Source organism: Columba livia, chromosome 6 (genome assembly GCF_036013475.1).
Source record: "Columba livia isolate bColLiv1 breed racing homer chromosome 6, bColLiv1.pat.W.v2, whole genome shotgun sequence".
NCBI classification, from domain to species: domain Eukaryota; kingdom Metazoa; phylum Chordata; class Aves; order Columbiformes; family Columbidae; genus Columba; species Columba livia.
In genome coordinates this window covers 37,280,456-38,433,888 of record NC_088607.1, presented here as the reverse complement: position 1 = coordinate 38,433,888, position 1,153,433 = coordinate 37,280,456, and the positions used below count along the sequence as shown (strand labels likewise).

General features: G+C 42.1%; 1 protein-coding gene and 7 long non-coding RNA genes across 18 annotated transcripts; 3 read left to right on the top strand and 5 right to left on the bottom strand.

Annotated features, from left to right (window-relative positions):
* Positions 1-108,995: 108,995 nt before the first annotated feature.
* Positions 108,996-112,010, bottom strand: LOC110360720 (uncharacterized). Its single transcript, XR_010473667.1, has 2 exons — positions 111,807-112,010; positions 108,996-109,156 (listed from the first exon to the last, which is right to left on the bottom strand). It is a non-coding gene; the product is annotated as an uncharacterized LOC110360720 (long non-coding RNA).
* Positions 112,011-348,772: 236,762 nt separating this feature from the next.
* PCDH15 (protocadherin related 15) lies at positions 348,773-1,044,175 on the top strand. 10 transcript variants are annotated; one of them, XM_065068168.1, is made up of 43 exons: positions 348,773-348,968; positions 401,908-402,038; positions 467,203-467,433; positions 523,336-523,413; positions 637,626-637,673; positions 654,464-654,523; positions 736,674-736,780; positions 761,409-761,474; positions 808,221-808,381; positions 813,446-813,601; positions 819,841-819,960; positions 825,676-825,786; positions 828,319-828,489; positions 846,255-846,363; positions 851,318-851,430; positions 867,237-867,443; positions 873,239-873,259; positions 876,722-876,856; positions 878,173-878,322; positions 885,802-885,995; positions 891,652-891,784; positions 897,631-897,710; positions 902,825-902,918; positions 917,487-917,615; positions 932,633-932,938; positions 934,044-934,268; positions 950,058-950,174; positions 962,609-962,749; positions 965,409-965,521; positions 977,468-977,577; positions 979,166-979,306; positions 988,996-989,123; positions 1,001,681-1,001,896; positions 1,005,578-1,005,666; positions 1,015,515-1,015,691; positions 1,020,526-1,020,744; positions 1,023,639-1,023,749; positions 1,033,605-1,033,626; positions 1,034,957-1,034,995; positions 1,035,695-1,035,768; positions 1,036,601-1,036,733; positions 1,037,500-1,039,101; positions 1,041,597-1,041,755. In XM_065068168.1, the coding sequence occupies exons 7-42, from the start codon at positions 736,702-736,704 to the stop codon at positions 1,039,087-1,039,089; spliced, it is 6,180 nt and encodes a 2,059-aa protein (XP_064924240.1). In that variant the 5' UTR covers positions 348,773-348,968; positions 401,908-402,038; positions 467,203-467,433; positions 523,336-523,413; positions 637,626-637,673; positions 654,464-654,523; positions 736,674-736,701; the 3' UTR covers positions 1,039,090-1,039,101; positions 1,041,597-1,041,755. The 10 variants fall into 10 exon arrangements, with proteins under 10 accessions (XP_064924240.1, XP_064924242.1, XP_064924247.1 ...); XM_065068170.1 differs by lacking the exon at positions 873,239-873,259 and adding an exon at positions 760,690-760,704 and having other exon boundaries at positions 348,774-348,968; XM_065068175.1 differs by lacking the exons at positions 873,239-873,259; positions 1,037,500-1,039,101 and adding an exon at positions 760,690-760,704 and having other exon boundaries at positions 348,788-348,968; positions 1,041,597-1,044,175.
* LOC110360739 (uncharacterized) lies at positions 482,639-485,315 on the bottom strand. Of its 2 annotated transcripts, none has more exons than XR_002416829.2 (3): positions 484,970-485,315; positions 483,521-483,690; positions 482,639-482,916 (listed from the first exon to the last, which is right to left on the bottom strand). It is a non-coding gene; the product is annotated as an uncharacterized LOC110360739 (long non-coding RNA). The 2 variants fall into 2 exon arrangements; XR_002416830.2 differs by having other exon boundaries at positions 483,561-483,690.
* On the bottom strand, positions 509,987-522,075 carry LOC110360741 (uncharacterized). The gene is made up of 3 exons (XR_002416834.2): positions 521,685-522,075; positions 518,316-518,434; positions 509,987-510,202 (listed from the first exon to the last, which is right to left on the bottom strand). It is a non-coding gene; the product is annotated as an uncharacterized LOC110360741 (long non-coding RNA).
* Positions 1,034,102-1,043,033, bottom strand: LOC135579823 (uncharacterized). Its single transcript, XR_010473590.1, has 4 exons — positions 1,042,860-1,043,033; positions 1,040,735-1,040,837; positions 1,036,330-1,036,763; positions 1,034,102-1,034,411 (listed from the first exon to the last, which is right to left on the bottom strand). It is a non-coding gene; the product is annotated as an uncharacterized LOC135579823 (long non-coding RNA).
* A 9,146-nt stretch (positions 1,044,176-1,053,321) lies between the features above and the next one.
* LOC110360740 (uncharacterized) lies at positions 1,053,322-1,066,986 on the bottom strand. The gene is made up of 6 exons (XR_002416831.2): positions 1,066,818-1,066,986; positions 1,061,436-1,061,600; positions 1,056,111-1,056,220; positions 1,055,492-1,055,665; positions 1,055,056-1,055,265; positions 1,053,322-1,053,844 (listed from the first exon to the last, which is right to left on the bottom strand). It is a non-coding gene; the product is annotated as an uncharacterized LOC110360740 (long non-coding RNA).
* Positions 1,064,461-1,113,955, top strand: LOC135579821 (uncharacterized). The gene is made up of 4 exons (XR_010473588.1): positions 1,064,461-1,064,598; positions 1,067,968-1,068,101; positions 1,103,787-1,103,893; positions 1,113,482-1,113,955. It is a non-coding gene; the product is annotated as an uncharacterized LOC135579821 (long non-coding RNA).
* Positions 1,113,956-1,139,174: 25,219 nt separating this feature from the next.
* LOC135579822 (uncharacterized) lies at positions 1,139,175-1,143,113 on the top strand. The gene is made up of 2 exons (XR_010473589.1): positions 1,139,175-1,139,912; positions 1,140,381-1,143,113. It is a non-coding gene; the product is annotated as an uncharacterized LOC135579822 (long non-coding RNA).
* Positions 1,143,114-1,153,433: the final 10,320 nt, after the last annotated feature.

Genomic DNA, 1,153,433 nt, shown 5'->3' with positions numbered 1-1,153,433 from the left:
GTTTGATGAAAAAAGCTTTTGTCATGTGAGAAATAAGTTGATCAAATATCTCCCTTCTGTCTAAAATAACAATTCAGCTGAATGGAAACATTGCATAGCAACACTTTTCATGCTGATGTTTTCCATGGCCTGTTATCAGGGCATTTTTGAGACTGAAAGAATCAATTTTGCCATTTGCTTCAGCTGTGATTATTGTCAAAATCACTACCTTCAAATTACTTTACTATTTCATTTAACGAAAAATCAGAATTTTTCTTTTTTCCGGGATAAAGCAAAATTTCATAGTCTTAATTTCCTGCAGGACACAAATTTGGGCTTTCATCCTCTCTTCTCAGTGGGCTTTAAAGGAAAGGACTTTTCAAGGTAGAAGAACAGGTGTTAGCCCTTCCCAAAGTGTGGATGAGGAGCATGTGCCAGCCTCTGCTCCATATGTGGAGACCAGGGTTCCTGTGGATTTGTTTGGGGGGTGCGAAACCCACTTCTCCCTGCTGCCAATCGCTGCTTGAGGTAACACTGGCACTGAGCCGCCTGGAATGTGCTCTGGGACCCAGCAAGTAGCGACCTCCTAGTAGTTCTAATATTCCTGAATGCAATTGTGTAAATGCAATTGCGTTATGAACACCTGGGAGTTTGGGGACTGTCCCTTTTTATTCTCATGGGGCACAGTAGCATCTTTTTTTGATCGAGGCTTATGCCAATATACAAAATTGCATTCAAGATTTGTAGTGGCCAAGGTGGAAAGGAATAAAAATCACTATGTAAGAAAGCAAAGCAAAAATCCTACATTTGGAAAGAATTTGTTCTTTCCACAGCTGAATTTTGATGTAAATGGCATACAGTTTTGTTTCAGCCAGTAAAGAAAAGCAACATGACACTGTATTTCTACATATATTTTCTACAACGATTTACATGAAAACTGCTGATTGTCGTATTTGTTCCAGGCAGGGATATGCCACAGTTGCCTTAAATTTTCCTGCAAACAATGAATTGCTACTGATGGCACTGCTAGCACTTCTAAGCTATTGTAATCTATTTAGACAAGCTCATTATCAACATTACGGATGTTAACTCTCCATGAGAGCTATCAACCTATACAGGGAATAAAGGAAAGCAGAACAAGCACAGAGAAGTTGCTTTTATGGTGGGTGGTTTTAAAAAGCAGTTGTGCACATTACGGTGTCTGCATGCATGGCCTTAGCGAGGTGGATCCACATGCTGAAAATTGTGTTTGCATAAACAGAACTGCAGATAAGGAAAAAAAACAAACCGAACCAAAACAAATCAAAGAATATGATTAATCGCAGTATCTTATCAGTTCTTACTATTGAATTCTATCCATATTTTAAGTGTCCTTAAGTTGACCGTATAGGGTACAGCTTATGTCTCACAAAACCTTGAGCTGTCACAAGTGGGTGAGCAGTGGCTGGGGAGGGTTTTGCTGGTCAGTGAGAGCAGAGCTGCATGTGCTTTAGGGCTTTTGTGCCCTAGAACTGTAGCTGAAGACTGAAGGAAAAGGGCTTGAAGTCAGGGTTTTCCGCCATAAGGGAGGAACACCATGTAAGCAGCAAGATGCAATCACCTGGACAACCGTGGTGGGGCAGTGTGATCGGACGTTCAGCTAGGGTATGGAAAAGAGAGATCTGGGCAAAGGAGGAGTCTAAGCTTTTGGTATTTGGGAATGCATTTATTTAAATGTTCCTTGTTTGACATTTTCCACTTTGTGTAAATGTTGTACTTTTTCATTAGGCGTAACACTTGAGACATGGGGCTGTACATTAAATGTCTTTCTGAATTCTTCAGTGTTTTTTGAGTGGGTAACTTGACACCTATAAAAGTCCTGCCTGGCCTTGGAGTTAATGAGCTATACTGGGAAGGCAACTGGCTTAAATCCAAGTTCCTGGCTGCCAAAGAACGTATAAATACAGCAAAAGTGGTGTAGATATAGAAAAGCAAGCCCTCCTTCTGGCAGCTCCAGCACTTGTGGAGGATCTGGGTTGCATTGTGCAGAACTGGGGCAGGCTTAAGGGGACCCCCAGGGCTGGACCTGGCTCTGGGCAGTGCTGAGCAATCCAGCTTTCTTCAGCCATGCTGGGCCTTGCCTACAAAGCTTAAAGATGCTTTGAAACCTACTTGCGAAGTGACACAAAAATTCAAAGAGCCATAATTCCAGTTTGGCACTTATTTGAAAAACTTGACTTAAAAAGGAGTTTTCCAAATTCTGCAGATCTTGTAGACCTCTTTGTTTTATTTAATTTAGGGGTAACTGCAGAATTCAATAAAGCAAGACACCACTATGGCAATTCATTCAGTGCTGTCTCTTGATCTTCTAAACTACTGGCAAGCGAGATTTCCAGACTGGTAAAATCTGCAGTGAACATTTGGAAAATCCCACATGACAGAGAAAAAGTTTGAATTTCAGAGACCAAAATGGTCAAAAGAAATATGCAGTTGTATAAATGCTTCTTTGAGGGCAATTTCGCACTGCCATAATTTCAGTTTTACCTGGAATTTTTCTGGAATAGCTTTCAACATCAAAAGCCTAGGAAAACACATGGTTATCTCTTTCAATGGGAGGACTCCACCCTTCAAAAGGAGGCTGAGCCTTCAGTAATTTGATTCCAAATAAGCATGTCATTATTTATTTCAATATTAAACTCTCACAAAGCACACTTTGGTCTGAGGACACCTGCAAATCTGCACTTTTGCATCAGTGGCTTAGTGACTCCAGGATAACTGTAACTTTCAAGAAGCCCCCTAGGTTTCAGCAGAACTGGTTTCTTAAATTATTTCTGCCCAAGTTAGGACAGGTTTATCTGAGTAACTTGAGTAGTAGAAAATATTTATTTGCCTTAATACAGAAAATGGTAACAAAATCTTCATTGGAGAGGTTTGTTTCCTCTCTGATTATAAAGCAGCAGCAGCAGCTTCCTTTGAGGAATATACCTGTGTAAAAGGAAGCAGAGTAAATGCCATGTTAGCAGGGTGCAGCTTTCCTATAACCTACCTGAAACATGGACAAGATTTGCTTCTTGTTTTTCTTTTTTCTTATCCCCCACCAATTGCCAGTTATTCTGACAGCCACCTTCTGGGGGATCCCCTCCAAACTGCTGTACTGAATCACAGAGCAGAGATTTATTGCAGTATGGTCATGTTCTACTGTCTCTGTGCTGTGCTCGGCTCTGCTCCCCTGCACCTCAGGGGTGCACCAAACACAGCACCAGCTACACCCCTTAGCATAAATTCCCTTTAAATTTGGGCAGATTCAATGTATGTTGTGTGTTTCATAACTGAATATTGCATTTTTGCTAAAGCAGATTTGCTTTTTCATGTGTGCTGTTTTTCTCCTTCAATTATCATAATGAAAGCTTGCCATGCTTTTATTTTGTTTTTATCCATGAAAAAGACAGGCCAGGCATTTGGCTGGTATAAAATGCGTAGTGGTTTTGTCCTAATTTTGTTAAAAACAAGAGCGGTTCTCTTTTAGCAATTTTTCTTTCAGCTCAGTTCTTCTAGTTGGCTGTACTTTTCGGAATTTTAGCCTGCATATTTTTCCTAGGATGCTGTATTCAGTGCTGATAAGAGACCAACGGAATGCTGAAGAAGCTCATGTTTAGATTCATTACTATGGTAGCTAAGAAAGACTGCTAAGTTTTCCCACGTTCTGTTGTGAGAGGGGCGTGTTTGAGAAGTGGATGGAACAGGTGACTAGAACTGACCAACAGAAGTATCCCATCCCATAATCGTCATACCCCCTATATAAGAGGACTGCTGTGCAGTCCCGCCCGTGACTTCGGGGCGCCTGAGCTGCAGCTGCTGGAGCCGCCAGCCCCGCACACCCAGCTCTGCTGCTGAGTGACGCCAGCTCGCACCAAAGTCATTCTGGCTGCAGCCACGGGGCTTGCTTTGGGTTTGCTTTACTGATGTGAATTGTCTCTTGCAGCAAACAAGGTTACAACCTACAGTATTTTCATGTATGTAGCATTGCCTGCTTTGGTGGGGGAAAAAGTTTCATTAAATTAAGTTGTGATATTTAACACTGAGGGGAATACAGTGGTGGAAATTTATCCCAGCGTCTTCTGTTCTGAGTAGATTCCACTGTCCTAAGCAACTCTGCCACACTTCTGATTTTGTGCTTGTCGTTTGAGGGTGTTACTGTCAGCATCGGGCATTTGGAAGGATGCGGGTTATCTGAGATAGGGGGTAGGCATGTGAGTGCAGTCATTTTGTTTTCTGCAAGTCCTACACCTTGCACAGCAAAGCCACAGTAAAGTGGACAGCGTGCAGGTAGGTTTGGGGACCAGGGCTGGGTCACCCGTGAAGCAAGCGGCTCAGAAAGCCAGCATGGTGTGGGGGGAGTAGGCAGTCTTGCCTTCACGTACTGCTTGTAGCATGTTCTCCTGAGACAGGCACAGGGCCAGAAAGCAATCTTTTTGCTTACTTTACTCACTGGAGCCTTTGGTATTTCATTAAACATTTTGGGTAATGCCCATGGCCTCTTTAAGCCAGTATTGCTTGGCTTGATAATATGGATTTATTCGTGCCAGGCTCTGTTAACTATTATTGCACATAGAATGGCTGCTGCATTTGCCTGTGCAGTTGTTGCATGGCAAGGAAAAGGCTCATAAAGTGCTTTTGGTTACTCTGAATCTGGAAGAAACCATAGTATATAAATTCTGAACTTATTCTGTTACACAAAAGCCTTCTTGAGCCAGAGGAGCTTAAGAAACCATGCCTTTGCTTCATAGGCAGCAAAAGCAGCTTCTCTGAAATCTGTTCCTTCACTCTCACCCTCCCCAGGAAACCGTCCCATAAAATGCAACGTGGTTTCACTGCTGCACTGTAAGTAATTGGCCTTCCTTCCCCAAAATAATGGCTGTAAATCAACCAGACACGGCATTAAGACCACTTGGCAATTCCTTCAATGCTTGTGCACTGTTCTGTAATTGGTCTAAACCTTGATTAATTTTACAACACTAAATAACAAATCTAAATACATTAGGTTTACCCTGTAGGAGAGAGAACAGGGAATGACAGGAGGGAATGATTGAAACAATGAGTGATGGAAACGCCAAGAAGGGATGTTCTCGATGGCCTTCCAAAAGTCACGTTGTCATCGTACTAAATAATGATATATTTGTGTGCAGTGATAAATGCCACTATTCTGAATGCTGTACTTGCTGCCGTGATTTATTTGTTGCAAGTCATATCAATGACTCGTCTTTCATAATTAAGTCGACTTGCTTTTCAGTGCCCTTGGCAAGTGTTACTCAAAATAACGCAAGCTAAAATGGCATATCTTGATCTCTGAGGCTGAAAATTCAGCTGTTAATGCTTTTCCATTGATTTCCTCAAGTCTTTTCCAGATGTAATGGTGACTAGAGGTAGTATGCTGTGGGAAGAGAAGGCAGCGTGTTGGTTGGGAATAGCTCTGTGTTTCTGTGTTTAGGGTCCCAGGGCACAGCCATGCAGCAAGTTTTGTTTCTTCTCTTTCCAGCCAAAAGTTGCAGCAGATTGTTGGAGATAAAATAACGACAGGGTAGTAAACTCCTAGCGAAGTAATTGGTGAGGAATAGCTTGTCGTTAACAAATAATGCTGTAATATACAGATATAAACCTCATCGTGTACAGCAGGGACAAATAAAAGTACAGCACTGAAAGTAAAAGGGATCATTAATTGAGTGAGGAAAACAAAAAGTGTTCACAAAAACTGCAGGGAAAGGAAAGGAGAGAAAGTTAAGGGAAGGAAACTAAATACATGAGAAATCCTCAGAAACATTTAGGTTTGGATTCCTTCAGGCTGGTTCCAGATCTTTCACGTTTGCTGAGGAAAGCCCAATCCCATACTGAGATCAACACGACTGCAGAGCTGATCCCAACACCCCTCTCAAGTGTTTGTCATTAAGGTGCTGGCTGAGTACCCAAAGGAGCTGAGCTCGGTTTCTGACTTCTCAAAATTTCCTGGGTGACCTTGGGCAAAGCCTCAGATCCCTCTTGTTGAGCATTTAATGACAAATCACCTTGCACAAATAGCTATGAGTCGATCAATTGTGAGGGCTGCCCAGGGATTTTTCAGGTGTATGTTTTCATTATGAAGTTGCTTTATCATCAGAACCCAAACTTTTAATGGGAATGTACCTATTTGAATTAAACCTACGTTGAAGCTTGTTTGGGGGTTCTGGATATTGTGGGCAAAATGAGAGAGGTCAGCCAGAGTAGGCATGGTCCTTCTCTGAGCTGTGTGGAGCTGGTGCTTCCATTTTAGTCTCACTCAAGGGTCTGAGTCTCTCTAGGCCTGGTTTAGCCCTCTGACCTGTGACACTTCTCTTGCCCAGTAAACCTCCTCTTCCCTGACTTTTCCCCTTCCTTGCACTGGCCCAGGCCTCCTACTTCACCCTGCCATGAGCCGGTTCAATGAAATGCCAGAAAATTAGCTGCCTTTTTTTCCTTCTCCTGCTTGATTGCTGTTTTCTGTCATGTTAGTGCATTCAGGCAGGGGTTTACCGTGAGCTAGAGCCAGGAGCAGGGAACAGCAGAGGCAGTTGGGCAGAAGGAGGGACATTGAGAAGGAGGGAGGATCCTTTTTGGCAGAAGGGCTGATACATCATCTCATCGTGTCCTGTGGAGCCATACGCTGCCAATCACCCAATTAAATGGTTTTCCCAGGAAGGGCATGGATGAAAGACAGAAGAAAAATACTGGGAGCCAGAATTAAACAAGATAAAATGAGGTCCTGGAGGCAATCCAGGTCTTTGCTGTAGAGACTTCATGCTTTGCAACCCTGGCATCACCTTCTCAGTGCACGAATAATGAATTGCTTCCCATTTTGACAGTCTGTCCCAGCTTTGCCTCACCTTGCAGTAGCTAACTAGAAGTGAAACGTCTGGTGCTAAGGTTGTTCTCTTGGCTCCCTTTAGAGATGGAAAAGAGCGGCTTTATGCAGCCTGGTTGGAGATGTGGTTTGTCAATGTCTGGAGGTGCCAGCGTGTCCCAGCCAAGCACAGAAGGATCCTGGGCCAGTGCCCTTGTCCACGGGGAAGGCTTCTCTGATTTAATGCAGTCCTGCATGCAGCTTTGCTTCATCATTGACTGGGCTCATGCCCAGGGGCCTGGATGCTTTGCCACCATGTTCGACACCTTCCATCAATGGGGCTTTTGCTACGAGAGAGATGCTGTGCCAGGCATGCTGCTGGTCTTCACCCGTGAGCACCAATGAAGGCTGCAGTGGCTTCACCTGTCTGCAGGGAGGACCAAGGCATCTGTTCTGGGGTCCTGGCTTGTTTGGAACCTCAAGTATCTCTCTTGTCAAATGCAGGGAGTCCTCCCTCTGCAGCCTGAATGTGGTCAGATGAATCACACCTCAGGGACAGAGGATGGGGCAGCACTGTGTTTGGTGTTATTGTGGATGCTCCACAGAGAGTGGGTGTTCAGGGATGCCTTTACATGGATGTCTCATCAGTCCGAGGGGCATAAACCCCAGGCGTTGACACCAGTGTTGAGGCTGAGTAGGCACCCATGTCACTGCTCTGATGGATGGTTTGTAGACAGTCAAAGTCTGATGAGATGAATTGCCTTACCTTGCCATGGTTTGTTGTGAGTTTCTTTGTTGTTGTTGTTTGGTTGGTTTTTGGCATGGTCTAGCAAGGGTAATGAAGCTGCTTCTCCATTTTGTGGGTCTTGTCCATTTTGGAACAGCCCCCTTCCCTGGTGTGTCCGCAGGAGGGAGGATGCTCTGGGGATGAGTATGTCCTGCTGGGAAGAGCAGGGAGGGAGCAGGTGGGTCAACAGCCCCACGCAGAAAGTCCCCTCCAGTAGGGGACAGTGGTGGCCTTGCTGAACACGAGTGGCCTGAAGTTTGGGGCATGTCTCAATAGGTCAGCAAAAGATTAAACCTTGGGTTGTTGGTTTTTCTTCCATGACATTTGAAGATGCAAATGTATTTTTCTGTGACGATTACTTTAGGATAGCCCTGCTGCTCCAGGGTTCTCCTCATTATCTATTTATCCAAATCTATCCCCCAGATGGCTGATGCAAGTGTTTTCAATAGAAGAGATAACTGAGATGTGAAATACGTACATGAGAAATCCAGACGCAGTTGAGTTATCAACAGTATTTGATGTTGTATATTTATTCTGCCATGTGGGCAATGACTTGATCTGCTCTAGCACTGAGTCCAAAAATAGTGCATGTGTCGAGGGTTTAGATTGCGGGGTGACAATAAAACCTTGGCAGATGTATTGTTAACCTCCTCTCCCCTCCACTTCCTCCTTTTGCCCCTCCCTCTCCCCTCTTCCCACTCAGGACAGGCCATCGGGAGGGAAAGGAGGACAGAGAGAGTTAGAAAAATTAAAAATGTTTTACTAATGCTACTAATAAGAATAGAGAAAATAATACAAAATATACAAAACCAATCTTGAAAGTCCCAACAACTGCAGAACCGGCACCCGAAGTCCTGGATTAGACTCTGCAGCCAACCAGAGCTGGATTCAGTCTGTCACTAGGCCTCAGCTCACAGGGACCTCTCCTAATGTTGGCCATAAGCAAAAGGGAAAATGAAGGAAAAGGGACGAGATCCTCGTGATCTCCCACTTTTATATGAAGTATCACGTGAATGGGATGTTATACACAGTTGGTCAGTTTCTTGGTCACCTGTTTCTCGTTGCCCCTCTCAGGAGATGTCCATCCATGCTTATCAATAACCTCGCATTCCATTGCTATGTTTACCAAAACATGTATTTGGTTCTCCAGGAAAATGCAGCTAATAAGAAGGCTTTAGCTGACAGGCAAAATTCACTAAAAGAGAAACTTGTTTTTTAACAAAACCAGGACAGCATGTTACCAGAATACTCTAAAAGCTTGGTGTTGAAATTCATAGATGAGTTCCTGTGAGTGGGAGGTATTGCCAAATGTGTGTGAGAGAGAGAGAAAGAGTGAAAGAGAGAGCAAGAAAGAGAGAGAGAGAAATGAAGGGAGAAAGAGAGAAAGGAAGGAAGAAAGAGCAAGCAAGCAAGCAAGCAAGCAACAACCTTTGATTCCACAACAGTTACATTTTCTGAGGTACCCTATAGGATACAACTACAGGGCCATGATTTAAAGATATATCCATTTCAATACTAGTTAGGCCTGTTCAAACTTTTTATTTTGGCAGTGTGCATGATATTAAAATGTCTTGGAGTTTGATATTTAAAAATTGATTTTGCAGAAGAGTTCCAGCACAGCAAATGGTAAATAATCCTTGTCTGTATCAGGCTTCTTATTATCAAGGCTGCAAAGTATTTAGAAAGTGAGTCTTTCCTTCTCAGATTATTTTCCTGAAAACCACAGAGTGAAGATGGCAGGGCTTGTTAAAGGAAAACAGAAAATTACCAGGAAGGCATTAGTACACTTGATAGAAGTAAATAATTTGGTTGGTATTTTGAGGATATAATATTCTCGATTGAAGTATTGGCAGCTTGAGATATTCAGGCCTTTCATATGTATATCTGCATGTGTCATTCTGTTGTTGCAGATAAACAAGCATGGATTTCTTTGCATATAAAATAATGTTATTATCAGTTCTGTGATAAGGCCAAATGAAAGCGCGTTAGTTCTTTCCTCTTGATGCAGTTTGGCAGCCAAAACATCCTTTGGTTTAGTGAACCTGAAAATAGTTCCCTTCCATTTTGTGTGAAAGAAGAAGGAGACATGAAGGTTAAAGGATAAAATGAGCTTGCTGGTGCAAGAGGAGCTAGCGCACCACCTAGGTCCAGCGTGGAGGGGAGGAAGAGGAATATGTTGGTGACTGTTGGCAATTGATGCTCGAATTCCAGCAGAAAGGGTGGTTTGCATGTGCTTGCTAAGGATTGTGCTGGTACAGAGCCCTTGTAAAGATCCAGCTGAGGTTTCCATGCAGGGCTGCACAGAAATCTTGGCATGGAAGAACAGCCAGAGTTCCCAGTCTTCAGAGTTTATCGTTAATAGATGTGATAAAGCTGAGGATGTTCAGGGTTCGGACTGGATGCAGATACCACTGACAGCACTCTGCCAGCTCCTAAGAACAATCTGATCAGGGCTGCCCTCACACACAAAGGCAGGTATATTAAGAAGAACATTAACAAGAGAAAACACTTTTTTCAGGACCTGTTTCAGATGCTATTGTAGTAAGGATGCCAACATCTCTGCTAATCCATCTGCCCCTACTTTCGGCAGTACTACAGTTTCCTCAGCCCACACTGGCTTGGATCACGATATAGATATATGGAAGATCCAGCTTCAGATGGTGCCCTGTTCATGTGTAAGAGTCCAGTGCTGCAGGAAGAGACTCCCTTCCCTTTCCTCTGTGGATAACGACTGGCTGGCCAGCAAAACTCTGGGGATGCTTTAGAGAGAAACATCCGCAGTGAAGCCTTTATTCCTGCCTTATTCTGGGTGTGTTGCTGGTGGCCTGTCACATAGCAGGCAGGCAAATGTACTCGCACTGTGTGTGTCTCTCTATCTCCAGCACTAAGGGAAAGAGTGGTTAGTGAAGAGAATTTCTTTTTTCTTTTTTCTTTTTTTTTTTTCTTTTCTTTTTTTTTTTTGCATTGGAGCCCACAACAAAATCCTGGAAATGCTGTGAGCAGGTGGGTGATGATCAGGTTTGAAATCTTCAGCACGGAACTTTAGATCCTGGCAAACAGGTAGGAGTAGACTGAGCCAAGGAACAGCTCTACTTAAATTAACCAGATATCGATTGCACAGATGTGAACATCAAGTTTTATTGATCCAAAGGATCTATATTGACTGAAACATCCTGATGTGTTCCCTAACACTGCGCCAGTGTTTTTCCTCTGGAACAGTTTTCCTCTGTGTCCCTTCCCAGAAAATATCCTTTAGACTCAGCTACTCTAAGCTCCCACTGGTTTTGCTAAGCCAGCGTTGTTTTCCAGCTAGCTGTTGTAAACATCAGAGACAGGAAAAAAGGCTGTGACTTTATAAATCAATAAACCCCTATACCCAGTAGTTATTAACAAACTAAAAAGGTGTTTGGAAATCTGAACAACCTCTGATGAAATAATAACAAAAGGCTCTGCAGCACAGTCAGGTTCTTGGCTCCTATTATACAAAATATCTTTCACAAAAAAATGTGAAATCACATTTAAGGAAGTGATGGGATTTGATTCTTTAGGGAAAAAATGATTACCTCCTTCCTAATGCTGTCTGAACAGTTGCTGTGATACTTTTCGTTGAAGGAATACTCTATTACCTTTGTGTAAATGAGAATTTACTAGGACACAGAAACTGCAAAGAGCATAGGATTGAGTATTTAGAGGAAAGAAGCAAAGTAGATAATATGGGACAGATAAAATAATGAAACAGTTCCTTTGAAACTGTACAGGTGGGTATACATCTGTGTACATGTGGTAAATATTCAAGCATTTCAAACTTGAAAAAGAGTTATGTGATTGCAGCATCTTCATCTGGGCAAGTGCAGGTTGTGTTTGAGGGAAGAGGACTGTTACTGTGGATCTTCTGTGTTGAAACATTTTGAAATGCACAATATTCTGGAATAGTTTCCAGGATTTTAGAGTGCTTAAGGTTCTGTGCACTGCACATAGAAGACGCTTTGGGAAGTGAGGGTCATATGGGGACACAGAAAGGAGGAGACAAATGGCTCCAAAGCCACCTGTGTGTTCTTTAGGAGGTGGCATCTTCTGCTCAAATCTCTGTGCTGCTGATTGTTCGGGAAGAGATATTTTGACAGAAGTAAACATCCAGCTTTCAAATCATATGTCAGATTTTCTTCATGGTTTTCTATCAGAATATCCCCAATTACTAATTACAGCCTTTCTGCACCATAGTCATCCCTTGCATGAAAGCCCCAGAGCAGCTTTTATTTTTATGTCATTTTGTTAGAAATGTTTTCTCTGTCTGAGGGTAAAATCTGCCTTGCTCTGTTTTCCTCAAGAGCATCATGTTCAGCTTCTGTGTTCACCACTTGCAGGTTTGGTGGTGTAATTATTGTTTAGGAATGACAATATGCTGCTATATGTGCTCTGTGGAAAAAAGGCTTTTCAGAAAATGCTATTCGAGCAAAGGGAAGGAATCTCATTTTGAAACTCACTGACATTTTCCAGGCAGCTTCTCTGTTTGACTGGCATATTTAATGTCCCCAGGAATCACAGCATTAGCTTTGTAAACGAGAAGACTGTATTAACAGAAGTGACCTAACAAATCAGGGGCTGAGGAAAGTGTCAGGCTGGCAAGAAATGTGGTAAAAAGAGCTACACTTTTAGCAGAATCATGATGTCTTAAAACTACTAAATTCCTGAAACAAATGGGCACCCCTGGGCACGGTCACAAAGTGATGAGCTTGAAGTAATTCCCATCACCTTCTGCTTAAAGTTTCTTTGTCCAGGGTAAGACGGGAAAGACTTCTTTTTGTCTAGCAGAACAGAACCAGCATTTGTCTTACCACCAGGTACTGCTAGTACCTCTTTCCCTTAGACTTAATTTAAAAAGTCCTGAAAGTACAATTTTTGTTCCTCTCGAAATGATCCAAATTCTTGGAGACAGATGTCTCCTCAACTTCTACGAAAAACTCAAGGCTTTTCTTGCTCTCCTCTCACATCCACTCATGGTCAGACCAGGACAGGTTCAAAGCTGCTGCCAGTGATAAGGGGCAGATGGATTTTATTGGTCTCATTCCTCATCTATCTGAAGCTTCCTTGTTTTAACAGGATGTGGCTTTTCCTGTGCCTTTCTGCTTCTTCCTTTCAGTACCCATGTGAATAGAAAAAGGGGAGTTATAAAGCACACAGAAAGTAAAAATATTATGGAGGAAGCTGTGCTTAAAGTATCAGCCAGGGAAAAAGCAATAATATGTTTCTAGATGTGTATCTCAAGGAAAGACAAAATAGGAAACTATTATGAGTAGACCATTATGGAGAATGTTATGAGTTTCTCAGCAAATCAGTGGACATTTGAGGTCATTAATTAGCAATTAAGTCATTATTTTAAAGCAGAACACTTGCTTTCTTTGCAGCATAGCAAAATCATAGAAGATGAAATACTTTAAATTTATGCATTAATGCTCCGAAGGTAGCACTGGTTCTGACCATTGCCTTGGGATCTTAGATACTAGATTCTTTTTTCATACGCTGCTAGGTTGCATGTCAGATGCAATTTTGGCTCTGTTTTGATGTGGGGCACCACAGATGCTCTGAATACGTGGCCATAAGTAGAAATATGGAAGCAATGGAAGGACTTATTCATAATTTGATATCATGAGGGAATACCTTGTGTTAGTGAGTCAAACAGATTTGACTCATGAAAATTACTGGTGTAAATCTGTACAGAAAATTCAAATAAAACCTGACTCTCTGAAAGTTTGAAATATCACATTTATTTGTCACTTCTTCCTGTTATTTTTCATAACCTCATACGTCCTGAGACTAGAATAACAAACTCCAAAAGAAAGAAACTCTTCCGTAATTTCTGGTCCCTCCAGAGCAATGGGAAGCTTTCAGAAAAACCCTGTTCCTATGAGGATTTGAATACATTTTGAGATGTAAGAATAGAGGGAGGTATTTTGAAAGAGGATTCAGCATCCAGCCTAGCCAACCAACCTTCCAGTTAACAGCTCTATTGTGACTCATCTCCATGAAACTTTTCTAGCAATACAGACATAATAATGCTTATTGCAGGAAATGCGTCTATCATTATTCTGGCTCCTTAAGAGATCCCAGCAGACTCTCCAAGTTCAGATGCGTTTGATCGACATTTGCACGAATGACACCTGCAGCCAAAATCAATGTCGAACGTGTAAACAGTGATCTCCCTGCATCCCAAGTTCACTGCTTTATGGGAGGAGTGGGTCCTCTAATGATATTTTTTCCTCTTCTTCAGTCAATTGGACAAGTCATGTTTGCAACCTAGTTTTGCTGTTGGTTTTATTGACTACTCTTCCAGTATTTCTCCCTCGGCAAGTTTCCTTACGTGCATATCTTTTAAAAATAGTCAGTGAACTTGAAGGGTGAGGATATACCCATGCACTTGTTTTTTTCCCCCTATTGTGCCCCTCACCCCCAGTTCGACCTTATCATTCCGATTCTGTATTCTCTTTACTCTGCAGTGACTCCTTCGCTCATGTCTCCTCCCTGCCCTCTGTTCCCCATCTGCCAAAGCATGAGGTGAAGTAGTTTGTGCACCTGGATTTACGGACTGCAGTTGTGTTCCATGTCCCTGGAGCTCTGTGGCGATGGCTGTGCGTGGCCTTGCCTCAGCAGTTCCACCTCTTTCAACAGCACAGAGACAGAGCCATATTTTTGTGCTTTGTGCCACAAATCCCATGCTTATGGACAACAAAAAGAAAAAGGAAATCGTCCTGTTATTTGTCCAACCCAGGCTACTGCTTGTAACTAGAAAAAGTGACTGAGCAACGTCTTCTCTGTGCCCTTATGTTGACAAAATTTCATGAGATCTGTCTTGAAATTAGGATGGCTGTGAATACTTCTACCATATAAATGATATTTTGGAGCTACTAAGTACCAAGACACAGTTATTTCTCATATTGCAGTAGTTTTCAGATGAAACTCTTAGAAAGAACAAACTCTGTTTGAAGCTAATGGCTCTTTTTATCACTCTAAGTCACATACAGCTGAACATTAAGTGCTTGGCTAAGCCCACATGGCTCACAGATCTGTTCTTACAAATGGAAGAAATGAAGAATCTCATATCTCATCCTTTGAACCTAAGAGAGCTAGTAAGTTGAAAACTCGTATATCGTACCTATTCTTTTTTTAGTGGTTTAAATCTTCTTCTGAAGGAAACGCTCTTTGAGATGCTGCAGTGCTAATTGTCATCGTGCAGACTCTCCAAGATGATTTCTTGCACTTAAAGACAACATTGTTAAGTTAAATAAGTCCAAGTTAACGTGAATTCGTGCATTAAACAGTGACGTTGAATCTCAGAGAGCTCTGTCCAGTGGGTAATTCCACCGGCACAGGAAACAAAGCTGATTTTCTGGAGTCTCCTGTACCTCCCCATTGACGACTGTGAGGGGCAAAATACGCAGCTCAGTGTAAGAGGTTCATTTCTGGATGGTGAAGGTTAGGGGAGGTGAGTCCTGTTGTCTTTACCATGCACAGCTCTACATACTTTTAAACTCCTGAGCAGATTTTAAAGTGAAGATTAAGTCCAAACTTCTCACATCTCTCTGACAATGTCTCTCTTGACAACCTTGGGTATCTAGTTAATGAGCCTGCTGCCTGCTTGGGTTTCAAGTTAAGCAGCCTTACACTTTAGAATTCTTTGCAGTTTTCCTGGGCTCAGTTTCAAGCTTTTATGGCTTCTTGCTTTCAACTTCTGACTGTTTCCCTCATTTCTTGATGATGGAGTTATACCACATCGTTAACTGTGAGATGTATGGTTGTAAATGTTCAAAGAATGATGGATTTTATTACGCTACCGACACAGCCGTGTGGCGGAGGCTTTCTTTAACATATTATTGATGCCCTAAGCCATTATTTTTAAAAGCATTGTGTGCTGGGAGGAGAATACCAGTAGGATGGAAGCATAGTTGAAGATGATTTCTGGAGCAATAATCCAGTAGGAAGTTGGTCTCTCTGAAGCATGTGCACTCCTTTACTTTGAGCCATTAACTATGGAGGAGGGATTTTCTGCTGGAAATGGAGGATAATTTGACAGCTGTTAATTAATCCCCATCTCTGAAGAAATCACATTGATAGAACTTGACATGGTAAATGTTTGTTGTTTTGTCATATTTACCTAAATTAATTCCCTATGGCCGTCAAGCATTGGACATTGTAGGTACGTGGCTTAGTTTGAAGTGGTTCATGCACTGTTCTTCCTTTGCCTACATTTTGGTTCCTCCCAACTCGAAAACGGGAAAATTAGTGTCCTTTCCAACTGACAGTCTCCCTGGGTAGTTCCAGATCTAGAGCTGGGTCTGGTGTAAACAGGGCCGAGCAACATAATGTGCTGCTTCCCCGAGGAGACCTCACACCTAGAGAAGACCAGGGGGACCCAGGTGACACCCTCCCTCTGGACAGTGAAAATCTCCTAAAAGAGACATGCTGGAGGTTTTGTTTTAGCAATCAAAGTGAGGTTTTATTTAGTTTACCTCTTGAAAAGTGAATACAGGGTTGATGTTGTTATTTACGTGCGTATGTTTGTAAATATGGACAAAGAGGAACTGCAGGCTGACATTACCCAGAGGAGATGAATCTATTTCTCTCTTGTTTTTTAAAGAGAGATTCAGCCCTCTGCCTGGAGCTTTTCCCTTGAGAGGAGCTGTCTCCCGAGGGCTGATAGCTGTCTAAGGCTCTGTGCCTGTGCATGAACGGCAAAGGGAATGGGATATTACAGACACTGTTGCTTGGGCTAAAAAGAAAAACCCCTGCAAATTCAGGAGTGAGAGCACTTGTGAGCTCTGCTGCTGGCCATCCCGCTGGATTACTAAGGGGGCAGGAGGGTCAGGCTGGGTCATTTCTCATTCCCAGATTTGATCCTATCTTCTGTCTGGTAAACTGAACAGGTTAATGCATTACACAGATTTTAGCGCATGTTCTGATCTGATCCTGGTGAAGACAACAGGAGAGCTCACCCGAACATCACTGCTGGGATTTTGACCTGTGCATTCCCAATCTTTAACAGCAACAGCACATGCCCTGAGATTGCAAGATGATGCTTAAAAAGTCATGGCTCCTGATAACTCCTACAAACATATCAGACGGTGACTTACTGAAAGAGCATGATAAAAGGAGCAGGTGAATATCACTGTTAATGTTATTTTTCTGGAAAATCAACAAAGCAAAAGGCTGCTGTTAGCAGAGGGTTGGACCGTTCAGCTCAGGCTCAGGATGTTTTCTTCAGGCTTTTCTTTTTGTTTATAGGGCTGCCTTCTGATCACACTGTGACTCTTCCCAAAGTCTGAGTGGGAAGCGGAACCATGTCCCACACCTGCTGTCCCTGCTCCTTGGGCCGGGGAGCTGTCAGCTCTGCTCCTACTCACATCCCACCTTCTCTGCTCTACTGGGGCTTGTGCAAGGCTGAGGAGTTTTCCTCCCTTCGGACAGATCAAGGACTTAGTACAGAACTGACTAGATTTCCAAAATAAAAAGATAATGCATTTTCTCTGATGGCCATGTGTACTGTCAGGTGAAGGGCTAATTTTACATCCTACCATTCTCCTGTCAATCTGCTGTGATCCTTTGCTGATAATATTTATACTATGTATTAAACTAGCAGTTTAAAATTTCTTCTTTCTTGTCTTCAGAAAAAAACAGCAAGAAAGCATTTTATAGCTGAAAGTAAAGAGTTATAAGCCATGCTGCTACCCTTTGTTTCTTTTTCTGTGCTTGCCAATGAGTACTGTATTTGTAACTTTTATTTCTAATCCTGAAACTCTGTTCCAGCAGCTTTGTTGTTAGATTGAGAACTAGTGAAGTTAAAGCAAAGTTCTTGGTGGCTCGAAAGGAAAAGAAAAACCCATGAATAATAGCTCCTCATTTACTGAGGTCGAAAGGCAGTTTCAAGAAGTCTCTTATGTTTCTAATTAGCTTGTATCCTTTAAGAAGTTGCCCTAGGAAGGTTAAAACCAAATCATGTGAAAGGAAAACAGCTGAAAATCCTTGGGAACCTTCAGTCCTCCAAAAGAAAGCAGCCCTCACTCCATCAAACCGCAAACCCTGACCCACTGCTCTTGTTCTCTTTGTGCTTCTATATATAATTACCAAATATTAATTATAACTTCTACCTGTCAGTAGTGTAACTTGCTTCAAAAGTAAAAAAAATAAAACATCCTTGTTGCAAACAAGCAAAATAGTTCCTGCTGATTGATTTGCTGTTTCAAATTTAGTTCTCTGTAAAATGTCAAGAGTGTGTCCCAGGGTGAGCCAAAACAAGTCTGGAAATGACAGATGTTTTCATCGACTGGAAATTTTCTCTTACGACAAGATCTTGTCCTGAGGTACAGAATCCTGAAAGAAAAAACAGCTGAGAGAGGAAAGGAAAGCACTCAAAGAAAAGCATGGATTGTATTGCATTTGTTGTTAGGATCTCAGGGTTTTTCTTAATTTACCTAATATAGTTAATTATAGGGGAATTGGATAGGCTTGGTTTTTCCTACATTATGTGTATTCCTTGTATGAAAGATGTTATGCAAACATCATCAACTTTGGCCTTAGGTCATCTTTACTCTTGTTTAAAAATTAAATAATCTTTAATAATGTTAGAATATATGGACAGAATGGTACTGGGACCAGTTCTCTAAATAGGGCATATGACTGTATGTGATCGTTCATGAAAAACTACCTGATTATACTTGTGGGTACCACTTCTTCACTTACCTACCCAGTCATTAGCGTACAGGAGGATGATTCAGCACCGTCACACACACGCGCTGGCCCTGTTGGCACAGACAACCCTGTAGAAATTCTCTCTCTTAATGAGGATGGCAGAGCTGAAACTTAAGGAATTCTCTAGAAGGGGGAGAAAAATATCCGAGGAAAACTGAATCTTATCTAACACTTGGGGCAGCCTGCTCACCGTTGCAGCACTGCAGTTTTTCTGCATTTGTTTGGCCCATTGATCTTCTTCCAGGGGAATTATGTTTTAATTGCCGTGTATTTTTTTTTTCATTACCACTCCAAAGGAAGCTGCTGCTGCTTTGCCTAAGGGATTTAAGTTGTCTTTGTCAGAAGAGGTTCTTTGGTTTGTTGTTACGATTCTTTAGCTGTCTGGTATCTGATACTATTTCTCCTGGTATTAGTGGATAAATGCCTCTGGTTTACGTTATTAGTTCTGGTGCCAGTGTGCTTAAACAAACAAGCTTTGAGGGATCTTAGCTGAGCTGCAAGAAACCAACTCAAGCATTTACATCTGTGTCACAGTTAATCTGCAAATATTAATTTGGATAATAAAGGTAATGGACATATGGAGAATTAGATATCAGCTGTCACGTTTGAAGTTATACTGGTGAAATATCAGTGTAAGGGCAGTATTTCTAATTTTTGAAAAGCAACCCATCCCTTTGAGTGACAGTCTTCCGGTTCTACCTTCCTGTTCCCCTGAGAAAGCCAACATGGAACTTGTGACAGACAAAGAGGAAAATCCTGTTAGAAATAGTCTTTTCACAGATCAGCTATACTAATACAGAGCTAGACATCTAAGTTTGTAGCGCAGGTACAAGATTGCAGTGGATTTATACTCAGTCCCTTGCCCAAGCTACCTGAGTCAGTAAGAAACAGCTTGAGGGAAAACTGTTTGTTGTTGCTGGGTTTTCTGTTCAGAATAAAAGTAAAAAGGCCTTTCCTTGGAAAAACAGTTGCCTTCATTTTGGGGAGGGGAGATTTCCGTTCCATGTGTTGTCGGTGGCAGTGTGTCATAGTCATGAGTGAATCCAGGACACTTCCTACAGCGCATGTATAGCTTCACCCCTGAGACTTTCTATGAAATGAGTGCAGGGCCCAAGTACCGATACCGGGTGACATGGCTCTTCACCCAGGAGACAGATCGCGACCAAAGATGAAATTTGACAGAGAATGGAAGTTAACCTGTGAATTATCAGTTGCATTATAGAAGTCTTCATCAGCTCGCCATTATTAATATTTTAATCTGGTGATAACTTTGTCCTTTTAAACCAGTATCCAAGGGCAGAAGAAATCAAAGGCTGGAGGTCTGGCTTATCTCGGTATTTTCCCACCTTTCAGTAGGCACTGGTCACACACATGCTCTGAGTGGTGAGTCGGTGGGGTGCTGAAAAACAGAATATCAGCTCTACTTCAGATACCATTATCTTTCCCATTAGTTGCTGGTTCACTGTAGGTAGCATTTCCTTTCTTCCACGTCCTTCCAGGGACTACTCTGAACCTTGCTGACACAGAAAGGTGCTGCGGTCTGGAAACAAATTCAGTCTGAATAGATTTGTTTTTTCTCTGTTGAAAGGACATTAATTTTGGAAAAGTAATTTTATTATTGGCAGGTGGGTAAACCTGCTCCTCCTTCCATAAGTCTTATGACATGTATAAGACAACAATGCACATAACGTAACCTAGTGAGGAACTGCTCATGTTACTTATCGTCCATCGCAGCTTTTGCCCTTTTTTGCTTGATTGGTATTTTATTGTTTGTCTTTTCCTGTGAGAGATTGCTTAGTAGTTCCTATATAGCTCTTATTCAGATTCATAACATCAAAGAATTATGTGAAAATATACCAGATATCACCTTTGATTACATAAAAGATGTATTTTAGAGCCAACAGCCTTTTGATAGTAAGAAAGAAAATTCAAGCACGTCTCCTTTGGAAAAAACACCCTATTATGCTGCTGCCATTAATCATGCAGGAAACAATGGGCTGTGAGAAACTAATAAAAAAATGCTTTGGAGATGCTTTGTATAAAAATGAGAGATTTTGCATGATAATGCTGTTTTTACACAATGACAAAGCTGATTTCGTAAAGCATCTCAGTCTGAATAAAGAGTCACAAATCAGCTGCAATAGTGAGCGAGGGATTAACTGCACAAAACCTTCTGATTAGATTTGCTTTTACTGAGAACTCTCTGCTAATTTCTAGTTTGACTTTTAGAATCTGAAAATCTGAAATAAATTTGTGGAGCCATAGAAAAATACGTATGGAAAGGACCACCAAGTGTTTAGTCAATGAACTTGGGGTTTGTGACCAAGCAATTAAAAGTGTATTTAAAAAGTACTAACATATCCAAACCAGAGAGGCAAGAAGGCGGGATGTGGTGGCTGAGGTGTGTGGACTCTCACATCTAAAGGAGGGAAGAGGAAAAGCTGCCATCACGCTGAGCAGAAACACAGTGCCAAGTGTGGTGGCCCAAACCAAGGAGATAAAAATCAGTGACCAAATCACTTATTCCTTCCCACCCCTCACGTTTGGGCAGAGGAAATTGTTTTGTTGTTCCTAATGTTAGAATGTTTGTGGGGTGCTTTTCTTGAGGCAAAGCAGCCCCCATCTGTTCAGCTTTCTGATTGTCCCAGCACTCTTGTTCGAGGACTGCACGTGGACATTGCATTCCAACCAGATCTAATCCCATAGCTGTACATATACAGCATGAATATAGGTTGTAGAGTTATATGCAATGATTTTTGTAACAAATGATGATATAGATCCATGTCTTTTGCATTGGTTTTTTAATGTATTTACTTATAAAAAAAAAGGACAATTTGCCACTGTACTGTTTTCCCAAATACAAACGTACTTACAGGCTTCCTCTTCTCCCAGCCTGCGCACAGACCCGGCTGCATATTTGTATTTGTAATGGCTTTCTGTGGGAAGAAAAGCCATTTATCTACCATGGAGGTAGAACAGTGGCCCTAATAACATCAGTACTAGTACGGCATTCTGGAACCTAAATTTGATGTTGCCCCTGTGATATGCAGGACCATTACTCTGAAATATGATGATGCTGTTATATAAAGTCACCCTGATTCCTGGTCACTGAAGTTCTTCCATGGAGAGGAGTCTCTGAAGGAAAAAGGGATTGTTCGGAAAGGGAAGCACATGTCATTGTTTTACTCCAGCAGTACAGTTGTACATTATACAATTTTAATTTCTGTTCTGAAGATGCTGATTGCATCTTGAGCTGCATCCAATACTGAGTTGTTAGGTGTTCATAAATATTCTGGAAATGCCAATGTAGTTGAGATGCTGCTGGAACCTTTTCAAGAATATCCCTCTAATAACAACTTCCTTAGAAGGAAGTGCTTTCAGAAACCTGCCAGGGTCTGTTTAGCGAGAGAGATTTAATAATGTCGAGCAATTGGTGAGGCAGAGAAATTAACAATGTGCATTAATTTGTATTTGCATGCTAAGTATCTGCAAACATTAAAATCCCTTAACAATAAGCTTGTTTTTCCATCTCCATAAAGCCAATTATTACACATATTATGCTGCACTGAACTCTCTCATTTCCCAGTCAATCTTACGCTTAATGCTGAATGCTTGTATTATTTAAAAATATTAACATTTCTGATCGTTTGATACCAGGAAAACCAAAATATCTGCTGATACACAAAACTTCTGAGCACCAATGTAGAGCACCAATGTGTAATGCATGAAAACAGTATCTCATAACTCCAAATAACAACAATGAAACAATGCCAAGTAAAACTTAATCTCTTCTGGTCTTGTCACAGCAAAAAAAAAAATTATCTTAGAAAGTAGTAGAGCAAATTCAACACTGTAGATTAAATTGTGTGTGTTTAAAGTTGTTTAGCTGCTAAAATGTTGAGACTAGGATTGGGGGGAGAACAGGTGGAGCATTAGGAAAAGTAAACTCCTTTGAACTGTTTGCTGTGAGATTAGAAGAGAGGTCATGAAAATACATAAGTAAACATACAGAGTGGTTCTGTGCTCCCTTGTAAAACTGGTGGTTTCAAAACCTGGTAAATCCAGCAGGTTTTTCCACCTGCCTGTGTATGAGGTTTTAATTAAGACAACAAATTTGCTTGTAGTTTCTAAGGGTCCTTTACAGCAGTTTTCAATCTCTAAGAATGCTCTTGATTTTAAGAGTTTTCTTCCTACTGAGCTACTTGTTATTTCCCCAAAAATAAGTGATTTGGCAGCATATCTTCAGGGTAGGTAAACAGAGAGATTTGCTCAGCCATCAGATGCTGTGATGTTTTGCAGAGAGATGGAAAAAAACCTCTTTGCTGGCATTGTTGTGGCTCCTGGTTTGCAGGCAAATCTGGAGCTCGGCAGGGTGCGCTGCATTGACCCACCTCTCCTTTTCCACCGGAGCCTCCCCTGGTGCCCTGGGCAGAGCACTCCTTGGAGTGTCAGATTTGATAGGAACTATTCTGGCAAGGTTGTCCTTGCCCGATCACTGCAAAAAACACCTCTCGGTGCTGCCCTGTCTCTGTGTCTGGACGTGGGGATGCAGCGGCTGTGAGCTTTGGGATCCTTCCTGCCACCGATGAACAGAGTTTGTGTTCTCTTGAGGGCTCACTTGACCCCTTTACTCTGTCATGATCATAATGGGAATAACGTCCTGCTTTTTGCTTTTGAATATTAGATCAAATGTTGTGCCTTGTGGTGTCCAGGGCATTTCAGCCTCCTTCTTCCATCTCTGCCAGGAGTGTGTGTGGGCTTGGAGCATCGTGGCTAATTCTGAACATGTGCAGTGGGGCCAGATGAGTGCCTGAGCGAGCCCCAGGGCTGGGAAGGTGCTTCACCCACGCTAGCTAAGGTGCCCCCTGACCTAGGAGGATTTGCCTTTCTGGAAAGCCTGTGTTTCTGTGCTGAACATGGCCATGCAGGGTAACGGCATCGTCAGTGGGGAGGGGAAGCCCAGCCCCTGCTGCCTGATGTGGGATTTTCTTTAACATTCTGCTCCGGATACTCCAGCAGTTCATGCCATTACAAAAGAAGAATGGCAACGGTTTCCAGCTCCTCAGCTGTGACAAGTTGGGGTGACCCGCTGATGTAGATAAAGCAACCAGTCTGGGCTTAACATCTGCCTTGACATCAGGCTTTCATTATTTCCATCATTTCCAGGAACTCTGTCTTTCCATTGTGGCTACAAGTGCTGACATTGTCTTTACCTGCCCCTAATTTAAATGCTTTTAGGAGGGTGTTGTCCCTGAAGTCCACTTTTCCCTCTGTAGTGTAACTGGATGAAAAACCTGGGCAAAGCAGCCTCCCTCTGCCTTTTTTTTCCCTAGTCAAAGCAAGGCTTGAACCGTAGTGCATCCCTAGCAATGACTTTCCAGCTTAGAGCAATATTTTTTCATATTTCTCTATGGTTTTCTCTAGAATACTAATGTATTTTTTTTTTCCTTCTGCAGGCAATTTTGTTTATGCATTTGAACTCCACAGCTCCTGTAAGTAACATTCACCCTATGGAAATATGTTCAGCCATACTGTTAAGAATTATGTGTGCTTGAGATTTTGTTGCTCACAAGGTGTTTTCACTTTTTTGAACGGGCTATTGCTTGTATCAGAGGTGTCAGTGACATATTTCCTATTGCTTCACACTGGAAGTAAAAAGGCAAAAATATAAAAGGATTTGCAGGGAATTTTTTTTAAGAGATTGCTATGTGTTCAGCCATCCTATTCAATGCATTTTATTAACTGAAACAAGGAGTTTTGTCCTGAGTCTAGTAAATCCAAAGAGAATAGCAACTTTTGTGATCAGAATCAGCATGGCATTTTCAGCAGTAATACGATGGTAGGAAATTTTGTGGTACTGAATGTGCAGCCAAAATTTGACATGGTTTCTAAAGGTGTGAATCATCAGTAGGCATGTGCGAAGTGGAAGAATATTAAGTTGATGAATCATATTTGAAGCCGAAATAAGGCACGTCACACATACAAGCGTGCTTGAACTCTGAACAGCAGCCAGGGCTTGGCTCCCCGTGACAGAGAAAAGCACTTTGCATCTGATCCGTGTCCAGGTGAGCTCTTCAGCCAGACACCTGCCATGATACCTTTGGCAGTTGAGCATTTCTATCGCTTCAATTATCCTTGTATACACGCAATGTACATTTCTTCCTTTATCTTTCTAACAACACTAATAATGATATTACGTCTTCTATTTTACCCTAAGAACAAAAATTATGCTTATCTGTCTGACTCTGTAAGCTGATTTTCCACTTCTGCTTCAACAGTCCTTGACACTCAAAGCTGGGGAGGTTTGCTCTCTGGCAGTGGGGATGTGGGATCATAGATGGCAAAACACTGGCAGTTTTTGCAGCCTTTAATTTGCAGCAGCCTTGTTTAACCCTTAGTTTACCTCCTGTGCTAACTAGGTTTTAGAAAAAAAGGAAAGATATCTCTAGCATTTATTCAAATAGAACAGGCAGATGTTCAGCTGAAGTAAATTGGCACACTTCTATTGAAATGGGTGGATTTACCCCATGTGAGTGTTCAGCGCCAATAATTAGCTTAAACAGTGTTTAAACCCTTGGATCTGGTTTCCTGAGGGAAAACTGAATTTCTGTTAGATGACATGTTAGTAGCAAAAGTGTTCCAAAGACTATGAATATGAATTTGAGTCTGCTTATATAGCCGTTTCATAAATTCCTTATGTAAATTGCATCTGCCTGCTAAGGGAATAGATAAAATGCTGTGTGACCCTGAAGACTCTGCAGATGGCACATTACAAACAGAAAATATTTGAAATATTAGTTCTGGTAAAAAAAAAAAAAATAAAAAATGCTGGCAGAACATACGCTGAGTTGTGCTCATGTAAAATTCTGTGCAACAAACCTAATGAGAAAGTCTGCAAGAAGCTGGTGGACGTAGGAGATCTCCAAGAGGGTCAGATCAGTCATTCATCCCAACTGGGAGAACATTTCTGCAGGGGGATCTTAAGGCAGAGGTATTGCTGACGAATGCTCTTCACATAGCACTGGAACTGCAACGCCAGGGAGAAGCGAAGGATGAGCCGCGGTACCAGTATACTTGCCTGGGATAGGCTGGAGAAAACACAGGACTCCATTTGACAGACGAATACATGTAGCTTGAGTAGACTAGATATAATATCCTCTTTATTAGTCTAAGAATTAATAAATCTACATCATGTTATAGCATCTCCTCAAACTGGTGAATGTCTACAGGGAGATATTTTCTGATGTTCCACCATTCCCTTACAGCAGCAACCTGAAAATCAGAGTATTCATTCAAATGTTAGCTATTAAAATTAGACTCTGAGGTGATACAGGTTAATAGGCATTGAGCATATAAAGAATTTAAAAGAACAGTTATACAACACACTAGAAAATGTAGCACTGATTCAGAAAAGGAAAGGAAGAATGGATATTGTCCACCTCATCTGGGTTTCCGCAGCCTTTCCTGGAGAAGTGACAGAACTAAGCGCCCATGTAAGGGGAAATACTAATAATGTGCTATTTGGATACTTTTAATACAGGCAAAGCTTTAGAATGTGCTTCAGGAGCCTGCAGATAAAAAGGAAAGACTGTGTAGTAAATCTCTATGTTTCTACCTGTCTGTTTGTAATGAGGATAGATGACATAAACCATTGGTGGAGGCAACACAGTGAGAGGCACCAAGTGCAGTTTGATTCTCCCTCGTGGCAAATCAGAAATGCTGAATAGGTTCATGGAACTTAAGTGGACATAAGGACAATTAGGATTTTAAGTAGGTCAGGTGCTTTCATTCAGATACTGCTGAACTAAATGTGTACATTCTGTGTTAAAACAGCATCTCATAATGTAAAAGTTTGATCCTGTTTGGAGCCTCTAAGCAATACAGAACCAAAACATCGAGTGTTTTTTTCTAGTGTTTACTTCTATTCTTCCAAAAAATAATTCCTCTGGTTTGAAATTAGTTTCAGACTCCAACAGTTTGAACTTTTTCTCCTGTTTTTGACCGGAAAGCTACTGAAAATCTGAAGTTATTTTCCTGTGGAATCTGTGGTAACATGTAGTAAGCTGTTGTAAACCATAATCAAGGCATCTCTTTGACCTTTCTTGAACAAGCCGAAACAGACTGAGCTTCCCAGTAGCTTCACTCGCTGTGATGATTTCCAAAGCTTGGTTTGTTCACTTTTTCTTTTTCTTTTTCTAAATTTCTGAAGCACACACTTAAAAATGGGCACAGTACTTAATTAGTACTTTCGCAGAAGTCATACACCTTATGCCTGTTCTTCTGGTTATATGGGGTGTTTCAAAAAAGATGGACCCAAAGTGCTGCTTTGAAATTGGGTCCATCTTTTTGAGACATCCTTTATTTTAAATAATCTTAGTTCTAGCATTATTCTGCAAGGTAGTTACTGATTCACGCCTGGCAAGATTCCTAAGTAGTCGTCAGGTTATGGATTCTGTTTTACCACCACTGTCTTGTGTGGTTTATGATCTTTCTTTTATTAGCACTCCATGAAGTTAATCAAATCCTAATACTTATTTAAGTGTTGCCATTTGTCCTCTCAGATTTCTTTGTGATTGATTTCTGCCTTGTAAAACTTGCTTTTTTAGAGAGTTATGAGCCACATTAGCAACAATGGCAACAGAATTAGGAATGTGAGATAGGAACCTGAATAACTTTGTGGCTTTGTGTTTTGGTGGGCATGAGTCCAAGAGGGATATGTTGCTGCCAAATCAGATGAGGTTGAGGCATCTAATACAGCAGAGTTAGGAAATTTAGGCAGGAAGGGAGCATGGCCAGAATAAGTTCCAAAAAAGAAAACAGAGAGAAGAAAAACCATTCTGTAAGTTCTCCCTGAGAACAGAGAATGCAGCATCTACAGCAGAGAGGCTGGAAAATGCATTTAGACGTGACGCTCTTTTCTGTTGGTTTGAAAACAGATGGAATGGAAATAACAACAGAGGCAAAGAGCGTGGTGCTTTGGTTAAAAGGGAGTGAACCCCCTGGGCATGGGTCTAGTGCCAAAAAAGACATGAGAGAGGAAGTACTGTATTTCAAAGTGATTTGAAAATAACTATCAAAGAACAGGGTTTTCTGTGGTTTTTAAATATAAGACAGTTGCACAAAGTTGGGGCAGAAGAATACCTGAGGGAGCTTTGTTTATTCTTGTTTTATGCAATAATGTTCTAGCCTGAGGGAAAGGGTAGACTGGGCTCTAGTGTGTGTCCCACAGATGGAAGGGTGAGAAACTGAGGCTATTAAATTTGCAGTGTGTGCATCACTTGAGCAAGTGTGACGTGGTACAGCTGTGCTGTGTTTGTGCAGCGTGTTGGGAAGGGGCCCGGGCAGCTTGGACTCCAAAATCACAGGCTGGCTGGGAGGGTCTCGGTGCTCCTGATCCATCCCCTGCCCGGCTCCAGGTCTCTTCTAGCTCTGCCCCACTGCTTGGCCATCCTGTGCTTCATGCCCAGGGCTTTGCTGGGTAAGGTCTGTGCTCCTGTTTCCCCCAGACAGAAACTCTCTGCAAACTTTTTGTCTCTGTCTGGTTGACTGGGAGGAATTTCCACCTTGTCTTTGCAGTCATATTCCCCCGGCTCTCCCCTGGTGCAATGTATCGTTCACCTTCAGTGTTTCTGACCTTCAGCCATTTCCAATTAGCACAGCCTATTTTGTCGTTGTTTAGTTAAGCTATACATACTTGCGTTTTTAAAGTAATTTCCCATTAGTGTGCCTCTCTAGCCCTTTATCTTTCTTTGTTGCTGTTTTCTGAACTCCATCCAGGTTTTCTTTTTTTCCCTTTTCCTAGTGAGCTGCCAAGAAGTAGTTATTACATCTTCTCAGGGACAGTAGAGAACCCAGAAGGTAAATTGCAGTATTAAAGAAAGAAAGAAGTGGGGAAACAGGTTTAAATGTTGCGTTCTGCATGTGTATTTCAAAGCAACATTTAGATATTAGAAAAAGGTAGAAAGTATTCTACAAATGTCTGTGAAGGAGAAGCTCTAACTTGAGAGATAATTTGCTGAAGAGGAGCTTTAAATCACTAGTTCTCAGATATGGTCCTGCCAGGCAGTTAAGTTGAAAAATTATGACATCTTAGAGGACCAGTTCCTGCTTTAATATAAGCAAACAGGGCTAAGAATTAATTTGTGGAAAAGTTGTTACTTAGGCTGACCAGAAGGAAAAGCTAGGGGATATTGGTCAGAGGTGTGTGTGTGTGGTTTGTATGAAAGTATCTGCCCAGTGTCACGAAGCCACACTGAGAAGGTATTTGTGGGGACTGAAAATACCCAGTGCTGTAGGGACCTTACAGCTGGTGCGTTTTTCTATGCCCACACTTTTCCTACCTTTCAACTCTGCACTGGAGGTCACAATTTTCCTGTAAATAATCCCAAAATTTTAATCCCTATAATCCAAATTTTAATACCTAGAAAGAAACAGACCTCATTCTCCTTTTGCATTGTTCAGGATCTCTAGCTTTAACCATATTACATTTTAAAGTCATGATGCACACTGCAGTTTGCTCTTGGTTCTGTGTGAGCAATCTACAAGACATTGCCCATGTTTCTGCAAAAGGAGATGGTAACAACGGGGATTGTGTGAGATGGGCAAGAGAATGGGGCTCAGGGAGCAGGACCTAGAGAAGTGCTGTGGTTTTGTGGAGCTGAGCACCACAGGGTCTCTTAGGGATATGGAAACGATGTGGTAACTGCTCATAAGAGAAGAGCATCAACCAGAGTGAGGAAGGGAACAGGGGCTTGGCTGAGTGAAACAAAATGAAGAGGATTATGACAGTAAAGGTTCTTCTCAAATCGTTTGAATAATTTCATTACAGCACTGGAAAAGTTAAGTGAGGTTGTGTCCAACATTCTTTTCCAGTAGAAAGGGACCCGTTTATTCACAGGTTGCAGACAGATACAAAGATGTTTATGTTTTTCTGTTAAAAAAATAAAGCAGGTTTCTATTCTATAAGAGGTTTGTGTTTTCAGCAATGGCATTTCCTTCTCTAGTTAAATTAGTATTTGAAAGTAAAGGTGAGCTAAAGGAATTTCAGTTAAAGTGATTTTTGCTGCATTTTCTTGGAATACTAAATAATTCTTTCAACTCTTTGTTGACTTCTCAGAGCAAAGATACCAAGTAATACAAAAGTCTTGTAGGAACTTAACTTTTTCACTATTTTTTTTAATTGTTTGTTAGCAAAACCATCTCTGGAATCATCAGCTTCTCTGCAGTGCAAAGTATTATTACACAAAGAAGTCAGCAGGATTGGATGGACTCACTGGTCCAGAAAAGCTATTAGATGAAGAAGATCGCTTAATTATATTTTTTGGCTTCAGTACACTTCTGAAAAATGTTGAAAACTGAAGAAAATGGGATGTTTAGATTCTTTCCGTCCATTTCTTAAAGGATGCCAGGAGCTGTTGCTGGGTTTTAGCAGCAGAGACAATTGGGAATGTCTAAAAAAGAACCTTTTGGTCTTGTTTTCTGTAGCACCATTTGTTGCCAGAAAGGTGTTGCCGTTCCCTGGCTGTCAGCTGTCCCGCGTGAAATGAACAATGAAGGGGAAGGTCAGTGCCATAGCTGGAGGGCAGGTGACGGCGCCTGAGAAGCCTTTGTGGGCATCACTGGAAAGTACATTGGCAATCACAGGCAAAGCTTGGAGTGTGTTGGTGCCCCAGGCAAAGAGATGTGCAGTTCAACGGTAAAAAGAGAAGCCGTATTCTCTGTGTGCCAGCGCCTGCATATTCAAAAGGAATACGTGATATTGCGACATGCTATCCAAGTGTTGTTGGCAGTCATTTAATCACAGAGCGAGGCTTTCCGCATTCATCAGACAAGAGAAGCAGGGAAGCAGTGAGTGAAAGAAACAGTCACCTTACATGTCCCGTTCTCCCAGGCAGCCAGTGCCCACGCAGGGTCCCCGCAGGTAGAAGGTCCCCTGCAGAGAAGGGTTCCCCGCAGAGATTCTTCAGGGTTCCCCGCAGAGGAGGCAGCTCTGTCCTGCCCTGACTTCAGGGATCTCAATGCCTCTGTGAACTGCCCACGCGGTCCTTGAATTAGTTTTTCTTGTTGCCCCTAGACCCATTTTTGCTTCTTTGAGCTCCTTCAGCTCTCAGAAACTGGCCCTTGGTGAGCTCTTCCTAGCCCTGGGGTCTCCTGTGTCTCATGTCTAAGGCCATACTTATTATCTTGTCCATTCATGTCTACGCTGCATCCTTGGCCTCGGCGACATCCTGCATTTCTCTGCACTGCATCATTAGGCTGGCACCATGGTTCATTCCGCACAGAGTAACTAGTTGCTATTACTATCTATATCAAAATTATGGTTGCACCACATGATTATACAAAGCTAAGCGAAAAGTAAAAAGCCACCTAGTCATTAAAAAATTGCTGTTACAGCTAAGCAAACTAAAATAATGCTGCAGGCAGGCCAGGAAAAATCCAGCAAAAGCAAGCCTCAGTGTCTGGGCTGTGCAGAGTCCCTGTGTGGCTGGTACCACCAGTGGCAATACTGGATTTACTGGGACTCCTTAGTTCCCAGAACTCCCTCGCCTCTGGGCATCTCCATCGGGAACCATTTGCATGGCTGTTGGTGTTTAAAAAAAAAGCAGCTCTTTCTACTTTGATAACTTCCTTCTCTCTGATTGTTGTATTTCTCAAGCTTTGCAACCAGACATCTTCCCAGTTTCTGTACTTAATATTACAATATTTTGGGGAAGGGAAAGTCTCGTCTTTTGCTACTGATCTTTTTTTATGTTCGAAATGGGAGCGTTACCCCAGTAAAAAGTTAAAAAACAGAAGAAACTGTTACTAGGTGCCTGCTACCTAGGAAGTGAATTGGAAAAAGAAAATGTGACCTCCTTCAGCCTGTGTTTCTAAGTTCATCATTCCTGCCCTTCCTCTCAGTACTGGGACCATGATGGACACTTCTCCTGTTGCAGATGTGTTTGACAGGTAGTAGGGCAGGGCAGACCTATGTTGTAATATTATCTATGTGTGTGCTTGCAAAGCACATCCACTAAGATGATAATTTGCAATCACTGCTGCTTTAGAGGATGGTGCTTGTCAGTGATCCAACCTGTGAGGTTTTCCTGGACAGAGGTGTCCTGAGCAGCACGATGGAATTAGCAAGTGTTGCCTCCTATGGAAGCTCAGTGTCCTGCACAGAGTAAACAGTTTTGAATTCAAAACATGGTCAGCCTTTGATCAGCTCCTGCCCTTACAGCAGAGCATGAATATCTAGTTAAATTTATATACTACAACTACTAGCCCACATTAGATCAGAAACTCGGTCTCCAACAGGATCCACAGCAGCAGAAAACATGAACTATGTGCAAACATTTTGTCAATCCAGAATGAGTCACGAACAATTCACTTGAAAATTATTTGTTTTGCAAAATGTATTCATTTTACCTCAGCAGAAAACAATGTCTTCATGAACGTGGTGCTTCGATTCTCTCCATGAGTCTAACTGTAGATTGTTTTCAAGATCTTCCTTAAAAAGCAAGGTGGTTGGAAACAGCTTTAGTTACAAATAGGTAGCAGGTCAGAAATTATGAGCTTGAATGCCATTATAATAAAGGGGACAAAAATCAGATTTTTTTGTGGTTTTTTTTTGATTTTTCTTAGAATTGAAAGACAATGTTACAGTATCTGATGGCTCTTTTTATAACACATTGATAATGATCATAATTCTCACAGATAATACTGCAATAGAGGTTCTCCTGTTTTAACATAAAACTCACCGTTCTCTAAGGTGGGGATTAAGAATTAAGACTGGTTTTATTCTATGAGGAGTAAAGCTACTGAAAGGCAAATGATTAAGGAAGGCTTTTTCTTGTTGTTTTGTGTTTTTAACTGTGTAATGGAATTAAAGAATTCAAGATAAACTGTACTTGACTTGAACCTGATTGTACTTCAGAAAGGTACGTAATATAGTCATTCACATGAAATATAGGAACACTATTAAACATTCCCTTAGTGGAGTTTTGCTTTTAGATCCACCAGGATGAGTAAGTGAGGATCCTCTGTGCACTCAAGAGCTGCAGAGGCAAAGAGAAGTGAAGAAAGCTGAGTGGGAAAAAGATCTAGAACCAGTACCCTGACTGCTTCACCTGTTGGTGTTACTAATGTGTCACCTGTGGCTGTTACCCAGAGTTAGCTGTAATACGGAAGTTAGGAATGGGATGGGACACAAGTACAATTAACACTGCTAATTACACATAATTTGTAAGGTTTTATGACAGTCTTGACAAATGTTCAAGATGGGCAATGCCACCCTGGAGCTCGGAGGGAGGTCCTGTCTGAGGTATGCAATGGAGGTGCAAGGGGAGGGAGATTTTCCTAAAGCTTGATCCCAGTGCGATTCAGCAAGGAGTGGGTGTTCTGTCCTTGAGGAGGTGTTGGTTTGCTTAAAGTGGTGTCTCAAGGTGTGTGGCAGGATGCAAACCCCCTCTCTTCCCCTCCCTCCTTCGATATGGAAGGCGTAGGCACATCTCCCTCTCTCTCTGCTGTTTGAGGCTGACAGCCTCTTTTGTTTGGCCCCAGAGCCCCCTGGCCAGGCCCATTAGGAGAAGGGAGTGCCGAGGCGCCAGGGAGCCGCTGGGCGCCCACGGCCAGTGTGGGGGATGTTTGGAGGCTTCAGGGGCACCCGCAGCCAGGGTGGGGGTGCAGAGAAGCTTCTGGAATGCCCACAGTCAGATCGAGTCTTCGCCCGTTGTCGCGGGTCTCTTGGAGCACGAGCGTAGCCACTGTCGCCAGGAGCAACAGTGCCCCCCTCCCTGGCTACCCCGCTTGCCTCGCCGCCACGGGTGTGAGTAAAATTAACCCTCGCAGGATTGCGAGTGCATCTACTTTCTGTGCACATTTGCATGTGTATTTCTCCTCGCAGGATTGCGAGTGTATTACCAATTTACCCTCGCAGAATCGCGAGTGTACACTTTCCGTACTCAATACGAGTACGTGTATCCCTTTAAAATAATCCCACACCGTGTTCAGGCAAGTGTGGACTCTTCCCGGACTCAGGGGCTGCTCCGGCGTTGTTTTGGATGAAGCCACATGCATGCATGCTGTGGAACTCCTGTTGTATTAGTTGCTGCCCCTTAATAATTTACTCAACTGGTATCTGAACCTGTATTCAAGTAACTTTGGAGCGCTAAAACCCCGTTTCTCACCAGTTTACCCTCTTGTCCCTTAAACTAACCTTGGAGTACCTCCGTGACAAGGTGTAAAACTGCATTGTGGTGTTAGATTTGTATTTAAGCAAGAAACTCCAGATTTTTATCCTTTCTTTCTTCTACAGACTATGGACTTTTTTCTACAGACTGTAGTTATCATTCTGTAGCCAGAGGCATAAACCTGAGCGTGGGTGCACTTACATTAATATGGAGATGCTTTGTACTGGTGGAGTTTATCTTGCTCGCTAGACATGAGAAGTCATCTCACTATACTCAATTTCAATATGTGTGAAATCTGTACCTTTGTGGTAGGCAGGAGGTGGGTTTTGCCTGTTTGATTTTATGTAAAGAAGTACAGCTTAGCATTTGTTGGAAGACTCTTAGTGACTTTGTGTCCGCATAACACTGTGCTTACTCTCAAAATATTCATCTAGACTGCTTTATAATCTTGATGTGCATACAAATTGCTGCATTTCCAACTGCAATGCTGTCTGGTCCCGCCTGGGCTGAACTATGAGACAGCTCCTTACTGCTTGTTGGTTCAGCACATCCCCTGTGCCATGACCCCGGTCAGATCCGGCCCTGCACAAGGGCAGCCCTGGCGGCTCAGCTCTTCTCCAGAACCACAGTGGTGCCAGGGGCAGATGCTCACAGGTAAATAAATGTTCGTTTGACCTCAGCTCTGCTGCTACCTCTAAACACAGGTAACACACAGCACAGAGCTGTACCTGGAGTGTTCTTCCACAATTCTTCAGAAGGCGTTAAGAAACAAAGAGCAATATGGTGATGGAAATAACCCCCTCCATGTAGAGAACAGTGTGGGGATAGAAAACATTTGAAACACTGCAGTTCAAAATGGATATATATTTTTAAAAATCAGATAACTGCTTTGTATTAGGTAATTAAATATTTAGGTTGAGTTAAAATACATGACTATTAAAAAAACCTCTGCTTTGGTTCAACTTGAAGTGACTTTTACTGCTCATGTGGTTGCCCTCAAAACACCAGTTTTGCCCAGCACTCATTGCATGTCTGCCCACCTCCATGATTTCTTTAAACTGTGAGCCAAATTGAGGCCAATACTTGTATCACAAACAGCAATGCATTTAATTGTATCATTTATTTTCCTTTATTTTCATGTGTTTGTAGCCCTCTACCAACATTTCATTTTCTGTATATTTCAGAGAAAATAATATAAATCTGTCATGGACCTTTTGCAGAAAACAAATCTTTGTAAAGTAATAACAAAAAATGAGATATATATAAAAGAGGTAATATAGCAGCAATAGTTAATGGCCAAAGTCTGGTAACAACTATGAGGAATATTTTTTCATTTAAACAATGGGTGAGAGCATAATCAAGTAAATCAGATCTCAATAAACAAGAAGCCAGTTAAAAGCCTCATGAACAATGCATGAATGAGAAAAAGATTGTTGTGGAACAAAAAATTAACCAGAAACATGGCTGAAAGGTAGTTAATGACACAGGCATAATAATAATGATGACTTCAAATGACTACAGAATCAGGACACAGTACTGTCTTCTCATGAAAATAAGTCATTCTGCTATGGAAACATTTAGAATTCGTATTTTATTATTTTAAGACATAATTTTTAGAATAGAACTGTACCGAGAGCCTAGCCATGCAAGGATCTTTCTCTACTGTTATGATAGGCAACAAAATGCTATTAAAAATTGTTCTTTAAAATTCAGTCCTGTTCAATTTTTGCTAGTTAAGGAATTGCTCTTGTATTTTCCGATGGATTGTTCAGCAGTTGCAGCATGTCCTGGTCACAGGAGGCAGTGATACTAAGTAGTAATGCTCAGCAGATCACTCCTGTTATCCCTTTCTCTTCTCTGACGCCTTTCCCAGTGCCTTCACTGTGAGCAGGTTTTGCACTTCATATCCCAATGGTGATGTTCTGCTTTGTTAATCAAATGTAAGAAGTTCAGATACTTGTCCAGTTTTAAAAGTCAGAATGAGGTTTTTTTCTCTATAGAAGGATGATTAAAACTCACTGAATTAATATTAGGTTTCTGTGACATTAGCAATTTGATCTATACAAAAGAAAACCAAAACAACAAAAAAACCCACCCATTCTATTTCAGCCTCACATTCACTGAAACCAGGTTTGTCCCCAGGCAATTCTTGCTGGGCCCCTGCAGTTCTGTGTGCGGGCAGAGGGGGAGAACCGAGTCTAAAAGGGATGCAGAGCAGATTCGGGACATGGATTTGTCCTCATTTATTCCTGATTGGATCCATCCTTTCATTTGAATCCTGTGTGGGTTGTGGTGGGATGTGTGTTTGTTTTTTTTCCCCTGATATGGTGTAAGGAGAAATGCTGCAAGGCAACTATTCAAATCACACTGGGGGGAAAGTCTGTCAAGGAAAATACCGCCTGGGGTATCTCAGGCATCAGGATTGCTGTTTCCTCCTTTGACTCACAGCGTGTTTTACTGTCAGCAGAGCAGTATTTAAACATTGGATCATTTCACTGTATTTCTGAGTATTCCTTGATTCTGTGACAGTGATCGTCTACCCTGTGGTCACTGCAGACACTAAAGCAGTTAATCCTTTACTTGGGCATCTTCAGATAGTTAAGTCCTATTTTCCAGAGTTATAGCTGTGTTACTTTAGTGGTTTTTGGTAAAACTTTAATTTTATAGGCCATTTCCAAGTTGAAATGTGCAATCTGTCTTGATAACTGAACCCCAGAAACATGCAGAAAAAAAAAAAAAAAAAAAGTATTATAGTATTATAGTATTTATTAAAGTATATAGTATAATTTGAAGACTTTGCAACCACAAGATGTTGAAAACGTTTAGTCAGCTCTGGCTGATGGCAATCTCTTGGGCTTACAATGTTATAGTTTTGAGATTGGGTGTCAGGGTTTCTAGAAGAGCAAAGGGAGGAGCCACAGCTCCCATCTGCAAACCCTGGGGATGCCAGGATAGAAATCCCCAGGGTACAGTCACATACAAATAACAACAAACTCGGGGTACAGCTCCATTCAACCCAGGGACACAGCTTTCATTGCAAACTGGTATAGAAGGCTTTATTGTCACCTTCCCCGCATACAAATATTCTTCCCAATAATATTTTTGGAAGACGTTTCAAGTGATTAAATAGGCCTTCTGGAAATCTCAAAGCTCATCTTGAAATCTTCTTGTCTGGGGACTTTTTGGATGGCAACTTTCAAGTGCTACAGAAATATTTGGAGAGCACAGGCAGCCCCTCTGTGACACAGGAACTGAACGTACCAGAAAAAGCACTGTGCATCTGTCATACTCCACATGCTGCAGAAAATCAACTGTAACATTGCTATTTTTAATATGAGCAAGTCAGAAAGAGTCTTAAAGGGCTTGTTGTGCACGTTTACCACTGTCCTTCGTGCCATCTGGCTAAGATGTAAATAAGCAAGTTCACTGCAAGGATCTGGATTTCACAAAAAGTATGTGGTCACATCTAAAGAAAGACTCCACACACACAGATGTGTTTGTGCGAAGAATCAACAGAAACTGCAGAACATCTGTTCTTTGGGCAAAGAGAAGTGTGCTTACCATGTTAATACCTGCCTGGAGAGCTGGCAAACACTCAACATGGATAATTTGCACGTGAGTGTGATGGGCATGGATTTTGTGAGACACTGCTACTTGCAGTAACCATTTCCAGATGTGTTTGTGATTTAATTTAGGACCTGTGACCTTGAGACCCATGTGAGAGAACACTATTAAGCAACACTACTAATGTGCTCTGTTCTACAGCTACCAGGTCAGTGTGCAGGGTGATGCAGGTTGAAGAAGTTCAACTGTCTTTAAAGATAGTGCAAGATTGGAATTAGCTCCAGTTTAAAACAAATGTAGAGCTTCTGCAAATACTTCATGAATATCAGTAAATACTAGACATAAGGAGAAAACCATAGAGGTACTCTTCTAGTTTTAGTAGAGGGGTTTTTTTCCTTAAAGTGATTCATCTGGAGGTAGAAATTATAATGAAAAAACTTCGAGCTCAGCAATCCAAGTTACGTATTGGGCATATCAGTGTGTAGGGGCTTGTTCCCCTTTGTTTTCATCTGCCTATACAATTTTGGCCATTGTTAGCAATAATAGAAAACTTGATCTTTGATATATTCTCCCATAGTTACATAGAACAACAGTCCTGGGTGGTCCTGAATATAAGAACTGATTTTCTGGAACAGAAGTACCTGTGATGAAGTTGGTGTCGTTCCTCTGCAGTTACCGTGTCCTGCCTGGTTTGCCCCCAGCCCCAGCCCTGGCCGGGGCATCTCCAGCTGCAGAGCTGCTGCTTTAGTTTTCCCTGGCTCAGGAGTGCTGTGTTCCCTGCCAGTAGTTTGGATATTACACATTTTAAAGAAAATGTACAAACTTTTTCACTTAAGCTCTGTCGTGTGTTGTGATGGTCAGTCGCAAAATGTCAGAGTCACTCCGGTTACATAAACCTCAGTCCTGAGCCCAAGCTTTCATTCCAAGGTGGGTTTAGCTAGCTTCTCCCTTTCCTCCCCCTAAAAGTTTCTAGTAGCTCTTTGATCCTTTTGAAGACTTATATTTTTAGTTCAGTCCTTCTGAAGCTTGTTACAAGCAGCTAGAGATCCCAGCCAAGACCTTTTAAATAAATGAATTAGAAAGTCATTTACTGTGCTCCTAGCAATGTTAGATTACTATTTAAATAGAGCAAATTAGATCCAAGACTTAATCTCTCATCAATATCCTCCCATGTGACATTGTCAGCTCAGGATTGGTTTAGTCATTGCAATTTCAAGAACACTTGTGTTTGGCAAGTGGGACACCTGTTTCATGGAAGATTTCAGACTATTGGGTTGTGTTTATCAATTGTTCTATTTAAACAATAACTTGGTGCTCTTGGTAATTCTAAGCCCTGAGGAAGGTTGGTTTGGCTGCAAGATCAGCTCTGCTGATTGATTAAATGGTTTGTTGACACAACAAAATAAATGAGCCTTTATATAAAAGAGCATTGAGTTTTGCTTACCTAAAGAACTAGGTGGCATAAAATAAAGTAGGAGAATCATTTAGAAAGGTTTTTCCATTGAGTGCACTTTAGATTTCTCTCCACCTTTCAATAGCCACTTTCCCCCTTATACTCACTAGCTTTATTTTTGAAACAAAAGGCAGACACGACTCTTGAGCTTTTGATTAAATCTTTGTGGTAGTGTGTCAGTCTTCAACAGAGCCAGGCAATCCAAGAAAGAAGGCAGATTGTTTGTCCATCCTGGTTTTTTTTAGAAATGCTTCTGTATTCTAAGAGTGCTGCAGGTCAGGGAACATCTGGAAAACATAGAGGCAAAAAGCCATTGGGCAGCCTGTATTGGGCCAAGGACCTTTTTCCTACTGATGAGAAAGCACATTTGGCTTTGGTCAGAATGGTTTGAGCTGTTTCTGTCCCTCTTCTATTCTGCTTCTAGTTTCAAGTTTGTGCCAGTTTTGTGTTGTCTTTTTATGTTGCCCTGATGGCTACTAGCTGTCATGGAAATAATCTGTTTCTGAAATAGATTCCACTTTCTGAAAGGGGCAAAATAATACTGGAAGGGGATTTGCTTGAGTGGAGGAAGCTGTCAGGAAAAGATTAAGCAGAAGCTGGTGAGAACTGGCAGGAAGGGCAAACATCTCTCAAGCAGCAGCAAAAAGGAATGTTTGTGTCTTCTCCGCCTTTGTAGGGGTCTAGATTAACTGGTTTTTCTTTGTGTTCCACTTTAGCCCAGACTAAAGTGATGTAGAAGACGTGTTCTGGTAATGGCATGAACTGTGGCTTGCTGTTGTCTTGCTAGGTGATCATACATAGAGCTAATGGATTTTCAAAGAACTCTATTAAGTTGTGCCTTTTGGTTGCCCCACATAGGTGGGATCAGTAATTTCATCCAGAAAAAAAATGTGTCACCTAAGTTGCTAACGAATGTAGTATGAATTTTACATATCTGAAACCACATGTTGGTGCATTAACTGTGTTGGATTCAGGCTGAAGAAATGAATGAATTTCAAATAGTCTAAGATAAGAGAATCTCGCAGTCACCTTACAAACAATTTGTTAACAAAAAAGCCCTCTGAAGGCAAAACTCGCTTACTTTTATTTACAGAGCTCTAGTATCACGATACCTCTGTGGAAGAAGTGTGGCTAATGAATTTATCATATGAGACTTTTTTGTCTTGATGTATCTTCTAATGGGTTTGCCCTGCAAGTTCTAGCACTCCAGGACTGATGAAAAGCAATAATGCTGGGCACTGAAATTTATAAACCAATTTTCACTGTGGAAGGAATAACAGATTTTCATTGAGTTAATGTTTAATTATCTGAGATCTTTCGTTCTTTATTTCTTGTAGCTGAATTGGTTTGTCACTTCTGTTAATTAATTAGACAAAAGAAAAAATCATCCAGCACACTGTTTCTCTAATTAGTGTCAGCTATGGGATTAGTGCATGGTTTATTGCCCCATGAACACCCACATCCTTGGCTTTGCCATCACAAGGGCCAGTGTGAGCTCCAAAGCTGAGCCACTTCCAGCTTTAAGGAGGGAAAATACCCTTTTCAGGCTTTACGAGCTTTGAAATATCTGACTGTCTCTAGCTAGGTGGAAGCTTGATTCCTTTAGCACAATGACCTTAGATGTGCCTGCACTGGGAAATATCTTAGTACTCATTCCACTTGACTGTAAAGGACTTTATTTTGGGATTGCCATGGCTGCCAGCCCAGGCTGTGATGTGAAGGTTGCTAAGGTTACGGCGAGGCCGTCAGCAATGTGCAGTGACATTCACATAGGAGGAAGCAACAAATCGAGTAAAGAAAACAATTTTTGAAATTGGACTTTCAAATGTATTTGGATGATTATTTGTTCATCTTTCTTTGCTGACACATAAGAGCTCTACATCAGCAATTTAGTAAATTATTTCCCAAGGACAAAGTAGACTGTGGACACATCTTTCTAGAGGAAATATATCTTGTCTAATGATTTGTTTTTGTTCTTTGTTACTTTCTCCTTGAGTCATGAGGATGCAGAGTATTGAGATGGAGGAACCTGTCGCCACCTCCTCTCTCCTCTTTAACCAGCCCCAGCGCGTTTCTTCTTTCCCTCCAAAATCTGACTGGAAGAAGGCCCAAGGGGCAGTGGGGAGTGATGGTCTTGCCCAGGGTCCACTCCGTTCTCCTTTGGGCTACAGAACAGTCTGGCTGAGTCAAGTGAATTCACTATTTTTGCTCTTTCTGGAAAGGAGGGAGATCTGAGCTGGCTTGGTGAAAGCAAAGTGACCGTTTTATACAGCAGTGGTGAAGAGTCTCTTGAGGAACAGCCACACTCCTTTGTGACACGGCTTCTCCCAGATCCTTACAAACTAACTAATTCCTGCTGATTTTATAGTACATAAATGCCAAACAGGGAGGCAGACATGTGCAGTCTCTTTTTACACAGCCTGTTCGCAAAATGCTAACGGCGAGATCTTCTTTAGGTATGGAAATATCAGAGATAATAAGTGGAAAGCAACATGGAAAAGTCTCCTGGCAAGTCTTCTCTATAAACAGTATCTTGGGGTTTTGGGAGACTTTTATAAACCTGTTTTTCAGCTTCATTTTATCTTCTGCTAGTTTCTGTAATGTTTGTGGTAAATAACACTTGATTCACATTTTTTTTCTTTGAAAATATGAATGTCATGAAAATAATAGGGTGCATCCCGTTTTCTTAAGTGTTTGTGGTGTAACGTATGGGAGCATAAAATGTAAGCACAGATACGACTCTTAAAATTCTCAGTAAATGTGTAAAACTATGGCATGAATAGTATATCTGTAGTCAGGCTCTGTATCCATCATTTGAAGAAGTTATGAAAAATATGAAAGTTTGAAATGTTAAATAAAACATGTGAATACATGGGAGTGTTTAAGAAAGAAGATGGTAAAGCATGAAAGGAGAATCCCACTGAATCAAATAACTTTTCTGAATGAGTATTCTGAAAAGAATACATTGCTCCTGTATTTAGAGATTTTCTTAAAATTATCTTTAAAAACCCTGTTCCAACTCAGAATTGGGTGTATTTTAGGTCTGTGAATACACCTCACTTCTAGGATTCTTTATAATTCTCCTAGATAAATAATTTATTAGAGTATTTCACATTTGAAAAAGAAACCTCAGAATAAGCCTTTTATTGCCCTTCAAGTATTACTGGTGCTACATATAAAGGAACCATAGCCTTAAAATCATGCAAATGAAGTAATATACTCCTCTTCTTTCTTTTTTCCCTTTTTTCCTTTCTTTCTTTTATTTTTCTCTTTTGTTTCCCTCAGTGATTCAGTCTTTTGTGCCCTGGCACAAGGCCGTGCTCCCTCCACTGAGCCCCAGGCCCAGGCTGTCACCTTTTTGTTTCTGGCCTTAAACACACAATTAGTTTTTATTTTTTGACCCTCACAGTTAAATCTGTTCAATTTGTTGTCTCCATATTTGTTCCTTTCCTGTCTGATTTTGGTTCCATGGCTTTTTCAGGAGGGTTTGTAGTGATTTAAGGGTGCACAGGGCACCAGTCTTGATCCTTAGGGGGAAGAATGTAAGACTAGTGTGAGCCTGTCAGTCAGAAATCGTGGAATCATAGAATCACTTTGGTTGGAAAAGACCTTGAGTCCGACCGATAACCTCACACTGCCGAGTCTACCTCTAAATCATGTCCGTGTCCCTAAGAACCACATCTGCACATTTTTTAAACCCTTTCAGGGATGGTGACTCCAGCACTGCCCTGGGCAGCCTGTTCCAATGCCCAGCAGCCCTTTGGGGAAGAAATTGTTCCCAAGATCCAACCTCAACCTCCCCTGGCACAACTTGAGGCAATTTCCCTCTTATCCTGTCACCTGGGAAAAGGGACCAGCACCCTCCTCACTCCAACCTCTGTTCAGGAGCTAATGTCTCTTACGCTTGCTGAGACTGAGATAGTTTCTTGTGATTTAAGATCACTTGGTGGCTTTAATTTTACACGAACTTGTACAGGCATGTTTTCCCCCCTTCTGCAGTCCGTGCTGGTTTGCTGTCCTGGGTTCAAGGTTCCATGCCCACTTCATTCCCAGTGAGAGAGGAGAGAGCGGGAAATGGCAAATATTGTGGTCCTGCTGATGGATTATCTAACTGGAGATGAAAACTGAGCTGGGATGGGTGGTCGGGCCTTTAAATGGAGCCAGGGTGAGCCTGCCTGGTCTGGAGCCACACCTGAACTGGAAGTGTAGGATCATCAGCCTCTAAACCATGTGTGGTTTGAGCAGGGATCTACCATGAGCAGGTAGCAAAGTTGCTAAACACCCGAAGACGTTCTAATTTTCACTTGTGTAGATATTTCAGTGCAAGTGCAAATGTCTGAGGCATTGGCACTCCTGGTGAAGCGTTGTTGGTGGTCTCAGGGAGGAGGTGTCCGAGGAAGCTCAGCTCCACGCCAGCCAGGCAGCATGCTGCTGGGAATGGGTTTCACCTGGCCCTGGTTTGGGCAGGTGTTACCCGTTTGCTTTCTGCTGCAGCAGGAGGCCAGCAGAGTGAATAAGGTCAGTAGCTTTGGAGAAAGGCACTGTGGAGCTTGTAGCAGTTCTTTCCTCCATCAAGTATTCTGAAATTTTATATTTACCTTTACAAGAGCTATGCTAGAAGACACACTAGCTACCTGCAAGGATTTTTGTTTGTGGGATGTGTTTTCTGAGGTGTGATGCTGCGGAAAGCTTTGCACGCCTGCGGTTAAGCACACTGCACTTTGAGTGTTTCCTCTAAGCCCTCTGTGCTTGGGGGAACAGCTTTTATCTCGCATACTGTACCAGTTTCACACAATTGTAATTTCTCTGACTTCAGTGGGCTTTCTTGTGGTATCCTGGAGTTGATTCAGATTTGGGTCTTGGGTTTTGCAAAACTAAGCTGAAATAAAGCAAGAGATAAAATAAAAGGTTTCCAACAACACTTAGAGTTTCTCATTTCCACCTTTCAGAGTTAATATACTATGAAACCTTTTATTTTGGGTGGGGTTTTTTTAGTAGTATTCTGACTCTTCTGCTCCTGCAGAGGAAGACAAGGTAAAGAATTACACAGAAATGACTCCTTTGTGGAGCTTTAGAGATGTCACATTCTCAGGGGTTCATGGTATGTGACTGTGTCCATGTCCTGGTCTCAGCTGTGCTACTACATTTGACTTCAAAACCTGAAGTGATTTGGGACCCATCAGGGGTTATAGAAATGTAAAACGTAGAGTTGGTGACAAGTTGTATTCAAAATGACATATTGTATACTGAAAGCATTCTCAAGCTTGCCTGTGGCTTTTGAGATTAAAGACTACAACAGCAGTGGCTGGTAAAATGGGTCCAGAGTTCACATATGCTGATAGTATCAGATTTTCATTTTTATGAATAATTCTGTCAACGAAGGTAACATTTTGAATTGTAATTGAAATATGCATGTCCCTTTATGCACACATTAGCTGTCTATAAAAGGGCTTTTCTGTCTTCCCCGAGTTAGATGTTGAACACCTTAGGACATTTTGGCTTCTGCTGTAAGCCAGGTTGGTGCTGAAGTGATCTAGGTACTTTGTGTGTTTTTCTCGCAGAGATATACATAACAGCTCTGTTCAGGTTACAAATAAAAATATGTTTTTTTCAGACTATCATTCCAATACAACTTGTTAGCTGAGAGCTGAATTGTGCTCTCTTTGCTTCCTCTGATATTAACATTGACATCAACGGCAATAAAATCAATGGCAAGTTTAGCTCAGCTGAAGTAATTTGATGTCTAAGGACAACTGGATATGTCTGTTTCTGTTCAGCTGGAGCAACTGGACCTGTCTTGGAGCCATCTATGGCTCGTTGGTGTTCCTGCAGCTTTTCCACTTTCTCCCAGGGTGCTGAGCAGTGTCCTCTCTTCTGCAGAGCCAAACCTGGGCATGCCTGCTGTGTCTCCCCCTAAGACGTGGGGAGAGGCAGCATTGCATGCACAGAGTGAGAAATCACCCATTTCTGATGGAGTCACATAGGGTCTGTAAATAGAGAAACAAAAGGATGAAAATGGGCTGGTCTGAAACAAGTGAGCATCTACTGTAACTCCGAGAGGTGCATCTCTCCATTTGTATGTGCACTTCTCATCTTCCAAATGTTCCTGCTCCTGCTGTGGAGTGTTCCCCTTTGAGACAGTTTTTGCTTTTAACAAATATCACACCATTAGCCCATAGGGTCTTGGCTGTGATCTTTGGCACGGTGTTTGTCAGGAGCAAAATCAATGCCCTTCCTGCCTTTTCAGGGCACCCATCATCAAAAGTTTGTCTCTCCAGCTCTCAGCTTGAGCTGTCAGGGTCAGCACTCAGAAAAGTCATCCTCTTTTAGGTAATTGGAGGAGATGCTATGAGAAGGTCAGTAACATGAGCCAACAGCAAACTCTGATGCCATTTCAGATGCAGTTGCTGATGGTGGAATTCCATATGTGATGGTTCTGAGCCAGGGAGCCTCCTGCTTCCAGGGTGAGGGGAATCCCTTGGAAACAGAAATACAAAACTGTCATTTTTTTGTTGGCTCTAACAAGTTAGACTTTTCAGCAGCGGTCATTATAATATGCTATTTCCTGATAAGTTAGCAGGTTTTGCCTCTCTCTGACAGACAGAATATATTAGTTTGAGGCTGCAGTAATGTGATGGAGCTTCTGGTTGCATTAGAATATGGCTGTGGATGCTCAAGTCTGCCCGCAGAAGGTAGCATTGGCATTCCATAGAGTGGATTTTCTACCAGGGAGATATTTCCCTCTTGTTAGGACCAATGCAGATGGCAATCACTAATATAATGAATTATTATTAATATCATAGTGTTAACATATTAAGAATAATAGTTGTTGTTATTATTAGGCTTGAGGCTCTAATAAGGATCTATTCAAGCACACCAGCACTGTCACTGCCTCCCAAGGTTTCCAGTTCAAGTCAGGAATGTGCAGAAGAGAAGGAGCTGAGCCAGGAGGTGAAGGGGATGTGATACGCACAGTGAGCACTCAACTGCATGAGTGAGGATGGAAAGAGTTCTGAAGGGTCTGTGGGGTTCGGAAAAGATGTGGGAATCAATAGGGTCACAGAAGGGGAAGCACAGCAGTATTTCTGAGAGGACACTGAAATAGGAAGGAGATGGGGATTAAAGCGTGGCAGCCTGTAGGCCAGGGGGGCTGTGGTGCTTTAGGAGTGCTGGTGTGATAGGAATAGCATGTATATAGTGTTATTGGCCATGATATTGCTGTTCTAAGGCCTCTGATTCATGTGACATAAATTATATGGCTCAAAAGGGCAACTACATGTTTGCTGGGACCTGCTCCTTGGCTCTGTCAATTGAATTGTAACCCAGACTAACAAAGACCTGCTGGCCAAGGACACCGGCAGCTTCTCCAGTCTGCCAGACAGGCCCCAAACCCCACATGCAGCAGGTTGCCTGCTGCTTCAGCAGCTGGATCTCCGAGAGCTAACACTGAAATGCTTAGTGCGAAGAGCAAAATCAGATATTAACCTCTAGAGTTAATACTCAAAATGGAAAAGAAGAGATTGTTTGTATCAACAGGAGGATTTTATACCGTGAAAACTGTTCTTTAGGGAAGCATCTTCTGTGGTGGTCTAAAATATGCACTGTGAATGATGACTATCTTGCACTGCACATACAGATCATTCAACCATGAGATTGGAATCGTGTTGGTAATAATTAAAACTATGTACTGGCTTTTGTGCTTGAATATACTGTTCTGGTCTGTGAATAAACTGTACAGTATTAGGACATGCATTTTGACTCATTCTGGAAATCATTTAGAAGTAAAATCTTGCCTCTAGAAGGTGTGTACTCAGTTACTCGTTACCTTGTGTAATGAACCAAGTCTGTAACCTTCTTGGTGGTGTATGAAAGTAGTAAAATACGATTGAAGATTCTTATTTATGCTATTGTTCATTTTCTGCGACTGGGTGAAACTTGCAGAAATGTTGTTGAGACAGTCATCTTTGTACCTTTAGTCCTCTCAGAAATTGCAAGAAAATAACTTTTGCACCTATTGTGAGATATTTACTGGGTAGGAATAATTTTTCTTAACACAGTGTTACAAATAGGATGGTAAAGCACTGGAACAGGGCCCCAGAGATAATGAGGAGTCTCCATCCTTGGAGAGCCCTGAAACAACTGGTAGAGATTTCAAGATGTGTGTTTGTGGTTTTGTTGTTGTGGGGTATTTGTTTGGGGTTTTTTTGGTGTGTGGTGGGTTTTTTTGTGTTTGGGTTTTCTTGTTTTGTTTGGGGTTTTTTGTTTGTTTATTTGTTTTTGTTTGTTTGTTTTTGGTTTTGTTTCTTTGTGTGTGTGTGACTTCCAAATAAATTTAAGAAAATACAAGCTCCACCAGAGTGGAAGCTCGACATCTGCAAAATTAAAATAACAATAGCAAAAAAAAATAGGGCCCTTCAGTACTTTGCAGCATTGCTACATTTTACACAACATGAGAAATCTAGTGAGTTAAGAAATTCTGTAATAAAGCGTGCAAATTCTGCAGTCACCTGGCAAACCCCAAGCGGTTTAGGTTGGGCAATTCTCTTCCCGTCATGTCCACTCATGATCTTCTGATGGTCTTGAAGCGATTGAAAATGTGTAATACTGCAGTATTTAAAAATAAATGAAAAAATCCCTAAGAAATAATGCCATGGTAAATCTTAGGAATGAGTTATGGGCAGTGGAATCTGGCCCAGTGACTTGCGATGTGCTGCATGTCACAAGCTCAAGCTGACTCCACCAGTCAGTCTGTGAGCTTGAGGGTTATTCCATCCTTCAGTATGGGAAATGCAGAAATGGGCTCCCACCCTCATTCCTCTCCTCAGTTTTGTTTTGTTGGCAGGGAGAGTGTGAGATGGGCACCTCTGTCCCAGTGCTCACCATCAACAGCAGCACAATCTCAGGAAGGTTAAGCCAGAGGGCAAAGTAATCACTTTCAGGAAGACACAAAGTAAAATGTTACATTTCAGGACATATATTCTGCATTATTTACATCCATCTCTACAGAGCTGTTACAATGTGTGGCACAACTCAAAGTCTTTCTGAAAATCAGAATATAATTGTCAACTTAAATTGATACTAGGTCATATTAACAAGGAGCTGGTGACATACACAGATGTATCAAATGTATATTGTCTTCTTGAGAACATATATAACTTCTCACTTCTTTTCAGCCCTTCGCAGAAAAATATAGCTCTCTCCAGGGTTTTGGTTTATGATTATTTCTCTCGAGTCCCTGCTGTTTGTGAAATGCATCTCCTGAGAGAGTACTGAATAGCGTTGTGTTTATTATAAGCTCAGGAGTCTGGGGGCTGCGTGTCTCCTGTGGAGTGATCCTGGATGGGAACAGCTGCTTTCCCTGCCTGGGACAGGGCCCTCTGCCTCATTCCCAGGCTTTGTCACAACGATGGCCACACATCCCCATCGCCCCTTTGACTGGCGCATGGGCTGGAGATCTGGCCTTATTGCCGAGAACGCTGCCTGGCTGAGATGAAGCCTGTGGTTTCAATAAAACATTGTGCTTTCATATGCAGGATAGCCTTTTACCATGCATGATCCTGTCCAGATTATTAAAAAAAAAATAAAAAATCACCCTAAGCTTTATGTCTGCGAATAACCCAGCTGCATGTCTTACCTACCTCATCTATCAATGCTGTTCTGCTGTGCTCAAGTTCCCCTGAAAAGCAATTAGAGGTGAACCTGTGCCCACAGCATCCCAGCACTAGGGCCACCAGCTTGATGAAATTACACATGGCTAATAACGCACAGGCCGTCAGGAATCATGGCTTTAAAGAAGCTATAATTAACTTCCCTGCAGAAAAACATACTTCCACTGGCAATCTGACAGCCTAAACACCAGCTTCATAGCAGTTCCATCTCTTAAAAACTAAGGAAGGGGTAGAAAGGTTACCTGTAAACTTAGTGAGATTGTCATTTAATTTTTCAGCAGCAAGAGGTTTCACCTTTTTGTTTGTGTTTTGGTTTGTTGTGTTGTTTTTTTTTTTTATCCCAAGTGTCGAGGTTTGATTGCGGGGTGACAATAAACCATGGCAGATGTATTGTTAACCCCCTTCCCACTCAGGACAGGCAATCGGGAGGGAAAGAAGGACAGAGAGAAGAGAGTTGGAAAAATTAAGAGTTTTACTAATGCTACTAATAAGAATAGAGAAAATAATACAAAATATACAAAACCAATCTTGAAAGTCCCAGTGACTGCAGAGCCGGCACCCGAAGTCCTGGACTGGACTCTGCAGCCAACCGGAGCTGGATTCGGTCTGTCACTAGGCCTCAGTTCGCAGGGACGACTCGCAAGGTCCTCTCCTAATGTCGGCCATAAGGAAAAAGGGATGAGATCCTCGTGACCTCCCACTTTTATATGAAGTATCATGTGAATGGGATGGAATACTTAGTTGGTCAGTTTCAGTTCACCCACTGCTTGTACATCTCGCGAGAGGCATCATTATCAAACGACTTCGCTTTCCATTGCTATGTGTACCAAAACATGTATCTAGCTTTTAGGAAAGTACGGTTAGTAAGAAGACTTTAGCTATCAGGAAAATTCATTAAAAGATAAACTTATTTTTAACAAAACCAAGACACCAAGTCATTTATAATTCCTAAATTTCTCTATGGTTACAAAAAAACAGCAAGAGGTATTTTAGGATTCAACACAGTTACTCTTTAGACTTGCTAAAAGTTAAGGTTTTATTATTCTATTGATGGAAAAACAAACAAACAAACCCTCTTTGCTGATTATGTTCTATTTGAAAATTAGTGACACAGTAACACCTGGAATTCCTAAATCCCCAGAGATGACACATTTGGTTGTTCAAATACACTGCTATTGTTCTTGTGTGACAATAGATTTTTCTATATGTTTTTATACAGTGTTGGCTAAACCACAGACAAACGGGGAGTGTGTGTGCAGGGGAGAAAGCCAAATGTTCTCGATTTATAAATAGTTACTAGTTTTGCCCTTTTTATGGAATTACAGTAGCTGCCCTCATCCACAAAGAGATGGTCACAAGCAGAGTGAAGCCAGAAATCTTCAGTAAAGCACAGAAGCAATTACGAGGCCAACAGAAAATTAAAAATGTGTATGGTGCCATTGTTTGCTTTAGGTTGTGGAGCGATATGTTTGCGACATGTCCTGGGTTGTTCCCAGGTGTAACCTCCCCCATGCCCTGGGATCTCACTCGTTAGGCATCCAGTGCTGGATTCAGTTGTGCTTTATGTGCAGACCTTGCAGCTGGATTTTCTGGGCCCAGAGCTGCCTTCCCCACTTCAGGCAGATTTCCTTTGGGGTTTTTTGAGGGTGTTTTACACTGATATGTGCTAAAATGTGATCAACTACCCTGTCACATCACATCATAAATCCCACCTTAGATTCCAACACAATTATTTCATTGAAATTACAAATGTCTACACTCTGAATGACACGATAAAGCAGAATTAATGTGTCATTATACTATAGCATCCTGGTCAGAATTACCTCTTTTGCGGAGAAATCAAAGATAACTATCTCTGTAATTAAATGTGTTCCCACTTGCTTAATAACTATAAAAACAGCCACTTTCCTGGTGTAATTGCTTAGCAGTATTCAAGAATGCTCTGTCTTATCACCTGATGTGGATCTTTGGGAGAGTTATAGTAGGAAGAAACAAAAAAACAAGTTTCTGTTCAAGCATGATAAATACAAGTATATAATATTAAGTATGTGGGTTTCGTTCTTAAGACTATTGCCTGGAAAATGAAAGCAAAGCTCCAGAAACACTAATGCCAAATGCACAGTGCTCCAAAGAAGATACAGCAGCAGGAAGAGTTATTTTAATGGACTTTCTTTTCCTCTCTTTTTTCTGCTTTCTTTGATCACTGAATCTTGTTCTGCGTTTTGTTCTTTGTGCATATTGTGCCTCAGTAACCTTTCATCAACATGGGGGGGTGAAGAGAATTTGTTTGTGGACAGTTTTTAAAGCTTCTTTTTTTTTAAAAAAAAAAGGTATTCTTATAAATTGAAATGCTAAAAAGATGTAATATTTGCGGGCATGTCAGAAATGGGAAACATTTCCTTTTGTTGGACATCCCTGGGTAAGACCAGGTGTTCAGTCACATACAGAGACGTCAGCTTATGCTTCACAATAATAGAGAACATACTGCAATTTTTCTTGGAAGCCAGATTGCTTGATGACCTTGTGATTGATGCACTGTCCTGCATGACAGTAACCAAAGAAGAAGGTGGAGAAAGGAGGGTGTGTTTGGTCTATGTAGCTTTGGAGTACCACATGAAATGTGAATTTCTGCTTTGCAAGTATTGAGAGATGCCACTGCTATCGTCATATATTGTTCCAGTTATTTTGAAGTGCATAAAATTGCATTTCTTTCAAAGATAACTACGATAATTTGCTTATATGCCCTTTCTTGTGTTGAGTTTTCAAGAATAGATTTTATTGTATTGCCTGGTCTTGATTCCCCAATGAAAGCACAGATGCTGCTGCTTGTTGAATCCGGGTTGTCTTATTGAAGGTTGCTTCGTGCTACGATACATTTAATTGTCTACAACGGTGAAGTGTTTATCTGCCCTCACACAGTCATTTTAGGCAGTAAATATTCCTCCTGCTCTGATAAATACTAATACTTCTGCATGCTTTGTGTGTCCTTGCAAGAGTCTCTGTTTCTGCTTTCAGTGACTGAGTAGCAAAGCTTTGCTGATAATTTCTTTTGTCATTTTTGCCCTGGTTCTTTCAATTTTGAGTCACAATAGCCGCTATTAATATACTTCTATAATTTTCTCAGCAGGCTGATTCCTTTTTGGTTCCTTTTCTGATGTAAAATATATCATGTTTTCCCACAAATAAAACTCTTAGCCCTTTATATTTTGTTAAGCACTTCGAGGTGGCCTCTCATTTTTTTGTTGTTGTTGTTGTTTTTTTGTTTTTAATAGTTTCATATATTAAAGGTCTGATCCTGCTCCCAGTGGTGCTTTAACACACTTTTCCACTATGATGGTAATAAAAACTCTTAAGTTTTCAGCATTCATACTGCTAGAATGTGCGAGGTTTTTTAATGGAGGACTCCTTAAGGAAAACAGAGTAGTAATAAATGGTAAATCTCCTCATGAACAGGTCTCCAGTAGATAGGGCACCTCAGTGGGCTGTGGTGGGACAGTTGCTGTTCAATGTGTCCCCAGGTCACCCAGACAGGGGCAGGGAGGTAAAGGTGGGGGCTGACTGGGAAGAGCTGCATTTAAAACAATGCAGTGCTGAGCAGCTGAGTGATAAGAATGACAGGTGAAATATAGATCAATGCAGTGAGGTGCATGGGGTGGGGGGAATAATCCTGCACTTCTGTTCTGAGATGAGCGTTATAACTCAAAAACTTGGGGGTGAGAAAGATCAGCTGAATTCTCCAGATTCTTCAAGAAATGGCTTGCCCTGCTAGGGTTTAGAAAAATGAATGAAAAATAAACCAGCAAACATCATTATGACACTGCATGATGGTGCTTCTGCATCTTGAATATTGCATGTAGCTCTGGCCCCATCTTCATAAAGGGATAATAGAATTGGAAAAGGCTCATAAAGGAGCAGTATGAATGATCAAATGTACTGAACAGGCTCCATAAAAGGAACAAATGGGACTCTCTCACCTGAAAACAATAATGCCTGAAGATATCTAGGAAACTGGGAGGTGAATATATCTTCCTGGTCGGAATCTAGCAAGAATCAAATGAAACTCAAGGGCTCTAGGTCAAACCAGAGAAGAGGCAGTTCTGTGCAGAGTCGGTGGTAGAACTCTGGAGTATCCCACAAGGCGTTGTGGATTCCAGAAGTTTCCAAATGTAAAATCCCTGGCTGGATAAATTAATGGAATAAATTATTTTCGGTATCACTGAAAAGAAATAGGCTGTGTCTGGGTCAGGAAGTCCCTGCCGGTCCCTCTAGTCCCAGAGGGGCTCGAAGAGTGTTTAGGGAGGCACTGATCGATGATCCTGCGATTCTTATGCAGCTGCTCTCTGAAGGTGTACTGACAGGCTGGGGAGACTTGGACCTGTCGTAGTGTCGTCTTTTTGTTCTCCTATATTCAACAATGTACACTTGGAGAGGGTGTGTTTATTAAATGGTCTTTTGCTGTATTATGGAAGTGAACATGATGATATTTTAAGGGTTTGAAATTTGTGTATGTCATAAGACATGAGGAAAACCACTGAAGTCAGAGCAGCTGAGCCACCTCCCACAAGTACAGAGTCAGCTACAACTGGCCAAATACTGAGTAAACTCTCCTCAAGGCAAGAACCACTAGTAAGGCTACCTCACAGGAAGGTTTCTATTCTTTATTGCTGTGAGTGTGTAGGAAAAATAGAGATGGCAAAATTGTTTTTACGAGAGGAACAACGTGGTAGTGAAGGCAGATGCCAGCAGAAGACTGGTCCAGCAGCGTGTGTGTGTGTGCTGGTGGGGCAGGAGCACATGGCAGAGGAGCAAGTGCTGAGTCCTTGCATTGCTCTTAAACCTGAACTCTAACATCCTTTTACAGGTTCCAAACCGTGTTTCACCTTTCTGATTTCCATCAGCTCTTCTTTGCTCCTTCAGAAGAACTGCTGGATACAGATCGGCCCTAGATTTTGTCCTTGGAGAGAAATGCACTGGCAATGCAACTCGATAACACTAGAGGAGATTGTGGCTTAGACTTGAGTAAATGCTGAAATATCTGTGACAGAATGGATGCAATAACTGCTCTGCTGCAATTAAGATGGTACCATGTGCATCCATTTTTCTATAGGTAATTTTTGCACAGGTGTTTTTCCTTTGGATGCACTGTGAGCTTACATTCTGTAGATGATGTTACTTACAGGCTGTAGTGTTTTCTCTTGGCTGCAGAACAATTATCTCCCACCTAATTCAGTTCTGCTGAATCTGAAATAGTACATGTGTAGTTCTGGCTTAATGGAACAACATTAGGAAAAGTTTTTACTTTTTCTGAAGTATGTTGTGTAATTTCTATTTAGAGATGCTGAAAGGCTTGATTTTACTCGTTTTGCTGGAGGACTTTGAGAAACTCCTCATCAGTTGACCTTTTAAGAGGTTTAAACCTGGCTGAACAAATACGATAGATTTGATTATCATCTAATGCAAATAACTTGCTGTGTGTCAAGTAGGGGCTTCATTGCTGAAGAAGAAAATTGGTATAATTGTTCTTTCACAAACTGGAGAACTCTGTCAGCTAAATAAACCTGGGCATCGCTACTGCTGACACCCTGTGTGTGCTTCAGGTTCTATTTAATCTATTCAGAAATGCTTTTAATATAAAAATCCTAGTTTTGATAATTTAGTTGTTGGTAGCTGTCGCCATATGGATAAACAGTCTTCTGATGTCAGCAAGGGGTGTACACTGCAGGTATCATGGTGTCCCGTAAACTAACATGAATAGCATTGTACACAACGTACATGTCAATGAGTTCCACCTAAAATCTGTTTACAAAGAATAACCTTCCTATTCAAACAGATTGGTTGATGATAAAATATGTGTTCTGTAGGCTTTGGTGTCAGCAAGAGCAGCGATGCATCATCTCCATATTTGTTTCTTCCTGAGCACAATGCAGCATATGGAATGGAGCAGTCTGTCTGGAGCACTCACATCTGCACAGAGGTCATCCCTGCTTATTGTTTCATTTCACATTTATTCACGTTGTTATTTCTCCCTAACCCGTCCCCTCCCTGGCTCAGCTAGCAGACTGAATGCACAAAAGACTATTTTCCCTTAATTAACACTTCCTTTTCAGTTTAAAAACCAGGCTAGTCAAATTCAGTCTTCTTTTGTGAAAGTCCTTAGAGAAATGTTGCAGTCTCAGCATGAGAAGACCTGAGTCACACCCCCAGATCTCTCACTGACTGTGAGAGATCTTAATTCTCTTCCATCATTCTCCACATTTAATGACTCAAACAGTTGGCCTCCCAGGGAGAACTTTCCCTGACCTTTCTTTTCTCGTGATACACTGCAAAAGTGAGGTGGCACCCTGGTCTCGTATCACCGGGGTTGCTGTTGCAGGTTTCCGTAAACTTTCATCACAAGAAAGTTGGAAAAATTAAGCAGATTTATTCTACCATGTTCTGTAGTAGGCATGAAGCTGTTAAGTAGACCAAAAGGAAATGTTATCACCAATAGGAATAAGTTGTTTTCAGTGAAGTGCTGCTTCTTGCATTCCTCCCTTTCTATGTTAGACCAACCCTATTTGTAATTGTACATCGGGCTTGGAGGGAAAGCCCTGAAGTCCTTTTCACTGTGTGACAGTAAGTGCCAGGTTCATGTTCTGTCCTCTGTCTGATTCAGTGTTTCAAGAGGTTGGCATATTGCTCCTTCAAAGGGCAGTATTGATCATGGAAGTCTAAGGTGGAGGCAGGTGCTTTATCAAGAATGCCCTTGGAAAATGCAGACAACAGTAGCAAAACCTTTGGTTACTCTCTTTCTCTTCTTCAGACAGTGTAACTGAAAACCAGTGTCGCTTTATACCAGCCCTCTGTTAATGGGAAACTGTCATGCTGAGATGGAAACGGTACATGGGCAGTGTCTGCACCATGGACACGGGCATCTTGCTACATGCCCTTCCATCCTGGGCAGAAGCCGTGGGCACAGAGCATCCCCTGCCCTCCTGGGTGCCCTTCGGAGCCCAGGCCGTGGCCATGGAGAGAGCCCCGAGGCCACCGTGATGGTGACACGGGTCTGGGTTACCTGGCTCTTGTGTGGAAGGTACCCCCACAAGTGCAGACAGAGCCTATACATTCTTCCTCCTTCTATTTATTATGTGGAAGGTCACTGCTGATGACACCACAAGTCACAACTTTTCTACATCGCACTCTGAAGCTGCAGTGGAAGCCCGTACAAATTACCGGGGGAAATAATACCAGCAGGAGGGAGAATGCTGTGAACTGACAGCCAAATGTTATAATCCATTTTGCTGCTTGTGTTAGGGATGGCTGCGAGCACAAAGTGGGTGATGTTATCATCTTACCAGGTGATGAAGCAGCAGTTTGGAGTCCTTTGGAGCCTGGTGAGTTAAGGCTTTATTGAAAAGATAAAATTTATATGATACTTGAAAGGGAAAGGGGATAGTCAGGCTTATGGATTAAAAGCAAAAAAGGTTATGGAGTTCTCCCTTCCTATTAAGTCGTTCTCATTTCTTATCTGTAACATAACACCTCTGTTAAAAATAGAATGGTAAAAGAAAATGAAAACAAGGAAAAATAAATTTAAAAATAATCTAAATTATCACCTTGGTTCTGAAGTCCAGCGACTCCGCTGATGAGAAGCATGACCCACAGCATTATCTGATTGTTCCACATGCTGCCAGGGGCCAGCACCTGAAACCAGAAGCGGAGATCTTTGATCTACATGTGTGGAAGGAGAAAAGATTGATTTAGAAAACAAAACCCACTGGACCTGCATGGTTTTTCACTGGCTTTTGAAAGATGTTTAGGTCATTATAAGAATATTCACACTCCTCTGCTGGTTTAAGCCAAAGGTCTGTGCAGCCTGTTATCATCTTTTTGACACTGGCAGAGAGAGGAATGTGAGCACAGGGAAGCTGTGTGGTGATGATCCCTTAAAATCCTGGGTTATCTCCTGACAATTTGTGCTGCAGGCACTTCTGAACTCAAGATTGTGTCTCTCTGCTCCTTGAACCTCAGTGGGTTTCCCTTCCTTTAATTCATAGGGTGTCTTTGTGAAGCCCTGTCAGTTTTTGACAACTGCAACACCCCGTGGTGCAGAGTTCTGCAGCTTCTCTATGCAGAGCACAAGGAAGTATTGTCTACATTTAAACTGTGATTTAGAAACGTAGTTTTATCGTGTAGTGTCTCATTCATTGAAAAGACAGTGAATGCTTCTGTTGGTAATTTAAAAACTGCTGTTATATAACCTGTTGGTCAGCTTTTTTTTTCCGGACTGAAAAGTTTGTCTATTCAGTTACTCCTCATACAAAATCTATTCCATGCCTTTCATCAGAGTTGTTGTTTGCCCCTCAACCTTTCCAAATCCATGGTATGCTTTTTCGGATAGCTGGTTTGGACTTACAAACAGCATTCCAAATGCGTATTGATATGAAGAATCATCAGGTTTTCTGTGCTCTTCTCTGCTCCTTGCCTCATAACTCAGAGCACTCAATTTCCTTTCTGACCTTTCCAGAGCAGCGCTCACCTTCTCATTTCAGCTCAGAACCCACCACTGTGTATATAGATTTGGGATTACATTGCTTCATGTGCATGATATTACATTTATCTACAATGAATTTCATCCGCTACTTCTTCCCACGTTCACTCAATATTGTGGGGTTATGATGCTTGCTTTAAATCAATCTTATGCTCCTAGCTGATATGCTGGTGTGTTCAACAGGCTGGGTCAGTCTCTTTACTATTCATCCTCATTTTCCAATACGTTCAGACACTTCTGAGTGTGGTGCACAGTGTGGGGTGACCTTCCACCAGGTACTTCCCAACCCCTGGTTCTCATCTTCTGCCTGTTCTTCATCTTGGTGAAAACCTTCAGTTCCCTGCACCTCTGTGAATTTGGGGGTATAAACATTGTAGTTGTGATGTTGTGTCACTGTGTGGGATTTTTTTTTTGCCAGGGCTCCCTGGGTAGCAGCGTGTTCTGAGCAAATAACGCCAGATTCACCTGGACTGGCAGGGGTGTTTAAACTACACAGTTCACAGCTCACTGAAATGTGCAAGTCGTTGTTGTTCATAGCTCTCCATTTTAGAAGCAATGAAGGCAGTGATGGAAAAGTCACATTACAGTTTATCACATTAACTATTAAGCTGCCCTGACAGAAATGTATTGTTTCAACAGACCGCGCTGGAATGGACTGGAGGGGATGTAACGGGGACAGAACTGAACACTGGAAAGATGTTCAAAAATCACAGAAATTGAGCATACGTGGTCTCACAGAAAATGTAAGAACCAGCATCGTGGGAACATGCACGTGTGGGACCTGTGCTTCAGGATGTTACTGTTGTACAGAAGAACAACATTTCAGGATCACTGGCTGTGTTGGAGATAAATATATAGGCGTATATCTGCTTACATTGCCCTTTACACTGTGGGAGTGTCAACTCGCGTGCAAATCACTGGCTTCTCTAAACACAGATTGTTCTAAGCAGGGAGCTGATAGCGCAAGTTTCTTTTCAGGTAGACTTCAAGTGGTATGGAATGCATAGAAAGATATCTCATAGAGGCTGAATTTGGGTAAACACGTTTTCTTCATGTACTGTGTTCAAAGGAGAAAGGAAATTGTCAGACGGTGTATCCCTGTCCAAGCACTATTTGGCTTTTTTGTGTCTACCATGCTAAGAATTTACCACTAAGAACGTCTACACTATCTTTGCTTTTTAAACAGAGCTATAGAACAATTTTTACAGTCATTTAGAGCTGGAACTCTGTAGGACTTGTTTATCAGGGAAATTTTCTTGTCTGGTCATGATGTTTAAGTAGTTGTCCTACCCCGTGATTTCCTTTCTCTGATTCATTTGTCGTAAATATTTTCATAAGCAAGTACCCTGTTCTCTGCTTAACTTTTACCTTTATTTTTAAAAAACTTCATGAATTATAATTAGAAGTTATATTGAAATTCTAGATGTTTACTCAGAAGAGATGTTGATTTGAATAATAGCACTAACATTAGATAATTCTGTAACTTTCCTTTAAAATATATAAGATCAAGGTTTCAAAAATATTCTATTAAAACTAGAATTTAAAACCTGGAGAAGTGCTGGGGGAGTGAGACAGAAGGAAGACAGTCAAATAAACCGGACTTTTCATTGCTGCCCACTTGTATTATTATAGTGTGGTTCTTAAACTATTTAGAGCTTTCTCTTATTGCTCCATTTCCTGGAATCCTGTAATTATCAGAGATGTAGATTTTAATTAAAAGTATTTCAGAAGCTCATTGACTGAGAACTGAAATACGATCACAGAAAAAGAATTATTTCAATAGCACACATGTAAAGATTGAGAAACTAAAAGGCAAAATACGTATTGCTTTTCAAAATATGACTTGAACGGTGTCACTTAAAGCTTACTTTTCAGTATCTTTCAGACCTGTTTTGACTGAAAAATTTTGCTTAAAATTATAATTTTCCCTGAGTCACTCTTAATGTTTTCTCTAATTGAAGGTTTACATTGTCAGCACTATAAATAACTGAATTCACAAGTGCTTAATTTTTTTCATCGAGTTAGAGAAATTGTTGCCAGTAAAAATATTCAGAAAATATTCCAGGACTGATGTGCCTCCAGGTGAAAAGCAGAAGGAAATACAAAGGACTCACAAGATGTGCAGTATACTGACAGGATGTGAGTCGAGTTACCAGCACTCCGGTCACTCATTCCAGAAGGACACTGATGGTTTATCTCCCAAGCCATCTCTTTCAGGCTTTTCCGCACTTTCCCCATTTGCTACAATTTTAAAAGGAACATATAACAGAAGGTCCTCCAATAAAAATGTGCCAAGTCCCAGGATTTTCTAGAATGCCCAGTGAAGCTGAAGCTTCCTCCAGACCTTGGTGGGGAAGTGTCAGAAGGGCCAGTTGTAAACATACTCACATATCTATTAGTAAATAACATGTATTCCTCAGGGGGATGCTAAATGAGAAGGAGGGTCTGTTCGTGGGAGAAAGGAGTCCAGCAAGGTTATTCACAGTGTGTGGTTCTAACTTAAGGAAGCAGATTTTCATAAACTCCTTTTACTTCCAATGAAAAGAGGGCAATTTAAAGAAGGAGTAAAATCAATCATTCCCTGGAGTAACCAAACTGATCCAGGAGGGACATCAGCTGCTCTTGGCCCAAACTCCAGGGCTGTGCAGACCTGATTATCCATGTGCTGAAGAGGTTATTGGGATGAAGGTGCTTATCCACAATTGATAGTCTCGTTACCTGAACTCCACTTGGATTTTGACACTCCAAACATTATGCAAGACGAAGGGCCTTTCTTGCTGTGTTGCCTCCTATTTTCCTTTCCCTGGTTCCTCAGGGAGATCGTTCTTCTTCTCTATCTCAAGATCTTTCTGAAGGTGCAAACTAAAGGAAGGTGCTTGCGTAGATTGGCACTAAATATCCTGGAGTGTTACCCAAAAAGCAGAGTATATAAAGGCTATAATATAAAAGTATATAATGGCATCATGATATTTCGGTGTTAAATGTGATATTTTCCTTTATCTTCATTGGCACAGTTGCTCTGATAGATGTGCAAAGGGAAGATAGCAGAAAAGAGGGAGTAATATCTGCTTTGGTACCAACTGCAAACTTTTTTCCTGCTTTTTATCCTCAGTTTCTCTACAGTGAAATATGAACTTTTTTGTATTTCATTGTTTTGTTTTGGGGTTTGTTTGGGGGTTTTTGTTTGTTTTGGATTTTGTTTGTTTGTTTCTTCTGCCCCCTCCCCCCGCCCAGACCCCCAAGATCAATCCTATGTATTATATGTATTATATTATATTATACTATACATACAATATATATGTATTATGTTTTGCATTCCATATAAAATTTTGTTGATTAATGCCAGTTGGAGATTTCCCAGAGGATAAGGTCTTTATCCTGTCATTTTATACTGTCACACAGCTCAGGGGAAACAGGAATATGAATACAGGACATCAGTGTAACAGCTCAGGAGAGAGATAAAATTAATAATCTTCCAAATAGTTGAGACACTATGTAATAATTTGAGATATCTATCTTTTACACCTCTGTTTACAAGAAAATAAAGAATGTTGGAGGATCAGAGGGAACTATAAAATAGTGGGGAAAATAAAATGTGAAAATACCTGGAAGACTTGCAAATACACAGATTTATCGATGAGAATAGAGCTACGGATATATGAACGCTGATAAATGAAGTAGTTTAGCTTTTGTACTGTTGATTGTTATGCCTGAAAAGTGTTGTAAAACTTGAAGATCTGACAGACTGATGAAAGGCAAGTTCTATATTAGATTTCAACAAGAATGAAAGAAAAAAACCTCAGGAAGAAAATCAAGCATGATAGTTCCTCTCATAAATGTAATTACTCTTACTAATAAAATTTTTAAGTTACAGGATAAATGTCTTGACTGTTTCAAAGGCCAGCCCTGCATAAATTAGAGCCTCGGTTACAAAGGATAAATACTGGAATGAATGTACATGTTCTTATTAACAGAATTAGAAAAATGCTTTTGAAAGAGTAAGTGTATAAACTTGTACTGAATCAAAAATTATTTATTAGCTGCTTTTTATAATTTAAACAACTATAAACCTACAGTAATAAAACTAGCTACAAGGACATGAACTTGGTGACTTTTAAGAAGTCTTAAATAGTGACACCAGGGTGAGATTAAGTGGAACGGTAGCTATGGAGGAGTCTTGTTCATCTATTGGACTTTTTTTTCTGTGCTTCAGATAAGGGGGAAAAAGGCATTAAAAAAAAAGTCCCAAGTTAGTCTGGGCTCTTGTTCTCTAACATTGACTTTACGTAGAGGCAGCAGGGTAGGAAAAGCCCATCTGTGCTCAGACTAACCTGGCGTCATTTCTTGTGCTATGGATGAATTTGTCTGATTTCATGATGGATGAGGATTCAGTTTTTTACACGGTATTTGCTCTTGGCTGACACTGTTTTGCTGTGAGAAGTCAACAAGACTTGGTTTGTAGGCTTTGATGCTAATATACAATTCATTGCCACAAGACTGAAGGTTTTCCTCGTGAATCCTTGTAACATTTCCATGACCAGCCCCTAAATTAGAAACCCTGCTTGAACTGACCACAGAAAAGTACTTTGGCATCCTACCAAAATACTCATTAGATGCGTGTGGCAGAATATTCAGTGTGGGCTTATACAGTGGTCTCTGTGATAAGACGTAAGTGTTAGCTGAGATTCATCAGAAGTGGAAAGGAATATTGTGAGGTGTGTCAAAGAATTATGGAAACTGAAAAGAATTAAAGCAACACAGCAGACAAAAATAAAGTCTGTTTACTGAGATTTGAAATTGCAGAACGTACTATATAACAAACAGTCTTTTTTAAATTTACTGCTATGAGACTGAATTACACTAAAAAGTATTTCCAAGAGAGTTTTTTTCTTCCACATAGCTTTTTCTGAATACTTATATTATAATACTATACCAGGTATCCCTCTTTGTTCTGCTACAACAAACACCCCTGATGAGCCATTTGTCTCATTTCCCCTTTCCATGGTTTTCCTGCCCGGTCCCAGCTGACCTCAGCTGTTCAGTGAGGGTCAACTTTCTGCACTGCGATGGGCAAGAAGTTTCTTTGGTATCAGTTGTGAATGTTGTGATCTGTGCCCTCTCCTAAAGCAAACTGATGTCCTCTTGCCACCTAATGCTAATAAACAGCCATAGTCAGGCCACAGCTGGTTGACAGGCTGCCACATTTGTACTGGGGAGCAGAGATTGATTTCTTCAGATCAGCGTTACCAATGGCATAAGGTTGGTATCTCCAAAGAGAAGGTTTTCCTCGAGGACTTGAACAGATAAAATCCCATTTGGGAGCCTTGCAGAGCAAGAGAAATCCTTGACTTGACCAAAGCTTTCCTTTGGCTCAGCAGGTTTCTGTTGACTCTTTTTTTTGGTGAAGTTACTTGGTTTACAAAATACTTCACTTCCTAGAATGGCAGGACAAGTGTGTTTCCTATTTGCGTGTTCTGCCATAGTTCTTAAACTGCAATGTAAGCAGAGTATGCCTTTTTTTTTTTTTTTTTAGCAAGTTAGAGCAAATAGCCAATTTTATTGATTCGGTGATGTTCGTAAAAGGCAGTTGATCAATACATTTTCTGTACTGAGTAACAAAGCTGAAAATGATAACTGGTGCTGTATGGAATGTTTGATTTTCTTTTAATTATGTGTTTATTTCATGTGTTGTGAAAAACAGACTTTACAGGCTTCCTTCCTTGTTTTAATTCCTTGTGGATGAAGAAGAATCAATACAAATGAAGGCTCGGTTTTGCAAATATCCATGTTTGGGTTCAGTGTAGTTACTCAAATTTGTAATGATTTGAAAGAGCAGATCTTTATACCTAAAGTGGGAATAGACAATTTACTTTTACATCAGCAAAAGCACACTAGGCATCGTTGTCTATGAACACTACAGCCGTGATTAGGTATTAACGATATGGCAGATGAGAAGAAGCTTGAAGCACCAGCTTTCCAGCAAAAGCAATGGTTTATATAGGACATACCTAATATGGAAAAAATTCTTCTAGAACAAGCTCCTCAGAGAGGGACTACTTCTAAAGGAGGTTTCTTTACTTTGGTATTTGTAAAGGAAACAGCTTTTTAAATTATTTTCTTTCCCCTCTTTATATTCTAGTGTGCTCTTTAGGCAAGTAGTATTTTTATGATTCAGAAATCAGGCTGGATCGACCCTTCAATCACAACATGTGAATTCTGATCACTACATTGTAAAACATCTCTTTTGATTTCAAATAGTTATTGTGTGGAAAAACCTGCAGAATGTCAGAACAGGATATAGCTGTTGGAACTCAAGTTTGAGGTCATGCTGGATGTGGTGAGCACAGATCCTTCCGTTTGGCCATGAGTGATCCCGGGGTTATAATACCTGGTGAAAAACAAAGGTAATGCCAAACCAGCTTAGTTTTGGGAGCTGCTTTTAAAGGGCTTCCTTGTTTTCTCTGAGGTTATAACCTGTAAGTGTTAGGTTGGTAGGCGATTTCAGGGAGAGGAAAGGGGTGTTCAGTCTCACAGACAAGATCTAAGGAGATCACACTGCTGTAATACAAATTCAGGCTGAATTTAATCCATTATTAGGATACAAAGCATTTGCAGAGAAGGTAACTAAGGAACAAATTTCTGAGAGATTTGGTAGGTTTGCAGTTTGAAGTCTACAGTTTAACATTTTGCTTGACCTGCTAATGGATTGCTTGGGTTGAACCAGGAGCTCCAAGCTTGTCAGTGTTAAGCAAGGAGTGTTGGGACTCATGCTCACATGGGTTCTTGTTCGATGACACATATCCTGGAACTCTGAATGATACAGCTCCTGGTGACTCGTGTATGACCAAGAGTTTGTTTGAAATTCAGGATATTGATTAAGCCAGCAGGTTGGAAAACTGTGTTTTCTAAGGGGGATTCATCCACCTGCTACCTCCATGTAACCATAGATGTTGCTCTGAGTATTATTAATTTAGCTTTGAGGAACTCCTACTTATATTAAGAGCTGTTTGCAAGGTAAAAGACAACGCTTTTTTCCTTGAAGCACTGAACAGTATTTTTAATGTTGGCGTTTGTGAGGATTTTAATGAGCTGAAACCATGCAGTGTTCTTCAATTAACTTTGATTATACTTGTGCATAATTTATTTTGGACAATAAATGGAAAATTAGTTTTCGTTCAGGAAACAATTGGAGCTCACCATGTCTTGACCTCCTATACACCCGTGTAATTTTAATGAAGACTGGATTGAATTTTATTAGGGAAGAGACTAGTGCACTTGAGAGCAAAATCTCTATCTTTTCTACCCAAACTGGCAGTAAGAATTATGGTGATGAAACAGGACAATAACAATGGAAAATAGCTGTTTTCATTATTGTAGGAATTTCTTTAAGAGTGAACACGTAGACACTAGCAGTAATAGAAATGTTGGGGGGCAGTCAGGACACTAAACTTCTATGCAGGAAAATAACATGTTGCAGATGTACAGGGTGATTTTTCTTTGTTTATTTGTTTGTTTTCCCTCTTGTTACTGCCTTGTAATTTTACTCCAAAATGGAGGAGAGGGCAAAAAAAATCTTTGTAGGACGATCTTATCCACCAAAGCAATTGTATGGGCAATGTCTGTGTGTTTAGTCTGGGTCCTGGTTTTTCACCTGGAAAAAATGGAGGCAGAGTGGTGAAGAACTTAGGTCTGCCCTTCATATTGAATGTAACTCATCAGCTTTGCCTGTGGTTTCTTCAGCTTTGTCTTGCTCCAGGTCTTTTTTCAGCACAGATGTGTTTGATGTTTCTGTTCACATTGATGCACTTTTCAGTAGGGAGGCTGCATGGGCTTGGGAGAGCTACACTCATCTCTTTTAGGGTTATTTTGATATTCCAGTGAAAGACCACAAATGGAGTTATCATAGCATCCTCTCTTGCAGGGTAGTTTTTCCTCTTACAAAGTGCTAGCCGATCTTTTAACCTGTCCTTTATGGAGAAAAACTGGTGGTGTGTGTGTGTTCTGTGGAACTCTGTGGTGCAATGAAATGGTGCTCTTGGTGACTGTAGGAGCAACGGCCCTTTCAGGTGGGTTTGGATGGAAATTGGCACCTGTGGCTGTGTCCTACTCACTGCTGTGCTGTTTCTTGGAATCTGGAACAATGGGAGGGCAGTCTGCACACCAGTGAGAATCTGTGGGGTCATCCTGGTGAGATGGATGCTTGTGGGGGAGATTCCAGGCCCAGAAATGGGGCTGCACCAGCTTCCCGGGCTGTGCCAGTTCTTGGGGTGTTGTCACAGTGGTGCCTTTTGCAGCTGGTTAGCAAACTGCTGCAAGTTGTTCCCTTGAAAATCGTGGTTGTGTGTGTCTAAAACATCTTTAATACCTAATAACTGTCCCCGCTTAATACCTATTAAGTGTCAAAACCAGTTGTGGTTTGTTGTTTTTGGTGGGGTGGTGGTTGTTGTTGGTTGGTGGCGATTTTTTGTTTCGGTTTGGTTTTGGTTTTTTTGGTGGTGGTTTGCTTGTGTTTAGTTTGTGGACACTTAGCTAATATCACGATAATTGCCGAAGACATTTTGGTGTAGGCCACTTGTTTGTGGAGCTGTGGCTCTGTGGCTTTCCTAAATTTTGTTTTCTGGTATTTCTCTTTTGCTTTTTCTTAGAGCCAGAGCTCTGTAAAAAGATAAGTGGTGCTGCCACAGTGGGAAAGCAACGTCTGGATGTTTTAGAGTGACTTTTGCAAACGCACCCTTTGATTTGCAGAGGCGAGGAGTGGCAAGTGCTGAACATCTTTGAAACCCAAATCTGGCTGTTGTGGATGTCACCAGAAATGGCTGTGGGTTATCAGTGTCCAGCGTATCCCAAGTGGTTGTGCAAGGTTCCTCCTGCTCCTGTTGGCGACAATGCAATGTAGCAGGGGGTTCAGGGAGTTTGAGAAAAGGATAAGCAGCTTGTGTGCTGGAGCAGGTGTGAGGAGAGAGGAGAAATGGGGCAGCTGGGGATACGGTACAGTCTGGAAGGAAAGAGCTTCTTCCTTCTGCTTCTTGTGGAACAGCAGAACTGAGCCCTGGTACCTTGACATCAAGCAGCCAGGCAAATTCCTTCCAAATGCCATGGACTTTTTGTGAGAATAGGAAAACCCCTACTACATTTGCAAAAGTTTGTCTCTGAAGATGATGGACTCACTTAATGTGAGATTGTGTGTCTCTGAAATTATGGACTTTAGGATGTGTATTTCTAATACAGAAAAAAAACAAGACGATGGCTCCAATGAAATAAAAACTGAAGCGTATGCAAAACTCTGATTTGGAAAAACAAGCAAGCAAAAAAAAAAAATGCAAACAACCCAAGTTATTGACGAAAACTTGCCAGGAAACAATTTATAATCTTATTTTTATTTCTGTTGTGATTTCTGCAAATAGTTGGATTATTGCAGTGCCTGGATACTAGTTTTCTAAATGTAAATTTTATGCATTAATTACCCACCATTAGACATTCCTCCCAAAACACACAGGTTAAGTGTTTCAATGTGCTTTTCTAATTCTATTTAAAAAATCAAGCTGTAAAAATGCCGTGAGTCAGTTTTGCACATACACACACATGCAGCTCTCATTAATGCTCATGAGAATTAAATGCAGAGAGAGAGAAAATTAGACCTGCGATAAACCTTATTAAAGTGTGCATAGGCGTTTAAACTGATATTTGTATTGGTTAGTGGAGAAATGCATAAAGATTAGGGGCTGGTCTAAATCCAAGCCACAAAAATAATTTCCACAATTCACCTTGTGTGAGATTCATCCTGTGTCACTTTAAGCATCTTCAACAGAGTCTGAATTAGTGGCTTTCATTTGCTGCTGCTGTTAGCAGAGAGAAATTTAAACTTTTGCTTGTTGATTTTTATAACTGTAAGTTGAAACACTTCACAAGAACCAAACTCAAGAGCTCACAGGTTGTTCCCTGATGGGTGGACTTGTTAGCAATTAGAAATTACACCTTGAAGGAAACTAATGGAACAGCTGCAACCCAGGGTGATGGGGAGTTTATCTACTGCTGGGCATCCTGCTGCCATGCTGGAAAAGACACCTGATTGCAAAGCCACTGCTCCGTCATTAATGGTGTGGCTTGCTTGGGTTTTGCAGAAATATGGGTTTAGTTGTGAAGTTATGTGGAATCAGGTTGGCCCATGGGTATTGCCGCACTTGAACTGAATATGCATTGGTTCCACAGTGCAACGTGGAAGTCTGTATGTGTCAGAATTATCTAGATTTTGCGTATCCTTTGGTAACAGTAACCCCAACCCCCAGCACCACAGGTACTGAAGAAGTAAGAGGACAATGTGGCTTGACCACACTTGCAGCTTTGGGGAGGTGAACTTGCTTGCTGCCTGATCAAATGCGTTACTGACTGATTAAATTGTGACTAGGTTTGCCTGAATCTTGTTCAATGTCTCCCTGTTCAATTTGCAGGCAGGTGGGTTAAGCGCTGACTGTGCATCCAGGAGGGCGAAGAAATCAGCTACTTACAGTCAGACCTGCAACGCAGACTGTTGGAGGCAGAGTGGTGCTTAATGTCTGTCCTAGTGAGATCTGAGATCTTGAAATCGTGGCTGGGGCTGTGCTGGGGTGGAATCTTGTGAGTGCAGTGGGGCCCAGACCATATGTTCTCTGTAGTATCTCTTCCAGTGGGACTTCTGAATCCTCATGAGATTCTTTGTGATAATAAGTACTAAAGCTTATTAGACAGGATTGGGTTTGCAAATCTGTGTGGGCTAACTGAAGTCCCAGTAGGAGCCTGTAAAGGATTGAGACCTGGGAGAAGAATTTTGGCTATTGGAAGAAAAAGAGTTATTCCTCACTAAAATTTGTCAAGCAAGAAAATGATCGACTCAGACAGAAGCTAATGAAAGGCAGATTTTTACGAAGAATCCAGAATACTGTCTGTCTTCCTCAGGTTTGTTTGAGTCATTGAAGATATGAGTTCACAGAAGACAACACACAAAGCGAACAGATGCGTCGTACATCCCAGCATCTTCAAAAAGATCTGCAGGGTGCAAAGGACTGCAGAAAATACCTTACAATTCTTTGCAATTAGAACTTCCCAAAGTGTAGGCAAAGAGAATTAGGTTAGCATCAGCAAAAGGCTGGGAGGAAGAGGCTATCACTTGGATGTTTGGGGATGTTTTTTTGGTTGTTGTTATTGTTGTTGTCATTATTATTAAGTTGGACACTGCTGCCATCTATAAGGCTTCTGCAGCAATGGCAGTATTAGTAAGGGGCAGAGGGTACTGTGGGTAAAAGGTAAGCATTAATATATGGAACATGGGCTGGTGAGTTTAACTTCAGGGAAAGTAGGGCAATTTTCAGTGGAACAGAAGAAAATGGTTGAAAATCTGAGTTCCTTTAAGAAAGTCTTCTTAAGTTAGACTAATGGTTGTGTTAAGTTTGGGTCTTTCATGAATGAAGTAGGAGAACCAGCAGAATGGATTCATCACCTCATGTTAGAGGGAGGGGAAAGAAAATAAAGCAAAAAAAACCCACCTAGAATCATAGAATGTCCAGGGTTGAAAGGAACCCAAAGGATCATCGAGTCCAACAGAAAGCGCTTCTTGCTGTCTACCAGGGAAGAAATCTTGAAGGACATTGTTGAGGACAGAAATATTGGCATCAAGAAATCTGGCAAATAGCCTTAGAGAAGTAAAACAAACATTATCTTGTGTTCAGTATCTGGACACAAGCTTGTGTTGAGCAGCTGAGTTGGAGCATAGCAATGTTAGGCTTTGTTCAGCACTTATCTACATCTCCAAATCATGTCAGCTGTGTTATGATGGCAATCTAGCAAATGCTCGTGTCTGAGCAGAGATGGCGTTAAGTTGGGGACAAGAGCAGTAACAAAGAAAATCATGGATAACTCCAGTTTGTCCAGAGGAGATCTGCTGTTCCTGAGCAAGATAATTAAATCAAGACAAATTAAACAGTATTCCCTGAAAATAATACAAACAGTTTCAAAACAAATATGAAGCCTTGGTACTTATTTCAAAAATGTTCTTTAAGCTCCAATGATTGTTTGCTGCTACCTGTATCTACAGCCATGCTGAATAAAGCTATAGCTAAGTGGAAAGTTAAATGTATTCACAAGGTGTTAAGGTTTACATCTTATTATTTGCAGTCTCTCAGAGAAAACAAAAGTAACTACAAATAGCATTGTGCCAGAAACTTGTTTCTTGACCAACAATGTTGCTTCAGCAACTGGTTCATTCTAAATTGGTCACAGTTGTTGACGAGAGGCTTTGTATTTGAATACGGCACATCTTTCGGTCCATGTGAAAACAAGTCTGAATGTTAAATATTTCCTGACACTTTGGAGTTACTGCTGCTCTTCTCATTTTCTTTAGGTCAACATATGGTTCATGGCAATACTGTACAGATCTAAAATCTTTTTACAGGAAGTAGTCTGGGGTGCGACAAGTAACATGCGGTTCACTTCTACGCGGTGCTGGATCAAACTGCAAAAAGGTGTATTTTAGAGTATCATCAAGTTCCGTAATTGCAGCCTTGTTACCACAACGGTAGCAATAGTTTGGAGCACTGCAAATTGTTACTACATTCCGATCATGGCGCCAGTTGTACCCGTCCACTACCAACTGATGAGCTCTTGAAACCAATGTAAAGCCATTAGCATGGTTAAAGGTTTCTGAAATATCCTGTCCTAATGTATAACCTGCGCCTCGAGGAGAAATTTTCCAGCCACCACGGTCATCTGGATCTGACCATAGCAAGTCACACATTGGACCCTCATGGCAAACTTCCTGCAAGCCATCAAGTGCTGAAAAACTCTGAAAAATGAATTGCAAACTAACAAGAGAGGTTGCTGTGGTAGGAGAGATTGCAGATTTGGGTGAATAAGGTTATTCAGTAGTGAAGAAGATGGCCAAAAATTCCTTGGCTTGGTAAATTGACTGGCACTTGTCTGGTGTAGGTTTGAATGCTGCTGTGTGTAGGTATCCGAATCCTGCCGAATTCTAATTCTATAAAAATGGACACAATAATATTTAAAGGTTGTAAGAGGCTGGTCTGCTCTGCTGGGTGATTGGGTGGCTTTGGGGTAGGAGGAGATTCTAATAATGAGCTTCAGTGATGTTCTGAAATTAAGATTTTGAAATGCAGGGGCTAAAAAGCTTCACAAGGCAGTTGCATTGTTTCATCAAATAAAGCTGTGGCCCCAAAAACCTGGAAGTGCAATTGTTAGTCCTTTTCTGTCTTGGAAAAACAAATGAGAGCAATTTACAAAGACAGTGTTCTTCCTGGAAGTTATAGTCAGGGTCTTTGTTAAAGAAAGAGTTGAGAAAAATAAAATAGCATCGTGTCAGAACTGTGACCTCCCTTTCCCCCATAGATCTTGTGCTCATTTTGAGCTGCATTTTGTTCAGAGTCAGAAGACAGAGAATAAAGGAAGATTAAATTTCACTGTTAGGGAATAGTATGAATTTCGCACTTTTATTAAATGGAGCTAGCACAATATGTGGATAATTTCAGTTCCATGATAAAAAAATGCTTAGACATCTTAGGTGGATATAAATAGTGTCCAACTGTGTGTTGGCCCTTGCTGAGGTACAATAAACTGCTGCTGCCCTCTCCATTCCTTACCTTTCACAAACAGAGAATAACAGGTGAGGGAATAAGCAACCTGTTCAGTCGCTGCCTTTCAAATGTATTTAACTATTCAGGTTGGCTATGCCAGTGTTTCTTGCTGATGCATTAAATAGTAGCGGCCACACTTTGTGTTATTTCCCTGTAACTTATTAAGATTAAATCTACCTGCAAGTAGATACAGAAGTGACATTTATTTGCTATAACCAATTAAAATTATCTGTATCCCCATTGTTTCTTTTATTAACAAGGAACTAAAATAATATTTAAAACCTCCCATAAACCAGTGAAATTTACTGTTGGCAAAATCGCCCCTGATCTTCGACTGGGATACTGTTATTTATGAAGCAAAGCAACTCATCACATCTTTCTCTTTTTTTTTTGCTTCAGTTTAAAAACACAGTTAAGTAGTGCAGTAAATATTAAATCCATTGATGTATGCTTTACATTTTTATCATGTTCAAACTGAACCATGCGCAATTAAGTTTGTTTGAATTAAAGTCTAAGAATTATACTGCTCATTTAAATGCAGTACTGTCTATTAGAAGAAAAATCAGAGACGATCTAATGTTTTCTCCTTCTTGCTATGTAGTTAATTTAATGCCTAATAAAATTATATGTTTTTCTAATTTTTACAAATAGTAATTCATTACTTGGGCCCTATGCTTGGTCACTGAGTTGAGGCAAGCCCTGAAATGGATACGGAAGAACCCAGTTTGGAGTGGGTGGGTGCCCAGCCTGGCTCGGTAAAGGCTCTGTGTACAAATAACCCTAATTAATAGACATGGGGTGGGGGGAATGTGGATACAGGAGAACTTTTTCTTCCCCACCTGCCCTGCCTCTAAACTTGGGGCTTGATCACCAATTCTGTTTCCTCTCCAGTTATTCAATAGCCACTTGTGGAAGGCCAGAGGCACTGCTGTGAGATCAAGCAAGGTCCGCACTATGTACACCAATTCCAAGAGCAATTTCAAGCAGCATAACATGCTGCTTATTCCAGTCCTAAGTGTTGGTTTGAAACCCTTTTGCTTGCTGGTTTAACAGGAGCCGCTTTCTTTCCTTAGAATGGAATTAAGGAATATTATGCAAAAATGTAGTGAGCACCTTTCTTTGCCCCCCATTTCCAGTCTGAGTATCTTGAGCAAGTTTCCAAGTAAACATTGGTCAAGAGAATAAGATTTGCCCTCAATAAAAGAGACTCATTGCACAGTTCTGTTTGCATCTCTTCCACAGGTTTCATTTACTTCTTTTCCTGCAGAAACAAAATGACTTCTTTTGTTTTCTGCTAAAATAAACTGACAAATTAGTTTGCCATAAATATAAAAAGCATTTAAAGCTATTCTTTTAAACTGAGGCGGCAAAAGAGAGATTCATCCATTTTATCTTTGGGCAATTAAAAATGCATGTTAAATTAATTAGGAACATTTCTCAAATGAATTACTGTGAAATTGAAATAATGATCTATACTAAAGTATTTCTTTTAAAATTTATGTCTCTTTGATTACTTAATATTAATATATTTTTAATAGACTGCATTCTAAAAAAAAAAAAGAAAAAAAGACAAAACTAAGCACATCATTTGTAGAAGAACTGAAAGTGTTCCGAAACTGTCCTTCTTCATCGTTTCACTGGGTTCATCACCCATGTGCACTAGAGGCAGGTTTGGCATTGTGCTCCCAACAGTGACTGGACACAGTGTTTCCCAGAAACAGATTTTGAACTTGAACAATAGAATAAATTCTTGCTGAATTTGCATCTAAAAATCATTATTTGACCCCCTGTTTAGCAAGGTATTTACCCAAGTTTCTGACTTCACGTATGTAAATTCCAATATAGGAAGCTGTTGTAGCATTTCAGTCCTCTCCAGAACAGGAGTGACCTGCACTGACCTGCGTGGTCTGTGGTGCGTTATTTGCCCTGGTTTCCACCTCTGGTTCTTGGTCCCTTTCTGTCCCTGGGCTCTGCTTAGTCCCAAATGTTGTATTTAGCAGGAGGTGGCAGCCGCTCTATTGATTCCCGCAGCATTCTCGGAGGATGCATGCCATAAGGGAGTCTGTGAAACGGGCAGGTAATTCCACTAAATCTGATACTGGCAGTGTTTTGGTATCCATTAAGTTCAACTTGATACAGAAATAATATATGAGCTTGAATAAATCTCTTGCCTAAATCCTTTATTAAGAAAATGCATGACAAAAACACTAACATAATAATTGAGAACTTCTGCACACATTTGAGAAAATGGGAAATATAGCCATTTAATATATCGTGACCTTTAAAAAATACAAAATACTGCTGGAAGCAGCGCTGCAGTTCTACTGAAGCTTTTATTCAACCCTTTTTAAATTTCAGGAAGGGTGCCTTGGAGAGGACACCCCAGGGCTGACTTGAGCCAAGCTGGCATGGAAAGAGGAACCACTAGACTCATAAAGAGAGACCTCGTATTGACAAAAATAGGCTTCTGTGAACTATTTTGGGGGAGGGCCTCTCACTTGCTAATGTTCAGGGCCAGAACTGCAAAACTGTTAATTAAATAAAAATGAGGCTTAATTTTCTGCTTTAAAGGAAATGTCTGAACTAGTAGCATGCCCTCTGTGCTATTTGGGAACAAAAAGCAGAGGGAGTTGACTTTCGATTCTTGGTGGTGTTTGGAGATTTTGTGACCTGAACTGATTCTATTTTATTTAAGAAAATTTTGTTTTGGTTTGGTTTGGTTTTTCCCCTCAATTTGAATAATGCCAGTATCTCGTTGGGACAGCAGTTTTCAGTAAGATGCTATGGATGTTAAAAGCATAATATAAAGACAGTCAGTTTAATCAGTTGTTCCAATTCTTTGAACCAATGTGGCCTCATTTGAAGGTTTTTCTGTGGCTGTCCCAGCCAGGACGGGAATAACAGCAGGTGGGAGTGATACAGGACACCGCAGAATGCCACTCATCCATTGGCAGCACTGCTATTTACTGCAGGGTGGAGTTTATCGGAATAATGCTTGTATTTTCCACAGCGGTGCCTGGAACATGATACTGCCGGAACAATATCCTAACAGTCAACATGACTTTCTCTTAGAAAAATTCCACTGAGGTTAACCTAATCCATTAAGGTTCCATTTAGTTCTTGGTCAACTTTTTTTAACCCAATCCCTATATTAACCTTAAATGATTCAAGGATCACCGTTTTTAGGAGGTAATTCTGTCTGATTTCTGATAATCCTGTGTTGAGGCACAAGGTGCGGTGCAGTAATGGTTGTGGGAAAGCAGCGTGAGACGGTTATGTTTGATATCTGTGATTATGTGCAATGTGCTCTTAGAGTATGGTCTTTAAAACGTGAAGCCTTTCATGTTGAACAGCTCTAGTAAAAACAGTTTACAGTTCTGAAATTAGATTTTCTAGAAAATAACCGCATAAAAGCTTGTTTCCAAATCACCCTTCCCCCAAAAAGGCAGGAAGAAAAAGGCATTTTTCCCCCTTCTATATTTTATATCAAATGATAAGTCACAAAGAACTTAATTAGCAGCAGTACATGTGAGACATGGACCATAGGCTCAATTTCCATAATTTCCAGACAGCATTAGCCGTGTAATGTACCAGTGGAACCCAGGGACTATTTAAAGTATCGGCATTAAAATATGCAGAAATGACTCAACACCATGTGCCAGTCAACTTTTACTCCCCTGTAATCTCAGGAGGATTCCTTGTTTGGTTTGAAAATGGTGTCCAGAAACACAGCAGTCAGTTGCAAAGCCAAACCTGCCTGAAAAGCTTCTAAATTTCAGAGTTTCACAGGTCTTTAATTTGCACTGCAATTACCAATGGTAATTACCTTTTGCTCCCCTACATCTCACATTTGTCCTTACCCAGCATCCCATGCCTTCAGCTCTCCAGAATTCGCTCTGCATGGGATTGTTCTTATATTATCGCTATACAGGAATTACCTGCCATTGAAAGCACAGTATTTATAATATCTTTGTGCAGTCTTGTAAAATCCAACTGGCTTCATGGATGTATGAGCATCCAGGATCCAAAAGATTTTTTTCCTTTTCTCTGCCTTTGTTACCTACAGAAAGAAGTGACATAAATGAAACAAACACATAATTAATCTTTTACCTTTTTTTTTTTTTTTTAATTTGGTTTGGTTGCTCAATGCTGTTAGCACAGCACAAGCTGTATAGCATTTTCTTCCTTAATTTTTCCATTTCTCTTTTGTTTTATTAGGAAAAAAGCTCCAGACTTCCCTTGCTGCCATCATCTGATACTCCAGATGCAATTCTTTCAGCATCTTAAGACCTTCAGTAAAATTTTCTGATTTTGGAATGCGGTTCCAATTGCTTAAAAAGGAACTTTGAATAATAAAGTCAGCAAATACAGTATGGTGAGTAAAGAAGTTACGGGACACTGTAAATTGATTTATGTCCTGATCATGCAGTAATTTACATATGTTTTGTCTAATCTTGGAAGGATAATTTTTTACAAAAACCTTATGGTAAGATAGTAAATAATAAAGTACTAGGAATAGGTTTCTCTCTGTTAATGTTTCTCAAAAAAAAGGTTTTAATCTAAAAGGCAAAGCAGTATGGTTAAGTTAACAATATTACAATATTTCACTGAGCATCTGTGTGCTCCCAGTTTGCTCAAGACAGCTGAATGTCCAATAAAGTAGCTAAAATGCTTTCTTTTGAACTTGAATTTGAGTATTATCCTTTGGCATGAGCTGTTTTGCATCATGAAATTGATTAACTTCAGATCCTGAAAGCAGATAAGAAATTCAGGTAATTAAGTTAAAATATACAGCTTGTTATTAAAGTAGCCTATTTCTTCTTCTTTGAAGAAATGTTTTCTGTCACTGAGGTAGTCTGTGTTTCCCAATGCTCCGCTTCAGGATTTCTTTACTCCAGAATGCAAAACTATATGCAACAGAGACATATTAGTGTTGATTGTTTAAACTGGGAGTTTTAGTAATTTTCAGATTTACTTTTAAATCTCTCCGATTTGTATTTAATTGGTATTTCTTCTCTTGAATTTTTCCTGGGCTATATGTAGCTTTAGAAGGTAAGCAGTGTGTTGAGGGTTTAGACTGCAGAGTGACAATAAAACCCTGGCAGATGTATTGTTAACCTTCTCTCCCCACCACTTTCCCCTTTTGCCCCTCCCTCTCCCCCCTTCCCACTCAGGACAGGCGATCGGGAGAGAAAGAAGGACAGGGAGAAGAGAGTTGGAAAAATTAAAAATGTTTTACTAATGCTACTAATAAAAATAGAGAAAATAATACAAAATATACAAAACCAATCCTGAAAGTCCCAGCAGCTGCAGAGCTGGCACCCGAAGTCCTGGACTGGACTCTGCAGCCAACCGGAGCTGGATTCAGTCTGTCACTAGGCCTCAGTTCGCACGGATGACTAGCAAGATCCTCTCCTAATGTCGGCCATAAGGAAAAGGGAAAAGAAGGGCGAAAAGGGATGAGATCCTCATGATCTCCCACTTTTATATGCAGTATTAATGTGAATGGGATGTTGTCCACAGTTGGTCAGTTTCTTGGTCACCTGTTTCTCGTTGCCCCTCTGGCGAGATGTCCATCCGTGCTTATCAATAACCTCACATTCCATTGCTGTGTTCACCAAAACATGGATCTGGTTCTCCAGGAAAATGCAGCTGATATGAAGCTTTAGCTGACAGGCAAATTCACTAAAAGAGAAACTTGTTTTTAACAAAACCAGGACACAGTGGCAGGAAAAAACACTGTTATTTTGTTTAAAGAAAGTAAGTCGATAAAAGTGAAAATCACTATTTGTTTTTATTATTACTGAATCTGTGAGGTGTATAGTTGATGTAAGCTTTCCACTTTTAACCTGCATTAGCCTATATTTAAGTCTCTAGAATATCTTATGAAAAGGCACTAATACCAAACTTTGACTTCCCAACACTTGTTGGAGTTTTTGCGACCTCCCACCTTTGGTGGTGATTTTTGTTTAGTCACAGTTTCTGAAAATATGAGTTCACCCCAGGAAGAAAACTTGCATACAACTTGGGAAATAGCTGGCAGACGACTTTGGTATTGCTTTACACAGAATGTTACAGAATCTGAATAACCGTCTAAAAGGCTATTTTTTCCATGGTACATTCACATTTCTTGTGCTTGTTTATAGTGGTTTGCTTTTTGTTTTGTTTTGGTTTTTTTTGTTTGTTTTTATTTTTTAATAATGTTTGTATAGTACTAGTGCTTGCAAAATTAGGTCAAGGTTGTCAGAAGGTGTAATAACATGTAGGAAATATTGTTCTACAGAATACTCACTGTTTCCAGAATTGATACTGTGAAACATTTCTTCTGCTTAGCACCACCCTCTGAAACAAGGAACATAAGAATAGCTTGCAAATGGGCCAATTTCCAAGTCCCTCTGCGTTGTTGCATGGTACTCTGGACAGGCAATACTAGCTGCCAGCTCACTGAGCTGCATGGGTTTATGAACTTGGTACACTTGGAAAGCTTGAGAAATCCCAAAGTGTACCAGGCCTGAAGTGTGTGTCAAGGCAGTATAGATGAAAAACAAATGAAGACAACGATAACTGTTCCCCAGCTGCTGGGTTTGTCAGGTTGGTTGCCCCTGTGAACAGCAGCGCTGTGTCTGCATGGGTGGAAACAGCTCCATCTTCTCAAGGTGGATTTATGGAATATCTGAAAGTCTTTGTGGTGTCTGCTTTTCACTTCGATTCTTGGTTGCTTTTGGTGTAGTATTATAGAACAAATGAGACCAAGTATAGAGATGATGGTCACATCGGTTGTAATAATGTGGGGCACACTTGGAGCACAGCAGAGCAGACGGGTTCCCCGTGAGCAGCGTCTGTAGTGCTGAACGTCAGGACTGTGTGTGTACGTACAACAGGTGCGATTAAAACCCTGGCGTTTCCAACCAGAACTTGTACTGGAGCTCTACCTGTTTTTTTCCATCTTCAAAGTCCTATTAATTTTCTTCTAAAATAGCTGTGTTCTAACAGTTAGTGCTAAGGAAAGCAAAAACGGGAACAGTGGCATACACAAAAGATTTGTCATAGCAAATGAATCGGAAATGACAGAAACTGTTTTAATGGATTTTCTTTTGTTTGCTTGATTTTAGTTTGGTTATTTTGTTACCTAAAATGTAGACAGGTCAGTCAAGAGCTTAGGTTTTGTCAGAGCTGGAACTGAGGTAAGAAAATCTGATCACTGAGGAAGAGCAAGATGTGTTTTCTTTGGGAATGATTGTTGCTCAGCTGGCAGCACAATGGCTTGACACACAAGTCAACCAAGTGAAGTGTTACGCACAATAAGCTACTGATTAATTACTCTGTTCTAATACATCAGTGGCAAAGAGATGAGGCCATTAACTGCTATTAAGCTGTGATCACAAGACTGAAAATATATTGCTGCAAGATGAGTAGTGATAGAGCAGCAGGATTAAAGGGTGACATCAATCGTTCCTTGCATTTAGGGTTGGAATTCATAGTATCAGCTGGCTTCACCGTGTAATAATGTACTAGAATGAATTTATACGTGATTTGTGTTCTGCACATGACCGAGTGTTTGCCCAAATGTCAGTTTAGCTGATCTTGTCTTAACGTTGCTGTGTTTCTTCTGCAATTTCTGACGTTTTCCAAACACTGAATTCCAAATTCTGTGTCGATTCCAGTCAGAGCCTAAGTTACTCGTCTCCTTTCAATGATGTAAATCAGGATTTCCTGCAATTATTTGGCTTGCAACTCCTTTTTTATAACAGCACTTGTAGTTATGCTCTTTATTTGGCTTTATTTTTGTTTGTGTTGCTTGGTTTGGGGGTTTTTGTGCCGTTTTTATGTGTGGGGGGGGGTGTTTGTTTTTATTTTGTACAACCCAACATTTTGAAATAGCCTTTCTGGTTAGTAAAGTGGTAGAAAAACTCATTGATCTCAGTGCTAGGTATTTAACAATGTTTTTTGACATTTCATTGGAGTTTTGCTACGTAAGCCATCCTAAACTCTGGAGAAAATAAATGTTTACATGCTACTTACTACTAAATTGTGAAGAGAGCTTCAAAGTAAAAATAATAGCAATAAATTCTTTTACCTGCTTTTTACCTTCTTTAAAGCTACAAGTGTTATTTTATGTTCTGAATGTGGGATACAATTGGTCCTTTGTAGTGGTGCTTTGATTTTACATTATCTGCCTGTTGAGCTGTGGTTTGCTTTTATAGCAATTATTTTCTATTAAAAATACTCCTTTAGGGATGGCTGTCTTGCCTGGAACTGACTCAAGGTGTGCATTTACTGTGAAACACACTAGTGCTGAAAGATTTATTCATTTGAGCAGACATAACAAGCTATCTTCTTGATTTTTGGAAGGTTTGGAAAAGTTTCCTTGTGTTTTGCTGACAGAAACTTCAGACTAACGCTATACAAGTTCCCAGTAAGGAAAGCAATTTGGGCCAAACTTTTAGCATTTTAAGAAATATGTGCAAAAAAATAACTAATGGAACAACAAAAAAAAAAAGGATATGCTGTTGTCTTTGCATATTCCTGTATTTTCTGATGTTTTGAAGACTGGGATAAATATTTCCCATCAATACTGGTAATTCTCTGTGCTTGGTTAGGTAATATTAAAGTAATGGTTGGCTGCTATTTGGGAACAGTTAAACTGAAGAAGTCCTTGTGGAAGTTCTGCCTGGTATACCCTATGTACTTCAGATTTTAATGTGTTTTCATTAAGTCATCTCTTGAGTCTGGGTCTGCATGACTTTCAAAACCAGCCTGACAGCAGCGCTGCCAGAAGATTCTTCTCACAAAAAACTCCTGCGACAAAACTCCACTTCGTGTTTCTCTGCCTTTTCTGCTGGGGTGTCTCTGGCCCCTGCACTTCAGTGGCAACAGTAATGGTGAAAGTGGCTCTGTGATGTCCCAGGCTACGGGTCTTTCCTCTTGCAGTTCTTCCTCATTTGCCCTGTGGTCATAGAATCACAGAATCATAGAATGTCAGGGTTTGGAAGGGACCTCAAAAGCTCATCCAGTCCCATCCTCCCGCCGGAGCAGGAACACCCAGATGAGGTTACACAGGAAGGTGTCCAGGCGGGTTGGAATGTCTGCAGAGGAGGAGACGCCACAACCTCCCTGGGCAGCCTCTGGTACACTCACTGGGAAGAAGTTTCTTATAATTTTTAAGTGGAACCTCCTGTGTTCCAGTTTGAACCCATTGCCCCTTGTTCTATCATTGGTTGTCACCAGAAGAGCCTGGCTCCATCCTCCTGACACTCCCCCTTTCCATACTGATCCCCATGAATGAGTCACCCCTCAGTCTCCTCTTGTCCAGCTCCAGAGCCCCAGCTCCCTCAGCCTTTCCTCACACGGGAGATGCTCCACTCCCTTCAGCATCTTGGTGGCTGCGCTGGACTCTCTCCAGCTTATCAAGATGTCTGGCCCAGGCCCGGTGTGGAATTCTATGGCTTAATGTCAATCTCTTGGCTTTTGTCTGACCCGTCCTACGTGTTGAGAGCAGCGAGGGTGGCAGGATGGAGAACCGTGCTCTGTGTTAGAGTACAGCTGGTGTTTTACTACACAATTTAAGGATGCGAAGGACAATATTTAAACCTTGTATGTGGAGGTAACATGAGCTGCCAACATCTTCATTCTGCCTGTGTCAGAAGTCATATTGGGATGAACACATTTGCTGTCAGCTTAGATTCTCTATTGAGGAAATGATTCATACTGGCTGTATGTATGAGCTGAATGCAAAGGGAAATGAGTTTATGAAAAAATAAGGCTGTCATTTTCAGGGAATAGAGATCCTCTTTCTTTGTACTGTGAAAATGTGTTGGATATCATGCCTTATTGAAGGAATTGATGATAGTCAATGTATGGAAGCACAGGAAAAAGAGGTGAAAAAGAAATAAAATAGAAATAAATTGAATCATAGGAATAACAAAGAAAAATGAAATGTCCATCAAGTACAAATACTATGAATATTTTTAAGATAAAAGAAATGCTGCTGTTGAAGAAAATGTGGTAAAAAAAAAAGGAGGGACAAAAATTGGACTGTGATATTATTTGTGTAAATTTGTTTGATAGGACTTTTAAAGTCATCCTCCAAAAAGTGGCATGTATAAATGTTTTCTGTCTAGGTGGGGAGATTACATACCATGGGATTGTGTGGAGAGAGAGTGCGGAAAATGTGACTGCCAGACGTGATCTTAAAACTGAGAGCTATGGATCTGTGTCATAGCAAATGTGACATCAGATGCTGTAGCATCATTATAGTTTAAAAACATCTTTTAGAGAAACGTGAGCCTTTTGGCCTCTTGGGAGATAATTAAAAAATTATCAGAAAGGTTCTCTGGCAAGATTAAAGAGGTCAAATCCACATTCCTGTTTCATAGTGCTTGGTTACAGAGCAACATTGAACAGGTTTCTGTACAGGACTGTCTGACTTGATAACCCTCTTGCGAAATCAGTCAAACTGCAAATTTTTCCAAAAGAAAGAGAAACATTAACACAGGAGAGCTGACAAAATTATCACAGTATTTGCGGTGTCTATAGAAATGGCTAAAGTGGGAATTAAAATTTCTGGAAGTCTCAGCATCCTGTCGCGAATTCATGTTATATACTTGTGAGAGAAGTTCTGGCCAAAGACATTACACATTTTTGCATAAATCCCTACTGATCCAGGAAAAATAACCTGTAATTCTATTACTATGTTCACATTTTCTCAATGTTCCTGCTTCAATACCATGAATTTTTGAATCTCATTGTAAATTATTTCCCATGGACAGCCTGGGTAAAAATCTTGATTACAAAGCTGTATATTGCTTCTCTGTGATGGAGCAAACCAATCTAAACCATCTGTGAAAGATAAACATTTTGGTGAAGGATGCATGTACTCATTTTCCTGACCGAGTGTGATAATTCTGTTTTAAGTCATTGAAGATCCAGAGTTCAAATGAGCCCGATATCCATAAACACTTTTTTTTTTTTTTTCCAAAATAATGTAATATTTGTCTGCATTGCAGTTTTAGTAATATAAGAAGTAACAAAACCAGTTGGATTTTGATGGGAGTTACAGGATTCAAAATTAGAAGAAGAACTTCCACTTGTAACCCAAACCATTTCTCAGTGTTTAGGAGAGAAATATGAAATCTGCAAGACTTTTGCCTGAAAAGTCACTTTTCAGAGAAGAAATGCACTTTAAATATGGAAAGAACCCCTGGTCTTATTCTAATTATTACATAAATCAAAACATTTCCTATCTTGCCTACCCAACTGAGAAGCCAGCTGCAGTTAATAAGCTATATGTAGATGTAAATTAGTAATACAATTCAAATTAAATTGCATTTCTTTCATTTTTAATAAGCAATGTCATATTATAGAATAATCACATTTTGTACTTTGTAAATGGAAGACATGTCAGATTGAACATGCTGTAAAGTAATATTGAAACTAAGTATTCTCATTAAATGTAGCAGTGGGGAGTTGGCTTAGGGACTAAAGCCCTCTATAAAGTAATGTCTAAGTTAACTCTTAATGCGAGAGCACAAGTCCATTTCTTCATACATTTCAGTATTTTATGAAATCTTAATGTGGGAGCGTATACTTGAGATGTGTATAAAAACCTCATGAAGACTGCAGTTGCAGTTAAGGTGAAATACACAGTTCATTTTCAGTATTTCAGACAGATAAACAGAATTAATATTTCACTGAAGTAAAGCTGATTGAATGTGAGATAAAATTTTGTCAAGTGTATTAGGCATTTATTCCATCATTTATAGAGCCACTGGAATAATGTGAAGTATACAGTTGTGTGCATTACAGGTTGTCATCAGGAAACAAGGATGTTTGGCTGTTGCTTCAGGTTGTTCTTTTGCTCCAGCTGGATTCTCGTGATGTAATAAGTAATATTAAATTATGCTTGTATGATTCTACTTCAGGGTTTTTGAGAGAACACCATCTTCCTTCTGTGTGCTATCTTGTGTCCCCACCTTACAAAAAGGTGCATGTGTTGTCTCACAGATACTGCACACGTTGGCACGATCCACCCTTGTTGGACTGCACTTCAGTTTTGCAGTTCCCATTGTGCTCCATGGCCTCGGTGTGCGTGGCTGCGTGTCACGGAGCTTTGCACGTGCACATTGTGTCCTCCAAAGGATTCTCCTTGGGTTCCCACTCCCTCCGTCCCGTCACACATAGGTGGGTGCAGAAGTTCACGTCCACTTGTGGATGCAGAAGAAGGCTCCCAGTTGGTTGGGTAGAAACTTTCTGCGTGTACGGAGGGAGAAAAGCAATGAGGTGAATGGATTCAATCTGGGTTCTGGTCTTGGTAGGTAACGGTTTCAGAGCCTGAGCAAGCCTGGCAGCCCAGCAGGTAGAACCTGTGGAGGCTTTTAGAAGGAACTGGGAGGAAATCACACACGGTCTTTGAAGAAATAAGAAACTCAGCTGTTTCAGTGATGTGGTTGTGCATGCACTGCTGGGGGAAAGTGGTTTGGGGATTTTTGTTGTTTTTGCTGAAGCGAAGGTTAATGGTTGTGCTGATTGCTTGGTGGTTTGGGGGCCTTCTGTTTCTCATCAGTTCCCAGAGTTTCTTTGATGAGATTTTGAGGGTTGTGGGCCACATATATTCCAAATAAATGCTCTGATGATGGCCATATAGTCTGAAAAATGCTGTTCTTGGATTGTCCTTTGGGTATTTCTTCTTGAATACCGCACAGCCCCAGTTATGAAATAGGGGGTTTCATAATAAATAGCATCTCTAGGCAAGGCAGGCCGATATGTGGGACACATCCATCCATCCATCCGATGTGAAGAATGCAGCCGTGTTAGTAGAGACTGAGTGATTACAAAAGATTAAATGAGGAATTCTTGCTCAGTGAGCACTTGCTCTCTCTATGTACAAACATACAATAATCATTATGGCAACAGATTAATTGCAGTACTTACTGCAGGCGTTTTGTATTTGTCTTGTTTTGTGGCTAGACCACTGGTTTAGATAGAGAGTAGATCGTACCTCTCCGATTCAGTTTGTCTCGCATTGGAGTTTCCAGCCCTGAAATCATGGGTGCGTTCAGTGTGAGGGACATTGCCTTCAGCAGGGGTCACTGGGATTTTAGTTCTGTTTGTGTAGATTTAGTTGCTGTCCCTTGTCCCTCCCACTCCCGAGCGTGGGCGGGCTGTCAATGTGCGCCCCGGCACCGCAAGCACTACATGTCCTCTTTTCAAAGTTTTAACTTTCAAGATTCATTGTAAAAGTTCTTGAAATCTCTAATTATCTCATCCCTTCTATTCCTTTGCAGGATGAGGGAGAGGACAGCAGTATAATTGGAGATTAAGGCCAGTGAAGCTGACTTTGTGTGAAACAGAAGAGTACACAATGTTGCTGTCATTGATGCATATGCAAACGCATTAAGTCCAAGATCTGTGTCTTAGTTTATCTGCTTAATATGCCTGATTCATACCCCTAGTGAAGCCAGGCCTGATTTTCAAGTCTTATTTCTTTTTGCTGTGGCAGCTGAGTTCCATTTGTGTGTTTTGAATTTTGAAGGAACCTGAAACCTCTTGTTTTCAGGTTTAATCAACAACATTCAATTTGTTGGGGTTTTTTCTTATGTTTTGTTTTTTTTTTCTTTTGTTGACAGCCTTGCCAAGGTTGATTTTTAAAGTGTTGGAGACACTCAGAGTTGGAGACCTAGAGCTGTGGTATACAGTGTATCACAATATATCACAATATATAAAATAGTTTAGAGAATGGAAGTGGAAGCATGAATTCCTATTTCTTAATTCAAATACTTCTGCTCTCTCTTTTTTTTTTCCCCTCCACTTCCCCCAGCAAATGAACTTGGTTGGAGACTATCTACAAGTATTTTATTGATTATAAATGTTTAGCTTCTGATTTAACTTTTAGCTGTATTGCTAACCTTCACTAGTGAACAATTGTACCATAGCACTGGAGTTTTTATTGTATTTTTTCTTTCTGATTTTTGAGCCTTTCACTATCTTCTTGAGTTTAAGAGAGTTGTATGGTGCACAAGTGTTGGAGTAGATTATCCTTTACACAAAGCTGCTTGATGTTCCTTCTCTTGGGATGACCAAACCCTGACAGTTCTCGTGGTGGAGCAGGTCATTCTGCAGTGGCAGAAGGGTTTGCCTAGAGCCTGGCTCAGCGGGGAAGTCTGTGATGGTTTTTGTACCAGTGTGTACTCCAGTTGAATTGCTCAACTCATTTTGAACAAAAAAAATGCATGTTTTAAAGTAACATCATGACATAGTACTTAGTGACATCGCAGCAGGGAGTACTTCATCCCACGTGGGAGATTCTGTAAAACGAAGCTGCTGTACTTTCAACTAAATCATTTTCAACCTTGCCTACTGTACCAAATTATTTTTCTGAAGCAGACCGTGGCACTTTTAAACAGAAATACTTCCTGAAAATATTGTAAAGCCTTCCAGATGATTTTGAAGGTACTTTGTTTTTGTAATCACCTTCAGAAGAGAGAATTTTCAAGAAATAGTATAGATTGTATTGATCTTCTGTGATAGAAAAGCCCCCACTCAGAAGGGGCATTTTAGGGCAGAGGTGACTTCTGTTTGAGCAACATCCTGCTTTGCATTGTGGAGAAGCCGCAGACAGAGTAGATTGCTGCAAAAATGGATGTAAAATGTGCAGGATTTTTTCTCCCATCCTTACATTACATTCAGGCATCAGACTGAAATACAGTTAGTTCTTACTACCGGTGTCTGAGTGTTTATGTATGAATTGGTAAACTGCAGCTTTCTCACTGTTAGCGGACAGAAATAGATACTTCTGAGACCTAATGTGTCATCCCATGTTCTCAATCTACATAAAATACACTGAATTTTAAAAGTGTCATTGTCTATAGATTATTAATTCAGATGTAAATGCCTACATTGTAGGCTTCTACAATGAAGTAAGATGAATCTCTGGGTTGGAACGGGGCCTGTTGTGTTGTCCTTTGCCCTTCCAGTCTATGCTGAGGCTTGTGTTGGTTGAACCAGCATTACTGGGTCCTACAGGAACTGGGACGGAAAAGATAATTCTTCCCTTCACCTCTACTGGTTTGTCCATTTGGATGGGAAGATCTTTCTTGATGTGCAAATGTCTGTGTTTGATACCTTAAAGCAGAGCCCTAAGGCCCAGATCTCTAGTCTGCTGTGACTCCTGGTTGTCATATTTCTATACAATTATTTTAATAGCTCAGGAAAAACAGAAGTTAATGCTTCCCTTCGTGCATTTTCAAGTCTCTCATTAATTTAAAAAACTAATTACTTTTTCCATTACAGTAATGGTGATATTTTTGAACCAAAGGGCATTGCATTTAACACAATTATAATTATGTGAATCAAGACCAGAGAGGTTAAAGATTAGCTTCACATGGTTGCTATGGCTTCTATTGCATTTAAAATTTCTGTTGGCTGTGGTGTTTGTTGTTTGTTTTGTTTTGTTTTCCTGTTAAGGAGTTAAATATTAAAAGCGGTATATTTTAACATTATCAGTTTTCTAAGTTCTGTCATCTTAGACCTTGCCAAGGTCTCACTTAGCTTGGAATGTTTTCCTTGAGGAAGCAGTTGCTCCTTTGAACCTCATTTTTTAGAAACAAATACTCACGATTGCTACTCTGAAGCTGGGGGGTTGGTACTGGTTTTTGGGGTATTTTTTTCTGGTTGTAGCTAGGTTGGCTGACAAGCCTGAAACTCCGTTGTTGTTTTTAATTAGTTTAGTAAGAGGAAGTCAGCCTCATTTCTCTTTCCCCAGCATTCCCCAGGAGTATTTTTCTCATCAGGAAAATAATAAGGGCTAATATTTCATAGCCTTTAATTTACTACTGGGGAGTAGGTGAGTTCTCGCCTCTCTCTGCCAGGACAAACCAGGTAATACAGAGGCACTAGATACAACCAGATGGAAGAAGTTTTGAAACTCTCAATTAGTAGCAAAATAAATTTACGGTAGAAAGATTGCTTCTGAGCTGCTTCCAAGGTTTCTTTTAAAGTTTCCTATATTTAAGCAGCTGTGCTTTAAGCTGAGCTGGATGGAAGCAAAGTTAAATGGCCTAGTGGGAGAAGCAGCACAGAACTGCAGCCTGGAACGGTGAGCAAGGGAAAACCTGTGTCAGGTGAGAACACAGGAGTGACAACTTTATTCCTGAGATGTTTTAGTGTACAACAGACCTTAAAAACTGGACAAAAGAGACCTAAGGACAGACAAATACATCAATTATAGATTTTGTAAGTGTCAGTAGCTACAAGGGTCTACTGTATAGTCAGAGCTAAAACTCTCCTCTTGAGCTGAAACCCAACAAAGAAATAGGTGGTGTGATTCCATGAGAAAGCACTGGTTTTGCTACGAGTTTTTGACTTTAAGCATAATCTGAACTAAGCCCTCCTCGTTGTGAATAAAACCAGAACTGTCACCTTCCATCCAAAGCGCCGCAGGTATTCGAGCTCCTCTGTACTCCGTATTGCTGAGCCACTGAGTACTCAGCAGAATTTTCAATCCCAGATTGTTAAAACTTTCTCTTTTAGTATTTACTTAGGTGATTGTCCTGGGCAAAAACTTTCTATACACCATTATTCACAGTTGCAGAGCTTGTCTAGTGACGGCTGATTTCTTATGGAGTTGCCCTTTGCTGTTATTGCTTCACTGTTTCTGTGGCAGTGGAGTATGTAAACTGAAAGTCATAGAAGAAGACATACAGCCAATTTGTGTATTAACTGACCTTTTTTAAAACTAATTAACTTGTGTTTGTTCTTCCTTTGACTGGCATACTGCTTTAGGACTCCATTAAGTGAAAGCAGATGACCAGTCTTTACTGGTGAAGGTACAAGACTGGAGACTCAGAAATCACGGCACCTCTTTACCATGGGCTCCTGTGCGGCTTTCCCTTCTGTCAGAATCCATTCAATTTCAGTCAACAGCAGTGGATCTCACTTAACTCTGGCAGTCTTAAAAGCTGGATACTTGACCTAAGCTACCCATCTGGGCCTTCTTTGTAATCTACAAGGAGAGAGCGATGAATCCTCCTCCGAGACAGAATTCTGTTTGATTGTGGAGCCTCTGCAACCACCTCAGACCAGACAACCCTTAAATCATTGCAGCTCGGAGAGATGGATGTCCGCTTCTGGGGACTTCATAGAATCAGGTACATGCACTGTTTTTCCAGGTTTCTATACCTGGTGAGATAAACTGCTTTTTGTCACAGGAATGTACTGAGAGTTAATTAAAAAATAAATACAAATTGTTCAGATAATTTTGGTTTCAGCCTGTAAAACAAAGAGTAAATCAGAAAAACTGGGAGACAGCCAGCCTTATTCATGTAGTGGCTATTTGTTGAGGGACTATGATGTATGTCAGAGCACAAGAAGTTAAGAAAACAAAGCAGAGTAAGGCTAATAAATAGCGGGGCTCATAACGCAGAACCTCCCGGGCGCCTTTTGAGCAGAGCAGGCCTGAGGCAGACGTGAGGCCCTCAGAACATCTAACCAACCTTTGCTTTTCTTCTCTCTGCCTCTCTCTTTTCTCTCTGTCTCTCTCTTTTCTCTCTGGTCTCTGTTTCTCTCTGTTTTTCTCCGGTCTCTCTCTGTTTCTCTCTGTCTCTCTCTGTGGTCTCTCTCTCTCTAGTCTCTCTCTTTCTTCTCCCTGGTCTCTCTCTCTCTTCTCTCTGATCTCTCTCTCTCTTTTCTCTCTCTCTCTCTTTTCTCTCTCTCTCTTTTCACAAATTCACACTCATTAAATAAAACCTAGTTCATAGTGCTGGCTTTTCCAACCTCCCAAGTCAGTTGTTCCATTATAAGGAAGAACAAATGCTATCTAACAGTTCTGAAAATACTGGCTTCATTAGAAAGGAAGGACCATGATTACACTATTCTTTAACCTGCTTAGTAATGTTTGTATTCCATATAGCACTGAAATTAAGGGAGTTTTAATACTTTTTAAAGAGCTTATTCTTATTTCTTGTTTTTGTTCTTTTAATCTCTAGTCTTTTAAGCTGAAGACAGACAAAATTATGTAGCTTTCACCCTTTAGCAGATAATGGTGCTCAGGGGCACTCTCCATAATTTTAAAGTGTCTTTGTTAAGCGTCCTAAGGTAAAATAGATTGATTTGAATCTTACAGTTGGTTTACAGCTGTTTTCTTGGGGAGAGGTGTTGGAAATCTTTTTTTAATAGAATTGGAAATGGGGGTTTTGCGGTGGAGAAAAAGGGAGATGGCACCATAAGGCACCACTCAGTGCAAACTTACTGAAAAATGGTGAGTTTGAAAACTCTGCTGAATTTCTTCAGCATTTTTCTCAAAGTGAGATGGGAAATAAAGTAGATTATTAGCTTACAGGCTGATAATAAACCAGCCAAAGCAGATGGTGAGAATGATAAAGGAAAAGAGAAGGTTTATGCATAGCTCATTAACTGCAGTAATTCATTTGGAGATTTTTATGAGAAATTCTGCAACAAATAAAAGTCCAAGTTAAAAAATTAGGCAAAATTTAAGGAGGCTGAAATCAGCCCAATTAACGCAAATATATAATACACAGTAGAGTCAGAAAAGTTAATTTTTTACAGTAAAAGTAAATGTTTATCAGTTTCTTGCAAGCCTCAAAGGTAGTAAGAATATTTTAGTTGCCTGCTCTTCAACATATAAAAGAAAACCTAGTTATTCTTTTGGAAAGTTAATGACAAAACTTCATGTGTGGACTTAAGGCAGAGGAATTTTATTTTACGGAATCTGTAAACAGATGCATTTTCTCCATTTTTATTCATTCTGACATTGACAGGATTTCCTGACAGTCAGAAGCATCTGCACTTGTGTGCCCGAGTCTTTGCCTGTCCCGGTGGGAGAGTGACAGGGACAGACGCTGGCAGTCGAGTCCTCGCCAGCTCCGCAGCAATGAACAAACAGTCTTTTGGATTGTTTGGGAGCTGGTCGCTGATTGACAGGGGACAGTTGATTGACAGGGGACGGTTGATTGGTGGGGATGGTGCTTTGCTTCAGGATTTCTGGTCTTCCCATGAACACGTTCCTCAGCTGTACTGCTGGCAGGGGTGCTCTTTGTGGTCAATACTGGTTTTCCTTGTACCCCTGCTTCTGCTGCTTATCGAGGTGCCTTTGCACATGTTTTTCCATTTGTGTTCCGTTCATAACAATCTCAATGTTTTTTCAGTGTTCCACATGGTTTGCGTACAGCAGTGTTTGCAGTGAGGTGGTGTGTGCAAGTTGCTGCGTTTGCAATATAATAAGAAAAGACCAGCAGCAATGCTAAGAAGGAATGCAACGAGCAACACCACTGGTCTTTTCTTTGTGCATTAAGGGAGCAAGATGAGAAACCAAATGCAGAACATCTTTGTGTGATGTAAATTGGTTCTGCAGGAATTCTGCAGTTGTCCCGACTCTGCGTGCTGACTTTTCCTTGATTCATTAGTGGTGTCTCAATAAATTTGTAGATACATGCAAAATAAGGCAGAAACCTGAGACTGTTCACCAAGAAGAGGGGTTTTGCTCTGTATTGCATAAATTTAGCACCAGGAAGGTAACACAAACTTGTGCACTGTAAGAATTCTCTTCTAACTCGAGCCTGCTTGTTTCTTTGCCAGGAGAGACTTGCACTCATCTGCCACCTGAGTGGTATCACAGCCACATTTGTAAAGCCTTCCCTTTGACGATGAACTTGTGTCCCATTGAACAACATAGTTTTGTCTTGGCTGTGTTTGTCAGTTAGAATCCAGGACATGGATCTCATGCCATGAGGTGCACTGGCACCAGAAGTGACGCTGCTATTTTTTTGAACCTATTATTTCTTCCATCTCAGCTGAAATTATTCACCATTCACCAGCTGAATGAATTTACATTTTGAGAATGACCAAAACCAGATTTTTCTGAATGCTTAATGAAAATATTTGCCTCTATAAATTACCCCATGTAATTCTACCCGATATGTCTGCTAGAGAGGTCGGGCTTTCCTGCTGTATTCAAATGGGAAGAAAAGGTTTGCATCTCAATTGGAAGGCAGAATTCTGCTTTTGTTCTTGTCTGAGCGGTGTTGAACATGGATCTCTCTCCATGCAAGTGTGTCAAAATATCAGTTTATGGTGGTACCAAAACTGAAGGACTTGTGAGAAGCCATCCAGTTTTGTCTTAATTTAAAATAAAATACTGGGACAGGATGCACAACAATATGCACATTTTATGGAGGAGGAGATGTGTTTGCAAGGAGTAAGATGGTGATGGTTGTACTTTTGGTTTGCATGTTCAGTACGTCTATTTTCTCTCAGAACTCATGGAACAGGGCCTGGAATCAGATGTAATGGAGGACTAGCAACATGTTCAGAATATGTCTTATTTATTATTCTGCTGTGTACTAAGGAGAAAACCCCTCTTTTCAGTGAGCCTATGCGTATTCTGTCAATAGGGGGTGAACATGAAAGCTGTATCTGACAGAGCATTATAATAATTGTCTTTCAGTTGCCACCAGATAAACCTTTTCACACTGACCATCAAAACCCACAGGTTTAGCACCTTAAGTATTTACTGTAGGTATTTTAACTGCTTTGTTGTTTCTTAAAAGCAAGTGAGTGTACAAGACTTGCAGTATTTTGGATGAGAGGCTTGCTGATATAAAAAAATCTAAATATTGATATAATCCTTGATAAGGATTCCCTCTAATGCTCTCTCAATTTTTCAGGAGAGCAAATAAAACTTGGTTTTAATGAAACTTGTCAACAGTCTGCGAACTAGTGGTTTAATCAAGATGACACAAAATCACCTTCACAATTACCTTTGATTATAAGGTGTATCATTGCTCACCAGTAATTTTGAATTTTTTTCCTCAAAACCACTTTAAAATGTCAAGCACTACAGGATTTGTATCACAGAGCTTAAATTCGGTGGCACATACAAAGTCAAATCACTAGACTGTTGCTGTAACAGTGCCTTTCTTAAATGAGTACATTGTTCTGCAGCTATTAAAATAAAATTACTCTTCTGAAATGATGCCCTTTCTGGGCTGCTATAGTGGTTTCTTCTCTGTTCTTCATCACATCAATAAATATCTTATTTCTAATTGCCTGGAGGTTTAGGTGCTGTGAAGACTTGTTCTTTCTCTTTTTATTTTCTTTTTTTTTCCTGAAAATATATTAAGCCTTCAGCTCTTGAAGTTGGCTTCAGTTCACACTTTGGTTCCTGAAACTATATTTGATAAATTGTTGTCCACAGATGTTGTTTGCCTTAATTGCTTAATTTTCCAACTAATAAATAAAAATCTGAACAGACATACCATTTTCTAGGTGAAGGGAGGAAGAACAAAAACTAGACCCAGGATAACCAAAGTCAGATTGTGGGAGGACTGAGAGAGCTCACTTTTTCTTTAGAATTGCTGCAGTTTGCTCAGGGCTGAGGCCTTGAGAGATTTTTCAGAAAGGTAACATGTGAGCAGCAAAAACTGAGAGGTGGGAAAGGATGGAGTGGAAGGTGCTCGGGCTTGCCAAGGCCTGTCTGCCTTGTTCTTCCTCTGGGGCTTTGTACCATGAGAGAGAACAAACATCCCGCTGAGGTTCGGATCTGCTGGGATTCGGGCAGGAACATGGGCTGGGACCTCAGGGAATGGTTTTCCTCTGCAGTGGAAAGATGGAAATGCCAGCAGGGGTGAAGTTTGGGCAAAAAGTCCAGTATTTTCAAAGCCATCATGCATGTTAAACCTGAGCCATCTGGATCCTCACAAGTCTATGGGACCAGACGGGATCCATCCTAGGGTGATGAGGGAGCTAGCAGAAGAGCTTGCCAAGACACTCTCTGTCATCTTCCAGCAGTCCTGGCTCACTGGGGAGGTCCCATATGATTGGAAATTGGCCAATGTTACCCCAATCCACAAAAAAGGACTGCAAAGCTGACCCTGGCAACTACAGGCCTGTCAGCCTGACCTCGGTGCCTGGCAGGGTTATGGAGCAGATCATCCTGAATGGAATCACACAGCACCTTCAGGATGGACAAGGGATCAGACCCAGCCAGCATGGGCTTAGGAGGGGCAGGTCCTGTCTGACTAACCTTATCTTCTTTTATGATCAGGTGACCCACCTGGTGGATGAGGGGAAAGCTGTGGATGTGGTCTATCTGGACTTCAGCAAGGCCTTTGACACTGTCTCCCATAACATACTCCTTCAAAAGCTGGTAGCCCATGGCTTGGACAAGTGTACTCTACGCTGGGTTAAGAACCGGCTGGAGGGCCGGGCCCAGAGAGTGCTGGTGAACGGGGCTGCATCCAGCTGGCGGCCAGTCACTAGTGGTGTCCCCCAGGGGTCAGTGCTGGGTCCAGTCCTGTTTAACATCGTTATTGATGATTTAGATGAGGGGATTGAGACCATCATCAGCAAATTTGCTGATGACACCAAGTTGGGAGGGAGTGTCGACCTGCTGGAAGGCAGAAGGGCTCTGCAGAGGGATCTGGATAGACTGGAAAAATGGGCTGATTCCAATGGGATGAAGTTCAGTAAGGCCAAGTGCCGGGTCCTGCACTTTGGCCACAACAACCCCCTGCAGCACTCCAGGCTGGGCACAGAGTGGCTGGAGAGCAGTCAGACAGAAAGGGACCTGTGGGGACTAATGGACAGGAAGCTCAACATGAGCCAACAGTGTGCCCAGGTGGCCAAGAAGGCCAATGGTATCCTGTCCTGTATCAAAAATAGCGTGGTCAGCAGGACGAGGACAGTGATCCTTCCCCTGTACTCTGCACAGGGGAGGCCACACCTGGAGTATTGTGTTCAGTTCTGGGCCCCTCAGGTCAGGAAAGAGATTGAAGTGCTGGAGCGGGTCCAGAGAAGAGCAACAAGACTGGGGAAGGGACTTCAACACAAGCCCTATGGGGAGAGGCTGAGGGAGCTGGGCTTGTTTAGTCTGGAGAAGAGGAGGCTTAGAGCTGAGCTCAGCACTCTCTAGAACTACCTGAAGGGCAGTTCTAGCCAGGTGGGGATTGGTCTCTTCTCCCAGGCAGTCAGCAATAGGACAAGGGGGCATGGGCTTAAACTCTGCCAGGGGAAACTGAGGCTGGAGATGAGAAAGCAATTCTTTGCAGAGAGAGTGGTCAGGCATTGGAATGGCTGCCCAGGGAGGTGCTGGACTCACCGGCCCTGGAGGTTTTTAAGCTGAGATTGGACATGGTACTTAGTACCATGATCTAGTCAATGGACTGGAGTTGGGCCAAGGGTTGGACTTGATGATCTCTGAGGTCTTTTCCAACCCAGTCAATTCTGTGATTCTGTGATTCTGTGAAAGCGAGCTCTGGATGTGAAATCTCAAATGGTGCTTTCCTAAATCCACTGAAGGGGGAGGAATAAAAAAAATGGAGAGATTTGTTCCTGGTGATGGCCTGTGCTGCATCTCCAGGGTATTAGAAGCAGACTCCCCCATGACTAATCAGCCTGTAAGTCTTGTTTGTGTGTGGTCTGTTGGTCAGACAGGCTGTGCTCTTAATCCTGGCTCCAAAGTCAGATGCGTAAAGCCAACCCTCCTGGAGCCCTCAGGAGCAGGCCTGGAGTCTAACCCCGCTCCCTGGATCAACAGAGGGGCTCCAAGAGACCCTCTGGTGACTTCCCATGTTTGCACCTTGCTTTCCTGGCTTTTTTCCTTGCTTTGTTAAAGATAGAAGGCTAAATGTCCCCTTAGCTGGCATTTCCAGGCAAGGAAATGCTCCTTGAGTCTGAGTTTTGTTAAAACTTGTCTCCTATTTTATTTGATTTTCTGGATGCTGCTCATTGTCAGTTTCTTTATCTTTCCTTTTTTTCCCCACACCATGTGGCTCTAAGTCTCCATTAAAAATTCACATTGGTGGTTTAGCAGAGACTTGTCGTTTTCCTTGCTCACCAGAAGGGAAACACGGTTGCAAAGGGCCAGGAGTGCCTTTTAAATAAATGTGGCAAGGATCAGCTTCTGATAAGGAGCCTTTGCTACAGGAAGGCCATTTGTTCTGAGGTAAATAAGAGCTTGTGCTTTCATAGGCACGTTTTTTGCAAGGACAGAAAAAGCTTGTCACAGTAACGTCGTGAAGAATATCCCAGCAGCTGTATTTTTTACTAATATTTTTCTTTTTTTAACCAAGATTTCATGTGTTTTTAATTATCTGACAGAGTTTCTGTCCAAAAAAATCTATCTTTAATCCAAATCCTTAGTATCCTGGCAGCATGCAAGGTATTGCTGAATTCCTTATGGTAATTCTTGCTCAAGTGATTGCCAGTTAAAAACATTTTCTAAGGTTATCAAACCTGAAACATAAACCCTCTCCCAGCTTTTATAGTGCACAGTGTGGAGGAGAACTGATGTCTTTCACGTTGCCATCTGCTTTCTATTTGTCAAGTCTCATTGGAAACCACCTATTCACATGGATTTGCTTGCAGCTATTTGGAAGAGATGTGCATTTATCGGTGTAATCTCATTAGGTCCTTTTAATAGGGTTGGGCATATAAATGTTTGCGGAAATGGGGATTAACAATTATATTTTTTTACTCTAATACATTGTATTAGATGCCGCCTATTAACTAAGACATTCCAAGTCGTGTGTGTACTTGAATCTGCTCAAGCAGCAGCTGATGCAGTTGCTGTTTTTTTCCCATTATGATGATCTGAACTGGTAAAGAGTTCTTTGCTAGTAATTTCTTTGACCTGTTTTTTCTGGTCAGAAATTTTCCATGAACAATTCCGTTTTACTGACTTTTTCCATTACATAAACTATTTCCTGAGTGGTTTCTGCAAACAATATTTAGCTTCTAATTATTTCATAAGCAGTTTAGTGATTTCAATACCGTTTTTTGCATGTGTTGCTGGATAGCACGCCAGGCTGCCACAGGGCTCAGAATGGTCATTCTTTGCTTGAGTTGGGATTCAGAGAAAGGGCAGTGGAAGAGGTGGGTATAATCGCCACAAAATTTACTCATTTGGTGAAATTTATGTTTCTCCGCAAAACTGCAAAACAGGGCACCAGCCATGCCTGTTATCTATATGTTCCATTTAATGGTCTTTATTTACAATGCTGGGGTTTTTTTCTCAGTAAAACAAAGATTATACAGAAATATAGAGAGGTTATAGTTCCCCCAGGAGGAGGTGGGTTTTCTTATTTTGGGGTGTTTGCTTGTGGTGTTTTGTTGGGAGTTTTTGTGGTTTGTTTGTTTTAGAATGCTAAACACACTTTTAATATCAAAGCAAGAAATAAATACAGTGTTAGTTTTCCTAGGCATTCTGTAGGGTTTGTAACTGCTGCCAAAAAGTGGTTCATAAGAATCTGACTGGTGATTTCACTATTTTTCCTATTAGATAGGCCTAAATACTAGTATTTGGGTATTTTCACTGTTACCTACAGCAATACAGCAAGCAGGTAATTCTGAAATTGCATGTGAAAGGATCTCTTGGCCGACCAAAAGCAGACGCGGTGTCCTGGCCTGTGTTTAAAAGGTTTAAATCTGGTTCTTGTCAGTCAGTATTACTTGAGTGATTAAAATCTCGAGAATTATTGAAGACATCATTGCTGTGTTTATTAAAAACAATTAAAAACTTAGGTGCTGTGTTTATTAACAAACAAATCGTTTTTAGCATTTACCTTATTTCTTTACTTGCATTACTTTCCATGTCTATCTATGCAATTTTATTTTCTGCATGAAAAATAATGCAATACCTAGGTAAGTGAATAGCTAAAAGAATATCCAAAAGAAGGTTATTAGTAATGCAGCTGAAGCACCAGTTAAATTGCGTAATTGGGGTATAGTCTTTGTACATACGTATTGCTGTCAGACCAAAATAACTGCTCTCTTTGGGAGGAAATTAAATATTCAAGGGCTGGATGAATAATGGCTAAAGATAGAATTTTATAATATTTCTTAAAGAATATACTTTTTTGCAGTTTTGTTACTTTTTAAAATATGCATTATACTTAAAATGGGTGTTATGCAGCACTCTGAGATGAATCAGTTCCTTGTTCCAGCAATTACTGGGGGGTTTTTGTGTACAGCTGTCCATGAGAATTTTTAAAAGTGAGTTTTATGATTTTGAAACAATTGGAAAGAAATATTCACCATCACTTTACTGAAATCTTTTCCCCCTTCTGCATTTGTCATTGATGAACTCTCATTTTTTCTACATAATTTATCATTGTTTATTCCTAAGGACCTGATTTTTTTGTTTCAGAACCGCGTTTCATCCCATGTCCTTGTAACAGCAAAGATTTCCAGTTGTTCCAAAGTATTCCTTAGAATACTAAGGATGACTTCTGTGTTTGTATCATCACAGATTGAAGTAGCCCTTGTCTTAGGCCATGGTAATTAATGGAAAAATAGAAGAAATTCAAGAACTCATTAGGAAACTCTTGTGGTAAACTGCTATGTATGTGACAGTTCCTAATTAAGCAAAGCTTTTTTTTTTCCTGTCTATCATTTAATCATGGTTTTACAGTGTTGTGTTACATCTCTTCTTTCCAGTTTTAACAAAAACCTTGCAAGTCTCTGTGTAAACAGATCTGGGTTTTTTTGTTTAGTGAACAAAATTGTTAGATAAATCTAACATAAATAGACTATACCAAGAGTAATTTTATATTTATCTCTATAACAATGAATCTTTCTTTAAAAACATACATTGAAGTCTTCCCTAAAGTTGGCTTAGATCCAAGGGTTATGCTGTTGCTTATACTTTGCCCTTCTTAATGTAGTTCCAGAAAGCTGAATGTGTGACACAGGCACGTTTCAAGTGCTGATGTGTAGAATCCTGATCCACACGTTCGGTCCTGGTCTGGCTTGTTCGCTGAGCAGCTGAAGTTGTGGTTTGTCTGGCAGTTCTTGCCTTAACCTGGGAGGATTGTTGAAAAACACAAAGGGGGAATCAACTAAAAGTACTGTTGGCAGGGAGTGTGGTCAGCATGTAAAACAACCATGAAGCTTGATGTTTCACAAAATCCAATTTCAATTTTGTATAGTTTGTCATTCTTTTTTAAAATCCATACGTTGAGAAGACCTGCCAGAATGAGTAGACACTTGGAAAGCTCAAGCTATGAAATTAATCCCAAGTGAATATTGAAAGTAATTCAATCACTGCCTACAGGTACCCTCCCCAGACATGGGAAGGACTTGTGATAGCAGAGGCTTGTTAGATAGTGCCATGTGGTTGGGTGAAGTTCTGGAAGCCGAATCCAGACTGGTGGACTGGCAGTAAGATGCTCTATCCATTGCACTTTACCTTGGGGAATGTGGTTGGTTCTCGGTCACGTGGAGTCTTTCAGCCCAGCATGGATTTCTCTCTAGATAGAGGGGTTTTTTTCAACGGCAAGTTGTAGTTTTAATGCACGAATGAGCAGTGAAATTGGCTGGTTTTGGGCAGGAGGCAAGACTGAACGATTACAATAGTCTCTTTTGGAGACAGTGTAAAAGATAGATTTACAAAAATTCAGACTTGTTTGGATAGGGAGAACATTTCTTTGTTTGTATGACCTTTTGCAGTTTTTCCACAGAAATAGGAAGAAAATCTTTAAAGAATCTATAACGAATGCTCATTTCTTTAGGCACATAATTCCCCTCTACTATATTTGCAGGTGTTTTGTTTTCTCTGCTGCAGTTCTGGCTTCATTTTATGTTTATTACTTACCTTCATCCCAAAGTTTCATGCTGCAAATATTTCTCTTGGCAGTTCTTGGAAAGTGGAGATTATTGTGAAATGTTCTCTTTCTTCTCTGCAGATTGAGACAACACCTATTGAAAAGATTCGGTGTATTTCTGAGGAATAGATCAGAATTTTTTAATTAGTATTTCAGCCTCTGGATGATTAGAAGCCCTTCTGCCAAATAATTTTAACAGTAGAAGAAGAATCCCTCTTTATAGTAGTGCGCTCACACATCCCATGCTCGAGCTTTTGGATACAATAAAACATGCTCCTCACTAACAAGCACCATGCCACTGTATGAAACAAAGGCAACTTAATTAAGAGAAGAATACATTACATATATGTATTTGGAGAAGAGTTTAGATCTTTTTAGCAGATTTTTTCACTGTGGGTTGTTTTATTTTTTTTGTCAGCTCCATGTGACTTACTACATTTTGTCTGGTGTATTATCTAACTGAGCCAATGAGATCCTTGAATACTAGTGTCCTAGTTTTGTTAAAAAACAGGTTTCTCTTTTAGTGAATTTGCTTGTCAGCTAAAGCTTCATATCAGCTGCATTTTCCTGGAGAACCAGATACATGTTTTGGTAAACATAGCAATGGAATGCGAGGTTATTGATAAGGACAGATTCACATCTCCCGAGAAGGGCAACGAGAAACAGGTGACCAAGAAACTGACCAATTGTGTATAACATCCCATTCACACGAATACTGCATACAAAAGTGGGAGATTACGAGGATCTCATCCCTTTTTCGTCCCTTTTGCTTATGGCCGACATTAGGAGAGGATCTTGCAAGTCGTCCCTGCGAACTGAGGCCAGTGACAGACTGAATCCAGTTCCGGTTGGCTGCAGAGTCCAGTCCAGGTGCCGGCTCTGCAGTTGCTGGGACTTTCAGGATTGGTTTTGTATATTTTGTATTATTTTCTCTATTCTTATTAGTAGCATTAGTAAAACATCTTTAATCTTTCCAACTCTCTTCTCTCTGTCCTTCTTTCATAGTATCACATGTTTGGGATTGGAAGGGACCTCAAAAGATCATCCAGTCCAATCCCCCTGCTGGAGCAGGAACGCCCAGGTGAGGTCGCACAGGAACATGTCCAGGCGGGTTTTGAATGTCTCCAGAGAAGGAGACTCCACAACCTCCCTGGGCAGCCTGGGCCAGTGTCTGTCACCCTCACTGAGAAGAAGTTTTTCCTCAAATTTAAGTGGAACCTCTTGTGTTCCAGCTTGATCCCATTACCCCTTGTCCTACCATTGTTTGCCACCGAGAAGAGCCTGGCTCAGTCCTTGTGGCACTCACCCTTTATATATTTATAAACATTAATAAGGTCACCCCTCAGTCTCCTCTTCTCCAAACTAAAGAGACCCAGCTCCCTCAGCCTTTCTTCATAAGGGAGGTGCTCCACTCTCTTAATCATCTTTGTTGCCCTACACTGGACTCTCTCCATCAGTTCCCTGTCCTTCTGGAACTGAGGGGCCACAACTGGACACAATATTCCAGATATTGTGTCTCACCAGGGCAGAGTAGAGGGGAAGCAGGACCTCTCTCGATCTACTAACCACTCCCCTTGTAATACACCCCAGGTACCATTGGCCTTCCTGGCCACAAGGGCCCAGTGCTGGCTCATGGTGCTCTCTAATATGTAATTTCCCAACCTATAGTGGAACCTGGGGTTGTTCCTGCCCAGATGCAGGACTCTACACTTTCCCTTGTTAACTTTCCCTCCCGATCACCTGTCCTGAGTGGGAAGCGGGGAGAGGGGGGAGCAAAAGGGGGAACGGGGGAAGGAGAGGAGGTTAACAACACATCTGCCAGGGTTTTATTGTCACCCCACAATCATAAACCCTCAACAACTAGAAACAGCAAGGTGCTACCTTACCTGCTTGCACAAACAACTACTTGTTATTGTAGTATTATTTTTTGTCTTTAGTGGTCATCTCCTTCCTTGGCTTCAGTAAGCAACATCATGCCTGGTTGCCTGGCACTTCAGCAGGTTTACTCCATTTTCAAGGAAGTATTAATACTGCGTTTGACGTTATTGCCTCTGAATTCTGCTGCCAACATCTGCAGCATAAAAAAAAATAGGTTCAAATATACAGTGGCCTCGGCTGAGGTAACTTCTTATTGCTGTCCCTGCCAGCGCTGGAGCTCCTTCTTCTCAGAAGGTGGAAGATCCTTTATCTTCTGCCACCTTGCTGCAGTACCACCGAGACACAATTGTCTATGTCTAGTTATGGAACCGCCGGAATTGTCACCGGGAAACTGTGCAGAAGACACAATCTCTCAACAGCTGTATTTCTGTATCATTGTCAACATCTGGGACATTCTCCAGTTTCAAAAGAGAAGCAGCGTCCTGGCTCAGGTCAGTGTCACAAGTGCTGGAAAGCTCCTTGCTGCTGGGTCCCTCCTGTGAGGACCTGTCGGACGGTGTGACATGTGCTCTGGTCACTTGACACACAAGCTCGATGTTGGGCATGTTACCGATGAACGTCCAAACGTGTGCCCAGGATGTAGTACAGCTCTCAAGTGCTCTTAAGAGGCCAGAGGAGCGGAGTGCCATGTCTGTTGTGTTTCAGGATACTATCGTCCTTTGCATATTAAAAAAGCAGCTAAACGTAATTGTATAAATAAATGAAGACAGTAGCTTCCTGGAGTGCTTCAGGAAGCTACTGTATCTGGTTATGCTGCTGAGGTGGAAAGCTGATGAGTAATGAAGGAAATGATTCATAAGGCTTTCTGATAGTAAAGGTCTGTGAGCAAAATTCTGACAGCAGCTCCACACGTCCGGTTGTTCCTGACAGGAACGAGAGCTGCAGGCACGTGTCTGAGACCAAAGTTGAGTCTGTATTTCTCATCCTACTGGCTGTGTGAGCTTGTCAGCATTTATTACGTTAACCCTTTGGCCAGATTATCGCAAAAATACTGCGTACTGTTGATACTTGACAGCATGCTGTCTTTGAATCATACATACGGAGTTAGCTTTTGAACTTGTATCCTCTTTGATTTATTTGCCACTGCCTCAGGAATTTCTGTCTATTTTAAAATGATGCCTGAGTTATATTACTACTAGGAGTTATTTCATGGCTTAGCCATCCTATGCCTTAACATTTTCTTTCACTTACTGCTCATCTTAATCACTCTTAGCTTCAGTAGTGTACAAGTCACCATTTTGACTTCATTTTCATTAAACTTGTGCCTGTGTAATAAAACAAAAAGTGGAAATTTTCCTTTAAGCCAGATGCTAAGCAAAATCAGCTGTACTTGTTTTGAATGAAACTGCAACCTCATTAAATCATAATATTCGTTTATTTGCTGCCAGCTTAGACGTGCTATGAAGAATATATCATCTGTTCCTTTTCAACCATAGCCTTTGTACAGCTTATTTGTAAATGCATGTGTGAAGTTGGAGATCAAATGAACGTCAATGAGCTCTTAACTGGAAATATGAAAGACGTCTCTTAACTACTCGAGCTCCGTATTGTGATCACAAGTCAAACATCACCTGGTCTTTGTTCTGATGTGGAACAGCACTGGAACTGCTTCAGCCACAAGGAGATAAACAGTCAAATAAAGGTAAGAATAAGAATGGGTGAACTAGTTCAGCCAGAATAAAAAGTAACTCATCTCCTAATTGGAGCTGACATATTTAGTGCAGAAAAACGTACAATTAAGGAGAATTGTCCATGAAATACTTTCTCTTGAGTGGTGCTGAAGTTCAGAGCCTGATAGATGAGATGTTCTAGTTTTCATCCCATTTCTTGAATGCTAGAAACAAAGTCCAGACCCTTTTGTAGTGCTTCTTTGCAGCACCCTCACAAGGGAAGAAAGCCTTGGGGTATAGTGATTCTGTAATAACTTGTGGGGTTTTGAAACATAGGAAACAGCAATTGCTGGCCTGCATTATTTTAGCAAGAAAAAGGGAGGTTCAAGTGCATTATTTTTAAGGGCAGTGATGGATGGAATCACAGAGGACAGAATCTTTTGAGGACAGAACATAAGGAAGACTTGGGCTCCGTGCCGTGCTCCACAGGCTTCATGGGCTTGAAAAAACAAAACTCTACTTTCTATCAAATATTGAAAAATCTGGACATTCCCACACCTCTCATGGCACAGCTCTACTAAAAAACTGCTGTTCCTGTGTAGGTATTGCTGATTTGAGCCTAATTTTTTAGCTGCGGTAGTTTCATAGCGGGACTGAAGGCAATTCTTGGAGGTGCTGCAGACTTCGCATGTCTGAGCTTTTTTCCATGAGCAGAACAGAGCCAGACCGTCTGCTCATCTTTTATGTGGCCTTTTAATTTTTCTTTTTCTTCTCCAACATAACTTCCTGCAGAAATTGGAATCTCACAATTGCAAGAAAAAACGAAGCAGTTACAGAGAGGGAGAATAAGGGAAAGGGGATTGGCAACAGTGTTTTCCACATCAAAGCCATGAAACAGGAAAATTGGGCATTTTCTGTTATGCACTGCTGACTATCCAAGTGTATTCTGAGGTTTTATATAAAGAACAAATAGATGAGAAATTACTGAAAGGAAGGAGATGATGTGGATAGTGTTGCTTGAGCCGTCGTAATTCAGTGAAGCTGTGGCAGCCTGAGGCCAGGAGGTGGATCACCAGAACACACCATTTTCCTCTCCTCATGTGTCTGTAGTGAATAAACAGTTCTCTTTTATCTTTGTTATGCGTGGTTTTTCTTTTTTACTTGAAAGGTGGGACTTTGTCAAAGGAAGGTGCCTTCGGGAGGACCAAACATGAGATAAATGGAATCCATGAGGAATCAAAGGAGTCATATTTTTGCTGTCATCTCTAGATTCTGCACGGTTTCTGTGGAAAGTTTTAGTTGCTGTTGGAAATCCATGTAGTCAAAATAATTCCTTAGTCTTTCTGCTTCCTTTGCAAGTAAGAGGTGGTGGCATTTTCATTTGCTGTTTCTGGTTTCTGCTGGTGCTGATGTTGACCAGCACAGAGGTACCCAAAGTAGGTGTATTAGTTCTTCGAACATCTCCTCCCTGTTACTTTTGTGTTGCATTTTGCTGAACAGCTTTGGATAAAATATTCTGTCCGACTGGAGGCTGCATCTAGTAAGGACATTTATTTACTATGTGGAATATATTGTTTTGTTTCTAAGCAAAGCAGCAAAAATGGGGATTATATCCAGTATGTGGTAAAAACCCTAGTGTTCAGTAAGTAGTGGTGGAGGTGGTTGTTTTTTCTTGAAAGCTGTCATTATAATGAGTTACAGCATTGGGTCCTGATCCGCCAGACATCGTTGTGTATTCCATGTGTCACTATACAATTTCATGTTGTATTTGTACTGTTCTGGTCACCCAGGTCACAGGGCAGAAATAGGAAAAATGCAGAGAAAGCTCAGAAAAATACATAACAGCTTCTATACAGGGCTGGGGGAGAAGCTATTACAATAGACTGGTTGTCACCCTGGTAAAAGGGGAGTAAGAGGAGAGATGAAAGTGGTTTAGAAAGTCATGATGAGAGGGGAGGGAGTAGATAATGGGATGATGGTTTCTCGCTGTTCTTTAGAATTAAAGCATCCGGGCAACCTGGTAAAATTATTGGGCAGGTGGCTCAAGATAAACAAAAACCCACCATATTTTGATGTGGTATAGTTAAATTTTGTGATTTGGGTCCACAGGATGTTTTAGAGGCCTAAAATATAAACATAAAAAGAGGTCAAACATGAAGATCTTTGGAGAGAGCACAAGAGTTGAAGATTAAACATGGATGTCTGTATTTTGTTCAGTCATTTTGATATTACAAATGATGCTCTTCAACAAAATCTAGTCCTGTTTCTTGAGTTGGTTATTCCACTTGACTTTAGGATATAGTCTCTTTGGGCATGTTAGCTTTACTAACTAGGTGTTTGCCACTAGCTCACAGTAGTTACCAGTGGAGTTCTTAATAGATCTGCTGTGCTGTTTTATTCAAATGAAATCCATTAAAATAATTATTCTTTCTTTCTAAACAGAAAAAAAGAAGTCCCTTTTTTTAGAAAGATAGTTTGATGTCTTGATTTCAATGATTTGGGAAAGTGAATTGCCCACAGCTGGTGATGAAACAGTTTTCATTCTCGTTTTAAAGACAATATAAACTTAATCATTTGGGGCAATATAGACACCTCTCATCCTGTTGCATTGTTTCCTCAATTTGATTAATTCTTAATCTTTCGTATGAAGAACTGTAAATTAAGAAAGACATAATAAGGAGGATGTTTCATAATATTTCTGCTACAGTTTTATGTCTAGCAAAACCAATTGATTTCTCAGTTATTACCAAACCAAAAAAGAACTGAGCTCTGTAGCCCAGTGAATGAACCTCCCTGTGTACAAAAGAGCTGGGCATTTGTTTGTGGTATGGATGAGGGTATGTAAAGGTAAAGGGGCCCAAGATAGCTGGTTAGCATTCAGGGACTGCTTCTACCAGGTTAAAGATCGGAGCATCCTGATACGTAGGAAGTCAAGGAAGGGAGCCAGGAGTCCTGCATGGTTAAACAGGGAACTGCTGGGTGAGCTCAAGTGGAAGAGGAGAGTGTACAGATCATGGAAGGAGGGGCTGGCCACGTGGGGAGAATATAAGGCTGTTGTCAGAGGGCATAGGGAGGCAACTAGGAAAGCTAAGGCCTCCTTAGAATTAAGCCTGGCGAGACAGGTCAAGGACAACGGAAAGAGCTTCTTCAAATACATGGCAGATAAAACTAACACCAGAGGCAATATAGGCCCACTGATGGATGGGGTGGGTGCCCTGGTGACAGAAGATTCAGAGAAGGCAGAGTTACTGAATGCTTCTTTGTCTCCACTGTCCTGAGGAGCCCCGTATCCCTGAGGCCCCAGAGGAAGTCAGGAAAAAGGAGGAGTTTGCCTCGGTTGATGAGGACTGCATTAGGGAGCAATTAAGTGACCTGGACATCCATAAATCCATTGGTCCAGCTGAGGGAGCTGGCTGAGGTCATTGCTGGACCACTCTCCATCATCTTTGCCAAGTCTTGGGAAATGGGAGAGGTGCCTGAGGAGTGGAGGAAAACAAATGTCACTCCAGTCTTCAAAAAGGGCAGGAAGGAGGACCCGAGTAACTATAGACAGGTCAGCCTCACCTCCATCCCTGGGAAACCGATGAAACAAATTATCCTTGGTGCCATCTCAAGGCATATCAAGGATAAGAGGGTCATTAGGGGCAGTCACCATTGTTTCAGCAAGGGGAAGTCATGCTTGACCAATCTCATAACCTTTTATGAGGACATAATGAGATGGATAGATGATGGCAAAGCAGTGCATGTGTTCTATCTTGATTTCACTAAAGCGTTTGACACAGTCTCCCACAGCATCCTCATAGCTAAACTGAGGAAGTGTGGTCTGGACAATCGGATAGTGAGGTGTACTGCAAACTAGCCAAAGGAAAGAAGCCAGAGAGTCGTGGTCAATGGGGCAGAGTCCAGTTGGAGGCCTGTATCTAGTGCAGTGCCTCAGGGGTCAGTACGGGGATCAGTACTATTCAATATATTCATCAATGATTTGGATGAGGGAATAGAGTGACTGTCAGCAAGTTTGCTGATGACACCAAGCTGGGAGGAGTGGCTGACAATGGAAGCTGTGCTGCCATCCAGAGACCTGGACAGGCTGGAGAGCTGGGCAGGGAAAAATTGAATGAAATAGAACAAGGGAAAATGTAGAGTCTTGCATGTGGGCAGGAACAACCCCAGGTTCCAGTGTAAGTTGGGGAACAGCCTATTAGAGAGCAGTGTAGGGGAAAGGGACCTGGAGGTCCTGGGGACAGCAGGATGACCATGAGCCAGCACTGGGCCCTTGTGGCCAGGAAGGCCAATGGTACCTGGGGTGGGTTAGAAGGGGGTGGTCAGTAGGTCAGAGAGGTTCTCCTGCCCCTCTGCTCCGCCCTGGTGAGACCACATCTGGAATATTGTGTCCAGTTGTGGCCCCTCAGTTCCAGGAGGACAGGGAACTGCTGGAGAGAGTCCAGCGCAGCCACCAAGATGCTGAAGGGAGTGGAGCATCTCCCGTGTGAGGAAAGGCTGAGGGAGCTGGGGCTCTGGAGCTGGACAAGAGGACACTGAGGGGTGACCTCATTAATGTTTACAGATATATAAAGGGTGAGTGTCAGGAGGATGGAGCCAGGCTCTTCTCGGTGACAACCAGTGATAGAACAAGGGGTAATGGGTACAAAGTGGAACACAAGAGGTTCCACTTAAATTTGAGAAGAAACTTGTTCCTGGTGAGGGTGGCAGAGCCTGGCCCAGGCTGCCCAGGGGGGTTGTGGAGTCTCCTTCTGTGCAGACATTCCAACCCTCCTGGACACCTTCCTGTGTAACCTCATCTGGGTGTTCCTGCTCCATGGGGGGATTGCACTGGATGAGCTTTCGAGGTCCCTTCAACCCCTGACAGTCTGTGATTCTGTGAGCTTACTAGAAGAAGGTTTGCCTGACATTAGATGTTTTTATATGGGAAACTCTCTCCTTCCGTTTAACTTTCATTAATCTTGAGATCCTAGCAAGTACTGGAGCATGTATAGAATGAAACAATGTTCTGTTATCCAAGCTATTGGCTATTTGTTTATCATGTTGCCCTCCAAATATTTGAGATGATGCACATCATGTTAAATTTATCAGGAAATTAAAATATAATTTTTCATCAAAAATTTGAGTTCTAATGTTGTGGTGGAAATGGCTTAATGGCAAGTTTGCTTTTACTCTCATAGCAACTCTTGATTTTGTATCTGTTTTTTTTTGCTTGCTGTGAGCTGCTCTTCACATTTTCAGGAGAAAGCTCCTTGGACATTCTTTCTTCTATCCTTTCGGAGAAAGCAGGAATCTCATCTCTTCTGTTGCCAAGTCCTTGAAATTACATATTGAGTATAACACCTCTCCAAAATCTTACCAAATCAAAACAGGGAGAGTGTTAATAGGGCAAAATAGAAATTATTTACATGACTAGCCTGGCCTGATACCTTGCAAAGCCCATAATCATTAGAACCAAAATTCTCTGACCATTTATTCCTTGCGAGGGGATGCGCTGATGCTCTTGATCTGACAGAAAGCTAAACTACCCATAGAGAAACCCTCTGGGTTTTTTCCCCATTTGATCCTTGAGCTGATCTGACAGTCTGCTGCTGCTTGGTCAAAGAAAAAAAGACAAAGGTCAAGTCCCTCAGCCTCTCAGACAGCATGGACAAGGATTTAAAGGAAAGGTGTGAACACTGTAAACAAAACTACATATTCAAAACCAATATTTTTTGGTGAGAAATAATGACATTTCACTGTGTTTTGTTGAATGGATGTACATGTTTTTTGCTGAAACTGTTAGTATTGGTGATGGACTTCTCTTATCAACTGACTCTAGAGATCACATAGATTACTTCAAATTTTCAGTTAGTATTTAACTTGATGCTTAAGTGTAGGCAGTTTTTAAAAACTTGAAGAAAATGCCCCAAAGACAAGTGCATATTAAAAAATATGGCAGCTTTGATGTCACAGGTTGGCATGAAATACCAAGTTTACATATTTGGCTTTTGCATGATTTTGCCTTTCCAAAAGCAGGAATGTCTTTGCCCTGTTTCAGCTTTAATTTGTGTGGGGGGCAGGGAAAAACCAATGCAGACCTGGCATAGTTTTTATAGAGTGTTAAAGACAAACGATTGCTTTACCTCTCTGTTGTGGCAAGACTATGTGCACACTGGTCTGAGTATTATAGGAAGGATCAGGAGGGTAATTTTTGCGGACATATATCTGGGCTCATTTTGTGTAGGACAGGCCAGGCTTTCTTTATAGCAATGCACAGTAAAGAGTGAGTTAGCTTGTGTGAAAACACATAAGAGATTGCAGAGTCCTGTAACAAGGTGAAGCACATTTGGGCAGCTGTGAAATCCCCCGTGGGAGACGCTGCAGTTTTCGATACGCGTTTCCATCATGTTGTTGATTCCTCCCACTCCAAACAGTTTGTCATCTTCAGTTACTTAATAGATAATCCTAAATGTAGTTTAACTAATTGCCTTGTGGCAATTAAAGCTGACAGTGAGGCAGCCAACACAGTGTGGGATTTGAATTGATCAGCAAGTATTGTCTGAAGCAAGAATACTTGAGCTGAGAGGGTTCTTTCTATCAGAACGAATTCTCAAGAGTTGTATATGATGTAAAGACAGTACTTATTTTTGAATGCGGTTGAAGGCATTAACGATTTTGATGTCTTGAGCTTTCAAGAAACATCAGAAACCAAAATATTGGCTTTGGAGGGCTCTCTGTTTGAAACAATTTTTTTAATAGGATATCTTGCATTAATTTCTAGATCAAGTATTTATTTCTGGGATATTTCATGGTTTCAGTTAATATGTTTGAAAAATGCAGATTTAGCTGGGGTTGTGTATATGTGATTGAGACAGGTTAGCTGATGATACTGTTTGTTTTCTTCCCTTCCTCGTACTAGGGCACATTTGGTGTGCGTAAGATCTTTACACTCATTTTTAGTTTTCTTCTTCTATGTACAACAGTTCTCACCTGCCTCTTTCAGTCCCACAAACATCTTGTACGCCAGCCAGGGTTTTTTTTGGCTTTTCCTTTAGACTAAGCTCACTCAAATCTCTAACAAAGTTTTTCCAGTGACAGAATTTAGAAACAGGTAGCAGAGGCTTTTTCAGGATGCTTCTACGTCCCAGTGGTTTTAATGTGAAGGTCAGTGCGGAGCATCTTGGTCTTTCCCTTTGAAGACAACAGGCAAACGGTTCTAGAAGAGAGGAGCCAGGTAATGATATTGGCTTTTTTTCACTGATCAGCCCTGGCTGGTTAGGAGAGAGGAAAGCTGTGCACTGCAGACTGCTGCTCCTGTGGTCGCCAGAGTGTTTGCAGTGAGGTGGTCTGTATGGCCAGAAAAAATAACCCGGGAATGATTTACTTTCTTCCAAGGTTGCTGTTTTCTAGAAGCAAAGATCTGGTGCCCCAGGTTCCCTGTGGCTTAAAGGGCCAATATATCATCTCAGAATAAATATTCCAATCTACTTCCCCGAAACAAAACCAAAACCATTAGAGTGGATGCTTTTAATTGTTCTTTTTCACATATCTTCTTTTGGGGCGCTGCTATTCCAATCATCCTCACCACGTGGCATCCTGCCTTCTGTCTCCTGTGGGTGCTGAACTCTCAGATCATCAGGTTGTTTCATTATCACGTTCTGATTTATGGTTAGCTGTGTGGTGAAACAAAAATGGAAGTTACCCTCGGCTTCCAGCTTAAAGCTGGCGGAGCATGAGCTTCAGTTCTTCTTCATGAGCCCTCTGCACGAACCTTCCCAGGTGACACAACTGCTTTGTGTGCATCAGCCTAGAGGGGCTTGTTCACTGCGGCTGAAACTTCTGGTGAACACGAGTTACGATGTCATAGCAGCTTTACATCCAGTGGCTTAATTTCATGCCAGCTTTAGAGAGGATTGTTTGGGTTTGGTTTTGTTGCTGTGGTTATTCAACAGCCTGTTGTTAAAAGTCAGCAGTCAGGTGTGTGCTCGCTGCAACTTAGCAGAAGAAAACAATCCAGGAGTGCTACAACAATGAGAAAGTTATCTTAATTTAAATGATACAGTAAATAAGCACAGTATTTGATGGGGACTCTGGGTAGCTTTTTATATCCTCCCAGCTTGTGCTCTTTGCTATGAGAGGAATTTATACATGAGACTTAGAAGAGAAAATAGTATTTAACTCTTCATTGTAATCCTTTCTAGAATCATAGTTACTGGGAGGAGAATTAAGATTGTTGCTGTTTCCCTCTCCTTCATCAAGATTGGTATCTTAAATTAGAGATTAGCATGGAAGAGTCCTTGAAACTAAAAGAGTTTAAACACATTTGAGGTGATACCTTTCAAGAACATACATCCTTCTTTTTATTCACTCAGTCTTTACTGTTTGGTTATGATTTTCAGAAGCTTTTTAATTAAAAATAAAGAATCTGCACATTTACCAAACAAACGTTTGTTTGGTAACTTACATTACAAACGAACTTAGGTTTGTTTGTTACTTCTACTGAGTGTAGAAATAGGTGAATATTTATGTAATTTGTTCACAAAAGAATCTTAGAAATGGGAAGTGTAACCTTGTTTGTTTTCTAAAGAGAAGCACAAAAAGTGAGCTCCTTGCCTTGATTGTGCCTACAAACACCTTGGAGGAATAGGAGGCTGCATCTTTGGGCTCAGCAACATCTGTGTGTAATCAGTGTGATAACACAGAGACTGGGGGTGCAAAAACGTAACTAACAGCTGGTTGGCCATGGCTCCAAATCCAACTTTGCGTTCAGAATCTTTTTCTGAATATTAGAATATATCAATGCAGGGGTTTTACTTCAGGTTGACTTCCTTCTCTGCATTATAAGGCCTTGCATTCACACAGCACAGCTCCTGCAGAGAATTAGTTGGTCAGTGGTCTACAATCCCCTAGCAAAGTGAATTAAGTTTCCCTTTGCCATGAGTTAGGGTGGAACAAAGCGCCCGTGAGCACATCTCGGTGTGTGTGTCTGTGGCCACCTGCCCGCAGCTCGCCTGCTATGGGTCCCTTGCACAATGGCCATCCATCCCACAGCCCTGCTCCGCGGAACGTGGTGTCATTTCTTCTGCTCAGTACAAACTGCAGCTGTGTCAATGTGCTGTCTGTGCTACTGTTATTCCCCATTACGACTATAGCTTTTTAACTTGGTGTGCTTTGTGCCTTGCTGCCTCACAAAGTCTGCAGTAGCTCAGTACTGAGAGCAAGGACAGTGTTCAGGACTATTTATTCAACAGTCTTTGTTGTTTACATGTATATCAGCAAAGGCAGGAGGCTCAGAAAATTAAGAAATAGGATTTGCCTTGACCCCATCATTTGAGTCATGGCAGGGAAGTAAGAAGTTTGTCCTTAAGATCTAAGATCTTACTCTGTCGTAGGAGACTGAGTAAATCTTAAAAGAGATTGGAGAGAGTCCTGATAGATGGAGACAGAGCAGGGAGGTTGGGAGATTAGTGGGAGCTGAGTCTGTGCTCTGCTTACCAAGTGAGGAGTAGCTGCTAATCCCTGGCGAGCTGGAGCACAGGTTCTTGTTAGAACAGAGCCCAGTCCAGCCATTGAAATCAGATTGGTGAGGATGGGTTAATGAAGGGAGAGAATGGAAGAGCTATGAGTCCCATAGGCCCTGGTGTAGCATCCTTCATATCTTTCAACTCCTGGTCACTGTCATCCTCCTGGAAATCCCAGCTGACATCAGCAGTCACTGTTTGGTTGTTGCTATGGCAACAGAAAATAGTTTGAAATTGCCTAAGGTATAATAACTTTTGGGAGATGTCCTGCAACACAATCCAGTAGTTATCTGCAAGACATTTCAGAGAGTGGGCTTGACCTTATTTTTCAGCTTGCCTGGAAGTGAAGGACATGTAAAGGGGGTTTCCCAAGTCTTGTCTTGTGGTGTATACAAAAAGGCATTTGTAAAGCTTTCCTGGAGGCTCACGCTAAAGCTTTGGGCTGTGTGCTTCATCTAGTGCAAGTCACCATTTGGGAAATGTGTGCTTTAGAATTTAAGCTGGCGTTTAAGCCTGGAAACTTTTGTCAGGTGAGAAACTGCAGGTTTGATTTATGGGCGGCTTTGGGGTCCCTCTTGCCCCTTAACAGTGTATTAGTATTTTCTCTTGTCGGCTTTAACTGCTGAAGCTGCTTACTAGCAGTAGCTGCTGTAGTTGTAGTGGAGTAAGTTGTCCAGCTACAGTATATTTTCTCAACTGCTTAATTTATTCTCTTTAAACGTTTCAGTTTATTTATGTAACCTTCGTTATAACTTTTACTTCTTTGGAAGCAGTTCCTTCAAATACTGGTTCCCTTCCTTACCTTACAGTTCTGAGGCTAGTAATCCAGTTACTATTGGAGGATGCTAAATACAGAAGAGGCCTGGTGCCCTCAGTTCATGGCTCTGTGGCAGCTTTTTACCCCGCTGTGCTGCCCCTGCCCTCCCCGCGGGGTCCGTGTCACCTGTGTCCCCAGCACCCGCCTCCAGGCACGGCTGCTGCACCTGATTGGGGGAGCGGGGGCGGGTACCCTCGGTCAACAGACAGGGCTCTCAGCCAATGGGGTGCCTATGCCCTGAGGCACTCCTGGAGTGAGCTCACAATCGCCTCAGTGGCGCTGGGGCGGGCAGGGCGGTGGCTGGAGATTTGGCCTTGGGACGTCGTGTAAGGAGACTTCCCGGGATCTAGAGCCTTCCACTTCTTCTGGTGAGTGATTATTTCTTCAGGATGTACCCTTGAGTGACCCCTCGCCCCACAGCAAGTGACTATTTTTTCATGGAACCCGTGAGTGAGAGGCCTTTGCTGAGTGAGCGTGTGCGGGCTGCAGATCATCACTTCTGTGTGGTGTATAATATCCTCAACTGGTGTACCCAACCTGCTGTTTATTAAATGTTCTCAGTGTGCTGATTGATTTTTGGATTACCCCTCAGCTTGTGTTTGTTGTTTGGTTTCAGTCTGTCGTGTGGTTTCGGTTCTGGATTAAAGTTGGTCTAAGCTTAAATTTGCTTGGAGTCACTTTGGGCTGCCTCCGTGATAGGGGATCACAGATACTTTTATGTTCTTTCTTTCCTAATACATCCCTGCGTATTAATTTGATTTCTGCCTTTCTGAATTTCCACTACGTGTAAGTGAAGTCAGCACACAGCAGTGTGCGGCTGTTTGTATTTTGCATTTAACCTGATAACAGGGCACTTTAGGTGGTAAGAAATTGCAATGATGTTCCTTCACCCAGCTGAAAGCTGAACTCAAATGCCCCATGCCTTGTGCTGCGGTTATGTGAGAAGTTGACCTTTAAAGCTTTAAGCTGCAGTGAATGGGTATTATAGTAGATGGGAAGAGATCACAGAACCCCGGTGGAGACCATTAATTTTCCTTCACCTTCTGCACAGCAGAGGACTTTTTCCACGTTCAAGGGCCTTAGCTTGCTGTTTGAAGTGATGTGATCTGTCTCGCTAGCAGTTCCCCTTCTTTGTGTGTCCAGTGTCAGATCAAGAAAAATAGTGAGTTTGATCTGTCAGGTGCATACCTAAAGAAATTCTGGTTGAGTGCTCTGATTTTGGAACAGGGACACTTCTGTGGCAGATATTGTGGCATTTTCAGAAAATTTCTTTAAACTCTTCTTTTGGAGCAAGCCATATATCCCAAACAGCCCAAATCCTGGAGGTAGCTTTAGTTTCAGCAGATTAGTACTCTGATTAAAAAATACTTGATTAAAATTTTCTCCTGAACCTTCAATGTGCTTCCACCTTAGTGGGTGAGTTTAATGTGGTCATTGAGAAAGTCCTTTAGAGGTTAAGTCCTCTGAAGAACTTGAGCGAGGAAAGGAAAGGGAAGAAGGTAGGATCTGGCCAAAAAGCACAGTAGCAACATTTGTGTTCGCCATGTTCAGACATATGTGAAAGTTTTGGCAGTGCTGGCTTGTCTAAGGACAGTAATTGCTTACAGAGCAATAGTGATACAGACATCTAGAGGTAATTGGATACACTTTGTATGAGAAAGTACAAATTGTGTTTTGCTATACAAAATGGTTTAACCAGTGATCCTTGTGGTTTTGCTTTGCTAACAGTAGGACTGGACCAGTGGGAACTCAGCAAAAGAACAGAACAACAGAGAACAGTGTTGCCCACAGCTTAAAATCTGTTCAAGAGAAGTAACGTCCAAATAAAAACAAAAACAAAAAAACCCCTTTACATTGCTTAGTTCCATTAGGGATAATTAGCATCACTGGATAATAAAGTTTTGTAAAGCCCACGTTAGCCAATAGCTACCACTTGACAGATGGTGTGTGCAGGGAATATGGCAGTAGCTGTTTTCCCATTCTGTAAGGGGTACATGTCAATAAAGTTGGGGTGTATAGTAAGCAAGTACATTCATTATTTGCTACTTATTCTTGTAAGATCTTGGGATTAATTGATCTCACAGGAGAAGGGCGTTGACGAATGAAGATCGTCTGGACAGTTGCAAGTGTACTCTACACTGGGTTAAGAACTGGCTGGAGGGCCGGGCCCAGAGAGTGCTGGTGAATGGGGCTGCATCCAGCTGGCGGCCAGTCACTAGTGGTGTTCCCCAGGGGTCAGTGTTGGGTCCAGTCCTGTTTAACATCTTTATTGACGATTTAGATGAGGGGATTGAGACCATCATCAGCAAATTTGCTGATGACACCAAGTTGGGAGGGAGTGTCGACCTGCTGGAAGGCAGGAGGGCTCTGCAGAGGGATCTGGATAGACTGGAAATATGGGCTGATTCCAATGGGATGAAGTTCAATAAGGCCAAGTGCCGGGTCCTGCACTTTGGCCACAACAACCCCCTGCAGCGCTCCAGGCTGGGCGCAGAGTGGCTGGAGAGCAGTCAGGCAGAAAGGGACCTGGGGGACTAATGGACAGGAAGCTCAACAGGAGCCACCAGTGTGCCCAGGTGGCCAAGAAGGCCAACGGTATCCTGTTCTGTATCAAAAATAGCGTGGTCAGCAGGACAAGGGAAGTGATCCTTCCCCTGTACTCTGCATTGGGGAGGCCACACCTGGAGTATTGTGTTCAGTTCTGGGCCCCTCAGTTCAGGAAAGACATTGAAGTGCTGGAGCTGGTCCAGAGAAGAGCAACATGACTGGTGAAGGGACTTGAACACAAGCCCTATGGGGAGAGGCTGAGGGAGCTGGGCTTGTTTAGTCTGGAGAAGAGGAGGCTTAGAGCTGAGCTCAGCACTCTCTAGAACTACCTGAAGGGCAGTTCTAGCCAGGTGGGGATTGGTCTCTTCTCCCAGGCAGTCAGCAATAGGACAAGGGGGCATGGGCTTCAACTCTGCCAGGGGAAACTGAGGCTGGATATTAGAAAGAAATTCTTTACAGAGAGAGTGGTCAGGCATTGGAATGGCTGCCCAGGGAGGTGCTGGACTCGCCGTCCCTAGAGGTTTTTAAACTGAGATTGGACATGGCACTTAGTGCCATGATCTAGTAAACGGACTAGAGTTGGACCAAGGGTTGGACTCGATGATCTCTGAGGTCTTTTCCAACCCAGTCGATTCTGTGATTCTGTGATTCTGTAATTTTCTTGTTTAAAGCTCACCCCAGTAAGCAAATGCTTGGACAGCTGGGAATTTTAATCTCACCTTTCCTACAGGGTGGGTTTTCTAGGCCAGTGTGTGCTGGAGTCTGTGGGTAGATACAGGCAGCAGGGCTTGAGGCTTTTTACCTGCCTGGGGACATACAAAGTGTGTAAAAATAAAAGCAAGCTTTTGCCATACTAAGGCTTGTGTTAGGCTCACTTTCTAATTTACACATTTGTGTTTTAGAGCCAATCTCACTACTTTCTGAATGTAACTTCTGGTAATCTGTTTTTGTAAGAACATGCGCTTCAGATGTTCCTCCAAAATAGTGTGCCAGCATGCTGGTTAATTAAGCTTGTAAAAGTCAAAGCAGCCAGTATTTCGCAGTAAAACAAATATTTCTGTGCAAGGATAGGTCAGTTGCTCTGTTTGTCTGTCACTGGCTGAAGTAGTCCACTAGTTTGTTGGTTATGTACAATTTTACTTTGTGTTTGTTCATTTCATGAATGTGGTTTACAAAAATGAAATAGGTTATTTATATGTCAAGAAAAACCTACTCGTAGCACAGATGTTTGACTAGTTACAAGGCATGGCTACACTGCATTTATCTTTCTCAGAGGCATAGAATTTCCTCCTTTTTTTTTGGTTTTTTTTTGATGTTTTGCCACTTCTCTATGCTTTTAAACTCTTTGGAGAAGGGTATGTCAGCTCTGTATTTAGAGGGAAAAGGGTAAGGCATTGTTGTGACCCTCATAAGACAGTAAAAAAGGTAAATAAATCAATGCACGGTAGCGGATATAGGTCACTGTAGTCCAGAACCCTCTGTGATAACAGGAGAGTGTCAGGTGTTTCAGATATACTTAAATAAATAACATTTAAACTATATGATAATCGGAAAAATTTCCTAGCCTAGGTGCCTTGTTGATTTATTTTTGAATGTCATTTGTGATTATTTTCATTTAGAATAGTGTAATAAGAAATTATGGCGTTTTAAAATTCTGCTGTGTTTTATATCTCATAACTTGTGGCATAGAATTTCACAACTGAATCATGCACTCTATAAAAGATTTTATTTTTTTATCAGCTGCATGTTGTGTTACATCTTAATTTCTTCAGTCACACTAGTGCTTTTGTTTGAAGCCCAAGAACAGTTAATCAGTTCTGCTAACTCACATTTTAAATTAAAAATTTGAAAACTAAACAGGTGCACTGATGCGGAAGGGCTCTAAATATCTTTGGCATTTTTGTTACCCTTCTGTGGACCTCTGCTATTCCTGTTACATACCTTTCTTCTCTGGTGTTGTCAGAAAGAACTGGCCTAGATAGGTTGTCAGCTTCTCTAATAGTATAACATTTCCAGTGACACCTACAGAAAACTGCATTTATTTCTTAGCTATGTTTTCTCAGTTTGAATTGTCCTCTAGAGACAGTAGACAATACCCAGCCATGGATTGAGTGTCTCCAGGTCACAGAATCATAGAACAGCCCAGGTTGGAAGGGACCCTACAAAATCATCTGATCCAAATTTAATCATCATCAGGTCATGGGGGAAAAGGAATATTTCTATGGGGCTGTGAATGGGTCAGAACTATGGTCAATATACAAGATGCCACATTTACCTCCAGTTTCTCTTTTGTCGTTGTTTTACCTGTAGCTCCGGTGTGTATACTCAACACAGGAACTGTTAAAATTATATATGCTTAGAGCTTGCTCATATTTCCAGATTTAGGAGCTTTAGGTGGCAGCATAGAAGGCCAGTGACAAAGTTTTTATTTGGTTGCTGACTCAGCCCAGAGGTCCCTCAGAGCAAAATTATATAGGTCTGCTAAATGAGATCTTAAAATGAGAATACAGTAACAACATTACAGCTTTCAAATCTTTCTGATTGAAAGCCCTAACGCTGTATATCCGGAGGGCAAATTATATTGCTTTCATACTAGCAAGCTTTCAGGACCCATTCAAAAATCTACTTGAAACAGGGCCAGAATGACATCGGCTCTACCTCTTGTCAAAAGGAAGGATGGGAATGCTGAAGTAGTATAAAGTTCCTGTGAGAAACAAAATGAGGGCTGTTAGACCATGTAAGTGGAGGTTCATTGTGCCTCCTTGTACTGTCCAGGATGAAGAGCCAGCCACAGACTGGGCTGAAAGGTGGAGCTTGTACCTTAAAGCTGCAGTCCCTGTGCGAGTTACAGGCTTCTCGGTTGGGAGTGCTCACCTTGCTCTGAGGTGCGCCTGCTCGTGTCAGGAGCAGAGGCTGAAGCACTTGCCTCCCACCTGAGTCACTGCACATGGATGCCACAAAGCCTGCAGTGGTTTCTGAGCAATGGCTTTTTGCTTCTTACAGTCTTCATGTGGTACCACTGGAAAACAGGAGCTTTAGCTGCATCAGCAGGAACCAGTGGGTCAGCACTTTCTATCTGTTTAGATTCTAGCTGGTATCTGAGAGCATCAGGAAGACTAACAGCACGTGAATGTGACTTAAAACTGGGATCTTAACATGTCTTTGAACAACAGATGCAGACTCACGAAATTTGAAACCAGCTTTTACTTATTGTGTGTATCTTCTACCAAACCTTTCAATTCCGCATTGTATTACACACAGAGAGATTTCATCCTCCTCACCGCCACATCAATGGAAGAAGTCTCATCTCAGGAAGTGGTATTTTAAACACTGAAGTATTTGTTCAAATGAATTACTGGAACAGCTAGCACTTCTAAATTAACAGAAACACAAAGCTTGAACAAAAAGCGTCACCATATTACATGTCTCTGACACAGCCACTTAGTGTATTCATGGCTTTATTTCTGTGTCAGCACTGACCAGGACAGTCAGTTACAGAGCGTGTATTTGCAAGAATAACACTTGTATAAGTTACACAATTCACAAATACGTAAATTACACGGTTCCTAGAAATATTAGCAAAAGAAGATAACACTTGTGTAATTAACTTTATAAAAATACAACAGCTTCAGTCAGACATTATGATTTCTGTAGCACAGCATTTTTATTACAATGATCTTAGTGGTGATAAATACTAAAACCTAAGGCTGGAAGAATGTCTTGTGCTTGTTTTTTTCCTAGCATCATTTAGGTTGGAAAAGACCTTTAAAATAATTGAGAACTACTGACTCACAGTCCTTTTTGTGGTGCTTCAGATGTCTGAGCACAAAACTGGCTAATAGCTCCTTTGTAAATGACAGATGGGTGAAAGTCCACAACTGTGTCTGTGGTTACCTCAGGGAGCAGGAATACTAGATCGGATTCCTTTGCAGCGCTCTTTGTGCTCCATTTGCTATGTTAATATCAAAGTAAGAGAGAGTCTAACCTTAGTGTACTTACAAGGGAGAACAATTCTTCTTCAAAAGGAGGAAAAGAACTTGAACTATTACTTGAAGAGTGAGTGGGACTCCAAAATCTGTATGGAGTTGATCCTCAAGATACGGATCTTCTTCTTCTCCTGGTTAGGGCAGGAAAGAGTTGTGTCTGTCATGTATATATTCAGCTGGAACCACCACCAGTCAGGTTTCTCCAGCTAGGTGAAGATCTCTGTGTGGGTAACAGTTAGGAGGTGAGCAGGAAGGAGAGACAGTAGGGATCATATTTGCCGTCCTCCTGAACTGCCTGACTAAAAGGGAAGATTAACTGCAGGAGTTACTTCTGTTGTGTTCTAGAAAGGCTGGTATTTCCAGGCAAGGACGTAATGCTCAAGATTACACTATTAAAGCTCTACATATCAGACAGCAAGTAGAAGAGAACTGCTCTGTCACTGTAGAAAAAAAGAAAACAAAACCTCAAATATTTTGAAATATGAGTAGTAGGGAGAGCGAGGAATTTTTAAAGTCAGGTCTACCATGTACCACACTGAAGCATCTGTTTTCTTAAGTGGTTGTGCTTTTCAAACGTTCACCCGTAACTATTACCTTTCATTATAGATTTGCTTTCTTTATAATGTTCATTTTTTTCCTAACATTTTTTGATAGCTCAACCTCTTAATTTAATGGACTCTAAAAGCTCCTTTCCTGAAACAGACCTTTTGGTTGTTGTTTATTGCGGTCTTTTTATGCTTCAGTTCACATTAGCTCTTTCTGTTCCTTCCCCCATGCTCCCCATTTTTTTTCTTTCCCAGCTTGCCACATTTTATTCCATGGCAAATAAAGTACATTTTTGTTGCGATTGGGCCCAAGCAGGAGTTCTTAGGCTATCTTAAAATAACTTTTAAGTTGTGTCAAATAGAAAGTTCATGCAAAAATGTTCAGCTTGGGTGCATTTTGTTAACACTTTTTCCTTCTTTCTTAAATGGTTTAAATCCATTAAATGTGCTGGAGGTTTAAAGCTTAAAATATCTTAATATAGGCTAGAGATGTAAGAGCTTAGAGAAAATCCTCTCTAAGTTTATGAGCATAGAAAGAAGTTAATTAAAGCCAACCAAGAAAATACAAATGCTAGAAAAAAAAGCACATTATGAAAGAATACAAATTCAGAATCTGTCTGTAAGTCTCTTTGAATGATGTTGGGACAGATCCAGGTAAAAACTTTTACCCCACACTTCAAAGTGAGTATTTTCTGATTACAGAAATTACATGCTGTTCTGACATATCGCAAAACCTCCTTCCCTTAAGAACCCTTTTAATTTTAGTCTTCCTCTGAAGTCTTTAATGGATGTCCAGTACATGATGCTGCACATCGCAGTTAGTTGGGTTGGTTCAGAGCGGATGGGGCATAGAGCTTTAGGTCAGGCAGAACTATTCTGACATGCCTGTTTTAATGTTACTTTGTATATTTATGTGTATTATGTATATTTTATGTCTTCTGCCTATGTAGACAGTTTTATTTCACTCTTGATGCCTTCAGAAAAAGGGGTACTCTGAATTTCCAGAAAAGATGGACAAAAATATGTAAAGCTGTATGCGATACTTCCCCAGTGAGAGATCCAATTCCCTTGTTATTTTGTTATATAATGTAAATGTTATTTTTAAAAGAACAAACCTGGAAGTTCTATCAGCAAGTGTAAATTTTTAGTTTTAATGTCTCTGCTTAATGACTTCAGTGAAGTTATTTGTGCTAATTAACCATATCTAGGCAATAAGGAGTCATTTGAGGCCTCCCAGGCTGGAGCATAAGTGATTGGCAGAGCCACAGCCTGGATGTTGAGCCAAGTAGAGCAAGTCCAAGGCTTGTGAAGTTCCCGTGTGCTGGATCAGAGGTGCTGAACAGCCCTGACCCCTTGTACACGGCACCAAGAATCAATGTGGGAAGAGCCATCGTTCTAGTCTTAACTAGAAATGGATTGATGTTGTAATTTAGTTCCTATGAACTTGTGTATGCTCATCTAGTAACTACTAATCTTCACTGTGAATCTCTGGAGCAGTCTTTTACAGCTATTTCAGAGAAAACACCATGCTAACTTTTTTTAGCTTTTCTTAGTTTAGGGAATGGTAGCATAATGAGCTTGGGATGGAACTGCTTTAGGGACAAGAATGTGATGTTCAGTTTAGAAGCCTCTTCCCACAGTTTACAATGTATCTCGAAGTACTGTTTCTATTTTTTTTAATCCTTGGTAGGACCAGTGAGAATGTGTAGAAATGTATCAAAAAAAAAAAAAGGTTGTTTGAAAAAGGGAATAGGAAAGACAATAGGTCTAGACCACTATTTAGTACACTTTTAAACCGATTGTAGTACGTACCTGGAGACACTGGAGTGTGTGTGAACTGGCCCAGGAGTCGGACTGTATTGAATTCCCATGCCTCTTGTCATCCAGGTTTGAAAGGAGGACATACTGCATTTGAAATCTTTACAACCACAGGTTACCAAACTTGAACCTGTTTCTGAGCAGTTACAACCTATATGAACACTCTCATACTACTTGCATGCAAAATCAGACTGGTGAATTCAAAATGCTGCTTGCAGGTTGCGTATTTGACTCTGCAGTGGAGCTGGCTGGAAAGTGCTCAAGCAGTCAGACTCAAGAAGCTTATAGAAAATTACTTTGTCACCTCGCACCTTGTGAATGACTTGAACTGAAGCGAGTAGGTGAGCTTAATGTTGCTGCTTTTTTTTTTTTCCTCCTGGTTTCCACACTGAGTCCTTAAATATTCAGGAGCTGCCACAGGCAGTTTAAGAGGGTACAGTCCCTTTGCTGGTAATTACATCTTCCAGCTGAGATGCAGCAGCACATTGAATGTCTTCCTCCAACATCAGAGAGGAAGGTATGAGTCACTAAGGCCCTCCCCGTGCTGCAGCAGGCTGATTTATATTCCATTTATGATGGATTGGATTGTTTTTTATGGAATTGCTATCTGCCCAGTTGTTCTTGTCCCTGTTTTGCACAGCAGTTTACTTCCCTTATCCTTAGTGGAGTCCTTGCATTTTTTCAGGATCACTTCTTTGAATGATTCATGGTTTAAATCACGTCAGGCATTACAGTCGTCCGCTGAGCCACTGCTACCACTGAATTAAATCTAATATGCAAATGAATGCCATAATATACACAAATGCAGAGATCCATAGATGCTTCAGAATTTGTCTTCTTGGATGAAGTTATAGAGATTGTCTGATAAATATGATTTCAAAATCTTGGAGCTGTGCTAGGCAAGAAACAATTAGGAGTTGTTGCATCATCTACAAAGTCCTTTTCTGTATTGCCAGTGTTTACTTGCTTACTGGGATTTTGTATAGAGCAGTGAGGAATAGGGTAAAGTTAATATGGCCAAGATACTAGAAATAAGAATAAAAAGCACCATACCAATGCAGTGTTTTGGTACTTTGAGGTTGATGGGCTTGGAAATCAGACTCTTTTCTATCATTAAAAGTCTTGTAAATTAATTTTTAAACTAAGTAGGGGTTTATCAATGTCAATTACCCATCTTTATTTTTCTGTTAGTAGTGAAATGTTATTGCCTTTGATTAAGATTAGCTGTAATGAATACAAGCCTGTGCTTAACTTTGTATTGACTGACCAGTTTTCCTGTCTTAGATGTTATTTTGCAGACCCTTAAAAGCTGAGGTTCTGCATGTGATTTTATGAGCCACAAAAGCATCTTGCAAGTGAGTTTAAAGTGGACTGTAGTATCAGCAGTATCAGAAGATGGGGGAGGAGGGAAAATGATATGCAGAGACTACGTGAAAAGACAGGAGACTTCTGGTTTAGGAAGTACCAATTGAGAATGATTTGCTATTTATACAGAAAAAATGGGCTGTGTGCTTGTGTGTAAAATACCCAGAATCCCGGTGCATATACCATGTCAGAGAAACATAGCTTAGGATGAAGAGAGCTGAAAAATCTTAGAATTATATTTCCAGTCATACAAAATAATGCATCCATTCTCATTGTCCTTCTCAGTTAAGAAGGCACTGAAGTCTTCCATTAAAATGCCAGGTTATTTTAATTAAACAGAATCTAAGAGTATGTGACATGGTATTTCTCTGCTTTTCCAATAAGATGTTGAATTTGACTATTTGAAACTGTCTTTTAAAATGTGCTTCCTGGGACACTAGAAATTAATGTGCCTTCTGGTCAGTCAGTGGATAGTCTGTATTTATAAATCATAAATCATTATGAAGGGACGAAATCAGTTCCAATATAAAACATGAATCACTTGGCAGAAGGCACCAGCTATCAATACAATTGCCTGAAAAGCCTTGAGAGGTAGGAGAGATTAAATCCTTAACATTTCGATAAAACATGGCTGTAGTTTTGCATTCATTAGAGGGGAAGATTGCTATTTGAAATGGCTACACTATTGAGCCTATCTTCATGCACTGTAGGAAAAAATACCTTTCAAAGCAGTTACAGAATATACCAGGATTTCCAGCAGTGATGCAGTAGCAGTTTGGACACTTGATGACGGATCTTGAGAGCGTCTACTAAAATCGTTGGGAGGAGCAGGTATTTAACACTCTTCTTCCCCGAGCCTTTATTTGTTCTTGTATACTATAAAATGCACATCTACAGTGTGTGTTGCCCTCACTTCAGATTCCTGTGTTCCAGCCTGTATCCTAAAACCTTCTGGCCTTGCTGTGTCAGCCTCATAAGCCAGGCCGTGCTTTGGATTTCTGTGCAGTGTAAATGTATTTGATGGGCTAATCTGAGGCATTTTTCTTTGGTTTTAGATCATTATAGGCATCTTCTTCACTTTCTCTGATTCCTTGCTGCAACTACAGGATTTCTCAACCTTGCCAGTGCTTTGTTCCTGCTTCTCAAGCTGTCAAACTGACTGCACAGGTAGTCAAAAAACCTGTATGCTCTTGACAAAAGTTTTAAATTATTTGTTAACCTGTCATTGAAAATTAGCCTCCCTGTGACTCTGTGGAAGAGAATGAAAAACAACACTTTACTGATCACTAAAGCAAGCTTGAAATACTAATGAGGAAAAGCTGTTAGTGACGGGCAGAATAACATGATGCACTATGGACTTAATATTCCTTTTTTCCCTCCTGACTTGAATGACATTTCCCTGGCTACCAGGCTCTTCTTCCCATAGCTGCCTGATTCTGACCCTAGCAGAGTCCTGTGTCACTGCTGCTACCAGTGTGCTTCTCTCAGAATTCTCTACTTGAGGGAGAGAGTTAATGTAGAGTCATTTTCTCTCTTGAAGACCAGACAAGCTGCCTGGGTGACTGAGCGCTGGCATGTCTTCTGTGCCAGGGCGTCCAGAAAGAGCTGTGGTCTCTCTTCACAAACATCGCTTTATTTTTTATGAAGGGGGCTCTAATTTATAACGCTGTTTTAAACAGGAGACACTGACAGTCAGTATGGAACCTCTAGGTGTGGTTGGATTGCGTAATGTAGCTAGACTTAACCCAGACGCCTCTCTTTGCTGCTCCTTTTCACATGCATGTACAGCAGTGCAAGCTTAACAGCCCTCAGTTGCTGTGAATTTCTACACTGACACTATTTGTTGGGTTTTGGTGGGGCTAGCTTTTGTTCTTTTAGGTCCCTGAGCTGTTTAGCATGGCCCCTGTGTTTGGCACTGTTGGTACAAGGGAGGCAGAGGAAGCCCTTGGTGTGAACAGAGAGACTAGACTCCCTGCTTTTGCACCTCTTGGTCAATCGCAAAACTGCAGGAGAAAGCTGAGACCCCTGGCAGATACACAACATGAAGACACTTGTAATGTACAGTGATGGTGATGGAAATTCTCTGCATGAAGAAGAAGGTAACAGTTTGGGAAAAGGATTGCCCTGCAGTTTAAAGATCCACGGTATAAATTTGAAAAGAAAATTTTACTATAGTACTTCAAAAGGTATTTAGGAGCAAGGAAAGGATTTAAAATCTCATTTAAAATCAAATGGGATTAGACAATATTATTTGTTGAAGTTGGTGGTATGAAGCATATATGAAATAATCCATACTGGTTATATATGTGTCAAATTTCTTAGGCTGTAATGACACACCACAGGTATAAACTGGTGGACGTGTCAGAGAAGGCTGAGAAAATTCAGAAAACCACCTTATATGCCCAAGTTCTGCTGTGAGCAGCTGTTGTTTTATTCCTCTGCAGTAGTTGTGCAGGCACATGTAGAAATGAAATGACTAGTTTGTATGAGGAATACATTATTAAGTACGTAAATTCACGTACTTACCTGAATCTGATGTCCTATAGATATGCAACTCATACAATTTGTAAATCATTGGTTAGAAACCCGTAGAATAACAGGCAGAAAATAGTGAACAGAGCAGGCTTAGTGTGGAGACTGAACACTTGCATTTAATGCTGCTTTATTCCCAAGGACAGACCCTGTGCCTATTCCCTCTAGAACGTCACTGCTGCCTGCATCCCGTTTAGGACCTGGCAACAACTATTACTGAGAAACAAAGAATCTAAAACTGCAAAGAAAATACTGCAGTGGTCTGAGTACTCCAAAAGTAGGTCCAGAAGCTAAGGCTATAGATTTTCTTTTGGTTCATTTTTCTAAAGTTCAGTAATAAATTTTACTTAAACAATGGAGTGTAGGAAGATATATGACCTGAAAACTGAATGCTGGGAACTTCAACAAATCACATTAACTTTTTCTGTCTGTTGAGATGTAACTTACCCTGAACTGAGCCTTGATCTTACTCCAGCTTCTGTGGAGCTGAATCCTCCAGAGGCCTCAGAAACAGCAAGTCTGTGTGGGCAGTAGCTGCTGTGACAAACATCTTTCTTCTAAGAGGTCATTGTGTCCCATGTGAACTGTTCTGTGGGGAGAAATGATGTCAGAAGTTCCTGGGCTCGTGATGTTTCTGCCTTGTGGGCTGCTACGTAATACATCTTTCTTCAGTTTTCTGTCACTGTCGCTATCCTTTGTACTCGAGACGCCAAAGAACTGTAGTGCAAATTAAGGTTGTTCCACATACACCCTGGGTGCCGCGCTCCAGAAGAACCTTTTTCTTTTCCCGGGTGAATTTCCCTTGAAGTTTCTCTCCCTGGTTTCCATGATGATTTAGATTTGTGCACTGGCAGGGCCTCCAGCAAGACAGTGTGATCAGAGCAGGGTTGTGTGTGTGGCCGCCCTTCCCTTGGATGAGCCCAGCACTGGAGATGGGGTTTGTGCTGGCTGCAGGTGGGCCGGTGATGCTTAATCCTTTGTAAAGCCTGCTGGTGCTAATGGAACCATTCACCGGTTTTTGAACAGATCTGAACTGGCAGGGAGAGTTCATACCCAATCGACAGGATCAGCTTCTTCCAGATCAGTGTGTCTGCACAGCTGTGGTGCTTTTGATGAAGTACAAGGAGCCCTGAAGCTGGGTTTATGGTGTTACAGAGCCATAACCTGAGTTCAAAGGCTGGATCAGAAAAATATGATTTAACTTCCTTTGGCCAGTTCCTCTGGCTTGAGCCTGGAGCTGTTGAAAGGAGTGTGTCCAGTGAGCAGAGGGGAGAACTCCAGAGGCTGCCTGGGGAGAGTTTGTCACAGGGCTGAGCATGGGGGGGAAGGCCCAAAGGTTCAATAAGGAGCCCAGAATGACACACTGGGAGGATGGGAGCAAGCTGAGAGGCATGCTGCTGCCTTTCCACCCAGGATGTTCATTCTAGTGTAGAACTCGTTTTATATTTTCTGTTTAATGCAAATGAATATTTCAGCCTCTGTCAAGCTGCTTGTTTAAATAAATTATATAGGCTTCCTCATTAATTCCTCTGTGGAATTCCAGATACTCTGACATTGTCATAAGATAATTTCCTATTTTAAAAGTCTGCTTTTGTTTGATACAGAAAGAAAGTTATTTTCTCAGTCACAAGGTCACTGAAAGTCCTGAATAAGACACATGTGGGACATGAATGTTTCTCAAAGAGGTAGCTTGAAAAGAGTACAGTCAGAGGATTTAAAAAAGCACAGGGAAAGAAGAAAATGAATTGCAAAGTACATTCGGTGTTAAATAATTTTGAATTCATGTAATAAGTACAGAGAAAAAATGCACTAATCTCATAATGGGACTGTATGTATGTTCGTGTTGCTGGGAGGTCGAAGGTGATCTTTAGCTGCTGTTTTACTGCCAGACTGCCACAAGCCAGGTGAAATTGTGGTGGGGTTTTTTGCTTCTTTTTTTGTTTTTATCCTAGGCTGTCCAGAGGCTCAGAGTTTATTCTTGCGCAACAGCCTCTCTGTGGAGGGACTCAAAGTAATTCCTTGTCAGCGCGTGGTATTAGGGATGATAGAGCAGCCGAAGGAAATCTCCACGGGAAAGAATGGCAGAAATAAAAACGTTCTGAGAATTGTGTGTGAATGTGGGAGTGTGCTTGAGATGTGTTCAAACAGCACTTTATTTTGGATTTTAAAGTAGTAGCTTTAAAAAAAGGGGGGGAATTAGTATATTTTTCTTTAGTCAGATTTTATCTTTTAAATAATTTTCAGCTAACTGAGGAAGGGCAGGACAACTATGAAACTAATGTAGTCTAGATCTAAGGAACGTGGCATTCTAACTAAAACCAAAACTGTATTATTGGAGAGTACAATTAAAAAGATGAAAACACAGATAATGTCTGATCTAAGACTGAGCAGACATTATTGCAGTTTGTAATTGCTTGTGGAGGAGTACTCGGTAGCTCACAATTGACGTCAACAGCGAAACCCCAGAGAGAATGGAAAGAATCGCAATTAACCTTTTTCAGAGTAATTTGAATTTGCAAGGCAAACGAAGTTATCTCGTCCACACTGAAGCTATAAGAACTACAGCAGCTTTTTTGCCTCCAGTTCCTTTCCCTACAGGTCTTTTTTTTTTTTTTCTGTAGTCTAGAGAACTGTGTTTTTTTCCTTTTTTTTTTAAATTTTTTTTATTTTTTTATTTTTTTTCCCCTAAAATAAAAATGCGTGATGTTGTATGAGCCAAGAAAGCAAAATTATACTTGGAGAGTGCTAATGTATAGTGCATCAGGTCATTTTACCCACAAATGTTTATATTGGTGTAAATGAAATACAGCAATACTATCCCTAACCTAGAGCAATTCCTTAAAGGTATGATATAGCTGTGGAAGGTAACAGGACACAGTTTGGGGGTGTGTGTTCTATTTACCTGTGACATGCAAGCTGAAGCAAGGTTGTATTCTCAGTTTTTTGACAGTAGCTGTCTAGAAGCTGGTTGATTTGTCCTTTCCTGTGCCACCTAATCCTGATGTTCTCTCCTGGGAAAAGCTGTTGTAGTCCTGCACTCTTGGGAGCGCCGGGGACTTTTAGATCCTGTGACCTGACATGAGCTCGCCTGTGCAAACCACCCACATTCATCTCATCTAGACTGATGTCACCAGTTAGAGTAGTACATGGGAATTTAACTCTGAAGGGAGTGCTGGATCCTTGTTAGAGCTGGAACAGAGACACAGATACCAGTGTTAAGAGGGTCACCCAGTGTGGGATGGAGCAGGTCTGCAAGTGCTAGGTCTTAACCAATGGAGCCTCCACAGTTTTATCTTCCAAGTCTCCAGCAATTCTCAAAATCGGAGAATCATCTGTTCTTTAGCAGTGTTTAAATATGTAAAGCATTACAGATCAGAAAGGATTTTTTTTCCTAAAGTTTGTCAATGATTTCATATACGTAAATAAAATCAGAGGATACTCAGAGATCGTGTGGTTCTCTATTGCAGACTAGATAGAATATAAATACATTCAGTAAATGTTAAATAAGCATAAAATTGTATAGCATTTTTACAGGTCCCGATTTACAGTGGTACAGTATAATTCATTTTCTATCTGAGAACAATAATTCTGAAGCCAAACTTGGTTAATGACATGATTATATCACCAGCTCTATTAACTTAAAAGAAATGGGATCTACCATTATTCTTGCTGTGTCTGGTATGTGTAATTACAAATATCAAATTGCAGTTTCCAGAACCATTATAAAAGCTGAAGGTGAATTGCAGGAAGTTTGTTGCTTCATGCAGTGGCTTTAAGCACATGGTAAAAAAAACAAGCTGTATACAAACGACATGGGAATTTTTCTGAAGGGGCATCATCAGCTTGCACGAGAGTGGCCCTTTGGCTGCAGTTTGCAAACTACGGAGTTTTTAAGAGTTCTGTTCTCTCTGTCTCCCCTCAAGTCCCCCGTCTGTGGGAGATGAGCCAAGTGAATGGAGAGTATGGTTTGTTACCTGCTCACATCCCGTTAATGTGAAAGCAGAGTTTGGGAAGGTCAGATGAGAGATCCTCCATTTTTTTCCTTAGCAGTGGCGGCACATGCGCTCAGAGGGGGTCAGAGAGAAGGACCGAGCATGCTAGGTGGGGGGGATGACTATGGCATAATATTGTCCATCACAAGATGTAACCAGCGGGATTGTGCTGTGCAGTGCACCACTGAGAGCTGCTTTCCAGGGCAATCATCAAAGTCTTGAGCCCTTTGACAATGGTGGATGTGAGTGGAAAGAAAATTCCTGTGGTTTGGTTCTTCCCTCTGTGCCAGAGCCAGAAATGACAAGTACAATTAGCTTTAGTTCTCTTAGTTAATGGGATTTGGTTTGTTAAAGTAGCAAGTCATGTTAAAGTCTGTTTTTTTTTTTTTATTGCTGTGCCTTCTGATTATTATTTAAATTTCTTATTTTGCTATAGAATTATTATATAAACGATTTGTACTGGATTTAACCTTTTACAGTCATTTTAGGCAGTAGGGAGTCAGACTGTTTTTATAACTGATCTTTATTACAATAGTGTCATTATTGTCATCAGTATTATTCAGTATTCTTGTTGAAAGCTATTTTTGAGGTGCTCAACATTAGTAATGAATAAGAAAGTAATTTAAGATAATAGAATCTTTTAGCAAGATCTCTGATTTGATATTTTAATTGTTGGTCCCCATTCTCCATTTATTTAATCCATATGTTTTATATACTTGTTATTCTCTCATTGAAATGAGAAGGAAAACGATGACATTTTGAAAAAGGATAATCTTTTGTTTGTAATTCTGCTAAACTACACCAACTATAATTTTCCGTGATTTTTTTTTCCCTTCATTGTGAATCTATCACCTGTATGATTGACTCTTTTGAAAGTAATTTTTTAGCTCAGCTAACCTACCAACAAAAGACACTCTTTCCAGGATTGGTATGCTGAACAATTTCCAGCACATAATACATTATTGCAGGACTTGGCGGGGGGGGGAGGGTGCTTCCCTGCAGGTCTGAAATGCTGGCTTTGTTAGCAAAATGCAAATTCTTCTCATAAAACAGCAGCTTTATCCATATACTTCAATATATTTAATAAATAGTCCAAAGCTAAACAGATACAGATGCTTACTCCTATTTCATGTGGCAGTGCTGTGACAGCTGATGAATACATTCTGTTTTGAGAGAGCAGCCTTCTGCTCAAATGTACTGTCCTAACCTGTCATTTTCTTAGTTGAGTTTATGCTGCGTTTCACTGTAGATGGAGCTGTATCACACATAAAACCAACCAAAAAAACCTATAAAAGTTGCCTTCTGCAGTTAACGTATCTAAAACATAATAAATACAAATCATAGAAGTAGTTGTCATTTTCCAGGCAGAATAATGGCAAAGCCAAGAAATGGTGTGAGAGGTGCCGGTGCTGAATGCTGGTTTCTCAGGGCTGTGTCCAGGTGCTGTTTACAGAACATCCAGTCCAGGCTGTGTGTGTGACTACAGGGATGTATGTGCAGCAGAATCTATAGGGACGCTGCAGCACAGCCCAGTCCTTCCTCCTGCAGTGAATGCTCTCACATCTCAGGTGATCTTGTGGGTTCCTCAGCCAACATGAGCAAGTGACCCTGTGAGGCTCCTCTCTGAAGGGACCTGGTGGCGTTGGGGATGCCCAGTGAGCAGATGCTGTAGTGCAAATGCCACCAGTCTGCGTTCCCCACTAGGAAACAAAAGGAATCGTGAAGCATCCTTGCCCAGGAAAGAACCTGTGCTGTTGGGAGGAGAGGGGAAAGTCGCTGCAAATTATAGGCTGTCAAACGTTCCTTGCATTATTGTAAAACCACTGGTAGATTTTCCTCTTAGGCTTTCAGGTAATAAGAGAAAGGACGGAGTTTTCCATTGCTTTGTTCCTTTCAAGTTGGCCACTTTCACAGGCACAGAGTGTCAAGTTAGACATTTACTTTTCTGATTTCATATTGAATTTATACTCCCTTTGCAGAAACGCAAATACCCATTTGAATTAGTGACACCAGATCAATCAAAGTAAGAGGAGCTGATTATGTTTCTAAGCAGCGAGGGGTGAGAAAAGAGGGAGCGTATAAGCTGTGCATGGCCAGTTAGGTGTTCTTTGATGCTGACGGTGCTCGCTAGTTCTCGCCTGTTTCTCAGAAGAATGGGAGTGATTTCCTCTTTATATGGTGTAACCGAGGCATCTTTCTCATTCTGTCTCCTTTAGATCTCCAGAGTTCCCAAAAACCCCACAGCCATAGAGGAAGCGCTTCAGACAAGAAATGTTGGCACTTTACATCGAAGAGAACGAGAAGGTACAATACAGAGGGGAGGCAGCGAAGTAAGAAACTTGGCTAACACAGGGGCACAACTGTTGTCTTGCTGTAAGACATAAGAAATGTTACAGTTTTTAATAGAAATCTTTTGTGGGAATAGATTAAAAGCTTTATTACATGCTGAGAGGTCTGATGAAACTGCTGTTATCCCTCCCACTTGATTTATCTTTCTCTGTTTACCCATTTTTCAGTCAGACAAGATCTTTCCTCAACTTGACCCTCATTCTCGTGTTTTATGCTTGGATTTTATGTTCATAAATGCCATGTTCACAGTAACTGAAGTTTAATGTTATAAATAATCTGGCCTTTGCATTCATTTTTCAAAAGTCTTGTAGGCTAAATATTTTAACTTTCAGATGCTGAAAATTCCTCAGGTAGAAGAGCTGAGCTTTTGTTTGCAATTCTATCAGAATGGGCCATCTGTCTCTTTCTCAGCCATTTCCCTATAGGAAGTAGCATATTAAAGTTCCTATGTCTGCACTGGCACTGAAGACAAATACCATTTTCCTTCCCGAGACTTGGTGTTTTCTAAAAATACTGAAGGGGTGGGATCAAAGTGGAGAGTAGAAGTGGCTTGAGAATAAATATGTTCTAAACTTTTAAGCCTGGTATTATTCAGAGAAGAAACATGGACTTTAATCCCCTTTTACACTAGAAAAATCATACAAAGGTCCCTGCTTGCTTAACAGCCCATGAATCTTTGTTCCTGTTGCACTCTTGTATAATAACTATAAAAAGGAAAATTCTCCTCTGTGTCATAGTGATCCAAGAGCGTTTACTGGCCCAAAAGTCTTTCTCTAATTTGGATGTGAAATTTTTTGTTAATTAAAAGAAGCACAACCCCAGGAAAGTAGCTACCCCATGGGTTTCCAGGTGGTGTTCTGTTTCCAACTACCACCCATTTTCTTGTTACAGAAGTATGTTCCCTTGTAGTACATTTATTGCTCACAGGCTTGACAGTCTTAATTACCACCCACAGATCCCTTAAAAATGTGTGTAGACCCTTGGAGTCTGTAAACCAGTGGATGAGAAGCGCACTCCTGGATTTTTTTGAGTGGTGGGCATTTATGTAATGTCTCCTAAAAATCTTAAGGTGAAGAAAGTCCCACCATCTTTCTGGTTTAGGAGATTTCACCACTTGGGTTTAACAAGGTTTTGCTGTCATACGGAGTCTTTTTCTCTGCCCTTGGTATAGTCCTCACAGAGGACTGCTGTTACCAGCATCCTTGCAACCTTCCAAGGATTTCAAGAGGGCTGCAGTCATCTTTAGTCTTCTTTTAACATCCTAATGTTTTTGTAACTAATCATGCTGTCTAATCATTTTGTTATTCTGGATGGTCCCTTTGGAGTTCATCCAGTTGGTTTATAATTATATGGTGGTATGGTGCTCTAAAATGGTTTCTGGAGGTACTAGTAGAGCAAGTGAATTGGTACCCAGCCTTTCTGTTAGTGCTTCACAGCCTGTGTCTTTATCAACATCATGTTGTTCCCCTGCATTCATTTTGTTAGTGCTATAATTACTGTGTCATCTTTTGAGATCCAAAGTCTAACCCTTGGTTTATGTGGGCATTGGCTTCTCCTCCCAAATGGATTATTCTTTTGAGAGCTTAGTTTTCTTGGTGTGTTGTTTTTAATTTCATCTCTTTGATTTGAGACTACCTCCCTGATGTATGATTTTGCATTCTGTTCCTCCAAAGTGTTTAGAGTCTGTCCCAGCTTGAAGCCATGCATAGGTTTATGAATATATTCTATGTTCCAGCAAAACTTAAAATAGAAGTAGAGCCAATATATAACTGCAGGATCCTGTTAGAAAGTCCTTTCCTCTGTCATTTGCATTATTTGCATTGTTTGCCTTGGAACCCGCTGGTCCATGGGAAGCAGATGTAACTTCTGGTGGGAGGTTGATTGAAAAATATTAACTTTGTCCCTAAATTAGGTTGGACAAATGAATCAGCTTGGCTTTGACGTAACACCTATTTTAACTCTTTAAATAGTGTAGTTGGAGAATAAAACTCTTCCCTTGGCATCTGAGATTTTGTTAAGACTGATGTAAGTCAGCAGCACGTGCTATACTGGTGAGGGTGAATCTCAACAAAAATGTGTGAGTGAGCAGCCACAGTGCTCAACATCAGGCACTCCTTGTTCTAGCTGGAACCAGCAGTTCAAACTCAAAGTACGTTTGGTTGTTTTTTTCTGGTGTTTGCTGTGTACTGTTAGTGAATCACGTAGATGGGAATGTGCATTTTCTTTTTAAATGTATCAGACTATACCTAACCTGTTACAAACGTCAAAGCCAATGGCACTGGATTAATTTACGTCAGCCAAAGTTCACTGTCAAAATTTTTACCTCTATAGTGACCCACAGAATGGATTTTTTTCCCCAGCAGATCAAACCCTCAGCTGCTGATTTATACACAAAGTAAGTTATGCTTCCAGTATTTTTTGTTGTTTGGGTTTCTCTCTGCCATCTAATTTTGCTTTGCTCAGTCAAGCGTGAGATGGTGGTGGCAGGCACTGGGATGATTTTGCTGGCACCAATTGAGTGCTGTGGTTTGCACCCAGCACGTGCAGTGGAGAACGCAGCAGGACAGCGGGGGGTGCTGGTGGTGTGCACCCGTGCACCGGGATTGACGGCTTCACCACATCTCGTGTGCGCATCGTCCCTGCGTGACGTGCTCTGGTGAGGAAAATTGAATTCTCGTGAAGTGATAGACAATGAAATGACCCAATAGAAGGTCTTGGCGAAAGAGAAAATTACTTGAGAATATTAGAGTAGTTCTTGCAGCTATACGTTAGAGATTGCTGCATTATTTAGACCATTATGTAATGTTATAGTAAAAGATACGCTGCAAATATATTTATTTACTTCCGTTTCTTTTAGTCCTAATATTTTATACTATTGTTTCTTTCAACTCCCTCTTCACACAGATGGTTTTTGTCTTTAATTTAAATCCTGTCATATTTTGACACCACTTCCAAGTAAACACCCATCGTTTTGTTTTTGCTTCTGTTTACAGTGAGCAGTCTTGAAATACTTAATTATACATTTTGTATGGCTTCCCCAGTTCTAACAGCAAATTTTTTTTGTCCTGCCTCCCTTTCAATACAAGGATGCAGCTAAGAGTATTGAAATAACCCTATTCATCAGAATGAATATGATTAGCAATGTGATGAGAATCTTAATTGTAAGAAATACGCTAATGTTTAATTTATTTTTACCAAGCCACTTTGAGGGTATAAAAGGCAATTTAAATGCATTAGTAATAATAATGATGAATTTATGGTTTTGATATGTCCAAAAGTCCTCCTTGGCAGTGGAGGTGAATTGTGCTTGGAGCACTATGAATGCTTATGGTACGTTTTCCATAGACTTTGACACTAATTGCTGTGTAAACATAATTAAGCCCTGATTTTCCAGAATAGCTCTATTCAACCAGCGGCTTCCAGTGTGAGTATCACCAGTTCTGCATGCAGGTGTTGAGGTGAGGGAGCAAGCTCTGAAGGGCTGGAGACACTGAGCCGTGTCCTGAAGGCACAGAAGTAGGTGGGCTGGGAAGCTGGAGGTGCACGTGCGAGGGATGGGGTTGTGGTGCTTGGGTTCCCGTTTGGGAAGGTGCGGATGGGAGCATGAACTGCTGCTGCTCCTGCAGCCCTGGCCTTGGGGCTATTTGTTGATGGCACTGTTGGAGACAGTGGTACGAGCTTTGTGCTGTGTCATAAGGGATTTTTACTGTCAGTCACTATGGTACAGCATCAACAGATGTTTCTATTTACTAGAAATGTGATAATAGTTGAAGTTAGTCTGAAAATGATGAAAATAATTACTTGGCTCAAATTCTCAAAAACTATTTCCTCCACTCTCATTTTTACAGTTTTCTGTTTTAATCTCTCTGTATAATCCTCTACTATTAATTCAGATGGCACCTTAAACTCTTTATCTTGCTTGTAAATGCAGAAATAAATTGCTAGTTTGTTTTATTGGTCAATTCATTCCCAAATGCCTCCTATAATGACTGATAGAGGAGATATAAATTAAATTTTTTCCAAGTAAACAGAACAGCTACAGCTGTCAGCTCAGTGCTTGTCTGAAGGTCTGAACCTTTGTATTTTATGTCAGAAATATATTTTAATGTATCTGAGTTGATGCAGCCCCAGGTGTTCTTGTTGGCTTTGGGAAAAGCTGTTACCATGTCCCCTCATTGTGCTGAGCACGTGCACATCCATTTCTGAATTAGTCTGTGTTCTGTTCCTAAAGCCTCCCACCCTCCTCTTGTCTGGAAGCTCCCTCTCTGCTTGCTGAAGTTCTCCATCTCTGCTGATGAATTCCTTTCACAAAAGCAGTGCTGTTGGAAATTCCCATCTTACCTCCAGACTGCTGGTAGAGAAGGTCATTCCATATGCGGTTGGAAATTGTGCAGTAGCTCAGGAATGAAAAATTGGCATTTGGTGCTTTGGGTTTTCAGCAGCATCTGGGAGATGATGCTGATACCTCTTAATTCAAACGGGCAGATCTAGGGAGCAATAGGAGGGGGTAGAACGCTGGCCAGGCAAGTGCGTTGGCAACAGCCACCGAAGGCCAGGCCTTCAAGCTGCTTCCTGGCTTGGGGACCCACTGAAGGTGGATTAATTGATTGACCTACTTTTTTCTTTTTTTAAAAAAAAAATCTAGAGAAATGCCTTTCAAAAAGAGAACCTCATAGGTGGTCCCTGAGATATTTGCCCTCCAAAGCTGTCTGTGGAAGCCAGGAGGTGGGGTGTGTCCAAGGCTGAGGGGTTCTGTTTTCAGATGCCAAGGATCTCTGTATGGGTTCACTGTGGGCCGGCTGTGCTACAGAACTACCACTATGGCCTTTCTTGCAGTGTTGAGACAAAGTAGATCCTGATGTCTCTTGAGATTTTTGTATGAAGATTCCCATCTACCCAGTGGAACTGAGCAATTAAGTTTTGACTTTTAGACTTGTTTTCTCCTCGCTGTGTATGAAGATGGTCATGTGTAGGATTATTGAGGTCTCCCTGTTGGAAGTGGTCTGAACTGGTAGGAATAAGCTGTTTCCTCCGAAACAACAGGGAAGATAAAAGCACTGGAAAAGATAACTCCAGGTGGGAAAGAAAATATCTTCCAGTGCAAGACAGCCTAGGATGTGTTTGCTGCCTTTGGGTACAGCTTGAGGAGCCACCATGGCTGCCACTGACCAGACAGCCTAGATTTCATTGCAGATGGGTTTCCCTGTATCTTTCCTTGCACTGGTACTTGTGTGACTGCCTGGAAAGCTGATCGAGTGAACTTTTGGCATAGTTACAGTTTTTTTTCCTGCCCCATAGCAGGATCTAAACGCTGTCACCTGTCAGAGCTGGTGTTTGCTGTCTGGGATATTTGTGTGCCTGCTTGTCTGGCAAGTAATGTGTCTTTGGTTTGTATCTTGCTCTGAACTCTTGTCATGTAAGTGCTTGAGAAAAACTAGCTTGGTTGTAAGAAGTGAAGTTTTAATATATGTGTAGGTAGAAATACCTAGTTAGTTCTGTGAGCAAGGATTACAGAGGTGGTATGTCTTGTGCAGAAGAAACTAGACCAGTATTTCATTGCTGTGATTCTGGCCGTTTATTTGCAAGACGGTTCAAGAGAGAAATAAGCATAAGCATTCATACTGTGATTGGTGACTAAATGCAAGAAAGGAAGAGGGTAGAGCAGACACAGGTATTCATCACAATCTAAATCATGTTTCACTTGCCAAATTACTGTGTCTCGTGAAATTTACCCTTATTTCCACCTCCTGGCTCAGTCACCACTTTTTGTTGACAGATGATGGGTTAGCAGATTGTTAGCATTTTTCACATGTTTGTGTTAGCGGGCCTGACACCTGTCTGAAAACTTTTTCTTCTCTTTTTTTTTTTCTTTTGATTGATAGTCAGAATCTCTTGAGAGTTTCCCGGCATTTTTAATGCTTTCAGAACTGCTGCTTTCTCCTTGCACTGGTTGTTGAGCCTGCCTTGCCTCTCAATTGCCTGACACGAGAGAGGCAGCTCAGGATTTTAATATTAGCTGTCAGCAAGAAGTCTGGAGAGTAGCATGTCTGAAGCACCAAGAAATGTTGATTCTTCAAATGTCTTTTCATTACAAATTCTTCAAATGGAGTGTCTGACCTTCAGGGACAAAAAAGTTCCAAGGGAAGGAAGGGTCAGCTGCCAGCACACGAATGTCACAGGTATGGAAACTCCTGAAATGCCAGTCAGAGATGACATTTTTGAAAACAAGGAGATGTAACTGGTGGTGATAATTGTAGGCAGAACATATGCATAGAAGGACTGGGCTCAGAGTCAACCACTTTCTGCAGTGTTTTCCTATCTTTAAAGTAATATTGAGACAGAAACACACATAACAGAAAAACATGCCTTTTTAAATGTGCGTAGAACTGAAATGTAAGCCTAAGTGTATCTGAGTTAATTAGTGTTCTTTTAGAGTTACTGAAGTGGCTCAAGTTCAGCTTTTGAACTATCTCCACATGTTATGCTATCCCCAGATGGCTAAAAGCTGCTAAAGATGATGTTGTAATTAATTTTGTGATTTTGTGTAGTTCCTGGTGGCTAAACATGACCATGGTTTAAACATGTCTCTGAGGTGCTCAATTTCTGGCTTCCTATTTTTATTTTAAAATGTGAGAGGTTTAATTGATGAGGGGTGGTAAAATATTCAGTGTTTTTGAACAAATTGGTACCACATAAATTGTTATAACCTCTTCCAAAATAATTGATAGTTATGTGATTTCATATATAAGCAAAGTCCTTCTGTTTGCTTATTTATAAAAACAAACTGGAGGGGTAAGGAGAAGTTCAGATTTGTAACCGATGAAACCATACGTTTGCATGATGAAACATTTCAAAGCCAACATCTGTCCAGGAGAAAGGGATCCAGTTTGAAGGAAAAAACCTGAATGTTGGGTGTAGTCTGGCATAGACCCTAGTCAAAATGGGCAGCTATAGCATTTATTGACAGTGCAATGTGAAGGCAGCTCTAAAGCTTCACAGGGACTATGAATGATGACTGACAGTCACCCAAGTTGACTTCAATAAATGTTTTGGATGGTAAGTGTTGTATGAACATTGACAGGAGCCATGTTTGTAGCAGTTGTTCCTCCTGTTGCTGAGGCGGTGCTGTGGGGGCCATACACCAGCAGGAAAGCCCTTTTGGCTGGAGTTTCTCACTAATTCCTCACCAGCGATGACACCAGTCTAATAGAATACACAGAGCCTGACACCGTCAGAGTGCCGGTGAGTGGAGGTGCCACGTTTGTCATTTCATAGCCTGATATACCATCCCAGTGTCAGCAGCTGATGGCTGCTAGCATGACCTCTAGCAGGCAAGGACAGAAGGAATCTTTAAAGCAAGAGAGAGATGAGATTAAAAGAATATGAAAGTGAGACGGAATCTTCTCTGAATTTCCCACTTCTGAGAGTTGCTCCTTGAAACCATGAATGAGCATAGGTTAAGCTGTCCTTAAACAGATCCTGCTGTTCTTGCATCTGGCTTAAACTTCTTTGCTTTTAGGGTGGGAAGTTGATAACAAGGGTGTTTTACAGTGGAAGAGGGCAGAGGAGTTTTTCTGCATGCCAATAGAGCACGTTCAGTGCCTTAACGGGGATGTCAATTCAGCTTCTAGGCTGCCTCTCTCATAACAACAAAAAACCCAGCAAACCAAACCAACAAAACCAAAATCAAAAACCAAACAAAACCCCAAAATACTCCGCTGACCACCCAAAAAAACCAAACAAAACCCCACAATACCACCAAATCAAACAAACACACACCAAAAAATCCCAAGCAAAGCCCAGCTCCAGACGTCACGAGGCACCCACGTTAGTGTCTGCAGAACTCTGTGCCCGTTCTGTGTGCTGCAGCCTCCAGCACAGAAGGGTCTGTGTCTGTTGTGGAGCAGGAGATCAGTGAGGGGACTGAGAATTCAAAGATGTCGTTATGACCCTTTCTGAAAGGCATTGGCCTTGTGATATGTAATGATTTCAGCACCCCTTTGCGTGCCTCTGTGTGTGTATATCATAAAGAATGTCGCATACATTTCACTTTACTATGTGCAGATAAGGAGTTTGATCTCCTTCGTGCTGTTCATTTGGTTTCCAAGTAAGAATGGTGCCCGGTTGCGTCAAAGCTGTGCTGTGACAGGTTCTTTCCCCACAACCTCACTCTTTCTTCACCCACGGAATGAACCAGGATTTGGGTCAAGTGTTCATGAAATCAGTTATCCATATGGATTGAGTGTCTGTGGGAACATCAACATTTAATGAGACATTTGTTAGCAAGCTAAAGAGGCAACATTATGTCAAGCACTGTGCTGTCAGAAATTTCCCTGCCTACTATCGCTATGGTAACAGCCAACAAATACCTGCTTATTTTGTGTTAGGATCTGAGCTGAAGGAAAGTCTCCAAGCGATAAATCTTGAATGTCTCGTGGATGGGCTGGAGGGGCAGGGAACCAAAGAGGGTCCTGCCATTTGCTAAACCAGTTTGTCTGACAGACTGGTAAGTTTTTTCTGGAAATGCTTCTGTCGATCAGCAAGGACCAGAAATGGGTAGCACATCATCTAACCAGCCAAATGGCCTGAATTTTAATTGCATTTGCTGGGTAAAAATATTTAGCATTTCTCAAGAGTTAACCCAAATGTGTTCATTAAAAACTTAATGAAGCATATGCATGTTTCAAATAGCAAAATATTGTGAGCTAACTGCTTCGTCCGAGGAATATGTTGTTTCCAATATTAATTTGACTGGCTCTGCTGCTAAAGAGAATAATGGTCTGGCTATTCTGTTAGTCGCTATTCGGCAAACCAGAACAGTAAGTCTGTTTCTTCTGGGCTACTTAAAAATTCCCTCATGTGTTTTGTGGCATGTCCTAGCATGGATGGGTACAGACTTGTTTTAGATATTCCTCAAGCATAGCCTCACTATTTCTAAGGCAGCCTTACTCTCCATCTAACCCACCTCTCAGCTTAAAATCACACAGTTATCTTTGTGTCTTGGATGTCGCACATCTGCAGTTCAAGTCGATAGGTGTATTCTTTATGGCGGTGCCTTTTTCCTTTCTGTCTCATCCTTTGACTTAAGTGAAGCAGAGGAACTCTTCAGAAGCAGCTCAGGCAGAAGCTTTCAGAAGAGGAATTAACTGAGCAAGATAATTCCCAGTGGCCTAGTTGTCCTCCTTCTTCACAAAACATCTATGCTAGGTAAGAAGCTGAAGCACGAGAAATGTTTCCATCTCTTCCTGCTGACCCAGTCTGCATTCCTGCTTTGTCCTTGGGGAGAGCCTAGGAAAACACTCAGCCTTTGGGAGCTGTATCTCCCAGGGCTTGGGGAGCAGTTGAAGGGTTGGAGCAGCTGGTTAAACCCTGTCGGGTCTGGCGCAGGACTGCAGGTGAAGCCGTTCCCTGGCCCACCGAGCAGGGCTGCGTCTTGGCACGTGTTGCGCTTTTAGACTAGAGGCCAAGGCAGCTGTGTGCGCAGCTGGGCTGCTGGCTCTCACACAGCACTCTGGCTCATGCACATCAGCTTAGCACGGGCACAACCTTCTTTGCAAATGTGTTTGGTCTCTGGATTAATGAGACCGTGAAATTTTGTTGAGATTCTTGAAGACTTTTGACTAGTTTCTCTTAAACAGTTTTAAGATTCTTTTTTTCATCCCTCCAGTCATAGTACATGGTATTCTGTCTCTAGCAGGAATTTGATGGAATTGTTGCTAGATTGTATTGTTTTGAACAGTTGTGTGTCATGATCTGTCCATGCAAAATTCTGACCTAAGGGGCTAGGTTATGTATTATGGGTGGGAAATATAGGCGCAATTTTGATCTTTGACTCCTGCTGCATCAGAGAAAAACTGGTCCAGTGGCAGGGAAAGTTGTGAAGGTGTTTAATAGAGAGACTTCTAGAAAGTGTAATGTGTATTTTACATTCTCTGTCTTGGACGCTTTTGTTTAATTGAATGTTAGTTATTTTCTTGGACTGTACCGTACTGCAATCCTTATCCTTTTAACAAAATCCCTCGATAGATTTGGACAGTATTGAACAGCTGATAATACATTTAGAAAGGCAGAAGATGCAATTAAATTGAAGTGGTTTTGTGCAGGCAATTTACCAAGCCTGTTTGAAACGCTCTCCTTCCTAATTTATTGCTAAGGTCATGTGCAGCTGGGAAGACATCATGTGCATACCATGATGATTACAGGTTATATGCACTTCTATGATCTTGTAGCTTTTAAATGGTTAAGAGGCAACTGTGGTCCCTGCTTGATATTGAGCTGCTGCAGTAGGATTTGTGGAAGTAAATCCATGAAGGACTGGAATGTGATCGTGCTTGATGGACAGGTATGTCAAGAGCATGACTCAATACGGAGGTCACTGCGATTGCTACAAGCAAACTGAAAAATATATATGCTCTGTCTGTGAAGACAAGGCAAACTGCCCTTTTAAGCAGTTTAAAATAAAATGTCCATGGTTAAGTACTATTAACTGGGTAGGTGACTCACCTGGAAATGACTGCTCTTTAAAATGCCTGTTGAAAAAATAAGTTTTCTGGAAAACAGATTTAATAGAACTTTTAGGTATTTTCCTACATGTTTTTCTCTCTCTTTTTTTTTAACATAGGATAGCAACATTCAGTCACAGATGCCTAAATGCAGGTACCTAAATAAAGACCTATTCTGTTTCCATGGGGATAAACTCGTGTTTTTGTTCTGACCTAAAATTGCCACATTTTTCCAAAGTGTCTGTTGGTACGTAGCCTTTTGAAAAATCAGGCTGATTACTTGATTGCCTAAATTTTGAGACCCATATTGAACATGTCTGCTATATTATTCTGACCATTAAAGACAATCATTCCAAGGGCAGTCCTTGAGACTGTACAAACACATTCAAAGCTGGCCCACAGGGGAAACCAATTTCTTGTTATTTTCATTAAAACTTGATGATGATAACAAGTGGTTCACAAAAAGTGATCATGAAAAACAGTTCACAGTGTTCTCCCCCAAAATTTGGCAACTGCTGGTCTATGGCAAGTGTGTCAAGTTCCCCCCTCCTTTGGATGTGACAATATGGATTCGGAGGCGAGCTTCCTGCGTGCCTTTCTGTGCCAAGAGAAATTATTGTATTTAGAGCTGCGTGTTTGTATGAACTTATTGCGCATATTCAAGAAAGGTGAGAATAAAATAACTAGAATGTCGTTTTTGGAAGACGTAACGGACGATCATCGTGTGCTTTCCAAGGGAACAGTGCTCATTCCCATGTATTGTGTGCTGGCATTGCTGTTTTCATGTCCACAAGCAGAAAGTTGTTTCTTCCCTTTGCTTAGATTCAGTCAAATGCACTGCTTGGTTTCTGAAAGAAAAGTTCTCAGGTATTTTTTTTAATAAATCTCCCTTTGTCTTGAGAGATTTGGGAAGCCTTGGCTGAAGTTCTGACATGCAGGTCCAAAGGCTGCTGTACTTGTTCTTGGTGGGGTGGAACACTGTATGGGTCATTCGGAATTGGAGGTTAGTGGGACAGGGAGCCTGATCAGCCATCAGAAAGTTACTAGTTACTACTAGTATGTAACTACTACATTTACAGCATCCTAAAATCCCTTTCGGCCCTTTGAAGGCAATCGCCAGGCTGATGTGATCCCTGGCAAAAATGAGTTTGATACCCCTGCTCTATGCGAAAAGCTGTTTAAGAGACGAAAGCATGAGATGTCAGAGAGAAAAGTGCGAGTAGACCATGAGCAGAGGCAAAAGCTGAGAAGTGGGAGCAACGTGTCTGTGGAGGAGGTGGTTGTAGCAGGGTTACTAGGGAGCCGGAAAACTCTTGTAGAGAAATTCACCATCAAAACCACAGAGGGAGGAAACAGCCCAACTACAATTTTCTTTGCGAATAAAACTTCCAAGATGACATGTGTTACATCCCTGAGCTTTTGAGATGAAATGCAGTTGTAAATGGAAAATAAATTAATGAAATGACTTTAGTTGCTACTTAGTTATTTTGGTTTTGGGCCCTTGCGTTTATGATGAAAATTTTCATAGATTCCCAGTGCAATCTAACTATTGTATAAATTATTAGTTCTGCTTTATAACAAAAGTTCCACATCATCACAGTGGAGTGTTGAAGCAGATGTTAAACACATTTTATACATGCTGTATTTGTCATACTTTGTAATTCAGAATTATTCATTGCAATATGTAGAGTTTGCTCTTTCATTAAGCTCCTGTTACTGCCAGCATGTTGCTGTGGATGAGTCTGTTTTACATCTTGCTGCACAGTTAATAGTGATGACTGGAGAACATTTGCAGCCTTTTCTATTCTGTTGTATTGTTAATCAATTCCATTCAGATGGCTGACCACTCCGTCACAGTGAAATGGTGGCATCTTCTAAATCTTGTTTGTAGGACTGATCAGTGACAAAATGTAGACGGCTGTTAGTATTTTTTAAAATGTGTAGTACAGTGTCTGACTGACTGGAATAAGTGCCAAGCTCACAGCAATGACTTGAGTCCACTATGAACTATTTATATCAATTATTCATAAATTATTAACCAGTACATTCTCATTTTATGTGATGGGCACCTCAGCAGTGTGTTTTGGTGCGTCTTCTCTATTTTATCAAAGCTTTCTCCTACATTTACATGTTCACTCTTCAATAAATGAGTTTTGTCCATGGGAAACCCAAGAAGGACAGTAAGAGATTATGACTTATTTAAAAAGAGCGTGAAGTTCTGATTGTGTCCTATTGCTTCCCTGTGGAACTAACCTGGGCTTGTACTCAAACGCAGCCTTTAACCTTGGCTGTACACTTGACCTACCTGACACATCTGAAGTGTATTTGTTTAGGCATTGAAATGACTCCATTTCAAACAAACCCCTGCAGAATAACCCCCCCCAGTAGCCAAAAGGCCATCGTTATCCCCAGAGAGCTCCCAGAACGGACAGCCCAGCACATGATGCGGGGGGGTCGTAGACTCGCTGAAGGTTGGAATGGCAGAAGGCCGAGACACAATGAACCTCGAACTCCTGCTGCTGCTGCCAGGATCCCCTGTTTGATTTTCCTCCTGCCAGGTTTTTGCGTTTTTTGATGTTTTCTTCCACTTTTGGTATTTATGTTTTTACTTTTTTCTCTTACTAACATCTTTCTCCTAGTAGGTATTTTTCTTTCCAAACAGCTTATTCTATAACACGGTTTAATGCAGTTACGCGGGGTACCGGTGGATCACCCCAGGGAAGGGATGAAGGGAATAGTGGCGGGTGGTGGGATGAGGTGTCGCAGTTTCTTTGTGTTAGTTGCAGATGTTCCATTGAAGGTATTTGCAAGACCGATTGTTTCAGATAAAAGGAGCGAGAGCTTCCACGGGTTGTTTGTAGGGGCTTGAATATTCTAGCGTTGAGCATTTGGTTGGGTTTTTCTTAATCTCCCTGGTTCCTTTGCTTTATATGCTTGTGAAGTTGTTTTTATTAAGCTGCTTGTTTTCCTTTATGCTCCTAAAGACTGTTGAATTTATGCTGGCATTTCCCATCAATTCTTTTAGGTGCTCATTATTCAGTGAGCTTTTTTTACCGTCCTTGGACCTCCTCCTGCAGTAGGGGAGCTGTTGGTTCCAGGGACTGCATCCGTATTTACATCATTCTACATAAAGATGTCCAGCTGGTGACGTTTTGTTTGTCTTACTCTTCCTTTTTTATCATTTCACAGGAAGCTTCTCAAGCTGCTTCTTTTGATCTGCTGTTAAATTCTGTCCTCAGATACACATGTATGGCTTCAGCTGAGTGTCAGTACAACTCACCTATGTGTGTCAGACACTGAGAAGGGATCCTCAGATGTGTCTTTTTAAAGTTATTTAACTGATACACTTTGTGTAGTGTTTGACCAAGATGGAACATGATGCTGCTGAATAGGCACACTAGGAGGTGCTGCACTGGCTCTGTTGGTCACAGTGTTAATTGGTGCCAAGAAACTGGCAGTGAGAACAAAAATTTATCCTTCATAGGAAGTAGTTAAATGTCATTTTGTTTGCATCTTTAGATGCTTAAAAGACTGTGGAAAAGATTTAAATTGTCAGAAGAGATTTTTTTTTCTGTAATGTTATATACAGTGACACTTGGAAATGACCTGACTCAGAAATGCTGGGAAAGCTGCTTATTTGGAGAGTTTTCTAGTAACAAGAATGATTATTAGGTGTGACGCTGTAATCAGCATTTCCAACCAGAAGCCAAATTCCCCTGCTTTCCTTCTTCATCCAATACACACGCATTGTAACACACAGGCCAGTTCTTTCCACTTCCCACCCTGTCGCAGGGGTGTGTGTTGAGACTCTGTCTCCAGCCAAACTGTTCCATGGTCTGAAGGGGTGGGTGTGTGTACAAACCTCCTTCCCACGGGAAGAGCTCGATTCCTGAGTGCACCGTCCACAGCAGCGTTCGCTGAGCCTGAGAGCGCTGGAACCACAGCTGCGTTGTGCCCTTAGGCTTCTGCATCGGGAATTACGGCCTTCCTCTACACAGTTTGTCATTTTCCATATCTGAGTGGGTTTTCTAACCATTTAAGTTCAGATTAAATTCTAAGGCTTCTTTGTAGATAACATCTTTGGGAAAAGAAACTCCTAGTTGTCCCAGGGAATGATCCTTGGGGGAGTAAGCTCAGATACTGGTTAGTGTGAGCAAATCTGTCACCACCTCTGTGTGTGAAGTGTTGTGAGACAGTGGGACCATAAACAGAAGTTCAATTAAACCGTGCCTGGGATGTGTAAAAAGTGATATTCCTGTATATTTTTCGACAGAGGGTGCATGTGTATTTATCCTGCTAGTGCTGACTGCAAATACCAATGATTCAGGATCAGATTATCTTATTCACTAATACGTCTTAAAATGCTTAGACAGGTTGAGACCGTTCTAAGTATCGGTATACGATGATGGATCCTTAAGGCACGAGGAGATTAAAGGTTTCTTTTTGTGCCCCAGAGCCAGAATGCTAATGTAACACAATGAAAACGTGTTTAGCTCTTAGAAGGATTACAGAGGCTTCCAGAGATTTTAATCCGTGGAGGTTTCCTAATTACTATAATAATGATTTTTCTTGCAATAGTTCATAAATCTCTGCTGAGCAAAACAGGAAAGTGCATTTTATGCAAAGAAATTCAAAGGATTTCATTTAAGGTTACTTCCTAATTAACTTATAAGCAATCATGTAGCTGATAAAAGGCCTGTTGTATTGTAAAGGTGGTATTTCTTAGGCAGTGACTGTAGTGAAGAAAATTTGTGTAGCTTTCCAAAGTCACTGTGGGGCGGGTTTGTTTTAGTGCAGCTAATCTAACAAGACCGTGAATGAGGATCAATTCTGAATTCAGCAGAAGGCAGAGTGGTGCAGTGACTGCATTATTTGTACCAGTCTTCTCTGTTTTCATGTTAATACTATTTAAAGATATAGGTTATAATTGACTTTAGATGACAGTGCTCTCCTCCCACATTCTGCAGTTCTCGTTGATTCATACAAAAATCCCAGTCTGTAGAGTAGGAGTCATCTTACAAGGTTGACATGGTTTGCTTATTAAAAAATAAATAAATGTGTGTGTGTGTGTATATATATATATATATATATATATCTGTCCATTGACTATGAAGTTAACCTAGAAGACTGATTCAGATGTAGACCCTTGTACTGAATTAATCCAACATTAGATGAGATGAAGCCCATCACAAGTTTTCTGTTTTGCCACTTCCTTGAGTAGAATCTGCCTTTGATCGCTCATAGCCAGCTCAGCCTCTTGGGGATCTTGAGTTATACTGTGGATCTTCCCATGGTTTTTTTTATACTGCTTATCAGATGAAAGCCTTTTATTCTGAGAAAAAGAACTAAAGGAATAGAAATATATAACATTAAGGATTTTTAACCTGGCCAAGTATTGGGGTGTAAGATGAGAATTATTTAGTGTTTCTGAAGATTAGCCAATCTCTAATTACCTGAGTTTAAGAAGAAATACTCTAGGAAGCAGAGCGTTTCAAAACGGTGTGATATCCTGTAGCTTTTGGTACTAGCTGCATTTGGAGATGAGATATGGGAACTGCATTGAACGTGTCTGTGTAACATGTTTTTAAACATTTGTGTAACTTTGGGATGTTATTTCAATTCAAGATTTAATCCACGCAGTTATTTGTAGAAAGCAAGTATCAGACCTGTGATAGTGTGTCATTGGGTTTGTTTGGTTTTTCTTCAGAAACTGTTTTGATGTGGGTTGAACATACTTGCCAATGTTTTCATTCCTGTTTCGAAGCAAGCTTGCAGGTAAGAGATGGTTGTAGGTCTTGTAATCAACAATAAAATTCACTTTTACACCTATTTCCATAATATCCTCTGAAAAAGTCTTTAGGAATTTTTAATTGTTTCCAGTAGATTTCAACCTTTTGCATATGTTCATTTGTGCATAACATGCACAAAGGGTTTTACAATTTGACCACTTAAAAGGATATATTTACATTGCATTCGCAGCATGGCTCAAACCTGCATGATTTTCCTGTCCAAAGTTAAAGGCCAAGCTGGAGGATACCATCGCTCAGGCCTTGAAAGCACCAGCCCCTCTGAAGCTGGTACTGACGCTCCCTGGACTCACTTGAGTTTTGCATGGTTCTTTTGAATCCAGCAGTTGAATTTAACCCAACCATCACTATAAAAGGTCAAGAAGAATTAGTCATAGTGATTGCTGAAAGACACGTTCAACCTTTAGGGGGTTTCCACTAGTAACGGGAGGTGAGTAAAGGAATATAATCTCTGTGTCACCCATTTTCCCCCACCTGCTGACCTAAGCAGTGTTGGGTTGGCACCTGGTTCTGTCCTTCTGGCCGTTCCAGCTCGGGCAGCAGTGTGGACTGAAGAGCCGCAGGCAGCAGAGTGAATTTGTAGCAAGACACTAATGGTCTGTATCAGATACTTTGTCAACCTCTCTGTAAATAGCCGCAGTATTTGCTGAACATGTCCTGTTCCAGTGCAGGGCTCGGAACACGGAGCAGCTGCTGCTGTCCAGGGAGCTGGGCTGACAAACTCACCAGGACATGAAGCCAGGTCACATACACAGTAACCATGCTGTAAGGAGATTTTTAATGATGATTTCTTCTATAAACTCGCAGATTTCTCTACTACTTTAGTAATACATGCCATTATTTTCTTTGCAAGAACTCCCTTATTTTATATATTGTTGCTGAGATGTGTAGACTGATGGACTTATTCCTTGCTTGTATTCTTGTGCTCTCCACAGTAAACCTGGAGTTGATATTGCCAGTGTTCATTCCTGATTTGTATTTTCTTCCTGGTTGTCTTTTGCTTGCATATTGAACTGTAACTTGGCAGCCACCCCGAATGACATGAGGGTGAAATTAAAAGAGTTTAATATCTGCCCCAGCTCAGCCTCTCCTAGGATGGAGCAGAGGGCTTCCAGGCCCTTCTTGTGCATCGCCATTGGGGAGCCCCGGACTGTGTCCACAGCGGCTGGAACCCAAGGATTTCAAAGATCCTCTTGAATTGTTTCACTTACAGTGTCTTTTTATTCTGGAAAGCCACTTACACGGTCTCTCAGTTGAATGCGAACATTCCGACAACATAGTCTGTTACTCCACTATGCTTGCTAAGAAGGTTTCCATGTTACTTTTGTAACTTGTCCTTTTTTACAAACAATTCCAGAAATAATTTGTCGATCACAACTCTTGATTTTCACCTTTCTCTAGCCTGATCCCCACAATTGTTCTGGTATTCTGCATGTGCGTTTTCCCAGTCAACTGCCATTAGTATGACTTGCACTATGAGTGGCGCTCACCAGCAGCAGCACCTTGAGAAGAAACAGCCTGTGAGGAGAGCGGAAATGTAGGTGAGCCAGCACGGCATTTAGCAGCACATTCCTCCTTAACTCGTGGCAGCGAGTGCTGTGTCATACCTGAAACAGAAGGATTAATATACTTCCTAAATGATTAATGTTATCAGAAGTAACCATGGCAATTCTTAGTGCCTATATAAACGGCTAATCCTCCTTTTAAGTCTTACTAAGCTGTTGACTTTACCAGTCCTCTAGGTCAGGGAGCATCTCAGGTTAACTCTGCATAGTGTAAAAAAGCATGCTTTCTCTCTATGATATTTCAATTTTCTGCTTTTGTCTTTAATGTCACGTCTCTCTTCTTGTGTAATATGCCTAGAAGGAGAGTTTCCTTGTCTTACTGTATGTCTTCAGGACAAACTGACAATAACCACATTTGGTTTATACCATCGAAAAACCCTTTATGGGTTTTTCTTACAGCCTCATAAGATCTGTAGATTTTTCAGAAACATCAAGTGAGAAAGTGAGGGAGCAGGAAAGATACCACCGAATTAGTAAAATGGCCTTGTTTTATCCCTTGAGATATCATTCAGGTTTTCCCCAATAAATAGTTACATAGCATTTTATTTCGGTGTCAGCTTTGTGCTCCTGGAGAACTTCAGGGGCTTGCCAGAGCTGTTGCTGCACACACGGGTGTCCCAAGGGCTGGTCTTAGTGCAGTCGCTCCAGCAGCTTGAAGAGCAGCTGCACGGTGAGCGTGGGAGTGAAGATGATGGCAGCCGATCTGGAGCCACACACGGGTGACAACTGGGCCCCTCTCAGGTGACAGCAGACAATGAATGACTCGGAGTCTAGTTTTCAGTTCATTTGGTAGGCAAAAAGTCTTTAGTGTAACTGAGGATCAGTTGTATTTTCAGTATCTCTATTTGTATTAGTGTCTCTCTCTTTTTTTTTTTAATTTTAATGCCTGTTTATAGTTTATCGTTGATTTCACATAGAAATAATTGGTTGTCTTTGCTGACTCATTTGCAAGCAGTGAAACAGCAGCAGCAGAATATGTATTTCTGTCCCCCAGTCATGGTTTACTTCATTCAAGGACCTTGTGCATAGCAACTAATGAACACATTTATTGCAATAACATTTCTCTCTGCTAGGGAGACAAAGAATTTGAGTAATCCATTGGAATGATATTTTCCGCCAGCACAGAAAAGACATCTTGATGTTGAGACGCAAACTCATATCCTTGTTGTGGGCATGAGAGAGGCAGCAAGGAAGAGAGTTGAGGAGGGAAAGGCAAAAAGAGGAGATGGATCAACCTCATGTTAATTCAGGAAGGACTAGTTAGTTTGTTGTGGAGACAGGACTTTGTTCCCTGAAATGCAGCTTGCATGACACGTGGCAAACCCTGGGGCCAGCCCTTCAGCAGTGGCGTAACGCATCCCGTTCAGCTCACACAGTGAAAGTGATCTCAGAAGGTCCTGAGGTTCTGTTTCTTGCTCAGAGCAGGGCTAATATCAGGTGTAGACTGGGTTGTTCTGGGCTTTGTCCAGCTCATTTTTGGATAATTCCAGGGTTGGATACTCTGCTGAGCGCCTGGACAAACCAGTCCCAGTGTCCTCACTGGGGACTTTTTATTTCCCCTTACACTCAGGCCACAATTTCCCTTTCTACAATGATGTGTTACCCCTCTGTGAAGAGTCCAGCTGTGTCTTCTCCACTGAGTAGCTGAAGGCAACATGTGGATCCCCCTTAGTTTTCTCCTCACAGTCCTTAACTTACTACAAGTGTTTCAAGATGATATTAATTATTTTCTGTCACCCAGCATTTGTTGCTGTGTGGCTCTGGAAAGGCACTTCGTTATCTCTTTGATTGCTTTCAGCAGGGCACTGTGCTCTGCTACTTTGTGCTTGCAAAATGAGTGCAAGGAGGAAACTTGTTTGTGAGAGAGAGCGCCTGAGCAGAGCATCAGGAAAGCAGTAATGAGCTGCTGTTCAGTGACAGCGTGTAACTTGGAGTTTGAAGGCAGATATTTGTGCCTTCTTGTCTGCTGTTATTTTCCCCTGTCAGTTGTTACTTGTCTATATTTTTCCTCTGTTTCTCTATACATCTCCACTCCTTCTTGGAATGTTATCCCAGAAGAAGACTGATTCTTATTTAAAAGAAAAAAAATAATGGGAGGTTACTAACTAAAACTGCTCAGATGTTGAGAGTCAGTCACCTTGATGTGCGTGGAGTGTGGTTTGCTGCGGATGAGGCAGGAGTTTCCACAGCTGTGTCAGTGCAGGGGTTGGAAGGTGACTTCAGCTGCTGTTTGAGACCTGTTGTCAGATAATGACAGAGGTGAACTTCACTGCAGAGGATTTGTTACAGTTGGGGACGGTTTCTTCTTGACTGGTGAAGAGGTGACAGGGATTCCTTAAGATCAAGGCAGCTGCAGCGTGAAGGTTTGTTCCTTTCCTTGCAAGTGTAAATAACCGTGATCAAGGCATCATCGGGAAGGAGGGGGAAAACCACACGTTCAGAGAAAAGGCTGAGCTGCTTTTTGGGGAGATGTTCCTCCAGTCTTGTTGATTCTCAGAAGCAGCACTGCCTGCGATGAAGAAAATGAGGTTTTTATAAGAATATTCTCCTTCTGAAACATGATTAGAAGGGCCTGTCTACGAGTGCTCTCTCTTTGTGATATCCGACAAATCCAGACCCATTATATAGGTTACTGCATGGATTTCTTACGCTGAGATTTCTGTAAGTTGAGAGATGAATTCGCATGACTCTTTAGCAGTAGCAAAAGCAGAACATTTTGCTCCTGCTTTATGTGGAGGCGTTGCCAGTACTCCAGGTAGCTTTCTGAGATGGAAAAGCAGACCTGAAGGTTTACTACGTTGAAAGTTGGTGTCTGAAGAAGGCTGTTTAAATGTTTGTTTATAAGTATCCACGTGTTTAGACAAATGTTTCTGTCATAACTTCGTTCAAAAATAATTTCTCTTGGTATCTTAAGTAATTACAGCCAATCTGCATACAGTGTATTTTTGTTTATTTTCTACTAAATTCACCAGCTTCTTCCATCAAAGCCCCGTGTCAGTGTTTTGGGTCTAATATTCTGTGGCTTTAGAATTATCACCCACATGTATATTCCAGAATTGCAGTTCTACTGTAAAGTCATCCTCCGGGGAGACTCTCGGGGCTTTCATGGCCTCATTTACACAGCGATACATTCCCAGATCTCATCCAGCCAGTGTTTTCTCTGTGAGTAAATATTTCAGTCTCCCGCCACATGAAATAATTTCACAAAGTTGAAGTGGTATGGGAAGGACTATTGTAATTAAAGGTATAAGAAACTATTAAACTTGAACGAATGAACCGATGCACTGGTGGAAAAAAGACAGTAAGGTTATAAACCCATTGTTGCTAATTACAGTGATGGGTGTTTCTCAGGCTTGGTCCAGCCGTTGTACAGGGCCATCATTAGTGTGGTGAAATGTGGAATGTCAGCCTCCTCCTTGTTAATTTATGGATTCTATTAAAGGCAACTATGCTCTAGAGGTAGTTTACCAAAGCTTAATTTTTCTGCAAAGTGAAAAAGGACTTTTTCACCAAACAACAACAAACAAACAAAAATGAAATCCGGCTTTCACTTAAAATGGGAATTTCGGTGAAAACTGTTACCACAGTAAGAGTTGTATTTCTTTTTCCTTTTTTCCCTGAAATACACTGAAGGTGTGTCACTACATGTGCTCCAAAACGTGGGTTGTGTGCAGGTGCCAGTTAATTTATAGGTAGTAGTGAAGGCAGATTTTGGTTCTTCATGATTCCAAGTTTTCTAGAAAAGTTTCCTGTTTGAAGAGGAAAGGGAGATGCATGGTTGTCACTAACAGGAGTTCCTCATTAGGGTTGCTGCCAATGCAGATACTTCAATGATAATTGATAACTAAATTAGAAAACACCCTTGAAAAAGCGATGTTTTTCTCTTTCTGATATAGATTAAACCAGGTCTAATGGCTGTAGCTTCTAAAACAAACTCATCAAAAATCATAGAAGCACGGCTGTAAGATATGTGGTTGCTTGAATTGCTGTACCTGTCTTTAACTTTTAGCTATTCAAGAAAAGCCTTTTCTTTGAGCGCAGACTGTCAAGTTCATGTTTGGTACCTTCTTTCTTGGTAACAGTTCAATGTGTCCTTGGGCCCGAGGCTCTCTGGAATGTTCAAGAAAGAAAGAAATTGCTTGGGCTGGAACACAAAAGGGGTTTTGTTTTCTTGGGAATTGAATTTTCCTTTTTGCTTCGTGTAAACCTAGAGGAGCTGTGTATGTTTGACTTCTAATATCGAAGTTTCTTGGAGACATTTAGGGTTTAAATTCTGCAGGTAAATATTCTTAAGCTCTCAAATTTGTTATCATATTGTATGTATCATTCTGTCTGTTAATTTGGGTTTTTAAATTATTAACTTATCAATCGTGTTCTTTCAAGTTGGTTAATACCGTGTCTGTTGAGTATCCCCTAGTGTGAACGCAGGAAAAGGAGGAGGAAAGAATCATGACTAGTGCATGACATTGTCTTCATCATGGATTTGTTGAATTGCATTTAGATAATTAAGCTGAGGGTTAAAATTTAGCAATGGTTCCTCTTTCCACAGTTCATGTGCTGTGCCAGTACAAGCTTCGACACAATTTATTTTTGCAGTGAGCTGGATCTCCCGACTGTCACTCAGCTGTTGTCATTTGGTTTTTGCTTGGCATTTTACTAAGCCCCTAACAAATTCCATGTTTGGTTCTGTCAAAGCAACATCTTCTGTGCATAGTGAGACACAGTTTAAATTGTTATTAGTCTAACTGCACAAAGGAACTCATCTTTCCCTACAGCGCTTCACCTTTTTCCCCATAACATAACCAAGATCTTCAAGGATGTATTGGTTTACAGAGGCTGTGCCAGAAAATGACTTGCTGTGCATCTCTCTGTTTATATTAGCATTTTTAGTCAGCATTTAGACTTCCATTTTCCTGAGATGTTAGTCCTTACAGTAATTTCATGTAATATTTTGCACTGTTTTGTGTCTTAGAATGGCTTCTTTCATAAAAACAAACCAGAAAACATTAGGGCAATAAGTTAGTTCAAAGTCTTTTTTCTTTGAAAGCTTTGGGAAAATTTTAGGCTTGAAAGTAGGGAAACAGAGTGTTCATGTCATCTGTGTGGCCAGCTCCATGTGACAGGCTAGCACTCTGCATACTTCTCAACTTAAACTCCTGGAGTTTAAGTAGCTTCTGAGAGCTGGATAGGCAGGTATCTCTGCCTTTGCTGGGAAACGACCATTTAAAAACCCACAACATTTAAAAACCCCTCCTACCTTCCTTACCAGTTATTTTTAAACATTGTGATTTTTAAACATGTTCAATTGTAGTGATGCAAAGAATATAATTTGCTTTCAAAATGCAAGGCAATTGCGAGTCAGTGATTTATAACAAGAGACCGTTTGGTTCTGCTTTCACTCTCCTCGTACTCCTGTAGCTGTCTGGTGCTGTCACTTTAATGGAAACAATAGAGACAGAAAAATCTTCGCTCATTTGTGGTTATAAGTGTGTATTTCAAAGGACTTCTGGGGCCTTGAAACAGAACTACTGTTGCTAAGATAAATCTCTTGTTAGCGACACTGTAGGACTCTTTCTGACCAAACTGACTCCAGGACCACACGACTGAAAATGCCGGTAGGATTTAGCGTGGCTGATGCATAAGTTAAAAGTGGCATTGTCAGAAACTCTTTTAGCCGTAATACGTGTGCAAAGGTAGTAATAGGCTATAAAACAGTGTATTTCAGTGTTTCTGTTGTGTATCTTTAGAGCTAATGGCATGCTGTTGACTGTGATGGATGTGGACAGAAAGGAATACAGGAATGTCTTATCTCATCAGAAGATGGTATGTTAGAGATGTGCTGTCTTGCAGCTTCATGTAGTTTTGATATCCATGCAGATGGCTTGCATAGTGGGCTCTTTCAAAAGGGTGCTTGCAGGCATCTGCTTCGGGGAAGGCTTGTTTAGTGGAAAAGCTGTGGGCTGCAACTGGTATTTTTAGAGCGGTTTTTTTTTGGTTTACTTGATTTTTATTGTCACGTTTTAGAGTTAAGCCCTGAAGAAAAAGAAACATATGTGAAGCTTTAGAAGACTGAAGACATTCAGCAGAATGGTGTCATAGAAAAAGGAGAAGTAAAGAGGAGAAAAAAGAGGGAAAAAAAAAATAATTCAGGCAGGACAGAGTAGGCAACCTGACTTCATTTTCAGAAAAATACTGCAACAAACGTTCAGGCTTTGCAAACACTTAAAAGTAATACAGTGGTGAGTAGGAACCAACGTGGGTTTCTCGAACGGAAATCATGTCAAGCTGCAAATGGCAGGTGAGTAGAACTTGCAGCTGCAGGAGCAGCAGTAGGTGTGAGGTGGTGCAGCTCCTGGGGTGTTCTCCTAATCCAGCTGAGGACACGCAGCGCCTGTCAGACCAGCGTGGGACAGAGGTGGTAACTGAGCAGTACATGGTGGGAAGCAGAGCAGCAAGGTGGGTGTAGTGACTCGCTGCTTTCTGCTCACAAGGTTATTGAAGCACGGGAATAGGTTGGGAAGAGGTTTCCTGTGATGCTTCGGGTGTTTCCATCCCCTGAGACCCTTAAGAAGAGGATACATAAACGTACATCACAATGGTTTCAGCAGACGGGTCCCAGCCCCTCTTCTGAAGCTGGGAGATAAACTCGATGAGCTCCCCAGCTCCTTTCAAGACCTATTTTGTATCATGTTATCTCAGAACAGACTGGATCCCTATGCTCTGCTTTTCATGCCAGCCTATGTGTCTGCGTGTGCATGAGCTTTTACAGCTCTAGCTGGTAGCCAGAATAATGCCGGTTGTAAAGAATAGAGCTCCACTCTACTGGTTATATCTCCCAGCTCTTTTCTATAGCAAATATAACGAGAAAAAAAATCAAGGACATGAAAATTTTGTTTAATAAGCTTGTTTCAAGTTCATTGCACAGAAGTACCCTAAACAAAGCTGAGCGAACAAAGGACTTAACAAAGAGGGTAGCTATGGTTGGTTGTATATGACTTTAAAAAATAGTCTTCATTTACTGATTAGGTGTGTGCATTTCCTTTATGTTATATTTGCATGATTTGTTCCCTTATTTATACTTGTTTCATTCTCTGAGAGTTTTGTCGACTAGGTAATGAACCAAATGAGTGAATTCTCTTGCATATATACAGAATGTTTGTGAAGTGATATACCCAGTAGTTTAGTTTTGATTGAACCTCTGACCATGTCCTATATATTATTCACATTTTATTACAGTTCATTACTTTTCAACACCATCAAATGCAACACATACTGAATTGTAAAGATTTCCGTCGTCGAGGCAAGTGTAAGAATTAAGGGACAAGTTGTAATTCCTCACTCTTCTCTCTCCTTAAAATCATCTCCATAATATTATTTCCTGCCATGCTGTTCTACACAAACCTTTCTGTTCCGTCCACTGTAGGAATATGGAGAGATGAAGAGATGCAAATTGTGCCTGTACAGTCTGAATATCAAACAGTGGTGGTTAGAACCAACAACAGTTTTCTTTAGCATACACCAAGTAGGAAAGAATGCACAGTTAGTCAGTACCTCTATACATCTAATTCTCTAATTTTCACCTTCCGCTATATTTCACTGTGAGGTTTTAGTGCTTTGGAATGAATGCATGTGGTCCCCAAATGTTAAATAGAATTAAAAATACTTATGCAAAAAAGAATATTAATAATTTTTCCTTCTTTAAGAATTCTGCTAGAGAAATGATAATGATTTGTTTTCATACACTTAGGTTCCCTGGATGCTAATACTTGAGCAGAGATCAACATAATTTATATTTTGGAATGCAGCCTATTAATTTGTTATTTTAACATCTGAGGCTAGTGGTCTCTTTGAGTTATCCTTGTGACTTTTCTCATCATTAGAGAAACTCTTGGAAGAATGTGCTTTTCAGTCCCCTGGAGGGCTTTTTGCTGCATTAAAATAGTTTCCAGATAATGATCTGAAGTGATTTAATGGTGAGTTCTATCAGGGAAATTTAACAAATGAGATGGAGGAGGAACAATAAAGATTGGAAAGTGAATCAGTGTTGCCACTGGGCACAGGAAGCTACCACCAGAAACCCACATATACCCGCCTTGCACTGGTTGGGACTATCGCCTAACGGATTCTTTCTCCAATGAAAGGTTTTTCTTTTTACCATTCATATTCTCTAACGTTAGTTTGGTTTTCTAAACCAAATGCTTGCTAGATGGAGCTCCGTCTCAAAGCCGAGGCAAACATGGGATGTGCTCATGCTCAGCTACATTGTCTTGTTTGCAAGCAAACTCTTTGCCTTTGGGGAAACAGAATTTCTTCTCCCTCAATCTTACTAGTAGAAAACACAATGCTATCAGTGTAAGGTAATTCTAAAATGGGTTTTGTCAGAGGCTTTGCTGCCACTTTATTTAGTATTTTACTTTCACGAATGGATCTTTGTGAATTTTCTGGTTGCGTTTGATTACTGGACGAAAGAATTTTAAGGAAACCCTGTGGTTTGCGTGCCCCAGGTCATCCCTCAATCACTTGTCCTCATAGCAATGAGGAAATTACACCTACATCTGTGCTTCTGGTTTGTGGTGTCAGCTGGCAGGAGCTGAAGGATCCCCTAAGAGCACAACTCCTGTGCTCCGGGTGGTGGAACCATCAGGCTGTGCAGTGAACGTGAAATACCAGGTGCCCTATGTGCTGCCGGTGGGCTGGGGAAGGAGCTCCCAGTGCTGCAAACAGACCTGCCAGCTGAAGGGGATTCATGGATTTACTCTAATTGGGGCTTAACTGTGACTTTTCTGTGCTTGGATGGTGTTTCATTCCTCAGTAGAGCAAATTATTAAATGTTTTATTACTGGATTCATCACTTCCAGTCGCATCACACTGAGGATTTGCTGATGACAGCTATTGATCAGAAATCTTAATGTTCTCCCATCCTGCCTCTGGTGCAGCGGCACTGAGCTTAAAATAATAAAGAATCCAGTATTCTCCGTCACATAAAGTGGTATTCTGTGTTTATGTCCCAAAGCCAGAAAAACAAGAATTTTCCTCCATATGTCATTCTTAAAATTATCTTCAAATCTTATATGAGTTCATTAGATATTTGTGTGCTACTTGTGCTCCTGTCCCTTCATTGACTTAAAAATAAAAAAATCTTAGAAGAGCACTTGTAAAGATAATGCTGCCCACAGTTACCCTGACAAGTTATGCAAGGCACTGAGAGAGGATTTTGCAGAATCATGCTATAAATCCCTTGAATAGGTGCTATTGATTTCTGAAGAGGTCTGGCTGGAAAAGGAATGTGGTGCCCAAGCCCCCAGCGGTGTTACAAAACTCACTAAGAGGACAATAGCACTAAAGAAGCAACAGCAGGAGAAAATCAATTCCATGGCTGTTTTTTGTTTGTTCTCAGCTAGATTATACAGGAGATGGTATATGGATTAAGCTATATTATTTCAGCTGGGGCTGAAAGTTGCTTTGTTTTGCTGTTATTTGATGTACCTGTAGTCTGGTGGGTAGATGTGTACAGACTGTGGCTTGTCGGGTTCTTGACTAGGAGTGTGTGGGCACCGATTCCTTACGCAGCAAATAAACGTTGCCTTAAGAGGAGTTCGGTCATGGTGCCAGACTTGTCTGCTCTGCTGAAAAGCTAATTCTCTTGCTGGACCTTGTGCCTGTGGATCCCTGTCCTTTAGCTGCCCACCTCTGACTCTGTCTTCTCTGCACCCTCCCAGGAGGCAGCTTTTTTAAATGGGAAGACACAAGGTGCAATAAGACATGCACAGTCATTTTGATTAATCTTAATTAGAACTCGGTGCTTAGAGCTTGGTGCCGTTTGCTGAAATTCTCCACCGGTTTATGGTTTACATTTGTTTCAAATACTGTTATAAGCAGCAAATGTTTACTTGATAATTAGAGGGTCAGTGTTTTATAGGAGGAATGAAAATACATAAAACCCACTATTTAAACAGTGTACCTACAGACAAACCATTTAATAGGATTTTTCTCGAGGCACGCATTTAATATTGTGCTGACACCTGGGCAAGTGTTTAGTAATAGTTTCAGGAAAGCTTTTCTCCTTAGTATTGACCGTAGAAGTCAATAACCGCAGCCACATGGTGTTACCTGAAGAAGACGCTCCTGAATGATAACCAGTTGCATTTTCAGGTGCACTACAGCATGAGTAGCTGTGCAGATTTTTGCATAATACATTTGAGAAGGGGAGCTATATGAGAGTGTTCTAATTAACAAATGACGTACGTAACAGAACACCCGTCCTTGAGGTTCAAAAGAAAGTAAAGTTGCCAAGGACTAAGAAGTTTGGCAGTTCAGACTTAAGACATACGTAGCACTTCTGAAAATCCGACACTTTTCAAGCCTGACATGTCCTAGTTGTCAATCATGTGCTCCCTTACAGGTTGTCACACACATTTTATGTGCTCGTTGGGTAAATATGGGCAGGACTGGACAAGATGCAAAGTCTAAATTTGACTGACAAACAACCATTTTGTCAATTATCAGTTTCTTTTTACTCATCAGAAGTTGTGTATGGCCTTGCAATTATTCTAAATGGTGTTACTTACGCTGCTTTACAACTAAAGTTTCTTGGCAATGTGACGACAGTCGCAACAATCCTGAGGAAAATGTGCATTTGGGATTGTTTTCATTTTTGAACTTGTCAGGTTTCAGCGTTACTGTCTGGGAACGAGTACGTAAAGTGCGCAGGTGTGAACCTCGGCTGCCCTGCGCCAGACCTGGTGAGCGCAAGAAGTTCCCAACCCGGGATTCCCGGGTGAGCGCCCTTGGCCGATGTTCCCCCTGTAGAAGGGTTTTGCCTTTCAGGTTTGAGGACTGGATGGCAAACGGCTCTCGCGGTCTTCAGCTGTGGTATGTAACGCAGCTTTGACTGTTGGCTTGTGTTGGTTTTGTGAACAAGGTTTCGCTGAGAATTCGTCCTCTGCGTGCTATTGCTTGCTGCAAGTGGGATTTGGAAAGCTCGCTGGAACTGGATCGCGTTACCTCCTCTGACTGCAGGCTGGTGTGTGGTGGGAACGTCTGTCTTGACAAGTGATGTCCTGCACCACCCACCAGCACAGATCATTGCTGCAGCTGTGCTGTCATTACCTTTGACAGCATAAGAAGCATTGATTGCATCAAAAATGATTTGAGTCATCCTCAAGGTCAGTGACAGAGGAGACATGATCGGTATTTGAAGGGGGTTGGAGGTTTTTTTTGGTCTAGATTAACACTGGCATGCAGTTCTCACTCAAGAAAGCAGAATCAGGCTCCTCACTCCATTTACTTTTTAGTAGACTTCCATATATGCAAATTAAAAAAAAAATGAAAGTGTTTGAAAAACAACCTGATGGAGATTTGAACTAAAACTAATTTTAGTTTTGTGGCTCATGTAGCCTCCGAAAAAAACTAATTGTTTGTTGTTGGTGGATGTTGTTATATTGCAACTTTTCTTCAAGTGTCAGGTTTTACACAGACCTCTTTTGTACCAGCTTCATCATGGGAAGTAAAATAGTGGATCTGATTTCATTAAAGCTAATTTCCGTTTGTGGTGGAAGTGTTATGAGTAGCTCTAAAGAAATATTTATTGAAATACCGTCAACATCACACACAGAACTAAACCAAAGCAACACTGTGTTGGTGAACTGCTTTTCTGCCCTATATAAAGTTTTTAGGTTGTCTCATTCTGTGGTTATTTCTCTACACACAGCTTCCAGCATATGCCACAGTCATAGAAAAGCTGCTACTGCTGACCTCTGATGTGACAACGTCGCAGTAGGAACTACCCTCATGCTGTATTTCTGGAACAGAAACCAAAGTGAGGAAGGAGATCTCTGCTTCTGCATTGGCCTCTGGCACTTAATTTGTTGCCCATGTTATGCCAGAACTGTAAACTGGATCAGGTTGAAAACTCAGTGTTGATCCCTGATGTTGCAAAGTAAATCTGGGGAAAGTCACGTGGAATCACTGAGGTTGGGGAAAATAGCATTTTGGGGAATAGGATTTGGCAGCAACTCCAAGCTACAGCTGCTGACTGCACGGAATGTTTTTTCCAGGCTAGGGATTAATTTAACTCTGCATTGCTTTATTATATCAAACTGCTGAATTGCTCGTAGCGATGTACTGTAACAATCCTGAAGTGATCTCGCTCTGAACCACCACCACACTGCTAGCTAATGCGTTAGGGATATGCCTCCTTCTCAAAGGAAAGAACAATAGCAAAATAAATATATATAACACTAAATGTATAAAATATATAACACTATAAAATACTTAAATATGGATATATAGTATTTTTATATGTAGTTGTGGTTTACAGTTGCTACCTTTACACAAATTGTGAACAAATGAGGTAATGGAATCAATCAGTTGGCCTGTTTTGATTTGTACATACCCATCCGCACCTTCTCGCCAAACATGATTTACTTTCCTCATGCACTTTCTGCAGCTTTTATGAACCCCTAGGGAAGAGGTGAACTTCAGGGCTATGGATACCACATCTGTGACTCTCCGTAGCAAAACTGACCTATTGTACTCTCCAAACCCGGTGGATTTTTGCTTCTGTCAGGGCTGCATTTGAACCAGAGCATTTCTTCAGGCACTCCAAATCTTCCATCTGGTACCTTGTATCCAGGAGGTGCAGAGGAAGAGACAGAGTTTGATCTTTTGTATTTGATGGGCTTGATTCTGATGATATATCTCTCTTGCTTCATTGACTTTAGTAAAGAGGGCTTCTCTGTATTTCTCTGGTTGCAGAATTGGGCCTGAAATGGATAGTGGTATCACAAAAAGGAAAATACTGTTAGGAACTAACACTCAAGAAAAATGACACAGCTTGGTTTTGAAAAATGGAACTAATGTATTCAGCAGTTCCCTCAGCGGTGAAGCAGAAATGAAAGGAAGAGCAGTGCTAGCGGGGCTGAAAGCTGTGGCACCCTTCTGCAGGCAGCACTGAGGCTGCTTGGGAAAATGGGGCACCAAGTCACAGCTTCTCAGAAATGGCTGGATTCCTAAAGCTAGGCTTAAGACTCAAAGAAAAGTACGTATCTTCTGCCCTCTCCCTCAGTCTCATCTTCTATATTCTGCTGCTCGGCATTGGCTGTCAGTGACGGAAGCAAGGTTAGTGGTTGGGCAAATTACTAATTTTATTTCTCCAGCTGGAAACCAGCAGAATCGCAATGCCCGTTGGGTGCGCTGAAAGTTGTCACACAGCAGAGGTGGCCTTTCTGGCAGTGCTTGGCACACAGCAACCAAAGCCTCTGTCAGATGGAGGGTCACCATTGTGTCTGCATTGCCTGAACTGGGGGAAATTCACCACAATTTCTGATGGCAATGAGTTAATGTTCCATGTTCGCATGCTTTAATTATCTTGGCAAATAAGATTTATACTCAAGTTGCTTTTGCAACGCTCTTTGGGCTACTGAGACAAGTGTTCAACCCGGTGGTTCAACCCTGGTTCCTTCCCCTGCCCTGACAACTTGACTCCGGTTTGGGATTGTTCACACTTGCTGCGAAGCGTGGCTTCATTTAAGCTGTTGGGTTTTGTGTGGCAACCTGCTCTTTTGTTTTTTTAGCCATACCTTGTCGCTCCCCGCCACCCACTGCTCTAGCCGACCCCACCACCCACTTTGCCAAAAGCGTTTCTTGTTTTAGCTGTTGGCGAAAGGGCATGCAGCACAGAGAGCAAACACAGTCTCCCGCTGTATCAGTGACCCTGGGACAGCTTCTCCAGTTCTTACCTTGGAGGAAGCGCTTAGGTAGAGCTCCCTCCTCAGTTTTCTGGGTTCTTTGCTGTTGTACGCTGATGCTGGAAGCTGTTGGCTTTGATTAGAGCGAGCCTTCACTTGGGCATGCTTGGGTAATTTATAATAATTTCATACACTATAATAAATGGCAAGCTCTTTTCTGCTCTATGATAATTGCGTTGCTGTCCATCAGAAATATCTCTAGCTTCATAACATAACTCATGAAAACAAGCATGTTAATGCCTGATAATTGGTCCTTTTTATTTACCATTCCTCCTTTTCATTTGATGCTGGCAGAGTGCTCCTCTGTTTCTTGGCTCCACTCTCCTCTGAAACTCTCTGGGTTGGGAGGCACTGACTTTGCTTTATGAACACATCATCTAAATGCATTTAAAGAAACAAAGCTTTACCAGAATGAGGAAGAAGAGACAAGTATAGATGATGCCAGATGTGCAAACCTGAGCAGTCCAGATTGGGGGGTCAGGCTGAAGAGCCCCTGTGGCCATATCCCCATTTCTAGGCTGCGGTGACCGCATCCCCAGCTCCGGGTGTTCTCACAGCAGGGTGGTCAGGCTGGGAGCAGCCAGTCTGGGGCTGGACCCGTCTCCTGCGGTTTTCTGCCAGGTTTAGAGCATTTAAAGTTCAGGGATCAGTGAGGATTCTCATGGCACTGAATGAAATCTTAACAGTTGGAAAAACAGCGAAGCTACTACTGCAAAGCACAGCAAAGGCCATGGTGACACATACAAGTTTCTAGCAAAATAAAAAAATCTTTTGAGTTATCATCAGTCTTTGCAGTCATATCCCCAGAAATCTGTTTTACCTTCTCCTTGGAAACATTAAGAACAAAAGAGCATCTTTCCTCGGAAGCAAAGTTGGCAAAATCATAGAGCTGGTAAACAATCCTTTCAGTGTTGTGAACAATCCCCTCAGTCTCAGTGCTGACATTACTTCAGATTAGTGGTGTAATTCTTCCTCTCCTGTTCCCATTTCTGGAGAAGCTGTTTCAGTGTCTTGCTGCATCTGTTTCCTCCTCCATGCTGCGGAGAGTTTTCATCTTGCTCTGTGGATCCAGCAACTCTGGGGATACTCAGAACTGTTGAACACTTTTGGTATGAGTGTTATTCTCCAGCTCTGCTGATAGTTAATAGAGCTTCATTTTGCCAGGGTCGTTCTTTTGCTTGCATGCTTAATGCTTATGCAGCGATTATGTTTGCATTTTCTGTTTGTACTGCTGTGTCATTCAGAGACAGCAGTAAAGAGCTAAGCCCTTGTTGAGCCACCGCTCTACAAAGCCTACGTAAATTAGAAAATGCGGTATGTATCACAAAGAGCTTTAATTCTTAGGTGTTGCTTAGACTTTTTAAGGACTTTATATAAGGCGTGCTATCAAAATGTGAGAAAGTTTGAAAAGAAAGTTTGTCTAGTTTGAAAGAAGAAGGAAAAAAGACAGTCACCTACCTGGCTGTGGTTTAGGTCATAGCTGGTGTGACCATCCTCCTGCCTCCTCTCCCATCCACGCTCAGCATTTTTGAGCAAGTAACAAAGTTTGCAACCTCAGAGCACCACTTGCAAACCTAGATTCTGCTAACTCATAATATAGACCACTCCTGCACATAATGTAGAGGAGTGGTACACTGCAGAGCTCCTCAGTTACACATGCCACAGATGCTTTTCACTGCTCTAAACTGTCAGTTATTAGCTGAAATAGGGCTCTTACTAAGATATTTAAAGACTATTTGCGATATTCTGAGACTATAGTACTCTTCACAGATGTTTGCAGATTGTTAAATTATTAGGATACTAAGCCATTATGAAATGGAAGTGCTTAGTGAATTTATTTTTTCTATATGCAAAGCACAAGGGAAAAATATTAATGTGGCATAACTGGCATGACTCCTTTAGTTTTAGAAGCACGAAGATGAATTACATCACTGAAGATTGTGCCTGTCAGTAAATTAGTGCTAGAGTTAGGTTATGGGCAGAATTACTGGATGCCTTCTTTGTCTCTGTCTACTCTGCCGGAGGCTGTCCTGGGGAGCCCTGTACCCCTGAGACCCCGGGTGAAGCCAGGTCAATGGAAGAGTTTACTTTAGTCGATGAGGACTGGGTTAGGGAGCAATTAAATAGTCTGGACATCCATAAATCCATGGGTCCAGATGGGATGCATCCGCGGGTGCTGAGGGAGCTCGCTGAAGTCATTGCTGGACCACTCTCCATCATCTTTGCCAAGTCTTGGGAAACGGGGGAGGTGCCCGAGGGTTGGAGGAAAGCAAATGTCACTCCAGTCTTCAAAAAGGGCAAGAAGGAGGACCCGGGTAATTATAGACCGGTCAGCCTCACCTCCATCCCTGGGAAAGTAATGGAACAGCTTATCCTTGGTGCCATCTCAAGGCATATCAAGGATAAGAGGGTTATTAGGGGCAGTCAGCATGGCTTTACCAAGGGTAAGTCATGCTTGACCAACCTCATAGCCTTTTATGAGAACGTAACAAGGTGGATGGATGATGGCAGAGCGGTGGATGTGGTCTACCTTGACTTCAGTAAAGCCTTTGACACAGTCTCCCACAGCATCCTCACAGCTAAGTTGAGGAGGTGTGGTCTAGACAATAGAGTAGTGAGGTGGGTTGCAAACTGGCTTAAGGAGAGAAGCCAGAGAGTGGTAGTCAACGGTGCGGAGTCTAGTTGGAGGCCAGTATCTAGTGGAGTGCCTCAGGGGTCAGTACTGGGGCCAGTATTATTCAATATATTCATTAATGATTTGGACGAGGGAATAGAGTGTACTATCAGCAAGTTTGCTGATGACACTAAGCTGGGAGGAGTGGCTGACACACCAGAAGGCTGTGCTGCCATCCAGCGGGACCTGGACAGGCTGGAGAGTTGGGCGGGGAATAACCTGATGAAATTTAACAAGGGAAAGTGTAGAGTCCTGCATCTGGGCAGGAACAACCCCAGGTTCCAGTATAGGTTGGGAAATTACATATTAGAGAGCAGTGTAGAGGAAAGGGACCTGGGGGTCCTGGTGGACAACAGGATGACCATGAGCCAGCACTGTGCCCTTGTGGCCAGGAAGGCCAATGGCATCCTGGGGTGTATTAGAAGGGGGGTGGCTAGTAGATCGAGAGAGGTCTTCCTTCCCCTCTACTCCGCCCTGGTGAGACCACATCTGGAATATTGTGTCCAGTTCTGGGCCCCTCAGTTCCAGAAGGACAGGGAACTGCTGGAGAGGGTCCAGCGCAGGGCAACGAAGGTGATTAAGGGAGTGGAGCACCTCCCTTATGAAGAAAGGCTGAGGGAGCTGGGTCTCTTTAGTTTGGAGAAGAGGAGACTAAGGGGGGACCTCATTAATGTTTATAAATATGTAAAGGGTGAGTGCCATGAGATTGGAGCCAGGCTCTTCTCGGTGGCCAACAATGATAGGACAAGGGGTAATGGGATCAAGCTGGAGCACAAGAGGTTCCGCTTAAATTTGAGAAAAAACTTCTTCTCAGTAAGGGTGACAGAGCACTGGAACAGGCTGCCCAGGGGGGTTGTGGAGTCTCCTTCTCTGGAGACATTCAAAACCCGCCTGGACATGTTCCTGTGCGACCTCACCTGGGCGTTCCTGCTCCAGCAGGGGGATTGGACTAGATGATCTTTTGAGGTCCCTTCCAATCCCAAACATACTGTGATACTCTGGTACTGTGACTTAGATGATCCTGAGGGTCTCTTCCAAACAAAATGGTTCTATGATTCTAAATACAAACCAAGTTCAGGAAATTAATTATAAAGATAAGGAAAAATTCTCATTTTCCTTGCTGCTGTAGTCATGCACTCTTTAGTTGTTGCCTGGAACTGTCAATATCTTCTAAAAAAAAAATCTATATCTATATCTATCTATATAAATGTCCTCTTTTTGGAAGATAACCCCCAATTTTCTAGCACACGTGGTGGGCTGTTTTCCTGCCAGCCTGTATTCAGTCAGTTAACGCCTGAGCCTGTGTGATTCAGGGAGCATCTGCTCTGAAGAAATCACTTAGAGGTGCCGTTCCCATTCCCCCGTCCTGCGATGGCGCTGCCCAAGAGTCCTCTGTAACCCTTCTCTAACAGTTTGTCTTACATTCAACAACTCCTGTGAGTTAACTCCACTGATTTGAGGATTCCAGCTGTGTTTCAGCCTGGCCCATTACACAGTTTACTTTTTTGATAGTATTTACATTATGTTCATCTTTATTTAACACGGGTAAACACGGTTGAAATATTTGTAGCAGGAGGAGGTGGCAGCTTTGCACATTGTTACTGGAAATGCCAGGCTTTGGTATAACAGAACAAGTAGCTAGGAACAGATAATTTTGCCCAATTTCATTTATTAATCAGTTTGATTATTTCACTTTTACCAGTTTTGCAAATTAGACATAACCAGATTCACTTAATAGCATGATACATCTGTGTGTTAAATTATACAGAGTGACGTTATTTGTAGGGCCTTTTGATTTACCCACATGGACTAATCTTATTAATATTTATCTTCTAATCTTCTTACAAATTCGGAGTCGGTAATCTCTGTCTAAATGACGCTACTGATCATGCAGAGCTCTCTTTGTTTTCTTTAAAGAAATCACAGTACTGCTTAATGTTACAAAAAGCAGAGAAAAAAGTAATTAAGTGTGAAGTATCATTAATGATGGCAGTGCCCAAAACGTGTTTGTCAGAACAGCTGGCAGGAGGGTAGAAACCATCTCATTAGGATGATCAAGAGGTGCTTGGGTGATGATGAATTTCCTGCCAGGGTCCCAAATTGACCCAGTATCTGCGTCTTTCACCCATTGGTTCTGTTCAAGGGTAGCAGAGGGGTGAGGGGAAAAAACCCCAAAGAGGTATCTCGAGAAATGCAGGACATGACCTGAGGATGACTGTACCTTCCTCCAGGCCTGGGAACTGGGTTTGCTTCTTGAAACATTGCTCTGTAGGGCCAATATATTCCCTGATAAATGCAGTGTATGACCTGGATGTTTCTGAGTGGATATTTAAATGGCTATATTTATGACTCTTGCAATCTTCAGTCCCTGTCAATGGTGACAAGTGTTTTGTGAAGCATTTAGGCACATGCACGGGTCGGTCCCTACTCAATAAAGCACTTCCGTGTGCTCTTAAGACCCTTAATTTCAGCTCTTCATCAGCAGGAAGTTTTCCAAAGGCAAGAGGTTGTCCTTATCTCACAAATGGGCTAAGCTGCTTAATGGCAAAATAGTCCTCAAAAACTCTTCATTATGCAAAATGTTAATTTTCTTCTCCCTCCCCTGCTGTGATGGTCAATGACCTTAGAGCTGTTCCTTTCTTCCCTCTGCATTTGGGAAATACTGCCCTGATTCTAATGGTTTCATTTCTGCTGTTTATTCCCTCAGACTAGCACTGGAAATCCTCTGTATTTTCCCCCAATGGTGGCATTTGCAGGTTGATGGATCCGTGCCAGTCGTGACCTCTGCAGACCTACACATTTAGACATCAGCGTGGTTAGGACAGTTCTTCCAGAGGGTGCACAAAGCAAGCAAGGAACGTGAAACACTTTCTAAAGCACGAAGAAGTGCCTCATCTTGCTTCCTTAGATTTTGTCTAGAAAAATACCACGCTGAGGCTGCAAATACTTGTAGCTAGGCAAAAAAGGGATCAAAGTAAAAAAGCTTCTGCCCAGAACAGCTAGGCAAACATTGGGGTGAAGATGAAGCATGCCAAATGTGGGTTTCCTTGCTGACTGCTGGAGTCATCGTTGGAGTCATCTTTGCTGATGCCCTTATGGCCCTGGCTAAAGTGCCTCATCTGGTAATGCTGAACTAAATGAACTCTAAAAATACCCATTCGTGAGATAGAAATGAGAGAGATAATACATCCCTCTGTAAGCTGTGCAAGTGTCTGCTCTCATCATATAAAAATGTGCACTCCCAAGTAATTTCATCTAGTTTGGGATCTCATAATGAGTTTTTCTGCCAGATTAAAGCATAGTGACCAGGGAGGGATAACAAGCAAGATTAGGGATGTGGAAAGACTTTTTTATGAAAAAGTAGAAAGATTGATACTGTTCCCTACGGAGAAGCAGTAAATAAGAACAGATATGAAACGTCTCTATCATTTGTTATTGCGAAACCAAGATGGGCTGTTGCATTTGCTCCTTCTCCCATGACAACAGGAGGTAGAGATATTCATTTAAATGAGACCTAACATCTATTTGAAAGGAAATTACTTATTTTTCCCCAGCATGTACTTTTAGCTCTTTCAAGATTTCATTGAAACTGAGGGATTAGTGAGATCTTTTTTTTTCTTTAAAGTCCATAAAGCCAGGCAGAATATCACATTATAGATCCAGTGTGACAACACTGGAAATAAAAAACAAAGCCTAAAAATCTTAAAATATTTGGAAGAATTGTAGTGTTTCAGTGCTCTGGTTTGTAAGCAAAACTCCTCTGTTCTCAGACATTTGCTCCACATAATGTCAAGAGTCAGATCAGAAACATGGAAGACTTGATATCATCTCTGGATAATCAACTTGTATTACCTTAATGAATAAATAAGCAGTTTATGTGAGCATCGACTGTACATAATATACTGTATATAGTATATGAAGCGGTAAAGGAAGTTTCATACAATCTTCAGACTGCGTGCCTGAAAGCTTCTCAGTGAGGTTGCGGAAATCAGCTCACAAAAAAATAGGAACATTGCAATAGATGAAAGTAATAGTTTAGTAACAATTACCCTTTCCTCAGTGATGATGTGTTTTCTCTACACTCTGCATCACTGAGTGCCTTAACTCAATCTGTGTCTTCGTTTTGACTTCGCTTCGGTAGGAAGCAGGTGAACCAAGAGTCCAGACTCTTGGAGAGAGCACTAGAGCATGTTATTGCAGGTGTACAGCGAGGAGTGGAGACAGAAAACTCACTTTTTGCATTCATACGTCAGTCTCTTTGGAGAAGGAATGCTGACATACACATAGAGGCTTGCTCACACCCGTGCCATCCCTACCAGCCCCTTTATTCTTACTCTCCAGAATTTAGACAGCACAAGTTTGAATCATTTGCCTGTGAATTTTGCACACGGAATCATAACAAAGTGTGAAGCTCCTTGGGGAGACAATTGCATTATGAGGAATGAGCCTGGGGATCTGGGAGAAAGGCACATTTGCTGTCCTGCTATCCCCAATTAGGACCTTGGGTGTGACTCGCTCAGCTTTGAGCAAGCCCAGGCTGCAGCACAGCTTCGAGAGCCAGGGCTTATTTAACAGAATGTGCATGGCATTTCTGCAGCTCATACGTAATTACCCAAGCAGTGGCTCTTGAGAGGCAGTGACATTGCTCTCGTGTCCTCTCTGCACTGGGTGATGGCGCATGTCAGGGTTCCCGTCTTTCACGTTCCTTTTTGCTGCATTTGGGGAGATTCCAGAGGTCGTGTCTTAAATTGTTTGGCTAATAGCTCCTAACATATAGCTAGATGATGCATGCCAGTTCCCTTAGCACTGTAATTGCTGACCTTATGTGCTAATGTTGCTAAATATATGATTAACTATAACTGGGAGCAGCCTACCCATTAAGCTCCAGTGATGCAAACAAAGACGTAGAATGAGGGCAAAGCCGCCCCAATTTCTGCATTTATACGTCTGGAATCTTTTTGCAAGTGTCTTTATTTTGGTTTTCTTTTTTCTCTCAGTGATAGCATTTGAGCAAATAAAATAAGCGTGAACGTTAGACCTCCATACCTTAATGGCAAAATTTATTTAGAGAGAACTGTGAAGGAAGAGAAAATTAGAAAGAGGTAATGGAAGTTCTGTTATTTAGGAAACAAATACATTTGGCCTTGGTTTATATACATTTCCAGCAAATGGATGTTTTGGTCCAGATTCTGAGCTGGTGTGGTGAATGGGGGTCTAAACAGAAAAGATTTGAATGGTAAGTTCTAGGAGATAGAATTGATCACTGTGAACAGGGAGCTGATACCAAAGAGCCGTCAGTGTAAGGAATGAGAAGGGAATATTCATCCTGACATACTTGTTGTCTCAGACTTTTCCAGCAAGTATGTCTGAATTCATGGAATTAGGGTTATTTTCGTTTGTCTTCTTACACCTATTTGCTTTTTTTATGAGTAAACTGAATGTATTTTTGTTCTCTTTCAGTTAATCCTCTGGCTGCTCTCAAGTCTTCACATAGTCATTCGACTGGCAAATTGGAAGAGCGACAGCAGCAGCATGTGTAAGTATGTATACTGATTTTTTTAAGAGTTTTATGCCTTTGTCAAGCTGGAAAGCCCATTCAGATTATGCACTCAGATAAGTGAATCACTCTGTAATTTTGCACACTATAAAATACAAAATTAATAATAGAGGGGCTGGAATGAAATCCAGAATAACACCACTGAGTTTTAGAAATTCATAATTTATTTATTGACTTAGTTACTCTAAATGTGGTATGTACTACTGTTATTTAGTTACTTGATTTACTTTAATACATAGTGTAACATTTAGGTATATTTCATTTTAAAATGTATTTCAACAGAGAAGATAGGTAACAGTAATTATAAAAAGCCGTCCATCGGTCAGCAAACCAAACCAATCAACCAAACCCCATAGACACACCAGAAGATCTGAGCAGTCTGTTCCACGCCAAGGCCTGGGCTCACTCACAGGTTAGGAAAAGCTTGGATTAGTTTGTAGTAAAGTTATATAGATCCTGACATTTTTCAGTTTATAAGGCAGCTGATATTTGAAGGGTGTTCCACTCAGAATGAGGCCAGTGTTTTAATCTGTTCACTAGTAGTTATTTTTACTTTTAATAATCTCCTACCATTGGAGACTTGACAACGTTTGAACTAAGTGTTCTATACCTTTTACTGTTGAGAATTCTTTGTCCAGGCATGCATGCTATGAAACTAAAATATCACTGTGTTTTAAGATGCACAGTTAGTCTCCTTTTCTTGTTTGAAGAGTATTGGTAGGAGTATTGCTGTGGCTTTGTTCTTACCGAGTTTTTACCTGGGTGCCAATAGAATACAAATAAGGAAAATTTACAGATGTGTTGGCAATTTGTCATTGCTTCGGTAACTTCCTCCTGAGACAACAGTGCAATTTCTGCATTCATAATGTGTAATTTCTTTTAAAAATCCCAGAACATTAACCACTCAGGAGAAGAAAGGAGTGAACATGAATAAGAGAGAAGTCAGGTAGAACAGAGTAGAATAAAATAGAATAGTTCAGTTGGAAGGAACCTACAATGATCATCTTGTCCAACTGCCTAAAAACCAGTTTATAAAACCCATTCACATGCTCATAGAAACACGTGGACTACGTATCTTAGGTGGTTATGCGCTGTTTGTTTACACCTCTCCCTTCATATGCTAACTAAGAAAGTTTTATGCTTTGTATAATTCAAACTTGTACATATATACAGAATGTTGGCATTATTAGGAAATCTAGCAGGTACTGTAACAAAAATTTGGTTGCCAAAGTTTGTAATTTGGTAAATCATTTGGCTGCTTTATTTTTTTGTTCAAAGACCTTTCACTCACATTTTGAACAAGCTAAATATTTGTATTTCAGGAGTTCTTTCAAGTGCTGTAAATGCCATCCAGAAGCTTTTCCTAATTCGTGTGATGCCCCATTTGTGTGGTGTTTGCAGTGAGCAGTGTGTGCGGGAACACTTAAGTGACTTGGGGTGACAGGGTGACGTGAGAGCTGCCTCTGAATCACGTTTCTAACCTGAGCAGAGTGTCAGAGCCCAAGGAGAGTCCAGCAAGATCAGTTGTTGGTTTGTAACCATGTAGTGTTGCCCTCTACCAAAGTCAATGAGAGAGCTTGATGGTCAATGGAGGCTTCAAAAGAGGGGTTTGGAGTGGGTTCCACTTCACCTGTTTTGGCCTTAATCACAGTTTTCTGCTGCTTATAGAAGGGAAAGTGGGGAGAGGAAAGCCAAAGCTTTTCTACAGCTCTGCTTTAGATGAAGTGCATCAGTCCTTGCCCACTGGATTGAGTTTCACACCGTTGATTACAGGGGTGTGTTTGGGTTTCTTTTGCTGTTGAGGGGCTTAGAGGGCTGTGATAGCAGAGTAATGTACCCTTGAATAACAGGGACCAGTTTTCAAAGGTTTTCTGAGGCTGGCTGGGAATTTTTGGTTAAATAATTTTCTCGTGGAAGAGGAACTCTCTGCAAAACTGCAGCTTCTCTCAGGAAAATAGATTTTTCTGTAATGGTTGCTTTTATCAGATAAATATAAGTATTTGGCATGAGACTTTTAAAACACAATTCCAATATTTCATTTCTGAGTTTTCAAAAGCCACAAACATTTCCTTTCCTATCAATTTAGTGGTGTTTCTCTGTTAGTACTTTGTTACCAATGCTTTGCTTCATGCCACTGTTCACTCCCCTAAGCCGAGTTCTCTGCAAAATCCCTCTCCTGATGTGGTTGGATTCTTCCCTCAAGCTGAACCTCACGGAGTATCCCGAAAGTGATGCCTGGTCCGGAGGGTAGAATTAAGGCATCCATCCATGTGATAGCGCTCCCGGGAGGCAGCACAAACAAACAAAATGGGATGTAATTCTGTATTTTGCTAAGCTCTACTAGGTAAGCATTGAAACACAAACCTGGATGCTCGACACGGTTTTGTGGGTCAGATACTGAAGACTCATTATTTTATAGCTTGCTTAAAGTCTTGCGAGAGTCCCGGGGGGGCACGTGTCTGTAACGTTGAATGCCTGAGAAGCTCCAGACTCGACCCCTTGCTTTCACATAAACAGTTTATCTTTTGGCGCACTGCAAAGGAGAAGCGCGGGCCGTGGGGGCATCCTGCCCTGCGTCCCTGGGCAGTGGGGAGGGTCGCCTGTGGACCAGCCCCTGCGCTGCCTGCATTATTGAGAAAAACTGCCAGTATTGACAGTCTCATCTGTAAAGGACATAATAAATATGTAATAAGTGACTTCTGTGTATTATTTATATTTATTAGGCAAGATGAGGAAAAAAAAACACTTTATTTTTTTCTACTTAGGTATGCTTCGTGTTCACAGACCTAAAAGTAGTACTGTTGACTCTCTAATATATTCACAAATAACTTCTCTTTGGGAATTATTCTTTCTTTGCAACCTTCCCAAGGTTTGTTTTTTTTTTTCCTGTCTTTTCACTTCTTCAGGTTTGAGCTGTTTTGGCTGCAAATCCCCTAATTGCTGCTGGTGTTAAGAGAGGTAATTATCTGTCCCACTTTAGCCCTTACCTCAAGCACAGATAGTGCTTGGAGGAGGTATATCATACACACTCATATATTAATTTGCCGTGGAAAGCCTGCATAGTAGGAAAACTCAGGAGAGCTAACGGCAAGCAGTTTTAGGCAGAAGCAATGGGAAAATGTCTTTATAAAATAATTCTATAAATCAGCTGCTAATGCAGCCTCCTCTCTGGGAACGCAGGAACAGAGGCAGAGCTGGCTTTGCGGGGTGGGATCCTGCAGCAGGTCTTTGGGATCACCCTTTATCACCGGGCAGTTAAATGGAATTGTTGCATTCTTCTGGTCTGCCCACCTAGACATTCCCATTGAGAAAATACTACCTTTGTGAAAGGTGCAGGAAGGCTTGTGCCATCTGGTAGCATAGTACTGCTGCAAGTCAGGATTGAAAAAGTAAGGTAACTAATAGAAAAGAAATTCAAGTCCAAATGGTGAAATTAGTATAAAGGTTGCTTTAGTGCTCTGCTGAGCCTGGAAATGAGGGAGCAATGAACCTCTATTGTGTCCCGAAAAATGATTATTAGGAGGGGAATTAAAGAATCTCTATGATTCACAAATGGAAAGATCTGATGAAGACACTGTCTGTGTTTAAATCAATCTTCTCTGCCAATTTACTACCATTCTTCAAATTTCAGCAGTAGTTGCCTCAAGAGGCTGTTCAGGAGACTGATAGTTAGAGAAGAGAGATGAAGCGCTGTGTGGATACAGAAAGTGCCAATGAGATAGAAATGGTAGAAGCTGTCAAGTGAAAGAAGTTGGGAGTGTCTTAAGGTAGCTGGTTTAGAGCTAACGATGTAGAGAGAAGCGATAATCAGTAAATCGGTCCTGGCTCATGACCTAATGGTGTAGGTTGGCTGGAGAATAGCGTGTGGTGGGGGGGTTGCAGAGGAGCGTGTCCACTTGGGAAAAATACCTGGATGTTATTTCACCTACCGCCGTAACTGCTGGTGTGTGGTGATGGGATCTCAGACATTTAAAAAAGGTTCTGAAGTATTTGATGAGGAGGATGAAATGACACGGCAAAACTTTGTAAACTTTTTTTTTTTTTTCTGGGATTGATTTCATGTGGAATTTGAAGCTGAGTGCAGTCATCCACTAACAAAATAGAGGGAAAAGCAATGCACAGCCTTCTCAGCACAGGTTTTATTACCTCCTTCTAGGTGTCAAATGACTTGGAAAAGAGACAAATAACCTGGGACATTTCAGTTCAGCTATGTTCTCCTTATCCTGGCAGAAGTACACAAAAATCAGGCATTTTCTATATTCCTCGAGGTAGAACAGAGAGAATTCTGATTAAATTAGAGGCAGAGCTTTTTCGCAACCAAGCAATTTACTGAACATGATTAAAAATTGGAATTTCTGCCTGAAGAGATTACTGCTGGAAGGAAGCACCTGGGTAGATAGCCCAGATATTATAGATTGGTGGGATCCAGCCCGTGCCGCTCTGGCATTGCCATTCTGTCCTATACCGACACATGCCTGTTGGGGTTTCATGGGTTTCCCTGCACATCTCATCAGACCTGGGTCTAATGAGATTATTTGCAGATGAAATCACGTGTCACTTAAAGCCCTTAAAATCATTAACTATACAAAGAACAGTTTAAAGAAAAAAGTGAAAACTCTTTATGAGGCTCTAAGTTTTATAAGCGCGCACGTGCACAAATCAATAGTGAGAACTTGGCTGTACTGTAACGTTATGTGTGTCAATAATAAAAAAAGGTGATACTTCAGATACTGAGGCATCGTGCTGTTTCACATAGTAACTTCGAGGAGATTACGCTGTGTTTTTCTAGACTAAAAGACTTGTTTGTCTTAATAGTTGCTATAATAAGAATGCTTTGCAATGGATAAAGAAAACCTTACCAAACAGTCCCAAAAACACCTGAGACAGCTGACAGCAGGCAGTGCTTTCTGCTAGGAAGACATTATGAATGCCTACCTTTTTATTCCTCTTTCATCCACTTTAAGTTAGCTTTGGAGAGTGATTTTATCTTTAAATATGAACCAGGTGATGTTGCCAAGACAACCTTTCCTCAAGCTTTTCAGTTTGTGCAGAACTTCGACCAAGTCCTCTCCCAGAATGACCGGTTACTCATTTTTCAAGTGGGATTTGATTTGATGAAGCAAAATATTCGAAGTACTTGATTTTCTTAGCTCCTTGGTGAATCACTCCAAGTTTTGCTTGCTCTGTCTCTGGGGCTGGAGGAAGCGAATCACGTTGGCAGCTGGATTCCAGCATAGGAGACAGAATATTTGACCAGAGCAATGGTTCTGCAGTGGATTACTGCTCTCCTAGCCCAGGTATAGCTGGGGAGTGTGTAGTCAGTGGCAGAACTCCTCCTCCACAGGGTGCTTTACTGTATTTTCTCCAGGATAATAATTCACAATGTAGTGATGCTGTATTTTAGGCTATTAGAGTTGTATGTGCTTTGTGTTCCCTGCAGGCCAGGTCCCTCCTGTGACACCCCAGTGACTGGTGTTGCTGGGCAGGAGCTGGAGCAGACGCTGGGAGAGGTTGCTGGTGCTCTGGGATGGGGAAGGGATGGGGGTTGAGTCGGTGTCTTTCCTGCCCTGAGAACTTCACAAAAGATATCTCTGTATAGGCTTTTCCTCATCAGGGGAGTGATAGGCTTAAATAATACTTGAACAAATGTAGACTCTGTCATGCAGTAATATTAAATTCCCTTTTCATTTCTTACAACCTCAATGCGTTTTACGTCCCTGTTGCGCTTCTCACTGCTTTGTCACGGACTCCTCTTTTCCCTCTTTGCACTGTCATTCTTTTAGCTTTATTAAATACTGCTGGCATTGTTCTGCGTTAAACTTCCAACAAAGTAGGCTCTGGCAAAGTGATGTTTTAATTAAGTATAACAGTACCAACGGCTCTGCTTATAATTACTAAAAAAAGGAAGGAATCTTTTGTGAAAGGCTTCTTTTGTTTGCTCTTTCACTGCCACTGCAAATTTCTTTTCTCATGAACCACAGTAATACTGGTGACAAGACAATGACTGAGAGCCCATCAGTAGTGGAGGCTGTAGCAGAACAGCAGCTCTTTGAGCCACCCTGGTCGCGGGGCTAAGGGCTCTGCAGGGACCGAGAGCTGCCCTGGATCCTCCTGCCTGGGCGATCAGTGCTGGGAGTCTCAGATGAGACAGACAGGACTTCATCATCCTGGCTGAGAACAGAGTTCATCCAGAGACAGGTTTCTGTGATCACTGGTGCTCTCAACAGTTTTGTTTTTATGTTGCATCCCTTCTTTCCAGCAGAGAGCCACAGAGGGAGGTCTAAATCTCTTTATCTTGTACAAGTCCTTCCCATATTCTGCAAGGCTGGCTGCAGCTGAGGTACTGTGGTTTCATCTAGTTTTCTTGTTCTATTCGACAACTGCCTGAAAGGAGCTTGGAGCCAGAGAGGGTCAGGCTCTGCTCCCCAGGAACAAGCGCCAGGAGCAGAGGAAACGGCCTCAAGTTGCACCAGGGGAGGTTGAGGTTGGATCTGGGAACAATTTCTTCCCCAAAGGGCTGTGGGGCATTGGAACAGGCTGCCCAGGGCAGTGCTGGAGTCACCAGCCCTGGAGGGTTGGACAGACGGACATGAGGTTCTCAGGACATGGGGCAGTGCCAGGGGTGGGGGAATGATTGGACTCCATGATCTGGAGGGGCTCTCCCAACCAAAACAATTCAATGATTCTATGATTTACAAGTGTGCAATCTCTTGGTATTTAGTATGACCTGTATTGAAACTGCAGCCTAAGTATAAATATTTATTGCTAATATTTCTCTGTGCAAACTGTGAGGTTTCTGCACATTGGCTCTGTATCTCTTGGTTATTTGTGCATGAGAGGAAGGGTTGTGGAAAGGCCATCACAGCTGGCCTGTGTACTGAATAAAGAAAATGCAGATTATACTGTAGGCTGCAAGATACTAGAACGAAGGGATTGTTCTAAATGCAATGCATTAGAATTTATTTCAAGCCAGGATGTAAATGACATTTCACATTTTGAAAAGAATAATTATCTGAACTGTCACTTGAAAGAGAAATTCTTTATCTATTAGTTTTTTATATTTCAAACTGTAAAAGACATCTATGGGTTTTACTTTTAGTATGTGAATAAACTTGATGGAATAAAGTAAAATGACTAGTAACCTGGGTCTGTCAGACACAGCCATTAGCTCTTTGTCCCTGAGGTGCTCTGCCCATGGGCTTTGTCTTAACATGCTAGGCAAGTCCAGGGCTTAAAGCTCTGTTTTATTTACTTTGAAGCATCTTTGTGACTTGCAAAATCCAGCGCAAACAGCCCCAGCAGTTCCTGTTCCGCAGTTGGGTCCCGCTTTCCCCAGGGCTGAGCCTGTGCTGGGGTTCACTGCCAGCTCAGCACCAAAGAGCTCTCGTACCTGGAAGTGCGGAGAGCAGTAACAGCAACTTTGGTACCTGAAAACTTTTAAGCTGGGCTGCACCTTACTGAGCGAAATGAGCTAGTCCTCGTTTTGAAATAAAGCCTGAGCATAACTGCTGTGTGGAACGGAAACCTGGTGTACTAGTAGATCTAGACCTGCCTATGAACATAGTCTCCAGGCTCTGTGTGTCTGTACAAACTGGCTCTGCCACTCTCAGAATAAGTGAATTTCCTGCACTCTCTCTGACAGCTGTGGATTTTAGTGACTGACAAACACAGATTTCAGTTCCCTTTTTGGAGAGTATAGAGAACAACAGCTGTACTTTGGTGAACTCCCGAGTTTTGCAGTGAAGCTGGGCTCTGGAATCTTCACCTGCTCGCTCACATTCTCTCTTGCACTTGTAGTTTGTTTTCTTTTAGTAGGAAACTGAATTTGGAAAGTATTGGAAATGCAAAGACACGGCAACAAATTGTCTTGATAAGAAATTACAAAAAATAGTTTGAATTATTCTCTTTTCCTTTTGTAGAGATTCAGCGAGAGAGTTCTATTAAGAACACTAACCTTTTAATGAACCGATTAAGAGAAAAACATAACTAGCATTTCTTTTCACAGACATAACATTTCCCACAGTTTGTTGTGCAATTTTGAGAGTAAATATTTTTTTAATGTAATGGCTATAAAAACTGTACAATGTAAAGGTTCAGTGCTGGGGAGTGGACAGGAAGAACTGTAGCCCTGTCTGAAATAACTGGATGGTGTAGGAAAAGCTTGTGTTTACTGCAGTGGACTGTATTTTATTAGTAATCGTTCTCTTCCCAGGCCTGTAGTTTAACCAGAGCACAAGGAAAAATGTAAGAACTTCATGCCTTTTCTGACTGCTTTCCAAAATGATATTCTTCAAGGATAGCAATTGTTGCTCTATTCAGAGTCTCACTGCCTGCCAACCAATGTGACACAGGTGTCCCAGCTCCATGGATTTCCATCTCCTCCTAGATGGTCCTCGTGGAGTGGCCCCTGCTGCTGAGGTGAGCCCTGGCGATCCCACTCATTTCTAACTCATTCTTGGCATACTTGATGTGCTTAAATGAGCTTGTGCCATAAACTAACTGTCAAATATTGTATCACAGTATCACTCCTTGCCATGAAACAAGCAAGAAACATGGATGTTAGCTACTTTGGAACTTTACTGGGCAGCAGAGATTCCGCTGGCTACAGAGCATCTATGTAGGAGTCCTGTGGTAATCCTTATGTGCCCTTGAAAGGTTATTTTTTATTAGTAGTACTGGCCAGAATGGGACAATGATGCTACCATGCCTTAGATATAAGAAGAGTCAGAGAGCTCTTATCCCACAAGCATAAGAAATGAATAGCTTGTATTTCTGAAAAATTTGCAACTCCTTTCTATGATCACAGAATCAGGATCAAATTGAAAGATGAGGAAGCACATTAATCGTCAGATCTTATGTGGTTTGCAGGAGGTAAAGGTGTCTCACTGCTAAAAGCAAACATATGTTACATTCAGAGTTCATGTGAAAGGGAGAGTAAATCCAGAATAAAGGAATTGTCAAAAAGTAACCATATTTCCCATCCTTTTCCTTTGCTTCATAACTAAACATATAAAAATAAATATTAGTCATGGTTTGCTTTTCAAAGGAATAAAGGTGGTTATGTAGTACGTGTCACATTTCCACATCATTTATTACAATTGTATTTTGAAGCCAAACTTAAAGTTAGTGTTGGTTTCCCAGCCTTTGGGCTGTCCTTTATTCTGCAGAAATGATGGGAAGACCAGTGAGTGATCGCTGTGGGTTTTTTCATCTGTCTTACGGTACAACTTGCCTGCAGACCTGGCAGCCAGGAAGCTACAAAAACCAATTTCCTAAGTCTAGGAAAGAAACTTCATATCCTATTCAGTCTCAATATTTATTGTCCACAGAATAAAACTACTCTTTCAGAAATTGACCTCTCTTGCTCTTTTGCTCTGTTTTTACAGTGTTGGCGTTCCTTCAGACTAAGTGTGAGTGCAGAGAGAAATTCCTGTGGTTTGCAACAGACAGTGTTTTATGTATTTTTGTTTGCTAAAGCACCCAGAAACTTCATATGTCACTGTGAATCTTAAGGAGAACACAGGTTTTTCATAGTATTACTTGATGTTTTCTGCAGACAATCAACACGTTTTCAAGTTACTTTACAGCATAGGTATTTTTTAATCACGCACGTGTGTTTCCAGAGGTAGATTGTTCAGTTTGTCCAGGATGCCTCAGCATTTATTTAGGCCATGAACTACTGTGCCCGACACCACATTTACCCAGTTCAGTAGACACTCTTCCTTTTGGGATTTTTCATGCTTTTGTACTTGCCCCCTGCTGTTCCATCAGCGAATTAGTTTGTTTTGTTTGGGTTTTTTTCTGGAAGCAACAGCATAGGCATAACAAGTCTTTCTGAACTGTCACATGTAAAATGGCCTTTTAAAATTGTCTTTATGGCTGTTGTAAATCTCTTCATTCCCGCTCATAGTGCGGAACAGAATGTTTCTGACTGTGGAGAAGCCAGTGGAGGGAACTGGGGCACACATGGTCACTAACGGGCAACAGAAATGCTTGAGAGAGCAGTAAGTTTGAGGCATAGAAAGTGAGGAGGGTAAGCCTCAGTTGCTCTGGGGTTAACCCACTGGAGCTGGGAAAATCATCCTGATCTAAATAAAAAGTACATCATTAACCCAGGCAAAATCTTCCTGAACTGCTGCTGCTCTGATCTCTGAGGACCCGTTGCTGTAGGTGACACTCACCCACCTTTCCTCTTACTCTTGCTCCACTGCGGTCGTTATTTTTCACCTTTCTTCTGATTATGTACATAGGAGAATATGGTAGTACTATTGTGCTGGAATTGAACTTTTTCCTTTCATCAGATCTCATCCAGGATCTCAGCTTTTCATGTTTCCGCTTCTGTAGGACTCTATTTTGGTATGTTTTATTTCTTGGCTTACAAGCTTCATCATCTTGACTCCAACCCTTACGTTAGCTTTTCTCATTCCTGACACAGGAGCAATTTCCCTTTACGCAAGTGTTATCTTTGTAAAGCCCACTTTTCACTTCTTGCCCACTTGTTCACAGGTTTTACTGTTACTCAGCCACCTCACCCATAAATATATATATATATATATATATATACTTATATATATATATATATTTTTTTTTTTCCCCTCATGTCAGTCCTTGCGTATAAAGAAAAAATCCACCCATTTCTGTGTCGTTCCTCAGGCTGCCCCATCCGAATTCTCTTGCCTCGCTGCCTCGGAGTCACTGTTGTGTCTGAGCATGGAGACACCTTGTCCTTCCCTGCTCTGCTTCTCCAAACTTCTCCCATTTCCAGCATTTCTGATGGAAACTCACATAGGTGACTAAGCCCATGATATGTCCAACAGCATTAACTGGGCTTGTCTTTCATTTCACAGACTGCCAAGAAATTTAGGGCTGGACCCTGTGATTAATGTGTTGCCGGAGTGATGGAAAATGTCCATAATTGTGTGATGGTGGGTAGTCAAAGTGTATTTTCTATCAATGTGCCGAGCTCCTTATCTTCTCTGAGGGATGATGATCCTGGGATGCCAGGTTGGTTGACTGGAAATGCTTTTGTATTACTTCTTTGGAAGAATGAGAGTGTTGACAGGAGTAGCATAATAATATTTTAGTCTTATATGTTTGAGTAGCTTAGAAACTAAATTCTAATTGAATATTTGCATCACTCGTTCAGTATACAGAATTTCATTTTAAACTTTCTAAGACATTAGAATACCTTAGTCTGCAAAGTGCAGTAAATCAACAATGTATATTAATCCTGATTCCTAAGTAAATATGCACACTTAATTTAACTTTTCTTCAGAAGAAATCACAGATTAAGTAGTTGAGTTGGCAGCAGGTCATACCAACACGTGCCAGAGAGCTTTCAGCTGAAAATGTACAACACGAGTTGGGGTAAGTTATTGGTCATGCTTTTCCTTGCTTGGTGTTAATTTCTGTTAATGTAACACTTCCCTAAAACGTAACTGCTAGTGCAAACTTAATCTACTCTCGTCTATCATAAATGCAGAGCACAGGAAAATTTATCAAAATAAAAGCTTTGAAAAGTCGTGTAGAAATCAGAGTTGAAGAAGTTAAGCATGGAAATGGGTTTCTCATAGCTGTGTTTAATCTGCGATGAGCCCGTCGCACAGAACTTACACTTGCTTATATGGGACATTATTTCTTGATGCATGGTATGGAACAGCTTCAAATGTCTGTTAGTTTCCTTAGGTGTTCTGAAATATTCCAGTTTCACTCCTCCCGGGTAATTTCTGACTGTGATGGTAAGGTTCTGTCAATGCTGAGGTCTGGGTGTCATTTAATTGTTGGATAAGTAGGCATTGTACTAGCATAATGGCAAAATTACAGCCTGGATGTTTGATATCTCCGTGAAGATGGTAATGAATTTACAACAGATATAAGGAGTGGGCATCCTGAAAAATTTTGGTCTAGAATCCAAATTTTTAATATTTCCCCAACCCCCTTTAAAATATTACTGTTCTCCACATACGAAAATGGATACTATGGATCTGTCCCCACAATGGCTTGGTAGTAAGAGTTAGAAACTACTTGATTCTTCCCAGAACTGTAGCTGGGGCGTGCAGTCTGACTCCTTGGGCATCTCAGGTCATAAATTCTGCCCGAGTGCTTTATATCTGGCACAAAGGCTTCATTTAATGTTAAAAAGGGGGGAATGTTGAGGAGAGGAGACAAGAAAAAATAATTAATTCCTCAGGTTAGAAACTGTCAGGAGCAGAGACCAGTGCCAGAGGGTCCTTACCCGGACAAGGAATTGATATGGTAAGATACAGCAGGTGAATTACTTCTTGTTGTTTAAAAAGAAAGCAAAAAAACCCCAGTGTGTTTTTCAGCAAGCGTAAAATTCCTTCCTACCCCAGATCAGAGGGACCGTGAGCACTGGTCATCTCTGGGTGAGGATTGTTGTAATGTCACAGGATCCAGATCATGCAGTTCTGCCGGTGCTGAACTTAAATGCTACAGAGAAGGGCAGAAAAATTAGATTTTCCCTAGTGTAGGAGACAAAGGCTTCCTGGCTCACTGGAGTGGCGGGCTCGATCCCTAAAGTGCTCCGAATCTGCTGAGAATAACACAGACATTTCTGCCTTAGGCCTGTGAAAGGAGAGGCTAAAAGGGTTTGTAGCCTTACAGGCTGTCAGTTTGCAAGATCGGTCATCATGAACCATGGGCAGACATCTTGTCCCAGGAGTCAGACCTGTTTTTAGGCAGATTTCTGTGCCATGAGATGCCCTCAGGTGTGGGACATCAGAGTGCGGCTTGCAGGTGAGTCAGGACCTGCGGGAGTGGATTTATCCTGGGGTGGCAGATGGATGGTGGGTGAGCAATACTGCAGGGCATCCAGAAAAGGTGCTTGATTTTATTTAGGCAGCCAGATCCCATCCCACTCTTTTTGTTCTTCCTGCAGGCTCCTAATAGTCTGACATTTTTCTTAGCAAATTGGTTCAGTGTTTCCTTATTCACTTTGCTGCTTAATTGCATACTAATTCAGGGTGCAGCTTGCCAAATTTTGACTTCCAGCTGTTTGATGCTGTATTTTTATCCCCCAAGTTGACAGACTTTCCGTATGTTGTACATTTGGCTGGGTGCTCGGCCTCGTCGTTGGAGCGGTACAAGCAGGAGTCCTGTCATGTGGTGCCCGGTGCCTTTGGCTCCGTGCTTGCTTTATTCTGCCTGCCCTGGGGGGCTGTTCTGCTGTCTCTTTTCAGCAAAACCTGACTCTTCCCTGTTGTCTGTCTGGTCACCGCTCCCTTTCTGGCACCAGCCTTTTGGTGAGGCTTCTAGTTTTGAAACGCCCTTGCAAGAAAGGGTTGGCAACATCTCATTTTCCTGATGAGCAGCCTGGGGGATGGGGTCCCTTTGAAACTCCAGATCTCTGCTTTAAAGGGATCAGGATCTCGAGCAGATGTTGCTTACAGCTTGTATGTCAGATGTGCCAGTGTTTTGCTTCTAGAAAGCGTTTCAGTTCATGTGAGGCTTCCCGTTCCTGCTGTGTCCCCATGAATCTTCTCACAGGAGGTTTTCCAGGCAGACGGACATTCCCGTGTCGTCCACCTTCCTTCAGCATCTGCATGTTTCACGTTTCTCTGTGTTCTGTCAGAAGTCACAGGCTTTGCTGATCCCCATTAATGCATGGCTCCAGCTGTTCCCTGACCTTGCAGAAGGCTTTGCAGCCCTTGCTGTCCAGCCCGGACAGATGGACGTCACTGGTACATGGGCAGGAGCCTGCCTGCAAATTCATTTTTATTCCAAAGCTTTTGTTGGCCATCCCTTCACCTCTCAGGTCTCAAACTAATAAGCGCTTTGAACCAGCTGCTGTGCTGTACCGGTGACCTGGCCTGCTGACTTCCATCTGCATATGGTTTTTACTTTGCTTTTTCAGCAAGTGTTACTGCCTGTGACCCTCTCTGTCTGTGAGAATAATACGAATTCTGCTCTAGGTCACTTTCTTTGATGGTAGTTCTGAATTAGTCACTGATTTCAGCATTCCAGTGGCCAGATCAAATTGCAATTACAGCAGTCCCATAGTCAATAATGTAAAAATTTTTGGGGGTCTTCTGTTGTACTACTATTTTTTTTGTTTTCTTCTTTATTCTGGCATTGCTAGCATTTATCGTATACGTGATTCCACAGCCACCTCAGAGAACTTGCTATAATAAGCAGGTTATCCATAATTAGCCACCAAAATATCTCTGCGCTACATTTCTTCTCTCTTTGATACTTCAGCAATGAAATAGAATTTCTATTAGTATTGAAGTCTGAATGTGAATGGAAGTCCCTTAGTTACTATTCAAAATTCTATTGGGTGCCACTTGGTGATATTTGGGACAAGTGGGATCAAGTACTATCAAGTCAAGTGTGCTGTTTTCCTGCTATATGGAAAAATATATTTCACAAAAGAACTTGGTGCATGAAGTATGCTTCACCAAAATCCTTTTCTTTTTCTAACAACTGCATGGCAGTGCTGCTCTTTTTTCAATCCTCGTTTTTAATCTAGTGTTATTCAGATTTATTTTCGTTTTTCCTACAGCCACAGAGCAAAGATAAGAAAATAATTGGAGAGACTACTGTTTTATTAGCTTTCTCTGAATACCTTTGGAAAACAGACGGAGGTTTGGGGTGTAGTAATTCAGCTCCAAAACCGGCCAGTTTCAAGTATTTTCATGAGTTTTGCAATAGAGACTACTAATAATATTTTAAACGTTTCACATTGGTTCTGTGTTGTTCGAATTGTTCCCATGGCTAAACATAAGACATTTCTTCATCTGCATTTTGTGAGAGGTAAAAATGTGAACAAAGTCATGGAAGATTCTCTATTGCACCAGGTAGTAGAATCAGGAGGGGACGGGCAGAGCTGCACACGCTTGCCCAGCTTTCCAGGGTGTTCAGTCCAGTTCCTCTCATCAGAGAACTGGATCTGTTGTTCTCTGGCAGAATAGTCAGAGAGGCTATTCCAGCCATGGTAGAACAGCCAGGGAGGTTCTTCTTGGCCTCCAGGTGTCTCAAAGGTAGCACCTTGCTTGTCTCTCCAATTAGTTTTGAATTTCTCGCTTGTTGTTTATCCCTTGAATTCAGTTCTCTCCTTCTTGTATTTGGGGAATATATTAAACCAGAAGTAGCTTTCTTTTCTCTAACAGTCTCAAATTTTCTGCATGTCAGGTGTCCTCAGTAGAGCCCTTTTTTTAATCCAGGTTAAAAAAAGCAACAACAAACCCAACCAGTGATGATCTGTCTTGTCGGAATCAGGCACCTACAACAGCTGGTCAGGGCAGCTGGAGCAGCGAGGACAGCACAGCTGGTCCCTGAGCTGCGAACCCTGGGGATTCTGCAGCATCTTCCCTCTCCTGTGGCTCCCAAGGAACTCTGGCTGCTCCTGCAAAAAGGTCGCCCTGAAAGGTCTTGAGCTGGGAGCAGAGGTTCTTTCTGATTTCAATAGTGCACTCATGGTACCTACACACTGACCCTTTGAGGAACATCGGAAATCGTGTAAATAGCGAACGCCTAAACCCCCAAGTTTCCACTTACTGTCTTGAAACGTTCAGGTTGGCTCCTTAATCTGTGAAGCTCTAGAAAGAGCAGACTGAGCTGCCATATTTCAGAAAAGAAATGGGCTTCTGAGGAGAAAAAGTTTACTTGCTCTGGAAATATACTCCAAACGCCAAGAGGGTTTTAGGCAGGGTGGAATGCTCGCAGGCCGGGCTGAATGCTGCCGGTTAAGGTGTTCACTGGAGGAGGTGCTTGTTAACTGGAAAAAAATAAGCAAAATAAAAATGTCCATTAAATCATTCACACTGTTGCCATCTGCCCCTACTTTGGGGCAGTCTGGGGTGGTGTTCTCATGGTGCCTCATGGGTTTGTGGGGCTTTCCAACATGAGATGTGTAGAGAAGCTGTGGCTTCCCCTGTCTTAGTGTAGAGTGTGTTAACATTGCCTGGGAACAGGGGGGAAATAGAAGTTATTTCTTTCTTCTGAGATTCTGAGATATTCCTGGCTAAGTCCATATTACATGGCATTGGTGATACACTTGTTCTTTAGGATCGCGTAGACTTGACTACTTTTGCTGAAAATGTCTGATTTATTCACTTTCTTTCTCAAAGATGTAATCCAGAACCGGTTGCTTCTCCATGTTCTGTTTTGGTTCGTTGAGTTCCCTTGTGATTCTGTATGTGTATGTGCACCCATGCAGCTGTGTGCCAATGACTGCAGTGTCAGCATTACTTTGAGTATTGATCAAAGTATTTTTGTTATACGAAATAAATGAAGTCACTTCTTACACATGTAGTTTGTCATGCCAGTAGATGAAATGTATGGATTTTAAGGTGATCTGGCTGTAACTCCTCTGTCCTGGATAGAAAGCACAAGTGTCTCACTGCTATGTGTTTTCTTTTTGAAACCCTCATTTCTGCACAGTCTGATTTGTCTCAGTCTTAGTCATAGGAATTTGTTACATTACGAGCAGGAAACATGAGCCAGCTCGATTACCACCTGAGGCTATACATGTGTGTATGACATATACACAAATGTAATACGGAATATATACAGTCTTTTTATTTGCCACCTGCCAAACTGTAAATGTGCCTGTGCTGGCAATACATTAGCATTGAAATGGACAATTCTTTCCTTAGGTACCATATTCTGAAATAATTGATTGGGGTCATTAGGTTGTTTAATTTTATTGTTGCTGGTTTAGCTTACAAGAATGTGGATGGACTTTCTGCTCTTTCTAACAACGTGCCTCAAGCAATACTGTTTTTCTTGCAGCTAAAAATCCTTCTGTACAAAATGTCACATCTATAATATCACATCCATTATTAACCTCGAAGGAAACATGAACTTTTGTACAAGAAGTGAGCAGGGGTCACTAGAACAATTTTTCCTTTATCCAGCCCATTCCACATGAACTCCCAGCATTTCCCGGGCTCCGTAGTGGTGCTGTGGGTCAGCAATGTGCTCCCCAAAGAACCCAGTGGGCACAGCAAGTGGGTTGGTGCCGTCCTGTGTCACCCCAGCCGTTAGCCCAGCAAGGAACTGGACCTGCTGGCATGACTGGTGTTCAACAGCCCCCGTTTTATTGCTTTTTAATGGCCTACTGTTCATTAGGTGTCTGCCAATTAATTTTCACTGATTTCCATCAAGGCGAGACTGACAGGTCTGTGACTTTTTTTTCTCACGAAGAGGAAGTGCTTTTACTTTTAAAAACCTGAGGTTTGTGGATATGCTTCTAAACATAGACTTATTGGTTATTTTAGAACACACTTCAATTGCTGTCAAGATGCCAAACTAAAAACCTTCCCTTCCTTCGTGGTTTTGTATTTCTGATTCAGAAACACGGGCATCTTGTTTCGTCAGTGGAAAGTAATTTGTAGTGTCATGTCATTTCAAAATCATTAGTTCGGGGTGCAGTGTTTAGTACATACTTTGTAGTTTCAATTTGGGATTGCTAATTTTCATGGACTCCTAAGCTCTATAGATTGAGCAAAATATGCATCCGTGCTTTGAAATCAGTTTGCAATACTTCCACTTCAGTTAAGATGTTGGTTTTGGCGCTTTGGCTTTGTTTTGCCTGTTTGTTTTGATTTGCTTTTTCCTATGGTAGTGTCATAATTAAACAGTTTTTCATAGTTTTTTTTTTTTAATATGTACAATGCACAGAACAACTGCATTGTTCTCAAATGCACTGTTTCAATAGGTATGAGGTGAGACAAGGTTTTTCCCATCCGTTCTCAGGAGACAGATTGCTGTACTTTTCTATGCCAAAAATAGCTTCTTCTGTGCAAAGCTTCATCCAGCATGGGAGAAAGTACCAGAGCGCAAGGTCTAAAATACTCCTTGATACTTCCAGATGTGACAGGGCTGTCCCCTGCAGAATAAAAAAGGCCTTTGCCTTGGTTGTCCTTGCTGTAAATCCAGTGGAGTCTTGGTGTTGCATTTGTTACCAGCTCAGGAAGGCCTTTGTATCATCGCAGCCACCACCGAATGCGTCCTCCCCATGATCAGAACCCGCTTCTGCAGCACAGTCCCTGCACCCCAGCACAGCACGTGGTCTGTTCACCCGGTTGGGGTGGAAATAGCCTTGTGTTTGTGTTGGGAGCTGTAAGCTGTCCGGTTTCTGTTCCTTCTGGTCTGGAAGTGAGCGCAGCTCCCCTGGCAATCAGCTGAGAAGGACAGAGACCGACAGCCCCGTGATTGCCCACAGCCCAGGAGGCGACAAGGGCGGGAGCGGGCAAATCACTGCAGCTCTGGCGGAGTTTTCTGGAGGAAACTGCTAATTTGGGACTTCCAATACTTTTGCTACTGATTTTTGCCTTTGTTTTGTTTGTTTAAAATAAATCATCTTTTCACTTCTCATTAAAAAAGAAAAAGCCTGAGTTTGAATTAGGTACACCTCCTTCTGTAAAAGTGCAATAGTGATACTGTTAAAGCCAATCAAGAGAAAGGCTGTATTAAAGTCAGAACTATTCAAGTATTATTGCCAGGTACTTACATGTGTTCTTTTGCAGATATTCCTATAGTATTTGCTCTTGGCTGACAAGTAAGAGTTTGCTTATTGCTGCTTGCCTCCACTCCTTCCTGCTATTAGGAAGAGCAGCTTTGGAGTTACGCCTGACATATGTATCTCTTTGTTCGGTACTTATCCTACTTTACATGAGGTATGAGAGGCGTGTGATTAAGGACTGTGTTTTGCTCTGTAGCAGGGCGAGGTAGGACCAAACGGCAGGTTTGATATGAAGTGAGTTTGATTCCTGGCTTACCGTGGTTGTTGTGCCCAGGGCAGTAGGAGGGGAGGAGACCAGGCTCAGCCTAAGCCTTTACAGAAGGCAGAGCTGGACCTGGCATTTTCTGCTGTGGGCTCCTGTCAAACTGCAAAGCAAGATTATTCTCTCTATTTTGCTGCTCTGAAAAGGAATTTGAAGGTGTTTCTCTCCCTGTGTGAGCAATAAGGTGTGGAACAAGAAACAAAAGGGAGTTGACCAGCTTATTGCGCCTGTTCTTTCCAGTCTAGAGGGTACTGAAGATCAACTCAAATTGATATGTGAGACTTTCCTATATATATGTTTATGCACGCACTGTTTCAGTAATGAAGAAAGCCTCTGATTTTAAAATGTATGATGATAACTTTTGAAATTAAATTGAAAGTAGCTATTGCAAGAAATTATTAATTTATAATCTTAATACCTAATCATTAAAGGGTTTCTTTGAACTGATCAGAGTCTTTTTGTCACCTTAATGCCATCAGTAGAGTTGAAATAGAAACAGTGGAACTTGACAAACTCGCAAGAAATAAAACCAAGATCATAAGAATCTTACTTTTATTAATACTCAGCCCTACATGTGGTGCATCTATGGACCTCAAGCCAATGCTCACTTGGTTAGTAGCCTGATTTTTCAGTTATATATTTAAACGCAGCAAAGATTCAGTCATCCTTGTAATTTGCCTTCTTTGGTGTTTAAGAGCTAGCAAATAAGGGATTGTCATTATCATCAGCAAAACACTAATTCTCCTATGTGAAGGCTGTAAACTCTTTTTGAAGGTTGACTGTGCCACGTGCTTAAAAATACCTGTGCTCATGCAGATTGCTTCCCATTGAATGTGTCTTGTGCTGTGTTGAATGATGAGTCAGTTTGGAGGGTCATTAGAAACAGGGGTTTTTCTTCCTTTTTTTAGTCCAGTTGGAAAGGATACTAAGGAAGTTCTTTCTATTACAGAAAGAACATCCTATCATTTTTCTCACTGTGAGGCTCCAGTGCTTCACCTCTACTTGGTCCTGTTGCTGTCTGCAAAAATGTTCTGTTGGTAAAGTGGGCGTTAGATGAATGTTTGTTGTTCCTGGCGGTGAATACGTAGCAAAAGGCTTTGCTGCAGAGAAGATCCCAGAGGTCTCGTGCTGTTCCAAACTAGGCTGGAAACTGTACAGCCTAAGCAGAGCTGACATAAGGAGCTTTGCTGGTGGGAATCTGGCATTGCCATTTCTGTTTTGGAATAGGAGGTTGTCATGGGCTTCATTCAAATAAAAGCTTTGTTTGTAAAGCAAAGTTACCATGTTTATCCCAGATGTAAAGAGGAGGCATTCAGCTCGAGTTCTGCTGGAAAGATTGGGACAGTTTCTCTCCCGCTGTTCAGCAGTCCTGTGCGTGGCAGCATTGCCGAGGTGCCAGAAAAGCGATTGTGAAACATAACCAACTCTGAGTGAGTTTGCTGTCAAAAATACAGCAAGAATTATCTCAGTCCCGTGAGAGCTCCAGAAAACAGATTCTGTTCTATGGAGAACAGCTTCCTTTTTATGTGTGACAGATTTTTGTTGCTTTTTTTCTGTAACAGCCTTACCCTGATTTCGTTCTCAGCGCGTTCTCCCTCAGTAGATTAGTGTGTGTATGGTCACAAGGTAAACGCCTCAAATCCCCTGCTGTTCTTAGAAAACAGAAGTTGCATCCTCCAATCTGATTATTTATTGAACTAGCCGTGCTGGAGCTGACGCTTTGCAAGAATTGTTTTCAGGCCTCTTTGGTTTTCCTGGCCGTTACCACGTTGAACGACAAACAGAATGTTTTCCATGGGAACCAACATTCTGCAGGTACCACTGGGTAACGCTTTTCCCCTTGTGACAGATGAATGCTGGGTGCAGCCGCCTGGGACCTGCATCCGCGGCCTAAAAAGGACCAGACACGGCTCCTGTATTCCTGATGAATGCCTGTGAGTTTACAGAGAGAATCGTTTTGATTGAAGAGGTAAATATTTTATCAAGAAACAGTAGATACTCCAGCCGCTGTAGAAGGGTAACGTTACCTCTGAAGCAGTCATCTCCTGCACCAAATTAACCCCAAGGAGAAGAGTTAAAATAGATGTATTGCTTCTGTCAAACAGAGAGCCGGGATTTACAGGTGTTGGTGAAAATGTCCATAAGTTTTAAAAACAACCCATCAAGCCAAAAGCGCTCAGTGGCTAATAGTAAGAGAAGCCTTGGAGCACAAAATCCTGTGCAGCTGTGTACACAGCTGTTGGAAATGTGTAGGAACAGGTGGAACAAAGGGCGGTGCCCATGGGGTCACTGCAGGGCGCTGAACAGGCTGACACTCACATTTCAGGAGTGCTTGGTTTACACTCAACGCCCTACCCCTGTTTGTAGAATCTGTTTTAACAAATTAAAGATCCAGCACATATGTCAACAACAATACTGGAAGGCAGATACCCTGAACTCATCTGCCATCATATCAGACTGTCACAATTTGGGGGTTTATTAGGAAATAGGAGAAATGGAAGCATACTTGAGTAGATGAGAAGTTCTGAGCATCGCAGCATAGTGTATAAGGCAGCTCAGAGCCTGCTCAGTTTATTGTTGTTGAAAAAAGCAAAAGCAAATAACATGCAGATACAATTTTTCATCATTTGTACAAGCACTAGACAGTCAGGTCTGATTTCTTCTAGAAAAGACAAGACAGAATGTCTCTTGTACCTATTCCACCTTCTTCAATAATTGAATTATAATCATCCACCTTGCTCTTGTGGAGGAAAGCAGATGGCAAAATGTTACTGCAGAATGTTTTGGGGAACACAGAATTCTGCTCAAAGGTTACTCTTACTTCTACGTAAGTGTTCTATAGGATACTTAATGCTAATCTCGAAATAATAGGGAAGAGATTATATTGTCACATTTGGACTGCAAATTGGTAAAAGAGGTTAAGGCCACTTAAGCTGTCACTGGCTTACTAAAAAGTTCTTTGGTTCACCTTTTCAGGGCAATGTAGCTCACAATGGAGTGTTTGTAGCTGAATTAAGGCTCGTCACAATAAGAAAACGGATCTATTTTGTGGGAGATTTACTAAAAAAGTTAATAGTGAGTTTACGTCTTCTCATCATCAAACCAGTAAATTTTAGCTTTTTTTTTTGAAAAAGATTTTTCCAGGTCCACCAGTGGAAAAATGCATGCTGAATAGAAAAATCTATGGAATGGTTGTTACTTGTTAGAGGAATATATTCAAAATGATAAAAGAGCTGGTGAAAGAGCAACTTGAAAGGTGATTTTACATTTTCGTGAAGCTAATTATGCACAGAAAGCAGCAATCGTGCCCACGTGGCTGACAAACACACAGAACGATTCAGTTGCTGAAATTGCAAATGAAGACAAATTCCGTGCTGAAGGAAGCAGCGATGTGCTACAGTGAGGATGATGACAGACTGAATTTCCAGAGGTGGTGATCTTATTACCATTTGGGCCTTTAAAACAAGGTTAATTATTGTTATAAAGCCCGGTTTTGTGCTCCAGATTTAAAGGCTTTCTGCAGTCCTGCTTTGGGGGTGTCCCTGGGGTTCCAGCTGGGCCTGGAGCTTTGCAGGTAAAGCAGGTTCCGATTGTTTGCTGTGCTCTTATGGGATTCGCCACAGGCTTTTTTCCTCTTTGTGCCTAATTAGCAAAGTGCTTCTGGCTTAGGGAGATGTTTGTTTGGTTTTCTTAACTGGCAAGTTTGTATAGTTTAATTTAATTGAAGCATTTTCTTGAGCTGGTGAAAAAACAGAATTTGGTGGACTGGGAAATGGAGGTGATCCAGAAAATCTTCAGTAGTTGGCAGAGAGGTACTGAAAAGAGCTACAATAATACTTTGAAAGTGTAGGGACAGTCTGAAGAAGCATAAAATAATCTGATGAGTCTAGTTGTTAACAGGGCTCCTAGTAACAAGTAATAAATTGAGGGCTGAAGAGCAAAACAAAGCTTCTGTTCTCACCTCTCACTCATAGAGTTTACATTTAATCTTACACGTTGACTGAGATTTCCACAAACTAAACATTAAAATATAGCAAGACGTTATTTTTTTTTTTTTCTTGATTTTGTATCAAAACAGCAGAAATTTTGTTTCTGTCAAATTGGAGGATTTGAACAGAGATTGACTCTGGCATAACACACTTGTCAGGAACCTTGTCTGTCTGAGTGGTGTATTCCCAAACAGGATGAGTAGCACTTGCCAGGTTTCACAATGCGATTTCACAGAATTCCATGGCTTGTCAAAGAAAAGTTGAAGAATTTGCTCTGTTGTTGGCTACAGGTGGCTGTGGTTCTTCCTCCCTGCTCTGCTAAATTAATGAACTAATGCCAGAGAAAATATATATCAGAATGTTCTCCCTGGCCTTTCTGTTCACAGCTCTGGTATGAAAAGTCCTACTGGGGCTCCCTGGGAGGCAGCGAACAATCGAGGATGCAGAATTCAGGCACCTGAGCATCCCCTTCAGTTACTTACAGCCAAATAAGTTGTTTGCATGTGCCAGATTAAGGAAATTCTAAATTAGGTTTCCTGCATCTGATACTTCTTGTGAGGTGAAAGTGATACTAGGTTATCTAGAACATTCATTTATCCTTAATAGCAGAAGAAATAATAAGTTATAGAAGGGAGTCCAAGTATCTAGAATAGTACTTGGGTTGATGCTTGTGTGCCTGAAAACAGGCACAATTTTATACTTTCTGGATTATAAGGAAAAAAATCTATCCTTGAGTAATTTGCGTTAATCCAGAACTTGTCATCTCTGGTTAGAGGGCAGATGGCTTTGAGAACACATTTAGAATTGTTCTCAGCATACAGAAATGCTATAACTTTCCTTTCTGGGTAATACTTTGGTGACTATTGACTGTAACTTATGCAAGATCTGGTTAATAAATTCAAAATAATCATATTAATTAGTGCATTGACAGTTTGCTCATGGTCAGTATCAATATGATTCTACAATACTAGAAAGGAAACTGTGTTTTAGGAGCTAATCATTCATGCATTTTATTTCTACAAAAGTGAGATTTGGAAGAAGATTCATTAAGTGTGAGTCATGGCATCATGGAATCATGCCAGGGTATGTGAAATCCCTAAAAAGTTATTGAGCAAAATTGCTAAAGTAACTAATGTGCAACTGCAAATTTGAGAGGAGATGAATATAGTGTCAGCTGCTATTGAATCTATTTCCATAAATTAGATACCACTTCTTTTCACTAGTCTTTTAAAAAATATTTAAGTAAAAATATGGTTCTATACCACATAATATTTACCAAATGCTTGCCATTTCTATCTGTATAATTCACATGAGTAAACAGAATTTCCTTTTTCCATGGCTTCATAAAATATAGAAGAGAAATAATTTACTTGGTAAATGCTATGCTTGAGCAGGAAAATAAGGGTGAAATTTTAAATTTGTATAGCCTATAAAAAATAGAGGGAATGTGTATTTTCAGCATGTCGAAAACCAAAACAAAAACCAAACAACAAAACACACACAAACCCAAAAAACCCGAACAAACCGACAAAACCACCACCAAGTGCGAAGGAAGATTCAGTGCTGCTGCTTCAATTCAATCTAAAGATAGTGACATTGCAGCAAAAAAGCTACAGTGGGGTGAGAAGAACATTTATCATGCTACTGATGGATGGTGATGTGTAAAATGAAATTGGAGATGGCAGAGGAGTATCAGAAATCAAAGAAGGCTCTTAAAGAGGCCCAAACAATGCTTGGCAGTTAAAATAATGGTTATCTGACTAAAGATGACGAGTTACGAAGCTCCTAAGAAATGATCTGCCCAGTGGCTGGTCCCTGGTGTGCATGATGTTTTTGTGAACTTGAACAGAAAATGATACCACGTTTGTAATAAAGGTAAAAGGAGGAGGTGGGGGAGAAGTATTGCAGAATAGTTTTCTCTGGAGTGGCACGAGTTTGATGAAGTTCTTGTTTATAAAGCCCAGTATCCCAGTGAAAGCATTATCTGCAGGAATTAAGGCGTTCAAGGCCTGATCTAACGCCCGTTCAAGTCAACAGAGCGATGTTTAATGACTTCAGTGCACTCTGGAGGAGATTGCCGCAACATTTAGCCTCACTTACATTGTCCTGCTGAGGTCAGGTTACCTCATTTTGCTTGAAACAGTCAGGGTTGTGAAGGATGAAGAGTGATGGATATTGGGAATCATTCACAAACGCTCAGCTGGGGGATTGAGGCTTTGAGGTGCTGTGAAAGCCAGCTGCTGACAGAGACACAAAGTGGTATTTGTTTCCCTAGCACATGCCAAACAAGTGCCAAAATGAGCGATTCACTGTCCTCAATTTTAAATTAGCAGAATCCAGCCATTTTGGAGAACAGCTTGTCAAGCCTACAGTTTTGTGACAGAAGATTCTACAGTGTCCTCCAGGCTTTTGGGATGTGGTAAATACTGATGATAAACTAGAGAATTAAAAACATAACTATAAAACATATATTTGTTCTTCTGTTCAAGGCTGGCTTTCCAGTTTTCAGTGCAGTTGTTGGTGTGCAGGTGTGTGCCGCTGTCAGCCTGACAGCACATCTCAGCATCGGCACCTGTCCTGGCCATATCTCGTTGCTTTTCTAACAAAAAGGGTTTTGTTCTTGTTTTCTCTGCTCAATCTTGCAGAGCATCTATAGTTCTCAGGTTTTATATTGATTATTCTTTTGGCTGGTCCACACGGGAGCTTTCTCCTGTTCCTGGGCAGGGTGTAACTGTGGCTTTGGAAGATCAGTTTGCCAATTTCTGCACTAGCCATTATGGGTACCAGAGAAATTGTACTTGAGCAAAACACCAGTGGGTGTTTTTGGAAAGGAGAAAAAGGAGAAAAGCTCCTTTGGAAAGGAGTTTGGCTTGTCTCTTGCTCTAAGTCTGTTGCTTCATTTGCCTGCTCAGTACTAGTACACCCTCGGTACTAGTACAGCTCCCCTGGTCCCTGTGGAGAGACCTTTGTGCTTCAACACTGAACTCTCAGCCTGTCTCTGCTCGTAACCCGCTGCATTTGTACAGGTCCTGCCAAGCTCCAAAAAATGACTTCAAGCTTGTGGCGGATGCTTCCGTCTGTCCATCATCACCAAGTGTATTTTGAATAAGATGCCAACTCAGTATTTCTCTTAGTATGAATCGGACCTCGGAAGGGGAATATCATTATTGTAGATGGGAACAAAGAATGTGATGGAAATCAGGGCTAAAAGATTCTGTTTGCTGTTTATCTTAAAATTTAAAAATTATCTTTGGACGTCTTTAAAGAACTGGAGCTGCTAGAAATCATGTCTGATACTAAGCTTGCATTGTAGAAAAGACTAATTTTTAATTGACAGTCCTTTAATTCTGTCTATGTCCGTAATTTCTTGTGGTTGATCTTGACAAAGCATTGCTAAGAAGAAAAGCAGCTTAGAAAGTTGTTTGGGTTAGTTTCTTACTAGCTTCTAAAGTGAAGCGTTTGGCAGTGTTTTAGGAAAGGACTGGATAACCCAGATGCTTTGGTGAGTGCTGTGTAACAGTTTTTACTAAAGGCAGCTGAGCGGTGCTTTCCGAAGGTCTTGTAAAATGTTGGGTGGATCATCCTTCCATTCGTAACCAGAATACTTTTGGTAAAATACTGGTGGCAGTGGTGGGGGAAAAACAATCTTGTAGTTGTAGTAGAAGCCTCCATCAATGGACATCTTTTGGCTGAGTGAGGATCAGTTCTTCATATTCCAGTTTGGGGAGGTGTTGTAAAAGAATAAATGATATAAAGAAAGAGCTTGGGAAAAGTGCATTTCATCTAGGGACTTTGTTCTTCAAGTCATTTCCCTGTGATAGAGTTTATATTCTACTTGGGTTTTACCATATTATGTAAAGGAGCTTAGGAAACATGGGTCACGTTTTTGTCAATGTCATTTGCACACCGTTTTCTGAAGTGCTGAGAAATAGGTCGCTTCCCCAGAATTCAGCAGTTAGTTTTCATGTGAAGTGGAGCTGAAGGTTAGGAAAAATTTCAAAGCCTCTTTTGTTTTTCTTTTTTAAGCCATTATTCAACCTTGAAATGAAAACTCAGTCACTAAACTATGCTAAATAGCTCGTTTCCCTAGTTTGCTGATTGAGCTAAATGGCCTTTGGACATATTTATGAAAAAGACTTACCTTTCTCTTATATACAATAGTCATGCTTCCTCAGCCATGTAATGGAAAAAAAGAAAAGCTCAGGCCTAAGGTTTTCGCTCTCTGAAATGGTTTAGCTATTTTTGAAATAAATGTAGAGTTTTAATCCGAGACCTGAATTTTAGACTGAATCTGAAGATACTGTTTTATCCTAAAAAATTTGACCTGTAAAACCAAGATACATATTGGGGAAAGCTGGATTCCTCCAAACACGGATGTTTCAGCTGTATGACATTAGCGTGACCTCTGTCACTGTGGACATGTGGACAGGGCAGAGCAGCTTTTCATGGGGGGTCCACCGAGCCGGGCAGAGGTGATGTGGTCGAAGCCTCTGCACTTCCAAAAGGAACATTCAAACAAACTTCCCTATATGGGGAGACAACGGCTTTCTTCTACACACAGCAAAATCTGACAATTCCCATATTAAGGTCTGTGCCCCTTCTAGAATTGGCTATGGCTGGAGAGGCTGGAAGTGAATGGGAAGGAACGCTGAGCTGTGTTCTGCAGCAGAGGGAGCTCCTGCTCCGCCACTGGGACACCAGCCGATGGGACACGGGTCTGATGGGACATGGGCCTGGTGGGACAGTTGGGGGACACAGCCAGACCAGCCAGTGCTCCTGGAACTGGGCTCTCTTCCTTAGGAGACAGGCCCCCTAACAAAGTTCAGTCCTACCTCTTGCTATTCAAAATCCCTCTCTGAGGATCACATTAAAGACGCCTTCAAATGTGCAACAGGGAGCTGGGTGTTAGAGGAAACCCATCAAGGCTTCCCGAAGATGGGCTTTGTTCCTCACGGTGCTCATCTGCACGGGCTTCAACTCCATCCACAGCTTGGGCGGCTGTCACATTCGCAGCTGTAAGATAAATGCATCACTTAGCGAAAGCTTAACGTTTCGATACAATCCCTACAGAAAATAAGAGGGGAAAAAGGCTTTTGCACATTACTGTCCTGCTTGGGTTTTGGTGTTGTGGGTTGGTTGGTTTGTTTGTTTGGGGGGGCGGGTGTTTTTGTTTTTTTCTTTTTTTTTTGGCTGCAGAAAATCACTTCCAAATTCTTCCTGTGTGCACAAATTTCCTTTCAGTCATGTAGAAATTCTTAGGAAACCTTTCTTTAGTTTTGAGATAATGCATTAACCCATTTAATTTAATTGCCTAAAAATAGAAACATTTCTAATCCTGTCCAGAACTTGTACATATTTTATTCAAAGGTAAGATTCAGCAATAACACTATTTGAGTTTTGTTTTATTTACAAATGCAAATATAGAATAAGTAAACATACTGAAGCCCATTTGAAAATTGAAGGTTTTCTAAGGCACTGCAAAATACACGTTAAACTTTTATGTTCAAATACACAGGAAGTGACTTGCTGTTTTCAGAAGTCTCTTGGAAAATGGTTTGCAATCTGTTAGTCATAAAGAAAGTTTGCATCTGATATGTGTATGATATGTATGTAATTATTTAAATTCTAATGTCTCTTCAGCTGTGGGAGAATACAAAATTCTTTCACTGAAACCTATATGCGTCTTTCACAGAATCCCAGAATGTCAGGGGTTGAAGGGACCTGGAAAGCTGATCCAGTGCAATCCCCCCATGGAGCAGGAACACCCAGATGAGGTTACACAGGAAGGTGTCCAGGCGGGTTGGAATGTCTGCACAGAAGGAGACTCCACAACCCCCCTGGGCAGCCTGGGCCAGTGTTCTGTCACCCTCACCAGGAACAAGTTTCTTCTCAAATTTAAGTGGAACCTCTTGTGTTCCAGTTTGATCCCATTGCCCCTTGTCTTATCATTGGTTGTCACCGAGAAGAGCCTGGCTCCATCCTCCTGACACTCCCCCTTTATATATCTGTAAACATGAATGAGTCCCCCCTCAGTGTCCTCTTCTCCAGCTCCAGAGCCCCAGCTCCCTCAGCCTTTCCTCACACGGGAGATGCTCCACTCCCTTCAGCATCTTGGTGGCTGCGCTGGACTCTCTCCAGCAGTTCCCTGTCCTGCTGGAACTGAGGGGCCACAACTGGACACAATATTCCAGGTGTGGTCTCCCCAGGGCAGAGCAGAGGGGCAGGAGAACCTCTCTGACCTACTGACCACCCCCTTCTAACCCACCCCAGATACCATTGGCTTCCTGGCCACAAGGGCCCAGTGCTGGCTCATGGTCACCCTGCTGTCCCCAGGACCCCCAGGTCCCTCTCTCCTACACTGCTCTCCAACAGGTCGTTGCCCAACTTACACTGGAACCTGGGGTTGTTCCTGCCCAGATTCAAGACTCTACACTTGCCCTTGTTCTATTTCATTAAATTTTTCTCCTCCCAGCTCTCCAGCCTGTCCAGGTCTCTGGATGGCAGCACAGCTTCCAGTGTCAGCCACTCCTGCCAGTCTGGTGTCATCAGCAAACTTGCTGACAGTCACTCTATTCACTCATTGATGAATATATCGAATAATTCTGGTCCCAGTACTGACCCTTGAGGCACTGCACTAGATACAGGCCTCCAACTTTCCTGCTGGCGTTAGCAGGCATTTGGTAAAGATAATGATAATCTTGTGGAAGTATAGGTCTCTTCATTATTCTCCTAAACCAGCTCCTCCCTATCTTTGTAGCAGTGTTAAGAGGAGGAAAAAAAAAATTAAAAACACGTCTCAAGAAAACTAATAAAAAGTAGCCTTAAGCAGAAATTCAAAGGAGAACATCTTCATTGGAGGCATCAAGTGAATTTGGCAAGAGCAGCTCTGTGTCGCAGATGGGGAAGGATCCAGCAGAACTCCCGTTGTAGTCCTCAGGAAACCAAATGAGCCTGACAAATGTCTGGCTGCACACTCAGAACAAAACTCATGAATGTTCTAGCAACATCTGCTGTTACTTATGTGAATGTGACAGGAGAAAATTGAACATAACATGTGCCAGTGAGCCAGCAAATGTGACTTTGATCTTTCTCCCTTATTCAGGACAAAAGGAGACAATGACGACAAGATGGAAAACAATTTCTAAAATACAATTTTAAAATCCATATGATGACTAAAAAGACATAAAGTGTTCTTTTCAAATCTTGCTCCCAGTATGCAGCAGGTCATTTTTTCTGGGAGCTGCCGTTGTTCAGAACAGTTGGCCATTCAGTGAGGAACAGGAGCTGATTTTCTAAGCTGACATATTGCAATTAGAGAAAAGAGTGTACCGCAGATATCAGAGACTTTACAGTCATTTCAATGAACCAGAGAGAGACAAATCCTAACATCAAATGTAGTCATGAAAGCTACTTCTTAGCAAGAATAATAAATAATTAAAGGCACATTTTCATGATTTCAGGGGAAAAATATGCATCATATAAATTCTTCCTAATGAGTTCCTCTGATCAAGAAAGTACAGTCCTGCATCCTTTAAAGGAAAAAAAACGTGCTTTGAACCTGTAATGTTTGTTAAAGAACATCTTTGAGAATTCTTTACTTAGGTTAAAGCTACTGAGGCTGCCACGCCATCACATTTACACACCGCCTGGCAGATGGTCACGTCCTTAGATTTGTGTTTGACATAATTCTTTCCTACGTGTGGAACGATCATCGACTCCGATTTTGAGAGCGCTGTGCAGCCGCATCCTCGTCCCGGCCATGGATGTGCCAGCCCTTGCACACCAAGCTCCCTATTGTTTACAGGCTGTTTTTTTCGCTGCTAACGGTACCAATTATGGGTAAAAGCATTTTAATCATGATGAAGTGGCAAGAGCAAGCATTTGGAATATTTATTCGAGCTCTCCTCTTAAGTTACTGTTAATTTAGGTTTTAAATATGTCCCAGAGGAACTGAAGGAACAGTTGGACTGCTGACCTGTTGGGCCCCATGAATTCCCACCCGTGGATGCAGAACACGCATGGGTGTAGCTACCAGGTACCGCACTGAGGAACAGAGTCCCATGCCCGTAATGCTATAGGCAATGCAGATGTACAGAAAGGTCTTGTCAGACAAGATTAACTTGATCTTCTGTTGTCTGGCTCTTTACAGAGCACTCACATCACTGTCTCATGTCCCTCCTCCCATACATGACTATACAGCACTTCTCAGATCCTCCTGCTTTCTGAGGGGACAAGAATTGGTGTGTGTGCAGTTCCCAGGTTTTCCCATGAAACTGATGGAAAGCACAGGGAATTTTGATGTTAAGTTCAAGAATCAAATCATCTTCTCTTGTATGCCAATAATGACAGGTCAGTTTAAGAAGACAGAGTGAGAAAAGTATCATTTGTAGCCTCAGCTGTTTATATAGATTTCTGTAAGTTCTAGTTTGAGTTTGCCAAAGTCTGGACTATGCTTTGGGTATGAAGAGGAATGAAGAACAAGCCTCTTTACTTCCCTTCATACATCATTATAATTATCGACAGATGAGTTTTGTATCCAGTATCTTTAGTAAGATATTAAGGTGCTGATTGGTATTCTTAGTTCCATTTCAGGGACCGGGTTGAGCTCGCTGTTTTCTTAGATAAACCATCTTGTTTTGATTTGCTCATTGAACAGGTCAGATACAGAAGTTTGAAAGAAAGATGCCTGTGAACAGGATAATGATGCGTTTCTGTGGAATAATGTCCTGGCCCATAGCCATACTTACAATGTTAGTATTTACAGTGTGGCTTCCAAGGATGACTGTCGCTGGGTGTATTACAGAATCACAGAATCACAGAATCGACTGGGTTGGAAAAGACCTCAGAGATCATCGAGTCCAACCCTTGGTCCAACTCCAGTCCATTGACTAGATCATGGCACTAAGTGCCATGTCCAATCTCAGTTTAAAAACCTCTAGGGACAGCGAGTCCAGCACCTCCCTGGGCAGCCATTCCAATGCCTGACCACTCTCTCTGCAAAGAATTGCTTTCTAATATCCAGCCTAAATTTCCCCTGGTAGAGTTGAAGCCCATGCCCCCTTGTCCTATTGCTGACTGCCTGGGAGAAGAGACCAATCCCCACCTGGCTAGAACTGCCCTTCAGGTAGTTCTAGAGAGTGCTGAGCTCACCTCTAAGCCTCCTCTTCTCCAGACTAAACAAGCCCAGCTCCCTCAGCCTCTCCCCATAGGGCTTGTGTTCAAGTCCCTTCCCCAGTCTTGTTGCTCTTCTCTGGACCCGCTCCAGCACTTCAATCTCTTTCCTGAGCTGAGGGGCCCAGAACTGAACACAATACTCCAGGTGTGGCCTCACCAATGCAGAGCACAGGGGAAGGATCACTGCCCTTGTCCTGCTGACCACGCTGTTTTTGATACAGGACAGGTTACCGTTGGCCTTCTTGGCCACCTGGGCACACTGTTGGCTCATGTTGAGCTTCCTGTCAATTAGTCCCCCCAGGTCCCTTTCTGTCTGACTGCTCTCCAGCCACTCTGCGCCCAGCCTGGAGCGCTGCCAGGGGGAGGCAGGGGCTCTGGGTACGTCCTGATTGCCACCCATGCCCGCAGGAGGAGCGGCACCACGCGATCAGGGACATTCTTCGTTAAAATTTCTGGTGTTTTCTTCAGCTTTCTTTCCTCTGGTGGCTCCAGCATGATTTTCACATTTGGTGATGATCTTTGTGATACTCAAGCATTGCTCCATGCAGGGGTAGGTGCTGTGCTCTAAGGCTGGGTTGAGGAAAATGGTGGATTGGAGGATAGTCCTAGCATAACAGAGATTTCTGTGAAAGACCAGTTAATATGTTATTTCTAATATTAGAAAAAGTTAGGAAATAATAAAGTTACCTATAAATGTTTGTATTTTTTTTTAAGACTTTTAGAAGGCAACTTACAACTTTATACTTGGGAGAATTGCCTCTTAAGGGAGAACATTTTGCATGATTTCCAATACCCTCTTCCACGTGGGCTGCAGTACACAAGGGCCAGAGTCTCCAAGGTAATTAGGTGATTCAGTGCTGAGTGACGTCCAACTGTGCCGCTGAATTAGGCAACACATGCATTGAAGGGAAGGGCATGTCTGTACCCAAAAGAAGGTAAAATGTCTTCAGAGCCCCAGACACAGACTGCAGGCTGTGTGTGCGGTGTGCTAGGAACAGGGTGGCAGAAAGCCTAGAGGAGACCAAATATAAATATTATATAAATGAAGAAAGCCAGAGGGAATGTCATGATGTTAATAGACCTACGTAGATCTTTTGGAAAGCTTTAAGATACGTTGGAAATACTCTGCTTTGTCAGCGTGGTCTTTCACTTAAATAGGCCAAAAAGAAATATTAAAGGAAAAACCAAAGGAAGTGATCGCAGCCAGTAGGTGGGAACTGACCACCAGGTATAAGATCAGGGTGGCTGGTGTAACTGAAATGGGACTGGGGGTGTGTTGGTGTGTGAGCTGAGCTGTACAGCCCCTAGGCAGCTATGGGCAGCTCGGGGATGCTGCTTGAAGGAGCTTGTGCTTGTGGGGCAAATAATGGAGTTTGCTTTTTGAACATGCTGACTCTGCATTTAAGCTCTATTTAAGAGTCGGTCAAGCACAGAGCCAGCTGAAGATCTGAAAGGATCTTACTGCAGAGAAATGATGGTGGAATGAATTTCCTAATTTGGTCCTGATCAGAAAGGCTTTTATTTCATGAGTATGAGGTTTTCTAGTGATAGAGAGATAAGTATGAACTCATGGTCTTCTTTAATACATCTCTGTAGTGCTCCACCAACTGACTAACATAGTACTGATCTGTCTGTACACCCACTGTGGATGTATATACAGTGCTCCTAACCCATACACTGGCTTTGAATACCCATCTCAGCACCCACTGCCCTCCAGAATATTGTTTAAAAGAAAGCAAGCTGTGGAAATGTGGGTGAATAAAAGCTTTTCTGGAAAATATAACAAAAGGAGCAAAAATCTAAATGGTATGTGCCTTTGTCAGACATTTCTATCCAGGTGAATCAAGGTGGGTGGGGTTGTGGTTAGTTGGGGTTTTTGTTGTTGTTGTTGTGGGTGTCAGGGTTTTTTTTGTGGTGGTGTTTGTTTGTTTGCTTGTTACGGCTACCACTGAGGTTGGTTGTTTTGCTTTTTTCCCAGCCAGCGGTGTTGTTCCTCAGAATTTGCTGCTGTTGTCTTGCGAGGCTCTTTAAGCCCTCTCAACTTGGAAATGTGTGATTTGGGCTGGCAGTCTGCAGAGTGCTAATATTCTCAGGAGGAGAGTATTGAGGGAAAACAGGTATTCATCTTGATATTGCCAGCTGAATAAAAATTACTAATAGAACAAATTGTTGAATCTGAAGATACGTCCCCTGACTGCAATTCTTTCTTTCTTGTGGCTTCGCAGCGTCTTGGTTGTGGCCTTTTTTTCAGCTGAGAATTACTGTTTTTCTGAATGATATATGAAGAAGTTATACAGTTAGCATGCATGAGAGAGCTTATCAATAGAAGTGCTTTCTTGTTTCAAGATGAGCAAAATCCAGCACCTTCTGCCTTTCCATTTGTTTCCAAGTCGGGCTTAGCTCTTGCTGGGCTCTCAGTGGAGAGAGGAGGAGCTCCATGAGGTGACCCATCCCAGCTGTTAATGCAAACCAAGACTCATTTGCTGGACGTCCTTGCCCTGCCTTGGGATTTTGGGTCATCTCTTCTTCTCCTCTGGCCAGCAGTGGGCTCTATAGAGACCCCAGGAGTGTTGGGCAGATTGTGGAATCAAACAGGGGTGTTAGAAATTTGTAATTCGTTTTCGTGTGGTTTCAAGGGATTTTAGTGATCTTACAGCTGGCGGGAGAAGTAACACGAGCTATTAATATTCTCATTTAATGTAAGCACGTTGTTGTAGACTGGTTGGCAAGGGGAAAAAGGCAGCAGTGAAATAATCAAACAGGAGCAGAAAAGTTTCCGTTTGACATAATATCACTAGTTCTTGTTTATTTCAAAGAGGAAAATAGGAAATGCTTTGCTATGTGGTAAGATTTTCCATTTCAATTTCTGGAGCTCCTTGAAATTACCTTTTTTTTTTGTTTAACTGATGTTTCTGATGGGGCAGTTGAATTCCTTTGTATCAAAAGAAAACTAAGCACAGCAAGTGAAACCTGCGGACAGTAGGTACAACTTTGTGTTGGTGTATTTTCCCCATCAGTCCTTGATCTACCAGCTCTTACTGTTGCAATTATTGCTGTGCTGTCAGCATGATTACTGCTCTTATGTCATTTTAGCTCATGCACTTTCTCATGCCTTAGCAACAACTGTCTTAGCAGAACTGAGCCAAGGTTGTAATGTCCCTAACAAAATAAACTGACGTGGGGAGGAGAAAAGCGGGCTTTTGGAAGACAAGAACTTCAAGCCTTATTGGCTTGAAACAAATATTGTCCACATGCAAGACATAAGAAAAAAGATTTCATTAGAGTCAGGTTGTGCTGGGCACTATGGGTTTGTAAGGAAGGGCAGCATTCAGTTAGTGAGGACACGGGGAGCAGGAGAGGTGAACATTACGTATACCCAGCTGATTACCAACGCGTTTTGTCTTTGGAAAATACACACAGGTAGCATTATTCCCTGAAAAATTGTTTTTGTGGGGAAAAGATGCAGATTTATGGCTTGTCAGCATTTAGTATTATTTTTTAGTTGTTGTGTTTGCTGAATTGCTCATACCAGAAGAATAAGAGCCTGGGAACTGCAATGCTACATTTTAATACTGTGAATTGAAATACCTTTTGAGCTATTTTTTCATTTAAAATGTTCTTAGCTTTCATTTTATGAAAGCATAAGCCAAAAAAAAAAAATCAAATGCTCAATATTCAGGTGTTTTTTCAATTTCTGACTGCTGCCAGCAACTTGAAAGCCAAGCTCGTGCATGGGACCCCCGCCACCTTCTGCACCACGCCTCCTCAGGAACGGAACTCGGAGCACACGCTGCTCCTCGCTGGAAGGAAGCCCTTGCCTCTCTACACTATTGTGTGTCTAGAAACAGCTGTTTTCTCTATGTCCCAATACATAGACACGCACAACTGGAAACCAGAAAGCTTTCAATACATCTGTTCCAGCGGCATCACAAGGATTTTGCTGTTGTGGTTCACAGCACCAAGAAGGCTGTTTTTTTTTCCTCTTTTCCGATATTTTCCATTGGGTTTGAAGATCTGTGGGGTTGCCCTTCTCTCCTCCTAATGAAAGCTCTGGGCAGCTGGATCATCGACAGATGTCCATAGAATTAGAGGTGCTTTGATTGTTTGTAGCTAGAGCTACTATCAAACAACCAGTAAACCAGCAATGTGAAATCAGCACATCTTGGCCTTTCCAAGTGAATGGTGGCATTTGCGGTGAATCCCTGAGATGTCAGTTCAGGAAGGGTTTGGATCAGAGCTAGCAACTGAAGACAAATACTTCAGTAGTTTGATAGCAGATGAAGAAAAATATATGGAACAGCCTACCCTGAAAGTAAAAGTTTGAAAAATACCTGTAGTTCTTTTAAATTGTTTGGAGTGGTTCTGTAGGTGGTTGTATGCTAAGGGGTATCTTGTAGCTCATAACAGCCTTTGTCAGCCTCCAGCCCAGGTGGAACGTGGAGGAGTTTTGAGGAGAGTTCCAGACATTCCATATATCCTGGTCATTAATTTCTTTTGGAATTAAGCTCTCGTTACTTTTTTTTTTCTTTTTAATATATTATCGTATGCATCATTGTACAATATATCAAGTGAATATCAAATATGCCTATCTTCTTAATTTTCTTTTAATTTAACAACTGGAATTTACTGAGACTATTCCATAGTTTCGTGACACTGGGAATAGTTTTGAGGCTTTTCTTGCTGTCTTCTTCACACTAGTTTAAAATTAATCATCCTGTGCCGCAATAGCATATTACAGCTGTAAGGAATCACAGATCTTGCTCTAAGCCAGAATTTAGGGTTTTTTTAAAAAACAAACCAAACGAAAGCAACAGTGTGTTATTTCAAGAGCTTCTTTTCTTGTTCTTTCTTTTCTGTACCCCTATAAATCTTCCGCCCTAACCTGGTTCTGCCAATTCTGCGCTTGACAAGGCTTATTTAAAATGGAGATATTTGGGCCTATAAACAGGAATTATTTGGGTTTAGTTGTGTGATTGTCACATAACTCTGTTGAGGTTGCTTCTGTACCCCAAGCTAGGTGCAGACGTTGAGGTAAAATGCACAGACAACCCCATTTCATGTAGTGACACCCCAGCAGACACCGTGGAGAGGCTCGTGTTGCACAAAAAATGTGTGTTAGCTGCAGAGGAGCTACAGAACTTCAGTATTAGATGATCAAGGTCATTGGAGAAGACAGATGTCTGAGCTACTTTTTAAAGTGTCTCAGATATATATTCTGAGGTGTGTTTGCTGTTATACACTATCACCTATCCAAAATAAAACACAGAAGGTACATAGTATGGAGTAATTCTAAAGTTGAATTCTCCTGGCTTTTTGCCTTCGTGTCTAAAAGCCTCACTTCTTAATATGTGGAATTGGTTGGTTGTAAATTCCCCAAATGCTATTCTGCTCACAAAGAGCTGAATCTTTGACCTTTGTTTACCTCAATTTGCAAGTTTCAAAAAATGTGATCCCTCTTGAGGGGTGGATGGAAAGAGGAAATAATTATAGATCCTTGAGGGTTAGTGACTTGCAGAATTTTGACAAGAACTTCAGGCCCTATTGGCTTGAAACAAATACTGTCCAACATGCAATTCTGTTAGCTCTACTTAGTATAAATTCATAATTAGATAAGAGTATACGTCAAAAGCAATGAAAGAAATTTCTACTGAACAATAAAAGGGAAGAAATCGTTAGTGCCCTTCACCAATGCACATGCATTTCAGGATTCTGGTGAATGCCCTTGGTCAGCCCTGCTGGTGTCACCAGCAATTACAGTTTTCAATGATTTGGGGAAAGAGAAAGCAATGTTTCCAGGGTTGCGGTTCCAGCATCGCACAGCACAGGGGTGGCTGTGCCTTTCAAACACGCCGCGGCTCCTCCTCGTTACTCACCATCCCTGGAAGGTGGAGTCTGCTCTTTGGGGAGAACGTCCCTCCCGAGCATCACCACATCTCCGCCAGCTCTTCTTTGCAAAGCAGACTGAGAAAACATCCCAACCCAAGACAAAAATCCACATCTGTTTAAAAAAAGGCATGTCTTCAGCATCCCAAAATATGAAGAATTGCTCCTAGTCAAAGGAAGTGCAGCTTCTGGGCATCAGGGTGGGAAACTTCTGTTGTTGCTGTTTCTACTTGTTTGACTGTTTGCTCTTCATCAGCACTTCGAAGAAGAAATCGATTTACAAAACAAATTCAGATGAGGTAATTAAACAAAAAGCCAAAATAAGAATAAACAAAAGCAGTGGCTCCTCTAAAGCACCAGCAGGATGAACGGAAAAATAAGAGAATACAGCTAACAAAAGTACTCATTAGAGAAATGTTTGACTCAGTTTAGGATTAAAGAATATCTGAGGGGGCTGCATTGAAGTTAAAATATATTGACCTGTTTCTGTGGGATTACTATACTAAGGCAAAATGGTTGAACAGTAATGTTCATGAGTGAAACTTAATTTCATCGTGTTCAAGCATTGATATATCTTTCTGTAATGATATGTGTACTTCAGATACATGACACAAACAGATATTGTTACCTTCAAATGGGGTCAGGTCTTCAGCCGCTGCTTTAATGGAGATGAAGTGATTCTGGAGTTTTTCAGGAGGCGCTTGAAACACTGTGAAATAGTTTAGGATGTTTTTTCCTGTAAAGGAAAAAAAAAGCTTTCTGTGAAATGTATTTTTATTCATGACATCGATCTATCAAAACTATAGGTAGCTGGGAAATTCAACAAGCCTTTAGTACTTTGTAAAATAATTCTTTGTAAAGATTACAAAAATGTTTTACAACTTATTAACTGATTAGAACTCATTCATGAAAATCAAAAAAGTTATTTGGACTATTGACAAATGCTTAGTTGGTACTAATACAGCATATTTCTTCTTGGAGGTATAGTGCTGTTAACTTGCACATGAACATTTCAATGAGCCTGTAAACACATGTGCACCCACACAAATTGGCTGCTATGCTGAGCTTCGTAGTCTATATAGAGCAGGTACTAGATGGTTTATTTTTCAGTGTATGTTTCCAGCCCCCAAAAAAATGTTAAAAAAATGTCTCTACTGTTCTCTACTTGCTTAAATCTGTAATTTTTTAAAGTATTCTTGTACCGGGTCAGATGAAATTTGTTCTTCAGAGCACCCACAGGGGAAAGGCAATGTCAGTGTGCTTGCTGAACCTCGAGCTGTTCTCTGAGGACTGTGCATGTTGGTGTCCATCTTAAAGACCCATTTCTGTCATGCTGCCTACAGTGAATTGAATTAACTTACATCCTGCTTCTGTTCTCCTTCCCTTCACCGACAGCTCATTCTCTAGTGCCTTCAGATTTTCGAGCATCTTGAAATAGGGACTGTCCTTGAGGTCTGTGGAAGGCTTGTGGGACAGAGTCATGTGCACAGGACTTAAATGAAAGAGCTTGCGTTTGACCGATTCCTAAACAGATGTCAAGGTTATTTACTAAAGTGAGGAGCTCTGTTCGGTGTAACAAATACATTTCCCGCTGTCTCTTGAGGCACGTAGTGTCTGTTCCTTCACTTCTGCCGTAGCGTGGCTTGTCACAAACAAGAAAGAAAACCGTGGCAAGCACTCCTTACAATTCTTATCTGCTAAATTATCTTTCATAGTTTAGTTCTGGTTTGGAGGGCGTGAGGTTGGATTGTTTTTTGTGGTTTTTGTTTTTTCTAGCTGGATATAAGGAAAAACTTTATCCTGGTCAATCAGTGGCACAGGTTGCTAAGGGAGGCGGTGCAGCCTCCATCCTTGGGGGCCAATGTTCAACCCCATGCAGCTGACCCTGCCATGAGGACGAGGGTGGGCTAGAAACCTTCCCACATCCTTTCTGAGCTGAGTTATCCTTTGCTCCTATGGCTCTTACTGAGCTTATCAGCTGAGAGGGATTTTTTTCTTCCCTGTGATGATACAGGGAAAAAGACACTCTCCCCAAATACATAGAAACGTGCTGTTACAGTAGAATATATGCTCTGTTTACCAAATTCATGCTGTGTCTTCAGTGCAAGACAAATTTCAGTATATTCAACATCAAAGAGGGGCATTTGTAATGAAATTATTGCTGTGAAGTGCTTGTGAACAGAAAGCACAGAACTGGAGGGGTTCACCTGTCCCTACAAGCTTCATCTCATGCTAGTTTAAATCTCTCTGTCCTTTGCCAGCACTATGCTTGAACTTCCTTCACCTTCCCACTGTGTATATTGAACACATCTGTATTTCTTTGCAGCTAGCATTTTGTGCTGGGCTAAACAAGAAATTCTTGCCATCTTTTTTATCTGTCCTTGGGGGAGAGCGGGGCAGCAGCATTGCAGCTGTGTTCTGGAGAAGGTCTCACCACTGTGCTCTGTTTGCTTGGAATTTCCAGCTGCTAAACTCCCAGCATTTCACAAGAGTTCCTGCCATTAGTCGATAAACACCTGACTTTGCATTTTATGCTGTTCTCTCTTTTTTCCTATTGGCCAGTTCCTTATGTGTTTTACAGATTTATCTAATCTCCTTGTTATTGGGTTTAGGTGGTTTTTCACAGTGATATTGATGGAAGTCTACATTGATCAGGTCTGTTGTGTTTGCTTCGCCTTAGCTGCAAGCCAGAGTACTACAGAGTGGCCGTACCACAGCAAGCTGCCTGTTCGGTTTGGGGCAGCCTGGCACGGGGAATCTTGCTGCTCTCTTGACCTCGTTGTTCCTACAGAATGTGTTCAAGAGCCTGGAGCGCCATCAAGATAAAGCTAATGGGTCTGCTGTTGCCTGGCTTACCTTTTGCCCTCCCTCTGAAGTATAAGTAAGATTTCAGCTCCCGTTTGCTCAGGCACTGCTTCCCCTCTATTAGATAGAGGCCGGTCCTGTTTCACTTGCACCTCATCTCTCTATGCTTTCATGTGTTCTGCAATTGATAGTATCTGGTCCTTGCACTGTAAACACATTAAATCCTTTGATCTGTGTTTCTTTTTTGACAGTTGCAACCTCCATTGCAGTATGTTATTCCCAATAGTGTGTTTTTTCATAGAATGGCTTTGGTTGGAGGGAACCTTAAAGATTGTGTAGTTCCACTCCCTGCCATGGGCAGGGCCACCTTCCACCAGCCCTGGGTGCCCAGAGCCCCAACCAGCCTGGCCTGGGACACTTGAGGGATGGGGCATCCACAGCTGCTCTGGGCAACTGTCCCAGGGCCTCACCTCCCTTGTGGGGAAGAATTTCTTCCTTAGATCTAATCTAATCTTTAATTTAATCTGGTTTGCAGTAAGACCTTACAGGAGCGATATGTCTGCAATGAGCTGTATAATCCACTTGGTAAAACAAGGGGCCCGGCACAGCAGCAGGGCATGGTTCTTTTGAGACTTTACACTGTTGGTTTTGGAATGTGTCTCCTGAGTAACATAGTGACCTCTGCCTGTATCCGTGGGATTTATAGCGGGCTTCTAGGAGAGTGTCTCTTACCAGCCACTGGTGTTCTGTCTGGTTTTGTATTTATTTCTTCACAGTTTACCCATTTAAATGCTACACCCCATCACCACCTCTATTTTCACTCTTTCCTCCTTTTCTGTTCTTGCATCCCTGTCACAATAGCCATTAACTTTCTGTTATCTGTTTTCCGTCCCATACATTATTTCTAGTTCCTTGTCCAATGCGTTAACTAAATTTCGTCTAGACCCTAGTGTAATCCCATTGTCCATCCCTCTTTTACTTAGATCTCTATTAATGCTTTCTCTCTCTTTTCCCTTTTCCTTTGTTGTTCATATTCTGTATATTCTTGCAACACCGGAGTTTCTTCTTCCTGTAAAAAGAATAAAATGAACCACCCATCAAATTTATGGATGAATGCTCTTCTTTTCCACTCCTCCAGCTTTGTTTCTGGTGCGAGAGTGGCTGTGGTGCCGTCTGCCGGCCAGAGTCCTCGTCCTGGCCCTGTCGATCTGTCATAGCTCCAGGCCAGGTTTGTCCCTCATGAGGGACCAGAATCATTTCACTGAAAACCATCCAAATCCTTTCTCTGTCCATGAGATCATATTTCCTTTCCACTATTTCTTAGCCAAAAGGTGTTTCTAATTCTTTAATTTCCTTCTATGTTCTTTTATATCTGTTGTATTTTGAATACATCTTTTGCCTCCAGCTGCATCCAAACTCCTCTGATCCTTTCTTCTGGGAGCATCATCAGGTCACATTTCTCACAGTAATATATATCCACCTCTCCTGAAATTTTATAAAAAGACAATGTGACTGAGCGATATTTATTAGCCTATGTATTTATTTCTACATTTATTTGTATTGCTCTATAAAATCCAGCATTTGTGAGACTGTCGAAGGAATGAGAAGCTGGAGAACACTCAAAAAAGAAATCAACCCTGCAGTAACAACTTGTAGCTGTATTTTGGCTATTTATAAGTGTTGGGTTTTTATAGCTGGGAAGATGATACTTCAGCAAAGTGCTGAGGTCGGGTTTTACAGGAGAAGTGTTTCTGTACCCTCTGACTTAATTTGCTTGTTTTATTAGGTTATGCCATTTTAGGTGGCAATTCAGCAAAATCTTTGATATTCTACCCTGAACTGTGTTTAAATACTTAGTTGGATTGAGTGCTTGAGGGAGAATTTTCTACTTAACCAAGGCCTCAAAACGTATTCCTGTAGAGGAAATTATCAGTATATTACTGCGGAGGAAATTATCAGTATTGAGCACATTTTGGCATCCCAACTAGAAACAGAAATGAGATTGGAAGATGCAAACCATTGAAAGGACATTGTAGCAAGGAGGGTGCTGGTGGCTTCTCCCCAGTAGAATGAGAGGAAACAGCCTCAAGTTGTGCCAGGGGAGGTTGAGGTTGGGTCTGGGGAACAATTTCTTCCCCAAAGGGCTGTGGGGCATTGGAACAGGCTGCCCAGGGCAGTGCTGGAGTCACCAGCCCTGGAGGGTTGGACAGACGGAGATGGGACATGGGGTAGAGGTGAACTTGGCAGTGTTGGGTTAACAGTTGGACTTCAGGATCTTAAGGGTGTTTTCCGACCACAATGATTCTATGATTCGGTGTCATTTCCTTTCCTCTGATTACAATAGCTAATGCACTTTTCTCATTACAAAAATGCTGTGTATGCAGGGTCAGCGCCTAAGGCAGAAATGGACCTGCAGGTGAGGCATTCCCAGTCCAGGACATTCCCCTGCGCTCAGTGCTCTCTGTTCTTCCCTACTCTGCATTCTGGCTGCACCGTACCTATTTCACACTGATTCCTTCCCTGCCATTGTGTCGCCTCCAGTTTGAGATAACAGAGGAACCACACAGTAGATCAGTTGGAGAGTTTGTTTGAGAATTTTGCATGCAAGGATAACTGCGCAGCATCTTGTTTTCCCCACCGAGAACTGACTGTGTTATTCCATCTGAAGTTCGCGTTAAAACACCCTTAATGCTCTGCAGCAGAGTTTCTTATACTGCCCCCCTTACTGCAGACTCATGTCCCTGCCAGTCCTGTATTAAGCAGCATGACAAACATCTGTCACATCTTGGCTCTTTTATCTTCTCCGCAGGAGGAGTGTTTGCAAAGGAGCAGTTTATTTTGGATTTATCTCAATCTATACCTACACATATCTGCACAGACACCGGCATGCGTGGCTTGCTAAGCATTTGTTGCAGGACATGGAATCAACTTAAAGGTGTCTGCTGTTTAGGCTGGAAGTGGTAATGTTTGATATGCTGTGTAGTTTCTGTGGCAGCTCACTGTGTAGTGTTACGTTACTTCGCAAGGAAGTTATGGCAAGAATGAACAAAAATGAAACAAACACCTTTATGCTTTGTCTGCTGGATGAGACAGTAGTCAAGCTCACTCCTTTAACCTCTTAACAATTCTATATTTTTGGTTTTTGGCCATTTCATCACTTTTTCATCAGTGCTGAGAATAGAAAAGGAAGAATAAGCAGGACTATTCAGTAAAAGTATAGAACATTGAAAAGGTCAAGGGAATATTGTTTACTGTTATCTTTCAGAGAATATATGAGGCTATAAAATTGCAATGCCTCATTCTTGTGACAAAGATTGTAACAAGGACAGAAAGGCCTGCATAAATCCAGTCTTGACAGTGACTAAGGAGTAGGAAATAGTAGAATTTAATCCATTGTTGTTACACCTTTGTGATTGTAATCAGGATTGTAGTCAGTTGGTTAACACCCAGGAAGTCTTAGATGACTTTTAGTTTCCTTCAAGTGACCCGATAGTTGTTTTGTGACTATGCTGAGGCAAGTTGCAAGTGAGAAAATGCAATGTTTTATTTATTTTACCCTAGTCAGGAGTCCAGTGAATTTATTAAGTTGAAACCGCAGGAGATCTGAACTTGCCCAGGTCAGTTATTTGCTCTTCACTCGCAGCAGGCGCATTTCCCATACTTCAGTTCCTATCCCACAGTGACACAGCACAATTATTCTAGAGCCGTCAGGCTCGGGCTATTTGTTTTTATGGCCTTGTCCACAGTTGTCCCTGGATTCTTCACAGGCTGTGCCAGGTTGTTGTTGGGGATGAGCTTTAGGCTGTGGGATTGGAAAGGGGGTATTTGGAGCAGCATTGCGTTCTGTCCCCAGCTGGGGAATGGACATTTGGTCTGACTGGTGAGGGTGCTCTTCAGTTTGTATGGGATCCACCTTTCTCCGTTTAACTTAACTGTCTGAAGTACCTTCTCTTCCATAGCTGTTTGGGTTTCTTTTCCGGCTGCTGAACACAAGCAGGCAGCTCCACAGGGGCACGGCTGGTCTGCTGGTTGGCCCTGGGACCATAAACGAGTCTTAAAAAGCAGACGCTTATCTTTTAGATGGCCACATTTAGGTGAGATGAGCACTAATACAAAGGTTATAATTCATGTCCTACTTAACTTTGTAAGGACTTTGACTGAATATTGCTTGCTGTAAACTCCAAATTCAGTTTGGACTAAAACTGTTTTGTCTGATATCTTTAAGAATTAATTAGGGCACTCCCTTTCTTAGTAAATCTCATTGCCCAGAATGAGAAAAGTAGCTTGGTATTGTAATCCTGAACTCTCCAAAATTTTGGTTTGATATACGACTGTAGACTGTGGTGTTCAGTAGTAGAAGTAGCACAATAGGAGCCAGAAGTCTGAGTCTGAGATGAAGATTCTGTTTTAAAAACACTGAATTAAAAGTTATTACCCCAGAGAGTTACGGAACATGTACAAACCGACAATCGGATACAGATTTTTGTAAATGGTAAAAATCATACATTTGGTCAGTATGTACAGATAGCAGCTGACAATAACCATACATATCTTTAGTATAATAAAGGATTTGCTTTAAAAATGAAATCCTAATAGCTGGCAATGTAAGAAAAAGAACTATCCCATCTGCTAGCTGTATATAATTATATTAAAACCATCAGTCTGTACTTGATTCAACAGTTTTCAAGAGCTTGTTAACCTTTCAAATTAGATTTGTACTATCAATTATACTTAACAAGGAACTTTTTATCCATGGCTTTTATATTTCCTTAATTAGTTCCATAACTCATTTTAGGCATTTTTCTAATACAGTAATGTCATAGAGCCCCGGCAGGATTTTCAGGGATGTCTTGTTTCACCTTCCCCCATTTCTCTCCCCACGACTGCTTCTCTGCTGCTGAATGCTGTCACCTCCAGCTCTGCTCCCACAGCCCACGCTCGCTTGAAATGTTTATATGAAATATGTAGAGGGCCAGACTTCCTGTCTCTGAGACTGGTGTGAATGGGCTCTGCAGTTCGTGCATTTCCTAATTTCCTCTTGGAGTGTCCCTGCTGTTTTTCCAAAGGTGTGAGAAAGCCTCTGAAACTGCCCAAGAATTCTCTTCAGCCAGTTGTTCGCCCCGTAACTCTTGAGAGGGCAGATGTGAGCACACGGGGTGTGGTACGAGCCCTGCCTTTCAATGGTGTGGGGGCAGCGGGGAAAGCGGGCAGGGGGTGAACTGGGCACGGAAATCCGCCTTCTACCAGTCTCTTCAATTATGGAAGTGGAAGGCTCCTACAGTTTTTGTATAGACGATGAATGCTGTGTAGAACATTGCAGCATGTTCAACAGAAGAGGGGGATTAATTTTCACCCCAAATAAAGCATTAGTCTTAAGAATGACGTTTATAGTTTTTAGGAGTGACGTAAAAGCTCCTCTTAAGATACTGTTATGATTTGGAAAAACAGAAGGATGACCTAGCATTAGAAAACGTTGTAAATATCAAAGTGTCAGTCTCTCAAAACAGAAAACATAAATAAGATGTAGTACATCTAGATCCAAATATTTGGATATTACAATTCTTTTTCACATTCTTACTCTCCAGAAACAATCTTTATGTAGCCTCTCAGATTTTTAAACTCTATTTTAACTTCTTATCGTGGTATTTTGCATTATAGTTTCCAAAATAGTTTTTAGAAAATACACATTATTTGTTAGAGTGGGTGTGCTGTAACTCATTTTGTCCTCGCAGAGCCTGTGAGTGTATTCTTTTCTCATTGCTCTTTATTGTCCTCAGGTATCTCTAGTGCATGACAATTTTGACCAATGAATCAAAACGAAACAAAACACAAACAAACTAAAAAACACACGAAAAACCAATAAACAAACAAATTAAAAAAGCCTTTAAATACTATGGCCTTCAAAATGCTGTGAAGTATTAGGAGTGCCTTATATTAGTTATGCCTTATACTGAGCATAAAAATATTTAAATGTAATAGCAAAATGTAAAAAATCTAGTAATTTTTAGTAACTTAACATTAATTGCTCTGTGATAAAGTTAATGCTTCTGATATAGATACGTGTTTCTGAAACAAAGCAGTAAGGTGCACATTTTTGACCAGTGTTGACAGGCCAGTGTTACAGTTCATTGAAAACAAACCCGTTACACCCAGCTCTGGTGCGGTACTCTTAAACTGGGTATCTTAACCCATTTCCGTGAGTAACTGCACAAATAAACTGTTACTCATTGTGAAGACTGAGCTGTAATAATACCTTTGAAACACTCAGTTTAAATGCAATCTGCTATTTATGATAAAGCTTCCCCACTGTTAGACTCAACTCCTTCCCAAATTTATTATATTCTCTTTGGAGCAGCAGTCAGTTTCTTTAGAAAGTCTCACTTGCAAATGGGATGGATATTTCTTTTTCTTCAGTGATACAGGTTCTCTGTGAGTAGTTCCAAGCTTGCTTAGCATCTGTGTTGGTGGTGACAGGCATTCATTTTGGGAACAAACTCTTGCATCTATCAGAAATGAGACAGAAGTACCATTAAAAGGAAACGTGCCAAATTATTCATAGGGACATTTTAAGATCCTTAAGGATAACTAAATATTTTATTTTTTTTTTTTTAAGATTTACAGATACATTACAGGTAGTCTACAGACAAAAAGCAGTTACTGTATCCTGGGAATGTGTAGTGTGAATCATATTACTTTCATGGTTTTTTTTAATCTGTGATAAACAACTAGAGATTATGGTCATGAATCTTGTCGGGAACACATCCAGCTAGTTGCTTAGAAAATGCTTCAATCTTAAGCTTTAAGAAATGTCATTGTTCTTGCATGACCCTGGAAGAGTGAACAGGAGTTAAGCAAGTAACTTCAAATCACACAATTGTTCGGTGTTACAATTGAATCTATCGGTGATGTCTGTCATTAAATTGGTATAAATTGGGGTTTGCAATGAACTTTCCAAACACAACAGCCAAAGAAGAAATGCTGTTTCCAGATTCCTAAGTGATGTAACTCTGTATTTTTCACAGCTAAAATTGGACATCTCAGTTGGCATTTAAAGCCTTTACTGTCAGGAGCTATGAACCAATTTCATTGTGGCTGAGCAACAAAATACAAAGACATTCTTTCAATGAGCAATCACCCTTATTGTTAACCTTTTCATTGATAGAATTTATCAAAAGAAAAATGAACTTGTCAACATTCAGTTGCTCCTATTTTGTTCCAGGATGCCCCAAGTCCTAATGTGATTGGTCTTTGCCCAGAGAAATTGGAAAGATGACCTTTTAATTTTGGTTGAAGTACAGAATGCTAAGAAAAATTCATAAAACCTCTGTAGGCTTCAGGTGTAAAATGGGCCTGGATAACAGTCTGAGTCTGGCACTGCTGCTCCCAAGACTTGAAACATCATTTTGTGATGCTGCCCAACCAGGTGCAGCATCAAAGTAATTATGTTGTAATTAAGGCAGAGCTGGCACGTCAACTTTAAACATAGATTTTTTATCGCTGATACCATTCCTCCAAAAGTTTCCTTTGGGTTTAAAATTTCTCACGTTGTTCTGCCATTTTTAAGTGTGAATAAAAACAACCCATTTCTGACCCATCAGGAATTTGCAATTATATTTGATTGTGATTTAGATCATGATTAAGTCCTTATTGGGGTGGGTGGGAGACTTAAAAACTCTGAGAGAAACAGAAACTGAGAAAGAATTCAACACATTTAACTTCTTGTTAACAATCTTGTGTCATATTTTCGTGAATGACTGTGATGGGGAATAAGATTGTGCTGCTAACCTTTTCTGAGAAGAAAATTAATAAAATGGAATGACTAGAATAATTGAAATAGAAAGTAGTTCAGTTGTATGCAATTCAAGGTCATTAATTTAGGGAATAAAAAGAATTTCAGGTGGAATTCAGAAGTGATGGAGGAGGAGGGGCAGAATTCAAATGAACGAGTCCTATTGCATGATGACTGTGAGTCACTAGTGAGTTACAAACTAAAAAATTGTAAATGAATCCTAGGAGCCCTGTCAAACGTGACCAAAGATGTGATAATGTGCGGTTAGACCTCATTAGCTTGAAAAGCGATGGCATTGCAGGGTGAGAAAAGAGCCTTTGAAAGTGAAAGCTAGTGCTGGTGAAAGTACAAAAGGTTTCCAAGAGGTGTTGAACCATCAGGGCTGGATGTCCAGTCAGCATTGTGGTCATTTCTGTACCCTGGAGCACTGGGATCCCCATCAGAAGAGTCACTACAGTGGGTGGAGTAGCTCAGTCTGAGAAGCAACTAAGCGTGGTGTGATGTTGCAATTAGGAAGCCCAACGAGCCAGGGAGAATTCCTGCTCAGTGCCAGACCCCTCGTTTCTGGGGAGCTGGGTTCATACTGGAGAATCTCCTGATGTCCTTTGAGTGCCCTGAGCACCTGCTGGCTGGCTGTGCTGCAGGGACCCTGTGACTCTTTGTCCCTTTGGTGGCCAGTCCCACTGTGGCTCTTTGTCCCTTTGGTGGCCAGTCCCACTGTGGCTCTTTGTCCCTTTGGTGGCCAGTCCCACTGTGGCTCCTTGTCCCTTTGGTTGCCATTCCCACTGTGGCTCCTTGTCCCTTTGGTGGCCAGTCCCTCTGTGGCTCCTTGTCCCTTTGGTGGCCAGTCCTTCTGTGGCTCTTTGTCCCTTTGGTGGCCAGTACCCATGTGGCTCCTTGTCCCTTTGGTGGCCAGTCCCACTGTGGCTCCTTGTCCCTTTGGAGACCAGTCCCTCTGTGGCTCTTTGTCCCTTTGGTGGCCAGTACCCATGTGGCTCCTTGTCCCTTTGGTGGCCAGTACCCATGTGGCTCCTTGTCCCTTTGGTTGCCATTCCCACTGTGGTTCCTTGTTCTTTGGTGGCCATTCCCACTGTGGCTCCTTGTCCCTTTGGAGACCAGTCCCTCTGTGGCTCCTTGTCCCTTTGGTGGCCAGTACCCATGTGGCTCCTTGTCCCTTTGGTTGCCATTCCCACTGTGGCTCCTTGTCCTTTGGTGGCCATTCCCACTGTGGCTCCTTGTCCCTTTGGAGACCAGTCCCTCTGTGGCTCTTTGTCCCTTTGGTGGCCAGTACCCATGTGGCTCCTTGTCCCTTTGGTTGCCATTCCCACTGTGGCTCCTTGTCCTTTGGTGGCCATTCCCACTGTGGCTCCTTGTCCATTTGGAGACCAGTCCCTCTGTGGCTCCTTGTCCCTTTGGTGGCCAGTACCCATGTGGCTCCTTGTCCCTTTGGTGGCCAGTCTCCCCCAGGGCCTCAGCCTTCCAGAGCTTCTCAGAAAGTTGCCTTGGAGCATGCAAATGGTTATGCCCATAACCCAGAGAACTCTGTAATTATGTGTAGTAATTTCTATGCCTTCCGTGTTTAAGAAACCTTGCTGTGCTGAAGTTTTTTTTTGAAAAAAATTTATTATTATTTTTAGGAAGGGATTTTTTTAAAGGACTTCAACAATTAAGAATTCTTGTATTGATAAAAATTTGGCCTGGGTAACTTTGGTTTTACAAACATCTAATTAAAAAAAAAAAATAGACCTGAAGACAGTTTGACTTTGTTGCTGCACTCACTGGTGGCAGATGTGCCTTTTCAATGGCATCACATCCATTTGCTTGTGGAAGCTGAAAAATATTAGCATTCCACAACAAAAAATGTAGAGAAGCATGTAATCCTTATATTTGGCAGTAAAACAGCAATGTTGAACATCTTCAAAAATGTCCATTTTTATTCCCAGCCAAGACCTGTTGCTGATGATGCAAAGTGCTTTGTGGTGTTTGAAGCAACAAAGTTATTCCACCCTTCATCCTCAAACCCAGAAAGAGAAAACAGACCTCTAATCCAGCAGGAGATTTTAATGTCACCAACAGAATTGTGTCATCTACTCTACTCTACTCTACTCTACTCTACTCTACTCTACTCTACTCTACTCTACTCTACTCTACTCTCTACTCTACTCTACTCTACTCTGCTCTACTCTACTCTATTCATCTACTCTAGCAAACAATAATGGTACTGAAAACAAAACAAACTCTAAGCCGCTGCATGTTCCAATAAGGTGCTCTGGGTGCGGTAATCAGCTCAGTCACCCCGGGGAGGAGTCAGATTTGCAGAAAGGCAAATTTAGACTTAATATTGCTTGATACCAGCATTACGGGTTAGGAGATGCTCATGAGGGTTGTGGTTACCCCAGAAGGTCAGGCTGACCTTGTTTGCTGGTTAAAAGGTCAGACTAAAGACAAGGTAATTTTGCTGAACTGGAACATTGGTGTTAATGATATGCCTGGATAATTTGTAATTATTAGCTAACCATAGTGATGCAGAATGGAAAGTAGTGTCATTGTAGCCAGTGAGGTTAGGAAAGGGTTATAAACTGAATATGCAAAGTATGTGGAATAACTAGTGAAAAGGACAGTTGAAGAGGTTGCTATTTAGAACTTGACTTACGGTGATGTTTTGGGAGATTGTGGCATGTTGCTCTTTTCTTGGTGGTGTTTTTTGTTGGAAACAAAGAACTCTGCTTCTTTATTTCTCCTTTTATATAAGCTAGAAATGTAATAACTTTAGAATGATTGTTTGGTGTGAAGTGGATAAAAGAAAAGGAAGGGCTATCTGTGCAATAACTGATTTGACACATACCATGTCAGAGGCTGTGAAATAGAGTTTTCCATGACTCTTTCTATCTGAGGCCTTTGGAGGCAGCATGTTCTATTTAAAAGCAATTAAAAACTGATTATTTTTCCAGTGAGTTTTAAACCCAGGTGACTTTTTGTATTTATAAAATTCATCTGGAAGAATCAGTTTAGAAAACATAGGAGACCTTTCCAGAATTGACCACAAACCCCAATTTCATTTAAACTAAGTTAACAAAACATTAAGCTGAATATAAGTTGTGTATATCACTAATACGGTTTGTGACATTTTCTTAATGAACCCTGAGATATGCGTTATCATCTCTTCAAACTCGAATTAACTTTTGAATGCATCCTGTGAAGTGAGTTTAAAAGTTTGGATTCACTTGAAATAAAAACTCTTTTAGGTTCTTGGGAGTTACCATTTCTTTCATGTTAAGAACAGAGCCAGTAGGTTTCCATGGGTGTCTGTGGAGAAACACAGGTCTATAATACAAAGCTGGGGATGTTGCCCAGTTAAATCACCATTTAAAAAATAAAATCCTAGAATTACATGTCATTACTATTTCTTTTCAGTAAAACCCTTTGTCAGGTGACAAGATTCATATACATTGTACTAATTATGTCATCTTGGTTTTTTAAGATGTTTTTTTCCTTTAGATTTATTTTTTCACCTCTAAGCAAAATACACAGCACTTATATATAATGCATGGTTATTTAAGCAGAAAATTGTCTTAGAACAGTTAATTATTTAATTATTGCATACACTGTATCCTTTGTAACACAGTCTAGGGGAAAAAAAAAAGAAGAGTTATGCAAGCAGAAGCTTTTTTCCTTGAACTCTGGTCTTAAATAGCATTGCCTACTGTTCTCATTGAATTTAGAATAGATGAAAATCCACTCAAAGAAAGATAAAATTTGCATTCTAGAACCTGGTGTTTGGTTAACTTAGTTATGCATAATACATGTAAATAAAAGTCTAGAATTGTAGAAAGAGGCACCTTGTGAAAAGATCTGCTCCAGTCTGCTGTGAGTCGAGATCAGGTAGAGATGCTCATTTAACTCTGTCTAGTCTGTTCCTTCTGTGGAAGGGAGCTCCATAACCTCCCTTGTAACCTCTTCTAGCACTCCATTGTTCTTATACTAATGTTGTTACGTGATTTATTTTTCTTCAAGTGAAGCTAATGTCATCGCTTCAGCAAGCACTGCTGTCACCTGTGTGACCCAGAGCGCGGGTCAGACACCTCAGTGATAGGCTGGGCCTCCCTGCTCTCCCTCCTCCTTGCCACCCTTCTGACCTCTCTCAGGCCACGACACTGGCCAAGTCTTCTACACCACAGCTTCACCTTTTCTGGACTAAACCAGCTTGTTTCACCCTTTTCTCTGAGCGTCAGAGTGGTCACAGTGACAAGCTTCTGCTGGCTGTGTCGATCCTGCCTGCTCTCTCCTCGTCCGTATGGGGCAGTCAGCATGGCTTCACCAGGGGGAAGTCATGCTTGAGCAACCTCATCGCCTTTTATGAGGACATAACGAGGAGGATAGATGACGGCAGAGTGGTGGATGTGGTCTGCCTTGACTTGAGTAAGGCATCTGACACAGTCTCCCACAGCATCCTCACAGCTAAACTGAGGGAGTGTGGTCTGGATGATCGGGTAGTGAGGTGGACTGTGAACTGGCTGAAGGGAAGAAGCCAGAGAGTTGTGGTCAATGGGGCACAGTCCAGTTGGAGGCCTGTATCTAGTGCAGTGCCTCAGGGGTCAGTACTGGGGCTCATATTATTCAATACATTCATCAGCGATTTGGATGTGGGAATAGAATGACTGTCAGCAGGTTTGCTGATGACACCAAGCTGGGAGGAGTGGCTGACACTGGAAGCTGTGCTGCCATCAGAGACCTGGACAGGCTGGAGAGCTGGGCAGGGAAAAATTGAATGAAATAGAACAAGGGAAAATGTAGAGTCTTGCATCTGGGCAGGAACAACCCCAGGTTCCAGTATAAGTTGGGGAATGACCTATTAGAGAGCAGTGTAGGGGAAAGGGACCTGGAGGTCCTGGGGACAGCAGGATGACCATGAGCCAGCACTGGGCCCTTGTGGCCAGGAAGGCCAATGGTACCTGGGGTGGGTTAGAAGGGGGTGGTCAGTAGGTCAGAGAGGTTCTCCTGCCCCTCTGCTCTGCCCTGGGGAGACCACATCTGGAATATTGTGTCCAGTTGTGGCCCCTCAGTTCCAGCAGGACAGGGAACTGCTGGAGAGAGTCCAGCGCAGCCACCAAGATGCTGAAGGGAGTGGAGCATCTCCCGTGTAAGGAAAGGCTGAGGGAGCTGGGGCTCTTTAGCTTGGAGGAGACTGAGGGGGTACCTCATTCATGGTGATCAACATGGAAAGGGTGAGTGTCAGGAGGATGGAGCCAGGCTCTTCTCGGTGACAACCAATGATAGGACAAGGGGCAATGGGTTCAAACTGGAACACAAGAGGTTCCACTTAAATATGAGAAGAAACTTGCTCCCGGTGAGGGTGGCAGAGCCTGGCCCAGGCTGCCCAGGGGGGTTGTGGAGTCTCCTTCTCTGCAGACATTCCAACCCGCCTGGACACCTTCCTGTGTAACCTCATCTGGGTGTTCCTGCTCCATGGGGGGATTGCACTGGATGAGCTTTCCAGGGCCCTTCCAACCCCTGACATTCTGTGATTCTGTGAGCAAAGAGCACCAGCCCTGGGACAGGGGTCGTGCCTTGGCCCTGTTGTCATTCCAGAAGGTGATGTTGTTTTCTTCCCCCAGTACCTGATTTTCTCAGTGCCTTTAATATAAGCAGAAAAACAAGCAGCAGAACATCTCAGTGCCAAGCGTACCACTGGCCAGAAGAGATGAGCAGCACCTGGCTAATCGCTAGTGAGATGTGATGCTCCTCAGTGAGGAGTTTCTCCCGTGGGAGGTGCAATACAGTACCTTGCATGGGTGTTGCTAATAAGCTACGAAGTCAATTTTATGTAGTTGACACATACACACTCAGCATCCTGACTGCACATATTTTCCTGTGTGTCTTTGACATGTTTGGAGCTATTCTAGCTTATAAATAGTGTTTGAAGTAAGTTTAAGATAAAGCTATCTGCAAATTCAGCTGAACAATATTGGCATCACCCAGTACCACTCAGCTCTGGAGAGGGGAGATTCCCTAGCAAACTTCATTTCTGTGAAGTGTTACTCTGAGTTTTCTCTGCTTTTGAAGAGACACAATTGTTTTGGTTCATACCCTAATGAAACATGGCACTGGAGTTAACGACGTCCTGGTGGTATGTTGGGGATCTTGCTTGAAGGTTTAAAGTTCAGTTCATGTCAAAGCTTTTGGCAGTTCAGGATCACATCCAAACCAGTGTACATTCCAGTATTACCCCCAAAGTATCTTCTTGTGGCTCTGCTCCTGGAGATGGGAGGCTTTTAGGTTTTGCTGGACAAAAGATGAATGCTAAACTTGGTCTTGTGTTCAGTTACTTGCAAAGTAGAGGGTGTTGTGTATGGTCACACTGGAATGGAACCAGCACCCAGTGACACTACTTAAAAAACTGCTTCAGAACGTGGACAACAGCTAATTTCTTCCAAAGGAGTGTACGTGTGCTTCGTTTCAGATCTAATGTATTGGAGTTAAGCAAGTGCTTTCATTGATTGAATTGAGACCTGCACACATTTGCAGTGCACATCAGCAGTGGTAAATCTGGGGATTAAATTTGATCTGATGTAAGAAAGAAATCAATAACTGTCATAATCACTGGCAGTTAATTACAGGTTAAAATCTGTGGGCGTTTTAAAGTGTGCAAATATTAGGTTGAGTAGGAGGGGAAAATGTGTTCAAAATTTATGACAGCATTTTCCCTCTCCCTGTCAAGGCTCTTTGCCTGGTGCTCTTTGCTGCATGGAGAGAAGCTGCCCCAGTTGCAAAGGGGCAGAAGATAATTAAAGTTAACTGGGAATAGAAGTGGCTGCCACCAGCTAAGCTTGGAACACTGATTTTTCCCTACCACCTGGGACTCTTTGTTTGCCCTTGGGATTTCTGTGCATTATCGTTATCTGTTCCCTGGTGCCACCTCGGAGATTTCGGCATGTGAGGGTGCTGGGTGCAGGGCTTTGAAAGGGCCCCCACCGCCTGTGCTGCCTTTGGGTGGCCATTTGGTGGCTTTACAATTTGTCTTGCGATTACATAGTAATTACCTGGAATGGATTATAATCCAACAAGTAACATTAAAATCACTAGTGATGGAAAATAGCAAGTCTTGAATTGTTTTTTTTTTTTTAAGGCAAATACAGACATCAGCTCTTATGGTTAGTGGCACCTGGGAAATAAAGAATGAGGAAATATATAAGGCTGTACAAAAAGCAGCAAGTTGTTTTTGTTTTGTTGACAAAAGCGTTCTGGTCAGAAGTAAAAAACTCTTAAAATGTATCTATGGGGTGTAGTTACTATGATTTTTTGAAGTACAGTCTGGCCTTTCTCTGAGTGCTCCTGGTAATGGCGTTGACCACGGCAAAGGCACACGACAGTGCCATAGCTTTCCCCAGCAGCATAGCTAACGCCTTTCCCATACGAATCGTGGATTGTCCTTTGGTACTGTGAGCACATGAGCGGCGATAAACAGCCGTGTGTTTGCATTTGTTGCCTCATTCTGAGGGAGAGCTGAACAATATTCGCTGTCAGGACCTCGGACTCAGGGGAGTTGCCAAGTGCTTCATAACATCAAACGCCTCCTATTTAAATTTCCTCTCTATCTCGTATTTTAAATGCTTCTTAGCACTGTGTATAAATGTATACAGAACTCGTAAGAATGCCTTTTAAAATGCTGTTGTTGTACAGGGCTGAGGGGTGTCTGTGAGGAGAGGCCTGGGTGGGCATGGCTGGTTCCAGCCGCCCTGCGGCCCATCCCTCAGCACTGGTCCTGGGGCCTCTGGTGACAAGGATTTATGAACGAGGAAGATGCCATAAAAGATTGAAACGAGGAGAAAAAGCTTGAGGAGCAGGTCTGTGAGCACCAAGGAGGAGGAGATCATGCTCTGGGTGCTGGGGCAGAGGTTCCCCTGTGGGCTGTGGAGAGGAAGGGGCGGCAGAGCGGGGTGGAGTGTGCTGAGTAACCCCCATTCCCCATCCCCATAACGCCATTCCCCACCCCCATAACCCCATTCCTCATCCCATGACCCTCGTTCCCCATCCCCATAACCCCATTCTCCATCCCGTGACCCCCATTGCCCCTCACAGGGACAGGAGTTCAGAATGAGGGACTGCAGTTGAGCCTGGGAAAGGTGAGGGAATGGGGGGAGCAAGCTGGGTTTGTTTCTTACCATTGAATTCTATCAGTTGGAAATAAATGAATTTTCACCAAGTCAGGTCAGTTTTACCAGCGATTGGTAAGTGATTGTTGGGTCTCCACGGCTTTATCTCCACCCACAAGCTGATGATGTCCCCCCTTCTGTTGAAAGCGGTCCACAGTTGCACAGCACTTGGGGAGCACATCCCGCTCAAAGGATGTGTGCTGTTTAGAAAAGAAAGCCAAAACCAACCCACAGCTTTCCAGAAGCAGGACAGATATCATTAGTGCCTTTTAGCAATGCTTTCAAACCACCACTGACTACTGATGTTTATGAAGTGAGGGTATATGGTTTGTTATCTAGTGCTGTGAAATAACCAGAGATTTGAGTGATAAAAATACATCTATGTTGGATGAAAGTGCTTGAATGTGATTCTCATCTTGGTTGTGCACACTGAAATCTACGGTGTTTGGAGAGAATTATATCACATGAAGAACATTAATTCAGAGAGAGAACAGTCTGAAAAACTGTGAAATAAATGTCAATAGAGCTGCGTTCCTTTGCTGCAGTGCCCTACAGGTCAGGAGTCAAAAGATTTGGCAGATTATGGGCTAGACTAAATGACCCAAGATTTCAGATGTTCTCAATCTAAAACTGGAGACTCAAAATTGTCATAATATGGCTGAGGAATTAAATACAAATGCAAATATGTACGGCAATCAATTAGTGACAATAGTAAAATTATTTCTTCAATTCCAGTGAGAGTGGATGATGCAGGCGAAGCAGGAGCCAGAAGCAGATGCAACACTAGGTGAAGAAGGAAAAAAGAATTCCCTTGCCCGAGGTAGGGAAGACGTCCCAGAAAATATTTAGAAATGAGAGTGATTTTCCTGTGCTTGATCAAATGTAGAAAGCGATGTTAAAAAAATCACTGTCATTTAAAAATCTTTTTGATGTGAATTTGCAACTGTGTTTTGATAGCTTTTCCTTCACTGGCAAGATGCAGATTGCTATTTCTTAGGAAATTGAGTGCAATTAGCAACTTTCTACAGCTGAAGACAGTAGTCCTCGGTAACTTTGAGGCTTTTCTGATCTTAGCCGCCATCTGAAACAATATTCTAATATGTAGTAGCCTTGCTGGTACAAAATTCCCCCTAGGTCTGTCTCCACAAAGTAACTGTTTTTTGCACTCACTGCTCTGTTTCTCTCACATCATCTTTGGCAAGGACCACTTGGGGTTTTTCCTTGCTCTGCAGTCTGGGGAATGTTCTGTTTCCCAGAAGCATCTGGAAATTTCATCTGAAAAACTCTTGTTGTGTAAGGGCCTTGGGACGTGACAATGCCTGTGATCTTTCCTGGTCTCCCAACAGGGATTTGGAGAGCATTTTTTTACCCGTTCTAGGTAGGTTAGAGGCACATTCTGCAATCCTTTCGAGACTATCTATTAAATGGTGTTAAGAGGATCTTACATCTATTTGCAGTCATAACTATTCAGTTTATGTTGAGCTGTACTAATACATCACCCTGATGTGATCTATATAAATCAAGTAAATATTGATTTATAAACTTTTCAGGGTTGTTCCTTGTATGGAAAAGCCATTATGCAGCTAACATGTTCTAAAAGCGATAATTTGGCTTTGTAATTTGGAGATTGCTTTTTGCCTCAGCTGTATGCTCAGCCCAGAGCAATGTAAGACTCTACTACCCATCTGCTTTTTGTTTTCTCTACACGTCTCACCAGTGTGGTTCACAGTTTGGGGCTCAGAGGTCTTCCTGGCTTGTCTGAAATCTATCGTTTCTTTCTATATTGTGCGGCTGATTCACAATGTTATACAATGAGAGACAGAATGATTTCTGTTGAACGACTCTCAGATCGCTGCCATAGTGTATTTAGGTTAGACTTCACCATCCACGGGATTGTGCAGTAGATGGCATCTACTCCCATGAATTTAGTTAATCTTTTTCTGATTTACAGCACATGCCTATAATAAATTAGCACAGTTGGAGTGCACTGAACTGCAGATTAAGAGCTGGAATGAGTGGGGAGGGCAGGGACTTCGTAAACCGGATTTATGGAAGCAAAACTCTCTTTTTGGTTTTGATTGTATAACAGAAGCTAACAAAAAGTTATCTTAATTGCTAACTTTATAGCATACTTCAGCAAATTCTTTTCCAACTCCACTGATTTCATGTACTTAATCTAATCTGTGTTCTGTATTTTAAATAAATATCCTGCAGCTATAGAGACTGCTGGTCTATCGACTATTAAGAAGCAGTTAGGTCAAAGACTGTTTCGTTGTGCATTGCATTGATGTGTTTAATGTTTTCATTAATGTTAATGTTTGCTTCACTGAGAGCTGTGTAAAATGCGAGTTTCATTTTGATGTAAATCCTCAGCCCTTGGCGTGAGGATATATGGTGAAGTTTTGTTCTTCAGTGGGTGTTTGTTTAGTACTTAATCTGGATTAATCGGTGGATGACAGGAAGCATAGCCTGACTACATTCAACAAAGATCAATTGCAGACAAAAATATATAGACAAAACCCCCCTTTTTTGAGCAAGAGACCTTTGGAATAACAAAAGAATTGACTTGAGTCAAATAAGGATGATGGGACAAGAGACTATTCATGCTCCATTTTATCTCATAGGTTTCAGTTCAGCAATTTGGCAATTTATTATGGTGATACATCTCTCTTGCTAATTCTTAAAATTATTACCAGAAATACTTCCAGTTCTAGGTTTATAAAGGTGCTGGGGTGATTTCAGGATGCTCAAACTTTGCTGATTCTACAGTACTTTTTTGTATTTAACCCTCAGGGTTGAATTCATGGCAGCTGTTGGATTCTGGAAAGCACTCATTAAAAGTGAGTCAGAAAAAAACTTGGTTTTCTCAGGTACACTTTATGTAAAAGAAATTTAATTTTAGTAAATTTAATACAGTTTCTTCACAGAAAAGCAAAAGGATTGACAGATTATCTAAACTGTTACAATTGTGTAGAAGGTTATAAATTATAGTACTTAGAGACACACCATTCTATTAGTCTAGAAAGCTTTCATCTACGTTACCCAAATATATTGTATGTAACTAGTGAAACCGAAAAGCTGCATTTACCAATTTTTAGACATTGCTCAGTGATTTGGACTGAGCACAGTGCAGGATAAGACTTCATGTGCTGTGTTGGAAGGACAGCAGCTGCTATAAGGATTTATAGTAGTTCCTGGTTAAGGGAAGCTATTGTAATAGCCTTTAATAGCCTTTGCAGGCTGGTTTTTTTCCGCTGTCACATTTAACCACATCTAAGAGAACTAGGAAAAGTCCAGGCAGACTGTACAGTTATGTGCAATGTCTCATTGAAGGCAGTGATTGTTATTTAATCCACGTCATCATATCCATCCTCATGGTCAATAAAGAACCAATATAAATTGTGTTTCTCCTGTCTGGAATTCTCTTTTTCTAGTGACTTGCCATTGCAGCACTTAGATAAATATACCTGTAGCTTGAAAAACAGACTAACAGAATGAGTTTTTATGGTCTTTCACCCTTAAGCTGGCAAACACTTGTCATGGACAGGACCCAGAGATGTAAGATAGGATAGCCTTAGAAAAAATTTCATATGTTAGTAGGGTACAGCAGGAATACTGCTTTGTTTCCTATAGAAACACAATGGCAAGCTGCTAAATGCTCCCTTAGGTTTAACAACTGGCCAGTTGTTTTTTCCTTCATTAAGAAAATAGTAAACACTTGTGTTCCTTTTATCATGTCCTAGTAGTGGTGTACAACATGACCATAAGACCTATGAGGAGAGGCTGAGGGAGCTGGGCTTGTTTAGTCTGGAGAAGAGGAGGCTTAGAGGTGAGCTCAGCACTCTCTAGAACTACCTGAAGGGCAGTTCTAGCCAGGTGGGGATTGGTCTCTTCTCCCAGGCAGTCAGCAATAGGACAAGGGGCCATGGGCTTCAACTCTGCCAGGGGAAATTTAGGCTGGAGATGAGAAAGCAATTCTTTACAGAGAGAGTGGTCAGGCATTGGAATGGCTGCCCAGGGAGGTGCTGGACTCACCGGCCATGGAGGTTTTTAAGCTGAGATTGGACATGGCACTTAGTGCCATGATCTAGTAAACGGACTAGAGTTGGACCAAGGGTTGGACTTGGTGATCTCTGAGCTCTTTTCCAACCCAGTCCATTCTGTGATTCTGTGATTCTGTTTTGGTCTTGTTCTTGGAAACCTGCAACTCCAGCTAAATGGGTTTGTATCTTCCGTGTTTGTAGTACTGTAGAAGATCTGAAATGGTTATATATCAATGGGCACTTACTGTGCTGCTAAGTGGGGGCATGGAAGCTGCTGGTTTGGTGACAACTTTTAAGTGAAATGCTGGAGATTAATACCTAATTACAATTTTTTTTTAAAACAGCCTAGGAGAGAAAAGAAACTTTTGAAGGTGCTTTATTTAATTCCTAAAATAAATATTTGCTTTGAAATAAAAACTGTCTTGTTTACAGCAAGGGGAGTCCCTATTCAAGATGTCTTCATCTATTCTTCTTTGAAATATTTACCAAAAAGCTTTCTCAGATAAATAGAAGGCTATGGGGATTTCACTGACAAATGTTTCACGTTTGGTATTCGCTCAGGGATCGGCAGCCTTCAGAAGAATTGCTCTTGTAATGCAAGAAAATAAAATGTAGCTTTAACAAATTAAAAATATAGAAGAGAGTGATACAATAAAAAGGAAACAGCACCAAGAGCTTGTCAAATATTCTGTTTTGGTACCCAGAGTCCCAAATGGCAAAGCGAACACAAGAAAGAGCCAGCCAGTGGTTAGCAATACACATAGTAAAGATTACAGCCAGTTGGGATTTAGCTAAATTTGATTCCATTCCAGTTTCCCCTCGCTACTTTATTGAATTCCTATGCTTGACTATAAATTAATATTATTAGTATTTTTGCTAAAAGTTTCAGTACCTAGTTCAAATATTTCTCACTGTGTATGTGTTGATGTGTTACTTTATGCTTCATTTTATTTTAAAAAACAAAAAAAGCTTTGCTTGACTCAAATGACTAATTTATCCTGTAAACAGTAGTTTCCAATTAAAAACTAGTAAAAAAACCCCATCATTTTGGAACCAGCACTGTGACTACAATATTAAAGGACTAAATGGAAACTATAAACATGCATATGAACTGCTAATACCCAATATGGCATATAATGTGAAAAATGAAAAAGTAACTACAAAGAAGTAATAGTATTATTATAATTAGAGTTGTGAAATCTGGCTACGTTCTTTCTGTGCTTCGGGGTTGTAGATGTTTGCCTAGGTCTGTAACACATGCCGGTCGGGGGTTTTAGCAAAGTGTCTCAGTCCTCCTGGGGCGTCAGCTCCATAATCTCTCAATGAAGCGAGTTTTCCTTTATTAGTAATTGTCTATACAGGACAAAAGGACTTCTGTTTTCGGTGAAAATACTCTAAGTTCTGCACTGTGGCCTGAGTCACGGCAAAATGTTACGTTTCACTTCATTATTTCCAGCTGTATAGTTGATTTTCATGCAGCTTGATGGCTTACATTGAATGTTCTATAATTATAAAGTGAGTTTGGGCAATTCTTGCAACAATATCCGCTTTCACTGATTTGTGTCAAACTTCCGTAGCCCCCTCTGGTCATTGAATTAACTACAGGATTCTGTGCAGGATTCTTAACAATATTTTCCAGGTTCTCATACAAAGATTGACCTTTTTTAATACTTCAATTTAATCAGTGTTTTAAAACTAGTTTTATTAAATTGTTTCTCCTTGGCAGTTCTAATTAACAAAGAGAACGGGGTTTCCTAAAGTAAAGGAGCTAATTTATTTTTGCCTCTTAACCATGTAGCTATGAGGAATGAAAGAAATACAATTTTGAGCACTTTTCTGTAAGAAAAACAGCAGAATGTAGCAGCATGACAGCAATGCTAATTACAGATGGAGTAGAGAAAAGGTATCATGTCAAATTAGTCTCAGTTGCATGGATTTGAAGTTTTCATTCGTTTAGAATAGTGCAATAGTGGAAGAAGTATCCTGCAAGAAGAGTTCTTTCAATCTGCCGCTTGGAAAAAGCTGAAGCTCTTCAGGAGTGCTTGGCTTAGGGGTTTCTATCTGGGATAACCACGTTATTGTGAGATGCTTTTATGTGTGATTAGCAGGTCGGAGTGTTACAAAGAACTGTCTGTCTTCCACTGCCTTTTTTCCCCTCTGCACTCCCATGCAGTTTGTACCTATGCATACATGGGTAATGTGTATGTAAGACACACAGATCCTGCTGGAGTTGCTACAAAAATATGATCACAATGTGTTGTGATCGAACGGTTTGATTACTGTGATTGTTCGGAATATAAGTCCGTGCCATAGAATGTAAGACTCAAATATCCATAGTTATATCAGATTAAAATGTTGATAGTATATTATTATTACTGTGGTAATATTATGGATTTAATTCTATCATTATTGAGACAGCAGCAACATAACATTAGATGTCTTAAGCATCTGTAATTAACTTTCAGGTTTGTTGTAGTTTTTAATGTTCTCCCGTATCTAATTGGTGAGGGCCATAGGTTATTCTGATGCTCTGGAGATGCTGTGATCAGTGCAGGTGGAGCTGGTGGAGCCTCGGGAGATCAGGTAGATCAGCCACTGCCCCAGAAGGAGCAATTACACCTAAAGCATGCCTGAGAGTTAATTAGCTGGTCTGTTCATAAAACCCTCCTGTGACTGAGATGCCACTCTCCCTTGGCAATGGATTTCAGTGCTGAACTATCTTGACATCTAGAAACATTTCCCTAATGTCGAAACTACATTTCCACTGCTGCAGTTTACCCTTCTTGTCCTATCCTGTGAAGAATAGTTTTGCCCCTTTCCCTTTTGCATAATTGAAAAGCCGACATGCCCGCTTACCGACTTCCTTAGAACACTTTGAAATCTGTAGAAGAAATGTACTTTGAGAGGTGGTGCAATTTTTCTCTTACAAAACCATGGGTCTGTAATTTACATCACTTGATGTGACAAGTACAAATCAATTCACATACCATATATTTTTAAAATGTTCTGGGTTTATTATTTTATATAGTTAGGGCATATTTTAAAAACATGTATTGGGACAAAATGTCAGTGGTTAGAAAATGCCAGCCGCGGTCTTTGTTTCACCACATGAAAAGCAGTGGCAGGTCAAGGCCCTTGGTCTGGTGAGGCTGCTTGGGTTACCAGCACCCTTTGGGTTTGTGGCTTTTCCTCCTGGGCTCTACACTGTGCCTTAAGGACCCTTCTGTCACTGTTTGCGGAGCTGAGGTTTCACAATGGGCTGCTGCAAACCCACTGAGGATGGTCACAATGAGCGTCAGTGATGCTTTTGAGCCCCATCTATCGCTACTGCACTAAATCAGCTTTGGCCCATTACCTTCATTTGGAATTGAACTTCCCTTGCACTGAGCAGGAACAGAAGGAAATGGCTAACCTTGATAATCCTTTTCTGATGTTTTTAGCAATTTCTTAAAATGGAGAAGTAGATTAAAACCATCTCAAAGACCAAAGGGAGAACTGTCTTCATTGCAGGATTTGTTTACAACACGTGTTTTCCCAGCTTCGCTAACTATTGTGCTAAAGGAGAAGAAGTGCAGCCTGTGAGCCCAAATTCCCGAGGAGCTGTTCTCCAAAGCTTGCTGTCAGCACAGCCGTGAGCTGCTTGTCTCAGCAAGCAGGCCCAGGGAAGGCACAATTTTGATGAAGGATGTAGGTTGCTAACGGCTGTGGTGTTTGCATTTTCCAGAGTGATGCGGGTTTTCAAACGGGTCAGTCAGTATCTGAAGAGTCAGTGTCCACTAAAGTTCCCCTCAACCGTGCTGGCAGTCACATACTTGTGGATATACTTTTCTTAGGGAAATGAATAAAGGGTAAGCAGGGAAGTGGAGAACAAAGGGAAAATAAGAACAAAAAAGCCAACTCCTCCGTGAAACAATGGGGTTAAGCATTGTCTCACTGTACATGCAATTTAAATATTACAGAAGAAAAGTTGTATGTTTTTCATTGTAGATAAGTCACAGGTTATCATGCTTTATTCATGCATTTCACACATAATAATAACAAACATATTAATAATATCTTTTTTGACCTCCAGGCTTCCCACTCACTCCTTGCATATCTACATTTTTCAACACCTCAGCATAATTAAGCACCCCAACTGCATAATGTGTTGTGTTGGGTGAGTGTGAGAGGACATATGGTACATTTCTCCAGGAACTGAGCTCTCCATTGCTTTTATTGTTCCGTGTCACAATCTTAATGCTTTTTTAATGGAGTTTCAGAGGGTGAGCACCATCAGCCCATCGTCTGCTATGCTCAGCACAGGGGGATAGGAAGTATTGCCTTATGGAAGCAGGGCAGAAAAATAAAGAAGGATATCATTAAAGTATGGGAGGAAGTTTGTTGAGGAAAATATGATGCTTTCTGTTCTCAGGCATGACTTCTGCTGGTTTAGTGGTGATTTAGACTGAAATTGTTTTTCGTAGTGTTCGTACCAGTTAGGTGGCCTGCAGTAAGGACTTGGAACAGAGTCGTTCCAGAGAAAACAGTGAAGTAGTTTATAAATAACTTAAATCACTACATAACTCGTTAATCAGTGTATGATCCCTCTCATTTCACTGCGTATTTTCTCACTTGCTTTTTTCACTGATAGGAAAATCAATGCTGACTTCTAAGGACTCGTATGATCCAGAGTATTTCACAGGAAGGTCTTACGGAACAAATCTGGTTTGAAATTACATAATACACCTGCTTTATTTAGTTCCCTGTCCAGCACATCACTTAAGCTCTTCAATTCTGTTTGGCAACTCCCATATTTATAAAGTTCTGCTCAGAGATCTTTGTTGCATGACTGGTTCCTTTGTGTTGTGCCTTTTTCCTTGCTGTTCTCTCTTTTGTTTTTTGTACAACGAGTCTTGTTCCCATTTTAGGTTTTGCTTGTTTGTTTGTTTCCTGAATAATGCCTCAGCCCCTATGTTTGTTATGGGGTCTAACAAAACCAAAAGCATTTTACATGGGTCATATGTTAGATACAGGCATGTGGAAGATGAGTTTACAGCTACAGGTAAGGGGCAGAATTTCAGGGCACACCTGTCTGACAAAAAGCAGAAAGTGATTATATTTGGTACAAAGTGAGCACGACGTGAGAGCAAAATGGATTGCTTTTAATGGCGCCATGTTATATTTCTAGATTGCACTTTAGGAAAATTCACTGTTCAAGCCAGCCTTCATAGCTGAAAATCACAGGTTAATTAATCAAGCCCAACACGCATATGTACAGGCATAGCCATAATTCTTACATAGACCTTGACTGGAGAATATAGGAAAACAGCAGTTCACTTGTTTGGGCAATTGTTTGTAGCTGCCATAACTTAAAAACTGCTTGAAGCTTTGGAAATGCTAATGCATAAATGTTCGCTGAGTAGTTGCACATGTCCGTGACTGAAACATGTCACAAATTCCTTGTTTACTGATCTAGAACCCAGTATTATTTCTTTTTCCTTAGCTCTTCTCCGAATAAAACCCTAAATTGCAGATTTTAAGTGCAGATTCTGAAAAATGGCACAGCAATGTGGAAGGCCCTGCAAAAGTTTTTCAAAGATATCCTCTAGTCGTGTGTTTGTGCATACACATGTTCATGGTTCCTCCCCAATTAGTCTCGGTTTCCGTGTCTTTCGAAGATGTAGGCATGCCTTTCCTTTGACGTTGCTTCTGCTTCTCTGCAAGGAAAAGGAAAATATGGAAGTTATTTCAGCAAGAAGAAATCTCCATGTGGGATATCTGTGTCGATACCTCCTACATCCCTGAAAACGCTATGGGACCAATTCCTAAACTAGACAAGTCTCCAGTTTGTTTTCTGTAATTGTTTCTTCAGTCTCACCTAACCTAATTATCACCTAACAGCTGGCCTTGGCAAGTACTCTGGGCTCGCTCAATAATCAATAGGAAAGAATAGGCGCTTTCAGAGGATGGCTTATATCATCCTAAGGTAATTATCTACAATTGGTGGGCTGAATCATCTCTGGTGGTATTTATCTCTTTCCATCAATTATAGCAAGAGTCCAGGTGACTGGCTTAAACTGGGTGATTAAAGAGATGAATCCTGCTCTCAGGTAGCATTACAAGAGGTCTGCTTCCTGCAGCGTCTCATTTCTGAGCATTGTGGAAAATCACCTTTCCCGTAGCACAGCAATGCTTACAGTGGCCTCTTGTGTGAGCGTGGTTCAGCCGCAGCCCTGCAGCCCCAGCTCCGGCACTGCAGCCCTGCCAGCAGCTCCCCACACCTCCAGCGTGGGGAAAAGGGAGGATGCAGCATGCCAGTTCCAGTCCTGAGGTATTGGGGGAAAATAAGCAACACCGCAAAGCTCCACTCTTGCATCTGACTCCCCTTCACTAGTCTCAAAAGGTGCAACGGGCATTTCTTTTGCATGGCAACAAGTTACAGTGTGACTTCACAACTCCACTCAGCCACTCCTCTGCTGCTTCTGGGGATGGGATTTGCTTCTCTTTTCCTCCCCCTGGGCTCCTCGTCTCTTGTCTTCCCATGGGTTGTGTTCACAAGCTACTGATCACACTAACCCTAACACTCTTCCCTAATACTGTAGGTGAATTCATCCCACTTAGCTGTAGCCATTTAAAAATGAGATGCTTGTTCTAAACCAGCAGTCCGCATTCCCTGAGGGTCAGCAGAAGAGTTGTCAGCAGGGGACATTCAGCTGTCCAGGTCACGGTCTGACTTGCCAAGCACATCAGCCTGTCACCTGTAGAGCAGCCGGGTGGTTTGGCTGAACACCCATTACATGGCTGTTGAGTGTTGTGCCCTATCTGCTGATCCATCAGGATGGAACAGGCTGCACAGCACCCTTTGTCATCCCTCTCCAAGAACCTGTTAACTGCAGAACGGAGGGCTGAGGGAAACATTCTGTTACCTTTTCTGTCCTCCTCACAGAGACCCCACGATGTCCCTGAGGAAGCTGGTTGGAGCAGCCACGGGTGTTCAGTACCTGAGAGCCTGAACTGTACTGGGGGCCAGCAAGAAAGAGGGATGAAAAGGACTTTTGTTCCCTGGATCTTACTGACATTTTCTGTTCTCCTTCTCTTTGATGCAGTTCCCAAAAGATTTGTGAAAGAGACCAGCTTTCATGTTTCACTGTTCATTAGAGTTATTGTGGAAGGATATTTTTTCTTCCTGCAGTAGGTTGTCCGGTAGAACATCGTTAATTGTTTTCCGTGACCTGCTGTAAATGTAGTGACCCAAAGCAGTATTGCCAAAGGTAAACGGCAGTTGTGTTTCTGCTGGCCCATGTTTCAAAGGTTTGTTCAGATAATTCGTTTTCAACTCATAGGAGGTACAAAATTCTCTCCAATGAGTTTTTGCTCACTCTGGGTTTTCTTGCAGATATTAAAAACTAGGCATGTACATGAAAGTCAGCCGAAAGAAGTCACACAGTCCCCATGGCAGATCTTTATCATCTCATATTGCCACGTGCCTCAGCAATTCGTTCTCACTGGTGTGTCTTGCTGCTTCTGAATTTACCTTGACTGAAATAATAAAATCAGATTTCTAAATGCATTTTGTTTCCATGTGCATTACATTATAAATCAGTTTCATTTTGTTCTTGATGTTATCCCACTGCAAAACACAGAGAAAACACTCAATAAATGAAATTGCGTCTGTCCAGTTGCAAAAATCTGAGTAATACTAAAGGTCTTCAGTTGGAATATATCTATTTCTGCTAGAAAGGTTTTTCAGACCTTCTTTCCCAATAAATTCTGACTGTTACGTTAGCACAGATAAGATAATACTCTCAAAATATGATTGCAAGAAAATCCATAAGACTAGTATGACAAACTTTGTGTACTTGAAGAAATGATTTTTTCCAGCAAACCCAAATAGCCAAACGGCAAGAGGAAGGAATCGTGTTTCGTGAAGTAAGATCTCCCAGTAGCAAGCTCATGTGTTTCTTAGTGGCATCGTTGGGCTTTGTGAATTTGGACTTGGGGTTCATAAAAATCCCATCTGCGTACAGCAAAGTTTGTAATGTTTAAGTGACTTGGTAAGAAATAAGAGGAGAATTAGTTACTAAACCTGTCAGAAATACATTCCGAGTAAATACCAGGAGGAAGGCGGGGGGGGCGGAATACCAAATTTGTTGGTTTTCCACAGCAACTGCACGGTGGTTTCTATCAGATTTACAACTTTATTTTCTAATGTGGAAGCAAACCCCTTAATCTTAGGAAGGGAACTTGCACACAGGTGCATTTTGTGAGCAGCTGGCACTTGGGGTGCACGCTCAGTGACATACGGCACTGTTCTCTTGCCTTTTCATTAAGATTTTGTTTGGAAGTCCATTTATATTTATTTCATGTGTCTCATAGTGTATATATGCATGTATGTTAAGACTGTAGTAAGTCGAGAGTTCTTCAATAGTAAAGTCTAAAAATGCCTTCTGCTGGCATAATCCTCAATGTCTTGGTTGGTTGAAACTAGTAGTATTTTTTTCAAGGAAAAAAATAATAATATTTCCCTCATTTCTCCAACAAAATTTGTCCAAAATCCTGCTTTGAAAATGTTAATTTTCTTGTATAATTTTGTCTGAGTTTAGGAAGAAAGAGGTCATCGTCATATAATTTCCTCAAATGTCATCTAGCTAAGTCTGAGAACTGATGCCATATCTGTGGGAGGCTAAATATGAAAGTAAAAAAGCAAAAGTGCATAACACTTGTTTGCATATTCCACATTTCAATAGAGATGATATTTCATTTTGGCTAGAATCCAAGGTCTGTGTTGCTTTGTTTTTTCACTTACCAGCTGTCTGAGCAGAACGAGTCTGTGCCGGGTTGAGTAGATTAGCCGTGTAACTGTCCTCAGCTGGAGATTAGAAAGGCAAAAGAAGTTCCTGTTATAATCCTGTTAAATCTTCTATATAACTAGGCTGTGGAGCTCAGGCAGAACGATAACTGATGGCAGGCAAAGTTCATTACTTGTTGAGTCTGTTTCCTGAGAAATTCTGGGTGGTCAGAGGTAGAAGAATGTGCCTGGCTTCCTCTTAAATAATCTGCATCTTCTGGCCGTCAGTGTCAGTCGTGGGCTACGAAGATGACTTCATTGATAAAATTCTAAATTAACAATTACTGAAATTTTGAGGAGCATTGAAAGGAGAATTAGCTGTAAAAATAGACTAATGTCAAGTAGACAAGAGGATAACAGAGAAATATGAGACAATGTTCAAGCAGTTTTGCTTGAAGTTTACTGATAAAGCATACGATAAGCCTAACAGTAATACCCTTCTCAAAACTCCTATTCCATCTCTTGCTCAGCTGGACCACAAATGCTTGGTTGTGTTTTGAATACTATATTGTGATTGTTAGGGCATTTCTAAAAAGTATTGCTTTCAAAATTGCCTGGTTTTCCTCCCTGCTCTTTATTTATGGATTCCTTGGACTGAAAGCCTCCTGTGAACTTCACTGTGGTTTCAATAGGTTTGAAAGTTTGAAATACTTTAGATGTCCTGCCTTTTGGGTGTTTGGGTTAAGACTCACATACACAGAGAACTAAAAACCACAAGCAATAGTAACATGTCTTACAAAGCCATAAAGAAAAGAAAGACTTCAAATGCTTTGTCATTTGAGTAGATACAGGGAGACTCCAGCATGGCCCTGAGTAATTCTAGTCAGAGTACCCATTGTGCCAATTCCTGCCAATATAATAACTACTCACTCTCCAAACAGGTTTTCTTAGCGACTGTTTTTGGGAACTGGGAAAGTCATTGGGTAAGTTAGATTCAAACTAGATGGCTCATATAAGCGTGCTTCTAAAATCGAATATTTGCTTTAAGGGAAGAATCAAAAACCACATCTTGGTCTGTTCTCGTGATCTCTGGCTGTTCCAGGACGAACTAGGTGCAGTGTATATATATATATATTTATTATGTTTGTTAAGATTACGGACAGACCAGCATCCAGCCTGTAAGCTGCATTTGGTAGCTGTTCTTTACAAACCTTGATTTATACATACTCCTCATTTCTGACAAAGTTGCTGAAATAGCTTTTCCAGCATTCAGTGGAAGTGCTGCACTGACAGAAAGCCACAAAACTCGCATGGACAAAGGACAGAGAGAATCTGGAAAAAAACATTCTTATTGAAAGATTATAAGAAAGTTATTCCTGCACAAGAGAACCAAGTGAAAATGAGGCTTTTAGCTCTCAAAAACATCCTCAGATTTTCCTCTGAGTTCCATTTTTCAATTTAATAGCTATGTGACATGTACTTGACACATCACTCCTGTAATATAAGATGATCTCCCATCTTTTATTTTCTGGGAAATATGTCTCTCTGGCGGAGTTACATTTAAGAGAGATGCAGCGGAATCTGGATTTGTAGAATTTAGCACAAAGAAGGGTTGAAAAAAGCTGCCTAAAGTTCCTCTTGTTAAACATCACTGGGTGTGCATTGTTCTTTCTAAGCATAAAACAAGTTTCTTGTTTCAAAAGGTGGAATTTGTTGCAGTCTCTCATGCAGGGAGCATATTGTCGTCTTTGGAGGAGGCTCTGAAGTGCTGTCTGAGCACAGTTTGGAGATGAGGTCTTGACACAGGTTTGCTGAATTTGGCTGTTTGTTTCCATGTTGTATTTCTAGATGTCAGTGTTACGTTTGGCCGAATCGCCTTCTGTCTGCTGCCTGGGAATGGACTTGTTTCCCCTGCGATTCTCTCTTCAACCGGAGTGAAAAGGCAAAGCCCAGTGATAAATCTCTGAATATACTTGAAGAAATAGCAAATGTATTTTGTCTTCATTCTCATTTGCAGTTTTGTAGTACTAAACTTAATATTGCCAACACAGTAATGCTTTCTCACAGTAGAAAATGGTATTAAATAATACAGACTAATTGGCGAATCACTGAGCAATAGCAGTTGTGACTGTGGGAACTCGGGGCAGAAGTGGGGCCGGTTGTGCGGAAGCAGATCTCGTGTGTTGTTAGACCACCTTGGGAGGGATGATTGGGTGTCAGGGGGCCTAGAGACTGCAAATCCTTTGTGGAAAATTCTGTATTTATTGCTTAAGCTTAGGTCTCATTGAATCTTTCTTCTTTTCTTCTTCAGGCGCTGTGATCTCTATTGCAAATGGTGCTTTACAATATCTACCGGGTTAGATTACTTTCCTTATAGCTGTGGCAGTCAATGTCAAATTCCTCATCACAAACCACATTCAGTAGAATTAGTGGTATTGTCTGAGACAAAACAGTTTCTGATGGGAGTTGAGATAACACCACCTGTTACAGAACATCCTTTATGAGATGGTTGTTAGCAAGTGTTTATCGGCTATGTATAGAATCTACTCTGTGTTTGCTACTTTTTTAAAAAAAGGTTCTTGAGATCTTTTATTTGTAGCCTGGGAGAGAAAGAGGTTGCCGGGGGTTTTTTGGGGGTCTTTAAAAAAAGTTAAATAAACAACATATGTAATTATTCTGGTGGGAGATACTGCTTAATTAAAACACAAAATCATTCTATTAGCATGCACACCTGCTCCTCATACGGTTCATTTCTTCCAGAAATAACCAAATTACTGAGTAGCGATTGTTCTGTAGTTCAGCTACCTAGACTCTGTGCTTCAGCATTTTGTCTTGTCCTCCTGCTGGTGATTCATTGTTGGCTTAAAAATAGTCACAGTACATGCAGATAGAGATCTGCTGGGACTCGGTTACCAGCTGTGGAAAAATACAGTTTATCTTGACTGTTTAAGGAAAAAAAAAATCCCCCAAAGCCTATTTATTTTTCAGAGCTGTTATCAGTGGGTGAAACTTGCACTTCAGATTGGACACAAAAGAGTATCTTCTTTCCCCGTGCACTTTGCCATCATCCAAAAAGTGTGGGAAACACAGGCTTCGGAAAAAGGTTGAAAATGCTTGGAAAAGTTGTGGCTGCTCTATAGGACTAAGGTTCCTTATTACTTAGGGGCCTTGCAGTGTGTTTTGATTAACATACTTATACGTCAGACAAAATACTCCTGGAAAATTCGAATATGTGCCAGTATGTGCCAGGAGTGTCTTGTGTGTGTGTGTGTGTGCACGATAGCATTGATTTGAGAGGGAATTAGACTTGTTCTTGTAATATGATGGGATTTCATTTAATATTTATTTATTTATTTCAATTTGGAAATGAATGGAATACACCTGGAAGGGAGCAGACCAACAGGGATGAAGTGTTCATTTCCTCCAAGCTGTACAGAGCTGGGTGTATTTGCTTTAACTGAGGCTCTATCTCCTCTGAAGAGCCTTAAATAAAGAGTATAAGAGGTAGGGCAAGTATTAATTGATCCTTTCCTGAGGCTTCTTTCCCGTTTCTGGTCCTGCAGGGGTGTCTGGAGCGGGCAGCTGCGCTAAGAGCAGCGGGAGCAATAGCGGTCGGTGAACCTTCCTGCTTCCTTTAGGTGCACAGACTTGTACAAGTGCTCTCGCTCCTTATTTATCACTTTATCTTCATTGCATACTGAGGTGCATTAAGTATTGTAAAGACTTTGACTTAGCTGTTTCCTATAGATTTATACAAGAAAACAGAGACAAAACCCAGCATGTGTAAGGTTCAGGGTTTTTGGTAAATACTGTTCATATGCCTCTAGGGTTGTGAAAATGTCAGCATTCCAATGTCACCCTGAAAATTTACATTATCAAAGTTTGTATTCTTTCTATCACAGCCTCTATTTACTAAATGGATCTCTATCTAGTTATGATTGCAGTAGCGCGACAGCCAGCTATGAAGAGTAAATTGTTCATCTACTGAATGCAGTTTAATATAAGTATGTTGCAAACCTCATTGGGAAATCTGGTCTAAGTACAATATATAAAAGTGCCTCCCATCCCAGCCAGCCACCCCAGAACTAGATTAATAGTTTAATCCTGGGCCAGAGTGAAGGCCACAGAACATACTTGTTTCCTAATCACTTCAGGATATCGTTTAACATGTCCTTGTTTTTTAAAGCTCTACATAGCTTTTCTGTGGATACTTCAAATATTCACCCTTTCCTAGTGTCCTGTTAAAAAAACTGAAATCAGCTGATATGTTCAAAATTTCCTTTTAATGCAGGAAGTAGGGACTGAGGCATTTCTGAGGAGGATAGGTGTCTGTAGGATTCAGCTTCCAGCACAGCTCAGGCAGAAGCGTTTCAAGGATGTTCCAAATTCTGGGTTTTTTTCCCCATAACTCGGTGTTTCAGAGTATGCAGAGAAAAAAAAGAGGAACACTGACATTGCAGTCATTTCTTTGTGGAGCATGAGCCTTGTCATTTGGCTTTAAGAAAATGCCAAGGTGTCTGGAGATATTTGTAACTTGTGCAGTGTAGATAGAGATAAAAAAGTCAATCTAAGAGTTTGTGAATTGTGTATTTAAATCAATTGATGTCAAGACGTTGCTTTAGCTCTCTGGAAAGCTGTTTGAGGTTAGATGGTCTTTATGAGCAGCACACTAATTTCACTCAGCTACACGGTATTTGCTTTAGCTGATAAAAATTCAATCTGTAAGAGAGGAGGGAACATTAAAAATGTCCTTTTATGGAAGACTTTAAATTAAAGACTTAATTTTCCAGTGCATATATTTAATACAGGCTCATGTATTATAATTACCAAACAAAGTATTGTTGACTGTTACAAAAGCAAGATTAAATTACTTGAGTCACATTTTACATGACTCCACACCACAGAAAGCATAAACACAATCTTCCTTTTGATTTCTCATTGGAGATTTGCATAACCCTCCTCATCTGTTTTTAAGAGCCCTTTCTTCTCTGCTCTTCGTTTTTCTAAGACAGAAAGCAATCAGAACAGCAGCATGAACTTCGGGAAGCGCTCGGTCCACGACAGCTTCGCTTTTCTCCAGTTAGTTAATGACACATTTAAACCCTTCACACGTCAGGTTAGCACTGAGCTCCACCGTGCTAGTGAAGGATGAGCATATCTCTGGTCCTTCCTCGTCCCTTCCCCTTCAGTACCCCAGTTATGTTGCAGTGACGAAGGCAAAACTTTAGGAAAGGTTCTCTGAAGAGCAGGAAAAGGCAATAGAAAGGTGTTGCAGATAATGAGATGTGATAGGGGGAAAACTTTTCTTATTCAGAATACTTACTGCTAGAAAGTGTTTCAAATCCACCGCATTACTTTTAGATGCATGTATAAGATGGACAAATAAATAGACAAATACTTTGCTTCACAAAGGTCTTCCAGCCTGCCCTTTTTCTGGTTACATGATGTGACAGTAATGAAGCCTATGGTTACTGGAAAAATGTATTTAACAAAAGTGTCTGCCTCTCACACAGAAGAGTCTTTAAGTTCAAGCTTTTAGGTGCACGATTGTGCTAAATTTTATGAGTCGTACAGAATGCTTTAAATTAACTTCCTAAAGGGTGAGGCATGTCGTTGAGTCATCGTTATGTGGTATTAATAAGGGCAGGGAAGTTTCTGGAAGAAGAGTAGGAGGGAGATTAAACTTATTATGTAAATTTGCAGTGTTGTAACACTGGAAAAAAAGTATAACGAACAAAAATAATTGAGGGAGAGAAGAGGGACAGGAAGGGATCTAGTAGGAAGAAAATAACTAGTAAACTTTTTAATAGTGGTGTTTACCCATTGACAAAGTCCAGCTGAGGACAGTGCTGTACTTCTGAAGTGGGAGGTGTCAGGAAAAGCTCCAACTTGTGATTAAATACCTATGCATGAGCTTTTCTCTGCTTTGCATTCTGTTGTACTGGATCTGGTGCCAAATCTGGTGGCCCTGATTAAAGTTTGGAAATTCAGAACAGGTTTGTGTTGTGCTTTCCGGTTATTCATGAGTTCCGTCACGATTTCGGATGCTTGCTGTTGTTCAGCAGGATTGATGAGCAGATGTACATGGTGTTTCCCTCCCCAGCTAACATCTCATTGTTGAAGCTGTCGCCCATAGATAACATCAACATGGAGATCCTGGCATCCTGCCTGCTGCTGACACACCACAGAATAGCTGACATCTGCATGTGTGCTCACTAGCCAAGTCATCCATTTATCCAGTGGAAGAAGAGGAATTCTTTAACATTGCAAGTCATGCTGCACCTTACAATTTTATTTCTTGTCCACAGTTTTTCATCATAAGTGCTCTAATGGAAAATTTCGTAGGCTGGATTGTGGTCAGCAGAGGTCCCCTCCCTCTGAGGCTCCCTGCATATGACTGAATGCTTTCCTGGAGGAAGGAGGAATGATCATATGCTTCAGACATGGAAAAGTCTGCTCAGATGTCCTGGAATAGGTGGGGATTGTAGTCTAAGTATGCAGAAGTAAGTCACGGAGCCTAAACCTGAATTTAGACCCCCTGGGACTGATTGACCTCCAGCAGGTGGTTCATCCTGCCTCTCTTAGGCCTTTTGGAAATAACCAAGTGACCTTTGGAAGTGCATTCCCTTTGTTAGCTCTCTAGGGAGCTTTAGTGATTGGCTTGGTGTAGATGCCTGGCTCTTACGTGGTACTGTTCAGTGACATTCAATCCACCCCGATCTCTGTAACAGATCTATGTCCGTAAGATAAAGACTGTACTTCAGAGAGTGTTCATTAATTTTTTCTGAGGGTCTCAGGTGTTATGATCATGGCAGCATATAGAAATATTGTCTTTCAGGTCAGGTAACTTGAAAAACGCCTTGTGAGATTGTTGCTTGTGATGGATCCCCTAGCAAGAAAATACACTGAGAAACACGTTTATTGTGTTCTGAAAGAGCATGACAACAGAATTGGGTAAAGGATCGTAACTCATTTTATGTGGTTATCATAAATCGCCAAATAGATCCATGCATCGTTGTACATGTTAAGTTCTTTTAAATGTGCGTACGTTGATCTTGTAGATGCCACTAAAGCTGTCTCGTTCTGCCAATATTACTACGACTACCCTAGAAATGGCTGTGTCACAGATACTAAACTGACAAAAGACGAGGGCATAGATCATTGTTAGAAGGTGGTGCCAGAGGGAAGCAGAAGACATTTGCTGTGCAGACACCCAGCATTCGCACACAGGGCAAAACTCTGCCCGTGCCTTTGGCCTTGGGAGCGGGTGCTGTGGCTCAGGGCGAGGTGCCGGTGCCAGGCTGCGAACCTGCCTTGTCAAGGGAATTGTTCTGCTTTGTGTCATCTCTGTGTCCTCTAAACACACCTTTTCCTCCTGCGCAAGGAGCAGGCTGTCTCCAGCCTGGAATCTTACCCAAGAATTAATCCCCCAAACAAACACTGGGTATTTTGAATGTGTTCAGCATATACTTCCTATTGTGAGGACTGTCTGGGGCAATTCAGTCTTTGGATCCTCTGCAGACTTGACTTTTCTAAGGTCTTCTGATGCATTTGTTTTTACTCTTTGTCATAATGAAATTATAGCATAAGTCTGAAATATCTAGGGTGGCATATTTATTCATGCATTAAAGACCACATTTCTTAATGTGTTCCCCCCCTAATTCTTGCCTGTGACTTTAGAGAGGACTCATTTTGGGGGTACGGACCAATTCTGCACAGCCTTTTTGACCTACCATGTACCTGAACAATGTGAAAATTGGTTCTTTTTCTCCTGCCCCTGTTTATTGTTTCATTTCAGTGGCTATAAAAGCCAGTAGTAGATCAGCTTTTTCCTCTCCTCACCTAAGCAAGCTGCCCAAGGCAATGTTCTAGTGCTGAAACTGGCCCGACTCTGATATACAGCTTTAATGCTTTATAATTTTTGCAAGAATAAAGTTTATCATCATGCTCCAAATTACTTTGAGTTGGATTTGTAGAACGGTGAAACGTTTGGGGTTTTATTTTGTTATTCCTCTTAGTGGCATGCTCTGTAAGTCACTGTAGAAGGAAAGTTACCTTTAGTACCTGTGTTCACCATGATGGTGCCTTTCTTTCCAAAACAGAGATTGGATGGTTTGTCCTGGTGTTTCTGTCATATATCCTCTTGTGTGCATGTCTCAGGTTTGGTGGTATAGGTGATGTGCTGAACTGAAAAATGGGAGACAGGCTTCAGAACACCAGAGAGAAACTTGACTATGAATTTTTCTTTCCAAACTACATGTCTGTATTAGTCTGGCACACGGGGAGCAGGTGGTATTTTGTAGTCATACCCTGAATTTTCACATGCTGAAGACTGCATGGAAACGGTTTATGGATTTTGCTGTTAAATTGCGTTGAATAGAAGGCTACTGCTGCTATTTGTACTCCAACCCATGGTGTTAGGAAAGAGCAGGTTTCCCCGTGGCTTTTTCAGTCTATCATCCAAAGACGGTAGTCCAGGGCGCCTCTCACTGGTGTCACAAGAAGTGAAGCGTAGCGTACAGCAGTGGTACGAGTGGCACAGGCTTATTCCTGAAGCAGAGATCCAAGCTGACCTGTGGTAATTAGTTTAAGTTTCTTCCAGTTATTTCAACACAGGAAGATGTTGCAGAGAAAAGTGTGTTCCTCAGCATGCAGAGAACTTCAAAAGCTGTAACAAGGTCAGCCATCACATCTAACTTCAGCTAATTCAACCCACCTTCTCACCTTTTACTCAAACATGAGTATTTTCAAGCCATCTGTCAATATTGGGTGACTCTGTGGCATATGATGTCCAATTTTACCTTACTGTAGATATTCAAGAATCACTGACACACTTGAAATTATTTGGAGTCAACAGATGTGTGATTCACCCACTGAGTCTGTATTTCTCAAGTTAATTAATAGGAAAAGTATTCTTCCTCTTTGGAAAGGGAAAACTCCAGTAGTGATTTATAGCACGTTGTGTAGTTGCAGTATTATTCTTTATGGAGGTAAATGTTGGATTACAGATACATTTCTTCTTAGAGATGGGAATTACTGATTTGTTTTATGGTGTGGTGTAGTTGCAGACAAAGCAGTCTCAAAAGGTTACACGCTCTGTGTAGCGATGCTGTGAAACTGCTTCCCTTTGGCTCCTCTGCCTCGCTGAACGTGAGAGGAAGGTGATTTGTTTAAAGGCTGTGCTATGAAATACAAATGACAGGAGATAAACCACCTATCAGCCCATGTGTCACTTCCAGCACAAAGATAATTAGTTAGCCAGAACCCGGTTCATGTCTGCTGCTGTGTTGCAATGGAGTTTTGCAGGATCCAGGGGTTTCCCGACACTCTCAAACCTTGTCAAAGTTTTGGGGAAGTTGATCAGATTTTTGCTCTGACTCACCAAGCATCGCCCCACCTGTTTGGCAAATGCAGTGTTGGGGATACATGTTGCTGCAGTTGCCTGCACCCCTGCTGCTCTTTCTTCACTTCGCTTCCTGAAAAAATCCTGCAGTAAATAACCTATTTGTGAGCATTCCTGAGACAATTAACCTCTGATAGGTGATCAATAAGAGGCAGCATAGCTTTGTCAAAAGCAAATTAAATCGCAGTAATCTGATTTCTTTCAATGATCATGCAGAAGGCCTTCCTAGAGGAAAGGCAAACGATGCCCTGTGCTTACATTCCAGCACAGGTGAAGCTTTTGGCAGTGTTGCATATGACATTCCATAAGGAAAATAAAATAACACAGAATAATTAATATACAACGGATGCCATATCTATACTTGGAGCAGCTGTCTGCGGTTCTCTCCAGAAATGCAAGGCCTCTCTTAAGCGTGATTCCTCCAAAGTCTGTTCTCGGATCATTTTCATGACTGTCGGGTACACTGGAATAGATCGCACACTCAGGCAGTTGCAGATAGTGCTGGTTTAAAGAGGCTACAAGATTAGAATTCAGAAGCAACTTGACAAGCTTGAAAAACTGTCTGGCCTTAAATGAGAATAGGATTCAGTGAGAAGCCTAAGCTATCACACTTGGGCAGGAGTAATCATCTGCTCACATTCAGGCGAGGGGAAAAACAGTGAGCTGCAAATACACAGGAAATAATGTGAAGGATATAATGAATCATAAACTCAGCAATATCAGCCTTTACTGGAGAGGCAAACAGTGCCAAGGGATGATCAGACAGGACAGCACAATCTGCAAGACAAGGTGTGATCTTTTCCCAGTGTTGGTGAGACATCAGCTGGAGAACGGCACTCCGTTGTGGGCTCTGCACGCCAGGGAACGTGGGCAAACAACAGAGGAGAATGAGGAGAATGGTAACAGGTTTGGAAGAGTGGTTGGTTTTGTCAGGAGAGAGCTGACAAAAGCCATTATAAGCCATCAAGTATGTAAAAGCTTACTTGAAATAATCTGTTTGCAGTGTCCAGAGTACGTCAGGTTAGTAACCAAGGTCTCGAGATGCAGCAAATATAATACAAGTTTGACATTAGGGAAATGTTTTGAGTGTAATGTAATTTTGTGTAATGTAATTCTGGAGTAGGCTTGCAAAGGAGCTGGTGAGATCTTCATTACTTCTTCACTGAGAAGAGTCTTCATCACGATTTTTAGGAACAGGATCAACAAACATTCGCCAGGAGTCATTATGATCGTGGTCTGTCCGGTCTCCAAGGAGGGGAGGAGGCCAAGTGGCTTTTCAGTCGTCTCCTGTTTCCATCCATTTCAGTTGCAGAGAGACACTCATTTCGAAATATATTATATATACACTGAAATAGCTTATTCTGAAATCCATGTGATTGCGTCCTTTCATCTCTTTTGTAAAAGTATAAATTTGGCTGTTAGAATGAACATTTTTGTTTCACTTTTTATGGTAGTGCTAGATGAGTTGTTCTTTTTTCTCTTTTATGCTCTTTGAAATGTATTTTGCCAGTTTCTTTTAGGCTATATTAAAATTGCTAAGTGTTTCTAGAAACTGTGGGGTTTTTTAATCATTTTTCTCTGGTAGCTTTATCTGTGCAGGGCTTTTTTACTTCTTCTCTTTTTCCTGTGTCAACTTTTCTGCCCTTGTGCATGCTGTTTGCAGCTCCACTGGCTTTCGGAAGAGGGAGGGAGGGGAGGAAAGATGATGCATGATGTACTACAGCCATTTGCCCTGTCCCTTTGTGACTTTCTTTTAATGGTTTCTCTTCTTCACCTTCCTTCCCCCCATGTACTGCTTTGATATGTCTCAAGATGTTTTTTAAAAAACGGTGGTGACCATCGCTAACAAAAGATCTTGGCACTCTGAAATGCAATGGGATATCTGTTGGGAAGAACCAGCGTTTCAGAAGTTGCCGGTGTGGCTGAGAACAGTAAATGCACCAGATCTGTAAGGCCAGATGTGCTGCAGCTGCATCAGTCTTCATGCCACATCAGCCCTGAAAGAACCAGGCCTTTGTGAACAAAACCCGTGGAAGCGGGCGTTCAGATACAATACCAGGTGGGTACAAAGTGCTGATCACACACATACGCTCTGAAATACTGTAAATATTAGCCTACGAGAAAATTATGACAAATTAACATTTGTACAGACTCATGCTGCTACTGTAATGCTTTAATAACAAAATATCTCGGCACCCACAGTTTTCTTCCTGCTGGAAATGGAATAGACTGCAGCGTATGCTTTCACTGAGAGAAACTAAAAGTAGTCTGACATTAATATTCAACATTTAAATCTCATTTTAAACATTAAATGCAAGAAAATTCATATTATTTCCCTGGGAAAGCTAGCTGCTTTCAGGGCTGAATGACAATAAAATGAGCCCTTGGTGCTGCTCACCTTTCGGGCTCCTGGCCCTCCCAGGGCCCCAGGGGTCTCAATAGCTGCCTCCAGTGGCACCAAATGGGCTTCCGGGCAAGCCAAACATCTTTATGTCACCTCAGACATTCCAGTAATGGTTACGCAAAGGATACAAAATGTTCTCCTGTTCAGAAAAGGCAGGATTTCAAATGGTCCTGTGGGATCCATATTTTTGGTGGGGGTGTGTGCTCTGTGGGTCTGCACGATCCTCGTCACGCCAGGGAGAGGCTGCTGAGTACAGGGCTGCAGGAGGGGGAGCACGGACAGGATTGAACTCGAAGACAAGTAGTTTGCTTAGTTTAACTTTTGTGTGTGTGTGTAGCGAAGTAATACAGCCTGAACCCTTGCTGTTCCCTTCTAGATAAATAGAATCCAATAGTTCAGATACTGTGGAGGAACGCCTGATGATTCCCTGTATGGTTAAAAGTCATTAGGGCAAATATTTGGCATTTTAGACCACTAAAATCAGAGACATTAGATGAGCAGGATGCTAGCTGTTGTGTCACTATCCCCAAAATCATTATGGTATTAATTAAGATATGCCCATTCACAGCTTGAAAAGCAATCAGTCAAAAAAAAAAGGAAAAAAAAATCTTGGTGTTGCAGTTACCACAGGCATGTGGTAACATTCATTTAGACATGTGTGAGGATCTGTGAAAAGTGGTTCCCGTTTCCAACAAAGTTTCCTTTTGATTTTTTGAGATAAGTATGAACTGTAGCAGTAAAATAAAATGAATCTATTGGAATTGCTTTCAGGGCAAGCATTCATTATTCAAATATTTTGTATTTACCGTGACAAGTCATTCACTTATGCAATCATTCATTCATTTGTGAAAGGGCTTTGCTATTCTGTATTTATGATGAGCTCCCTTGGCTCACTTTCCAGTTTTCTAAAGGACTCTCAGGAGAGGTTTCAGTGACAGCAAACACCACAGACTGCAAGGGAGCCGTTCTTGGGTTGCCCTCATGCAGATGAAAGCCCTTTGTGACAGGTAAGGACGGAAGCAGGTAAAGCTTTACTCACATTGCACAAAACACTAAAAAATGTTTTCCACAGACTCAGCAAATGCTAATGGAGTTGTCTTTACATTCCATTTTTTTTTTTTATAAAGAAACAAATTGGAGTGTTTATTGAGTTGTCAATATCAGCACCTAATTTGTCGTATTTTTTCTCTGTACTCAGCTAAAACAGTGTTGAGTTTTCTTAGTTTAAAAGAGTATTGGGTCTTGCAGCCCAGAGTTATATCAAATGTTTCTATATGTGGCTGCCTACAACCCATATCCTTCAAAGTGGATTTTCCTTTACCATGGCCACTGGTATGGCCTGCAGCATTATGGAAATATTTCTCCTTTTTTGCATATGAAGGGATCTTTCAGAGCCAGCATTGCTCCCATGGGGTCTGTGCCTGTGTCTCTTTAGAGAGAATGTTTCTTGCACTGATCTGAAGGTCTCCTCCCACCTTAATTGTATTGTGAAGCCAAGAGGAATGTTACCTCTGGTGGTTCCTGTCAGAGAACTGATGAGATTGGATCGCAGTGGTCAGAGGTATCACTGGCCTTTCAGCATTGCTGGAAGTGCAGGCAGCTCACCCAGCCAGTTCTTGGAGCACAGCAGTTTTCTCCACTTCAGCACTGTGTTCACTGAAGGCTTCTCTCCATTCTTAACAGGTACTGAGGGCAACAAGTGTCAAACTGCATCTCCAACTTTACGCTGATTAACAAAGTGTATATCAGGTATGTGTTACCACTGCACTACAAATCAGGTACGCTGCAGCGTGTCAAAGACCCTTAAGAAAATCACCCTTAATGAGTTCACAGTGTTTGGCATTGCTTTTGTGTTTGGTGTACGGAATAAAGCCCTGAATGCATCAGTGATCAGTACTATTTTCTTTCATTTCATTAGACATACCGAACTGAACTATAAATACTCAGTGCAAATTCCCCTAGTATCATTATCTTATTTCTTTGTTTACCAATTGTCTGTAAATGGTTAGTCAGTGGAACAGGGCCTGTAATCAAGATATCACTCTTCCTCATTGGGTCTGCTGACTGTCATACAGAACAGGCATTACTACACCTATTTATCACAGAATCACAGAATGTGAGGGATTGAAAGGGGCCTCGAAAGATCATCCAATTCAATCCCCCCACCAGAGCAGGAACACCCAGATGAGGTTACACAGGAAGGTGTCCAGGCGGGTTGGAATGTCTGCACAGAAGGAGACTCCACAACCCCCCTGGGCAGCCTGGGCCAGTGTTCTGTCACCCTCACTGGGAACAAGTTTCTTCTCATATTTAAGTGGAACCTTTTGTGTTCCAGTTTGAACCCATTACCCATTGCCCTATCATTGATTGTCACCGAGAAGAGCCTGGCTCCATCCTCCTGACACTCACCCTTTCCATATTGATTCCCATGAATGAGTCCCCCCTCAGTCTCCTCCAAGCTAAAGAGCCCCAGCTCCCTCAGCCTTTCCTCACACGGGAGATGCTCCACTCCCTTCAGGATCTTGGTGGCTGCGCTGGACTCTCTCCAGCAGTTCCCTGTCCTGCTGGAACTGAGGGGCCACAACTGGACACAATATTCCAGGTGTGGTCTCCCCAGGGCAGAGCAGAGGGGCAGCAGAACCTCTCTGACCTACTGACCACCCCCTTCTAACCCACCCCAGGTACCATTGGCCTTCCTGGCCACAAGGGCCCAGTGCTGGCTCATGGTCATCCTGCTGTGCCCAGGACCCCCAGGTCCCTTTCACCTACACTGCTCTCTAATAGGTCATTCCCCAACTTATACTGGAACCTGGGGTTGTTCCTGCCCAGATTCAAGACTCTACATTTTCCCTTGTTATATTTCATTAAATTTTTCCCCGCCGAGCTCTCCAGCCTGTCCAGGTCTCTGGATGGCAGCACAGCTTCCAGTGTCACCACTCCTCCCAGCTTGGTGTCAGCAGCAAACTTGCTGACAGTCACTCAATTCCCTCGTCCAAATCACTGGTGAATATATTGAATAATATGAGCCCCAGTACTGCCCCATGAGGCACTGCACTAGATACAGGCCTCCAACTGGACTCTGCCCCATTGACCACGACTCTCTGGCTTCTTCCCTTCAGCCAATTCACAGTCCACCTCACTACCCGGTCATCCAGACCACACTCCCTCAGTTTAGCTGTGAGGATGCTGTGGGAGACTGTGTCAGATGCCTTACTCAAGTCAAGGTAGACCGCATCCACCACTCTGCCATCATCCATCCATCTTGTTATGTCCTCATAAAAGTCAATGAGGTTGATCAAGCATGACTTCCCCTTGGTGAAGCCATGTTGACTGCCCCCAATGACCCTCTTATCCCTGACATGCCTTGACATAGCACCAAGGAGAAGTCGTTCCATCAGTTTCCCAAGGGTGGAGATGAGGCTGACCGGTCTATAGTTACCCGGGTCCTCCTTCCTGCCCTTTTTGAAGACTGCAGTGACATTTGCTTTCTTCCAGTCCTCAGGCACCTCTCCTGTTTCTCAAGACTTGGCAAAGATGTTGGAGAGTGGTCCAGCAATGACCTCAGCCAGCTCCCTCAGCACCCGTGGGAGCATCCCATCCAGACCCATGGATTTATGGATGTCCAGATTGCCCAACTGCTCCCTAATGCAGTCCTCATCAACCAAGGGAAACTCCTCCATTGTCCTGCCTTCCTCTGGGGCCTCAGGGATATGGGGCTCCTCAGGACAGCTTCCAGCAGAGTAGATGGAGACAAAGAAGCATTCAGTAACTCTGCCTTCTTTGTATCTTCTGTCACCAGGGCACCAACCTCATTCATCAGTGGGCCTGCATTGCCTCTGGTGTTAGTTTTATCTGCCACATATTGGAAAAAGCTCTTTCCATTGTCCTTGACCCGTCTCGCCAGGCTTAATTCTAAGGAGGCCTCAGCTTTCCTAGTTGCCTCCCTATGCCCTCTGACAACAGCCTTATGTTCTCCCCAAGTGGCCAGCCCCTCCTTCCATGATCTATAAACTCTCCTCTTCCACTTGGGCATACCCAGCAGTTCCCTGTTCAACCACGCGGGTCTCCTAGCTTAATTTTGAAGAACTTTGCCAAGACAAATCAAGAGTCTTACTCCAGCACGACCCATAGCCAGGGAGTTCAGGCACTCGTCTGGGAAGCAGAAAAGCAGTGTTGAAATCCTTGCTTTACAGCCCGGAGAGGGCATTTGAACCAGGGCTTTGTTCCTGACGTAGGTGTCATTAGCCTTATGGACAGTGTTGAACGTTCCATTTTCATCGTTCCTTTTCTTTCCAAATTTTTTTGCTGTTATTAAAATGCCTGGACTTGAAGAAAAACAGGGCTTGGGGCGGGAGGGGAGAGGACTGAGAAACCTGCTCATTCTAATGTAGCTTTTTTATGTTATACTGCAATATTCTTAATTACAGATAGACTTGAAAAATTATTTATTCTTATAGTTGTGCTTCAAAGGGATTCAAAGTGGCTGGTTTTGCATTGCTTAAAGGGAAATATTCTATCGGTCCACGTTACTGACAATTTGCTTCAGGTTCATCTGAAAAGTTCCTGAACCTTTAGCTACTTCGTCAACAAACTTGCCTTGCTTTTCAACCATCTCAAACCCTTTGACACCAGCAGACTCTTGTATGTATTTGGAACAGATAAAAAAGTTTCCCCTGGTGTACTAATTGTTTTAATTAACTTACTCTGTAAACAAAGATGCTTGTAGGTGATCTCTACATAGGCCAGCAGAGAATATTAATTAAGTGAAAAAACGATAACCTAAACTGCGTGTGTGTTTTGAAGGCTTAAACACATATTTGCATAAAAAAACTATGTAAATCCTACCCCGCAGAGTGTTATTCTGACATTATTCAAATTACAAATTCACTGTTATGTTTATTTAAGAAATTATCTCCATCATCAAAAGCAACAGAGATGCAAATAACCAGGTGAAGCAAAGTCCTGTGGAGAGGTGTCGAGAGGGGCTGAGGAGCAGGGAGAGGTCGTGGGAGCTGCACCAGCAATGGGCGGCAAACAGCACAACCTGGTGCGCCCACTGCCAACCCTTCTGAACTCACCTTCAGAATCCAAACCGGGCAGAAAAACAGGCACATCTAGAGGAAAATGCCGGTCAAGTCAATTTTGAACACCACTACAGTTTTCTGATGTGAACTGTAAACAGCATTACAAGAAACTAATGAAAGAAAAAGAATTAGAAATCCATAATTTATGAGAGAAAGCCATAACTGTGGCTGCCTTTTATTCAGGTTTTATGTCAGATTATAAACAACTGATTGCAAGGCTTCTTTTTAGATAAAATTACCTTCTTTGCATGCATAATGTAGCAAAAGATGACACTTTCACTGCAGCCCTTCATCATTCCTTATATTTTGTAGTCCTCAATTGCTTGTGAAGCTGGACTGTGCAAGGAGGATTTTCTCAGGCAAGGAGGCGAATGCCATTGCTGGAGTTAATGCTGGAGAGTGAGCAGTTTAACCTGCACGCTTTGTGGAATGGGTTGGGGAAAATCATCCTGATTCTTCATCTAGAACTGGCAACGCTTGACTTCCGTGATGTTTTGAATCACTTAAATATTTTTAATTCTTCCTATCTAGAAATTGTAACACTCCAGTTTAGAAGAGAACAGCAACTTTCCCGTATATAAAAGACATAATTGACTATAAGTAATAGGCTTTTACTTTGGTTTAAGAAAACACCTATATCTCTAAAATGTATCAAGAGAGAAAAACTCAACATTTTTATAAATGTCAAAATACATTCTCTTGAGTCACTGTCAAATTCTAGTTTGTCTTAAAGGAGTTTCTGAAGCAATTATCTGGATTATTTCTTTATTATAGAAATTTTTTTTTCAAAGATGGTTTTATCAAATAGCAGGCTTTTTTTAACTAAAAAAAAAAAGGTCCTGTGCAGATGCCAACTGTAGCAAATTTGAAGAGATGAGGGGCTGATTCCTGGCCCAAGGGTGTTGGCCGTGAGCTGGTTTGGGTCTGTGCTGTGCAGGGGATGGAGCCTCTCGAGCGAAATGTCCACATCCACACTGAATGGAATTATTCTCTGGCTCTCCCTGTTTGTTTCTGTCCTGGTTTTGTTAAAAAACAAGTTTCTCTTTTAGTGGATTTGCCTGTCACTAAAGCTTCATATCAGCTGCATTTTCGTGGAGAACCAGATCCATGTTTTGGTGAACACAGCAATGGAATGCAAGGTTATTGATAAGCACGGATGGACATCTCGCCAGAGGGGCAACGAGAAACAGGTGACCAGGAAACTGACAAACTGTGTACAACATCCCATTCACGTGAATACTGCATATAAAAGTGGGAGATCACGAGGATCTTGTCCCTTTTTTTTCCCCTTTGCTTAAGGCCAATGTTAGGAGAGGACCTTGCTAGTTGTCCCTGCGAACTGAGGCCTAGAGAGACTGAATCCAGCTCCGGTTAGCTGCAGAGTCCAGTTCAGGACTTCGGGTGCCGGCTCCGCAGTTGCTGAGGCTTTCAAGATTGGTTTTGCATATTTTGTGTTATTTTCTCTATTCTTTTTAGTAGCATTAGTAAAACATTTTTAATTTTCCAACTCTCTTCTCTCTGTCCTTCTTTCCCTCCCAATGGCCTGTCCTGAGTGGGAAGCGGGGAGAGGGAGGGACTGCAGGGGGAAGGGAAGGGGGGGAGGAGAGGAGGTTAACAACACATCTGCCAGGGTTTGATTGTCACCCCACAATCTAAACCCTCGACAGATTCCCGGGTAATAGTTATTATTTTGTGTTTTGGCTCAGTGTCTGTAACACTGTAAGATGTATATTGCAGTTTGCCAGGGTGTTCCTATGGCACAGTGCCAGGAGCGCCTGCTGCCTGTGCTGTGGTGCCGGAGTTTTAGGGTGTGCAGATCAGATTGGATGGCTGTGCAGGGCAGAGGGCCTTAAACCTCACGCAGTCGTGCCCATGCCGTCTTTTGGGAGTGATCCATAAGTAAACTAACACCTGGATATCTCCAGGCATTTTGAAGAGCTGGTGGAACGGGCCAGAGTAGTGGCAGGACAGATCAGTCAGCTGCACAGGAGCTGTGGTGTGTTCACTCCTCATTGAGCCCTGGGGATGTATCCATTAAGACTGAGAAACCACAAGCTTTCCAAAAGAGTTCCTTCAAACAGAAGAAGCAATGCAACCTGATAATGTCAATGAAAAAGCTGCTTTAATGTTGTCATCTCTTCCTGAACTACGTGGGATGTTTCTGCTCTGGAGAGTGCTGCCGTGTTTGGAGTGGATTATCGCTTGCCAGTGGTTCAGCGCCGTGGCTCAGGTAAAGCTGCATGGCTTCTCATGGCGGTCACACACAAAGGGAGCTGTGTATTTTGAAGCAAAATGGTTGGTATCTATAGATGCTCTTTGCATGTTCTCAAACAGAAAAGAAATCCAGATGCATTTTTCAACAGTTTGGCCCATAAACTTTTCAGCTGGTGAAAACCACAGGGGTTTGTGAGAGACTCTAGATTATTTTTAAAACTTGGCATATGAGATTCTGCTTGCATAAATTTAAAGGTAATGTGCACTTGCAATAACAATCCAAACCTCTCATGCAGCCGAGCTCTAAACTTCCCTGTTCCTCTGAGAAAAAGAAATTCTCATTGTCACTGGTAAACTAGCAAAGTAAAAATCTCTATGGGATGTGTCAACAGCAGGAAAACAAAAATTAGATATTCCATTCATTAGAGAAATGGAAAACAGTGCAAAGAAGGTTAAGATTTTATTGTCACTGACAGTCATGAGCCTTTGTTTGGCATGTGAATTCCACGTTGGAAAAATGCAGAAATAATTCTGCAGAGATCCAGAGACAGCAAGGCTGATGTTATGTGTTGAATCGCTTGTGAGCACGTCTTACAATTCTTGTCTTAAACCAAATGAAAGGAAAAAAAAACCACTGTATTAGAAGAATCAGTCACAATTCTGTCTAATTGATGGCAGGGAAAGCAAGATAAATTGAAGAACTGTTTCTTTAGAGTAGATATAGTCCACTTGTGAAATTCGCAGCCAGATAGGGTGAAAGCTGAACCTTATAGCTGAATATTATTGCTATTCTTAGGGTAAGACTAGTTGAATATTTATGGCCAGCGATAATATTCATAGCCATGTCTATTAAGAAATATGAAGAATCAGATTGAATGTAGTAGACTATAAGTTTCTTGCGACAAGTATCAGCTAATGCTTTTTTTCCATCTATGTAGGAAACATAGCTCATTACCACTGAACTCTTTCCATCTTTTTTCTTGTCTTCACCATTAATTCCACATCTCTATACCCTCCATAAGGAGGTTGTTTCTCAAAGATGCTGCAGGTTTTTCCTGTGTCAGATGATTGCAGGTGTTTAGTCCTATCAGAAACGCGGCTGTCCCTCCAGCTGTGAGGTGTCTATTCAGTCAGACTATTCAGGACAATTTTGTTCGTGTGGCAGAAGGTTTCCCCGTCATTAGGTGAAACTGCCTAAATCTCCTGGGACACAGGAGGTGCCCTAGTGACAAACTAAATGCACTTCATTATATGACAAGGGGGTGCTTGTGTTGTCTTACCAGATGTGCTTTCTTGACCACGCAGAAGGGCAGAGGTTCAGGGCGCTTGAGAAAGGATCCAAAAGTGTCTGTTTGAGCCTGTTCTTCATTTCTGCCTGAGCCACCGTGATATAAAGGACAGCGAGGAACAAGTTGCAGGCCAGATGACCTGGTCTGCTGCATGGGACCCAGCCAAGATAGCCCACTTGGTTTCATCTGACTGCTGTGATGAATGCTGCCATACTGCCACATTGTCTTGAGCTGTGAGGGAGCAACGATAAGTTCATGTTCATATGGGAGTTTTATTTTGTTTCACATTAAAAATATCTACAGGCAAAAAGCAAAATCATCTTCCTGAATGTGTTTATGGAGGTTGGCCTTTTGCTCCAGTAAGAATTAGCTGCCCGTTGGATTTTACCATTGCCGTTCTCATAAGCATTATAACTTACTGGAGAATATATTAACTTTCGCACATTCTTAAGGAATACTTTGTTTAGCAGTGAGAGTGTGTGTTCGATTATTAAACTTTATAGTTCGAAACTGCTGAACTTTGGGCTTACAGATGTTTGACATGGGTGAAGATGGAGTGATTTCCAGAAATCAGCCCTTCCTACCCCACTGTGTGTGAGGACCTTGCTCTTGTTTGCTGTTCCACACGCGGTGTGAGCCCCACACGAGCTTGCTCAGAGGTGCAGGGGCTGTACCTGGTTTTAGTGCTCTGTTAACTTCTAAATAATCCCTGCTGTATGAAATGAAGAAACAATAGTATTAGCTTCCATTCAACATGTCCAGATGTAGGAATAGTTCATATGGGGGCACAGTTTCTCTCTACTTCAGCTTGCTTTGTATTTCCAGAGCAATTAGGAATACTGAGCAGTGAATTCATTAGCGAACTTCACATTGACTCAGGTTTACATCGCAATAATAGGCCCTAACACTGGGGTGAAACCTGAGTGTCTGATCTAGGTGAACAGGAGACTTGGTTGCTCTTTCAGTCAATAAATAAACTCAGAAGGACGTCCTGATACCAGGCTATATAAGGCTTGGAGGGATTACTTTGCACCCATAAAAACAGTGTGTGCTAACCCTCAATTTCCAGTTATAATCAACACTGCTCCACGTTCCACACCAGGATTCCAACTCCTAACAGGTTCCTGTACCTAATCACCCAGTCCCTCTTCTCAAAATTCCAGGTACTAACAGAATAAAATATTCAACTGAATAAAGGGCTGGTGAACAACTAACAACCTACTGAATGGCTAAGTCCAGTGACTCAGTCACTGACCATTAACCTTCCTTTCAAAGGGAAATAGGAACGTTTCTGTCTAAAAACACGACACAGTACAGCTTAATTGAGAAAGAATCAAAGTTCTTATTCTGTACTAGTGGATTATTATATAAATACTGAAAGTCATCAGCTCATGTTGTGATTTCCCCAAAGGTTCCTTCAGCTAAAGCCATGGCTTAAGTAAACATTTCCACAGAAACGAGGTTCTCTCAACCCTAGGCCTCTGCACGACTCGCTGAATGGCTTTAATTCAGTAAAATACATCAAACAGAGCAGAATATTTAAGTAAAATACATCAAACAGAGCAGAATATTTAAGTAAAATACACCGTCGTCTTTGCTTTATAACATTTATATATCATTAAGTGCAATAAGCATAATAATAGGATATAATAAAATGATATAAAAAACCCTGCAGAATTCTGTGAACTTCTGCTGTACTTAGCGTTATGGATTAGTAAGTATTCTAAAACTTGGGACTACTGAACTAAATGTTCAGAAAATAAACATTTCAAGGATCGTGGTGTGAAATACAATCAAACGGAGCTTGTGACTGCACGTTGAAACATGGAAAATTATATGAAACAAAGTGAAATTTACTGGTTTAGCATTTAGTACCACCTGTCCATATTTTTGCGTATTTCATTAGAGTTTAAATTTACTGAGCCATAATTACTGTGTAAATACATATTTAAACTGAATTCACTTTGGGACAAGCTTTGGCTAAGAAGTCTTTAAGCTTGAGATAAATGGAGCAAAGAAATTCATTATTTTGTTTGACTAAATGTCAGGTCTTTTTGAAGGATTGGAATGGTTTAAAGTTGAAGTTGTAGAATTATGAGAGAGCGATTAAAAGATTTGGTGTCGTCAAATCAAAATTTAGAGAAATACTTTAAGCTGAGGAATATTTTCAGGTCAACGGGGATAGATGGATACTTCTCAATTCAAGTACAATTAGTATTTTTGAATTATTAATTCAACCTGTTCATTTGTTGTGTATTAATTTGAAGAATTATGTGGAAACACACACCTTTCCTACTTCACATGATGTGAAGGCGACCGCAAAGTGGGTACTTGTCCAGGAACACACGTCAGCAAAGGAAAAAGCCCGTGGAAACTTTTCTACATCAACATCCAAAGAAAAAAATGAAGGTGCTGGAAGAAGTAGCTAATGAGTATGTTCCCTTGAGTGATAGCCAGCCTTTCTTCTACCCCTTTTTCTCCCCTCTGCAGAGCAATTCTAGCCTTGGTCTTGTAGGTTGTGTGACTTCTTTGTGTTCTGATGGCCCAGGTAATTGGGAAAACGTTCTATGTAGCCCCCAAAAAGGGGTTTTGGCAGCAGCCACTGCACCTTCAGTTGCGCAGGAGCACCGCTGCTCTGCAGCTCCCGTAGTTAACGCAGTCTTTTTTTCTTCCAGAAATAGCGAGTTAGCTATTTTTGGTTTGTGATCTTTAATGTGGAATAGAGCCTCCATGCCTTATTCTCCATGGTAGAAAATTATTCTGTGTCTGATGTGTTTCTCGATGGGGTAGGAAACCCTCCCTCCAGCCCTGCAGCCGAAAGGCTGAGAGTGAGCGAGCACCAGGAGCCCGTGGTGCTGGACGCGAGCTTGGGAGGTCCCTGTGTTTGACCAGTCACATCGGCGTCTTTTCCAGGCTGAGATCAGGGCTTGTTCCTCCTGCACTGAGAGCTGCCAGCCTGTTTCTATGGTGATCTCCAAGACACTGATGGATTACTGTGGTTATGTAACATGTTCCAACAGAAATCAACTTTTATATTATAAATATGAATTCATCAGTGGTCATATACTTGCCATACTAAATGAACAGTGTGGCAAATTACTATTTTTAGCTGTAGTTAGAAATTCTTAACATGAATCAGCCTCTGTCAAACTGCTAATGGTTGTTCCTAAGTTGAATGACCAGTCCTTTGGAAGGAGGATGAAACAAGATCTAAGAGGAAACACAGATAGACAGACATATGTTTTCGTAACATTTAGAGACCTCTGAAGGCTCTGTCAATGCACCTCTGGGTTAGACGGTGTAGCCTCACTAAATACAGCTGCCTTTGTGTTCTTACTTTTGTAGCACGTGCTGTGTTCAAAATAGTGATTGTATTTCTGCCACTTCTTTGTTACATGTGCATTTAAGCCCAACTTCAGTACTCTTTTACCAAAACTCAGCTGTTGTTTCCCATAGCACTGTGTGGCTGCCATGACACGCCGTCATCATTTAACTTGCTAAATTACCCAGTTTTGTACATTTAAATGAACACTATTTTCCCTAGTTGCCTTAGAGTTAATATGCTGTACCTCCGACACAAAAGAGCAATAAATACGGGGCTAGAAAATCATTTTGTATTCCACATCACCTGCATTAAACATACAGTCTGAAATTAATCTCTAGGCAGCCTCCCTAGGCAGTGGAAGGGTAACTTTTTTAAAGGACAATTAATCCCACATTAAAATTGTCCTCTCTAGGTCAGGTGAGTTGCCCTTTCCCTTCAGCAGGGAGCAAGTCTGAGTAGTTCTGAAGTCACCTAAACTCCCATTGTTTTTTCCGCTGAGCTCACCCATCTTACCAAAATGAGCACCATTAGCAGAGGGGGATGCTAATTTTCCACGGAAAACAGTGGCGAAGGAAGCAGGTTTCAAAATAATCTCTCCACATCCGTTTGTGGCATCTTAGTGCCTGTTGTGCTTGTTTTGAGACGGGAAAGCAGGCCCAGCGTGCTCCAATGACAGGCTTGGTGTCCTGCGGTACTGAGGGCTTCAATCTCTGCCTGGTGTCTTGCTCACAACTTCTTAGGATTACTGTGGGGTTTGATTGAATTTTTTAAACATTTGTGTTTGGTGGGGTGTTGTTTTTTATCCTTGCGGTATATGCTTCAGCCTGTGCTGTGGCTCTTCATGTGAACGATATGCACACATCCACGAATAATAAAATTACTCATCATTTAACAAGTAACTAGATCATAGATCGAGGTGGGGGATGGAGTAGGATTTAGGGAAATCAGGATATTGTTGGTTACAGGTTTTTATCATAAAGCAGAAAATGAAGCTTTGTCACAACTAAGGTCCTGTCTACACTGGAGAATATTTCTTTGGGTGTACCCGAACTTGGATGCGTTTTGCCCATAATGGCAAAATCTCCAGGTATAAATACCTCAGCTGCTCATAGAGTACTTTGCTAACACAGCATCCCTGTTGCAGCTGGGCAAGTTGCTTCCATGTGAATGCTGTGGTGTTGGTGTCGAAATGTCTGTGCTCGTGTTCTGGCAGTGAGAAAATCATCCTTCTGAACTCACATTCTACATTGGAAAATGCAACTGCCCCGTGCAGACCAGGCCTTTCATTTACCCAGGGGCTGCATTTTGGAACAGCTTTCCCCAAATCCTGCTTGCTCTAGTGCTGCAGCCACTCTTCTGAGTGTTTTCAGCTTTTCTGCTAATGATAATAGTGCAAGAAATAGGTAGTTCCTCATTAAAAATAAATATTGACCTTTAAATAGGTCCCAGGTAATTATTTATATAACAATTTCTTTTCATATGGCATACTTGAACAAAGTACAGAACAATGATACAGAGGAAAAGAAGATGATGTTTCATTTATGTTGTATCTTTGTCACTACATGGGAGGATGAAAGCGATGGTGCTGTACATCCTACACTGTAAACAACTTTCACAGCTTGTTAAATACTGAAAAGAAGCTTGAGAGTTTAATCATTTACAAAAGCTGCTGTTTTTATAGCAGATATTTCCTGCTACAGAACACACTGAAAATGCTCATTTTCATAATACGCTGGTTCAAAACCAGTAAATTGCGTCTTTGGGTGTTATTACAGTGATGCTGAACTTCCACTGGTAACACAAACCTTTGTCATTAACCCAACTCCAGCTCATTGAGCTCATTGTGCCTGTTTTTGTGCAGTGGCATTGCCTGCCCATGTCACATGTAGCGTCTATGTGTGTGCAATAACCAGTAGGGGAAGGTGCAGGCTTTGACCAATTGTTTTTTTTCCCCAAACAGGAAAATGAATACCAATTAAATATGTAAAAACTTAATTTCAGTGGTGCAGACTGTAGAAATGCAAAGACAAAGTGAGTTATAATTAGTTACCTGAAAATAAGCACAAAGTTTATGCCAGGGCCATAAACTCAGAGGTACCAGGTAACAATTGCAGTGATTGGAGATAGAAGGAAAGGGAAAGGGAAAGGGAAAGGGAAAGGGAAAGGGAAAGGGAAAGGGAAAGGGAAAGGGAAAGGGGAAGGGAAAAGGAAAGGGAAAGGGAAAGAGAAAGGGAAAGGGGAAGGGAAAGGGGAAGGGGAAGGGAAAGGGGAAAGGAAAGGGAAAGGGGAAGGGAAAGGGAAAGGGGAAGGGAAAGGGAAAGGGGAAGGGGAAGGAAAAGGGAAAGGGAAAGGGGAAAGGGAAAGGGGAAGGGAAAGGAGGAAGAAAAAGAAAGGAAAGAAAAGAAAGGAAAGATAAAAATGAGCCACAAAAAGAAGCAAAAAAAAACAACCCAAACAAGAACAAAACCAACACAAACAAACAAACAAAACCCAAACCCAAACCAAACCGAAGAAAAAAACCAAAACACCATGATGATGTGCATTGCAAAATCTCAACTGACCAGCTGCTGAAGTGGCATTTGCTTTTGTTATTATTGGTCATCATCCCTCTAATCATCTGCTGAAAAGGACTCGTTTGTATTTGGTACGCAGGTGTGGTCAAACTCATTGCGCTGTCGCCTTTGACACTGCTGCTGGCTTTTCTTAGTGCTGGACAGTCCTGGGTCTCTGTGTTTGAGCTTCTTCCCTCTGATTTAGGTTGTTCAGATGATTGATACACTTGGTGCAGGAAGAATGTTCAGACCATTTTCTATTTTTCCTGCAATTACATTGATTTCTTTATTTTCTTGCTCATTTAAAAATGATTATTTTATCTCCTGCCATTATCACAGAACAGCTTTTTCCGTGTCTGAATTTTGTTATTGATCCAACTTGAAAGAATAATTTTGATAGTCTCATCTAAAATTTTGGTATAATCTTGCTTTTATTGAAGTTAGGCATGTTAATCCATCTGTTATTTCAAGGCTGCATTGAAAATGTTCCTCTCCATCTACATTCTTATCCCTAGGTCCATTTAATGATATGTAGATCCCATTGTGGCATCTCTCTCTCCTATTTTTCCAGCTGGCTAACAGCCCTGTGCTCTGAAGCATCTATGTCCCCAGTTCTCAGGGATGCCAGCGAAAGCGCTGGGGGACGCAGAACATGGTAGGAGATGTTTCCTAGTTCAAAGTGCGCCAAGCAGGACACGGCCAAGCTGCTGGATCTGTGAGGAGCATTCACAGCGGCTTTTTCTTCTACCTCGCTCCCTTTTTGCATAAAAATTGTACAAACCTTAGTGTCTTTTGGGTCCCAACTTCTCCTTCAGTTTGGTTCGAACTGGATGATGGATTTTAAAATAATCAGGTAGGAAATGCCAGCACATGCACCATATGCCATGATCACACAAGCTTTGCTTCCAAGCTGAGCTAAAGATGCCTGCTGAAGGGTAATGAGCCATAACTGCAAATCAGAGTGAGATCTGTCTGCGTTGTTTCTCTGTGAGTGTGGATACTGATAGTGCATGTCTGTCTCTAATGTGGGTACTACGACCAGGAAACTTCCCGTAGCTAACTACAGCTAAACTATGTATGAACACGTAGAGAAGGACGATGAGTGTGGGGTTTTATTGTTCAATAGAATCCACCATCAAGGTAATTTGGCTTTTTTCTGCAAGTCATTAGCATAATAAATTGCCTAATATGCATCTTTTATTGTGAACTAATTCATCCTCTGAGGGGAAAAAAAAGGCAATTGTTAGTGTCAAATCCTAAATTAAAATAAGCTTGGGAACATATTTGGCAAGATAATGCTGATGAAAGTGAGAATCTGAACTCCAACTGAAACAAAAATCATTAGCTTAGCTGCAGCGTTTACAATAAATAAGCACAGTGCTTATAAACTGCCTTGGTACGCTGTTCAAGTCACAAACAGGTTTGGTTTCCAGGTTCAGTACCAGGGTCTCTTTGCACTTGTCTTTCTCATAAGTCTTTGTCTTGTCAGTCCGCACAAATCCGATCTTAAACTCTGCTCACCTGGGCTGCTCCCTCATCTTCATCAAATATACTTGTTAAAAATAAGCAGCAGCGGTAAGACTGAACCAATATTTGATCGCCCTTACTATTGGCAGGGCGTCATTTAATTAATAAGAAGCTTTTCCTCCTCTGTTAATCTTACCTCCCACCTTCAAAAGCTCATCTGAGCGGCACTATCTAATGGAATACATAACAACTCTGTTGCAGGGCGAGCTGTCTCCTCAGCCGCTTCGCAGCGTCTCTCACCACGTTTGCTTGATATTTGAAAATGTAAGAATACATTAGAAGTGGTTGAGATGTCTCATGAAAGAAATGATCGTGTACAAAGCTATTAGAACTTGTAAATAGAAGTTTCTTCTAAAGTGCTCCCTGTCCCTCTTGACGAGGGAATTAATGTGCGTGGAAAGGCTGTTTTAGCTCTTCAATTGAATGATTCTTCCTGGGGGATTGTGTATAATTCCACACCTAATGACACTTTCTTCTGCAAGAGAAAACAAAATATTTTGATGCACCAGAGAAAACTAGAAATGGCTCTTTATCCATTCTTATTTTTTAAAAATCCTGCACAAAATCTTTTTTTAGTCTTAATTCCTAGGCTGTAATTGTGTTATATAAGAGCCATTTCATTACTCTAATGCATACCCAAAAAGCCTGGGAGAAGCCCAGGTGCTTCAGGTTCAAGGTCATGACACCTTTTAAAGGCTGAAAAGGTAAATGCTTCCTGCTGTGTCTTGTTTTGAAAATAATCCAAATGCAAGACATGTGCCCAGGAAAGTCAGCTGTTTCTCGTCCTCCTGAACCTAATATTGTATAAAGAAACCCCCCACGCTACCGACTGCCACCAGTTCTTTTAACATGGGATGCATTCCTCTCAAAATGTCCAGGGGCTATGAAATAATAAACTTTTCTTTCTCTTGTCTTCCTAGAGGAGGAAAAAAAAATCTTGATTAATAGCTTTCTTTTGAACAAAAAGGTATTTAAATATGTTACCTGCATAGATAGTGATCTCTAATTTAAAATACAAAAAAAAAATAGTCCAACTTTTCCTTTTAATAATCCCTTTCAAACTTCCCCAAAAAGCAACAGAAAGGGTTTCAATGAGAATATTCCTTTTTTCACTGGTACACTTGGATGATTCGGGGGTGTGGAGCATGGGCAATTCCATCATCTTTATCAAATAGACTCATACCTATTAAAAATAAGCAGCAGTGCCAAGACTGAACCAGTATTTGATCACCCTTACAACTCGCAGGGCATTGCTTTAATTAATAAGAAGCTTTTCCTCCCTCTGTTAATCCACCTTCAAAAGCTTTGCTTCTATTCTGATCTGATTATTTACTAGTTAAGTAAAATGAAGCTTTTTTTTAAGGAACTCAGAGCTGATACCTGATGGTCAGTCTACAACAGCGCTGCTGTTGAAAACCGCACCAAGTTTGCATTTTGGAGGAGGAAAGATCTCTCTTCTTAGCCATTTCCCCTTAATGAGCCACCCAACCGTTCCAGTCCTGTGCACAAAATGAGAAGACGGGAAGCAAAAGCACAATCTGCGTGCAAGATCTGCTTGTGAGATCTGTTTAATAAAATGACCCTCACACAAAGAAAAACAGTGCGGAGATGGTAATTAAACGGCTTCATTAATAGAACTGACCGTGCCCGCAATGCCTTTATGAAGGTGTTCAGATGAGTTCCCGTAACTCGCACTGCACCGCTGCTTTTCACCCTCACTTATTTCCTGCAGGTAATTTTCCAAGGCATCTGTTCATCCAGCACCTCTGGCTCCAGTCTGCTCTGAGTCCCCTCGGCTGATTATTCCAGCTGGGTGGGCTTTGGTTTTTCTCAGTGCTTTTGTCAATGAAGCTGAAGGCTTTCAGGACAGGCTGTTTGTTTAACAAGACAGTTCCACAGTGATGTCTTCCTTAAATGTGCCTCAGTGGGTCTTTTGTTGGTCCTCACTTATCCTGAGTAAACCTTCTAGGCAGTCACTTCAAAAACGTTATTCAAATCAGTTCTTCAGCTGCTGTTACAAACTCTTCATATTAACAAAGTGGGGTGTTTTGTTGTATTTTATCTTCTTCCCTGATTTTTTTTCTCTGAGTGACTATTCATCTTTTGTCCTGTGCAAGATTTGTCACTATACATATATACAGAACTCTATACATGCTGTACCTATAGTGTCTCTGTGTGTATGTGTATACTATATGTACACATCTGCTAGCCAGCAACCTGCCAGGCTATGAGGACTAGAATGCATAACATAAGTACTCTGATCCCTGAATTTAGAGGAACTCAAGCAAACTGAACTGACCCCAAAGGAAAATTTAATTTAAAAACGGAAGAAAATCCTGTAATATTCTACATTATTTGATTCATCTAATTTCCATCCCATGCAATGAAATTCATGTTGACAAATTACCCTGTACTTAGAAAAATAATTTTGTCGATTAAGTAGTGATCACTCACCTGTTAATCTCAGTTGGGTTTCTCTGTGTGAGAAAAATCGGATATATCAGCTTTTGTAATCAGCCTTAACTCTTTTTTTTTGTTTAAAAGCATCCTCCAGCTCCAGAAGGGCAGGTATTTTACAAGTGCATTCTTCCTTCCAAAAAAATCTATTCCTTGCTAAACACTACATGACCTTCTAATTAATTGTGCTGTCCTTATAGTAACTGTTTCCCAATTCCAGGGCAGAGCTGCTGTATGTGATGAGACTGGCTGTCCCGAGCCAGCAGAGAGGAGTCTTGCCTGTCCCTGTCCTTGTCCCTGTCCTGCTGGGGCGAGAACAGCAATCCAGGCAGGACCGTGCTGCTGTTGGAGTGGAATGAAACTGGATTTATCCCTGATGGAGATGCTAGAGGGCTGTTTCATGTTCAAGGCCCGTGGCACGGGTTTCCAGCCTTTGCCAGGGATGTGAGGTGACAAATCTGAGAGGGTCCTGAATCACTTGTCCCCTGCCTTGAACACCTAGGGCCTGACGGGCAAAGTCACCATGCTCTCACCATTGAAAAGGAGCTGTTTAGATGTTACAATTTGAATGTTACAATGGGTTACAAAGCAGCAGGTGTTCCCCAAAGTCAAGATCCAAGTGCCAAATTGGGTATGCTACACTGATGGTTACTACCTGTCAAACTGGAACACAAGAGATTCCACTTAAATTTGGGAAGAAACTTGTTCCTGGTGAGGGTGGCAGAGCCTGGCCCAGGCTGCCCAGGGAGGTTGTGGAGTCTCCTTCTGTGCAGACATTCCAACCTGCCTGGACACCTTCCTGTGTAACCTCATCTGGGTGTTCCTGCTCCATGGGGGGATTGCACTGGATCAGCTTTCCAGGTCCCTCCAACCCCTCACATTCTGGGATTCTGTGATTTATGAAGCAAGCTGGATTGCTTTTCAGATTAAGGTGAGATCTACACTCTGCTTTCTTTTGGCTGTTACTTTTTCACAGAACTCAACTCTCGTGAAGCAGCCTCCTTGTGACAGGCCAGCACCCTTAGTACAGACACTTTTCCCCTCGTTGTCCCAGCTCAAGGCTCTTGTCTCGTCTGTCACACTCTCAGCCTTTATCGACAGAACCTCGTGCTTTCCTGGCTGGAGCTGGTAAGGCTGACTGACTGCTGCCCAGTCCAAAACAAGTTACCTTCTTACACATCATGTAAGGCATGTTGTGCAAATAGATGTCTGTAATACTTGAGAAGCTCTCAGATGCTACATTTTGAGTGCCAGAGAAAACCCTCTGCAAAAGGAATAATTCTGTCTTCAGAGCAGCACACAGTAAATAAGGCATAGAGCAGCACACTGGATCTGTAGGAGAAGGTGAAAATGTGGAATTGCTGCTTGCTCAGGGAGCATTGTCCGGTCAGAGAGACAGTGGGATCCTGTAGAACAAAGTGAATATTCATGTTACGAATACTCTTCTGGGCTGCATATATATAGGAGGTAGGGGAAATTGTCATCACACAAGCTGAATACTGGCATTTCCTGACATTTCCAGGGCTTGGGTTCACAGCCTTAATAATGCTGTTTTATTACTGTTTGTCCATGTAGTTCCCTTTGTGCTGTTCTGTTTCCATAGTGTAGTTTAAATGGAACCATACGAGAGGGCTGTTCTCTCTCCTGTTAGACCTAGTGGAGCCACGCTTGCTGTAAATGTGTTGCAGCACTCCTCGGCCCAGCAGAAAGCTGATACTTGCTGTGCAGCTGTAGCTGCGCTCTGCCCAGCACACGCTGGGGATGGAGCCGTTCTGCAACGTGTGGGAAGCCAAGGCACATTGTGCTCTCGCCTGTTGCAGCAGGACTGCGACACTGTGGTTCACCACAAGTTCAGGTGCGGTTTTGTCTTTGTCAGGGCCTTTCTGCACCCTTGACCCGGCTATGTGTCTTACATTTTGAATCTCGTCATTAATTGTGCTTTACTTTCCGTTTTAACAAAGCCATCCTGATCTTCTCTGTCAAAAGCCATCTGTATCTGCTCTGGAACATTTCAGGCTGAAGAATTTCTGCCCAGTGGGACTGGCCTGGGCTAATCACATTCCGCAGAGGGGAATTGGGATTTGCATTAGAAAGCAGCGCTGCTGTATCCGTTTCAAACACTAAGCCCCAAAGAAAAGGTTGAGATGTCTCCTCCAGAGAAGCAGATTCTGAATTATCTACTTGTAAAATTTAGCTTCACAGAACTAGTGTACCGGTAAAAGGAAGGCAAGCAGGTGAAATACCAGGTGTGGTACAAGGTCTGTAAGAGCACCGAGTGCTCGAGCTAACTTGGAGTTAGAGAAACATCTAGTGCTTTGGCATGCTTTAATAATTTAGGAAGCACGTGATGTTAGATAGTAAGGTAAATTTTAAGATTGATTGATTGTCCTTTGCAGTAAGTAGAAGCCTAAAGTTTGCCTCAGTAACTATTTGGCTTACACATATTGATGTTCACCAAAGCGAGAAATCAGTACATGTATTCTAGAAACACTTTCACAGTGTTAAGTCACAAGCATGTAGCTATTCTGCTATAGGATTTAAGTAGTATAATGCATTTCACCTAGTCTGAGATCCAGGAGAAAATTACTATTCGCTTTCTGAGATAAGATTCATATCTTTCCTTGGATTTATCTGCAAGAGCTGTCATGTATTTTTCCTTTTGTGTGACCAGACTAATTAAAGCTGTGTTTCCCTCTCTAATGTTGCTAATCTCTTTGGAGATGAAAAGGAGACTGAATAATATCACTTGATTATTTTTGGCCATTGGTGTAGCAGGATTTTACTGCAGAAAGAAACCGCCCCCATTTCTTCACAGTTGTATTTATTAACTTGAGAAGGAAAGCAGGAACAGTATGGTCACATCTCCTGTAAATCTGGCACACTCAACATACAAAAATGTTGTATCAGCGCAGCCTGATATTGAGAAGAAGTAATATTGTCATTTGGTTTGTCGCTGGAATTACTTTAGCAATATTCATTGCTGTGTAAAGTAATTTAGACTTGCGGTAGTACAAGGTTGATGTAATTTGAGTAGTATCTGTGACACTTCAGTACCAAATTAATGAACCAGTAAAATAAAGAAAATCTATATTATAAAAAGTCTGTATATAAACTATATATATATATAGTCTATATTTCCTGAGGTACGTAAGGCTAAATTTCCATGGGCTTGCATAGCCCATGTGGGATAAAATGTTACCCCACCAGGCTTTAGACGTGAACTTTTGTTTTCACTTGATGAACACGACCAACATACTTTTGCAGTTCAATAGCACAAATGCATGGGGCTGAGTGGGTGAGTATGACTGTGGGCCAGGAGAGCATGATCGTGTTCTGAGAAATTCCTATATATAGATTGGAGATGATTACTGTCCTTTTATTAGCTGCTTTTTAAGTTTTCAGTATTTTGTAAGCAAGACTGGAGAAGAGATGAGGAAGAAGCACTTTGTGAGGGAAGGCTCCTCAGAAGGTGAGTGCAGCATGCAGGAGTGCGTGTTGCTGTTCATATGATTAAAGAGGATTAGGAAATAAAGCTGGAAGGGTGTAATAAACAGATTAAAAAAGCATAAATTTATAGTGAACGGACAATTGGCAGGGAAATAAACAGGAACAATCAGATTCTTGTAAGTGATCTGTGTGAAAACACAGAGTGACCAGCAGAGAAATGTGTGTGTGGGTGTGTGGGGCAGGAGAATGGAGGGAGAGAGAGAGAAATGAGAAACTAAAATCAGCTTGTCTGGGTAACTCTTGTTGCCTTTAATCTTTAACACCCAGCTTTTCAATAATGTATGAGTAGCCGCTGGATACTTTAAAAATACACCATAATATCTTCCTATTAGAAAAAGGATAAAACTGTGATATAAATCCACAAAACCAAATTAAAAAAAAAAAAAAAAAACAAAAAAAGGAGTGACAACTACCTTGCACAATCTCTTTCTCATTGCAGTGACCACCCTTGGACAACGCTGCCAAATGCAGCGCCATACATGATTTTAAATTCTCTTCATTGTGTTGTCCTCGCTTGAAAATAAGGCAGATAAATGTTAATGAAGGGCATGTTCTGTGCTGGAAAGATATTACTCTCTTAAATTAGGGATCTTATAACAAGAGAGAAGTATTAGAAATGTATCTTTGTTTATCTTAACACAAGATTGGCACAGGGCTTCCGCATATGGCAGAGCGCTCCGAGTTGATAGCTGTAAATGGATAAGTACCATTTAATGGTTTCTTTCTCCTCACAGGCCCAGAGGAAAGGGTGAGTATCCCAAACCCTGGGTGGGGACTGCTGACCTCCTCAGGGAGCTTACAGAGCCCTGAGCTCACTTCAATTCAGCTTTGAAGTGGCAGTGGCCAAAATAAGCTCAGCGTGTGTGCTGGTGCACAGAGACAAATCCTAATGAGACGCATGCTTTGATTTGCAACTCGAGCTTTGTTTCTTTCCTGAGTACCTTGTCCTCACGATAAATCTAAATAGCACAGGCATAGATCTCGTTTCCCTGTAACTACCATCTAACACAGTTTCCTGCAGACACACAGAGTTTTCTTCTGACACCGAATATCTGCGTCACGAGAGTGGGGAGTAAGTGGGTAGTCCCTGGAGCAAGGGTGCTGGGAGGTTCCAGTGTGGGGATGCTGTGGATGGTCGTGCTCTCGCTTGCTCTCTGTAGTATAGGTAGCCCAGCACATCATGGTTCACCAAGGTTTGGTGTGTGTGGTCTCAAGTCTGTTCTCTAATCACTAATGGCTCTGCTGAGTTAAAGCACAACAAGTGTGGAATTGTGCAGGGTTCCACCTACTGTTGTGTGTCCCTCTGCTGTTGTAAGGTCAGAGTTTGGTGCAATAGCCATCTTCAGTTTTCTTAGAGCTGGAAGAAAGGGAAATGGTGCAAAAGCTAGTTTTTTACCACAGACATATTGCCTGTAAGAGGCAGGTGGCTGGTCACCACCAAGAGACTTCTCAGTCCGCTTTCTCAGTTGTTTTAGCCACATTGGAGATGGACTTCTCGAATGTGACAAATTACCGAACCTTTCTTGTCAACAGAGTTGCTTTTCCTTGTAGAACTATGGTGATAACAATAATATCCCGGGTTTTCTTCTCCTTCTCCTCGCTTTACACTTTTTTTCCAAGACATTTTACATTAAAAAAAATAAAATAGCTATGCAACAGGCTCTCCTGCCCTTCGGGCTTGACACCAGCGATGCTTTGGCTAAAGCATCATTTAGCCCACATTGAATGCTGCTGAAGCCGCAGCTGGAATTAGGTCTTTCACAGGTTTCTTTAGTAGCTCTTATTGAATGTTGGGGAAGGTGGCAGAATGAAATTTTACAAGTTTAGAAGAGTTCCTTCAGTCCGTATTACATCTTTGTCCTTATGACATAGGTATTAGAGCTGATATGTTGACATCTACTGAACTGAACTTCCTAGTAATTAGACATCTCTGCTCTAGTGTTGCCCCCAAAAGCACACAAGGAGCTTCATTCCTTTTAGCAAATTGTAGGAAAGCCAGCTTTCAATGATCATCCATTACACTAGCCTCTTTGAAGTGTAATTATATGAGATTTCTGAGTCATTATCAGATAGATGTAGTGCAGATCACAGATAAAAAAAGAGGAAGGAGAGGAAGTGCTTGGTAGTAGTGAAAGATCATCTTAAATTTTAACTGCTCGGGCTATTCTGTAAGGCTCTAGTACAGGCATTTTTCCCTTGTGGACCAGGAAGTCTGCAGTGCCCTGTGCATTGACTGGAATGGTGTCCTGATTAACACCCATTGACATCAGCCCTCCCCTGTGCAGACTGTCTGCATGCACTTCCTAGCAGGATGAAATGTGGCTTTTCTTCCTTTGCACAACAGGTAACTTTTTTTCCTTTTTTAAATGTTGCACCATCTTAGACGGTCAGCAGGTTCCACTCCTAAACTAATTAACTTCCAGCCATTCTTGTAATCATGTTTGCTGGGGAAAAAGCCAAGAGGCTTTTCCATCTTGCTTGCCCAGTTTTCCAGTGTAAGGAGTGTCCTTTGCCTTGGCCCTTCTCTGGCTTTTTACACCTGTGAAGTATATAATTTAATTTCTATTCAAATGTATATTTCTGAATTTAGTGACTGGCAATTGTCTGTAGATATTTTTACCAGATTAGTCATCCAGATTACAGTCAAAATTACTAATTTATATAGGGACCAAACCAATGTCAATCAAGTGGTCAACCTGCTCTAGTCTTCATTTAGCGGACTGATTGACATTGGTTGTTGGCCCAGGTCCTGATAGACTGGTATCCAATAATGAAGCAGGGCAAAAGATGTTAGGTGATAAACCTAACTCAAGCTATGGGGTTCTAAAACTGTCTCTGGAGTTTCTCTAATGCTGCCATAGCCATTAACTGAGCAATGGTAGATAAGGAAAATATTTTAGGACCACAGGAAGAAATCTGCTTTTTTTTTTTTCACTGAAATGATAACATTGGTATCAAATTAGTCTCTTCCACTTTCACATAGTGCAGCATAAAGGAAGATTTTGGAATGCTCTTACGTGGGCGAACAGGCAGAAAATGCAAAGGAAACAACCCCCAGAAAAGGTATTTTCTGTTCGAGAAGTGTCTGTAAAGTAATTGCATAATTAGCCAGATTACTCTGCCAGGTTTGATTTCTTTTTCTCACAGGAAGATAAATTGTCTGCTCACGCCATGGGGGCCCCCCTCATAGCTCACATTAGCCTAGAAAGGCTTTAATTTCCCTTCTGGCTTACCTGATGTTCTCTGCCCTGTTCCTTTCCCGTGTTACGGCCCAGTCATTAGTTTCCATAGCTCTCCTTAGAACAACATCTTCACCCATTTCCTTTGCTCTTGGTGTATGTTCTGAGACAGCACGTTCTGCAGGAGCCCAGCACCAAGAGACCTCCCGAGTGCTCCCCCTGACCCATTTCCCACATTTCAACTCTCCGCCTGATCCATCACAGTCAGAACTGTAGGAAGATGAAGTGCTTTGTGCAAGTACCTGAGCTGGGATTACCCAGCTCTGCAGCGCTCATTAAATATTATAGTAAACACGTGTTGTTTAAGTTCATTCACGGGAAGTAACAAAGGGAGAGACTAATATGCCTGTGGATTTTCCAACCATTTTGCCTTCCATTAATTCTTCTGTTTTCTTTTTTACTTTTGTTAGTATTAACATTTAATTCAACCCACTAGATAACTGCTTTTATATTCTTTTTCTCAGTACTTTTGAAATACCTCATTGTTTATAAATTAAATATTTACTCTTTTGGAGAGGTTACAAACTTTGGAACAGTTTCAGAAATTGATTTCCGTTTTTCTTCCTTACCATGACTTAAAACACTGGCGACCACAACCTTCAGCTGCCAAGTTTATCTATTGTTCGCATGCAAAGTAGCATCTAAGATACTGACTTCTTCATTCAAGTTTGAGGAGCCAGCATTTAAAACAAAATTATTTGGCTATTAGAGTAAATAATTGAGAGAGGAAGTGAGTTACTCAGTGATCAGCCAGCATAAAATCTGGATTTAGAGACTGCCAGTTCTAGAATGGGAAGGGATGTGATATTTACCATTTTCCTAATTGCTGTCTTTCAGTGTTTCACCACATTTGCTCACAACACAGCATGCTTCAGTTTGTTGCTGAGGGAAGCATAATGACAAACTAGCTGTTATTAGATTCTTTTTGATGATACTCTGTTGAAATCAGTGTTGTAGCAACAAATATGGCTCAGTGGGAGAGAGGAGGAAAATTGCTTTCACCAAGAACATGTCTGTGGTAATACAAAATTCTGAACTCTGGAAAAGTGTCTTTCTTCCTCTCTTTTACCAAGTGAAAAATTGCTCTCCTTATTTGTGATGCTTCGGTTAAATTATGCACACATTAACATTCATTCATCTTCTCCATTTATTTACTCAAAACAGACTTCAGCTCCCTGTTTAATATATTCGGTGGCATTCTTTTTGTGCGTCGCACCTTGAGTTGTGGCTGGACTTTGCTGAGCAAGACATTTTACAGCACATAACAAAAAGACATCCCTGCCACAGCCAGACCTTTTGTATCACTTAAATTGGCCAGAATTTTGAATGTAGTTTCTTTGTGTATCTATTCCCGTGGGGCAGTTAAGGATACGACTCTTGCTTAGTCTTTGCGTGAGTGTTACAGCGTTGTCTTTGGTGTCTGGCTCAGGCTGAGCGGGACGGTGTTGGGACACAGGAGAGACAAATGGTTTGTGAGTGTCTGCTGGGCCCTGGCAGCTGGGCCAGGGCAGAACACAGAATCCCAGAATGTGAGGGGTTGGAAGAGACCTGGAAAGCTCATGCAGTGCAATCCCCCCATGGAGCAGGAACACCCAGATGAGGTTACACAGGAAGGTGTCCAGGCGGGTTGGAATGTCTGCACAGAAGGAGACTCCACAACCCCCTGGGCAGCCTGGGCCAGGCTCTGCCACCCTCACCAGGAACAAGTTACTTCTCATATTTAAGCGGAACCTCTTGTGTTCCAGTTTGAACCCATTGCCCCTTGTCCTACCATTGGTTGTCACTGAGAAGAGCCTGGCTCCATCCTCCTGACACTCACCCTTTATATATCTGTAAACATGAATGAGTCCCCCCTCAGTGTCCTCTTGTCCAGCTCCAGAGCCCCAGCTCCCTCAGCCTTTCCTCACACGGGAGATGCTCCACTCCCTTCAGCATCTTGGTGGCTGCGCTGGACTCTCTCCAGCAGTTCCCTGTCCTGCTGGAACTGAGGGGCCACAACTGGACACAATATTCCAGGTGTGGTCTCCCCAGGGCAGAGCAGAGGGGCAGGAGAACCTCTCTGACCTACTGGCCACCCCCTTCTAACCCACCCCAGGTACCATTGGCCTTCCTGGCCACAAGGGCCCAGTGCTGGCTCATGGTCACCCTGCTGTCCCCAGGACCCCCAGGTCCCTTTCCCCTACACTGCTCTCTAATAGGTCATTCCCCAACTTATACTGGAACCTGGGGTTGTTCCCCACACAAAGGAGGGAGGTTCAGGGATGGAAAATGGAACCACTGAACTTCATTCCTTTTCCACTTGTTTGGGGTTTTTTTTCCAACAAACCTGATAACCACGTTTCCAGCGTGACGTCCTAACTGCTGTTCTTACTCCAGCATCTCTTGGGCAAGATAGCATTGCCTTGGTGACCAGGTTCTCGGGGTTTACATGGCAGGCTTTGTCTGCATGGAGGTTGCACGCTTATGTGGGATTTCTTGTGATTCCTCCTTTCAATTCATCTGATCAGACATTGCAGAAGGGGCTGCTGCTCCCTTAGTCTCACTCAAGAGCTGCTGTATCTCACTGCTGTTAAGAGCAAAAGGTTCCAAAACCTTGAACCTGGGGCCAGACCTCCTCAGAAATCACTTTTAAACTATAACAGCTATTTAGGCACCTCACTACTGCATAATGATGACAGAAAAACCTTTTTTCACTCTTTAAAGATGGTGACTATTGTATTTATCCATAAAATGAAAAGTATAATTGACATTATATGAGGCAGCCTTGTGTGTGCATACCCAGTGTGTGACAGCCCATCTATCCAACCTCAAATTAGATTGCTGTTCAGATTGTGTTCAATGAAGACAAAATGTAGAGCAATTTTGCTGGTTAGAATAGAGGATATTTTTTGAAAACACTAGTTTAACTTTATTTTAGTGCTTGGAATAGCTGAGAATACTTTTACTGTTTACCACGTTCGGAGTTCATTTCATGTAATTTTTCTCATGCAAATGGTTAAGAGTGGATCACATTCTTGTAGTGGATATATAATTATTTTTTGTAATGATGTGCAGGCGGTGGTTGCTGCTCCGTCACATGCAGTCGCAGTTTCTGAAGAAGATGAGGATCTGAGTGACCCCAGCAGGTGGTCAGAAAGAGGAGACTGGTGGCAGGGAGCTTAGATCCCACAGCAAGAGGCAACTGCTCCCATGTTCTACCCAACACAGACGCCACAGACAGGTTCTGGAAGGCAGTTTCCCCTCCTCCTGGAGGGAGGAGTTTGTTGCTGCTGTGGTCTCTGGTAAGATCAGAGAGAAGGGAAAAGGTCAGTAAGCAAGAAGAGGGAAGAGGCGGTAAATAGGAATGAGAAGAAATACTGAGACAATCAAGTAAGCTGCAGTCCTGTAGGACAGAGAAGAGAGGCTGGGAGCAGGTGTTGGTTTCCTTATTGGCGGTTTGGGGGAACAGCCCCAGTGCCCCAGCTTCTGTAACCTGTGCCAAGCAAATGGGTTTACATCAGTAATTCCAAGGGCTTTAGTGAAGCAGCTGGTCTGAAGAGGTGCAACCGTGCACAGGCTACAGAACCAGGTCCAAGGTTAGCTGGGGAGCAGCAGGAATTGCATCTTTCAAGCAGATATGTAGTATGTGTTTGATTTACCCTGGCTGAGGGCTGTGCCTCTTAGGTGCGGCAGTACCTGAGCTGGTTGTTCAGGAGCCCTGGGTGGCTCTGCGCAGTGCCGGAGGTGTCAGACCCACATCCCATCCCCATGGCTGCACAGGTGGGTGCACAGAGCCTGGCTCCACTGAGGGGCTGTCAGTGGCCCCAGGCAATACACCCACATGCTTTGATCAGCCAGCGAATGCTGGGTTTTTATTCTCTTTGTCATTTTCTGTAAGAAGAGAGATATTTTTGCAAAGGGAATGAGAAAGATCGCTCTGCAAGCAAACTTTTTTTTTTTTAATATTGTGACATCATTTTTAAAAGCAATGTGTTCTCACAGTGTGTTTTCTACAAAAGCAAAAACCAGCAAGTCCCAGCAATTGGCAGATCCTGCTGTCAGTATTTGGTGATGCCAGCGCTCACTGCAGCAGATGGAGAGATGCAAACGTTCTGGAAACCTGGACAAACTGCTTTTCTTGAGCTGTAAAATGCTTCTTGCTCCTCAAGTCTAAGCTTTCTGAATAACACTTTCTGAGGATGAGTAATAATCATCATTGCAGAATCTCAAAAACGTGGTGCCTGAAGCTGGATAAGCATCAGGAAGTAAAACCTTGAGGATATACAAGCACAGCAGCTGGACGAGAGGCACCTTACATTGTGAAGAAGTCGCTCATGTTAGTGTTTTACCACTTTAGTACCACCGCCATTTGCTGGTGAATTTAAGGGTGTCACAGAGGTCTCGCTGTACCAGCCAATGTCAAGGTCGTAACCACAGACTTCTGGTGCCTCAAATTGATACCACTTAAGGGTGAAATGAATGCTTATGAATTACCTTATTAAAGACGGCCTGAGAAGTCTCTAAAAAACATTTGCCCTTAAGGTGTTCTCCTAACTTAGTGGGAAGTTGCCTGTCATTTTGGTAAGACAGCAAGGCCAGTGAGGGTATCACAGAGTGCAGAATGAGCAGCTCATTGTTGCCTTACCAAAAGCACCAAAATATGCTGAGTTTACAGACAGTTGTTTGAAAGCTTCTTTGCAAAGCTGGTAGCGCTACTCTGCTTGTTTGTAGACCCCCAAAGAGCTAACCCAAAAACCTAGGTGATTTTTGGGTTGCCAAGGGTAACTTGTTGGGCTGGAATGGGGCAGGATCCAAGACTAAGGGAGTTTGACAGGTCAGAGCACTGGTTACAGGATCTGCAGTGTTCCCTGTCACAAGGAAACACATAGGTCCCCTGATCCGAGAGATTAGCACTAGGAACAACAAGCAGAAGAAGGTCAGGTCAAAATAAGTTGGAAGTATGTGAGATCCTGCTTATTGGACTAACGACAAGTGGCTAATGGCACTAGAGGAGTAGTATCAGCAACCTCTGTAGTGCATGAATGGGGTACTAGACTTGGGTCATTGTGCACCGTGCAGTCCCCTGGCTCATCGTTCCTAGGAACATAAATAAGTGAAAAGACAGTGAAAAATCAGGGGAAAGTAACTCAAAGCTGAGAAATGCTTAACTTAGAGTAATGCCATAACAGAAGTGATGGAAGCCCTTAAAACTCTCTTACTAGTAAAGCCTTTCTCCCATATCCAGGCCATTCATTTCTCTGTGTGTGGAAAAGGTGGTTTTAAAACACAGCACAATTTGTCTCCCCCTTTCCTCTGTATCTTAATTTCCTCACCCAGCAGGGTTCTGACTCCATGAGGAAAATGGAATTCCTTGCACTGGTTAACCAGCCAGCAGCCGCAGAGGTTACGTGAAGGATGCACAGACTTACCCGGTCATTGCTTTCTCTTTCAGGGACCACTTATGGTCATGCTTTTGTTCTTGTTTTTGTTTTTTTATGTGTAATTTTGATAATATTGCCTGAAACTCGGTTCGGTGTCGGAATACAGACTGAATAAAGTAAATATTTACATTATCATTATTAAAGGAGATTATTGCCACTTGTGCCAAGTTGTTATTTCTTTCTGCTACAGACTTTATCCATGTTATGGTTCTTGTCATAAACTGAGCTGTGATACCGTATGTGTTTCAGTTCCCACGGACACCCGTAACAACTGGGGAAGCTGCTCTGGTTTGTGCTCCTGTCCCTGGAGCCGCTCCTGGAAGTGCTGATTGCAGGGCGAGCTGAGGAACCGGGTACAGGACCTGGGACCAGCAGCAACAATCCTTCCTTTTTAAGGTTAGTTTTAACACACTGGTAATGGCCAGCACTGCTGCTGGAAGAATCTCTGAGTCTGTCAGGGTGGAATATGGACCTTTTAGTGAGCACAATACTCGCTTTTTTAAATTCTCTATGGTCGTATTGGTGTGTGTCCTGGTTTTGTTAAAAACAAGTTTCTCTTTTAGTGAATGTGCCTGTCACTAAAGCTTCATATCAGCTGCATTTTCCTGGAGAACCAGATCCATGTTTTGGTGAACACAGCAATGGAATGCGAGGTTATTGATAAGCATGGATGGACATCTCGCCAGAGGGGCAACGAGAAACAGGTGACCAAGAAACTGACCAACTCTGTATAACATCCCATTCACGTGAATACTTCATATACAAGTGGGAGATCACGACGATCTTGTTCTCTTTTTTTACCCTTTTGCTTACGGCTGACATGAGGAGAGGACCTTGCTAGTCATCCCTGCGAAATGAGGCCAGTGACAGACTGAATCCAGCTCCGGTTGGCTGCAGAATCCAGTCCAGGACTTCAGGTGCCGGCTCTGCAGTTGCTGGGACTTTCAGGATTGGTTTTGTATATTTTGTATTATTTTCTCTATTCTTATTAGTAGCATTAGTAAAACATTTTTAATTTTCCCACTCTCTTCTCTCTGTCCTTTCCCTCCCGATCACCTGTCCTGAGTGGGAAGGGGGGAGAGGGAGGGGCTAAAGGGGCAAGGGGTGGGGGGGAGGAGGTTAACAATACATCTGCCAGGGTTTGATTGTCACCCCACAATCTAAACCCTCGACAGTGGGATACTCATTACTGAACTATCTGTTACGTGATTCTGTGTTGCAGAGAAGACAAAAAAAAAATTGGTGTTTTAATGAAACCTACCTATAGAAGTAAAACGTGTATATGTATGTAACATATACGTGATGCTTTTTCATCAGCTTTGAAAAGATTATTATTTGTTGGAGGAAATAGAGGGTTAGGCATGATTTGTCATGAACTGCTCTGACTAAAGCTGCTATGGAAGAGCAGTGAAAGACTTGACAGCTAATTATTGTAGACTTTTGTTGAATACTGGCCGACGTGAATAAGTCTTGATTGGATCTGGAAGCAAGAAAGGATGTAGGTGATCTGGCCTCGTGTGTCAGGGCAGAACGGGCAAAGCCACAATCCCAGGGCACTGTCAGTGAGTTACGCTGCCAGCACTGCCTGCTTTGGGCTTTTCTCTCCTGACCTAATGTTTTAACTTAACGGGTGCCAGTGACAAGTGCAGTACTGTGGGAGATCTGTTTAACGTTTTTATCAGTGACCCGGAGGAGGTGAGGGAGTGCACTCTCATCATAATTGTGAATGACAGCAAACTGCAGGGGCTGCAGGGGTGTGACAGCCTTGCGGGTTCTCAGAATTCGAGCTGGCCCTGCAGTGAGCAGAAGACTGGACTGGAGGCCTCCTTGGGTCCCTTCCAGCCTCAGCTGTCCCATGAGCCTGTGTCTCCTGACTCTGGCCTGTTTAAGAAGACTGTTCTGTGCCTCGACACATTTCCGCTCTTTTCCTGTGGCTTGGTGCTCTCATAAGACACTCCGAACTGCCGCAATGTGACCCGTGGAGCTGAAGTGAGGAGCAAGTTGTAAAGTGGGAGTACTGCAAGGCTCTGCTCGTCTGACATGGAAAGCCAAAGCACAGTGTTCAGTGAGCTTTGCTGCACAGGAGACAAGCTGAAGCTGAAATTTCCTTCCTGGGTCCTTGGCAAGTAGGTTTCACAGTCTCATCTGAAGCTGGCGTGCTTAAAACTGCATTTTTTATTTCATCCAAGGTTATGTTCCCATGTTCAGGAGGTTTTTTCAGAGAAGTTTCTGCCTCCTGCCCTCTGGGGTCTGTAACTGCATTTCTGATGCACATAGTGTCCCCGCTGTCATGGTAGAGAATGTGAAGAGGTTTAGAGAAAATGAGTGCAGCTTTGCGCTTGAGGGTTTCAGAAACGGGTCTGAGAAGTGACAAGCCCAAGACGGCAGGAGAAGTGACCAGCACACCAGGACTTGATAGATTAAAAATCTATTTATGGTTCAATTTACCTAAGAGTTGGAAAACCATAGAGTATGAAACCTGCAGCTTTTTTGTGATTCTGTTTGTTAGTTTAATAGCTACTTTGGCATTTTCTAATGAGTGTTTCTAATTAAGACCCAGTCTTAGGCTATTTTAACTTGTAGTCTACTGTACTGTTATGTGTTCTGGCTTTTGTTCAATTTTTTTTTCTGGTATTAATGGTGAAGGTGAGGTCTGGTGGTAACGGTGGCATAAAACAGTAACAAGATTTCAATTGTTTGCTTCTTTTGAAAGTACTTTGTGGATAAACACTCTCCAAGGGCAGAGAAGAGCTGTGCTGTGTCAGTTTTGAGCAGCAAACGTCAGCTGCTTTGTCTCCAGAACTTGAACTGATGTGAATCCCTGATGTTTATCAGATGGTTTTGTTCCTGCTCTCCAACGAGTCCTTCTCTGGCCAAGGAACTGGGATCTGAACAAGGCCAGAGTTCCCCTGACCCGGCTCCATGGCAGCTCTGCAGGGGCTGCTGGAAAATCTCTTACACGTGGTTCTGGAAAAACATCTACCTGGGGGCTGTTTGCTTCTGGTCTGAAATAGGGGGGAATTGGTAAATGGATTTAAAGGAGGAGAGCTTATGGGTAGCTGATGGTAAGTCTTGTGCCTGTAGAAACGGTATGAAGAGAAGGATAAGAAGATAAGTATAATTTTGTGTTATGTGGGGAACAGAGCAACATAGCGCAGTAAAGAGCGGCAACATTAAAAAACAATTTACTCTCATATTTCAGCTTTTTTAGGAAAAATGTAGAGCAGGAAAATTTCTCAAGGCTTGCGCAAGTTTTCAGTGTTGTCTTACGTCACCATATATACTTTGAGTCCATATACATTAATTTAGAAATACTCTTTTTCCTGTTCTTGGAGAATTTCCCCTGTGGCTGTGTAGGTTTTCTATCTTCTGGACGGCTCTCCCATAGTGCCTGGTGCTGTTTGGCCCTCGGGCTGTTTGCGTCTAGAGAAACGGAGCTCCCTGCTTGGATAGAGCTTCCAAAGTGGGAGGTGACCGCTGTATTTGTTTTATATTCAACTGTAATGAGCAATTACCTGATTCTTCTCTTGTTCAGCGCTTTGTCTCATGTTGACGACAATGGCTGATTTTAAAATGTTACAAGTTCACAAGCAATTAGGACAGACATAGCAACAAAAGCGCCTATGTGTTATGTGTGTGTTAAAAATTAGTTGCAATTCAAACCAAAAGGCACCAGGGAGAATGGAATGTGCTGGGAACATGACTTTTGATGACTTCTTCAAAACTGTTATAAAGTCTGATTAATGTCAGCTGTCCAGTGTGGTAGGACTGTCTACAAGCTGCAGAATCATAGGCAAAGGAGCTTCTGAAAATGCAGATTTGAGTTGTGTGCAGTAATTAGGAGAAGAGTGAACTCCTGGGCAGATAACAAATCATGGAACATCCGTCATTTCACACCTGTTTGGTGAGGGACTGGTGAGATTTGGACACCACACGGGGCTGGTTCTGGCCTCTGCACTGAGTCAGGAGCCATGTTTATACAGTAACTACTTTGATTCTCCATTATATCAGTTGTTCCTTTAATAATGCAGCTTTATGTTTATTGCACTGGAGAGCAGACCTGCTTCTGTATGCAGGATCCCTTCTCCTGCCGTTATTTCTGTCGGCAGCCCAACTTATCTGGTGCTAGTACATCACCAGCCACCTGCCGTGGGCCATGTATCTGTTTTCTTAATTGCAGTGAAATCATTTACGCCAAATAATGCCACATTACAGCAGCAAAATTTAATTTGGAGCTGTTCATTATAGTTGTATTACCTTTCAGCTTTGGCACCGTCCCAGCAAAGGGCCCTGAGCAGCAGGTTGGTTGGTTTGGGGCAGTGATGCCAACGCACCCACATGCTCACTGCAGGCTGTGCTGCTCCTGCCATCCTTATGGGGCCGGGATCCACAAAATAACAATAGTAGCGTGGCTTTTTTGCTTAGACTTTTAAGTCTAAATTGCAGTCTCTTGCTATTCTAACTTAATCATGCTGTACTAAGGAAGAAAGGGGTTTTAAGATGCTTTGCAAGCCTTGCTTACATTTGAGCAGCAGAGCTTTTAGCTTAAAACCTGTACAGAATTATGCACTACATTAATAGGCACCAAGGCAAGAAGAAACTCAGGCTGCCTAATGAAATCAGTAATGAAAATAGAGCTTGTGAGTATTTGGCTTTTTGTAATACTTTGAATTTAATGTACGTGGTTTAGGGCGTTTATTCCAGTGTAATTTAACGTATTACAATGCAGAATGTAGTTTATTAACCATTGCACTGTTTTTTCTCTAGAAGTATTTATAGTAAACTTTCTTACAAGTAATCAAAAGCAGACATTGTAAAAATGAAAATGAGATTTATTGCCAAGATCATAAATGTCAAGTATACTGTTATGCAGGCTTTGTATTACTTCAGTTGCAACTTTAAAGAACATTTTAAGTGATTGGAAAAAGGAAGTTTATTAAAGGCTCAGCAGGTCTTCCCTGCACTCTGCTGTTATTAATGTAAATCATTGCATCATGTGGCAGTGTGGTAGGAGGCGTTTTTAATCAGGTTTTCTCTGTGACTGCCAATACCTTCAGGAAGAACTTAAACCACAGACGGCTCTGCTTCCTCTGACAGAGAGGTTTCAGAAGGAAGAGAGAACGCTGCCAGCTATCCAGGGTGGTTCACTGCTCAACTGGCTTTGAATATAGCCCCACATATTCGAGGAGTGGCTGGATGGTTAGAATACACAGATAGGTTTCCAATTCTCAGGCAAAATCCAGCAATGTATTTCTTCCCTATAGCTACTGTCTTGAGATGGGGAAATCTCTGCAAGAGGCTGTATCAGAGATTCTGTGTGTTGTTGTTTTAGCAGGAGAGTTTTGCTCTGTCTGTGCAGAAAACATTGGCCCATACTGGAAATTGCTATGACAGCAGTTCCTCAGAGCTGCTGAGGAGCACTCGTGAAAAAGCACAAGCTTCCCATGCAGAAAATATGTGACACGCACAGACTTGCAGGAGCAGCTCTGTGTGTCTGTCCCCTCCCCAGGCTGTAGGGGTTGCGGTTTGATACAGTTGAGCACCACGAAGTGAATAAACCACACCAGCGTGACACAGGATACTGGAGAGCAGTTCTTTGCAAGGTGAGATGATGTCTGAGGAAGCGCTGGCTGTCCATGGAAAAAGGATTTTATGGTGCCACTTGGCAATGAGCCTTGTGCCCTGCATGAGTGTTAAAAGGCTGTGGGAAAGAACTGTGACTCCGGAGCGCCAAGGCAAGAGTTAGAAGGTGGAGCTGGAGAAAATCAAAGCAATTGATGAAAAGCGCCGTTACCTTCTAGCACAGTAGGTGTACAGCAGCTGGTGAAGACTAAAAAATAAACCACAAAAACCCCACCAAGCTGTGTGAGATTACCTGTCTGTATGGCCACTCAGCAAACAGGATCTGGAGCACACGTAACACATCAAGTGGGGCTAAAAAAAGCAGCTTTCTTGCCTCCCTCATGGCCTTGAACGTTGGGTCACAACTCAGCCAACGGCCACTGAGATGTTTGTAAGGAAATTCAACACTCCCAACTTTTTTTGCAGTGTGTAGTTGGCTTTATCATCATTCAAGATACGTTGTAATGCTTGGGGTAAAGGTTATTTGTTTGCTTTTCTTAGACAACACTAGTACATTTTCTTAGCTGCTAAGCTAGGGAAAAATCTACTAAGAAAGTTAGTTTTGGTGCATGATCTAAACTGGATTTCTGGTTTCCTTCTGGCATGGTGAGGACTCAGACATGGCTATAGAACAGAAGGCTCTGGGCTGAGATTCTGGCTCTGGCCTCGGCTTCTCCACATTTCGATTTACATGTCTGCGAAATGGGGACGAGGGCTGGCATCTGCTCTGCAAACTGTTCTGACATTAGTAGATTAAAAATGTCACTGAAGAAAGGACACTGTTTTACTGTTAATATGCACTTAATGAAGTTATATAGAAGATAAAGGAAGAGTGAACAAGTTTTCCTCCAGTGTTGTGGTTGTGACAGGTGTAGAAGGAGAGAGAAGTACTGTAATAGCTGTCCTGCGGACGTTTTGAAATCTTCATTTTTGAAGCTCTTTAGAACTTTAACTCCCTGAGAGATGAGTGTAGAGGATCCTGTTTTAGAGCCAGACATGGACTGATGAATTCTCAAGGTTGGTTTCAGTCCAGCTGTTACATGAAATACAAAGTGAGGTAAGGAGGTGAGCTAAGGAAGATAATTAAGGTAAGGAAGAAAGAAGAAATATTTAGGTTAGAGACAAAGCTATAACTTCAAATGTTTGATTCCTATATTACTGTTTGTTTTCAAAACATTGTAGGCCGTAAGGTGTAAACGTTATTTCAATTGCTTTTCCGCTTTGGAAAGCTACTGATCATTTGCATTGAAACATTAAACACAGTCAGTTTCATTATCTGAGAAGCTTTATCACCAAGAGGTGTTAACTAATCTTAAAAAGTGTTTTCTTGCTGGCAGTGCAGGGAAATAAAATTAAACAATTTAAACTTTGAGTCCTTCAGAAAGTCTGCAGCATTGCAGCATCATCTCCTTTCATGTAAACTGACCTTAGCTTCTGTGTGTGCTGGGGCAGTTGATCTCACACCCAACTCGGGCTGACTTCCAGTTTTGTCCTGGCTTTTCCCTGCAGGTCTGCTGACTGCGGTCAGATCACCCACTGAGCAAGGTCTCAGCTGAGATAAATAGAACTGGAAGAAAACGGCTGTGGGTGTCTAAGGTACTCCGCAATATTTGTCATCCGTGGATAAGCAGCAATCAGCAAAACTCACAATAAGCGGTAAGTGCTCTAAATGTCATAATGAGCTCAGTCGTTGAAATCTGAATGCCATTTATGTTGCCCTTTGATAATAATTTGTGATTGCCTCTCAAGAGGGCAATCATGTATCCAGTACAGCTAGAAATGAGGTGCGTGACCTGGGCTTTCCATTACAGTCTGAACGGCTGTAAAGTCTACTAAAAGGGTCTTTGACTGCATTCATGTGTAGATGGCTGACATTCACGTCATGTCTTAAAAGAAAGGGAATCTTAAATAACAGGATTTATGTGGAGAAAATGTGTGTAGATTGCAGGTATTCTTTGGAGAACTCTACACATAATGTTCTAGCTCATAAAATACATGTTATGATGCTAACAACATCTGGTCTCTTTCATGCCCGCATTTGTATGTTTGGAAGATCTTGCTAAGCCAGACCTGTCATACTAAATACCTCATGGCGGGGGGGGCGGTGATTTTGGTTGCTGAGTTGGTTTGGTTTGTTTTTTGTGTGTTGTGTGTTGGTTTTTGTTTTGTTTGGGTGTTTTTTCTTCCTTCCTCCTCTCTTTTTTAATTAGTTACTGCTGAGGTGTTTTGGCTTGATTTTCAGACTATAAAGCTTTTCTTTCTTTTCTGCCTCCAGACAGAACAGTTTTTTAATATCTTATCTCCAGAATTTCTTGAAATGATATAATACTCTTTTTGGCTGCTTTTTCTCCCTGTCTATAAATGCTAATTTAATCACAAATGTAATATAAACCCATGTTTGATGCTGATGGGCAGGAGGAAACATGGCATTGTTGGCAGACTTCAGCAGAGTTATGACAGAGGTGTGCAGAACCAAATCACGGCACTGGTAGCTCAGGCGATGCAAAAAGAGGATGTGAGCTCAACATTCACGCTGCAGAACTACCCCAGCCCACCACAGTAAATGGCTAAATCCTTTTTCCAGGCCTGTGTTTAAACTTTCCTCAAAGAGCATGCAGACAGTTTGCTCAAGGGGCTCTTCTCTAGCAAGTTCATTCCCTGCTTTTTGCGTCGTGTTGCACTGGGATCTTGGCAAGAGCAATCTGTCCACCCTGGGCTCTTTTCATCCTGCCAGAGCAGCACCACGTTGACAAAGAACCTTCTGAGCTGCAGAACTCGCGCCCTTTGATGCGCAGTACTGTGTTATCCAATTCTTAGAGCCATTGGATCAAATATAGGAACATACAGTTCTTACCAATGAGATGGTGACCTGTGTCCAACAACAGCCATGATTCAACAGACCCAGGATACCTGGAGTACCTTCCAAACTGTTAAGTACTTTTCACTTAGGGGATCTCGTCTAGAGTCCTTGAACCAGTGGCTCCTTGAAAGAGCCACTTTCTCATCTTTCCTAGTGTAAAAGTTTACCGGGGGGCTTTGGACATCTCCCAGTAGTGCTGGATCTCCTGTTCTGCTGCTCCTCTCCTCCCAACTCCTTCATCAGGTTGGCCTCTGTAAAAATTCTTTTTGGTTTTGGACTTCCTGCCGTTAGTTGTCCAAAGAGAAAAGTTCCCAAGGTCTTGGAGAAAGATTGGCTGGATGATTGTCAGCCTTACGTTGCTTGAGAGTCTTCAGTGCCGCATTTAGTAGTACTTCAGTGCCTGCTTTTAGGTATCTGGTGCTAAGATGATGCTAAAAGTCACAGGTTGAAGAGGTAGTGAATAAGAAGGGGCTGCCAAAGCAGCAGAAGAAAACTGTTACCAAGGCTAATTAGTTTCTGTGGGAAACAACTTGTAGCAGGTGTGAGATTTCCCCGTGAATGGTGAGTTGCTGCTCTGAGAGGTCAGGGTGGGCGTCTGTCCCTCCAGGGGCCGGAGGGAAACTCTTCAGTGCAGACAGCGGGAGTTCTTTCCCTGCAATTACAGGCAGCGTTTCCGTGTTCATCACTGGCAGGTCAGATGCTGTATGAAGACTTCTGTGCTCTGGCTCGCCTTAGCGATATAAGAAAGTATCAGCAGATGGATGAGTTTCAGAAGAGACTAAGTACTCTGAAGGAGTTATTAGGGTGATTCTGAATCCCTGACTTTGATGGGGTTTATCTACTGAAACCAGCGCAGACAGATGAGCATTTTCTCTGTTCACAGCGCTGCTGTGCTGTATTCAGCTGTATTCAGTCCTCTACACCCTGATGGGGCTCAGAAAAAATGTCAAAAATAAGATTTGGAGACTCTGGAAACAACATGAACTGGTACCCAGAGGAGCAACACATGTGCTGTTTGCATCCAGAGAAGACTTATACCTCATTAAAATGATCTCAACAAGCCTACTCCTGCCTTTGAAGTAGCACATTTGCTTACCATATTTGCCACTTGTAGCATGACTGTGTTTAGATTATTTTTTATCACCAATCTTTGCATAAAAAGCAGTCGCTACGCCACATCTACAGCAAAAAGAAATTGTGTGTGAAAATAAGATACCAATCTTAGAGACAGATATTTCTTCCCAGGCCACTGGGCTCCTGCATGGAGTAAACCTTATTTCATACTTTCTGGATTTTGCAAGCAGCCTTAGAAAAAAATCTGTATTTAGTAAGGGTGTTTAAAGTGTGCATCAAATCAGATAATCATAAGCCACCTACATCAGAGAAGCATTTCAGTATGGCTTTGGCTGTGGTGGCTCTTTACGTATATTGTATATATCATCTCAACATTGAGACGTTGCTCAGCAAGTGAGGTAAATGTAGAAAATACAACTTGGGTACTAAAGACCAATATTTGCTACTGAACTTTGTGAACTTTTCATCCCGATGGTTGCAGCAAACCTTAAAAGAGACTGAATGAAGTAATTCCATTTGATACAGAATGAGAACCATGCCACTGTCAGGAACTATGGAAGCTGAGCTTGTAAGTGTCTGAAAGATCCAAGATTTATAGGAAGAGATCCTGAGTATCTTTTATTAGAGCAGCTGATTATATCTAGGAAAAGCAGATGGGCTTTGAGCCATGTTGCCTCCTCATGAGACAGAGCAGCTGCAAACTTCAAAGCAAGTGCTACCTGGGACAAATTTGCAGGGAAATGCTGGCTGGTCTGCCGTGTAAACCTTAATAGTGGAACGAGGGCTGAGTTGTCTCTCTAATTAGTGCACACGGAATCCAGAGGCATTCTTAGAGGCTAAAGAATGAAGTTTGGAGTATTGCGAAACTTATATTACTGTTGATTCTGCGATTGATTTATTTTTTGATCCAGCTGTAATTCCGAGGCTTCTGAAAGTGTTTCACTGGCCTCCTTTTAAAGAGGAGTTCTTGGAGGGCAGACAGCAAGGTGGTGACTCTGGGAAATCGTTCTCCAGCTGGTACGTGTGGGTTTCTGGTTTACACAATGCAGGTTCCCTCTGGTTCTGCCTGGCTCCTTGTTTTCAGCTGCCTGCTTGCCAGGGAGGTGAGGTACAGAAGCCTGCCCAGAAAACATGTGGATGAAGCATTTGGACATCTGCAAACCAGGGCCTGTCTGCCCCCAAGACGAGAACAGGAGGAGCAGTGCAAATTGTCTCTGAAATCACAGAATCACAGAATCACAGAATCGACTGGGTTGGAAAAGACCTCAGAGATCATCGAGTCCAACCCTTGGTCCAACTCCAGCCCATTGACTAGATCATGGCACTAAGTGCCATGTCCAATCTCAGTTTAAAAACCTCCATGGCCGGTGAGTCCAGCACCTCCCTGGGCAGCCATTCCAATGCCTGACCACTCTCTCTGCAAAGAATTGCTTTCTCATCTCCAGCCTCAGTTTCCCCTGGCAGAGTTGAAGCCCATGGCCCCTTGTCCTATTGCTGACTGCCTGGGAGAAGAGACCAATCCCCACCTGGCTAGAACTTCCCTTCAGGTAGTTCTAGAGAGTGCTGAGCTCACCTTTAAGCCTCCTCTTCTCCAGACTAAACAAGCCCAGCTCCCTCAGCCTCTCCCCATAGGGCTTGTGTTCAAGTCCCTTCCCCAGTCTTGTTGCTCTTCTCTGGACCCGCTCCAGCACTTCAATCTCTTTCCTGAACTGAGGGGCCCAGAACTGAACACAATACTGCAGGTGTGGCCTCCCCAATGCAGAGCACAGGGGAAGGATCACTGCCCTTGTCCTGCTGACCACGCTGTTTTTGATACAGGACAGGATGCCACTGGCCTTCTTGGCCACCTGGGCACACTGTTGGCTCATGTTGAGCTTCCTGTCAATTAGTCCCCCCAGGTCCCTTTCTGCCTGACTGCTCTCCAGCCACTCTGCGCCCAGCCTGGAGCGCTGCAGGGGGTTGTTGTGACCAAAGTGCAGCACCCGGCACTTGGCCTTACTGAACTTCATCCCATTGGAATCAGCCCATTTTTCCAGTCTATCCAGATCCCTCTGCAGAGCCCTCCTGCCTTCCAGCAGGTCGACACTCCCTCCCAACTTGGACACTCGGAGTCAGATTTGTGCCTTAAAATCTGGAAATCTGGGTCTTATTGGAATAGTTTTGGGTGTCTGGGGTCGAGTCAATAAGTCTGATGAGTTGTCTTCTGTTTTAATCAATGTTAATCAGATTCCAAATGATTAGGTTCTTTAAGGAAAAAACCAGCAACAACAAACCCCTTTGAAACAGTTTCTAAGAATGAAGAATCCACACATGAGAGAAACAGCCCCTGGCCCACTTGGCAGGGCACGTACTTGGATGTGAAACATTGAAGGGGAGAGAGCAAGAACCCTAATATTTGTCTTTTGTATGCCAGACAAACATACCTTTTATGTCCTTAACAACAGTAACTACATTTATCTATTCTTTGAGAGAAAACATGCTCTGAAGACTCAATATTACAGGTAGCATTCATCCCGCTAAACAAAATCACCCTTTTTTTCAGAAATAAAAGCAATGAATTTGCTTTCTTTCTTCCATGCTACTAGCATGGTAGATAATAATCCTGGAGGGACTTTCCCAGCCACCTTTTTCAGTAGTTTATTTTTCTGTCCACTGAGTACATATGTATTTGCAAAAGCCCAAATTTGGAACTTTTTGTCTTGTTCCTGTTCATAGTCTGGTGTCCAACTCCAAAAGTGTCTATTTTCACTTTGCTACCAGCTTTGATTTATCAGTTGGTTTTGGAATTTATTATCCTGGGCTCAGTTTTGGTTCAGTCCTCCAAGCCACTAACCGTAGAGCTGCTGCAGAGCTGCTCTTATCAGGCTCCAAGTACCTTAACGCAGCTTCCTAGAGCTTGTAGTGGTGGTTTTTTACAAAAAAATGCCTTACTTCTCTTCATCACACTATGCAATACATCGCTTTTCAGTAAAAATTATGTCTTGGAGTGTGCTGCCCAATACTGTCAAGCATAATAAAAACCCACTAAGCAACCTGATTTATCGAGTTGCAGAATACTTCAGAAGCCGAGTTCACATGATTCTAGAAACTTTTTTGATTTAACTGAGTTAATTAGTAGTAGAAATTGATGCACAGAGTAGAAATAGTTGTCATACTCAGTCTGCTATAGGCCAGTTTAGTATTCGGTGTGAACATTATTAGTTGAAATGTTTAATCCAGATAGCTTGAATACAGTAAGTCACATAGTGTTAAATATCTACCTTGGGTGATTTCAAAATATTTAATATTTAATATTTCCAAGTGTAATGCATGAAAGCTTTTGCCTTCAGTGGAAAACACCAAATGTTGAGCTCCAGGCGAGTCGAATGGGGAGTGGAGCTGTTGGGAGCTTTGCTGAGAGTCTCTCACCTGTTATACAGGACTAGGGAGCCATTGTGGTCTTTCACATCAGAACATACTCTTTCATTTTTCCCAAGCTCTTAACCACAAAGTTCCAGAATTGTCAGTTGATTTTTAGTTAATTTAAATCATTTATTTGCTAGTCTAAGGGAGAAAAGGTTGGAAAACATCTAAAGGATCTTTAGGAAACAATTTTATTTTTCCCTCCCAAAGTAATTTCCAGTCACTTTGCTGTAGATTTTTGTTGTTAAATGTCTCACAGTCACACAGAGAAAATGACCAAGTCAGGGAGCTTGCAGCCTCATTCCCAATACGGTAAAGAACACTACCTTGAAAATTGACCTGAGCCTATTTCACACAACTCGTGGAAAACAGAAAAACAAAACAAACCAACCACCAAGCCAAAAATCTTTCTTAATCTTTATCAATGATTCTGCCTTCAGCATTTAACTTTTCCCTTTGGAACCCTTCCTTCCTTCCATACCAGAATAGAAATTGATTTATCTCTACCCAGTAGCTCTTTTTTACCTGGAGACTGAAGTTAGGAGTTGTCAAGTATTCAGTCTGAATCAAGAGGTGAATAGTCCTGAGGTGTGGTAGGAACAGCTCAGTGTTTTCCCTGTTGGTGTGTCAAGCTGTGACTTTTCTCTCCAAAGGGATCAGCTGGACAGATTCCTTTAGGCCACAGGTTTCTCTTTCTTTTCCATTTTTCTTCTTCTTTCCAGTCTGGATTTGAATATAAGGGGAACACAGCAATGGTCTGATTGCTATAAATTACGAAAATGTCACTGTGTCTCCTCTTTATGGAAACTTTTTCACTTGTGTCTCTCTAAAATAGAGAATTGCGTTCTTGTGCTGAGTTATAAGATGCACAGCTTATCTTTGTGAATCTTCATCATCCTAGAAATCCATGTAAATCATTAAAATCTTGAATTTTTTGTGTAAGGTCTGTATCCTATAAACTATTTAGTAATGAAAGCACCTAAGGACTGGAATGTATAAACTGGAAATTCTACTGGACTTTAAGATCTTTTGATTAAAAATACATATCAGGATGAAATATTAATCTGTAGAGCGCAGGCTACACTTTGTATATCCGAGTGTTCGGGTGGGCTGAGTGTCCGGAGAAGCTCTTGGATTCAGTTTGTGTGGCAGATGCTTTTCACACCTGAAACCCTCAGATGTTCTCGTGACTTGATTTTCCTTATTTTACTGTCAGGCTGGTGGCAAAGGAACATGCCACCGTGCTATTGATTGTACTGACCTGTGTGGTCCCTTGTGCTGAGGAACCTGTTGTGGTTTGGTTTGTTTTCCACTGGCCTAAATTATGGTAGGAAGATCACAAGTAGTGAAGAACAAAACGCCTGTGCCAGAAGGTTTACAGATGAAACAGGGAAACTGCTGAGCCTGCTGTAGTTATTTGATGGGAATGAAGCTGGGCAGAGGAGAAGGGGATAAAGGGAGAAAGGTGAAGTAGTGGGGTACTGTAGATCCAAATATTTTCATCCATGTTATAAATATGTGTCTACAATGTGCATTTTTGCTAGTTTTCCTCCTCAACCTGTTTGTATCTGTAGCCAGTGTAGAAGGAATTACATTTTAAACTGGGAAGATGTGATTTTCTGTGGTGGTGGTTAATAACACAGAGTAACTCTCTTTTTTCTCCTCCAAGATGCTTCATTGGTATTAGACAACCATGTTGCCTGAAGGGACTGTGGATCTTCCTTCATTATTTAAGTCCTTCTCTGCCTGGCTTGTGTTTTCCTGGCTGTAGTGGTTCAGCCTGGCCTGTTTCATACATTTCACATTTTCTTTATGTTGTATTAAAGCAGTATGCACATGAGGTGATAAAGCCAAGTCTACAGCCACTCCTCCACGTCCTCTGGCCACTGTCTTTGCTCTCTCTCTGCACAACCAGCCTCTGCCTTTTTTTTTTTTTAATATAACTTACGTTTTTATCTCTCCAAACAGTTCCCCCAGAAGGTGCTGATGTCAAAGAGGACTGAGAAATGTCCCAAGCTATCAGGAGGTGCAAGCTTGCAGATCCCTGTGTGCCTGTTCACTGCTGGCGTTCTGACTCCACTCCGAGGGCAGAAGCAAGAAAGGTTATCATACTGATCTCTGATCCAGCTCACAGATCAACATTTCTTCCCCCTTTCTCATTGTGCAACCACCTTCTGCTCACCAAAGCCAGGGACCGGGTGGATTTCAGCTGAAAGCCCTTGGCTGGGGTGCAGGCACCTTGGATTCAGCTGTGTCTCTCACACTGTGAACACACCCACATTGCATCAAGTGAGGCTGCAACTGGTGGGTCTTAGTGTAGTCAAAAATAAAGACACCTAAATGCCATTTTCCCACTTCCACCTCAGGCAGCATGGTAGAGTTAATTCCGGCATGGAAAGATGTTGTATTATTTATCATGATCGGAGATGCAGGCATGTCCCTGAATGAGCAGAGGTGGTGTAGTTGCTTGCCAAGATGAATGGGGATTTGAGCCTCGGGATGGAAGAACACGGAGGTTAATGATAAAAACTTGAAAGGAGTTCAAAGGTGGTAAATTGTAAGTCAGTTCAAGTTTTAGTCAATGAAGAAGTATTACTTTGTGTTCTAAACTCTACAAGTTAGCAGATTTTGAAAAAGATTCATAAGTTTGATCGGCAAGTGTAGAGTCCTGCATCTGGGCAGGAACAACCCCAGGTTATAAATTGGGGAATGGCCTATTAGAGAGCAGTGTAGGGGAAAGGGACCTGGGGGTCCTGGGGACAGCAGGGTGACCATGAGCCAGCACTGGGCCCTTGTGGCCAGGAAGGCCAATGGTACCTGGGGTGGGTTAGAAGGGGGTGGTCAGTGGGTCAGAGAGGTTCTCCTGCCCCTCTGCTCTGCCCTGGGGAGACCACACCTGGAATATTGTGTCCAGTTGTGGCCCCTCAGTTCCAGCAGGACAGGGAACTGCTGGAGAGAGTCCAGCGCAGCCACCAAGATGCTGAAGGGAGTGGAGCATCTCCCGTGTGAGGAAAGGCTGAGGGAGCTGGGGCTCTGGAGCTGGACAAGAGGAGACTGAGGGGGGACTCATTCATGGGGATCAATATGGAAAGGGTGAGTGTCAGGAGGATGGAGCCAGGCTCTTCTTGGTGACAACCAATAATAGGACAAGGGGCAATGGGTTCAAACTGGAACACAAGAGGTTCTGCTTAAATATGAGAAGAAACTTGTTCCCGGTGAGGGTGGCAGAGCCTGGCCCAGGCTGCCCAGGGGGGTTGTGGAGTCTCCTTCTGTGCAGACATTCCAACCCGCCTGGACACCTTCCTGTGTAACCTCATCTGGGTGTTCCTGCTCCATGGGGGGATTGCACTGGATTAGCTTTCCAGGTCCCTTCCAACCCCTGACATTCTGGGATTCTGTGATAAGAACACACAATACTTCCTTATATACTAAATTTCGACTGTATTTTAGCTTTGGATACTAGACCATCACTTGTTTTATTGGGGGGGGATGTGGTGGCCTGCCTTTTAAAATTTTCTTTGTGGTAATTTAGTCTTACAGAAAATCTTACCTTAGGAGCAACTGATTTAGCAGGGAGCTGTTAGATGGTTTAAAGGGAAATGTCAAGAATCACGTGGTCGGAGGACTGGCCAGTGGAAATAAAAGCCCAGAAAACGCTGACCACATTCTCTCTCTTCCGTTTTTTTTGGGTAGAAAGCAGATAGAATTCTCCTTATTTGTCTGAACCAGAGACAAATTAATTTGCTTTTTCTGCTGAGTATCACATTGGCTGTGCTATATATGTTTAGAATACATGTTGGAGTTGTCCTTTAAAAAAAGAACTCTTTAATTTCTGTTAGGTCGTGAGCACAGGAGTTTTATTTGTAACAATACTGGTTTAGTGACCTTACTCTCTACTGACATGAAGCAATACTAAGTCTAGATGTACATGCTTATATGATTGCTCAGTTTTTCTTCTGACAATAAATAGCAGAACTCTTTGTAATGTGTGGCTGAAAACAATGCATTTGGTTCCATTCTCAGCATTCAGCCCTCTCAATGGATGCTCCGCAAGTGTGCAACTGACAGGATGCTTGTTTACTCTGTGTCTTTGAAGCTCCTCGCAAAGCTCTGCGTCTGGGATCTAAAATATTCAGAAAATACAGAAATACAAACTTTCTTCTGGACTTCTTATTTAATTGTCAGAACTTGAAAGGGTACATGTAAATATTTACAGACATGCTTTGAAGTTATGGCCTTGAATTCCATCTTAATCCGTCTTTTAGCAGGTTTTGACTGGCTGGATCGTCCTCGGCTCCTCTTTCAGAGGTGCATTGTGTGCCTGTATGGACAAGATGACATGGTTTTGTATTCTCTAAGACAATTTGGTGTGGAAAGCTCAGCAAGAAAGATAAAATTTGCTTATAGAAAATCAGAGGCTAAATAAGCACGTTTTCCTGAAAATGACAACTACAGAAATCCCCGTGTTCCCAGTCATGATGTTTTTATGGTGCATTGTTTCCTGGGATGGCTGATGATGGAGAGGACGAGGAGAGTCCCACTGGTACACACTGTGGGAGCAAAACAGCCTTTTTGTATTCACCCCTGGTGCTGAGCACAGGGCTAAGGCAGCTTGTTTAACTACGGGTATTATTATTCTTTCATTTCTCAAATATTTTAGCTCCCCATGACAGCTGTTTTTGTCAGGTAAACTACACATGTTCTTTGAAAAGTCTGCATTTCACGCTGTTACGACAGTTTTAATAGTGCCGTGTTGTTGTTAAATATAGCTCTATTGTTCAGAATTCAGACCAGAGACACAGATTTATCAGAGAACTTGAGGCTGCTGTGGGTATAGAACTTTCCTTCTACCAGAAAAGAAAAAAAGGAAGATCATATTTCATAGTGAAACAGATATTTTCTTATTTCTCTTTCTTTCCTGTTTGTCATTCTCAGCTTTATCCTAGTATTGAATAATCATGGAGACTGTATAAGGGTGGCCATTTCTATGTACATATATGTTTTTGGTGTCATACTGTGGTAGCACAATAATAAATGCTGGCATCACTGCTTTGGAGAATACACCATTCCTGGCTTGAATTGTAGGCTATGGAAAAGAGAAAAAACAGACATTTCGAATTATTATGTGGGAAAATTAAATGAGGTTCTTTGTTGCTAACGTGCTGTCCAAAAAATCAGTGACATAATTAAAAGTTGTTACCTTTTCCTAAAGCTTGGGTAACATTTAAATTCTGTAGACTTACATGCATTGCTGGTTCCTTTGAAAGTAAGATGATTGCTTTCAGTGAGACCTCTCTTCTCTTGGTAAGAGTTTGGCATTTCCAGATCTAGTCCTGGAAGAGGAGGGAAACATGAATCTACAAATACATGTTAGAAAAAGCAAATTCAAACCTCAGTCTTTTGAGAAAATGCTGCTGTGACACATGGGAGACACGTTTGGTGGTACCATTTAACCAAAATGGATATTTTCAGCTCCTGGGAACCTGGGGGGTTGTGGCTGGTTTGGGTAGATTGGCCAACTGCCTGGGGCGGGTTAACCAGTGTCTGTTTCCACTGGTGCCCAGTGGAAACCAGCCACACAAAAAGGATTTCAAAGTTGCTCAGAAACATCATGTCATGTTGAAATCCTTCAAATACAGAGGCAACAAGATACACCCAAAAAAGTGAGAAAAGGAAAACTGATAAAGTTATAGCTCATAAACAGAATTTTCACACAGAGCTTTTTCCCGTTCTAAACAATTCCCGTTCTCACTGCCCGCACATTCAGCAGAACACTGCCTCTAACTGAAAGGACTTTTCACACGTGATAAACCAAGGTTTATGAAGGCAGAAAGACAGGTGCTGTTTGGGTTGAGCAGGGAGGCAGGAGGAGATGGAGTCTTACATCTGGACAGGAACAACCCCAGGTTCCAGTACAAGTTGGGGAATGACCTGTTGGAGAGCAGTGTAGGGGAAAGGGACCTGGGGATCCTGGGGACAGCAGGATGACCATGAGCCAGCACTGGGCCTTGTGGCCAGGAAGGCCAATGGTACCTGGGGTGGGTTAGAAGGGGCTGGTCAGTAGGTCAGAGAGGTTCTCCTGCCCCTCTGCTCTGCCCTGGGGAGACCACACCTGGAATATTGTGTCCAGTTGGGGCCCCTCAGTTCCAGCAGGACAGGGAACTGCTGGAGAGAGTCCAGCGCAGCCACCAAGATGCTGAAGGGAGTGGAGCATCTCCCGTGTGAGGAAAGGCTGAGGGAGCTGGGGCTCTGGAGCTGGACAAGAGGACACTGAGGGGGGACTCATTCATGTTTACAGATATATAAAGGGTGAGTGTCAGAAGGATGGAGCCAGGCTTTTCTTGGTGACAACCAGTGATAGGACAGGGGGTAATGGGTTCAAACTGGACCACAAAAGGTTCCACTTAAAGATGAGAAGAAACTTCCTGGTGAGGGTGGCAGAGCCTGGCCCAGGCTGCCCAGGGAGGTTGTGGAGTCTCCTTCTGTGCAGACATTCCAAACCGCCTGGACACCTTCCTGTGTAACCTCATCTGGGTGTTCCTGCTCCATGGGGGGATTGCACTGCATGAGCTTTCCAGGTCCCTTCCAATCCCTGACATTCTGGGATTCTGTATTTCATGCTGGAGTAGAACTGCTCCTCAGGAGTCAGAGGAACATTCCATTTGCCTGGTTGCTACAGATCCATTGATTCCTGTCTTATGGATACTTGCTTGGTTAAGTTTTGTTTTGTTTCTTTAATTTCTCAATGGCATAGTTTTCAACTCAAGTTCTTTTTAAGCCTGGCTAATGCAACCTGTGTTTTTAAGTGATCCTGCGTCTCAGAGTTCGCTTCCTTGCAAAAGAAAACTTTGATGATGAAATTTCATGCTTTTCTTTTTGTGCTTTTCATAGCAGCTGTGCCTTCTCCGATCCTCCTGGTGACTAACGGCAAAGTTCAAAACTCTTGATAATATTGTTCTCTGCAGATTATGGTTGTATATCATAATTCTATCTAGCAAAATCTGTTCTTTGATAAAAGGGAATGTAGTATCATTTGTATTTACTGCCTTGTTCAAAGGAGTGATGTGAGGTTAATTGGAAGGTTAATTAGGAGAGGTTTAATCTAAAGGCAACAAGTCTAATCTCCACTCTCAGATTGGTGAGAGAGTTATTTTCGCTTAGCTCTTCAATAAAAGCGACATTCCTTGGAGATAAAGATCTCTGACACAGCAGGCAATTCCATTTATTTCAAGGTAGTGTAAGTTCACAGGGATGCTCACCTGGAAATACAACACGAGGACTGGAGCTGCTCTGGTTGTGCTGTGCCAGCCACAGTAATTCTTCTGCCATGTTATTATGGAGAAATCAAAATCTTGAAAGGAAACATGGGAGTCCAGTTAAGTTTTCTGACAACAGAGCTGTAGGCCACTGTGACTTATTTTGCCGTTTTGGCAACCACAACAGAATTTCCAAGGTCAATAACAATGTCGCTGTCTGGTACTCTGCATTTTCTAAATCAGTAAGCGTGAGAAAGATGTATTGCTTTTACGATTAATAGCCAATCAGCACTGGAAGCAGACCAGTCAAAGCCTGAAAAAATTACATGCCTTTCCACTGAGTTGACCTTCATACAGCCCAGCCTTGCCTTGAGCACCCGTGGATATTACTGCAGTCAGGGGTTAGATAGTGTAATGGTTCCTTTCAGGCCAGAGCCATAAATACTGTTCTAAATAGACAGTGGGAATATCGGGCCTGTGGTAGCTGGGCGGCTGCTCAGTTCTGCAGGGCTGACGGTTGCGAAGCAGCAGTGAGTCCGGAGGCTTTTCCTAAGCTTGCTCTGGTCCTGTTACTTCATTGAGGCAGAATGACCCAGGTGCTTTTCCTCCAGGCATCATTGTGGTCCCTGTCTCTGCCTCTTCCCACCTCACTGCTTTTCTTTCCCTGTTCTTTGTGGGTTCTACACACAGCAACACTGAGGAGGGGAGTGATGAGCAAGTTCCAGAAGCAGCTGAAAGGAGTGAGAAGAAACCATCAGTGGTGCAGATGGAAGAGTCAGAGAAAAGGGCCCAGCAGTGGGAGAAGGTGCTCACAGGATGTGAACTGGAGAGCGGGCAGCCCCTCCATGGCTTCCAGGGTGTCACGGCTTCGTGTTCCAAGCTTTGGGGACACCCACCAGCAGTCTCAGGCTAGTGATGTTTCACATGTCATTTATGATCTCAGTTCACATCTTGGTTTATTTGATTGTTGCATTATGTCATTATAGAATTTAAAGAGAAAAAAAAGAGCACCTTAGATTCTAAATCACAAAAGTCTGAGGTGAGGTACTGCATGAGAAATGAGCGGACAGCGGAAGGGCGAAGCCTGTGGAGCTGGAGGAGCGGAGATGACATTTCAGATCGAGCACGTGCCCCTGCTCCAGGCACTGAAAAGCAGGCAGCAGGGTGAGGAGATGAAGAGATGGTCCTGAGGGCTCTTAAGTCTTTGCCGGGATTCTCTAAGAGCACACTTAAAGGCAAATGGAGCACTCCGGGAAGCCAGCTGCTGCAGGTGGTGAGGGGAAGAGGCTGGTTTTGAAGAGTACCTTAAACCTTTCACAATAGTGCATTAATTCGCTTTCAGTCTTAAGTATCAGAAAAAAATTCTAAAAGTGTGGACACATTGTGTTACAGGCGAGAGCTTCCATTGTATTCTGGGAAATATCCTGTATCTGCTGTCATATGTTCAGTATTAAGACTGTTTGGAATATCCCTGCCTCGTGATGTGCTTCAAGATTCAGGAATCACACTTGCCACCTCTACATTTAAATATTTCATTCCCATCATCAATATCTTCATTTTTGCCTTTACTTTTGTCAGCTTTAAGGTTTTTCACACTTTTCCCTTTTTGTGTTTGTAATTGACAGCTGTACATATAGCTTTAATTTATATCTGGTCTTATAAATTCAACAAGATATGATTTTTCAGAAGCTTGTTTCTCATTGAGGCCAGAAATGAGCCTGTAATATCCAGTACTGGTGTGTGAGAGCTCTTGGTAGGTGACAGATAATCCGTACTGATGTTTGCTCTGCAAATACACAGTCAGCCTGTCAGCGTGAGGTACCATGGTGTCCTGGTTTTGTTAAAAACCAAGTTTATCTTTTAGTGAATTTGCCTGTCAGCTAAAGCTTCATATCAGCTGCATTTTCCTGGAGAACCAGATCCATGTTTTGGTGAACACAGCAATGGAATGCGAGGTTATTGATAAGCATGGACAGACATCTCGCCAGAGGGGCAACGAGAAACAGGTGACCAAGAACCTGACCAACTGTGTATAACATCCCATTCACGTGAATACTGCATATAAAAGTGGGAGATCACGAGGATTTTGTCCCTTTCCTTTTCTCCCTTCTGCTTATGGCCGACATTAGGAGAGGACCTTGCGAGTCATCCCTGCGAAATGAGGCCTAGTGAGAGACTGAATCCAGCTCCGGTTGGCTGCAGAGTCCAGTCCAGGACTTCGGGTGCCGGCTCTGCAGTTGTTGGGACTTTCAAGATTGGTTTTGTATATTTTGTATTATTTTCTCTATTCTTATTAGTAGCATTAGTAAAATATTTTTAATTTTTCCAGCTCTCTTCTCTCTGTCCTTCTTTCCCTCCCGATCGCCTGTCCTGAGTGGGAAGCGGGGAGCAAAAGGGGAAAGTGGTGAGGAGAGGGGGTTAACAATACATCTGCCAGGGTTTTATTGTCACCCCGCAATCAAAACCCTCAACATGTGGGAAGTGCCAAGTGTATGGGCAAAGAGTTAGAAGGTGTTTCTCTTCATTACAGCACTAAGACTGGCATTTGCCTTGTCTAATTAATCAGCAGTTCACCTGTGATGCGTGTCCTTCGTCCTCCTCCAGGTAATACTGAAAACCCTTGAAAATCCCAAAGCAGGGCTTGGCCAGGTGAGTAATTTCTCTTTAGCCTTTTGGTCCAGCTCAAGCGTTCAGGCAAGCTCATGACTCCTCACACATTCTCCCCTGCTTGCACACAGCCACGCGTTTCAGTGTCGTCTGTTGTTACTCCCTCCTATGAAGACCTTTGCCTCTTCTGCAGGCCCTGCCCGTGCAAAGGCACGTGCAACAAACCAGCTACAGCAACCGCAGTGAGAAATATCCCGTAACGTCCCACACTGCGCCTTCCACTTCTCCACACTCTGGAGAGTGTGGGGAGAGCCTGGGGAGATAAGCAGCCCAGCAGAGGTGCAGGAAGGTGAATGCCACACTCATGTCATTATGAATGAGAACTCTTGAGTATGAGTACACAAGCTGGGTGTTATCACTCTGCGGTGTGGTATGTCGCTTTTTTGCTTTGAACTTCCTTCCAATGCTGGAAGCCTTGGAGCAGTACTTGAAGACTGGTTTTGTTTTGAAGGTGAGAGCTTTGAGAAGCATTTAATTCTAAACATCCATGTCCTTCTGTCTCCTGTCTTCTCTCAACCAAGACATTGTAGCATATTGAAATTCCTAACTGGCTTTTTTTTTGTTAACTTCAGGCCTTTGTTTTCTATATGAGTAATAGTGAAAAATGACCCCACACACAGGAATCATTCTGGTAACTCTGATAACAGTGAAACAACAAATTTCAAGGATCATCGGCCTCTCCAAACGTTCATTTTGTTAACAGACATAACAGCAAAGTAATCATCATTAGAATAGTAATTTTGTTCCAGCAACCCTTAAACTCCCGCTGTGCCACTGTATTGCCAGTCTCTGTGCTGAGCTGATGGAAGGAGAGGGTGATTCTATTAAGTAAGTTTCAGAATAATTGAAAGTCTTTTAAGATACAAACTTCGCTTTGATATAGGAATTTCAAAGGTGAATGGAAGCTTCAAAGGAGGCAGTGGGAATGCAAGGATAGCAGGACTGCCTTCCTAGTGGTGGGTATTTCCTGTAAAGATACTGGTTCCTACTATTCACACCAACAATATGTCAAAACAAGGAATTTAATTTATTCAGTTCTCTTAGATGCCGTATGTAGCTGTCTTTTTAATGATTTAATGTATAAACATGAGAATGCATCCTTGCCATTAAATTGTATTAGCAAATACTGTCTTTTTTAAGTAGTCCTCTGTAAATTTACTACATCTTTGGAAACCAGAACTACAGAGACTGTGTTAAAACAGTGTAGACACTAACAGGAAATGCCTTTGGTCTTGCGTAATTTCTAGACTGAACTATGAAAAGTTGCACTGTAAAGGTAGAAAACTATGGAAAGTAAAAAACTTAAACAATGAAAAACTCTTTACATCGCTATAGATTCTAGGAGCTTAGATATTTGGCAGATTTCTTGTCCTGCAAGCACCTTTCCTTTGCACCTCTTTTGATGTAGAGATTCATGCAGCTGTAGAAATGTAGTACGCAAGAATAAGAGATGTTCTAAGTCACCTCCGTGCCAGATCTGCTCAGCCTATGTAATTCCTGAGAGCACGACACAAATCCCAGTGTCTCTCCAGCATAGCTATTCTAGTATTTTGTTAGCTTTGTGGTTTAAAATATCATTCTAGGGTCTAACCAGAGGCTATCTTTCTGTCTTTAATGTTAGCCTGTTCTTGGTCTGTGCTCGTGGATCTGGAGAAAAGTTCATTTCTCTTTGCTGTTTCTCTTTGCAGCTTGGTATGTACACACAATTTATTTCTTCTTTAGAGTTAACCACTCCAGTTGTTTTAGTTTTTCCACAGAGGTCACAACATCTGGATTTTTGCTGCTATTCTATGGTGTGTTCAGACTCTGCTCAGTTGGTTCACATTTTTTGGAAATGCAGAGCATAAAATAAGACACAACACTAGCCGTGTATTTATGAATAGTAGCTGCAGTGGAAAGATTAGTTATCATGTAGTGTAAGTTGTATTCCTTTGAATGTATTTTCCCTTTTTGCAAAGGAGTGAAACTGTTGACTCCTGTTCAATTCACTGTTAAGACTGGTGACAGATTCTTTTTTGCAAAAGTGCTTCCTCGCCGTTTGTTCCTCAGTGCGTATTTCTTCACACAATTATTCTTCTTCAGGTATAAAATTTTGCATTTCTTTTTTAACCTTCTTTTCAGACTGTTTCTCAAGATTTTGAATTCTAATCACATTCCTTATTGTAGTGAAACCTGCTGCTCTTTCTGGTTATTAAAACCATGTCATTTTGATTATGACACGAACCATTGATAACTGACTGTAGATGTGGCTATTTCACTGCTGTTGCCATCACCCTGTAATTGATTTATCCAGCTAACGTTTGTTGGGAAGATTGTCATTGGAGATATTTTTCTTCATTTTGATCTGCTGAATCTAATGCAACCCAAATACACCTACACAGTCAAGTTATTGGTATGACTCATACCCCTGGTGATTTGTATATACCACCAAATGTACATTGGAAACAGAGACTATAACAAGGACTCCAAGAAAGATTCTAGTCTCTGCTACGGAGAATTATTTAACATCAGCATTTTAATAAAGTAGCTGTAGAATTATTAAATATCAGCTGCCTGACCACACATGAATATTGGGTACATACAACATTTTTTTTTTCCTCTAATTTGTATGGGTGGATTGAAAAATATTGGCATACGCTGATATTTTTAGTACTCTACACAAAGCTTTTCCACCATTAGTATTGATTTCAGATTTTTTACTTGTCTAGAGAATGGTAAGATTAACGAATAAACTCTGCTCTTCTGTGTTCCAGTTCAGTCTAATTAGATGATGGGATTAACTGAAGTCAAGCAGCCACTGCCCACTGCCCTGGTGCAGCTTTGACAAGGGTATTTAAATTAAAAAAAGGAGTTATTTGCATGTTGAGGAGGGAAAGGGATAGTATGTAGCAATGTGTTTTGCTGAGGACAAGAAGAAAATGGTGGTGACTGTGGCAAGAACAGCAGGGATGTGATGGAGGCGAGACTGAAGGAACAGGCAGTTGGACACACGCCACTCCAAAGCATCTGACTCACTCTTCAACAAGCATGGGTAGGAGACTGGAGGGTTTTAGAAGCTCAACAGCAACCACAAAAGTTGTTCAGTCAAGAGAATAATGATGCTTTTAGTGATCGGGAGTAAAAGATGCTTTTCCATATGCTTCAAGTATTTTAAAACTCTCAAATTCATAAACAAAATCCTTTTCCTGAAAGCAAAAGAAGACAACAGTATCAGAAATACAACATACTAAGTATCTTCCTTTGTAAAGGCAGGCTTTTTTCCCCTTTCAGGATGTTTTCTTTTCTGAATATATATGCAGCACTGCGCATACTAGTTCACAGTTCATCTTCCTGTTTCTTGTGCTCTTCTTTAAATAGATGACACAAGGGATGAATTGTGCATTCAAACAGACTGTTTACTTTTTATTACTCTCTTTTTTTCCTAAGAGTTTCTCTGGGTACCTTTAAGGCCTGATCCGAATTCCCTTCTGAGCATCCTTGGGGACATTTTTCTCTCCTATGTAGGGCTGACTTTGCTGGCCACATGGACTGTGAGAGTTCATGGCAAAATGCTGAGTTCTAGAGACGTTACAGGAGCAATATCTGTCAGAGACCTCTTCTCCAGCCATTACAATTTACTTCATAGAGGAACAATAATGGCAAATTCCTTATGACTTGCCGGCGGAAGAGTTTCTGTGGCAGGGTATTGAACAGCATCTTTTGTCACATAGGTATATTTTAAAAGATTTTTGTGCATTGGTTAGGGAAACCTGCAAGATTGAATCTACAGAATATGTTTAGATAATGTGTCATTATGATCACTCAGCCCCTACTGTTAAATCTCAGTGGATATTGCCATTTATACACAATGAACTTTGTTTTTACATCCAGAGCATCATTGGCATAGTGGGGCTTCAGATCACTGCTGTGAAATTGGCTGAAGCAGATATTCAAAATATAAAGTACCAATATTTTAATGTTGAAATTCTCCCTTGAAACAGCAGGAGAGCGTAATTAATGCCAATCAAAAGTTTTGTGGAAAAAATATTGTCTCACAAATCTGGCATAAGTTTTGAAGTGATTACAAGTTTAGATGATAAAAGTAATGGCGCTGTCACAGTGTCTTTAGACTTCTATAAAGTGTATGACTGAATGGTGCTCGACATCCCTTCAAGAGATCTGTTCTTAGTGCTGTATACTATCTGTATTAATCTGTTTGAATAAAGCATGATGGCATTGCTAATAAATATGCAGATGACAAAAGTTGGTCGACTTTCAGGTAAGTTTATGCAGGCGGATCTAGTTCATGTAGTTAGATCTAGGTGATACTATATCCGTACACCTTGGAAGTTAGATTTCTTTGCAGGTATCCCGGTGCGTTAGAACATCCATCAGAAAAGATGCGGGATAGCTGATCCTGGGTGGAAAGCTGAGTTAGGTGGAGCAGCAAAGTCAGTCCTAACCCTACAACTCTGGGATGCCACGGACTCTCCAACACTTAAGTGTTGCCGTTGGGATTTGTAAGTGGCAAGTGCACCTAATTTGATACCCTATAATATTTCAGATCAGGATTTTCAAATGACAGCAGCACATTTTCATCCCAGAGCTGAATGTCAGCAACAGGCAAGTCATATCATTTTGAAGATATTTAAGAACAAGTACTAAATAAATTGAAAAATTGATATTTTCTAGTGGTGAAATTTTAGTACCTGCAGATCTGACTTCTCTGTATTTCTTGTAATTAAAAATTTAAAGCATAATTCTAAATTCCTAAAGAAATAATTAATAAAGCCTATTAAGCTGAACTACCATTTCCCATGAGAAGGTGAGGTGGCCGTTAGTGGATTTTTCCAATGTAATGGTTTTGTGTCCTTGCCGAAGGATTTGCTGCTTTTCAGCTGGGGTTTGTTTAGTGGGTGTCTCTGTGCAGGAGGGGAGTTAATACCGCAGCTGAACTTTGGTTTCCAAACGTGGCCAAGCATTAGCGTTGAAAACAGCCCCGTGTGAGCAGATAGCTTTGAGGTCTCTTTTTGTGGCTCTACCAACATCTCACAAACCAGTTGTTTTCAACTACGTGCAAATGTGCTGTGGTGAAATGCGGAGTCTTAACTAACAGCGTTTGTGTATCTTTCCGTGGTTTCTGCTCTGCAACCAACAAAACCACCATATAGTTCAGACTGTCTTTGTTTCCAGCCATTTGTATTATACATAGCTAATGCAGCTGGATTCTATCTCAATTAAAGCCTCTGGATGCTGAAACAGGGTGGGTAACAGAATCACCAAGCAGAAATAAGTTGAAACTGTGTATTTTGATACAGATTGTGATTCTTATGGCTTGTGACAGCAATGTTTTAGTTGCCATAGGTGTGACAACATGATGCCTCTGAACCTTCTTCCTGCAGCAGAGCTGGAATGGAGAAGAAATAGAAAGGCTTTCCCTGTCCCACCTGCTGCTTCTAAATTGCTCTGCATTCTATAGATTTCATAATGTAGCTTTTTTCTCCTGTTTTTCTATAATTATGTTTGATGGCTGGAATGTAGCTTTCTTAAAATGTTTGGCTTCTAATGAGATTTGCCTCAGTCTGACTCATGTCTTCTCTAGCAAGTTCTCCATGACAGCTTTGCTGTTCACAATACCACCGTGCTTTTACTTTGTACCTGCCAGTCCTCAAGAAAAGATGAAGGGAGCTGAAGGAGGCTCTTGTGAAAACACGATGTCAGTGATGGAGGCATCAGAATTCAGAGGACACCTGGTCATCGCTCTCTGGGCAGCACATGGTGAAGGTGAAGATGCAGTATGGCTGGAAGCAACTAAAGGACAGGCAAACCAGAAGAGACAAAAAGGAAGATCCTAGTTTGGTCTGGGGCATTTGGGTCAATCCTTCCTATGAAGAACAGGAGCCCTTAGAAAGGGAGTGGTGATGAGCAGGGAAGAAGAACAAAGGTTGAACAAAGTGCTTTGAGGAGAGAATTAACTTTGTGAGAAAGGAGGATCCTCAGGAAAGAACTGCGTACGAGGGAGATGAGAAACAGTTTCATGGGGAACAGAAAGTATAATAATCAAGTAACAGGCTCAATAACATATGAAAGCAATAGAGAATGAGAAGAAAAGAATGCTTCTGTTTGTATAGGAAACAGGACACAGAAAAATAGAGAGAGCAAAGAACAAAACAAAGGAACGAGCAGAGAGAGATCTCAGGTCACCCACAGCTTTTGTGTTGGTGAATCCGAGTACAAGTGAAGCGATGGCTGCGTGTTCTGAGACAGCTGTGTGCTCTGGAGGAAAGCAAGCCATTCTCGCAATTCCATTACGTTAATGGTGTTGGCTGCTCTTCTCTGATGTTCTTATGAGTGTGCATCAGCTGCTCCTCTAGACTAAAGAGCCAATTCTCAAGGCTCTTTTCCTTTCCTTAGACCTATACTTTGGTCCCCATATGCTCACCTTCCCTTCAGTAAACCAAGGGACTGAATAGTACAGAGCAGTATTTTCCATCTGAAGACTTTATTAATCAAATGAAGAAAGTTTAGGGCACTAAAACTATTTGCAAATCCAGGGCAAATTTAAGGAATAGATCACAGAATCACAGAATCACAGAATCACAGAATCGACTGGGTTGGAAAAGACCTCAGAGATCATCGAGTCCAACCCTTGGTCCAACTCTAGTCCGTTTACTAGATCATGGCACTAAGTGCCATGTCCAATCTCAGTTTAAAAACCTCTAGGGACGGCGAGTCCACTATCTCCCTGGGCAGGGCATTCCAATGCCTGATCACTCTCTCTGTAAAGAATTTCTTTCTAATATCCAGCCTAAATTTCCCCTGGTAGAGTTTAAGCCCATGCCCCCTTGTCCTATTGCTAACCAGATGAAAAAGAAGTGATAGTATGAGACGTAAAGGGTGGGGAGTTTTTTAAAAGGTCATTTGCATTCTGAGATTGACTTAACATTAGGAAGGAATAAAGCAAACACAAATACCTGAATCATCTAAACTATTTCTAGACTATAGATCTATATAAACTATATCTAGACTATTTGGGTTTAAGCTGAGTCCAGCTGAGCAAAAATACTTACAATTTTTGGATTGGCTATCATCTACAGATAGATACAGAAATCCTGTGCTCTCACAACACTTTTCTCAAGCTGTTTTCACAGCCATTGTTTCTGTAGATAGAATCCTCTGTTTTGGTGGTCAGGTATCCTGCTGTTTCCTTGTCCTCAGCTTTCCAGGCCATCCAGGACCTTCTCTACCAGTGATTCACCCATTGATACTTGCTGTTCCAGTGTTGTTTGTGTCAGCCTCAAACTCTGCCACTAATTACTTTGTTTTTCACCCCCGAAATCACTGATAATAATGCAGAGACGGCATCCAAGCTATGTAAAGTCTCATGGTGATTCCTGTTGATGATAATGGCTTGATGGTCGTCACAACCATCTGTTTGATGTGGGTGATGATAATTTATTTCCTAATGAGTCCCAGGGTCTCACTCTCAAAGAAGTGTTCTTCTCACTGCGTGTTGTGGCTGTTTGGGGTGGGACTCCGCATTGTTGCACTAGAGATCTTTAAAGTGCTGCACAAACATCCTTTATCTATCTTCTTCATTACTCACTTAACGAAAAAATAAACCACATAGTCTAAAGATCTGAGAGGGCCATATTATTTTTTTTGGTCATTACTTGCCTCCATGCAATTGAATAAACTTCACAGATAACTGCTTGCTGAATGTTCCTAACCATTTACTCTCTCAGCACTTGCATAATAGTGAAAAATATTGAATGTGAAGCTTCTTTTCCTCCTTCCTTTTATCTTTGCCTTTTTTCTCCTACAGTTCGTACATACTATGTTCTTATAAAATGGATCCTTAAATTTGGTGCAATGAACATGGAAATAACATGTAGTTTATGAAGACTGTTGACAGGATTCGTTCCCATTTCCTGGCAGGTCATTCTGCGTTATGATGATAACGAATGATCCTCCAGATTAATGATGTGTGGGGAGGCTTTGTTACTACTGAGGCCAAGGGAAGTTGTTCCGTTGACCTTTCAGTGCTAGTATTTCACTCTCAGAAATAAATTGGAACTGAATATAGATGTAGAGGCTTGGGCAGTGGCTTTTAGTATTGTTTCTGTCAAAATCCTGTGTGCCTAGAGTCTCTCCTCAGTGCTAACAGCTGGGGCAAACATTGTGCTGTGTGCCAGCGGTGTTTGTCAGTGCGTTGTCCCCAGTTTTCCGTGCTTGGTGCTCCAGGATCCGTGATGTTGTGTGTCTTCTCATTTCTTAAAGATCTGTATATCCCGTAGAAGTGTTCTTGGTGTATACACATCCAAGCTAGCAGGTGCTCAAGCTTTTCAGCTCTCAGTACGGCACCAAAGGTATTTGTTTGTCTTGTGAGTTGAGTTGTTGGGAGTAAGAGTTGCTGATGTGCTACTTAAAATATATTTAAACTTTTACAAAGAAGATTATAGAAAAGATGCAGCTGGAGATTAGAAGAAATTCTTTCTGAAGTTATTTTGAGGCAGTAATTGATAGCAAACCTGCTTCAATAGCTTTTTAATGTGGTTTAGAGTTCAAAAGGATATTGTGTCATTTCTTCAGCAGCGGTTGTAAGCAACTAGATAGTTTGTTTAAATATTTTGTGTAGTTCAGCAAATAAATTTTGAACAGATAGCTTCCATTAACAAACTGATTAGAATATCAAACACGCACCCTATTTCCAGGACTTTAAAAAATATGCATAACCTAAATTTTCAAGCTATCGGTGTTGTTTTGTTATAGGTGAAGTTTATCTTTCTGCTTATCTTGAGAGACACAAGAATGTCCCTGCTCAGCACGAGGGAAGGGAGAGAGGGGAGACATTCACTTTCTTGACCATTGCCTGAGACTTTACAGATGAGGTGTCTTAGTCCCGGCATTGGCAGGCTGAAGAAAGTTAGGAAGAAAAGAGAGTGAGGGAAGATGCTCAGTTCATTAATATAAAGTATATGGAAAATGCACTGACAACATTGGCGAATAAAGAAAACACAGATGTAGAAGTCAAGTTTCTAAATCTGCTCATTGAATATTTAAAATTGACACTCTTAAAATGAAAAATATGTCGACATCTCAATTTATCTTTTTGAACAAATCATCATACTTGGCATGGTATAAAATTGGTAGAAAATAATAAACTGGCCTGGAAAAGTCACTTACGCTTCTTGCATTTGTGAAAATAACACTTACTTAAAAATGTAATGTGTCTTTGTATTTTATTTCTATTTATACCGTGGTCATTTTCTTTGTGTGGAATGATGCCAATTGCACGTGTTAGGGTGCAAAAAGCTTCCTGAATAGTTCGTCTTTAGCATTTTCTGCTTTTGCGCTGGTGGGGCAAAGGATGAATGTGATGACCATGATATTTGAGAATGGAAAAAGAATTATGTAGAATATTTATGTTCTTTCAAGAATCAATCCCCTTTGAAACTCCCGTGTTTACACTAACCAGATCTTCCCTTCCAGTGTTGTGGGAAAGGAAAAATAGTCAAAGTGGTAAAAAATGTAGTCACTACCAGTTGAAATGCTGGTCTTCGGTGCAAGCTGAGGGAATGATATTTTTGAAGAGGTGAGAATGTATAGAAAATGGTTCAAGTGGGAACTCCACGAACTGATAAACTCTCCAGGGGGAGCGGTTCTTTTCCTGCCACAGAGGACCCTCAGGAGACTCACCCCCGCCCCGCGCCGCTCTGCCCCTGTGACCTCACAGTGCCCCACTGCCGCCTCATTGGCTGCAGCATGAGGGGCCCTTCTCTGATTGGCTGGAGTGCCGCGGGGCGGTGCCCGCCGGCTGGCTGGAACCGGCGGTGACCAGTTCTGGCCGCTGCCCCCTCAGCTTCGCGGCGTTGTGGCCGCCGTGTTTCTGCCCAGCAGAGGACGAGATTTACCTTGAAATACGCCCTTCCCCATCAGTTTTCCCTCGAGGGACCCCCGTGCTGTGCAGAGCGGGCGGGTGTGTGCCGGCAGCAGCGCATCTGGTACGTGCCCTGTTCAGTTCTCACCTGAGCCCGCGAGGGCTTTGTTTTCATCACACGAATTCTGGCATGTGGGAAGCGCGTTTTTTCTTCCAGCGGGATGGTGTTTCTAATCCGTGTTAACGGTTTCTAAATAGCGTTTCTTTTATTCAGTGGGCTGGAGCCACAAAGTTCATGCAGTGTGGTGTGAAATGTAAGGAGGTGTCAAAATGCTGTGCCCTTTTTAAGTCTGTGATGTTTTATTCATTGCAGGTTTTATAAATCGCTGAGTTCTGTAATGAGACAAATCTGATATTCAGTCCATTTTCATATGCCGTTTGGCTCTTTCTGCCACAGTGTCACATTTGTATTGATTTTAGTATTGACTGATAAAAACCAGGACAGTGGGTTGCATCATCCTTATTACAGCAAGATGTTCTTTAAGAACAAAAGTGTTCACAGGGAAAACATATGCTGTAAAATAGTGCGTCTTTTGGGGCCTTTACTTGTGCTCATATTTATTAATGACTTTGTGATTGTCACAGACTGTGCAGATAAGTAAGAAAAAGATAATTAAAATTGCTAGACCAGCAGGAGAAAGTCTTAGGCCCAGCTGAAAAGAAGTTGATCCAGAAACAGGGGCTCAGGGGGGTGTTTTAAAGAGAAGGGGCTGCACCGGGATAAGCAATAGTACGAGAAGGGAAAGGACAGTAACGGAAACTCTTTCAGAAAGCAACAAGAGCATCACAGAACCATTTTGTTTGGAAGAGACTCTCAGGATCATTGAGTCCAGCCATTAACCAAGCCTGGCGTGAACCCATGTCCCTTAGAACCTCATCTATGTGTCCCATCACGCTTGTGCTCCAGCCCCTTCCTCAGCTCCGTTCCTGTCTCTGAACTTGCTCCAACACCTCAAGGGCTTTCCTGTAGTGAGGGGCCCAAACTGACCCTGGGATTTGAAGTTTGGCCTCACCAGTGCCACATAAGAATAAGGATAATGTGGTGTGGGTTGTGGCTTGGTTTTTCCTTTTCCATTCTGATTTGCTCTTATTAGGGCCTTCATTAGGACATACAGCTCTTGTTATTGCAAATGTCTGGGTAGAAAGAAATGGGATTATTTTAGATTCCTGAAACTAAAGTTTGAGAGTCTTGTTTGTCAAGCTTTGGACGATAAGAGAGCATAAAATAAAGATGAGACGGACAGTTGTATTGAACTGCAGTAAGGCTGAAGGTTATTTAAACCTTTTGTAAAAGAAAATTGACTGCAGTCAAGATGTAAATAGGCATGATCATTGTTAACAAAAAGGAAAAATGTCCCTGAAAGAGATTTTGCAAGGAAGGGTGAGAATGGCAGTGTTTTATAAGAGTGGCTTTAGAAATGTGCAAATTAAGTGCTGAGAACAGGAGATGTCAAGTGGAAGGGGGTGAACTTTATGGACAGTTTTCGGTTTGTGATGAAAATGCTCTAGTTTGGCATGGTACCCAGCTACACACTGAAGTCTGGATTTTAAATATTAAAAATACTACATGCTGAAGCTGTATAATGAAACATAGCTCTCTTCAGAACAATATTAAGAGCGTGTTGTGGATGTGATTCATTGGGATGAGCTGAATAGTTTGGCTGTAATGCTGCGTTTGACTACTGCGAGGTGCAGCAGCAGCAGTCGCAGGGAGCTCCCTGGTACGATTTTACCCTGTGTCACGCCTACTTATGGAAGCATGCCTATGAAAAAACCTAGTGAGCGTGTTCCAGAAGGTGTTAATGAGGGGTTAGCTAATTTTCTAATAAACAGGCAGGCTGGAGAGGGAGAGCCGCGCAGCACTATGTCTTGATGTCAGATTCTTTGGTTGTCCCGTAGAGGGAGGAAGGGTGGAGGATATTCTTGATTAAGAGGGGAGAAAGCTCCATCCAGGTCTCAGTGTAGCTGCGCACCTGGGCCCTGAAGCAAAGAGCAGGGGGGAGAGCGGGCAGTGGGTTGTGGGCAGAGAGCATGAATGTGTTTTGTGGATATGGGGGAACAGGGGAATACTCGCCACCCTTTGCCAAATGTTTGCAAGGAAACTATGACCTCACACATAGGGCTTACCACAGGAACCAACAGATGAGTCTTAGCATTATAGATGAGTTGTATTAATAAAGCAGTGGCTTCAGCAAGATGCAAAGCATGAAGATTAATTAGCTGTCTGTCTGATTCTGACATATATTTGATTGGCTTGTTCAGCCCCAGTAATACAGACTTCACCTGGCCGCCCACACACACACACAGGATTTTTTGCTTCTCTGAGCGCTGTCACTTGCTGACCCAAAGCCCTGCTCTGGAGAGACAGGTTGTGTGTCACCTCAGAGAGAAACGTCCCGCATCAGTGACAGCTGTTAGTCATCTCGCTCTAATGTGATAATAACCACTGAACTTGGTTTAACTTGTGCAGTCTTGGAAAGGTCTCAGCCTGGGATCTCAAAAACCTTTGTGGCTGCTTTGTATCTGCACAGAAATTACCACTTGGAAGAGAAATATGAATCCATGGAACACTGAACAGCATGCAAAAAGAATGAAGGAACCTCACATCCCCTTGGTTTTTGGACTTAGACTTTAAAAGCTTACATACTGTAATGGCACTGACATTCTGTGACCTTTTAACTGTGAATAATTCTCATAGGTATAACAAAGAAAGAGTTGTGGTCTTTAGATGAATGAAATTGCATATTTTCTTTATTAGCTTGTGAACTGGTTTCATGAAATCTGTACCTGTTTGCATGTTTGCGCTGTCGTTCACGAAAAATATTTTAAATGGGATTTTGCCAGTTTCTTGAAACAAAAATGGGATTTCCAGCCCAGAGTCCATATTTCTTCCTTTTAGGAGTTGATCACCCTTTCAGCACTGCCTCTGTTTAATCCTAGGAAACAGAGAAAGCAGCATAAATGTTTTCGAGATGCAAAATTGTTAAACCTTTTGGAGAGATTAAATTACTTTCCAGCATGGGGGCACTATGTTTCATCTCTGCTAACGGTGAGAAGAAATGGTTGGAGAGGGGAGTGGTTGGAACTGGGGGCTCCTTGGTTTTGAAGCTCTGCCACTGCAAAGATAATTTAAAATTCACAGATCTACATAAACCAGGAGAAGATGGTTCAGTAGACCAGTGATGAGGCACCTGTCAGGGAAGGGAGAGAGGTGCATTACTGAGGTCACCATCCCTTGTGCTTCCCTTGCTTGGGGTAGAGGCTGCTGTGTGTAAAATAAAAATGAATTGCCAGTCTTCACATACAAGCACCTGCTTATACCCTCTCTGTTCCTTTATAGTTGGGGCTGTGTTTAGCAGTGCTGGGAGTTGATTCTGATCTGCTTCAGTTGCTTCTGAACATGAGGCAATGTTAAGCAGATGTGAACTGTGCGTGTTGTCTTCATCATGTTTGGAGTTATGACCTGAAACTCTTTCTCTCCCTCTGTACTAAGGAATATTTTGCTCTGTGCCTGTGAGAATGAGGAAGGGGGTGGAGTGCGAAGTGTTTTTTTGCTTTGTTATTTGTAAAATAGCCATTGGGTGATTGCCTTTGAATGTGACAGGTAACAATGACCTCTCTAGTGCCTGGCAGGATTGTGCCTGCACTTAGATTCTGTAGCAGAGAGCACCTGCTGTGTTGGAAAGTGCACCGTGCCAGCCCCAGTCTTTCCCTCAGAGGAGCTCTGTCTCTTGCCCATCTCAAGTATGTCCTGTTGAAAATAGCACAAAGCAAGAATATTTGAGGGTTCTATGCCATAATTCATTTTTCTTGAGTAGTGACTTAAAATCCTTGAAGTTGTCATAAGCCTGGCTGATCTGCGAATAGATTTTTCAGAAGGCTTTAAAGTCCGGTGTTTTTGCTGGAGCACCCAAGCCAGGTCAAGGGGAATTACAAACAGAAGAGTCTAATAAGACACGTTTTTTTTCCGTATTGGCTTTCTCAAGAAAATGAATTAGTTTTATGATATTTCCCGTTCTTCTTTCATCTTTGTCACAGGAATGGATTGGATATTCCTCCTTTAGTAGATTTTCTTGGAGTGTATTTTCATGCGCTCTTTCAGTTCTCAGTGGACTTTCCCTTGCTTCCCCATGGCTGGTGAGGTTGTAAATGGGGGAGCTGGTGAATTGCTGAAAGGGTGAGTCCTTCAAATGCAGCATGTTGAAAAGGTCAAACCAATTCCATCCAGCACTGTGGGTCAGCGCATACTGCGGGTATTAGCATTCTGATACCTTCTGCTACACCAGAAATTGAAACAAGGCATGCAAACAGTCCCTTCTCCTGTCAAGTATTGCAAGTGGGATGAAGAGGGGAAATAAACACTTAACCTGCTCCTGTAACCATTTATACATTTTAATAATTTTGTGCTTGTCTTAAATGATCAAGTCTCATTTGCTATTAATTTATAAGTTTTATTTTGCTATTAGTTATCTGACTTCTACTATCAGAGCCTGTGATCAAAAATCAAAGTGAAAATTGAACACTTTTTTTCCAATTTTCTGACTGAACTGGAAAAATAAAACCAAAGATTTATAGCCCTAACCACCACCCAGCCATTGTTTTTCTTGTCTCCCCATTTCACCCAAAGGAAAACAAGAAGAATGGTTTTGGTGGGACTTCTTTTGATTGGTTTACTCTTCATAAATTAAATAAACTTCAATTTCAAAATTTCTAAGCAAAACTAGTTTTTCAGACAAAATTGCTTGATATTGAAAAACTAAAATGCTTTACTTATTTCAGATTTTTTTTCAAGAATTCTTTTTGAAACGTGAAGTATCCAAAAAGACTTCTCGTCCACCGAAACTGCTTTTTCGGTGCTTGAGAGGCCTGTTGTGGGCTCTAGGAAGCTTTGGTGTTCCCCAAGCTCAGTGAGGAATGTTGCTGTGCTGGTGTGGTGCATGTACATACACTGTATGTTGTGGCCAGGTAGCCATGGGAACATGGTGTATGAACTGGTTAGAGCAGGATGGGAGAAAAACCTCGGTGACATGTTGAGTCTCATTAAAACCATTTCTCATGCTTTAGCTTACCCTGGTCATTGCTTCCTGCAAGTCGGGAATAGTCACTTTTGTGGGTGATCCAGTACTTTATTTAAAAAAACCAAACAAACTGACACCCCTCTTTTACCATTTCTGACTTTGTCAATGCAAGCTTAATTAAAACCTTTCACCAAGTGGATTCTTGTTCAGCCAAGAAACCCTTTTCCATTCATAGGAGCTGCTCAAATGAAGTGGGATTAAATTCTTCAGGGTTTTATGTTATGGTATAGACTGCTGAATGTTGTTCCTTCAGCCCAGTGTTCATTTTGCAGCCCCAGCTGGGGCAGTAGCAGCTGATGTGAGGCAGCTGATGGAGCTGCTTGGCTTAGGTGATGTGGTGGCTGTGGCAGAGGCACAACTTGCAAGGGTTGCTATCAAGCTTTCATAGCAACTGAAGTGTTAATTTTTGCTTGAGCATTTTGCAGAGCTGTTAGGTGCATCATGGCTAATTTGCAGCTATGTCTTATGCTTATTTTAGAGCTCTGAGAGACTGGGCTTTATATTAGTGTTTGCAATTGACAGCTTGTGAAGTTGGAGAAGAAATGAGTTGCTCCTTAGGATAAATAGGAAGCATGATTTATAAATAAGAAGCTAGAAAATTGACATCTAGAGCAGCACAAATAAACCCAAGAAGGGTACTTTTATTAAATTAGTATTAGACTCACCCATTCCAACAGAATAAAGTAAAGCTAGAAACAACTTGTCAGAAGGTGCTGCTGTTCTGTGGAAGCAGCAGGTTTTGAAATTCAAAGGCAGAAGATCCTACACCTCCTCCTGTACCTGAAGTGTTAAAATGCACCCAAGTTAGGCCTTACACCTCTGGATTTGGGCACCCTACACTGTGCAAATCTGCCAGCCTAAGGCTTTCTAAATGTGCTTCCAGCAGCTGCTATGTAGCAGGACAGCAGAAGGCAGGGAGTCCTGGTGTTCACTGCTTGTGCCTACGGAAGGAATGGCTGAATCGTAACTCTGCTGTTGTGGGATGATGAAAGAGCAGTTGAACATGCTTTTGTCATCCCTCCCCAGGCTTAGCAGTCCCAGTCCTGGGAAAACAGACAATCCGAATGGATTTTTGCTTCTGCCCACATAACAAGATACTTACTGTCACATCTCAAAGTGATACCTGCATTAGGAATGTCTGTAAAGAGAGCTGAAATAATGTATTGATCCAAGGCTCATGACTAAACCTCTTATCCATGCAGCATGTTTTCAATTAACAGAGCATATTGTATTTTAAGATCACCAAAGGTTAAATTATATCAGACACTCAGTATGCATCTTTTAATTGGTTGTCTTGATTTATGATCTTGGTACAGAATCCCAAGTTCCATTTCATAGTATAATAATGAGACCTGTCTTAAAATACTGCCATTAAATTACCTTTAGGTACTTACTGAAACTTGTCTGACTTAGGCATTAAATTCGTAACAATGCGTGGCATTGATTAAATATTTTAACAGCAAAGATTTTTAAGTAGCTATAATTGCAAGTTTTTCTTTAGCACTGGAAAATTATCTGTTCTGTGCTATTATTAACTTCTAATACAGAAATTATGTAAATTGTCTTTTTAGTGAAGATTCTTCAATATTTTTGTGGCAAGGTTAAGATTTTATAAGAATTTAATTGATTTTGATTGATTTGCCAGTATAAAGAGAATAACTAAGAGGGGCTGATGAGTATGCCCGAGAGTACAGAAACTAAGAGGATGTTACATGAAACTGTTTAATCTGAGACATCGTGCACCTGTTCTTCTTTGAAAACAATCCCAGGAAGGGGCACACGTGAATAATTTTAGAGGATATGTGTTAATTAGAAGAAAGACATCTGTTTGAGTCTGTGTCATTAATGAATGGCATACTATATTTATTCTGCTTTTGGAACATTTTGTTCTCTTAGAAAGAAATTACCTCAGAAATGTAAATTGTAGATTATCTGTCATATTCCAATAAGATTTACCAGCGTCACCAGTCATTGTCTTCACTCCCTCCCTGGGTTTAAATCTCTCCTCTGACACTCTTCCCATGTAAAAATATGGTCTTTTTGACTTCATCTTTACAAGCTGCTGGCATGGATGAGGAGTTCTGCAATGTCCTGTCCTTAAATCATTGCTGTGACTGTTGCTGTGCCCATATTGTTTGGCGTAATCATCTGATCCCTCCCCATGGTTTTCACACCATCACTTCTATGTTTTTTAATATGTAGCTGCTTTGGGAGAGTGAATATCTGTCATACACCATCCTTGTTCCATGTCATTCCCTCTCTATTTTGTAGTCCCCCTTTAAAAATCTTTCTCTGTCTGATGTCTGCAATGTATTAGTATCCAGCCTTGATATTGGGCTGGTAGCAGGCTGGGGCCAGTTTGAGCACAGTGAGCAATAAAAATATTCATACTTATTGCTTCTTTGCTACATAGCTCTCTCTCCTCCCTTAATTTGCTTACATACTTGTCATAACTATGGATTTTGATTCCAAAAGCTCCCATTCAATTTCTTGTTATTTGTTTTTACAGCACCTCCCGTTGCATTCTTTTGCGGTTATTAACGGGAACTCCAAATTAGATTTTATAGCTGTTGGGATGTTGAGTCCTGAATTGTAAAACAGGTAGATAACTTCTGCAGGGAGAAAGAGATTGCAAGGGAAACTAAGAGGCTGCAGACTTTAATGTTTCCTCCAACCAACAAGTCCTTGCAGGATGCTCAGGGGACTGTGTCATTTCAAATTACTCGAAGGTCATTTACCCTCACATCTGTTACCTTGATGCCCTCCCCTTCAGCAATACAAGTAATCCAAACCAAAAGTTTGGTATTAAAGAAATGCAAGGTGTTCCCTGGATCATATTGACCAGCTAGCGAGCCAGACCTCTGCCGACCGCCAGTCCATCCTATCTTTATACAAATCACACAGGCTGATGTGCTAATACTGCCTTTGCTGAGTACATTTGAAGGAGCTGACAGTGGTCCCTGAGCACATGGAGAATCTCTATTAAAAAAACAAACAAACAAACAAACAAAAACAACAAAAAGAAAAACAAAAGAAAACGTGTAATTTGGAACAAGAAGAAACAAAGCCAAAGTGTCATTTGTTAGGGAAGCAAAATCAAAGCGTGGTCTGGGACAGGAAGGCAGGACGCTGCCAAGCTGGAATGACTACAGGAAAGGAAGAAAAACTGGGATGATGTAGGAGGAGCAGAGAAAATGCTACAAATTGACAGGGGGAAAAAAAAAAAAGCAGACTGGAAAGCAAAGGAACAGATGTCCCACTTTGCTGTTCAAGAAGTACGCTTCCTTGGCATTTAATCACTACCTCTCATATTCTCACACACTACTTCATTACATGTACCATCAAAATTCTCAACTTTTCCAGTATGTTAAGTGTGTTATCTATAACAGTCATTTAGAGGTACACTGCACTGTGGAAAATCTCAGAAAAAGGGTAGAAGTTACATTATTTACATTTTTTTAAAAAATTAGAGCACAGAATATGTGCTTGCAAATGCAGGATTTACCTCTAGCAAAACATGAAGCTATGTGATCTTTTTGGTTATTCTACTACAACCTCAAATCCTCAGATTTCAGTTCTCTTTTACATCTGGAGAACAAAAGCAAAGAAGGGTTTCCATTGCCATTGCTTGAACCCATTTCATTTATATTGCTTGAATAGTTAAAAAAAATAACATTTACACAAGTCATTGTTAATGATGGGCTAGCAAATAAAAGAATACAGAGTGAAGGTGTATGTTTTCTTGTCTGAAATACAAAAGTACACGTGAATAAATGGTTGTATTTGCAGGGAGTATTTGTGTATGGACATGGGGAGCCGTGCAACTTACATCCGATAACTGTGAGGAGAGAGGAAGCATTGCACAGTGAGTTGGATTTCACTTATGCTGTTGATGGATTTGCTCATGCCATACATTTTGTACGGCAAAATTTATCCAGACTTATTTCTATGTAGTCATACCTTTGGCTACTGCCTGTTGGTGAACTGGTCTTTCTTACTCTGACACTGTGTCCTATGTGTTATGAGACAGACAGGAAGGTGGGAAGATCTTCTTGAAAGAATGGGATCAGTTATAAAACCACTACAGTTACAAAACTTCATCACCCTGTGAGATCAGTATTCACAGAGCCTTCATTAGTGAAGCGAAGACTTGACTAGGGGCTACTGTTTATTTTGGGTGATGATATTTAAACTTGAGTAACTGGGTTTTTCTTACGTAATCAGCAAATGTATCTAGAATCTCTTTTTCTGAAAACGTGCTCTGTGTGGTTAGCACAGAGAGAACTCTTCAGCAAAGCTTGTCCGTATTAAATTCATTGAGAGAATCAGTCCCAGGGTCATGAACGTGAGAGGCTCTCATTCTGTGATTTTGCTTTATAAAGGTTGGGATGTTTAAATACCTTTCCTAGGGATTGTTGACTGGTTGCTCATGCCTTTGCACACATGCTGATGGCTCCCCTGTTTTCACAGGTTTTGTGCTGTGGCTGGAGCTCTGCTCTTGTCTCTCTGAGACAGCCTGTACTGGAAGCTCTTGCCTGGTTTCCTCATGAGTCACAGTTGTTTGGGGAGATCAAAACTAGATCAACAGAAGCACAAGGTTAAGGAGTGTACGTGTTATGTCATGGGAACAGTTGAGAAGCCATATTTAAACTGTGAAGCAGAGGATATTTTCAGTTTTGGATGCAAGTTTAGACTAGCTTTTTTATACAGAAAAAAACCCACAAAACTTTGTGTCATCTCCTCATCTTTTGATAAATGTAGGTTTACCACACTTCTCCCTAGAAAAGTGCCTTAGCAATGGCCAGGTGTTTCTTCTGCCTTCCCCTGTTAACTTGGTGCATTGAGGAGAAGTTAGTTTTAATGAGAAGTTGTTCCCCATACCATGATTATGGGTTATAGATCAGTATATCTCATATGGCCGTTCCCATACTTTGAGCCAGAACTCTACGCTGTGACTGCTTTTGCACTAATAATGGAAGGTCTTTAAAATTACTCTATCTTTTTATTTGCTTACTAATGCAGTTCTCTTTAAATGGTATGCGTGACCTCCAGGAAGAGATTCACAACAGTTTTGAAGTAACATGCATACGTGTTACTTACTGCACCAGCGTGGCGAAGCACCAGTGAACTTCAGGGAAGTCCCAGTCTAATCCTTGGAGACTCCCTAGTACAGGCTTTCTCTTCTCAACATCACCTGGGTTCACATTTTAAGAGAAGTATATCATCAGTTTGAGCTGTTGCAAATCATGTTCTTTTTATTGGATGTATTTTGTTTAGAGCCTAGTGAATTAGAGGATGTTAACTTTGCTGTCCAGGGGTGCAGCTGATAATTTTACCAGCTGGTGCTCAGGTTGTAGTGCAGGAGTGCTGAAGTCTTGACATTTACAAGCTCAAAATGATTTACACATTTAACAAAAGTTTTAGCAGTATAAAACGTGTTTGGCAATGGTATGCATTCTAACCAGTGCCCGTTAATGTTACAACCTTCCAGAAGCTACCAGTCCTAAATAATTAAACAATAAATCATGACATGCTGAGATGAGCAATCACTGGAGCCATCTGTAAAAGACAGGCTTTTTGAGTCTTCTTGTACTTCCTGGGTATAGTTTGTTCTTCAGAATGGTTTACTGACAAGGGCACTTGCATTAGAGGTTTTCTGCTGTTCCTAGTGGAGTGTTTTACCTCTAGTGTGGGAGAGTTTGTTTGGGGAGGGTTATAATTTGGAAGTCCGTATTCTCACATTACTAGAAGAGCTGTAACTTGAATTACCTCATCTGAAATAAATCACACAGTTATGGACAGACAGTTCAAAGAGAGAAACTGTTCTGAATTCAGGAACACGCTTCTCATTTACATAAATGAACTTCCCATTCTGATAATGTTACATTTTTGATAACTTTCATATACTCTGTGTGTGTGTTGATTACCTCCATGTTGAAGTTTCTGTTTGTCTCTGATTTTATGGATTTTCAGTGGGAACTATAAGACTCCATAAAAATAAACTTTGAAAATTCTTTGAGGCATTAGGATAGTAGGGCAATTGTAGGTTTTCAAAGAAAGATATTTATTTGTATTAGGTTTAAAAAAAAAAAAAGGTTATCTTAGCTGGGTTTGTTGGATTAGGTGTCCAGTATTTGACTTTGTTGCTCCCCTTGTTAAATCTTCTGCATTCTTGAAGGCAGTGCCTGTATTAGAAGTGCTGGCTCTAAAACAGGGATAATTGTCATGGCAAGAGGCGATTTTCAGTAAAGCCGCAGTCTGTATGTTGTGGCATAATGTAATTAGAGGAGAAACTTGCATGCTTTATGCATGTGTGTGCCTGTGAATGCACCAACTGAAGTGCAACCAAATAAATGTCACAATTTCCCTGGGCATATACCTATGTGTCTTCACAGTCAAATGCTAGGGAATGAATTAGTGAGCATACAAGCTAAGTGTGAGCAGAAATTGCAGTGTGGCTGCTGATGAGAGGAAACGGCCTCAAGTTGCGTCAGGGGAGGTTGGGGTTGGATCTGGAGAACAATTTCTTCCCCAAAGGGCTGTGGGGCATTGGAACAGGCTGCCCAGGGCAGTGCTGGAGTCACCATCCCTGGAGGGTTGGACAGACGGACATGAGGTTCTCAGGACATGGGGCAGTGCCAGGGGCGGGGGAATGATTGGACTCCATGATCTGGAGGGGCTTCTCCAACCAAAACGATTCTGTGACTCTGTCTCTACACTCCCACCTCTGCGTGCTTCTGCTGTTTATAGTGAAGTAGGTGGCAGGCAAAAGGAACATGCACAGAAATAACAAAAAACCCTCCTTTTCTGTGGCAGGGCTCATCTGTTGAAGTACTCCTCATTGAAACATGGACTGTTTAATACCACAAAAAAGTACCAAAATTCCACTTTTGGGAGATGCTGTAATACCTTCTGCCAAAATATATGTTTGTTTTTTATAATTTCTCAAAGGAGGGTTTTGACTGCCAAAAACCTGTTTGATTGAAGTTTTCTAATACTGTTTGACATGGCGCTAATAAAAATTACCTACGTCTAATTCCATTGCTTGCGAAACAAATTGCCAACCTGACCTGAAATAAGCAAGTGTACATTTAGTAAATGTCCCTAAAATCATTAATTTTTATTGGAATTACTTATTGCTGATGCTGGAAAAGACTTCATTGAACTGTGCTGGGTGTATATTATCTTAGAATCAATATTTGTATCATAGTAATGGTACATGTGTCTACTCCTTTAGTATTGCAGTCATAAGCCCAGTACCACAGTCCTTCTATTAAAGCAATTTGAACAAATTTGCTTTAGGAAAGGAAAAATATAGAAGTGTCATACAGACTAGACTAACTTTCTTTTTTTCTTTTCTTCTAAAAATATTTATCATAAAAGAGTAGAGTTCTGTAAAGATAAAGGCATAGGGAACTTACGATTAATAGTGATTTCAGTCAATCCATTTCACTTCCTGCGTTAATGTAGTCTAAGGAATTCAATTTGCATTGAAGGCAGGCTGTTCTTTTGGCCAGGTTCCGAGCATTAGTCCCTTTCTGTTTGGTGAGGTGGCGCAGGTGGTCAGTGGTGGAGGTTGTTCCGGTCATGTAGAATAGCCCAGGTCCAGTTCCACAGCTGGGAACGGAGTCTGAACTTCCTCTGGAACAATTTTGTGTCTGTGACAGACTGAGATAGGCTGTGGTGATGCTGATTGCTCTTAACTCTGTTTTGCTCCAAAATGACTCTTCAGTGCATAGGAAAGCTGTGATGAAGATGGTGATGATAGCATTAATACTCTATGGACAAATGACTAGATTTTGGGCAAACAGATTTTAAAAGCACTTTCTTTGAAAAGCAAAATCAGCATTTTCACAGAGGCTAACTTTTTTAGTAGGCAAAATATTGCTTGTACTCCTTGAAGTGCAATGGAAGGACTGCCTCCAAACATGCAGTGAATGTGCATGTAATTCAGACAGCTATTTGACTTTTTGTTTCGTGCAGGGATGCAGCTCCAGGAGACCTGCAGAGACCATTTTGACTATGCGTATCATCTGAAGCGATACTATCAGGGCTCCTCAGCTGAAAGAAGAGAGGCGATCAAAATTTCCCTAGGCAGAGAAGCTATAACCTTTGTATGTCATGGCGAGTGGTTAATTTCTCTACTCTTATGTAGTTTAAAGCGTGGAGCCAGTGCTTGAGAATTGCTGTGGAACGTTGTCACAGTCCACTTGGTGATGGACTCGTGATGGTTTGTTTACCTTGATCTCAGAGCGCAAAATTAAGGCAACCAAAAAGCCAAGGGGTTATGATTCAATCAAACAGTGTTACTTTATTAATTTGCCATAAAGTGGCACATGAGAGAGAGAGAGAGAGAGTAAGAAGAAGATAAGGGAAAAGAAACGGGGAGAGTAAAAGTAAAGATGGGAAGTGAGGGTGCGATTACCACCTGTAGAGCTTCAGAGGCGTCCCTCTGGTCTTTGGTCCTATAGAGTCCTGCCAGTCCTCTGTTGTGGTTCGGGATCCTCTGGTGGGAAGATCTCGACAGTGTCCATTCGGGAGTCATCTCTTATGCTTCTTCACCCTCCCCTTGCTCCCATTGTTTGAGGCCAATCTCCACCTTGATTTCACAACCCACGCATGTACTGTGCAGGCTCAAAAGATTCACGCTTTGTTTTGCCAACGCTTACGTGTCCAGCATTCAGGGGTCTTTCTCTGGTCCATCGGGTGACCTCAGGACCCTTGGCGAGCTTCTGGGCATGCTCCTTTTCATTGGACATTGTTTGGGGGAGCAGGTGGGGAACAGGTGTGACTGAGGCTGCAGGTGAGAACACATCTTCTGGACGGCAGCTGTTGTCCCTGGGTCGAAGAGACCCTCATAACAGTCACTTTCAGGAGGCTGGGGCTGGTTTGGCTGAAGCACCAGGCGAAGTCCATACAGCAGCCATTGTAAGCAGCAGCCCCCTGTATTGGAGAAACCAGTGCAACACAATGCTTCTCCTCGGGCCTCTCTCCAAGTCATTGTCCATGCGTTCTTTCTGTCAGGGCCTCAGTTCTCTCATTTCCTGATGGCGATGTTCTGGCAAATACTGCTCCATCTTCAGACCGACTCTCATCTTGGTTTTAGGTAGATTTTCTGTATTCTATAGGTTCCCAAGCCTACGAATCTTGATCCTTGCAGGATTTAGCTATGGGAGTACCTAGGCTGTGCATTGCAAGTGATTTTCACTGAGACATTTCACAGTCACTGAGCTGGGGTTCTGGCAGTTCAGGATACAAGCAACAGTTTTGTAGGCACATGGGAACTTTGGTGGCCAAAACTATGAGTTGTAGAATATCTCAAGTTGGAAGGAGGGACCCGTAAGGATCATCCAGTCAAGAAGCTAAGAAGTTAGATTACAGAATGAACAGACATGGACTCCTATCATAGGTCTGGATGCTTAAATACAGGTCTTTACCTGAAGCAGATCAGCTGTGCATCTCACATATTATTTTTTTTCATTTGACCAACGTTTAAACAGAGTTGTGCAGAAAGAAAATGCAGGAGATGCAGAACTGATTTAAAATGTATTACATATGTGACAGACTCTTTTTGCTGTATTATTTGCAATATACTTCTCTTATATGATAAACAGCATGAAGGATGTGAAAAGACTTCCTAGGAGGTATTTCAATAAGGTCACTATTACACTAAGGTGAGCAAAGATGATTTCTCAAGTAGATATCAGGAAAGCTTTCATTAGATTAATGCAATATTGAATTTTGTATATTTTTTCACAAGTCATATCAGATAGCAAAATAAGCTCCATATATTAGAACAATATTGGCTGGTTTTGTATTAGCAAAACACACTAGGTTTGATTTGTTCTTTTAAAATGTTGTTAAAATTAACCTTATTAAAAAAACACAGAAGAATGTATGGACGACCTCTTGGAGGCAGAAAAAATGTAAAATGCTACTTCAAATTTTCTACATTTTAAACCTGCATTCAAGAAAAAGATTCTCAAGAAACTGTATATACAGAAGAAATACTAATCATTTGCATTTGAAGAAAAAAATTATTTCAGTGAGACTGTTTTTTTGGAAGTTGCTTTAAAATACTACGTATCTGCAGAACCTGTCTTCAGTTAAACTGAGCAGCAAAAAGAGAACCTTAACATCTTTGATATTTTTGTGCTCAGCCCCGTTCTTTCCACTGGAATTGGTTTGATTTGGATACTTAGTACCCAGTCTGGCTCTCCGCGGAGCCGAAGTAGAAGTTGGAGGAGTAGCCGTATATCCAGCGGTTTTTGCGCGGTGGTTGTTGCCAGGGAAACCTCTCCCGTGGTACTCAGGGCGAGCACGTCTACCTCTGCAGGCACCAACACCAGAGCATCAGTCTGTCAGCTGGTGGAGAGAAAGCAAAACAGCTGGGGAGGAACCTTCATATGGAGAAGTAACTAAAGCGTTTAGATACTTCCAATGAAAAGTTACGATATTTTTCTTCAGGGGTCCACCAAGGCGACTGTATGTGTGCTGGGAGGGAGGTCTCACCGACTGCTGCAGGCCTTGAAGGGAGTTGCACTTCTGTTCTATGCGGGGATAGTAGTCAGCTCAGCCAATTCTAGACAGTCACTGTCACTTCACATTCTCTCTGTGTGGCACAGGTCACAATACTCTCTTAATGCCTTTGGAGAGCATTAACCCTACACTGAACACAACCAGACTTGTGAGTTGCAGGTGTCCCTTAAAATGTGTCCCACTGGACGGTATGACCTGCTTGTCCGTACACTATTGGTTTTCCTTCTCAGTGGGTGTACAGTTAAAACCAATGTGTTGCCAGGAGCATAGCTGAAAACTTTCAGAACTAAATAATCCCCAGGACTAGCAGCCATGAGCAGCTGTGCCCTTGAGGGGCATCTTTTCCTCTGGTGAACTCATGGTTTCAAAGGCCTATGGAGTGTCCTTTACTGAAGGTAAAATATTCTGAGAGATGCGAGTCTGAAAGAAATGGTCTCCTCTGTACATTATTTAAACTCAAGAGAATTTAGAACCCGAGATCTGTTAATTGTTTAAATACTTCACTAGAAATGCCAGTTAAGAATATAGATTAATTTCCTAATCGCTGGAGAGCTCTTGAACATATTTTCCCTTCTCTGAAAGCACCTAAGGGCTTATCAGAGGCCAAGGTGTAGGCATTCCTTAGTTCTCTAGCATCAAAGGAGCTGTTAGTATTTCATATTTTGTAATGTGTTGAATCAGATGATTCATATCTTTCTTTTTTGTATTGTATGGAATGCTAAATGCCCTATTATTGCAAAATTTCTTGCAAAGGGACAGAAACAGTGAGAGAGCTCTTTTGTCAGACCCAAAGGTTTACTCTAACCATATTATCTCACCAAACTCTTTTAAATGGAAGAGAAGTCATTCTGTGCCCACCTGTGATGCTGCCTTGCTCTAGAAATCTTCACAAAAGGCAGAAAAGGAGCTCCATTAAGCACTTTCCTGCTGACATCCTCTGAGTGAAAATTCAGCATTACCAGGGAACTTGGGATAGTAATTTGGAGGTCGCTATGGCCGTTACTGTCCTGTTTTCTCTAAGCTGTTCCTCTGCTTTACGTGCTCCCTGTTTTTCACTTATGTGTGTTGCATATGGGAAAAGGACCTACTTAGTTTTGCTGTAGTGGTGTTACCCAAGTTAAGTAATTGAAGAATATTAACTTGATTATTTTGGTCCAATTCTAGTTTAGATAGCTATGCTGCACACTTAGAACTCTCTTGACAGTTCCAAATGATTCATCTTTCTTTCACTTCTGACTAACTTCTGCGCATCGCTGTTGTGTATAGTAAACTTTAGCTATCTTTCTCCCATGAGGGGCTGAAAATGATTCCTGTAAGGCATTACTTAGCAAATCCATTTGTAAAGTGCATTTGGAAAGCTCATGAATATGTCGGGGTACCATATAAATGCGAAATAACTCGAATTTGGTTACTTATTTTCTTATAGGTTTCCCTCCATTGAAATAACTCATAAAATTTCTTTTGGGGTGTCTATTTTTTCATGCATGATTTTCTCACAGCATTGGCATTTCTCGAATGATGCTAATAGCTTGATGAGTGATAGTCAATGCAGGTTGGAGGACATCAATAATAAGTAACACCGTTTTATTTCTGTCTGTTCATATATATTGTATTTTGCGAGAAACACACATTCCTATAGCCTTGCTGGTTTTAAATGCTACCACACTGTAGTGCATGTCTTGAATAATTTTTTTAGAAATATAATTTGAGCTAAATAATTTGTAAATTTTAAAATATCTATATATATGGCCTAATAAAATTTGCTAAATTTGTTTTAGGTTTGAATACAAAATTGATGAGTGATCATGTAGGTAGGTGCATATATTATATTTTGAAATGACAGTAATGTACTGAAATACCTTTTTACATACACAAATGTTGAAATGTGCTAAGTAATTGCCTTTGGACCTTCAGTCTTAAAAGCCAACATCCTATATGAACAAAAGACAGGTCTTACTAATACTTGTTTTTCGTGTTCATGGGCTGTGTTAGTCCTTTTTCCCATTTTTTCTCTCTTTTCCTCTCGTGAACTTCACTTCTGCGTTCTATTTTCTGTTGCCGATAGGCCTTCCCTATTAATCACCTTGAATTAGTCCCACTGAAATTATCCATAAGGTTACTTACATATAGGAATTGGGTTGATTTTTTGTAAGTAGGTGTTTGCTATTTCTGTGTTTCATTAGTAACAGATGGAAGTTACTCTTAAGGTTTGGTGATGGTACTTGCGTTACCTACAGACAATAAAACAATTTTCTTAATTATCGAGCTGCAGAGCAGAGATGTGACTGTACAACTCAGCATGGATCCCAGTTCTGCTCTAAATTAAAACCATTTGAGTCTAGTATTTGTAGGCCATAGTATTTCCAACAGTACCTTTCAATACCTAAGTATGTACAGATGGCAACCTGTCTGAATGCCCAAAAGGATGTGCTAAATTGCTCCTTAATGTCATTGCTAAATATTGGCTTGATTATTGTGCTGGCTAATTTGAAAATACAGACTTCATTCAGAACATGTTATAGCTTCATTTATTTAGGGGAAAAGGAAAATTTCCCCCAATTTTCCCTTCAGGGAAGTTTCCACACTGAATTAGTGTTACCCCTCATCTCCCTCTTGCCGAACCCACAAATTGCTGGAAGACTTTGGAGCCGGAAACAAACAGAGATCACGGGATGCCATTGAATTAATGAAAATGGAAGGACTATTGGAATTGCATCTATAATAAGCCAGAGCAGCGTGGAGTGAAGCAGGAACTCTCTGTGCTGGCATTGTGACTATGACAGCATCTTCTGAAACCGGGATGTTTTACCTCTTAGGGCAGCTACGGGACTGTCAGTACTCAGTATTCCTTCTCATTTTTTAGTGGGAATTTCTGTCTGCATAGCTCTAAAACTCAGTGACTGCTCCATCATCCTTTCTACAGTGAGGATACACTGCAGCTGGTGTATCATAAAAGACCTGGGGCATGAAGAGGTACGTGGATGGATTTGGTCTTCAAAGGGCTCAGCGTGACCAGGGAAATGGCACCTTTGGGGTTCCCTGGCCGTGCCCTGGGCTGTCCTGACCCACAGCAGCTGAGCCAGGCTGCGCTGGCACAGCCTCTTGCGCTTAACTGCACTCAAATGTCCTTCTTGGATGAGCTGCTGCAGTGCTCGGGATGTGTGTGAGTTAATTCTAACCTCTCACAGGCCAGATGACAGCCCCATGAAGGCAGAGAAGCATTTAGGATTGTGAGGACTAAAATTAACCTCTGCGCTCAGCCGGCAGGCTGTCAGGAAGCCCTGCGGAACAAGAATTTCGCTTGTTCTCCTCCCGGTTGGAGGATGTGAGCGCGATTCAGTGAACAGCTGCAATGAAGAGAATAGGTCTGGTAGGAAAGATTTCTGTTCGGGTTACAGAAAAATAGAAATAATTACAAAGTGGTTTAATTACTCACCCGTTAGGTTCAGTGAGTGAGTTCTTTTGCTAACATTAACCCCTGCTTTACCCGCTGAGGTTCAGTAAAGGTAATTGATAGTAGTGTTTGGCCCACGATACTAATTCAGTCCAGTGAGTTCCATTTGATGGGTTTGTATCTGATCATTCAGTTGGCATTCTTTATTAGGCAGTGAGCAAAAAATCATTCTGCTCAACCCAGAGAGGCCTCAGTAAAAATTTGTCATTGAGATGTGTTAGCTTGCAGTCTGAGCAGCATGGAAATGGTTATTAAAAGCCTTATTTGGGCAATTGCTGGGAGAGTTGATCAGAGCAATGGAAGGTGGCCTGGAGTACTGTGGATGCTGTCCCCTGTCCATATGGCTTTGTCTGTTGCTGTGCAAAGAAGTATTTTATTATCTGGGTTTGGTTTTGTGTTTTTTTTTTAACTAAGATATTTCAGAAGGTCTCGTGCTCAAAACAGTTGTTAATTGTACCTTAGCAGGCTGTGCAGGGCAACAGCTTAGGTATGCTAAAAACAAACAGTTGGATCTGTTGATACTTGCCCAGCAGTATCAACTTCTCTGAGGATGAGCAATAACATCTTAGTGTTCGATGGACCGAACCTGAACAGCTTAAAGATGAGATTAAAAGGATTTGGCAATTTGGAATATATTTCCTGCCCGAGTCTGGTTTTTTTTCTGTCTCCATGGACTTTGGAGAACTGCCGATTATTTTGCACCTTTTTATAGATTAATTTTTACTCCGACTTTTCTACACACATTTTAGTGGGTAATAAATGTTTCCATTGATTTACTGAACTCAGTAAAATAGATTTTGATCGACATACCTGATTGAACTTACACATGCTGTCGGGAAACAAAATGTGAAGTGCTTCTCAAGAAGAGCAAAATGGATGAACAGGACTGCCTTGCAAGACTAGAGGCGATTCCTCTGAAACTGGGCCAGTGGTCTCAGAGTTAGAAATGACCATTCAGTACATTAACACTCTGGAGAGGCAGGGTGCAGTATGGATATTTCTGAGAATGAGAGCTATGTAAATGTTTCCCTGTTGGGAGATAGTACTGATGGACTGGGGGAATCGCTGGACTCTTCCCTCTCTATGAACTAGTAGACCCATGCTTATGTGTGCTAAAAAGAAAGCCAGATTCCTGGTGGAAGCATCTGCAAACTAGGACGGTTATCAGTAATCAAATAAGGCAGCTTTGTTGGAGTGTATGGGGAAGGAAGAATTTTTTTTGTTCTATAAATCTTACTGAAAATATCCTGCTCATGGCTCTTTTTGTTGACTTTTATATTCTTCACATAGTATAATGCTACCTTTATTTTCTGTGTGGCATTATTAGTATTTAGGTAGTGCTCACACATAGTCATGGGAAAATTACTTTATACTGCCTTACAGTATTTACGTGCCTAATTTCACTGAAGCCTATGAAAGTATTTTCTCATAAGTTAACAGTGTTTCTTCCTCCTATATAGTAAAACAAAACATTTCTGAACAGATAAAAACTTCACCTTTCCACACAGACTGGAACCTACTGAGTCCTAAAAAGTGTGTGATGTTCTAGAGACATAGCTTGAATGAAAACATGAAAAATACTATGTTAAGTTACAGTAATATAAGTTAAATGCTCAAAATAGATAAACTGTAGCTGTAAGCCGCGTAGACCCAGCATAGTTCATGAAAGTAACATGATTATTTCAAATGTGTGTAGTATGACTGTGGTTTTTAGTGATTAATAGAAGTAAATGATGAAAGCAAACTTAACTGATGACTATAAGCAATGAATACTGTTTGAACCTTCACAGGCTGAAAAGAAACTATACGTTCTGGGCTGAAACATCCTCCTCTTGAGGGGCAAACCTACCTCCTTCTAGCTGTCCGACCAGATTTATTGGCTACAACACAAGTCTTAATGAACCTTAACAAAACAGTCCATTAGCAAAGAGCTTACCGCTGCATTAGAGCAGTTTTGATGAAAACACGCCACTCTAAATTTTTAATCTCAGTTATATTTTGGGTTTTTCTAAATTGACTTTTTGGTTCAGTTTGCTGATTTTGAGTGGTTCTTCCCAATTACCCAACCTCTAGGCCTCATCACATACCGTACTTAGTTTTGGGCTATTACTGCACTCATCGTTCAGCAAGTGAACGTTGCAGTAAGAACTATTTCATTGGCATAGTGTAAATGTCTTGCTTAATTTAAAAAATAAATAGAATAGCGTGCTTTACCCATCAAGTATAAAACCAGACAAAAATATTTCCTAGTGAAAGTGCCTGCTTATATTTCACAGTTAAGGTACTTCTTTTTTGGGCTCAAATTATCAAAAGTAAGAATCTCGGAGTTGTGATACTACATCAGAGTAACAGTTTGTCTAGTTCAGAGTTCTGTCTTGGGCAGGTTGCTGAATCAGGTGCATTTCAGAGAGATGGAGAAAGTCCCCTCTGCATGGAATCTGTCTGTCCTTCCACCTTCTGCTCGGTGGAACTTGGTTTAATCCTGGAGCGTGAAGATTTGTGTCTTCATGTTTGCAATTTGATTATGATCTGATGTAACTTCATTTTCATACAGATGTAATTTAAACAAAAGAATTGGCTAACTTGTTTTCAAGAATGTCTTCCAGCTGTGAAATCTTCAAGCTAACTTTTTTCTGTATAAAATTATGTTCTCATGTACCAGCTTAAATTAATTGCTTCCGGTGATCCTTTGCTCTCCTGTCATGAGAATGGTGTCTTGCTATGTTTCCGTATCATTCATGAGCTGATGTATCTTTGTTCCCCCAGTATTTGTCTCATTTGAGCTAAATATTTCTAATCTGTCATTCTTGTTTCATTATGTCTGTGATAAGTTTTACTGCTGTATCATTTCTTACTGTTTCTTTTTTGATAGGGAATGACCAGAAATTATGACAATAATTAGAGTATCTTGATGAATTTAATCAGCGGTGTAGTGTCTTACCGAGGCTGGAAATTTTGGAGGTGCTCAACCTTGTTTCATTTCAAACCCATAAATGAACCAAAGCCCTTGGAGGACACACTTGTGAACGATAAGGAAACGGCTCTAGGAAGAGAGAAGTGTGCGTTAGGCTTTCTGGATTGCTGTTCTGTGGACCTGTTTGTAGCGCTTGACATTGAACAGGAATTGTAATAACTGTTCCTGGGTCAGGGACTACAATGCAGGGCTCTTTGGCAGGTCAGTGAGCACTGTACTTCTGGCATGTTGTTGGTCTTCTCAGGGGAACAGTCAATCTTCAATTGCCCTTTTATTTTTCTCTGATTTTGTTGGTCGGTTGGTTTGGTTTTGCTAGCGCCATGGAAAGTGGCATGACTTCAACATGAAGAACTGGAAGATATTGTCTGCCTTAGGACAGCTGTGTAGCCTCTGTGTAGGGGAAGTAAAAGACGTTATTTTGGACCCTTTCAGAGTAAGATGGGCAGGGTGCTGTGCTCTCCCATAGGCCTCTTTCATAAAAAGGAGCTTACCATCACCACCAGCATTTACATGTACATATTTAGATGTAAGTGGCTGCTATTCCTGTTGAATAGGTTCAGAATAGAACTTCCAGGAAGCTTAAGTATGAGGACACCTTAGTTTGAATAGACCAACTGGATTCTCACACAGCATTGAACTTCTTAGTCCCCTTGAGGTGTAGGCAATTCGTGCAATAGAGGAACCTCAGGTCTGTAATACCAAAGACCTTGAACTCCACCCTTACTATCAATTGTGAAAACTCTCCATTCACTCTCTTGGAACAAGCACTTTGTTTTAATTTTTGAGTTAACTACTGCTGCAAGATTTATTTTGTTTTCCAGAAAAGGTGAGTGAAGAGGCAGGGGATATGAGTGGGTGCTTTACTGGTGATACAAATGAAGTGTTCAGACACTACAGAACTGCTTTTCCCTTTTTTCAGATGTACTGATACTTCTGACTGTCGTAGTGAGGTTCAAGGCATGAAAGCACAAGGACAGCAAAGGAGAACAACTGTTTATTGAAGAAATACTGCTGTCACGGTGCCTGCCCCCGCATGCTCTCCTCTGCACTTGTGCACTGTTAGCAGGGTTCGGAGATGTGTGGCGCCTCGTACCAAGAAAACAGCATTATCTCTGGGAGAGAGGACAACTTGCACTGCAGTTTTAGAAGACTCTCAGGCACTGTAAGGCAAAGGAAGCTTGCCCCGTGGTGTAAGTATTTTTCTATTTGTGCTAAATAGTGGGTAATTTTCCATCTAATTTGTCTGTAAAAGAAATGCAGTTAACAGTAGTGTTTTTGTCTTATTCCTCAAATTTCTATTTAAGTTTTGCTTACGCTTGGATGTGCTGTTATCTTGTCTCTTGTTCCTTCATGGACCAAAACAACTGTTTTATACTCAGACAGTAACACTGCATGCAAACAGACATTCCCTAGCGATTTATGCCAGTCTAGACTTACTGAGACAGGATGAGCTGATCATTGGAATTGAGCTTGTCCAAATACTTCACTGCATTGATGAGACACTGGATGCTTCAGTTAGTCAAGGTTTAGCCAGTTCTTGACATCCAGCTTCGTAACTCATCAATATGTAGTGTAAGACTACAAAGGTCAATCTCGTAACATTGAAAATCTATTTTCTCTTGTTGCAATTACACAAGTGACACAAATACACACACCAGCCTAGTAGGCATTAGGGACACAGTTAGTCTAAGAGGAGTCTTGAATAGGATTCTTGAGGGATGTAGTCAGTAGTCAATGGTAGCGATAGAAGATTCTTAAAGGCTCTGAAAAGTAGTTTCAAAAATGAATTATTTGCTCAAATTCTTTTATGCATCTAAAATCCTATCTCTGTTGCTCCTGATTAAGAAAAATAAATGACCTGTTTAGATTTTTGGTTTGGGTTCTTATCTCTGTTGTGCCCATATAAATCAAGGGTAACTTCAGTGTGACTAGTACAGATTTATACTGATATAAATGGTATTGATCTGGCCATCAATCTAGAAATGGAAAATGTCATGGGTTGTGTTTCAAATGTTTATGTCAGGAATGTTCAGCATTTCATAGTAGAGAAATACTGATGGAAAACCGTAAATGAGGGCTTTTAAAGAATGGCTGGAGTAGAGCAGAGCTAGCATGGTTGGGGGTGATATGATAAATGCCAGAGATTGCTCTTCTCCCTCAGGCTAATGGGAAAAAGCCACCAAAGGAATGACACTCACTGTCCTGGCCATTAAACACTACGCTTTGCGTAGAGTAAAGGATATTAGCTTCACGGTCCTGGCAGAATTCCATTTTGTGTAATTATGCTCTACCTTCTCAGTTGCTTCTGTTAGTGGCTAAAGGAGTCTCCACTTCCTATCCTAAACAGCTAGGTAGAAACTATCGTGTGACATTTGCTGCTAGTGAATCACAAGCTTTGATGGGGTCTTCAGTTGGAATATTTTTGAAAACCATTTTGACTTTAATGGTATGCCCATTTGTCCATCTAAAGCATTTGTTTTCTATCTGTTAGACCTTTTATAGCTATGCAACATGTGTTCCTTGTCTGTGAAAGTCACTTCCCTGACTTTCACCCCTCTCTTAGACTAAAACATTCCAGTAAACACTTGACCTTATTCCCAGCTGTACCTCCTCCCTCGTGTGGTGCTGAGCTCTCTGTGCCAGCTGCGCGCTGCACAGCAGGGACCTGTAGGACATTGGGATTTCTTGTCATGGCTTGCTGGGCAGCTTGAACTACAAAGCTACAGTCGTTTTGGGGCAGACGGAGGATCCGATATTCAGGTTTCTCCAGCATAAGGCATTGCACCTTGTGCAGAAGTGTCCCTAAGTAATAAGGGAATGCAGATTGCTGCCATCCTGGTAGTGCAGTGTGATTTTATTAGCTATTTCATAACTTGGTACTGAAGATAGGACTTCGTGCGGAACTGGGCAATACAGAGTCAGCCCTTTTGTGCATGAGTCCAGCTCTACACCATAGAAATATAAAGATCATAACCAATATGATTTCCTTTATAGCTTAACATCAAAATATCAAGAAACTGAGGTTCTGCTGTATTTTTTGGGAAACCCTGATTTGGTCACGTTTTATTTTTAGTGCACCTTTTTTGAGACTCCATCAATGGCACAGAAGAGCAGCCTTGTCCACCCAGAGGGAATGCTTTTGAACCATTCACCTGGTTTGATTCTGGGAGGAAATGTCTCCGCTAACAACTTCCCAAGCCTGCCGGAATGGCCTCGTCTAACGAGCCTGTACTGAGACTGCCTGTGGCTTTGCAGAGAGCCCTGCAGCAATGAGACTGCATTTGCTTAAGCCGTGGAAGCTTATTACCAAAGCTGCAAGTGCCTGTCTGTGGCATCACTGTAAAGCCCCTGTAGCACAGTTGTCCGTGTCTCATTAGGAATGAGGGGGTAGGGCCACAAAACATGTCTGTTCAGGGTTCTGTTTTTTTCTCTTACAAAGTGCTTCCCTCCATTTTTTTCAAGGTTATCAAGCTTTATTTCAAGTCCTGAAAAAATTCTGGAGCAAGGCATTCATCCTTGTAAAATCTTGGAATTACAACATCCAGAAGGGATTTGTCTCAAGGAAAAAAAAAAAATCACATCTAGTTGATCTGATTTTCTCCTGAAACAGGGAAACGGTTCTTGAGGATAGGGAAAACACAGTAAGTGTTCTTTTCTGGCTCATAAGGAAGTATCCTCTAAATGAAACTACCAAAGAATAGATAGAGATCTGGTTAGATAGCTCTACCCGAGAGGAGTTATCCCCAGTTCACTATCAAACAGGGTAAAAGGAAACAGCCTCAAGTTGTGCCAGGGGAGGTTGGGGTTGGATCTGGAGAACAATTTCTTCCCCAAAGGGCTGTGGGGCATTGGAACAGGCTGCCCAGGGCAGTGCTGGAGTCACCATCCCTGGAGGGTTGAACAGACGGACATGAGGTTCTCAGGACATGGGGCAGTGCTGGGGGGCGGGGGGAACGGTTGGACTCAATGATCCGGAGGGGCTTCTCCAACCAAAATGATTCTGTGTTTCTGTGAAAAGAGAAAGGTGCTGTGCATGAGATCTGGAGAGCTTTGTGCAGGAGCCAGTTCTGTTCCGTGTTTTCACTACAGACCCGAATGATGGCATGAACAGCACACTTATTATATTGAGGTGCTAGGCGGAACTGCAAGTATGTTGTAAGACAAGGTGAGAATAAGAAATTACTGTATAAATTGACTAGTTTAATGAAAAACAGGATGAAATTAAACAGGGCACGAGGTAACAGTCAAGTAGGAACAACTGTGTACAAAGATGTTAGAGGGTAACTGGCCAAATAGCGGGTCTGTAGAAAAGGAATTGAGGGAAACATGAATCACAAGTTGAACAGGAATCAACAGTATTGTGCTCTTCCACAAAAAGAAATTACATAGGGCTTATATTTTTTTTAAAGTACAGTTTACAAGTTGTGTAAAGCAATCCTCTCAAATTACTCAGCATTGCTGTACTGTGTCTGATGTAGAGCAAGCAAAAAGAAAGAAATTAAAAGGACTAAAAGTGGCATTTGTGGTGCAACTACTTAGAAGACCACAGTGAAAAAGAATGTGAAATGCAAAGGTAGCAAACACTTAATGACATTGTTGAGCAGTTAAGTGGTTTGGATCATCACTCTCTGCTACTGGTTAAGAGTAGCAGGTCCTACTCAAGACTGGCTGGTTTCCAGAAACTGAGGTGCAAGACAAGGAGATACTGAAAAAAGATGCTCATTTGAAGATGCAGTAAATAGCTCCAGTTCCAGGACCTGAATTAGGAAGTAGATGGGCTAATTAAAAAAAATATCAGTTGATGGAGGGGAGGTGTCCATTAAAACAGGAACTGTATGCTGTTCGGAAAGAATTCCTCCTACTCATAATTGGCAATCAGATGAGGTGTACACAGGATGTGTGCTACAGGGTGTCTGTCTCTTCCAGGTGTCTCAAGAGCTCTTACTTAAACCTGGGTGGGGGAAGACCAGACACGTTACAAGAAATTCTGCGTTAGAAGCAGTCATGCTGTATTGCTGCTCTTAGGTGGTTCTCATGATTACAGATGTGCCCCTGAGATGGGAGCAGCTTTTGGCATCTTGTGACAGAAACTTTGCCACATAAAACCAATTCAGTAACCTTTTTGATCTCCTGTATTATAGCAAAGTTTTTACTTCTCTTGCTTTCCTTAACTGAAGGTAGCAGCATTCTGGTGATAGCTGGACCTCATATCAAGATTTGTAAGTATTTTGGAGTAGATTATAATGAGCTAAACTCTTTCTTTCCCACTTGTATTATACTTTTGAAATTTGCATCAATTACGGTTTATGTGTCGAAACTCAGGGAAGTTTTGCTGCATTTAAAGGTGGAAAAGACATAAATTCAGGTTTTTTTCTCAACCTGAATCTACCTGTCTTTGGGTTTGCTAACAGAGAAATCAACAGAAACACAAACATGCTTATGTTGACGTTTCAGCTGTGGCTGTGCTTGTGTCTCCTCCTAGGCTTGCTTATTTCCCATCTGCTTAACTCAAGGGTTGGTCCATGTGCCTCAGTGCAAGCTGAACGTGTCTGTCCCAGGCGTGCCCAGCAAGGCTGCCATGGAAAACAGGAAAAATAACACTCTACCTATTTTGTAAAAAGTAGTGTGTGGAACATTTAACAAGACAGCAAGTCTTAGATATGCTGTATGAAGGGAGCTGCAAAGGTCAAACACCAAATGAATGTATAAAAAGGGCTTCTGAAAGAGACAGGAAAAGATTACATTTCCTGTAAATAATCCTGAAATATTTTAAAACCACTGAGAAATGTAGGAACTATCTGGAAGGCAGGTGATGGTCACCATATTGAAATACATACTGAAAAGGTTCTGTGAACAACTGGGCAGACCCGTTCAGGAGGCAAACAAGGGAAGGGCCCACATTCCCAGTGTGGTGGACAGCAACACGGTCACCCCTCTGTCCTGAGACCTGGAGGGTGACAGTTTGCTCTGTGTCTGCACTTACCACAAGGCTTGGCTGACTTAAGTAGGTTATTAGATAATGGTAGAAATTATTACTTCAGCAGGTGATGATGAGTGTTTCTAGGCATTGTTTTTCTTCTTACTGAATACAAATTTTAAAATATTAAATAAAAAAGGGATCATATTTTTCAAAGTTCTTATTTGCAAGCAGGTAGTTTAAAAAGCTATACAAAGGTGTTTATGAACCACAGATACAGAAAAGTTCCCAACTTGTAGTAACATGATGTAAGCACGAAACTTCTACTGACTTTGAAGAGTACATAGTTGTTGTTACCATATGCGTCCTGCATTTGTGTTTTAACTTTGTAATTAGTTACTGGTAAGGTGTAATCACTCTTGATGGATATGTTAGCAGCTAAGCCCTAAAAAAACCTGCTGTGTTCTCTGAGCTACTAATTATTCTTAGCTGTTGTTAGTTTTAGTACCAGAGATATTCAGCTCTTGACTCTAGTATTTTCTGCGCCTAAGAACAGAAACCTTATTGGTGTTAACTTTCCAACAAAGACACCTGATGAGCACTACAGAAAAGTAGGGAAGTCATGGTCAGTGGTGCAAATCAGCCCTTTTCCTCAGCGAGGGATCTGAGGCTCTGGGGGAAGCGTGTCCTGTGCAAGACGAGCTTTCCAGAACATCCCTCTGGGCAGTATCACATTTGGGAAAAGGGGGACTCTGTGCTGTACTTGTTAAGAATCATAAATATGTTCTTCCTTGTACAAAAGGCTATATATTTGTTATTATCCAGTCTTATTTTCTGGTTCAAACTATGCTGATTTCTGAACACAGCATATTTATTTCAAATTATTAGAATTTACCCTTGTAAGAGATTCTGACAATGGGTTTTTAGAGGCTGAAGCACCTATGTTGTTTTCCATGATCCTTTGGAACCTGGCTGGGAGGAAAAGCTCCAGAACCAGAGAAATGCACTAATTACTTTAGGAAATTCTGTTCAGTTCTGGCTGGGATCTAAACTTGGTAATTTCCCTTTTTAGCACTTGATTTCTCGGCAAAATGCTGGCAATTTGTCAAAACATAAACAGTATAACCTGGCACACTGTGCTACTAGGAAGAACGGCATCTCGCACTGGTAGGGTCACAGTCTCTACAGGGAACAGAGAGAAAGTCTTGGGCAGGCTGGAATTACAGGGAAATATTGTCTTACCTGTTCCAATGATCAAACCAACGAATAAGCTCAATACCTCACTCCACAGTCAGGACAAAAATCTCTTCTCTTTGGCAGGTGATGTAGTTACTCTTGTGTGGGGTTTGTGCTCATCTGGTGATAGGGAACTGGAAACTGTTGTGATTTCTCTTGCCCCATGTTCTCACTTGAAGACAAGACAGGGAAAAGAGCAGCCCTCTCTTCTTTACACCGGTTTTCTCGTGGTAAAAGCCACTTCAGTTGCAGAGTCAGGCACTCGAAAGTTATAAAAAGCCAGAATTAGAGTAATCCGTGTAACTTTTCATCTAACCCCGATGTGTATATTCATCGTGATGTAGTCTTTAATTATGGTACTTAACTCTCTTGCCAGCTCTCTCACATATTAACATCCAGATTTAAGTGTAGATATGTGTGTGTCAGTAAGATTCTCAGTTCATGTGCAGAAATCTGAAGGTGCATGGAGAACAATGAAGGGGATTGTTGAAAGAGAAAGGATCATCCTGTGGTTAAGGTGGCTGAATGAGAAGCATTCTCTTGGATGCCTGTTTCTGCTGCGGTCCTTGTGCACGTTGCTGACTGAGTCCCTTCAGCGAAAACCCCTTTTGTGGCTGCTCTCTGTGTCTCATCTCCCAGAACCCTCAGGCCTCATGTGCAGGAGCGCTGAGCGCTCACAGCTGCAAGTGAATCAACAGGAGCGTGGTCAAGACTCCAGGAACTCGGCGTTCCTGGAATTAGGGCAGAGCGGATCGGGTATCTGGCCATGCGAGGCCAGCAGGTTCTGTGTCCCAGCCTTTCCTCTGCAAAGGATTTGCAGCATGGCCTCTGTCTTAGTGTCTCTGCTGAGAACACACTACATCTTGCAGTAAATGTAAATTAATTAATGTCTGTGAGATGCTCCTGGTGAAAACTTCCCCAGATAACACAGATGAAATGGATACCTTTTCTACACATAGCAGATTTCGGTTGGTGTTGAGGATTCATGCAGATTTATACTGTATGTAATATACACATCATACACACACACATAGACATCCCTAGATGAATGTATATGTGTACATTTTAAAAAATGCAGGTGTAAAGGTAGCTTTCTGTTGATGATAGGAGAGTTCAGAATAGCAGTTACTTGGATTGCCTTATCAAATTTCCAATTACGAGGTGTTTCTAATTTTTTTACAAGACTTCTTCTAACTCAGCATGTCTGACGGCTCCCAATCGTCAACCGAATACACTGCTTATTGCTTTTATTTTTACATATATTAGAAAATGTATTTTTAAATTTGATTTCCAAATAGGAGTTGAGTAATCTCTCTTTATTTTGAATAGGTGTCATTCTTATTTCAAGGGTTAAGGTGGAGCATGTTTATTTGCAAACAAGTAGAGTCATTGCCACTTGTCCAGCTCTGTGTGAAGCTGTCAGACCAACCAGTGAAGGCTGCTTCAGCCACTGCTCACGTTACTTCTGTATTTTTAAATGGTTTTAATTAACTTTGGGAAGACAGGATGGGACTGAGATGGTATTAAAGAAAAATAAGTAGGAATGCATTAATAATAGTGAAGGTTGGACTCTTAGGAGATAATGTGTCTTTCTAGTGGCCAATTGCATTCTGTCAGTAGAGTTATTCTGGATTTATATCTATAAATGTCAGACAAGCAAATGGCCTGAAATGGGCTGTCACATGAAGGAGCTGCACCTGCTTTCACTGAAATCAATATAAAAATTTCCATTTGTTTCAGTAGCACTAGGAAATGATGGATTAGGAGAACTTAATTTGGGGCTTTGGGAAATTATATTCGTAATTGTATTTATATAAAACGCATATTGATCGTTGAACAAATTCTCAGTGAGGCTGGCCATTGAAAAAAAATCTGAAATGTTGCGAATGTCTCTGCACATTCTTCCTTTGATTAACTGTTCTTTAAAAGAGAAGAGAATGCAGGGATGTAGTAGTGGGTATTGCCCTGTTTGCAATTATTTTGAGTAGTAAAACAGATTAAGCTGAGTCTTAAGGCATGAGTTTATCCATATCTAAACAAACAGTGGTGAATCTACTCTTTCATTCTAAATAAATGACAGTCATTTAAATTATATGTAAGCATGTGCAAATATTTAATTACTGGGGTCTTGACACTTAAGCTTGTGATTTCCACTCTCATTAAAATAATCCACCAAATTTTGAAGTAGAAAGTAAATCTTTCTCTAATTAAAAGCATTACTTTTCAAATAAGATTGTGTGCTGTGACAAGCACTTAGGAATTCTGCATTAGTACAAAAGCTCCTGAACTCTTGAATTTGCAGATCTTCTGTATAAGCAAACAAGATTCTGTGCTGAAATCTCTGTGACTCATGTAATAATGGTGGTGAGAAATGCCTGGCCAGTGCAACAGCCAGCTCAAATGGTGCTGTCCATTTCCTTCATTCTCAGCCTCCCTGTGCTTCCTTTTCTTCCTCTAGTAGTAAATTTGGCTGTTGAAGAAGCCTAAGAGAAGGGCAGCATGGCATGGGGGGAGAGAGAATAGAAGTAATCACACAGGTTTTCATTCACTTGTGTGCTTACATACGGTGCCGGGGCATGAACTGTGAGCTTGTTCCGCAGTGCACATTGCCATGTAAGTATTTATAGGGTTCCTGTAAAGCACCAGGACATAACAGGGGTTAAAATTCATGCTCTTGCCACTTTTGTAGGGGAGAGGAACAGAAGAAGGCTCCATCTAAATCAATAGGAGTTTTGCTTTTGACTTTAGAGAACACCTGGGGTGAAATTCTGGACTCAACTGCAGCTGGAGGGTTTAATCTGGATTTACACAGGTGAAATGGAGAAGATGAGGTCATGGAGTGGCTGAGCAAATTTCACTACTCCTGGCAGCTGGAGGGGCTGGACCTGGACTACCTCTATGGTCTGCTCGTTCCTGACCTGCTTAGCAATGGCTCTGCTGCTTATCCTTGGTGATCCCACTCGGCTTGTTAAAGATGAAGGAAGCTCTGCTTTTCTCTGCCAGGTTAGTTTTCTGTGGATCTAATGAGTTGAACTGGCACGCCACAGGGTCAAGCAAAGTTGCTGCAAGGAAAAGAGTGGAAACATGGTTTAGGAGCCTGGGGAACTTTTCTTTTGGTAGCAGCACCACTTTAAACAGCTGCCATCCCGTACTTGCTCTTCCTCTCCACGGCTGCACCATTGCAATGGTCTGTCCATGGGGCCATTGCAAGAGGTGAGATCAGGGAATTGATCCATGCCAAACTCAACCCTCCAAAAAACAGAACCTTTTTAACCTGAGTCAGTTCCCATGGGAGATTGACGTTTTAACCCAACTTGAAAATGAAACCAAACCCACTAGTGGACAGAACTCATTTTTTGAGTGATGCCTTGCTCATCTTTTCATGTGAGCAAGTGTAGTGGGAATAAAAACAGCACAGGGGTTGCTGGAGTCTCCCCCAGCCTCCATCTTTGGGGGATTTTATTGTTAAATAATTGTTCTTTGCATCCCATATTGAGTGGAGGAGTGTGGCCTGGCCTACTGTGTTGATAATGGGCTCAAGCTAATATTCCCCCAAAGATAGGAGAAATTTCCGTGTTGGTGATTTTGGTGATAAATCTTCAAGTAAAAAATTAGTAACAGCTGAGCCCCTGATTCCACAGGCTGCAGATCCAGCCTAGACTTTTCATAGTTAACTGAGAATCTTACATTTAAACCTGCAAAGGGATGCTGTCAGGCCTTTATTGAAGTGCATGTGCACCTTTACAAGTATCTCTGTTTTGTGAAAACAAATGTGCAAATACAATTGGTGGAAGCCTAAATACTTCTGCTAATGAGCTGATACTGTCCTCTCCCTTTCAGCTGCTATAATGAATATTCATTTTTACTTCATGAAAATCATGCCCCTCATTAACTTCCCAGCCCATGCCAGCACTCTGTGGCAGCTCACTGCTATTTTTCTGTTGCAGCTAAGCTTGCAGAGTTTTTGCTTCCCCTAGCAAAACAAACTAAAGCAAGTGTGTACTCTCTGTGCGGTCCCATAACCGGATCAGCCTGCGAGGTCAGGAGGCACACGGAACGTACACGAAGCGTGTCGCGTACTTGAAGTCCGCCAGGGCGGGGATTTGAAGCCGCGGCCGGGGCGGCGGTGTCGGGAGAGGCGGCGCAGCGGCCCCGCTGTCTGCGGCTGCAATTCACCGGCCTGCCGGCCCGGCAGGGGGGCACAATCCGCCCGCGTTTCACAGCCTTGGCACCGCTCGGCTCCCACCCGCCGGGTTTCCGAGGCGCTGGGCGCCGGGGAAGGACGAGGGAAGGCCGGGGGAGCGGCAGCAGCGCCGAGCGTTTGCCCACGGAGCTGGAGCCGGCGGCGGCCGCGGGGAAGCGCTGCCCGCCCTGGCCGAGGGCACCGAGGTGAGTGAGGGGCATGGTGTGCGATGGGCAGGTGGATGGGGGAGCCCCCGGTGGGTCAGCGGATCTTAATGGTGAGGCCACCTGACTTGAGGACCTGGAGCCCTGTGCAGGGTTAGTAAAGTCATTTGGCCAGGTAGCTTCTAGCACCCGTTTGAGTGCAGCGAGCACAGCTGGGGCTCGGGGCTCAGGGGGGTGAATACTGCTCAAATGGCGCCGTCCAGGGGAGAAGCACTTAAACGTAGTAGTAGTTGGTGGCATCCCGTTTGCCTCAGGAGACGTCACGTTAAACTGTTGGCTCCTTTTCTAATATCCAGCGTGCTTAAGTGACCGAGCACTCGAGACATATAGTCCAAGTCCTTCTGAAGGCTGGGTTTGGTTATTAAGATTCCAAACAAATTAGCAGGCTCATCTGAAAATCCGTGGGAAACTTGGATTTTATTCAGCTTCTGTGCAGAAAATTTGTGGTTCATAAATCTACTCTAACGTTTGGATCTGAGATGATACCGAGACAGTAAAGATTTACATGGTCATCTTCACTTGAAAGGTCAGGAGTTATTTTCCTTTTAAAAAGGTTTTACGGAAAGCTGTTGGTGGTTTAGCTGATGGAGTTGCCTGCAGCAGTTCAATGAGGGAGGAGCACAGGTGAATCCAATAAAGGGATTTGAAGGCAAGAGGGGAGGGGAGTCTGGGGTGATTAAAGAGGCAAACTCAGGTGTTGAGTTCATTTGGTTGGTGTTGCCTAGGAAAGCTCTCTTCAGGTGTGTTGGGGGACAGGAATCTGGTCCTGTCTTGTCTGAGAGATGAGTAGAGGGGATAGTATGATAAAGTGAACATTTGCATTTTAAAACAGTGGTGTTTTAGCTGCTGCTGCCCTCTGAGGGGTCTTCCCCATCTATTGGTGCTAAATGACTGAATCAGTGTGGAGTTTGTTTGCTAAGAAATTGAGGTCTATGCCTCTTTAAGGTAACACCCAAAGGTTTGCCATTCCCGGGTCTTTTGTGCTGCTGCAGCAGGTGCAAATCGCCACAGGTTCACTTGGGACATTCTCGGGGAGGTGTGGGAGCCGCAGGACTAACACTGGGGCAGCTAACAGGTCCCCGCGGTGGTGGTTTGACACCCGAAACTTTTTATGCCGGAATCAGATGGGTGATAGCTGAGACGTTCATCCTCCCAGGAAAAAAAAAAAAGGCCTACAGGTGGCATTTGGGGATAAGGCATCACTAGCACATACACAGACTTGGCAGTCGACGTGCGCCGGTCCGGAGTTGGATCAGTAAGTGCCGAGTGTTTCTGACGGAGGTTTAGTTCCTGGTGCCGCGGAGCATCTCGCCGCTCGGCCGGAGTGGCGGGCAGGCGGGCGCGGAGGGGAGCGAGGCGGGCGCCGGGCCGAGGCAGCGCACTGGCCGGTGTCTCCCGGGCCCTTCCCTCCCTGCGTGTGTGTGGGGAAACGCTGCTGGGGGACGGGGACGGCAGGGCTGCGAGGGACTTGGTTGCTCCATCTCGGAGGAGAGGTTGCAGAGGGCTGGTTGCCAAGGCAGGGATGCCCGGAGCTCTGGCAAATACTAGCGCTTGCTATTTTTTTTTTTTCTTTTTTCCTCCCCCAATCCTCCTTCCTCTTTCTATTTTTTTTTTTTAATTTTTTTTTTTTTTCCCCGATTGATAAAGCGCGGAGCGGGGAGGCGGGCATGAGCTGCCCCTCAGCCCTGCCGTAGCGCTTTCCCGGCGCTCCCCTAGCCGGGAGCCGCGGCAGAGCCGGCCGAGCCTGCGGCGCTTCCCGGTTCCCTCTGCCGCGGGGGCAGCGCCGCCGCCTCCCCGCTCCCCCCGCCAGCCTCAAAGTTTTCCTGCCCCCCCCGCAGCGCTGCAGCCGCAGCCGGCGTTGGGCAGCGGCAGAAGGAGCGGCGGCGCCGCTGTCCCCGCTCCCGCACCGAGAGGGCGGTGGTCCCGCTCCCGGCTCCGTCCCGCTGCCCGCCGCGGCGGAAAGTTTCGCAGCGCCTGGCAGGAAGGGGGTAAGTCGGGGATGGGGAGAGATGCAGGTGAAATTGCCGCGGGGAGGGCTGCACCTGTGCTGCCGAGACTGGTTGGGCTGCCCCGGCCCAGGGGCTCCGCACCCTGCGGGGTAGGGGTAGACGGGTCGGGCTGCTGGGAGAGCCTCCTCTGGCGAGGACCGGCACCCATCTCCTCCCCTTCTTCCCCATCAGTCCCTGCCACCAGGCAGAGGAGGAACGGTGACCTCAAGTATTATCGTATTGCTTTAAAATATAAGGTTAATTTGAAAGGGCTGGTGGAAGAAATGGAATATTTAGACTTTAATATCTGTATATGGTAATTAGTAAAATAAATGAACCAGTTAGTATTCCTCGCCTGTAGTACTTGGTGCGGGAGAGAGGCTGCTGTTCCATCTCATTTCTGAGCTCATTTGGGGAGTGATGCTGGATGCCTTATCTGCTGCCTTTTCCCGAGTGCCTCAGCCCTTCAGGCATCCGGGAGTCCTTCAGAGGGGAGAGGGAAGCTCCTTGCCTTGGAACAGTGAAGCTGCAGGGAGACACCTTTTGGGGCTCCAAAAGCCCCGCAGATGCTTTAGGAGTGGGATTGCAGCAGTGGACAGAGAGTGGGAATGAGCAGGGTGACCCTGGTCCCCTGGCTCCTGGTGGGTGGTGTGACTGCTGCCCGCCTTTGACACAGCCCGCTGATTTTATCTTTCCCTGTGGCTGATCGGAGCTGCATGTTTGAAATGCTGCGCTAAGTTGGGAGATACACAGTGAAGTCAGCCTTGCGGACTGGAGCCTGAGGAATACAAGATTACCTTCGAAAGAACAGGAGAGGCTGTGGGTGCTGTCATCTGGGGGCACGTGCCTTCCAGACCCTTTCTGTGCTTCAGCAGTGGCCGTTAATGACAGTTGTGTGGATGTCAATTTAGGGTGAGGTGTGTGGTTGTTGGAGCGGGGTTAGATGCAAGTCAATTCACTTGGACTCATTTAGACTCCACCAAGGCAAGGGCAACCCCCTGCATTTGCCAGGCAGGTTGTTCCCACCTCCCATCCTTAAAACTTAAGGTGGAAATGTTTCCTTCTTGGTTCACACCCATCCCCCTGATGAGAGGAGGTTGGTGACAAGTAAAATTCTTGGACTGCTCTTTGAGTAGTTTGTGGTTTAAGTGAATATGTTTTTCACTTCGACTGAGAACTGTTTTGCTTTCTGATGGTTGGAAACTGGTTAAAAAAAAAAAAGAGAGAAATTTAAAAATAAAATCAGACTGTATAGTTGAAGTGGTAAAGGAAATGTTCTCAAGATCCCACGTAGCAAGCTGGGAATGAAGGCAAACTGTTCCTGCTTTGTACCTCTTCCAAATTCGCTTTTCTCTGAAAGATGCCATCTCCTCCTGCTTCCCAGCACAGCCCAATCTGCACAGCTAGTCAATCACGGGATGGAAATGAGTTGCCTAAAGAAGCAATGATAACGTGCTAATACTGCAGCAGGAGTGACAGTCTTGTCGCATGCATAACCCAGCATGTACGGGAACGGTGTGGAAATCCATCCTGCTTTCAACTTTTTGGTGTGTCACCAAATCCGACGCAGGTTGCTTCTGAATCGGGGACTGCTGCCTTTACCCTCTCACTTCAGCTGCTGTTGATCTGGCAACCCCCTAATGCCACCCTCTGGAAGGCACAGTGACTGTACTTGACAGATACTTGACTTTATAGAAGACCGTAGACTGGTAAAGGGATACTTAGATCAGAGTTGCTTAAATTATTACTCAAAGTTCAGTAGTGCAGCTTTTCACATCCTGTTGCGATAAGTACTTTTTCTGTAACTTTCAAATGACTATATGTACATGTATTAGGAAAACACTAAGAGTTGCTAATTCATTTGTTAAAATGGGAATAGTTACTAGAGCAACCTCCTAAACATCTTTAAAGGTGCATACCAAGTTAATGTGTGTTTTACGGACAAAGTATTTTAGTCAGCTTTTTGAGAACATAGTTATGGTTTACTGGTCCAGTGTCCACCAACTGAGCATCATAGCGGTTGTTTAAATGTGTGCATGGGTTTCTTAAGTCTGTACTGTTTTTTCTGTACCCTGGTGGAAGTCTGAAGCGCAAAGTCTGAGTTGCTGCATTGTGTATCTGAGATGTGTACGCATTTGGTACTTTGTAGGACAGCTGGGATTGTCAGCATGTTGGTGTCTATTTGTACATTGCTGGATGGGTACATGGAACTGTACTGTGGAGTTAAGTGTTGCTCTTCCAGAGCAGATACAGGACTGAATTAGGGGATGTAGAACTTTACCGGGGTCGATATAGGAACGTGGATGTCGACGGGAGTTGCAAGTTGGCCTGAGTTCTTTACCCTCAATTAAAAAAACAAAACTTTTGTAATTTCCTTATGTATTGCTCCTGGGACCCAGGAGCTACATTTGTACTTAGTGGGACACATCCTTAAAAGACCGGGATCCTTCAGGTCTTCCTTGCTTATTGCTCCGTTCCTTCTTCCTATGTCTTAGCCTGATACACATGGAGCTTTACTGCTGAACTCTGCAATTTAAGTCATATGTGAACAACTTCAAACACGGGGCAAAATTTGTTGTTAGCAAACAGGTGAAGGAGACAAAACCAGTAGCTTTACACTTTTCCTTTCATGGTTTTGGTAAGACTTTGGAAACAATATGGCTTCAGTTAAAATGCTCTTAAACAGGAAAACAGAACAAGTGTTAGCTTTATTTTTTGTTTTGTTCTTATGTTTGTGCTTGCATCAGAGACTCTATCCAGCTAAGCATGGAAATAAGAAAGTAAATACTAGTCTTAGTTCAGCTGTAAGAGTAAGCCTGATATAAACCTCAGTTTTGACAAACCAAACTTTTTTACCCCGTGGAGCTGGCTTTTGGATCTTAATCAAAACTTAAAGTAAACTTCAGAGACCTCTGGCAAAATGAGACATTGCTTTTGTGTGAACCAGCTAGTTTTCTCCTAAATTTAGAGTGTGTAGCTGAAAACTGAACTAATAGCCAATGAATCAGTACTTCTCGGTATTTCCAGCACACAGGTGGCCAACTCTGACCCATTCCAGCTTGAGATCTGGATCTAGCCAGAAGGCTGCTTGAGACTCAGAACCAGGTTTGCTTGTTCTGTCCTATTAATAGTTTATGAATTCAGGATGTGAACCACAGAAAACAGTAGTTAAATTGGAGAGGGTTATTGCTCAAAACCCTGCAATCAGAGCTTCCCATTTTAATTAAAAATAACTAATCAACTGATTGATGAAGGGGAAAAAAGCATCTTGCAGGTATGTGGTGTTAATTTTGCTGCTACTAGAGCATTCTATTTGATGCATTTATTGATATGAGATGTTTTGAGGAAGGAAACTTGGAGTGCCTAAAAAGCTTGTAAGTGTACAATAAGGCAGGCTGCTGGGAGAGAGTATGCTCCTGCAACTTGGGATGCTTAGGTGGTTTGTTATAAGACACTTTACAGTAAATACTTACTCAGAAGTAATTGGATTTGATTTGTCTTTTTGACATTTCAGGCAGTTGATATAATCCTTTTGGCAGTGGGTTTGTGTTTTTTCTAGCTGTTAGGATTACATGCTATTCTTTGGTGACTGCATACCTGACTGAATTTTTTTCAAGCTGTCACACAAAAGAAGTTATTATAGAACAAGTACTTTTGATTGCTGGTGAGAAATCTGAGTAAGAGCTAAGGTAATTTAAAATAGTGTCTGTTTTGTATATATAAAATTAGCTATTTGACTTCTGTATGACACCTGTATATGCACAAAATATATAGCTTTGGGCATGGGTGAGAGGAGGGTATCCTTCCTGGGTTCACCTGGGAAGGAAAAAGCCGTTAGAGTGTTTGAGAAGGGTGAGCTACGGCTGTAGAGTGGCTGCACATGCCTTGGACCCCTGAAGATTCTCCTGTTGCCAGAGACTCGACCTGGTCAGCGTGACAGCCCTGAGTCCTCAGCTGCTGTTGAGGAGCTTTGCTGGAGGTGCCCGAACGCAGCAGAGACGGGTTGAGCAGGGCAGCCTCTCTGCTCCCTGCCGCTGTTGGGAATGCACCTAACGGCTGTCAGTGAGTGGGGTTTTGGAAGAAATCTGTCTCTGTTAGGTAACTCTTTGGAGGGGTTTTTGAGGGCAGTTAGTCATGGAGCAGATAATAAGACTAATAAGAGTGCACTGTCAGTGTTTGCTGATGACACCGAGCTGGGAGGAGTGGCTGACACTGGAAGCTGTGCTGCCATCAGAGACCTGGACCAGCTGGAGAGTTGGGCGGGGAAAATTTTAATGAAATAGAACAAGGGCAAGTGTAGAGTCTTGAATCTGGGCAGGAGCAACCCCAGGTTGCAGTATAAGTTGGGGAATGACCTATTAGAGAGCAGTGTAGGGGAAAGGGACCTGAGGGTCCTGGGGACAACAGGGTGACCATGAGCCAGCACTGGGCCAATGGTACCTGGGGTGGGTTAGAAGGGGGTGGTCAGTAGGTCAGAGAGGTTCTCCTGCCCCTCTGCTCTGCCCTGGGGAGACCACACCTGGAATATTGTGTCCAGTTGTGGCCCCTCAGTTCCAGCAGGACAGGGAACTGCTGGAGAGAGTCCAGCGCAGCCACCAAGATGCTGAAGGGAGTGGAGCATCTCCCGTGTGAGGAAAGGCTGAGGGAGCTGGGGCTCTGGAGCTTGGAGAAGAGGAGACTGAGGGGGGACTCATTCCTGGGGATCAGTATGGTAAGGGGGAGTGTCAGGAGGATGGAGCCAGGCTCTTCTCGGTGACAACCAGTGATAGGACAAGGGGCAATGGAACACAGGAAGTTTCACTCAAATTTGAGATGGAACTTATTCTTTGGAGACATTCCAACCCGCCTGGACACCTTCCTGTGTAACCTCATCTGGGTGTTCCTGCTCCGGCGTGGGGGTCGGACTGGGGGAGCTTTCTGGGTCCCTTCCAATCCCTCACATTCTGTGATTCTGTAATGGTGTATCACAATGAGGATTCTGCAGTGACAGAGTGTGTAGAGCAGTGAGGAGCCAGGTACCACATAAGCTCTGCGTACAGAACTCCTGCCTCAGCTCTGCTGGGTCATACTGGGAATTATGATTCTTATTGGGAGATCACATTAGCGGTGTCAAAATTGGAATCTTAGCCTAAAAGTGAACAGAGGAATCCTGGGCTTTTTCCTGAGTTTCCTTGGGACTTCCAACAGGAAGGACCAGGGCTGCTGTCCCTCCCCAGCTGTGTTCTGTAACCAGAGAATGCCCTGAAACAGAGACCTAGGCCCTGAAACAGTGCCGTCTGAAGGGCCAAGGAAAAAGGACAGACAGAGGAAAGTTCAAAGTGAAGTACCACAAAGACCACAGTTATTTTCTGTCACTGTTAAAGTAATAGCTTATTTTTTGTTTAGATATACGTTTCATTTCCATTTTATTTTCTAGCCTGAAGAAGCCATTTGAGATACGGGTAGAAGAAACTGAGTAGAAAGATGAAGCTGACTGATAAAAGCTGGTAGAAAGATTTTGGAAGGTGTTAGAGAAGGATGTAAGGAGGAAAATATTCTGATAAAACAGCTTCAGGAGCCATCTTAATAAAACAGCATTGAGTCCTTTCTAATATGAAGATCGTGTTTAAGCATTAAAATGCCGCTCTTAGTGAAGTGATTTTAATTAGTGGTAGAGAAATATACAGCCCGCTACTTTTATCAGTGCTTTTGTTTTATTATTTTAGTTGTTGGATAAGAATTTGTGGCTTAAGTAGCTTTATTTTTACAGAAATACATATTAACCCACTTTCCTACTTTAGAAAACCCAAACATTTTCTGTACGAAGTGTCTTAAGAGCCGTCTAATAATGCTGAATGTATAAATAACATTGCTTGAGAATCTGGGAAGGCTGTGTGAGAAGGGTTGGTAACATGTCCATTTTACAGACTGAGCAGCCGTCCTGCAAAGCCAGGTTATCGGTTGCCTCATTTCCTTCATTCACATGGTTCCTTGTCACATATTTTAGACAGAACAAAGATACTCCTCCTTGATTTCCGTGCAAATTACGGTTTAGTGTACAACCATTGGAGAGTTTTAGTGATTTATTCTTTTGGATGACATGCGGTACTGCAGTCTGTTACCGCTCCATCATTAAATGTTCTGTGGTGCTTTTTACAAAAATACCAGTATTAATCCCAGCATGCCAGTGTAATTCAAATAGTTGATTACAGCATTTTCTGTTTGCCTACCCTTTCCCCTTGACTGTATCTTGAGAAACAGTGTTGCTGTGGTTGTTGCTATCTTCAGTCTGGGACTTGGTTGCGTTTGGTACAAGGGTCTGGGTGTCCCATGAGCTCGGGGACATGCCCCCAGATTCTGGGAGTTCTGCGCCTCCTTGCAGAGTGTGATGCCACCAGGTGACTGTGATTCCACGTGCTCCTGATATCCATCCTATAGCATAGGAATGGGGGAGCCACCCTGTTTCCATTTACGTTTCTATTGAAATACGAGGATGTTACTTGGATCAGCAGCTGGCTGATGAGCAGCAGCACAGGGATGATGACAGGTAGCGTTGTGCTCACTTCTTGCGGGTGTCAGTATTTCACTGTTCTTGTTTGTAGGGGTATTTCTCTGGGCAAGCAAATGTCATGAGAGCAGGTCAGTGTGTGTTGCTTGCTACAAGAGCCGTTAAAATGTCAGTGATGTATTTTGGAGTAATAGGCAGAATATTTTTGTGAAGGACATTCTTCATGACTCTTGTGGAGAAAATAAATCTCTTCTAAATAGAGAAATTAATTATGCCCTGTCAGATGTAGGAGATGCTTAAAAACAAAACCAAAATAAAGAACCACAAAAAAAAAAAAAAAAAAAAAAACAAAAAACAAAACCACACAAAAACCACAAACCCACAACAAAACAAAACCCGAACTTGACCATTCTCATGATCTGGTTTTGGTCATTTGGATTGAGCTTTCTTTTAACTGCATTTTCTATCAACAACGTGTATGTGACTGTGTAACCGTAGAGTGTAGTCAATCTGGTACATGATGGTGCTGAGTACACTGAACTCACAGACACTCCTGGGGCTGCCGGGGACACCTCTGGAGACTGTTGTCTGGGTCACCGCTGGTTCAGATCCTCCAGAGCAGCTGTTTGAGCTCCTGGGGTTTTGTTTTATGGAACCGCAGCAGCAGCGATGCTGATGGGAAATGTCTGTGGGAGGTGAGTGCTGAGCATGTCCGGATGGGCTGGGGAAGCTGGGAAAGGTCTGGCCAGTGCTGGGCCAGCAACTTCTTTAGGAATAGCCGTAAAGTCACTGGGTTTCAGTTCTGTGCCAGTCCGTGCTTCACTTGGCAATATCCAGTTACGTAGCTAAGCATATACATATATATATGGGTTAACTATGATAGTGTTTGAATTCTTGAGTGCTATGGCAATACTCATTCCTAAGCATCTCCACTGAACAGACCTGTGCTTTATCTCACAAACTGAATGTATAGCTTATGAAGATTTTTCCATTCATTTTTTACACTTGTGTAATATCAAAGCTAGGAATAATTTACTTGGAAATCTGTGGTGTCTGGTGGTGTAGCCGACAACGTGAAATAACTCATGTCTTTATTCTGCTGTTGTCTGCAAACAGAGATTGCAAGTTTGAGGAAAGAAAAATATTAGTGAGACAGCACCATGAAAGTAGTTAGAATATGGTATATTTTATTTTTATTGTTACATGCAAAATGAGTGTAAACACAAGCTAGAAATGAAACCGGCACTCTAATGGAATTACATATGGACAGTGCATGTGTATGACAAGGAGAAATTAACAACCTGAAGCAGAAAGACAATGTGGCCTTTGAATTTTGTTTTATTTTTTAGTCTCTGTCAAAGACAAGTGGTAGGCGGCTGAGCAGAAGTTAAGTGCGCTAAATAAAACCTGCGTTGTCCTAAAGTATTAATAAAGAAATATTTTTGATTGCCATGTTGTAGAAATACAAAAGCCCGGTTTAAGTCTCTGTCTGAACTCTGTTACTCATATGTCCGCTATCGCAGATTTGTTCATAATAACAAAATTGCTGCAGTTCTGGTAGTCGGGAAGCTTTCCAGTTCTCATTCTTTCAACTGAAGTTGGAGGGTTTTTTCCCTCAGTCAGTCACGGGGCAGTAAGTAATCCTCTTCAACAGCCTTCCTTCGCTCCTCTCTTCTTCGTTTTTTGCTACCAAGATCTCACAGCAATGTATTTCATGACAATGAAACTTCTAGTTTGAAAAAAAAAAATAAATCTTTTAACAGTTAATGTGAAACAAGGTTATTTACCTAAGTACTTATAACTGAATAAGGTCTGGATAAATGCAGCTGGTGACTTTCAAATTGGTAGCTGTTTGGGTTTTGTTTTTTTAAATCTGTAGACTCTGTAATAAAATGGGGTTTCTGACTGGTGAACCATAGGGTATGACTCGAGCTCGTAAAAAATATATTTGTATTTTGAAAAACTCCACAGATGCTTTTAACTCCTGTTGAAAACATAGTTGCTGGGAGCAGAAGCGGAGTGTTCAGCTTTCAGAATTCTGCAGCAGCCTCTGTCACAATATGGAATCTTTCTTGCCAGCTCGGGAAACGAAGTAAAGGGAGGGGAGAGGCTGCTGGTGAGTGAGGTTCCCCCTTTCTTTATCTGGATTTACCTGGAGACTCATCTGGATAAGGGAAGTTCATGGCATCTCCAGGAGGGTTAGAAAAACTGCCCTACTGGCCCTTTTTAATCTAGAAATGTAGTCTGAAGTACGCTGATGGGACTGAAACTGCTGAAATACCGAGTTTCACGTGCAGTCTGATTCATAATGGACTGAAGCTTCGTCCACTGGCACTGCAACCCGCTTCCCTTTTTGCTTTATTTCTTCCTGATTGTAACTTCAAAGAGCGATGGAGCAGTGGAGGAGAGTGCTGAGCTTTGCCTCATTGGAGGCGAAGGACAGATTATTGAAATCCCTTAATAACCGTCTTTTTTGGGGGTACAATGATCTCCCTTTAAGTCTTTGATAATATTCCTATTCTAATATCTGTGAAGGCAGGTTATATATATATATATATATAAAATCTTCTAACTACCAAAGGAGTCTCAAAGTAAAGGGAGCCATCCATCAGAGATATGGATGTTATGTCCTCTTGCCCTCCCACCAATTATGGAGCCAGTGACAAGTTTATGACTTGGACTGCCAGCCGCAGAGTATGTCATCAGGGGCATGAAGTTCCAAGTTCTTTCTGATCATGTCCTTGTATAACTTGTGTGGAATAAATTAGCAAATTGTTTTCATGGCACAACAAGTAACTAAAATGTCAAGAACAGTGCAAAGTTAAGGTGATCCTCTGTGGGGCACAGACACCTAAGACAAGCTGGGGCTAAGAATTTGCGTTTTAGATAGATATTAATCAGTTCCGGGCAATTGCTTGAGTGTTTTGAGATTAGCTTAATTCCATTGAGAATCAATCCGTGTGTGGTGGTGGTGATTTGGTGGGGGCATGTAAAGCTAATGGAAGAAATGTCATGTGGCTGGGAAAATTTTTCCTTCTAACATCACATTTGCTCTAATACGAATACTACTGTAGAATTTTTCTATCTCAGTATTTTGGAGTAAAGCAGATATTTAGCTTTTAGTTAAACCCAATAGTTCCAGTTCAGCTACCAACCTTCTCCTATCTCTGTACACCAGTACATCTCTCCCCTGGGTCAGTAACATATTGGTGTTACTGGGGCTGTTGAAATCCTTGAGCTGGTCCCAGGGGATGTCCCGAAATGAGCAGAACTGAGTGTGCTCAGTATGAGGAAAGTTCCTGGAAGAAGAGCAGCAGGTACCTAAGGCTCATCAAGAAAGGTGGGAAGTGGGCTTGGGCAGCCTTTGAAAAACATCGGTCTCCAAAAATTATCTGTATCCATTTAGTGTCTGCTGGAATCCTGCTTTTTGGGCTGTAATGTGAAACCGCCTTCTGTTTCCCCTGGCACAGGCACATACAGAGGAAGGGATGCAAACGCTCCTGGTCTTTCGAAGGAGACAGGCATTTATTTGTAATGTAAAAGAAATGGAAATTTTCTTGAACTGAGTGTACTTGTAGGTGCAGCACACGAGGAATTTAGTATTGGGACTGTGTAGATCCATCTTGTCAACAAACATTTGTTTGCAGTTCTGGTACTGCTATATATGATCTTTTAGCAAAATCAATTACAGTTTAATATTACATGGAAAATTAAAAATAATGAAATCCATCACTAAGGCTATGTTGCAAGCAGGCAGGCTGAGATTGTTGTTAGTGTGCTGGATTACTTATAGTGATACTGTTTTCCTTTCCTTCAGCTTCCTAATCAAATTTTACCATGCCGTTTGACATTTACATGACATTCACATCTGTAGAAACACTGTTTCCTTTTCCCCATTGCTCAGTTTTCTGTGAGTTAACATTGTGCTCAAAGCAGCAGACTGCCAAGTGAGAGAGGTTGTAGAAGGGAGCTGCTGGGAAATGGTGACTGTAACATACCGGTCCGGTTGTCAAAGCTGGTACAACTGGTTTAGGCTTTAGAGCCTTCGATCCACAAATTGATAGCAGATAGTACCACAGACTTGTGTGCTACAGAAACTGCCCATTTTTAGTCCCTTTATCGTTTTTAACATAAGTAATTTTGCTGCCTGTTGCTGGGGTAGATGGTGTTGCACTGACAGCAGAGTCATGGAGTTTCCCAGCAGCAAACTTGGGAAGTGACCATGACCCTCTGAGTTTTTTTGTTTTGTTCTTTCTGCCCTGGGCAGCAAATGTACCATTGCATGTTCAAATGCAGCAAGGCCACTGAAGCAACCCACACAGTGTTCTGCAGTTAGTTATTTTTACATATATATCCACTCATGCATGCTTAAACGGCCCCTAGACCCTCCCAAAAGCCACGGAGAAATTTTTAGGTTTTGTTTTGCACACTGTTCAAATCTGATCTCATAGATGTATACGTGCTTAATGTATGTACCAGAGTTGATTGTTTTCCTGCAAAATGATGGCATTCCTGGGCTGGTCATGAGGTTTTTGCATTTGAAGGAACAGCTTAATATGGAAGTTTCAATATGTGATATCTGAAGTAGTCTCTAAAGGAGCGTAGCTGACCTGAGTGTTACCAATACCAGGGTAAGAAGGATTCATCTACGTTACTATAGGTACGCAGAGATTTCTTTTCAGCTGTTACTAGTTCCCCAGTCTGATTGCCACAGCCTTTTCTATGGAGCTGTGTGCTGGTCTTGTCCTGCTGCATGTCTTTCAATACCTGCGTATATGTTTGAATCTAGTTCTTAATCTCATCATAACAATAGCATGTCTGTGAAGTAGATTTAGAGGTTGAGTAAAATGAATGTATCTACTTCAAAAATATGTATCTAAATGCACCTACTTTAAACAACAAAATCTCTACATTTCACAAATCCGCAGTGTCAGTGACTTTCCCTCCTGTGGTTGGGATGGAACCATTTGGTTAGAAACTTTAACTGAACTATGTTATTGTGTTGCTTTTAGAACAAATGCTGGATTCTGTGCAGCAGGTTTTTATAATGCATTTGTATTTCGTAATTTTACCATCTGTTCTTGCCTGTTACACAAAGGAGATAACTGGAAAGGGCAGAGCTGTGGCCAGAGGAGACTTTGTAGCCCCACTTTACGGTCTGGGGAGCGCTGATATATTAGCTGTGTAGTAGGAGGGAGCGCTGGGCTTTACCTACAGGAAAGTCATCCCTGCGCATGGGTCTGCCTGCAGTGGTGGTAAATGATGCGGTGCAGTGATGCAGGAAGAAGATCCCTCCAAAACCAGGATCTGCTGCTACATCAGGTGCATCCCGGTAGTAACCTGTTAGAAAGTTTTCAGCGGCTGTGTGGTGTGAGTGGTTTTAATGTTGTTGAAATGATGTACGGTGTTGGAAGTCATTGTACTGGTAATGAACTATGTCAAAAACATGAACTGCAATGTGGGTATTTTGAGTTAAATAATACATCCCAGTCTGTCCCTTATATAATTTCAGGCAGACCATGTACTTACATTTTTGTTAGCGACTGAAAGTAAGCTTTGCTGATACAAAGATGTGCTTATATATCTTGATTTCCCACACCCCCCCTTTCCAATCCTATTGAAACCAGTAGCTTGTGCATTGTTCCACTGCTTTCATATTATACAGAAGAACAAACCCAACTTTTTTTTCCTTTCTGTACTTAAGAGAAGTGTCAGAGCTCAAAGGAATTGGTTATATTGTGTAATGGTGTCAATTGGGAACTGGTGAAGCACAACTAATGAATTTTGGACTCTGAAATAATTTATAATAAGGAACTCTGAGTCTAGAAAATTGCTTTTGAAAGTAGTCAGAAACAAACTAGCACTTCTTAACTGCAAGGCTGAATGTTGACTCTTAAGTTAGGTAGGCATGTCTAATGGCAAAAGATTGTTCATTAGATTTTAATCTCTGAGATAGCCGCGCACCCTGTCGCCTTCTGAAATGGGTAGAATTGGAGAGAAGAAAAAACTATTAGGAACAGTAGATCTCTCTTCAAAGGTGTTTTTAGGGAGTGGGGCAAACTCTCGTTGCTCATGTTCTGTGCCATTTCTATTTTTCAACGTTATGTTGTATGAATTTTTTGAATGCTCCATATGTAAGGGTTACACTGATCTTCATAAAGTAATGCAAGTTTTAGTTTCTTGTTTTCTTATAAATAAAGTTGAATTTATTCTTGGCCTTTTTAAACACAACATCCTGCTATTTTTGCAACAAGACTACAAAAAAGTAAGTGGGGAAACACTGGACATAGCCCTTAAAATACAAACGAAAGTCTTGGCAGGGTCTTGGCAAGAGATCACTTTTTATTAGACAGCCTCCTGTCCTTGGCTCCCATAAATGCATTGCTGATGGATTTGCTCTGCTCACCTGTACTTACTAAGCTCTTTTTGGTTTCTGTCTCTCTGGAGTGGTCCTTTAGAAAATTGTTTCATCCAAGCGCTCAAATAAACAAGCAGATTTGTTGTTAAAATTCTCATAGGAATATAATGCTTGAAGGGACCTTTTGGGTCATTGAATCTGTCTGCCTGCTGCTGCAGCTGCCACGCTGAAAATTCACTTTGGCAAAACAAAGCATGTCATGGCTAATATTCCCTCTTCTCACTGAAGGCTGATTGCCCAAGTTGTCGTCCCTCTCGCTTGTGTTCTATGCCTGTATAGTCAAATTAGTTATTGTGCCAGCATTGTCCTTCAGCTGAAGTGGTTTCCTGCCCTCCTTGGTGTCCCGTGCCTCCTCAGTGTGTTTGTAGAGAGAACGGGTACATTGCTGGCTGGCTCTGGTTTCCCAGAGCGAGCAAACCACTCTCGGAAGAACTGCTTTGTTGCTAGCATCGTCTTCAAAGGTGTCAGCTTATGTTCTGGTCAGGAGTTTGAGGATTTTCTGCGTTTAAGAACTTGTTAAATCAATGAAGACTCGGTTGGAATTTTTGAGCAGCATAGGCAGTATGCAATTTTGCCATTCCCAAGGATTAAAACAAACAGGCTTTTTATCTTAGGAGCTGTAGTGGAAAAGCCTGGCTTCTATGGGCTGAGAGGGCATTGTCAGAGGATGGTGCTGTTTAGGGAAATACCAGAAGAGTTGATATCATCTCTTCCCAGTCTGCTCACAAAGCACAGGGACTTGCTGGAAAAGCCGAGCGACTCTCCTGTCCCCAGCCAGCGCAGTCTGTCTTTTCCCTCTCAGAAGAGAGGCAGAACTAGTCTAGTTTGGGTTCAGGGCAGCGTAAGTGGTTTTTGTGTGGAACACCGTATGAACAAATGGTCTGTACCCTGTGCATGCCGGACCAATGCACGTACCTCATCGTACCGAGTCAGTAAAGCTCTGGGGTTTGCTTCTATGGGCACATGTTCATGTCTCTTAGGCTCCTGTGAGCATCTCCAGGTTTGTTGTGTTGGCCATAGTGCCATGTCAGTGCGTGGGCCAGCTGGTGCTTGGTGACCATAGCATGGGCAGGAAGCCTTCCCATTAATTGGGATAATGTGGAATATGACTTAGAAATACTCTGCTGAATCTCCAGAAGACTAGTCTGGGTCCATCATGGTCAGGGCTGGGGCAGATCAGCCTGACCAAACCCAGATCAGCCTTACAGAGGCAGCACCTGTGTGCTGTGTCTTTCCTCCTGGTGCTGAGCCCTTCAGGATCCCGTTAACTTTTCTTGAGTACATAGAGCCAGCCTGAGTGGTGTGTGCACCTGAGTAATAAGCTCTTCTAAAACCTGAAGCACATCAAGGCAGGCACATTTTGAAAGCTCCAGAGGAATAAACACAGGTATGACTTGACAACCACCTCTGGTCTGCTTTATGCTCTCTGAGGCTTTGTGTGGGTTTTGCCATGTTGGTTGGGGAGCTTCGCTGCTTCCTTTCCAGGTCTAGTTCTGGTTTTCTCTGGAATATTTTCCTTTGTGGTGTTGTACCGAATATAGGACTATAGTTCTGGTCGGGGAGCATCATTTTTGCTCGGGTTTATCGCTGCCTTAGTAGAAATATTTTGAAAAGCTGTTGTGTTTGCTTGATGCCTGTGAGTCTTAGGAAGTGAGCTCATCTTGTGTTTTCCAATTCGTCATTAACCTGTCTTTCAGTGTAGTCTTCCCTTCCAAAGCTTTGTACACATTGGATACAGACTTACAAGCTTAGTTTCTCAGATCTTTATTTTTTACCCTTTTTTCTTAATTCAAAACCTGTATTTCCTATTATGTAATCAATGGTATCATTATTATCTTGAAACATCAGAAATTACTGCAGCAGCAGGATATGCCGTTCGTATGGTGGAGCTTTCTGAAGTCGTGGTCAGCCTGGCTGGCTCTGCTGTTTCAAATGTCCTGAACTTCTGCAGTTTGTCTTCACTGTGTGGTTGCACTAATTACTATCTGTGTACCCTTAGTTTTGATCTGAACTGTGATCCTTCATAAGAATTGTTTCCCCTAGTTTTTGGTGAACTCTTAGTTTCTGTTATCTGGATTTTCTCCTTTCTGTCACATAGTTCTGTTTCTTCTCTGCTTCTAATGGATGTTAAGAGATGGTTTTGCTGTATATTGTGCTGCTCTGCCTGATGTGCAGCTGAACTGACCATTGTTGGTTTTGACTTTATTTCTGTGCTTTCTTAATCTCTGAGGAAGCACTCTTTGAATTAATTGTATGCTCTTCCTTGAAAGTCTCTGGGAGGTATTGGAGGCAGTGGCTGGCTCTTGATCTCTCGTTTTTGTGAGAGCTGCTCATTTAATGCACTTCTGAGTGTGGTCTTCGTTGGTTCCAGGACGGATGTTGGTAGTGAGCATTATCACAGTATCACAGTATGTTTGGGATTGGAAGGGACCTCAAAAGATCATCTAGTCCAATCCCCCTGCTGGAGCAGGAACACCCAGGTGAGGTCACACAGGAACATGTCCAGGTGGGTTTTGAATGTCTCCAGCGAAGGAGACTCCACAACCTCCCTGGGCAGCCTGTTCCAGTGTCTGTCACCCTCACTGAGAAGAAGTTTTTTCTCAAATTTAAGCGGAACCTCTTGTGTTCCAGCTTGATCCCATTACCCCTTGTCCTATCATTGTTGGCCACCGAGAAGAGCCTGGCTCCATCCTCATGGCACTCACCCTTTATATATTTATAAACATTAATGAGGTCACGCCTCAGTCTCCTCTTCTCCAAACTAAAGAGCCCCAGCTCCCTCAGCCTTTCTTCATAAGGGAGGTGCTCCACTCCCTTAATCATCTTGGTCATTATGGGGCTGTGCCGAGCCTGAAGTCATTAACCAGTGACTCCAGAGCCCTTTTTCATTCAAGAACCTGCACTCAAGCCCAGAGTTGGTTCAGTACACAGAAACGGAACAACATTTTTGCATTTCAAATGTGTGTTCCCATCTAGTTGTTCTGCTTGTAATTTTTCAATAAGCAGAAGACATCTCTTTGCGGTTCTTTCTGCCTCAGGTTTAGCAGCTCATTTCCTTCCAACTTGAGGGTTTTGCCACATGACATAGTGACATGTTTTACCTCATGTAAGGAGAGAGTGGGTTGAAAAGTGGAAGGAAACGTCTCAAAGTGAGAACAGCACAGAAGTGTAGGAGTATCTTGGTACGTGTTCATTCACCTAGACTATTATATGGCTATCGCAACTAATTTTAATTCTGGTGATAATCTGAATTTAAAAAGCTCTTCATTGACAGCTGTGGCCAGATGTGTGCTTGCCTCTGGATTATTACAGCTCCAGGATGGCAATTACAGCCTGGCAAACAGGACAGACTGAGAAATACAAGACCTGCTGAACCTTCCTGCGTCAGTTCTATCACCAGTTAACAGCAGGGCTACTGCAGCACTTCCCAGCTCTTCCCTCATTGTTTGCTTCTAGGAGCCAAGCATTTTTACAGTCTTTTAATTTTCTACATGTTTTTAAAACCCTCAAGAAGCAGCAATCAGAGGACTGTTAACACCTCAGCTATGGACTCCCGAGGAACACAACTTCTGTCCTGGAGATACTGGTTTGCTCAGTTCCAGTTGGATTTCTCCCTTTAAATTCTTGGTGTTCTTCCCTTAGCTGCGGTGGTTGTTACTCACTGTAAACACAAGGGTGGATAAGACAGGCTACTGAAAATGAGTGAGACATTGGTTGCAAGGATGTTCCTGTTAATCTTGACACACTCCCCCATGAGCACTAACTTTTGTTTAATACTGCTGCTTAGGCATTGCTACATAGAAATCTTTCCCCTTGTATTCTTTAAATGTCAGAAGTGGCCGCCTTTGATTGGGAACATCTTTTTAATCCATGTGGGAAGAGCTCATCTTGCTGGTTAGCATCTGTTGCCCCTTTTCCTCCCTGCAGCACTCTGAAGGTGCTTCTTCCCTTTAGGTTGCACCTTTCTGCTCTGTTCTGAGCTGAGAAGACAGGCAGAATTTGTCCCACATGTGTCTGTATACCAGTTCCCTTCATTTTTTGTTAAAGCAATTTCATGTGCATACCTCCTCTAAATTTCTGGCTTTTAAAACAGTCATGCATTTTTCTGGCCTGCATTTTATGTGTGTGGCATTATGGGGTGGGGGGGAAGGATGTAAATTAACAATAACAGTGAATAATACTGTCTAAATGGAAGAATAAAATGGAAGAGGATAAGCCATCAGTAAATGCATTGGTAAAATGTTCTGAAATATGTTGCTTACTGTCTTTTTTGTTACATTGGATTTCCTGAGCTCAGGCAAATATTTATTCCTTGAAAGCAATTTCAGATTCATTTATCCTTGCAGGATATAACTTTAGCCAGTAAAGTCTCTTGTGACTAAAACATTGTTTTAGAGAAAAAGATATGTATTAAAAAAATAACTTTAAGCTCATTCCCTCCTGCTTAAAGCTTTTGGTGGTGCATTGTGAGTTTTATGAGGGATGGGTTGGAGTATAATGGTTTGACGATGTGTGTGCCAGAGCGTGATCAGCTGCTCCCTCTGTCTCTGTCTCCCAGTTCCATCACTGGGCGGTTTCTTACATTGCTCATTGTATGTGAAATCCAACCTGTATTAAAGCATCTCTTTCCACAGGAGCCTGTTTCCAAAACAGATTGTTGTCTTAATGCTTAGTACAGGAGTATCAGTTTTACCAGATGACTGAGTTTGAAGGAACTATCTGCTGAAAATAGTCTGTGTTGACTTGTCAGTCATAATTGCCACAGTGTTTTGTATTTAAAGGCATTGCTTAAATACAGGCTCATTTTTTTTTTAAATAAACTAATTCTTATGTTTGTAGTTCTTTTATTTTTTTCCAAGTTGTGCTGGCTTAGTTTCCATGAAGCTGCGTGGGTGCTGGCAGGTTGTAGTGTTTTGTAAACTCGTGAGGAAGCAGGAAAGCTGTATGATCTCAGAACGTTATTTTTTCTGGTGCTTGAATACAACATAATTGCAACTATTCAAAGTTGCTTAAAACAAAGTGCTGGTTTTTTAAGCTTTCATTTATGATTGGCGAGTCATTTCCCTACATTTGTCTCTATTTCAGAATGTTCTTTTCCAAAAGAATGGGTAACAGTCACGTTTCTCCTCAAATGGCTTGCAAGATGCAGTCTGCTTCCGCCTTCCTACATGGTTAAGAGAAAGAGAAAAGCGATGCTTCTAATGAGAAACGTTAGAAGGGAGTACAGATCAGGGGAAGGCAATATAGTGACAAAGAAATTAAGTACAGCTTCAGAAAGTCAAATATCCTGTTAAGTCCAGGCAGAAATCAATAAGCACTTTTGAGAATGGTGGTATTGAGTATTCTATTACAAGAAATACTTCTGTCTCTGGAAGATCAGAGGAAATGACTACAGTAGAGATGCAGATGAATTTTGGAGTGACTTTTCTAGGCGTGCACACTGGGATCTCCAGGATGTCCTGTGGTCTGTAAATGACACTGCTGCTTTTTCCGTTTTCATTAAAGCTCAGCTGTGACTTTTCTGTTTTGACTTTGCACTGGGTGAGAAATGTTGAGTTTGAATCAATGGAAAAGCTGATTGTGGGCTGTTCTACAGCGCGCTTCTATTCCCTCTCCATCATAGCTTCTTTTAGCGAAACTGCTCTGTGTGAGGGGTTTGGGCAGCACTGCTCCAAATGGAAACAGAAGAAGATGCTGGCAAACACCTGCGCTGTCCCACTGCCATGGGTAACCGTAGCGGTTTGATACTGCTGGAGCTGCAGCTTCTCTCCATGGGAAGGCCAGTGAAGAGGGCAAGTAGGTAACGTTAAGTATTGTTGGACCTCACCGTCGTGTGTGCTGTGCAAGAGGAACATCTGCAGCAGTTCCAGTTGGATCACAGTGCAAAATCAACTGTGTGAATAGAACCAGTTGCTGAAGTCAACTGAAATAGGAGTTAGACTATATGCCAAATGGCATACAGTGGGTCTATAAATAATTACTCTGTGGTGAATGGACTGTAAGAAGGTTTACTTTGTTGCAAGACTTGCAGAAAAACGTATGTTCTCTTGTGCTTGTATCAGTTAATGATACAAATCTGCTGATGGCTGGGAGTGTTGGTGTGAAAAGAACCTGCTTATGTTGCACTGAGTGTCATGGTTGAATAGAGAGTGATAGGGGTTGTATATTATAGATGCAAATGATACTGGAAGTGCAGTATTGACACACAAGTTAGCATTCCCTGTATGCTTTACTGTCAGGTGAGCTGGAAGGATTTTGGTCTGAGCTGAGGTTTTACATTGCACCACAAAGTGAGATGTTGCTGGGTGTTGGCGCTGGATTTAGGGAGCCCGGTTTGTGCAGGGGGGGGGACCAGTTTCACCCCAGGACAGACAGTTCATGCTCATGGGTGTCCCCAAGTGCTTTCTCTCAGCTTTTGCCAGCTCTGCCTGGCATTTTCAGTGTGGAGAACATAAAATTGTTGCATTGGTTTTGCTTGTCTGTTGTTTCCTCCCACTGAAGGGGAAAGACACATTCTCAAATGAGCAGGTGTGTATTTTCATAAACCTCCAACATTCCTTTGTGGATAAAAGTGTTGGAAAATATCCAAAAGCGATTTTCTTTGACATAAACAACCCTATTTCAAGAATATGTGGAATCAATTCTTATTAGAGCTGAAGTAGATGAAATTATTACAATGTTATGTTGTAATAGACTAGTGATTTTTATAATGTGAAACAGATATTGGGGTCTTTTTAAATAAAACACCTTTTGAACTTATTTTGAGCAGTGAAACAACTTAGGTTGAACTGTAGGGAAACAAGTACAGGAAAATACCCTACCAAGAAGACAAGAGAATTTCCTGCAATATACTGGGTGATGTGTGCTGTTGTTAGGCAGTATGTGATTAAATGGAGTTGCCCCTTTGCTTTCAGGGTAAGGAATCTGTTGTTTGGTGATGCAATGTGAGAAATGGTGTTGTGTTGTGTTAAGAATTATGTAAATGGTTTAGCAGTTTACTGTGGGAATAGTACTTATCTTTACAGGGAAATGTTATTTAAATTAGATTGCTTTGAATCTATGCAATGTTATGGTGGAGTGAAGCAGAATAAATTCCCAATTGGTTCAGTTTTCAAATAAATCCTGGATATAATTGTTACTAGATGATCGATCCAGTAGGTATAATGGTTGGCGTGCCTGCAGTTAATGTCTTTTTTTCCTTTTCCTTTTTTTTCAATTGCATTGCTCACTGTCCATGCAAGTTGCATCCCTGGGCAGTGTTGCTGCTATGATATGGATGTGAACGAGTTCAGATGGTCCATGAAAACTTTGGGAAGACTAGTAGCATTAATTAGCAGAAAGGCCATAGGCTGCTAGTCCGGCGGTCCTGCCCAGAGAATTGAACTGGCTGATCTGAGCGGTAGGAGCTTCCAGGGTGTTGAGTCTCGCAGTTTGCAGATCGTCTTGGCCTGACGTGCTGTGTTGTACAGCTTTCTCTTCCACCCAGATGCTCTGCATTGAGCATCAAGGCTTGAATGCACACGAGAGCGTTTTGATCAGCAGGCTTGACAGTCTGCATAGGCGTTTAATCCCTGTTCATCCACCACTTTCAATGGTGACAGTATGGTACTGGTGTGTGTCTTGCCTCAGTGAGGCCTCCTGAGAATACGCGTTTATGAACAACCAAGGTGTTGCATGCTCTCCTCTTCACCTATGAAGACAGCTGTTGTAACTTGTACTTTGTTGCCCTTTTTGAGGCAGAGTATTGTCCCTTGCCATGGTTGTGACTGTGGGCAGCGAGGTGACCTGTGCTGCACAGGGGTGCAGCTGCCAAACAGAGCAGAGATGTGTTTGTGCAGCTCTGCGGGTTCCCCGAGGCAAAGTCCTTGGTTTTGAGGTCAGGATAAATCACAGCTGTGTTAATTGAGAGACCAGAGCCTGTTCCTTTCTCCCAGTACACAGTATTTCCTGTACTGCTGTTGGCATGAGACTTGTAAGACATATGAAAACCTCTTTGCGCTTTGGGGGACGTGGTATATCGGTAGTTTTGTCTGGAAACACTGAGTGGCTGCTAGCAAGAGGTAGTGAAAACAGTCAGTGTAGTTACCTGACTGTCTAGGGTTTGTTGGTTGGTGTTGGAGAGAGTAGCTGCCCAAGGCGTTGCTGTGTCGGCGTTGGCTGCACCCTTTGGACAGCCCAGCGGAACTGGGGCAGTGCTTTCACTGCTGGGAACTTGCGCTTTTGTAAGGAAAAAGTCTGTGTGAGTTCTGGTCATGTCGGGAAAGACCATGTTGTTGTTTCACTTTGCGCCTTAATTTGGATTATTTATTTTTTTTTTAATACAAATTAGTGTGTGTAGGGGGGAAATCACTAAAATCCATTTGTAGGTGAAGCTACTATGTAGCACTAGCTTTCTTCATACCTTATTATTGCTTGTCATGGAAGGGGGAGCCCTGTTAAAATATTTGAGCCTCCTAATAGAGATACCCAACAGCATCCTCTAAGCAAGAAGTAAAATCCAGATAAATACAGGATAGTAATAGTGAAATTTGCCATAAAAGGCCTTTAAAGGCAACATGTACACCAGCACACCTGAACAGTCATATCTGTGCTTTGGTGTCTTACTGAAGTAACAATGTGATTCCCTATGTGAAGCTTTGCTGTTGTGGTCCGAGGTGCTGTACTCCTGCTGTGTTGTTTCACATCCCTTCTCTTTCCAACACCACCAAAACCCTGATGAGATTACTTAAGAAATAAATGTTAGGGTGTATGTAACTCAACTGGTGAACGGTCTATTCGTAAATGCTCTGGCAGTGATGAACAAGTGGTGTCCCAGGGGAGAACGGCTTTAATTGGAAGTGCAGGATGCAGCTCAGAGTTGAGCGGAGCCGTGAGCGGTGCCTCCCGTATTGCCATGTGCGCTGTGGAAACCAGAGGAGATTCCAGCTGTGTGGAAAGACCTTGTCCACATTTTTGCCTAATTGTTTATCTTAATTATTGCAGAGATTCCTACAGTGCAAGCTGAGGGCTCTTGATTGTTGTGCTTCTTTCTGAGAAGGCTGAGCACGCTTTTCTTCACTTGGCTGATGGGGTTATGACAGGGAGACTCATTTGACCCTGCAGGTATGAAAAGGTTGCAAAGTCTTCCCACAACTGAGTTGGATGTTTAGATACTGAACAGTTTAATTGCAAAAGCTCATAAATGATGTTGCATCTGTCACTGTGTGTGCCGGTATCTTGAATGCTTTGTGGGAGGCCAGCTGGTTGTAGCAAAAATAGCCTGTCATGGGCTTACATCTCTACAACACTTTAGTTTGTGAAATACATTGCAGGACAGTCTTGTTGAAGATCCACTCTACAGGAAACACAACACTTACATAAACAAACAAAGCCACCACCACACACTGTTTTCAGTACAGTATATTGGAAGGAGAATCATCTGCCTGTAACGTTTAGTTGTTTGCTGAGGGGAAAGGTAAAATGTATTATGTATGGGGGTGAACGAATGGGCAGAGACAATAAAATTAACTCTGCCAAGCCAGAGGGTCTGGGGACACCACGTACCATAACTCTGTGCGGCATCTGTTTTCTCCCATCACCTTGGAGGAATGAGATTACATTTCTCCTCTTCTTATTTTGTTTTTCCTCTCAAGTTTTAGTCTTCTGAAAGCTCTTTTCAAAAACTGCTACCAGCTCCTGCAATGGTTTTATAAATATGTGTATATGTATATGCACGTACAGTATTATACTACAACTGGGTAGTATAGTACCTCACAACTTGTACAATTTTGGTTTTATCTTTTCTTTCTTGTGGAGGTTCTTTCAGTCACTCAGCAATCTTACTGATGCTGAAGTGAGGCAACGTTCTGCAATGGCACCATAATCTGGCAAAGTAGTAACCAGGAATTGACACCCATGGTTTTTTACACCACCAGCAGCAGCTACATCCAATCTGGAGCTCTGTTGCTTCAGGCAGTTAACAGTTGTGGAACAATATATTTCCAGAACTGAGAACTTTAGCGTTTAGGATGTCCTTCTTAACTTTAATAGAGATTTTCCCTTCAAAATGATATTTTATGTGTGTGTTAACATTCGAGAGGCAAACATTGGAAATGTACGTGTGTGTAGGTTTTTTGCATCTTTAAACAAATTATAGTGAGAACTACACTTTAAAACTCTTTTTGTGTGTTTCTTGTTGTTCTTGTAACCACTTCTTTTCGTTTAGTATCTTTCTGAATAAAGGTAGCCTTCATTCCAAGCTATTGTTAGGGAAACTCTCAGCTGCATCTTCTGGACTCAGGTTCTTTATGCTGTGCTGCACAAGAATCCTTTCTTTGCTGTGCGGAGCAATTTCAACTGTTATAAAACAGGCCAATGTGGGGAAGCTGTTGTGTGTGCAGATGAGTGCAGCTGTGCCTGGAGCCCTTTGTAGCAAGAACACCAAGATGTATGTGTGCTGAGAACAGCTCATGGTTTGCTGGTGTGTGTGTAAGGGGTGATTTCCCTCTCTCCATCCTTGTTCTCAATGATAAATGCCAGCTGCAGCTGTATCTTTGTGACACGGCAACTAATTTTAAATTATAGTTTGATAGACACAGAAATTTACAGTATAAAGGTCTCAAGTCTGTTCATTTTATTGCTTTCTGGTGTTTATTTGGTAATTACAAACTTGAGTTAAAATAACTGACCAACTTGACATGCAGGAAATTGATTTAGAACTTCAATCTTCTGCTGCCATGCACTGTTAACTTTTGCTCTGCAGCTCTGCGTATCAGACAGTCTCATCTCCAGGCTGGCAGCGCAGACCTGCTGAGAGGGGAAAAACACCGTGCAAGAGATGGTCGATGCATGAGGGCAGAAATGGTCCTGTGAACAGGCCCGCTTCACCTAGTGATGGCTACGTGAGCATTGCACCAAGAATCCCCCTTCAGCCATGGGGATCCCAGCCAAGAGGAGGAGAGAGGTTGGGAATGCAGGGGCTGATGTCAGCTCTGCGGCTGCTTATATGTTTGGGGATCACCTGGTGACTTGCCTGGCAACTGCCAAACATTTTAGACTTCGCTGGATATCTGGACAGGCTCTTGAGCTGGGGGTGAGCCTAGTGGTCATGGTCCACGTGTGTATTAGTGACTTAGGATTGTTGAGCAGAGGCCTCAACACTGTGTGAGTGGGACCTCAGTCATAGCATTCTCTGAAATGCTGCATGTGCTGCACACAGGGCCGGAGAAGTGAAAAGCAGTGGTTGAAAAATGATATAAGGAGGTGGGGAAATGTCTGAAACGGGGCAGACCTGTATAGCAGGGTGAGATGATTTTGTGCAAATAGCTGTGGAACTAACTGTTGGTCCTTAAAGACATCAAGAGTGAAGGGTAATTTAAAAAGAAAAGCGGTGGAAAGCTAATGCATGTGGAACTACATGTAATTTGGGATGAAGCACTGCCCAAGAGTAAAGTGTATTTAAAACCTTCTTCTGCAGAAGAATATATGGCAGATGTTGTAGAACTCCAATAGGAAGCTAAGCTTTGAATGGAACACTGTTGATCTGTGTACGATGAAATGGGTTCTTCAGCAGATGTGTCTTTAAGAAGTAGGGTGGGGGACTTAAAATGCTACAGCTGCTGCAGGGAGAAACAGCTCTTCACCTGCCCCTGAGAAATTCAGAGGCGTGATGCCTGATGGTTGCTTCCAAACCCTTCTTGCATTGACTGTTAGATAATTTGTAGGCGTTAGAGCCAAGAATCCATAGCAGCTGGGCTTGGTAGCAAAAAGGGGGAGAAGGGAGCATAAGAAAGAGACAATTAAGAAAAGAAAGGAGTCTCTTCTTAAAGTAGTTCAGGGGTATTGGGTGAAACTCCAGATCAACAGGCCTTACGTCAGTGCTAGGCCAGCTGGTTGAAACTAATAAGCACTAGAACTAGTTGGTGCATGGAGGCAGAGCAAAATGAGGGAGGATCAGTGTGACTTGCATAGTGGGAAGTTGATCCTCATGCAATTATTGAAGCCTGTGAAGGCGTCAACTGGGACTGTTAAGGAAACACGGGGAATAAGAACAAAGGTTCTTGCACTGGTAAAAGGTGATTATAAACTAGTAAGAAATTTCACAGTGCAGGGAAATTGCCAGCAGACCTGTGTTCTACTGTTCCTTGTTGCTTTGGAAGTAAGTGGTACTGGTGTGTTGATGCTCACCGTTCCAGAAAGATGAGAGCTAATGTGAAGAGCTACAAAAGGGCCTTGGAATATTGAGTGGCTGGGAAATGAAAATGCAGATGCGATTCAACATAGAGAAATGGGGAGTGATGTACATAGGAGCACAAATTTTCATGTGAAATCTGGGCTCTGAACTGACTCATAATTCAGGAGAGAGATCTTTGTGTTAAAAGAGGGAATTCTATGAACATATCAGACTGGCGCTTGGCAGCTGTCAAAAAGCCCACTCAAGAGTTGGGAATTATTAGAAAAGGAATAGAAACCAGAAGGGAACACTATATGACCGCATAAATCCATGTATCTTTGCACAGCTCTCATCCTTCCAATCTCGAGAAGAGCAGCAGTAGCAATGGAAGCAATTCAGAGCTAGATGAAAGGCATCATTGTATAGAGAATGGTGTCTGTGCAGCACGGTTCAATGGGCTATACTTGTCAGTCTGAAAAAGAAATAAGGGGGAGAGGAGAAGAGTGTGTTGGGGTCTGTGATGTTACGAGTGACATGGAGAAGGTGAGTAGAGGGCTGGTTTCTTTTCAGAGAGGACTTGGAGGGTGTGGGGTGGAACTAAAGGTTCCAAATTGCACAAGGAGTTAATTGTTCAAAGCTCACACAGCTGTGCTGTGGGGCTTTGCTGTGGGGGGTGCGAAGAATTCCTGCTTTCACTTACATGTAAAAGCAAATGGACACCCTGAGAATTCCTGGAGGCGGTTAAACACAGATATCCCCCTTGCTGAAAGCACCGGGGCTGCAGGATTTGAAGCTCAGGGAATGTGAGGAAACCATGAATACATGCCTGCTGTAGTCTTGCTGCCTTCCTTTGCCATCTGTTCTTGGCCACTGTTGCAGGCTGGAAAAAAGGCTGGATAGACCTGGGGTGTGATCTGATAGCATTGCAAATTGCCAGATTTAAATCCATTTTAGTCAAGCGTTCCGCCTGGCAAATTACTTGGGTTTTAGTGTTATGTATAACTTTGGAAAGTGACGTGTGAGAGTAATTCTTAAGTCTAGTGCAAATGTTTCTAACGTTGCTTATTGTTAAGGTTGGAGCTTAGAAAATTGAGAAATAGCGATGAAAGGCATCCATAATTTCTGAGAACAAGGAATCCAGATTCAAAGTTATTTTATTATTTTAAGACTCCAAGTAGCCTCACAGTATAGGGGTCATTTTAAAACAAATTTTGAAACCTTTTAAAGGTAAAAACTTGCTTTGCTTTCTCCATGTGATTTTCGTGGCTTCCCCGACTTGCTTTCTCCTTCTGATACTTGGTCTTACATGTATCCCTCTTCTTCAAGTGAGATCTGACTGTTGGCAAGAAGAACCTTTAAGGGCTTATGGTGGCTGCCATTGGAAGGAAAGGACCTAGCCCACCATCCTTGCTCAGGTGAGAGCAATGGTTGTGCTGGACACAAAGAACAACTCCTGATATCTGAATAAAACATACTGAAAATCATACGTGGTTTGTGAAATTAAAATGAAAAAAACCCCACCCCTTTTTGAGTGTGGGAAATACTGTGATAAAATGATGTAATTTAATGAAATAAACATGGAGATGAATTATGTGTTTTCACTTGGAACATGTCTTACAGAGTTTAGCAAGACAGGCTACGGCAGAGGTGAATGAGAACTAAAAAGAATGAATTTCCGCCTCCAGAGTTATGACAATTGAACACTTTTCCAGGTTTGCTTGCATCATCTTCATTTACATCAATTTATGTGGCATCTAAGATCTTGGGTTTTCTTCCCTTTCGAGAAACAGAGACCTAACTAGCAGAAGCTTAATTAAGTTTTTTCTCTTCTTAAGAGAGAGATAATGTAGTTTAGTCGCTGCAGTGATTTCTCCTTCAGAGTTTCGTATCAGCTCTGATGTTCAGAAATCCGGTGTCTAAATGCTTCCTGTGTGCAGAGAGCACATAAGTGGTCTGGAAGGAGGCGGTGCTGGCAGTGCCGGCTTCACCGGCTCTGTGCTGGTTGGCAGTGTCACTGTTTTTTGCCCGGGTAATTAGAGATGATGCACTGTAGGCAAAGACATGTAGTTCCCATCTGATCCTGGCAGCAAGGCAACCGCAGTCCGTGTTTCGAATCATCTTAGTTGGGTACTCAGTGAGTCACAAATGCCTTTTTCTTCTTTTTAAATCTTGTGTACCAGAAGTAAAACACAAGCATGGAAGTGTTTACCGCAGTACTCTTCGCTGGATTCTGTTAATAATTTTTCCCTTTGATATTTTTTCCAACTAACCTAAATGAAGAGGGGAAAGCTGTAGAAGGGAGGTAGGGCGGGAACTTGCTCAGATTTCTTCAGGCCCAGCAGGTTGAAATGGCTTTTTGGGGGTGCGCACTTAGCAGCAAAAGCAGAAGAGTGTCCCTTGGGATGCTGCGGGGAAGGCTCCTGTTTGCACCAGAATTAAATAACCCCACTGGGTTAGGAAAACAAAACAGGAAAAAAACCACGAAACAAAAAACAGGCAGAAATGCGAATTAATGGTGGGAGGTGTTGACAGTAAAACACAATTTCCTAGAAGTGTTGTTTCATGTCGTAGTTTTTATATGAAGACTGCAAAATGAAGTTTTGTGTGCGTTTCTCAGCTTCATCGTATGGCGTTGAAGAGTGGCTCTGCACTGATTGATGTAAAAGCTTGGTAATTCGTGAGGTTCTGCTTGAGATTCTGGCTGTAGATTCTAGCATTGTTTTGGGATTTTTATGGGCTTAATGTGTCCCTTAAAGAATGGCTGCTTCTTGGCACAGGAGCTCCCTGTATGAAACTACAGCTTGTCCATTCTAAAACCTCAAAGGTTTTGGGGGTGTGTTGTTTTGGGAAAAGACTTTGGTGGTGCAACAGAACCTACACTTTTGCCTAGTTAATTGTTAAGTAAACAGTGCTGGAATGCGAATGAGAATAATGTTTAAACACATAGGAGGCACTCTGAGTATGTAACTCAAATAATCAGCAGTAATTCTGAATATTTTCCTGAGGATAACCCTCCCTTTGGGTGGGTTTCCTGGGGTTCTTGTTTGGCTTAGTCTCCACCAGCTAATGCAAGGAAAGATGGCTGAAACGGGTAGCAAACAGTAGGTTTGCATCCCAAAAATCCCGGAAATATTCTAGTAGTACTGGCTTGGCCGATTTACTGAAATGTCTGTAGGAAGTCCTCTGGGATAGTTAACTCCATAGTAACAGTATCAAGTTTTGTAATCTTTTCTCACACTCTCCTAATTAAAACAGCAGGGGATCTCATGAAAATTCTTTAAAAATTTTGTTCTTGTAAATGACCTTCTATATTTAGAATGTTAGAAAAAAAAAAAAAGGCAAGATGCTTAAATTAATATTTTATTACTGTTGGGAAGGAAGAGTGTAATTATGCCGTGCTTTCTTTTCCCAAATTATCCTTTTACTCTGTGGTGCTGCTCACTTCCCCTGTAGCAAGTCACGCTGCTGTGGAATTAAAAATAATAGAATATCCATGTGTGCTGCTAGTGAGACATGTACTGTGTGACAAGCTTTTGTCACCGGAGAAGAGGAAGGGCCGTCTTCAACATTTTTAATTGCAGCCAAACCAGTGTGGTGCTGCCCAGTACAGGAGCAGGAGCTCAGATGTTCTCAGTAAGCTGAAGTTTCTGTTACGAGTCTTTTATTGACCAAATATTAGACACAGGGAAAATCAAGCCTTGTATATGGCTTTGGAGGGTAAAGAGATGATGAGGAGTCGCGGGAGGAACGTGAGGTGCTGTACAGAGCAAGAGGGACCCGTTCTGAAGGAGCGTTGTAGAAGTGTCTCACAGGACTTGGAAGCCCTTATGGGTAAGGGGGGAAACAGGAGATGAGATGGGAGAGAGGACACATTGCTTTGTGAATAAGGTTCTCCAATACATTTGCTGTTGGTAGTGAGGTCCTAGTTAAGAGGTCTAGGTGCCTTTTTTATCTTCAGAATAGGTAAACTTATTTATTTTTTTGTGCCCTTGTTCCGTGTTACTGTCCCCATCTTGGAAGACGAAGTTGAAGGGTGTACCTGGTGAGTGACGTCCCTTAAAACTGTAAGTATTTAATTTTTGAAGTGTCAGGAACACATCTTGCATTCTTCAGTTGAAGAGTTTCGGCTGTCTGCAGCCTTGCAGGAAGAAAATGAACTGTTTAAAAACAAACAGCTCCATCCCTTAGAATTTTGATTTAAGGACTTGCTAATGTAGCAGTTACAGGCTGAATCAACAAGCTGTAATAAAAATCTGTAACCAGTTTATTAGCATGTGATGGGCATGGGATATATGGGTACGTATTTTTCTAGCAGCAGTCCACAAACTTATTTTCTAGAAGTAAGCAAAAGTGATTGACTTGTCAGAAAAGGAGATAGATGAAGCCATTGAGGAAAGCCACTCTTACTGTGACGCTGCATGATTAGGGACTTTCCCAGCACCTCCAAATGGAGAGGTGTGTGTTTGGAGTTGGCTCGATCCTTAAAAATCTGGGTCAGACTGGACAGAATTGGAGTCGGGGTTCCAATGACTTTTCTCTCTGCTTTCCTGGTTTGTTCTGCCAGACTGGAACTCGTTCCTATTTAGGGTTATCTGCCTTAAATTGGGCTCTTGTCCTGAAGCGTCCACTTGGGTAGAATAGTGCACAAACCACAAGCAGTTGAGCAGAAAGGTATTTTTATGACCACAGGAAATAACATGAACTGACAGATCCACGGAATGGGAAACCCATCTGCAGGCTACAGCTGTGGGGGGAGAGAGACAAACAAAAACAATTAAAAGCCCCAAACAAAAAAATCCAGCATGGAACAATTGAATTTTTTTTGTTGTATTTTCGGGCTGTGTGTTTCTTTTATTTCTTTTGTGCGTGCAGAACAGAGATCAGTTAAAGGACAGTTGTTTATGGGCAGAAAAACGTACGTAATTTAGAGCAACATGGTAACCTCGTTTTTGGACTCTAGGCAGCTTTCTTACGTGGTGGATTCAGATTTAGAGCCAGCCTTGCCAGTGTGTGTGGAAGATGAGCGTGCCATCGAATGATTTACCTGCTTGAAAGGAAGGAGGAAATGTATTGCTGTTGCCATAGATGCAGATCTTAGCAGACAACACAAAACTGTTGATGCCAGTCTCCACAGACTGAATGTGAGTTGGAGGGTGCTTTCAAATTTTCCCTTGAGGTTTTGGTTTTCTACTCTTAACTAGGTAGGTTTGTATAGTCAAGGCTGAAACGGAGCTGCTTTTTTCTCCTGTTTGGGTTTTTGTTTGTTGGCATTTTGTTGTTGTTTTTCATTTCAGACCTTAACTCTTCATTTGCTGCAGTACAGTTCCTTTCCCTTGCAGATCCGTACTACTGCCCATTAAACCTTTTGTGGGAATGCAACTTGTGGTTGTGCAGCCCTGTTTCTCTTTAAGTGGCCAGAGCAAATGTAGTAAAAGGTGTAAATGTGTTCCATATTGAGACAAAACTTAGACAAAAACGCACCGAGAAATTGTCTAAAAATGGATGTTCTTGTCCAGAGTACTTTTGGGCATGCATTTGCAGACTGCTTGGGTAGGTTTTGTAGGTTAATGGACAAATTGGCTGAGGTTTTGTTTCTTCCGTGAAGATGCTTTTCTGGAGCATCCTCACAAACTCTTCCAAGCTGGTATGATCTTGAGGAGGCAGTGTCGCTCGACATCCCTCCTGTGCCTCACAGCCTTTTGCTCTCAAGTGCTTTCTGTTTTCTACTTCCCACCTTCCTCTCTCAGGGGAGGGAAATCTGGTCATTGTTCCTTTCGTGACGCCACTACAAAACCGAGCAAATTCCACCTTAGAAATGATTTACAGTTGCTGAAGTTTCTCTGTGCCTTTTAGAGAAAATAATTTAACACACTGGTGTGCTTATGTGTAAAGTTATCGATTTGGTTATATTTTAGTCTTAATGACAATTCACTTTATTTTTAGTAATTGCTGTGCAGGTTTTTTCTTGGATGTTTCTTTACGTTAGGGCAGGCAGATTTCTGACCATATCAACATATCAAAGTCTGAACAGATATGTTATATAAGAAAGCTATATAATTTTTAAAAATGTATGTATGGACCGAAGCCTCGCTTTATTCCCCCTTCAGCTGTTTTGCAGGTCTTGGCTGAGATTCAGAGAAAATCACATATTTCAGTTCCATCGAGTTTGGTGGAAATGAGTTTCTTCTTCAGTCTATGCTCCAGAAACTGCTTTTCTTCACTGAACCCTTATGTGCAGATATTTAAAGTTCTTATAAAGAAACAGAAAATACCCTTTGCATAAATTAATTCAAAAATTCATGGAGATCTTCCATACAAAATCACTTCCAATAGATGAAAGTAAAGGCCAGTTAGATGGGCTTTTGTCACATCAGTCTCTGTTTTAAAAGAAGTATATTTTTTTTAATTGAGCATGAACATAAATTTGAAAGGCCAAAATAATTTTTATAGGTTTAAAAACTTCCACAAGATCTTGGAATTTTTATCGTCTTCCTCTTCTCTTAGAAAAGCGGTGTGCATGGGAACCAAATGGGATGAAGGAGCTGAAATAACAGAGAAGGACAGGATGGATAAGGACCCTTGAGCTTTCCTCCTGCCTGTGAACAGAGAAAATTCCCCATTTCCCTTCTGCGTTCAAACATATGGATTATGTGCACTTTTCAGATGTCATGGGGTGGTTTGGGGTTTTTGTCCTCTTCTGTATAATCCTTGATTTCTCACTGAGAACACTTCTCAAGGCTCCTGTCTCTGGTGTTCTCACCTGCTGGTGGTGATGCAGGGACAATGCTGGACGCGTTTACAGGTGTAGAATCCTAAACCTCTAAATCACTTCTGTGTGATCAGCTGGGAAGTCAGTCTCATTATCTGTTACAGCTTAATACCATCACATTTGTGCTGAATGCAGATTCTGGTGAGGTGTGGGAGAAGCAGTTTATACATTGGCCATCTCTCAATATAGTGGATTTTTGTGTGTGCTTTGTGTGGAGAAAAGGTATATTAACGAAAGCTATATTTTTTGGGGAGGCAAAATTCTGGTTTGTGTGTAAATGGTCTGCTGTGTCCAACAGATACATGATGCTAATCTGGATTAAAACAGCTGGAAGACCTGTAAAGAATTAAGAGTTTGTAGAAGAAGAATAATTTGCTAATCAGCTTGAGACTTTTTGCTTTGGGACCAGATGTCTGCCTTGTGCAGAATGGAGCAATCTGGAGAGGTTGGTGTGAATAGGGGAGGCACGCAGAGAACAAATGTACATGCTATGTATGTGGGGTTCTGGTGGTGCGCTCGATTTGTTGTCTTTGAGTCTGGCTCTGTCTGAACAGCTTGGAGGATGGGGGCAGTAAACATTTATTGTGGTCCAAAGGCGTTTGAAGGGAACAGATACCAGCTAGTGGACCCTGTTGTCTGCTTTGTGCCTCTGGGAGGTTATAAGAAATCTTAAAGGAGAAAAAGTTTCAGGTCAGTCTTCTGACTTCACAATATCGATTGTGAAGAAGTAAAACTTTCTGTTGGAGTGATGGAAACTCATGGCTGTGTAACACAGGAGCCCTTTCTTCGGTAGCAGTTCTTGCCGCCAGTCTCACTTGTGCTGTAAAGGTGTTTCAAGTCAAATGGTTCTCCTGGCATCACGTTAGTTTACACGTGCCCCAGTCTCAAGGATTTTGCGTATTTAGCTGGCACTGCTGGCCAAAGCTGTGCAGGAATGAAATTCTCCTCCTGCTTGTGTCCAGAGATCAAAAGGGTGGCAGAGCCACAGTCATCTCACAGAATCCCAGAATGTGAGGGGTTGGAAGGGACCTTGAAAGCCCATCCAGTCCAGTCTCCCTGCCAGAGCAGGAACACCCAGATGAGGTTACACAGGAAGGTGTCCAGGTGGGTTGGAATGTCTGCACAGAAGGAGACTCCACAACCTCCCTGGGCAGCCTGGGCCAGGCTCTGCCACCCTCACCAGGAAGAAGTTTCTTCTCATCTTTAAGTGGAACCTCTTGTGTTCCAGTTTGTACCCATTACCCCTTGTCCTATCACTGGTTGTCACCGAGAAGAGCCTGGCTCCATCCTCCTGACACTCACCCTTTAGATATCTGTAAACATGAATGAGTCCCCCCTCAGTGTCCTCTTGTCCAGCTCCAGAGCCCCAGCTCCCTCAGCCTTTCCTCACACGGGAGATGCTCCACTCCCTTCAGCATCTTGGTGGCTGCGCTGGACTCTCTCCAGCAGTTCCCTGTCCTGCTGGAACTGAGGGGCCACAACTGGACACAGTATTCCAGATCTGTGTCCCTCTTGCTCTCTCTGCTTGTCTAGACTGTTCCAGTCCAGTGGACGTTGTAGTTTTGTGACCCCATCAGAGAAACTCTCCAAATCCTGGAAATTCATCAGCTTAGCCTATCATATCTATTTCCTAAGTATAAGAGCAGCGTCCCAATGAACGTATCTTGGATGTAATCTCTTGAACAGAGTTTCTAAACTCCTAGATAAGTGCTCGTTTCTTTACCACCATCCTCTTGTGTATATATATATATATATATATATAGAAGCCTTAACATGGCAGAGTTTTGAAGGGGAGTTTTGGACAAGCGCTCAGCTCAAAGCAGAAATCTCAAATGGTGCCAGTTGAGGTACAGCCAGTGTAGCAGCGAGCGTGTCTGAAAACTTCACTTTAGGTGTTTTAGCCATGTGACATGTTCATAAAGCCATATAATAAATTGGGAAAGTATTCACTCTAATAGTTGTGATGTGTATGGGTCCCTTTGTGAGTGCCTGTGTGCAAATTCTAATTGCATAAGCTGCCAGCGTTTCCTGCTTACCCATAGGGATCTATAGTTTTCACTCATGGTGGATAAATCTTGAGGTTTGGTGCTTTAAGGGCTCCAGGTACAAAGAACTTGAATTCTTCTTGTACTCCTGTGCTAGTTTGATGCCTGTTAAGGAATTCAGTTGAAGTCACTGTTTTGGGAGTGATGCTTTTGCTACAAGAATGAACTTAGGAACAGTCTCTGTTTCCTATTTATATATAATTCATATATATATTTATATATATATATTCTGCCAGTATGATGTGATTCAACCAAAAACTGAATAAAACTCCAATGATTTGGCCCATTTTATAATTAAATGCTGAATGAATTCGAAGCAGAAGATGAAGAATAACTGTTCTTCAGCTGTCTGTGCGGAAGGAATTTACTTTCTAGGTTTACTGTTTCTTAGACTTTGGAGCTATAGTTCACAGACACAATAGAAATAGAGATTGTGACATTATATGGATGGTTAGGATGGAAAGTAGTAGAGAATGGAGGATTAGTGGTTTTTAAAATGCTTTTAGAAATACTTGACTTAAATTTTGGGGGATGCATTTGTCAGCACTGAAGGGCTCAGATTTCAAATGCTAGTTTACTTCAAAAAAATCTCCCGTGGAAATAAATGTATGTATCTTCAGTTTGAAATCTGAGCAAATCTGTAATTTTCACAGCAAAGAACCAGTCTAAAGCTGTGTATGTGAAAAGAAAAACGTAATTAAGAGATGTAAGCCCAATAATAATCTTCTTGTCCAGAATGCAGTTATAGTCACACTGTAGTCAGAATAGAGATAAAGTTATGAAGAGTTACCCAGTTTGTTCTCTTTTGTTTTCAAATCAGAATTTCTCCTTTAGCAGGAAGGAAGAATCGTGCTTGATTTCTTTTTTTAAAAAAATGCTGTAAGAGGGGAGAACAAGCTTGGTAAAACAGATTAGTGTAAGAGTTTCTTTGAGCCAGAATATGGAGTAAAGGGAAGTAAGATCAGTTCTTGAAAGGAAACGGATACCTGCTGAAACAGTGTTATTCATGTGTCTGATTTATGTTAGAGTCAATGATTCTATATTCCTTGCATGCTAAACAAATCAGACTTCATGGAAATTGTGGCTGCCTGGTGAGTTAAGGTTGATATGCTTTTTTGCATGTTAGGTTGTGATTATGAAATAGTAAAAAAATGGCTGGGAGTAGGAAGAAAATATCACGGAGTGAGGTGAAATGGTGAGCGTTGTGTGCATCGTCTGGCCCAGGACAACTGTTCTTATGCACGGAAAAATAACAGAAGTGTTGAGCTGTGATGGGAGCCGCTCTCACCTGGAATAAGGCATTTTGGGTGGAACTTCAGTAAGCTGACTGCTGGTCTGGAAGCTGAAGGAAAGACACTAACAGGAATTTTCCATTGCAAAACGTAGTCCCGAAAACATCCTTTCAGATTCAGTGGGGGGGAAGAAATCCCAACAATATTTTTTTTGTATATATGGGAAGCTTGGATTGTTGCATTGCAGACTGCAACAGAGTTGGTTGAGTGCTTGTCTGAGTACGTTGTACAAGAGAATCTTGAAGGTTTTGGTGGTGTTTTGTTTTTTAACCAGTTTTTCTAGAAAAACAGGGAGGCTTTTCAGGATCAGGCTGGCTTATTCATGCTTGAAAATGCACGTATGGAGAATGAGATGACATATGGTATGCAGTTTATGTGTGAGGTGGATTCATTTGGGGTGAGTAAGCTGCCTTGTCTGACCAGCCGTGCCAGCTTGATTGCAACCGAGCCCTTGTAGGACCTCGAGGTACTTCTGGAGCTGTTCAGCTTCCCAGAGCGCATCCCTGTTCCCGATCTTTCCGTCCCTTCCCTTCCCTTCTGGTAGGGACAGCAGTTGTTCTGGTACTTGGGACACTTCTGGTTTTCACAAGGCACAGCATGAGCAAAACATGTGAGACAATTGGTGCCATGACTGAGCCTCTTGGGAAGGATGCTTGGTTTGCTCTGTGACTCTGAAGGGGTTTCCCAAGACGCCTTTTTGTACCTAACTCAGCCAGAATTTGTCGGTAGGGAAAGTAGACAGCAGTTTTATAGCGCTAAATAGAGAAACTAAAAGCAAATACTGCTTTAATGGTTTCTTCTAAGAAAATTTAAGATTGAGTTGGATGTTGGCCCTGTCTGTGTGCATGTAACCCTGATTTAGTTTGGCAGCATGGGGCTAACTTTGTTACTCCAATAGGCCAGCATCTCTGTCCCAGTTCAGAACTGTACTTCTTTGTCTTTTTTTCCTCTCTGTTCCTATTGTGAAAGCTTTGAAGCTGGTTTGGGCTGTTTCTTTGCAAGCTGAATATGAAGTATCACCCTTTGCCAGGGACCGTCCATTGTCCCTCTCCGATTAGGCTCTTGTTTGTGTCTCATTGGGGGCAGAGGTAGGCGGAACTTGGGAACAGCCACCAACACACCCTCGATTTTGATGATGCACACGAGTTCCTGGACACGCTGTACTAGGAAGCAATGAAGGAAATTGAAAGCCAGATAATTTTCTCTCTCGATGCTTGTTGTTTTTGGCATCCACATCAAAACCAGCAGATGATTGTTACCAAATGTGTTCTGAGGGCTTCAAGCAGTTGTATATGTATTTAGCCCTATGCTCATCAGTTGTCGGTGCGATGAATGACTGTCCAAGATAGTCAGTAAAAGGACACATCAAAAGACAAGGAAGTTGAGAAAGAAGACTGATTGGAAGGCTTTTTTTTCTGTATCAGCGTGCAGAAGAGAAATGGCAGTTGCTGGAGCTTGTTAACAAAGAACAATTATTTGCATTGAGCTTCTAAATCTAAATTTAAAGAGAGCTTTCCCCACAATAAGGACCAAATTACCCTTCATTACCAAAGATAAATTTAGTAACTTTACAACATGTATGTTTAGGCTTCTGAATAAGCCCCATGCTGAAGATCTGGTTTCTAGGCGTGTGGGCTCACGAACACACCAGATCTGCTTGGCATTCAGTAGCAGGTACTTCTGGTGTGAGGGCAGCCGCAGCTGGGAGCACTTCCCTGCGTCAGGGTTCCAGTGGCTCTGGCTCCAACGGGACACAGGGAGGACCCTCAGGAGTCCCGTCCTCCAGCTTTACAGCAGAGCTGCTTTCGAGGCCTGAGCGGAGTTGAGGTGATCAGTGTGTTGTTTCCTGTAAGGGAATTGGAACCACCTAAAATGGCTAATAGTAGCAGAGAAGGAATTCATCTACATCTGCGGTGTCTGCTTATCGGTCCTCCAGGAGGACGGATTAAAATCCAGGATGACGTCACCTGTGGCCTGGCCTGAAACATTTAAAAGTAGCAAGTATTATTTTTCCTCATCCCCTTTCAGGGTTTGCTCTTTGCGCTTTGTTAGAGTATTAACAATGCTTCAACATTGCAGAAATAAGCCGAATACTACAGAATTAATATTTTTTCCAAAAATGAAGTGTTTTGTTGGAACGGATGCAATCGGACATACTCTTTTACAAGAAAGATTTGAGGTTGATTTTTACCTTGGTAAGTCAAACCATGGGTCCATGCTACTGTTATAATGGTCTCTGTCTTCTGGACTCCTATTTAATATGGAAGATATTTTGAATACCCACTAAGGGGTTCTGACCGCAATGGTATAGCACTCTGATTTGGCCTCTGCATAACACTAAAGGTATTTGTAGGATGTTTGATGTTAATATGGATGAACCTGAAGTATTGTGGTAGGATGCAAACCCCTCTCTCTCCCCCTCCCTCCTTCAGTATGGAAGGAGCAGGCACATCTCCCTCTCTCTGCTGTTTGAGGCTGACAGCTGCTTTTGTTTGGCCCCAGAGCCCCCTGGCCAGGCCCATTAGGAGAAGGGAGTGCTGAGGCGCCAGGGAGCCGCTGGGCACCTGTGGCCGGTGTGGGGGATGTTTGGAGGCTTCAGGGGCACCCGCAGCCAGGTTGGGGGTGCAGAGAAGCTTCTGGAATGCCCACAGTCAGATCTGATCAGCCAATAAAACACAGGATTCTCCTCGAGACTCCGCCCATTGTCGCGGGTCTCTCGGAGCATGAGGAAGGTGCTGCCGCCCAGGGCCCCCCTTGGGATGGAGACTGCGCTTGCCTCGCCGCCACGGCTGTGAGTAAAACTTCTCCTCGCAAGATTGCGAGTGTATTTACTTTCCGTGCACATTTGCACGCGTACTTTCCATGCTCAATACGAGCACGTGTATGAATTAACCCTCGCAGAATCGTGAGTGTATTTTCCTCCCGTGCTTGCACGTAAGCACGTGTCATATTCCATGCTCAATAGGAGCACATGTATTTCTCCTCGCAGGATTGTGAGTGTATTATAAATTTACCCTCGCAGAATCGCGACTGTACACTTTCCGTACTCAATACGAGTACGTGTATCTCTTTAAAAGAATCCCACACCATGTTCAGGCAAGTTGTTTTGGACCCTGTTGTCCCTTAAACTAACCTCGGGGTGCCTCCGTGACAAGTACTTTTACCTTATATACATCACCACCCAGATGGCAGCCTCACTTGGGACAAGCTTATATCTGAAGATTTTAAAAAAATAATCCTTGACCCCTTTGATTATTTTTCTCCTTCCTCTGAAGATGAAAAGTTAACTAACAAAAAAGTGATCAGGGACCTGTATTTGGAGTTATAGCTATACAGTAATAGTAGAGTTTTGTGTAAAACCACACCAGGGTATCGGTACATTTCTCCAAAGTCCTTTCATAGTTATTGGTACCTGGAGGACCCTCTGAAATCTTTCCAATGAGACTTTCTTGTTTCCCTGCTGCTGGTGTCCGATTTCTACCTTTGTTGCGTAAGTATTGGAGATTCAAGAAAAGGCTGGTAAGGGTTTATGCTGGTCCACCTCCTTTTGCGTTTATCTGAAGGATCACTATTGCCAAATGCAAGTGCACTGACTTTACAGGTGGGTACAGTCAGAGGCTCTGACAAAATTTAGCCCCTGGTCAGAACACTGTGTGCCTGTGCAGCATTCTGTTAATGTCTATCCTACACAGAACATTTCTCGGGGCTGTGAGATGTGCTGGCAGATCACCTTTTCTCAAGCTGTTTCTTAGCTGCTGTTAGTCAGTAAAGGACCTAATTAAAGGTGATCTGATCGTAGCTGTTTCCTTGCCCATGTGCTGGCAGGGAAAGAGCCTGTGGAGTATGACAGGACAGAAGGGTGTCTGCTGCCAGGATCTCTGACAGAACTGAGCTACATTAATCAAGGTATCTCCTATGTGACCACCCATCGTTCTTTGGACTTGGAAGGTTTCTGAGCTGATGTTCAGAAATGTTTTTTTTCTAGTCATATTCAAGACTGACACATCCTCCCAAGTTGTCTTCAGGTACAGATGCTCACTGGCTGCCCTCAGAGATAAACACTGTTCAGTGCTCCTTCCAAGGGCTGGATTCCCAGGGGCATGGACGATGAGGTTGGTTTATTTTTTACATAATCCTGGAGCTGGATAAAACCACAAATAGTTTTATAGACTCTGAGAAGCATTTTTTCTATCATAGAAAGATGTTCTAGTGAGCTCAGAGGGGGTTTGCCTTGCAGCTCTTTATGTCTTTTTTCCGTGTGTAGGCTTTTCTCTGCTTTTGCTCTCTATTGTATCCAGAACTTTACAATCTTGGAGTCTGAAGGTACTGTGAATAATGAGCGTTTTTTGGCAGGCCCAAGCAGCTTAAAGATTTATAAACTGAGATTACTTCTGATCTTCTGTGTATGTGGGAGTATTGGTTCAAGAAAAATAAGGGGTTTTTTTTATGGTTATGATACCAGTTAACAGAAGTGAGTCCATTAGAGTAACAGCTGAAACTTGTATCCAATCCGGAACTGGACAATGCAGTCATTACAGTGATGCTGCAGTTGGAGTAAGTTAGAGAAAAATCCACTAAGTAACTGAGACTATCCTCACAAATGCTTAGTTCTGGAAGCACAGTGAGCAAAACCAGCTTTACAGCCACAGCTGTGTCCTCTGCTTTTGTAGTTTGAATACGTTTCACAATTAATGCTTACTCTCCCTAAAGGCTCAGTTTCAATACAGAATGACTTGGTTTCTTTGTAGTAGTTTTTCTGTAATTAACTAATTTTTCAGTTTCTCTGTGTATGGTGATGTGGGACTTTGGGTTAGGTGTTTGTACCTGTGCATGCTGCAATTAACATTTTCATAGGCAAAAAGTATACTTAATAAAATACAGAAGGGTAAAAGATTATTAAAATTGCAGGGTGCTGGCAGCAGAGTGAGGCTTTAGTTCAGAGAAACAGGCTGATGTTTTCCTTACTGATTTGTATCTTGTGCTGGTAGATTCAAGTTTTGTTAAACTAATACAGCTTTGAGTTGTTGTTTCCTCCTTGCCTGGTGTCCTGAGTCAGGCCAGTACCACTCATCTTCCTTGACTGTGTGACCCAAGACCTTTCCCCATAACTGTTTTGCTTATTAGCCACGATTCCCAGTGATATTCTCTTCCTGGCTTTTGGTTAGCTGGTGATTTCCACACTGAGCTTGACTGGGGGCACTTCAGCACCTCCTGCCCGGATGCTTGTTCTTATCTGAATAAAGCAAATGGTCCTTCTAACTCAGAAGCATGTCTGCTGTTGATACAGATTCATTACTTCATTAAGAGTGTCCCGGATTGCTGAGGTTTAGATTCTTCTTTTACCACTGACTGAAAAATGTTGTGTTTCTTTAGTAGTTTGCATGGGAGCCGAGAAAGGCAGTTGTACCAGTTTGGTGGATGCCGAGCCCTTCCGTGCTCCATGCTCTGCTGGAGTTGGGCACATGTACAGGATTCCCATGAAGTGCTTTAAGATCTCTTGATGTAAGAAGCTGCATGGAGAGTTCGATGACATTGCAACTGTTCCTAAAATACCTCTTGGGGTTATGTGGGCAAGTTATGTTCAAGTATAGGTGATTGGAACTGAGATCTGTTCTTATTGTGAGTGGAAATTTGCAATAATACTTTGCTCAGGAAATGAGGCGGCGGGGGGGGGAAATTCTTGATATTGGTATTCTGAAATGGTCAACTAAGCTATTACATTAGGAGGAATAGAAGCATGATATTTTGGTTCTGGGTATGTTTAGGGCCATACCATTGACATCCTAAATCCCTGAGCACAAACTGAGTTTTAAACTTTGTCCCTGAGGTGGAGTAATTTACGGGTGGTTACTGAAGTCTGCTGGGAAGTCGGGCTTGGAGTTTAGAACTTGTGATTCTCAAAGCCCTTTCAGGTTATTGTCCTTGTTAAGCTTCTGATGGATTTATTTGGGTGCCCTGAGGGGTAGAGAGTGGTTTTAAGCAAATTAAAGTCTGGTAATCAGCTGTCACGGCTGTTCAGCTGCAGAAATGCTCACATATGCTGTGTGTGCTGGCAGGAGACCTCCCGAATGAGGAAAACCTGTCCAGCTTATTGTGAGGAGTTACTGTTGAGATGTCGTCAAAGGTGAGCTTGGTGCCCTACGTTGTCGCTGCAATCTGAAGGAAGCTTAACGCCTCTATAATGACAGTGTGAAGTTCCCTGCGTCTCTGAACTTACCTAAACACAAGTGGGACTTTCTCACTAGTTACATTGCCATGTTTTACTTTTTGATTGAAGTCTTTCTTGGTTTTGCTGGTATTTTCAAAAACTACAAATCTGTATTGTAATTTAGAAAATATTTCTCAATACAGGTGTTATTGATAAACATAATGAATTGTTTTGAAATATTGAACCTTTGAAGTTTTTGGAATTTTGATGGAATGGTTGTTAATAAGATACCAAGCATGCTTCTGCCTTGCAGATACTGAGATTCAGATTGTTCCGCATTGATAGCTTGAATTTCCTAAGACCATAGATGATGCTTTTTATGAAGTGTTGGGAGTATTTAAAGGACTTCAGACTAAAAATCAACTTTCTATTAATTTAGCTGATTCATTGATCTTACTGAAGCTGAGGATATGAAAGATGGTAATGGTTAGAGGGAAGAAACTGCCTTCCTCTGAGGGAATGAGCCGTCTGTCACTCCTTTTATCTCGGACACCATGGATTTCAACTAATGTGTTGAATGGTCCTACTGCTGTTACATTTCAAAAGGCTGTTTATGTTGGAAGTCCAAAAATATATGTGAAATATACCGCATAAGCAGTACAGGTGGTAACACGTTGTTTTTTCTGCTCACACGTGGCTTTTCAATGCCACTTGGCCTGTACTGGCGTCTTTGTGCTCTTGGTTCTTTACCTTGCAAACCAGCGGCTTCCACTTGGCACTCTTCATTCTGCTCATTCCTCTTGCTTTTTCAAATATGACTCTTTTCTTTGACTCTTCAAAACTCGACACTGTATAAATTTTATATAATTACAAGGTCTGTTTCATTGCATATGTGTAATGGGAGAAAATGAATCTTAAATTAAGATTTGATGAGTAGCTTATATTTGACCCACATGGAATCTGAAAGTTTTAAGCATTTTCTCTCTTGAAATACAACTATTGGTAAAATCTGTTTTTACATTTCAAGCTAAGCTGGAAAAAACTCAGGTCTGGAACTTCTCTGAACTGACAATACAATATTTTCCTTTTGAAGTCGCTGCCATTGCAGTGACCTGTATGCTTAGCCTACTCTTGAATAACAGTGGTTTTCCATTGATCTCTATGTAGACAATCTTATTTTATCAGGTATTACCTGATGTAAGCTGGAGATATGTGAGAATTAAAACTGGATTCCAAGACCTGCAATTAAGTAGTGGCAGAAATACCCAAAATAAACCTGTTTATCTAGTGAGGGTTTTGAACTTCATGTTGTAAACTCAGCACTGAGTGTTGAAGTTAAAGCTGTAGCGTTATTATTTTGAAAAATTGTCTGAGAACACTTGGGACTAAGACCATTAGGGGTTGTCAGGTGAATAATCAAATTACTGAATTCCTCATCTGATGGGAGATTTTTTTGCCTGTAGTCATAATTCCATGAACAAGCTCTAGAGATGCTTCATGCTCCTCTGCCAAATGCTTTTTATTTGAAAACAGTTATTAGTTAAGAAAATCTTTCGCACCTTGAAAGACTGACAAATGTCAGTAAAATGTAATAGAGCCTGTCCCTTTCTGTTTTATCTAAATGACAGTTGTTTGTCTTGCAGGAGGGTTACGACTGTTTATTATTATTCCAGTAATTCATTGCAGCGGACAGTGTTGACTACCCTGTGTGTGTTCCTAACCTTAATAATTCAGTAAGCAAATCTATGCAATTGCAATATGAAAGAAGAGAGGAACACAAGGAAAGTGCTTCTTTCCTGCATCTAAGTGTATCTTCTGCTGTCGCCACCCGTCACATTATATGTGCTGTGTTGTTTCTCCATCTGAAGACAAAGATTGATAGTGAAGCAACACTTATTGTTTTAAAGTACTATAATAGGAAGGAAATGAGGGGAAAAAAATGAAGTGCTTTACATTCTGCTAGTTCATTTAAGCAGCATTTTATTCCATGTAATTGCTATGGACAGCCGCATGAAAATGACCATATTGTGTTTGTAGTCTCTGCTTAAAAATGCCATTGCCTTCTCGTGCTCTTTTTTTTTTTAAGGAGAACATTTGGCTTCTTAAAATCTTGAGTATTTGATATTCATTATTTCTTCCATTTACTCATGGGATATATTAGACAAATTGCAGTAGTTCAAGAGAGATTGGAACTGCCTATAATCAGGACAAACGAGTAGTGTGTAGGAAAGGAGTATTGCCAGCTCTAGTTTTTTTTTAGAATATCTGGCATCTCTGTTTCTTTTTTCCATGTATTTCTTTTATTTGGCAATGGCCTGGGTTTCTTGTGCGAATTCATACCATTGGAGTAATGGGGTCTTTGCTCATGGGGACTCCTGGCTAAGGACACTGACAAAAGCAGGTCCTACACCGCTTTTCCCAAACAACTTCCCAAATTAAAAAAAGAAAACGAACAAAAAAACCCTGCCCAAACCTTTGGTTAATTTTCATAGGCAAATTAATTAGCCAGAGATGGATGCTCTGGGTTGAGTCCAAGGTGATAAAAAAGCAATCCCTAATGGGATGTTGATGCTTGTTGGCACTGGTGATCCTTCCTTTAGTTGTCCTGTCAGGAGAAACTTGCAGACTGTCCCTCCCTTACATGTGATTTCCACTTCCTTACCCGTAATATAGATGGTTTTGGACTATAATTTGGTTTGGAAGGCTGCAGGATGAGCTGCATTAGTTCTTGGATGAATGACGTGCACTTGTAGTAGAGTTTTTCACGCAAATGTCAAGTTTCATGCAGAGCGGCTCATCGGCGTGGGTTATAGTGAAACATTCCTCATGTATCAGTTTTTCTATTTGGTCACTGCTTTTTAGCAGGAAGGGGGTGACAATGAAGAGCAGTGAGTGGGGATTGCAGGTGGCCCCAGGATGTTCGGGAAAAAGAGTCAGAGTCTTTCTGAAGACTTTCAGACATCAAAATTACTTCTTCCCTTCCAGAAATCTTCATAAGTAAGTGTCTGGCTGTTGTGAGTTTACTTCCCAGGGGCTTCCTGAGCACGTCACATTTTCTGTGTGTGGGATCTGGTCTTTCTGTAGACTTTTAATCTCCTGGAGCAAAGATTGGATGGTATTTCTTGAAATGGAAAAGGTGGATTGATTATTTCAGGTTTTCTCTACGACATTGTGTTTTTCTTAGAAGTACTTAGATTGATCATTGTGTTGGTGATGTTTTAAGGATGTTGGAGCAGATAATAGCTCCAATTTTGTATTTATTTGATGGAAAGACATCTACATCATGTATAGCTAACCAAAAGATGATCAGTACTAGTTTTGCTTAGAGGAAAATACTCGATCACTTACGTTACTGCTGTAAGTTGAAATACTAATACTTTGTTCTTTGTAACTCATTTGAAGTGGTAAAGACAATGCAGTTTAGCCCTGCTAGTTATATTTAGGCAGAGACATACCACTCTGTAGCTTAACCTTCTAGAATGCTGCATGTTCACCTCTGCTAATGGCAACTTGAGAGTTACAAGTTTGATTTGTATTAATTTATTGAACCAACATCTCGTGGTGTGACAGTGGGTGCTGAGCAGCTGTGCTGAAGGTAGGACTGGGTCCGGCCAGTCAGGTTACCTGGTGTGTGCTTTGTGACAAGCCTGGGATGATCTTGTGTGACTTCAGTTTCTTCTGTGCGTGGTGGTTTTACAAAGGTGGAAAGTGTTTTTCCCGCCCAAAGAAACAATAAACCCGCCCCTACACAAAAACACCCTGTTTGCATAATGAAAAGCATTCCTAGGACAGTTTTATTTCCGTAGATGGCAGTAAATCGGAAAATAATATTTGAAGAAAATGCTAGTAAATGACATGTATTAAAAAAAGCTGTGAAAACATCAACTCAATAATAAGAGGCATAGAAATAATGTTGAATATGCTGTCAATATGAAATCTGAGTTGCAAAGCAGAGTAAATGATGTGTATTGGTAAATAAAATATGGATAATATTCTAGAAATATGAATTCTATTTTCTAGTGTAATTCTTACACTACTAAATCGCCAAATAATTTGGATCTTGGTGAAATTGCCAGCACTGGGAAACGAAACGTGATTTTTCTCATATTGAATGAGGAGTATTTTTTTTTTGGTCCCTGAAGGGTTTTAAAGTTGTGTGGGGCTTGTTTGGGGGGGGGGTTTGTTTGTGTGGTTTTTGTTTGGTTGTTTTTTTAAGTGTTTGGGAGTTTGTGTGTGTTTTGTTTGTGTTTAAGTTAAAAAAACAAATGTAAAAATGGCTCTATGGTATTTGTCGTTGTCCTTGTAACCCACTTTTTATGTTGCCACGTTACCCTTTGATTAGCCAAAAAAAGAAGGGAAAGAGGCTCTGGGAAACACTGATTGCTCCGCACGCTGTGTATCTGTGTGCATAGAGCTGGGCGAGTCAGTTCAACAAGAAGGCACATGGAAATGTCTAAGAGCAGGATGTGATCCTCGTGGGAAATGTACAGTTACTATTTTTCAGCTTTTTTTCTCCCACTTCTTCCATTATCGGAGGCTGCTCTCGCTGCGACTGTTGCCTTTTTTGCACCTCACATAGCTAGGCAAAGCGTGTGGGGGCGAGGGGGAGTCAAAACCAGCTCTGTGGATGTGCTGGGTTATCAATGGGAGGTGACAGCGTGCGGTTGTACCTTTCTCCTTGAGGCAGGGGATCGCTGTTCCAGCTGTACTTAGGGTGACATCTTCCTTGGTGAGGGTGAAGCTTGATCCCCTTGCAGTGCAGATGTCTGGGCCTGCAGGGAGGTAAATCTCGCCCCAAGAGGCTGCCCGGCCTTGGGGGTGAGCTGAACCGCTCTCAGTGTGGTTCTGCCAGTCACAGAGCGGCCGGGGGCACAAACAAAGGTGAGATTATGTGGGAGTTTCTCACCTGCAGACTAACAAGAGCAGAAAGAAAAAGGGGGAGGTGGGGAAGCAGCAGTCTCTCTAGGAGTAACGCACACAACTTTTGCTTATACGTCATCCTTGGTTTTACAGACTCCACTTACTATATAGAATATTATACAGCTCTCTGGGTACATGAGTGTGTGTTTGCTGAAGAGGCTGTATAGAAAGCTCTTAAAAAATTAAGAATCCTGAAGTAATGTGTTTTGAGGCTCTGTGTGCCTCTGACTCTTTCAGAAAAAATAGAATCCTGTTTTGTGCTTGGGTAAAGTGCAGTGGGACTAAAAGAAATATCAGAATTAGGTGTAATGTGTGTGTTTTTTTTCTGAGTGCTCCCAGCACCTTTTCAGTGCTCTTCTGCTGAGCGTTGTTAGAGCCTAGGATGGTGATTCAGTGCTACCTTATTTAATCCTTCTTTCAAAGATAAAGTGACAATAAATAAGTACTAATCTAATGGACGTGGCAGAGCTTGAGCTGCACTGATGCAAGTGATGGCACATGTGCTTTATTGAGGGGTCGGTTCTTGGTCCTGCCCGCTCCGCAGTGATGCTGCTGAACAGCTGGGTGTATGGGGCACAGCGGGCAGGTGCTGGGGCTGACTACAGCCTCAAGGGCAAAATCAAGAAGACGCTCTCCTTACTATTGGTCTGTTTGTTTGTTTTCGCATCAAAATTCCTTACGGATGCATCTGCACCTGATTGCATCCTGGTGTAGGTTTCCAGGTTTTATGTTAAATACAGATGTCAGCTCAAGCCAGGCTCACTGAGCTGTGTTCCATCATTTATTTGCAGTCCTGGCTAACTGGGGCTGCCCAGGTGACTGGAATTTGGAAAATGTGATGCCCACCTCCAAGAAAGGCCAAAAGAAGATCCAGGGAACTGCAGGCCTGTCAGTCTGGTGTTGGTGCTGGGGCAGGTTGTGGAGCAGAGTATCCTGAGGGCCATCGTGTGACATGTGGGACAACCAGGCCATCAGGCCCGGTCCCACATGGGTTTATGAAAGGCAGGTCTTCCTTAAGCAACCTCAGCTCTTTCTGTGACAAGGTGACCCAGCAAGGCTGTGGATGTTGTGTACCTAGATTTAGTAAAGCTTTAGGCACTGTTTCCTGCAGCATTCTGCTGGAGAAACTGGCAGCTCATGGCTTGGACAGAGTACCCTTTGCTGAGTAAAAAGCTGGCTGGATAGCTGGGCCCAAAGAGTTGTGGTGAATGGGGTTAAATCCAGTTGGCAGCCGATCACAAGTGGTGTCCCCAGGGCTCAGTATTGGGGCCAGTTCTGTTTAATCTCTTTATCAGTGATCTGGATGAGGGGATCGAGTGCACTCTCAGTTTGCAGATGACACCAAATTGGGTGGGAGCGTTGATCTGCCGGAGGGTGGGATGGCCATACACGGGGATCTGGACCAGCTGGATTGATGGGCTGAGGTTTAACAAAGCCAAGTGCCGGGTCCTGCACTTGGGTCACAACAACCCCATGAACGCTGCAGGCTTGGGAAGAGCGGCTGGAAAGTGCCTGGCAGAGAGGGACCTGGGGGTGTTGATCAACAGCTGAACATAAGCTAGCGTGTGCCCAGGTGGGCAAAAGGCCACCAGCATCTTGGCTTGTGTCAGGAATAGTGTGGCCAGTAGGACCAGGGCAGTGACCCTGCACTGGGGGGGCCCAGCCTCGAATCCTGGGGTCAGTTTTGGGCTCCTCACGCCAAGAAAAGCCTTGAGGTGCTGGAGCAAGCTGAGAGAAGGGAACGGAGCTGGTGAGGGGCTGGAGCACAAGTGTGATGGGAGCGGCTGAGGGACCTGGGGGTTCAGCTGGAGAACAGGAGCTGAGGGGAGACCTTCTGATCTCTGAACTGCCTGAAAGGAGCTTGGAGCCAGGGGGGGTTGGGCTCTGCTCCCCAGGAACAAGCGCCAGGAGCAGAGGAAACGGCCTCAAGTTGCACCAGGGGAGGTTGAGGTTGGATTTAGGAACAATTTCTTCCCCAAAGGGCTGTCTGGCATTGGAACAGGCTGCCCAGGGCAGTGCTGGAGTCACCATCCCTGGAGGGGTTGGACAGACCGAGGTGAAGTTCTCAGGGACATGGAGTAGAGGTGAACTTGGCAGTGTTGGGTTAATGGTTGGACTCTGTGATCTTAAAGGTCTTCTCCAACCTAAAATGAATCTATGATTCAATACCAGAGGAATAAGCAGTTCTCTGCACATCAACACCCGAAAACAAAGGATAATAAAAGTGACCCCTTTGCTTCTCTGAAGAAAAAACATGTTGCCTGCTATCTGTTCAATCTGCTTGCAGAGCTTATCAGAATATCAAATATAGTATTTCTAAATTACTGTAAATCAGATATTGCTTTATAACAATTGATGGTTGTGTTTACGAAAACCCATCAAAATAAAACCAAAACCAGAACCACCCACACCTTCCCCCCAAGAAAACACGAAGCCAAAACCTTCCCTCTGCTGTGCCGTCACCTTTTTCGTGAGAGTTCTTGGATTTTTATGAAGCAACTTGCCATGCACATGAAAATAAATCTAAAGGTGATTATTGAAAACATAAGCACGGCAGCAGTTGCTGTATAGGCACAAGGAAAATAGAAGGAACAACAGAAGGTGACTCTGATGCCTGCAGTGCACTTGACTCACTCTGTGTGTGGAAATAAACGTGTGTATGCCTGTACATATATAAAACATATCCAGTGGGAAGTTAGTTTCCCAGCTTGCAGGCCTTCCTGCGTTCTCAGCCGTGGGAGCAGCGGTGGTTCGGCCGCTCCGCTGCTGACATGGTGCGTTGGGTGCTGCGCTCCAGCTCTGCCCGCTGTGAAGGGCAGATGGTGCCTCAACACCCCATGCCCGGGTTCAGGTGCTGGGTGAATGTGCGCCTGCTGCAGTTGACTGTTCTATTTTTTTTGTGTTAATGGTAGCTATGCCAAAAGATGGTCTTTATCATGCTGGTTTCCTGTGTTGAATTTTCAAAACTAGTGTATCTAGGTGCGTAAGCCTACATTGCATCATTGGCATCAGGGCCACTTGGATGCTGTGGCGGTGAATAATTACAGACACCAGCGTGCTTCCAAACTCCTAAAGCGGCGGGCGAGTGACCCACAAGTGCTTTTCAGCAGCTCCTGTCAGTCGGTGTGCAGCTCAGTGCTTTCCTCTGCAGCTCTCTTGTTCTTGTGCTGAATTATAAGGCTGACTTTTTTTTTCCCCTTTATTGTCATTTATGTTCTTCAGCTTTTGATTTGATTTAATCAGACCCATCAACTTGCTTCCAAAACTGTGCAGGAGTCCCAGTGGAGCACCATGGACAAGCATGTTAAATCCATTTTTCGTTTAATTCTGTCATGCATAATTGTAGGTATGATACAGTTTGTGTTATCATCATGTATTAATGTCATTTCTGTTATCCCACTACATTACTGTCTTGCCACAGCCTCCAGCTGGTTCTACCAGGGACTGCATCACCTGAAGTACAGGCAGCAAATATATATCCAGTTTTTCTCTGAAATATTAAAGCTCTGCACTAAAAGGTTGTCTCTTGACAGAAATTTTAGTAGGCTTATTATAATCTAAACTTATTTAAGTTTAGCATTCGATAGTTTCCAACTTGATTACAGAACATTTACTTGCCTCTGGGATGGTACAATCCATCTCTCCATGGTTGTTTTATTCCTTAGCACAGGAGATGTTTAAATGTAACAGTATCAGTCACTTATCCATGGATATTATTATAAAAGATGCTTAAAAATTAACGTGGGAGTAACACTTAGTAGAAATGAAATAATTTAATCCAGGTTTGACAACACAGACACTGTTGTGTAAGTTTTCAAGTTCAGTCTTAGTTATTTAAAGAATCGTCATGGCGCTAGTTCTTGTTTTGCATAGTGAGTGTTAGATGTATGAATAAATAACACAGCTCTGCTAACTCCAATTTTGGTGCCTTCCACCAGTTTGAGAGCAAAAGAAGAATATAAGTAGTAATTTCAGCAATAGATTTAGCCAGTGAAAGTGAAGCGGATCAGTCTTTGCTAAAAAGCGTGATTACAATCCTTGTTCTACCTTCAGTTGCTCAATTTCATTTTTATTTTCCTTTAGGCGTCATTTGAGTACTTAATTTATCTCCAGGATTCCACTGGAATATTTCTATAGCAGACAAATTATTTGTCAAATAGCTTTTGATGGGAGCCTTTCTCTGATGACTCCGAATGGCTTCCCTGTAGGCTTTTTGTAATGTTTTAGCAAGTCCCATGGACTAGAAGAGTGCTTTTGGGTTGAGACGACTTCCTTACTGCTGTCTTTGCCTGGGGAGATGCTTTCTAGGAGAAGCTTAAAGAGAACTCAGAGTGAGGGTGTGGTCCCTTCCCCCAGGAATTCAATTTGTAGCTTCACAGCATCCAAAAAGATACAGAATATAGAGTCCTTGAACTGGGTACAGATCTGTTATTTGTGACTTGCGTTCATAGATCTCATGCTTATTTGGTCTGTTCATCACAGCAAATCAAAAGAATTCCCTGAGTGCGTGAACACTGAGTGGTACCTTAGAGCAAAGACTAAATTCTCTCTTGCTGGGAGACGTGGGGAGAGCTGACAGCTATCGCTGCACCCAGCACGGACACCTCTGCGCTTGCTGCATTTAAATGTGCACGTCCCTAATTTGTCCGTAACAACGTGGTTGCCGTGCAGCTCCTGCTTCACGAGGTTTTCTGCTCTGTCAGGTAGTGGAACCAGCGCCGTGGGCCCTGGGAGGTGTTGCCTGGCTCTGCATCAAGGAGCTGCCGCGTCAGACGGGAGCCAACGCTGCTCAGCTGGAAGGCGCTGCTGCTGCCGAGCCCCTTGCCAGCCCCAGGTAAGGGCTTCGGCCACTGGTACCAGATACTGTTGGATCGGTAAATAACAGCAACATGGTAATTAACAGTTTTCATAGTGCACAACAGGAGAAGAGAGGTGTTTTGAGTGAAAATGAACTCCTTAAACAGACCTTAGCTTAGCAAAGGAAGGATTCCTTTGCACTGCAAGACTGTATGGGCCTGAGGCTGGTGGATTCTGAGGATGAGGGAAGAACTGTGGTTCAGAGGTGAGAAATGTGGAGAAAGCCTTCTCCTACCGTACTGGTAGGATTTCTTTGAAGTCGTCCTTGGAGGATTTTGCTGTCTGAGGGGTGATGCACAAACGCCTGTTTTCTTTGTGAGGTAGAAAAGCTTGATTCTGTGTTAGCTGTGAAGCATGGTGGAGAGCTGGGGGAGAAAGGGCTTGCTGCTGCTTTCCTCTCCCTCCGTCCAGTCTAATGAATGAGCCAGGCCTTAGCTCTTGCTGTTCCCCTGTGTGGCAGCCACTGCTGCCTGCTCTTTGCTGCCCCATTTGTACCCAGCCACCCCTATTTTTTCCCAGTTCTTTTTTTGTCCTCTGGTTCCTGGGTCTGTAGGAGTTTTGGGATTGAGTTAAATTGGGAACTGGCTCCCCCCCAGGTGAGGCCAGCACCCTCCTTTCCCTTCGAATGTTCTTCTGTGTTTTTTTTTTTGGTTGGTTTTAGTTTCGTTTTTAAAGTCCCTAAGAATCAAGGTAGTTCTCTGCTCGGCTGGTTGTTCAACAAAACATGCCGCAGCAGTAGCAGTAAGCCAAATGGTCCACTTTGCAACTTGGGGGTTTTCTGTACCTTTTCCATGTGTGTGTTAACCAAATATGTCATAACTGAGAATTTTGTGTCTTCTCCACTACTGTGGCGGCGTTGGGGACGCTGGGGGAATGGTGGGAAACCGGTTCCCTGCAACATTGTGTGCATCTTTCTTTTCCTTTACAGCTGCATGTTGAAGGCCATAGCAGTTTTAAATCCATTTATTCTGTTGTGGCAGTGCTTTTGTTTTTAAATCAAGATGGCCTGAGGTGCCAAGTAACCAAGTCTGAGATTCCACTGAAAAACTGCATAATGATTTATTTTGACAAGATCTATTTACCATGAAATCGTGACCAGTGATGCTAATTTTACTGTCATTTTCAATTCATTATTAGATGAGCCCTTATTAGCTTTTCCAGCACTTCTTACCAGGAATGCTCTGACAGGCCTAAAATTGCACGGCTTTCAGGTTTTGGCATGCTGTCATTTTTTCTCTCATCCCCGGGGACAGTTCCCACTCAGAATTGTCATACACAACACCACCAGACCAATGAACAAAGCATGCTGTGCTCAAACCTGAGCATTATTTAGGCACAGATGTGCTCCAAGTCATTATAATATATACATGTTTTAAAGTGGTTTATGGTGTTTTGAACTCAAATTACAGTTCCTGAAGAGTATTCGAGCAGTTCCCTCACCTTATACATCTAGTTTTTCCTGCGGTAAGGTGACATTGATATTGACTGACAAGTTTGAGTAGTGAGGCTCCATCTTTTCTGAAGATTGTAAGTGCTACTATTTTGTAAAGCAAATGATTTGAAAGGCTTGCTCAGCCTTATCCTCGCTAGATAAGCTCTCCCTGCCTGATTGGGGTGAGACTGACTCCCAGTGCTCTTTCTGGGGGCACAATGTGGTCTCTGTTTAGCCCCCGATCCTGCCTGCTTGAGCTTGACACGGGCATTAGCATAAAACCAGTGTTACCACTAGATGGATCTGTTTCTTTAATAAGCCATTGACTACCACTTGTTAAAGAAGTACAGATTTTAAGACTTCTGGGTGCTATAAGGTACACATTATCTAACTGCTCTTTGGTGACTACAGTTACATGTAGGAAGGCCCATTAAAAACTTATGGTTTTTTTTCTCCAACAGCCTATATGCTGTTCTGCTGCTTTCCATGTATGGAATAAGTAAAAGCTCTAGGATTATGGAAACAACAGTGTTTCAGTTTATTTTTATTTTTTTTTAATTGAGGGATCAGCACTAATCATCTCACTTAAACTCCTATATGTACATCTGAACTTTATGATAATTCTTCCCGTGTAAGCATAGGTATTTTGACCTGTGGCAAGTTGGAACATTCAGCTTGAGTAAATTTCTTATACATGGTCATCAGTTGTTTTCATTTAAGATAAGAATAAGCTATTGCCTCATAAATATTGAAAGCACATGAACATCTGCTTTGTTTCACTCAAAAACATCTGAAAAGAATCACAAGGCCATTAAAGTGTTTATAGCAAAGCCAAGCCTTAAATACGAGATGCAAAGGCTATTTTCAGAAGGAGGCACTTCATCAGTTGAAAGATGTGACAGATGCAATGTTTTCAAAACTCTCATACACTAAGGTAAGCAAATCAAATTTGTGTTTGATGCTTTGCTCTGTATCTGTGTGACGGGGGCACAGACCAGGAGATTCTCCTAGTCCCCAACTGGCTGATTCTGACAGAGCCAAGGGAAAGGGACTTCTCTGGGAAAAGGTGACAAATGACCTAGGTTGGTATTGGCCGTGGAGGAGGTTGGCTTAGAGACGTCCCTTCAACCAGTACTGCTGGAGTTCTATTAATAAAATATATATATATATATATATATATAGTTATAGTTATAGACTTCTCTTATTCTACAAGAACAACAACTAGCTCCAAAAGTTCTCTAGAAGGTTTCTTCATACCTAACACGGCACAAGAGAATTATTACGTCTTCTGTGCTGTTTGGTGTTTTCATAGATTGTTACATTCCACACAGCGATAATTTTATTTATTGAATTAGTATATGATTTGAGCATCCTTTCAACATGTTTAATCCCCACCCTTGAGAGAGAATCCCCTACTCTCCCTGGCAGTTCGTGCTCAGATTTCAGGTCAGCCTGGCTGCAATACTTGCCTGGAGCCGCTTCTAAATGTTACTTAGTTTATCGTATTTGTATTGCACCAGCACAATATACAAAATTTGCAGTTTTTTGCAGTTTTAATCAACTGCAACTAGACATCTTAGTTACCAATGTGTCTGAAGTTACCTTCCTGAAGAGGCAATTCATTTCTACACAGGTGTTTCTCTAAAGCTTGTTTGCCAAAGAAGTTACAGGATATACAAGATGCAGCTGTGCCTGAGATGATGATGATGATGCTTTTCCTCCTGGTTCTGCAGATCTTCCAGCCCGTGCCTGAGACAGCTCTCTGTCTTTTCAGGTCATTCTGCAAGTACTTATTTGCTTTCATTGGGCTGCTTTGTTTCTAGTTTGCTTCCACATACACAGTACCAATTGTCTGTTTCTTCCAGTAGTTTTGATTAATATGGATACATTTTGAGAAGCTTATTTCACACTATGGTAACAAATAATCATAGATCTTGTTGCGTTCTCAGTGACTGTTTTTAACATCTACTTGTACTTGGCAGTTCGCAGAGATTATGGACGGATCTCATGGGTCTGAATTTGTACCAGATGCAGGTGAAATGGAACCTTTTGTGGCTTCGAGAGCAGGTCAGCGAAGTGGGGAAATACCGGAGGAGTAGAGTCGGTCTATCACATAGTGTGAAATGACCTTGAATTATCAATATCTTAATGCTAGTTAATATAGGAGTCATGCGTGTGTCTAACATGATGGTTCTGTGCTGGAATTAAGTGCAGTTGCGAATCACAGACCTTTTGTATGCATTTTCCGTTCTTAAAGTTTTAAGCTGTCAAACAGATTAAATGATCAGTTGTGTTAGTGCTTTCTTCCTTTTTCAAACAAGTCAGACTATTAGGGTTCAAGTTCCTGCGTTCTTTGATTGCTGTTTTGAAAGCGAGTATTGGAACCCAACTGGGAGGCTGCAGAAGGGCTGATGGATTGGACTTCTGCTGGCAAATCCAGGCACACTCATTACCAGTGTTGGTCTTGCAGTTTCTTCAGTCCGGTTGCATTGACCATATGATTACGCGGGCAGCTGAGCGTGGTTGGTTTTACCTGGTGTTCCACAGGCGCTTTTTGGGTAGCGTGGCTGCCCCGCAGCGCTGGGCGGCACGAGCCGTGGGGCAGCTCTCTGGAGCACACAGCCTGCATGCGTCTGAATGTGCTCCAGCCCCCGCTCTTCCTTGGGAATATTAAGATAAATTTTGTAACGTTTGTGATTTACATCTTCCTAAAGATACTTAATTGGTAATTGATGTTTGAGAAGGGGGATTTTGGTCAAGATGTATTACCTTGAATTATTCTTTTGTTGTGGAAGCGTTTTGTTAAAATTTTGCAGATGCTGTAGTTATCTGAAATCAGTTTAACAGTCATGAAGAAAATCATAACATATAGCAGTATAATGATACTTAATTTGCAAAAAGCTAGATTACAGTGTTTTGTTTGCAGGTAGGCATAAATGAATGGCAGGGGTACAACTCAGATAATACATATTGTCAGTTTTCCGGAGATTTTCTCTGTGTGGTGGGTTTTTGTGTGTGTGTTTGGTTTGTTTGGTTTTTCTGTTGTTGGTTTGTTTGGATTTGTTTTTAATAATTCCTCTTCAGCAACACATCCATAGGTGTTTAAGTGCAGGGTGTTCCCTGCACTAGTGTGGTTTTTATTCTTCGGGTTTAAAGTGTGTGTAGGTATTGAGTAGATGGGGCTCTGGAGAGGTTGTGGTACTTGCAGGTTGTTTGAGGTGTGGGAATTAAACTATATGAATGTCTTTATTTGCATTTAAGTGTTTTAGTTACTTCTACAGCATACAACTACATCAGAGTCTCAGAGTGACATGTAGCGGGGTCTGCTATATTGAATGCCTATTATATGACATTTGTGGATGCTCCCTTGCTTTTGTGGAACATGGGTTTAAGGAGGATGCACGGAAGAGCTGTCATTAAAAATGTAAGTAGTAGTAGTTTAGTAAAATGCAGGTTACAGTTGAGACTGCAGACTGATTCAAGTTTGTCTCAATTCTGACATGGATTTTACATAAAGTAAAAGCCAAAGTTTCTTCTAAACAACCGTGCAGTGCTTAGAGTGGTATGTAACTGCTAATTTTCACTTCACAAGCGGTGACTAAGAATAATAATTTCCTGTCTGCAAAAACTACCTTTAGTTTCAAAAAACTTGAGTGCTTTAGCTGAAAATACTGGTCTTTCTCTAGCTATGTAGTTTGCTTCCATGTAGTCATTCAGCTATTAGCTGAGATAAGGTTCCTAGTGGGCTGTGTGTCGTGGTGCCCGTCTGCTGGTGTGTATTTCTGTGCACTGGCGATCCAGCACACCCCATTCCTCGCCCCATTCGCACAATTAGCGTTCGTGCTGCCCTTTTGCCCAGGGAGAATGATAATGTGTCAAGCACTAATTACTGATCTCCTGTTCCTAGGAGGTACAAATGATGATGCAGTAATAAAACTAGGTTTGATGGTGCTACTTAAAGTAGTTTCAAAATTCCTCTAAATTTTTACGGTGAAGTAGGTTAATGATGGTACAATCAAGGCTGTTGTAGGGGGTTGCAAGACAGGCTGTGCATCAGTATGTCAGCTGTTAATCATCATATAGTCCTTTTGGGGGGAAGGACAGCTATATGTTTCAATGCTGTTTAAAATATGCACGCCACTTTTAGGGTGATACCTCATGTATCCTTAGAGGAGATAATGGAAGTGCAAATGGTCTAATCATTCTAATGCATGCATATTGCAATTCTGTTTGGCAAATCTGCAATCAAGCCATTGATTTAGTTTAGCTACTGCTAGCTAATAATGAAGAGCTAGAATTTCAGCTGTGACTGATGGGCTCCGAGCTGCTTTCTGTGGGTGACAGATTGGTAGAAGCATGAAGCTGTGAGAACAGTGCTGTGCTTTCCTGCCTGGCGCTGCGGTGCCGCTGTTTCAGCTGATTTAGATGATCCCAGCTGACCGCTACCACAGACGTCTGTCCGTCTGCGAGCCTGCGATGGAGAGGATTCAGTGTCACCCAGTCCTGTGTGCGTGTCCTGGGGAAAGGAGGGTCTGCCAGGGGTCGTTCTGTGGAGATTTCAGTATAAGCCCTGTCAGTCCACTAACCTTATCAGTTTCTGTTGTAGCTGGACTATATCACAGAATGGACTGGGTTGGAAAAGACCTCAGAGATCATCAAGTCCAACCCCTGGTCCAACTCCAGTCCATTGACTAGATCATGGCACTAAGTGCCATGTCCAATCTCAGCTTAAAAACCTCCAGGGCCGGTGAGTCCAGCACCTCCCTGGGCAGCCATTCCAATGCCTGACCACTCTCTCTGCAAAGAATTGCTTTCTCATCTCCAGCCTCAGTTTCCCCTGGCAGAGTTGAAGCCCATGGCCCCTTGTCCTATTGCTGACTGCCTGGGAGAAGAGACCAATCCCCACCTGGCTAGAACTGCCCTTCAGGTAGTTCTAGAGAGTGCTGAGCTCACCTCTAAGCCTCCTCTTCTCCAGACTGAACAAGCCCAGCTCCCTCAGCCTCTCCCCATAGGGCTTGTGTTCAAGTCCCTTCCCCAGTCTTGTTGCTCTTCTCTGGACCCGCTCCAGCACTTCAATCTCTTTCCTGACCTGAGGGGCCCAGAACTGAACACAGTAGTCCAGGTGTGGCCTCACACGTCGTAAGGACCCAAGCCCAACTTAGGTAGGCAAGTACATGGAGCACTTGTGTGCCATTGAGTATCTCTGTTACTGTGCTTTTCTTGCAGAACACCAATGATTCATGGCACTGTATGCCCAGCAGCAAAACCACAAGAGAGAGTATTTACTGGGGACTTGGATGGTATCTCTGGCAGCCGTATTTCTTAGTCTGTTTGGTTTGCATTGCTTTAAGCTGTTACTTAATGTCTGTTTGGGAGGCTTGTGTCTGTATGCTGGTCTGAATTTCTATGAAAGACATTTAATTTTCCTGTAGAAAAAGAATATTAGCATCCTGGAATCATCCATTATTCTCAGTATGAAGTTACTGACATTGAGTTAGCATCATACTTGACACATGCACGCAAGTATGGTTTGCAGTTCTCTTGTGCTCCTCTCAGCCAACATTTCTCCCCAGATTTTGCACAAAATCCAAACTCTCATCCCCTTTCTTCTAATTTAGCGTATTTTCCTTTGAGTCTGCAGTAATTATGATCCCCCTTTGTGCATGGCGACTTTCCTCTGTTCTCTGGTTTCTTTTAGGAAAGCACTTGAGCATTACAGGAGGTCTCAAAGCTCTTAGACTATAGATGTTACATACCGAGGCCTGGAGAAGAGAAATCCCAAGTTCTATGGCATTCTTCAAAATGTGTGCCCAAGGTACTGAACCTGGTTGATGCTCCAGCGCCTGTACCAACCTCAGCACACCAGTGTACCCTGAGGAGGAGAACTTGACCAGATTAATGAGTCTAGAGCTGGTTTGACGCTGCAGCTTTGGCCAGCAGTTAAAGCCTTTACAGCTGGCCAGGAAAGCAGAGCCAGCATAGTTGAGTTTTGACACGGCTTTTAGGAGGAGACTGCACTTAGCAAGTAGGTCAGTATCTTTTCTGTCAGCACTCATTTGCAGGTATCAGCAGCCTATAAATTTATATCCCTAAATGCTAATGAGAAAGAATAGATGCTGGAAAAAGGTGAAGCCCTGCAGTGGATAGTTTATGCCATGTTATTTGAGTTTCTTTTTAGCTAAGGAAATTTGGTTGTAGACTTCTGTGCTATGAAAAAATGACAGATAAAATGTGTGTTGTCCCAATGAGTCAAGGAAATTACCCCCCTAATAACAGTAATTACACTGTGCATCTGTGATGTTCTGCGTGCTTAAGACTGTAGAGATATTAGCTAATTAATCGTTTCAACACTGCTGTGCAGTTGGTTTAGTTTGTGCTACTGTCTTCCTTTTGTAAATGAAGGAAAAAATAGAAAGGTTGCTTGCGCTGCTGAGCAACCTCAAACTTGACAAGTTTGTTCCACGGCAGTGCCTTGGAGGCACAAGCCACATGGAGACCCACCCAGGAGCATCACTGCAGATGCAGACACTTCAAAATGCTCTATGCTGTTGCCCTTTGGTTGTTTGTTTGTTTCTTTCTTTCTTTATTAGAACTACGTTACCTACTGAAAACAGTTGGTCTTAAAATGACGGTAGAGGGGACAGTTCTTCTGGCACAGGAGCTGTGAAGCCAGCTCCTGATGAACACAGATTCAGCTTTCAGCCTTGAGCAGCGCTGGCGTCTTTTGATGTGGCTGTGAGTTATGACAGGGTACGCTTGGTCTGCCAGCTGCTCAGGGAACAAAAGCAGCTGCTGGTAAGTGCCAACTGTGAAGCTCCTTTGATAGAGAATTTGTTTGTGGAGTGAGTGAGCAAGCAGTGTTGATACAGCATCTTCTATGGAACAATTGAACTGCATTTCTCATGTTAAATGTGTTGCCCACAAAAGCTGGTGCTAGCTGGACCTCGTGTTGCGTGGTGTCGTAAGCAAATGAATGTCTTTCAGCGCTTCAGATAGTAGATCCTTCATGTTCATCTACTGTTTGAACACTATAAAGAGTGTGTAGATTAATGTGGTTGCTAGCATTGCACCTTGATAATCTGGTGATAAATGTGGTGCGCCTTGTACGGAGGCTCCAGTTGACATTACTAGGTTGGCTTTGGACAGAGTCAGCTGTATGTAAAACCCCGAAAATGAGTAACTGCTCCTTGTCATCGCAGCATTAACTATATTTTTGTAAGCAGTTTTACGCCCCAGCTCAGGCACACGATGTGCCAGGAAAGCTCCTGTGCAGAGGCTGATTCCCTCTACCACAGCTCCTCTGCCTCTCAGTTCCAATGTGTTACAGAGCCACCTGGCTGCTTCTGCCGAAGGTGGGGAACAAGGGAGGAAGGACACCCAAAAGCTTGTTATGGTGGCTGGAATGATCTCCTCAGTTCCTGAGAAACAAAGCCTTCTCGTTACAAACATCTGCATAGCCTGCTGCTAGCTCCAAAGTTGTGAATATTCTGTTTTTTATGGTAACAAAGACATCACTGGCATCTTTCAGGGTCTGATTTTTGCTCCTTGGCAGCTGGGACCCAGCGTGCTGGTGCTGTGCAGTAGCGTGCAGTTCCTCCCTTCTCACGCTGCAGGGTGTTGAGCTGGTCTGTGTCAGTAGCGTAAGAGGAGAATGTGGAAGAACATAGATCTGAGAGCTGGGCAGTCTTTGAAAACTCAGCCCATACTTTCCTACGATGTTATATCACCAAGTTGTTGGTCACGGGACTGACAACACTTTTAGTCTGGGTTCTCACTGCAGTCCAAAATGCCTTTTTTCTTTCTCATTTGTCAGCATCTCTCCAGTATTTCTTTTACCCCCTCATCCGTTTCTGATCAGTTTTGACACAAGAGTAAAGATCTCCAAGTTCATTTACTTACAGAGAAGGAAAATTGTAGCTGTCTGTGGAAAACATGCTCAAAAGAGTATCATCAATGGGAGAGAGGCTGCAGTGTGAGTTCGGCAGCTCCTGATCATTTGGGATGTGTAGCTCTGTGTCAGCCCCACTCGATGCTATTCCAAACCAGTGCTGATTGCGGGGTGTCAGATGGAGCTGCGAGTACTGGTTACATTGAGGGAGTTTAGAAGATGAGTGTGAGAAGTTAGAATATTGCATTAGATAAATTCATGGGGATCGTAAGGATGATATTTCGGGGACGTGTTGGAGTGGGTCTCTGAAGTCTGTATCCTAATTTTTCATTGCTTGGAAGATATTAGGTTCTTTTTTTAGTTAAAGAGTGTGAAATTGACTCTTGATTGAACTGTGTGTTTTTGTAGCTATTAACTCTGTGCCGTGGCATGTAAAGCTACGTTCACAAGCAGCATTACCAAAATAACACAACCTTTAAACTGAAGCACTAAATACTATTTATCTTTAAAATGGCACTTTTCCCTTTTCCTCATTTTCAGAGCTACTTTTGATGGATGGTCGGTTACGCAGCCTGTTTGGCTCCTGAATGCTGGTGGATACAGGTTAATAGCAGTGGAGATTCATTTTGTGATGTGTGTGCTAAACGGCCTGGCCCCACTCTGCTGCTCGGCTCTTGGATGCTGATGTGAGCAGAGATGCTTTTAAAGAACTCTTGAATAGGCTCGGATGCTAATATTTTTGCTATTACTTGAAGTATTCTATTGAATTTCTCTGCAGCTCATTGGCAGTTTGAAAGTAGGGAGGATATGTGTCAGTGGACATGTGAGCTGTAGCACATTTCTAGGTCTTCACTTTGAATTCTCTCTCTGCAGGTGCAGGATTTCACACTTCCCTTTGTTGAACTTGGGAATTATTAATTTCCTGATGATTTGGGGCTGTGAGCCTTGTCAGCCAGGCGCAGGTTTGCGGTCCTTGCTGCGGGTTGTTGTCTGGTGTGTTGGGACACCCCAGCTGCCGTGGTTTCTGTACGGTGTTCTGGGTGATCCTCCTGGGAACAGGACACTCGGTTAGAGTAGTCACTTACTGCGTATGTGTGCCTAGCCTGGTGCCGTGCTGTCTTTCAGCTGTCCTTCTAGCAGCACACCGCCTGCTGAATCTGAACAGATGCTTTTTGCCTTCTGCCTTCCCCCCTTTTTGCCTTCTGCCTTCCCCCCTTTTTGCCTTCTGCCTTCCCCCCTTTTTGCCTTCTGCCTTCCCCCCTTTTTGCCTTCTGCCTTCCCCCCTTTTTGCCTTCTGCCTTCCCCCCTTTTTGCCTTCTGCCTTCCCCCCTTTTTGCCTTCTGCCTTCCCCCCTTTTTGCCTTCTGCCTTCCCCCCTTTTTGCCTTCCTTCCTTCCTTCCCCCCCCCCCCTTTGCCTTCCTTCCTTCCTTCCCCCTCCTCTTTGCCTTCCTTCCTTCCTTCCCCCCCCTCTTTGCCTTCCTTCCTTCCTTCCCCCCCTCTTTGCCTTCCTTCCTTCCTTCCTTCCCCCCCTCTTTGCCTTCCTTCCTTCCTTCCTTCCCCCCCTCTTTGCCTTCCTTCCTTCCTTCCTTCCCCCCCTCTTTGCCTTCCTTCCTTCCTTCCTTCCCCCCCCCCTTTGCCTTCCTTCCTTCCTTCCTTCCTTCCTTCCCCCCCTCTTTGCCTTCCTTCCTTCCTTCCTTCCCCCCCTCTTTGCCTTCCTTCCTTCCTTCCTTCCCCCCCTCTTTGCCTTCCTTCCTTCCTTCCTTCCTTCCTTCCTTCCTTCCTTCCTTCCTTCCTTCCCCCCCCTCTTTTCCTTCCTTCCTTCCTTCCCCCCCCTCTTTTCCTTCCTTCCTTCCTTCCCCCCCCTCTTTTCCTTCCTTCCTTCCTTCCCCCCCCTCTTTGCCTTCCCCCCCCTCTTTGCCTTCCCCCCCCTCTTTGCCTTCCCCCCCCTCTTTGCCTTCCCCCCCCTCTTTGCCTTCCCCCCCCTCTTTGCCTTCCCCCCCCTCTTTGCCTTCCCCCCCCTCTTTGCCTTCCCCCCCCTCTTTGCCTTCCCCCCCCTCTTTGCCTTCCCCCCCTCTTTGCCTTCCCCCCCCTCTTTGCCTTCCCCCCCCTCTTTGCCTTCCCCCCCCTCTTTGCCTTCCCCCCCCTCTTTGCCTTCCCCCCCCTCTTTGCCTTCCCCCCCCTCTTTGCCTTCCCCCCCCTCTTTGCCTTCCCCCCCCTCTTTGCCTTCCCCCCCCTCTTTGCCTTCCCCCCCCTCTTTGCCTTCCCCCCCCTCTTTGCCTTCCCCCCCCTCTTTGCCTTCCCCCCCCTCTTTGCCTTCCCCCCCCTCTTTGCCTTCCCCCCCCTCTTTGCCTTCCCCCCCCTCTTTGCCTTCCCCCCCCTCTTTGCCTTCCCCCCCCTCTTTGCCTTCCCCCCCCTCTTTGCCTTCCCCCCCCTCTTTGCCTTCCCCCCCCTCTTTGCCTTCCCCCCCCTCTTTGCCTTCCCCCCCCTCTTTGCCTTCCCCCCCCTCTTTGCCTTCCCCCCCCTCTTTGCCTTCCCCCCCCTCTTTGCCTTCCCCCCCCTCTTTGCCTTCCCCCCCCTCTTTGCCTTCCCCCCCCTCTTTGCCTTCCCCCCCCTCTTTGCCTTCCCCCCCCTCTTTGCCTTCCCCCCCCTCTTTGCCTTCCCCCCCCTCTTTGCCTTCCCCCCCCTCTTTGCCTTCCCCCCCCTCTTTGCCTTCCCCCCCCTCTTTGCCTTCCCCCCCCTCTTTGCCTTCCCCCCCCTCTTTGCCTTCCCCCCCCTCTTTGCCTTCCCCCCCCTCTTTGCCTTCCCCCCCCTCTTTGCCTTCCCCCCCCTCTTTGCCTTCCCCCCCCTCTTTGCCTTCCCCCCCCTCTTTGCCTTCCCCCCCCTCTTTGCCTTCCCCCCCCTCTTTGCCTTCCCCCCCCTCTTTGCCTTCCCCCCCCTCTTTGCCTTCCCCCCCCTCTTTGCCTTCCCCCCCCTCTTTGCCTTCCCCCCCCTCTTTGCCTTCCCCCCCCTCTTTGCCTTCCCCCCCCTCTTTGCCTTCCCCCCCCTCTTTGCCTTCCCCCCCCTCTTTGCCTTCCCCCCCCTCTTTGCCTTCCCCCCCCTCTTTGCCTTCCCCCCCCTCTTTGCCTTCCCCCCCCTCTTTGCCTTCCCCCCCCTCTTTGCCTTCCCCCCCCCTCTTTGCCTTCCCCCCCCCTCTTTGCCTTCCCCCCCCCTCTTTGCCTTCCCCCCCCCTCTTTGCCTTCCCCCCCCCTCTTTGCCTTCCCCCCCCCTCTTTGCCTTCCCCCCCCCTCTTTGCCTTCCCCCCCCCCTTTGCCTTCCCCCCCCCCCTTTGCCTTCCCCCCCCCCCTTTGCCTTCCCCCCCCCCCTTTGCCTTCCCCCCCCCCCCTTTGCCTTCCCCCCCCCCCTTTGCCTTCCCCCCCCCCCCTTTGCCTTCCCCCCCCCCCCTTTACCTTCCCCCCCCCCCCTTTACCTTCCCCCCCCCCCCTTTACCTTCCCCCCCCCCTTTGCCTTCCTTCTTTCCCCCCCCTTTGCCTTCCTTCCTTCCTTCTTTCCCCCCCCTCTTTGCCTTCCTTCCTTCCTTCCCCCTGCTAGACCAGCTTTCTCTTTACAACCCCAGAGAAGACCCAGCACTCCCAAACTGTCAGGATTCCGGAAGTGAAAATATTATTTAATGTTTCTTTTACTAAAGATGAACATATTCTGGTCTGGTAGAAAGCCCCCAGAAAAACGAGTGTTCACAGCACTGGAGCACTTGTGGTTGAAGAATTCTGTGCAAAAAAGGATGGATGTTAAATGTGACGGTGGGTGTTAATATTTTGGAGGACACGAAAAGATCTGGCACTTGGTACTTACCTCCTAAAAGTGCCCAGTTCTGTCAAATCTTCTCTATTCAGAAAAGAAAGTTTGCTAAGAATTGTTCTAATACATTTTAAGTGGCAAGTCTGATAGAACACTTCTTTTAATGTTTCAGCGAAATAAAAGATGGAAGGAGATTTTCTAATAAGTAGGGTTTTCTCTTGGTCCTTGTCTGTATAGACAGCACTTTTTTTGTGTAGCTAGGCAAATGATTTGATTGTGCGAGCCGGTAATAACCAATATAACTTTTTCGCATGTGGGGAATTTTTCCTCCACTGTGATACTCAGAATTTAAAGTAATTTTTCTCACTTGTGGATTTCCCGTTTTTTCATTTTCATCCTTTCAATAGGTTGTTGCCCATAACAGTGTGTATTGTTTCACATAAAAAGAGGCTCTGTGTTAAAATAGCTACTTTTTTGGTTGTTTCTAATTAGTGTGGAACAGAAAATGGGATATGGTACTGCTGGGTTGAAAGTGGGAGTAAAAGGAGAAAAAGAATTGTGATTCTGAACACTCGACAGTTTCATCTAGCACAGGGAGAGAATTCCCTTTATACCAGCAATAGTCAAGTAGTATATGTTTTGAGAGTGTATTCAAGTGGCATGATTATTTTAGGATTGTAGCATTTATTATTGCACAAAAACCTTTCTCCCTACTATAACAGTAAAATTTTATGTTTTAAACTGTCAAACAAAATACCGCTACGATTGCATTATTTTAAGAATGATGATGTAACCAATGTATTTTTTTACTACTTCCCAGAAGAGCTTTTTTCTTTAAAAGGAGACATACGTCGTGTTTAAAAACCCACGAGGACAGATAATAATGGCTTATATCCACTACAGCTTGTGCCTGGGGAGAGAAACACAACTTGATGTAAGTGTTGCTCGAGTGTGCAGGTGGGCTGGGAAGGAGCAATGTCCATTGGTCCCGTGTGGTCACCACAGAACCGCTGCTCGCTCTCAGACGTGTTGCTAAGCAGGGAAGCAATAATTGTAACAGCACTTAAAGCTTTCGGTCGCTTCCTTAAGGCAAAGTTTCTGTTTTACACAGCCAGTGTTGTCACACAGAATCCCAGAATGTGAGGGATTGGAAGGGACCTGGAAAGCTCATCCAGTGCAATCCCCCCGTGGAGCAGGAACACCCAGATGAGGTTACACAGGAAGGTGTCCAGGCGGGTTGGAATGTCTGCACAGAAGGAGACTCCACAACCTCCCTGGGCAGCCTGGGCCAGGCTCTGCCACCCTCACTGAGGAGAAGTTTCTTCTCAAATTTGAGTGGAACCTTTTCTGTTCCAGTTTGAACCCATTGCCCCTTGTCCTATCATTGGTTGTCACTGAGAAGAGCCTGGCTCCGTCCTCCTGACACTCACCCTTTCCATATTGATCCCCATGAATGAGTCACCCCTCAGTGTCCTCTTGTCCAGCTCCAGAGCCCCAGCTCCCTCAGCCTTTCCTCACACGGGAGATGCTCCACTCCCTTCAGCATCTTGGTGGCTGCGCTGGACTCTCTCCAGCAGTTCCCTGTCCTGCTGGAACTGAGGGGCCACAGCTGGACACAATATTCCAGGTGTGGTCTCCCCAGGGCAGAGCAGAGGGGCAGGAGAACCTCTCTGACCTACTGACCACCCCCTTCTAACCCACCCCAGGTACCATTGGCTTCCTGGCCACAAGGGCCCAGTGCTGGCTCATGGTCACCCTGCTGTCCCCAGGACCCCCAGGTCCCTTTCCCCTACACTGCTCTCTAATAGGTCATTGCCCAACTTATACTGGAACCTGGGGTTGTTCCTGCCCAGATTCAAGACTCTACACTTGCCCTTGTTATATTTCATTAAATTTTTCCCTGCCCAGCTCTCCAGCCTGTCCAGGTCTCTGATGGCAGCACAGCTTCCAGTGTCAGACACTCCTCCCAGCTTGGTGTCATCAGCAAACTTGCTGACAGTCACTCTATTCCGTCATCCAAATAATTGATGAATATATTGAATAATACAGGCCCCAGTACTGCCCCCTGAGGCACTGCACTAGATACAGGCCTCAACTGGACTCTGCCCCATTGACCACAACTCTCTGGCTTCTTCCCTTCAGCCAGTTCACAGTCCACCTCACTACCCGGTCATCCAGACCACAGTTCCTCAGTTTAGCTGTGAGGATGCTGTGGGAGACTGTCTCATGCCTTACTCAAGTCAAGGTAGACCACATCCACCGCTCCGCCATCCACCTCGTTATGTCCTCATTATGTTCTCATAAAAGTCAATGAGGTTGGTCAAGCATGACTTGCCCTTGGTGAAGCCATGCTGACTGCCCCCAATGACCCTCTTATCCCTGATATGCCTTGAGATGGTACCAAGGATAAGTTGTTCCAGTTAAAGCTGAAGTGCTGGTTTCCTTCTCTTTGTAGCCCAGAATTGGTGTGAAGGATTATGAACAGGGCTGTGACTTTCTTGTCAAGTAATTCATGTTGCATGGTAATTGAAAAACCCTGCAGCGTGATTATAAGCGGCTGCACGCTTCTTAAGGCTGGGTTGTTTTCTGTGTTTCCCTGTAGGGTACGGAGCAAAGCCTGGTGTGTCCCTGCAGGTGAGCTGAAACACATCTCCCACCTTCCACGAAACACATCTCCTATCAAGGCTACTCCTTTGGGACAGTTTTCCAATATGTTTAACCCAGGGGAGATGAGGTTTTCAGTCACAATTAAGTCATCTGAAATGTGGGCAAGGTTCCTGAAGTTGTTGAGTTTGTCTCCTTTAATGTTAATTGGAGAGAAGGCAAATATCTTGTAAACAGGCCAGTTTATGACTAAGGATTTGTGCGTTGTCCTCATGTGCTAATCAGTCGTGAATGAGAAATTAGGTCTTAAATGTATGACCGTACAAGAAATGCAAACTTGAACTTCAGAGCAGGTGTTCTCTAAGCAGCCTTCAGATCTTTCTGTATTAGAAACATGTGCTGTGGGTCAGAATTCAGTCAGCTGTGAAGCTGGCGCTGTGATGGTACTGTGCTGTGGACATGCTTGCTTACCAATTTCATCTAGTAGTGTGTTCCACGAGGCCAAAAGTTGCCTGCTAAGAGTTGAGATGTGCTGATGTATTTCATCGATTGGCTGCTTAAGTTAGAGAAATCTTTTTCTTCATCACTCTGGTTTTCCCTGCAGGATCTTGTTGATGAGAGCTACAGAACTGAGGCTTCTTCTTGAGTGTGTCTTTGATGAGCTGCTGCTTTGAACAATTGCCTTAGCTAAACCAAAGCAGAGGTTATACATCATAACATCTGTAGTGCTGCTGCTTTTGCACTCCGCTGCTAATCTCTTCCAAAATTGGAGATGCTCTTTGCCAAAGCTGCACCACGGTGTGCACGGGAAGCTCAGCGGAGTTTCCGTGGGTGTCTGTCAAGGGTTTTGATTGCAGGGTGACAATCAAACCCTGGCAGATGTATTGTTAACACCCTCTTCTCCCCCCCATCCCCCTTTTGTCCCTCCCTCTCCCCCCTTCCCACTCAGGACAGGCGATCGGGAGGGAAAGAAGGACAGAGAGAAGAGAGCTGGGAAAATTAAAAATGTTTTACTAATGCTACTAATAAGAATAGAGAAAATAATACAAAATATACAAAACCAATCTTGAAAGTCCCAGCAACTGCAGAGCCAGCACCCGAAGTCCTGGACTGGACTCCGCAGCCAACCGGAGCTGGATTCAGTCTGTCACTAGGCCTCAATTTGCAGGGATGACTCGCAGGATCCTTTCCTAATGTCGGCCATAAGCAGAAGGGAAAAAAGGGACAGGGACGAGATCCTCATGATCTCCCACTTTTATATGCAGTATTCACGTGAATGGGATGTTATACACAGTTGGTCAGTTTCTTAGTCACCTGTTTCTCGTTGCCCCTCTGGCGAGATGTCCATCCATGCTTATCAATAACTTCACATTCCATTGCTGCGTTCACCAAAACATGGATCTGGTTCTGCAGGAAAATGCAGCTGATATGAAGCTTTAGTGACAGGCACATTCACTAAAAGAGAAACTTGTTTTTAACAAAACGAGGACGGTGTCACATTGCCCTGTGTGTCTGCTGCACAGGTCTTGAAAGTCTTAATTGGCTACTGGAAGCCCATATCCCTCCTGGTGCATCATCTTTTCTGTTTACCAAGTAGGAGTTAAAATACCGACTTAATAAGTAACACATTTGCCAAATAGAAAGCAGACAACATTGTGTTGGTGTGGAAAACTGGGAAGCGGTAACATGCAAAGAGGGGGAGATGGAGAGTCCCTCCTTCATAAGCCAAAAGGGGGAGAATAGCGAGATACACTATGGGTCCGTGGTAAAAAAAAAAAAAAGAGATGGTGAATGAGCAGAGTATTCAAGCAAGGTACGTAGAGCCTCTCTGGGCTCTCTGATCAGAGCTTTTGTGGTTGTTGCTATGCTTGCTGGACTCCTACCCTTCTCAGAAAAAAAAGCTGAGGGAAATCTACAAAGATAATCTAAGAATATTTTTTGAGCAGAATACTTGAATGGCTTAGATTGCTGAAGAGAGCTGTGTATTATGAATAGAATGTGGGGGGTGTTTGTTTTTTTAATTGTGCCGATTCAGTGACTAACTGCTGTTGCAACTGAAGAGCTAAAATGCGGCGGAGCTGACAGCGTGATGCTGGGAGGTGTTACCTGGTTAGTTATTTGGACTGATCATCTCAAAAACCCAAAGAGTTATTTGAGAGTGTAATCTACAGTTTTCTTGCGGCTCCGCCTGAGCTGCATTTCCTTGGCTATGTGAACCCACTGAGTGGAACAGGAGCAGGCAGTGGTGGCCGGGAAGCTTTTTGTAGTCAGTAACATTTCTGATCATTTTGCAGCCAAGAGCTGAACCGTAGTGCCAATGGTGTTTCCCTGGTTTAATGAGAACAGGAAGGGGATCGTACCTGCCTTTGTGTCTAACGCAGTGGCTGATGAGCTGCACCAGCTGCCTTTCCCATGCTCAGACACGGGCAAGAATGTTTTCATGCAGAAACTGAGTTTGACGTACACTGCCTTATATAATCCTTGTTGAGTTCAGTGACTCTGAGATCTGCCAACAAAGCTGTTAAGTAACTCCTAGATTTTTTTATACTTGAAACGAGAAAACTCTTCTTTTATGGTAAAGACTTATTTTTTCCCTCGTTTCTTTCTTGAGCTGTCTGTTTTTATCTCTCTGTTGTAAGAAGATAACTGTCCTTACTCCTGGTAGCAGAACTGGATTTTCTGGATTACATTGGTTTCCATTATGATGCCATGTACTCACCAGAGAATCAATCCATATTTCTTGCAAGCTCTCTATACACGATATAATTTCAAGTAATTTGAAAGAACGAGCTATTGGCAAAGCGCTGTTATGGCAGAATTTCTTTTTATGCCTCTTCTGTGGAACAATTTAGAAATTGCACCTGGCTGAGTTTAGCCGCAGTGGCGTTAAGTGTTTTTAGGAATTTCATGTCCAAGTTCCAAATATCTCTAACTGAAATGCTTACAGCTTTTTAGGAACACTTGTTACCTGTAGCACAGCTATGTTGAGTGACTTGAAAAGCAAAATTGATGCAAACAGTGCCTGTTTATCTAATGCTGTTTTAGAACAGCACTATGAAATTCTGTTCCTTGAAGACAGTTGGCAGAGATGCTCACTACCACCAAAATGCAAGAAGACAATTAATAAAAAGATTTATCTTCTCCTGATGGTGAAGCACGTAAGGTTCTGTTATGTGCCCTCTGAACTCAAAACAGTGAGGAGACAAAAGCATATGTGAGACTCTTGAAGTTGTTAAAATCAGTATTTAGGTCCCCCATAAAGACTGTTTGTTACCTCAGGTACCAGGTCTTTGTCCTGACTTGGTCTAAAAGCGCTTTACAAACTCTATGGACAGTATTTTTCTGCAGTGGAGGCCACTCAGAGGAGCAAGCAGTCATTTTACACCCCACGCGAATTCTGTGGAGAGATCTAGAGGCAGAAATTGAACGCCAGGGTTGGTAGCGGCTTAGGGCGCTGCTGACAGGAGTGTTCTCACAAATGTGTTTGTGAGTAACAAGCCCTCCAGAAATCGGTGCCAGATCCTTAAAAGGAATACAAGCTCTGGATATGCTGCTGGTTTTTAAAGATGTCTTGCTGCTGTGTCCTTGAGCCTTGCGATTTTAAGTCTCAGTGCTTTTTTTCACACTCTCCCAGCTAGCTTATGGCCTTTTCACTGCCCACACGTTAGTGTGATGACTTAACCAAATGCAGTTCCATACTTGGCAGCTGCATCGGGACATGCCCACAGCTTACAGCAGTGCTGCGGTGGGTCCTCTGGGTGGGTTTAACCACAGCCCAAGTGCTTTATTGACAGCGGGAGTCTCGTCTTTGCCGCAGGAAGGCTCAGGCTGCTGCCCCAAGGTCTTCTAGCACATCTGTTGTCAGGGAGGTGCCTGTGAGATTCCCCCCTTGTGTTTCAGCGATGACTCGGGACATTTCCTTTCCTCTAGAAGAGCATTGCTTTGTGCTTGGAACCGCTTTGTGATGGGTTGGGCACACATGCTGCCTCCAGAAGTGTGGGTGCATGAGGAGTTCCTGCTATGTCCTATATACAAATCCAGTCAGGCTGGGCTTTTATTAACAGACAGCATGAGCAACTCTGTAGGGCACTGTCTAAATAGCCTTCTTTTTTTTTTTTTTTGATAATTATTTTTAATTATCTGCTTTTTATTACCATCCATGTTATTCAGCCATGCTTTCAGTGTGAAGGGACTTCTCTCTGGGTTTTGCGTTCACAGAATCCCTTTGGCTGTACCTGTCTCTAGTTCAACACCCCTGACCCACACGAAACAGAGCCGTTCTCCATCTGGAGAAACAGGGTAACTTCAACAGCCAGGGAGGCTGGCGGCTGTCTGGTAGTGGCTAAATCAGGTCAGCACTGGGAAAAACCAAACAGCACCAAATTGTCCGTGCCTCACAGTGCTAAGGAGGTGGAAACGTGGAAGGAGACTGCAAATTGCACCATATTGTGTAGTGAAAGCCATCTTAAAAATAAGACAAAAGAGAGAGAAAAGCCAGAAGCAGGTTCCAGCTGGGTGTAATCAGACAGTCTAGACAAGGTCCCTACACTGGAAAGGATAAATAGAACAGGTAATTAAATAAACGTGTTAGCCAAGTTACCATGTTCCCGCCAGCACATCTGCGAGTTGATTGATCTCTTCAGTAATCTTGTGAGCGCACCAGTGTGCCCTGTCTGTTTGTTTGTTCTCTTATTACCTACATCCATTCTTTTTCCTCTCTTACCCGCTGCTGTTTGCTTATTTTTCCATCTCTAGCACTTTGCTGCTGAAACAACTACCAACCTTTGCCATGAGTGATGGAGTTTGCCTTGCTGGAGGTGCTGGAAGCTAAGGACGTGTCTTAGGTGGAGATGGGCTGTGTCAGAGTTTCTCCAGCAGTGCCCGGGCTTCAAACCAGCACCGTGTCCATTGTGGGGCTGTAAAATGAAGTCCAGTATGATCTTCCATTCAGCTCATAATGCCGTATCGTGAAAAATGGTGCTTTTGGTAATTTCCGATTGGGTTTTCGTTAGTTTAAGAGCTAATTAGTGTCTTTACTCAATTATTGTCCTGAGTTTAGGGATAAATTGTGAAATAAATACAACTTGTGGTTATTATGTTGTTGTTCTGTATATGTTCCTTGTTTACCAATTATACGTTACCTCCAGGGTAATCAACTCTAAATATCCACCAATAATCTGAACATCAAATGGTACTTTATCCTAGAAGTAGACCCGAATAATCTATGCACATACATTAGGAGTATGCCAAAGTGTTTACTTAGATTTTAATGTGATGTTCTGTATAATTTTCACGTAGATTAGATAGTGCCGGAAGTTTGCGTGTTTTTTTCCCCTAAAAGCTACATTCAGTAATAATGGGTAGTATTTATAGCAGTTGTGGTGAATTAGAAAACTGATTGGATGAACTACTTGATTGCTGCTCGTTTAGCAGTTACGCTCCTGCCAAATTGCTCAATGAGATTTCGCATGGAAGTTTGTGCGTTGAAATATTTGTGTGCCAGCCGGGAGCAGCTGAGGACAACGGGAATTGCCTGGGCGGCACACAAGTCAGCGTGTGCGGCTTCAGTTGGCAAGGAACACTGGATGTTCCTAGAAATCTGTGGCACAGGTCTTGTGTGATGAAAAACATATGTCTTGGTGAGAATATTTGGCCTGCTATTGAATAGCTGCTTACCTTGGGTGGCATGTGTAAGTGGACGAGGGGATGCTTTAAGATCTTGGTTGAAAGGAGCAGCTACTTGTCCTAATCTTTCAAGATGAGATACGTGGTCTGCTTCAGAGACTTGTTTTGAGGATTCTCTTCACATGGAAAAGGACATTTAAGTTTTTGTTACTATAACATATGAGATTGTCTTTGACTCTTCTTGTCCTTCAAGTGTTACATGATTTGTTTGTGATATATTTGAACCTGGATGTAGGTTAATAATGTCCAGATATTTGGGATTGTGAGGAGGATAAAGGGTGAGAAGTAGGTGCCTGCTTTTGGTTTTTTTTCCCCATTATTTCTCTGATTTGTTTGGTTATTTTTTTTGGTGAAAAGCAGCTGTAAAACTTTCTTTTGGCAATTTTTAGGCTACTACTTAATTGATGCGATTCTATTGTAATAGAAAAACAGGGATTAGGGAGTATGTAGTCTTACAGAAGTTGGTGAAAAAATCTATAGGTAGTTGTTTGAATCTGGATCAATTCACTTGTAAAAAAGAAAGTAGAGAGACAATTCACTTCTTGCATATTTGCTAAATAGCATTGATGTCGTGTTAGGTAGCAGATAAAGTGAATACAAAGTGAAATTCATGCTTTTGTCCAGAACACTGCAGAGATAGCGGCTGCCAGTGGTTGTTATTAACTCCATGATTAGTGAAAGGGCCACACAATAAAAATGGCAGGAAGAAAAACAAACACTAAGTTATATTGAGAGAAGAGTGTGCTGATGGTATTACGTGACGTCCGCGCATGATGTTCTTGTGGGAACTGAGTGGTTGTGGTTGGAATTGGAAGAGGGGAGGGTTGTAATAGTGACACAAACAGTCAGTTGGGGGAGAAAAAGAGACTAAATATGCATTTAAAAATCATGTCATAGCTTTTGTAAGAATGTGCCACATTGTGTAATGGATTCTTTTGATATGATGAAGCTACAACAGATTATTAATGTCAGTTCCTGTGTTTAACTCTTTGTGGGAGCCACAATAAAACTGAAAAAACGGCTGTGTTGTACCTACTGCTATATATATTTATAATATTAATCTTACACCATTCCAAGACGGTTTGAGTATGGTGGGTTTTTTTAGTCTTAAAATCTTTATTTTCTTTAGAAATTGATGAATTAGTTGTGGACAGCTGCAGGATCTAGTGCTGTCTGTGTTAGTCTGACTCAGAAGTTAATGAGGAGATAATGAGTTTAAAAATATCCTTTTTCCCCTCAGAAAGAGGAGCCATGAATCAACTCTGTTGCATTGTATTGACAGTGTAACAGGGAGATGAAGATATCACAACAGCTCTGCTGGTTCTAATTTCCCGGGTGAAGGCTGTGCCTGTAACGCGTGCTCTCAGCGTTCTGCAAGCGATGTGTCTTGTTCTTTGAGCTGAGGGATGTGCTTAGAGACACGGGATTTACTGTCAGCATCACATGCAATAATTACCTAGTGCCAGGTCAACCTAGGGGAAGAGTTTTTGGAGGTAGATGCATGAAATTTCCTGTTTTTATCACATTTTGGAGACCAGAGAGATTTCACTGAAAACTCTGTGCCCTGAAAAGAAGTCGTTCGTTACTTGTGTAATCCAGATTTTCTAAGATGCAGTTTAGTACTGCTATTTCAGTATTTTTGTGGAGGTTTTCATTCTGTAAATGTATTTCCAGGAGGGTATAATGAAAAAAAAACAACCTACAAGTGTATATGAAGTACAGGTAACTTCCAAAGCCACTCAAAATTGCACATATAAAACTGTTAAACAAGAAGTGTGGTTGCTTTATACTGCTGGATATTTTGGCCCTTATCCACTCAAGCATTTAAGCAGCTTAATTTTGAGGGTTGTTAGTTCTGTTATCTCTGCCGTGCTTGTTTTTGGTCTCAAACTACAAAGTTAGCAAACTACAGGGAGCTTCCTTGGATTTAACTTTCTTACATGGCTCTTGTGTTAAACTTGGTGTGTGTACAATACTCTCAACTTCACTGGAGCGAAATAGGGAATTTTACCTAGACGGGTATCCACTTTTAAAATGTACATGCTGTGTTTATCACACGTACACCGATAATAAAGCTGCCACTTGGTCACGTATTTACTGCGGAAAAGGTGTTTGGAGCTCCTGGGTGCAAATGGACGTTCACTTCCAAAGTGCTCACTGAGCTGTGGTGAAGAGTTTAAATAAGTACTTTTTTGAATACTTTTTCTAATATGCTCTGAAGTGACCATTTTAACTAAGAGATTTTGGCATTATTTCTCTATTTGTTTTGAAAAATAAACTGTGCCTTTCAGGAGGCAGAGTCAAGTGCTTGCAGAAGGTAGTGGGTGAACTGCAGGAATAACCGCCCCATGTTTCTGTTTTCAACCCGCGTTCAGGGACCCGCGACTGAATTTTACAGGAGCAGTGTTTCCACATAAGGCTTTCATGCCATCCCAACCTGAATGATGGCTCAAATAAGTGAGTTTCTTCTCTATTATGCCCGCATGAAAAGACATATTTGTTAGGTTGATGGTGGGAACTAAAATTACAGCAAAACACATGGAATGGTGTGAGTGCCTTTCAGCTAATGCGTTCCTATACAGGGAGCAAATCCTTATTATATAAAAGAAAACAACAACAAACCCACCAAAAAGCCACACATGAGAAACAATATTAGTGTGGGCACAAGGCAATGTGAGTTGGCTGCCACCCCGCATCAGACGCTTTTGCTGGCATGCCAGACCTCCGTGGTGGGGACAGTGCGTGAATGTCACTTTGAAGCGCATAACCAAAATAAAACTTACTATTCTTTAAGCTTGAAGCTGCCAAATAGGTGTTGGTATTTGTTGAACATAGTCTGCCAAAAACCCTGCCAAGGCAGCTGTGTCCAGCAGCGCACAAGGGTAACCTCCAGGAAGAGATTTATTTACTTAAAATTTGCTTCAGAGTCAATTGAACGTGAGCTTTACAAAATCACGACAACTTTTATGTAGCCTACCCCTTTAGAAAACATTTTTTCGGAGAGGGTTATCTTCCTTTCTTCCACAGGTCACTGCCAGCAAAGTGTCAGGATTGGGAAAAGAAAGCAGGAATTGGTTTAATTTTCAAGTAGAAGTGAATAGCGCTTTAGAACCATCCCATGAAGTCTTAAGTTCTCTGTGCCTTCTGGTGAAGGTTAATGCTGCTAAATGCAGGTGCAAGGACTTTGGGATTAAGGTTGAGTGATTAAATGGGTTTCTTTCTTCTTTGTTCTCCAAAGATGTTTGATTTGCTGCTGTCCACAGAGTCTGAAATACGCTGCTGGTTATACCTGGCCTCAGCTTGGTTCTATTTCTGTGAAACACTTTCCAAAACTCATGAATTTTGTACACAGCCTGCTTGTATTGCCTTGTTTGAAATCTTTCCTAGAAGCTCTTCTAAGGAATGTAGAAGTGGAAATGAAGACTGACCATCCTGTCTTTCTGTATCAAAATTCCTAGTTTCTGTTGTTTCCCTCCATGCCTGGTGATGTTTCTTGTCTTAGAGTTCATAGGAACTGTCATGTGTGGGTCCTCTGCTGAAAACTAAAATGGAAGTCACCAATTAATTTAATTTACCTCAATCAACAGGTTGAATTTGTGCTTCTTTACGTTAGGATTTCTGGGATCCTTCCTTGGCAGAATGATCACACTGGCTCAGGGCAGAGCCCTACAAGCGCTGTGCAAAGGGGAGGGATGTCCAGGTTATTTAGCATTAGCGGTTTTACACAGACACAGAATGTTATGAATCGGAAGGAATCTCGAAAGCTCATGCAGTGCAATCCCCCCATGGAGCAGGAACACCCAGATGAGGTTACACAGGAAGGTGTCCAGGCGGGTTGGAATGTCTGCACAGAAGGAGACTCCACAACCCCCCTGGGCAGCCTGGGCCAGTGTTCTGATACCCTCACTGGGAAGTAGCGTCTTTTCATATTTAAATGAAATCATCTGCTTGAACCCATTGCCCCTTGTCCTATCACTGGTTGTCACCGAGAAGAGCCTGGCTCCATCCTCCTGACACTCACCCTTTATATATCTGTAAACATGAATGAGTCCCCCCTCAGTCTCCTCTTGTCCAGCTCCAGAGCCCCAGCTCCCTCAGCCTTTCCTCACACGGGAGATGCTCCACTCCCTTCAGCATCTTGGTGGCTGCGCTGGACTCTCTCCAGCAGTTCCCTGTCCTGCTGGAACTGAGGGGCCACAACTGGACACAATATTCCAGGTGTGGTCTCCCCAGGGCAGAGCAGAGGGGCAGGAGAACCTCTCTGACCTACGGACCACCCCCTTCTAACCCACCCCAGGTACCATTGGCCTTCCTGGCCACAAGGGCCCAGTGCTGGCTCGTGGTCACCCTGCTGTCCCCAGGACCCCCAGGTCCCTTTCCCCTATGCTGCTCTCTAATAGGTCATTGCCCAACTTACACTGGAACCTGGGGTTGTTCCTGCCCAGATTCAAGACTCTACACTTGCCCTTGTTCTATTTCATTAAATTTTTCCCTGCCCAGCTCTCCAGCCTGTCCAGGTCTCGGATGGCAGCACAGCTTCCAGTGTCACCACTCCTCCCAGCTTGGTGTCATCAGCAAACTTACTGACAGTCACTCTATTCCCCCATCCAAGTCATTGATGAATATATTGAATAGTACTGGTTTGGTTAGATCTGGGATGTGATGTGTTTTTTTGCTGCTACTTGCCCTTTCCTGTCCTGACCTCCCCCTTGTGACTCCGGTTGGTAGCGCTAAAACTCTGGCACAGGTGACTGTAGGGTGAAATTCGTCTGTTCCTGAGGTGACAGCTGAATTTCGGAGTTTGCCCGAGGGGAGGCTTGAACTGTAAAATGGCTTGTACCACTGTTTGGATTCCCCTCTGAAGAATCAGAAGGCCACCAGCAAACCTCTGCAGCCGCACAGAAACACTGCATTGCTCTGATCCATCATGGTTTGGTGGTTGTTTTGGGTGATGTTATTTAAACTCACTACTGTAAAATGGGTCAAAACTTCCTGCTGTATTTGATCATTTTGCTTTGATTGGAATACTTCATTCTGGTCAGGTTAAATGGTGGGTTTCAAAACCAGAGAGTAACTCTTTTAGTAGAACATTAAAACTCTCTATATTTTAATTTGCATAGTGATTAAGCAAACAAAAAGCAGCAGTGCAGTACGTTTGATACATGCATTTCCCATATATGTGATTGCAGGTTATGTTGACGGTAGATAAGAATGAATTTCGAGAGGAAAAGCGTGTAGTTAGAGTGAAATACTACCTCAAAGAACAGCAATGAGGAATTTACGTTCTGGGACAGAGTATCTCGTGTATTTAAACTTAGACACAAACTTCCAATGAACGCTTTAGAGCATTTTTGGATAAGAATGTCTACACCTGTGTTGCAATATCACTTTTTTTTTGCAAAATCCTTCTTTTATCAGCCCTTTTTTCCTGATAATGTAACATTACTTAAAGTAGCAGGATAGAATTCGAATAATCTTAATAAGGTAAAGATTTGCATCTGTTGCCTGCGGTGTAATTAAAGTGCTTCTCTAAGCTCTTGCCTGGGTAAGGCACCGACTCATTTCTGCCTCCAGAATGTCCCCTGTGCCACTTTGCCATTGTGTTGTTTGGCATCGCCCCACGAGAGCGACGTTGAACCTGTCCTGCCTGCTGTGGTTCCCAGTGTTCGCTGACCTGTGGGTGATTGATGCCATTGTCACCCTCTGGCTCTAACGGCTGTCAAATACTGTTTCTGGTGGTATCTTTTTGATAGATAATACACTTAGCCTGCTAAAAGAGTCAAAAAATTAAATGATTGAATTCCAGCAGTTGTATTTTTGTCTGGGAGAGGCACGCTGTGCCAGGTTTTTACATCCTTTAGTATTCTATAAGTCAATAGGACAGCTGTGGAATGAAATGATTTTTAATGAGAAATGATGACTGAAGCTGGCAAAGAAATAATGGTGAGTTAATCAGGAAAGTTCTGCATTTTTGTAACAGTCTGTTCTACGGTGTCTTAGTCAAATTATTTGAAATAGTGTTCAGAGCAAGCTGGTAGTAGTTCTGCATGTAGATACAGCCTTAATTAAAAGAAATAAAACCCTAGACATGTCTTTTGCCCGTTCACAGTTGTTGGCGTGGCAGAGTGCTGTTACATTTGGTGATGAGGGGCCAGTTCTTTCGGGCAGTGTCGTGATGTTTTAGTAGAGCTGCGGATCGCTCATCCAGAGCGGGATCTGCTGGGGACCGTCACAAGCACCGGTAACATGTGAGTGCGGAACCGGGCCCACAAATCTGCGCTCTGGGAAGGCAGGGCAGGGAAGATGGAAAATGACGAACGCATGCTGCTTTTCCTAGTGTCTTCAACCCTCAAATCAACAACCGTTTTAAATGAAAAAACTGAGAAAGTCGCTTTTGATAGCAGACCCATCATTAATATGGATTTTTTTTTTTTGGTGAACTTGTGTAGGCAACTCTGGAAGAATAGTGGCAGATGAGACACAGATAACGTACTGGCAAGCTCATGCATACAATGCAGCAGTTAAAACTGCAGCTGTAAGCAAGATGTGATGAGACTTTTTTTGCTGAAAACAAGAAAAATGTGAAAAAAAAACCACCCACCCCTGACTTCCTGCTGAATCTTGTTGCGTTTAAGTTTAAAAGATGATTTTTAAAAATTTTCTATCCACTATCTATAGGGAAAATGATATGGTGTGTGACATGCTTTTTTTTTCTCATGCCAGCCATTTGAGAGCTGATTAAAACTGGTTGATGCTTTACTGGAGTCGAGAAGAAAGGTGTGCATATGCTAAACCATCACTGGCTAATTCAGACATTAATCTGTAGCTCTGTTAAACATACGTTTGCTTGAAGGAAAGGTAGAGCTCTTGTAGTCTTAAAGATTATTTTTTTTATGTTTTGGTGAAGGAAATGTTATGTTTGCATTTGAATAATATTATTGCAAGAAGTGCCTGAGATGGTTGGGTTTGGTGTGTTGGGTAAGGAGTGCTGAGGTTTTTGTTCCAGTTGGCGATATTGGGTGTGGTGACACTTGTGCAGAAGCAGCATGTTGGATGTGAGGTGTGGAAGGGACCACAACCTTTTACCAACTTTCTGCTTATACTGGGCAAGCTCAGCAAATAATTACTTGCTCCATAAAGGCCAAAGCTGTGCGTGGTATGTACTTGAAGCTACTAAAAACCCATGTGCTTGTAGAGCTTGAAGATGCGGAATGTGATGGGTGGGATGGAATTAGTTGTAGCCGCAGAGAGAGCAGCTGGCTCTGGAGTGGGAGGAACGATGCCCTGAGCCGTCCTGGATCGAGGGGCTGCAGCGTGGGATGGTGTGTCCAACCAGCCCAAGGTGCCACACAAGTCCTTGTTCAATCACAGCGAGTGATTCACCAGCAGTGCTGCTGATCTTGCCGTTCTGCACACCTTGATTTGTGCTGTTCCTTGGCTATCCCGGGCTCTTTGGCAGTAGAACAGCACGACTGCATGCATATTCATAATAACAGTAATTTGTCAAGTGACAGGGAGGCAGATAACTTAGAGGAAGGTTGTGTAGCAGGCACACATCTGTCCGTTGCCACTAATGCCATCCTGCTGGGAAATGAGATGCCAAGGAAGCCTGCTAAATGGCTTTGGATTGATAACTAATGCCTGTGGTCAGTGTTCTGGCTGCGTGGTGTATGTGTTCTGCACACAGTTAAACCTTCTCCTTCTGGATTTGCTGTGTATGTTACAAATACAGCAGCCTGTAGTAGACGAGTTGAATTAAGCAATGAGTTATGCAGTTCTGTCCACAAATAAGTCTGAGCTAAGAATCTAAGTTGTGGCAGGGAAGCTGGTAGTAATGAGATTGTCTTCTCATGTACTTCAAAAATGGTTTAAAACAGAACTAACTTGGCCAACACAGATGAATTTTTGTGATCAAAAATTGGTGTGAGAAGGGAAGTGAGAAGGAGCTTGAAGATGGGATGGGAAATGCGAGTGGTCTCTGTAGAACATGGGGAGGAAGAAGATGAAGCTGGAGGACAGCAGGTCAGAGTTCTTGGTTAGGGGATGGGTGTTTGGAATATGCAGCACACACAGGACATGGTACATTGACTCTGCAGTGAGGACAGAAATCCCGGGCTTGCCCGCAGTCCTGCGCTGTGTTCAGTTAGCTTGCTGTAGGATTAAAAACCAGAATTCTCAGCTTTTTTCTTTCTTTCCTGACGGTACCTGGGTAAAGCTCACTGCTTGCATCATTCTTCAGTGTTTCCCCAACCAGATTGAGGATCACATTCAAAAACGTTCCCGTATTGCTGCTTATTTCTGTATTCTTAGTTTTCTGCTTATTCCTTATTCTTTCTTCAGTCACCTCACAGGAATCAGGACTGAGTAGAATGTATTTGTCTTCCCAGTTTATTCTTGGTACTCAGCCAGATTTCTGCTAAAATGTTTGGTAGTATGGTGGAATACCATCAGGATCCCAGTAGACATTAAACTTCTGTCCTTTGGAAAATAGTTTTATTTCTGCTGTGTCTCCAGGATATAGTTACACACTTCTGCCACTGCTTGATATGGTGGTGAAGCCTAAGGAAGAAAATCTCTTATTCAGCAACTGAATTCTGCTTTACAGAGTCACTATTATGGTGCCATCTTTACGCAAATACATTTGATTTCTCTGCTGATAGAGCTCGGTAGGTATTTTTCAATACCTGTTCTGATTTTGGAGTTGGCAAGTGTTGATGGGCTCTCAGTGGTGTTTAGCAGTATTCACCGTATTCCTTATTGGTGTTCTTGTGTCACTAATGTAAGCCATGCCCTATTTTGCCTCTGTCACTTGCCCAAAGTGAAAGGAATTTTTAAAATACTGTGATTATTTTACTATATGGGACTTGAATTTTGATCTGGAATAGACTGAGCCATAAAGCAATTTTTGTTTTCTTGTCACTTGCCCAACATCTGAAGAGAAGCATTATACAAAATACTGGCAAAGGTTTGCTGATGAAATCTAACTTGCTGCAGATGTTTTCAAACTTAGCGTTATGTCTGGAGCTTTCACTTACCAGTCTTGTGATCTGAGCTGCTTTTATGAAATCTTGCATATGTTTTAAGATTTTCAGGCACATACCTGTACCTCGTTTGGTTTCCAGAATTTGCTTTGGTATGTTGACAGAGATCCTGCTGAGCTGGTGTGATGGACGCGAGGTTGCAAACATTATCTCCTCATTGCATGGTCCACGTTGGGAGATGGATGGTAGAGGATAAGTATTTTTCTGTTTGGTGCAAAACTGTAAGATGACATTTATTTCCATCTCCTCAGGGCACCTTCTGGTTTGCTCTATTGCTCTTTCTCCATGCAAATAAGTGAGTATTCTCCTCTGCCCACATAGTTGTCACCTGAAGTTATACTCAGGGACTCGAGAAAATTATTAATATGTGAAATAGAGAGTTCAGATTTCCTTTGAAGGGGCGCTGCAATCAGAGTGGTGGTTTTTGGAGTTAATGTTTCTTTCATTTCAGCTTCCTGTGATATTGGCTGAGTGATGCTGTATTTACCTGATACAGCTCCCAGAGCTAGTCAGGAGTCAAGGCAAGGGAGAAACGAATGGGTTTTGTTCCCTAAATAGCAAACAAAGGGCTCACTCCAGCAAGGCTAACTGTTAATTATTCTGTCTGGAATGCATTTCTGTAATAACAGTTTTATCTTCTATTGCCTGGAGTGTGTTTTTTGTGCCCTGCCCTGGGTGTTCCTGCTCTATGGGGGGATTGCACTGGATGAGCTTGCGAGGTCCCTTCCAACCCCTGACATTCTGGGATTCTGTGAACAGTTGTCAAAGTTGTCAGAGAAGTTAAACTCTTAAATCTTACAGTTAAGCTCTTGTCCTAAACTCCTTAATGTAAAAACAATAGTGGTGTGGCTTTCTGCAAGTATGATATTTGGTTTGTGTGGAAAGGATCCTGACATGCTCTGCAGCCTGTATCTCCTTATTCCTAAGAACTCCAGCCAGAAATTATTCCGTAATTTAAACCAAAACTGTAGTTTGAAATATTCCTAAGTGGCAGTAAAGCCCAAGGCGTTGTTCTGTGTTGCAGTCACCATTCTGAAGGTCAAAATGCCAAGTGTTTGAAGCGGAGACGAAATGAAGCAGCAACTAGCAGAGCTAACAAATTAAACATAACAAAGCAAACAAATTAAACCCACGACAGCTAATGAATGGGTAGATGAAAATCATTGTATTATCACCATCTTGGAACAAGTAGTTTATCTTCTTTAAATACAGTTCCTAAATTTACATCTGCTTGTAATTTGATAATTATCATGCTAAATTAAATTGAACACATTAACTTGCTATTTTTTTTATATATATTTAAACTGGCATTTTTGTACTTTTTAAATCACGTTACATTCTGCCATAACTTTCACAGATTTATTTCCTTTGTTTCTTGTTTTGCTGGTTAACCAAGTTCTTGTTTCTCGATAGCTGAACTCCTCAAGGTGGTGCTAATTTTCAAAAAGCAGCATTTTCAGTCCTTGTTGGTTTTGTTCTCATTTGGTTGGGTTTTTTACTAGTGATATCTCAAAGGCTGATGTTTAAAAGTGTTGTTAGTTTATTTATTTATTTAACATATCAAGTATTTTTGGAATGTGTGAGCCGGTGTAAAACTCCATCCAACTCTCTCACCCGTAAGTCTTCCTCCCAGATGGCAATTTCAGGAGTGTTTCCCATTGCTGCTATTTCTGCTCTAGGTCCGTGGCAGAGCCGTTTGGGAGCGCTGGATAGTTAGGAAAAGTGTATTTAGCATCTAACTGGAGGTGAGCCGTGAGCTGAGCCACCGCAGGTCTGCTCTTCTGGTTTTCCCAGGCCTGCTTTGGTTTCCTTTGCTTCACACAGCAAGCAGGCCTGAAAACAAGGGGTGTTTTACCACAAATGCGTAATCCAGGTTGAAAAGAGCAGCGCTCCGGAGTCATCGTCGTGTTGTACGGAAACTCGGTGAGTCTCCGTATCTCTGAGGGAGAGGAGAGTGTTCCCGTGAGTTCTGTCCTGCTCCAAGCCAAAGAGGTTTTCTGTGGGTGAATTGTGCTGATCATTGTGCTGGAAACAAAAATTGGTTAATTAAGTCAGTGCTTATTGAAATAGATAACTTACGCTTTTTCTATGGATAAACAACGTTTAATCCAATTCATTAATCGTATTCCTTAAACATGTGTTCATTAGAGCATAAGCAAAACAGCGCTGGGTGCGCGGGGGATTCGCTCCACCCAACACGCACACCTTTTAACAATAAGAAGTGTGCTTAAATACAGTAAGGTGTTACATATTCATAACAAACCCAGGAATGACCATACATATTCATAACCTTTCCCCGCTTCTTATTAAAAGGAGTGTCAGATAACCATTTCCATAGTCTCCTCCTTGACCCTCCCCTGTTGCGCCTGTGCAGTGTCACTTGGTGATTTTGAGGAGGGGTCTGTGGGGGTCTTTGGATGAAGGCTCCTTCAGCTTCGTCACAGTGAACTTTCTACCTTTGGCTCATTATGATGAGTTGGCTGGAACCCAAGCTGCCCCGTCAACCAAAATCAGACTGGCGCCCCCTTTTGCTGTAAATCTTGGCTATCTTGTCTTCTCAAGGTTACAGCTGGTGCTGTAAAACTTCTTATCTCGGCATTCGATGAGGTTCTGTTTTTTTCTTAACACAATTGGTTACATACAGCTCTAAACTAGATATTCATTATGTGGCTTAAAGTGTTAGTTCGTTAGTAGGCCCTTATTATGTGGTTGGTTAACCCTTAAAATGTTAGTTCCCTCTATCAATATAACTTCATAAACAAGTTTCATAGCTTTTTACATAGAACTTAACCACCTTTTCCTTTTTCCAGGTTCAGAGCCTGTGCCTCATTTGGTTATATCTGTAAACAGTGAACATCTTAGCACGAATCACAACTGCATTTCTCACATTATGTTCTAAAGATGATTTGTTCCTGGGCTTCTGATGTGCAGCTGAAGAGCTCCTTACCTTTTGAGAAAAGAAGGACAAAGAAGTTGATACAAGTCCATCTGTTTAAGCAATGGGTTAGAGCTGAACTAGGGATGGCAAGAACATGGACAGTTTCCATTAGTGCCGCTAGTAATAGTGATATCTGCAAAAATCGAGCACTCCAACCGAGAGCTGCAACTCCTTTGAGTCACCAAGTCGTGAAAGAAACCTCAGGTTCAGTTTTTCGAAGATTTCCTTACGAAGCAACTTTTGTATTGGAAGATTACACATAAAATGGTAAACAAAGACAAGCAAAGCCAAAAATAACTCAAAGTTTAAACAAAAAAAAGGTGAACCCAGTGCCTTAATTTTTTCATTTTGTATTTAATATTTAGTTTGACATTTTGGATGATGCCAGAAGGAATTAATGCTGCAGCTACAATTCTTGAGCATTTTAAGTGTAGATTAATGTGCGAACTCTGAAAATAGCCTACAGGAAGAGTTACTCTGCCAGACCACATGTGCATATAACCAAACCTGTAGTACACCTGTATTCAGAGAGGAAAGGGGTTATTTCATAAATGTCCATGAATAAAAGCAGTGGAGTTTGAAAGCTTGTGTTCTGATCCCAATCAACATTTGTGTTCTTATCTGAATGTAATAATAGTCAGCCAGAAATGATGCTGTACCAGACATAAAGCCTGAGGAAAGAGCTGGTCAACCAAGTTCTTGTTTTTCGATAGCTGAGCTCCTCAAGGTGGTGTTAATTTTCAAAAAGCAAAATGACCAGAAACCTTACCCATATTCTAACCCATAGCTTCAGGTTGTCTCTAGAACTTGTTTTTGTTTTTTTTTTGCATAGGTGCAGAATTAAAAAAGGAAAAACATTATAGGTGCTTTGGTTACTTTGTGTGCCTTCCGTACATTTATATTGGAGTGCACATTTATATTGTTACAACTTCCAAGCTGAAATAAGGCAGAAGTTTTAGTCAAGACAGGCGTTTCCAGGGGTGGAGGAGCTGATCCTGTATCCTTGTGTTTGCTTTGTGAAAATGGAGCCTGTTCCCATCTGTTTTCCCCCAGAAGAGTCAGGACTGATGCTAATTTTTTTCTTCCTTTTGTAATAACCGTTTATGGTTGAAGACTCAAGTGCTACAATTGTTGCGAGGTGAGATTTTTTTTGCTCTTTAAGAAGGAGCAAACTTTGTTCTTTCAGCTCTTTTTAGTACACTGTTTGCTTATTCCTATTCCTGAGTTTTTCCAGTTAATCCATGTTGTCCCTTGTCGTGCGGTGACACGACCTGGGGGTGTGTTGCGGATAAGGGGTTGCAGGTACAGGATGGAGACTGCGCTTCTGTTTCCCGTGTGCAGGATCCTGCCGCGTGCCTGGAGCGAGGTGATGCTTTCTGCCATACGTTCGATTTGCTGCTTATACGAAGTCCTGCTTCTCCTTGTGCGGCATTGTCCCCTTGCCATGGGGCCCCGAATATGTGGTTTTCCTTCTGATGTCACTTTTCCTGTTTGGATTACTGGCTTGTTTGGGTAAGATTTTACATCTTTCCATCTAGTTTCCCAAGATAGCTTTGAATTTTGATCTTGTTCTCCAGAGTTATTTTTACGCTTTTCATCATCATCTTCTGCATATTTTTGTAAGTCTACTCTATAATTCGTCTTCTAAATCATTAGTGAAGATCTTGAAGAATACAGGACATCTCTTCAAAACTGTACTTAAAACATCCTTCACGTTGAAAGAGAGTGTTTTAAAAACTACTCTTGTACCTTTTTACCTAATTGCGAAACTTAATTCACTATTTCAAAGGTAAATGTACATCACTGGTAGAAGCCGTAGTGAAGGCATTTCATATTTATGGACTAATGTAGTAACTCTGTTGAAGGTGGAAATTAGGTTGGTTAGATGTGATTTGTACTTGACAAATTCATGCTGGCTGTTGCTCTCCATTTATTATCCCCTAGGTGCCTGTAAATTGATTAATAATGTGCTCTGGTATCTTTGTGGGTGGCAAAGTTAAGTTTACTGACCTCTAAATCCTTGAGTTTTCCTTCCATTTCTAAGATAGTCCTGGATTTGTCCTTCTCTAATCCTTAGGGACATCCTGAGTCCTTTGTCAATTTGGGTTTTGCTTCTGCAAGCTCCTAAGGTAATTAAAAGTAATTTTTACCTAGCCCTGCTGATTTGAATAATTCTTAATTAACTTAATGTTCTTTAGCTGTTGTTTCCCCCAGTTTTGGGGCTTGAGCTTCTAAACCCTCATTCACTGGTCTTAAACACCTAGTAGCGGCTGCTATTTCTAAGAACAACACTGCAAAGGTCTGAGCATTTCACACAGGGTTATTTACAGGATTATATTATATACAGGATTATTTATCTTCCCCATTAAGCAGTCATTAGTGCTTTCCTTTGTGTCTACTTCTACAGTACTTGAGATCCTGTCATTTTACATTTTACATCCTGTGTTACTTCTGATTTACTTTGCACCAATTTGGGTTTTGGTGTGTTTGGTTTTGTTGTATTATTTTTGTTTCTAGTATCCCCAGAGTTTCTTAATGTCTGTAAAAAGTCAGGAGGTTTCAACCACTGAAGCTTTCTAGCTGAGGTATAAATTGTTCCCCATCCCCTCAGGTGATGAGGAAGACAGAGTAGATGTTGCCTGGTGACACGGGAGAATGGAGTGAGGATGTCCTGGGCCATGTGAAACTGTTGTCAGCTCTCTTCCCAGCCCGCAGCTTTTTTGGAGCTGAGCTTCAGAGCAGTTATCAGGAGTTCACAGCTGATGTGCAGCAAAGATGTGCTGAATGGTGTATTTTCTTGGGTCTAGTCCTATTCAGCTATTTAATGAATGTTTTTCCTAGTGGAACATGCTTGCTGCATGTTTGAATACCCAGCGTGGAGGAGATGGAAGTGTTCTGATAGTGTGGCTTACACTTCAGGGGGATTTTCACTTGTAAAGAGTAGTCTGAAATAAACAGAATGCAATTAAAAAGTGGTGTGTGCACTGTACTGAAGTTGGGCAAATATAATACTCAGGAATATACTTGGCGAACGGCTGCTGGGTACCCAGTTGGAAATGCAATAAATGAAAACTAGGGCAAGTCAGTGGTCGAGCTGTTGCCAAACCCAAGTGTCAGCAAAAATATTAGAAATCTGGAAAATCTGTGAGAATTCAGTGTGTATTCTAATGAGGAGAAAAAAAGATGAGAAGTTAAACGTGGAAAACTCTGCTGGAAGGTAGATCTCTGTATTATTTTGGCAAAGAAAGAAAGAGTAAAGGTGGAGAGAGAAAAGAAGAAAAGGTGGTTGGTGTAGGCAGGGTTGAGCATGGCAATAAATGGGCAAGGCTGGGGGATCTCAACTGTGGTGCATTCAGATGTGCTGGACACACATTTGTCAGGAATGGGGTTTTTTTGGATATAACTTGTCCTGCTTCTAAAAAGCAAGCAATAAATACCTGAAGATTTGTTGTAGCTCTGCGGTTTTCCTGGTTTTATTCTGTTGCTGTTAATTTTCCCTTTATATTTTGGCAAACCTCTGCTGATTCAAATAACTGTGGCTTTTAGAGTTCTCTTAGTTCCTTCTTAGTTAAATGTGAGTTAGTGGGTGTCTTGGGGGCAGTCTTTGTGCTCTCAGCCTGAACAGAAGGGTCTTGTGCTCTTGATAGCCTGTAATCCAGAATCAGCTGAAGAATGGAAGGATAGTCAGAGCTTTGCAAGCCAAATGCTGTATGATGAACTCTAAGCCGTAGTTCTTCAGAATTTCATTGGTACTGTAACATGTTTCACTTGCATAGAAATCTATTTTTCTCAATCAGCCCAGTCTAGATAGTAGAAACAGTACATTTTAATATGTGCAAAGAGGTATTGATTTTTTTAGAAAACTTATTCAAAAGCACATGCTTCAAGAGAAGACACTAACAGATACTCGAAGACAAACACGTCTGAATAACATAATGGGTTAAGTGCCTATATTGCTGGAAGACGTAACCCAAAACGTGTCAGCTGAATTTATTTTCTTGCAATCGCGTCGTTTATAACACAAGGGTGAGTGGTATGGCAGGATGACTGTGATGGAAAACACGCTTCCTATCGCAGACCTGCTGGAATCGATTCACTCCAGAAGTAAAACAACAACATCTCAGTCCTGTGGCCATAGATGTGAGGAGGATTTATCTAATCTGAGTGACTTCTTGTGCCAGGAGCTGACAGGCAAGTTTGGGTTCATTGCCTCTAAGCAACATGAAATGGATTAACTGACAATGCAGCTGTATCCGAAACCGCAGCACCGTGATTTGTGTTTATATGAAAAGCTTTTCTTGATCTGCTGATTATTTAGGTTTGCTTTAAAAGGAATAAATCATGCATCTGAGGTGGAAAGACTCAGACAGGTGTTTATAAAGTTCTGTCTGAAGTAAAACTCGCTTGAAAATACCACTATTCAGTGCTTCCCAGCTCCGCAAGTGTGCGACTTTTTCCTCCTGCTGTTCTTTCTGTTAAACATTCCACACACTAAATAATGTTGTCTAAGAACAAAATGCAGGTTAGGGGTGCAAGCCTGAGTTAGACCTATGGGCAGGAACACTGAGTTGGGGTATGTCAGGTTTTATACCGTTGGGTTAAACTGTACTCATCAAGGTGTTTCCTAGCAAGGGTGCCTGGGATTAAATATGCTGTTTAGAGCTGGGGGAGGAACATACTGCAGTTCACTCTTTCATATCTGGCCTTTTTAAAACAGCTTAGCTTACATGGTTGTTTTACTCTGGTTGCCATAAGCATGTCTATGTGGAAGCAGGCGACTCACTGCTTGCACATCCCAGTTTTGTCTGCCCAAGGACAGGGTTAGGAGTGGGTTTATAATTACAAGCAAAGTTTCACAATGAAAACAGAGAGGCAAGGCTGCAGGTCGGGATTGAGCCTGTGCAGATTATGGCGGCAGTCCTTGGTTCAGAGTGCTTTTATTCTAGCGTGCCATTTGGCACATCTGTAAGATCAACACGTAATTCTCAGGTGTGCTGTGAGTTCAGGGGGTTTGTGCTGCTGCACAGAGTAGTGAACATTAGCTGACACTAGAATCTGAGAGACTTGTTTCCGGTATCTTACTGCTGCTCTGATAATATTTTAGCTCTGCATTATCTTTGTGTTCACTTGTCACAAATGAAAAAAATCACGCCAGCTGCTTGTAGACGGAGTTTAGGCGTTTGGTAAAGGCGCAAATGAAGATCAGCATTTTTTATTTCATGGCAGTGGTAATTTGTGTCTATATACTCATAAAATTTTGTGATATTATTCTGATTAGCTGTAGCATCCTATACTATAATGAGCATTGCATGGTGTATTTAGTTCATGTTGCCTTTTAGCCTGGACGGGTTTGGCATTCGGCGTGTTCAGGCACGGGCTCCTTTTGGTGCCATGGGCCAGAGCGGTATTTTTACAGGAACTGACTGCAACGCTGGTGTGTTATTGCAAAACAGAAATGCTGATGTGGTGCTGTGATTTTGACAGCTGACAGTGCTTTTTCTGGCCTGTGGGAAATACTGGGTGTGTGTTCCCAGAAGTGGTCAGAGTCGCCAAGGCAAAGAGGGCAGGACAAAGGGATGTCTGTGGGGAAGTAGGTGAAGTAGGTGAGGTAGGAAGTAGGTGAAGAGGTTCACTTGCTTTGCTTCTGTGATCCTCCTTCCTTTCTGAAGACAAGATGATGCATAGTCTGCCAATTGAAAGCTGATGGTTAAGCCAAAAGAGAGGGTATTTATGTTTCTGCTGAGAAGCACACAGGCAACCTAACTGCATCCAGGACGGGAACGTTCCGGCTCTTTGGAGGTGCTCATCTTGAACAGCACTGCTTACTAGCAAATAGTCTTTCTTTTGTAGATTGTCAGCATTTTAATAAAGCCTGTAGTATATAAAACTGCAAAATGAAGCCACAAGTACACATGGTTTTTACTCTGATGCTAGGTCTTGAATTTTGGCAGCAAAAATCCAGAGTTCCAGAGATGCACTGCATGGTCTTAAGTAAAAATTTTGCTTTTAATTCATTATAACAAGACAATAAAACAAATAATATGGTTCAGTGTGAAAAATGTGTTTTGAGCCTTGTCAGCTTGCTGTTAGCTTAGAACCTGAATCAGAAAGTTGCGCAGCAAATGCTGTTGGATCTTATGGCCCAGTTCCGTAGGTTAGCTTTCAAAAAGGCAAGCGAACTCCCCTGCAACTCAAACATGTCCCCATTCTAGAAATAGTAGAGTACCCCAGATTCTGTGTTAACTTCATAATTTTTTTCCATATCGAGTTAGAAAGTGAAATGTTCTCGCTATTAACAGAGAGACGCATTAAATCAAAATGCTTTTGGAATTCTCCTTCAAATATGCTATTTATGCTAAAAATACAATCTGTTTGGAGGTAGATACTGACATTGGAAAATAATTAATTTTTTAAAATCTCATTGGGCTAGAGGCTATTAATGCTGTTCTTTATTATAAAATCCAAACTATTTTTCTGAGATTTCACTTAGTGTATGACAGTATATTCCCTTTTTTTCAGGAAACTCCACGAGATTAGAGATGCATCTTCACCTTATAAAAGCAGCGTTGACTCTTTCCCAGATGTTGTAGTTATTAATCTCCCTGGTGTTTCTGCTCTTTGCAACAGCCTCTGTGAGTTTGTGTAACCGCAGGTCAGACCTGCTCATCTGTGCTTTTCCACGCTCTCCATTAAACGTGTTTTTAATACACTGGCCTCTTGTTGATTCCTCCCATCAGTACATCCAGAGGCTGCTTTGAAGCGAGTGGTTTAACTCCTGGTTTAATCCACTTTTTGTATCTCAGAGTTTTTACATTTCCCGGCTGAATGGCACCTGGTCCTGCTCACTTGTTACTCGTGTTGTCTGTTTGCTCCACGAGTTGGTATCTGGAGTGAATGATTTTGAGCGCGGTTCTCACATCTGCTCCCCCTTCCCTAACCCTGAAGGGATTCAGTAATTGGCAGCCTTTCGAACCGCAGGTGTGCTTGAGGTGTTTTGGGGCTTGGTTTGTTTGTATTATTTTGTTGTTGTTTGGAGCAAGGGGGAAGCTGTCAGAAGACATTGAAGATTATAATTAAGAATAATACAGTGGATCTTTCCATTGTTACGCAACCGACTAATTTTCAGGGTATAACTCTTTTAAAATACTTCAAATTATCTTATTTCTAAAAGAAGAATAATGGCTCCAGACACTGTATGATTTGAAGGTGTAAAAATGTAGGAATTTAGCCATGATAATGAGACACTTGCATCCCTTTTTCAACGCTTCAAGAAAAACGGTAGGAAAGCTGTTGGCAAGTAGAGAAAATGAATTTGCGGGTAGCAGCATGTGCTGAATATTTGTAGGAAGAGGTCTTCAGCATTGATTAGGTTTATTAGTAGCTATTGATCCAGATTAATGTTTTTTGTCTCCGTTATGAAGAGCTGTCATTGCGAACCGTAATGGTGGAGCTGATAATACAAGGTCTGTATGGCAGTGATATTTATGCTTGAGTAGTACAGTAAACTGCTACACCGGTTCCTTCTGCCTTTTTATGTGTTTGACGTTGACTTAAAAGAGTACATGGCAAGAAAATGAATTATTTAAACACAGAGATGTTGTCTGCAATCTGATCCTTTTACTTTTTACGCCATCACAGCGATGCTTAAATGCAGAGGTGTCTTTCACAATCCAACCTTCTTTTCTTGCTACATGCTTTATTTAGTAGTTTGAAGATTCTTTTGCAGTGCAAAATTGTGGAACCAGAGAAGTGTGAGTTTGAAAAGGATGGTTTGGTTATGTTGGTCGTTGCTGAGAAAGTTGCTGTGAGGAAATGGTTGATGTAACATGTGTTGTCATGAAAAACACAGCTCTCCAACACTTCTTGAACTAAAGAGGTAAAGTCCATTGGGTTTCCTAGTCTTTCTAATATTTTTTTTGAAATAAATAGAAAATAAAAAGTAAAGTGCTTTATAAGAGAGCGTCCTTACTAAGGAAAGGAACAAAACAATGTGTGAATCTTTACCCAAAGGTAAAATCACTTCCTTTACCCAGTTTAGCTTAGAATTGCAGCCGCAGGCACAACGCAGTGTGGTCTTGATTTGTAAAGTCCAACTGCAGCCCTGTAATGTAAACCTAAGCTAATGTTCTTTCTCCCCGCCCTCATTGCTAGTGATATCAACGCAGTATTTTTGCCTATACACGTATTGCCAATGATCTTTAAAGAAAATATTAAAAAGGAGGAAGAAGGTTTTTGTGATAACAAAGGCGTTGTCGTAAGTTAAAAAGAGAAACCACAAAAAAATAAATCAAAACCTCAAAGTAAATATGTTTGTCAAGTGGGCACAGAATGCTTTGTTATTAACTTAAAATAAGGAAAAAAACAACAGGAAGAGCAGGTTGTACCCATGCATTGGATGAAAATACTTACCTTACCCGACATTGGTACCATAGCTGAAATTGGGAGTAAGTTCTATGCATCCCTGGAGTCATAAAATGTGACAGCAGAAAGGAAACAACCTCTTAAATTAAAAGAAAAAGCAGGCTTTTCCTGCACTGTAATAGTAAAGGACATTCTCTGTCTGTGCACTTGGTAATTTATTTCAAATGGAAGGGAGGTGGGAGGAATCGGGGATATAATGCATGTTCGGACCGGGATGCAATGCGTGTCAAGAGAGAGGTTTTATGGGCTTGCAGCTGAGAGCTTGTGCTGAAGCCCAGTGAGAGCAGATGGGGCTCCCGAGCGCCGCGCTGGTCCCAGGCCCGTGTGTCCCGGGTCGCAGACAGCTCACTCGGTCAGCCAAGAATGAGCAAGAGAGGATTAACACTGGGCCACCTTGCCTAAAATTATTCGAGGTTATTGAGAGGGGCTGCGAAAAAGGAAAGAACCTGCAAATGTTATAATAGTAGGAGTGGGGACTTGGGCCCGTTGGAACGCAACGCTGGGGTACTGACAGCTCTTGAGACACAACGTGCCTCACGAACATCCCGACAGGTGTTTGTGCACCCTCCCTGGGTGTCGCGCTCCATTGCACTGCTCCACGTGGGTGATCGGAATGTTTCTGGAGTGAATCTGTGTGTATGTTTCAGTGGTGGGGGCCTCACCCCCTCCTGCATGGGGGGAATGAACGGCTTTTCTGGCAGAGTCCATAGGGGGAAAGAAAAGTTGATCTTCTCCAACCAAGACAGAACTCTCCCAAACCCAGTACAATTCTCTTGCTCCTCAGGTTCACTACAGATTTGGAAAGTTTCCTCTATGTTTTTGCAGGGCAAATCATTTTTATCTCCTTTTTGGTTTCCAGATGGTCCCTCCCAGGGCTGCCTGTGAGGGTTGTTCGGGTACCTCCTCTGCTTCCACTCCAGCAGCCTCCGGCAGGCCGGGTATACGTACTCACCATACATATTGATATCTTTCTGGTTTCTGTTTTGAAAATGGCAAGGTAGAGGAGAAGAATGTTGTACTTAAAATTAAGAAGTTCACAGAGCCAGGGAAAAGCCACATTCTGTAAGTAGGAGGATGAGCACTCGCAGAGATCTGACCACATGCTTGTCCTGAAGAACATGGAATAGGTTGTTTCAAATTTAAATCAAAAGAGAATGATGAGTCAACAAGTCCAAAATTTTTCTTGGATATCGTTTGCTGTCCAAAGGGCTTGAGCCACTTGTAAATCGTAGTTTCCAGTTGGATTAATGAAGCTGCTGTCCAGTTCCTCCAGACAAAACTCTGATGTATTATTTTCAGTTATTTGTCTTGGATCTAGAGCTCTGTTACCAGTATTACAGGTTGCGGAAAGGGTTATTGATTATTTTTCCTGTCCACTATGCAAAGTTTGCTGTTTAACCTGACTTTTTATAAAAAGAGATTGAGAGGGAGAGCCAGGAGTTCACAGCCTGAGAGCCCCACACTACCCACAACTGATATCTATGCCTCAGTAATAGGTAAGAACTTACTTCTGCCCTAGTGGATTCATACTCTTAAAATTAAGGTGGGGGGCGAATAAAATAGTTAGGTGATAAAACTTGACTACAAAGCATCACTGCACAGTTTGTTTCCACTCAGTCACAAGCTCTGATAACTGCAGGTTGGTGAGGGAACACGGGACATGCTGCGGATCGGAAAGGGCCGGTGAGGGGTTTGCACAGTGAAAGAGAACAAGGGGCTTTGGTTTCTTTGCAGAGCCGGGTGTGATAAACCAGAGGTGAGGGGGTGCAGAGCACTAGCTGGTGTTTCAGTCTTAGGAGAGACAGGGAACTCCTTGGCACGCTGGTGCTCGCCTTCCTGTGTAACCTCATCTGGGTGTTCCTGCTCCATGGGGGGATTGCACTGGATGAGCTTTCCAGGTCCCTTCAACCCCTGACATTCTGGGATTCTGTGGTGTTTCTTCAATCAGGCTTAAAGGCTGTTTGGCAGCTCTCTGGTCTGGAGAAGTGTGTATGTTTTGAAGTATTGTAACAGAAGCTGCTCAAGCACTTGGATGTTGTTTTATTTTTTCGGAACAAATCTCAGTTTGCAATATTCCAGATGTGTTGGTGTTTTACAGGAGCGCGTGTTGTCGTCCAGATTTTGGTAGCGTCAGAGAGACTGTTTACAATTTTACTTGGGAGAAGGTGGTGAAACCTGATTAAATGCTCCTTGGCAGCTCTGCTACAGGAACGCAACACAAACCTTTTCCCTCCTGCTTTTAACAATCACGTTGCTGCATTTGCCTTGTTGGTTACTGGCATTTTGATACTGTCTCCCCAAAGGACTGCTGATAAGTCTTGGCTACGGTGGCATTTTGAATGACGGTCTCCTTGTTCAGCCTTCCGTCAGCATTAGGGTTGACCCCTGCATAAGTCCACCCACCACCTTCTGTGATTTTTATCCACCTAATGATTGCTCTCTTTTTCCTGGAGGAAAACACAGATATCCTGCTTTTTGTTTTCTGTTTGTTATGTATGTTAATAAGACATTTATATGTAGACAGATACTGTCACTTATTTATTGTTTTGTCGGAATATGTTTTTTAAGGTGATGCTTCAGAATCTGTTTTCTCTGGGGCCTTTTTTATACACGATGGTCTTTTGTATATGAAGCGTTACAGAACCCAGTGAGACTGTAGTATCAAATGCTCCTGGAAACACAGCAGGTTTGCTTTGTTTTTCTTTTACAGAGCATGGTGTGTGTATGTACTTAGTGAAGCATGAAGAAGGGGGGAAAACAAAGTACCAGCAAAAAGCATTGGCACGTTTTGTGCTGTTTTTCTTGAGATCTACGGAAAAGAGCCATGATTAAGAAATTCAGGTGTTTTTTTTTTCTTTTGTTTTTCTATTTCTTTTTTTCCTTCAATGTGAATGTTTTGAATTTTTGTTTGGTTTTTTGTGGGGTGATGTAGACATCTAGAATAAAGCAAAGATAGCTGTTACTAGATTTAGTATTTAATAATACTTTAAAAAATTCCAATACCTAATATTTCTTTTTACCCTCTGCAGCCAGGGCTGCTCATAAGGTAAGTTGAGTTTCTTGAAGGTAAAAGCTGCTCTGACCCCCAGCAGTCTGTGGCTACTTGCCATACAGCCCAGCGTTTCCCAGCTGGGACTTGGCATCTTTGGGTAACAAGCTTTGAGCATCCAGACAATAAAACTTCAGAAGAATCTTCAGTTGGGCATTCACGTAATTGCTGAGGCATAAAAATCTGATCTAATTTTGTCAAATGTGTGGTGTGTTTGTTTGCTTTTGTGTGCATGTGTTATGTTTGTGGTGGTGGTTGGTCGCTTGCTTTATAATGGATGTAACTTGATGGTTAATAACGTAGGCTCATTGGGATCTGAACCAAGGAAAAGGCCTTTCTTTTGTGGACTAACAGATGTCTAACAGATCATAAAAATCAGAGATGGACTTTGTTGCCATTGAAGCCATCAATGCTTGAAGTCATGATGCTTTCACACAAAAGGATCCTTCCCCAATGTGCATGGGGAATGCCTGTTCAGATAACAGTGATTAAAAGCCCATCTCCCTCGTTGCCATCAGAAACCCTGGGTCGTGCACAAGGGGAAGCAGCAGAACACCATCTCCTGGCACAAAAGAACACGATCTCCTGTCCGCAAAACATAACATTCAAATATACTCTGTAAGATGTATAGATTCGCCTTCATGTATGTATGTACTGTATGTCTCAGGCTTCAACCAGACTCATGCTTGCTTGGTTCTTGTCAAAGCTGATGTAATAAGATGGTTTCTGTCCAGTTTCTTTCCCCTGTGGTCTTCTTCAGTTTTCCTTCCCTCGTGCATTAATCTGTGGAAATAAGGGTTATATGATCATACAGCCTCTTGTGTGCGCTTCTGTTTTCACTCCTCTCCCTCATACTAATGAGTTTTGAGTGCATTGAACAGTTCAAACCAGAATTAACAGAAAGTTAGAAATTTCAAAAATTGATTTGCTGAGTTCTATGAGAAAAAGTGTTTGGTGAAGGATGATGTTCTTAAAGTTCCAGGTGATTTTGACTTTCAATCCTTGACTGTTTTCACTTCTACCTACACAATGGTTGTCAAATTTCATGCCAAATACTCTGGGAAAGGTTTTGCTCAGTGTGAATATCACTCCCCTATTTTGTCAAGTCTCGAGACCCTGCGGTGGTAGCATGATCCAAGTTTCTGATGTCTGCCAGCAATGGCAAAACCCTAGTTTGTTAGAACCTTTCAGGTTCTCTTGGGTTGCAGACACAAGTTTAATGTGTTCTTTTCCAGTATGATCTGTTTAGAAAAGGGAAATAAGTCCCCGTTTGCAGAAAGCAGAGGATCAGGCCAGAGGTGCCGCGGGGGTTTCTGGGCAGAGGACTATTGTGGTTAAGGTGCTCCGTGTTCTGTGACTGTCCTCGTTTTAAAAAATCATCCCTTCATCTTTTTGTCTTCTGAATGATTTCTGCTTGCTGATGTCCTCAAGGCTTCAGAGAGGGAGGGGGAAGAGCAGCTTTCGTCTCATGTGCTCTGGGACTCTTGCCCGTGTCTGGAGCGCGGTTTGTGTGCAGGTCGGAGTTGCGTTCACAGTCTGTTGTGGTTACAGTTCCGTACGCGTCCTGAGCAGGGGAGGGGAAGAAAAATAAAGCAAAAGAAGAGTCCATGTTGCAAGTGCTGCGGTGTCTAATGGACCTGTTCACAGGGAGAGGGGAAATCTTCCGGCTTGAATGCTTCAGAATCTCCTTTATGTGCACGAGCCAGGTCCAGGAGGAAAGCCGCACACATGGCAGGTTAACAGAGGGATTTCTGTAGCCACAAGTGCCTGACGGGGAATCGGTTCAATGACGTGAATGACCAGTTGACACTCATTCCTCAGGAAACGGTGAAGAGGGGAGGAAGGTGGTGCGGTGTGGCTGCGCCAGAACCGCTCATCCCACCGTGTCTTCCATCCTGTTAGTTGCCTTTGCTCCAAGTACAAACATCGAAATAACATATTTACACTCTCTTTTTCCCTCTGCCTGTGGACCTCAATCTTCATTAACTGAGCATTGAGTTACAGATCTCTCTCCTTTCCTTTGCTCCTGCAAGAACTGTTCTGCACCGGGGAACAAACGGGCTCACAACGTGTGCCTGTTCTTATGGATCCCAAAGATGAAGTTAACAAGTGCCATTTATTCTTCTGGCCAGTGTAACTTCTGTGTTTTAACTGCTGTGTTAAAACAGGGAGATTCATATACGTGTCTCCATAGGCTGTGAAGTCCATTCCAACTTCCCAGGTCATAAATGTGCTACCATGGAAGTCTTTGCTGCCTCTAGAGCTGTACCCACCGTCGTCACCGCCAGGAGATGGTGTTCTGCTGCTTCCCCTTGTCCACGACCCAGGGCTTCTGATGGCAACGAAGGAGATGGGCTCTTAATCAGCATTATCTGAACAGGCATTCCCCATGCACATTGGGAAAGGACCCTTCTGTGTGAAAGCATCATGACTTCAAGCACTGATGGCTTCAATGGTAATAAAGTCCGTCTCTGATTTTTATGATCTGTTAGACGTCTGTTAGTCCACAAAATTTTGATTGCTGGTTATTTTGTCCTGCCATTTTTATTGGCAAAAGTCTTTTTCATACCTTTGTACAGAGGAATTAATAATACACAATTTTCATCATTAGATGTCTGTTTTTATTAGTTGATTTTGCTTTTTATGCTGAATACATGATGCTGAAAATTTCCATTTTCCTGAGTCCGTGGAATCTGTTGCAACAAAGATAGAAAAAAATTGTTCTAGCAGACCTGAAAAATGAAGTTATTTCCTTGTAATGATAAGTGACAAAAAAATCATATCAGATCATTTTATAGGACTTTTCAGCTAGGAAGAATTTTGGAGAGTGGCCCATAGTGAATGTCAAATCTGCTTCAGGAGCACCCTTCAACTTTTTTCTATTTGAGGGATGATTTAGGGCACATGGGATCATACTTTTCTATAGTAAATAATCAAGTTTATTTTCCGAATTCAGCAATGGGGTGGTTTTATGGCAGATGTAGATGGTGGTGTTCTGTTGCTTGCTGCCCGTGGTCCAGGGCCCGCAGCCTTACATGGAGCGCGGGGTTGGAGAGCCAGGCTTAGGTGACGCCTCTGGTTGCCTTTCATTGTTTTATCTGTTCTGCGTTCCCATTTACTTTAATTAAAAGGTTCCACTGTGGACAAACCCAATGCTGAAATGCTCAGCACTTTTTCTCTTCCGCAACTTGCTGGTCTGCGAGTATTGAAAGCAAAACAGCAGATTTTCTTCTGATGCGGCTATCTGGTATCCTGTGGCATTGTGGATCATAACCTGTTGTTTCTCACCAGTGGAGTCCTTAGTAATTCCTTCTAGTCTATTCACAGAAAGAGAGGCAAGTTCAATATTGTCATGCTGTGCCTGGTGTTCCAGATTTTTCAGCCATGTCTGGAGCTCCTGCCCAAGGAAAATTTTCCCTGCAGGCTACAATGAGTAACTGTCAGTGTTGCTCGCTATAATAATTGTGTGCAAAAATTAATCTTGGAGCTGCTGCAATTTACAGAATCACAGAATGTGAGGGGTTGCAAGGGACCTCAAAAGCTCATCCAATTCAATCCCCCCACCAGAGCAGGAACACCCAGATGAGGTTACACAGGAAGGTGTCCAGGCGGGTTGGAATGTCTGCACAGAAGGAGACTCCACAACCCCCCTGGGCAGCCTGGGCCAGGCTCTGCCACCCTCACCAGGAACAAGTTTCTTCTCAAATTTAAGTGGAACCTCCTGTGTTCCAGTTTGAACCCATTACCCCTTGTCCTATCACTGGTTGTCACCGAGAAGAGCCTGGCTCCATCCTCCTGACACTCACCCTTTATATATCTGTAAACATGAATGAGTCCCCCCTCATTCTCCTCTTGTCCAGCTCCAGAGCCCCAGCTCCCTCAGCCTTTCCTCACACGGGAGATGCTCCACTCCCTTCAGCATCTTTGTTGCCCTACGCTGGACTCTCTCCGGCAGTTCCCTGTCCTGCTGGAACTGAGGGGCCACAGCTGGACACAATATTCCAGGTGTGGTCTCCCCAGGGCAGAGCAGAGGGGCAGGAGAACCTCTCTGACCTACTGACCACCCCCTTCTAACCCACCCCAGGCACCATTGGCTTCCTGGCCACAAGGGCCCAGTGCTGGCTCATGGTCACCCTGCTGTCCCCAGGACCCCCAGGTCCCTTTTCCCTACACTGCTCTCTAATAGGTCGTTCCCCAGGTTATACTGGAACCTGGGGTTGTTCCTGCCCAGATACAAGACTTTACACTTTCCCTTGTTCCGTTTCATTAAATTTTTCCACGCCCAACTCTCCATCCTGTCCAGGTCATGCTGTTGTGTGCAGAAGCCAGATCGTTTAGACCCGACACAGTTTAAGATGGTTCTTCAGCCAAGCGCAGTCTGCGTGTTCAGAAGTGAAGTGAATGAGCATGTGTTAAAGCCGTGTGCCTTTGCGACGCCAGGAGGAATGTCGTCTTTCAACCCTTTATTCTCAGATGTGCCATCACCCTTGCTTGAAGTCACTTCAAAAACTAGAGTTGAATTCAAATACACGGAAATTTTCTGTTTATCAACACTTAACGATGTTTATCAACACCTACTCTGTTAAACTTCCACTGCTGTGACCAACTCAGTTTGGAGACATTTCTAGGTACAGAAATCTTATGTCCTAGTAATAATAATATATCATAAAAATACACTTCAGTTTGCCAATTAGCAAGCTAGTGAGGGTAAAGTTGTTTCTCCAGAAGTCCTGAAACGTTTTTATGAGGTAGGAATGAACACTGAAGAGTTTTTTTTTACGATGGTAATCTTTGCATGTATGTTTAACTTTCAAATATGTGTCCACTTTGGCAAAGGAGAATAATTTTAAAGAATGAAAAATGTGTACACACAACATTGAGACACAGAGCTGGTTTAGATCATCGCTCTTTCTCAAAGACAGGTCATGGGGCACTTGGACTTTCATTTTAAAATACATATAATTTCTCTAATTACTATCCTAACTGAATTCAGCTCAATGTGTGAAAATTGTTCATTTCAAAGAGCTTCTGTTAGCCCTATAATCACCAAATCCATCAGATGGACTCTGCTTTCCAAAAGTGTGGATGTATTTTTACCTGTTTTAAGCTTAAAAGGATTGTGTGATGTTGGACGTTTTGTTAATGAACTTTAGGGAAGGTTTTTTAGCAAATGTTAAATGTGTGAAACAACTCATTGGTTCATAGTATTCACCATGGAAGGGTTTATTATTTTTATTGTAATACTACTAGTATTATTTAAGCTTGAAAGGCAGTTTGAAGGCTTTGTTCTGAAATCTGAGACTCCATCCAGATGTAGTGGGACCTGTGAATACCCTGCCAAAAATAAACTTTATGACTGAGGTGAGGGAGATACTGTGGTCTTAACACATTTTAAAATAACCTTCAACGGTAGTAGAAAGAAAGAAGATGCAGAACAGCAAAGGAAGAAAAGAAATACTAGCAAGACAATTTCCAACTTTGCAGTTCTTTAGGTTTATTTTGCTGTATTTGATCAGTTGGCATGTCAAATACTCTTGTATTTCTGCCGAAGAGACTGCGCTGTGCTGCACGTCTGTAGGGAACTTGTACTCGTGGGCTGAGCTCAGGTCTTAGTATTTGAAAGATCCTTTCTGTGCTGAAATTGAGAGGAGATGCTTTAGGAGGATGCTTTGTTCGTTGCCAAAGACTCCTTGGGCAGGGGAGGTTTGTGGTTCTTCAGTTACAGCAAAAAGATGGAGCGAGCAGGGGCAGCTCATGTCTGCAGCTCTATGGCTGCCTGTCTGTTACCCAGCCAGTGTGAACAAGTTATGCAAGTCCCCTAGTTACAGAATTAATATTATGACCGGTCAAGTGCAACCACAGAAAGCTTCATGCTCTCTTTCTTGTCCCCCCGTATGGTGCTTGTCACAGATGCGCAGCCCGTGGAGTGTCCTGGCTCTGAAACGTGTCATCTATTGTCCCTATCATTTCTGTCTGTCAGTTCTTATTCTGTCTGACTCCACCGTTCAGACCCCAGTGAATTACTCATTCTGGTAATGTTCTAACATAAATAAATAGAGAAGAACATAAATAAGCACAGAAGAATCTAATTACCACTTAATTCACAGGAAGGCTGTGTTTCAGACTATGGAAATTGCCCTTGGCAAAGGGTAACAGTCATTATTTCACACATTTCAGCAAGAGCAAGAAACTCGCTGTTAGCTTGTAAAAAAAAAAAAAGCTGTGACAAAGGAGGAATAGTTGGTGAAACATTTTGTCCTGGGCCTCATAGCTGTTGACTGAGGATACGACAAGGATGATTTTCTTGGCCCTGGGCTGATGGGTGCGTGACCATGGCCTTGCCCATCGCTGCTCCGGAGATGTCTGAAGGGGTAAGGCAGCGTTTTTAGTAGCGTCTGATCCAGGATTGTCCATCGTCTGTGCCGCAGGGGCATCAGACACTCCTTAGGCTCTCGAGATAGTGTCCTAGAAACCAAGTCAGCTTGTGGGCTTAAGCTCTGTGTTGGCTGAAGTGGATGTTGTTGGTGGGCACAGTGACGCTTCCAGAGACTGTGAAACGTGTCACTGGTCTGTCCCGTATGCTCCTCTGGCTGGCTGTGGGATGAGCACTTACTGCTCTCCAAGTTCACACCATCAGCTCAATTACTCCTCTTCTCTCAGGGCCTTTCTAGACTCCAGAGCAGGAAGAGATGAGAAAGGGGCACACGGGGCAGTCCTGTCTGGGAGTTTAACAGGACGGAGCCAGTCTGATTGTGCAGTTCTTTGCACTGGTTCTAGCCTGCCTGCAGGTTAATGTCTCTTATTGTGGTTATTTTCCTGGTAGATAGTGCAGCTGTTGCTCTCTCAGGTGGTTTGTGAGCCTGTTCTTCCCAACACCTCAGTGCGTTCCAGCAAAACCAAGTTTGCATCTGTTGTCTGCTTCAGAATACTCACGTTGAGGCCCCTGGGGTTCACCCGCAGTAATTTCACGAGTGATTTTGTAATTCTTCCTGATATCTAATAAAAAGGGATTTCTCTTCTAAATGATTTGGTGTCTCAGCCACTACATTTCTTATGCCGTAGGAAATAATAGCGTGGAGCTCGTGTGCGTGGCCTTGGTGAAGACAATTCCTACTTGTTCCCGTCTTCTCGTGCTTTACTGCATGCCACACGATTTCAGTGTGCTGAAGAATCCCAAGTGACTGTAAATATTTGTTCCGCTTCCCTTAAAATTATTGCCCCGTAGACATTTTGTAGAAAACTTTGTTAGTAGAGCACTTCAAAACTGTTTTTATGTTTTGCATTGCTCTCTGGTCTTTTTATGCTGATTCTTCTCCTTGTACAGGGAGAATGTTCTGTTACTATTGTTCCAACAGTGCTGTTTATGTTGTGTTTTTTTTCCTGTCAAGTGCATAGGAAAGATTAAAAGAATTATTTTGGAAATTTGTTGTCTTGGTATAAGGTTTTAGTTTTAATGCCACAGTACTTTTCTACTAATAGTGAAAATGTGCCCTGAATAATACATGTGCTACCATGATCTGCTGCATAATTATCCGAAACATCATAATCTGTTAACAGACTGATACGTTCTGGATAATAAGGCTGAAGGCTTCAAACAGTTCAATTTTTCTGTGTTTTCTCTAGTGGTCTTAAGAACAGACTTACATGGATATGTATAATAATAATAAATATAGGGCAGTATCAGCCTGGACTCAGAAGTGGTACTATTTCCATATGAATTAGCAGTAAAATAATTCCTAGGCTGGGAAAATCTGCTCCTGGGTATCAACATTGTATAAAGATGAAATAGATGTGGTGCAGGAAAGAGTCGCAGAAATGATTTGAGGGTTCGTGATTTGCAGCGAGAGGAAAAACTAATTGTCCATTTAGTTCAAAGGCAAAAAAAAAGACATGAAGTGTTTTAACGCAACTTCTGGCTGCATAAATACTTACAGATTATGGGGTACTAAAGGACTCTTCAATCTAGTAGATGAAGGCGTAAAAAGGCCTGTTAAATGGGATCTGTAGCTAGAGAAACTCTGATTGCAAGTAGAGCCTGAATTTTTAACAGTTCCATTGAAACAATTGCCAACAGAGTTTACCGAAGGATGTGCTCCTTCCTCCACCAATGGAAATCTCCAGAAATGAAGACATTCACTGCTTTAACCATTCATACAGGTACATCCGTGAGAAATATGGAGGGGAAAAAAGGAGTAAAAATGATCAGTAGATGGAACAGCAGAAATTTCCCACCGTACTGCAACTTTGTTGTTACAATTCTCTTTAAACTGTGTAGATATTTCTTGGGTCCTTTGTACCAAGTACTTAAGGTGTTATTTTTTCTCATTTTAACAACAACAGAAAACTATATGAGCATGTTGAAGTGTTTGTGATAAGTCCCGGGTGGAAAGGTTCTGTTGGAACGGGTGACAGTGCGTGAGCAGCGGGGGCTGGTGGCAGCAGCCTTGGCTTGGCTTTTGGAGTGTAGGATTGATTGACAACCTAATTTAAGGAGAAGAGGGAGGGAGTCTGAGTTTCCTCAACACATTCTCACATTTGAAAGCACCTTTGGGCTTGGGGATTTGCAAAATTAGTGTTGCAAGCAAAGATGGCATTTCTCACTGTACAACAGTAGGCGAGCCGGTCCTTGGATGACAAACCATGAAGTTGCTTGAAACGTAAAGGAATGTTTGTAGGATGGGTGTATGAGTAGAAAACGTGTGAGGCAGGCATTGCTGGCACCATAGTTAAAAAGCCTTTTCCAAAAAATACCGTAACGGCCCAAAGATCTTAAGTGCACTGGATTTCAGTTGGTACTTGGTTTTAGCTTTGTTCCTGCTGCACTGTGCGGTGGTTCATCTCTGTTCTCCCGAAGCGCTCGGTGCAGCTCGGCCATCCGCGGGAACACCCAACGCTCTCCTCTGGGGACACCGGGGTAATTCCTGCTCTTTTTCCCCAACCCTCTTAGTGGAAGGTGAGAAACAGGCCTGGGAACCGTGGGACGGATGGAGCGACAACTTGAGACGTGATTTGGAAAACCAAGAAAAAAATGAGCAACGTGCACACTTGGTGTAGTAACGTGTTGGACAGGCAATTGAGATGCTTTCTTTTCAGAGAAATGAATGGGTATTTTTAAGGGGGTAGTTGTGCTAGTAACGAATTTATGGTAGGTAAATGCCCAGATGGGGATCATGTGGGTTTTATAGTAGTTTCCCCTCAGTCTTGGCGTTTTGACCAAGATGTCAAAAGGAAAAGTGCGAGGGAAAGAAATGACACAATTAGCAATTAATTTGAAGTAACTAGAGTGTACGAGGCCCAGTCAAATGAACTGTTTTATTTCTGTCCCTTGTTGTTTGTAACCTCCTGAGGATGAGGCATGTGGAAGCCAATTTGCCTCAGGACGGTGCGTGTTGGTTTACGGTGTTTTCTCCTTGCCAGCATGAGCGTTTCCTTGTTAATGTTGCACATCTGTTCTTTGTAATTTAGTGATTATGCGCAGGCCTCTGTGTCCTCCTTGTTGATTTTAAAAGGACAGTGGGAAGCTTCATTTACATGAGATCAAATCAATATCTCCGATTTATTGAAGTTTGGGCGTCCTGCACCGCTCCTCTGCTGGTCTGTGTAAATGGATATTTTTAGCAGAAGATGAAAATACGGATGGTTGGAGAAAATCAGTTAATCTACGGTTAGAATCACCTGAATGTTTTAGAATTGAGTTGGCAAATGTACACTGGAGGTTTCTATTGCTTTCTTATCAGCCGTGCTCAGGCTCCTTGCAAGCATCTGTGATGTGGTTTTGTTTTAGTGAGTATTCAGAGAACAAGTTTTGATTCTGGGGGTATCTGTATTCATGCAGGCACAGGGAATTCATGTCCAAACAATAATGTTTGCTATTAAATAGAAATCCCACTTATAGCTGATCGTATTGGCCATTCAGACGTTTATATGGAAAGCAGCAACATCATGTAATTTAGGTGAGTGATTTCATATAATAATACGTAATACGAAACAGCAAATGACCAGAGTGAACTCTTCAGATGTGAAAATAAATTATTTAACTCTTTTGTAAATGCTCTAAAACCTTCTCTGACACTGAAGTGCTCAAATACACAAAAGGGCAAATATAATCAGGTGACTTAATAATTATGAATGGTTTTACTGGAGCATGTAATGAGTTTTCAGGTGTTACAGAGGAAGATTCATTATTTATAGTAGAGTAGAACCAAGAAAAACACATCTGCCTTGGAGATGATACTTTGCATTTAAAATACTACACAAGACTGGAGTCTGATTCTGATCTCTATCTGTATAACCTTCAGCAAGGGAATTAGACCTCTAGTCTCGGTCAAGCCTAGAATTGAAAGCTGGGCTTTGAGAGCTAGTGTTTGAGGCTGCCCAAGAAAACCACAAGGCTGAGCCTGAGCTTGACTTTCTTTCTTCTTACATCCACAGCGTACATACATTTCGTATTGAATGTTGCAGTTTTCTCACAACGGTTTTAAGCTCAAGATGGAGGGATCTTCTCTGCTGCTCCTGGATGCTGCTGGATTTTTGTGCCTCTCCATGATTTTTAGGGTTCTTCACTCGAAAAGCAGATACCTGCATGCCAGTAAGGATTTAGATCAAACATATAATAAAACTTTTTCAGAAAACTCTCACGTGTCCAGGCAGCTGCAGCGCCAGGAATCCAGCCACAGGGTCTTTCTCCCGGGTAACGTTTGAAGTCTCGTGTGAGACCCCGAGTTCCCATCCTCGTGAAGGGTGGTACAGGAAAGGCCTCTGCCCGTGGTTCATTTCCAGCTGTTGTCAGATGCCCCTGGCTCTGATCCTGAGAGGGACAGTACAGCCAGGCTGGGCTTTCACCCTTTCCATCTCGCTCGGGATTTGCTGGACCTGTGTCATCCCTCTTCTGCAGCATCTCCTTCTTGCCCTTCCCTGAACCCACTACAAGTGTATCATGTCCTTTCTGAGGAGTATGCGCTGTAGATTTTACAGACAAACACTTTTCCCCCCGCCTTGTTTTCTGTTCTTTAATAATTTCCATTTTTATTTGACTGTTAGGGAGTCTGAGCCCGTATTGATGTAGAACTGATAGTTGCAGCCCCACGTAATCATTCCTGCATATTCATATGCATCTTGGTGTCCATCATTTTGTATATAAAGCCAGGGTGTTTTTGCCTGGGTTCATCACGACATTTCTTTCTGTTGCGTTCCATCGATCATTTGGATCGCTCGGTCACTGCACATGGGAGGCCCATCTGCAGGTCTTTGCAGGTCTCGTCTTTCCTGTCTCACCTATCTCGGGATCACCACGGAATGTCAGTGTCTGCCTCCCCTGGGAAATCCTGGACCATTTAATCCTGCATTGTGTTTCCTGGCTTTATAAGCAATTATTTATCCATGCAAATACCCTGTCTTTTCTGCAGTATTTTTCGGTTCTCAGAATTGGAGGCGTTGTTGACTTCTGCCAAGGGACTCGGTGTTGTTGAAAACCGTCTGGCTCGTAAGAATACAGAGCTTGTATTACTGACGTAAGAGAAATTCTTATTTAGTGATGATGTCTTCCTTTAAAATATCTAGTACGTTAGGGATATAGTAACTTCTGGTCTATTTTATTTTTAACTCTAGTATATCTTGATTTCATCATGTTTTTAGGTTTTATAATTACAAAAAAGACTCTTGTAAAATTATTTTTGTGTGTAATATACATTTCCATGTGTGGAGGGGCTGTTGACATCCTCCGCTGTTCGGTACAGGAGTCTCATGTGAAAGAGATTTGATTCTGTTTCTTATCCAAGTCGTCACATTAGATATATGGTGCACATACTTCTTCTATTCATGATATTTAATTTTTTTTATACCTAAAGTGACATTTAGATACAAAGAATGAATTTACTTTGCTCTTTCTCAATATCCTATGAGAGCTACATCAAGAATCACATTTCAAGTACTGACATTTCCAGCAGCAATAGCTGTATTGTAAGCCCACTGGATATGTTGTCAAAATCAAATTGTTAGGAAAATACGTCTAAAAATTATTTGTAATAAAGGAAGGGAGAGGGAGGGGCATTAGCAAAGTCCTGTCAATCCCACCCACTCAGAAGCTGTATGAAATGTGACATTTCTCTGCTGAATTGACTTACTCATAGTTAATCCTGGAGAAATGCCAGGAAATTATGTGAGATCTCTTTCTGAACGTGCAACGTGGAGGCAGCAGGCAGAGGATTCCCTGAGCACAGCCAGCAAAAGCCGTCTGTGCAGCACACAGGAATCATCGGCCTTTTTGGATTCTCTCAACGTGCTGAATACATTCAATATAGAACGTAGTAATTGCTTGTACATTGGATAAACTCTAGATTTCCACCTGTGATTAAGGGTGATTTCAATAATCTTGATAATGGCTTTTAGAAATGTCTCATCTGTACAATTCAAGTCTGTGTAAACTATTTCTTTGCACCCAGCTGACGTCCAAAGGGTCCATGATCTGACTAAACACAAGTATTGTCAAAAACATACCTGCTAAACCAGGTGTTTGGACTAGTAGAAAGGTTGGTTCTTGAAGCAGCTCCCACCTGTGGTGCTGCTCTGAATAAAAAGTGCGGAGGTCAAAGAACTGTCAGATTAAAGAGAAAAACCTTGTGAAGAGCCAAAATGTCCCCAGATTTCCCTGCGTGGCCTCCGCGTGTTGCCCGGATTCCCTGGAGTGACCATGGGAAGACACTTCGGAGTCTGTAATGTTTCGTTTATTCATTACAACTGACAGCTAAACTTGGGACCTTCCGACTTGGCACTAAATGCTGGGGGGAGAGTTCACCTACAGCAAATTCCAGTATTTATTTTGATACATTACAACTTGGATGAAAAGTTTCAATATTGAAAGGTATTACAGACAACTTTATGTGGGCTACCAAGATTATAATATCTTGGATTTTTTTTTTTGTTTGAAATGTGTTTATTATACTTTTTTAATCCTGGCTTCAGGTTAAACCCTCGTTCTGAATGAAATTAGAAGCAGAAAATATTCTAATAACATTGACGTTTGAATTCAAATAGAACACAATAAAAACTTGTGGTCTTCAAGTTCTAGATTTCCATAGAAACTTTAACTGCCGTAACTTTGGTGTTTTGTGCTATGTGTGGAACACAAAAATCTGTTGGGCAGTGCATTTAACAAGAAAACCAGAGGAAAAACTGAATATACTTGTGGTACATTTTGTGCTGTTCTTGAAAACTTAATTTTTCCTTGTCTCTGTGTTTTCACATGGTCAGGTAGCATAACAAAACAAGCATATATATATGTATCTATATAGCTTTCTGCATATAAGCTATGTAGTGTCTGTGTGTGAGCTCTTCGGAAATGCAGTGATTTACAATGGACTTAGATTGAAAGCCGAGTAGATATTCAGATATAGAATGTGTTGAAAACCAATTACACCTGAAGGTGTTTGTTGCTGCCTTCAATAAGTTAATCAGTTGCCTGGAGCTGGTTATTTTTAAACTGTGCCTTACTAGTCTAGAGCAAAACCACTGCCATTAAACATTTAAAGGCCGTGAACACCTTGATGAGTTTATGGAGTAAATGGTAGTGGTATTATCTGCTCCAGCTGGAGGACACCTGTGTGACAGATCGCTTGAACAGCCACAGGGAACTGAACTTTTATTTCTAATAAAACCCCAGCAGCGGGCCCGCAGATGCTGAAAGAAGCGGGCTGTCCAAGCTTTCCTCATCACACCTCAGCTCATGAGGTTGTTGTGCTCTGAGTTAACACCTACCTCCAGGCAGCAAAAAAAGCTGTTTTCAATACAACTATGGATTCTATATTTCAATTGAGTGTATTTTTACACGTGTCTTGGTGGCACAGGCGAGAGAGCCCATCGGCAGGATGCGGTGACAGCCTCCGTCTTGCGTGCGTCCTGCTGTCCGGAGAAGGGTTGGGCTCTCTGTCCGATACCGCTGCCTTGGTTGCATTCTCTAATTTGCTTTTTAGTGCTGATGTTTTGTCTTTTGGTTGTGTAATGAAGCAAACAGTGATTTTCAACAGGTGCCTTCAGCAGCTTCCGGTACAGGCCTGGCTTTCAGGACTCTGCGAGGGCCGGAATCTGAACCCTTTACCTCATGTTTATAGTTGCATAATGGATGATGTGCTTGGAGGAATTTCAGAAATTTCCTGTTGTACATTCTGCAATTAGATATTGTCAAGGTTTAAGGCAAGGTGGCAATAAACTGTGGCAGACGCTCCCTGTTATCCCCTTTACCTCCCACCACCCCTTTCCTTTAGATCGGAAAGATGATTGAAAAGATAAGAGGAAAGGAAGAGAGACTTAGACTTCAAGTTGGAGAGTTTTAAGGGGTTTACTAACACTGCTAATAAATAGAGACTATATACAAAATATACAAACCCAGTCTGCAGTGCTGGATGTGGAGCTGGCGTCACTCAGCAGCAGAGCTGGGGGTGCGGGGCTGGCGGCTCCAGCAGCTGCAGCTCAGGCGCCCCGAAGTCACGGGCGGGACTGCACAGCAGTCCTCTTATATAGGGGGTATGACGATTATGGGATGGAATACTTCCGTTGGTCAGTTCTAGTCACCTGTTCCATCCACCTCTCCTCAAACACGCCCCTCTCACAACAGAACGTGGGAAAACTTATCAGCCTTTCTTAGCTACCATAGTAATGAATCTAAACATGAGCTTCTTCAGCATTCCGTTGGTCTCTTATCAGCACTGAGTACAGCATCCTAGGAAAAATATGCAGGCTAAAACTCCGAAAAGTACAGCCACCTAGAAGAACTGAGCTGAAAGAAAAATCGCTAAAAGAGAACCGGTCTTGTTTTTAACAAAACCAGGACAAATATATATTTTTGAAGTGTGGAACTGAGGAAGACTATTCCTATGTGTAACAGTGCTGTCCTTCAAGGAGCAGATGATAGCCCTAGTTACAAAACCCTAGACTTGCAGTTGAAATGGAAGAAACAACAACATTGGATCTGCCTCGTTTCAGTTGCTGTTGTTTACTGTGCCAGCTGCTCCCTTTCTGCAACTCCCACTTCAACGTCATCCCCGGTTTGGGAATTATTAACCAGGTTATTAAAAAATATATTGGTCTTAGTTAACTATTTTAGCCATATTGACTGAAAACACGAGCTATTGTGAAAAAAAATAAATCCATTGCTAGAGTTACACTAAATGGTACTGTAAGTCCAACATTAAGTAGATATATTCCTTTTTGTATTCGTTGGGGAGTTAAATGTCGGTGGTGGGGAGAAACCGGAGACTGTAGTTAGTATAAATGGATAATGTTAATTAAGAAATGGAGTATGCAGATTTGGGTCACCTCTAAAGAAAAATAGATCATTTGGCATTTTTCTGTTAATGAAGAATTTTACATTAAGATGAAAAAAGACTTGGTGCGAAGATGATGTTTTAGTAATGAGATGCAGGCAGCGTTCTGGCAGGAAGATTTCTTGCCAGAACATACGCTTGAAGAGGAGAACAAATAGCGAGATACAGGAACTGAGTCAGAAAACTCTGCTCCTTGAAAATGTTCCCTTTCATGTAGCTGCTGCTCCTTGTGAGGATTCGGCCCCCTTCACCCCAGCTCTCCTTTCCACCCTCTGCCCCTTTGCATGACTTTTACCCCGTGTCACATCAGAGGGAGCCGGGCTGCGCCTGGAGGCTTTGGAAGAGGTTTGTGCAGGACCTCGGGCTCCGGACCTTTGTGTTCAGCACAAACTGGAGATGTCTTCACAGTCCCGGTGCAAGTCTGCTCTCCACCTTTTGTACCTTCCCCAAATCACACCTTTTTGCATGCCTTCAAGGTATGTTTCCAGCACCTTTGGGAGTGACTATAAGGAATAGGCTGGATCGGTCCATCTCTAAGTTACAGCCTGTTTTTATTTTTCATATTAACATATGAGCAGAACGATGGTTTGTTCTGTTCTCAAAATCAATCCATAAAGATTTGTTTTCCTGATTTGAAAACAACCTTGGATTTCTCACCAAATGAGGTTCACGCCTTTGCATTATGAAACTTTCAGTGCCTTTTACAGTTGATAATGCTTGAGCAAATGCATCAGTTAAAGGTCACTGAGGTACTGAAGTGTGTAGCTTTGTTAGAACTGTGTCACCAGCCTTTAATGAGACCAGTTGTCTCTACCAGGACAGGATCGTTCCTTGTAATTGATATTCATGAACCTTTTACTTAAAAATTGCTCAAGTTATAGTGCGTCTTCCCATATGAACCATCCTCAGTAAAACAGTCAACTTCAAATTAGAAAAATAACTTGTGCTGTTTGGACCACGTTTGTCCATGTACCTTTAGCCCGTTGTTAGGAAACGTGCTCTTTGACTAACCTTGGCAATTCCCGTCCTTCATTGTCGAGCTTTCATTTGGTTTCAGACAGTTTTTAGTATATGTAGTAGGGTTGTAATGTAAGCACTAGTTAAAAATTATTCTAGTTAATACATGGAATGTGATTTAGTGCGTTTAATGAAATAGTCTACACTGTATTTACTGGGGTCTAGCTATACCTGAAACTAGGTACATCCCATTCATTAGCATAATTTAATTTATGTTTTGGGAACCCCAGCCTGCAAAATTTTTAGTACTGGGATTAAACACAGTCTTTTTTCTTTATTTTTCTTTATTTTATTTTTCTTTATTTTATTTTATTTTTCTTTATTTTATTTTATTTTATTTTATTTTATTTTATTTTATTTTATTTTATTTTATTTTATTTTATTTTATTTTCTGTCTCTTGCATGCTCTGAAGTGATTTTGGAATGCTTTTATTCTCCCACTTAGGAATAATGGCCCCATCTTCAAGTACTCTGATACTTCACATTATTTCAGCAATCCTTACTAGTTAACTGAAGCCCTTTCGATCCTGGGCACGTGTTTGGAAATAGGAAATGATCTGACAGACTGTAATTTGCATCTTAGTCATATAGCAATATTTGGTGCTTTTCTTAAGGTGACACCTTCTGGATTTAGTTGATTACAGGGGACTCTGCTGAGGTCTCTGGGAAGTCGAGCAATGGATCTGAAAGTTTCTGTAAGACTGAGAAATTCTCAGTATTTCCCCCAGAGAGGCCGGAGTCGGGTGTCCTCGTAGCCCGTGTGCCCGCGGCACTGGGGGAGTCTGTAGATTCAGCCTCAAACTGAGTTTGCCAGGGTGTCAAGGGATCCGCATGGGTTTAGGCTTGAGCCTACAGGTGGAGCATAAAAGCCTGATCAGACAGGGAACTCTGGTGGGTAAAAATAGGGAAGAAGAGAATGTTTTTAAACACACGTGCCTATGCATGTGCTGCTGTGGAAAAGAGAGGTGTCTACACGTGGATTTAAATACAGAAAATGCCCGGAATCCAGTGTTCCTGGAAAAAGTAATTCAATTTTTCATATGTTTGTTGACTTACACGAGACTTTCAGATACTTTGTGTCAGGAAAGATACTGGCAAGGTCTCTCTTTTTTTCCTCATTATTTTGTGTGGTTTTCTTTTTTACAGGCCAATTTAAAAAGGCAATTTGGTAGTCCTGCAATCATTTACTTCATCTTGTTTGTCATTGTTTTAATGGATTTTCCTCTCTCATACTGCTTTTCTTCCCCAGTCCTTGACATATTTTAAGAGTTCTTACCTTAATTTTTGTTTTTAATGAATGTTAGCACACTTGAGCAGTGGGAGATTGCCAGAGATGTGAGGAACAGTGTGCGAAATGTCTGGAGAAAAGGCTCTGTGCAATCGGTGGGGTTTTTCTTTTCCGTAGCACTGATCAGCAGAAGAGTATCTTGGTGAGTGTTTTTGGTGGAAGGTGAGTGCTGGAGAGTCAGCCGTGTTTGGGGAGGAATCTTTCTCTTTGAACTGCGGAACATTTGACACGGGGTGATCCACGCCTGCGTGTGTACGTGTGTGTTTTGTACAAAGGCTGGCATCAAAGCCAGGGATTCAAACACACCAATTCTGGCTGTACTGTTACTTTTATTCCTCCTCCTTTGTGTTGAGCCTAAGGCAGGAGCCTTCTGGAGCAAAGGAGCCTGATTCCAGATGGTTTCATGATCAGTGTGTACATCAGAGGTGAATTAACATTGCAGGTGTTTCCAGTGCTGCTTAAATGTTCTTTTACTGTATCTTGTTGTGTGTGATTTTAAGAAGCTTTAGGAAGGTTGTACTACATAACACTGAATATATGTAGAGGTGGGATCAGTTTTCTTGTGAACAATTGTTGAACTTCATGATTATTAGAATTTTAAACACGTAAATAATGGCTGAGGGATATTGTGTGTTAGTCAAGTGGCTCCAATTTTCTTTGCATCAAACAAGCGTCTTAACCCATCCCTATGACAAAGAGTTAAAGGTCTAATCCTGAGTATCTGCTAAAGGTTCTGTCCTGGTTTTGTTAAAAACAAGACCGGTTCTCTTTTAGCGATTTTTCTTTCAGCTCAGTTCTTCTAGTTGGCTGCACTTTTTGGAGTTTTAGCCTGCATATTTTTCCTAGGATGCTGTACTCAGTGCTGATAAGAGACCAACGGAATGCTGAAGAAGCTCATGTTTAGATTCATTACTATGGTAGCTAAGAAAGGCTGATAAGTTTTCCCACGTTCTGTTGTGAGAGGGGCGTGTTTGAGGAGAGGTGGATGGAACAGGTGACTAGAACTGACCAACGGAAGTATTCCATCCCATAATCGTCATACCCCCTATATAAGAGGACTGCTGTGCAGTCCCGCCCGTGACTTCTGGGCGCCTGAGCTGCAGCTGCTGGAGCCGCCAGCCCCGCACCCCCAGCTCTGCTGCTGAGTGACGCCAGCTCCACATCCAGCACTGCAGACTGGGTTTGTATATTTTGTATATAGTCTCTATTTATTAGCAGTGTTAGTAAACCCCTTAAAACTCTCCAACTTGAAGTCTAAGTCTCTCTTCCTTTCCCCTTATCTATCTTATAATCTTTCCGATCTAAAGGAGGGGGTGGTGGAAAGTGAGGGGATACCAGGGAGCGTCTGCCACCGTTTACTGCTGCCTTGCCTTAAACCTTGACATATTAGTCATATTAGTTTTAGCACATTTGTGGAAGCTGAATACTTGCTTCAGGCCTGGTTTCCTGCATGGCTAAGGGATCTCTACTCTTGTACTCGCCTTCCCTACCAGCACAACTCGGGACGGGTTGTGTCCCTAAGGCCATAGAACTGCACGGTTCTCTTTCTCTCTCCATTCAGACCAAGGCTTTTTCTTATTTACCTATGACAAGAGTGTTGCAAATATCTTCTTTTTTTTTTCATTAAGAAAAAATGATGGAACTGAATGAATGAGGATTTTTTTTCCCTTCATGCTCTGCGTTTGTTTGTAGTGCAACAACAATCAAACAAACCAACCCTTAAAGTGTTTGTTTCTGCGAAGACTGCAGATGTGTGCAGCTGTGCCCTTTGCCTGTGGTGTGCGGGTGTAATTAATGTGGTGCTGCACATTAATTGGATGTTAAAAATGTATTAAAGTATGTTTTACTTTGTTTTTCACACATGAATCTGTTACTATTTCTAGATGCAGATTTTTCAGATATTTATAAGAAATTTTAACACACAATTTTCATATGTTTATTACTGGTTTCCTTCAAGAAGAATAATATTGAAACAGAACAAGTCTTTCACTTTCTGTTTTCTTTAGTGTTTTTGTTCTGATGGGAATCTACCAGAAACATTCCCATGGTGTTTTCTATATTCTGATGTATGCTGTTGGACATCTGTTTAATGTCAGCTGGGGTTTACTGAAGAAACACAGGGTTTAAAGCTGTAATTAATGAAAAGTGGTGTGAGTTTGTGCGTGTTTTGGTTTTTCTGACATCTGAAAAGCAGTGCACTGAGCAGAAATCTTTCTAGAAAAACCACAAGGATTTTCCTAACAGCTTTTACTGCCAGTCCGAAATGTCCGGTGAGAGCAGAGGTTTGGTTGGGGGAGAATGGGAGCAAAGTCCTTGATTTGATTTTTAGAGCAACAATCGTCGTACAGGCGCTTCCTGTGGAATTATTGAGACTAACAAGTTCTGTGCTGAGCGTCTGCTCTGTATCCAGCTTACCCTGTGCAGTCGCTTATCTAATACCAAATCTTCCGAAATCTTTTCACTTTTCCAAAGGTGTTCATGCTTTTGAAACAGTGTTTTTCAGTAGTGACCTGATTTCATGGGTTGTCAAGATCATTTCTTCAGACTGCTCTGATCATTCCAGCTTTCCATGTCTGACCCTGGCTCTGGTAGCGCGATGGGGGTCTGTGAGGTTGACCCCCCTGTGCTATGGCTGTTCATGCTCATTCTGTCTTCCTCTTTTGCAGAGCTGATGCACGAGCTTCTCACCGGCTTCTGCACTAGAGTCAAACGTGGAACGCTGTGGAGAGGGACTACAAGAAGTTGAGCTGCTCCATGGATAACGCATCGGGTTCTTCTGCGCACATGTAGAATAAGGTCTGGCTAGTGAGGCAAGAAGATTGCTCTGAGGAGCAGAAGGGATATAGAACACCCACCTGGAGCTTCTCTTGGAAGCCATATCCACCCAGCATTGAAAGGTGAGATTTCCTGTGGGTTTTTTATTTGATTTTTGGTTTATCTGTTTGATTCAGGGAAGACAGTTAAAAAATGAATTGGTTTTAATATGTATCTTTATGAAAGTTATCTGAAGAATTGTGTGTTAATTTGCTTTAGTTTCATCACTTTACTTAGAACTTGGGTTTAAGGCAGTTCTGTTGGTGGAACAACAATTTCCAAGGAGAAATGTACTACTCTTTCCTGATGGCTTAGTGAAGAGAAGTGGGGAGGTGCAGAGACCCATAAAATGCTTCAGAACTGGGGGCAGGCTGGAATGACCGATAGGAGCATCATGAGGTGCTTGATAGAAGGCTGAAATGAGACAAATTTGAACAGAAACTGAGAGTAGGTATTAGGTATTGGAAACACAGCTGGAAGATGAGATCAGTTACCCTATTACTTGGTAACTTTAAATTGAAGTTATATAGAATTCAACAAATACCACCGTGGGGCTAGCAAAGACATTCTTAGTTATGGTTTGCAGGGGATGTCCAAACCACAAAGGCAGGATTCCCTTCTGGCTTATTCTTATCTGTTTGGAGCTGATTGAAAGCATCATTTCTATGGTTTAATGTGCGATGGATAAACGTATAGCTGGCAGTTAGAGGTGAGGAGGAAGAGAAGGCGTTAGGAAGAGAGTGGGAATTGTCTTGCGCATGTTAGAAAACGTGTTCCTCTTGTTCTGTCCTAAATGGAAGTATCTGGTGGTGGAGGGGAGGGGGAAAAGGGCAGAGAAGCACATCAGGGAGAAACCAAGTGCTAGGAATGGCACTGTTCAGAAATGTTGACCTAATTTTGCTTTTTACTGGGAAAATAACCTTTTTCAGGAACCAGACAAAAGGTAGGTGTTCCATGTAAAGTAATTTTCAAAGTCTGACATTTAAGTATTTGCTCCTCAGGTGGTTGCCTGAAAGGCTGCTGAGGTGGCTCTGTGGGGAACGTGTGCTCTTAAAAGTTACAAAAGATGTATGGTTTGTGTTCTTCATCATGAGCTTTATTTGTGCTATCACCTAAAACTTGATGTAATTAATTCCGTTGCATAAGATCACTATATTCACATCTATTTCCCTGATTAACTTTCATGCTATTGATTGTCTGTGGGATATCTCAAGCAGTATGAATGACAGTATAAAGATTATTTTAGATTATGAATAATCTTTTATCACACTGTCTCATAGTTGATATTTCTTCTCTAAGGTTCATCCAGTGAACCTGTTAGGTCTCTGTTATAGACAGGAAAAATACTGTGGCTCTTTTGATGGTTGTACTTGTGTAGTCAGGCAGAGTGGTAGTTGTAGACTCTTGATTTGTGGCAGGAGCAGAGCAGCAGCACCTCAGCATCATGAACTAATGAAAGCTTGGCTATGGAATTTACCCAGTTGGTGCTGTTGTCTGGCAGGTTACTGCGCTAGCTGTTATTTAGGTAGCAAATTATTTCTGTGAAGGAATAGAACTAGTTAGAAAGTCTTAGGCTACTTTTATGTGACTGTTTTAGCAGCGTGTCTCAAAATAACATTGATTTGCAAAGTCAAGTGATGACAGAGGACATGGAAACTTCAAACTGAACAGGCTGATCTTTACTAATGTTTTACATTTAACTTAATTTTGTGAAGACTAGCTAGGACGAAACTATATCAAAGCTATATTTATTGGGCAAAAGTAGAAACCTCAATTCTGACAACTTATTGAGGTTTTGCTGTTGCATTTTTTTCTCTGATAAGTTTAAATTGAAAGCAGAACATTCAGAAATAGGGAAGTTTAAAAATATCTATTCTGTTAAGCAGTTAGTATTGACCCACCCTAAAATATGAACATCCAAACCAATTCAGTAAATTGCTCTGTATATTCTTTTATAAAGAGGAGGTCGTTCTCGTGAGCTTTCATTCTATGTATTTGCTGCTTAAGGTAGAATCAAATTTCCCAGTTGTTCCACTGGGTTGGATTGGACGCTACTCTTAGGCTTAAAATAAATCTAATTTTCATAAGAAGTGTTTTCTCAGCAGTTGCTCAGCTCATGACTGAATGGAGAGTACTCTCCTGTCGCTATTTGTCGATAACAAATAGCACAATTCCTCAGGCAGTCACCACTTTGCTCGAGCCTTCACAAAGGTGCTTTGGGAGCTGGGACGTGGCCCCCCAGCATTTGCGCTTGTCAGCAGCATGGCCAGCAAGACCTGGCCCGTGTTATGAGAGAGATGATGTTGGTCCGTAGCTGCTGCCTGAGAGCTCAATACAACACTCCAGGCACCCTGACTGTCCCCGCTGCATCTCTCTGGCTAACTTACACATCTCAAGCAGTTCCTTGCTCTCATTGCTATTTACATGTCCTAAGGGTTGCAATCCCCTTTTTGTTCTGCATTCTTTTAAATTAAAAATGGTTTTAAAGTCTCCTTATCATTTGAGATTAGCTTCTTCTCTTTGATCTAGTCTAACAGAAACAAACCAATCCACCCCACCAAACAAAAAAACCCAAATCAAAACAAACCCCACAAAACCCAACAACCTCTGAAATACAAGAACCAACTGAAAAACCCTGGTTTGTAATCCCAGCTCCTAACTGGTTTTGTAAGAGACTTTCTGTGAGTTTTAAGTCACTGCAGCTAGTTGTATTTTCAGTCTGCTTTGAGCCGAGTGTTTCTGTATTTAAAGGTTTCCCTATTTTCATCCACTGCTTAAGAATAAAAACAATCAAAAATCCCCACAAAACAAAAACACCACCACAACAACAAACCACAAACAAACAGAAAACCCCAAATGCTGTGTATATGGTGAATCTGCTTTTCTGTTTCATTGTTGGAGATTTAGAGGGCAACACGTAGCCACATTCCGCTTTTGATTCCTATGGAGATGCCAAGTGGCAGGAGGGGGCTGAGCGGCAGCCGTGCAGCTGGGGTTGTGTGGTTTATACCAAACCAGAAAACAAAGGTGAAAAGCAATTGTATTCATCCCTAAAAGGAAGCATTATTATAATAAATATACTTCTTACAAATTTGCTGTTGATGCTGTTTTTCAGTCACGTATTTTCTTGTGTCCTGCTCAGCCATACTCTTTGCAATGCTGGCTGGCTTATGTTAGTTAGCACTCCAGTCACAGGGAGGTCTGCAGTGAGAGTTATACAAAACAAAATAATTACATTTTCACACTTCTGATAAATTCCGTAGGTGAAGCTCAGTCTCAAGGAGTCCTTGTTCCTTCTGTTCACATTGATATTGCAGTTCAACAACAGTTCAAATAATGATCTTTCGCGGGTGCGTTGAACTCCTGTTTAGCTGGTAGAAAATCTTTGAGCCCCCTCTGGTGTGTGCTTGAGCTACCGGGGGTTGCAATTGTGGGGATGGCAGAAATATGGAAACTCTTATTTTAATGCAGTGTCTGTGATGACTCATGGGTGCTGTTTAATGGATTTTATACCATTGGTGCATTCATGGGTGCTGTGAGAGTTCTCTCACTCGCTCTCCCTTATCTTCTCTCTCTTCCTTCAGTTGTAAATTATGGGGGTAAAAATGTCCCGTTACTTCATTTATATGTAGCAACTTGGAACAGACCCCACATGTGTGCTGAGCCTTCTGCTTTTGTTCTCCTGTGACGTGTCCATGAAATGCATGTCGCAGGAGGTGCCTCTGTCCACAGCCGGAGCAGGTCCTGGAGCAGCCCTGGAGCGGTGCTCAGTGCGGACACTTCTACAGTTATTTTGTATAAAACCACTTGCATTATTTTTCAACCATTCCCTGATGCTTTTTTAATCGCAGGTCTACCAAATGCAGTAAGTGAATTCCAAAAGTTCCACTCACTGTTTTCCTCCATTTTCAAAATAAAAGCCGGCACTTATACTTGAGGACAGAAGCAGCAGCAAAATCAGCTCTTCCTCTTGATTAAGCACAGAAAGATCTCATGGCTGGAGATGACTGTTCAACTTCTACCTTCCAGCGTTTCAACTTCTAGTTAAAAAAAAACGATCCAGCCTTTGGACATGGAAGCTTCTAATTAGTTCTTTCATCCCTAATTTCAAAGAGAAAAATCTGTTCTGGATACTGGCCCTTTTGCTGGTTATAAAAACCTGTCTTGGAGAAAGCATCCCGAGCAGTGCGTGATGATCTATTAGTACTGCACTTACTGACATAGAAGTTGCACACCTCTTCTTTTTTATCTTCCCTCCCACCCCAAGCTGGCAATCACTTTAGATTTACGTACAGATTTCCTGGAAACTTCTTATTTCTTAGCAATGGCACCTATGCTGACGTCCGGAAGCTTGATTTGAATCAATAAATGTAATGAGTAGGAAGATTAATTCTCTCAGCACTCCAGAATCTTTTGGCAGTTGCATTAGACTTTCACATCTCTTATACATTTCTGAAGCAAATGTATTTAGAGGACTCCGTTTCTGGCTCCCTTGGACAATAGAGAAGGTGATAAAACCACGCTTCAGAACAACGGAGGTGGGGAAGGAGCGAGTGGTCACACGCCCAGCAAAGTGCTGTCACCTCACGCTGGTTCTCATGGGCTCCATTCAGAAAGAGAACAGGGAGTGGGTTTTGGTCATTTTTCTCTTGTCTATGCAGAATAAGCTGTTTTATCTTTAAGGAAAGTTGCTGTATAATGCAGAAAGAGTCACGTATAACCAGATATGCTGGCATTGCAAAAACGGATAGAGGTTTCATCTTTCAGATGTTTCAAGGATTGTTTTCTCTTTCAGACAGCTGAAAGTTATCACCCATTTTCCAGTCTGAAACGGACAGATTTTGATTGAATCACAGCCATTCCATTTTTAGTTGAAGTCCACAGGTGGTTATTGGGTTGTGCAGGAGAGAAAAGGTGGGAAAAAATACCTACATGTGGATGAGTTGGGTTGACATTATGCTGCTTCCCATATGTAAAATAATCAGTAGCAGGAGGGAATATTAAAAATCTCTACTTAGGCAGCCTTGGTGTTTAAATAATTGATTTAGCATGTCATACTGCATGAAAAGAGGTTAGATGCCAAGAGCTCTGAAGTTTTCCAGTCTCCTGTATGATATCTAAATTATCAAGAACAATTGTTGTTTCTGTTCCCTGTTAATAATACTCTTGCTTTAGGAGGGAAGATTATTTATCCATTTTTGTCAACAGAATAGTTGTTGGATTTAGCATAAGAAAGCTATGGTGGAAAGATGCTGGCTGAGTAATAACTGAAGGTAATTGTGCTTGCAGTGACCCGGCCTGTAATGAAGAAGTTTCCTGGTTTTCTTTGAATGACACTGTTCATTATGCAGGACACACCAGTTAAAATTCAGACCTGAAGCCAACTCAGGTGGTGAGGTAATTAAGCAGTCAGTGTGGAATAGGCAGTGACATAACAAACGCTCTGCGGTTGGTTCTTACCACTGTGCATTCAAGTGCTTAGGCGGAGTATATTTTTCCACCTGAAGATAACATGAGTTTCAGTGTTAATTAGTCATCGTGTTCTGTTGGTGTAATCATGTGCACATACTCTTTCTGCTTACATGCACATATATAAACTTATATGTATAGTTCTCTTCCTTTTTGCTGCATATTTGCAGAGAGTATAAATATCTAGAGATTTTGTTTATTTACGTGTGGTTCAACTGATTCTAGAAATTTGCATCTCGGGTTGAAAGTCATTGAAATGTTATCCCTTCCTTCCAGTCTGGCATTCAGGCCACAACAGTTTTCAGATCACTGTGAGGAGTTTATTACAGCGGAAGATCTCCAAAAGGACACTGTGCATTTCTTCCCTGTAGATACCGTGCTATGCTATAATCAGGAAGACAACATATAAAAATATTAATAGATTAATCCTGATGCTTATTGTTACCTGATTGTCAGATGTAGAGGGAGAGGGCAACCTGATGGCCTTTGATTTATTTAGCTGGTTATTTTGCAGGAAAAATATATACTGGACGTCTGTCTGTTATGACAATGTACAGTTGTCTCTGAAGTTGCCCAGACCAGCTCAGAGGTTGTTTCTTGGGATCTTACAGACCTTGAAGAGCTGGTAGACGTAGGTCAATGTCTTTCTGTGACACCACAGGTTGTTCTTTGTGGCATTTTTAAATAATTCAGTCAGTATGTTTTCACTAGTAATAAATAAATATTTTTTAAATCACTCAGCAGCAACCTGCCCTTAGTCTGTAGAGTGTGAAATGTTTTAATCTGTAAAACCAATTATACCTGTGTGCTTTCAACTGTTCCCGGTGTCTCTTAGCTGGAATCAATGCATTCTGTGAGGAGTGAGAGACATGAGAAAACAATAGCCACCTCTTCCTCTCTGATTTCAGGTAAAAAGAGCATTTTGGTACAGTGTTGCTGTGGGTTCTGAGTGGCAGTAGGGCTGAAATTCCCTATTGCCCGTTGCTCATCTCAGCAGCAAATGCATTTTTATTAGTTTACTCAAATTCCCTGAAAGAAAGAGCAGCGCTATTGGAACGGCCATGCACGTAGCGTTTTTCTGTGTGAGCAAAAGCTGTAATAGGGTGAGTTAACCAGAGGATTTGAACTCTGTGGATGAATATGTACGATAATTATCTTCTCTGCCTATTTGGCTGCAGTTTATAGGAAGGGTTTTGACTGACGTGGAATCTGTCTCCATGAGTATTCTCTGCAGCCACGTGTGTGAGCAGGAGTGCCTGCTGCTCTTCTGGTGTTTACCCCAAATGTCAGGCTGGTGTTTGCAGTTTGACGTACACCTGAAGGTAATCTGAAGCTTACATAGGTAGATTGATTGTCCTGAACAACAGGGAGGTTACTCTCATTTAGAAAATGTCAATCATCTCATTTAAGCTTGTAGAATCAGGATTATGCTCTGTTGTTTGACACTGCAAAACCTCCAGGATTGCTTACTCCTTAAAGGTTAAATCTCTTTATTGCTGGATGAATTAATCTTTTTGATAGCTTTATACAGGCTCTCAGACATGACAGAAACCCCTTGTGGACTGGTGAAACAGTAAATCCTTCTTTGCTGTTGGTGGTGTTGTTTCCGTGTGGTGTTTGGGTGTGGTTGACACTTCTGCATTCTCTGCCTGGCGCTGTGGGCTGAGCATGTTGCTCTTTGAGGGCCAGACATAGTGACAGGGGACTCTCCAGTGACAGGGAGCCCCCAGGAACTCCAAAAGAGCTAGGTTGCATGGCAAAGTTGCTGGAGAAATTGTAATTTTTTTAAATTATTCTTATTTTTTTGTAAATAGGTTGATTCATCTTGTCGTTCTAGCTCTTCGCTTATAGAAACTTCCATAATACAGAATTTCCCAGTGCAAAATGGAAAAGAAGGTACTTTGCTGCAGATTGATTTTGCCCTAGAGTAGGTTATTTTTCAGCTTGTTCCCCAAATACTGGATTCTCCGCTGTTGGCAGAGCTGTGACTCTGGTTTGTTCTCGGGGGTTGTATCAAGGGCTGCAAGCAGGTGCCGCAGCCCTGGGAGGGACCAGCGCCAGCTGCGCCCACACGGAGCCGAGGAGAGGTGCGAAGGAAGGGGTTTGCCTTTTCTGAAATGTCAGCTTCGCTGCTTGTGGGTCTAACATCTGCTCTTCAGAAAATCGTGACTTTAGAACGAGTCATTATCTTTAGAAAGAAACAGAGACATTTCAGAATTTGTTCAGTTTAAATACAAGTCTTCTATTCCAGATCTGGCCAGTCTATCACCAGTTCTGTTTCCTTGAGGAAATAAAAGAAAAAAAATAAATCTATAGACTCGTTTTATAAAATTCAGGCGCTGTTTTATATGTATAACTCAGACCTGCCTTGGTGTATCAGAAAGGTGGTTGAATGGCAGCTTAAGGGAAGTCCCCAAAGCAGGTAGATTATTCCATTGATTTAAATGCAAGCAGAATGTCAACATAAGAAATAGCCATAATGTGCAGTGACGGTGTAAGTCCTGTTGCTGTCCTTACCGCTGTCCTGGCATGTTGCTGAGAACAGAAACGTTTCCTGCAGGACACTCAACAGGAGTTGGTATCAAATGCTTAAGAAATGTGCATCAATACAGGTTCTGAATGCTGCATTTAGGTCAGTCGGTATCAAGTTGGAATGTGAAGAATGAGGTTTTATTTAGTACTTGTATCAGCGTCATGTTAGTACTTTCTGAAAAAAACCTATTCTGAATAAGGACATTTCTGTACATGGTTGTGTGACAGTGCAGCAATGCTCTCTTTCACAAGCAATGTTGAGATGGCTGTTGTTTTGAAAAGCCTTTAAGGCTTTTTCTAAGAATTGTGTCTGACTGGATAAGGATTGTATGTCTAACAGCTCTTCATTTATATACAGAGAGTTTGTGTTCCCAGATGTTACAAACCTCCGCAGTTGAGAACATCAACCTAAATCTGTTTGTCAGTTGACTTTGGGGAGAAAAGAGAGGGCAAAAGAGCAGAGTCTGCAGCATGTAGCCTTCACTTGCTGGTAAAGAACGTGTACCTAGACCCAGCCTAAGTTCCAGCCTGCCCACCAACCTGGCCTGATTGCCTGATTTCCTGCAAGCCTGTGTAATCCGTGCCCATTGATGACTTCCATTGGTTGCTGGAGAAAAGCCGGAGGAGAATGTGAATGTCTGACAAGTCGGCAGAAGTTTTCCATTCAACTTCTTAGCAGGTTATCTTAAAACGCTCTTAAATTATCTTTGCGTAATTGATCAGAATTGCAATGCCGATCTTGTTATTTTGCAATCTCTGCCTCCTAAACGTAGCATGTGCTTCAACTAAGATTAGACTAATGCATTTGGTTCCCAGCTCAACATTACACTTAGTTTTCTAATAAACAGTTTTCTCAGTCTGCTCTGTGCCCCAGTCTCCTGTAAAATGGAAGAACAGTTCTTCATTTCATGGGATAGCTGTAAACGTAGAAGTAACAAACATTAGTGTTATATTCTGTTCTTGTGATGATAGAGTTGAAGAACAAAGATGTCATGGAATCAGTATGTTATATTTTGGCAGTGCAAGAGATAAAAGGTGATGTATTGCTTGTTTTCATGCATCTGCAGCTTGCAGTCCGATTTGCGAGGAGCCGTTAGTAGCTACACTGTGTGTGCGCTTCACATGAGATGGGACTTCACCTTAGATGCGACTTGTGCCTCGCAGAGGCGAAGTTTCTCACAGTTGGAGGAGATGAAGTGACAGTTGTTTCCCACAAGAAAAGCCAGCAAGGATGATCTAGCAGGCAGCGCAGTTCGGTTCTAATGTTGGCAAGCAAAGAACACAAAAAGGCCTTTCTGATACCTCTGCTGCCAATGCAAGAAAATACACAATTGTGATAGTGGCAGCAACTCTTGGTATCATAGAAAAAAGTTGAAGTAAAATGTGGTTATAAGTAACATATAAATGAGTAAGACCAGCCTTTCAGGTTTGTTTGTTTGTTGTTGCCATTGTGCTTGCCCTGGAATTGTCACTTTATTGTGGTATCTGTGGTTGTATATCACTTTAAAGTGTAAAGGCAAAAGGGTTCAGGTAGAGAAGGCACCTTCCTGTGTAGTGTCTGCATTATCACTTGCAGTTCAATAGGGTTTTTGCAGTAAATTACTGTCTCTCTTTTTCCTTGTCTAGTACCTGTGGTCAAGAGAAGCACATGGGCTGTCAGATTTGTAAAGCTTTGTGGAGAGTGGTGTTGTAATGAGAACGGCTTTGGAATAAGTAAGCTTTCATATACACAACCGCGTTACTGTAAAGAAAACAGGAATCTGAAGAATTACAACTATTATTAGAGGAGGATATTGTGGTACGAAAAGGGAAAACAGGAATAGAAGAAGAAAAATCGGTAGCAATACTACTGATTTGTGTTGTGTCGATAACTGCTATGCATGTATAGGAGAATCTACGTATATTTAGTATGCTTTTGTATCTTCTAGAGGCAACTCCAGAGATCTGGAATTTTCACTTCTACATTGGAATGAAAACAAAACAGAATGAGCCTATTTTTCATGTAGCACTAAGGCTTGTGGCACTGCCCGGGGAGGACAAAACCAGCGGGACAGGGACTCAGCCCAAAGAGTGTCATTCCGCTGTTAAAGGTGATGCTGTGGCTCCAGTATCCGGTCAGAAAGGTTTCCTTTCTTCACACCATACAGCGTACAGTGGTGAAAGCAAACTGTCTCTGTTAGAAAGGCAGATGTTACATGGGCCCTGCCAAACGTATTAAATATATGGCTTTACAAGTCCAGGCCAAATCGTGTGCTTCTTCATGGGGTTAAACTGTAAGTGTAATCCAGCCTGCAGTTCTTCTCTGGGTGATTTCTTGTTGGCTTTAGAATTGATTTCCCTTTACTAGTGGCCTGGCTAATACTTCTCTTGAATCTAGTTCAGATGTGCTGATTGCCAAGGTCATGATTTTTATCAGAAGTCCAGAGGTAATGGGAATTTCATAGCAATTTTAATCACTTTTTTTTTCCTGAGGTGATTTTTTTGATTTCTTTATTGCTGTCATCAAGACAACGCATATTCTGACATCCACTTTAGACCAAGGAAATGACATCTTTATAGTCATCAGAGGTACTAATGGGCACATTAATTTCTCAGTGAACAGTTGGAGGAGGTGAAGTGACAGTGTGCAACTGCGCCAGAGTTCTTCTGGTATCCAACTATTTGCTTTTGCTTTCCTTCAGCCCAACTGATTTTCTGGTACAAATGGAGTGCTCAGTTAATATTAAGTCAATGAAATGCTTGATTTATAAAACAGTAAACCAGAGTTTGTACGTTATCGAGAAGACAGATTTTATTCCATTTCTCAAACTAGCATTGAATCACAAAAAAAATTACCTATAATGTCCTGGCCTGTAATCTCACAAGTGTATGTTCCTTGCAGTGTGAGCAGTAGGGCAGAATGCATCAAATCCTGTCAGGGGGGCTGGTCAGCTACAGAACGGGAGTCTTGGTGTGTTTGGGAAGAGATTTAACTGTCGGTGCGGGTAAGTTGCATGGCTGGTACTTGAAGAAATGCTTTTATAAAATGCAGTTGTTAATATGTTGATGGTGAAATGACGGCACCTTATTCACAGTCCCAACTTGTGCTATAGTGCAATTTCCAAAGGCGCCTGTATGTTGTCCAGTATATATGGCAGTCATGCTGTTACTCTGAGAACTGGCTTTGCTCTTTCTCCCAAGAGAAATTTACTGCCAAACCCACATTTTAATGGTGATGATGTGCTTGCTGCTTTGTCTTTTTGTCAATTCATGTACATATATACAATTCATGTATATATATACATGATTTAAGGTCATGTTTTTTTGTATATGTAGCCTTCGAATTTGTGGCTATTTTCATGGCTAGCCTTTAGCATTCTTTTTAAATGTACCTACCTTATTTGCTTGTTTAGAAAGATTCAGTACAAACGTAAAAAAGAATAAGGCATTTTTTCTTTCCAGTTAAGAAATGTTACTTGCATGAGCAACGTTTTAAGTACTTTAAAGGCTGGCATGACTTAAATTTTAAAGTTTGAAATTGAATATACATGTATTTTTGAGGATGGGTGCATGGACATACACACTTAGAAAATTCGTTTTGATTTAGCTGAGTCATAACTAACGTAGACAAAGGCACCAGCTCTTCACAATACAGTAAGAACATCACTTGATAAAACCCAAACCCCTGTTGTTTATTTATGCATTTTCAGATAGTTTCTTTGGAGGCGTCATTCTGAGTGGTGTGACTGAGAAAAAGTTAGGAGCAGATACGGATTTTCAAGGATTCTGTAAATAACAGATGTAGCCTAAACACCAGGGCATTATAATGAATTGGAAATATAGCGTGTTATCATACTTAGAGGATTATATTACATTGTAAGGTTAACGGCTAAGATTATACATATGTGTTTTTTCTTAAATAATACTTCATAATATTCAGTTTGTTCTTGGCAGGCTATGTCTCAAGGGATGTGCCTGCTGTTATTTATTCCTAATAGCTTGTCTTCTGTAATGTAGCATTGTTTGAGCAGCTGTGTAATATCTGATGTCACGCTGGCTTTTTTGATTTCTCCAAACTGTGACCTCTTCCACCATCGATGGAGCACCTTTGTACCTTGTGTTGTTCGTGACTCTTCTCTGAGCCACCTACACTGGTTTTTGCTGAGATTCTTAGAATCATTGACTATTTCAAATTGGCAGTGACACGTAAGGATCATTGAGTCCAACTCTTCGCTCCTCACAGGACTGTGTAAAACTAAGGGTGCTATGCTAGTCCTGGTTTCCACCGTGGAAAGCAGCACTTGATCCTTCTCAGTTCTGCTGACGCCCAGTGCTTGTGTTCCCATCGATTGTGCCTGCAGTTGTTAATACTCATTCCTTTCAGCTGGTGATTGTTGGTGTGTAGTTGCTTTGATTTAGTTTGCTCATTGCCCTTACTTTGTTAGTCATAATCCTGCCTCCAAGATGTGTTACTCACTCAAAATTAATTACTGATGGAGCTTTGCAGTCTGGTGAAATGAGGCTCGTATTGGTGGGTGTACAGATCAAATGATATTTCTGTTCATAATGATTTTTGTTTGTTTCTAACTGAAGGAAGATACAGAAATCAATGATTCTTCTTTTGGACAGGAAGAGGGAGACCTGCAGTTTCTTGAGGTCACCCCGCCTATTCCTTTATAAGGAACTGACAGTCGAGACTTATCTTTTATTTAGGCCTGAAATGACTCTGCGGCATAAGTTACAGTGCACAGAAGAGCAAAGCCAGAAAATGGCATATGAAGTTTCTTTCTGGAGCACGGTTCCTTTTCTGGCAAAATTTGGCAAAGCCAGTGCTGGGGTCAGAGGGTGCTCACTGAGCACTGACACCGTTCCGCTCAGTCGGTACTTCATATATGGCCATGACAATAGGACTCTGTTTTTCTCTAGATAAAGATCTCATTCCGTTTTCTATTTTAACATCTGAGAAAACATGAAAAGTTTCACAGAAGAAAAATATTTTGGGGTTCAGTGGAGGATTCCCATTGGTATAAACAAGGTGTCCTTTGGGCAGGGGTGAAGCTTGAAGCTCTGTGCCTCAGAATACATGGCTGCTTCTCGTTCCTCTCCTGTATTCCATGGCCAAGTAGCTGGCTGACATTCGGATGTGTTGAACACTGCCTGCTCCCAATGTGACTTTAGAGGAAAATTGTAGCTGGGAGCTTTTTTGGATGTTTTTCCCTCTCTGCGCTAGACATTCTAATAATAAATACCCCAACGAAACGGTTCTGCACTTCTGCTAGGCAGCATGGAAGGGGAACAGATTTCAAGCCCATGGAAACTGGGTTTCCTGAACCTTCAAACGAGATAAAAATAATATTGCAAATATGCATTGTGCAGTCCAGAAAGATCTGTTGATAATCAGGTTTATTTTTCAGTTATAAAGCATTCTATTTGATAATGCAGAGGGAATAGAGGGAGTGTGTGCACCTCCCTGGGTGAAAGCATCATTCTGTAGTAGCCACCTATTGTGGCACTAGGAAATCTCCTTGGCTTCCGTGAGTAATGACCTGGAATGGATAGCTCTAATTCCCTTTTAAAAATGCCTCCGTAACTTAAACAGCCCTAGTTGTGCTTATTGAAGCATTTGCAATTACAGGAAATGCCTGTCTGGAGCTCTGCTCTGTGTATAAGCCACTACTATTACAGAGATTAAATAATTTAATGCACCAAGTTTCTGTTGTTCCCTTGAGACTACAGCTGCAAAAGTACTTTCACAGGGGTTTTGTTTGTTTCAACTCTCCTTAGCTTTCAGTACTTGAGTCGAAATTGTCATTAAATAAGTGGTGTATCAGAACATTTTTATTAGTCAAAAGGATGTTCGTACCACATACTTATCTAAACCAGATGAAGCTGAAAACCTTCCAGAGCACTTGTGAAGTTGTTCCATTTTTCCTCCTTTCTAAGCATAAATCTCCAGGGAAGCACCAAAGCAGTGTCCGCTGTCAGAGTCTGATACAGAGTTGTGGCTGTGAACAAGTCGGGATCATTTTTCCTGCCAAAACCTCGATTCTGGGCCCTGCTCTCTGAGCTGCTTTCCAACCCCCTTGCTCCCCTGGTAAGCAATCTCTTCCCAAATTCCAACCAGTGACCCCTGGTCAGCGGAGCCGCCACTGTGTATCCCCAAGGCTGTGATTGGGTGGGTTGAACTAATTACAGTAATGTATGATAATGGAGAATCCAGTAGGACTTTCCTGCCTTTCCACTAAGTATGCCAGGTTTTACACCTCAGGGATTTTTTTAATGAATATGAATTGGTAGTTTTATTTCAACATACAGACTGAGCACTTTTGACCCAGTAAAGACTGAATACTGCAAATTTGAGCCTTCATTTTTATGACTATGTTTTTTTTTCCTGTGTTGATTATCTCTGTTCTGTTTTACAGAGGCTGGACTGAGTTTGGTTTTGTTGTTAATATCATTGTAAATAAAGACAATATTCTCATTGTATAGCCCAGTCTGAGGCTCTTCAGATTTGGTTCTGTACCATCTCTCTTCCCAGGCCCTTGGTCTCCTCATTGTGTCACCCTGTCCCTGCAGTGCCACGTGTACATTTGCTGCCTCGCTGGCTGTAAATTCCCTTCTCATCCAGTACCAGACTTAACGCCTTGGTTTGCTCCGGACTGTTTCCTTCGAACACACAGCTTTCTGTCCGCCGCACTCAGGTCACACACCACCTTTGCCCATCTGCTGTGGCTGATGGTGCCTGAGTTTTCACAGCGGACAGAAGACAGGTGATGTGTTAATTCTCATTTCTACTGGTGGTCTGCTGTGCAACGTCGGGAGAAGTCCTGGCAAAACGTGCGTGAAAATAAATCTGTGTACCAGCATGGTCCGTCCTAATCTTTAGAGATTTTGCTAAGTTTGATGATGACTTTCCTCAGCACATGTGCACCTTGGGGCTGCGGGGTTATTCTACGGAATGTATGACTTGTCAAAATCAGGTTTTCACGAGGGAGAGAATGTAGCCTCAGCAAAAAGTGCGTTTTAGTTCAAAGCTGATGCTTTGAGAGGGGGAATAGAAGAGCCTCTCAATGAAACATTGTTTCTTGCGATTCTGAGTGTAAAATACAACACCTTACAACTGCTGGGGATTTGAAACAACACCGCAAAAGGCATTTGATCCGCTGGAAGTTTTGTGAGCCTCATGTTAGCGTGCGGGAGCCAGGAGTGCTTTTTCTCCAGAGCAGGATGGTAGGGAGGGCAAAATTATGCTTATACAAAACATTTTGTCTTTTGTCTATGAAAGGGGTCAATCAGAAGCGCCCAAATTGTTCTAGTTGCTTCAATTCCTGATAAACTGGACATTCAGGTCATAAGGAGAACTGCTGGGTGCTGCCAGGTTTGAACATTTGATCCCTAGCTGCCTATTGATTAAGTCTAATACACGCTCAGGTACGAATTGCATTTCAAATTCTTTTTGGGAAAAGAGGCCATTTCAGCTTAAATGCCCAGTGCACAGCAGGAACTTCAAGGTGATGAGCTTTGCTTTTTCTTTGTGATGTTTTTCTGTTGTCTTCTCTGTTTCACGGCAGCAAAGGCTCCTTGTTCTATAGAAAACATTAAAAAATCATTTTTTGCCATTGCTGAAACCTTTCTTTTGAAATTATTAAACCACACAGAGCGTTCTCTCAAACGTCTCACTGAGTAATGATGACCCCCATTAAAATAGTTACTGAGTTATTCTTCTGAGTTGCATAAGCTACATACTCGTGTTAAAACAGCGCTATAATTAACTTCGTTTTTCCTGGTGGGGCTCTGTAACTTCAGAAGGATTTATGGCTGAGCACGGTGACACGGAGCCCTGAATTGTAGACATATGTCTGCCATTCAACTCCTGCACGTTTGCTGTGGTTCACAATTGTACTTGAGGAGTGAAAGTTTAAAGGCAATTGTGAAGGTGGTCTGAGAGATTAATTAACGTGTAACACTGAACAGGATTGAGATGGGTTTCTATCAGCTTTTACAAAGCAACAGGAGATTTTTGGGATCTCAGAAATACAAAGAGGAGTTTTGGTAATTTCTGTGCTGCTTCTTAGATGATGAGAATGGCCATATTTTCCTTAGGAAGACATCTCTAAAAGTCATCCTCAGGGCCTTTTTATCACTCTCACACCTCCAAACTTAACAGATGTTTTTCAGGAGTTAACTTACTATGAGCATATGACAAGTTTCCTAAGTTGTAGACACAAACCAGGTTGTTCCTGAGTCTTGTGGTGCTGCAGGTAAGCCGGGCAGCGGTCTGTTCTCCGCAGAGGTGTCATGTCTCGGGGAGCGTTTCCTGTGCTGCTGGCTCAGGTGCTGGCTGGAAGCGCTGAAGTGAACTGTTGGTCATAGGATTTCACAGACCAAGCTGTTTGAGCAGTTTGGTAGGTCCAAGGGACCAGCGGCCCTGTGTGCTGGCAGAACTCCCTTTATCCCCGGTACGGCCACCGCCTTGTACGACATTTAGTGACTTCACCTTCTGCAGTTTTATGTCTGTAGGGGCTGTCCTTGGCAGATACCCGACTTAGTTCTCGACAAGCACATAAGCAGGTGGACTGGGATAAGCCCAGTTTTGTGCTAGTTAAATTATTTTATTTCTAGGGCTATTCTTTTCAGAGGAGATTAAAAAGCATTTGCGAATAGTTGTCATGAAGTTGTCACTAATTAGTATTAATAATAGTTGTCTCCTCTGTTCCCCTGAGAGCTTTTCCTCCTGGTGTGAGCAAGGTTTTAGTATTGGAGGACATTCTTTTGAGAGATTTTTGATTGCAGAAATTTTGCTGGAAGGGAGTTATGTACATTAAGGAAGGAGGTGGGATTGCTCCTGAAAAATACATCAGAGCTTCCTGAATGGAAATGTTTCATTCTCTTTTGGGCAACCCCATACTCAATGTGCTGGCACATGTTTGAACAATATCCATGTTGCTACCTTATCCATTCACTGTTAATCTGACCTGTTTATTTCTGGCATCTAGTCTCACTTGTTGAAGATCCAGTATTGATGCCACAAGAAAGAACAAGTTACTACAGCAGTGAGGAAAAACAACACCAATGAAAGTGTCAGTCAGCTACAAAACCTTAATGTCTTGTGCTGTTGGTCCTCGTGACAGTGTTGGTCATCGGTCCAGTTTTAATGAGTAATTTGTGCTGTCTTCTGGATCCACTGGAGAGACTTGGCTTAAAGCAAGTCCTTAAATTGTGGCCTCAGTTCTACCTGAGACTTTGCTCATACTGTACATGTACCATGCTCACATAGTAGGAGTAAAAGCAGGAGAGATGAGGGAGTGTTAAGTGTTTTTAAAAGCTCTCACCACATCATTGAGAGCATTTCTACCTATTGAAGCCAGATATGGAAAGATATGGAAATATTTTTCTTCCCCTCCCCCCTTTTTTTTTAATTTATTCTGTTTGATTTTGTAGCAGGTCGGTATAAAGTCAAAATGTCAATCAGCTTCTCCACAGTTGATGAAAATGCAAAGTTCAGGTGCAATATTTCATGTAGTCCTACAGAAATAGAACTGGACAAAGTTCCTGTTTCCTCAGGTGAAGTGAGGAAGGGACACAGAAGGCTGTCTGTGTTTACTTTGGTAAATACAGCATAACCAAATCTGGTTTTACCTTCTTGATTTCCCTGCGCACATGGGACGTAGCTCTATTGTAGCATGTTCTCAGATACAGCCATTTTCTTGGTGAAGAAATTAAAGAAGTCGTAAGATATTGGCAGACTCGGTACGCACAGAAATGTGAGATAGTTGTAGATGGCTGGTAGTGTCTGAGCTGAATTGATCAGGTACAAACAGTGGCTGCAGCATGAACCCCAGTTGCTTGAGAGAAGGAAAAAAAATGGAAGTCATACAGTAGTGATTAAAGTACTTGGTATCGCCAGAGATCCAGCTGCCAAAGGCGCTGTGACAACAGGGTGCCCTGGGCCAGGCTGTTGCCAGGTCACGGGGGTGAGTTCTGCGTTTGTGCCTTTGTGACCTGTTCCTGCCCGTCATTGTTCCAGGGAAGCTGCTGCTGGAGCGGCTGCTCGCACGGCTCTCTGGAGCACTGCTGCCCTTCCAAATGGAGCTGTGAGTCCGTGGAGAAGATGCAGACTAGTAATCATAATTTCTCTGTTGTGGTCTCTCAGCTTTCCAGAAAAGGACTTCTATGGAGATGGTCTTCAGCTCTCTTTCTACATAAGGTCAGTTTTATTCGTTTACATCATTTACATGTAGGCACATCAAGTGATGATTGTAATGAGTGGTTAGTTTTTGATATCAGCAAGCGTTTTACTGGAAGTAAGGTAGGAGATGGGGGAGTGGGGAGGACGAGAAAAAGTAAATCTAAGAGCTTTCGGGAGTATTGGTTCTCTAAAGTCAAATTTGATTTAATGAACTAGAAACAACACTCTTCATATCACAAATACCATACCTGTCAATAGCTCCTCCTCAGACCCTCCCCAAATAATCATCCAATCTTGTTCAAATGTTTCATTGAAGATTAAAGGAAATTCCAACCTTTCTTGTAACAGAGATGACAAACAAGCTAAAGGCCTGCTAGTCTGAATTAACACTCAGTATTGTTTTATTGATTGTGACTGCCTTCGCTACACCCGCTGCTGTCCCCTACCCTTTAGCCATTTTCAGGGACAGATAACTAATTCTGCTGAGATCCTGCCACGGAAATGGCCATTTCACAGCTCCCCCTTGGGACAGTCAGGAGTGTGAGCAGATTTTCAATCTGCAAACGCTTATTGATTCACTTTCTAAAACTTTCTGAGAAATCTCACCTGGGCAAGGAATTTCTCTGAACCCCATCATCCTCTTTTACAAGTCTTCAAAAGAATAATTATCTTTTAAATAAAACTGCAATGGTATGTTCTTGATAGAATATGAAATTGAATTACTTAAGCAGGAGTGTAGTTACTACAATATGTTTAGAATTACACATAAAAATAGATTATTTGTCTGTATTTAGGATATAAGCATGTATTATATACTTAAAATCATATGCGTCTTCCTGGGTTGTTTTGTTGGCTTTGTTTAATAATTGGAAAGTTGATGGGATTTTAAAGACTTTTATTCTAGTATCAGTTAATACAGATACAGCTTGTATTGGAAGACCATTTAGAACAGAAAAATGTGTATCAGCCAATGGGTGCCATAATTTTTAAGTATTTAGTTTATACATACAAAATGTTATATGCTCCTTAAGCAATATGGTAGAATAGGCCTTTGGAGTTTGATGTAGCACCCCACAATTAAAATGGTGCCTTGCTTTCTTTCTTTACTCTCTCTCTCTCTTATTGTTTTCTATAATCCAGAATCCCTTACTCTTAAATCCTGAATATGTGATTACGTTCATCTTGGTGATAGGTTATATTATATAAGCATGTAAATGGAAATGTGAATTAAGAGTTGGGGTTTGCTCATTATGAGTGCATGCCAGGTGCAACAGGTGCAGGGTATTTAAGACTTGCAGTGTAATATGCTGGGCAGGATCCCTGAGCTGAAATGCCAGCCATTCCCAGAGAGCTTTTGAATGGCACAGGTTGATTTAATGCTGTGCTGTTAGTATTCTGAGGGGAGTCTGGCCCTGGAGCTGTGTCTGTGTGCAGGGATTACCTGAACTCCCCCGTGGATCAAAACAACTCGAAATGGTGACGCGTGGTTCTGCCAAACAGGACGAGTCCCTGCCACACGCCTGGGAGGAGGTTTTGTGATGTGAGTTGCTATTGGGAGTGAAGAAGAGTCGGGGTTGGAATGTTTTAATTGTCTTGGGTTTGGTGTTTGTTTGCTTGGCTCTCAGAAAGCAAGCTAAATTTGTATGCAAGTCTAAGTAGGGGAGACCTGGCAGCAAGCCTGAGCACTTCACGTGTAAAATTCTGTTATCACTTCACCAAGAGAGACTTGATCACACTGCAAAATATCTATCGTGACGTGTCAGTATAGTCAATGCAGGAACAACTTGCAACAGTGACGTGGGTGGGGGTTGTATAGTCACAGGTTTGCTTCAGTGTCACACCAGCCCACCACACAGGAATGAGATGTTTTTTGTTAACAGAGCAAAATGCTCCTGTAATTCAGATTTCCATGCTTCGTCTTCACTAGATGTCTCCTCAGTTGATCCCATTTGTATACTTTGTGGGGTACCAAAGATAAGGCAGAAGAGCTCTTAACAAATGAGGAAAACGAATGTGAAGTATAAAAACCAGTCAGCTTTGCAGGATGTATGATTAGATGTTTAAGTTTTGTAGGACTCTTTCCAGCATAAAAGAATTTGGTAATTAACAAAAGATCTTTCTGTACAGAAAGTTGCTCTGGTTTTGAGGTGAAGGCAAGATGCAATTCCAGAAAAGCTGTGAGGAAAGTAAATTCTGCTGCGTTTCCAAGATACTGCACAGAAGGCCACAGGTGACTGACTACAAGGTTAGATGGTGCCTCTGCATGGATGCAAGTATCAGCAGAAGGGCAGAGGTCAGGGATTAGACTTATTCTGCACAGAACAGTGTATGACACCCAGACATACGACACGTTCTGTCTGAACTGATGCGAGGAAACAGATCACAGAGAGGAAGTGATAAAAATGGAAGGTTTTCTGATCATTTCACCTGTGTTTTTGAACCGAAGATGATACAATTATCTGAGTTAAAAGCTGAAATTCAGAGCTGCCCTGCTTCGTTACTAGTATGAGGGCAAGCAAGTGCAGAGAAGTAGCAAAACTACTGAGACAAACAGCAGAAGATGGGGAAATCTAGAGACCTCTCTGGAGTTTGCCTTATTCTGATGTCAGGTAGTCATAGGATCTGCTTTAGATTCCCTGACGTTATCCCGTAAATACGTGTGAGGCATTCGTGGTGTGTTATTAGTCCCTATCTGATGTGATCCCCCGTATCTGTTCACTCTGTATCTCTGAAGTTATTAATGGTTATGGTAAGTATAATTATTACAGGATCTTCGTTTCTAAGTCAGATCGCTATGGCATAGTGGTGGCTTTGGATCTGTCTTGTATTTACCCTGATTATCTGGGTCAAGCTATCTTTCTTAGTACTTTTAAATGGAGATTTTGTAAGCAGAGATCCTGCTGTGCTGAAGGCAGCACTGCAATTTTTATTCACCATTAAAAAACATTCTGTAGATAACCAGGGAAATCTTACCAAAACAAAGCATTTAAAAAGGAGATATTGTAGTAGTTAAAGTGAATCTATATCTTATATATGCACGCGACTCACATAGTTTGTCTTCATAGCTTGTAAAGGTAGTCTGGATATATCACATCCAGGTATATATACTTGGGAAAGGCACCGTTTATCTTTGCATTCCAGAAAACTAAAAGCAGTTAGAACGGCTGCGAACCTGAGCTAATAAGCTCTGTGAAGTGGTGAATTTTATCACCAAAATCATGGAAGTGTGGTGATCATTTGTGCAATTTTTGATGGGCTCGCAGAATAATTCAGAGCAAGCTCATCTGCCTGCAGCGTGTTCCTTTTATCGCTATAGCCACAAGACGATTATTAACCACTCGATTTATATTCACAACTGCAAAGCATCCAAGTTTTGATAACATTTTAGATGTTTGAAATGTTTTTGAATTCTTGGTGGCGGATGAAAGAGGAAAATACCAACACTTGGAGTTTTATGGCTTTCCAGTGATTGATTTGATGAATACATTTAGTCTTCAGAGAAGTGTTTCTCTGGCCTCCTTTCCCTGTGATTGCTCTGTGTTTCCGACCTTAAGGATAGAATTTGACTACCAAGTTGAATATGTTGCCTCTGCATATCTTTTAGCGACAATAAATAGTAGCTGAAAAAGGATGAAGTTTAAAGACAACAGGACACAAAAAAAGTGATCAATTCTGGTCTTTTCAATGGGTTTCCACATTATTTGCTTGAGGCAAACTCTTGCATTTTTTGAATCTTTTTCTAGTTTCTGCCTACGTCAGTATTTAGACCTTCTTTCCTTTTCTCAGGCAGAATGTATATGTGATACATAGTCACAACAAAGGATAATATTGCAGCTCTCAGTTCTTACGTTTTCCTTTTGTGTCCATTTTGTGTTAATTCAATATTGTTCAAAAAAGGTGAAATGGATATACAAGAGATTCTGATGGCTTAAGGAAAATTTGAGTATTACTGGTGTAGTGATTGTGTCTTCTAATTAAATTCAGAGCTCTTCATTCATTTTTCCTCAGCTGGAAGGACTGTGCTGAACAGGTCTCCTACCAAGGTTAAGTTCATTTAAAGACTGCTTGTAAACAGCAGTTCACTCGTTGGGCTCTTCTGGTTCTTAGATACTTTCTGTTTGCAGTTTTGCAGCTGACCGTGCGTGTGTTAAACAAGCCTCTTTGAGAAGCATTCACGCTTTTAAAAACGTAGTTAAAATTCCCTTTTAACACATCTACCAACGCCCTGATGTTGCATCTTTTCACAGTTGACTGGGTGCATCTTTTCATACCGCACTCCAGCCTTGTGCTGATGAACGTTGTGTGTATTACAACTCCTCATCTGCATGGTGTTCTTGCATCTTTCCCCTGTACACACAAACTTTATTGATCTGTCCTCATACTTCAGTACCTTTAATTAGCAACCATTGCAGACTAAGTTATGTGTCTTAGGAGAATTAGCTTATATGTTTCGAGGTTTAACTGCAGTTGCAATGCCTTAAGGATTATTTTACTGTATTGTACTTTTATAATGCAAAATTGAATATACCTGTAATATTTTGTTAATTTAACTCAGACTCAAATGAAAAGAAACATATCCAGGCTTCATTAACCCACAGTTCTAGCTCACACCATAATACAAGAGTGAAGTTTTCTAATGAAGTAAATGCGATTTTGATACAGTAAATAAGAGTAAATCACAATGTTTTACAGCTGCCAACAGAAGTGTTGTATCACAGTGCAGTTGTTGCAATAAAATGAAATCATATGCAGGATATATAAGAAAAACCCAACTTCTGGAGATTCTCTAAACCGCAAATGTTGGTACGTAAATAGTAGAGGTTTGGTGGATAACGCCCAACAGCATTCTCATCTGTGTCACCTCTTGTTGCAGACACTGAGAAATGTTGCCAAAAAATTCACCTAGTAGCTTTCATTGCAGCTTTTTTTCCAAAAGGAGCTCGAATTGGGTTATTTCTGTGTCCATGTAACTCTGTTGTGTCCTTAATTTTTACAGTTTAAGTTGGCTTTCAACAGTTCTGATCATAGTTCTTACAAATGCAATAGACAAGCTTGCCACTTTGCATTGTGCTTATTTTGTTCTTCCTAAATCTAGGAGTAGCAAACATGGTAAGAAAAAGGATTTCAGATCTTAAATAATATTCATGCCACATTCACAAGATAGCATTGTGGTGGTGGCTGGAGATCATGTAAGTAAAAATATAATAGTTCACAGAATGCCAGAATGTCAGGGATTGGAAGGGCCCTGGAAAGCTCATGCAGTGCAATCCCCCCATGGAGCAGGAACACCCAGATGAGGTTACACAGGAAGGTGTCCAGGCGGGTTGGAATGTCTGCACAGAAGGAGACTCCACAACCCCCCTGGGCAGCCTGGGCCAGTGTTCTCTTACCCTCACTGGGAAGAAGTTTCTTCTCAAATTTAAGTGGAACCTTTTGTGTTCCAGTTTGAACCCATTACCCCTTGTCCTGTCATTGGTTGTCACCAAGAAGAGCCTGGCTCCATCCTCCTGGCACTCACCCTTTAGATATCTGTAAACATGAATGAGTCACCCCTCAGTGTCCTCTTGTCCAGCTCCAGAGCCCCAGCTCCCTCAGCCTTTCCTCACACGGGAGATGCTCCACTCCCTTCAGCATCTTGGTGGCTGCGCTGGACTCTCTCCAGCAGTTCCCTGTCCTGCTGGAACTGAGGGGCCACAACTGGACACAATATTCCAGATGTGGTCTCCCCAGGGCAGAGCAGAGGGGCAGGAGAACCTCTCTGACCTACTGACCACCCCCTTCTAACCCACCCCAGGTACCATTGGCCTTCCTGGCCACAAGGGCCCAGTGCTGGCTCATGGTCACCCTGCTGTCCCCAGGACCCCCAGGTCCCTTTCCCCTACACTGCTCTCCAACATGTTGTTGTCCAACTTATACTGGAACCTGGACATTTAGTATCAAGGTGCTGTGATAAATTATGTTGCTAGTTGCAAGTGCTTGGTGAGAATATTTGTTATGTAAAATACATCAAATTGATGAAGTTCTTAATTATCAATTCTGTGCTTTTAGTTGCATTGTGATAGTGCGGTAAGTACATAGTTGTCACTTTGCTTAAAAACACAGCTAGATGTGCTCAGTTACCTCATGTTTGGATTTATCTTAGTTTTATATGATAATAATGTGCTATGATCTGCTCATACTGGTAAACAAAATGCAATTTTGTTGCCACTGACAAAGCCATGTATCTTTATTGCAAAGGAAAACCGGTTAGCGGCATTGCACAATACACTATTCCATATTCTCCTATCTTTTTTTGTAAATATTATAGACATTTCTGTAATCATCATAAGTCCTGTACGCCATATTCCTCGGGTACCATTCTCCTGACTGGAAGTTGTGGAGAACACAGCAGAAAGGAGTTTGAAGACGACCATCACAGCACAGAACTCCTTGTCTTTCCAGCTTCCAGGATGAGTGCTGTACTAGTGAGAAACTAAGGATGGGAGAATGAACAATTTGGGTGGAAAGGGAGGCAAGGAAGGCTGCCAGCATGGATCTCCAGCCTCTAGGAAACCGTATCTTTCCAGTGACATTAAAAACAAAGTCTGTGTCTAGCAATAGCTTATTCCTACAGCTCACATAGTGAGGAAGTGACATTCACTTGAAAAAAAATACCCTTCAGGAGCTAGCACTGAATCTTTTGTATCCTGGGATATTTTTGTTCAGAAAATGGTTATTTGCATTGAGAGTACATAAATATTTCTGGAGCTGCACGATGTGTCATATTTATTTCAGTGTCTGGAAGGCTGAAACAGTATTTCAAGACGGGGGTTACTCAACAGAGAAGAGGAGGGAGGTGAAAACCCTCTACAAGTGTCTTTTAATGATCTGTGTGTTATCCCTGGCTGTTTGCTTGGGGTAGCTGTAGGGTGAATGTCTATATTAGTCTCAGTGCGTGTGTGAGATTGTTTTAGTACTGCTTTTCACAAAGAATTGTTTTGCCATTTGAAACAGAATCTTGGAAACAACTCAGTGCTATAAAGCATTCTTGGTAAAGTAGCAACAGAAATTAAACCTGTACCTCTTTTCCCTTCTGACCAGAAGTCCTTTCTTAATTAAGTGGTGACCTCTGTGTGACTTACAGTAACACTCCCATTAGTGAACTTCAGGTGATTTCCTTTCCACCTGGTTTTCTGAATGGTCTGGAGTAACTGCAGAATACCCGGAGGAACTGAAAGACAAGAAATGAAAGGGATTGAAAAGGTTTCAAATTAATAGAAAGTAATCCATTAAAAGGTTTTGGTTGTAGATTTATCATTACTAGTCCCTTTGTCCAATGAGGTGTTTTGAAGAACTTGAATAATTGATGAATCCTGCTTGAGCTACTTTTCTGGAATCATTTGAGCTGAGTTTCTGCTTCCGCCCCCCACCAGCCTGCAAATGCATGGTGGGTTTTCTTTTGAAATGACCATTTTATCTGCTTCTGCAAACTGCTTTCATGACCATGTACAGCGATGAATTGTTACTAGAATTCCCATAAAATGTGAGGAGGATGTTTTAGCCTAATGTCCTCATAGTTCATGTAACAGTGAAGTCTGTGAATATTTCTTTTTTTGGTATCTTATTACCTCGTATCTCATCTAGACTCAGACTGTCATCTGTAGAGCAATGTGTTCAGCACTGGGGCGAACAGGCAAGAACAATGTACTGGTGCTTGAATCTGCTGCCTACAGTTAATTAAAATATCAGTGGAGGTGCAGTGTTGAAGGTCACCCTGCTCTTCCTTAGAAGAATGAACATTGAAGCCTAAAGTTTTATTTTAAATCTAGGAAAAAGCCTCATTCGGTAAGAACTCAGAGAATCCACAATGAGGGATGAAAGAGAAGTCATCTCTATTGTAACAAATGTGTCTGATAGGCCTTATCCAGTACTTGGTCAAATAGCTCTTTATTCGGCAACCTCTTCAAGAAGGGTAGATTAACTGATCTGACTAGTCTTGATTCTACTCTCCCCATTACTGTACATCATCCTGTCACCATCAAATGGACTGTTGAGTTCAATTCTGCTCACTTAATGTCTTTCATAATTGTAACTCTGCATTGTTCTAGCCTGAATACTGTCTCTCGTTTTCCATGTCAGTTGCAATTGTGAAGAGGAGCAATTTCTTCTTGGTAAACAAACCAATAAACTAAATAGGTTGATCTGTGTGTTCAGCGAGTAACTTCTGAAGGGTTTCATGTTCAAGTACTGCGGCTTCTCTAAAGTGCGACATGAAGAACTCTAGAGAGGTGCATTTGTCAAGTCCATCTGATTAGAAAATAATAATACTACCAGTAATTTACTAGTGTTATGTCTGTGAAATTTCAGTGAGTCATTATGGTTGATGAACCTGCATTTTGTGGGACACCACCTTAACATTTCTAAGCAGCTAATGTGAATATTCCCTAATTTGCATTTGGTCTCATAGTTGTGAGCTTTTGTACATATGAGCATGGATTGTATTAGTCTAAATTTTCACATTACGAGCCACTCTGTAGCTTGTATTTGTTACGCCATATGCGCAGAGAGTATCTGTGCAGTGTTGTTTTCCCATGCAGATGACTAATTTAGTACAGGAAGGATTTGTTGTTGTTGTTCTTTGTTTTGCTTGTTTTCCCTAGAAATGTCTGTTGGAGAGCCTTGCCCACAGTGCATGGACATTGAAAGATACCAGGCTTAGAAAAAGCCGCTTCTGTTCAGAAGGGAAGTTACATTTCAGAAGGGTTTTCCATGACTTTTCAACTTCAGTCATATAAAGCAGTGTGTAAGCGAAAGGCAAAATATGAGGGACTACGTAGGTAGTGTCTAAGAGCATGAGTAACAGGGTTGGCCAGCTTTCTGTGTGACTCGGTGTTTTTAGCTCAGGACAATGCCCAACCAAGCACGTGTGCCTGCATCCTTCTTTAAAGATGGAGCTGGTGAGGACCAGGCACGTGATATTTGATTAAACTCACTGCTACTGCAGCAAGCCCGCAGCTCCTTGTCAGCAGCCATAGATTGATATTCCTTGCTTTGGGAAATTCAACATATTACCTCATTCTGGCAGAAGACAACACAGGCTTGAATGGGAGAATGTAATCTTTGGAAAAAGTTAGTTTAAAATCAGCCAAGTATTTAGCTGGCATCCATCTTTCAATGCTAAAAATAGAAACGATGAAACAGTAACTGATGTGAGATGCATTGGAAGTAAAATTAATTACTGGTGTAAATATCCTATCAAGACTTGATTTTGGAGAAGGAACAGTATTTTATCTGGGAAATTTTAAATATAAGAACATATAAAGAAAATCTTCTGTACAATATGCATGTGGAGATGTATGTTTCCAGGTTTAATAGATCTCCTAGTAATACCATATCCCTGTGGAATCAGCAACTTAGACAACAGCATCTGATTTAAAATAACTGCAGAACAGTCACTTGGACTGAAATGACCGTGTTTATCTTTTTGTTCACTAATGGCTTCACTTAAAAGAAATATTGGGACTTAGAGCAGTATATATGCCATTCTGAGCCTCACAGTCCCAATTTGTCTGTCTGTTTCCTGTCTCAGTGGATTTCAGACAGAATTTCTCTGGTTTTGTGCCCTGCTAATGGAAGAAGCAAAATTGAATCTACCATAATTTATCTGCCAAACAAGCTGAGTTTTCTTTCAGTACCACGCAGTATTGTTATGCTTCATGTAATGCTTAAGGGGAACAGGCTGACCTTGCTCGTTTCTGAATAAGAATGGCTGAACCAAACTTGTATAAAATGCTTTTTAATATCCATATGCTGCTTTCAGTTCTTGATGCTTGTTCACCTGTGTTGGCAGAGGCTCAGTTTGACACCCCCCAGGAACACGTGGGTGACTGTTTTCACGGACATGACAAAACTCAACCACCTTTTTGGTTGTATTTTTTAGTTCAGTTTTGCAGTTTAGATCAGGCGCTGTTTTATAAATGTATAAATGTATAAAACCAGCACAGCCTGCAACCAGTACAGATTAACATCACAAACAGCAAGGGAGACCATAAGGCATACTTGAAATGATAACTATTGTGATATGTGCAAATTATAATTGTGATATGTGCAAATCAAATCATCTCTCTGATTCCTAATCTTTTGGTCTCAGACGCCGGTTGTGTGAAACAAGGAGAGTCAAGCGCTGTTGTGTGCACTGAAGGAGCGCTGCATTTCATCCTGTTGCTGTAACAGGTCAGACCGAGCAGAACTGGAAATAAGCTTGTAGCAGCAGCAGCAGTCATTTTTGGAGTAGCTGCACATTATATCCCTTAATTCTTGGTTTTTCAGGGACTTCTCAGATTTGATTTGATTTTTTGGGGGGGGGGTGAATCAGTTCTTCAGGTCATAAAATCAGAAAGGCTTTTTTAATTGATCCAGCTCTCAATGAATTGGTGCTCCAGTACCTGCATTTTAGGGGAGTGCTTCTGGATACATGCTTCATCAGGATCAAAGTCGGTGACTAACTGGAAAGCTCTTACTCAGCTACCAACATTTGGGTATAGGTTTTACGATATTATTTATTTGTAGGTGGAAGGAGGACAGACACCTGCCACACCACAAGGAGGAGAAAATCAGAAGGTGCATGTATTGAGCTTCGGGACTGCTACCGACATTAACAGCGCTCACCCTGATTTTGGTTGTCCACAGCTGGTGGGATGAGCCAGTGTCCGCCCTTCTCACTAACCCTGTCTCAGCACAGCGACAGGGTTGTTTCTGTCTTCTGCTGTACCAAAGTGCTTTAAAGAAACCAGTATAACCAGGTGAAGAAGGTGTTTATCTGACCTAGAAACAGCGATGCTGTGCACTTCAACGTGGTATATTTCTGCCACCTTTTGCTGTTTCTTGCATCGGTCCCCCTTGAACAGCATGAAATCCCACCCTGCCCCTCTCATGGTCACTTCTGTCCCTTCTCACATGGTTATCTGCCACGGCAGGTGGTTTTTCTTGCCGTGACTCATAGTTTCTCATGTCCTTTTCAGTGAGAGAAGTCTCAGGCAGGAATCTGTTCAGCAGCTTCATCTCCCTGGTGCCTGAAGAGTTTGGTCTCTGGGGTGGTTCTTTCTTGCTGCTTTCTTAGACCTGAAGCAAAAACCTGTGTTTTTTTCCTGCCCTTTGTCTTGGTTCTACTTCTTTGTTTACAACATGTCTGTAGTTTCTTTTGCTTCTCAGTTCCTTACTGACTCTTCTAAATACTGATGTAAATGCAACAGGGCCCAAGTGAATTTTCTGCGGGTCCTGAATAAATGAGGGGAAGAAAGTTGACTTTGCTAGCCAGCATGCTCCATGGAAACACAGGTTAAAACCACTCTGATCACTGGCGTGGATTATGTTGAACTGGAATTAACTTAATGGATTTTATGTTACAGATCTCAAAACCTATCAGCCAAACGTCTTTTTACTCTCCTTACTCTTCTTGTCATTGTAATGGTGTTATCTAGAAGATGTTGCCAGTAAAGGATTGTTAGGAGCAGTGCACCATCGAATTGTCACTGGAATAATTACAACCACCAGACAGACCCAAAACCGATGGCTGTAGTGGTCTGCACTCAGCAGAATGTAGTTCCTTGAAGGGACTTTGCATGGCAGCAGTGGGAAATTGGTGTGGGTAGGTTGTCACTTTATTTTTGGATTGCCTTTTCACATTGTATGTTAATATCATTTATTTTTGCTATGTTGATTTTAAGGTAATTGGAAAACGTTATTTTTTGGATGAAAACTGGTTGCTTGAACTTGGCACGTAGTAGTGAAATGCAGTCACCCAATATGTACATTATCTATTTTGAACACTGATACTGAGGAATTGTATTTTAACATTTTTAAATGAGAGTGACTGATTTTAGGGTATAAAGTAAAACAGGATTGACTTCATTGGCTAAATTTACCTTTTCTGCAACCAAGTTAATTTTATTTTTTAACTTGATGACATTTTAATTTTCTTAATATAATCATGGTCTCATGGGCAATATCAGTTAAAATTAATTCTAACAGAAGACAGCGGAGCTTAATTGCAGTTGCACAGCAGCTCTGGGTCATTATAAAGGTACGGTGACTTTCCTTTGCTGTTCTTCTAAAAGTTATAAGGGAACTGCAAAGCTATGTATGGGATTATATGAAAAATACTGACAAGGTTTTCTCTATCTACGATATCTGTTTTCTGTATCTACTGTATCCGTTTGCTGTATCCAAATTTTATGAGGTTTGAAGAAAGTATCTCACTGTTGAAGGAAACACCTAAGCTAATATGCTGGCATACAACTATTGGGAATGGCTTAGGAATTGTCCGGGCTGACAGGTTATACTGTTAGAAATAATAAGCTCCTTTTTCATACTTGGGAAGAAAAAGAGCAGCTTTTCTTACAAGCTGCCACTCTGCCTTTTTTTTCTGAAATATGTTACTTAGTTTTGGGCTGCAGTTGTTCCTCCCATCTTCTAGAAAAGTTTTATGCGGTGTTGCTTACATCCACAAATAATGTATTTGGAAATATTCTGATTTTTGAAGATTATAAGGAAAGGGTATGTTTGATTTGAACACTTCAGTCAAATTAATAGAACAATTTAAATACAGAAAAAAAAAAAGAAGATAAAGACTTGCTACACAAGGCTGTCCCTCCTGTTGAATTCAGAGGAGATGGATGGAATGTCAGTTATTATTGACGTAGAGCAATTCAGTAAGTTCAATTTCTGATTTTGTTACCTTGACTTCAGGTTACTTGGGTGCCATGTTATTGGTCATCCACCATTTAGCTGGGAACTAGAGATGCTGAAAAATGGAGTATCTCCTATGTTAATGTGAGAGGGTGTATGGCAGGCACATTAGATTATTGCTGTGTGATTTTTGGAAGCTGAAGAGGTCAGGGTCGATCTGAGGAGTACTCTGTGCCATACAGCGGTGACTGTGACAAGCAGACATACTTTAAGCAGAATTGTCTTGTTAAAAATAAAAGGAGAAGTAAAAAAGGGTAGTTCATTCTCCATGAGCAGTCTTAACCTTCAAATTGTCTTTCTCTACTGGTCCTGAAAATTGCTTTTGTGTATTTAATCTGAAAAGTGTTCTTTCCAGGAGTCCCACATTGCTTCAGACAGAATATATAAGGACAGCGAATTTTATACTTCTATTTGATATCTACTTTATACCTTCACTAATACATACTGGCATTTAATCCAAGTCTGTCCCTTTTTCTGTGGTGCGTGACCTGATTTGCCACAAGAGAGAAGGATCGGGACTTGAGCAGCAAAGCCTCAAAGTCATGTCCATGAGCATCCCAGTTCCTTTCACGGTTAATCACTTTGGACTTATTAACCTCCCAGATAAGCTGTAAGATGTCCCTGGCCATTCCTCTTTTGGTACAGAGGTGTTACTTATTCTGTGGCTATGACAGTCATCTATATGGTGCATAGACAGATTGCTGAAAGGATTGAATATCAGTAGATACTATGGCTTTTCGTCTGAAGGTGAATATTATTTATCTACTAATATTTTTAACTGTATATAATGAGGAATATAGGAAAGGAAATGAAGCTGAATTCTAAGATGCAGGGGCTGTCTCAAGAGCCTTTAAAGAATTGTAATACCACATTTAGTTTCTGTAGAACCCAGGTGAATAAAGTTGTCAGATGCAAACATTATGACATTTCAGTCAATGAATTCTTTAACTATTGATTGATTATTATTATTATTTGTGTGTGTGTGTGTGTGTAATCCTGCTTGCATTTTATTCCCTTTTTTTTTTTCCCCTGTGGTAGTCACTTTAAATAAATTATTCTCAGGCCTTCTTCGGTGTCAAACAGGAACACTGCTCTTCAAAGAAAACATGAGAGACATGGAAAAACAGGAGATAGTGTTGGAATATGTAGGGCCCTTAGACAATTGCAGTGTTGTAGTCCATCAGCATTTTGGGTTGGTTTTTGTGGGGTTTTTTGTGGTGATCAGTGACGTGTAATTCACTTGTTCAAGCAAGTTGGAAAAGTGAGCACTTTTTGCATGCTTCACTAAAAAAGGTCTTTCAAGCCACCTGGTGATGGGATATAGAGGAGATGGTCAAGACAAACACAAGTTAGATGGGAAAGTCCAGTTGTAAGGAAATGTGGTTTTGCCATCAGAGGAGTGGTTGAACAGTGGAAAAAAGGCCCAGACAAGCTAAGAAAACGCCATGCTTGGAGATTTTCAAGCCTCACTGAACAAGGCCCTGAGCAACCTATTCAGGTTGAACTGTACCAAGCTGGAGGTTGGACTAAATGATCATTGAGACACAAAGAAAAGGATTAATTGACCACGAGGTTTCTTCTGGCTAGTTCATCACTGAAAATGTTGGCATTATGCATGGATAGCACGTGGATGTTGTGTGTCTGCTAATAGTTCCCTTCTGAATATCTGTACTAGGTTTGAAATGATTCTCTACATGTAGTGGGCAGCGTGAAGGGGCAGCGAGATTGTGTGTAACCTGCGTGTGTGTTACACTCTAATGCAGCTTGGGTGGTGACCAGCACTACTGAGCAAACATTTTTATGGCAATTGAGGATTCTAAGGGCAGGTAACTGAAAAATTATCTTCCTGTCCTCAGTATCTTAAAACACAGTCTTGAAGATAGCATGAGAACCTGTATCTAACTTCTCATTTGGGCTAAAGTGACTTAGCGTCTGTTTATCACAGCGGAGGATCTGGCACTGTCTTGCCTAATGTGGTCTGACAAGAGCAGCAGGTACTGGAGCAGAAAATGGATGTCATTGTGTGGTCCTCAGGCAGCGACAGAGAACGAGCAAATGGGCAACACTGACTCTTGAATTCCCAAGTTTGTTTCACACATGTGCATTACAGACCATTAGAGAACCACGTGGGCTTTTACGCATCCTTTCTGGAGGGATAACACTTATGATAGATTAAAATATGACTTTCGCTTACCCTTTAGTGGGAGTGAGATAAAGTTTGCATATATATATATATAATATTGAAAGAATGCTTTTAACCACAGTACAAGACAGAAATTTCCTGAGGTTCTGAAATGACTGAGGAATCAAATTTTGATGCGTTTCCCTTTTCTGGGTATCTGAAATATTCTCTCCACTACCAGTTTGTGTAATAGAAGTAAAATTAGTTACTACACTCCTGTACAGCCTTGAACTTAAATATTGTGTGTGGTTTAGCAATTAAACCACTGCTGTTTCTGTTGTTTACACACAGATTTATCTGCCCCAAATGACAAATCAGGTGTTTTCTTAGTGTAGTGTTTATGTGTCACCGGGGAATAGGAAATGCAGAAATCTCCCGTTTGTTGGGGATGCTCAGTGTGTGGTCTTTGAAGACCTAAGGGTTCCTCATGTACAAGATGGGTACTGGTGGGTTATACTGACTAATTCTGTAGTTAACCTTAAAGCAGCTAGGATGGGATGGTACCATATGGGAAGATGGTTTTTTTAAATAGTTTATTTTTTAAAATCCACAAGTAACCTTGGATGTTTAGAAGGGGGTTGCACTTGAGCAAGTATCAGCAGCAGTGAATCAAACCCATTTTTTCTATACATTGAATTCCCCACTCACATTCAGAATAGTTTTCTGTAGGGTGACAGGCTTCAGAGTTTTTGTAATGGAATGGTAACTGGAATGTAACAATTACTTCAAGATGAAATTGATTATTTTATCCTGATGTATGAATATTGTTGGGTCAGCAGCTTAATATCAGATGGGGGGTCACACTTGGCTAAAAAGATGCAAATACATTTTTAAGCATGAATTATGTAGTTATCCTAAATTTTGTCACTTGGTGTAGATTTATTCATATAAAACAGTGAGTGCAGATAGGCGGGACTCTGCAAATGTTGACAAAGTTGAAGTGGAGATCTTTCAATTTATTTTTCTATTTCCTTTTATGTTTATGCTGGCATTTCACTCAACTGTAAACAGAAAAGCTTTCCTTTTGAAAATAGTTTCTAACTTAGATTAACTGCCCATGAAATTTCTAAATTAGGGCTCTGTGAATAGCTGCTTTTTCTTCGTGTTCCAAATACTCCATACATATTGCCCTTTTTGTTCATTTAAATTGAAAGATGGCTGTAGGGACCAATACAAATAAGATGGGAACAGTTATTCATTAGCTTGCATTAGTTGTACTGCATGTTGCTTTTCTTCCCTGCTCTCCTCTGTGCTTTCTTTAAACCTTAGAGGGAGGAGGGAACGTGCCCACACTGGAGTAGGGCACTAGTTAAATGATTCTTAGAAAGAAATGTCCAGATGCCAAGTTAATCTTTCTTTATTCCTTCTTGCCTGTATATCTTTTAGCTTTTCACAAACGTACAGTTACCTTGAGATGTCCTTACTAATTGAAAAAGGTAATTCCTGGGCTAAGCAGCAGGTTAAGGCATCTAGTTCTTTACTGTAAGTACCCTACTTCTTACTCATTTATTTTCACGTGAAAATATGAAGTGTGCATGATGAGAAAGCTGTGTGCGCCTAAGTAGTCTGCAAAAGTTACTGCTTCAGAAACTCAAAAGTATTATACCTAGACTAATTTTATTTGATTGGAATTTTACTTCTACTGGAAAGTAGTTAATGCAAAGGATCTAGCAAATGAAGGAAGTGTTCTGTAAGTAGCTGTGATAATAGTCAAGGGGCTTGTCTGGAGAGGGTGTGGAAATAAAGGCAGCTTTGTATAGGTTTTATTTTAAAACTCATTTCTGTCAGACTCTCTCCTTATTTTGCTAGGGTTCATCTTTTGTTATGATTTTAATGACACGTATTTGGATTAATAAATATAAATCAATACTGTCCAGTTGATTTCTGTAGTATAATAAAAGGATCAAGGCAACCTAGTTGAAGTATTACAATGAGGTGAAGCATATAATGTTTAATCAGTTCAAATGCATGAAATATGACACTTGAGGTTCTTTGTAATGCTCATTGGTTACAATGAGGAGCAGTGCTAAGATGAACTTGGATTTTCTAAGTGAGAAGCATCTCAGTGCTGTGAACTGGTGGGCGAGAAGTCAAACCTTTTAGTTGTAGATGGATTTTTCAAGGTTAGGACTCAAGAAATCACTCTCTCTAACAGAACGGGGATGGAATTTACATACCTTTGGGGTTAGCGAGGCTCTCAAGTAACAGGTATAATAAAGGAAAATGTTTGCAATGTACAATCAGACTGAAATTTTTAGAATGCTTATTTGAATAAAAAAGGATTTTATTTTTGTTAACTTGTTTGCTTTTAAGATTTTCACCTGCGGTTTCTCCTTTGGGCATGTTTTAGATTATTAAGTGCTTATTTTTCTGACATTTGTCTTCTTAAATATTGAGGTAGAGAGAGCACATAGTAGAGAGAGATTGCACAGAGACCCAATCTATTTTCCTCTTTCAAAAAATAAGTTTAAAATCTAAATAAGAGGCAGGTATTGACTTGGAAGTGGAGGAAATCAGTACATCTTACTGATTTCTCTATACATGGTGAAGGTTTTCCAGCAGCACCCACTACTGCCTGGGGCAGAGCCTGGGAGCTACAGGTGGGATTTTGTCTTATTTTGTCTTTACTAACTTTCTAAAGTGCTGCAGAAGTAGGTATCTTGGAAATGTTTGCAAGGCTAATTTAAGTTAAAGTATAGAATATTACCTTGGAAAGTATACATGTGCGATAGGTGTAAAATACTGGCCCTGGTGTTCTAAGTAGGCAATGTGAAAAGACTCATTTTCTACGTTGCTTGACAACACTTGTGTAAAACATCCCAGCATAATGAATGAGTAACAAGTTTCATATAGCTGAACTTTAAAACCAACTTTATTGCTGAAGCTGCTGTTATTTCTGGAGTGAAGTACGTTGGGATAACTTAAATCTCTTTCCCACCTCTTGCTGTTTGTGATTTAGTATAGTGGGTCATTTCAATTCTTACATAATCTTTGTACTTGTATCTGCTTAGCAGCTAAAGGGGATGAAAGTATGATTCATTAGTGCTCTCAAGTATGAGAATCAAAAGCTGCTCAGAATTTAAATTTGTGCACTCTAAATATTATACATAATTAATCTCATGTGAATGCCAGAAACTTGGAAGTTTGAATGTGTTAATTATACATAAAACATCTTTCATTTCACTCTGTAAATGTCAGGTGACCCAGATGCTGCTGGCATCCTGAACAGTCTCACGACATTTAGACCAGAAAATTCTAGAGGAAATGGGCCCTTTAGCCCTAAGAGAAGAGAGTCTGCCACTGCTTCCAATACAAGCACAAATATTCTCTATTTTCTGGAGTCTCGAAATGCCATGCCTTGTCCTGTACCTGGATCTAATGGCAACTGTCCTCACTGCAGCTCCAACAGCACTAGTGGAACTGAATGACTTTCTGTTTCGCTGCCTGATCCAAGTACTTTAGTGCATCATTTTCAGTAGCTGCTGAAATAGGCATTTCTTTGCCATTTTGTTTCAGGTTACTAGGGCTCGGTTGTTCTTTTGCATGCAATGTATGTAATTCCCTTGATGTCCAGGCTGCAGGAATGTACTTGGTTCTGGAGGCATTGCCCCAGATTAGCTTTCTTAACCTAGGTGTAGTTTTCCGTGACTTCTTAAGGGTGCCCGTGCTGAAGAAAGCACCAGGGAAACAGGCCATGGTGCTTCAAACCTGGAGATTTCCTGAAAAACAGCAGGCTGACTGTTGGTGTGAGCAGCTGAACCTCAACCGGGCAGCACTGTGGGACGGAGGCCAGAGAGACTGCAAAGCTGAATACGAAGGGGTGAGTGTTTGTCATGAAAAAGTCTGGGCTAAGCCTGTGTGGGAGGTTTTAACCCTGAGCTTTGTGAAGGCTATGGAGCCTGGGGTCTACACTCGTCTCAAACTCCATACTGTTGCTTTGGGCATTAGGTTAAAAAAAAACCAGTTATTTTGTTAGTATCCTTGGGGCAGTAAAATTCAATTTTGTCTCTACTGTTGAGCAGCATTATGCCTGCCCTGGAGGAAACTTTGTTCTGAAATAAAAAGGATCAGAACTTGCAGAGGTTATTTAGTTAGCTCTTTAAATACCAGGAAATAAAGACTGTATGTTTTACACCCCTCCTGAGTACAGTGAACATCTGCGAAAGTAGATGTGCAAGCAACGATCTACTTTAGGTATATTCACATGTCTCATGGGGTCAACGACTATATTCTAATTCTAGAGCATATAATTAATACTTCAGAAATGTGGTTTAATTTTTACCTTTGAGTGCTGCAGAAGTTTGCAGGAGTAAAACTGATTGTCCATTAGGCTCCCACACTGACCTTCACAATGCCAAAACAGGGAGCAGTAAAACTGCCCCACAAGGTCACTGATGAGACCAGGAAAGACTCGGAAACATCTGGTAGAAAAACACATTCCAGATTTCTGCACCTGCTTACTACGCTTGCCAAGCTATGCCCTGTCAAGGCTGGAAATTGGCTTCAAGAGTTGAAAACTTTTACCTTTTTTGTTGTTTTGAGAGATTACACACTTGCATGAAGAATCAGCATCAAGCTAATTCTTAGAATGATACAGGCTCAGCAGTACAATTTTGGCTTAGATTCTAGTGCTATTTTGGGGGAAAGCTTGTTTTCCCAGTTCTGGGCACACAGGAATACATTTGGGATGATGCAGAGACTGAGAAAAGAAGAGGAACCCAGTGCTGAAGCTGGAGTTTAGTTGTGGCTGAAGTTACCTTCAAGGTGGTATTAAATATTATTGTAAATAGGTTAAAAAGCAATAAGCAAGTACTGCATGCCAAGGGTCCTTTTTCTAAAGCAGAAATTTTAAGCCTTCATGTTAAATTTCTAAAATGGTTCAAAGACGGACAATGGCAAAATCACTGTCTTATTCTCTGTCCTTATTGTCTTTTTCCTTAATTGCCCATTTCTATCTCTGGCTAATGGCGTGCCCCGTAGCAACATGAACTCCTGCATGGTCCACTGCAGCTGCTCTTCCATGCAACAAACACATGTGGATCCTCGGTGTGTTTACATTTAGGCACCTTAGAGAAGTCTGGTTCCACTTGTCATCTTGATTTTCAGAGTTAAACCTAAGGGGAGAACTCCAAGTAAAATACGTGATAGAAGGATTTACTTCCCATCATGACTATCTCCACCTTCTTGTGACAAAATCTGCACTCCTTATTCATGGAGTAATTCTTGGTACTGTTTGTTTTGTTAACACAGACAGGCTGTTTTAAGGAAACACTTTTTCCATGGTTCCTTGTCCCAGCTGCGGTTTTTTGTCTTTTTTTTTCCTTCACATCCTATGACATATTAGGAATTTTTTCAGTTCAGAATTAAAAGTTCTGAATTTTAAGGACCGTATTTGTTAACAAGAAAAGTGTTGTTATTAAAATACCTGGCAGCAGCAATTGTATATCATATATATATTTTGTGGTGCTTAATTCATTTAATACAATAAAATGAAGAAATTAGATCTTAATAGATCACTTTCTTTGTAGACGTGGAAGGACTTTCTGGTGAAGTGTCATTCTATATTTTCGGTTCACATACACGAGCTGCTGTATATTTGCTTTCCATAGTCATTTTTCACATACCCTTTACAAACAATCCACAAATGCCCATGCATTTTCAAGAACTATTGAAAATGTTATCACACTCCTGTGCCACTCAGATATTTCATTTCTCTTTAGCAAACATTTTCAGGGCAATATCACAGATGCTGAAAAGCTTGCAAGGGAAGCACCAGTTAACAACTGTTTTCTGGACTCTGTAAGACCATGTGATAGCAGTGTTTCTTAACCTTCAGTTTTGTTACTGTATTCTCATCATAGACTACTCAGTGTTGTTACAGCATTTTTACTTAAATACAAAGTAAATTCCTTCTTTAGAAGCAAACATAAAATTAAAACAACCCACTCAAACCAAAGCAATTTGACTGCTGGCCTGATGTTGTCTAGAGTCTTCATACTCCTGTTGTTTGAAAACTGCACATGGGTTTTTGAGTTGCAGCTACCTTGAGTAAGCTTTGATGCCTCCTTTTTTTCTGCTGAATATTTCAAGGAGGTGTAAAAGGTCTCTATACAGCATTTTTTCCTGTATGCGAATAGTATTTTCTTCCACTGAAGTTCTGTCAGTGCAGATGTGAATGGAAGCTATTGCTGCTTTGGCACGGCAATAGATGTTACGTTAATTAGCTGATTCTGTGCTTACATGACTTCCTGAGAGGACTGGGAACAAACGGTACCTCCCCTGTGCTGCCTCTTCAAACTGGTGGCAGTAACTGTAAGTCAGGAGCTGAGTCAGAACTTATTTTCTTCTTTCTTTCAACTGTACCCTCATGAAGCTCCTTACAATAAATCATCCAATAAAGCAATGAAATCTCCATAATCCTTGTTCCATCCTCTAAAATAAGAGGAAAAGAAGTAGGATTGTTTTTTGTCTTCACAACAAAAAAAATGTTAGCGCTGCTACTTCGATGTAAATTAGTATGCATATTAGGCACAGTTTTCAGGTATTTTTTTCTGACTAATCCTGACTAAGCTTCATCTAGATATGTCTGGATTTTGTAACATGCAAGATCTTGGACAATCACAAGTACAAAGTACCACTAACAGTTTCTAATGAGCTTCTGGATAGTCCAAACAGCAAGTGAGCGGGGAAGGAATTTATAGATTACTAAATCTAACAGAATAAAAATAATCAGCACTATGGAAAGAAAACAAAGGACGGACTGAAAATGGGTGGGTGAGGGGTCAATGGAGATGCTGCAACAGGAAATTCCTGAAATTGATTACTGAAACTGAAGTGATGCCTGGACAAATTCTTTCAAAAAGGTTTTACACCAGAACTTGTCTGTTTGTTTGTTTTCTTGTTCTAATAATATCCTGGTTTAAGAATATCCAAGTTAGGTAGTTTGACAGGGAATGTATCACTTAAATGCTAGGAATAACAGAATGAAAATACAAACAAATCTCTCTAAGAAGGCAGGTCATTCTTAAATAGAAGGATTGAGTGCGAATCCTGATTTTGAAAGTTTTGGGTGTTTTGTAAGTACTAAGTAGGGAACTCAGGCTGTTGTTTTGCTGGTTGCTGGCAGCTGGTTAGAAGTCTTTAATACATAGGTGGAATTCCTCATTCTTGGTGTACATTGATTTAGATGTAAGAAAAAATTCAATCTGTTTAAATGATGGAAAACCAGTAACATAATAGATATAAGTGAGCTAAAACTTAAGCCCTTTTCCCTCCATCAGCGTCAATATCCTTTAAGTATGGGTTATGTCGGTGTGCACAGAGGTGGAACTTTTGTTTCTCGAGGACTGTGTCTCTCACTGCAGTGGTTCTGCACCCTTGTGGTAGTGCTTGCTTGTGTCTGTGTGATGGGTGCTCGTGTGACGGGGTGAGACAGCATCCCAAAGCTGTTGCAGGGGTGCTGCCCTGCCTGCAAGGAGAGCAGCTCTTGTGGCAGCAGGTGTGGAGGCCCTTGAGGCAAGAGGGCCGTGCTAGTGCTGCCAGCTCTGGCAGAGAAGATTTGCCATGTGTTGGTACTGCTGCACAGGGCCCAGGTGTGCTGTGTCAAACGTTAAATGCCTTTTCACAGTGTTGTCTGTAGATTTTGATCCAACATAAGGTCCTTGGACTGGAGAGGCCATCAGGCAGCTGCCCTTCCAGCTAGCTGTGCCAGATAATTCTCCTGCACATTAATCAAGATGGTCTTAATTGGACTAGGTAATTTTATTCCTGTGTTTCCTACCATGAGGCTGTTCTGAACCCACTGCTTCAAACTACTAGCTAGGGCTCTTTTATACACATTTGTACTTCTGCCAACAGGTTTCATTTTGCTTAGTTTAGTTTGTTTGCTCTTCACACACTTGGTGTATGAACTATGTAGAGAGTAACAATACATTCTCTTGGCCTTCATTTTGCCAGATTTAAGAAGCCCGTCCTGCCTTGTTTGTTGAAACAATCTCTAGATATTTCTCTCTCCCTAATTCTGTATACTTTTCTTCACCTCCTCTGTGCTCAAAAAAGATTTGTTCAGCCTATATGCTTGACATTAGAGATCATACTGAAGGCAAGACCTCATGTGCTACTCCTCAGGACCTCAGCAGTCCTCTAGCTGTACCTGAAACCACGGGAAACCAACTTGCAAAAAGAATTAGAAAAGCCCCTGTTTAAAAAGGCATTTAGAAATGGCTCGTGTGCAATCAGTTTGCAAAAAAGAAACACTAAATTGTAAAATGACACGGTTGGCATGTCCTGCTATATGTGTGTAAAGTAAAAAGTTCATGGTATTTAAGTTGTGATTTAATATTTTTATCATAAAAAAAAACATAGAGCACCATATTGAACTTTGTGCAAGACGCAGAAACAGCTGAAGCTCTTCTGCTCAGGTTTCACTTCATCAGTCCTATGGTTTGATCATACAGACTGATTTTTTATTTATTTCATTTAGTGGTAAGTTTAGATTATTTCTTCTGTGAACTACTTTGTTTAACTGAAAGTCACTGTTAATCTTAGGTTGTTAGGCCCATGTGGTCAATCAGAAGTATTTTCCTATTCTCCCCTGGACTAATCCTATGCCTCTCCACAGATAAATAATGGATTTAAGGAATCCAAAGTGAGAGCAATTGATCTGCAGTACGAGAGGGACTTTTTGATTTTACGTTTGAAGTTACTGCAAAATATGTTAGATTGAGCCTCTGCTGACTTGACTTTTAAATTTAACTTTCTTTGTTCTGAATGATATTTGGTTTTACACTGCCTATTATTAGCTGAGAACAGAGCACTCTAGTGCTAACGAGACACTTCTAGCCTAGAGAGTCATCTGTGAAACTCAGGATCAGGCAGTAACAGGCAATATTAGGGTTTTCAGTTCACTAGAATAATCTATTGTTTTATCAGATACTTGAATGGTACGAAGACAAGACACAAAACTCTTGATGTTGTAAAGTTTTCAAATTTGGTCTCGCACAATACACATTCATATATGCTTCAAGAATCCTTACATGTGATGCTTTAGAAGCTTCTGCAGACCGTATTGTTCAGTCTGTGGGGACGTGCCTGTCAGTGCAAACAGTTCAGACAAGTGCTTGCAAGCTCAGAGATGCTCCTGCTGCTCACAGATCTGGCTCAGTGTAGTGAGGAACCTCAGTGCTCCTTGTGCACATCCTGGACTGGAATTTCATTTCCTGGGGTGGGCACTCTCCAGACATGCTTTGAACTGGTAAACTCTGAGGTTTGTGTATATTGTGGTACATCTAATTGGCCTATGTACATATAAGGGTAAATATTTCTATGAGATGTACTGAATCTTCACGAAATGAACAACAGAGAAGACAGGAAGTATCACTAGTATGACAGCTGATCTTACAAATGTGCAGTGGTCTTATGCTGAATATTTTTATAAGCATTTGGTGCAGCCTCTGAAAATGAGAGGTTTGATCATATATCTAGCTGTTCTCCAGTGCCTCTGGTATAAATCACATGTTGTAACCCAGAATATGTTCCGAAATAACTATGTGAGGTCGAAGACTGGAGCCTTCCAAAGTTTTAACATGGTTAATATAATATGTTCTAACTGTACCTTTTTGTCTCCTTTTTATCAGCATACAAGCAGACCATGAGGCGGTCTCTCTGTCTTTAAATAGAGCATTGCCATTTCATCAGTCCTGGTGTCTTCCTTGCTTAACTTTTGCACTTGAGTGCTCATTTTAGGGCAGTCTGGAAGATTTTGTGGTCTCGTGATCTGTTGAGAGAACAGACGTGTGAAAAATGGGGAAGGGTTTTAGACTTGCAGCTGCTCTGAACTTAGGTGGAGTATAAAGTGAAACATAAGGTAACAAGATAGCTGCTGTTTTTCAAAGCTTTCTGGATGTAGTAGTTTCATAAGTCAGTTTCCAGTGAATAGCGTAACCGTACTTATTTCAAGAATTTTCTAATACCAAAGTCTGTATTAGCCTCTTTGGCTTTACCCGTCTGATAAAGAGTTCATTCAAACAAAACTGGAAGTGACAACACTGTTTTTGAGCATCTTTTTTTATTGTTTCTATCTCATTTGCTGGAATAAGCTCTGCTATATATTGGAGTATGCTGGTGATGACAAAGCACAGTCTGCTCTGAATTCTACAATATCTATCAAAGTTCCCAAATCAGTTTTCTTTCAGTTGTTATTTTACTACCATTTAGTAACTAATTATTTCCATAAAATCTCTAATTTTGGTGCCCTGCTGGCACCATCTGCTGATAGAAGTCCACAAGTGCCCTGGTGTGTAAAACAAATAAGACATTTTGTGATGAGTCCTCTCCTCCTGACCTCACACAGCAAATAATTTTTGGCAATAGAAAATCCAGTGCATGCCTTCAAGCAGCACTCTATTGTTTGCTGAGACCATGCAGCAGCAGTAAAGCACATAATGTATGCAAGTATTTTGTGTATGTTCAGTTGTGGTGCTCCTAAAAGGGAGTATTACAGTCACCATCATAACTTTAGCTTTGGGGTCTTTTGTGCTGCGTTTGTTTCATAGGGAGGTTGGTGGTACTGCAGGAGCAGCTGTGATGCCTGAGTTAGAGAAATGGTTGGGAACAACCTGATGGTCGCCGTCTCATTTCTAAAAATAAGAGTTGGGAAATGAATTCAGCCCTGGAGTCTTGCTTGGTCTCTTTCCTGTTGTCTTGGAATCACAAGAGAGAAAACACCTTTGTGTTTCTGATGGTGGAGGTCCTCTGTGGTCAGGGTAACAGGAGATCTGGCTTTCTCTGCTGCGACTGGAAGGTCCTGCATGCTCCACATCATGCAGTGCTTGGTCTCTTTCCTGTTGTCTTGGAATCACAAGAGAGAAAACACCTTTGTGTTTCTGATGGTGGAGGTCCTCTATGGTCAGGGTAACAGGAGATCTGGCTTTCTCTGCTGCGACTGGAAGGTCCTGCATGCTCCACATCATGCAGTGCTTGGTCTCTTTCCTGTTGTCTTGGAATCACAAGAGAGAAAACACCTTTGTGTTTCTGATGGTGGAGGTCCTCTGTGGTCAGGGTAACAGGAGATCTGGCTTTCTCTGCTGCGACTGGAAGGTCCTGCATGCTCCACATCATGCAGTGTTGCTGAGGGCCACAGTATGAGAACAGATAAGAATAATCCTGTTTGGATTTATTTAGAATAACAGCGATGAAAATAGGCTCAAAAAGCACCAGGAAAATATGGTTCGTCACAATAGAATTGTGGAATTCCAGAGAAAATTTCTGTTTCATCTCCCACAGCCTTGTCCCTTTCTATTTGTAAAGGCATAGAGAAGGTAACAGCCTCTTTCAGACCTTCTTCAAAACAAGAAACCAATCTCCAGAAAAATGTGTAAAGGAATTTGAAACTGATAAAGGATATGCTACTATCTTCATACTGATAGCAGTCAACATTGTGCTTTAAAACATTTTGTCTAATCTAGCATGTTAAAAGATGACATATTTATTCTGTTTATTATGTATAATAAAAAGGAAATGAACATATCTCTTGAAACATTTTTGCCCCCTTACAATTGCTCCTATTTCTGACCACAGTTAAAAATAAAAAGTTAAATAGAGTTAAAAATAAAAATAACTGTAAAGTTGCCAAAATGATACAGAGATCTGATCTCAGGAATGACTGTTACATAGTCTGGTTAGCCGTGTTAGATATGGTCTTGTAGCTGTGTAATTGTCTGGATTATGTCTGTCTTTTGTGAAAAGAAAATTGCTCAGTTTAAGTCCAGTTACAAATAACAAAAGAGTGTGAAATTTCAGTCATTTTGTTAAGAGGCCTGCTGCGCTGATTAGCATAAGATTCTGCCATTAGCTTCAAAATAAACACAATGACAACAGAACAGAAGAGGTGTACTGCAACGTAGTATTCTTTGCATTCATAAATCTTTATTTCAAAGGCCGTATGGCAATGGGAATGGTTTCATTACTTTGCAAAGGCAAGCAGAGATTAAGGAGAAGAGCTTAATGACATAAAACAGAGGACTTGTTATTGAGCATCTTAGAAGGAATCCTGGTGGCTGAGGATGTGGCATGATGACTTACAAGAGCTTTATCAGCTAATGAGTTTGACTGCTGGCTAATGTATAATACAGTCAGTGCAAACAGCGTGCAACACAAAGGAAGTGTTTTCCCTTTGTGATTTAGGTCTTTGTTTTCCAGCACAAAGCCTAATTCTTTAATAGCTTAGTACTGAAGTATAGCAAGCTCCATTCTTCGGAATGCGCATGTGCCACAGCTCCTCCATGGCATTAGCTTTTTGGGTGGGCTTCTGCCGTATTTGCTGGGTTAGAAAAGGGTAATCTCTATGTGAGATTAAAGCAAAAAGAAGCTGTTTCTCTAGGTTATGGGTACCAATTTTACCCCCATCACTCTGGGGCTGTCTGTCCTTTGGCTGGTATAAGCTTCTCCAGCGATCCTCCCCTCTTCCTCTCTTTTTGATTTGTCTGTGAACAACCTCCTTTGTTGCAGCCAGTTCAGTTTTAACTTAGGTAGTGAGAAGGAGAACAATCTGAAATTACTTCTGCAAGTGTTCACACAAGTCAGAAACTTTTTATGATGGGTAACAACTACGTGTCTTAAGAGCAGGAGGGTAAGCTTTCTCTTCTGTAGCCATGATTAAATGTCATTATTCACTTCCTCTGCTGGAGGAACTCATCTGTTGTGAGGCCATAAACAGAACTGCTGTTTAGATCTGTAAATTAGCACCTAAATTTATAACTGTCATTTTCAATGATTTATAGATATGCTTCAAACATTATCTGGACCTTCGGAGATCCTTGAGTGCTTGTGCCTAAGTATTTGACTTTAGGTCCATATCTATAATCCCGCTACCGTCTTCCTTTCATCACATTTGGTGTGGTGGTGTGGAAATTTGTGTTTTTTGGGGGTTTTTTTAATGTTAAAAACTTACGAAGTTTTGCATCTAATTAACAAGTCAGGTACTAAATTCAGTCTGCATCATGCTGCAAAATTAATTGAAGACAGTCATCTCTAATGATGAGGGAATACTACTTGCATGATTAGATAGCCTTAGGCACAGAGGAAAAACCCTTTAATTAGTTTGGAGAAGATAAGTTGCTGTGTCTGAGTCATTGCAATGTACATACTTGACTACTTGTCTTTGGCTGCAGGTGCCACTACTGCTGAAAACTGTTGTGGAAATATTTTTCTGGAAGTCTTTTCCTTAAAAAGTAATACACAAAAGAATAAATAATTTCCTTAATTCAAGTGTTTTGTTGTTGGTTTTTTGCATGTTTATGGTGGGTTTTTTTGTGGTCTGTTTTTGTTTGTTTGTTTTGTGGTTTTTGTTGGTGTTTGGTCTGGTGTTTGTAGTGTCCCCCCCATCCCAATGTTAATATGTAAGTATCTTGATTCACCTTTGAACATTAAAATTGTCCCTTTTAGCAGTGATGGCTACAATGACTTCTATTCAGCTGTTTTCAAAATAATTGTTGTAGCTATATTATTTGTTAACAGTACAACATACTGATTCTAGAGATAGTGTTGGCCATTGAGAGCAGCCTGTCAACATTTTAATTTCACTAGACGTTTGCCAGTAATTTTGTTTAAACAAAAACTTTATCACCACATCACCAGCATTCTTCAGTCCTTGCAGTCCCTTAAGATTGGCACTCTCTGTTCTAAGAATTCAAAAACTATTGCCTTTTTTAGGGTTGTTTTTTCTTTTAAAAGCAGTGCAAGAGCAAGGAAGGAATAATCATCAATTTAGAGCTTCCTGTCAAGTTTTATATACACTGCTTAAAACATAAATCAGTTAGAAATGTATCATTCAGAAATCATTGCCATTTAAAGCAATGTATATCCTTTCTATGGGCTAGACATGAAAAGCCCTGAAGGAAAGAGGACACCTTTGGAGAGGTTTGATTAGATAAATGGGCTTGCAGTACAATATCTTTTCTAAAATCAGTATGTATAACAGTAAATCTTGCAAACACCTTCAATCAACCTTATGACAGACTTGATCTTTAACATTTTTAAGGTAGTCTGATACCATAGACATGCTGCTAGACCTATTTTTTATCTGTGCCAGTTTATTTTTTGTTTGGACAGTAAAGCAGAGTGATAGCTGTACTTACTTTTTATGACTATTATGTATATCGTAGTTTACTTCTTGATTGTATTGTGTCAGACTATAGAGAGATAAAGAGAGGAGAAGAGCAAAGAAGATGGTAGTGACCAGTTTTAAGACACCGCTGGATCCAGTACTTAAAGGGAGTTAATGGAAAATAGAGGAGCTTTGAGATGTTCCTTTCCTGGAATCCACCAGCAACACACGTGGTTTTCTCCTGAGGGCAGAGTGCACAAGATTCCAGGGGCTCTTTCGCTGTCTGACCTGTGGATGGGTCTGCCCCACAGACCGTTTTGGGCCCCACTGCGTACCCTGTACTGTGGGGATTCTTGGCCTTGTTCTCTGTGATCAGATCTTGTCCTGATGATGAACTCCCTGGATTATGCGGACAGATAATACTAGGAAAGAGAGCGCAGGAATTCAAGCCCTGGCCACTTACTGTATCCTGAATCTGATACTACTGTCGTGAGGTGCAAGTGTGATGGAAAGATCAGAAGAAACACAGGATTTCAGGCTTGGTGTGGGATAAAGTAGTTGTCAACAGCTGTGCTGCACTCTTTGCCAGCTCAGTCTCATCTATTTATTGGCTCCACGGCAGTGCAGTGCTAAGTGTTCTTGCCTTGGAGCCAGGGCTGCAGTGACAGTGCTGGGACCTGACAATATTTATTATGCCAGCCTCCGACTTTGCGGTGCGTTGTGTATGATGAAGATCCACTAGTTGCTTGTCTAATACTGTACTGCTTAATGCTGTTTGGGAATCCCTCTTCCAGGGGATTTTGACATGTTAGCAGCAACAGAATTTATCCTTGCCTGAGCAGGGCAAGCAGGAACTGGAACAATTTCCTCAGGTGATTTCAGTACGCTCTTGGAAATTGTCTTACCTCGCAACCATTTCAGGCTCAGGACACTGGAAATTATTTATAAAGCCACCATGCATCAGGGAGATGCATCACAGAATCTTTATTTAGAGTGGCTGCTATTTCTCCAGTTCGCACTGTGGCGAGTGGAAATATCAGCCTCCTGGGGTCACCTCTGCATCCTCAGGGTTGATGGGTTCCCCTTTCAGCATCAGGTAATTACCGCTTGGGAGTTGGATTACTTGGTGTTCTGTATTTTATACCCAGTGAAGGGATGAATTTTATTTACTGCCTCAAGAGCTGGTTATTTCATGTATGGATAGGTATATTCATGGAGTTTTGAGAAAGACTTGTTCAGTCTCTGCTCCTGCTCTACCAAGATTTATTTCTTCTATCCAACCAATAGATTATCTTTCTCGAGGAAGAGAAAGCCATATAAGCTGTGCTTAAAGGATGCTTGTTTGGGGTTCTTTGTTGATGTTTTTATTATGATTAGATTTTATTTTTCTAATCTGATGTGCAGTCTATTTTGTGTGTTTGTTTTTTTATTGCAAGATGTCACCCTTCCTTATTGCCTTTTAGAATTTCACTTCCCTTAGGCCATCCTGAATAACATTTTCTTGATAATGGGGGAAAGGTGTCTGTTGGGTTTTTTGGGTAGTCATCTTTCAGTGATTTTAAAATGTTTTAGAGTCACAGTAGTTTACGAAACAGTTAGAAGCAGCTCTGTGCTAATCTCTGTAAAGTTAAATTGATCTAGAGAGAATGCAGTTTCTAATTTCCATACTATTTCATTACTAACAAGGTTTTAATGTTCTTATTTGTAGCTATAAGCAAATACATTTTTCTCTAGAATGTGGTTGACATAGACTATGTTTTAATCTCATCAAGAAAAACGTTGCAGGATTTATAGTCTTGAATTAATTTGGTGATTAGTCTGTTTTTAAATACTGACTTAGGTGACTTGACTTTGGTAAACAGTGACAACAGTTAAAGAAAGATGATGCTGAAGTCCCTGTGCTACCTGCAGTTTTAAGTTCTCAGAATGTTTTCGTAGGACATGTTAATTTCATTTTGCGGCTACAATTAACTACAACCGTTAAAATTATGCCAAACTTCTTTGGTTGTTGTTTGCCCTAGTTCAATAAGAAAACTTCTGCTTTTAGTCTGAAACTGGTTTTCACTTTCCAGTATTTGGCAAACCACATAATGAAATGCAGGCATCTGTTCTGCAGTCGATTAGAACTGATTAAGCATTTGTTAGTGTGGTACTTTTTTGACATGATTGTAGAAACCTCATTCTTAAAAAAATTGAAGGATAAGCCATTTTAATAGTTTGGTTTTGTTGAATCTCATTGTATATACTCAGCAGAATTAATTACTTCAGCCTTATATTGGTTTGAGAAAACAGCAATGTAGGGTTGTTTTTTTTTTTTAAATTATCAAAACACAGCTATGTCTGTTGCAAACAAATTAGAGTTGAAAGTCAGAATGTCAGTTCTTCTGGAGTTTTTATGTCATGTTTTTGAGAGCTGCATCTTAGCAGCACTTAGACCCATAACAGGCAAATATCAGTGAGAGAAGCTAGGTCAAGGTACTGATTTAACTTTTAGGTTGTCCTGTGTGGGGTTGGGAGTGGGACTCAATGATCGTCATGGGTCCCATGCAACCCGAGATGTTCTACGATGCTGTGATTCAAAGAAGAAAGCCTGTCATTATTGCTCCCCAAAAAAGCACTAGCAATTGCTTTAGATTCTTTTCAGGTTATGGGTTGCTTTGTTTGGTTTGGGTTTCTTTGTTGTTGTTCAGTTGTTTAACTTTTAAATCATAGTATAATCAAAGTGACCGAGAATACAGCATTTCAAAGAGAGTGATACAACTGTTACTAATATCTCATTCTCTTCTTATGATGATCACCTCTGGGCAACACAAAACTGCATTTATTTCTGGATGTTAGAGGGGAGGGCTGCACTCTGTTGTACAAACTCAAGGTTTTCACTCATTATTGGAAGACAACTAGCAGCTGGTGTGGGCCAAAACCTCTCTCCTCCTGCTATAAGCACATTTTGAAATTTACTCTGATGTTTAAAGAAAAGAAATCAAAGCATAATTACTCAGCTGGAATTTACATGAATGGTGGTGTCTCCGTTACTGTGTGAAATCAGACACTGAAGAGTAAGTTTGGTTTCTGTTACTTTGGTTTTGTAACTAAATTGCTACAGCTTATGTACACAAATAAGTTCAGTAGATCATCAGATGGATGGAAGATGGTAACTCGTGTTTCTGTTATGCAGTAAGGGTTAAAAATTTGCATTTTTCTGGAAAACATTAAGAATGCACAAGAGATCAATGTTTCTTAGTTGTCCAAACATAGAGTCTGGTTTTACCCAGGGAACTGTTCATCAGTAAAACCTGCAGGATGGAGTGTCTGAAGCAGCTGATCTGTACATGAGCAGGGCTGAAACACAAGCTCTGTGATTTGAGACCTACCGAAGAGTAGGAAACTCCTGTTTCTTGTCTTGTGGAGCTGAAAGGGTGAACTGAGGAATAACCTGGGAAGACCAAGGAAGCCAGAAGATAGGGATCTGCTATGCAACTAGCTATGGTAACTTAGATTTAGGTGGTGATGCCTGCAGGAAATAGCAGTGGACTTAGGGACTGAATTCTCTTCAGATGTCAGACTCATTCTTTATATGGAAAAAAATCCACTCCTCAGTGGTTAAGGATCTCTGGTCCAGAGTTAGAGATCAGGGTGGCGGCAGACGCGAATGGGACGTGACTGACAGGAATAGGAGGCTTGTGCCTTGACTAAATTACAATGAAAAGTGCTTAATGTGTAGTTACTGTTGCTATTTCAGTATCCTACTGTCACATTGAGAACTGCATGGAGAAAATATGCTTACCTTTTACGCCATTTTCCCTTTGGTCTTCAGCTTTCTTTGTTTGAACTCTGCGGGCCCATGCCTTGACTGAAGCTGCCCTCCTCCTTTTCTTCTGCAGATAGCACTCCTTCTTCTTTCCACTGTTAAGAATGTATGTGAATGGTGAACAAGTTGGAAAAACTCAGTTGTGCTACTAATAAATGAAAGATTTCAAAGACATCTTGGTTCATCAAGATATTGTAGTTAAGTATGTTATTTCTGAAAGCTAGATCTGGTGAACCTTTATGGGTTTTAGAATTGGAATGGCAATTCAAAATGAATCATTTTGTTTTAGAGAGAGTTTTCATATAGCTTCTTCCACAATATATTTTTCCAAATCTAATTCTGCACAATTGACTCTACATTTTGCCCCAGTTTGCACATTAGCCCCCTATATCCATGTCTGAGGATGATGGTAGTTTCCAGGCACATGTCCCTGTATCAGTTAAACCTTTTTTCCTTCACATTTCTTAAGGGCCGTTTCCTCCAGCCGTTTAATGCACTCCCCTAAGAAGGCAGCAAGGCAGCTTTACATCACTCTGCTTCAACCTGGGAACTGTTTGTATATATGAGCAAGACAGGATGAGCTTCTTACATCTCTGAGCATGTACCCAGGCACCTACATGACACACCTTGAAGTTCTCCAGGAGTTATAATCACAATTTGCTCTGCTCTTTTGTTTTTCTTATTAATAATATGCGCCAAGTGCAGCTTGTTGCCATCAGTGCACTGATGTTCATTTTGGCTTTTGTATTCCACCCCTGCCATAGTGTTGTGCTCAGTAGAATACCGCCCAGTGTAATGCACACAGTGATGAGAAATTATACCATATACATGAAGCTGTTATGAAGAAACAAAGGTAGCAATTCAGAATTCTAAAAATATGAGGAAAATGTGCAAAACTATCACTCCGCTGAAGAACGATTTATTCTGTAAAGCAACCAGTCAAAAGATGTACTTTGATATATTTGTTAAGACTGAATGACATATATAGTAACCCACTACCACTGGGGTCCAATGGATACACAGCTCTTCATTGTTTCTGGCTAGATGATTGGTGGTTTTGATTGCAAGACAAAGAATAAGAAGATTAAATCCCAAATGAAAGAAATGATGCTGCACCTGACTTTTGTGGTTAATATTTATCTTTTTTGTTACATGAGAGGAGCAGAATAGTGAATTTACTAATAGGGATGAGCACCTCTTAAGTTTGGAAAGCCTGGTTTTAGCACTGTTATTGGTGGCAAATTAGGAAAAAAGTGGCACAAGGCTGCAAGAGTTGTACCAATTCTAGATTTGTTATCTATTTAACATTTCTTTTTGACTTGTATCAGAAATTAAATATGATGGCATTAAAATCAGAGATGATTAGGCGAATTTTTATGCCAGTTATAAAAAATCAAAGAACAGCTTCAAGCATAGTAAGCAATTTCATTATGCTAATGTAAAATACTATTGTTAAAAATAAAAGTACATTCAAAATGTTATTTAAACTGCCAGGAAAGCAAAATCAAACAAGCAAAACCAAACCAAACAAATCACCACCATGTTTTAGTGTTATTGGGTTTGGTTTTTTTTAAATAAATGTTACTTACACAGATAACCATTTTCTGAGCATTTGACTGATATTAGAGAAAATAGAGTACAAAATTATTATCAAGCTTGAAGAGAAATAGTGATGTCTGTATTACCCTTTGTCTCCTCGGTCTGCACTCAATATGAAATTCTTTTATTAATGGTCAGAAACAACTACAAATCAGTGATGCAGAGCTCCAACCACTTCTGCTTTCCTGTGATAACTGTATTGTTGCCTTCACTTAACAAAACAAACAAAAACCCCAGCAAACAATCTACCAGCAACCTAACAAAGAACTAACTGTGCTTGCTAGAAATGCCTGAGATGGACAGATCAGAGTGATGATCATGGGAATGGTTTATAATTTTTCAAAGTTTATCATAATCTTTATGTAGTTGAGTGAGTTTCCTCGTGGACTCTGAAAAGCTGTTACTTTCCTGCCTTTTCCAGGAGCTGTGACAATGAAGCCATGTCTAGCCAGGTGTCAGGGATAACCAGGCTGCATGCAGATTCACAAGATAACCTTTTATGTAGAAACTTCCTTGCATACATGCACACGCACCATGATGAAATCTGCTTTTTGTTCTCAATTTCTGTGTTTGATGTTTCATACTTCCTTTTGCTTGTATCTAAACTATTCAGGAGGTAGCAAGACACCTGTTTATTAAAGTATTAGGACAAAATGGGGTCAGAGATATGGAATATGGAACCTTTCCTGGCGGCACTGTCCCCTGTGCGCAGGGGCAGAGCTGTTGCTGGTTCACATTTGCAGGGTTTTGCTAACGCTTTTCATCAGTGGTGGTGAGAATTGTCTGTGCTGAAGCTTATTTGCTTAACTGTAGGTGGAGGCAACATTTGCTGTGGTTTTTTTTTCAGCAGGCTCTGTGTTAAGCCAAATTCACTGCTGGGCTTTTCAGGTGACTCCATGTGGGGCCCAGCTCAGAAAGCTGAAGGGAAGGCAGCTGTGAAGGGTGGTTGCAAATCACAGTCACAGAATGTCAGGGGTTGGAAGGGCCCTGGAAAGCTCATCCAGTGCAATCCCCCCATGGAGCAGGAACACCCAGATGAGGTTACACAGGAAGGTGTCCAGGTGGGTTGGAATGTCTGCAGAGAAGGAGACTCCACAACATCCCTGGGCAGCCTGGGCCAGGCTCTGCCAACCTCACCAGGAACAAGTTTCTTCTCAGATTTAAGTGGAACCTTTTGTGTTCCAGTTTATACCCATTGCCCCTTGTCCTATGACTGGTTGTCACCGAGAAGAGCCTGGCTCCATCCTCCTGACACTCACCCTTTCCATATTGATCCCCAGGAATGAGTCCCCCCTCAGTGTCCTCTTGTCCAGCTCCAGAGCCCCAGCTCCCTCAGCCTTTCCTCACACGGGAGATGCTCCACTCCCTTCAGCATCTTGGTGGCTGCGCTGGACTCTCTCCAGCAGTTCCCTGTCCTGCTGGAACTGAGGGGCCACAACTGGACACAATATTCCAGGTTGGTCTCCCCAGGGCAGAGCAGAGGGGCAGGAGAACCTCTCTGACCTACTGACCACCCCCTTCTAACCCACCCCAGGTACCATTGGCCTTCCTGGCCACAAGGGCCCAGTGCTGGCTCATGGTCACCCCGCTGTGCCCAGGACCCCCAGGTCTCTTTCCCCTACACTGCTCTCCAACAGGTCCTTCCTCATCTTACACTGGACTAATTCATCTGCATTCCAAAATCCTTTTCAGGCAAAAATGTAAGTTTCTTTTCTGTCAGGTTCATCAGCCAGTTCATAGTTTTACCCTATGATGTGGATGCAGATGTGGAGCCGCCCCACAGGTCAGTTTCTGTGGAAACAGGGGGGTATCTGGGGGGAGATCACAGTGTTCCAGAAGCTTCTGGACCTGATGGGCGTGGGATTGGATGGAGGGCCCTGCGGGCAGCCAATCAGGAAGCACCTCAGGGAGGGGCAGGCCAATCAGTGCACGGCTCCCCCATGTTGCCCCTATGTGAGGGCGGGCCTGGGCTATGAGGGGAGCATGGGGAAGGGGATGGCATGGCGGCTGTGGGGAGAAAAGGAAGAAAAGGGGTGTCTGGGGCAGGTTTTCCTGCCTCTGCTGGGAGAGAGATCGAGGGCCTCTGAGACTGAGGTGGGAAGAAGCCAGTGTGTGAGATGCCGCTGAAGCTGGCATTTTGGCCGGCCCCAGGTCACCCCTCATAACGCGAGGTATGTGTGTGTGCTAAGGAGTCAGTGGGAGCGCGCTGTGTGGTAACATGCTTGGGTCAATAAAGACAGAAAGCTGTTTGAGTGACCCCTTCACACTCCATTTGTTTAACCCTTGGCAGTTGGAGAAGTACCCTCGAGGAATATAATATGAAATTAAATATAGGAGCCTTACGTTATCGAAGTTCATGCCAACACTTCTGGCTTGTTGCAGGTGTGTGTCTGAGTATCTTGTTTGTATACTTGTTTTTTTAATGTTTATGTAAAAGCCAAACAAACCCTCCTTCTTCCTTACCCAGGTGCTACTCGGCCTCTTTACAAATGCAGCCATTGCATTTCAGAAACAAGACCATAGGAGTGCTGTGATGTTCCTACCCTGTCATACTGCTGATCTTTCTTTGGAACTGCACTCTAAGAAAAGCCAAATGGTTGTGGTTGTGTGTGTGAATAAACAGAAGTGCTTTAGTCCTGGAAATCCTCATACCATTAAGTTCACAGTTTCAAAATTTCATGAGCTTTAGTTACATTTCTGTTTGCTCTGTGTGTGTGCTTTGCTTAATTCAAACCGTCTTGGTTACTACAATATTAAATACCGTGTATGAGCTTTGAATGTGTAAAATATAGAATTACGGCAGTGATGAGTGGATGTATTTTTGAAATCACACACAAGCACAAGTAGCGATCAATCTATTCATGCAACAGTTTTTAGATTTATTGAGGCTACTTAGTGAGAATGTTAAATATACCCGTTGCCATTTAAAAAGTGTATTTTAAATCACTGTCTTTGGGCTGACAGATGTCCTTGTTTTGTTAGTGTTGTGGTCAAATAGTAGAATCACAGAATAGTGTGTGTTGGAAGGACCTTCCAAGCTCACCTAGTCCAACCCTGCCACAATGAGCAGGGACATCTTCACCCAGCTCAGGTTGCTCAGAGCCCTGTCCAGCCTGGCCTGGCATGTTTCAGAAAATACGTGTTTTGGAGTATATTCCCTCTGTTGCTGAAGTCAAGGCTGTTATTTGAAGGGTAGGTGGTAGAATACATTCAGTGTCATTAGTTATAAATCAAACCAGTTCTTTCTGTAGCAAACTTTGAGTTATGAATGTCAAATTAACTTTTCCAAACTTGCTGTAATTTATCTGAAATGCGGGAATTTTCAACAAAGGTGAATGATATGTATTCACACTGTGCACTCAAGGTAAAATTTTGATGCAGCATTAATGTCTTTCAGGATGATGGGGACATAATTCAAGGAGTACATTTGGAGCAGCTGTTTTTCTCCTGGCTGACACAGGGACCAGAAAAGAAGGTAAGAAAAACTTGTTCCTTTAACAGAAAAATATGTTTTAAATTCTATCTTTTTTCTCTTATAGCTAAATAATACAAAAATGCATGTTAGGAGTTTAGATGGAAAAGTATTGAACAGATAAGACAGATGAAGATTAAACTGTATAAATCATGTTGGATAATATTAAAATGTAATAGTTTATAAACATAGGAGTCTCCAGAGTTATTAAAATGTGTTGTTTCTTCTCTTATGCATGTACAAAAAATAGTTCTACAATCTGAGATAGATTTATTATTCTTCATTGATTGCCTCATTCTGTTGGAGAACATTTCTGGCAGTAGTGTAGTAGACCTGTCATATCTATCATGATGTGTCGGAGATCTGTCAGTTCTGTGGCTCTTTTTGAACTTTGCTGTTTCAGAAAAATGCAGCTGAGCATTATAGGCAGAAGTTTGACATTTCCAAGATGAAAATCAATCTTATTTTATGTGGTATTTCTTAAAGAAGATTTGCGCTTTGATTGCACAAAAGGAGGTTTCACGTGTTTGGGGGTGCAACGTGGACACAGAATAATTTGGGTAACAGATTTGGCAGGTGTTCTGTAATGAAAAGAAATTTAAGAAATGATGATATAGGAGGTACTCAAGGAAGATGGCAAATCAAACATTGATCTGCTGTTTTCATAAATATGAACCGAAAGGTGTGAGCTTGTATTTCTGTTCAAAGTTGGGGACTAACAAGGTAAACACGGCCTGTTGTGGAGTCATATATCATATTTAGAGGGAAAGAAGTAAGAGCTGTTGAAAATCAATTGTTGGAAGTATGACAAACAATAAAATGTCCTAAATGTGTAGGAGGATAGGTCAGATGAAGCACTGTTGTATCTGATGGACATTGCACTTTAAAATTGATGTAATGAATGTTCAAGGAAATTACTTAATTGTAAAATAGATTGAAACAAATGTATATACGCTGAAAAAAAAGGAAACCATTGTGTCAACACAGGTCTTTGTCCAGCTGGCCGGCATCTGGGTTTTTATTTATGCTTTATGGTGTTAAGACACTAGGGTAGATGTGTGTTGATGATTTTACCCAGAGACAACAGAAGTCTAAGGAGAAGGGCTTAACGGAGCTATAAACAGCCAGACAAGCACAAATCCTGAGACACTTTGAGAGTGATGGTGAATTATTTTAATGTTTGGTTGCTGCCCAGGGAAGATGTTTGGAAATAATGCACCAAGTGGTGGTCTTGTTCTGTTATTCATTGAATGAAACAGTAGTCAGAAAAATAAATAAGTAAAAAAGGTTTTGATACTTAGTTTTCCTATTCCAATAGAAAGAAGCATGGAAGTTCCTGCTGTTTGTGTCCCAGAGTGTAATTGTGTAAGAAGAAGAATTGCCTTGATATGTACTGTGTTGGTGCTTTCAGATCTCTCTTGATTTTGATAGAACTGTACTTTTGGTACAGATACATAGTATAATTAAAATAATATTAAGATGGTGAAGTGGCATTAAAAAAAAAACAACAACACAAACCAAATGTAGAGAAAGCAAAAGAAAGTAACGAGGCAGAGTTTACTGTAGCAAAAGGAAGTAACAGGCAGTTTTACTCTAATCAGTCATAGTTATAGGCAAGAGTTGAATGATTGTTTTCAGTTTGTGATAAATAAATGAAACAAGTCTGTGTGAATGTAGCACTGAAATGTGATAAAGTATTATACGTATTTAAAGGTGTTTCTTTAATCCACTCTGAGTAAAAACAATCATTTTCACAAAGTGTTTCTTATATGTGAAATGCCAAGACCATTCTGTAGGCCTGTTGCTGTATAGCTCTACTGTTTCTACAGTAAGAAGCATGTTTTTATTTGCCTGCATGGCTCACAAAGCTAGAGGGGTTTTCTTTAAATGTTTTCAAATATCATTTCCAGATCACTGGTTATTCTAAAAGATACATATTTATGGAAATGTGTTATGTTGAGGAAACATGGAACATAATGGAGGTTTTCTTGTTTTGTTTTTCAAAAACCTTAGGAACCTTTTTAGTACTGTCTCGTGTATATTGTCTGGTATTATTGTTATAACAGTACCTATTTAAATCAGGAGTTTTTCCATTTTAGTCACTAGAATACGCACTGATTTTTCACACAAACGATAATGTGTCAGCCACAGAATAGTGACTCCATTTTGTTAAGGCGTTTAGCAATGCATTAAACACATAATTAGAGGAAGAATGGTTTTGTACCCTGAAGTTTCTAACGATTGTTTCATTAAGGACAAGACCAAACTCTCTATAGCACGCAAAAAGTCTTAAGTTTAAATAAGATGACAACTAAGTTGGACTGATAATTTCTCGTCCCTATAGCTACTACTACTAATAAATTGTAGAAGGAGATATTGGATATTTCCAAGCTAAAGGCACTGAGAGCAAAAAATCCATTCCAGAGTAGACACCATTATCACAGATTGCCTTCAGGCAATTAAACCTCGTCACTGAGATGTTTTGAACAAGTGTTTCTTTCTAAAAGCTGTGGAAGCTAAAGAATTAAAAGCCACTTCAGTTTTAAAGGCATGTTTTCTGAGCCTTAATAAAATGGCATTTTGTCTTAATTTTGTGTCTCCAGTCATGCAGGAAATTAGAAGACTAGCTGTTTCCTGCAGAACTTGGGTTTTTCAAACTTCAGGCTCAATTTGGCAGACTGTGGTGCTCAAATTAGCTTGTAAATGAATTATTTGTTTCTAAAGTGCAACTGATACCAAGTTACATACAAGTGCTTAGAATCTGGGCATATTTCTCATTTGCTTATGTAATTATATGATGGCTGCTCTTGACAAGATGCATAGTTGCTCAGAAACTTAGTACTAATTTACGTTACTCAGGTTCTCAAACTGCAATGAGTCATTGTTAAGAATCATTTAGAATGGCTCTTTTTTCCCCCCTCTAATATTATAAGTTACAAGCTCGATCTTATTTTGGGCTAGAATCAAAAATCATTTAACCCTTGTGTGTGTATAGTAGCAGTGGCAAGTCTGGATGAAGATGTAGTCATTAAAATGTCTGATGTCCCTATGGTTATCTAAGTGATGTGAAGTGCCGTTTTCTAGCAGTGCCTGCATATCAGCAGCACAAGGGAGGTTTCTGTGGGATCCCAGCTTCGGAGGGAATCTTTGGCTGATCTGCAGGCTGACCTGCTGGTCCAGCCCAGGGTCAGGTCAGAAGGAGGAGGAGGCACCTTCAGCACACAAATTGACATGGAAATAAGGCATGAGAGGGTCTGTCAAACGTGGGAGATGATTGTCTGTTATACCCACAGACCTGTGCTTTGAGCCAAGATATTGCTTGTGGAAATCATATAGTTTGGCACATGTGAAAATCATGGTATGCTGCTAGCCTGCACGTTACAAGAGGAACAGCAGAATTATTAATGTTCATGTATATTGTGTGCCATGTGATGCTCCAGCTTTTCTTGACACTGAAGAAAACAAGCATAGATGCTCTGGTTGCCTCTGCACGTAAGGCACTGGAGAGACTGGGTGCTGTGTGCTGACACCCCAAACTCAGCCAGAGCTCGGCATGCATCTGCCAAGGCCTTTGCGTTAAAGTGACTTTCTCAGAGGTGACTGAAATGCTTTAAAGTACTAAATAACGCCAGGTTTTGATAGAATAAAAACTTGAATGCTTAGTTTTTAGACAGAGAAAATTCCAAGTAATAGAAAAGAAATATGGGGGGCGGGGGGGTTCTGAGCATCTTACATCATACTGCCCTTGACCTTCATAATGGGTCCTTGGTTTCAGGCAGCGCAATGACTTGCTGAGATACAGCAAACCCTTTTGAGTCCTTGCTGATCCCAAGGTTGTTTTGCTGCTTTGCCTGCAAGGCCTGTCCCCACCTGCCGCCCCCTGCACTCTGTAATTCTGCCTGTGCAGCAGGTCCCAGCTCCTCCTGCTGTAACGAACTGTGCTGGGGAGCTCGCCTCAGCCTTTGTAAAGGAACATAGCACAAGGACGAACAAACAAACTAAACAACCAACCCACACCCCAAACCACGACAAAACAAAAAATGGGCTGCCTATCACCCAGTGTGAACACCTTACTCCTACGTCTATAGAAGTCTCTTGGTGCGACTAAAATCCATTACAGCTTTGTTCCACATTGGTGCACGAAGACTTTTGGTTGCTTTTAAGAGCAGAGGCTGATCCTTGGCAAAGCCCATCTGATATTGATTATTAACATTAGCAGATGCTGGACTGTAAGAGTACACTGAAGGGGAACTACATTTTAGAAGCAGTGGAATTTTCTTCTCTTTTTCCGCTTGCATTTGCATTCCATGCCAGTCCGATGAAGCATTTGTAGTCACAGGAAAGCTATGCAGGTCCCTGCTGCCTTCTGTGCCATAAAACTTCTGCTCAAATTGCTGCATCATAATTAGCCAGTTCAAAAGAGACTGCCATTAAGATGATGTGTTTAACATGTAGGTAAATAAATGTACAAAACTGTTCCACATCTTCTGTCTATTTTGATACCAAAACTAAAATGATGAGGTTGAAAATTGATTTCAGCTTTTGCATTAATAAATTAATTTGAATATTATGAACATAGTTCATCCTAATTTCTTCTGAAATTTCTTCTGAACATGATGGGTTGTTTAAGAGATCATTTGCCTGATGTGAAAGTTAATGTTTGACACGTTTTGACACTGTGATCAGAGCTCTTAGTTTTCTACTGTGTTTGTGTGGCAGAGTTGAAAACGAGATGCTGGTCTCAAACCAGGAACCAGTAGTGGTTGGGTCTCATAGACTCTCAGTGGTGGATATTTTGTGTGCTGAACCTGTGGTCACCAAACCCTTACTTGGGATAAGAAAAGAAAGCATGGGGTAGGCAGTGGTTTTGTCTGTTCTGTTTGACTTGGTTTGGCTTGCATTGCCTAGCTGGGGGGGGATTTTTTCATTAACTTAGTAGTCATTTGAATGTATTCAACTGAAAAAATGTTTCAGGGCTGCCATCCTCAAACTGTGTGTTCCTTTAACTAGTAGAGTATAATTATTTTAAGCTGCAAGGTACTAATAGTGCTAAGTGAGAGCATTTTGATGTCAGGACAGAGTTTAATGCCAGCTGGCATGAAGTGTGCCCTGTATTAATGCTGAATGGAGAGAATAGAATTTGTTCAGCAGTGAGCTGGCTGAGGAATAGTAGTTTGAGAGTAGCAACTGCTGTATTAATACCACAGCTTTCCTCTGATGGTTGATAGCCAGTGGGGTCTGGGATATTGCTAGGTTGCAGATTTCAGAGGATAATCAGAAACATGAGATGAGGGAAAATACATCAGAGAGATGGTGAGGTTGGCAGAACTCCTTGAGAGTTCTCAAGTACCTTGTCGAGGAAACAGCCTTGGAAATTGTAAGGAAGCTGACGCATTGTTTTATTTGCTTTTTGTTCTGTGGAGCAGCTTTTCTGTGTCTTCATGGACTGCAAGCAGGCTGGTGTCAGAGGGGTTTGTCTGTCATCGAGTTTCTTGCTTGTGGAAGTAACCAGGGACAGGCCTCAAATTGGCTTCTTGGTTAGAGTGGCTCTTACTTTGAAGGTAAGCTTTCTAGTTGAGTTGGTTTTGTCTGATAAAATAGGACTTCTGCTTGGATACCATTGGTGTGTATTTGCTCTTTTCTAGCTTCTCACATTTGTGAAGTACAGGAGGATATACACTAAGAATTTAATTGCCATTTAAGACCTGACCTCTTTGATCTTTGATAAAGTTGCATTCATTACTTATATTCATGAATTCATTTGGCTAATGAAACAGCATCATTTTTCTCCATGTTTTTGCAAAGCATACTGTGGCAAACTGAAATAAGTGTTCTGTGGTATTTGCATCATTATACCAGCTCTTTGAAAACACAGGCTTACGCAGCAGAGATGTTCTTCGATGATTATGGGTGCATTTATGCTTTGAGGGTTGCAAATGGAGAATGTTTTGCATCCTGCACTGTGGTTGGTTGTTGAGGAATGAAGCTGTGTTATCCTTGCAGTTCGCAGCTCTTGCTGCCACGGGTGTGTGGGCCAGCAAGGTCCCCTGGCTGCTGTGCCAGAATAGCGTTTCTGCAACAGCACCATCTTCATCCTCTTATTTTTGTGTTCAGGGAGTGGGTTTGTAGCTGCTTATGGCTCCAAAGCAAAGTAGTCGAGCCAGGGAGGAGCAGAGTTTTCCTTTTCCCCCAGAAGCGGTGGATCGTTATGAACAACCCGAAGCTTCTCTGTGTTAGTAGCCCATTCTTGTTGAAAATTGGTGTGGGATGGTCGATTGTAGAAACTGTGTGTATTTATGGCAGTGTTTCTGTGGCAATGAGGAGTTTGATTTTCAGAACTGAAACCTAGTGTTTTCCTAAACCCAAAATAAACAGTTCCAGAAATGAGAGTAATATCCAAATCCTAAGATGTTTTTTCACATTCCTTTAAAGTAGGGGGACACCCACCTTTTAGATTATTGTCTTAATTTTGCTTGCATAATCAAACCTGTTTTAAAAATGTAATGCCTATAATAAGTGTTTCTGATTCCTTCAAGAGTACAAGGACATGGCATGAAAGTATCAATAACTCTGTCTCTAGTTGTCTTCAAATTGGATGCAGAGTTTGTATGTTATGCAATTCAGAGAGCTTTTGAATTTGTTTTTTATTAAAGAAACGGGGCAATCAGTGAACTTTTGAGGATTTATTTTACAATGGATAGAGATTGGCATTTAGTATAAAAATATTTTCAACGCTTTTATAATATCTCAGTATGACAAATATATTTTCAAAATTTCTCTTTTCGTGCTTTGTTAGTTAGAGACTATGACATTTATAGAATTTGATCTCTGATGACACCCAACATCAGTTCTGGTAATGTATAGGTATTGCAAAATATTAATTCCTGTGATTAGCTCCTTACTCATTTTTAAATTGTAATCTTGATCCTACAAGCCTGAAGGTTTCATGGAATCGCAGCAAGGCCATTGCCTCACAATACTCTTCTGTTAGTTGCCTAAAATGTGCTTTATTAGGAGCATTGCCATTGTAGTGACAGTGAGGAGCTGGCACCTTGGACCTATCCCTGATGCTATTCAAGAACATTTCTTGGTCAGTACAGAGGTGGTTGCATTCAAAACGTTCCCTCAGCTGCATCCCATTGTGCCTTCCCTCAGCACCATCCCATCTGAGGTGACAGACAAAAGATTCTGGGTGCTGTGTCCATGCTCTGTTATGATCAATACATGGGAGCCTGCTGCGAGCTGGGCTAGCCCAGTGTGCTCAGTTATTACCTGCTTACTGTAGGGGCTGCAGGAAAAGAAATGATTTTTCTTATGAGGAAATAGATGTATGAGATTTGTGCTTGAAAGCCAGAATTTTGTGAATAAAATGTCGTGAGTTCCGCAGACATATATTGAGATCATAATCAAGACAAATTGGCTGACAAATCTAGGGAAAAGATATGTGAAACCTGACCACTCAGATAGCTGAGCTGTTGGGTGAAACTGCTACTTCCTTCATGACAATTGTCTTGCAGTAGAGAGTCTGAACTGGTCCTGACAGTATAAACTCTCAGAGAAGGACTTAAAAATTAATTTAGTTCTGGCCTTCATAAAACACAAACAAGAAAAGCAACTTTTTCAATGCCTGTGGTGCAATGTGAAATTTTCCTGTGTCACCTCAGCTTGGGCTTTACTCATTTTCACATCTGTGATATCAGAGCTGGAGAAAGGCACCTTGTCCTTGACAGTTGTGTCACATTGTGTGCCCTGACATAAACTGTCTGCATTTGATTTAATTTTGTCTTATTGATGGTCTGATGTGTGTCTGCGTGAAACCGCTGGCATCCAGTGTCTGCAGTAGGTTAGCCAGCCCTCTCTCCACATTTCTCCATGGTACACAAATATCCACAGCTAAGAAGTAAGATTTAGCCTGCTGTTTGTAATTTTAACAGAGACTGGGTTTGTAAAAGTCCCACGTGATTCCAGTGATCAGGCTTTTGTGAACAAGCATTTATTTTAGTTTCAGATGCAATCAACTAATTGTGCCAAGCAAAGCGATGTTTTTAGAAGCATGATTTCACAAGGGCTCTAATTACTGTGTGCTGTACGGCGAGCAAGAGGGGTATTAGACGTAATCCTAAAACCACTTATTTATAAATTAATGTTATGTAATTAAAATTAGTGTTTTAAGACGGCTGATTGCCAATACATTCAGTAGAAGTAAGTTGCTTGAGCAGTCGTAGCAGCCATACGTTGTTTTCATTAAGTTCAATTTTTTCCATTTGAGCAGTTTGCTTCATCTATAAGGTTAAGCTTCAGATGACTGTGATAGCACTGTGTGATTTTTACATTTGTCATGTTTTCAGTTGCCGTTTATTTAATTGCCTTGTATCACAGACACAAAGCTAAGTCAAAACCCCAACATAAACGTATCACTTTTTCACTCTTTAACAAAGGGGTGAGGAGAGTATAATAGGGAAAACAAAACAAAACAATCTTGCTGCAGTAATAACTTCTTTTGTTTTGAATTTTCTGCTTCTTTTTGAACCTAAATATTTCATAATTAAATATTAATTTTTATTGCTAACATAATACTTGATACTTTTTTTTTTTTTTTAGTCTACATGGGCTTATTACAGTTATTCCCCTGACACTTTTCAGTCCTTTACATACACAGCATCCCCAATCCATGGTCTGTTTTTCACAAAATATGGTGGGATGCAAATTGTATCTGTAGAGAACTGAGTTGAGTGCTTGTGGGGAGCTTGATGGAGCTGAGTACTAACTGCAGCGATCCCTCTGTGGGAACGTTCACTAGTATGAATTATGAAATCTTTAACTTTTTTCAAAATATATTATCTACTTTCTCCATGTAGGAAAAACACCTGTCTTTAATCAAACTAGGTATTATCTTTTGGTGTTAGCAAATAACTCATTGAAAGATGAGGTAGAGATTAGAAAGAAGATCATGGGGAAAAAAACCACTGTTCAGCAATAGTCCACATTTGTGGTTAAGAACAGGCTGCAGTTCAGGACTCACTAAATCTTGACTCTAATCATGTTAAACATGGTGACAATTAGATTTACAGATAGGGATGAGAAGAGACTTCCCAAGATCAAGAAAAAGAAAGAATCATTCAGATAAAAGTAGTGGTATGCTGTATTGTATTGAACACATGATGGCAGAGAGTATAAGAGCAAGTATGTGGCATTGGTGTTGTGGCAGGATGCACACCCCCCCCCCCGCCCTTCATCATGGAAGGCGTAGACACATCTCCCTCTCTCTGCTGTTTGAGGCTGACAGCTGCTTCTGTTTGGCCCCAGAGCCCCCTGGCCAGGGCCATTAGGAGAAGGGAGTGCTGAGGCGCCAGGGAGCCGCTGGGCGCCCGCGGCCAGTGTGGGGGATGTTTGGAGGCTTCAGGGGCACCCGCAGCCAGGGTGGGGGTGCAGAGAAGCTTCTGGAATGCCCACAGTCAGATCTGATCAGCCAATAAAACACGGGACTTTCGTGGAGACTCCGCCCATTGTCGCGGGTCTCTCGGAGCACGAGCGAGATGCTGCCGCCAAGACCCACCCCGGGATGGAGAGTCCGCTTACCTTGCCGTAACAGGTGTGAGTAAAATTAACCCTCGCAGGATTGCGAATGCATCTACTTTCCATGCACATTTGCACGTGTATTTGTACTTTCCGTGCACATTTGCACGTATATTTCTCCTTGCAGGATTGCGAGTGTATTATAAATTTACCCTCGCAGAATCGTGAGTGTACACTTTCCGTACTCAATACCAGTACGTGCATCCCTTTAAAATAATTCCACACCATATTCAGGCAAGTGTGGACTCTTCCTGGACTCAGGGGCGGCTCCGGCATTGTTTTGGGTGAAACCACATATGTGCACACTGTGGACCTCCTGTTGTATTAGTTGCTGCCCCTTAATAATTTCCACAACTGATATCCGAACCTGTATTCAAGTCACTTTGGAACGCTAAAACCCTGTTTCTCACCGGTTTACCCTCTTGTCCCTTAAACTAACCTCAGGGTACCTCTGTGACAGGTGTATGAACATAGAGACTGAAGCAAGTCAGGAATAAGGAAGATAAAAAAAACAGACAAAAACCACCCTAAAAAATGCAACAGTGAAAATTAGATTGATAAGAGCATTGCCTTGGTCCTTAAATGCTTTTTTTTTTAGTGGCTGCTAGTTCAATACAATTACATATGAACTCCGACTTTAATTAAAAAAATATAAGCAAGTCTGCAAGCCTCATGGCTGCAGAGAAAGGCATAACAAAGCTTTCAATGTGTAATTCCACAAGGTTTAGCAGAAGAAGGAAAATCAAAAATCCCAGTCTGTTTTTAAGTACCTGAGGATCTTTTCTTAAAAAGACTCATCTTGATGTGGTCTGTCACGTGAGATTTGAACACCCGAAGGTAAGACAGAGACCAACGGAATGTGAAAGGGAGGGGGAGAGGGGACATAAAAGCAGAATATATGATGAAAGTAACACTGACTACAGTTAGTTAAAAAGATAAAATATACATAGTTGATGCACAACTAACCTGTATTGTTTCAGACACCAATGGGCCTAAAAAGTGAAACAGAGCTGTAAAAGCTTCATGCAGAAATGTAAAATGTAGCAGTTAATGAAATAAAAATGAGCAAAAGACTGCGGTTATTTGATTGTAACTTGTTTTAACTCTCAAGCTGCAGATCAGGCAGTGTTTTGAGAACGTGAAAAAATGTGGAAGAAAGATTTGTGAAGATAACCAAAGGGCTTTTTCTTTTGGGGAAAAAAATAGTCAAAAACATTTTCCCATGGCAGTAAGTTTGTCAGATTGCTCCTTACAATTCAAAGTTGTTTGCGTAGAGTTTGCAACATTAATGGATGCCATCATTGACAGTCCAAACTGTTGCCTAAGTTGTTGCTGGGAACAAAACCAGGAAAGTGTGAACATAAATCCTCTTATACAGAAGTATAGTGGAAATAGCAGTAGAGACATACATTTTTAATGACAGTTAAGCAGGCTAGAGAAAGCTCTGTAAGAACAACGTTAGAATGAAGTGAAAGAGTTTGTGATTGTTTTAGATGGTTTGACAGAAATGTCTGTTCAATGTTGATTGTCTATCAAAAATGTAAACAATGTCAAAGGCTATTTGAGAGGGTGGAGAATGAAGCAGATTGCATCTCAGAATAATAGAATGCATAACTGGAATCCTACAACGGCTGCCATGTACAGAGTGGGCAGGACTTAGGCTCTTCAAGCTGGTTAAGTGACAATTCAGGTTGTACACAATGGAACGTAATAAGCTATAGGCAGCATGGATATGTGTGGAGTGATCATCGCCTGTGTCTGATGAGGCAAACTGGGGCTTGCAGATTCTGAGCAAATAACATGTAATTCCAAAGTGCAGGGGCACCTCTGTTTTGTCACATTGGGAAACCAGGGGATTTTGACTCAGGCCTGGACATCAGCAACCTCTGAAGACCCAAGGTGAGAAATCCACATGTAGCAACTCCAGGGATGTCTCTTTTGGTCATGCCCAGTAAAGTTGTATTTCCCTGTAGAAGTTTCAAAAATGTCAGTATAAGTCTTGGCCAAGGTGTGGAACTGGTGGCGTTCTTTCTGTCTGTCTGTCTGTCTGTCTGTCTGTCTGTCTGTCTGTCTGTCTGTCTGTCTGTCTGTCTGTCTGTCTGTCTTTCTGTCTGTCTGTCTGTCTGTCTGTCTGTCTGTCTGTCTGTCTGTCTGTCTGTCTGTCTGTCTGTCTGTCTGTCTGTCTGTCTGTCTGTCTGTCTGTCTGTCTGTCTGTCTTTCTGTCTGTCTGTCTTTCTGTCTGTCTGTCTTTCTGTCTGTCTGTCTTTCTGTCTGTCTGTCTTTCTGTCTGTCTGTCTTTCTGTCTGTCTGTCTTTCTGTCTGTCTGTCTTTCTGTCTGTCTGTCTTTCTGTCTGTCTGTCTTTCTGTCTGTCTGTCTTTCTGTCTGTCTGTCTTTCTGTCTGTCTGTCTTTCTGTCTGTCTGTCTTTCTGTCTGTCTGTCTTTCTGTCTGTCTGTCTTTCTGTCTGTCTGTCTTTCTGTCTGTCTGTCTTTCTGTCTGTCTGTCTTCCTGTCTGTCTGTCTTCCTGTCTGTCTGTCTTTCTGTCTGTCTGTCTTTCTGTCTTTCTTTCTTTTTCCACTTTGCATTTCCTGATGGGAGAAAAAGCTTCTCCCTCTTTGATTTAACTTGAAGCTTGATCCATTAGGGTAGAACTTGGCTGTACAAATTGGTCTCCAGGCCTGAGCGAGCTCCGTAGTGGGAAGTACAAAGACAAAGCAGTAAAAAGTATCAGCAGGTTTTCAGCATGTGAGTTCGTTGTGAGGAGCAGGGTCAAAGTAGCAAGCATCTGAAGGCAGATGAACAGCTCTGTACAGCACTGTGTAAGGTAGGTGACTTTTTAGAGATACTGAAATTGATGTTCATTGTTGCAGAAGGGAGGGACTGTGCTATGCACAGAGCCTGATGTCAGATACACCATCCAGAGACTCCCGTGTGCACATGACTGGACAGATACCCATTCCAGACAAACTCCTCCTTACTTGACAAGCCACTTGGCTCCCTTGGGAAGCACGGCTGGGATCCGAGTTCTCTGTCAAGCACTCCTGGGAAGACAGCGTGCTGGCCGTTTCACTTGGGAGTGTTTGAGTCATCATATACCAACAAAGAAAACAGTGAAACTGCTCAACAGGCTCTCTTGCCACTTCCATACTCCAGCTGAGGTGTTAGGAACAGACACTGTTCAAAGATGTCAGTGGATGTGCGGTCAACACAGGGAAGCATTGATACATGCAGTTGTGATGGTGTGAACACGCTATCCAAGAGTACAAATGCCCAAGCAGCTTCTATGTTATGAATGAATGCGTGAGAAGAAAAGGTGCTTATTTTTGCAGGCGAGCCTCTTGAAGTCAGTGCTCGATTTGGTGGAGCTCTCTTGAACTTTAAGACACAAATAGTAAGTTGTAAACATCAAAATTAGATCATACACAAATGTCTTACTAGTAGAGCAGTGCTCCTCTGAGTGAAAGATGTGTGCAAGACCAAGGCTGCCCAAACTGCTTCTTGCTGTGAGGTGCGCTCTGGAGTGTATGAGAAGAAGTATTTCTAGTATATAAGCACTGAATCTCCCACTTCAGAGATGTGCTGTCTCTGTGTGCTTGATTTCATGTCAAAAGGATTCTAGCGAATTTTTTAAAGATGGTAGTTGCAATAATATTAAGATTTTGGCCCATGGAGGCGATAGGAAATTCAACATTAAAATGTACTTTATGCTTAAGGTAGATCTCTGTTCTCTTATTTTGCACACTGGATTTAAGGCTCAAGGGGTGACATTTTCAGCTAATATAAATACACATTTTTCCCTTGAAGCTTTGATGATTTACTACTGATCAGCTGTTATATGAACCATACTCAGAATTTTTTTACTTTTGAGAGTCATGTCACAGCCTTATAATTTCTTGCCATCATGTTTTGTATGAAGGATTCCATTTCTCATGGAAAGCCATATATAAGGGTACCAGTTTTAATTATCAAATTCTCCCAAACTCTGTTACTTCAATGTGTGATACAAGGAGCTGAATTTATCTACTGGCTTTGTTGATGTCTCAGTAGTATTTGGTGGTGCTGGAGATGAGGTTACTGGGTCACACATGATCATGATTTACTGCAAATTGTGTGTGAATAATAGGAGATTAGTGGATATGCTGACTGCAGCATATATTTTCTAAAATACAGATTAATATGATATTTTCAGCTTAATATACAGTTTCGTGTCATTGCTCTTTCAAAAATTTCATTAATCTGATAGGTTAATACCTTTAAAAGATCACAGCAACTGGGACAGATTGCATATTCTGAAACTTATGTTCATCTCATAGGAGTATAACTTTAAATTATTGGTAACATCTAACTTGAATATACATATATCTAGTTCTGTTTATATTCTGTAAAACTCAGAAAAGCAAAGTGTGAGAAATGTGTAATAGAGCAGTTTATAAAGTTAAGAGCATTAACATGGGTCTGTACTCTTAAGCTTGCTTTTTTTTTTTTGCTTTTTTTTCTCCCCCCTCATTTGTCTAAAACCTTGATTGATAAAGGAACCTCATCTTGAGAGAACCTGCTTAAACTATAGCCTGGGCTACAATACACGTGAAAAGTAGACAATTTGGATACGTGGCGTTTGCATAAGTTAGTGCTGTGTGTGAATGATTTCTGACACTTTTCTTGTTCCTTAACCCAAATATTTTCTGATTTCTCTTTCTCCTTTTCTTCCTGCTTGTCTTTTATCAATTAACACAGGGATTAGACTACACCCCCCCCCAGTCTATTAGGCCAAGCTTCGAGCTGCTTTCTGAGTGTGAAGATAAAAGCCGTTTCTCCCAGAGTTTGTGCAGCAGCGTTCTCTAAGGTGTCCTGCTGACGTGTCCTTTGGGGTGCGGAATGTGTAAGTCCTGAACAAGCTGCCACTTGGCTCAGAGTGGAGTTGGTCTCCTCTTGGCAAGCAAAAGCTGGGTGTTTGATCCCAGGTTAAATAGACAGACAAAGCACACCGTTCTGGCTTGCGTTTCTTCTTGGTCTTCCCATTGCGTGGGAACTGTGGACACTCCAAGAGGAAAAAGAAATCTTTGTTTGGACGGTTCTACTCAGCTAAAATGTGAAACTGTTTGGTGGTGTCATTTCCCTTTCCCCTGAAGTGAATGAATTGGTGTCAGTTTGTCTTTCTGTAGAAAAGTCTTTCCCTCAGTTCCAGAAGGACAAGGAACTGCTGGAGAGAGTCCAGCGCAGCCACCAAGATGCTGAAGGGAGTGGAGCATCTCCCGTGTGAGGAAAGGCTGAGGGAGCTGGGGCTCTGGAGCTGGACAAGAGGAGACTGAGGGGGGACTCATTCCTGTTTACAGATATATAAAGGGTGAGTGTCAGGAGGATGGAGCCAGGCTCTTCTCGGTGACAACCAGTGATAGAACAAGGGGTAATGGGTACAAACTGGAACACAAGAGGTTCCACTTAAATCTGAGAAGAAACTTCTTCATGGTGAGGGTGGCAGAGCCTGGCCCAGGCTGCCCAGGGGGGTTGTGGAGTCTCCTTCTGTGCAGACATTCCAACCCGCCTGGACACCTTCCTGTGTAACCTCATCTGGGTGTTCCTGCTCCATGGGGGGATTGCACTGCATGAGCTTTCCAGGTCCCTTCCAACCCCTGACATTCTGGGATTCTGTGAAATTTGCTACTGTGATCCTCTGCATTAATGATCTCTAGCAAGATGAATATCTCTTTTCTCAACACACAACAGCATGATGCTCATAAAACTTTATAGGACTGTCAGTAGCTTTGGTAGGACTCTTTGAAGGTTATTTTTTGCAACAGTGACCGCACCGTTAACGATCTTTGGGAGAAGGGTCATTTAAAGATTCATTAATTCTGTTTCCTGGTGCCTTCATAATAAGATGGTGGCAGGGAGGAATAGTGTGTGGCATAATTTTCTCCGGTTAACTAATTGTCTTGATAAACATTATGCTTTTATGCTATTTGTTGAAATCATCAGTTAGGGCTCTTGCCAAAAGCAAGTGGAGTAGTCTCAAAGAGTTGCTTTGTGTCTGTAATTCTTTAGAACAATTCTACTTCCCTATTGCTCAGTAGTGTTGCCTTTGGTAGCTACACAAGGTCAGAGTGCTTAGAAGGCTTTATCCTGAGCATGTGGCAAGTGTGAAAAAAGGAATTACTTGCTTACTAGAATTAAGCACCCATGATTGGTTTTCCCTTTTTAAGAAGATGTACAAGACCACATCAAAAGCTGCTCGAGTCCACTCACAAGCTGGCAGCACATGGACATTCTGATCAGTGTGATGTTTTAGGACATTGTCCTCGTTTCAGCTGGGACAGAGTTAATTTTCATCTTAGTAGCCAGTATAGTGCTGTATTTTGGATTTAGAATGAGAAGAATGTTGATAATATACTGGTGTTTCGGTTGTTTGCCTTCTTCCCAAGTAACCATAGGTGTGATGGAACACTGCTTTCCTGGAGAGGGCTGAACAGCTGCCAGCCCATGGGAAGAACTGAACGAATTCCGTGTTTTGCTTTGCTTGCATGTGTCACTTTGGCTTTAGCTATTAAACTGTCTTTATGTCAGCCCACGAGTTTTCTCACTTTTACCCCTCTGTCCCGCCGGGGGGACTGAGTGAGCGGCTGTGAGGGGCTTAGTTGCCAGCTGGGGTTAAATCACAGCAGACCTTATATGTGTAATAATTTAAGGGAAACATAGAAGCTAGTATTAAAAAGTTGTATTTTAGGATTTTAATCAGCGAAATCAATGAGCCTCCAGCTAGAAAGATACTTTAGGTTTTTTTAATCATTGCTGACCTCAAGCATGCACACAGATGTTCAGAGAAAGAAAATACATAAGAGCTATAAACATTTTTTACGACTTTTGTTGCTTCGTTATTTTAATGGTAGCAATTTAAGACTATAGGTCATATATATCCTGTTGTAACCTCTGCCTGTTCACTACTCCCTGGAGCTGGTGTAACAGGCTATAACTGCCTTCCTTTCAATGAATCCAGTAAAGTGTATGGTACTGAAATTTAAATTAGAATGGGTAGATGAGTATTTAACACCTCTAGTCTCAGCCTAAGGGTCTCGCTCTTCTTAATCAAGTTCTAGCTTCTTCAAAGTCAATAAAAATTTTGTAGTACAAATCACTTTACAAATTACAGACGATTGTTAATCCTGAGAGGTGGAGTTCCATAATACTCTGCAATAATTTTGTGATACAAGATAAGTAACATTTAGACATGTCTGCCATTCACATGGCATAAAGATGAGTTGGAGACCTGCATCAGGACTTCAGCCATTGCAAAAAGCTGATAGATGTAGTTATTAAAATCCAAAGCGGCTTTGTCAAGAGGTCAAGCGTGTGAGCTCGCTGTTCATTCACATGAGTGACAGTGATGTGCGGACAATGAGAAGTCCTTAATCGCTGCAAGAACTAAGAAAGCACAGTAAGTGTTTTCTGAAAGTGTTTTTGTTTAAGAGAATGTTAAATACACTGCTAGACTTGTTTACCTTGTGTTAGGAAGTCTTGATGAGATGGAGACATTAGATTGTTCTTTGTAATGTATTTTCCTATTTAGCCAGTTACAGGCAGCGCAGCAACAGAAGAAATCAAAGCAGTGTAATAGTACCGAATATGAGATTTTTATATATGCCTATACTTTAAATAATTTGTCATTTATAGGAAACTGATTTGGAAATCAATTCATTGCACTTTCCCCACAGAAAAATGTAAAAAACAATCTCTATCTAGTATGTCTTGTGTTGATAAATGGAACTACAGCTTTGTCTGCCATTCTGTCTACATTGCATAAGAGATTTTGGACCAAGTCTGTGTTTTCCTTTTCCTTCTCCATTTTAAACACTTAGACCCAGGCTGCGTCATTCACTAAATTTGATCTAGAAGCTCTGTGGTCCCCAAGGCTGGAGGTGAGGCAGCTCCCCATGCCAGGATTCGAGCTTGCAAGTGCGCAGATGATGGATGAGTCGCACCGAGCCGTTTCTCAGCTGTCAGCATCATCTCCCGGCCACGACTAGACCCGTGCAGTTCAAGTGCATTTCTCTTCCATTACCAGGAGGGATCAGCAGACAGGACTGCTTCCAGATGGAGCCTCATCCTCAGCCATTTGGCTCCCATGGAAATGCTCAAAGTCGCACCGATTCAGAATCGGAGGCTTCAACAAACAGATGCTCTCTGAGGGATTCAGGCTTGCTCTGATACATGTGTCCTTGGAGCGTAGCCCGATTTTCAGGGGATTTCATGTTGAGGGGATTCCTTGAGTAAGACTCTTAATGAGTTAGTTTATAGCAGTATTTGAAGTGTAATTTAAGGGGTGTGCAACTTCCCAACCCCAAAGCCGATCTGATGGGCAGATGTACAGTGACAGTCTTATGCAAATAACGACGCGATGCTGGCCTAGCCACTCCTGGCCTGGCTAAAGCGCTTAAAGCCGTGCTGGTGCCAGTAATGGGCCCTTTTTGCAGGTATTTTCCACCTCATAGTGCTGGAAGTTATACATGCTGTACCACTTTGTAAAGCTGTGTTGGTTTTCTCAGTTGTTCTAGCAGGGAATCCCAGCTCTATCCACTTAAAATGGAAGGGGTGTTAATTACTCTATGGCTATATTACTTGAGCTTATCTATCCAGACTCTCCTAATGGATCTGGTACTCTTCTCATGTTTTGTTGATACCTTACATCCAGTTTCTTTCTTTCCTTACACTTTCTATGATAATTTGCTTGACTCGCTTAGAACAGGCAGCCCTTTAACACAACTGGTTTTGGGGAAGCCTCCGTACTTTCCTGTGATTCTGCATACCAATTTCAACTGCTTTGCTCTTGATTGAAAGGTTGTGAACTGCTTTGCGTACTATCTTTTTCCTTTGCATTGACATTCCCTGCTCCCTGTATACATCAACTTTGTAGCAGAGCCTTGCAGAGATTTGGAACCTGTTGGTTTCTAGGTCATCATGCTTGTCTCTTGTACTAGATTACAAGAAACACGCTTATGCCAAAACTGGGGCTGATTTTCATAGTGGTGTTTCCTTTTATAGAAGCAGAATGGTGAGTTGAAATATGAACCCATCCGATAAGTAGCTAATTCTCCTTGCTTTTTTAATGTAATATTGATCTATAATGTGTACCTACCTAGAATTATCTTTTCTATTAGCATCAGGGACCGATGCTATCATTATTTTGAAATGAGAGTGGTGTGATGTTTTGGGATTTCCTAAATGTATAAACTAAGTTAAATCCTGAGAAAAAATGGCAAACATTAAATCGAGAGCGATATAGTCTTATAGCTGATGTGCTGTCAGCAATTTCCTGGGTTTTATCTTCTCTTTCAACCATCTGAGAAAAAGCAGGGGAGAACCACACTTGTGTGGACTTACTCTGCTAGGCTCCTGTTGAACAAGCATGGTTTTCATCTCTGCTAGTGCTGCAGAGATTTCTCAGATGTTTCCTAGCGCCTGTTTTCAGTTTGGGGTTATAACTGCTCACCTCTGGCATCTCCTTGTCTCTAATTCCTGCTCTGGTTTTCTGTAGCCTTAGGTAACTGTCACGACCCGTAGCAGCAGCAAGGTCCTGGGCTCTTGGCCAGGTTTTTTATTATTCTTCTGAACTGTTAACTCTCCTTTTTCAAAGCTACAAGGAGGAGGCATATGCTTAGTCCTTTCCTTCTACAACTCCTGTTTTCTTCTAATAACGCTTTTTTCTCATGATCTTTTATTTGTGTGAAAAGGCCTTTTTATTCTGTTGGACTCGGTCACAATTATGCGCCGTGTCTTGCACCCTCCTGGCCCCTCACTGTCTTCAAATGGCTTTTTCAAAAGCTACGTGAAAAATATGTATTAAAATTTAGAAAAGATGCAATCAGCCTTCTCAAGAGTAAATTAACAACTTTACAGAATCACAGAATCACAGAATCACAGAATCGACTGGGTTGGAAGAGACCTCAGAGATCATCGAGTCCAACCCTTGGTCCAACTCTAGTCCGTTTACTAGATCATGGCACTAAGTGCCATGTCCAATCTCAGTTTAAAAACCTCCAGGGACGGCGAGTCCACTACCTCCCTGGGCAGGCCATTCCAATGCCTGATCACTCTCTCTGTAAAGAATTTCTTTCTAATATCCAGCCTAAATTTCCCCTGGTAGAGTTTAAGCCCATGCCCCCTTGTCCTATTGCTAACTGCCTGGGAGAAGAGACCAATCCCCACCTGGCTATAACTTCCCTTCAGGTAGTTATAGAGAGTGATGAGGTCTCCTCTAAGCCTCCTCTTCTCCAGACTAAACAAGCCCAGCTCTCTCAGCCTCTCCTCATAGGTCTTATGTTCAAGTCCCTTCACCAGTCGTGTTGCTCTTCTCTGGACCCGCTCCAGCACTTCAATGTCTTTCCTGAACTGAGGGGCCCAGAACTGAACACAATACTCCAGGTGTGGCCTCACCAATGCAGAGTACAGGGGAAGGATCACTTCCCTTGTCCTGCTGACCACGCTGTTTTTGATACAGGACAGGATACCATTGGCCTTCTTGGCCACCTGGGCACACTGTTGGCTCATGTTGAGCTTCCTGTCAATTAGCACCCCCAGGTCCCTTTTAACATCCTCTACCTCAACCTCTAACTCACAGCCTCTCTCTGTTTTTTCTTTTTCAGCTGTTATTAATTCCTTGGATTTCCATAAGTGAAATCCTAATTTACTTTAAGAACACGTTTATTCTACGTGTTTCTGAAACAGCTATTAGGAAAAAGGTCTTAATGCAAACACAGTGCGACACCTGGTTGTGTTACGTCCAGCCTGAATTTTGAACTAGCAATTAGGGTTATAACTAGGTAGGCATTATTTATAAACCTGGACATTGGTCTCTTGAATACCATTTAAAGACTTTTTCATGTGTTTTAATTGATACTGCAGTTTTCAGGAAAAACAAACCTTCCACAAGCTGACACACGGGAACTGCGAGGTGGGATGAAGCATTGAGCTGGGCCCAGAATCTCCTGTGCTGCAGCAGCTGGTACCTTGAGAAGAGAAGCAGCACCAGGCACATGTAGTTCCATCCTTCTCCAGAATGTTCTTCAGACTTTCAGCAGCTTTTCACTCAGGCCCGTTTTGAGCCAGAGGCAGAGATTGGTTATTAGGACACATCTTTCCCATAAATTTTTCTGGTTGTTTTTTGATCTTGCATAAAGTTTTGGTATCTGCAGTATCCTACATCAAATAAATTACCCAGCTTAATGGCATGATGAGTGAGGAGCTGTCAGTTTTTGTTTCTTTTGAACATGACCACCGTGTAATTACATTTGATGCCACTTTTTTTTATAGCAGAACATCCTGAAATAGCACAAAAACATTAGTATTCATAATACGTCTGCCAAACAAAACCAAGAGTTACTCTTGTGTCAGTGTCAGTTGCAGAAAGCAGAGAACCATCATGCCCTAGTCTTTCTTGTGGTGAATTCCTTGTTTGTACGCCTCTTTCGTATTTCCCGTCCCCAGCTTGCCCAGCGCTGCTCCGTGTCACCGTCCTTTCTCTGGGAGCTGCGTCATTCTTTTGATCAGCATGCGCCATCCTTCCTGAGTCTCTGTCCCTTTGAGCCCCGATTCTGTTGTTCACTGCTATTCTTACCAATTTCTCTCCTGCAGACAGCAGAGATAAAGATCTGGAGCTCTCTTGGTCTCTTCAAAGCCTTTAAAAGTGAATTAATGTAATTTTTGCCACCTTTCAGTTCTTTTACACGGAAGCATTTTTAAGTCAGGGATTACAGATGGTAATTAACTGTTTCACTGGTGAGGTCTTTTAGAAATACCACAGATCCTCTGGTTCTTGGTGATTGGTTATCAGCTAAGTGTCTTCTTGTTTATCCTATAGCCTTCTAGTGCTTGTGATAGATCCTTTGGGAAGTCACCTGTAAAGGAGGATTCTTGCTTTTCCAAACTTCCCTGTGTCAAATGTACATGCAAAAACCTTCTGTGTACTGATTTTCTGTGGTTTGGTTGTCTGTTGGCTCTACAGGCTCCTTGGCAGGCATTGTTGCTCATGAGCTGTTTGAAAAAAAGGTTAATAAACTTCTCTGCAAATACAGTTTTGTAATTTTAATTGCCCTGCTTTATTGTTTTTTTATTTGTAACAATGACAGTTTACGAGCCTTACTATTTTTCTCCTAGGAGCACTGGTTTCTTTTTATTTTCAGATGGGGGCTTTTCCTTTTCCAATATTTTTTTCTTTTAATTGTTAAGCATGTAATACAAATGCATACCTAGACGTAGAGAATTTAAACTCACAGTAAGTTCAAATGCCTCAAGTCATAACCAGTAATGTATTCCGCTGACGGTAGTGGATTCTTTCTATTTAAGGCTACTACGGGGTGCTTAGAGTGATAATAGCCAGCAATATAGATAGAAAACCTACTGTTTTTCCTTACTAGCTTGAGGAGTAATAGTCTAAATACTTACTTTTGTCCAGGGGAGCTGTAGAAACTGCACATTGCATCAAGGGAATGTCTGACCAAATATCAAACTAAAAACTTGCAATGAAGGTGGCAAAACACTGAAAGCAGGTTGCTCAGAGTGGTTATGGAATCACCAGGCGTGGTGATGTGTCATGTGGACAGCGAGAGCAGCCGGATTTAGTGCTGAGGTTAGTCCTGCGTCAGGACTGGATCAGCCATCCCCCGCGGTCCCTTCCAGGCAGCATCAAACCGAGATTCACAAGTGTCCTGAATGATTAGTTCTGAAGAGACTAGGGGGCAGGTTGCATTCCAACACTTGTTCAAGAAAGTCCAGATAAGTGACATGATTTCTGAAGCTGAGGCTTTCTGATCCTTAGATAAAGCTGTCTAGGAGTCAATTTTCTTGTTACTATATGTACCACGGGGGTAAGAAATGTCACTTCTCTGGACAAACTGCTATTCAATTTGAGTTCTTGCATTTCAGTTGCAAGTGCACCTTGCTAGCCAGGTATTTGCTTCTTCAAAATAATTACGCTGACGTGAGGAAAGAAGAGTAACTTCTCAACTGCAGCGATGCTGTATAATGCTCATGCTGAAATATTTAACAGATACTCCAACCTAATGCTTTTCTCCCTGATGTGGTACTAGATTTTAACTATGAATTTTGTGGTCATAGTCCTCAGCAGTTCAAATGCTGTTGCCTTATCTGTGTGCAAGTGACTTCTGTGGGTGTTTGGGGATAGCAAGGAGGTCCTGTTCTGGTAGGAAGTCTAGTTGTCTTGCGGTTTTCCTCAGGGATAATAGATGATCAGGTCAGCCTGGAATAAGAAATTAGAAGTCATAAAGTGTTTATTCTCTCTATTCAAGTAGCCTGCATAAAAGATAAATATGATATCCCATCTCTTCATGGTAAATTGAACTCAGGTAACCGAATGTACCTCTGCTCTGTGCTGTCTCCCCCATCCCACAAAACGTGTCATTTCCGCGGCAGCAGAGAGTCCAGCTGTCAGACTTACCAAGCGCACAAAGCGCCTCTGAACCCTTGGCAGTAAGTGTCTCACACACCCCTGCAATAATATTATCCCATCCGTGTGTGTTCCTCAGAGTGACTGGTTGGTAGCAGCCCTTGTAAAGCTTGCATGGCTGCAGGGGAACCCCTCCCCTGACTTCAGCAGTGGCCTAGATCCTAAAGCCATGTGGGAAATGGCCCCTTTTAGCAAACTTGGCGAATGTTTTCACACCTGGGGTAAAGAATGGCTGGACATGGCGTGGTTTCTTGCTTCCCAGAGGAATGAGCTTGAAGGAGAAGGAGGCCCCAGAACATCAGCACACAGCTCTGCTGTGTACTCTGTACTCCTGTCTAGGTCTGTGAATAAGAGAGAAAGAGGGAATGTAGGATCTACATTCAGAGCCAAGCGGTGCAAACTGAGTGAGGTGACAACAGCTTGAGCTGAGGCTGGTAGGGTTTGTGGGTTCTTCACCTGTGGGCCATCTCATGGCTGCTGCTGGGCACACAGGCACTGTCCTGCAACCAGAAACCTGCAGGATTGAGTGTCCTGAGCTGGCGTTTCCAAGGCCAAGTGCAGTGTGCTGGTTTGTCCTGGGTTTTAGCGGCTAAAAGGATAAGCGGCTGTATCTCCAAGTGTGTCCAGCTCTGGGTTGTCTGACTGTTCCTCCTCAATGGTAATATCATGGTAGCTTCTGCCAAGTGTGAAATTTCACCCTGTGCTTAGTTGCATATTTCTGGGTATAATAGCAGAAGCAATTGATGTGATGTGTTAATAACTTGGTAGCACTTCTCCCGTGTTCATCTGATGTGACATATTTCAGTGAACTGAAATGATTCTTATCTTGTGGAGTATTTCAATCTCTTCCATTGGTACACAGAAAAAGTTTAAGTACAAGTCCTCCTGTAAAGAGATTTACAAAATCATCTCTGATTTTCTCTTTTCTCCACATTACCACTTTCTTTCTGCCAAGGACACAAGCTGTGGGGTTGGGATTCTTGCTAAGCAGGTGCATGCTGCAGTGGTTAAGAGACTAGAAACTCCCATGGAAACTGCATAACAATCTTCTGTAATTGAAACAAGGTGAAACAAAAGAAAAAAAGGGTCTTAAAATTTGAGATTTCATTCTGTTATAGTTTTCGGATTGACTCTTTATTTTTTTTGTTGATGTAAACAATAACTCCAGACTTTTTGGTAACTCAGATTTCCCCCAGGAAATCTGCTATAATTCCTCATTTTGCAAGGTTAGGTGAACACATGCAAATCCTATTTTGAACCAGATAATTCATGAGCTTCAGACAGTCTTAAATATTGACTTCTTTATTTTGGGAGGAAGTGGAATTGAAGCCCATCAATCAGCGTTGAGTTGCTAATAGCAGTATTTGAAATTCTTACAGATTATTTGTAAGTCGGAAGCTTTTATTGTTTGTTTAGACACTGACAGGCTCTTGGTGGGGGTCAGGGCTTGCCAGACTTGTCTTTTCTTACCAGGGAAACTGCTGCAGGAATGGTTCTGTCATGGGGAATTCTCCTGATGGGCACTTCTCTTCATTTAAGGGCTCTCTGAGATGCCTCTCGGTCCTCAAGCTGTTCTTAGCCTGCAGAACCACAAATCGGTTTTATTACTGCGCCCTGGAACAGGAAGTACTATAGTGGAATATTTGAAACAAACGTGAAAGGAAGTAGCGGACTAGCGTGCTGTGGGTTCACTTTTTTTGGATAAGTATCCTCATAATTAATTATTTGTTTGGTTTTTTGATTGTTAACAAAGACGCACACTTGTTCATATGTTTGATAATAGCGTAAGTGAAAATGGCACTCTACCTATTCAGTTCTGTTCTTCCATCTGTTGTAACTTTTTTGTTTAAAGAACAGTTAAGACAAATGTCATCAGAGAACAGACGGCCGTTTCAGAAAGAAAATAAGAGCGATTGGGTTTTCTTGTGCTGAGCAGCAAACAGTGACACCTCCTTTCTCACTACCCCATTCCCCCCTCAGTTAACAAACAGCAACCTGCAGAATTCCCAGAGAAACAGAAGGCTGGATAAAGCGTCCGGCACGGTGATGGTATGAAAAACTGGCACGAAAACGTTGCAGCTTCAACTAAGTACAGAAGATGCTTCCACAAAATGAGAGATTCTTGTAAAGTTTCGTTTTAGTTCAACTTGAAAGTTACGTTTTATTCTGAAATTAGATGTTTCAAATCTTTTCAGAGTTATCCGATCTGTTCTAAATAGATAGGTCAATTCTGAAATGAAAATGGGTACTTTTCATACCTGTAATTTTCGTTTAGTAGATATTAATGTCAGATGTTCTCAAATTTGCTTGGCAAATATGAGAAAAAAAAAATCAGTATTTGATTCCTTAATAAAATAAAAAGTAGGTGAAAGGCTTTTACAACTAAAAGGTAAATTTGACCTGAAATTTTTGAAGCAGTTTTGGTCTATCCATTTCTTTTATCAGTTAATGGCAGTTTCTAGCTCTGCGAACCAGAACCAGCTCATTCAGCTGAACCAGGAAATATCAAGAAAATGGATCAAATACTGTTGTGAGTTTTTTTGGTGGTGGTGGTGATTTTTTTGTTTGTTTGGTTTTTATTTGTTTTTTAATAGAGGCTAAAGAGGAACAGGAGAAGATGTATTGCTGTAATGTTTCACAATTGTCAGGAGAGATGAGTTTGCAGTTGCAATGCCTGCAGGTGTGTGTGTGTGTAGGGGATTATATGTGAAAGGAAAACATAGTCCTATGTAATGTCAGTTAGAGAATAAACTTGAATCATTAGATGGAAAATACTCTGAGGGAAATTAAGAGTTTTTCTTTCTTTTTTTTTTATAATAAGAAAATGAGTAGACTTTTTGAGTATTCTCTGAGGTCTTTTGTCTACAGGCTTTTACAGTTTTAGTACTATATGCAGAGGAAAGGCAATAGATGTGATTTTTCGATTTAAATGGATTGAGTGGAAACTCCTCAGGGTCAAATGTTCATTTTTAATAATTGTACCTGTTGGAGCGGTTTCTGTAGATCCTCAGTGAGAGCAGGCGCTGAGCAAGCCCGCGATAAACGGCACTGTGGCAACATCTGTGTCTTGTCAGTACAAGCAAGTAGGAAAGCTGGTTTTAAATGAGCATGACTCATATGGGTCTGTAAACCCATTACGATGGGTAGAATATATTGGAAGGGTATCACTGGTTTCTGAGGTGAGGACTTTGTGAGATGTGAAAGAGTAACACAAGAACCAAGGAAGCAGCAGAGATGTAGCACAATCAAAGATGTAGCACATCTGCCCTCACCATAAGCAATCGCACTACGCCCTCCCTGCACAAAAGCAAAGCTCCATCTGAGGGACAGGGTTATTTTTACCCAGCGGTTGTTTTTCAGACATCATTCCAGAAGCACATTCCTCTGATGAGTAAAAAACTATTTTTAATGTCATTGTAGATTCAGTCCAAGCAGTAATTGTTAATGGAGCCCACAGTGTGCTTTCCATGATATGGGAGCAATGAAATTATAAACTGTCATTGCTCTACTCTCATTTGTGTTGTCCAGACCCACCATGGAGCTTAATGGCTCTGAAACACTTTCAATATATTCACTATGCAATTCACTTTAATTTAGTAGGTGTTCGGTGTGTAGGATATTGGATTTAAACCACTTATCCAAAAGAAGTTAGCAACACAGCAATTTGGGAAGTTGTGAATAATAAAGGAGTATTATTACAATACTAACAAAATTGATTTGTGACCATGTGCAGTGTAGTAGAGTATGGTATCATTCTGCTTTCAGTCACACTTGTAACATCCTGAGTTCTCCACAATCACATATGAGAGAAACATACTCAGTCCATAACAAATCACATTTGGGTCTTCAAATGATCAGCTCACCTTTTGGAGCCAAAAAGTTCTCTTTTTGCCACCTGAAACATGTGGCCATTCAGCCTGCAACAAATCTTATCTAAATGAAGAATGAGAGCACCTGAAAGGGGGACTTTTATTTGGAAAATTCAGTGTTTGCTGACTATTTGACCTCTGAATTTATTTGCATGATTTTAGACTGCTAAATAAATTTGAATATTTAAAATATTATGTAGTCTGTGGAATATTTATAAAGCCATTGAGGAGAGAAAACCAAGCTTTACTGTCGTCTTTCATGTTGACTTTTTGGTAAAGGTCCAGCTGTGTTTAATGCAGAAGATACATTAAATGAGTGGAAGTTGTGTGTTCTCTGGTAAAGCAATGCAAGAGCAGATGCCACTCTGTACCTGGGCATCGTTACACATCCCTGCACAGGAAGCCTTTGAAGATCCAAAGGCTCTTAATTGCTTAATTTATCAAAACAAAATACAGAGCAAAGCTAATAACACTTTGAGATCCATGCTAGGCTACGATAGCTTCATTTCATCTGATCTATCTCAAAAGCTTTTGAGGGTAAACAAGATTGTTAAACATTTAATTTGACATTTTCAAAACAGTAATATTTAAAAATACATGTGTTAGGATCCAGCTGTGAGTTTTGAAGGAATTCTGAAGGACATGACAACGATTAGGAAATGATGTTAGAGTCTCACAGATCTTATGGGGTTGCTCAATAAGAAGTGTTTGTATTTGCATTGTATCATACTTACTTTTAATAAAGAAAATCACTAAAAATGTGTAAAAAGGAGCTGGTCAGTGTCAATACAGTAAAAACAGCTAAGACACAAAAATTTGTTTTCCAAAGCAGAAACCATGGGCTGTATTAACATTTTGACAATCTATTCAGAATCACCTGAAGGCTCTAGTTCCCAGGTGGTGATTAATTTTAGCTGTTAATTTAACTTAAATAACAGGATTGCTGTGGAATGTATACTCGTGTTGATGACAGGCTAAGTGAGGACATCTTCCCAGTAGCAGATACTTTACAATATGTTTCCTTTTACCTTAGGATTGCTTCTTCATTTCTAATGAAAAAAGGTGGAAGATGTCAGATAGTTACTGAACGTCCTCACAGTGTATTGAATTCGTAGTTCTGAGAAGCTTATTGCTGTTCATCTCCTGCTATCTTGAATCTACTTGCACATGGACAAGAGTTTGGAGGACTGTGGTTTAAAGAATTTGTACCTGGATTCTTTCTGTTGTATTATTCTTTCTTTAGAAAAACTGATACCAAGGTAGCAAGGGGTAAGCAAACAATGTTGGATAAGCATTCCTGGGGTTTACAGTTTGAAGGAAGCTGAAATTCACTAAAAGGAAGGCTGAGCTGTTGCTATTCATCCTCCAGTCCTATTTGGGTGATATATTTGAGGTAAAGAACACCTTTCCCTCTCCATTTGTCGTGCAGCTGTAATCGGTTTGGCACATATGCTCGGAACATGTGGAAGGCTCCCCTGGGTGTGAAGGTCACAGGACTTTTTGGACTGCTTTTTCGGGAGGTGCTTTGGAAAGCAGAATAGGGTCCATTTGTAGAAGGCTGGAACACAGCAGTGATTCGCTCTGACAGCTGTGAAATGTGCTGAGAAGAGTTTAAAAGCTGCCCAACACATGGCTTAGCACAGCTGGTTGGTTTCAGGATCCACTATAATGCATATATTAGTACTGCAGTAATTATTTTCTGTTGATTCTTAAGTTTGAATTGGAGAAAAGCAGTCTGCGTGTGTTTATGTGAGGAGATAGTAGAACAGCGTATTTATCTAGAAGTCCAGGCACATTTAGAAGAAATCTCACTGGGTGTGCTCAGCAGCAGGCTCTGGCCATGTGGGGAAGGTTTGCATTAAATAGGCATCTTTCCCCAGGTGCTCTGTCTCCTACCTCTGCGTGAAGCCAATTGAAGGTTTGCAGAGAAAGGCAACGGTAAGAGGAGCTGGCGAAAGCCTTTTGGGTTCATCAGTGGTGGAGGAATGGGAAATCCCTGCTGTGAGCCGCCACAGGGGTCGGTGGCTGCACCGCTGGGGCCAGTGCACTAATTGTGTGATGGCTCTTCAGGGCAAGCTGCAAATGGATTGGGAATGCTGACTGCAGATTCCTCGGATATTTGGTATAATCTGCTGGAACTGTCAGTGCAGGGATGAACCAGAGGAGATTGGGGAGTGGGAGGAACGTAAGTCTACAAGTGCAGGACATACCCTGTATCCTCAGTAGGTTGTTAGATGTTGTGAAAAGATTTCTAACATTTAAGACTGGATAAGACCAGAGTGCATTCTCAGGCATCATTTGGGAGTCTCTGTCTGTAAGAACAGGTTTAATTACTCCTCTTTCATGAAAGCTGAATGACCCTGTGAATATGTACTAGTTTGCCTGTGAAATCCCTTCTGTCTGTGTTAACAAGGTGTAATTCGTTTGATGAACTTGCGATTGGGCAGTGAATCGGTGCCTGGAGAGGGCTGGTGAGCTCTAGCAATTCTTGTTCTTGATTTTTGTTGGAGGAATTCAACAGCCACATATATACTCCAAGTGAAGAAAGCATTGCTCAGGTATGACCGAGGATTGTGAGTATAGAGCAAGAGCCTGCAGACATGAGAGCTGATGTCTTCCACTCGGACGTGGTGTTGCAGTTGGGCTTTTGGAGTACAAGAAGTGCCATCAGCAAGGACGTTTGCCATTTAGTCAAGGTCCCCTGGTGGCACTGGGTTGACAGGCCAGCGATAACAGGCTTCTGAGGAGTGCAGTGGAGAGACGTGCACTTCAGATGCATGTTCATGCTCGCAAGGCCAGGGATTCAGACTTCAATTAAGTGTCTCAGCAGTTACTGGTTACAACCAGTGATGTATTCTAGCAAGAATTTTGGAGTTTAGAGAGGGCACAAGGAGCTCTGGAGAAATGGTACATCTACCATTTCCTGCCAAGGGGATTCCCATCCTGTTACATCTTAGAGATTCTGTGCTCATCATTCACAATAAGAAAAATGCCTATAATTCTTTACCCAATTCTTGCTTCAGTTCTCATTTTATTTCCACCCTGGTTCTAAAGCTGGAAACTCCTTTGGGGATGTTCCGCAGGATCCGCTTGGCTGTGGGTGCCTGGTCTGCAGCAGGACTGCTCACCAGAGCTGCTGGCTGTTCTTACATCAGACCTTGCAGCAGAAAAACGTGCATTTTGTCTTCTCACTCCGAGTTACTTCAGGTCCCTGTCATAGGAGTAGCTAACTGGAGAATGAATTGCAAGCCCTGCAGCTGATGTGCTGTGCAATAAGCTAACAGCCCTTGAGCTCCAGTGGCTGGTGCCTCATCCTCCTGCTGGCACCCTGGAAACACTGCAGATCAGGTTTTTTTGGCTGTTGTTTTATTTGTTTGGGTTTTGTTTATTTGGTTTTGTTTTTTTCCTCGGTGTATTTGGTAGTGACATGTATTTCCATTTAGTTACATTTTACTTGATAAAGTTCTTAGTTATTTAAGGATGACATTTTTTTTCCCACTAAATTGCAAGATAAGGTTTTGTTAGCTATGTTGCATGTACATTATTCAAATCCTGAAGTGCTGGGAGCAGTGCACTCCCTTTTATATTTTACAAGTAAGCAAGCAATTAAGTTTCACCCATTTTTTCAATAGTGTCGGCTGTTATGAGCATCCTTGAGACCTGGACAAAAAGAAGAGAGGATTCTCACCTTTCTGTTTTTTCTCCTGTCATTTTTGGTGGGTTTGTTTGTTTGTTTGTTGGGGTGTTTTTTTCCACAATTATTTCTCCTTCCTGTAGTCCGCAGGGGGTCCTTCCAGCTCCCCTGGCTGTGAGCAGCACCGCTTCTGTCTGAACTGCAGCTCACCTCGTGTTCCACAGGTCAGATAACTACCTTGTGCTGAAAGAGAAAGGTGGTAATTGAGTTTAAAATGCTGATCTGGTTCAGAATAAGTCATAGTCAGCTTCCTGGGCATAGGAAGTGGAAAGGCGACAGGCATACAACCTCTACATCAATCACAAAGTACTGTCCTGCACAAGATGAGCATTTGGAACCTTAATGTTATGGAACGTTGTGGCATTATATTGTGGGAATATTTGCGTCTCTGAAGCTAAAAGTCTGACGGTTTTGCACAACAAAAGTGCTCACTCTTTTAGCAGCTGGTCTTTAAAGAGTCACTGAAGTTATCCAGTCAATAATTCCTCTGCAAATAAACAACTGAAACAATTCCTATTGAAGCTGTATTCCTTTTTTTATCTCTGGCAGACTTCTGAGAAATTCTTAATATTCCCCACTGTTTTCAAAGTTTACATCAGGAACAGTCCAAGATATTGCAGGAGGATGTACCTCAATTGAAAATATTGATTTCTTCTTCCATGCTTTTAAACAAGCATTTCATTTTCTTAATGCTATAGCTAAGTGGTAGGAGAAGGTTTTTAAAAGAAGGGTTTAATGTTTTTTTACGTTGCCCAACATTTCTAGGTATTTCAAAAGCATTGAAGCGTGTTTTCCCATGCAGATATGGCATTGCTGTCAAACTGATGGGCAGTGGCTGGAGTGATTGCTTCAGTTATCGTGCAGGTTCAAGTTGATTTAATAAATGTACCCATTTTCCTTGATGAGGTCTGTACCTGTATTATTTGACTTGACAAGTTCTTTGTAATTTCTTTTTTGTTTTACATCCCCTTGGAGTTACAGTTCCCTCATTCCATGTGGAAATTGTCAGGTAGCATCTGGTTAAATGAAGCTGACAAATGCGTTCTGTCAGGTTTTGTTTTATTAATAGTACCTTAATATGTGAAGAAGTCAGGCTTTTGTATGGGTGAGAGTATCTACAGGATTTTTGTTCTGTCTTACACAGATTCATATAAGAAGCCCAGCCCATCTCTGGCGTGACTTCTGGCTTTAGGTGAGAGATTTCCTTTTTAATAGCTTTTATTTTGATTTGGTATGCTCAGAAATCGATGAATACAAAGGGAATGTGTCTGGGCTGTAGGAGCCGTTCTAGGAGAACCATGCATTTTAGTGCCATGCTACAAACCTACAAATTGTTATATGAAAAAGTAATAATTTTGGACTGAGTTATTAGATATCACAGTATATTAAATCCTAAAGTCCTTGGTATTCTGAGGAAGACTTTCGGTAGTGTATCTTTTATAATCCTAACTCAACAAAAAGCTTAACTGTGTTTAAATTCTAAGGATTTTAGTGGTCTTCTCAGGATTATCTTCATACTGAAACTAATGAAAATCATTTTGGTGTCGTATCTTGACCTGCTATTAGCTCAGGGTACTTTGTGCAGGGTAACTCTATGAAAGGGTTCCATTATTTGCACCCCAGAAAGGTCTTCTCCCAGGCTTAGAAAGGATTCAGTGTAAAGCAGACACACAGTATTAAGTAATGTAAAAAATAGAATGGCATGTAAATATTGTTTAATGAAGATATGTGGCTCAAAACACATCAAATATGAATATACTGTTTAATATATTAACACCTAATACTGCATCCGCTGTAGAACCTGTGCTCCTGTCCACATACTGTACTCCCTCACGCTGTGCTGACCAGGCACATGCTGCTTCAGTTTCCCAGTTGTTGCTTCTCGTAATATAGGGGAGATTTCATATGAGAACAAAGAACTCTAAATTTCATAGTAATTTTATTGTTTAAAAGATTTTATTTTACTAAGATTTATTTGGGTTTGGGATTTTTTTTTTAAGTTTTTTTTTTCTACAAAACACTATAATCCAATCAATTTGAAATTGAAGGATGAACAGCTGGAATGTAACATCGTTCCGCTTCCAATCAAAGGGCTCTGTTGGCCTGTTTAATGCGTGAAGTACATTAGTGATTTGAGATGGCAAGTGCTAAAGTACAGTTCTTGTTCTCTGGTATTTTCTTGAATGTGTTCAGTGCTATACACAGTCTTGTAAGAATGTGACAAAGGCAGCAATTTCTTAAATGACTTAGGGAGTAAGAATACAAGGACAATTCCTGCTTTTCACACATCTCCTCAATTTGTATGTGTGCATGTATGCGTGGGGTGAGCGCTGTTTGTGTGTGTTTGGGCACAGCTGATGGGCTGTAGGAGCAAGGAGCAAATCTTTGCCTAGGTGAATGTGTTGTGCAATAACATGGATGCATTAGGGACTGTTTTTCCCTACTTTTCATTGTTGGCATTAGGCGTTCTCAGTTAAGACCGATGCAATTTGCCAGGTCTGTACCAGTCTTTCTAATCCTGGCCTACATCCATATCATGACAGAATGTACCTGTGGTCTGAGCGTTTAAGGAACAGTTCAGAGCAGACTGAAGGATGCTGGGCACTGGTCCACCTAGGCTGAGATGTGTTAACTCATTAAGCAACGAATTTTTGATGTCCACCTCGATTTTATCTTCTGTTCCTCATGTTTTAACAAAATTATCGACTTTGGTCATTTTCACATAGTTTCTTGTGGAATGTTTTCAGCTTTGTAAATATTGTGTAGCCCTGAGATTAGCCTGAGATACTGTCAGATCTTTTCAAGTGTGATCCTTTGTACAGCAAAATGGGCTGATCAGTCTTCAGCACTTAAATCAACTCTTTTCAGTGAAATGCATAGTAAAAGGGTGCTGGAAAAAGGCAGTTTTGCTGATTTATATGACAGATGTTTGGAATGGGTCAGTGTCATCTCAGACACATAAGCTTGCATATCTGATCCATTGAATAAGGCCCACAGACGGTTGCATAAAGTGTCATAGAAATGTCAGAACTGGAAATGTTTGTTAGCATCAGTGCTGCACTGCAGGATGTCCACTTTTTAGTACTTCTGGCCTGCAGAAAGATGAGGCGTGGGCCAGAAATCCATCAAAGTTTGCACTTCTCTAGTCTTAAGAATCTAAAAGTATTAAATAGGCTTGGCCTGTCTGATCTCTGCTTACTCTTCAGAGAAGACAGTAACCGTCTAATACCAAAACACCAATAAAGCAAAATTCCCTTCAAATCTTATGAGGATAGATTTTTCCTGTTTTCTAGTTCTTATTATAAGAAAGAACATATTCTTACCAAAGGTAACATCACCACCTGTTAACAGTATAGATTATTAATAGTACAGCTGCAGTGTAAATAACATTGTTCACCAGAATGTTCAGAGTTCCCAGTGACACATCCATGATAACAGGATTGTTCTCTTCTGTTTGGGTAATATCTTAATCAATGTATATTCACTATTGTCTCCATGTTCACATTAAGTGGAGAGTTCTAGTTGGAAGTGTGCTGTAAATGTAGTGATCGCATTATAGCAATGTTTTGTAGATGGAATTATTGATACAAGGGAAAAGAGTAGCCAAGGCTATGCGTAGACTTTCTCTTTTCCAGCTGCTCAGCCAGCGAAGACCCTTGTGTGTGAATCTCCTGGGGGATGCCACCTTCAGCAGATCACACCCCCATTTCTGTTAGTCACTTGGCTTAGTTTAAAGGGGAAAATAGTGCAATCGGAAAGGGACCTCTGGAGGGGCCAGAGTCCAGGCCCTGTCTGAAGCAGATCCGATGCACTCATGTTGCCAGGGGCTTCTGCACTTGAGTCTGGCCCAGCTCTCTGAAGGCTTGGATTAACCTGGACGCTCTTGAAGCAAATCCAGCAGCGCTCATTTATTCTTCCTGCTGAACGGTGGGAGCCTTAACTCACTGCTGACAAGTGCTGAGAAGTGTCGGGGCCAGTGACGTGTAGCCGCACCGCAGCTGTACCCAGAGTGAATGTGCTCAGTTGCCCTTGCAAACACTTCAGAACCAGCACTTCAGCTCAGGCCAGGCACTGTCAGTGGCCCACACTCAGATGCCACAGAAAATTCTGTATGAATTCTGTTAACTTCCTAGCAAATGGACATTCTCAGCTTTGCTGGAAGCGGTGGCAACCTCTTCTTAGTTTCCTTTGAGTTTTTAAATGGCAGCTGTTGACCACCGCCTGTCTATAAGACTATATTGCGGCGATGTGGTGTAGAAATCCCTGCTTTCCAGTCTTTACAAAGTCTTCACTATTTGTCTAGATTTTGGAACGAATATACTTCATTTTGCTTTTGTAAGGTGAATGCCCAGGGAGGTTAAAGTGGAACAGTAGTGGAGGAGAAAATTACGGTAAAGGCAGATACGACTGATGGCTTCTGCTGAGGTGACAGCTGAAATAGGTACAGTGTGGGTCACGGTTGCTGGTGCAGGTGGGGACTGTTGGTGCTGTCATCTGACAGGGCTGTAAGATAAGCCAGGGAGAGTGGTTTTAACTTGGGAGAGGTGATTTGGTCTTTCTTTTGCCAGCCTAGATGTTTAAGTTGTACAGAATACACAGAACTAACACCTTTTTTTTTTTTTTTTTTTTAATAAATATCTCTAATGTAGAATGCTCAGTTCTAGACAACAATATCCTTGGTTTGTAGTTGACCTAAGTACAATTTCCTGTGCACTAAACAGTTCAAATGCACTCTTAAGCTTGACAAGTGACATTTTGAATCTTGAACCACCCAAGCTGATGACTAAAATAGTGCTTAGAATATTCACTTGGCGATTTCGTATAACCTGGATCATTTAACGTATGCACTCAGTTTATTGAATCACTACTGAACACCAGAGTTGCAAAAGAAGAACGAAGCCTGCACCTTCCAAAATGATTGCATTAAACTAATCCCTGTTTCAAAAGGTCTGTGCCTGCCAGAGAGACTTTGATGTCACTGTAAACATAGATTCCAACCCTTTTCAGCACAGTACTAGTATATAGCCTTCAAGACACGACTGAAGTGTTCAGGGACATCTGGTTCCCTGTTAGCACATACACAAACAGCGCAAAGTGTTACTTTGTGAAGCAAAACTATTTGCTTGTAGCAGGAAAGCTCATAAATCCATCTCCCTGTTTTCTATGCTTATGTTGCTTATGTTTTCATAATTTTATTTCATGTTATTTTGGTTCTGCATTGTTAATGTTGGAGAACACACCTCCTGCTTTACATAATGTGCTATAACGTTACAGCAGTCATGGATATGCAATTCTCATTTTTTGGCAATCGTAGATCATGTATAAATTAATCCAAATGTGAATGTATATCAAATATAGACTTAATAAATCTCACTCTGCGTATTTTAAAGATCTGCCAGCATCAACAGATAAAAGCAGTGTAAACAGATTGCTTTCTTTGTCGATCTTGACTATAAGAGGTTTAACTGAATCTCCATCTTCTGGCATCAGGTGGCCGCTGTCTCTGGTTATGTGATAACTACTGTTCCGTTCACTTTCCAGTGGACTGTTCAAGCTGTGCTCATTGTCTTGTCACATTCAGTAACAGATTGAATGTGGACAGGGTCTTCAAAATCCTCAGCGTACAGAATCAGTTAGATTTTGCTGCCTGGGATGGAGTTTGCTGCTGTTGTCTTCTCAACCGGCTCCATGGAATTGTGGGAGATGACTCAAGACATGAGGTGCTGCTCAGCTGGACAAGAACTCTGGCAGATCTTGTTCTGTAAGCGCTGTGGTTGAGATTTCAGTGCAGCACTTTTCCAGCAGCAGCACTGGAACACTACTGGCTAAGGTAGGCAGAACGGAGTTTGTTCTGCTAATGTTGAAGAAGACACGGGCTTTACGTTCTTGATGTGATTTTGGTCATTGGGAGATGCATACGTGTGTGTGAGGTAAAGTCTCACAGTTCTCGGATCCCCTGTTATTTTGGGCATGTGTTTATCATGGCTCCTGGCTCTGTCATAAGGAAGCATACAATTAAAACACGAAGAGTTCAGCTGCCCGTCTAGATTGGACGTACTGGCACTAAAGCAAAAATTGGTTTCCTCAGAGTTTTGAAGTGACATGACAGTGTCCCCTGGTGGTGAGAGGGATGGAGTTGTACATTTGCAGCTTTTCTCACCCTTTTTTGGTCTTTTTAATCTTTTCTTAATTGAAAGGGATTGTGGCATACCTACAAAGGAAAAGGCTGTACTTTAATCACTAGTGATGGTCTATAGAGCAATGTCATAGTATAGATTTCTTCTAGATATCTTCTTCACACACAGAGATGGAAAGAAGCATGTTTCCCTTTTGAAATAAACAATGTGTTCTCATACTCTGCAGGAGGTGCAGCATAAGAAATGAGTTCACAGCACATTCCTAATCAGCTTGCAGTGCCAGTACAGCATGGACATTCCCAAAGTCACTCACTTGTGACATGTCTGTCAGGCACCCACACTGTACCGTTCCCACTATGTGCTGCAGCCAGATCTTTTGTGTTGCACACTTGAATATCTTCTGTGTGATTAGTAGAAAATGCCCTTATTTCCAGTAGCCTAATGACTAATATATAGGGCAAGGGCAAGTTTCTCAAGGACAGATGACATTTCAGAAGCATGAATGCTGGAGCTTACTGTAGTATGTGGTAGATTACACTATAACTTTGCTTCTGAATCTGTTTTCACTGTATCTCCCTTAAAAGCAGAACAAAGCAGCTTTAAACTTGGCTAGACTGAATTTGTAATTAACTAAAAGCTCAATCCTGTGAAGCAGCATTTCACAGATGGGTATTACAGTTGATGACCACGTCAAACGTAACAGAAGCTGGGAATTTTATTTATTATGGTGTGTGCATCCCACTAAACGCAAGTGTGACTTTTGTCCTTCAAACAGGTGCCTGTATTTACATTTTTTCATAAACTACTAAGATTGAAGCCAAGAAATATTGGCAAAATTGTTATACATCAGAGCATTGAAGGATCAAAGTATGACCTTCTCACGCTAGAAGCTGTTGATCTATTGAATGGGAGTGAAGACTCATCACTTTTGCCCCTGTGTGTGTGCCAGAGAGAGCGGCAGGCCCGTCCTGGCTCCATGTGCCCTTGGCCTTTAGGACTCAGCGTTAGGTCTCCACATCTAATACACACTCCTTTTAATGTAGGTATGGCTTCATCTCTCGAGATTGAGGAATATAAACTGATTCACTGCATCAATGTGTAAATGTCTGATTCAAGAAAGGACTGCTATTTTGAATATTAATAACAGAATTCAGTTATTCCCGAAACCAAGGAAGACACAAAGTAGGTTTTAAGCACATAAGGAGAATAACATGCAGATTTTCAACACAACAATCATCCTTTTACTTTGGCAAACGTTTTCCTTGCAGCTCTTAGGGAGGTGGTTTGCTGCTTTTATGTTTTCAATTACATTGCGTTTTTGTAAGCACTCCAAATATTTGAGTTTTCTGAAAATAAATAAAGTTCCTCATTAAATGTGTAACTGGTATTGAAATGTAGTCCCACTTCAATCAAAGTAAAACCAGTAAATCAGAATTGTCTTTAGCTTAATTTTTGCTGTTGTGTCTAGCCCTGTTCTTCACTTACTGTAGCAACTGGCTTCAATACCAGTTTTTCTTAGATTATTTATGGAAAATATGTTAAATGCTGCGGCTGCAGTGTTTAGGCCCAGGTTTTCGGGCTGGCTGGCCTGTGTGTGCAGGCTCTTGCAGATACAGACATGACCTCCCATTCTGTGTGCACCAGGAATTGGGTTTTTTCTCCGTCAAAGATGTGAAGTGCCGGTGTAACCCGGCATTTCCAGATGTGCGCGTTTGCATGCAGGGATTATGGGATTACTGAAACTAAAGAATGCTAAGTTTTCATCAAAATTCTACTGAAAAATCTCCTTCTGCAATTACATTGTGGGCGAAATCCTGAGTGGGACAGTAGTTGTTGGATAACCCAGCAGCAGGGAGCATTAGAGAAGTGATGTATGCTGATGCTCTTTGGAACGCCTTCCCCTTTCCATTGGATTTGATCTTTGAAAATCAGGGGAGTATAGACCTAAACCTTGCAGGGACTGGGTACAGTGTAAGTCAAGATACACCACATTTCACTAGAATATGAAGACATTTTGTAGTGAGAATTAAATCTCAGATTGGAGGGGGCTGGTCCTCTCATTAGCAACATCTGGGCCCTCCCATGTCCCATCTGTTGGTTGTGGGGTAAGGTATGTTTTATTTCATTTCATGTTACACCTATCTCTGCCATACCCATACCTGCTGAGGAATTCTAAGTCAAAGATGTTGTCTGCTTTCACCTCTACTATTTTTGCCTTCTCTTCCGTCTAACCTTAGAGAAAATTAGCCTGTTCTGTTAATGATGCTGCCAGCTGTGGGAGCTCTTCCTTTCTGGCCGTGCCCTGTTCCTCCCTATCCAGGCCCAGCACAGTGCTTAACTTTGACAGAAAATACTCAAAATGAACATATATTCAGACTTTTCAGCCATGGAATGCTGAGCTGCTTTTCAACTTCAAGGGAAGACCTCAAAGTTGAAGTGGGACTCGTTGGAATGAAAGAAACTGTTGTAGTTGTTGCCTGGGAAATTTTCAGATTATGGCTGTTATAAATGACTGCATAAATCCTATAAGGAAATAGGCAAAGATAGATAGGTGGATGGATTTCTTGCAGAGGAATGATTTGGGTGCGTAACTGCCCTTTCTGCCTTAGAAAACGTTCCCCTTGATTTTCAGCCACACAGCCGAATTGTTGAGAAGTGTGTTTAGCTGTTACACAGCTTTTGTCTCAGAAGAAGCAATAGTATTTTTTTAATCTGAACAGTGGATCAACCATGGATGAGTGCAGTTGTATCTCGAATATTTCAACATCTTGTTTTTCTGTACAAAAATAGACAATTTCTGATGTGGAAATGTTGCTTACAAACTGCCGGTGTGATTTATGAGTTTTCTGAACATCTATTTACTCTTCTAAGAAAACATGCCAATTAGCGGTAGTGACATGAAATATTTTAAGTCATAATAAACGAAACAAACCACACTGGTGGTTTGATGTGTATGTTTTCTAGTATCTTATAAACAACAAATGCACTTTCTCTGTGGTTAGAGAATTGCCAGAGGTCAGATCTGGGTCCAGGTTGTACATTTGGCCGTTTAAGGTACAGTGAGACAAATGAAGATGGTGAAATGGGATCCCAGAGAACTGAGAATCTACAGGGGCTTCTTTGTACTTCTCAATCTCATCCTGAAGGGTTCGTGTTTGGGTAGTGAACCTTCTTCATTCCCTCCTAGATTTTTGTTGTTAGCCCATCCTTTCATTTTGGAAGAAAACTTAAGTGAATTTATTACAAAAGCACTTTTTTCTCAACGCTAATTCACCACTTCTATTTTATTGCATCACATCGTTTGATTCTCACAAATTCCATGATCCTAGATAATTTCTGTTGAATTTCTAATAATATCTTGTTCACGAGTATATGAAAGTGAGACAAGTTGGAGAAAAGCTGGAGGTCGTCACTGCACTGCGCAAGGCGTTTGTTGTGGATAAGCATGGGTGTTGCAGCCGGAGCACAAAGGATCTTGTGCTCTCAGCAGGCAGGTTTCAGGATGAGAATTCAAAGAGGGATTCAGCAAAGATGCTGGTGAGAAATACAACTGCCCTGTTTTACCTGGGCAGGGTCAGCGTGTCTCATAGTCCTCTTGGAGCTTTGTCACCTGCCAGCTGTGGAGGATGTGGCAGCTGTTGGAGTTCAGTTCGGCTGTAGCAGGATCCTCTTGTTCATGTCGTGCCTTGCGCACCATCTGCTCCTGGCTCTGCCAGCTCAATAAACTCCCTTTCCACCTGCTTTGTGCTATCAGTGTCACGCGAAGCAAGCGGGTCGGGTAGAGGAGCTTGCTCTGTCTGTGGTAGTAATTACAATTTATTTTGGCTCGCTCACACGGTGTGTGAAGACATTCTAATACCATAATTGTAGAGAAAACAAAGCAGCGTGAATTGAGTGAAACAAAAGGAATTGTTAATCGGAGTCATAAACTAACTAAATTCCAGAACAAAGGTAGCATAGTTTAGGTAACAGATTATGGATAGAAAATAATCAGGTAATTCCCTCTCCATCATGTATTGTTTCATTGGTCTGAGAAAATAAGTTTTAAATAGATAATTTGTCTCAGGTTTCATTGCAAAGCTGTAAATCCTGGAGAAACAAGCAGAATAACTCAGAGTGATGTGTTAACTGCCTGCATGACACCCTCACCCAAACAGCAAGGTTGTGATAGCGAGAAATAGAGAGTAATATTAACAACGGCAGGGGGGAAAGCTTCCAAAGTACACAGCACTAATAATGTGAGAATTTCTGCATTTTATGTTTATAACTTCATAAACAGCCCAGTAATGTTCATTTATTACTGTGAAGTGGTTCAAAACGCAACCTAGAGATAGTAAGATGAAAATGGCTTTAAGTAAGACTATGTTATTGCTTACAGATATCTTCTAAAATCAGAATCTCAAAAGTTAATTATACTTAACAAAGAAGCTAAACATTAATGCTGTCACCTGAATAATTGACTCTTGACATCCAGATATTTTAGAAGATTAATTGTGGTGTTCAACCAGCTTAAATATTCTGTGCCAAAAATAGCATGCAGTTAAAAAGGAAAATAATTAAACAATCAATATGTGATCCAGACATGTCTGATGTTTTACTTTTAATCTTGCAAATGGTTCCTATGAATTCAGCGGAACAGCAGAATTGCTTCGAGAGGCGTTCTGTGGTGTGCCCCGCAATTCAAGGCAATAGCTGGGGTTAGTTGGAAAGGCAGAGGGAGAAAACCACTAGCAAATCAACTGCACTTTTTCAGTGACTGAAGAATATAAACCTACTGTCACGGAGGCACCCCGAGGTTAGGTTAAGGGACAACAGGGTCCAAAACAACTTTTATTAAACCAGTGAGAAACTGGGTTTAGCACTCCAAAAGTGACTTAAATAAAGGTTCGGATATCAGTGGAGGAAAATTATTAAGGGGCAGCAACTAATACAACAGGCGGTCCACAGTGTGCATGCACGTGGCTTCACCAAAATAACGCCGGAGCCGTCCCTGAGTCCCAGAGAAGTACACACTTGCCTGAACACGGTGTGGGATTATTTTAAAAGAGATACTCGTACTTGTAGTGAGTACGGAAAGTGTACACTCGCGATTGTGCGAGGGTAAATTTACAATACACTCGCAATCGTGTGAGGGTTAATTTACTTACACGTGCAAATGTGCACGGAATATTACACGTGCTTATGTGGAAGCACGGGAGGAAAATACACTCGCGATTCTGCGAGGATTAATTTTACACGTGCTAATGTTGAGCACGGAAAGTTACACGTGCAAATGTGCACGGAAGGAAAATACACCCGCGATTCTGCGAGGATTAATTTTACACGTGCTTGTATTGAGCACGGAAAGTTACCTGTGCATATGTGCACGGAAAGTATAAATATACTCGCAATCCTGTGAGAAGTTTTACTCACAGCCGTGGCGGGGAGGCAAGCGCAGTCTCCATCCCGGGCGGCTCTCGGCGGCAGCATCTCGCTCGTGCTCCGAGAGGCCCGCAACAATGGGCGGAGTCTCGACAAGAGTCCCGTTTTTATACTGGCTGATCAGATCTGACTGTGGGCATTCCAGAAGCTTCTCTGCACCCCCACCCTGGCTGCGGGTGCCCCTGAAGCCTCCAAACATCCCCCACACTGGCCGCGGGCGCCCAGCGTCTCCCTGGCGCCTCAGCACTCCCTTCTCCTAATGGCCCTGGCCAGGGGGCTCTGGGGCCAAACTAAAGCAGCTGTCAGCCTCAAACAGCAGAGGGAGGGAGATGGGCCTACTCCTTCCATACTGAAGGAGGGAGGGGAGAGAGGGGGGTTTGCATTCTGCCACACCTACCAAATAAATTAGTGTATAAAAGAAAAGTAATTGATTCCTAAATTCCATAACTTGGGGAGGGTGATTAAACATATATGCACAGGTGATTAGAAATTTTGATTTCTAGTAATGAAAGCATGGATATTTAATAAATTAGCGCAGCTTTTTAAATGTCTGGTTTTATTAGAGACATAATAGTTAAGCAACATAAGCATTTCTTCTTACTAATTTCAAATAAACTATGTGTGCAAGTGACTGGATTCCATGTATGATTGTGCACACAGTGGCTGACGCTGACCCCTTGCTCTCATTGCTCTCATCTGATCTAGTTTTATTCCCCTTCGGGCATGATCCAGCGGCAGATTCTACAGTGTGTGTGAATCAGACTGCGTGGACCCAGCTGCTTACAGAGACACACGGGAAATCCTGTTGGATTTCTTTGTGAACAAGGAAAACCATTGCTGACTTCTTTCAGGTCTTGTGTATTTTAACTGTACTGCGGGGTTTGTCCAAATCAGTGTATGAAGTGACTGCATTAATTTACCTGCAGCACATCCATGTTTCCATGAGGGTGACACCACCAAGCAGGGTGCCCCGTCCCAGCTTGCTTTGTGCAGCTGTGGGAAGATACGTTACCAGCTTGGTGGTTGGTAGCAGGTTGAGCCAGAGTAACGTGCTGTCTCTGCTTGGTTTGCTCTGGGCTTTAACAGCTCCAGAGCTGGAAGCGTGCCTAATTTTCCTCTGTGCATGTGTCTGTACTTGCCTGTATCCTGTTCTCAGTGTTCTTCCAGCAGGCTTTGCAGTCTTTTATTTATTTGAAATTTGTGAAACACCTGCGTGGCCTGTTTCCTCATTAGCAGTGAAATCCTTGTAGAGTTTCAGTACTACGAGTGGGTTTTGGGTTGTTGGTGGTTTTTTTTTTGCAATATTAATCTCCTTGGTTTTGGCTGATGTTACTACATTGCTACTGCCTTTCAAAGAAATGTGGCATTGCTTTCTCTTAGAAAATGTACCATTAAATTGCAGATGTCATGGGTGAAAGCGCTGTAACTGCAAGAAAAGAGATTTGACATGCAAATATGTTAGGATGTAATTTCACTCTTGCTGAAGTCAACGGGAGTTGTAAAATTGACTTCAAATGGGAACGGGGGCAAACTGACGACACTGAAGTTAAAAATGTAAAGACCTCGCCATTTAATTGGAAACGCATCCTCTTCTTTTGAAGCCAGTTGGATTTCCACAGTAGCATTGCTTGGAAGTTACTAGTTTTAGTTATTTGTCACAGGGACCCAGGGGGTTCCCAGGCCTGTGCTTGGCCCCTCAGGACCTTTAACCATCTGCTAGAGAAACAAAACATGAAGTCGGCTCACTGGTTTAAATGGGAATCTCCAGACAGGTTTCACAGCTGCTTCCTGGGGATACCTTTGGCTTATTATAGCTCTGTGAAGCAAAGTGCGAACATCTTTTGTTTTTTTTCCAGTTGACATTATTCGTTACTGGATTGTTTTCAAGCAGGTGCTTAGATCACAACACAGCGTGTGGTCCTTAGGCCAGTGTGCAGAAGTCATCTGTATGTGTAAATACAGAGAGACGTTTGTGTATCGTAGCTTGTTTGGTACTTGATCTTTAAATGTATTGTTTTACTCAAATACATGAAAACAAGAAGCTGTGCTGGTGCATTCTGGTGCATGTCAACGCAGCCATGGTTTGAGAAAATGATCTCACTGAAGCTTTAAGAAGCAGTAGCAATTAAAAAAAGAGAAGAAATAGGGCTTTTATGAAAGGTGGGGTTTTTTAGGAAAGCTCTGAGCGAGTTTAGCACAGTGTTTGTATCGTAGATAATTGCTTTGTGAGGATGCAAAACACTTTAACTTACAGTGGGTGTTTGAATCAAGTGAAGTGTGTAGGATTTGGGGGTAAATTCTCCTGCATTAACACAAGGCCTTACACATGCGAAGTAACAACATTGCTCTTTTAGAGCTGCTGAGCTTTTACTGGAGCCTTTTATTCCTGAAGACCTCGCTTAGATGAACTTCCGCAACCAGTTTTAAAGCTGCAATATATTTACCTTCAGAAACTATTGGCTTTTCTTTTCCAAGAAAGCGAAGCACCACTGCTTAAAGTACTGATAAAATGTACAAATCTCCTTTGAAAAGCTGAGAGATGCACTCTGAGACCCAAGATACACAGTTTCCTCTGCTTTCAGCCTCCTTTGCTCCTTAACAGGCATTTCATTGAATTCTCCTCAACAACCTGATAGATCTCTGCATTCTTGGCAAGATACAGCAGTCTTAGAGGAGACCTGGTTTGATTTGTGTCTCTCATGTACCCCGTGTTGAAGCTGGGTATGTTGGAAACACAACACTGTTAAGGGTGTCTGCTGCTGTGAGACCATGTATTTCACTTCGGATTAGATATTTAAGAACCTTTGTGTGTTCAAGTTTCTCTCAAGTTTGTCTTGAGCCTTTTCCATAAAGTGAGCAATATGTATTTTTAATAACTTATTTCTATTTGCCTATTTTTTGTTGTCACTCCCTCAGAAAGTTCCAGGGTGGGGGGCGGAACTTGCAAAAGTAATAAGGGTTTAGATGCAAGTTAAAAACTGAGGGTTGTTTGAATTACAGATACACATTTTCAGCCAGCATAACCAGACTGGTTGATTTGTGGAGAAATGATCCAAAGGCTGTGAAATTAGATGATCTCCTGAGGTCCCTTCCAATCCCTAACATTCTGTGATTCTGTGTGAAACGAGTAGGTGCTGTGAATTTTCACCTCCCGTATTCAGGTGTGACTGTGAAATGTTTCTGTTTGCCTCACGTACCATGGCACTTCAACTTCCGTGAAACCACAAGCCCGTTTCAGTTCTTCCCAGAGGTGAATCATGGTCAGGTAGCAGAAACCTTGCTGGAGAGACTCGATTAGTGGTGGTGCTGTGTGAAAGGACCTGCCATGGCACAGCCGACCGGGAGGTTTAAACAAGGGGACTGAAAAACAGGGACTGTGACTGTGGTGGTACTGAGTATTAACAGAGTTCTCTGTGCTCCGGCTGAAAGCTCAGTAAATTCACAACCTGTTCCATCAGTGCTGACTGTGTGATCTGTTGGCCCACAGTATAGAAAAGTTACGATTGTCTCTGTGCATGCTACCATGTAAGATCTTGGTTCACGAAGGGGTTTGGTAAATTGCAGTTTCCTGAGAGGGTAGATACGTATGATCTGCTTCACAAAATTAAACTCATTATGCACATTGTGAAATTATCCTCAAGGTGTGCTTGGAATTTTTATTTCAAAATGGCTTGCTTACTAAAACAGATAAAATATTCAGATTCATAAAGCTGCCACTAAATGTTAAAATGCACTTTTGGAAGAATAAAGGCTGAGGAAACTTTTGATGTGATCTCAAGCAGGCAGCATTTCTGAATGTCACCGACAATCAAGAACATGGTAACACTTGAGTTTTTCATTTTGAGATTATGAGAATTTCTCTAGTTTCTTTATACCTAAGTGAAAAGAGATTTGACTGAGCCTTGAAATGTGTCACATACAATTCAGCGATATTTTTATACTTGTCTCTTTAAATTGCTTCTCTCCTTTGTTCTCTGTATGAAAGGGATGCAGATCTACAACCGGTTTTGCCTAGTATGTGTGAATCAGCCTCCATTTACTCTCTCTCAGCCCATGATGTGTCTGTGCTTTCAGAGGTGCCTCTTTGGCTTCCCTTTCAGTGAGTGTTGGCAATACAAATAATTAAATTGGATTCTCCCACCCTACTTGTTCTCATAGCCTCTCCAGCATCCTCCACAGTCCTGTGTTTTCTACAAACCTGCCTCTGTTACACAGTTAAACCGTGGTTCTCGGGTATCCCCTGGGTACCTCACCATCAGGGTCATCACCTCGTCGTGATTCTAGAAGGATGTTGGCTCAAATGAACTGTGGGAGAACACCTGGCACAGATGTACTTTTGGTCGTCTTGATATTTAAAACATTTTGTGCAGCTCCAAGATCAAGTGCTCGCTTCATTTTCTGTAAGTGAAGCCAATAAGCAGAAATATTGAGTGAGATTTTTTCTTTTTATTTTTAAACTTGTTTTACTCTGATAACAACCTGTTACTGTCTGCCTTGTTTTCCTTTTTTTCTGTGGTTTTTTTTATGTTTTCTGTTTATTTTTTCATCCCAGTGTAACCTTTGAGTGAATGTGCCTACTGCATCAGGGCTGTGTGCCTATAACAGATAATAACAGACATTAACAGTGTCCGTATTCTCATTTGTGTGAACAGGTTTGAGGAGCCACTGAAATGCAAGGGGAATACAGAAATGCTGACACTGAAGAATGTTTACATAAACCCAGTTTACTAATGAGCTGGAAAGCCCACGCCATTTTTTTCTTTAAAGTGCAGAAAGTAATTCATGCTAAGTGGGCAGGTGTGAAAGCCATAGCAGGCTGCTCACCACGGCGGGGCTGCACATTTAGCAATGTTGCCCTCAGAAGACATCAGCCTCCTTACCTTCCAAAAGGCACTCAAGGATGTTTGAAGCCTCTTCTGCTTTGACATCCACGATGAGTTTTGAAAGACAGAATTGCAGATAATGTCAAGAAAACAAATGCATATATTAGTTTTAATCTTCGTATTTCGCCTGGTGGGACGCATTGTTCCCCAGCATCTCATCCCTGTCATTTAGTGAGTGTAAAGAGCTGCTGTCTCCCTTGACGTTGTCACCGCAGCTGGAGCGTTGGGTTTTCCTGCTCCCACCTTGTTGACCACAATGCTTTTAGTGTCCTCGAAGATTTCATTCTTTCTTGTCCTGCTGTCTGTTTTTTAAGCATTGTTAAAAGAAAAATTATTATAGTAAAAACCCAGCATTTTTAGACACAAAAGCCTAATATGAGCTGTTTCCATACATCACGAAGTTGCTAATAGACAAGTGAAGTACTGCATGAAGAAAATACAAGTAGGAGTTCTGACAGTAATGTAAGTTATAAGTAAATTATTTTATGTTCAGCAAGACACTGTGATGATAAAGTTAAATTCAAGTGCCCTTAATGCTGAAGTAAAATTAACTTAATTTTATACTTTCTGCATGTACCTAATGGTTTCTTCACGCAGCTCGGATATGGTCCATATGATTTTGAAGTATTCTGCTTTGTTTTTAATTGGGTCTGTGTTTTTGTTTGCTCGTCTGTTTGTTTTGACACTCTGCCTCGCTGTTTTGTGATTAATTTGGCAGCGAGCTGAGTTCTGTTTTCTGAATTTGTGGCTGGCAGAAGTGATGGATGTACAAATGTAAAGTTGGTGATCACGCTCTCCTTGGGGACAGGAGCAGCGCACACGCAAGGCCGGCCTAGTTTTGTTAATTAAGGCTGGAGAGAAGGGAAACATACCCTGATGACACAACTGCCGTTCCTAACGCTTATGGCTTTTTTTCCAGGTGAACCTTTAGGTGCTGGTGAGCAAGCAGGCAGGCTGGGGGGGCAAATGGAGGAAAAACGCATCTCTCCAGGTTGCAAACACTACTGTGAAACATCTCCTGTCCCCACAATGCTGGATCTGCAGCCTGTTAAGCCTCCAAAATTCACATTTCTCCATCAAGTTGCTGGATACAGCTGTGGTGTGGTGGTGATGGGGGCTATGGGGGCTCAGCTGGCTGCAGCTGCAGGCTGGTCCTTTCAGCGCTGGGCTCCGTCACAGGTCCCAGGGCCACCCAGCAACATGGAATTGGAGCTGGTTCAAATGTTCACCTTTTCCTGCAGGTCTCAGCTCTGTGTGGCGGTTCCTGTGGCATCTTACGGGATAGTCTCAGTGTCAGCTCTAGGCAGGGTCCTCTCGAAAGCACAGGTTACACATCATTTCTGCTGGCTGCTTCCAGTCTTGCTTCTTGGGATTGCAGGAAGTGCAGCATGTCTTTAGGTAGTAATATTGATGTTCAGGAAACTGTGGTCCCTTCAAAAGCTAAATGCATGTATATTTTGTGCGCTTGACCTTTTAGCAGTGGCAAATAAGAGTAACATTTATCTCAGCAGTCCTTGACCTGGGCTCAGTAAACGAAAATGTACTAGCAGAGCTGTATCCCCACAGGATCAGAAGAGGGACATCGTAAGTGAAGGAGAAAATGAAGAAATATGTACTGGTGCTTGTGCTGAAGGATAGCACGGCAGAAACTGCCGTCGGGCTGTAAAAGTGGTGATAGTTGGTGGGTAGAGGGTCCTGTCTGCCCCTGCCTGCCAGCGAACGCTTGTGTTGGAGACAGCACCGTCTGGGCTCTACAGTGTGCAGGTCTGCTCACCATGACATCCTTCATTTGCACTTGTTATTATTATTATTTACAGCATAGACCCAGACAGGTACTTTGATGTAATTTAGTAGGATTTTAATCAGGCGGTCTGTGAGTCGGCACAGAGGGGACAAGGCGTTGCGCAAAGTCACAGCTCTAATGCTTTGGTTTAAAGAAACAGAGGTGTTGCTGAATAGAACTTAAACTTCGTAAAAAGTGTGTGCTATTGTAAGAATACTTATGCGTTGGGAGGAAGTGAGGCAAATTACCCGAGTGTTTTAAACTTTGGATATTAGTGGGACAAATTAAAAATAACTGCACAATTTCTTTTGTTATGTACTGTCATGGAAACACCCCAAGGTTAGTTTAGGGGACAACAGGGTCCAAACCAAACTTTTATTTGGTAAAAGTACAGCAGATTGACCAGTGGAAGATGGGGTTTTAGCACTCCAAAGTGACTTGAACACAGGTTCGGATATCAGTTGAGGAAATTATTAAGGGGCAGCAACTAATACAACAGGAATTCCACGGTGTACATACAGATGGGTTCACCAAGAACAACGCCGGAGCCGTCCCTGAGTCCGGGAGGAGTCCACACTTGCCTGAACACGGTGTGGGATTATTTTAAAGGGATACATGTACTTGTATTGAGTACGGCAAGTGTGCACTCGCAATTCTGCGAGGATTAATTTATAATACACTCGCAATCCTGCGAGGAGAAATACACGTGCAGATGTGCACAGAATATTACACGTGCTTATGTGGAAGCACGGGAGGAAAATACACTCGCAATTATGGGAGGAAATAATTTATGCACGTGCTCATATTGAGCATGGAAAGTATGTGTGCAAATGTGCCCAGAAAGTATAAATACATGTGCAGATGTGCACAGAAAGTAGATACACTCGCAGTCCTGCAAGGGTTAATTTTACTCATACACACGGCAGCAAGGCGGGCGGGGTCTCCGTCCCGGGGTAGGGGGAAGTGGCTCTCCATGGCAGCAGCTCAGTGCGTAACTCCAAGAGGATCGCACAAGTGATGGAGTCTCGACGAGAATCCCGTGTTTATTGGCTGATCAGATCTGACTGTGGGCATTCCAAAAGCTTCTCTGCACCCCCACCCTGGCTGTGGGTGCCCCTGAAGCCTCCAAACATCCCCCACACTGGCCGCGGGCGCCCAGCGGCTCCCTGGCGCCTCAGCACTCCCTTCTCCTAATGGGCCTGGCCAGGGGGCTCTGGGGCCAAACAGAAGAAGCTGTCAGCCTCAAACAGCAGAGACAGGGAGATGTGGCTGCTCCTTCCATATCGAAGGAGAGAGGGGGGTTTGCATTCTGCCACATGTACCCTTGGAGCTTACACTTTGCCTCTGAATATCTGGAGCAATAATATTTCTTTCTCTTTTCGTGATGAGAAACCTTCCATAGTAAGACAGCCAGCTTTAACGAGGTCACATAAAAGTATGTCTATTCTTCACAGTGCTTTCCTCCAGGAATCTTTTATCTATCATTCTATACACAAGAGAGGGAACTAAAGAGTTGACTTGCAAGAGTATTGGACAACATTGGACTCAAGGGAGATCATGAATGCAGTTTTAGGGTGAGGGGGAGGTGGCTTTGTTCTTCAGATACTTGAAATCAATTGTTTGTAAATTTGGGAGCACCCACTCCATGTGAAAATGTAAAATCAGCTGTGAATCGGAAGTCTGGGGATTATTTAATTTTTTACGTTTATGTTGCTTTAAATTATTGAAGTATTTTAATAGTAACAACGTTTTTCTAGGGTATAATTAGTTAAAAACTGACAGTGTTTGGTGAAATTGTGTGTAATTCTTTCTCAGAGTTAGATTACTGTTTGCAGAACTCTTTAAATGATGTAGCCAATAAAATGGCATTGAAGCATGTTACTAGGATGTAACTTTAATACTGCTTGTGAAAGGTCGGTGTTTCTGTGGGGTTTTCTTTATTTCCTTCTGGAAAATATATACTGGCTGATGAAAATGAAGTGATTGCAAAAGATATATTGGAAAGTTTTGGGATCTTGTCAGCGATTAACTTGTTGCAGTCCTCCTTTTTGCTCTCTTCTCTTTGAAATGTATGCATTTGTTAGCCTGGCTGGGTTTGAAAAGCTGAAATCCCAGTAACATGTGTGGTTTTCACCTGGGAGGTGGTGTGTATTCGGCTTAGGAGACACAGACTGCGATGTGATAGTGCTTCCTGGTCATGGGCTTTGTTTCACAATAAAGTGTTCATCTGGCCAAAAAGAACCCCGAGTGGGAAGAAAACTGTAGCTATGTTGCAAGAAAAGCATCAAATGTAAGGGGACACGAAGGTTGTCACACCTACTTTATTATTGAGGGAGTAGTTCAGGATATATTTTCTTTCCCTGTCAGTATAATAATGATTTGTTTGATTTCTTTCATCTTAAATACTGTGAAGAAATGAAGGCTGTTGGGAAAATTTGGAGTAGACATCTGAAGGATAATTCAGCTTTGACTGTTACCCTGTTTGAATCACTCACTCTTAAAGGTTCTGATATACATTTTTTTTTAAGACAGAACTCTTACCTATATTCCAGTGTTTTTTCACACACAGTGAAACAGAAAAGATGGCTTTTGAGTGAAAGCTATGACAACCAAATACCGACCGTCGCGTAGCCTCCCTCCAACCAAAGTGAAGGAGGAGGTTTTGTAGATTTGCTTTAAACCCATATTCCCTCTTCCATTCCCTTTTTCTTCCCTGAGCAGAAGATTTTGCTTTATAGCTGTATGGACATTGTCAAATGGCTTCGCTGACAGAGGGACAGGAGTGGTGCCTTTGAAAACTTCTGGGAAAACAGGACACGGGACCCAAGTCTTCCATTTCCTGGGTGAGAGCTCTGATATTCTTACTTTTACCTTTTAACAAGGCGCAGGAGCAGCAATGCTAAGAGGAAGATATCAAATACTGGTGCATTTTCAGCAGAACTTACCGGGAGCTTCCAGGAAATCTGCTTTGCTTTTACCTTCCCACTGTTACATGCCTCTGTGAACCTGCTCTTTGATGAGATGTTGTACAAGTGCCTCCCTTACCAGGGCATTTTTCTCTCTCGCTCCTGGCGCATTGCAGGGTTTGGAAAGTGGGGGCCCCTGTGGACCTTCCAGACAGTCCTGCAGATGACTCCATGTATACTTGGGGCAGACAGCACTAGGGCTTTACCAGATAGAAATGCAACTGCCTAATTTTTACAGTGTGCAGGCAATCGGGGATGGAACGAGAGAGCTGCCTGGAGCCTCCTCTCACTCAGGGTTAGCAGCAGAATCCCGATATCTTGCTTTTTCATCTCTTGCAAGGGTCATCTTTAAACGTTGTGACCGTCTCGTGTACCTGCATAGAATTTACTTCAATGAACTCGTAATTTTTCCTTTTGATACAGAAGAAAACATTTGTAAGAACAAGTAGTTCAAATGTTTTATGCTATAGCAAAACTTAATCACTTTTTGGTTTAGCGTTATGCTTTGTTTAACAACTTCAGTAAAGACTGGTTCGTGTTAGCTGTATACATTTTTCTGCGAGATGATCTTCTGAAAATATTATTTCAGCTTCTGATTTGCACGGCTTGATTTGGTTTGCTTTAAAATGGAGGCTTTTAAGAGACAGTACTGAACATTCATTTCTGTATGTTTTGGTTCAGCTGGGTGCATCCATTTGAAGCTCTTTTAGTTGAATGTGAACAATTAACACTCAGAATGTAGGTAGCTTTGGGCTGGTTGCGGCAAACTTCTACACAGATGACAGCCGTGGAGTTTTCACCAGCTGTTTCCCAGCATCAAACGTTCTTGTGGACGTGTTTCAGTAGCACACGGCATCTGTTGCGTTTTAAAGGTGAAACTTCAATTCTATTGGCTTTGTTGGCCTGTCATATAAAACGTTCTTCTGTGTGCCCTAATGAATGTAGTTAATGTTTTATGGCTTTGTTTACCTGTAGTGTCAGGCTTCAGGAGTACAATTGGAAATGTTATAAACCAGCAGAGAGTGCATGCGTTTTATAGGGCTGATGGCAGTCAGTTTGCAGTTTCTGTCTTAGAGCACATCTTCCTTTCTGAGCCTTTAAACTTTCGATCAGCGCTCATAGCCAAGCAGCTGGATTTTGCGTGTCTCGCCGATGTGCACAGAACCACATATCCACAGATGACAAGCTTGGAAAGCAACACACCAGACGAATGCAAACATGAAAACATATTCCGTGACTCTGTGTTATCTGAAATACGAGTTGTCCCAGTATCACAGACCAGAATAAATGAACAATGAAATAGTTTGGCAAAATTTTGTTGTGTGACTGAAAGAAGCCTTCACAATTGCAAGTGCTGTAAAGGTGGTCACAGCAAGTCGTATCTGTTAAATACAGAGAAATAACCTTGTAAGTGATGTGTCTAAAAACTGGGGGTGCGTACGGGCTGTCCAGAGTTAGATTATTTAGCTTGCTTTGTTGAAATCCCTGCCTACATTCAGTGCGAGCCCCTCAAGTTTTTCCTTATATGTTGATGTCTGTATTTTTGTTAAGGAGAAATAAACCACAAAATATTTTACCAGAACATCTACAGGTATGGCTTTCTGCACTGGCAGGCTATATATTGATGATTTGAAAGCAGAACCGAAGCCGTGACTGCGTTAAAGTGCCAAAGCAGAGCTGGTGTTATAGATCACAGCATCGATCGCGTAAGCAGCCGGCACTGCCATTGCACTGCCTGGGCTCACAGTTCAAACCATCAGCAAGTCACTGTTGAAATCTGACAAGGTGAAGCGAAGTCACCAAATGGATGAGGACTTAAAAAAGTAATATATGTAATTACAACCATGCTCTGAAAAACAAATGACGGGAGACTGTGACTTTAGAATTAGGTAATTGGATTTTAAGGTTAGGCATCTCAGAATGGTTGTGGTATTATTTAGTGAGACAGTGTTACTTAAAACAACCTCTCTATCATCTTAATTCTGTAAAAACATTTTTTAAATTACACTAGGTATGTTGGGTATGAAAGTTTTCAGATTTATGTTCTTGTAAGTTTGCTGGATGTTTGTCTCCTGGCTTCTGCGCTCGGTTGGCAGCATTTTCTCTCTCTCTGAAGTGCCGGCATTACCGCCCTTGCAAAAGAACGTTAATTAGGAAAACCCAGCCTACAAAACCTGATTGATACAAAAGCAGGTTTAATTAATTGAATTGCTTTTTAAATATTTCTCAAAGAAGATGTCGTTCTTTGAGGCTCTGAAGAGCTACAGGAAGAGCAGGCCCCGCAGTCCGTAGATCAAGAGCAGAATATAACCATTTCCATTTTGTTCACCAACTGGGAGATAGTGGAAGGGGCTGTGCGGATGGGCAGTGTACTCGCATACCTGGATTTTATCTTGTCTGGTATTTTTCAGTCCTTTAAGAAGCAGCTAGTAAAACTTAGTTGAGTGTTGAATTCTTGAAGAGGAGAAAAATAGCAGAGGAAAACAGAATAACTGTGTCATTATTTCACTTTCTATTTGGTTATTGTGTTGAGGTTGTCAGAAAGTTCCCCGTCAGAGCTGTTAGTGGTGTCTCTCAGTGCTAATCCCGCTTCTTGCTTTATTGAGTATTCAGCCTTTGTTTCAGCCTTCTCTCTATGTATCTTTTTTTACTTTTAAATATTGCACAATGTCACAAAAAAGAGACATTTGGGCTGCTTTAGCCCTGCTGGGTGTCACTTGTGGCATGGCCTTTGTGCTAGGAGAAAAAACCAAATCTGAGAGTCCTGCAATGGTATTAGCACCTTGTTTTGTGACAAACTTAGAGTCAACCTTCAGTTCTAGCTTGTGAAAACTCTCGGTGTGTTGTACGGTGACACAAGAACTATATTGGAAATGAGAGGGATGTGACCACCAGAAGCACAGAAAGAGATGAAAAGAAGCAGCAGTGGAGTGAAATAATATGTAAACTTACATTTTGGGTTGGTAGCGCATGGACAACTACTCCAGAGGAGAACCCTTGGAGTGGCTACTTGTGTGCATAATACAGAACAGCAGCTTTGTTAGCCTGGCTGCAAGGAGAAAGATCCACAAAGCGTACCTGGGCTGTAGCTAATAAGACAGTGTTTAGTACAATAGGCAATTGCAGTTGTATTTAAGTGATTAGGATAGCAAGAATAAGCTTGTGCCTTACATGCAGTGATAAATAAGTAAAATCTCCAAATGCAAACTACTGTGAAAATGTGTATAGCCAGCTGTTGTTCCAGATGTCTGAAAAGGCTTATTAATGTCTGAACATCATCTTATAACCTTATTGCTATTGTTTGCAGAGCCCTCGGTTAGAATCAAGAGCACTAAATCAAGAACCAGGATACTCTAAGAGCAGGTGATTGGCTTTTCAGCTGAGCGTGCCCTGGGGAGCAGTACGCTAATTAGACAATCCAGTGTGTTTCTTCAAGGAAACCTCCAGAAACTTCACAAAATGGGCACTTTTTAAACCTTGTTTTGTATAACTGGTTTAAGAAATCTGGTTGAAGTTATACATCTTGAGGCTATAAAAATTAGACTCTGCACTGTTGAAAACACAGCAAGCAATTGCATTTTGGTTTTGTTCCCTTCAGTGAGATCTCTGTACGTGCACAACTGGGGGTGTGTGTGGAGAGAGGGGAAGAGGATTTGATTTAACAGCTGGAAAGAGGAGAAGAGGAATAGGAGGGAGGCAAGACCTCCGCTTTCCGTTATTGGGAAGAAATACCCACCGTATTTCAGGGAAGATTAATTAAACCTGCCAGGAAGCCAGTTAGAGTTTTGAAGAGAATAGCTCATTTCTAATTTGTCTTTTGTGTTGTCTTGCACAAGCTGCTTGTGGTTTAGCTGGATGCTCTCAGAGCAGCGGGCTGGGCTGGATGAGCTCCCGACTGCTCCTCTCTTTAGTAATATGATAGAGTAGTGCTGACATGAGGAGGGAAAGAAAGAACTGCCTTGGTGATGACAATTTGCCACAGCAGAGCATAGATGGATTTGAATCTCCGAATACACAATAAAAGAGCAATCCGGAGAGTGCAGCCCTTGCCTCCCCAATACGATTGTGGTTTGCCTCTGCTTTAATGGGGGAGTCATTCAGAGTAGTGGGTCCTGATCCTGGAGCCTGTGATCCCCGTGTACCGCCATGCACTGCAGCAAACACGGACAGAATCCAGCTGCGCTGCGTTTGCACAGTGCTTCAGCCAGCCAGGAGCTGTGGATTTCACTTGGGTTTCTATAGCTCAGGTGTATCTGAGGGTGCTGCGGGCAGAGGCTGAAAGAAGAATTTGATGGGAGCAAAAGCCACAGCAGGTAAAAAAGACCTTATTCACACTTGAAGAGAAAGATTACTTCTGGACTGTTTTCAAAGACACTTGCTTGAATCTACTTCCAAGGCTTAGGCTACTCCGGCAGGCCAGGAGAGGATTGAATGTTAAATGCAGATGAACAGTTCTGGGCAGCTTTGCATTTGATCACCTAGAATTTGCAGTTTCATAAGAGTACCTGTGCAAAGCGAGGGTCGGGTAGGTACCTGCCCTGATGTGGAGGTACCTGCCATAACCTGGAGAAATCTGGAGCTGTTTTCAGAACTGTAGTCGTAAAGGTCTTATGTTTCCCATTCCCATCTGTGAAATATTCATATTTAAATGCAGTTGTTAGTTTGTTTTCAAGTGAAATGGGTACCAGGACCTCTTGTGTATTCCTTGTAGCTTCTGTAGTCCAATAGACAGATGGATAAAAAAAAATCATTTAGCAATAGCAGAATTTTAAGTTTAGTTGCAAGACTTATTTTTCTTTGAAATGCTCTTACAACCCAGCTAGAGAATTGATACGCTGCCTTCCCCTTCTGCCTACCGCCCTGATAGCCAGGTCTGCCTTGCAAATGTTTGCAAACAGCCCTTGAAGGAAAACAATTTGACATCAGATCTTTTACTGAAATATCCTGCATACCCATATTCTGTTAGGGGAAAGCTGGGACTGGGAAAGAAGTGACACCATCATTAGTTGAAGAACATAAATCTTTTTTTTGTGTGAAAGAGTCTCAGTGTTTCACCATTTCTCACACGCATGCTCATAGAAGAAAGGTGAATGGTAAGAAGTGGTGTGGAGTTCCACAAAGGACATGTTACTAAGAATTAAGTTTTTAAAGTGTGCTTTATTTAATTTTAGATGTGAGAAACTAAGGAGAAGAAACTCTAGAACAGGGTGTCAGATTCATTTTCCCCAGGGCCCACATCAGCCTGGCGGTTGCCTTCAAAGGGCCAAATGTGATTTTAGGACTGTATAAAAGTAGGAGCAGTGACATTTACACAGGCCTAAAATCACATTTGGCCCTTTGAAGGCAACCGCCAGGCTGATGTTCCCTGGGGAAAATGAGTTTGACACCCCTGCTCTAGAAGGTTAATATTGGGAAGGACCTTCAGTAGAGGAGAACTTGCACTTGGCACAGTTTGTTGTCCTTGTTTTGTGTTCCTCATAAAGAACAGATAAAAATATTTTGACTTATAACCATTCAAAATGAATAAGAGACTTCAAATTAATGAAGTAAATGTATTATTTCAGATCCTAATCAGTAAACCTTTTACATATAATTAATCATGTTCCCCTTGTTCATGGTTAACAATTGTGGTAATTGTATTTTAACTTAAATGATAAAAAGAAGTTGAGATTTTAGATTGAGGATATGCAGGTTTTTGAGGCTGAGGTTATCACTACTTTTTGTGCAAGTGCACATGTAAGCATTGGGAATTCACCAAGAAGTTTTATTTTCCATTTCTATCTTTGGATATCTCATAAACGCTTGGAAAAATACATAAAGACTCCACCTGCATTTCATGTCAGATATTTTCCAATAAAGATATCAAATCAGTAGCTTTGAAACAACAGGTAGATGGTCAATGAATGTCATCCCATGCTGGGGATCATCCTTGTCTCACGCCTGTTAAAGTGAGCTGCCCAGATCTGTGCTGCCTTTTTCACTCTCACCAAGGATTTTCAGATGCCATTGCTAATTTTCTGCAACATGTTCCCAGCCGTTGCAGCCCCTGTTTCACGGGCAGAAATGGGCTGTGGCTGTTGGGAAGCTCCGGCACTTGCTGCTGCGGCCCCTCACTGCCTCTCTCACTGTTTTTTCTCCAACTCCTAAACACTTATTTATACATCAAGTATGTGGCACACTCTTACACTTCTGTGTGATGTTTTGAAGAGTTTATCCAGACAAATCTGTTATTTCCTATTAGCTGTAGCAGAGTGGAACAGCATTTGTACTCGCAGGGCTGGCAGGGGCCCGTCACAGCAAATGGTGTTGCTGTGAAAAGTGACTTTCTGTGCATGAAGCCAGGAATCTTTCCCACCTATGGACAAATGCCAGGTATGGAGTGCACTTATTGGTATCTGTGTGTGTAGCCACCTATGTTATTTTATCACAGGGCTTCCTTTTGTTCTCCACCTATTTGAGCTCAGTCCCTGCAGGATTTTGGATTCCTTGTAAGGAGAATGCCCAACACTGTCTGCTCTCCACTGCGTTAAGAGCCATGTGCCTTTTTGGTCAGTAAACTTTACCAGGGTTTAGTTCTGCACTGTCTACTCAGCTTTCTCTGGTTCGGAACAAAATCTGTCTTCAGGGTTTGTAAAATGTCTGATATAAATTATTTGCTCTTTATATTTGTATGTTCATACTTCATGCTTGTATTTTCTGTTTCAGTCATTATTGATATACTTCCTTTTTTCCTCTGTTGAGAGCATTATTAGCAGCAATTTTCCTTGACAGAATGTGTTCTTACGTTTAGCCACTCTGCCTGAATTAAAAGGAAATCTTGGAAACAGCAAATTCTTTAGAACAAGCCCCTCTAAAGATACAGTTCCCCAATCCCAGTCTCCAGCAGCTCGGATCTGCTACTCCTGTTTCTCTTGGAAAGGAGGAAGCGAAGCGGGAAGATTGAATGTAAAGAACAAAGTATTCCTGGATTTTAGGGTTTTTTTCTTCCTTTGTTTTGTTTCACTTTCATCTCAAAATAGAAGAGTCTTCCTTTTATGTGGGTTGTATTCATAGCAATTGAGGACATTAGTTAATTCAGACTTACGCTGAAGGGATCAAATCAAGTTGTATAAGGGGGAACAAGTATTTCTTTAGGTCGGAGGTGAAAATCTGCTTGTAACTTTCAGTCTGAGAACAGGAAGGAAAGTTTGCAGGTACCTGTACGGGCTACCACCTCAAAAGTATCCTCAGTGTAAGGAAAGCAGTGATATTTTTGGTGTTGGAAAATGTTAATCTCCAAAGCAAATGGAAGAAAACCAGACTCGAGGCCTCTGCATGGAGCGATGGGCAAATCAGGAGCGAGTGAGGGTAAATGTAACTGGAAATGCCCGTAGCACAACACATTTCACAGGCATTTCTGTCCGTCTTTACATCTACTGTGTCTGGACTTCAGAAAGTACTTACTATGTTCTTACATGAGGATTTATTAGTAAAACTACAAAAGATAATGATTAGGTCCAGTATTGTTCAGAGAACAGGAAACTGATAGGAGCAGCGCTAGCGGTGTGACAGGGAGCGAAGTTCCAGAGGTGAGAGACTGGTTGGAAACAGTGCAAATGGTCCATTTATGGTGGAAGTTCTGTGCAGGTCATCACAGAAATGAACTGTGTACAGGCACCTGAGTCTCCCGCAGTGTCTTACCCTGAAAACAGCAGGAAAAGGGGGGAAATGTGCCTTATCTTTGCTGATAATCAGATAGGGGTATTGCAGTCCTGCTAATTGGTTCAACACCTAAGGCATGGCAGGGGCAAAGAAACACAAAAATACAGAAACAAAAGCACCACCAGCACCTCAGAAGAAAAACAAAACCAAACCAAAAACCCCAACAAACTATTGCATTTAGAATACTCTTTCCCCTGTATCCAAATAGGCTTTTATTCATTTCAGGAACAATATTCAGAGAACACAAAATTTCCAGACCCATGAAGACAATATAGATTGAACTCAATTTCCATGGAAGTTAATGGAAAAATTTCTGGGAACGTTTTGTCAAGTCCTTGAAAAGTGAAAATGATAAGATAAAATAGAGCAATTCAGTAATCCTGCTGGGGGAAGATCGTCATCTCTGTAAAGATAAGGGTATTCATTTTCACTTGTTTTATGAAATGTACTGAATATGTTTCTTACTTGGTGTCATATGTGATAGTCAAATATAAACCAGATATTGTGCTGTTGTTGATTTGGCAAACAGTTCAGAAAATTCATATATATTCCGTTTTAAGAAAAAGGAATCATAGATTATTTTTTCCCTTTCTACAAAACTCATAGAGATTAGAAAAGTGGCATACTTGAATATTTTGTGTGCACGCTGAACCATTTGTTTAGGCTGCAGTAATAGAACTACATTACGTTCTCACTGTGTGCCGTAGGTAGGTGGTGGTATAGGACAAAAGTACCTAATTACTTGTGATTTGGTTCATTTCCAGACCTCAACATATGACCTCTTGTTTTTCAGGCAGTTGCTCTTCCTGAAAGCGTTCACGTTAGTCTGACTCTTCTCCAGGATTTGGATCATGTCAATGTGGTTTCCACTTGATGTCTTTTTTTGCCTTGCTTGGAGCCATCTCCTTGTCTTTTGCTATGTGACCTGGTCTGCAAACCTCTCAGTACTTTTGCTTGTCCTTTGCTGCACTTTTAAATCTTTGCAACGTCCTTTTGATCACGGTAGTTTTCAGTAGGGTAATGTTTTATGTTATTGACACACATTCCTCTGGTGGGAGAAGTCAATTGTGCCACTTACTTGGGAAAACTGGAGACTCCAATTAGGTATAGACGGTGAGACTATTTTCTCTCCGTTTATCTTGGCTACTTGAATTTATGATGGAGATTTTGTTCCTGCTTCTACTGTTTAACTGCAGCACAGATAAACTGGAGAAGGATTTTCTCTTTCATGTGTTAACAGCTCTGAGAAGACGGAAAGGGAACTTGTCCCTTGCACAGTTGTTCTCATCCATGCCTTTACATTACCATTGCTAAGGTTTTCCATCCAGTGTCTTTGGTTTGTTCTCCGGGGTGGTCACTGTCTGACTCCCTGCGAGGATCACTTGGTTTCCTGTGATGGGGATTCCTGGAGAAGCAGGTATGTGTAAGTTGTCTCATTATATGTTACTAACCTTTACTCATATCTGGGATTCAAGGGTTATGTTCTTTTCCTTCCCAGTAGATTTCTCATGAGAAATAATGTCTGCAAGTCGTTGTGTGTCATGTGATGTTACTTTATATGGTGACACTAGGATTTTCAGATGTTTTTTATGTGAGGTATGAAAAATGTATATTCATTTAGGCATAAAATTACCCAAAGAAGGTCAGTTATAGAGCGTACTAGCCTGGGGCGTAAGCCAAGTTTCACATTATAAAATTCAAAATAGCATATGTAAAGACTACATTTAATAATGTGTACTTTCATACATTATACAGTAATTGAGGGCATTTCTAGGAGTTGAGGCACCCTCATACAAAGCTGATTTTCTCTTGAGTCTGTGTTATATTGTGTTTTGTATTGTTTCGTTATTTACGTGAGCAATGGCAGTCTTACCTGGAGGAAGGAAGCATTTGATCAAGGTACATGATAAAGTTGGTGAGTTCTGGTTATGTGGTACGCCTTTTATTTATGATAGGGATCAGATTAGCTAACCCGTTTGAATCTTTCCGTTTTGTGACTGTGCCTCCATGAATCACAGAGTTTTGGGGAGAGGTGAAAATGAATGTGAGAGTGCCTGTCCCTTGAAGGCCATGGTTATAAAACTCCTGCTCAGCTTGTTTTCCCCAGCCCTGGGAGTTCCCTTGGCCTTTCCTTGCTGACTGTCTGCAATTAAAACTGGTTTGAGCTGGATAATAACTGCCATCAGGGTTATTAAAAAGAGAGGGGTTCATATAACTGAATGTTGCTGTTTATGGCAACACACATCCCAGCAGTGGGTTGTGCCTTCTTTGATGGAGTAGAGACTGTTTGCTGAATTTCATATGTCTGAAGTTGATAAATATTGCAAAATGTATATAGTTATTAAAACATATATACATATATAGAGAAAATAGCAAAAGGATAATAAACTTGGCTGCTGTTGCCTCCTTTCAGGCCCTCTCTCTTGCCCACGTGCTTGGCGTATTTAGCGCTGGATCGTTTTCCTGTCCTGCATTCAGATATCATTGGAAAATGCCAAGGCCAAACTCTCATTTTCTTCTTCCTTTTCTAGAGTGAATGTTTTCATATAGCATAAAAAATGTGTTTGCTACTTCATTTTTTCTAACAAAAGGCAAGTAAACAGGCAGTTTCCCGTTATAGAACAGGGGAACCGGACTGATGAGAAATTTATTCCAGAAAGGCCTTTCACGCTGGTTCATTAGGGTTAGTCTGTGCTACCTGAAAGCATGTGCTTCGTAGCAGTTGACTCAAAGCTTCAGCATCCTTTTGGAAGACACCCGCGTGTGCTGGTATTCCTGCAAAGCTATGTAATAAATCAAGGACAAAACCACTTAGATTGGTTTCACAAAACCACTCTTCATGGAAGGCAAGTTCTCTGAAGAAAATGGTTCCATTATGCACTTAGAGAGCTATGGTATTAATCATTATGTCATTAATATTATGACATTAATAATTCTTATTATCATTTCATCCTTTTTAATCTCTCTGCTACAAGATGCAAGAATTAAAAACAATCCGACTCACTGTTTTCTAATATATCTTCAGAGATGGTTGATTATCAGATGATGTGCGGAAGTCAGTTCTGTTAATTAATTAATACCAGATTTGTGAACAAGTTTAGTTGTTGCCTCATTCTCCGTTTATCACACAGTGTTGCCATTCTTTTTAATTTAGACCCATGCCTTTTCCTACTCTTTTGAGCGTTCCCAGTGGAAGATTACAATTGTGTTTTCTATACTGTGGGCTGGACAGTGTGTACTTGTTATCTTCGGGTATTAGTGGGGTTGTACTTTCCTGGGATTAGATGTGGTGTCCTCACAGAGTTGTAGCTTTCAAAGGACTCAAAGAGAAAGATAAATGAAGCGCAGTTCTGCCCGACTCCTGTCTGTGTGGTTGAAAGACATGCTGGAGAAAGTCTGTACGGCTGTCCTGAGCTCCTTACAGGGAAAATGGGGTGGTTTTAGTAAGCGTGGATCTCCTCCTGTCTCATGGGAATTAAGTGGCAGATGGGTTTGTTTATGGACTTAGAAATGGTTAAATAAAAGCATAGTGTTAAAAGGGCGATGTTATCAAGGACAAAGAGTTTATAAAATTTAACAGATGTGGGTTTAATTGTGTGGCATCAGCTTAGAGCTGTACTGGAGGACATTTGTAGATAATACTGAGGCAAATGAGTGTATGCATTGTAAGCATATGGGTGAAGAGATAAGGCTCCATTTGCATATTTCTTTCATTTTAGTTTCCTTGTTTTCAAAAGTTGCATTTGAGGACAAACGCAGCACTACTTTTGTGTCAGCTAAGTTATTTGCCATTTGCTTTTTGAGGTATTTTCGCAGCACTAGAAGAGCTGTTGAAGGGCTGGGATGATGATTGAAGCCGTTGTTCCCAGCGATGTTTTCCAGTAGAGATGCGACTGTGGCTGAGTGAAGAATCCCCCTGGAGCCTGGCTGCTCCGTGCAGTGGGTGCACTTGTCTTGCCCATTCTGCATCCTGCTCCACGTCACTTGTGGGTGACCCCTCGTGTGTGCTCCCTGTCTGGTGTCTGTTGCTGCTGTACATGTGTCTCACCAGCCTCAAACTTCAAGGCCAAGTCGCCTGGGCTCTGTAGTGGCCCGACACTTTTCTGTGCCTTCAAACCAGCTTCCTTTCAAATCAAAGCATTTGTGGCTCAGGAAAACCTCCCCAGTTGCCTCTCTTGCCCTTCCTATTTCTCTTTACTACCAGCCAGTTTCCTCAGGACCTACAGACTTTGTACATATCTTAACATACTATTTACTTCCTGGCCATCCAAGAGGAAAATTGAGTTTTTCTTCTGAATCTATGCAGCTGATGTCTTGGGTACAGGAAGAAGGCAGCAGGTCAGACTCGACCTGTTTGTGAGGCCCATGCAGTGTGAGGCTGTCAGCACTAAAGAGGCAGACACCAACCAGTTCCCAATAGATGTATCAGCTCCGTGAGGAGAAAAAGCATTGCATCGAAGGTGTGTATGTAGAGCTTATCTGGTTATCATGCCGTGTTTGAACAGCATTTGTTGCCTAAATGCATAGCAAGTGCTGGCTGTGGGAGAGGAGGGCAGCAAATGAGTGGGTCACCTCCATAACCAGAGTTCTCCGGGTTTGATGCGAACCAAAAGCCACCTTGCAGTGTTGCTCAATATAAAAGGATCACAAAAGAGACAAAGGTTAACATTAGTAGAGTCTTTCTCCAAATTGTGTTCCAGGCACTTCCATTTACTTCTCTTTTGTAGCTGATGCAAATAAAGAAGGGAGAAGGAAACAAAGCATGAATGTGCTGGAGGGCATGAAAGGTGTAATTGTCCTTGACAACAAATTGTTGCAATTGACAGAAGACAAAAGGAAGCTGTTGAGACAGGTGGGTCCCGATTGTGCTGCGAGTAGGGTGAAGGAAGAGTGTGAACTGAAGCGGTAACTGGGAGCTCAGCTGTTTGAAGTGGCAGCTCAAGAGACCAGCACCTGCTGCAGGGGGAGAAGTACTTAAGAGAATGTGTTAAAAAGGAAAAGAAAAAGTAATCTATAGTGTATAGATGAAGTATATGCTGCTGTGCTATTATACTTGCTCTTCTGAAGATACATGTATCTAACAAAGCTTAGAGTGCACCAGGGAAAAAGAAGATTTACTACCAGTTTAATATGACATATGGCCACCTGTCACTTCTCCGAAAATTTACATGTTAGTTAAGGGATAAAACTGTCATACTTAGCTTTTAACATTAAAAGCATGGTCTTTAGGAAAAGAGCATGCTCTCACAAATTGCAGACAGTCTAAGAATAAGATCTCAAGATTTTATGTGATTTGGCATGTATAGTAAGTTGAGCTGTCTAATAAACTGGAGCAATTCATCATCTACTTTGGAAGTCTGAAGTTTAGTAGGTAGTCATATAGTATGTCTTTTGGTGCCTAGACTACCTCAGGAAAAAAAAAATCATGGATTTTGGAAGGGCAAGGGGATTATGGCTTGATTTATTTGGCAACAAAATTGACTATAAAACTACTTTTACTATGCTCAGGGGACCAAGGCATAGAGATGTCATATTGAGTAATAACGTCAGGATCATATCAAGGTCCTTGGTCATCTCACTGATTTCACGCAGGCGAAGCCACCGATATAAAACACTTGATACCAGAGGAACGGGACATTTTGTGTGGATAATAAACACCCAGGAAAATTAATGATCTGTCTGGCCAGAAAGATAAGCCCCGAGTCCCAGTAAGTGAGAACACTGGAGGGAGAGCCAGCTGCGTGTGCTCAACTGCTTTAGTGCCAGCCAAATTATCACTTATTATCAGGGAAAACATGGTTCATACATAATATATTCCTGTATAAGAGTCAGTGCTGCTGTTTTGCTTGCGGTGCAATATTTGGCCTTTATACCAGCGGCTTTTTCCTCCCATATGGCAACCAAAACTGGTTTAAATTGCTTTAAATGGCCTTGCAGTAGACATGAGTATGTCTGCTTCAGTAAATATTTTCAATTCTTTTAAAAAAGACGGGAAAAAAAAATCTGGAAGCAGTTAAAAGCAACCTCCTGAGGCTTGGGGGTGTTAATTGGTGAATGGTGGATCAGTGCTACCAAAACAGGGCCCAAATACAGAAAGGGGAGAAGAGCAAAGTGGTGTGCATGCACACCCTCTCCATGTGAAATGTCTGCACGTCCCTACCCTCGTAAAAAATAAAAGTACTTGAATTGAAATGTAAAGTCGTGTGTGGAGAGAATGCTTCTGGAGTTGGAAAGTTTTGGAAAACAAAAGCAAAAGATAACAAGAGTAGATTCACAAGCATAGAAATGGAACCTGTGCTCAGTGTCAGTTGCCCTATCATTTATGGCATGAATTTTATCAGAAATGTGTGATTTTTAAGGAAAGTTTCCATGCGGTTTGACCATCCTGATATTCCTGATACTGAACTCTGTAGAAGGCAAGGTTGTAAATTGCTCCAGTGTTCACATTTTTAACACCTTGTTACATTTTATGAGTTAGTTATATTTTCCTGTTTTGTGGGGGTTTATTTGGTCTGTAGATGGATGGCTGTGACGGCAGGATTGCCATCAACCTCTCATCATAAAACTAACAGATTTGTACCATAGGAATGGTAGATTGTGGTGGGCTGTGAATGCAAAGAAGTGATGAAAACACTTAGTGGACTGTGTTTCAAAAGGAAATCTTTATAATCCAGCACACATGCATGTGTATAGACATGACGTTTGTCACCAAACTTAGCAGGACAGAAATATTCCATTGCCTTCAGCCATGATTTTGAGGAAGTTTTACTATATAACTCAAAGAGAATTTAAGGAAGAAAATACTAGACTGGGTAGCTCAAGGAGATACGTAGTAAGCAGGGTGTCACGGTCCATTTAATGATGGACTCGTGATGGTTCTTTTGCCTTGATCTCAGAGCACAAAATTAAGGCGACCAAAATGCCAAGGGGTTATAATTCAATCAAGCACTGTTACTTTATTAATTTGCCGGTAAAGCAGCATGTGATAGTAAGAAAAAGAAAGGGGAAAGAAATGGGGAAAAGTAAAGGTAAAGACAAGAAATGAGGTTGCGTTTATCACCAGTCCAGTTCCAGAAGCTCCCTCTGGTCTCTGGTCCTATAGAGTCCTGCTGGTCCTCCATCATGGTTCGGGATCCTCTGGTGGGAAGATCTCGACAGTGTCCATTCGGGAGTCATCTCTTATGCTTCTTCACTCCCCACTTGCTCCCATTGTTTGAGGCCAGTCTCTGCCTTGATTTCACAACCCACGCATGTACTGTGCAGGCTCAAAAGATTCACGCTTTGTTTTGCCAACGCTTACGTGTCCAGCATTCAGGGGTCTTTCTCTGGTCCATTGGGTGACCTCAGGACCCTTGGCGAGCTTCTGGGCATGCTCCTTTTCGTTGGCCATTGTTTGGGGGAGCAGGTGAGGAACACGTGTAGCTGGGGCTGCAGGTGAGAACACATCTTCTGGACGGCAGCTGTTGTCCCTGGGTCGAAGAGACCCTCATAACAGTCACTTTCAGGAGGCTGGGGCTGGTTTGGCTGAAGCAGCAGGCGAAGTCCATACAACAACCATTGTAAGCAGCATCTCCCCCATATTGGAGAAACCAGTGCAACACAATGCTTCTCCTCGGGCCTCTCTCCAAGTCATTGTCCATGCGTTCTTTCTGTCAGGGCCTCAGTTCTCTCAGTTCCTGATGGCGATGTTCAGGCAAATACTGCTCCATCTTCAGACCGACTCTCACAGGAGGAGGAAAAGGGAATTTATGATCCTGAGGCCTCTGTTGGTAGAAGAAAAACTAAAAATGCAGATAGAGCTCTGGCAGATTTCCACTTGAGGAAAAGCAAATAGGATGTGTTTGGACGGCACAAGAGAAATGAGGGAGGCTTCCTTCTCAAATAGAGCAATCTATTGCGAGCTGTTTCCCACTGTCTTTAGTAGAGGAGCAAACTCAAACCCGAACGGAGTTAACGAAAAGTTCAAGGACGTAAGAGGAGGAGGGTGTAGGATGCTCAGATTCAGTCACACACGTCAGTAAGTCAGTTGTGCTGAAGTGTGTGAACTCACTGGTGGGGCACATGAGAATCCTGATCTGATTCTCTGGGCAAGTTAACTAATTTCAAATCTTTTTTCCTTTATTTTCTAAATGGCACATCACAGTAAGTAATTTTTCACTGGGGGGGGCTTGCTTGCGGAAAATGCCTGAATGCTAATTGACCTAAAGTATTTGAAGATGGATTACTGAGAGTGATTTACCAGATTTGCTTGATTAATTCAAATTCCAGCAATGCTCTTCAGAAGTTTTTGTGGTGCATACTCTGCTGTTGTTTCACTTATTTATATTCGTCTTGAAAACCATTGGTGATTTTGAGATCGTTTAATTCATTTACTGAGGAGAACAAAAGCTTTTGCCATTAGCATTTCATTAATTTTACAAGGATATAGAAGATGAAGAACAAAAAAGTACATTATTGTGCAGAATTATAAGTGAGATTGCCCATTTCTTCTGTAGCTTTCCATGGAGCATGGTCAGTGACTTTACATGTAATATGGGAGGGGAGGGGGGGAAGTCTTCACTCCCCAAACCTGTATATACATGTGAGTTTTCTTACCTCTTGATTTGCCTGTGATTCCTGAAACAGCGTTCTCACAAGTAATCCTGTCGCAGTAGTAAATGTGGTTTAGGTTTGTAGATCTAAGATTACATGTGATGGAATAATGACCTCATTTTTCTTAAATGCATGCAATAATATACCGTATATATGACATTTTGGTTGCAGCCCAAGGCTCCATTCTTTAGTGCTTTTGATGCCAAACACAGCTAGAACAAGGAGATGGGATATTTATTTCTTCTTCTAGCTGTGACAAGGTGAAATGACTGATAGACAGAGTTGGTTGATGCTTTCAGACTGGAACCTTTCTAAGCAAGGTAGATTTCCTTCTCACAAACCTCTTGTCATCACAGTGGCTGTGGGTAACAATTGCTTCAAAAACGATAGCCTGTTATTCAGATTGCTCTAAAAGTTAAATGAGATGCCTTCGTTACATTATGGTTCACTGATTTAAGGACCAAACCCACATTCTCTTCAAACTAATTCTTTTTATTGGGCCAGGTATATACTACCTCATTTCAAATTACACGCAAAGAGGTGAACTGTAGATCATTGCTACTACACTGAGTTCAGAAGAACATCGAATGGCTGGCTTAGACAATTTTGATAGAGCTGTATTTGTGTGGTTGTTGTATAGACTGCAACTGCCAGCGGAAGGAGGAGTTTTAAAGGCTCATTCGTGTCTTCAGACTGAAAATGATGCTTTACAAAGGATGGTTGAGTTCTCCAAGGCCAACTACATCTTTCCAGTTGAGAAAAGCAGGAATTTTCCTTTGGGAAAATGCGGATCACTCTGCTTATAAACTGCCAGGTTTCCAAGTGCTTTGACTCAGCTACATCTTCCGCTGGCTTCAATCACTGCACAGCTGCGCAGCTCAGTCCAGCCCTGTTGATTTTAGGTAACCTTTGCAGTTCCTCATATTGAAATTAATTTAGTTCCAGAGGAAAATAGTGTTTTAAATGAGCTCGCTGGCCTGCCTTGTACTAACATAGATAACCTGCTGGGGCCCGGAGCAGAAGGGGTTATCTGACGTTTTCTGCCTCCTGTTATCCATTAGCACTCCCGGGTCAGGTTCAGTAGCGTACAACACAGAGCTGAGCAACTCAGAAGAGTTTACAGTTTATTCCATGTGTCGCGGGTGCTGTTCACAGCACTGCATTGGCAGATTTTTTGAGGGTTTTGATCTCTCAGACGCTTTACTAAATGTCACTGTGAGGCAGCTTATATTGCCAAATTGTTAGTGATGTATTTGCTTTCCAGCATCTTCAGGTCTGGCATTGGTGAAACTTGAGTTAGTTTCAAATACATTGTTTCTAATTTGGGTACTATAAGAGTCAGTGTTAATACTCTATGATAAAGATCTTTAGTTACCATAATGTGACTGATGGCTCTGCCTATGTTAGGCAGAAATGCAGCTAGGAGAATAACTTTCTGATTCTCAGAGACTATATTAATTTTCAGTAGGTAGTATTTTCAATATTTATATCTCTGCAGAAATAAATCACACCACTTCATTCAGTGTGAAGTCAGTCTCACAAACAGCAGCAGCAGCAAAACAAGTGCATCTTCTATAGAGACCTCGAGCAACGGAGGCAGCATCAGAACTGCTCAGCTTTACACAGAATCCAGCCCAAAATGCGAATGTTTTATTGTAATGTGTAAATATCGCCCTAGATTTTTGTTAGTCAAGTCCTTTGGATTTTTCTTTGGTGATTTTCTTAGAGCAGGGGTGTCAAACTCATTTTCCCCAGGGGCCAAATCCTATAGATTTATATATGTAAGAACAGGAGTAGTTACATTGATACAGTCCTAAAATGACACTCAGCCCTTTGAAGGCAACTGCCAGGCTGATGTGAAAATGAGTCTGATACCCCTGCCTGAGAGGCTCTGATTATGATCAAGGGCATTTTGTTTTGCTCAGCATGCCACGCTTCATTTCAACAGGGAAAACGGTATTTTGTTTGGGTGTGTCAGGCTTGCATACGTGATTAGTTTGAGCTTTTCTGGTCAACACAAAAGATGTTTATTGAAGTCTAAAAACTGTTGTCCCATTTGACTGCCTCGTTGCCCAGGGAAAATACCATCGTTTGAAAGAAAAGCACAAAGCTATATGTACGATCAAACACAATTCCCAGTTGTAATCTTTACTAAACTGGATTTACAGTGCTGTAATCTTGAAAAATTATTTCTGCTCCTTAGTCTCAACAGTAGCGAATGCAGACTTCTTCCACCATCTGCCCGGATTGTGATGTCAGTGCTCTGAAAGAGCACAGAATGTCAGGGATTGGAAGGGCCCTGGAAAGCTGATCCAGTGCAATCCCCCCATGGAGCAGGAACACCCAGATGAGGTTACACAGGAAGGTGTCCAGGCGGGTTGGAATGTCTGCACAGAAGGAGACTCCACAACCTCCCTGGGCAGCCTGGGCCAGTGTTCTGTCACCCTTACTGAGAAGAAGTTTCTTCTCAAATTTAAGTGGAACCCTTTGTGTTCCAGTTTGAACCCATTGCCCCTCGTCCTATCACTGGTTGTCACTGAGAAGAGCCTGGCTCCATCCTCCTGACACTCACCCTTTATGTATCTGTAAACATGAATGAGTCACCCCTCAGTGTCCTCTTGTCCAGCTCCAGAGCCCCAGCTCCCTCAGCCTTTCCTCACACGGGAGATGCTCCACTCCCTTCAGCATCTTGGTGGCTGCGCTGGACTCTCTCCAGCAGTTCCCTGTCCTGCTGGAACTGAGGGGCCACAGCTGGACACAATATTCCAGGTGTGGTCTCCCCAGGGCAGAGCAGAGGGGCAGGAGAACCTCTCTGACCTACTGACCACCCCCTTCTAACCCACCCCAGGTACCATTGGCCTTCCTGGCCACAAGGGCCCAGTGCTGGCTCATGGTCATCCTGCTGTCCAGCAGTAAGTTTGGGTCCTGATTTGTCAGATGTAAGCAGGCTGGGCTCGTTTGCTTGTAGCAGGACCTGATCTGTGCTGCTGGGCTTGCTGTGGGGCTCAGGTCTTACCCAGAGCCCCAGCAGAACCCAGGGTTTCTGTTCTTCAAGAGGGACTCGGTTACTTTCCAGACCGTTTTGAGGATTAATACACATCGCTTGGTGCCTTACTGGTTACATTGCTGGCAACCAACTTCATGTGCAAGAACATCTAACCAGCGGCTGGGCTTTCCCTGCACTCCTGCTATTTCTTTCAAGTCAAAAGGCCTTAATTCCTAAGGTCTATCTCAGTTTGTGTCTCTGTGTATTCTAGCATTCGTGTGGTTATTCCCAGCATGTTTCCACAAAACAAAAGGGTTTACTGGCAGCCAGCATTTCTGCGGGAAGCTGTAAGAATGGCAGCTTTGCTTCAGTTTGCCACAGGGTTACTTCAAGCAATCCAGGAGTTCTTTTTGTCTTGTTTAAATATATATTTAAAAAAAATAGACCTACTTCCAATAGATTGACTGGCTGTTATCTCTAACAGTGATTTAAAGTTTTTCTAACAGATTGTCTTTTCTTCTTCTCTAATTGACATGTACTTATATTAAAAATTGGATTCATTCTTGTTAACAGCATTTTCAGATATGCATATATACCACAGCTATCAGAGAAATAATGTATAGCATTTTTAAATACCTACAAAACTGAAATGTTAGTCTTTCAGAACAGATAAAACACTTGAAAACCTGAACCATAAAGGTTGAGACACAAAATGTCGAGGGTTGAGATTGCGGGGTGACAATGAAACCCTGGCAGATGTATTGTTAACCTCCTCTCCCCCCTTCCCACTCAGGACAGGCCATCGGGAGGGAAAGAAGGACAGAGAGAAGAGAGTTGGAAAAATTAAAAATGTTTTACTAATGCTACTGATAAGAATAGAGAAAATAATACAAAATATACAAAACCAATCCTGAAAGTCCCAGCAACTGCAGAGCCGGCAGCCGAAGTCCTGGACTGGACTCTCCAGCCAACCGGAGCTGGATTCAGTCTGTCACTGGCCTCAGTTCACAGGGATGACTCACAAGGTCCTCTCCTAATGTCGGCCATAAGCAGAAGGAAAAGGGGAAAGGGACGTGATCCTCATGCTCTCCCACTTTTATATGCAGTATTCACATGAATGGGATGTTATACACAGTTGGTCAGTTTCTTGGTCACCTGTTTCTCGTTGCCCCTCTGGCGAGATGTCCATCCATGCTTATCAATAACCTCGCATTCCATTGCTGTGTTCACCAAAACATGGATCTGGTTCTCCAGGAAAATGCAGCTGATATGAAGCTTTAGTGACAGGCACATTCACTAAAAGAGAAACTTGTTTTTTAACAAAACCAGGACACAAGGACATAAAGCAGTAAAAATGTATAATGAAATGAGCGTCACTTACAAAATAATTTCATATTTGAGCAGGGTATCATGATTTTTAAAACTGGCAGAGAGTTGATCCTAGAAGGCATTTTGTGTACACTAAGGATGGTGTTGCTGGCTGGAAAGCAGTAGGACAAGATCATTTGGTTGGAGGGTCATGTTTTCTCCTGTTCTCCACCATCCTTGTTGTGCTGCAGGAACTGAGGATGGTAATTCCTGGTGCCATCGCTTTGTGGTGGCTCCATTCCTATAATATAGTCTGTACAAAAGGGTGCACAGGGCGCATGAGGGTTATCCAAGAGAGAGCGTTCTCTGTTTGATATAAAAGGCCGTGAGCTAGCTAAGCCGAAAAAGGGATACAGAGGATTTTTTGTGCTGTGGTTGTCATCACAATCTTTCTCATTATAACAAGTATAGAAGAAAACCACAACTCTGAGTTAGTGAGTTATAGTTTAAATCTGTAACACTCAAAGAATCAAGTTTTGAAGTGCAAAACTCTCATATGAAGTTCAAAGCAGAACTAAAATTATAGGTTAGAGGCAATACAATGTGGAGGTTTCTCTCCACGTCATTTACTTTCATTGATACATAGTCCACGCTTGCAAATGAGTTTTCCCCATGCCAGTTTTTAGAGAGAGAATTTTATTTTCTGATGGTGAAATTAAGTTTGCAGCATTTTCTGCTCGCTAATGAGATTAAACTTGCTTTACCTTTCCCCTCCTGGTGAGCGCATGTGGGCAGAGGCCTTGCTGAGCGCCAATAGACTCCATTTGGAATTGCAGCAAATTCTGAATTCAATGGTGATATGCTAAGAGCCTCTACTGAAATATGGAGGATTTAATTGTATCAAGTTCTCACCTCATTAGGCAAGTGCAAGAATTTGCCAGAAGTAAATGCTGTTTTCCTGGTTTCGTAGTGTATTTAGTGGGGAGCTTGGTGTAAGGTTTTAGCTTTTTAATTAGAACATACATATATATTTTTATACTTCTCTAGTAAAATGACTTCATATCTATAATTAATTATGCCTGCTGAAAGTTTCTCTTTGCATTCTTAGGTTTATGGTAGGGCTGAGTAAAAAAATTCTATTGTGGTCGCTAGCATTAATATTTATCTGTAATGCCTGTTCATATTAAAAGAAAGGAGTATAAATGCCGTGATACTAGTTACAAGTACTGCTTTTCTCCTTCGAAGTTAAAACATAGAAACCTTGAAGGATTGTTTTGATCTGAAGAAAACAGGGAGAAAAGTCCACTAGCTGTTAAGACCCGGAGTCCTTGGTCAAACCAAATTAGCAGCTCTCCATACTTTCATCACTGTGTTTGAAATCGCCCCCCAGAATTTTGGTCTCCTCTCATAATTTTTTGACTGAGAAAACATACTCCTGGAAGCCCTGCGATGTTGAGGGTGACACAGGTAGGTCACCTTCCCTGCAGCAACCCAGCTGTTCCCATCGGGACGCGTAGTCTGAGTTACTGCTAATTAAGGGGTGGAATTCATCGGGGCTGGAGCTCCCTCCATGGACTTGGGTGAACACATCCCATGGATGTACTCAGAAAGGGGCTGGGTTCTCAGGACATGAGAACATCTCCTTTCTACAAAGCCTTAACAAGGTCCAGGAGGAAGGTGCTGAGGGGCTGTGAATTGCTTGGATTCAGGCTTGAAGGGGAAGGGCTGAGAGCAGCTCTGCCAGAGAGTTGGCGATAGATGAGCAGAAGTCGTTACGGGAATTGTACAACTTACTGTAAGATAATTCCTATGTGACATAATGAAGTTGCAGCTAATGAAGTTATATATTACTCTGTCATCTACAGAACAATAACATCATTCACCTGGCTGAGGAAGGTAGAATAGACTTGTATAATGTGTCATTGTTTTTCTTGCCATGATATTTCATTTCTCATGGGAAATGTTGCAGTGTTATTGCCCCCATCCCTTTAGATACACTTTTTTATTTCTGTTTAGTACCTTTATAGATGGGGATTAAAGCTCTGCTATGAATATTAATGCATATTTCAGGATTCTCTCAGCAGGGCTTTATGGATAACCGGTTAAAGATGTGACCACACTCTTTTGCTTCCCAGCCAGCTGAACGGTGGCTGTGGATGTGGCTCTTGCAGGCAGACCTGGGGCCTTTGAGTTCCCAGTTGCTGAACCAGCATGACCAGAGTCATCTCTTGGTTATTTCCTTCTGCCTGTTGCAAGCTGAAAATAGAAAGAATATATGTATTTTCAAAGAGAAACATGGGCTGGAGGATTGGGCTGGGAGGTGGGAACGACAGACAGACCCTGTGTGGCAGAGTATGAACTGTGCTTGGTTCTTGAAAGATCTGTCAACCAGAAGCAAAAATACTGTTGCCTTTCTGGAGAGTCGAGACCCTGTAGGCTTATTTATTTCTTCCCCATGTTTGTAGCTTAGTTAACTTTCCAGTGTCTTTAATTGAATTTTATCCCAAGTGTAATGAGATTGACAGTTTGTTGGGGTGTTTCCCCACTTTCCTCTGCCTGGGAAACTTTGTTCTTGTGAACATCTCCCATCTGCACTACTGAAATAAATAGTACACAGGAAACACTGGAAAGGGATGAGATGTCCCTTTCTGAGCGTTCTCCTGGAAAGCAAAAGATTATAGCAAAAGGGGACAGTATCCAGGCTGCAAGACTTTAAGCCTGCAATGGAGACTTTGCAATCAGTGTGGCTGAAAGGATAATGTGACTCCGGGTTTTCTAATGTGGAGTCTGTGGATCCCCGCACCCCCCTGGCCTAAGCTGATACCAGTTCCTCGGATCAGCTGACTGAACCCAGCTCGGCCGGAGCCGGGAGGGAAATCTCAAAGCTACAGAGGTAAGAGGGTAAAGAGAGGGGTTTCTGGTCGTCGCGTTTTCGATTCCGCTACCCGGGAGTCCCCAGCAGCCCTTGCGGAACCGGCTGACGTGGCGCGACCGTTACCACGGTGACAGGAGTCACACCCCTCCCCCTTGCTTTGAAAAAGCCTCTGAAAGGGCAGCGACATGTCGCTGCCCACCAGGCGCTGGAAGGTGAAGTGCTTGTGAGGCAGGTGAGCACCACCCACACGGAGCTGCAGCAGCGACTGGGGCTGCTCGTGCAGTAGGGCTCAGAGGTTCTGTCACTCCTCGCTGTTAGACCTCTCATTGTTGCTGGTGGCACAGACTGGGGTGTGGCAGGGCAAGTAGACTGGACACAACTAGCTCTTGTAGGTGAGTTTGTCCGGGGTTTTGTTTTCTTGTCCACAATTTAACTAAGGGTAGTAATGGTTTCTAGAAAAAGGAAAGCTGTTACTGCCGTTAATACGAAGAGTGTGTCTACACAGACACTACCTGCCAAGAAGGATGCAGCCACCCAGGCTTCTGGCTGCGCAGAGTGTCTGTGCCTGGCATTAGTATCAAAGAATGGTATGGGAGGCACCTGTGTACGATGTGACCAGGTGAATGACTTACTGTGCCTAGTGGCAGAGCTTAAGGAAGAGGTGGAGAGACTAAGGAGCATTAGGGAGAGTGAAGAAGAAATAGACTGGTGGGGTCAGGCTCTTTTGACTCCTGAGGGTGTGCAACAGGAGATGGCAAAGCCTGGTCCCTCCTGCCATAAGGCGGATACAGCAGATCTAATTGATGGGGGGGAATGGAAACAGGTCCCTGATCGGAGAGGTAAAAGAACCCTCTCTCGAACCCCATCACCACCCTTGGTGCCCCTAACAAATAGATATGAGGCCCTGGACCCTGAAAATCGGGCAGGGGACAGCCGAGAAGATCCACCTGGAGAGCCCTCTGGATGGACCTCATCAACAAAAAGAATCATAACTGCAGCTGTAAGAGGAAAAAAAAAAAAGAAGAGTGGTAGTAGTCGGCGACTCTCTTCTGAGGGGAACAGAGGGCCCTATATGTTGCCCAGACCCATCCCACAGGGAGGTCTGCTGCCTTCCTGGGGCCAGGGTGAGGGACATTAATAGAAGACTTCCGGAGCTAATTCAGCCCTCAGACTACTATCCCCTGTTAGTAGTCCAAGCTGGCAGCGAGGACATCAACAGAAGAAGTATCAAGATAATTAAAAAGGACTTTAAAGCACTGGGTCAGTCAGTTCATGGGACGGGAGCACAAGTGATATTTGCCTCAGTTCCTGTGCTAGCTGGGATGGATGAGGAGCTAAATAAAGAGAGGAGCAGAAAAGCCCATCTCATCAACAGGTGGCGTAAGGATTGGTGTCACCGTCAAAATTTTGGGTTTTTTGACCATGGGGCAAGCTCCGTGGTACCCAGTCTCCTCAAATCAGATGGGCTTCATCCTTCTAGGGAGAGCAAGAGGACTATAGCCCATAAGTTGGCAGGGCTGATCAGGAGGGCTTTAAACTAGGTTTGAAGGGGGAAGGGATTGAAACTGGGCTCTCCAAAGATCAGCCTAAGGATGGAAAGCCCGAATTAAGAGGGAAATCAGCAGCCCACTTGAAGTGCATGTACACTAATGCACGCAGTATGGGCAACAGACAAGAGGAGCTGGAAGCCATCGTGCAGCAGGAAAGCTATGACATAGTTGCCATCACAGAAACATGGTGGGATGACTCATATGACTGGAGTGCTGCTATGTGTGGCTACAAGCTCTTCAGAAAAGATAGGCAGGGTAGGAGAGGTGGAGGGGTGGCTTTATATGTTAGAGAGTCACTCGACTCTGTTAAACTTGAGGTCAGCAGTGACAAGGTTGAGTGCCTGTGGACCAGAATCAGAGGGAAGTCCAACAAGGCTGACATCCTCGTGGGTGTCTCTTACAGACCACCCAACCAGGATGATGAAGGAGATGAATTATTCTACAAGCAGCTGGCAGATGTCTCAAAATCGACGGCCCTTGTTCTTGTGGGTGACTTTAACCTGCCGGATATCTGCTGGGAACTCAATACTGCACAGAAGAGGCAGTCTAGGAAGTTCCTAGAGTGTATAGAGGACAATTTCCTTCATCAGCTGGTAAATGAGCCCACCAGGGGCAAGACCCCGCTAGACCTACTGTTTACAAACAGAGAAGGGCTGGGGGGAGATGTAGTGGTTGGAGGCCGCCTGGGGCATAGCTACCATGAAATAATAGAATTTTCAGTACTCAGAGATGCAGGGAGAACCATTAACAAAACCTCCACGCTGGACTTCCCGAGGGCAGATTTTTGCCTATTCAGAAGTCTAGTTCAGAGCATACCCTGGGAAACAATGCTTAAAAACAAGGGGGCCCAGGAGGGTTGGACATGCTTCAAGCAGGTGGTTTTGAGTGCACAGGAACAGGCTATACCAGTGTGCCGAAAGGCTAGCCGGCGGGGAAGACAACCGGCTTGGCTAAACAGGGAGATTCTGAATGAAATCAGAAATAAAAAGAGACTTCACCGACTGTGGAAAAAGGGGCTGGCTACTTATGAAGAATTTATGGAAATAGCTAGATCATGCAGAAAAAAGATTAGGGAAACAAAAGTGCAATTTGAAGTTAATTTGGCCAATTCTGTCAGGGATAATAAAAAGTCCTTCTTCAAATATGTTAATAACAAAAGAAGGGGCAAGGAAAACCTCCATTCTCTGTTGGACTCTGAAGGAAATATAGTTAACAAAGATGAGGAGAAAGCTGAGGTACTTAATACCTACTTTGCCTCAGTTTTTACCAGTGAGACAGGTGGCCCTCAGGACAACTCATCTCTGGAGGTGGTTGACAGAGATAGGAAGCCAAATAGGCCCCTTGTATTCCAGGAGGAAATAGTTGGTGATTTACTGAGCCATCTGGATCCTCACAAGTCTATGGGACCAGATGGGATCCATCCTAGGGTGATGAGGGAGCTAGCAGAAGAGCTTTCCAAGCCGCTCTCCATCATCTTCCAACAGTCCTGGCTCACTGGGGAGGTCCCATGTGATTGGAAATTGGCCAATGTTACCCCAGTCCACAAAAAGGGCTGCAGAGCTGACCCTGGCAACTACAGGCCTGTCAGCCTGACCTCGGTGCCTGGCAGGGTTATGGAGCAGATCATCCTGAGTGGAATCACACAGCACCTTCAGGATGGACAAGGGATCAGACCCAGCCAGCATGGGTTTAGGAGGGGCAGGTCCTGTCTGACCAACCTGATCTCCTTTTATGATCAGGTGACCCAGCTGGTGGATGAGGGGAAAGCCGTGGATGTGGTCTATCTGGACTTCAGCAAGGTCTTTGACACTGTCTCCCATAATATACTCCTGCAAAAGCTGGTAGCCCATGGCTTGGACAAGTGTACTCTACGCTGGGTTAAGAACTGGCTGGAGGGCCGGGCCCAGAGAGTGCTGGTGAATGGGGCTGCATCCAGCTGGCGGCCAGTCACTAGTGGTGTTCCCCAGGGGTCAGTGTTGGGTCCAGTCCTGTTTAACATCTTTATTGATGATTTAGATGAGGGGATTGAGACCATCATCAGCAAATTTGCTGATGACACCAAGTTGGGAGGGAGTGTCGACCTGCTGGAAGGCAGGAGTGCTCTGCAGAGGGATCCGGATAGACTGGAAAAATGGGCTGATTCCAATGGGATGAAGTTCAATAAGGCCAAATGCCGGGTCCTGCCCTTTGGCCACAACAACGCCCTGCAGCGCTCCAGGCTGGGCACAGAGTGGCTGGAGAGCAGTCAGACAGAAAGGGACCTGGGGGTTCTAATGGACAGGAAGCTCAACATGAGCCAACAGTGTGCCCAGGTGGCCAAGAAGGCCAACGGGATCCTGTCCTGTATCAAAAATAGCGTGGTCAGCAGGACAAGGGCAGTGATCCTTCCCCTGTGCTCTGCATTGGGGAGGCCACACCTGGAGTATTGTGTTCAGTTCTGGGCCCCTCAGCTCAGGAAAGAGATTGAAGTGCTGGAGCGGGTCCAGAGAAGAGCAACAAGACTGGGGAAGGGACTTGAACACAAGACCTATGGGGAGAGGCTGAGGGAGCTGGGCTTGTTTAGTCTGGAGAAGAGGAGGCTTAGAGGTGAGCTCAGCACTCTCTAGAACTACCTGAAGGGCAGTTCTAGCCAGGGGGGGATTGGTCTCTTCTCCCAGGCAGTCAGCAATAGGACAAGGGGCCATGGGCTTCAACTCTGCCAGGGGAAATTTAGGCTGGATGTTAGAAAGCAATTCTTTGCAGAGAGAGTGGTCAGGCACTGGAATGGCTGCCCAGGGAGGTGCTGGACTCGCCGGCCCTGGAGGTTTTTAAACTGAGATTGGACATGGCACTTAGTGCCATGATCTAGTCAATGGGCTGGAGTTGGACCAAGGGTTGGACTCGATGATCTCTGAGGTCTTTTCCAACCCAGTCGATTCTGTGATTCTGTGAAAAGGCTCCTTGCTTCCTGACCCGGAGCTGAGGTTCTCCCTGGGTGATTTATACATGATGGATTTGAAAAGATACAAGATACAAGAACATCTTGAAAATATGGGGCCAGTTTGTTTCCTGTCCTTGCTTTGGTTTCTTCTACATGTTGCCTCTGCATTTTTGTCTCCTAGGACATTGGTCAACTGGATGGACAACTGAAATTTATGATACAGGATGTTTCTGTTCGTTCAAACCGGAGCTGAGCTATTATATTCTATAAGACTTAATATTGTGTATTTAAAAGCAGACCCATTGAAATAATTAGATATCAGTGCTACTCGAAGGGAGATGACAGTTGCTAATCTGAAACTGACTTTTCATCCATATTAGACATAGTTTGCGCTATGGCCATACCGCCTTAGTTATAGTGAGATGTTATGGAGAAGGGAAGTTTATAGAAGGAAAAAAAACACCTAATGCTGTTTTCTCTGGATTGTCTTCTGCCTTTTTCACACACTGATCCAAATGGATAATATAGTCTGTTTTATGCAAGGTTAAACAGTGTATCTTTCAAAATCGCATTGTCACGTGTTGCCTAGAAACTCTGTGTCTCTTCATTAATAATTACATATTTGGTTTCAAAGCTATGGGAGTTGCTATATGGGTGTTGCTATGTGGTTTTTGATCTGTGGCAAGAAGTGCAGAGCAGGATTTTAAGTCCCTAAATACCCATTGACTTGGTTAAATTCTTGCTGTTGTAGTGGTTGAGGAAGAATTGTTTAAGACAGCACATAATAGGAGTGCTGCTTTAGAGTTTGTCTTGTTTGGAAACCCAGTGTTTTTCTCAGAGCTTATTTTCTGGAAAAGAACAATAATTACTCAGGTTGCTTTGAACCACGCTGGACATTTTAAACTGTATTATTCCTTTCAGCAAATTCTTGTAATAATAATTTTTCCTATCTTATGGTAAATAATTCTATTCTAAGGGCTATTGCATACATGATTTTTTAATGTATTGGCTGCTTTTATAGAAGTACTAACCAAACCTGTCTCTGGATTTTCAGAGAATTTGTTGAATGGTCTTTAGAAGTTGTAGCAGAAAGTAGGAATAGGCCTTGCCTAGATTGCACCTTGTAAATAGATAGATAGGTAGATAGGTAGGTAAATAGATAGATTAGCATCAGCTGCTGTGGGCTGGTTTCTTAGAGGATTTGACAGTGGTAATTAATTCTATAACTAACCTGTCCCTGAGTTCTAGATTAGAAGAGCTTTTCTCTCTTTTATTATTAAAAGAATCAGATTTAGTTGTGATTAACCTTTGTTACTTATAGCAGAAGTTACCTGATGAGCAGGTTTTATGTGAAGCCAATGTATTTGATGTATTTAAGGAGAAATTTAGAAGGAAGCTTTGAAAAGGCTGCAGCAAAGGATGGATCTGAAACCATTTGGGGAGTTGCTAGTGTGTTCTGGTGTAGGTATTTTAAGACTGTGACAGCATTTGATTCAATCTGTTTTCCTCCGCTGGTGGAACTGAACACCCGTATTTAGCACCCTATGACTGGGTCCCATATGCATTGCTCTTAGCTTGGTTATTGTTCCTTGGTTTGCATCTCACCTCTTTGCACATTGAAGAATGAGCTGGTTTTGCAATGTTGCCATATGTTACTTTATTATTATTAAAAATAACCTGGTGGCACAGGTTTATACAGGGCTTTTTCTTATAAATAGCAAATGTTTTGTTTCCCTGAAGGGATCAGGTTGTTTCTATATTTTCACGATGTGGATGTGGAATTAAGTAGGCACGTCACACACCTTCATGGAGCGGCAGTGAGATGCTACTGAGAGGTGTGATGCTGGAGCTTTAGAAACTTCTTTTCATCCAGCTGATTGCTTCAGACCTGAGCAGAAATGCAGAATTGTTATCCTCCTGTGCATCCCTTCCCTTTCCACCAGTCCCATAAAGGTCTTATTTACCGTTACTTAATTTTGGATTTAGTCAGGGGTCTCGTTCCAACCATTAGCACATTCCAGGTAGTGAAGGTAAAGACACACTGACACTTGATGTATGGAAACTTGACATGCAAGTCATGCATTCTTCACATTACAAAAGCAACTTGTAAAAACAAACAAACAAGCAAATACAAATACTGGTGGTGTCCAAACGGATGCCTTATCTAATATTTGTCTTAGTGCAGGAGCACATGTGTAGTATTGTACAATTGTGCCAGGGGCAGGAGTAGCTCCTCACTAACGTTGAGAAGTATCAGTCTCTTTGGCTATTTTCTTATATGGAATTAGTGTTTCACAGTGACAGTGACAATAGCAAAGCTCATAAGGTACCTTCCACATGGAAATTAAAAAAAATCAAACCAACTTCCTTCTGCAAATGTAGACTTCAGTCCTCGAAATGCTGTGTAAAAGAAGCTGGTTTATTGACCTTTATTTGGTTTAGCATTTGCATATGTACAGTTGATTTTAAAAGCAGCTGCATGACTAATGTGTTAAAACGCCAGCCTCCACACTGAGCATTCTGCATTGCTGGTCATCTTTTGGCACACTTTGCCGCTTCCACTCCTGTTGCTTGTTTTAGAATGCAACTCTCAGCATTATTGTTGTTTCTCAAGACTGGGTTCCCAGCTCCAGCGCCTCGTTCTGTGTGCGCGGGGGGAGAGTCCTGCCACAGGCACACGCCAGAACCTTTCCCTTGAGTCAACTGAGAGCAAATACGAGAAGCCGTTTCTTTTCAGGACTGCAAAATAAGGTTTCTTCCCTTAAGCCTTCCTTCCTAATTGCGTATGCCAGTCTGCGTCTGTTCCTGTCCTTGGCCGTTGGTGCTGGATGGAGCGGGCAGAGCAGCGGTCCCATTGCAGCCCTTGCGTCATTTGTGGCCTCCCCACCGTGACAGCTGCCAGGGACGTGGTATCACGAGGCTCCAGAAATCATTGCTTTCTAAGCTTTTTTTATATCTTCTCTGTTGGGATCCAACGCTCATTTTTATCCTTTGGAGAAAAGATACTTTTACCATTGTAACTTCCAGTGGCTGCTGCTAAAAGACTTCTCAGCAAACAGCTGTGTGCAGTGATGACCCCAGCCTCATATTCTGCCTTCATTTTACGTGTAGAAGTACAAAAGAGGATGCTTTTGATCAAAGTTTGAGTAAGGTTCCGTACAAGAAACACATAGAATAACAGATTTGATTGTTTGCTTCATTTACACAGAAAACTGAAATTTCTTGTGGCCTTCTCAAGAGAGAAAATGCCGAAGTGAGCCTTGTGTTCGTTTCATGCATCAAAAATATTACCAATTCATTTAATTAGAAGTACATATTGTTAGAACAATTTAGATTTTTTTAGAAGCAAGAGGAATTTGAATGAAAACAACTGTGAATTGCAATAAACACTTGTGAGTGAGGCAGCAAGGTGGAGTATTTTCGAGGAGGGACAGATTTGAATAGGAAAATCTACAAAAGAAATAAATTGGCTACTCATTTCTAGCCGTAATGTGGTTTTTTACCCTACAGTCAGTTCAAGAGACAGTTGTCTTTCCTGTCATTTGAACGCAGTGTTATGTTAGCACTTGGAATGTTCTGTGAACACGAAGTTCTGTTCAGCCCAGCGCTATGTGAACATGCTCAGTCGAAGGGCAAGTTGTCCTTCCCCTTGGGTGGAAGTTTGGACTCGTCTTTCTGATCCTCCGATTTTGTACTTTGTAAGATATTCCAGGTGTAACTTTGTTAGTCTTCTTGAACACAAGAAAGAATAAAGATGCTGCAAACTGCCAATGCGTTGGGGAAAAACACAGAGCATGAATAAAGTTGGCAAATTTAAGATGGATATAATAAAAGACGAATCCATATTTTACAGTTTCAGTAAGTATTTTTCGTGTGGCTGGCGCTTTTATACAGAGAGGTTGTTTTTGAAACTAATAGCAGGTACTAAGCATAGTAGATTTTAAAAGCGCTCACATTTCAATAATTAATTAGCCTTTTCTACATTCACATTTTTCTGTCCCAGTATATCCAGGAGAAGATAAGATGTGGGAATTAGTTGGGAGTGGAATGGGAAGTACTGCCTGTCTAGTGTGGCTGCCTGAAGATGGACATTCCCTAAATAAGCACTAAAGCTGAAGTGGCTGTAACTCACTGTATGAGTGTGTTTATTGATAATTTCTGCCACTTGAGTTTAGATGTTGCTGTCTTCGGGTTGAAATGGGCACTGTCAATGGTTTCTCATTTTTTGAGGTTGTTGTGTGGTTTTACATGTGTGTGTTTGCTCGTTTTTGTGATTGCTAACCTTAATTACCACTTGTCCTTCATTTGAAAGAGTCGCTGATTCTGACATGTCTTGGTAAAAGTTACAACTAACTCTGAGTTCAGCTCATGTGTTTCTGTGTGCTGTTTTACTGGTTCTTTAAAAGCTACATGAGCATTATTCTGACAGGGTAGTTATTTCTTATTACAATGTACTCTTGAGACAAGAGTTGAAATTGCAGTTTAAGAGAGGTTATTGTAATTTACTGCATCATATATAACTTTGCTAAGCAAAATATTTGTTCATAAATAATGATGTTTGGGTTTCCATGGCGCTGAACCAATGACAAAGAATAATAGGTGGTTCGTTGTGTGCAAAATTTTTTTTCACGTCTTCAATTTTTTATTAAGCTTATCCCAATTTGTCTACTTCACCGGTTACTTATAATAATTGGTTTTAAAGCTATATATAAAGCTGACTACAGCCGTGACCTCTGCTCTTGATCAGTTTCCCGACAATGCCCTCTTTTTTTTAGTGACTTAATCAAAAACGTGTGGGTGAATATATCTGTCTAAACATCAGTTAAATATTGCAGCTGTTGATTATTTTTTCCCCTGTTGCTACGCAGCCGATGGAGCAAGCAGGCGTTTCAGCAGCCCCAGGTTGCAGCATCCCCAGGCAGTCTTTGCTTCAGTCTCATTTACATGCTGTAGGGAAAGAATAATAATGTAAAAGTCAGTAAAAGCTGGAAGAGAATGATGGCTGTGTTTAACATTCTAATACCAGACAGGGCTGGGCCAAAACATTAGAAACACTTGATATGCATTAGATGGAAGTCATATCCCAGAATCGACTGGGTTGGAAAAGACCTCAGAGATCATCAAGTCCAACCCTTGGTCCAACTCCAGTCCATTGACTAGATCATGGCACTAAGTGCCATGTCCCATCTCAGCTTAAAAACCTCCAGGGCCGGTGAGTCCAGCACCTCCCTGGGCAGCCATTCCAATGCCTGACCACTCTCTCTGTAAAGAATTGCTTTCCCATCTCCAGCCTCAATTTCCCCTGGCAGAGTTGAAGCCCATGGCCCCTTGTCCTATTGCTGACTGCCTGGGAGAAGAGACCAATCCCCACCCGGCTAGAACTGCCCTTCAGGTAGTTCTAGAGAGTGCTGAGCTCACCTCTAAGCCTCCTCTTCTCCAGACTAAACAAGCCCAGCTCCCTCAGCCTCTCCCCATAGGGCTTGTGTTCAAGTCCCTTCCCCAGTCTTGTTGCTCTTCTCTGGACCCGCTCCAGCACTTCAATCTCTTTCCTGACCTGAGGGGCCCAGAACTGAACACAATACTCCAGGTGTGGCCTCCCCAATGCAGAGCACAGGGGAAGGACCACTGCCCTTGTCCTGCTGACCACGCTGTTTTTGATACAGGACAGGATCCCATTGGCCTTCTTGGCCACCTGGGCACACTGTTGGCTCATGTTGAGCTTCCTGTCCATTAGTCCCCCAGGTCCCTTTCTGCCTGACTGCTCTCCAGCCACTCTGTGCCCAGCCTGGAGCGCTGCAGGGGGTTGTTGTGACCAAAGGGCAGGACCCGGCATTTGGCCTTGTTGAACTTCATCCCATTGGAATCAGCCCATTTTTCCAGTCTATCCACAACATATCTGTATTTGGTTGGTGGCCAGCCATCGGCATGGAGCGTTCTTATTGTGGAGGTGCTTGTTAGCTCTTTACATATAGTGTGTACATACCACCATAGGGGATCTTCATCTAAATAATTTAAATAATGACAGGAGAGTTGCAGATCCGTTTTGCTAGAAAAGTTTGGGGGAAACAAAAAGTGCATTGTACAGCACGTCCCTTATTTAGTGTCTTCTGCTGAGCTGGGGATGCAGTGACCCAGGGTGCCCAGGGCACCAAGTGCCACCTATTTTATTTTACATTTTTCCCTCTCACTTGATGTTTTGGGTTGGTTGGCGTACATGGGAATGCAGCAAATAATAAATAATAATGTTAATGAAATAGAGATTTCTGCTATCATTGCTGAATCAGCTGTCTTAGCAGCTTTAGCACAGCTGTGCCATGTCTGCGAGGTGGTCGCAGCGGGGTAAGGGACATTTTGGCTTGTGCCTGGTGCCCCAAAGCCCGGAGTGCTAGTCCTTGCCTTCCGTCATCGCTCTGCAGATGTCGTGAGTCACCACAGTTGCCGTTGCTTTTAATAGCAAAGCAGAGCTGCCGTTGTGTCTTGAAAGTTAGTGAAAGTATTGACCACACTCTTGATCCCTGGAAAGGAACAGAAATTTGTCATTCATGTGAATAGTGGTGCTGGTACTCGGCGCTGTTGCGTTTGGTGTTAAGTCCAGCCTTGTTGCTTCTGGTGCTACTTCCCACTTGTTTCAGTGCTTTTATGCTCCTGATTCCGCTGGCATTGATAATAATTACCTTGAAAGAAGGGGAAGCAATTTAGGTGCAGGATTACAAGTGAGCGCAGGAGTGAGAACCTTCTGGACACATTCTTTCCTTGAAGCGGGAGCTGAAGATGGGTAGGGAGAAACACAGGTAGCAGTCAGTTCTTGCACACAAGAACTATGGCAGCTGCAAAGCATCGGGCAAGGAGGAGAAGAGTCCAGAACAGATTTGGTCTGTCGAGGTGGCAAATGAGTGTCAACAGTCCACACTGATGCCCTCTTCTTTGTGCAGCCCTGGGGGTTGTGCTGCTGCGGGTGGTCCTGCGGTAATGGTCAGTCTGAGTGTGCAGCTCCTCTGTGCTGTCAGCTCATCTCTTATCCAGCACTGGGAGAAACACAGAATGTGAGGGACTGGAAGGGACCTGGAAAGCTCATCCAGTGCAATCCCCCCATGGAGCAGGAACACCCAGATGAGGTTACACAGGAAGGTGTCCAGGCGGGTTGGAATGTCTGCACAGAAGGAGACTCCACAACCTCCCTGGGCAGCCTGGGCCAGGCTCTGCCACCCTCACCAGAAACAAGTTTCTTGTCATATTTAAGTGGAACCTTTTGTGTTCCAGTTTGCAACCATTACCCCTTGTCTGTCATTGGTTGTCACCGAGAAGAGCCTGGCTCCTGACACTCCCCCTTTATATATCTGTAAACATGAATGAGTCCCCCCTCAGTCTCCTCCAAGCTCCAGAGCCCCAGCTCCCTCAGCCTTTCCTCACACGGGAGATGCTCCACTCCCTTCAGCATCTTGGTGGCTGCGCTGGACTCTCTCCAGCAGTTCCCTGTCCTGCTGGAACTGAGGGGCCACAACTGGACACAATATTCCAGGTGTGGTCTCCCCAGGGCAGAGCAGAGGGGCAGGAGAACCTCTCTGACCTACTGACCACCCCCTTCTAACCCACCCCAGGTGCCATTGGCTTCCTGGCCACAAGGGCCCAGTGCTGGCTCATGGTCACCCTGCTGTCCCCAGGACCCCTCTAGGTCCCTTTCCCCTACACTGCTCTCCAACAGGTCGTTCCCTGATTTATACTGGAACCTGGGGTTGTTCATGCCCAGATGCAAGAATCTACAGTCAGCAGGCTTGTAGTGCTGTACGTGGTGTGAAGTGGCAAGGAGGAATAAATCTGCATTCAGACACATCACAAGTTAAACAGCAGCCCGGAAGATGTCTGGATACCGGGGTTTATTTAAGAACCTAATGAGATCAGAGCTTTTACCCTATTTGATTATCTCACTCGCTCACCCCTGTGAGCCACCCTCAGCCCAGCATCACGTTTGTTATTATCAGCTCTTGACTTTCCTTCCCATCAGGCAGATCACTGCTGGCTGGAAAGGCTGGGCAGAAAGTCCTGTCTGTTCATGCTTTGCGGTTGCTCAGTTGCCATCAAGGTCCCTGGACATCCCATGACATTAGTGTGCATGGATCTCCCCCATTTCTAGGGTGTTCCTGCACTGCCAGCATCTTTCTCCCGCCAGGATGATTGCCATCTTCTTTTCAGGCCCCAAACCCCTGGTTTTTCCAACCTAAACATTTGATCTACTTCCTAATTTGTGGCTCCATCTCATTTCTATTTATAGACAGATTCTCAGGACATGCTGATTTTGTTTAATCCAGGTGTTATCAAAATTTACCAGCCCTTAGTGATACAGATAGCAAGTAAAAGGCTTCTGCTTGAGAGACCAGAAGTTGAGTTTCGTGCATTCTTGCACACCCCTGCACAATTGTGTGCTGACTGTCAGTATGCACTGTTTAAACCCTTTGGAGGACCTGGGGGCTGCTGCTGTCTTACGACACCATTTTATTTTCCAGTGCTCACTGTCACAAAGCCTGGATGAGCCCATTCAACAGGTGAGCATAGTTGATTAGCTGGGGTGTAATTCTTGTTATACTGGACAGTTTTCCAGGCTGCGTACAATCCTATAACAAGTTGTACCTTTTAGAGTAATATGATTTCTTTGCATTAGCAGGTCAATTCCAGGCCAATTCTATCTGGCTTAATGGAGCATGGGAACACTCCTTGAAGCGCTTGGCTGACACAAGGGGAAGATGGATGGGTTGTGGCAGACACCACTGCTGTTGCAAGAGAAGCTCAGTCCATCCCTGGTCTCTCCCTTCCTGCCCTTCTCAGGCCCTGCTGGGACAGCAGGAAGCTGTTCTCCAGTACTGGAGCGCTTGAGCTTTGCTCTGGGGGCAAGAGTCAAAATCCAAGTGGGTTTTGGCATTTGTCATTCAGCTGGAGCGAGAGTTTCAGACCCACTGCCTTCCCTGCCCAGCTCTGGGCTTGTGTATCCCCTGCTTGCCATTTCAGTACACTGCATGGGGCCAGGGCGATGCAGGATGAGAGACGGGGGTTTAAAGGATGGATGAAAGGCAGGTGACCATGGACCATGTTCCTACTGCTAGAACACTCCAGCATGGTGTAGAGAGGCAATTCAGAAAGCTTTAAGTGAGAATTTCATCTCTACGGGAAAGCAGTTGTTGCTGGTGAGGAGGAGTAGCAGTGCAAGTTAACGGATATTGCAGTTACTGAGCAAGAAGCAAACAGTCGTGAGACTCTCTTGAGACACGGGGGACTTGTTGCTGCTAGGACACAGCATCTGAAGTTCACGATGCACCTGTCTCGCTGTCTGTGGAGAGAATTCAGCAATGGTAGAGGATCCATCTGGCTGTGCTTGGCGTAGATTCGTGTTACAAAAAGGTAAACGTGGTTTCCTGGTTCTTATTCCAGCTATCCAGAAATAGTTTTTCCAGGGGATGTGACCGATTTTCCATGTGATCTCACAGCAAACGTGTGTACAGCCAGGAATGACATACTGACTATGCTAATGACACACAGTAAGACTGTTTGGTGTGAGTTTTGCTGAAGAGTATTATTTTAAGCACATTGTATAGTGGCCAGGGTAGTTTCACTCTAATGGTTATTTGGAAACTGTCAGAATTCAACAGCCAGACAGCCCAATTCAGAAAGTTCTTTGGCACCACTGAATTATGATCATTCACAATGGAGATCATCACCTGCTGAAATATTCATTTAAAAGACATTTTCTCACTTTACAGGCACCATTGTTAAAATTACACGTGTGCAGAAAGATATTATGATCACTCTGTTTACCTTCTGTGCTTACAGAGGGATGTGTATGCATGTCTGTACTGCAAACAGGTGGGCAAAAAGTACAAGATTCTCTTCTGGTGTTTTTCCGCTGTCTAAGAGGTGGTGATGATCAAACCTCAGTTATACAGTGATTCTCTGAATATTAAATGGACCAACCTGCAGAGAACAGGAGATACCTTGAGTATAAGTGCTTCTACTTAGTGTTGTACCACCTTTCTTGTAGTATTCAATAAAAAGGTCTAGGCCAGGTATTTGCAGTAACATAAAATGTGAGGTGTTGAAAGTTGCTGTAGAATTCTGTAGAATTGATCTGGCTCTCCCCAGATCATTGGTATCCACCTGTGTCCCACATCACAGCTTTGTGTATTATAATAACACGACTGTAATTTTGGAGAGAATGTAATAACTCTGAGAAAATTACTTAGTGAAAAATATGTTATTTCATTAGAGATTGTCAGTTTATAGAATTAATCCTACTTTCCCAGTAATCACTGATATATTTAAGTAGGTGATATGGCTCCATCTGCAATTATATTTAAACCATAACCCTGAAACACTATGGGTCAGCTGGGAACATTAGCGCTTATTTGCATTTCTTTCAGCTTGGCCAAGTCAGTCACTTTAATTTGCAGTATTAATACTATTAAATAAGACCAGGATTAATAGGTCAAAGACTAATTTAATCTACTTGGTGATTATGATTTCTCTATGTTAAAAGAAGTTTAGAAGTAGAACAACGGTTACTGATTGAACAGTATCTATGCAAACAGTTGCGAATGCTGTGAAAACCTGGGTCGCTTTATTTGGCTGCGTTGAGTGTTGTTTGGTAATTGCTCAACTGAAGGTTGAATGGGAGTTCAGTTCTAAAAGCAAGAAAGAGGAATATTAAGCATACTGTTTTATTTGGTTATTTTTCACAGCTATAGTTCTAGGTTAGTATGTAATCCCTTTCCAAAAGCTGAATTTATTACTATTTTACTGCTGCTGTAATGTCGAGTGCAGATGAAGCTGCTCAGCGGTGGTGCCTCCTCGTGTGTATCTGAACCCTGTTGAGCATTCGGCACTTACAGCAGGTTGATCATCAGCTGGGGTGCAGATGTGCATTGCCGGCCAACCCCCCTGCCCCGTCCTTCTCCTGAGCAGAGTCCTGGGAGTCAGCTGGATGCGGTTAAACCATTTCATAACCTTACATGGCATGTCTTAATTTCTGGATATTTTTCCTGAATTGTATTTCTGTCTAATTTAATATCTACTTGATGGTTGTTGTTTGCTCATCTACCTATTCAATGAGGAATCCAAAATGCTACCTGCTTTTGAAAACTTCTCATTGTGGGCAAACCCATAAGACCCTGAGTGTCATCTCAGTGCCCGTTCTCATTAAATGACTGTGATTGTAGGGAGGAACTGGAGAAACTGGTGGTACCTGCCCTTGGGGACTTCCTAGAGCTGCTGGGGGTGTCTGAAATCACAGGTTAGGGACGATCCGGTGCCTGTAACACAGAACAGGAGAGAAAGGTTCTTACTGCGAAAGTCTTGACAAAAAATAAACTGGACTTAATGGGCTGAAATGGATTGGGAAAAGCTGATGGAATATCATGGGTGGGGGCGCAATATGGATTCATTAGTCTTAGTAAACCAGCAGCTTTTTCAGCCATCGGTACTTTTACTACTGCAAGAAATCCCCTGCTGACTAGATGGGCTTACTGTGGAGATCCAAGCTTACTGTGCTTCAAAATGGAAAATAAGCTCGAGAGCAAGGGGGAGCAGGGCTGGCGATTTCTTTTTTCCCAAAGGACGTGTTAAGATTTCAGGCTCTTTGTAGATGCGGCTAGCAGATTGCTAGCAAATCCCACTTTGGGAAAAACCAGTGCCAAATTTCTGTGCATCCCTACGAAGTGTGATCCAGGCCAGTTGAAAGGTGGAAGCAATTTATCGCTGGCTTTTGAACCACACGGTAAAGCTAAGTGGCCCCATCATTCCTGCATTCCGCTGGGCAAGCAGGATTGGTGTCGGTGGGATGGTGGAGGTGTTTGCACACCCGCAAGCCTGCCTTCATGAACCACTGCAACCAGAGGAACTGCAGCAGCATTGCAGAAGAGAAGCGACTATGATCCCTCAGCCTGTGTCAAGGTTGGGTTGGTTTGCACGGCAACGCGTGTCAGAGAGGCGGCTCGTTGCGGTAGTTTACTCTTTGCTGTCTCTCTAACTGCTTTATTCCCACTGTGAGAAAATTGGGATATACCCAGGGAGCAGTCACTGCACTCAGGGGCTAATTCCACTCATCACATTGTAACCTCGGCAGTTATTCACGCTACTGGGCTGCTGGATGAAACCCAAAGGATGCTGAATCTTTCTTCTGCATCAGCCTCTGACTCCACAGACAGAGAAACGCTAATCCTGGTTTTTTAGCAATGGTGAAGGTGATGTGGAAATGTCAAGAAGTTTCTTTGCTGTGTCTGTGGAGGAAAAAAGATAACCCCACAACAAATCCTAAGACACAGGTTGATTTTCATGAACTGAGAAGGAACACAAAGGGTCCTTATCTGAGTTTGTCCTCAATTCAGAACTTCCTTCAGTCCTCTGCTGAGGTCAGAGAAGCAGCTCTGATACCACAGCAAGGAGAGGAATGAAATCTTTACTCTCCCTTTTCCAGCCCTAAGGTAAATGAATGTGCTGCTGCAGGGAGAGATGATGGAGGGAGCACTTAAGGTATAAAGCTGGTGTCCAGTGGCTCTTTCTTACAGCCAGACACACCAAAAAAAGTGTGCCAGCATTGCCTTAGCTTGCATTTATTCTGCTTTCTGTGCACTGCAAGCTTTTTTCCCAGAGCTCCTTAATAGAGAAATCAGCGTAGCTTCCTGCAGCCAGCAGCATCTCTGCGGCACGTGTGGCGAGGCTTTCAGCTCCAGAACCAGCAAACAAGATGTTTTATGTGACCAAGGCCACCAGCAGAAGACTTTGAGGCCAGGAAGGTGGGGAAAGGGTAGCGAAGATACGCTTGAAGAAACTCAGTCATTTAAGTCACAACGTATTTAACATCATTGCTCCCGAAGGCTGTGAAAACCCTGAATTATTTCACATCAAGTTTACTCATGTAGGTTATGGGTAGTGCCATGTTTAATTTGCTGGAAATTAAGTGCTGTGAGAAAAGATGTGATTTTCACATTTGTATAATCTTGGTTTGTATCATGGATATTTAAATATATATATTAAAATAACAGTGGAAACATTGACTAATACACACGATAGTCTCAGATACTTCTGGATCTAGTGGAAACATATTGTGTGAAATCAGTAACTTTTTTTTTTTAGATAAAAATGTCCCACAGGTACATGTTTTTACCTACACATTGAACATCTCACTTGAAAATGCAGTCCTTGGTAATCTGAAAACTGGTGTAAAGCTGCCTGGGACTGCCTGGGAGTGCGAACAAAGAGAAAACGATGGAGTCATGGACTGACTGCACACATCCTCTTGGTCTTCCATTACATTATGGAGTTATTATTAGATTTTTGGGGATTTTAAGACCACTCAACAGATAGCATTATGAAATTAAGGATGATTTTACTTTAGTGTTTTATTTGTGCGGGTTTTGACCTCCAGACCTTCCCCTTTCAGTTTCAGTGTATCTATCACAACATGATTTTTGAGGAGGTTGTTGTTTTCAAATCTCCCTGAAATAACACCTAATAATAATGGCTGTCCAAGCCTGAAATCACTGAAGGAGGAATGACCAAATGCATTCACTCATTGGAAGTCCACTGCTTCATAGCTATTAAGTTGTAGCAGTCAAATACATTTGATGTTTTTGCTGTCCAGGGAGGCTTGCCCTTCATGTCTTTGTGAAGATCCTACCCAACCTCTGCCCACTTGAAGTTCAGCAGATCAGTGGGTTTTTATGGTTGGGACAGCCAGAGCTGTGAGGCGGGTAATTAAATATCATCAACGGGAAGGTTTCTTAAGATTCCTATACACCGTAATTCCACACTGTCTTCCCCATGCAGACATTTGCCCTGTGAGATATCCAAAGTTTTATGGTGTTCCTCTCTGGGAGTCAAGCAGTGCGGCTGAGTTATGTGTTCATTTCTGCAGGGGAGAGTGAACGTGGTTAATGGGACTTTGGATAGCAGTTCCATTTCCAGAATGATGCCTCCTTATCTTTTGAAGTTTCTTCTGTAGAAATCTTTGAAGCAGTCATGAAGCCATTCAGATTGCACTTTGCAATCTGCCTTTGCAAAACCAAATGTTTGTAAACATGTCTCTCTTTTAAAGCCGTAAGAAGTAGCCACTATACATATTATAGCCACTATACTCATTATAGATCCTGCTGTCTTCCCCTTTTATCTTCTTCATATTTTTCCGCCAGCTCTTACACATTATTTTGGTTCAGATTGCTAAAGGCTCTTGCATGCACAGAGGAAGCCGGGCGTCGAAAAGCAGCTGCAGAAGGAAATCTGCATATTCTGGGACCACGTGGGTGCTGATATTACTTGTTTTCTCTCATAGGGGTACTGATGAGGATTAAATTGAGGTCAGTCCTGGGCATAAAGATTTATTTGATAGTGTTGGTGTTGCACTTCTGTGCACTGAACGTCTGTTCTCAGTCTGGTTCCAAGCAGCAGAGCAGACAGCATTATCTTTGCAGGTTCAGCATGGAAAGCTGAGGGCGAGAAAAGCACTTGCGAAGGATGGCTACAAGCTGTGCAAACAGGGTGCGGGGAGACTGCTGGAGTCTGTCGTTCATCAGATGATCATGATGCATCTTCAGCTTGTTTGTTTTCTCCTGTAGCTCCCAGTTGCTGCAATCTTTCCCTCTGGCAGCTGTAAATTTAGCCCTAAGTGCTCAGCTTTCTCAATCCCAGCCTCGCTGGACTCATTCCTGCTTTGGTAGCTGTTTGTTATTGTGTGGACTAAACATGGAAGGTGAGCTGGGGTGGCACATGCTCTTCGGTGATATTTGGTTCAGGAATATTTTATAATATAGCCAGCAGCTCTATCCAGTGTCAGACTTGTGATGCTCTTGTAAATGAAATGCACATTTCCCCATCTTTCCCACAGCCTCTTATATAGAAGCATACAGCGATATTGATATTAAGCTGAACTCACACAGTTATGACCTCTTTTGCATTCTTTTTGCTACTCGCGGATGCTTTTGTTGGTGTGTTATTTTCATGCGTTTTGAAAGATTAGGTGCAAAGCATTGCAGCTGTGGTGAACCATTGCAAAATAGTGCTTCACAGCTTGCTGGGTTTCATCACGTTTGCCAGTTGTAGGTAATTTCCCTGGACAAGTTATTATTTTTTAAATTTAAAATGCACTTTTTTTTCCTCTTAGAGGAATTATTTACGTGTAAGTCACATTATTACTGTTATTAGCAGTGTGGTGTTGGCCCCGGAGGATCAGCGAGGCTGCTTCCCACACAAACTACGTTCAGTCCCTGGGCAAAAGGAGCGAGTGCTGTAAGGATGTGCACCCAAAGGGTACGTGATACACAGCTTGCTGCTTAATAATCAGTTGCCCTGCTTATCTCTCACATCTCACCTGGGAAACATACCCATAAATTCAGTCAGAAGCAAATAGGGTGTTTTGAACCATTGAGACTTGAAGATAAGTCTGTGTTCTTGATAGCAGGAGGCCGTTACATATCGTCAGGCTGAGATAACAGCACTTCATCTTAAAAACAAATCCAGGAGAATTTCCCCAGATGAGAAGAGCAGCGGGGCCAGCGCCAGTGGGTGTTCCATGTTGCTCCAGAGGGGCACAAGGAAAGCACAGCACAGAGGGGCCACCAGAAGTGTGAAGGTGTCACCTTGGCCTGTGTGAGACTCACCTTCTTTCCATCAGTCTTTCTAATTTTCTGCCACACGCGCTGCCCCTGCACTGGTACAAGTCGGTGGCATTAAATCTAATGCTGAGGAAGACGGGTGTGAAATTGCATCTGTTTAGTTTACAACAGCACCGTTGTTTGTGTTATACCTATGGCAAATACTTTAAAACTGAACTCTCATTTGAATTATAAGGCTCACACTGCTTTAGAGTAGTTTGGGGCTGGTCGTGTTTGTATTCCAAAAAGTCACCGTATTTATTTATCAGAATGTTCCACCTTTCTGAAGAACGCATGTTGACAGCTGGTATAATTTACATGGCACTTTTTTGCATTTCAAGGCTCATGCTGTTTATTCAGGAATGCACTTTAAATTTGTGATTTGTTTTTATCTTGCTGTTAAGATATGATTTTGGTTTGGGGAGGTTTGCTCTCCATTTCCACTTTAGGAACTCATACAATATTCAGATGCTGTGTGGAACCTGTGTTTCAATTTGGGTCACCATCTGAAGAACTATGGAGAATGTTCAGTGCTGCATAAACAGACCATTTAAATTCTGCCAGGGCTTTTGCCAAGGTGAGAAGGTGCGTGTTAGGAGCGGCGAGTTGAAAAAGCAAACCCTGAGTTACATACAGTTTCTGGTAGGTTCCGAGGTGAAAATCCTGAGGAAATGGCAATAATGCAGGAGGTTTGTCTTGGAGAGGGAACCTGGAGATTCTGGAGAACCACGACTTTAATACAGAGCAGAGAGAGGGAACAGTTTAATAAGATCTGGTTTTGTGTAGGGAAGACACTTGCAGAAATGATGTTTTCAGTGGTGAAGGCTGCGTAGTGATACCTGCACTATTCCCTTGGGTTTGTTCCCCCAGCATTTGGCCTTGTAGGGACATTGATAATATAATTTGTTAGGGTTTATATCATTGTTATTGTGGTTCCGAAGTTTTTTCATAATTGCATGTTTTCTTGTGTAGAAAACAAAATACATACACTTTTAGTCAAGATTTTTTTTGGTCTTCAGGTTTGCGGGTTTTTTAGCTTTGCGTTTTTTTTGAGTGTGATTTTCTTAGTGCAGCCTCCTTTAGGCAAGTTCTTGATAAGAAACAGATTAATAGAAGAGCTTTCATGATAGGAGAATGAAATGACTTGTTTGTTTTAGGCTTGTAATTATTCTCAGTGATGGTTTTATAGTTGTAAGTGATTTGTAAGCTTTAATAATCATAGTACGCAATCATACCTCGCAGCATTTTATGTATGAATCCATCTCTGTTTGCAGCTTGGGATATGAACACGTTTAATGTGCTTGTATTTTTTGTGGTTTAATTAAAACTATTAATTAACAGAGTTTCAAATTGCTGGTTCTAGCAGTCAGCGGGTAGACGTAACAGGGATCAAATCTTGGTCTTCTGAGAAGGCAGAAATTTACGGTGGAATTTGTTGAGCTGGTGACAGCTGGTGTGCTTTGCGGGATTTTGAAAGCCACAGAATCCCAGAATGTGAGGGATTGGAAGGGCCCTGGAAAGCTGATCCAGTGCAATCCCCCCATGGAGCAGGAACACCCAGATGAGGTTACACAGGAAGGTGTCCAGGCGGGTTGGAATGTCTGCACAGAAGGAGACTCCACAACCTCCCTGGGCAGCCTGGGCCAGGCTCTGGCACCCTCACCAGGAACAAGTTTCTTCTCATATTTCAATGGAACCTCTTGTGTTCCAGTTTGAACCCATTGCCCCTTGTCCTGTCATTGGTTGTCACCGAGAAGAGCCTGGCTCCATCCTCCTGACACTCACCCTTTATATATCTGTAAACATGAATGAGTCCCCCCTCAGTGTCCTCTTGTCCAGCTCCAGAGCCCCAGCTCCCTCAGCCTTTCCTCACACGGGAGATGCTCCACTCCCTTCAGCATCTTGGTGGCTGCGCTGGACTCTCTCCAGCAGTTCCCTGTCCTGCTGGAACTGAGGGGCCACAGCTGGACACAATATTCCAGGTGTGGTCTCCCCAGGGCAGAGCAGAGGGGCAGGAGAACCTCTCTGACCTACTGACCACCCCCTTCTAACCCACCCCAGGTACCATTGGCCTTCCTGGCCACAAGGGCCCAGTGCTGGCTCATGGTCACCCTGCTGTCCCCAGGACCCCCAGGTCCCTTTCCCCTACACTGCTCTCTAATACGTGTCTGTCCGCAGTATCAGTTCTAGGCATTTTGTAAAATGAGTTTTGTATGGCAAGTGGGCAATGAATATTCTGTTTCACGGAAAAATGGGTATTTTCCCCTCTGAATTAGTGAGGAGAAGCAGCCTGAATTACCTCCTGTCTATAATGTATTCACTCAGTACAAAACAAACAGGGTGAAAATCTCCCAGGTGTCCCCACTGGATATTCGCTTTCTAATTTCACGACATGATGAGTTGAAGGGGAAAAAAAAACCAAATCATATAATGCTGTTTTGTTACATTTGAGATGTGGAAGGAAGTTGAGTTCTTTCACGTCTAGACCACTTTGACAAGCACTTGTGAATGAGCAAGAGATGGAGAAAAATGCCCCTTATTCAAGTAAACAAGTATCTTGTAGTCTCCAGAATGAAAACACCACAATCATCCAGACTTCTAACTAATTTTGATTTTTTTAATTTACAATGTCTATATGATGGTCAAACATCCCTGGAAATTAATGCTGTTACAAAATAGCCTGAAAAATAATTATTCCCTGCCAGTAGCAAAGGCTCAGAGTCACACTGTGATTTGGTGAAAGAGACACTTTGCAGGAGAATTGTCCTTTTTGACTATTCTACTTACTGTTATGTCAGTCAAAGCCACGTTTTTTTGCGTTCTCATCAATGCCCTTAAATGATCACCCAGCTGAAGAGCAGCTGTAGTATTTCATCGTTCAGTGCTGGAATAAGGAAGAAAAAAAAGAAATCATAAAAACATGTTACACAGAATCACAGAATCGACTGGGTTGGAAAAGACCTCAGAGATCACCAAGTCCAACCCTTGGTCCAACTCTAGTCCGTTTACTAGATCATGGCACTAAGTGCCATGTCCGATCTCAGTTTAAAAACCTCCAGGGACAGTGAGTCCAGCACCTCCCTGGGCAGCCATTCCAATGCCTGACCACTCTCTCTGCAAAGAATTGCTTTCTAATATCCAGCCTCAATTTCCCCTGGCAGAGTTGAAGCCCATGGCCCCTTGTCCTATTGCTGACTGCCTGGGAGAAGAGACCAATCCCCACCTGGCTAGAACTGCCCTTCAGGTAGTTCTAGAGAGTGCTGAGCTCACCTCTAAGCCTCCTCTTCTCCAGACTAAACAAGCCCAGCTCCCTCAGCCTCTCCCCATAGGGCTTGTGGTCAAGTCCCTTCCCCAGTCTTGATCCCGTGTTAACCCTGGCCACTCTAAAGTCTTGATTTTTGAAAATCTCATGTATTTGAGCTGGAGTGCTGGATTCAAGGGGTTTCCCCATCTGTTCTTTATGGTTCCTTTTATAAGTTTAGGTAGGGGTAGAAATATCCTATATTAAGTGTGGATAATAATATACAATATACTAGGTATTATTTAAGTAGTGTGAGCATCATGTTTGCTAACAACAAAGAATCCATTGTAAGGTTAGCACTGGTGGAACAGATACTGGTTTTCCCCAATGTGGCGCAAGAAGAAATGACACTTCTCATAGGTAGCAGGGAAGCTGCACTGCACACAAATGAGATCAGTTAGAGGGGAACGCATGAAAGGAATGGAATTATTATGAAAATATGCTTTGCTGAACATCTAATTGCCACACACACGCACAAATAATAGAACATTTGTTCTGACTGCGTTCTGAATCCAGATAGAGGAAGGGCAAAGCTGTAGCCTCTGTATTCATCCTCTGAGCTGACGCTGCCTGAGTCTGTCACACATATTCATAATTTCTTCAGCATCATTTTTCAGCAATGATTCTTCTCTCCATCCTCAGCTCCATTTCCAAGATGGAGACAGGAGCGATTTGATGATTTGACTGGAGCGGTGGTTGTATTTTTGAATGAGAGCAGATGATAAAACTGAGACAACAATCTGGCATGCGGAGTCTCAAACGGTGGCTGCCTGCTTGGAATAGAGGTGTAATTACCATTGGAAGGGATTGTTTTCTACATGATTGCTTTCTTTGATTGGTTTTCCTTCTTACTCAAACAAGCATTCAGTTTTTATTATGCTTCAAATTTATATTCACTTTGGAATTTAAGAAAAAACAATCAAAATTTCTTGTATAGTTTTCTCATTAAATTTCCTCTTGCTTGTCCTTTTATCTACTGGGACTTGCCATTTTCTTTCCTAGATGTTTCCCTGCTTCAATTATTAAGTATAAAATAAATAGAATTTCATTTGGAAAATAGCAGATGTATTAACAATAAAGGTAGTTACTTTTCCGCAATGAAATCCTGTCATGAATGAGCAGAAAGGAGAGAAAATTCCATCTGATGACTTTCTTGGGGACTTTCTGTGTCATTTGCCATATATTGAGGCAAAGATTGACCTCTCCAAATGCATTTGTATTTTGAGGGTGTTGCTGGTGTCAACCAGAAGGTCAAGACAGGACATGAAACAACATTAATGTGGCGCCCACTAGAATTAATTTTAACCTTCAAGCAGTCTTATGTTGCCTCCTCAGCTTTGCACTTGTAGAAACAAAGTGTTGAGAAGGAATCACTTGGCACAGAATATTATGTTTCCTTTAAGAAGAAACTCTCCTCTTTATAATCCTTATTAGGAGGCTGTGTGCTTGTGAGCTGGCATTGCTGGGGGGGTATGAACAAGTCACCTTCCAGGTAGAAATGCATTCTTTTTTCCCCTGGGAGTGCTGCTGGTAAAAAGCAAGAATTGGTGGTGACAGCTCAAGTTGTTCTGCATTGCAGCATATCCTTGTAGTCAGAAAACACAAACAGGCTGGAACCTCCTGTATTTGTGTGTGTGTGTGTGTGAGTCCAAGAGCAAGTGAATTGACGTGGGAGAAGCGTTTTGTTTGCTTTTATTTTAGTGATTCATTTAATATAGCCCTAAGAAATTATGCAGTATTACCACCTTTAGGTCTTGAGTTGTCCTTGTATTGATAATAAATTAAAATTCTTGATGGCAGCATATGGTGGTTCTTGGCTGCAAACCCGGATCCTGCCGGAGAGCCTAGGACCTGTGTCCCTCCTTGCTTTGGACGAGGGAATAGAGTGACTGTCAGCAAGTTTGCTGATGACACCGAGCTGGGAGGAGTGGTGACACTGGAAGCTGTGCTGCCATCAGAGACCTGGACAGGCTGGAGAGCTGGTCAGGGAAAAATTGAATGCAATGGAACAAGGGCAAGTGTAGAGTCTTGAATCTGGGCAGGAACAACCCCAGGTTCCAGTATAAGTTGGGGAATGACCTATTAGAGAGCAGTGTAGGGGAAAGGGACCTGGGGGTCCTGGGGACAGCAGGGTGACCATGAGCCAGCACTGGGCCCTTGTGGCCAGGAAGCCAATGGTACCTGGGGTGGGTTAGAAGGGGGTGGTCAGTAGGTCAGAGAGGTTCTCCTGCCCCTCTGCTCTGCCCTGGGGAGACCACACCTGGAATATTGTGTCCAGCTGTGGCCCCTCAGTTCCAGCAGGACAGGGAACTGCTGGAGAGAGTCCAGCGCAGCCACCAAGATGCTGAAGGGAGTGGAGCATCTCCCGTGTGAGGAAAGGCTGAGGGAGCTGGGGCTCTGGAGCTGGACAAGAGGACACTGAGGGGGGACTCATTCCTGGGGATCAATATGGAAAGGGTGAGTGTCAGGAGGATGGAGCCAGGCTCTTCTTGGTGACAACCAATGATAGGACAAGGGGTAATGGGTACAAACTGGAACACAAGAGGTTCCATTGAAATTTGAGAAGAAACTTCTTCCTGGTGAGGGTGGCAGAGCCTGGCCCAGGCTGCCCAGGGGGGTTGTGGAGTCTCCTTCTGTGCAGACATTCCAACCCGCCTGGACACCTTCCTGTGTAACCTCATCTGGGTGTTCCTGCTCCATGGGGGGATTGCTCTGCATGAGCTTTCGAGGTCCCTTCCAGTCCCTGACATTCTGTGATTCTTTGACTTGCCACCTCTGGAGATAAATGCCCAGAACTTGCCAGCGGCACTTTGGAAAAGCAATATTGTGACCCCTGTGTTGTGCCCTTGGGCTTTGAAGGTGTGATGAGCCTGAGGACGGGCCACGTCGCCCAGTATAAACCCCCTGGGTTTGCTCCTGCTTATGTTCTTTAAAGAACTCCAGTTTGTGTGATCTCTGTTCAAACAGACTCGTCTCTCTGTGCTAGCAGGATATTCCGTCTCTCAGGAAAAAGTAGCTGCCGGTGGAGATTTGTCTGAGCCAGGAGAGAATGGACCAAATCACAGCAAGGGATTAAATGGTTCTGTTGATACCAAGGGGTAATCTTTGTGGGTAAGGCTTGGCAGAGGATGCCAAAATCAATTGATCCTGAAGCCCAGAATGTTCTTTTGATTTCCAGGGCTGTGATCTAGTTCCTTCTGACTTTGTTCTCTCCTCTAAAATGCAGTAGAAAAAGGCCATAGTGTGCAGTGTGACACTAGGCAATTCAGATAATGAACCCCAAAATGTCAGCAACCTTCAGCGAATTAAGAATGGGATATGGTGATGTTAAATACCATTCAGTGATTGCTTAGCCTTCAAGGGGCATTCGAAAAAAAAAGTAATGCTAGATGTGCGGTACTTTTGTTAGTTCTGTGAAATTTAAGAGATTAAGCAGAAAAAAGTCTTTGTCGCAGTATGAGGTTCTCCCAAAGGGCAGGATAACAGATAATCCCTTCGTACTAAAGCTATATATTTCGGCTACAACAGCAATCAAAGTAAAGCCGTGAGAGCCTGTAAAACCTGCCTGAAGGGCAGGCTCGCCCTGGGTGCTACAGAAGGCAGTTTCAAAGTTGATAGAACAAGATCAATTCTCTCTTTTTCTAAACACCGTGTGTTGGATGTTGAGCCTCTTCTGATCCTGTCAGTAACTCTGTCCCGAGCCAAGCTCTCTGGGATGTCGCCTTCTTTAGTATCTGTGTTTAAAATATAAGTAATAAATAAAAAAATCTCTTTGGATGGGATTTGTGTGTTTGAGGAATGCCAGTTTTTTTTTATTAGTATTATTATTTTCTTTTTTACTGGTACCGTTAAGCTTGCCAGATGACAGCTCCGATGGATATTTTACAGGCACAAGCACCTGCTGACCTGATGGAAACAGGGAAAGAAAAGTGGCTTAACACGTACAAGTTGTAAAATAGGTTGTTAGTCTCAGCAATCAGAGCAAAAATGCCTGTGGGGGTGCCACTTCAGCCTTCCAGCTGGGGCTGCCAGGGCACCGTTCGCTCTGGCTGCAGCTGTGCTGCTGAAGGCTGACGCGTGGAGGTGCGTTTTCCGTGCAGACAGGCGAGCATTTCCCATTTTGACCCCTTTTGCTGCGTTAGTGGAGAAACCTGTCGCAGTTGCAGTCACTTTGCAAGCTGGCAGAGCCATTGAGGCGGCTTCCTCCTCACGGTGTAGGGCAGAGACGCTTCACAAACTCTTGGGGTCTGGTTTTATGGAAATTCTTGAGATGAACCCCTGCTTTCTGTGTCCTGGCAGGGCTCCTTCAGCAGGCTCTGGAGGCCACATGGCACGTTGCACGCATCGCAGGATGGGTGGGTGGCTGTGTTCCTGTCCCAGCTCTAGGTACTTCAGCATAACTGCCATTTGGAAGGACTAAACACTGCTTTACTATTCCTGCCACGATGCCTTGTTTTTCTATCCCTTTTCAGTTGTGAGGTCTCTTCCAACAGCCAGGAGCCCTTTCCGTCATACGTTACCCTGTTACCTTGCTTGAGCTGCAATTTTTGGGTTTATTGTAATTTACAGCCATGGCATGAAGAAATACAGAACCATTCGGCTTTTACCGAAACAGATTTTTGAAGCCTAAAATGTTTGCAACCTACTTTTTTAAGATTTTCACAGCAAAAAACGACAACTTTTGTACTAAGTAAAGGACAGGACAGGTACAATACTATGCAACTTCTGCTGCACATCCCAAGTCTAAATATTTGCTGATGATGATGGCAGTTCAGAAATGTTCTGCATAACTACTCTGGTGGAGATGAGCGATCAATAGGTGGCCCCATTTAAGTTAAATGTCAAGTTTTTCTTTGGAAACCACCTACTTTGTGGTGTGTTCCTCCCTAGCTTCTGCTGTGCTCTTCGCATGTCCTATCTTTTCTCCTTACTCCTTTGCTACCTTGTTTGATTTATTTGCTTTTCTTCTTCATGGATTACTTGAACGCGGCAAGTTGTTCTCCTTTATGTCAAATGAAACATTTATGACAGCTGAATATGAAGGAAAATGCCCCAGCTGTTCTCTTTTTAACCTTTAGTTGCTACATAACCATCGTGAAGGTAACAGAACAGACTACTTCAGTTGGAAGGGACCAGTGCAACATACAATACCGACTGAGTATGTGTGTCGACCGCAAGATACTAATGCCAAGTCTTGACCTAGCATTACCTGCCTAAGAAAGCACTGTAGCAATACATTTCCCCAGAAGAGTAAAGATGTACTGTTCTAACAGAGTGCTTGCAATAGTCTTAGTATTTAGTCAGTAAGCCAAAATGTCACACCCATGTGTTCATTTGTGGGCAGTGACTTTCTTGAATGAGCAATTAGGTGTTTGCTTTGATCCTAGAGGTTTGTCATAGCCAGAGTGGATCTGTGCTTGAACACCCAGAGGATGGCTGGGAACAAGATGGGACGTTGCAGCTGAGCTGCACAAATACATCTGTCTTTCCCCTGAGCCGCCCCCCAGGCACATGTAGATGCTGTGCAGAGCTTTTATTTGAAGAGCATATTTTTCTCATGCGTTTGTGTTTGCCTGAGTCATGTAGGGACTTTTTTCCACACCGCTGAGTGTCACCAGCGAGGTCCCCTCTCCGTTTTAAGTCTGTCTTTGCTTTTCTGCAGTGCTGGGCATTCCTCCTCCTCCTGTGCTTCAAAGTGATGGTGACCAAGCCCAGAACCCTCGCTCATTAGCAACCACAAGGCGCCCTCCTGGCATCGGGCCTGTTCTTCAGTGGAGGCATTTTATCCCGGTGATGCGGGAAGCGTGGAAGTGCCTGGGGACCACTCAGCTTGGATAACTGTACATTAGGGGTTATTTTGAAGGCCATGGATGGAGATGCTGGGAGGAAACCTAAAGTGAAGTGGGTGGCAGGAGACAGCTCTGCACAAACCTTCCCCTGCATTCAAAAAAGACAGATGTAAACCATCTGGTTTCATTGCTCCAGGAGAACCCCAGAGAGCTGTGGTGCAGCTTTCACATAATTTCATCACTCGGGCTCCTTCGGTACTGCCCTTCCCACCCTCTCGAGTGGCAGCTTGTTACATAGACAGAAGCAAAACCTTACTAATTCCTCATTGTACAGAAAACACAGAAAAAATAGAACCAGTAGGTTTAGGAGGAAAAAGAGTCCTGGGGAATAAGTCAGCTCAGTCATGCTGCAAGGATAAAACACACTGTAATTGGTGATGTGAAGAGGTTGCGCAGCACAGAGACCTCCATGTAAAGCAAATCCCAACCTCATTCTTGTTGAGTGATCTTCAACCTTTCAATTTCCACACCTAGTGTGTGAATTCTATTAAAGCATCACTGTAGTAAAGCCTTGTGGACTGCAGAAGTAAATAACTAGTCAAGGGACAAATTATACAGAGGTGCTTATGTTCAGGCATAAAGCTTCATCTCTGGAAATACCTTGTTGGGAGGGAAGATGTAAAGATTAGGACAAAGGTGTCACCCTATCAACTATTAAACAAGTATGCGAGATGGTGCTGAGATGTCACATCAGCTCAGCCATCTCAAAATCCTTCTGCGAGGCTTTTGAGCCAAACAGTTCCTTTTTCTAACTTCATTTCTCCAAAACCTGTGACAGTTTGGTACCATCTCTGTCTGTCAGAGGACTGTGATACAAGATGATACCCATCCATTCGCCATCAAACAATTGGAGTCAGGAGAGACAAACCAAACTTTGGGACTTGGAGTGTGAATGTTGTCACACACTATTCAGTACAATAGCAATCTTAAGGTATTTTTAAATCTGGTTTTGTTACAAGGTAAGAGTAAAACAGATGGCACTCATGTGCCAAAAGATGAAGTATTGAATAGTATATTCTACAAGTCCTGAATTGAATACCTCCTCTCATCATGAGAAGCATTGCAAATATAATCAGAGTTTCTTTGCTAATTTATGGAGATAATGCAAGGGTCCAAGGAGGAATAGATAAAGTTAGAAAAACAGTTAGAGAGATTATTTGTATTCAAGTCACCAGACTAATGAAATTCACCCTAAAATGTCTGCAGCACTGGCCAGAACAGCCTTGGAACTGTTACCCAGGACCCAGAACCAAGGCCGATGGCTGACAGGAGGAGTCCCAGAGGACAGACAAGGGAAGCTTCGTTACATAAATAACTGGTTTAGTAGGTGGGGACGGAGCCAGCGTCACAGTTGGTTTCAGGTTTAGTTGCTCTTTTAACAGTTTTCCTTGTGCTGTTCTCAGAAGCGAATGTTGGTTTTCAGCTCTCGGGTAGGTCATCAGTGACACGGTCACGGCTGCTGGTGAAACTCTTGTATTACACGTGTCTGTCGGGAGCTTGCGACGAGTATTAAACATGAGACTGGCGTGTTTAATGTTTTTCTTCATTGACTCGTGCCATAGCACAGACTACAATTGGAAAGTCGCAAATACAGGAGCTTCCGAGAGGTCTGAAATCATTTCAACAAGGACGGAATCATAATTTTAAATGACCTGTATTAAACTGAATTAACCACCAGCAGATTTCAAGCTTCTCCCATGTAGAAACCACTTCAGAAACCCTTGAGTTACCTCAGAAACAAAGTCGCTCCGTGACCAAATCTCTAAGACGTTCTGGTTATTTTTGGGACAGTTATTAATAAGATCGTCGAGATGGTTATTAATAAGGTCCCTATGCTAATCTGTAGAGAACTGCTGAAATCAGTGGCCGTTCTTCTCTATAGTTAAGAAAGGATATATGCGAGTCTTTTTAGGCTAGTTGCCATGAAAACAATTTCATTACTGCTTTTATCCTGCAATAAATTACCCATAAAAGAGGATAGCAGATTCATTTTAATTAATTTGATTCAATCCCAATAGTGTATTGTTTTATTAAGCAATGCTGTGGCATAATTAAGAGTTGTAACTGATTAAACACTTTATAACTACAGAGCTATTAATTAATGCTAAGTTACAATAAAATTAACAAAGTAACATAAACAAGCCACACAAATATTTTAAAATGACAAAATGACAAAAAAGCTGGTTATGTAAGCCATTTCTTAAAGAGCTTGCTGAAATTAGTATTTATATAATAAGCTAATTGCAAACATGGAAATGGGGCAAAAAAAGCATTCCTTGTGATTTTTTTTAATTCAAAAGACTCCTTTGATGGGAAACACATGTTTTTTAAGCTGGATATTCTCAAGTGAGTGTTGAAGCAAAGTCCTTGAACCCAAAGTTATACTATGCAGGGAAAAATCTAAACAGTAAAACTTAATGTCAGCTTCAAGCCTTGCTCTGGATTTCACCTGTGTTTGTCTTATTTGAATACACATCTGAACAACTCGTTCATTGCTGAGCTTTAATTTGGGTACAATGTATTAATGCCACAGCTCAGATTCTGTTCTCATTTGCAGGAGTGCCAGGAAGTGTATGAAACTATTTGCGTGCTTAAAGGATTTGCCAGATTGGATGCTTCACAAATTCTGGAAAACCCACAGATTCTCATTTATCATTGTGCGTTAAGTGGAGAAATACAAGATGTTAATACATGATATCAAAGCACAGGACTACAGTGGAGGGTGGCAGCATGAGATACAGAAATATTTTGGGGACCTGGGGATCAAACCTGATTAAGACCAAATACATTACAGTAATTTAAAACAAGTCTTAGCAGTGTCTGAGAACGCCAAGCAGCAAGATCGCCGAGGGTGATAATACTCATCAGGCCTTGGCATTTGGTTATGTGTGGGGCGAGGTACAAACTCCTCTAAATATATCTGTTTTTAATGTTATGTGGAATGTACTGAAAATTAAAATTGATTGTTTTGATTATCTCACAAACAGAAGCTCTAGAAATACACTATTTTTTTACAAAATAAGTTACTCAAATTTACTCTAAAGCCTAAAATGATTGTGCTTGTAGCTTGCTGTGTGAATCATACTCTGAGTGCCAAAATGATGCGCAATAGACCTTGCATAAGTACGAATGGAAGCCCAAATGTGTACAGATTTTGTTACAAATATTGAAATATCTTAGAGTTCCACTTTCGATATCTCAGGCAAAGTTTGGTCTTTCTTATGTGTTTCGATACACCGGTGTGATTAATCTTTGGTTAATCAACAGTTTCTGCCCCATGTTCCTGTGTGTAGTATGTGACACGCAGTGAGTATATGGGAACATGTATTTCCTACAGGGTAGGTTCTCCTATGGAGTGGAAATTCCTATTCGTGACAGAACTGCATGTGTGTGATCTTTAACTTGAATAGTCTTGTAGATAGAAACTTTCAGGCTTTCAGGTACCAGCGTTTTTGCAGATGAGGGTATTGTTTTCAACAGCAAAGGGCATGGCTTTATGGTTTTATCTTTAATTATGTTTGTCAGTGAATAGCAGTCTGATGGAGGGAAAAGAGCCAGAAACATCTGTGTTCAGAACCATAAATCTATATGTTTCCTTGACTAGTTCCATGTAAGTGGGAGAAATCTTAACCAAGCCAAACACAGCCTAAAATGAGCTGACATAAATACTCTCCAGACTGGGGGATGAAAGGCTGTGGGAGCTTTTATTCCAGAATATACTGCTCAACCATTCCTGAACCTTATTAAGATGGAGAGTAGGAGGGGGATTTCAGGAGGACAGCGCTCAGTATGAACAAACAGGGGAGAGCAACTACTTGATTAAGAAACTCCGTGTAATTATGTCAGACAAGTTCGTGTCATCCCTGTTCAGGAGGTTTTTTTAGGCTGGGGGAAAGCGAGTGTGAGCGAGGGATTGGGTCTGGGACTGGGAACGTCCGTCTGCTGGTTCTGCCCAGGGTTGTGATGCGGGGTGTGTGGCTGAAACATTGTTGTTATGGTCTAAGAGCAGCTGCAGTACTGTGCTTGCTCAGTCAGAGTCCTGAATCTTTCCTCTCTCATGTAGATTTTGCATTTGGTGTCTCTTGCCATCAGTCTGTAACTGCAGAATACTTGGAACTGTTTGAATCTGTGCAGACTGAACTTCCCTTGCGGACCAAGATTTTCAAAGGGCCACCGGGGGTACCAGTGTGTCCTGAGTAGAAAAGCTGTTACCTTGTTTCTCCTTGGCGGTGTTTGCTGAGAAGGTCAACCTGCTGCTCCTCACCTCACTGCATTCCCACCTCCACAAACCTCACGGCTGGGTGGCTTCTAGGAGTTGCACTGAAACCGTCTTTGTGCCAAATGAAGCACAGCCTGTCTCTTGGGCTTGTTTGGCTGTGATTGAAGCAGATTGGGGAGCAGCGCGGTGGGCTGTGCAGCGAGGAGCAGCTGGACGTGGGCTGGGATGGGTGGGCATAGACAGCTTTCACATGGCATCGCTGAGCTGGGCAGGGATGTGTTTGCAGTCTCCATCTCTCTGGGTTTCTCTCCAACTCCCTTCCTTAGTGAATAAGAGCGTTTCTTGGGAAGGCACTGGCTGGCACCATGTTGTCTGCTTTTACGAAGAAATCAGAGGATTAATTGAGCTAAAACCATTTCAGCCTGAATAAACCAAAGAAAGAAACGAGGTATTTTCCACATTTCCCCTCTCCTTATGTCAAACTATTGGGACCATGTCTCTTGTTGGAGGGTCCAGTTGTGGCCCCTCAGTTCCAGCAGGACAGGGAACTGCTGGAGAGAGTCCAGCGCAGCCACCAAGATGCTGAAGGGAGTGGAGCATCTCCCATGTGAGGAAAGGCTGAGGGAGCTGGGGCTCTGGAGCTGGACAAGAGGACACTGAGGGGGGACTCATTCATGGTGATTAATATGGAAAGGGTGAGTGTCAGGAGGATGGAGCCAGGCTCTTCTCGGTGACAACCAACGGTAGGACAAGGGGTAATGGGTGCAAACTGGAACACAGGAGGTTCCACTTAAATTTGAGAAGAAACTTGTTCCTGGTGTGGGTGCCAGAACACTGGAACAGGCTGCCCAGGGAGGTTGTGGAGTCTCCTTCTGTGCAGACATTCCAACCCGCCTGGACACCTTCCTGTGTAACCTCATCTGGGTGTTCCTGCTCCACGGGGGGATTGCACTGCATGAGCTTTGAGGTCCCTTCTATCCCTGACATTCTGTGATTTTGTGATTATAAGCAGCAAACTCTTTAAATGTACTTTGAATGCAGTTATAGTACGAGTTAGTGTGTCAAAGAGTACAGAAAAAAGAATGAGAACTGAGATGATAATTTTTAAATTTGATGGCTGCTCCTGTGTTCAACCAGCCAGGTTCCACAAGCCCTGTGAAACCAGCATTTACATGCATGGTAAACAGAGGCAGACATAAATATATTTGAAATGTATACAGAAAGCAAGACATAATGCTAAAACAAATCACTTGTTTGACTCAAGTTTACTTGGTGTTGCCAAGAAAAATACGACTGAGTTGATTTTCCAGAAAAGGATTACAGCAAATAAAAATTTCACTGTTCCAGTTTGACAACAAAACTTATAATTAAAATGCCAGAATAATACTCTCCGCATATTATTAGTAGTTGATGGAGACTTTTGGAAGAAGGTGGTTTTGGAAGAGATTTTAGGAATATTGCTTGTTTGTTTGACATGCTGGGAAGTGAGGATGTAGATTTACAGACCTGGAACATTTTCAGGCAAAATCAAAATGCATTTTTTCTACAGAAGACAAAATGTTTGCATGCAAAGCAATTCTGCCCCCCCCAAATGCTGTGTAATGATTGTGGTTCGTGAATTTTCCTTGTAGGCAGGAAAAAACAAAGTAGTGATTAGTCTCTGCAGAAAGCAAATTACGGGAATGTTTAAAGAGCTGTTCTTGAATTTCTTGAGTTACAAGCTACATCTCAGCTGCATAAAAATTCAAGATCAGACACTGAGAGGCATGTAGAGATGGAGTTGTAGTTATCATATATGAAAATGTACCCACTGTAAGAGCCATTATGGGTAACATTTGCTTAATTAAAATAAAGGTGGCAATTTTCAAAGATGCTGGAGGGATTTAGGTTTGTTGCTTCATGAGGAGTGTGAATTTGCATTCCTTAGCTTTGGCAATATCGCTCTTCATGCTGATTTTTAACATATTATTTTAAAGTACTTACACAAGTCATTTTAGTGGAAGAGCAAAGAGGCCGAGTGTCAAGAGAGGGTCAGAGAACGTGTTGGACAGAAAACAGGAGCTTTCACGTAGGAAAAAAAACAAGGCAGGACTGCAGAAACCTCCGAACAGCGTCCTGTGTGTGTTTCTGACAGGATTCCTGTTCGGATTTTCAGTGATAAACACGCAGATGTTTAAGAGGCTGCTGTGGAAGGGCAGGGGGTCGGGGCAGTAGGTGCGTGCAGTGGCGTCACTGATGCGCATTGTGACATCACTGGTGTTGGGGAAGCTGATTGGTGAACAGCGGGTGGCTTTGTGAGGCAGCACTGGGGTGAGTGTCCAGAGCGAGGCTGTGCGGTAAGTGGGGATCAGGGCAGGTGTGTGGCTGGGGAGCGGTGCAGCACTGGGCCCTTGTGGCCAGGAAGCCAATGGTACCTGGGGTGGGTTAGAAGGGGGTGGTCAGTAGGTCAGAGAGGTTCTCCTGCCCCTCTGCTCTGCCCTGGGGAGACCACACCTGGAATATTGTGTCCAGCTGTGGCCCCTCAGTTCCAGCAGGACAGGGAACTGCTGGAGAGAGTCCAGCGCAGCCACCAAGATGCTGAAGGGAGTGGAGCATCTCCCGTGTGAGGAAAGGCTGAGGGAGCTGGGGCTCTGGAGCTGGACAAGAGGAGACTGAGGGGGGACTCATTCATGGGGATCAATATGGAAAGGGTGAGTGTCAGGAGGATGGAGCCAGGCTCTTCTCAGTGACAACCAGTGATAGGACAAGGGGCAATGGGTACAAACTGGCACTCAAAAGGTTCCACTTAAATTTGAGAAGAAACTTGTTCCTGGTGAGGGTGGCAGAGCCTGGCCCAGGCTGCCCAGGGAGGTTGTGGAGTCTCCTTCTGTGCAGACATTCCAACCCGCCTGGACACCTTCCTGTGTAACCTCATCTGGGTGTTCCTGCTCCATGGGGGGATTGCACTGCATGAGCTTTCCAGGGCCCTTCCAATCCCTGACATTCTGGGATTCTGTGAACGGTTCCAAGGCCTCTTCACCCAGGCCCTTAGCTGGTGCTGAACCACTAACCTGAAGGCCTAAAGCTCGGCCTTGCCCCCTCCTAGACCAGAGGAGGGCAGGACTTGGAGTTCACAGAATCTCAGCCTGGTTGGGTTGCAGGGACCTCTGGAGATCACAGAACCACAAAATATGAGGGATTGGAAAGGACCTGGAAAGCTCATCCAGTGCAATCCCCCCATGGAGCAGGAACACCCAGATGAGGTTACACAGGAAGGTGTCCAGGCGGGTTGGAATGTCTGCACAGAAGGAGACTCCACAACCCCCCTGGGCAGCCTGGGCCAGTGTTCTGTTACTCTTGCTGAGAAGAAGTTTCTCATCCAGATCATCCAGTCCAGCCTCCTGCTAACACAGATTCACCAGAGCAGATCACACAGGATCGTGTCCACACGGGTTTGAATGTCCCCAGAGAAGGAGACTCCTGTAATATCCAGAGTAAAACCCCAAATTATAGATTTTGTAGATGAAATGGCTGCGACGCCTCCTGCTTTCAGCTGCTCCTCTTGTGCCAAGCACAGGCTGGTGAAGTTTCCACAGCTTTATCTTGTAGTGCAGAGCTGTTACAATCCAAACCAGGCACAATCTAAACAGTTTTTGGGTTTTCATTTGTTTCCATTTTTTTTTGGTAAAATAGAATACAGAACAAAACGCCCTTGACAATTAGAGGAAAAGTGTTCTTCACCGTGTGAACAGTACGCAGGGCGATGCATCTTCATTACAAAAATGGAAAATGATGATCATTTATCATAAAATCTGCTGACAATGGGCATTAATCTCTTAGTAAAGCAAGTAGTAAACTCAGTTCCCATGGCAATGCAATTCATTTTGTTCCTCTTCCTCTACTACGTGTATAGAAGACGGGACATTCTCTGGGTAGACTAATTGCAGCCTTAATGCTGGGGATTTTTGTGGGTGAAATGTGGAATTATGTTGGTGGAATGTCGAGTCGGTGGTAACCATGGTGTTGGTAGAATGTACCTGTGTTTCATCCAGTCGGTGCATATGCTCAATGAGCAGCTGTCCGCCCAGCCCCAGTTTCATACCAGCTCTGTTTAAAGGCAAGAATAGGAGGTCTTTCAGCAGTAAGTTTTCGTAATATGTTTGTATGCTGGAAACAATTGGGGTTTTTTCTTGAAAAATACAGTAGAATTGTTGGGCGTGTTCAGAAATAGGACCAGATGTTTGTTGTCATGAACTGCATGTTGTTTATTCCTTATTTTTGTCTGGTTTTTCTTTTTTGTGTATGAATATGTGTGTGTGTGTATATATGTATTAGAGACAAATGATTTGGTGAAGCAGACCTGTTCTGGGGAAAAGTTATATACTCCCACACACATATGGTGTCTCGTTAATGAAGCTTACCAGCTTTTACTTAAACAGTTATTTTGAAGGCTAATAAAAAACCACGTTGTTTCCCCTTACATGATATTTCATTTGAAGTCAGCCCAACAACCATGTATTTCCATCAGCTTTCAAAGCCATGAGTTATTCATAAATATGACTATTCGGCCTACCGTGTATTTGTCCCACCTGGGAATAAAATATCCATTTCAGTTATTCCAAAGCAATCCAGGAGTGCCTGAATACACCTGCTTTCCTTTGAGAGCATGGAGCTGGCTAATTCCGATACAACAAGCAGCTTCGCAGCCCTGAGAAGCACCTTTGCTCTTCTCTTGGTCAGGTCGTAGCTTTTTGCGTATTCTTGACAATTGGCTCCTATTGCCTACATAACTAAAGTAAAACAGAAAGTAGCAACCTGCAAAATGTCCTTGTTTCATGTGAAATTGTCCAAAGATAATGCTGGCAGATGCTCTCATAGTAAAGACCTGAATTTTGCTAAAAAAAGAAAGGTGAAATGAGCCCAGAAACCCTATGATTCATTTTTAAAACCAACCAAAGACAAGTTCGAGGCTCTGCCCCAAAAGGAAAGATCCTGTTCAGACGCAGTTTCAAACTGGGTTCCATCCCTGAGGTGTAAACGCTGCAGATATAGCCCCCAAAATACTCCTGCACCCCCGGGTTGGGCTCAAATGCACAGAGCAAGGGCTGGAAACCACCCCGGGAGATCTCACTGTGGAATAGTTTAGGTTGGGGAAAGGCAGAGAATATATTGGAGTCTGGACGGATTACAGCTAAGTGCCTGATAGGTACATTTTAGGGCAGATGTTTTATAAGAACAAAAGTTTTTATGAGTTTTTCCTTGGTTTCTGAGTTGACAGCCTTCATGAAAATATGTAAAGTACTTTATCGAAAACCTCAGGCCTTGTTTGCATGTTGTTTTGCTTATTCAAAGCTGCCTGTGTCAGGAAGAAAATAGCAGATATCAAAAGCTGTGTATTCTGCTCTTCTCTGCTCGGAAGGTTAAAAATAGCTTGATAAAAGATAAATATGTGATATCCATTGCTTTTCTTAATCAGTAATTAAAATACGAACAATATTATTAATCTTCTCTTTCCTGCTTTCCAGGTGATCAACATATCATCTCAACAGCTCTGCCTGAGAAGTGCAGATAAGGTACCATGATTTCTCTTGTAACGCAGGCATGCTTTTGCTAAAGTGATTGCCGAAATACTGTCTCCAGTAATCTACTTAACCTTATATTCCTTACCTTTTATTTTTCTCGTTTTACATTCAGTAACAGTGTTTCAAGATGTCTGTATAGACTTAACATGCTGGGAATAATGCTTACGTGATACACTTGCAGCCGAAGGTCGTGTCTTTTCAAAATTCACTCGGAAAACGTCATGGAAAATGACAGAAAAGCTGTCCATAGGAGACTTTGGGAGTGCTGGCTGCTGCACGCTCCGTGGCACCAACAATTTAATGGTCGATTTGAATCACAAGATGGAAATCAGTTGAGCAACGCTGCTGTACCACAGGGAAAAGACAGTTGGTTTTGTTGGGAATGCACTTACCATCACCAGAGTTCTCTCTGTTCAAGTCCTGTTTTTCTTTATACATTTCTAGTTGGGACTTCACACAAAGAGTAGCAAAATAGGACAAGGTGGAAATGCGTCAGGTTCCTTTGCCTTGGCAAGTTGCACTGAACTCAGATGGCAACGCAAACTTCAGTGGAAAAAATATTGTAATTCCTATGAAAAACACAGATAAAGTAGGAACGAGGTAGCACACCTGCGCTGTTGGATTGAAAACTTAATCACGAGTTGTTCTAAAATGGCATCAACAAATTCTTGCCGCAGCCATTGTCATGGCAGTGTTTCCACTCCACGTCTAAATGCTCCACGGCTGGTTTAACGTTGCTCTTGAAGCAGTAAGCTGGGAAATCCTCCTGGAATACTGAATGACCAGTGTCCTTTCTGTTGGGAGGGGTTTTTTGTTGAGTCTGTGTGACTTATTTGAGGGTAAGGAAAGGATAGGAAGGTGCTCAGTTTTTGTTAGTTACCTCCTTTGGAGAAAATGAGTACGTTACTTTTCTGATCTTAGCTCTGCTCATCAGAAGTCTACTAGCAAAAACACTTCATGTTTCTTTCAGTATAATGCACTCTGACTGGTGAATACTAACCTGTATGCAAAAATAAATCCTGAAAAGTACACGCAAACTAGGTTATTTCAACACTGTAATGTCTCAGGACAGGTTTTGAACAAAGGGTAATCAAGAACATCATCGTAAGAGAGAAGTGGGATAAAATGCAAAGTTCGGATCAAAAGGTGATTTTGTCAGACCAACTTAATATTCCTTTTTAGTGAGATAGTGAACATCTCGGACTACAGTAATGCAATGGGTTTAAGGTACCTAGATTTCTAGGAGTCATTCATGCAGTACAGTTCCCAAAGGAAATTATTGTTTAAAGTGGAGATGGTGCAGATTGCTACGGGATTATAAGCAGCTGCCTTAGGCAGATAAGGAGCTGGGCCGAGAGAGGACTGTGCAGGATGTGCTGAGAGTGTCCCGCTTGCAGGGGGGTTATTAGAGTGTCCATAAGGGACAGGGCTTGTGACCAGTGCCCTGGGACACTGCCTTTAGTAACCCTGGCACAGGGTCTTTGATGCAGTTTTTTAAACTCCTGTAGTGCACACAAGTGGTATACAGAATGGTTTTCTTGAATTGTGGATTAGTGTAACAAAAGATAAAATTGAATAATAATATGCACACTGCCATTCGATTAGGCACTAATCGCAGTGGAGGTTGCTGTAAGAAGGAGTTTCAGCATATGGAAGTTTTTCTTTTTAAATGTGTTTTGTTGTAGGACATAGCCAAAGCTTTCGTAATCCGTATAATTTCCACAAACACCTGCTTATTAAAGAGTTGCAATTTACTCTAGTTTAGACCCTAGTTATTCCGATTCTATCAATTCTGATCAAATAAAATCTTAGATTTTAAATATCAAGTTCCAAAGCTTGTTCTATAAAGTTCCAGGCGGCTCCAGGTGTGAACCCGACCCATGCGTTAGGAGTAGGAAGCTGCCAGACTACTGAGTAGCAGGTTATTGCAGCAGCTGAGGAGCTGATCTGCACGTAACCAGCCCATCTGCCTCCCCTCCACAAATCCCCAGATAAAGACCTGGAAACGGGCCAGCGCAGATCCCGGGCACTGAGTGAGCAGTTGTGTTACCCTGAGGTGAGAAACCTGCGCTAGGATGGAGCAGAAGCTCAGCTGCAGATACAAAGCTGGAGGCAGAGCGATGGCTGTAATGAAGCAAGGGGAAGCCCAGGAGGTATGGCGGATAAAACTGTACGGTTTTGGCTATGGGAGTGCTACAAAAAACTTACTGTGGGTCGGATCAACCTGGTAGATCGTCAAACTAATGCAATCATCCTGCCTCTTGGAAGAATTACAGCACATGGTGGGGGGGGTCCACCTTATTAAGCCCTTCCTCTGGTTGAAGAACCCTCGAACTACTGAGAAGGGGGAAAACGAGGAGGCCTTTTAGCACAGTCCCACCTCCAGAGCAGCAGCCCCAGAGTCATGCTCCAGAATGACCAAATGAACCCGTAAATGAGCCTTCCCCAGCAAAATATGGATACGTTGTGCTCGATAGCTAACCCTCTGTAAGGATGAGTGATGAAGAAAGTGATACTTCATTCCTGTATGTTTAAGAATCTGCACTGCCATCAGATAAAAGGAACACAAAATTGGTCAAATGATAGGAAACAGAAGGTGGGACTGACTGCCCAGGTTTCTGGGTGAGAGGATGACAGCAGTAGGGTCTCAAAAGAATCTGTGCTGAAACCTGTGCTGCCCAGCTGATAAATGAGCTGGAAACGATGGCAGTGTGCTAATGAGGCTTTATTTCAAGCACTGGCAACCCGTGCTGACCGTGGAAAACTGCAGGAGGATTGTGCAAAACAAAGGGAACGAAGGCGATGGCAGATGAAATTCACTGGAGGTGGATGCAAAGTGAAGAGGACAAAAATCCCCCATGAGGTGGTGAATGCTGAGCTGACCCTTGAAACGTTGGGCATAGCCAGAGCTGTAAAATCTAGAATATATTTCCCTGGGAACGTTAACTTTAGGTTTGAAAATGTTAACTTTAGTTTCAGTAATGGTTCTAAAAGCAAGTAGAAAAAAAACCCCAAACTGCTGAAAGGGGTTTCAGGCTATGCTTGGCATATAGGAACAGGGAAGGGTTTGCCCAGCTGTACAAGGCTCATTTAAACCATCGTATTTGCTTTGGTTACTTGTCATCAGAAGATCTATTTAAACCTGGACACTTGTAGAGAAGGATGAGTAATTGCTTAGTGTGCCTCCAGACCTCCTGTTACAGCACTGATTGGGGGTTACTTGCTTTTGTAGCAAAATAAAGAGTTGTTTACTTTTTTACAAATACATTGAGGGTTCAAATATGAGTGAAGGAATAGAACATAATAATATAGATAGAAAATCAAGTCGACATAAGTGTGTCTTGAGTATGTTTAGACTGGAAATTAGAAAACGTCCTGTTAACCAGAGAGATGAGTGCCATTCTGGAAGGGCTTTCTGCCACGGCTGGGACCCAGAATGCCTGTGTTTTCAGCTGGAGTTGATGGGAGGGTGAGATTCCTAGTGGAAGTCCACCTGCAGTTGTCAGGAATGGCTTGTGGTATGGGGAACAGGTGTTCCCGGGCTTTGAAGGAACCAGACCTGAACTGTCTGTCACTTGTATTTGCTGTATTTGATTATTCCTCGGCCTTGGGACTTCACAAGTTGCCTCAGGAGTCCAGGAGGACCTTTTTGCCTCTGCTCATGTGATTTCGGGGATGTTTCCCTTCCTCCAACGTGTACTGGTCTTGTAGGGTCTTGCAGATGTTTTCATGTGATTCAGCCACCTCAGAGAGCTTCGATGTCAGTCGTACCTCCCCTCACCTCCTACACTTCTCCTGTCATATACTAGAATTTTTGAGACTTTCCAGCTCATCTCCTAAAGATCATAATTTGATTAAGGTGTGTGTTTTAGAAGAGCGTTACTTTATGGCATGAAGTAAATGGAGAGGGCAGAGTAACATTTTTTATATGATTTATTATATGATTGCAGTTAGTGGGGATCGGTGACCCAGGTGGTCCTTTCCAAGCCCATGGTGTGGTGCACACACGGAATTCATTAGCTGGATTCAAAGCCTGTGTGCTTAGCATTTATCTGAAAGCAGTTGAAGAGCTGTGTTCCCTCGGAGGAGACGTTTCTCGCATCTGCACTGCCACTCCTGCCAACTCAGAAGCCACAACTGGCCTTGGAGCGCACGGGAGATGGCAATGCAGATGCTGAACGGAAATGCCGGCAGTAAGTCTGGTGCACCCTCAAGAAGGACAGCGGAAACAGCAGCACATACACATCTGTGCATAATTCATCAGCTAAGTATAGATTACAGTGGCTCTTCCATGTTAAATGTGAAAATGAAAAGCATGTGGAGTGTAAGACCTGCTCGGAACACACCTGCATTTGCTCCCATCTCCTCTGGCAAACCATAATAATATTAAAATACAGTCTATTAATAGTAACATTATCAAAAAGATACTCAGCATTGGGCAACAAATCTTCGGACTTCTAGAAGCACATACTGCTGTATTTTTACTGATACAGTTAGCGGTGGAGGCTGGAGAGAAATGATGATTGCTTCTCCGCAGGCTGCCGGTACCTCGTATTGCTCTGTGAACGTCCCTTAGATGGGTGAATCCTTCCGGCAGAAAGGTGCATTCAGCAGCCTGAATTTGTGTTCATGACCCAATAATGTTAGATATGTTAGGATCTAGAATATTTGGAGCCGTATACAGCGTAGATGCTAGAAGTCTCAAAGTACTTTCTGACATTTTAAAGCATCTTCGTTATATAAATAAACTTGCAGAGGTCTCTTATTCTAGTGAATTAGGTGAAAGAGTAAAAAAGGCAATTTAAAAGAAGGTTGTGAATATGAGACCCTAGGCGTCTAAACTAACACATTTTCATAGACTTATTTGTTAAAACAGATTCAGAGCAATGGAAAGTATTTCCCTATCCTGAGGTCTGTCATTACAAAAACAGCGTTAACATTTTTGTCAGGACTGAGAAAGTCATGAGGACTTCAAACAATTTTGGTTTTTCGCAATGGAAGGAAGCTGTAATATTCTGAGTTGATTCTGGGGATTTTAAAAACAAACAGAAAACTGTACACATATAATAAGATGAAAACTTGTCCCACTGTTAGCTTACAGATAATAGGACCCTAAAGGACAGATGTTGTGGGAGAGCAGAGACCCATTAGAACATGATTGAAGGGGGAGATTTTGAAATGCAGCCAGGACCTACAGATGGAAACTTTAAATAAGTAAATAAAAAGTCGGCTTCTAAGCAGCCAATATCAATAATGCAGGGACTGCACAGCGTGTTGTGGATTGTCCGAAGCAGGGAGCAGATGCGGCTGCGTTCTCAACAGTCTGCGGTCGCTTGGCTGGAGGGGATGGAGCCAGCGCTGTTCCCTCTCTGGTACTGCAACAAGAATTAATTTGGGGATGCTCCATCCTAGATGAATTGTTTAGCCTCTTTTAAAGAGAAAGAAAGTAGAGGGAGGGGTTGTAGAAGGGTATTGCGTGTATACAGTGATAAAAGATGGGTAAAAAGGGTCATTCCAGAGACAACTTCAGCTACAGAATAGCACTAACTTGAGGCTTTTTACAGAATCATCCTGAAGAAACGCATTTTCTGTTATCAGTGGAATGCCCAGCTTGCTGGGCTCGTACAGCACTAGCCTGGCATCCACTAGTTTTTCAGCCAAGACCGTTGTTTCTTAACAAAGGAGAAACAGAGCAGAGTCTCTTGGAGAGCGGCCCCTGCAGCGTCCCACCAAGTCCCAGGTAACGTCATCGGCAGCAGAGAACAGGGCGAGTGTTTTGCTGAGGAAAGTCCCATCTCAAAGTAGTTTGTGGGATTCTTCCCTTAGAAAGAAGACACACGCCGGCCGCTGGAGTTGATTTAATTGCGCTGATTGTGAAACAGCAAAGTGTGAACTCATTAGCAGAAGCTTGGTGTGTCAAAACCTTTTTGCATAAATAGTATATATCCATAGGAAGGCAGAAAAGTCACTTGTGCTACAGCATCACGGGATTTCTGTACGATTTTCCTTAAGAGCTTGCTTGCTTATTTTCATTAGCTGTGCGGTTATATGTTACCAAGAAAATATCCATATTTGTTAAGTTCCAGCTTTCACAGGTTGTTTCGGGCGTAAAATACCGAAATTAGAGAAACTGATTTAGAAATACATGTTATTAAATAAGTGTTAACTGATAAACATTCTGATAGGATTTTGATGTAAGAGTGAAGTTGCAGGCAGAAGAATGTCATAAACCAAAGAATTCACATCAATTGCAGCGAAAGGAACGGACCTTGCATTTCCATGTCCTACCAATGAGTACAAATGAAGAAATTATTTCGAACCACATGCGGCTTCTTTGTGAAATCTAGTGAATAATCACATTGAATCATCAAACTGGAAGCCCCCTGCCTTCAGTAGCCTTCCACAGTATTGATCAGGTTCTGTTGGGAATCTGAACTACAACAAGACTCCTCCAGTAACCTGAGTCTTTTCTCCTATTTGTGCGTTGTAGTTTTACAGACAGGTGGCCCCAGCCTCCATTTTATGGTTACTTTTGCCAGAATGTCCCTTAATTAGAAAACATCCCTTGGAGGACTAGTTATTAGGTTTTCCGAGAAACTGAGACAGAGAAATCTTAAGGAAAGGATGTTTTTAAGGACATTAAGAATTGGTTAAAATAGGTGTCAGTAAGAGGAATTCCTATATGAAAATCAGAGTCTGTCTTTAGTGGATTTGGTGGTTTTGACCTCCCCAAGAAGAGCTGGCAGCCAAATCTGGGCTTGCTGCCTTAATAAATGGGCATTCCTCCTTTGACTGTGATGCTCTTACACTGCTGAGCGTGTTTCTGTCTGCGCTTCAACAAAATTAATTCTGTGGCGTGTTTTTATTTGACTTGCTCTGAGGTCCTGACTTGTCTTTGCTGATACCTTCAGTGGCTGTTTCCATGGACAGTGAGAAAGTTCTCCCTAAGTTAAGAATAAAATATTGCTGCAATAGGAATAAATAACACAGACACTGACCTTTCAGTCCCAAGGAGAGTGTCTGCCTAAGAACTTCACGGCCTCTTGCCTCAATGCAGATTGACATTTGCGAGCTTGACAAATCGGTTATTTGGGTGTAAATCAACAGTCTCTATAGTTATGATAGCAGAGTTCTTTTTTTCTCTGTGTAATGTAACAGAATGGATAATATCTCTCAGAAATTCGCCATCAATGCATAACGTAAGCGATGGCTGCTGTAACATACCAGTGTGGAGCTATGGAAAGGGAGAGTTAAAATGTTGAAAAATCTGCTACATTTATTAAAGAGGAAAAAAAATAATGTCTATTGGGGAGTTTTCTAACCATGCCTTAAAGCATCTTTGCAACCAGCTATCGGTGTTGATAGTATTTTAGGGATTAGAGGCAGACCTTTGAATATGAGTCACCATGAATTCTAATCAAGAAGTGCTAGCATCTGACACAGAAAACTGAGAAAAACTGGTGGCTTTTTCTTGTATTAGCTCTGCCCTTTGAAGACCCTCTGTGTTTCTATAGCTTCTGTGATAGCCAGAAAGCCCAGCAGTTTGCTCTGACCAGCCATAGCGACAGACACACTGCCTGCATTCCTGGTTTAGCCCAAGCTGCTTTCAAGTCCAATACAAACCTTTAGAAACTTATTCTTGGCGTAACCAGGATCGCTAGTGCACCCCTATGGTGGCTTCAGTTTAATGGTAGTTTTAATGTCAGAGCAGGGAGGCTGGGGATCCAGAGAACTTTGCACAGAGCTCTGTATCCTCTTGTTGTACACGGGCTCAGCAGAGACCCTAAAGAAAGGTGGTAAAGTCTTGCATGACATTGAGAAGGGAGAGGAACATCAGACCCCAAGCTTCCTGACACTGCTGGTTCTCTCAGATTTGAACAGATTTGTATCGAGACACTCAACAGTGCTGGCATAGCCTTCGCTACGGAAAATACCAATGCGTAAGAGTGATTCTTAAGCTTCGACAGTCAATGAAAGAGCCTTCGGCACCGAGATGTGTGGTGCCATTAGGAGAGGACAAGTCTGGCTCGGATTCAGCTCACAAGGTGGTTGTGTCATGGCAATGTGGCCCTGCGGAGCAACCTTGTACTGTATTGTTCTCCATATTGCCATTAGATCAGCTTCTTGGAGGTATGGACAAGTTGTTCCACCCACTATTGCTGTTCTGGGCAGATAAAACTTTATTTAGAGGCTTCCCAGCTTATTCTATGCTTATGACATTCAGGGACCAGTGACTAATTCAGAATGAGTATTTCATTAAATGAGACTGTTTATAAAATCATGCTGTGTAAGACCCACAGCTTCTGAATTCTCTATGGTCACTGCAAACCCTGCTTTTGCAGCCACAGTTCGCTTTCATTGACCTGTTGGTGAACCCTGAATCCTCGGAGAGGGCTCAGAAAACACCCTCTGTTGTTACACGTCCTTAAGCACACACAGACAGGTCTGTACTGGGAGTCGTTCCAAATCAATCTGAAGCTGAGGCACAACATCCTGTTTTTCTTGCATCCCAGATGGGAGACTTTGAACACAGTACTTCCAAAATTGCATCTATCGAAAGACAGGAGTTCTAGCCTTTCATCTTCCTTAGCAATGCAGAGTGGTGCTTGAAGATGGCAGCAGATCTGATGTGAGGGCTGGTGACCCTTCCCCATGCTCTGCTCGTGGGCTGTAATGTGAGAACGTTGCCCTTGCTCCCTGTCCACCCGCAGGAGTTGGCAGTAAAGCCTGGACCGCAGGGCCGTGGGTGAATCCTTCAGACTCAGCTCGCTCCTCACGCCCTTTCTGAACATCGTCTTGGACTAATCTCATGTTCTGTGGGACACTCAAGCTTTTATTTATCCAATCTGTGCCCTGTCCCCGCCTCAACCCTGAAACTTTTTATTAAATTTCTAGAAAAAAGAGCCTTACAGAGTACATGTATATTCATCTGCTTTAAAGTTATTGGCAAGTCTCCATCCTAAATATCAAGGCAGAGCCAACACCATCTCCTTCGATCTCTGAGACCTGCAAGTCAGCAGAGTGAAACAGCCCACTGCCTTTTATTAGATGTTGTGCACTTGACAGCCAAGTCAAATGCCAGGTTTGGGAGAGCAGTAGTTCAGTTCCTGACTGATACACTGCATGTGTCATCGCGTGAGCTCTCCAGTGAGGTCCATCTTCCAGTAAAGGTGCCTCCTTGGAGGCCACTGTTCTTTCAGGGCAGTCCTGGCAGGGCCTGAACCCCATTCCACCTCTGTTTCATTTTCTAGAGTCTCCAGCAATATGTCTTAAGAACTGTGAAATAATTGAGAGTCCTTATCTGTGCTGTCCCCAGAAAGACAGTGCGCGTATAGCTGCTATGAAAGCACCTTATCAAGAAAGTAAAGAGAGAAGTGGTTTTTAAACAGTCGTTTTATCACTACTTTTTGCAGGAAAACTAGCCTTGAAGCAAGCTGATGTACTTAATTACTTCACTGTGGCTGTAAGAGATGTTTCTCTAGCTGCTTTTCCTCCAGTGTGAGTTGGTCTGTCTTCAGTTCTTGCAGTAATGAATTGCCTTAAAGCATGAAGAGAGTCCTTCCCAGTGCCCGTGGTGTATGGGCCGGTGCCTGCTGCCTTCTTTTCCCGCCGAGCTTTTGGAGCTCCACATAAAAGCTTCATCCTTCTCGTGCGCGGTGATTTGGTGAACCCTCCTTCAGCCTTTGTGCAGAAAAGTGCTGTGGAGTGAGAGAGTGTTTATTCTCCTTTAAAAGCCAGCAGAGCTCAGGCAGCTGCATTGGCATTACAGGTCGATAACCATAAAGATCTGCTTCAGCCACTAAACTTGGGTGGGCTGAAATAAACCATTTCTTAATTGTGCTTTTGCTTCACAAACTACATCAAAGCCCTTGAAGTTGCTGCTTCCTTATTTTCTATCTACAAGTCATTTTTACCCTACCAATGTGTTACTTTGCAACCACAAACTCTACCTGGGACTGCATTGCCCTTGAATTTTAAACTCAGCCTTTAACGATCAGGTTGTGGCATCAGGCATCATAATTAGAGCACTTTCAAAGGTGCATCTTTATTATGGTCCAAACAGCCTTCAGAGGTGAATCAGAGGGTACAGTGTGAGAGACGTCACGGTCAGGAATTTGCCTGTTCTCCTGGTGATAATTTCCATGTATACTTTCGGTTTTTTATCTCTTAAGTAGAATTTGAAAACAAGATGATTTTTTTAACATCAGCATAGTTTTGCTTAAATGTGCAATTTATGTTATAATGGGTGATACTGTCTGTAAAATATTAGCTAGGTGTTCCTGCTCCAGTGGGGGGATTGCACTGGATGATCTTTCGAGGTCCATTCCAATCCCTCACATTCTGTGATTCTGTGATTAGTTTATTTCTAGTGAGAAAGTTATTAAATTGAATTTCACTATCATGTAGCTTAAGAGTTTGGGATCCAGACATGTGCCAAGAGTTAGCCAATTTATTTCATGACTTTTAAATTTCCATTCTCTTTGGTGGTTTGGTAGTGACACTCAGGATCAATGCAAGATCTCTCAAAGGGCATTGGAGTCCACTGACAGTCTGTGCCGTGAGGGAAGACACTTTGCAGGCTGGCTCACTGGCTGTGAGCCGTGTATTCATGATTTCAGAGCATCTCCTAAGCTGCACCTCATCATTGTGAGAATATTTTCACAGTCTAAATTGTGATTGTCAGTGGGAAGCGTTGACATGAAAGAACCTAAACCACCTGCTTAAAATGTGTAGCTGCTCGCTGTTGTAAGCAGCTCCTTAAAACAGCATTGCAGGTCTTCCTCTAGGATTGGAACCAGGATTCAGCTAGACGATTCGTTTTGAAGAGAAATAAGTTAGCACCAGAAAATGATGCAAGGAGAAAAATCTCCAGTCTCTCGTCTTTTTTTCCTGAAGAAACACAAAACAGCAGCCATTCCAACACAAAGACAAACTGAACATGCATACCCTTAGTTTAACATCTCACACGGTGTGTCCCTCTGTTCTTTTCTGTTTGTTTCTTTTGGATTTTTCAGGAACTTTTAGGATGTTAAAAGACAAAATAGACCAAGACATGCACAGAAAATACATTAGATAAAGACATCATTGCTCTTGAAGGTGACAAAGACCAATTGTATAATTACATTTTACATGCTTCCGCCAGCCCTACTGGAAGGTTCTGCACTAGTTTTAGGACGGGCCATCATTTAATCTGGCCACTGAAGCTGTGCATACACAACCTTTCCTCCCCTTCATTACTGAGGAGCCAGTAGCACTTCATCGACATAGACTGTAACTTCGATAAATAAAACAGTGCAAGAAAAGAACATGAACACCACATAGATGAAATAATCCTGAACAACTCCAGTGACTATAAAGTGACAGCCTTTCCTCAAAGGCTTTTCCAGGCCAGTTCCAGCACTGGAACAGTACTACATGCAGCTCTGTTACAGAACTGGAAGCTATGCTGATGGAGCAGGGGTTAACCATCACATATGACCTTGGAGTTAGATGCCTAACACATTTTTTTTTCCCTGTTTAAAGGTACCATCCACCACCTTAACTGGAGGGGAAACTGTATTATAACAATGGACTATCGTTTCACAGGAGGGATGCAATTTTAACATCTCCTCGCTGTTGAAAGGGAGAGGTTTTGCTTTGTTCCCCGTTCTTTCCTCTGATTCATCTCACTGTTTCAGGTGACCAATCTCCTGCCGTGTCCACCAGCTGAGCACCTTCACAGACGGCTTCAAACAGCTGAACTGGCACATGCCAGGGCCTGGGGGGAGGAGACAGGACCATACAAAGAAAGCCAGAGAATCCCTTGCCCTTTTGGCTGTAGCAAGCCACTACATTAGCTCCTGCTTACGAAACCAAGAGTTTGTGTACAGGCTATAAAGTAGTTAAATGAGCCCCACAGTAAAATCCATTGTTTCCTGACCAGATACTGAAGGAAGATAAATGCAAACCCCACAGACTTAAGAGGAGGGAGAGAAATCACCCTGGACAAGTATAGTCCTGGTGACCTGTTGCTTGTACAGCTAAGTCTCGTGATGTGCCCAACTGATCTGCACCAACTGTAACTTTCTCTTACACACTTGGGAAAAAGAAAGGCAGTTGCACAGGATAAAACCTCGTATGCATAGAAGCTGGTCTCACGCAGCACTCTCTGGGATACAGATTGCTGGTTGCTCGCTGCTTCTGGAGCTGCTGTCACCATCCTAGCCCTCCTGCTGGCTTCTTGCTTCTTCCTGATTGTCCCTTACGTCCCTGACACCAGTTCCAGCAGCAGGACTGAGCGAATTGTAATTCCAGGAGGCTCTGCGTGCCAGTGAACAAACGAAGCAAACCCACAATATGGGGCTAAAATCAAGGTATGTGTAAATAATCCTGACCCAAACAAGACAAGAAGGTTGTTCTATTTGCTTGTTTGGATAGCAGCGTCACAAATTGCGTCTGCAGTGGTCTTGCTGTTTGATAGCAGGGAGTTCTGCTGGGTGAGGCCCCCGTGGTCAGCTTGTCTTGTTGGATTAGTTGTATTATTGATATTAGACCTTTGTTTTTTCTGCAGTCTTTGCTCACAGGTTGTATTTTACAAATGTCTTAGTACTCCTGTCATTCTTGAATATTCTCCCCTCTGCCTGCATGAGTAAGTCCCAAACTGGACAGGTTGTCTCCCTGGGGAGCACCGGTACAGAACCAGAATTTCTTCTCGTTCCTCACAGATAATGTTCCAGCCAGGTTTAGGTTTCAGGGTCACATTGCGGTGTTCAGTTTGACGGCTTCATACATGCACTACTTTGTACTTGTGCTCCTTCACTTGCCAGCTGGTGCACAGGGGCTCCCATGGGGATTCTGGTTCAGGGAAATATGTAATATGCTATGACAAAATCTGAATGTGACCGAGTTAAATTATTGGATTTTTAAATTGTGAAGTGCTTCATTTGGGTGCCAGATTTATTCTCTTTCTTTATTGATACTTTTGATAAAGTTTTCTTTTATCCTTTGTTTCCTATTTAAGGAAAAATAGATTAAGTATGAGAACTCACCCTAAATAATACTAGTAATATCTCCTTGAGCCACTTGCAGCTGAGACAGCTTTTTAAAGACATTGGGCCAGTCCAGGTGCCGGTTTGGAGAGAGATGGGAGGTTCCATTTCTGGCTGAACCCAGGGCAGTCCAGAAGCTGGCAGCAGCGCAACCGTCTTGCTTTGCTTCGGAGGTGAGCATGAGGAAGGCTTTCAAAGAACAAGGAGAGCGAGGAGAGTGAGCTTGGTTAAAGCTCGCAAAAGGGGGTTGCGATGAGGTCCTTTGAGTGCAGCGACCGGCTCGGAGATGGACAGAGACGCGGACTCAATATGAGGTTGCAATCAAAGTGAATTTAGTAAACTGCTGGCACGGTTTTTATATTCTCTACAGCAGGCTCAGGCGTAGCAACAGACATATGGTTGGTTAATACAATGCAATCACGCATCCCACCCCCCAAGGTGCTAAGTCATTCGCAGTTGTCCATGCACTGTCTGGCACTCTGGTGACATTCACTATCTTATCACCTCAGCAGAGATAACGTTTAACCAGCTCAGGTCTCTTCTTTGTTCCTCACTATCTATGAGCTTTGGTCTGCTGCTGAGTTTCAGTGTGTCACGCACAGGATTGTTCATAAGATATTTTCTGATATAGATGGTGAGCTCTGTCTTTCAAAAAATCTTCTACAAGAGAGGCTGATTATAGCCGTGCCTGGGCGCTGTGTTTGTAGCACTTGTGATGTGCAGGTGCTTTTTTAGGGCAGTGTATGCAAGTTATAGAAACGGTCTCGGGGAAAATAGAAAAGGAAAATAAAAATAAGGGTGGAGTTCAGTAAAAATCCCACCCTCAAAGCTAATAAAAAGTAAGGAAGAGCTAAGGATTATATTGGAAGAGAAAGGAGGGGAAAGGATGGTGAAAAAAGCTAAATATGAATCAGAAGTGCCACAAGAAAGCTGTGGGACAGCCAGTCTAGGAAATACACCCTGCAGTGAGAAATCAATATTATTCAATATGAATATGAAATGAGGGAGATTTGGAAACAGTCTTCCACTGCATGAAAAGCTGTTTCAAAGAGGAAGATAGTTGATTTTTTTTTTCCGTAACGGTTGGCGTACCATTAGTAGGTATAAATTGCAATAAGGAAGGTTTGTATTAGATATTTGGGGAGACAAGGGGCATTAACACTTCAACTAGTGAATAGTTTGCCTGAGAACATTGTACAGTATCCCATATTACTGAATATATATGGATATATTAACATTAAATATCTCTCTGAGTGCTTTAAACAAACGTGGATCAGGAATGAAAGACCTGATCGTGTCTTTGGAGCAGGACATGGACTTCATGTCCTACTGAGGTCGCAACCAACCTGGCGATTGCTCTGAGGCCGTTCAGATGGAATCCCTGACCCTGCTTTTGTCATGATACCCAGACCAGCACTGAGCATCGAGAGGAAAAACACCTGTATGGCTGAGAAGGAAACAAGCCGACAGACAAAGGGACACCAATAGTCCTGTGCTTGGATAAGCTGAGGTTTTCTTAATGCTTTACCCTGCGGAGGACATCCTCAGGGTAGTGAGCAGTACACACAGGTACTCATGTGGTTTGGAATGCAAATATGCAGGGATTTTCCTTAAAACTGTAAATCATAGTGCAGAAGTTCATTTTGCTCCAGTCGGAGTTTTAGCATGGTAGTGCTGCTGGTGAGAGAGTGAAACCTTCTCTTGGTCCCGTTAAGTTCATTGTATTTTCGAGGGTTTTATTTCTGTTTTTTAATGAGCATAATGGCTGTGCTTACCAGGCGCTTCTCAGTGTACTTGCCAATGAGAGAAAGAGCAAAAATGGAGCTGGGATTATTTTTCCAAAGCTTTGGATTTTATTTTTTTTTTCCCTCCCTAGGGATTTACCACCTCCTTGATCTACCAACAGCAGATTCATAATAGCATCTGTCATTTCCCAGTGGCCTAAGTAGCCAAGCGGATGGAGCAAGACCTAGTTTTCTGCTGCTATGCAACTCATTTACTTAGTTCATCGTGATTTTGCATAATTGTAAATAACTATTTTTATAGGCAGAGAGAAATCCTAGATCTCGTACACTCACTCTTGCTAAAGAGACCTTCTCTTCTCTCTCCTCCCTTCTCCTCCTCCCTTCTCCTCCTCCCTTCTCCTCCTCCCTTCTCCTCCTCCCTTCTCCTCCTCCCTTCTCTCTCCTCCCTTTTCCTCCTCCCTTCTCCTCCTCCCTTCTCCCTTCTCCTCCTTCTCCCTCTCCTCTCGCTCTCCTCTCCTTCTCCTCTCCCTCTCCTCTCCCTCTCCTCCCTTCCTCTTCTCCCGTGGCTATAGGGAGTCCCAGGGAATGCCAGGCAGATGGAGCAAGACCTGTCAGCTCCCAGCGCCTGCACTGACCATGTTCTGTAACGAGCCGTAACTGTGTCTGGGTTTGTGGTCTTGCACAAAACTGCATCTGTGTTTGAGACGTCTCCTTTTATGTTTAATTCTTGGTCGAAATTAAAATCTTCATGTGAATGCTGGCATGCATTCCAGCACAGCGTTTGAATTACTCCCAGAGGAGCAAAACATAAGCAAATCGTTTCTTTGAAGAATCCACCTTCCCTTAGTTTGTGTTCAATTACATGGTTGTTTTCCAGTGGGAGAGACAGAAGAGTCGCAGCTCTCTCTGCTGCTTTCCCTAATCTGCTCGGAGAGGGCGCTTGAATTCTGCCTGGGTCACTGGTTTATTTTGCTGAAGCCCCTGTGCCTGGGGTAGGGATTTCCTGACGCACACCTGAGCACAAGCTTCTTGCATGTAATTGAGAAGATACACCAGCAGAGGCAATCCGCATTGTGCCTCTAACATCCCGTCTTTCCAGTTTGCGGGGCTGGGGACAGGCAGGGTGCTGCTCCCACATCTCTGCACCATTTCCAGATTCAGATGTGCTGTTTTATCTCGCTTGTTGCGAGAACACAGCCTATGTGTGTTTAGATGAGACATGCTGTGTCTGTAACGAGGAGTCTGATTAGGATTCGTGAGTCAGGACTGCGCCGGGGCTCTCTGCTCAAACAGGGGATTCAACCTCGCATCCATTTCTTTTGCCTTGTGGTTGGGAGGCAAAGATTTCTCGAGCTGCTTGAAAGATGGGCTTCAATTTAATCTTTTTGAAGAGCACTCATGTGCAACTGAGAAATCAGTACAAGACCTGCGTGGTAAAAGAGAAGCAACCTCCTGCCAAAGGGACCACAATCCAGCTAGTGTGAAGGGTGCAGCGTAACCTGTTTTAGCTTAAAAGAATAAAAGTGCTGCTTCTGAAAGACAGAGTGCAGTCGTTAATGACGTGCAGCATCGTTCTGTGGGTGGATGCAGCTGTAGGCGTCTTTACTGACTGATAAAGATGTAACAATATTGATGACCTGCCTGGGGCCATTTTCAGCCAAAGCTACTACTACTACATGGCCTTGCCACACCTCTGATTCTTGTTCTTGCTCCTTTTTGAGTTCTTACTGTTCTTTCTTGTTTGCACCGATCTTTTCTTTTCCCTTGTGGCTTCTTACTTTCTCGCTTTGCCTTCCCCATTTCCTTCTACAGAAAGGAGAAGTCTGCAGGTAGAGACCGGTCACCCAAAGCGGATTTAACCCGAGAGAAAACATGTTCCTCTAGGCTCCATCAACAGCACAACATGCTGCTGTCCCCACCTTCCTGTACAGTGGATGATAACCAAATTATTTAGTTGCATTCTGTTACAAGAGCATGAATAACATTTCCCAATTTTTCCTTCCTCTAGGCTGTGGCTCCGTGACTCTGCAGCAAAGCGCTGGAGCATGAAGACGGCTCAGGAGTCCCTGTAAGTGTGTATCTGCACAAGCGCAAATTGCAGACATTAGCTCTTTAGCCCTTTTAAATACGAGGGAATTGATACAACAGAAAACACTGGAAAAAGGATGAGAAGATTTCAGGGGCAGGAAAATGAGAAAAAATGACAAACAAGGTTAAAAAAATGGAGCAGGTCAGAGTAGATTATGAGTGTCTGAGTTGTCGGGAGCAGTGACAATTTCTAATGGCAGTGAATCAGCCGGGAGTCTGGAAAGAAGGATAAGGCATTGCTGACCTGCTCTTCTGGGTTTCTCTGTTTTTCTGGAGGAGGTTTGCAAGGAGGTTAGCTCATCCTGATGCCTCAGAGCCCTGGCATCACGGTGTGCCACACGCATTTTCAGGCATTATTTTGTTGCACTCTCAGTTTCTGGTGGTTTTAGGTGCATTTGCGGGTCTACCCTGCATTCCAGAAATAAACAGGGCATTAACTTCAGGTGGGGACAGCTCTGCCCATGGTGATTGCACAGCCAGTTTCAGAATTGTGCGACGTTTACAAAGCCATCAGAGTTACCAAAGCATAGCTGAAATGATACAATCACATGGGCTCTTGCTGTATTGATTGATACTCTTACTGTGCAAGATAAGGCAAAGTGTATCTACTGTAATGGGTTTGTATGCCGTGCTTCATTTATTATCCCAGATTTTACATATTCCATTGGTAATGGGTTAATTGTACATGCTATGGTCAAATGTATGGTGAAGTTATTAGTACTACGCCTGATTCTACATCCAGTACCTGCATGAAAACTGAAGAGGAATTATCTGAGCGGTTTCCTTCTGCTGTAGGTCCTGGCTGATTTGATATTGACTTGAACATTAATGTTGTACTGTTGTATATTGGGTAAACAGGTCAGCTTTACTCAAGCGGATTTTCCCTTTTCCGTGGCTTGGTGTGACTTTCTGAGCAGCGCGGCAGTCAGCCGGCCTGCTGCTTGTTCCGATGAGCTGCAAGACAGAGATTTCTGTTTGCAAAAAGTAAATGCCTGGGGAAGTGCGCTACCACAAAGTCTGCCAGAGAGCAGAGGATTTGGGCTTGGAAAAATCCCATTGCAGTAATCCATTAATCCATAGAATTACCTGGAAGGTTTTCAATACAAGGAAGTAATTAGATGAGATCCCAATTTTTGAATTTGTATTTAACATTTATGGCTATTTCTGGTACTTTATTTCCTTTTATTCACTGCCCTCTAGAGGTCTTTGCAAATGAAATTAGACTAAGGGAAAACAAGGTTGCAGCAATGACTGTCTCTGGCTGGTGCCGCTCTGCTCTGACTTGTGATGTTTTAAAATCACTGCATAGATGCTCCTAGAGCTAAATGCCATTTTCCACATTCACTAGGAAGGGGAAAAAATTACGGTGGGAGAAATGAAGTTTTTAATATAATGACTGGCAGTGCCAGCTTGTGTGAGTACAAAAGTAACTATATGACCTTCCTCTAAAAGAGCCTACCTGCCTCATTACAGGTGATAAGACTTCTGGCATGAATTATCAGTGCATGAAATGTTTGTCCGTTTATCCCTTTTCAGGATTTTCTGTTAAAAGCATTTTCAGGGGGAGATATCTTTACAGATGAACTGCAGAAGTGCTTCAGGTCTTGCTCTTAATAACAAACCAGTTGGGTTTGGTGTCCTTAGGCCTTGTGTCTCCCCATGGGGCTCTGGGTGCCCTCACGAGGCATTTGCCTCTCCCCGAGACTGGGAACGACTCTCTTCAGTGGACTCGCCTTATATTTAATGAACACGAAGTTTAATCTGCGGCGTGTTGCCTTGTGGGGATGTTTGGGAGTCGCGCTCCTCTGCCTGTTTTCGTGAAGTGATTTGCATCTTAATAGTTTTAATATTGCTATCCCAGATATTTTGGGGAAGGACGGGAAGGCAGTGGCATGGTGTGATTAGGTGAACCTCGCTTCTTGGAGAAACACAGCTGAAAATAGGAATGTTGTCTTCAAAATACGGCAAGACTTCAGTTCAAGCTTTGCTGCACCCACTAGTGGTTGGTATCAAGCTAAGAAATTAATATAAATTCATAGAGGAGCATCCTTAGGCACAGCCCAGCAAGGAGCCCCCGGGGCATCTCGGACACGCACTCAAGTGTGTCCAGGGTAAAATGCTCGGCGCTGGGGACCCAACATCCAGGCAGGACGTGCAAGAGATGCTGTGTGGCCTGGCTGTCGCCTGGTCGCTCGGCAGCTGGAACGGCTGCGTCATGCCTGCATTTCGTAGTTTAATCCTCCAGGAATCCCGTTTCAGAGCTCTGCAGCGCACACCGGTGTGCCATGAAGTGGGGACAGTGAGGACAGTCACTTCACAAGTGTGTGTCTGACCTGAACTGCAGCGCTCTTGTAGACACCCTTGATGCATCAGTATCTCTGTCCTCAACAGAAGAACAAGATAAATCATGGGTCTCTGATGCGGTAATTACGTAGCCTCTATAGATTTATATAAGATACTTATCTTCATGATTTGTCTCTCCTGTGTACAGCTGTGAATTTATTTCCCCTGTTCAAGATACAGTTATAGAGAGTTTTATAGACTCTGCAATTCGAGCTTTAGTGGAATTGTACCTCAGCACTGGACCGTGCCTCCCCAAAGTGCATTTGTTCCTAAATTATACTCCCCGAACGAGAGAAATCTTGTCAGCTATCACAGTTGTACAGTGGCACAAGCAAAGCCATGTAGATAACTAGAGCTGGCTCTGTTCACCAGTGCTTGGTGCCTAAGTGGGCACCCAGAATTAGTTAGCAGGTTCTGAAACTTAGCTGTGGATGATGGAAGATGAATTTACATAGATCTGCGGCTTTGCATTCTTCTTCTTAATTTGCCAGTTGATCGGGGATTTGGTATATCACAGAAGAATTTGTCTTTCTTGGTGTCAAAGTCTTGATGTGCAAATAAGCCACTGCAGATTGTCATTCATAGCAAAATGTTTTATTATTGATGAGATTTGTGAGATTTAAACAAGGGAGGAGCGCTGAAGCATTTGCCTTCTTAAAGGAGCTTATGGTCACAGAAATTAGTGTAATGAAATAGCTAGGGAGAATTACTCCAAATAACACTAGGTAATAACAGCATGAGAAGATAGGAAGGTCGGATGGGTACATTTAGGATGCAGGCTGCCCAGGGCAGTGCTGGAGTCACCATCCCTGGAGGAGATGTACAGAGATGAGGTTCTCAGGGACATGGGGCAGTGCCGGGCATGGGGGAACGGTTGGACTTGATGATCCGGAGGGGCTTTTCCAACCAAAATGATTCTGTGGTTGCAGTCTGTTTGATTTTTGGGTCAGAGCTTATGTTTGCAGGTAACAGAGGAAAGTCCAATTTTGTTCTCATTTTCCCCAGGTAGTTGTCTCAGAGGATATACCTTTCCCACAAATACATTGTTCTTAACATAAATTATACCTGCAGATGGGTTTCCTATACAACTCCGTCTATGCATGCCTGTGCGTAATGACAGGGTAGTGTAAATCCCCATGCTTTGGTTGACTGGTGCAGCAGAGGTAGATGAGAAGCAGTTACCCTTTGCTGATCCCTCAGCTCATGGAGAACTTCACCAAGCAGCTGCCGAGCAGCGACTGGCTGTTTGTGGCCTGTTTTCTGTAAGTGGGTCCCTTGCAAAGCCACCTCTGCGGTGACAACAAGCTGACAGCTGGACAAGCGATGTCCCAGTGCTGCCCAGTTGGGTGTCACATGTGTACGTGTGCCCTCGCACAGGGTGTACTTGTGACAACCGTTACTCCATTATGCGCAAGTTCCTATAATAAAGGACATTGCCGTGTACCTTGACAGAAAATGATAGGGTGCCTTGAAATGACGTGCAGCATCTATATCTGCATTTAAGTTTCTTGACACATGCTCATCTAGGATTTACAAAAGACAGCTTCATAATTTCATATATAAATTTGTATGTACGCATCAGAATAAATACATACCATTCCACTGAATTCCTATCCTCTTGGAACTGTTGGTTCTTACTGAGTCTTTTTTTTAATATAAAAACGGAGCACTAAGTATCTCCAATAGATTGTCAGGCCACTGCTGCTTTTTTTGTGGCGTCGTCCCTGCTTAAGGCTCTAATCACTACATAAATATGCAATTTGCCAATCTCAGCTGAGGTTATTGAGGATGCAGCAGAGAATCTGTAGGCAAGGGCAGAGGTGGTGAAAGGCAAAAGAACAGCCTGGCTGGTGTGACCCAGCCTGGATATGCTGGGAAACGTTCAGCCGTGTGGGTGCAGAGCGACCGCAGGTATCGGGACATTGCCGTGGGTGCTCATTCATTCTCAGCAGTTTTATAGCCAGAAATACAGTACTGGACTGAAATATAATAGGATTACATCTGAATTTGTCTTTCTCTTTCATTACCATTTTAAAGGTCTGCTTTTTCTATCAGTTCTCTTTGACCAGTATTTAAAAATGCTGCTGGGTTGTTTATGTAGATGGAGACCAAGATAATCCTCAGATTACTTGAATGACTCAAGTATTTGGAGCAATTTCTCAGAGCCAAGCACCAAGAATTGACTAAATCGATTTGTCTGGAATCAAAGAGAGTTTTATTTTTTGCCTGAATGGAAGCAGGACTCCAGCGAGGTTGTTTTTTCTCCCCAGTCAGCTTTCCTGCTCTGAGATTTAGTCCCTCCTTTGTGCACGGCTCTGATGAGGCACGGATTTCTCTCCTGAGTTGCGGCTCCTGTGCTCAATGCCATGGCCATGATTTGCCAACAAATTGTCGCTTAGTACTGGCAACACAACCTTTATGGTCGTTAACAGTGCAGCCTGGAATTGGGTATTTCCTGCAATTTGGGAACCTTTAACTGGTTAGCTGGCTGCGTGGTCCCTGCTCCCGGTACCTGAGCAGGGTGCTCAGGGTGCATTTGGCAGAGTTTTGGTAAGAAATTCCAGCGTTTGACTAGCATAGTGCATCATTCCTGCCCGCTTTCATGGGATGCTGTGCGCACATTTGGGTTTTTTGTTTAGTTTTTTAAGGAAAGCTTTCATTTTTAATGCTGTAAGGAATTAGCGTCAACCCCCATGCTCACAGGGTTTGTGGAGCAGCCCTCACCTAAGCTCCCAGAGACAGAACCTGAAGATCAGAGGCACGATAATGATTTACAACAAAGCAGCAAGGTGAGTGGTTCTGGCTCCTGTTGAGCTCAGAAACAAATCTTGCTGGATTTTGGCTGGTTTAGGGGCTGCATAGTTTGGAGACTCGGGTCTTGTGGCATCCAGCGCAGTTCCTGTGTGTTCCCAAGAGCCGCAGCTCCGCCGGGAGTGAGGGACAGCTCTGGGAAACCTTTGAGGTCATCTTGGATTATAAAACAGGGTGAGTAATATCTCTAGGATGAAAATGTCACAGATATTTCCAGACACGTAATTTGCTTAGACAATTCATTCTGCAGCCTTTTTTCCAGATGCTGCTAACAGCAGACATTCAGGCCAGCCCCAAATGCGAAAGCGTGCAGAAATCCTAGGCTGCGCGGAGCTGTGGATGCGCAGGGGTTTCATTTGGGGCTGGATATTTTCATAACTCTTCTAAGTTATTTCTCACAGTAAATGGCTGTTGTGTGAAGCAGGTGGCTAAGAAGGGGAACAGCCACCTGCTCTGTTGCAGTTCTGTCCCATGTCTCAAATGGGAGAGGGTCTCCTGCACCCAGAAAATTGCCTGTGGTACACAGTAGTAACACAGTAGTAACACAGTGTCATTAGCAACAGGTGGCAACAGAAATTTGAAAGTACAATGTGGCAACAACTTATCCTCCATGAACAGTGGTTTGTAGAACAATGCCATAAAACCAACGTGGAGTATTCAGAAATTTAAAACAGCATGTGTTTTAATGGTATAAATTGGACATAACATCATTTATTTACATGCCGTGAAAAACATGCGATGCTGAGCAACCGTTACTTAAAAGCATGTGGTATTCGATTGAAATGGAAAGATGTTCTCATGTCTGCACTGGAGCTCCGTGGTAGTACACAAACACAGTTTAAGTCTTGGTATAGCGAAGAGGCCTGGGACAAGAGGGCAAAGTGTCTCTCAGATCCTGTTCTGTTGCTGGATAGATCCTGAAGATTAATGTGGCACTGCCAGAAGGGCCTGGGGAATATAAGGTGTTCGGAGATGGAGACCAGCACGAGGCTTTCACGGTGTGCGCTGCCCGAGCTGGGCAGTGCTCACCTGCACAAAGCAGTGCTTGTGCAGACTGTCTCAAACCGAGGGACGGGGATGGGAGAGACAAGTACTGAGATACAAAACACATTCTCTAGGTCCCTTGCTGTGTGCTTTGGTAGTTGAGATACAAAATACTCCTTTACTGGCCTTTAAAAAAGAAAAATCTTTAGGTTTTTTGTTTCATTTGAGTTTTGGGATCTCAAGTTTAAGCAGAGAAACAGCAAAACATATTTTTAAGGGTGAGCTTTAAAAAAGAATGGGCCAATTTTAGAGCATTGTGGAGATTATAGCCCTTTCCATTTAATTTTGTTATGCTATTTATAGTTCTTCTCGGTATACATATATAAGCAGGAGAGACCGAACAAGTGTATGGCCCAAAGAAGAATAGTATTAGGTATAAAAATACATATGCTGAACTAGCTTGCTTTTCTATGTATCTTCTGTGACGTCTTGTTTGACAGCTGTGCTTTGGGGCCCTGGCACACAGTCTTATAACTGTCCCAGCTTCGATTTCTCCAGCAAAGTTAACAAGAATTTCAACGTGAATATTTGTACTTGGGGGAGAATCTGAGAAGTCTTAAGCATTTAGATTTTCCAGGCAGAAGTACCGGAAAGGAGCTCAAGCTTTGTTGGCTTAGTCTGTCTTATGGACTTTATCAAATCGAAGTCTTGACAGGTTTTTTGAGTGAGGATGGGAAATCACTGCTGGAAGGTGGGAGGGCAGATCAAGGGGAACAGGAGGAGCAGGGCAGGTTGGATTTGGGTTCCATGCTTATACTGCATTTAGGCTGTTGAATGCGTTTAGCTTGTTTAATTACCACTATAAACAAAGTCATGAGATGATGATAGCATCCTTAGATGTTGATTAAGGAATAGTCTTTGTCACATCTCTTAATGTCATGAGACAGTGACATTGCAAATAGTCTGTTCACCAGTTGAAGAAGATCTGCACGGAATGTGGGTAGGAGGTGTCAGCGAGTCTGGTTATCCCTGCCACAGAAATTCCTAAGGAAGCCCTGGGGTTGATCCAGTGCTGATGTTATTCCAGCCCAGCCCGTGCTCCTGGTGTGGTTGGTTTGCTGGAGCATTTCGTTTGGGCTCTTAATGTCTTGTTCCTTTCCCTTCTTGGTTATGCAGCTCCCTGTCATGCCAGTACACCAAGAAACAAGCCTTTCCACCCCAAGGTGATCCCAGCTATTTGAATACAGTAACGATTTTAAAGAAATAAAAATAATTAGAAAATTGAAATAGCCTATTTTGTGCATGAGAATTAATGACTTGACCCAAAAAGAAAAGCATGACAGAGGAGGGAAGAGAGCTTGTAGTTCCACTAAGAAATGCTAAATGCATTCAGTGTAGTCCTTGGAGTGCAACTTCTGACTCCCTCAGTTTGATAAAGAACTCAAAAACTGTGACAGTAACTCTGTACTGCACACTTCGTTGGCATTAGAATTTAATATGTATTCGGTCTATTCATTTTTGCACCTGCGAACCACAAAGTACGTTGTTTGTGATGGATATGAAAGAACCTCTGTACTTCTCCGCAGCAGAACGTTTCTTTCAGTAATTCTTATGAAGCAGTCAACAAGGACGTGCCATTTTTAGAGGGCAAGTTTCAGTTCTTTGTTTAATTCTGAATTTATTTTTGCATTGTTTTAGTCACTTTAAAAACAAACAAGACAAGCTGCATGCAGCACACACAGTTACCAGAGATGTATCAAAGTACTTTGTGCCTGTGGTATATTTTTCTGAACATTTTTCTCATACCACACGCCTGTCCTTGGACAATGAAATGTAGTTCAGTAACTATATTGTTGAAAGCAAGTCTTTCTTGAAGCAGAATATTTATCTTGCAAGTTGGCAAAAACCTGTTGTATCTTGAATTACAGAGCCATTGTTTTTCAGAGCAAGAAGCTCTAAGAAGTGCCAGCAGACAAATTGTTTCAGGTGATTATTCATGGATGGGGCAGTACGAGCAAGCAGCCAGAGCTTAGGACTGGTTTTAGTTGCCAGCTCTGCCAGGCCTGGCCCACTGCAGGGACTCAGCACATCCCGGCTTCTCTCTGGGCCGCAGCTTTTGCAGGTCCTGCAGTGTCAGAAATTGTATTAGTCTTGCTTGAAAAATAGTGTTTAAAAACAAAGCATTGCTAATCGCACGTGCAACATTCAGAGCAAATACAAATGGCTATTTATTATGTTGTGACAGCTGTGACCCAGATGTTTGAGGCTCTTAATGATATTTAGGTGAAGACTGTGCTCCACTTGTCATTACAAACAGCACCTGTATTGCAAGTCTTGGCAGTAAGGTCAGTATAGAAATGAGCACAAAAAAGCTTTCTTTTTCCCTCTGCAGCTAAAGACTGGACACGGTAATTTTGCTCTTTGTACACCTGTCCTGCAGATATTTAACTTGGTCGACAGGCTTGTTAATGCAAGAAGAGGGTTGGATTATATCAGCTCCTCTTCTGTCCTGTCCCAGTTGCTTTCCTCTCCCTCACTGCCTTCTCTTGCCCTGATATTTTATAAACTCATTGTGTGTCAATCTACCAAGCATTTCCAAGAGGCAATGGCAATTGAAAGCCTCAAGCAGAAAGCTGAGTTGTAATTAATAAACTATTTCAACCCCTCTGTTCACCGGTAAAATCCATAAAGTCCTACTAATGACAACTATGTAGGTTAAGGGAGGAAGGAAAAAGGCAGAAACCCTTCTTGAACTACATGTAGCCAGCTTTAGAGTTTCAGTAAATCAAGCAAATTGTTTTTTGATGTTGACATTTAGTGTGCTTAGCAATTCTTTACTAGAAATCACAAGTTACCTGTGGGCTAATGTTAGGTTCTCTAATTTATTATTGCTAGTGAGTATTTTATTTACATTTTTCATGTTGAACACCTGAGAACATATTGGAATAAGGATTAAATTACAGCAGCGTTCTGTGCTGGCTTTCTCGGAGTTCCCCTTTCATTCTGGCTGGATGTGTCACTTCAAGTGAAGTGGTTCAACTTGGTGTCTTTCAAAATACTATTTAGTGTTTCTTCTTTTCAGACGTTGATGTGGGGATTCCCTTCCTTATCTTTGTTTTTGGTTTTGGAATTGTGTGTTGGTGCCGGGGACTTTTCAGGCAGGTCGGAGTCAGAGATTGTTTCTTGGAGGCTCCTTTTTGCTTCAGCTCAGTGAAATCCAACATTTCAGTGGGTGGTTTTCACTCAGGACATTTATTTTACAAAGTGACCTTTAGCTGCCTTTTTCTTCTCTATTGACCTCACTTGCTATGTTTGTAAAATACATGAATAGGCATAAACTGTGGTCATTAACTGCAAAATGTAGACAACACATCAAAGGAGCTCATTATTTGGTGCTTTATTTAATATTCTACCACACTAAGAAACCATCATTGCTTTATTTCACATAGGTCTGGCTCTTTCTGAGACAGAAGTTGGGGCCTCCACTCAGTATGGGTGAAAGAAATGGTGAGAAAGTTGGATCCACCAAACTCTTCCTCTAAGAAGAAGCCTAAGTGCGCTCTTTGATATTTTAATTTCACATATAAACCAAGGCTTATCCGCTTTCATGCCCAGTCCAGCTCAAACGTTGCTCACTGCTAACGAACTCTTTTATTTGGGTAAATAGATTGCTGCTGATGAGATTATTTAATTTTACCCCCATAAAGTTCCGGTTTTTAGTTACATAAAAAGACATCAAAGAGGCATGATACAGAGTTTGCCTTCCTTGGAGAATAAACACCAGCTCTCTCTTTGAAGCCAGAATCAAAGCAGCCGATTTGAGAAATAGGAAAGACAGGTATCCTGCAGGAAGGGAAATGAGTGTCGGGGCGGTGACAGGTGCAGTTGTTTTAAAAATACATGCATTTCCCATTCCTGTGCTGAAGTCCAGCTGATGTGAGCCAGTTTTATTCACCCAGGGTCTTCAGCTAATGGATTTCTGTGTTTACGTTGCAAAGGGAATTTGAGTAGAACAAGTAAAGATGGGATCCATTCTAACACATCATTTTGAACATACGGAGGTAAAAACTAATGCCTAAGACTTCTAAAAATATGTTGAGAAGTGCTTGAGCAACCTTTTCCTTGGATGCCTGAGAAAAGGGTGTATCGGGAGGATCGTTCTTCCTCCACCTCTGGGTGACTCTGTTTTGTGCTGGCTTGGTGAAGATTCTCTAGTGATACTTTCCCGCTTTACCTTAATAACAGAATTAATGCTAAACTCTCCACATGTAAAACAGAAATAGAATCTCTGCCTTTTTTTTTCATTAGCTGTTAGCCCTGAGATTGCACTGACTGCTTTATTGTCACAGTGGGTTTTGTGTTACTTAGTGCCACGGTGGCTATTATGCTGCAAGTTTTGCTTCACATTCTCTAGTCCTCCCCTCCTTTTCGCCTACCTGAGGTTACCAGTTACTTGAATAAAACAAAAAATACAGCTGCAGGCTTGTTGACAGCATTTGAGGTACTTGTTAGGGTTGTATTTTACCTTCCTAGGCTTAGCATCTGCTATTTCTCTCAAAAAACAGAGATTTGATAAAATGGGCTTCCCTTCCAGCCGCTTCTCTGGAGCTGCCGCATCCAGTGTTGAACTCCTGACCCCCCGAAAGCAAATAATTATAGTATTCAGGTTTCTTTTTGAGATTAATACATCCTTTGGGGTATCAGATGGAAGGGTTAATTTATGTAATTCTGGTTTAATTAAAAACAAAAGAAGAGTTTCGCTTCAGCAAATCATGATTTATAGCAGTGCCGCAATTATGTTCAGACAGGGGTATACTTTTGTAATCTGCTTATAGGAAGGTGTTTAATCACAAAATCTCACCCTGTGTTTGTATTAAAAGGGCTTAATTTGTATTTTGTAAACAGAACATCTAATTTATTCTGTGCTGAACTTTCCCTGTTTCACAAAGAATGAGCAAACGCTCCTTGCACAGCTTAGGGCTCAGGAGAAAGTGGCGGGCTGCATGTGCCGGGGGACTGTTCCACACAGCCCGGGACCCTCGGTTTTGCTTTCAATTGTATTTATTCCCTCTTGGAAGCTTTTTTCCTTGCGAGTGGATATCTTGATAAGAATGCTACAGATATTGAGGACTGAAATAACAGCAAGAGTTATACATTCTGTGGCTGTTTAGGATAGATAGTTTCTATTTTAAGGGAAGTAGTAGCAATTTTTAATTTATTTTATTTTATTTTATTTATAAGATATTTTATTAATTTGTCCGGTGCCTGTAATTTTCCACTAGATAGGGCAACGAAGATGCTGAAGGGAGTGGAGCATCTCCCGTGTGAGGAAAGGCTGAGGGAGCTGGGGCTCTGGAGCTGGACAAGAGGACACTGAGGGGGGACTCATTCATGTTTACAGATATATAAAGGGTGAGTGTCAGGAGGATGGAGCCAGGCTCTTCTCGGTGACAACCAGGGACAGGACAAGGGGCAATGGGTTCAAACTGGAACACAAGGCGTTCCATTTAAATATGAGAAGACGCTTCTTCCCAGTGAGGGTGACAGAACACTGGCCCAGGCTGCCCAGGGGGGTTGTGGAGTCTCCTTCTGTGCAGACATTCCAACCCGCCTGGACACCTTCCTGTGTAACCTCATCTGGGTGTTCCTGCTCCATGGGGGGATTGCTCTGCATGAGCTTTCCAGGTCCCTTCCAACCCCTGACATTCTGGGATTCTGTGATTCTGTGAGATATATAGAGGGTTACTCAGTTGATTGTTGGTTTTGTTCCACAGTCTTCTAAATGTAAGCTGATGTACATCAGAAATCACAAAGTTCTGAAGAGCAGGCGGTGCTCTAAGGAAGTTTTCAAACTACATTTCAAGAGAGTAAATCAAGTAAGAAATACAGGCGTGTTGGGGAGAAAGATAAATATAAAAGCGTTGTATTCATTGTAATGCAGATGAGTTGCTACAGTTTCGATTCCTGACCTACGAATATGCATTTTGAGGGAGACAAAAAGCTGAGTGGGGTGCAGTCAGTTGTCTCTAGAAATGGAAGAAGTTCAAGCAAAGAAAACAGGAAATGGTGTAAGAAGAAAATACATTTTGAAGTAGTTAATTAAAATCTAGCTAGAAGGCAGTGGAAGGGCAGCGGGTTGTGATGGCCAGTGGAGTCCCCAGCCATTAATACTCGTTCAAATTGCTCAGTCCTGCTGTTCTCCAAAGGACAGGGTCGGCCTTTGGCCCCAGAACAATGTCAGGTCTGGGCTTTTCTCAGTTATCAGGGAAACTGCGAAAGCAGAGGTGGGTAAAGGAGATAAAGCACGATTCGACATGAAAAACATCTTTATGTTGTGAAGGGAAGGCACGGTGTGGTGAAAGGTGATTGAAGTGTTCGACCAAGAGCAGACAAACATTCAAGGGGTGACGGGGAATGCAGCAACACGTGATAGCACAAGTGATCAAATTGTAGTATCAGAATTTAGTTGCCTTTTCACTTTATATAGACTTTAATAAGAAAGAACAAAGTCAGATAAACAGAAATGGTTTGCAGCATGTAGGTGAGTCTCTGGAAGCGACGGCCACAAGCGGGGAAGGCAGGAGAGCAGAATTTGGGAATTGTGAAGGTGTGACGATGCTGTGGGCCAGAGAGGGGGACAAAGGACACGAGACAGTTTGCGTCTCCAAGACACAAAACGGGTCTTAAAAGACAGACACAGAGGGCAGCACTGACAGTTTGCAGTGCAGAGGACAGTTGCCTGTGGATTCCCACAGGATCAGATGCTCCTCTGAAGTTTGTTGTCTGCTCCATCTTTGAGGATAGTGATTGCAGAAGAGATTTTTGGTCGTGGGCATCTATGTGAGGAAACAGCGAATGCTGCGGTATCGAGATAAAACAGCGAACTGCTGCCGCCCTGAGTTTACGCAAGGATTAAGGTGCGTGTTTTTGTTTTAGCTGGGAGTTATGGCTGGGTGTCCTTTGAGTCTGGAAAAGTGAAAACCAGATCCTGTATGACAGAGAAGCATCAAATCCTGAATACAAGGGTCAGGGAGCACGCAATGAATCTGGAAGACGCCAGGTTCAAAATAAAAGAGGTAAAGTCCTTCCTCCCACATGCATAGTTATTTTGCCAGAGCTGCTTGCTGTTCTTTGCTCTGTCCCTTGAAAGGAGCCATCCAGGTTGGACTTCAGAAAGTGTCAGGAAGGGAAAATCTGTCACCGCCCAGTAATGGTGAGAATATAACCTCAGCTTCTGCAAGTCTTGCTGGCCAGTTGCTGGAGATGAGTCCTGAGAGGACCCAGGACGTGCTTTGCTGTTCTCACTCAATTCCTCAGGCTGTGAGCAGAGCTCTCCTGAGCTGATGTGGCGCTTCCTACACCAAGGTGTTCGTAGAGCAGTTGCTGCAAAGAAATGTAGGATATACAAGTTTGGAATCTTTGCCAAGCATCTTCAAGCCATAGCTTAAATTTAGCTTTTGTGTTGTAGGGCAACAAAGGTGTTGTTAGCATTAGAATCTATAAGGTGGTTGTAATTTGACAAACGAATTTGTTCAGTAGAAGACTGGGATTAACACAAGGAATGATTCAATACAGAAACTCAAAGCTTGACACCTGTACAGTGTGATAGGTGGGAAAGCTGTTACACTGATTGGAAATCCATTTGGGAAGGTATCAAGGACTGAACATAGTGAAGTAACGCAAGAGGAAGAGTGTAGTAATGAAAAGATGAAGGAGTTCTTTTGATTAAATTGGGACATATTTAGCGGTGATAGGACACCATCTCACCAGGGATGGCTCTGGATGCTCCACTGGTTGAATGACTTCATATCATGCCTAGTTTCAAAGTAACGTCAATTTTCTGTTGATACTTAATTGACAGAGGTGCAAGTAGAAAGTAATAGCGGGAACATGATGAAAATTATTTGGATAACCCAAGCTTTTGGGCCAAGTTTCTGATGGTCTGTGTAGATTTAATTACCTGCCTCACTACTTGGAGGAAGTCCTGTGGGGATGACGAGGACTGGGGTAAGATGAGGGAACCGCCGGTGTGAGGGTGAGGAGATGAACTGGAGTCAGGGCAGGAGATACATACACTCGGCTTGGGAGTGGAAAATACTACGGAAAGTTCTTCACACGGAAAACCAAACACTGGAGTAGAGGATGGGGATTCGTGCGCTGTGTTGGTAGGTGATTTATACTCTTCAAAGACTTTAAGTCTCTACCGACTGAATGAAGTTTTTCGCTTCTGATCTTTGGCCCTTTCAGCACTTGGTGATTAAGAAATACCAATGGTTGCTCTAGGGGAGGTCAATGAGTGTATGATGAGTATTTCAGCCAGAAAGATTCACCTCTTGTCAACTAACCTCACTGTGAGAGTCACCTCGTTGGGATACATGGCTGGAGAGCAAATCCAGCTGGTGTAGGACTGGCCTACTGGCAAATCTATGCCTCAAAATACTTGCCACTTAAGCACCTCTGCATTTAGCTAAACCTGGCCACTTATAAGCAGTGTAAGGGTTATAAAAATGCTATAAAAGAAGGGGTTAGTCTGCTTTCATAAGCTCTCACAGGAAAGTACAGAACAGCAAAACATTACTTACCCCAAATGTTCAATAGCACAAGAGTATTCCCTGTTTTGTTCGAATAATCTGAACTTTTATGCTTACAGCGCAACTGTCTAGTTTTTAAAGTGACCTTAATATATAAGCACAAAGAAAAAAAGCTTTCTGAATAGTAGTAAAATACAGCCTTTTTATATAAAACAAAGGTGGGATGAAATGTTAGATTTGCTTCCAGAAAAAAGTTAAGTTGTGCAGTGTAGGTTTAAATTCTAGATACCCCTGCTCCGAATGTTTAAATCCCAGCTGCTTGCACAGGGCTGCTCCTGTCGCTGCTCGGGCCAGGATTTATGGAGAATAGGGCATTACTTGACAGAATGTATCTACATAGTTTTCTAATGTTCATTTTACTTTATGAAAAGAAAATAACTTACTGTGAAGTTTCTAAGCTACTGCTTTCAGCCATTGAGATCTTGATAACGGTGAGAACTTATCCTTTTTTAGCATTTTGGATAATTATGAAGAAATATATGTCAGTTATTCCTTTTATCCAGTTTCTATGTGGATAAGCAGAACTGTGAATAAATAGAACTGGGAACATGTAGGGAGGCTGGACTAAATTAGAAATGGGAGATCCCAAGAGTAAAAGCCTCTTTTCAATAAAACCTGCCCGTTGGTTGAGATTTTAGCCCTTGTTACCTAAATTTGGTTATGGAAACCCCAGCTACTTGACAGCAGGTTGAAAAGAAACTTTTAATCCATATATATTTATTATTTGTATTGATGCATTGTAAATCACCTGAACACAGGTTTGCTTCCCCGTGTTGCACATCTGCTGACCTCGTATCTTCTAAGAACGAAGGCATCTATTTTTCTATAAATGTAATGGTGTCAGTGATTAATATTATTTCTCTCAGATATTCAGAATAAATGAAGGGTGAGCTCCCTGTTATCTGAAGAAAACAAGAACTCCACTAAATAATGTGCAAAAATAGAAAAATGCAAGGGTGCATTTAGTAATGTAATAAAAAGCAACAATTTAATAAAAAGGAACAACTTGCCATGACAAGTTGTTAGAAACAAACCTCAATGTAAAGCCTTGCGGATGGCATGGATACAATGTGAAGGCATCACTTGGGATGCTCTGAACATTCTAACTACCCAAAGGGATATGAGAAAATCCCCAAAGCATCTTTCCTGGCCAGGAGAAGGGAATGAGGAGCTGGTAGGAATGCAGGAGGTCTGCAGAAAGCTGAGACTGTGTCCAAGCGAAGAAAACAGAAGAGATCAATACCTGGCGGATTAAACAGTAAGGCACGCCAAGGAAGAATGGGGGGGACGTGGGGGCTAATAAATTCTTCTGCAGGCACAGCAGCTGGAAAACGCTGCCCACAGAGCTCGTAAGATGAGTAAGAGAGGTGTAAAAGGAACAGTCAGGAGGAAATGAGGCCAGGATAGGAAACCAGATTGAATATTTTTACATCTGTATCACTATGGAGAAGTTTGAGCAGGTTGCCAAGCTTGTTTTTTGAAGGCGAGTCCTTCCTCGCAACCCGGTTGCAGTTCCTTGGAGCTGTCACCACGTCTGGGGTCAAAGAAACGTGGCTCAGGTTCAAAAAGCATTGGGTGAGGTTCCTCAGCAAAGGCTCCTAGAGAAACAGCTGCTATGAAATACAAGAAGGAAGGTCTTCCTATTGATATCTCAAACACCTTCTGGAAAAGCAGCTTAATCTCCGTGTCTAAGTAGATGTTGCTGGCTCTGCTGGGGAGTACTGCTGGGCACAGGCAGCTGGTTTGCGCCTTCCGATTGCCTTTTAGCCAAATCAGTCTTATTTGGCTTTCTAGAGGATGCAGTTTCTGAATTCTCTCTCCTCATTTGGCTTTATGTACTTAGCAATAGGTTGCCTGCAGGCTGTTAGTATATCTGGAAGTGTTGGATGTTTTTACTGAACATGAATATGTAAATAACGTAGCACCAGGCAACCTGCTTGCTAATTGCTGCTGTTCTGACTCTGCCACTGTTGATCCTTAAATACTTACTGCAAAAAGGTAAAGAAATGTATGGGAACTCCTGCATGCATGGAAAAAATGCAGAACTTTTTATTTACTTACACTGTAGTGTTTGCTTTAGGATATGTTCCCAGGAAGTGTTTTGAAAAGGAGAATGACAGGCAGTATGCATTATTGTACACCACAGCTGGTATTTTTAAAACATTGCGAAAATTTGGGGGATTTTTTAAAAATTAAGTTGCACTTTATACTAAGTTTCGCATAGGTTTTATGCGTACATAAGGGCGAAGACAGATCTCTTTATCCCATCCTTAACTCTCCACATGGCTTGAAAATATTTGTAAATGTTTTAAAAATACTATAAATGTGAAAGCTAGCACCAAGAGTCAGCCTTTTCCATCCATACCGTAAATCACAATAAACACATTTTACCATAGTAAATGTAGTACTTAGCATTCAACTCCAGATCTTCGGTTTCAGTAGGAAAGGGAATATTTTGAGCCCGAGGTCTGACAGCATTGGGCTGCTGTGATTTTTAGCCGTACCCATTGCGGGTGATGGAGCAGCACGAAACAAGCCTGGTTGGGATGGGATCAGTCAGGGTTCACATCGGCTTGGTGAGTGTTACCTCGAGTTCTTGCATTGCCTCAGTTCACAGTGTTTGCGTTCTGTCCGTGCTTTCCGCCCCTCTCTAGCTCACAGCTGTTCTTTGCCGTCTCTTCGGTTTCACAAGTAGCACAGAACGCGTGTTACAAACAATGCAGATTTAACCTGCTGGCAGCAGGCGTTGTCTCCCAGAAATAACAAATATGAGTCACGGAAACGTTCTATTTTTTAGCTCAGTTCATTACAAAAGCTCCATCTTCTTTTATGACCAGCATGTGGTCACGTGCCATGTGAACCTCTAGTTCTATTTGCTTTTATAAATGCATTTGGGGCATGGTCTAACATTTGCCATCTTAAGCTGTTTGGATAAAAGGGTCTGGAAGCAACATGGTTTACAAAGATTCTGGTCATCTTCGCGCTTGCACATTCGCATAGCTTCTCATTTTCATGTTGTAGGCTACAGGAGCATCCCGGGCTGACTCTCGGACCTCTCATTGTTCTTATGGCTGTCCTGAATTTCCCAGATGATTACCCAGGATAACTTTCTCCTGCTCGCTTAATTAAAGTGGCTTTCCTGTTCCCCATTGAAAACCAGGAACGATACGTGTTCCTGTTTTGGTGGAATAGCATTAACTTTTGTGTTTTGAGACAGTGGCTGTGGATGCAATTTATAAGATAAAACATAAATAGTGCCAAGATTTCATTAATAGAAATCTAACTGAGGTTACCAAATGGCAGCTCTTTGTTAGCATACAGATTTGCACCACCAGGAGTCTGTATGGTCATTAATTGGAAACACTGAGGATCTACCTGGATCTGAGGAGAAACCACCCCCCTGAGTTGGCCATGAGGACAGTCAGGCTGTGGATGCCCATCCTTGGAAGCTTTGGGAGTTGACTGAAGCTTGATAAAGAGGTAAAAGCCAGGAATTAATAAAATGCTCTTTCAGTATTTTTCTTTTCATCCCGGCATACAGTATTTCAACCAACCTCCATTTCAATGGACGTTTGGCTCTGCTCTGCAGGGATTTTTCTTTTTTCCCCCTAGTTTGTTTAGTTGTGTTCCAAAACTGCCTTTTGGGACACCACCTTCAGCTCTACACCAATGGTCATAATATATTAGAGGCGCACTTTGGGCTGAACTTTTTTAGATACTGAACTCACAGAATCCCAGAATGTCAGGGGTTGGAAGGGCCCTGCAAAGCTCATCCAGTGCAATCCCCCCATGGAGCAGGAACACCCAGATGAGGTTACACAGGAAGGTGTCCAGGCGGGTTGGAATGTCTGCACAGAAGGAGACTCCACAACCTCCCTGGGCAGCCTGGGCCAGTGTTCTGTCACCCTCACTGGGACAAGTTTCTTCTCATATTTAAGTGGAACCTCTTGTGTTCCAGTTTGAACCCATTGCCCCTTGTCCTATCACTGGTTGTCACCGAGAAGAGCCTGGCTCCATCCTCCTGACACTCCCCCTTTCCATATTGATCCCCATGAATGAGTCCCCCCTCAGTCTCCTCTTGTCCAGCTCCAGAGCCCCAGCTCCCTCAGCCTTTCCTCACACGGGAGATGCTCCACTCCCTTCAGCATCTTGCCCATGTCATGTTGTGAAAGGGAGTTTGATGTTTTAGAGCTGGGGTTTTCTGTGGTGCTTTTGGGGTGAATCTCATCTGCGTTCCCTTAAAATGAGACAAGTGGATTAGAGGAACATAACGTAGAGGACTGCTTTTTGGGGCAATTCATGGAGATAATCAAGTCAAAGTTTATCTGCCTTAAAAGGCAAGTGCTACAGAGATGGTATTTTGCAGTATTTCACAGAAGTGTTTCTTCCACAAACTGAAGCCTATGTCTTAATTTTCTTACCACACTATGAAGTTGGTGAAGATGGAGATTCCCTTTAAACAAGTACTTTCTCTGTCCTAGAGAGAAATGTGTGAAGCAAACATGTTTTTGTAGTTTGTCTTGTATTGTTCCAAGTTTTTGCATTTTGATTTATTTGTAAAGCTATAGAAATACCCTCAATACCAGGGAACACAAACAAATGCTATTAAATATCCAAGGCAATTAAATCAAATTACATACTGCCCATGTTTTGGTACTTCTTACGATCATAGCTAAAGAAGTTTACTCATGAAAATACCAGGTTAATGTTACTGAGAGCGCTACAGCAAAAAGGACTCTAATTGTTTTAGTAGGGAGTGAGAAACCAGTTTCTGGTATTCTAAATACATTTGTAGTGGACTGTAGATAAGAATAAACATTTAGCATAAAGTAAGGTTTGTATATTTGTTCTTATATAAAACCTCCTTTTTTTGTCGATGCAAGGGCTTGATTTAGAAATTGTTTCATGGGCAACAGTATCATCCTTCCTCCTCAGCAGCTTTCAGTAATGTTAAAGACATTGAAAACTCTGAGACTGTAAGATACAGATTCCGAGTGTTTTACCAAGACACAGCGAAGTGAAAATTGCTGATGGTTATAATTCACGGTGTGAACTGTAAGCACTAGGTATTCATATATTTAGAAAACTTGTTTTTCTGCCAAGAATAAATTTGTTTTATGTAAAAATAATACCTCTCCTGAGACTGTGGCATTGCTCGTGGAAAAATTTCTTATTTCCTCATTTGCCTTTATTTAATTAGGCAAATATAAAAGTAGGGGTTTAGTAACTTATTGCGAATGAAGTCGGGAAGAGTAAACTTCAATTAACATTGCACAAAAACGTTGCAGGGTTGTTTTTTTTTCTCTCTAAATCTCTTTAAATCTTAAAATACATGCCTTCCTACATACTTCAAAATTCTTGGTGAATTTAGCTGTGAATCACTTTGTAAATTATTCAGGCTGCATAATGAATTCAAGAGTAAAATCAAGCTGGATCCACAGCCTGTGCTGCCCTTGAAGTGCATGTAACCAACAGAGGCTGAACTTTAAGCGTGTAATCCATTTACCTATATATCAATTACCCTGTAGTAGTTAATTATCAAGTTATCCAGTTAGGGAAGCGATCACATATGTTACCGTTTTTCACAGCAATCAAATATTTTAGACCATCTTTTAGCAGATATTTGACTTAAAAGCTTATTACTAAAAATAGTAATAAGTAAAAATAGTAATAATAGTAAAAAAATAGTAATAATAGTAAGATAGTAAAAATAGTAATTTCTTTCTCTGGAAGCAAATACAACATTTTAGCCCTTAGTAAGGTAGGAGCATCAGCCGAAGGTGATGGACAACATGAAGGTGCTCGAGTCACCTATAGATGTTTAAGGTGGTGCGAAAAAACCGGTAGCAAAACATATGCTGAGTTTCTTGCAAAGTGTCTCCTTGGGCCTGTCACAAAGCCTGGGGAATTAAAGGCTCTGTTTTTTGTTTTCTGCAGACAGGTACTAAGAGCTAATAATAGCTATTAAAGTATCCTCTTCCTTCTCTTTCATTAGAAGAAGATTGAGGCCGGCTTAGATCCGTTAGCAGGAGGCATTAGCAAATGAGTTGATGCAGAAGGTCCGTGCACAAGGTTTTTGTGGCTGTGATGTCCTGCAGCAATTTCAGCGTTGTGTTGTGCAAAGGGCAGGTATTTTAAAATGCAGATGGAGCTTCTTTGTACAAGAAACACTTCAGTAATCCGTGCCAGGTACTTGGGGGTTTTTTAGTCTGTTTTCGAATCAGTGCTGAAGTTTCTAAAGCCTTTTCTATTGAAAAGCTCTGGAATTCTGGACTAAGAGGCAGGACTGGTACAGAGGCTGCTGCACTCAAAGTGAAGGTCCGCCTGCTGCAGAGCTGGGCTTTGGATGGAGAGATGAAGAAGGCGGCGATGGATGTATTCAGGGCTCCTGCACATGGGTCGGTGTGCTTTTTTGGCAGTTCACTCAAGTTACACAGCAGGTACTTAGGTTGTAAGTAAATAGAAGGCATGAACAGCTACATAGGTTGTGTCTCCTTTTTATCTTCTGAGTCTTTGCAAGGTCTTCAAGCTGCAATTTATCAAGAAAGGAGCATTTCTTCTAAATCAGAAAACCATCTGTTTCTATTAATATTCGAGAGTAAAGTATCTCTGGGAATCTGGACTCTGTATTAACATTCGTGATGTTGATTTATCAGGCATTTGTACAGATGAGATTTTTAAAGCCTTTTTTTAAAGCCTTCCTGAAAACCTCCCACTTAACCCATCCTGGCCTCAGTTTATCCCCGGCCTAAGGCTTATGTGATGTTGTAGCTGGTCCCTACATGGGGATGGTGCATTTCTTTGCAAACACAAAGGATTTCTTAGGGGGTTCCTTTATTTTTTCTTCCTTTATTTTTCCTTTATTTTTTCTCTCTTCCCCTTCTCTTCTTCCCCGTCTCTTCCCCATTTCTTCTTCCCCATCTCTTCTTCCCCATCTCTTCTTCCCCATCTCTTCTTCCCCATCTCTTCTTCCCCGTCTCTTCCCCTTCTCTTCCCCGTCTCTTCCCCTTCTCTTCCCCGTCTCTTCCCCTTCTCTTCCCCTTCTCTTCTCCTTCTTTCTTTCAATGGCAGTGAGGAACGGAGAGAGCGCCAACTTGTTTGCACATGAGGTTTCATAAACCAATTTCTGTTGCGTGTTAGGCTGTAAGAAGCAGTACATCCATACAGACACTGGCAACAGAAGGCAGTGTCCATTTCTGCAGCCTTGCAGCTGGTCCTTCAGCAAAGCAGAGGAGTCGAGGTGAGAGTCTTGGCCAGGTGTCAGGGTACACACGGGTACACACCGGGCTCAGGGGGTTACTCTTTTCCAGCCATAGCAAGCTTTCTGCGTCCTGGTTTTGTTCTCTTTTTACTTCACTGGATAACTTTTTGGTCTGTTTTGATCACTGTTATTTTACGTTGGGGAGACAGAGGTTTTGCATCCTCCCAAAGAGAACTTACTATTCTCTAGAGGGGGAAAAGTCAACTTTCATTCTTCACTATGACTGTCTTTGATGTGTGAAACCAAGTGGCGCATAGAACAGAAAATGCGATGGGTTCCAGGTAATGAATAGCAAAGCTATGAGCAGGTAGGCTGGCAGTAGGTGATATAAATGATGCAGTCAACACAGTCAAGTTTTTGGTGGAGCCAGTAAGACTGTGTACTGTCACTAGGCAAGGCTGGTTGTTCTTTCAAGGGAAAGAAAACATTTCTCTGTTTTTCTGCTGAATAAAAGTTATCTACCTCTAATGAGAGCAGCTGTGGCAGGGATACGTACTGCGTGTGTCGTGACGTTCTCTGTTTCAAGTGTGCTTATCATTCTGAAAGTTTTCTTCATGATGGAAACTTTTCATTACTCATCTTCAGTTGAAGGTGAATTTAGGTGGAGATGGGGTTGTGGTTGTTTTTTTTGTTTTATTTACCAGAATAGTTCATCTCCACAGTATAAATAAATCTCCTTAGGCAAAACCAGCTAAAGTCTAACACGTTGCTTCTTTGCAAAGAAGAGATATGTATATCACTGTTGTGAGTTTGTTGTTGTTAAAGAGATGGCAATACTTCTCCCCTCTCCCTTACAGAAAGTGTGTGGATATTTAGAAATGAGAGCTTCTATCCCAAACAGATCTACGTTCATACTTCCTTGATTATAAGCATGACGTCTTATTTGTAGCAAGTTATACTCCACAGAATCTTCACTTCCTATTATAATGATTTAAAATTAGTAGTGTTTAATTATACTGAATGTAAATGTTGGATATCCAACTTGCATGCATCATGAAATGAAGAGCTATTCTCGCTTGAAAAGAATAATTAGGTATAGATCACAGAATGATCTCAGATGAGAAAATTCACTTGGACGCTCATGCTTCTCTTTGACAATTAAACGTACCTCCATGATTCAAAAGGGTAGATGTGACAGTAAAAGGATGCAAGGTAAAGAATGGGGTTTAACATGTTGACTTTGTGTCAAAATGATGTTTGCCTTCTGAATGTCTAACTATAGAGTATTTATTTCCAGATAACTATAATTTAGTGCAATACAAACAAAATCTCAATTTTTCTTCGTTAATGAACTGCTGTCTCATTATATGAAGATTGGTAACAATCTGAAATTTGAGATCGGTTATAATTATCAGCAAGAATGCAAAATAGTTCAAGTGTTTCACAGTTTGAGTTTATTGAATATGATTTGTCATTATTCTTAATCTGGTACCAGCCACAATGTGTCATAGATGAGCAGAGCAGCAGAAAATTGTGCAGGATCATCTGTTATAAATGCTTTTGTACCGGGGCTGGTTTTACTATTCTGTTTGATGTTGACCGCTAATGTCATGGCCATTATAGATACAAGTAAGTCTAGCAAGTACATTACTGAGGTAAATTCCCCTGTTCTGATGTGCATATTGAGGGCAATAAAACGCTCACCCCTGTGCACTGGGCTAACTCCAGTCCAGGATTTTTACTGGATTTACCTGGTTGAGCGGGAAATACTGGGGACCATAGGCCTTCCTGTGTGTATCCTTATCAAATACACTCCCGGTTTCTGCAAGAGCCCTGATTCAGTTGTGCTTAGGGCATGGCCTCCTCGTGGTTATTCCTTACCATGTTTGGTGGTGGTGGCTTTTTGTGTTGTTTGGCTTTTGTTTGTTTGTTTTCTTGGTTTGGGGTTTTTTGCTTTGTTGTGTTTTTTTGAGAAAGGGAGGTGGGACAGGAGACATCGTGAACCTGGCATCCAACACCAAGAGCGTCCTTTGTTTGTGCTGTTGAAGGCGCAAGATCAGATCACGGGCAGTGAAAAGCCTGGACGCCACCAGGTAGTAATTATGTACTGTACCAAAGTTCATTCACTTCAGGGTTGTTTTTCCTTTCCTCATAGGGTCTGTTTTGGGGCAGAATATTTACACGGAGGTAGTCTGTGAGCATTACTTCTTCCATAGCAAATCCCATCTGATCCAGTCTGGGTCAGTCACAAAAAGGGAATGAAGTGAGATGTTGCTTGTAGGAGTAAACCTGAGTCTCCTGCTCAGCAGTCACAGCATTCCAGGATGCACCGTCTGTATCTGCTCCCCCAGAGTGTCAAAACACCTGGAATCTGTGCTGAAAAAAAGGGATTTGGGATCCTTAACCCACAGATACGGGGCTGCTCCCAGACACCAGCACACTTGTGATGTGAGTTTAGTCTCTGTAGATACTGCTCCCCAAGAGATATGAAACACAAGGTGGAAACACCCCAAGAATGCCATACCTGTGAACAGCATGCTCTGAAGGAGAGAACCCAGAGCAGGGTAGAAGTGTGCTCCTCTGGATTCAGGACGTGACTGCTGAGACCTCAGCAGCTGAAAGAAGTGCCCTGAGAGCCCTCCAGAAGAGTCAGCGAGGGGAAGATGACGTGGGAAGGGAGGAAGGGACAGCCGAGAGGATGACACAGACAGGAGGACGGGAGGGGAAGTAGAAGCGGATCACATCCAAGTCCATGAGGAGGAAATAGCACAGCAGAGAAGGAGGAGGTTCCCAGAGAGAAGAGGTGCTTTAGAAACAGGAGGAGGAACTGGTGGGTATACGCACAGAGGAGATAAAGTGAGGAGCTGGGAAGCTGGGGAATGGTGAGGGGAGAAAAGAGATGCGTCATGGATACTTGGAACTAGTTGAGGGTCTGGTGCAGAGGGTGGAGAAAAAAGAGTTAACAAGAAGGGAAAGTCCCAGAAGACTTGGAAAGAAAGGAGCTGTGGTGAATGGAGTTAAATCCAGTTGGTGGCCGGTCGTGAGTGCTGTTCCCAAGGGCTCAGTTCTGTTTAATATCTTTAATCTCTTTATCAGTGATCTGGATAGGGGGTTGAGTGCACCCTCAGTAAGTTTGCAGGTAACACCAAGCTGAGTGGGAGTGTTGATGTGCTGGAGGGCAGGAAGGCCTCTCAGCACACAAAATGGCGGCCCCAGGGGTGGCGGGATCACCTCAGCACACGAAATGGCAGCCCCAGGGGAACGAAGATCACCTCACAACACAAAATGGTGGCCCCAAGGGCACCAGAGTCACCTCAGGGCTCAAAATGGTGGCCAGAGGGGTGGTGGGATCACCTCAGGACAAGAAAGGCCTTGAGGTGCTGGAGCGAGTTGTGAGAAGGGAACAGAGCTGGTGAGGGGCTGGAGCACAAGTGTGATGGGAGCGGCTGAGGGACCTGGGGGGTTCAGCTGGAGAACAGGAGCTGAGGGGAGACCTTCTGATCTCTGAACTGCCTGAAAGGAGCTTGGAGCCAGGGGGGTCGGGCTCTGCTCCCCAGGAACAAGCGCCAGGAGCAGAGGAAACGGCCTCAAGTTGCACCAGGGGAGGTTGAGGTTGGATGTGGGAACAATTTCTTCCCCAAAGAGCTGTGGGGCATTGGAACAGGCTGCCCAGGGCAGTGCTGGAGTCACCAGCCCTGGAGGGGTTGGACAGACCAGAGATAAGGTTCTCAGGGACATGGAGTAGAGGTGAACTTGGCAGTTTCAGGTTAACAGTTTGACTCGGTGATCTTAAATGTCTTTTCAAACTTAAACAATTCTGTGATTCTATGAGGCAATGAGGATAAGAAAAGATTAAGCTTAAAGCGAGGGAGCTATTTTGATTAAGACGTATTACATGAATATAATTATCTTTTAGAAGGGAGAGAGAAGAGGCATTGTTGAGATCTGGACCATGTCTTGAATTATATTCTCATGGTAGAATATAAACATGAGTTAAAAAAGTATATCACAAGAATGTGTTGTCCATCTATCCACTTGCATGTAGTGATTACAGCAGGAGAGGGAAAGAGACGTTTGAAGAGGACAGTGTAGTGGTTCTGCAAGTAAATTTGTGGATTCATACATCCAGTGACATGAGAGAAAGCAAAAATAAGAGCAAATGGAGGATGAAAACGAGCACTGTTGGTAGAACATTGGCACGGGTTTCTTCCTCCCCTCTGTTGTCCAGTCCTTGAGGACCTAACAAGGATATTTCTAAACTATTTTCCTCTGTTAGCACAATCTGTGTAATGGCTGCAGACATGGGGGTTTCAGTCAGAAAATGACCAAAGCATGAGGAGAACCTGCTTTCCTCATCTGCCTTTGCTGGGCTCAGCATATACCTGCAGACAGTGGGATGAAGAGCAACACCTGGAGACGGAAAGGGGATAAGGGAGTTATCTGCAAAGGATTTTAAACTAGAATATTATTCATATTGGTTTTTCTGTATAATATTAAAAAAAAAAAATCTCAGGTCCATCCAAAACATTTTATCTTACTTTCTGTAAGACCTGAATCAACATAAAAATGAATTTGGGGAATACTTAAAGGTATTCTTAATTCACCTTTGTTCTTTTCAATATTCTTTAAATATGTTTCTATTAACTTTCACAATAGTGTACAATATTCGTCCTTCTAGGAGCTACTTGACCCTTGCTCGGTGTCTGTCACATAATAATGCATTGACATAGAACTGATTCTAAGAGATGAAGGCACTGAGTGGTTCCAATCTTCCTTCCTCAACTGGATAAGAAATCTGAAGAAAAATGTTTTATATACACATTGTACGTTTTTTCTACTGCACAATATATATCTAAACAATCGCGAATTTTCAACAGTAAATACATACAAGCTATGCAGAGCATTTGAAGAAGCAAATCCTGCCTAGTTGAGAAAAAGAATCAGAAGAGCTGGGAATTCAGCGCTCTGTGATTGACCACGGGCGCTGTGGCAGGAACATCCTTTCTGCTTCTCTTGGCTCCAGTCAATCCACTCCAGCCACCTGCGCAATAAGCTCCTTGGCACTAGAAAGGTAATTATTTGCTCCCTGCTTACTTATTTTTTGTGTCCCAGCATCGTAACAAATGGCAGTGCTGCCGTTGTGTTGGAGTGATGGCAGAGTCTCCTTTTTCCTTTAATCCTCAAGAGTCTGATGTTAGTAGAGCCTCAGAATTGCAGAACTGTGAACTCCTGGTTATATTTTAAGACTCTCATCCTAAATATTCAGAAGAAGAAGTAAAACACTGTGATCCAAAGGTGGAAGCAGAAGAGCAGCCTCCGAGTCGGGCCAGTTGATGCTTTTTGGAAAGGGTGAGAAAAGTGTGGGGAAAGTTACCATCGATCCAGAACTGAGCAGAGGATTTGGAGCTGAGTGGGTCATTCTGCTCTCCTTGTGGTCTGTTTGCAGTTTGGGTCCGTGGGTCCAAGGTGTGCAAAGGAGCATTTATGTGCCATTGCCTTTTGGTGGAAGCTCTCAGTGCTAGTTTTAGTCTTCTCTGTCTTCTGAGGGAGAAACAGGCTGGGAGAAGGGGAAGAACTGAAACAGGTCAAGAAGTGGAGAAGGTGTGGACGAAGTCTAGAAGGGAGAGCTCAGGCTTCTGTTCAAGTAAGAGAAAGGATACCCCTGTCAAGCGATGCCCATGGAATCTGGGAACAAGCCTTCAGCTAGAGGCATCAAGGAATCAGGGAGCAAATGCTCCTCTGAATGTAGGGAAAATCTTTATTTTGTGGTGAACACCAAAAGAATGATGTAGATTTTCTGTCTCTGACCGTTGTTCGCAGAGCTTCAAAGACTTGTATTCAGAGTGAGAGCGCTCCGTCCTCCTTGGAGAGCAGTGGCAGGAGGACACCGGGGAGGGAGTTGTGGTTGTGGGTTTGTTATTGACAAGAATTAACCGTGTGATCGTTGAGTTAATCGGGGCAAACGCACATGACAGCTGTAGTAGGTAGTTTGGGAACTAATTCACAGTCAGAGATTAGTCTTAGTTCATCTCCTCTGATATTTTTGGTGCAGACAGTAATAATGAATGGGCCATCCTGAGGGGTTTTTAATTACTGTTTTTTCTAAGAATATGATATAGGGTGAAACAAAAAGCTCTTCTCTAACAGTCGGGTTTAGGACCTGGGAGAGTGTAAGGATTTCCTTCTCTAATCCATGGGAATTAGCCTTGAGTGACAAGGAACCAACGTGCAGTTGATTAGAGTCCTTAGTTAACTCGCAAGTAGATGGTATATAGGACCACAGAAGTAAAGCGGCTCTTGTTTGAAGTGGAATTCCTATGAGGATCCAAGCAGAAGTGTCAATGCCGGAACGGAGGCTGCCGTTGTGTCCTGGGGGAAATTCAGTGCAGGTTAGACTGCAAAAGTACTTTTTCTTTTTTTTTTTTCCTTAAATCACTATGTAGTAAGTTACTGATGAGAGCTATGTATGTAGTGAACCATGAGAACAAGAATAATGTAAAACATTTGTGTAGTAGTTTACTAAAAGTAAATGCACTGGCTATGGTGGTGTATAATACTGTATGTATAGTGTGCTACATTGTAGGGCTTTCTGATGTTCAAGCAGGGCTGTAAAGCCCTGTCTCCAATGAGAGCCTTTCGAAACAATTCAGTTGCAAGTGATAAACCATGAAAGAATAACCATTTGAAGGATAAATGTTCAGGTACTGAAAAGCACATGGTCAACTAAATGCGTTGCTTGTGGCAGCAGGAAACAACGAGCAGAGTACCTGAGAAGGTGCTGGAGAGAGAAAGATGAATACACCAGAAAGTCCTAATGCAAGATTTGGGTTATTGCTGGAGTAGTCAGGAGGAGAAGAAGTTGAGGAGAAGTCAGATCTCTCGTTAAAACTAATATTAGGATATAGAATCTCTCTTTACTACAAGGGGCACTTCATGTTGTGTGATGCATTTCTCTGTCATTTTATTGCTGTAGGATGAGCAAATAATTTAAGTGGGGTTTATTTTGTTTCCTCTGCTGCCTATGGCCAGCTTACACGCTGAGAAGGAAGTAGAACACAACCCAAGACGAGTTGGGTTTAAGTGGGGCAGGGATAACATGGTGCGTATCTGCACCTCAGCCTCTCACGTCCTCATTGCAGCAGCGAGTGGCAGCCAGGCCAGCAGTGTGTGGCTGTGAAGCTGCTGGTTTCGTGCTGTTCACACAAGGAAACTGTTCTCAAAGCTGGTATTTTTTGGCCTGCCTGTTGGCGGTAATGGAAGGGCAAAGGCAGTTGGAACCGCACAGGTGTGTGTAGGGCAAGCCCATGGCATTGGGTTGTCACAGTGGGGTCACCAAGGAGAGCTCTCCAGACCTACCTCTCACAGCCCCAACAGAGAGAGAATCTTAATTCCTATTTATTGTTTGACCACGACTTCAGTAGTGTGGCACTGTCTGGTGCTTGAAGTGCTTGGCTCTTGTTTCCTGTTCCAAACTTGGGAAGGTTTAAAGTGGTCAAAAGGGCTGCCGCCCAGCTTCCAGAGCTGCTAAACTCTTATACCACCAAGTAAAATGTATACATTTGCTAGGCTTTGCTACCTGACGCTGTGACCGTGACACCAGGTGCCACACAGTGGTGACTGCACACAGGACGAGAGGACCAGGTCAGCATCTTTGCGCCCACCCACTGGATTGCTGCTTTGGAGATAGATTTTTATCCTCTTTCTTCCAGGAGTTAAGCAGAGCTCACATTTTCTGTTTAAAACATGCCAGCAGCAGGGGATTCTGTCCCACGACTTTCTCTGCATTTTACATTACACAGCCTGATCACTGGGCTCTGGAGGAGTTATCTCTTAATCTGGCTTTGCAGCCCAGTAAAACCTGCATTGCTGGCAGGGATTCAGCAGCAGAGCTGAGGAGTGGCTCTGCCAGAATTGGTACCATCCTGGTGCTTAGAGTGTTCTCCTGCAAAACAGATGTAGTGCATTCTTGTTTTCTTCTGGTCTTGAAGGGCTTGGGTTTGGTTTCGTTTCCTAATTTCCTATGTGGAGGATGATAGCACCTCCATCCCTTCTGTGGGTGGGTTTTTATAGAAAGCTGTAGTAGTAACTGTGTGAAGGGCATGGGAGGTGGTGTGTAAGGAAGCCCTTAGTCTCTGGATCTCACTTGGCTTAACGTGGGAAGCATGTAGCTCAGCCTCGGATCGGAGCTGGAGACAGCTGGGAAGCGTGAAGGTCAAAATGCAGCAACACCTGTGGTCTTCCAGCAGCGCAGAGTTGCTGTGTGAAAGAGGAGGTTTTCCAGTCTGCAGTTTGATTTAGGCATTGAAAATTCCATGTATTTCCCTGAAATAGATGCCCAGGACTGCTGGGCTGGCCATGTTCTGCTCCATTGCACTGGGGGCTTTTGCTTCTACTTGGCCCCGAGGAGCCTCGCGGCTGAATCGAAGGTCTCGTCTGTACCGAGCTGTTCACACGTTGGCCAAACCCCAGTCTGTGCAAAGCCCCGGTGTGTTTTTGCAGAGTCCTTTTCCCGATTGTTTTGTGCTAGTATTCTGATGGACCTGCACCGAAAGCGCTCCTGACACATCAAGCACAATTTCCTTGGCAGGACAAGGTGAGATTTGGCCCCAAAATGTTGCCTTTGCAGTAAGCATTACAGGTTACATAGTCATTGGCTGTGCTGTACTTTAGATGAGAAGTTACTGTGCTGGTTCCATCTACTTAAACCTCCTGGTTCTTTAAATAGGTGTCCTTGGCCAGCTTTTCTCACTCCGTTAATCCTGGCACAGATGAACTGGCATGAATATAAATGTTTATGGCAGTCTTCACAGCTGCATATGGAATATATCTGATTGTTTGCATATAGGCAGTGTGGTGGGTTTGTAATTTGATGCTCTATAAAGACTCTTAGATAATCTTTCTGAAAGGAGCTGTGTAAATGCAGATATAATTAGCTTTATGGTGGGTTTTTTTGTTTTTTTTTGGAAACAGATATCTTTTAATAAAGCACTGGAGCACAGAATAGCCATTTCCTGTGATTTTCATTCACATAATATTTATAGTGCTACAGAACAAATGAGCCATTGAAAAGGGAAAAAAATTAATACAGTGGATGAACTTGCCTTGAGAGGAATTTGTGATAAAATTATAAATCTAACAAACTTCAGTAAACCAATTACAGCTCCTCCGGGATTTGTGGATATGAAAGCTCGATGGGATTTGGTGTAATCCCTCCCTGGGAGCAGATGGGCAGATGGTGGGTCTCTCAGAACGCCTTCCAGCCCTCCCAGCTCCTTCCCCCGCCGGCTGCGGTCGTGTTTCTTCACACCTTGTCTCGGTGACAGAAGCACAGAACCAGTTGAGATGTTTGGGGTGTTCCTCTGTGCAAAGTGAGTTTTGGTTTTTCACTACCTGCCACTGCAAATCTCTTCATGTAGAAGGACGTTCTTTGTTGGGTGCTGGGTGGGATATTAGAGCGGGCCTGCAAGTGTTACTGTAGTTGAGAGGCGGTCAGCGCTTTGTTAGAAATTCCTGTTTGCAGGGAGTTATGGAACAACCAAATCTTTTGCTCCAGGTTCAGACAAACTAAATTGAAATTACAAGAACTAAGCCAGGAGCACTTTTCAATTCTCCCCCCTCCCTGAAATCAGTTTGACCACAATTACTGATTTGCCACCTGCTTTTTCTTCTAGAGTAGCAAACTTTCTGCTTTTCAGGAAGACAGTTAAAATGCAACATCAGGTCACAGATAAAATAATTCTTTGTTTTGTCTGGTGTAATTCCAGCATCCTCCTTACACTGTTTACATTGTTCCTTACATCGCACAACGTACAAACAACTGTATGGCAGAAAGCTATAAGTAGTTTCGCTTGCCTCAAGTAAACTATACAAAATCTTAAAATCATAAATATTTTGAGCTGGTCTGTACAGTTATGGTCTCGCTTTTCACTAGAAATATGTATGTTGGCAACTTTTAAGACTCAGTCCAACATTTCTTGCCTCAGTATTTCTCAACATCTAGTGTGAACCTGTCTCGTTTCAGCGTATGCGTGTTGTCTCTCCTGCCACATCTGAGCCCCAGCACTCAGTCAGCTTTCTGGCTCACCCATTATTGAATTGTTCACCCACTTAGACCGTGCCGTCCTCACTTGGAAACAAGAAATGTTGTGGTAGACAGTGCTGAAAGTCTTGGGAAAGTCAATGGCAAAGGCAGCTACTGGCCCCTCATCCACGTTTTACTGCTTTCTAATGTCTGTCATTTTATCTCAGCCAGTTTGGTCAGACACAATTTAGCTTTGGTAAACCCAAGCTGACTGATCCAAATCACCTTCTTCTCCTTCCTGTGCCCAGAAATGTGTTTTGGAAGGACTCCCTCCATAATTTCCAATGATCTTCTTGTCACAAAAGGTGTTTAAAATAGCTGGAAGATGGAAGGTAACTTTATGTGAGTATATATTTCAAAATGGCTGAAGTGCAGAACCTGTTGTCTCCACAGGTGTCTGTGAGCAGAATGAGACCTGGCTTGGCCAGGGCTGGGTTTACCTTGTGTCCTTAGGACAGGCCCAGCCTCCTGGAAATGGTCAGTGAAGAACAGTGGGTTCTAATGGGACCTTAGTTCCTGCTCTATGCAAAAGCAGAATTTATTTCCCAGACGGAAAAAATAACCCCTCTAAGTTGGGCAATACCGCATTTTAACCATCTCTGTTGTGGGCTATGTGTAAATACATTTCTAGAAGACTTTGGCATGCTGATCAATTGATTGCAGGGAAAATCCTCTGGGAAACAATGACCCTGGGTGTATTTTGAACATATTTGCTCGTGGGATACAGGAACCTCACAGAAGGTAAAGAAATTAATGAGCACCTTTCAAGTCAATCATCGTGATTTTTGTCAGATTTTTCACGCTTCCAGAATAGCTTCCTTATGCAAAGCACTGGAGTGTTGTAAACCATAAAGTAAATTAATTCCTTTTGATAACTATCTGAGAAAATTTGAGACTAACAACAATAACATGCTTGTAACATATTAAATATTTAATAGACATGTCTGCACTGAAGCGAGGAAAGTTTTCTCTTACTCCGCAGCAGTTTCTCTTGGCTGGTCCTTGCTGCCTGCAGGGACCCTGTTGTTGTTGGGGAAAGCAAAATGCTGCCTCAAAGACCCTGTCCTGTGATTCAATGGGAGCTGATCGTGGCGTTTTGAGAACGTGAGCACCAAATATTGTTACAGAAGTATATGTTTGGGGGTTATGCTATGGACAGGTGTATCTCATAGGAACGCTGAAACTTATGAATAGATGGGAGAACAAAATAAATTCACACAGCTGCACTGGGAAGGAGTAATTACCCTGGGTCTTACTTTTTCAGTTCTTATTTATAGATATTATTTTTTCAAGTTTTCAGTGCACAGATATCAGTAGTATTCTTGGCCTCATAGAATAAAGAATATTATCATTCTGATTAGGCTGAATTTATGGTTTTGTGAGTTTCTTTTGAAGGAAATTAAGATTTGAACTCTTACTTGGCGAGTCACATTGGTGAGTAGGGTTTGTCTATGGGAACCAGTAGCATAAACCAGTGTCACAAGACAATTCTGTATATTTTTTTAAGAACTAATGAAAAATTTTAGTCCTCGCACAGGTTTTCAAGTAACCCGTTTGCTGTGGGATTGGTTCATAGAGGTTACTTCACCATGTTAACCTTTTGTCATGAGCTCCTATTTAGCCTTGCCCTGTACCCTGACAAGAAATGCAGGGGCAGGGCACTTTTTTGTAATAAGGACAACAATACAGTAGGAAATGGGCCTAGAACTTCTCTAGTTCTTTCACTTTGGCTACAAAAGCCTTTTAGGAGAGAATACCAGCTTGTCACATTTAACTGGTGCCCATCCCTTGCCAAGAAGGTCCAAAACTCTGTTAGAACGTTTTCTCCATTTCTCAGCAAGTTGTGCTGCCCTCGCTCATGCTGTAGCTTGCAGGCACAGACGTTACTGTTTAAGCTAAGCCCAAATTCAGGCAGGCTTACTTGACTCCTTACAGGTGTAGGATCCGGAGAGGGTCGATGCTTGGTGTTAAATCCCACCTACTCTTACTAATCATCCAACTTTTAATACATTTCATTAGATGCCTGAGCAGTCTCACATAATTTGCATTGTGAGTCAGTGCAGGCTTTTTTTTTGCCAATGGGAGTTTCACTGAATGCTGTTTAAATTTAATGAAGATAAATAAAACACGGAAATATTTTTCAAAACATTCTCCGGTCTTATGCTTTAGCCAGTCGCATCAGGCACCTTTCATTTTGCATAACGTCTCCTTAACTGGCAGTGTTGTGTCGAGAAGGGCTTTAAAGAGATTACTCCTGTCCTGGCAAATGAGCTCAAACACAGCCTGAGCTGCTGCCTCCCTGGCTGGGGGGACACGGGGGAGAACAGCACAGCAGCCCTGGGCACCGGGCAGGGGCAGGCAGAGCCAGGCTGTAGGCAGGAGCAGGCAGAGCTGGGCTGCAGGCAGGGACAGGAAACAGGCAGGGACAGGCAGAGCTGGGCTGCAGGCAGGGACAGGCAGAGCTGGGCTGCAGGCAGGGACAGGCAGCAGGCAGGGACAGGCAGAGCTGGGCTGCAGGCAGGGACAGGGAGCAGGCAGGGACAGGAAACAGGCAGGGGCAGGCAGAGCTGGGCTGCAGGCAAGGGCAGGCAGAGGGCAGGCAGAGCGCAGGCAGAGCTGGGCTGCAGGGAACAGGCAGAGCCAGGCTGCAGGCAGGGGCAGGCAGGAGCAGGCAGCTCTGGGCTGCCCGCAGGAGCAGGCAGCGCCGGGCTGCAGGCAGTAGCAGGCAGAGGGCAGGCAGGGGGCAGGCAGGAGCAGACAGCTCTGGGCTGCAGGCAGGAGCAGGCAGGGGCAGGCAGGAGCAGGCAGGGGCAGGCAGGAGCAGGCAGCTCTGGGCTGCAGGCAGGAGCAGGCAGAGCCGGGCTGCAGGCAGTAGCAGGCAGGGGCAGACAGGAGCAGGCAGCTCTGGGCTGCAGGCAGAGCCGGGCTGCAGGCAGTAGCAGGCAGGGGCAGACAGGAGCAGGCAGCTCTGGGCTGCAGGCAGAGCCGGGCTGCAGGCAGTAGCAGGCAGAGGGCAGGCAGGGGGCAGGCAGGAGCAGGCAGCCCCTGCCGGAGCCGGTGTTCTCAGATCTGCAGCAGCGGGATGCAGAGCAGCAGCAGCAGCAGCAGGCAGAGGATGCTTTGGTGCCTCTCGCTCTGACACGCCAAGGTGTTTGTCTCGCCGTCCCCGCTCCGTTGGTGATCTCCATGCCAGAGCCGTCGGAATCGCGCTTGCTCCAGGTTGTACGGGGTTTGTTTTGGCAGGAGGGAGCAGCGAGCGGTGTTTGTGGTGTTACTCTGTGTGCAGACCTGGGGGGAAACTTGCTGCACAGCCCAAAGCAGCAAACTTGGAACTACTACGTCAAGCTGTTTTTTTTTTCTTGTTTTGTATTTCCCTTGGAATTAAAAGTAAATTTCCCCATAGAACTAGTAGCTTATTTATCTGTTTAGAAAAATCTGTCACCAGGCACCGCTTGTTCCACCAGACTTAGAGTGGGGGGGGGTCAGTAAATAAAGTAGTTTCTTTGATTGAGGCGGAATGTGCTTTGTGAAGCGGAGCTCTGTGGCTTTGATAGCAGTGCGGCTTCCCCGCGGTGAGACAGAAAACATCCGAACACTTGCTTTTCAGTTATTTGTAGCAAAGTCTGGCTTCCGTGGCCGTGCTTCTCTTCTTCAGAGGAACTTATTTTAGAGGAACACTCATAACAGCCTAACGTGCCCAGCAGCGTTTTGGGCCAATTTTTGCAGTTTTTAGAATTGAGGCTTAGTAAACTCGTGGGCTTGTACACGGCTGATTTGTTGATATGGCTCTCAACTTGGAGCAGCAGTAACTGTTGTGTAGTACTGGCTGGTAACCTCTCTCCTTCATCTCCTCTTTCTCCACAGTTAACCTTCATTTTTTATAAAGTCATGTTCTTTGGTCATACCTTGAATATCCTTCATATTTAACTCTTCTTACTCCATAGCCTTTTTTTTGAACCGATTCCTTGTATGTTACTTTGACTCCTTTGTATTATTATAGTAATTTCTGTTCTTGGATTTCCGTATTTTCTTTGCGCAGTGTCCGTTGCAGTATTACTATCAGTCTCAAGACTCTGCTTTTGGTGAAAACAAAAAATGTTACATTTCAGTGATTACTGTGTTCTGTTTAACATGGAGAACTATAAAGAAGTTGATTGTACTTTACATATCATTTGAATACAGAATGGAGATGTGCGTGTATATATTTATACATAAGAAGCCTGTATTCGAAGTGCTGTATTGTTACAGGGGATAGCAGGGTCCCCTGTAAGGTTAACTCTAGGTCCACATTTCATTACTTTTTATGAAATCAGCTGACTGGTGGAGCTGGAAAGCTAATAGTATAGGACACGTAGTAAATGATTAATGATATTAATATTAATGTATTGTGGACTTCTACAGGACCGAGCCAGGCTTTAGAGAGGTGAGACTTTGTATACGAATTCCCATCTGCTCTTATCTGAATATAACTATTGCTTTTGTTTTTCTTTCCCTGGGGAGGCAGAGGAGTGGTTCAGCGGGGGTTATTTGATGCATTTTATCTATGGGTGTACTCGGGTTTCTGGAACACGATCCACATGCCTTGGCAGTTCCAACCCTATGAAATAAGAGTGCGATTAACTGAGCCGGCTGCTCGGCTTACGGCTGAAGTGCTGCTGTCCCAGCTGCTGGCCTGAGCACGAAACTCCTCCCAGTTGCTGTGTTTCACACCGTACCCTCCCAGAGCCAATATACAGACCCTAAAGAAGTCTAGGGCTTGATATCTTCTTCATGGTTCTCTACTCATCCTAAATCACTGGTTGGAATAATTATATTGTCACCTTGTGTCCTATTTGCTCAGGTGTAATAGCTTTGCCAGAAAGGCAGTCGCCTGTAAAATTGTGGTGCCAAGTTTTAATGTTCTTTGGAAAGGTGGGGAGTGTTGCTAGAGACTTTTTAAAAATAACCATGAGTTTTTTAAAACATACTTTTTTTTTTTCTTCTTTTCATGAGCTCTGTGGGACGATAACATCTTTGTTGGGAACAGTACTGGGGTCTTTACTCTGAAGAAACATTTGCTCACAAATACTTCCAAATGCCCATTATCCTCAAGCACTATCCTTAAAGCACTGTCCTCTATGTTCATACTTTAAAATACATATTAGGAGCTTCAGACTGGAAAAGACCAAGACCATCTGTATCTCTAGGGGTGGTTCTTGCTGCTCCTGCCCCACTAACGACCCATCGCTGGGGACTTACTGACCTGCATAAAAAACCAAGGGTGTGGTTGGGATTTGGGTTTTCTTTTTCCTGTTCCTGGAAATCTGGAGCTCCTGACACTCAGATCCTTCTCCTGATCTCCAGAGTAAACTCAGTTTGGGTGGGTTTTGGTGGTGGTGGTGGTTTTGTTGTGGTTGGTTGGTTGGTTTCCTATGTCTCTGCTGTCCTTTTTTGAGTAACTCTTTTATCTGAAAGTTATCTCTTAACATGATGATCAAAATGGTGCATGACATTCATTTTTAGGCATTACCAGTGTTTTGTTCAGTGATACCACTGCTTTCTCATTCTAAGGATCAGATTTGCCTTTTTGCACCGGATCCCATGCGTGGTGTATAATTAAGTTGTGATTAACTAAAACTCCCTGCTCATCCTCCTTTGCATTTTTCCCTGGGAAGCACAGCAGGAACCTTCTTGTTGTACCCCCTGCCTGCACGACCTTCAGTTGTCCCTTATTGAATTTTGTCCCGTTTCTGTTACTTCAGTTCTTCAGAGCATCCAGTTATTTAATGTCTGCATCCTCTTTTTCAATAGCTGTATCCTTGTGCTATTATGTATTGCCAACCTGTTCCTTGTCTTAGCTACAGAGGTATTAGGTAAGATGTTTAATAAGATCAATTCCAAGACTGATTCTTAAGACTGTCTAATAATCCCTTAAGTTTTCGGGACTTCTGCTGTTGTCTCCCCTTGAACCAGCTGCTCACCCACCTCTCAATTCCTCCGCTAGGTGCAGCTTAACCACCAGTTTCCCGGGTGGCACTGCTGAATGCTCTGCTAAAATCCACACTAATGAGATCTACAGCATTTGGAGAGTGTTATCTGATGAAGTGTGCTCTTAGGTTAGTCTGTCTCAGCCTAACTTGTATTAAATCCAGAACAAATTTGGTCACATTTGCCAATGCTTTTATGCCTTCAGAAGGAGATTGGAAGGGAAGCAAACTTCAGCACCACTCAAGTGAGTTTTATAGGCTTGTAGAAAATCCTTCTCTTTAACTATGGATAATTTATTTCCTACCCTTTAATTGTATGCAGTGTCTTAGTTAAAAAAAATCTCAGTGATGTTCAATTTAGTGTGTGTTATTTCAAAACTCTGGGTTTAGCTGTTTAATGGCTCCTAAAGTTTTTCTTTCATTTTCTAATCATTTCCTCTTTTGTTACCCTTACATGTCTTAGATTTTTTCTTCACCATTCATCCCTTTCCTCTCATACCATAGTAAACATAAATGCCCTTAACTAAAAAGAAGGTACAGATTTCCTTTGGTTGTTAGATGATCCTTCCCCAAATACCCCTCTTGCTGCACGAGAACACAAGCTGTTCTTTTCCTGATCCTTTCCTACTCGTAGCACCCAACAAGTTTTGTAAAGTTATCAAAACCAGGAAAATACAGTGTGGACTTTGAGGTCTTTCTGAGGTTCTCTTATACTTGTTCTCACTATTTTGTCTTTTCTTGGCCTCTTCACTGTGTCTGGCTTTAGGCTTTTTAAAAATCCCTATGTTTTCCGTATGAAAGCTACGTTAGAGGTGGTGAACTGTTAGGTGTGTATTCATACGGAATAAAACTGCGAGTCCTTCTTGAAGGTCTTTCTCTCCCTCTTCCTTCCCTGGAATTCTGAGGGGTTTGATACCTGAGATGTGAAGGTTTCCAGGCCTCCTTTGTATGTCTGAGCTCCTCAATTCAGCTGATTTTTTCAAGTTAGTTCCTCTAATTTATTTTTCAAAACAAATGCTGATCACCCTTAATTACAAATCTGTTTTCTTTCGTTCCTCTATTTTGTTTAATCAGCTTATTACCATTCAAATCCACTTTTCTTTCTGAGTGAACTCTCTCAAAATTGAGTACGAATTAACCTTATTTCTTACAGATGTAAAGGTTATCGACAGAATCAGTCATGTCTGAGAGTATACATATTACGCTGTTATTAGTATTCTTTGCTCTTTGTATCAGGAAAATTAAATTCTCCAGTAGTGGCTCAGATTCTTTATAATTCTTCTCTTAAGAACACTACAGCAATCTACATGTTGCTTCAAGGTTTATGGCATTATTGCAGTCAAATGCAATTTGCCTGGATCAGCTCTTCCCAGGGTGGTTTTGATCAGAAGTAATATTGAAGTTTAACATATGGTGCTCTTCTGGCTTTCTATCTCTGTCTCAAATAGAAAATCCTTTGGAGAATATCTTCTCTGCTCATGGCTGGAGAAATAATAAGATCGAGTTAGCTGGTTGCACCAGTGGCCCCTCTCATTTGTTACCTGGGCTCCAGGGATTCGTATGCAAAGAGTTATTTTCTACCAGCAGCACCCCAAGAGAACCAGGGGAGAACTCTGCCCCAAATTAGGCTGAACATGGCAACAGCATCAGTGTTTCCACCCTGGCATTAACTGTGGGCTCCTGCCCTTTGTTGTAATAAGCTGAACAATCAAAGTGTGGTTATTTCATGTGGATGTGGGAATTATTAGGATCCTCATGAGGCGTTCCTTCAGACACTGCCGATGCTTTTCTTCTGTACCATCTGTAGAGAATTTTTAAGATTTTTTCCTTTCTTTCCACCACCATCGGGTGATCACAAACTGGATGTACATCATACTGGTTTACAGTTACGATGAGGAGGTAGCAGACATGACCAAACCTGAAGCTTCTTCTTCAGAACAATTCAGAACCTGATCTGTAGTCCATACAAGACAATATTTCTAAGATGCAAATCTTTGCTTTAGTGCATCCAGGTAGCACAATTTTACATCCACACGCATATGTAATGTGTGTGTCTATGTACACAGCAACTGCTGTCCGGAATCCAGGTATTCAGGGGATGTGCTTCAGCAGTGGTTTTGGGGGTGCCCCCTTTGTTTTAGTGTTCTGCTCTTCTGGGTGGACCTTCTCTCCCAGTGAGCTCAGTTGTCACCGAGTTTGTGCACAGATAGATACTGTTGGTTTGACAGCAACATATCTGCAAGGTTTCAGGGTGAAAATCCAGACCAAAATCCAGGCTCTTAAGAATAAAACATTTGTATCACCATATACAGAAATAATCATAAGATCTATTAAAGCCAAATATACTTTCTGTGTGACATTTGAGATGCTACAACACCTTTTCCATGTCTGAAAAAATTACTATTGCTTGGTAGTACTTGGTAGAAAAAATTGGAGAAGTTGGTGCATAGTCATCATCACATCTCCCACAGACGGGGGAGCACCCAAATGAAACAGATGCTGCTTGGCACAACAGGTCAGAAGCTGATGATGGGATACAGAGCTGTTCTTGGCCCATAAATTTACGTCCTTGGTTCATAAATAACCGATACTTAATTTGGCGATGTACTTTCACACTGTATCCTTCCTTTAACAGTTTTGTAATGAGCTTCCAGCACACTTGATGCTCTGGGGATGCTCTGTTTTGGAAGTTCCCTCCTTAACCTACTGAGCGTTTGCTTTAGAAATAATCTGCATTGAGAATAAGTCTATATTCACCTTCGCTTCTTTGTCTCAACGCAAACGCTGGCACTGCCAGCCCTCTCTTTTTCAGATCCAGTGTAATTGGCACTGGTTTGGTACCAAGCACCCTGCTGTGCTGGTGCAAGAGAGATGTGAACGCCCTGGTCTGCTTCTGCTGGACCATCACAGCCTTGTGTAATTCGTATTGTCGTGACCCTTCGGTCCCATGCAGTGGCCAGTTTGTTTCCTGAATAGCTCAGGTGAGCCCTGGGTTTGCTTCTGCAAGTGAACCTCTGCGCTACAGGCACTGCTTGAAGTGCAGCCAAAAGTCTGGTATGCTGGCTTGTCCCAGGCACACCTCTGAACAAGCAGAGGATGTACTTCTCCGGTAACCTTGACTCCTTTCCTTCTGGATGCTTCTGACTTACTCAAGTGGTGAATACACCATATGCAATGCTACCTTTAGGTAGGGAGCAGGTTTAGAAATCATGGCCCTGTAACTTGAAATTTTATAGCTTAGAATCTCCCAGATTCCCAGCATCAGCTGGGAAGTGGAGTCCACACAGCAGTTGATGAGCCGTGGCAGGCCGTGGTTATTGCTGCAGGCACTTCAGCTGAGGAGCTGCATACTCGCCATAGCTCAGGGCTGCTGCTGGTGCTGGCAGAGCTCTCCAGGGCCTAGCACGGTTTTGGCCTTGGATCGACATCAGAGACCTGAGAATTACAAAACCACAGAATGTCAGGGATTGGGAGGGACCTGGAAAGCTCATCCAGTGCAATCCCCCCATGGAGCAGGAACACCCAGATGAGGTTACACAGGAAGGTGTCCAGGCGGGTTGGAATGTCTGCACAGGAGACTCCACAACCCCTGGGCAGCCTGGGCCAGGCTCTGCCACCCTCACCATGAAGAAGTTTCTTCTCAAATTTAAGTGGAACCTCTTGTGGTTCAGTTTGAACCCATTACCGCTTGTCCTACCGTTGGTTGTCACCAAGAAGAGCCTGGCTCCATCCTCCTGGCACTCACCCTTTCCATATTGATCACCATGAATGAGTCCCCCCTCAGTGTCCTCTTGTCCAGCTCCAGAGCCCCAGCTCCCTCAGCCTTTCCTCACACGGGAGATGCTCCACTCCCTTCAGCATCTTGGTGGCTGCGCTGGACTCTCTCCAGCAGTTCCCTGCATCCTTCGGATGGACCTGTTGCTTATCTTTTGGTATAACTCCTTTTCCCTACCCACATCAACTTAGCTCAATGCAAAACACTTCCATGTAATATGCTTTGGATCATTTCTTTCTCTGGGCAAAAATTTACATACAACCCCTGAAAAATGTGACTTAATTTCAGCAGACTTGTGGGAAGGCAGAATCAGTGAGTAGTAGCGGTGCACATGAAGACTTTGGTTTCGAGTTTGCCAGCATCTGGGCTGTCAGTAGATATGCAAGAAAATGAGACAAATTTGGGTGCCTGATGGGGGGCGGGGAGAGAAAGGTTTCTGTACTATCTCATCACACAACCTACATGGTTGTTATGAAATGAACTGATGAGAGATATTGCTTCTCCCACCATCATTAGGATGCAAGTGTTCTCTGAATGTGCCAGATGTTTGGCTTTCATTATCTGGAAGTTTCTTTCATTTCCAGCCCCAGTGAAAGGGAAGCCTGAGCACGTCCAGCAGAATTATAAACAGTTGCCTGTAGGAACGAAGACAGCCGCCTACTTAATGAGCTGCGTCGTGGTAATAGTGAGTCCAGCTAATGAATGCATCCCCTGTTATTTCAGAGAGGTGGCCGGGTGACAGTTTCTGATTCTGGATCACTGAATCCATATGGATTATTTGTCTGAGAAAGGTATCCTTTTATTTTAATATTTGGAAGGAAGTTATTCAACATGCTATATTTTACAGTCAGATTTGTGAGTTATTCAGAATACCCTTATATTCAAAGCTGGCTGAGGGTATGTCCTCTAAGGTGCTAGCAGTTACAAAATGTATCTTCACTAACAGTTTTTTGCATTTATTTTGGAGAAATCCAATGAGCATTTTTTTCAAAGCACTGTAATACCAAGTCCAGTGCTATTTTTTGAAAGCATTAGTTTGTGTAGAAGGAGGAGTTTCTGGACTATATGTTGTAACTGGCTAGTTAAGGCTTACACATGGAATACTGCTCTGCCAAAGCCACAGGAGACTCTCTTGACTCTATGTGATAAATCAGTTGCTGTTACCAGAATATTCCCCAAATATTTGTCACATTACTGGACTGCTTTGGAATATATGCGCATCTTTTTCTTCCTAAGGATTGAATCGGTGGTTTTGGAGCATTGAAAGGCGCTTGGATAGACAAAATATCCCTGCAGCGGGTGGAATGGGTTTGTCCTTTCCTGTGGTAGAAGAAGAGAGGACTTGGGTTTTATTTGTTTGTAATTCTTCAGCATTTAATGTTTGTCATAACTGGTCTGGAGTGATCTTCACTGCCGCTCAAGTGTGATGTACAGCAGGGGTATATAAGGAGTTGCCACCATCATGTTGGCAGCTCCGCCTGAGATTTCTCGCTGTGCTTTTCTACAGTGGCAAAGGGAACTAAAAGTTGACAGATCCGTCTCTCCAGAAACTTGAGGGATCCGTGTCCCCATTCATCGCGTCTTTTAGGAAAGACAGGGTGGAATTACTGCCGTGCTGCACCACTGGAGGGAATTAACAGTATCTTGAAATATAATGTAGCAAAAAATGATGAGGCCTCCAGCAGTGTGAATGTAGAAATCTTATCTGTGCCTGTCTCATCAGTCAGAGCTTCTGGACTGTTCTGTGCAGAGCTCCTCAGTATCTGGCTTCATTAGGCAATATGACATTTTAATGCAGTCCAGTGGTTTTCCATAGTTTTGATCAGACGGGATGTGAAGCAGTGGATTGATGAAGATCACTTTGTCCTGTAGGTGACATTGCACGTACTGGACATACATAGTTCATTTTCACAGACTTGGTGTACTTGCTTTTCCATTAGTTATGACCTCAAATCCTTTTTGTCAGGAAGCTGCAACTTGACAAAAGGATCTGGTGTTTTATTTCCTTCCTATTTCCTTGAAGAGGAGCTGTGCAAGCATTTGGATCGAACAAAAGTGGCAGAACATGAAGGGAAATAGTGTGAAATGAATGAGAAAGGTATTTGGGATGGGAATTGTCCTTAATCAGAATAATTATTTTTCATAATCCATTTTGCAAATGACAGGAAAGTGATGTTATGGAGCAACACGTTATCCTTTTTATGCAATTTCTTTGAATGTATTGACTGTGTTAATATGAGAAGTGCAAGGGAAATGCCATGTTTAGTGTCTAATATGCATAATATGTGCTGAAAGAGGGGTTTATTATGCTTAAACAAGTTTGAAATACACCTATGCTATTGATGCAAATCAACTGACTTTGAGTACTCTAGTGATTTCTAAGTATTGGAGTTAAAATATTAGATATATAACTTTTCAGAATAGCAAATGTTTTGGAAAATATGGTGGCTTTATACATATACATTCATTTTCCTCTCTATATAGAATGAACCTATGCAAAACATTTGGTTTCTGCGTTAAGCACAGAATTGCTTCTCCAGGAAATTAGGAAGAGTTACGAACCATTCCCTGTGTGATGAACCCACTGCTGGTTTTGCCTGTTTAGTGCAACACAATGGTTCAAATGCAACACAGTGATTTTTAGTGATATTGAGGGTTTGAAAATATATAGAAATAAATATGAGCGTATGGGAAAGGAAGAGCCAATCAGATTGCAGTTTTTTCTTATATGCCATACACTTGATATAAGTTTCTGGATTACGGTTAATTGGTCACATTCATCATAAATATTTTATAAATGAAGTGTAGAAAAGGTGGTACTTCAGCAAGTTTTTGAGAGACTAACTAAATTTGAAAACAAACCCCAGCTCTCTTCTCCTAACAGGAATAGTAAGAATATTTTATAAGTAATTGTAGAGAAGGGACGCAGGTTATTTTTGCTCAGATGTTTTACATTAACATAAGTTATCATCATAATTATAAGATGTACTTTTAAATTGATAATAATAATATGTACCTTGCACTGTAACGTCTCCTGTGATAAGTACTCCAGCCAGCCTGTTACTGCATAGGTCATGACTGAAGTTTCGGACAGTTGGGGGACAGTTTGGGGACAGTTTGGGATGAGTGAGCAGCCCCGGGAGTGTTTCAGAGCTGTTACACTGCTGGGAATCAATCCTTGCACTTACTGTACTCGTGCAATAAAGTCACTTTTTAGTATTGCAGCTATCGATGTTTTGTCTAGTGCAGACAAGCCAAGTGAAGAATCATGCTCATCCAGGGCAGATGCCACTAGACAGGTCTTGTTTTTTAAGGAGTCCTGCGCAGTTGTTTTCAATGTCAATAAATTAGAAATTTGCTGAGAAGCGAGGAACTCCAGATTGCTGATCCCAAAGTTTTATAGAGCCTCTGGCCTTTTAACAGAAAAAGCAATCTTTCACTTTGAAAACACAGGGTTTCTCGGTGTTTATGGCATTAGGCATATGTTAATGGCTTCTGTGTCCTAGCACACTGGCTTGTCTCATCCAAACTTGGAGTATTGCTAATGGAACTCATGATACGACTCTTCCTCTTGCATCTCAGCATTTTGATACTTTGCTTCTTTTTCTTTTTGGCTTATTAGGGTTTTTGAAATGCAGCCGAACTCTCCATCCTTCAGAGGAGTGAGAACGCTTCCCTGCTTCTTGTTTCTGGAGTTAATGTGTGTGAGCTTTCAACTGGAAGGATAATGTTTTGTGCACATCCGCAATGTTTGCATGGTGATTTAATCAGAGAACTTTCCTCGGTTCTTGAAGAAGCAGTCTGGTGCCATATATAGAGAGATTTTTCAGGGGAGGACGTGGCATTGGAATTTCTGGGGAAGACGAGAACATTTGAGGTGGGAAGAGCTGAGTGGAAACTGGAGTCAGTCAAGGGGATGGTCTTGGTTTGGTGTTGCTCTTTTCTAAAACGAGCCAGCCGTGCTGATGGACGAGGTGCAGCACGGCCACACCGTATTGAAGCAGTAACCTGTAGCAGCAGGTCATCCTTCCAACCTGTCTGTGCATGTGGGATGGGAGAACGGCACTAGCTGGAAATCGGGGTTGGAGGTTGAAGAGCTTTTCCTAAATGTAAGGAAGATAAATCAGTGCTTTGCAAAAACAGCTTTTCAAGCCAATTTACAATACTTTAATGGTATCCGTGTGTTAAAAATGCATGTACCATGTGCTGTTAGCTCTGACTAACTGGTGTTTCTCGATGGAGGAATGTTCCAGTTTAGCATTCTTGTTTTGCTGGTTTTATAGGGAAGAGGAATGTGTATATTGGCTGTAAATGACAAGCTTAATCCATCTGAGTATGCCATATATCTAATTACAATCGGAGTTTATTAGGTTTTTAGGTAATCCTTTAAATTAGATCAGAAACAATTTTGTCTTCCAGCTGATGATTCCTTTCAGATAGAGTTTTGTTTTCTTGTCTGGAAAAATGAGGTGTTCTGTAGTCTCGTGTCGTGCTTTCAGACATTCCCATTGCAATGTCATGTAGTGCTCATGGCAGGTTACAAAGGCCCGGCTGCAGTAGCCGGTTTGTAAATTCCGGAATTCTTTGTAGCCTCTCATGAGCACAACATTTGAAAAAGTGGTTGATGCAGCTGAGCTCCTTTCCTATTTCAGACATTTCTGGCTGCTGCGAGTGACACAGGGGCCACTTCTGTGAGGACACTCAGTGTTTTCATTGCCCGAGGCTATTTTGGTTTGTGATTCTGTGTATTCTCTGTGAAAACGGCTTTGCAGAGGCATAGGGTGATTCCTGAAAAGGGGCAAAAGTCTTAAAGCTTGGCCAAGTGTATCAGGTGCGGTGGGACGGTGCAGCGCTGAGCTCCAGGTGCTATCGGCACCTTCTGCTTATCATTGGGGTTGTTGCCGCCAAGTGCTTTGGAGCTGTAATGAGACAAATAATTCTAATGCCAATAATTTTGCTCCTGATGTTGCCTTTTCAAAACACCAGGGTTGCTTTGACTGCATTCCCATATCACGACCGTCTGATGCTGATATAAATTGTCTTAGAGACTGTCAGAGTTGATCACAAAGTGTCACCTTTGATTTTTCTCAGCTGATCCAGCCCTAAACCTCTGTTGATCATCACCAGTACGTGGTGATACAGTCGCATTTACCTTTGATTCTCTACAAATCTGGTAGTTAATTGTAAGTTTTTAAAACTTTCCCTTTTTGGAGGCTTTTTAAAGCTATAGTTGTTGAATCGGCTGCGGTTGTCTTAGGCACCGATGTGGAATACCTGTCTTAAAGCCCAGCTGTGCCATGTGAGGGACAGCAATCTCAATTTATGACTCTTTCGAGTAAACCTGGAGCATGACATGGGCAATGTTGCTTAATCACTTGTTCCAGAAATTAATGAAGGCTTCAAGCTTTCTTCTTCTTCATATATTGCGTTTAATAATCCCAGTAATTCTCAAACGCTAGAAAGAACCAAGTCACGGGTTTTCAAGATTGATAGTTTTGGCATTTACAGGCTGCAAACACCGCTTTATATTTTTTGCAGAATTTGTAACCTCTGGGAAACTCAACAATTCGAAGTCATGCACTGACAAACTCAAAATAAACCCCAAATTGCCTGGGGGTTCTGGTAAGGACTTTTTGGATGCTTTTCTCTGGTTTCTGAGCTCTTAAGGTCCACCAGCTGCTTCTAAGCATTTCTTGTACTTAGTGACTCAGAAACACCAGTAAAGCAAATACCGACATTTTCATGAGAGTCTAAATGTTGCAGAGCTCATTCTTGTAGAGAATGGACCTGATTTCCATGCGAACCTCAGCAGCAGTTAGCTAAGAAAATTAGAAGCTGCTGCATGGATATTATGAAGGTGTATTTGGGAAATCCAAATAAAATGGCTTTGTGCAGGCTTTCCGCTGGGATGAATGCGGGAGCTTCACTGGCAGATTCATCCATTGAACTCTGGCAGTGTTTTCCAGTGCTGTTTGGGCCAGAAACACACAACAGAGACAAACAGGCAACACTTGGGGGTTTTATACGGTGACTGAGAGGTGAATGTTGTTCCCTCAGCATTTTGTGTTTGGGGGTGAAATAGGAGCTGTTCGCAAAGGTGGAACGAGGCTGCGCTTAAATTGCAGCACTTCAGGTCTCAGACTTGACGTGGGAGTGAAGTGGCAGACGGGCAATGTGCTCGGGAGTGAATTAATCTGGAAGATTTAAATGTTGCCATTTGTCATAGCAATTATCTTGTCTTCTTGATATCAAACCAACAAGATGGTCCAAAACACTTTGGGGACAAGCCAGAGAGGGTGAATTTAGAGGTGCAGTTGCCCTCCATGACTTTTAATGTTGCTGAAGCAGCGTCCAAGTTTTGCATTTCACAGACATCCCTCGGTGGTTTTGGACAGATGATTTGTCTGTTTTGATTCATCTGTTCGGTTTTCTTTTTGTCTGTTGTGATTCATCTGTTGGTTGGGGGTTTTTTTGTCTGCTGATAGTTGATTCTTCTGGTTTCTAATCAAACTTTCTTGGTCAGTTTTGTTTTGTTTTTTTTCAAACTGACATAGTTTATAACAAACCCCAAACAAATACCCCAAAACCATATTTCATCCTATTAATACAAGCACAGTTGTCTCTCAGCTGCGTTAAATGGAATGTGTGCAGTTTTGTATTCCATGTGCAGCAAACGCAGCCTTTAAAATTATTCTAGCACTTAGTAGTCAGGCTCTTGTAGAGAAATGTGAAGGGGATAGCTTAATTTGCATTGGGAATTTATTAATGTCGTTTAAGAAACTGGTTAAGAATAAAATGGCAAACCTTTTTCAGTCTCTCTCCCTGCAATAGTATAGCACAGACTTGCAAGCAGTATGTACGCAACTTTTAATGAGCAAAATGAGGTTGTTTCCAAACTTTCTACATCAAATGCAGGCATGTTTTAACTTTTTTAATTGGAGAAGTGCAGTCGTTAATGTGCTTGTCTTGTGTGGCTGTTGTGAAATTTGGGTCTTGGAGCAGATTTGAGGGTGTTACGTTACAGAGCGTACAAACAATGTAGAAAAAATAAGAGATGAATTAAAGTCAGTCTCTGCTGCTTTTTCTGCTTACAGGTTAATTAATTAAGGAAAAAAATAAAGGTTTCTAGCCAAATTGCTGCTTCCTATGAAAAGTATTTTCTCCAGTCTTAGCTCATATTTAACTTCAGGGTCCTTTTCCCATATTGGAGGGGGGAAGGTGCAGCTTTGGTGGTTCTTACACTATGATAATGGCTGGAACTCGTGTGTTTGGGGTCAGTGAGACTTCCCCCATGTGGTGTTGGTAGACAACCCTCCGGTGCCCGGGCTGCACTGCTGTGTTTGTGGAGACACCACCTGTGCATATGCAGGTTTTATGGGCTTCTCTACTTGTGTTTTACATGTCAGTGAAGCCCAGAGATTATCCGGGTCTCACCTATTACAAATGTAATCAATAGAGGCGACTTGTGCCTGCAGTGACTGTTTTCTTTGGCACACGCACATTTTATGTGCGTGCCCACCCGTATATCAAGTGCACAGGTGTGTACACAGGGCCAGGTGTTGCTGTTGTTAGCAGCTGTAGAGCCTCCCCTGTTAAAGCGTTGTCAGGTGTGTAAGCAGCTGCTTTCAGAGGCTGCCAGGAGTGAAGGTTTCGGGTATTGCAGCAGCAACGTGGTTACTTCAGCTCCTCTAAGAGGAGGAGCTGCTTAAACTGAACTTAAATTGAACATGATGCGATAAATTGAACATGCCACTGCGATAGTGGCAGTAGCAGGAAAGAAGATACTCTTCAGCTTACAGCTTTTTCTGAAGCCTTGAAGCGATCTCTGCTGTTTGGAACAAGTGGGGAAGAGGCGCATTTGAAACAGCTGGTTTGTCTTTGGGTTTTCCTCACGGGTACCTGCCAGTATCCTGTGTTTAAACCTTTTGCTTATAAGAAAATGAGCCCACAAGTTCTCACACTCCTGTTGCTGGTGTTTAGTCCCACTTTACTGCAGACTGGGAGGTGTACAAAGAAAGACAAGCGGGACAGGCGGTGAGTGGTGATTAATGATTTGTTGTCCTATGGTAAGTTACTAGTTTCTGTATTAAAACCTCCATAAGGATTTTAATTTTTGCATCTGCCATAGTGTGCACTGAATGTAAATTAAGTTGTAGAGATGCTGACTCTTTGGAAATGAAATAACAGCACAAACTCCTTTGTGCAACCTGCACATGTATAAACTCCCCCAAAGTACGGCAGCGTAATTCAGCAATATAGTTCTGAAGTCTTCTCAAAGAACGTTGGGGGAGACTGTTGGAAATGTGGGTTTATTAAAGGAGAGAGTTGCAAGAAGTTGTGTAGGTAATTAGGTGAGCCTTGGACGAGAGGTGATGAACTCATAGCAAAATGTTTTCTGTCAGTCATTTTCAAACCTGCAGCTACCAGTATGACTAGCAAGAGTTGACGAGCTAATAGCAGAAAAAGCTGTAGATATATTGGTCTGAGACACTGTATGTTCTGAAGGAAATGTGATCTGTTCAGTATAACACATTGTTGTGAGCAAAGGACCCTGGGCAGCTGGGCTGGGTCGTGCCTGACAGTTTTCAATGGAAAGTGAAAAATACTTGGCTGCTTTTACGTTGTACACCTAGTTTTATTTTCAGGTCTCGTAAATGTTGGCCTACAGCTGACATGCATGTTAAAAATATAATAAATAGTTCAGAATTAATATTCTTATTGTGAGCAGAGCTTTATTTTGCTCTTGCGGGCTTGTTAAGTGTGTGTAAGTTCACCTTTATTTCTCCAAACAGTAACTGTGTTTATACTTTCCATTCCTCATACACAAATTACTGCTTTGTTCTAGCCAAACTTTATTAGACATATTAACAAGAAAATAGTTTTGAGAAGGACATGAAATTTATTGAACTGATTTATTTGCCCTGTTCTTCTAGATTGCATTTTAAGGTATTGTCTCGGTTGAGTGTTGTTAATAATAACCTATTCTCCGATGCTCATCTTTCCTCCCATTCGGATGGTGCAGAACTCGCTGCAGCTCAAGCGCGGCCTTTCTGTAGAGCTGAGGAGGCTCTTGGAGCCGAGATCGTTGTCTCAACACGTGTCCACGCTCAGATCTTGCGTTTCTTCAGCGACCTTTCTCATTGCCTAATAATTCCCCAGGTGTTTGTGGTTTTTGATTGTTCCATTGCAGTGGCTTTAGAACTGCAGCTGCAGAAAGAGCTGGGAACTGGCTGGGCCAGACCTGTGTTGAGACAAGGGGGAAGCAAACAGGGCAGAATGATGAACAGGAAATACTGCTTGGCTCAGGATGGGGTTTGTTTTTCTCTTTTCCATGGACAATGGCTGTAGGTGATTAGGTTTCTTTACCGCCCAGGTGCCTGCTTCTCCAAAGGAGCCGAAGGAAGAGCAGGCAGCTCTGACAGTGTCGCTTGTGCCTCCTGCTTATGGGACATCACTGGGGAGCTGTGGTGCAGGCTGGACAGCCTGGAAAATGCGCTTTTAAATACCTGGGACTGCTTGTGCATGGCAGACTCTGTTCTGTAAACACATTGGGGTTTCATAGAACCACCAAGATACCGTAAGGCCTTAGAGATGCTGCTTCCAGGCATGATTTTTGCAGGATGTTTTGGAGGCTTTGCCAGTCCTTGCTCTTTTCAGGCAGTCTCATGCTGTAGAGCTTGGTCTGAAATGGTGGCATTTGGGAGCTTAAGGGCTGCTGGATGAGCTTGGGGATGCTGCCACACTCCTCCATCGTTTTGAGGAAGATCAGTAATCCATAGCAAGCACAGGAAAGCGTGGGGCGATGGCTGTTTATGTAGTACTTCTGGGGACGATGAGGGGAAGACTTGGAAGTGTCCTCCGTCACTGTTTATGATGTGACACACTTTGCTTGTTGGGATTTGCTTCTTCATTTGGGTGCACTGAACTGCTCCTTAAACCGTGGCCTGTGTGTTCTTATCCCAGACGGAGTTTTCTGAGCTGTCTACTATAGCGTGAGAATCTCCACAGCAACACACTTCCCCTCACTGACACCTCACACAAGGTGGTTTATGCCTTTTGTTTTGCTCACAATAATTGTTACTCTCTTGGGTGTCTCTGCAATTGAAGATTTCTCTGTTTCCCCCATCAAATGCCTGCCACCGATTTGGAAATGGAATATCAAATATGCCTCGTTTTGGGTTTGGGATTAAAAATGTGCATTGAAAGACTGTTCTCTAATGAGATATATTGGGACCTGTGTGAGGCTGTAAATAAAATGTGAAAACCAGGAGTGTGTAGATTGGACATGAGTGTGCATTTACCCTTATCCCCACCCCCCCAGCATTCTCACAAAAACATTACTATTATCTTTGAGAAACAAGAAAATTTGCCTAAAAAAAAAAAAAAAATCTTCATAAACAGTTACTTTAATCAGTGGGTTGGGTTATTTTGGTTTTACTGAGAACACATTGTGAAAAGGAAATACCCATATGGTAGTTGTCTCTGATTTTATTTTGCGTAAACCTATTTGGATCCGCTAATTTAAATCTCGTGCAACTAAGCTAAAGTAATAATAGCCATAATGCAAACTGTGCAGCATTACCAGCTAGGGTTTGTTGTTTGGATCTGCTTTCCTGTGGAAATAAGGTGCTCACAGAATCCCAGAATGTGAGGGGTTGGAAGGGACCTGGAAAGCTCATCCAGTGCAATCCCCCCATGGAGCAGGAACACCCAGATGAGGTTACACAGGAAGGTGTCCAGGCGGGTTGGAATGTCTGCACAGAAGGAGACTCCACAACCCCCCTGGGCAGCCTGGGCCAGGCTCTGACACCCTCACCAGGAACAAGTTTCTTCTCATCTTTCAGTGGAACCTCCTGTGTTCCAGTTTGAACCCATTGCCCCTTGTCCTGTCATTGTTTGTCACCGAGAAGAGCCTGGCTCCATCCTCCTGACACTCCCCCTTTCCATATTGATCCCCAGGAATGAGTCCCCCCTGAGTGTCCTCTTGTCCAGCTCCAGAGCCCCAGCTCCCTCAGCCTTTCCTCACACGGGAGATGCTCCACTCCCTTCAGCATCTTGGTGGCTGCGCTGGACTCTCTCCAGCAGTTCCCTGTCCTGCTGGAACTGAGGGGCCACAACTGGACACAATATTCCAGGTGAGGTCTCCCCAGGGCAGAGCAGAGGGGCAGGAGAACCTCTCTGACCTACTGACCACCCCCTTCTAACCCACCCCAGGTACCATTGGCCTTCCTGGCCACAAGGGCCCAGTGCTGGCTCATGGTCACCCTGCTGTCCCCAGGACCCCCAGGTCCCTTTCCCCTACACTGCTCTCTAATAGGTCGTTTCTCAACTTATACTGGAACCTGGGGTTGTTCCTACGCAGATGCAAGACTCTGCACTTGCCCTTGTTCTATTTAATTAAGTTTTTCTGCTGCTCTGGAAAAGGCAGAACTAAAATACTTCTTTTGGGTTGGTTGGTGGTTTTTTTTGTTCAGCTTACATTTGTGATTTTTGTGGTCGTGTCTGGGTTGGGTTGGTTGGTTGGTTTTGTTTCAACACAGTTTTAATGATGTCGTGTTCCAAATATTGCCTCGTAGCTGCAATATAAAGTCCAGTGAAAACTAGTGTTTCTGCTTATGTGCTTGGAAGTAGGTTTCATGCTCAGTTAGGGCTATTTAGGAAGTGTTATGTTAAGGTACAGATAATTTTATTTCATAAGTGTCCAGTATTAGGCGAAGCGTTTGAAGTGGATGAACCTTCTACCAGCAGAAATGGCTGTAATGCTTCCCTCTTACCACAGATTAATTTGGCCACTTTCCAGAATTTTTGTTGCTTCACTTCTACAGCACTGATCTTTCTCTATTTTCAGTACAGTTGCTCAGTCTGTGGGGTTTTGTTTTTGTAATTATCTCCTACCCTGCTGCTGTTCTCTTAGTGTTTTTATCTTATATCTATCAGTATTTCTTCTTTTCCTTGAGTTGCATCCCTGCTTGAATTCCTTGTGTGGAGTATCTGCCTGAGCACACGTTTGTGTTCCTTCCCTTACCTATTACTGGACATTTCCCTCTTCTCATTTTGGGCTGAAGATGTTTTATGGGTCTCAGCCCATTATTATCCTTGGTAATGTGGATCTGCCTCCCCTTGATCCAAAAAGCTTAAGGCTCTTGGGAACTTTTCCAGTAAAGGCAATTTTGGGGAGAAGGTTAAAAAAAAAAGATGGGGGGAGAAGAAAAAGTATAATGATTCCTTTTAGGAACACACCATCCCTTGACAAAGCAGCAGCCCACCACCACAGGAGTTCGTGCTTTAACCTTAATCCACATTAATTACCATGTTATGTATCAGTGACCAGAGGAACGGTTGTGTTTTTGAGCATGTCTGATTTTGTGCACTGCATGAAGGAAGCAGCAGAGATGAAGTCTGAACTTCTGTTCATTTTCATAAAAGCAAATGTACAGCCCACACTCCGAAGAGATGTTTTTGAGGGCTTGTTTGCTGTTTCTGTAGAGAACACACAAATTAACCAGTGATAGTGCTTGAAGTGAACAATTCCATAATATGCTGACTGCAGTGTGGGAGACCTTGGCCAGGACTGGTCCTTCTTGCTGTTCATCACGATCACACCCCTGCCAGGAGAACAACAGTTTGGGTATGAAATGGATTTTTGCCTGTGGAAGATAAGATCTCTTCCTCTTTTGTATCTCTCTCCTTGTTGTGAGTGCACAGAGCAGATATGAGTGTGTACTTCACATTTAATTAGAAAGCCCAGAACATTAGCTGCTTTGTATTTTGCGTTGTCAGTTAATGTGCTATATTACACGTAGTGCTACTTGCAAATAAAGCGAGGAAGAATTTGTGCTGTTGAAGCTCTTTTTGCAGATGGGGAAAACTCAACTAACCTAAACAGAAAAAGTTTGAGAGCTATGATTATTTAGTTAAAAGAGCTCTTCAAATACAGACTATCACCTAAACATCTGAAATCCACAAACATTTGCTGCCATGAGGATGGTTTTTCGAGTTTGGCTGGTCAAAAATGCCATATGAATAGTCTCATCTTTCAAGGATTCTCAGTGAAGATACGAGAACGTTTGTGACCTGAAAAGTAGTGTCATTGTCGCACCTTTGAAGTACAAAATATACTATTTACAACAAATACATACATGTAACTTTGTTGCCAAGAATCCATCTCTCCCTCACAAAAACAAATGTATTACTTTTGGTAGCTTTACTTTCCTTGCAGCCTTTGGTGTGTGTTTGGTTGTTTATATTTGTAAGCTGCCTAACTGGAAAATGCATTCAGGGACCTTGAAGTCTCCAAGCAGTGTGCGATGGTGATGGTTTCTTTACACTTGGGACCCATCTCCATGCTATCCTCACTCCATGATGCTCACCTGGACAGTTGTCTCTCCTTTTCCAGAGGTTCCATCTGTTCCTCACCTTGGTGCAAAGTGTACCCCTACAATAGGACTGTTTGATTTCTGTGTCCCCAGGGCTATGGAATCCGGATTCATCCACTTGACTAGAAGGTTTAATAAGGAAAGTTGTGTTTATTCCACAAGGTGAGTAGTTATGTGACTGATGGCAAAGCTACAAAACACAAATTGAGAAAACACAACCTTATGATATGTCTGACCTTCAACTCTGTCTTTCACCTATCACTGTGGATTTCTTAGTGTCGTGTTTTGTCTGTGGAAACCCAGAAAATAGCTTGTGTTCACTGCAGGCCCCTGGATACTCTGGATTGTCTCCTTTTTGTGAAAAGAAAGCTTTTTTCGTTCTTCTCCCTTTTAAGCATCCAGCTTTTGGGTTTATGTGGAATGTGACTGAGACACACATCTTCTTTCTCTTCTTTTCCTCTAGTGTTGTGCTTCGAGGTGCAGAATTAAAACACATGGGATGCTCTCCCTCTCTTGGGAGCTTCTTGGAATGTGTTGCAATATTTTGTGTATTTGGGCAAAACTGGATTGTGGTAGCAGATATGTATAGTTCATATGACTACTGACATAGGCTGACCTGGTTTTGATGGGTCACAGGTTTTTTCGTGATGCAATATTTGTACCTGGAGCAAGTAACTTGTGCATGTCAGTGGTCACTAAATACACAGTAACAGTGTGTTATATGTAATATATAAAGAAAACTAGGAGTCGAGCAGTGTATTCCAGCTGCTGCGAGGACGGTTCCCTATTCTTTTCTCTCTATCTGTGTCATGGGTTTTGTGTGTTGGGTTCCTGTATTTTGCTTTAGCTGGTCAGAAGGTAAGTTCTGTGTGGATGAAGAGGCATCTCCTGTGTTCCTTCAAAGCACCGGTGGGAGACAAACTAATAGTTCTTTTCGATGATCTGAAGACTGGTAGCTTTGATACCGAGGAGATAGTAACATCTTTGAATGGCTTCACTGTAGATCCTGTATTAATGTACAACAGAGCCAGCAATTTAGTTTTAACTTGTATTACTATGAGTCAGGTACTGCTGAAAACTGTGTGTTGGTTTCCTACCCCTTACCCCTCCCACAAATTGACCTTAACCATGTTATTTCTGTTAATTCCTGTTCTGTTAATTACTAAAGAGCTGAATTCTGGTGGCTGTTACAGTCTCTGTTGGTAACCTCTAATGGGAGTCAGGGGGAACCTGGCTTCTATCACAGGAAGTGCCAAGTGCCTGGTAATAATCACTGATTGCCTCTAGTTTATCTCCTTGGGCCACTTTCAAGCAGCTCTGGTGGCAACGTCTGAACTATTTCAGGGTTTGTTAAGTGTCCTCAAGGTGAAGTTATATTGGAAAATTCAAATAATTAGGAAGATTGAGTGGCTGTGCTGCAACCCCTGTTTGCCAAACTCACCGTCAGTCTGTTGAGATGCGGGGAAACTGGAAATGGGGCCATCTAAATGGGGTGGTTTGTACACGTGAAAAGGCTGAAGAACCAGGTGGAGCAGGCTGGTTGTATATTGAAAGCTCCTTCTGCATATACCTCTGACTTTCACACTCTTGAAGCCCTTCTATAGAGCCTCTGAAGTTTAAAACTGAGATGACCCGTTGCCTTTTGCGGGGGGGTTCTGGTGCTTGTATTATGAGGGCGCTTTGGCCATCTCTGGGGGAAGCAGCATGTGTTTTCCAAATGGGAAAACCAGAACCGGCTGCTGGTTAAAACTGTGAAGCAGAATAGCAAATAAAAAAATGCAAACGTGTTTCCTAGACTACAGCAAATTCTCTTCTGATGCCAATATTTCTAGTGCAGACAGATGTATTAAGAATAATTATTTGTATTTGGAAACATTTTTAATGGGTAGAGGACCTTTAAGCTTGCAGTCTAATATGTAACAAAATACAATGGCTGGAAGTCAAAATTGTTAAAGTTCGAATTGTAAACAAGCTGTAAATATTTTACTGAAGGTGATCAACCATTGAAATAAATTAGCAAGGGATGTTACAAATTTCCTGTTGTTTGGAAACTATTCCCAGCTGGAAATGTTTTTTAAAGCCTGGTTGGGGTTGTAGCGCTGCTCAGCTGATCTCAAAAAGGGATATCAAATGGAAGAAGTTGGACCGAATTATTGAAGGCTATTCATCATACTTTTGAAATACAGTATTACAAATACCTATCTAAAGTCATACAGTCGTCAACTACAAGTGGATTGTTCCTCTTATGCATTGGCTTATTTAAAAACATGATTGTAGAATTCATCTGAATCTTCAGTGGAAGAATTGGACGGTTTTGATGTAACTAAATCACAACTTGAAAGCTTATAGAATAAAACAGCGCAGAAAGTTGTTTTCCTTGCAGGATTTACATTAATAAACCTCTAGTTCTGAAAGATGGTGGAAAGCTCGAAGTAATACCAGCCTTGCTCTGTTAATGCTCTAATACAAAACCACAACAGTTCTCTTTGACATCTGCAGGTGACTTTTGGTTGCAAACCGTGAAATTCGTATTTGGAACCTCCTCAGTATTTGGGAAGTTACCACTGAATATAAAACAGAAGCCTTTGTGCTTTCGGTTAGTTAATGCTCTAAGAAGATTGAGGCCTGTGTTGTACTACAAGCACTCAGCTCCGCACATCTAAACCTGAGCTGCAACAGAACCTGTGGAATAAGCTTTTTGAAGGGAGTGCAAAGGAGTCATTTGGCCTGAACCCACATAAGGAAAAGTCTCAAATGAAGCTCCTCGTGTTTTCTTCTTTGCCCACGTTTTATTTTTGTGTAAGGTTTACTTGGCTGTTTTCCCTTGTGTACTCGTGTGTGAAGTACCACCAGGATTCCAAGGAAAATGGATGGATTTGGCTGCCCTGTGACACCCTGTTCTGCAGGTTTTTTCACCGCTGGACAGTTTAATATCCATCAAATGTTACAGAGCATGACCAGGAAGGGTGATGGGATCCATTCCTGGGAAAGGAGCTGCTCACACTGTTGCAAATGTGATTACCACCAATCTTTATGATGAAAATAAGCTGAGTATCCAGCCTTTCCCGCCAGTTCCTTCTCAATTACCAGTGTTTGAAAAGAGCTATAAAAACCATGCAAAGATCTGACTTTCACAGATAATCATCTTAGAGCGTGACAGTTGTCATCTCTATTTTCTTATCTTTGAGACTGGAGATAAATGTGTCTAAATAGTTGACTTTTCCACTTCTCTTGGAATGAGTCGTGGCCAGATTTCAAAGTGGAATGGTTAGAAGCAGGGTATTTAATTTTGTGAATCATTTTGGGGGGGCAGTGGTATAACTTTAGGTGGCTCCCGGGCCTTTGGCCAGTTGGTTACTCATTGGGAAGATGTAAGAGCAACCTGCACCATGTAACTGGCCTGGCCTGTTGGGTGCCGGGTGTTGGAAGGATCATCTCAACATGGTTCTTTCACACACTCTTGTAGCTCTGTGAGGAGAAAACATCCCATGTTTTCACTACCTGCTGATCAGTGAAACCTGTTCTAAATGTAGACATAGGGAGGAAGAAAAAGAGCAACATTGAACATGCTTAAAAAGGTGAAGTGCTGACTGTAGCTATGGAATAAGTGTTGGGAGTCTGATCTTGAGAAGGACTTGCAAAAGGGCAGGACAGCTCTTCAGGAACTACTGGCTATTGATACTTGAATTGGTTAAGATCAATTGCTGTTGACTACTAGGAGCTCTGAATCCTACTTGCTTATGACTAGTTTGGAGAAGTTACTTGTAAATGCTTAGTGGGAAATGACTGAATAAAGCAGAGCGATGTTTGTTTCAGTTTCTTTGGGATCATTCAGTATCTGTTTACCTCTGAGACAGATTTGCAGGTAAAGAAATTGAGTGATTTGTTCACCTTCCAGCTGTACCTGTTGTTTAGTGAATGCCTGAGTGTAGTTCTGGTGTTATTAATTGAACCTGAAAGTCACCTTTGAAATTCCTAGCAGTTTGAAACTGTAGAAATGTGTGTTTCCTACTCAAAATGAATAATATTACTCTTAATTGCTTATTGTTGCTACTCTGAATTTTTTCATAACCATAGATTACGCAATCCAGTAAATCCTCTTCTGTATTTCCCACACTTTGTCGAGCAAGATGATTCCACTGTTGCAAGCTCGTAGTGTTTTACCAGCATGTGGTATCAGATCCTTTTGTCTCCGTGGTTGCTGTGAGAGAAGGAAAGACCTGCTGAGTTTCCGACCCCCTTTTTTGGACACCCCCCTTGTCTGGCTCTGTGTGTCCGCAGGGATCCAAAGCGGCGTCACTGAGTCAAGTGGGCCGGGAGGGGTGGTGGCTTAGAACAAAGTCACTGAGATACATTTTCTTAATTGGTTCATGTGATTCAGCCTGGAACATGAATCAGACTGGACAGTGATTTGGATGTTCCTAGAGCAGCAAGAGCCAAGTAATTTTAGTTTGCCTCAGAGGCTAAACTGATGTATGGATCAAGTTCAATTAAGTTGGGGTTTTTTTTGACACTCCAGCTATTCATTTTTCTTGTTCTGACAGTTTTATTTACTCTATGCCCCAAGGTCTGCTGCGCTGGACCACTTCAGCATCCTGCCAAAGCCTGAAGGTAGCACCTGGTTGACACGGTCTTTGTATACAAGTGTGTATGGATGTACCGTTTGCTTTGGGCTTTACTTACAATGCACCATGCTCCTGGTGTCCCTGTCCCCCCGAAAGCTGATGAGTAACAAACACTGCACATCTGAACTTACCTCAGGTTTTTGGGGCGAGGAGCTTTCATACCTGGAAAGTGTCCCATACCTTGAAAGTATTAGTATTTCATGCCTAGTATTTCATACCTATCGCATTTCAGGTTGTTTGTGTTGCTTGGTGTCCGTCAGTTGCAAACCCAGGCACATCGACTCTGAAATAAAACCTTTTTAATCATCTTGATGATTAAAAACTTTAAAGTTTGTTTCCTGGTATTCATTTTGGTAGAAGAACTTGCTGTGTATTAGACACGTGTGGAATTCCAAGTGTTTGTGCTTTTGTTTCTTATACACCAGCTTATGCTGCTATATGTTTTTGATCTATGTGTAAAACTTTGTGGAAGGATTTCTGGATTTGTTTTGCACATGTAAAATTTCTCCCGGGATGGGGATGACTACTTGGTACTGTGCAGCAAACTCTCACTAATGTGTAACTATTAGTATGTGCTTAAATGAGAGACACAGGAAAGTACTTTTGGCGCAAAGGAAGCAGAGACTTGGTGGGGACAAGTGGAGATGCCAGCGGATCAACTCTGCGTCCACAGTTCTGAGTAACGACTGTCTTCCTTGTTTTGACCATTAACTTCTCGCTCTTAATATGTTAATAGTGCCTGTCCAGTCACCAAATGGAGTGAAAATGATCAGCTAAAAGAAATCTCAGCTGCAGACATCTCACTGGAGAAGGTCAGGTCACAAATGTAGCCCAATAGTATTATTATAGCGCAGAGTATTACACGTACAAGTGCCCACTGTTTATGCCATCTATGTACAAATGTTTCAGCTCGTTTTTGTGATTAGATTGCACGCTGAGCTGTGGCAGAATAGTTGAACGGTGCTTGTTTCCCCTTGGAACATCTGACGGACCTTCCAGCTGAAAATGGTTTTCCAAGCAGGCCGTGACACTGTAACACTTTTAGGCTTTTTTTTAAAAAAAAATGTTATTTCATATGACTTTTGGGAAAATTGAGTTTCTTTGTTTTAATTGAGGCAAAGTTTGGGGATTTTCCGTCAATTCCCACTAGTGTGGAGCTTAATTTGACCTGTTGTTCTTGGGTTAATTAAAGTTCAGGGCCTGTTTTGAAGTGGCGTGGGGGTTTTGGCTGAGCCCTCCATTGCACCCCTCCAAATGTGAGTGCCTGATGCTGGAGATGAAAATGCTATGTTAAGAGACTGATATAAACATAAAATTAAATTGCATATTTTAATTTTACTTCTGCGTTTAGATTAATTAAAAGCTAAATTGCCTGTAACACCTTCCACTTTCGATACTTGAGTGCTTTCCCGTATGACCAGATGAAACTGCAAGGCTTTAACTCTTTCAGCTGAACATGCTTGTACATTAACAATGAGAATTAAATAGTGACATTTAGGTAGTGGTCGATTAGGATTACAAGAGACACAGGTTGCGATAAATATCTTCCGTTGTGCTCTAGCGTAGAAGTTATTTTAAAGAGGAAAGAAGCATCCAGAATGAAGAATTTGAAGAAATTCTGGTGACTTAACCAGTAAAATTGTATACAGAGAACTGTTTTGGAAATGCTTGTACTTGCTTTTTGAGAATCAGCATCCCAAATCGCTGTGATATTTCATTGTCTTTCCCACTGCCTAGTTCAAATGCCCTGTTCAAAGCCGTTCTTGTCTATTATCCATTATGTTATGAGTTTGGATGTCCTGATTGTGAAATTTCAAGTCATATAGATCAGAGCATCAAGAGACTATTAATTAAACAGTTTTCAAAGTGCTGAGTGATCTTGAAAATGAGCACTGAGGGATTCTGCTGCATATGCTGATGGTGCACATCTTGCTGGGGACTTGTCTGTTTGTGTGTGTATATATATGTATGTACACAATATATGTATAACAACAACAAAAAAAAGCATTTGTAGCCAGAACTACACTGAACATATTTTGCTGATAGTTGCACTGAACATATTTTGCTGATAGTTGCAGACTTTTACTTTATTATTATCTATTTTGGGAATTACCCTATCTCATTAAATACTTTGCGTAAAATACTCATACTAATGGACCTAGAGCTTCAAGTCAGGTCTCTTTTATAATACAACGATGGGCTTTATGGATCACAGGACTGGGTTGAAATGAATCAGTCTGTAGTGAAGCAGACCCTGTCCCTTCTGGCTCTTGTTTCAGAATCCCTAATTTGAGGATAATTAATCTGTTTACTGAAATTTGTTCCTCTTATGCCCTATTTTTGTTTCCTTCTTATAATATGCAGTTGGTGATCTGTTCTTGTGATTTATCACATGTGCTTAAAATGGTCTGAGGACCAAAATTTCAGAGGTTTTTCGTGAAAAGCCAGCGTGCCCTTGGAGCCCGGGGCCTCGTGATGGACGGGGCTGAGCACAAATGGATGAGGAGTTTTCCTCTGGTTCTGCTCCAGCTTTCAGCAAATGTTAATCTTCTTTCATTTAAGATAGGAGATGGGGTGTGTCTTCTCTGAGGTGGAAGAGAGTAGCAGAACCAGAGAAAATAGTTGTGAAAAGCACTGGAGGGTCAATGTTTTAAGCTACTCGAGTATTCCAAATGCCGTGTTCCTTTCAGCAGCACGTTTGCTCGCATCAGTGCTGGAATGCTGAAGTTTTGCTACCTTTGGATGTCTAGAGCTTCCTCATCAAGGAGAAGAATCTTTCTTCCAGTGCTTCACTCATCCATAAGAGTTAAATAATCTTTCTGTTCATAAAAAAATATTAGATTATGCTAGATGATTAATTTAGTAACTAACAGCATCAATCACACTGTTTTTCTGGCTGTTATCTATTGAATTAAAAACAAGTTTCTAACAAAGAGTTATGCTTCTTATTATTGACAAAACAGACATTTCATTTACCGGTGTTATAAATGGCCTTCTGGTGTTACTATGGGAAGTGTGGTGGTCTGACAGTAATTAAGAAGTAATTGGTATACAAAGGCAGGAAATGTTCCCAGCAGCGAACTATTCTGTTAGCAAATAATTTCATTTATGCGACAATATTGCAGCATCTCTTTTTTATTATGTGCCATATGTCTGGGCAGCAGAACTTTGGATTTGGTTTGTGAAATGCAGTTGTTCTCTTATTAAATGTTGATTTTTGAAGTAGCTTTTTTCCTCACCAGTGTGTATGAATACAGTTATTTGCTCTGTCACCTCACCTTCCTCATGGCTTTTGCATTCAGCATCTCTTGTTAAAGCAAGCTATTGTTGAAGAAGAGATGGAATATGGTAAAAGCACAGTTGCTCTCTTTTTGTGTATTATTCCCTAAGGGCAAGTTTTTTTCTGGAAATCAGACCTGAGGAACGATGGAGCTTTTCTGTAGAGAAACAGTGATTGGGATCCATCTCCTTTCTACACTAAAACTTTACCTGTTGTTGCATTCCAGTGATAATACAGAGATCCAGCTCAACAGCTATTTGAAATGATTAAAGGTAATAGACCGTAGTTGTTTTCCCCGCTGCTTTTCCATGGCTATCGATGACCTCTCCTGTGAGCAGGGACAAGATGAGTATCGTGTCCCATCCCTGACTCTGAAAGCAAAGGTGTCTGTGCTGCTTGAAGATTACAGGAAATGTGGGGATGTTTTTATCAGGGAAAGGTTAGAGCGGTGAGTTACTGGAAGAGACAAAAGGGCACAGAGCAAGAGAAATGAGCTGGTGCTTAAACTGGGCTGGGTCACAGAGCAGACAAGAATGTAATAGCTGATTTCTGACCTGAGTTAAGGTCACGTTCATATGATCACAGAAAAGCTACAGCTAGCAAAAAACGCTGGCGCTTTGTCCATAGCTGCTAGAGATTTTTAAGATGCGATGCTTTGCTTCTTCCCTGACCACCATTTGACACATCAGCGTAGCAGCAAAGACTATAGCGCTAATACAGTTAAAATGTGAAATGTCAGCTGACGGTGAACTAATGGAAATGGTTTTGTGGTTTTGGTTTGTTTGGTGGTTTTGGTTGTTGTTTCCTCTCTCCATGGTGCCCCACAGTTCCCAGGAGGGCTGACTTTTAATTTACCTGTTTCCCTGTGCTTAAGCAGTGATGCTGATGTGTTCTTTTTCCTGAACATTTGGGCTTTAGTTTCACCACTGAAACATAGGAAGCAGAAAAACGTTCTGTTCCTTTTCCCTTGTAATTAGTCCCCGTTTCTTCCCATTGTTAAGATGTCATGAAATCCAGGCCGAATTCTGCAGAGATCTGTCCCGTGGCAGGATTGCTGGTTATTCTAACAGTTCGTATTTGTCTACTGGTGCTTCTTTCCTGTGTTGTGTTGGACTGCCCTGTGTTTAGTGTTTCCTCCTGAAGTGTATTGGGGGAGGGACAGAGAACACAGACGCAGGGTGGATTTTGTTCTGATTCTATTTTCTGAAAAATTAACATGGGTAAACTTGTATCTACTGATGCTTTCCAATTCTAAGGCTATGGATTTAATCTAGGGAATTGCCTTCTATAAGGACAAATATGTCAGTGCATAAATACCTCAAAACACCAGGGTTTACTCCCTCTCATTGTCAATACAGGGATGCAGTGAACTGTAAGGTGCTTGTTTATAACATGCTCAAAGTATTTATGCTCTATCAGGGTTTATCTGATTATTGTACAGTGATAATTCAAAAAATGGAGAAATCTAGAGGAAGTTGTTTATTTTGGTCTGAATGGTGGCAATTTTTGTACTGTTACAGATTGATATCTTTCCTTCATCTGCTCTTCTGCAGCGATACTTTGTGTTGTGGATACAATGAAGGATTTTGTTCTGAAAAAGCAACACTTTCCCCAAACTACTGAATTAAGCGTCAAGACCTTTTCTTGTTACTACTGACACATGATCAGTTTTACCAACTCGCATTGCTGTTCTCAGAGAAGGTGGAGAATTGAAATGTGATGCTGAGCTGGACAAACAGACTGATCTCTTTTTCTCTTTTGTCTATAGGTTTTATATGTTAAGACTTACACTAACAGAATAACATGGGGACTATAAGTGAAATAAATTCCTCGCCGGAGCTGAAATAGTACGTGTTTTTCCGTGGATCGCATCTGGCCTCTCTTCCAAAACTCCGAGTTCTCCAGTTGTATTTATGTATTTGCTCCCTGAGTGGAAAGGTTACGTTTCCAACCTTTAGTCAGGGAGGTCTTGAAAATGAAATCCAGGCCAAATTCCCCTGTACTCGGGGCCGGAATTGCTTCTATCACTGCATTTTCTGTGTTTGCACAGAACTCATTTATATTTTAGTGTTTAAATGTAGCCATCTTCTACTGTAAACCAACCCAGGCATTATATTTCCAGCAATACAAAGTGTTCCCATTGGCAGAATAGTGTAAAAGTGTATTCTGTCGCTAAACAGAGCTTCCAAACTTGTTGCAACGCGTGATACAGGACTGTTTAAATCTGTGGTGATTCTTGATGTTGTGTTGAACAATTGTGTTTTCAGGTGGTTTTAATGCTGATATTTATTCTGCATACTGAAGTGTTCTTTGTGCTCGTGAATATTTTTATTATATTTTATGTGTGCTAGAAAAGTAAAAGTATAGGTAGTATCTTTTGAGATCATTTAGCTAGGAAAATAAAGCAGGAAAATGAAAGATTTTGTTTTAAAATGGGAACAATAAGTTTTCTTGGGTGCAGTCTGCATTTGTCACATACTGGATAAGCCCGGTTTGCTTGTCACCCATGATCTTACGAATCCTTTGCCTCTTCTGTTTGTAATCCCTGAACCAACAGTTCCACACTCGTACTAAGAGGATTTGCTGTATTAAACAAGCATGGGGTTCGTGTTGCCTTTTTCAGTGGAACAGGGACATGTACTCATTACAAACAATGTTTCCCACTTGTTTTCCTTGAGCCTCTTTAAATGTTGTGTCCGTGGAGCCCCTGTGACCTGGTGTTGGTTCCGTACCTGCTGCCTTCACTTGCAGCTCCACATCTCCATTCATGTATTGCGTTCATGGTACCGAGAGCCAGTTATGGCCAAAATCAAGGGCTGAAACAGGGACAGTATTTCTTGCTGGATATTTGACAAGCATAGGGCAGTGGTGGATGTCAGGCACTGGGTTGAAGAGCGTCCATAGGCCTTGTAGGGGAAAGGGACCTGGGGACAGCAGGATGACCATGAGCCAGCACTGGGCCCTTGTGGCCAGGAAGGCCAATGGTGCCTGGGGTGGGTTAGAAGGGGGTGGTCAGTAGGTCAGAGAGGTTCTCCTGCCCCTCTGCTCTGCCCTGGGGAGACCACACCTGGAATATTGTGTCCAGCTGTGGCCCCTCAGTTCCAGCAGGACAGGGAACTGCTGCAGAGAGTCCAGCGCAGCCACCAAGATGCTGGAGGGAGTGGAGCATCTCCCGTGTGAGGAAAGGCTGAGGGAGCTGGGGCTCTGGAGCTGGACAAGAGGACACTGAGGGGTGACTCATTCATGTTTACAGATATATAAAGGGTGAGTGTCAGGAGGATGGAGCCAGGCTCTTCTCGGTGACAACCAATGATAGGACAAGGGGCAATGGGTACAAACTGGCACTCAAAAGGTTCTACTTAAATTTGAGAAGAAACTTCTTAATGGTGAGGGTGACAGAACACTGGCCCAGGCTGCCCAGGGAGGTTGTGGAGTCTCCTTCTGTGCAGACATTCCAACCCGCCTGGACACCTTCCTGTGTAACCTCATCTGGGTGTTCCTGCTCCATGGGGGGATTGCACTGCATGAGCTTTCCAGGGCCCTTCAACCCCTGACGTTCTGGGATTCTGTGAAATAGTGTCCGTCTACTTGGCCTCACTGGTGGCTTTTATTCAGCTTGTATCAAAGGAGTGCTTTAGAGAACAAATTCATTTAAACAACTTTAAAATCGTATTTTCAGAAGGGGCACGGTGTGCTCTAAGAGATGCCAGCCCCAAGTCCGCACCCAGCAGTGAGACGTGGGAAGTGTCACCACGTCAGCGCACAAAGATGTCGTGTCGCCTTTGCCGTTCCCTTCCAGACAGACGCTCCCGTTTCCTTCCTGCTGGAGTCTTGGTACGTCGTGCGTCTGTGTTATGAGGTACCTGCTGTGTTCTAAAGAAACTTGTGGGAAAAAACTCCTTAGGAATGTGTATTTTGAGAGCTGATCACCAGGGTGCAGCTGCTGGTAAATGGCAAGGCTCAGAAGTTTTCTGTCAAGCCTGACCCTGCTCGCTGCTTGCGCCACTTTCTTCTGGCATGTGGGCAAGATCAAAATCTTTAGGGATCATGTTTTAGAGTATGTTGAAATGATTATTCAAACATAATTCAATACTTTTTGCAACTAAAGCCAACAATTTTGCTTTATCTTAAACTTTTTTAAATATAAGAGGCTCTTATCTGTAGAAGAAAACTTGTAGCAACCAGTTGATGCTAAAATAGATATCTTTTTTCCTTACCTCCTCTGAGGTTCAGTTTGAATTCTTTTTCAGATATCTCACCTGTTTATTGTTTTTCTGTTCAGCTGTTTGTCACGTTCATATTCGTGAATGATGAACTGTGTTTACTATATAATACAAAAATGACAGATCGGACATTTAATGAACATGAAAGATGATACAAAACTTTCTTGTGTAATAAGAGCTGACTTCATGTGCTGCCATAAAATAAAGTTCCTCTGTTTGTGTTTTGGGATGATCAGATTTGGATTTTGGAGATTTGAAACCATATTATGCTGGGTAAGTGTAAGATGATTTGGAAACAGCAGTTGCACGAGTGATTGCAACCATGAGTAGGAAAGTAGCTGAAGTTTTTTGCATAATGATGAGAGAGCAAGTTATTGGGGGAGAAATAGTAATGATCCAGCTCATAAAGACTATACTCATGAGAATAATTTCATTAAGTACTCCAGCAGATCAGTAAATCCTTCAGCTGCCTTTTCCAATACAGTTAATGTTCTGGGAGGAATCCAGCTCTGGTTTCTTGTCTCCTCCCTCTAACTTGACATTTTACTAAATCAATTTATTGCGTGGCAGAGCCTGCAAGCAATGCCTTCCAGAGCATTAAAGAGCTGATCTGTTTAGAGAAGGCTTTTTTTCTGTTTATAGCCTAAATATGCTGTCAACTGATCATTTGATTGGAATGCAGCTTGTCCCCTTTAATCTCCTGCAAATTCACTCCAGTGACAAGCCAAACTGCTATTTCCTTTACCTTTAAAATGATTTTCTGTGCTGTGGTTTCTGTTTTTTCTGATGATGAGTAACCTCACTTGGACCCATCTGGTTTGTGCAGCAACAGGTCTCCGTAACTTTGATACCAATCCAGTTATTAATACCCAGAGACCTTCTATGTTTGTGATCACTGAAGAGGAAAAATATTTTAATAAAGACCCACTTCTGTGAAATTCAGCTTGAGAGAATGGAAAGGAAGGGAAAAAATGAATATAGGTTGATTACAGTTGAAACAAATGGGACCAGGATTCAGGTTTTCCTGTGAAAAATGGAGGAGGGTGAGATGTGATGAGTTCAGCAAATAGCATTGGGAAGCTTTTGGGCTCTTGAACTCCTTTGACTGCATTAAGCAGGTTAATCCTCTGAAGTTTGTACCCTGTAAATGTCCTTGTGGAAGGATGCTGGTGGTTCCTTACCTGAACCCAGATCTGAAGCTGAAGTGGTTGGAAGACTGGTTTCCCCATAATGAATGGAAGATATCCACCCCAAAAAACAATGATTACTCTTTGGGCACCGATTCCCCCTTTCTCCCTTCAAAGATTTCAGAAATCCAATTATTATTTAAGGAAAGTTATGTAATTTTCTAATTTGTAGTTTTTGTAATTATGTAATTCGACACCTGGAATATTGTGTCCAGCTGTGGCCGCTCAGTTCCAGCAGGACAGGGAACTGCTGGAGAGAGTCCAGCGCAGCCACCAAGATGCTGAAGGGAGTGGAGCATCTCCCGTGTGAGGAAAGGCTGAGGGAGCTGGGGCTCTGGAGCTGGACAAGAGGAGACTGAGGGGGGACTCATTCATGTTTACAGATATCTAAAGGGTGAGTGTCAGGAGGATGGAGCCAGGCTCTTCTCGGTGACAACCAATGATAGGACAAGGGGCAATGGGTACAAACTGGAACACAAAAGGTTCCACTTGAATTTGAGAAGAAACTTGTTCCTGGTGAGGGTGGCAGAGCCTGGCCCAGGCTGCCCAGGGGGGTTGTGGAGTCTCCTTCTGTGCAGACATTCCAACCCGCCTGGACACCTTCCTGTGTAACCTCATCTGGGTGTTCCTGCTCCATGGGGGGATTGCACTGCATGAGCTTTCCAGGGCCCTTCCAACCCCTCACATTCTGTGTGTGTCTGTTTGTGTATCTCATTAAACTTCCAGTTCAGATCAAACTCGGTAAAATCTGGAAAAACTCACGTAGTGGTTAATATTTTTTGCTAATACTTTTCAAACTGAACAGTCTGGTGTTCAGGAGACTTTGAGGAATAGTTATGTTTGTGGGGAACCAAGCAAGCCAATTTTTTAAATGTCTATTTTAAAAATGGGTTCAATCACAAATTGTTTTCTGAAGCAATTACAATGACACCGCAAGTAGAGCACAGTTCCAAAGAGCAGCTGTGTTGCGTGGATGAATTTCCTATGTCTTTCCATTATAAAACTGTGTGGTTTCACACGGGGATTACCCTAACACTGCCTGTATATTGTAGCAGAAGACTAGGATGTCTTGTGAGTAATAGTTGATTTCATATTCAAATGTAGTAACAATTGCAATGCTAGATAGCCTTGTAGTCGGGGAGGGACCTTTCCCTGTGAGAGTTTATTTAAAAGAGACGTTTATGCTGAAGGGCACAATAGGGTTTTATTTCTAAAGCATCCTGCATCAGGACTATAGCACAGAAAACCAACATAGACCTGTGTAACTTGTCAGCCCCCTGAGGTTTTCCTGATGGGACATCTGCTGAACCAGATTTTGCAATCTGCCTGTATCAGATGTGTTTTCAGATATACGTAGTATTTATGATTGCATTACTAAACGATACCTAAAAATATATAGATATTTGCATTTTTTGCCTCTTTGCATTTGTTCTGAGCAAGGTTTAAATGATGATTAAAGCATTGGGTAAATGGTGCATGCATAAAAGATTTGAGGAGAAATTCAGCGGAACTTTGGAGACACTCACACTGCGAGAGTGTAGAAGGTTCTCTGTAAAGATGTCTGAAGAGATCAATTTCAATAAAAGGAGAATATGTTTTAGAGTGCTGATGGAGATTGCCAGCTCTGAAGTGATTTATAGCTGCCTAAGTTAACTGCAGATGTATGTTCCTCTAGGATAAGTGTGCTTAATATTTGGAAGAGTTGCTGCCTTCCCATCTCAGTAGCTTTCCCATAGCAGAGGAGGTTTAGCCAAAGCTGGGTCTTCATGACCTTTTTTTTTAGTGTTAAGTTCATTATTGCTCTCATTCTTACTTTGATTTCTTTCTTTTCCCCTCTGCCATTTGAAGGGGGTTGGCAAAAAATGAAATCCTGGCCTATAGTTATTGAACACCATCAATCCAATTACGTGATTGAAACTGTTTCTTGGAAAGAATCTGGTCTCAGCAAGTTTAAAATCATCTCATGCCCTCAAGATGCAATTTTTGAGAGAGCACTAATGACTTAAACTTGAAAAACGGGGTGAGGCTGTACAGCAGCATTCACATCATTACCGTGATGTGCCCCCCAGGGTCGGCTGTGTCCTCGGGACAAGTTGCAGCACTTGTGCCATGGATGCTATAAAGGTTGGTACTACATCCATGTAGATTTTGCCTTGATTTTGATGACTTGCCTCTAAGACAAAACTCCATATTGTTAGAATGATATTTTGCCTTAAAGGAGATCTTTCCAGTTTTCTTTCTTCGAGAGGAACACCTCACATCACGGTTGCTGTGCGGATTAGCAGCGAGCTCCAGGAAAAAGTCCCCGTCGGTGCAGTGATATATCTGTGTGTTCAGAGCAAAACACACAGCATCCCCATCAAATGAGCCCTGGCGTTAAAGCAGCAATCTCTGTCTTTGGGAGAGCAGTCAGGCCTTTGGGGAACTGGCTACCTGCTAGCCAAGTAAAGGCCTTCACCGTTACCTTCAAGTCTATCTTTAAATTGTGCGTTGAGGAGAAGTGCTGTATTGTGTACGACTGGTGTCTCCAAGGGAAGAACCTTAGGAACCTCTGCCGCTCTAATTGCTCTTTATTGCGTGATAATGGAATTGTGGGAGTTTAGGGGCTTTCTGCAGGCACATGGTGTGAACCCTGAGTTTGGCATCTCAAGGTATTGGATTTCTGTCCTCGGCGTGGACTGCAAAAAACGTGGATAATTTGCCACCGGGAAGCTGCTTAAGATTGAATTATGCATTTCAAAAGAGAAAATAGTCTTGTTGCTCACAGTCTTGCTTTCACTTGTTGAGAACTGAATGAAAGTGTGGGTTGTTTCTTTTTACTTGCTCTGCTGTATTTCATTTAGTGGATTTTAACTCCTTCTCTCTTGTAGGCTTGGAAATGCATTTCTCCTTCAGATTTGCAGCATCACACTACAGTAAGAGTCAAATATTCAAAGATGCTTTTTTTTTTTTCCTTGAATGGAAACAGAAGAGATAGGTCTGATCATATAATTTCATTAAATATTTGTTCTATAGAATAAAAACTGTGTTATGAGTTTGTGAGGGACAAAGAAGTATCGGAGAGCCTCTCTAGGCTGTGTTATCACTTGTAGTCACATTGCCAACTGCAGCTGTTCTGAGTCAGATTACTGTTGAAACATCTGGATTTAAGCCCAAGATTCCCAAAAAACTGGCTGTTTTCTGCTCAGGTGTGGAATGTTCTCTGTGTTGAGTGCTGAGAGCCAAAGTGATGCAAGTCAAGTAAAAGAGGTAGGGAGGAGAAAATTCCTTGCTTGGGGCAGTTTTAGTTTGGAACAAGCGTGAGGAAACACTTCACTTATGGGTTTTATATCCTTTACTAAATTTATAACACACAGCTGGGGGGAAAAAGTTCCTGCATAGGACTTAGCAACTGAATGAAGCCATGTTCAGCATATACTCCTCTGTTATTGTGTGTTTTGGAGACAGTAAAAAGCAGCCTGGGCTGTGGCCTGGGTTGCACTGCATGGTTATTCTCCCTTGGCTCCCGCAGGCAGTTTGCAAAAGCCCTGAAGCACAGGATATCCTTGCCTTAACCTGCACTGGTAAAGACATTAGTTCATACAAAGGTAGCTTAACTGGGAGTAGAATTGGTTGCTCTCCCTGTCCTGATGAACTCCTGAGCAAACCCAGAGTTCATGTGGAAAAGATTTATTTGTATTTATTCTTGCTTTTATTTCTGTCTGTACTCCTGTAGTACAGAAATATTACAGTGTCAAGTGAAAAAAATGTTACCACAGCAGTTTTGTTAACCACAATTTCAGTTGAAATCTATTTCTCTTTCTTGTGGTAAGTAATCCTTGGGCTTGTTTCTCAGAGGAGGGAGTGATCTTTTGGGGTTTCTTGTCCTCTTTGAGAAGAAGTATTAGGTCCTATAGCGTCTTAAAGGCAGTTGAGGTGGCCTTCCTGGTGTCTCTTTCTGAAATTATGGCAGTGAAAACAGCGTTTGATGCTCTAGCGGTTTTCTTTTGTCCTTTATAATGTCATTATAATTTAGGTCCTACTTCCCTCTCTTCTAATGCTCCCAAGCATGTTGTTTACTGTAGTGCCATTACACTACCTGCTATCCGTGCTGCCTCCTCGGAGGGAAAATAGGGAAAAAGCTGACAAATTCAGAATCCCTATTTGCATCCATTAATATCTTATTTGTCCCAGCGTGCATTTTCATCCAAATGGAAATTCATTCATGCCTTATAAAGGATACCAGAGCCATATCTCTCTTTACACACTTCGATACAAGGCCATCCTAAAATCCTGGCTAGAGGGAGAACTGTGGGGAGGTATCACTCAATCTCAGGAGTGCCGCTGATCCCATCAAATACCTGTCTAGATTGAAACCTGTCTCTTTTCTGATACTAAACAAAGACTGGCCTTTAATTTTTATCCTTAGGATGAATGTTTTCTGTAATTCTGGGGCCTTCTTTATACCTTATCATCCTGACAGCCTCAGGGTGCTGTGCAAGAAGGAATGAGGTACCAGGAGTGGGAATGTGACTTCATCTGGCACTATTTAGCCATAATTCCTTTACAGGTCATCTTGATGATGCAAACCATCAATATATGAATGCATCTTCCTCTTGCTTCAAAGGAACTGTCTAGGATCATGTCTAGAACCTGTATAAAAAAATCACAACTCCTTGAGTCCATTCCACTTTCTTTATTGTCATCAGACCTCAGCATTGAGCAGCGCTCTGTGCTTTGTGTGTTAGCAATTCTGAGCTGCCTGCTGTTTGGAGATACTAACAGTTTCACTGGCGTCTTTCAGGTTTAGTGTTGTCAGATGTCTAGGTAGTAAGATTAGTTCTGTAAGTGTTGTGATAAGATCAGTCTCCGAGGTGAGTGACTCCCTTGAATCGGGCCAGCCCTTACCCAGTTGTCCACCCTGAACTCCTCTATCTGTTTTCTTCTCTGGTTGTCTGCTTGTGAGGGTCAAAAAATGTTTATGTTGGGGCTACTGCTGCTAAATCTTGGGTCAAGTTATATTCCTCCAGGTATGAAGAGTATCTTCAACCCCTGGTTTCTAAAGCTTGGTGTGTTACCTCAGGACTGAGCTTGCGATTTGACTCACACGGGTGCTCTGTGGAGGTCAGCAAGCATCAAAGTCGTGCTGGCCATTTCCAGACTCTATTCCATTTAAGCTCGTCTTAATGACTTCTAAACATGTTTTTTTTAATGGAATTCATGGAAATGTCAGCTTGGTAGCAATGCAAATGTCAAGTAGGATGCTGGGAGTGAGTAGGAGAGGGAGAGAAAGTTATCAGGCAGCTGTTGCACATCTGGAATGCTGGCTGCATCCTGGGGTGCATTTACTGGTTATTTCTGCCTATTCTCCCCCAGCTGGCCTCAGTCACACACAATGTGGTGAGGGTAAGGACACTGTTAGAGGCTGTCAAACGAGGTGGTTTATTTCCTTTATGAGATGTTACAGGAAATTGCTTCAACAGTCTTATTTACTTAGCGATCTTTTGAAATATAAAAAGAACATATCTGTTTTTAAGTATTACTCTAACTGATGCATAATTGCTGTGGTGTTAGAGCTGTGAAAGCTCTTTGGTAGTATGTAGTGCTATCGGATTTCGTTTAGATATCTTATTTTTACTTGAATATTTCGTTCATCGGTTAAAGATGAGTATTTGTAAACCCATTTTGGCCGAACTTCTTTGCTGCAAATAATCACTGATACAATAACTACGAGTTAAGTATCTAAGCAGACTCTTAGATGTCTTTTGTTCAAATAAATTGTTGAACCCATTCGAAGGTACGTGCTGCGTTTCTTACAGAAATACAGGAGGGTTTCCCGTCCCCACCGCAGGCACAGGGAGCTCGGGCAGACTCTGTGTTGCCAGCTGTCCCTGAATGAGAGCCCTGTGCACATCCAGCCCCCAGCGCATCAGCATAGACCCCCCACCCACCCACAGCAGCTGAGTCACCAACAGGTGCAGCTGGACAAAGCAGCTGATAAACGCGAGATCAATTCCTCTATTCATCAGCGCGCATAAGCACTTTTCAGATTCTCGAAGGTTGGAAGGGAAGGATTCGCTTGAAAGATGCGCGGCCTGTCTCAGAATAGCCAAGGAAAGCTGGGTGTGTGAGAGAGCTGTCTGTTCTTTGGGTGAAGGAAAGCAGGAATGAGCAAAATGCAGGAAATGGAGGAAGTAAAATGCTGAGTGTTGGGGCTTGGTGTTGCAGTACTGAGGTGTACGGGAGTCGGGAGAAACGGAGGCTCTGGAGATGGAGATAGGTGCTCACCAAAGGGCTAACAGGCCATTGGAGTGATGAGGAGGGGAGATACGGTTGATATGGAACATGATGATACTCAAAAATACTCTTTTTGCAGTTTGATGCAGCACCGTGTCGAGGTGAACTGCATGTCACTCATCGCGCCCCAGACTGCTTCCCGTAAAGAGATTGTAGACCTGTACAGCATTGCTGTGAACCGTATGGTGACCTACAGAAAATGGGAGGAGAACAGTAACTCCAAAGTGTCAGCAAATATTTAACATTCAAACTTGTTTTCACATGGACCAAAAGATGTGCTGTATTCAAATACAAAGCCCCTTGTCATCAACAACTGTGACCAATTTAGAATGAACCAGTTGCTGAAGTAACATTGTTGGTCAAGAAACAAGTTTCTGGCATAGTGCTATTTGTAGTTACGTTTGCTTTCTCTGAGAGACTGCACATAATAAGATGTAGATACTAACACCTTGTGAATACATTTAACTTTCCACTTAGCTATAGCTTTATTCAGCATGGTTGCAGATACGGGTAGCAGCAAACAATCATTGAAGCTTAAAGAACATTTTTGAAATAAGTACCAAGGCCTCATAATTGTTCTGACACTGTTTGTTTTATTTTCAGTGAATACTGTTTAATTTAATTGTCTTGATTTTTGATGGGCAAATGTAGAGAGGGAACTGATATTGCAGCTTCTGGGAAGAATAAATCTGTGAAAACATGAGCAAATGTTTCACTGCCTCCTTTGCCTCGTGGCCAACAAGCTGAGAAAGCAATCAAAGCATAATCAAAACAAGTAATTGCATCTAATTATGCTCTTATCTACTAAAAAGGGATAAGAGGGGTTTTTAAAGATAAGATCCCCCAAAAATACTAGGAAGGAAAATGATGGAGCTGAGGAGTGAAGGGGCACTTGAGGATGATTGACATGATGTCAGATGTGGGAAATCTTGGAGAGTGGAGGGACATAGGAGAGAACATGGAGGTTTGGAAGTTGTATAATGGAATGTGTGAGGTCGGTTAATGTCCTGACGCCTGCTTGTGTACTTGGGTGAAATAAGGGGTTTAACTGCTGGTAAATGTGTAGCAGAATTTGGTAACTGATAATGCATTGAGTCATCTAGTAAAGAAGGAACTGATAAACATGAAACTTCTCTATACTGCAGTTTCCTAGAAAAAAAGCCTCAATTCTTATTAAGTATATTAAATTGATGAGGAGTCTGGAGCCTTGTTAGGAGCAGCATTAGAAATGGGGTTGCAGATAACTCTCAAGGACTCTTCTTGATGGTTTTTTTTAGCAAGTTTTGTTATAAATAGTAATTACAGGTAGTTTAAGAACCAGCTGCTTTAGAGTGTTAAGTGGAACATTCATATTTCCAGAGAAACAAATGACGACAGAAGACACCTCTAAACCTTCTCAACTTTCTGTACTGCTACTTAGTAGTGGAGTGTGGCTGTACAACAACTCTGATAGTTATTTGGCTTAATCAGCCTTCCTATTTGTAAGCCGGCCTAATTTCCAAGGCTGATTTTAAAGCTTCTGGCCCAGTAATGTGCAATAACAACCTTCAGCCTGGCATTGAAGTAGCTGAACGTGATGTCTGTGTGTACGTGCGTGTACGCTTATGTTGTATGTGTGTTAATTCTGAAATGTCATTGCATTGAACTATTTTAACAGAGCTAATAAAAACCTGTAATTACTCCAGGGCATGTTTAACGCTGCTTTTGATGTGTGTTGACTAAAAGACAGGTAGAAACAGTCCTTTTCTAGAAAGCTAGACTCTGCTTTGACAGGTTTGACTGATTTAAATCTTGTAAATACAAAGTCTCCAGGAGAAGATAAACTCAGCTTGAGAAAACGTTATTTTCTTCAATACAATAAACTCACTTAACATCATTTTGGACATTTCCATTGCCATAACAAGTCAGATTTGAGCCTGAATTGATTTCCAAAATCTAGCGTTCTTTCCACTGCAGTGGTACCAAGATCTTCCTTAGTTTTCACTTAAGAAAGCCTGTGATTTGCTCCTGTTTTAAGTAAGCCCAGTGAATTATCCTCATAGAGAAATGACTCTGGCAACGGAGAAATTGAGAGGTTTCCGGGATATCATCCAATACTTGTCTTGCAGTAAAAGCAAAGAAACCAGTCTTTGTACTTTTATATTAAAATATATTTTCATTATTAACCAGCAAAATAGCCTGTGCTTTCATGTATAATTTAAGCTTTGTGTGCATATTTTGTAGAGATAAAGGTTATTGAAGAACTAAGTTAAGTACTTCTGACTAATATAGCTTCTATTGCTTTTAATGTTTTTGTTAAGCAGTTGGGAAAGTGAACATCAAGTGCAAATGACTCTTTAATTGGAAATAATTGAAACTAGTAGTCTTTAGAAGAATATGGGCAAGGAGGAATGGATGAATTATTTGAATATACATACAGAGAATTTTAACTTGCAGATGGAAGTATCTTTAGCTCTTCTTATAAATTGCCATTGGATTTTTTTTCTTGAGTTGTTGTGTATTTGCTTTCTACAAATGCTCTCTCCAAATAAGGCTAAAAACTCAAGACCTTGGCAAGCACAAAACAGGAGAAGAGCCACAAATGTAGTATCGATGCTCCTCTGGTTTTAATCCATTTCTTTATGTGGAACAGATCCGTAAGAACGGATGCAGGAAATGGAGTTGTGAGCGTGCTCCATCTTGAACTTGATGTTAAAAAAAATCTTTGTATTACCGAAAAATGTTATTTGAGAAGAGTAAAAATCCATCCCAATTGTGCTCATTCTACAGCTTGGAAGTCCTATAGGTGCAGAGCTTACCCAGCTGCATTGGGACGGATGTTACAGCAGCGACCTCAGGAAAGAATGGCATTGACACAAACCAGAGTTGCTTTTCTTTTTATTATTGGTCTGTTCTTGTGTTTAAATAATATTTTAGACGTTGGTTTTTTTTTTTTTTCCTCAGCTTGACAGTTCAACATAATTGTTTCAGCCACAGAAATAAAACATTTGAGACATAGAGTTTAATGGACCGTAGCTTTAACCAAGCCAGCAACACTGTCAGACTATAAAGCAGATTCATCTCCTTTTTGGCTTCCGTAAGACGCTTTTTTCTGTTTCTACTGACACTTCTGATTTATTGTGGCACCAGTTCTCTCTGAATAAGCATTTGCACTTGAGAGGCTCCCTGGTTTTGTGTCTTCAATCTTTAAAAGAGTTCATCTGATCAGTAATGATATAGATGAGCCTCATCATAAAACTGTCCACTATAATTTTTCCTGTGTTTAAATAATTCAGTACCTTATACTTTTAAAACCAGTTTATTATGTGCTTTGATATGTTATTGCAATTTTATTGTGGAAAGAGCAACAGCAGTAAGCAAAATGTATAACTTGTGACACTTGAAGAGTTGTAGCTGGCTGGATAAATTAATAGCATACATATAAATGAGAATTTAATTGTTTTCTTAAATGCTGTATTATCCATCCAACCACGGCAGTTTCCCAGGAGCTATTGTTTTTGACATATATATTAAATAGCAAATATTTGTTTACTTGTCTACTGAATTAATATGTACCTAATGGTTTATTTTTAAATACGCACTTTCTGCTGCAAACTCCATCCAGAGTTTAGGTTTTTCTATCCAAATTGGGTTAAGTGTTTAAAAACACCAGAGCTCCATGTTCTGCTGCAATTTGGACTCTAGTTTAGGGTTAAGAGTCCCTTATGGATGGTGGTTGCAGGGGTTTGGGTGTTTGAGCACTGGTCCTTCAGTCTCTCTTATCTCCTAACCGTGTCAATGACTCTCTTGCTTTTTTCCCCTCCCTTGCATGTCTTTCCCTGAAAAGTTAACTTTCTTTCATAAAGAATAATTTCCATTCAACACATGGCATGTGAGTGTGTTAGCATGTACTTGATTTCAAATAGAACATCGGTTTTATTTCCATAGCGAGAACAATCCTGTATGGGTATTTCAAAACATTCTTTACCCTAGCCGTGCTGGCTATTTATTTTGACTCGCTTCAAATGAGTGCAATGCTTTTAAGTACCGTAATAACACCTGATCTTGAAGTACGTAAGTTTAAGGTTACTGTTATATCAGTGGGCCTTAAATATATTGCAGGTTGCTTGGGTGTGATAGCTCATATTTGATAATTAGGGGTTTTTTCATTCACTTTTATCCCCTCTTAAAATTTGTTGACATGTTTCTCACGTAGATGGTTTTGATAAGTAGTTGGTGTTTTGGCTGATTCAGTAACTACACTGGCAAGAGGGGAAAAAAAAGCCAGAAGTGCTTGAGTGTATAACTTCTTCTGGCCCATGGGCACATCAAACTTGAAAATGCTGTTGTAGCAACATGAGAATATTTTCCAGGAAAACACTTAGTCTCGTAGACATATTGTATGTTGTTAGTTTACAGATCTTCCGTCTATCATCAATTGCTAATTGTCCTCTGCCCTGTCAAACTGCGCATCTGGAGTCCAGTTTCTTACGGACTGTCTGCCTTTGGGCACTTGGGAGTCACTTGTGCTGTGTTGTGAGCTGTTTCTGAGTTAGCAGAGTCTCTTCAAATTGAGAAGATTCTTGCCTTCTGTACTTCATACCAGTTGGGTTTTTTTGCCGTAAAAAATAGAGGAAAAAGGGGGACCCATTTTTATTCTGTTGTATTACAGTTGCATTTAGAGATGCTTATTCTTAGAGAAGCAGCGTTGCTATCCTCGTGGTTCACTTGACATTTCATCAAAATCAAATCTGCCAAGCTTCTGTCCTCAGCTCTCTCCAGACTAGAGGCAGCTCAAGGATGTCAGCTGAGCTCTGAATAACTTGCTAAAATAGAACGTCGTGATTGGAGATCTGGATTTCTTCTCAAGGTTGGAAAATGAAATACCAGAGGCCTCTGAAGTGTCTTTGCGTTTCTTTCTAGGTCTTCTGTGCGATATGCATATGGATGTGATCTTTCTTAGCCTGACCTGAAGGAACTAAGTTTCCTGAAGCTCTTGTTTCTGGGGTTTGAGGTGTAAAAGGTTGGAAGCACTTGAGAGCAAATGCGATGGAATGTAATAATGCTGTCTGCTTAAACTGAAAAAGCATAGAGCCACTTCTTTTAGCATCTCCTCTTAATGTGGGAGGAGGAAATGGTGAAATATTGAGAAGTTCACATCCTCAGAAGTTCACAGGGAGTCGTGATGATGACGTTGGATTCCTTTGAATTCATTTGAGCAATGTGGAAACACTCAGCCTTTATTTAAAAGCAGTCATCTAGAATACATATATATTAGGGCGGAAATATTTTTGTTGCGTTGAAGGTGCTGTTGCAAAATCCAGAATGATTTCTAAGTGTTTTCTTCGGGCCGGTGGGGTCTTTGCTAACAGTTCCGTCTCCTCTTGTGTATAGGAGTGATAAGCCCTTTAGGAAGGGTCTGAAATTTCCATATGGGCTGGAGTTAGAGGCAGAAACTATTGGTAGAAGTGCTGGTGGAAGAGGAGGAGGAGAGAAGAGGAAGGCAGGTGCTTTTGTCTGGTTCACAAGATAACATTACATGGCTTGAATTCATTAATTCTTGCAACCTCGAGCTGTTTTGTCAAGACTGATGTTTGTTTAGCCTAAATGAAAACTAACAGTCTCCGGAGATCTGCAACACCCGTTAGCCCCAGCGTGCCTCCTTGTTTGATATATAATGTTTAAGTTACTCCTGAAATGGCTGCCTATGGCATCCAACCATCTGCAGTGACCCGGTGCTGCTGAGTAGGGCGGGAAGAGTCCTCCTGGGATGAAACGCAGATGGGATCTTTAACCTGCAAATAACAAGCGGAACAGTGGGTGGTGTAGGATTTTACACAGTTTTGCTGCTCCCCTTTAATTTTACAGCATCGTTTGGAACCGTGTATGTTGGTATTAAAATCCACCGGAAGGCGCAAAGTCAACTGTGATCTTTGTCTTCCTCTTGCCCTGTGGGGAGGGAGCCCAGTAGATCCCACCTCTGAGTTGCCCTGGGAAACAGCCTAAATATACGCAGTGTCAGCCACCTAGGAACTGAAAATATTTAAGTAAATATGGGCCACTCCATCTGGTTTATTAAATTTCACTGCTTGCTTTTCTTATCCATTTGAAAAAACACTAGTTTTTCCTCTCAAGTTCTTGACGCATAGTTGTTTCGGTCTCGGACAGTTTATATCCTTGCACTATTTCCTTCATATTGCACAAAACGTTTTGCTATGATCTGGAATAAATTCAGATCTTAGAGAAATTCTTGGCTGTTCCAGTAGTTAATGAAACGATGGCCTGTTGGTGAGTGGAAACCCTGCTTCCTTGTGGCTGGGATCGCTCTTGAGAGTGAGCTAAAATGTGGTTTTATACCCTAAGTAGATATATTATTTTGTGTGTTGTGTGAATGAGATGCTGCCTATACGTTTGTGTTTTCTATAAGCTCGACAACAATAGCAGTTCTTCAATAATGTGTCGCTCACAGAGGATGAGCCAGTGTTAGCGTGGAGAGGGGGGTCATGGTCTGTTTGTGTGGCTCGGAACAGAACAGCAGCTCTGGAACCGCTTTATAAAGGTGGCGATGGAATCCGAGTCAAGTGCTTTGCTTGGGAAAATTGACAGCGCTTAAACCCTTTTCCTACAATAGCTTGTTTTTATAGTGCTTAGTTTCTCTCCGTTTCATGCTTCTGTTGCTAGGAAGTCCATTGTATTTGTCACAATGTTTTTATATGTGAAGGAATGTTTTTAAATAATTCAGTTCTTGGCTAGAGAATTATGTTAATTCCCTTTCTTGGAGCAATAAAGCAGAGCTTTAGATCACTTCCTTATGTTACTCACTCTGAATATGCTCTGGAGTTCATCCAGACCTGTCTTGGCCAGTTTATCGTCCTGGGGTTTTTTTGTAAACGTGTGTTGGTTGGTTGGTTTGTTTTGGGGTGTTTTTTTGGGGTGTTTTTTTGTTGTGTTGGTAGGTTGGTTTGTGGTGGTGGTGGTTGTTGGTTATTTTTTCTTCCTTTGCTGGGCATGAACCACCAGTCTGTGTCAAAGACCCATCCGTGGGGTTCCCTCCTGGTTTTGCTGGGTCCCTGCTGGCTTCTGCACTTAAACACTGATTTTAATAAGTGTAATTTCTCTGATACGCCACCTTCTCCAAAATGCTAAAGGCTAAAGCAGGAAGAATAACATAAGTATTTTATGGAAATCACAGAAATTAGCCCTGATTTAAGCAAGAAACTTGTGTTTTCCTTACTTCGAGGCCCATGTGTACATGACCATCAAGTTAAGGAGCACATGTGTATCTATCGATGCGGATGGGATTCACCTTGCTTGTTCTAACAGAACTCTTATAGACTCTATATGCCATATGTAGTTGCTCCTGTGGAATAGCTCATAATCACTCAGCTATGCATAGGTAGCTCGACTAACATATTGAATGTTTGTGTTTCAGCTGCGCCCTGAGTGAATCCTGACGCACCATGAGCGCGTGGCCGTGCGTGGCCGTGGGGATCGCGGCCGCCGCGCTGCTCACCGCCTGCTGGGCCCACAACGATGAAGGTGAGGGGTTTGGGGAGCCGTTCGGGCATTTGAGTTTCATTTTGTTCCCTATGGATTTATGACTTGAAAAAGTAAGTTTGATATTTGGTAGGAAAGGGAGGTTACAAGAAACATCTGGGTATGTTGTGATTTTAAGCCTTTGATGAAATTTGCAAAGCTGTTGATTTACCAGACAAGATTAAAAAAAATAATAATCTTAAGTTATGGTTATTCAGTGTTAGACTCTGGCATTAAAATTTGTTTCTGTTCATTCATTGAACAAATATGTTAACTTGCTTTATGTGTATGTAAATCAACAGTTACAGTGCTTTGAACAGGAGCTTGAGGGAGAATAATTGTTAATGGGCTGTATATATACTTGACAAAAAACTTGAGAAAAGATCCACAATGAGGTTCTTCTAGGGAAACAAGGCTTCAGAAATCCTGAAACGTGGCACCTATAGCTCATGGTGATCCTCACAGCGTCTTTGTTTAACTTAATGCAGAAGCACCAGAAACATGTTCTGCCAGTTATTTGTGGTAATTAAAAATTACAGACCTAGATAACCGATTATGATTTATTCTTTTGAATAACTTATGAAAGTTGAAGAGCTGAGTTTGATGGACTTGTTCTTAAATACACTTGATAATAATAAGGGGGATAAGTAAGAACTGAGTATGACTTCAGAATGGCTGTAATGAAGTTGCTCATTATGAACGGCACTCACGGTTTCCTCGGAGCTCAGCTGTAATAGTACATATTTATGTCCTATTCTTGCAGTTGGATTTTCTTTTAGAAAACTCTGGTTTGGTAGTTATGAAATCCAGTAGTTTTGTGAGAAGTATTCTCCTTGAATTTTGGTTAGGTTGTTTTGATATCAAAGAGAATATTTAATTGTTCTCCAATTGTCCTTTTACCTTTTGTCCCCCAGCCCTACCCTACAATGTATTTGATGTCCGTAGTGTACAAGAAAACAGATTTCATGTTATCCATTTTCAAACACTGTTATTCTTGACACCAAAATGCATGGACTGCTCATATTTCAGCTACTTGATCTATGCTTGGATACAATTAGCTTGCTTTTTAACAATGTATTACAGTGGAGGAGTGGAGCCATTGTGCTTTGCAGTGTTGGACTCCGTGATGGTTGTCAAGTGGTTTTGTGAGCAGCACAATGGTAGTTTTGGTGTTCTGTATTTGGGTGGGTTTGTGGATTGGTGGGTTTGTTGTCTTGGCTCATGCCATTTTGTTTAGCACAGAACCCGAACTTGGTTTTGCCTTTAATGCTAACATTCCATTCTATAGACTGAACAGAGAGGACTGTGCTTTTCAGTGGATATAAATGAGATGTATAAAGCCAAGAGCATTGTTACTTCACTGGGGGAAAGTTGATAAATGCTGTTGCTTGAGGGACGCGCAGCATTCCAGTATGAAACTGGAGAATGAACTGGTTTTGTCCTCACCCCCATGTTCAAGGAAGGGTAAATTGTGCTAAAAGTACCTCTAATATCTTCAAGGTACTTTGTATAAATACCATCATGTTATAATAGAGGAAAAAATGATATGGCAATTAATTTAAGCTGAGGTAGGATACTGATTACTCAACGAATGCCACTCAACTAATGAGGCAATACTTGCAAAACCAATTAATTTGAAATATGTTTCTTACAGCTAAATAGAAAACCACATTGTGTGCGTGGGTCATTGCAGAGAAGCACTTTGGCATGCCCGGGACTGGTAGACTGGCTCTAATTTGCAATAACAGCATTTCTAATCCAACATTTAACGTATAAAAGATGCACTCTCTTAGCGATTGCAATTTAAGAAAAGTGTAGTTATTTTAGCAGCACAACAATCACGAATACAAACGGGGAAAGTCAATTATGGCACAAATTATAACCTACTTCTTTGCATCTCGCGTGCAGGTTCTCTGTTTTCACGGCTGTAGCTGTGTGTGTGCAGTTAGTTGTGTGCCCCTCTCGCTGCATTTTGCTCCATTAGCTCCTCCTTTCTCTATTTCAGATGGTTTTGCTTGACCTCCTGAGCCATCACATCTTCCCCAGCCACAGCAATTATGATGTTGCAGAGTAGCCTTAAAAACTTTATCACGGACTGCTTTGGAAATAGTTGGGCTCCTTTTTTCCTGTCCTTACTAGAAAACTTCCCCAGAATCTGGTTTGGTCATTTGGCTTAGTGCCGTTGTTGTGTAGAAATGAGACGATTTACTCAGGTCCAGCTGATAGTACCTGTGTAATCTTAGTCTGGGCAACACGTTTCCACCAAAGGAACATTTACAGAGCAGTAATTGTCCCTTTTGGTTGTTTCTTGCTCAACTAACAGGTTTCTGTAGACTGCCCTTGCAAAGTACCTTCTCCTTCCCCTGGTGATCCCACTAGTCCTGCTATGTCCCGATTTTGGCTGAATCCCTCTCTTGAATGTGGTTGCTGGTGGTTGTGTTTTGTGCTCAGGTGATGTCCAGCTGTGCTTTGCTGTCTCTGCAGTTATTTCACAGGTTGGTGGTTGCGCTTTGTCTTTTTCTATCATCTGTAACCGATAGGAGCTTTCAGGAGGTTTTTTTTCATAGCGGCGTTTTTGTCAGTGACGTGCAAACCAATGTCACATTTGTGCTCGAGTTTTGTTTCCATTAGTGCCATTAATAAATTTGCTTCCTGGGTTTCTTGTTCCACATTTTCGGTGAGCTGAAGTTTCAGGTATATGTTACTGCTCATTTGTAGAGAACTCTTATTGGCTTTCAGGACAAAGTGCCCATCTGAACTGGGTCTGATTGTCATCCCGTGTTCGCCATCTCTCTTCAGGTGGTGCTTATCATCTTCATGCTAATCCAGCCCTTCCACTCAGTCACTGCCTGCGGGGAGTATGTAAAATGTATAGATGAAATGCAAATACTGCCCGTCCACTGTAGTCCCTTAGTATTAAAAAATAAACCCCTTCAAACATTGTTAAAAAACCAGTTCTTTTGTTAAAGAGTTATCACATTAGTCTCAATGAAATGTTGATGAGCCCATTCAGTGTCTTCTTCCAATGATTTATTTGTAGCATTCTTTTGCTTAATCATATGGTACATTGTTATGATGTCATCTGCCCCTCGTTCACTCTTGTCCAAGCAGGAGAAAGACTGCAAGGATTTGATTTTATTTCTCTCCCCAGTAATATTTTAGCTTAACTAAAAGTAGAAATGTCAGTTATAACCTTGCAATATGTGAAATTAGGTCAGCTCCAATCTCATTTTTTCAGTGCTACTCTATTAAATTCAGAGACAAACTCTCAAGGTGAAAGCAGCAGTGAGGAGGAGGGAGAAACCCAGCATAAAATTCCTTTCTTCATTTATTTTTCTCAAGAATCCAATGTATATGAGTAGAAGAAACACTTAGGCAATTGTTTAGTCAGTAGAGGAGGCTGCTGGATTTAGCAGCTGTCTGTGTGCACTTCCATGCCACGCCAAACCGATCCAGCAAAACCAGGCATTTGACAGTTAACAGATTTAATAGTCTTGAGCGTTCAGACTTAGTATGTGCTCGTCATGAAGGACAGAGCTGTGCACTTGTGGGTGCCGATAATCTATTATTTACCCTTCAAAGTTAAAAGAAAGGCAAAACTAATTCTGATCACTATTTAAAAACAAAAGAAAACCAAAAGCAAACCTGAACATCACCAGCAGAAGTTGCAATGATTCTGTTGCTAAGATTTTCAGAAGTGTTTAATGGGATTGTGAATTGTGGTGATCTATTTAAGATAGAGGCATCTTTGAAGGATATTTGAAGACAATGATTTGTTGTGCTGTTTTTACCTGAAGTTGACTCATTTCCCCTTTTAATAAATAAAAAGTTTGAGAAGTCCCTTGTGTTTCAGTCGAAGATTTTTAGCTGTGAAACAAGGATGCCGACAGAAGCCCTCAATTAATATACTTGGAGATGAGACCATCTCAGTCCTTTGGTTGTCTTGTAATGCAGGTGCAAATTTGGATTGTGTTTTGGGGCAGGAGGGGAAACTGAAATATAAGATAGTAGCTATCACTTTTTGTCCTCATGCTAATGAAGGCCCTTGAAGGGCTGAAGGTCTGGTTTGGTTTTGGCCTCTATATCAAAAGAACAGAAACTTCCGCTCTTACCTCCTTTTGCGCATTAAAACAAACAAAACCAAGCCAGCACTTGAGCAACTGGAGCTTGCTGGGTTTATTTCCCATTGGAAATGGTTTATTTCCCATTCTCTGTATGCTGGCTGAGCTGGCTCTCCCTACAGCAAGGGATGGGTGACTGCAAGGTGGAAAGGCTTAATCGCAGTTCTAGCGCAGTGTAGTTAAACTGGGCTCTCCTGAAACTCAGGCTTTGCAAGGTGCATGGGGCAGGCAGTAAGGAACACAGCTCTTGCCAAATCCAACACTTAAAACGTTTTGAATTAAGGGAGATTAAGTACATCTATAAGTTAGTGTTGGCATCCGAAATGAAATAAAATTGAGGCTAATTGAAAGGCTTACTTATCCAAATATGCGTTTTGCTTTGTAAGAGTTAACCAGATTTTTATTGTTATTATTCATGTGTAAGGCATAGCCATGTAAATAGTTTCTGCCCTGAATGGGAGGTTACTTTCTGAATAAGGGTTTTCATGTGAAAAACAGAACTGTGCAATCCCCTTCTGCCGCCAGGATTGTTCAGGCGTAAGCTCCTTCAGCTCCTTTTCTGCTGCATGGGCTCCCCTCTATTAGTTACTGTCTCTTATTCAGTCTAACACAGTCTCATGATACAAAAATTGAATAACTAAAAGACCTCACAAATCAATTTAAGGGGCTACTTTAAAAACAAAATAGTTTTAGATCTTGATCTATTACTGTTCGGCAGGAAATTAACTGGGGAAAATGCATATTTGAATACACGTAGCCCATTTATCATTCCCTGAGCCCTATACTGTACGTAGGCGGTGAAGGAGGAGAAATGCAAAGAGGTGCTTGCCCGAGGGCTGCCTGGGAAGCTGCTGTTCTTCACAACACAAGTCGTTTGTTTGCTTGTTTTATGAAAACCTGCTGCTTTTGGTTGGAAGCTCTGGCGCTTGGCTCTGCACTGCTCCTTCTTGTGCTTTAACAGTAACGTTTGAAAGACTCTCGGGTGGAGAGCTTACCTGTGTGAATTTATTTGACAATTTAGTCAGTGTTTTGGCAGAGAATTGGAGTAAGGAAGTCAAGTTTTCTAGAATAATGTCTGTGAATTCCGTCTCGTGTCCAGATTTCACAGAATGAATGCACCACTTCCATTGAAATTAATTCCTTTTTGCCACGAGAGACGGTGCACGGATACAGTGGGAACAGGACAGTGCTTTCTCAGGTGTGGTAGATTTCTCCTGAAATTTGGGGGGGGTGAGGTCGGATTTTCGCCTGTCGCTGGGTGCAGAGAATTATGCCATAACTGCTCGGTGTGGTTCTTCTGTAGTAAAACTCTTGAATCATTCAAACCAGTGCATCAAGCAGTCCTTGGCTTTGTATTTTTTGTGTGGTTCCATATGTTCTGACGCTGTTGCCCACAAAATAAACTCCACCTACCCTAACCCAGTAATCCATCTCTCCATTACCTGCTGGATTGCTGAGCCATCTCCAGAACCTCAGCAGAACCTGCTTGTTTCATTTTATTCTAGTTTTCTCCTAAGTTTAAACACATTTGTGGATCAATAGGCCACTAGATCTAATAGTAAGACAGCTCGTACTAATTGATCATATTTCTTTGCTAGGAGGCCCTTAATAAGTACAAATGTAAATATTTGTTGCATTAGCTTTGGAGAAAATCAGACTTGGAGTAGCAATAACTAGACTAGTCTGACTTTCAAACAACCAACAGACATGCTACAGGTGACAGCGTTTAAAATCTGCCAGTGTCCCTTAGTACCATAATATTCATATTGTGGTCCACTGTTTATTCGCACTGCCCACTCAATTGTTATTTTCATTGGAAATATTGTGCTGCAGTGTTTGTATTCATATTGTATATGTAGCAATTATTTGGAAACAAGGGTTCCTGGGTGTATCATGGTGATGTGGGAGGCAAGTAATGGTTTTTTACCCCAAGAAGTATTATAACCATCTCTCCTTTATCTTTGTGGTTCCTGCTCTGCCACAGAACTTCCTTTGTCTCCTGGGCATCACTTCCCTGCTCTGGCACGTTCCTTTCCCAACTCTCATCTCATTTTCCCTTGTCTCGCTCCAGCAGTAAGAACTGTTTTCTGAACTCTTATACAAGGCTGTCGTATGTTGACAAATAAGCTGTGATGGAAAGTTTCTCATTGCTACTGTGCTTCAGTTTAATCAGTTTTTGAAGAGAAGTATCTGTTTAAAACAAGGCACGGGAATTTCAACTTGATCAAAACTTGGTTTTGTTATGGTTTGATTTTCACGTAACAAGAACTGACTCAGAGCTGTGTCCTTCGGAGCAGAGGTTTTGTGCATTACAAATTACAGATTTGGGTTCGAATTGCTTCAAATGCCCAGTTTTGCTTGAGTTCAGTTAATTTATATATTATCAGGAGTGGCGTTCTTAACTGCGTCAATAACAAGCATAAATCTTCCAGTGTATTACGTGGCAAAGATGTGATTGAGCAGTGGGTTATTGCAAGGACACCTCCAATTCCAATAGCAACAAATATGAAGTTTTAAGGAATTAGTTTAGGAAAAGATCGGTTGTTCTGTAACTAAGTTTTTCTGGAAAAAAAATAATATATATAATGTTTTTTTGAAGGATATCTTGCCTTTGGGGTTGACTACTTGGTAAGTCTGGACCCCCTTTGCCACAAATATTTCTTTAGTTTTTGAAGTAAGCACATTTGTGCCTATAGTGTCAGGTGAATAAATGCCTTTGACTCCTGCAACAGGTAGGACTATGATATTAATATTTAATGTGAATTTATGGAGCAAATAGAATGAACTCAAAGACTTTTGTCTTGAAGACTTTTGCCCTGATGCACAAATGTAATCACTGGGTTTCCTTCCAGGCAAATACTCTCATTTCTTCTACGGAATCACAGAATCCCAGAATGTCAGGGGTTGGAAGGGACCTGGAAAGCTCATGCAGTGCAATCCCCCCATGGAGCAGGAACACCCAGATGAGGTTACACAGGAAGGTGTCCAGGCGGGTTGGAATGTCTGCACAGAAGGAGACTCCACAACCCCCCTGGGCAGCCTGGGCCAGGCTCTGCCACCCTCACCAGGAACAAGTTTCTTCTCAAATTTAAGTGGAACCTCTTGTCTTCCAGTTTGCAACCATTAGCCCTTATCCTATCACTGGTTGTCACTGAGAAGAACCTGGCTCCATCCTCCTGACACTCACCCTTTCTATATTTGGAATCTCCGTGAAAGATAAGAACTTCGGGGGTTTACGTGGTGGAAGTTAAACTTTTGGATAAACATCAAAAACAGATGAATTTTTTAAATTTAAGTTCAGAGGTCTTACTGAGTTAAAAAAACAATCTGTCCTTTACCACAGTGTTTATTAGACAGTGTATGGAGGCATGGCAAGCCTGAAATAGTTGATGTAGACTACAAAGAGCAGAAATCCAATATTTAAATAATATCAAATGATCATGATGCGCCTAGTTAAGCCTGATTGCAAAGTGAAGGGATGAGGGAGAGAAATTGTGTTCTTGAATTGGATTTCTAGATAAATGAGATTTCTCTGCAGTTGAAGGCTGAACAGATCTAGTCTGAGTGACCCCAGAAAGCTGATTTTTCACATAAGGATGGCCGCTGGGGCGTGAGTTTGTGTGCTTACAGACAATGCCATTTCACTTCTCTTTTTGTTTGGATTCAATAGGGATAAACATTGCTTCTCATTTTAGAAGTTTTAGAAACATCTAATGTGATGGGGTTTCTATTCAAGGGACTGCAAACCATAAGGCATTTTCAAACATATTCCTGCTCAGCAGTAAATAGTTTTCTTCCCTTGTTTGCTTTGCTTGATCCTGTACTGTAATATCGTAGTTTTAGTCTCTACTTTTTAAGCTACTGATTATTTTTCCTGCAATATTGATGCAACATTAAATATTTGATTTATTTGTCCCTTGTAATAGGTCAGATCCCTCTCTATGGAGAAAAACAAGTTACTGTCAAAATAATTATTTTTTCTGTTCATTTGCTAGAAAGAGCTGTTTGTATTTACTCAGTTATACTGACAAGCAAGGTTTTCTGTTAGTAGTACCATCTTGTTTTGGAACAGGAAAACAGGCCAACCAAAAAGGAAGAAAACAGAATGGACTATTGTTTTTCTTCCTCCTACTATGGCTGATAATGATACTGGATGACAGAGCAGTTGATGTGTTATATTATTATGAGTTTATGGTGATGGGCCCCTCAGCTCAGGAAAGAGATTGAAGTGCTGGAGCGGGTCCAGAGAAGAGCAACAAGACTGGGGAAGGGACTTGAACACAAGCCCTATGGGGAGAGGCTGAGGGAGCTGGGCTTGTTTAGTCTGGAGAAGAGGAGGCTTAGAGCTGAGCTCAGCACTCTCTAGAACTACCTGAAGGGCAGTTCTAGCCAGGTGGGGATTGGTCTCTTCTCCCAGGCAGTCAGCAATAGGACAAGGGGCCATGGGCTTCAACTCTGCCAGGGGAAACTGAGGCTGGAGATGAGAAAGCAATTCTTTGCAGAGAGAGTGGTCAGGCATTGGAATGGCTGCCCAGGGAGGTGCTGGACTCACCGGCCCTGGAGGTTTTTAAACTGAGATTGGACATGGCACTTAGTGCCATGATCTAGTCAATGGACTGGAGTCGGACCAAGGGTTGCACTTGATGATCTCTGAGCTCTTTTCCAACCCAGTCCATTCTGTGATATGATACTTTTTTGTCATTCTTTCATAGAAGCAGTAGGTTTTATTAGCCTTTGCAATTAATTCTTGACCCATCAGACTTCCCCCCCGCCACCCCGCCCCAGTAAACTGATGGGGATTCTGCCATGTGAACCATAATAGTATTTAATGTGAACTGTGCCAAAATGGCTACTGTTAGATGAAGTTGGAGTAAATGACACCTTTCAAAAATGTCCCTAAGTTATTCCTCTGATTTGGCAATTAAAGTGAAACAGTAGGCCACCCAAATGGAAATTGGGGACTTATGTTTAGTATGCAAAGTTTCAGATTCACAAGGCAGAAACTTCAGCTCTGTTTCCTTTCCGTGCTTTTTTTTTTCCCCTCTTCCAAGTTTTCCTTTACTGCTTTTTATTGCAAAAATAATGGAAAAATCTGGGCGCTGTTTTTTATCAGCTTTCTAATAATTTGGAGGTTTTTATTAAGTGTTTAATGCTAAATATGAAACAGAAGTTTTTATCAAAGCAGATTGGGGTGTTTTGTGGAAAGAAGCTCTAGAGAGATATTTACGATGCTTCCCTCTGAGAAGCATTTAAAGGGTTATTTGAGCCCTTTTTCCTGCTTGGCTGCAGTACAGGAGTTGCTGAAGTGGGAAGTATATTATGAATTTAAGAAAAAATACTGTAAATGCTGTCTCATTTCTAGTAGGTACCGTTTTGTACATGAGAGGAGGAAGCGTGAAGTTTTTCACATGTACAGATACATTTTGTGAGGTCTTTGTTCCATTGACCTGTTACTACTTGGGTAGGGAGAAGAAAAATGCACTTGTGTATCATTTGTACTCAAACCTCCCAAATATCTGATATAACTTATTCAACTGTAGCAAATTTGGAGAATGACCTATTAGACAGAAGTGTAAGAGAAGGGGACCTGGTGGACAGCAGGGTGACCATGAGCCAGCACTGGGCCCTTGTGGCCAGGAAGGCCAATGGTACCTGGGGTGGGTTAGAAGGGGGTGGTCAGTAGGTCAGAGAGGTTCTCCTGCCCCTCTGCTCTGCCCTGGGGAGACCACACCTGGAATATTGTGTCCAGCTGTGGCCCCTCAGTTCCAGCAGGGCAGGGAACTGCTGGAGAGAGTCCAGCGCAGCCACCAAGATGCTGAAGGGAGTGGAGCATCTCCCGTGTGAGGAAAGGCTGAGGGAGCTGGGGCTCTGGAGCTGGACAAGAGGACACTGAGGGGGGACTCATTCCTGGGGATCAATATGGAAAGGGGGAGTGTCAGGAGGATGGAGCCAGGCTCTTCTCGGTGACAACCAGTGATAGGACAAGGGGCAGTGGGTACAAACTGGAACACAGGAGGTTCCATTTAAATTTGAGAAGCAACTTCTTCCTGGTGAGGGTGGCAGAGCCTGGCCCAGGCTGCCCAGGGGGGTTGTGGAGTCTCCTTCTGTGCAGACATTCCAACCCGCCTGGACACCTTCCTGTGTAACCTCATCTGGGTGTTCCTGCTCCATGGGGGGATTGCACTGCATGAGCTTTCCAGGTCCCTTCCAATCCCTGTGATTCTGGGATTCTGTGAAACTTCCACAGCCTTAAATTTATTTCAGTAGCAGATATTAATCAAAGATGTCATTTTATGGTCTTTGATAGAGATTTTGTTTATAGTGTCTTCACTAAAGTGCCACACCTGTCTTTCTTATAGATACAAATCCTGTTTGTCCTGATAGGAAGTTTATTCCAGTTCAGTTAAATGGGGCATCAGGATAATGATACAGTAGGTGGAGAAGATGCTTTCACTGTATAGAGGTCGGGTTAGGAGCATTTGTATGTTTTCTGTGGGAAGGAATAGGAGGAAAAGAACCCACAACACAAACAAGAACAACAAAACACAAGAAAAACCAAACCAAAAAGCTCCACCATAAAACCTGACTTTTCTTTGCTTGTCTAAGTAATAACTTCCTATCTTGTGCGAAATTCATGCTGCTTCTCCACGTGCAATGTGCTTTGGGAATATTAAAGGTTTTGGTCAGAAATGCTCTGGAGTAATTTCTGCATTATTGGCTAAAGAAGGAGAAACCGAAGAGAACTGAAAAAGCCGTCAAGTGTAGCTCTGTGGAGCTGTGGTGTTTCATCTTTCTGGGTTCACACTATACAGCTCCAGGCAAGCCCCAAGATTTGTTTAGTTTCTGGTGCTGTTAAAATAATGAACTGTTGTGTTTAGCCTTAACTCTAAAATTGTGGTTATCTTGGAGAGCGGGGGGGGAGAAAGTTGAATAGTTTTCAAGTGAAAATTTACCAGTGGTTTAGAAGACATTGAGAAATGCATTGTCACTGAGCTCCCAACGAGACCGAGGACCCTGCAACCACCAGAAATAGCAGCCAGCTTTGCTTTTGAGATGCTCTTAGAAGTCCTGAAACGCGCACCAGCCGTGTCCATTTTTCCAACCCCAAGTGCACAACCTGCAGGGAGCAATATTATTTTTCTTTTAATGAGCTTCAGCAAATGGGCAATTAAGAAGACTTAATTGAATGAAGCTAATCAGGAGGACGCAGAAGCTTGCCTCTGGGGTGCTGCTCAAGTCAATTGCTCCTCATATCTACAATTTTATCTGTTTAGTTAATAACGCCAATGGGTATAGAGGCACAGGCTGGCGGGTTTACAGCTCCAGGGGCTCAGCAGTTTTATGTTGTCTCCAAGCTTTGGCCTTTTTATTCTGCTGAGGAGCTGGTGATTAACAGGTGATGAGCCTCATAGCTTTCTGGGTGCTCAAAGAAACATGAGTGAAACTCCTGTGTTTTAAATGTCTTCTAATTGCTCAGTATTTAAACTGCAGATAAAGCCAGACCTTTACACACATGGTCTTCACACAGCTCCATCTCATCTGTGAACTTGTTACTGTCTGATAATTAAAATAGTTACGGAAATAATGAGACGCATAGACTGAGCAGAAATAACCCTGTAATGAAAAACAAACCCTACACTTGAAAAACAGAAACAATCAGACATAGAAAATAATAATTAAAAAGTCCCATAGCTGTGCTCAGCTGTTTTCTTACAGTCCTTGTGGGTAGAACCTTAGTATAATTAAGTGCTAGAGGTATAAAAAGAAAATACCTTATCTGCTTGTTCTTCTCGTGTAATCAATGGCTTGGGATTTATTTTCAATTGTGCGGCTGGCTAATAGAAAATGAATCAAGCTCTCCATTGCAGTCAGCCTGGAGACGGAGCAGCAGCCCAGTACTTTGGTGTCAGCTGTGCTGCTTTATCGGTATCTGTGTGCTGCATCAAATCACAAAATAGGCTTGAACTGAGATTAGGAGGGGAATAGTCTTTGCTACTCAATGCTAAGGATGCATTTAAAACCTACAGAAGTAGCTGAGACACTGAGGAGAGCTGCATCTGACAGATGATCCATCGTCATCTCTGCCCTAAAACAGGCTCTTTTGATAGTCTTTGCAATAAGAAGCTAGACTTGCATTTCATGTTAATTTACCTATAGTTGTCAATACCAGAAGCAGATCTGTGAAGTGTTTTTGTGATGTTTCTGAATTGTTATCTTGGGAAGCACAAAGGTACCAGCACTGGGTCTGGTTTAGGAAATGTTTTCCATGTCTACAGCTCTGCCAGTGATCAGCGATAGACCGAGAGGGATTTTGACAGTAATTGGTGTGTCCTGTAAGGTGTTTATTTTTGAAACTGTTTTCTAAGTAGGTAAAAATTGAGCAGTAAATATTTTAAGAGTTTGGAGTCATATTGCAAGGGATATGAAACGTCTTTTTCAAAGCGGTAAAAAAGCATGGACTCTCTCCTTGCTATTTATCTGTTGCTTGATGCGAAAGGTTTCAGACAGCAGGTGTTGGGCTTCAGTTTCACTGGCGTCATTGAAAAAGAAAACACACAAAAATGATCCTGTCTAAAGTTAGTTGTTTTTTTAATCTAGGATTGTAGTTTCCTTCTTAAATAGATGCTTCAAAAAGAGGCTTAAGTTACACTTTTGTGCTTTTTGCAAAAGGTTTGTTTCTAGAAGACGCTTTCACAGAATCACAGGGGTTGGAAGGGCCCTGGAAAGCTCATGCAGTGCAATCCCCCCATGGAGCAGGAACACCCAGATGAGGTTACACAGGAAGGTGTCCAGGCGGGTTGGAATGTCTGCACAGAAGGAGACTCCACAACCCCCCTGGGCAGCCTGGGCCAGGCTCTGCCACCCTCACCAGGAACAAGTTGCTTCTCATATTTAAGTGGAACCTTTTGTGTTCCAGTTTGAACCCATTACCCCTTGTCCTATCATTGGTTGTCACCAAGAAGAGCCTGGCTCCATCCTCCTGACACTCACCCTTTATATATCTGTAAACATGAATGAGTCCCCCCTCAGTGTCCTCTTGTCCAGCTCCAGAGCCCCAGCTCCCTCAGCCTTTCCTCACACGGGAGATGCTCCACTCCCTTCAGCATCTTGGTGGCTGCGCTGGACTCTCTCCAGCAGTTCCCTGTCCTGCTGGAACTGAGAGGCCCAGAAGAAATACTGAAGAAGGTATGAACTCTGCACATAACTTTTCTACTTCCCCTGCCCTGTGGTGTGTCCTTTTTATTTTCAGTCAAAAGAACTGGGAGGTGTTTTGTGGATTTACCTGAAAATGTAAGTAATAAACTGGGCAACCAGGAGGACAAAGTACAACTTGTATAGGAGTGGGTATGATTAGCGTTGTAGATGGGAACAATTTTAATTCCAAAATCAAATGTATCATTTTTTGCTCAACAAAATAGGTCTCAAAAGTGTGTGTCTACCAAGAAGAAAACCAAATAACTCTTTGTAGCTATTCAGCATTAAAGTCCTTATTGCTTTTATAATTAGCTCCGGTTCAGGCTGTTTAGCCACAGACTTAGATCTATGATGGGCAGAAAGTTCAGGCTTCAATTATTAAATCCCTCGGACCATAATTTATTAAACAGGTACTTCAAAGGATGACACTTTCTGTGAAGTCTTGTTACTTTGCATTTTTCATGGCTGAGGAACATGCATACGGACGTGACTCGGGCAGCATGGAAGACCTGCACTGTATTTTAAGATACTTTAGCCTCTTTTTGGGGAAAGAATTTTCTGCCTGTGACTGGGGGGTTTCCCAGGATTTCCCCAATCCCTGGCTAATTGATTATTGTACCTATGGATGTGGCAACATTCCTTGTGCAAAATAAGTGAACTTTATGTGTGAAGCCACAGGAACTTGACTGTAAGTAGGAAGTTCATTACGTGTTGTTCCCTGTATTGTCGTACTACATGTCTGCGTGGAAATATGCTTAAAAAACAGATGTTGGGCTTTTTTGGTCACTAGTATTGGATGCAATGTCTTCTATGTGAAACACAGAAACCTTTCTGCTTTCCAAACCAAAGCACAGTGTCTTTCTTAGCCTTCAACGGTGACTAAATAATGGTTTAGTCAAGACACGTTATCGGGGTCGATATTATAAATATGGGTCAGTCTTCGGTTGTGCAGATGGTTGTTCCTGCAGGGATGGAGCAGGGGATGCTCCAGCATGTGGTCAATAATCAACGGAATCCCGAGACCATGGGACGTGGTGACTTCTCCTCCCAGAACAAGGTTGTGTTTGCCAAGGAGAAAGGAGGAAATTTGTACTGCGCTGTTATAATTAAAACGTAGTTGTGGAAGTCACGAAGCAACTTCCTCACCTTCTGTCGCTGCTGCTGGAGGTCTTGATTAAATTACAGGAAGATGTTGATCAACATTGACTTCATTATAGATGTCACCAGAAGGATATTTATAGGCACAAGATGTAAATGCTCACAAAATTGCTAGTTAATTACCCGAAACATAAACAGCTCTACAAGTGGCAGCTTAATGAGCGCAGCCTTGTTTCGGTGTGGGTAGGTGTGGGGTACCCGCTGTACATTCAGCACAGCTGGAACCAAGTGGAATTTTCTGGAATATTTCAGCATACTTGGCAAATAGTGCTCAGTGTGGGAGAGGTGACTTCAGGGGAGTGACACAGCTGCTGCTTGTTGTTCTGCCACCAAATCACAGAATTGACTGGGTTGGAAAAGACCTCAGAGATCATCAAGTCCAACCCCTGGTCCAACTCCAGTCCATTGACTAGATCATGGCACTAAGTGCCATGTCCGATCTCAGCTTAAAAACCTCCAGGGACGGCGAGTCCAGCACCTCCCTGGGCAGCCATTCCAATGCCTGACCACTCTCTCTGCAAAGAATTGCTTTCTAACATCCAGCCTCAGTTTCCCCTGGCAGAGTTGAAGCCCATGCCCCCTTGTCCTATTGCTGACTGCCTGGGAGAAGAGACCAATCCCCACCTGGCTAGAACTGCCCTTCAGGTAGTTCTAGAGAGTGCTGAGCTCAGCTCTAAGCCTCCTCTTCTCCAGACTAAACAAGCCCAGCTCCCTCAGCCTCTCCCCATAGGGCTTGTGTTCAAGTCCCTTCCCCAGTCTTGTTGCTCTTCTCTGGACCCGCTCCAGCACTTCAATCTCTTTCCTGAACTGAGGGGCCTGCATCTTGGGTTTGTGCTTAATAATGTGTCAATGTTGATGATGTTTAGGGTGAAGTTGGGGTTATAATCTTAAGAATCCAAAGGGAGCTTGAAATGTCATGTCAATGTAACTTCAGTGTGTTTTTTAAAGAAATTTGCCAAAACTGTAGTCTCAAAATGACAGTTCAATAGTATTCTCAGGGTGATGTAATATTTTAAAATCTGCTTTAAAAAAGGAAAATATTCCTGCGTATGTAGAAAAGTTTCATGAAGTTTTGTTTTGTTTTTTCCTAAATTTAATCTTAAAATTCTTTTTAGTGCTGCTTTCTTTTGTCCCAGCTGATTTCCATCAGCTCCGTGCAAGTCAAACTTGTGTATTCTGTGTCTGTTTTGTACAAGCAGAATCTGGGACTGAAATGGGAGGAACTGCCTGATCACTAAACGTTATTTCAGTGGCAATGAGTCTTAATATTCATCCTGAAGCCACAGATCTACCCTTTAGGAAGAAGGGAAGCCTAAAAGCGATGAGCTTGCATATAGGCAGTTTAGCTGTCTCCTCGCCCATGGTTCAGTTAATAAATGCTAATCCCACTTTATTTACATGTAACGAAGTTTGAACAACATGAAAGGTTACAACTATCTCCATCAGCTTTTGTTGAGGTTCTTGTACTAATAGTTGAATATATGCTTTTATACAGCAGTTAGCATGGCCATGACTTTAAAATTTGCTTCTAGTACCTGGATTCAGTTTAATTCCAAGTATTAAATACGTTTTCATCCTCTTGTACGAAATTTTTGTCTTAAATGCATCACAGGGGTAATAGGGAAAATGCAATTTCAAAAACACTGAAAACAGCATGAAATGTTAATGGTCATTGTAATGGTTAAAAGCAGGTAGGACTGACTTTGGAAGTTTCAGCACTTCTGAAGATATTGCAGCTATTCTCAAGTAATCCAGTGCATTTTAATAGGCTTGAAAATGACTTTTGGTAATAGCGATTTTAGAAGCTACTTGGCACGGTGTTGTATTTTTATGTGGTTTACAGTGTTTTCAGGCATAAGTATGATTTCTAAAGATGCTGTCAACTCCAAATCTGCTTGTAAAATGGAAAGTTGTTTCAATCTTAAAGAATATTGCCCAAAAGATGGATGGTAGCGCATTTTTCTAAAACTGTTACAGTAAAATAGCGATCCATGGCGCTTGCAGGGCGATTTGCACATACCAAACCCTTCATAGATATTATATCTGTACAAAAAGAGTTGGAAGAATGTAAAGCTACAAAAGAAATCAGCTGTTCAGGTTGCATATTCCGTATATAAGCACGTTCTCTGAGGCTGTGGGAACAAGAGCTTACAATAATCCTGGTTTATGTCCTTTTAGTACTTGATTCTCCATCAGCCTTTTTGTCCAGCTTAAAAACAAAGAAGAAGAAAACCCCAATGTAGCTACCGTCAGATTTTAACATTTAGATCATCTTTCCCTTGGGTCTGAATTTCTGAGGTGTGAATTTTAGAGCAGTGCTTAACGGAGCCAGTCTGGATCAAAGGACATGAATTCAGAGTGGGTTTAAGAATTATCACTGACGTGTTTGAATCAAACTCAAGTTTACTGTCGTTCCTTCCCCGTTGGTACAATGAGAGATGTCTGTCAGGAAGAGCTCAAAATAGGCTGTGAAAGCCCTTCTTATGCTATTTTCAATACAGAGCAATTGTAGTACAAGCCTGCTAATGTAAAGGTTATGCCAAGCTTATCCTAAATTGCGCAGCTGGAGTTCCCGATTCAGTCACACAGGAAACGAGACAGGACAGTTTCCCCTTAAACGGGGTTGCTTAGTTACTCGATTTAAATGTATGGTTCTATGTAGCTCTTCATTAGGGAGCTTGTTCTGTAAATGGAGATGCTTAGAGAGACTCTTTCATGGGCTTTTTCTGCGAGTGTTCCCTGCTGAATGGGCGGTGGGAGTACAGAACGTGGAGGTGAGTGGAAGGGCTTTCAAAGGGCTGTTTATTTCATGAGCAATCAGGCATTTCTGAGAATGAAGTGCATCCGAAAACAGAGATACATTTTCCAGCAGGTTTAAACGTGAGCTGGTTTAACCTCAGAGGATGCCACAGGGCTGTTAGAATTTCAATTCTTTAATTTCTTGCAGCTCAAATTTAAATAAAGCAGAGAGCACGCTATCACTTTCCCTACATATCACCAAGTCCCAAGTGCTTTGTTGGGAATTTCAATCTCTAAAACCCATGGGCTTGAGGTTTTACTGCATTCATTGATATTCTGTTTTGTGAACCACTTAGCTCTCTTGGAACGGGCTTTCTCAGTAGCTCGTACCCTCCCCAGCGATGCAGAATCCACCCTCATGGCACTGCCTGTTCTGGCAGCAGTTTAGTAAATCAATTAGTGCAGGTGTTTTGGCTTTGTTCCATCGCACATCCTTTGTGTGGCACATGCACAAATTCCCTTTGATTTCCAGTCAGTGATCAGACAGAAAATCATGCGTCTGTTTCTTTTTTCATGGCTTCTCATTAATTTCTGATTTAAAATGGCCACTGTATTATTAGCAACTCAGGCTTGGGGACTGGAGTTCAGCGTTTCTTGCCGCATATCTCTGAAGACTTTTATGCAAGTGTTTTATGTGCTTAACAGTGCAGAAGATAGGGGGTGAAAAAAAGGCTTTTAAATACTTTGACTTCCCAAACATTTCACAAGCTCTTTTTTTTCTTTCTCTACATAGATGGGAAGAGTCAGAGTTGAAGAAAAGAGTATGCTTTTAATTAAGACTGCTGCTTAATGCTCACTGCTCTCACTGAACCAGGGAGCGCTGCTGAATATTGAGCACAGATTCCTTTGTTTTATTCTCACTAGAGCAAAATGAAAATGCGTATAAATCCCGAGGGAAAGAAAACTTGAAACATCTATATTTTTAGCCCTGCTTCAGGTACTAGGAAACTCCCATCTGTTTACTGAGGCTGTTCTCTAACTCTGCCCCAACTCCTCAGGGATGTCGTGGTGGTTTTTGTGGTACCAAAGGACTTGCCAGTGCTTCAGTCTTTGTAGAGGTTGACTTCCCAGCAGTTGGTGTGGAACCATCCAAGGTTTTCTCCATAATCGTGGGTATATCAAATAGTTCAGCTTCATTGTCTCCTTTGGTGCAGGGCACAGAGCTGGTGTAGTGCGGGTTGGTAGCCTGAAAACCATCACTTGTGTTCATCTGCGGTAGTTTGAAAAGGGGTTGGGCTGACTGGGCCTGTACGTTGTTAATGTGCCTTATTGTTGTACTTACACATATGGCTTAAAACATGTCTCGGTGCGATTTATGGTGATTCTGAGGCATCCACAGGGCTCTTTGCTGGAGGCTCCATGGTTGCAATCAGCCACAGATTCCTTTGTTTTAACAATGGAAAGTAATCTTAATGTTAAATTTTCCATGTTACCATTTTTGTTACTCATAGCGCATAGTCCCCAAAGTGGGTCAGAATCCTGAACTCGCTTCAAGTTATCGTTTGCTGCAATATTTAGAGGAATATTCTTGGAATATTGCTCTTGTAGGTTGTGCTTGAAGATAGGTTTGAGTTTTTCCTGTGGAACAAATACAGTTTTATTCGGTGTGTCAGAGCTGTCAGGCCTTAATTCTGTCCTTTGAGTTCACAGCTTTACGGAAAGCTATTGGCAGTGTTACACACGTCACCTTCCCAGGTGTTTTCAGCTTGCATTAAAGGGTACAGGCAAGTACTGAGTAATTGTTTAGTGTTCTGGACTTCCTTAGTACAAGAGAAGTGTCTGAAGCATAAATACAGAGTGATTGCATGGAGTAGTTTTTCTGACTTGGGGAGAAGGCCTAGGCCGGGAAGGGATTGATGTGAAGAGTAATAGAGCCGTCTACAGTTACTGCCCAGGTTTAGAGCCTGATCTTTGTTTTAGTGACAAGTTAAAGAATTAAATTTTGTTCTGTGAACAAATAAAATAATTTCTTTCAGTAGTTAGTGAGCAGAATTTTATTAAATAAGCAGCCTTTTAAGTCACGCTGTGTGTCTGCTAGGAACTGAGTCAGTTTTTTGAGATTGCCTGTTGTACTCCCTGTGACTGTTTAAATAAAAACAAGCCAAACTACTTATCTGAATATATAAAAGCAAAATTGAAGACAAGATAAAATGTGAAATAACTCGGAGTAATAATTGGGTGTTTCTGAAGCAGCTGGAAGAAGAGTTGGTGATTAGCATACTGAAGTGGGTTTTTTTTCCAGTTCTAATTTCAGGAGCGCTTAGGAGGAGATGACAGTTATTTCACGGAATAACATCCCCGGAAAGGTTCAGGTTGGCTGTTTGTTTTCCAGGTGAGCGTGCTGTGCTCCCTGCAGGGCAGCTCACTTATTTTTTATTGTCTTTGTCAAGGTAAAACTCCTTCTGTCTTTGACGTGGTAGGAATAAGTTATTGAGCTCTTCTTAAAGCTGTGCACTGTTACTGGGAGCACAAATTCCAGCTGAAGTGTTGTGGGAGACCTTTTTTTGTTGTAGTCACTTAAATTTATAAGGCTTTGTGTGGCAAGTAATTTTCACGATTAAACTTTCAAGCAGTTGCCGTCGTCTGATTTAATGATCAGAACGGCCAACTTGAGACACTGCTCCCAACTAAATCAAACGTTTTCTTTAGCTGGAATTAGGGATATATGAAGTATGAATGGGTATTTTGAGTTTCCCACTAGTTGCATTTAGTAGAGGGATGTTAGAGGCAATTCCTGATGGCAGCGACTACCTCTGAGTTTGAGTCTTTGTTGTCAGACAGCTGCTCAATGTCCGTCTTTGCAAGTGCGTGAACATGGGGAGATATTTGGAGTTGAAATAAAGTTCTCCAAGTAACGTAACCCTTGGATGGGCTGTAGCTCTGCGAGGGCAAGGATGGGGTGACAGGGAGGTGACCCAGCCGCTCTCCCTGGGCACAGGTCGGGATTAGTCAGGTTGTTTGGGCTCGTGCTGTTTGGCCTTGCCGACCATCTTACCTAAAACAGGGTTTCCTCTGAGCCATCCAATTAAAAAAAATTAGAAATAAAAATGATGATTAGCCGTCAGAATCAAAATGAATCTGAGGCACGTTTTATGAAGAGTTTGTTACATAGATTTTTGCTTTGCTCCTGAGGAGACAGGCCCTTCATTTATCTACCTTTGTCTTGATCGTATAATTGTAAAGCAAACACACCAGTTAGATGAAACAGTGAAGTTAATGATGGGAACAAAAATGCTTTTCTGGAAGCTTTTAGGTAAGCCTTCCTAGCTTGTTGTTTTATTTACCGAGTTTTATTTGCCTTACGCCTCCTGATTTTTGTGCAAGGTGCCTGGGGTAGGGGAAACGCTGCTATATGGTGATTACATGTGAAGCTCATTTGTGTGTGGTGCCTTCTCTACCTGTCTTGAAGTGCGTTCAAATCAGTGTGATTTGACTTCCGTGACTACTCCATCATGCCCATGAATTTCAAGGACAACTTTTTGTTGAGAACATTGGAAGAAATAAATGTAGGAGCAGCAGAGCGTGGTTGTCTGTGGGGTGGCCCTGCTGCTGCTAGGCCTCTCTTCAAAGAAACTGTGCGATGGAAAGAAACCATCCCATTCTAGAAGTTTTATTAAAAGTTTGAATTGTTAGTTAGGTACAGTCAGTATTCTGGTAACAATCTGTGGAGTGAAATTGGAGTAGTTAAAATATCTTGTAGATTTATACCGAGGCCCACAGGCAGACACAGGGCACTGTAAAACAAAAGAGCGGGAAAGTAAAGTCTTGCGTAAATATTTCCTTCCCGAGTCACGTTTGGTGCTGCAATTATCTGTGCTTGTTTGTGTTGGATAAAGCAATCTGTTACTGCCAAAATAATTTCTCTTGAGGAACATTTCAATAGAACTCGAGAAAAATGTCTCATAATATCACTGAGGAGCATATCCTGTAACTTCTCTCATTAGTGAATGAAGGTGTGTTCCAGGATTTACCTTCTCTGCCAGTGTGGGCTGGAAACACACTTTTTTTTACATTTGTGTTCTGGTTTTGCTCTTTAGCTTAAGCAACTCATTTTTCCTCCTTGATATTTACCCAACCGCATTTCTAGAAAGTTTTCCTAGACTAACCAATTCAAACCTCTGTCATCCTCCATAGGATGCGTTCTCCATCCTCGTGATGGCAGGAATAACCTTTCTGTGCCCCTGGCTCAGTCTGAAGAGTCTTTCTTTGTGTATCCAGCATTTCCCCCAGGTCTGGCTGGTGCTGCTGATACAACAGCACTTCAGCTTCTTGTGTTCGAGGTCTTGCTGCAGATGTTTTATGTTTTATAAGGAAGAATAAAGGTACCACCCATGTATTTACAACACATCTTCAAGGTTTTAAATTAAAGTTCTTGTCTTCCTTTGGATTGGAAGTTTGTATAAGACGACAATTTTAAAATTATCTGTTTTGTTGGGTGGTGATGAAGGTGAAACTATAAGGCTGTGGCATCATTGTAATTGGAAGTTTGTATAAGTTTGTATAAGACGACAATTTTAAAATTATCTGTTTTGTTGGGTGGTGATGTAGGTGAGACTAAATAAGGCTGTGGCGTCATTAGGTTCAGTCTTTGAGAAGGGGCGGGAGAGGTAACAGGCATCTTAAAAACCAATGTGATATTGGGCTAGTACTGACATTGAAATTATGTGAAACTTCTATATGTGCAATAAAACTACACATTTTTTTCAGAACGTTTTTATTGGTGCTATGAAGGTAAATCACAGCAAAGTTTCTTTTACACACCCTGATTATTTTTTTTCTCCCCTAGCTTCTTTTCCTTGAAATTTATCTCGTAAATTTTATTGCCTCACCTGCTCACACTTGGAGTAAATCCTCTGCAAATTGACAGACTTCACTGTATATTCTGCCTTTTCTTCGAAAATGCTGAACGTAGATTTAAAACATACCAAATAACTGCTTTGATTATAATTCCGGAAACCCAGATGTTTTTGATGGAAAACCAATCCTGCGAAAAGGCTGCTAACATGTGATTGACCTGTAATTTTTGATAATTTGCTTACTGAAGAATAGAAATAGATGTTGGCCTGGTTTGGGTGAGCTTTCCATTGAGTCATCATGTAAACATAGATGACGGGGAACAAGCTCATTCGGTTTTCAAAATAATGCTGATTATTCTTTTGGTAAGGCATATGCAATTTTGGGGATGAAAAGTTATCCCTGCTTTAGATTTGTGTACGGTTATTAGTGATAGTTCAGTCGTGAACAGCAGGACCGGTGGTGAGGACCCAGGTCTCAGTAACAGTTTGTATTGGTGAGCGGCTTTGCCCTAACGAAGAGTTGGTTAAATAGTTGTGCAGTGAGCCAAGGCCTCAAAATCTAGAAAACTGTCATGCATGTCTCTGGAAAAGGTTGGATTTGGGTCTGGTGTGTTCCTCTTAATTTTATAGCATGCAGTAAGAACAGGAAAAAAACAACTCCTTATTTCATGTAGATAGGTAAACATTGCTTGTCTTCCCACAGAGTGTGTGTGTAGAAAACTACGAGGAAATGGAAGGTGCAGTTTTTCAGATGATCTGTTTGTTCTGTTAATGCCTTCAAAACAAAAAGCTCTACAATTATCAGCAGGAAATAGTCCACTTTTATGTATCAAACTAGAGCATATAAGGATAAAAGGAACAAATCCTGAGAATCCATTCAGTAAATAAATGTATTTAGCCTGCTTAGGGTAGTGAGCCAAGTGGGTTCATGGAACTACAGGGGGTGCGTGGATTCCCACACGAGCTCGCTGTGTTTTACCTTCAGAGCAAGGTTAAAACAATAAAAAAGTAACGACAGTGTGACTGTTATCGTTAGTGTGAATTCAGGTGTTGCTCGGACTGTATATCATGGGTGTTCAGAAGCTTGGCCTTGCCGTTGAAGTTGCTCGAGGAGATGCCCGTGCCACCAAAATGTCCTTCAGAGGCTTCGCCTACACAGAGATTCGAGTCAACGCTTTGCTGTTTTGATCTGCCTTCACAGGTCTTGTCTGGAGTAATTACAACCTGTAATTAGCTGCTACGCAATTCTTTTGAAGTCGACGGATGTGTGATTTTTACCATCAGCTGGGAAATAGCATTTTACCTTACCTTGTGTTTAGTTTACCAGTGATTTTCTGTTGGGATTTTTGTGTAAAGTGTTTAGACGTCACAAAAAAAGCCCAATACAGTGATACTCCAGCATTTCTTTCCTTGGGTAGAAACCAGTTAGAAGCTGCTGTTTCTTACAAATGGGCTGTAGCTGTCCCCACGGCCGGGGTCAGAGGAACATCCAAATGTCTTCAAAATGCAGTGCTCCGTGGTGAACTGGGAAGGACAAGGGTTGCCTTTTATCACACCGTTTCGGTGGGACTGGGAAGGGCTTTGAAAACAAAAAGAGCTGCTTATTTAACTTTTATTTCTGCGTGCTTTAAAGAGGTAATACTTTTTTCTGTTTAATGTACAGTCATCACATGTAGTATATATGCTTTTGTATCTTTTAAGACTACGCCTATGCATTAGCGAGCTCTGCATGTACTGCTTTATGTCTTTGAACCTATCTTTTGAGTAAAGCAACAAAATCTTACTTATTTTCTTTCGTTATTCTGCTCTGCTTCCATTGATGACTGTAAACTTTTGACTCCAGACTGGCAATATGAGGGTAAGATGGCAACATGTAACTTCCTGAACATTGCTCGTCTGTTTTTAGTTTTCATTTTCCGTAGAACGTTATTAAAATTCTGTTCACTCTCTTTGATTAGATCCTTTTGTTGCAATTAAATTCAAATTCTGTTTGTTTCTGTTGTGAAGCTTTAATTACGATTTATGCCTTTTGATCATTCCTTTGTTATTTCTTTGGTTTAAATTACCGTCATACTATCTCTGTCCTGAAGGATTTCTTCACTGAGATCACTGGTAGTATCTCTAGAGCAAGACAGGAGCAAGTTCATAGTGTAGCCGTCAAACTGTATCGTGGTGGGATGTGGTGATGGTTCACTTCAATGTGTGTGCTTGTTAATGGGAAGAAACGCTCATGTAGGAGATAACAGAACAAACCGTGTTCAGTTTTTGCTGTTTACGTATCTGTTTTAAATATGGATCAGCATCTGGGGTGTTATAAATCCTCTGTCATCACGTTCACCCTTACTCTGTAGAGCTGATTTGAGTAAGGGTTAAGCAAACAGCTCAGATTTTGATCCTCTGTGAGTGTAACTTAGCTAACAGTTGTAGCTTATACAAACATCATGTTTAAGTGAATACCTGTCTTCAGTATACTGATTATGCTGACTTGCTTTAAAGACAGCAACAAAACCCCCAAGATTCTTCTTCTTGAACGAGAAATAACTTCTCTTTTCATCTTTGTAGATTGCAAATTGGCCAGAACAGGTCCTCCAGCCACAATAGTTCCCATCGATGAGGAAAGTCGGAATGGTGAGTGCACCTCGGTTCTCCGTGCTGTCCTTTCGCTTCCCTGCGGTGGCTGCTCGTGGGGCAGCGGCGTCTCCGTGTCCACCTCATCGAATCATCAAATAGTTTGGGTTGGAAGGGACAATCAATCAAAGGTCCCGTGGTGAGCAGACCCCTCTGCCTCGCCTTGCAGGACCAGGCTCTGGGAACCCGTTAAATGGGGAAAGGCGACAGCGACCCAAAATGTTGAGAGATGTCCTATCTTCCTGAAAATCATACTTTGTGATGACTGTGATCTTTGACTCCAGATAGATAGCTCTTTGAATGTGTTTTAACAGGTATTTAGACTACAGTTACTTGTAGCAACAGTCGTTTAGCTCCCTTGTTGCTAGTATGCCAGCTTATAGTTTCATAATTCTTATGTTACCAAGGGACAAAGTGCTGGCCAGCCTTTGTTTTGATGTGACTAGATACGACTGAATCCTCCTTTCTCTGAAGCTTGTTAGTGCTGCTGTCTTCTGGCTCTCACATGCAGCTTTTAGAAGGTTGCTTCTTGTTTTGCTCCAAGTTTAGTAATGTAAGGTTATGGACCCCTCTGAAATGGCAGAATTTGCTTGCATGTAGTCCTGGAGATTTCAAAAGAAAACGAGCGTCTCCTATAATATCGTACAGTTCTCTAGTTGTTGATCTGTTGTTTTAGCATTGCATTTATGCAGCATGCTGTAACGTGATGAAATGCTTTACCCTATCAGAGTTAATGCTCCATGATAGATCTTACTCTTCAATAGCAGAACTTCTCTATGTAATCTGTGCTGCAATATTAGTCAACTATCATTAAAATATCTTGGTATATATGGTACCTAAATAAGTATTTCAAGAGTCTTGGATCAATTCTGTGGGTTTTTTCCTGTATCTTTTTTCCAGTGCGTGTACTATAGAAGGAGTCTCGGGATTTGATGCTTATGAAATAATTGTATCTGTAGCACCTTGTTGGGAAAGGCACCAAGTATAGTTGATGATACATGGGTAGTGCTGGCATGTTTTATAGCACTTTATTCTTACAGGCCAGCAGCACATGTCTGGAGAATGTGGGGTGACCAACAGCCCAAACTTAAGGCTAAATGCTGACCACAGAGTCATTGGAAATATAAACACAAAGGCAGGGAAATAAAAAGCTTTCAGCTTTCAAATTGAATGGCATAATAAATTTATTTCCCAGCTTTTTAATGCTTGATTCAGTGTTTGCTAAAGCACTGAATTTTTGTTTAAGTGTTACTAGTTCTGCAAGAAAGATGGTTAAATTGAATATGGTGGGGAGAGATGTGAATTTCCTAAGAGCTTTGCATGTGTCTGCGATCATTTAGTTTAGCTGTGAATTCTTGTGAACCGTTATCGCCCCATTAAAGAAGTCAAATTGGAAGTAGAAACTTCACTTGGCATTGTAGTTAAATGGGAACAACACGGCTCATGTGTAAGTCACAATATGTGTTAAGTAACTGGATCTCATGCTCTGTAGTTGGAATGTCCTTAAACCTTTCCTGTCTCTGTTGAATTGGGAACTTGTGTCCATGGACATGCACATGTGTATCGGGGAGTTAGAAGACTCATCATGTAACACGGTGTTACCTGGCTGTTTTCTGCATGCAACTGCACCCATATTTTTCTTCTTTTGGCCTTGTTTTGTGGTCGTGTTCACCAGGTTACACCAAATGTTTAAAGGTGGTCTCTGGCTATGCCATCGGTGTCACAGAATATTAATACACAATTGTTAGTTGTGTTCTTTCAATATGCTGATATTTTGGTTTCTGGGCAGCCACTATTGTATCCTAATGGGTGCCCTTTATTTGTGTGACACTTGGTTTTGGCTACAGTACTGATTTGTGTTCTGCAGCACTGCCCTCGGCCCGTTCCCTTACGCATCTTGCACTGCAGCTACAGCTTGAAACAGCTCGCAAAAGCAGCAGACAGAGCTGATTCCTCACCACAGGACCTCAGTGCATTTACAGAACGACCCTTTACACTCCATAGAAATGGTTTGGTTACGAGAGCTCATCTCTTGTAGCCTTTCATCCGTCCTGTCCGTGAACCCGTTTAAATCGTAACAGGTTAGAAATGAGGCAAAACAGCTTCGCCACCAAAAAAAACTTTTAAAAATTGTGAGCTGGGAACAGACAGAGGACACGGGGGGTAATAAGGAAGGTCAGCTGAAGCAGCGTGTTGTGACAAGACAATGTTTTAGTGCCAGGTTTTGATACTTTGGGAGCGTTGTTGTGTTATAGAGCATGCAGCCTGGAAGTAAAATCACGGATATTGATGCCAGGATCAACAGGGTGAGTGTATTTTGCTCTGTGTGTGAATTCACCAGAACTGTTTATTAGAAAATGTTTTGAATGGTTTGCCATTCAGTCTCAAAATTGGCATTATATAGTTGTTAAAAGTGATAGAGAAGCTGTAGTGCTAGACATTTGGATGGTAAGCAGAATATATGTTATACAACACTTGAAACGACCGATCCAGCTTTGTGTTAGAGTTGCCAATAGATGAAGAGAAACAATCCATCTATTTTTGTTGTTAGATATACAAATATGTCTCTAGATCACCTAAAGTATGAAACCTAATGAGGTTATTTTAATTCTTCGCACTACGCTGGAGCTTCTAAAGGTGTATTGTTGATGTTGGAGACTCTCTTCTAAGGTTTTAGAATGAAGATCTCAAAATAATAGCACGGATGACACCTCCATGTGACACTTCATTCATCCAGTGCATGTATTCTTGGAGTTCTGGTAAATGAATAAACAGAAAATCCTCCTCTTTAGAAGGGTATCTTGAGTTCCACTGTGTTGAATGTTGCTTCTCAGCACATAGAGTTGAATAATTCCTAATATGTAAAAAGTCTGGACATAAGGAATAAAAATACTTTCCCAAATAACTCGTCCTTGTTTGCAGAGTGAGACACGCAGTCAGCATGGCTGACCGTCAGGGATCTCCTGGAGAGATCAGCATGGATGGGAGGATTAGATGGTTTCCCACCCCTGGATTAGTACATCTTTATGTCAAGTACTTTAGGTATGTTAGATCCACAGTCATGTTCCTGTTGAAGAATCCTAGAAGGGGTGAGCTTAACATTTCTTAAGGTACAAATGAATTATTGTTTTCATTTTTCCCTTGTTTAACTGAACGGGTGATAGTACTTGAGACCGCATGAACGGTAAAATTTAATGCTTCTAGGTGTTCTTGCCTATCCTAGGCAAATCAGTAAACGTTGTTCTGCAAACAGGTGGGAAGGAGCTTTCATGGCTGGAGGTGGGTTTGGTATCGTTTTTATATCTTCTCACCCCCTGCGCTCTCAGCAGCAATCTCAGTGCCATCACTGTACAAATCCCCACCGCTGACTCCCTGCGGTGGGCGATTAAATGCAAAATAGGATACAAATATGCAGGAAGCCAGGCTGTGGTTTGGTTTGTTTGTCTCATTTTGTTTGGTTGGTTTTTGTTTTGTGTGGGGATTTTCTGTAGTACTATTGGAGGAATTTGTTTTCAGTTTAATTGAATGTAATGCTGGAGCAATGGACCTGATTACTGAAGCACATCAACAACATCACTGCAAATTTCCATGCTGTACCAAACTATTTAAACTCGTTTTTCAGGGGCAATTGATAGTGATTGAAGAAGAATGTCTCTAGAGGTGCAAAGTCTGTAGCCTCTCTTCTGAGACGGGCTTAAGTGCACTAGTACATTTCCTATGAGCTGTGTGATATCTTCTGAACAGCCATTACTTAATAAAATTTTCAGTGACCACTGGTGTGGGCTGGAATTGAACCAACAAGCCTTAAAGATGAAGGGTCCTGCTGTCCATCTCCTGTGTGGATCGTGCGCTCATTCCAGTCTGGCTGCCTTAATTTTGGCTAAGGGGAAAAATTGATTTAGTAAAGTAACACTTTTCTGCTTTGGGAAGCCGCTGGTGGCTTAACACAAGTGTATTGAGAAAAGCATTTCTTAAGGCTTCTGGCTCTGTCATCTTTTCTTACTTTTCTGTTCCAGAAAAATGGTGAATTGAGGATGAGGAGGACCACAGAGCCACACAGTGCTTGATGTATCTTTATGAAAGAAAAGTCATCTGGGTTTTACTGTTTCCAATGATAGTGAGAAAAATGTGTCTCAAGTCTGGCATGTTTGTTTAGTTGTGGAAATGGAAAAGAAACCAAGCTGTAATATACCACAATTTTGTATTGATTTTTCTTACTTCCTCTTAAGAGTAGGTTGCAGACTCTTCACATTTAGCTTTGACTAGGTGCACTATTTCTTTGGGAGCAGTTAACAATTTAATTTCGGTAATGGACAAAACCCAAATTATTAGTGTAGGTGTTGTTGATCATTCATTTGAAATGTTTGTAGGGTGAAAGCGCTTTAGTGGCTTTCCAGTCTCAGTTGTGCAATGGTCTGTATGCCTGTCTGTCCACACATTGACATTTCTCACATCTTTAGACAATCTTACAGCTGCCTGAAGAATTCATGAATGTTTTTCACCAGCTGTGGAAAGGATTCCTTTTCAAATATATCTTCACCAAACTGCAATCTGGTTTCCATAGCAATGGAGACGTGGTATGCCGTTTGTATGTAGGGTAAAAGCGTAAATTACCATAGCTGGTAAATAAACCTTTAAATGCAATATTATCTTCCTGTACAGGGGAAAGAGGAGATGAATTAACTTGGCTTCTAAACCACTGGTTGTCTTAATTGTAGAACTAATTGCTCTTATTGTACAGATACCACCACTTTCTCAGGTCCCACGTGTATATCCAAAAGTGCTTAAATAAGTCGAGATGCTTATTGGCTGAGGATTGCAGATAAGTAACTTCTATCAGAAGAAGTTACCCTTTCAGGATGTTTTGGACCGATTCTAACCAGAGGAGTGGATGTGCACTGATTAGCGCATGCCACATGGCTGCTACTTAGGACCAGAGGCTGAATTTACCACATCACAGAGTGCTCTGTGTCCTCAAATTTCTCCGTAATGGGGGAAAATTGGGTAGTGTGCCACAGGTTAATAATGTATTTTTAGACTATTCTGCTTTTTTGCATACTTGGTTGCCAGACAGCAAAATTTCCTTCTTTAATATTCAGGGATACAGCTCATTAAGAATAAGGCTTATTTGGTCTTAATCAGCTGTCCCAAGAATCATTATCAAATGCAACAATAAGAATACTATCAGAGCATAACAAATTTATATTACAGGAGAGACTAAATTGCCTGGAAGAGCGTAGCTGCTCTTCTTGGGAGGTAAGAAGGCTTAGAATTGAGCAGATAGAAAGCGCTAAGTGCAAGAACTAAAAGTTAGAAAATGCACTTATACTCAGCTCATAAATGTCTTCAACAAGATAGAATACGGAATATTTTTTGTTCTAGCTTGTAGTTGTGGTTTTCCTCCTGTTCTTCATGTTAGCAGATGGCTCAGACGTGTTGGTGCTTAACTTGCCGTTTAAATCAAAATGTAAACTAGTGCGGGAGAGTATCGCTTCATAGCTGAGAACTTGATTTAGTTAATAAATTCATGAGATGGGAAAGGAGGCCTAAATGTATGGAAATTATTTTTGTTTCATTTGGGCCTGTTTGTTCATTTCCATTCTGAAGTTGTACATTCTGAGGATTTTGGTGTTAATGATTTCATCAAAAAGTCGTGAATCAATTTGGTGTCTAATGGTGGTTTTATACCATAGATTTAAATTCACACTCACGTATTTTTCATGGAGGACAAATGTGTAAAGACTAAAAAAGCTGTAAAATAGCTGAGCTTATTATTCCACTTCTATTCATGAGCACAGACACCAGTAGTGGCCGGATGTAAGCACAGCTTTTGTTCAACATCTCTACAATTCTCCTTTTTCAGTACTTTTTCTTAAATTATGTCTTTTAAGAAAAAGTGAAAATACCAAAAAGCAGGAAATAATTTTGGGTGGAAGAAGGGGAGAAAAGAAGTCGTCTCTTCAGAAACTCATTCATTTGTTCTTAAGGGTAGAAAATACAGTTAGTGACAGAGTTGGAAGTATTTGAAATACTTGTGTGCTCTAGGAGTAATTAGCAGATCAGGCAAGAACACAGGTCTTCCCTAGTATTGGCGTTTAAAAGGCCAAAAATTGGGACTTGAACTCCATTGTGTGGTAGGTGCAGTTTTTGCATGTAATGATTATGCTCTGTAACACTGAGGCCTTTTCCAAGTGTATTTGAGATTAACTATTTTAGTGGAAATTTTCCTCAGAGTGATCTAAAATTTTCGGAGCAGCTCATCTTTGACAGTTGGAGTATTCAGAATAAATTATTCAAGTTCTGATACTCGATCCATTCCTATTCCCAGGCTGTCAGTTTGCCTTTCAGACAAAGAACCGGATATTTTGGCAATTCCTTTCATACAGTTTTGAAACACTGAATGTCATTTTACCAGCAATATTCTTTACCTGTCTTCTCCTTCACAGTTCCAGTAAAGCAGTGCAAGAATAGGAGTATTTAATACATTTTAAGCCTGTTTAAAATCAGTTTGCTTCTGGGAAGCGGGAGGTGACTGCTGTGATCAGTCCTCTGGTAGCAATTGCAGAACTGTTGTGTCGTGCTTTGTGTTTTGGTATCGCTTTACTTTGGAGTTACTGTTTATTAACTAACACATATACCCACCAGAGATTAACAGAGAGCTTTATTATTATTATTATTATTATTATTATTATTATTATTATTATTATTATTATTTTGTATTCCTTACAAGCAAAGAGGGGGTACCAGCGAACTTTGGAACAACGTGGTTTTGAAATCCGTGTTCACAGTGCATTGAAAACAGAAGCAGCGTTTCTTCCCGTGGCATGGTTTTGAATGCAGAATACGGTTAGCACAGGCTAGGTGTTGATCTGCGTATTTCATGGCTTTTTGTTGTGCCTGGAAGTGAGTACTGTGAAAATCTCTTCAGGAGCAGGACTACCATGTATGGCTTAGCCCCAGAAGTGAGACAGTGCATGTAAATATTGCTGTGCCTTACTTTCACCGAGTGATACTGCTTTTACTGGCAAAACTTGCAAATCTTGCCAACTTCTCCTTTTGTGAAACCTTTCCCCTTGTGGAAACATGATTTACATGTTGCACGCTGCTCATCTGGAAGAAAATCTCCTCCCCGGAGCATGTCCCTGTCACGGTAATGGGTATTTGTTGCTGTCACACCACCCGCCAACACGGCGGCTGGTCTCATCTTGTGTTCTCTGCCTGGACTAGGAAGAAGCTGCAGGCGTTACACCTCTTGGTGCTTATACCACCAAGAAATACTCTCACTCCCCAGTAAGTGTTCATTTGGTGAAGTTGAAGTGATCCACGCGCTCAAATTCTGGTGGTGGCTTGGGACATTTTAATTAGGATTCTTCATAATTTTTTGGAATCTGTTTTATTGCTTCCCCACCTACCCCAGGTAACGTATTTGAATGAAGAAAATGATCTGGCTGTTGCAGAGCTGCAGTAAAAATTCTCTCTGATCTACGAAAAGACATATTTTTGTTGAATATAATAAGTTTCTTAAAATATTAATTTGAACAGTTGGTTTCAAATCTTGTTTCCATGGTAATAAAGACAGGTAAGGTATTCAGTGCCTTTTAAACTATTTTACTATCTCTTATTTGCAGGAGTCCTTATGAGATGCCTTCAAAATGTACAGGGAGTTTTGGTCTAGTTTTATGCATCCAAAGTAATTAAATATGGAGAACCAACATCATTTAGTGGAAACTACATTTGTCAATAGGTATCTTTATAAAAAAATAAAGCTTGTAAATGGTCACATCCCAGCTGCCTTATTTTACTTTGCTCTTGCTGTGGAGTTATGTGTCTTTACAACACAAAGTACATTTTTCTCCCTCAGATTCTCACATTTTGAAGCAGGTTGCTCTGAGAACCTGAGCGATTTTAGCTTAATTCCAACTCTAGAATGCTAATAACGCTTAAGTTACTGCTTGTTTTGAACAGCAGAGTGCTCGTGACAGTAAAATAATTCAAGAAGTTATTTGATTTCAAACCTTTCTTGGCTCAAACACAAGTCACATTTGTTGATTTGTTACCTGGTCACACGTGGGAACTCCTTGTGTCCTTTTAGATTTTCAAAGTCACATTAATCAAGCCAGCTCTAATATTCTCTTTTATTCCCTTCACATTTGTCATTGTTACTGCTTTCTGATCAAGTATTTGCTACTTTTATTCCGTGTTTTTCATTGTAAGCCTACGCTATTTTAAGACCCGTCTGGATTCGTTGCCCCTGTGTAGAAGCCAGGTGGGTTATTGTTATTTGTGGAACCGTAGCGGAGGGGCCGTGCCTGTGATACTGAATGTGTTCAGAATAAAAACGTCAAAATGACACCAAACTCCTCCAGAGTGTCAGGCTTGGGGGCATAAATTTTTTTTCTTTCCATAATTATTTGATGCCAAGTTCTAAATCAGCTCAAATGTATATTAGTTCTTTCAGAAGAATAATTATACGTGGCTGCTGGCAGGCATTAAGTTTTATTTTTCGGGATGGTTTATGAGACCAATGAAAAATCTGGCACACATTGCTGCTGAAATGCACTACTGAGCATTTGTATTGGGCCTATTATTTTGTCACTGTCACAACAAGGTGAAGCTTAAAAGAGCAATTCTGTGATAAATTATCTTCCGCACGAAGAGTTATAATCGTTTTGGGAAAGGGCATCCCCGAGGAAGCCGACAGCCAAGGGAACCACCAAACTTTTCAAGCGTGTCTGTGTGTTTTGATAGCGCTTTATTTAATATATATATTTATTTTTTTAATTACTGGTTCCGATAGTTTTGCAGCCTGTGGGTTGCTCCCTATGTCTTTTTCCAAGAGGTCACTTTGCACTCTGCTCACCCCATGGGCCCCTGGGGAATTCACACTGGGCTTTGCTTCTTTACTCAGTTCACCAGCGATAGTTATACATCCCTCACTTGGATTTCCTTTTGCATCATGTTGATGGAGCTTCCAGGGTTGTTTTTCTGTCTTTTTTTCCTATTTTTCCCTCATCTGGTTGTTCTGTCGTTTAATTCTGTTGCTTCGAAGCGATAGAAATTTCAAAGCAGAAATTCCAAGGTGAAATTTCTCAAAGAAACGTTGAGTGGGTTTCACCTCACAGTACCGATTCTTTCCCACTTCTTTCTCTGAGGACTTGATTCAGCTTCGTTTCCTCGTTTCCTTTCCCCAAGTGCTCTAAGCATGTTAGTGTTTTGTGTGGCTTTGCTCTTCCTTATTGCTTTGTCCTCTGTTCCAGACGAGCTGCTCGTGTGTGTCAGCACCATGAGCCAGCACTGGGCCCTTGTGGCCAGGAAGGCCCATGGTACCTGGGGGGAAATAGAAGGGGGTGGTCAGTAGGTCAGAGAGGTTCTCCTGCCCCTTTGCTCTGCCCTGGGGAGACCACACCTGGAATATTGTGTCCAGTTGTGGCCCCTCAGTTCCAGCAGGACAGGGAACTGCTGGAGAGAGTCCAGCGCAGCCACCAAGATGCTGAAGGGAGTGGAGCATCTCCCGTGTGAGGAAAGGCTGAGGGAGCTGGGGCTCTGGAGCTGGACAAGAGGACACTGAGGGGTGACTCATTCATGTTTACAGATATATAAAGGGTGAGTGTCAGGAGGATGGAGCCAGGCTCTTCTCAGTGACAAACAATGGTAGGACAAGGGGTAATGGGTTCAAACTGGAACACAGGAGGTTCCGCTTAAACTTGAGAAGAAACTTCTTCTCAATGAGGATAACAGAGCCTGGCCCAGGCTGCCCAGGGAGGTTGTGGAGTCTCCTTCTCTGCAGACATTCCAACCCGCCTGGACACCTTCCTGTGTAACCTCATCTGGGTGTTCCTGCTCCGGCAGTGGGATTGGACTGGGTGATCTTTCGAGGTGCCTTCCAATCCCTGACATTCTGGGATTCTGTGATTCTATGAAACCGGCTGCAGTTGTGGAGGGGAAGCGCATCCTTCAGTAGGTTGGGTCCAGCTGAGTGTCATCGAGGTGCCAGTACTTTTGAAGCCCACGATACAGTTCTTTACTAAATACATACACAAATTTCTCCAAGCGTTAAATATGGTTTATTCATTTAAAGATACAGATAAGAAAAAGACACTGAATACATACTAGTAGTCCCGTTTCTCTCGGCATTTCTTTACTTTTTCTACTTTTAATTTTTTTCTTTGTGGATTTGTTCTTTGCAATGCCATATTTGACATATTTCCAAAAAGGTTTTGATCTCTTTTCCGAGGGAATCCAGTGGCTACAGTGTTTTAAGAGATGAACGTTTTTCTTACACTCAGTCTTACGAAGAATATTTATTACCTTTTTAATCATTGGACCTTTTCTTGAGTAGGAGATTTGGAAGCTTGTTTGGTTAATATTAGCTCTTGATCGGATGTGAACTGCATGTCCGTGCTGCTGAGAATTAACTTTCTGGACCAGATTTCTTTTATTTATTGTATTTTATTTATTTTTAGTAACCTATGGGTAAGTTACAGCTTTAACTTTCAGTTTAACAGAAAACACTGATTTTGAACACGGACTTAGACTAGACGGCCTCCGGCAATCCCTTCAAAACTTACTTATCTTCTGATTCTGGGCATACACTAAAAACTGCCTTATTAGCAAGCAGGATGGTTTGTTTGTAATGCAAATTTATTTTAATTATCTGCATCTTTTGGGGCCATAACATTCTACAGTCTCCTATGTTGATTATTAAGGAAAAGAAAAATAAATGAGATTGTCTGCTCAGTCTGATTGCTGTTTACTTTCCTCTCTTACCAACAGCTGTAAGGAAGTAATATTCACTTTTTCCTCTTCATTGTTCCCAATTTGTTAAGATTAGAATTGGTACAATATTGAGACATAGTAAACTTGAGTTTCTGTAAATATCACCCAATATCTAAGCTTGCTTGAAAATCTCTGGATCAAGATGTTATTGAGAGAGACAAGATTTCGATATGTTAAATGACCGGCGATGTCCCAGGGGAACCTTTGGCTGTAGGTAGGAATAACACACACCTTGTGGCTGTTGGCGTTTTGGGGACATCCAGAGAAGTTTATGCTGTGGATTGTGGAGGACAAGTGGAAATGGTTCATCTTTGCCCATCGTTACAAGTCAGAGCAGATCATCTTTTAATTCCTGACATAGTTGAGAGTCGAAGTACTGAACGTTTTGCTCATGATCTTATTTGCTCATTTAGCACTGCTTAGAAAAGCTTTGGGGAGTTAGTCCAGAACCTGAGCCCTCTATGTGCGTATTTTTCTACATATTTGGGGTGTTTGCTGCATTAATGGAGGGCATTCATATGAGATTAAGAACAACACATGCTGTGCGTATCTGGTGCCAGCAACCTCCAGGCAAAAATAATTCGTAATTCAGGACGTTTTGGTTTATTTGAGTTGGATAGTAAACTACAATGTCCAAAGGGATGAGACCAGCAGAGCTCAGCGTCAGGGATGTTCTTTCTCACAGCAGAGGAAAAGCTGGTATTTGAAAGGTTTCAGGATTACGAATGTCGCTATAGCTCTTCAACTGAATTCATATTCATAGGGGTCAGTATTTAATCTCTATGCTTTTAATATTTTTTCCAGTTTAAATAATGCTATTTTAGGAAATAAATACCATTTTATAAGATGCTAAAAATAAGCTGGCTAGGTGAATGAGATTTTTTGCATAACACTTGGGATATAGATGGGAAACGGAGAAAGGGCTCAATCAAGAGCGAAGGCTTTGATCAGGACACCAGGAAGAGAAAGCTATCAAAATCTACTTGACCTGGCCATCAAAATATATATTAAAAAGAATAAAGTTCTTCAGCAAAGAGAAGAAAAAGTACAGATGAAGTGGGATGGCTGTGCTTGAGGGAGAGAGTGAAGGTTACAGGTGGTCTTAGATATTGGCTCAAACCTAAACGCGCCCTTGGCGTGTGTTGAGATGGAGGAGGCAATGGGAAGGGCTGCATTTCAGTGGGTGGAATTGAGGGGCTCTCTGTCCCCCGTGCCGGAGGACCAGGAGGGAAAGAGGATGATTTTCATCCCACAATAGGGAGACAGTTGATACATGAAATCACAGTCGAGATGATGAGGATTTTAATAAATCTTTCAAGCTTGGCAATAATATATTATTGGAAAATATATTGGTATATGTCTTGGCTGAACAACAACAAATACAGTCAGCTATTTTAAGGAACAGACATTTAAGTTCTGATTTCAATAGTACGTGAGAAAAAGTAAAAGCATGGCAGGAAATACAGTCTAGGTAAAATGAATACACTGCTCCATACCAGATGTGACTTTAGTCTTACAACTTCTTAGAACAGAAATAATGGTTTAAAACAAGTCGGGTTTTGTGCACAGTTGTGTATGAGCGAGAAAAGGGCTGCAGAAGCAGCAGCTCCAGTGCTGTTGGATGGAGGAGATCTGGTTTGGGCCCAGGCGTTTTTAGCAATGGCAGCAAGAATCCCCACGTCTAGTCTGTTCTCCTGCTTGATGTGAGACACAATTTCATCCGGTGCTTTCCGTAAGAAACCTGAAATTGTTGGCTGCAGGAGCATCGTGTTTGCGCCGCCTGCGTGTGGGGGAACTCGGCAGATGCCGGTTTGCTCTTGTGTTGCTTTGCAACGTAGGATATCAAACAGCGTTATTAATAAGCTGTATTCAGAAGTGTCAGAACTTATCCTCCTTTGGTCTTTTAATATAAAATTCTCCTGCCAATCCTGGTGGCTGGCAATCATCTGTCTGCAAGAGCTTTTAGGCAAACCTTCCTCCTCCCAGTCAGGCCGCCTTTATGAATTATTGTTGTCCATGGCTGAGATCTGGCTGTGGAGCCTGTTCCAGGTTTTTGCAACATATCTTAATTCCAAATAGTTTTCTCTGCTCTGAGGTTTGAAAGCTGAAGCCTGCCTATCTCCAGAAGCATCTGCCCACCATATCAGTAAATTTTTACCAAAGACGGTCGCTCTTGTTCTGTATTTCTTCTCTGCATTGCACATTGTCGAGGGTTTAGATTATGGGGTGACAATAAAACCCTGGCAGATGTATTGTTAACCTCCTCTTCCTCTGCTTCCCCCTTTTTCCCCCTCCCTCTCCCCCCCTTCCCACTCAGGACAGGCAATTGGGAGGGAAAGAAGGACAGAGAGAAGAGAGCTGGAAGAACTAAAAATGTTTTACTAATGCTACTAATAAGAATAGAGAAAATAATACAAAATATACAAAACCAATCTTGAAAGTCCCAGCAACTGCAGAGCCGGCACCCGAAGTCCTGGACTGGACTCTGCAGCCAACCGGAGCTGGATTCAGTCTGGTACTGGCCTCAGCTCACAGGGACGACTCACAAGGTCCTCTCCTAATGTTGGCCATAAGGAAAAGGGACGAGATCCTCATGCTCTCCCACTTGTATATGAAGTATTCACGTGAATGGGATGTTATACTCCGTTGGTCAGTTTCTTGGTCACCTGTTTCTCGTTGCTCTTCTGGCGAGATGTCCATCCATGCTTATCAATAACCTCACATTCCATTGCTGTGTTCACCAAAACATGGATCTGGTTCTCCAGGAAAATGCAGCTGATATGAAGCTTTAGCTGACAGGCACATTCACTACAAGAGAAATTTGGTTTTAACAAAACCAGGACACACGTCATCTTCTTTGGGCAATGACAGGCACAGCTTTACAGCAATAAGCAAAGAGACAGAAAGCTCTGTCTCCACGGAGGGGCACTCAGAGAGAATGCAGTTGTTTTCTGGCAGTGCGCTCTGCAAGATTTTTAAACGCTTTGTTAGACAATTCACGCAATTTAATCTGATAGTAAGAAGCTGCCCACTGAAGGCAGAAAAAAATGTGACCAAATGGTCGATGTTTGTGATGTGATGTTCTACACACTCACATGCTCCCATTTGTCCTTCTTTTCTGTGGGAAAGAAAGAGTTTTGCTTTTTTGATTTGTGTTCTGAATCAAATAAGTACAAGTCCATTTGTCAGCAGTTTCGGCTTTACATACTTAATAAAGGATTTGGGTTTTTTGGTTCCATTTAGAACATCTATTAAGATTGCTTTACCGACTTAAAGACTGTTTCTCAGCAGGACCTTAGGATGCTTAGGATGTCTACTGTTGGTATATCTAAAGGGATGAGTCCTCGAAGCCGTTAGCCTCGTGTCCTTGCCTTCGCTCTTCCATCAAGGAACACACTTGACGGTTATTTCTCCTACTTTTTTTGCAAGAGCAGCAAGGCCATTGCAGAAAAGCCTTGAAAGAAGAAAATACTTTCTTTCCAACAACATTTAACTAACATTACGCTGGACTTTGTACAAAGGCACGTGCATTTTTCTGTCAACCCGCATGTGCAGCAAAAGCAGGTGCATTTTTGACTGGGCAGGGATCACCTGGGTTTTTGGCACGAGGTGCTCAGGGACAACTACCCCGCGTTATTAAAACCTTTTCAAGTATAGCTCTAGCAACGACAGGATCATCAGCTCGTAATGTATTAACGTGTCAAACTTGCAAGGCCACCGTATGGAGTTTGTTCTGTGCTTTTTTTGAGCGTTAAAAGCTCCCGTTGAAGCGCCACGAGGCACCGTTTCTTTTGGAAGTGTAGGCCTGTAGTCAACAGGGGCTCTGAGATGCCCCTCCAGGCACTTCAATTGATTTCAGGGTTGAGAAACTAGTTATCTTAAGATAAATACAGAAACAGAAAATTAAATCTAAAATAAAATATAAAAAATATAAATACAAAAAAAGGAAAAAGCCTGATAACAGTGGACTGCAATATGTAGGCCTGTAAGGAGCATAGAGTAGCCATCCTTACAGAGCTCTCAGTCTATCGAGATGTTGAGTATTTTCTTCTTCATTGGAATATCATATGATACTAGTTGTAACTATTTTCGGTTATTTTGGGGTTTTTTTTTTTGTTAATCTCATTATAAACCATAGGTTTTTCAACCACGTTTAGGATAAAGGCAGCTGTGTAAAAAGCACTTACAAGCACCTTTCTTTGAGCAGAATGTATCTGGAGAACACGTTTTGTTCCGGTCCCTACAGACCACTGCTTGTTATACATTAAATGTTAAAGATCTCGAAATGATCTTTATTGCCTGTTGTTGAAAGCTATCTCATGCATTATTTATCAAACAGTAGGTGAAGACTTCAACCTTTTAATGATAATTGAGAGCAGTTGGAATACAGGATTACAAACAGTTCCTGAGCACTAGTAAATGCCAGCATGGGAGGTGGATCGTTGGGACCTGTTTCCCATAGTTAATTCAAAATAAATATGCTTTATTGGGCCTCAGTCAATGCAGAGGGGTAGAGAGGAAATAAAGCTGTATGTTAATACTGCTGCATGGGGGTTTTGCCTGCTTGTGTTTTACAGTAGTTGTCTAAACTACATGAACTGCAGCCCTTTCAGTGTGAGATAATAAGATTAAAGGTGCCTTCTGTGGGTTGCACAACCGGTTTGGTACGGCTGCCGTGCTTTCCTGGAATTCAGCATCTTCATGCAACAGTTTCTCTGGATCACCTGGGGTTTTTAAGTAGTTTTAACAAAGGGTACAATTAGAATTATCTCATGTTAATCAGCTGAATCCTTTGAGGTCAAGGAGAGCAGCGCTGACGCCGGAGCTCGCAGGTGACCGCTCAGACCTGAACATAAAAAACACCTTTTACTGCCCAATTTTAGCTGTTTGTAAACAGACAAGGGTGGTTACGAGGTGTGAAGCTGTAGGTGTTCGGATTATTAGTATCAGTTGTATTGAAAAAAATGAACGTTAGAGGAGATGAGGAAAAAAAATAGCTTTGTGCCCATGAACTGTTAATTCAGTTTGATAGAGCTGAAGCAGCTACATAGTGATGCCTCATTATTTTGAAATTGAATAAGAGGTTTCCTTTCATTAATCCTTTATTCTCTAGACAGATGGGAATCGGTAGCTGCTTTATTTCATGGGCAATTTTGCCCAACTGGCAGTACATTGAAAGTTACTATTGAAATATGGTGTGGCGTAGTTGAGGAAAAAAAAATACCTTAATTTGAAAAATGTATTGCCTCGTTTTTGGTTGATGCATTTATAATCGGTGGTTAAATCTATGTTTGTTTTCAGCGTGGATAGTTGTATATCTAAAAAGGTGCCTGGTAGGTGTCAGATGTAGATATCTCGAGCTGTAGTGTTTGTGTGGCAGGTGTCAGAAGAGAAACTGGACAAGAACGTGATAAATGTGACAGGCCGGTCCTCACGTCCCTTTCCTGGTGCCCAAGGAAGATTTGCCCCCGCTTGGGCTGAGCCGGGAGGGATTTTGCTGCTGCGATTGTGGGGAAATGTGTAAATCAGAAGTGGGGAACCTGCTCATTCTGGATGAAATGTAGTTTATGGCTTCATTTCATATAACCAAGGGCTGGCTTTTTTAGAGTGTTCATGGCATAACTCTTCATTTGTCACAGAAAAGACAGAAGTGAGTGCTGTTTCTGTGGCCTGCAAATGGTGTTCAAAAGATCTGGTAAAGAATACTCTCTGTGCAGCCGATTTAAACAGAAGTCAGAGTGGTCCAGGCTATTGTTTCTTATCTTCCTTTTAGCTGTCTTCTACTTTGTTAAGTGTTTCATATCTTGTGTGTGCTGGATTGGTAAACATTAAAATACACGGCAAACACATATTTACTCTCACTCAAGTACTGATTTGCACTGTCCTTTTCATTCTGCAGCTGGACATAGCCTTGGAACTTTTTGTACCGTTTCTATGGGCTCTAATAAGCACCTAAGCAGGATGAGCAATGTGACAACTGTGGAATAGCTCCATGTATTTTGAGTTCCAGATGTCGGTCCAATTTATTTGTACGTGACTGCTATCTGTCAGGTTAACTGTGCGTAGAAAAGTAGAAGAAAGAAGCAGCGGAGTCAAGTTAAGCCTCGCACCCTTTCTTGCTTCATCCCATCAAAGGCATCAGGGTATTAGCAAAGAGAACGCTCTTCCAGCTCAATTCAAAATGTAAACCTTACTGTGAGATGAGAATGAGGATGAGTCTGAGAAGTGGAAAATAGAAAGCGCTATAGCTGGCTGAATAGATTATAAAGTTGCTGTAACCTTCTTGTCTCTCAGAGAATATCCGTATGCAGCGCAAGTTTTATTTTTCTGATCATCATGTAACAACACTTCTGTTAATGAACAGTCCTTTCACATTGTTGATAAATTGCTTGAAAAGTTAAATATTCCTCTTCTAAAAGAAGATAAACCTGCCTTGTTGTGACGGTGAGAATCCAGTCTTGGTGGACTGTTGTTCTCCATGGTGGAAGTGGGCAGCACAAGTCTGATCAAGGTCAGTCCTCAGTCTCTGCTTGGTGAAATTGGGAGTTTAAAGCATTTCTTAAGATACCAAAGGTTCTCTGATGTGGTCATTGATCCTCCCTTTTCTCTGTCTCCTTTTGAAAGACTCAGATTAATTTCATTCTGTGAGTTAGGGACACCAGGACTCCGGACCCATTGGTACCGCTTGGCCGCGCTAACACCAGATGCCGTGGTAACAGAATCCGCTGGTGTTGTCATTGTCATTGTCACTGTCCCCATGGTTACGGAAGGACAATGTCCTGTCTCCAGCAGTGAGGGCAGGAGGCTGCTGGAGGGAAATGGGCCTGAGGACGCTCCAAGTCTGCAACTGTTCCCATCTCCAAAGGAAAGAGGTACCGAAGGGGCTCTGCAGCACCGAGGTGGTGTGGTGGCCAGCCCGTCCTACTCAGGACACACTGAATTTCCAAAAAGACCTGGAGCTCTGTGTTTACTTGGGGCTCATGCAGCAGCTTCCTCCTCGTTGCATTTTGAGAGCTCTCGGCTGTTTAGCTCTTAATCCATTTAACTTTCATCCCGTTATTTTCGTAGTTTCATAATCAGCTTAGGTGGTATGAGGCCATGGAAATTTCGACTTAGTAAGTCGCATTCCCTTTTTCCAGGCTTGCAATTGAGCTAAAAATAATACAAAGTTAGTTATTAGTGTTTTCCATAAGCCTGCGGTAAGAGGCGTAATTATATTGCTGTAGCAGTGTTTTTTCCTGGGATCAACATTGAGCTGACGTGTGTGTTCAGTGGTTTAAAGAGCAGCGCAAGGTTTGCATCCCTGTGTTTCACACTATTGCCCAGTGATGTGAGTGCTCGGCTGGCTCTTCTGAAATGCCTCTGCACGCTGGGAACAGAATTGCTTTGACATCGCCCTCTCTTAAAATGTAAATAGTATTTCGTCAGCATCTTGTGACTAACTCACCTTTTACTACTGAAAACCAGTTGTATATTTAGTAAGTGCTTCTGAGTTTTCTGTCCTATGGACAGAGAGACGTTAAACACCAGGTTCAAATGTTTTGCTCTCTATCAAACATAACACAAGATCTCAAAGCTGCTTTCGGGGGCTGAGCTTGGTTAGGCGCAGAGTTCTCCCGGGGTCCCATGTTTCTCTCCCTGGTGCTGTGAAGCGTTCCCTCAGTCTCCCATTAGTTTCTTCACCTCCATTAGTATTTGATTGCTTCCATTTGCTGGGGTGTTTTGCTTTGTCTGCTTTGCCTGATGCCACTTGGTTTTGCTTTTATTTTGTTTTCTGATTGCTGCCTTGAGGGTATTGAGCCTTTAGGGCTGCATGTCTGTGTAACCTCTCAAAATTAAGTGGAAAATCCATCTTACTGTTTTGATGAGAGGTGTCTGTTACTCTGCTGTTGATTCCTGGTACCTGCGGGAAGGCTGCGCTTGCCGTGCTACCACAAGTTGTAAAGGTTTGCTGATTTTGTGCATTGGCGCAAGTTTATATGTCGAAATTAACTCAGATTAAACGTGTTTTACCTCGCCAGCAAAAGCGTGGCGGTATCTTGAGGCCCACACGTTACCTAAAAGCGACAAGTGTCTTTCAATTTCCAATCGCTCCCTTTCCCATCAATAGGTGAGATGTTTGATCAGTGGTTGCTGCTGGAGCAGGTGCTTCCCCACCTTACTACTTGGATTTAAAGGTTAGGGTGAATTAAATTTTAAGGTTATGGTCATTTGTTCGGCATTTGAATTTTGGGCAATCAAAGTAAAGCATCTTGTGCCTATCTTAAGTAACTTAAATTTGCCCTCGTAATGCCTTTTTGTGGACAGTATAATGACTGAGATAGGCAAACCTTAGCAGCGGATTGACAAAGGGTTCAAAGAGTCATGCTGTCCTCTCAAGTGAGATGAAAACACAAGTCTGGCACCAAAAGGGATGCAAAGCTAGCCAACCAGTTATGACATCCCTGTCCTCTGTCTGGTCATCTCTTCTCACTCAAAGGTACAGCTGAATTAGAAATGGAGATTCTTAGAAGTGGGGGGAAATCATTAGCAACGTATATTAAAAATCTTGAGATTCTTGAAGTACAGGGAGGAGATGACATGCCGAAAGCTTGGGAAAGGTAAATAAATAGATGTAGTGCGGCACAGACACCACTGCCCATATGGACGAGGTCTCTGCTGACTGCAGAAGCAGCCGAGGGCAGATACTGGGATTGTTGTTGCCCAAATAAATCAGAGAGATGCAATGCGGTGGAACGGTGGGTAAGACTGCCCGGTCTGTAGGATGAAAACGTGGCTGGGATGGGCATCATTCCATATGGTAGGGCCTTGCTTCATCTCACTTGACAGAAAATACTCATTGCAACTAGAGCTGCTCACCCTACTGTGTGTCTATTTGTGGGGTTTGTGCCTTTTATCCCTTTTGTTCCTTTGGAAGCGACGTTCTTCATTGTTCCATCATCAGCTGGTGTGATGGGAGAGACTCAGATTTCTTTTGAAGGTGGTGGCAGATTTTCATCTTGCCAAGGAGAAAAGTTTTAACAATGCCTCGTATTCTGGTACTAAATGTCTTTGTGATCCTGATGTTAATCATCCTCATATGTGGATGTGCACAGGGACAACAGGTACTGAAGTGTAGTGGTTAACAGCCAGAGACTGGTCTGCGTCCTGTGGCGTTCATGCAGTTCATTTCCAACCGGAGACACGTAAAAACTGCTGACTTGGGTTAGCAGATTGTCAATTGTGGTCTCACTTACAGGCCCAACAAGCAGTAGTTGAATAGCCAAAATAGAAAGGAAGATATGTTCATAAACACTGAGGGGAGTACTAATGCTGGTAAATAAAAAAAGGCATCTGACAATTTATAGGCAGTTAATAATAATGATGGGAGAAACAAAGCAGAAAGAGGACTTGGACTGAAATGTGATGCAAAGACATAAATCCAGAACAGAACATTTTCCAACTTAAGAGCTGTATTTTGAAAGCTGAAGTTGACAGGTCGTTAGCAGGGAAATGCAGCAAGCTGTTAGCACACAGCCTTTAAATTCCTGTGGTGCCAAGTGCTGGAGAAACTCCTTTTCCTCTTGGATTTGTTTGTACTTGAAGGCCAAGAGACCTTTGGTATTATTTCATGCTTGCAAGGACAAAGTTGGTTTCCAGCAGTTCATCATATAATTCACTTTCTCCATATTAATCTATATCAATCAAATTTACTAACTTCCCTTATGAGAAATATTTATGCCTACTCAGAACACATCCAGTTAAAATTGATTGCATCTTAATTGGATCCAGTATGAAATATTTTTTTTCCTGGTAGGAGCATGGGAGTGTTAATAGGAGGGAAGACAGAGGATGTTCTCTATCACAGGATTTCAATATCATTTAAAGTTGTGTTTGTGAGACTAATAACTGGAATTGCTGTCTGTGCTGCTCGGGGCAGTGACCGAGCTCTCGGTAAGTGCCAGTACCCAGCCGGCAGTGTCAGAGGACTGCGAGGTGAAGGGGCAGCCCGAGCTCAGGCCCCATGCCAGCGGGGAAGAATTCCTGCTGTTTAATGTTGTTCTAAAAGCTGGCTCCGTTTCCTGATTAGCTTTTGATTTGCAAGCTTCTTTGCTAACCCCCTGTTGTTAGAGAAAACGGAGCGGCTGGTTGCAGCGCAGTGATTTGGGATCAAGCCTGAGAGTGTTCCCCGCCCTGACCTCCCTGTCATTCCCAGAGAACTAAGAAGCTGTCATGCGCTGTCTAATATTCGTCTGGTAAATATTTTTCCAGCAAATTGAGAGGTGCTTCGTTATCATTGGGTGCAGAGCACGCTGGCACGAGCCATTACCCGCCTGATCTCCAAAACTGCTGCCAAAATGAATTCTCAAATACCAGTGAGGAGGCTGCTGTGGAAAGAGCCATGTGATAAGATTTGGGCTTTGTGACATGGTAAAATATAGTGGAATTAGAGAAAGGAAAGGAAAAGAGGGGAAGGGAAGGGAAGGGAAGGGAAGGGAAGGGAAGGGAAGGGAAGGGAAGGGAAGGGAAGGGAAGGGAAGGGAAGGGAAGGGAAGGGAAGGGAAGGGAAGGGAAGGGAAGGGAAGGGAAGGGAAGGGAAGGGAAGGGAAGGGAAGGGAAAGCTGTGCATGATCCTCAGTTGTGCACCCTGTGTGAGCTCCTTGATCCAAGTACTACCCTAATAAAAAGGAGATGCTGGACCTGAAATGGCAGGAACGGCCCCAGGCTCTGCAGCTTTGCTGGTGCTCCAGTGGAAAAAGTCTGAAAAAGGTGATAAAATTGAGCGATCTTTTAGTCATGAGTTGGGATACTTCAAGCTTCCAGAGAGTAGGGTAAAACTGCCTTTGCTTTCTCAGCTTTTGTCCAAAATTGCCATGTAGGTGCATTGACCAGCATGGTGAGCTGATATTCTGAAAAAACTAAACATGGTATGTTTTCATTTCAGTCCGTTTTCATAAATAAAACAGGAGAAGTAAAAGTAACCAGGAGGTAAATTACAGGCTTAGTAGTGCCTCCAAATTTTTGTGGAGCTTCATGGCTTCTTTAAATAGTTGCTGTTTAAGATGGATTTTGCTTAAGCCAAAATGCCATTTAGAGTAAAATTCTGTAGGGAACTTGAGGGATGAATGGTTTTGACAAACGAGCAGTTTGAGGGAATTCATCTTCTGCGGAGGAAATCATTGAATCTCAGCTTTCTTGTAGAGGGATAGGGTAGAATTTGATTAACTTCAGGTAGAGAACAATGAAGAAGTGCCTTGGGAAGTAAGATTTTATTCTGATTAGACCAGCTGAGCAACCAGACCAAGATCAAATACGCAGATTTTTTTACTTGTGCTTGAAGTCTTAAAAGCTGTAGCAGCATATTGAAATGTGTGTGCTTTGGACATCTGAAATTAATATTGTAGCAGATGCAGCGGAAATTTGCTGGAAGGTAGAGAATTGATGGGATTCTTATAGCAAGAGCAAACGAGACGGGAGTAACGAGGTTGTTTCTGGTGAAACCCCAAAGAAAGCAGAGATTTATAAAAGGGAAGCAAGGCAACAAATACAGCAGCGTCTCTACAGGCTGCAGTGTCGTGTCCGAAAAGGAAAAATGGGGTTTTGTGTGGGACCTGAGCAGTTTTGGTGCCCGATTCAGCTCATAATTGTTGCTATGACGCGTTTTAAGAGCAACTTTAATGAACTCTTTAATGGTATCCTTATAGAAGCAAATAGTCATTTAGGTCTGTAAGGTAATAAAGGGCAGGAAAAGCTGTTTTTCCTGGCAGGAGAAGTAGGAGTTATTGGATGCAATGACACGGTTGCATGGTTATGCAAGGAAAACGTGTCTGTAGTGCCTCAGCCTTTAACTTCGATAGTGCCAGGATGTCGGGGGTTTTACATATTTTCAAGAGGAAATATAAATGCAAACTCTTGGGGGATGAAAATTACTAAATGAGTAAGTAGGAGCAGTTGTAGTACATCAAAGTACGTACTGGAAATGAAGAGGTATGTTGCAGAAAGTTTCTAGGAACCGTAAGATGAACCCAAATAATTGCAGCTACCGTAGCCAGGACTTGGGATTACTCAAAGGTAAAAGTATAAATCCAGCCTAACTGGGCTGCAGAACCACCGGCTAATCTCTCTTCACACCATGGTAAAATCCTTGCTCCTGGGAAACTTCCTTTTCCTCTTCTACTGAGAATAAAAATGGACTGGGTTTGTTGAATAAAAGCACCACCCTTCTATTTTAACGGAAAATTGACACAGCTGGGCCCTCAGTGTTAAGCTCTGAATAGACAATGTGCGATTGGCTGTTAGCTGCTTGTTAAACATATAAAACATGTATGTCTACACAGTATATTTTAACTTCACAAAGTGTGTGTAGTTGAAACGATTATCTTAACCACTCTGAAATAATGTAATTTATGTGAACTTTTCTATTCTTTACTGTCCAAGAGTTTTACAGTGGATGCAACTTCATTTATTGGGCATTGGTGCATTCATTAATAGAACAGAAAAGGTGCAGCTTCTGATTTGCAGGTATTTGCGTGCAGCAGGCTCCAGCCACCTTCTTCTAGCCCTGTACAAGTCCTTGCAGTATATATTTTGCCTTTTACAGGATGAGTACCTGTGCACTTGAACAAAAAATTGTGAAAATAGTGCCTTGCTTCATAGCTGTGAGAATGGATGTTTCGCTCCTTACTACAGACCCATTTCATGTTTCCAAGTCAATCCGGGGCGTGGTATAATCAAGTTTAAGCTTTGATTAATAATAAATACATTAAAGGTGTCTAAGCAAAGCCTTGAATCATCTGAGATAACTCATCTATATATTTTTTTTAATTATTTTTAATTGAGCTTGAAGAGTGGACTAGAGTAGGTAAGGAGAGGCAGTGGCCTCTCCAGATGTGCCCTGTGCATGTGGACAGATGTGCAAAAGGTTTCACTCCCCAAGGGTCATCGTGTTGTAGTATGTTTTCTGACTTTGAAGCATGTTAGCTGTTGCTTTTTGCTTCTCTGTGCAAATAAAAGGAGGTTAGCCACGTTCACCTTCAGAAATTCTCCTAGAGGTAAGTGTTTGATGGACGAGGAGGATGCTGCTGAGCTTTTGTGGCTTGTCAAGAATGGTTAGGGGCAGAAAAAGAAATATGTGCAGTGTGTCTGGTTTCATGTTTGGGAAAAAAAACGGGGGAGGGGTGCTTTTTGTTTTGCTTTGGGGTTTTTTGCTTGGTTGTTTTGTTTTTCTTCTGTACCACGGGATAAAGTGGGAAGTTTTAGGTAGGTGTACTTGGGGACAGGGAGGGCAGTCTACAGCAAAAGCTGTCTAATCAACCTGTTTAGAACCATATGCTTTGAGGAAGGACTGTAAAAAGACAATCTTGAAAGGGCATTGAGTGAGTTACCCTTCTGAAACTGTTGATCTCGTGCTAAAAACGTGGTTGAAAGAGCGGTCAGACCTGGAGAAGAGCAGGGTTGTACCTGAACGCTGTGGGAGCGCTTACAGTGAGCATGGGGCATCTGCTCTGGACACGGGCACAAGTGAGGGAGATGCTGCTTTTTTTTCCTTAATGAAAAAGATTTAATTAGGCTAGAAAAGCAGGTGGTGGGTATATTGCTCATGTGTTAAAGATCCCAGGTGCAAAAGAGCCGGAGCTGCTTAAAGCGTCTGGGGGAAGGTTTCGATGGGCAGTCTGTGGAGGGCAGGAGCAAAATCTTGCAGGTGCTGCTATCACAGAGTAAGAGCTACAGGAAGAATTACATTATTTTTCTGTGAATAAATTTTTTTTTTTTTATATGCATGGGTACAATTTAACAACTCTTTTGTCAAAAAACAAGAAAAAACCCTTAACTATTCATAGTGCTGGGTCCTGCACTTTGGCCACAACAACCCCCTGCAGCGCTCCAGGCTGGGCGCAGAGTGGCTGCAGAGCAGTCAGACAGAAAGGGACCTGGGGGACTAATGGACAGGAAGCTCAACATGAGCCAACAGTGTGCCCAGGTGGCCAAGAAGGCCAATGGTATCCTGTCCTGTATCCAAACCAGCGTGGTCAGCAGGACAAGGGCAGTGATCCTTCCCCTGTGCTCTGCATTGGTGAGGCCACACCTGGAGTATTGTGTTCAGTTCTGGGCCCCTCAGCTCAGGAAAGAGATTGAAGTGCTGGAGCGGGTCCAGAGAAGAGCAACAAGACTGGGGAAGGGACTTGAACACAAGCCCTATGGGGAGAGGCTGAGGGAGCTGGGCTTGTTTAGTCTGGAGAAGAGGAGGCTTAGAGCTGAGCTCAGCACTCTCTAGAACTACCTGAAGGGCAGTTCTAGCCAGGTGGGGATTGGTCTCTTCTCCCAGGCAGTCAGCAATAGGACAAGGGGCCATGGGCTTCAACTCTGCCAGGGGAAATTGAGGCTGGAGATGAGAAAGCAATTCTTTGCAGAGAGAGTGGTCAGGCATTGGAATGGCTGCCCAGGGAGGTGCTGGACTCACCGGCCCTGGAGGTTTTTAAGCTGAGATTGGACATGGCACTTAGTGCCATGATCTAGTCAATGGACTGGAGTTGGACCAGGGGTTGCACTTGATGATCTCTGAGCTCTTTTCCAACCCAGTCCATTCTGTGATATAATGTTGGAAGAATTTTCAAACTTTTCAGTTGAAAGTGATGCGAAATGTGAAACAACTAACTTCTGTTTGTTTCTTTTGCCCTTGCACGGAGGAAAATGAAACCAGAAACCAAAGCAAACTTTGAACAGCCAAAAAGAAATGCTTTTATTTTGAGATTGAAAAGCGATCTCCTCTGCTTTCCCTCCCACCTCCCACATGTTGGATTTAGACGGATCAGGGTTACAGTGCAGGCTGGGGGGTTTTGGTGTGGTTGGCACTACATTTGGGACAAAACCAAACATAAAACCCCGGCAAAGCCAACTAACTCCACAGTTTTAATTCTGCCTGTATATTTTAATAGTGAAACTGTCAATGCTGTGGATTGGCACCACTGACCACCCTCCCAGCACCTGGTGGGAGTGTGAATTGAGCTGTTTCTTGGCTTGAAGAATGACTTGGTGTAAGTGCTTTGGGTTGATTTGTGTGTCATCTAGATTAGAATTTGAATCTATTAGTGGTATGTCTGTGTAGAGGGTAAAAATTCTATCTTTTTACATATAAACAGGAAATAATGTTTTGCTTGGTCCATTCTGGACATCAGCAATTGATGCCTTTGGCTCTAGGTAAACAGCTGAAAAAGCCTGTCTAACATTTCTCACTTCTCATGTTTTCTACATGGATTGCCAAAACCAAATTGCCGCTTAGATGGGTCATCACTCACCAAGCCCAGTGGAATTCCCCTTTTTACTACCCCTTCCTTTGAATTCTTTCTGGTAAATGACCCAGGAGTCATTTTGTGGGTCTGCTTCAGCATTAATTGCATGTGCGTGATTTTTATAGTGTAAACCCACATGAGGTAACATCATATCGGTGAGTCTCTTTATCATCTAAATCCACATACTCAGGCATACTCGCATCCTTCAGTTACTCTTACAGAGTCCTTAAGTAATGCAATAATCAGTAATAAACTATATTATTGCTCCCTCCAGATGCCATTCAGTCAAATCAGGTCACATAAATTTCTTTGAGTAGATGTCGATGATTCTCATCTCATTCCTGAACGTGCCTTTCGGGTGGATTCTGAGTCGAGTGAGTTCTTTTGGCCATGCAGAGCTGATTTCTGGTTTTCTGCCAGACTCGTGAGTGTGGGATCAATTTTCTGCCCCGATCCCCAAATATCCATTAGGTAAATAGCTTTCCGTGGCACGTTACAGGTTCTGCTCAACTACCAAGATGTTTTTATTATTCAAGATTCATTGGAATGTTTTTGAAGTATGGAATCCAGTGCACTGAGTAGTCTGCTTGGTTGCTTTTGGCAATTTTTTATCACATCCCATCACTCTCTCTTCTGAAAATCAAGTTTGACTGTATTTATTGTTCTAGAAGATGTCTTTATACATATTTTCCCAAACTGAAGGCAGGATTGCCGTCCATTATCCCTGAAATGTTGTGGAGTCAAGATGTTGATTTATCTCACATGGAATAAGATTTGTTCCTAGTCCCATTTGGAATATGATAGTTATCTGTCAACAAGGCTTATGAATATTTAAACTGAAACACAATTTTCATTCACAGCCACTGCTTTTCAGTTGTTGTGATCTGTGCTGCAAATGCTCTTTAAGTCTTTGTTAAAGATGATAGCTTAGAATTTAAGGTGAGAAAGCTCCATAATGTCTATATAAGTGAAGATAAAGAAGGAAATTCTTAAGCAATGGCATTGTCACTCCAGCCTTCAAAAAGGGCAAGAAGGAGGACCCGGGTGACTATAGACTGGTCAGCCTCACCTCCATCCCTGTGAAACTGAGAGGAATGACTTATCCGTGGTGCCATCTCAAGGCGTATCAAGGATAAGAGGGTCATCAGGGGCAGTCAGCGTGGCTTCACCGAGGGGAAGTCATGCTTGACCAACCTCATAGCCTTTTATGAGAACATAACAAGATGGATGGATGATGGCAGAGCGGTGGATGTGGTCTACCTTGACTTGAGTAAGGCATTGGACACAGTCTCCCACAGCATCCTCACAGCTAAACTGAGGGAGTGTGGTCTGGATGATCGGGTAGTGAGGTGGACTGTGAACTGGCTGAAGGGAAGAAGCCAGAGAGTCGTGGTCAATGGGGCAAAGTCCAGTTGGAGGCCTGGATCTAGTGCAGTGCCTCAGGGGTCAGTACTGGGGCCTGTATTATTCAATATATTCATCAATTACTTGGATGAGAGAATAGAGTGACTGTCAGCAGGTTTGCTGCTGACACCAAACTGGGAGGAGTGGCTGACACTGGAAGCTGTGCTGCCATCCAGAGACCTGGACAGGCTGGAGAGCTGGGTGGGGAAACATTTAATGAAATAGAACAAGGGCAAGTGTAGAGTCTTGCATCTGGGCAGGAACAACCCCAGGTTCCAGTATAAATCAGGGAATGACCTATTAGAGAGCAGCGTAGGGGAAAGGGACCTGGGTGTCCTGGGGACAGCAGGGTGACCATGAGCCAGCACTGGGCCCTTGTGGCCAGGAAGGCCAATGGTACCTGGGGTGGGTTAGAAGGGGGTGGTCAGTAGGTCAGAGAGGTTCTCCTGCCCCTCTGCTCTGCCCTGGGGAGACCACACCTGGAATATTGTGTCCAGTTGTGGCCCCTCAGTTCCAGCAGGACAGGGAACTGCTGGAGAGAGTCCAGCGCAGCCACCAAGATGCTGAAGGGAGTGGAGCATCTCCCGTGTGAGGAAAGGCTGAGGGAGCTGGGGCTCTGGAGCTGGACAAGAGGACACTGAGGGGGGACTCATTCATGTTTACAGATATATAAAGGGTGAGTGTCAGGAGGATGGAGCCAGGCTCTTCTCGGTGACAACCAGTGATAGGACAAGGGGTAATGGGTTCAAACTGGAACACAAGAGGTTCCACTTAAATTTGAGAAGAAACTTCTTCCTGGTGAGGGTGACAGAACACTGGCCCAGGCTGCCCAGGGAGGTTGTGGAGTCTCCTTCTGTGCAGACATTCCAACCCGCCTGGACACCTTCCTGTGTAACCTCATCTGGGTGTTCCTGCTCCATGGGGGGATTGCACTGCATGAGCTTTCCAGGTCCCTTTCAATCCCTGATGTTCTGGGATTCTGTGATTCTGGGGTGAACAGCGGCAAAGCTGGGACTGACACAAATAGTCTTTTTACCTTCAGCATAGGCAGAACTGAGAGAAATGTGTTTGGCGAATAAATACCACACACCAAAGAAGAAAAGTGTCTGGAACGGTTGTACTGGTCAGATTTTACTCTTACTGTTGTGTACCACCAAGTAGAAATACTTTTGGGGTTTTCCACAGTCCTATTCAGCTGAGCAAAATTGCAGTTAGTTCTTAAGCCTCTCCATTTTATTGCAAAAAATGTATAGGAAATGACAATACTCTTTATAATTAAAAGGAAAAAAATAAAAAGCTGAATGTCCATAAAGAATACTTCTGATGTTGTTTACTTGCCTATCTATTCATCTGTTATTGATGCTCTGACCTCTTCAAGGATAGTCTTATGTAAACTGAGGAAAAAGAGTATCTTTTGTAACAATATGTCAAAATGGAAACCAGCACTGAATATTCAACGCTGGCTGCTCCGGGATAGGCAAATTCATTTAGATGGCATGGAAATGATGCTGCAGGGAAGAAAATTGGGGGGAAGGAGCAGTCTTGTAAGGATAAAATTTATGGCTGACTGTGTTGTTATCTTTTCCTTTCGGAAAAAAACAGAGTGCTTCATTTTATAAATGATTTCCATTCATAGATGTTTGTGTTTGTGTCCTTGGGACAGAAGAAGGGAAGTTGTACAGTTTATTAAGAGCTCATTTAATATACTGTATAGTTTATTGAAAGGAAGGATTATAGATTTATGGTAGTGTAGTAAATGTCATCCATGCAGTGCTCCATCAGTGTACTGTTTCTAACGGAGAAACTACGCTGGGTTGCTGCCAGATGGCAAAAGAGATGTACTCAAAAGATATAATTTGCAAGTAGTTGTAAGAAACAATTCTGACAAGAAAGGACTTTTTTTGTTACATTCCACTCATAACTTGCTGACTCCAGTATTTAAAACCAGGTTAACAGTTTATGAGCAGGTTGGGCTGTGACCGGAAAATAAAATGCGCCGGCTTTTGCTTATAGGAATATGTATTTGAAATAATGCCTTTTTCACCGTAACATCTATTCTCTTGTAATATTTCTAGATGTACATGAGGAAAAGACGTGCTGTAGTTGTTCAAGGTGTTGGTAACCTGTAATTAAATATAGTAGCAACAAAAGTCTTCTGGTATTTTGTGGCTTGTTTCAACACGTGAATGACAGAGACACTTAACGGGTGTAATGAAAGAAGGGATCTTTCTGCCAGCGCTGGTCCATGTTTAAGTAGTTAGCTGTATATTTTTTCCTGTAAAGTCATGGAGTTCAGGGTAAAAATTAACCTTAAAAATATCTCTTCTGACCTATGTACTATAGGCTATTAAATTAACGTTTGCCTCTCTATTCTAGGGGTAATATTGCAGTATGGTAATAAGTATATAATCCAAATAGTACTTGAAGGGGTAATACCTATTTATTATTTTGCATTTAATGGCATTATGCTTACTGTGGACCACAGCTCCTGGTTTTGAAATACTCTCCATTTATATGAGCCTTTGAATGCTTGGAGTGCTGTGAAAAATCTACATGTTTAAGTTTTGGACTAACTAAGCGTTCCACACATTTGTAGCTGCCTAGGGAAGCAGAAGGACAGGGAACTGCTGGAGAGAGTCCAGCGCAGCCACCAAGATGCTGAAGGGAGTGGAGCATCTCCCGTGTGAGGAAAGGCTGAGGGAGCTGGGGCTCTGGAGCTGGACAAGAGGACACTGAGGGGGGACTCATTCATGGGGATCAATATGGAAAGGGGGAGTGTCAGGAGGATGGAGCCAGGCTCTTCTCGGTGACAACCAATGATAGGACAAGGGGTAATGGTTGCAAACTGGAACACAAAAGGTTCCACTTAAATTTGAGAAGAAACTTCTTCATGGTGAGGGTGGCAGAGCCTGGCCCAGGCTGCCCAGGGAGGTTGTGGAGTCTCCTTCTCTGCAGACATTCCAACCCGCCTGGACACCTTCCTGTGTAACCTCATCTGGGTGTTCCTGCTCCATGGGGGGATTGCACTGGGTGAGCTTTCCAGGGCCCTTCCAACCCCTGACATTCTGGGATTCTATGTTCCTATTTTCAATTAGCTTTGGAATCAGCTTACACACTCTACTGTTTAGTTTCTGTGTCAAAAGAAAGGAAGAGGTTGCAGGGTGTGTTCAGGAAAGATGAACCGAGAAACGCCGCTGAAAGAAATAATGGCACAAATAATGTGCTCAGCATAGTGATAAAGTCGTGCTGTACTTGGGAAAGCATCAGAAAGTATCATTAGGTTTCCTAGTTGGTTCTGTGGTTTTGTTTTCTACCATCAGAAGCTCTTGTTTTGGCCTGTGTTATTTTTAAGAAATCTGAAGATGTAGATGCTTTGGTTTCATGGTTCAGAACAAATGCTGTGAGAACATGAAAAGAAGTGTATGAAGGCGATTTCAGAAAGTCTGGTTTCTTAAGGCTTTAAGTGTCAACAGGTTTTAAGGGCCGCCAGAGCAACTTCTGTCAGCGAATAAACTGTGCACGAGCATTGTTAGATTGGATGCAAACCAGTATTCATATAAGAATGTAGCAGTTGCCGGTCACTGTCAGCGTTCTGAAAACCGTGCGGATGATTCCCCAGTTCTGCTTTCAAAAAGTGTTAATTCTGTACCCACCGGCTCTTTTTTTGTAGGTTTTCTGCAAAAAGTCACATCAAATCTCTCAATCCCTCAATTTAGTTATAAGGATGCTGTGGGAGACTGTGTCAAATGCCTTACTCAAGTCAAGGTAGACCACATCCACCGCTCTGCCATCATCCATCCATCTTGTTATGTCCTCATAAAAGTCAATGAGGTTGGTCAAGCACGACTTCCCTTTGTTGAAGCCATGCTGACTGCCCCCAATGACCCTCTTATCCCTGATAATGGCTTGAGATGGCACCAAGGATAATTTGTTTCATCAGTTTCCCAGGGATGGAGATGAGGCTGACAAAGTCTATAGTTACCTGAGTCTTCCTTCCTGCCCTTTTTGAAGACTGGAGCGACATTTGCTTTCCTCCACTCCTCAGGCACCTCTCAGATTTCCCAAGACTTGGCAGAGATGATGGAGAGCGGTCCAGCATTGACCTCAGCCAGCTCCCTCAGCAAACCGTGGGTGCATCCGCAGGTTTTCTGCAAAAAGTCACATCAAATCTCTCGTTGGGCCTTAGCAGGAACACATGCTGTGTTCTCTATGTATTTGCCCTTTAGTTTATCTCCTCTTGTCTCCCGCCATAAGAAGCCAACAGAACAGGATTATTTTTCTTTTTGCTCTTTCTCTCTTGCTGTATTTATTTATTCTATAGGAAACGTGTGTCTGGGGAAGGACATAGAGCAGTGAGGGCTAGGAAGTGCTGGGGGGACACGAAATAGGTGGTTCACTTGCAGTCGTTGGGGCAGAAAACTGCTCTGGCTCTGCCCGAGATGTGAACATGACCACACTCCTGCAGTATTAGTCTTTCAGAAGTCAAATTAAACTTTTATTAATATTGCTTGTTAGCATTTTGGGTATATATTGTTGACAACAATAAACTGTTGTTCATGTTAAGATCGTAAGTGAAATTATGCTCACGCACGCTGTAAAAGTCAAACCAGTATAGAATTACTTTTTTAATGTAATTATCTTCAAAAAATATAGGCATGCTTATTTTTTTGTATAGAAATTTCATTTTCTTTGCACTACTCAGCACTCTCCATCCTCTGAAGGGAATAATTTCTGCCACATTTGCTAAGTGTGGGATACCAGCATCATTATTTTCTATAATACAATCAAGTTGTGTAAGGCTCTTTATTCTGTATGCTGCTCCAGAGTTGAAAGAGAAGCTGCCTGGTTACTCAGTGCTAACAGCAAATACTATTGGCCATTACCTGTGGAATTACCTAAACCACTGCATCATTTACAGTGTTATAAAAGTCCATCTGTAGTTCTCTGTTACAACTTTATTTTTCCCCTGCACTGACCAAATAAGCCAGACAAGTTACTCTTTTATTTTTTTTAGTGCTTTGTTAGCACAATTTTACATTTTCCACTGTGGAATTACTGATGAAAATAAGCTTTCCAGTGCAGAGCACTCTTGAAGACTGGTTGTTGTTTGAAAATCCATTAGCTGAATCTGTTTGGTAGAACACGTGAATTGTCAAAAATACTTATGACAAAACATAATATTATCGGCTGTGACCCTTTTGCAAGGGATGGTGGTGTCTTGTAATTCTGGAGCTGCAGAATTCCTAAGCCCTGTTCTTGAACACGTGTGAATTGCATTTTATTCAGCAGCTCAGGCACGGGCAAATGTTCACAAAAGTCACATCCATGGTGGGATTCAACACTTAATTTCGAATTTCTGTTCTGAAAAAGATCATCTAGAACTACTAAAAGGTGCAGGAATCTTTAAAAGGAGGAGGAGGTTCATTTTCAGCTGGTTTTGGCATTAAACTTTACTGTCTTAGACAACAGCCTTGTTTAATTAATCCGGCTCAGATGGTTACAGATTGCGAGGTTCTCTGCGATGTTATAGAAAGGACATGGAGTGACTCTCAAGTCAGGTGGTACCAATTGTGCATGTATATAATCATTAACATGTTCTATTGTTTCAGTGATTTATTTTTTGTAATTTTTTCTTTTTTACTTCATTACACGCTGGGGATTTTTCTTTTAGGATTTGCTGCAGCTGCTTAATAAAGCAAATGCCTAAAGTTTAATTTCTGTACAGCAAAAACTGAGCTCATCAGAGCTTTCAGATTCCGTGCAAAATGAAGTGCGGCTCCTCCAGATATTTCCTTTCAGTTCCTTCGATGACTTTTCCTTTCTGCTAAGACCTTTCCAACAGCATTTAGTGTCATTTCCCTTCAGAAAAGGACCAGGGGAAGAAAATCCAGCACCATTTGCAAGGTTAAAGGTTTGGCTTTTTCCTCCCCAATAACTGCAATACTGCTGCTTAGGATTGTTTTATAGAATGTAATGTTTTAGTGGCATTAAGGACTTGGGATTTGAGTTATGGGGAAACCAGTGCTTGGTTGCAGAGGCAACAAAACGGCTTAAACTTGCTTCTGAGTGTCCTCAAGGAGGAAAGAAATGGCTTTTAGGCAGGATGTATGGCCAAGTATTTCTGGTCTTCCTAATTCTCCGTTGGTATTGGTGAGTTGGTACCAGTGAGAAAAATCAGCTAGATTTTGAGTGGCTTAGTGTAATGAGAATAAAAAGCACAGAAGGATGTTAGACTGGTATTTGTATCAGTCTGTCCATTGTAATCCATCCCTTTTTCTACTTGCTGTGAAAATCAGCGGATTCTGTGTTCTGCTCCAAAACCAGTGATGTGACTCTTGTTCTTAACCACCTTGGGTTTTTTGGAATTCTGATTCCTTCATATCAACTTGATTCCTGGAGTTTTATCCACAATTGTAGCCTGCAAATGGTTTTCTATGTTTCTGTGAATAATGAAGTTCTCTTCTTACACTTTTTATTTCTGTAATAAAGCAATTCACAGGAGAAGAAAGGATTTCTCTTTCCCAACAAAACCCTTGCCCTGCCCTCATGGAAGGGCAACGCTAGGCACTCATGTATAGATTAAGTGCACCCTTCCTCCAAAGCCACACTATTACAGGTCCGTAAAGAATGAATTTCAAAGGCAGATGCTCTGTTTCCTCTGTCCTGCTATCGGCCTCTAGTGATACTTGTCCTTTGGTGTATCTCCTCGTTCATTTGCCGCTGCCGAGGCATCCCAAGAAACTCCCTCATTCCCTGAAAAACCACATCTCCCATATTTCTAAACAGATAAGGAGTTTTCCAAGAAAATGTGGGTTTTCCTCTCTCCATTCTAGAGTCCGGTGTGCACTTGATCCGTAGCGTTTCCCTCCATACCTCAGGGATTCTTTTGGCAAGAGTTTAGAAAACATGGATTTAATCACTCTGTCTTTGTTATCAAACGGGGTGCACCAGGAAAATCCAGGTTTGTTGGCAATGCTGGTGGTTTATTTCCCCACGTTACTCCCCTGTCTAAAGCAGAACAAGCAGATAGAGAGGATGGCTAAGCATCGGTAAATTGTCCTTTTTTTTACCTTCTGTATAAGGAGAAAACAGATATCCGTGGTTATTACAGCGCACAGTAGGTGCCTAGGGAATATTAAAAAAACCATTATGCAGATAGCTGTAAGCAATGTTTAGGTAGGTCTTTTATAATTTTAATAATTCAAGTTGAGAGGCTCCTGCTGCTCCTCTCGCAACAGTGTGCAAACACGTCTCCGAATTAAGGGGAAAACACTCAAGTCACTTAATTCACACCTTCAGTGGCCATTGCCCAATGATGGTGTTCCTGAATAAATGCTTGATCTGTTTCATTATTTATGAGTCCTTGAGTGTTTAAAGTGTAAACTTGGCTTTTCTAAACAGAGAACCAATAAACCTCATCGTTAATTTGCCCAAGCAATGGCTAAAGGAACTGGAAAACAAACAAGATTTACAAGATGAGTTTTTAATATATATTTACGATGTGACATGCTGTGAACTGTGCCCAAGAGCTCTGAGCAGGTTACCTGGGTGTGCGGCCTCCCCGTGCTGGATGGAGCTGTGTGCTCAAACACCGCTCTAGTAAAACACTTTGCGGTAGGATTTCCCTGCTCAAAGCCACCCCCCCACGCACAAACCTGCCTCCTTACTATCCATTTTTCATGACTGCATTGAGTGCTCAAGTCCCACCCTATTTGTACATTCCCAGCGATGTATTTTAGGTCGATTTTGAAATACAGGTTTCTGTTTTGAGCAGCGAGCCCAGCCAAAGCTTGGAATTTCTGGGGTGAAAAAGAGCTGTATTTCCAAAGAAGTAATTTCTCTAGAATCAGAATGAAAATCAGATCTTTTTCAATTTTCTGCAGAATGGCCATATGGCATTCTTTCAGGAAAAAAATTATATGTGAAACAGAACAAGCTGTTTATTCAATTCACAGGCATCTTGTGCGTAAAAGAGTAACAGGTAATAAGTGTTGGTTCAAGGTGACACCACAGTATTGGTGTCCTGTCCCAACAGATGGGACGTATCCTGTATCCAAACCAGCGTGGTCAGCAGGACAAGGGCAGTGATCCTTCCCCTGTGCTCTGCATTGGGGAGGCCACACCTGGAGTATTGTGTTCAGTTCTGGGCCCCTCAGGTCAGGAAAGAGATTGAAGTGCTGGAGCGGGTCCAAAGAAGAGCAACAAGACTGGGGAAGGGACTTGAACACAAGCCCCATGGGGAGAGGCTGAGGGAGCTGGGCTTGTTTAGTCTGGAGAAGAGGAGGCTTAGAGCTGAGCTCAGCACTCTCTAGAACTACCTGAAGGGCAGTTCTAGCCAGGTGGGGATTGGTCTCTTCTCCCAGGCAGTCAGCAATAGGACAAGGGGCCATGGGCTTCAACTCTGCCAGGGGAAATTGAGGCTGGAGATGAGAAAGCAATTCTTTGCAGAGAGAGTGGTCAGGCATTGGAATGGCTGCCCAGGGAGGTGCTGGACTCACCAGCCCTGGAGGTTTTTAAGCTGCGATTGGACATGGCACTTAGTGCCATGATCTAGTCAATGGACTGGAGTTGGACCAAGGGTTGGACTTGGTGATCTCTGAGGTCTTTTCCAACCCAGCTGATTCTGTGATTCTGTATGAGGGATGAGTTAACTCTAGACGCAACACACACCCTGACTCAACAGATGAGATCAGGTGTGGGTTAACTCTGTGTTAATTCTGCATGGTTATGTGAAGTGAATGACAGACAATCACCTCTGGGGTCCAATTTAATTGTGAGTTTTACTAAAAGTACTTGTTGGAATATTGGTTACAGTGAATGGTGACTTGGCAAAAGTATAACAGAACTTATCAACACATTAACAGTGAAAATCATACTACGAGTGATATATTGGCAACCATCAGTAGCTATAATATGAAATTCAACCAGAAATCAACAGTAGAACTTAAAGATGGTGTTATCCTTTTATGTTTAAAAGGGAAAGAGAGAGATTGGTAGAGGGGGAAGGAAAACTAAGGTATAAGGGAGAGAGGAAGAGAGTAATATATATACTGAAGTAGGGACAAAGAAATGGGGGTATACAAAAAAGGAGAGAAGGAAAGAGCAGAGAGAAAGGAAGAAAGAAAAGAGTGAGGGATCCAGTCTCTTAGGGCCCTGCAGTGTGGATGACAGAACTTGTATGATGATGTGTAGCCTTGGTGTTCCATGGCAAGGATGGTCAGGAGCGCAGCGTCCTCCGATGCCTGGTTCAGAGTGAGGGGCCTCAGGGTGCTGGATTCCCTTGGTGAGGCTGAGCTGGTATTCTCTACCGGTGCTGTTTTAGGTGAGCTTTTTATAGTTCCCAGAGTAGGGGAAAGTCTGGGGGGCAAAGTGGTGATTGAGAAACGGACAAGTCCTGGGCCACATTGAGGGGTCTCTGCTTTGCCCCTTTGTGTCATGCAGAAAATCCAGGGGGAAGGGGTGGTTGCAAAAGATGAACAAGTTTCGACAAACCCTGGGCCGTGTCAAAGGGTCTCAACTTTTCCCCTTTGTTTGCCAAGCTGGGCATATCAGGAGATGGTCTGTGTGCCTTCCAGCACATCCTTCATCTCTGGTCTCGGTCAGCCGGCCTGATCTGTGGCTCCTTAGCTCGTCGTTGATATGTTCCCCTTGCTCTGAATGTGTCATCTCCTGGCTGAACTAGTTTTGCCGCTATGTTTTCAGCCATGATCCTTATCAATACACAACAGTCGACTCAGGTTCCTCTGTGTTGTTGGTGCACGTGGGCACCGAGAGCTTGGTCTTCTGCCCCCAGCAACAAAAAAGTAACAAAAATGAGGCAGATCTCTCATGAAAACCTGTTGGTGTCGCAGCAGCATTTGTCAAACCTGACCTAGAGAAAATTGTTCCAGGAACTTAAAAATAACGTTGTCAGAAAATCATCAGTTGAGGGTCTTGGGAGGAAACGGACTGCAAATAAATACTTAGTCACTCATGGTCTGTAGTTGCCTCAAAAAAAAAAGTCACTGCAGTTGGCACTAAGTTAACTCAAGAACACTTTTCGTTTTCAGCAGAAATAGTTTTCGAAGTTGCATTTGTTTCAGCCTATACATGTAAATTTCTGTCTCATTTAAGGACAGGACAGTCTACTCGGTAAGTGCTGCTGATTTTAGTTTCTGATTGTAAAGTCTGGCGCATTTGCACTGGGTGTGATGGGTTGCAGATGTAGTCAGAGTGCACTCAAAGGAGGACACTTGAGGAAGGGTTTGGGAAGCCAAAGTCTAACACTAAAGCAGGTGAACGTAAATTTAAAGGAAAGCGCCGGGACTTTGGGGTTGAACACATTGTCACAGATTTGGGTTAGAAGAACAAAAACCAGGGCGATGGAAACTGCAGTGTGCTCGTGGGTGAGAAGGTTTGGAGAAGGGACCAGAGAGCAGCATCCCAGAAATGATGTGCAGGTAGAAGCCACAACCAGACTTGGGCTACTGGGGCTTCCCAGGCATGTGGTGTAACACTGGGACTCGGTTGTGTGCACACGGTGAGTTTGCTGCCTTTGGGATGCGTGAGTCCGTCTCGGTTGTGAGGAGCTTGAGCGTATTGCAGACACGGTAAATTAAATCTGAAACGTGGTAGGAAATAGCTGGGATGTGTGTCCTGGGCTTCCACTGTTGTCCCTGTAGTCACACAGCTCAAATTGGTTTTGCTTTGTCCTGGCATGGTACCTCCTTGGCAGATGAAGAGTAAATACAGCATTTATTAATGTGGTTGCAATAAAATAGAACTGGTCTGGAATAGAAATGAGATTGGTTTTGTGATAATATATTTAAATGGGAAGGCTTGAATATCTGAGAACATGACTCCTTTTAAATGCCAATCATTTTGTTTGCAGGTACCTAACTTAATAATCAGAGAATTTGTGTTCCCAGGAGCTCAGCTCTGGCTGCGAATATACGTGAACTTTGTTAATATACCTCTTTTTTCTTTCCTCCTCCGAGTACCAAAATAAACCCAGGAGTTTTCAGCACGGCAAGGTGTAATAAGCTCCCTCTCAGCAGCGATACCTTTCGGTGCAAAAGGCAGTTACATAATTAGGTACTGCGGCAAGAAACATCCGTTAATGTGGGGTAATTTCTACCTGTTGAGTCGTGCAGAACGTCACCATTTTGGAACCTGGAACCGTGTAAAGTTCTGCATTCAGGCGCTCTGAGGTTTCCTTCATCTCTCAGCCTTTAGTAAGGCAAAGAATCTCTTTCCATTTACGACTTTGATAAACCGGGCCAAATTGAAAACGTTTTCCCTCTGCATCTGACCCTGAGTAAACGCAGGGATAACTGCCATGCTGGGGTTTTACTTCTCACAAAAAGAGTTTGTCTAAGGCCAGTAAAACATACGGCAAATTTATTGGTGCTAATGCACTTCTTTTATCAAAGCCCGAGCAACCGAGGTAAGTTGCTCTAATTCCAGACAGCTTAACCCTTGAAAAGGCAAACTCAGAGCGGTTGGATTCTGCCTATTTATACATATCCTTGCTGTTGTTGACTGCTGCATCTTAAAAATCTAAATGTTGTTGTCGCCAAGGCCTTCAGGGAAGTGAGACAAGAAACAAAGTGTTTGCTGGAACAGCCTGAACAATTTTTGTCTCACTGCTGACTGTAGTATGTGCATTTCTCTTTATTATTTTTGTTATTATTAATTTTCACTTTCTTTGCGTCTGTACATGTTGTCTGGTATGAAAGCACCAATCTGGGAAATCTATTTTTTCAAGAATCGGTGGCTTTTTTATAGGTAATGGAGAATCTTGCATCAGCCTTAGCAATTCACTTCTGGTCCCATTTGCTAAAATGAGAAATAAAAGAGGAGTCCCACACTTGAAGGCCTTTCAAAGTGTTATTTCAGCAGACGTTTCACCCTTGTGGGGTTGTCCCCTCCTGGCCACCCCACAGCCAGGCCCCCAACCTCACTTAGAGAACTCAGATGATTAGTTTTTCTCCAATTAGCAGATTTAGAACATATGCACAGTTAGCTATTCAGCAGTAGTCCCTTGAGCAAACCCTGATTGCTGCCTATCCGGTTGTGAGCTTTTGAAAGCTTTGGAAAAAGAGCCCCTGTGGTTTGTAAATGCTTCAAATGTCTCGTTTTTTAACCTGTCAAGCCAGGGAGCCCATGGACAAGGGGGATCTGGAGCAGAGCAGCATATGGGCTACATGGGTCTTTGATCTTGTCCATGTATTTGTATAGGCAATTATATATATATTTTTTTAATATGATGAAGCATGGCTGATATTTTTTAATACTAAAAGCAATCCTTTGTAAATTATGTTTTATAGAGGTTGTATTTTTATGATCAACTGAGTGTAAACCTTTGGATAGATTTTGAAGAGGGTGAGTGCGTTTGCGTTCTGGACCATTCAGAGTCAGAAACGGATCCAAATTTGTTTGCCAGGTGTTGAGGAAAATAGAAAATGTTCCCAGCAGGAGACGGTTTCAAAGACCAAAATAGAAAAATAAATGATTCCCTGTAGGGGAAAGACATTTAGTTCTCTCCCCTGTCTCCTGCCCACTTATTTTTCTTTGCCACTTGTGATATGGAATAGTGTCAGACATCTAGTAAAGGACTTCTGCAGACCGTAGTCTGCATCCATAAAGAATTCCATAAAGACGCACAGCACAGCATTTTCCTGTTTTAAGCCTTTAGTATTCATAATTGTCAGTTTTTTTCTCTGCGTGAGGAAGGATAGTGAGGCTTGGAAATTACTTACAACCTTGTAAGGTTATAAAGAAGTATGTTTACTCAGCGCTGGACACACAGGGGATAGCGCTGCCCAAGACGTCTGTAAATTTCTGGTAGCTGTGAGCTCAGTTTAATGCTGCAAAGTATTACATATTCATGAACATTCTAGGAATGCCTATGCATATTCATCACCTGTCCCCGAGAAGGCGGTTCTTATTACAATGAGTTCCGGGAGGCCGTTTCCATAGTCTCCACCTCTGGCCCTTCCTGGTTGCGACTGTGCTGTGATTGTGAACCGAGGTCTTCACTGTACACTTCTACCTCGGGCCTGGTGTGCTGGGTTGGATGGGATTCAAACTGTTGAGTGGGTTAGAACTGGCTTATCTCCTGTCCTGTGCCCAAGATTCTGCTATCTAGTTCACCCAAGGACGCAGGTAGGGTTTTCTTATCTTTGCAAGGCCTGTGAAGTCACCAGTGAACTCCTATTTCTCATACAATAAGTTGCACAAAACTCTAAGCTAGGCTATGTGGATTAAGGGTTAGCTCCCTAAGGTTTGGTTCTTTAAGTGTTAGTTCCCTGTATCCCTGTATTCTTGTTTTTATCCGAGATGTTCCTTTGCTATCGCAATTTTACAGCATGGGGCTTTGTGCAGCATGGTGCATGACTGAGGACTCAGGGAGAACTTTCAACTGGAAAACGTTATGCCTGGCCGGAGCCCTGGCCTCCCCAGTCCCCGGTGGTGTTTGTGTTAGGACAGTTTAGTCTCTGCACCCTGAATTATTTTTTCCCCTGTATCCCTGCCCTCTCCTTGGCCTTTTTACATATTTGTTCCTCTGGGTGCTGCGATGTGACCCCAGCTCTCTGCTCTCTGCTCCCCCGGGCACCCATCTGTCCTTCCACAGTCACTCTTTATCTCTTCACCCCATGCTCATCCTCTTAAAAGGGGCAGGGGAATTAACAAAAACATTAATCTAGGTTTATTACACCCAGGGAGACAAGTACTGGCTATGTAGTGCATGTAGTAGTTAGCGTTTGACTGTCATGCTTTGCCCCTTCCTGGTTTCTTTTCATTCTTGTTTGTTTTGAAAACTTGGAAACTCCTTTGAGATCCCCGATGGTGGGATGATGGAGAATAAGAAACACGTAATCCTGCAGGTGGCTTTGTAGAATTATCCTGGTTTTGTATATGAACCTGCAGTGCAGGTCTGAGTCAGTTTGTGATAATGTTGCTAATTTATTTCTACAATAAGATCTTTATTTTCCATTGACTTCTGATTTATTGCTATTTCATCCACGCTACGCTACAGACATACATCTTCAAATGTAGAAAACTTAGTTTATGATCCAGGTTTAACTATGAAAACTCAGTAGAATATCAAAAAAAGCAACTACCATTTCAACTCATCCATCTAATGCCTTTGTATAAGAATATAATCCCCATTTTCAAATTGCTTCACATTCGCCGGCACGCAGAGGAAAGCAGTATAGGGGTATAGGGGTTTTTTAATGCACATTTGCTCTGTCAGAAAGAAACCTGGTGTATCACAAGCTATGGAAACATTGCTTTGGAGCTGTCAGGTGTGTGCAAGTGGAACTTGGGTTCTGCATTGTGCTCTTAATGGTCCTGAGCACACGGAGACCTTCCTGAATATTTTCATTTTTCAATACAACAGATGTGAAAAATCTCACTGCTTCAGAGTGCAGAAGTGATGAGTTTCCTTCCGTCTGTTGGAAGCTATTGGTACTTGCCCTTACTGCAGCACCAAGAGTTTTTGTGTGTGTGTTTGTTAGCACCTGGGGGTGCTAATTGGCAGGAAGCTCAACATGAGCCAACAGTGTGCCCAGGTGGCCAAGAAGGCCAACGGTATCCTGTCCTGTATCAAAAACAGCGTGGTCAGCAGGACAAGGGAAGTGATCCTTCCCCTGTGCTCTGCATTGGGGAGGCCACACCTGGAGTATTGTGTTCAGTTCTGGGCCCCTCAGTTCAGGAAAGACATTGAAGTGCTGGAGCGGGTCCAGAGAAGAGCAACAAGACTGGGGAAGGGACTTGAACACAAGCCCTATGGGGAGAGGCTGAGGGAGCTGGGCTTGTTTAGTCTGGAGAAGAGGAGGCTTAGAGGTGACCTCATCACTCTCTATAACTACCTGAAGGGCAGTTCTAGCCAGGTGGGGATTGGTCTCTTCTCCCAGGCAGTCAGCAATAGGACAAGGGGGCATGGGCTTAAACTCTACCAGGGGAAATTTAGGCTGGATATTAGAAAGAAATTCTTTACAGAGAGAGTGATCAGGCATTGGAATGGCTGCCCAGGGAGGTAGTGGACTCGCCATCCCTGGAGGTTTTTAAACTGAGATTGGACATGGCACTTAGTGCCATGATCTAGTCAATGGACTGGAGTTGGACCAGGGGTTGGACTCGATGATCTCTGAGGTCTCTTCCAACCCAGTCGATTCTGTGATTCTGTGATTCTGTGATTTTGGAAAGTCACTCATTCTTTAAAAGAGGGATCCACCATAACATTGAACTAAAATAATCTCATTTAGTAAGTGAGTCCTCGCGGAGCACTGCGGGGCTGCTCTCTTTAGTAGAACATAACCTGCAAATTCTGGATTGGATGGCGTTTGCACCTGAGTCACTTGTGATGCCCTTCCCATAGAAATAACACCATCTGGGGAAACAAACCCTTCCCTAATGAAGGTTTGCAGCTTCTGAATTCCTCTCAAAGGAAATGTTGGTGGAGAACTATTGTTATAATATTTGCAGAGCTTTAAAAGTTTTATTCTTGTCTTTTTTTTGTGGCTACTTGTTGCAAAATTCCTATCAAGCGCAGCTAACATTTGTGAGTAAATGTCATTACTTTCAGAAAAGTGATATTGCACCTGAAAATAATAGATCTCTTTTGTACAATATGTAGGTTTCTGGCTTTTCTGGCTTTTTTTTTGTCTTTCTTGTCTTTTCTCCTATGGGGAGGTCTTTTCCAACCCAGTCAATTCTGTGATTTTGATTCCTTGAGGCTTATTGTGTACTAGTCCCTTGAAAATCTGCGCGGCCTTCCCAGAAGAAGGTGGAAAACAATGCGCAAAAAATTCTGAAAGCCGATTGTCTAAATGGGACGTGTTTGCTTTTTTGCTCAGGTATATGGAGAGTTAATAGGCAAACTGTTGAAGCAGTTGCATCAAACCGCCTGTTTTCTGATTAATTGTTGGCTGTATTCTGATTAATTGTTGGTAGGTTCCCTTCTCGGCACTTTGGGCCAAGGACAGAGGCAAAATGTAAGGAACAAAATGATAGATATCTAAAGGGGAAAAAAAAAAGACCCAGAAGGTCAGATTCTTTGTAAATTAGAAGAATAATGCTTTAAGGATGGCTATTAAAAGACTTATTTTGCAAACTGCTGGCTCTTGAAGAGAGAGTGCAAGTGCCTCATGAATATCTGAAGAAAAAAACAGTCCATTTTTAAGAACAGAAGGATCACTATATCAAAACAAACCAAACAGAAGGGCTTTGTTAAATCAAGCAGATACCTGTCACAGAGAGCAACAGGGAAAGTCGAAGGAGGTGCAGAATTCAAAGCCACGAGGTCAGTTAAGTATTATAATTATATCCATATTCATAATCTTGAGTTTTCCAGAAGCCAGGGACCAGTTTTCATTATAGGACAATAGGGTGACTGCATTAGTTTTGTCATCTTGGGTAGGTTTGTTTTGAGGGAGACTCTTCTTGGGACACTTCCTGTTTGATGACCTCAAATTATGATTGCTGACCTTCCTTTGTATCATTGAGGCACAATAATGAGGGCAGGACACAGAAGCTGGTGGATTTTATAGATTTTATAGAAATTGCTGAGTAGATGGATACACCTCGAACTGTCACAGGGTTGCTCATCAGCTCCTTTTTCCTGGTGAAATCCCCTTTAGGTGCAAAGATATAGATGTTTGACTTTATTTCTTCCCGTCATATCTATTGCGTTGTAAGAAGTAGTTTCAAAATAGGCAACAGAAAAAACCCTCCCTGTGGTGTTTTCCTCCATAGACTGTAAACCAGGTTGCCGTGAGTAAGACCTGTGGTGAGTTACAGAATCACAGAATCAGCTGGGTTGGAAAAGAGCTCAGAGATCATCAAGTGCAACCCTTGGTCCAACTCCAGTCCATTGACTAGATCATGGCACTAAGTGCCATGTCCAAGCTCAGCTTAAAAACCTCCAGGGCCGGTGAGTCCAGCACCTCCCTGGGCAGCCATTCCAATGCCTGACCACTCTCTCTGCAAAGAATTGCTTTCTCATCTCCAGCCTCAATTTCCCCTGGTAGAGTTGAAGCCCATGGCCCCTTGTCCTATTGCTGACTGCCTGGGAGAAGAGACCAATCCCCACCTGGCTAGAACTGCCCTTCAGGTAGTTCTGGAGAGTGCTGAGCTCACCTCTAAGCCTCCTCTTCTCCAAACTAAACAAGCCCAGCTCCCTCAGCCTCTCCCCATAGGGCTTGTGTTCAAGTCCCTTCCCCAGTCTTGTTGCTCTTCTCTGGACCAGCTCCAGCACTTCAGTCTCTTTCCTGAACTGAGTTTTACTGTTGTATCCAAAAAAAACATCAGCCCAACACAGAACCGCTCCCCAATGTGATGATATTTATACAGAGCAACTGTTGTTATGAAGTGAAGGTGTAAGAAACTTTACTCTGCACTTTGGAATAAATTATTTGGGCCCTTAATACGGGGGATGGGGTATGTGATAAATATTATTAACTAAATGTTCTGCAGCTAGTGGCATTCATGGATTTTCTTCGTAACTGTTGATGAACTTCAACAAAGATCATTTATTTTAATATTTCAGTGTGAAGAAAACTGAGTAGTGTTAATTTGTCAGAAAAGCGAAACGTTAGTTAGGTGGTTATAAATACAGTGCACGCAAAGCTGAGGCCCTGGAGTGCGATGGTTGGGGCAGTTAGTAATGCTTGACATTTGGAAAAGAAGTTGGAGTGATTTACAGGGGAAATGATATACATTGTAGGTGCTGTGAAGTGACTAATGGAGCTGTTAGGGAAGACTTGGAACTGACAGGATGGGACAAGAAAATTTAAAGAAAATATAAGGTGCTGGATAAAATGCTGGTCCTGATTATGTAGTAACTTTGTCTTGGTAGAAGTGCTTTTGATGTCTTTATGCTACGAGTTAGTTTTCTGTTGGAGAGCAGCTCGAGTTATAAAACTGTTGCTTTTCCTGGAGAGCTTTATATAACTGTCCTTTTTTTGTGTTTTCCCCTCAACTTGATGTGTCACTCTCGCTGTAGAAAATTTATTCTGGTGTTGGTTGTTACTTCAGTGCATTAATTTGTTTGAGGTGAGATTGGGTGATAATTGCCTAATGGAGAAAAAAAACTCATCATGTTAAAGAGAGAGCTGGATATGGTGGGTCCCATTGTGAACAGAAATTATGGTGCATTGTCAGTGCTTCTTCCGGTATTGTCTGAAACAGCTTCAGTGTCAGAGGCAGTTTTTCATTAAGATAATAAGGTTCAGACTTCTTAAACATCTCTCAGAACATAAAATACTAGAACCTGTGATTTTGTGAAACCCTAGTTAGAAAACAGTATTTTTAGTGTTGTGGTTATTACAAAAATACATAAAGCTGTAGGTGCCACTCTAAATTGTGTCTGTGGTGCGTCTCCTGTTTCGTGTTATTCAATATATTCATCAATAAGTTGGATGAGGGAATAGAGTGACTGTCAGGGAGTTTGCTGATGACACCGAGCTGGGAGGAGTGGTGACACTGGAAGCTGTGCTGCCATCAGAGACCTGGACAGGCTGGAGAGCTGGTCAGGGAAACATTTAATGAAATAGAACAAGGGCAAGTGTAGAGTCTTGAATCTGGGCAGGAACAACCCCAGGTTCCAGTATAAGTTGAGGAATGACCTATTAGAGAGCAGTGTAGGGGAAAGGGACCTGGGGGTCCTGGGGACAGCAGGGTGACCATGAGCCAGCACTGGGCCCTTGTGGCCAGGAAGCCAATGGTACCTGGGGTGGGTTAGAAGGGGGTGGTCAGTAGGTCAGAGAGGTTCTCCTGCCCCTCTGCTCTGCCCTGGGGAGACCACACCTGGAATATTGTGTCCAGTTGTGGCCCCTCAGTTCCAGCAGGACAGGGAACTGCTGGAGAGAGTCCAGCGCAGCCACCAAGATGCTGAAGGGAGTGGAGCATCTCCCGTGTGAGGAAAGGCTGAGGGAGCTGGGGCTCTGGAGCTGGACAAGAGGAGACTGAGGGGGGACTCATTCATGTTTACAGATATATAAAGGGTGAGTGTCAGGAGGATGGAGCCAGGCTCTTCTTGGTGACAGCCAATGATAGGACAAAGGGTAATGGGTTCAAACTGGAACACCAAAGGTTCCACTTAAATTTGAGAAGAAACTTCTCAGTGAGGGTGGCAGAGCCTGGCCCAGGCTGCCCAGGGGGGTTGTGGAGTCTCCTTCTGTGCAGACATTCCAACCTGCCTGGATACCTTCCTGTGTAACCTCATCTGGGTGTTCCTGCTCCATGGGGGGATTGCACTGGATGGGCTTTCTGGGTCCCTTCTAATCCCTGACATTCTGTGATTCTGCAGGCACCATCCTGGTTGACAACATGCTGATCAAAGGGACTGCGGGGGGGCCGGACCCCACCATCGAACTGTCCCTGAAGGACAACACGGATTACTGGGTGATCTTGGACCCCCTCAGCCAGCGCCTGTACCTCAACAGCACCGGCCGCCTTCTGGACAGAGACGTAAGTCGGGGCTTTGCTCCTTGTTTGCTTTTCTCCCCATGGGCATTAATTTATAAATCTTGCATGCTAACAGAAGCACAAGGCCTGCTGGAATCTAACAGCTGCATCCATCTTCTGTCCCCAGATGGATGTGATCAGAGTTAATTGGAATCTTTATTAGGACTTATTGGGAGCAGGCAGAAACTGGAGTGTGTGTACAATTATCATATGTGGATGAACACAACAATAAAGACCGCACAAATAGATGTGTGGGTTGGCAGAAATATATATCGAACCAAACTGGACTTGTTGACTGAATTAAAAACTTTGCTGATTTATTTTTTCCTAAAGAAGTGCTGCTCACCTCATGTCCCGTGACGCTCATTAAAAACCTGCTGTATCTGTATACATTGACGGGATGTGAGGAAGAGCAAAGGAACTGGGAATATTACAGTTCACTTGTAATGCCTGACATATTCAATTCAGAATGTGCTGGTTACATTCTTGTTTTAAGGCAGCCTGACATTTGTGTGGTATGCTCATTCCTAGAAGCGTGAAAGAAATGTTGTCAGGTTAGGTTTGATTTTCTATAAATAGAAAAATTAAAAGCGTAAAATAAATAGGTATGTTCTCATCTCTGCTGGTTTCATTGAAGAGAAACAATTTAAAAAATAGAGAGATTTTCTCGCAGTGTTACAGCATTGCTGCAGTTCATCAGAATCCGAAGGGAACGATTGACTCAAAAGTGGCTGTAATCAACATGGAAAAGAGTGCTTTAAAGATCAGCGGTTCTTGGAGCGCATGAAAGTTTGTTTTGTATTAGCTTGATTGATTAATTTGTCGTCTTCACATGTTTTGCGATAGATGCAGAAGTACCAGAAACAACATGCAAATTTTTCTTGATTTCCATTTTTCGTTTAAAAGAGCTAATTGAGTTCAGCTGTTCTTAACTTAGTTTTAATTCACAAACCGGTTTCGTGTGTGACGTGAAGGTCCAAAACACAGCACAACGGGTACAGTGGCAAAAGACTTGTCGGTGCATCGGGAAAGAGTCGGCGCTTCCCCGGGCACCAAACTACCGGCTGGTGCTGGAGCAGCTTTGGCTTCTCAGTTTTAAATCAGAGCAAAAAGTGAGAGCCCCTAATGGGAGGTGAGGCTTAAGAACCACTGTAGGAAACGAGGGGTCAATTTTTCATCAGCCCACACAAGTCTGTGTATCCATATGGCGCTAGAAAACAAAACTAATTCTATTAGATCAGTGCTAATTCTTTTTTCAATGCCTCTTCTAGTGACAATTTTCTCTCTGCAGGTTCATGCATCTGAGCTGTTTTACTTGAATCTAACCTAGATGCTTTACCAAAACCACCTTATCAAATTATTTGATATCTGATATTAGTAACAGTCTGACTAAACTTACAAATACTTCACATCATTACAAATACGTATGGGCACTTTACAGTGATATTCTTTGCAAGAAGTAGCCTCAGGTTGCAAGGAAACAAGTGGAAGGTGCACATTTTCTTAATTATATGTATGTAATGTTGGTGGTTTTCACTGGTGTTTAAGGGGTCATTTCCTCATTTTTTACTATGAACTGTGACACTTCTTATCCCTAGTAACATAGTACTGGGTAAAATTCCTCATTTGTGTTTATTTAAGTTTGCTGGGATATGAAAAGCAAATCTGAGATGGAAGGTCATTGAGATTTTGGGTGCGAGTACCACTGTAGCCGTTTTCTGTGGTCTCAATGAATTGCTCTAAGTCACAAGCCAAAGAAAATGAAAGCAACCCATAAAAGCCCCATTGATTTGGTGAAAATGTGAAATTGGTATCATGGGCTTGATTAATATGGCTCTTATCTAAAGGCTGTTTCCAACCTTCAGAACCAGAGCTATGCTAACCCTTAAAATGTAAAATCATTTGAGAATGCACGTGGTTCCTTCTTGGTTTTTTTCTCTAAACAAAATAAGTAAACTATTTTTTCTCATCTTTCAAGTTAAAACCGTGCGAGACTTAGTAGCCAACAAAATTTGGGCTTATTAAGTTGAACCTTAAAATCCAGTTTTTTATTGCAGAGCACAAATTGCCGTCTCTCGATTCCCAATTGCCTATGCGATTGCGTTCAGTGTATTTGGATCCTCTTCCCATTTGTCTCTCTGATGTGCCCACTTGTCAGCTCCCCGCTGATGCAGTTACCCTGATCCTGTTCTTTTTTATTACTTTTCTTGAAGGAAAATCTTATTAGATTGCATTGATTGATTTTACTAAGAACGACAGTATGTTTTCCAAACAAGATTAAATAAAAAGAAAATTCCAGACTTTTCCAAAACTTGAAGGTGAATAACAACAAATCAGAACAGCTGAAAGGCATTGGGATAACTTGTCCCCATAAACCATTTGTGACATTATGCTATTGAGTATTTACATTTATTGTCTATAAATACCTGGATTGATGAGTGTTGGTTATAAGACCTGGTTTTAACTCTAAGCACTAACCCAGCAGAAACTGTCCATATGTGAAAGCACTCTGTCAAATTTTCCTAAAGATGCCAAACCATTTTCTTCTATATTTTTTGTGAAAAAGACCAAATCCAGAACACTGTGCAATTAGCTATCATTACAACTAATCTAACATGTTTTTCTTGGGCATTGCTAATAAGTCCAGATGAACTAAGTAGCATTTGAAGTGGATTAAAAGTGGCCTAAAAATTCTTGGGTCCTTGGCAAAGTATGTCAACTTGAAGTATAGATGGAGATTATAATGTTAGAGGCTTTATTTAATTTACAGAAGATGTTTGGTATGTTCCTACCTGTGTTAAAAGCTCCATTGATAAAAGCAGGACCACATCGTAGCTGCAGATTTTTACAGCAAGGAGAATGGACTTTAGGTAAGAGCTCATGCTGTGTTTCCTTGCGGAGAAAGTTGAGGGTAAATGTGTTGGGAAAAACAGATATTTTGTGTAAGATCTCACCACCACCAGAAATCCCCCTTCTTCTCCTTAAAAATGGGTTAGTGCCGAAGTTTGAAGGGTAAATGTGGCAGAATGCAAACCCCCCTCTCTCTCCCTCCCTCCTTCATCATGGAAGGAGTAGACACATCTCCCTCTCTCAGCTGTTTGAGGCTGACAGCTGCTTCTGTTTGGCCCCAGAGCCCCCTGGCCAGGGCCGTTAGGAGAAGGGAGTGCTGAGGCGCCAGGGAGCCGCTGGGCGCCCGCGGCCAGTGTGGGGGATGTTTGGAGGCTTCAGGGGCACCCGCAGCCAGGGTGGGGGTGCAGAGAAGCTTCTGGAATGCCCACAGTCAGATCTGATCAGCCAATAAAACACGGGACTTTCGTGGAGACTCCGCCCATTGTCGCGGGTCTCTTGGAGCACGAGCGAGATGCTGCCGCCAAGACCCACCCCGGGATGGAGAGTCCGCTTACCTTGCTGCCACGGCTGTGAGTAAAATTAACCCTCGCAGGATTGCGAGTGTATTTTTCTCCTGTGCTTCCACATAAGCACGTGTAACTTTCCGTGCATAATACGAGCACATGTATGAATTAATCCTCACAGAATCGCGAGTGTATTTTCCTCCTGTGCTTCCACATAAGCACGGGTAATATTCCATGCACATTTGCACATGTATTTCTCCTCACAGGATTGCGAGTGTATTACCAATTTACCTTCGCAGAATTGCGAGTGTACACTTTCCGTACTCAATACGAGTACGTGTATCCCTTTAAAATAATCCCACACTGTGTTCAGGCAAGTGTGGACTCTTCCCGGACTTGGGGACGGCTCCGGCATTGTTTTGGGTGAAGCCACGTGCATGCACACTGTGGACCGCCTGTTGTATTAGTTGCTGCCCGTTAATAATTTACTCAACTGATATCCGAACCTGTATTCAAGTCACTTTTGGAGTGCTAAAACCCTGTTTCTCACCGGTTTAATAAAAGTTGTTTTGGACCCTGTTGTCCCTTAAACTAACCTCGGGGTGCCTCCGTGACAGTAAAGAAAGCCACATGGCTCTGAAATCCGTGACAGCCAAAATGAAAAAAATCAATCTATCAAAGAAATGGTAGCATTTAGAATGAGTTGAAAGCATAATTATGTAGATCTATAATTATGGTATAATTGTAAGTCTCAGAATCTCAGTGCAGAAACCTGTTTGCCTTCCCTGTACAGAATAGTATGGCACAGGCAGCTTTAAATTACATTTTTGAGTTGTTTACTCTCTTGAAGACTTGGAGGTTAATAAATACAGAATAGTTTCATTTTACCCCTTCTGATTCTTTCTTGCTCTCTGCTGAGTGTTAGATGTAAAATCCAAATGGCCTTGCTGTCAATATTTTACATATCAAACTCTCGGTTCAAGTAACTAAATGAGCCCTTGCTGTGGTGGGAGCATTGTGAAGGGAATACACTGTATTTCCATAGCAGTATTTCTGAATTTCCACTGAACCAAAGGTGCCTTTTCCTGTATTCTTCTTGGACTTGTCTGATTAGCTCAGGTAAGCACTTGTAGCCTTGCCAGCTGAAATTTCTTTACTCATTCATCAAGTTTGGGAGCTATTTGTATGTGAATATTATGATGTTCACTGGAGTAAAACCAAGAAGACTCTGGACTGTCTACACTTAAAGGTGACCAACTTGTTTCTAAATTACTTGGTAAATGTAAGCGGTAACGTATTGAATTTATTTCCGACTTGACCTTTCCATTCCAATATTAATAAACCAAAGGTTAAAATGTGTGACATTTTCTAGGTATCTTTCAATAATCAGATGTTCAAAAGATGAGCTTTTTTTGTTGTTGTTCTCAAGGCAAGTGTGAAGGGCTAATCGTGCCGGGGATTTTTATTTCTGTGTTAGCAGATACGGTCTGCAAAATACATCTTAGAGATGTGTAGGTCTACTGGAAATATTGCCTACATGAGCTGGAGTCAGGATGCTCTCGGAGAAGCTTTTTAATCCAGACATAGAACATTAAGCATATTGTAGGCAGGCGGGTGTGCTGTGAGCAAACCTGAGCAGTATTAACATCTGTCAGAATTTAACTATCAGTTCAGATTTTGACTATGTGTTATACAAATGTGTTTTCACCCACAGCCGCCTGTGTCCATCCAGTCCATCGTGGTGCAAGTGCAGTGTGTGAACAAGAAGGTGGGCACCATCATCAACCACGAGGTGCGGATCGTCGTGCGGGACAGGAACGATAACTCGCCGCGGTTCCAGCAGCAGCAATACTACGTGGCAGTGAATGAGGTCAGCACCACTTAGTTTTTGCTTCTCCTTTGTGTGTTGTCATTGCTAAATGCCAGCTTTCGGTTCTTTCGCATATGAAAACCTGGTAAATTCAGCTATTTTAAATTCCCTTACATTTGCATCACTTCAGAACAACTCAGCACAGACAGTATCCTTCAGGTTTTAGCCTGTGAGCTGTTGTTCCTTTTTCTTAACGAATATGAAGACATAACGAATACAAATACACCCTGTTTTCATCGGGACGCTTACAATATTGCAGGAGATACTAGAACCTGAAGCTACATCTCAACGGGTGAAGCACTGATTTCTGTTACATTTAAAAAAATGTTTTGCTGCATTTTGCCGTTGCATCCACAAACCTGGAAGTAAAGCAAATGTGTTTATGAAAAACAAATGTAAAGCAAATAGTGCAAAAGGTTTTATTAACAATACTGAAGCTTGGCAAAGGGCAGTTTTGGCTTATTGCTGTTTATTAAATTATGTCTGTGAATGCAATTCTCTCTTTTATGGGAGAGAGAGCTGTCAATGAGACTTCTCTGGATTATTTGAAGCGAAAAATCTATTTCTTTCTTGAGCTGATACAACTTCCTTGGGCTTTACAGTTAAATGTCTGTTCTGTGAGGGATCGAACAATCCACCAGTAACTAGTACAAAGGATTTGCGTTTTCAGTTAGTATCCTGGGGCTTTATTAGTAATAAGCTGTAACAGGGATGCAGAAGTGGGAGCATTGAAGATAAAGCTGTGAAATACGTGGTGTGCACTGTGTCCCTGTTGGGATTTGGTTTGGGGTGTTTTTTGTTGGTTTTTGTTGATTTTATGTTTGTGGTTGGTTGGTTGGTTGGTTTTCCCCTTGTGTGCTTGGGAGATTCAGCTTTTCCATGCGTCTGTTGTAAGCCACGCAGCGTGTGGTGATGCGCAGCCCATCTCGTGGGCCTCAGCAGAGGAGTGGGGCAGAGCTGCTGGATGATTTTTAGGCCTAATGAAGCCAAAACTACAGAGAAAAAACCCCAAACCCACACATTATTGTGGAGTAGACATGAGAAGTTGAGCTAAGGATATTCAGGTTTTTCAAACTTACCATGACACCTTTTAATTGAGATCGTTTCCCTTCAGATGAATTTTTGGCAACGGGGCCACCAAAATTTGGATGTCGCCAAAAGACCATCTGCATGAGCACCAGTGAAGTCCTCCTTATGCTTTTAAGTTGTTCTCAAGTTGGCCTTGACATGGAAATTGCAGTTACCATGTTTTTGCAGACCTGCGCTTTTGGTCTTGAGTAAAGGCAACAGAATCATTAGTCTGAAGTGCCTGTACGGGCAGGTCCCAGATCACTTCCAAGACCTTCATAATTCTTGCAGTAAAACCGAAAGCACGTATTATATCAATGATGTAAATACCAAAAAAAGCAAGGGTTTTCTGTAATTAGAAGTCCAAAAGACAGAGTGAAAAACGCACCATTTAAAATTATTTAGAAATTTAGCATTATTACTGGGCACAATGCGATGTTGCTCTTTCCGCCAGTTGCAGTCCTGATTTAATTAGCGTCTTTGTTTCATTTTATCGCTGTTCTGCTTACGGCTTCTGACATGGCCCCACTGTTCCCTTCAGCACTACCCAGTGGGTTAATGCTCTCATTAATTAACCAAAAAGAAGTTCACAGAGCATCTCAGCCTTTCTCAAAGGTTTTCGAGAGTGTTTACAGTTTTTAATGATAGTTTATTCTGCTACTAATTGGCACTGCCTCTAGTGAATGTAGCTGCAGGACTGCACTGCAATGAGGGGGTTATTTTTTTTATTGCCTCTGGTCTTCTGCTCGCTTATAAATTAAAAAGTACAGAAGTTTTGCTTATGTAACATAAAGCAAATCAAAGTGGATTTTATTCTTTACATCCACCATGCCCGTGAGCATCACAAATCTCTCCTCTTTTTCTAGCCAGGAAACTTGGGCCGTGTCAATTTGAGGACACGTTCAGGTGCTTTGCAGGGCTGTGTTTAGCAGTTTAAGAGCACGTGCACAGTGACTTTACAACCATATGCAGTCAGTGGTGCTGCACAAAACGCAAGGTGGACTTTCCTGCATGTACTATTTAATCCAGCTGCGCTTACACAGCGAATGCTGGAGTAAAGTCTAGGGCAAAAATTTTACCAGTAGTCAAAACTGTTATATAATTATTGGTACCTCTAATATGAGAAGAATAACTTTAGCTAGTTTTTACTTTATTAGGTAGCTTTTCAGTTTCAGGAGTGTCAAGGGGTATAATTATATTTTGGAGAAAGATAATATTCTTTTGGTATTTGGAACGTGTAAAAGAAGCTGAGGATAATTGTAATATCAGCACAAATCCTAGTTTCACATGCAGCTTTTCCATTCCCGTGTAAAAAGACATGGTTGAAAATTAAGCCCGTGTGTTTCCAGAAGGTGAAAATGAGATGGGTTTGGTAGGGTAGCGTCTGGTTTGGTTTATAGCAAAAGATAGCCCAATTTTTACACTTGATCGGCTAGAAAAGGAGGATGTGTGTGCTGAGCCAGACTGAAAGCTCCCCTAATCCAGTGTATTTTCTCTGTTCGTGGCCCTTGCAGATGCTCAAGGAAGAGCGTTAACGATTGGGAAACATGAAGTGGTGCTTTCCTAATGAGCTCAGCCGAGCTCCAGTCACTTGTAGGTGTAAAAACAACCGAAGGCAGCGTATGGAACAGCTCTTGAACACTTCTTTCTTTCCCAGTTGCTTGTGAACGTGTATACATTAAAATTCTTCTTACAAGAAATACTGACTCACCTGTATCAACCGTTTCCATGTTGTCACAGGCATCTGTCACAGCATTCGGAGTTGCACGGGTGTAAGTTCAGAAATACCCTGGTAACATTTAGTTGGTGTTGCTAAGCCATCCTTCAGTTTCAGGAGCAGAGAATTTTATCCGTAACACCTCTTTGCCAATGCCTCGGTATTTCTGAGCAGTAACACTCTCTCCCATGTCCCTTCGCCTGCCTCTCAGTTCGTCCTCAAGTGCAGGAACATGAAGAATAAGGCAAATTTCCAAGTCCTTCAGAATATGTGCACTTATTGATCTGGTAACTGTTCTCTTAGGAAAAAGCTACGGTTCCTCTTTTCCTTCTTTACTCAAGGTGTTGTAAAGCCTTTTTTCCTCGTGCCATGTCTCATCTCAGGCACATCTTAGGCACTGAGATGAGAAATAATATAATGTTTCACTCTCCTGCTCCAAATATCTTCTTCTGGATCCTAAAAATCGTGAGAAATCTCTATACATAGGTGGTGTCTGTAGAATTTGGATCTATTCTGCGTATTGTCAAGCGATCCTTAGGGATTTAAGTGTTTTCTTCTGTTGTTCGCACACTTGTACATAGAGAAGACCCTTGGGTGACGTGATCCAAAATGAAAACGTGAAATGGTGGCTTAGCTTTCAGTGGCACTGCTGGTATTCAGATAAAGGTACAGTTAAAACTGGTTTTAAAGCTCAGCATCTTCATTTAGAGTATAAAATGGAATAATTGTTTCCCTAAAATAAGCATGTGCTTTGAAAGCCATTTATAAATTAAACAGCTCATTTATGTGCACACCTGTGCAGACGCATTTGTGTGTATAAATAATCTCCGTTGTCTCTGGTCTTCAATAGTCATAGCAGGGGGCTAATGCAGACACAAAATAGCTACTGCTTAAAATTAACTGGCATTTTTTCTGTCAGTTATGGTCAAGAAAATGGGGTTGTAATTAAACTATTGATTTTTTACAGTTGTCTGTGCGATGAAACAGATTTGGGACATAATTCAGGCAACTCCTAAGTAGCGCTGTCCTGATATCTGAAATAACTGTTTCTTTTGTTTTGTGTGTTATATTCTTTTATTCTTATGAAAATGTCACATCATTATTCATTTAGAAAAACACTCAGATATAATTGCACTAGCCTGGGGCTACATTTGACCATGCATATTAGTGACTGAAAGATAAGAAGATATTAAAATAAAGCTCTATATTTGGGGTGAAATCCAGATAATGCTCTACAGGCGAATCTATAGTGTCGCCACAAGGGTTTTAAATACATATGACATAATATAGGGACTAGAAACCAAGAGAATTCCGGGTTTTGTTTGAAATGGTAGTGTATTTACTAGAATACTGTTTAAAGTCAGTGTTACTGTGTTAAACTTGAAGAACCTTGTAGCTGTTGAGAATCCTCTGCTTGTAAACCAACATTTTTAGAGTGGGTTGGTTTGGTTTGGGTTATTTTTGCCCCCTGAAGTTGGCAGAGATGGGAATCCTTTGAAAATGGGTGTGTTTCTTGAACTTCAGCTGTCTCCAAACTTTGCCTTTGGGCTGTTGAGAATTACAACTCGTGCTGAATTTTCATGGCTTCTGGTGTAATTATTCGTATCTTTTTCCTTGTGGTATTGAAATAATTAATCTCGGCAGGTAGACATCATCAAAAGAGTATTATCTCCGAATGAATAACTGTAAATCTTACTTTGCTCTGCTGTTTGGGGCCACGGTGAAAAATTATGCATTGTTAACTTTGTAAATAGGCGATAATAGGAAAAATTATTTTCAAGATGTTTTATGGAAATGTTGAACATTCCTGTCTGCATCTAGACTTCTAATAGACATAAATCATGTCAGCGGAAAATTTTAAGCATTACAGCTGTTGACCGTGGAAGAATAAGATTTATTACGTGCCTTTCCTCTCTGTTTTTTCAATTGCTTTCTTTTGAAATCTTACTTGTTTCTCTCAGATGATGAAAAGTGGAGATTGAGACATAAAGTTAAGAGATCATCTGCATTAATCTCCAATGCGAGATCCTGGGCAGGCTGGAAAGTTGGGTGAAATGAGTTAATTTAGTCTTAACTTTCAGGAAGAGGGAGTCACAGGGGATGTTTTTTTCAGTGTCCTGTTTCATACCATTTGTATTATGTGAAATGAGACGTAGATAACCTGTGTGTTAGATTCACAAAGGTCTGCCTATCTGCAGTCCGTTATTTTGGATGGAAAACGCTAAATCCAAGGCTTTAGCTTTTAACTTGTACAGTAAGAGCATGCAGCTGTAATTCTGGTGTTTAGCACCAGTTATTTTTTACAACTGTCTCCTTTGTTATCTCTTAATGAGCAGCCATTTTGTGTTTGTTGTGACGCTGATCCAGCCGCTCTGGGCGGTCCCAGCCAGTTCCAGCCGGTTCTGGCCGGTTCCGGTGCCTGAGGAAAAGGGACCGAATAAAGCATAAAATGGCAGCTGGCAGCAAGAACTGAGGTAAAAATTGTGAGGAGAAAAGGAGTCGTTTGTGAAGCGGAGCCTTGGGACCAGAGGTGGGCAGGGGAAGGTGTTGTCTGTGCTCGTCGCCATCCAAATGTAGTTTTAATCGGTGGCTTCATATAACATTTGGAGCATAGAAGAAGGGTCAGTGGGTCTCTGTGAATTCAAGGGACAAAAATGTGATGAGAGCAGCAGCGGGAGGGATGGCTGGAGAATGTCTGTGGTGAGTCCAGAGCTGTTCGCTCATCTATTTTTTAGGTTGATTCATTACAAAGTTTTCTGAATATTAAAATTCAGAAATGACCCGCCCCCCCCCCCCCCCCCCCCCCCCCGCCAAGAACTCAGTGAAGCTGCTGTCCTTGATCTCAATGGGTCTTGATTTCATGCTATTTATCTATGCTAGGATAATTATAAATTGATTCATTTTCAAAATATAAATTTCTGGGTATTCAATTGCCGCCAACAAAATATTGGAGAAACAGCATTGTTTTTGTGTTTGCTTAAAGCCATAAAGCTCTCTGGGTGTCTGTGTTTGCATGTAATGATATTTATCTGGCACTATTCACATTGCCATTAAGACACTGTTAAATAAGTTCTGTTTACTTTTGCAGCTCATCTTTGTGTTTTCCTTCCTGAGTCTGAAAGAACTCGCGCTTTTTTTAATCTATTTATATTTATTTCCTGAATTCTTTCATTTCTAAGACTTGTTTTTCATCTTTCTATTTTTTGAAACAAGTGGGATTCTTTCCTGATGCAGACAATCTGTTGAATAAACATGGAAAATGGTTGCACTCTCCGTGTGATGCTTGGCATCAAACTGGGGTCTGAGTACATCGGGTCTAAATAATTGCTCATTCATGAAGCTCCGGGCCGAACAAAGGGAAGGAGAGAATGTCAACCTTGCATTATAGACCAGAGCTATAGAATATTCTTGTATACGTTAGGGTTTTAATGAGTATCTGCCTCTGGTCTTGCAGTTAACTCCAGTTGGAACAACCATCTTCACAGGATTTTCTGGAAACAATGGTGCTACTGACATTGATGATGGTCCGAATGGCCAGATAGAATATGTCATCCAGTACAACCCTAATGACAAGGTAAAGGCATTTAGCTTTTCTTCATATATATATATATATACATACACACATGCACACCTTGAAGCAGTAAGTGAACAAGAAGTTGCTGTTGGACTTAATGAAGAAATTATTTCCTTTGTGATGTGGAATATCCTTCCTCGCCCAGTAAACACAGCTGGATTTACCTTCCCTTTCATTGTGTCAATCATTAATAATCCCCTGTCTTCTCCAGTCTTGTTCCTGCAATTTGTCTTGGTTTTGGTGTGTCTTTCCAGTCCATCACAGGTAGTTGTATTTACTCCTACACATTCATACCTAATAGATTCACAGCTAAAAAGAGACTCTGAAAGAGACATTCTCATTTTTTAAATACAAATGTCTCCATGACAAAAGCGGGATGTATGTTATTAAAATAAAACAGTAGTAATCCCTACCTATTATCTTTGCAAACACATACTCTTAGAGAGAAGAAGCTGAAGGTGTTAAAATAAGTTCTCTTTAGGGTCAGATGTGTGAATTTCTCTATCATAACAAGTTTTTGCACATGGGTGGCTTGTTATTCATCCCCAAAATGACATAATGTTAAGGTGTGGAGTTGGGGGAATATAGTGCATAGTCATACTAATGTCTCATTGAGATTCCCTGCTTTTGCTGAGGGGGAATTTGAGCAGAAATGGTTTTGTGGGAAAACAGCAATCTGATTTTCAGTTTCATTGGAAGCACAGGTGTGCAAGTTCTGGTACAATTTGCACCATTTAAGCTGTACTCCTCATAAATGCTTCAGTCCAACTTCTGTTGAATTCAACAAGTGTTTAAATAGCTACTGAATTGACACTTTGTGCTCATACTTTTTAGGAGACAGAATTTTGTAGAATAGTGACAGAATCAAAGAGGAATTAAGTGTGAACTAATGATATAAGAGATTACTGTTTTACTTTACTGGGGTAATTGTTGGTATTTGCATAGCTACATGCTGAAGCATAATATGTATTTACTATATGTAAATATTTTGAGGACAGAGATGGATTCTTGAAAAACTTTGCAGCATATTAAGTTACTGTCTTTTCTGGGGAGCCTTGTCTTGCAAAGAGACAATGTCTTTTTTGGCACGAGTGGGATTGTGATAATAGGTATTTGGGAGATAGGGAATTTTCCGGCTTTGTATGCTGTGTATCTTTAAAATATTTGCAGTCATTTCTTAGAGATTAAATTGATCCTGCAGGCTCAAGCAGTCTCTTGAGTTGTGACGATTCAGTGCAACTACTCAAATGAGTAAAATTACTGGCACACGATGTGTGGGTTCATCATGTTTCATTCTCAGCTGTTGGTCGCGCTGGTGTTAGGTATGACTGAAGAGTTTCTCTCTAAACTTTAGAAACAAAGGCAAGGGTTTTCTATGGAAATAGGGGGTACTAAAAGTTATGCCAACATCACCTTTTGACTGTTTGCATAATGGAAGTGTTCTAAATAAATGCTATTCTGCTACTGCAAATGTTTCAAAAATAAACAGAAGGCAGGAAGGAGTGACCGGAATGGACAAGCAGTTTCAAGTGCACAAAACCAACCAAACGAAACCACCTTTGCATTCTGCTTTCTGCTCTTTTGTCTTTCCCTGGGCAGGGAAAAATTTAATGAAATATAACAAGGGCAAGTGTAGAGTCTTGAATCTGGGCAGGAACAACCCCAGGTTCCACTATAAGTTGGGCAATGACCTATTAGAGAGCAGCGTAGGGGAAAGGGGCCTGGGGGTCCTGGGGACAGCAGGGTGACCATGAGCCAGCACTGGGCCCTTGTGGCCAGGAAGGCCAATGGTACCTGGGGTGGGTTAGAACGGGGTGGTCAGTAGGTCAGAGAGGTTCTCCTGCCCCTCTGCTCTGCCCTGGGGAGACCACACCTGGAATATTGTGTCCAGTTGTGGCCCCTCAGTTCCAGCAGGACAGGGAACTGCTGGAGAGAGTCCAGCGCAGCCACCAAGATGCTGAAGGGAGTGGAGCATCTCCCGTGTGAGGAAAGGCTGAGGGAGCTGGGGCTCTGGAGCTGGACAAGAGGAGACTGAGGGGGGACTCATTCATGTTTACAGATATCTAAAGGGTGAGTGTCAGGAGGATGGAGCCAGGCTCTTCTCGGTGACAACCAATGGTAGGACAAGGGGCAACGGGTACAAACTGGCACACATAAGGTTCTACTTAAATTTGAGAAGAAACTTCTTCTCAGTGAGGGTGGCAGAGCCTGGCCCAGGCTGCCCAGGGGGGTTGTGGAGTCTCCTTCTGTGCAGACATTCCAACCCGCCTGGACACCTTCCTGTGTAACCTCATCTGGGTGTTCCTGCTCCATGGGGGGATTGCACTGGATCAGCTTTCCAGGGCCCTTCCAACTCCTAATGTTCTGGGATTCTGTTTGATTCTGTGATAATACTTAACACAAACGACTCAAATGATTTCTTCTGTTTCAGTAAAGATTATGAAAAATATCGGCACTGAAAAAATAATCCTTCCAGAAAATACTTCTTCCAGATAACTTTAGAATTTTAACATCCATTGAATATGTTGCTAGAGTGAAAACAATAATAAATATAAATATCCAAACCCCTTTAAATACAATTTCTGTTAAAATGTATTGTGCCACAGTGAAACAGAAGAGCTGCTTTGTATTTTGTTTACTCTTTAAGTCAAAGTGTTATATTGCTCATAGGCATCCTGGGAAATAATTATTCTAAAAGCATCTCCCACAACCACATCAGCCTCAGGTTGAATTTTGTGACCACTAATGGACTCATATTTTCCTCTCTTACTCAGTGAAGCTTATTTGTTCTTGTTGAGGGATTTCCCTGGTTGGAACAACTTCTTTGGAGTAGTTAGTTGCTTAATTGCATCTTTGCCTTACTATGGTATTCCCGATGAAGGAATGGATGGAGATGCCCACAGAGGGTTTGGCACCAGTGGCACGGTCTGCTGTCTTAGGAAAAGCAAACAAGTTACAGGTCCTGAGTTCCATTGCAGACTAGTTCAGACACGTGAAAAAGAAAAAGCCCTGTAAAAACAAGAGGTGTTATTCTAGAATTTGATATAACTTAATTATTTTGTTGTTTAATTGGGAAGCTCTATAAAAATCAAGTAGAAAAATGAATGCAAATCATATTTGACACAGGGCTGGGCTCTAGCTATCAGGTAAAGGAATGCTAGAAAACATTTCTTAGCTGTTCAAAGTTAACTATCGAGTTAATTAACTTGCCAAAAAGATTCTGTCTCCTAACGCAGAGTGGATTTTTAGATCTTTGAGAGCTCTGTTTATACCTGAAGGTTATTAACAAGTTCTGGACTTATTAGCTAATTTTACATAGATTCATTGCATTGTGTTTGGTGAGGATTCAAAATCAAACATTTTGAGTACATCTGGAGTTAGGAAAGATGCATAATGCTTTGACTATACCGATTTTTCGCATATCACTTCTCTGGGGAGTAAATGGAATTGTTATCCACGTGACTTTCCTCATTTTAATTTTGCTGGCCTGTATTCAGTGTCGGATGCAGATGCAGCTGGGATGTGATGGTGTCGTGCACATCTTTTAATTGTGTTGGAGCTTAATGGCAGTTTGGTTTGCAGCAGCAAGAAGCGGAGTTCGCAGAGGAATCGTAGCGCTTATCTGATGTGGTACCTTCAGGAGCGGCAGCACAACCTTATCTCTGGAAGTAAAGCTGTAAATGAGCACTGAACGATTGCATTTCTGTGCTGTGTTGGAGCAAGAGGGGACTGTAGATACAAGCAGTTTGGGAGGAAGTTGAAGTTTTTTACTGAAATTGTGCTGATCTTAACAGTTTAGATTGTAGAGTCCCACTGCAGTGCATCCTCACACCAAGATCTGCCAAAGCAAAAGCCGTTGTTTGGAGAGTGCTTTGCTTGATCCTCAGCTGCAGTCCTTTCCAGCTGGTTCTGCCCTTTTAAGCTGCTAATGCAGTTAGGAGTGTCTTCCTCCTGAATTACAAGTGGCACACACATCATCATCCTGTACAGCTCTGTTGAGGGTTTAGATTGTGGGGTGACAATCAAACCCTGGCAGATGTATTGTTAACCTCCTCCCCCCCACTTTCCCCTTTAGCCCCTCCCTCTCCCCCCTTCCCACTCAGGACAGGCGATCGGGAGGGAAAGAAGGACAGAGAGAAGAGAGCTGGAAAAATTAAAAATGTTTTACTAATGCTACTAATGAAATAGAGAAAATAATACAAAATATACAAAACCAATCTTGAAAGTCCCAGCAACTGCAGAGCCAGCAGCCGAAGTCCTGGACTGGACTCTCCAGCCAACCGGAGCTGGATTCAGTCTGTCACCGGCCTCAGTTCACAGGGATGACTCACAAGGTCCTCTCCTAATGTCGGCCATAAGGAAGAGGGATGAGATCCTCGTGATCTCCCACTTTTATATGCAGTATTCACGTGAATGGGATGTTGTACACAGTTGGTCAGTTTCTTGGTCACCTGTTTCTCGTTTCCCCTCTGGCGAGATGTCCATCCATGCTTATCAATAACCTCGCATTCCATTGCTGTGTTCACCAAAACATGTATCTGCTTCTCCAGGAAAATACAGCTGATATGAAGCTTTAGCTGACAGACACATTCACTAAAAGAGAAACTTGTTTTTTAACAAAGCCAGGACAAGCTCTCAAAGATATTACCCAACTGTTGGCGTAGTTCACAACCCACCTGCTTGGTTGTGCAAATACTGTTACAAAAGAGGAAGAGGGAGGCAAAAACCATGAACCCAACCCTACTTGGTTCTTCTTTGTTCCAACAGTAAGAGTCTGTTCTGGTTTCCTGTTTTGCCACACTATAAATGTTGTAATAGATATTTTTTTCCAGTGGGATCTATGTATTTTTTTAATCCCAGAAAGATGAGTGCTAAACTCAGCCATAAGCCAACAGTGGCTGAGTCTGTGATGTACTTTCCAATCCTGTTTTCCTGCACACCACAAATATCCACAATGTGGTGGATTTCACAATCATTATCATTTGTTTGCTGAAAAACAGGCTGCAATTTTAACCCGTTTCAGCTTTTAGCATCAAAAAAAGGCCTTGTTATGTTATCTAAGGAAAGAATAGTACTCTGTAGTTCTGTACTGTTTTCTGTGCACAGATTTTAGAATATTGTATTGCTGTTACCTGCTCAACATACTTAAATGTTAACTATATTCTACATTGGTGGATTGAAGCATGGACAGGTTTTTTTGGTGCGATTATTTTGATAATCAAACAGGAACCAGATCTCACATGAGAAACCTGTGTTTGTGCTTCAGTGTGTAGCGCTGATGTGCTCTGTGTTTAGTACTTCATTTCCAGAGTAAAGAGAATTTCTTAATTGATACTTTCTACAAGAGTGAGAAAAGAAAAGATGAAGACAGAGCAAACTGTAGAAACTGGAGACGTGAATTCTCAGCTGCCAAATAGGCGAAGCTTTTGCGAATGCACTGCTCTAAATTCAGCACAGCAAAGCTGCAAGGAGCAAGAGAGTTAGACTTAGTTTGTGGCTGGAAGTAATAATGTGTGTGCAAAGAATCAGAGAGAATTCTGTTACATACAGATTATTTGTTGGGGGGTTCTTATGGAGTAAACTGTGTGGGGAGAAAACACAAAGTAAATGCAATTTTGGCATGCCATCCAATCGATCATCTTGTTGTGGCCTATCTGAAATGTGTTTTAGCTTTGCAACATGTTCGATTTCATCATACTGTTTAAATTTTTGCAGACTTCCAACAGGACCTTTGATATTCCCCTCACGTTGTCCGGAGCAGTAGTTCTGCGGGAAAGACTGAATTATGAAGAAAAGACACGTTATTTTGTCATTGTTCAAGCAAATGTAAGTAGAGATCTCTTAATGGCCATTTATGCCACCGATTTTTAGTTCACAGATTTAAATTTTCCAAGGGAAGAAGGAATCTCCCTGAAATACTAGGTCTGATAATACTCTTCTCCTGAAGATCTTATTTAAGATTTATCTAGGTCATTGAAAGTTTAGACATATTATTACTGATTAAAAAGACTTGTTCAGTGTGTGTAACAAGACAACCTTTTTGGCACAAGGAACAAGCTGCAAATTTGAAATACAGCCCATGCAGAAAAGTGCATTCTAGTGTCACTAAATGTTCATTTTCTAACAAATCTAGCGATGCTAATTTGATCACAAATGAGATTAATGGATGCAATTTAGTTGTATCCTTTAGGTTTGAAATGTGTTTTTCTATAAGGAAGTGATTTTTTTTCTTTTAAGTCATATTGCATGTATATATAGTGGGTTTTACATAGGATAATGTGTACTGAGCAGAAAGGTGATGTTTATATATAATATATCTGCCGTCAGAGTTGTTTTTCGATGCCCTTGAGGGCTGTGAAAGCTTTTTTCCGTTTTTGTCCTTCAGGTAATAGCTGAAATGAAAACTTTTCTCATTTACCTCTGTTGTGCTACCGCTTCATTTGTGGATAAATGAGAACTCTCTGAAGCAACTTGAGATAGTTTGGTCCTGAATTCATGTGTTTATATTGCTGTCATCTTTCTGATACAGCATTGTAGATACGTGTCCTGGTTGTGGCTGGGATGGAGTTAATTTTCTTCCTGGTCGCTGGCATAGTGCTGTGTTTTGTGTTTTGGATTTAGGATGAGAATAGCATTGATAGCACATTGGTGTTTCAGTTGTTCCGAAGTCAAAGTCTTTTCAGTTTCTCTAGGTAGTGAGCAGTTGCATTGTGCATCACTCTATCAGTCTATTATTATTATTATTATTATTATTATTATTATTATTATTATTATTATTATTATTATTATTATTATTATTATTATTTCCCTTTTTGTCCTGTTAAACTCTCTTTATCCTAACCCATCAGATTTACCTGCTTCTTCCCATTCTCTCCCTGTCCTGCTGGCAGGAGGCAGGGAATGAATGAGTGGCTGTGTGGTGTTGAGCAACCTACCAGCTTACACAACAACGTGTTTTACAATCCCCTTTCCTACATATTTTGTGGCACGCTCAGCATTCCCCCAACAGAAGGTGGGCTCAGGGGGTATCTCAGTGCTTTTTGCACCTACAGATGTTTCCTGGCTGCTAGAACAAGTCGTTGTACGTTACAAATATTGCAGGCTGCATCTAGTTCTCTCTTCCTTATGTTCCACACAATCAAACTTCTGTTTCACATGAGCGATGACCATTTGATGTTCTTGCATCCTGAAGATACTGCATGGGATTAATTACTCTGTATCTGTGGTGATCCAGCGTTATTCATACTGGGGGAATGTAAAAATGTTTAGTTGGTGGTAAAGGCTGCTCCTTGTAGCTGGGATTGGTTTTCATTGTTGACCATGAAGAAAGCTGAATTCAGAAATTCCCATATCCAATAACTGTAAATGTAAAGATGTTCCAAGAACTGAGTGGACCGCAAACAAGGAAAAAACCACTTCTCCAGTCTTATGGAGAGCAATGACTCAGATGATGATATTAAACAGCACAAATAAATTTTTAAAAATTGCTTTTTTAATTTCTGTCAATGTTATCCTAGGATAAGGGGGCAAGACTCAGCTAATGGCCCATATTCCCTCCACAAGATTTCATTTTTGTAAGGAAAAGCTGTTACAACAGTTCCTCTTTGACAACGGAACTCTTTTTGACTGTTTTAAAAAGTTATTTGTTAGTCGTGTTGTTTGTTCACTATGATAACAGAAGAATAAAAAGGTGAACTGTCACAAGTGTGTACATTTTTCAGCATATAAAAATAATGCGAGTGGTTTCCAGAATTCAGCAAAGTGTAGTTTATTCTGGACCATGTGGAAATTAAGAATAAAAAGGGAGGGGGGGAAGGAGGTGCTAAATCTTTCTTAAATTATGGCACATGGAGGTGGATTGAGCATTACAGTCCAGAGCCTCTTCACTGCCACTTAGAAAAGTAGTAATTACTGCTTATGCTTTGCATTTCTGTAAGTTCAAGTGTTTTACTTGTAGATACAATTTGGTAGAGCTACACAAGGCAGCATATGAACATATTTCAGATTATGAGTAAGGCACAAGGAACTTTTTATCTTTTACAAATAAATACGCTGCATTTTTATAGATTTAACAAGATGTATCTTAATTGCACACATTCCTTGGAATTGATTTCTCTACACTGTATTATTTCTGAGTGATCGATGTCTCAAAGTACTTATTAATTCAAGCGGGAAACTGTATTTCTGAGCCTTTGTGAAATTAAAAGCTGTAGCTCTGAGGCTGAAGATTCTGTAATTAGCTGTTTCCTAGAACCCGGATAATGATGGTGCATAGATGTTTTGCCCTTAGCTTTAAACTTCTGTTTGTAGATTCCAAATTCAGAAAGTCTCACCAAATATAACTTGTTTGCTCCACAGGACCGAGCCCAAAATCTTAATGAGCGGAGGACGAGTACAACCACGCTGACCGTAGACGTGCTCGATGGCGATGATTTGGGCCCGATGTTTCTTCCCTGTGTCTTGGTGAATAATACTCGTGACTGCAGACCTCTCACCTACCAAGCAAGCTTGCCAGAACTGACTGATCCTGTAAGTCCTCTTTTTTTAGTAGGAGTTTTATACATTTGTTTTGCAAACAAGCGTAATCTGTGGACACAATTGAGAACTGTAACTGGAAAGGTCACGTGTGCTTGATGCCATGTTTTATGTACTAAAAGAAAGAAAACCAATGTAAGATATATGTAGGAATAGATGGTGAAATTCTAGCTTGGTTATAGTGGCAAACTGCTCCTCGCCTACAAGGGCTGAGTCTTGGTGAAATTTGGGAAGTTGTGGAGTTGCTTTTCCTGATATGTCTGTGTTTTGCTCTCGAGTCCTTTTGAGAAAATTCTTGACATTCGAGATTGTTACAGTCCTTAGGAGAAAGATTTTTGGCAGGAGAGGCATTAGTCACTAGTCCCTGAAAAGGTTGTGTGTTGCCATTCTCTGGTCTCAGTCAAGAGACATTAAAGAGATCCGTGTGTTTTTTCTCGTGGAAATGCTTGTACTGAGTACATCGGTTAATACATCAGTGAGTACAGGGATAAAGGTCAGCATGAGGCTCATTTCACACCGGAACATGCACAATGAATCACTACAAAGAGGAGCTTTATAATTTTGTGATGAAAGGTGGTGCCAGCTCCCCTTCCTCACAGGAGAACCGCTGCCTTCTGTAACAGAGATGTGCAGCTCTGCGGCGAGCGAAATAGAAAAATTAATTTCTTAATTGATATTGATACATGACTTTTGATTGATGTAGTTAAGAATATAAAAAGGAAGAACTGATTGAATCACTAGGTATTACCCCATCTGATTGACACTGACATTAAGATAAGGTTGAATATTGACATAAAGATCATGACTTTCCTTGATCATTGCAGGACACGCTCCATCCCTCTTCCTCTAACCGTGAGATGGGAAGTTTGAGGCTGTAAGTGTGGAGGTTCCTGCTGTTCTCTGCCTTATTGGTCTTGCCGTCCGCTGCCTCCTACTCTTTTGCCAACCCATATGTTACGGTTTCCCAATGCGAATGTGCTTGAGCAGGGTCACCAAGCTCTGCCAGCACCCTGCTTGGGTGATGCAGGTGATGCTCTTAGTGACTTTCAAAGTCTCTCCCAGTTACTTTATGTGCTTTAGGACCAGCTGAAATTGTGGCTAGTACGCAGCAGTTGATCAATTCCTCTGCACAGTTTAACAGTGTAGGCTCTGGTTTAATAACCAGTACAGTCTCAAAGAGGTAAGGCAGGGCTTATTGTAATCAAGATAGGTGATTAGTGTGCCTTCTGGTTAAGGGAGGGCTAGAACAAGTTTTGGGAAGGTGATATAAGTCTGGTGGGACCCCTGGGCAAATTTCTTGGAGAAGACTGGGCACGTGCACCTCCAAGGGCGGTGATTTCTCTCTGCTGGACCAGCTCTTCCTAACAACTGGAGCCTGAGTTGTAAGGTGTAACGAGACTGGAGCCTTGGTATTGGGTTTATAACAGCAGCAAATCAGTTGTGAAAAGGGAAGGGGAGAGATGTTCCATATTTAGCCTTGTTATATTGATTTACACATTTTTTTCTCTCACTTCTACTCCTTGGTGTTTGATAAGCCATTGTAACTGTGGTGTCTATTTTTGACTTTGTGAACAAATGCTTTGACTTTAAATTTTACATTAATTTGCCTTGGGCTTAGTGTCATTTTAAGGAAACTGGGCTACCACAAGTGGCCTCACCAGCGTTACTGGGGTACCCAGACTACGTGGGATGACAGGCTATGACCCCATTTTATCTGCACAGATCTGATAGAGTTCCCAGTACAGAGGCAGGTGAGGCAGAAATTTTTTGTAACCAGTGGTTGGTCATTACAGTGGTTTTTATCTGGTTACCTTAAGGTATAATGCAAATCGTACAGTTTTCCTGCTACATCTCTCGCAGATGGAATTCCGCTCTGTCTCCATCCCTACCCGTGACCAAGAGCATACGCTGGGTCTTGTTTGTCCAGCCTGAAAAAAATCTGGCTAGTGATTTAGGTGCCGAGTTGCAAAATGTATTCATTTAAACTTTATAAGCTACAATCTGTTCAGATGTCAGCTTTTTCTGTTTGCTTTTTGCCTTTTTGCACCTTGAGAAATCTGATCCATGGAATGAGAAACCCGTTCTTTTGATAAACTACCAGCAATTTGCTGTTTATCTTATTTACGGCACTGCAACCGTTTTGATAGAGCTAAGTGGAAGAAGGATGCTTGAACACGAAGTTTTACCTTGGTGTTCCTCAAATATTTACTTGACTTCTAAATTATAATGCGTTTAGAAGATACAGATGGTACCTAAGAAGCCTCAGCGAGGTGTAGCAGGTGGAACGGAATACTGTTTGCTGAAGTCTTTTTCATTGTAGCCACTACATAGGCTAAAGGACTGGGTTTAGTCCAGCGTTGTCATTTTGTTAATTTGCTTTGTAATTTTTCAACAAACATGAGAAGGAATATTAATGAATCTAGAACAAAGAGCGTTGAAGTATGAATTATTCAGAAGCAGTAACTTGAAAAGAAGTCCTACTTTGCAGGGAAAGATGCCTACTCAGCTGACCCCTAAAATAAAGAATTCAATGTAACTGGTAAGAAGAATATTTTTGTTCAGTCTTGCATGGTTACTTATGTTTAGTTGGCCTCCATCCATGAATTTACTGAGGTAAAAATCAGATTTCCTTTCCAAGCTTCTTTCCCTTAGATTCTCTAAAGCAGTTGCATACATTGGCAATGAAGAATCCATACAGCTTGTGCTTTGTTTATGGCCTTTGGCTGGCAGAGATGGAAGAGACCAGCAAAATTAGTGGAGCTCTTTGTTACCGGAGGAACAATTTATTTTCCTGAATAACAGTGTCAAGGTTTACACTGTGCCTTCTGAGAGCTGGTCTGACTCATGGCAGTATTAATAATATTATTAAATCCGCTCCAGGCTGGGCAGAGTGCTGTATAATTACTGTCTGTACACTTGTGACAACCTCTTTTGCATTTTCTGCCATTTGCACAGGCGGAGTAAATATGCCCCAAGCTGCAGATCTTCCAAGCAGAACCAGAGGTTATCTGCTGGTCCTGTACGTGTGCATATAGAATGAAATACTAACATAGAATGATCCCTTTTTGATCAGCCGGGTGCTGTGACCAGCTGAGCGTTGCCACAAGGTGAAATGTTCTTTGCCAATGGTTGCCTGGATTGGTGGCTGTCACTCTTTCAGTGCCACCAGTGAGCTACTGGAATTAATTGCTACAATGGCTTCATTAGGCCAATGATCACAGCTAAGATCATACACGTGTCAGTGTCTCTTATATCAAATGCTTGTGAGATGCTCTTGCGACACGGTAGAGGAAGCAGAAACTCATGGTTATGAGTCAACAAGCTTTGATGTTGTTATAGCTTGTTAGCTCTTCTGAATGCTTAATCGCCTCACAGCTGCTGAAGCCTGGACACAGAGCTCCGTTACTGGCCTGTAATCCACACCTGAGATTATCCGTCGCTTCCCTGGGCAGTCATTTGGTCAGGAAGTACTAACCCGTTGAGTCCGATTCAGCGTCCACGACAGTGATGGGGTTGCTGCTTTACAAGTTCCCAGGCTGGGAGGGAAAAGAAATAAAAATCTACTGAGTTTTGAGTCCTCTAATAATAATTGCAAACAAAGACACCAAAGCCCATGAGAAAACAACGTTCTCAGTCATTGTTAGAAGTTCTGTCTCATGATACACTTGCAAATTCCTCGACTTCATGCCCTTGAGGGGAATGCGAAGTACAGCAGTGATCTCTTACAGAGAGCTGGCATAAACCATTCAGAATTGAAGTTCCACAAGCCAAATGTATCGCCTCTAACAGAAATAAAAGAGGTGCCTGTGCTGGGTGAAAGGATGCAGGTATGAACCTCCCGTGTCTGCTCATTGCTCCCTGTACTCATGTGTGGTTTTCCATAACTTTCCTGCTTTAGGAATGGATTTATTGTTATTAGCTAGATTTCCATTTCTGAGAAAACTTGTGGTGTTTGTTAGGTTTGAGTTTTGGGTTTTTTTTGTTACAAAGTTTTATATTTAGCTTACTATTTCTGTGGCTGATCAAATCAGGTGATTTATTGTCTCAGGAAGGCTTCAATAAATTAGCGTTAATGAACAGTATGTGCAACTCATCAAATGGAGTTAGAAAACATAACCTCATGAACATCTCATAACATTGAAAAGATAATTCCTCCTCCTTCTTTCTCCTTCTGTCTGTTCCCGTCATGCTTACTTTGCGAAGGTCTTGTCCATCTCTTTACTCACTTTTTCCCATCATCATGCAGAGAAGGAAAGCCAATTAGCAGTAAAATGTAGATGAGGTTTATTTAATCAGTAACTGGGCTAGTTTTGCAACAAACTGATTCATTATCAGGTTCTGTAGGGTAATTACCAGTCTACATGAACACTGATATACTCCGTGACACCTGTGAGGCTTTCTTTGTACTAATTCAAGCTTCAACACTTTAACCACCTAGCTGCATTATGAGACGTTGCTTATTAATGCACCACTGGTACATCTTCCTACATGGCAAGTATTGATTTTTGTACTAATTATCCTCGGTATCCTTAGGAGTTGTGTTAGCAGGGACCTTGCAGAGCCTGCGGGCTCAGCCGCCCTGTTGGGAGGCTCAAGGAGATGGGTCTGAGCAGAGGATGAAAGGCTAAAATAAAAAACAATCATCATAAAAACATGTCCATGCAGCCCGTAACACAGGTTTGAAACTGTGCGAACTGCTGACTTCGGAGGTAAGGCGGAATGAACAGTTTTGCTCCACTGTCACAGAAATTAAGAGTTACAATAATTTTTTTATTGCACGTTTAGGTCATTATATGTTCTATATTTAAAGCAGAGCAGGGTATTTTTTGATCATTTCAACAAGCTTTTTCATTTCCTCTTCCCAAAGGAAAAAGGGTTTGAATACTTCACACAAGGGACAAAACAGTTCTTGTTGCTTGCATATACGCAAAGCACAATAAACCATCATTATATTAAGAATTGTGACTACACAGTAAATTCATCAAATCCTCAGTTTTACCTTGACAGAAAGTCCATCTCACTTGGAATCCAGAGTCACTCGAAGTGTTCCTAGTTAGCAGTGAAGAATGCATATTGCATCAGACTCATAGGTCTGTAAAATACAACAGATGCTTTTCAAAAGCCGTGTTTTGTCGTTTCATTTCTTGCTGAAACTCACGCCAGTTCTTCTCCAGGCCATTCCCCGTTCCCTCTCAGTGTTCTCGCTCAGCATCGCAGGGTGATGTCCCGTAGCAGTTGCACTAAAAGATCTTTCATAGCACCTTCCCTGGTGGTGTTATTTGCAGTTATTGTTGGGGGACTTGAGAACTGACCCTTGTGGGAACCGTCACAGGTGCCCATCTTGGGTTCTTCTCTGGAAATGCTGTCCCAGGGAACTGAGGTCACAGCAGCACAGGACAGGCTTGTTTTGTTGTGATGGAGGAGGAAATAAAGAGTTGGGTGGAGGACTGAAGTTGGTGGATAGTGCTGGGAGCACAGGACAAATGGACTGGAGTTGGACCAAGGGTTGGACTTGATGATCTCTGAGGTCTTTTCCAACCCAGTCGATTCTGTGACACTTCTGTAAGTAAACAGGTTTAATCAGCTCTGTACAAATCCATTTTATAGCTAATTAACGTTGCAGAAGATGTGCTGGTTTTTCACAGCTTCTGAGCTTGAGGATGATAATGAGTTAACAATTCTTTCTAAATGAGTTTCACTGCAGTTCCTTCCCATCTGACGGTACAAATCCCAACTCCTTCCAAACAGAAAACCCCCTGGAACTTCTCATCTGGAGACACGCTAATATATCAAACTTGCTGCGAAACAAGTCGTGTCTGAAACTTTTGGAAACAGCTTCTCCCCACCTTAGTGATAACAGCAGCTATTAGTCAAAGAGAGAAGTCTCTAAAAATGTTCAAGGTTTCTTTTTAGTGTTTAATTCTTTATTTCTCATTTTTGCTGTGGGAAATACCTACCCACAGAAGACATTTTATCCTTTTTACCATGCAAACTAAAGCCAGACAGCCTGCTGTTTCAGCCTCAGCTTCTATACAGATGCTAAGTAAGATTTTTGCAGCGCTGAAGCACACAGTCTTCCTAATTTGGCAAATTAAAACTTGAGTCTGAGTTGAAGTGAATATACGTGGTTAAATCAACTTTAATATAACCTTTCAGTTTATAAGGAAGCTGCGTCTTTTACTTATGTGAAGGGTCAAATCTCATGGAAAAGCAGGAATGCTTATCCCTGATGAAAGGGGGTTTTCTTGCCGTTTTTTGTAATCATCACTGCTTAAATTCGAATGTGCATGGGGAGTGAATTTACCCCTACTTGACAGTCCAACTGCATAAAGCTAAAAGATCAGGTTAGATTGCCAGTTTTTCGTGCCAATTCATTTTTTTCTTGGTTAGATATAGTACATTTAAAACAGGTGTTCATGGCTGGTTTAGGAACCTGTTTCTGAAGCAGTTGCATCTCAATATGCCTTTTTTTCTTTGCCATATTTTTCCTAAGATATGGAGTCTTTTATGGCAACATGGTAAAAGAGGTTTGCCAGCCCTTGGCTTACTCTGCCTGTGGACTCTTCCTGTGCATCAAGCGTCAGGAAATAATTTGCGATTTAATTTGTTTCTAATTATTCCTTTCTCAGCAAAGTAGATGCAGTCCAATTTTTGGCCTGATGCTAAATGTTCTTTTAGGGGATGGTATTTCCACTTAATCCTGGTATTAGACCATGATTGAGCATGGTTATGTCTGCTGGCACAATCAAATGTTAAAATATAGCTTGGGTTTGTGGCTTTCAGAGAAAATAGTTTCATCATTAGGAGAAATGAATGTTTCTCTTTATACATTTTATTCCCCCCTTCATCTGTTTCTTCATCCCTTCCAGTGTTAGAAACTCATCTTAGCTTTGAATTCCAGTGTGTGTTTCTCGGTAATCAATACATGGGAACGTAGCAAATGCCGTATCCGCTGTGCTGTGTTCATCTCCAACTTCATTCCGTTCGCGTTGCCTCAGGATCCCTTTTACATTTCCCAGTAACGAGCCCATGTGTTCTTTATGTCCTATGGTTTCAGGGCTTGATAGGAAAGAGAAATAAGCATAAGCACGCTTGGGTTTTAAATAAATGTTTAGCCGAGAAAATCAACTTCTAACAACTTATTTATGAGTTTCTATACAGAAATATTTAAAGGTAAAGCTTATATTTGTGTAACGTTTCTGCATGCTCTAATGAATGTAGTAGCTCCAGAGCACAGAACATCAGACCTCTCGTACATTATATTCCAGGCTGTTAACTTTTCGGTTTTACCATACACACATATTGTCCAGCTTTCTGTATGAACTCATTCTCTTATTTAGCACCATAATAATTTTGCATTTTCTCCACAAATACTGCTGCGTCTGAGTAAACGTTAGGAAAAATAGCACTGGCAAATGGTTACGTGCTATAATACTAAAAGGTTTATGTACTTTTCTTATCTGTATGTTATATCTTGGAGTATTTATTTAGAAAAACCTGGCAATTGGCGTAAATTAGACTGAAATCTTTGGTGAAAAATAGCATGTGCCATGAGATGAATGAATTCCTGTGTATTTACTAGCCAAAAATTAATTGGTAGACAGGGCAATGGTGTCACTTAAACTACACTGCAAGAACAAACCAGAGAAATGCTTCAAAAATTGGGGCTGGAACTATATTCGTTCTCGGGTTTTTCCTTGTTCGGTAAATAAGAGTCTCATGTCTGAGGCTTCGAGACGGGCTGAGAGATGAACAAATTGATCCATTTCTCAGGTATTAATTTTTCATTAGCAATTTAGGTAAAACCTGCAACTCGGATTAGGAAAGGGAAAATGAAGATTGATTTCCATGACACATACGCAGTTGTCGGTGTATTCTTTTAAATGAAAAGGCAAATTGTTGTGGCCAAGTGATTTGCAGTACAGTTGAGCGGCAGATAGCAATTTTTCTAATTAAATGGAAGCATAGCGGCATGATGAACTGATTGGCAATCCTGAAAAGCAAGTCGAAAGCTGCGATAAAATCTTGGGTGCAGCGACTCTTTTCAAGTTTATGGATAAACTTTTCATTTGCCTTTTTTTTTTTGTCTCTTTTCACACAAATTGCAGCCATACAGAGGTCACCAGATTGATATTAAGCTCAAAGTAATGGACAATATTGAACAACTGGTAGCGTTCAGAGTAGATTTACTAGCATAGGTATTTAATAACTTGATACCGGTGATTTTTAATTAACTCTATGGAAATGACTCTTCCAGCCAAGTCCAAATGAACAGCTTTGATAAGCTATTGATTATCTGCTAGTGCATGATAAGGAGTCATAAAAGGCCTTTTAAGTTTTCTGTTAAGATTCTTTCCTTTCTCTTCCATTTTTGTGATTGATTCTGTCTCCCATATGCAATGTCTTGATAAGTAGAGCCTTTTTTAAAGTAGTGAAAAGTAGTGAAGCATGAAAAGGTTAAAATTACAAAGATGTGATGGTACAGGTAATTAATTTTTATGTATTTGGGAGTATAGCAAGACAGCGTGGCTAATTAAAAAGAATTGTCAGTAAAATTGTCAGTAACTTTAATATGTGAATACATGAGCCTGAGAATTGTTTCTTAGCAGTTCAGTATCTAAGATTAACTTGTGATGTTAAATACAGGTATATTTCAGATAGAGGAAAAGCTAAATTGGCTGCTTTTCACTTCTAGAACAAACAAAACCGTGCTTTTAACTTATCAAATGTAACTAATGTTTCCAGAAAACAGATGTTTCATTTATTGCAAACACTGTTTCTGGTTGAGAAAATGATAGCAAGGCTTCAGAATAAGTGAATAGAGACTGAAAGGTGCTTTCCTGCTGGGGGGTTTAACCAAGTTGCATTTCAGAGATAGAGGTGATGCCTATGGGTGGGAATAAAGGGGCTATATCGGAGTTTGGGGTTGGATTATGTCAGGATTTGGGATTCCTGTGCTGGAGATCCTGCTTCCCATGTTTGGGGGCAGAATAGTGAATTTCAGTGAAAGACACAACAGGAAGACACATGGACTTTTTTATAATGCAAAAAGAGACCTGTCTGAGCATGATTTCCATGCTTTAGGTCTTTCACTCCTACTAATCTTAAAATTCACAAGTGAAGGTTTTAAGGGGAAAAAAGATCAAGAGCTTGACTGAAAACTGCAAAGTTTTGGACAATATGTAGTCAAAAATTAAATAGGACGAGAAAAGCATCATTGCAGATCATCTTTGAAGCCGTGTTTGGAGTGAGAGAAACACGTTTTGGTTCTTGCTAGGACTGGGTTGTCGAGTGCCCCGTGATGCACAGGAGAAGCAGGAACCCAGGTTGGTCAGCAGAGACCCCCATGGGTTCGATATTTGGCTGATGGTGAGAACAGGCCCATTTTCTAGGTAGTCATCAAGCTGTACGGTGAAATTTTAGAGAGTTAATCTCAAATCTGATTCCTTTAATTATCAAGAGTAAGGGGGGAATAAACTGGTGAAAATGACTGATTTTATCATAGACTTAATTTTCTTTTTTCCAAACATAGATATGTTCCATTAATTGCCTGATATTTATCATCGTGGTTAGTAACTTTCTGGTACAACTAATCTGCAATTCTTATGGCTTTGTCAGAATCTCAGAAGAAGAAGGGTCCTGATTTTGCTTGGAAGAAGTAACTGTGGAGCTGTAATTAGAAGTCATTTCCTTTCAGTAATGAAGATCTGCTTTAATTCAGTTTGTTCTGGCACGTCAGCCACATAAGCCAAATAGAAGAGTGTTGGAGAGGGTTCCTGCTTCACTACTGGAAACCACCTCCTTGTGTGGCAGAACCAGGGCCAAAAATCTGCTCCATTGATGAGGTACAAAAACTGCCAGCCACCCGCTGTCTTAGTTGAAGAGATCTTGCTGTTCTTTGTTCATTCTCTATTTTCATTTTAAAGTCTGTCAGAAAGAAGAAAAGACCAAAAAAAAAACCACCCCACCTTGTAAAAAATGACTTTAGGATAATGTGTGAGATCAAAATAATTACGTGAGGACGGTACAGAAGTGTGATTCCTCGCTATAGTGAGATACCCCGCACCCTGGGGTTTGAAACCACCTTGCTTTCTGTGATGCCATTAAGGGATTTCAGAAACGAAGTGGTTGAGCCTTTCTCTCCTCCAAACCTCGAGCTTCAGGGGACTAAAGTGCCCGAGAAACACCATCCCTGTGCATCCTGAGCTCGGGCCTAGATCTTGAACATACAAGCAGCTGCTTGTGTGGTTTAATTGCCGTCTTGGATATTTGCCATGACCAAGAAAAAGCCACTTTCACAATCTGCATTTGTGTTTTGTATTTCATAAAACTTTGCTTGTTACAGCATGTAGTAGAGCTATTGTCAAAGAGGAGGCTTATATATTAATGTATTTGATCCTTAAATGTCATTGAGAAACATTTAAATGTTGACATTTAGACGAAATACTTTTGCAGTGATGTTTTATCAGTGAACTTAAGAAAAATTCTCATCTATGTCATAATAGTGATCCTTGTAGAGATAATCATCATTTCAGTAGCTAGGCAATCCCATTAAACTAGAAACAAGCCGTTCATTAAGGGTTGGGAAGAAAGATTCCCCTATCAGCTTGTTGTTAATACTTGGGTAGAAAACCTTGCTTAAATCCTCAGAACCTTTCCTCTAGAGCATGCGGAAATCGTGGTGGAACATGCTCTGCGGAAACAGGAAAATGTGGTTACTCAGCTTTGCATCCATCCCTCAAGTTCAAAGAGCTCGTATGGCGAGATAGGCAGGAGTTTGCTTTGTAAGTAATTCCTGCTTTTTGTTCTGGAAGACCAGTGGACTTGAGGAAAGAAGCGTTAAATGTAAAATTTCAATACACTGAGGGTGGTGCTCCATAGTGGTGAACGTTGAACTCCTCATATCAGCCTGACTGATGGGAATCCCAAAATGTCAGAGATTGGAAGGGACCTCAAAAGATCATCCAGTCCCGTCCCCAAGCCGGAGCAGGAACACCCAGATGAGGTTACACAGGACGGTGTCCAGGCGGGTTGGAATGTCTGCACAGAAGGAGACTCCACAACCTCCCTGGGCAGCCTGGGCCAGGCTCTGTCACCCTCACTGAGAAGAAGTTTCTTCTCAAATTTAAGTGGAACCTCTTGTGTTCCAGTTTGCACCCATTACCCATTGTCCTGTCACTGGTTGTCACCAAGAAGAGCCTGGCTCCATCCTCCTGACACTCACCCTTTATATATCTGTAAACATGAATGAGTCCCCCCTCAGTCTCCTCTTGTCCAGCTCCAGAGCCCCAGCTCCCTCAGCCTTTCCTCACACGGGAGATGCTCCACTCCCTTCAGCATCTTTGTTGCCCTGCGCTGGACTCTCTGCAGCAGTTCCCTGTCCTGCTGGAACTGAGGGGCCACAACTGGACACAATATTCCAGATGTGGTCTCCCCAGTTCAGAGCAGAGGGGCAGCAGAACCTCTCTGACCTACTGACCACCCCCTTCTAATCCACCCCAGGTACCATTGGCCTTCCTGGCCACAAGGGCCCAGTGCTGGCTCATGGTCACCCTGTTGTCCCCAGGACCCCCAGGCCCCTTTCCCCTACACTGCTCTCCAATAGGTCATTGCCCAACTTATAGTGGAACCTGGAGTTGTTCCTGCCCAGATGCAAGACTCTACGCTTGCCCTTGTTCTATTTCATTAAATATTTCCCTGCCCAGCTCTCCAGCCCGTCCAGGTCTCTGGATGGCGGCACAGCCTTTTGGCTACTTGACTGCAGGTTCAACACTTCCGAAATTTCCACTCCTTTGAGATTTTGACTTTGCTTGTTCACCAGGTGAGAAAACAGTTCTACCAAAGCAGAGTTCTCTGAAGGGCGATAAACTATGTGTAAATAAAAAAAAACAAGCCAACATCCTTAACTTAATAAATCTACGTACAGAACGAATCGTCAAGAAACAAAGAATCTGGGTGAAATACTGACCTACTAATTTCTATGTTCACCTCTTTTCTTTTAATTATTTTTAATTGATTGTTTTTTTGGTTTAGTTTCACACAAATTACCATAAGAAAGGTCCCACCAGTGGTACTGGTGATACTTCCCCAAAGGGTTCTCCTACGTCACGATTAGAAGCGCCGTCTTAAAAATGGATTTAATAATAGATTGTTTTGGGTTTGTGCTGTGAACCTGATTTTGCAGCCCAGGTGAACTTTGGGCAGCTACGATGCCCCCAGCAAGGTGCACGGCCCTATTTGGGTGAAGATCCTTGTTGTTCTGCACGTTTTGAGCCTGAACGCCAGGTATTTGTTTAGACATCCCCGAGATTGTTTTGAAGAGACAGGGATCTCTCTGTAACACAGTTTTATAGACCTTTTGTGTATTTTGTCTGTGTCATTTTTCTCAGGCTGAAAGGTGCTTGCTCAGCCAGAGTCTGTATATATCAGGCCATGCCTTGCATTTGATCGTAGCTTTGATCAGAACTTCTTTTGCCTTTTCTAGTGTATTATACTGTGGCTAATTTTTCTAAAGGCATTAGAGAAGCCATCAGGCTCTTCTCCTTAATCTCAAGATTAAGTGTTTGCAAATTCAGCTGAAATTGGCAACTGTTGACACAGCTGACAACTGTATTCTTCTTCCCTTCTGAGAGAAATAAGCATTTAAAAGAAAACAAAAAGGGTTAATATTTCACAGACTTTTGTATCATAATGAAATCACTCTTAGAAATGAAAGAAGAAAGTAATTAGGTAATGTTACAGTGATCTTTAGATATTTTCTGGTTTTTATGAATCTGTGTAAAGCAGAAGTAGGTACGTTTGAGTTTTACAACTTGCTGTTCTCTTGCCTCTTCCTGAATCCTGAACAGAAATCGTCATAATAAACCTCCCATGGAGAATTTGAAAGATAATCAAGGCAATAGATTCCATGTTTCGTGTGGTAAAAAGTGAAATGTCAGAAAGGAAACGTTTATTGTTCTTTAATCACAGTCATCACAATGGGACGAGTAGAAGCTCCAGTCTGAATTGTTCTTTTGCCTGAATTGCACAGGAGATTATACCTGACGGCCAAGGCAGGAGGCCCATTGCATAATGGATTTCGTTTAGTCTCCAGCACAAATTCTCTGTTGGAGACGTTTCTCATAAAGCATGTCAGATACAGAAAAAGCAATTTGGTAAACACTGTGATCAGATCCTGATGAAATTCAATTCCTTTTTGGACCTGCTGTTCCTGGAAGACATCATTGATAAAAACAGTCTCTATTTTCCTCTTTGCTCTGATTCATTATGCTGTCTTGCTGCTGTTTCAAAATACATTTTCCCCCTCAAAGGTGGCTTGTTTTTACAAATAAATGAAAGGAATTGTGCTTTTTGGCAGCTTACTTTGTTAACAATGTGATCTGTCAGGATATTTGAATTTTACAGTTTTCATTTTAGTAACCTGCACAAACATTGGACAGAGCACAGCAACCATGGATTGTATTGAACAACCGAAGAAGGTGCTAAAAGCTATTTGACAGTTACGGTCCTGAATTTAGAAAGCAGCTCCGTTTCTAATAATCAATCTCATGTCTTGGTGTTTCTCATCAGTTAGTAAAACACTTCTTGTACGCCCACAGAAGACGTGAGAGGTTAATTCAGATATGGCAACTCCATACGTTTCTATCAGTAGCTTTTAGAAATGAGGGTGAACTTCTGAAAAAATACATATATAGAAAAGTTAGATTTATTTGAAACTTGGCGATCAACCCCCATTATTATTACTTTCTGCATATTCATAGCTTTGAACGATTTTTAACAATGATTTCATAATACTAGTTTTCCTATGGGCTGTTCCCCTGGGTGTAACGCGGTTCCTGTTTCACTAGTGGTGCTGAGAATGGTGCCGTTTCCCCCAGCTGCAGAGCTCGTTTTCGGGAATGCTGCCCAGATTTCATTTTCACGTCATGTATGGACATTTCACACCGTTGGGTTGGACTCTGCAACACCACTGGTGGTCACAAGTGTTATTTGAACAAAGCATGGACCTTGATGTACTGATTAGGTGAATTGGCTGCAAATTTTTAGTGTTGAGCGACGTAGATTTGGAGTTGGTTTCCTCACGTAGCTTTGCTATTTCTCAGAGAGCGTTTTTTCTCAGGCATGGAATTTTTGTTATATAGACCTGTTTGGCTCCTGCGACAATTTGATCAAAACAATTTTCTGTGAAGGATTTACTCTTCATTCTGTGTTTCAGCTTCCCGGTGTGTTATTCAACGTGACATACACAATCCGACTGATGACCAGTTTTTGGTGCTATCTTTGGCTGTGTATGCTGTTCTAGGGTCCTGCTTGCTTTGGGGATTTACTTCACTTGTGGCTGAATAACTCAGTTGAAATATTTTCTACATTTTCCTGACACACAAGTACTTTATGATGGATTTGTGTTCATTAGTGTTTTGTCACAGCCCTTGTTGTACTGGGAAAGCGTCTGAAGCAGCAGCAAGAAACGATGTTGGAATGGGTTTGCAATTCTTCCCGCTGTTTTAGTGCAATAGAGTCTGCAGTTCTGCACAGCATGGCTGTCATGTAGCTAATTTCCAATTTACAGCTTGTGCTCTAACCTCATGTGCTCTAACCTACACAAGAAGAAGCAGTGTAGCCATAATGATTCATCAATTAATCAACAACTTTGTTGGTTTAATAGTGTAGGGCTCCCTTTGAAGGGGTCCTGGGTGTCAGTATGGGGTAATGTATGTTGCTTTACTAATATTTTCTATTCAGCAAAAAGCTTCCCACCCTTGTTTGTGTGAAGATGAGAGTTCTGCTGTGTTGATCAGTGAATTCATTAGCTAAGCCGTGCGTGCGTTGTGTGTTGCAAGCCTCCAGGCTTTATTTGAAGTCCATTGGGCACAGTTACGGGTTCAAACTGGGAAAGCTGAAAAATATATTATTTTTCAGGGTTTAAAAATGCTAACGTGAAATGTCTTGTGTTAGCTAATTGTGCTGATTTTGACCGCCCTGTTCTGATAAAACACATGTATCTATGTTGCTTTACACCGGAGAGAACGATGGTTAAATGTGATGCATTGTTTTCCCTTGGAGAATTTTGTGTTGTCAGTGCAAGGTATCATTCTGAAATACTCTACTGTTCTCAGCCATTCCTAGAAGATGATGTGACACACACCAAAACATCTCTGTGTTTATACAATTTGAACATTGCAAACCATTATGTGCATCTTTCTTAGCTTTGTTGGGAGCCGTAGAGACTACAAATGGTCAGACACAAGGAGTAACCTGTGTGTTTCAGTGATTTAAATCCAGTGTGCCAAACTTTTTATATATCGTAACCTGACAACAGAGGAGCAGGGCAGTCTGGTCTTATTTCCTTGAAAATCACCGAGTCACTTAATCAGCACAGAATCTAGATCCTTGTGTCCTTGGCTGGAAAGGTGGGTGAGTGTCTGGATACAGGCTCAGAGTTTGGGGGCGGAGGGAAGATTTGGGGCTTAGGCAAATCCCCAGCTTTGATTTTTCTAGTGAACCCTTGGATGTTCTTTTGGAAGCACCTGGTTTTTGCAGGCCTTCTGTTTATTCTGGGTAACCTTCTCTCCTGCTGTCGCCGTGCTGCTTTGAGCCTGGCTTAATAAAAACCCCACGTCCTTTTTATTGCCTCCATCTGAGTCTCCTTCAAGCAGTCGTGGGCCCCACAAATATGTCACTATTTTCCTTTTAATGAGCTTCTGTCTCTTTAGGAAGCTCTCCTCCATCCGTACACAAATAGCAAAGATTTACATACACCCTATGTAATAATCATAGTTATTACTGCTGTTGGTCAAAGCATGTTTGACTACATAGTTTTAGAATAATTACTTTCCACAGAAAGCACGTGCACGCAAACAATCCTGCACGTGCTTTTAGAAACTTATTAAGATAATGGCTGCTTCTTTGTGCAGTTATGTTTTTGTAGTTCTAAGGTACTTATGGTATTGTTAAATGAGTTATTATTAAAACTATATGAAAGTACCTTTAGCTTTATTTCAAGACACATCAGCCTATTTAATTCAAAACAGCTTTAAACTATCCCCAAACATTTCAGTGGATTGTGACTGATCTTGTTGCACTGATATCTTGTAGTTTATGAGCAGCCCATTTGTGTACAGTACTTTAAAAAGCAACTTTTATGGAATAAAAATTGGATGGACTTCACATTTCATTCCTAGACTTCTGCTACTACTTGATTTTCTTACACAACGAGCTTCTGTTCAGTTGATTGCTTTGGTTCTGAGGAGTCAGTGGCAGCGTGGGATAAATTAGCTATTGTTCAAGTAGAACCCGTTTTATATCAAATGCGGTTTTTTGAAATGCTGCTCTCAAGCCTCTCCTTGAACTAGAAAGCAGGCACGTGTCCTTGCTCTCTGAGTTCTATATACAACGAGAACTGTTCCAGTCTAGTTTCGGTGGTCGGGCGCAGCTGACAGCTCATTATTGACAAGGATGGATCCATCGCTGATGCTCTAGTGTAGACTCAGATATTTTCGCTTGGCCTGCAGTATTGTAATGGTTTAAACTGAGCCAGCCTTAGCAAAGGAGGCTGTTTTCATTGTGGGTATGTCTTTTACTATCATGTAGATTGGTCTGGGAGTGCTTCAACGTTTTAGTCTTGGACAGTTTTGCGCATAATCTTATCTCTGAGCATGGAACTTGTATGCAGTCCTAAAGCATTTTAAAAATTCAAACGTATGTCAAATATATCTTCTCCTCTCTTTCTTTATGCCTATTTTGAGCTCATCTTCCTCATTATACTTTTAAGAGTTTAATTTTTTAAAGAGACAAAAGTGGAAGCAAGCGGGTGACAAAGGACCTGGGCTCTTGTAGGGCACGACTTCTGGGTGGCAAATGTGGGCAGAACAGTTGCATTATTGCAGATGACCGCATGACTCCATATCCAGAATTGCAGGAAGGGTTGTTATCTCTCTCCCCTTGGTGTTCTCCCTCTTCCCTCTAGGTTTACTGACAGGCATCACGGAAACTCTTGCAGGTTTCTCCCAAATCACAGCAGCGAGATTTCTGTACCAAAACTTGGCCAAGTGTGGGTTTGTCTCCTTCCTATTCCTACGCTAAATTTCAAGTTCCCTCTTGCAGAACATGGAGCGTTTGAGGTTTCCAAAGCAAAGGCTGCCAGGATTAGTTGCATGTGGAAAAGAGGCATCTTTTTTTTCACAGAGGTTATTAACCATTTTGGCCACGCAAACGGCAGTTCTGAGGGAAAGGCAGAGACTGGTGCACACACATTCATGGGGCAGCCTTGTTTCTGGTTGATTAAGCAGCCAGGATTACAGAAGCTTCTTTTGGAGTTTGGAATGGCTTGAATTTATTTTGCAGTATGTGTTTGTGTATCACATCCACCTCAGCTCCTAATGATTCTCAAATTCAGTTTGGTTTTGTTTCCTTTTTGAAGCGTTTGCTGTGTTTCACTGCTATAATAATGTCTGACATGTCTGGTTCAAGAGGCACAGTAGCATAGTCAGGCATTTGCTTGGATGTTTGTGAGCTTCCTCTCCTTGGAGGTGCTATTCTAGGATAAAATCTGTCTCGTGGAAAGCAGATTGCTATTGAAATCTTACCTACTTAATTTTGATTTCAAAAGGGACATGTGCTGTAACTATTCTTAAATGTGAGGGTTTTTTTCTCCTGCAAATTCAGCAAATATCCTTTTCAGTGGGATGTTTTTGTGTTACAGATCTGCCTCCTGGCTTTCTAATGTTTCTGTTTCAAATCTGTCTGATTTTTCATTCCAGGCACGTGTGAATCCCATCAGTGTCACTCCACCCATCCAAGCCATAGATCAGGACCGAAACATCCAGCCTCCGTCTGATCGACCGGGCATCCTCTATTCCATCCTAGTTGGTTGGTGTCTGCTACTCTTGCTTTCGCTCACAATCAGTCACTTTTGTTATGATGGCCAGAGAAAGATTGACTGGGAGAGTGGAAACCTAATAAAAATTCATATTGTGGTTAGTGGGACGTTTCAAATCATTGTTCTGCCTATTTATGCTTAATTGCCATTTAGAAGCTTATTTCAGATGGTTGCATTATTTATTATTATTTATTCCAATGATATTCAGAATCGCCTGGTTTAGCGAATGGAGGAGCACAGCAAACACACGAGAGAGGCTGCTCTGTTCTTGGAGCTGTGCTGCCACGTATTTTTCATTCACAGATTCAAAGGCACAATGAAAGATTCTAAAGAAAGGCAATTAGAGCAGGGTTCCTTCTAAAAGTCTTTTTGCACAGAGGAACACAACGGCTCTTAATGCATCCACCTTTAAGTTTGCTGCCATGAACTTGTGTGCTCTCCCTTGTCATTTGGCATTAGTTCAGTTGACCATGCTGTTTTCTGGCCAGAGAAAGATGCAGTTCTAGAAAGACCTCAGACAAATGCCCACTTTGCTGGGGGATTTCTAGTATTCTGCTGTGTTTTTAGTGGTTTGGTTTGTTTGTTTCTGCTACTTTCCTGTGTTTGGCATTTGTTTCCAGTTGTTTGGCTTGTATGATTTGATAACGGAAAGGCCTAAGACCGGGCTTTGCAGTTGCGCTTTCCAAACTACTGAGAATGATGCTGTAGTTATTTCTGTGCCCTGTGACTAACATGGGAATTGGAAGTTGTGTCTTTTCTGGAATCGCATCTTTTTCATGTTTGCTGTGTTAAACTGCAGCTACATGGCTTTCTTGCCCATGGAGAACCACAAGATATTAATGAGCAGATTGTGTAGTTTTGCTTGTCATTAAAAAAATAGTCTTGAGGCATTTCCAGGGCTCTGCTCCCAGAACCGCGACAAGGGACACACTGGTGGCAGGTCAGGTGCAGCATCTTCCGATTTAAAAAGCCACGTTTTGTTTGGATAGCAGTGAAGCGAGTGGATTCCTTCGGTCTGTAACTGGATTCAAATCTGGCAGAGCAAGGGTTGTATTGCTGTCAACTAGTCCTTGTCCAGCAAAACTGTTTCGTAAGGAAATTTGCACGTGCTTGTAAATATACTAGGTGTTTGTATGTTTGAAAATTGACTTGGTTTATTTATAAATTGACTTGGCTTGTTTAAAAATTCTCTATGAACAGTTATTCCATAGTGCATCATCTAGGCCATTTGTCCATTTTTTTAAATGTTCTTCCCCCTCCTTTTCCCCCTCCTTTTCCCTCCTCTTTTTAGATTAGTGCTATTTATATTTTAGCCTCAACCTCAGAAAACATTGAATAGTTTCATAGGAAACAGGCCTTGCAGATATTTCTCGTTATATAGTTTTTCCCCTTGTTTTAGGTCTAAATGTAGCTCTTTATATCTTTGGATATGTCTGTTTTTAAACCCTGGGAGGTCTGAACTATGCCCATAGAATAAGAGAGTAAGCTATTTAGTGAATATGAGTTTGATTTGATTTGACCGAGTTCTGATTTGGTTTTTCTTTTACCCTGCTTTCTTCCTCCCACTGCACACCTATACAAGTCAAGTCCTGGCACATTTTTGGGGCACTATGGATGTTATATTTGAAGATGCGAAGTCTGCGCATCTTTCTCATTGTCTTATCACATCTTCGCAGTAGATCCTAAACTCACTCGTACTTGCTGTGGCTTTACTAACCTCATCCTGCTGAGTATAGTCCTCTCAAAGGATATATCGAGATGTCTGAATGTACTTGTTGAAGTAATTACTGACTGGTGCTGATAAAACAATAGAAGATTAGGTCTTAAATATTCTTGAGGGTCATCCTAAGGTTAGAGAACTAGTTACAGCATAATACTACTGGGACTGTTGTCTACTATTTAAAGTATTGATGAAAGAGCTGCCTTCCAAAGTACAGTAAAGTGCTTTAGAGAAGAGGGTTGAACTGGGGCCATACTGTAATATTTAATTTCTTATCAAATGCCCAGTATCTTTAAATTTGAAAACATGATGTTTGGAATTGTTTTTTCATGCACTAGTTTTTCCAACCCTTGACTTTCAGGAGTGTTAATGTAATACTTAGGTCATTGCAATAGACCCACACACAGTGTTGGGCGTACACAAGTGTGTTTGCAAGCCCCTTCTCTTTGCATATCATGTGTGTGCAATAAAAAGAGGCAGAAAGCAGCTCAACTTCCCTCACCTTCAATCTCAGGCTATTTTTTTTCCTTAGCACTAACTGCATCCACAGTCCTGTGTGACTTTTGTATTTACTGTTCAGCCCTGTTTGAAGTTTTTCCTTTAGCTCTTTTTATTAATAATTTTAAGGCTTTCTTTTCTCTGGTGCTGGTCCTTGGGGAAAAGTCAACTTTACCTTAACTCATCAGCTTCTGGTTTTGCCCCTGGAACTCTCTCTGTGGTTTCTGCTGCCAGTTTTGGACATTTAAGTGTTCTGGTTGGCCGATAGTTAAATGAAGAGCCAAAAAGACACAGCAACATTTTCAGACCAGGTGAGTTTTTCTGGAGGCAGGAGGCTCGGAGCTCATCCACGGAGCTTTAGACCTCTCTGCTGTTCCTGCAGGTTTCACTCGTGAGGGATCGGCAGTTTTCCAGTACTGCTTGTCTATATGCAGACAATGCAATTTGAAGATTTTGTTGCAGCTGCAGTAGGAAATTCCTGCTTTCTGGAAGCAGACCAGGCAACAGTGTGGACTGAGGGTTGCTCTGCTCTGCCAAAGTGCAGATATTTTTGTGTGTTCAGAAGCAAATATCTCTGTTCCTGGAAAGCTTTGCTTTCAGAATGTAAGGTATCCAAGAGTTTGGACTCTTCCTATGGCCAGCAACAGCTGGACAGGCATCATCAATTGGGATTCAGGCATTCCAGCTCTGTTACACTTTGATCTTTACTTTCCTCTTAATCTTGTTTGCTGTCTAGTCCTCCTTTACCTGTTGAGTGTTCTTTTTTTGGTTTATTCTTTCATGCACTAAGTTTTCCAATTCAGGAGTGTTAATGTAATATTTAGGTCATTGCAATAGACCCACAGACAGTGTTTGATTCTTTCCTTACACAATCTTAACTTCATCTTCCCTGCTGTAAATCACTTTGTGCCTCTTACAGCCATCTCCATCCTCCCCTGTGTATCTGTTCTCCTTCAGAAACATCTTGTTTTCCACTTTCTTAGTGCTTTTGCACGTAGTTCTTCATTTCTTGACTTTTTTCTTGGCTTCAGCATTGGCACCTGTGATGTGCAGCCTCCTAAGGCTGCAGCAATCTGTTATCTGCCAAAACTCTTGCTGGATGCCTAGTGCTCTTAAAAAATTCAATCCGTTAATTAGGAGCTGAAATTGAAAGGGGGGAACGGAGGGAGAGGACTTGGAGCTAGAAACTCTGCATTTATGTTGGTGAAAAAAGAATCCACAGTGGGTTCTTTCTGTTACTAGTCTGCAGGTGTATGGCATACATGTATACAGAGGTACTCGCAGAGTACATACACTGTGTGTATATATACACACAATATACACCCAGTGTAGCAAATGGTTATCGTATGATGAGTTGCAAATTAAAGTATTGCACATGAGTGTGGACAGTAATCTATCTCCTTGGGATAGCTACGCACTCTCTAAAAGCACTTTCTAATCATTCCACAGGAGAGGTGAACAAACAGCATCATTTATCAGAAAAGTGGTCGTTTTTGTGCTGAATCCTGTGCCCTGTTAGATTGCATGGAGGATTTGTCACAGCAATATTTGTCCTGCTGTTTTGAGATAGCGTAACTGGTGAGCTCAGAGGACTTACTGGGGCGTTTGTACCATCAGCCAGGAGCACAGGACTAGTCCTAGACCTAAAAGGACTCCAGATCTTAGATCTGCAATCTGTATTTCCGTTTCTTCAGGTAATCTGTCAGGCGGATAAGCTGTGAGGTGCCAGAGTTCGTGCTGTTTCTAACAGGATGGGTCCTTTGCATCGCCCTCACTGGATCTCCGCGGCTTCTCTGATCTATTTGGGCTCCCACTGCTTCTGTTTTAACTGAGTTGGAGAATATCACAGGATCACAGAACGTCAGAGGTTGGAAGGGACCTGGAAAGCTCATCCAGTGCAATCCCCCCATGGAGCAGGAACACCCAGATGAGGTTACACAGGAAGGTGTCCAGGCGGGTTTTGAATGTATCCTGGAAACTTAGAGCTGTGAAGACCCTGTTTACTGCTGACTATAAATGGAAGCTGTTGGACACAGATGAGGTTTCACCTGGTGCTTCCTGCCTGATGAGAAGCTTCTTTTCTTAGAAAGATTTAGAAAATAACATAATCTGTTGTTGTTACTGATGTATGGCTATCATGTACTTAGTGGTAACATCTTTGTCAAATCACCTCATTGTGTATTTTCTTTGTCTAAATACATGCTCTAAACAATGATTTGCATTGTTCTTTGCTTTCTGACATACTGTCACCCTATTCCAGCGGTACCTTGCAGAAATGTATTTCAAACCTGTATTTCAGAATCTCAGGGGAGTGGGTTGAGCAAGCTGAGTTTCAGGAATGTGGTGGCTAGAAATGACAGATGATTTACACTGAAAGCTCATTTCTCCACGTCCTCTTGCCAGATTACATTTACACATATCTCCTGGAAACTGAGAAGCAGAATTTCCAGCACCTGCAGGTGTGTTTGGGCTCCTGTTGTTATCGAGTACTGAGAGATGCCCAGTTGAGAAGAATCTTCATGAGTAGGGGGAGAAAGGAAAAAATGATAATGTTAAACACATAACATTAGTAGTATCATTAAGCCGCATGTACACGTGATGCAATATTTTATCCTTATAATAGAAGGATTAGTTCATATTCCTTTGGCTACTGAGTAAAATACATATATTTTACACTAAATCTGTCAGATACAGCATTTGTTCAAACTTCAATGTCTTTTTTACAGGTACTCCTGAGGATTATCCACAGTATTTCCATATGAATCTCACAACAGCTGAACTCACGCTCCTAAAGCCAATCAACAGGGATTTGCACCAGAAGTTTGACTTGGTTATTAAGGTAATTTTGGCTGAATTCTTATTTCCATACGCTCTTGAAAAATGCTTAGTAACAAAAAGCTATGAAGAAAATGCAGGGTGGGCTTGTTCCTGCATTTTTTAATATTCATTTTTTAGCTTGTCAGGCATCAGTTAGCACGGTCATGGGGAAGGAAAGGTGTGAAGGACTTTTGAAAAGGGAGTGAATCACAATACGTTTCTAATGCTTCATGATATATTGATGTTGTATGAACAAACTAACATTTGCTTTTTACAAACTCAGTTGTCCTAAGTATGCATCTGGTTTGTATTTCATGTTTTCTCCAGTTCACAGCCCGTGCTGGAGAATCATATGGATACGAATAATTGTCTGAGTACTGAACATTGGGAGCAAAGAGAACAAAAAGTCATCTCAGTGTCATGTAGCAATGTTTGTGTGGGTTTGGTTAGTTTGGGTTTGGTGGGTTTTATTATTGGGAGGGTAAGTTGAAGTTTGTTTAGATTTGTTTGGTTGTGTTTTTATATTCTGGTTGTTGTTGTTCAGGGATCATTCAGTAAAAGGAAACTCAGTCCAGAGCTTTGCTTCTGAATAAAGAGAGGACTTCTGCAACACAACCTGTGCTGATCTCATTTGGCTCTTGTTGCTGGGAAGAGACAGAAACCACTTCTGTGGGGTTGATCTTTTCAAATTGCTGAGGAGAATTGGCCTCCTCCTCTGTTGTACATACTGCTTTGTCCTTAATTTCACAGTCTGCAGTTCTTCTCAACCGAATCAAGTGATCAAAGCACATATGAGTGTGTTGTTACAGAAAAACCTCAAAATGTGTCTTCATCTGCCTGCCGAGTTCCAGGTTTGCAAGCATAAAATATTTCCAGCGTTTGCTGCTTTCTTTGCTGATTTGAGGATTAAGAGGAAAAGAATAGGAAGTGATGATATCACTGTTTAATTGCTCAACTTGTTAAATGTGCTAAGTTATTAATTTTACTTTGAGCAGAATTCTACAAAGCCGTAAAGTTTGCCACAGGTGAAATTTGTGTGAGCGGGCTGCTAAAGTTGCTTCAGTAAAGACGGTCTCTAATGAGAATAGAACCAAATTACGTTTGGTTCTTCTGGAGACAGTCTGGAGTTGTCCCTTAAGCTGTTTTCAAATGACACAGAAAATTCTGTAGGTTTTTCTGTATATATTGGCAAGCGGAGGAGCAAACAAAGGAGACGGGAATTGCATTAGTGTATTTTGAAGTTATGGATCACTTGGGTATTTACTGGTGTATCTTACATAGAATAGAAAGTGGGCTGTGGGGCTCTCATCAAGCTCTTGCTGTTCATATTAATATTATTTAATCTATTTCTAAACTCAAGGGAAGGGTTACACTCATGTTACCAATTATTTGTTTGCGTCTCCCCCCCGTCCAGTGTTTCGGGGGGTGTTGTTGGTGGCACCAGCAGCAGATGGTCCCTTGGGGAGAGCAGCTCCTTCTGTGCCGGTCTGCGAACCCTTGAAATGATGGGCTGGGCTTTGCTGCCTCCTGGGCTTGATGGTCACTGGTCATTTCTCAGGGAAAATCTCAGGAGTATTATTTTCCTTTTTTCTTTTCTTTTTTACCCCCCCCTTCAGAGCAGAAGCAGAACTTCCAATCACTTGGGAGCAAGGGGAGCAATGATACACTCTCTGCTCTTGAAATAAGGAGGGACAAAGGAACATACACTAATACTGTGTGACAGAGCGACGCGGGTCCCCAGCTGTGTCTGCATGGCCGTGCAAAAGCTGACTGGAGCTAATGCCTGTGGGACTTGTAGGAATTCTTCTTTTTTTATACTAACTCTGAGCATTTTTTAAGGACAGGAGAGTTAGGACAGATTTGTGGGCTCCCTCGGTGTGTCTCCAAGAGGGCAGCAGTTTCTCTGGGAAGATGATGATAAGTTTATTAATATACAGGTCCTTGCTGTATCTTCCGAGGAAACCAACCGTGAGTATAGTAAGGCATAAAATGGATCAAAATCGAAACATATAGGAATTTTGAATAACTCAGCACCTTTTAAAATACTTGTTTTAATTTTGTACCTCAGCAGATTATGTATACATGGAAGTACAAAGCTTGTATAGGCTTAGAGTGAAATAATGTGTGATTGGATTTTTTAATAATAATCGATTTTTGAACTTCCTTCCTGCTCTGGACTGAGGTAGAAACTGAGGTGGATTAACATCTAAATAAATATGTTAAGAAGTTATGGGTTAAAGCCCTTTAGTGCTTTGTTTGGTCTTCAGCACCCATATCCAGTAGCCCAAGACATCAATTAAAAAAAACAGTTGCAGTGCTTTGGTACCACATTCTCTGCAGGTAAACGGCAAACTCTGTTGTTAATGGAAATGTTTATAGGCATTGTTAGGTTCATATTGCTGTGTTATATGTGCGGTCAAGGGGATAATAAGGAAAATTATCAGTCTGTAAGAATGATAATATGCCACCTGCTAGGAAAATACAAGTTTTAATGCTGTGTTGTTCAGGGACTTTTTAAACTGGTGTAATGTCTCCGGTTTGTACTGGATTGAAGCTTCAGATTCGTGTCTTGCACATTCTCAAGTTTGCATTTCTCACAGTGTTGAAGCTTTTAATGTGATTCTGTTTTATCTGGAGGGGTGCAATGTGTGATGCTTCCCCTAAACAGAAAATAAGCTCTTTTTGCAGGACTCGCTAAATTTAATCTTTAAAATATTCCCTCTGATATCAGGAGATAAGTTTTTTTTCCTGCCAAAATATTACAGAAAACAGTGACAGGAAAAGGGTAGTTAAGTCAATACTTGAGAATGCATGAAGTAAGGCAGACAGGAAATTGGTGCAAAACTGCTATAAAAACTGCATTGCTGATAAATGCTGAATTCTCAAATAGGCAGACAATGGAAAAGGCTAAACTTCCTAATAAGAAATGCCAGTTTTCAGCCTCCAGAAGATATTTGATGATAAGCCGGATGCAAACTTGCGGGCCCTCCTACGGGAGCTCTCGTCCCTTGCGCTCTCTGCAAAGCAACAGGGCCCTTAAAAAGAACAGGTATTTGTGTGTGTGTCCCACTGCAACTGCCACGTGCCAACTGCAAGGCTGGCTCCATGAGCATGTGGGTATAGAGCCTTTAAAGAGAATCACAGAATGTCAGGGGTTGGAAGGGACCTGGAAAGCTCATCCAGTGCAATCCCCCCATGGAGCAGGAACACCCAGATGAGGTTACACAGGAAGGTGTCCAGGCGGGTTGGAATGTCTGCAGAGAAGGAGACTCCACAACCTCCCTGGGCAGCCTGGGCCAGTGTTTTGTTACCCTTACCGAGAAGAAGTTTCTTCTCAAATTTAAGTGGAACCCATTACCCCTTGTCCTGTCACTGGCTGTCACCGAGAAGAGCCTGGCTCCATCCTCCTGACACTCACCATTTCCATATTGATCACCATGAATGAGTCACCCCTCAGTCTCTTCTTCTCCAAGCTCCAGAGCCCCAGCTCCCTCAGCCTTTCCTCACATGGGCAGGAACAACCCCAGGTTCCAGTATAAGTTGGGGAATGACCTATTAGAGAGCAGCATAGGGGAAAGGGACCTGGGGGTCCTGGGGACAGCAGGGTGACCATGAGCCAGCACTGGGCCCTTGTGGCCAGGAAGGCCAATGGTACCTGGGGTGGGTTAGAAGGGGGTGGTCAGTAGGTCAGAGAGGTTCTCCTGCCCCTCTGCTCTGCCCTGGGGAGACCACACCTGGAATATTGTGTCCAGCTGTGGCCCCTCAGTTCCAGCAGGACAGGGAACTGCTGGAGAGAGTCCAGCGCAGCCACCAAGATGCTGAAGGGAGTGGAGCATCTCCCGTGTGAGGAAAGGCTGAGGGAGCTGGGGCTCTGGAGCTGGACAAGAGGACACTGAGGGGGGACTCATTCATGTTTACAGATATATAAAGGGTGAGTGTCAGGAGGATGGAGCCAGGCTCTTCTCGGTGACAACCAGTGATAGGACAGGGGGCAATGGGTTCAAACTGGAACACAAGAGGTTCCACTTAAAGATGAGAAGAAACTTGTTCCTGGTGAGGGTGGCAGAGCCTGGCCCAGGCTGCCCAGGGAGGTTGTGGAGTCTCCTTCTGTGCAGACATTCCAACCCGCCTGGACACCTTCCTGTGTAACCTCATCTGGGTGTTCCTGCTCCATGGGGGGATTGCACTGGATGAGATTTCCAGGTCTCTTCCAGTCCCTCACATTCTGGGATTCTGTGATTACAGAAATTTTGTCATATCTGTTACAAGCTGAGGTGGTCCTGCTGAAAATAGAAATAGTAATACAGAGTAAAGCAGGTAGGGGAAGTGTTTTCTTATCAGCTGTTGGCGAAACCGGTTGATAATATATGCCAGAAATCAGCTCTGGTTCCCCACACATCACTGTTGTAGCAAGTAAGGAAGAATCAGGAATTTTGTTCGCTCAGGATTGCTATAAAACCTGTGGGAGTTGCAATAGAAAAAAGCCTGGCAGTATTTTGAGGCTAATGGAGTCTAGACATACCTGTTCACTTTGTGCTTGTGTCTCGCTAGTCTGCATTATTTAGCTAGAACAATCAGTACCTGAGGTTTTCTCCAGTGGAAAGGAAATGCACGCGTGTCAGTTTCAAAGTCAGGATAAAAATTCCATTTCTCTTGCAAGAATTGGTTTTCCATTTTTAGTAGCACGGGGGATACTTGCATTAATGACTGAAAATACTTTGAATATTATAAAATCAGGTGGAAAAAGAGATGAGTGTTTTGTTAATCTCATGTGGACACCTGTGTACTGGGGAAATTAAATTTATAATGTAGAGTAAGAGTAGGTTTTCCTACAAGCTGTATGCTTAAATCTGATACAACTAGCTGTTGTATTTGTGCCATTGGGAAATTAGGACAGATTCATGTAAGTTGGACATCTCAATAGAAATTTCAATTAGATTAAAAAAAAAGAGAGAGGAGGGTGGGGAATAAGTTTCCCAGTTACAAATAATATTTGTGACCTTTTTAATACAACTTCCTAAATCCGAGAGGTTTCCGGTTCTTAGGGAACGGGCTCTTACAAAAAGAATTGGTTTGTGTCACAGTTGTTTTTGGTGCCTTCTGTTGGTATCAGAAGTGTTCTCCACCAGCACATGCAGCTGTGCGGGATATTCTGAAGAACATCCTTACACAGTATTTTCTGTATCTTTTGTACCTGTCTTGAAAACTAGTTATTCCCAGGCAATGTTTCAGCCAGGGTGGCATTAACCTCGTGACAGATAATACCGCAGAGACAATTGTGCAGCGGAATCACGTTTCCCGGTGGTTTAGGGGGTGACAGAAGGTCAGCGCCATGGGTCAGGGCTGAGCAAACTGTTTGAAATTGCAGTGCCATGGGAAAATCGGTTTGGGGTCCCATCCTGCGAGGAGCAGTGCTGAGCTTCCCAGCAGTAATAACCACTCTGCTTGCTCTTCAGGCTTGAATCTTGGAATGGAGCGTGATTTCCAGTTTTTAGATGGCTGTGGCGGTTCTATAGGCTGCGGCTGGACAGGAGTTTGGAGTAAGCTGGTTGTACTTGGGTACACGTGCAGAGCCTGAGCCTGGGATCAGCCAGGCCAAATTCCACGATAATGGAGATGGTGTGTGAAGCTTGGCTACAAATACAAAGCGCCATCCGCTGGTGCACCGGTTTGATTACATAAATGTTGTTGTAATGCTGGTGTAGCATCAATTTGTCTGCCTGTCCTCCTGCCCATCCCAAGAACCCACCTGGGAGCTGGAAAGGCCACTTTTCCTTTCTGGTGGAGGAGCTCTGGATCCCAGGGTTACTCCCAGTAAGAGTATGGACCGTTCCAGTCTAGTTAAGCCCTTTGCAACGTGTGTGATTGTCCATGATACGGATGTTGGCAGGAATGACAGAAAGTGATGCTCTCCCACGACACCCACTGGAGGTTAATTGGTTTCTCTGTTCCTGTTGGGAACTTTGTTGATCTCTCAAGGCTGGTGAAAGTTTACTGCGTTACACAAAAAGAAGCCAGAGCTTCAGCAACCCTCTCAGGATCCAACTGTGGACAAATACACACTTGGGAGGCAGAAAGTCAAGTGCATAATGCCATGTTTTGTATGATCTATTCATGGAGCAAAGACTTTTTTAAAAAACAGGTCATCGAGCCCAGCACTCGACTGTGGGGCCTTTTGTTTTTTAAGAAATTTGCAAATGATCTCAAGGGTTGAAATACTGAAATAAAAAAGCTTACTATGATCTTGAGCTATTAAAGAATCATAAAATTGCCGAGATTGGTGGGAATCTCTGGAGATTGCCCAGTCCTGGGTTCATTAGCTGCCTAGCGCAGGTTTGCAGCCCCACTCCAATTGTTCCGGTGGTAAAGATGAGGATTGACTGTAGAATTGCAGACGGCCTTTGTGAGAGCAAATGAGTCAGTGACAGCATCGCTGCTGGATTAGTCATAGCTTAAAAATAAAGTGAGACAAGTCAGAAAAGATCATCCTAGCCTTATACACAAAGTGATGGGTTTTGGCTTGGCTTGGGAAATGAGATCTTGGCATGTAACTGGTAACTGAGTGTGAAGGTTGGCTTAGTGAGCTGTGGCTGCCAAAAAGGCAAATTGAATGTTAGAAATCATTAGGAAAAATAGACAACAGAGAAAAATATCCTGGCAGTGCTGTACAGATCCAGGCTGTATATGCCTTGTCCAGAGCACGTGGCTTTGGTCGCTTTCACAGAAAGGACAGAGCAGAAGTGAAGCAGGTTTGTGTCCGGAGTGGAAGGAAGAAGAGCTGACACACACACATAAAATGTAGAGTCGCAGTTCTGGAAGTGAAGAGGAATCAGGAGCTTGTTGTCTCCTGTGGTGCGAGAGCTGGGAGTTATCAAATGAAACAAGCAGGTGCCGAGTTTAAAACAGTCAAGATAAGGTTGTTCTTCATCTAATTAAGTTTGTCTGCTTTGACAGGCAGTGATGTGGGGCTGAAAGCTGATGTGGGCTCGAGGGGAGGCAGAGCTGGCTTGAGGAAGAAAAATAAGTTAGTATCAAGGGAAATGTGAGCGGCTTATGTTCTTCTCTAGGCTTCTGGCTTCAGCTGCAACCATGATTTTGCACTGCATGGATTGTTGGTCTGATCTTGTACAACTCTTGCAATATTCCTTTGAGTTTCAGAATAACACAATGCTAGCAGGTAGTGAGAAGACATGCATCACATGGGGCTCACTCGGCTGGAAATTCCTGCACTGCTGGTACAGAAATGATCCAAAGTCCATGAATTTTGAGACTGGAAAAGTCCTGAATTATCTAACTTGTTTCACCACTTCAGACACTTCATATTTTCAGTATTTGGTAGGGTTTTGCAGTAATGTCATCCTCCAGTTCTTCTCATGCTGTTTTGGTCTCTGAGCTCCATGCATCTTTTGACCTTTCTTTTTTGTCTTGGTAGCTCTAATTCTCCCCTCTTCCAGTGTATCTTAAAGAATATATTTTCTTGCATTTAAGAGGATTTGTGCTTCTTCTTTTGCTCTTCTAAATATTAAAGTGGTGCAAGTAAGGATTTCAGCGCAAATCCCTGTTTACTTGATTTAATCAACATGCTAACGGCATTAGTTTGAAGTACATATGTGGGCTGCAGCAGTTGAAGACTTAGAGAAGAATAGGTCTCTAGAAAGTAACCTACATGTTAAAAAGCTCGTCTTCCTAAATAGCATTGTTTTCTCTCCAATTTCTCTGAGTACAGAGTGGAAAATAAAAGACTTAATGGCGAATATGATTTTCCAAAAATATTTTGCCCTTGTTCTGGATCTGCTTTGTTTTTGTGTCTCTCGTTTGAAATGCAGCTGAAGAGTCTCCTCTGTTCTTTCCCAACAGTAGAGATGTCACAGCTATAATGGGAAGCAGTGATTGCTCTGCCTCAGAATAGAGCAAGAACTGAACAAATGAGACCAGTTTTGTACTTATGGTGACAGAGCAGAAAAAGGACAGAAGAAATGTATTTTCATTAAATAGTTGCTTAATGCACTTTCTGACAACAATGAAATCTCCAAAATCATTAGTTTGGTTGAACTCCTATGCATCTCCTATAGGTATTAAGTACAATAGCTGTTTTTTAAATTGGCTTTGCAGATGTTCATCCCTTATGTGAACTCAGTGCTCAGTTACTTGTCTTGGCTTATCGCTGTCACAAAAGTGGACCTGGTCCAAACAGACTGGACGTTTCTGCTCTCTTTTTCTGTCTGGTGTGTTATACAGCGATGAGAGTAGATGGAGAATTGAAAACGTGAGTGCAGAGACGGTTTGTGTTCGTCAACAAGGAGAGGAAAAAACAAAGGGTGCAGGAAAACCAAACCCTTTCCTATTCATCAATAAAAGGCCTCTTCATATCAGTCTTTCTGCAAAGTTAACATGTATATATTGAAAATAGCAAGGTTTTCCCCCTTTTAGCAGCATCTCAGCATGGTAAATGTTTTTTGTTGCCTTTAGAGCATTGTCACAGATACACATTAAAAAGACCGCTGATTGTGAGTTAAGATTGTCCCTGAATTGGGCGTCATCACTCACAGAGCAATGAAAATATTAAAATCCATAAATGGTAAGTTCTGCAAGGTCTTTTATTTACAGAAATAGCTGTATTTCCCTGTTTTCCTTTAAAACTTTGCCATCACTTAAAACTTGGCATAATGACTTCATAGCAGGCATTTTCTTTACCCGAAGGGAAGAAGAAGGAGTTTTATTCTTTGGAAAGGCGGGCACCTGTGTTACTGCTCAGTGCACTACTGGTACCGCAGCCATCCTTGATACATGAAGAAAAAAGGTTATATTTGTTTTTTTTTCTTTTAAGCATGGTGTCTAGACACATTATGTGCCAATTTCATTTCACTGCCGCATCACAAGCTTCACTGATGATAAAGTCAATTTTTTCCTGTGTTCTAAAGATACTCCGTGCTTCTTGTCCTTCGGCCAATTTTTAATCCATTTCAGTAGTTGTTCCCTTACGCTGTACTTTCTGACCTTGTAAATTAATCCAGTGTGTGATGTACAATCCTAAAGCTTACCCTAAATCTAGATAAATTTCGTCCCTAGTTACACCTGTATCTCCCGGTTCAGTTGGGCACTTAAAAGAAGCAACTTTGTCAGACCTGGCCGTCCGTTATCAGTGCTGACTGCCCCTTTTTATAATTTCATTGGTTTAAATACTATGTAATGTTTCTATTTCTTTGCAGCCTGAAGTCCATTTAAAGTTTAAGTGTCTGAAGTTCCTGGACTCTTTCCTTGTTCTTGTGTTAAATAAAACATCTGAAGTGAGCTGCCTGCAGTTCTCCAGTGCCACATCTCCTATCAAATGGCTTTGCCAGGGGCCTTTCCTTATTTCTTGTGCTTTAGCTGTTGAAATGCTGAGGTGTAATCAATGGCAGGAATTGCGGTGGTGCTTGGAAAGGACGTGAGCGCCAGACTGGAAGAAATCATGGCAACTGCATTTGACATTTACGGCTCTCGCGGGGATCTTTTTTGCGAAGGTAACAGGACTGAAAAAATGACATAATTTACAGGATGCACGAGGGTGGCTCCCTCGCTGGTACCTGTGAGAGCCTCTAGCTCGCGGTTCTCTCTGTCTTCTTTAGCTTGGTATTTTCTGGCAGGAGATTCTAGCGTGATTCTTATTACAGCAGGGTTGAATGGACGCGTCAGTTCTAAACCCACCGCGAACTTCCAGTAGCAGAACAACATGCTCGTTTACCTTACAGAAAAGCCAAAGGGCAGGTTTTAGATACATTGTGAATTGTAGTTTTTGTTTGTTTTGCGCGAACACAGAAATATTGAGGAAGCTCTCGCAATATTTTTTGCATGGGGGGTTGAATGCATGATGGTGCAAATATTTTGCAAGCTTTATCTCAACCTGAAGCCTAGGCAGTTGTGTGCTGGGTATAGGTGTAATTATAATTGAATTGGAGGAAATTAAGGTCACACTATAATTCTATACAAGTATTTCCAAGTAAGCCTTGATTTTTGGATGTTATTAAAAAGTCAGTCCAGCCATAGAATAAACATTCCAAGTTATATTTATCTATCAAAGAAAATTTTCTTCTGCTTCACAGAATTACAGAATCCCAGAATGTGAGGGGTTGGAAGGGCCCTGGAAAGCTCATGCAGTGCAATCCCCCCATGGAGCAGGAACACCCAGATGAGGTTACACAGGAAGGTGTCCAGGCGGGTTGGAATGTCTGCACAGAAGGAGACTCCACAACCTCCCTGGGCAGCCTGGGCCAGGCTCTGCCACCCTCACCAGGAACAAGTTTCTTCTCACATTTAAGTGGAACCTTTTGTGTTCCAGTTTGCAACCATTACCCCTTGTCCTATCACTGGTTGTCACCCAGAAGAGCCTGGCTCCATCCTCCTGACACTCCCCCTTTAGATATCTGTAAACATGAATGAGTCACCCCTCAGTGTCCTCTTGTCCAGCTCCAGAGCCCCAGCTCCCTCAGCCTTTCCTCACACGGGAGATGCTCCACTCCCTTCAGCATCTTTGTTGCCCTGCGCTGGACTCTCTCCAGCAGTTCCTACTTCACGTTTCATGAGTGACAACAAAAGTTCAGGTGCATTGTTGTCACGTAGTGCGTTTCGCATACCGTGTCCTGCAGGGAAAAGCAATGATTTGATCACGTTTTTAAAGAACCAATATCCAGGAGGTAACCTGGTTGGTGTGGGTATAACAGGCTTAGGCTCCAGCAGCACAAGGAGAACAACATCTAAAATCCAGTTTGTTAAAGAAAAACATTAAGTTGCGCAGGGAATTAAGAAGATTGCGTTAGCAGGGGGGAAAATGACTTTAGGACCTGACTGCAATGTGAAAAACTTTGGTAGCGAAGAAGAAAAGGCTGGTGGCAAGTTCAGCAAACCCTGTGCTTGAGGAGTGCATGGAAAAGTTCATTTTAATGGATCAAATCTGTTGCATGGGTTCCAGGAAATATTCTTATGGCTGATATTGGTGCAACTAGTCTGTTTTCACCATTAGTATTTATTCTTTTAGTTTGGCGCTTTTATTTTTTAAGGTTTCAGGCATTGTTGGCCCAGTTATTTATTAGGTGGTGATAACCTCCCTTCATTATTGAGGTTCAGGAGGTCTGTGGTAAGTTGCATTGTTATTTTAGACACTATATTTCCAGTCTTTTCATTGTTTTGGTAACAAACCATGTCTATTTTAACTGGATCGGAAAGGCAGTATAGGAATTTTTAAAATTCTCAGAAACATGCTGTTACGTGGGTGAATGTGCCAGATTGACCAGCAAATCCAGACAAGTACAGAACAGAGGAATATGGGAATACTTAGTGCTGCCAGCGTTGTGCTTTTTTCCAGATCTGAGGATTATCACTCAATCTGCTGTGTAATGGTCTTTAGGGGAGGTCAAGGTAATGTAGCCAGAATTTCATTCCAACAGGATTTATTGTAAAATAAATGACTTTCCCTCTCCACCCTACAGAAACCTGTCAGTTGTGCCCCAAGTGCTGCGCTGTGGGCAAATGTTGTTTTGTCGTATTGAGCAGATGGGATCTTTTGGAAGAGGGGTCACCCCCAAAAACAAACGCAAGAGAAAGTTAAGGAATAGGGGAATGCAGCAAAATTGACAATATTACAATTGTTATATATTTTCGAAGAATTGGGAAGGGTGTGCATCAAATGTACAAGAACTGCTCCTAGCCAAGCATTACATCTGGGAATGTGTTCGTACTGTGTATAAAACCAAATCAATTCTCATATTTTGTATGAAATTCTTTGTATCAAGTGGCTGTTTGAGCAAATAATTTATTAAAACTTGTTGTTTAAAAATAAGCATTTGTGACTAACATTGTACTGTATTCCTCATTAGTTCTTAATTTGATTTGTCAGACCCATCACTATGTGTGATGGCCAAAAGGATAAAGAGCAGTTATTTGTATGTTCCAGTGGTTTAAAACAACAGCTCTGGAAGAGGCCTTGTAAGGAAACCAACAGTTTGTTCTCCTTCCAGCTTTCAGCTCAATCTTTTCAAAGAGATGAACTTATATCTTTTAGGGCTAGTGTTTTTAACATGTCAATATGTACTATAAGGATTAAAAAATGGCTACTTTTGTCTGTGTAGGTTGTGTTTTATCCTTTATATTGGTCAGAGCAGCTTCAACGTAAAGTGGTAGCGCTAACCTGTAAAACTGAGTTTTGCTGACAGTCACACAAGTAGGTGGGTTGGAGAAAAGCGGGGATTTTACAGATCTACTACAAAAGCATTAAAAGAAGGTACGCTGAGAGTTGCTCAGAATTTCAGCACTTGTTTTTTTGCCCCTAAAAGCACTTGTTGTTTTTCTTTTTATTATTAGTACTAGTATTATTGTTTTTCTAATTTTTTTCCCTAAGTGTAGGTGTCTTCGGAAACAAACTGGCAAAAGAGGCAAGCTGGACATGGTGGTTTCCACACGGCGGCCTCGCAGTTGAGTACTCACGAAGGCACTGAAAGAGGGAGGTTGAGTTGTGTCCTGGTGCTGCGGGAAACGCTTGCAACAGGCAACAAGCATTTGGAAAGGGACTGTGACTTTCTGCCTAATTCTGTCCGGTCCTCAAATGTGGAGGCCAAAGTTTAATATTTTGACCAGTGAACAAGAAGGAAAGCACGTGCAAAGCTGAAGTGCTTTTAAGTTGCGAAGCGTCCGCTGAGGAAGGAATCCTTTCCATCATAGTTTTGGTTTCCAGTCTTAGGAGGGCCCATCCTTCTTTGTGTTTGACCATATGTAGTTTGGAGCATGGTCTTTTCCTTCAGAGAGACCCTGCAGTGCTGCGACCATGATGTGGGAAACACCTTCATAGATGAATATTCCCCTTTTAACCCAGGGTAGGGTCTGTGCTCACTTATGTTTTAAATCAAGACCGTTGCAGCACTTCAAACTTATAAGCATTTGAGACCCTCCGTGCTTTACCTTTTCTTTTCTCTTTAGGATCTCTTGGTAGCAGCTGCAAGGAGCATCAAGGTTTGTTATAAAGAAACTTGGCAGCAGTTGTGTGTAAACAGTAAAGAAGCCTGTTTTTCTTAACATGGGACAAAGTATTTAGTGATGCTCAAACATACATCTCCTCGAATAGAATCAGATCAGTATGTATTTTTTGCTCATAGAGCAGACCTTTTTCTGAGATTCCTTTTTTCATGCTTTCAGTATATTAACTTAGGCAAAAACTCTGTATCAGGACATTTTTGAAGTTTCATCCTACTGAGTCAGTAGCCAGAGTTCTTACAAGTGATTATGGTGGTGTTAGTTTTTACACACAACATTTATTTTTGTCGAGTGTAACATCAACTTCCAAACAAATCTCACTTCAGTAAATTCTGTTCAGCGTTTGGGGGTCACTTACCCAGTGTCCAGTGCTATTGGCAGCTACTGCTCTATTGGACTTTAAACATGTTGCTTTCAACTTGTGCAGGACCAGGATTTCCCCTGGGATCTTCAAGTGTTTCTCCACCGAATGAAATTCGGTGCAATTGGAAGGCTGCTAACTACATGCTAATAAAACCAGTTTTTGTGATTCTCTTACAGTGACAGGTGTGAAGGGGAGAGTTTCTCAGCTAATTGCTGAGGATCACCCAGAAGCATCAGTCTCCTTGGGTGGACTGGAGCCCGGTGTGCTATTTTCCTCTTAGGTGTTTTATTTGAATATGGATAATCGAAGCTGGCTGTGAAAAAGGGGGGAAAAAAGGGAGATATTCATACTTAATATGGTAGTAGTTATTTGAGTCAATTGTGGGTTCCATCAGTGGTAGAGCGTCCTGTATCCTAGAAACACATAAGAACAGCAGGAGATAAATATGTTGTTTCCTGCAACCTGGTTACTGAAATCTTAATGTGACAGTGAATTAATTAGCAGAACTCCTGATTTCTTCAGGACAGTTTTTTCTCATTAACAAAAATTAATCTCCTAGGAAAAGCCTTATTAATTTCAGATACTAGTCCCTGCTTATGTAAATCCACTTGGCAGATGTACCTTATTCTCCCGAGTCAGAAAATAAAGTCATACGAGGAGACAGGTCGGTGGGTGCTTTTAAATCTGTACCAACATCACTGTTACTCTTCTCTTGGTCAAGGGTCATCCTGGGAATGACCTATTAAAGAACAATGTAGGGGAAAGGGACCTGTGGGTCCTGGGCACAGCAGGGTGACCATGAGCCAGCACTGGGCCCTTGTGGCCAGCAAGCCAATGGTACCTGGGGTGTGTTAGAAGGGGGTGGTCAGTAGGTCAGAGAGGTTCTCCTGCCCCTCTGCTCTGCCCTGGGGAGACCACACCTGGAATATTGTGTCCAGTTGTGTCCCCTCAGTTCCAGCAGGACAGGGAACTGCTGGAGAGAGTCCAGCGCAGCCACCAAGATGCTGAAGGGAGTGGAGCATCTCCCGTGTGAGGAAAGGCTGAGGGAGCTGGGGCTCTGGAGCTGGACAAGAGGAGACTGAGGGGGGACTCATTCATGTTTACAGATATATAAAGGGTGAGTGTCAGGAGGATGGAGCCAGGCTCTTCTCGGTGACAACCAATGATAGGACAAGGGGTAATGGGTTCAAACTGTAACACGAAAGGTTCCACTTAAATCTGAGAAGAAACTTGTTCCTGGTGAGGGTGGCAGAGCCTGGCCCAGGCTGCCCAGGGGGGTTGTGGAGTCTCCTTCTGTGCAGACATTCCAACCCGCCTGGACACCTTCCTGTGTAACCTCATCTGGGTGTTCCTGCTCCATGGGGGGATTGCACTGGATCAGCTTTCCAGGTCCCTTCCAGTCCCTCACATTCTGGGATTCTGTGGTGTATTTTAAAGAGGAAAATACGTTTTTCCTAAGGACTGTTTTGAATGACCAAAGTTGTCATCACCTGCTTTGAACAAAATCACAATTTTGAGGTTTATATTTCTTTTTACTAGAAATGAAAGCTTTTCTCATTGACAACATGCTGTTGTTGCTTGGTAAAGAAAGCAAAGCTTTACAGAGAATTAACAAAAGAAAAGCTATGTGTAAAGAAGAAATTAAAAATAACCAGTAGATGAAATCTGAAGAGCACGTTTCCAGAAGGCTCCTCAGATGTTGGATTTAAAAAAAATGAGGAATTCTCTCTTTCGAAATGGGGGAAATACCAGAACAAAAATAAAACCTCTGTGAACTAAAATACTGTGAACAACAATAATGCAGGTACTGTGTTCTCAATTCTGAACTATTTTCACATCTCAGGAGCTTAGTGCACAATACGCTTCCCACATCTGCAGAAAGGTAACGGGGCACGACTCTTGCCATCCCAGGGCCTGTGTGCTTACAGATTTGGGCAATGAAGCCGTAGGAATATAGACTGTCAGACAGTGCCCTACTATGGCCTTACTACAGAGACCTGTGCAGGACTAGAAACTGGTTTGCTCTTTATAAATTAAAGAATGAGTTACTTGTTGTCTTCTACTTCCACATCTGCTGTCGTCACCCCTGCATTATCACTCTCGTGCTGGGGGTGTGGGTGTCAGTTCTCTCATACAATCAGCAGCTTTCAGTTTTCTTTCATCCTTTGAGGATTTTCCACACGTCTCAATGCTGATGGTTGAAGGAACTCTGTGTGAGTGCTGTGGGGCTCTGCGTTTCAGTGTGACTTCTGCAAAGCTTATTGTGATGGATATTTGTTCATCTAGCTAATTTTTGTTTGGTATTTCTGGTTTTTGTGATGCTGAGCTTCGTAATAGGGTGATCCGCACAATCTGATTTTTAGAACTGGATTGTAAGTCTTGGATATAAACCACCACCAGTTAGTAGCTGTATTAATGGCTTTAGCTGGCTGAGAGCTCTGACAAAGGCGGTGTTTTCTCAGGCTGAACAAGACAACGGGCACCCCCTCCCTGCTTTTGCCAACCTGCACATCGAGGTGCTGGATGAGAACAACCAGAAGCCGTATTTCACCAGAGCCACCTATGAAGGCTTCATCCTTGAGTCCTCCCCAGTGGGCACCACCATCTCGGACAGCCAGAACCTGACCGCTCCGCTGCAGATCCTCGTCTTGGACAACGATGTGGAGGAGGTATGGCTCCTTCTTTCACAGTGTCACACTATTATTATTTTTAGAGTTCTTTAAGGTTTTTGTTCTGAGTTCAAATAGATTAGAAAGTGCACCTGAACTGAAAAACCAATCTGTGTCTTACTGAGCTCTCCTTAAGGTCGTCCTCTGTTAGAGGTGATGAATGCTTGGTGTGAAGGGGAAAAAAAGGAAAATGGATGAAGTGAGAAGGATGGATCTGCCACACAGTGTGGGGAAATGGGAGAGAAAAGCTCAAAGGGGAAGGAAGTAGGAGTTTGAACAAATGAAGAGGAGGAGAAATTCAAGTTAAATCCATGTGCTGTGCCTGGATTCTGATACTGGCATTACTCATAGTAAAGATTTGGCATCTAGATAAGAATAGTAACCAAGTAGTAACAATACTGTGCCTCTAGGGCTGATGCTTCTTCTGTTTTAACCAAGGCTGTTGCTATTATATATTTTTCGATAATGTTTCTTTCTCCTCTAATTACCATCATCTCTCCAGTTCTCTCCTTTGCTCTTTTTTTGTTCTCTTGTTGTCTTCAGATACATAAGGAAATCTAAGTTGCAGGCATAGGTTGTGTAGTAATATTTATAGTCTATGCCAATACTCTTTAATAAAGTTCTTAACGTGATAGTCTGAAAACAATCTTCTGGTTTTGAAAGTTTTACTTTTGACGTAGGCAAATTCATTCTTTTGGAAAAACATGAGAGGCCATTGTCACTAAATGCTGCTTTCTACATCACTGTCTGCATTAGAGTGATTTATTGTCCTTAGAAGCTTTGTTAAAGCCCAGACTCACATAGAGTATGTGTTTCCTATCCATTAAAATATCTCCGTCAATTTATGGGCATTCATAAAAATCCGTTGGAATGCAAGTGGAAATGTAGGGGCTGGGTAAAAGGTACGGCGTAAGTGCGCGTGGGAATCAGCAGCAGGCATTGCTGATGATTGCTGGTATTGCTGAGATACTCTCGTTCAGCATCGCTTTTGCTAAAAGCAAAGCAATTTTCTTTCATCAAATTAATGGGATCTTGTAGGTTGCTTAATATAGGAATAGGAGAAGTGTGCAGGTATTGGGTATGAGTTTGTATTTACAATGCATTGTCTGGTTGTATAAAATCTGTTAGAGTCACGTATGCCTGAACACAACTGAAATCAAATCCGATGAGTTAGTGTCCACAGTTTTAAGTCCTTTTTAAGCTACTAATTTGAGAGATTTTGTCAAAAGGCGGCTTTGAGTTCTGTGATCCTTAAGTGTATTAAAAAAAACATAGGGTGACTTTATTTAGATGTGTCACGGAGGCACCCCGAGATTAGTTTAAGGGACAACAGAGTCCAAAACAACTTTTATTAAACCAGTGACAAACAGGGTTTTAGCACTCCAAAGTGACTTGAATACAGGTTCGGATATCAGTTGAGGAAAATTATTAAGGGGCAGCAACTAATACAACAGGAGGTCCATAGTGTCCATACACGTGGCTTCAGCAAAACAATGCGGGAGCCGTCCCTGAGTCCGGGAAGAGTCCACACTTGCCTGAATATGGTGTGGGATTATTTTAAAGGGATACACGTACTCGTAGTGAGTATGGGAAGTGCACAGTCACAATCCTGCGAGGGTAAATTTATAATACACTTGCAATCCTGTGAGGGTTAATACACGTGCAAATGTGCACGAAAAGTTACCCGTGCTTATGTGGAAGCACGGGAGGAAAATACACCTACGATTATGCGAGGATTAATTTTACACGTGCAAATGTGCACGGAAAGTAGATGCACTCGCACTTCTGCGAGGAGAAGTTTTGCTCACACTTGTGGTGGCGAGGCAAGCGCAGTCTCCATCCTGGGGGGGCTCTCAGCGGCAGCATCTCGCTTGTGCTCCGAGAGACCCGCGACAATGGGCAGAGTCTCGATGAGAGTCCCGTTTTTATACTGTCTGATCAGATCTGACTTTGGGCATTCCAGAAGCTTCTCTGCACCCCCACCCTGGCTGTGGGTGCCCCTGAAGCCTCCAAACATCCCCCACATTGGCCGCGGGCGCCCAGCGGCTCCCTGGCGCCTCAGCACTCCCTTCTCCTAATGGCCCTGGCCAGGGGGCTCTGGGGCCAAACTGAAGCAGCTGTCAGCCTCAAACAGCAGAGAGAGAGGGAGATGTGCCTGCTCCTTCCGTATCAAAGGAGGGAGGGGGAGAGGGGGGGGGGTTGCATTCTGCCGCAATATGTTTTTAGCTTAAGCAATTATTTTGTTTGATCCACACTTTCATGAAAGTATTAGTGAAACCCTCTGGTTCAAATACACCTTGGTGCAGATCCGTTTGCTACAGAAGGCTGGAATTTTAGGGCACTATTTATGTCCACCGTACAACACATGGGACTGCAGATTAACTTTACAAAACTGGGAAGAGATGCTTTTAATCACCTGAAGTGTGGACGACTGAAACCAAGCAAATTTGTGTGTGAGACTTGATAAACCTGAACGTAAGGTAGGCCTGGACTAAGACTCGGGTTTTTTGGGAGACTCTCCCATGTTTCCTAGTAGATGATATTGTTACACTAAAGGAATGGCAGAAAACCTTTGGACTTCATTAAACGCCAGGGTTTTTTGGGGATTGCTGCACAACTCTACCCACAAGGTGTCAAAGGCAAATTTGATAATACAAGGGGTTTTGATGTAACTACGTATTAGATGATCTACAAGACTGAAAATTAAGATTACTTTGAACTGTTAAATTCTCAGTTTGGACTGACTCTTTGAATCAATCGTGTAACTACCAGGTAGTTAGTATAGCACATATTTGTATACTCTCAAACTGCAAATATTTAATTTCAAGATCTTCTGCAAAGAAGAGTATTTTGTTCCTTTAATATAAACTATTTAATGAGGTTCGTAATGTGTTCCTGGCATTCATGTTCCCCACCCTGAAAATTCTTCCTGTTAGGGATTTTGTCAACACACGTTCAATAGCTCCAGTTCTGAGGGATGCTCTGAAATCCAGCACAAGCAGTGTGACCACAGGTCTCTTCGGTTTTTTGTTGTGTCAATATTTGCATATTGAATAGGCAGTTAATTAATATACTTGTGTTTGCTTGTACTAGAAATCTCAACGTAGGTGTGGCCTAAATATTTGTAGTTTTAGTTGCATCGCTAATAATACAAAGATTGTCTGATCTGCAACAGATCTTTCGGTTGGAAGCACCAGCATAACTTAAATAGTTGGTGTCCAAAGGTGATTGAAAACAAGTTTATTACTCTTGAACACAAGCCGCTCTATGCTGCTGATTACAAGTTGTTAAATATTTCTGGATCTCAGTACAAATAGACTTGAAATTTCATATCCACAGGAAATGACCATTCAAGGGCCCAAAAGCGTTTCCTGGTGACATTACCACCAGGATGGCTCTGTCCCTTAACTTCATTCACTTCTGCAGGTCTTAATGTTCTGGTGGCTTCATTACATCATACTAAATTAAGGTTTTTAGTAGGGAGATCCTCTCCATGCTTGTATCTGTTATTTTCCAATACTGACACTGGGTAAACATAATGTATTCAGTATTTTAATTGACAGATTGCTTGAGATTATGTTTCGTATTAAAGTAACTCCATGACCTCAGGTAAATGCATGAAGAAAGCCAGGAAACCGTCTCAGCTGTGGACCTTGAGAAAAAACAAAACGCATTCTAAATTTAAACCTCGTGGGAATTATAATAGGGTCCTGCTATAAACCTTCAAAAAATTAATTTATAGACGTGACATTGCAAACAGCCCTTTACCTAGAGCAACACTGCCGAGTGCTGATATAATTAAGTGCTCTGTTTAAACGGCATAAATTAAATTAAGCCACACAAGTACCTTAAGACCTGAGCAAACCAAAGCTGAGATGAGGAATTTAAACAGTATGATCCAGTTGGTGTTTGCATAAGGCTTCTTGAGCTTCCATGGCAGAGTACCCATTGCTCCTGCTTTAGTGGTTAGAGTTGGTGAAACAGCTACACAGTTTCTTGTTCCGTGTTCCTGTTGTCTGGGAACTGGAAGTCAAACTAAACAGATGGTTGTTCAACATCTGCCTTTCCAGAAACGTGTGGGAAATGTTGAAGAATTAGTATTTTACGTAAAGGCATCTCAGTAGCAACCCAAGAGGACAGAGCAAATAACGGATAATATAACTCTTAAATGTAACTACAAATGCACATTACGGATTTTCAATTATATATTCAGATGAGGAAAAAGAACTATTTATCCAGGAGTACTGAAGCATTTTAAATACTGAAGCAGTTTTCTCTAATATTTGCCCGATTGCTCATTTATTTCACTATTATTGTTTGCACTTGTTTTGCAGCCGGTGTTCTCTCAAGAGGAGGGTTCTCATAGCACTGCTTTCCCTCTATAGCGCTTCTGTGACACTTTAATAGTCACGTTACAAAATAATAATTCAGGGACTATTCTTCCCAAATGCAACAGCCCATTAATATAGTTATTCAAACAAAAGGGAAAGGCAAAGCGAAAAGGCTGCTCCACTTTCTTTAGGACTAACATAGGTAGGTTTTTCCTTTTCTGCATGTTTCCGCCTAAGAGGAATAAAAATCTTAACATTGAATCGCTACCGTAACACCTCAACTGCCAAAAGTCGCTTTGTAGCGCCTCAGCCCTTGGGTTGTGCAGGGGCTGGAGAAGTTTGCGTGCGATGGAAAGAATTCGGAATTGAAGCACTGCTCGGCATCCATCCTGCTTCTCTCGTTTGTCTTTTGACATCTTTTCCCCCAAAGTGGAGATGACATAAATGGTGAAGAGCTTTTTTGTTCTTATTTTAAATTTCCTGTGGAAATACTACTTAAACGATCTCACTTTGAAGAAAAATAAATGCTTAGGGAGACAAAATGATTTGTAGGGTGTCCCAAGCAAAGTCTTCTCAGCCCCGTTTACCTCCTGTAGTTTTTCAGTTGCTCAGAATTTTGACTTGATTTGTCCTGTTGCTCTGAGTGGTTTTACACCTAAAGCATCACGGAGGCTTCTCAGGAGGCTGCGCTCCGGCTTATTTTTCTGATATCGAGTGGTAATGTGAAAGATGCAGGAAATTCCCTCCAGAATCTCTACAAGACTCCAACTCTCCGTTTTTTCTGCTGAAAGACTAGAAGAGATTTTCTGCTTTCACCCAGACACGAGGAGGGCAAACGCTGGAAACATCTCTTCGACAAAACAAGTCTCTTCCATGGGTGTTTCAGTGCTGATCGTCCTCTGAGGAAAATCGCTAGAAACCCAAGATGTGTTGTTGTGTTGTCTTTGTTATGGCTGCAGTTTTTTGGACACAAGCCCGTGCCAGCAGTCGGGGAGCCCGAGCAGTTCTAATGCTCCTGGAGCTTGTTCTGGCTGCCCTGGAGAATCAAACAGCCAAAAATATTCCCTCTAAACCATCCCTGGGGATGCTGAAACCCATAGGGGCTGTGTGGCATCGTCTACTCTTTCTTGACAATATGTGATTTTGGTGTAATCATAGTAAATTGCAGAAAACTGATTGCGTTAGGAAGTGCTTGAAAGCCCTTGTGAGAGAGAAGGAGCGGCAAAAAGTAACATTCCCATCCACACAGGCTTTCAAACCTGGAGGAATTTGAAAAGTCACATTGAAAGTCAAGTTGAAAGCCAGGCTGTGTTTCTTAGCAGTGCATGGGAGCACTTTCTGCAGCTGGTTTTTATTCTGATTTTATCTGTAACCCTTTTTCCCCAAATGTTGTGCTTTTATGGTGTCCGTCAGTATCAGGTTTATGGTTCTCGTCTTCATTCTGTATCATGTTTTTCTTTGTAGGTCGCACCAGGTGCCGTTCCCGTAGGTATTGGGTGTTATATTTGCAAAATTACTTGTTGTTTTAATTGCATGGTTGATGGATTCATTTCCTCCTGTCCTCTCTCATTTTTATCTTCCCTATTGGTGTCTGAGACTGGGACTATCACTGGTTTTGTGAAGCCTGCAAAGAGCCCTTTAAATGCACTGGGCCAAATTCATTTATGACATAGAGCTGTACCCTGGTTACATTGTGATTGCTTTATGTTCATTAAATAATTATACATCTTTATAGAAATCTGAAGCATTACAAAGAGGGGGGAGGGTTTAAGTTTAAAAAGTACTTCCTAGTCAGTTTGAAGTATGTAAACCATACAAGGTTTGAACTGCATGCTTGAAATGGTCTTTGCAGGTTGCACGTAACCTCTTTTGTGTGGATTCTGATAGTTTTCTACTTAAAGTTATATGCTAAACAGTTTATCAGGGGCAAGCTAGTCTACATGAGCCAGTAATGCAGGCAGACATCACAGTCCTTAAGTCCAGGCCCCAAAGTAAATCATACTTGAAATAAATTAAAGTATTGGGAATAGTGTTGGCAACACCGAGGGATCGTTCCCCACAATTGTGGTCTCTTGCAGCATCTGCCACAGAAAATGGTCTCAGTTAAGCCGAGCAGACTTTCTTTTGGCATAAAACGTGATAAAAATGTGAAAGCATAACAATGCCAAGATTAAGGAAATAAATTGCTTTGTAGGTCTGACACGTGTGGAAGGCGGTAGAAACAGGCACTGATTGCAGTAAAGGCGATTCAACTTGCACATGAGGGTAAAATTCCTAACACAACAGCTAAGGAAGAGGATAGGTTACTTCGGGAGTGTACAGGATCTCCATCGTTGATTTTTCTCAAGAACAAATTAGGAAAGAAATCCTGTTTATTAGTGTTCAAAATGGCATGACAAGCAAGAACAGTAACAACTAACCGGGGTGTTTGTAAATTAAATTTTTGACTGACTTCATAGTGTCTACAAAGTGAACAATTATTGGCAATTACCTTCTGTAATTTTTCATGGAAAAAAGAGATTGCCATTTGCATTGCTGCCTGTAAAATGGATTTTGATTTCACTGGAAGCTGGTGTAGCTGCAGCAAAGCTTTCGGCAATAGGAAACCACTCGTTTGGAACGCTTTGATATTTCTTTCACGTAGCTTTGAGCAACTGGAATGGTTTCTTATTTAAATAGTATAATCTTAGCCTTCAAAGTGTGTGCTTTAGAGTATTTTGGATTGCTAAAATAAGTTTCTGTTGTGCTAATCTGTCTTTATAGTCGTTGGTGCATGTGAGAGTGAGCTCGAGTGTTTTGCCCACTGTCTTGTTTTCTATTTTTAATTATATCAGAATGATGCTAATAACAGTGTCGGAGTTCACCTTCTAGAAGCATTTTGCATTCAAGTTGAGAAAATGTTCAGAGAAGAAGAATGCAACTCTGCTTTTTGGATTATTTGTTGAATTCAGCTATTTCTGACCACATTGTCCTGCTCTGTATGGGGTGGGTTTGGTAGAGTTGGAAAGCAGCTGGTAAAAACACTTCTCAGGTTATGTCTTGGGCAGCCACTGGATTTTCTGTTATGTTTTATCTATGGCAGTTCAAAGCATTTTTTAAAGGACTCATCTCCCAACCTTTGCTGTTTTGCCGGATCACATTCACATTCCTCTTTTATAGCTTTACATAATGAACATAAATTAAGTAACTAATGACCGACTGTAGCACATTAAGTCAGGTTAAACTAACCAGATTACATACAGCAACACAGAAATGTTTGTTGGAATGCTGTAGGCAATAAAAGGTAATGTAGTTTATTTTTAAATTTAAACTGTAATATAGAGTGACCCTTGCAGTGCCGAGGGTTTAGATTGTGGGGTGACAATCAAACCCTGGCAGATGTATTGTTAACCCCCTCTCCCCCCTTCCCACTCAGGACAGGCCATCGGGAGGGAAAGAAGGACAGAGAGAAGAGAGCTGGGAAAATTAAAAATGTTTTACTAATGCTACTGATAAGAATAGAGAAAATAATACAATATATACAAAACTAATCTTGAAAGTCTCAGCAACTGCAGAGCCGGCACCCGAAGTCCTGGACTGGACTCTGCAGCCAACCGGAGCTGGATTCAGTCTGTCACTGGCCTCGGTTCACAGGGACGACTCGCAAGGTCCTCTCCTAATGTCGGCCATGAGCAGAAGGGACGAGGTCCTCGTGCTCTCCCACTTTTATATGAAGTATTCACGTGAATGGGATGTTATGCACAGTTGGTCAGTTTCTTAGTCACCTGTTTCTCTTTGTCCCTCTGGCGAGATGTCCATCCATGCTTATCAATAACCTCGCATTCCATTGCTGTGTTCACCAAAACATGGATCTGGTTCTCCAGGAAAATGCAGCTGATAAGAAGCTTTAGTGACAGGCACATTCACTAAAAGAGAAACTTGTTTTTAACAAAACCAGGACAGCAGTCTAATCACTTCAATAACTCAGGAGCATCTTTAAAGAGATGGGGGAAGATGTTGAGACATTTCACCCTGGTCATGATTCACATTTCTACTGGTTCAACAAGACGGATGTCGCAGAAAAATGACTTAACTTGTGGGGCTTTCCAGAACCACCACAGAGCTGAAATGCCCTTTTTTTTTGCTCTGTGCTGGCACCCAGCAGACTGCAAATCCGTTTTCCTGCTCTGTATTAACAGCTACCTGGTAAATTCACACTGGGAGGAACCGGCACGAGGTTCTGGACTGTAATTAATCTGCTCTGTTCCCTGGGAGTACAGTAATAACATTCCTCCCCCATTCTGTCAGCTGAGATTCTGCTTGCCCCCAAATTAATTTCAGCCTTTTTCCCCAGGGGACATTTCATTCTTTTTTCTTCCTCTTTAGCTGTATAGTGAAAATCTGACCACGGTTCCTTTACTATGGTTTTCGCTCCATCAACTGAGAGGTTCATAATTCCGCATCAATGTATTTGGTTTCTTTTTGATACACGAAGGGAATCTCCGAACACCATCTATTTAGCGATACGCTTCAACAAATATGGTTGTCTTTTTCATTGCCTCAACCCAACTGTTTTATTGCTCCATTAATCAAGATAAGCTTAGTTTTGTTTTTAATATGGTTGAATGTGTTTTCTTACATTTCTAAGTTCTATTCAGTTTAAAAGTTACTGTTTTAATGAAAGAAAGCAGCATTTAAAACTAGCAGATACAGATATTTGTTTGCCACTGGGTTTACTTCTATAGGTTAACATGTATTTTTGATATATTTTTCATCAAGATTAGATTTTTAGATCAGTTGTTTTATTTTTTTTACTTTTTCTACAGTTTTCTGGGTTGCTAGCCACAGTATTAGCACTTTCTCCTTAGTTAGCTTTCAACAGAAGCAAACACTTGCATTCAGTAATTGGAAACTTAATGGTGTATATGTGTTGATAATAAAACACTCTTTTTTTAATGCTGTATAAAGACGAAGGACCCCCAGCTCCACCTCTTTCTGAACGATTACAACGCGGTTTTCACTGTGACCCAGAGTGGCATCACCCGCTACCTCACGCTGCTGCAGCCCGTGGACCGAGAGCTCCAGCAGCTCTACACCTTCTCGGTAAGCTCAGAGCACCATGCCATGTCACTAAAACCATTATTTTTAACATCCCTGGAGATGGTTAAAGTGGTACAGAAGAAGGGTGAGCAGCAGCAATACTTAGGCGTGGGGCAGAGTGATAAATCACAGAACCCCAGAATGTCAGGGGTTGGAAGGGACCTGGAAAGCTCATGCAGTGCAATCCCCCCATGGAGCGGGAACACCCAGATGAGGTTACACAGGAAGGTGTCCAGGCGGGTTGGAATGTCTGCACAGAAGGAGACTCCACAACCTCCCTGGGCAGCCTGGGCCAGGCTCTGCCACACTCACTGGGAACAAGTTTCTTCTCAAATTTACGTGGAACCTCTTGTGTTCCAGTTTGTACCCATTGCCCCTTGTCCTATTATTGGTTGTCACCAAGAAGAGCCTGGCTCCATCCTCCTGACGCTCACCCTTTCCATATTGATCCCCATGAATGAGTCACCCCTCAGTGTCCTCTTGTCCAGCTCCAGAGCCCCAGCTCCCTCAGCCTTTCCTCACACGGGAGATGCTCCACTCCCTTCAGCATCTTGGTGGCTGCGCTGGACTCTCTCCAGCAGTTCCCTGTCCTGCTGGAACTGAGGGGCCACAACTGGACAGAAATGTCGTCGCTGCTCTCCCGAAGTGCGCGTGTTTGGTGCGATATCAACATTATGGATCTCCCACTCAGCATCATCTCCATGCCATCAGGCTTGTATTCTGCTGCCATGGCACAGTCTGACTTTTGTACCCCGTGTGACCTGGAGTCCACCTCTGCCTTTTATTTTCTTGGCCCTTGAGTTGTGAATATGATGCTTGTAATGGCCTTTCTGCTTTATTTTTTTTAATACAAAATAAAGAAGTCAGATTGCAGAAACCAGAGTAGTATTTTTTAAAGTTTCAGTGGATCTAATACTCCCTCAGGCATTTCCCAGTCTGTGAGAAAACAGCTTAACAGCCCTCAAGCAATTTGCAAATATGCTGCAGGGAAACCCTGTTCCTCTGCGGGGTTTCCCAGTCAACACCGCCGTATTTTCTGTCTGTTTAGCATTGGAAAGGAGAGCTCAGATTTCCTCTATGGAGTAAGGGCATCTGACTCTTTAAGTCTCACTTGTAAACTGCTGGTTTGGAGGTTTGGCAGAGGTGCAGCAGCTTGCAAACAGCAGCTGAAGCCTTCTCTAATTGACCTAATGCAGACAAAATTGAAAAATGAAATGCTCATTTTTACTTGTCATACTGTATTTTCTCACAGTTGGAATTGTGTTAAGAATGCACTATTAAAATACGTCCTGTTCTGCCTCTTTTGTCCCCTCCTGAAGATGACAGCGTCTGATGGCGTCCAGGAGAGTGCCCCGGTGACAGTCAATATCCTGGTCATTGATGCAAATGATAATTCTCCAACCTTCTCCAACATATCATATAATGTCAAGATTTATACGGATATGAGGCCTGGGGAAGGCGTTATAAAGGTAACTTGAAGTCTTTTTATTAGCTTTGTTGACTCTTTGCTAGCAGTAGATGGTCTTGTAGTACAACTTGGAAAGGTACTGAAAAGAGCTAGAAATAAAGTCTGTGTATCTCCATCCACTTTGTTAATTACATAGTTATTAAAGAGTCGTTAATGCTGAATGGTGGGCCTGCCTTAGTCGTATAGCTGCAGTTCAGCTCTTTCATCTGAGTTTTACAAAACCTCTTCATCTAAAAATTCTCAAAAGGAAAAAAAACACTATTCTCCTCTATTAGTGGGATATTGAAAACAAGAATATTTGGGGGGAACAGGTGCAGAATTCAGTAGAACCTAACGAGAAATATTTTACCATGTCATAAAACCTTTTGGTTTTCACAGACACCCAGAGTAGTTTGTTTGTAGAGCAGATGAGCAGTGACAAATGTGTTGAACGCGGGCCCAGAGGGAGCAGCAGTTTTAATTAAAGTTTGCAAGCACTGATTTATGTTTTGGTGCAGACTGGAGGTGACTCCTGGTTGCGCTGAAGTTAATGGAAAATGGCTTTTTTGGCTGGTAATTCTTGTAATATCTCAGCCATGCTCCTGAGTGCTCCCAGACGGATGAAAAGACAAGATGCTGTTAGTGGAGGTTGGTGTTCGAGGGTGGCAGAAGGCGGTATTGGAGAAAAAATAATACATCATTGGCTGACTTAAGTAATAAAATAGCATTTTCTGAAATATAATCAGCAAGTAAGCATTTGAAGGCAGCGGTGATTTAGCGGTACCAGGAGAAAGTTCAGTGGCTGTTTTGGCATGTGCCCTGCTTGAACTGGATTGATGTGCTGCATTTGTGCTTAAAAGCATCAATGAGAGTTGCGGGGATGTTTTTAGCAAGATTTGAGGGAAAGATAGCAGTTTTAAACATAATTAAATTCCTCCAAGCTTTGCACAAGGCCGTGGGGGGAGGAACAACAACAAAAAGACCAACTGCTGTTGTCCTGAATGAGCTCAGGAGCTGTATTTGCATCCTCTCATAGACTCCTAACTCCATATATAAACAGGTAGATTTTGCAAGTACGCTGCCTTTGCGTGGTATTTAAGCTACAGAGATACACACAATGCTGTAAGAAGTTAAATCAAGGTTTTTTCCTAAAGCGTAAGCTCTCTAGTCCGAAAAGAAATGGTGCTCTGAGCTGCCCGGGTTGTGTTTGTGACCCTTGGGATGAGCAGAGAGCAGCTACTGGGCTTTTCTGGAACAGCTGCGATGCCAAAGGACTCATTGTATGCAAAGGGAATGTGCTGATCTGAGGGTTTACACTGCCTGGCGCTCCACCTGCAAATCTTTTCCAACCCTGGAGGTGTGCAAAGAGCAGGAGCACAAATCTCTCAGGAAATTGTTCATTCTGGGAAAAAAAGTGACAGGGCGGCTCTGCATCCGCGTTAGGGAGTGGGTCCCTTCTAGGATGACATTTCAGAGTTAGAAATGAGTAGTGGGGAAGTCAGGCCTTACGCTTCCATTTCACAGAATCACAGAATCGACTGAGTTGGAAAAGCCCTCAGAGATCATCAAGTCCAACCCTTGGTCCAACTCCAGTCCATTGACTAGATCATGGCACTAAGTGCCATGTCCAATCTCAGCTTAAAAACCTCCAGGGCCGGTGAGTCCAGCACCTCCCTGGGCAGCCATTCCAATGCCTGACCACTCTCTCTGTAAAGAATTGCTTTCTCATCTCCAGCCTCAGTTTCCCCTGGCAGAGTTGAAGCCCATGGCCCCTTGTCCTGTTGCTGACTGCCTGGGAGAAGAGACCAATCCCCACCTGGCTAGAACTGCCCTTCAGGTAGTTCTAGAGAGTGCTGAGCTCACCTCTAAGCCTCCTCTTCTCCAGACTAAACAAGCCCAGCTCCCTCAGCCTCTCCCCATAGGGCTTGTGTTCAAGTCCCTTCCCCAGTCTTGTTGCTCTAATTTGCTAAAATTAAAATTATAGTGGAAAATGTAAGAGCTCTGAGGGTTTTTTCTTTTTCCACACTTGTGTCTGCGAGGTCAGCACATGGTTACACTCAGACTGTGAGAGTTTAGAACGTGGAGGGCAGAACATCGTGGCTGGTTTGGGAGAGAGGTTGTTTCTCATCTAATCTTACATTGCTGAATGAGCTGAGTTTAGAAACAAACTGATATTAAAAAAAACCTTAAAGTGATATTAAGGTTTCTGCATACTGTGATATTGCCAGTAATATCAATTTCAGGCTGCTGGGGCGTTTGGGGAGTTTCTCACCTTGTTATTTTGCTTCTGCTTTATAAATACCTTCTCAAATGGAAAACGGACTTCTTTTCTTTTATTTTTTGTTAACTGTTAACACAATGATTTTTATTATATACTTATATTGTTCTCTGTATGTGAAACAAACTCATCTTGCAACCCTGTCTCATCCCTGCTTTAAGAATATTTTAGAATTCTCTGCTCAGGGATGTTGATCAGCTGTGATAGTTCCCCGAGGAAAATGACCCAGGTCAGGTGTGATTACTGTGTAAAAACCACCTTCTCTAGCCGGAGAAAGCAGGTTAGAAAAAGAACACTGACCTCAGTGAATCTGAATTTAAAGCAGGCAAATTATGTGGTTAATAATAATTATTGCTAGACTGATTAATCATAAACCTGGTAAAGTACTTAATCTCATCTTTATATGTTGTTATAGTTTTGCTGTCCTTTTCCACTTTTCAATTAGCACTTTCTTCCTGTGATTCGGGTGTTTAAACTAGTTACACAGTGCTGGTTGGGGTGTGCAGCTGTAATGCAATCATATTTGGCGTAAGTCATTTAAATGCTGTTTCTTTAGACATCTCTCGTTTCTATATACAGCATAAACTATGCAGGGCACAGATGATATTGAGCAAGAAAACAAGAGAGCTGAGAAGGGGCAAAGAATGGCAAAAATTTGACTTTTGAAACCAAAATAACCTATTTTAATTTATCTGTGTATCTGAATTTCTACCTAATTTCCTGTCTCAGAGGTATGACCCATGTTCAGGAGCTCTCTTATAAGAACAATTCAGTAACTCCATGGTTAAAAATGGAAAATAAGCCATGTTCACCTCCTGCGAGCTGCAACAATTCTGCCTCAGATCACCAGGACAAGTTTATCTGAAGGTTCTGCCCCAGCGTCTTGTACCGCAGAGCACTTAACTTCACACATCACCCCATGAACAGCCCTGGTGCTGGAGGTCAGGAACAAAAGCCAAAAGATAAAACGTGCTAAAACTGCGGGCAGTAACATTTCTTTCACTTATCTCTTGCTCACAGTAGATTTGGTCCTGAGCAGTAACAGCACTTTCAGTGGTACACAGGGACAGATTTAGAGCCATTAAATAAATACCTCCTCTGGGGTTGCTTTGTCGTTACCCCAAATGTGGCTTCTCAGGGCTGGGTTGCTTTGTCTCTGTTAAATAGTCTCTTTTGATTCCCCGCACATGCGACTCCAGCCGCCCTCGCGTACGGACACATGTTAAATCATGTCCCAGAGACGTGTTTGCAGCTCTTGCTATAAAGCCGCAGAACAATGTAGGAAAAGTCTTTGTAAAAGTCATCTCCATGCTTAATGTCTTATTGACGTGGTTATTTGCAGCCCTTTGTGTTCAGTCCATCAGCATATTAATTCCCATCTCCAAAGTAAACATGATTAGCAGGAACAGAAAACACAACTGGGTTGTGTTTTCATTTCTCAGTAGATGTCTCTATATACTCAAGTGAAAAAGAAGAAGATACTGAAAAGTGTTTCGACCAGAGCTCGTGGTTCCTGCAGGGATTTGCTTTAGGTCAGTACGAGTCAGACCAGCAGGTCAAACGCTGGAGCCCAAATATAAAGGGAGTCTGAACAGAGCTTGTGCAGTCACCAAGAATGTGTCTTTGGAAATGTAAGACCATTCTTCTAAGTCTCCTTTCCCTTCCAAGGAAACCTCTTCTTGCTGCAGCACAATATGCACCTATCTTGCAAAACTTTCAATACATCAGATTTCAGTCTAACGAAGCTGATTCTGCTGGATGCAAAAAGTTCCTTAGGAAAGTAAAATAAATCTCGTTTTGTACTTCTTTCTGTATGTTTTAGACCGTGTTTCTCAAATCTTGTTAACTATGAAGCTCTATCGGTCTGGGACAGCCAGAGATGGAGTTTATAGATTCATATATTATGGCAGCTGTTTAACTTCGGTTCTATTTAATTCTATTTTTTATCTCATTTTTGCCCCCAAAACGTTTTTTCAAATCACTTATCAAGCATTCGGTATTTGTAAGTTTAATTAACCTTATTAACAATCTATGTACTTGCGTAGTCAATTAATTTCTTTTTCCAAGTCGTCACAATAAAAACTGGTCTTGGTCCAGACCCTGTCATTAAATACTTAGGACCTTGTATTCTGCGTGAAGCCTTTATTTATCTTCTTGTGCATGTTACTTTTAGAGTTCAGTTTAGAAGGTTATTAGAGCACTTTTCTTAACTATGTCACTTAGTTGGATAGTTACTCTTTATGAGGCACATCCAGTTGTGTATAGAAACTGTAGAATGAGGGATTAAGGAAATGGAGTTTGATGGGGTTTAAGCTCTGAACCCCAAGGGAGTGGAGAAACTCTTATTTGCTGAGTTTTGGTGGGTTGACTGACCATGGCGAGTTGGCACAGCAAGACATTAATTAATACATGGATATTTTTATTTATACCTCTAAGAGGAGATGATCGATTTAATTATTTGTTTGAGATATCTCAAGTGTTTATCCTGTGTTCAGTATACAGCTTGTCTCAAAATAACAGCATGAATGAAGAATTGCTCGTTCTAGTGCAACAGTGAAGTGTCTATGACAAAGAAATTCAAAGAAAATCAGTTTAGACAAATTGAAGTTTAATACTTCTGTGTTGCAAATTGGCACTGGATCACTGTGCTCTGTGTGAATGAAGCAAAACACTGATTATTTCAGGAAAAAATAACTTCACTTACATGCTTTTTAGCTGATGAACACTGTGTCCAACCTGTTCCGTGTTAAAACGGTTGGTCAGTCCCTAATAGCGTTAATAGCTGCACTTCTAAGGAAGAAAACACCTGAATCACCTGTCTTTTAGCATTTCATTTATTCTGCTAAAGCTACTTGGGGCTTAGCTCTTGGTTGTGTGCATGTTTTTGCCTTTTTACGTGAAATTTCCTATTCCATTGAGCCTACGTGCATAAAGAATGGAGCTCAGCCTAGAAGGCAGCTGGATCCACAAGTTTTTCACGTACTCCCCATGGTGTTTAATGTTGTATGCAAATGCGATTACCTTGAACATTACTGCTTTGGCGTTTATTCCTTTCCAGCTGCAAGGTTGAGTTTCTGCTCCTGCGGTTCTTTAGCTGCGCTTGGGCACGGGTGATTGGAACATTGTGGGTAGCGCTCGGGAAAACTGCGACCTGCCAAAGGTCGAGTGTGGTGCAAGATGGATTATTAGATTATTATACGTGATATACTAACGTAGCAGGGACTTCATGGAGTTCCTTGACCTGCCTGCAGTGCTGTCAGCTTTGAGAGCACCACAGGGATGAGAAAAAGGAGATTTATCCTGAGATAACGTCTCTTGATCCTGCCCTTGGCTTCACAGTCATCACTAAGGTTTTATGTCATCATATGTTACCCTTAAACCCCAGACTTGCAATCCGACATGCAGCGCCGTGTCAGGAAAGCCAAGGCAGACAGGCCAGCAGGAACCTTTCAAGAAACTACGTGTCTGTTCTTCTTTTTCCATCCTCGCTTTGGGAGCCCTGCAGGAAATAATTTCTGAGGCTGGGATTTCTTACTGCTTTGTACATCCCAGGGAGGCTTTACTGCTCTACCTGCTGGTGCCCTTTGCCGTTTCCCACCTGGAACTGCCGGGAGCAGCAGGAGCCCATTGTGACATCGTTCCCTGTCATTTCCACTCAGCGCCGTGGGTACCGGTGGGTGCACAGGCAGCACTACCCGCTGTGGCTTCCTCTGTGTTAAAATGCTGCCCGTACCGCTTCCCGCGCTGTTTGAGAAAATACATTGTCACACAAAATAAAGAGCCAACTGAGAAATGCGTGAACTAACCCCTCTGGGAAGAAAAATTCGCCTTAGAAAGCCCAGAGGTGCCGGCGTTGTGGTACTTTGGTGACTCAACCATCAGTGTAACAGAACGCTGCATTCTGAATATGGTGATAATTAAGGTGGAATTTTAATGGCAGTAATACAAGCCAAGCGATAGGCACTGTGAGCAGTTTGCCGCACGGTTATACATTACATGTAGAAAAACTTGTGTTATCCTCTATGTGTAAAGGAGGAGGAGAGGTGAGAGGGCTCAGCTGGGACACGGGGCTGAGGTGTGGATGCACATTTCTGATTGGGAATCCGAGCTTGCTTCTTACTCGCTTCACATCATGGCAGTCAGAGTCATGGCTACTTGGCACTTGGCTAAAAGCAAACAAATATGATTACTGACCTATATTTTTCTGGTCTTGTGCGTGAATGATCGATTTAGCGTGGCATGCTACACACGTAGGATAAACCTTTCCCAGGGGCAGGATAAGAACCCCCTCATTTCATTACATTCATTGACATAATTTGGGCCTAAAATATTAGGCCTTAGATTTTTCTTATGATAAAATCAAAATTGTACAATTATATGTCCCTGCTCACTGCAGGGGGGTTGGACTACATGACCTTTAAAGGTCCCTTCCAACCCGAACTATTTTGTGGTTTTATGCTATAGAAGAAATGCTACATGCGAGAGTAATCGCAGCAATCACAGATAGAGATGGCGCTGTAGAGGCCACACGGTACAGAATTGCTTGCTCGGTTGCATATATCCCAGGGCTCTGAGCTCGCTCCCACAAGCACAACCTTGCAGGTGGGTGGTGACAGGTTAAAAAAATGGGCCTTGCGCATCTGTGGTGCATGTTGCTGTGTTTCCTACATGTGTATCATACAAGAATAGCTGCCACTTCCCTGTCACTTGGCTTGCACGTGCGGTACAGACATCATTCTCCAGTCCCACGCAACGAGGGCTTGTGATGCATGACCTGGATGCTGGAATTTCTCGTAGTGCCAAGGCTGTCACTCTGAAGAGAGCAGAGAGGGATGGAGACTTTCCGTCAGGAAATACAATCTTCTTGTTAGCTTTGTGACAAAACAAATCTCTCCCACCCACCCTTTTATAGGAAGTGTTATAAATTCTAGTCCACAGATAATAAGCTTGGTCTTAATTAGTTTTCTTAATTCATATCTTCAGATAATTTGCTTGCAGTCCTAGGTAAGCAGTTTTTCTCTGCTTCATGATTTTTTTTACACCTATTATCCTTCATTTAAATTGTATCCTTGTTGTACAGTAATTAGAAATTACGGCGTATGTTACAGGTGTTCAAGTTTTCCCTCATCTCTGCTTCCTCTACCCCTACCGAGTTGCCTTATAAAAAACGATTAAACTACAACGCTGAAGCGTGCGTTCTGACATTCTGGTTTTGAATTGCAGCTCACTGCTGTAGATGCGGACGAGGGACCCAATGGCCAGATAGGATATGAAATTTTGGCTGGGGATCAGGGAGACTTCATCATCAATGACCGGACAGGCCTTATCACCATTGCTCCAGGCGTTGTGCTCTCAGTGGGGCGATCCTACGCTCTCACTGTCAAAGCATCCGATAGTGCTCCTCCTGCGCAGAGAAGGTAACTCATCTTCTAATGAAACTCATTTGTTAATCGGTGCTTAGCAGCGCGTAAGAAGCGCGGCACGCTGTAACTCCGCTGGAATACAATGCAATGTGTTCTGTTTGGTGTAAGGATCGCGTTTTGGAAAAGTGTCATGTTAGAAGCTTTTCACTTTTTGTTCCTTATTTATATTTTCCTTGCAGTACACAGTTTTCAATATTTCATTTGCTGGTAATGGTCTGCTTTTTAAAAGTTCACATGTTGCGCTGGCATGGTGCATGCCCATTTTTTAAGAGTAATTGGGATTGAAGGGATGTAAGGAAGAAAGCAAGCGGGAAGCTTTTTGTTCAGACTGCGGCTTGCTGTGATGCAGAAGGGATTGGAGACAGTCTGGTTGCTGAGCTGGAGACCTCCTCTCCAGGCACATGGTCTTGGCATGCTGTGGACGTGGTGACAAGTTGTGACAACGGCGAGCGGTACCCCTGCCAAGACTTAAGTTCTCACCAGCAGAATTTTTTCTCTTCTTCCCCAGCTGATAAAGAAAAGCAGCCCGCAAATTTAGTGCGGTTAAAATCGGATGCTCTCACATTCAAAAAAATTAATGGTTTTGAGGCTCACTTAAATGCTTCTTTTGAGTTTGTGTTCCTCATATGGTAAAATTGTGCACAAATGTTGTCAATTCATGAAGAAGTGGGGGGGTGCATAGAGTGGCTCTTGTGTTCTGGGCCCGGTTTTGATAATGTAACAACATTAACGATGGTGGAGAGGAGCAGTAGCCTCCAGCATTTAAATCTCCCACAATCCTTTCTCTTTTCCTCATATGAAGAATGTAAGAAAGAAAACTAACCCCAAAGTGGAATTTCAGTCATTGGCTTTTCTTCAGGACCTGCTGCTTCTGTCATGTCTCCAAGAGAGTTCAGCACTTATTTTATAGTTACATTTTCCAGTCACTGGAGTATTCAGATTGTTAGATTGTTCATAAAACTAATATCTGGTAACGGTCTTCTGGTTACATTTTCTTCTCCTTTCCCTCTGTTGCTTATTTTCCTGGTAAGCCCTCTCTTAGGTAGCTCATAAGCTGTTAGCAGTGCCGAGGAGAAGATGGGCCACTATTATGCGCTCACTTTTGTGTAGCACTAGCATAGCATTACAGTGGAGGAGAAAAATCAATAATGCCGCTTCAGAGAGCTTCAGAATCCAGCTACATGGCCCCAGTAACAGTAGCCCCTACAATACAGCTTTGATTGCTATCAGCTCCTTTTATGTTGGAGAAATCTTCATATTGTCTAAATCTCCATTTCCGATGGTGTATGCTGGAAGCATGTGCTCCCTCCTCTGAAAATGTCTTCATTGCAATAATCTGCAAAAGTGGAAAATATCTCCTTTCTTGCTGTTTCTGCTTGTCTCCCTTTTTTTGTGGAATTATAACGTGATTTATGTGCTTCATAGCCTTTCATGTGTGTTCAGAAACCCACTCCATCTAGGCCGTGTTCCCAGAGCTGGACTTGCTTGTATTTTGGGCCCAGAGCTGGGGTTTGTGTGTCTGTGATGGTTAAAAAAATCAGAGGGATGGCTACTGGAGGTGCTGTGGAGAAAAACATGGACAACTCGTACTGTCTGGGAAGATACATTCAGAGTGCCTCAAGGATCAGTACTGGGGCCTGTATTATTCAATATATTCATCAATGACTTGGATGAGGGAATAGAGTGACTGTCAGCAAGTTTGCTGATGACACCAAGCTGGGAGGAGTGGTGACACTGGAAGCTGTGCTGCCATCCAGAGACCTGGACAGGCTGGAGAGCTGGGCAGGGAAACATTTAATGAAATAGAACAAGGGAAAGTGTAGAGTCTTGAATCTGGGCAGGAACAACCCCAGGTTCCAGTATAAGTTGGGGAATGACCTATTAGAGAGCAGTGTAGGGGAAAGGGACCTGGGGGTCCTGGGGACAGCAGGGTGACCATGAGCCAGCACTGGGCCCTTGTGGCCAGGAAGCCAATGGTACCTGGGGTGGGTTAGAAGGGGGTGGTCAGTAGGTCAGAGAGGTTCTCCTGCCCCTCTGCTCTGCCCTGGGGAGACCACACCTGGAATATTGTGTCCAGCTGTGGCCCCTCAGTTCCAGCAGGACAGGGAACTGCTGGAGAGAGTCCAGCGCAGCCACCAAGATGCTGAAGGGAGTGGAGCATCTCCCGTGTGAGGAAAGGCTGAGGGAGCTGGGGCTCTGGAGCTGGACAAGAGGACACTGAGGGGGGACTCATTCATGTTTACAGATATATAAAGGGTGAGTGTCAGGAGGATGGAGCCAGGCTCTTCTCGGTGACAACCAGTGATAGGACAAGGGGTAATGGGTGCAAACTGTAACACAGGATGTTCCACTTAAATATGAGACAGAGCCTGGCCCAGGCTGCCCAGGGAGTTTGTGGAGTCTCCTTCTCTGCAGACATTCCAACCCGCCTGGACACCTTCCTGTGTAACCTCATCTGGGTGTTCAGAGGTCTTGGCAAGCATCCTGCTGCATCTCCTGAGCCTGTTCCTCTGGCCGAGAGGTGGTTGGCACCTCGCACTTGGGCTCCCATCAGCTTCTTGCTGTCACGTTTGGTTGGGTGGTTGATGTTGCCTTGGTGGAGGCAGTAACCAGAATTTGAGACTAATTAGAATGGGCGATCTGTGCAGATGGGAAGGTGTATGTATGTACAATAAACAAAGAAGGATTTTGCTGTAATTTCAAGTATTAAGCATTTTTTCCCAAGTCTGGATTCTGCTGCAGGACATACCAGGCTGACTGTCATGATCTGTAAACCAGCTGGGTTTCAACCGTCCCCTTGTGTACACACAAAGCCAGACCAAACTGCTAAGCCTGGCTCAGGAGCCGGTAGCCTTTGTGAGCACAAATTTAAAATCAATTGCATCCTGTGTACCTTTTTTGCATAGTATAGCATTAAGTTCTTGACAGGTGACTATGCATGAAACAAGATATTTAGCTGGGTATTATGAAAGTTTCTGTCGTGAGCATCATTAACGTAACTTATTAAGGAATATTTAAGTACACTTAAGTACTTTAAGTCTGTTTATGCAAAGAATAAATTTGAAATGTGAAGTTTAGTTTTTTAGAACTGAAATTAAGCATATGGAGATTAGCACTTTATATTATTTTTAAAAATGAAGACAAGAGAGAACAACATTTGTAAAATCAAACAATTTCATTTGAGGCCTTAACTTCTTCGTCACTATCCTCAGATTCCTCTGCAGTGGAAGAAAATAACTTGGTGATAACAGTGATTTGCTGCATCAAGTCCAATCTAGAAACTCCTGGATCGTGAGATTATTGAAATATTTAGTGGAAAAAGACATTTTGAGTTGCGCATGTAGGGATTGCTTGGCCAAAGATATGTTGGTCCACTTAGATGTAAATATATTATACAGTATATAATATAGTTATCTGTGGAAAGCACACAGAGTTAAAGCCGAGACAGGGGCGCAGTGTCAATGGCTTGTTGACCGTGCATTTGAGGTTTTTTCAGAGCTTGAAAGACAATAAATAAGCTTAGTGTTACTAAGAGGTAGCAGGATCAGGAAATAAAATATGCAGAGTAAATTAAATACTCAGCAGTGGAAGAAAAATGCACAATGAACTGCAGCTATTTGGATACTTGTATCCTAAACAGAAGCTATCCCAAGAGAATATGCAGCCCCAGGGCTCAAGTGGTATTTTGTCTGCTAATTCATTGTGATTATTGTTGAGCATTTGGTGATGTTATTTCTTTTAATTCGACAATGTGAGTGTGAAACATCAGTTCTGAAAGAGGGAGTATTTTAAACCATACAAGAATACAGGCAATGGCCAGTGGTTTATGAGGGGGTAATTTACCCCGAATTATTGACTTTAGTTATAATTGTCCATCTTCCCCTGATTACACTGGGTTTGTTTATATCCATTGAGGCAGTGATCTGCAAATTCAGCTTCTGAAATGCTCATGGATATGATAATGGAAGACTCTGTCATTCCCTGGTGCATTTTATTGCAAGTTTGGTTTAATCAAAGAAGGACCTGGCTGTTACGTTCAAAGCAGGGAGATCCTTGGCTGGATTTGCAGATGGACACGAACGCGGGACTTGCTCCAGACACAACCGGGACGCCTGGGATTGCCTGGACCAGCTGGTGGCTTTGGGGCACGGGTGGATGTTTGCTGGGCTGGTGGTGGAAAGGCCGGACGCTGAAGGGTCAACTTGTGTATATTACTAATATAGAGGTGGTGCGTTGACCTTGGCCAGCTGTTAGGTGCCCTCCCAGCCTTGCTCTCGTTCTCCTTCCTCAACAGGTCAAGGGAGAAAATAAGATGAGAAAGTTTGTGGGTTGCAATAAAGACAGGGAGGTCACTTACCAAACAGACTTGACTTGGGGGAAATTAGTTATTGCCAATTAAAATCAGTTTAGATGCTGAGCAACAGATAAAACCTACACCAGCACCTCGCCCTTTTTTCCAGGCATAACTGCACTGGGCTGGGTTTAATCTTTCCTGGCGGGTTCTGCATGTGGAAGTGTCCCTAGCGATGAAGCTCCTTCTGCAGCACTGACCGATGGGTGGGATTTGTCTTTCTGGACAGGGGCATTCATGGTTTGTTGTCTTGGAGTGTGATCTTATCTGCAGGATGCAGCCCCTAAACCAGCGAGATCCGTCACGGCGTTGCAGTGATGGCTTTGCCATCTCATCAGTGGCGCAGGGTTATAAAACCTGCTGGCAAAAGGCGGTGGGAAGTATCTGTAACACAGCAGTGACCGTGCCTGGTCAGAATCCCGTACTGCTAATTAAAAGTATCGATCAGTGGCGTGGTGTTTTGGTAGTTAATGAGCTCTTAACAGAGAAGCTGTTTCAGCTGTAAGTTATCTGGTAATTCCTGGTAGGAGTCTCTAAAAATGCTCGGAGTTTGCTAGACCTGTAAGAAGCAGCTCGTTGTGTGTACATGTTTTTCATTTGTCTCCCCCCTCAGAGGGAAATAAAAGGCCTTAAAGCCTGAGATTTCCCAGTTTTGTGAAAGGGCTTAAGCGGAGGTGTGTGCCCGTGTTGTAGCACTGGCTCAGGGTTCCATCCTGGGGCAGGAGCAGTGCCAGAACAAACAGGAGAGAAGACAGAGGGGATAACAGAGCAAACGTGCGAGAGAAAAGTCCCTTTAAGCCAGATTTGAAATCTCTCACCTTCAGAGAGCGTAGTACAGCGTTGCGTACATCAGTCTTCCCCAACATTATCCACTCGGTCACTATTTTCCATTGCATCTCTTCCGAAGAAAGGCAGTAAAGCGAAGGGATGCTCCAGAAGTGCGTGTTGTGCCTGGCAGGAGCAGTTCCCCTCTCAGGATTCATCCTGCTTTTCTAGAGGACGTGGTATCACTAGGGGATTTTCAGTCTTCTTTGTATGTGGAGTGTGCTTTGTTTTTCAAAGAACACTTGGGCTACTTTAAAGAAATTATGTAGCTTTTCTTCTGTTAATGTGGCAGCCTGCTTTATTTTTGATGCAGAATGAAAAAAATATGTCCTGAAGCTTTGAAAGGAGCAAAGCGAGGTTGTTAGAGCCAAAGAACACGCATTGTATAAAACAGAAAGTGGTAGTTGCCTTGTGTGTGTTGATGTATTGATTTTGACTGGCTTTAACTTTATATTTTTCTTTCTTTCGTTGCAGGAGCTCCATTACTACTGTTTACATTGAGGTCCTTCCGCCCAACAACCAGAGCCCTCCCCGCTTTCCCCAGCTGATGTACAGCCTGGAAGTGAGCGAGGCCATGCGAATCGGAGCCGTCCTGTTGAACCTGCAGGTAGCGATGCTCCCCTAATAAACAGCCCCTTTTGCATGGGCCATATAGGAAAAGTGCTTAATTGGATAGTTCTAAACCTTCTTTTTGCGTTATCACAGAATCGACCGAGTTAGAAAAGACCTCAAAAGTCATCAAGTCCTACCCTTGGTCCAACTCCAGTCCATTGACTAGATCATGGCACTAAGTGCCATGTCCAATCTCAGCTTAAAAACCTCCAGGGCCGGTGAGTCCAGCACCTCCCTGGGCAGCCATTCCAATGCCTGACCACTCTCTCTGCAAAGAATTGCTTTCTAACATCCAGCCTCAGTTTCCCCTGGCAGAGTTGAAGCCCATGGCCCCTTGTCCTATTGCTGACTGCCTGGGAGAAGAGACCAATCCCCACCTGGCTAGAACTGCCCTTCAGGCAGTTACTTCCCTTCAGGTATTTATGTATGCTAAAAGGCTGCATATGAGAAAATAAATCCATGAATGGCTCAAAACTTGAAAGGTCTGTGATTTCTTATGTTAAAATCTCTATGTAGACGTTTACTAGGAAATCACAGTAGCTTAGGACCTTCTGCACCTAATTCACATGGAGTTTCAGGAAGAATTTTGACGCCCTGCCATTTCTGAAAAGCATCTTAAGGTATTTCCTGCACTTGGTGTTTGTAACAAGTGCTGTTAACAGGCTGACAAAATCAGGGGTCCCTACACTGACTGACCACTCAATACAGCTCGGCAAGTGGAAGCCGTGAAAGCACATTAGTCCAGTATTGCTTATAAATAATGCTGCATTGCCGGAGTTTGCAGAGCCAGGCTTTGTGTGCTGCTGCGTGGTTAATATTGTATATCAGCTTTTTCCTGCCTTATTTACTGTTCCATAAGCTTTTGCTGTGTTGTGTTCTGGCCACACATCTTGTAAGCCAGCTGTGCAAAATGGGTTGATAAATTACAACTCTTCACATGGTTTTTTTTTGGAGATCAGGAACTTAATATTGTTATGAAATAATTACAGCCTCAAGTCTAAAGCAATAAACTCAGCACAGCACGTGGTTCTCTTGTGAACGTTGCGGCGTTATTCAGACTTTATGTAAAGCTGTTCAGAAGAAGAAGGCTCGAGGTACTTGAGCTAAACAGAAACGATCGAGAGCAACAGGCGGACCTGCTGTAAGTCAGTGCAGCTCTGTTGAACTCAGTGGAATCAGGGCAGCTCTTACCAGTGTGTGGCGCTGCGTGTTTTGCACATTCAGTCAATGCACGGAAAAAAAGAATAATTTAAACCAAATATGTGTGAAAGAAAGGAACTCTAATTGATGCAGGTGAATGGGGAAGTTTCTATTAAAATAATTTGCTGATGAAAGATGGAGATTGTTGCGGATGGTTAAGCTGATACAGTCACCTACACAGAAGGGAGGACGACTCATTTAGCTCAGTGCTATAGATGAATTTCTGACGTTTCTGTAAGGCCTGCACTGGGTTCGGAACTGAAGAGCCGTGCTGGTCAGGAGCCTTCTCCTCCCTGCTGGGGAGACGCTGAGAACAGAACCATTTGTATTGACTGGGCAGGTGGAATACCTGGCTGAAGGATCTTTGGAGGCAGAAAATCTTGTAGCAGGTTTTAGCGTTGAAGGATTTGACGTAATTGAAATGTGGGTAGGAAGTGAGCCTCATTGTTGGAATAATCTGCTTTAAAGTTTCACTTTACCACAAACCTTTTACCTAGAGTTCTGCTTTTTTTTTTTTCCTTTTCAAGTGCTGCATGCCCAAGATACACAAAAATGACCAGTTTGGAAAAGAGTGAGATACATCAGTTAGTTTTAAGAGCTTTGGAAATGCATAGAAGATGCTGTCTTTTACTTATGGCTATTGCTGTGTAGATTTATCTTATATCACCAACATGCTGTACATGACTTGAATTCAGCTAGACAGTTGATGGAGAATACTTAATTGTTAAATCACAAATATCTTTGGCTCTATCTTGGTGGATGAGTCAAGGACTGTATCTCTCATAGGGCCGTGGTCCTGGGCCTGAAACGCGGATGCTTTATCTTTATAGTGCTCGTTCATCTGCCTCATTCTGCATTAATACGCCCATCTGTATGAAAGGATTTATATTGTGTGGAGTATATTTCTGTCTTCATCTTTTTTTTAATCTCCGTGTAAAATTGGCCAGGACATTTTAAACATTCATAAACGGGGTATGAAACAGGAAAAGGCCTTTTCCAGGCAAATAGAAAGTCATCTTGGGTTTTTTGTGGAATTTTAACAATAGCTTAAGGTATTGCTGGTGTTCCACGGGTAGTATGGAATGCTGTCAGACCTCACGTGAATTTTCATGCTGACTTTTTTGTTCATGAATAGTGTTAGCAATACAGCAAGTGTTTGGGACTTGAGATGTGGCTTGTTTGGTGCAGGAGGGTTCAGAGGTTGGGCCTTTCTGACTCTCTTAATTACACTTTGTTAGTGTTGCATACAGTAGGAGGATTACAAAAACTGGGAGACAGCAAGCAAGTAAGTTACTTCAAGTATTTTAAATATTCCCAAGTTACCCAGTCTGAGGATCTGCAAAACATCACTGTCAGAAACAATGTAGTTGCAGCTGGTTTAAATTTGCCTATTAGTTGTTAAAATACCTGTTCTAAAACCAAATTTTTCTTCTTTCCTGTTAAAATTTTCCATGCAGATGATGGAAAATTGTATTTTTTTATTGCACTATTATTTATTTTATGCTGTGCGCAGTGGATTGTAACTGGTGTTTTAATTAACAACAATTGAGATTAAGCTACGCGATATTAAATGAACTCCACAGTATTAATTTGTAAATAAACCTGAGAGTTTATTGCATGCCTGGCAGGTGTTTATTGCTTCATATTCTGCCAGCTGTAATCAATTAACGTAATGCAAATAGTGTCATTTTTCTGGGAGTCTGCAAAACAAATCAGGCCGTTATTGTGGTCCGGTTAAGTGCTGAACAAGGAAGCGACGTGAAATCATTGTGTGCAGCTTACGAAGTTGCTGTACACCATTGATCTGGGACACTAAAGGGTATAGATCGCTCTTTTCGCATGTGCGAGTCTTTTGTGTTTTCCTTAGGTACATAATAACTGGCTGATCTTTAGTTTTAAGGAAAACTGGAGGTTTTTGAAGCAGTGCTAAACTTTTTCCCCTGATTTGCTTTTTAAGTGTGTTGATTGAAAGGTACATTTTCTTTGGACATGAGGAGAAAATGAAATGAGGTAAAACCAGTCTTTGATTTTCTGTCGGCTGGGAAATCTCGTGGTTTGTTAGGAGTGAATGTCAAGCATAATGAAACCTCTGAGATAGAGCCTGAAATGTGAGGTGAGGACAGGACCGCTGCGGGTAAGGTGAGAAGAACACACAGGACTGCTGGAGGCAGCAGCAGCCATGCGATTCTGCTTGGTTTAGGCTCGGTGATGGTCCCATAGATGCCAGCGAGTCAGATTTTCTGCAGCCGGTATTTGCGTAATTCTGTATTCTTGGCTAACGATTTTCAGCTTGTCTTTACCGAGTCAAATTTTGACCGTTTGTACCTTCAGCATAAGAAGGTCTGAATTCCACTCTCAGCCTCACACCTCCTGTCGCTCAGGGCCATCCGTGGACGTTACAAACAGATTTTCTGTTTTGTAACTGATGGTGTTAACGAAAATATTGATTGGTACTAGAATAAGTATACACCCCTCTACAGCATTTAGTCAATACTAAATGTTATCCACTGCTGTCTGTCTTTTATGAGCAGTTTTCTTCTTGCTTAATCCCCTCTTCCATTTGGAGACTGTGTTGTCTCAGTTTGTTTGTGCGGAAAGCCTGACTGTGGCCGAGATGCTTTTTTACATCCACAGCTGTTTCCCTTATTACAAGGCCTGTTGTCCCATTGTAAAAGATGAGATTGTTTTGGCATGCTTTGTTCTTGAGAAATTTAGTTTTGTGTTATCCATCTCCATATTGTCACAGAATCCCAGAATGTCAGGGGTTGGAAGGGCCCTGGAAAGCTGATCCAGTGCAATCCCCCCATGGAGCAGGAACACCCAGATGAGGTTACACAGGAAGGTGTCCAGGTGGGTTGGAATGTCTGCACAGAAGGAGACTCCACAACCCCCTGGGCAGCCTGGGCCAGGCTCTGCCACCCTCACCAGGAACAAGTTTCTTCTCATATTTAAGTGGAACCTTTGGTGTTCCAGTTTGAACCCATTGCCCCTTGTCCTGTCATTGGTTGTCACTGAGGGGAGCCTGGCTCCATCCTCCTGACACTCACGTGTCTTCACAGGTGCTTACAAGTAATGTGGTTGTTAGTGGTTTTCTGGAAACTGAGCTTTACCTGCCTGGTCTGCGATGTCCTGGCTCGTTCCTCTGTGTAAGATGGACCTTGCGTTTGCGCTTCAGCGCATTTGTCCTCTCTGAGTTTTCAAACAAAAGCGCTAATGGCTTTGAGATTGCTTCAGCCCACGTTTTTATACACTAGGATGAGTTTCATCAGGCTTTAATTTCCGCAGATGATTTCAAGATGCTCGATTTATGAACATGTTCTCTGCTTTATTCTTTCTCTATTCTCATCTTTTACCCCTTTGTTGCCACAGTTAATTTTGTTAGCCGCTTGATTGCAGCTGAAGCGCAACAAGTGTCACCTCTTTGACCTTCTCAACATCGCCCTTTCTGCTTTTATATTGGGACAAGGTACCACGTTCCTCAGGTTTCCTGTCATTTGGACATTTCTTTGTTATCTTTTGCATCCTTTCCTGTTGCTGTTACACTTTTGCCTGAAGTTTTTCTGACTCTGTCCCCGTGTATTTCTGCTTGCTTATTCTTTTCCAGATGTTCAGCCCAAAGAGACACAGTTCTCAACTGTGGTCTGCAGGAAATGCTTGTGGAAAATAGATAAGAAAAAGAATGGTGGTTGAAAGATGAGAAACACACAAATGTACTTTCCTTACCTTCCTTCCGATTTTGACTTGTCTCCTGTTAAATCCTATCAGCCCTTCTTTGAACGTGTTGGTTGGCCTTCTTGCAGTTCTCATGGCAATGCTTTTATTATTTTCCTTGCAATAATGTGCTTAATCACTTTAGATTTTGAATGCTAAATAGTCAGACCTGCAGGACAGTTCAGTAGGTGTTATTTTCTTTGAATAGCACCCACCAGTCTTTTTGTGGAAAAGGTGTGTGTGTGTGCTTGACAAAAAAAAGAAGTAACAATTACACAGCCACTTTGGGAAATAGATCAGCCAAAGCTGAATTTCAAAAGGAGTTTACTCAGATTCTGAAAGTAGTTTGCTCACCTTCTGAAAAGCTGCTTTGTCAGCTAGTAGGTGGAATATACTTGTTTTGGTGCAGTTAATAGTCGTTCTGGAAGGTCTCATCCTGATCTTCATGCCCCCAAAAGCAAATTATTGGGTGCTGCAAGTCTACGCTACTCAGTGGAGCATCAGCAAAAGGATTTGGATTCTGATAAACTAACAGAAAGAAGGATCTGGATAAGAAGTGGAAATAAAGAATAGGAACAAAGGAAACACAATGTTCGGTCTAATCAGTCTGTAGCTGCACGAAAATAAAAGTAATTGAATGAAGTCTGAATTTCATACTTAGGGTGCTCAGTGTTCATGTGTAGCAATAATCTGAAAATCTGTATTCAAGATATCGTCATTTCTCTGTAGGGTAAGAATTTTGATGTGCTACAGCTTTGTTGTAAGTAGCCCATCTGTAATTCCCACCTTTGCCTTATAAACAGTGACATGAGTGTCCTTCCTGTAGAAAACTTTAAGAGAACTTCAGGGGTTAATTTTCCAGTTTACAAAGTGGACGAAATAAGAGAAAGCTTTGTGACTGACTGCATTTTATCCTCTTTTCTCCTCAAGGCTTTTGATAGAGAGGGTGACCCTGTAAGATACCTCATTCAGAATGGAGATCCTCAACAAGTTTTTAATCTCTCTCAAAGGTAAGTGGAAAACCCTTAGAAAATAGACTTGTAACTTCTCAGTCAAGTGAATATGTGGGCTGAGAGCAAAAGAAGCAGCTTGTAGTCAGACAGACGCAGCTCTTCCTTCGCTTGGCTCTTAGATATTTGTAAGAGCTCTGTGAATGATATTGCACTCTGGAATTTTTCACAGAGGACTATTTATTTATTGAAAACACTTCCGTAGGTAAAACTCAGCGAGGTGGAAACACTCTATTTAAAAGAGTGACCAGGGATTAATTAAAACCTTATACTTGTCAGCTCTGAAATAATGAAAGGGACAATTTTTGCTTTAGTTTCCTGCCTTCGAGCATTTTAGTCTGTAATAGAAAGTCTTTTGAGCGTTGTTTTAAAATCTCTTCTCCTTGAATTGATTACCAGCTTAAATAGAGTGAGGAAGAGAGGGCACCTTATGAAATGACAAGCACTAGGTAGGTCTGTGCCTGTCCCACCACTCTCTTCTTTATTTCACCTAATCAGTTATTTTATACACTCTGAAATATCTTCTTTGCAGGAGGAAGGGAGCTTGGTGAGCTGACATCCCATGGTAGATGATACGACATAAGTAACCTGGGGCTTATTTGTTCATGGTGTGAGTATAGTTGCAAAAAATAGTTCTAATTAGGTGTGAAGGAGAGATGGTACCGAAACAGGTCTGTATATTCTGATTAAGCTCCAGGTTACTGGCTATGATAAATCTACCATATACAGAGAATTAAATCACTTATGAAACAATGTTAAAAATAAGCCAAGGAAGATCCCAAGAGATGCTCATGTTCTTATCCGTGAAGACTGATGGGTGCACTAGTAATAAACACTTGTCAGACAAGGACAGCTTGGAGAGAGGAGACTTTTTCCTGGAGGTGGGAAGAGCAGGAAAAGCTGTTGGGCTTGGCTTTGTTTGTTGCTTAGGACTGGACTTTTCTGTGTGGATCAGGGAAGCTTTGCTTTGTTCACCAGCTCAGAGGGAGCCCAAGGGGTCGTAGCTCCAGTGCAGATTTGTTGTGTTTTCTGCACAAGCAACACTAGAAATCCACCCTTGAACATGGAGAAACTCGGTCTGACCTGCTCTAGGACCTTTGGAACAAGAACCATGAGGAGCAAGAGATGCTCTGTAGGGGCGTTACTCAGCAGGTAGTTGTTCTCTGTAGTTTGTGCTTATCACATTGCATCATAAAAATCTTGATAGCTCTCCATACCAAAGAGACTTAAAGAATCTGTGTGAATTCGGGCCAACTTGTGACCTGCCAAACCCACAGCGTGAAGGTATTTGAGAAGTGGGGTCCTTGGCAGCTCCTGTTCTGTCCAGCTTTGGATGGAAACGGCACGGCCAGACCCAGAAGTCGTGTGTGAATTCACAGCTCTGAATTAGGTCAGGAAACAGGTAAGAAATCCCTGGCAGGCTCTGTGTCCGTGGGCAGCGTCACAGGTGTCACCTCCTGCATCCCACTGGGCCTCGGTAGGCCATCATGGGCAACCTGACACCCCCAAACCCCCCAACCTCTGATCTGAGCATCCCGGCACATCAGGGCTTTCAGCACAAACTCCTGTGCGTTTGTCTTTTTGATCTGTTGCCTCTCGGTAGAAAGGAGAGTGAGCTCTTTGAAGTGTTGTCTCGTCCCTGCTCTCCCGGAGTCTGTTTTCCTGGAAATGGTTTGTGCGAAGTTTTCTTCAGCCTTTTGCACGTGTTTTTCTAGGTGCTGTAATGTCTTCACAGGAGATGAAAGTAGGATTAATATTAACACATACAGTTAATGTGAATGGCATATTAAGGCTACAGGAATTTATCTTAACATTACATAAATAAATTTTTAGATACCTGAAGGCCAAGGCAGAGACCATGAACGTGATTTTCTCTCTTACTCTCATCTGGATTATTCCATCCTGGAGCATGTCAGTTAATCCCTGCATAATTCCCTAACTGGCAGCTTGAGTACTGAATATTACCAGTTTCACATCTACTTGCTAGATCTCTTTTACCCTCAATATGAGGACTGTGAGGTGATTTTATTCTTTCTTCTTTGGCAATACAACTATCTATGATCTATTATGATAGCTAATTAATTTGCAGAAACACCTGGAAATAAGAGAATTGCTGAAATACAGAGCAAGGTTTAGTAGCTCATGGCAGTTAATAATACATCTGACTTTGTTCAGCCCTCAAAGGGAGTTAATACCTTTCTCAGTAGAGCTGCTGCTGCTTCAACATCTGCTGTTTATAAATTATAAAAAGTTTCGTTTAAAAGTTAAATGGTCTTCAGTAATACAACAATAATGTTAACTGACCTCAGCCGAATACTCCTTAGCAGAAGACAGCACATGGGACTGGAAGCAAAACTGAGATAGGCAGTGTTATTAATTTGTCGCACACAAATTACAGGATTCGTTGCTGCAAACCCACCCACTGCCTTTACACTCAGTGCCCTATTGTGAGCCATGTATACGTGTAAAGGTAGGAATTTACGGTTAGTCTAATTAAAGTCTCAATAGCCTAATAAAACAATTATTAGTAGTCCAGTTATCATGACACTAATGCAACTAGCTAAAATTGCATATATATATATATTAGTATGTGCACGCATGTAAATATAAAATATGTATAATGTAATTTATGTATGTAATTTTAATATTTATATATGTATGCATACACGTGTTTTAATGCTATACGGCTGCTGTAAGATACAGAGCTGTGGGAGAGGGGACCTGGTTTGTTGTTGGTTCCTTGGTGCTGTTTTGCTGGTAGAGGCAAAAATAAATGTCTGTATTTGAGTAGCTGGCAAATGGTTTTCAAAAAGGGCTCCTTGTAGACATTATTTAACTGAAAACCTTGGATTTATTTTTCAGAGTAAGAAAGATACCCTTTTTTGAAGCATTTATATTTTTTTCCACATTGCTTCCTTTGACGGATGGTGTGAATTTTCGGGCCTTCCTCTGCAGGGACAGGAGTTGCACTCAATGATCCTTCTGGGTCCCTTCTGTGATTCTATATATTTTTTTAATATAGTTGATATCATTATAGCCACACCTATATCTACATATATTTGTATTATTAAATGTATGGCTATATATAAAAAAATATCTAAATACACACACAGACTTTCTGAGGTGTGTCCCTGGCTCTGCTGTTACACTCGACTCTTCCATGTGCCCTTTGGCCCTCAGAGCAATAATTTCCCCTGGAGCAGAGGCCTGTGCTGAACCTTCAGCATCCCAAGTCCTGCTTGGGAAAAAAGGTGATCCTGGTGGTTTCATTTTCCATTTCATGGTTGGTAACACTCTGTGTACCACACTTTACTTTCTCCTCCCATCTGTGCGCAAGTCTGTCTTGCACACGTTAACCACGGTTAATAACCATTGAATGTAGCATCTCCTGAAATATTCTTTTCCTTGATTCCCGAGCTTGGGGAGGGTTACGCTCCCACTTGCTGTTTCCCCCTATTTCCGTGATACGTGTTTGAAGAAACAGCTTGCCAGAAGTGTTGGCATTTACCACTGCTGAAAACAGCGTCCAAAAGTTGGGCTGGGAACCAGTTTGCTGAGATCTTCTTTGAGAGTAAGAAATTACAGCAAAAACTCTGCAGAAATATTGTAGGGAAAAAACATCATTTTGTACAGGTGATAGACAGCCAAGCATTCTGGGCAAGTACAGCTGGTGAGATCTCATAGTCCAGTAGGAATTCTTGGTTTGGCTTTGTTTTAATAAAACCTCTTTCTGGTGAGTATTTATTAAAAGGCCTATGGACTGGGTGGTGTTCACAGAATCCCAGAATGTCAGGGATTGAAAGGGCCCTGGAAAGCTCATGCAGTGCAATCCCCCCATGGAGCAGGAACACCCAGATGAGGTTACACAGGAAGGTGTCCAGGCGGGTTGGAATGTCTGCACAGAAGGAGACTCCACAACCCCCCTGGGCAGCCTGGGCCAGGCTCTGCCACCCTCACCAGGAACAAGTTTCTTCTCATATTTAAGTGGAACCTTTTCTGTTCCAGTTTGCACCCATTACCCCTTGTCCTATCACTGGTTGTCACCGAGAAGAGCCTGGCTCCATCCTCCTGACACTCACCCTTTATATATCTGTAAACATGAATGAGTCCCCCCTCAGTCTCCTCCTGTCCAGCTCCAGAGCCCCAGCTCCCTCAGCCTTTCCTCACACGGGAGATGCTCCACTCCCTTCAGCATCTTGGTGGCTGCGCTGGACTCTCTCCAGCAGTTCCCTGTCCTGCTGGAACTGAGGGGCCACAACTGGACACAAAATTCCAGGTGTGGTCTCCCCAGGGCAGAGCAGAGGGGCAGGAGAACCTCTCTGACCCACTGACCACCCCCTTCTAACCCACCCCAGGTACCATTGGCCTTCCTGGCCACAAGGGCCCAGTGCTGGCTCATGGTCACCCTGCTGTCCCCAGGACCCCCAGGTCCCTTTCCCCTACACTGCTCTCTAATAGGTCATTCCCCAACTTGTACTGGAACCTGTGGTTGTTCGTACCCAGAGAGGTGTCAATTCGTTACATACTTGACCGTGTTCCAGTAGACACCAAAACCTTGTAAATGAAGCCCAGGTCTCTAAGGCTGGTCCTGGCAGTACCCTTTGTGCCAGGTCAGTTAGGCGGAGTTTAGCTTGATTAGACGGGATTGTGAGCTCAACAGTAATACGAAAGGCTTGAGTTCTCGATGGGATCTTTGGGTTGTGACACACACCTCCAGCTGCCTTCCAGGGTTCAGCATCAGGAACTCCTGTCATCCTAGAGAAAAACATCCAGTTTTTCTATTTGTCAGCAGTTACAGGAATTTGCACTTTCAAACAGCATTTCTGTAAAATCCCGTTAGTTTTGTTTTTTGTGTATGTGGCTTCCAAATAGCCCTTCATTCGTTATCTTCCTAAAATTGCCTTTTTAAAATCAATAATCACAATATCCCAATCTGTTTGCCACAGCATTCGTGCCTACATTAGCCTGCTTTCAGTTCTCATAAAGCCTATAAAAACTCATTGACTTGCTGAAAGCAAAACGTTTGTGTAAGGCAAGAGTAGTGGAACAAAAGTGTTTGTTAGACATCTTTGAACTGTTGTGATAACATGGTGTGGTTTTTGTTTTATTCCTAGTTCTGGCCTGCTGGCCTTAGGCAAGCCCTTGGACAGAGAAAGCACCGATCGCTATATTCTGATTGTCACGGCCTCGGATGGCAGACCAGACGGGGTGAGTTTCCCGGGGAAGGTGAACAAAATGGGCTGTTACAATATGTATTTAGGCACTCGAAGTAGTCTAATTGTAGGAGCTTTTGTATGGCTCTTGATCAAGTATGTCTGTAGTCTGCAGTAAGTTTGTGTAGATAAAGCGTGTGTATCACTGGAGTAATGTCTTTTGATCTTGAAGCCAAGTGGCCTTGCTGCTACATCTGCCTTTTTGTTATTATTCACCAAGAACCTATGCGGTCAATGTTTTTCGTTATTCAGATGTGTGCATCTTCTATTTCTTCTCTGTGCTGTTAAATAATCAGTCTTCCTTCTTACCTCCTCCTAAAGATCAGTCACATGGGCAGCTCTGGTAGAGATTTGGGGCTTATCTAGTTAAATAAATGCATTGCGCCTTATTCAGAACTGACAGATGAAACCACTGCCCCAGCTTCAATATTTTTAAGCCCTCAAGAAAAATCTGGAAAGCTGCCCACGCCACTTTAGAACTTTTTTATTAATGGGTATTCCTACTGCTCCTAAAAAAATAAACCTTTTAATTGGCAGGTATTTCTAGGTTGTCTGTATTTGCAGTCGTCAGGCATGCAGTGACCCCACAACCCAACAAACTACTGCTCGTGTTTGTGTGTAGTGTAACAAAACTGTGATTTTCAATTTCCATACTAAAAAAATGGAGGGCTGTTTAGTGATACGTATTTATTTATCAAGCAGAGGCAATGGAATTAGGTTTTTCTGGAAGTTTGCATCAATCCCAAGGGAGGAATTTACCACGACTGAATATTGTGTAAGGTACATGAGAATGCAGCGGTTCTGCTGTAGAATAACAGCCTAGATGGAGGAGACGGCTTTGTGTATCTGACCTTAAGATTACAGTGTGTAAGGGCGGATCTAAAACGATATATCCACATTATCTGGGCTGTTCTAGGGGGCAGCGTTGAGGTTTGAAGCACAGAAATCTTTGACAGTTCACTATGGAGCGATCTTGAAAGCTCTGTGGTTTGCACCCTGCTCACCCCGTCCTCACCGCAGCACAAGAAAATCTGCTGTGTTATATCTGGGGCATGTTCTGTTCCCTGTTTTAGCTGCTTCGCCTTATTGGTTTGCCTTGCTACTCAGTATTTACTCACTTTTTTTTATATTTTCCTTCAAGTATTGAGAAAGTTTTCCTGCCTTTATACATATCTGTGGCAATATGAATAACTGTCGTAGAGCATACACCTTTTCCATTAAAAATCTCATTACAGTTATCTTCCATAAATTATCTTAATATTTGTAACTTTTTTACTTGTGAACTACTCTCCATTCTTGATAGCTACAAATTCAATTGTTTTAATCTCTTAACTTCTGGCTGTGAAATCTGAAGATTTAAATAAGAGACTTGCGTTCTGTTTCGGACTATCATATGCTGCTGAAATGCTATCTGGGCCATAAAAAAAGCTACTGAAAGGGTATTTCTTCTTCCTTTCATTGAGAGATTCATTGTCTTAGAACTTAACTGGATCCATTTTAACACTCAGAAGATAATAGGTGCTTTTGTAATACAAACCTAGTTAATCACAGCATGCTGCTTAACACAAAATGGTTTTACATAAGGTGAGATGTGGCTTTTGAAGCTCAGCTGTTTAAAATGCACCAAAAAATAAGCCGTGGAGGGTTTCATTAGTGTTGGCTCTGAACCTTGCTGGTGGAGGGTGTGCAAATACAAATACGAACAGCAGCGTTCTCAGAAGTAATTGGAATGAGATGCAGAGTTTGAGCATTTTTTAGTGGTGTCTTGTTTGGTTTGTGTTTTGGTTTTCGCTGTTGGGGTTTTTGTTTTGTTTTAAGAAAAAATTAAGAGTATCCCACAAGGAAATCAAGTAATTAGAGCCCAAAGAGGTGTTGTGACATCAATGAAAGGTGTTTGCAATTGCCTGACGCTGCCAGGAACCTCATCATTTCTCAATGAGCAAACAGTTGTCGGCAGTACAGCAGCAGCCACTTGACAAGCAGAAAGACAAGCAAAACAGCAGCAGGTTGCTTGACTCTTTGGTGCTGGATATTCTTGATGGATGGTGTTGCTATAACAACACCACACACTTAAGAATCCACTCCCCTGCTAGCTCATTATCTGCTTTCCTCTCTCAACACCATATGGGTTTTTTCTGGAGTTTTGTATCCACAGGCATGTGTGTTAATTGTTCTCACAGCGAAACGCGGTCACACTTGTGTGTGCTGCCTTTTCTGCTGCTTGCTTCAGGGCCTTCATCGCTCTCTCCCACCTGGCCGCAGCTGTTTTCTTCTGTTATGATATTTTCTGCCCGTGGTTGGAGCACCTTTCTTCTTAAAGCTGTCCAGCAGAATGCCTGGGCTTGCCACATGGAATAAGTATATTTGCTTTTATTTTACAAACACATTAAACCCATTGACCATTTTCCATGGTAGGAAAGCGGTTTTGATCAATTGGCCAGGCTTCTGTGTGGCTTTGCACAACGTCTTTGATTTGTAGCTCATCCAGACTTGGTGCTGTTTGACAGGCTCCTCCTGGGCCAGGGGCTCATTTACAGTAGTTGCTGACCTGGCAAACTGTTCTACGGACACAGACCTTTGTTTCAACAAGTCCGTAGAATTCCATGAAGAACTTTTTAGGGAAAAAACAAATCCTACCATTACAAACCTACTGCTCCCCAAACTAAGTCACCTGCGGCTTGTCGTCACGTTTGCTTTTTTGAGTGATTCTATCAGTGTCTACGGAAAGCTCATTATTGGAATGAAGAACTTGTTTCAGTTTTCCTAAGATCACAAAGTTAATTCCACAGGCAGGTGCAATGTAATTTAAATGGCAGTAACATACAAGAAGTGATTTCTTTGCATTCAAAAGTGGGCTGTTTGAAACTACCCATTCGTGTCACATACACTTACAGTGAGCTTTTGCATTTATTCTGTACAACTTTTTCTGTGTTTGCTGCTTTATTTAAAATTTGAAAGGAATTTAAACGGAAAAGACTTTATTAATGTGTCGAGGGGGTAGAGCCTTTCTCTTCAGTTACAACAAAAACGTTTGGCATTTATACATTTTTGTGGTTAGGGTTTATGAACAACAGTCATAGGGCCACAGGATGATTCAGGTTGTGTGGGATCTCGAGTAGTTGGAGCCTGTTCCTCAAGCACAGGGTTGCACTGACAATTTGACTGTGGAGCGGGTTGTTTAATTTGGAGCCTTCCAGTATAAAGACGCACTAAAAAGCCATGTCAGTACCATTGGTGTTTCATACTTACCTGAGAAAGTTCAGTCTTTGCAATTTCAGCCAGTGAATTTGCTTCCGAAGTTGTGAATGGTACTCCAGACATTTCAATATCAATAAGATTAGTCAGCTAAGTTCTGTTGTGAACAAAGATTTTTAGCCATTATCATCATCCGTGAAGTCTGTTGAACACCTTTTTTATTCATTTGAAATGTCTGTGGTCCTTTGCACCTTAAATTTCTGGTGTTTGAATTTGTTTTCCTGCTCTTTTTTTCCCCTGTGTCATTAATAAAGGGTCTAAGAGACTTCTAACAATGTTGCTATGGCACTAAGTAGCTGAGGTTTCTGTATTCTGAGCCCTGAGGCTCATTTAGCTGCCTAATGCTGTGTGGTGACAGTCATGGTGACACCTTGTGACTTTGGGGGGCTGCTTATTCCATCCAAATTAATACAGCCCTCCCGATGCCTTCACTAAGCAGCACAGCATTCCATTTAGCACTGTGGCCCGGCTGACACCGTTTCATGCCTTATAATGCTCTTGATTGTTTAAAATGCTCAGCGGTGCTTCCCAGGCTGCTGTTGTTCTGATTTATAACCTGGAGCATTAACAGGCTTGTGGTTTTTCTCTGACCTTGGAATAATGTGACCTACCACCCGTCACTGTTAACAGCACAACAACAGACAATTAAGTATGCATTAATTGAGTAGTCAGGGAAATATTTTTATTTCCCTGGTAATGAGGCTTAGTGGGAAGGAATGATGTGCAAATAATAAACTATATCAAGCTCAAATTGTTTTCACAAGTTGTGGTACGTTTGGTTGGGATTTCAAGGCAAGAATTCATGTCTTTTCATTTCAGAGGGAGAAGTTAGAAATAAATATGCATGACTTTTGTTTGAAGAAAGAAGCAGCCTTCTGTGCTATTTAATTTTGGCTTATGCGAGTGTCAATTCATTTATACAGACAAAACAGGAAGCTCCATTGTATTGTCTTACTCTGTATTGTGTGATTTTAGCAGGATTCAGACCTCCAAACACAAATGTCTCGTCCTGAAAATATTCACCCGGCACTTCAGAAGTGTGGTTCTGCCCAAGGCTTGGCAAAACAGAGCAGCTCGGTGCCCAGCTTACAGAGCCCTTTGGGATCCAGTAGGTCGGTATTAAATTGTCAGTTGTCCAAGGGCGGTTCCCAAGCTCCCAGTTTTGATTATATTTTTAGGATGGCTGAAGCAGAGCAACCACATCGTGGTGTCCCTGTCACACTCTCTTGTGATACCCAGAAAATACTGACGGGCATTCACATTCTCCTGTACGTCTTAGAAGACTCAACGTTTGCTTAACCTGTTTTCCCAGAATCTGTCTTAACCACCAGGCCGCTAAACTACCTTGGAAGGCCAGAAGTAACTGTTGTCCCCCTGCTCTTTTGAGGTTCTGCAGTTCGGTCTGAGATTCGCTGGACAGGAGAGATCAGAGGCCACCAAGCTCTGGGAGCCTTTTCTCTGAAATCCGTGAATCCAAGATCTTGCCCGTTCATCCCAAATCATGAGCAATGAGCACTTCAGGAAAAAAATTGAATCATTTTAGCATTACAGACCCCAAAAACAGGTTTGGGGCCCTGTTTCCTGAGAAGATGGAAGTGACCCATCTGAGAGCGAGCTGCGCTGGCTCGGAGCAGCTGGGTGCTGAGTGCAGGGATTGAATTGGCATTTTTAAAGACATTTTAAATCTTTTGTGTGTGTTTTATTTAGTTCTGGGTACCCAACACTGGATTCCGAATTCCCTTCTGATGTCTGATGCACAGAAGTGAGACACTGCAATGTTTAAGTGTGGCTGAAATGCTGACGGAATACAGGAGCTTAAATCAGTTCAGGCTGTCAATGAAAGAATAAACACCATTGTATTCTTGATACAGATGTTCATACCATGCCACGTTCCTTCTTGCTGTCTCGTTCGTGATCGGAGCAGACCGGCATTTCAAGAGGGCGAACCATAAGTAGCTTCATTTCAGTTCACTGTGTTTCAGTCGTCTTAGTAGATCATTAATAATTTGAAGCATCTATCTCCCCTGACACTTGAATTAATTACATTCCTTAGAGCACTGGATCAAGGTAGTTTAGACGAAGGTTGACTACTTGAATAGCATACAGAGAATGAATTGATTATGCTGATTTTGCTGTTGCTCCTGTAAATATTACCAGTGTCTGCCCCATATCAGTTTCATTTTCCATCAAGAGTAAAGCATGCACGCTCCTTTTTGTAAGCATTCCCTGAACGGCGATTTTGTGTACAAAAAAGGCTCCTACTTAACCAACCTGTTTGTAATCTGTTAAATAAGATTGCCAAAAAAAAAAAAAAAGAAAATCAATGGAATCTGCTCATACAGTGGAACTTTAATACCACCTTAATGTAGCACATTTGTTTTGATCTGTTGGCGCAGTGGGAAGGAATAGTTCTTAAATGTATGAAAAGGAACAATACAAACAGAGAAATGAGTTGGTAATTTCTCCTCTAAAGAACTCCCTCTGGAATGATTTTCTTTTCCACAACACAAACTGTAACTAAAGATAAACGCTGCCTATTACTATTTTCCTGACAAGTCCTGTACTTCCTATGGGAAAGGCTTAAAAATTTCAGCTGATCTGTCCATTTCGGTTTGCACAAGGAGAATTTGGCCAGATTTCCGCTTCTGCGAACGAAGACTTTTCTCAGTGCATCTTTTTGTTTACTGGGGAGAGCTGTAGGAGATTCCCAAACTTCCCGTGTGTGTGCAGCTTGTCTGCTTGCATTGTGTGGGTGGGAGCCCTGTAGAGGCTTTGATTTCAAATGCTAGCGGAGGTGGGGTGACTTAAGTAATCCACATAAAGAAATAGATTGATCAATCATTGCAGATTGCAATTTTGTTTTGAAAGATGACCTTAATTATTTTAAGGTGAGAAACAGCTCTGCACCAGCGATTACATCTTGTATCCCAAAATAAATAAGCTTAAGCAGAACAATGTTAAAATAGATCTTGCAGCAGAGTTCTCAATAACAGTAGCGTATACTGTAACACTGAGCACACATTACTCTTGCTGTGTGTATACGGTACTACCGTAGTCACAGAATCCCAGAATGTGAGGGGTTGGAAGGGCCCTGGAAAGCTCATGCTGTGCAATCCCCCCATGGAGCAGGAACACCCAGATGAGGTTACACAGGAAGGTGTCCAGGCGGGTTGGAATGTCTGCACAGAAGGAGACTCCACAACCTCCCTGGGCAGCCTGGGCCAGGCTCTGCCACCCTCACTGGGAACAAGTTTCTTCTCAAATTTAAGTGGAACCTCCTGTGTTCCAGTTTGAACCCATTACCCCTTGTCCTATCACTGGTTGTCACCAAGAAGAGCCTGGCTCCATCCTCCTGACACTCACCCTTTATATATCTGTAAACATGAATGAGTCCCCCCTCAGTCTCCTCTTGTCCAGCTCCAGAGCCCCAGCTCCCTCAGCCTTTCCTCACACGGGAGATGCTCCACTCCCTTCAGCATCTTGGTGGCTGCGCTGGACTCTCTCCAGCAGTTCCCTGTCCTGCTGGAACTGAGGGGCCACAACTGGACACAATATTCCAGGTGTGGTCTCCCCAGGGCAGAGCAGAGGGGCAGCAGAACCTCTCTGACCTACTGACCACCCCCTTCTAATCCACCCCAGGTACCATTGGCCTTCCTGGCCATAAGGGCCCAGTGCTGGCTCATGGTCATCCTGCTGTCCCCAGGACCCCCAGGTCCCTTTCCCCTACACTGCTCTCTAATAGGTCATTCCCCAACTTATACTGGAACCTGGGGTTGTTCCTGCCCAGATGCAAGACTCTACAATCGTGACAGTACACACCGTGGTCATGAATTCTAGTTAGACTGGGAGGGCAAAGCTGGGTGGACTGGTTTTCAGCCAGCGCTGGATGTGCTCTGGCTGTATTAATCACCAATGGATAAAGCTGTGGCACCTCTACCTGCAGCTTTGTCTATGCTGACAAACATTGCCCTACTTTATACGTTGGCCTCCAACTACGGGAGGTGATGTGTAGCACACAGTAGGCTCTAAATTTGGGTTGTTCATCTTGTAGAAACAGTAGAGTTTCGTTTCTGGGATATCGAGGGGTTTTTCAGCTGCTTGGACTCTTTCTCTTCCATAAACGTGGTCGGAGCCCTGGCATAGCAACGGTGAGCTGTCCCGTCAGCCCCATGTCCTTGTCAAGGATGTTTCTGGAGTGTACGTGGTCTTCTCTTCCTTTCCCACTGACATTCCCATCTTTTATATTTTGGGATGTGTGAGGTTTCAGTTTTGGGGATTAATTTTTGTGTGTTTGACAACTTTTCTCTTTTTTCTCCTCCTCGGGCTATTCCTGATCTACTTTCATTAGTGTAATTATTGACAAGCTCCAGCCTTGTCATTCCCTTCAGCTTCAGTCTCTTTTCTCTCCTAAACTTCTTTGCAGTCCAGCTGGCCATTCCTTCTTTAGAACTTGGAGAGCTGTAGAGGCTCAATAGATGCCACTTTTAAAGTTCTCATGCCCTACACTGGAAGGAAACAAGGTGTGGAATCCCTTGCTGATAGGAACAGAGTGGAAAAGAATAACATGCTCACCCGTGGGCCACTTCATTGTCATCCTCCATCACCAGTCATCATTATTATTATTCCTATTAGCAATGTCACTCTTCAAGTTGTGACTCTCCTGGGGCGCTGAGCCTGGACAGCGTTGCAGTTAACCTTTGCTGTCAGTCACGTATGTTTTATTCTGGTCCTTATCACTCGCAGTATTTTAAGATCTGAACAGACATTTCCCCTGCTTGGTAAAGAGTAGCTATTAATTTGGCTATCATAATTTAAGTGTCATTTTCTTGAACTGGATATAGATAAGTCCTGATATATAGATCAGAAGCATTGTTTACAGGTTTTTTTTTCTATCAAATAAAGCCTTGGGCTTTGCCTCAGATCTTAATATTGGAGGACCAGTTCTGTCTAGAGATGATAGTGTTCGTCTTAGAGTTTATCTAAATTAATAAACTTACTTGGCATCAGAGCTAAGAATGTTTCCTCTCCAAGGCACAGAACACTCTTGTCAATTCCCAACTTCAATTGAAATGGCAGGATACAAATAAAATAAGTCACAAGTGAAATTTCCTTCAAATTTATCATCCATAATTTTATCAGGGCCTGGCATACTTAGGACAAAAGATATTTGTGGAGGCAATGTAAATGTTACATTTATTGTTTAGGGAAGGATTATACGTGTAAGAACTATTTTAGTGGCCCTAAGAAAGCTATAAATTGCAGCTGTTGATCTTTTGTTTGACTTATGTTTGTTATAAAAGAGAAGGAAACATGCTTTGGGCCAGTAATAAATAGGAGATGCCTGATATTTGGCTGTACTACTTTTTTCCCTGCATGAATTTCCAGTAATAACTTCAACACTCCTTTCCAAACCACGCTTGACGAGTCTTTTGCAGGAATGTTTGAAAACAATCACAGCATTTTTTATCCTTCCTGTATTCTCTCATTTGCATGAGGAGTATCCATTCAGTTGATATGCAAACGGGTTGTGAATTAGGTCTCTCCCTTGTTACTTCGGGGAACCACTCAAGTTTGTTTAAAGACTTTTAGTGGTAATTAAACATATGGCAGGAGCTTTAGCAAACCAGCAGCTCTGTTTCAGCAGAGAGGGCTGGTTTAGTGTCTCTTGCAGGAACCTCTGCAAAACACTGCAACTTCATCATTCCTTCAGGAATTTGTGAACCTGCTTTCATTCCGAAGCCTGTCATGAGCAAAGTAGCATCTGTACAATCAATGAGGCAAATTAAAAGATTTTCGCTGCAGCTGGTTTTCTTAAAACATCTCTTCAAACATCATCTTTTTCTCTACGCATTTTTCCCAGGTTTTGCAAGGAAAACTCTGCTTCATGCTGCTGGCACTTCCAAGCGCAATCTTAATTTTAGTTTGCCATAGGCAGGTCACATTGTGGTAGTACAAGACCAGAGCCAAACCGAGAAGACAAGAATGTTTGTAGGGAGCTGGCCGCATAGGCTCCAGATATGTCTTACAGCACTTCAAGTCTGAGAATCACTGAATGAAGCCAAATTAAATGTTTTATTTGATCCTGAGGCCATGAGGGGTACAATACAGCTATCTTTCCCCCCTGCCCAGACCAACAAGACAAGAAATCGGGCTTTGCAGAAGTAAACGGGCGCACAATCGGAACTTGTAATTAAATATAACTTCTACTGCTTTGGTAGTCAAAGGTGAGATTTCCTTTTAGAGCTCCTCGTGCTTTTCATTAAGGACTTAAAAATGTTGATGCGATGAGTTGTGACCAAGTTAAAGGCATCGCCACCTCTGTGTGTGTGTGCTGGGGGGTTCTGTGGTGGAAGAATTTAAACAAATACCATAGAAAATGAAGAGCGGTTTCTGTGATGGTGGGAGCGATCTGGGGCAGCCAGTGCTACCTGCAGCTGGAAGGGGAAATGAGAAATGCTACATTTCTCTAACGGTACGAGAAACTGAGCTTTATACAAACTATAGTGACCCTTTACTCGGTGTGTTTGAGCTTCTCTCTGTATGTTTTATCCCCCAAACATGATGCAGTACCTGGGGTCCCTCTCGCCCTGACCCACAGTCTACTCGCTTTCTTTAATGTTCTGTTCCAGTGACAGACTAAAAAGAAATTATGGCCGGCCTCCAAGACAACTTCTGAGCAATCATTATTTCATCAATGTGATTCTTAGCATTGCTGGGGACTTTTTCCATTATCCACAGGATGGACGATCATGGTGTTACCAACGCTGCTGCATGCTGCAGTTCTGAATAACCCATTGGTGTTTATTCTAGTTGTCTAAAAAGGCTGTTTCAGAATAGCACATCGGTCTGAAGCTGTGGCTTGCAGAGAACTTAAGCAAATCTTTTGAGCCCTCTAATGGGGATATAAAAATGTTGATTTTTATTGAATAATCTTTGATTATAGCAGTTTCTGATGGTAATGGCAGAACTGCTGCTTTATGCTTCTCAAAGAAATAAAGGCCGCCGACTGACTTCATGTGAAAGGCTGGAGTTGCTCTGACAGTGGGACAACAAATGTTTCCTGTATTCAGATGAAATGGCAAGATCTTTGAGTATGTCCATATTATTTTTCGGTTTCAGAGTTTGTTTTTACCATGAGCCAGCACTGGGCCCTTGTGGCCAGGAAGGCCAGTGGTACCTGGGGTGGGTTAGAAGGGGGTGGTCAGTAGGTCAGAGAGGTTCTGCTGCCCCTCTGCTCTGCCCTGGGGAGACCACATCTGGAATATTGTGTCCAGTTGTGGCCCCTCAGTTCCAGCAGGACAGGGAACTGCTGGGGAGAGTCCAGCGCAGCCACCAAGATGCTGAAGGGAGTGGAGCATCTCCCGTGTGAGGAAAGGCTGAGGGAGCTGGGGCTCTGGAGCTGGACAAGAGGACACTGAGGGGTGACTCATTCATGTTTACAGATATATAAAGGGTGAGTGTCAGGAGGATGGAGCCAGGCTCTTCTCGGTGACAACCAATGGTAGGACAAGGGGTAATGGGTACAAACTGGAACACAGGAGGTTCCACTTAAATTTGAAAAGAAACTTGTCCCAGTGAGGGTGGCAGAGCCTGGCCCAGGCTGCCCAGGGAGGTTGTGGAGTCTCCTTCTGTGCAGACATTCCAACCCGCCTGGACACCTTCCTGTGTAACCTCATCTGGGTGTTCTTGCTCCATGGGGGGATTGCACTGCATGAGCTTTCCAGGTCCCTTTCAATCCCTGACATTCTGGGATTCTGTGAATTAAGGGAAGAGAACACAGAGGCATTGCTGCTAACCCAGAGCTTGTTGTGGATGCTCCTGGGGTGCTCTTGCCACTGGATTCATCAACTTGTGAGAGTTTGCTCAATTTGGACTAATACAAAAGTGAGGAATGTTTGAAATACTGGTTTTATTACAGAATCTTATTTTACTACTCTTAGAAGTTAAGAGCAGAGAACTCAGTTTTATAAAGTAGTTTTCCTGTTTGGCATCTCAAGAAAATATTATTCCTTTGCAAAAGCACTGCTTTTTAATTAGTGAGTGAAAGTTTAAGTACGACTTGAGAGTCGATAACAAGTGGAGCACTGTCCTGTGTGGCTGCGTTGGCTCCTGGCTTACGCAGGATGCTTAAATTGAGCGAAAGTATTGCCATCAATTTGAACAATTCTGAAGTTGTCAGATAACAGAAGAGTTAGAAAACAGTTCCAAATGTCTCTTCTCCTGTCTCCCCCTCTCGCTGCTTAGAAAATCCCTACAAACTGGAGCTTCTTCTTGCAAAACTAAGCTAAGCGAAAACTCTGATTTTTCCAGTTCTCGTCAGTCTGGGGGTTTAGTCTGAGCCGGAATCCCTCAGCACCAATGTCAAGTTCTGTCCTCTGTTACAGAATAACCTATAGAATAACTCAGGAAAGCTCTCACCCTTCCTACGTGCAAGTCAGCCTGGTAGTCGATGTATTCCTTTTATCAGGTAACCCATACCTAATGCCAAAAGCCATCAAAAACTCGGTTGTGCGTGTTCTCACGCAGGGGGTGCTGCGAGCGGGCTCCCAGGACCGGTCTGCAGCGTGAAGACAGACTAGAGCACAGCGTCTGGAAGACACTTCTGCTGCTTCATGCTGAAGCGCTCTTATTTTTGTCCTCATGGGGAGAAGCTACCAGGGCTCTACATTATTGATAAAAACGTTCAAAAGCATCCTAAGGTTTATCTCAACATGCAGGTTGTGTTAAGCAGAGCTCAGCCTTCCCTGCTGCCCCCACTGTCTCCTCCGAGATGAAACCTGAGTCCCCTTTGGTACTTCTAACAGTGACCTCTTCTAGACTTAGTCCAGCATTCCTGTGAGCTCTGTGTTTAAATAATATCATGATGGTTTGGTTTCAGGAAGGCTTAAAGTGAAGGAAAACCCTTTTTGTGTTCCAGACATAAAAGCATTGCTGCAGGGTGCTGTTGTTAAGGGCTTCCAGAGCAGAGAGTCCCTTGCGTTTGGAGAAACCCTGTTGATAGGGAGAAGTGCTGGTAGGAGTTCCCCAGATCCTGGTGCTGTGTTTATCTAAAATAAGTGTATGAGCCCCTGCCCACTAGCACACATTGCTCTGCAAAACTTAGACCTGTACGAGATTTTACTTTCAGCACTTGATTCAGAAGTTACCCGATGCAAAGGCGTGTTTTGGCAGCTCTGAATTGATTCAGCATCATCAGATTATAAGACACATCCCCTTAAAATTCTCTTGAATAGAAAAAATATTTCCAAAAAGAGCTGCACTCACTGTCTTAAGCCAATGTTTTTAATGCTGTATTTCTTTCAGTTTATTATATCTAGGAGTTTTTATAACCCTGTGTTCTGTGGAATCCACTTAGCTTTGGAAGACTGATTTACATTCAGTGTGCATTGCGTACCAGAGCAAACATTCTGCACTGCTTTGTGTTGGCAATAATGCACAAATTGTAAAGTACGTTTTCCGTACGGGCATTGAATGTGGGAATGGCAGTTTTGGAAACAATTAGCAAATAACTGAACATGAGCAAATATAAGAAGCCAGTCTGAAAGCATCTTTTTTTGTTTCAAAACAAAAGGGAGTGAGTAGCTGTTGAGCACATTAGTTGTCCTTTGCCACGTGGCAGATAGAAGGAGCTTGCCCCCTAATAAAAATGAGGTGTTATTCTGCATTTATTGTGGCCAGTTCCTGCAGAGTCCTGTGAGAATGTAAAACCACTTGAGGAAGGTGTTTTGGAAAAGCATACAAAGAGGCAGGTGTATGCTCACACTTTCTTTGTTGCTGTTTCTTAAGGGAGGGTGGTTACAGGTTTCTCTATGAAACCTGTGAGGCGCCACTTTTCGGACAAGTGCCTAAAGCACTTTTCGTCTTGTGCCTAAAGCCAAGGACTTTTTCAGGGGTCACATCTGCACGGTGTAATTGCTGTGACTGTAACGTCAGAGTGATTTCCCCCAGCGCAGCTCGATGCAAAGCGGCTCAGAATCAGAAGGCATCTAGATACAGCCCAGGAAAGCTGTTTTAATATTCTGTGTTTGATTATACACTGCGTTTCACAGCGGCTGCAGCGTCGACATCATTACAGACGGTGCTGTCCCTGAGGGAACGGTACAAAATGAAACCTGGACAACCAGCCTCAGCAACCTGCAGCATGAAAGCATTAAATGCTGCATGTGTTTATTTCTCACATCTCAATATACTTGTGTAACAGGATCTGTTTATAAAATAATTGTATTTTCTTTGCATGTGAGCTAAATGAAACACTGAGCATAAACTTGCACCACTGGCCTCAGCTCTTCCAGTTTTATATTTAGAGGGTATGAAACAAAGGCGTGTTTTTGTTGCTCTTGCCACGACGTTTAAATTCATGAGACTCAAACTGAGGGATTTTACATTGGTGCAAAGCTGTTAAACTTGACGAATGGAGAAGAGATGCCAGTGCTTAGGTGGATTCTGAAATAACTAACGAAGTAGTGTTAGCTGGTCTATCTATTATGATCTTAAACCTGAAGGGACAGTTTGTAATGGTACTTGCTGTTACACCAGATTTGAATGTATGGAATTAAAATATCTCTGATAGCAAAGGTGTTAGCATTTGTCGAATTGATTTAAAATACAATACCATATCCAATATGTTAGCGGGGTGGTTTGTGTCTGTGTGTAGCACCAGTGAAAAGGCACCATCTGACTCAAGCCATCAAGATCTGCAAACAAAGTATTTCACTCTCCAGTTGCTTTGGTTTGGATAGAAGATTTCAGTGGGGAGCACAGGTGTGTTTTGTCGAAATGTTGTATATGTTAAATACAGTTAAGGATGCTGCTCCCACTGGGCACCTCTCTGCATATTAAAGCTGATGTGGGTGAGGGATGATCCAGAGCAAACCACAGGGTGCGATTGTGCCAGCTAATGGGCTGACTAATCACTCCAGCTAATCATCACACTCGCATATCTCCATTAGGAAAATGGGTCATTTCTTTCCCAATTTATGGGTTTGGCCAATTTTTATATTTCTAGCTTTTTTTCCCCCCACTCAGAATGAAAATCCTTAAATCACCATATAAGAAAAAAAAGGTATCTGATGTCCTTGGTGCATCACTAATGCTTTATTCAGCTTTAAGTCTGGTTTATCTTAGAAGAAATGTAATAATAAACTCTTCAAATGACTAATGCTTCCCGTTTCACAAAAACAAGGAAAGAAAATGCATAAACTGTTTACCTGTGATTGTGTAATACATAGCAATAAGCTTGCTGATCAGTTTTCATCTGTGAAACTGTAAAATAAAGGTAATTTGTTCATCGTTTGATCTTCCTCTGTAGACCTCGACTGCTACTGTTAACATAGTGGTGACGGATGTAAATGACAACGGACCTGTTTTTGATATGTTTCTACCAAAAAACCTGTCTGTCCAGGAGGAGGAAGCCAATGCTTTTGTTGGTCAAGTAAGGGTAAGTTATCAACTGTGCGGAGTTCAATGGTCTCTTTTATTACCCAAACTGTCCAGACTATTAGGGAAGGCGACAAAATAATTGTACCTTAGACAAACTCGCATCAAAATGTCTCAGGCTTAAATGCAAATTGTCTATTGTCGGATACATTTATGGTAACAAAGTCATCTTTTGGACTCCAAAATACAGAATCAATTTCCCTCTTCTTTATGCTTAATAGCTAAAAAGGCCTTTTCATTTAAAAACAGCACATTAAAAAACTGATTTGGAAGACACACACTACTGTAAAAGTTTGCTTATAACAGTTTTTCGATGTTACAACGTTATCGCCAGGTTTTTTTACTCTTACTTATTTCTAACATACTGAAAAAGTGATGCACATGGATGCAGAACTGTCACACATATAGAAAACTTTAAGGCCATTAAGGGGAAAAACAGTTAAACTGTTGACTGAAATAATTGATTACCTATCATAAAAATAGATTGTGCTTGGAGTATTGTTAATTTGAGTGATGCGAAGCTGTGTAAATGTTTATAACATATATGGGTCTTCTGGGCCACCAAATGCAGATTCAGTCACTTGAAACAGACTTTTCTTTATTCGCAATCCTGACATCAGGTGAAAAAAGAAAGCACAAGTTGTTGTTTTCCCAAACAGTAGTTGAATATCTCATATTCATATTCATATGGGTTGGATACAATATAAGCTGTAGGTAAAGGATGAATTTGGAAGCATGTTTTTTTCAGGTATCTAGGAGGAGAATCTGTCTTTCGTTGCAGTAGCAACCATATCAGTAGAAAGAATAGGACATTTTGGCTAGCATGGGAACCGGATTGGGTAGCATATAGCCATAATAGTCATGTTTCTTTTCAAATTTACATTATTCAGTAAGACATCTGTCAGCATTTCTCGTCTGTCATCTTTCTTGTTAAATTTTGTGGGGTTTGAGTGAACTTCAGTGGTTTTCTGGTTTTTATAAATTGGAAACAAACAAACAAAAACAAGGCTTAGTTGGGGTAGGTTTATATTTCCTTCCAATCTCGTTACTTGTTCATGGGGTTTGTTTGATCCAAGTTACACTTTAGGTTTTGGAGGCTTTTTCAGGACAGTTTCATTTGCAGTTGTAGCGAAGCGGTTCCCGTGTGTCTGTGCTCTGCTCACAGAACCAGCTGCCACTACAGGTGGGTGCTGCTCCCAACGTGGCATTTTCAAAGGAAATAACTTTGTCAGCATTGATGAAGATGATGCTTTTCCCAATGCTTAATTTTGTCATGCTAGCCTGAAGTAATCAGCCACATCAAAAGCTGTTTTGAACCCTTGTACATACAGGATCCCTGCAATTAAATCAGTTTCCCTAGATCGAAAAGTTATTGCTTTGGTTTTTCTCGCTGTGGTCATTTTTCATTTTGCATCCTGAAATGTACAGAGATGATATTTTAAATCAGTAGCAAATCTCTTTAAAATCCATTTTGTGTTTTGCTGGGTGCCCTCAGGGTGCAATAATCTTCTCAAACATTAGATTGGCTCCATTTTTAGCTTAGATGAAACTATAAAACACGACAAGTTATTGCAACAGAACCTCTCGGTCGTACAAATCGGTATCATTTCTATGTTGTGTTCAAGTGAAACTATTTAATGAAGCCTTGTGATAGCTTATTCATAGTTGTGGAATGACAGAAACTGGTTATATCATTTATTGTTGTGTTTATCACCAGCCCTAATTCCCAGTCTCTGGCTGGAAAAAGCTTTCTCTTTAGAGCACAAGTCCTGAATGTAATTTCTGCTGTTTCCTGTCCACAAGCACAAGAGTCATCTGGGCATTTGGAATTTTCTTCTGGCTTCTGTAAGTTTGTTGAAATAGGGCTGATGAGCGTTTAGGTTGCTGGAGGATTTCCCTATTTACAAACTGCAGTAGCTTTAGTTGTGGTGTCGTGCTTCACAGTGCGATAGAACCACAGGAGCTATGGGGGAGGTTTCTATGGGAATACTTTTTCTACAGAAGCTGTAGTGCAGTTAAAACAGAAAGGCCTATTTTAGGTGCAAATAACCTGGTAAAAGCAGAAGGTGTGTTTTCACTTCTAAGAACTAAGCTGCTGACTGGCAAGCCTGTTTTTTTTCAGTTTTTATTAATGCAAGATCCACCAAAATCAATTATTATATGGTTTGATCATGTCTGCTCATCAGTTCCAAACCTTCCTTTTGTTCCTTCCCTCTCCCCTAAACCAGGTAAGGTTCTAAGCAATTAGGGGGTCTAAATGAATTAGGTCAAACACTCCCATGAATTCTCGCCCCAGACCTTAAAAACACACTCTGGGGTTAAATAAAGAGCTGTTGACCTGATGGGGTTCAGGAGAGGAAACAAATTGCTTGATGTAGTTTTTATTCACCGGTTTTATTGTATTTACCCAGATCCTTTCGCACCCACCCGTCATTTGTTTATTGTAGGAGTATTTTTGTGTCACTGATCAGCGCGGTTTGAAGTGGCCAACATGGACATGCTGGTGTCAAGATGAGATAGGGACATGAGAAGGAAAATGTGGATAAAGAATTACATGGCGGTGGACAAACTAACCAGTATCACATGTTCTAGTATCACTGGACCTTCAGTCTTTCCTGAAATGGAGACAGTGTAATTAAGCTCCAGTAATGAGCGCAGTTTGCAAAGAGCATGCAAACGGTGTCAGCTGCTGATTTTTTTGAATAAGAAACCAAATGCTTCAAGAAAGTAAGTTGCTCTTAAGGGTGATCTTGAGATACTCTACTGATTAGAAAATTGAGCTTTGGAGGATGTTCTTTGATTGTACTGTACAATGGAAATATTATCATTTTCTATTTACGTAATAAATGGCCATTCATACTTGTGGTATATATTCAGCAGCATCTCTCCACTACAGAACAAAGCAAGGCAAAACTTTAAGACAAGTGAGAGAGGGAGATGCACTATATGGCACCAGCCTACTGATTCTAGACGTTTGCTTTTAATGGGATAGAAGCGTGTTACAGGTGCTGTGTAAAGAAGCAAACTGTCACTTCTGAATGCTCATCAACCGTCATTATGATGCCAGTTTACTAACAGAGCTCTCTCTCTGCGAGTATCAGCAAATTATTCCAGGTTTCTATTTTTATTTAAATTCATGAGGTGATAAACACAAGTCTCATAATTTAAAATCCAGTTTAAATTTCACAGGTGTCAGTAAGGCGTATTGTGTTGGACTAAACGACCCCTGGGGATCCTTTACAACTACGTGATTCTGTGTTTCTGTATAAAGGAAAACTGGGGTTTTTTGTTGTATTTTGTTGTTAAAAGTCTAAAAAGGAATCTCGCTTCAGCTGAATCACCACTGTTATGTTTTCTGTGTGAAGGCTCATAGAACAGGGTACGATTTCCCCCAACCTGCACTGTAGATTACACCTTACCTATATTAAAAATACCAGCTTCTGAAATTAAATTCTAGGGTCTCCTGAACCTTTAGACAACTTGTAGGAAAATTAGAGGTGGAGGAAAAAGGACAAGACCAGAAAAAAGAGAGATTTATGTGCAGGAGAGGACAGTCTGTGAGGGAAAGGAATTAAGACCTTGGGGAAGAGGAAAATCACAACTCCTGAACTAAATCTCACATACCCAGAGTGAGTCTGTGACCGCTGCTCGCTGCATAATACGTTACCTAACAACCTATTAGGAATTCATCTCATATATGTAAACATAATATGAGCAGCTAGGATTTTGAAGTCAGAGTCCATAAAAAAGGAGTGAGCATTTAAAATGGGAGAATGGTAACATGGCAGACGGACCCCAACCAGAGGAAATTCAGTCTTTTGTCTTTTTGGTCGCAACGTGTGCGTCTGTAAAACAGCTGATCAGCTTTTATCCTTGAGCTTCTGTTTGTGCTCATTTCTGTAACTTACATGTAATTTCTTAGGAACGATTGGATCGTCACAAAGTCATTTTGATCCAGGACTGTTGTGGTTTCGTGCTTATTAAGAAAGTTAGTGAGGCTGTCAGCACCGTCGCCCTTCAGATCCTCACAGGGATGCTGGTGACACAAAGAGTTTCAGAGTTCTGTGTCAACAAGACGTATGGAGAGGAGAATATTTCCCATCCTTTTTCTCACCTGTGAGGGGATATGTAAGAAGGATGAGAAATGCAGGAAATGGTAACTTCTATGAACAGTGTTTGCTATATATTTTAACTTAATTTGTTGTTTCTTTCCCCTCATAGTCTCTTAGATTTAGCTGCCGTAATAATTACCAAAGGCTGCAGCTCCACTTAGGCGGTGAAAAGAAATGAAATGACAGCTCTAGCTGAAGTCGATGTCGTCATCCCATGTCCTTCTAGTTGGATTTTTCACCTGTTTTTAACAAATTCCCTCAGCCTCTAAAAACAAGATAGATGTCATGGTTTCAAGTCCAAACCTGTGACATGAGAAGAAATGGTTGCAGTCTTAGACTTCTGCAATTTTTCCCATTTCAGTGCTAAGCAGGATTAGCGTCTTTCTGCTGACACCCCAAAAGGTTTTATAATTCCTGCAGGTATTTTGCAGCGTGAGGCTGCAGCCACACTCACTCAGATTTAGAGCAGCTGGGTGAACTTAGGTGAGCTTAAGACACACATCAAATAGGTTTAAAAAGCTCCTTGTCACCCATGACATGGTAAATGGGGTGACTTTTTAAATGAAATGGATTTCAAAAGTCGTGCTGTTTTCTTTCCTGTTTGCAATGTTATATTTGTGCATGAATCCACATTGTTGTCTTCAGGTTGCTAACATTTGTGCTTTAATGTGGTGGAAATTTTGATACTTGTTATCAAAGGAACGTTTGGACTATTTTCACATTCCTGGCAGTTGATCGTTGAGAGTGCAGGGAGCTTTGTATGGAAGGCATTCCGGGTTTTGTCTGCCTGACCCTTGCATCCCAGCAACCCCAGGTTCCAGTATAAGTTGGGGAATGACCTGTTGGAGAGCAGTGTAGGGGAAAGGGACCTGGGTGTCCTGGGGACAGCAGGGTGACCATGAGCCAGCACTGGGCCCTTGTGGCCAGGAAGGCCAATGGTACCTGGGGTGGGTTAGAAGGGGGTGGTCAGTAGGTCAGAGAGGTTCTCCTGCCCCTCTGCTCTGCTCTGGGGAGACCACATCTGGAATATTGTGTCCAGTTGTGGCCCCTCAGTTCCAGCAGGACAGGGAACTGCTGGAGAGAGTCCAGCACAGCCACCAAGATGCTGAAGGGAGTGGAGCATCTCCCGTGTGAGGAAAGGCTGAGGGAGCTGGGGCTCTGGAGCTGGACAAGAGGACACTGAGGGGGGACTCATTCATGTTTACAGATATATAAAGGGTGAGTGTCAGGAGGATGGAGCCAGGCTCTTCTCGGTGACAACCAATGACAGGACAAGGGGTAATGGTTGCAAACTGGAACACAAAAGGTTCCACTTAAATTTGAGAAGAAACTTGTTCCTGGTGAGGGTGGCAGAGCCTGGCCCAGGCTGCCCAGGGGGGTTGTGGAGTCTCCTTCTGTGCAGACATTCCAACCCGCCTGGACACCTTCCTGTGTAACCTCATCTGGGTGTTCCTGCTCCATGGGGGGATTGCACTGCATGAGCTTTCCAGGGCCCTTCCAACCCCTCACATTCTGTGATTCTGTGGTTTTAAGCCCTTTCATCTATTTAAGCCTCGTCCCATCCTAAATCTTCTGAATCAGTGGTTTCATGTCCCTAATACCTGCCCATTTAATATTTTGATGGCTGATTCTGTTTATTTAGATTGGGCTGTTGGGATTTGTGTCAGTGGGCAAAGAAATGATGGTTTTCCTGAGCTCACAGGTGAAAATGTTTGTTTTTTTTTTTCTTTTGACTGCAGTCTCTCATTAGAGATGTTCTTCTGTGGCTTGAGCAATTGTCTAGATTAGCGATTCCTGTTTTCAAGACTGTGTGGTAGAAGAAGTTGGGGAGTTTTCTTGTGCCACATTTCAGGTGTCTCCCTTTTTTCTGATATTCAGACCTTGTGGCCTTCATATCTCTGATAGCAGAATACTTAAAGGCAATTAGTTTTCTTATATGATCAAGAGAAGACAACAGAAAATAATTGAGTTTTAAGAGTATGACCGGCAGCATGAGGAGTTTCAAATCCAAATGTTGTCTCTGATGTTCCAGCTCAGATTCTGATTGTAATGTTCTCTGATTAGGTGGGTTTATGAGGAGAGCCAGCAGTCTAGAGAAATGACTTTAAAATGGATTAACATATTAGAGAAATGTTTGGGAGCCCAGCTAAATGTGGAGATTTTAAACAATACAAATACATTTCATCTGTGATTTAGAAAGTTTGGGGGGGTTATTTTTGCTCGTAAATATATTCATTGGTTTAGTCTCTGAATTGCTTGATCATATCATTGCCAAAAAACATATCATAAAAGCAAAAATTTCTAATAATCTTTCAAGTACAAACAGGCGGTGGAAGTCTCTAATTTTAGGATTTGATTGCATGCCAGACTAAAGAAGGCTTGTCTATTTTGAAGTGTTACAATGTGATTTTGTAGGAGATTCACCAGTCCATTAAGTCATGGGTTTGCTGCCATGAGCTTCCCGGTTTTCATTTATTTGAATTTTTATTTGCTTGTAGCATTGAATTGTTCTTACTGGTTTCCAAACTAACCCTCCAGATGCACTGGAATTAGCATTGGCTATGAAAGTAATTGTCAACGGTTTTGCCATCTTGTATAGTGGCTAAAATCTGTCAGCAGTTGAACATGTAGCATGTGCTACCTTTACCCTAACAAATTACTCTAAGTGTACTTAGGAGAAAAAAATTATAAGCTGGTATGACTTGTTAGTTCAATAAGGTCCTTTTTATTTTAAAAAGTTCTGGGAGGGTGTACACCAAAGCTGTAATGTTTTACAAATCATGTGTGTATATACAGGGCACTAATTTGTGCTCTTGAAGAAGCAGCAGTTGCCTTGAAACTTCAAAATGTGAGGATGCTGCCTCTGAGTTGCATTTTTGCCTCTCCATTTCTTTTTCAACCAATTACATCCAGCCAGTGACAGATCACTGAATTCGTGCCCTGATATTATAATGTTCAATTTTATTATATATTCTTTATATTATCTTTCTTCATCAAGTCATTCTTTGGAGGCCAATAATTTGGAACATTTATCACACATTATAACTAAGTCCCCGTCTTTTCTTGCAGTGTAACATTAAGTTTTGTGGCATGTCAGATATTATATAGCAGAATCAAGTTTAAAAGCCTTCTGTCTACTTCTGCTTGAGCATGAACACAGAATAAAAGCATTATATCATTCCTTATCTGAAACTTGTACAAAACCTGCAGTCCTCTGATCCTGCACGTCTGCAAAAGATTTCTTTTTTCTCTGTATGAATAATGTAATTTGAATGTCAGTTTTGTAGGAAAGAAAGGGACCTGGGTGTACTAATGGACAGGAAGCTCAACATGAGCCAACAGTGTGCCCAGGTGGCCAAGAAGGCCAATGGGATCCTGTCCTGTATCCAAACCAGCGTGGTCAGCAGAACAAGGGCAGTGATCCTTCCCCTGTGCTCTGCATTGGGGAGGCCACACCTGGAGTATTGTGTTCAGTTCTGGGCCCCTCAGCTCAGGAAAGAGATTGAAGTGCTGGAGCGGGTCCAGAGAAGAGCAACACGACTGGTGAAGGGACTTGACCACAAGCCCTATGGGGAGAGGCTGAGGGAGCTGGGCTTGTTTAGTCTGGAGAAGAGGAGGCTTAGAGGTGAGCTCAGCACTCTCTAGAACTACCTGAAGGGCAGTTCTAGCCAGGTGGGGATTGGTCTCTTCTCCCAGGCAGTCAGCAATAGGACAAGGGGCCATGGGCTTCAACTCTGCCAGGGGAAACTGAGGCTGGAGATGAGAAAGCAATTCTTTGCAGAGAGAGTGGTCAGGCATTGGAATGGCTGCCCAGGGAGGTGCTGGACTCACCGGCCCTGGAGGTTTTTAAGCTGAGATCGGACATGGCACTTAGTGCCATGATCTAGTCAATGGGCTGGAGTTGGACCAAGGGTTGGACTTGATGATCTCTGAGGTCTTTTCCACCCCAGTCAATTCTGTGTCATTCTGCAGAAATGAACTCTCGGAGTTTTTGGGGCTGCCAGAGAGTTTTGCAGCCGTCTGTCCTGGGCGTGCAGCAATGCCATGTGTGTTTAGGAGCCGCGTTTATTAATGGAACTGTGTGAAAATGCTGACAGCACTGGCAGGACAAAAGTATTTCCTTGTTTCCTGATTTTGACCTGGAGTCCAGCTGACAGGAGTCTTTCAGAATTGTTGGTACCTTCTAATATTTTCTTTCGCTTAGAGCTTGTACCAAATAGGGTAATGAAAGACTGTAAATGCAGGCAACAAAAAATGAAAGAGAGGGAAAGACAGGGAAGAAAAATTCCAAACTTGTATGGAGGGCCGATTTTTCTTTCCTTAAAATATTTTTGAATAAATGTGAGGAGGTTCAGAAACGTTACAAATATCAGCGGCCTCGTACTGCATCTGAAAGATGTTAATTTTGTCCTATGAGCACAAACAGTAATCTCCCTGAAAAACACATACAAAATCCAATTTAGCGCTCCCACTCACACTTGATTTGCTATTTGACACAATTGAGGGTCTTGGGAATCTTTTAAACCCATAATAATAATAAAAAATTAAACCCATAATAATAAATCCATTAAGCCCATAATAATAAAAAAATGATGTTATTGTCAATGAAAACAATAACCCAACTCCCACCAGCAGCGTCCTTTGTATCCTGCAGCACAGTTTCATCCCTCCCTCAAGCCGCAGTTCTACTGGAATACTGGAGAGGCCGTCGGAGATGAGGAGCTTTTGCTGAGGTGCAACTTCTCTCCCTGAAGCAAAATTTAATCTGGAGGAAGTGAGGTTGGTGGCAATGTGATATTTAAAAGTGTTTCAGCTTGCGGCTTCAGTGAGGAGATACCTGTCACGTTTGCCTCTGCTTTATAGACACGTATGAATAACGCCATGCTGCCTCATTTTGCTGTTTTCCAGCTCCAGCAGGTCCGAACATAAACTCTCAATTAACCTGCCTAAATCCTCTTGTCACCCATTGTTTGCAAGAGCTGTGGATGTTAGTAGGTGGTTTCTTTTGAAAAGAATGATAATGACATAATTAATATTGTTGACATTTAAGTGCTTGTCATTGTATTTCCAAGTTAATGATCCTTCAAGAGATATTTTGGTAATGCAGATCTCCCCGAATTGTATTTTCAAGCTGTTTGAGACAGAGTAAGATAATTTGTTACTCTGGAACACTGTTGGTTTATTTTCATGAGGGTTTCTTAGTAACACTGAAGCGTATTTGGTAATGCAAATATAAATTTAGCACAGCAGATGAAGGCTGTAGGTTATGGTATCTCCAGTAAACGTGGGATGTATTTTTCTGGGAAATAAAGTCATGGTTCTTTTTTATTCTTGGGTTTCCAGGTTTGTTCTATCGTGCAGTACTTTATAAGTTAGCCCCGTGAGAGGTGGAAATGAGGGCAGTTATGTAGATCTGAGGAGTTACTAGAATAACAGCTGTAGTTACTCGAAGCTCTTCACAGGAACATGCTTTCCCTAGTTTTGCGAAACATAATGCCATGGGAGAGGTAGAAACATGCTTCTCATCTTTCTGCAGCTCTTGTAGCATTGGCAAGAGGAGCCAGTCAGCAAGGGATTCTTTTGTTTCTTTAAGTCTAATTATACTCCTGCAGATGCTCTCAGTTTAAAGAAAATAAATTACCTTAGACCTGTGTCGAGCTGGTTCCCCTATCCTGACAAGTCTCAAGTTGCACCGGGGTGGTTTAGATTGGATATTAGGAAAAAATTCTTCAAGGAAAGGGCTGTGGGGCACTGGAACAGGCTGCCCAGGGCAGTGGTGGAGTCACCATCCCTGGAGGGGTTTGAAAAATGTGTAAATGAGGTTCTTAGGGACATGGGTTAGTGCTGGATGTTGGTTAGGTTATAGTTGGACTCAGTGATCCCGAGAGTCTCTTCCAACTGAAATGATTCTATGATTCTATGAAAATCCCTTTTGCTTGCAAAAAAAAATCTTCTAGCAGGAAAATGTGGCAGAAATTGATAGAATCTTTCTTCAGTGGTCTGGTCTTGACATCCCACTGTGGCAGGGCAAGCGTGGGTGATCGTCTTGGGAAATGTGGATTATGGCTTGTGCTGCCCTCAACTTTGACAGCTTTGGCTTATAGCGGGGAAAATGTGATCTGCAAATACAAGCAAGATCAGATGTGCAGGGATTTGAAGCAAGGATGAGACAGGGGCTGTGCTATGAGGGAATAGAAAGAAGTTTGGCCAGTTTTGTGCTCAGTGTTTTCCTTGATCTTTTTTACTCCTAATGGACCTTACCAAACAGCGGAAATTATTAAGAATGTTGGTGTAGCCCATAAACATCATTTGTGCTCTGTATCTCATTGTTATAGCTGAAAAGACACAAGGGAGATGGTTGTTGGAGAGACTTCCGAGCTGACACCCCTCCCAGCAGACCTTTTGGGAGCAATTGGAGAAAGCGCTGAGCAGAAATGTCCGCAGCAGATGGCAGAGTGAAACCATCAGAGAGAGGTTCTTGGTGTGGATGAGTAGCGTGCTGTGGCTCGGCGTACAGAGCACGGGCCTTTCAGCAGGTGCTCTGTGGATTTGTGTCTGCGATGTGTTTGAAGACATCAAAATGTCTTTCGAGCCTCTCCCTCCGTGTAGCAGAGGTGACAGATGCAGTGCATGCAGCTCTCAGATTCTCCCAGCCATTAGTGGTGCTGAAGGAAATTCTCGCCCCCTCCGGGGTTTGAGGTGCAATGACACTATTGTCCTGTCTTGGGATCTTTTCCGTTGCTTTTGAAATTTCCCTCATTTTGCTGATTGCCTCTTCTTGGTGTGGTGTTTTTTTCTTCTCAATTTTCTCTGGTGTCCGTCTCCCCTGTGGCCTTTAAAGGCTGTGTTGCCTACAGCAATCTCGCTTGCTGTTTCTGCTGCCTCTACAAAGCCAGATTTTCTTGTGTGAGCAACATCTGCAAGACTCTGAAGAGATTTCTGCCTGTGAAGTGATCTGTAGCTCCTTTTAAGATCTGCTATCATCCAGTGGCCCTTTACCACCTGAAGCTTCAAGACTCTTGCCGTGCTTTCTATGCGCAAATCAACGAGGATGAGTTGTGGTTGAGCGCCTTGCATGATGTGTTGGGTGTAAGAATGTGCTCTTGCCTCTTTTTAGTCCCATGGTCTCCTTGGTTTTGTCTTTAGGACATCCCTTGGGACTGAGGTGACACAGAAATGGAGTGTTTGCTTGCTTCCCTCCACCTCTGGCAACTGTATACCCGTGTAATTCAGCCCAATGAGCAAACCATATTAAATGTTGGCTTCTGTTTTCATGGTAACAATAATTTTATGCTGATTTTTGAAGCAGGACTTTCTGAAAGCCCAGCTCCTCCTCATGCAGACCTGCACCTCCCTTCAAGATGACTTGAAGTCATCTATTTTGATAGAAGGCAATGGCTGCAAGTGGGAAAAGGTGTTGACGGTGCCACCGAGAGTCCTTCCAGGGCTTCTCCGTGGAGCTGCTGCCCACATTTCCACGTGGAAAGACTGAATTTTGTATACCCTTGAGACAGGATTCTTTTAGAAAACGGATTAAGCTCTTTTTCTTTCGTATCCATAAAGAGGGCCTTATCTCTTTTCAAAGTTTATCGTGATAAAATGTTAATTATTGCAGGTCTTAAACTCTACAAGGAATCTAATTTGGTAAAATAATAGCAATTTTCTTCAAGCTTTTTGTCAGTTTTGATTCTTTAATATTGTGCACTTCAGTTTTAAACGCAAATCCGAGTGCCTGGGGTGGCTGTGCCCGGGGCTGGCTGAGGGGCTCTGTGAGGAGAGCTCAGACACAGCCGGTTCCAGCCGGTTCCCGCCGCTTCCCACAGGGCACAGCTCAGTCCACTGGTGCTGCCTCTGGGAACAGAATTAAAGGACAAAACTCCTCCAGGCAGTGAGGAGTGAGGAACAGCCCTGAAGAGGAAGAGGAGGGAAAGGTGTGGGGACAGGGACAGGCTGTGAGAGGGGACACAGAAGCCGCTCTTCTGTGTGATGGGTGAGTCTGGGCTGGACAAGGCAACCCCTGGCAGCCACCACAGGATCACAGAATGTCAGGGGCTGGAAGGGACCTGGAAAGCTCATCCAGTGCAATCCCCCCATGGAGCAGGAACACCCAGATGAGGTTACACAGGAAGGTGTCCAGGCGGGTTGGAATGTCTGCACAGAAGGAGACTCCACAACCCCCCTGGGCAGCCTGGGCCAGGCTCTGCCACCCTCACTGAGAAAAAGTTCCTTCTCAAATTTAAGTGGAACCTCCTGTGTTCCAGTTTGTACCCATTGCCCCTTATCTTACCATTGTCACCGAGAAGAGCCTGGCTCCATCCTCCTGACATTCAGCCTTTCCATATTGATCCCCATGAATGAGTCACCCCTCAGTGTCCTCTTCTCCAGCTCCAGAGCCCCAGCTCCCTCAGCCTTTCCTCACACGGGAGATGCTCCACTCCCTTCAGCATCCTGGTAGCTGCGCTGGACTCTCTCCAGCAGTTCCCTGTCCTGCTGGAACTGAGGGGCCACAACTGGACACAATATTCCAGGTGTGGTCTCCCCAGGGCAGAGCAGAGGGACAGGAGAACCTCTCTGACCTACTGACCACCCCCTTCTAACCCACCCCAGGTACCATTGGCCTTCCTGGCCACAAGGGCCCAGTGCTGGCTCGTGCTCATCCTGCTGTCCCCAGGACACCCAGGTCCCTTTCCAAGGGCCTTTCCAAGTGTCTTGGGGTTGCAAAGCCACTTTGTAGGCAGGTTGGACAGCGCTTGGACAACTTGTAACTTCTCAGTGGCTGTGCTTGAGCTTTTTTGGTTAAAGATGGCTGGCCAAGCGGCGGGATGGGGGCTGTGTTCCCGTGCAGTGCTCATCTCTGGTGGAACGGCACAGGAGGCTCAGGGAAAAGCTGACTTAATCTGGTAGATAATCAGAGAATGCACATTGTTGAAATTTTAGTGGGCAAAGTTGAGCAAACTTGGGTTTGAGGGTTCAGTCCCAAAACCTCAATTTGCCCCATGCTGTGATAGCAGAGGACTAAGATGTGTGAAAATGCCCAGAGATGCCGCTTGTCTTCACATATCCATGCTTGACTTCCCACCGGTGTTACAGGGGTACTGTAACAACTAGTTTAATTGGATTTAATAGTGGTGATTTGCCTGCTACTCTGCAGAGAAACAAATCAGATGTTTATGCCCAAGGGTGTACACAAATGAGTTTACAGCATACATAGTCATGTTTTTAGGAACCCAATTGCAAAGCCTGCCATATATTTGAAAGTAATTTCAATTTACTTTCCTAAAAAAAAAAAAAGAAAAAAGTTTGTCTCTTCAAAAGCATTCTTCCAAATGAGTCTTAAATAAAAATGTTACCTGGTTTATTTCTAATGGTAGTAGTATTGCAGATTACTGTTAGGTGAGGGATTTGAGGGGTTTTTTTGTTGGTTAGTTTTTAACTCTGGCTGCCTAGCATCAATTCAATTGATCTGCAACATACTCTGCCCATCCTGTACTTTGCTTTTCTTTCAGTGGTGCTAAATGCCTATTACTTTATACTTTAAAAGTTTCTCCTGGACCAGCTTTCTGGTGTTTTTCCAGTATGTTATCTAGGAGGTTCTTCTGCCCCAAATCAGTTACTTCTACAGAGGAAATAGAATCGATTCTAAACTAAGCACATCAGGCATACGTTGAAAGATGCCGATTAAAAGGATGTGTTATCCATAGATGGGTCATTATGAAGTTGTAGCCACTACTGCTTAGCACATTGATGTAGTGCTGGGGGAAAGCACAGGGAAATATTTCTTATTAACAATTTTAATTAACTTTTAATTGATTTCTAGGAAGATAAATGGTTTCATTACAAAGTTTTACAATTAACAACTTCACTGCAATTACACATTCATGGAAACTTCCTGACAATTGTTCGGATAACAAAACATGAAAATCTCTTAAGATCTTCCCAGATGTCTGTAGCCTCATTTACAAAGTCAAATAAATGAAAATACTTTGCTCACAGAATACCCTTTGTTTAATTTGCATCACTTTATTCATCATGCCATGATTTAATTAAGAAGGGGAAAATTAACAGGTCAACATTCAGATTGTATTGAGGGCCTGGTAAGCACTAGGAAAAACAGATGAATTTTGTCCGTCCCTGTAAGGGCAGTTATGTAATAGCAAGAATTTTATTTGTCTGATACTGAAATCTGAGACTTAGTTCAGTATGTGAGAACAAAGATATCAATTGAACAAAATTGAAAAAGTTCTCTGTTGCAATCATCTGCCTCTTTTGAGCGTAGAACAAGGATGATACGTGATAACATTTGGTTTTGAAGAACATGATAAACTATTGGAAGTTGAGTAGTTCTTCAGAGAGCAAGGATTAAAATATCACTAAACGTGATGACCATGCTAAAGGAAAAGAAAATTTCTAACTAATGTGTCCATTCTACCTGTCTGCTGACTGCATTCATCTTTCATCTAAGTATGTGCTCCTTAGTGATTTGGGGAGCAACAAAACACCTAAATCAAGCCATGTAAAATAAAAATCCCCCTCAGACGCCACCTAACCCTGAGGATACAGCAGCATTACAATTATCCAGGGGTTCGACTTGAAAAGCATTTTGTCTTCTACTTAAGTGCACAGTTATGCAGGTCTGCGCAATCAAACCTGCATTTTTGTCTGAAGTCCAGTTGGGATCCAGTAAACCTGCCTCCTGTCACCGCAAATGAAGACATTTGTTTCTGTGGGATATTTTATCTTCAGCAAAATATCAAGCTGTTGTAAACAAGAAATGCTAAATAGCCACACAAGCATTAGTACCCTGTAGGATATTACCCTGGCTTACCTTGTTACTCCCATGTAGGTGTGCCCCTTGTACTTAAAATCTCTGTTAAAACATGGCTCTGTTTTCTGGGGTTTTTTTTAGGCTACGGACCCAGATGCCGGTGTAAACGGTCAAGTTCATTACAGTTTGGCAAACTTCAAGAATCTTTTCCGAATCACATCAAACGGTAGCATCTATACCGCAGTGAAACTGAACAGAGAAGTGAGGGATTATTATGAGCTCATTGTTGAAGCAACAGACGGAGCTGTGGATCCCCGCCGCTCAACACTCACTTTAGCCATCAAGGTGCTGGATATTGATGACAACAGCCCTGTTTTTACTAATGCTTCCTACACTGTCTGTGTGCCAGAAAATCTACCGCCAGGCACAGTTTTTCTGCAAATAGAGGTAAGAAAGCATTAGAGAGTGAAGATGATGTTTCATAAATGTTCTGCAATACTAAGCATGTTTATATTTAATTTGTCAACGAGGTTGCAGTAAAAGATTGCACACTGGAGTGGGGCAAGTTATTAAACTTAACAGACTGAAAAATGCATGACCTTTGTTCATTTGGAAATACGAGCAAGTATTTAAAAAACAAGCCACAAAACCTACAGTAATGCTGTCGTTTCTTGGAAAATTGTTTTACACATTTAAAGTGCCTTTGCTTTGTTTTTGAAAGCTTGTTATATTGCTGCTGCTTGTTTATGGTAGTAGGAAAAGGGCTTTATCTCAACTGATTGAGACATTTAAGTCAAACCTAGATGTCTCACCTGACATTATGGTTAATGGAGATAAATAGTTGCTTCCAGAAGCAATTCATCCCATACCAAAATCATCATCTAAGACAGCTGGAGTAAAGTGGGCACCTGGAGATTGTTGTCTTTTCCTCACTGATTATAAGATACTCAGACAAGTGAGAGTTAATTGTTCAAGGATGAGACAGATCTCTAAAGACAGCTGAGATTCACTTCCCGTGAGCAGTCTGCGTATCCTCCTGAGGTTTTGGTCAGCATCCTTTAGTGAGAAGAATCTGTCCTGAGACAATTTCAACAAGGATGCTTTTCTCTGAATCTGACTGCAGATAAATCTAATGTCAAATTACAGCTAAAGCAATCACGCAATATTCCTTATTCTGATGAAAACGAATATTCTTTGTCTAAATACCGTTATGCGGGGTGACATTAAACATCCAGTGTCCTCTCCCTGGCAGTGGCAGCAGCACATGTCCTGTGAGGAGAACAGGAACAGGCTGAGCTTCCAGGGACTCCTGCCCACAATATTGTGCTCATTCCATGTGGCAGGTATCTCTGGATTTTATAACCTTAAGAGGGTTTGTCTTCCTCGTGTTTGTCCAGTAGTATTAGGTACATCAAATACTAATAGAATAATACAATGAAATTAAATTGGTTTGCAGCAGTTTGCTTTTTTATGTTCTTTAAATCTAGTAGGGATTTTTTATGAGAAAGTATTTTGTTTTCAAGTACTTTTTTTTCTGTATGGTACGCTCCAGGCAAAGGATGTTGATCTTGGTTCTGATGTGAACTATCGAATAAGGACGCAGGAAGCACTACAGTATTTTGCACTGAACAAACACACAGGCGAGTTATCGCTTTTGAAGTCCTTGGATTATGAATCATTCTCTGACACAGAGGCAACCTTCACGTTTCTTGTGGAAGCCTTCGACAGCAAGGGCACTATGCCTCCCGGCCTCGCCACTGTCACCGTGAGAGTCAAGGTAAGAGGAATAACTTGTCAGTTGAAAACATCCTCTCTTATTTGGTACAAGATACTTGATGAACCCTCGCCGGTGTCCTGATGAAACACCAGAGCGTGATAGCAGCTTGTCTGCTTTCCTGCTTTTTCACTCGTATGAAGCTGTTGCCTTTTTCTGACAGCAACTTGTTCAGTTGAACATACACTTTATAACAGCTATAGTTACTTGGCTATATGCAATTACGTAGCTAAATCTTGAATAATAGATTTACGAAGTACAAGAATACTTGAGACAAATATAAATGTTTAATCCTGTAGAACCCCTGAAAGGTTGAAATAAGTACCTAATGGAATTGTTTGCAAAAACGACACCATCGTGTTTCAGTTAAAGCTCTCATAAATTGTAATTTTATGAACCATTTGGGGGTACTGAATGCTGATGTGGCACACCATGTCGTGTGTTGCACAGTCTTCTGCATGAAAATACAGAGCTGCAAAGGAACAGGCTTATTTAGTGGTCTTGCACAAAGAATTATTTTTAGGCAGCATCACCTCTGGGTTTCAGTTATCTCAACAGTATTATGGGGATAATGGCCTTCTGTTTGGTAACGATCCACAAATGAAAAGCGTTTGCAGCTGAAACATTAGCACTTACCTGTCTTAATTTGGTTGATGTACTCATGTTCAAAAGTAGAGGATATTTTAGATGCTCTAAATGATCCCTCCTTCCATTTACAGAGGTGTGGTTGTGGAGCCAGTCAGTTGAGTTCTTTTGCGCAGTTGTTTCATATCTGTTGACTTTGTCAGAGAGGAACTGTGAGCTTTGGGAGAGAAGAGAGTTTAATTACTTGTATTTTAGCTAAGAAGCAAAAACTGTAGCAAGAACAAAATCATAGCTCATAAATGTGAACATCGTATCTGGCAACTTCAGTTTAAATGTGAGTCTGCAGAAAGTATTTAGCGCACATGAATCAGTCTCAGGTTCACAGGATCACAGAATATCGGGCTGGAAGGGACCTGGAAAGCTCATCCAGTGCAATCCCCCCATGGAGCAGGAACACCCAGATGAGGTTACACAGGAAGGTGTCCAGGCGGGTTGGAATGTCTGCACAGAAGGAGACTCCACAACCTCCCTGGGCAGCCTGGGCCAGGCTCTGCCACCCTCACCAGGAAGAAGTTTCTTCTCAAATTTAAGTGGAACCTCTTGTGTTCCAGTTTATACCCATGACCTCTTGTCTTACCATTGGTTGTCACCGAGAAGAGCCTGGCTCCATCCTCCTGACACTCACCCTTTCCATATTGATCCCCATGAATGAGTCACCCCCCAGTCTCCTCCAAGCTCCAGAGCCCCAGCTCCCTCAGCCTTTCCTCACACGGGAGATGCTCCACTCCCTTCAGCATCTTGGTGGCTGCGCTGGACTCTCTCCAGCAGTTCCCTGTCCTGCTGGAACTGAGGGGCCACAACTGGACACAATATTCCAGGTGTGGTCTCCCCAGGGCAGAATAGAGGGGCAGGAGAACCTCTCTGACCTACTGACCACCCCCTTCTATTTCCCCCCAGGTACCATTGGCCTTCCTGGCCACAAGGGCCCAGTGCTGACTCGTGGTCACCCTGCTGTCCCCAGGACCCCCAGGTCCCTCTCCCCTACACTGCTCTCTAATAGGTCATTCCCCAACTTATACTGGAACCTGGGGTTGTTCCTGCCCAGATTCAAGACTCTACACTTGCCCTTGTTATATTTCATTAAATTTTTCCCCACCCAGCTCTCCAGCCTGTCCAGGTCTCTGGATGGCAGCACAGCTTCCAGTGTCAGCCACTCCTCCCAGCTCGGTGTCATCAACAAACTTGTTGACAGTCACTCTATTCCCTCATCCAAGTCAGTGATGAATATATTGAATAATACAGGCCCCAGTACTGACCCCTGAGGCACTGCACTAGATACAGGTCTTCAACTGGACTTTGCCCCATTGACCACACTTCCTCAGTTTAGCTGCGAGAATGCTGTGGGAGACTATGTCAAATGCTTTACTGAAATCAAGATAGACCACATCTACCGCTCTGCCATCATCTGTCCATCTCATTATGTCTTCATAAAAGGCAATGAGTTTGGTCAAGCACGACTTCCCCTTGGTGAAGCCATGCTGACTGCCCCTAATGACCCTCTTATCCTTGATATGCCTTGAGGTGGCACCAAGGGCAAGTTGTTCCATCACTTAACCAGGGACGGAGGTGAGGCTGACTGGTCTGTAGTTACCCGGGTCCTCCTTCTTGCCCTTTTTGAAGACTGGAGTGACACTTGCTTTCCTCCACTCCTCAGGCACCTCTCCCGTTTCCCAAGACTTGGCAAAGATGATGGAGAGCGGTCCAGCAATGACCTCAGCCAGCTCCCTCAGCACCCGTGGGTGCATCCCATCTGGATTTATGGATGTCCAGGTTGCTTAATTGCTCCCTAACCCAGTCCTCATCAGCTGAGGCAAACTCCTCCGTTGTCCTGACTTCCTCTTGGGCCTCAGGGGTACAGGGCTCCTCTTCCCCAGTGGCCAGCCCCTCCTTCCATGATCTGTACACTCTCCTCTTCCACTTGAGCTTACCCAGCAGTTCCCTGATGAACCACACAGGTCTCCTGGCTCTCTTCCTTGACTTCCTGTGTGTCGGGATGCTCTGATCTTGAGCTTGGTAGAAGCAGTCCCTGAATGCTAACCAGCTATCTTGTGCCCCTTTACCTTCAAGCAGCCTTGCCCGTGGGAGTTCGGCTCACTGTCTGCAGCTGCTGTGAATTGCCATATGATTTTGAGTGATTCTGTTTGTCAGTCTCTGCTGAGCTCAGAATTACGTAAGAGACAGTAAATATCTCCAGTTATTAGCTTTGATGACGACATAAGGTTTCCACAACACCTCTCTGTCTCTGCATATTTCTGACCAAGATGCAGATCACCTGTTTCCTAATAGTCTGTGTTCTTTCCCAGCGGTTTGTAAGTCAGTCGAAGAAAGATACAGCTTTGGACATCATTCCCTCAGCCTTTTCTGTTACCCTTTTAAGGAGAAAGTTGCTCAAACCTGTATTTTTCCTAGAAGAAACTTTTTCCCAGCACAGTGAATTTTTGAAAGAATAAAGTGTTTGGGTTGTTTGTATGTTTTAGTTGCCTTTTTTAAAGATACTTATTTTCAGATAGGATTGTGTTCAGGGAAAAGCTGTAGTCTGCCTCAAAGGGCTGACCCAGCTGCCTGGTGGTGTGTTTGTATTGTAGCATTAATGACAGGGCACGGGGGAGTAATAACAGTTCAACTTGGTGGCCTTAGTGTAACAGCAGCCTGCATATTTTCAAAGGGAACAGGGAACTTAAAAAGGGATCAAAAAATAGGTTTCTTATTTTCCTTGAAACTCTTCCCACATGTGGGCAACAAAAAGGAGCATGATGATACTAATTTGGAAAAGCTGAAATACTGGGCTGGAGCCCGGAGTGACAAATTCTGCAGTAAAAGGTGTGAGGCTGGCGACAGAACAGGGCCTGAAAGAGTGAGGACAAGCAGCTAGTATTTTAAATGAGAGAGAAAATAAATGAAAGAAATTATTAAGTGACATACTCAGTGACAGGCTGACTTTTGCAACAGATCAGCAGGCATAATTAAATATTATATATATTGCTGAGGGTACTGTGTTGCTTAGGTTCCAGCCTTGAGTGACAGGTAGTGTTTTGAGTGGCAGTTGAGAGAATGGGGGAGGACTTGTAGAAAACACATTTTTAACTTCTCAGTTTGTTGGGCAGATATGATTAATGTCAGATGGTAGAAATTTAGAACCTTGGTCACAAGAGAAATCTAAAATAGAAAGAAAGTTTTAATTTGAGCTTAGAGATGAACTTTCCAGATACAAAATTAACAGAGGCTAGGGGCAGGTGGAGGTTGAAATCAGAGCTTTGCGAGATGACAAGGATCCACAAGAGGACGCATTGGATAGTTGATGGAAGAGACAGAGCAGCAGGAGAGGGGTGCGGAGTCTTGGAAGCCAAGTGAGAACAAGGAGAAAAGCAAATCTCAGCTGTGGAAAAAAAACAAAACAAACCAGAAGGAAAAAAGTGTGTTGCAATGCGGTTCGGTGTGTTCTTCATGCTGTTTTAGGGCATAGCTAAATAGGTGACTCCTGGTGACCATGTTCACTGTTTCATTTGAATCAGTTATAATCTTTTGTTGATCAGTTAGGATGTCTGCACAGGGAATTGGAGGTGTCCTAAACCTCATGATTTCTTCCAGAGCACCTGCCAAATTAGAGTCTGTGTACAGGGACGGGCTGCTTCTGCATGAGGATGGAGATGGAGCTGGTCCCCTTTAGCCTGTCTTGTGCTCCTGTTCGGGGACCGGGAGCTGGATGCGTCTCATTCTGCTTAGTAGTAAATGTGGTTTTGTTTTTACTTTATTTAGATGGTATTAGAATAATTATTTTATTGCAGTGTTTGTGACCCAAATAGAGAATAAACCAAGTGCAGATACGCTGTAGGCCCTAACTTAACAGTTATGTGTGTTACAGTCATTGATAACACAAAACCAAACTAGGGAAAATCCAGCGGCAAGCATTCAGGCATTAGTGGGTCCAAGGAGGGAATTCCTGCAGCCGTTAGAGTACTCAGTCCCTGGAATCCTCTGAGCATTATTTGTATTGCACAAGTCTCCAAGTCCATCCTTTTGGGCTTGTGCTGCTCTGTCGACCTTTGTCATTTTTCACAGTCCAGCTCTCAACCAAAAGCCTTGTAATTTTTACTGTGTGGTAGGATTCTGTGGAGCAACTATGGACATCTGATGGTTTCATACAGCATTTACGTGATATAAAACTGCATGAGCAGCAGTGCACTGTACCCATAATCACGCTGGTCGTTGTGGCTTGGAGAAGGGTAGATACACACAGCGGCTTTCCCTAGACTCTTGCTTTGGTGTGACAAGTTGCAAGTAGTTTGTATTAACCTTCCCTGAACTTGATCAAAACACAGATTGCATAGCAGAATACTCACTGCAGGAAAAAAAACTGCATATCAGTATTGAAATCCAGTCTTGGCCTCTGCTGCAGCCAAATGGCCCTTGACAATCTGTGGAGATCTTACAGCTCCTTCTTCGAAGAAAGCCAGAGGTAAACGACTGAATTGTTACACACTTCCTGGTATTATTGAGGAAGAATAGTAAAAGTGGCATTGACTTCTTCTTGCCAGAAAGATGCAAACCGCCTCCAACAGCCTGAGATTTTTCTTATTTCCCTAGGTCTCAGGTTCCTCTTGCTGCTTGCGTAACTCTAACCTGAAAGTAGTAATGAGTCGTTTTGGGGTGGCATAGGAGATTGTACAACTGTTCATCCCGAGTAATTGATGACTGTAATCCCATCTGTAATCAAGGACACAAAACTTTTCATTTTTTTTCTGGTTTATATATATATAATTATACAGGATAGACACAGCAAGTTTTATCAGCCTTCAAAATGTAGTTTAAGGGATAAAAACTACCCACTCCAAGAAGCAATTTCTGTGCTGGTTTTCAGTGTTTTGCCCCTGTCAAGACATAATTTCTCTACCTGTCAGAAGGGCAGAGATTCACAGTCCCTTGGTGTCTGAGGGGGCTGAACAGTTTACTCGGAGTGCCTGTAGTGCATCTTGCAGTACACACAAGCATCCCCTCACGAGACGAATCTTTCCCAGTATTGGAAGAAGCAAAATCATTACTGTTCAAATGGCGTGCTTATTATTAGGATTTAGCATTTGGAAACGATTACTATGGTAATAGAGCTGCGTAACAGAAACAGGACTAGCCGTTTTCCAGTTTAGATTGCAGTTAAATGAGAAATGTGTTGCTAAATGCATATTATAAGAATTTCTGAATCGTGGGGCCTGTAAGGTACTTGTATATTTTATGTCATGACCTCGTCTTATTATTATTACCAGCATTATTTTTGTATTACCTTATATCTTTGTTATTTGTTAGAATTGCTTTTTCTCCTCTTTCTGCGTTCCAGGATTGGTTTCCTTTTTAGTTTTTCAAGTAGAGTAGTAGTTTAATGAAGCCATTATCTCTGGCTGATGACTCAAAGTGCTAGAGCAGCAACAATAAGACAGATCTGTATGTTTCTAGCAATGCCATATTACGAGACTGCCTACCAATATTTCATATAATTTCTACCACACCTCAATGCCAGTGGACTCTTACAAACATTATGCAATGGATTTCCAGATTTAGTAAAACTGACTTTACCCATGAACCTCAAGAGACATATCAGTATCATCAGAGAGTGCACAAACTGTAGCTGTCAGACTAGTTTCTCAGAAGAAATATGTCTTTAGGTGATGCAATGTATGCTTTAGGTGATGTATTATATGCATTGATTGGTACTTATTGTGGGGTGACTTTGAATCTTTCATAATTACTAGGGTAAGTCTTCCCTTCCTTGAGAACTTTGCATAAAAGAAACAAACCAACCACGCAAAAATGTGTAACAGTCAAATCTTTATCTGTGGCCTGATTGCTCTGCGTTGTCCTTCCTCACCATGACCATTCTCATGGTCCCTCCTCTTCAAGTTGGGAGCAAACAGTGTCATCTCGGTTATAATGCTGCTACAGTGCAGAGCTCCAACCTGCTTGGACAAGAAATCTCCCTTTACTTATCTGACACCCAAACCTTGAATCGGAACAAGCAGAAGTATGATTAGTTTGCTTTTCTAGAGTGGGAGGGTTAGAAGCAGCTCTGTGTTTGTGGCCTAATCACTTTCTCAAACCAAACAATCAGAGCCAACATTATGCAAAGCAAATGAAGGTGTGTTGGAGAAAGGATGCAGGAACCCAGCATTTGAGACGGCTGAAATAAAGTGTTTAAATAGCCTTGCGTATGTGTAGCTGCCACTGCTTTCCCTTCCTGCATGCACATCCTAGAAATTCACACCAGTCTTGTTTCTAATGAGCAGGTGAGCAGTAATACATCATTGCTTCATTAAGCTGGAATTTCATGTTATAGTGAGATTTAATTGCAATAATAATGAAGATTTTCTGCCAGAAATTATACAGGTAATGAAGAATACCTGGAAGATAAAAGATGTTAGTGAACCAGTTAAGGTCAAACACGTCATCAGTTTATAATATGTCAAAAATAAATTGGAAGTTATGTTTTTTCAGTAAATTTGCATCCATGAAGTTAATCCTTGCTTTCTATCATGTAATGAAAACCATTTCCCATTTAAAGAATTAACAGGACAGTCCAGCACAGTGGCAGCACATAACTTGAAAAAAAATGAGCTGTATTGCCTACAAAACGGAACTGCTTATTTATCTGTTTTTCTATTGGCATTAATGGAGTAACAGGCATAGTGTTGGACCATGGTGCCAGTAAACATATTTTTTACAATCTCAGCTTATCTGTTCAGTCATCTACTAGTCATTTATTACCTCATATATTCCACTATGAATATTGTCTCTTAATTTATATTATGAGCTACTTTAGGGCTTGCTGAGCACCGAATATGAAGAAGAGGCAGTTATACCTTGTTAACAAGCCTGTGTTTTGCATAGCTTCAAACAAAGAACCTTGTGCAAAGAAGCACTACACCCAATTAAAGATGAAATTCAAAGTGCTGCTTCATGCAGTTTGTTGTGTTATCTTGCCAGCACCATCACAAAGATTTTGAATTTGCTCAGATTTACTCAACATTAGCTTCTCTAACCTCAGGCCTTCTAAGTCAGTCACCGTGGTTGATACATAGATCTAAAATGTATTTCAAATACTCGTGGCACAGGTAGGAGACAAAGAGGTTGCCTAAAGAATGGGAAGGGACTTGCAGTTCTTGCTGCTCCGGTATCTGGTGAATTTGGCTGGTGCTATATACTGTGCCATGAAATGAGTTCACTTCTTCCACCCTCCAAAAGCTGCATTTTTCCTGAGTCACAGCTTTGAAGGCACTCTTTTACATATGGAATTTGAAGTGGAAATAATCACAGTAGTTTTCCATCACATGTATGATGATTGGTATTAAAATAAACTGGTTATTGCATTTGTAAAAGGAAGAGTTTTAAAGCTAGGGATAAGTGAGATCAGTAGTAAGTCTATTTTTTTTCTGTTACTTTTATCATATACATTAAGAAGTATAAATTGTTCTTTTTTTCACCTTCTTTGAATAAATCACAGAAACTGACTGATGAAAGTACAAATTACAGAGGAAACAAAATTGCAGATATCTTTAAAAGGATGACTTTACCTCATAGGTGGTAAGCGATTGTACAGTTATTCATTTCTAATCCCTTTGCCATCGATTTGAAAGGCTGGATATACTTGGCTGTGTAATATTCTGTTACTGTAAACCCCTTCACAGAACTCTCTGGGTAAATTACAACAGATCACTCATTTAAGTTAGTAATACCAGTCTTTCAGCTGAAGGATGAGAATTTTCTTGATGTCTTAAGATCCTGGTTGTTGTCCCGGTCCTAGGTAGTGTGTTCACTGCCTACAGTAGCCCTTGAGGGGATTGTTAGGGGTTTTTAGGGCCTGGAGTATCCTCTCGGCTTTGCATGATTGCGTAGCAAAAGAATAGATACAGTTTACACACATGCATAATAATACATATATATATATATACATCTGTATATCTATCTATCTATCGATATATCTCCATCAGCTCTTGGCTCAAATCAAAGGTCTGTGGTTGTATTTGCTGCAGCAAATGACATGGTAGGAGCTTAAGGGAAGAGGAAAAAAAGTTAATCCAGTAAAGGGATTATAGTTGAATAATATTTTGGTTTTCTGAATGCACAGCTCAGATTTTCAGTTGTTTCAGTGCCAAGTCTGTGACTCCAAATCCAGGGACTTCGTTTCAGAAGAGCTTTAAAAATTATTTTTAGCCTATCATGTAATTTAAGATGACTATGACATGAAAGCGCATGAAATTTGCATTTTAGTATTTAATATTACGTTTGTACATTTGTCCTGTTCTGAACAAGGTTGATTAGCATCACATTGCAAGGCTTTGGAAACTTACTAAGTTTAATAATAGAAATATAATCAAGTGAGGATTTGCAGAAATTGAGAAATTACAGAAGGAGCCAAGTGGCTGTTACCAGTTAACGTGGACCAGAGGAACGCATGGTGAGAACGTGAGGCATTCACAGATGCTGCAGCTGAAATGTGGTGGTGGTACAACAGATCTCATCGCGTGTGAACGTCAGTGAGCACCGTGCTGGAGGGGTTTCTGCCCTCTTGTAACCCTCATGTGGCATTTGCTGTAAAGCTGAACGGGAGCCCATTGCAAAGCATACTTGCAGCAAAATTAAAGCACTTGCTCGCTTGGGCCCAAAAAGTGTTTTGTTAAAGGGCAAGGTAAGGCCTTGCGGCAGAGGGGAAGTTCTGTGGGTGCTTGTTACAAAGGGCTCCCTTCTTACTTTGCTGGGTTTTTTGTGAACTGATGTTTAACAGGTGGAGAGATTGAAAATCACTGTGAGACAGTTGTGTGAGCGAGGCTGCTCCGTGCGGAAGGTCTGTCCTGGGAGCCCGGCCAGGAGCCGACGGGAATGCGGCCAGAAGCAGGGCTGGTATCCCCTGCTGTCACTGGGGCAGGACTGAGCACCCAACTGGGCTGAAATGGGGCCCTGGCCCCAGGGACAGGGTGTAGAGGTGAGGCTGAGCTGCTAAGGGCTACAGGTGCCCTTTGGGCTGTGATATCTTGGGGCCTTCAGTGGATTTTTAATTCTGTTTATTGAGTAACAAAATATCTCAGAATTTTATTCTTTTTTTAATAATGCCTTGAGTGACATCTTACTGTGCTTAAGGAATGCACGAAAGGAGTAATGATTTTCTAGTACAGTGATACCAAAACACTCCTTTCCTGCATGGATATAGGAATAGAGGGATGTTAAATGTGCCCTTGGAAGTCCCCAGACAGCAGGGGCTTATTAAACACTTGGAGGCAGCTCAGATGGGAAGGCACCAGCTCTGGTAATGTGCACGTAGACTTAAGTGGCAGATGTTCAAAACAAAGTGACAGCAGAAGACTACAGATACATAGGTACAGATGTATATACAGATACATATCTGTAGTTGTAGAAGAAGATTGGGAAGGTTTGAAAATTTCATTGTGTGACATAGGCTATGCTTTGAAGTAAACCTTTTTACTTTCTCCCTTTGTGGGTTTTATTTTATGTACATTTAACATTAGTGGAAGGAGGGATCACTTTAAAAACACTTTTTTTTCCTATTTATTACACTTGTGATAAAAGCTGGCAGACTGCAGAAGAAGCTGTAAATGCCTAATATGCATTTATTAGCTCAGACACTGTTCAGTCATGCTGATTTTTAGAGCAAAGGAATGTTGATTTCCACTCAGATATAGTTAACTAGAAACCTTGCTAGCAGCAGGTATAATCAAATAGCACACTCCAGAAGCGGTAGGAAAAACACATAGATGTACTTACAAAGGCTTTATGAAACGACTTGCAAACCAAGAAAATGTAATATTAATATTTAAGAAACTAACGAACTTCGTGATTTTGTCAACAGGTCAGAAATAGGAGACTAAAACTATTTCTTCATAGGCTTTTAGAATCTTCATGATAAGATGCTTTTGGCTTAGCAGGTCAAGAGAGAGGCAAGAAGGGAAGCTTTGTGCCAAATTGCATTTGTAGTGCAGGTTCCCCAGGCAGGAACCTCGACAGGTGCTGTGGTGATAATGTGAAAATCTTCTGAACAGTGTGATTCTCTTAGTGGTCTTGATAAATCAACGATATCTGTGATTTTGGTGTTCTCTGACAGGAGTTTATCCCCCTGAAACTGCTCAGCAGATTAATAATAAGATTTTGCTGTTATGAAATAAGACTGATTTTATAAGCTCTGAAAAATCTAAAACCTGGATGAGTAGATGTGTTGATTTTTGTGGGTGTTGGGGAGGAGGAGGTTCCCTCCGATTTGGCAGGGCTGCCCTCTAGTGCACGGCAGCCTAAAGGCAGCAATTTTTTCAGCATGCTAACAGGGCTCCCTTTGTACAATAAAAGGGCATTTTCACAAATTCTGGCATGTGAGATAGCTATAGATATGTATACATGCATATATTTATGTGTATATACATATGTTTATCAAATATATTGAAGTATCATCTGGAGTTGCTTCTGTTTGTGTAGAGATAGCTGATGAAAAATTAACTTAGGTTTTTACTCTTTCTTTTTGTCTTACAAAACAAGATTTCTACCAAAACACATTTTCAAAAACATTTATTATTCCTTAGAAACTCTTTAGGTAATAGGGGTAATATTCAAATGAGACGAGTCTGTCGGTTGTTTTAAGGTTGCATTTTATTAGTGGAAACATAAGAGTAATGAGCTGCAGCTGTGGTTCACTGGAGGGAGAGGGGCCACAGCTGTGTCTCATCACAACTGCCCTGCTCCCTGCAACCAGCAGAGAGGAGCTGCAATCCCGATGCACCTTCCTCCTTTAGGCAGGATTTTCCAAATATCCTGGGACAGCCAGAGCAGCTCGTGCTGCACTTGACCTTCCCATCCTCTGCTGCTCAGGTTTGGGTTTTAAAGTGTGGGATTTTATTTTCACACACCCTCCTTGGTCCTTTGGGAGGTGGATCTGTGGGATCCATTGTGAAGTCAGGGTGGAACGCTGGGGCTAGTGCGGTTTGTGACTAATGCTGGTGACTCCAGGACCCCAAGGGCTGAGCTGGGATCACTCTGCTTGCTGTCCCTGTCCCTGCACACATTGGACACCCCAAGCTGCACGTGCTTCGGGTGAAGGTGAGTGGCAGCTGTGTGCAAGGAGGAAGGCAGACATTAGAATCTGATTTGTGTCCTTCCGAGGTTAGGGAATGAGGAGGAAGAGGGGATTATTTCACCCAGATGATAAATCACAGAATCGACTGGGTTGGAAAAGACCTCAGAGATCATCAAGTCCAACCCTTGGTCCAACTCCAGTCCATTGACTAGATCATGGCACTAAGCACCATGTCCAATCTCAGCTTAAAAACCTCCATGGCCGGTGAGTCCAGCACCTCCCTGGGCAGCCATTCCAATGCCTGACCACTCTCTCTGCAAAGAATTGCTTTCTCATCTCCAGCCTCAATTTCCCCTGGCAGAGTTGAAGCCCATGCCACCTTGTCCTGTTGCTAACTAAATGCTTATGTTCTTAACTTACTGCAGTACAAAAGGTCTCTTGGTGTTCCCAGAAGTCAAAAAGATATTGAAGTTTCTGAAGTCCATTTAAGTTTACAAGTTAATTTTATACTGGGAACACTGTACTGCAGGTGTTTTTCTTCTGCTCTAATTGTGTATTGCCCTCCCACATCGATGGTCACCACCTGTTTAGTCTTAGTACATTACAGCTAGTGAGCGTCTTAATGATTTTTAAATTACGTATTGATTTGCTCCTTAATGCCTTTCCTCCCCCATGCGTTGTTTCTCCTTGTTGGCATTCCTAGATGACTATCTTAGTTCACCAACATTTTTTGTTCAGCATTTTCATAATCTTTGCAGACAGGTCAATATTTGTTTCCTACAAACCTTTTGCTGAATAACAGCCCTTGAAATCTTTTGAGTGAGATGTGTGTTGTTCAGAGGGTAAGGATGTTGTTCAGGAAGAAGGATTGTTCAGGTGCAAAGGGTGATGTCTGACTTGATAAATCAGTTGGCATCAAGAAACATCTTAATTTGTCTTTGTTTGCTCTTAAAGGCACTAATGTGGATTTCCAAGAACAATAATGTTTGAGCATCTCTCCCATATTGTGCTTCCTTCATGCTTGATTCTGAATCTTTGTGCAAGGCAAAGATATTAAGGATGTCTCGGGTCCTGCTTCTATGTGCTGCCTACTGTGAGCAATGTGAAACAAACTCCAACACAAAGTGGCAGATCAGGAGTATCTATGCTAGGGCGAAAGCTTTGGGGGGTTTTATGCTTTGACTTTCACTCTGTTTTGTAAACAAAGATGTGTAAAAATATAATAAACCTGCAGCTAGATGAGCAGTGACACAAAGGCTGGTTTGTATTTCTATACATATACGTGCTACTACCTTATTGTCAAAATACACAGCCCAAGTATTTACAAGTGAGATATACAGAGAATTACTTACCTATCTTTTCAATGTACATATCTGTGTGTGTGTCTGGATTTGTGTGACGGAAGCAGTGGACCGTGAACAGTTTTAAGATGCTGCAGTCTGGCCACAAGAGCACTGGAGCCCCAGTTTTAAAAGGTGATTACGCTACTTCTTACTACTACTAGGTTACTGCCTTATTCTTACCCCGTGGTTCGGAATTGCACTCATATGCTGCATCCATTTCTATGCACAGTCAAGTTTAGCGGTATTTAAGCAGAAGCCATCAAGTATAGAGTAATCTTAAATTATTTAGCTGTGCAAAAACATGTCTGTCTATGTCTTTGACCTTCAGTCATGACAGAAGCCCAGAACTTTCTCTAAATGTTATCTTTCTGCCTGGAGTCCCTCTGCAATGAAAACCCGAAGAGGTTTCTCTGCATTTATCAGAGAACACTGAACAGCACTCACTGTTAAGTCCAGCTTGATGAGGAAAATTGAACTTGATCACAGGGGCACAGGTTTGGAGGGTGGGATGGGGCAAATCATGCCCATGATTTCTCGAGCTATTTGCAGGAAATACAGAGTGTGCTTTCTTTCTGTGCCATGGCAAAATCAGATCTAGACTGTATTCCATCTTTAGTGGTGGTGCTTTTTGCCAGAAAAATCAATAATTTCATTTTGTGACCTTTTTGGTACCTTTAATTGCCCCTAAGATGTGAAGAAATAAGATACCAGTTGAAGGAGATGATACATGAATTTCTCCAGCATGTCTCTAACAAAATCTCTACTTACTCTATTGGGAATTGCCCAGAAGAGTCACTTCACCCCCCAAAAAGCCCATATCCATGTCATCTGCATGTTTTGCATGTAAACCTTCTGCCTGCAAAAATCCCCATTCTCTTTCTAGCAGTTATTGATCATGGACATTTGCAGTGAGCACATGAGAGCTGTTCTGCCTAGTTATGACTGAAATATTTGGAGTCTATTCAGTCAGCCTGGCCAAGGTTTATGAGGCACAATTGTGCATAAAACTTGTCTTAGAGGAAAGATAAGCTAGAGAAGCAGGAGGCTTTCTGTCCGACTTTATGCTTTGCTTTGTATTCCTGTGTATTTTGTACTGATCCACATATCTTGAAAAATAGGTGCGTTAAGTAGGATGACTGAATAGTTTTCTTTAGCAGAGGATATAGTGTATCATCTATAAACAGGATTATGCTTTCCAGTACCTTAAGTCACAGATTTTCAGGCACTAAGGTCACATAATGGTATTAAAAAAATAACACTGTGGTTCTCCCCAGCCATTTGTGAGCAAACAGCCGAGTGTGATCTCTTGAAGCTACGCCGAAGCAGAAAGACCCGATATGGCTGTAGATTTGCAGGTACACAGAGAGAGATGGATTCAGATGAAGCAATAAATACAGACAAAAGGCTGGATTCTTCCTGAAACTTCACCTGCTTCATGGGAAGCAGAAGCTGCAAAAAAAACCATGTTATCATAAGCCTAGTGTTGGGTTGTTACCTTGAGGAGGAAACTTCTCAAGACAGAAAGTGTCTTCTCTGTGTGTCCCACTGGAAGACTTTTAGGCTCTATGACCCAGAGCGGTTCCTGATTTACACAGTTGTAAGGCCTATGCATGCGGTGTTGTATCACATTTTTCCTGTCACACTGGAGATTAGTCTTAATATTCCATACCTAAGTAAATTATTTTCTTACAAATAGGTCAAGAAATTGAAATTATAAGATTCAGTACCTGTAATTCCATGGGGAAAAAAAAAAGGTAATCTGTTTGAATTGGAATGTTTTTCCAAGAGGTTTTAATTAGAATGCTCTCCCAGTTCTAATTGCCTAGTAGTCACTTTTTGATGATCCAGTTGTCTCTTTGAAAATTTGAAAAACAGAGAAAAAGCACTTCTAGTGCCTTGAAGACTTGAATTGCAGACCTTTCAGCTGAATGGAATGCATTAATTATTCAGGCATTTCCTACATGGACATGTAACAGTCTTTTATACATATATATAGGCATAGATATAGATCTATACTATGCTCTCAATTGCTGTGATGAGGTATGGCTGAATTTTTGGAAGGATTGTGGAACATAGTGTGCTGACCAGTATCAGCATGTTGCATTTGGAGCACAAAGAGCAGTGCAACAGGTGGAGGCATCATTGCGTAAACTCTGGCGAACTGTTTGTGGCGATTACCTGAGAGATGTGCGGCACCTGCACTCCACAGAGCTCGGGTCACGTTCTGCTTTAAGGGGAACAACAGTCTGCTCTTCATTTGTGGATCAGTAAAGTGCTGAAGGCATGTGATGGTTCTTGTTTGATTTGGAAAAAAAAGGCAAAACAAACAGAAAAACCAACGGAAATAGTAGAAGATTTTCTCTTCGTTTATTGCATATTAGGGGTAACAAACACTGTCAAGCAACAGCAGCTCATTCATTTTAGAAAATTAGCCAAGCCATGTTGTGGCCCTCTGCTTGAGAAGCAGGTGTCATGGAAAACTCTGCTTTGTTTACTGGGGAACCTGTGTTTTGCTGCAGAATTTCCTTCTGTTGATCTGTCTCGCATGAATTTCTTTTGTGAAACGTCGGCATCTTCCCCTTGTGTGCTGGTTTTGTACGGTGGTAATGGAATTGAGAGCCGAGACTGCGAATGGCAAATAGGCTTCCTGATGGAGTGATTGTGTAGAGTGTGAAAAAAACGATTGTGAACGCATCTGTAATTCTGTTTGAACTTCAGAACTAAACTCTTAATTATGTTTTGCAGGATATGAATGATTACTCGCCAGTATTTAGCAAAAAGCTCTACAGGGGAATGGTTGCTCCTGATGCGGTCAAGGGCACTGTTATCACTACTGTTTCAGCTGAGGATCAAGATCCTCCGGTAAGCAAAAAGGTTCTATTAATACTCTGCACCCAAGAGGGAAAAACTTTAACCCTCATAAGTGATCTAACTCTCTCAACAACAAAGGTGATTATTATGAGTTTCACAGAGCAGTAACTCATACATTTTTTTATGTCAGCCTGTCCTTTGTCGTTGCGGACAGAGGCTGCATTTAAAATGGTTGTTTCTGAAGCTCCTTTCTGTCGGGAAGATTTTTGGAAAGCTCTTTATTCAACTTCACGGTGTAGATGAGTAAGAGGAATAGGCAGGAAGGAAAATCATGCCTGTCTGGTAGAGTTCGGCAACTTAAAGAGTAACAAAGTACAACTTTGTAAGATCATGGCTTTCTTGATTTCACGGTCCTCGTGCATTTCCAGTCTGAGGCACCACGGGGTCTCGTGGAGCTGCACAGCTCACCAACCAGCCCTGGTGGGTGTGCAGAATTTGAACTGAGTGCACTTGTTTTGGGGATAAGGTTTATTTCTGCCGCTGGCTTTTATCACTCTTCTCTGGGGAAGCACTTGATTGACAGAACTGGGCATGTATTCTTGACTTGTTAACTATTCTGAAGAGTAATATCGATTTTTGTAATCAGAGGTTGATGAACGTTGGTGACCAGATGATACACTGAGGACAATAGGAGCCAAAGATGTTCTGCCAGCCAGGTCTAATTTTTAATTATCAGTGTTTGGCATATTAAGGAGAATAATCCTCAGGGAGAAGAGTTCAGAGAGAATGTGCCATGCACATTTCAAGCTGATAGCAATGCTTTGACACAGATCAACTGTAGCTTAGCTAAATACGCTACATAGTAATTTATTTACCACCCAAGTCAGAAATGCTAAGGCAGTGTTTCTGTAAGGACAGGCTGCTATGCCCTTGTAAAGTGTCCTAATGCACCAAGGTAAGTAAATCACCTGCAGGTGATAGGTATCAGTGAGGTATTACTGAACGTGGAGGCATTTAAGGTGGTTTATAACAGCTGAAGATCTGGACTGTAGTTTGTTTAAAGTATATGAAAGACAGTAGTATCATCAAGCAGGTAATGAATAGCAGTAGTTATCAATTACTAGTGCTACAGAGTATTTAAGGTATGTGGCAGCAGAGGACATAGACATTATTTGAGCAGTAAACAAAAGCAATGGAGAGAGGTGTGCCTGGGACGTTTTGAAGGGGAGCACTAAGAGATGTTGGTGCCTCATTTTGAGTGCCCTGCTTATGGAATGAAGCCCGAGGTGTGTGTTAAGCTCCTTCCATAGAGCACAGGCGCATTAGAATAGGGTCCCAACCAGCCAACATGTTAAGCACAGATCTGCTTAATTAAAAGCAGCATAGTCAGCATGTGTGTGTGATAAACTGATCACAGAGGCAAGTGGGAATTTCTAGAGTGTTGCTTTAGAGATGCTTCTAATAATGCATAGCCTAGGACCGTTCTCATTGTGGCGGGCACCTACAGTCTCCTTCCAAGGCACATCTCGGGGTGCTTATAGCTTTTGGTGTGTGGCAGGAACGAGATGATTTAGTGGTAGTGCCTGCTCTCCTCCCTCTGCATCCTGTTGTATTAACCTCGCTAGGAAAATCCTTTCCATGGGATGTTAAAGGTCTACGCTGCCTTCCCTCTGCAGACTGAAGGATTCAAACCTTCAGCTCTGTTTCCATGTGAAATACCATACCAGTGAGGAAAGAGACTGGCCAGAGTTCCTGACAAAAAAGGCGCATGTCTGCAGGTGTGTGGACATCTTCCAAGCCAGGAGGTTGCTATTAAGGTAACAAAGGCAGCACCTGTGAAAATAATGGACGTACAAGGTTAACCAGACTTGTACCCACATCACCTGGTGCTGGGCTTGAACTGTTGCACCGAAGCAAGGGCATACGTCTCTGGTAGCCTTGTAGAAGTCTGGAATGTAGAACTCCATGCTGTAGCCCTTCAGAGGGCTTGGTAAGTGCTCGTATTTTTGTGGCCTACCTATGTGCTCGCTCCCATGGCCTTTTTGCTCTGTGGAAGTCAGGCGCTTTGTCTGACCCTCCTGTGCTGTTCCCTGGGGCGCACCTGGCCTAGGTTTCCAGCATTGTCATAGTCACTGTTTAAAACAGTGACTTGCAGGGGAAGGTAGGCTCATAGCTATTTGCTGGAAAAGAATTTTTAAATTGACTTAAGACTATTTGATTCTGCTCTGTGCATGACTTTTACTGTCACATTTCATGAATGTCTTATTCTTCCATATGTTAGGAACAATATCCTGGGGATTACAGAATGGAAATTGAGATCAAAGTGGTCAAGGTTTCTAGGTGGCATTAGAAGCCTGCAAAGGCTGTGTTTATACCATATATTGCACAAAAATATTAGCTCATTTTGCTAACATTTCTTTCTGAATAAAGTGCTTACACTGCCGGAGTACTAACACAAGATTAGTAAACCTTGCCTTGACAGAAATGTGTCTGAATTGCGTTTAGCTTTGCAGGGAGTTCAGCAGATGCTTTTTAGCTGAAGAAGCTTTTCTGTTGCTCTCCCTGTGAATGACTTTGGAACCAGGGAGGTAGGAAATACATTTCTGTTCCAGAGCTCGCATCCCCAGCAGTTTGCAGCAAACACTTCAAAAGGAAACGCTCTACCCATGTCGCACATGGAGTCACTTCAGAGTGATCTGCCAGTGGGGAAAACTGGCTGTGCAGGACTGTGGAAACTGGGCTTTTAGAAATCGAAAATAGCAGGTTCATCAGTGACAGTCCTATGGAGCGCGCTCTGCCCCTTGCACCAGGATGTATTTGCTCCATCAGGTTTGTCATACTGACCTTGTGGAAACACCTGCAGAAAAGGATGTAAAGGGTCAATGAAACTGGGCAAGAAGTTGCATTTCTGTTCCATGGAAATTTCAACATAAAAGGGTTATTGAGGATCAAAAAAAAAAAAAGAACCAAAACATTTGTGCTATAGAATCACTTCTTAACTTCTGGTTTTTTATGCAGCTTTTATTTAATAGTATCTATTGCCTTACAACAAGATATTTTGGTCTTGATCAAGTATTTGCCTGCTTTGATACAAGCTCCATTTTATAATCCCTGGGTTCAAAGTGTCTAAATATTAAAGAATAAGATATTGCTGAGCTAATGAATGAAACAGTATAGTTCAGAAGCTGATTAACATGTATTTGCAACTGTTCTTAGTGCAGTTTTCACTTCTTCATTTACAAAACAAAACACCCTCCTGAACTCTCCTTTTCTAACATTTCCGTCACTGTCACTTGAACAGATAAATGCAGAAACTGGCCGTTTCCTCAGCTATTTCTATGTGTTTCTTTTCCACGGTTTTGAGTGGTTTATATTTGAAAGACGTGGGGATCACTCCTGCTTCCGTGGAGAAATCGTTGCTCATGCTTGAGAGAGAGATCAAAATCACTGAATGTGGGATCCTGTTTATTACCGTTATAACAGGCCTGGGTGCATATGACAGTAACGTTGAGATAATGTTCTGCAGAATTAACTGTTGCGTTTCTTTGGTTTTTATGAAGACTTAAAAATAAAGCTGCCATTAGGCATTTAATGAATACAGTAGCCATAAAAGTTAGCCAGCTATGGAGGAAAGCTTTTAAAACAGTTTTTGAAAGTTGGCATTTTATTTCAAACTGATGGCTGATAGATTTTACTTTTAAGATAAAAAAGAAGATAGAGAAAACTATGAGGCGTGAATGGCTTTGTTTCTTTTTCTGACCGAGCCAGCCGATTTAGATGTTTCATGCTCCTGGCAAATCTGTATTTATTTGGAGCTGGCTTTGATGTTAAGTGGTGCTACAGAGTAGTTTTTGATATGAATTCACTGGAAATAGTTTTAAAAAATGCACAATGTTTTTTTTCTGTTCAGCAGGAGTACCTTCCTCTAAACTTACCTTAAGGAAAGAATATGTTTAGTGATCACTAATATTTTAGTTGTTTGGGGTATTTAAGCTGGTGGAGTCTTATTTGCAGGGTATTAATACATCTATTTTATCAGTTCAGGAAAATAAATATATGTCTATTAAGAAAATAAGGGCAGGTCTTGTAAGAGGCTAACTAATTTGAAGTCACAGCATCACAGAATGTTAGGGATTGGAAGGGACCTGGAAAGCTCACCCAGTGCAATCCCCCCATGGAGCAGGAACACCCAGATGAGGTTACACAGGAAGGTGTCCAGGCGGGTTGGAATGTCTGCACAGAAGGAGACTCCACAACCCCCCTGGGCAGCCTGGGCCAGGCTCTGCCACCCTCACCAGGAACAAGTTTCTTCTCATATTTAAGTGGAACCTCTTGTGTTCCAGTTTGATCCCATTACCCCTTGTCCTATCATTGGTTGTCACCAAGAAGAGCCTGGCTCCATCCTCCTGCCACTCACCTTTATATATCTGTAAACATGAATGAGTCCCCCCTCAGTGTCCTCTTGTCCAGCTCCAGAGCCCCAGCTCCCTCAGCCTTTCCTCACACGGGAGATGCTCCACTCCCTTCAGCATCTTGGTGGCTGCGCTGGACTCTCTCCAGCAGTTCCCTGTCCTGCTGGAACTGAGGGGCCACAACTGGACACAATATTCCAGGTGTGGTCTCTCCAGGGCAGAGCAGAGGGGCAGGAGAACCTCTCTGACCTCCCGACCACCCCCCTTCTAATCCACCCCAGGTACCATTGGCTTCCTGGCCACAAGGGCCCAGTGCTGGCTCATGGTCATCCTGTTGTCCACCAGGACCCCCAGGTCCCTTTCCCCTACACTGCTCTCTAATAGGTCGTTCCCCAACTTATACTGGAACCTGGGGTTGTTCCTGCCCAGATTCAAGACTCTACACTTGCCATTGTTCTATTTCATTAAATGTTTCCCTGCCCAGCTCTCCAGCCTGTCCAGGTCTCTGATGGCAGCACAGCTTCCAGTGTCAGCCACTCGTCCCAGCTTGGTGTCAGCAGCAAACTTGAAGTACCCAAGCCAAAATTTTTCTGTTGTCATTTTACAAGTAATGTAGACTATTCCCCTGGCAACACTGAACTCAGCCCAGAATAAAAGTCAAGCTCGATTTTTTTTTTTTTTTTTTTTCATCATCTGCAATAAAAGCTTTTCAGACCTGCTCAGCTCTTCAGAGACTGCCCGCTGTCTTCTGCAAACCCCAGCTTTGCTCTGCAGTATAAAATTAACACAGATGCTGTGAAAAAGAATCTGAAATGTTCTGCACCTGCATGTGATTTCTCTGCAGATAAGGCAAATTTGAATTTCCCAAGAGCAGAAGAGCAGGTTTGGAGTAAGAAGGAGATACTGGCTGCTGTCAGTGGAGTTTGGCTCTCCATTTCACCCCACAGGCACCATTCGCAGCCCGTTCCACCGTCGAGCTGCTAGATTGGGGCTGTCACAGGATTGCCTTGTTGTTCCCCTAGTCCCTCAACAGCAAAGGTGACAGCAGCAGGGACAGGCATGGAAAAGGTAGAGAAAAATTTCAGGCCACTGAAGTCAGCCTTAAGAAATTGTAATAAAATACTAACAAGTATTTTACCTACTGTGTTACTTTTTGACTGTAAGTGGTCAGTCAATGATGCTCCTGAGGAAAGTTCATGGTTCTGTCTGTGTCTTTTGGCTTCTAAAGGACAAGTCATAAATACAAACGCAATAATTAAGTGGTCAGTGAGGGTGGCATGGGTACAAAAAGTCACGCAGGTGAGAGAGCAGAGGTTGTGGTACAGAATTTTGTGATTTACAGTTGCTGTGTGTTTCCTCGGTGATTTAGAACCTTAGAGCACGTAGGGAAGGACATGCCACCAGTGACTGTGATAGGCTTCCAAAAATAGTCACAGGGATAAGAGAATTTCCTCTTAAATGAATTCCTGTGTGATTAACTTAATTGAGACGTGGATGAAAAGTTATCTTGTTGGTTTTGTTTTAAAAAACGTCCCCTTATCAAACCTCTGTGCAGTAAGTTATTTGCAGCTTGGTGTATCTTACATGTGTGAATGGGTGTGTGTGAACAAATGAATGCATGGCTGAGTCGTGATAATGATGTGTAATTTTCTTAATTTAACTATACCACCCTGATGCCCAAAACATTAAGCCATCATTAGTATGCAGCTGGTATTTATAGGATTCGTTTGGTTGCAAACCCCAATGGACTTCTGGTTGCTTTTAACACTTACTAATTAATAACAAAAATTATCTATGCTAGATAAAAATGCTTCCACGTAGGTATTTTTTAATATTTTTAAAAATTTTGACCTGTGGATTTCAAACTGGTCAAAAAAATCTTATTCTGAGAGGTTTCTGATAGTTTTATTCCTTCAGGTCCTTAGTGAAATGTTATTTAAAACACAGAAACCAGTTGTTTTCACTAAAGTCTGGGGCAGGATTTGAAGGGCTGTCTTAAGCAAATATCAGTTTAAGTTTTTAATAGTTTCTCCTTTCCTCTTTTCCAGTGTTAATTCACTTGTCGTATTTTGTCCACTTTGCTGTATTTGTGGCGTCAGAGTTGCTCCAGCGAGTCCCAGCTGGGTTTGACTTGCTGTATACACAGTGTGAAGGGATGTCTGTGTAACCCCAGACAGAAATATAAGTGAGAAGCCTAGTTCTTTCCCCCTTTCAAACTCCTTGCTTTGTGTCCTGGAAGAACTCCATTGATCCACTGGCTCTTTTGTTACGAAGGCTGTGATCAGATGAAAAGACAAAGCCCAAACTGGTAGGAGGTGTGTGCAGGTGTCCTGGGTGTGGTGCACAATTTTGTGAGGGTTTTGTGGGGCTGGGAAGCCACAGGAACCACATCTCTGCCAGGGCTACCAAAAAAGTACTTCCAGCAACTAAGGGAGATGTGATAACACCCTGTAAAAAAATCCTTATTTTTAAATACTGCTTTGTTTTAGCTAATGCGGGTGTATGTACCTTTGATTTCTCTCAGAGATACTTTAAGGTTTTTTTACACTTGGTCTCCCCAATGCCCAGACAAAGTCAGTGTCTGACTCCCCTGGGAAACTGATGGAATGACTTATCCTTGGTGCCATCTCAAGGCATATCAAGGATAAGAAGGTCAATAGGGGCAGTCAACATGGCTTCACCAAAGGGAAGACGTGCTTGACCAACATCATTGACTTTTATGAGGACATAACAAGATGGATGGATGATGGCAGAGGCCAATGGTGGACATCATCTACCTTGACTTGAGTAAAGTGTTTGACACTCTCCCACAGCATCCTCACAGCTAAACTGAGGGAGTTTGGTCTGAACAATCGGATAGTGAGGTGGACTGCGAACTGGCTGAAGGGAAGAAGCCAGAGAGTGATGGTCAATGGGGCGGAGTCCAGTTGGAGGCCTGGATCTAGTGCAGTGCCTCAGGGGGGCAGTACTGGAGCCTGTACTATTCAGTATATTCATCAATGATTTGGATGAGGGAACAGAGTGACTGTCAGCAAGTTTGCTGATGACACCAAGCTGGGAGGAGCGGCTGACACTGGAAGCTGTGCTGCCATCAGAGACCTGGACAGGCTGGAGAGCTGGGCAGGGAAAAATTTAATGAAATAGAACAAGGGCAAGTGTAGAGTCTTGTTATTTAAAGGGCAGGAACAACCCCAGGTTCCAGTATAAATTGGGGAATGACCTGTTAGAGAGCAGTGTAGGGGAAAGGGACCTGGGGGTCCTGGTGGGCAGCAGGATGAGCATGAGCCAGCACTGGGCCCTTGTGGCCAGGAAGGCCAATGGTACCTGGGGTGGATTAGAATGGGGTGGTCGGGAGGTCAGAGAGGTTCTCCTGCCCCTCTGCTCTGCCCTGGGGAGACCACATCTGGAATATTGTGTCCAGTTGTGGCCCCTCGGTTCCAGCAGGACAGGGAACTGCTGGAGAGAGTCCAGCGCAGCCACCAAGATGCTGAAGGGAGTGGAGCATCTCCCGTGTGAGGAAAGGCTGAGGGAGCTGGGGCTCTTTAGCTTGGAGGAGACTGAGAGGTGACCTCATTCATGGGGATCAATATGTAAAGGGTGAGTGTCAGGAGGATGGCTTTGGGCAAACAGATGATCCTTTGTCGCCAAAGAAATTCGGAGGCATGGTATCTTTGTTTTCTACACAAACTACTGTGTAATCTGAATTAAAATGATGGTGACAATCACTTCAGGAGCAAGAGAAAGGGAAGCAAAAGGACTCTTGTGGCTCTGCAGAATCATCAGACCAAATGTACAGCAGAGTGATGGTTTGTCTTGAAGCTTTGGATTAATCTCGAGACCGGGAAGGTTTTGGTGATGAGAGACCTTTAAACCTTGATTATTTCCTGTGACACCCAAAATCGTCCTCGAGAACAGAAGAGTTTTCATTTTGATGACCAGCTAATGCTTTATTGAAGTGGTTGGTGATGATAGATGCCAGATGATTATGACTGTGTTGTCTAAGCTCTTAACCCTCCAGATATTTTGAAAGGAGAGCAACAGGAGCTGTTTGATAGATGCTTAGTTTGTTTGCTTTCTTTGTCAGAAGGTGAATATATCCAGGATTGATGTAACCTGGGGTGTTTGCTTTTCCTTTTTGTGTGTGTAAAAGCTGGAATATTTCTTCCGTGGGCAATCTCCCTGCATATTCGGATTTGAAATGTCAATAGAAACAGATGCAGAACACTAATTTTAATGAGCAGCCGGCTTCCAGAGCTCCAGAACATCCAATTTAATGGTTTATCCAGTCTCATAACACCTTGTAAGGTTTTTGTTCAATGGAGCCCTTTTGTCAAATTGAGACTAATTACCCTTATTGTTTCACAGGCACTCACTGAAAGTAAGATGCCAACAGATATTTAATTAGAAATTTCACAGATCTTTAATTGGAGATAAAAGCATTTTCAGACAGTCCAGGGCTTGATCTTTTAAAAACTATTGCTGTTGGATTTCATAGTGTCTGCTGGAGATTTGCATATGGAAAACATCCTGCAAATTCAATGAGTTCTTCAAGTAATTTTATCTCATGGCTTTAAAAGTCATGTTCTTTTTGTGTTCAGCTTATTATAGTTAATAATTCAGAATTTCCACATTTATTAACTCGGAAGTTCATGCCCTTCTGTTAAGTTACATACTAAAGAATAAAATACTCAAAATTTTAGACTTTATATAAATGAATATGCAAGTTCAACAACCCATAGCTGGTATAAGATCCACCAGAATCATTTGCGTACTCTGTGCTCTGCCCCATCTGTATCTGTTACTGTACTCTGAGCACGTTACAAAGAACACGTGCAGCCGCCTGTAAAATTTGGTTTTAGCATCACTTTCCAATTATTTTCCCTAGAACTAACTTTACAAGATTTGCCTTGGTGAACTCTTCCCAATGCAAGTCATTCAGATTTGTGGCGAAATCTAAAGATGGAGGTAACTTATTCAACTCCTTACCAGTTTCATGTTTTATCTATAATACCCTCAGAAGTTTTCTGACTTCAGTCAGAACGTGGCACTGAGTACAAAGGGATTTGGTAAATAAATGTATTCATTATGCTGCTATTCCATACTTGTATTTAGGCATAAAATCCAGCTCATTTACCAGATGTGTATCTGGGATTTTCAGGAGCAAACTGCAAATTGAAGGGAAATACATTTTTTCCTGCTTTTTCCTATGCCAGATCATCCTGGTTTTGTACTTCTGTTACCTATTTGGATAGTGGGAGTAACGATTCCTACCTGCCTTTTGAATTGCTTTCAGCAAAGCACATGAAAACGTACCAAAGTAGTTATTGTTGTGTACCACGTTTCGCCTTTTTTCCTGACTTTATTGCATTCCGGTGTCTCCACAACCTGTCTCAACAGTTAAATGACATTGGGAACATTTCCGGACCTGTCAGCTGCGTCACAAATGAATCTTGTCTCCCTAGGGGAAAGGGGAACTTGTGGAATTATGCAGCAATAATAAAGAATTAATTGAAGATGGATGAGCTTTAGATCTAAGTTCCTTATTAGTCTTGAACTCTCAGGGAAGCTTTGGTTTGAGAGAATGGTTCCTGTCAAGTGCAATCCTTGCTCTCTGGTTTATTTGAAAATATTATCTGCTATATTTGAGTTTTGCTATAGACATAGGAATGCATCTAAATTAATTTAGAACAGAGGTGAAAGATGATTAATATTTGAGATAATTCAAACTGGCTTCTAAATAGATTTCCCTGGGAAATCTCTCCAGAGCTTTTTCTAATTATGTTGGTGCCAAAATCGAGTAAATAAAGAAATAAATCCCTGTTTTGTTATTTTCAGAAATGACAGGAGAAAAGTGTACTTGATAGTCACAATAGCCTGATGAGATTTTTGTTTATTTAATAACAAATTACCTAGCGTGCGCAGGTTTAATGATGATGATAGCTTGTAGTCTTCCCAGCAAATGTGAGGCCCATTACTCTGAAACCAAACCGAGTGGATTTCAGCAGGTAATTTCCTCTTAATTATCATGTTGAAGAAAAATGACTGAATCAGAGAATGCCAGGAGGGAAGTTGCATAATCACCTCTGTTATGCTGTGATCTCCGCAATTTCTCATCTTTTCAGGGATTAGCACTCTTTTAGTGTGCATGGTGCCATAAAGTACTTTTAACTATTAACACGATCTTCCGTGTATTGCTTGACCATCACCCAACCACATCTGGCAGGCCCAGTTCTGAATCATTGCTGACTTGAGGTGCCCCAACTGCCTTGTCCTCTCTCTGTTTTTTTTGCCATTTTAGCAGCCGTAAAATTGACACCATCAATCCAAGTATGACCGGTAGTTTTTGATTCAAACAGATGTTCTTCCCTAAAGGTCACCTGTCTGACATCGAAGTTGGGTTTGTTGGTTGGCCGGTCCTACCACTCACCAGAAGTGACTGTGGCAAAATCTTGCCCCCACGTGAGCCATCATGGTGGAAAATACTTAGGCTAAATCCATTCCAGTAGAGCTTTTAGTTTAAACCAAGGATTTTGAGCGAGCATTTCTGTGCACTAGTGTGTTGTGAACAAAATGTTGATATTATTTAGTGAGGTTAAACCACTTTTGCAACTGTTGCTGTTTCCAGAAGTAAATTTCCTGTTTCTTTGTAGTTAGTAGCTAATATAGGACATTGAATATATTCTCAGTAACAGCAAAGCTGCTTTGTATTGCATTATTGAATATAGATGAAAACCACCGATTTCCATTAATGAGACTTTGGGCTGTGATATTTTGTCTGTTTAAATACAATGCAAAGGTCAAAACTTAATCTGAGGTCTAGACTCAGAGGCTTTAAGAAACTGAAATTTCTTGATGGTAGGACCTGAGTTTTTAAGGGTTTCTCTGAATCTACTCCCAAATATATTTAGCGAATAAGCCAGTTTGAGTTTTGTGAAACATCCCAAGTGCCTGCATATCCAGGTAACACAGACTTTGGTCTGCTGAAAAATATTCAGACATCAGTGTGCAAAAAAACCTCCTTTCTTTGCTTAAACCACTTCTTTGATGCCCGTTTTTCTTACAGTTGTTCGGTACATAGTTTCTGTTAGCACTGACTTCACTTCAGGCAGTTAGTGTTAAAACAGCTAAATTGGGTAAATAGCCTTTTTATTAGAAAATGCTGAGTTACTGATCTGAAAAATTCATCTATTATACCCTCTGGCAGTGCCTCCTCTGATTCCCCTTTCAATTTGGTATTTTTGGGTGTGTGCACATGCAGAGAATTTGTGGCACATCCACGAGCTGTCTTGTGCTCATTCTTTGTCACTGCAGTAGGGTTTGAATAGCATGGAGCTTCATCACAGGGCTGCTTAAAATCCATTTGCAAAACTGCGTGTTCTGTTCCTACTGATCAGACAAATACATTCTCCTGTTTGTTTTCTGGCGTTGTGCTTTGAAGAGGAGTAAAATTTGTATGTAAAGAAGTGGATTTAGGCAGCAAGGTGGGTTTACCCAGGCAAGTCAGTGCTGTTCTCATTACATTTCCTTTAGAAGAATTGTAACATAGGCTGTCCTGTATGCAGAACTGTAGCGTGACCTTTTCAGAAAATCTATCACACATCTTCCTATGTTCAGCAACAGGACACTGGAACTTCCAGGACAAGCTGAATAAGCGTTGGAGTGTTTAGAGTACTATGAAATTCTTGGAACTTCAAAGGAGTTTTCATAACTTGTTAAAATATTTTGAAAGGCACATTAAGCAACCTTAAGCTGTGCCCATCTTCTCGTATTTAAAAATGTCAGTAGCTATCAAACGGAGCGCTGCTTCTGTCTGTATGTAAGTAGAAAGGTTTTCCAGCTCTCTCCTTTCCAAAGCTGTGGTTGTTTTTCTTGCTGAACCTCTCAGATGACACTGTAAGGTGTTTTGGGAGGAGGCAGGAGGGATGCTCAGAAACAAAGCCATTTATGAGAAGGACAGACAGCAAGTTCTGTTTGTGATGGTCTGGTTGCCAGTGCTGTTTTAATCCTTCACTAACTTTATGAGGTGTGTAAAACCCCACAAATTAAGCAAGTTGGTTTGGTTTTGCCTTCCAGGGCACACCAGCAAGTCGAGTCCGATACAAAGTAGACGTCGTCCAGTTTCCTTACAGTGCCAGCATTTTCGATGTGGAAGAAAACTCAGGACGCGTAGTTACCCGAGTAAACCTGAATGAAGAGCCAAGTACAGTGTTTAAGGTATGTATATTGTCAATAAACGTTGCCTCCTCTTGATGGAATTCCTTTCACCTTCATGTTTCTCTTGGTTGCTTTTTATTGCAAATTTTACTTTGTTTCTTTATTTCCTTAATTTCTTGTTGGCACAGGTTTTGTGCCTTTTTTATTTCAGAAATGGCATGAATAGATATGATCGCTACTGTTAGGAAAGGCAGAAGAGACAGGGAGGCAGCTGAAGGAAACCTCACTTTTTGGAAGTTCCCTTACTGATCTCAACAGGGCTGTCAGCGTAGCAATTTTGTAAGAACTGTGTAAGAATAGCAAGATACGTTGTGAAGAATGTTACTGTGTGGTGGGATAGTTGGGGACCTCCTGCTCACAAGTACTGTAATGTAAAAACATTGGCTTTAAGGACACTTAAATTATTGTTGTGTCATTACTGTTCCTGAAGAGTCTCAAGTGTAGTTAGTGTGCAGTAAGTTATGATTTTAATCAAAATCCTTGGGGCAGATCTCCCCTCTTGAATCCATGAGTGGAGGGAGCAGTTAAAAATGAAAACTGAAGTGTGTCAGTAAGCAAAAAAAAAAAAAAAAAGTATCTACAATCTATGGGGGTTTATATGTAGTTTCCCTACTTGAAAACTGCCAGCCCTCTGTATGGTCATTAAGGTGTGTTTTGCTTCTTTCACTTATTTAGTTTCAAAACAAGACTGGGGAAGGGACTTGAACACAAGCCCTATGGGGAGAGGCTGAGGGAGCTGGACTTGTTTAGTCTGGAGAAGAGGAGGCTTAGAGGTGAGCTCAGCACTCTCTAGAACTACCTGCAGGGCAGTTCTAGCCAGGTGGGGATTGGTCTCTTCTCCCAGGCAGTCAGCAATAGGACAAGGGGCCATGGGCTTCAACTCTGCCAGGGGAAACTGAGGCTGGAGATGAGAAAGCAATTCTTTGCAGAGAGAGTGGTCAGGCATTGGAATGGCTGCCCAGGGAGGTGCTGGACTCACCGGCCCTGGAGGTTTTTAAGCTGAGATTGGACATGGCACTTAGTGCCATGATCTAGTCAATGGACTGGAGTTGGACCAAGGGTTGGACTTGATGATCTCTGAGGTCTTTTCCAACCCAGTCAATTCTGTGATTCTGTGAAAGGAGGATTAAAGAGAGGTTTATTTGCATACTTTTTGATTATAAGGAATAAAGCAGTCCACCATCTGACGCTTGAGCAGTGTTATGCTGTGACTGACGCAGGAACTTGGGACATTGCTAGTTTGAGTTCTTTTCAATTTTTAACTAACATAATAAAACTCAAAGGGGAAGAGAAATATCTTGTGTAGCATCACCAGAGTGTTGCTTTTTTGTTGCTGCACTTTTTATTTCTCAGTAATTATTTTGTGTGGCTGTTTTCCGAAGCTGTGATACGTAACACGCAGGCGATGCGCACGTGGGCATGGAGCTGCATTTCTGATGACTGGTCTGTGTTTGGGCAGACCCATGGTAAATGTAGCAGAGCGTTACTTTTCAGAAAATACAGATGCTATGGGGAAGAGGCACAGAAACAAACTCCAGAAATCAGTGATCTGGAGACCTTGAGTTGGTATTTCCATCTAGATCATGGGGCTTGTATCTGTCAATGAATCTTCTGTGAATTTTTCCAGTCAATGTTTAACGTACTCATACTTTCTGCCACTATGTCATCTTGCACTGATGAGTTCCCTAATATAATGGCTGGAAAAAAGCCTTCTTTTGTTGTAGCTGTCTCTTTGCTGACAAGAAGTTATTCAGAGAATAGCTTGGGCTCGTAGAAATGAGTTGGAAACCCTTTGCTAGAATGAGGTGCTGACCTGCTCCATCTAGTGACCTCCTGAAATACGGACAGATTTAGCGAGGGAGGAAACTGGAAAGCTGCCCGTGAGTTCATCTGCAGCGGGCTGGTCTCTCATCCTTTTGCTAGCAGATAGCTTGCCTTCATTTGAAACCTGAAAACAGGGGCATTTTTTTGTGCCAGCAGAAGGGTGCACATTAAATAAACAAATAGATGTGAGTAAAGATCAGAAAAGCAGAAGATTTATAATGGGCCACCCTTCAAGAAGGTCTTCTGACCTTGTCCATGTTTTTGCATAGCAAAGATCTTTCTTTTTTCTAAGAGGATTTTCTGGAGGAGAGGTAATGGTAATTTTTTTTGTTTGATATCAGATCTCAGTTTTAAATATTAAAGTCAGCAACACTGAATTCTTACCTAGCTCTTACTCTGTTTGTTTTATTGGGAGTTACAGGTGGTTTTTCAATTAAAATATTTCTATTGCGTAAGGTATAGAACTGTACTATATAACCTTAAAGAAGTTGAAATTGATTCTGGAGTTCTGAGTAAGGACAGCATGTGATTAGATGTGGAATCCCCTGAAAAATGTACTTGAAGCTGGCAGTGTCTTTTGGAGACGTATTTGTAGAAGACTGTTGTATTTGATTCCAGTTTCCTGTGTTTCTGTAAATTTTCTAGCAGCTGTTTCATCTTGTAGATGGCTGTCACCTTTTTTCCTCTGATCTAGTCTTATCCAATGTATGATTTGCAGTGAAAGAAAATCTCATTCGACTTGTTAGACCCTGAAAATATAAGAAATATTGTTGCATGTCAACATAAAAGATGTTCTTGCCTATACTAAGAGAGTGATTTTCGGTTTTGTTTATAGCTAGTGGTCATTGCATATGATGATGGGGATCCTGTGAAGTTCAACACCACAACTGTAGAAATTGCTGTTTTGCAGCCGTCAGTGATTCCACGGTTTACCCAGGATGAATACAGGTAGAGCATTTACTCATTCACATTACAGTTGTTAGTTTTTAAGCTGAAATAAGTTCCTGTCTAAAGGTTCGTCTGAGATATGTGGGCTGTGAAAATACTCTCTTGTCAGTGTGGAAGTGCTTCCTTGGTGTATACCTCAACTTTTGTACCTTTTGCTGTTCGCTTTAGCTCACAGAAGGAAGACAAAAATACAGTTTGAAGCCAAGCACCAAAAGCCTTGTGTAGTTAGAGCTGATAAAATATTTTCTGATGTGAAGTCTTCTTTAGGAAATAGGATTGGATGGTGCTCTGAGGAGGGAGCAGTCAACGCTCAGGTCCACCAGAAGCATGACTGTATGGAATTACAGGCAGCACCTCTCATTTGACAAAGTGAGGGTGGCAAAACACTTGAGAGACACTTGTTCCTTTTAGCCACAAGTTCCTTGGCAGCCAGACATTCCCTAATCAGAGCAGACACTGCTGCAGTTTTACCATCCTAACAGGTTAGCTCCAACTGAAAAGATCTGGGCTGTAGGTGACAATGACAGTAAGTAGAGGTTTGTCCCGTAATATCCCTTCAGAAGCTGTTGAAAATGGCAGTCACCTCAGTAAACAAAAATGTTGTGCATTGAAGCTGTAGCTGGGATCACAGGGGTTCTAGGTTAAGTTTCCTTTAGTCTGTGTTTTGATCCTGTACACCGTTCATGTGGGACAGGAGAGAATTCAGATTTGACCTCTTTGACATTCCAAGTGCAGATAATAGTTATTATTACTACAGACTCGTGATTTGATCAAGTTTACTCTCTGACAATTTAATAAAACCAATCCAATTTTCTTGAAATAAAGTGAAACCACAAGTGATGCTCAGGCTGATTAGTTTGTTAAATTTTCTTACAGAGAATGTGTTCACAAATGGTTTCTGACATCTGTATAGTAATAGGAAATAATGGGATCGATGCACACAGCCTCCTGATATCAAGAAGTTACAGCCTTGCCTGTGCTATGTGCTCTGATTCAAATGTAGCGACATAATCAGTATCAGAATATAATCGTTTTTTTACATATATTTAAAAAACTAAGTACTGCGGGCAATCAGAAATTGGATGCAATGTTATTGGCTTCAGTAACCGCCGATGAGAGGACTTGCTCAGCTATTTTAAGGGGTTTAGATGAAAAATGGGGATGTGCATTGTGTTCTTCCTCATCATTAGGGTATTAGGGAATACCTTAAAGTAAATGAAAAATGGCAAAATACTGTGCAAATTTTACACTGAATGTTAAAACAGAAATATGCAATCTGAAAGAACAGGGCAAAATTATAAACTTTGCCTTTAATGATAGTGCAAACGATAATCCTTTGCTGAAGTTGTTTTCTTGAGGGAGATTATTCCCACTGATGCCTATATTTTATTAGATATCTTCAAACGTATGAAGTGTAGTTTAGGTAATGTAGCAAAAGGCTACAGGCTACACTTCTAAATAAAAATGTTTCCATTTGCTTTTGTAATTTCAGATCTCATGTGAACGCATGCAACTTCTGAATAATATTGAAAGCCTTTCTGTAACATTTACCTTCTCTGTTACTACTTTCCAGAAAAAGAAATGACCGGGTCCTGTTTGTGTAGCTGTGAGGAACAAAAATGTGTGGCTGTATTTAGGAGAAAGATATGAAAATATGGTGATTACAAGACTGAACAGCCTCGTTTCTCTTTCCAAAGAAATACTGCTACTGCATTCTCAGGAAATTCTTTGATGCACACTGTCATAAGAAAACCTCTTAACATCTTTTGGGGGCAGCAGAGGCTGTTACCTACTTTCTTCCATGTCAGAAATTAAATTAAAGTAACCTCAAAACTTTCAGATTCTGCTCTGAGACTCTCTCAGACGTTTTGGAGCAGGACTAGGTTTGAGTCTTAAGGGTTTCAGGGATTGTCACACTCTGCAAACTACACTTCGAGTTTGCTTTCTCGACAGTGATGCAACCTAAAACTGGCAGGTTTCATATAACTTAATTTGGCAGTTGACATATAGTATATCTTTAGGGTCAGTGTCAGAGTAATGGTGCTGCTTGCAAAGTGATAAACTGTTGGCTGTGGATACAAGTCTTACTGAAGGGTTGAGAATAAGTGGCGTTCGAGTGGTTCAGTATAGATCTTCGCTTGCATAATTATCACAATTTGGATGATCCCAGCATTTTTTTCTAGCTGTTTTACAAACTTCATTTCTGTATATTTAGAAAAAGGTCACAGTTGAACACTTTTCTAAAGCTGCCTGTGCAGTTGCAGCGGGTGTTACAAATCGGAAATAAATCCAAGAAACAGGAGGGAGGGGAGCAGATGGCCCGATCAAACAGGCAGAGCCGCGCTGGGCGGGCAGGGAGATAAAAGCGCAGCTCTGCCCTGCCAGGAGCTCAGCAGTGCGGCGGGGGCTCTGCCTGGAGCCCTGTCCCTACCCAGGGAGGCTTTGATTGATTATTAACTGCATCTTAAAGTGACTGCCACAGGAGGAGACGAGCATCAGAGATTAGCATTTTATTCACTGCCTCTCCCTCTGTATTATTCCGTAATTTGGGGCAAATTAATTAGTCTCTTTTTTCTCCTCCACCTTCTTTGTTTGGATTGTAAATTAAACTGGAGACGTCTAAGTGCTGCTGTGCCATACATATTAAAGAGCCAAGGGAAGCTAAGAGCTCCGAGAACCATAAAACACAACTTGGAGCGGTTGCTTTTTGACAAGTTGGTGATAAAATATAGTTTTTTCGTAATGACTGAGATAAATGACGGCTAAAGCACATCAGAAAGGCATCAGCTGCAACCAGCCACCTGTTCTGGTGCATGTGCTTTGGGATGTTCCACCTCCCACAGTCACACCATGTCGGGGGCAGAGCAGCATCAGCCAGCAGGTCTGGATGGTCTCATCCAGCAGCATGCAGGCCATTCATGGAATTAATCTGAGTAGAGTAGGGTAGAGTAGGGTAGAGTAGGGTAGAGTAGGGTAGAGTAGGGTAGAGTAGAATAGAATAGAATAGAATAGAATAGAATAGAATAGAATAGAATAGAATAGAATAGAATAGAATAGAATAGAATAGAATAGAATAGAATAATTTTGGTTGGAAGAGACCCTCAGGATGATCGAGTCCAACCATAACCTAACCTAACTCTAGCACTAACCCATGTCCCTAAGAACCTCGTCTAAATGCCTTTTAAACCCCTTCAGGGATGGTGACTCCACCACTGCCCTGGGCAGCCTGTTCCAATGCCTGACAGCCCTTTCCTTGAAGAATTTTTTCCTAGTATCCAATCTAAACCTCCCCTGGCACAACCCGACGCTGTTTGCTCTTGTCCTGTCACTTGCTACTTGGGAGAAGAGACCAATGCCCTCCATGTTCCAACCTTCTTTTGGGCAGTTGCAGAGAGCAGAAAGGTCTCACCTCAGCTCCTGTCTAAACAGCCCCCAATCTCTCAGCTGTTCCACATCAGTCTTGTGCTTCAGCCCCTTACCAGTTCCATTCCCTCCTCTGCACTCTCTCTAGTCCCTCAGTGTCTTTCCTATAGTGAGGGGCCCAAAACTGATTCCAGGATTCGAGATTTGGCCTCACCAGTGCCGAGTACAGTGGCACAATCACTTCCCTGGTTCTGGTGGCCACGCTATTCCTGACAGAAGCCAGGATGCTGGTGGCCTTTTTGGCCACCTGGGCACACACTGGCTCGTTTTCAGCTGCTGTTCAGCTGCTGTCACCAACACCTCCAGGCACTTTCCAGCCGCTCTTCCCTGAGCCTGCAGCGTTCATGGGGTTGTTGTGACCCAAGTGCAGGACCCAGCACTTGGCCTTGTTGAACCTCTGACAACTGGCCTCAGCCCAACGATCCAGGCGGTCCAGACCCCTCTGCATGGCCATCCCACCCTCCAGCAGATCACCACTCCCACCCAATGTAGTGTCATCTGCAAAGTGACTGGGGGTGCACTTGATCCCCTCATCCAGATCATTGATAGAGAGATTAAACAGACGATCCATGCCCAACACTCCTTTAATGTGACCGTCTTCTGGGGACACAGATACGCTGCAGCTCCCACACGTCTCTCTGGTGCGTCCTTAGCTGAGAGCCTGTCTGACTTCCCCAGCTTGAGCTGGCTCTGCAGGTCGTCCTGCACTCTGGAGCCACAGAGTTTAACTGCGTTAGCAATGTGGATCCTTGTCTGTCCTTGTCACAGATATGAAATATGACTTTAAGAGAGCAGACAACAGCAGTGCCTGCTAAATCAAGTGTCTACCAAACCAAGCGCTGTTTGCTTGTTCCACAAAAACGCAAAGTGTGAAGAGGCATCAAAAAGAATCAAAGGATTGTAACATGCAGACATTTAATTCTAGATGTCTAGTCCACCTCTGAGCCCACTCGACCTTTAGCTGCCAGCCAGGGAAGGACACCGCGGCGTGATGCTCTTCTTGCCGCTCTCCCTGCGGGCTGTTGGCACTCGATCGGATTTTGCCGGTCCTCTGAAGCACTGACAGCAGAGGGAGGCACGAGTGAACGTGACACGTGGAGTGGTTGTCAGCTGTGCAGGGACACGGCCTGAGCTGCCACTTCCACTGCGTCTCTCCAGGCACAGTGACAGCCTGGGGGTGCTGGGCACGGCATGGTGATGAAGAAGGGGTGCTAGCATCACTGCAGCATTCTGCCTCACTGCCCAAAACAGCCTGTGGCCCTTCCTATGTTTTATTAAGATTTTTCATGCTGACTTTGATCTCATTCTGCTTGGTGCTGCTGGAACAGCCACGTCTCTGTCAATAAATCACTTCCTAGGGGAAATCAAGTTAGCTGTTTGGAGTGCTCCTCTCCCAGGCTATTATTTCTCTTGTCCTCATGGCTCCACCCAGATCACCTCTTGACTGAACTCCAGAGCAAGTAATTGATTCAGAAGTTTCCATTTCTTCCAAACAAGTAATGGCAGCACTTTCATTTCTTAATTAACAGATCATAATTAGTAGCGCTACGGAACAGTGCAGACCAGATGTGAAGTGAACCTCAGATGAATATGAAGAGGGTTTTTTTTAGCAAGCCTGTCCTCTTTATGAGTACATTCTCATTTTCAAAAAGTAGAAGTTCAAAGGGACTTGGGAACTTTTTCTTGTTTTGTTAATTAATAAATACCACATCCTCTGCAACCAGAAGGTCATTGCTAATAGCAATGTGCTGCTGTAGCAGGAAATGAAATGTTAACCGAAAGCAGCGTCATTGGTTTCTAATGATTGCCTGTGGGCACATTAAACAGGTGTTCAGCCATTTCATAGCAGAAAAAGGAAAATACTGGAAACTTCTAGCTTCTGTTAGTATTGCATTATAGGTCCCCAACCTGTTTGGAAATATACATCCACTGGTAATCTGAAGTTTGGTTCCAATTTATAAGGAAATGTGTGAAGTTGCAAATTTGATGATATTGCTTGTTGTCGATGTAGCGTGGCATTTTATTTCTCTACTAGCAATGACACTCTGCTGTGAAAGTGTATTCTGGTTACAAAGGGAGATTTTGTGACACGTGGACCTCACGCTTGCTCAGTAGAAGATGCGATGTAGTGTCTTCCGCTTAGTTAAATCCATCAGCACTGTAGACAGATATCATCCAAGTAAATAACTATGTATCGTAGGATTTCACAAGCCAAAATTATGGAGGATATCAGGAATCAAATGGAAGTGTTATTCCAGGAGGCTTTTCCCAGTTCTCTGTTTTACTGCTGCTCAGTTATTCGCATGGTGAAATAGGAAATGGGGAATCCTGGGCAGTGGCACTGAGATTATGGGGATCATTTCGTATTTGAAATCTCTCAAATTCGGTGCCCTCTTCAAAAAGGTGCCGTTTGGCACAGAACAGCATACGCAGTGTCGTGAACGTTTGAGGCCTCACAGGAGCGACTGTGCTTTTCTGATCATGAGTATCCTACTAGCGCAGTCATCCTTCTGTACCGGGCATGAGGAGAAACGAGTTATTCCAGCGGGAGGAAGAGGTTAATCTATACATGTCTTCAAAAATCAGGAGTGACAAGTTCTCTTCAGAAATGCGGACAGCAGCAGAGATGTCCTTTGTTCAAACCAAGAGCAGGATGGGGTGAGGGGGAAACAAAGTACAGCAGGGATCTGGAGGGGAAGGGAACACTTCTTTAGGTTGTAGGCAACAGTGAGGTTTCCAAAGCTATATTCTTCCTGATTTACCTATTTGTCTCTGACATGTTCCTTTGAGAAGTCGTAACTTCCAAAGCGGCAGCTCTGCCTTAGATGCACTTGGTTTTTCGTTGGGGTGCTCATGAGCTGGATTTAACTCTACCAGGGGAAACTGAGGCTGGAGATGAGAAAGCAATTCTTTGCAGAGAGAGTGGTCAGGCATTGGAATGGCTGCCCAGGGAGGTGCTGGACTCACCGGCCCTGGAGGTTTTTAAGCTGAGATTGGACATGGCACTTAGTGCCATGATCTAGTAAACGGACTAGAGTTGGACCAAGGGTTGGACTCGATGATCTCTTGAGGTCTTTTCCAACCCAGTCGATTCTGTGATTCTGTGATTTCTTGGAGCCTCCATTTCCTTAAGTTTTGTTTTGTCCTTCCTATTAGAGCTCCCTGCCATTTTCAGTAGCGCTCAGGTGGGGGTCATTTCCCCCTTCTTGTAACAGCAGTGCATAGGCTTTAATTTTATCCCTCAGGAGTATTTTGTGTAGCAATTAAAGCATCCACGTGGGTAATCCTTTTCCCACCAAATCCAAGTCTTGCTGCTGTTTCTCCTGCCTTCCCCATGATGGAATTTACACTTTTTGAATGAAAGATGAGAAAAAGAGTGAAATGCCTCGTGTAATATTTTTGGTGCAGCATTTCTGATGTGGGGGAGAAAGATAGTCCTTGTTTTCCTCAAGCTGAAGCTAAAGGAATGATACATATGTTCCAACGTGCATTTTTAATTTGCCTCCCATGTCACTAACAGCCTGACTTGAAGAAAACATATGTGATTTTGCTTTTGGAATCAATGTTTTATGGTAATATTCTCCTCGTACTTATTTTTTTTGTAGTGAAGAAATAAACCCACTTTAGCATGTCATTATAAAAGTCATGAAGTTATTTCTACAGCAGATAGTGAAACACAATTTGCCATTGAAATATTATGGAGCGAGTTAGCAGGTGATGACAGTGTAGTAGAAAGATCACCCTTTTTTTCTGTTTTCCCCATTCTAGTAGTGCTATGTTGCATTTTATTAGTATGTTCTACTTCTTTTTACCAAACAAAAAGGAAACTCTCATTTTAGGGGGATGAGAGCGCAAAGCCATGATCCTTGGGTTTAGAACTGATCTTAGCAATACCTGTCTGCCAGTTCAGATATATGAGCGTGTCCTACGTTGTGCTTGATGGCAATTGTGGCGTGTTTGGTTTTCCTTTTTTTGCTTCTCTCGTAATCCTGACAGAAACGTTCATGTCTTCACGTCCTTAGCTTTAATTTGGGAAGATCAGCGGGATCACACAAGCGTGTTATGGCTGATGAGAGAGAGCTCACGGGAGCAAAATCTGACAGCTACTTTAAAAGATAATAGGTTATGACAGGGGCTCACTAACAATGGCCAGACTCTCTTGTCATCTGTTTTAGAGAGAAACATCATGAAAAGGTCAGTGTGCCTTGAACCAATCTGAGAATTGAGATGGAAAGTGAGGATATTAAGTACAGTAAAGAATATGTGATCCTTTTCAGGAGAGTTTGAAGATAAACTGCTTGAAAAATGCGTCTAATTAAGAACAAGATATTATTTTCCCAACAACAAAGAAAATCACTGTCTGTGTCAAACTCTTCAGATTGTTATACTGGAAACTGAAAGTTTGAGAAACTGATCCATTATTGCTCTAAAACATGATGTTCTTTCTTTAGAAACTTGTACATTCTTTTCACAACTTAAAAAACTCAACTGCATAGCCAGACCTATTTAAGTGGTTCTAGTTGTAGCGCTTTTATTAGCTGTTTTAGTTTCTGTGCAACTTCACTGTTACCGTGCTTCATTTTAGACACCATGTCTGCACTTTTCTGCAGAAAACTACGGGAATCCAGTTGCTTTGAATGGTTTACGTAGCTTCTCTTTCATGCAAAGCATCAGATAGAAGTTGAGCTAAAAATCTTGGCAGTGTAATCTAACAAAAAATAAACTAATTAAGTTCTCAGGTTTGCTTATGGACCTCCATGAACTAAAATATAATCCACCAAATAGAGTCAACTGAAGTTTCTAATACAGAGTACGTGTACATCACACTATTAAACTTCAGCACTAAACCAATTTTCCAATTTATTATTGGGTTTGCCGGTTTCAAATTTAATGTTCATGCTTTTGGAGATAGAAAAGTTTCATGGTGAATTTAAAGTATATTGGATATCAGGCAAATTGAAAAACGGGTGAGAGTCTGATGTGTTTAGCAAAGGGAAAAAAGGAGAGGAAAAGCTAAAATTTCGCTTTAGACATTAAAAATAGTTACACCCTGCAATGTATTTGATGCGTGTTTGTCAAGTTGAAATGACTTTGTTCTTTGCAAATCTGAGGCCATCGAGTACCAATCTTACGTGAGCATATGGCACAAGGCAATGGAGGTGGCTTGTTTTTCATGCTTTGCTGCCCTCGTACCCTCCGTTCCCACCGTACTGTTGGGGTCTGGATGCCCAGGGGTGTACGTATCTGGGGGACGATATCAGAAATCCCGTACTTGGGGAAGTGTTTTGTTCAGGAGCTCAGAAAGTAGCCATTTTATTTAAAATACTTTGAAGAAGTCAGCACTGGACTGCTGTGGCCCATCCAAGCCCAGCAGGGGAACGACTCTATTGCAAGTTGCAAATATTAGCGGGTGAAAATCCCTTCACATGCCCTCAATCATGCTGGCATGTTGGAGTCCCAGTGGGACCCTTCCCTCTCACTGTGCTGGCATTTTCTGAGCCTTCTCTGGAGCTGCTTCGCTAATGTCACAGCTTCTTGCAAAAGTAATTGGCCTTTATCGGCCAAAAATATTGCATGAGAATGTCCTTGCCTGTCCCCTAAAATCGCTTCAAATAGTATGTCTACTACTTAAAGGTGCACTGTTGTACATCTTGGTCATTCGAAAACTAGAAGATAATGGACTTATCCCCCAAAAAAGCTTATTAGAGCTTGTACTTCAGGCTGTGTAACACCATATTCTCAGCTGGATACCTTTGTGTTTTGCAAGTTCAATCCTCTGCATTCAGCAAAGTGTTCATAAGAGACTGTGTGTTTTAATTCAGTGGGTGCGTTGCTCCCGTTGAACCTGATCACCTTAGTGAAATGAGGGCGATGCCATTGATCTCATTGCTGTGGCGGTTTCCTGTCCGCTTTGGCAGCCTCTCACACCACACACAACAGCGCCGTGCTAATTGATATTGATCTGTCCATTCTTTGCATTTCTACTGTAGCAGAGGGGAGGATACAAGGCCATTTCCATTAAAAGAATATACTGATGGTGTGCTTCAAATGAAATTTAGTGTTTGTGTACACACAGGTTTCTTGTTCAAATTATACATCTTCAGAAGAAAAACAACATAATATATAATGCAAGATAAAGAGGATCTTTGTTTTCCTCACTGGCCTGTGTCTCTGACCTCATCGAAAGAGCTACACCTCAAAATGCTTTCAGACTTGACGGCCTTTTTTTCCTGTCTCTAACATTAACCTTTGCATTGGTAAAATGCGCATTAACAAGCATTTTATAACACTGGTTTTGCCGCTTAATAAATCAGGTAGCAATAATGAATTTTATTTCTTCTGCTGACAGCACACTTGAGACCGAAGGCTGGGAGCCAGATTGATGTGCTCTGTGCGTGTGTGTTTGAGTCAAAGTGAGCTTAGCAGCACCTTTTGCTGAAAAATAGTACGATCTCATGTGATCCACTGAACGGGATTTTCTCCCCTTTCTTTGTCCAGTGGAAGAGCGAGGGCTGTGCAGAAGAACTGATGCCTTACCATGCCGAGTGAGATACAGTGGTTTAATTTAAGAGAGGAAAATAAAACTGAGCAAATACAGAAAGGGGAGGAAGGAGTCCATCTTAGCCCTATGGGCCATGGCTATGGTCCCTTTTTCTAGGATATTCAAACCAACATTCATCCCAAAGAAAATGTTTGCGAGGCAGAGATGGAAGGCAGGTGGTTGGTCTCTTGGTACGTGATGGCAAAGGTTTGGATTCCATAGCTCAGATTGAAACCCGGGCTTTCAGCTTTCTGGAACGAAAAAACAGGGGATGGGGTGGAGTGTTTGAAAAACACCTGGAGGATGAAAGAGTGAAGTCATAAAACATCCTCTGCAGTGTGCAAAATGTACAACTGAAATACTCCATAAAGTCTACTCCTGTTTAGGAGCCCATCTCAGCATATCCTCATCTGTCTTTTATTTAATTAAATACTGAATGAGTGGAATTTTTAAAACTGGAAAATATATGGTTAATGCTGGTTTTGACAAAGGTGCATCTGCATTTGTGAATGAGTGCAAACATTGCCTTAACAATGTATTTGTTGATGAGCATGAGTAGTTTTCAGCGTGAATTCAGCCTTTACTGACAGTGATGAAAGTTTGAGCATTCGATTTGAGATTAGCTCAAGAGTCTCGCTTCTTGCTGAAATAGTTTAAATTGCTGTTTGAAATACATTAGCACAGATGCTTTGTTCAGTCTGAAGTAGTTACGGTTTCCTTGAGGAAAGAGCATCTCAGAATGTTCCTCATCATGTTTTCCGAGGAGGCAGCATTTAAACAATAGGAGAGAAAGAGTGCGGTGATTCTTTGCTGCGATTCAGGAGGAAACAGGCTGGACTGATACCGAATACGAGATGCTCCATTTTCAGTGTTTGTAGGGTATGAAGAACGTGAGATACCGATGTGTTAGTAGTGTGACCTTTTTTCTTCTTGTTTCTTTACACAAATTAGTTCTCAGTGAACCAGAAACAATGTACTGAATGCTTAGAAGATGTGTATGTAAACTTGGGTTGCAGCTCATTTCCTGAAAAGCATCTTGGCTTTGAGTACCAAAATGGATCGGCAGGAACATTTGTAGATCTTTCTGAAGAGTATAAATTCCTGTGGAGGTGGCTTTAAAGTGCACCCTGTTTAAGTGATGGAGTTTTACCCAGGAATGAATTTCCCTGCATGCATTGCTGACCGATAACTGAGCTTTCTTAGTAGAGGTCAGTATTATAAAAGAGCTATTATGTTCTAAATTACCTTGCAGTTCATCAATCTGTGGTGGTTCTTTGTATTTCAAGACAATTAAACTAAACATTATTCGCTGAAAATAAAACAAACCGTTTCAGAACAAATATGAGGCCTTGGTACTTATTTTAAAAATGTTCTTTAAGCTTCAATGATTGTTTGCTGCTACCCGTATCTGCAACCATGCTGAATAAAGCTACAGCTAAGTGGAAAGTTAAATGTATTCACGAGGTGTTAGTATCTACATCTTATTATGTGCAGTCTCTCAGAGAAAGCAAAAGTAACTACAAATAGCACTATGCCAGAAACTGGTTTCTTGACCAACAATGTTGCTTCAGCGACCGGTTCACTCTAAAGTGGTCACAGTTGTTGATGACAAGGGGCTTTATATTTGAATACGGCACGTCTTTTGGTCCATGTGAAAACAAGTTTGAATGTTAAATGTTTTCTGACACTTTGGGAGTTACTGTTCTCTTCCCATTTCTACCCTTTATTTCCTAGTTTTCTGTTTCTTGTATCAAGGAACTATTATATCTGTATATTGTCACCTCTCACAGACTTGTGGTTTTTTGCGTTTGGAGAAGGCAAAGGTTAAACCTTTGCCCTTTTGGTTTATCTTTCCATAATAACAAATCATCTTGCTTCAGCAGCCAGTAGATGGATGAAACTGCTAACCTGGGCAATTAGTTTCAGTGCTTTGCTGTTCATCGACTGGAAGATAACACAAATACTTGTGTTCAATTCTGCAGACCCCCACCGGTGAGTGAAAGTGCACCAAAAGGAACCGTGGTCGCAGTTGTTACAGCGGCCGCCTTGAACCAGACCATCGTGTATTCAATTGTTTCAGGAAACGAAGAGGGTAAGTACTGATATCTTCGCCTTGGTGATTACACTGAGCTTAGTGAGAGCATAAGAAGCCTTCAAGAAAAAGTGACTAGAATAAAGCTGCTGAGGCAAAATCCCACCTCACCTGTACAAATGGGAGCGACTGCCATTATCAAGCCTTTAGAGATCAGCTCAAGATCGGATTAGTTAGCAGAATTACAAGGAAAATTAAAACGCGGTGAAATTCGCACTTATGTGAAAATTCACGTCAGTGCCACATGGTGTGAATGCATGGCACCCTGAAATAAGAATAGAAACGGCTGTGATGCTGTTGTACTTTTTGCTTAGAAATCTGTTTTAAGGCATTGTAGACTTTACCATGCCATAGCCACGAGTATTAGATTAGAGCCTGATATTTAATAACCTGATGAATATCTATATATAATAACCTGATGAAATTTAACAAGGGCAAGTGTAGAGTCCTGCATCTGGGCAGGAACAACCCCAGGTTCCAGTATAGGTTGAGAAATTACATATTAGAGAGCAGTGTAGGGGAAAGGGACCTGGGGGTCCTGGTGGACAGCAGGATGACCGTGAGCCAGCACTGGGCCCTTGTGGCCAGGAAGGCCAATGGCATCCTGGGGTGTATTAGAAGGGGGGTGGTTAGTAGATCGAGAGAGGTCCTCCTTCCCCTCTACTCCGCCTTGGTGAGACCACATCTGGAATATTGTGTCCAGTTGTGGCCCCTCAGTTCTAGAAGGACAGGGAACTGCTGGAGAGGGTCCAGCGTAGGGCAACAAAGATGATTAAGGGAGTGGAGCATCTCCCTTATGAAGAAAGGCTGAGGGAGCTGGGGCTCTTTAGTTTGGAGGAGACTGAGGGGTGACCTTATTAATGTTTATAAATATATAAAGGGTGAGTGCCACGAGGACGGAGCCAGGCTCTTCTCGGTGGCAAACAATGACGGGACAAGGCGTAATGGGATCAAGCTGGAACACAAGAGGTTCCACTTAAATTTGAGAAAAAACTTGTTCTCAGTGAGGGTGACAGAGCACTGAACAGGCTGCCCAGGGAGGTTGTGGAGTCTCCTTCTCTGGAGACATTCAAAACCCGCCTGGACATGTTCCTGTGCGACCTCACCTGGGCGTTCCTGCTCCAGCAGGGGGATTGGGCTAGATGATCTTTTGAGGTGCCTTCCAATCCCAAACATACTGTGATACTGTGATTTAAACCAAACGTCATTCCTACATTTGCATCCTTATCAGGTACTGTCTGTGACTCACCTTGAAGCCTCTAAGCAAAATCACACTAAATTATTTGGAGGGATGTAGAAGAATTCCATGTCCCATCCTCGTTTTTGTGAGAGTGGCTGTTTGTCTTGCCTGATCCTCCCAGCATGTCCTCGAGTCTTTTTTTCCAGTACCAGCTCAGAATCAGCTGCTGTGCTCTTTGGAAGAAGAGTTGTATGAGCTTTTAGAGGCCTGAGGGAGGGATGGGCAGAAATGTCCTAAGACAGTGTCAGAGAATCATGTCATCACCAAAACAGAAGCACTTAGACATTTAAAAAAAACAAAAAAGTTTATGCATCTTAGGAAGTAACTTCTGTTTATGCTGGATTTCAGATGTGTTTGGTATTAATAACAGAACAGGCGTGATCTCAGTTAAAAAGGCTCTGGATTATGAAAGCGTGAAAAGCTATGAGCTTCGAGTTCAAGCAGACTCCTTACAAGTGGTGCGATCCAATCTGCGTGTTCCTTCCAAAAGTAAGCTGAAATATTCTTTTTTTTAAATCAGTTTCGGGTATACATATGTATTGTTATTTTTTTAGGATCCTGATAACTGCACTCTCGCTAGCGACCTCGTTTTGTTATCAGAGATACCGCAGTGACCATGGGATGTAAACAGCAGAGAGTGTGTTTGTGGATTTCTACACTTGCCTTCCATACATGGAGCTGATGAGTCTTGAGCTAAATCCTCCCAAATCATGTTGATGTTACACAGCTGTAGGTCTCACTGACACAGATAGAAGTCGTAGTTTTTATCTATATGGAGAGCTGGTGACGCCAACTGAACATTTCCAGTCTAACAGGGCTGTTTGTGATGGAATGTCACAGTTACTTTTTCATAAACACATCATTCAGCCCAAATACAGGCTTGGTAACATCACACAAGATGCTGGGACACTACCGAGGGGAATGGGGGACAGATACACAGCAGGGGTGACAGGAGAGAAATAAAAGAGACTCCTTCAGCACTGCTGAGGGGCTGCAACCTCGACTGGGAGCAAACTGGAGGCGAGGACCTGCTGTGACGAAGGCGAGAAGTTCTCGGTAGCATCGCTAGGCGGGAAAGGGTTTATTTTCAAGCTGGTTTGCTTTGGCTCTGTCTCGCGCTGAGACGTTTCCTTTTAATGGTTTTATTTTTCTAATAAAAGGTCTTCTGATGAGTTTTATCATCCTCCCTGTAAGGAAAATGTCTGGGAAGTCTGGCCTTGGAACAACTGGCTCACTTAGTGTCCTGTCCCATCCTGTACAACTTCCTGTTTAAGCTACAGTTGGGTGAAAAAAAGGAAAGAAACCTCGTACTACAAAGTGTCTTGGTATACATTTTCACACAGACTGCGTTTGTTGACTCAGGTTTTTCTCCTGTATTTTTAGTCTCTGCAAGTCCCCGTTTTCACCCGTTGTAGCCAAGGAGACTCATGGATGCAATGAAAATAAGCTCAGGGTGGTGGATTGTTGCACTGAGAAAAGGGCAGTGGGGAATTGAATGTTTGTTTAAAGGCTATGAAAATATTACCTTCTTTCATTTCAAATTGAATGTAAGATAATTTCTAGTTGTTTGTTCTGCAGTCACGAGCTGTGAGCCAGATCTGTCGCAGGTGGCCGGAGCTTTTTTCTCCTCTGCACTTCCACCAGTGTTTGTTAATCATAGAGCAGGTCTTCAGCACTGGGAAAAAAACAAGCTCATCCTGACCAAAAACATCCCTGTGAACTAATAGGTTATAGGGAAAACTTCAGGCTCTTTCATGTATAACGTCTCTCCAGGAGACACTGCAGCACCAGCTCATTGTGTCCCCCATGTGAGCTGAGGAATCCCCAGCAGGCCAGGCTTTGGGTACCTGCTCCTGATTGCTCTGTGTGTATAATTCATTCAAAATAGGACATTTCATTGGTATTCTGAAACAACTAAATACAAATGGAGCTCAGATTTACTGCAGACTTCAGTTTTATGCAGATAAGTGGTATTTAGTTACCCGTCAATCCAAAGAGGCAGGTGGGGGGAGATACTGTTACAAAAATGCCAACATCAGACTGTTTCTAAATTTCAGTGAGATTTGGGCTCGTATCAAAGTGTGTGCATAATAAAACCGTACAATTTTTGGAAGCTCCCAGAAATATAATGAACAATTTTAGCTTGACTGCATCTTCAAAGCATTATTGGCAGTACGATGCTGTAGGGATCGTGCTGCCATGGTCTTTGTTCTGATCTCAGTTCCCAAGAAGAGCTCTGTGTGACAAGCCAGGGGCAAAAAGCCGTCCATCTGTCACTGATGTTAAACTGACACTTTTCCACCCGGGTAAGAGATAGTTCGTTGTGCCCAGGCACAGAGAGCACTGGGCAGAGGAGGACTCAGAGCACAGCGTGATCCCCTTTTGTCCCTTGCTGCAGGGACGAGGGAGCTGTGGTGGCTTCTTTGCTTTTGCTGCCCACTCCGGGCCCTTTGGCTGGCACTTGAGCCAAAGCACCACCTCGGCATTGTCAAAGGTAGCAAAGGTATTCGGGACTGACAGAGACCTTCCTGCACTGTGGGTTGTGATCCAGAGGTAATAGTCAGAAGGGTTAGAAGGGAAGGGCCACCCTTCACTAAATGGGCTGATTCTGCAGTCCTTTTTTCCATAATTAGTCTTCTAATTATTGTTCCGATGGTGAGGATAGTAGCTGTGAATATTAGGAAGCCCATCTCTAGGTTATTTCAGTGCCACTTTGGTGCATATGCTTAAATGTATTGTGTATAGATTAGTGGTCAAAACTCAGGCTTTTAGTGATGGTAATTTAAACAGGGTGCGATTCTGTTTCTTCGGTGTAAAGATGCTACTGTAGAACCTGCTTGCGATACTGAAATTGGTACTTTGTGAATATTTGCTTACAGATTTTTAAAGTTGTTCAAGATACTAGACTCAACGGGCTTCGGTATTTGGGAACATGCCATAAAATGGGGTGATAGACTGTAGCCTGAGACACTGTACAGGGGGTGGCAGTTAATTCATTAAGCTTTCTTGATGAGTTTTGATCGGGTTGAATGCTACTTCAGAGTGAGATGAGAAGGAATGAATTGAACACACAACTGCAGACTGTGGTGACAGTGAAATGATGAACCACTTTGGAGAAAGGTGACTTGGAATGCGCTTCTCTGGAATTCCATGACATTGAATTAATGCACCACCCTGAGCCAGATAAGGCAGCACCGACAAGCTGCTAAACAGTGCGGAATTTTACAAACTCACAAGAGGGTACCAAAGTGGTTTTAACTGTATGCTATCATAGAAGATAATTACACAGAAGTAGGATTTTGAGATTTCATCTGTGCAGTAGAAAAGTGGATGATATTGTATTAGGTGTAACGAAGCTTATCACTCAGTGATCATGCCAGCTGATAGTGTAGTAATAACTGAATAAATAAATGAGGAGAGAAAGTAAATTGAGATGCTGTTCGGAGTATGAGAACATAAAATTGGTTACTTAACTGGCTTTTTAAAATATGATGCTAAATCATGCAAAATCACACTCTTCTTTTTCGCAGAATCTAACTCCTTAAATGAGTTACTTTAACCAAAACTTTATTATTTGAAGTTCCGGTGCATTTTTACTTCATTCAAATGGAAGAAAAGTTAGGTTTTCTGATGATGGTGAGTTTAAAAGGTTGGAATTCTGGCTTGAGGAATCAGCAGCTGCTGATGCTGAGACATGAAGGACCTTCAGCATTAATGGACTTCTCGAATTCAGTTCAATTTAGCAGCCTGAGTTTTTTTCCGTCTGTGCTTTGCTTCTTAGATTATCTATCACAAGAGATGACAGTCTAGTAGTATACTGTAAGTCACATTAGGACTGTGATTATTAGCTTCCAAAGAAAGGCTTTCAGCTCCCCCTCAATGGATAAGACAAAAAGAAAAGGAAAACTGGTGTGTAAGGGGAGCAGCCCAATGCTGCATGTGGCAGGATGTGTCCTGCAATCTGTCACCGAGCAAGGGAGTGGATCACCACGATTAATCACCTACTAAACCAGAGGTACTTCTTGAACAAGAACAGGAGAAACATCATCTTTTACCTGATGAGAACACTGTCAGCTCTTTGTGAAGTTTTCGTGGGCATCTCACTGTCCTGCAGTTTGGTACCCAGTACAAAGCAACAACCTTGTTGTGGCAAGGGAGGACGGGACAGGAGGAACCACGTTTAGGGGAAACAGGGGGAGCAGCAAAGAGGAAGTGCTGCCTAAGTGCAGTAAGAAAGAGCAGAAGGGGTGAAGAGAGGGTTTTACCGCCAAAGTAAACTGGTCCCAGTTTGAAGAATCAAAACATTAGTGGGCATCTGGTCCCTGTGCCAGACAGAGGAAACATGCGCTGGGGTGGGAGACACCAGGGCTTCCCACTGATCTGGAGAGAAGAGCCCCAGAATATGTTTGCTTTTAAACATCACTGACAAAAGGGCCCTCCAGATTCCTCTGAGCACAGAAGTGGAGGATTCAGTCTCATGTTTTCCAGCATCTGAGCGGAGCGCATCTTGTCATTCCCTAGGTCTGTACACACGGCCCTTTCAGCCACCACCATGGTGGCGTTTGCTCTCTGATCCTGGCTTACGACAATCTGTGTGTAGCTTCACTCATCCTGCCTGGCTGCTCAGTGACGCAGCCCCCAGGCTCTGTCCCTCTGCCCGCAATGGATCTGCATGCAAACAGGTCGTTTAAAACTCAAACGTTGCAGGCAAAGGTGGCACCGGTTGGCACAGTGCTGCGTGGAGGGTTTGTCTTAGTTACAAGTTAACTCTGTCAGCAGGTTCTTGCTCAGAGGGAGGCCAGAGGGAGTGGGTTTGACTGCAGGTTGCTCGGCTGTAGATTTTTGTCTCGTTTCGCTTGTCTCTAAAACTGGGAGATGCCTCTGAACTCGTGTTCTCATGGCAGGGCTAAGAAGGAGGGTTTCTTGTGTCATGGACTTGTCAATACAGGGGAACTCTCCCCCACGTCCCTGATCTTGTCACCTGCATCTTCATTAGAAACTTCATGGCATCGCTTGTAGTCCCACTGTCATCTCTCCCACATCCTGGTTTTTCCTTTTGCTTGCATTCTTGCTGACTCAGCTGGCTCTAAGTAAAGAGCTGGGAAATGAAGAGCAGCAAGCGTGTATTTCACACTCCTAGAGATGAAGGAATAACGGCAGAACCACATGGTCGATTTTACTGTCTTTTAAGGGGAATCAAGAAGGAATTAAAAGCACTGCAGACAATTAATTGATTCTTTTTTACAGTTGTCCTTGCACCGGCTTGCCAAGCAGGTTTCTTTTTTAGAAACTGCAAGTGCCATCTTTGTGTTTGCAACCAGCCCCTGACAGGTGAGCACTAAACAAGCTGTCCCTCCAAACTCTCATGGGTGCTGCACAATTCAGAGTAGCATGAGTTTTTATTAAAAAGCAGCTTAGCAGAGGTTTTTAATTTTGGACTTTTCAAGTAGACTTTTCATGTCGCTGAGGTTTGTGCTGTTGGTGTTTTATAAGTTGGCTGCCAAGCCAGTCCCTGAATCCGGGAGACGTAACAGATGGACAAAATCCGCTATGGAGCCTGAAGAGCTGCGAATCTGCCTCCTCTGCCACACAGCTCTGGGGTCCTTTCCCTGAAACCAACTTCACATTGCTCTGGGCAGCAAAGCAGTGTGTTTTAGAGAGGCTGCATAAAATGCGAGCTCCCTTTCAATTAATTATTTCATAGAAAAAGATGTTTTATATTTATTTAAATCAGACCTTGGCTCAGCGCTGCTCCAAATACGTTGCAGTTTACATCTCGTCGAAGGTTCTTTTTGCGCTGTTCTCGATCAGCTACAGCATATGAACTTCTTCAGGCTTTATGGGCACATGCTGATTTAGATTAAAATGCCATTGAAAAATATTCAGGGCTGATTCCTATTTGGTTCTGCCAAATTTAGTAAGGCGAGATTGAGCGCAGCTGCGGTTTGGTTTATTTTACCTGCCAAAGCACAAAGTCTGCTCGACAGACTTATAAGATAGTAGTAAAGCAAAGTGCTATTGAACCCTGTCAAATTACAACTCTCATTCCCAGTTTGATTAAAATGAACTTTAAAAAGCGAAGAACCTGCTATTACCTACTGCAGAACAAACAGCCGCTGACTAAACTGGATACAGACTTTTTATGTTAAAATTACCAATGCGTGAAGAGCAGCTGTATCAACGGCTGCTTTGGTGTGTTGTAGAAGACAAGTGCAATATCATTGGTGAAAACATAATGTAAAACAAGTGTGGTAACACTCAAAGCATAGTTGACACTGTCCCAGTGTTCAAAAATCATTTAGTTCAGCTGAATTTCTGCAGTCTGGTGAGAAGCTCATGGGAATCAGGGACATTATTAGCACTAGTCAGATAAGCAGAGATACTGGAAAAGAGTTTTCTACAAGTGTGTTTGGGAAAAACTTCCAAAAACACCGGTACACAGTGGCTCTGGAGTGTGCTCTGACCAGGCCCTGGGGTTTTTGTGGCTGTTTCTGTGTTCTGTTAGTCATTCCTGATCTACTGGTTTGATGTCTTGCAGAGGATCCTCAGGTTTCCCTTGGAGCAGCTTTCAGGATGTTTTCACTTTCCTTAAGCAACTCACACAAGCAGAAAGATGCAAATGCCTCTTTTTCTGGTCTTGAGAGTGATTATTTACCTGGAGCAATGCATGCAGCGTGTTTGGTTCTTCGAAATCTTATATGCTGAAGCTGACTCGCAGGCAGCTGCAGGTCTGTATACTCATCTCAGGGGCTGAAACAGCACATGCAGATGGGACACAGGAGCCCTTGCAGGAGATTGCGATGCAGAAACTCCCTTTGCCGTGTATCATCTGGGAGACTGACGGCTCCTTCATGACTCTTGAACTAACTGGTGTGACAAGTACAGATAAAAAATGTGTCTTAGCAAGAAAAATGTGCAGTAAAATTAAAGGACCTGCTTAGCAAATATTATCTGCATACCTTTTGTTACAGTTGAAGGGGAACGGTCGTGACGCTGTTTTCTTCTCTGCAGTTTTTGGCCACCTCGGCAGTCCTGTGCTGCCTTGTCCAGGGCAAGATGTTTTCTTCTGTCCCCGGGCCAGCTCTTCACATAGCTCAGTCAGTTATAAGAATTATACTTGGCACGAGGTCTCGCAATAAGTACCACCGAGGAGTAAATTCTGCTTTCAGCTACCGGGATCTGTGAAAAAGAATGTAACAGGAGCTGGATTCCAAATTTAGGATACCAAAGAAGCAAGGTTTTACATACGTGGGGTACAAAATTTCTCCTCTGGAAGATGAGTGTAAATATTGGTGTCCTTTAGTGTTCCCTGTCCTACCCCCAAGAGCATCAGTAACTAACACTGCACACCACAGAGTGGACGCTGTTGCCTCCCTTCAGGTACCAGAGAAGAGGGCTAGAGCCACACAAACCATGTTTAGAACAAGCACTAAATGTTTGGAATAAGAAGAAGAGTCTGATGCTCTAACCAGAGTCTGGAAGAGCCCCGTGTGCAGGGGATGTCTGAGGAAATCCAGCAGAGCGGCAGGGAAATCCTCCTGGCCAAGGAAGGGTCTGGCGCGACCTTCACACGTGTGGCACAGTTCCTGAGGAGGGATTCCAGTGTGGGTTTGTCTGGTGTGAGATTCAGGCAACCTCTATCCAAGGCTGGGAGTTGCTCCCTGTGGGCAACCAGAGGTTGGAATGGGATGAAAAGCAGGCGGTGGTGGGGAGTTCACAGATGCCACGTCCCCTCCGTCTGCCAGGGTGAACAGAATACAAGCCGTGGATAAAAATCAGGTGGTAGGATAGAATGAAGGTAGATGTTTAATTTAACACTAACGATGCTGATGTCAGCTGGTGTATATGCAGGTTATCTAATTTGTTTTGTTTGTAGTGCAATGACTTTCATTTCTCATTTTCAAAGCGTTCAGCCATCGCTAAGCAAATCAGCACTTTGGCAGCTCAGAGGAGCACCAGCAAATGAGGCAAATTGCAAAGCAAACTTTGCAGGAGGCTGAGCTGCCTCACCAAAACTGGCTTCAAATGGTGAAGATTGCGAGCGCTATGCAAAAGATGTTTAATTTGTATTACGAAGAGCTGGTGCAGCTTATTCAACACCGAGTCCTGCCAGGGCCAACCGTGATGTAATGAGGATCTTCCCTACAGCGATACACTGGTGCCGGTCATTGATAGAACTGGTGATTAGCTCAGCAGGGCAAGGTCGCTCACACACATCACCTGTAATCCCGCTCCCGTCGCCTTCTGCCCTAAAGGGTGTAGCTGCACTGAAAAAACCTGCCTGGACATCTCATTTTTCTCAACAGGGCTGCAGTTTGTAACTCTGCCTTAGTATTGCAGCCAAAAACATTAAGGATCTGATTTGACAGGAGAGATTTTTGAGTATTTGCAGGACCTCACAATACCTCTCTGATTGAAATTCTTCTTTGCTGTATTAAATAGAGTAGTCAAGGTAAGAAGTGTTATTTTAAAATGAACATAAGTGAACCAGAGATGATTACAAATAGACCATTATGTCCACATTACACATGTTAACATGTTGGATTAGGGTGTTTTTTTCACATCTGGAACGAGAGTTTATTGTGAAGTCATTTTCCTGTGAAGTACCAACACCTCCAAGCTGTATAACATACCTGCACAGAACGGTGTGAAAGGGGAATCATTGATTATTCCTCTGGGGAAATGTAATTTCCTTTTTTTTCCTTTCCTTTGTCATTTTTTCTCCTCTCCATCCTAATGCGCTGGATGGCATTTTAAATGTTTTTCTCATATTTTGATTACTTTTATGAATCCTCATTTGTTTCCCCATCAGTTGGACCGCTGGATGGACAGAATGTCTTTGGTGGCTTTGGCAGCCGAAGAAATAGTCTGCGTTTTAATTTTTGTTGTCCCCTAAAGATACAGCTCCTAAGCTCTTCCTAAATGAGCCTGCGTTTTGAAGCTAACTCTGATCAGCATGGCACCTGTGCAACATTTAAATTACCCTGGCACTGAAACGAGTTAGGAAAACCAACTCTGAAATGAGGCAATTTATCACTGGAAAATGTGGTTTTAATGAACTGGGTATCATCATTTCCAGCAATCTTTCTGGATTATACAGTTCCGAAAGAGACAAACAGATGTTGTATAGATTACTGCGCCATTTAATCTTTTTTGCACTAAGTCCGTAATGTTCGCTGGATGTTTTTTCCTTGCAGAAGGAGAGAGATGTTTATTGTTCAATGGGTTGGATCAGTAACTGTTTAATAAAACACAAATTAACAGCTGTATTTTCCTCGAAGATGTGTTGAACCTCTAGGAGAGAAATAATACTTGTTGAGTTCCCCTGGGCCAGGCCAGGTTTTGATGAAGCCAGACTTAGGGGTGCACTCAATTAACATGCTAAATTCATTAGAAGTTGAGGCTGATTAGCACACACTGGTCTGACCTGTCAGGTGTTTGTGCTTTATGGCTCAAGCAGGTACAGAGAATGCTCCATTGACCTGCAACGTGAAGTCTTGTGTTGTTCATCTGAGGATGTTTCTGCCAGCGCTATAGTACGAACATGTGTGACTTTGCAGCCACTGCGGCAGAATCCCCCACCAGGCATTTGCGTGGGCATTAGTAATAATTAAAATACATAAAGCAAACGACAAGTGAAGCGGAAAAAGCAAACGGCTGTGTACAACATAACTACTGGTGTCCATCATCTGTTCCTTCCTCTTTCCAACTCTCCTGAGAATCTCATGTGACCAGAATCTCTGTAATTAAAGTACAGTATTTTTGCTTGTGCTTTTCCATTTATTTGAAAAATAAGTTACAGATCTTTTGTTATGTTTTCCTCAGTTTGCTTTCTGCTTTTTGCATACAGGTGAATTCAGAGATCTCTAGTAGCAAAGTGCAGGTGTACAGATAATGGGAATAATTTGCTAAAAAGGTACAAATTTCAGCTCAAGATTCATTCAGAAAATGTGGCAAATGCAGAAACAATAAATATATATTTTTTTAATCTCTTTAACTCCTTCAAGTTCGTAGTTTTCATACCAAATGTGTTATTATTTCTAATGTGTTTATTTTTACAGTTTTGTCTGTGCTCTTATTTTACATGATCTGTTTTGGGCTTTAAACATCTGTACTCCAGTGAGCATGAAAGATTTCTTGCCAAATATTGTACGTATACTTTTCATCCCTTCTTTTAGGTAATACAGCAAAGGTGTTTATTGAAGTGAAGGATGAAAACGACCATGCACCTGTCTTCACCAAAAAAATGTACATTGGAGGAGTGTCTGAAGATGCCAAAATGTTTTCTTCTGTGCTTAAAGTTAAGGTAAGACTGAGATGTATTTTAAATAACATTCACTTGCAGTGGGAAAACATTTACTCACTGGTTTGATTTTTCACAGGAGGTTACGAAATGTGTTTCTCCTAAAACTGCTTGAGCTCCTCAGACACTGGCAGTAATTCATAATCAAGTGTAGTAAGCACAGAATGGGTAGTTCTTTTTATTAAATCGATGTTTGAGCAGGAATATGAGCGCTATGGTTTCCATTTGTGTGTGTGTGAATGACACCAATCAGCCTGGTATTCTAGGAGTTACCAACACAAGGTTGATTTGGAGCTTAGAAGAGTTTTGCAGGTTTGATTTCTATTGAATTCATGCGTCTGGTTCTTCATTAAAGATCTGTAGCTATCATTTTAGATACGTTAATACATAAAGGATTCTTTTATGCTCTGCACTACTTTTGACCCTAAATTCTTCTGACCGCTTTGGCAGCAGAATGGTTCTGCTTTCAAAAGGAAAGAGGAGTTTTCTGTTTCAGCTCAGCAATGCAGTTTCAGGTCCGTGCACTGTGACACAATTTGTGAGTAAAATGGACCATCTGTAGGTTTTTTATTTATTTCTTTTCTTAAAAAAAAAAAAAAAAAAAAAAAAAAACGCAAAAGGAGAAAATTCCAAGAAATATAATATATAGAAATTAATTAGCGTCAGAAAAAATAGCTTAGAATAAAAGCTGTTTGTTTTGTGTAACATGCTTTGTGATGCAGTGTCTTGTGGCAGAGACAGCCAGAGCTGCTGGGGCTGCCCAACTCAGCTCATTTTCCCTCCCCCAGCTTTCGGCACCTTAAGCGTTGGTGGAATAGGTCTGAAGTTGCTGATTCCGGCTCCTACGTGAAAGGGCACAGAAATACAACCTGCTAAGAGTTTTACTGTGACCTCGTGATGCGTTTAGAGCCCCAGGAATGAAATAGAGAATAACAGAGCTTATTAAAGTTGCCCTTTGTTTTTTGTGGTTCGTGGCCGTCCTTCCCAAAGTTAGCCCAGAAATGGCTGAGAAGTGGAAAATTGTTACACGTTGAGTATTGGATAGAGGCATCTGTAGATGAAATTAGTTTACTTTGTGCTCTCATCCAGAGGATTTTTTCTTTCTTTTAATACAGTGCTATTACAGGCTTTTATTTTTGCCCCAAGAGTGTCTATATTGGTCTTTTCTAGAAACATGTCAATTCTAAGGTACGCTAGATTTATACTGTATAAAAAATAGTGACCTATAAGTGAATGTCTGCTCAATTCAATTCAACACGAATTAAAGAAATAGTGGTAGTGTTGCTGTTGGGGTGATCCAAGCCCATCATTGAACAGAGATGTTTTCCCGTGTAGCTATGAACTGAAGCCTGGCATACTTGAAAACAAGAAACAGAAAATTGTGCCAAATCCATGAATGTAGAGATACTGAAACTCCAGAAATGCACAAAACTCTTGGAGTAGATAAAGAATAATAAATACCAAAGTTACTTGGATAAAAAAGTTATGTGGGCGAAAGTACATGAAACATCAGACACAAACGTGAAGTTACATTTTGAGCTGATGAAACAAAATCTGCAGAGGCTGTGGAGTCCTACCTGGTTTTTGAAGAGACATTCCTGGTTTTGTAGGCACAGATATTCATGTGTGTTGGTCAAGGGGATGAGAAAGGTGTGAAAAAGAGCAGGTAGATGGGTAAGGGATATTTGGGGGTGAAGGGAGAAATCCCATTTTACCCTTCAGAAACATTGGTCTCAAGAAGGGGTGATCAAATGACACAGAAGAAATGACCATTTATGTCTCTAACCTGTTAAAACCTCTGCCAGAATTCTCCCTGAATTTCCTGACATGCAAAATAGACCAAGGTAGAAAAAGTTGTTACCAGTGGATGGCATCAACCATAAGGGTGCGCTAAGTAAAGTTAGAAACAGTTAAGAAGTGCTGGTCGCAGAAATTCAGGCTGTCATTTATTGTTCTAGCACCAACATTTTCAGCAGTTGGTGCTACTTAGCTTATTTTCTGTCCTCTATTAGTTAAATACAATGCTCGTTCCAATTAGAGTTAAGAATTAATCAAATTAATGTCTTTTCTTGAAGAGTTGAAGTGGGTAGAATTAAATGAGTAGTGTCTCAAGTTGAAGTTTTTAAGAACATTAATAAAATACATGCAAAACTTGCACTGTAGAAATTATTCCAATTTTTATACTAATAAAAAATACTGTAATTTACATTTTATTAATATTCTTTTTTTTTTTTCCTAAGGAAAACCCTCCTTAGTAGGACTTCTAAATGCATTTACTTCCATCTGCTGCATTCATTAATAGTAGCTAATTTTTTTAATGATCTCTGAGTAACTTTGAAAAGAAACTGGTATTCTCAGCATATTCTCATTCTTCTGTCACTGCCAACAGCTTTGATGATCCTGGAACACAGTATGGACAGGAACATTTTTACACCTGAAAGATGCAAAACTGCATGTTCTAGATGGTTGAAATAACTGTTCTTTGAACTCATAGTGAACCAACATTGTCTAATGATGAAAAGCATCACGTTGTCACAGCGACACCATAGAGTCACAGTTACAGAAAAGTGTGCAAAACGACCTACACTCTAAGAGCCAAACTCGCTTATTTTTTTGCCTGTGCTTCAAGGAGACAGCAGCAATAAATAGGTACTAAAAGTGTGGATGCGACAGTAACTTTTAACTTGGTTTCTTATGTACATCCCTTTATCCTGAGGGACAGACAAAGTGTTTGGTTTAAATTAAAGTGTAAGATTGTTGGTACTGAAAAAAGAATGGACTCTGAATGAAGCCTGGTTTTTCTTGTATTAAACAAAATGAGGCAATCAAGAGGTACGGCAGGGACTCCGGTGATTACCTCCCAGCTTTTTTGGATTTTATCTTGATTTTTATCTGTATGTGACAGATTTTGCTTGACAATCTGAAAGTCAAAGCCTTTTATACTAGTAGCATAGTCAAGTCAATTTGAAAATTCCCTGTTTGACAGTCCTTGTGTGTGTGTGTATGTTTAGTACCAACACATCACTCTTCACATCGCTCGTGTGAATACCTGTGTTTCTAACGACCTGTGTGTTCCTGCACCTGTGGACAGGGCTAATATAAGTCATAAAACAGTTTTGTATATAAGTAGAAGTGGTTGGCAAGGTTTGGGTCTCAAGGAGTGAGATGCGTAAGAAATTGCAGAGGGGAGGGGATAAACTGAAGTCTGTAAAACAGTGTAGTGTGTAAAAAGAGAACCGAGGACAACCCAGTTTGGTGAAGAGAGAATAAGAAGGAAAAAAACAGCACTTGATCAGAAGTGAGGTAAGATCCGTCTTCTGCTTTTATATGAGAAAAATGCAGCTCAAGTTAACGTTGTTATATTTCTCACGACTCTTCTGTCAGTTGGGTAACTGTTACGTACCATAAAGATGGTATGGAAAGGGAAATTTAAGCCATGAATGAAGACAAATCACATTGTGAACACCTATGTTTACTTTCTTATGTGGAACTGATAAAACACAGCAAAGTTCTTCTCTGAGGAGACCTCCATGCCCAAGTGTTGGAAGCACAAAGGGCAGGTGCCCACCTGGCACTCTCTGATTGCCTGGATACCATAGCAAAAAGTGTAGTACAGCACAACTTCTGTAGTATAATTTACTAGTTAAGCATATTTTAGAAGACTTTCAGAGAAAATAAATCACGTTCATCCATTACATTTGTATATTTTAAGCACAAATGTGTTTAATTTGCGTCAATGGGTATGATAAAAGTTCCGTCGCCTGGCAGGCTCGTGGAGGATGCTGCTGCTTTTGGAAACATCAGCGCTGACTCCATTAGCAAGAAATGCTTCTTTCTGGGGCAGCTTGGTTGAAAATAAGGGTCAGATTTATTGCAAGAAGCTGGTCATTGCCAGTTTATTTATAGTGAAGGTGGAGGGGGGGAGTTAAATACATAATACCTGAGGGAACAATTTGTCGTCTGGGTACCTGTATCTACTTCAGCCATTTACCGCCAAAGACCAGCGTCTGGGATTTGATGTGAAGCCCACGTGCCAGTGGTTTGGTGTCTGTATCGTTTATCCACACATCCAGTTTTGAGGAAAGTACCATGACAGAAAAGCAGGATTCATCTTGAATCTTCTCCTTTCTGCTGAAGGCTCAAGGTCAAGGCTGTTTGTGGCTCTGGCAGCAGGTTTGACTGAACACCACACGGTCCAGGCACTGGGTGGAATAGCCATGGGAAAAGATCGTTAATTACGGTCATCGGAATAGCTGCTATTTAGATAGTGATGTGGGCGCTGCAGTTAGATGTGATTTACAGGGTATGCCAGCCTTTATTTGCCATTGCTCTAATTAAATTAGTTAAGCATAATAATCACAGTGGCAGGCACTTGCCAGCAGTTATCATTTAGTGGCAGTTTAAGCTAATATAATTTTTCCTTTTTATCAAGTAGGAAATAAGAAAGACGAGCTGAAGCATTAGCCAGGAAGTACTAAATTAGAGGTGCTTACCAGTGTAGATACTGAGGAGGTTCCAAAATGATTTTATATTCTGGGTTGAAATTCACTGTGTGTTTATTTTAGAGGGTATGTGGGTTATGTTAAGCAAGAGGTAAACAATATTTTAAGTTAAAAAAAACAACAACAACAACAACAAAAAAAAACCAACAACAAACCGCAATTAGTTCCTTTTTAAACAGTACTTAATGATTTGCCGTAGTCATTAATTTCCAATATAGTAATTTATTACAATCATTTTGAGATAAATGAATCAGAAATATACTGCTGAACATTTCTGTGTTTAACTTCCATTGTTTAACCATTCTGTACTCTGTGGCTTGAACAAGATTTCACTTCTCCCATCAAAGCCCAGATCTTCTGCTCTTGAAAAATGTGTCCCCCCCCAGTCCTGGCACTAACGATGTCCCCCAGCCCAGTGAGTAGCACTGGGAGTGACAAACAAGGGAACTGCCAAGGGCCAAATACAAAAAAGACCTGCAGGGGGAGAAGAAAAGTAGTACTGAGGACATAATCTTACACAAAAATCGAATGCAGAGGCAAATAGGCCAATAAAATATTGGACAAACACTTCTGTAGGCATCAAAACAGTTACATGTGTGACTAAGGCAAATACTATCGACTGCTCCCAGCTCTGTAAGGTGCAGGGATTTTGCTGGCAGCAGCAACCGCTCTCTTAAATACACCCATTTGAATACAAAATCCTTTTAAAACAAGATAATGTGTTCTCTTGCTCTAGGTTTTTAGAAAGATTAAGTAGATAAAAAGGAAGCTTGAGCTCAGAAGAATGCCACAAATCATTACCAAAAAGTCACTTTTAATTAGCATTAATTTGGTTAATGATATGCCATATGAATTATTCTGTATGGATATGATTCTTTTAAGGCTTGTGTCATCTGAAAGCTGATAACGACTAATGTCTCTAAGTAGAAAATCAAAGGAATGTATTTATTCAAAAGGACCATTTTAACCAAGGCTTTAGTCCTTGCATCTTAAAGCCCAGGTTGATATTGCTGATACCTCAGTAGGGGACGTGGAGCTGTGTTAAATGCACTGGTGGGACAGCAGGAGCAGCGGTCACATAATGGCTTGAATTACAGCTCTGGTGGTGCTCAGAAAAGGGCTTCAGGTGTCAGACAGTCCTGATGTGCGCTGGTGTTAAATTTTAAGCTTTTCTGTTCTCTCCCCTTTTCCGCAATTCTCTTTTTTTCCCCAGAATTTTCAATGTGTATAAGACCTTGTTTCCATGATTAAAGGCCTTTCTGTGCTTTTTGTTATGAATATGTTAATTTAAACCAGGTGTTATACTCATAACTACTAATTTGTGAATTTTGCGGCTTGAGATTTGCTTTGCATTCTATTATATTAGAATTCTATTGCTTTGCCGTTGGTATTTTCCTGTAACTCCTGATTTTCCCTTCAGAATTAGAACCAGACATCCTTTACCCACGTACACAGTATTTCCAATCTGCTCTATAAAAACAAAACCAAAATCGGCATAGTCTTTAGGGAAATTACTAGTGGGAATTGACTTTTCGCTATAATGGTATGTTATTAGCCCTTTCTTTTTAAACATTTACAGCATTAGTCTCTCTAGTTTTGTTTGTTGAAGTGCATTAAAATGAAGAAATATCAGAGATGCTTTGTAAGGGAAGTGAGATGTTCTTCTCTGAGTTACTCCGCAGTTCGTAAAGGTCTTTTTTGCACAGGAAAAGAAGTTGGTCACAAGAAATGCCGGTGAATCAAATCTCTGGAAGTGGCTGCCATGGATTTCATAGAAATGACTTGGTGAAGGCAGCAGAGAGGGGTGGTGATGATAGCAGGAACCAGCGGAGTCCAACATGTCGTTACATCCTGAAGGAAACTTGGTTCTTAAAATACGGCTGATCAAATGTTCATTCCAGACCTTGTCTGTGTTTTGCGCTGCCTTCCGATAGGCATCGCAATACACCTTCCTCCTTTATTACTGTTTGAATATCTTAATAGACAGAACAGCATAACAAACCAAAGCCATCAAGTGGCACAGGTTTTTACCCTAACGACACACAGACGAACAGGAATTATTCTTTACGCAACCAGAGTCCTTGAAAGCAAATCTGTCCTGGCGGTTGCATACTGATCTAAAGCAGACGAGAAGATAAATGTTTAAAATTCCTGGGTATGGTTATGTGTTACATTGAGATTATTGGGGTGATGTTTTACCCAGATGCATTGACCCATGTTACATCTCCCGTTATTTTCTATTTGTGCCTATAACCTCCACATTTCTTGCAGCATTTCCTTTTTCCTTGGCATGTCAGGTAAACCTTCACAGCGGCAAGTTCTGTACAAGTGCAACTCAGCCCTCAGCACCTCGAGACAGTTTCTGCCGTGAAGTACAAAGTTTTCCCTTCTCTACTTTTGCTTTTGCATGCACGCAAGGGAATGACCTCTTTGTAAAACCGAACTGCTTTGCCAGTCGCTATCTGTTATTAGTTAAAACATGATTTATGAGTCACAGAGTCATCCATAGGGAGAAAACATACTTGCTAGAAGTAAAACTCTACTTTGAAGCCCGTTTGCAGTGACAACAGCACAGGCTGAAACACGCACATCTGCTGCAACATCTGGCCTCTGACAGGAACCCGCTTGCCCTGCTAAGAATGATATTCTAGTCATTGTGAGCACACAGGTAATTGCTTTCAAAGAGCATATCTCGGGATAACACGTTGGCTCCCTAAACTTTTTACTATAAAAACGAGTACTATTGTTTTCTTTCAGCAGTGTTCAGAAAAACAGGGCTACCCTTTGTGATTATTTCAAATGTAATATTAGATTATTTCAATTGCTATGTTATTTTATAACATTTTTAAGACTAAATGCCATTGCCATAGCAGGAAAATGCTATAAAACCAACATTTCTATTTCGTTTTTTCAGAATATAGGTTTGGGAACACCTCTTATTCGACATTTTTTCCATGAGACAGCCTACCAAAATTGATCCATATCTTCACACCTTGGGTTTTTCAACACCATTGGGAGAAAAAGTGAACAGTTCCCATTCACTTTATTTTCCTGCCTGTATTTCTGGGCAGTTTCTGTGGGGTTTGCTCGACCTGGGCCGGGCAGTGATCAGAAGTAGAGTCTGTTCTGTTGCTCTTTGTTGTAGCACCTTTAAAAGCATACCTAACAAACGATGCATTTAAAGCATAAATTAATTAAATTTAGGCCCTGTGCAGCCCTCATGAAAGGTGGTTATTGGACGTTTCTCAAATCCGCACATTACTGCAGAGAATATCGTTGTTACGGTGGGCGCTTTTCCTCACTTGCAGAGCCCTGTAAAGGCAACGCCGTGTGCTAAAAACACCGATACTGGCACCAAAATGGCCAGCGGGCTGACGTGCTTGGCGGCTTGTTTGGGATGAGCGTTAGAATCTTCATGAACCGTAGCTCCTGAAGCTATTGCAGAATCATTCTCAGCATGAGCTAAAAATCAGACTAAGCTTAAGTTAAATGTCGTTGTTAATTTTAAATGTTTTCCAGTCTCCATAGCAGGGTCACACTTAACAGTGGGCTCGAGGATGCTCCCAGGGCACAGAAAATGAATGGGATTGGACTGTGGGGTTTTTTTCTTGTTTCTAGCTTAGTGCCACCAAGCAGATGGCAGGTTCAACTGCTCCCCATCAGTTGATGGCACATAAAATATCTTTTAGAACTAGACCGTTTTTGCCGGTAGCAATTTACAGATCGTGGAATATTTTCAGTTCTGAAGCCACATCTGCCATTGTGCTGTTTTAGAGGCAGTTTTACTGCGTGAATTACAGACACTTAAGCCAGTAAGTTTGTTGTAGCTATTCGAATTTTCCTTTTTTTCCCTATATTTTTTCACTACTGTGCTCTTTTACACTCTTACATGTCTCTAGCATTTCTGGTCATGATCATCAGCTTGGTTTTGCCTCAGCCTGCCCCAGGAATGTGGAGCTTTGCGTCTCCTGGCGTCTGCTCCTCAAACTCCGCGTCCTTTCCAGCCCTCTCCCCACCACCTTGGGCCATACGTTGGTCTTGTGTTCATTAGTTCCACCAGAAAAAACATACAGACGAAGACAAACTAACTGGTTAGAGGCACCACTAAAGGGATCTCTATCGCTTCTTGTTTTCAGCTCATGTATTTTCATTTCTAATTCCTGAAATCATACATATTTATCAGTACTCGATCATAGCAGAATTTAGGAGACATCTGTATTTCTTGCACATAACAAAACAAAGATATACTGCTGTAATATTAAGTATAGCTCTTTCTTTGACAGTCATAACACAACTCTTGAGATGTTGTATATCTCCTCCTAATGACGTGTCAAAAACATTTCCCCTCAGGACAAATTACAAGCACAGCAAACATCCTTGCTCTGTGTTAAGGAAGCTGGTACATTAGTGTCAGCAGCTCGCACGCTCTCTCTCGTGGTCCTGCAAAGCTGAGCGCTACTCTGAGTGTCGTTAGGTCTGATTGAAGTACAAAATAGTGCTGAAAAGGGGGGAAATGGATTTGAATCTGATGATTTTTCCAGGTTCCTCAGGCTGTTTTGCACCTGGCTGTGCTCATCTGTGTGTCGATGGTTTCTGGGATGGAAACAGCCTGAATTGTCATGATACCGTGGCCGTCGATGGCTCTGGAGCGCCACCAAGTTCTCAGAACTTCTGAACATTAACTTTTAGCCGATCCGCCAGCTTTGGGCATCTGAACTACAGCATTTTAGAGGCTGTGTGCTTAAAATTTCAAAATGCCTATTTGACTGAAGTTTCATGCATGCAACTCAGCTGCAAGACATATCATACCGTTACTTCTAAGCAGCTAGACTAGTGTCGTGATGTTTGCTCAGCAAGTCTGACCTCATTAGGTGTCTGTGCCTGCAATATTGATCCCCTAATTTGGATCGAGATATTGTTTGTCTGTAGTTGCACATGTATTAGTGTGAACTCCTGAAGGTGAAATTGATTTCTGTTGTTATTGAACCAAACTGCTATTTAAAGTTGCATCTTTCTGTCGAGGTAGAATTTGGTAATATTAAAAAAAAATAAATATATGTATAGGTTTATGGACTAGCTGAACCAATCTAATAAATCCATTATAACAAAGAAATTGGCTTTTTATTGCAAGGGCATAATGCACATCTCACAGGGCACCTCTGGAGAGCAGTCACTGTGAATCCTGTCTCGCTGTGGTGAAGGGTCTGATCAGATTGTGCTCCGCTCCATGTGCCAAAACACAGGCTGCATGGGCTTGCAGGAATGGGCTTGCAGCCCTGTTACCTACATGCAAAGTCAAGTGTGGACGAGCCGGTGTGTTTTGCCAGACAGATCTTTTCTGGCTCCTTCCTGGCTTTCTGCTGAGCCGTGTTGTACGGGCTGTCCTTGCCTGGTCTTTAGGTGCGCACACATGATCATTTGTTAGCTGGGGGGCAAAACTTGGAAAAGTTCACCGCTCTGCTTCACCATGAAATCTTTTCCAAAGACGTTGCTTTCTTGTCTCTTGGTGGTCTTCTACATTTGTACCAAATAGTATTTTTTACATATTCAGGATCCCCTGCTACTACAGGCAGAGGTGTCCTCATCTCCTCTTTGAGTACATGGAGGAGCTAAAGCTCTCTTATAACACATTGACAAAACTGATCCAAAAAACATCACGAGAAACCACTTTGAACGTCTCTACCCTACGTCTTGTGTATTTTCAAGGATGTTTATTTCTGTGATGGTTCTGGTTTTAAATGATTCTTTAGTAAATGCAATTTTAGTAGTAATAGTGTAGTAATGGTAATCGTGGAATCTTTCAGTTATAATTGTAAGATAGTCTTTGCATTCAGTTAAGAACAAGTACTTGAAGTATTGGATTTTTATGTATGTACGGGGTGCTGTGCCCAGGCCGGGTCAGAGGGGTCTGTGTGAGGAGAGGCCGATGCTGCCTCGGGCCAGGCACAAAGGGTTGCAGTGGCCCATGCTGGTGTAATTTTTGTCTTTATTTCTCATCATCCAAGTCCATTTTATATGGCAGTAAATTAAATTAATTTTCCTCGAGGTGAGTCTGTTTGTCCCGTGCCAGTGATTGATAAGTGATCCCTATCTTACCCTGTGAGCTTTTTCATCTCATTTTCACCCCCGTGCTGTTGAGACTGGGGGTGAGAGAGCGGCTGTGTGGGCCTCGGGCAGCTGGCCAAGGTCACTGCACCACAACACGCTGATTTGAGAATTCGTCAGATGAAACCGTGGTGGGAGCAAGAGTCCAATAAGGTCACTGAAGTTGGTGTGGGTGCTGGAGGAACCTGCTGTGCCAGTCAGGCATTTATGTACTTATTAAAAGGGCTGGTTTGAGCTCAACGCTGAGCACTGACATTGAGCTCTCAAACAGCCGGGACTGGTAGCACTCACGCATCAACCTGATTTTTAGGTACAGCCACTTCCTCGCTTCATTGTGCCATATAGCATGCCTTGACATTTATTTGTTCCTTTGGCAATTTACTTGTCAAAAGGAAAGCCAAAAATGAGCCTAGTCCTTAAAATCCACCTGTCAAGCTCCTGTCTGCTGGCTCCGTGATGTTTTGGGGTCGTATTTACTGGTGCCAGTTGGACAGCGGGAGCCTCTAGCAAAGCTGACTGATATCTTTGCCTTTTGACTGACACAACAGGCTAAATTTCAGAAAGCTTTTAACCTTGCCTATCTTTCCTAAAAATGCTAATAAAGGAGTTTGAGATCACCCAAGAGATAACAATCTTGTTTAAAAGCCCTAAAAAAAAAAAAGGGGCTACAGAACTAGAGAACAAAAGCACTTTAACACATTTTATATTTATGCTTTTTATAGCCAAGCCAGATAGAGCTTTGTCAATTTAGAGGCAAACAAACCTTTCAGAAAGGATGCGAGGACCCATTTAAACAGTTCTGCCTGTGGTGAGGCACTGTTGTGGGAGTGCAGCTCTGCAGCACACGGTGTGCGCTGTGAAATGCCTTTGCTCCCTCCGGCTCATCCAGCCCGGATACGATGGTGTCAGTGCCATATAGTTACATTTATTCCATCTGCTCTGGTAGCTGGAGTGGCGTGGAAAGCAGAGACACTTGTGAGTACCTGGGCCATTCGTCCGGCTCTGCTATCTCTTGATGCGCTGCGTAGACTCACTTATTGTATCTCCCCACTGGTATTCCCTGAAAATTATCACAAAATAAAGACAAAATAGGAGTTAGTAAAAGTTTCCACCTTACCGATATCGTTCATTGATGGGGAGGAAACAATTAATGATGATTAACGGCCGCCTATTCGAAGATTAATGACCTCGCACAGATAATGCTTTTTCAGAGGGCAGTAGTGTATCATTGGAAAGAGCTCTTCACACTGCCATAAGCCCTGACTGGTTTCTGTTTTAAGTCCTGGTGAAGTATGGATTTTACACAAAAGCCTGCACCTTTTTGATGTTAAGGGTGTTTTTTCTCCAGCATTAGCTTAAGCCGCAGGCTTAAGAAGTCGTGCCAATATTTTGATAAAAGCCTAATAGATGCTGAAGAGTCCCAGGTGCTGAGGTGTCATGCACTGGGTCTGTACTTTTTTTTTAATAAAAAAGGATTAAATTACTCCAAAAGCATATGTGCTCTGTCAATGAGGGTGCAGAATATCTCTAAGAAGAGGGAGGACATTCTTGTGTAAGCTTGTGAATGTGTTGCTGGATTTGTTTTTCCTTAGATATTTAAGTGTCAATAAGAATTTGGCAGTGGAGGTTTCTCAGAATTAAATTGTTCTTACCCAGTCAGTTTATTGCAGACTTGTGAAGCCCATTTCTATTTTTCTTCTTTTTTGCTTTCTTTTGAGCAGTTTAGTGCCAACACAGGAGGAAGAAATTGCTAGAAAAGCAAAACTGTATGCAGCAAAGTTAAATGAACCATTTACAGTAACAGTAATATCTGCTCTCTGGGATGTAATGTTTTAAATGTCAGAGTGGAAAAAAACTTCTGGACCAATATGCAACTTCATTTAAAGGACAAGGTTAATGATTCTTTGCATGCGTATTTACTTCTGCTTCTGTTTGTTTTCTTTTTCCTGTTAGGCTGATGATAAAGACACTGGGAATTACAGTGCCATGCAATACAGACTCATCATTCCTCCAATCAAGGATGGTAAAGAAGGTTTTGTGATTGAAGCTTACACAGGGCTAATAAAAACTGCTATGCTGTTCAAAAATATGAGAAGATCCTATTTCAAGTTTCAGGTCATTGCAACGGACAATTATGGAAAAGGACTGAGCAGCAAAGCAGATGTACTTGTAAGTATGACTCGGGAATTATGTTTATGGAATAATTCCTGAGGAAATTAAAATGCTACATGAAGTTTAATTCCAGGCAGACCTATAGGAAGGCAATAAACTCTGCATACTTAATATTTTTAAGTCACTATTATAAAGCAGGGGTATTTTTAATAGCTTTTGACGATCTGAAACGTGTTCATGTTTCATGGCAGAGATGACGACTATGGTTACCACACTAGACATGATGTTCACTATTTTAGTTATTTAGTGAGATACTGCTAATGGTTCCATGTAGATTCTGAATATTTGCATTGAACGTGGACCTGAGTTCTGTTCTGGGTCCCCTGGTCCCAGATGGCAGCAAAACAATCTGCTGGTTTTGTGCATTGCAAGTACAAAGCAGGTCAGGTCTGCATGGTTGGACACAAGTATTTCCAGCTCATCTCCACCTGCAGCCAGGTACCATGCCAAGGCTGGGACGCAGGCTTAGTGTGTCATTAAACCCCAGCAAATAAGCCAAGCTGAAAGCTTGCTGACTTGGGCTGTACACTGTTAACATGAGGACGTGGCTTCTGGACCAGCGTTAGATCTGGCTTTTCTTGCAGTGCAGGCGAATATCTGAGCAGACAGGCTCAGGAAGCGTGAAGGCAGCTGACTGGGGAAAGCCAAGGTTGCCATGGCTTAGTTGCTCGTGTCTGGAAGGGAGACACAAGGAATAATTTTGGGCCGAGACTGCACTTGAGGTTTTCAGGAACCAGTGTTTCAAAAACAGCACCAGCTTTAGGCCTTGAGCTCATGTTTTCTTGCTGAGTAAAGGACATGGACTTAGTCCAGCCATAGAAACCATTAAAGCTAAATTTCATTAAGGCCTATATAACTTGATGGATTGCATTAATATTAGCATAAATTCGTAGGGATGAAGTGCATTATCTAGTTCATGGGAACACTGTCAAATGATACAGATGATGGCCGTAATACTGGGTATATTGGGTTATGCAGGAATTCAGCAAATAAACATAATGTATGATGTCCTCATGCTTGACCTCCCAAACTGATAGGGCATTCTCCTGCAATTTACGTGGTAATAGTATATTAAAATATAGCCAGAAGGTATTGACATGAAAATTAGAAAGTGAAATATGTCTCATTAATTTATAGAGGTATCTTTAGGTTGTCTTAGTGAGTGATGAGCACTCTGGTACCGTGTTTCTGAGCAAGGTGTGAAAGCTTCAAGTAGCTGTAGATACAGTTACAGACTGACACTGTCCCACCATGAAAGTTAAAGTTTGGGTTTGCACTGAGCACAATTCAAACCTGAAGATCCTTTGCTTCCATGTGATTCAATTTCCCTCTTTAGCCTCTGTGAGACAGAAGAAAGAAGCAGTTACATTTTAAAATAAGTCTACTGCAAATAAGCACTTAAAGATATTAAGTGTGGATAGTAAGTACTCCCTATGATAACATCTTTAATCGGATGGTTGTTGGGGCTTGGGGGGTCCTATGGCCTTTTCCTCATTCAGCTCTCAGAGGATCAACGGTCAGGAATCCCTTGGTGCTGTATAATGATCAGGACAGTTTGTGGGCTCTGCTTGATTAGAAAATTGGAAAGTGCCCAATGAATGAAGCATAGGATCAAAGGGATATCACTAACAGGCTCATGGTTATCAATAACTGTATGCTTTCCCTGCATCTGCTGCAAACTTCCAGTTTGTCATGCTACTTATATAACCTGGATCTTTCCTAGTTCTCAGCAATGTATTCTTCAGATACTTACGGACACGAGACATCGGAACGTGCTGACTTTCCAGCCCTGTAACTTACTTCCAGTAGACTGGAAGTAGCAAAAGCTTTCTAAGGAACGGTGGGTTGGATGGTCCCAGAAAGCTTCCAGAGACAGGTGGCACCTGGGAGAGCCTTTCCCTTCCCACCCCTTCCAGCTCTGCTCCAGCACATGTCCATCGCTCCTTGAGGGGAAGGGAGCAGTTTCTCCCCACAGCTTTTCTTACAATGTAGTTAAATTGGACTTAGCACCTCAATTTAATGCCATTTTTAGAAAAGTGAAAGCCTTTACAAATGTGTATAGGAAGCAAGTTAACGTTACTATGGAAACATTAACTTTTTCTTTATTTTTTTGTTCAACACCCTTGTTTTACTATAGCTTGTCCTGAATGTGTGTTTATTCGTATTTTTGTATGTGAACAAGAAGTCATAATTGTGATGCCCTGAATAATGAAAGAACTATTAGGTTTTTTAAAGTGTTGCATTATGCAGTACTCAGTACATAGGTGCACCATGGCTGCTAATGTCGTTAATTCTATTTAACTAACTGTTCATTGCTTTAAGAGTTCCTTTCAGTGATCTTGGTCTAAAATTTGACTTCATTATCATTCTGTTTTTCATACACAGAAGTCTGTACACACTGATCGGTGCATCTGATGACATTTCAAGAACATTTAAATATTTAAAGTTGAATTAAGCTTCAAAGCTGGTGAATCGGTGTTTGATGTGCAAGTGTATTAGGGCATGTCTGCTGAAGGGCTTGCAGGGCTCAGGCTTCTCTTTTGAAATTCAGGGCTTGTTTTTTTCTTTGAGAATTGAATCGGCTCACTCTGATTTTTAAATGTATTGGGTTTAACACTGTCCTACTTTTCCGAATTTACCTCCAGAATCCTCTATAGGGAGTACAGGTTTGGAGTATGATGTTTGCTGTCATGCCTGTGTGGACGCTTTATTTTCTCCTCTGGTATGGGAAGGAACTGTTCTTCCACAGCCTACGGGCGCTTGGCTGACAGCTATTAAAAAATGCAAAAATATTTGTAAAAAAGCATGCAAAAGCGGCCTTTTCTTGGTATAAAAACAGCTTGAGGAGACTGGATCAGAAGATGAGAAGCTGAGTTTGCCTAATCTGCTGAATTTGACGCATGCGTGTAGTCACTGGTGCACCGTGACCGTCCAACCTGGGCTCGAGAAACACAAGAGTTAGGTTGCTTTTGTAGCAGGAAATGCTAACGTGAGAGATTTGTTATGCAGTCAGTTGGTTCTTTCCTGAAATCTTGGATTTATTTGTTGCACACCAAGTACTGAGTGTGTTAAAGGGGGATTTCTTCTGTCCTACACTTCTAAATAGAAGTGCTATTGTAAAATGCACATGGTTATGCATGGAGAGGGAGAAGCTTAAAAAAAAAAAAAGGATATTAAAATAACTTACATTTGTCTTGAAAACAGAAGAACAATTTCCTTTGTCGTTTTCTAACAAAGTCTCATTGATTTAGTTGAATCAATCTGGTACTTGCATTTACGCTGGTGCACATTGCGTATCTCCAAGGTTGGATTTTCCCATCAAGTCATCAAAAATGCCAAAATGGTCCTAAGTCATTTTGAGTATGGCACGTGGGAGATCCACAATTCTGTAAGTAAAGTCTAAACTGGGAAGAAGAGGGTTGGTAGCCCCTCCCTTGCAAACCTGTAATTCTGATGCAGTCCTGCAATTACAGTTCTAGTGAAGTCTTCGCCTGCTGCTTGGTGGTTTTGGCTGCCGAGCAAAGCAAGATTTTCCAGCTCTCTAATTTGGAATTAAAATGAGAAATCCGTACATCGGAGCATGGCTGTGAAGGCAGGAAAGTAATTATTCTGTTCTTTTTGTGTGGGGAGCATGTTCTGCATGGGAGTGCCAATTGAATTTCACTCTTTTGTTTCCAGGTCTCTGTGGTCAATCAGTTGGATATGCAAGTCATCGTCTCCAATGTTCCTCCCACCCTTGTGGAGCAAAACAAAGAGCAACTCATAGGGTAATAAATTTACTTACTCTACCAATATGAGGCAGCTCACTGGGTTTGTGTATAGATTCAGCAAGGAGTGCTCCCTTTATGCCGTGATCTCCTTTTAATTTTTGCTACAAGACTTGAAAATGAGTGTGCTGGTGTTTCGCCGGGGAACATAACTGGCTGAGTGACAGCACTGCCCCCCCAACCCTCATTCTCCCCCTCTCTGCAGAAGGCAGAGACCCAGAACTCCTTTACTTGCACATCTGCCCACTTTGCAGGCTGAGACCTCATACACAGACCATAGCGGAGCCGCCAGGCACCGAGCACAGAACCTGCCCCCTCAAAATCCAGACGGAAAATGAACAAAGCGCGGCTCCGAAAGCAGCGTGTCTCAGTGAGCCATATTGCTGCACTCTGGTTTGATCTGGGTGACGCGGCTATAAGGGAAAGCAGAGTTTAGAAAATTTATGCTGGTACAATTAAAACAACTAACATCATTACATAAAATTGTAATTGCAAAAAATTGTAACAGAGTGTCATTGTTCAGGCCTAGTAGGTATAAAATGTTCTGATGAGAGATGGGTAATGGGAAACATTAATGCTTTGCAATAAAAGCAAATTATTTTATCATTCTGAAAGCCAGCTAAATCTTTTTGGTAAAGTATATTTTAATAGCGCTCATATACCACAAGATCATCAGCTTCCAGGAGTCAAGTTTTCACTTCTAGCTTCTTTTTGTAAGACAAGGATGATTTTCTATAGTTTGTGTCACTAGGCATATAACCACTATTTAGACAATATGGGAAAGAAAATACTATGGGAAATAGTTTAGAAACAATCTTTGTCACTTTAATGGGTGATGAATGGTGTTTCTCAGATTTCAACAGGTCTGTTCCATCCTGACTGGTGCCATCCCTTTACTTCTTCATGGAAACTGATATAAGTTAGGCTCGATAATATAGTCACTCACTGATAAAGAAGTGTTTTGTCTCTAAATGGCTCGTGCCTTCATTGGGCTAAGGAAAAATATCGTCGGATTTGCTTCTTGTGATTTAGGACATGTTCTCCTTTTCTCTCTCTGTTTTGAGCCAAATGTAAGATAGTTCTGGTAGATTTTAACATCAGAAACACTAATTAAGTTGTTGAGGCAATAGTCTGTATTCACAGGGACTCCATTTCCTAGAGCTAAGAGTAATGAAGAAGGCTGCTTGCTTAACACTTAAGCTCGACCTTTCCTAAAGGCTGAGGCAGTGATGTTGGCTGGAGAGACGAAGAACGATGTTATCTTTTGATGACAGTAACTGGGCAAGTTGGCTGCTGGTTTGCTGAGCCTTTCAGTTCACCTGAGCACGCTGCAGAATTATTTCTCCACACAGTAATTCACAGCCTTCCTGAGCTTCTCTTGTCTGGAGTGGCAAAGATGACCACGTATTCTGTACCGTGTTCCTACGTGCTGTAGCAGAGATCTCATGCTAAATGGGACTTGGGCTGAGTTTGAGATCCTCGCAGTTTTGCACTGCCCTGGACTCAAAGGATCCACCAGCAAAATACAGAGGGCTCTTGCAGAAGGTGCTTTGCAAACAGGGTGGAACAAGCCTGGCGTGGATGAAGTGTCGGCTGCTGACACACGTCACGGAACTGGGAGCGTCAGCGGCTTGGCAAGGATGGCAAGAGCAGAAAGTGTTTGCCCTTTCAGCATCCCTGCCAAAATCTCCTTTTGCAAACGCCGGAGCACTCGGCTCCAGCTCCCAGCAGGTCTCAGGTGCCTCAGCAATAAATTGTTCTGTAACCATCCCCTCGCTGCGCTCCTCCGGGCCCAGAGCAAGCGCTGCCACATCCTGCCGCGGTCTTGGAAGACAGCCCAGAGCTCCTCAGTTCCTCAGGCTCTGAGCTCCAAAAACCTCTTTTGTGCCAGGTTGGAGTCTTTTAAGCCTTGTTTCATGCTGTTCTGGCCCCGGTGCATGGAAGTCTCTGACAGATGTGTGAGTATTTCACAGTGAATGAAGCTTTCAAATGAGTACAAAAATAAAAACACAGCCAGGTTTTGAGTTCTCAAGATCAGCTTGGGAACTCTTTACCTTCACTAACACCACGAGGCCAGCAAGTGAGAGCAGCATAAGGATTCCATGGCTAAGGATGAGCTTTTAAGGACAAGCTTTGCCAGAGGAGATTGCATTAGCTTGTTTTAAAATTGTCGCATTCTTTACTGAAAGGATTTGCAGAGAGCAAAAAATCTCAGAAAGAATTTTGCATACGCGTACTTGTCTGTTTCATGTAGAAATGTATTTATTTCATTGCCATCTTAAAATTTCTTGCATTTTTCCTTTTAAAGTTGAAAACATTGCTCTCTCTTTTTATAAAGGCTTTAATAATTCATGCAGGACATCAAAACAAGAGGAATTTGTGATTTTTTTCATGCACCATATGGAAGATATAATCACAGGCAAATGGAAATGAAATAATTTTGAGACCTTCTCAGGCTAAGTACTTTTGCCCAAAGAGGATTCTGAGCCATTTCAAATAATGCACTAATTTGTAAAACTAGAACACTTTGTATAATTCATTAACAGATAAAAAATACTATATCATTAACTAAATTAGGCACTACTGAGGTTATTCATCTTTCTCTCCACTCATTTTGGCACTGGAGAGACAGTAAATATTCATCTCAGAAAATATACCTTATAACCACCACTTGGTGATGGGGAATGTTAGGGAAGTGGGTAGCTGGGTCATTTTTGAAATTACAGTCATTTTTCACAACAAAATAAATAGTGATTTAAGAAAGTTTGGAGAACAAGTTGTGACAGATTTTCCCCAGCTGCCTGTAATTTCCACTGGAGAGGGACATGGGGTATTAAGACATACGGAATTCGGCTCTTCCAGCCTGGAAAGGCTTCCTCAGCGTACCCTGAGATGCTGGTTAATGGTCAAATAAAGGAAATGCAGCATAGAAGAAGATATTTAAAACATCACTGTCTATTTGGCTTAGGAGTTTGGACTTTTTGAGGGATACGATGGGCTTGTCTTCAGCTGACACTCCTGATTGCGTCGTGATCCTTTGCAGTCACTCGATAAGCACCTCGGTTTTTCCCCAACTGCTTTAATTTAATCAAAAAGCTTTTCATATCCTCTGGACTACCCATCAATGTCAGACGTGCCATTTCTCTCACCCACTTTAATTATGGCTGTTCAGATAGGGCCATTTATGTCTGCTAGAAGATGTCAGAGCAAATGGAGTGAGGCTCAGTGGAAAATTCAGTGCGAGTTCCTCTCCTTCAGAAAATTCTGTGACGGCAGATGACACGGTGCTCTTTGTGAGTGCTTACTTGTTGGGGAAGGAACAGCATCGCAACTAGAAGAAAATAGCCAATGCTCAGGGCATTTAGAGCTTTGGTTTTCATGTGCCTGCAGTTTAAACCTCCAGCCACAATCAGAGACAAGAGACCTGTGTTTCATCCCACAGCTTGTGAATTACATTCCTGTGAACACACTCGTGTAGATGCCAACCATTTTCTCTGAAGTGGAGTAATGGAGTGGCTCAAAATGAGCGCTTTGATGAAATACCCCATAGACATTCCTCTTGAAAAGGCTGGGTTTGCCCTACACCATACAAAATGGAGATCATATTGCTTTAAGGAACTCTCTTTTTTAATTTCCTGAACTAGAGCTAGCCAGACACATTTGGGCAGCATTTTCAATGTTAACGTTAACATTTTATGCATCGTATGTGCTTTCTGAGCCGATTAGGTGGGTAAAGAAAACACATTGAGCTGCACTGGCACGGCTCCGGCATTGGTAAAGAACAATATGAGGATTGTCTCCTCACTTTTAAAGATCAGGTGAGGTTTCCCATGTTTCTCTTTCCTCCCTGTAGTGAAAAGTGAGCCTGGAGAGAGCAGAGTTTCTTTTCTGTCCGTATGAAGAAAATCTCCTAGTGGTGGTGTAGGAATCGTTCATTGGAAAAGGGGATCTGGTGGAGGCACCTCGTACTTTTTATAAATGTGCATAGATACAACAATAGCTATATTTTGTTATTTAATAATAAATTATGTAGTAAGTGTAACTATTTAAACACTGAAATCTTGATTTCCACATCAAGAAGCTTCTGTAGTCTCCTGTATTTTCAGTGTGGTCACTGCATTTGTGGCTCTCCTGGGCTGAGGAATTCAGACGGGTGCAGCCTCCTGGCCTGAGCTGCCTCTGGACTGGAATTCAGGTGCAGATGTTCTGGAGTAGCAACTTGATCTGTCTCCTGGATGTTCACATGTGTCTTGTGTACCTTAACAGAGGTTATTTCCTGCTTCTTAAGATCAAATTCCTATAAATAGCACATATGATGGTTGCAGGGAACTTTCCTTCCTGTGTATTTTGGCCTCAGGCTTGTAACGCAGTGTTAGAAGTGACCAGGCAGTTTTTTTTACCAGAAACTCCAAATGTAAGATCACAGGCTGATCCCCTGAGATACACTGAGTGTCTCGGCGTTCGATCGTTCAGCTGCTGACTTCATAGTTCACATATATAAAGCTGACTGCCAGCATTTCACAAAGGAGCATCTACTCTGCTTGCCTGCGGAGAGCCTGTGGTCCGCTTCAAAGAAATGTCAGAATATACTGTAGCAATATACATTGCTCTACACTATGCATCATAATATACGTCACATATATAGTTTTATGTATAGTCATAGTATATGCGATTATATATCTTGTATATAGGAGCTGCAGTGCACGACCCTGTCTTAAGGGAAATGTCTCAGAATGTGGCTGATTTTCCTTCAGTTGTGTTTGGCTGTTGACAACACAAGAAATGGTGTTTTCTAATCTCTATTGCACAAGCCAGTGGGTGACATTTAATGGGGACAGCTGACACACGAGCACTTTACGTGGCACTTGTGTCTATTGTCATATTTTATCTCTTTGTTCTTGATTTCTTTTTCTTTAGAACATCAGTACATTCAGTAATTGGGAGGATGAGTGAATGCCTCTGAAAATGTAGCATGTTTATCTCAGTGTGGCTGTGTTTAATGGAATCAGCAGTTCTGAGGCATCACTGGGATGCCGGTGTTGTTGGTACATTTAGTGACCTCAGACACAGCCGCCCGTTGGTGGGGCTGCCGGACCGGTGCCCTTTTGGACACGCAGTGCCTCTGGAAGCACTCCGGGCTGCATTAAAACATCCAACCTCAGTGCACCAGTCTGTCGTCTTCTCCTCAGCCCATGGACTGGTAGAAAATGAGCATCCCTCTCCTGCTGGATGCAGTTGTGGTATATAAATCACTCAGGCTCGCTAGCTTTTCCCGCACAGGTACCATTCTGTTGCTTGCTTTGTGATTTTTGCCATGTAATTACAGAATTAAGCCTAATGGCAGGTGACTGGACTTTTTGCTTATGGGGGTGGCGGCAGTGAACTCTTCACCACTAGCACTTCCTTTCCTCCCATTGTTCACTGTTCCTTTTGCCTTGGTGTGCTCTGACACTGTTCTGCAAGTTCATTTTGCTCCTGGCCCTTCGGGCCACCTCCCCTCTGCCTTTGTCCCTTTCACTTCTTTGCACTGTATTGTTTTGTTCTCCAAAAAAAATGGCAAAATTAGCAAATAAATAAATAATGAGATGAGGGGAACATTTGCCACCAACTGGCTGCATCGTATTTCATATCCTGCCTTAATTTGGCTTTGCTGTAGTTCTCACTTTGTACAGTGTTTGACTGAGCCTGGTCCCCTTCTTAGCTGACCTCAGCCTCCCTCCATGGTAATCAGGATGATTAATAACATCAGGCTACCGTGATTAAGTTGGGCAATAGAGGCCAAAGCTTATACAGCTCCAGGTTCTCCACTTGCTCCCTGGCTCAGCAACCTCCTTCTCCCCATCCTCTCAGTAATTCCCAGTGTTGTTCCGTTAATGTGTTTCCTTTGAAGCACTGTAGTGTAGTGTGTGGCTACTCAGATAAAGCTGTAAACTTTGGCTTTATTCTGAAATTGCTTACTGTTGCAGTAAAATCCCTTTTGTGCTGAGATCCGAAGATACGTCCTCTGGGTCAAAGTCAAGATGTCAGTGTGTATTATTACTCGTTGGGTGAGTGTAGCATAACGTTTCTTCTGTGATTGGGAGAAATGATACTGAAATAAAAAGTTGGAGTGCATGTAGGTTTTTTAGAGGACAGGATTATAAATGATGAGCACACAAAAAGGAAAAGAAACTTTAGCAATATGTAAGAAAGCAAATTTCCTTTAAGGTGTGTGATCTAAAATGCTTTTATAGGATTAAGGCAAGTAAGTATAAAGACATCATTGTCTCTTGGTTGTTTTCTAAATACTGTAGATGTTATTATATGCAGAGTACATTGGCTTAGTGGTGCGTCTTCCTCCTAGATACACGCCTTGTGTATGGTATAGAAGTAGAAATCATCTTTGTCAAAAGGCTGTTTTACAAAGCCAGGAATCTAGTCTTCAACACTTGTAGCTCTAAAAGCCCTGAAAGAATGGATTCTCTTTTGTCTTTCTTAAAATAGTTTTCCATGCTTCAAAAACACAGCAGGCTGTCAAATTACTAGAGAAAGAAAACTTTTTTTCCGTATTGAATTTTCTGCTAAGAAAATTGTGCAGTTAATTAAACTCAGGGACTGGTGAGGGTCTAAACTATTCTGCAAATGGAATAGTCTGGTTTGGTTGTGTGCTGATTCAGAGGATGTGCACACAACCTCGCAATTCAGCTCGAGGGGATAAAACCCATGGAACGTGTCAGTACTCTTGGTTCATGTCATGCATCTTCTCTGCCAGGAACAACAGAGGGTCGTTAAACCTCACTGCTGACTTACCGAGTCTCACACCATGACTGTAGTTGAGCTGCCGTTGTGCTGGGCTGATTCCCCATCTCCTATTTTGAGGTGAATTAACTTCCACGGTAGCGTCGAAAGAAGCTTCCAAGCGGTCCTGTGCATCTTTCCCAGTAGCAGGATCTCTCCCATGCTGGGGCAAACCAACATACCTGTAGGTTTTTTGCCCTTCCATTTCTTTTGCATCTAAAGATGGGAAAAAAAAATCTCTGAGTTTTGAGGATATTTAGGGCCACATTATGTCCTCTGTGACAGTGAAAAGCAGCATGTCATTCGTTTCATTTCACTGGCGTCACCAACGGGAATTCGGAAAGCGATGGTCACAAAGACGCTGGGAGGCGTTTCTGTTGGTTCCGTTCTGTCTGTAGAGCTGGATGGAGATGGAGCAGCTGGAAAGTCTCATCGCCTGTCACGTTCCTGGTTCTGCCGCTCACAACACCATTGTTGGCAGGACGGTCACTACCCTCGTTGTATTAACAAGTGACAGACTAATTTTAAGCTACCTTTTGCTGATAGAGAGCGGCACTGCAGATGCTACTGTTACAGTAGACATTTTAAAAACTTGTGAGTAGTACCTACAATCAGGTGGCCACTTTCAGTAGCGTTTTAAAACACTAAAGTTCAGCTGAATGACTTTTGAAATAACTCTGTGGGGAAGTGCCCTATTTTTCAGTGCATTCTTTAATCACTACTTTTCAGCCTTCAGTGCATTTTTATTATATATTTCAGCCTAAACATGCAATTTGTGTGTTTCAGATGAAATATTACTGTCGTTCCACGATACTTGGGTATTTCTTGCAATGTCAGTTAAAACCAGTAGCTGCAATGTACCTGTTTCTCATAGTCAGAAAGTAGCATGCTCTGCGTTCTTCAATTTTAATCATGTTTTAGACAAAGCTACTCTCAAAGACAATGAATCCCAGCAGAAGCCGTGCCAGGAGTTTCTGAGAAAAGGCAATGTTGTTATCAGTTCTGCTAAAAGTGTCCCAGTATTATAACCATCCAACCATACAGGGTGTTTCTGTCTCTTGGGTGAAATAGTTCTGTGCAAGGAGTCAAAAGCATCCCCCCTGCAGCACCAGAAGATGGTTAGAGTTTCTTTGTGTCAGCTTCACATAGTGTTTGGAGGTTCTTCTATAATAATCTGCATATCCCAGGTTTGTTGTGTCGTTTTTTACCTGGGAGAATTACTGTCTCTGTGGTTCCGTGCATGCCAGAAGTGGAGATGAGTGGAGTTTAGTGATCTGCAAACAGCAGCAGTGCTTGTTTAGAGGACGCCAGTCAACAGCAATGTGTCAGACAACCTGTATTTTTATTTTCCCTACAATAATGGCTCTGCTCTAATATTCACTGCTGGGCTGCGACCTGAGTCTGACAGATGTGGATTTTTCAAAATCTTACAGAAAAGCTCCTGTTTTTCAGGCATGCTAAACTGTCACACAAAGTGTGGAGAAACCGGATGGCGAAATGTGAATCACCCGTCTTGAAAAATTGTGAGATGGTGATACTGCTTTGACAGCATTACTTTCCTTTGGAAATCTTGTGGCAGGAAAAACACAACAGCAAAATATCACCTCAGCAATTGCAAAAGATTTTGTTTAAAACAAGTGACTTCTTAACGTCACTGATGTCCCTTTTTCTGAGATGTTTTCCTTTGCACCCTAGTGCATCCTTGAGACATCAAGCAGTGTGTTCCCTCTTGTTCCCTTGCTTTTCCCTCCTACGTCAGGTATTGCTTTTTGATTTGATATTCTGATCACATAAATTAGCATGGAAACTGTAGAAAAATATGAAATATTGAATTTAGAACAGAATTGCATACTAAGATGTCTGTGGATATTCATTAAAAAAAAAATCAGTAATAAAGAAAATTGGTTAAATGACAATAATAAAATCACCAGTAACTGTCATCTTGTGCAATAAATGTTAATGCCTCAGAGTTGCATTCATCTCATGTATTGACACACTGCGATTCGTACACATTTCCGCACAGTGTGCTCTGGCAGCACAGGATGAATCCTTCTCTTTGCAAAAAGAGCACCTTTCGTTTGGTTTATTGTTGTTATGCTCTCGTTATCTCAGGCGTAGCTGCCACTGAATTCTATCAACCTCTCTTTTTTCTGCTTGGAGAACTTCTGCAGTGTATTTTCTTTTTTTCCTGTAGTAAATGCATCAGCTCAGTATTCCAACTTTCTTATGGCTGTAAAACTTGCTCCTGCCTTTCGGAGTAGCAGGTGTTCTGTTACGTGATATGTTGTGCTGTATTGGAGGACCGGATGAAATATCCCACCAAAACCAGTTGCAATACTTTTTTCCATGGGTGAAAATTTATCGTATGCACCTTGTGTAAGGCTGGAATTGAAAAGCTGTGAAATCGTGCAGCTTAATAAAAGGATGACAGGAGGTTTTGTCTGAAGTATGGATGGTGTTTCCCACGAGCCATTTAAAACTCAACTGATGTCATAAATATAAAGAGCTAGACTTAAGGACACTATTTCTGGTGACCTCTCCTAACACTGCTAAGCTTTTCCCAAGAGTTCAGCATTTCAGAGGTTGTACTGGAGCAGAGATTTTTTTTTAAAAGTGCTCTGAAGGTCACCATCCTTCCAAGCCGGTGAGTTTTGTCTGTTAGTATCTCGTTTGGGCTGTTGTCAGTCTTGGTCACAGAATCCCAGAATGTGAGGGGTTGGAAGGGACCTGGAAAGGTCATCCAGTGCAATCCCCCCATGGAGCAGGAACACCCAGGTGAGGTTACACAGGAAGGTGTCCAGGCGGGTTGGAGTGTCTGCAGAGAAGGAGACTCCACAACCCCCTTGGGCAGCCCGGTCCAGTGTTCTGTTACCCTTACTGAGAAGAAGTTTCTTCTCAAATTTAAGTGGAACCTCCTGTGTTCCAGTTTGATCCCATTCCCCCTTGTCCTATCACTGGTTGTCACCGAGAAGAGCCTGGCTCCATCCTCCTGACACTCACCCTTTATATATTTGTAAACATTATCAGCACAAATAAGTCACTGCAGCTTTTTGGCTCCATCTCATCTTTAGAATTTTGGAACGCTATGTCCAAGACCAGATTCCCGGTGCGACGGTCGTGGTGGAATCCATCGGTGCGCGGAGGTTCGGGGATGGGTACTCCGAAGAGGATTACACAAAGTCTGACCTCATGGTCTACGCGATTGACCCACAAACAAACAGAGCTATAATGAGGAACGAACTTTTTAAGTAAGTATAATTATTTGTTGCTCTTTCTATATTTCCATGGACTGTTTTGAAGCCTGTTGGTCTGTGTCTGTTAGCAAGTGGTTCAGCACAACAGGAACAGAACAACCCGTGGAAGCGGTTGGCGTGTGTCCTTACTCCTGTTCCCCCATGCAGGTTGGGAGTTCACAGCTTTGCTGGGTTCGGTCCATTCCCCTGAGCTGAGTGGCTCCAGTACGCATCATTCAGACATTGTCACCGTGAGAGCTCACAATACGTTGGTTCCATCCTGTGGAGGAGCTTCCAGTTTAAATTCCTTCAAAGGAATTGATTTCTGTGTACCCAGACACCACTGTGAGCTCCAGCCAAGGGCTCTGGCGCTCCAGTCATCAACCTTGAGGCTTTCTGCAGTTTCCACTTGGAGCACATTATCTCTTTTTTTTTGTGGAAACCAAAGGACAAGAAGAAACGGAAGGAGGAGGAGGAGAGATGGGGTGTGAAGCTGGTCTGAAGCTTAGACCTGGGCCTGACCCAGGTGTAATGTCCATGCAGGGTATTGGTGCTCCCAGGGGGCTGAGCACAGATCAGCTGCTAGAGAATTGTCTCTTCTTCTAAAGCAGCTCCTGTCTTTTGGGGTTTTGCATGTGCTTCACCTTTGTGTTTGCTTTTCATCTCGGTGAAAACCAGACCACGATGGTATAAAGCAGCCTGTCAGTCCGCAGCCTAAAAAGCTAATGACTGTAAGCCATCTCGGTGGACTGCGATTGAAAAAAGGCTTGTTCTCCCAAGCTCTTAATTTGGTCCAGGTGAATTACAGCATATTAAAGCTCTGCATATATTCAGAGTTTATAGGTTGGAAAAGATCGTTGTCATCAGTCTGTCCTAGTATAATAAAGACCATGGGAACTCTCCAAAATAATTCTGCTTTGAGCCTGTCGTTCAGTAAAAAACTGCTCAAGAAAATCCAGTGAACTACAACTTTTGTGTTATTATTGCAGGGTAATTATTTTTACTGTCAAAAATTAGGCCTTTTCTCTCTTTTTTTTTTTTTTAATTTGTCTAGATTTAGTCATAGAGTTTTATTATAACTTCGGGTGCTAGACTGAAGTATCCAATTGGTGCTCTTCATTTCTGGTTCCCACCAAAGTTTAGGCCTACGATCACATCATGCTCTTAATTTTTTAATTCCTAGACCTCTGTGCTCTTTTTTTTTTAATGTTTTAATTCTTTTCATCACTTATAGTCTTCCCTGAACCCCTTCCAGTCTTCTAGCATCATTTTTGGAACTAGGAATATAAGCATCAGCTGTGGTTTAGCAGCAGTAGCTTTCAGCGTGGTGGCAATCCGGCCTCTTTCCTTCTTGTGGCCCGTTTTTGTTCTTTGGTGCTCTCCAGGTTCAGAAAATGTATATGGCCGTGCAGACAGCTGAAAATTCTGACACCCTTTAACTCCTCTCTTTGGAAAGCTCTCTGCAAATCTGCTGTTATTGGTGTATGAAAGTGAGTTGGTATCCATGTGTCGAGGCAGTTGGCTCTTTCAACTCCACGAAAATAATCCTCTTCTGGCGCAGGGTCTCTTCATGGGCAGAAAATGTGTCCCCCTTCATTTTGGTGCCCTTCAAAATATCAGTGTCTTTTTGGGGATGATTGTGTGTCCGGTGAAATACATAGAATAGAATAAAGAGCGATTAAAAATCAGTTTTTCAAATATGAAGGGAAGGTTATTTATTTGCCCAGTGTGCAAATGAGTGGGGTGTCAGCTTAGAAGCAACATCATTAAAATGCTCCATGTGCCTGCATACGCAGCTTTTATTTCTTTTCCCCTCTTTTCTCTCTTCAAAAGCTTTTAAATATTTAAATCAGCAAAATCCCAGGGAATGCTTTGCTGGCTTTAGGGTAGAGGTGAGTAAGTGTCAGCTTAGTAAAGGAAGGAGAAAAATGAGAGTTTTGTAGCTTGACTTCAGAAGTTAATTTTTTTGCTAACAAGTGGGTGAACCTCAAGAGATTTGGTTCAGCTCAGGTGTTTACTCAAATCTAAAAAGAAATCCCTTCTGTGAGAATCTTTGCTGGAGCTTTGATCTTCAGAGGGATGGCTCAATGTCACAGGACACAGCTGTGACAGTTGTCCCCTCATTGGGAAGTGACTGCCAAGAATCACAACCACGCTGTGCCAGCCAGGAATCTGTTCCAGATCCTCACACAGCAGCGATCAGCAGGAGGAAAGGGTCATTTAATAAACTGAATATGATGTGAGAAAGGTCAGAAAGTCAAAAAGAGATGGAACCTCCCATTTGAAAAACTTAAGTAGCAATAAGAAATACAAATTGTACCAAGTGTTCAAAAATGTCAGGGTTTATGGAGAAGAGAGCTGTACCAACAGCCCAGGTTTAGATACTTGTGGCTTTTCTTAAATGAGCTTTTTGGAAACACCCTGTTGTGCTTCTGCTTGTGAAGATGTAGCAGAGGCCCTGACTGCAACAGAGTTTTTGTTAAACCTGTCACCCTTTGGAAACAATTATCTGTGAAGGTTCATACCTTCCCTTGAGACTGTTATGACTGATTACCTGACATTTTTATTATTCAGGAATCTCTGGTTACCCCAGAAAATGGGTCTGAATCTGTGCTTTGTTGTTTCCTCCCTCCACCACAAACTCCTAAAAGACGTTGAGGCCACTTAGATAATTTTACAGACTGAAACGATCAGCCTCGTTTTTATCTTTTATATGAAAGAGGATTTGATTTACTGGAGCATAAAAAACAGTTGAATCCAGAAAATTCTCCTGCATATATTAAGTGGAAACTTCCCACCATTAAAAAGAGAATGCTTACCGTGTCTGAATCTTCTGCTCACTGTGTCATGTTTCATCATGGAGTAAATGTGCACAGTTGAGTTATGAACCCATTAAAATAGGGTTTGTCAAGAAAATGCTAACAGAATTTTAACTGGGAGATTGTTAAAATCCTCCAGAGATGTAATGCTGTCCTACCTGAGTGCTTTTGCCAATGCAAAGGACGTGCAACATGCACCAGTGACATCTAGTGTGCAGCAGATAATTACAGCTCCCTTCGCACTCGCTTTATGCCATGTGAACCATCATTGCAGGTCTTGGAGCTGTGAAAAGGGATTTTTGCTCAAATACCCGGAAAACGTTTTGCAGAAGAAATCAAGGAATTGTGAACATCAGCATAGCATACTAATACGATGGGAAATTATTCTTCAGAAGACTTTGGGTTGCTTTTTGTGAAAGTGTGTCTGTGAGTGAGCAGCCACCGCTCTTCTTTGAAGTCAGTCTCGTGAAACCGGCACCATCTCATCATCTGGCCCGAGTTCTTCCGCCTGTGCTGAGACCCGGCGGATCGTACACACACAAGTCAGAGCACATTCTCAGAGTTCAAAAAAACAGGGGCAAACAATGCTAGGAGCGTCTATCAGTAAATTAATTAGAGAGGAAATCAGTGGTAAGAACTGAAGACCCTTGAAGAAATGCTCTTTTAGGAGTGTAATTTCTGTCTCACGATCAGACTAAGGAAATAAAAGGATTTATGTTTGGCTACCTGTCTTTAAAGTACCAAGGATCAGATCTGATCCTGAACCTCCTCCACTGCATCTGCCTTGTCAGGGGCTGTTTCTGTCCTTTGCTTGGTGACTGTTGTTCCAAGTGCCTCTGGCAGGTGATGTGTGTTATTCCAGGTTGTGAGCAGTGACAGCAGGACCTGGTCCTGCTTAGCCTGGGTTAAGCCTAGGACCCAACTCTGGCTTAACAGGGTGCCCTGTAGGCCTACTTGAAACAAGGGCTTTTCTGAAAGCTGTGTAGATAGACAGACTGTAGTTCATGCTAGTTAGACTATAGTTACTACAAGTCAAGATTGTTCTGGTATCTGATGGTGTGTGGAGAATCCCTGAAGTTTGAACTACAGTTTATTATGAGCATTTAGTGCTTTTCCTCATAGAAGAGGTGGGAAACTCCATAAGAAATGGCCTGCATCTTCTCAAAACAAAAAGAGGCAGTTTACAGCAATTCCATCTGTCATCTTGTGTGACCTTCAATTTGAGTTTAAGGAAAGGAGTACAGATGATGTAGCATTTTCTAAAATGTTATTGTTTTCCTTGTTACAATTCTCCCAGTCTCTCAGGAGTGTTGCTGCAGATGCCACCCCAAAATTGCCATGATGGAGAGGATGCTGTCACATAGTCTAAAGCCAGTCAATAAACTCCCTCAGCACCGTGACAAACATTGAGAGGACACAGGAAAAGTCTTACTCAAACCATTTGCTCTGTAGTACCAGCACTGCAATCTAAGAAAAGAGAGACATGGAGACTAACTAGACCGAGCAGATGTGAGAATGAGGCTCACAATTGATGCAGCTGGGGTGGGTGGGCATTAATAAGAGCATAGTTTTCCAAATCCCTTTTCTTTTTAATATGGAAAGGGAAGTTAAAAGGGAACAAAGTGTAGGCTATCCCTCCAGCTGAAGAATTTCCCTGAGAAGCTGAAGAAAGTCCTCTAAAAATTACCGCTTTTAGGGTAGCATAAAGTTGAACTTTAGGCCAAGGTGGTCTTTAGGGATGTGTGCAGGAGGGTTAGTTGATCCTCTGCAACAGCCCACTGAAGGAAAAAGCACAAAGCAAGCCGTTTGCCATGCTGCTCTCAATGGCACAGAGAACTTTTTGCTCCTAGAAACAGGATAAGCTTCAGTTCACCTTCCCTCTTAAGTCTTTAAACTGTGTTCTGGTATTAAGTGCATCGGAGTTATCACTGATACAGGGATTATGGGGAATTACATAGTTTTTAACCCAACAGTAATTCAACCACGGTTAATGAACTCAGCTGTAATTGTTTCCTTTCGTGACGTTGCAGGTTCCTGGATGGCAAACTGCTGGATATCAACAAGGAGTTCCAGCCCTACCTGGGGCAGGGGGGGCGCATCCTGGAGATCCGCACCCCCGACGTGGTGGCCAACGTGAAGAAGCAGGCACAGGCTGTGGGCTACACGGAAGGCGCGTTACTCGCCCTGGCCGTCATCATCATCCTTTGCTGCATGCCGGCTATTTTGATTGTTATGGTCAGCTACAGGCAGTAAGTACTCCTCCTCCTCGTGTGGTAGCAACGTTGTAGTAGGGATGCTGCATTTTCTTAGCAGAACTGCTTTGAAAGTTATGCTTGATTGAAAGGAAATTATTTTCGTCTCAGTGCAAAGAGTCAGTCAGTGGTTGATGTGGGCTCTGCTTGAGAAGAGAAAATGCACAGAAACTGCATCTTGCTGTAGCTAAAGTTGTGGTGCAGTGATTGTTTTAGAGGATGTGCCAAAACACAAGATGAAAAGCCAGATGTTTGAAATGCAAGTGGAGATCCAGAGCCATGCCAAAAAAAAAGAAAAAAAAATAGAGAAAAAAGGTGCTGTTTCAATAAATAAATCAAAAATCCAGGTGTCTAGCTCAGGCAAAATAAGAGGACTTAACTTCTTTTATTTGAATCTTGAAATATTCAGTTATTTTTTTTCCTAGCTGTATGCTTCTTGGTTGCAAATGTTTCATGAAGAACTGATTTTGTGCCATTTTAGCACTATCTAAAGCAGCATACACCGGAGAGAACCTTCTTGATATTTCCACTCCTCTCACAGACACAAGAGGTTTAAGTAATTGGGCTAATAGACTAATGAAAGCATCAACATCACTAACAAGTTCCTCTCAACTAAGCCTTTTCAGGTACACTCATATTTACAATCAATGCATTTGCACTTAAAGGCTGTATATATATTCTTTAATTTCTTATGAAATATTTCTTACCTCACATGCAACAAATTAGCAGTTGTCTATAAAACCCGCTACTAGTGAAACACTGCTGAACCACTTCAACCTCCAATTAGTTTGTTGTTGTTATCTGAACTGCCTGATTCTTTAAGAAATTTAGTCGTACTGCTTTTCCTTGACATCTGGTAGATTATCAATCTCTTTTAAGATCTTTCAGGAGTCTGCCTAAATTCATTTCATCACAAAATCACATTTTCGTTGTCTAGAATTATGACTTGGAGTTGGATTTATAGCAAACCAGTGTGAATAAACTATACTTACATGAAAAATGTATCACTGAAGAGTGCCAAAGAAAATAAAGGGCATTTTAGTGTTAATATCAAAACCAAAAGCTATCCTGAGCCTTATGGTTTGTTTTTGCATTACAGCACCTTTTTTCTCATTTTCTAAAGGAGTTTTGGTGTTTTTCCTGATAACATTCTGGCAGAGCAGGTGCTGCAGCCTCTGAGATTATCCCAGGATAAATATAACTGGCATACAGCACATATCATAGAAATGTCAAGATTTTCTCAATCTTAAAACTTTTTGTGTGCTTTCCAGAGCAGTGAGCAGCTTACTGATTCTTGCAAAATAATAGTTACTGAAAACTCTTTTAAGTTATAAAATATCACTGTTGAAGTGCAGCTCAGTGCCTACATTTCTGACTTGTAAACAAGCCAGAAACTATCATTATTCTCTTCTATTAAACAGTGTCTTTTGAAATACACTATCCCGTACAACCCCATAAGGTAGCTATAAATAATGTATTACGCGCTAATCACAGAAGACTGGTATCTTCTAAATAGCAACCAAAATAATACTCGCTCCCTGTTGAAGATGTTTTCTGTAGCATTCTTGGAACATGTTAAAATGAGACAATAGTTCTAAAAATGCATCCCAAGTAGCCCACCTGTTAAAGCCATTTCACGAGGTCTCTTCGTGTCTTCATGTCTCACTTTTCTGGGTGAGTGGCAGGGAGTTGTTTTTGGGAATCCCAAAGCAGTTTTCCCTGCTGTAATCCATGTTTATGCTGACTACAAAATTGTTTCAAGAGTATCACAAATAACAGTTAAACACTGTTCAGCTCTGGAAATTAGGATTCTTTAAACATGTCATTAATTCTGTAATTTTATGTGTGGAATAATTAAGTAGCATCTAGTTTATTACTCCTATTAGGCTCACTGTTTAGAACAATTGTTGCAAACGGAATTCATTTAACCTTCATTTTTATTTCTTTATCTTTTTTGCATAACAAAACAGATTCAAAGAGTAAGTACTTATTTTCAGCTTTGTTTCTAACAGCTTGTATAGGAATACTGACAGCCTACCAGCCTTTTATTTTTAAGAAGGGGCACTTGGCATTCAGTAGGAGTTACTCCCTGTGCTCCAGCTCATTCCTGAACAGCATGTATGGCGATGTTAAAAGTTACTTACGTGCCTACGCTATGTATTTTATTACTGCATGTTAGCACACACTAAAGGCAGCCCAGTTCAGGACATTGCCTGTTTCCTGCAGAGATAAAAAGTCAGTATTTCCATGTGTGTGGTTTTCCTCAAGCAAGTGGCTGTCAGGCTGGAGTGACAGACTGATCAGGTATCACTCACCCTCAAAACCAAAGCAATGGGGATCAGTCGTGCTACAGGGACCACAGGCTTGGCTTTCTAGAGAGGAAACAGGAATTTGTCTGAGAGTGAATTTTCCCCTTAGGAAAACTGTTCATTGAGACAGAAATTTACCAGCCAACTCTAATGAGAAAGGAGTTGTAAGTGATAAGTTAAACTTTGCCAGAGACTTCTTTTGTGTTTAGATTTTGTGTTCTGAGTTTCTTGGCACTTGAATAAAGCCCATGAGCTCACTGTCTCCTCTCTGAGCTCTGGGCAGCCAAAGCTCTTCAGGAGAATAGGGCCAAATCAGCACGTACCTTATTTCCTGGGAAACACCTGCTGCGTCAGGAGGTTTCTGTCCAGGGGGAGCCCTGGGATTCCACTAGGAGACAACAAATAACTGAGCTGAAAAAGCCAGAAAAAGATTTATCAGATTATTACTTTTCTTTGAAGAAGACAAAATGCAGGGATGTTTTGAAAACTGCAGGGTAAAATATAGAAAACTGTACATCTTGGCTATTAGGGTACAGAGTGTTTCTAATGACTATTTCTCCTTCCCTACGCCACTCACCAAAGGCGACAGGCGGAATGCGCAAAGACTGCGAGAATCCAGATGGCTTTACCAGCAGGGAAACCAGCCGGCACTGCAGCCAATAACCTCTACGAAGAGCTTGGCGACAGCACCATGTAAGTATTCCGGTGATACATCAATGGAATCGTTCATGTCCGAAGCCGGGATTCACTTCCCAGGGATATCGGTTCACGCAGTTCATGTCCAGAAAGGCTTTTCTTCATGAAGGGGTTTTCCCTGGCTGCTCAGACATCCAGAAAATAAATAGGACAACTCTGTAAGGAGAGAAAAGCAATGTAATGTGTTAATGGAGATTTCTTTTCATGGGAGAATCTTGAACGGCTTCTAAGTTGGTAAAAAGCAGGGTATAACCAGATGGGTTTTCCCAAACGGGCCGTTGTTACCGAGGAGCCTGGACCCAGTTTCTTTTGCACCTTTGCAAATCCAGGCCCATGTGCCACGGTTTGGAAAGCTGAGGGCTGAACACACCCAATGAATTTGCTGCTCCAAAGTCATCATTTGCTGTAATAAGAAATAATCTGCTGGGTAAAGTGGGGGGTTTGTTCTAAATTTGAAACTAAATATTGAAATCAAAGATGAAGGAGCTATCAAAACAGAGAAACCACTGGCAGTTCAGCGAATGTATCTTTTACTTATTATATGCTTATAAAATAATAATATTGCAAAGATGCCAACATTTACATGCTGCTGTAAATCTGAAGTTTATGGGCTCCAACAACAATTTAGATCTCAGTATGAGAATATTAAAGCAGAGAACAGCCAATTAATATTTATATCATACCAGGGGGGGTGTTGATAAGCTCGCCACACTTACTCATCACTGTTTGTATTTAAAAACAAAGTAACGCTGAAGAGCGTAAGGTGAATAATGTGTTTGGAGGCAGGTAGAGAGAGCTGTTGGTGATGCTGAGGCTTGCCCAACTTCTGCTCTATTCTCAAGCATTATTTGTTTTGCTCAGAAAGTTGCGATTTTACCGATGCTAAACCCAGAACAAGCTGCGTTGTGCAGGGTTTTTACCTGCACGTTTTTGTTCCGGTTTAGTGCTGCAACATATAGGTGCAAAATTACAGATGTGCAACATTGACTCTAGAGGCTTAGATTTATGTTCATTTTGACTAACATAGTTTTCATTGCACTAAAAATGATGCCGTATTTGGAATATTTGCTCTCAGATGTTTTGCTTACAGCTAAAATAAACACACATCCATCACTCTAAGGAACTGACTAAATATAAACCAGTAGAAGTCCTTACAAAATAAATTAATCTCTGTAGGATTTTAAAGAAAATAACATGCTTTGATAAAAACAATTACAAAATATCTATTTTTTCCTGTAAAAATTTGATTTCAAGGCACTTGGGATATTATACTTTAGGAAATAGCTTTTATTAACATTTTTCATGAATTTTAGTACAATATTTCCTGTCTTTAGTTATCCTAAGACAGTCATCTTTCATTTGCGGTCCTGCCTTGTGTCTCATTTTCTTAATTTGGTGTTTATAGCAAATGAAATGGAACTAAGCTCTTTAGTTTTAAATCTGTCTTGTCTCATAATTTTCATTTCTCTCTGTCTTTGGATACATAGGCATCAGTAAGTAAGCTCATTTCATTGTCTTAATATTTGTAGCTAGTAGAAACAGTAGTTAATTTTCCTTTCAGTAATTCCCATTAAACCTTGCAATCTGAAACTCATATTTTATTTGTCCATTGATTAAGCACAGGGAAGACATTTACTGTGAAGTTTCGATACTTCTGTGCTTCTTTATCCTTTTCTCGGAGAGATGAAGTATGATTGCTGAACTTGAATGGTATTATTTCTAAAGCCAAATCATCCTACTACCTTAAAAAAACAAAATCAAACCTAAACCAAAACACCACTGTGTACACAGAGGTTTCCTTTCAGTTCATGGATTTCAGATCTCACAACTGGATGCAAGAAAAATGCTTCTTGTCTGCTACATACAATTCCTTGCAAGGCAGGTATTTTTCTTTCAATTTACAGAAATGTGCTTCAGACTGGTGAGCTGATGTTTCACGGTGATTAAAATACCTGTACATAACCAGACTGCAGGATAACCTCAGCCTTGAGAGGCGTCATGTGAATTGTGGAAGGAACCATGGAGCTTTGGAAATAATCAGTTCCATTAGCAGAAAGGTTATGTCGTCTTGCATGGGCCTCCTACTGGAGGGTTTCCTTCAAGTTCAGAATCATTTCTTTCTCTCGCTTCTAAACATATCAAGGGTGCTCGACCCACCTCAAAGTAAAGAAATAGTTTATTATTGGTGTGAAGTCAGTTATTTTTCAGGCAGTTCCATTGTGTCCGCCTTAGGTGGACTGGTTTTTGGAGAACTGTGCTTGGGGGGAGTTTATTCAGCACTGTGAGCCTTGGTGCCTTCGCTGGGTGTTATTGCAGCTGGGAGAGCGATCCCTGTGCTGGGATTGTTCTCGTCGCCCCTCTCGGGTCCCGGTGGCCGTGAGGACGCTGGAGTTTCTCTGTGTGGCTGAGCTCCCCGTCAAAACAACAGGCAACAGTTAGGAAGCAAATGTGTGTCATGACTAAATACAGGCCTCCGGGGACTTTTACATATTAAATAACTTAGAGGAGATTTAATCTCTCTTAATTGACTCCTATCCAGTATCTAGTTCTTTAAAATTCTCTTCTAGTTTTGCTATGGAATATTTAACCACTCAAGGCTAAATTTCCATTAATTTAGAGTAGGTAATATCGTCTGAGATATGAAAATACAACACCAAAAGAGAGGGAGCAATCTGAGCAAGAGATCTAAACGTTCATCTTCCAGCATTCATTTAATCCTGTGAAAATGCAATTTTTCCCCTACTCCTTTTGTTAATAAAGCCTAATGCTTTTTTTAATATAAATTGTGAAGAATACAGCTCAAATTTTGTTAGAGATGACACTTAGAATTTTTAACTTGGAAGGTTTGTATGAAAATATTGGACAGCTTTAAGTCACTAAAAATGTTTTATATGTTTTTTTTTTATTTTTGTGTGTGTGTAGAAGTCATTGCTACTCATGCTTATACTTCAGCTGCAGTTGTTTAACTGTGGAAAACAGGAAGGTTTTAAGTGGGGCATTGAAAATGTGGAGTTCCAGAGGTAGTGAAGCTTTACGTGAATTGTACGGAAGTGCAATTCAGTCTTAATACCCCATTTCTACCATAATGTCCCTTTATGCCATCATATCCTCACTATAGCCTCTCTAATAGATGTATTTAATATTTCAGAGAGCTTTTTCAGGCTGTTTTTTTGTTCTGTTTAGGGGTTTTGGTTTTGCATCCCCATGCTAGACAGATGTCTGTTTAGTTGCAATGAATTTGTAAATGGCAGCAATGGAAACACATTTTGTTTCAGTCTCGTTGTTAACGAGGGTAACCTTCTCTTCGAAAAGACAAGCTTTGGTTTTAGTTCTGTCTGATGTTGGCCAGTATCTTAAATTTGTCACAGATTGAGGAGAAATAAGTCTTTTCAGCCTCAGGTAAGCCTTATTTAAAATAGGGTTCTAAGGACACGCATTTCTAGCTGGCAGCTTGTAGATATGGATTTTGAAATACTATTTATCTTAAAATCTGTTCAGAAGTTTGTGGTATTACAAATACTTGAGGAGTGTAGGTTAATGAGGCACTAGATGAATTCCAGAAAATGGTGAGACCTCCTCCTCTGGGGGTAGAAATTCAGTGTAGTCCAACTGCATTAACCAACTTGGGTTAACGTGGTGCAGAGGTGAAATCCAGACACAATGATATTTCTGCATCCGTATGTGCATCCGAAATGCAAGACCCAATGCCCTGCTTGGCAGTTCTTTATAAATCAGTCTCAGAAGGATGGTCTGAGTACAAGATGCATCTCAGCTGACTGGCTTCAGCTCCCATTGGCCCATATATATATATATATATATCTAAAAGTGAATACTCTGTGAGGGCTGCATGCCACAGTGCCACTGCCTTTTGAATGATGGAGACACAATTATACCTGCATAGAGTATACATAGTATGAGTCTAGATTATCTCATAGAGAAACAGTATCACATAACGAGGTAGTGTTGATGTTTTGTGTCCCTGGCAGATAGGGTACAGTATTGACTGATATTTTTGAAATCTAGAGGGTTTTTTTAAGAAGAGGTTAAGATATTTTTGAACTGCTGAGTAGCTGAAATACTTAATTTTTCTTCCTCCTCAAGTCCTCTTCCCTTAAAGAAGATGCAGAAGTAAATGTCTTGCCCAGTAGTCTGGTAAACGTGGTCTTTCTGTTGGATAGTAGTAGTTTGCTAGAAGTAATTTATTTGCTCTGATTCATACCATAAGTTCTTTTTTTCTCTTTTCATAAGTATCTGTGTCCATGCATGTTTCCTCACATGTGATTATCTTCTTTTCTTTCAAGTCTTTTTCTTCTCTACCATTTCCAACAAAGCAGGGGAAAAAAGTCAGTCTTAGAAGAAGGAGACCGTCAGAGAGCTATAAGCACCTTTGCTTCCCGTGCTATTGCGGCTCACAAGCAATCTAATATCAATGGATCACTGAACAATAATCTCCCCAAATCTTCAAGTAACATTACTTTTTTATCTGATGAGAACCCATTAACTACTCAAAACCCGTTATATGTGGAAGGTGTCGCCCAAAGTCCCGCTGCTGCTGAGTTTCTACGGAAAAGAAGCGATGTGCTAGATACTCTTTCTCCTTCGAGCCTTGTCTTGGGAGACACCTCTTTGGGGGGCGGTCACCGCGCATGGACGGTGCCAACTCACCTTAATAGGAGACACGCGGCTGGCTCTCTGAGCAGGCCAGTGGTCATGGACCCTGTTCAGTGGCAGCAGGAAAGACTCAAAGCAGGGAACGAAGGAACTGAAAATCAAGATGGTGCTGATATTAGCAGTCCGCTATTTCAAAAAATAAGTGGCCCCAAGTTAACTGTGAAAGAGAAGGCAAGACAGTTTGAGCAGCAGGCTTTGCAGGAGATGAAGCAAGTGAAGTCCCCTGATGTGAGATCCCTCCGATCGCCAACACCCAGCATCCGTTTCCAAGAAGGAGAGAACGTGCTAGAGTCGTCTCCTCAAAGTGTGGTTGCTTCTCCTCACCTTCGCTCTTCTCCTCACCTTCGCTCTTCTTCTCTGTCCTCTCCAACACCTTGTGCTGAAGTTGTTGAACCAGAGTCCTCCACACTCCCCTCTGTCATCATCACTCACCATGACTATCCTGAAGAACCTTCTCCTCCACCAACTCGCAAACCAACTCCTCCATCTTTTAGGATAAAGAAATCAGTTTGCCAAAGTCTTCTGGCTCCTCAGCCCAAAGAAGTCACAGGAAGCATTCCAGATCCACCTAAAATTCCCCCCCCCCCACCTCCGCTGTTGCCACCTCCACCACCCCCCACACCTCCATCCCCTCCTCTGTTGCCACCGCATCCTCCGCCTCTGCCCGTAGCTCCTCTTTCTTCTTCTTCATCTCCTCTTAGCCCCCAGCGCTTCTCCCCTGCCAAGCATTCCAAATCCCCTGCCAAACAGCCAGCTGTCCCACCGCCAGCCCCTGTGCCAGAGCCTCCTCCTCGCAGGGAGCTCAAAGGGATTCTTAAAAACATTCAGAATTTAGCAGCCATTGAAAAGTCTGTGGCCAACATGTACAGCCAAATAGACAAAAACCACGTTCTGCCCAAGCACGTTTCAAAGCTCAAGGCGGTTGCCACACCAGAGCCACCAGCTCCAGAAGCTGCGGCTGAGCACAACCAGCAGAACGGCAACTTGAGCTGCGTTGTGGAGGAGCTTGAGAAACGCTTTCCATCTCAGTCAACAGCACTGTGACATTTTTGGTTGGATGTTTTCTGCATGTAACGTTTCGAGTGAGATGACTCTAATGCAGCACGTGGTATCTGCCTCAGACTCTCCAGAAATTCAGACTTTTTCCCTTTCTCTGCTGTGTATCACTACTTCCTCAGTCCAAATCCCAAAATTGAGAGACACTGTCTTTCCTGTTCACTCGCCAATTTGTAATGTATAATATTTCTACAAGTTGTTCTCTCAGAGCTACATCTTTTTGTTCTGTGATGCTGGTTCTTAGTCTGTTTACAAAAAAAATCTTGGGGAAAACTGTCCGTTTTTACCCAAGGATCAGGCATAGACAGCAGAGCTTGATACCGCTGTACGTTCCGCAGCCTTTGCTGTAGGTAATATCAGTACGCAGTGATTTTTCTGCAGCTGTAATTGGAATCTCTTGCTATGCCCATAAAACGTACCACCTGGGAGGAATCTTACCATCAAATATGTGATGTCAAAGAAAGCAGCTCCTGGCAGCGAGCAGGCTCAGAACGAGCCGCGGTTCTTGCAGCAGCGCATCGGCGCGTCCAGCGGGAGGTGACGCCGCGCTCCGCTCTGCTGGCAGCGTGATTGCAGCTCGCCTTCGCAGCTCTACATCAGAAGGGTTTTCCCTGGATCTGTCAGTAAACCTGCTGCTCTTCCCCCCATTACCTACGTTCTGCCTTCCATTGCATTTTTTTATATCATTAACTGCATGTTGAAAGTTTTTATTTTGTAAATTTCTTTAATGTACAAAGCATTTATTTGTTTTTTTTTTTTTTTTTTTACTTTGCATGTGCATGTTGTTGGTGTCTCTCTCTTTAATTTTCATGCTAGTTTGCCATTAGCTTTACAGCTGAAACATCTTGCTTATCTTAAATGGTAATAAAGTCATTCTGATTAGTGTCACCAAGTGAAGGTTTTTCAAGCACTTGTAAAAATCCATATAATATGGATTTACTTACTGGCTTTTTTGCTCACAGTCATCTAAATTAGACCTTTACATTAAATATGTCCATGATAGTAAATAAGCTTGTCCTTTGGAAAACGGTAAGTAAAAGCAGTTTTGGCATTTAAATGAATGCTAGTTTGGTTCAATGTACAAATTTCCTTTTAGTCTTTTGCAAAAATGAAAAATATTCATGTTTAAAATGCCAATTTTTGGCAGCTTATTGTGAAAGGCAGGTATGACAAAATGAAGAAAAACTAAAACCCCAGTTCAGTAGCAAATGTTGTAATTCTGAGCAAAAAGGTAATTAACTGCTTATCAGACTGTGTAGAAATGCTCAGCATTTCCATGGTGCTTGGCTTTTTCTCTTTTCTCCTTTTTGTTTTTTTTTCCAATCTGCAGTTAGGACATGTATGGATGCTTCAGTCGGAAACTGTTGAAGGTAGCTTCTCTTTCTTTGTCCCAGCACCAAACTCCATGATCTCCATCACATGTTTCACTGATACAATAGAATTTTTCTTTGCTTAAAACTCTTGTTGGGCTAGATTGTAGTTTCGTGACGTGTACAGTAGCTACATGTGTGAGGGGAATGATTATTGATCACAGCACTTTCTTCCTGTAACAGAACCTGTTTAATTTACGAGATGTAGAATACCTGCCAATGAGGTGAAATTCTCCAACAGTGGCACTACGGCAGCACCAGCAGCAAATTGCTAAAGTTCAGCAGCTATTAGGAAGGGAAACTTAAGATTTAAGAGCCAAAAGCAGAAGATGACTTAGCCATGAACTCACTCCTGTGTGTCTGCCACGGTCCTGGCATGGGGACAGGGGGCAGTGTACAGAGATGAGCGGCGCAAATTATTCTGATTTTCACTCTTAAGTGGACCAACCCTTAAGACAGATAATTGAATTTAAGTGATTTAAGTACCCATATCCCACTTTAGAGCTTTTGTGAAGATGCTTTTGTGAAACTCATGACATTCACCAGTGAAATACTAGACAAATATGACCTAATTTTGCAGTGTCTAGTTGCAGGTGTTTAGTAAACCACAGCATAAACTCCTGAGGTTCTGTCCGGATACCGTTGTTTGTGGCATTCCTTAAGCAGAAAGAATGGACATCACACAGGAGCTTCCTTTTGAATATTTGGTGTCATGAGTCTCAGAAGAGTCTGGGGCAATCATGGTAATCAGCTCTTCACTAATGAGGAACAGCTGCTTTCTCATTCTGGAATCTTGAGTTGGAAAATTTACAAAGCCTGGTTTCATTGTGTCTGGAATTAATGCAACCTTTGTTCTCCTGGTGGTTTTTTAATAGCCTTTGTTAAAAAATCATCCTATTAGACTGGGAAAGAAAGTGTACCAATAGTTCTGTCCCATTGAGATGTCTGGATGATACTTCAGTTCTGCAGCACTACAAAGTATTATAACTCCTATAGTAGTTGGTAAGAAGTTGAGCATATATAAGCTTATTGACCCCTCTTCAGGCTGCCTGAACTGCAGGAAACATCAATTTTAAGAGTCGGGGCAATTTGATAAGTAGCATCTGTAGTGTTTGGGGTTTATGATGCTTTTAATATGAAAACAGATACAAAGTATGCAATGGGAAATGCCTGCTGGGGTGCCAGTAATTGGGAAAATTGATGCTTTAGGTAAATCACCGTTCCTATAACCTCTGTTAGCAACACAGACCTGTGCAAGGTTGGCACATTTTGTACATGTAAATTCATTCTTGTTTGATCTTTCACATTACATACCAGCAGTATGTACTTTTTGTCAGAATAGATCCTTGTGCCGTATTGAGTGAACGTGTATTTTTGTGTCTTTTGGGGGCTTTTTTTGCCTTACAGTCATGGCCACACAAAACTTTAAGAGAAGTATAAACATCTGTGAAAACACAGCGTGGTGCTATTTTTAAGAAAGTTGAATTCCAAATTTAATTAGAGTTACTTATATTGTACTTTTAATCTTCCATATAGTGACTAGTCGAGAGCAATTAAGCATAATAGGCTTATTTAGGCTCTGTGCAACACAAGACCTTCTGTATCTAAAGATAGTTAAAGGCAAATGGAAGCTAAGCACAGTGTTCCTCAAGCAGGCGTCAAAAAGTCACACATCATCTTTTGATGATAAATCTTATTTCAGTTGTTCCTTAGTTTTATATTTTACAGGCATCAGCGTTAGTTTAATGTTGATAATCAATTTCATGTTCTGAATATTAATATAAAACTTTTATAGATGGTGATATTAAAGTATGAAAAGGATTTCTGTTCTTTATTATTTACTCAAGTGTAATTGAAGAATTTCCATAGACTGCCATCTGTACTAGGTTAAGCTCAACATAATTTTGAGCATTTACCCTTGGCTTCTAAAACAAAACAAAACAAAAAAATAATCAAGGCTTATCCTTTATAATAATGCTAAGACCTAAATTGCTCTTCCATCGTTTTGTGTAAAGCATTTTAATTTTCTGACACAAAATGTGAAAGTAGAGAACTTGATAGACCTAAGTGTGTTTGTCATGCGTATGAATGGCTCCAAGAAAATGAATTAAAACAACAAAGAATTTCCAGTAAGATCAAAAGCACAAAGCCCGAGGCAAAATAATGATAGATAGCAAAAAGAATTTAACTCCCCCCTGCCGAGCAAATGTTAGAGAATGTGTAATGTTAATAACAACGCTGTTACAAGAAATTAGTAATAGAAGCTTCAGGCTGATTTCTAGCAAGTCCCAAGTGGATACAGAAAGTCTAGAAGGAAAAGAGAAACCGTTTCACTGCTTAAGCAGCTGCGTGAAATAACGGAGACTCTTTGCAGATGGTCTCCAAGAGAACAGAGGAGGTGCCAGGGCTGGAGCTCTTAAGGGAGCGCAGGGAGAGCCAGACTCAGCATCCGCCCCCTTCCCCTCACTGAGTGCCCTGGCTCTCTGGCTTTCGGGGATTTCCTCTCATTCATTTGCAATCGAAAGCAGGAAAAGATCCCAAAGATTCCCTAGCCTTGCTCATGCAATGATTTGTATGTCCAGAGCAAATTGAAAGAAAATAATAGTTTGTATTGTAGATATGTATTTCTTTTCTTGCTAGTGATAATTCTAATTACATTATCTTTTCACCTCTCTCCAGAAAGAATGGCAATATGCATCTTTATGTAGTCTTGCAGAAGTATACTAATACTTTCTTTTCTTTTTCCGACTTCTAGGCGAGGATACGCACAGCAAGAGGTAAGGCTGTTCCCCAGTTACATTTAAAATATTCATCGCATCAACATACTTTTCCCATACAGGCTATACTGTTAAGCTCATTGATGCTGCGTGTTTTAGAGGCCAGAAAGATAAAAGTGGTTCAAAAAGATTTCCTGGGGTCTGGGAACCATCGTGGCACAACCAGAACCTCCACCACCTCTGCAGCTCGGTGTAGCCTGTCCTGGCTGCAGCTTTTTCTCCAGCAATGAGTAACATGGAGAATTTCCTTCAGAAATCTGAATGGAATCATTTAATAACTGGAAAGTTCTCCAAAATACATTTCTATCGTAAAGGCCGCTTTTTACTGCTGAGGTCAGTTTTACTAATCTGGAGCCTACCAATCCTTATTCAGGAGTGTTTTACAAATGCAAGCTTTCCGCTGTTGGGTTGTGATTTTTCCTCCTTTTGCAGAGCTTATTTTTGTCTCTTCATTCAGATACAGAACTTCCCCATCTCTCATGTTTTGGTTTTGGCCAAGAAACTTGGCTGAAGTATTGCCACCAGGTTTTGGGAGGAGTGTGGGAACAATGGTAACTGATTTTCCTGAGAAAACCTGATCCTAATTTACAAAACAGCAAGTGAGGTGTATCAGTCTGTCCTTTGCAGAAAACTGGAGATGCAGAGTAATTAACAACATGACTGCCAAAAATGAGCGGTGTTTAATTGTGCACACCTGAGAGGGGCCGTATCGTCATGTCAGTCCTCTTGGTGCAGCCTCCCAGGGTCTCTTCCCTTGTGTCAGCATCCTTGTCTCACCGCAGGCCCTGTATGGAAAGAAATCACACATAAGCTGTAGAGAAAATAAGGCAAGATAATCCATCGCTGTCTTACTGGTATTGTAAATTAAAGTATATTTGTGGTTGGGAGGTACTCAGTTAAAAGCCACAGAAGTAAATAGAGAATTAGAGTGATGGTGTTGCAGTAAAAGCTTCGGTAAGAAATCCAGTCACTTCAGGGATAATTTTTTGTCTGCTGTTGTCTCCCCACTGCCTCCAACATACACCACACCATAGTTCTCTTGGGCTCTGGCAGAAGTTCTTGAGTTTGATAATTTAGAGAATCACCACATAAACTGGGCATTTGATTTTATATTAGGCAAAAGTAAAAGTGGACATAAAGTGATTTTAGCACATGAGGTGCTTCGCAGTGTTTTGCTTCTCACTGAGTAAGGATGTACCTGGGTGGCTGCCGTACAAAAGGCTCAGAAGGAGCTGTGCTTTTTTAGGGTTTCTTTCCAGTTTTAGTTCAAATGACTTGTGCGTTTTAGTTGTTGCTGCCTAATTAACCCCTTTCTAATTTTCTTTCATAGCAACAGCAGTTGCTGAGACCTTCTCTTCTCAGACCAGAGGTACTACCATTTTTTGCTTCTTAATTATTCTATAACTTTTAAAATGGCTTTTACATAATTTCCTAATAAAAGCCTGTCTGTCTTAGGTAGTATTTCCCCCTCTGACTCTTTTGGATGAAAAGTAAAGTCCTGACATCGTTATCCTATTTATGTTGTTTTAATTAAATACCTTAAATTTACTATGTCTTGGTATTTTCCCCTTGAGCATTTGTTTAGTTGCTTCCATAGACTTCATCACACAGACTGAAAGCTTTCCTAGTTTCATGTCCAGATTCACAGACCAAATCATTTCCTCACTGACCAACTGCAGTCTATTTTTTCAGATGTCAATCAACTGCAAATTGATTATTGTACCTAGAGATGAACTAAGCGGTTGGCCTGCCAAGCAGTGAAAGCGTTAGACACTGCTGTGTGTTCTGAAGGAGGTTTTTGTACAGGGTGAGACAGTGTCCCACAGCAGGTCAGCATCTTCATTTAGCTGACTTGAAACAGTCCCTCCCAGGGAGTACACCGGGAAAATGTCATTCAAAGCTCCTGATGGCCTCTCATAATGGTTTTTGACAGTTGCCAGTGCTCCTCAAATTATTATCCTTTTTTATGTTGGATGTTTTCACTTTAAGATACTGTTCTTTGTGTCTTTTTCATCAGTCTTTACTGTGTATAACTCTTTGCATTCAATCAGTGTTTCTCTTTTGGCAGGAGTTAAGCATGGAGTCTGGAATTGATCCAGGCCAGGAGTACTATGGGCAAGATTACTACAGCTATGAGCATGGGTATATTGTCATTTTCCCTATATATTTCTGAAAATGCTGCTTTTCCAGGTTGGTGATGTTGATCATTACAACGTCTAATCTGAAGACTTACCTTCAGCTCAGGATTACTTTAATCTTTGTATCCACAAAGGCGTGCGCTGACAACAAAACCCTTTTCAGCAGTTAAGGAGGCATTGTATAACTCCCTGCTTCTTTAGGAATCTAATTATTACGCTGCAGAGTGTATACTCCATTTATCATACCAGTTTTATAGGCACTTTTTTGTTTGCATATTTCTGCTGTTGGAGAGATTAATTTCCATCATCTCCTCCTCTTTTGTGGCTCACCAGCCTGAGTTCTGTGACTGATACTTTCTGCTCCCAGTTCCTACCAGCGTCTGGCCTTTTGCATTTACCTAGAAAAACCTCCTCCTGCATGTTCTGATAATGCCCATCTGACTGCAAGCACTGCAGGGACTGTTGCTGTTCTCACAAGCTCATGGGGATTCTCCAGAGCTGATCCCAGTGAACCTGCACTTTCATTCCCTAATCATAAAAAAGATCCCCCAAATAAATCAGGTACCTGGAAAGAAGGTCATTGCACTTGATGGATTCTTAACTGATCCCAGAGAGCTCGCAGTTGTAAGGGGCTTGTGGCCAATTGCAATAGGAAGAGCTTTCAGATTGTGTTATGCTAAGGAAAAAAAGAATCACCATCTTTTTAAAGGTAGAGAGAACAGAGAGCAAAGAAATCCTTTTCCTTGTGGGAAGCGAGAGTGTGCATTTGTTGCTGTATGCAGAGACAGGCAAACATGTGGGTGCACGTTCTGAAGAGACGATGGTGTTTTTGGCAGGTACGAGCTGCCGCAGTATGGGAGCCGCCGCCGCCTGCTGTCTCCTTCGGGGATGTATGACGAGTACGGGGAAGTCGTGGTGGAGAACGACGGTGGCTACTACTATAGTCCGCACGGATCGACGGCAGAAGAGGTAAGTGTCTCTGGTGTAATGGTTCCATCTCTGCAACAAGGTGAAAGGCAATTAAACTTTGTTAAATGTATTTTGTAATTGATTAGAATATTGTGTTCTGTGTAGACCAAAGAAGCGGCTCCTCCAATGCCAATCAGAGTGTTTGCCCTTTTCATGACTGGTAGAGTTTGTGTCAGCACCTCTTTCCCTTTTTCTAGGAATAAAAAGGAATTTCAAAGTTTCTTTTAATATCTACATGTTTTTCTCTCAAAGTAGATTTCTAGTTTGAAGAAAAATCCCCATAGCCTTAGGTAACTCCATTTTATATTGTTAACCAAACGGGTTATTACTAATATTCAGCCTGTAACTGGTGATTTTCCACTGAGAAGAGCAGTCACCTAAACTCGTTACCATGAAGTTCACAACTGAACGTAAAGAAATTCTAAAATGTCAGTAGCAGCCAGAAGAAAGTTGACATAAATGTTCCTCTTTTTTAAAACTAATTTTCAGAAATACTAGCCTCTTAATCCATCACGTGGGTTTTAATTAAATGAGAAGAGAGAACATTTCTGAGCCAGTGTTCTTCCCTGTGGCAGTGAGGTAGTTGTGCACTCCCAGCCTATTCTAGAAGTAAAACTTTCCCCATAACTTTGGTGAGAAGCTATTCTGAAGCAGGTAAGTTAAGTTTTGATGCTGGAAAAAACGTCACTGCCTTATTTTAGGGTACGAGTTGTCACAATAACTATCTTTTCAAATTGTAATCAAGTTCCATTTTCACAATTTGCAGGGGATGAGTCAAGGCAGAGGTCCTCCAAGCAGAGGTATAAGCCAGAGAGCAGGGCCTCAAATAGAAGGTAGACCTTTAGGTGGTGGGCTGGACCTAAGACACGGCTCTGCACGAGTCCTTAGGACCGGCCAGGGCAAAAGGAAACTAAAAGCTGTGATGCATTTAAGTCGTGTGGCAGTCAGTGCTCACAAACCGGTAAGAAGAACCGAGTCCGCTCATTCTCCATGGAAGAAAGCAAAGATATTCCCCATGATTCTGCAGAAAGTGAAAGGTGGTAGAAAAGATTCCAGTTACGCCAAGTTGATGTCAGCTCGCCAAGTGGATGCTGAGAAAAGCATGATTATCAGGGGGAGTTACTTCCAGAAGTCGACAGATGACAGACCTTCGATGAGGAAACTAAATCATGTGCTAAAACGCATTAGTGTCTCCAGAAAATTTCAAGAGCCTATTAGCAAAGATTCAGTGCATGCAAGAGGAAAAGGAGAGGAAGAGTATGAAAGCGATGAAGGAAAATCAGGAGTTTCAATAAATATCACAGCAGAGAGTGAACATGAGGATAGTGATTATGAGAAGAAGAAAAAGAAGAGAAGAAAATACACTTCAGATGAATCATCAGTGAAGAGCAGTAGCTCTGGCTCAGAGTCGGAAGATAAAGACTACTTGAAAATAACTCTGGACCAAGATGAAGCCACTGAAAGTACTGTGGACTCTGATGAAGAAACTGGGCACGAATTTGGGGATTCTGATGACGAGTCTGGATCCAGCACTAGCAGTGAATCAGAGGAGGACTCATCTGAAGAGGATGATGATGATGAGGAAGACTCTGACAGTGATGAAGATGGTAGCCTGTCAAAGAGCTCATCTACGCAAAGTTCTTACAGCAAATCAGGGACTAGTGAGTCCAGCAGTAGAAGAAGCACTGAAAGGTCCAGTATAAAAAGTCGGGGAGGTGGCTCTCAGGGCAAAGCAAGACGATCCAGCCAGAAATCAAATATGAGCTCTAATGCATCAGGTAGTGACAGGGACACGAGCTACAGGAAAACTTCAGGATCCAGCTATAAAAGCAAAACCTCCTCCGCCAGCCTGGAAATAGAAGACACGATAGAGGAGGTGTCAGAAGAAGATGAACAAGCGGATGTGGAGCAAGTGAGTGCAAGCCCCAGTGAGAAGGCAGATAACTCAAATAAGACCGTTTCTGAAACATCTGCCTATGCAAAATCTGCTGCTACTGTAGAAAAGAGAGGAAAATCAGCTGTGAATGGTGAGGATAGCGTGGATGAAAGCGCAGAAGAGGATGATACAGGTGCTAGTGAGAGGGAGGAAACTATTAGTAAGAATGAATCTTCCTGCCTAGAAAGTGAGATCAGTGTTACTTCCAAAGGGACTGAAGGGACAAAAAGCACATCCAATCGCACTTCTGGTAAAACTGCTACTTCCCCTGATACTGAGAATCAAAGTTCTGACACCAACATGAAAAGAAAGAAAATAAGAAAAAAGATGTCTGAGGAAAACAGTCAGTCTCAGTCAGATGAGACCCTGGATACTGCTGTTACGGAGTCAGAGACCACTGGTGATTCCACATCCTTTTAAAAAGGAGTGATAGTAGGTGGACGTTTTACAGTAAGGAGTGATCTTGTTTGCTGTGCTTTCTGTGTGATCTTTCTTAATTTCTTCCCCAAAGGGCTGTGGGGCATTGGAACAGGCTGCCCAGGGCAGTGCTGGAGTCACCATCTCTGGAGGGTTGGACAGACGGACATGAGGTTCTCAGGGACATGGGGTAGTGCCAGGGGTGGGTTAACGTCTGGACTCAATGATCTTGAGGGTCTCTTCCAACCAAAATGATTCTATGAGTCTAAACAATACACACTTGAGACGGCTAAAAAGAAAATGTCAAAGCTTATTGCTTCAGCATTTGAACCCTACGTGCTGTCTTAAGGATAGAACTGTAGAAAACCAAACTAACCGAATTCCTCTGAGAGACTACTCAGGTATACTTAGTGGTGGATCTAGAAGGATTAGTTTTCATGTAGCAATGGCAGGAAGGAGTACTTGGGTTTCTCTGCTCATTTCAGTGATGTAGTTAAAGAGGCATTGTGCTGATTCTTAGATTTCATCCTTTTTGCCTTATGCATGTTGTGAGGCACAGTAACATCACATTTCACGTTAGGGGTGAAGGATAGCTTGGTAAACCTGTGTTCATGCAGGTTATATCTGTCACAAAATGGAACACTGTAGGTAGGCAGAGGGGCAAAACATGGAATTTGGTGAAGCCTGGGAATGATGATGAGGATGAAAAGACTTAGAAGTGATACACGGTTTCACGTGTGTACAACATTTGCTAATCTTCAGGTGAGTTCTCTGCTGTAAACGTTAGTCCCGTTTGCAGGGAGGACAACTGAAATAGCGGCAAAACAACACTCCCAAAAATGCCGAGTATTACTAGCACAGCTGGGATTAAACTGTTACATCATGGGATTCAGGTTTCAGGTACCAGTGATGTACAAAACAGGAATGTAGAGGTAGGTGTACAAAGTGAGCTTTATTTTTCTTTTCTGTACAAAGTGAGCAGTGATTTTATTTTTTTTTAAACATCTGTTTAGAAGTCTGAGATACGTAACAGCAAAGTATTGCTGAAGGTAACCATCCCCTATGTTCTATATTTTGGTATCTGCCTTTTAAAATTCAATAACCTGGAATATTGGATGTAATTCAGTAGAGAAATCTTGTAGCATTTCCATTAGCACAGTTGCGCTCAAAATGACGATGGTTGTGTAGGAAGGACTGTTACTGCCAGCACAAGTGGCCATTGTGTTCTCTTACGTGCAGCAGCCTGTGCATGATGTAGCCCCTTAAGGAGCTCCCACACAAGCTTTGTACACATGTGAGCTATCTGTGCTCTATCTACCTTGTATCAAGAGCCAGACAGCTGTTTCTCAACCACTTAGATTTATCCAGATAAGCCAAAAGAAGCCTAAATAAAATTAAATCTTTGAGCCAGTATTGGATTAGTCTTGTGAGCAAGTGCCTTAAAGCTAGTACAAATTCTGGCAGTTGCACCAAAGCTCTGCTAGAAAGCCTCTGTTAGATGAGGTAGAGAAAAACGTTTGAATTTTTAAGCCTGCTGTCGCGTTACCCTGGCAGGACAATTGGTGTTGAGCTGCAAAGCACAATATTAACTTTTCAACTACTGTCTTTAATTCCAGTTGTAATGTGAACTAGATTTATGATCGCGTACCTGCTTTTTTGTATTCCCACATAGCACAAACTTGTAGCTGCACACAGTGTTTTAGCGTAAATCCCATTTAAACTAGTCAGTCTTTTCATCCAGCTGGATATATCTGTGTGGAGAAAATTGTATGTCTTTATCAGGAACAAAAGAGTAGGCATCTAAGTAATTTGCACAAAGTGTAACTTCTCAGAAGCTTAAGAGTAATCACCACCTGCCTGTATCTCGCATGAGTTTCTCTGTCAAAACTGGCTTTTCTTGTGCATGCGTATGTATTGCAGTGGGAGTTAACTGGGATGGCAGCTGCTGCCTTAGTGAAATAACAGTGTTTCCGTTATTAATTCAAGAATGATAGTAGCTTGTTTCAGTATATTGCAAGGAGGCATTGATTTTAAAAAGATCAATTATAAACTACAATAAGTAGTGGGGTTTGTGTAATCGCTGTTAGTACAAAGTCACAGAAACATGGAAATTGTTTGCGTTATCTCTTTAAAAAAACACAGAAATTCTAACATCTCATTTCTCCACCATCTTAATAGCAAAGCACCTCCTTTGATTGCACTAGACTGGCACTGGCACAAACCCTGATATCAAGCTTTGCTTTTTTTAACCAGCTTTTAACTGGTTTTTAACCAGCTTTTAACCATCTTTTTTTAACCAGTTTGTGTGTTCAAGCATTAGGTATATATGACAGGGGCACGCAATGGTAATCAAAACAATTAAGTATCTGTGTACAACCTAAGAGGAAGGGTACAGTCAATAAGAAATGAGTGTCTAGATAAGAGACAAGATAAATAACAGATAGAAAAAGGGCATGAAATATAAGAAATAGTGCTGAGATTTAACAGCCTTTCTATTTATTGTCAAACAGTGGGCCCGAAAGAAAAGGATCAAGTTGATAGTTGACCCGGAGTATGAGACCAGCTCCACTGGAGAAGACAGCGCTCCTGATTCCAGCCAGAGGAATCGCCTTAATAACCCCAATATTCAAAACAACATCAACGGGAACATCTACATTGCACAGAACGGCTCTGTTGTCAGAACCCGTCGCGTTTGCCTTGGTAATAATTTAAAAGTCACATCTCCAGTGAGGCTGGGGAAACAATTCAAGAAACTGGACAAGCTTGCAGTGACACACGAGGAGAATGTCCCACTGAACACGTTATCAAAGGGACCATCCTCTAGTGACAAAATGAACACAAGACCTTGCAGTGTCTCATTTGCTTCCTCTACTATAGGGGCTGAAAATCTAGTAACAAAGCCAGGGGGCTCCAAAATGAAAAGCACAGAAGAGCAGGAATCGGTTGTTGATAATGTGGATGTCAAGGAGCCCTTGGAGTCGCACAGTGAACACACACAGTCAGATGAAGAGGAGCTCTGGATGGGCCCCTGGAACAACCTTCACATACCAATGACAAAACTGTGATTTTTTTCTTTTTCTTTTTTTTTTTTTTTAATTTTTACTTCAGTTTATAATAAACTGCGCTTTTTATTGTCACTGAGGAAAATGTATGAAATTTGTATTGTGCATATACATTGTATACTACAAACGACACGCTTTAAAGTTTAAAAAAAAAATTTGCACTCACATTTGTACCACTTAATTGTTCTCCCCAACAACTATTTTGACAGGCTCCCATTTCACTAAACAAGACTTCATTTAAATTAATTAGGTTTTTTGGATCTTGATTTATTGTTTAATAAACAGTAAACTACTAATAAATGCACAGCAACATTCGGTTAACTTTTCAGGCAGTTCTATACATGCCTAGCTTGTTTTTCTGTATGGTACTTGTGGCTATACTGTTTAGATTTGGAAATTGTCTATTTATGTTCAACATTTATATCCTGAGCACTTGATTCTGAACTCAGAGTAATAAATTAAAAATAAATCCATGAAAGTCAATGGAGCAAATCCTCGGCTGGCTTAAATTTGAGTAACAGTACCAAAGTCGATAGCGATATACCCATTTATGCAAACAGAGGATCTCGCTCAACACCCAGCTAGCAAACTTATGTGAGAGTGCAATTGGAGTTTATGAGAGTTACACAGAAAAGTGGAATAGAAGATTAAATAAGATAAAAATTGCAAAGAGGAAGGGAATGTGTAGCAATTAATCTTATTCAGAGTTACCTGGCTGTGGTTTGTTCATTTTCTTTTGTAAATTAGCTCATTCCAATTTTCTTCTCTAGTCAATTTTTCATCTTTTCATCTCTTCCCCCATCAGTTCTGTTTTCTTCTTTATATGGTCTTTAGCTCCGGTTTTTATGCTCCATCAATAATTGTCATCCTATGGCTATATTCCTCCAAAATACACCAGTATGATACACGACTCTGTGAGATAGAAATAGGCATTAAAGAGTAATTAATAGGAAGGGGACAGATACATTTTCAAGCCCAGCTAGCTGTTGGGTTAAGTGGTACAATCGCCATTCCACTCCAATAGTGTTGAACATAAACCTGCTGAAAAGACAAATGGATTGTGGTGAAGAGGATAAAAAGTGAACGTTTTACAAGGCTAATATGCATAAAGAGATCTGTGAAGGGCAAAGGGTGTCAGAGCACACGCACAAAATTGTTTCAAAAACTTTAAGTAAGCATTACTTGTAAAATACACTACATAAATTTTGGCACTGGCTTCTAATGGCTATTTGTACCTCAAAGTAGTGAGTGTGTAATGTTACACCTTGAGTAAGGAGCTGAGGAAAGCCACTCTTCATAGTCTCCAACACCTACAACACATTAGCAATACAGAGCAAAGTATTTTTGTCCAGTGTGGTACAGGAAAGAAAACAGGAACATACATATTCACATGAGAAAAGCGTCCTATTGTATTACGCAAACTTTTTTTCCAGTGTAAGATCAAACTAGTTGTGAGAACAACATGGATACCTCTCGAAATACAGGAAAAGTCAACAGATAAATGTGTGCAATGAGTAAGGAAATGATTGGCATCATTGTTCTTTCCCTGTTGCTATAGTTGGCGTTTCATCACAAGACTGGGTGACAATGGCTGTTGGTTCTGCTCTGTTCTGGCAGTAAATGGACTTTTGCTACTGTGATTGTGTGTGTTTTGCCCTTGCACAGGTTCTACTCCACGAGATCCCTCTCAATGTTTATCTCCAGAAGCTGTTCGCATGTTATGCCGATGTAAATGTGACATTTCTGTCAAATACCTCCTTTTCAAGCTGAGGTTTCTGACCAAATATTTTGAGAGATGGTGCTTGTTTTTAGGCATGAGAAATGCAATGTAGCCTAATCATGCAAGGGGAAAAAAAAAAGATCGGGTATTTCTTTCTCCTAACTCTTCTATTTTGACATATTTGCACTTGGTATCTAACAAAAACTAGCTGTTTGGAGTTTAGCTGGAGTCTGAACATATAGATAAGAATGATGGAAGAAAAAAAAATTCTATTCTTTGAAATAACTAGTAAAATGTTATATTTTAATCCTGTTTAAGTTACTGTTATTATTTCACTGCATCACTTCTGTTGCAAGATCTGTCAGTTTGTTGCTTACTAAATACTTCAATAAGGTCATATGCTTTTTAGAGAAATACTTTCTCCCAGCTACTCTTAATTTTCTGAGGGGAAAAGAAAAATTGCTGCTTTTTCTAGCGACTCACAGCGTCAGCGGCTTTAGCTGTAACTCTGAGCAGGGCTGCCAGGCCTGACGCTGGTGGGGAGTAGCGCTGCGTGTGCTTTTATCAAAGGCAAACCTGTCAACACCATCTCCTTTTTCTGCCCAAGCCCTCAGAACTGTTGACACAATGCAAAGAGCAGAAGAAACTTCATCTTTGCAATGAGTGGGGCTTATCTAAAATCTGTCTTGATTTTAGCTGAGCTTGCAGTCACTTTCAGACTTGAATTCTGTTGGCAAAGAGAGGGCTTAATGAAATCCTTCACAGGTACAGAAAATTTGGGGAAGTGTTTTTTTCTTTTTTATTTCCTTGGGTTGTAATACTATAAATAAATGCAGACTTTGAATCTGTGTTTTCTGGGGATACCATGCTGTAAATTAACACAGATTTCAGCCTGTGAGCAGGCAGTGGGTGCCAGACTCAGCAGCAGTAAGACTGCAGACTGATACAGGGGAAAAAGGACACTTCTGCATTTCCTTTGGGAAGTGAAGTACTAGCAGGGCTTTGGTGGGTACAGTAAGTAGAACAAAGTATCTGGGTCTTGGGATATAATTCACAGCTCTTTAACCACGGCAATTTGTAAAGCTGATGCAAGGCACGAGTGTTTTCCCCTGGGTGGCAGAACGACTCACTGGCTGACCGATCAAGGCAGCAATCATTGCTCCTGACATTGATTTAATTTGTACACTCCTCCAAACAGGCACCCATAGTTTTGTGGTTTAGCACAGCATCTGCTACGTTTTCAGAATAAGCAAGGACCAACTGGCCAATGTTCTGGCTATACAAGGGCAGTGCAATACCCACTGTAAGGCAGAAGAAAAACAAACTATTTTTTTCCTTTGTTTCAGCACATCTACAAAGACCAAGATTGAAAAGAAAGCCCTGTTGGGGATCTCATAGGGAGCTTAAAATATTTGTGCATTCATGGTAGGTAGTCCTTGCACCTCAGATTTGCCTGAGTGGGTGTGGGAGAAAGGACAGCGTAGTTGTGGTGGGTGATGTGTGTGTCCATCTCAGTGCCTTCTGCTGGCGGTGATGTCACAGAGCGATCCCTCGGCATCACGCAGGTGATGGAACTGAAAAACTCGCACCGTCAGCAAAATGGAAAAGAGACTGAAAACAAATCTGAATGTTTAGCAGTGGGAAAAAAGCACCAATCTCAGACACAAATTTCAGCTTACATGGTAAAAAAAACCACATAATGGCAAGTGGGTGTTTTGGGCCAGTCACAACCTTGTAAGTGCATTTTGGAAAGTATCAGACACTCCAAAGGGACTCTCTGATGGATGAAAGCCACAGTGGTTCCAGTTTCTGGTGGTGGGTAGTCATCCCCAGGTTGCTTCTGTGTGACAATCTCGGTGGCTCTTTGCGTCTAGCAAATGTCAGTTGAAACTCAAAACTTTGTGATTCTGTAATTACACATATTTTAAAGTTAGTGGATGGTGATAAATGGTTCTTACCTTGTAAGATTTATAATTGTGCTGGAAATGGAGGGGATACAGTTGAATATTTTCTCATCAAGTTCGTGGCTGGACAAAGACATGCAGCTAGCCAGAAATAAAAAGGGCAGCAGCTTTCTCCTGTTCAGCACACACTTGTTTACTGACCCTTCAAATGCTGTATGTAGAAACAGTGACTTTAAGTTACTGCTGACTGTCTCATTGTTTATAGTCTGAGAAAGATTTGTGTTTATTAGAAGGTTATGATAAACACAAGGTCTGATAAACCCCAAGAATAGTGGAGTTTGTCAAATCAATTTTGAAGGCAGCTGGTTCTCAAAAGCCCATTAGATGAGCTCTGAGGAATATTACCTTTTTTCTTTATTATTGGAAGAAGAGAGTTTCAGTAATTTCACTGTATGGACTCAGAGCACTAAGCCCAGCTGAAAAATGATAAAGCTGTAGCACAGAGCTGGATGAATAGCGAAGCGACAATATGAGCAGAATCAGGTAATTCACTCATAGCATAACAAAACCAAAGCTTCCAGGGTGGCACCAGTCCAGACGGCTGGAATGCACTTAATCTTTCTGGTACCAGTTGTTGCTCTTTACAAATACCTGACAAAATTAGATTGTTCCTTTTGTGAGCCACCCAACACAAGCAGCACCAGCCCTACCAACTGTTTGCACGATGTTAAGCAACAGCCGTCCGTGATGCTACCACGATACCCAGAATGAGTTGGAGCATTCTAGGGAGTGCTCACCTGTCCCCATATGGATGCCATAGAAACATACAGGTGGCTGTGGCATCTGGGAATTGCCACCTTTCAGCTCTAAGCAGCCAGCATGAGGAAGCAGCCATGGGGAGCCCGCACTGGATGTCTAGCTCCGGACAGGCTGAGCTTGCTCAGAGTGGGTAACAGCTGCTAAGTCGGTTTTGCGCTGTATTCCAAGTGTGTTTGGGGAAGGAGTGGTGTCTGTACAGTGGCACTTTTATGGTTCTTGAAAGAGCAAGGACAAGGTCCTTGTGTCAAACGGCTAAAAATGTTCTTCACCCTCAGAGCTCTGCTGAAATGCCTCAAGAATAGAAAACATCATCACTTTTTTAAGGCAACAAAGGCAAAATTAGCCTTTTTCAGTGCATGCCACTCAAGATTTCATTCGCTACTCCCAGAGGACTCTGGACTGGTACCTGGCAAAGTTGAATGTAAGGGCAGGTATGGGGCTTATCTCATTGCGGCAGTGAGGAGAAACCTTGTGAGTGGCTGTTCCTGGCAGCCCTGTGATTGCACAAGTGCAATCACAATTTTTTGGGGAGATTTTTGGAGGATGCTTGTAGGGGAGGGCAGATTTGGTGCAGAACTAAACATTGTGTTGTACTGAAGGAAGGTTTGGTTTTAAGAGTCTGGAGAGCATATAAGCCTTTGTAATGATAGTGCTGCAAAGCCGTGTTGTATGTCAGTGCTGCGGAGATTGACAGTTAGTGGCTTATTGGTGAAATCCATCATTGCTTCTCCTTGGGAGTTAATTTGCAGAACATGTGTGCATCATCCCTGGCTGCCCATAAATTACCTGTTATCTTCCGAGGCGTATAAACAAGGCAAGATTCCATGTCAGAGGACAGTGGTCTCACAAGAGTTTGGTGCCCTGCGGACAGGTGTCTTATCAAGTGCTCCCTGCACAAGTTATTGCAGTAATTAGCCACCGGTCGCGTGGGTTGGAGCTGATGGTTTTATTTGCATGGGAGTCAAGCCCAACCTCTACCAGGTACTGCCTGGAGTAACTGGTCCCTTTGGGCAGACTGAGCCATTCCTGTGAAGCTACTGGCAAGTTACGGGATGTAGTTAGTGGTTCCCAGCCATAGCCCACTGCAATTTCACAATGGGTCACTGTTTCTGTGAGCAAATGTGGCAAAACCACAGTGTTTAGCACTGCTGTGGTTTAGGAGCTACCAACCAAGGTAACGTTTTAGATTCTCCTTAATGCCTGTGTTGAAGGCTGACAGGAGAGTTTGGAGAAATTCTGCTTTGCCATGATTATTTTTAGTATCTAAGAAAGAATTTCTTATTTCCTTGATAAAGGTCACCAAGGGAAATTGTATTAAGGTCATTACTTAATCTGATTAATTTTTCACAGGTAGAAAGATTATTATTTTTAAGGTATTACATTTTAGAAATTAGACCTAGACAGCATGTCTCTAACAGCATTCACAAAGAGCTATTTTATTCTAACTTGTTATCTCAGAAATGGTGGTAAGAGGCTGTTTTAATGAAAAAGTGCAATTTTTAAGTACATAAAATATTATGCAGGGTCTGCTCTGACTTAATGTTACAAAAATCTACCACAGCATGCTAGTCCTAGGAAAAGGGAGTAAACAAAATGATAAAAGCTGATTAATCACCACTGTTTAAATGAGAAACACAAAGTGTAAGAATACAGTAAACTACAAAACTTGATACCATCATCAAGCCAAGAGAGAATACTAAATACTGGTTTCTCCCATCAGTTTAATTTGCTGATACCTGTTTTTGCCTTGCAGATTGAAAAATCTGCATGGTTACACTAGCAATATGCATAAATAAATGAATTCTGAGGAGACATCAGGGTACAAAGGGGCCTGCAGGCACCTTGAAAGACCTTCACAATGTGGTGAAACGCTGGTTATGGAGAGAATTGTTAAGTCCTAAAAAAGGTGAGCAAGGACAGGAGAGAGAGGACTCTGCACAGTACATGGAGAGATCCCCAGCCCAGCGTGGGTGCCAGAGTGTGGCCATGCTGGGCATTGTGCTGCCCAGGCTAATTATCCTGCCAAGATGACAAATTACAGTCCCTTGTTTTCTGGACGTACAGAACAGCCATGCCCTTGTTTGCTTGGGGAGGGTTTGCTCTCTTTGTGCACTTACACGTGTGTATCTGTACACACGCATGCAGCCACCTGTCCATCGTCCTTCTCCGTCTATAAATGTATAGCTATGATATAGATTGCTTGACAAAACAGATCTTCCTGTTTAAACAAGGCTCTCATTGAAGCTGGAGCACATTGCTTGTGCTGCTGCGAAGGTAACACAGCTAAATAGCTTCTTGTGCCAAATGAGTTTGGGTTAGCAGGAGGCAAAGTGTTCAGCTGTAGTCTCCACAAAAGCAAGCAGAAAAGTCACATTGATTTCAGCAGCTGCTCTGTTGATGACACAGCTTTCCAGCCCTCCTGATAACCTCCACGTCCTCAAACTAATGAAGATGTAGGTGCCAAAGGAAAAAAGTATAAAAAGAAAAGACAGCAAAGCTTCTGAGGTTTAAAACCAAGGTAACAGGCTGCAAGTACAACAAACACCACATCTGCTGCTACTGCAGGATGTGTCACCTCGATTTCTTGTGCTTCCTTCCCAGCATCCATTCACCTGGCATGTTGCAAGGGAAATCAGCTGAGGGCAAGATTTTCTTTTTAGGAATTTGGCTGGGATTTTGTGCTGGTAGTTTACTGCAGTAGTTGAGGGCCAAGTTTTTTGCAGCATCTAGCTAGGGAAAGTGCCCAGGTACAACTTGCCCGCCGAGTGTCAGTCGGGGTTTTGCTGCAGATCACCAGGAACACAGTGATTCCCTTTGCAGAGGGAGTACAGGTTACCAGGACGTTGGCACCCTCAGTTCCCATCCTTCAGGTCTTCTCTTCCAAACATCGTGCCCGCTTTCTCTTGGTAACGGTTCTTTTTTCTTTTCTTTTTTTTGTTCTGTTGTCCAGGAGATCTCTGATAGCTGTTGAGCAGCTGCCTTGTTTGCATGACACATCTACATATGGATGTACAGGAAAATAAAAGGCTGGCTTATGCAGTAATTAGCTATTGGAGGTCAACAATAAAACATCCGCGCCAGTTTAGGTTTGATCTTTCAGTTAGGGGCAGGTTGTTAAATCCATGGAGTCTTTGAATGGCAAGCGTGTTACAGGAACACGTCATCCAAGAATAGGCATGTTTTACAAACTAAGGAAAAATATTCTTCCAAGGCTTGTTGTTGCTGCTGAAATGCAGGCTTCTAGTTGCTTTTTAAAAATGGGGAAGTGGGCCTCCTGATTAAAGCACAGAACAGAACATCCAGGGACAGAACCCTAGCAAAGGGGACTTCTGTGAGGCCTTTTCCTATGAGAATGTGGCTTTGGCTCTTATTACTGATACATATTTTAGAAGCTTTAATAATAAATGAAAAGGTTTATAACTATTGGACCCTTCCTTTGATTCACGCAGCAAAATGCCAGATGGATTTATAAAAGGAGACTTATCTTACGAATGCACTGAAGTAACTACAAGAAACGCTGTAACATGAGACTTGAAGTGCTTTTTTATAGTAAGGCCATTATAAAGCTATTCACAGCTACTCTTTTTCATGTACAGCTAGCTTGAGCCATGTTGGTTCTGTATTGCAGAGTTCAGGTTTAAGGCCATATTCCTTTTATATATAAATATGTAACTCCTCAGACTGATGCCCCACTGTAGGTCCCACTCCTGTTTTCATATTTCTCTTTTAGCAGGTTGGTTTATGGGCATTGATTCCATGCTGTTTCTGTAAAGGTGGATTTAAAAGCAGATCATCTGTATTGAATGCCAGAACAGGACACAGAAATATTGGTTAGTGCTGGTAAAGGAGCCAGGCTACAGTGTGCATTAGATAAACAAGCTGCCTTTTCAGTGAAGGGTGTCTTGCCACGGCAGGTTCCCCATCCAAGGCAATCTTCTGTCATTTTTTGCGAACAACTTCTGCAGCAGGATTTGCATAGAAGGAGTGTTTGGCCTTTGCCAGCTTTTCTCATTTCATGCAAAGATGAAGTGGAAGAATGCAGTCTCTGCCATGACCTGTCTGATGATGCCCAACTATTGTGACTATTTTTGGTCACTGATACATGTTGGGCTGTGCCCTGATTTCCAAGATGAGCTCTTCCTGCAGCTGTACTTACGGTTCAGAGTTCAGCATCTTGCAGGCAGCATTTGGATTATTTTTCCCTAGATGCATTTCCTTGCATTTATCTCTGCTGAAAAGTCACCGACCTCCCCTTTTTTTGCTCCCTCATTCATTTCTGTGAGGTTTCTCTGAAGTACTTTAGCATCATTGTGGCATTAGACTGTCCAAAACTACTAGTTTATTTGGTTTTGTTGGCTTTGGGTTTGTTGTTTTTGGTTTTAAAATATATATTCTATAATATAGAGTGAAACAGCACTGGGTGGAAAGGAATTTCATGTTGTTGCTGGTGACAGTAGCATTTATTTGAACAGTGCAGTATGAAAAGACATTCCTAGCTGGTTAGAAATAATGTGAAAGTTTAGCTGGTCTTTAATCCTCATCCATCTTGCTAGGAAAGCTTGTATTTATATATAAAAAAATAAAATAAAAGGTCAGGTAGGTAGTGTTGGGGAGATCTTATTTACAGTTGAATACAGCTCTGTGTGGCTGAAATGAAGAGGAAAATATAATCCCTTAACACAGCAGGGAAAAACTGAGGCAATGAAAGGTATGGAGATTAGAAGCAAGAGTCTCGTGTTCCTGCAATGACTTTGCTTAAGTGGGCTAAGGAAGTTCTTGTCAAAATACATACACTATAATGTAGTTTGATTATTTTTTCCTTTTTAAACACCACGTTGTTGTCAAAGTTCAGCCTGAGCAAGCATTCTGCTGATGACCCTGCTTGTACAGACTATTGTGTGAACATTGCTAGTTTTAGCCTGTGAATTTATTGATTTGCAAACCTGATGGAGTGGATTAGTTCTCTTTCCTACTCTACATTATAATAAATGTTGAGGGCTTATCTTTTCAAAAAAGGATAAAAAAAGAAGTTTTTAAGTTTTATATTCTTGCTTAATAACATGTTTTCAGAATCTTTCTAGCTGCATCCAGAGAAAGGAGTGCTAGTTTTGATCTTGTAGCATCACTAAGATCTCCAAAACCAACCAAACAAAAATATTTATTACAGTAGAGCTTCTCATTAATTTAACATTCCAAAGACGGACTGAAAAAACACACTTCTGTCGTAATCACTACTGTTGCTTCTCCTTCAGTGGCCAAACCACTTCTTATTTCCTCTCATAAAAACCTTCAAAGTTTGGGTATAAGGAATATTATTCCTACTGACTTCCCGCTTCATCACTTCTGAGGCACAGTTCTGTGTGCCTTCTTTCTGTGCTGTATTACACATCGACTTTCCATTGACCTTAAACTTGCCAGATTGCATTAAAAAGCTTTGGTTTTGTGACATGGCACAGGCATCTGAAATCTCACCAGTATTTCAGGCTGCTGCTGATTGCCCGCCCTTTAAGGAATTCAAGTTCTTTTCTAAGTGATTGTTTTATTTACAGATTTCACTGTGCTCTTGATATTTGGCAGAGCGCCCTGTTTTCCAGTCATGGCTGTATCTGGTGGGAAGTGCTCACACTCCGCACTGCAGCATCACTACATCAATGTGCATATATAACCAGTACTTCCCAGATGCCTGGTCAAAATTAGTCCATCAACAATTAGTTTTCCAACTGTTGTGAGGTACTAATTAGCTCTCCTAAGATTTGAGACCTTTTTTTTTCTAACATTCTTGTTACTCTCTTGTTTTCAGTTTGAGTTCCTAGGGAGACACCACTTATGTGACGGCAGTGTCCACCCACCTGTCCCTCCTGCTCTCCATAATTTCTGAACCAAATGACCTATTTCATCCAAATCTGAAGGATGGTTAGCAGTCTCCAGATTAATTAATTGCTTCCACAAGCTTCAGGAAAATTGACAGGTGGGTAGAGGAAAGTGCGAAGCAAATTAATGCTTCTGTGCGCCCAGAGGAAGACCAGAATTGAGCCATTACCAATTCAGTTGGCCACAAGCAGATGGCCAGCCAGGATGCACCTGACTCTTCCATGACAGCTGGGGCTGTCCTGGTGGCCTTGGGACAGTGGTGTGGGTGGCAGAGGGGTGAATGAGAGAAATCAAAATGTTTTCTTAGCTCATGGTGAAAGTTACCTTCTTTTCCTACTGTTGTACACAGCTGAGATCTTATAAAACATTAAAGACTCACTCATCATTGTCTGATATGTACATCTGCCACAAAATGCAAATGTGCTCACTGCTGTTGAACTTTGACAAGCAGAACATTTCAAGCACTTTTCTCCAGCACAGACTTAAAAACCTTTGACTTTTGGTTTTAGTTAATGTTTTGAGGCTATAATAGGAATTTAATATGTTGAGTAAGAACAATTATTTGGTCACTTATAATGAGAATTATGCCAGCTGTGTAATACAAGTTTTTTCCCCACTAAAATGAAGTTCTAATTAGAATGATAATGTCTCTTCTTTGGGGAAGCTTTTAAAGTAATTGCAAGGTCACCTACAACTTTATTTGAATAGTCAGTTAATTCTCAGTTTCGTTTTAGTTGCTATCTTCTGTGACTTTCAGCATAAACCCACAGCCTCCCACTAAACGCAGTTCCACAATAACAGAGTTTCAGTTTGATAATCAAGGTTTCTTTCACATGTTAGCTAAGAAAGGCACTGTACACACAATTTGGGGTGATATTTATTGACCCTGGTTTATTCATATCCTACAAGTTAAAGTGAACAGGGCTTTTAAATCTTGATTTTTCAGTGTATCATCTAAAGTGAACTCTAAATGCTGATAAACCTTACAATGTGTGCTGTATAAAGCTGTGCAATATCAAGCTTTCATGGTAGCTGAGTAAGTACAGTAGACCATGGTTAAATATGTGCATGTTAGCAGAAACCTTAAGTTGTGCTTTTTTTCTTCTTCTGGCAGTTTAAAATGAGTTACTCTAAGGCAGGCATGACTCCCTGGATGGCTCAAATTGATCAGCGCTTGGCCACACACCTCCACCCTCCCTCCTGGCACTCTTCATGGCATATTCCCCCTGCAGCTTGCACCCCTACCTGTCTCACTGCTTCTCTGCATGCTCCTCCTGTGCCACCATCTGTCTTCTGCACCACTGGCTGTCTTCTCCTGAACCATCTGCCCCGTGGAGACGTGGCAGTGTTCAGCCTTGGCAGCCCAGCAGGTTCCTCCAGCCCTGAAATACAGTCAGAGGTTTCTATGGGTGATCAGGTTTTTTTATTTGTGGTCTCCATCTAATGGATCAACAAAGTCTCTTGAATTTCCCTTTGTTAAGAAAAATTAATAGGGTATTTGCAATTTGCAACTTGCAGTATAAAACCAGGAGGCGAAAAGAGCCACAACAGCAGGTGGACATGAACATAAACTGATACCTGTTAATGAATTTTGCAGATTAACAGCTCCTACAGGCTTAAAAACTTAAAGCCTAAAATGGTCTCTGCACATTCAGCTGCAGAACCGACTTATTCATTCTTTCCCTTCTCTTTGAAATTATTTTTGCCCTATAAAGTTGTAGAAGAGTCCCCCTTGTGGTATATGCTATAAAAGCAACATGCAGGACTGTGATTTATCTGGTCTAATTCTCCCCTCTGGTCTGCAAGTTAAATGTGCAGCTCTTTATTCGATCAGATGCATTAACAAATCAAAGTGTGCCCTGACTTTTTCTTGGGGGGTTGCAATTGGTATTAGAACACCAGAAGGTAAGGATATTTTTTTTTTTTCTACTTATCACAGCTCTAAATTCACAGCTTGTCAACTGGCGGCTTCATCACAACTTCTGCAAAATGTAGTCTTGGAGGGGTAAGTGCGGGGCATAAGAAAACTGCAAAGGCATTTTGCAGGATTTTGTTGAAGTCAGGGAGAGGAAACAAGCCACTGAGTCTGTGCTTCCAGAACTCCCAGAGGTGCTGGGAAAGATCAGAGCCACTCATTGTCAGTACTGAACTTGCTTCTTGGACTTTCAGAAAAATATGCAGAGTCTCTTCTTCCAGCCACTGCCACTTTCCTTCTGCTCTCTGACATATGGAAATTTGGTTTTATTGAAGTGTACAAAAGTCTGAGCGCTGTATGGGATAGCTTGTGGAGCAGCAAGTTATCATTTGCACATTGTTCATCTTACAATGTGTTTTCTGCTTTACTCCTCCACTCTGGGTATGTTAATAACTTTATCCACTAATAAGCTGTTCAGGGTAGTTGTGCTTTCTGGCTTGTTCCACCTCCCTCACAAAGCACACAGTGAATTTTTTGGCAATATGTCTGGTTCTGACTCCGCCACGTCACTCTGTCCCCAGCACAAGTGTGACTACATTCACTTCCAGACAGTAAGGAGAAGGAACTGTAGTTTTGCAGCATGTTTTTAAGACTGAATTACTGTTTAGGCTGTCTTACCTGCTGATGAGATTTTGAGGGCTCACACCATACTCTTTTTTTTATTTCTTTTTTTCTTTTTTTTTTTTTCACTTGCAGCAACCAGTCTTCCTGTGTCCATTTGTTATCTCTGCATAGCGAAGCAGGAATTCATAGCTTAGAGGCTTGATACCCTGCAACTTTGGTGCATCAGCATTTCTGGGTAAAGTCAAGTTTGAATGTAGCTGTTTCCTGCAGGGTGGGAGAAAACAAAATATGAGGCCCAAACTATACATGAATTCCGCAGTTTTAAGAAGAGTGGTCTTTAAGAGGGATGTCCTTTCCACTAAACTGGGGATAGTCAACCATCAAGGACTGGCCACACAGACCCTCTGGAAGTATTTAAGGACTATAAACTGCTTACCCTATGAACACAGCAAACATACAGTTGCTTGTGAGACTTCCCCCATACCCTTACCCTTGGAAGGGTCCTTGGTCCCTCCCTTCACCTGGGACCAAGGACAATCTATCACACGGGATGGGGAGGATGTCCTGTCTGATGTGCTCTGGTCACCAGGAGAAAGCTGCAGTTTGGATGATTTCTTGTGTGCCAGGGGCCATAGACAGCATACAGATGCCCAGCCTAATCTCCCTGTGGAAAGAGGGGAGACATCAAACATGGCTTGCCTAGACCAGCTACAAGAGGAAAGTCTATAACAAGGTAAACCTGTTTAGCAAAAACAAAACAGAAAACCAAAACAACAACAAAAAGCCACAACACACCACCAACAACAAACAAACTATTGGTTTGGCTGCACTCAGAAACCAAACAAAGCCTTGGTTCATTTATCTGCAGAGTGCAGAAAATTTTGCATCTTCTTGGATGCAAAATTGTCAAAAGGGTTTCGTAGTGGGAATAGGGGGGAGACAGAGATGAGACACCAGACAGTTGTCTATGATGCTGTAGAAAGCTCTGAATTTTACGTATGCCTGCACTGAGGTCATTCATGTGTGTGTGTGTGTATACTTGACTGATTGCCAGATCTGAGATACAAAATGGATTCAGTCTTTTTTGCCTGTCACCACCCTGTACTTACTGCAGGTCAGTGCAGAGCAACAGCTCAGTCTCTCCTTTTCTCTGCATGAGGACACACGTGGTACAGTCTCCAGATGACCAACAGCCTTTCTTCCAGCCCAAGCTATTTGGCTTGATATGGGGGAAAAGGGATAAAATTAGTGCCCTGTGACAGAACTGAATACCAGACTATCTGTGCTAATGCTCCCTTTTCCAGGAAACAGCTTTTGGCATTGGGTTCCATGACATCATTTTTGTGTGACAAGACTTGTACTCAAGCCAGCAGCACTTAGAATCACTTTTTAAATTATCATTGACTTTTCTACATACTGTCAAGTCAATTTTCCTTGTGATACGTGTATGTAATTGAATAAGAAGGTGCTGAAAGTGTTGGGTGTATTCACTTAAATACACTGGACTCCTCACCTCAGTGTTTGCATTGTTCCAGTTCATTATCCATGAGGCTACCGCAGATGAGGTCTGGGTGAACAGTTACTGATCAGCTCATCTGAAGCAGAGAGGCCCATTTTCAAAAGGATGCAGGTAAACTAAAACAGTAGAAATAAGAGGCCTAAACTCTGAAATTATATTGCAAAACCTCCTACTCTGCACCCACTGGCAGCACCGCAGCAGGGGCCTGTTTCAGGACACGTGTGACAAGGGGAAGACCAGTGTCTTTCAAGGTGAGGGAGGAGAAATGCGATTTTTCAGGAGTGACTTTGGCATTTGGGGGAAGTTGGGGAACTCAGGGAACCTGTGGGGCTGTCCTGATGTCATCTGCAGAGTTGGTATCTAGCTGCCTCCCTAGGTAGGGTGCTAATGTGTCCTGGGGCAAATCTGTTTGCTCTTTCTAAAGGGCAGTTGTTCAATATTCAGCTATAATGCATGTCTTTGTGAGGGCCAAGAAAACCCTTAGATGGAAGCACCACGCCAGGTGAGCTGAGGGCATTAAGCTCTCAGCCAGACCACCTCTCAGGTAGGCTGGGAAGGCACTGGGAGTAGAAGACCTCTGTTCTTTCTGAAAGGGCTGTGCAGACGGAAGCTCGAGGTTATTGTCTTAGATTCCCATACACAGTTCCACAATGAAAATACATAGCCAGGGCATTCCTGTTCTGCCTGAAAGGGCTTTATTTGGGGATATAGCCAGTTTTGGAAGTTGAAGTATCCTTCACACAAAGCACTGGGAAGCTGAGGGGTGACTTGCACCCCATACCCTAATTCTGAGCCCTCCTTTGCTACAGCTTAATAGAGGTGCAAAATAAAAACAGCAAAGTGAGTCAGTTCTTGGGAACAAGGTGGTGGTTGGTTTGTTGGGTAGCATTTTGGCCAGCTAAGAAATCTCTAAGGGTAGTAATCGTTGTGGGAAAACAGAACTAGATTTTTTTTTTTTCCATCCAGTTAAGAAATTTCTGAATGCTCAGAATTCAAAGGCTTGCTGGGCTGCCCTCCGCCTCACTGGAATTTTTTTTGTGCAGTCTGAGTTTTTGTGCAGTTTGAGTTGGACCCAGAAGATGTCACCACAGGACAGCAGGAAAGAGGCTCAAGCCCTCTCGAAGAGGAGAGCGCTAGCTCTTGAATAATCAGTCCAAGCAACCTTTAGGGTTTCCGTTGATGGATTTATATTTAGAAAATTTGATTCTGTTTTTTGTTTGTTTTTTAATAACCAGATGAATATTAACACAATTATAGTAAGAGAAAAGACAAAAATGTGGCAGTAGTTTCAACACTTTTTTGGAGGGAGGAATTTTTGGTATAGATTTGCATTTTGCTGATAGATATTGCTAAGTGACTTACAAGACAAAACTGAAGACTATTTTTGAACAGCCACAAAAGCAGCCATGGGAAAAAACTCATTTTTCTCCATAAAAGGAGTGGTCAGATGGTCAGATGAGTGGGTTTATTTTTAAAAAAAGCAGAGTCCTGCTCTTGTTTTTGCATTGCTCTGGGGCTGTTCTTCTCATTTCCTCTTCCCTGCCACAAGCTTAACAAGTTTCTCATTTTTGCTAGAAAGCTAAAAGGGTCATTTTATAAACCCAACAGTGATGTACAAACAAATAAAGCAACTTTTTCTTTTGCAAAGTCAGCATATAAAAATGATGTGAACAAGTATATCCATGATGTGTCAAAGCAATCCACTTGGGACTGACACAGGCATCCACATAAGCTTTACAAGAGCTGCAGCTGTATGCTCAGATATATTTTCGTTGCTTGCACTTAACTCTTGAATCTCCAGTCTAGTCTACCAGGAGATCAGTGTAAAACTCATTCTGTCCAGAGCCTTGGAAATATGCTGTGTGTATACATAGTATCTTCAAGGAGCTTTGCCCGCTTGTTTGTGTAGAAAACCCCAATCTCTACAATATTTCATGACAAATTATATTCCTCATTTTCCAGGAGCAATATGACTTTGAACATAATAATGGAAGAAACGCATGCTATATTACATGCTGAAAGGGGTATGTTGTTCACTGTTCCTAATACTATGCCTGTGACTCCCCTATGTTGAGTTTGCACGTCAAAACTGTCACAATACTTCAGTTACAGTGGAAAAGATTTAGATCCATCCGTGCTACGGTCCCTTGGCTGCCTCCAACACCGCATATCCCCACTTCGCAGGCTGTAAGAAAAGTAATCTGCCTTTATGCTGGACGAGCTGAGCTCTCACAACTCCCAGCTGCTGCCTATTTCTCCACCTCATTCCTCTGAGCCATCACTGTCCTTTGTGTCACATTGTAACATGACCCGATTTCTGAAATGTGTTCCCTTTGCTGGTTCTATTTGAATAAAAATATATCTCAAGAGAAGCCACTCAATTTAGGACAGCTCAAAACAAATTACTTCTTAGGCAGTTGCAAAACTTGCTTGAAGTCACAAGTGAGATGCAGGGACAGATATTTATTAAGACATGCTTTGTAAACGGTCAAAATTGTGAGTTTTCTTTAGGTTAAGTCTTTTAAGTTATTTATCTATTTATTTACTTTTAAGCCTTAGCAAAGTTGCATATTTCCTAGCAAGCCTTAGCAATGCAGCAGGGAGTCCCAAAGGTGGGGCACGAGGGTGAATTTTTTTCCTTCCTGTGTTTAGGCCTGAGACTCATACCTTTGAAATACATCCTCTCCTATTTCGTGGCTTGCACTGTAAGCCGAGTTTTGAGAGCTCACCAAAGTGACAACTCACTGTGGTCACTCTAATTTAAGCCTAAGCCAGTGCTGCAAGCAGTCATCACCATGAGCCACTGTGCTGGCCTGGGGCTGTGCACAGCCTTTTTGGGAAGGTCAGGGGCATCCCTGACCCATGCACTGCCCAAGTAGCAGATTTTCCGGGTATATTACAGTTGTACAAATAAATTCAGAGGTGCCAGCAGAGGAACCTTCCCTGGCAGGAAGTAAGTGATATGGTTCCTGACAGAGGCACTTCATGGGTGCACAGCCTTAATTCATCCATACAAATGCTATAATTCACCAGGCTTGTACACCAGCATGTGAACTTTCAGCAAATAAAAAGGACAAAATGTGAACGAAAGCTAAAAATAACTAATACGAACAAACAAATCTTTCCACAATAGTATCTATAGCTCCAGATTGACTCAATATATACATCCCTGACTAATGCTTCCGTAAGAGGCATCAGCAAAGAAAAGTTTGTGCAGTGAAAGGAAACTTTCATTCAAGTATAAACCAAAAAATATAGGTCCCCACTTAAAATCATTCTGCAGGATTAGCGAAAATGAAAACCCTCATATTAAACGCAGCAGGTGGGCTGCAGAGCCCAAGATTCAGCTTCAGAACTGAAGTTGGCTGATCAGCTGTAATTGCTCACATGCATCATGGTGGTGTCATTACAGCACCATTTTCTTCTGTTAACTATGTAGCAGTGCACAGGAAATAAAGCCAGTCTTCTCTCATGCACTGAAACTACTTACAGCATCTCAAAAACTTAAAGAAATAATTCTTCTCTTTGTCTGGTTACCAGCAATATGAACAGACCAACTTTGGGCGATTATGGGATTTTGTCTCCCCTTTTCTACATGCTGCTGATTAGGTGAAATTATTTACTGTCTCATTTTATACTCTGATGAGCGAGGTCTTTATTGCAAGGCAACAGAGGAAAACTTCAGACTCAACTTTCTGATCACACCTCTTGGCCAGGCACAGACAGGTAGGCATTAGCTCTGCCTGCTCCAAGGGCCTGCAGAACCTCCTGAAACTCGTGGCCATCCCAGCACATCTGTGTTTAGCAGTCAGGAGGGAATAACAAGGGCAAAATAAAATGTCTAATGAGCTTCCTGACTGATGCTGTTGCAGGCAGGAAAGAGCTTCTGCTTTCTGTGGTCTGTAGGTGGGACTGACCAACACACAATTTAGCCAAAATGAAACCCAGCCAAATGTTGGCGAATGGAATAAACACATCTGGATTTCTAGGTCTTTTACCTTTTCATACTGTAATACTGTTCTAGACACTTTGACAAACAACCTTGAGAACTGATACTCCAAAATCCAGCTTTTTATGCAAATAATAATTTGATTTTGTATCATAAAGTCTATATTTGATTTTTAAAAGTGATGTGTTGCATTGTATTTGAATATTTTCCAGGAGGATTAATTGCCTGTAAAGAACATATCTATTCCTTTTACATTTTTCATTGCAAGTGTACCACTAGATCTTTACAAATGCTTGTCTTTTTTTTTTTTTTTTAAGATTTTTTTACCTGGTTAACATAACTGAAGGAAAGAAAAAAGAATACAGATAGTTCCTAAGGGGTTGAACATAATGTTTTGAGTTAGAAACTGAATGTAGCAGGTGGAAAGTATGGTAACTCAGTCACAAGGTTAAGAGCTATCATCATTATTGTATTGCAAAATCAGTTGTTTTAACTACCTGGCTTTTGAAATGGTTCTCTGATAACTGCTGCTACACAGTTCAGTTTAGCTTCATTGTAATTTTAACTCTCCTGTTTCAATACTGTGTTTTGATGCTATGCTGTCAGCATCTTTACTGACTTACAGCATAACTAATAACCATCTTCCTATCTTTTTTTCTCTACTGAAAATGGTGCAGTCACAACATCATCACACTAGATGGCAATAATGTCTGCAGAGGAGGAAAACAGACTTAAACATCAAGTTATGAGAGATTTTACCCCCTCTCATTTAAAAAAAAAAAAAAAAAGTAGATTATACTGACTAGAGAAATCAAGGTCGAAAAAATAAGGTGACAGTCATAGACATATAAGAACTTGCCAGGGTGTGTAGGTGAAATGAGTGTATGAGGATGGCACAGCTATTATTTCCAGGACTGCTTACATTTTGACCACACTTGAGATCAGAGAAATGAGTGAAGGCCATACCTTAAAAACTGAATACTGATGTCTGATACTGCAGTAGACAAGTGAAGTTACACTATAATTTTCTTTCAGCACATTGTTTCCATAGTTCTCCTTCAAGCCTGGTCTTGGATGTGTGCTTTCAGTCCTGCTCCATCCTTCGTTTTCTTTCTTAATTGAACCATGTATCTGTAAATCCAGAAATTAATACTTTAGGGAAAAGAAAGGGCTGGTGAAAAAAGCCTTTTATCAGTTAGAAATCTATGGATCCTTTGCATTGTCAAGTCCTTAAGGGCAGCAATGCCATGGAAGTGAAATTTGCTTGTAAATGTACTTTGCAATGGGTTGCTTTTGGTGGAAAAAGGATCAAAATGTTAATCGGCCCTGATGTTTTTGTACACATATAGATATGTAGACACACATATATATAAGTGTACATATACATGTTTATAGATAGATGTGTACACAAACACTTCTATGTATACTGCCACACAATCTGGATTTAGATAAAACTTAAAACCATTTTCCCCCCCTCCCTTGGTCAGCCCAGTGCAGAAGACTCATGCGCCTCTCTCAGGCTGCATCCTGGAGAAATTTTTGAGCACATTCTTCCTGTGATCCCTTGGCTTTTCCACCACCATGTGTTGCTTCTGGCTCTTTTCCCTTCCCTTGCAGCAAATCAGCTTTGGAGCACCTAGAGCTGAAGCTATCAGCTGGCGCTTACTGGGAAAGCCCCTCCTGGCCACAAGGCATCAGTGCTGGAAGTGAGAAAAGGGATAGCACAGAGTCAGTACCCTGCAAAAGCAAAAAGGGAATCTCCCTTTCTACAGGTGGCCTTGGTTTAAAAGACCAATGCCCCCTGTGCAAGCCCACACCAGTTCTGTACATGCAGGTGGGCTGTACTTGCCAATATGGGCCCTGGCACATGCCAGTGCTCTCTGGTTCTCTCTTCTGGTGGGCTACAGAGACCCAGCTTTTATAAGCCAGAACGGTTGCCCTGCATAACCTCTGTGTAACATGAATGTTTGCTGCAGGTACAAACTGCAGAACACATGTCCGCCTCTTGGTTCATTGATCTGTCTGCCATCCAAATGCTGAACAGACCATCTCCTGAGTGCCATTTACTTTCTTCCCTAGCAGTTGTGTAAGACAGCAATGACCTTTCACAAGAAAAGCTGATAAAGCTTAGCAGTTACAAGACCCAGGTGCCAAGCTCAAGCCTTCATTTCCCTATAAAGGGCAACTCTGTGGCTGCTTGTCTGGCTCCAGTGTGTGCAGCTGTGCTGTCTGTGCAAGAGGACCAGTGCAGTGGGGCTCTGTCTTTTGCAAAGGTAAACACATGTAAAGAGGCTTCAAGCTGCCACGTATTTAAAAAAAAATACACTTTTCAGGAATGAGTTCCCTGTGTTTTCATGCAATTGACTTTTCCTTACCAAGGTGCCAGCTTTCTAGTCCTTCCACCACAGCAAAAAAGACAAACCAACAAAATTCTGGCATCAAACACTGCCTATCTGCCCAAATCTAAATATTTTGCTTTTAAAGTTTATTTGAAATTAGACATTTGTTTTGGAAATACAGGGTCTCAGAAAAGGTAAGTAGGATTTATCTCTAAATCTTGCTTTTTTTCAAGATCTTGACAATGTTTCAGTGTTTATTCAGTGGCACTTTTTCTATTGACTTAAAGGTATTGCAGACCAGCACCAAATCTTCCAAATGGACTCTGCTGCTAATACATTGCATTGCCTTTTCTTACTTAAGGGCATTTCTTACACTTAATGTGGGAATTCAAAAGGTTATATATAGAACTGGGAGCTATACAAACAGAATTATGTTTACATTGTAAATATTTACCATATAATCTGACTTGTTCTTGCCCCTTGGCTATGGTGCTGTTATTAGCTAGTCTGGGTAGATATTTTTAGTTTTCCCCTGTTTACACATCATCTTCATATACTTTACATTTATCCTTTAATTTTGTATATGGAAAATTTTATCAATAAATAGATTTTTGGGAGGAAAATTTTGGTGTTATTTGGAGAAAATATTTTAAAGAAGTGCCAGATTTAAACTGTATCTCCAAGGGTTATAAAGTCGCCTGCAAATTTGAAGGAGACTTACATCACTAGAACTAATTTATTTCTGTTGAATTTTGTCACGCTGGGGAAGTTTTTGAGGAGTAAAGAAAAGTTAGCGTCTAAAGTGGTGAACAAGCCAATATAGGCTGGTTGGCTTGACAGTGAGTCTCAGGCTGGATGTTGGAAAGATATGACCAGATGAAATCAGTGAAAGATTTAAGACAACATAATTAAGATCAAGCAAGGGCATTTTGTGAAAAATAAGTCTTGCGAAGCAGGTATGAAATCTATTTTGATGGGGTCAAAAATTTAATCAATAAAATTAACTTTCAGTAGTGGGGCTGTGAAATCATTTGCAGCACTTAATTAAAGTCACAGGAAATAGCATATCACGTGGTATTAAATGGACACAGTTTAGGAAAGCGAACAGTACAGTTCAAACAGGAGTAAAGTCCTGCAGCAGCCAAATTTGCTGAGCTGCAGTCTGCTCTGCCCTTCAAATCTCAGAGGTGAGTTGGGCAGATTTCCTCTGAAGCTCCTTTAGATGTTCAAGTAGACACAAAAAACCAAAACCCTTGCCAACCCTAGTAACTGTAGATCATAGGCTGTCAATAGCTTGTTCAGAATACTTCAAGGTTGCAGTGACACTGGCTTGCATTTTTTTCCCTCTACACACAAGCTTGATGTTTAGTTTTTGTTTTTAAATGATCAGAGGAAATCTAACACTGTTGCTATTACCTCGTTAACCCTAGTCCCAGCAAAATTGTGAGGGTTGGCAGCACTGAAACAAATATTTTCTATCAAATATGAAGCCTCACTGTACATTTCTATATGCTTTTTACCACAAATGTACACATTAATCAGCATAATTGCACCACACTGTAATTACACTGATTAATGTGTATATTTGTGGTAAAAAGTATACAGAGTTAGAAATGCTGATGCTAAATGGTTTGGTGCTGTTTTCAGGACAGCCTACATACCACGATTGGTGACCTAACAAAGGACTGTAACTAGGCAACACATAAAGGAGAAGATCACTCGTCTTGCAGCTTCAGTGTGAATGGGGAGCAGAGAAGAAACCCTCTGAGCGCAGAGGAATCCCAGGGCAGGTAAGGAGAGGCTTTTGGTCTGTCATCCTAACCCACAGGTCAGATTCCACTGGAAATACGCAGCAGGATCTGACTTGTCAGCAGGGCTCTACTCTCCAGGTTAGCTCTGGAGAACCTGCCTCACTGTAAATGAAGTCAGCTGCATGTCTGGGCTGGGAATTGTATAAAACCTCCGACCTCCAAGTGCGTGGTGATGCAGCATTCTCACATGGCAGTGTTCACTGTCTGTCCTCCTGGGAAAATAGCGTCACGCTTACTCATTCCTACAGAGGCGTCCTTTTCACAGGACCTTTGCAAAAGCAAGGATAACTTAGGCAAACCATGACAACTACTTGCTGATAACTGCAGCTCCTTATCACTGCTGTAAATATGATCAGCCCTTGATCACATGCAATGTTTTAGGAGTGTGGTTACACGTTCCCAGAGAAGTAGTTTCCCCCTCTTACAGGTAGAATTAAATTCACAGCTTTAAGGTACAAATGTACAATAATATTTAATCCTGGGCTAGCACCCCTTTATACCTGTTTGCCTAACACACCCCTTACATGGCTTAATTGCAAAGGTGCTGATCCAACTTATTTTTAAAAAGTCTTTTAAAAGAGTTAACTCCAGATAATATAAGGCACTGCAAGGCAGCTGTTACAATTCTGAAATCAACCTATATCTTGAAGTATGAGGGAGAAACGCTTTTCCTCTTTTCTAGGGCCTCTGTTGTGGCATTAAACCACAGGTTTGATTTTATTCATTGTGTCATTGTGTATCTGGCACAAAAGGGCGTCTGACTTGTCTTCATAACTGCTTTTAGGATAACTCTCCCGAGTTTATCACCAGCTGTGCAGGTTGGCATCATGCTGGTTTCCTTTGCAAGGAACAGATGAGGCAGAATTTGAAGTAACTTTATAGGCAATCATTAAAGATATTAAATGCTGTCTCTGTATTTCATAGGTCATTATTTCTCTGGCTCTTCTTAGCTTTGGTGCCAATTGCTATAATGAATGATTTGGTTATTTTGAAATTGCAGCTAATCCCACAGTAAATTTAGAGATTCTGTTATACTTTACACCATTTTTAAAAATGAAGTAACAGGTCTGAATGATACAAACCAAGTAGTATATTAGCATTGAAAATACATTGTGAAGGAATGAACACAGACCAGAATTGCTTTTTCTTCCCAGAAGATAGTCACTCCATCAGTTCCCCTGTGATGTTATTTAGATGAGAAATGAGGTAAACTTGCCATTTCCCAGTTATTTCAGGGACCGTGGAAGAAAGGGTTTAGCGAGGGCTAAATAGCTCACAGGAGTATTACTGAACAAATTTGTTCTTGTCCCAAAAGAGTGTATTTTGTTCTACAACTAGCGAAACCAGGTCTAATTAAGATTTTTGCAGAACAGCTTATATCTTGAGTGCCCCAAATGCTATTGAACCAGCATGAGTGACAGGCAGCTTGTTTCCATTTAATGTGTCAGGGAACTAGAATAAATTTGTTACAAAGGCAGAGCAAAAATTAAAGAAGTGGGGGAAAACTTGAGCAGTCCTGTCAACTTATGTCTGTAAGCACTAGCAAAAATCCAAAGAACAACAAATTCCAGGTGATAAAACCACACCAAAGCAAAGGTGAATAGTAGAAAAGTGTTTGGAAAAATGATGAAAGGCATCAGAAAACCTCCCCCAGCCCCTCTGCAGAGAATTAATTAGTTTCTGGTGCCAGAGCAGGTGAAGATCGTTTGCACAAACAGGTGTAGCCTGTGTGGGATCATGAAGGGCTGCTGAGTCTGTAAAACCTGGCTTGAAGAGAAAAACAAATTTTAAAAAGTTACTTCTGCTCCTTTTCCTTCCATTAGGTTGTCTCTTTTCCTCTGTTTTTCTTAATCTCTTGTTTCCCAGTATGTGTCCAGACAAAGGCACTGGCTGAGTAACTGAGTGGGTGTTGGGAGGGAATTTTCCTCACACTTTTTTCTTTGAAAGCCACGTTTTTGTGGGCGGGTTTGGCGCCAGAGCTGGCATAGTTTGAGAGTGAAAATACTCATTTTTCCTGAGCATTTTCCTCACAAACTGCCGCGCTTTGCTGCCGCCTGCCTGACAGCTTTAGCATCTCTTTATCCTTAAAAGAAACCCGCGCATCTCCTACGTCCCTTTGCCTCCGTTCACTCCCCAAAACGGGGAACAGCCCCAGCACAGCCGACGTTTGGGCGGGAAAGCTTTCCCACCCCTCTTACCGCGGCCGTTGCAGCGCCGGGAGCCCTCGCGTGTTCAAAGCTGGTGTCAGAGCCGGGCTCGGCAGCGCTCCCCGCCTTTTTTCGCGGTGACAAGGCGGTGTCGCCGCTTTGGGGCCGGGACGGCGGCGGCTGAGGGGGCGGCACGAGGCCGGGGCGGGAACGAGCGCGAGGGTGCGCGAGCGGTCGCCGGGCAACGGAGGGGCCGGGCCGGGTCGTGAAATGGCGGCGCTTGAGGGGACCCTGCGAGGATGCTCAGGTCAGGTGCGAAGTGTGGGGAAAAGTGAGCCTGCTGAGGCAGCCATGAGGCCAGTGTGCAAGACCTCGTGTTGCACAGAATCACACAAGTCAGGGGTTGGAAGGGACCTGGAAAGCTCATCCAGTGCAATCCCCCCATGGAGCAGGAACACCCAGATGAGGTTACACAGGAAGGTGTCCAGGCGGGTTGGAATGTCTGCACAGAAGGAGACTCCACAACCTCCCTGGGCAGCCTGTTCCAGGCTCTGGCACCCTCTGACTGAGGGATCTTTCCCTGATCATAACCTCGCATATACATGCAGTTATGTCTAGATGATCCCGCATTCTGAGACCACACCTGGAATATTGTGTCCAGTTGTGGCCCCTCAGTTCCAGCAGGACAGGGAACTGCTGGAGAGAGTCCAGCGCAGCCACCAAGATGCTGAAGGGAGTGGAGCATCTCCCGTGTGAGGAAAGGCTGAGGGAGCTGGGGCTCTGGAGCTGGACAAGAGGAGACTGAGGGGTGACTCATTCATGTTTACAGACATATAAAGGGTGAGTGTCAGGAGGATGGTTCTCGGTAACAACCAAAGAAAGACAGGTCAAGGGGCAATGGGTACGAACTGGAACACAGGAGATTCCATTTAAATTGAGAAGAAACTTCTTCCTGGTGAGGGTGGCAGAGCCTGGCCCAGGCTGCCCAGGGGGATTGTGGAGTCTCCTTCTGTGCAGACATTCCAACCCGCCTGGACACCTTCCTGTGTAACCTTATCTGGGTGTTCCTGCTCCAGCGGGGGGATTGGGCTGGATGAGCTTTCCAGGTCCCTTCCAACCCCTGGCATTCTGTGATTCTGTGATCCCTTCCCTTCCCTCACTTAGAGAGCTAACGCCACTATAAACCCTTTTATTCCCCCAGAGTGCAGGTCTGTATGGGTAAAACAATGAAGTGTTGAGAAAACAGCAGTCTTAAAGCTCGTGTCGGGCTGGACAGGAGTCTGCGGAGCGATATCTTTAACCTGCAGCTTTTGCCTCTCTTCCTGTGTATTCCAGGTGAGTTCATTTGTAAAAGTTACGTTTTCTGCAGAGTTTTCTACCTCTGAGAAAGTGAGTTGTGTTTCCAAGGTTAGACAGCTTATCTTGAGGTCGGTCATGGTATTTAAGTAGGGTAACAGATTTAGCCTGTCACTAGAAAGGTTTGGTTGGGGGAAGGATTGTGGAAATTTGTTTGCAGAACACTCAGTTTTTTACGCTGTCGGTTGCTTAGTAAGTGGCATGCTGTTCACTTGTGGAAGTATATTCCGTGCACCTTCAGTGCAATCTGGTTATAAATCTGGTTATTTTGATTCAGGTTGGCAAACTTTTGGGCGTGTTCACAATCTGCAAATTGCTTACAAAGCAGGGAAGTTGCGTTGGCTGAAAAATCTATGTGTGTGCTTCTGCACGTTCAGTTTCGTGGAAAGACAGTTGTTGTTGAGGGAAGTGGAAATGCCTGGATTTGTGGGGAAATGGAGGGAAGAATCCTCTGAAAGATAACTGAGTAAAGTTTGTTTTGTTGATTATCTCAGCCCACGTCTTAGTATTGTACAGGTTCCCATATACATAGTGGTTTTGGGCATTGCTGGGTCCTGGTGAACATCAGTCTTTAGTCTGCATTAATAGGCGTGAAACAAATAAAATTAGCTCTGTCCGTGTCTAACAGTACCAAGAATTTGGCTGCTATACTGTTGTTTGCAAGGAGGGTTGGGGGCATACACTGATGTTCCTCCACAGCCTAGAGCTTCATCTTTTCTGATGTTCAAGATGGAACTGTTGACCACAAATGGCTTCGGATGTAACTGCTGGGCATGTAGATTGTAGCTGTCAGGGAATCACAAATTTCTGTGGAGAAGCCTTTAGAGTAAGAGATGTCAGCAGCCAGAAATGCTGTTGATTTTTATTTACTTCCTTCATGAAGTTCAGATAGAGTGGGGTTTTATTTCTTGAGTTGTTGGTACAATAATGTAATCTCCTAATTTGAAGATTATGGGGAAGAGTTGCACTAAAGGGTTATTGATGAGCAGGTGGTTGGATGCTGACATACAAGCACATCTGCTGAAATACTGCTTGTGTGTATAAGTAGCAGATTTTTGTGGTGGTGGTGGTGTTGTTCTGAAGCTCCATTTAAATGTAAGTTCTTCTGGACATTTCTGACTATTGTAAAATTTTATGTTTGGAATATTCTCTAAATCTGAGTGAAACCAGATACAGGCTACAAGTAGAGGTGTTGATATGTTTTGAAAGTTACATTAATAGACATAAAAATGTGCAGATTATTGATTGGTAACTATTTGCATTATATTGGCATCAGTGCTGAATTCAGATCAGGCTCCACTGCAATGCTGAATCTACAGGTTATAAAGAGAGAACAGAAAGAGCCTCCGGATGCAACATCAGACACCCTGTCTATACTGCACTTCAGCCCCCAAAATATGGTGGAAAGCCTATACGTCAGGTGAACGTACTTAATAGGAGATTTACAGTTGGGTTTAATTGTATTTTGTGTTGTGCTTCTGTTATTGGACAGCACTGCACATTATCAAACCATGAGGTTTGCTTTGCCATATACTGTTAGAGCTAAGAATAGTTTCTGGTTTGTGGCTTATGTATGAAAAGTTATATTAATAGTTTGTAAAAGCTGTTTCCAGTGTTCAAATGGAATCTACTGAAATCTCCAAAAGGCTGCATGTTGCACCTTTTTGTACTGAGGTTTAATGTGATGAAATTAAAACTATGAGGTCACAAAATTTCAATTCTGTACGGAGCTAAAAGAATAGGAAAGGCCATGCTTTCAGATGCTGCAGTCCTCTAAATAAATATTTCAAGGGTTACCTGTTATTGCATATATCAAAAGCAAAAAAATGCAGCAATCTAAGTGCTGTTATTATTCTATGGACTTGTACTAGGGAAAAACACACTTTGTGTGCAATTGCTTGTTATGCGTAATATCTCTCTACAAAAGAGATATTATGGTCATGTAGTTCATGTGGCCTTCTTTGGTGACGTCACTAGAAATGCTTACTGTGAGCGCTCGGATTTCTTTATTACAGCCCAAACATTGTGGGTGTCAAGACACTTGTCTGTTGTGTCGGTGAGCTGGTATGTCCATAACTTCTGGCTCTTGAAAACAAACACAAAACTTTCACTGCAGAGTAGAAGCTCGGAGAATGCACTTTGGGGCCAGGAGTCAAGTCCAGCAGCACTCAAATTCGGCAGCGAATCCAAGGAATTTAAACTGGAATTAGCAAGTTCAGAAAAGGCAGGGCTCCCAGGGGACGTGCCTTGGAAATGTCAGTTAACCCACAACATCATGAGAACTATTACAAGTAACAGCTGCTGTGTTCTACTGCACTTGTATGCTGTATTTTGGAAATCTAGGGGGTTTTGTTCAGTCAGACCTAGATACCAGGATAACCTAAGCAGTATATCAGCTTTCAAGAAAAATTAAATTCTGCAATGAGAGTTGGATTGACAGTGATTTGAATGCAACTGTTCACTTTATTTTTGTGGAAGTGGGAATATTATGTGTAGGCTCATGGCCTCAGGTATCACCTCTGTAAGATGTGCATAAGCAACTTTTTTAATATGAAGGAATGATGCTTTTCTAGACCTTTGGTTTTTCCTTGTTGTGAAAATACTGTCCCTTAGGAGCCTTTCTTGCACCTCTACTTGTTAATATACGTTTCTGTTGTGTCGAATTTTGATGTCTTCAACAAAACTGAGGTGGTTGGTAAGCTTAAAGCCACTAGTAAATTTAAAGCCTGAGAATAATTTAAACAGAATAGAATAAAATTCTGCTTCAAAATAGTGTGATATTAACTGTGATTTGAACCGTATTGAGGTTTATAGACATATTTGTACATGCTAAGACTATCTTTGGAGTCTGGACATAAAGCTAGCATATCTATGAAGACTATGGGTAAAGCTTTCTGTCCTGAGAAAATCCAGAGCTTGAAGTTCCGCACCTACTTCTCATGCTGGTTTGCTCAGAGCAAACTCCTTCCCCCAGGAAAAGAAGTTTGAAGGTTGCGCAAGAAATTAGGGCAGGGTAAGTGCATCATTGAGTTATATAAGCACACAAGGTGACTTGTAAAGGCCAAGGAAAAAAGTGTTAGAGAAAAGGGGAGCATAGAAGTTCAGAATCAAATTGCTGGTGTGTAAAACTTAATCCAGGATGGGCCTCTGTTAATTGGCAATAGTGAACCTTCCACTTTCTGAATCTCTCTCCTGGGGTGCAGGGAAGACCAAACACATAGACCTATCTAGGACCTACCCAACAGTGATTTGTACAGTTCGGGTTCGTAATTTGGCTTCTCAGAAGCAGTGACCAGCAGTCCTACTGCTGTCTGGTATTTGGATTGCTGCTGGGTGAAGATCAGCTTCCCTTTAGTTTTGGGGCAGGTATCCCATCATCCCAGCTGGGTTTGGTTTGGGGTATTTTGAGAATTCTTATTTTAGTTCGTATACTGTAGGAACAAAGGTTTGACCTGGGAAATGGTGGCTGGAAAACACCAGCAGCTGCTTGCAAGCCGAAGGCTGGGTGTAGTTACTGTGCCAACCCAGTAAGGGACAAGAGCTGGTTGCAGCACTCCGTTCACATTTCAGGAAGAGGTAAAAGAGTCAAAATGTATGTGGAGTTGCAAAGTTACATGGCAGTTTGGTAACACAGCCCATGAACGAACCATCCTCTCCTTTGATCTAGTTTGCTGTTTTGGTGAGCTTTTTTGGTAAACTGGCTTTTAAGTGTGGACTTATGCTTGATATAACAGTGCTGGTACTAGGGGCTTGGTCTGGAATTCTTTCTCTCCCAGTATACTGCCAGACGTTGAAAATAATTGAAGTTTGCTTTTTAAAATGGTCTTGTTTTCTGTAAAGCTTATTTCTTTAAGACTAGTGAAAGAGGAATGAGTTTATAGGATCTGGCTGTTCTTTCAAAAGCTCCCTTTTAACCACAGTGGTATTTCCAGAAGAAGACAGTAGAGGGGGCCCGTGAAATACACATACTTTCTTATTTTTTGCACTAATATACCGAATTTATTCTTTTTTCTGCTGCTGAGGGTGGCGGAGGGTGCAGAAATTGTTTTGCAAGCAGACGGTTCACCACTGCTGTAGACTGGAAGCTGAGGATAGTTTTAAGAGGATGCCAAGTGAGATCTACTATGGGAAAAAGCCTAAGGCACATGAGGAAGTTAACTTTGGGTTATGTTTATTTTTTGGTTTTAATGTATGGAGTATATATGGAGCGCGGAGTGACCTCAGTTCCTTCACTGTGCAGCATACGGTCCTAAATTCAACAGAATGAACTTTTTAAAAGGCCTTTGGAGTGGCTTTTCATATCTGGGCAAAAATTTCATTCTGTTTTCAAATAAACACAAATTATGACAACATCTCTTTCTGCAGAGATATGACCAAATAATATATTTCTCTTTATAATGACCCAATCTCAAACAAGACAGAAATGTAGAAGGGGTGGGAAAGGTGAGTCAACAATGGACAAGAGCCATATGGGTAAAATAACCTAGTTAGTAATACATATTGTGATGCAACTATAATGCGCACAGGTAAGCAATTTCTTTGGGTGAGAAGTTATTCCTTATTTAATCAAATCTTAGTATGTTTTTCTGTTTTAGGGCTGGTTTTTTTTTTTTGTGCTTAATGTGTTAGCGTGTTTGCTGTTGATAAGACAAAGTATCACGAATATTATGAACAAAAAAACAGTCCTGCTGTAGTAAACCAGCATTATATGAAAAGTAACATATACAACAGCATTTTTCTTATTTTGCATTTATGTTTTAAGCATCCAAAAGAAGCAATATAAAAAGTATCAGCTGCTCTGTTTCAGTGTCTGCTCTGCCAGCCTGCCCGGAACACTAAAATATCACAGGATTAGCACACTGCTTGTAAACAAAACGAATATACTATTGACTCAGAATAGTATTGCAAACAGTAGGACACCACACAGCATCGATTAAATATGTGCTTAACAGTTCTCTTAATGTTTGATGTGCTGTTGAACAGATTAGAAAGGTGAACAAATTTCTTTTTGACTTGAGCTTTTCCTCGCTGAGACACATTTCTATTCAATATGCCACCTTCTCACAGGACTTACCCATAGACAGGAATGACCTTCGATTTGCTGTCAGTGACATTGTATTGAACCATGGTTAATATTCCTTTGTAGAGACAAGGTTTTAAGTGGTGTGTGGTGTGTTCAGTTCCACATTTCCCTTCCATTATAGCAATGACATAATAACCAATGCATTGCTGGAACTATAGTGCATTTTTTTTTCCCCAGGTAATTGAATTCATATGGATTTTGGCCTCATGTCCTGTAGGAAACCACAAGTACAAGGTGCTGAAAATTCCCCTGTAAAGCTAGGGAATGTAAGTGGACCTTTACAGAGTAGCACTTTTGCTGAGACATTGTGTCCTGCAAAGCATATTACAAACCTTGGTTGTTAATGGCATTTAGATGATATCTGAAAACAAAGCCCTTCCAGTAAAACAGCCAAACAGGGATTTTTTTCCACGCAAAGGTCTACAGTCCTGTGCTGCAGACATGTGTCTGATGCAGAGTAGTATTTTCTGGAGACTGTGGAAATGTATCAAAATCCATTAACAAGCCTGTTAATAAAAGTACCTCATTCTGAATTCATATTTTGTTCAAAGTACTTCATCAGTAAAATATCACGTAGGTATAAAGTGCCATAAAATACAAATGTTATTCCAAAATCCTTGACAGACAGATCGTGTTGTAGTAGAAGGGGGTTTTTTATTGCAAAATAATTAGGATTGTGTATATACGAAGGCTCAAACACACCTAAAAGCTTCACTGTCTCGGGCAGGCCTTATGTAAACCTGAACAACAGACAACCTCTCACGCTGATTTTGGACTTAAACTTTGGTGTATTAGTGATAGCTGTTCCTCTTCTCCTTCTGTAACGGTCCAGGAATATTGTCTGCCGTAGTGTTCCTGTGAATGATTTGGATTGGGGTTTGTATGTTATTGCCAAAAGGAGGTGACTTGAGCGGTAGGTACTGTGAGCAACTGAGGTGAGGGCAGGAGCAGATGTCCTGACCACTGGCAGCAGAAGAAGAGCAGCCTCCAGAACCTGTCAGATGCACTCTGCCTTCTCCTCATCTAGTGATTTTTCTAAGTACATCAGGTTTGGGTTTGTTGTTTTTGTTGTTTTGTGGGTTTTTTTTCCATTTTCTTTCAATTTTGTCCAGTTTCCTCATAGTCCAGGTCCTGTATGTCTAGTACACCTGTAACTAGTTTTCCTTCTGGAATAGCAGGTCCCAAAGATGCGATAAATCTTCCACCTTTCCTTAACATGCCAATATACAAACTGACTGCAGGAGCTGCGTTCTTGGGGCTGACTTGAGACCTGTCTGCTCCCGTGGCTGACCCTCCACAAAAACCTGGAATTAGGTAGGTGAGGGGTCTTTTGATCTTTTGTCCCTCCCTACCAAGTTTCGTTCTATTACTAGTGGCTGGAGACTAGAAGTCATCCAGAATTGCAAACACCAAAGTATTGAAGTCTAGCTTATATATTGAAATCTGGCATGTGGTTGGGTAGAAAGGTGTTGTGCTGCTTTACAGCTCTTCTCAGCCCTGTGTTGTTTGTGCAGTTGCACACACAACAGAATATCCTTGCATCTTCTAAGCCATGCCTACTGCAGGAACCAAGTGTACAGCTCTTCATTGCTTTTTGCAGCCTTACTGCAAATTAAGTTTACCTTGAAGTTGTAATGAAACTGTTCCTTTTGTTCTTCCAACTTTGATCTTGTGGCTGATGTTGAGGAGTGAAGTAGCTGAGCTAGAAGGAAGTGTTTTACAGGCAGCAAAGAATCCCCTGGGAGATGGCTAAGCAAATTCAAAACTGGAGCAGATCTAGCAAATCCAACATGTGATCCTAAACTGTGGAAAACTTCAAGTTCTCAAGAGTTCTGAGTTCTTAATTATCAATCAGAGGTAGAATAGAACCCATCAAAACCTTCCTTTTTTTTTTTCTTTAAGAAGCAGCAAGCAATTATTCAGTGCCCTCCTGTTGAAAGAAAATGATTCAACCCACACCCTAATTAATGTTTAACCCTGTCACTTTTGGTCTTCTGTGTCAAGCATAGAGAAGTTACAAGTTCTCTTGCTTTGGGGAATGGGGAAGCAAGAAATAGAGTAAAAGTATATTGTGCTATTTCTTAAATAAACCGAACAGGAAAAGCAGAAGTATTAATGACAAACCATAAGCTCTCCCATGTAAAGAAAACCTTGAGCAAAATAAATTTAATTGCTTCAGCATTTGTTGCAGCAACTTTACAAATTGATGTAGTTTTTGTACTAAACTAGTTTTTTCTCCTTATGCCAGGTATCACATGTAAGGGTTAGTGTCAGCTCAATTCTTTGTCTTTGAGCTGCTACAAGCCACAGATGCTACCTGCAGGACCAGAGAGCAGTCTATAGGAGTCTAAAGTCTACAAAGTTTATTAAATCTAAAGCAGGGGGGTGGGGGGAGCAGAGAGAGACAGTGGAAAAAGGTAACTGTAGCTGAAAAGATGAAACTGTACTCCGTCCTGAGCTGTGTTTTTATCTATATGATTGTTTTAATCTCTTACTGCTCTTTCTCCTCTTTTTTTCCCTGATAAATAGAGAAGACTACTCTGAAGTATGTCCACCACATGGCCTCAAATAGAAAACAAACTGGCCAGCCCAAGTTTTTATAACTACAGCAAAATTAAACTTTTGGGTGCACTTTTTTAGGTCCTGGCAGAGACTGGAGGAGATGATGGGAAAAGCCTCTTCTCAAGACTCTAATTTTAGTTGGACAATAGATATTGCTAACTTAAATGTCTCACCTAATTGAATACTTCAGTGTCTGAACGGAAATAATTTTCTACTCCAAATCAATATGATTTATAGGGAGAGCAAAGAAAAAGGAACTGAACTGGATATTTGTAATGAGAATGAAAAAATTCCTCCCCTCCTCTTTCTACGAAAATGAAAAAGAACCCCAAACCGTTAGCCCAAGTCTTGCCCAACTTACTGGAAGCAACTGAGTGCTTGGACAAGCTGGAGCTGGGTTAATGAGCAGAGTACAAGTGGGTTTATTGGCACGGAGGTCCATGCTCACGGAATATTCACATGAATCATGGGGTGAAATGTCTCCTGCAGTCCTTGCCATTAGTCTTTAGTGCTGAGGTACTTCCCGTTAAGTGGTTCATTAATGGTGCATCTTTTGCATCCTCAAATTCCCTCAGGAGCTGTCTCAAATTTCCCCTCATCTTTGTTAGCTTATGTACAGCAATATCCCTCTAAGTCCTTGGCATCTGTCCCCTGTATGTAATTATGTAGAAATTAATCTCTGTGTCTCTGAATCGCTTGTTTTCCAAGATTAACAGGAGGGCTGCTTGCATTGTTATTAATAAAGCACCTAAATTTGTCAACTCAGCAAGGAACAGGCACATAAATTTCAACGTGTAAATAATACGCTGTCTGGTTTACAATCAGATGTTGGAGCGCAAGTGCTTGCCTTTTTCTCTGTTACATGTTTTCCACTGTGTAAATGGCCTTAGTTAACATGAACCAAAATTGCTTATCAGCTACAAAACATGCTTCTAGATGTGCATCTCCAGGGCAGCCCGAAGCCAAATGGGTGACAGGCTTCTAATAGATATCTCATGCCCTGTTCTGCCAGCACTTGGCTTTGTAAAGCTGAACTCTAGTCTGTTCTCATCCCATAATACAGGGACTGGTCTCTGAAACGGCGATTCCTTTGTGCTAGAGGAAAATCACAAGCATGAAAGCGGTGCAGATATGCAACCCGAACATGTGCGAATCTTTCCCCACAGATCCTTGTACTTTGAGGGTTTCTTGCAAGACTGTAAAAAGTTGACTTAAAAGGCATACAAGTCTGATGTCCCCATGGGTTATGCCATCATTGTCCGCTTCAGAAAATGTGCATTTCCAGTGGTATGTAAAGTAAAAATTGGAGCCCATAGTAATAGAGTAGGTTGGCTTCAAGGAAGTGGGTCAGGGAATGGGCTTGAAGTCAGCAGCAAGATGGCTTCACTAGGAATTCGTTTTGTACTTTGGGCTGAAACTACTTCAAACTGTATAAATAAAAATGTGAGATTCCAACAGATTCTATTGATAAATAGAGCAACAGTTTCCTGTTCCTGTCTGTGAAGTAGAGAATTAGCTGTTTTCACAAAATGAGAACTGGATGTGTTTAAAAGCTGCTTCTCTGTTAGAGTAATAAGATTTGCATAGACCTCTGTGTGTTTGGGAAGGTGAGGCAGCCAGTAGTGGGGTAACAACAGCCTAAACAGTTGCTCAGCCTCACATCAATCCCTAGAAAAATGCATCCCCTTGGATTCCATTTCCAAATATTTTAAGAGCACAAGGATAATCAAGGATGCGTTTGTCAAGAGCGAATTGTGCTTCACCAGCTGGGTCGCCTTCTCTGATGAAATGACTGGTTATATGGTTGAGGGGAGAGCAACAAACACAAACCACCTTGATGTTTAAAGCGGCTTTTGACAGGATCTGTCACAGCATTCTTGTTGGGAAGCTGTGGACCGTATGGTCTTGAAGAACAGACAGATGGGCTCAAAATTACCTGAGCTCCGAGGCTTGAAGGGTAGTGTGGATGGGCCAGATGTCCAGCTAGCAGCTGGTTGAAAGTACTCTAGGGAGTGATTCTGTGCTGATATCATTCAATATCTCAATCAACAACCTGGATTATGAAATTGCGTCCATGGCAATTATTCTGCTACCCTTTATATATGTATACTGGTTAGTAACCGTGAGGCTGCTGTATTTTTCTGGTGGTAAACTTGGGATTTTTGCCACTGCTGGGTTTTGCAACACCTGATCTTCTGTGAATTTGTGGAAAACTTCTAAATAGGCTAAGTTTACTTGCCAGTATTAGAATCAAAAAAGGACCATGGTAAGGTAATATGTGAGACCTTGCTAGGTCCAGTTCCACAAGTAGTTTAAAATCTTATAATCAAGGTGAAGCAGTCCAACCCCAACTAGGATTCAGTTATTGTTTTAGTAAATCTTAAACATTAGACTTGCTGGAGCAGTTTAGTACCTTCATGCAATATAAATATTATATTACAATGTCATTCTCTTGCCAAACAATGGTACTTTGAAATAGGTCCACTTTTGTATTTTGTTATAATTTTCCAGCGTAGTGGCTTGATTCATTAGTGATGCTGAGAGGTCTTTTGCTCATATACCACCTTCAAAATACAAGCTAGAGGACTAAAATCTATTAAAAGACTTTTTTTTTTTCCTGATGTAATGTCTTAAATTCTGAACAAATTATGTAGTGGCTGGAAATACGCTGTGATCCCACATAAAATAATTTTCTAGGTGAAAGAACAAAAATAGTAGCTTAATTTTGGTTGTCCCTGAGGAGGGCAGAAGTAAAATATTGTTTCCAATAGAGAGTTCAAAGATATTGAGAGTTAATTAAAAGTGATTTGGGGGACTGTTACCTGTTGAAGGGCTTAGAACTTGCAGTGCCTAATAAAATGCTCTAAAAAGAACTAACTTCAGTTCTGTGTTGTGGATGCTGGTATTCACATGCAGGTTTGTGTTCTCATGATGCTTGTTTTGTAGAAACATAATATAAGAAGCACAATACTGAAGAAAAAACACACTCTCCCAGCTTCTAGCAATTTTTAACTTGAGGCACCTCCTCAGCCCTGTGCAGTTTCTGAGTGCAAAGAAGTTCAGTGACATTTTCTTCCATGTTTGTGTGCATCTCTCCCCGACTACACGTGAACTGTTCACATCCACAACATCCTGTGGCAAGAAATTGCACGGTTTAACTAAGCATTTTATGGAAAAAAGAATCCATCCTCATGTGTGTTCCTGAACCTGCCGCCTACTGACATGGTTTAATAACCCCCAGGTCTCTGCTCAGCCTCTCCTTGCCATCCATGATTTTATAGATACCTGTTGCTCTCCTGTATCATCTTTTGTAGATGAGAAAGTCCTAGTGTACGCCATCATGCCTTGTGTGAAGGAACTGGCACTTCCAGACCTCTGGCCATCCTTGTTGTGCCTCCTTGAACCTTTCCAGTAGTGATCAGTCTTCTTGAGGATGGACGAGAAGGACCAGAACTGCAAAAATTACTTAAGCTCTGGACCAAATGTGGATTTAGACAGCAGTGTCAAGATGTTCTCTGCTTTTTTAAGAATGCTGAATGATTTTTGGGCTTTGACTGTGGACTGAGCTGATGTGTTTGTTAGATATCCTGCCTAACCCTAAAATCTTACCTGTATCAAAATAGACAGGGTGTTCCCATCGTTCTATCTGTGAAGTTAGGGTTGGTTTTCCACTTAAGTCACTTTATGTTGGAGTTGATGTGTCATTTTAAAACCATGTTACTCAGTCCTGTAGGTTCACCTGCAGTTCTCCACAATCTGCTCTTCACTATCTTGAATAACTTAACCTACTTACTAGACTTTGTGTTACTATTTATCCTTTTTTCCATGTTGTGTATGAATGCTTGGTTATTTAAGAATGCTTTGTTGTTTATGAATACTTCAGTGTGACTAGTGGTTACCACCAAGCAGCCAAACGCATTGGTTGTTTTGAGGTAGAAGAGCTGTAATTGCTGAAGAATGATGGAACTGATTCTGATTTAAACATGGGACTGTGTTGCAAGTGTGTTTGCTGGGTCATCACTGTTGATTTTGGACCTTAGCCCATTCCCTCAGGTCTGCTATCTTCCCTGCAGCAATGAGACAGGGGCTGCTCTTGCTGTTTCCCCCTGGATAAGTCTGCAGTTTGCTTCCTTGCTAGTAACCTCCAATCCTCCTGTATGGCTTTTAATCAGTCCCAAATGAATTCCTGCTGACCTGCTTGGGTAAGGTTTTGGTCCATGTTTGACGTGTTTCTGCCAGTGCTTGCCCAGCCAGGGTCAGGCTTTTTATCACTTCGGGCTTGTGTATGATTAAGCAAAATTTCAGTGAACTTGCTGGTATAATGCTGCCTAGAAAGAGTTTTCCGTGGAGTACAAAATAGTTTTCTGTGCGTATTTTCTATGTGAAATGTACCAAGATATCTTACAGAAACCCAACTGGGCTGATACAAGTTCGTTTAAAAACCTAATTTAATTCCGTCCATTTAATTGGAAGAATGAGTCATTAATAAAAACACAAACCAGGAAGAAGTTTTGTTTTGCGTTGGTATTCATAAGGTAGAAAGCTGCAAATTTTGGCAAAGGTCTTCCCAGCCTAGTGTCTCAACCCCAGTGATGACCAGGAGTGTGTTTTCAAGGAAGAATGTAAATCTGTGTAAAGAATATGCTGTTCTGTGGGGTTTTTTTGTCCTGAGCAGAGGTAGTTTTGACATGTTTGTGAGAGATGCGCAGGCAGGCAGCAATGGGTGACGCTCCGGCGTGCCTGGGGATGCACTTGTCGTACCACCCATGTGCTGCACGGCTGAGTCTCCCCATCTCCAGGCCTTGGCACCCAAAGCCGACACATCTTGAGTGCCCTGGGGTTGCTCCACCGTCTGCACAGCACGTGGGCCGCAGATGTGGGACGACCAGTCAGCCCCGGCCATGCATCCAGCACATGTGCTGTGGGGACAGCTTCTCTGAGACTGGGGACATTCCTCATCGTCTTGGTCTCAAACCCGCAACCTGTATAGGGACGAAACATCCTTTGGAACAAATGACACACCCTGGTGAACCTGGATGATGCGGGATATGCTTAGCAATAGTTTTTAAAGAGCCGCTATAAGTGCATTTCTGGTGTACCTCAAAGTTTAAGGACTAATTTCTCTTCCATTGAAGCTAGGGCCAAAAATCACACTTGTTTCTACCAAAGCAGGCATTGGAATCCCTTTCCTCTTTCACCAAAAATCTTACGACCAGTAAATATGAGAGGAATCAGGCAACAGCAAAAGGGGAAGTGCAGCGAAATCAGCTCCTGTTTGAATCACGGCAGTCGTGTCAGCAACTTGTCTGGAGTCAAGACTTTGGCCATGGATTTTAATCCTTCCAGTGCTCAGTTTACGTTTTGCTGGCAGTGAAGAGGAAGGAATGAAATAATTGAATTCAGTGGCTATAGGAGTAGGTTCAGCTCATTTCTTTGCTGCAATTGCGCTTTGTCTTAGGTAGTTCCCCTGTTCTTAAGAAAAATCAGTCTTGATGCATCTAACTCACAAGGGTTCCACAGGGCTTGCAAACATCTCTGTGGTACTCACAGCTGAAATGGTTTTGATTGACAATACCACTTTCATGTAATTCTTCCATGTTTCCTTTTGCATTGTTTTCAATTACTGTATTTTCAACTGGGCTGTCTACAATCAGAAGCTATGGAAATTTAATACAGAAAGATGTCATATTTCAAGGAAGAGTAAATATAGCAGTGTCATTTTTTTCCTAGAGAAAGGATATAGATTTCTCAAGACCAGCTCTGTATTCTCAGTTTAACTGGCAGACAGGAAATGTTTGGTGGGTTTTTTTCTGTAGGTCCCAGAGGATGTTTCTTTGTTAGAAAGCCAAACCTCTGTTTCCTCTGTTCCTTGTAAAGGACAGCAAACCTGATGAACATAGAATAGACTTGGCATAAAATGCATGAACTTGTAGCCTACTTCTTTTACAACCAGTTTTATTTGAACACTGGAACTCTGCCTTTGTTTTCTGCTAAATAACTTGGTAGGCAACTAATTGATTTTTCTTGTGGCCATATGCTGGAGCCTACCCTGATGTTAATGAGACTTCACTTACACAAACTGTCTCAGTGAGACTAACGGCAACCTGGCAACCTACATGTGCATGAAAGTCCCTGATACAGCTGGTTTATGCTGTGAAATGTTGGCGGTATCTTTGTCTCAGTCCCCAATTCCCCCTTTCTTTGCCAGGATCCTGTGCATACACTGAATTTGTCTTGACTACATAATGCCTATGTGGAGGTACCCACGCTAGCTTTAGGAACAAAGCCAATAGCTATGTACAGCCACAAACCTGCTTTTCAGAGGGCTAATTGCAATTTGATGAGCTGTTCTGCAATCTTCTACTCTCTAACAGCCATTTCTCTTATGAATACATCACTTCAGGATGAAGGCAGCAGAGATTTTAGCTAAAGTTGTGGTTGCATTATAACGTAAATACGCCCTTGCAGATTCTAGCACTAGATGAAAACCACTATGGTCCTGTGGGACAGGGTCCCGATCTGCCTCCCTCTTCTGGTTCAAGTGCACTTAGAAAACATTGGTAGGTGAACCTGGTGGCTTTAAGGCAGATCAGCCTTGCCTGTGCCACTCCTGTCTCTCAGCAGACTGGCACCGTCTGCTCTCTTCAGCAAGCTCAAATCCAGTAAAAAGCCGACATAAGTGGTGTGTTGTGTGAGCTTGGCTTATTTGGCGGTTATTAGGAATGTCATTTATGCAGCCACGCTTAAATAAGACTAACCTTGTGTATTACTTAGCACAAACATCTGACATTGATGGGCATGCAGAAAGGAGAAAAAGTGTAAAAGTGTAATTTGCTTGGCCAAGCATGCCGTGCAGCTAGCACGTGGACTCATGTCCTGCTAAATGGCAGGATGGAAATTTTAAGAGCATTTTGAAACACATCAGTCTCGTAGCAATCAAAAAGCTGTGACCGCAGCTGAGTGGTTAGGTTGAGCAAGTCGAGTATCTGGGATGCTGAATAAGTGTGGCATGATGATTTGGAGCCAGTATGATGTAGCTGAAAGGGTTGGAGAAATATTGCAAGGATATACGTAAGTACCATCTTAGCGCAAAACTGAGACTCAGCAGAGAACAGCACTGGAAGTTGAGCTTCTAGCTGTTACTGGGACACAACTGGCAGCTGGAGGGCTGCGGGAGCAGCAGCATCGTGTGGCTGAAGCTGACCTCACGTTCATGGATCCAAGGCTCTAGCTGTGTCATCTTATTTTTTTATAGAGAGGTTGGGAACCTCGGTTGCTGCAGTCCGCCACCTCTGCAAACTAGTCTGAGTCGGTATCTGCAATATTACCTCTTTGCTGGCTTTATGTTTTCAGGGGCTGTTTTTTCTTGATTTGTTTCAGATCAGGACATAATACCTGTGTGCTTTGAAGGATTGCTGCCTGATGAGTTTCTGTGATTCTGAACTCCAGAGGAAAGTTGCTGAGCCATGAGGCTCTCCTTTGCAGAACTGCTGAGATTATTTTCATTTACAGTGAAAGGAGAGGTGAAGTTCAGCCTCCTGTTTTGTTTTTACTTAAAGCGCCCACACCTCTGAGTTGCTTCTGCAGTGATTTTTCTGACAATGTAGCTGCAGAGACCAGACAGAGACAAGGAAAGCTTCAGTTATTTGATTGCCACCCAGCTGGCAATACGAGTGTTGAAGTTGAGTGTTGGGAGTTTTCTAGCTGATAAGTAGGTTGATATATTTGAGATTGATTATTCTAGGCTGACTGTTGTGTTTACTTTTGGTTAAAAATTTACTTAAACAACAAGTTGCTTACTTTCACCACATGCAGAAATTCATGCTTTATTGTTGAACTAGCCATGTAATTCTTGTTTAAAAGATCCAAAATATCCCTGCATGCTGCTTGTCCTTGATATGTGAAGCACAAGGAGAATGGCAAATCTAGGAAGCCCCTTAAAAAGAGCATAAAAATAAAAATTAAGAACTCATAAAGAACCAAAGTATAGGCTAGAATTGTGATAGTTGGATATCTTAATAAAAAAAATATTTACCCTGCTTGCAGACAGCCTGCAGAAACATTTTAAAATCTTATCTATGAAGATAATATTTTCAGAAATACATACTATGTTTTCTTAGAGGAAACTATATCAGTCAAGGAGCACAGGAAACAGAAGCAGAGCTGTTATGTTGCCTGACTTGAATTGTATACTTTACTTGCCCTGAGGTTAAATTTGATCTTGATAGTCAGTTGTGATGAAGTAATTTGCTGTAGTACTCAGCTGCACTACCATTCCAAGGCAATGAGGCTTTTTGACTGGTGTAGTCTAGCTTTTATACAATGGGAAGCTAAAATTGTAACTTTATTCAAGCCGTCAGTAAATTTCAACTGTCCTAGCTGGCAAGAAAAAGAATACAGATTTTAATAAACTTGATATAAATAGTTCTATGGAACAAGATGAGCAGTCAGCCTCTGAAAACACATGTATATAACTGCTGGTCAGTTTTCCTGTAAATAATTGATATGAAATTAACTGCTGTTAATAATTTAATCATCAGTCTAACTTTGATTAAATGCAGTCATTAGCACCTACCCATTTTATCTAATGCAGAGAGCCCAAGGTTCTTTTAGGTCATGTTCCCCATGTCAGTTTGTCTTTGCATATTCTTTGCAAAGTGATTCTTCCTATGTGTTGATGGCTGGCTTTGCCACTGAATTAGTTTTAAATAGATCCATTTTAAAATGCAATCCACTTTCTTAATTTCCTCCTAATTAGTCTTATGTAGGTCAGTGGTCCCTCAAGATAGAGGTGACCTGCTGCAGGAAGGATAAATAGGACTCCAAGGCTTGTTCACAGGCCTCACAAGTCTCTGTTGTTCTCCAGAGGTTTGCTTTTCCTTCTCTCTTTCTTTCTCATTCATTTGAATAAAAATATTTAATCCAAAGCAATCTTGAAAAGCATAAGGTTAATGCAGCCAGCTCAGATATCTGAATCCATGAAGAAGCTGAAACCAGGTCCCGAAAATGAGCTGGGATTCATATGCCAGTTCTGTGATCTCTTTGGCATCTTCTGAATAGAAATTCTGCTCAGAGGTTTTCCACTGAGTGTTGCCCAAAGCAGAGGTTAAAGCAGAGTTTGTTGGGTATGATGGTGAAAACAGACAATCTAAGACACGTAGATTTGTAATGTGGGGGTTGCTTTTCCTGAACCCGGGCTCAGTTGCTGGTCATTTGGGAAGCATTGCCATGGTCATGTCAGGGTTTTGTGAGAACAGTTCAGCAAAGAATGAGGAGAGAAACTGCAAAGCTTTCTTGGCATGGGCTTAGTCCATTGTATAGGAGTGAGATCTCAGAAAATGAAATGACAGATAAAGCATACCATTGAGCTTTACTTCACTGTAAAAAGCCTATAAATAAACTTATCAGAGCACTAGATTGGAAAGAACCAGTTGTTGGGTTGCTGTAGATGTGAGATGGACCTCAGTGCTTTCTGCATGCACCCAGGGACCTTTCTCAATTTGTGGAAGCCATATCCTGTAAGACACCAGTTCAAGCCGTGTTTGGACAACGCTTGGCATGCAGGAGAGCTGATAGAGTTAACAGGAGTGTGCCCAAAGTGTGTGTTTGTACAGCTTGTGCTTATAATGAAGCAGAACTTTCCTTCACTACAATAATACCCTAGAGGATGCTGCTGTGCTGACATATGGAGGTTCGCCATTTCCTCTTCATTATGTGGTCACCCTTTTGGACAGGGGCAAGGTATTGAGCTACATGGACCTCACCAGGCCCACTATGGCCATCCTTGTGGGTGCCTCCTGCATAGCACAGGGAGAGAAGCTCCGAGAAAATCAACCTCTTTGCTAGATGCTTGACCCAGATACTGATGGGCAGAAAAAAAAACATCTTTGAGGTTTTTCTGTGCACACTGGTGTTTTGCTTTCCATAGGGAGCGGTGGTGAGCCAAAGAGGCTGCTGCTTCAGCAGTTACCAACGACAACAGGTCTCCTCTTGAAGAAGCAACGCTTTTCCTGGCTCTGATGACCCACTGTAATATGTAAACCTCTGATCTGATATTTCCCCTCCCCATTTGCCAAATGAACTATAGGTTTCAATAGCTACTTAGGATCCTGTGGTTAAAGTAAGATCCAGAGGTGTGTATGTTTGTACTTACCAGCTGCCATAGTAAAAGCTCTGTGGTGTGATGATCCAGTTTAGTATAAATCACCACTTTAATGCTCAGTGATACATCACAGTGAGACACCAGCCTTTGAGAAGGGCCTTTGTGGCTGTTATGGCACAGTGATGAGGCCAAAAATGGTTCCTTTTCTGAATAAGGGTCATTATTAAGGTGGACTGAGCTACTACTGTGTTCTACCAACCCTTGCAATCTATAACACATCCTTTCATCGATCCTTGTTTAAACTGCAGGCCTTAGAGCTACATCTTTCTTAGTTGCTGTACCAGACTCTTGTGTAAACTTAGCGCAAACGCTCTGTGCTTCTTCTCTGGAGCTGTTAATTGGTGCCATGGCTTGGTCCTTGTTTTTTGCAAGAAAATCATGGTGCATCATGTGCTTGTTGATTCAGCTGGGGGGTGGGGAGAAGGAGATGAAAAACTCATTTGTTCTTTTTGAAGTAGATTTTACATTTCTGCCCCATGTGCCATTTTTCCTGTGCTGTTAACAGCTGGATTTCCCAACAGACATTGTGGAGCCTGGTGTGTCCAACAACTTTAATGAGGGTTTCCAAATGTTTCAGGCAGGAAGGCCTAAATATTAATGTTCCCAGGAAAACAAAAAACTTAACCCACTTCTGCAGGGTGGAATCAGTTCATTATTTCCAGAGATGCTGCAGCTTCTCGGATAAGACTTCTGTGTTTTTTTCTGTTTAGGAGCTAATTCAAGTTTAGCTGCATCCATCATTAAGACTATTAATGGTGTCTTTGTTGCCATGATGTCTAAAGATGTGCATGAAGATCTCACATCATAATTTATTCCTGTCGTTTTAGTGTGAGACAAAATGTGTGAGAGAGAAGAAAAATCGATGAAGATTCAGGAAAAGAAAATTGAGATGTTTCTGTGCAGCTTGCGTAGGTGATGAATGCTGTTGATGTAACATGCAAACAGCAAAACAAGTGGTTTGGCAGCCGCTGCAAAGCAATTTACCTTTCTGACCAATATCATCCCAGCTGCATTTCTGTGCTCCTTGGATGGCTTTTGCGCTTCTGCGGTTCCCAGTCTCTACCTCTGTGCCTGGGTTGGCCGGGGCTATTTTGTTTCTGTTAGTGCCTAATAAATGGTGTTGCACACTACTTGTTACTAAAGGTGATAGCAGCTCCATCACAGCTTTCAAATCGTCTGCACGAATGCGTAGCCTCCTGCCCGTTGCTGTGGAGAGTGTGTTGTGATGTGGTAGCAATGATGCTCTGAGTTCCCCTGGGATTTTCCCAACCTGCTCTAGTTTGGCTGTGTATCAGTTAGATACGTTAGTCAGATATTGCAAGGACACTTGTTAGCCTGGACTGTAGAACACAGAGCAAGTGAGAGCCCTCAGTCTGATATAGATTTCACTAGAGACTGCTAAAATGCTGATGTGGTCCCCTCTGCTGGGGGAGGCTGTGTCTTCTGGCTGGACTGCATAATCTCTGGTATAGAGCTGCTAAAAGCTATAATAGTAAGACTGACCCCTAGCTCTGTGGGAGCTGTGCTCAATTCGTAGTGCAAAAGCTTCAACACAGCACTCAGAATGTGACTGATGATGTCTTGGATGCAGCCACTGCCCTAAGGTCCCATCAGGAAGGGCGACAGGCTGCTCTCACCATGGCCTTCTGTCTGAGAGGATGGCATAGCCCAACTGAGACTGCAGCAACGAAGCATCTGTGGGGTGAAAACATGGGTCCCTGTAGCTGCAAAATGTTTCACGTGCACTGTAAGATGGTAAGTGAAGGAAGAAATATCATCAAGTTTCCTCGCTCACATCCTGCAGCAATGATGCTCTGTGGAGCCGGGGCTGTTGCTGTTCCCAGACCTGGGATCATGGCACCGGCACTGCTCTGAGCTAGCACAGCTGCTCAGGCTCTGCTGCTAAGTCCAAGCAGGCCCCTGAAATACTCCTGTGGGTACACAGTTCTGCATCTCAGCTCCTGATACTGTTTTGTTAGAGCTGAAGGCAGCTTCAGCACCTCTCTATCAACAGCAGCCTAACTCTGACCTGGCTTCTGGATGTTAGTTAACTGGTATTTAACTTCCCCTGTTCTGTGGGTATTAGTGGGCTCTGGGTGACTAGTATGAGCAGTAATTAGTCACCTGGGTTGGCCAAAGGAACAAGAACACCTGCATTTAATCTGGAAGGCCACCTCTCATCTGATGAGGGGAGGAGAGCAGGAGAGAAGGATTGGGTAAAAATTGCTGGGTATGAAGGATGTTGTTGAAGTGGATGGAAGCAGCAAACACTAAATACTGTACAGTGTAGCTAGTGCTGGCTCACAGTGTGACAGCATTGGCTGGAGAAGGTGAATTTTGACTTCAGGGCTTTGGTTGTTAATGGTTCCTCTGAGTGGCTCTTCACGCTCAGGTAAGACAAATCAAAATAAATATTTATTGTGAGGGTGTGTGGGCACAATGCTGGCTTGCAAAAGCCAAATCTACCCTTCAGAACCTTCTATATCAATGTCCATATGGGGGGAAAAAAGCATAAATGTTCTAGCTGCTTGGTTTCTTTCCTATTGTTGCTTTCCACTTTCAGAGGTGGCCAAGACAACTGTGCAAGCTCTTGTGCTCCTCTTTCTACAAGGGTTTTAATGCCCCTGTAACCACCTGAGACAGCATGTCTGTTTTGGTAGATCTCAGGAGCAACGTTTGACACCATGATCACCTTTTTTGTTTGATGGCTAGTTGTGTAGGATAATAATGTGGCAGCCTGGTTAAATTAACTCAATGGAGACTATTAGCTTGGCTAATTCTGGTCCATAAGAAGCAAGCTCCCTTTCCTGTGGTATATACCACCAGCATTTCATTTATTTGCATTGTTATTGTAGCAATGGTGAGCTGTCTGTAACAGGAATATTGAGTGGCTATAAAACTAGACATGTTTCAAAGAACCAATGTATGTGCTTAAGTTTTTAAGCCAAGGTTAAGAGTGGGAAAGTGTAGGTAAATCTTTCTCACTAACAGCTCCTTTGCATTTCATTTGGCAAGTCCCAGGTGTGTTTAGACTAATTACTTCAAAATATACTTGCTCAAAGCAACAGCTGTGAAATACTCAGAATATAACAAATCTAGTCTCTTAAGCCTATGAAACCACATAGTCCACAAAAATGCTTGATAGGAAACAATTAATAATTATAAGATTAAATTAAATTACAGATGAGCTTCCTGATTTTCAGCAAAGAGCTCAGTCTTCAATCTACAAAGCCTAAATGTTAAGCTTCTGTTCAAGTTTTACAGTGGCAAACAGGAGCTATTCTGGATTTTTTTTACCTTTAAAAACCTCCCTCTCGTCTCCTCTGGTACCTTCTTCTGGATTGTGTTTATGGATTTATATGGATTGTATCTAAGTGATTGTCATACTCTATCTGTAAGGCAAGAGAGTTTCTGGTGTCTGGTTTTGCACTTCATAGCTTACTTTTCTCCTGCCTCTCCCAGACCTTATGCATTTTTTCTGCTTTTAGAGAAATGCCCTAATTTGGTGCTTGAGAGGAGTAGTAAGATATTTATGAAGGGCACAGTTTGGATTATTTCTGCTTGCAAGAACTTGAAAATGATTATCTTATATACTTTATATTTCCTGAGACCTGTTTTCTTCCTGTTGTTTTTTCCTGGGTGAGGAAGTAGTTATAAACCCACCACTTTAATTCTGTCTTTCCATATTGGAGTGACAAAAGAGCTAGTCTGCATTAATGTCACAAATTATCACCGAGGGGATTATTAGTACCTTGGTTCTGTTATTACAGTGGGAAATATCAGTCAGATTCTGGCAGAGGTGTATTTCTTCCCAGAAGTGCAATGTTAAGGATCTTAAAACTGTCAGTGAATCAGACCACTCTGCAGCTAGTGTGACTGGAAGGGTACTTGTGTGATTAGAACAAGCAGTTTGGGAAAACACCTTTTGAGATCATCCCTCAAAGGCCTGTTTGGGAAGAAGGAAATAATCAGTAATGAAATAGCAGCGTGCAGACGGGCTGCCTGACGTTCCCACCTCCACTTCGCTCCTTCCTTGCAAACCTGGCTCTGCTGCACTTCAGAGCTAAGTGCACATTTGTATTCTTTGCAGAGAGAAAAATTATGATTTTTGACAGTAGGCTGAGAGTTGGCTTTAGCAAAGAAGGGCAGGGAGGTAAGCTGCAGTATTTGCCTACGGTGGAAGAGATGAGCTGGCTGCTCTGAGGGGAGGCTGAGCTGCTAATCCTGTCCCTTGCTTGTACAGGCCTATGCTAAGATGCCTTTGGGCTGGCTTTGAAGGAGGACTGATTCACTGGAAACAGCTGCTCCCATGTTCTTGCTTTCCAAGCAACCGGACCTTGTGGTGTGTCCCACATTCAGGAATTTAAATTAGGAAGAAGTAAAAGAAGGTTGAAAGGCAGTGTTACGGTGGACTGGAGAATCAAATTATAACCTTTCCCAGAGTCATGGCTGTATTCAGCGCTTGTGGCATATTTGTCTGTGATGATGTGCTTTTAGTGTAACTTCGCAGCATCCTCTGCTCAGTCCTTCTGTTACGGAAACTGCTCACCTCAGCTCCCTGCTTTTTTGACTGTGCCCTCTCTGCACCTCTCCTGGCAAGTTCCCAGATAAATTTGGAAACATCTGCTCACCTTTGATGTAGCATTGGCTTTGCTAATCCCCAAAGTGATTCACTACTTCAGCGAGAGAGTCTGTATATTTTGATATATGTAGAAATACTCGGGGTGTGGGCAAGATAGAGCTAAACTAAGCTCTCAGGATCGGAAGGGCAGTTCCTGCTGTGCATGTCTGACCGCTTACACACAAAACTGGGTGACAGAGCATCAGGAGGGAGAAACAACCTTAGGGGCAGGAGTAGGGAATGCCCTTCTGTCCAAGACCTCTGCTGGCTTTTCCTCCTGTCCTTCATCTTTTATGTGTTGAGCAGGAAGAAGACTCTGTTCTCATTTTTCTGACCTGTCCCTTCATCCTAAGGGAGTCGAGGTGCGGTAGATGGGTCTTTGTAGAAGGAGTAGGTAGTGGACTTGTATAGGGCTGCTGGTATATTCTTCAAAGGAATATATATAAATAGCCTGGAGAAAAGGAGGCTGAGAGGAGACCTTATCACTGTCTACAACTACTTGAAAGGAGGTTGGAGCTTGGAGGGTATTGGTCTGTTCTTCCAAGTAGCAAGCGATAGGATGAGAGCAAACGGCCTCAAGTTGTGCCAGGGAAGGTTCACATGGGATATTGGGAAAAATTTCTTCACAGAAAGGATTGTGAAGCATTGGAGCAGGCTGTCCAGGGAAGTGTTTGAGTTGCTATCCCTGGAGGGGTTTAAAAGATGCATGGGTGATGTTCTTAGAGACATTGTTTAGTGCTAGAGTTAGGTTGTGGTTGGACTGTATGATCTGAAGGGTCTGTTCCAACCAAACTGATTCTATGATTCAAAGGAAGAGGATTAGAGTGAGTGATGGGAAAGAGACTTTCCCCCTCCCTTGTGCTTTTGATCCTAGTGTCCTCCCCTCACCTGTTCTGCATCCTCCAGGGCATGTTCTGCTCTTGCGGAAGCAGAACCCAAGTTTGACCCAAGGGCTGAAGTCTCTCTTGTGTTTCAAGGAACCTGTCCCACATAATAGTCTCCGTTTTGGGTGTGACTCAGCATGGGCCTAGGTATTTCCCTGTGTTCTGGGAAATTTTAAAAACCGGGAATATAGTATTACGGAAGAAAGATTGCTGGGAGGGGCCTCCAGCAGCCAGTAAATCCAGTTCCTTGCCCAAAGTCAAAAATGATTACAGCTAAGCCACTCCTGTGGGATTCTTGCATCATCTCAGTTGTAGAGGACTTGATCTTGGACACTGTCCCTTTATTTACCTTTCCATTAAAAAACCTGTTAACCTCTCTGTTACTGCTTACCCTATCCACCGCAGATCCAAAGAATGGGTGATCTGTTTCCTTCTGCCCTGAAGTGGCTTTTCATCAGTTTGAAGATGGTTATTGTGTGTCTCCTCTGTCTAGCCCTTCTCCAGGTACCCTGCAGTGGATGACTGATTGTTCCAGGTGGATGCTGCAGCTTAACACTTAGTCTTTGCTTGTATGTTATGTGTAGACTGTAACTGATATCGGTCTTATGCAGTTGAATGCTTCTCTGGCTGCAAACCTCTTCTCACACAAAAATCTTGTCGTAGAAGACAAAATCTTTCTTTATAATGTTGTAATGAATGTGAGCAGAGCAGTTCTCTTACTGTCACCCTGAAGGGCTGACCAGCTGAAAATCCCCCTAACTTAATGGTATGTTTGTTCATTAAAGCTGCGTATAGGATCACAAAGCCTTGTTCTTTCAGAACGGAGCCTTCTTTTTAACTGTAGCGTACTGGCGAAATTCATCATACACAAGGGAAACACTGTTTTTTGTGAAAACTTCTGTTTCTGTTTCTTTTCCCTTCCTTCTTGTGAGTTTTTGCCTTGGTGTTTTATATTGTGCCTGTTATATTAGTACCTGGGTGTACAAGCGTCAGGCTGCGTTGGAAGTTAATCATTCCTACGGGACTAGGTATCCTCTAGCCTGTGTGCAGATTAGGTACAAGCAAAGCTAAGGAAGGTTTGCAGGTGATTCCATTAGTCTTGTCGGGCTACCACCTTATCCCTCCTAGGAGAATGGCAGGTACAGTTAATAAACTGTTTTTCAGGAGGCAGTTATGGTCCTGAAAGAGATGCAGAAGGCAACACCGATGGAAGTTTTTAAGAAAATTGCATTCGTTCATGATCTCCCATGTTGTACAACATTGTTCATGTTCATACAGACATCATGAGAAGGACCACATCTCTACTCTTTGGCATGTAAAGTGCTTCATTTCAACTGTACCTATTAGCTTTTTGCCAGACAGTCACTAGGATACTATCAATTGCCAAAATCTTTTTGTTTTTATCCTGAAATGCTTATATATTGTCCAGAAACCACCTCTTTCTGACAGACCCATTTTCTTCATGCTTCTAAGAAGCCTGTTGCACTGGATTTTTCCCCCAGATATTTTCAGTGAACACCAAAAATAGCTTTTATCTAACTGTGTTTAAATAAGACGCCATATGTGTACGCCTATTTTTAATGGTGCACTCAAAGACTAGTATTAGTTTCCCCCATCTTCTGGTGCTTTTATAAAAAGCTAAAAGCAAGCATGTTTTTAGTGTTTCTTTACCATAACCAACAACGTTATTACCTCTGTTAAAGCATAAAGATAAAGCAACTTCCATCCCAATATCTATAAGCAGTACAGTGGAAACTTTTACTGCCTGGCTTTTGGGAATGTGCATGCATACAGATGATCCAGCTGAATGTGTGTAATGTATAAATATAATTGCTTGTGGTGATTATGAAGTTTATGGGACAGTGAATGAAATATCTTGCTGTGCTCTAGAATAACTGTTTATGTCCGCCTCTAGGAACCACAACTTCACTTATATTAGATTATTTTTCTGACAAGCCATAGCTTATTTTAAGCCAAAGGTGTGGTATTACAAAAAGAAGACAGCCTTTGATTTAAAAATACAAAGGGTTTGGAGATGATCCCATTTGGATTTGACATCTGCTTGCAAATGCCCTCTGCATACCATGTCCCATTCATAAAATTGCTGTTTCTTTAATGGCTTTTGTGAACATGTAGCCTTTCTTTTAATGCCTTGTGTGTACCAGGAAGAGAGGCTGATGGTGGGAGACTGTCGAAGAGTAAACCAGTTGAGGCAGAGAACTAGGAGAAATGTGTGAATGTGAGCCTCACCACGTGTGTTGTTGGGGAATAAATAATGTGCAGTTCCTGCGAGGGGAGAAGAAGGTCATGAGGCTGATGTGGCTGTTATCAAACTGGGACCTGCACAGAAAGTTGTGACAAGTGCTGGAAAGCCTTGAGCAAGAAACGAAGAATATTGCTAGTGGACAGCCTGAGTGAGGTTAGGAAAAGGGATGCTGTGCTGTGAAATTCCTGTTCAGAAAATGAGCAATGAGCTATGCAGAAAAGGCTGGGTTTCTGTAGGGGTAGGGGCTCTCTGCAGGATGAACACCCTGGGAGAGGAGGAAGCAGAAACTGGGAAGTACAAATGGGTGGGTTGTTGTGTCTTGTTTCGGGATTAGTGTTCTTCAGGTTATTCAGCGAGGAGCAATTACGTCTCTATTTCCTTTAATCCGATACACACCTCTGAGCAGGTGAGATGTCACAACCGCAGGGGCTGAAGAGAAGATTTGTTAATATGAAAGGAATCTAGTGGCTCTACACCGGGGCCATGGAAGTCCTGGAGTGAAGGGCGTCTGCTTCTTCAGTCCTCTCCCAAATTTCTACCCTGGTGTCACCCTTCCCAGGGCTGGAAGGGTGTCCCTGAGCCCTCCTCCCAAAGCAGGAAAAGCCACTTTTGTCCCACGTTGTTGGAAAGCTCAGGACTGTTTCTGCTGAAAGGGTTTCAGATTTCTCTGTCACTGATCAGATAGGATGAATATTCTGGGAGATTAGGGACCTCTTCGAACTCTGTGTCGTCTGGAGACCAGCCTGGGAACTTGGCATTTGTATATATTTAGTTCTGGAATGTATTCACTTGCAAAACAAGATTTTTGTCAGGAAAAGTGATAGGAATATAATGGGTACACATTCAGGAATACTTTGATGTAACAGTAACCTGGAGAGATGAGGTACATGAATGCTTCTGTATTTCTATGAACAGATTTTACAGATTTGAAAGAGAATTTCCAATTTATGCATGTATGATTTCTTTCACTAAAGATTTCTGATATGCTACTGTGGTATTTCAGTCTATTTTTAGACAAAGCAATGGTATAGCTAGGCAGCTGGTCTATAATTATTTATAAATGCAATAGTAAATTCAGTCAATCAACAGCTTAGAGAAGAGCTGATGGCTGCACACCATTGGAAAGCGAGATGGTGACGTACCTATGTCCTCTAAACACAGCTAGATCTGAAAAAGCACAAGGCATCAAAAATGTTCTTTGTTGCATTCTCTGATTTTTTTCTTAATATTTAACATGTCGCAGCTCTGTGCATTAATGTGCACGGTCCAAGCAGGTGTATTTCTGTTGCTGTCCCAGTGGCCCTGGGGAACAAGGGCTGGGCTGCTCCATTCTCTTATCTCTTTTTGCTAGCAAAACACAGATTTGTAGCAGCAGAAATGTACATGCACTCTGCCTCCTTTTGCATTTTAATCCTATCTGGAAAACAAAACTTCAAATAGCACTTCACAATCTATCTTAAATAACTGAAAGAATCATTTCTATGTATTGTTGAAAGATATGAGGATTCTCATTTAAATCCAATTTCAGTTGGCTCATGCTTGATTTTAGTGTCCCTCTGGCACTTGCTTATCTATTGTAGAAGTTGGTGAAATTCTGTTGAATTTCTTTTCTTCTTTTCTTTCTATTTAACACTTGGCTCATTTTATGACACTGTCCTAAAACGGAACAGTGCAGAGGATCACAAGATAGTCCTGCTGATTTCAGTAAACATTTGAATTATCTCAGGACTGCTGCTTTTATTGGTAAATGTGTGATGGGCAAAAGGCCAATGAACAGAAAGTAGGACTGTGTGTATTTCACGTTTTCTGTCTTGGTAGATTCAGTGCAGCTGTGTGTTCTGCTGAAAACTGCTGTTGTCTCAATGGATGGGTATTGGTGTAGGAAACGGTGGAGAAGAGGACAGTGGCACACAGCCTAAAGCCAAAGCCGTTGGTGTGGTAGATGTTAGGGCAGGAGATAGTGCGAGATCATTTTGGTTAAATAACTGGAAACTTGTCAAATCATTGAACTTTCATAAATGATAAAGTGAGAGGGTTAGCTGGGCAGCTGAGAGTTGAATGTGGGTGACACCCTTGTACTTAGCTGGAAGTATTTCTTCTCTCAAGTTTGATTCAGGCAATAAAAAGGGCTGTGCCAACTCGATGCGAGGGTTGCCGTAAGCACATTGTATTATCTGTGAGGTCCTGCAACGTGCATTTTCCTTTTATGTCCCTGCCTGAACCACTGAACCGAGGAAAGCTTTCCTGGAACCGCTTCCCAGTTTGCAGAGCTCGCTTCCAGCACACCACACTTCTCGATGCAGCAGCTGCATTTCGGGTGGAGGGGTTGTTTCTTCTAACTATGTCAGGATATTTCCCCAAACTCAGTGATGAAATACCCACTCTTGCTGTGCTGGGAGCTTTGTGCATTTAGAACTAAGTCCCCAGCCTCAGCATGATAGTTTTAGGTGGCAAAGTGTGAGGTCTTGGTGCCCAGTACAACCAGTGGTGAGAGTGGCATGCCACAGGATGGCATGTGGGGTGCTGTCTAAAGTAGGCTGTGGCAAACAGAGTGGATCTGAGCACTGTCCCATCCCAGATGCTTTTGAGTGCTTGTTCTGAGATTGGCCATCTCGCGAATCAGAGCCTGTGATTCCCTAATAACAACTGCTAAACAAACAGAGCTCTCCAGTTTCAGAGCAGAGGATTGAGCAGCAACTCAGTAGTCTAATCAGTAAAGCATGGGCTCAGGGTTGTGGATGGGAAGGCTCAACTGACTTGGTGGGCTTGAGTTCTCTGCTGGCTGTCATCATCAGGGAGCTACTGACTGTTGTCTGGGTGCCCATGGTGGCTTCTGTATGTGATGAGACATGCACTTTTGAGTTACTAGCAGTCCTAGTTCTCCATTTCCAAGACTTTTTTTTTCTTCCTATCTAAATGGCATCCATCATTTGCAAGCAGGAACGACTGTTGTGCATCCTTTCACCCAAGGGGAACTGAAGACCAGACCTTACTTTCTGGACACTAGTTGCCGGGGAGTTTTGCTGTAGCTGCCCTGCCTGGCTTCCCCTCAGAGCTGTCAGTGTGTGACAAGGGAATGAGATGGGTAAAATGATGCAGGTGATGATCCCGCTGCTTTTTTTGGACCACAGAGCATCTGGGTGGGAGCTGCATCATCACAAATCCCTCTGCGCATGTACAACTTGGACGTTTTGCTCTCCTGCAAGCCCAGCTAACAAGGGGACCTGAGCATTCAAGTAAGAGATCTGGTTCTTGCCCTGAGCCTCTTAAGTCACTTGTCAAAACATGGTTCAGTCTTGAGTGACACAGGTTCTTGAGAAGATGAATAAAATCTCAAAATGTCAATGTACAAGGCCTCTTTGTGATGTGTTCTGCCCAGCAGCACGCTGCTGCTCTCAAGTAATTGCAAAGAATATGGGCTCATATGCCAGTTGTTTCCATATCTTACATCAAGAAGGGAGAAAAACAGGTGGGGAAAAAAAATCCTATGTTTCATACAGGGAACAGGGGAGGAAATGGAAAACTCCTCCTAAAAAAAAAAAAAAAAAAATAAAAAAACACCAGCGTAATACCAAAATTCAGCAGTGTGGATGGAAACTAACTCTCTTGGTTCACTGACAGGATAGATCAGAACCACCTGAATTTTGCTACACATGCAGCTGCATGAAACAGTGTGGAAAACAGTGCAAAAATGCAAGTGCCAATATTTCTTAAGTGTTTTCAATCAGTAGCTAGAAAGCACAGATTGCACTGGGGCAAACATACCTGCTTACCAAAAGCCTAGGTTAAAATAATCTAGTACATCAGAGCACTCTCTTCCTGACCCACAAAAATAAAAACAAACGCTGGGATGCAACTGGGACAAGCTGGTGTTTAATAATTCCTGGATATGGGGCTACTACTCCAGAACTACCAGCTGCCAGAGTTTTAAGATGTGGAATCTAACTGGTAATGAGAAGTTTTGCTAGAGTACTTGGCCTTTTTTGTTTGTTTGGTGGAGGGGGGTGGACAGAACATGACATGACAACAATAAAGGATTTAGGAGGATATAGTTGTATATTTTGATCACCCCCATGCACCTTTTCCAGTGCTGCTTTCTAACCTCAGCCACAAAGTCTGCGGTGGAGAGCCTGAAAGCGGCATATCAGGTGGGGATGGAAAGACTGGCTCTGGAGAGAGGAACAACAAACAGGAGGGAGAGATAAGAGTGAAGGGAGAAATAAAAGGAAAAGGTGTGAGAGATGGGCAAGCAGAGGCAGGAAGTGGAGTTAAAAATGGGCAAAATTGTCAGAGGCTGAGAGTCTGTTGCACTGAAGAGGCCCGAGAGGGAAAACCTGAGGCAGGTAGAAATCTTTGTAATAGAAGTTATTTTACCTTCCAGCTGTTCCCACCAGTAAATACGCAGTTGTAGGCAGACAGATGAAATCAAGGCTCCATCAGCTGCCGAGGCTCCTGCCAGTCCATCCTCAGCATGTTTCGCGAATGGAGACTTCCAGTCAGAAATAAACATGTGAGGAATGGAATGAGAACAATAAATTGCTTGGTTTTGTCCCTAGTTGAAATTAGAATAAAATGTCCACCCTGGGACAGACAGACTAGCGTAACTCATTATGCTATTCAGACCACTTTTGGTTTTGATGCTTGATTGTGTGATAAAGTAGCAGGATGCTTGTGGAAGCCTGAGAGGCTTCCAGAGAAGAGCTCTGGCAAGCTACGTAATCCTGGAGATGAAATAGCAAAACTGTGAGATTGTACATAAAAATCTAGTGTTATGATACCTACTTCTCCCTTCCATCATTTCTAACTTCTGAAAGCTTTCTTGCTGGGATGGGCTGCTTGCTGCAGGTGTACCAGCACATCTGAGTACTCCAAGGATTAAATAATGGTACTGGATGCGTAGTGGGCAAATGAGCTTTGTGAGCTAGTAACTTATTTGCACTGAGCTCCCGTTTGGGAAACGTCGGGCTCCGGGGCTGCCAATGTACCACCTCTCAGGAGCCCTGCATTGACAAAACCAGAAACTCCCTTTTGAACAAAAACACATACTTAATAGAATAATCCTTAATTTCAGGGCCTCTCTGAGATGTGGGATCTTTGTCTGAATTCCTTTGACAACGGAAAATTGAGGGTTTGTTTTTTTTTGTTTTGCTTTGTTTTTGACTAGGGCTCCACTAATTAAGTAGCAATTTAGTCACTTACACTTTGAAGTTTCATTCATTACCTGTCCTGTGTTAAGTCAACAAAAGGCTACATCTAAGGCAGTGAGTTTCAGGCCATCACTTTTTTGGCTGCCTAATTAAGTGTAATTACTTTATTTTGTGCCAGGGTTCATACTTGTAACATTGCCTTGTAATAATTTAAATTGCATGTATGCTGCAGGGGGACTGTTTGACGCCAGCGAGGAGACGTTCCTGCTGTCCTTCCTTGCAATAGCAGGCAAGTCAAAAGTACAGAGACGTCATTTTCCTACCTACTTATTAACTGCCCTACAGGAGAATCACCAGTCAAGCACTCATTTTATAGGGACAGGATGTATAACGGACCCACCATTCTGCCTAAAAATAGCTCGAGCTTGGGACGTGCTGGGATTAGCCAGAGAGGCAATCCTAGACGTTCAAAAGTGAGTGACCTTCCCATGGCACGTGAGCTTTGCATCCGTTCTCTTTTATTTTATAATTATGACAGATCAAAAGCATGACGCTGCTGCTCATTATCTCTTTAGAGGGATTCGAAGAATTACTGTCCTCTTGACAAGGAAAATACTCCTGCTGCTTCTATTTGCTGAGATCAAGCAGCAAACACCACCACCCCACCCCACCCCCCCAACAGAAAAATCACCTGTATTTCATTTTTCCTCTCGTGCATTAGGAAAAAGATCATTGCAGAAAGAGTAAACGAGTAGCCCAGCGCAGTTAATGAGCTCTGGTAAAGCTCCCTGACCCATGAAGTAAGTACAAGCCAGCCTGAATTTTGAGTCAGACTTTAATGATTAATAATATGGTAAATCTAGTCTCACTAGCACTAATAATAGGGGTCGCCTTTGGCTCTTTGTTGGCCACTGAAAGGAGCGCATCTTCCTGGCGTGTGGGAGCCCTCCCTTTTTGTCACCGGTGCCAGCAGGTCTACAGTGAAGCAGTTAAAACTAATGTGAAATCTTAAGTCTCTCAAGCTCCATTCAAGTTTAAAGAGGAAGGGAGAGGGGGGAAAAAGAAAAGCCAAAACAACTTCTGGGTTTCTAAGGGCTAGATAATTTGTGGAGGGTTTGGAGGAACATCACAAAGAATACAAATGGAAAAACAATTAATCAATTTAATGTAAAAATAGGATGGGACTGCTTCATTCCAGAAACTGTGTCACATCAGTATTTGGGGACAAACAGGAAGCAGGAGTTAATTTATAATGCATTTAATTCAATATTAAAAGGCTTGTTGAGGGGAAGACTGAATTTTTATGGCAGTTTTGTGAGGAGGGGCAGCAAGATAAAAATCAAACATGCATGTATTTGCTGTGGCGTTTGGGTTTGTTTGGGGTTTTTTATATACTTTTCAGAAAACCTGATTCCTGCTACGTATTGTTTCAATTTAAGCACCAGCCCACTAAGTTTCTCCTATCCGTGACACAAAGCACATCTCGCAGAAAACTGTGGGAGATATTGGGAAAATGTTTGCTTTTTGGGGATGGTAGAGGCTCATCGGGACTTGAGTCTGTTTCTTAATCTGTGGAAATACAGGGAGGGGGGGACTGTATAGTCTGCTGATCCTCTTTTGTGTTTAGGACATACGTCATATCAAGAGGGTGTTTTACACGAGGGATGAGGATGTTCAGAGAGCAGGCGAGACGGTGTGAAAAGCATTTCAGTTTTGCCCCAGTAGATACATAAGCTAAGCCATATAATTTACTTTTCTCTTTCACCTTACATTTACACCCACTTACAGCCCTGTTTCCCATCCAATGACGGCATAAGCTTATTGAAATAGGGAGTCTATCAGTCTGTGTTCAATTTTTAGACGCAGGGATATCATTAATGATTAACTTCCGTTGAATATCAATTTAGATCAGGTCCATTTAGAATGTTGCAAGCACGGATTCCTCAGACCTCCTTAGCAGGCTCATGTAACCAAATTCATTTAAGGATGAGGTAAATGAGATAGTGGTAATACAGGCAGAAAGTCTTTGTGGACACCCACTGCAAAGTGTCAGTGTATGCTTTGCATTTAAGTAGCCGTTCGGTTGGAGAGGAACATAGAGCCATACCTGAGCAGGCAGGCGGTAGGACTGTTTAAAGCCAAAGAAATGAGGAAGAGCTGGCCGCTGGTCTCAGTTTTCATCTCCAAAATTTAAGAGACCTCTATTAAGAGAGGTTGTGGTGGTCCGCATCTTACATCCACTTCTCTTGCCTCTTGCTCTGCCAAGGTTCAGGGCATCCAAGTCTGGCCATGTCCTGCCAGAGGGTTACAATGGAGAAGAATTTACATCGTATGAGATAAGCTAAAAAGAAGGAAACCACTCGTGTGAGGATTGTGAGCCAGTCTTCCTCTGTTTCTGCAAAAGAGCAAGTATGGCACAAGTAATTAAGCAAACATGCAGGATATTTAAAAACAAAACAAAACCACAAACATGGAAGCATTGGCTGGCTTAAACCAATGCATAACGGTGCATGTTTTACTGTAGCCTCGATTAATGCTTGTGTTCTAGTTTGGTTCCTCCCAGATGGTTTGGAGCACAGCTTCCTCTTGTTGTAGTGCTCTTGGTGGGCTCTTGGGGGATGTCTGGCAGAGTTTCTCTTCCAAACTCCGTAGTCTCAGTCTACACTGTCCTTTCTTGTCCAGGAGCTGTTCTCTGTTTATTTTTTTTTAAAGACTGATCTGAGTTACACGCCCCAGCGTTATCTGTTATAGCCTTTCTTGAGTTGAGGAGACCAGAGTATTCAGGTAAACCGTGGATTTGGCAACATAATTATATTTTTGGTTTCATTTGCTGTTTCCTTCCCTTCTGTTCCCAATGTTTGAACTGCTTTTGGCCTCTAATGAACACTGAGATGATGTTTTTGTGGACCTCTTGACTATAACATCAAGATGCAGTAGCAGCCGGCACAGCTCTCACTGTTTCTGTGTCTGCAGCTGGAATTTTGTTTTCCCTTATGCATCATTTTACATGTATCAGTGTTGAACTTGATCTGACATTTTATTGCCCAGCTTTTCAGTTTCATGTGGACCTTGAATAATTCTTATCAGCCCTTATGATCCTAAATTGCTGAGTGTCATTAGCAGACCTTCTCACCTCTCTGCTCAGATCATGTTGTATAAGGTTAACCATTCTGATATCGTCAGGGCAAGTCAGTTTGCACAAAAACTATTTGTGAGATGGTTCAAAAATTGGGTCTAAGGACTGTTTGTCTCCCTTAACACTACTTGGATTATTACCCACCATTACATTTGAAAGAGTTATTTGGACCCAGCATGGGGCCCTGAGAAATTTCTCCACCATCCTGTTGCTCTCAAACAGATTCAAATGGATTTGGGAGAAGCAGTCACATAGTCTCCCTCCGATGGATTTCTGGGCTGTGTGTAGACAAAATGTGTAGCCAACATCTAGATCCTTGTTTGCCAGGAGCCGATGAGGCTCAATTTGAACATCAAAAATACCAGACCAAAATACTTCCAGCCCCTGTGTCCTGTTATCAGCAGATGGTATTGATAGGCGGTTCCACAGTAAAACAACAAAGGTCTAACCAGGATCTTTAACAAATTGCCAGCGGGATGGAGGGAAGGGAGCATAAAGGAAGAAGAAAGATGATGCTTTGAAATAGAAAGGAAGGAGAGGGAAAAGATAATACTTAACAGTTTTAAAACAGTGCAAGTCCTGGGGCCAGCAAGAAAAAGATTCCATCCTACTGGAGACCCACAAGTGGCAGCAAAGTGAGGAGAGGAATGGAATTGCTCACAAAATTCTGAAGCCTTTCCAATATTAGAAACTTTGAATGATATCGGGGAGTATCAAACCATTCCGTAGCAACTATAATGTAGGTTAATTCAGTTTTCTTGTACATGCAGTAAATATCCCCATATCTGTTGTTGTTGCACTCGCTTTCAGAAGGAGAACTACATTTTTTACAGAAAGGTCACTTAAAAGTAGCTTTATCTTTCTGCTAACTGCAAAGACATGATGTGCAGGCATGTAATCTTGAGATTAGGGAAGGCAGCACTACAGGGAACCACAGACATAAGAACGGGGCAAATAAGGAGGGACTGTCCTCTAGACCAGACTTAGCTGATGCTTTGATAAACATCACATATCTGGGAGAAGCCGGTGGGGTGTCTGCAAAGGCAAGTCTCACATTTTTTGAGTTCTTTGAGGGAACTCTGTTGCTGTGTGTGTCCCAAACCTCAGTTAATACAGATTTTGAAAAAATTGTTTGCAATTAAAGGCACTGTGAGATGAGAGGGAAGGTAATTACAAGGTAAGGAATTAGTTAAAAGATAGGGAAAAGTGAGCAGAAGTAACCAGCCTTCAGAAAGGAGAGGGATCACCAGGCTGTGCAAGGATCTGTTCCACGTTCAATATACTGGGAAACAAATGGGAGAACCGTATGGTGTCAAAGTGTTTTGATGATACCGAGGACCAACCATGATGGGCTGCAAACAGACATTGAGATTAAATGACTCGTGTGACAAGATATACAAAGCAGGGAAAGTGGCGGTATGTGAGAGGGTGGAGAAAATGCTCTCATCTTTAAACATAGAGCTCTGAGCTGACTCTTTAAATCTTTGTTAAACACCGGTTGAGTGCAACAGAAGTGGAAGGAGGAAATTCAGCGTCAGGATGGAGATGAGTGTACCACTCTGACTCTTGTAGGTGGTTTTGGTGCCCTTATTCATGAAAGGATGTGGGCAACTGGAAAAGCCCAGAGAAGGCTGATGGGATAGTCAGAGATCTGGTGTGACGTCTGTATGAGCAATGACTAAAGAGGAGGACTCATCAGCCTGGAAAAACACCCGGGAGGATATGATAGAATTATATTAAATAATACCAATTGTTTATGCCAGTATAATTGTTTTATTTATTTATTTTCCCCTTTGTTAACAGGTGCCCAAGTTCTGATCAAGATCTCAAAGTCTGGTCTCAGTCTGCCAATAACTTTTGGCCCTGAGTGACGGCAATGCAGAGTGGAATGGATCACAAGCAAAAAGCTGGTATGTCTCTAAGTGTTTTAAGGTTCAGTGCCTACTTTAAAAACCCATTAGCTGAAATACTGTCTATACTTCTACGCAGCAGAATATCAATGTATCAGTCTCAGAGCAGCTGCAGAAGAAAGTACTTAATATTGAATTTCCATGCCTTTAAATATGAATTATAGTGATGTACTGTTGTGGCTTTGTGTTTTACAATACAACTCTAAAAATACTACATAAACACTTTAAGATAGTTTCCTTATGATCCTAATGTGTGTCTTGGTGAACGGTGTACATTATAGAGATATATTGTAGCTGTATTGAAGGTACGTTACACACACAAAAAAAATCCTCGTTAAAACAGATGATATATTAATTATACATGTATGTTCTTTTTGAAAACTGAAATTGCTCTTAAAGCACCTATCAAAAAAGTGCAAGTAACAAACCCTGTTTTGCTTATGTGTTTCATCCTCCTTATTTTTGGAAAAAAAATCCAAATGGTATAGGGGTTCAAGCTGTAATGCTGGTTTTATTTTCTTGAGGCTTTCAAATAACTAAATGTTGCAAATCAAATTTTGGTGTGCTGTGTAAGGAGCTCTGCATTCTTTCTCCCTCTATAGCTTTTGCATCTCAAGTTTACTCTTGCATGTCAGAATAGCTTCTTCAGAGAGTATATAGAAGAACAGGCTTTCATGGAGATCTGAGGAGTAGATGAAGTATTTTGGAGGTTGTGATAATTTGAAAATATGTCTTGGGGGCTATAAAGAACCTTTTTTGGATATGAGGTAACGCTGGTAAACAATGGTTCGCAGAACTGCTGAAAATATTGAGTCCATTCAATCTGCAGGAGAATCCTTTGAAATCCAATAAATGTATGGTAAGGGTTACTGTAAAAGTGGGGTGAGAACGGGCCAGATTTCCTCCCAGGTAACCGCTTTGTTCCCAGTCAGGCAGCATCTGAAATAAAACCAGAGCCTTCATAAGCCACCACCAGTTCCTGACTCACTGTGTCTCTCCACGTAACTGATTCAGTCCTGTGTCACGTGTGTTCAGCTCCGTGGTTTCTCCTTGTTCAAACCACTTCCTTGATCCATCCTACCCTGAGATCATTATTCCTTGCTCTGATGAACTGTAAATCAACAGATTCTTGATTCCTTTTATTTCCGATTGCAGTTTCTTGTGTCATCCTACAGCACTGTAAATGCTGCTGGTTTCTCTCTAGATATCTCAGGCCATCTCACCACCTCTGTGCCTCAGACACTCCTCTCTGTAATGTTACTGCCCAAATCCTTCTTTCTCCCATTTCCTGCTGCAATCTGGTTTAGCCTTTGAGGTTTTTGCACTTTGAGCTGTGACACAAGGTTTGACTCATGTACTCCCAGCCCCTCTTTCCCATATGTCTTTTAGGTTCTTCTCCAAACTCTTCTATTTTGTCTATAGGACCACTTACCACCTTCTTGTCTTCTAGATAGGACATTAAAAAAAAATAGGTAAGTTTGCTTAGAACATTTCCTCTGAATTTATATTTCAAGCTGCGTTTAGTTTTTAATGGGTGTGAAAAGCTGTGCTGATGGCTGAAGGCCTGGCCTGTTTCCTAGGTAAGCTCTGACCAAGTTTTATTGCGGAACGATGTGAACATTTATAAGATTTTTATCAACAGTAGAAAGGTCAGAGAAGACCTGCTGTAAACTGAGCCAGAACAGAAAGAAGCGCATACAACTACTGACCGCATGGTTTTGCTGTCACCTTATTTCACTTAATCTCTGGAAAACGAAGTTTTCAGGCGTCTGCAGTTCCATACTCAATCACTATATGAGTGTACATGTGTGGGATAGATTAATTAGCCGATTGTTGCTTGGGCGACTGCTGGGGGCCGTGAGCGATGGCATCGCTCTGGGCTGGGAGGGAAGGGAGGAAAGAGCTTGTTGCACTAAGTACTTTGCCTCCTGTTTGTAGCTCAGGCCGTCGCATCTTGCCAGACACACAGGCTCCTCCGAGCACTTTCACAATCATCTCTTGTCTCTTCAATTACCACTTCCTCCTCCCCCTGCCTCTCTCTTCCGTTTGACCTTCTGGTAATTCCTCCGGCGCTAGTTTAGAACGGTGCAGCGGGCTATACTAACCCCTCCAATTAAAGATATAAGTATGTGGCACATTAGAAGTTACCTAACAAGCCCCTGAAGCCCCCGCAAACGAGAGCCCGCAGTCTCATTGATCTCACTTTGAATCCTAAATTTTTGTAGCTGCAGTTAACTGTCTGTCACAGCAGTTTCAGGTTTTTGGAACTTTGCTGTCGCTTGGCTTTTTTACTTTGTACTGTCAGCCAGGACTAGTAGGCTTGTACTTCCAGATTCAGACTGATTTCCCAGCTTCGCATATTACACTCAGGGTTTATTTTTAATTCAAAAAGACCACGTGATGTAATGATTGGCAATCAAAGAATACGCAATTATCACTCTTGCAAACTTTCCTGTGCCTCGGTAATTAAACTAACAAATTAGTTAAAGGCTCCAATGCGGAAGAAGAGTGGTAGACTGTGGTCAAGACACACATTTACGGATTTTCCCTTAAGCTGCTTTTCTTGAGGAAGCTTTGATAAGGACCATATGATATCAATTATCATTAACTCTGTGTGGTTTCTCTGCGTTTGGAGCTCTCAGACATTAGTAGACAGGAGCCCTGTGTTAAGTCTTTAATGTATAACTGGTATTTATGCTGCATAGCCTATTCTCATTTTGATTTGTCAGCTGACATTTGAAAGGGAAGATTTGAGACAATTTATATGTGCAGACTGTGGCCTGTTGTGCTGAGTGACACTTCCTCCCTGATCTGATCTGACAGAGAGCTATTCGAACAGCAGCAACAACATATTTTAAACACCAGATTCAAACCCAAACATTTTAATTATACCTTGTGTTCAGTTACTGCCTGAAAAACTGAAGGATGCATTTTGTTGAGGTGTCACTGCCTGAGCTTGACAACAAAGTCGGCATGATTTAATAAACTGATTTAAATCTTCTCTTTAGAGAGCGCACACTCGTATAAAGTCCTTAAACATCAAAGTGTCTCTTGGCTTGAGCTCTGTTGTACAGTCCGTCAGCGTGAGCCTTCCTTCACAGGCAGCAGAAGGAATTCAGCAAACACGGAGATGTGATTCATTCTTAAGATCTTCAAATATGTGCATGAGTCACTGATAAGTACATGTAAGTTGTGCTGACCAGATTTAGAGAGCAGCAACCAGCACTGGAAGTTACAGGATGTAGCTGGGAACAGATGAGGGAGCCTGAAAACTCTTATAATTGAGGAAGTACGTATGAAAACTCACAGCAGCCTGGAGAGTTCATTTCACTGGGAAAAAAAATCCTACATAATTCCTTTTACGAGAATTTACCAACAAGTTTAGGCCTGATATTTCTTAATTCTGCTACTTTTTTAGTTTGGGATTCTCAAAAAAATCCAACCCTGAAATATCTTTATTCTTTAACTTTTTGAAAGTTGAAAGCCTGCATGCAATGGGCAATATTGGCTCATATGTTGGCTGAGCTTTATGCCCGTATCTGAGCTGGGAGGAGCGAGGGGCTAGAGCTTGGATGTGGATGAGCAGGAGACAGAAACATCTTAAGAAATTATATTTTCATTATATTTTGAGGGTTTTTTTAATTTTTTTGTTAGCACCAAGTAGAGCCAGACCATCAAAGCCGAGAGAAGCTTGAAGATTTTCTCTTCACCTTCTGTTTTTATGGCAGAGCCCACAGGTTGCTGCTTTTTTGTATGTAAAAACACCACCATTTCAGGGACAAGGAAGAGGGCATTACACTTGGACACATGCAGTGTTCTTCAGTGAAACAGCATTGGCAGTTTTGAGGGACTTGAAATAACACTTGTACAGATTACCTTAATCAATTTGACTGGCAGCTACATGAGGTTATCACCTTTTGCTACTGGTCTTTCTGACTTTGTGCGTGATTTCGAGGCATTGATGCTGCTGCGCCTGGTGTCATGTTCTACTTAGGGCTTGTCTTCTGTTCATCTAAAGCTTGCATAGTCTGGGGTGGGTTTTTTTTAAAGCATGCAGTAGTACAGGTGGTGTTTTCAACTGTCATAACATAAAACTTGAATATGTTTTGCCGCTACTGAGTATGCACAAACCAGCCTGTTAAGCAGCCAAATTCCTGCTCGATGTCGGCGCTCAGCGGGGCTCCACCTGCACAGCAGGCCTGGACTTGACCTTGGGATTTTTCACACTGATTCATTGGAAGGTTTTTTGGCTGGGATGGTGTAATTGGCAAATCTGATGCTGTTCAATCACCTCTAACCACCTACTCTTGTAGCTATATATAAGCAAACATCTTCAAGGACAGCACACCAGGGATGCAGTTTCCGATGGCTGTCAAGAAGAATGAAGTGGGTTCCAATTTTTCTCAACGTTTCAGGACTTCTGGGTTACTGGTTGCTACAGCCAAGAAATATCAGTTCAACAGCTTTTAAAAATACCATCACCTTTTTGCTAGACATCATTTAAAATAGCAGCGCTGCCTTCAAGTTTCTTATTTTTCCTCATTTTCAGTCTTTCTTTTCCCCAGCCATCTCTTATGAAGACCTCAGTGTTCAACTTGGGAGTTTGCATTTTAACTTTTGATGTCTAATAGTTCTTGCTTAGTTGCTTAGAAACCTTAATCCTATACTCCTAATTTGAGGGTTTTTTTCAACCAAAGCTAGTGGGAGCATTGACAGTTACAGATTTACCTTTTCTTACCAGATTTTCCACACCGCATTAAACAGAAATGTGGGAATCGGAATCCTCTATTTCTTCTGTGAAACTGATATCTGCCATGTCTTCTGACCCAGGCAAGGTACAAGCCTGCAACACACAGTATAAACTTCACAGATCACAAACAACAAAGCATAGGGTTTTTACCTGAATTATTGCTAATTTAAAACTTCAGACTATCTGTATTAAATTTAACATCCTGGCACATAAAGTCTCTTCCCCGGAGGTCTCTTCAGCCATAGGGCCCATTCCTAGAAGTTAGAGCCTGAGCATGTTGCTGTCTAAATAGATAAGCCAGGCTTTTGGTAAAACCTCTTGCAGGTAGTGATGCCACCAGATCCAAGAGTGAGTGGCAGCTGAGCAGTAAAAGACATGGAAAGAAGTGGAAGGAGAAGAGAGACTTTCACCAGCCACTTGCAAACTGTTCCATCATACAAGGACAGTGACAGGAGAGATGAACCTTTCCATCAGCAAACTGAAAACAGGGAGTTTGGAATGCATGCCCATGTTAAACAGAGGCTGGCCCCTGTCTTAACCACAGTCCTGGCTTAGCCAAACCTAGCTAAGAAAAGCTTGCGGTGCTCAAGACATGCAATTTCTGAGCGTGGTTAGTGTTGTAGTGAGAGCCACCAGGGAAACAAAAATGTAAATACATCACAACAGCAGAAATGCTGTCTTTTGATTGAGTAGTTTTGCTATTGTCAAGGATTTGAATTAATGGAAATAAATCAGTCTTTCCATTTTAATAGCAGATTAAGGCCAGGGAAAAAAAAGTTCTTGTGTCAATTTCACACTGCTACTGCGATTGTTTAATGAAGCTAGGAATTAATTATATTTACTGAGGTACATCTTGACCATTCATTGGGCTTTTTGGTATTGCTGCATTTTATTAATCTTCCTTAGCAAAATATGCTGGAATTACATTTGCTTACCCTTTGTCTAGGCTTTTACCAGAGCCGTCTCCAAACTAAATATTATGCATGCACTGTAAAGCCTTCAAAGGAATACTCTTAATCTGCTGGGTTTATGCAATGAAAATTGAATAGGTTACTGAAACTAATAGTGATCCCATCACCTCTGCTCCTTAAGCTAAAATCTATTGGGATATATCCTGTAATGCCCTTGCTCAATTTCCAGGTTCTTATGAAACAATACTTAAAAGGATGGGGGAGCTGGCTTTAAAAATCCTGTTAGTAAACTGGATTAGCATCCTGACAGTGTGTGGGCCCCAAAACAGGCACTGGAAAGCTAAAAATAAGGTGCTGGTTTAAAAACCCTTGTAGAGGAAGCATTCCCTAAAACTTCTCTTCCAATAACTTGCACGGACCGTATTTCATGAAGTCATGACATACAGCTTGCACTCCAGAAGCTAGAAAAGAAATAGTTAAATGCAGCTTTGTCTTTTTGAAAGAAATTATGAAAACCAAACAAACAATAACACAACTGTGAGGATTGATTAATTGATTAGTAATGTGATCACCATCTGAATACCTAGGCAAAAAGCATCCAGTAGAGGGAGTGACCAAATTAAAAATCCCATCTAAACTGCCTCTGAATATGTTGTTGGTAAATGTTTTTATTCCTCAAGTGCGTGTGCCCTGGGAAGCAGGGAGCTATTTCAAACAGGATTATGTTTACAGAGCCTCACGTGTGGGGTGACAGTCACACTCACATGTGTGAGCCAATGCAATTCCAATAGTGACATTTAAATATGTGAACAGGATTCAGAGGTTTTCCTTTCCACAGTTCATGCACTGCAGCGGCTGTCACTGGAGTTTACTGCTCCACTTTGCAATATTCAGTATGTCACAGGCATGCACGACACTAATCGCACTGCCTTTCCATTCTAAAGAAATCCCCAAATCCCAGCTTTAAACCTCAAAACCCTCACTGAGCTGAAGTCCAAATAAGAGTCATGTTTATTTCTCATAGAAAAATATTCTGATTAGTCAAAAGGATTGAACACTGGTAACAACATCTTTGAGGTACCTGTGTGTTTTCCTAATGAGGCTAATCTATCCTCTTCCAAAGCCATCTTTATTAGCCTTCCACATTAACCCAGCTATATGCACCTAAAACCAACTCTCTTCTTCCAAAGCAGCTCAGATAACTAGTCCAGACCAGGATGATGAGGAAACATAAAAAACCCTTTCTCAGTGAACACAGTAAATGCATGTTCTTTCCATCTCGTCCCGGTTTTTTTGTTTCATTTTTGTTTTGTGTGTGTGAAGGCTTTTTATGTACAGCATGAGCACTCTGAACTGGGATCTTTGTGTTGCGAGGCATCAGACAGTTTCAGAAGCCTCTCCACAGATGCTCACCAAACAGGTCAGAGCAGAATCGAAACCTGTCGTAATATAAAAAAATACCATATATTCTATCTAAAAATGTGATTAGAAGAGCAGTGCTTGGGGATGCTGGGGAAATGCTGCACTTGACAAAAAGAATTGGGGGCAGTGGGGGGAAAGGAGAGAGAACTCCACCTAGAAAAGAACTTCAAGCATTCGGTTTAAATACAGTTTTCGATAGACAAGTATCTTTTAAAATGATCCCTTACCTTTGTACCTTTTTGCAGCTTTCAAATGTAGGGTTTTTTTCTTTTTGTACCCAAGCTGAACTGTGTGTAAAGTAGTAGTCCCATTTCAGGTGAATTTTTAAGTTCTATAAACTTCATAATTGTAGCACGCAAACACATTTTCCCAAAGACAAACAATATAATATCCTCTGGGGAAAACAAGAGGTCTCCAAGTTTAGAAAACAGGCTGGAGTGATCATTAGTGAAGTACAATTTGATGGCAGGAAGTCGGCTTGGATCCCGTCTATGTATCCCAGACATTTTATGGTCTGGATACAGAAAGCTCATATGGTGAATGTTGGGGTTTTTAACAGCCATATTTTGGGCCCATAAAATAACCAACTACAACAGTTAATTTTCACCCACACACCCAAATTGCTGGTTGGTATCACAATTTCAGTCCCCTGACACCCCTTACACAAACATACACTATTCACCACCAAAAAAAGTAAAACCAGGAGGGCAGTCTTTGGGGATTGCAATGGAAGTTAAAAAAACACACACGCCATACACACAAAAACGAGCAGCAGATGACTGATTATACCTTCCAGTGAGTCGCAGAAGGAAACAGTTTATACAATGTGCTGCCTCACAGCTCTTCCATCTCTCCATCACCTCCCTGCCCTTCTCTTTTCTTCCCTGGTCTCTCTCATCCTCCTTTCACAAGGTGTTGCAGCCCAGAACCAGCACCTTCCAAGAGTACCAGCAACTTTAAAACTGGGCTTATCTCTTTCCAAATCGGCTCCACGTGTTCGAGTCGGAAATAAACCAAATAGATTGCTACTGTGGTGGTTTGGATTATGAGAAAAAGTAAGCAGGCAGAGCTAGGTTATCATCTACTCATCCTAATGAGTACTTCACCCTACTTAAAATACTGCTACGCCACAGAACGAAGCAGCAGTGATCAGAAAACGAGCAGTGTGACCAAGCTAAGTTGTCAAACATATTAAACCTTGTTGGTCATTCCATTCAGTAGAAATGAAAAATAAAAAAAAAAAAAAAAAAAAAAAAAGGAATAAACACTTATTAAGATAGAGATGTACGTTGATCTAGGATCCTCCTGTTAGGAAGATGTGGGTGATTAGGGATGCCTGGAGGATGTCATCTTTTTAGGGAGAGAGGTGTTTCAGTAATTTTTTCTAGCTACTCAATAACTCAAGCTGGGTTGAAATTAAAATGGAAGTTTTTGGGGGTCCATAGGTCCTTCTGAGATGCTGGGCTAAGCATCAAGAGCAGGATGCTGGCTTGGCAGGTTCTAAAACAATGAAAATGGGCAACAGATCTGAATGGTGCAGATCTATAGACCAGTCCTGCATGTGCAGAATGAATTATGTAGATGATTTAAGAGGCCCTTTCTCTTCACTTCTTAGGTCCTGATAGCTTTCTATGGGAAAATTATCTCAAGCGCAGAAAGAGTTCAAAAAATTCTGAGGAAAGACTAGCTGTGAAATTGAAAGATGACTGAGAGACTCTAGCCAGCCATGTCACCTTTCTGTCTGCCTCATCAAACCAACATTGGCTAAAACATGCTATATACCATAACACATCTCTTCTCCTTTTACCATGTGTTCAGACTGGACATCTTCTTACAGCCAGCTAAGCCAGAGCGAAGGCTCAGCACACAGCTTGTAAATGCAATTTGTTTGAGTCTGTATGCGAGACACCATGTCTTTCCTGAACTTACATCCCAGGAACTTCTTTCTTTAAATTGTTTCCGTAGCATCATTTCATAGTTCCTCATAAAAAAGAAGACAGCTTCCTTATGGCCTTCCTGAGCAGAGAACGTGTGAGAGAAGCTGTAATCCCTCTTGACCTTTCCTTGCCAGGAGATGTTTTATGCTTTTGAGGGACTCAAATCACATTTCCCAGCTGGAACTTGTCCATACTGCACACTTAGTGTTGAGAACTGGTCTCTCCTGGCGCCTTGTCCTGCTGGGGTCCCCAGCTTCACCTCACACACTGTTTTTTTGCAAGACTTCAGCCTAGTTTCCAACTGCTTAGTTCTTTCACTGGCTTGGTTTGTATCTGTCCAGAGTCTTCCAGCCTCAAAGTCTCCAACCCGTGCCTGGACTAAGCCCTAAGATCACAACCCAGTGTGGGATGCCCTGCAGTAGCTCTTGACAGCATCCTGACCTTAGAGGCTCTCTTACTAAATATATATATATATACGTGACAGGTACTATTGCACTGGTGAGCCAGGAACAGGAGGGGATTTACAGCTTCCTTAGCGTCAGCTGTTTGATTTATTTTTTATATGCAGGTAATTTGGCCAACAAAAGCTGCTGCTCGAGAACGTTTGAGAAGCACGATCTCAGATCGATGTGCCTTGCGAGGCCGGCTCAGCAGACAACTTTCACTGGTACTATTTTAAAACTCTTTAGTAGAGTTTGTGCTATTCCATGTAGCATGTCAAAGATAAATTATGTACATTTCCCAGACTGCAACGTTTTCAGATACCGGTGGTTTTAAGAGAAGGGTTATGGCCAACCTGAGTTCAAACAGAAGATGGTGTAGCATGTGCACGTCTTGAGACATGACAGCTTTGTAGGGTACAATAAATGTCTGACTTCACAGATTCGTGGTAATTCAAACTGTAAATCCATTATTCTAGCACGCTGGGGTGAAAAAGTAGCTGTACACCCCACTCACCAAGATTACGGCACTATGCAAAGTATTATTTATATACAGTCTTGCGTAGATCCCTTTGGGGTCTGAAATCCATGTCTAAAAGATAGAAGAGCTGAAATGTTGTTTGACATGCAGTGCTCTCTATTTTGAAATAAGATATATATAGCAAATTTCAGCTTTAAATATGTAACAATGGCAACACCGCTCTTGAACTAACTGTGGAAAACAGAGAACTTCTGCCATTTGTCACTCAGCTTGAACCAATACTTTTACGTTTTGGAGTCTTGGTTTGGGGAAAGCTTTTTCTGGCTTTAATTTTCAAAGATTTTATTTTATTTCTGATCAAAGCGATACGAAATGAGGCACAATGAACTTAGCCAATATAGCACCACCAGAACTCATTTCCAGATAACTCGTTTTCGTTTTCTGTAAATCAAATTACAATGGTTAGCCTTATTGTGTGGTTTGCATGATTGCAAGAGAATTTAAAAGCAAACTTCGACACTCAGCAAATTCATGGCAATCCAATGACAAACGTACTGAGCTAAAAGCAGCCAGAGAATGTTGAACATGGGAGCCTGCAGTCTAACAGAGCGCAGCTGGCAGCCTTAGTTTAATGATTCATCTTAATAATTACCATGGAAAATTAAAAGATTTAATCCGCCTATAAAAGCCGCCTTCCCAGCATTTGATGTTCTCTTCTAAGGCAATATCAATTAATACAACGGAGTGAAATCTGAACTGCAGTGGAGAACCACTAAAATACAGGCGTGGGTCAGGGAGTACCACCATGCGTTAGGAAAGCTTTGGAGGTGTTGATATCATTTGAAGTTGTTGTTTTAAGAATTATTCCTCAGATGCATGATGTGGAGCACTAACGTAAATTTAAATCTAAACTTGAACTCCTCCATCATAAACTCTCTGCAAGTTATCTTACGTGCTAGAGTAGTGTCAGCTGGCAAAAGTGGAATATGTACTTGCATCAGCACAACCAAAAAGAATTTAGGTTAAACCTTTGGCTACTGCTTCTGTTCTGAGGCCCACAAAATGGTGTATACAAATGTCTGCCTGCAAATTCAGTGTTCCCAAGTGGAAAAGAGACGTTTTTCCACAGGCAATATTTTGGGTTGTCTTGCCTACCGGTTCCAAAATTCCTATCGAAAACTATTCTAAAACCTGGTATTTGGATTAAAACAAAGCTTTTAACCTTGCAGTGGTTTTAAAAGGCAATGCTATGTGTAATTCACAAAGTAAATGGGACATAGTCTCAGATATTCATTTTAGTGAGGTTTCCTTCTCATAACAAACACTCTGCACATGTATTGAGTCCATCAGGTTGGCTCTTGCTGGAGAAGTGTTTTCAGCTATTTTAAACAACCATATTTTACACTTTCATAGGCTGGATTTGTAGCATAAGAAGAATGCTAACTGCCACTTTTAAGGTTTAGATTGGATATTAGGAACAATTTCTTCCTGGAAAAGGCTGTCTGGCATTGGAACAGGCTGCCCAGGGCAGTGGTGGAGTCACCATCCCTGGAGGGTTGGACAGACGGACATGAGGTTCTCAGGGACACAGGTTGGTGCCAAAATGTATTATGGTTGGACCTGATAATCTTTAAGGGTCTCTTCCAACCTAAATGATTCTATGATTCTTTGTTTGCTGGTATTTTTTCCAGAGCCCTTTGCACACCTTTTTCTGCCAAAATCAGAACAATCTGTTCTTTTATAGGAAAAACAAATAAACAAAACAAACAACAACAAACCACACCACACAGACTTTTTGGGGCTGGAGACTGTGGAAAATTAGGTTAACCCTGACCAGAGTAAAACCTTTGCGACCATCCCTGAACTTCAAGAGCAGAAGCTGTAGCCAAGAAAGACATTTCCAAGCCCAGCAGCTGTGAAGACAGAGCAGGGCAGCAGCTGCTCTCCTGCATCAGGGGACCAGCCTGACCACGCTGGGACGCGTTGCAGACCTAGAAGATGTGAGCCAGTCTACAAGGGTGCATGTTTGCAGGCAGCAAGCCCCTTGTATCACTCTCTGCTATCCTGCTGTTCCTAATATCCACCACAGGGAGCAACCTAATCTGCAGTTGGATCTTTTTGAGCATAAAGCTTAATCTAATCAAGTTTTAGCAAGTATCGTCTAAGCAGAATCACTGGATCAAGTCTCCTACCTGCTTACTCCTCCCCTCTTCCTCACGCCCTTCCTCCTCCTGCTCCATCCTGCAGCGCATCCCTGCCAAACCGTACCCAAAACTGTAACCAGGGCCTGACCCGTTTTCTTTTCTGGGCAATTATTCCACCAGACAGGTTTCCTAGGCTGGCAGTGAAACTGCTTATGGAGGGCTTTGCGTGGGGCAGGGAATGGGAAGATGCTTTCGCAATTTTGCTGACAAATGTTTTAGCCCAGTCCAAGCAGCACGTCCCGGATGACCTACAAGCACAGAAGCGCCTGCCCATCGTCTCCCCAGGTCTCTTGTGTGCAAGACAAGGTCTACAGAACAGTGAGAAACGTTTTTTAACTTCTCCCAGTGTGTAAGCTGTGGCACTTCAGAACTAAAAAACACTAAAGGGAAAAAAAAACCCTCCCTTTTTATAGCCTACTGTCTTGTTGAAAGTGATTTATGAAATGAAGCTTCCTGCCCACCCAGTGCACAGAACAAATACAGACAGTGCTTTGAAATAACTACAGTACTATGCTATTTTCAGTAATATTTAGCTCAGACTTAGCCAAGAAAGCCCACTAAGCTTAGCAGACAGACATAAAAAGAAACGCTCTTTCTGCATTTTTGTGTGCGCATGCATCTATTTTAGGTTTTACTTCTCTTTTCTCCAGTCGCATAGCTGACTGTCAATGCAGCAAAGTCCCAGCGCAGGGAAATGCTTTAAGCCCCCTTCTCAGTACAGGTAACAGCTCTTGAGCCCATACCTCACTTTAAGTGCCTCAATAAACGTAAGCATGAGCTTACATTGAGATACTTTTATTTACTGTAGTGAAACTTGTTGAATTCATTCACTTCACTGGCAGTGGGAATTATTGTGGTCCATGTATTTGCATAATTTGATTATACTTTGTGTATGTGTGTTTAGGAAGTACTTTTACCTTTTCTATTACTATGAGGTCTTATGTTATTACAAGATTACTGCCACAGCTGGCATCAGGAATGCAGTTAAGAGGAAGCTCTAGCTGACACAGTCTTGGCCATCACCTACTATATTTTCTTTACACCTCTTTCTTCCCCATCTGCAAATTTTGAGTTGTTACTTGTTTTACATTCAGGAGAAAAGAGAAAAAGAAGCCTATCATGTCATTTAGGTCTGTATCCAGTTCTCCTGCTTTCGGCAGTCAGCGCCTAGAGAAAAACATTAAAAAAATAAAAGATAGAGCATACAGTGATAGTTTGGAGAACTCTTCCCTTCTTCCTAGTGATCTGGAGTTTGAAGGACTTCTTAAGCCAGCGATGTTATTCTTGCACTAGTGGGACCTTTATTTGAAACAGTCTAATGCTTTTGAACTCATGCAAAGCTCAAGCATCCACCCTTGCAATGAGGAGCATCCCGCTTTAATGGGATACGCTATGACAGAGTGTCTCCTTGGCTTGTTTTGAACTTGCCGTCCCCTGGTTCGGCGGGACACCGCCTGGCTTTTGTGGCATGAAACAGCAGATGACGGTTCCCCTTTCCTCTCCTTCATGCCACCCAAGCAGTCACAGAGCATTCTGCCATCCCAGGTATTTATTTTCTTTACTAAGGGTCTCATCCCGCAGGAAACGCTTGCTTGAGTTGTCACCAAGCAAGATGCTTGCAGAAGCAAGCGCTGGCAGGGTCACAGCATCACTCCCGCTTTGTTTAGCTTTCGTGGGTCTGGAGCAAGCATTTCTGTCTGTATCTGGATATCTGGATGCCTAATCCAGTGTCTTCTATAAGTCTGTGGAAGTAGAATTCCTACCGCTTGGGTTTCTACTCTGAGATTTGTGAGATACAAGTGCATTTCAGTCTCAAACTACTGTGTGGCGACAGTATCCTCTCGCAGAAACCTATGAAATATCTGTAAAGCTTCCCAGCTTATCTCCATTCCCCGCTCCACCCCCCTCACCCTCCATTTTCTAATTTTCCTGGTTCAAGTTGCTTTTGTTATTCTGACCAAGCTCTGGGATCTGTCTCACTGATGAAAGAGACGTCAGTGGTACAAAACTATCTAGAAATCTCATCGTGTTCAAAACACAGTAAGAAAGGTCTCTCTTCTTGGTGTTCCCACGCTGTTAACACGTGGTTTTCTTATTGTGGTTTACTTTATAGATCAAAACCATGTGCCGTATTAGAAAATGCTATGGAAGGTCCGTTTCTCATGATGGTTTATCAGACGAGATCCTTTGGAACATACATTAAAAATACATCAAACAAAATCATTATTATAGTTCCCTATCTCATTTTAAGGGAATAGTAAGAAAGCAGCAGCAGTGATAAGAACTTGGACTTTGTGTCTGTGTTGCCATGTAAGCAGATAAACTCCCCTACCCAAACAGGTCTCCAAAGAAATCTTACAAAAAGATCTTTTAAAATGAGAAATAACTTGCCTTTTTAGTTTCATGCGGTATTACTCAGTTGCATAGTCAGATTTTTAAAATGCTGGGACTCCACTGGATAGAAAAATAAGTAGCAGTATTTAATTTACATCCTACCTGTAACAGTATATGTCAGTGTTTATTCTTTCATGGTCAACTAAGGTGAAGTTTTTGATGTGCCTGTCCTTCATTTAGAGCCCATTTGGGATGGTGTGTCTTACAGTCCCAAGTCACAAAATGGAGTGTGTCTTTTACTGTTCTAAGAAATGGGATAAAAATTTCAAAGGCAGTAGCTGTGTGCTCTGCAGCAAAGCCCAGGTATAATGGGATGCTTGGTCCTCAGCCCCATAATTAAAAAAATAGTTGCTTATCAAAGGCTAAGATACTTATTTGCAGGCTTTCTGATGCATTACTCAGTGAGATGCGTCGCTCCTTTTATATAGCTGTCTTCCTTTCTTCTCCTAATTCAGGAGAGACTTTAACCCAGCGCTTTCTGTCATGCATTAGTAACTCTGAAAACATGTTTACTTAAGTACAAAACCACATTAGCTCACCATTATTGTATGCCTCCAACACACATAAATTACAATATATTGTGGGATAGGAACTTTGATCAAGAAAAGCCCACACTGAATTAACTCGGAGGTGGGGAGGAGGGTTGAGCATTAAATGCTCCTTGTCTCCTTTTCCTCTCATCCCTACGATTCTCACTGCCAGTCAATCTTTCCAATTGCTCGCCATGTCTGCACTGCGGGCTACAAGAAAATAAAGCAGTAACAATAGCAACCCTAGAAAAATCGTGATATTTCATGGATCTAATCTCCCTCGCTAACATCCACTTCCATACGCAGAATCTCGAGTATCACTTGTAGAAAATCCTCCCGCATTCTCCCCAACATCATGTCTCTCACGCTAACAGCACTGGAGTAGAAATGCAGCTTTGGGAAGGAAAAATGGTATAGAAACCCCTAAAAATGCTGCACTGATAGAACTGGTATGTGTCTGCTCTCAGACTGATTCCATTGCCATTGATGCCAGCACCAGAAAATATGTAAAAAACAGCCACATTGCCTGGGTATAATTTAGAAATGGAGGAGCTAATGTCACTTCCATTGAAGCTGCAAGAAACTTTACCCCTGATGCAAATGGAAGCAGAAATGAGCCCTTACTTGAAGTATGAATTGATTTTTTTTGATTAGGCAGCATGATACACTGTTGATCAGCTACTAAGTAAAAGCACAGATTCCTCCTCTGCCAAGTATTTGATTCTTTTATTTAGTATTTGTTTGTAAGCACAGAAATCTAAAGCCATCAAGTTTGAGAAACTTTACACTCAAAGTGAGTGACTTGCTCATCTGTTTATATATACACAAGCACACAGGGCATTGCATGATAGTTCAGCTGTGATCCTAGCATGTTTTCTGTTATTCCTCCCTTGTTTTTTTGCAAGTTAGAACATTCTCCAAGCCCAAGGCTGTATCTTGGGCTGTACATGTTTAAGAGTCATGTACAATGAGAAATTGATGCTGCCGTTGTGTTCAACCCTGTCCTTTTAGAGGGTTTGGATCCTGCAGATAAGGGATGTGTCTTGTCCAGCAGTCCACCTTTGTTGCAAAAATAGTGGGAAGAAAATCCTTCTGTTTAGTTGAAGGGCTTGTTACAAAAAAAAAGTATATAGCAAGGGTTACAAAGTTTAGCAATGTGTGAAAGCAGAGAGGAAGAGTACTAAGAAATGTTATACTTGTGCTCACCAGACATCACCTCCCTTTCCTTGCTACATCTGCTCTGCAGTTTGTAGTTTGATTTATTGTGAAAATTAAGCTATTTTACACAGTAAAAATAGCATGACATTTCAGAGAAATTATCACCACAGAGTATCAATATGTCCCTAGAGGTCACCTAAATTAAAGATGTCATCTCTCTAGCTTCAGAAGTCTTGGTTAGAAGTGGACCCAAAGGTAACAGGAGGAGATTCACAGCGATTCAGGGCGATGTACCAGTGGCACAGTGAGCTGTGGCTGGTTCGGCTGTCCCACAGACCTTCCTTGGGCAGCACATCAGCCTCCACATGCATCAGGAGGGAGGGAAGACGTGGCTTTCGTACTTGCATAATGCTTGTCTGGTGAAATGTCAGACCGATCGCCAAAAATGGTAAATGGAAGTTTAGATAATGATATCCCTGTATGCATTGTAGGCTCCGCTAAATATACCTCACACGAGAAACAAGATGAAAATCTGGCTCAGTTGAAGCCCAAGGAGCTTTTTTGTATTAAATGAGATGTTTACATATATGCAAATTAACATTAAAGAAACCTATAGATTCCATAATATCTGCAAGGAGCTGCTGAGACATGTTCAGGTATTTCCTATGCTGCATATTCTTTCTGTGTTCCTCAAGGCTGCCCTAAGAATTGGTAATTCTACTTCATGAGCTAATTGACAGCAGCTTTAGCAATTATAGCTGCCATTAATTTTTATTATTTAACATAGCCAAGTAACTGATAAGAGACTTGAATGTTGCTTTAATGTTAAAGTACCATGCCATGTTATGGTTGTCATATTATGAATAAGCAAAAAAGAAAACCTAGATCATTTAAGAATTTCTCCAGAACTCAGGTAGTTTACAACACAAAAGGAAACTACTCATGGTTGTTTAGGAGTGTTACCCAGCTTTTCTCAGATCCAAAAAACAAATATTAATTTCTTTAAGGTTATATCCTTGGGAACAAACTGGCCATGACAACACTTTTTCTCAGTTTAGAGAAAAATTCAAGACAGTACTGCTGATGAACTTCTACATGCTCATACAGGCACCCTTCTCTAATCCTGCTAATGAATTTGAAATTAATTCTTGGTACAGTGATACAGCTCTTGTAATAGCAGAATTGGATTTGTATGGTTTAATTAGTGTCTGCAAAACCATCTAGCAGCATTAGTGTTCACAATAACTTATATTTCACTATACACAGATGATGTGTGTTCAGTTCCATCACGTTTTCTCGTGCTTTTGCAGGCTCCCAGGACAATATGTAGCTTTAAATGATTTAGGCTGGCACACTCCCAGCAATTCATCACAAGTACAGCAGGGTTCCCAAATCAGAGTTGAGGTATCACACTTGTCATGTATAAACTTACTGAAAGGAGTTTGCCAAACACAAATAAAACAGTATCTGCTGTCAACTGCTGTCAGAAATTACTACTAATCCAGCCAGGACTTTGCTTTGACCTGATGAGGCACAGGAGTAACAGGGCTCAAGTACCTTACACTTTGCTGATTATTTCCTCGTTAAAGCTGAAGGAGTGCCACTTGAAACATCAGAAAATGCTCTTCTCACATCAGCAGCCCATCAGGGTGCTGTCACTGGAAATCCTCTTTATGGCAAGCACACCAGCCTGGCCACTTTTAAGGTCCATCCATAGTATGCTCTTGATGACGAACTCATCTCACCCTTTTTGAACCTGCTGGCACTATGAACTGAGCTATGGTGTCAGAAAACCCACCATGTTAACTCTGGGGTGTTTTCTAAGTGTAACTGCCAGGTCAGAGCTCAGCATTAGGTGAGGGGGCACTGGTTTGTTTTATCCTTAAACACATTGCTTATGTTTGTGTGCACTGACACTTCTCTACCTCCTTTTAACCCTTTTACCCTGGGCTGAGAGATCCTTATGGAATTTCTCACTGTCAGCAAAGCATTTGCCTGTCCAGGAGAACTCAGTGTCATCCATAAGCCTGGAGATTTCACTGCTTGCTTCCCTCTTCAGTCATCGATAGGACTGGCTCTATTGCACAGCTCCAAGAAACCAGCTCAGCCCTTCCCTCAGCTGCCTGGTGCAGTTTGCACTGACATGTCACACACCCTGGCCAGGAGTGTTTTGCAGTCTCACAGGTCAATTCCTTCAGGACTTTCAGGTGATGCCATTTAAGCCTGGAGCTTTATCACCTCTCAGGTAACACTCGGACTGACCTTATTTCCCTCACTAGTCTGCTGCAGAGCACACATCTCCAGTACTTTCAGGAGGAAAGGAAGAGGCAGTTACTCTTTTCTCTGCTACAGCCTTATTTTCCTTGAGTGCCCCTTCCACACCTTTGTTACTGAGTGGTCCTACTGATTCCCAGGCTGCCTTTCTGCTCCTGAAGAATGCAAGGCTGCCTACCATCAGCTTGATCACCCTTTCCAAGGTGGTCTGCAAATTGTTTCAGCCCTCCCCATGTCTTGCTAGTACCTGGCCTGTCCTGATTCTCATTATTGAATGCTGAGCTTTCTCTAAAGCATTTCCTTAGCTTCCCTGCTCAACCATGCAGGGGCTGCTTACACTTTCCTTGAGCTGTGCCACGGGCTTTGCCTGAGCTTGTAATAAATATTGAGCAGCCTCCAGTTTTCTTCTAGGCCTCCTTGTACCCTTCAAACACATGGCCAAGGCCACACAGCAAGCCTCTAGCACTCCTGGACACTCAGCAGCTTCACAACAACTTTTTCCACTGATTATCCTCCCTGCATCAGGTCCAAGAGCCTCACTGTCTCTCACACTGGATATTGCAGTTCTCTCCTTTGATCTGTCAGGCTCCTTACCCCTGCTGAATGTCCTCCTCCCCAGCACCACAGGCAGCCTGATTTACCCTCCCTGTTTATTGCAGTTGTGCTGCTCATACCTGCCCTAGCCTTTCTGGAGCATGCTGAACATCAGACACATCTTCCCCAACAGCCCAAATGAGGAGCTCCCCTGAGCCTGCCAGCTTTTCCCTGGCTTACCCCCAAAATCATCCTCCAGAGCCATCCCTAGTGCCAGCACCCAGGCCTGGGGCAGTTACAGCACAGCCCCTTCCCCATGCACAGAGTCCCCCCACCCCAAAGGCTCTTGGGTCTTGCTGCTAGGACAGACAGTGATGGAGAGACAGTCCAGTGTCAGTACACTTGTTTTTGGTAGGCATTACTGGCTCACCAGCTTTTCTGGGGCCAACAACCAACCCTCCTGCATCACTCATACCCCATCCTGAGCCCAAAAGTTCCTCCAGCACAGGAGAAGTTTGCTCTCAAGGCAAAAACACAATCTCCTTCCTCAGCAGAGCAGGGAGCATGCAAAGCCAAGGACTGCCCTGTACCAGCCAACAAGGTCACAGCAAGGGAGCCTTAAGAACATCTGGTCTGCAGCTGCCCACCCTCCAGCCTCCACTAATTTACTAATTTGCAAATTCAGATGGCCTTTGCTGATCCTGCATGCTCACCTGCCCTATATCCACAGCCATCCCCACTGATCACTCAGCCTGCATCACTCAGGCTCCCAGTGTCACTGACCTGGAGGAGCCAGCCCTCCTCCCATGCAAGCCTTTCTGGGCAAAACTGCCTTGCTTGGGCTCCTTAGCCTACGCCCTGTTTTTGCCGACCCTTGTTTAAGACTTAGTTCCTCCCTTGGCTGTGCATCCATTTGCCTGCCCAGCATAAAAGCTTTTGTGGTGGTGTTCTTTGTGGTGTCAGTCTATGAAAACCTCTCCCATTGCAAATGCCGGGCCCCCCATAGCACTTTCTTTGCCCGGGCTGCTGGTGATGGTGGGACAGTGGTGTCCTCACTTATTCCCTGCATGTCATCCCACCAATATTTTATCAGCAGCTGCTGGGGAGCCATGTGAACTGCTCCTTCAGTCAGAGGGAGTCATGATCCACTGGCTGTCAAATTCACCTGACAGCTGCTGCATCCTTACAGTTCTCCCAGGTGGATGATGCCATATGACAAAAAAAATATTGTTTTAATGTCTTTTAATAAATGTGCAGTCAAAGAGCTTTTCACAGTGGTGCCTCTGTGACCTTGAGTTTGCGTCACAGGCTGAAGGGGGTGACCATCAGTTTTATGGTGCCTGTGCACACATTGCACCTCTGTTGAGACCAGCATTGCTGAGAACAAAGGGTAGACAGAGCTGACTTACACACATGCCTGTCTTCTCTGACATAAATCCATCTTCCATCACACAGCTTTCATATCATCTTGAAAAGAGCGGATGAGGCCACAGAAGCTGTCAAACTATCTCAGCTTGCTTTAGCATCTTTCAGACACTTGCTTAATAACACACAATGCCTTAGGCTAATCAATACAGATGCAGGTGCTAGTCCGCACCTTTTTCCTGAATTTCCATGTCTGGGAACTGTACGTATTCATATAGGCTTTATATAATGTACTAAAATTGAGCTGCTGTGTGTCAGGACTGCAAACCTGCTGTGAAGCTGAGCAGCACCTGCTTGACACCTGGTGAGAGTGATAGACCAGAGCCTCAAAATTTACTGGGAAAAAAAATAGCTCCTAGAAAGATGTCATGTTAAAAGGCAATCAAGAGAAAGATCAAACAAAATGTAGAATCAAAATATTGCCTCTGTTAAGGTCCACCCATCTCAACCTGTTTTCTTCTAGTAAGGCCATAAGTGAATTTTCTCTTTGGAAATACAGCTGCTGTAGTTTTGTTTAACAACTGTACAGCTTTGGGCAGCAGCTGCGTCACTGAACACTGCTGAGTATTATATAGATTGAGGGAACACAGATGCCTTACCCTGAATATTTACATCTAGGCAGACAGATCTGTGCAACTGAATGTATCAAACAGAGCGGATGTGTGGTGACTGAAGCACTTGTCATTTCAGATTCCCCCTCCCTATTCCAACCCTGGCCCAAACCAGGGACTGAGTTAAAGGCAATGGGGATAGCGGGGCTGGGGACAGTTGTGGCACAGATTTCGCGTTCACGGGCTACCTGCGTGATGACCCAGCGGTCAAATCAATCACTTGAACACGAGCCCATCTGTATGTTGCATCTCTCCTGAGATGTCCCAGTGAGTTATGGGCCCACTGAGCCATAAGTAGCTCAGCCTTATGTTCCCAGTCCAGGTCCACCTGAGCCACTATAATTCTGGCAGCCTGGTCTACCTGCTTGTTGTTTTGATGTTCTTTGGTAGGACAGGTTTTTTTGGCGTACGTGACACATCTCTACAGCAATGTTTTCCACCTGAGCAGCAATGTCTTGCTACAGTTCAGCAGCTCAGATGGGTTTAGCTCTGTGCTGCCAGTTGACCTGTTGCTATTGCAGTAGTCACCCCCACAAGACGTTTGCCACCATCCATGAGTCTGTACAGAAACAGAGTACTGGCCACTTTTCTCTTTGAGTAATCTCAAGGCCAGCTGGATGGCTTTCATTTCTGCAAACTGACTTTTTAATAACTCTTTGGTGCCTTCAGCAGCTTTGATGGCTTGTTGTGAGGACCACTTGAACCAATGGAGGACAAGTGTCACAAGAGGTTGTGCAAATACAGCAGTGACCCAACCCAAGCTGGGTTTGGTGCCCAGTAACACTGTATAATACACGATCCCTCCTGTCCTGAGTGATGACCATGAAACCAAAGTCATGGACTAAATGGACTCAATGGACATTTTATGGACATTCTGCAGGAGTGGCTGGACGTCTGCCTGCCAATGGCAAGTGTTTTACCTGTTAAACTGTCTTCATCTCAACTCGTGAGTTTTCTCACCATCACCTTTCTGATTTTTCTCCCCATCCCACTGGAGACAGGCAGCTTTGTGAGCCTTAGCTGAAGGTTAAACTTAGTTAAACCACAACAACTGCCCAGTGCTGTACTCAGAGATGTCTGACAACTACCATGGGCAGAAATTGCTCTCCTGAGCTCTGCCTCATCTTAGAAGATAACCACTGAACAAGGTCATCCTCCAATGGCCAAACGTCATCCTCAGGTCTGGAGAAACAGGTTGAGGTTCCTTTTTTGCCTAAGCAGATTGCAATGGGCACTGTTTTGCTCGTCACCACATATAGGTACAGGCAATTTCATCATTTCTTTCTCATTTTTCCCCTCCTCTTGAAAAGAATAAAGCATGTTTTCGGTTCAGAAGCGTGCTGGAGCAGGGCTGAAGTGTCTGAAGACTAGCAGAAGTTCTGAGTTACAGCTGCTGTTGGGAAGTATTTCATACTGTAACATTTTGGTAAAATACATGTATGAGTTTGCTGCAGTCCTACACCAGAACCCAGGTACCTAAATATTATGTTATTGCAATACATTGAGCATTGTAGCCAGGCTACTGAATCTTTTGGAAAGAGATTGCATTTTATCGCTGCATATTTTTAAAGAGCAGCTCCCAGCTCTCTAGGCAAATTGGTAGCATGAGTTTCTAACTTGGAGCATGCCCTTCAGTCACTGCTGCTCAGATAATTAATGATCTGTGGGACTGCCACACAAACCCAATTAGAAGTCGCTCATCCAGAGTGTGGCCCATTCCCTGGGGCCTCGATCTTTCGCTCCCACTGTCTTATCCCTGGCTGGTGCAGTTCACAACCTGGGCTTTAGTATACTAAGGGTTAAATAGCATTAGGGCTGTTGAGTCCATTAAGTCCCAAAGCATTTAAGTAAGTATACACTAAATTTCATTATCCTGAACAATCCTTACCTACCCTAACAATCTCCTAGCAAAGGAAATAAGCCATGGTTCAGAGGATATAACCTCCTTTTACCATCTGCAGGAAAAGCCTTAAGTGATTTCACTTAAGCTTTTGCTGGTGTGACTCTGTACCCAGATTTATAAATACTGCTGAACAATGAAAGCATGGGAATAGGTTGAAAGGTTTGAGATAAGCTAGTCTTGAATGGGTACATCTAGAAAAATGTGCAAATAGCCACGATCACAAGCCCATCTTCAAAGTCGGGGAAGGATTTTTGTCTCCCCCCTGACACACAAGATCATGAGAATCTTCCTTCCTTTGCCCAGGGTTGGTGGATGTTGTCTGCCCCGGACCTCTAAAGCCGCATGGTGCCCAAGGAAGTCACCCAGTCAGCCTGGTTTCAAAGATTGCAGTCCCCAATATCTGCTGGGCAATTCCTGGGCTTCAGGATCTTACAGATGGTATTTCCAACTGACCTGAAGCTTCCTGGTCTCAGGACAGTCCCACCGCAATCCATCCACTATGACCATAACCCAACAATGTTCTCTTCACCTTTACTGGACCCATTTCCAAGTCCCTCACTTTGGCAGCGTTTTCAGTCACTCCTCAATAAAGACGGATCCTTCCATCTTTGTTTTCTAAAATAAGTATATAGGGTGGGTTTTTTAATGGTTTGAAAGTACCAAACCAACTCCTGGTGATGTTTGTGGCCAAACATATGTAAAATCATGTGACCTGACATTTTTGACACAGTTTTGCATCCTGAAACATTTTTATGTTAAGGAGCAGACCTTTGGTACTGGCAAACCATAGGTATCCTGTATTCCAGAGCCTCTCATTAGACAGATTCTCTACCTCTTGAATTCCTGTATGTCTCTAAACAGCCAAGCAGTTATTTTTTGGACTTGACCCTATATGCAGATTACAAACCACATTCAGACCTGGAAGAAGATAATATATTGCCATGGATTTCAGCCAAACTATTTCTAGTTTGTCCAGCTCTTAACTTCTCTCCTCTTGCCTGTAGTGTTAACTAACTTCATAAAGGAAGCTAATTAGTTCAGAGACTAAACATTTTGCAGAGAAACCAATGCTGTCATTAAAACGAGAATAGCTCTCCAGGAGATGATCTGCTCAGCTGATTATACTGGGGCTCCATGACTTCAGTGAGCATCGGGTGATGGGCAGTGAACCTTGCAGCATATTTTAATTCTCTTGGCGGCCTTTGCCTTTGTGAACTGCCAGGGTTATCTTACGGGACTTTCCTGTCCTGTTGCTGGCATCCCTATCAGTTATTGACTGTGTCCTGCAGATTAAAGGAGTTGATTCTGTTTAGCAAAAAAAAATTTGTTCTTGACCAGCACCATATGGGCATTGCTTCTGCAACGTGTCCTACTTTGTGCATTTCTCCTCTGCCTTTGACAGCAGGAAGGTACTTGTGTCACGTTATCAGCGGTGAGTAGCCCCTGTATCCCAGAGATGCTGAACCAAGGAAATAATGCTGTGGATGAGAAATTCCACCCCAATAACATTCCATGATTTAACCCTTTGTACACAGGTTTCTACAATCAGGGAAACACTGACCATTTAGACTGTTTGATGTGTTTTCTTCTAAGCCAGTTGCTTGGTATAAAGCAAAGAAGATAACTGAAGGGGTTGAGAGGAATGATAGGAGTAATGCATATTGATATTGATAGGAGTATTACATATATACTGGGAGGAGTGGCTGACACGCCAGAGGCTGTGCTGCCATCCAGCAAGACCTGGGCAGGCTGGGGAGTTGGGTGGGGAAAAATTTAATGGAATATAACAAGGGAAAGTGTAGAGTCTTCTATCTGGGCAGGAACAACCCCAGGTTCCAGTATAAGTTGGAGAATGACCTATTAGAGAGCAGCGTAGGGGAAAGGGACCTGGGGGTCCGGGGGACAGCAGAGTGACCATGAGCCAGCACTGGGCCCTTGTGGCCAGGAAGGCCAATGGTACCTGGGGTGGGTTAGAAGGGGGTGGTCAGTAGGTCAGAGAGGTTCTCCTGCCCCTCTGCTCTGCCCTGGGGAGACCACACCTGGAATATTGTGTCCAGTTGTGGCCCCTCAGTTCCAGCAGGACAGGGAACTGCTGGAGAGAGTCCAGCGCAGCTACCAGGATGCTGAAGGGAGTGGAGCATCTCCCGTGTGAGGAAAGGCTGAGGGAGCTGGGGCTCTGGAGCTGGAGAAGAAGAGACTGAGGGGTGACCTCATTCATGGTGATCAATATGGAAAGGGTGAGTGTCAGGAGGATGAGCAGTGCAGCACTCCAGCCTGTGCTGGGAGGGATCACCGAAGTATGGGAGATACCTGGCCACAAGCCCTCTGTCTCAGTCTGTGGCTATTTTAATAGTAGACAAAATAGACAAATAGTAGATAAAATAGATAAAAATGAGGTCCTTGCAGCTCAGAGCAGCCTGGTTTGCTGTGCTTAGCAGACGTCGTGGGGAGCATGTCCTGTCTCTAGAGCTGCAGCAGTGCTGCAGAGCCAGCAAAGGAATATACTGCCCAGGCTTCCTGCTTAAAGAGTCATTTTTTGGTGTATTTTAGGTAATTTTGCGGGTTTGGAATTTGCATTTCACTGTAGGCAATATAGCCGTAATTATGTGTGCTTTAATGTCCCTTGCCGGGTCAGAGTAGGATCTGGGGACTTCATATGTGGGAGACTCAGCCTTCCAGTCTTTGTTTAATAAACTTTTACAAGAGACCTTTTTTGTTTCTTATGATGTCCAGGTGCTCATGTAGAAATTTTCATAAATTCTTTTGTTTTGCTGTTGGTGTTGTGAGCCAAATAAATGTGTGTATTATTATGCAAAGTAACCTGCAGATATTTGGGGAGTTTCTTCATTCAGTAGTCCCATGCATCTCCGGATGTCATTTATCAAAACCAGATGGTTTTTATATCACTATGTCTTGTATCAGTGTCTATTTAAAGTTAAACTGAGAGCAACTGAAGCCAAAGAAGCATGCTTTGATTTAAATAAATCAAAGCATATCACAGTCATAGCAATTAATAATCCAAGACTGGAGCAAACATGAAGAGTAGGAGAAATCCATTCAGACAGGATTGTTTTTTGTTTCTTGCTGCTTTTCTAAAGCTTATTAGAAACAGCAAGTCTTTGATTAAACTAGATCAACTTCCACAAAAATCCCTTGGCAACAATAGGTATTAAGAGGCTCAATCCTGGCAGCTGGAGCAAACAGCCTCTATAAATCAAGGCTGGGGGTTTGATTATAATTTTCCTTATTTATGACAGGTCATAGAAAGCAGTTCTTCACTGGAATCATTCTCAGCATTAAATGCAAAAGCTCCTGCTAATGATAACAGGATGAGGTCTAATTATGTTACTTTGCATCATGTATCAGGCAGAGATATTAATGAACCACAATTCAAGTAATTATAGCTGTGGGAGAGGGAGCCTTGGATTATAAGACAAACTTCAAATTGTACTGGAGTAGCAAAATCAATGTCTGTTTTTATTCCTGTTGAAATCTGGTTGGTATTTTGTGCACCTACAACTGGAGGGCATCTTCTGGCTATCGTCTCCAGGGCACGTTCACCACGAACTTTCATCTGACCCAATGCTGGTGTACAAAGAGGCATCACTGCAAGCCAAACTTGTCTATTTTCAGAAACATAGTTTTGGGGAAATGACAAAAGAAGAAGGGCCCGGTCTCTAGCACAGATACAAGAGAAGGAAGTTACCGATGAAAAATAGCAGAAAAGGCAGCTTTAGAGTAGGTTAGAAAGTCTTACCAAACCTTTCATCTCTTACTACTGATATTTTTTTCTGTAATAATGTGCATTTGTGAGGAGAAAACACATTTTTATATCACAAAGCTGAAGTGGATGTTTGTTCTATGAAACTCTAGAGTGACAATTCCATTTTCCTGTAGGTGTAATTGTTTTGGAACTGGGCATATATAGATATTTTAGATACTGGTAAACATTCCCCAATGATTTGAAAGAATGGTACAACAACACCACTGATGTTTTCTCGTTACATTTGAAGGCTGGCTTAGGAAAGATGTCGTGTCCACAGCCCCAAATCCTGCCCTTTCCCCTACCAGAAGGGCTCCATAGGGTGCAAGTCAGCATGCAGGAAGAAGTGCAGAGGCATCACTACAAATCAAATAATATAATATTATGGCCAGAACATTTTTTTCCATCTAAAATGTATTTTTTAGTTGATCAAAACAATTGAAAAAGCCAGAATAATGGGGCTTTTCCCACACATTTTCACTTTTTATTTTTGATGTTTCACTTTTTTGTTCCAAAAGGACTTTTCTACCTGATGCCGGCTCCAAGGACAAGTCATAATCTTGACTGGCAAGTGTTGCCACATCATCTCCTTTAACAACAGCAGGGCACAGGGCAGCAGACGGCAGCTTTTCTCCTCTTCTCAGCAGATGCTCAGAGGTCTGGGACTTATTATCTTCTGAAGAAAGGGCACAGGTTTCTGCAAGCAACCGGAGCTCGTATCAGCACTGAGATCACAGCGCACAGTGTAACCGGTCAGTTCAGAAAGACAAATTGGTTTGAAGAGGAAAGCAAACGCAATGCTCCCACCCTCTGGCTTAATTACTGTCTGCTCCCATCGACAGGCCGGGGTTTGACAGGGAAAACGTGAAGCGAGGCAAATGGAGACGCTTCATGAGAGGAGGACGTAGCCCCAGCTTAAGGCAGGAGATGATATATTGCTTGCAGAGCCGACTGTGAAAACAACGGCGCCTATATAAAGCTGTGAATTATCCCCATCTCATACCACTTCCACTGGAGTAGCTTCCCTTCTGGGAAAATGTGGCAAATCCTTTGATTGCAAATATTGCGGATAAAGATGTCAGTCCTGGCGACTCTTTGGAACTAAGTGGGCCTGTGTGGGCCCTAAGTAGGCCTTGCAGTGATGCAGGATGACACCATCTCCACCAGCGAATTACAGTGAAACAATGTCTCAGTTCTTGGTCCTGCCTTTCAGATCCTGAAATGAATGATGATTTTCTGAGCAGAAAAAATATCTTTATGTGTCATTTGCCTTGATGGATGGTTGACACTGAAGACGAGTGCTGCTGGTGATGTGATTAGGGATAAGTTTTGGAGTCTCTTTGATTGCCTTCAAGGCTTGTGCTACAGGAGAAATACTTGAAGGCAAACTCATGAGGTTAATTGAGCCAGGGCTGACTGAGCCATGTCTTTTAATTTGGTTGGAATATTTGGAGAAAGAAACAGGATAGTGGATGTAACTCATAGCTACAAGTTGCTCCATCTTACCTAGTTGCTGAAACCAAAATACGGTTTGCTTTGTGCTTCACTTAAATTGTGAAAAACAAGAGTTGGGGAAAGCAAGGAAAAAAACCTAGAGAATGGGTGAAGTGAAAAACATGCAGTTTAGAAAGTGTGGGGGGGAACTATATATACATAAGTCAATAAATAGAGCACCTATTTGTGCACTTTGAGAGGTGTCCTGCTCTCCCCAGGGTAGAAAAATATGTTTGTTTTTTTGTAAACTGTGTACCTTGGACGAAAACAATATGATTTGAGATGGTGGTGAAATACACTTTTCTACCCTAAATTAGCAAGCAAACTCGGTGAACCTGATGCAGCCTTTGCCAAATTCACAAAACCTCAAACACCGCAAAATTTGCCCACCTCTAACTTGAGCTCCAGGACCATGTGAAGGGGATCTTTGAGTGGAGCTGCATAAGCCTGAGATCTGGTGGGGGGTATTAGAAAGATGAGTATTTACGGAATATTTGAGAGAGAGAGAATCAGTGGAAACTTTTGGCATTCTCTGTTAGCTACATTTCAAATTAAAAAAAAAAGAGAAGAAAAGCTGTTTGAGCGTTGGGCTGTCGACAGATTTGGCTGAGTTTGCAGGCTCTGGAGGCGTGAAAATCCTAGAAGCCCCTTAGGAACAGAGTTTAAGCTTAGCGCTATAAGCTCAGGCTTAAGGAAATCACCACCTGTAAAATCCAACAAGCCATACACCAAGCTGATAGAAAACAAAGGTTATAACTACATAGTTATAACTATAAAGTCACTGTTGCCTGTCTTTGACCATGGTACAGTCACACTCAATGCAAGACAGAGTAAAATAAGGACTGGAAAAAGTTGTTAATTACAAACTGATTTCCCTATGGGTGTTACTTTACTAATCGATGGTTTGGAAGAAATAAGAGGCTGCTTTGGGGTTGTTTGAAAACACGTCAGCTGTCACTGTAAAGTCTAGCCCAGAACTCACTATTTAAACGTGCTCTTGGTGAAGTCCTCACAAAGTCCATACACATTCACTGGACCCAAGCTTTTGGCAACAGAGACCTGCGGATAGAGTGGCTCTGAGAGTCTGGCAGGAGCTAATCCATGGTCTTCATTTTAAAATGGATCCAAGATACAGTTTAGAATAAATAAATTGCTGCAGCAAAGCCATGGAATTCAAGGAATGGTGCCCAAAGAGGTGCAAGAGCTGAGCCAGTCTTTCAAGAGTTTCTTAAACCACTCACCATGCATACAAATGTAATTTTACCAAAAAGCTCTTTGCTTTCAAATTCTTTCCAAAGCATGGTAGACCATAGATGCTTAAAAGTTTGCTCCAATGTTAACATTAAGAAAATGTATACTTATAAATGCCAGTTTAATCATGATAGGTAATGGAAAGTAAAAAGGGCAAAAAACTTGGCGCTGTCCCAGGCTTTGTGTGTTTAGTCCCCTCTTACAAATCACGTGTTTTGCAAATTATTACTTGTAGTTGGATCTTGTTGTCGCCATTTAAGCCATTTGATTGCTGAGCTGGAAAAATCTCAGCACTTGAAACCCCAGCCGTGTTTAACCTTATGGCAACAATGCAAAATAACATGCACGTAGGACTTTTCCTCTTTCTCTCCAGCTTTCTCCTTCTGAGTACAAAACCCCATGAATTAGCGTAACTTGCCAGTCTGGGGAGTAAGTTGGCAGAATGTCTGTTCACATCTTCGTTGAAGTGTGATATAGCAGTCAATGGGAATGAGCACAGGAGGAATTCAATATACGTGACTCCATTTTTTGGCAAGTTGTTTCTTGAATTTCTTTTTGTATCTCTATTTCCAGGAGAAAAAGAAACATGCTATTTTCAGGAACTGAATAGTGGCAACACACCTAGAGCAAGGGAATTTCCAGTTTATTCCAGTTTTGACATACGCACATTATCCGGTTGAAATGTGAGTAGGAAAATGGGGAGCACATCAGAAAATTTTTGTAGGAGAGGTAGAGAGCAGATTGATTTTCCATCTACAGCTGGATGCAGTTTTATTAAATGCCGAGATATCCAGAGGGTTTGGGATAGCTATGCTAGAAATGTTTTAGTGGTAAGTCATTAGGAGAATAAAATTCTCCTTCCTGTGCTTTAATGGGATTGTTAGAGATGGTTAGAAATCCTGAAGGAAAGTAATTTCTCCCATTAAAAACAATACACTTTTGCTAAATTTTGCAGACAGCTTTCCTTTCAGAATTGCACAAACTTACATGACCTTGCATTTAAAAGCAATGAGAAAATGAAGAGGCAGAAGCATACTGTTAATTCTTATTTGGTGTTTGGCTAAATCTCAAAGCAGAAGGAAGATGTTGATGAAATAGGAAGCTTTCAGCTTGATTCCACCTTTCTCAGTGGAAAGGACAGAATTTTGCTCCTGTGAGAGCAAAACAGCGCAGATTTAACACGCTTAAGAGTTCTACAGCTGGAACTGCATCTGTTGCCAACCAAGTATGGCCTCCTTACAGTCAAATGTTTTTAAAGGCACTACTAGGAACTGAAAAGAAGAAAAGGTAGCAAAGCTTTGCACCCTGAGCTCTGAGATGGGGGTATATGTGTGGTCAGATACTCAACAATTTTTTACATAAAACCTCAACAGCTTGGGCATAGCTAATGCAACACATGGTGAGTGGTTTTGTACCAAATACCCTTGAAAGGCTGTAGGGAAGTTGCTTTATAGAGAAGGTTCATTGGGGGAGACTGATGGGTCCTCAGAAAGGCTGATTTTTCTCAGGTTCCCTCTAGAGTCAAAACCAGGGAGAAGAGAAGAGGACAGAAATCCTTTCCCTGGAGCACATCTGATTGTAGATGGACCGCTTTAGAACATATGATAGCGGTACAGCAAAATGATGGGCTTTCCCATATGTTGGGGGGGCAGGAAAAGGCAAATAAACAAAACAAAACCCAATCACACAAAATTCCTTCCTTTCTTAGTTTCTCTCCAGAGCATGGAGATGGTCTGCATGGGAGATAATTAAAAGCATGCTTTGTGTGAGCCCTGATGCTGTGCAACATCTTGGTCTAAGACTAATTAAGGAGGGGTTAGTTTTTATTATTATTATTTGCAGGACAAACCACGCCTATTGTACAAACGACACATTTTCCTGAAAAGCTGTTTCCTCCTCTTGGATTGATGGCAGTGAACAAGCCTGGTGTGGTTCTCACTCCATCCTGGCACACAGCGAGGACACATGAACTGAAACCTGGCAACATCTTGAGGGAAATGGGACACTTGAGCTTATCGTAAAACTCTTTTATGAAGGTTTGCAGTTTGCTTATTGCTTCACTTCATTCCCTTGCAAGGTTTTCAACAGAATATCACCGACGAAGAATGGCAGCATCTCATCTCCTATGAACAGCCATGCTTAACAGTGGTGTTTCCATCCAGCATGTCGTATTTTCCCCTGCCACCCAGCTTCAGTTTAATGAAGCTGATGTATTTTCAATTAGTTCAAAACTCTGCATTTGAAAATAAAACCATCTATTTCAAGTTGCATGGAGATTTCAAGCTGGAACTGTGCGATTTGGTTTGGTTTCTTCCACGCAACTTGTTTCCTTTTTTCCCAGCAGTCTCTTCTGCTGTCACTTGAAGTCCAACATTGCTCCACTGCACCAGGAGAAGTGCAACACATTTACACTATTTTCTTTAGCTTGTTGATTTGTTTTATATGACATCCGGGAGAATTATTGCTTTGCTTGATCTTTAAACTCCAGCCACGCTCACGGCACTTTGTGCACCCCAAAACCATTTCCCAGGATTGTGGAGCACATTGTTGCTCTTCTCCTCCTCTATAAAATGGTGAAGTGGAGGAGATGTGGAAGGAGGGGGTCGTCTTTGTGCCATTTGGCTACAATTGATGTCGTGTCTCAGCTGGAGCCCATCGCTCAGCCTTGGGCTTGGAGGTCCTTCAAGACTGTTCTAAGCTACTATGGGAAAGGATGTTCATGCTGGGGTCTGACAAGTACAAGGCACCAACCAGAGCTGCTCCACAGGTATTTCCAGATATTTGTGCTGGACATAAGCAGCTAAAACCTGCCTGCATCCCTCCTGTGGGGCCATACCCTACCACCTCCTCACCTCACAGCCACCCCTTGGTGTCATGGATGTGTTGAAGCACAATGACACCCACCTCTCCATCTCTCCCTGGAGCAAAAATGCCACTGGGGTCACTTTTGCAAGGTGATAAATGGCCTGAAGCAGAAACCTGCAGCATTTCAGCCCCCCATCACCTTGCAGGAGAAGGGACACAGTGCAGCAACCAGAGCAAACAATGGAGCAAAAGATGCCTCAAGCATCCCTCACCAAGCAAACCCGTACCGGTCGCTGAATGAAAAGGGAGAGGGATAACTGTGCTAGCGATCCCACAAATTCCCTCCCCGTCTGAGGGAGTGAATCCTGCCTTCAAATCAAGGCTTCCACCGGCGAGCTCCCCTCCGGATGTTGCGAGACACCCCTCCTTAAGGAGACTGACGTATATTTTTAATGTGGTAATCTTCTGGCTCTGGCAATTGTACAGACACCGAGACTACAAAAGAGTCACTTCAATGCAATGAGCTGCCGATGAGCCTCACGTCAAAAAGCCGCTCTGCCACAGGGACGAAGACAGTGCAAATAAACACTTCTGGGGAACTCTCTCTCCTTAAATAACACATTTATAGAGCATCCAGATGTTGGTTTAGCACTTAACGATTGTGGGAGAAAACAAAGCATGCAGGGCTGTATTTGGTTTGGTTTATGATTTTTTTTTTCCTCTCTCTCCTTGATCTCATATATTGAGTGTGTACAAACAGATATGGTCTAAAAAAAGTATAGGAGATCCATATATATGTCTTATGGCTTTGACCAGGGCTTTTCAAACAGTGCTATGTGTTCAGCTGGTCCTTCAGGGGATGGGTCCTGCCTTTGACAGTGGTGTCCCAGAAGGTCAAGGACTTCTTGTGTATGGAGAGTGTGGACCCACATCTGACCAGCAGGTTGAGCCTACCGGGCATGGGCCACAACAGGGATCTTTCCCCAGACCCCAACAGCTATGTCCAGAAGGACCTGAGAACATTTTGGAGAAGCTCATTATGGTCCCTCTTTGAGTGAGAGATGTGTTTGGAAGCGAGGGGAAAGAGCTTGTGTTTTAATGAGTCATTTCACAGCGAGATTTATGTAGAGGAAATCTGGCTGCTTAATACAGACTTCCTCCTGGCATAACCTATTTTTTGCTCGCTGTTGCTCTCCTCGCTTCCTTTGTTCCTCTGGTTGGGGGGAGCCCTCAGCATCCTACACAGCTTTGCCATGGGAGAGGCAAGAACCGTTCCAGCTGCTGGAGATCACGATTTCCTGGCCATCTCACAGCTCCACAGGCCCCCTGATGCTCTTACTGGGTCCCCTAGTTGCACAGTGTACAGTCTGCCCCTAAAGCATTTATTAATGCTGAAAAATGGCTATTTCTACATGGGAAAAAATGAGAAAATGAATAGTAGACGGCACTTGTAAAGCTGGTCCCGGACATCCGTGACCCAAAGAGTGTGCAGGATTTAGGCCATCCCCAGCCAACGTAAAGTTATGAAATGGAGCACCACTGCTGGGGTTCTTGTGGAACTCTGTTGAAAACATTAGAAAACACAAATTTAGATTAATCCGGGGCTTGCTGCAGGATGGGGCAACCCCGTTTAACGTGGGGTGGTGCTGCACTGGTCCAGATTAACTCACAGTAACAAAATATGGTGACAAGTACTGCTATCCTCTGGGGACGGTGCCGCTGGGCTGTTCCAAAAGGCAAAACTAGTTTTTGAGGCTCCGAGGGCCACAAGCCTAAATTTTGCCCCCATGGGAAACTGCTCTATCACAGCATCAAATCTATTCTGCAGACAAGAGCTGAAAGCACAGCGGCTGTTGCTGAATTGGGCTGTCTGGGGGAGAGGAGCAGCCGGGCTCCCACCCCAAGGGCTCTGGACGTGTTGGACACCAAAGAGTCTCTGGATGAAATACAGACCCTGAGCCCATGCCCAGGGTGTCTGCAGGGATTTGGGATCTCACCTGAGGTGCCTGCGGCATTTAGGTCCCTTTGATAAGTCAGGAGGCTGGGGATTTTCAAGGTCAGAGTCTGGGGTTTAAGCATTTAAATAATGCTCCTCAAGTTCTGCTTTAGGCACCGAGACCCATTTTCAAGTTGGTTTTAGTTTTTTGATGGGCTCAAGGATTTGAGTTTTTTCCTCCTTCATTCTGGCAGCTTTTTGTCCCTTCTTGCCCCAAATATCCAAGTTGATGAGGAGCTGCCGCTTCCTTCAGTTGGCAAGACATTGGGGAAGGCACGTAGGTAGAGCAGAAGTTGAATTATTTGGTTTTGATTTTGATTTGGGGTGGCTGGTTCTTGGGGCAGATTCACACAAGTCAGACTGACTGGCTGGCTCTCCCCCACATCAGGTTGTTTGCTTTGCTCAAATCCTCTGAAAAAAATCTCAGAGGATGATGCTTATTTCAGGGCTTGCCATGAGTGTCAGAGATTACTTAAGGAAGTTCTGCTCGCAAGGACTTTCTGCTCAGCATCCCTGCACATGTGCTCCTCTGAGCGCCTGTTTTAAACCCCAACTCTTAATAATACAGAATTAATACCTGAACTGAGGTCACACTCCCCATGCAACATCCCCACCATAAAATTCAACAGATAGGCTCTTTTTTGTTGTTGTTGTTGTAGGAAACTATTATATCCTAGCTGCAAAATCTGCCCTGGAGTCTGGCAGAGTGGAACGAGGAGTCGTCACTTAAAAATCAATTCATGGTGGTCTCGAGCTATGTTTTTGTTCTGGCACATTAAACAGAATGAAGACATATGTCTGAATTTAAGACATCCTTTTGGTTCCCTGTATACATGAGCCAGCCGAGAAATTTGAACTATTTCAAAGCGCTAGGAAAAAGAATTGTAGACACATCCTTTGTTTAGGCATATATTTTTAATTATCCTGCCTTTTAATATTCTTCTCCATTTGAGGATAATCAGAGAAAATAGATCCTGCTGGGCATTGTCATGCTTAATAAAAGTAAGACTGAACATCTGCAAATTTGGCGACAGTGTGGCGCATATGATGCACCAGCGGCTGAGCTGCATTCTTGTGTAATTATAACACCACATGCAGCTGTAATAGTGTAATTCTCTGTTTACATTAGTTCTAGCACTTATCCTAAACTCTGCTGGGTCAGGGTGCTAAGCATTTGCAAACTGGTAGCTTTTTTTTCATTCCCCCTAACAAAGAAAGCTGAAAGGACAGGAGGGACCGTATGCTGTCTGCCCATCGGTATGATACTGGGTTTGGGGGAATAATCTGTGAGAGGCAGGAGCCTGCCCTGCTGTGCAAAGCCAGGCTGCTGTCGCTACAATTAGTACCGTTAAAATTAAGTCAGTGAAAGTGAGAGCAGACTTCAGTCTTTCTCTCTTCCTTTTTTTTTTTTAATTACTATTATTGGCAATGCAAACCCCACATCCTGAAGCGCACGTGTAACCCTGTATTGTGAGAATCGCACCGCTGCCCCCTGAAAACACATGGTTTTACCCCCATCCAACTCTTTGCAGGATAGAGCGCCAAAGGCAACGCTTTCTCCATCACCCCAGAGAAAGACGGGCCATCCTGCCCTTCTGCCGAGCTGAAAGTCGGATATAAACTCCTCCAGGTGACGGATACATCTCAGCCTCTCCCTGAAGCATCCTTGCCTTACATCAGCCTTCCCGCACCAGCACTTTACAGAGACAAGACCTAAATTTAGGCTTGCCAACTAGGTAATCAAACCTGGGATTATTACAGGTGAATTCTGCCCTTGTACGTCTAAAATCTTGCTGCACGTTCAGATTGTTTTGGTCCGAAATCTCTTTGGTAGCTAACTTAGCTTCCACAGCTGTGTTATTTAACCTTCTCCTGAACACAACAGCTCTGTGTTTGCAATATGGAGAGTCACCCTCTAAGAAATGATGGGTGGGGGATGTCACAGACCTCTGGTGCCCTGGACTGTTTTGGGGAACAGGGATGATCTCCTCCTCCTGCCCTAAATCTGTAAATCTGCCCCCCACGGCAGCGTTAGGAAGAGATAATTTTTATGCAGGGTTGTAGTTTCAACCCCAGGAATGGTTTTTCAACCTCTCTCTGGGATCAAAGTTCTTGTGGCAAAAGCCCAAGCCGTAAGAGAAAATGCAGGGGGGGAGAAAATAAAGTTGTCACGGCCACCTAGCGAATGGGCTTTTCTTTTCCAGATCTCTCAGCTTGCAGCCCGACGACATTAGAAGTTGTAAAAGAATTTCCTTGGAAGCTCAGGTCACACCTCTGCCATGACCACTCAGTCCTGACGTTTTGAGGGCATCTACCAACATTTAGTGCTGGGCCTAAGGAGAGGAACAGGGACAGTCCTGCCCACCGCTGTCCTATGTGGACTCACCGTTCCAGGTATTGCCCACACCCTCCAAATAACCATTTACCCCAGACATTAATGCATCTCACATGCCCCCAAGGAACTGGTTTTTACGAAGACCAAAGCTCTGCCATACCCTTCTGGCTGTTCTGTGCAAAAACGGAGACCTCTGGGCTTACAATCCAACATCTGATGCTTGAACACTTCAGGAGCACCATCCACAAATGTGAGCATCTCCACTTTTCATTGACTTTCTAAACCATTGCTTTGCAAAGGGAATAAAATGATCCCCCCTGTACTCAACCTGATGTTCACCATTGATGTGGGAGCTGCTTTATATCGCACCAAAACTGCAGAGAGCTCGGAGGGTCCAGGAAGCCGCCCCCAGCGACGATGGCACTGCAGAGAGTGAACGCTCTTATTATAGCCTTGCTTTAACTAATAGGCAGTGCTTTCCCTTCACACATGTGCTTGGCAGCTGCCTGGCTGCTCTTTTGAAAGGATGCCACAAGATGCAACGCCAGATGCTCAAGTTTCCAGAGAGGCCGATAACACTGGACTCGACTCTGTCTTGTACTTGGCTGCTGTGCCAGAAAGGAAAAGGATAATAAAGGACCAGCTCACCACGGCAGGGACTGCAAGCTGGGAGTTTCTTTATATAATTTAACAGCAATATGGCCAGAGAGGGAAATGATGCTGAAGGTGCTAAGCCAGTTATTGCACCTTCAGGCTGCTCTGACGTCCTCAAGCTGCGACGACTGAAATTTCTGGGGTTACCTCATGACAAAGCTGAGGCATGGTGGTGGTTTGCAGTGTACAGGGCCTGTCTTGTGTTCCAGCCTATGATTGTCTGTGTCCATGACAGCAGCGAGCACTAGCAGGGAGCCTGTACCGTTCCTGTTCACACGAGCAGCAATGTGCTGCTGGAAATGGGCTTTGCCACACATTTCAGGATAAAACAGGCTGGGGTGTGAAGAGGAAGGTCAAGATTGTAGGTCTAATCTTCATTATGCAAACTGTATAGCATCAGTAGCCAAGCTTTAGAAACCTGCCTTAAATCTGATGTGTCTTTGTGTCTGAAAGACTTTATTACAGTCCAAAGTGCTTTTGCATTTCGGTTTCAACGTTAACAGGTTTTCCAACGGGCTTTCATTGCTCGCTCTCATGGCTGTGCGCTTTAGAGTTGTCATTATTGTGTCAGGAGTATTTCAGAGGCGGCTCACGAGCAAGGCATGCAAAATCACACCTCCCTACTGCTGCGTCTGATGGGTTTCCAGCTGATTCAGGCAGGTCTATTGAGGCAAGAGCAATGGGGCAGATAGGACAGCATAACCTGCAACGTGCCCATCGCTGCTCCTGCTGAAATCCCTGGGTGCAGGATTTGGTCTCAGGTATATTCGCCTCTTGACTGAGCTGCCTGTTAAATGGAGGGTGATCATACAGAAAGCAGCTACCGTTACCAACATAACCTACCAACAATACAGCACAATCACAGCTGTAAAGCATCATTAAACAGAGCGATTATGAAATCTTCATGGTGGTCTTATGCAGTGGCTCTGAGGGCACAGAACGTCACCTGTTCCCAACCTGCGCGTGATACGAGAGAGCGTCGGCTGGTCGACATTAAAGCTTGTCCCTTGGTGTGTGTGGCCTGTGATATCCCCAGTATGGTCCAAAGAAGATTTGATTATTGTTTATTACACCATATATATATGTAAATATGCGCTGTATTAATCCCAGATGTCTCCCGCTGTCTGCAGAGACCGGGAGTTTTTCCCATCCTTTACATCTTAGCTTGGTTCCTTAGGGTTTTGCCCTCCTCTGTCATGACAGCAAAAGTTGGACTGTTGGCTTAGTCCAGTGACTCCATCCTGCTCATGCTAATTTTGGGATCAAATTTTCATGACTTTTGGTCTTTTGTACCAAAAGCCTTGTACTGACCTGCAAGGAGTGTTCGGGATATGGAGGGGGGTTGTTCCTGGACCAATTTTTTTGCCTGACGGCTTTTGACCAGGTGGGCTGGTTGTCCCATGCCAACACTCCTGGAATAGATGCACTGCCAGCTGCACGCAGGAATGGTAGGAAAAGGGACAAAACAGAGAGTGTCACCACCACATGGAATCCCCAGAGCTTTTTGCAGCATCTCACCAGGCAAACCACTTGCTTAATGCCCCAGACGTGACATCCAGCCCTGTGCGTGCCTCTTCTGCAAGTGCACAGCAATGAGCAACGCTGTCTTCCAAAAGCTTCCTTCCTTGGTTGAAACAAGTCTGAAGAACTTACCCCAAATCCTCCGCAACAAGATTTCCCTTGGGAAGAGCATAGCAGTGTTGCTCCATCCGCTGGGATATTGCAGCGACATTCTGTATATTCCCTGTGCACGATAGTGTTATGTATTATCTTATGCACCCACCCACGCTGTTCCATATTTGTTCATCATTAAACAAATACAATCAGTCCCCACATTCCAGAAATGTGTCGGCTCGCAGCTAATTAAAACCACCATACACTTCATTATCCCGGCTTTTCTTTGGCTCTGGTTTCCACAATCCAAAGAAATAAAAAGGAGTTGGTTCTGGCACGGCTTTTCCTCCTCTGGCTCCACATTCCTCGGGGTCTTACGGGAATTGCTCAAATTCTCAGATGTTGTTAAACAATCAAAGAGTAAATATTCCATCACATCCTGATTTTTCTAAAATGGTTGTGGTTGCAGAGAACAGCTTCTGTAAAAGGGGCTGAGCCCAGCAGGCCTGCAACTAGCGGTTACTGAATGGCCACAAATTAAAGGCAGCCAAAAAAAAAGAAAAACTGAAGCAAGCACGGACCACAAGCGAGCGAGATCGAGATGTATGCTGAAGCGTGGATGAGTTTTGTGTCTGCCAAAGGGAGGGATGCGCTTGCTTCAGAGGGACCTCCAAATTGCAGCATGCCCCTTCTCTGCATTCCCCCCGAGTCCACCGATGAAGACTCCGAGTCCCAGAGCCCAGCTGAGATTTAAATGCATGGATTTGGTGCCGGACGGCAAGCTCTAATGGACGCATCTTCAAGGCTGCTGTCATCCATCATGAGTGACACTGTATATCCAGGGGATTTTCAGTCCTTGTGGAGGTCAGGTGAGGCTGTGGCTGTCCCAGAAGAGGGCAGAGGTGCTCCTTCCAACTCAAATTGGTATTGAGGTGGCTTCAGGAGCCACCAGCACCCACCACCAGCTCTGCAGCCTTCCCAGCACCTTATCTGACACCTTTGGAAAGTGTGACATTCATCATGTTGCTTCTCCCACTCCCAGCATGTTGCAATCGAATGGTGTGGGCCATTAATAAAATGGCTGCTACTGAAGAGAAAAAGCTTGGATTTTAGCTGCAGAAATCTTCAGGGTTGCAACCCCACTGGTTAACGGCACAGCTCTGTATTTTCGTGAGCAAATACACTTAGATGTCAGGTTTTTAATGGTGACTTCCTAAAAAGTAGGCCCGTGTCTGGGGATGTTGTCAAGGGATTTATTCAGACTGATATTGTTCAGAGATCTAAAACGTGCAACCAAATGCGACTCGGTCCTTACGTATTTGTCCTCAATAACGTACAATACAGATAAACGTGAAATAAGGTTTACGCTTATTTTTAAAGGACTTCTATATATTTTTTGTCATTTAAATACCTATTAGTTAAAATCACATCAGGTAGACATAAAGTGTTAAACTCACAGGCTCAAACATCAATCCTAGCCTTAAGGAGCAGCATTCTACCTCACCATGAAAATACCACCTCACTACTTTTTAAGCGAACATCTCATTTGCTTAAAAATGCAAATTTTGAAAACTATCATAAAGCTTTTACATTCAATGGTGTTTTCATGCTTATTGCAAGGTTTAGTGGTGTTGGTTGTAAGCAGGGGTTGGAGGGGTGAGGACTGCAGGAGAGGCAATCGCATGTATTGGAAAAACTTAGATTTCAGAAAACAAAGAAGTGTTGGACAAATTGCTTCTACTTCTAATATTTTTATTTTCCTACCCTTCTTCCCTCACAGCATAGAGCATCCAATCCTTTGGAAATATCTGCTGTGTTTTATCAACACCAAGGGCCCATCCCTCCACTTGGGTGTTGTGTTTGCCCAAGCAGCAGGTGACTTCTCTGGCCTTCGTCCGCTTCAAATCCTCTCCATCCTCCTTTTAAAACACCGTTGCTTTCAGGAGGGCTGAGATGAAAGTTTCCATTAAAACAGGACCCCCCCAACAAAGGAAGGCCAGCTCGGGTGGCGCGGCCGCCAACGCGCCGAGGGGACAAGCCTTTCATCTCCCAGCTGCCCGCCCGGCCCGGCTGTTTGTCCCGGCCCCACCACCAAAGGTTGTTTGTCTTCGGTGCAAGACTTCAGCCCACAAAACTTTGAAGTTTCCTCCCTGGCTCGGTGTCACCTACTGTTCCTGTCAGCAGCGGCCAGATAAACCTGATAGGCTCAAGGTGTCTGCTCTAATGCCTTCGTTGACACATCAGCTTGTCTTCAAACGCTGGGGTAAATGCCTGAGTGTGGAGATAGTAATGCGTCATTAATTCCCTGCCTGATAAGCCTCCTGGTGTATGTGCTGGCCCTTGCTTCCTAAGGCCCTAACAACCCCCAAATCTTACAAATTAGCACCTCACGGAGATCAAAGATTTCGCTTTCCTTTCTTTCTTTGGGCCGTTACCCACTGGCAGGGTTTAGGCACCGAGGCCTCTCTGCTGGACCACATTACAGAGCAAATGGTTAAACTACACTCCCGTGAAGGTCTGTCTGTCTGTCTGTGGTCATTTCCCCAAAGAAATAATCTGGGAGAGGGCTAGGAAAGGAAACATTGTCTCTTACTGGATGAACGTGACTTATAGCAATTTAATTTCTTTTTCATTGCCCACAGCAGTTTAGCATAAAAGCAGTAAAATCCTCCCAAGGCTTATGATTACAAATATATTGCCTTGTGTGCAATCATCATTTTAAAGGATACTTGAGACTAAACTGTATTACTTAACATGATGGAAGAGATATTGCTTGGTCTTTTCTGAAAATGTCCAGCCCAGAACACGTTGTGAAAAAAGTGCCCTCCATGGCCAGGTCTGAAAAATGCAGCACTCACACGCAGAACATCTTACCGAAGAAGATGAGATATTTTGCAGCAGAAGAGTATTTTAATGTCTCCTTTGACATGCTGTGGAGCACCATGAGCAATAGCTGTGGATAAATACTGTCTCATATACATCATGCATGGATGAAAGAGTACTTGCATGAGCCATATTGCAGCTTTTAGTGATTGCTTTAAGTCATCCATAGCATGTAACATGTTTTATATGGAGGTGTGCATCATTTAAAAAGCATCAGGGTTTTTAAAACAACAGAAAGAAAAAATATCATGATGGAGGTGTTAGAGGAGCTGGATCAGCTTCAACCAGCCGGCTCAGGAGGTGGCCAGATCCGAATTAGGGGCACCTGGAGAGGAGCAGATGAAGCTTCACATATGCCAGCTAGCAGAAAATGATGAAAAGACAAGTGGAGTTAAGGCTCAGAGTATTCCTTATCTCTTTTCAGGCAGGGTTCATCACTCTACAGGTCTTGAAACTGCTGCTGGGGTTTTGCCCTAATAGGTTTTTTTCAATAAACAAGAAAAGTCCCTTTCTTCCCAAAGGGACCCTCCTCCCTTTCCTGATGCAACATCTCAGTGATTGAAGCATCCGTTTAGGACGTGGGAGATGCACATTGATGTTCCTCCTTGCCTGGAGGGGTTTGGACCTAATCTCCAACATCAGGAGAGCATCCAGCCATCTGGGCAAGCCAGAGGAGAGGGAGGAGGGGAGCCCTCCCCACCCAGCCCCATGTCACAGCTCCCAGAGGCTTGGGTAGCATAAAATAACAAAAATCCTCTCTTGAAAATGAAAAAAAAATGTTTAAAATAAGTGTTCCTTTAGAACATACTCTCACGCTTTCAAAGAAGACTCTTGGCATCTTCCTTTTTACTCACAAAGGTAAATAAGAAAAAATAATATCCTGGTGAAACGAAGGCTTTAATGAAGTTTCCCAAAGTTTTAATGAAGTTTAATGAAGTGATAATTTTAAATGAAATTTCACTTTTATGCTATTAAATAACTCCTTCTACCTATGAAAGAACTGCAAGTGACTTTCCCAGAGCAAAAAAAGGGTGGTTTCTGTATCCGGAGAGCAAAGCTTTATCATCCATTATTTGTGCTATGAGACACTTCCCTGGGTGGGCAAGAAATGGTTTAGAAATCAAATGCTTGTAGCACATTGAGCAAATACTGCCCAGAAAAAAAGAGGCTGGGTTTGGTTTGGCTGTGATGGGTTGAACGTGCCACTGCTTTAACCACAGAGGATACTTCACACGCTGGTTTCTCCCACTCCACTCATTACAGTAACTCATGTCCAGGACATGTGGCAGTATTAACAGTAGTAAAAACATATGAAAAAACATACTATTAGCAAAGAACATATTATTTTAACAGTGTTTTAAGTCATTCCTTCCAGAATAATAAGGGGATTAAAGCATTACATTGACCCATACCCAACAAGCCAAACTGTTCCTACAACAAGTCCGGTGGGTTTTCTAACTCTGTTTTGTTCCAAAGGGTGGGTAATGGATGAAGAAATGGCTCTATGCTAAGTTGGAAGGGGCGATGCTTATCATCTAACCTTGGTGGTGATGAACCTTCCCAGCTCCTGGGATGTCTGTGGTGAGCCATGGCTTCCTCTGAAGCCACAGACACAGTGGTGGGCTCTGGGCCCACCAAGGCTCGTTGCACCAAACTGGGATTTGGAGCAAGGTGCGTTGGCTTTAACTCAAAAATGAGCTGGGTGTGTCCATGGAAGTACCTATGCAGAGACTAAGGATGGGGTTCGGTCACCTAAATGAGGTGCTACAGGGGGTATGTGGAACATGTCCAGCTCCTGTTCCTTGGGGTACAGGTCCTGTGTCATATCTGCTGCGTCTTTGGCAAGTGAAAATTTGGGGATCCTGGCAAGGTTTAGCAGTCGGGCAATTGGCAAGTGGACGAGCAGATGTGAGATCTTCCTCCTCAATCTCCTGCCTCCCCTTTTGAAGTGTGAGATTAATGACCAGATCAGATTGTTGACTTTACAGGGGCTGTAGCCGGGGCTAATGTCATAGTGTGATACTTCAATAGCAGGAGGACGATCCTCGTGTCTGACAAAAGCAGCTAATAAACAAAGATAAATTGACTGTACTTCCAGGTTATTAATGACTTCCCAGCACGGTAATCTCTAGAAACAATAGGGAAATGTTTACTCAGCGGGTTATAGTTTTACTTAGGTTAATGGCTGTTGAATTAACCAGCAGCTCAGGCAATGCATCAGTGTGTGCTCTGTGGCAGCATCCCGCGGGGACAAATCAAACCTTATGTTTTGGGCTGGCGGGGGGAAGGAGAGCTCAGCTGTGACCTGTGTCTTCTCCAGTACGTGGAGATACTGGGAAAAATAATTGGAAACACTCTTCTCCCAGTGCCACTCAGAAGATGAAGCACTCTGTTTATCTGCCCGTGTTTGCAGAGTCTTTCTTCTTCATCTTCAAAGAGCTTGGCCAGCGTTATCCCATTAACGGCCGAGTGGGAAAGGTAACAACGGACACCGGTGTGGGGACAAGCTGCTGTTGTCCCCAAGCACTGCCAGGATCTGGCTGTGGGGGACATCCACCCCCAAATGGTGCCTGTTCCCCATACCCAGGACAAGGAACGTCCTGTCCTGCTCAGGTCCTGCTCCACCTGGGGTAAAGATGCTGCCCATGGTATGAGGTGAGGATGCTGCCCATGGTATGGACTGAATCGCTGCTGCCTGGACTCAGATTTACTGGGAAAACTCAAACACAGATGCCTGCCCTTGAAAAGCCATTTTCAACAGAAAAAATTCATCCTTCCACTGGGCTTTTGCGGGAAATAGGAGCTGAATGTACACGTATGTATTCACCTGGGCACCTGAGCTACCAGCAGTGACTCTCTGCCCGTGGGCAGTGCTATACTGGTTTTAAATACAGGACCTTTTCCTATTTGGAAAAAACAGGTTTTCTTTTTTACCCATGGTTGCCCAGTGGAAGTAGAGCCAAAGTGTAAACGGAGCCACTGAGAGAAACTGAGGTTTGTTTTTCTATTGCTTTTCTGAACAATTTGAACACTGTAATTTCGGCATGTGGTTCAGCTGAAGGCAATCCCACCGGGACGCTGCTGGATGTAGTGCAGTTTCTCCATAGATAATGGTTCTTTAAGGGAGAATTTATTAATTTATTCTTCTTCTGCCTTCCTTACAGCCAAAAACTGTGGAGAAAAAGCACATGAGCCCAAGTGCCTGGGAGAAGAGATGGAGGGGGCTGCACAAGGGGTCAAAATCAATACAGTTTTAAAAGGAAAAGAGGTAAAATTCCAAATATGTGGGGTAGCAACACAAGCCCAGTGTCACTCTGGGCTTCACAAATTGTTGGGTGTCACTCTCAATGAATTCCCCATCCGCTGCCAGCCAGAGGGCAAGAAAACCAGCATAAATTACATCTGGTCTCACGCTGCTGGCAGCGGTGCATTGGGTCTTACGTCAAAGTAAAACCTTCATAATAAAAATGTAATAATCCCCAGTGCTTTCTTACCTTTCCAGCAAGGACACTGGCAAGGTCAGCATCTCATTTTCCACGTGCAACGTCTTGCCATGTCGTTTTGTTGTGGGTTTGTTGTTTTGTTTTGTTTTTTTCTAAATTATAGCTGGATCGTCGGCGGTCACCTGCTGAGCGGCGCTGTCGTTCGCACTCCCCATCTTCCTGTCTGCTGGTCATGTCAGAAGGTCGCGCAGCGTGAGCCGCCTGATTTATGGGCTCGCCGGAGTGCACAAAGGCTTGCGGAGGAAGTCGGAGCTCTCGAGCTCTCCCCGCCAGCGCCTTTCAAGGCCGGCAAGTCGGGCGGCGTGGGGCTGCTGCCAGGAGCTGCCGCCCAGATGAGGATGATGCTGCAGCGGGAGCGGGGAGCCCGCCCGACGGAAACGGGCTGCTCCATTGGGTTGTATAGGCAAAGAGGGAGAAAAAGAACGTCAAGGTAAAAAATAAGTTTTAAAATCGGCATTGAAAATAATTTAGAAATCAATATAGACATAATCTAGAAGGTCAACATAAAATCAATATAAAAATAGTAATCACTATGAAAATAGAAATCAGTATGAAAATAGAAATCAGTATGAAAATAGAAATCAATATAAAAATACAAATCAAGATAAAAATACAAATCAGTATAACCATAAAAAATCAATATAAAAATATTTTTAAACAATATAAAAAAATTTAAAACCATATAAAATATTTTTAAAACCATATAAAATATTTTAAATCAATATTAAAATTCATATTCACCTATAATACCCATTACTTATTTAAGGAGCTGGTGCTGCTCTTGAGGGATGTGTTATTGCTCTGGGAGCTGTGTGTCTCAAGAACAACCCAAATCTTATTGGTTTTTTTTGGTTTTGTAAGCCAGGTTTGTCCCCGTTGCACTTTCCCATCAGTTCAGTCCTTACCCTCCTCTGCCTGTTTTTTCCCTGCTGGGTTTTGCAGCTCCGCGCAAGCATCGATGCCATCCCTGCACCTTAGTGCACGCAACAGCCCACGCCAAATGGGAGCTGAGCTGAGGTCACTGGCAAATATCCTGGGATTATTACAGCCTCAGTTTGAGCATTTGCTGCCCGAAGTCTCACTGATATTTAGCATTTAAAAAAGGTAAATAAACGCGGCATGTGTCCGGGGGGTGTTTTACTTGTGAGGGACCATTTATTATCTAAGAGAGCAGTGGAACATTAGTCTGAACAAACTCACTTTCCCTTTTTCTTTTTATTTTACTATTAGAAAAAAGAATCCTCATGGAGATTTACTGGTTTTTTTGTCTGATTTTTTATGCTTGTGCGCATCACGTCCCCAGCAAGTGTACATTCAGCTCAGCTACACTTGACGTACGGCATATGCTCCGTGTCAAACAGGTGACCTGTTACGTGTCCCGATGGCTGTGCTGATTTATGATATTAATCTTTATAAAGAAAGATTAAGTTCTTGTTTTGCAGCCTTTTTTTTTTCTTTTATGCTTTCCTGGTGGAAAGAGCTCCCACAGTTTATTAAAGCAAACGGGATGCTGCCTTCCTTAGGTGAACACCCAGGGGGAAAGCATTTCCATGTTGGTGTTGATATCCCGTGTCTTTGCCATAATAACTGTAGAAACACAAATTTCTAAAGCAGAAAGTATATTTATTTTATGGCTGGGTCAACCACAAAGGGCAGCTATCGTTACATTAGGGTGTATGTATGCATATAAAAGCAATGTTGTATGTTGGTGTTTAGATTACATGTTCATATGTACCATCATGTGTATAAACATTTTCACTTGGGAATGAAGGGGAGGGTGAACCCCAAACAAGTTTCCCGGCCCCAAAATTCAACTAAAAAGTACACTTCAAAGTATTTGGCTCTATCGAAAGGGAAAATACTGCAACAGTAGTTTCTCTTGCACCAATTCATCACCATGTTGGATGCAGTTAAAGGAAATTTTGCATTGAGTCTCGCACAGCAAATCAAAACGTTTCAGTGAAAGAAACCAGCTTTGAAGGGACCACCTACCACAAACATCATTCTGAAAGACTCAATTCTTAGCGCAAGCATCCAAAGAGTAAATGATAAACAGATGAGGCAGCAAACTGAAATTTCACAGAGTTGTAACTTTAACTTTCTGCATGTGTCAAAGGAATATGTCTTTTAAAAGCGCAGCGGAGCTGTTTACTATTAACAGCATCACTTTATTCATATACACAGCACCCGGCACCATTCGGGTTCTACTTCATCCGACACTCGCAGGGGTTACTCCTCCACTGCCAAGCTGCAGTTTCATTTACTGTAATATAACTCTTATTTTTCTGGTGACGGGTTTATGCCTACATTGTAGCGATCAGATTGCATGTTGTTGTTTTTTTCATCTTATGTGCTCTATACAGCATATTTCCAGGATCATACAGAGCACTGGGAACAAACAAATGGCAGCAGCTGCAATGCAAATTCAAGTCATTAATAGCCCTGGATTGGCTTTTTTTTTTTGCCTTCCTGGAAGTTGCCCATCACTTTCTGAGCCCTCCAGCAGCGCCCAGCACCCTTCATCCAGCCACACCACCCGCTCTGCCGTGCTCCACCGTTTCCAAATGATTTCTGCTGGTTTACTTCTGTCACCGTTTTAGAAATTGGTGACAACTTTATAATGAGTTCGACAGATCATGCAACATTTGGATGTGCAGCTCAAGAGAAGACCTTAGCTTGTCATCACTACCTGGACCCAAACTGAAGCAAGAATCTGGAGCATGACTTTAAAGGTGCCAGCCAAATTCACTGAAGCATGCTGATCACTTTGGTATATCATGAGCCACGTACAGAGGATATTTATGGCTGAGAACAACAACAACAACATATATATACACATATATATATTTATATATATATACACATGTAAATAAATTCCCAACCAGCAAGTTGCTGGCTGGCCCTCTTACATGTGAAAGACAATTATTTGGTCCAAACCCTTTCGATTCTAGAAGCATCGCACAGTTGTGACAGCCCGACCTGACCAGTTAGGTTTGTCTTATATGGAGGAAACCAGACTGGTTGGTGGTGGTGACAGGTGTCACCTTCGGGAGACATGACCGTGGTCCAGCAAAACTGGATGTCTTGAAGAGAATGAGGCTTTTGGGGCTTGCACTGTGACAATTAAGTTCCTCACTATAAATAATGGGAACTTTGGACTGAACTGGGGGCTTAGCACTTTCTTGGCCCCAGAAATTCAACTTGCGTATCTATCTGAGGCAGCAGGTCCTGGATTTTTCTGCACCTGAGGCAACATCCCACCTTCACTGTTCAATACCAGTGAATCCAGCATTTTGAGATGGCATTTTGATAAAAGCCATAGGGTTAACTGCCCAAGGACACTTGGGATGCCCCGCTAGCACCCTCTTCTTCTATATAATCTTCCTTAAAAATCATTTCTCACTTATCCCTAATTTGGAAAGAGCGTGAACCCTGCGGACACATGGATATGGCCAGATACACCAGACATGGCATCCTCTTTCCCTATCTCCAAACTGAAATGAGCTGAAAGTCACTTGGAGAAAAATTAACTGTGCCAGATAGTGGTGCAGCTGAAAGGGAACATGGACTCTTTGTATTTGGGAAGAAAAAGAAAGGTGATGATCCTAAATCCTGAGCATTTCATGGTCAAAATCCCAAGCACTTCATCATGGGAAGCCCAGGTCTCCTGTAACTCCTTCTTGCACCTCCAGTTTCACCTAGCAAAAGGCAAGGAGTCAACACAGCATGAGTTTTTGGGTTGCTCCACTCTAGTGGCCGTAATCTAAAGCCATTCAGACAGGACTGAATGGTGATGGTGTTTCAGTCTGGTGGCCAAGTCTTTCCACGCTGGGCTCCCCAATAACAGGGTTCAGAAACAGCTGCCTCGTGCTACATGGTGGATGGGATTCAGTTTGTGTGCCTGTCCTTCCGGGCTTTAATGAAAGGATCCTGGGGGAGATCTGTTTGTCTGCAGTCTCTCATTTTACCGCGTTCCTAAGTATACTGTGTGCACCCTGCAGAACTGCTAACCTGCTATCAAGGGCCTGATACTGCGGATCGTGGAGCAATTCCTGGGAGGTCTTGAGCATCCACAATCTCCAGGCAGCCGCGGGCACTCCCAGAAGTCCTTCCGTGCTTCCCAGCACCAAATAAACAGGGAGAGTTATTCCAAGGTCTGCAAACCAAAGCATGGAGCCAACCCGAGCCAGCTCTTGCCCTGTGTTATTTGCATCTTGCTATGTTTAACTCCAGATCGCAGTTTTTAGCAAATTGGGCTCGAAAATTAT

Bases quoted from the DNA above. Each gene is read 5' to 3' on its own strand.
- PCDH15 (XM_065068178.1), top strand. From the start codon at position 736,702: ATGAGCGCGTGGCCGTGCGTGGCCGTGGGGATCGCGGCCGCCGCGCTG. The intron at 885,996-891,651 runs GTAACTCATCTT...CTTTCGTTGCAG, and splicing joins GCTCCTCCTGCGCAGAGAAG to GAGCTCCATTACTACTGTTT. The intron at 932,939-934,043 runs GTAAGAAAGCAT...GGTACGCTCCAG, and splicing joins CAGTTTTTCTGCAAATAGAG to GCAAAGGATGTTGATCTTGG.